Source organism: Ambystoma mexicanum, chromosome 10 (genome assembly GCF_040938575.1).
Source record: "Ambystoma mexicanum isolate Mex_15411 chromosome 10, UKY_AmexF1_1, whole genome shotgun sequence".
NCBI classification, from domain to species: Eukaryota; Metazoa; Chordata; class Amphibia; order Caudata; family Ambystomatidae; genus Ambystoma; species Ambystoma mexicanum.
The window spans coordinates 1,079,294,933-1,080,448,365 of record NC_090932.1 but is presented as its reverse complement, the minus strand read 5'-3'; the positions used below and the strand labels follow the sequence as shown (position 1 = coordinate 1,080,448,365).

Here is a 1,153,433-nt window from a genome sequence, read left to right as displayed (position 1 = left end):
CCCCCTCTCCACCATCATATTGGAACAGCAGGAGAAGAGCTGCTTGTGGGACCTCCTGTGTTGTCCCTATACTGCATCGAGTGGACGAGAGACGATATGCGCTCAGACATCCATAATGAATTTACCCTCACACTGAGAGAGTCAAAGGATGTTGCCACGTACAATTGGATATCATGGAGCGCTGCGTGGCATCTGAAGAGGGCAAAGTGATGGCATGAAAAAAATACAATATGAAAATACTTAAGAATGAGGATGTAACTGAAGTCACAAGAGAAACATGTACAAAATGATAAAGTAATTATGTATGAAAAAGAAGATAAAATAACTTGGTGGTCAATTAGTGTAAATACGCAGCAACGCAAGGTAGATGAGACTTATAGAAGCTTGCTATAGAAGAATATGTAACCTGGCTAGAACGGCCATAATTGGAAAATGGACACTGGCTCTAGCAAAGATTCATTCTAACTACTTCAGAAACAGACCAGGGCTGCAGAGTCAGGAGACGCTGGAAAACAGCTTTGTGTGCAAACAAAGAGGAGTCTATGTTGGCTTGGAATTAAGGATGCTATTTCAAGGACTAGCTGCAATGCACAAAGGGAGGCAGATGGATAAGCCATGAGCATGAGACCTATTTCTCTTGGATTAAAAAAGATGAAAATATCTGCAAGAGACAAGTACTGGACAATTAACAGTGAATAATGCACCTACAAAATGGAGTGAGCAAGTCTCTAGAGGCCAAAGGAGCAATCACACCTAGTATAATGTAAATAGGAGGTTGAAATGGACAGATTGGCGGTCTCCTCACACGTGGTGCAGGCATCAGAAACAAGGGCTACTCATTATGCTGTGATTGAAGATAAGTGATGTGCTCATACTTCCTTGAATGTCCCAGAACAGAGAGCAACTACAAGGTCAACTACAGATGTGAAACTTTGGCTTATGGTCAAGCTGATGAGAGATGATGGGCTAATTGGGAAAGTGAAGAGTAGTCTGACATGCACCTGGGTTTCGGTTTCCTTATGTGCTGCTAGCCGAGCCGAAAGTCTAAGGTTGGGTGGGAATGCCAACCAATCAGTGGATCTAGGGGGCAACCTTCTATACAATGTTGCATAGACCAATGCTCTGCCATTTTGTCTGCCATAATCAGTATTATATATATTTAGAGGTAGTTTGAGGTGTGTCTTACAGATAAAAGACCACCAATGAAGTACTTACCCATATACATGCTAAGTAGATATGTTTCCTTAATCAATCCCTCCCACCAATAGGTTTTACAGTTTGCCACATAGGATGACATCATAGATGATGCATATTGGGGTATAAGACCTCTGTGTAATCAAGTTTGTGTGTGTGCAAGCATCAGCCAATGTCTAGCGGTGTACCCTACTTTATTAAATGGAGAATAAAGTAGTAATTTGCCATATTTTTTTTGTCTGTCTGGTTAGTTGGCCTGAGATCTTCATTGGTAATTCCATCTAGCATAAGAGACGCTTCAAGGTGCTACAACACACCATCAATAAGAGCGTGCTCCGTGCACCACCCACACTGTGCTCTCCACCCTTAAAGGTCAACTTACAATTATATCATGCACTCATTGAGCCTCGCCCAAAAGGATACAATCCTCTATAACAACTCGACCATAATCTTGCCATGTTAAAAACCATTACCTTTTTTCTTTTGAACTCTGCTTCACACTACGAGTCCTCACTTCCACCACAATTCTCTGTGTCCTATTTATAAACCCTACATGTGATGTCCTAAATCTAAGGGAAAGGTATTTATGCTTCCAAATACACCCCCAAAAGCCTCAAAATGCTTCAAAGCACAACAATACAGACAACATGACACATATACGTCCATCTCCCTGCCTTTAACCAGGGATTTCCAACAAATATGTGGTTCTTATTCTATATCGTTGCATAGGATAACATCTCTGTGAGATAAACTAAAAACCCACCTTCTGCGACCTAAGGGAGCTACACCACCAACTAGACACAGGATTTCCACATGTAAATCTTCAGTAACTAAGCTCTCTGCCTAAAATGGGTGGTGTTTTTTATCTTTTCTTTGTTTTTCATCCATAAACCAAGCTAAGCACCTAGAATACAGGTTTTCTTTTCTCTTTTCTTCATTTCTTTTCTTCAAAATAACACAAAACAATCAACAAACAACAAACAAACAGCAACTTTCCCATCCCAATGATTGCACTTCCTCCTTCCCCTCCCTCCTGGCACTTCTCCCCTTCCGTCTTCCCCGCACTTGCACAATTTGAATAACACAAAGTCTAGTAAGATCATAATTTTGTCCTCCCTTTGCTTCACCCTCCTTATCTTGTTGCGCCTAGAAACACTTGTGTACAGGTGCATTATAAATGCCACGTCATATCATATCATTGCAGTGTGGCTGAGTCTATACTTATACTCCGTTGTTCTGCTGAAGTCCTCGGACATCGCTTTTCCCTCTAATCTGCCACTCTGCTGTCCGGTCTGCTTGGCGTTTCATGGGGAGCGGGCAGGAATTTCTCTAAGGCGGCTCCTGATGACCTCTCAAACATCCAGGCATGGTCTTTGTTGGTCCGTTCCTCATGGGGCGTGACGGCGGGATACATTGGTCTTTTTGCCAAGGGGTTTATTTAAGGCGAAGCCAGTCAATAGTAAGCTGCCAGCTAGGCAAATCTGTGTGTTTTTATTAGTTTCAGTTGTCAGCACAGAATATTCCAATATTGTGACTGTCCAATATTCTCAATGATCCAAGTTAACCTTTGGTATCTTTCTCAGTGTGTCAGCTTATTACACAATTGTTTGCATAACAGGGTGAACCAATTTCCTTCAATCCCTAATGTTGCCTATCTTGAATTATATCCTTTTAAGGTTGTACAAATACCACAATTTCACAAATCTTTCTTCTTGTATGTGTAGTTTATTTAGTTAGTTTAGTTTCATCAAGTGTATTCCACTTATTTCTCTTTTTCATGAAGTATCACTGTATTAATTTCTCTCAAACACTGCATACATTTCACTCAACACATGTTTCCCCACTGTTCTATAGTGGATCATCAGTAAAGAATCTACAGAAATATTAAACAAAGAAAGCAAAAAACATAATGGTGAACATAAACATTTTTAGCTTTTCTTCCACACTATCTCAAATTTCTAGTTTACTTTTCTAATATTTCTGCTAATGCTTCTGCTTCTTATACAGAGTTTTAGTTGTTGATTATTGATTCCCCACTATTTGAGCAAAAGTGGTTAAATATCTACAGGAAAAGTAAATGTTTCAATTTTAGCACAGCATTCATCATGTGCTGTGTAGGTAGTGAACTTTCAAACATGCCTGTTCTGAGATTTAGTTGGGATGCTGAACCCAAAAGTAAGGTAGAACTAAATAAGCTAGCAATGACCTACCGATTTTGATAGGTGAGTGGGGATCCGTTGTCCCCTAAGGTGTACCGCCGGTCCGCGATACAAAATGAAAGTAAAGATGCCAGCCTTTTATTTACTGATGCACCGGCGTCATCATGCTGCTCAATGCGATTACGTCATTGCGTCCAATGTGCAGCAACCATCTTGAATGGCCATTTTTTTTTTACGCTATTAATTCTCTCTCTCATACCACCCTAGCGTGTCCAAAATAAGCTAGAGGAAAAGAATACTTGTATGTTTACCAATAGTTTTGTGATTTACATAGTGCATTTGTGCACATTTAAAGTGCATTTATGCACGTTTATGTTAGCATATATTGAAAAGAGGGTAATTTATTCCTCAGAGGAAATAACAACTGATTTAGTTTATATACATCATATATAAACTGCAACAAATTTACTTCTACCTTATTTAGTATATTATAATATTGTTAATAATAGGTTTGAACACATTTTTCTTTCATTAATGGTAGGGCCAGCATGTTTCACTTCTTAAAGTTTAACGGTTTAAACAAATCATGATATTCCTGTTTCCAAATTACAACCAATTTGACATCTTGTTATCACATTTTAAACCTGCCAAACATGTGTCCATTAAACAAATCCATTTTGTCTGAGGATAAACTCTCTGTTACCCCCTCTCGGTGGCACCTTCACTTTTTGAAGTCCCAAAATATTTAGTATTTTCCACTTCTGTTTCCAGATTCTCTGTACAAAAATGTATTGCCATTGGGTATCTTCGGTCTTTATTTTTATGGCTCTCATAGTTCCAATGTCCACATTCTGAGCGCTCAAATTGTGCTCCCAATGTAGTAGTTTTCACAGATGCACTTAATTCCATAGATTACAAATTTGGTATTGCAGTTTATGAATTGCGTTATAAATTTGGTTTTCCCATTTGGTGATTTCAAACTTCTTGTTCCATTCATAATTTGGGGGCATATCTTGCAATTTCCACATTCATGGTTCCCTATTACGTTTTAATATTTAGCAGCCTGCACAAGTCTTTTGGTTGTTCTGGTTTTAGGAAGTTTGGACTAATTACATTTTTAATAGTCAGCGCTTTCTGCTAGACTATTGATGGTGTTTCATCAAAGTATTTTCTAATATTGTCATCTATTTTCAGGATATTCCAATGTTTTTTAAGGATCCCTCTAGTGATAGTGATCAGTACTGTATGTTGTAATGAAGTTCACTTTTGACATCTTTTTCATCACTGCTTTTGATAAGTTATTGGATTCATATCCCCGTTGACAACATTTATTTATCATTTTCTCTACATGTTTCTGGTAGGCTTCCTTTGTGCTGCAGTTTCTTTTTATTCTCAAGATTTTCCCATAGGGGCTGTTGCTAATAATGTGATGGGGATGATTACTTTGTGCATGTAAAAAGCTATTTCCTGCTGTTGGTTTTGTGTAGGGACTTATTTCTATTTTCTCCTTCTCAGTATATAATTCTAAATCCAAAAATGCATTTCTGAGGGGTCTTAGCAACCATCCTTTCGCTACCACCTGTAAAAGCAACCAGGGGACAATTAGCAGCCTCCCGATGAACAGGCAAGAGTAACTGGGCCCTAGAAATCCCCTGCACCAAAAACGGAAAACCAAGCAATAAAGCAAAGGTCAATTGTCTTTATTATGCATTCAAATGACAGGGATTGCAGCATGAACAACGTAACATTCTCCACTCTCACTCTCAGAGTCTAGGCAGTTGTCAGCTGGTTTTGTCCATTAATGACATCACAAATGCATTTACATCCCATAAGCCTAACCTGGACCGGGATCAATTAGTAAGGTGAACTATATGCACTTTCTTTTTTTTAACTATGATCTTTATTGACATTTTTTAAGTAGTTTACAACAAACCACAAACCTTCATAATCTCATCAACCATTTTAAAATCCCTCCCGCTTTACACAACGTCTCATAGCACTAGTTACAAGAAAAACAATCCTGTTCAGATTGAATTGACAGGAGTTCTTCATACGTTCATTTCATACCCTAAGATCAATCGTGGACTCAGTGAAACCCACTGCCCCAACACCTCTAGCATATCCCTGGGGGGGTAGTACCCCCAAACAGATCTGAGTCATCCCCTGTTACTTTTCACCCATCTCCCTACCCACAGGGTCCCCACTACCTTCCACCTCCCATATGGACATCCAAACTCTCCATTCCTCCTGAAATACCCCCAACCGATCATTAACTATTGCCGTCAGATTTTACATGATTACCATACCATGAAGTTTCTTTTCCCAGTCTAGTCTTGTCGGGGTGCACTCTCTCTTTCCATCTCTGAGCCACCATCATTTGGGCGGCTCTCAACATTGTCTCTAGAGGTCTCATCAATCTGGATTCTGACCTTGCAGCGGTAGGGAGACCCATAAGTGTCTGAAGGGGGTCCAGTTCTAAATGTTTCCCAGAAACCTCTTTGATCCAGTTCAGGACCTCTGCCCAAAACACCTTGACTCTCGGACATCCACACCACATGTGTGAGAAAGACCCCACCTGGCCACACCTTTTAGGACATTTGGGAGAAATCTGGGGGAGCATCTTTGACAATTTAAGGGGATCCCAATACCATCCCTGGAGATGCTTGAAGTTATGTTCCATCATGGCTGTGAGCAAGTTCCCATGAAAGGCTATCTTGAATATCCGATCCCATTCTTCCCCCACAATTTCCCTATCCGCAAGTTCTTGGTATGGTATGGTAATGATTATTTGTATAGCGCCTTTACACAAGCCAAGTGTTTCAAAGCGCTCAAGGAGGGGAGTGTAAGGGGAGAAAAACAACAGTCATTCAGAGCCCTTGAGTTTCTGAATGATACAAGTCTACCAGGCAGAGTAAGTGCATCAATACATTTAACAGGGTAGATAAAAGCAAATAGGTCTGACAACGATTCTACAGTTTTTCCCAGAGGGTAGGATGCAGCCATGTAGGAGGAGACACAGGGGAGACAAGATACATGATCTTCAGGCATGGTACGTTCAGATCATGCAAGTGCACAGCAGGTACAGGAGAGGGGAAGGAGGGGGGATAAGTGAATGGGGGGCAAGTGCAACTGATTAGTTAGAAGAGCTGGTAAGTGCACACAAAAAGTTTTCAAAAGTCTTCCCAAAGTTTCTTTAATTTCTGCCTCCCTCCTGGATCTGCCGTAATAAGCAGTGTATAGAGTTGTGATACCAATCCTTTCTTACTTGTAGCTGAGTTTAGTGCCCTCTCAAAAGACTTGAGATCCCCCATAATAGTTCCATACACTTGGGATTTGTGAGTATCCCCTTAAGTCTCAGGAAATCAAAGATCAGGATCTGTACTGCCGGCATGCCCTCTCGCAGTTCCTCTAAGGACTTGAAGAGACCCCAGTTGAAAAGATGGCCCAAGCGCTCCAACCCCTCATCTGACCATTTCTGTGAGAATTTAAAGTTCTGCCCATCAAGGCCTATTTGTGGGCCCCAGATCGAGGTCAGCAGTGAGGAACATGTAGACAGGGCGGCAGTTGCTTTGCCTCTCTGTCATGTTGCCCAAAGGGGCCCCCAGGGTCGAGTGATTCCTCAGACAAATTGGGATTTCTTTTGGTGGGGCCCTGAGATAATCTCTCACCTTCCTAGGGTGCCGCTCTAGGACTTCCAAGAATGTCCAGAAAGTCCTGTGATCCTCCCTCATGTGCTCAAACATAATCCTCAGCTGTGAAGCCCAGTAATACCCCTATAGGTCTGGGAGGCGAAATCCACCCTCACTCCTTGTAAGAGTGAGAGTCGATATTTTTAATTCTCGCTTTTTTGTTTCCCCAAATGAACCTGGCCACTGCTGCATTGAGCTCCTTAAAGAATACCTCTGGGAGGATGACTGGGAGTGATGTAAATAAATAAAGAAGGTGGGGTAAGACGTTCAATTTGTATCGAGGTAATTTGACCATACCACAACAGGACTGAAGGCTCCCACTGTTTCAAATCTGCCTTGATTCTTTCCAGCAAGGGGGTATAATTGTACTTGAATAGGCTCGACAGATCTTTAGTCAAGAGTACCACCAGGTAATTAATGCTTCTCCGTTCCACCTTCATCCCACATATCCTAGCCTCCGAGTCTAGGCATGAACACCCCTTGCCCAAGGCTCCCAATCGGGAGCTCTGAGAGACCAGTTCAGGTAGGAGGTATGTATATCAGACAGGTAAGCTAAAATGTCATCAGCAAAGAGTGATAGTTTGAATTCTGTTACCCCTGGAGTGATCCCTTTAATCTTCGGTTTAGCCCTAATGGAAATTGCCAATGGTTCCATGGCCAAGGCATACAACAATAGGGAGAAGGGGCAGCCCTGGTGGATACCCCAAACATTCGGAATGATTCCATCAGTCTCCCGTTAATCTGTATGCGAGCCAACAGGGCCTCGAACAGGGCAGGGCAGCCACCAATTTCTAAAGTTCGCTCCAAGTCCCACTTTCTTTAACACCCCCATCATGTACCGCCACTCAACCCGATCAAAGACTTTCTCAGAGTCAATGATAACGATGCCCAGCTCACCACTACCCTGTTCCGCACAATGCATTAGATCTATAGTTTTCCTGATGTTATCCGTGCCTTGCCTTCCCTTAATAAAGACCACTTGATACCGGTGAATTAGGGTTGGTAATACCACTTCTAATATAATTCCCAATAGTTTGGCTAGGGTTTACACATCCCCATTTAAAAGGGATATTGGAATATAGGAGGAGCATGGTCCCGGATTCCTGCCTTCCTTGGGGAGAACAACTATAATTGCTCCCATCATTGTCTCCGGAAGGGAGCCACCCACCAGGACTGCCTTAAATACTCTCGCCAGGTGCAGGGCAAAAACTGACCTATATTGTTTATAGAATTGCACTGAGAATCCATCGCTTCCCGTGGTGTGGTCCCCGCCATTCCGGTCGTTCTGATCACTTCCTCTTCATCTACCGGTTCCTCTAAAGATATTGCTGTCTCCTCTGCGAGGCTTGTGATGGGCAGTTGGCTAAGGAACTCTGTTATAGAGGAGCCATCTCTTTGGTATTTCAAGCCATATAGGTATTCAAAAAAGGCCCTAAACTGCCCCCTAATCCCCTCTGTAAACCCTCTGGCCCCAATTGGTCTCAAGTTCCAGGCCATGATTTTATCGGCTTTATCGCCTTTCTCATAATATTTCTGTTTGAGAAACAGTAATTTTCTTTCAGTGTCTTGAACCAGTAATGTTTTCAATTGGGCTTCATACCGTCTAAGCTCCTTCGCTTCCCCCGGGTGTAAACTACGACCCACCCTTGTGACTACCGGAATTCCTGCTATCTTCTCCCTTAGTTCCTGTTCTTGTTAGAACTGTTCCTTCTTCTTACTGGAGCCAAATTGTATTAGTAGCCCCCGTATAGTGGCCTTGAATCCCTCCCAAAGAGATTGGACCCCTATTTCCCCATTATCGTTATATTGAAAGTAGTCATTGACTTCAGAGAGTAGGGCATTCGCTATTTCTTTATCTCGAAGGAGGAAGTCAATGCACATCCACATGCCCCTTGGTTTCCCAGTCACCTAGTTCCCAACCACTGCTTTCACTAGGTCGTGATCCGACCATGGAACCGTTTCAACGTGCAAGCTCGAGATCTGACCTTCAAGGGTGATGTCAATCAACACTAAATCAATTCTTGAGTAGGAGTTATAAATCGGGGAGTAGTATGTAAATGGTCTTATCCCCCCTCCATTTCCATCAGGGAGTCGGGCAACCAAAGTTCCTCATTCACTCTCTGGAATCTTTCGAAGACCCTCACACCTGACCGGATCCCCTCCACCGTCTCTGATCTGAAGCGATCCCTAACTGGGTTGAGGACCAAATTGAAGTCTCCCCCGACCACCAAGAAACCCTCCACAAAAGTCTTAATTCTATCTCTGATTCCTTCCCAGAACTGTATTTGCCCCACGTTCGGGCAGTTGATCGAACCCAGCGTCAGCGGGGTACTCGCAAGCGTGCCCTTCAAAAATACATATCTCCCTTCCACATCAATCATCTGTGCCACCACCTCAAAATTAAGGTGGATGGAAAGGACAATCACCACCGCCCTTTTTTTAACAGTGGTTGATGCTCTCTAGACCTTCCCCACAACATTTGCTTTCAAAGCCGGTTCCTCTCCCAATACCCAGTGCATCTCCTGGATCATCATAACATCTAAGTGGGACCTACGAAATTCCCTCAGCAAGAGGGATCTCTTCATTGGGGGATTTGCCCCCTTACATTAAGGGAGCCAATTGTTATGTCAGTAGCAATGCTTTAACCCTTGTATGTCCTCTTGTGGTAATCAGTAATTGGTAGATTGTATGATGATAAGTCCTGGAAGACTGTGATCCTTGCTTCTCCCTGGGTCACCATCGCTTTCTATCGTGCCTTGTCCAGGTTTCTCATTTTCTCAGGGTAGTGGTGAAAGCGAGCCAGCACTGACCCTGGGTCCCTGGCTGCACCCCCGGCTCTATGCGCGCTTTCTATTCTGGGTTTGTCTATTGAATCATCCTCAAACAGGGTTTTTGTCACCTCATTTATTGCTCTCCTGAGGTCTTTCTCTGTTTCACCCTCCTTTTCCGGCATCCCGAAGAAGCGTAGACTGTTTCTCCTTTCTCTGTTTTCAAAATTGGCCACCGTCAAAGTTATTTCTGAGACTCTCCTTTCCAATTACGCTATTCTCATGTCCATTTGTGTCTCCAGAGTATCTATGGGAAATTGGTTGTTCTCCACTTTTTGAAACCTGTCGTCCATATTGTCCACTTGTTGGTTCAATTTGTCCAACTTTACCCCTATGTCCACTCTCATGCCCCTTATTTCCGCCATCAAAGACGCTATCTCTTTTGGTGGACATTTGATCACTGACTTCCATCGCCCTGGTTCTATCGCGGGTCTATGATGTTGAGGGTGGAGTCTGCGAGTAGTGAAACTGCTGTAGGGAAGACCTCCAATCCATGTGTCACCAAGTGCTCCCTGTAACAGGCACCCTTGCAGCTGGCAGTGTGGAATTATCAAGATTAAGGGCCCTCGGGACCAGCCAGGCTGATGAAGGCCCTGTCAGGAAGGCTCCCCCTGGCGCCGGACCGGAGAGGCCTCCGGAAGGAATCCTGATGCTGGGGTGGAAAGGAGGGACAATCCACTCACCGGGCAGTATCTCAGCCATCCCCTCCTCCCAGGGATGATTGGGCCTGCATGGGGGCTTCCCCACTTCTCCCCCAGAGCCCGGGCGGCTTCATTGTTGGGGCTGGACTTGTTCCCCCGGCTGATCAACTGCAGGTGGAGCCGTGGCCTCCCATGCGCCAGCAACCCGGGGTTGGTGTGCTCCGGCCTTGGGGATCACCACGCCCTTCCTCCGCTCTGCGGCTCTGCCCTTGGAGGGTTTATGAACTTCTAGTCGATCCTTGACGTTGCCAATGTAGATGGAAAGTGGCCACCAGGTGCCTCACCCGTTGGCGGGGGGCAGCGAGCCCTGTAGTCAGTTCGGGTCAGGGGTGTTTACGAGGAGAGGTAATTACTGACGGGCCCATTGGTCAGCACTCATCCTCGAAAACTAGTAATACAACATAGCTGCACCACGCGAGGACAGAGTGCAGGATTCACATATTCCGGCAAGGATAAATAATCAGGACTCAGTAAATTGGCAAAGGGAAGTCTGTTTAATGATACATACATCAGCTTATGGAAATCAGCAGCATCACAAACACCTGCCTCACCCCGACTTCCCCGAACTTCAGTACAACAGCCTCTTTTATGGGCAAACTTCGTCATTATTGACATCTAAATCTACAAAAAATCATCATGCAATACAATTGGTTGGGAAAGGTAACTTAAGTATAGGTGCTATAACTGTGTATGGAAATAATGCAGGTGGATTGGATAACTCTTATCGGGTGGGCATCTACGCCCATCCCTCTACACCACATCTGATTGACGTCACTACAAGTATGACGTCTCATTGGTTACAATGTCTATAGGACCCTAGATCACATGGTCCCTTGTGATTGGGCGAGTTACACCCCTAAACATAAATCTCCATTTTAATTAGCAGCATGCAGAATAGACATCCAGGTGCCTAGTGTCCCAAGATTCACCCTGCCTCCCTTCCATCAATAAGTGGTTTAGGGCTATGTGTCAATTGGTTGGCTGGGTATGGCCTCAGATCTGTAGTCTCTTATCAGGAAAAGTTATGGCACCCTCTGGTTCTGGATGACATCAGGCGGTGGTACATCTTCACACCTGTTTGGTCACGTGTTGGTCCACCGTGAATCTGCTTCAGTTTCCAATCTTTTGTGCATTTAATTCTGTATGCACTTAGCCACCTGCATGGGCCTCTCTTATCTTGGCCTTCACGGGTGGGCTGGCATGCTCTGAAGTTGGAGCCTCGTGAGCTCATGCTCACCTCCCCTTCTCTGGTTGACCTCAATTCCCCCGGCATGAGCCATCCTTTGTTAAGTTTCGATCCCGCTCTTTTCCTCAGCTTGAGCCTGGATATGAAACTTGGCCAGTCAGGCCTTGGCCACCTGGGAATACTTCTGTTTATACAAAATGGAGTCGCACGTGTACATTTTGCTGTATCGAGGTAGATGTATACAGTCGGCGCTTGCCGCTCTAACTTCTGCTAAGCATTGCAAGCAGACTCGATTACTTAGCATCTTGCATTTCAAGCTTATTTACACACGTTCAATAAAGCAGTTGCTTCCATCTTGTCTCATGGCACCATTCTCATATGTTTTTCACAGTGTCTCCCCTTTGTCCTTTTACAATTATCCTCGCAGTTGTCAGTACTGGCATGCATGCTTTCAGTACTACTTCAGTTCGTTCTTGGAGCTGCTCTGGTCCTTGTTCCATCTCCACTGGCCTTCCATTAGGGCTTTTTGGGTCTCTTCATGGACCGTGTGTAGGCATTCCTCTTCGTTCCGTATCAACGGCTGGTATGGTTGTCTGATTGGGTATCGTGCTGCCCAGGGTTGCCTGGTTATGGGCATTTCAACAGGTATTGATCTTCTAATGTACACAGGGCAGAGGCCCATTGCAGCCCTTTGTTGGTTCAGCTGCTCCTCGTACGTCACATACCTTGGTGAGTACTTTACTGGCACCTCGAAGCGAGGGGCAGGGGTGCAGGCCACGTCTGCGATCTCCTCTACACTCCCCCCTCTGGTCGGTTCATCGACCACTCCTGCTTCCTCCTTTATATTCAGTTTCTTTTGATCCCTCAGCTTCTTGCTCATCGTCTCCTTGTCATGAACTTCAGATCACGCCCCCTTTGGACCTCCTGGTCCTTGTCTCAACGGGGCTTACATTCCGTACTACTTCCAACATGGCCGTCCAGAGCTGAAGCCCTTGCTCGCTCCATGCGCTGAACGCGGCATGATCTATTTATAGACCACGCCTTCCACGGCCCCGCGCGTCTCAATGCTATTGCAAAGTAGCCCTCAGACGTGTGTTTGTAGCTCGCGGTATTGTTTCCTTTGTCCCAGTGCTATTACCCACTCCTGACCCTTTCCCCCTTCCTGATTCCAAGCCTTACTAGCATTTCCCAGTCTCCCGGATTCCTGGACTCCGCGTTCCCGGAACTAAACGCAACCTGAAATCAGACGAGACTCGAGCAGCACTGTTCAAGACCAGGAGCGTTCGCAAGAAGGCAGTGATCGAAGACACCGGCAAACAACGGACCCAGGTGAGAAGGGGGGAACTCCTTGACAGTTTGAGATGCCACCCGATCGAACCTAAAAACGAGATGGAAGCCGCCGTGCAGGACCTGATGCGACGCATGCAAGAATTATCAACCGAGGTCCAAAATCTTAAGGCGGAAAACGCTGCGCTCAAACAATTGGTCTTATCCCGGGATTCTGCCACAAGGGAGGGTGTCCTGTTGGGCGGTATTGTTGACAAGTATGATGGTTCGGCAAAAACACTTCACAGATTCCTGGATTCATGCCTGGTCCACTTTACCTTTAAGCCTTATTATTTCTCGACTCCTAGGGCTAAGGTGGGTTTCATCATATCCCACCTTTCCGGCAACACCTTAACTTGGGCAACACCCTTTGTTAACTTTGGCGATGCCCTCCTAGATGACTATGATGGGTTCATACAGGCCCTTAAAAGCATGTTTGACCGTCCAGAGCAGGTCTATACTGCCCAAGAACGTTTGCTGGACTTTCAACAGGGCTCCCAAGATATGCTCACTTATGTGACCAGATTTAAACAATTGGCTAAGGAAGCAGACTGGTCCTCTGAGGCTAGTTTTACCCTGTTCAGGAGAGGCCTGAACGATGAGATCAAGGATGAACTGGCCAGGGTGGCTCGACCAAATTCATTCCAAGCACTACTGGACCTTGTCATGAAAATAGACTTTCGCATCCAGGAAAGGAAGGCTGAAAAGAAGAAATCCAGGGGAAACCCACCCAAGACGTCCTTTGAGAGCACAGTCAGAACGGACGCAAACCCAAGCCCAGCCCCAGAACCAGAACCCTTGCAAATTGGAGCCTTTCGTGGACCCATATCACCTCAAGAAAGGTTGAGAAGGATTCATACGGGTTTGTGTATGTATTGTGCCTCAGACAAACATTTGGTCAGGGTATGTCCTCTGGCACTTCCTCGGCGTTCGGGAAACGCCAGCTCCCGATCTTAAATGGAGCAGAGATTCGGGAGAGAGATGTTTGCTCCACATCAATTCCATCCTTGAACTCTCCTGGACAAAACAAACTGGTCATTCTCCAGGCATTTCTTTCACCCTCGAAGAGTAAGATCTGTCCCATTCTGGCCTTGGTTGACTGCGGAGCTATGGGAATTTTCATAGATCAGGAATGGGTTGTCAGTCATCAAATCCCATATGAGGCACGAAGCACCATGCAGCCTGTAGAAGCCATTGATGGAAGACCCCTCAGTTCAGGGCCCATAAGCCTACAGACCAAGGAAATCCAGCTCTTAATAAACCACCATCAAGAGCTAATCAGATTCAATATCATTAAGTCCGCCCACTACCCCATGGTATTGGGGATGCCCTGGTTACAAAAACACAATCCATATATAAACTGGACAGCAGGATCACTATTCCTAGGCTCTAAGTTTTGTATGTCTCATTGTCTATCCCTGGAACCTCCTTTAACAGCCCCTGAGGAACCTCCTAAGGAGCAAGAAACTCCACTCATGGTTTCCAATATAATACAGGTTCCGGAGGCCTACCAAGGATTCGCCGATGTATTTTCAACTGCCATAGTCCAGGCCTTACCCCCACACAGATCAGAAGACTGGGCAATTGAAACGGAACCCTTGGCAGTGATCCCTTTCGGTAGGATGTTTATCCTTTCCGAACCCGAGAAAAAGGCCCTCAAAGAATATCTGGATACAAACCTTGAAAACAGTACCATAAGACCTTCAAAATCACCAGCAGGTGCATCGTTGTTCTTTGTTCCTAATAAAGATACCCAGGAACTCAGACCTTGCCTCGATTATCGTGGCCTAAATCAATGCACTCTTAAGGACCGATACCCACTACCCTTGATATCGGATATCCTGGAAGCCGTGAGAGGTGTAGTAATATTCACCAAATTGGATCTCAGGGGTGCCTACCATTTGATCCGTATCCGGGAAGGAGACGAGTGGAAGACCCCCTTTAGAACACCCTTTGGCCATTACAAGTACCTGGTCATGCCCTTTGGACTAGCCAAAGCCCCAGCAGTATTCCAACGTTTTATGGATAGGAAGTTCTCTGACATGTTGTTTCTCTTCGTCATTGTCTATCTGGACGACATATTGATTTTTTCCAAGGATCTTCTGAAGCATGAAGGACATGTAAAGGCAGTTCTACAAAGACTCCGGGAACATCACCTCTTAGCCAAGCCTGAAAAATGTTTGTTTCACGTTACCTCTGTGCACTTTCTGGGATTTAGCCTTAGTCCAGAGGGGATTGGCATGGATCCTTCAAAAGTAAAGGCCATTCTCGCATGGCCTACTCCCATGTCCGTGAAACAAGTCCAATTCTTCCTAGGACTAGCCAATTTCTACCGAAAGTTCATAGCCACCTTTTCCGAGATTGTTCAACCTATAGTGGCTCTGCTAAAGAAGGATACCCCTTTTGTCTGGTCAACATTACAAGAAACTGCATTCCAGCGTTTGAAGACCGAGTTTACACAAGCTCCTATTTTGGCTCAACCCGATAGAAGTCGACCCTTTTTAGTGGAAACGGATGCCACTAATTACGCTATAGGAGCAGTGTTGAAGCAGAAAATGGAGGACAACTTGGAACACCCTGTTGCTTATCTTTCAAGAACCTTAACTCTGAGTGAAACACACTACTCCGTCCTGGAAAAGGAACTGTTAGCCATTTGCCAAGCCTTCACTGAATGGCGACACCTACTTCTGGGAGCTAGACATCCTGTCCAAGTCCGTAATGATCATCGAAACCTTCAGATTCTACAGTCACTGGAGTGCAGGTACAGTCGTCAGGCACGTTGGGCCTACTTTTTTGCCCAGTATCAGTTCCACATCACTCAGGTCCCTGGATCACAGAATCTGATCGCTGACGCCTTGTCTCGCCCTCCTGACTACGTGACTACTGAAGATAAGGCATATCCTAAAATGTTTTCTCCCACGATCTTCGCAGCCCAAGCAGTTAACCTCCTGGAAGAAGTCCGATCGCAAACCCAATCCTCGGAAATATGGAAGGACATTTTGAGAAGAAACCAGTGGAAATTAAGAGCCAAGGAAGGCTACTTATTCAAGGACAATGCACTGCTCATTCCTAGACAGAAGGTACAGCAGAAAATAATACACCTTTGTCATGACACACTCCATTCTGGGCACCGAGGTATCACCAACACCCTCCGTCTTATACAGAGACAGTACTGGTGGCCTAAAATGAAGTCTGACGTACAGCAATATATCCAGGCTTGTATGATCTGTGCCCAAAATAAACATGATAAGAAAAGACCAGCGGGTCTTCTTCTGCTGCCCACTCTACCCACGAAACCATGGGAAATCATCACTACAGACTTCATAGTGGAGTTACCACCTTCCCGAGGATATACTACCATCATGGTCACCATAGATTTGTTCACCCATATGGCCCATTTTACGCCACTGATGAAACTACCCTCCTCTTCAGAGCTAGCTGGAATATTTCTGGAACACATATTCTGACTACATGGGCTTCCTTCCAAGATCATATCTGACCGGGGTCCCCAATACATTTCACAATTCTGGAAACACCTCTGTCGGATTTTAGGAATCCAACGTGCCCTCTCTTCAGGATATCATCCCCAAACCAACGGAGCCACAGAACGTGCAAATCAGACCCTGGAACTGTTACACCTTTCCGCCGATGGTCGCTTTGGCAACAGCGACGAGTAGGTACTGTACTGCAATCCCACTCACCCAACATGGCCGACGACTCAAGAGTCGACAGTGCAAACAACGGTCTAGAGGATGTACGTTTCCTGCGTTTGTTCCGAGGCGATCACGTGATTCCTTATAGTGCAACCAGGAAGTTCAGCATTCGCGTCGCTACTCCACAGCACAGCGCTTCGTAAGTTCGGACCTAGGAACTAGTACCTACTCACTTTGTCTTCCCTTCATTCTGATTCCGTTCCTTATACCTCTTTCTTTCTGTGGTTTTTCCCTCAGAGATTCCCTCCTCCTCAGACCACCAATTGATCCTCTCTACAGATTTAGGCTTCCCATTGCAGCGCTCTGTACCTTCGCTGAGAAGTGAGTTTCCCGGGAGCTCCCATCAATCTTTTCCCTTTGTCCTTTCCTAAACTCCCACTGTTTATCTAATCTCTGACTTCTGTTTCCCTGGACAAGGTCTTCCTTTTCCCTTAGGCTGAGCAGACCGCCATTTGTGGGGTTTCACTTCGAGCATATGTGAATTCATTAATCTCCGCCTCTGGAGTAAATAACGATCTAGTCATCCAGCACTCTTACCTTGCAATCTAGGGCAGATACTCACCTCTCTTGTTTTCTGCTCAGGATAAGTCACGCCCACAGTCCGCTTCCTGATCGCAATTGAACCGAACACCGGAAGACGACTGCTGAACAGATCCACCTTCGTGTACCAGCAGGGTTTTTTCCCCCAGAGGGTTTTCCCTGGGGGTTGTGTTTTCTCCCTTGCCGAGATTTCTCATCGGCAGGGAGGAAATAGAGTTTCCCGGGAGACCTTTCCTTTCATCCGTGTTGCTGCCCTCGGAACCATTCAGCTGCCCAGGTTAGTGAGTCCTGCAATTTGTTTTCTGCTTACTTGATTACTAGTGTGTTGTCATCAAGGTGTAACAGGAACAATATCTCCGATGTTTCACCACCAAGGTCCAGGATGACTGGTCTCTTCTGATACCTGTTGCGGAATTCGCTTACAACAACTCTGAACACTCAGCGCTACAGACCAGCCCTTTTTATTGTGGTCAGGGGTTCCATCCATCGGTTTTACCCTCGGTTCTTCCTTACCCTGCACCAGTACCTACTGTTGACTCCTGGATCGAAACTCTTATCAACATTCACCGGGAGGCTAAAGAACACTTAGAGAAAGCCAGATTACAGACCAAGAGGTATGCGGATTCCAAGAGAAGACCAGGTTGTTCCTATACGGTCGGTGACCGAGTGTGGTTGTCATCAAAACTACTCCCCCGACATTTGCGACCAAACAAGCTGGCTCCCCGCTACTATGGTCCATTTCCCATCAAGGAGATTATCAATCCTGTCTCATAACGAATCAAGCTATCTGACTCCTAGAAAATAATTCATCCAGTTTTTCACACATCCCTATTGAAGCCCACATCCAATCCTCTCGAAAATCCAGTAGACCTCCTCCTCTACTGGTTGACAACAAACTGGAATATGAGGTGTCCAGGTATAAGCGGGTCCATCTTCAATACCTAGTGGAATGGAAAGGATATCCTCCTAGCGAAAGGACCTGGGAACCTGTTTCAAATATCAAGGCTCCTCGGTTGCTCAGAAGATTTCACCTAATACACCCGGGCAAACCTGGAGGAAAAGGCCTTTGGAGGAGGCATGCTGTCATGAACTTCAGATCACGCCCCTTTTGGACCTCCTGCTCCTTGTCTCAACGGGGCTTACATTCCGTACTACTTCCAACATGGCCGTCCAGAGTTGAAGCCCTTGCTCGCTCCATGCGCTGAACGCGGCGTGATCTATTTATAGACCACGCCTTCCGCGGCTCTGCGCGTCTCAATGCTATTGCAAAGTAGCCCTCAGACGTGTGTTCGTAGCTCGCAGTATTGTTTCCTTTGCCCCAGTGCTATTACCCACTCCTGACCCTTTCCCCCTTCCTGATTCCGAGCCTTACTAGCATTTCCCAGTCTCCCGGATTCCTGGACTCCGCGTTCCCGGAACTAAACGCAACCTGAAATCAGACGAGACTCGAGCAGCACTGTTCAAGACCAGGAGCGTTCGCAAGAAGGCAGTGATCGAAGACACCGGCAAACAACGGACCCAGGTGAGAAGGGGGGAACTCCTTGACAGTTTGAGACGCCACCCGATCGAACCTAAAAACGAGATGGAAGCCGCCGTGCAGGACCTGATGCGACGCATGCAAGAATTATCAACCGAGGTCCAAAATCTTAAGGCGGAAAACGCTGCGCTCAAACAATTGGTCTTATCCCGGGATTCTGCCACAAGGGAGGGTGTCCTGTTGGGCGGTATTGTTGACAAGTATGATGGTTCGGCAAAAACACTTCACAGATTCCTGGATTCATGCCTGGTCCACTTTACCTTTAAGCCTTATTATTTCTCGACTCCTAGGGCTAAGGTGGGTTTCATCATATCCCACCTTTCTGGCAACACCTTAACTTGGGCAACACCCTTTGTTAACTTTGGCGATGCCCTCCTAGATGACTATGATGGGTTCATACAGGCCCTTAAAAGCATGTTTGACCGTCCAGAGCAGGTCTATACTGCCCAAGAACGTTTGCTGGACTTTCAACAGGGCTCCCAAGATATGCTCACTTATGTGACCAGATTTAAACAATTGGCTAAGGAAGCAGACTGGTCCTCTGAGGCTAGTTTTACCCTGTTCAGGAGAGGCCTGAACGATGAGATCAAGGATGAACTGGCCAGGGTGGCTCGACCAAATTCATTCCAAGCACTACTGGACCTTGTCATGAAAATAGACTTTCGCATCCAGGAAAGGAAGGCTGAAAAGAAGAAATCCAGGGGAAACCCACCCAAGACGTCCTTTGAGAGCACAGTCAGAACGGACGCAAACCCAAGCCCAGCCCCAGAACCAGAACCCTTGCAAATTGGAGCCTTTCGTGGACCCATATCACCTCAAGAAAGGTTGAGAAGGATTCATACGGGTTTGTGTATGTATTGTGCCTCAGACAAACTTTTGGTCAGGGTATGTCCTCTGGCACTTCCTCGGCGTTCGGGAAACGCCAGCTCCCGATCTTAAATGGAGCAGAGATTCGGGAGAGAGATGTTTGCTCCACATCAATTCCATCCTTGAACTCTCCTGGACAAAACAAACTGGTCATTCTCCAGGCATCTCTTTCACCCTCGAAGAGTAAGATCTGTCCCATTCTGGCCTTGGTTGACTGCGGAGCTATGGGAATTTTCATAGATCAGGAATGGGTTGTCAGTCATCAAATCCCATATGAGGCACGAAGCACCATGCAGCCTGTAGAAGCCATTGATGGAAGACCCCTCAGTTCAGGGCCCATAAGCCTACAGACCAAGGAAATCCAGCTCTTAATAAACCACCATCAAGAGCTAATCAGATTCAATATCATTAAGTCCGCCCACTACCCCATGGTATTGGGGATGCCCTGGTTACAAAAACACAATCCATATATAAACTGGACAGCAGGATCACTATTCCTAGGCTCTAAGTTTTGTATGTCTCATTGTCTATCCCTGGAACCTCCTTTAACACCCCCTGAGGAACCTCCTAAGGAGCAAGAAACTCCACTCATGGTTTCCAATATAATACAGGTTCCGGAGGCCTACCAAGGATTCGCCGATGTATTTTCAACTGCCATAGTCCAGGCCTTACCCCCACACAGATCAGAAGACTGGGCAATTGAAACGGAACCCTTGGCAGTGATCCCTTTCGGTAGGATGTTTATCCTTTCCGAACCCGAGAAAAAGGCCCTCAAAGAATATCTGGATACAAACCTTGAAAACAGTACCATAAGACCTTCAAAATCACCAGCAGGTGCATCGTTGTTCTTTGTTCCTAATAAAGATACCCAGGAACTCAGACCTTGCCTCGATTATCGTGGCCTAAATCAATGCACTCTTAAGGACCGATACCCACTACCCTTGATATCGGATATCCTGGAAGCCGTGAGAGGTGCAGTAATATTCACCAAATTGGATCTCAGGGGTGCCTACCATTTGATCCGTATCCGGGAAGGAGACGAGTGGAAGACCCCCTTTAGAACACCCTTTGGCCATTACGAGTACCTGGTCATGCCCTTTGGACTAGCCAAAGCCCCAGCAGTATTCCAACGTTTTATGGATAGGAAGTTCTCTGACATGTTGTTTCTCTTCGTCATTTTCTATCTGGACGACATATTGATTTTTTCCAAGGATCTTCTGAAGCATGAAGGACATGTAAAGGCAGTTCTACAAAGACTCCGGGAACATCACCTCTTAGCCAAGCCTGAAAAATGTTTGTTTCACGTTACCTCTGTGCACCTTCTGGGATTTATCCTTAGTCCAGAGGGGATTGGCATGGATCCTTCAAAAGTAAAGGCCATTCTCGCATGGCCTACTCCCATGTCCGTGAAACAAGTCCAATTCTTCCTAGGACTAGCCAATTTCTACCGAAAGTTCATAGCCACCTTTTCCGAGATTGTTCAACCTATAGTGGCTCTGCTAAAGAAGGATACCCCTTTTGTCTGGTCAACATTACAAGAAACTGCATTCCAGCGTTTGAAGACCGAGTTTACACAAGCTCCTATTTTGGCTCAACCCGATACAAGTCGACCCTTTTTAGTGGAAACGGATGCCACTAATTACGCTATAGGAGCAGTGTTGAAGCAGAAAATGGAGGACAACTTGGAACACCCTGTTGCTTATCTTTCAAGAACCTTAACTCTGAGTGAAACACACTACTCTGTCCTGGAAAAGGAACTGTTAGCCATTTGCCAAGCCTTCACTGAATGGCGACACCTACTTCTGGGAGCTAGACATCCTGTCCAAGTCCGTAATGATCATCGAAACCTTCAGATTCTACAGTCACTGGAGTGCAGGTACAGTCGTCAGGCACGTTGGGCCTACTTTTTTGCCCAGTATCAGTTCCACATCACTCATGTCCCTGGATCACAGAATCTGATCGCTGACGCCTTGTCTCGCCCTCCTGACTACGTGACTACTGAAGATAAGGCATATCCTAAAATGTTTTCTCCCACGATCTTCGCAGCCCAAGCAGTTAACCTCCTGGAAGAAGTCCGATCGCAAACCCAATCCTCGGAAATATGGAAGGACATTTTGAGAAGAAACCAGTGGAAATTAAGAGCCAAGGAAGGCTACTTATTCAAGGACAATGCACTGCTCATTCCTAGACAGAAGGTACAGCAGAAAATAATAAACCTTTGTCATGACACACTCCATTCTGGGCACCGAGGTATCACCAACACCCTCCGTCTTATACAGAGACAGTACTGGTGGCCTAAAATGAAGTCTGACGTACAGCAATATATCCAGGCTTGTATGATCTGTGCCCAAAATAAACATGATAACAAAAGACCAGCGGGTCTTCTTCTGCAGCCCACTCTACCCACGAAACCATGGGAAATCATCACTACAGACTTCATAGTGGAGTTACCACCTTCCCGAGGATATACTACCATCATGGTCACCATAGATTTGTTCACCCATATGGCCCATTTTACGGCACTGATGAAACTACCCTCCTCTTCAGAGCTAGCTGGAATATTTCTGGAACACATATTCTGACTACATGGGCTTCCTTCCAAGATCATATCTGACCGGGGTCCCCAATACATTTCACAATTCTGGAAACACCTCTGTCGGATTTTAGGAATCCAACGTGCCCTCTCTTCAGGATATCATCCCCAAACCAACGGAGCCACAGAACGTGCAAATCAGACCCTGGAACTGTTACACCTTTCCGCCGATGGTCGCTTTGGCAACAGCGACGAGTAGGTACTGTACTGCAATCCCACTCACCCAACATGGCCGACGACTCAAGAGTCGACAGTGCAAAAAACGGTCTAGAGGATGTACGTTTCCTGCGTTTGTTCCGAGGCGATCACGTGATTCCTTATAGTGCAACCAGGAAGTTCAGCATTCGCGTCGCTACTCCACAGCACGGCGCTTCGTAAGTTCGGACCTAGGAACTAGTACCTACTCACTTTGTCTTCCCTTCATTCTGATTCCGTTCCTTATACCTCTTTCTTTCTGTGGTTTTTCCCTCAGAGATTCCCTCCTCCTCAGACCACCAATTGATCCTCTCTACAGATTTAGGCTTCCCATTGCAGCGCTCTGTACCTTCGCTGAGAAGTGAGTTTCCCGGGAGCTCCCATCAATCTTTTCCCTTTGTCCTTTCCTAAACTCCCACTGTTTATCTAATCTCTGACTTCTGTTTCCCTGGACAAGGTCTTCCTTTTCCCTTAGGCTGAGCAGACCGCCATTTGTGGGGTTTCACTTCGAGCATATGTGAATTCATTAATCTCCGCCTCTGGAGTAAATAACGATCTAGTCATCCAGCACTCTTACCTTGCAATCTAGGGCAGATACTCACCTCTCTTGTTTTCTGCTCAGGATAAGTCACGCCCACAGTCCGCTTCCTGATCGCAATCGAACCGAACACCGGAAGACGACTGCTGAACAGATCCACCTTCGTGTACCAGCAGGGTTTTTTCCCCCAGAGGGTTTTCCCTGGGGGTTGTGTTTTCTCCTTTGCCGAGATTTCTCATCGGCAGGGAGGAAATAGAGTTTCCCGGGAGACCTTTCCTTTCATCCGTGTTGCTGCCCTCGGAACCATTCAGCTGCCCAGGTTAGTGAGTCCTGCAATTTGTTTTCTGCTTACTTGATTACTAGTGTGTTGTCATCAAGGTGTAACAGGAACAATATCTCCGATGTTTCACCACCAAGGTCCAGGATGACTGGTCTCTTCTGATACCTGTTGCGGAATTCGCTTACAACAACTCTGAACACTCAGCGCTACAGACCAGCCCTTTTTATTGTGGTCAGGGGTTCCATCCATCGGTTTTACCCTCGGTTCTTCCTTACCCTGCACCAGTACCTACTGTTGACTCCTGGATCGAAACTCTTATCAACATTCACCGGGAGGCTAAAGAACACTTAGAGAAAGCCAGATTACAGACCAAGAGGTATGCGGATTCCAAGAGAAGACCAGGTTGTTCCTATACGGTCGGTGACCGAGTGTGGTTGTCATCAAAACTACTCCCCCGACATTTGCGACCAAACAAGCTGGCTCCCCGCTACTATGGTCCATTTCCCATCAAGGAGATTATCAATCCTGTCTCATAACGAATCAAGCTATCTGACTCCTAGAAAAGAATTCATCCAGTTTTTCACACATCCCTATTGAAGCCCACATCCAATCCTCTCGAAAATCCAGTAGACCTCCTCCTCTACTGGTTGACAACAAACTGGAATATGAGGTGTCCAGGTATAAGCGGGTCCATCTTCAATACCTAGTGGAATGGAAAGGATATCCTCCTAGCGAAAGGACCTGGGAACCTGTTTCAAATATCAAGGCTCCTCGGTTGCTCAGAAGATTTCACCTAATACACCCGGGCAAACCTGTAGGAAAAGGCCTTTGGAGGAGGCATGCTGTCATGAACTTCAGATCACGCCCCTTTTGGACCTCCTGGTCCTTGTCTCAACGGGGCTTACATTCCGTACTACTTCCAACATGGCCGTCCAGAGTTGAAGCCCTTGCTCGCTCCATGCGCTGAACGCGGCGTGATCTATTTATAGACCACGCCTTCCGCGGCTCTGCGCGTCTCAATGCTATTGCAAAGTAGCCCTCAGACGTGTGTTCGTAGCTCGCAGTATTGTTTCCTTTGCCCCAGTGCTATTACCCACTCCTGACCCTTTCCCCCTTCCTGATTCCGAGCCTTACTAGCATTTCCCAGTCTCCCGGATTCCTGGACTCTGCATTCCCGGACCTAAACGCAACCTGGAACCAGACGAGACTCGAGCAGCACTGTTCAAGACCAGGAGCATTCGCAAGAAGGCAGCGATCGAAAGACACCGGCAAACAACGGACCCAGGTGAGAAGGGGGGAACTCCTTGACACTCCTGGGTTTACACAAGATGGCGTGAATGTATGCAATCTGGGTGTCAATATCTTTATCACTCCTTTCAAACTTCCTGCTGTTCTCACATGCTCATTTTTGTTCCAGGCCATCAATTGGCATTGTCCACTTGGACCATTTGCCTTCATACCTTCTTCGTTTCTTGGGATAAGTGAATTTTGTTCCCTCTGGTGCAAGTTCACTGGCCTTCATGAAGTCCTTTATCTCCTCATCTGTCAGGTCTCTGGGCATCAAGCCTGTTCGACATCGACCATAATTTTCATCCCGATGGCCTTCTTTACAGTTTTCTGGCACTGTGTGATGATTATCTTGATAACACAGAATCCTAGCAGCACCATTGCTAGCAAGGCTCCCAGAAACTTGAATATATCGGCCATCCATTGTGGGACCCATGAGAATAGGTTCCCAAACCAACTGCCATCATCCACTTCATCCGTTTCATCAGTCATCTGGTTTTTTAAAGTTGTCAACATGCTTATGGCCTCTGTGAGGGTTCCATTTTCCTCATCATGCGAAGGAATAAATGGGCAACATGATTCTCCGATTTTTGCACAAACACCTCCATTCATTGCTGTGATCATGTCAAGCACATATCTTTTCTGGAGGGTCATCAGTCTAACCGCTTTCAGCTCTTCTTTGATCGCATTGAATCGTTTTATTGTGGTGTTGATGGTCTGCAGTAACTCCCATCTGGTTATCTGCAACCATTTAGCATTCACTCCAATTTGGATGTGTGGTAGGAGCATTGTGGTGAATACTGTTGAAGTGAGGCTGAACAGCCTGTGTTCATATGGAATCGCATAGAATGCTTCTTCTCATTTGGCAGAAAAGTAGTTTTCTCTCTTCATTCTGGATATCAGCTCTGCGGATCTCCTCCTTCTCAGATGAGCATCTGCTTTCGGGAAGCTGTCCAGATTCAGATCGTTTTTTGGAATCACCAGTGCGGGAACATGGACAGTGACCAATGTACATGTGCCCACCCAATTTTTTGTCAGTCTTATGTATGCTTTGGATCCACACGCCCAATAGCGGTCCATCAGGACTGCGGTTCCTTGTGCCATTCCTGGTGCCTCATATATTCGTCCACAGTTTTGTTTTTCCCCCATTTTCCTTGTGCCATTACTTCTGAAACACAGTTTTGGGTTCTCCAACGGTACTATTTGCAGTGGCCCTCCCCTGTCTTCGACTCATGTTAACAGCTCCACCAACTTCGGCCATAGAGGTTTACATAACCTCTGTGAGTTTTCTACTGCTTCCTTGCAGGCTCCAAGGACCATCCAAGCTCGGCAGATTACGACTCCTTCCTCCCATCCGTTAGGGGAAACTACTAATCCCCAGATCTGCATTTGTCCCCGGTTCCTCCATATTTGAGCTTCTTCTGCCATTTTTCCTTGGACGTTCAGTCTTGAGTTTATTTCCCACCTTATTCCTGATCCTTTGACCTCAGGGTTTTCATATCTAATAACGTGATTCTTGGTGTGCACCCTGTTTCTTGTTTTGATGTCCTGGACAAACCCGTCTTCATCAGGGTAGTCCTTTTCGTTGGCCCATATCAGTGAGGCATCTCTTCCCATGAATTGTCCTCTGATGTTGCACATAGCTACGTGTGACATACAGTGTGCTGTGGGGACATCTTCTACAGCCACGAAGATCTTGGACTTTCCCATGCTGTATGGTAGGAGTGCACAGACGAAACATTCTCCTTCTGATTGCCTTCGTCCAACTTCCGTAATGTGCTGGTACCATATGTTGTTTCCAAGATGGGCTGTGCTGTCCAAGTAGTCGTTTAGTTCATTGTCTGTTTTATATGGGCTTCTCTTGATTCTTAACGTTTTTCTGTAGTTGGCCAACACTATGTCTCTGAATGCGTCTGTACTGCTCTTTCGTTCAGGTAGTTTCTCGGGTATTATCCTTGGAGGGGCAGGTTTTATTTCCTGCCCTGCAGTACTATGGGGAGGTCTTGTGTTTCTTCTTCTTCCCTCGTGCATTCTCTCGTAGACCTCCTTCCACATGTGGCTCATCATCCTTCCAACATGTGGCGGTGTCGCAGGCTCAGTAGTTACTTCTGGCGTTGGAGCAGGTGTGCTCGTTATCACAGTTACTGCAGTTTTCTTGCTCAGCTCCTCATGTAGTTTCTTTGCTCTTAGTATGAGCGGAAACACATACTTGATTACCCCATGAGTTCTTTTGTGGCTTCCTCTGTTCTCTTAAGGGATTTTGTTATGCCATCTCTGTCTTGTTGCTCGCTTGGTTCTCTGTTTTCTGGAGCTGTTAGTTTCACAGGTTTCTTTTTGTTTTCTGTCGGTTCGGCCTGGGGTCTCACAGCCATTGACACTTGCCCTTGCTTGTGTGCACTCAGTGTGCGGGTGCGTGCTGTGGACAGTGCTATGTTATCATTCATTCCGTGCTGACCCTGTCTCCAGCTTTTCTCATCATTCATAATTTCAGGTTCATCCGTATCACTGCTAATTAAATTCAACTGTAAATTATTTGCTTTATCATCAATTTTTCTTGGAACAGGGATGACAATATAAGGTCTGGGTACCTTTGTGGGGCCCAGACGCTCATTACCTGGTGGATGCATGGACATTGGGATGCTTCGTGCACCAATAAAAAATGCAGTTCTGATGGTTAACGACAAAAATACTACAATAATCACTATACATATGTATATATGATTGCCTTGAAGGACAGTTTGCAGCTCCTCCTTCCAGAAAAGCGGGGGCGCCCATCCATTGGTGGCACAACTAAATTACTATTTTGGGCCCCCATCTCGAACAAGTCCATAGTCAATAGTTTATTTCTTTTCTTATCTTGATTTCGTTACTTAAAAGTTCAGCAAACACTAAAGTGGCAGGTGCAGTTTAATGTCCCCCCTCTTGCGAGTGATGACGGAAGTCTCTAGTTATGGGGTACAGATCCTTTGCTAGACTATGGAAAAAGGTTAGACTACCGTTTTTAGCACATCACATTCTTCCTGCATTTGTGTATATAACGCATTCCCAGGGCACCTTCCCAATTTCGTCTTGGCCCTGAGGACATGCAGGAATTTGTTCGCAGTGACACCATAAAAATGGATTTGTTACACATCACGCATTGATAAACCATTGAAAAAATAAAAACAAAAATAAAAATAAAAGTGAACATATGAGGAGGTAGGAAAAAATAAGAAAAAGGTTGAAAACGGTAAACACGGCAGTGAAGTTCATGTCGCTGTTCCTTTCACTTGGTCGTTCGAAGTCAAGTTGGTGAACAGTCTCTCTCTCCCCCATTTACTCCACTGCGGGATGATGATGAAAAACAGAAAAAATAAGAAAAATAGGAAAAGAAGTTCAAGATGTAGTTATCCCCTTTTGATTCGTTCTACGTTGGGAGCATGAAGAACTGTGTCTTTGTTTCCTTGCTCTGCCCCTGGCTGGGGATTCTAAAGAGTTTTATCTTGGATCTCTCCTTTCTAAGGCTCGCCTCATCAGCGGATGTCCATAATTGCATCTTAATTGTGATGCAGTAGCTCTTAGGAGCCTGTTCAGTTGGGCATTCTTTGCTGGATCATTAAGAAAAGTGGGCACATCAATGTTGTGAGGTCTGCCCATTAGTTCTGGAAAGTTTTCAATGAGATGAAAGAAAACGCGAAATGCGTATCGACTGTCTTCGGGTGTTAATGACATTTGCTCTGTCTCTTTGGCTCTTAGGTCACAGGTCTTCTATACAGTGCGATCTGTTTTTACCTCCTCGATCTGTCCTTCGCCGAATAATTTCACTGGAATTCTCTCAGAAACTCCCTCTGAAAGCTGGACAGTTCCACTTGTAACTGTATGCTATAGAAGAGTGTTCCTATCTTTCTCGCGTTGGCAGGGTCTCTGAGGAAGGTGAGGGTGTCGACCTCGGCAGGTCTCCCTACCATTTCCGGAAAGTCATTTACTAAGCTGAAGAGGACATGGTGGGCTAGTAGGCTGTCCTCAGTGGATAGGGACATTTATTCATTTTGCAGGGTCTCAATCACACGCCTTGCTTTTGCTTTGAGCAGTCTTTGCACTTGCCTGCTGCATGCATGGCTACCACGTTATTTAGTTTACTCCATATCTGGTTTAGAAAATGATTGTTTTGGGGATCTCTGGTGAACGTCAGTGTATCTGTGGTCCTCCCGACAAGTTCTGGGCACTCCTCAATGATTCAAAAGAATAACATGTAGGTCACTTCGTCAATGACTGCTTGAGGCGGGAGCATTGGTCTTTGAGTCACTGTGCTCAGGCAACTCGGCGAAGACCTCTGCGATGAAAGTCAATAGTTGCCAGATTACCTTCTCGTTTTCTGGGTCTTGAATGTATTCAGTGACACTTGTTTCTCTCCCTATGAGTGACGGGTAGGACAGTACCACCAGTTGGAAGTAGGTTAGCACATCCCATGTGAGGCTTCTGCTGGGATGAACCATATGATCGCGAACAAAGTCTTTATGCTGGGTCCTTCAGAATAACAGTTTCAGTTCTCAGGAATGTCCGGTTCTGTTGCTTACCAGAGCCTCAGGTTTTTCAATGCTGTGTGTGGCTTTAAAATGTTCATGAGCTTAACGCTTTTGCTGATATGAATACGTGTTTTTCTTCATTTACCCTGCAACTTTGGCTGCACAGGGTGTTTGCTTGCTTCTTATTGTCTTTTTTATGCCCATAGAAAAGGTTCAGTGTGGACAACATTTTCACAAAAGTTCTTTGTAGAATGTTCATTTAATTGTCCCTTTATCACCTTTCACTTGGTTTGAAGAACTGTCTTGTTTTGAAAGTCTCACTTTTATATTTATTTTCTCGTTCTTGTAACTTGTCTGCTCATGCGTCCTTCTTCCTTGCCATAGATCTTGTCTGCACGTGCTGAGGTTCTTCTTCGTTGTCTGCGGATTCCTCGGCAGTAGATGTAGTAGGAGTGCCTTCTCCTATAAAGGGCTTGACGTCATTCAGGAAGATCCAGGCTCTTCTTCCTTGGAGCTTGACAGTGGACTGGGTGCAGTCCTCTACGATGAAAGGACCATTAAATCGTGGTTCGTCCCATTTCTTCGTCGTAAAGTTCCTCACCAAAACACTTTCACCAGGGAAGATGAGTGGTGCACAAAGGCTATGTGCTGCGCCTGTCTCAGCACCATCTGTTGCGGTTTGTGATGTGCTGTTCCCTTTACGCTGTCGCTGCAGCTGGCCTGAAATGACAGAAGTACTGGAGGTAAGACAGTCAAGGTAATTCTTCATTTCTGCTCCCAGAACCTCCCTAGCAGGCTGGGCATCACATCTAGCTCTATCTCGGGGGTAAGAGGGGTTCTCATCCTTCTACCAGAGATAATTTTGTGCGGCGTGAGGTGATGGTCGGAGCCTGGCTGGTTCCGAAGCGCATCCAATGCCAATGGCAGGCAGTGCAGCCATCCCTTCTTTAATGTGAACTTCAACTTAGCTATCCTTTCTTTCAACAGGCCGTTGAGCCGTTCACATATGCCATTTCCTTCTGGGTGATACGCCGACGAGAACTTGTGCTTTATACCAAGCAACAAGCTAATCTTCTCAAAGACTGAGTTTACAAAATGGGGCCCGTTATCTGACCTCATAACCTCACACACCCCCCACCTAGGGAAAACCTCCCTCACCAGGAATTTAGCAGCACAGGCAGTGTCAGGGTGTGTACAGGGCCCTGCTTCTATCCATCTAGAGAATGGGCACACCACGACAATTAATTACTTGTACCCATTACAAACCTGAATCATATCGACATAGTCGATATGCAGGTGCTGGAAAGGCCCTTCAGGTCTGGGAATGATTCCTCTCATCACTTTCAATGTGTGCCCAGAGGTGAATTGCTGGCAAATTATGCAATTGACCATAAAGAATGCAACATGTTCTGCTAAATTCGGCGTGAACCAGTCTTCTGAGAGCGTTGCAGCAAGATTTTTTTTATGACATATGGAAAGGGTAGTGGAGCTGTTCTAACGCTACCTTTAGAAGGGTGACAGGCATCACTGGTTTACCAGTGCTGTCCTGCCTCCATAACCCATCAGAGGGGTTTAAAGAACACCCTCAACGCTTCCATAAATTCTTCTCATCCTGAGGTGCCTCCCCCTGGAGTTCCATTAACTGTGTCTGCCCCAAATTGCTATAGGCTTCGGGAGTGGCTCGGGCTATCATCATTCGTTCATGGGTACGTGCCACCTCCACGTCCATGATTGTCTCACCCTTGGATGCCATGCGCTTGGCTTCCGTGTACGCTTCATGGTTTCCACGTGACACGAAATCTGTTCCCTTGGTGTGAGCGGCGCACTTGACGATCGCTATGCACACTGGGAGCTGTAGTGCTTTTATCTGCCTGTCCAACAAGGCTGCATGTTGCACTGGCGTGCCGTCCGCTCGGATGTAGCCCCTCCTTTTCCATCGTGCCAGGCCTGCGTGCACGGTGGACGTCACATAGGCGGAAACACTGTACACTGTTACTTCCTGGTCTGCGTGATTCTCAATGGCGAGTATCAATGCCACTAGTTCTGCAGCCTGTGCCGAATAGTGGGATAGTATTCGTGCACTGACAAGTACTTGGAACTCTCCATTTGCCATGTGTTTGATCACGGCCACGCCTGTATACCTTTGCCCATCTTCTTGGTCAATTCTCGATGACCCATCAATGAAGACGACTTCTCCGCTTGGCAGAGCTTTCTCTCTTACTCTGGGGATTTCATCATAAAACTCTTCATAATTGGCGCAGTCATGCACAGGTTCTCGCTTGTGACTGGCTCAGCAATAAACATAGCAGGGTTCACAGTTTTGCATCGCACTATTTTGATCGATGGATTTGAGATAATCACCTCATATGCGGATGCTCTGTGTGAAGTCAAGGTGCCTTTTGGCTTCTCCAATACGGCAAATAATGAGTGCTCAACATATAATGTCATGGAGCATCCCATCACAATGGATGACGCTTTCTCGATGGCAAACGCGGCGGCTGCTAAATTTTGCTCACATGGGAAGTGGACCCTCATGACCAGGTCCAAGCTCCCACTGTAGTACGCTAGGGGCTTGTACCCCAGCGATGTTCATTGAGCGAGCACTGCCGTCATAAAATTGCCATCGGTATGAGAGAAGAGATAGAATTCCTCTGCATAATTGGGGATCCCGAGAACTGGGGCCTTACAAATTGCCCCCTTGAGCTCAGCAAACCCCTTTTCCATCTCTTCAGTCCATTCAATTTTTTCCCCTTTTGCCTGGGCTTTCTTTAAGGCCTGGGCAAGGGTTTGGTATATGAGCTGTAATCAAAGATCGATGCTCTGACATAATTGCATAGGCCTAAGAAGCTCTGCATTTGTTTTACCGTGAGTGGCGGTTGTAGGTCAACTGGTCGAATCTAAATGGTTGACACGACAAATGGTCGACACCAAAAGGTCGACAGGTCAATTGAGCGATTTTTTTTTTTTTCACATTCTTTTTTTTTTTGGGGGGGTCCTCACAACCCCCTTTTTTTTGCTAAAAACCCCTTTTTTCCCTAAACGAAAACCTAAAAAATATATATATAACTAAAAAAAAATTCGATCATTTGTTCTGTCGACCAAATTGTGTCGACCATTTGATTGGACACCGTGAGTGGCTTAGCCGTGTTCATGATAGCTTCAGCCCTCTCTCCTGTTACCTTTTTTCCCTCATGTGAGATTAGTTGCCCTATGTATAACACCTCCTGCTGGCAGTACTGCAACTTGTCCTTGTCCACTTTGTATCCCTTCTCAGCTAATATGGTCAATAGGTGGACAGAGTCATGTCGGCATTGCTCTTCAGTGGTGCTGCAGATCAGAATGTCATCTACATACTGCAATACAACACTGTCTATCGCAATGTTGCTTAGGTCCATTTGCAGGACTCTGTTAAAAATGGACAGAGATTCACAATACCCCTGTGGCAGCCTTGTACTTTTCATGCGCATTTGTCTGAAAGTAAATGACGTCAGGTCTTGTGAGTCATGGTGCAATGAAATATTTTGCCTCCGTGGGTATGTTGCACAAGATAGTGGATGGATTAGGGACTAGAGGGAACTCGGCTTCGACTATGTCGTTTAATGCTCGTAAATCCTGAATTAAACGCCAAGATCCTCCCTTCGATTTCTTGACAGGATAGATCACTGTGTTACAAGGTGATTCTGACGTTACCAGAATGCCCTGTTCCATCATGGCAGAGATTGTCTTTGCAATCCCCTCATCCGCTTCTCTGAACATGGGGTATTGTCGCGCTTTTGGTAGGATCGCTCCAGGCTTGAGTTTAATCTTCACCTCTCCTGCCCCCTTAGGAGTCCTGCGTCATAAGGCCCTTTTATCCATACTGTGACTGGCACCTGGGCCATGTCCTCCTCAAAGTATTCTGGTCGTGCCATCACTAGCATCATTCGCTGTGGCACTTCTCGTTTGATCATTTTGACCCAGAATATGAGACCTTCTTCCACTCGTGTCTCCTCTAAGTCAGGGTGCTCTTCGAACAGATCATCATCTGTGACGTCAGTCACTCGATAACCTTCTTCAATGGCGATAACTGCGCACCATTGCCTTCCTTCGTCATCGTATCCTACTACTAAAACCACCTTCCCCTTTACTGCGGCAAACTGTATTACCAAAGGAAATATGTGTACCTCTTCTTCATGCATGGGTATCCTTGGTCTAAAAAGAAACTCGTCAAGTCGGTCAAGTGGCACAGCGAGTAGAGCGCTCGCTTTGACATCTGTGCAGAGCCTGCTAACGCAGGTTTGAATCCCGGTGGGGCCAAACTCAGCCTTTCATCCTTCCGAGGTCGATAAATGAGCACCACACACTGTGGGTAATAATAAGCAGCGCTCAGATACCTGAGGGTTTGTAGCGCTATATAAATGCCAAATTATTATTATTATTAGGGGTCCTCATAGTTTTGCCTGCGAGGCCCGGCAATCCTGCCATAAGCACTTGCACACCATATTCGAAGACCTCTGGCTCCAGCGGTAAAACTCTCATAGCTGCACATCCCGAGTGTGCTCTGATCATTTCGCATACGTTGGAATAATGCATTCCTGGAGTGGAGCACACTATGCCATCCTCAGTAAATGAGATTGACATATTCAGCTTTGTCATTAGATCTCGACCCATGTTGTTTACTGGGGACTGACGGGAGTACAGTAAAGGCACATTAATTTCATGCTCTCCCACTGAGAACGGGAGAGTGTCTGTAAAGGGAACTCTACTATGAGCTCCAGTGAAACTCTGTGTGTCTATTGCCTCGCCGGACAAGGAAAACTTGCCTTCTCTTATGCACGAACGCGTCGCGCCTTTGTCAACTAAGAAGGAATACTCTTTTCCCCCTATGGTGACATTTACCCTCGGTTCCCTATTAGGGTCTGGTGTCACCAATAGGATAGAGCACATCAGAGATCCCTGTGAGTCGTCCTATTTCATATATAGGTTCGGTCCACTGTATACCTGTGGGTTTCCCCCACTAGTGTTAGTGCTCTGAGCAGCTTGCATCAGTGTCTGCTGGGGTTGTCCCTGTGATACATTCCCCATGTTCAGTGGTTGGACCACTTGCTGTGCACCTTGCTGCAAGCCAGCTGCCTGTTGCTGCTCGGTATAGTTTTGGGCATTGCCCTGTTGTAGGGTAGCAGGTTGATTCACCGTGCCTGCCCCATTCCTTAATTGTTCTGCCACATTCCTAGACTTCTGCACATGCGTGCCACATGTCCTGTCACTCCACACAGCCAACACACTGGTGGTGGTCGGGCCATCTGTCCATCTGGCATAGCTGGACTGCCCATTGGTGCGATCTGGATACCACCTTGAACATTTTGAAAACCTCCTTGGTTACCTCTAAAGCCACCCTGATTACCCTGCCATCCTCTTCCTCCAAATCCTCTTCCTCTCGGATAATATCCCGCGTTACCCTGATTGTTCTGCGGCGGGTTAGTGGCACATTGCGCACTCGAATCGGCTGGCCTTGTTAGCATGGCTCCCTCGAGTGCATACTTCGAGAGCTTCCTTTGCACTAGCTTCGCCTCTTCTCCCTTATGCGTTGCCTCTTTCTTTCGATTCTTTTCTTGCAACAGCCTACAATAATGGGCAATTGTCAACTGGATTTCGGTCCAATGGTTTAGCTTCTATTCCTACCAATTGTTTTAGTTGTTTTTGCACCGGTTCTGGTAACCCTTGGCACAGTATATGATAGAATACAGGGATGGATTTCATCCAAGTCTCATGCGTTTCAAGCACGCACGCGTCTTGATAATCCTGGATATAAAGCAACAGATCCTCCGACTCCTTCATTTTTCGAGCCATTATAGCTCCCATATCAGATGTGTCTGGATATAGCGTACGTATCGCTTTCCATACTGCTGCTCTACAGTTATTAAACAGTGCTCCGTTATGAGAGGTGTTAGTTATGGTTAGCCTAGGATAGCCTGCCCTTTTCCACACATTGTCTGCTCTTTCTCTGAGTATAGCAATTAGGCGACCCTTGATGTCCCCTATGGCTAGAGTGGCACCCCCTGTCATTTTCTCTAACTCATGTATCCACTTCCCAGCCCCCGACGTCAGCATGGGAAGTTTATTTTTAAGATTCTCACGGTCCATGTGGGGCCAAGGAATATACTGCGGTCTTGCTCCCCCTTTCTCTAATAGCGGGAATTGGAATGCGCAGTCCTCTCTATCTTTCTGGTCTTTTGCCAGGGTGGCGTTTCCGCCTTGCCACCTGCCTGGTAATGCTCTTAGCCTGTCCGCATAGGCAGGGGCTGATGCCCCCCTCTGACCGTGGGGTGTCTCTTTGTGTCGGCTGGACTGTCCAGCGGACTTCGGTGTCCTACTTGTGGACCCTCTAGCATCTGACCATCGTACCTCTCGGTTCCCTGGGTGCTGCTTTTCGCACCGTCTCCCTTCATCATACACAGTTTCTTCCGTTTCCCCTTCGGAGTCAGACGCTGAATACTCCCAGTTCACACAGCTTCTTGTATCATCTTCGTTCTGCTCAACTTCGAGTCTATCTAGGGAACGTCCACTAATCCCACTACTTTTGGTGACATCCTCAGTGTCATATAACTGAGTGCTCTCTAAGCACTCATCTTCCCTTCCCTCTTGGGAGATTCGTTCCAGTCCCATTTCATCATATATTTTATCAATCGCTTCCTCGATGCTTCTGGTGTCGAAGTTATCATCAATAATTGTCCCGCTTGTACCTGGTACTGCATCACTTGCTGGAAAGAACTCTTCTATGTCTTCCCAGTCTACAACAGGATTGGGTTTTTTCACTTCCCGCTGCAAATATTCTAAATCTCGCACCCTTTGCCTGGGCTTACGCACTGCTTCCTCATCCATTTCTCTTCGCTTCTTCGCCTCCTCTCAAGCCTTATCTACTTCCCTCATCCATTCGTTTCTACGTTCTTTTCCCCTTCTACTTTCCTCATCTTCTTTCTTCTTCTCTTTCCTTTCGTGCACCTTCCTTTCTTCCTCCAACTTTAGCATGTTCTGCCTGTACTTTTCATAGGCAGCGCATTGTGTGTGACTGAGCGGTATTCCTTGCTCTTCGCGATATAGTTGGTCTCGCCTCAACCTATCCTTTTTTCTTGCCCTCTCGTCTCTCATAGCCATTTCTTTCTTCCTCTCCTTACTTTGCACCTCAACAGATCGTTCATTTGGCCTTGCGTCATCACTTCCTTTTCCATCTAATTTCAATAGTATCTGCCCTCCCATCCATTCGTCCTTTGCAAATATTACCTCATCGGTTCCTTTCCGCTTCTTTCCCTCTCTCTCTCTATCGAGAGGTGCACTCGTTTGTGCCTGGCCCTTTCTTTCTTCATCTCGCCTCTCTTTGTTCCACGGGATCGTGGAGGCCAAGTCAATTTCCTGTTCCTTCTCTTTCGTCTCGTCACTGCTACACGCAGGTGACTTGTATGTGACTGCCTTAAGTTCTCGTAGTGGGTAAAGGCCTTCTGACTTACTTCCCTCAACAACTGGTTCCGGCGGGGCAGGCGGCGCTGTCAGTCCAGAAAAGCCAAACACCCCTTGAGGGTTCGGAAATGAATGATAATTGATTGGCCGTAGACCAACCGCCTCATTTACAGTGTAAGAATATATATTCATTAGTCATTAGTTATTACGTAGCTATTAGTTCAACTAGAGTGAAGCCATTTTAAGATGACCAGAATCGCCATTTTGTTTTCTCTCTCTACTCTCTCTAACGTTGCCACTTTGCCTCATGTAAAACTGCTTTGCTGTAGATATTATTTCGCTTCAATGGTCCAAGGCTAAGAAATATGTTGAAACATTACACTGGAGAGCCAGACAGAAATGCCCGATTCCCTCCCTCACATATCCTTGAAGACAGGGAGCAAGGCATTTAATCAGTACACGAATGCCAGCGAGTCTCCTGAAAGAATAGCAATGTACGAAACTAGCATTTAAAGAGTTGAATTATGATCTTCTTTACGGCCCCCCTTTCTGAGCCCAGTGAGGCCCCGGAGAGCAGGCTGACCTCTAGAGCGAGAATCGAAACTTAGAGATAGTGAGGCCTGGTATGTACCAGTCTCCTACACGCAGCTTGCCCATGAAAAACAGAAACGCTGTGTTCTCGCAAACAAAGAATGGTGTCTGTAAAACTGGAGATTGCAAACTGTTACTAAATATGGTGGTCTAAGGTGTCATATTTGTCACAATGGTCAATCATCGCCTCTAATTCAAAGGGAAATTAATTGGGGACGGCATCAAATGTGTCATTACTGATTGTAAAAGGCTCCGTTTGTATATATGTAACTGATGTACATTTCACGCTGTCATGCGTCCCCCGAGGTCTGTTAGACACACATCGCGGGCGTGGGACCACTTGGCCAATTGGGACTTCTTTGTATTGAAATAAACCCTAGATTTTGGGAACAGAACCTTGTGTCTGGCGTATCTATTCATGTGTGGTGACTGTGCCTTGTTTCCACATCCGAGGGTCCTTCAAGATGGCGCCCGAATAGGGACCCTCCCCCACTTGTTCCATCGTGTACGTTGCAACGTAAGGAAGGCGGTAAGAACGGAGAGGACGGGAGCGATCGAGCCAGGATCAAGAGGTGTTCGGGGCGCCTCTGCGAAAGCAATGAGAGACTCCTTTGCAGATCTGCACACAGCTGATCGACGTCCCTGGCCAGTGAACAAGGAGGCGAGTGTCCCGAAACGAGGCAGAGCTGAGATACGCAGACACAACATCATCGGTTGCGTCAGTATACGGAAGAATTGTGTCTTGAAAAGACAAATTGATTGATCGGGTGAGTCGTGCCCCGATTCGTAAGTAATCCTGATATTGGTTGAGTTGATTTTGCAAAATCAAACACCCAGAGTAAGTTTGATTAGCCAAGGGTAAGGTTAAAACATGCCTGGGGTATTGTCCACCTTAGTGGGATTTTTCCGCTGCGGATGAAAAATCTTTGGAAACTGGCCAGGAAGCACCTCCGGGAGGAACGCTGGCTTATGATATGTACATAAAGTATGGTATGGGAGCGATAATGTTTTGTGAAACTTGGCATAAGCAAACCAGAAAACAGGAAAATCTTCAGTGGCCGAGGGATGGGAGTTTTGAGATGGAACGTATAAATAACCTGGAAAAGGTGTTGATAAGTAAAAGAGTACGCCCTGGAGCACTTGATATCCTTAGGGACTGGAGGAGGGAAGCAATGCTCCGATTTAGAAGTAGAGAGAAACATGCGTGCAGGCATAAGTCAAAGACGGAGAAAGCTGAGAAGAAGGAGGAGGAGGAGTGGAGTAATAGCTTGAGAAAGACAAGACGGCACGATGAATTGAACATAGAAAAAAAATATACACAAAGAGAGCTACACTCATCGGACGAATTAATAAACAGAATCTTAAATGAAACAAAACAGGGCCCGAGGAGTGAAACTAAAAAGACTACGGCAGTAGCTGCCGCTCAACCCCCTCCCGTTGCTCAGCCCCTCCCAATCCCAGCACAGCCACAGGCTACCTCAGACACTGCACTGCCCACTAGCCAGCCAGCCCCGAGTGTTTAGCAATTACCACAGCCCCAGTAGATGGATCCCACTCTCACTGCCCCCTCTGCACCTCCTGATCAAGAGGGTGCCACTGTCCCGACTGCCCCTCCCATGAGTGGAATAGAGCAGAATGAATGTACGTGAGTAACTCGCAGCGCAATCAGTAAGGAGAGAAAGTGTGAGCTGCAAGGCGGAAATGTATATAGACGATAATGACGAGGCATCCACGCTAGCGACCCTATATGACTTCAGAAGAAACAATGAAAGACAGGTATTGTTGGAATGCATGGGGGAATATTTGTCGGGACAATGGAAAAAGTTAATTGAGAAGTTACCACCGCAACGATTGTTGGATTTAAATGCATTAGCCCGTTGTAGAGGGAGCGATGAAGAAATAGAAGAGCATGTGAAGCGACTGTTTGAAATGAAGAATGAATTGGATGAAGAGTATTCTGAAGTATTCGCCACACCGGGGAATAAGAGAAAGAATATTGAGAGGGGTAGAAAGCAGCGATTTACGTCACCAGCAGCGCAAATTAGTGCAGAGCTAAAAGTATGTATACGGGAGGCACAAAAATGGATTTCAGATCCCAGTATTCCCGCAATGGAAATACATGGAATATTTGATGAATACACTTTAGCAATGAAAAGGAGAGCATTACAAACAATGGTTGAATATTTGATAAACAAAGATATAAGCGAGGAGAAGGTGAGCCCTCCTGAATTGTTGGCAGTATATAAGAGAGATGGAACAGGGAACAGGAGAGACAGCCTTATCCCTTGACTTGGGAATATTGTTGCATATGAGAGAGGGGGGAGGAATAGTGAGTGTGGCTTTCCCCATGAGAGAAGTGCCCCCTACCTTTGTACCGAAGGTAGAGACTCCAGCAGTAGGCAGTGCGTCACCTGTGGTAATCGCAGCACATTACACAGCCCAATATGTGCACGTTCCCTTCTCTAGACAGGAAGTGAATAATATAAAACAGACAATCCCTGACATACGAAAAAATCCATCAAGTTTTTTATAAAGAAGTGGAGTCTTTATTGCAATCTTCAGTGTTCACGATGGGTGACATAGATCTAATATTCCCCGTAATTTTGCCAGCGGACATATGGAAACGAATAAGAAAGGTAAATGATGAGACGGCTTATGGCGCCACCTGGGCACATTTAATACTGGAAGATAAAAATAAAGCAGTGGGTGCACAGCCAGGGGCGAATATGTTAGCATTAGCAGCACGAATAGTACAGAAGTTAAAAGAATTGGTCCCAGAGAAAAGAATTCAATGGGACAAGATGACGGCGTGTGTTCAAGGTACAGATGAGTTTTCCACAGATTATTTCAACAGATTCGAAGACATGTTTACAGATTTCAGTGGACAGAATGTGAGTACGGAAGCAGGGAAAAGGCTATTTGTGGATAAATATGTGAGGGGATTAATACTTCCGATTCAAAATTTGATAATGACTTCAGAAAGTGCATGGCAAGCAAAAACGCTATGAGAAGTATTACATATGGCCCAATATTATGAGAACTGGGTAAATACCGAGAAGGAAAGAGAAGCAAAGGATAGAACAACTTGAAAACACGGTGTTACTCCAGCAGATAGCAGGACACCACAGGGGAAGGGGAAATGCACAGAGTAGGGGAAATTCAAATATGCATTGAGGGCCTTTGGGATTAAATCAATGTGCATACTGCAGAGAGGAAGAACACTGGCGGGCACAATGTCCGCATTTGCAAAATAGAGGCGGATATAGTCAGAGAAGGCCTCACAGAGAGGACATGGGAACAAATGGTCACAACAGAAATAATATGCAGCAGCACCAAAATAATCAAGGGAATGGTGCACAGAATCAAGGCCATGCTTCGAATCAAATTACGCAAAGTCAAAAACAGCAGGTTATACAAACAGGAAATAGAGGGAGAGGGGGAACATTTTTGATAACCAGACAGGTGCATACTATAATAACAGTGGTGACTACACATCAGATGACGTGTTGTTACCCCAATAGGACAGCCCAGGACAGGGGTCGGAACCAGTGTCAATTCCTGTGAATCAGAAAGGACCCTACATAGAGATGAAAATTGGGAATGATGAGCATAGATTCCTCGTAGATACGGGGGCACAAAAGTGCTCGATAGATCATCACTTGGTTCCAGACATACCTCTGTCAGGGCAACAGAATATCTCAGTAGGGTTCGCAGGTACCCCAGTAATAAACCCTGAGTCCAAATCAGTGGCAGTGACAATAGGGCCTTTTACTGAACATTGTCCATTTCTTTTAACAGAGCATTGTGGGGAGAATCTTTTAAGATTGAATCTGTTGAAAAAACTAAGCGCAGTTATTCATTGTACACCAGATGGGGTATTTTTGACTATTTCTCCCCAGAGTATGCCGACTTCTGAATTTATGGCGGAACCCTTAACAGGGGAATTGAGTACAGTGCCAACTTGCATTTGGGCCGTTAATGACAATGGGCCTCATTCCGAGTACGGCGCTAACCAATGGCGCTATTAACGCCTTGGTTGACGCCGTACCCGGACCGGCAGCGCCTTGGTGGATGGCGGAATCACCGCCCCATTCCAAGGTTGGCGGGGCGGTAATTCCCTATTCACCAAGGCTCTTCCCCATTCCCAAATGAGCCCCCATAGGGCTCAATGGGAATGGGGAAGATGCAAATAACGGTGACCGTTCATTACGGTCACCGTTATTGGCTTGGAGGCCCCTTTGCGCCCTCGACTTTAACACCTGCTCAAAGCAGGCGTTAAGGGCGCAGAGGGAACTCGGAGTATGGCGGTAAGGGAATACCGCCACCGGTCTCGTTACCGGTGGCCGCTATCCCTTACCGCCATACTCGGAATGAGGCCCAATGTTGTGGGATGTTTGAAAATAGAGGCAGTAAAAATTACATTGAAAGAAGGAATAACGCTACCACGTATTCTGCAGTATAAAATTTCAGCAGAAGGTGAAAAAGGATTGAAAAGTATTGTTTCTGATTTGGTGAAATTGGGAGTGATTGAAGAGATTACAGGTAGTTTATGTAACAGCCCCATTCTTCCTGTATACAAGAAAGGGGGTAATGAGGTACCGTACCGTTTCATAATTGAGCTCCTTGCACTGAACAAAGTAGTAGATCCCCAATTCCCATTAGTGCCAGATGTCGCTACAATTTTGACAATGATCCGTGCTTCGGCAGAATACTTTAGTGTTATTGATTTGAAAAACGCTTTCTTCAGCATTCCAGTACACAAAGAAAGCAGGTATTTATTTGCCTTCACTTTAGGAGGACGATCGTTCACATTCACACGCATTCCACAAAGCTATACTGAAAGAATGAGCATATACAGTAGAGTGTTGAAAGAGCAGTTGGACATGTTAGAATTACCAGCAGACTGTGTATTGTTACAATACATTGACGATTTACTAATCGCTGCTGACACGGAGGAGATATGTAAAAAAGTACTGTTCTATTATTGACTCATCTAGCCACGCATGGCCATAAAGCAAGCCTAAAGAAATTCCAGTACTGTAAGAAAGAAGTAGCTTATTTGGGTTACCTACTCTCAAAGGAAGGGAGAGGATTAACACCAGAGAGAATAACGAGTATTTCTGGTATGCCTATTCCAACAACACAGAAAGGTGTGAGAGCGATAATAGGGATGGCTTCCTATTGCCGTCAATGGGTTATGAACTTCGCTTTGATTGTGAAACCAATGTTGGAATTAACAAAAAAGGATGCTGTGATGCCTTTGCGGTGGAATGAAGAATGTCAGAAAGCATTTGATTCGCTAAAAACCATTTTGGGTTCTGCTCCAGTTTTGGGCACACCGAATTATGAAAAGGTTTTTAGGCTATTTGTGCATGAGAACGAAGGATATGCGTTGTCTGTCTTAACACAGGAACAAGGTGGAAGAAATAGGCCGTGTGGCTATTTTTCTTCTGCACTGGACTCTGTAGCGCGCGCACTACCACGATGTTTGCGAGCTGTTGCAGCGGCTGCTGCGTCAGTGAAACAAACAGAAGGGATGGTTTTGGGGCATACCTTAATTTTGATGGTGCTACATGCCATAGATGTTCAACTCAATAGAACACAGATGCAGCACCTCACCTCTGCTAGATTGACTAGATATGAAATTGTATTGTTCGCGCCCAACAATCAAATTATGAGGTGTAGCGCTTTGAATCCAGCAGAATTAATGCCAATGCCCAGGGAAAATAGTGGTGGGACTGAATTGCCTCCCCATGATTGCCTAATGGTTACTGAGGAAGAAACAAAAGGGAGAATTGATTTGAGTGACATGCCACTAAAAGAACCAGATGGGGAACTGTTTTGTGACGGCTCCTGTTTTCAACTATCTGACGGCACATCAACTGCCGCATATGTGTCACGCCGCCCCCCACGCTACCTGCTGCACCTATGAAAACAAAGACATGCCCTACCCCGTCTGTGGCCTCCACCCCTCTTGCCACCCGACACACACACCTTGACACATGTACCGTTTTGCCTCCTCGCTTCCTGTACAGCAGGGCACGGCATGGCAGGATTGGTAGGACTGGCGTTTATCGCCCTTCACATCGCTGGCAAACGAAGTGGAGACTCCTTCATCGCCGAGACATACGGCGTTCACGGAAACGTGCGCGTCACGGCGCGTCACGGATCACGTGACTCGTGGTCCCTTAGCAACGCCGCAGCGTTTCGTTTCCACACCTCACGTGACTACGGTCACGTGCTTTCTCCCAAGGGATAAAGGAAGACCGGAAACTGAAGACGTTGCTTCACAGCTGTTTTCGTCTGGATCACGTGACGCTCTTTCTTCATTCTAAGGATCTGTGTCCATCGCCTGACCACGGTTTGCTTCACGGACTGTTACGCTTAGCCCTCATCTGTTTTGGAACTTTGGATTGCCTGCTGACTATTACACTTTGCCCAACGGACTGCTCTGTGCTTAACCCTTCACTTGATTTGGAACTTTGATTTACATGCTGCCGAACTACGCTTTGCTCTACGGACTGTATTTGTCTCTTAACCCTTCATCTGCCTCGACCTGGATCGCCTGTTTTTGACCACGGACTGCTTGATTTTCTCTACGGATCACGTACCACTTTAGGATTTCGGTCCTGCACTAGGTGTTCACCTACCCTTGCCCTCTGTCTGGCCCAACAGCTGTCTGAAGGTCAACGCCTCCGTCCGCCTTTCCGGAACCACCCTCAAATCCTCACAGGTACATCGTGCTCTTGTATTTTGCATTCAGTATACATTGCCTTGCCCTGTATCCTAACCACATTGCACCTTGCCTTGCAGCGCTCAAGGGGTTCTTCCGGCTGTTCCCACACCCAGGCTTGCGGACTTCCACCTGTGGCTTCAAAGATCACACAGACAGTATTTCTGGTGTTGTCAGTGTGATACTTGGGGACAGAGGGGTTGCCCATACTTTGCACGACCATCAAGTTTGTAACAGACTGTGAAGCCTTTTTTGGTCATCCAGAGTATGAATCCCTCCACCGGGGATCCAGTGACCGCGTTGATGCAGGCAGTGGCGGCCCTCAGGACCGACATGGCCGCCGCCACAGCAGCCATACACCACCGTCTGGACGCCTTACAGAGCACCCAACACTCACTACCCGCAGACGCTGAGTTCGGGGACCCAGCCCCTCCAGACCGACTAGCACCTGTTCAGGCCCCAACACCCACTCCAGTGTTACTCCCGACACCCGTTCCTCTTGCCGCTCCAGAACGCTACCAGGGGGACCCCCGGAAGTACCGTACTTTCATTAATCAATGCAAACTACATTTCTTGTGCAGACCCTTGGCTTTCCCCGATTCAGTCACTAAGGCCGCATTCCTTCTGTCACATCTGTCTGGGGTGGCGGCCACCTGGGCAAATCCCATGTTGGAGAACGATCATCCCGCTTTGTATGATTTTGATCTTCTCATAACAGAAATGGCCAAAGTCTTTGATACTCGCTATAAGGCCCAATCAAGGGACCTAGAACTCCTGGACTTGACACAGGGGAAACAAACACTGATAGAGTACATCACAGGGTACAACCAACTTGCCGCCGAGACCTCCTGGCCGGAGGAGAAAAAAGCTATCGTGTTTTATCGTGGGCTATGCAACACCATGAAGGATGCACTCTCGGTGGTTCCTGCCCTTCCTTCAGTGTTCACGGATCTGGTGGATCTTGCCTTACAGGTTGACGCAAGGCGGTCCGAGCGGAGGGCAGAAACAACGTTCACTAGCCAACCAAGCCCGAGCAATTCTACCACCGCTTCTGAACCTATGCAAATAGGAGGTATCCGAAGTCCGATAACATCATCCGAACGAGAACGTCGGAGGGCTGAGAACGCCTGTTTCTATTGCGGGTTGAATGGGCACTATGTAAGGGAATGCCCCCGACGCCCCAAGAACAAGACCCCAGGTTTTCAGAAGGCTCGCCCATGATACAGGGGGCACTGGCGAGCCTGTCTATGACCCCCGCTGAACCCGCCTTCGGCCCTATCAGACCGGTGGTAGTCCACGCCCTTCTGAAACCCACTAGGGAGATCGCACACATCGTTCAGATTGTGATTGACTCTGGGGCCACTGGTTGTTTCATCGATATTGCCTTGGCCCATCGTCTCAATCTGCCCTTGGTCAGAAAAGAACACCCAGAACCCATACACGCGGTTGATGGCACTTCCCTATCTTCCGGCCCAATCAAGTTCCGAACTGCTCCTCTGGAAGTAATGATACAGAGTACCCATAGAGAGACCATGTCGTTTGACCTTATCACTACACCACAGTTCGGCATCATATTGGGGATACCCTGGTTACGACAGCACAACCCTTTGATAAATTGGGGAACGGGACAAGTCACGTTTGAGTCAGAGGTGTGCCAACAGTTTTGTCTCATAGAAGTGGATTCGGTCTCCACTCCTGCTACCATCCTTGGTGCCATGGCTTCCACCCGCATCGATGACACAGTCTCAGGCCCTGTGCCTTCGCATACCATGGGGGCCGTCATGCCGAACATACCCGCTGACTATCACGATTTACATATGGTTTTTGACAAAGCTACTGCAGAAGGCCTACCCCCACATAGACCATACGACTGTCCAATAGATCTGGTCTCAGATGCTCCCATTCCCAGTGGTAGGATCTATTCGTTATCCCAGTCAGAGGAACGAGCCCTCAAAGAGTACATCCATCGGGCCTTACAACTAGGTCACATCCGTCCCTCCTGTTCCCCTGCTGCTAGCCCGATCTTTTTTGTGCCGAAAAAAGAAGGCGATCTACGCCCTTGTGTGGACTACAGGCGGTTGAATTCCGTCACCGTAAAAAGCAGGTACCCCCTCCCGCTCATCTCCACGCTGTTGGACAGGTTGACCAAGGCATCCATATTTACCAAGCTGGACCTAAGGGGGGCGTACAACCTAATCCGTATGAGGCGAGGACGAATGGAAGACGGCGTTCTGTTCCCGACAGGGGTTATTTGAATATACCGTGATGCCCTTCGGGCTTTCTAATGCCCCCGCAACGTTCCAACGATTTATCAACGACGTATTTTCTGATATCTTGGATACGTTTGTGGTGGTATATCTGGACGATATATTGATATACTCATCCTCCTTGAAGGAACACGTCGGTCATGTTAGGGAGGTCCTCTCTCGCCTCAAGGCGAACGCCTTGTTCGCCAAACCCGAGAATTGTCTGTTCCATACAAAGGAAGTGGAGTTCTTAGGCTTTCACATCTCCCCCGGAGGGTTATCCATGAATCAGACTAAGGTACGGGCTGTCACGGAGTGGCCGACTCCCGTTAACATCAAACAGCTCCAGTCCTTTCTCAGCTTCGCTAATTTTTACCGGAGATTCATCGCCAGCTTCTCTTCTATTGTTTCACCTTTGGCCGCTCTGACTAGTCCTCTTGTCCCGTTCACCTGGACCTCCGTACACCAGGAAGCCTTCGAGGCGCTTAAGTCCAGATTTGTTTCTGCTCCTGTCCTGCAACACCCTGACCCTGGCCTTCCCTATGTTCTGGAAGCAGATGCCTCCTCGTTTGCATTAGGTGCAGTATTATCTCAGCCTTGCCCAACCACGGGTAGCCTACATCCGGTAGCCTATCACTCACGGAAGTTCTCGGCTGCCGAAACACACTGCACCGTGACCGAGAAAGAGCTATTGGCTATCAAAGACGCCCTCCAAACGTGGCGACACCATCTTATGGGGGCAAGGTATCAGACGGTGGTTTACACAGATCACAAAAACCTACAATACCTGGCCTCCCTGAAATGTGTAAACAGTAGACAAGTGCGCTGGCACTTGTTCTTTGCTGCCTTCGATTTTGTTGTTAAGCACAGACCGGGTCACATCCACGGCAAGGCTGACGCTCTTTCCTGTGCTCCTGGTGGGGAATCACTGTCATCGTTTCCGGACACACTGTTAGGGAAGGGCCATGTAATATGTATGTGTACACCATCCCCACCCATGCTCACCGCCATCAGACAATGGGTTTCCAAACATCCTCATGCGCTCGCCGAATGGGACGTTGCCCTCCGGGAGGGGTTGCCATTTATCCAAGGCAAATTGTTTCTCCCTACATGTGATGTACGTAACCAGGCGCTTGCCTGGCCACATGATGCTGCTATAAACGGCTACCCTGGGCAACAACGCACCCTAGAATTGCTACAACGTTGGTGCTGGTGGCCATCCATGAGAAAGGACATAGAGCACTACGTAAACACCTGCTCGATATGTGCCCAATGCAAAACACGCAGAGGACGGCCTCTAGGGTTGCTCCTACCGTTGCCCATTCCCCCCAAGCCTTGGCACACTATCTCTATGGATCTCATCACAGATCTTCCCCGCAGACAAGGTCACGATACCATATGGGTTATCGTCGATTCATACACTAAAATGGCCCGGTTCATTCCCTGTACGGGCATACCATCAGCCCCAACCCTGGCTCGCCTGTTCTTTAAGTCGGTCTTTTGCCTCTTTGGTCTGCCACAGGTCATCATATCGGACCGTGGATCACAGTTTACGTCCTGTTTCTGGCGTGCTCTTACCAAGCTCCTGGGTATCGATGCTCGCTTCTCCTCGGCCTATCACCCCGAAAGCAATGGACAGACCGAGCGGGTTAACCAAGCCCTAGAACAATACCTACGCTGCCTGTCCCTTCAGTACCAAGATTCCTGGTCCAATCTGCTCTACCTCGCGGAATTCGCCTACAACAATTCCCGCCATTCGTCCACTGGGTTTTCCCCCTTCTATTCATTGTATGGGCAACACCCACGCACCTTACCGCTCCCTGATTTCTCCTCTGCCACTCCTGCAGCTGACGCCTGTGTGCGCGATCTAGCTGGCGTCCATGCACAGACTCTGGTTCATCTCCGTGAGGCCCAGTCAGTAATGAAGGCTAAGGCGGACCGGAAGCGGGCTAAGGCACCGGAGTATCATGTGGGCGATCGGGTATGGCTGTCGACCAGACATTTGCGGATCCCCGGTTGTCGCAAGCTGTTGCCTCGCTTTGTGGGCCCTTACAAGGTCGCCAGAGTCTTGAACCCTGTGGCTCTCCGTCTGTCTATTCCTCCTGCCTGGCGGATCCACCCGGTCTTCCATACCTCTCTCCTCAAGCCCTTCCTTGCTCATACTCGTGTCCTGGTTCCTCCCGCCCCTGTCTCTGTGTCTTCCCAGGACGTCTATGAGGTCAGCGCCATCCTTGGTTCCCGTGTCCATAGGGGTTGCCTCCAGTATCTGGTGGACTGGCTGGGTTATGGTCTCGAGGACCGTTCGTGGGTTCCCTCCCGGGATGTCCGGGCTCCGCTTCTGGTTTCACGGTTTCATAAGGATAACCCTGCCAGCCCACGGGGTCGTGGGCCTTTGAGGGGGGATTCTGTCACGCCGCCCCCACGCTACCTGCTGCACCTATGAAAACAAAGACACGCCCTACCCCGTCTGTGGCCTCCACCCCTCTTGCCACCCGACACACACACCTTGACACATGTACAGTTTTGCCTCCTCGCTTCCTGTACAGCAGGGCACGGCATGGCAGGATTGGTAGGACTGGCGTTTATCGCCCTTCACATCGCTGGCAAACGAAGTGGAGACTCCTTCATCGCCGAGACATACGGCGTTCACGGAAACCTGCGCGTCGCGGCGCGTCACGGATCACGTGATTCGTGGTCCCTTAGCAACGCCGCAGCGTTTCGTTTCCACACCTCACGTGACTACGGTCACGTGCATTCTCCCAAGGGATAAAGGAAGACCGGAAACTGAAGACGTTGCTTCACAGCTGTTTTCGTCTGGATCACGTGACGCTCTTTCTTCGTTCTAAGGATCTGTGTCCATCGCCTGACCACGGTTTGCTTCACGGACTGTTACGCTTAGCCCTCATCTGTTTTGGAACTTTGGATTGCCTGCTGACTATTACACTTTGCCCAACGGACTGCTCTATGCTTAACCCTTCACTTGATTTGGAACTTTGATTTACATGCTGCTGAACTACGCTTTGCTCTACGGACTGTATTTGTCTCTTAACCCTTCATCTGCCTCGACCTGGATCACCTGTTTTTGACCACGGACTGCTTGATTTTCTCTACGGATCATGTACCACTTTAGGATTTCGGTCCTGCACTAGGTGTTCACCTACCCTTGCCCTCTGTCTGGCCCAACAGCTGTCTGAAGGTCAACGCCTCCGTCGGCCTTTCCGGAACCACCCTCAAATCCTCACAGGTACATCGTGCTCTTGTATTTTGCATTCAGTATACATTGCCTTGCCGTGTATCCTAACCACATTGCACCTTGCCTTGCAGCGCTCAAGGGGTTCTTCCGGCTGTTCCCACACCCAGGCTTGTGGACTTCCACCTGTGGCTTCAAAGATCACACAGACAGTATTTCTGTTGTTGTCAGTGTGATACTTGGGGACAGAGGGGTTGCCCATACTTTGCACGACCATCAAGTTTGTAACAATATGCTGTTACGACATTAAAAAGTGTTGTGGAGAGTAAAGGAATTCCTTATAACTCTGCCCAAGCAGCAGAGATAATTGCTTTAGCAAGAGCTTGTGAAATTTCAGAGAACTTGAGCGTCAATATCTATACTGATAGCCAGTACGCCTTTGGCGTAGTTCATAATTCTGGCCGATTATGGGCCGAGAGAGGTTTCTTAACAGCCCATGGGGCTAGAATTCAACATGGCCCTCTGATTGTGCGATTACTGTCTGCACTTACGTGTCCAAAGCACCTGGCAATAGTGAAATGCGAGGCGCATAAAAAGGTGACATGTAAAGTGGGAGAAAGAAACGCATTTGCAGACAAGATTGCGAAACAGACTGCTACTGATTTGAGTACAAAAATGTTGACAGTACAATCGGAGGAAGTGCCCTGCATGATAGAAAATGGAATTGTGACTGTTAAAGAAATGCAGGCGGAAGCTACCACTGACGAAATACATGGATGGGCCAAGGGCTCTGCAGAACTGGATTTGGAGGGTTGTTGGGTGGACAAAAAAAATGGGAATTGGATGTTGCCAAATGTGTATGTAAACGCAATGGTTACAATGGCTCATAGTCCCACACACATCTGTGTGAAGAAAATAGTCCAACATTTAGCCACGGTCTGGGAAAATCCACTCATAAAAAAGAATGCCGAGAGGCTGGTGCAAAACTGCATCACATGCCTACAGCACAATGGGGGAAAAGGAACAGTGACTCCAACAGGAAGTTTTGGACCTCCCTCTATGCCATTCGAAGTGATTCACTTTGACTTCATAGAGATGGAGAGATGCCAAAATCTGAAATACGTTCTGGTGATCATATGTGCATTCAGCAAATGGGTTGAAGCATATCCCTTGAAAGATTGCACAGCCATGAGCACGGCGAAGGTAATGCTAAAAGAGTATTTCTCTCGCTTTGGTCTGCCCCGTGTCATATGGTCGGACAATGGTCCGCACTTTGTAGGTGCAGTGATAATGCAGATTTGTGCAGGATTACAGATCGATAAACGATTCCATTGTTCGAGACATCCGAGTTCGGCCGGTTTTATAGAACGGCATAACGGAATTTTGAAATCCAAAATCAGTAAGATCTGTGCAGGTAGAAAATTAAGCTGGGTAGATGCATTACCAATAGCATTGCTGTGTATGCGAACGTCAGTGCAGGCCAGAACTGGGCTCTCCCCCTATGAGATAATAATGGGGAGACCGGCGATGTGTGGTGCGCACCTCAGCCTAAAAGAATGAGAGAGGTAGAATACCCTGTACTCAGCATTTACTGTAATTTGTTAGTAAAAAAACTGTGTTTGATTAATCAGCAGGTGCAGAGGGCATTACCGGTGCGGTATACTGGCCCAGGACATGCATTAGAGCCCGTAGCCTGGGTGCTCATCAGAAATTATGAGCGGAAAACATCGCTAGCACCCAGGTGGCGTGGGCCCTACCAGGTACTTTTAACCACGCAGGCAGCATTACGAGTGGATGGACGCAAGGCGTGGATTCATGCCACGCACGCCAAGAAAGTCCCATCGGCATTCGACACATCAACTGATCGGGACAAAGACCAGAAAGAGATAGCAGCGGTTCCAGAAACGAAAAATGCCATTGCCAGTCCCTTGCCACAGAAACTGCCTGATCCTGAAACACAGCCTGAGGAGATTGGCATAAAAATGGAAGAGCAAAGAGCGCCTCAACATTGTCCAGCAGATTCTGCATCTCTGCTGGCCGACATCAAGCGCATACCTCTGTGGCGCTCACCGTCTTCTGTTGCGCCACAGCCTGCATTGTCGCCTGGGCACCCATCATCATCTGCCATTGTGCCCCAGGCTGACACCAAGCTCGAGACCGGAAGTGCACCCGCACTATTTGTTGATCACACGGTACCAGGAGTAAATCGGTACAACCTACGGAGCAGAAAGAAGGAGTGATCACATTTTTCATCTCTTGGTGAATTTCTTGCCTCTGTTTCCTATTTTCGGATGAAGTGGGAACCGGAGGCCTAGAGGAAGGTGACGTAAGAGTTGTGCAAATTAGACAGCTCACAAAACGCAACTCCTCAGTTCTAAATCCATGTGTCAGGAACCCGAGTGAACAAGCGGGGCGCACGTGGTACAAAGGAAACTGCTCTGAAATTCTAGAGAAATGTGCAAAATGCACGGAGGCCTTGCCAGATGAACAGGCAATCCAGGCAGACAGAAAACTGGCATAAAAGATTGTAGACATTGATTGAACTTTTTCAACATCCTGGGAAGCACATGAACAAGAGATATTCACGACGAGCACAGCAGAAGAAGAAGGGCGAGAGAAGAAATGGCAAAATCAGCAAATGCCCCCTCTTGCACCAATGCTGATAGCGAGTTAAACGCAGTACATAATAAGGTGAAAAAAGGACATGGTCAAAAGAATTGTATGTTGGGTCTAACCATAATAATGTGTATAATGAGTATATTAGCCCCAATATTGACCATATTAGTATTATGGTATCTAGAAGAAACACACCCTCTTGAAGTACTTTTGCCTAGGATGAACATTTCCACAACAGAAAGCCCAGTCCATGAGATTTCCTATACCTTGTCCCCAATGGAAGAGAAACATAGGGAAGGATATGGGAACAACATATTGCTGTTAATAATGAATATGACACACTCAATCCTAAGAAAAAATAATTGTTGGGTTTGTCCCCACCTGCCACAGAATAGTGGTCAGGGAATAGAATGGTATGTACAACCCCTGCCCTTACCTTCTGCATGTTAGGCTTCTCTGAGTGCCCTATATTATGGGAAATGGAACGAAAGTGAAACTGGTCAACTAGATAAAACAAATATGAATGAATTCGAGGAAGTGATTATGAAACCGGTGGGTTGCTCCATGTTCCACAAAAGACGATTAATTACACCAGCAATAATGCCACAGGATAGATTGTTTGTACCTTATAAAACTTCTGTGATCACGTTCCACATGAACCCACAGGGGAATAAGGATGCCGAACCCCCTTCATATACAGTGAATTATAACCCTCATTCTGTCCCATTCTGTGTAAAGAAAAAGGGTTCTTTTCAGGTAGGAACATTTACCAGATGTAGGAATATAGCATTCCTTGATAAAGAAGTGGAACCAATATATGTGGGAGATCCTGTGTATTTCATATGTGGAGAAAAAGCATATCCTTGGTTACCTAGGAACTGGGGAGGTACGTGTTATTTGGGATTTCTGTTTCCTGGGGTGTTTCTTTTAAAAACATCAGACATAACCAAATTAACCAGGTCACAACCTCGCCGTAATATTGAAGACGGGTTGATTGTAGAGGACATAGCAAAATCATTCATACCATTTTGGGACCAGGCGATAAACTCTTATAACATAAGAAGACTGTCTAGGATATTAGAAGAAACAATAAATGTAACCACTGATATATTATATAATATGACTCTTGAAGAAAAAGGAATTAGATTAATGTCACTACAAAATAGAATGGCCCTTGATATAATCTTAGTTGATTGCAGCAGTGTTTGCAAAATCGTGGGATCAGCGTGTTGCGTATTTGTAAGTGACTCCTCCCCCACGATCTTTGAGGCGATAAGAAAATTGCATGTGTTAAGTTCTGATCTTCACCCCCCTGAAGGCGGTTGGGAATTGAACATAAGCTCCTGGTTTTGGGAAGTGTTGCCATCCTGGGGATGGAAACTATTTGCAATCCTAGTAGCAATCCTAGGAATATTCGTAACATGTTGTTGTTGCATACATTGTCTCCCCATAATATGTACTGAAATTAGCGAAGAGTGTGTACAAATGATGAAACGAAAAAACATTACCAAACCAATCACTCGCCATAGTAACGAATCTGAAACCATTAAAGAATTTGTGGCAATTGATATTGATAATAATAACGAGGAAACAACAAGTGTACATGAGTCCGAATTTGAATCAGATTCCGAATCTTGGTCGGAGGAGGATGCAATGTATGGATGAGACATTTGGCTTACGGCCAAGAGGAGGGTTTGTCAGTCCAGAAAAACCAAGCACTCCTTGAGGGTTCAGAAATGAATGATAATTGATTGGCCTGAGACCAACCGCCTCATTTACAGTGTAAGAATATATATTCTTTAGTCCTTAGTTATTACGTAGCTATTAGTTCAACTAGAGTGAAGCCATTTTAAGATGACCAGAATCGCCATTTTGTTTTCTCTCTCTGCTCTCTCTAACGTTGCCACTTTGCCTCATGTAAAACTGCTTTGCTGTAGATATTATTTCGCTTCAATGGTCCAAGGCTAAGAAACATGTTGAAACATTACACTGGAGAGCCAGACAGAAATGCCGATTCCCTCCCTCACATATCCTTGAAGACAGGGAGCAAGGCATTTAATCAGTACACAAATGCCAGCGAGTCTCCTGAAAGAACAGTAATGTACGAAGCTAGCATTTAAAGAGTTGATTTATGATCTTCTTTACGGCCCCTCTTTCTGAGCCCAGTGAGGCCCCGGAGAGCGGGCTGTCATTTTTGTCACGATGGTCAATCATCGCCTCTAATTCAAAGAGAAATGAATTGGGGGCGGCATCAAATGTGTCATTACTGATTGTAAGATGCTCCGTTTGTATATGTGTAACTGATGTACATTTCACGCTCTCTTGCGTCCCCCGAGGTCTGTTAGACAAACGTCGCAGGGCGTGGGACCACTTGGCCAACTGGGACTTCTTTGTATTGCAACAAACCCTAGATTTTGGGAACAGAACCTCGTGTCTGGCATATCTATTCGTGTGTGGTGACTCTGCCTTGTTTCCACATCCGAGGGTCCTTCAGCGCGGTAGGCGTCTCACCCCCCTCCGTACATACATTTCATATTCAGTCTGCGGGAGGTTCTTCTTCCTTTACTTGTTCAAACATTTTCCAAAGCTTGAGAACGGCAAGGTGAGTTTTTTCCAGCTATGTGTGGCATGTAGGAACGTGGTCATGTGCTGTAAGACAGCCTTAGACAATGACCCATTCTGGGGCCACGGCATAAACATTTTATTTGCGGTGCCCTTAACCCACATCTGGCTGTATTTCTTCAGCTTTGCTGCATGTTTTGGCAATTGCACAAGTGTGCAAGTGGGGTGACTTCTTCCATTCTTAATTTTGTCGCCAACAATGATCACAGTGTTTCAATTTTACACTATCATAAGCGAGCACCACATACGCAAGCTCCAATCCAACTTTTCCGCAAACTTTTTACACCAACAGTTTTACTCGAGACACATCAATTCAGTGGCGATTCCCTCTCATTTACAGAATCGCGAAAACCAAAATGCATTGCCATCATTTAACATCACAATAATTCCACATTCAGCATACAGAGAACATGTAGGACAGACGCTTAACAGACTAGACAGACACCAGCTGGTCATACATATACCTGCCTTCTAATTAATACCCCGACATAGGATTTGAACTACCCCTTTATGATGTGTTTAAACGTCATCGTAGCCTAGCGTCCCCCTCTCTGTGGGCTCTGGGTTCAAGTTCCTTCTGACCACTCTTTAAAGCGCAGGAACAAGGGGAATTTACAGTTTTCTCTCGGGTGCCCCCCCGTATTCCTTAGTTTTTAATTTCGGGTGCCCCCCCGGTATTCATTACAGTTTTTAGTCTTGGGTGCCCCCCCGGTATTCCTTACAGTTTTTAGTCTCAGGTGCCCCCCCGGTATTCCGCTATATCTGTCTTCCTTTTATACTCGAGTCATTAACCCACTATATACATACCGTCTTCTCTACCTCTAACTATTTTCTCTTTCTCTGCCACCCTCTGTTACCTTTCCCCCACTTGCTCTAATGCCTATAAGTCTTTTGCCAAGGTAACGAGTTTCGTTGTTTCACTCACCTATTGTCTCTTTTACTCTCTGGATCTCCGGGATCACCGCCCCTTCCGCTTCCCGCTTTATGGTTTTCGTCCGATCCGCTTCCCGTGGGAATGAAAAGGGTTATGCTTGGAAAAGCGGGTTCCTTCAGACCCACTGCAGATTTTTGGGAGTAAATACACTATCACTGTCCACGGGAAGCTTCTCGGCCTACTCAGCCGGAATAGCGAAAGGAATCGCGATGTAACCGAAGATCCAGAGTTACTTCGCGCCGTCGGTCTAAGGGTGTCTTATAACTATATTAATCGATTACCAATAATCAATGGCTGTACCCATCCTCACGCTACCAAGTGTTTACGAGGAGAGGTAATTACTGACGGGCCATTGGTCAGCACTCACCCTCGAAAACTAGTAATACAAGATAGCTGCACCATGCGAGGACAGAGTGCAGGATATACATACTCCGGCAAGGATCAATAATCAAGACTCAGTAAATTGGCAAAGGGAAGTCCGTTTAATGATACATACATCAGCTTATGGAAATCAGCAGCATCACGAACACCTGCCTCACCCCGACTTCCCCGAACTTCAGTACAACAGCCTCTTTTATGGGCAAACTTCGTCATTATTAACGTCTAATTCTACAAAAAATCATCATGCAATACAATTGGTTGGGAAAGGTAACTTAAGTATAGGTGCTATAACTGTATATGGAAATAATGCAGGTAGATTGGATAACTCTTATCGGGTGGGCGTCTACGCCCATCCCTCTACAGCACACGTGATTAACCTCACTACAAGTACAACGTCTCATTGGTTACAATGTCTATAGGACCCTAGATTACATAGTTCCTTGTGATTGGGCGAGTTACACCCCTAAACATAAATCTCCATTTTAATTAGCAGCATGCAGAATAGACACCCAGGTGCCTAGTGTCCCAAGATTCACCCTGCCTCCCTTCCATCAATCAGTGGTTTAGGGCTATGAGTCAATTAGTTGGCTGGGTATGGCCTCAGATCTGTAGTCTCTTATCAGGAAAAGTTATGGCACCCTCTGGTTCTGGATGACATCAGGCGGTGGTACATCTTCGCGCCTGTCTGGTCACGTGTTGGTCCACCGTGAATCTGCTTCAGTTTCCAACCTTTTGTGCATTTAATTCTGTATGCGCTTAGCCACCTGCATTGGCCTCTCTTATCTTGGCCTTCACGGGTGGGCTGGCATGCTCTGAAGTTGGAGCCTCGTGAGCTCATGCTCACCTCCCCTTCTCTGGTTGACCTCGATTTCCCTGGCATGAGACATCCTTTTTTAAGTTTCGATCCCGCTCTTTTCCTCAGCTTGGGCCTGGATATGAAACTTGCCCAGTCAGGCCTTGGCTGCCTGGGAACACTTCTGTTTATACAAAATGGAGTTGCATGTGTACATTGTGCTGTATAGAGGTAGATGTATACAGTCGGCGCTTGCCGCTCTAACTTCTGCTAAGCTTTGCAAGCAGACTTGATTACTTAGCATCTTGCGTTTCAAGCTTATTTACACACGTTCAATAAGGCAGTTGCTTACATCTTGTCTCATGGCACCATACTCATACGTTTTTCACAGTGTCTCTCCCCTTTGTCCTTTTACAATTATCCTCACAGTTCTCAGTACTGGCATGCATGCTTTCAGTACTCCTTCAGTTCGTTCTTGGAGCTGCTCTGGTCCTTGTTCCATCTCCACTGGCCTTCCGTTAGGGCTTTTTGAGTCTCTTCATGGACCGTGTGTAGGCATTCCTCCTCTTTCCCTATCAACGGCTGGTATGGTTGTCTGATTGGGTACCGTGCTGCCCAAGGTTGCCTGGTTATGGGCATTTCAACAGGTATTGATCTTCTAATGTACACAGGGCAGAGGCCCATTGCAGCCCTTTGTTGGTTCAGCTGCTCCTCGTATGTCACATACCTTGGCGAGTACTTTACTGGCACCTCGAAGCGAGGGGCAGGAGTGCAGGCCACGTCTGCGGTCTCCTCTACAGGGGGGGGGCAAGAAGGGGGCACAAGACCCTTTTGCTTGAGGGTGGACCGGAGCTTAGTTGCAAGGTGCTCTCATCCTTTTCTATATGTGTTAGTGCACCCATTGGGTAACCATATCTGGTGGCTCCTCCTGAGACCACCTCAAAAAAGCATCAAATACAAAGTTACAGGTTAGTGAAAGGTGGTTGGCCAGCGCAACGTTGTATAAACTCGTGTTAATAGGGATTGGGCAGACAGGGTCTTCTCAGCCTTGGAGTCTTGTACAGATACCAGGCCAAGTGGAACACTCAAGGTGGTGGGAACGACTCCAAAGATATTGCGTGTTTCCAATAAACTAACTTCCCCAATATCCTGCACAGTGAGACAGAACATTTGTCTTTGAACCTGTGCTACATTTGCATCTCACTGTATTCAGTTCCGGAGGGAACAACAATCACTACCTAGCTAGAATGAATAGGCTTTGTCCGCCATATTCACATCATGTGTGTAAGAACCATGAAACAGCTCTCTTGTGTCTGTAATTATGAGGATTTTCTGCTTTGGCTTTTTGCAAGAGCTCTACTTAATCGGGAACGTTCTTTCCCCCTATGTCCTTGGCTGTCAGTGCACAGTAACTGCACTGGAAACCTGCTCTAACAGCTTCAGCTGGATCACTCTATCAACTTTTCTCTGTGTCTCGAAATCTCGTATTCTCGAAGCCTCTCCCATTCACTCCAATGTGCATATGTCATCCATCTTTTTTTGCATGGCCGTCCCTGTTAGATGCATTGAGCTTCAGCAAGCTGTCCATATGCATACTTATGCGTCTTGCAGGTTTGTGCTTAGCAAAAAGTGTGTATGTCAGTCCTCTAACAATGTAAGTCATAAGCATTTGCTTTGTGTCCATCAGCAATAAACTAAAATATCTGCATAGCTTCATTCAGGAATGCATATTTACTACATGTCTAATGCATCTATGTAATGATGTCAGTCATGATGTCATTGGCTCCATGTGGCTGCAGTCACTTCACTAGCTCTATAAAGTGCAGGCTCATCTCTTCTGTGATGTTGTCAGGATATGGTCTGAATGGCTGTCTGAGTGAATAGCGTCTCTCACATCTGTGATACATCATCGATGAAGGGGAGGAGGGGGTCACGTACAATGTACATTGCTCATTTCTCTGTCGACAGGCTGAGAGCGGGATAGGTGCAATGAGGGCAGTGTTTAGGTGCTTCTTCATAGCGGTGCCCAAATGGCTGCCATGTTGTGTACGGGAACAGGTGGTGGTCTGTGGGGAGGGTTGGGGCTGAAGCATGGGGAGTGTTAGCCTGTGTTCTCCTCTTCCTCATCGGTGGGGCGGTCGCTGCCTGTGCCACAATGGTGATGGGAATGGTGATGCACTACCCAAGATGGTGGGGCAGGTGTGCTGGTGCCCTGATGTATGGGTGCCAGAGCAGGGAATGTAGCCATGTGGATTGCCACAGGTGTCAGATGTAGAGGGACTGTGGCAGCTTTGGTATCATCTGTGCCACCTGCATGGCCGGTGGAGGGGCTTCTGGGCACCAATGTGGGGATGATGCTTTCCTCCATCCCTGCCAGAGGCTCTACAGCAGTGGTGTCTGGTGGCCTTGCTGCCTTGGTCCTCCTCTTATTCCCACTGCCTAGGGGTGTCCCGAATCAGAGGAATGTCCTCACCTGCGTCTTCTTCAGATGAGAGCTCTGGATCTTCCTTGGATTACGCTGAGGTGGTCTTCTTCTTAGTGGTCTTTCTCTCCTTGAAGTGATAGGGCCACCCCAGGAAGTAGCCACTATGCCCGCTGCAGGGTTAGCTAGGGCAAGAGACCACTACCTGGAAGCCGCCAGTAAAAAAGGGAAAAAGCCAACAGGCTCCAAAAAACCCTTCAATATCCTGTAGTGTTCCGCAGATTGTAGGCCAAGATATGTAGATGGTACTTGGGATATTGGATGAGAGCCAGAGAATGTCTTGTTTTAGTAAACTTTGTAATGAACACAATGTTCAGGAGGAGAGAAGAGAAGGAAGCTATCCGTGAAGGTAGCAGAAAGAAAGCGTTCACTTAGGTAAGTGGAGGCAGCAGAAAAGAAGGGGAGGAGGAGCGTTCGGCAAAGGCAGGGGAGCCGATGGATACGGAGAAGATGAAGTAGAGGCTCTGTTGCCGGGAACAAAGGGCTGCCTGGATGAAAGGGGCGGCAGCGAGGGAAACCCAGTGATGACAATGGGAAGGAAAGACAAGGATAGAGTGAGAGGGATACGCGAAGGAAATTAGAGCATCTTTTTTTTTTAATAATTCTGTTTATTTCGTTTTAGTAACACAACAACAAAACAGGCATGAGACAAAGGCATACAATCGATCATGATAGTAAGGCAGTTTTTCAAAGAGGCAGAGGGAACCCAGTGGGCCGAGGGCCATCAGACATTCGTTGGGTATGGCAGGTAACCAATGTTAACAATAGTGCATTTCTATTCCCCTAGGTACATTTCAGTTAGCGTCTAGCCATTTACCCCATATTTTCTGGAATTTGCGGGGGCACCCCCGTGCGTTATAAATCCGGCGTTCCAGGGCCGCACATCTGTCCAACTCATTGCACCATCGGTTCACAGATAGGGGGTCGGCAGAGCCCCAGCTAGCCGCAATCAGTCTTTTGACTGTCCCAAATGCCAATGCCAGAAATATTCTATCATGTATTGAGAGGTCCACTTCACCTCGGATTCCCAGCAGCATCATTTTGGGGTCCCTGGGTATCGGTGTCGCCAGGGTGGCAGAAATCGTGTTGGTACAGCTCTCCCAGAAGACCTGTAAGACTCGGCAGTCCCATAACATATGGTAGAAGGTGGCCGGTTCTGTTTTGCACCTGAGGCACGTCCCATCTTCCAGTCCACCCCATCTGACCATGGCAGTGCGTGAATAGTATGTGCGGTGGAGGATCCTCAGTTGTATATGCCTGAGTTTAGAATCAATACCTATTTCTCTAGGGGACATTAGTGCCTCTGCCCAGTCCTCTGGTTCCATGTGACCTATATCCCTTTCCCATTTTTCTTTGAGCCCATCTAGCTGCGCCGCTCCGAAGGAGTTAAGGGCTTGATAGAGCGTGGAGGTGACCTTGGAGGCAATGCGTTGCGGAAGGATGTTGGTTTCAATGGGGGTACAGGGGGGTATGGTCGTCGTGTCAGGGAATTGGGTGCGGATGGCGTGGGTCATTTGCGCATGTCGAAACCGGTCCATAGGTGCGAGGTCGAAGCGCTCTTGCATGGCCTCAAAGTCAAGGAGATGGCCTTCCTGTACCACATGTGCTAGTGTATGTATCCCTTTCGCGCACCAGTGATCGAAGGGGCCCATCTTCACTATTTCTGGGAGGAGTGCGTTGTGCCATAGGGGTTGGGATAGTGTTGGTTTACTTTTCCAGCCTATCAGTTTGTGCGCGTCCCGCCAGGCCCGGCAAATGTGACGTGTCATTTTGGGTAAGGACGGGGGTTGGTCGTGGGTGGCGTAGAGGGTCTGTAGTGGGGTTAGTGGGGTCATGGTCTCCATTTCTAGGCGGATGTGGGGGAGTGTGGGGTCAGCATGTTTCCAGTCGTTTACCACCCCGATCTGGGCTGCAAGGTAATAGGTGCGAGTGCATGGTAGACCAATGCCTCCCTCCCACACTGATCGCTGCAGCGTCTCCAGGGCGATCCTGGATTGTTTCCCTCCCCACAGCAGTGTGCGAAGGCGTCTGTCAATGAGTGCGAAGGTGTCCCGGGGGATTATGTGGGGGGCGTTTTGGAGTACATACAGCAATCTGGGGAGGGTCAGCATTTTGAACAGTGCCGCTCTGCCCAATAGCGATAGTGGGAGTGATTGCCAGTGGGAGGTGTCTCTATTGAATCGGTCGATTATTGGTTGTAGATTGAGTTTTAGGAACCCACCTAGTGACGGGTCGAGTCTTATGCCCAGGTATTTGAGTTCTCTAATGGAGATATGATATGGGCAGGTTTCCGGGATCGCAGACTCGCCACCCTGGATCGGGAAGTAAATGGTTTTGGTTTCGTTCACCTTGAGGCCTGCGAAGCGCTGGTATTCCCTGAGGATACGGGAGACAATCGGGCAGGAAGTGCGTGGGTTACTTAGGTATATGAGGAGGTCGTCCGCATAAAGGGATAGTCGGTCCTCTCCCCCCCCGGCCAGGCGAACCCTGTCCAAGTAGTGTTGGTCCTAAGCTCGATTGCGAGAGGTTCTATGGCCAATAGAAAGAGCAGCGGGGAGAGGGGGCACCCCTGTCTCGTACCCCGACCCAGAGGAAATGATTGAGAAGACCTGCCGTTCACCCTTACCGTGGCCTCTGGGTGTGCATACAGGAGTTTGACCCACGATATGAACGTTTGTCCCAGGTTCATTCGAGACATGACTGCCCACAAGGCTTCCCAGCCCACGGAATCAAATGCTTTTTCGAAGTCCACTGCCAGGAGGGCCAATGGGGCTGGTATTTCTTTGGCTCTACTCAACGCCAATTGAACTCTGCGCAGGTTCATGCGGGTGGATTTGTTGGGCATGAATCCGCATTGGTCGGGGTGAATCAGGGTCTCAATAACCCGCAGCAGTCTATTGGCCAGTGTTCTTGCAAGGACCTTGGCTTCGCCGTTAATCAAGGATATTGGACGATAGGAGGCACATTCCTCCGGGGGTTTCCCGGGCTTATGTATGACGACTATGCATGCCTTCCTGAGGTCCGGGGGGAGTGCCCCTAGCTCCATGCTGCGTAGAAACATGCGGTGCATGTGGGCTGGCAGTGAACCGCCGAGGCATTTCCATGTTTCTGTAGGGAACCCGTTGGGGCCCGGGGTCTTCCCAGGTTGGAGCTGTGCGAGTGCCTCTTGTACCTCAGTTACAGTGATTTCGGCGTTCAGGAGGTCTGTTTGGCGCTGGGAGAGCTTCGGGATCTCGAGCCGGTCGAGGTAGGATGTGGGTTCGGGAGGCAGGTGTTCGGCCGGTGGGGTATAGAGTTTCTCATAATAGGCGGCAAATGTTGCAACAATGTCCGAGTCGTCTGTGAGAAGTGTTCCGTCTGGAGATTCAATCGCCCGCACATGTCCCCTGGTCTGGTCGCGCCGTTCCAGCCAGGCCAGTGTCTTATTTGCCTTGTCTCCTCGTTCGTAAATTTGGCTCCGGACTAACTGATGGGCTGTCCGTGCATTGTCTAGCGCCAGGTTGCTAAGGGCCACTTGTGCGGTGATCAAATCCTCCTTAGCTTCTTGGGTGGAGTGTTCCAGGGTTTGTTGTTCGCACTCCAGGACGCGCTCTTCTGCCTCTTTGATCTTTCGGGTTCGTCTTCGTTGGTAGGCTGAAACTTCCGAGATAACTTCCCCGCGGAGGACCGTCTTATATGCCTCCCAGAGCGAGATCGGGCAATCCACTGATCCTTCGTTGATTTCGAAGTATTCTGTTGTCTTCTTCTCCAGTTCCTCCGCTATTTCGGGGAGACGTAGGTGGTATGTGTTCAGGCGCCAATTACGGTCCGGACCACGGCAAGAGTTCTTCATAGACAGTAGGAGCGGAGAGTGGTCGGAAATACCTCTGGCGAGGAAGTCAGCGTCAAGAAGCCTGTGACTTACATTGCGGGGGATGAAGGCATAGTCGATTCGGGAGAATGACTTGTGGACACCTGAGAAGAAGGAGAACCCAGCCTCATTTTTGTGGAGCGCGCGCCATGCATCTGTCATACCCAGAGCTTCGGCGAACATGGCGAGTGATGTGGGGGCGAGACAGGAACCTGACCTCCTGTGAGATCTGTCGATCGTAGTGTTCATCACTTCATTAAAGTCCCCGCCAATCACCCATACGTCGGCCACATCTTCAAGCAGCCGGCTCTGTAGCTCGGAGAGTAGCTCTTTCGTCTGTGAGGGGGGGGCGTAGACTGCAGCGAGGCCCCATTTCTCGCCCCAAATATCGGCCAGTATCATGACATACCGGCCCCGGGGGTCGATCTTGACCTTCCTGACCTGCAGGGGGACTCGCTTGTGAACCAGGATCATCGTGCCCCTAGCTCCTGTTGTGAATCCAGCCTGGTAGGTGTGAGAGTAGTTGGATTTTTTGAAGAAGTTTGCGCTCGTGCCTAGCAAGTGTGTTTCATTTAGTAGGGCAATATCAGGTGAGTAGCGGTTAAGGTACTGGAGCACCAGTCTTCGCTTTATGCTGGAGCCGAGGCCGTTGACATTCCAGGAGAGCACAGTCACCTTGTTGGAGTTCATTCTCTCTGCGTGCGGTGCTTATCTGGATATCTGGGAGGATCAATGGTAGTCCTGTACGCTTGAGATTTGTGCAACGCTATGCTTTCGGGGGGGATGCCCGAAGGTCTTCTCGTGTTGGTATATCTCCTGCCTGGATGATGATCGTGTCTGTGATCTTGCCCATAGGCAATACCTGGCTCCCTTGCCAGTGCTTCTATGTGTCGTATCCTCTTATTTCTTGTTTTGTTTTCTTTACGAACTTTGAACTCCCCCCCCACCCTGTACTTCCCCCCCCCAACTGGGAGCACCTGTCGCCCAAACATTAAACTTATAACTTTATAAACTTCTTCGGGATAACCCGGGTGTGGTAACGCACGCTCAGCCTTAGGGGGCGGCGGCCGCTAAGTGAGCATTTCCACTCCACTAATCTGCAGTTTGGGCCCTACAGTACAGGGTATTCATCCTTTTCCCGCCGGGGTCCTTGACGCGTCGTCGTCTGCTTCAGACGGGGAGCGAGGGGGCGAGGGTCTCCCAGGTCTGGGTCGCTGCGTGGGTGGGCCCGATGGCCCACGTCTCCCGTTGGGTTCCGTGAGGACGTGAGTTTCAAGCCAGTCCCATGCATCTTTGGGGTTGTAAAACAAGTGTGTAGCGCCCTCATACTGGACTTTTAGTAATGCCGGGAAGAAGAGGGCATATTTGATGGATAGTGACTGGAGCTTCCTCTTAACGGAGTCGAAAGACTGACGGGCTTTTTGAACTTCTTTCGTGTAGTCAGGATAAAAGCCAACCTTGTAGCCGTTGTATGTGATCGGGCCCATGGCCCTTGCCATTTGTAGGATCGCATCTCGGTCGCGGTAATTCAGTAGGCGTGCGATCATTGTTCTGGGTGGGGCGCCCGGGATAGGCCGGCCGGTGGGGACTCTGTGTGCTCTTTCCACAGAGAAGAATTTGGATAGCTTCTTCGGGGCAAAGATATGAGTGAGCCAATCTTCCAGGAAGAGTTCTGCACTGGGGCCTTCCTCTTTCTCCGGTATACCGAGGATCCTGAGATTATTGCGTCGCGCCCTCCCCTCACTGTCTTCGGCGCGGTTTTCCAGTTGGGTCACCTTTTGGGCAATTGCAGTGAGCTGTTGTTCCATGCGGCAGATCGCATCTTCATTGCTGGACACCCTCTGTTCTGCTTCACCCACTCTGGTCGACAAGTTGCGGAGGTCTTGGCGTATAAGGGACACCTCCGAGGATAAGACGCCCATTTTAAGTTCCAAGGACGTCCTCGAGTCCCCAATCGCTTTCATAAGGTCTGACAAAGAGATAGGAGGGTCGCTGAGTTCTCCAGGGTTATTTTCTTCTTCTAGGGGTTGAGGCTCGCGCTGGGGAGGGGCCCCCACGGTGTAGAGATCCATCTTGCTCTGTAGCGTTTGCCTCCTGGTTTTCTCCTTTCCCATGTTGTGATTGGGTTCCGTGTAGTAGGGGGGGTCTAGGTGTTCCCCCTCGGGGCGGGCGATTGCGTATCGGTTGCGCGGGATGCGCACCGTGAATTGCGGCCAAGGTCACGCTTGGGGTGTTCGTAGTGTCGTCGCTCGGCCGCACCAGGCGGCGTGGTGTTGGCACTTGTCTACCTCGGGTGTATCGAGTGGCCAAAGTGCGTAGGGCTGTGCCCTTGTTCTACCACGAGTGCTGTGCTTCGGGGTGTGAGGTAGGCCGTTCGGGGTGGTCCCAAGAGAAAGGCAGGGCAGTTCTACAGTTCACGTGTTTTGGGGTCCACCTCGGACACGCAGGTAGTAGCAGCGCTCTGGGTCTGGTGCTGGTCTGTGGCACACCTGTGTTCTGTGGGCTCTGCAGCAGACTGTTGCAAAAGAGGGGGGTCGCTGGGGAAGAAACAAGCAGAGCGTCCGCCCCCCACTCCCCTGTACCTTCTTGTGGGTGCCTCTGGTTGCAGCGTGGTTGTAGCGTATCTTCCTCAACAGGGGAGCGCAGCACACGGCTTCCGCTGTCGCTCGACCCCGGGTCGCGTAGTCTTGCTGATGGGGGGGGGGGGGAAGTAAGGCAGCGCCCAGGCCACGCAGCCTCTCCGGATGTGTCACCCCCGTAGTGTGTAGACCACTATTGTCCTGGGGAGGTGGGGGGGGCCGCCCAATGGTTCCCGGAGAGCTCCGTGGGGTCGCGTTCCGAGCGACGATCTCGCCTGGGGGTCAGCGAGCTCAGCGCCTCCGGGGGGGGAGGGGCGGTCTTCTTCTTCCGCCCGCGCTGCGATGGTCGCCTGCCGTCCGCCGGCAGTCCGCGGGCTGGTTCTGGCGTCCCCGGTTCCGATTTCTCACCGGAGTGCGGCGTCAGCAACCCTGGTGGGGCCGCCACCGCTGGCAGGCGGTTGGGGCAAGGTTAGTCCGCGTGAAGTGGGAAATTTGCAGGATTTTAGCAGCGGCCGCCGGGAGCCGTTGGATTTAGCAGCGCATACCGAAATTAGAGCATCTTACCAAAAGGATATGAGCAAAGCTCTGTGTTTGCAACGCGAGGCGGGGCAAATGGTGAACGCATAAGAATGGACATAAAGCTCCAAGCCAGAAGACTAGAGCGCTAGCCTGTATTCAGGATGGAGCATAAGGGGACGTTAATGGAGGTACTTCCACCTCTTCCATTGTTTCCAGGAGCGCCAGACGATGACAACAGGTCTGGCCTGTACAGGGGTGGAGGTGGACGTAGTGGCAGCAGTGAAGGGTCTTATTTTATTAACTTAAAGGCGTTGGATAAAGGCCTTTCTGTCCCTATCCTAAAAAGAGTTTCCCTACCTAGGAAACTAAACTTAAAGATCTGTCTGTGTCATGTCATCAAAATTATATCAACAGTCGTTGTGTCCAAATGATATCTGACACTCATACTTAAACAAACAATCAAAGGTGCAAGGTAAATGTTATGAATTTTACTTAATAAAAGGTGTATGGAAAACAGGCATGAACATTCAACAAATAAACATTGAATCCAGGAGGAGTTCCCTTCCACTAGATTATTTCAGGTAGGATAACCAACATGCTCTTTAAAGTCTGAATCTTTAAGAGTAGCTGGGGCGTCTCTTTCATAAAGCACTTTCTTAAGGATGGCAAACGGTGTCTTTTTCGAAACGATTCCTCAGAACTAGTAGAAATGTAATTTCCCACAAAACTGTTTGGAGGATAGCAAAATAAGTCTTTTCAACTTTAAAGGATGGAATCATTTTCTATTTTTCACTTCATAAATGTCAGGATGGCAAAATGTCTCTTTCACACTACTTTTCCAAGGATGGTTTCCTCGTATACTCCCCTGCCAGTAATTCCTCCTTTGACTCTCCAGATCTCCAGGTATACTCTCCTGCCAGGTATCTTTCAATATTTCGCTTTCTTTCATATGCTTTATGGATTACCTGGTATACTCCCCTGCCAGCAATCTTCCTTTCTGGAATTTGCAGATCCCCTGGTGTACTCTCCTGCCAGGTATCTTTCTCCAAAGAGTTAATTGCCTGATGTGCTTTGTTCACCAGGTCTTCCTACAATGTTCACTTTCTTTCTAAGTATAACACAGTTACACTCCTTCACTGCTTATACCTCTTTTACTTCAGGTACTACTTGTCCAACTTCCCCCATATTGACATCTCATATTTGGAGGTTTGTTCAAGTTCTTTCTGTTAACCGGTTTGTTAACATCTCTTGGCTTGTGGCAATGCTTGTTCCAGGTTTTCCCAAGCTGACATTTCATACAGGGAGGATTGTGCAACTTTTGCCTTTCAACTTCTTCATTAACATCTCCTTGCTTGTGGCAATACATGTTTCAATTTTCCCCAAATCGATATTTCATATAAGGAGAATTGTACATTATTTGCCTTTCAACTTCTTCATTAACATCTTTTGTCTGGGGACAATGTTAGTTCCAATTTTCTCCAAATTCACATTTCATATAAGGAGACTTGTACAATCTTTGCCTTTCCAATCTATTTGGTCAGTATTCAAATTGACTAGTCAACTGTTTGTTAGTTTTCAGACACGTCCCTGGACCCCCATCTTCTCTGGGCTGACTCACTGGTGTAACGTGTGACTGCGTTACATTTCTTTCTATAGGAAGGCTTCAACTGTCATGTAGACCCTCTTTTGGTTACAGCATCAGCTTGCCAACTCCTCAATGATGGAACCAAGGCAGCCACACAAGACTATGGGCCTCATTACACGGAAGGCGGTAATGGTTAACGGCCACCGTTAATGGTAACGGTGACCGTTAACCATTACCGCCTTACTACGAGGTCCCTTAGCGGGTTGGTGCTTTAACGCCTGCTTTTTGCAGGCGTTAAAAACCAACCCACTAAGGGACCTCGGAGCTAATTACGGCACCGCAAAATTGCGGTGCCGTAATTAGCGCCTTCCCCATTCCCATAGAGCCCTATGGGGCAGAAATGGGAATGGGGAAGGGCAATGGCGGAAGGGGGATTTACCGCCCCACCAACCTTGGAATGGGGCGGTAAATCCCCTTTCCGCCAAGGCGGTGCCGGTAATTTACCGGCATGGTCCAGGGTGCTAATAGCACCCTGGATCACCGCCTTCCGTGTAATGAGGCCCTATGTCTTGTTTATCCCTACAGTGGTGGTCTGCCTTGCAGCAGTTCTCCCACTGCTCTCCCACCAGTCTCCCATTCCTCTGGTGAAGCAGGCCTCCAGACGTTTACCTGCAAGCACTTCTCTCTCCCAGCACAGCTCGTCTCTGTGTCTCTCCTTCTGCTGTTAGTCACCCTTCCCGCTTTGGCTGCTCTGCAGCTCTCCTCTCTTTTCCTCCATTGATGTTCTTCATCAGTGTCAGTCTTTGAAACTTCTTGATCACAAAAGCGAGGTCCATGGAAGCCACAGACATAATTGCACTCAAACCCCACGGAAGCCGGAATGTTGGTTAGTGTACAACCAGACCATGCGCCTTCGTAAGGGCAGGAGTGCTACTTCACACACCCCCTTCCTGATAATGATGGAGAAGGAACCCAGCAACAGGAGCTGTAAGGGGTGACAAGGATGAGGGTGAGTATTTATACAGACTGCTGTAAAAGATACCAGGGCACACACACAAGAGACAGCAAGGCTTACCTAGGTGTCACTGGGGTTCCTGCTTGAACCTGGTGCCTGTTAAGGTTACCCTAAATCAAAGTAAGCCTTTACTCAAATCTAATTACCTAAATCAAAAAGGAAAAGAAAAAGTAGCATGATACCTAAGGAGATCCTTTGGAAGGTTCTGGTAGCTTGGGGGGTTGCTGTTCGCTGTTCCCCGTTCACAGGGAACTTAAATAATGGCTCTTAATGCAAGGGTTTCTGGCCCGACGTGATGTGCACCCCTGCTAGAGGAAAGGACCCTACAGCATAGGAGCGGATTGCGCCGGGCCAGAATGAGGATGACGCAACTTTGCGTCAGGACCCCCAGCTAGTCCGGTCTCGGTCTCCCAGCCTCCTGGGTAGGCGATCGAGTAACGGGGGCCAAGGTACTCTCCCTAATCTGGAGCATTGCAGTCAGTTCCTGACAGTATACCACCTCCCAAACCACCCCCCCCATGCGGATGATAGTACTTCTGGCAGTGGGCCTGATTTTGAGGGTGATTGAGCATGAAAACAATTCACCAAATGAGATGCCATGACATCTCTTGCGGGAGCCCAAAATATATCTTCTATACTGTATCTTTTCCAGTAAAGCAGGTACTGCAGAGAATGTCTATACCACCAGGAATCAATGATACGTTGAATTTCGTATTTATTATGTGGACCAACAGCAGGGGGCCCTGGACTTGATAGCGGGGGTATAGCAGAGATTGTTGAACAGGTTTTAATAGAAAAATGTGAAAAACTGGGTGTATTTTATAATGAGCAGGTAGCTTCAGTGTCATGGCTACTTGGGTTAATGATACGAATAATCTTGAAAAAACCAATATAATGGGGTTTCATTTTTGTACTACTGGCTGGAAGTTTAATATGGAGTGTGAATAACCAGTCCAAGTAATTGATCTGATTGTCCGGAGAAGCTCTCAGTTTCTTATCAGTGTAAATTCGGGCATGGTTTTGAGCAACTTGAAGATGGAGCTTTGCTTTCTTGAACCCTAATGATGGCCTTTCCAGTGATTGATTTGTTGCAGGGACCAAACTGGATTTGGATGAAGGAATATAAACTCAATGTATACCTAATGAAAGGTGAAAAGACGTAACTCGTATGGAGGTATGAAAGGAGTCATTATATGTGAATTCTGCCAAAGGAAGAAGGTAAGTCCAGCCCGGGTGTAGTTCGGTGATATAACATCAGAGATATTGCCCTATGGTTTGGTTGACTCTATCGTTTTGTCCGTCGCTTTGTGGATAATATGCTGTATAGAAGTTCATCTGAATACCCAAACCTTTGCTGATAGCCCTCCAGAAGGATAATATAAATCGTATACCTCGATCGGTTATACTGTTTTTGGGAAGTCCATGAATTCGAAATATATTACGTATGAAGCAAGTGGCTAGGTCTTGAGCTATAGGTATATCAGGGCAAGCAATAAAATGGGCCATTTTTGTGAAGGAATCCACTACCGTGAGTATTGCTGTACATCCCTCATCAGCTGGAAGGGCAATGATAACGTCTATAGAGCAGGTCTGCCATGGGCCGTCAGGAATGGAAATAGGTTGTAACAGCCCCATGGGACGTTGTCTTAGTTTTAGGGCATATGTTGTTCCAAAAGGTATTTTTGCTCCAGATAGTAATTCAATTCGACAATCGTATTCCCTATGGGGAGGTAGTTTGTCGGCCTCTTTGGGATCAAACACATCAAAATATGTAGGATATTCTGTAGGTATACCTGTCTGGATTACTAGGGCACTCATTCTAGTAACTGAATGAGAAATTACATTGGCTGTTTGGTCTTTGAGTAGAGATAAGGATGGTTTAGAGAAGGAACACATCTGTGGACGTAATGATGGAAAGAAGGGACGTGTTTGTTGTCTCCAATTTATAGAGGGATTGTGATGTAGGAGACATGGGGTACCCAAAATAATCTGAAAGTGTGGGACAGCTATTGCATCAAAGGTGAGTGTTTCTTGATGGTTCTGGGCACATACCATGGACAAAACATTTGTACATAAGGTAATGGGTCCAGAGATCAAGGGCGAGCCATCTATTGACAAAATAGATTCGGAATGTATTTTGGCTATTAAGAGAATATGTTTTTTATGAGCAAAGGAGATGTCTATAAAGTGTCCTATAGCTCTGCTGTCAATGAGGGCAATAAAACCTTTCCATGTTTTTTGTTCAAGTAATACATCTACCGCTATGAATAAATGCGTGGCTTGGGTGGACATGAAGGCACATAAGTCTTGAAGTGAATGCTTAAACTGATCACTCACTCTCTGATTCCCAACTGTGGGTGAGCTGAAGCGTTTCCCCAAGGAGAGGATCTTTTTGGACAGGCTCTCACTGAGTGTCCCTCATCACCACAACAGAAGGAGAGATGTACATGCAGTCTCCCTTCTCTTTCTTCAGGGGATACAGGACCTCTAGTGCTTCCTAACTGCATAGGTTTTGGTTCATTGGAAGCCGAAATTTCTTTTTAACAACGAGTAGCGGGTTTCTTAAACTCTATCCTTCATTTCTCACCCCATTGGCCCTTTGGTCAATCCTTATCATGAGAGCTATATATTCATTGTATCAGGAGTATCGACTACTTGGCTGAGAGCATACTTTAATTCTTCTCTTAACCCCTTAATGAAAATGGCTAGCTGGGAGTCTATTCCCCAGAACTGTGCTATGTTCCCCTGACGGATTCTGAGTAATTCTGTTCGGAAGGATTGACCTGCATATTGCGTATCAAAAATTGTTTGAAATGCAGCTAAGAATCCATTATATTCCTGAAGTAACGGACTGGTCCCATCTATATAGGGAGTAGCCCAGGCTAAAGCGGTTTTCGCTAGATGAAACAAAATAAATGATACCCGAGCCTGGTCAGATATATATAATTGGGGCCAATTCAGGAAATGAATCCGACTGGTGTTAGAAATGGTTTTAAATTCACAAGGATCCCCGCCATATTTGTGGGGCATTGGCGGGGAAAGGACTGGTTGGGCCAAAGTCAGTGGAGGTAAAGTGGCAGGGGGGGTAAGAATGAATCATGAGTCAGACTTTTAAGAAACCCCAGAAATAGCCCCTATAATCCCCTTTCCCCATGGATTGCTTATAGGTGTTTCGGTTTTGACAATTTGTTCTACAGTACCTTTCAAGGCATTCATTGTTTGATAGAACATGGCATTTTCTTGACTGGATGTGACTACGTCTACTTTGAGTTTTTGTACTGCGGCTGCCTGACGTTTTAGAAGCACTTCCATGGCCCAGGAGGAAAAAGGGTTCTCGCAATTTGTCAGTCTTTGAGATTTCTTGATTACAGAAGTGAGGTCGTCGGAAACCAGTGACGTCATTGCACTCAAACCCCACAGAAGCCGGACTGTTGGTTAGTGTACAACTAGACAAAGGGCCTCATTACGACTTAGGCAGTAAAAATCCATCATTACCGGCATGATGGTATGAAAGTGTCCATGTTGGACTGTGCCCCTAATGAACAGGAAACCACGAGTCCGCATGCACGCGCGTACCGGCATGCCGGTAATGGATGCACCGCCTTACCGGTAAAATCCCTCACACCCCCGATAGTGGCATCAAAGAATCTGTTGAAACCTCCCCCTGCACCGTAGGCACCCTAAATAAGGGTACCGTCAATACCGGTACCGTCATTACCGGTACCATAACTATCGGCACCAGAAGTAACATCATCACGCCAGAACAGGAAACACACTGGTGGCCATCTTAAAAAACACAATCCATTGCAATCCTCTGCAGACAGGACCTGTGCAGCCAACTTCCTAACCCCTACTGGTGCACAATGGCGAAAGTAACCAAGAAAGGCGCAGCACGTATGCAAAAACCGTGTTTCAGCGACAATGAGCTAAATATGCTTGCTGATACATTAGTGGAGCAGGCGGATGTGGTCTTCAGTGTAGATCTGCGCCGTCCTGCACAGCTACTGAAGAAAAGAATATGGAGGAGACTGCCAGAAAAGTGAGTGCGGTTGGAACCACCGCACAGTCAGTAAAGGACTGCAGGAAGCGGTGGGATGACCTGTGCCTGTGAGTCTGAAACATCCTATCGGCCAACCGCACCCAGGGGCTGGCAACAGGTGGCGGTCCAAACTCACCCATAAAGCTGTCGAGGTGGGAAGTGACTTGCAGCTCAACCATCGACGTGGAGGCCATTGAAGGTGTTGGTGGAGCAGAGTATGGAGTCCCATCATCGGCTGATGAAGGTGAGTGACCCTTTGCGCACCACACAAGTTCCCACAAACACCTGACATTCAAAGTAAAATGTAGGCCAAGAAATGTTAACCTGATGAGAGCAAATACAAGGCCCATCATACACACATCCCAATCAAGAAGCTGGACCCACCACTGCCACATCAAAATGTATGTTGCATGCGTCTCCTGTACCCCATACACCCCAATTCCAAAACAATAATCACATTTCACACAGCACGCAAGCCACAACACACCTGTTGTCCTCACAGTAGACACCATGGAAAACATGACTACAGCTGAGGGATGCCAATATTACCCCCCACCCACAATCTTGCAAGCACCCTGTCCACCACGCCAACCAGCATGCAACGAACCACAAGGCCCAAACTGCACAAACAACAATGTATGCATGATGCAAGTACTCCCATCACTGATGCCCTGCCTCTCTGTCCTCCACATGCACCGATGCAGGATTATGCAGCGCCACAGCCCCAGACACCTGCCAAGAGCTCCAGGGGTCAGGACGATGGCACCAGGGCATCCACGTCCAGGGCCACAGGGATGAGCCAAGGGGCTCACAAAGCACACACCAGTGCCCAACCGGCTGCACAGCCCCCAACACCGGTCCAACAAACACCTACCCCTGCCCCCCTGGAGACACACATCACACAGGATGAGGCCACATCTGTGGCAAGCGACCATGATGGCACGCAGTTTGCAGCTACAAGTCCAGTTGGTGAGGTTGCTGCATGCGCACAACATAGTGCCGATGAGGACGAGGGGCAAGAGGAGGTCACTCATGAAGGAGGCAGCATATTGGGGGATGCTGGACATACGCCCAGCCCGCAGGACACACCACAGGGCACCCCTCAGCATGAACCTGAAGGCCAGGGCAGCCAGGCGGATTGGTCTCCACTAGAGGACATTCCCGTCCTACAAACGTCCACACCAGCCATGGAAACATCCACTTCACCCGCAATACGGGACCTCGAGGGATGATTGTCGAGGATGGAGGGCCGTCAAGAGGCCATGCATGCTCTTCTAAAGCAATATGTTGCCGATGGGGAGGCAACACGCCGGGCTATGAGGGAGAATACTGAGGCCATCATCAAGGCCGTTAATGAAAATTCTGAGCACGTTCATGAGGTCTTTGTAACAGTAGCCCAGATACTGGAGAGGATGGCCAACACCATGGAGCAGCGGCATACTGTGGCAACCGAGCCACATACATCCACTTCCTCCACTACCACGCCTGCCAGCTCAACTCAGATGAGCCCTGTGCGCAGGTCCCTGCACAGCACGCGGCGTACAGACATGCAACCCCCTCCATCGGGAAGTGGGTGTCAGTAGCAGGGGTATACTGCACGTGTTGCCTGGATGTGCATCTAGACACATGTTGTGCTCTTGTTGTGTGCAGGTGTTGTGGGGTGGGAGTTGTGGGAGGGGGTATGTGGGGGTGTGTGGGGCTGATGGGGGTGGGGGCGGTTGGAGGGGCTGTGTGGGGGTGTGTGGGGCTGTTGGGGGTGGGGGAGGTGGGAGGGGCTGTGTGGGGTGTGTGGGGGGGTGGAGGGTTCATTCATGTTGGAAATAACTTCTGTTCAATACACCCGTTGTGAAAATAAATCACATGACTGGACATTGCTTCTTCAGCATGTGTCAATTTATTGCATGACAGTGTACAGTGCAAATTCATCCCCAAACCCAGTGCCCATATTCCCCCTGTCACAGTGGCCAGGTTCCCACATCCATATTACCCTCTGCATCCCAGTGCATCAGAAACTATGGTTTATCAATGATTGGCACACAGCACGTCCCTCATGTGCATCGTGGCCTGGCCGATGTGCAACATCTTCTCCTTCCTCATCTTCTTCTTCACCTGGTGGTGGCTGGTCCATGTCGGGTGGCAGAGGAATGTTCCGCCGGATGCACATGTTATGCAGCATGGCACATACCATGATCATCTTGCCCACCTTCTCAGGACCGTAAATGAGTGCGCCACCCGACCTACTGAGGCAGCAAAACTGTGCCTTTAACAGGCCAAAGGACTGCTCTATGACCACACGTGTGTGTGTATGGGCACGATTGTAGTCCTGTTCGTGCCTGTTATGTGGATTCCAGACACACAACCACCCAGATGGAGTGACAAGGTCCATGATGTACTCACATGTGAGGGTTGTGTGACAGGGGATGAGACCAAATGCATGTTGGCCAATGTATGATGCATTAGGCTAATGCCCAACGTGATACAGCTTGTTCAGTCTATCATGCTTTTGGATAATTATTGACACTATGCACATGTCCCTGGACGTCTTCACAACAGTCACAATGGCACAATATGATTGTTGGCAGGGTCCCCGGTGCCTGGATGTGTTCCATGGATGTTGCAGGGTATCGACTTGCATGCTGCTACTCATGTGCTGTGGGTGATTCCTGCACCAATCGCACCCATGTAGGTTTTGTTCAATACTTAATGGCTCCAATTTGAGGCATCCTTGTCACATGTGATGTCACATATGTATTAATCTGCACAGGTTGCCATGGTGTTATGCAGTGTTACTGTCAGGGTGGGGCAGTGACAGGGGATTTCCCTGAGGGGAAATTCATACTGCGCACTCATGGAAGCATGACCTGCGAGGTGCTTCAATGCAGTCATGTGTATTCAGCTTTGTGACTGCATGATAGTGCATTGTGGTGCTGTGGGTATGGTCAGGTGATGTCCAGTGGACAGATTCAGGGGTGTGAGCTGATTGTGATTCTGACATTTACACATTGGTGTGCGGCCGAATATGTCAGCCTCCACTTTCTGTGTCATGCATCTTATTTGTGAGATTATGAGCACAGTGTTTGCCAGCATGGACAATGTCCAGAAACCCCATTGAGGACACTGCCATGGCCCAGAGGGCAGACAGGTTGCATATGCCTTTACCGCCCCCCACAATACACTTCCATGGCCCAGAGGGCATACTCACCCAGCAGCCAGGCACGTCGTGCAGCATCTCATTCCATATAGCGGGGCAGCGAGGAGTTCCGCAGTACCATTGCATCATGCGTGGATCCTGGGAATCTGGCACAGCAATGTGTTATCATGTTGCTGGCATCACAAACCATCTGCACATTGATGGAGTGGTATGGATTACGATTGCGGTACACCCCCTCCACGGCATGCAGGACTACCAACTCCACTTGGGTGCAGTCGAGGGCACCAATGACATTGGGCATGCCTGCCAGTGCATGAAATGCTATTTTGGTGTCATTCACCTCCTGTTCTGTCCGTGGTAGGGATATGTGGGCCCTTGCTTGCTTTAGGAGTGCATCCAGCACTTGGTTTAGAACACCGGAGAAACATGGTTGCGAGATGCCATGCAGCTGCCCCAGTGTTTGCTGGTAGGTGCCTGTGGCCAGGAAGTAGAGCACAGACACCACCTTCAGCAGAGGGGGGATGGCGATGTGGATGTTGATCAGGTTGACAAAGTCTTCATGTATTAAATCCATAAGGTGGTGATGGTGTCCCTGTCCAGGAGGTACAGGGTGTGGATCTGTGCTGGGGTTAAGTTGAAAGGACTGGCCATTATGCGAGGGATTGGTGGCTGCCTGTGGGGAACCACTGCCTGCACTGGTGGGATTTGCTGGGGCGGTCTCACCCTCCTTCTCCTCCTGGTCTCCTCTGTAATCCCTGGTGTACTGCCTGCTCAAGGAGTAGCAGTGCAGGCATGTCCTCCAGCTTCAGTATCGCAACTGCAAGTGGAATCATTTTTGTCTTGGAAGGGGTGTGGTGTGTTGGTGTGCTCCTTTTGTGCAGGGCCATCTGTGTTGATTGTGTGCACCTGTGGCAGTTGGGAACACTGCAGTTTACTATTAACGGGTGATCCGCGATGCCGGTTTTGCCGGCATCATGGTGGCCCTTCTTACCGGCATCTGGATGCCAGAATATGCATTTCTGTGTAACTCGTAATGTCCTCTTCCTAGCGGCATGCCGGTATTACTGGCACGGCGGCTGCGCACCCACGCGCATGCCAGTATGGTGGTGCACAGCCACAACGGGTCCCTCTTGATGCCGGTAGCACAGGTATCTAGGGTCGTAGTACACCGGTCCCATAATGGATGCCGGTATTGCATAACCGGTATCGTCATTACCGGAGCGCCAACCTTGTAATGAGGACCAATGCGCCTTCATAAGGGCAGGAGTGCTACTTGACACCCCTTTCTGATTATGCTGGATAAGGAACCCAGCAACAGGAGCTGTAATGGGTGACAAGGATGAGGGTTAGTATTTATACAGACTGCTGTAAAAGATACCTTTTAATTTTACATTGGCCCTAATTACAAACCCGGCGCTAAACCTTGGCGCTATTAGCACCATGGTTGGTGCCGGTGTTGTAACGAGTCCGCCATGGTGGAATGGGGAAATACCACCCCATTCCAATGTTGGCGGGGCGGTATTTCCCCATTTCACCATGGCCCTTCCCCATTCCCATTCCCATTTTCGCACCATAGGGCTCAATGGGACTGAGGAAGGCGCTAAGTACGGTACCGCTAATTGTTTATGTCGTACCCAAGTGTAGAGGAGGTCCCAAGTATAGCCCGCATGCCAACTGTCCATTTTGCAGTTCCAGGAACGTTCACACCGAGAGATGTGACGTATGATGAGCAAATAAACCAGCAGAGAGCCGCAGTGGGGCTCTGTCCAGTACCTATCAGAAGAACATCACCTATTGAAGTATCAGTACCAAGGAACCATGTACAGTAAGGTATCCATTGAGGAAGCCATATCAACCAATAAAACAAAATGAAGATCGTCTAAATACAGTCCCTAAAGAAACCAAAAAGGTCTTGATGGAAGACGAATGGTGATGTCGCAAGAACCTGGACTGACTCATATATATAAGAAATGACGTAAAGAGATGAAACACCATGAATAAAGGATATTGTGAACCTAACGTGAAACGACAATGTCAAACATAAGAAGCTTAAGCCATGAGCATGGTGAAGATATTCAACCAAGTTTACACATGCGCATTTGCTTGGACCCGCAAGACAGCTAAGAAAATCGTGCGGCTTGCTATGCTTAGTAGAAAGATATTTTTATATATAGTTATATGAGTATATTTCCACTTTGCACAAGAGCAGAATCAACCAAAAAGTTACTAAAAGGCCACACGAGAAGAGTTTCATATTCAGCAAAATTAAGACTACAGCGGCAGAAACGAAACTCAGCAGAGGCAAATCATGCCTGGAGAACCAAGGTCGTATCTGTCAAGATGGACGGACAGTGGCTACAATTAATTGAAGCAAAGAACAGAATATACTGCTCTGAAAGGTCAAGATAAGAAGCCGAAGGCAGGTGGTGGGTGAAACAAAAGTCAAATACACAAATTGTATGAAGAAGAGGCAAATTCACGGTGTCTGAACCGCGTGATCAGCCGAGCGAGCAGAAGTAAGCCTTTGACACCTACGCATAGAGCCTTATCGTACCCATCCTCCTTAACTTTCTCAGACCAAGAGGCAGAGATGTCTTTATGGGAGTGCAAAAGGGGCACTTGCCCAGGACCCCCACTTTTGGAGGTGGCCCCCACAAGGCTGCCTGATCTAAAGTAAGATTCCATTGTTTACCAGACTTAAATAGCACACACCAGGAGATTTTATGGCATGCTGCTGAAGTGCTGAACCTATTGCCTGTCTGTTTTGACAAGTACATTCTGCCTTGATCAATTAATCATGTAATGCTTTCTGTGTTCACTGTGAAATACATAGTTTGTGTGTTCCGTATGGCACAGCTTCTGTGGCATTCTTTCATTCTTGTGGGAATTATGTTGATCATGTGCAATAGCCAAAGTTGAAATCCATATTGATACATTTAGTGCCACAATGGTTCAGAAGTTAGCACAGCGTGTTAAGCACTCATTGCAGAGATATGCATTCATATGAAAGATTAGAAGAGCACTCCAGCAAGGCTGGCTGAAGCTTTCCGATGTCTGAAGTTTATAAACCTACCTGCATATGTACTTGGTTTTGCAGCATAAGAGGTGCTATTATCAGCAATGTTCCTGCACCAGATAGGGGTTGATATAAAAACTAACATGCCATTCATATGGTGAACGTCTAGAAATTGGTTTGTTCAGCTAAGGCGTTGTAAAAGCTAGGCAATCCCCTCCAAAGATGAGCATAAACTATTAGTCCAAGAGGTGAATAAAAAACTGTGGAACCAAAGTGTTCATGCTTGTATCCTGGCTTTGCCAGCAGACGATACCGTGATCCTGGTCAAATCATATATCTCTTGCATTACTGTGCTGTCTTCTGTGAGGTTTTCCTTCTTACATGCTGGTGGCATCGTTTAGCTCATTACTTGATCTTTCTTCTTCTGTATGTCATTTGTGTGGAAGTGGTGGTAGACAGGAGAGAGCGGACCAGATGTTGTAGGCCTTGGGCAAGCATATTTTAAGGTCTGCTCGTTTGACACAAAAAACATTTTGCTTTTTGTATAAAAGTCAACGTTTTTGCACGTTTAAGAATGGCAATTTCACAAGCCAAGTATTTCAAGCTTAAAAGTACAAAAGACATACCTAGATTAAATCTGTTAAATCACATCAATTGGTAAATCATTCCCATTTTGCGTAACACCCTTCTGTAAAATCTTGGTTTTAAAAATTGTCAGGTCTGGAAATGTGATTTGTGTACTTTGCAAGTCAGTGGTAAGAGCTGGAAAAGAAAGTGTTCAAATGCAAAAATTGCAGAATTGTCACCAATCCCAGCTTCACCCCTTTAGCAATGTGTGATCCTGGGCATCTCTTTTAATCTTGTATTGCCTAACCTCTCAGAATTGCCAGTCCCTAAACCTTTAAAAATTGTCAGCACTTTTCTCAGGGTATTATCTTCATAAAAGCCTCACTCATGGTTTTACTGCCTATAGGGTTGCTTCCACTATAATAGTGAGCATTGATATACTGCACACCACAGGCACTTGTTCCCTTGATCTCTAATATCTCTAATGACAACAGTATTTGAAAGCCATGTCCCACTTCTAATCTCAGTCTGTCTGGATAGAGACACCTTCCTGGTAGCTTCTAATCTGCATCACTATCCATGCTTTGCTATTTGTAGCTTTCCCCTTCCTTACAAATGGTCTACTCTATCCATGCTTGAACACTTTTGCATTCTCTGAGGCAGCTAATGTGAGTTATCTGCCTATTCTGGGTTACATGTACCTTTTACATACAGTCCTGCATTAATACTACAGGCTGCATACCTTCCCGGATGATATTGATAAAACGTATCCTGTTTCTATACTAGAAGAGAAGTAACCTCTTCGTAGATTGCTAATGTTGGCCTTCAAATGCTACTTGTTTATCATTCTGATTAGAGCAAGACTGAAGAGGATAAGGGGACTTAAATGGAGTAAATGTTTAATGCTGCGAGGTGGAATATCTACCTATGGGTTATGCTCACGGTGGGGGAGGGAGAGGGGGGTACCACCAGATATTCCTGATCACTTAATTCCTTTAGTTTGGTGGAGGGGGGCCCCAAAGATGTCCATGCCCAGGGCCCCAGAAATGCTTAAGATGGCCCTACCAAGAGGCAGACTCAGGGCCAAACCACAAGGCAGTAATTGACACACGGCCACTAAGGTGATGAATGACTGTAACATAAATTGAAGTAAAGCTGGGGTACAGACTTACTCTCTGCACCTGGCATCATTATTCTGTGTGCTGCTAAGCGAAGTGGAAAAGTACGGGTGTGGTTGGTGCCAACCCAATCACAAGGGACCAAGTAATCTAGGGTCCTATAGTTAGTAGAACCAATGAGACGTTGTACCATTAGTGACGTCTACAGTAGCAAGTTTGAAGGTAGGGCTTAGATGCCCCACGTGACAGTGTTTACCCAATCCCCTTACTTCGTTACCATATACAGATATAGTACCTATAGTAAAGTTACCTTTCCTGAACCAATAGAATTGTATGCCAACTTTTAAGCGTTACACGTCAATGATGACGGGTTTTCAGTATAAATGTTATGATTTTTAGGAAGTTCATTGGAGTTGTAGCGAGAAGGAAGATCGCGCCACTGCTGATATTCATAACTCCTCGTTTTTTGTACTTATCATTAAACAGACTCTCTTTGCCAAACCATCAAGTTGTCATTATTGATTTGGTGTTGGAGTATTTAATCTGCACCCCCATCCATCTCATGGGTGCTGCTATCTTGTCTTAAAGTGCTTCTGGGCAAACCCCGACTCTATGGGCCGGTTCGGGGTCCCGGAACACACTTGGTAGCAGAGATTGATGGTTATCGATTATCGATTACAATAAGACACCCATTGACCATCGACATAAAGTAATTCTAGGTCCTCAGTAATATCACTAGTCCTTTGCCATACGGCTGAGTAGACCATGAAGCGACCCATAGACAGTGGTAGAATAAAAACTCCTGCCCTCACTCCACTCTTCCTCATCGTGGGGCGAGGGCAGGAGCCCCCCCAGCACCCCCAGCCCAGCAGAGGAACCACGCGACAAGCGGGGAACAGGACAGGGCCTGCCTGACCCTGTCCCCACACGGCGCCTGACTCGCCCATGCCGGGCGCAGCGCGGCCTGAAACCGAGGCTGAGCCTCATCTACATCAGCTGTAACCGCCGGCAGGCGGATCACGCCGGCGGCCAGCTCGAAGGCCACTCTAAGGCCTGTTGGGTGCCTGTTCGGAGCCGTAGGAGCCAGGGGCCAGGATCTCTGCCCTTTCAACTCCAGGATCTCTCACTATCAGAAGTTGGAGACGCCCTCAGCCGCATTATACTGATTCTAAACATGTATGGTACATTGGCCATGTACAGCACCATGATACCTATCAGCTTAACTGAACTGTTTTGGTGAGTAATGCTTAACTACATAAGACGGCTAAGCTCTTATAAGAAATAACTGAAGCGATACACCCACATTTGTAATTGTTGATTTTCTAACAACAAAAGCGGTAACAATCACCAGCTGCGGAAATTCTGAGATTCTCTAACGTTAAACAAATTGTACGCATTTCTTAATGTGTGATTGGAGCTCTCTCACTTACTGAACAGCTATCACTCTATAGTACTCAAGAAGCAAGTACAGTAGACACGAATACATGTTTACTCATACACAGCAATGCCCTCAACACCACAGATCCTTCTTGGTATCATGCGCCCCCCCGACCATGTGGTAGTCTTTTTCTACTAACTGGTCCAACTTGCAGAGTTATCTATATGTCTGTAGCCATTTCTAGCCCAAATGTGATTACCGAATTTAGGTGAACCCCTTGCCTACTTGCATCTTCTTGCACATGCCATTTTTAGCCTAAATGTGATTACTGCTCTTAGGTGAACCCCTTGCCTACTCGCATCTACTTGCACATGCCATTTTTAGCCTAAATGTGATTACTGTTCTTAGGTGAACCCCTTGCCTACTTGCATCTACTTGCACATGTCATTTTAGCCTAAATGTGATTACTGTTCTTAGGTGAACCCCTTGCCTACTTGCATCTACTTGCACATGTCATTTTAGCCTAAATGTGATTACTGTTCTTAGGTGAACCCCTTGCCTACTTGCATCTACTTGCACATGCCATTTTTAGCCTAAATGTGATTACTGCTCTTAGGTGAACCCCTTGCCTACTCGCATCTACTTGCACATGCCATTTTTAGCCTAAATGTGATTACTGTTCTTAGGTGAACCCCTTGCCTACTTGCATCTACTTGCACATGTCATTTTAGCCTAAATGTGATTACTGTTCTTAGGTGAACCCCTTGCCTACTTGCATCTACTTGCACATGCCATTTTTAGCCTAAATGTGATTACTGCTCTTAGGTGAACCCCTTGCCTACTCGCATCTACTTGCACATGCCATTTTTAGCCTAAATGTGATTACTGTTCTTAGGTGAACCCCTTGCCTACTTGCATCTACTTGCACATGTCATTTTAGCCTAGATGTGATTACTGTTCTTAGGTGAACTACTTGCTTACTTGCATCTATTTGCACATGCCATTCTTAGCCTGAGTTGCGAACTCAGGTAAACCCCCTGTCTATTTACACATGCCAAACCGTACAATGTACCTCAGCAAGAGCCAAACAGCCACCCTACTGTATCTCCTCATACATATATTACACCTTACCATCTTCATTGCCACCATAACCATGTACCCTGCAGAAAATGCACCCTGTCCAACCCTAGAAAGAAACACTAGACTACGAGCCAGACTACCCCGTCTCTACGAGCCCATCTACCACAACAAGAGACCCACCCTGCAACACACCAAAATCCACCCGAGACACATCACACCCTGCTACAACTCCACCCAACCCAAACTCATCCCTATAACAATCCAGGATACACCCAACACTACCACTATATCCGGAGCTTTGATCAACGCCAGATCGATAATGGCCCACGCCACAGAAATAGCATACACCTTATCCTCAAACAACCTCGACCTCCTAGCTATCACTGAATCATGGCTGCACGAAGCAGCAGGCCCAGCACTCTCAATAGCCATTCCAGAAAATTACCAAATAATCAGAATGGACAGGCCCAACAACAGAGGAGGCGGCCTAGCCATCATAGCTAAAACAAACCTCGAGCTAAGACCACTGCCTCAAGCACCTCTCAAATCCTGCGAACTCCTAGTAGCCAAACTACCCATCTCCAACTGTCGCACCTTAACCATCCTTCTAATATATAGGCCACCCGGCCCCATTGGCTCATTCGAAGCAGACCTATCCAGCCTCCTAGCCAACAACATAAAAGACACCACCCAAATATTATTGCTAGGCGACTTGAATCTAGGACTAAACGACCCTGACGACAAATCAGCACAAGCTATAGCCAACATGCTAGATGAACACGGCCTAATCTAAAGAGTGCTCACCCCCACCCATAATAAAGGTAGGACCTTGGACTGGATCGCCACTCTAAACTGCGACACCGTCATTACCAAAACCACTCCCCAGCACTGGACAGACCATCACCTCATTGACTTCACCTTATCTCTCAATAAAGAAGTCAACAAAGGAAAAATCATGGCACCACCACTACCCACTAGAGCAAAAAACAACATAACCCCTGACAACCTCCTACCACTACTACTGCCAACCCTCAATGCTCTCCCCGATAATCTAAAACCAGAACGCCTAGTAGAAAACTATAACAATATCATAAAAAAAAGGACTAGACATCATTGCCCCTCTAAAACTGCAAAAAAGCAAACAGCAAGCCCACCTGAACACCTGGTTCACCCCACACCTGAAAGAACTTAGACTGCACAAAAGAAAACTTGAAAGCCAATGGCGCAACTCCCCTACAGAAGAGAATAAATCACAACTCAAACTTTGTGCAAACAACTACAAAAAAGAAATTCTACTCACCAAAAAGAAACTATTCAATGAAAGAATCGCAAAATCGAGCTCCAACACCAGAGAACTATTTGCTATACTAAGGGAACTAGAATCCCCTATACCCCCACCAGACAATATAATTAAAGATAAAGTATGGTGCACCAGCGTCCAAAACGCCCTAACTAATAAAATCAAAACTCTCCAAACCAAAATCGCTCTGAAAAAAGACTCTCTCACCACCAATGAAGCATCTCCCAGCAACCACGACAAAACAGCCAACCGTCCAGGCCAGAATCTCTTCAGATTTACCAAAATATCTATCCCAGAAACAGAAAAAGTTATAGCCTCACTTAAACCATCTAACTGCAAAGGCGACAACTGCCCTCCCCAGATAATCAAGGATGCTGCTAGGGATCTAGCCCCCTTTATAACCAAGCTGATCAACGCATCCTTCTCCTCCAACACCATACCAAGTAACCTCAAAGAATCTTGGGTCCTGCCTCTCCTCAAGAAGCAAACCCTAGACCCCGCTATTCCCACCAATTACAGGCCCATCACCACGGTGCCATTCCTGTTAAAGATAATAGATAGAGTAGCATACCTGCAGATTCAGCAATATCTTGAAACTCACAAACTACTAGGCACCCACCAATCAGGCTTCAGACCGAAGCACGGCACCGAGACAGCCTTAATCGATCTTAAAACCCAGATCAATGAGATTAACGACAAAGGGAACACTGCCATGTTACTACTCCTCGATCTGTCGGCAGCATTTGACCTGGTAGATCACGCAGTCCTGTGCGAACACCTGGCCTCAGCAGCCCACTTCTCGAAAGAGGCCATAGCCTGGATCCAATCATTCTTGGACAACCAAACTATGAGGGTCTTCTCCACCCTAGCCTCAGCAGACCCCATTAAAATAACCTGTGGGGTGCCCCAAGGCTCCTGCGTCTCTCCCACCCTCTACAACATCTTTACCAAGCCCCTATTTGACAAGTTGGACAGACTGGGTGTCTCATATACCAATTATGCAGATGACACCCAGATCCTCATACCCCTTTCAGGCAACTACGCTTCAGATACGGCCTTGGTAAACAAAATATATCTCATCATTCAGGCATGGATGGCCACACACGGTCTATGTCTAAATGATGAGAAAACCGAAATCCTGCTCCTCGGATCCAATACCAATCTCAAAAAACTCAGTTCCAACTATAAGGCCTTCAACATTGATGGCAACACCATCACAGTGGCCAAAACAGTGAAAACACTAGGCTTTCACCTTGATGCAACCATGTCACTAAAAAAACAAGTTAACTCACTAGCATCCTCCACCGCCTACACATGCAAGCTAATTAGGGCAAGCAGAGCCTTCCTCACCCAAGCTAGCTGCATCATCATAGCCAACGCCCTAATACTATCCAGACTGGACTATTGCAACGCCATGTACCTAGGAGCCAACAAATGCATAACCAACAAACTACAGACACTACAAAACAACGCTCTCAGAACAGCCCTCAACCTACCCTCTAAGGAACACATCTCCAACAAAAGGAGAGAACACAAATGGCTTAAAATCCACGACCGCATCTCCCTCAAAACGGCATCACTCACCTACAAATGTTTAAACAACGCAGCCCCCCCCCTATCTCGCATCCAGAATAAAGAAAAAAACGTCCACCCGCCCCACCAGATCGATTAATTCCTACTGCCTGCAGGTACCCAATTTCAGACAAAAGAAAACCGGCGGCAGCAGCTTCCCTGTCTTGGCAGCCCAACACTGGAACGCCCTCCCACTCTACATTAGGACAGACCAATCCTACTATAGCTTCAGGCGAAACACCCTCACTTGGCTGCGGGCCAATGATCCTCACGACTAACCCTGCCATCTAATCTGATCATGCCAGTGCTATAACCTGACTACCATGCACAGCCTTAAATATGTAAATATGTAAATGCAACCGAACTGCCCCTATGCACAGCACTAAATATGTAAATTTGTAAGCTTTCGCTCAATTATATGTATATATGCACATCCCACACAATGTAACTGTAAATGCAATGCTCTTTTTCTCATGCCTATCTTATTCTGTAACCAAGTTTTTATGTAATCCTATCTTCCTGACCTCTGTTGCGCCCTGTTACCTCTGGGTTTTGCGCGCTATACTAAATAAATAAACAAACAAACAAACAAACAAAAATAAAATCTGCAGAACGAGGTCTTAAGGGACCCGTGTTACCCACATAACACCTTCCCACTCCTAGGGGCAGCTGAGCGGGTGAATGGCCGGAGAAGGCGGTGACAAAGGCAGTGATCCCGAGCATCCAGAGAGGAAACATACGAACGGTGAGTGAAACAGACTAATTTCATTGGCAAAAAGTATATACCTTAGAACAAGGGAAAAGGTAATGGAGGGAGGCGGGAAATCAAAATATAGTCAGAAGTAGAGTAGGATGTATATATTTATACGGGGAAGGAAATAGTGACTCAAAGGGTGACAAAAAGTAGTAAAAGAGGATACTGGGGAGGACACCCGAGAAGAGAGGGAATACTGGGGGGAGCACCCAAGAAGAGAGAGGATTCGCCTTATTCCTCCGCTTTAATATAGCAGCTAGAAGAAACTTGTATCCAGAGTCCTGAATGAAGAGGAACAAATAGGTCACCACGGCGGTTAAAGACGCCTGTGAAAGGGATAAGTTTAAACTCCATGTCGGGGTAATATTAGAGGCAGAGGTATATGTGACCAGCTGGAGTTCGTCTAGTCTGTTAACGTCTGTCTTATGTGTTATTTGTTGTGACGTCGTAGGTCAAAATTTTTCCTTCAAGAACGAGCATGAAATGTACGCGATTAAGTAACTGAGATATTGTATTATATGAATTGATGTTTATTGATTAAAATAAGAGATATAACATTTTTGTGGAAAAAACAGGATTGGAGCTTGCGACAATTGGTGCTCGCTGATATTTTTGGAATTGGTTAAGTGACAGAAGACATTTACAAGTGTTTTATAAAGTGAAAGTGAACAAAGTTAAATATGGAAGACATGACTCCATTAGTACACCTGTGCAAACAGTTGCCAAAACACGCACCTAAGCTGAAAAAGTACAGTGCAGAATGGGTTGAAGGAACCGCCCACAAAATATTTATGCCTTGGCCCCAGAGTAAATCCTTATCTAAAACATTCTTGCAACACATGACGACATACGTGCACGCCACATACACAGGCAAAATGTTAGACAAACGCCTAGCTAGTCTAGAGTTGTGGAAAATGTACCAACAAGATAAAGAGGAGGAGCCGCCAGTAGATTGGATGCTTAACGTATGTACAGAGGGGGGTGCAACGCCCTGAGCGCCACCCGCCCCGTCTGAAATGAAAACTGAAGACAGTAAGGACGAAGGGTTATACCCGTTAAGAGAACTTAAAGAAGCCACAGGGTATAGCAACCCGGCATATGAGTCACCTATGCAAAGCGTTGATGAAAATCTAGACAAAAATAGAGATAGAGATATCACCTCCAAAGTCCTGAGGGACAAGGAGAGACGCGAGAATGAGAGGAAAGACCAGACACAAGCCAGTACATCTCTCGACATGGCGAGGGAAGGCAAAAGATTGAAAGGGAATGAGGATAGAACTGATGAGATAGCACTCACACAGAAAGAATGGATAGGAGGTTACATTTTATTGAAACTCAATGGAAAAGGCATTGATGACGTGAAACAACAGGAGAAGCTAGATGATGTACACAGAAGGGAGAAGGAGAAAGAAAAAGGATTGAGAAAGAGTAAGGAAGAAAGATAGACAGAGATGAGAACAGTTATATTGTGAAGAGCAAGAAAGGCAACACAATCGTAAACAGAGAGTAGACAATGATCAAGACAGACAGGAGCAGAGAAGAATAGGGGAAGAACAGAGAATATGAGAGAAAAGAATAAAGAGACGAAGGGATGAGGAAATCCGAAGGGCAAACGAACGTAGAGACGCAAAGTAAGAGGAAGAAGATAGGATCAGAGAAGAAGCCAGGAAGCGCAGAGTTCGATGATGATGTAGAACGCAAGCGAAGACAGAGAGCACGCAATCTCGAATATCTGGAAAGAGAGGTTAAAAAACCTGAGCCAATAGTAGACTGGGAGGATATAGAAGAATTCTTTCCTGAGTACGATTCAGTAACAGGCACGTCTAGGGCTAATATCGAGGATGACTTCGACCAGAAGCATCGGATAGACGATCAATGGAATATATGATGAAATGGGGCTAGAATAAGTACCCCAAGGGGAGGGGGAAGACCAGCTCCTGGAGAGCACTCAGCTTTATGATACTGAGGACGTCTCCCGAAGTAGTGGGAATAGAGAACTGTCCCTAGAGAGGTTGCAAATAAGTAGGAACAAAGAGGATGCAAGAAGTGGCACAAGTTCGGGGCAGACAATGACACCGAAAAAGAGGAGCATGAGGAAAAGGAGGAAGGGAGGAGATGCAAAAAACGATTCTCAAAGGGGAAAGGAATAAGATGGTCAGACACTAGTGAGTCTGCACCGAGGGCATCAGGACCAGCCACACAGTCAGACCGACACAAAGAAGTATCTCACGGTCAGAGGGGGGTGTCTCCACCACCCTATGTGAGCCGGATAAGGACATTGCCAGGTAGACGGCGATGTGGGAATATTACTCCTGCAATAGACAGAAGAACAATGATAGAAGAGAGAGAGGGCTATATGTCCCAATTTCCATTGCTCGAGAAAGGTGGAGCAAGAACACAGTATACTCCATGGCCACAGATGGATCGGGAAAACCTGAAAAATAAGCTTCCAATGCTGACATCGGTAGCTGGAAAATGGATACATGAGTTAGAAAAAATTACGGGAAGGAAAACGTTAGCTATCGGGGATATCCAAGGTCTCTTAATCACCATACTTGGTGATAGAGCAGACGATATGTGGACACAGGCAGGTTACCCTGGTGTGACCACAGTTAATATCGCACATGACAGAGCACCATTTAACAATTGCAGAGCCGTGGTGTTGAAAGCATTATGATCGCTGTATCCAGATACTTCCGATATGGGAGCTATCGTGACTCGGAAAATGAAGGAGTCGGAAGACCCGTTGATTTACATACAGAATTTCCAAGACGCGTGGGTACTCGAGACTCGGGAATCTTGGGGGAAATCTATACCCATGTTCTACCATATATTATGCCAAGGGCTGCCAGAGCCAGTACAGAAACAGCTCAAGAAATTGGTAGGAATGGAGGCCAAACCGTGGTCGGAAATACAGCTGACCATCGCACACTATTGCAGGCTACTACAAGAAAAGAACTGCAAAAAGGAAGCTGCACGGAAAGGTGAAGAAGCAAAATTAGTGCAGAAGAAATTTTCAAAATATGCCCTTGAAGGAACAATGAAGGCACAGACAGATCGAACATGCAACAAGCCAATAATCCACAGCAGAATAATCAAGGAAATACAGGGTTTTACCCCAGGGGAAGAGGATTTAGAGGATGATGATGGCAGAGTAATCAGGGAGGTTTTCAAAACATGAAAAATGGCAACCCAGATATGTCAAATGGGCAAATGATCAGACCACCACCAGTATGTTGGTTGTGTGCGATGACAGGGCATCTAGTACGCACATGCAGAAGTCAAGGCATCTGTTACGCTCACCTGGTATCCACGGGGGCGCCACACGATGCTGGATGGAGGTCTAAGCACTATCCCGGACCCCTCTCTGCTTGATTATGTGGCAGACATTGGGTAGCATCTTAGGTTTTTGTGCATTGAACTCTCCGTCCTGCAACTCTGTGCAGGGGTGCATGGTTGGTGTGGGCGTTCAGTGGACCTAGTTGCTTCACTGGTCAGTGTGCCCTTATGTAGGGTCCAGACTGGCTGTGACTGCGACTCTGCTTGCTGTCTTCCAGGTGAGTTATAATTTCTTTTCTGTCTTTATTCTGTCTCTTTCTTTCCCTCCATTTTCTCTGTCTTCTCGGCATCTTGCTCCACTACGCTGTTCCCTAACAATGTCTCTTTTGTTTTCACAGGGCTGGTTGCGATCTCGGAGTTGCGGCGCCGATGGCGAAGACCACGGTGAGTTTTTGATGCACGGAGCGCTGCGCTGTTTATTGGTGTTAATTGCTAACCTGTGTTCTCTTTTCTTCTTTGTACAGGTTGCAGTGATGTGCCGGAGTGATGAGCGATCGAAGCACTGCTTGCCCAGGTAAGTGCTTTGTTAATGCTAACCTTGTTCCTTCTCCCTTGCAGGTTGCAGTGAAACCCAGAGGTGGACGAGGTAAGAGAAGCGCAGAGTGCTGCCAGGACTCGCTGCTTGCCCATGTAAGAATTGTTATTAATGCTGTCCTTGTTTCTTTACCTTTGCAGGTTGCAGCAAACTCCAGAGATGGGCGAGGTAAGCGAAGCGCAGGATGGATTCAAGGCTGGTTACTTCACAGGTAAGTGTTCTTGCTCGCTAATGCTTTTCTTGTTCTTCCAGGTTATTAATGGGATCCGGATCTAGGGCTCAGGATCAGGCCGCCGGAGAAGCAGATGAGCAGGAGCTGGACACGGTGAGCTTTATGCTGCAGGAGTGCAGAATAACATCAAGCGTGTTCTGCTGTTTGGTTGTGGTTTAAATAGCCCAGGTAAAGTAGTTCCAGGCCAAGTAGTTCCAGGCCCAGCCACACCCAAAACACTAGACCGCATGGCTTGGTTCTAAAGAACTGAGCTGTGTAATAGGCCTCCATGTTGGATTAAGGTCCAAAACTGGTATTACTTTATTCCTGATAATGAGCTTGGTGCCAAACGCGCCAGGACTGACTCCATGTATGTTTCTGATGGAGTTTTAAGGCCCTTGGGGCCGGTGTGAAGCATTTTAGCCCCACTGCTGCCAGAGGGCTGTTATACCTGAGGGGGTCAGGGGCATGGATCATGACAGCATGATGCAAAACGGCCAAGGAACAGGAGCAGGTATGGTGAATCCACCTGTGTTTTTACAGCACGGGGGAAATGGAGTTGCACAGAATCACACAGTGCAACTGCAAACGCCAGGAGCACAGCAAGGCTTGCAACCTCAGAATTCGATGAGATTTCCACAAAGACCGTCTCAACAATCACCGATGCAACTGTCACAGACAGTAAGTACAGGACAGGCCATGAACCCTGGAATGAGGAGTAACGCTGGTGATGGGGGAAGTTCATTCGCACAAGGTGTGACAAAATTATATATAGACTAGGACAGCTCACTGGGAACCCTGATGTGTTCTATCAGTGACACCAGACCCTCACCAGGAACCAAGGCTGGATGTCGTTGTAGGGGATAAGGAAAATGTCTTCCTAGTTGACACGGGTGCAACACATTTGTGTATATGTGAAGGCAAGTTTTCTCTGTTTGGCGATACTATAAATACTCAGAGTTTCACAGGAGCTACGAGTCGTGTTCCTTTTACAAACGCACTTCCAGTCTCTGTAAGAGAATGTGATATGAATGTACCTTTGTTATATTCGCGACAAACTCCAGTAAACATCTTGGGTCGAGATCTAATGACGAAGACAAACATGACAATCTCGTTCATGGAGGATGGCATAGTATGCTCCACTCCAGGACAAAAGAGAATCTAGCGGCAACGCTCGCGCAAGACTGGTTCATACCGAACTTAGTGAAACATCTTGCATTTTTTATGGTGAACTGTATAATTTGCCAACAGTTCACAGCTGGGCACTCACTAAAAGTAATCAGAGGAGTCATCCCAAGGCCCAATGGGCCTTTTCAGCACTTGCATGTTGATTACGTCAATATTATTCAAGTATGTAACAGGTACAGGTATTTAATTGTTGTGGTGTGTCCATTCTCTAGATGGATAGAAGCAGGTCCACGTACACACCCAGACTCTACCTGTGTGGCCAAATTCCTAGTGAGAGAAGTATTCCCCAGGTCGGGGTATGCGAAGTAATGAGATCAGATAACAGGACTCACTTTGTAAATGAAGTTTTTGAGCAGATTAGCTTGTTGCTTGGTATAAAGCAAGTTCTCATTGGCGTATCATCCACAAGGTAACGGGATATGTGAGAAGCTCAACGGCTTATTAAAGGGAAGGATAGCCAAGTTGAAGCTTACTCTAAGAAAGGGATGGTTTCACTGCCTTCCTTTGGCACTTATGCACTCCGGAACCAACCCGGCTCCGACCATCATCTTACGCCACATGAAATAGCCACAGGAAGAAGAATGCGCACTCCACTGACACCCCGAGACAGAGCTAGATGTGATGCCCAGTCAACAGGAGAAATCTTAGGGTCTGAAATGCAAAATTACTTGGGTTGCATGACATTGTGCCTTACTGTAATTGCAGGCCAGCTGCAGCGACGACGAAAAGGGTGCAGGGCAGCACGGAACACAGAAGAAGATCTTACTGCAGACACAGTTTAAGGACTACGTCTTCCATCCATCTTCCCTGGAGATACCGTCCTGGTAAAGAATCATACGAGGAAGAGGTGGGACGAGCCAAGGTTTAACGGTCCCTTTACAGTGGAGGACTGCACTCCCTCTGCAGTAAAGCTACAAGGAAAAAGAGCTTGGATCTTTTTGGGTGACATCAAGCCATACATCAGAGAAGGCCCCCTGCCTGCACCCCAGCGCGAAGAGACTACAGACAACGGCGAAGAACCACAACACGTGCAGATGAGATCCATGATGAGGAAGAAGGTGCATGACCAGCAGCAAAATAAAGACAAAAAAACATTTGTGCAACAGTTGTGACTTTCTTTTTGAACATTCCTCCGAGTAAAAATGGGACAAGGACATTACAAAAAAGAAATAGCGGACACTCTATGCATCCTAGTTGGAGGGTTAAGAAGAAAAATGCATGTAGAAGCCACAACATAGTTTGTTGACTTTGAACTTTGGACTGAGGCACACTGAAGCCTTGATTAGAAAAGGATATGCCAAATTTTGATCAAGGACACATAAATTGGAAGAAAATACAGTATCCAGATTCCTTCTACACAGAGACCTTGTTCGGAATCATTTGTGGTGTCCCACAGTAGCAACATCACCAAAGATGTACTATCATATTTAGATCTAGTTCTAAGAACCTGTCATTGGTGGGGATGTTCACAAGTGTCACTGACTTCCTTCAAGATCCTGAAAACGAAAAAATTATAAGGAGGCTGCTTACTGTAATTGCCGGACAGTTCCTCCTACTTCCGTGAGGTAAAAGCAAATGTCCCAAGCGGTGAACGAAGCAAATATGCTTATCAACATACTATTCTTTCACCCAATTGAAGACTGTCCAGGTGTTGTCGGAAGAACTACAGATGTATTGACATTCCTTTGAGGTCCAGCAAATACAGAACGTCTAAGCATAATCCTAAATGGTATTGTGATCCAAGTTGCTCTTCATGCACACCTAAATTGCAGAAACTGTTCATAGTGAATGAGAGCCAATAGTCCCAAACCGCAGCAAGGACAGGACAAATGGCCCTGTCACCAGAAGATAGCAGATTGGTAAACAATGTCTTCTTCAGCCTAATTGAGGTCTTTCCAGAGCCTGTGGGGAGACCTGTCGATGTTGACATCCTCACGTTCATCAGAGACTCAGCAAAGTCTACCCAGCTAAGCATGCTCCTGCATGGTATTGTAGTGCAAATTAAACTCTCCAATCTCCACCAGAGTTTCTGGAGGAGACCGTGAAGCTTTCCACCGAGGGACAGATCGAGGGAGCAGTGCCAAAGATTTCATTTCTTATCACTTATATTGACAAAAGGACACAACATGTCTTCGGGAATGAAGCAGATCAGATGCGTGGACTGGGAGCTAATATATTTTGAACATGCACAGTAAAGAGACTTACTGAATTATTGCTTGATTTTGACACTTCCCATAGCCCGACAAGAGAACTGTGTCCAAAAATACTATACAATCCAGTGTTCAGACAAAGGAGGACAATTGTTTAGTACCTGCAGCTCGCAACCAGAACCAACAGAATCCAGAGATAATATTGTTTATAAGGTACATTAAAAGTTAGCATGTTTCAACAGATGATCGAGATGGGGATTTAGAGCAGCCATCTCGTCCTTCCCCAGGTGGAGAGATGTCCGTCCTTTCCTGGAAGTAAATGCTGCCGATGGACCTACAGGGGTATGATGTATTTATGTATTATATTTATCATTATTTTACTGTCGCTGACGATCAGAATGCATTTTTTATTGGTGTACAAAGCGTTCCAATCCCAGTCCATCCACCTAAGGTTGCACACATGAAACCTACGAAATCACCCAGACCTTACATAGTCATTCCCGTCCCTACGAAATCTGATGGTGAATGAGTGAACGTGAGATGGATGTGATTAGCAATGACACACACACTCTTATGGTGGCAAGCAAAGTGAAAAGCCGGAGACAAGGTAGGCAGAGTATTAATGTAAAAAGGTTACTGACAACCACAAGTACGCAAACATTGAATGCACACACGCCAGGCCTCGTGTCAATAACTGCAGAACCACAATCAGAAGCATGGAAGAAGAAGAGACTGCCCACTATAAGGAGTTCCACTACAAGTGAAGTGAAATGACAAGTGGAAAAAGCGGAACTCCAGAAGAGACAAGTTGAGCCAGAGAATAAACCCACAGAGACCACTTCAACAAGCACATATGTTCCAGTGAAGGGGACAAACACAAGTTCTACAATACATCCATATACTAGCCCAATGACAGAGTGGATATGGACACTTTTGACCAAAAGAGAAGGAATACAAGAGAAGTTGGAGAAGAAACCAACTGAAATAACATTAATGAACACCCCTAATGCGATACCGATGGAGGAGAAAACAAGCTCAAGGGAAATTTCACGAGCACAGTTGATAGCAGAATCGATTTGGCTGTCATTAGCCAGAGCCAGGAAGAGGCAGGAGGAAATAGAAAGGATCATCAGGCTTTCCTCCACTCGACTAGCACAGATGAAGATACCTGCCTCATGGACCGGGATACCTGAGAATCCTTGCAGCAAGGAAAAGCCATACAGATTAACTCAGGGATGTAGTTATAACAAACTACATGAAAACCTTAAGGATCAAGAGAAGCCCACACAGAGACGACAGTGAACTAAATGATTACTTGGACAGCACAGCATATTTGGGAAACAACATTTGGTACCAGCACATGAAAGAAGTTGGAAGGCGAAGTTCAGAGGGGGAATGTTTTGTTTGTGCACTCCTACCGTATAGCATGGGGAAGTCCAAGATCTTCGTAGCTGTAGAGGTTGATGTCCAGACAGCACACTGTCTCTCGCACGTAGCAATGTGTTAGACCAGAGGCCAGTTCATGGGAAGTGATGCTTCATTGAAATGGGCAACTGAAGCAACTGATCCTGATGAAGATGATTATGTCCAGGACATAAAGACAAGAAACAGAACTCATACTAAGAACCATGTGATCAGGTACGAGAAACCTGGAGTGAAAGGAGCTGAAATCAGATGGGAAGTGAACAAGATGCTAAATGTCCAAGGGAAAACTCAAGAAGAGGCTCATGGATGGAAGAACAGAGGCCAAATGCAAGTCTGCGGAACAGCACTTTCACCAGATGGATGGGAAAAAGGGGTAGTGATTTGAAGGGCATGGATGTTCCTCGGAGCCTACAAGGAAGCAATTGAATATTCAGAAAGGATATGGAAGCCATTATGGCCAAAGCTTGCAAAACTGTTGACATGGGTCGAAGACAGAGGGGGACCCTTTGTCACAGGTTTCCCCCTTTCTCACCTGTTTTTGCTGCTTGATGGATTCCGTTGTAGAAGTTTTCTTCCTTATGGTTCGTGTCTTGTACAAGCCTGCTCGGCCGTCTTCGACTTCCAGTGTTCGTTCAACTTCTTGTCCGGGATGGATAGTAAACTCCAGGTAATCAAGGAAAAAATAAGGGGAAGAAGCACTCGGGTGCACGGATCCCGGGAGAAGGATGGGTAAGAAGGAGAAGGGATAGAATGAAGCAAGGGTCCGGGAACTAGGAAGGCAACAAAGTTCAGTGAAAGTGAACTACGGGGCACACGTCTAGCCACGACTAACAGTAGCGTTGAGATGCGTGGAAGCACGGAGGTGTGGCTATTTTATCGAGTGTGCTGCAATGAACATGAAGGCTGGTAGGCAGCGTTCAGTGTTTGCAGCCATGTTGGTAGTACAACAGAGTGCAAGCCCTGACGTGACAGGGACCAGGAGGCCCAGAAGGGGCGTGTCCGATGGGTCATGACACCCTTGCAGATAGTGCCATTGGAGAATCCGAAACTGTGCTTCAGGACTAATGGCACAAGGAAGATGGGAGAGAATCAGAACTGTGGACACATTTTTGATTCTCCAGGGATGGTGCAAGGAACTGCAGTAATATTGGATCATTATTGGGCATGTGGATCAAATGCATACATAAGACTGCCAAAAAACTTGGGAGGTATATGCACACTAGTGAATGTCCATGTTCCAGCGTTGGTGATCCCGAAGAGTGACCTGAGCATTGACAGTTTCCCAAAAGCAGATGCTCACCTGAGGAAGAATAGATCTGTGGAACTGCTGAATAGAATGAAGAGAGAAAATTACTTTTCTGCCAAATCAGAAGAAGCTTTTCATGCAATCCCATATCAACGCAGGCTGTCCAGCTTCACCTCATCACTGTCCACGACAATCTTCATGCCAAGATTCCAAGTTGGAGCAAACACTAAATGGTTGTAGATAACCAGATGGGAGTTACTGCAGACCATCAACACGCCCATAAAAGGATTCAACGCCATAAAGGAAGAGTTAAGGGCAGTTCAACTGATGACTCTCCAGAACAGATATGTCCTTGACATGATCACAGCTATGGATGGAGGTGTTTGTGCAAAAATCGGAGAATCATGTTGCACATTCATATCCTCTCACGATGAAGAAAAGTGAACCTTAACAGAAGCCATAGGTATGCTGACAAAGCTACAGAAGCAGATGATTGATGAAACTGACAAAGTTGATGATGACAGCTGGTTTGGATCACTTTTCTCATGGGTTCCGCAATGGATGGCAGATGCATTCAAGTTCCTAGGAGCCCTGCTAGTGATGATATTGCTAGGGGTCTGTGTCATCCAGATAATACTCTCCCAGTGCCAGAAAACTGCGAAATAAGCCATTGGGATGAAGATCTTGATTGATGTCAAGTCAGGTTGGAAGCCGAAAGACTTGACTGATGAAGAAATAAGAGACTTTGTGAAGGCCAGTATTCACGCACCAGAAGGAACAAAGTTTCAATATCCCAAAAAGCATAGAAATTATGTGGGAAGATGGGTTTACTGCAGCCCAAATGGACAGTGTCAACTAATGACATGGAACAAAGACGAACACGTGAGAACAGCAGGAAGTCTAAAAGGAGTCATAAAGATATGGACCCCAAAGAGACATTTCTTTACAGCATCATGTGTAGACCCAGAAGATGAAGAGAGAATGGACGCAAACAATGAAGCAAAAGAGAAACTGAAAGAACTGAAGAAAGAAGGGAAAGTGGTCGATGAATCGCCCAGAGGGGCAATGTAGAGGAGGTTCCAAGTATAGCCTGCACTCCAACCATCCATTTTGAAGTACCAGGAATGTTCACACTGAGAGATTTGACATATGATGAGCAAATAAACCAGCAAAGAGCCACAGTGGGGCTCTGTCCAGGACCTATCAGAAGAACAGCACCTATTGAAGTTCCAGTACCAAGGAAAGCATGGACAGTAAGGTATCCATTGAAAAAGCCATATCAACCAATAAAACTAAATGAAGAATACAGTCCCAGAAGAAACCAAAAAGGTCTTGATGGAAGACGAATGGTGACGTCACAAGAACCTGGACTGACTCATATATATAGGAAATGATGACCAGAGAATGACGTAAAGAGACGAAACGCCATGAATAAAGGATATTGTGAACCTAAAGTGAAAGGACAATGTCAAATATAAGAAGCTTAAGCCATGACCATGGTGAAGATATTCAACCAAGTTTACACATGTACATATGCTTGGAACCGCAAGACAGCTAAGAAAATTGTGCGGCTTGCTATGCTTAGTAGAAAGATAGTGCAGCAAGCACCACTATACCTAATCTACCTCAAAGAAGTATGTTATATAAGTATATTTCCACTTTGCACAAGAGCAGAATCAACCTAAAGGTTACTAAAAGGCCACACGAGAAGAGTTTCATATTTGGCGAAATCAAGAAAACAGCGGCAGAAACAAAACTCAGCAGAGGCAAATCGTACCTGGAGAACCAAGGCTGTATCTGTCAAGATGGACAAACAGTGGCTACAATTAATTGAAGCAAAGAACAGAATATACTGCTCTGAAGGTTCAAGATAAGAAGCCGAAGGCAAGTGGTGCGTGTAACGAAAGTCAATCACACAAATTGTATGAAGAAGAGGCAAATTCACGGTGTCTGAACCACGTGACCAGCCGATCGAGCAGAAGTAAGCCTTTCACACCTACGTATGGAGCCTTATCGTACCCATCCTCCTTAACTTCCTCAGACCAAGAGGCAGACTCAAGGCCAAACTACAAGGCAGTAATTGACACACGGCCACTAAGGTGATGAATGGCTGTAACATAAATTGAAGGAAAGCTAGGTTACAGACTTACTCCCTGCACATAACCTCATCATTCTGCGTGCTGCTAAGCGAAGTGGAAAAGTACGGATGGGGTTGGTGCCAACCCAATTACAAGGGACCAAGTAATCTAGGGTCCTATAGTTAGTAGAACCAATGAGACGTCGTACCCTCAGTGACATCTACAGTAGCTAGTTTGAAGGTAGGGCTTAGATGCCCCACCTGATAGTGTTTACCCAATCCCCTTACTCTGTTACCATATACAGATATAGTACTATAGTAAAGTTAACTTTCCTGAACCAATACAATTGTATGCCAACGTTTAAACGTTACACGTCAATGATGACGAGTTTTCAGTATAAATGTTGTGATTTTTATGAAGTTCATTGTAGTTGAAGCGAGAAGGAAGATCTGATATTCATAACTCCCTGTTTTTTGTACTTGTCATTAAACGGACTCTCTTTGCCAACCGTCGAGTGTTGGAGTATTTCATCTGCACCTCCATCCATCTCATAGTTGCTGCTATCTTGTCTTAAAGTGCTTCTGGGCAAACCCCGACTCTATGGGCTGGTTGGGGGTCCCAGAGCACACAGGCCTGGTTCACCAACCTGCCAGGCACTGTTGCTCATATTTCCTATTCTTACTTTTCCCCAAGTACTGGTATGAGGGAGAAGGGGCTCTTCAGCCTTCCCCAACTACCTCCTTCATTCGCCGTTATCACTACCACCTGCTATAGTAACCCAGGTACCATTTGAGGCATTACTGGCTTGCTCTGGCGGCTTCGCAGAACTGCTTCTTCCAGCTGCAGGCTTCCAAACACATTCAAGCATTCTCTGCATCTGCTTATAGCATTCCCAGGTCTGGTCCCTCTCAGTGTGTGCTTTTTGGTTCGAGCACGCGGTCTGACTCCCGGTTGATCCCCGACCTCAGATTCTCCACCTTGATAACGTGTAACAAAGCATGTGTTACTTTGTACAGGGGGGTGGTCCTGTCCTGAAATGTTTACACTACAATGAGTTGTTGCAGTGATAATTTAAACAGACCTCCACATTAGTGGTAATACATCAAAACAAGTATGTATTACTGAAAGAAGGTTCTGATCCAAATACTGGAGATAAACTACGGTGTCCTTTATTTTGATTAGGTCACACATGTAGGTATTGAAATAGAAAGTAAAATATATCACCAATTATACATGTTGTGTTAAATAAATAACATATAATTCAAATGTTCAGTACATATTGATTAAAGTTGCATGTTGATTGGTGACAGGCGGGCACTGAATCTAGCATTTTCAAATCAATAGAAAACCAAATTCTAAAGTGTCCTGTGGAAATGCACTGAAAGTTCAAAAGGTACATTTGCAAAATTCATGCGGTGTGCTGCCAACACACCTATACAATAGTGCGGTATTGTTTTTCCTGTACTAAGTTTTGCGAAATATTACTTCATATTTTCCAAACAAACAATGTATTTCAACAGTATAAACAATATTGCGTGAAAATCAAAGCAAGTCGCCTAATGACCAAGAAACCTAAAAATAGGGCCTGCTGTAGGTTGGTTTGAAAAGGATAACCAAGAAACCGGTCAACGTCAACATAAAGGTAGTGATGGTAATTTGGGTCATAGTTCAAAAGGTTTCAGCAAGAACATAATGACACTGGACGTTTCGGCTGATAAGGTGTTGCAGCCTTCTTCTGGGGCTGGGTTAGAGCAGGTCTCCCTATAGATAAAAAAACAATATGAATACATATTGTTACATGGTCTAGGAAGTGGATCATTCCTAAAATGTTAAGAGTAAAAGGCAGTGAGAGGCTATTCTAGGGGGTCAACCTCAGACCCCATGCACTATCCTTGCAAGTAGGTGAAGAGATTCAAATCTGGTGTCCATTGAACCATTGGCCGGGGATAGTTCTCCAGGCACAGGAAAAGTGTGGGTAGGTCACTCTGGGGTATTCTGTGAGAACAGGAGGAAAAACAGGGGTGTGGGTCAGCTGTGGCATAAAAGAATTGCTATAGCTGTGTTGTGAAAATAAAAGCACAAGGGGTACCTTGAGGCTGAGATGGCGCAGTTTAAATTTCTGCAGTGCTTCCATGATGGAAGTTCTCTCTATGAGGCATACTACAGTGCCAGCCGGGAGGTCTGGAATCTGGGTGTCTGCATCTAGGGTATGCAGGAGAGATAGAAAAGACAGATAGGCCCGTCAGCAAATGCCATGGAGGGGCTGCTGTGCAGAAGAACGAGTAAAGAGGAGCCTTGGTTTGGCTAGTGACTGACCTGATAATAAGTGTGAGCCTAGCGCGGTAGATCCGCATGGCAGGGAGACTCGCATTCGACTGAATGCGAGCTGTGTGACAGCGTACAAGAGCGCATATGCGGAAGATTAGTGTGTAGGGATCGCACATGCGCCCGGGCGACTTGGCAGTGTTGCCATGGTGTAGGGGACGCGTGTGAGTGTGCGGCTGGAAGGGGAGTGTCCCGGGCTGCTCGGTCGATGCGGCAAGATGTAACTGCAAGCAATGAGGGCTGCTGAGTGAATAGAAGAAGGCGAGTTCTGCTGCTCAATGGGTGAAAAACCCGTATCAATGTAACTGGACTGCGATGTAGGGAAATGAGGCCCTGAGCGTGATATCTAACGTATGTGCGCAGCAAACACTGTACAGTAGTGAGCTGCTGTGCGAAGGGCTAGATGCAAGCCAGGAGGCATGCTAAAGTGCTGGAGGTAACACAGGAGAGAAGAGAAAGGCATTGAAAGCTGGTGCAAGCAGGGGGCGTGGCGTGTGTGGGTGAGACAGCCAGGGGAGGGTCCTGGGTATCAATCAACAAGAGGGTGGGTGTGTGTTTACAGATATTCAAAGGGTGTAAACTCATTCAGACCTTTGGTGGTGGTCTGTAATTTAAATATCCACCACGCCTCTTTAAAGTTCAGGGCATTGGTGATGTTGGAGGAGTCTGGCACCTTGTCGACTACCTACCATTTGAAGGAGTCACAACTGTGTTGAAATTCAAGGAAATGTGAGACAAAGGGTGCTTTTTGTGTTTTGCACCTGATTCTTGACTTATGTTCACCGATCCTTTTGTGTACTGGTCTTGAAGTTTGCCCTATGTATTTGAGCTTGCATGGGCATTCGATGAGGTATATGACGTTCGGTGTTTTGCAGTTGGAAAAATGGCGGATTTCCCATTCTTTGTCATCTATAGGGAAGGATCTTATTTTCCGAGTCTGATTACAGGCTGTGCATCTGCCACAAGGATGGTGGCCCCGTATTTCCTGGATATTCCAAAGAGTGGATCTGGAGTTCTTGCGTTTCGTTCTTGCATGAGTAAGGAGGTCTTTTAGATTTTTGGATCTCCTAAGGGCTATCCTCGGGAGTGGTTCTTCAGGCAGGCTCAGCTGTACAATGGGCCAACATTTTTTGATGATCCCCATGAGCTGTGATGTATTGGTTTTGAAAGTTGAGATACATGACATGGGATTGTCAGTGCTTTGGTTATGAGATTTGGGGATAAGTAATGCTTCTCTTGGGGTATAAAGGGCGCTTTTCTTGGTGTCCTGAGCAGTTTTTTGGGATAACCTCTGTCTTCAAGTTTTTGCTGTAATTCGGTGGCATGGATTTTGAAGTCCTTGGTATCAGTGCAGTTTTGTCTGATCCTTAAAAATTGCCTATAGGGCAGGTTGTCCCGAAGGCTTTTAGGGTGGTAGCTTCTGTGGTGCAGTGTTGTGTTTCTATCTGTCTCTTTTTTGTAGATTGAGCATGTCAGTTTGCCATCGGAGGCCAGGAAATTGAGCTCCAGAAAATTGATCTTCTCGTTGTTATTGCTCTTCGTGAACTGTATTTCTTGGGTTTGGTTGTTGATCCAGGTCACAAAGTTATTGAGTTCTTGTTTATTGCCATGCCAGATGAAAATTATATCGTCAATGTATCTGTACCAAAGACGGATGTTATTGTGGAATGGATTGTCATTATTGAGTATGAAGTTCTCCTCGTATTCCACCATGTAAATTATGGCTAGGCTGGGTGCGAAAGCCGCACCCATTGCGTTGCCGCATGTCTGTAGGTAAAATATGTAATTAAATGAGAAATAGTTGTTGCTAAGGGCGAACTCCAAAAGTTCTATTATGAAGTTGGCCGGTACTCTTCTCTGGGTCATGTGTGAGGCAAGGTGTTGTCTGATACATTCCACAGCTTGGTCCTGGGGATTGCTGGTGTACAGGCTCCTGATGTCCATTGTGACTATTTCTTCATTGGTGGGGTCAAAGAGCTGATTTTCGAAGATGGCGATGGTCGCCATGGTGTCCTTCAGATATGTTGTTGTGTTTTGACACAGAGGCTTCAGAAAGAAGTCAATATATTTGCATATGGGTTCTAATATGGAGCCACAACCTGAAACAATCGGTCTCCCTGGTGGTGAGATACTGTTCTTATGTATTTTTGGCAGGGCGTAAAATGCTGGGATCCTGCCCTCGGTGGTATTGAGGAATGCCTCTTCTTTGTCCGTTATCCAATTTTTTTCTGCTGCAAATTTAGTCATTTCCTGTATTCTTGATTTCAACACATTGGTGGGATCTTTTTTGAGTTTTTTATAGTTGTTACCTTCATTGAGTAGGGTCATGACCATGAGCGTATATTGTTCTCTGTTTTGTATGACAATGCCTCCACCTTTGTACGCCGTTTTGATAATGATGTCAGTATTGTCTGCCAGGGCTTTGAGGGCTTTGTGTTCGCCGGCAGTCACATTTTTTCTCTGATGGTCCTTAGATGATTTGAGTTTTTTAATTTCTTTCTTTTTTTTATTGCTTTAGTTGATAAATCAACTTTTCAATATAAGTTTACATTTATAAATTTGCATTAGTAAAAAATTTACATTTGAAAAAAAAACAAATTTTCATAAAAGACTAAAAGTTAGTTCATCATTCGAAAATTCGATGATACTTAACATACACACACAATTGTCCATTAAGGCATAACATAAATAAAATTACATTTTCTTTTAACCATCTACCAAGACAAAAATACCGTAATGTAAAAATAAAAACATATTTTTTTATTTTTTTATTTTTATTTTGATACAGCTGACTTAATCAACTTTACAAAATCATCAACAAATCTAAATTAACAATACATTTGACACAAATAAAAATCAAACATGCTAGAAGAAAGGAATGTTTACAAATTAAAACATTAAGAATGAGATGAAAACGAGCAGTTAAATGAGAAGACTAAAATTAGTGACAGCAACATTTCAAGGCGATGATGATGATGATTATTTCACAGTTCACAAGCACCGCTTTACCGTATGTTAACATTCACATCAAGAATGAACGTATATTTCAACAGGTAAAACAGCTTCCAAAAAGTGCACCAACGCCTTTATAACCGAAAATCTGACACTTTTAAATAAAATACTCCATATCTCATTATCATCCTTTTCCATATACAAATTCAGCAAATTATTAAAATATTTTTCTTGCATGTTCTTCAAATTAGGGCAGGACACAATTATATGTTGCAAGGTTTCTTTTACACTTTGGTCCTCGCAAAAGCGACAGAAGTTTAAGTCGGCGTGAATTATTTTACGCCTCGCCAACACTTCTCTCGTCGACCATAAATTTAAAATCATCCGCAATAGTTTATTACGGACGTTTGCAGATGAACATTTCAAAAGATAGCCAGCCGCTTGAGCCACACATTTTATTCCAAAGCGGTTGATATCGAAATCTTGGTATTTCAGACATAGATCATGATTTTTAATCCAATCCCATTGGTAATACTTTTTTTTGGCACGGACCGGGTTTTCAATAAGGAACTTTAATGATATATTAGCTTCAGCTAGGGTATCCAAAACACGATTTCGGCATTTTGAAGTAAAATCAGAAGTGGAAGCAGACAAGTAGCGAGCTACCGTGCTTAATATAGTATTATTGTCCACTCCAAGCAAACTTTTACGAAAAAAGGAGCACATTTTCCATTTAACTTTGCTACACAGTGAGTTCAAACCCAATTCGAACCGCAATATGGGCAAGGGGGAGCAATTTGGAAGGTGCAGAACCCTTTTCCAAAAGGTCGCCTCAAGTTTGTTCCATATGCCATCATTTGGGTATAGCTTGGATTCGGCACCATAAAGGATAATGGGAACAGCCTTTTGCTCATAAAACATAAGAAGATGCTTCAGCGTAAATTTCCCATACTTGTATACAAGAATTTTAGCCTGTGATATCAAAGTCAATACTTTTGACGGTAAGTTGAGCAGGTATTTGCCATCACTGACGGTGTTTTGAATAAAAATACCCAAATATTTATATTCCAAGATTAGTTCCATAGGTTCCTGTTGCAGGCGCCAGCACCCATTATAAGTTTTGTGTTTACCAAGAGGCCTACAAAACAAGATCTGGGATTTTGACAGGTTTACTGTTAGATGATTTAACTCAGCATAGTCTGATAGGGCAGTTATCAAATTCTGGAGACCTGTAGGGGTTTGTGACATTAAGACAAGATCGTCAGCGTAAAGCATCCATGGGATACGCTGGACACCCAACTCCGGTGCATCTGCTATAATTCTAAGGAAGGAGATACCCATATCAAGAATGAACAAATTAAACAGTATGGATGCCAAGATGCATCCCGGCTTGAGTCCCACAAAGGTCGGAAAAAGGGCAGACAAAAGACCTTCGAGGGTGAGCCTAACTCTCATGGAGGTCTCCGTATGTAGTTGTATGATTAGAGCCAAAAGAGAGGAAGGGCAACCAAGTAATTTTAACTTGGAAAATAGAAGAACACGATTTATGGAATCGAAAGCAGATCGGAAGTCGATAAACGCAAAATATAAGGTTTGCTTCCTGGAGGCATATTGTGACTTAAGCATGTTGATGGTGATTATATTAGGGATCGTACCAAGACCACTGACAAAACCTGATTGCAGAGGGTCCCGCTTGAAATGATTTTTTGTCCAATTGTTCAGTTCTCTAAGAATCAGACGACAATAAATCTTGCCCGACACGTCGAGCAGAGAAATGGGCCTGTAGCTAGCAGGATTTGCCCGATCGCCCTTTTTATAAATCGGAATGACAATTGATTGTTTCCAAGACATCAGAATTTTTTGAGAGGTGTTAATAGATTCAAACATGAGAAATAATATATCTGCCTAGATGTCCGGGAATTGCTTCAATTGTACATTCGATAGGCCATCTGGGCCGGGTGCTCTCAAATTAGTTGCTTGTTTGATGAAGTATAATATATCATCTTTGTCAAAGCATAGATGGAATGGGAGCTGACCCTCGGAAGCGGGTATAGAGAGATGTGCGAGAGGGAGAGCAAATAACTCAGAGTAATAATGTACCCACATATCCTCAGACACATCATTTGCTTGGACAGCAACCTGGTGACCTGCTGTTGCTTGATTTATAATATACCAAGATTGGGCAGTGTTTTTGGATGCCAAGGATATCAACATATTGCTTCCATCAGCCTGATAAGGTTTAGCCTTCATGCCTCTGACGCAATTTCTGTATTTGGTTTGTATACGAGTAAGGGCAGCTAATCGTAAATCTGGAGGAAGCTTTAAGGCTTTCCTCTTTTCGGCCCTAACCATAGATTTCTTGAGTCTACTATTATGATAAAAAATGTGTAGATGCGGTGTTTGTTTTTGTTTGTGTATGGTTGAGCTCGGTTGAAAAAGCTGCATTAGGTCATCATATACAACATCTGACGGGAGTTCACTCATAGCATTGTTTTTTAATTCGACATCATAGCATAGCCTAAAAGCTTTCAAAGAGTTTTCAGACCACTTTAGACGATTCCTAGCTGAGTTTACCTTAAGAGAACCCATGAGGCACGTGGTTTTTATGTTGGGTGTAATCAAATTCGAGGACCAAGTTGTATGCAAAATATTGTGGTCACTCGCTTCTGATTGGATAATTTGAAAAGTTGTGACATTATTTAGCATATGTGCATTGACATAGGTGTAATCAATGATCCCTTGACTACGTTCGCGGTGCCAAGTAGGTCTAGGTGGAATGTCCTGTGGAAAGGCACCGTTTAACATGTAGAGATTGCGGGATTCAGTGAAAGTTAACCACATGTCAAGGCGTTTTTGTTCAGATTGACAGAACGGACCCAAGCAATGTAAATTTAAATCGCCAGCTAAATAGATCAGATCTGTGTGCCCATCAAGAATAACAATGTCCAATGCCTTATTCACTGATTCCATAAAACAGTCATCATAAATGCCTAGGGGGTTCCAATAGATATTAATTGCGGCACATGTGAAGCTTTTCCCAACAATTCTGGACATTTGTACAAATTCATTTGGAGAAAACCACGGTTCGATGACTGCTTAGCCGCAGTTAACAGACCAGAGGTTGGGCGCCCCAAAAGATGCTTCACAGCAGGTACCAAAAGAACATCATAGTTGTTCCATGATGGAAGAGTGGTCAACCAGGATTCCTGAAGGAAAATAACATCGTGATCCGACAACTGGACAGTACGATTATTCAATAGGTGCCTATTCCCTCTGGAATTCCAGATGATGAAAGAAAGGTTGGGTATTGAAGAAATTAAGCTGCTAGCATTGATTGTTTTGGCCATTACAAATACATGATTGTGCAGATCAACCATCGGGCTTATTCATGTTTTTCTTTGGATGCACATCTTGATGACGTGTAGGTAAGCTATCTGGTGCGTCGGGAGTTGGCAGTAGAGTAAAACCAAGCTCCGCAAATTGGGACTTCACGGCCCAGATAGCATTCACCACGACCCTCGAGTTAAGCCAGAGATTCACAGAGGACCGTTTTGCTGGGTCCAAGAACTCAACAAGCTCTATGTCTATGGTGCCAATATCATCGAGCTCTGGGATTTCACGAAATAGTGTCAACACAGAGGCCCGATTGAGATTATATTGTTTGGCCGGCAGTGGCAGGCAGCTGAGGGTCAACGAGTGTACCGCCGGGCACTTGAATCGCGTGGTGACAGGTTTCTGTTTAGCTAATTGTTGCGGATCATTAGGGATTTGATTGGGACCACTACATATTTTAGATTGTGAATTAAATTGCGAGGCAGCAGCAGCCTACAAAAATGTAGCCATAGTTGTCTGTAACAATCTTTCCACATCACCAGAAGTAACGAAATTGGAACCATTAGCAATTTCATCCTTCTGTGGTGGTGCAAGGGAGCCAGTTTTCCCTGAATCAATTGTGACAGACGCACTTGTTTTTTTTATTTTCTGAGCCACTGGAGGAGATGGTTCATGAAAAGCAGCTGGTAGACTTTGCGCGAATGTCAAGTTTTTGGAGACAGATTTGGAAGACAGGTATTCATCCATGGCATGCCTTATCTCTTTGCGACGGTTTTCCCCATTCAATGTATTCATGGCCATTGGAGCGTTAAAAATAAAACCATTTGCTGGTAATTTACTGGTGCTCGGAGCAGTGAAAGTGAAGCTATTTGATGTTGATGCTTTGGAAGTTTTTTGTGACATCTGATCAGCCACACTTATCAGTTTACTTAAAGGACTATATGCCATAACAGGATCAGTTACTGCAGGCACTAATTTTGCCTTTTTTGCCTGCATTTGTTGAGAGTACTTTTTTGTCATTGCTTTGGAGGCAGAAACAGTGGATGTAACTGGGGTTGAAAGCTTGTTAATGAAAGCTTTGGTTTGGGAAGTGCGTTTGGGCGCAGATTTAATATTTTTAGTTTTTTCCCTTTTGACAAGGGGATCTTTTTGGGGCCTAGTTGCCCTGCATCCGGAAAGGCAGCCTTGGCCCCAAAAAGTGAGTAAGAGGGTTTTTTCTGCTGAACCACTGATGTTTCATTTACATTCTCTATTACATCAACTATCAGATCTAGTATAAAAGGTATAGGCTGTTATGTTTGCGCAGATGACATAGCATCAGCCGAAGTTTGAGATATTACAGACTTTTTGATAATTGATGTGTTATCCAGCTGTTTCAAGCTCTCAAGTCTGTTTGAAATCGTAAGTTGTTCAGCAAGTAACTGATTGAGCTGATTAGAGTGGACTTTAGCTTTTGTAACTAGGACTTCAAACAGCTTAGCCAGAGCTAAAATGGCAGTATTCATAGAGGTGAGCGCAATGCTAATATTTACATTCTGAGTATCGCAGCCGCCAACATCAGGAGAGCCCTTTTCGCCCAAATTTCTGGGAGTTGGAGCGCTGAAAGACAAATTTGCTGCAGAATCGGCAGCGCTAATGTTTGTAAATAGCGTAGGTGACTTTGATAGATTATCAGACACAGTGTGTGGTGAAAAAGCAGAGACATTTATGTCTAGGTCAATGGCAGGTGTATCCTTAGAAACTAATATGGAGGCTGTTTTAGCATTTGATGTATCACTTACAGAAGACACAGGGTTTATAGTCAAAAAGTCGAAAACATAATGTCGAATAGCAAAAATGTCGAAAAAAAAATGTCGAATGTAAAAAAGTCGAAAACACATACATATAATAGGAAAAGTCATAATTTCGAAAAAAAAATGTCAAAAAAAAAATCGAAAACCCAAAACACTTTTTTTTTTTTTTACCCAGATAGTAACATTTATTATGGGGGGGGGTCCCCCCCAACCCCCCCATCCCAAACCCCTACCCCAACCCCCCCTCCTCCCCATCCCCCCCACCCCCCATAGATATACCTTTAATTATTTTAAAAAAATCTTTAATATAATATTAAATAATTAATTAATTATTTAAAAAACCCTCCCAAACCCCTATCCCCAACCCCCCCCATCCTCCCCATCACCCCCACCCCCCATCATGGAAATACCTTTAATTATTTTTTTAAAAAAGTTTAATAAAATATTTATTATTAACACATAAAATCGAAAAAAGTCGAAAAGAAGTCAACATTTTTGTTTTTCGACATTTTTGTTTTTCGACTAAATATTTTCGACATTTTTACTTTCGAATATATTGTATTCGAAATTATGACTGGATACCAAGACACAGAGATGTTAGATGCTTTACCAGACGGGACCACAAAACCAGTTAAAACGTTTGTTAGGATAATGCTATCAGTAAGGGAAACATTTTCTTTTGCAAACTTAACCGTAGAACCTGTCGTTGGCACAGATTTTAAGGCCTCACCAATGATACCCTCTACTGCAGCATTGGAGGGCATTGTTTGTGCACGAGATTCTTCCCCAGTAGCATTTGCGTTCGTAGCTTGTCTATGCGAAGAATCCTTCAAGACCATGGAAGCACTGACCGGACGGCCAGGGGCTGCTACTGGGGGGTTTCCATTGATACATGCAGTATTTTCCACACAGCTAGAGTCCGGGCAAAAGGAGCGAATATCCATACCTAACAGTGTCTCAGCTCTACTCTTTGTATTGGATTTTGAAGTGCTTATACGTGGAGTAGAGCTTAAACAGGGTTATTTTTAAACTAAAGGTGAAGCGGCGTGGGAAAAGCTCACACCGTTAGTGCTGTGTAGCGCGGCTACAGCAGGCATTCCAGACTTTAAGGAGGATATGCGTCATTTCATTTTGCACTTTCAAGTCCAAGAAATACAGAATGGATGCTATAAGAGTGAGGCAATAATAAACAGACCTTCACCGCTTTTCGCGACGAGTGCAGCGAAGCGGCAAAGTGGGACTTCTGGGACTTGCTGGTTGCGCGCGCGCGGTGCACGCGCAGCTGCCCTTATGAAGTCCCGCTTCTAAATGAGGAGAATGCCTAAGAAAAAGAAAAATAGATATCAATGGAGTGATCCTATAACAGAGTAAATACTGTATCTATTGTCCGTTAGAGAGTTCACCTTCTGGGAGATGGAGTCCAGTAAATATCCAAGTCGAGTGAATAAATCCGACGGTTGCAAGCAGAACGCAACAACAGAGTCTCCCGCGGCAAAGCGGGACTTCTGGGACTTGCTGGGTGCGCGAGGTGCGCGCGCAGCTGCCCTTATGTAGTCCCGCCTCTAAATGAGGAGAATGCCTAAGAAAAAGAAAAATAGGTATCAATGGAGTGATCCTATAACAGAGTAAATACTGTATCTATTGTCCATTAGAGAGTTCATCTTCTGGGAGATGGAGTCCAGTAAATATCCAAGTCGAGTGAATAAATCCGACGGTTGCAAGCAGAACGCAACAACAGAGTCTCCCGCGGCAATGTGGGACTTCTGGGCCTTGCCGGGTGCGCGCCATAAACATATTAAAACAAATAAAGCAAGACAAAACAAAGTAACCTGCGCATATTCAGTCACTGATTTGTTACGTTTTGGGAAATTTTCCCTTAACTTAGTGCTTTTAGAAAATTCACTACAGCCAATCTTATCGTAGTTATCTGCGTGTTGTAGATACGATACCAAACATTTTCAATTGTAAGAGGTGTGTACTTTTCGAAGTGCTTTTTAAAGTGCTCAATTCTCATGGGTAATAATACCTGGCATTCTGCTATCAGATGAAATGTAGTTTCTGCATTATCTGGTTTTTTACAAAATCTGCAGAAGTTCTCCGTTTTACTAATGACATTCCACTTGGCTAGATTATTTCTGGTGTGCCACCAGTTCATTCTGAACCTCAGAAATGCATTTCATGGTTCCGCACCTGGAAATTTTAGCAGGTAGCTTTCATGGTGATTTTATGGAGGGTAGCATGTGCGGTCTTTTGACAATGCTCGTATGTCTTTACCCAATCCCATATAATAATTTTTTCTTTCGCTCTTTCAGGATTCATAACTAATAGCTCTTCTGAAACCTCTGTTTTTCGCCATAAAATGTTTGACCTGTTTTCGCCACACGCTCACTGCTTTGTGCTCACTCGTTCTTGTATAACTAGACAAGATTTGCAATAAAGAAATATCCCGTTTTGCCATAATGCATTTCCTGTACAGGCTACATAATCTCCACATATACATACAGTTTAGAGAGGAGATACCCAATTCATATCTCAATAGACACATCTGAGCAGCTTTTGGTATATGTAGGACCTTTTTCCAGAATTGACCTTCCAATCTTTGCCAGACCATCTCGTCTCTCCAAGCCTTGGTTTCTGCACCATAAAGGACAATTGGGACTACCCTTTGACAATAAAAGGTGATTATAGGTTTCAGCGAAAAAGTGCAGAATCTATAATTTATGATAAATGCCTGAGAAACAGAGGTTCCAATTTTTATTTTTAGTTCATCAATGTATGGTGTATCTACTCTGGAGGTGTTTACATTTATTCCTAGGTACTTATATTGAGTAACATTTTCCAGTTCCTAGAGATAACGAGAAACGAGATGCCCCGGCTTTTTTATTGGGTACAATCTTAAGAATTTTTGTTTTCGGGATATTTATTACTAGCTCGTTATCTTGTACATACTTTCCTAGTTGGTCCAGTAGATTTTGTAGCCCTTTAATGTTTTTTGCTAGTAGGACTAAGTCGTCCGCATAAAACATCCATGGTATAAGATGTTTACCAAGGCGCGGAGTGTCTGCCGGAACTGTGCTGAATTCCTTCACCACATCAGAGATGAAATAATTAAAAAGACTTGATGCCGGCAGACACCCCTGCTTCAGACCCCTGTATGTTTTGATTGATCTGGATAGTGTACCGGCCATTAACAGACGTACTTGAATAGATGTCCCCGTGTGAAATTGCATTATCCAATGTAACAAGTACCTTGGGCATGCATTTTTCTTTAATTTATCACACAAAGGGGTTCTCGACACAGAATCAAATGCGGTCTCAAAATCTACAAAGGCCATGTAGAGAGGCTGATTTACTTGTAATTCGTGTTGTTTTATGGCTTCCACAGTTTGCAAGTTTACCGAGGTCCCTACACCCACAATAAAGCCCGTTTGGTAAGGATCATTCAAATTCGCTTCTCTGGTCCATTATTTAAAGTCTCTCAATAGCAGACGGGCAAAGATTTTCCCAGGCGCATCAAGAAGCGCAATAGGTCTGTAATTTTTGGTATTCAATCCTTCTCCTTTTTTATAAATGGGGAAAATAATAGATTTTTGCCACAACGCAGGAATTCTTTTGCTCATTATTACTTGATTGAATATCACTCCCATAATAACAGCCCATGTCTCGGGATTAGTCCTCAGCATTGCATTAGAAAGACCATCTGGACCGGGGGCTTTTGACTTGCTCAGTTTTTTTATATACATTTCTATGTCCAGATTATCATAACTGATGTCCTGTAGCCCATCATGCCTCTGCTCAGATAACTTATCAGAATAATGGGTTTCAGCAATCAGAGAGTTGTAATATTGGATCCATATTTCTTCTGATACTGCATTTATTTGTCTTATAGATTGTTTGGGGCCATACACAGTTTTAATTAAGCCCCATACTAAGGCAGAGTTCTTAGAGGAGATGGAATGGAGCATGGAATGAGCATCATTTAGCATCATTTTAGCTTTCCGCTGTTTCATCCAGTTTCTATAACAATTTTTACACTTGGATATCATAGAGATCCTATCACTAGGGTTCTGTTGAGTGATTTGTCGAATTTCCCTCCTAAGCTCTGTTTTCCTACTGCTGATTTCTTCATCATAGGAATGAGAATGGTGTTTCTGGGGCTTGTTACAAGTCCCATACGATTTTTTAAATAGCTGAAGGGTGCTGACATAATCTCCATGTATATATTGTAAGTCTGGCTTTAAAATATCTTTAGGATATGATATTGCCACAAGCAATTCATTCAGGTTTTTAGACGTCCATTTAAACCTATGACCTTTAATGGATACTTCTAAATTGGTTATATGTTTTGAGCTAGTTTTTGTAGCAATTTCAGTCAATCTGGGCCATGTCATATGAAGTAGACTGTGATCGCTCTTAGTCTGTTCTAATACTTCAAAGGAGGAGATGGTGGAAAAGAGTTCACAGTTGGTATACACATAGTCAATGGTGGATGTTAATTTGCCCTGCTGCCATGTAACTTTGGAAGGGCTATCACCCTGCACCGCACCATTTACCATGACAAATCCTCTCTCATACATGAAGTTTCTCCACTTTACCTTAGTTTCTTTCTTTTTGCCCCCTCTGTCATTCATACAATCCATGTTCAAGTCCCCTGCAATGATTATAGATTTGATCAAGTGATCTTTATCGATTTTATCCATACACTTAATCAGATCTTTAAAAAATCGTTTTTCAGTAATATCTAGATGGTTCCAATAAATATTGATACATGCAATAGCGTAACTTTCATGTGAGATACGAACCAGCTGTATATAACTATTAAAGGACGCCCATGGTTCAACAGTTAGTCCACTAGTTGATTTAACAGCAGTGAGAAGCCCAGCTTTCGGGCGACCTCTCGCAGATTTAATAGCTGGTTCAAGAATTATATGGTGATTTTACCACACAGGGGGGGAGGTAAGCCATGTCTCTTGTAACAGGACTTTGTCATATGAACCTAAAACAGATCTACAGGAGTTTACAAGATGCAAAAGCCCTCTTGTATTCCAGGATGCCAGCTGAAAAGATGTTTCATTTCTCTTATTAGGTAGCTAACATTTACTATATAATTTGTTCTGTGGATAAGTGTTATAGTTTTCATTTGGTTATCACCTGCTGTAGAGTATTTAATCGTCATAGGTTCAATAAATGTGCCTGCTAACTGTACCTTGCTCTTTATATTGTTCGTACAAGCACTAGCTTGTAATGAGGGATATATGTTGGCAACATTTGAAGGACGGGTACCACTTGTGTTATTTTCAGCCATGGGGTTGTCTAGTAAGAAACCTAGATGATATATTTCATTACGTGCTTGCCAAATCGAATATTTTACAATTGCAGACATCATCCAAATTTTAACTACAGAATTGTCATGATCATTTATAAATTCTATTTGTTCAAAATCTTCAGACTTAATTTCCTGAAGTACTTGAACACTTCGCAAGATGTTTAATACGGAGGATCGATTTAGATCATATTACCGAATTCACCACCGCGGCATTTCAAAATGAGACTTACATGAGTAGAGTCATTACACTTCTTATGACTATTTCTGAAAGGTGTTCTATTTTCTTGCTGCTTATTCAACGACAATTGTTTTGTCTGCTCAGACCCTGTTTTAACTCTAAAGCTGACATCACTTTGGTAAGCCCTTGTCTCATAAATTCTTGGCGTATGTTCTCCCATCGAGTTGTTATCATTTTCCTTCCTTCTTGACAACCCATTTTCGGAGTTGTGACAGTCTCTCGAGATATCGAGATAAATATACCCATTGACTTCATGATTTCTTCTCGTTTTTCTTCCAATGTTCTAAATGAGGTGTCTCGGTGTCTTTGTTCATTTTCATCATTTTGTTCTTTTGCTTGAACTATTTGAGAGGGAGGAAAAGTCTTTAAAGGGTCTTCCATCTGCTCTTGTTTGGAAAACTCATTTACCAATTCATCAAGCGGTTCGTATTTCATATCATTAACCACTACATTTTTGACTCCTTTAGGGGCCAATTGTATAGGTGGTAAGTTAGTTTTGCTTTTACTAATGGCAATGTATTTTCTTACGATTTCTGCACTTTTTTCTTGTGTTCTTTTATCAGGGGTAGTTAGTGATTTAATAAATTGTCGCGAATTCTTGTTCTTCTGTGTTTTAGTCAATTTCTGATTTTTGGTTTTTTTAGACTCAACTTGCGTATTTGACATTCGTTTTTTTTTCTTTTTTCGTCACACTAAATATGTTATATGTTCCATTATCTGAGGGCAACGCAATAAGGATTTCCTTAGCTTTCACAGTGGTTTCAGCTCCTGTTACACTTGCATCATTATCTTTTGTGTCTTGTTGCTCAATAATTTCTATTGAAGTCACATCATGATTGACACATCCAGAGCTAGTCTTTTTTACATTCGTCAACATAGAGCTTACATTTGTTTCATGTTGGTCTAGCTCACTAACCGGTGTGTTATTGATCATATCATCATTAACACACCCAAGGCTTATTTTTTCCTCATTCTCAGCCAAAGGGCTTGCAATTGTTCTCTGCTGTACTTTCTCACTATCATTCATGTTATTAATCACTTATTTTACTATAGTGGACAACATGGTATGCATTTTGTGTGGATCAAGGCTTTTAAGCAATACACTTTCTGTATGATGACACTTATCACTTTTCTTTTCCAACATTTCTATAAGTAAGAAGTTTTGATCCAATAATCTAGCATCCAGTGTTTCATACAGTTTAGCTAAAGAGAACAAGGCAGTGTTCATGGCTTGCAGAGTTAACTCTGTGGGAGCCAAAGCAGTAGCTGCTTGTGGTTGATGTGATACAGATTTACTACGTTCACAACTTTTAGGGGAATGTTGGGTAAAAGAGATGGAAAGGATAGAAGAATCATTTGTGCATTCTGGAAACATTACAGGAGATTGGGACAAGTGATTTGCATTATCATCAGCACCAGATTGATTCTCTGGGAGCTCAATATGTAAGGGTTCTATCTCAGTTTGAGTTGTTTGTATGGCTTCTTCATTGTCGTTATTATAGTCAGTGACCATGTCTTCAGTGGACGCGATACTACACAGTTGCACTGGCTAAGTATGAATCTGAATCTCAGTCACTATTTTATTGGTAGTTGGAAGGGCTAAGTTGCCTAGCAGACTTTGTTCAGAAAAAGCAGCTAGCAATGAGTCAGACGGAGTACACAAGTCTATTGCTGCAAGAGTTACATGTGCTACCGTGTCAATACACAAATCTATTGCTACAGGAGTTACATGTGCTATTATTTTAGGACTCACCCTTTTCTCGAGGAGACCCTCCGTTGTGTTTGCACAGCTTGCTGCACTTTCTTTACCAGTGACATCAGACAGCCCCGATGAGCTATCAGCATAGAATTTCCTTATGTCGCTTGTGTGAGACATGGAGCGACCTCCTTTGGACCCACGACTTAACGGCCCATTTGCATTCCGCTTTGGGGTGGTATGAAAATCATAGGATTGGTCAATAAGGGGTTCAATGTTCGGCATATTAGTCCGAAGGGAGTATATTTTGACCATTTTCACACTACTACGTATTGGTTATCTCTCTTAATACCCTCTTTCCTTGATCTATGAATCTGGGCAAAAGCAAGGGTCAGACACAGCTCACTGTTCGCAGTGAACAGTAAATAGTTTACTTTTGCTTACTTCCGGGTGCGCGCGCGGTCCGCTGTTCACTCGGATTAAGAAGCAGAGGGAGGGCGGGGACAAGTGAGTGTCACGACTGCTAGCTCCAATCACAGCAGAGCTGCAGAAATCAAAGACAGAAAAAACAAAAGGGCGTGGAGTTAGCGGGTCACAGATCACTAACGCTTCTCAGCAAAGCTGAGAAGTATATTACATAAATGTTCACCAAGTTCGTGGAGTATTACTTGCAGGTCAGGCAAGATTTGTGCAGCCTGAAAAGACTTCCTCCTGTCGTCAGGCCGTGATAAGGGATTCAGCAACACACGGGATATTCTTCAGCGAGCGCAGCGAAAATCACTGAAGTCCAAACAGGTCCAAACAGTAAACAGTTTACTTTCGTTTACTTCCGGGTTACTTCTTGTCTTAGGCATTTCTCAAAGGTGAGGAAAGAAGAAGTGATGTCACTGTCTCTCGGGTTGAATTCACTTTTAGGTCTTAGACGTGTATCTTCTATTTCAGGGGGACAATCTTTGTCCTTGAAGTCGATTTTTCTTCTGATTGTTCGAAGAAAGGTTGAAAGTTCTCCATCCAATTTGTCCCAGTATGGTCTGTGAGGGTGGGGTCTTCTACCCAACACAACTACATAGACATGTGGGGGAGTACAGAATACTGAGTGGGGTGAGAGGAAAGAGGGGAAGATATAGAGGGGGTTCATAGCATGTTCTCCCAAGATAGTTGCCATGGTTCCATGGAGGATTTCCCTCCCCATGAGATCCACCCAATGAGTATCACCCCCAGGGGTACTATCGGGTAGTGACCTCACCTCCATGGCCTCATGAGTAAGGGCTCTCCCCATCGCAACAGTGACAATACCCTGGGATTTGTCACTTACCCTTCTGCTCATGCAGCTGGCTTCTCGATCTGGTAAAGGAAATCGGGATAGGAAATCAAAGTTACCCTGTTCCTTCCCATTGCCATGTTGTACGCTAAAATAAAAGGGTTGCAGAAAGCAGCGCATGATTCTGGATTTGTGTCTTTTCTTAAACTAAGCCACGTAAGGGCGAGTGGTTCGTGATTAAAGTAACAGTGGCAATACCCTGGGATTCGGCACAACTCCAAAGTGAAATGTTTCTAGATGCTGACTGGCATGCATGCATGCCAGGCGCATTTACTTTAGTTTCTGAGTGCTGCTTGCCATGCACACATGGCAGGGAGCATGTACAATGGAACCCTATGTGGACCTCCTGTTTTATGCATAGTTCCCCATAGGGCACCCATGGGGCTCACCATCAAATGAGCTGCCGTGATGATCCATGCCAGTATATATGCATCAGCATGTGTATGGTGGAGAGGAAGGTGGCTGCCGGAATGCAAGTTCGGTTTTGCCCCTCCTGTCCTACATACATATCATTGAATATGAGCCATGACACTAATGATTGGCATCAAAGCCTTACATTTGCCTTTTATGCCATTCATTGATATTGGCATCTCATGGAATTTGAGCTCCTACATTCGTAGATATGAACGATTCAAGTACTGAGCATCTGCATTGCCACATTTCCCCCTCCTCTCCAGGCACATGAGTGTACTCACTGTGCATTGACACTGATTGTCATGTGTGTGCCCATTCCCTTGACCATTGTGGCCATCTATGCTGGGGGATGCATGCTTTTGCACTTAGTGGGGTCTGACAGACTTACCAACATCACTGTGGATTTCTGCATCAGCCTCTGTGCTCCCAACCCCCTCAATATCCTCCATGTGGAGAATGGAGCTGGCCTTCTCCTCCCACTGTGTTAGGGTGCAGGGTTCCACAGTGCCACCTACTGTGGTATGAAATGAGGCTGTGGACCCTGGACTTCAAATCATTCGATTTTTGTAGCAGTCCTCTGTATCTTGTGGCACGGTGCCCACAGCTGCTAACTTGTCCTTGATGGAGGGTGTGCTGGCAGCAATGGTAGTACTTTTGTATCTGGGCTGTATTACCGGCAGATAAGATTGCCATAATCAGCGGTAATGCCGCCAGATAGTATTACCCCGGAGTGTGTGCACGCACCTGTCAAGTCCTGATACAGCAGTAATACCGCCAACATCACAGCGGTAATAGTAATACTGCTGAGGCGGAATTACCATTGTATTTGTGTCAAACTCATGATGAGGGCCAATGTCCTTTCTGCTATTATTCTGGATGTAGTCTTGTATATTCCTTCCTCTTATTTTTAGTCCTTTATACTTTTTACACTTGATATTTTCTCTGTTGGGGTCTGTCATATTATTTATGATGGAGTGGCACCACCAGTCCTGGGGTCTCTCTACTGGGCTCCGCTTTCTCTCTCTTTGATATCGAGTATTATTTTTTGCACTTAACACAGAGTGGTTTTCAAAGACTCTTCTGGTTTCTCCCTGGTTGTACATGATGACTTTGTCGTACTTTACTTGGCAACTTTCTAGTTACTTCCTCATGTACATGTTCGTGCTTCCTTAATGATTCACAGTCAATGTTAGGTACGATTGGGTGGCACAACACGTCTTGGGCCTGACCATGGAGTTCCCGTCCTCTCTCTTTAATTTTGGGAGATTCATCTTTGAACTTAAATCAGAACGGTTTTTAAAGTCTCTTAATAATGGCTTCAATCTTTTCTCTGCAATTATGCTTCATAATTTTCTTGAGGTTTTCCCACATATACATTTGTGCTTTCTCACTGTCTCACCTTCAATATCGCAATTATTTTCACATATGACTTGTAGTCTCGGTTGCCTCTCCCTTTCTCGCTCTACCCTGGTACCTTCATTCCACAGAGTTAGGTTTAGGGGACCCCACATCGGGATTGAGCGGCTTCTTCATGGCTCTACCTCCACTTTATCGACTCCACCGCAGAGTCGCACCAGTCGTCTCTCGTGGTCTGCTTGTTCAGTGTCGCACTGCTGAAGGGAGGTTTTGTTCCTCCAGTTTTTCTGTGTCGTTGCTCGGGCTCTGGGCCCACCATAGATTTCCCGTGGTCACGCCACCACAAATGACGGTCTTCTGGATTCTGTCCTGACTGCAAGTTTGCCCGCACTCGTAACACTGTGCCTCTGGCATTCTTTGCTAGTGTTCTCTTCCTCACTCATAGCAGCGGGCTCCGCGGCTCCACGCGGCTCTGCCCCTCAAAGGCATAGCTACATCTGAGGGTTTCCCCTGCGTATGGCTTTCTCATTCTTCCTTTTCAATCGGTTTGTCCCTGTTACACATGCATTCATGTACAAAGTGACGTTCTGTTTGTCTTCATCTGTTGTATCCGCTGAAGTTGTGATGGAAGGCAATCCCATGTAGGCAGATAGTGTTGCTTGCGTAGGGAGTTCTTTGTAGGAAAGAGAGTCCTTGTCCCTTAGAGGGGAGTCACTTCCAGTGTGGTCCCACTTGTACAGAACCCTAGGGAGTGTCTTAGGAGCTGGCTCACCTCCCTAGTCAGAAAAGGGGCGTCTCCCCCTTGGGGAGAAGGAGTGAATGCTCCCTCTTGATTCATCACAGAACTCAGGTGGTGCTTACCACCATTGAGCTGAATGGTGATTGATTGATGGACCCACCACTAGGGATGACTTGTAGCTTTAATGAGGGACTAGTGTTTGGTCAGTCACTCCCCATGGGTGGTCCTCTCTCTGCATGACACACCTTGGCCCTGCACATGTTTGGTACATGAGTTATATAACTTGTTTCAGGACACAGTTCTTGTTCCTGTGCATATGAGTTATACACCCACACAAATGGAGCAAAGCGTGCAGGCCCTGCTGATTCCACGGAAGTGCCCCTCCTAGATTCCCTAAAAGGGACAGAAGCGTTTAAGGTGGTCCTGCCTCCTGCGTGTGTCACAATGGAGGTAGACGGGGGATTCCCCTCATGCCATCCTTGGGCCAGCAACCCCTGGCTTGTGGCAGCACTCGGCTCCAGTTGGCCACCCCATCCTTCACTAGAAAGGACAGGCAGGGAAGTTTGTCACTGTCACAATGATTAACCTAGGCGACAGCTAATTCTTTTTGTGTGTGTTAGATACCAATTGGTATTGTTACGCTTCTTTTAAGTTTATGTGTGTTATTAATCAAACATGTTGATAAAAAAGTAATTAAAATAAACATTGATTTTAAAAGTTAGTGCAGAGTCTGTATGGGTGCAGGTTTGGACGAAAGCAAGTAATGTGAAATAATCGAGGTGGTAGGTTGTTGATGAGTACGTTGGCGATTGTAAGTAGAATAAACAAAAATAACTTAATGAACAACCATACACGCCCTCACCGCCTTCCCACAATAACCACAATGCTAATAGTGGCCTTATCCAGCAATTAAGCAGCAATAGCAAACAACTACACACGGACAAAATACTGGAGATAATATGAACTATGCCAAAACAGACTCATATGGCCAGTTACTGCCAGTTAAAGAAGCTTCACATGACATGCATGCATAGTTATAATATGCTGAATTCAGCCTCACATTCCCAGGCACTGCAATAATATGTTGAGTGCAGTCTTGTATATGTAGGCAGTGCCATATTAAGCTAAGCCTCACACAATATAGTAATCGTATACATATAAAGCCTCGCAAGCCCAAGTGTCATCATATGCCAAGTGCAGCCTTAATCGGCCATGTTTGTAATAGTTTGAAGTTTTGTTTGTGACATTCATGATCCCTGTGGGACACCACTATGCTCTAGCACCTTGAAGCGTCTGTTTGTGCTAGATGGAATTACAATAATGATCTCAAATCAAATAATCAGACAGACTCAAAGAATATGGCAAAGTTATACTTTATTGCCAATTTAATAAAGAAGGGAGCACTCACAGACATCAGACTGATGCATGCACACTCACATAGCAGTTTGATTACATGAAGGTTTTATACCCCAATATGCGTGATCTATGACGTCATTCTGCGTGGCAAATTATAAAACGTATTAAAGGAAGGGATTGGTTAAGGGAACATATCTACTTATAGATCATATAAGGATTAGTACATCATTGGCTGCCCCTTATCTGAAGGGCAGCCTTAAAGTACTTTTAAATGCATATAGTACTGATTATAGCTGACAAAACAACAGTGGATTGGTCTATGCTAAATTGCATGTTAGGTTGTGCCTCAACTCCACTTATTGGTCGGCATAACATCCCAACCTTGGACTTTTGGCTCTTTAGCAGCACTTACATGAAGCAAAACTTAGGTGTTTGAATCCCTTCAGACTATTCTACGTTTTCCCAATTAGTCCATCATCTCTCATCGGTAGGCAATCAGCCAAAGTCTTCCGTTTGCAGTTGACCTTTTTGCCTGTTCACTGTCCTGGACAATTCAAGCGAGTGTGAGCACACCACTATCTTAGCTTGAGGCACTGATGAATAGCCTTTCTTTTTGATTTCTGAGTCACATGTCAAGAGACCACGCATTTGTCAAGGTCAGCCATCTATTTATGGCTATTTGAATTAACTATGCAGGGTGCTGTTGCTCCTCTTGGCCTCTAGAAACTTGCTCACTCTATCTCATATGAACTTTGTATATTTTTAAAATTGACCAACAGTTTGGCTCTCACAGATGTTTTTTTCTCCTTTCATCTATGAAGAATGTCCCACATTCAGAGCATATCCATGTACTCCCTTTGTGCTCTGTGCTTATCCCTCGAAATAGCATCCTTAACTCTGGGTCAACCTTGACTCATAGTCGGGTCTGCACACAGAGCTGTTTTTCCACATCTCCTGATTCTACAGCCACGGCCTGTCCCTGAGGTAGCTTGGTTAAGTTCAACATGAGCCAGCATCCATTTTGGCTGTTTGTTTGTTTGTTTGTTTGTTTGGTATTTATTATGCGCACCGGACCCTGGGGTATAAGGGCGCAGGAAGTAAGAAGATGTACAGCTTAGAGCATAAATTACAGGTTACAGTTACATGTTACAGATAATTACAAGTTACAGATGCAGGTTTACAATACAAGTTTACAATCATATGGTATAGATGCTGTGTAGCAAAACAGGCGTGAGCATTATCATAATTTCAATTAGAAATAGCTGTCGTCAGCCAGTTAATTACAATTTGCCTGAATTTGGAAGGAGAATGTTCTAGCCTCGCGGTAGTGGGTAATTCGTTCCACAATTGAGCAGCTTTGACTGGGAAGCTAGCTCCGCCTATGGTGGTCAGTTTAAAGCGAGGTACTTGGAGGCGATTGGTGTAGGCAAGTCTGGTTTGTCTTGTGGAGTGTGATCTGGTGAATCTGTCCTTAAGGTATTGAGGGGCTTTGTTGTGTAGAGATTTGTATGTGAGAGATGCAGTTTTAAGTTTGATTTTCTCATGGGTGGAGAGCCATTTGTGTTTCCTTCTTGTTTCTGTAATGTGTTCTCTCCTGGGGATGTCCAAAGCCGCTCGGAGGGCCTTGTTTTGCTGTATCTGGATTTTGTTGATGATGGATTTAGTGGCTCCTATGTACAGTGCGTTACAATAATCTAGTTTAGAGATGATAAGGGCTCTGGCTAGTGTTAGACAACTGTGCTGGGATAGGAATTGTTTTCCTGCTCTAATGAGCTTACATGTGTAGGCTGTTGAGGAAGCTAGGGAATTTACCTGTTTGGAAAATGATAAGGTAGAATCAAGGTAGATCCCTAATGTTTTAACTTCTTTAGCAACTTGTATGCAGTTCCCATCTATGATAAAGGAAGAGTAATTTGTGCTTAGTTTATTGATGAGGGGTGTGGTGCCTAGGATGAGAAGCTCAGTTTTATCATCGTTCAGGCATAAGCCGTGGGTTGCCATCCATGCCTGAACGATGCTGTATATTTTGTTCACCAGTGCTAGATCTTTTTCGTAAACCCCCGTGAGTGGGAGGAGGATCTGGGTATCGTCAGCGTAGTTAGTATACGTGATACCCAGATGGTCCAAATCATCAAACAGGGGCTTAGTGAATATGTTATATAGCGTTGGTGAAACGCACGATCCCTGTGGCACACCGCAGGTAATAGGGATGGGGTCTGCAGCTGCTGTAGGTGAGAAAACCCTCATGGTGCGGTCACTAAGGAAGGATTGTATCCATGCTATGGCCTCAGTGGAGAAGTGTGCTGCTGAATCTAGGTGGTTACATAGGACTTTATGGTCCACTAAATCAAAAGCGGCCGATAGGTCTAGTAGCAGGAGGAGTGCTGGTTTTCCAGAATCTCGTACTTTGTCTATTTGGGCTTTAAGGTCAATCAGTGCAGTTTCTGTGCCGTGAAGAGGGCGGAAGCCAGATTGTCGGGAGCCTAATAGTTGGTTTTGTTCCAGGAAATTCTGGATTTGGATATATGCCACCTTGTCCAGTATCTTCAAAAGGAACAGTACCGTAGTGATGGGTCTATAATTGGTGGGTATAGTGGGGTCTAAAGTAGCCTTTTTTAAGAGTGGGAGCACCCAAGACTCTTTTAAGTTACTGGGGATAATGCCTGTGGTAAAGGAGGCATTAATTAACTTAGTGATAAATGGTGCTAGATCTCGTGCGGCATCTTTGATGAGTTGTGCTGGACATGGGTCTCCTTTGCAGTTGGACGGTTTTAGGCCGAGTATTACTTTTTCTACTTCTAGTATGGAGACTTTGGAGAAGTGGAATTGCGTAGTGGGTTTGAAGTTAGCAAGTGTCTTAGTAGGCGGTAATATATTGGATGCTAAGGTCTCGCGTTTTAGTTCTATTTTCTTTTGAAGGTTTCGGACTTTGTTAGAGAGAGCTTGCTGGATTTCAGAGCACCACTTTTTGTCTTTAAGACAGTTATCTTGAGGTGTTATTGGGTTTTCCAGTTCTCTGAGTATGGCGAACAGTTCTTTTGTGCTTGATTTAGCTTGTGTAATTCTGTTATTGTAGGTCTCTTGTTTAGCTAAGATGATTTCTTTTTTATAATGAGAGGAGATATTAACTAGTTTTAGTTTATTTTCTGGAGTGGGGCTAATTTTCCACGTATTTTCCCATTTCCTTTTTTCTAATCTCAGATTTTTTAGGAGAGGGGTGAACCAGTTGTTCAGGTGGCTCTGTGGTTTGCTGTTTCTGAGCTTGAGTGGTGCGATGTCATCAAGGGTTTTGTTCATGATGTTGTTAAATTCTTCCACTAGGCTGTTAGGGTTAAGGTTATCAGGTAAAGCGTCCTAGGTGGGCATGATGCCAGGGAGTAGTTTGTCTAGTGTCATGTTTTTTTTGTTTCTGGTAAGTGCGGGCGGTGCACACAGTTGTTGCAGTTTAGGGGTGACGGTGTCCAAGGAGAATGAGATAAGATGGTGATCTGACCAGATTTGGGGTGAGATGGTGAGAGTAGATATATTGCAGTTGTGGTCAGCAATCCAATCAAGGGTTCTCCCTTTGATATGGGTGGGCTCAAACACTCTTTGGGTGTATCCCAGTTCTGTTAGGGTGTTGGATGCTGCTGTGGCTTGTGAGTCGTTGATGTCATTGAAGCCAATATTGAGGTCACCTAGTAGTATTGATTGAGTAGTATCTTTGAGGTTTTCTGATAGGATGGTAGTTAAGTCTTCTATGAAATTCTTGATAGGACCTGGAGGTCTGTATATCAAGTGAAGGTTAAGAGTTTGAGAGTTAGCTGTTGATGTCTTGGTGGACATTATCTCACAAGATTCAATGGTTGGTGAGGGGGTGAGTCTCATCCCAAGTATAGTTTTGACGATGATGGCTAGTCCGCCACCTCGAGCTCCGCACCTATCCGTTCTGAGGATAGTATAATTGTTGGGCACAGCTAGGGATAGTGCTGGGCCTGATGCCTCATGCAGCCAAGTTTCTGTAATGGCTAGGAAGTCGTAGTCTTCTGTCGAGATGACTTCAGATATTTCTATGGCATGGGCGACTAAGGATCTAGCGTTTATTAAGGCTCCTTTAAGTTTAGGTGTGCGGTTAGGGTGTGTAACAGTATTTATTGCTGCATTAGGAGTGGCATTTGTTTCTTTGTTTGTTTGGTAATTGTTGTGCTTAATGTAGTTGTGGGTGAAAGGTTTGTGAGTGGGTTCCTTTTTGGCTCGAATGGTGTTAGTTTCGTATTTGATGAGCGGATCAAAGATTCTGGGTAGTCTTGCTCGTAGTCTTAGGTTTCTGTCGGCTATGTTACATTGTATGGTGGATTGTTGTATTGTGGTTGCTATAAGAGGCGACATGATGAATCGTTCCAGTAGGGCGAGTGAGGAGGCCAGGTATACTAGATAGGATAGTATAAGGAGCATTGTATAATGTGTGAGAGTCCTGTATCTAGATGGATGGCTAGAGTTCTAGTTTTGGGTAGTGTGCAGGCAGAGTAGCTGCTAAGTCTGCTGTGTTGAGCGACCAAAGGGCACAACACAATTACTGTGGTCTAAGAGCGACCAGAGGGCACAACACAATTACTGTGGTCTATGAGCGACCAGAGGGCACAACACAATTACTGTGGTCTATGAGCGACCAAAGGGCACAACACAATTACTGTGGTCTATGAGCGACCAAAGGGCACAACACAATTACTGTGGTCTATGAGCGACCAGAGGGCACAACACAATTACTGTGGTCTATGAGCGACCAAAGGGCACGCCACAATTACTGTGGTCTATGAGCGACCAAAGGGCACAATACAATTACTGTGGTCTATGAGCGACCAAAGGGCACAACACAATTACTGTGGGCTATGAGCGACCAAAGGGCACAACACAATTACTGTGGTCTAAAAGCGACCAGAGGGCACAACACAATTACTGTGGTCTATGAGCGACCAGAGGGCACAGCACAATTACTGTGGTCTATGAGCGACCAAGGGTACAGCACAATTACTGTGGTCTATGAGCGACCAAAGGGCACAGCACAATTACTGTGGTCTATGAGCGACCAAAGGGCACAACACAATTACTGTGGTCTAAAAGCGACCAGAGGGCGCAACACAATTACTGTGGTCTATGAGCGACCAGAGGGCACAGCACAATTACTGTGGTCTATGAGCGACCAAGGGTACAGCACAATTACTGTGGTCTATGAGCGACCAAAGGGCACAGCACAATTACTGTGGTCTATGAGCGACCAAAGGGCACAACACAATTACTGTGGTCTAAGAGCGACCAAAGGGCACAACACAATTGCTGTGGTCTAAGAGCGACCAAAGGGCACAACACAATTGCTGTGGTCTATGAGCGACCAAAGGGCACAACACGGTTGCAACGGCATTAATGAAGTGCAGCGCGATATGGCGCATAAGAGCGGTAGCAATCGCACCATACACATGAGCAACAAAAAGTTAGCAAGAGTGAATTCGCCAAGTTTGTGTGTTTATGCTAGCAATAAGCAGTAGACATTCCCATGAGGACCGTGGGTAGACTAGGCGACTAAGGGTATTATGCTTTACTCACAGTGGGTTGAGTCCAGACAATGCACTCACAGTGGGTTGAGTCCAGACAATGCAGGTAAAGAGTACTGGTTCCACGGCTCCAGAGGCGAACAGGGTCAAACAGGAAGGGGCCTTCCTCGAGCCCTCTGGGCCAAATGAACGTGTTGCTAGGCAACGCGATAAATAATGATGGCGGCGGCCATCTTAGGATCGGGTGCCTGCTAGGCGGATGCGCGGGGTGGTGCGCACCGCCGGTGGGCTTCAGGCTCACCTGCAATGGGCAGAAGGAGGGCTACAGATGATGCACGGCTGCTCCAGCAGACCGTGTTGATGTAGGTCGGCAGGATAGCAGAGGTGCATCGGGTGCACAGTGAGGGGCTCCTGCCCTCTCAGGCGTCTGGAGCAGCACGGGCAGAGTTTGTGGCCCCTGGCTCCTAACAGGCACACAACAGGCCTTAGAATGGCCTTTGGATTGGCCGGCGATCCGCCTGCCGGCGGTTCCTTCGAGTGAAATCGAGGTTTAGCCTCGATTTCGTGCCGCGATGCGCCCGGCATAGGCGAGTCAGGCACTTGTGGGGACGGGGTCAGGCAGGCCCTGTTCCGATGGCACGCTCGCTTCCTGGATCCTCTTTCCTCCTCGGATCCTCCTCGGGTCCTCTGCTGGGCTGGGGGGCTGGGAGGGCTCCTGCCCTCACCCCTCTAGGTGGAAGTTGGGAGTGGGGGACCTGGGCACACAACAGGCCTTAGAATGGCCTTTGGATTGGCCGGCGATCCGCCTGCTGGCGGTTCCTTCGAGTAAAATCGAGGTTTAGCCTCGATTTCGTGCCGCGATGCGCCCGGCATAGGCGAGTCAGGCACTTTTGGGGACGGGGTCAGGCAGGCCCTGTTCCGATGGCACGCTCGCTTCCTGGATCCTCTTTCCTCCTCGGATCCTCCTCGGGTCCTCTGCTGGGCTGGGGGGCTGGGAGGGCTCCTGCCCTCACCCCTCTAGGTGGAAGCTGTCCTTGCCACGTGATATATTCCTCTATAAAAAGCTTCTGAACGTTTTCTTTCTACCTTGCATTACTGCGTATTTACTGTTATTGGTCAGTAAGTTACTTCATCTTCTTTAGATCTATGATTACTTTAGCTTTAGGTACATATTAATGTTAGTGCTTCAGTTACATTTTTGCTTCTAATTATTTTCATACCGTTTCAGCATAAGTTCATATATCTTCTTCATGGCATCACTTTGTCCTTGTCAGATTTCACTTTAACGTCCATCCATAATATTCATTGATGCATTCTGACATCTTGGCAGGCAACATCCTGCCATGTAGCATTCTTCAATGTGATATCCTTCCACGCTTTCAGTTTGAGGGAACATTCTGCATGCTGTCTGAGTGCATACTGTCTCTCATACACTTGATGCAGTATGGGAACAATGCTGGCAATCCCATTTATTGCTCTTCTCCGATTGATCCAATATGGTGGCAGTGAGTGAGTGGGAACTGGTGAGATATCGTCTACCTGCTCCTCTAAAGTCCCCCTCTGGTCACATTTTCAACCAAATGTTCTTCTTCCATGGTCTTTATCTCCTCTTCATCATTTATCAGCATCTTCTCATCATCCTGCTTCTTCTTCAGGATCCAAATATTTGTCACACCCCTTTGGTGACCTGGATTATTTATGTGTTCATCCACACTCCAGGTCATGTGGCAGCACACTCCAGATAGTGAACAGAATAGCCAATGTCCTACATATCTTTTCCAATGCTTGGGGTTATGGAACTTGGTTCCTGGAGGTGCAAGGGTAATTTCCTTTATATTCTCACTGGTAGTTTCCCCATTTTGCATCTGCTCACCAGCTCCAGCATTTATATCAATCATTATCTTCATCCCAATAGCTTTCTTAGCTGTCTTCTGGCAGTAGCCCAAGATGATCCCTATAAGACAGAATCCTAGCAATACAAACACTAGTATTGCTCAGAGTATTTTGCATTGGTCAGCCACATTGGAATCCATTATAACAGAAATGAAAACCAGTCATCTCCTGCTGTCTCATCAGCTTCATCTTCCATCTTTGTATGCAAAGTTGTCAGCATAGTTATTACTTTTGTCAGGGTTCCACTTTTTCCATCATGGGATGGTATGATTGTACAGCAAGAAAGCCCGACTTTGGCGCACATGCCTCCATTGCTGTAATTAGGTCCAAGACATACCTGTTCTGGAGAGTCATTAGCCTGATGGATCTCAATTCTTCTCGAATTGCATAAAATTATGTTATTGTTGCATTAATCGCCTGTAACAGGTCCCATCTGGTAATCTGCAGCCATTTGGAGTCACTGCAGACTGGAGTTCTGGCATACATATGGATGTCATTATCATTGCTGTCTTGCTGAACAGTTCATGCTCATTTGGAATGTCTTCATAGGCTTTTATTGATTTTGACAAGAAATAGTTCTCCCTTTTCAGCCAGTGAAAAATAAGCAACATCTCACTTCTCTGGTGTTCCTTCATTTTTCGAAATTCAGTGATATTGAGATCACTTTGAGGAATCACTAATGCTGGAACATGTTTTAATACAATGGAACATACTCCTCAATTTTTAGGCAACTGTATGTAATCTCTGGATACACAGGTGCAATATCGGTCCATCAGTACTACATTTCCTCCATTCATTACTGGAACCTCGATTGTCTGTCCACATCCTTTGTTCTCTTCAAACAGAACTGAGTCTCCTTTCTTGAAGCATGGTGTTGCATTCTTCAATGGTATTATGGATACTGGTCCTGCTTTGTTGTCAACCCATGTTAGTAGCTTAGAACACTTTGCCCATGATTCTTGAAATCTGTCATTTACTATTTGCACTATGCCTACTGGTTCTTTCTTTAATAAGTGTGCAGGGCAAGATAATAGTCCTTCTTCTCATCCGATACTGGTGGCAACAGGCCCATAGACCAATAGCCGCGTTCTCTCCCAGCATCCTAATTCTTCTGCCCGTTCAGTCATATCCATCCTCTACATCTTGACAATTTTTATTCATTCTCCAATCTGGGCTGGATAACTAAGTTTTTTGTTTGTCCACCACATCCCACTTTCAATCCTTTTAGTCTTCACATAAGTATCTTCATATGGAAATGTTCCTCTTGATCGCCATTGTAAAGTTGCCCATTTTCCTTTGACTTGCCCTCTGGTCCTACACTCTGCTAGATGACTGAGACATATTGCATCATGTGCATGAATCTCTTTGACAATAAATGTCCTTGCTGCGTTCATGGCTTATGGTATAAAGGAACAGATATAGCAGCTTTCTCTCTCCCACCTCCTTCATGTGCTGATACCATAGGTTATTTTTTAAATTAGCCGAATTATCAATATATGTGTTTATATCTTCATGATTTTCCCCAACATCCCTTTAAATCAAAGAGACTCGTAGTTATATTATAAAAACAGACTGTCTGTACCACTAGTGGGGACAATAATAGATGTTTCATTAACACCCTCCATGTCTGTACCACTTTTTGCTACATGTCGAAATGTCATCATAATAAAGGAAAAAAACACAAATTATAATACCAACTGATATCATCATCAATATTCCATGAAACCCTATTGACTTTTTAGATGGTAGTGAGTCTCTTAAAATGTTGAAGGTTCTCCATTTTGTGTTTACTTTAATATACAAATTTATCTCCATTTTAATCACTTTTATATCAATAACTGGAGTATTACTGCATTTATCACTCTCCAGACAATACAGTTATTAAATGTAACTATATTCACTCCTTTTCGAATTAGGGCTGGATAAGTCTGCAATATGTAGGAAAAAATAACATACAGGAGTGTGTGTACTAGTTTAATAATAGGTAAGATAAACAATGGTCAATACACTTCTCTCTTCTTAAAATTCCGGATTGTTCCTTGAAGCCTGTCTAACAAGTGTTCCAAGGTAACTGCAAGCCTATTGTCTTTTGTCAAATCTTGAGAAACGCTGGACCCTAATCTATAGTCCTTGTGTGCACTTAATTTTCCTTGTTCTCGTTTCTAGCCATTAGGTGAGTCTTCATGCGCACAACTTCTTCTCTTGCTTCTCTTGGATGGATCAGCACATGCTGAACTACTTCTCTTGCTTCATTTCGGATATCTTTGTGAGGGGTCGATGTTTCGCCTTTATTGTTGTTGGCATCATGTAGATGTAGCTACGCTCTTTGCCCCTTCAGTTTGACAGCAGCGGGGCTAGCTTCTTTTACCTCATGTGACCCCTCAATGCAGGGCGTACTCCAAGTGTGTATACATTTGCGCACTAGCACCTAGTCGGCCTGGATATAAACTTGGAGGTTTCAGCAAATCTTCTGTTTCACAAGGTTGATTGTCTTTGTAACTTCTTTTTGACCCCTCCCTCCTGTTCTTGATGTGCTGAGACATGAAAGAAACACTTCTAATCATTGTTGTTATGTAATCGTGCATCTTGTCACCTAATGTCTTTGCTACACTGTGGACATCAGTTCTTACCCTAGTTGGAGGAGTTACTGGGGTTCTCATACAGCGTCCAGTGACCATCTACTGCAGAGTTAGATGGTGATCTAAACCAGGCTAATTTCTCAGAGCATATAAGGCAAGGGGCAGGCAATGTAGCCATCCCTTTTTCATAGTGGTTTTCAACTTGGCTATGCGTTCCTTTAACAATTTGTTTAATCTCTCACAGATCCCATTTGCCTGTGGGTGATAAGAAGAGGAAAGCCTATATTTTATACCTAATAGAAGTACTTTCTGTACAAATAGTTAATTTAAAAAATGCGGTGCATTGTCAGACTGCAAAACTTTGCAGACCCCCTCACCCCCACCGGAGAAAACCTCACGCACAAGAAACTTGGCAGCACATGGAGCATCAGGGTGTGTGCATGGACCTGCTTCTATCGATATAGAAAAAGGACATAATATGATCAGCATATATCTGTAGCCATTGCATATCTGTAACATATCTACATAATATATGTGTCGATGCTGAAATGGGCCATTGGGTCTAGGAATTGCTCCTCTAATTGTTTGCAAAGTGTGCCCTGCATAAAATGTCTGGCACACTATGCATTTCACAATTAACTGTGGCACATGTTCCAATAGATTGGGTGAGAACCACTCTTCTGCAACTGTTGCAGCTAGACCTTCTTGAGTTGTGTGTGCTGGGTAGTGTAGCAGTTCCAGCACTACTCTCAATAGTCCTATAGGCATAACTGGCTTTCCAGTGCTATCTCTTCTCCAAATTGCATCATTGGGGGCTAAGGAACACTCCTGCTTTCTGCATAAATCCTGTTCTTGTTGTAGAGCTCAACCTTGTATTTCAATTAACTGGACAACACACAGCATGTTAAAGCCCTCCTTTGCTAACATGCACTGTCTTGCCATTTGTTTAACATCTTCTTGTAACGCTCACCTGATTCCCACGGAGGCGCGGGTCTTGGCAGGAAGGTGTCCGTAACACGAAACGTGATGTGCAGGATTCGGTTGGCTTCTGGGGTCGAACCTCTCCGCACTGTGTGTCGAACTCGAAGGGTGAGGTTTCTGCAGGTGAAATAATATGGGGATTAAAGGTCTGGGTTGTTGAATGTCCCTATCTCTCTCCTCCCAGCTTGTCTGTTGAACCCCCCTCCCAGGTCAACTTGCTCACCTTAGATAGGTGAATGCTGGGCTCTCCATCTGCGTCTAGTGCAGGGTGCCGTTGCCAGTTCCTTCACTGGTGAAACGTTAGCCTCTTGACTTCAGAGGATGAGTACCGTTGTTGTCTGCACGACCGGTAAGTTTCTGGACACCTTTAGTCTTTATAGTCTTTTATGCGTGGCAGTGAAGCGCCTGGAATTGAGTAAGTATGGCAAGCGCTCTTACTGTCTCTTTCTTTGTCTTTGCAGGCGACGATGCAGAAAGAAGAAATCCGGAATCCGCCACATGCCGGTGAGTGCTGTTGTCTATGCAGGTGAAGATGCAGCGTGAAGAATCCGAAATGCACAGCGTGCCGGTAAGTAGAATAATGCTGTTTATCTTTGTGCAGATGCAGCGTGAAGAATCCGGAATGCACGGCGTGCCGGTAAGTAAAATAATGCTGTTTGTCTTTGCAGGCGAAGGTGCAGCGTGAGACACGGCCGCTGCCGAAGGATCAGGTAAGCAAACACTGTGTGTGAAAGTTCGTTCTGCTAACCTGTTGTTTCTGATCTTTTGCAGGTGCTGATGTTGCTCGGGTACCGGAATGGTGAGTATAATTCTTGCAGGTTCAGGATCTAAAGAAGAAAAGCTGGAGCAGACTCGGTGAGCGTTCTGCTGCAGATGCAGAATAACGCGAAGCACGTTTCATCAATCGGGTGTGGTTTAAATAGCCTTGGAGTGATGAGGCGTCTCCTTCCACGGCCCCGCCTAGGTAAGAAAAGAGTTCCTGCTTCCAGAAGAGTTCCAGTGGAGTGGTGCTGCCCCACCCAGGTAAGAAAAGTAGTCCCAGTTCACCGAGGACTTTTAAGAGTCTGGCAAGTCAGCAGCATGGTCTGCCGCAGGTAAGTCCACCCAAGCATCTTCACACCAATGATGAGCCCGGCGCTTCCAGTGCCGGGACCGAGGCTTCTGATGAGCCTGGTGCCACCGGCGCCAGGACAAGGTCCAAAAGGTCCCTCTGGGGACCGGCTGGTGCCTAGGATCAGGGTTAGGGGCCTGCTTCCAAGGACGTTGGGCTGATCCTGGCTCCTTGGAAGCAGTGATCATGACACTTCTCTTCCCAAACTAGATGTGGGTGGATAATAGGCTTCTTTTTTGGCCTCTACACCTGTGGCTTCATTTCCCGGGAAATTAAGTCTGTTTGTTTTGAATGTGCTGAACATTTTATGACTGCTATGGTCAGTGGCGTCTTCAGGAATCAAATTTAGGGGGGGCACAGAGGGGGCCACAGACAAAAGTAGGGGCCACCTATAAAAGGCCAATAAATATGTTTTTGTCAAATTGAAACGGGCAAAGTAGTCCAAAGTGGCCCGGGGCAAAATTGTAATACTTCTGAAGCCAGGGCATCAACTGAAAGCCGCATGCCATGAATCATAGGTCAGTAGAAATGACACTAGTTTTAATATTGGCTGAGGAGTACATGGGGCATTGGGTTCCGATGTTTCAGCATATAAAAACATATCTGGTAAGTCACCATGTACAAGGTGTAGCCTTGCAGCAGATGCATCATACACAAAGTAGAGTGTAAAATCCCCTACAATAGTGCCTCCATAGAGCTGTACCCAATGTGTAAGCTTTAGTATTACTGCTGAAAATACTTCTCCTGAGCACATACAATGCAGAACTGGCTTAATCTAGAAGACTAGATTTTTTTTACAAATCGTTTTATTGTCAAATGCTTTTCCTACCTCAATTGCAACATGTAACTTAACTTTTAAGCCAAAAATAATCTTAAAGCTAAGGCTGAAACTGAACACGCGTGTTTGTGGTCTCAAATTACAGAAAACTGTTTACATTAATAAAGATTCAAACGTGAATTTCTGTAGATCGATGCAAACCTGTCAATTACAATGTCCATGCTTATTTGCCCAGCAAGTCTGGACTCAATTGCTAGTGTGGCAAGATCTGACAGCCTTTCCTCTGTCATTGTTGTGCGCAGATATGACTTTATTAACTTTAGCGCAGAAAAGCTTCTTTCACATGAAGCGCTACTCACTGGCAAGACATAAGCAATTTTACAAAGTCGGTACAGTTCAAAGAATGGAACAGCATAAGGCTCCAGAAAGTTTGTGAACTCCAGAATTGTATTCACCTTAATGGCATCAGAGGCCTTCTTCCTTGCTAGGGGTACCAGTGCCTGTTTTAGTTCTGTTTGCAAGTTATCCAGATCACAGGAGTAGAATGTGGCCATTTGTGACAATTTCTGAAAACTGAGAAAAGAATCAGACCTGGGATTTAGTGCCTGTATACCTTCCATGATCAGCAAAGAATCTTTTGAAAAGCGTGATTTTAGTTCTGAGATTATCCGGTCAAGAACTACATTCACAAAATGTTTAGTGAAATCATCTTTTGTGCACAGTCTTGGTTGCTGTCACACAGTCTCCATTATGGCACTATTTCTTAAGTGGAAAGGCAGTCGACAATCACGCTTTTTGCGAGGCGGTTCAGCCTCATCATTTGTAGATGCTGCTATACCACACTTACTGCTCAGCTGGAGTGCTTCGTCCCAAAGATTTTGTAAAGTTGCATCCATGTCTTGATTACGCACTTCCTCAAGTTCTTCTATGACTGTGCATACAAGGACAACAGCGGAGGCCAAGTCAAGATCTGCTTGCTGTAACATATTTGATAGTGTCTCAGTCCTTTTTAATATGTTTTCAAAAAGCACAAGTGCTAGAATGAAGCTGAAGTCAATGAATTGCCGAATGCCATTTGCTTCTGTTGCTCTTTCTGTATGTCTCCCTTCTGCCACTAGTGTGAGGGTTTCCAGAAGAGGCTCAAGTGTTTGGAGGACAGCTTTACAGGCAGAATATTGGCATGTCCACCTTGTATCACTTAAGTGTTTTAACTGTATGACCTGTTTTGACATTTCTGTTTGAACGCTTACAAACACAGAGTGAACAACAGATGTACTGCAAAACACATAAAGCTTCTCCAATTTCACAAAAAACTCAGTTGCTGCATATACGTTTTTAACCGTGTCAACAATGACTAAATTAAGTCGGTAATTCATACAGTGAACATAAAGTGCAGAGGGCACCTCTTTTTGAACCCGTGCTTGCACACCATTAAGCCGACCACTCATCACTGAGGCCCCATCATGCCCTTGCCCAACACATTCATTTTTATCAATGCCCAATGATGATAGGACATTAAATATATAGCATGTTAAAGATTCTGCATCAAGGCTATCTGCTTTGTAGAATTTCAGGAATCTTTCATGGACAGAATTATTATGGAAGTATTTCACAACAACAGACAGCTGTTCGGTTTTGCTGAGATCTTTAGTCTCATCAGCAAGAATAGAAAATGGGCTTCCTTTAAGGCTTTCAGCAATGCCCTCTCTAATGAGTTCAGCCATAATTGACAGAAGTTCATTTTGAATGGACGGATGTAAATAGTGTGCATTTTTGGGCCCATTAAGTTTCTTTTTTACAATACTGTCTCTTTCAGCAAGTAAATACAATATTTCTCTCACATTTCCGTGATTGATGTCATCAGAGTTGCAGCGATGCTCCCTTTGGGCAAATTTAGTTTTGCCAGTTAACAGTAAAACTTGAGCAATTGTTTTAATGTAATGCCGATTTTCAGTCAGCACCCTGGTATATGCCTCTCTGTGACCTTTCATGATTGATGTATCATCTTTTATGTTTGTTTTGAAATCCTCCCATCTCACATAGCATTCCTTGTCAGAAGCAGACTTCTCATGCTGCAATATTCCTTTATCATTTTGTAATGCATTTTTCCAGTTGGTGAAGCCTACACTAATAAACGTTACTTGTTTAAGTTCCCCGTGAAGAGATTTGGACCTAGAAAAAAATCAGCATGGAAAACAGTATGCTGCATCCTGGGACATGGAGTATTCTAGCCCTGGGTACACCTGAAACCAATGCGAACAGAATGACCTAAGGCGGGATCCCAGTTTTGTTTGAGGATATGTTTTTAAGATAGGCTGTCGAGGGCCTTCACTAGCACACTGGCTGATATCACTGGGACCTGGTGGTGCCTTTCCCTTGACAGCATCAACAGCCATTACTTCTCTCTGAGGTCGATCAAAGTCAGTGCATACTTTTCCACGAGCAGTGTATTGGTTGGTGGGTGGAGCCGGAGGCATTATGCTTGAACCTGGACTTTGTGATGACGAGGGTTCAACACCTTCTGTGGAAGCATCAGCACTCATAGTGTTACTATATTCCACATCTTCTCTTTCAAACACTTGATCCTCATCCACAGAAGAGTCATTCAGCTCCCTCTTGTCTTGCTGCGGCTCCTTTACAGTATTATCTGTTTGACGCTTCACTGTCGCACGGGAATAATAGGACCGGATATCCATTTATGGGGTTGTTGTCTCACTATCAAGTAAAATCAATAAAGAGATATGTTTTATTTGTTCAAGGTAGCCAGCATATGTGGCTCACTTACCGGTAATCACATTTTAAAGCACGTATGATAAACCACCTCCCACGCTGCTTTTTTTGTCCCACCTCAAATATATATTCAATGAATAGCTCGAAGAGGTTAATCATGCAAGCCTTTCTTTTATACATTACCTACATCAAGGTTAAGGAAAAAAACGTTGTATTTGGGCAATTCATTCTAAAATGTTCTGCTTACTTTACTCAGACGTGCGTGAAATTAATGATCTATGATATGATATGGCATTTATAACGCACCTATATACAAGTGTTTCAGTAGTGACGAGGCAAGGGAGGGGGAACAGAGGGGTAATAATAGGTAAAAAGTGTAGCCAGCTAGTGGCAAGAGCAGGGGTAAGTGCAGACATCAGGTGTCAAGAGCTGGTGGGGACTGATGGGATACAGAAACAGCCCTCAAGTGCAAGGGTTGCGTAGGAGGCAGTGCAGGTGTGCAGCTGGCGGGGGAGGGGACCTGGGCCCGAGATCAGAGGGTAGCCAGGTGACTCGTGTAGTTTCAGTCAGGAGATCAGCTGGGTCGAGAGGAGAGACAGCAGAATCAAAGAGGAAGGTCTTGAGGTGCTTCCGGAACCAGAGATGGTTCTCCTCAAGTTTCAGGAGGGCAGGGAGGCGTTTCCAGAGGGAGACCCCAGCTGAAGAAAGAGATCTACCACCAACTTGTTGCTTGGAAAAGCGACTGACCCTGAAGGAGTTGGAGGCAGATGAGCAAAGACCTCGAGAAGGAAGATATTTAGGAAGAGAGCGTTGAAGGTATTCAGGCCCCAGAATGCTTTCTGGACAATGCAGAGGGTTTTGAACTTAATCCCCGCCGCCACTGGGAGCCAGTGCAGAGATTCTGGCAGCTCTGAAGCCAGACTGATAGTCATGGAGACAACCAACAGATTCAGTGTGAAGTTTAAGCTGGGAAATAGCCAGCGTTTCCAGGAGTTTGCCCAGGAAAGGAGTGATGGAGGTTGGCCGGTAGTTAGCAGGGCAGGGTGGGTCGGCTGAGGGTTTCTTAAGAAGAGGGTGGGCAAGGGAGTGTTTCAGAGGGGACGGGAATGCTGTCTAAATCACTTAACAGATCTCTTGACCTATGTGGCACACATGGTTAGTCTGATAGGTTACTTCAGCAAGCGAGTAAAGAGGTTAGCTGGGTGCTTCCACTACTCACTGGCTACAGGCACTTAGCCCTGTGGGCATGCAGTGGGTTTCAGGAGTACTCAGTCCTACTGACGTGCTACCCTAGTGAAAGCAGAGTGGAGAGGTTAGCTGGGTGCTTCCAATACTGCGTGGCTACAGGACATGCAGTGGTGTTCAGGAGTACTCAGATCTACTGGCATGCTAACCTAGTGAATGCAAAGTGGAGAGGTTAGTTGGGTGCTTCCAATACTCAGTGCCTACAGGGACCTCTCACTGTGGGCATGCAGTGTGCAAGATGGGGACTGTGTACACCCACAGCCAACATGCATAGGGCGCGGTTGGGGGACCTCTGTTCCACCAACAGGCATCTGTCGCTTATCTGATCACCTTGTGGTAATGTATTTTACAGGCAAATAAGTATCAAGAAAACATTTTGCGCAACTATATTAACCAAGTTGCAGGTGGCCTAACCCACTGAGGGCGGGGCCTTCCTGCACATTTCCCATCCTGTGGAAGCTTTTTAAAAGAAAATCCACTCAAATGCTTTAGGCAAAAGCTCACTTTCAAACCCAATTAAACAGCCCGCAAACTTATCCTGCATTACTTTGAGAACAATATTAAATGAGAATAATGACCTTTTGTATAGCACACACCACTGGCCTATAAAAAATGATTGCCATTGTACGTGGCAGCAATGGTATCAGTCTTGGAAGGATGGCAGACTGAGTCAGCACTGCAGGCATACATGCCCATGAAGCAGCCACGGATAAACAGCTTTGCACAAAGCAGCCTGCTGCAGGATGACACAGCGACACTCCAGTGAAAGCAGCGAAGCCACACACGGCAGGCGATACCAGGAGTGGGTGCAGTGCCCACCTCACCCAACCATTTCCCTCCAGGCATGACTCCCAGGTCTCCCTGAAGTGGGCAGAGTCTCTCGGACACCAACGACAGTAGTGGCTGACACAGCGGACACAAGGCTCCACCATAAATCACCTTGGGGTGATTAAATGAGCCCCAAAGCTCTGACACGGGAATGTCACCCCCAAAAGGTAGAGAGGATAGCAAAATGAAACAGGGCACGGTTAAAGTGCGCCCCAACAACCAAAAAAAGCTGCCTATGCCAAACATAGTGAAAGAACAAATGCAAGGCCGGTACTCAATTTCCAACAAAGAGAACAGTCGAGGCACAAAGGGAAATATGCCCGCAGTTACCTCGGCTGTCTGATTTATGAATAAGCCCAAGATTTTGCAATTAGAGGGGTGTAATTGCGGTCAGCAAGCCGTAAAACGGATGATGCAACAAAAGTATTTCAGACTTCTAACATCCTTTACTTAATGGCGTGCTTGCCGTTTGCAGGTCTCAGCTGTTATAGCAGCCAAGGCTCAAAGGCAAGTATGCCCACAGTTGCCTTGGCTGTTTATTTTCTGAATGAAAGAACTTTACTATAAGTGCTGTGACAACAATCAGTGGGTGTTAGACGTGTGGAAATAAAGGGTTATGAAGAAGGGGTTTCACGGTATTGATTTTCCGACGGTATGATAAACTTTTAATTAAATTATGGTATACCGTGGTTATCGCTGCATGGACCACATGTTTTTAAACCATTGCTTTCAATAAAATTTTGGTAGCAAGAGTCACAAATTCTCACCAAGAATTGTACCTCAAACAAGACAGCAGCAAGAACTTTTCTTTCTACATATATTTGTTTTGGTCTAACTAAACTGAGCCGAATGGAGTCTAATGTTTCAATTTAACGCTGTCATATAAAAACAACCTAGAAGTAGGCTGTGTGTGCAGGACGCGCTAGTATTAATTTAATTTCCTGTTAGACGTTTGCTGTGTGTGCCCTATTCAATTGCTTGTGCAGTGTTTTTCTTTGGTGCTGTTAAAAAAGATTAACGAAGTGGCTTATTTCCTCACAATACTTGCAGCAAGTGCACTTAATGGGGTTGCAAGACATGTGGTGTTTAGTCATTCCTGCGGAACTGATGTGATTACACCTTCCTTTCTTTAAATGTTCTTTTTGGGAGCAATGATTTTTATATGCACGCAAAAGTTTCAGTAAATTACTACAAATTATTTTCATACTACAGTCCCACACAGGGCTCTGACTGACAATCTGTAGATCCGGGTCTATCACCCTTAAGCTACGGAGAGGAACAAAGATATCAGACTGAATATCCATTGAGCCTGGCAAACTTATTAAGGCAAACTAAGCTTTATTCATGTGTGGGTATGCAAACTGTGCAGTGTGCAGCGCCCGCTCCCACTACCTCTAACTCTTCTCATCATCATTAGGGTAAATAGACACCTGGTGTTAGGGAGAATTCTCTTATAAGGCTAATTTCCCAAACCTAGTGAGTCCCCCAGCAGCTTTGCTGGATTTTTGGGGTTTGTTTTTTTCTCCTGCTAAGAGTGAGACTCTTTTTCTCCCACTCTTATTGCATGATTTGAGGTATGTCTTTGACTTAGTGTGTGTTCATGGGCTATGGGGTAGCCTTTTTACTCCATAGGGCATCATCTGTTTTAGTGTATGTGATACACAGCACCCTCAGTGCAGTAACACAGGGGTGTCATAGTGACCCCCAAACATAGACTCCATACCCTGGGACTGACTACTGTCTCCCAGGGGATTGTAAAGTCACCATTGACTTTACTAGTCCAAAATTGTGAACAGAACCAGTACAAACCATCATATTGTGGAAGTACTGGAAGGGGTTAATTAGATTGCCCCTGGTTCTGTTTTCAAGCGGGCACTGTCCAGTCCCCCCTTGTCGAGTTTCTGGCTGGTGGCAGTGGTTACCACGCGAAATATTCCACCGGAATATTTTCTATGGGATTTTCCCATTGACTTTAAACGCACCACTTATTGGTGCAATGTTAAAGATACCGCCGGTTTATTTAATTAAAATAAATTCCCCGGTTGGGTCTGTTTGCCAGAACTCTTTTCTAATATGGCGTTTGTGTCCGTCTCTGTAACTCTAACCAAGGTCGAGTCCTTTGTTCCACTTTTTGGCGGGCTTCTCCACAGAAGCCCTCCAACTGGTGCCACTCTGTCTGGGTTCCACAGGATGTGTGGGGAGGGGAATTGGCACCCTGGACTGCGTTGCCTTAGCAACTCAAGTCACACTCTATTCTGATTGGCATATGTGAGTGACAGCTAGGCTGTTGAATGGGGGTTTTTCTGCATAAAAGCAGGGCCTTTGGGACTGGAACTTCAGAAGTCGCCACAGGACCTAAGAATCCAAAGAGGGGAGAAGCTGAAGCCATCTGCAACGACGACACCACCGGTGGAGCCCTGCTGCAACGACCTCACCACTTCCCCAACGACAAGAGGAGATCTTCTGCTGGAAGAGTCTTCTCCCTCTGAGCTGGTGGGATCAACCAGTTCGCCATTTTGCCTTCCAAAGACGTCTCTTGGTCGAATCACCCGTGCCAAGCACCCCGGCGGCCGGATAGCCAAGCTTCACCACTTTGACCGCGAATAAAAGGAACGCACCTTTTAACCAATGAACTTTGTGGCTGGTTTCATCCCTGTGCAGTGCATCGACTCCAAGTTTCCTCCTCGACGAGATCTTCTCTTCCCCTGGTCGAAACCACAAACTGCAACCACTGCCAGGAACAACTGGCACCGCTGGAGCTTCCTCAACTTTAAAGGTACAGTGTTCCACTTGGCCTCCCTTTCCACGGTTTGCTAAAGGTGACCCTTAAATCCTTGGCTTTCCAACTGGGTTGGCCCCAGACCTTCTAAATTTACTTCTTGAATCACCCAAACCTCTTTTGAACATTCTGCAAAAACTTTTAGTGCATTTTAAACTGTGTGATCTTGGGCACATTTTGCTTTGCTCCATTTAAAGTGGGCCTGGCCTATGAACTTTGGCTCTACATTGTATACTGCCTTCATTTACTTGCTCTGAACCTAGAAAAGTGTTGGGAACTGTTTTATTTTTATGCCCTGCCTTTTTCTCTCCCTTTAACTTAACTATTGGAGTGCCATCTAGGTTACGCGCTCACATCTGTTTTAACAAATAGTGGTGTTTTAACTCTGGCTTGTCTAATAGTTATCAAGGGAGGTGTGTATACTTTACCTGACTCGTTTTAACTTACTTTTTTTTTTTAAAACTTTGTTTTATTAGCATTTTCATAATAGAACAAACGGGCATGAAACCTTTTCAGCAAAGATAAAAAAATTATACTTATAACAGGCCCGGTGACCCCCCCCACCCACTACCCCCGCGAACCCACCCCCCCAAACAAACTTAGTCCCCTTTGCGCCTGCTTCTTGTGAGGAGACGCATAGAGAGCTCAATGTATCCGGAGCTTGAGAAAGAGTCTGAGCGTTGACTGCATGTGTGGCTGTGTAACGTCCGCCATCTCCCGGGGCGTGGGCGCCCGTTCCTTCCGTAACTCTACCCTGTGAATCAATGAACGTCCCATCCCCATGTCTGCTGTACCCCGTACCAGTTGGCTTGGAATGTGCTCAGACCATTGTTCATCATTTCCGTGAGTTTATCCATCAGGAACATGTTTTTAACTTTTTTTAACCAGTCCTCCTTTGAGGGGGTCTCCGGGCTTTTCAATTTCTGGGCCAGGGCCACCCTTCCCGCCCTCAGCATTGTTTCCCACATTCTTGGTTATCTGGCTATGTCCGTGTCCTCAGGGGGGAGGCCCAGTAGCATTGTTAGAGGGTTTAGGGGGAGCAGTTCCTCCGAGACTTCCGCGATCCAGCCTCTAATCTCCACCCAATACGCCTGTACTTTCGGGCAGTGCCACCACATGTGCCCTCTTGTACCGACCTGGTCGCAACCCTTCGGGCATTCGGGGGACACTCCCGTAAACATCTTCAACAATTTTGCGGGATCTCTATGCCACCCCTGAAGGATCTTGAGGTTGTGTTCCATGTCCGCTGTGAATAAGTTCCCACGGAAGGCTATTTTGAATATCCTTGCCCAGGCGTCCTCAGAGATCTCCTCCCCCGCCAAGTCCCTCCAGAAGGCACGGAATCTCCTCCTTTCCCCCAGGTTAATAGTGTTCAGAATTCTGTACATCCCCGAGATCGCCCCCTTCCTGGTGGTCGCTGTGTCCAGGAATTTCTCTAAGGGGGTCAGCTGTCTTTTCAAATTCTGTCCCCAGGATTGGTCGCCAAGGATTCCCTTCAAGCGGAGGTATTCAAATATGGTGAGGGACCCCTGCCCCAGGGCCTCTCTCAGTTCCTCATAGGGCAGAAACTCTCCTTCCCTAAACACTTGCCCCGCCCACTCCAACCCCGAGTCGGACCAGGACTGTGCTTTGCGGAACCCCCTGCTACCCAGTTTGAGGGGGTGTCCCCAGAGCGAGGACATCGGTGACCGCCATGTTGTTAAGTGGGCCGTCTGGGGGCCTTCCTTCCAGATCGCCCAGAGGACTCCCAAAGTTGGGTGTGATTTGAGTCTGTTCGGGATGAATTTGCTTGGGGCCCAAAGGAGGTCCCGAACCTTAAGCGGGTGAGCGTCCATGTCCTCTAGATACGACCAGTATGTGCCCATCCCCTCTTTCATATGTTCCAAAAGTGAGCGCAGCTGGGCAGCGCGGAAGTAGAGTTGAAAGCCTGGCAGCCCAAATCCTCCCTCCTCCCTCGGCAAAGTCAGGACGGCCTTTGCGGTTCTCGGGGTCCTACCCTGCCATATAAATTCCCGCACCGCGTTCTGGAGGACCCTGAAGGTTTGGTTGGGGACTTTAGTCGGGAGGGCGGTGAAGAGGTATAGCAAGCGTGGGAGTATGTTCATCTTCACCGCTGTCATCCGGCCATACCATGACAGAATCATTGCCCCCCACCTCCTAAAATCGGCAGTGACTCTTGATACTACAGGGTCATAATTGGCCTGGGCGAGGTTGGACAGGTCCCGGGTGAGAAGGACTCCCAGGTATCTAATGGAGACCTTCCCTATTGATATCCCCTCCAGGCTGACCAGCGGATCTAAGACCGGGTCCAGGGATCTCATGGGGAGCAGAACTGATTTGGAGGCATTCATCTTAAGGCCCGAGAGGCGACCAAAGGCCGTCATCAGGGACAGGAGGGGGGGAAGCGAGGACACCGGGTCCACCAGATAGGCCAGGATATCGTTTGCAAACAGGGAGAGTTTGAATTCCACTTCGCCTCGCCTTATCCCCCTTATGTCCGGATGACCTCTAACCGCAATGGCCAGGGGTTCCATGGAGAGGACGTAGATCAAAGGGGACAGTGGGCAACCCTGCTTTGTTCCCCGCGAGAGGGGGAATGGTTCTGACAACTTGCCGTTCACTTGGACCCTAGCCCTTGGGGCCCTATATAGCGCCGCCACCCATTCTCTAATGTGTGACCCAAAGCCCATTTTCCGGAGGGTGAGTTCCATGAATCTCCACTCCACCCTGTCGAACGCCTTTTCCGAATCGAGGGACAGGACGCTTGCGTCTAGGTCAGACACTTGTGCGTAGTGAAGTAGATCAATAGTTTTACGGATGTTGTCTGAGCCCTGTCTTCCCTTGATGAACCCCACCCGGTCACCATGGATCAGTTTCAGCAGGATCCCCTCCACCCGCCCCCCTATCACCTTGGCCAGGATTTTTACGTCAATATTCAACAAAGAAATTGGGCGGTAAGAGGAACACTCCGCGGGGTCCCTGCCCTCTTTGGGGAGAACCACTATGATTGCCTCCATCATGGAGTCCGGGAGGGAACCCCCCTCCAGCACCGCGTTGAACACCTTCACCAAGTGGGGGGAAAGGGTCGAGCGGAACCTTTTATAGAAGTAGACCGAATACCCGTCCTCCCCCGGGGAAGTGCCCACTTTCATGCCTCGGATCGCCCGTTCCACCTCGTCCTCCGTCACCGGACCCTCCAACCCCTACGCCATCTCTCTGGACAGGGCCAGGATCTGTAAAGAGTTTAGGAACCCCTCAATCTCCGCCTCACCCCCATTGTATTCCGAAGAGTATAACTTCTCGTAGTATCGGCGGAAGGCCTCTCCAATGTGGGGCGTATCGTGGCCCACCACACCCGCCTCGTTCTTCACTGACTTCACCAATCTACTTCTCTGAACCTCCCTCAGTTTCCAAGCCAAGATCATGTCCGCCCTGTCTCCCTTTTCGTAATACTTTTGTTTGACCAGTTGGAGACTTCTCTCCGTCTTGTGGAGGAGGAGATCCCTCAGCTGGAGCCTGTGGTAGACCAGAGCGGCCACCTGAGCACGCCCCAAGGGGGATTTGGGGGGGCCCCCCCGTTGGAGTTGGGCAATCTTCGCCCTCAAAACCCTTTCCTGGGTCTCCGTTTCCCTTTTTTCTGGGCTCCCATTCTGATCAGGACGCCCCGAAGGGTAGCCTTGAAGGCGTCCCATAAGGTATGCGAACCTACCTCCCCATTGTCGTTGATTTCGAAAAAATCTGTGATGGCCTCAAGAACCTCCTGGGCTAGGACCTCGTCTTTCAACAAGGAGTCATTGCACTTCCACCTCCCCCTGCGATCGCTTAGCCCTCCCTTCACTATAGTGATGCGGACCAGATCATGGTCGGACCAGGGGACCGGGTCGACCCTGTAGCCCGAAATGAATGGGTGCAGGATCTCGTCTGCTAGGATGTAATCTATCCTGGAAAAGGACGTGTGGACCGCTGAATAATATGTGAAAGAGGGGGCGTCGGTTCTGGGGGTCGGAATCGTGTCCACCAGGCCCAGTTCTGAGTTGACCCTTTGGAAGTTACGAGCCATGATCTCGTCTGCCACTATGGAGTTCTGGGGTCCCGCACGTTTCCTATCTTGGACTGGGTCCAGGACCATGTTGAAGTCTCCCCCCACCACTACCGTTCCCTGGACGAAATGCTTGAGTTTATCGCTCACCTCCTCCCAGAATTGCGCTTTGCCCTCGTTGGGGCCGTAGATAACGGCAAGGGTGAGTGGGGCCCCTTTCAGGGATCCTCGCACTAGCAGATAGAGGCCCCCTGGGTCTTTCAGCGTGGCCTCGTTCTCGAAACCCACGTTCCTCGCTACTAAGATGGCGACCCCCCTCTTTTTGCCTTTGTGGGAAGCGCTGAAGACCTCCCCGATCCCTCCTCCCCGCATCTTGGGCTCCTTCCCCCGTGGCCAGTGAGTCTCTTGCACAAAGAGAAAATCGAGGTTTGCCCGTCTAAATTCCCTGCAAACCAGGGATCTTTTCGTAGGGGTGTTCAGGCCTCGTACGTTAAGGGAGTCCACCCCCAGGGCGGGCAGACTATCAGCCATGATCTAGGATTTCCTCTCTCTCGGTCAACTTTTCCCCATAGCTCTTCCCTGCATGCTCCCATTGGATAGTATTTTGTTCCCCTGCGCCCCCTACCCCTGCCCCTCGGGTGGGCCTAGAACGAAACCCCAACTGCCCCCCTTCCCCGATCCCCAACTGAACAACCCCAACTTTTGTGTACCCCCCCGACCCCCACCCCGGCGTCCAGCCAATTAGTTCCGCCATCACTGGCTTTTGGCCGAACCACCAGCCTGCCCACCTTGGCCAGGAAATCCACGTAAGATGCTCATTCCCTTGAGCCCCCAGAACCCCCCCTCAGCTGTGTCCCGCGTGTGAACCCTTCATACTTGCTGTTCAGTAGGACGATGTAAATAATGAAATCACAGGATCTGCGCCCATCTGTCAAGGACCCGATCGGACGTCCCCGTTTCAGTCCTCTGAGTCATTCCATTCTCCGTCTTTCGCTGGGGAAGGGGTGTTCATTTTCCTGTATTTCCTCGCGCCGGTGCGCTTTCTTCTTTCACTGGACGGTCCAGGGCCGTTAGGTCTGCCATGCTCCGGCCCCGTTGGGCCCCTACTGGGGTTCGAGTCCACTGTGTATTCCTGAATAGCCCCCTTATATCCTCTTCCGTGGTCAGGGTCGAGCGTTGGCCCATATATTCAAAAGTTAGGGAAAACGGGTAGCCCCATCTATAGCGTATGCCCTTCTCCTTGAGTAGTTGCGTGAGGGGGCGACACATTCTACGCTTAGCCAGCGTGTAGGCCGAGAGGTCCTAGTATATGGAGACCTGGGCGTTATTGTAGGTGATTTCTCTGGCCTTTCTGGCCTCCTCCAGCACTTTCATTTTCTCTGTGTAGTAGTGGAACCGGACCAAAATCGATCTGGGGGCCCTCGCCCTGCCCCCCGCTCTGTGTACCCTGTCAAAGGTGGGTTCGGTTGTCATCTCTTCTGCGAATAAAAGGGTGATGATTTCACGCACCACTCGGTTGATGTCCCTCTCTGTTTCCCCTTCTGTCTCGGGCACACCAAAAATTCTGAGGTTGTTTCTCCTCTCCCTGTTCTCGAAATCATCCATCTGCCGAGCTCTTTCCTCGCCCCTCTTCTCCAGGGCCGCCAGCCTCATGTATGTTTGTACGTCCTGGGCTGCTGAAGACGATTGGTTGGTCTCGACCTGCAACAATCTGTCCTCAACCTTGTCCACCCTTTGGTCCATTTTCTCAAATTTCTGGGCTATGTCGTACCGCATGTTCCTGATTTCCTGTAAAATCGAGGCAAAGCCCCTTTCCATTGCAGCCGAGGACGGGGCTGCACCCTCCGAGTGGGCCATGGTCCTCTTGAGGCTCGTGCCCCCGCTGCCCCTTGCGGTGTCCTGGAAGCGGTATCCCTGCAGGGCTTCCCTCCAGCTCATCTGACGCTTCCCTGTGCTCTGCAGGCCAATGCTCCGCGGTCCCTAGCGGGGGCGGGGCCCCCCGCACCGCTTCGGGGGGGAGCACGCTGGGGTAGAGGAGGCGCGGTCCGGTCACCCCTCGCCCCGCTTGGGGTTTTCCCCGGTGCCCCCTGGGTAGTATCGTAGTCTGGGGGGGTGGGCACACGCCCCGCCTGTCTGCCGGCGGGGGCCTCACACCCTGGGCAAGTTCCTCGTGCCCGATTTGGGCCTCCTCCGGTCTCCCTGAGAGGGGGTGGTGGCAACTGGAGGGCCACTGTGGCCTGGACAGGCGGGTTGTTCTCGTTGGAGAGGGTCCGATGCCCCCACTCCCAGCCAGTGGGCACTAGATATGGGGATGGGGGAGAGGGGGTCCACCCCTGGGCGGGCACACGCCCCACCTGCGACCGGCGGGGGCCTCACACCTGGGTATCCCCCCACGTCGAGGTATGCTGGCTTTGTGTTTCCAGGAAACAAAGGGGGGGGGCCGGGACGTCCAAGCAGACAGGGGGGGAAGGTGCCTCAACTCCTGCACCCAACCCTGTTCTCCAGAAGGTAGGGGGGTGGGGGGGCCACCTCCGGGCGGGCACACGCCCCACCCTTTGCAGGCGGGGGCCTCGCTCCCTCGTAGTTCCAGGGGCCCGTGGCCCAGTCTCTGTGTCCGGGGGAGGGGGGCAGCGCGTTCCGCTCATGTTCTGTGGTCCCCACCGGCGCCCCCCAGGGGTCTCTGGCAGCCCACGGCCCAACCGCCACGTCACTCCTCAGGGCCGCTCCGGCCTGCGATCGAGGTCCCCTGAGGGGGGCAGATCTATGCTGTGCTTTCCACGTGGGTCAAGGGGGAACACCGGGCCCCGGACCCGCTGTGTCGGGCCTCGGGTGCCAAGGGTGTCCCCGTCCTCCACCTCGCTGGGGGATCCTCGTCTGGTGCCGTCTGGGTCGAGGGGGGGGGCGGAGGGCGGGGGGGTTGCGTTCCCCAGGCTGCCGCGATGTCTCCTGGCCTTCGAGGGGCCGGTCCCCGTTCAGGCCGGTCCTCCGCTCCAATCGAGGAGGTCGGCCGCGGGGAGGGGGCAGGCCAAGTCAAGGGACCAGAAGGGCGCGAGCGAGGAGCGCCTCTCCTCCGGCTCCGCGGCGCCCAGCAAGTCGCTCTGAAGGCCTGGGTCCCGAACTACTGCTATCCGGGGACCCCGAGCGCCGCTCTTTCGCCTGGCGGATCTGTCGAGGTGGGCCTGCTGGGGGGGTTAGGGGGGGGCTCAATCCCCTGCGGTGACCCAGTCAAGGCGGGAGCTGTGCACTCAGGCAGCCATTGCCTGTGCACCCCCTGGTGGCCTCGGATTTTCTTAACTTACTTTTGATTTGGAGTGCTAGTGTATTTCCTAAAGTGTGTTTTAAATAAATAATTATATACTTTTGATACAAAGCTCTGGTCAGTGTTTGTTTGCTCTACTGTGTTTTTAGCCCTATTGTGTGTACTCTATATACTGCCCTACTCTTCTTGAGAGAAGTCTAACTGCTCCGCCACAGCTTGCAGGTAAATCTGGGTGGTACAGACTGCTACCAATTGGGTTTACTGCTTACTCCTGTAGTCTTAATCTTCTTGCAGTGGTCCCCAAGGGAACTGCACAGGATTCTGCCTAACACCTGGCCTGCCCTGAACCAAATGCCTAAGAATCTCCAGGCAGAACTGAACATATAACATCTCAGGAACAGTTACTCAACCTGCTGGGCTAACTTTTTAGCTTTCTACTTTACACTTGTCATTCTGCACAGTGCACACTCATTGTGGGTCACTGATACAGCTCAAGATCACTGTATTACATGCACTTCATGGATGTACAAGACTATAAAGCCAGTGGTACTATTTTCTCCAACAACATTGACACTGCACACAGATCACTTAGGATGTACGCCATAAACTGAAAAGTGTTTAATATGTCGCTAACAATGTGAGGTTGCCCATGTACTTGGTGCCTTTTGGGAACACTTAAAATCTTGTGACCATGCTTAAGCAAAGACACGCTAGCCCCCTTTTAAAGAAATTGGGAGGGACATGGAATTAGTTAAATAAAATGGTTAAGTAAAATGACCTGCCAGGAAGAACCACTTGCCCCCATCACTCCCCTTCGTTAAGAGCTTGCCCTGCTGCCAGAAAAATATGTCTTGAATTTGTAGCGGAGCGCTGACATTTTCTTTTCTCTGAAATAACGTGTCTCTCAATGTGACAGGTTTCTCTGTGGTGACTGTCTAGTAATTATTAGTGGGAGCTTCATTGATCCGCAGCCAGAAGGCATTCTAATCTTTGCATTTACTACTGCTGTGTGTCTCTGTACTGCAATCCAATCTAATTAACACCCACTTCAAGCTATGCTGTGACCTCCCCTCACAATGCCAGAATTTCACCTGTTGCAAGCATGGGTGGACTGGGAACCAGAAGAGGCCCTGGAAATGATTTTCAAAGTGGCCCCAAATTACACATATTAAGCAAGCCCAACCCTTTCCCTATGAGAGAATGTAAAAATAAAATCCAAAAGAGGCCCAGGGTTCAGAGGCCCACCCGGAAATCTCCAGAGCACCCTGTAGGCCAGTCCACCCCTGCAACTTTCAGTCTTTTGATGTATGATACACAAAACGTTGCCTTAATTAGCTGGCTATGTAGGGCACTTTGAAAGTAAAAAACGAAAGAACATGCGAGGGGAAACCCGGGGAAAAAGCACTCACTCTGACAGACACTAGTGACACTGTCAGGTTTACCTGCCAAACTCAAGATGAATCGTTTATCACAGCCCCCTCCGACCACAGGCTCTCCTCTGTGTACAAGTCCAGTACCAGTCTAACCAGTCCAGTTTGTCCGGTGTGCTGAGGGAACAACTCCTGGGTCTGCTGCTGTTACCAGACCAAAGCTGTAGTCAGGATGCTAGAATCACCAAACACTGGCTGCCCTAGGCTAGCACGTCCCAATGGAGCTTTTGCAAACTGTGCTGCGCTGCAAAAGCAATGCACATGCTGGAGCTAGGTAAAATAGTTACATGGATCTGCTCGGGGAGGGGAAGATTGTTAAGCACCGGGCCTGGCCTGGCCTGACTTGCAGCTGCCGATTTGTTTTATTGCAATAAGATGCTACATATCGAATATGAGCTTTTTGTTTTTTCGTTTTATTCAATTCACATTAGTTCACTAATGTGAATTGAGTAAAACGAAAAAACTAAAAGCTCATATTCGATATGTAGCATCTTATTGCAATAAAACAAATAGTTTGCCTTGCAGACCTCTCCAGCACCTGTGTTATCTCTCTTCATGACAGCCTGGAGGCCTTGCAAGCAATTGCAAATTGGGAAACTAGGGATCACAGGGGCTGGAGAGGACTGCCTGTGTTTTGGTTCAGGGAAAATATTGTTACAATGGAACGTGAGCATTTTTTTCTTTAACACTGTACACACAGCACCCTTTGCTGCTTACAAAAGGCTGGCTGGCATCTGAGAGCTGAGGTGGGGGGGCACATGGGGGGGCACTTGATTTCAGAGGGGGGGTACTGGCCCCCCCAGACCGCCCCCTAGCGACGCCACTGGCTATGGTCAATTCTCAATGCTTTTATAAGCCTATCCAATAGGACTGCATGTTGCACTGGAGTGCTGTCTGTGCGGAGGAAGTCCCTTCTTTTCCAGCATGACAAACTGCCTGTGCGGTTGACGTCACATAGGCAGAGACAGAGTACACAGTCACTTCCTCATCCTCAAAGCTCTGCAGCGCTTCGATGAGCACCACTTATTCTGCAGCCTATGCTGAATAATTCTAAGACAACCACATGCTTGTTACTATCTCAAATTCACATTCTCTATTCAGTTAAGCTAAAGCTGCTCCAGTATGCCTTTCCCAGTTGCTTGGTCAATTTTTTACAAACCATCAATAAAAACAACAATCCCCCTCCAAAGGGCATTTTCTCTAGCTTGGGGAATATCATTATAACAGTCAGTGTTTGCTGTGGAATCATGTACATAGTCATCCTCTCCTACTGGTTCTGCTATAAACTTTGCTGGATTTACTGTTTTACATATAACAATTTTAATCGTGGGGTTGTAAATAATCAACTCCTACCCTGATGCTCTTTGTTTGGTCAATGTACTTTTGGGCATCTCTAAGATTGCAAACAATGCATGCTCTACAAATAACGTTATTGGGCACCCCATCATTATACTTGAAGCTTTTTCAATGCTGCAGCAGCTAAAGATTGCTGACAGGGATAGTGTCCCTTCATTACTGGATCTAAAATCCCACTGTTGTATGCCACTGGTTTATGTTCATGTCCTAATGTCGTCTTCTTTACTTTACTTTACTTTATTTCATTTATACCGTGCAAACCATGGACACCTAGGCTTAAGGGCGCACACAACACATCTGTCTAAGAACTGCTGTCATAACTTCTCCATTTGAATGGGAGAATAAATACAATTCTTCACTATAATCTGGGCTCTCCCATAGAGGGGCTGCACTGGTTGCCTTTTATAATTTTTCAAACCCTTCAATTATCTCATCTGTCCATGTTATTGTGCTCTTATCTACCTGTGCTTCATTTAGTCCCTTTAAAAGTGGATGAATGTACGTACTGGAATCGAAAACCCAGGCACTGCAATAAATGCATAAGCCTACAAACTGTTGCCTTTACCTTACTTTTCTAGGTGCTACGGTTTCCATGATTGCTTAGGCTCTTTCAGGTGTCACTTTTCTCCATTCATGAGAGATAAACTGTCCTATGTACAAGACTTCTTCTTGGCAATATTGTAACTTCTCCTTGTCTACCTGTAAAGCTCACCTGGCTCCCACGGAGGCGCTGGTCTAGTCTGGGTTGCTGTGGCCTCTTCAAGCGTGATGCACAGAACTCGGACCACCGATTGAACAGGACCCCCAAATCTTGCTTGTCTGGCCCGTAGGAATATCCTTTTGCAGATGAGAAAGGGGATTAACTGTCTGCAGAATAGTGTGCTTGCTCCACCCTTCCCCCTTCGTTCTTCTCTGACTTCCTCCAAAACCCCTGGTTTAAGCTCACCTTATGGTTTGGAAGGATGAACTCTCCATCCTGCTTCTGGTGCAGGGGCGCGCGTTCGTCCAGTTACTTCACTGGTTTTCAGAATGGCGCTGGCAAAATCCACTCAGTGGCGCCCCCAGAAATGTTTTATAGGGGTGGCCTGATGAGGCCAAAGGAAATCTTGGGGTGGCACACCAAAACAAACACATAACTGAATTTCAGGAAATCTATTATGCCGATGCAGCATATAGTCCAGTTGAAAACTATGTATATATGAGAGTTAAGAAATTGCATATTGATATAATTCCATTGATTATTTAACTGTTAACTAATTAATGTACCGGATGCGCTTACACTAATACCAGTACGGTTCACATTTTAAGTTTCACAATCCTGCTTGTGCTATGTAAGGAATATGTGATGTGTATATGCATGTTGGGCAATTTATTGTTCTTCAAATAGAATAGTTGTTCAACTTTGACTTGAAAAGTCAAATATACAGTTTTAAATTAAAGGAGCACATTGATTGTAAGGGACCAAACATTTACTGAGAACCCGCCTACCACCTGCACCTGCCACCTTGCTGGCTGCACTACCTTTTGTATTGTTGTACCCCTTGCTCAGCCCTTTCCACTTTTCCCATCTCCCTTGCACTCCCCCCCCCTACGCTCCACCCTGCACTTGCGCGTATTCAGTGCCACTGGGCCTAGTAAGATTGTTGTTTTGTCTTCCCTTGTTCCCCTCCCTTGCCTTGTCGCGCTCGGAAACACTTGTGTATGAGCGGGATACAGCTAAAATATCATATATCATATCATAGCCAGAGAATCCTCTAAATCCTCACTCACAAGTTTTTAATTGCCAACATGCCTATCAAATATGGTGCACTCAGCAGGGTTTGACTTATGTAGAAATAGAATACTAGATGTATCTTGTCTTTGGAATGCATTTATGATGGGAATACACCCAGTACATTTTACGCATTGGTCTCCACAAAGGAATCTTAGGAAAGACAGGTTGATGGTAAAATGAGGGTCTACCAAAAGGCCTTTTTTCAGTTTCTGAAATTGCAGCTCTTCTGTCGTCCCCAATTTAGTTTTAAGAATGTTACTTGTAAATTTGAGCAACGCATCTTTCCTTTATTATTTTCTGTTTCACTGAGAACACAACCTAGGTAAAGTCACCACCTGTCAGTGTGCATAAAAAACCCAGGCAATTTAAAAGTTAGACTTTTTTAGGAATACTCTTGTTCTTCAGACTGTATCTCCAGACACACTCTGCTTACCTCTCAGCTCTGAAGTGCTTGCTTCTTGCCTGCCTGGTGGAATCATCTCTCAGTGTTTCTCTTTACCTCCCTGACCCGCACTTGTGATAACCTGCTTCTCTGCCGTGTGGGCACAATACACCAGCGCGGGAGGAGCCTCGGCTAGGTGAGACTACTGTTGCAGTAAGGGGTCCAGTATAAGTACATAATACATTATAATTTCCATAATGCAGTGGATTCCCTTCCACAGCTCTCTAATGATGTTCCTGTTTCACTTTGGGCTTGAAGAGATGCGATTGCCTTTCCACTGGCGCTTTGACTCCATGCATTGCCAGTGAATGGTGGCGTTACATTTAAGATGGCTTGCTTTAATTTTAATGGCTCTGGGATATATCTGCATTGAAATGCAGCTGTATAACTTGCCTGGCCCTGGGTAGCAAGGTCATGGGAATGCACCTCTGCTAGCTTGCCAGCAGTGTGGCTTATGGGCTCCCCTTAAAGTGGTGAGATCCGTAGTGTGGAGGTGAGGCTGGCTGTGGGCTACCTGCATCGGTTCCTGCATGGCCCCTGCTGCTGCTGTCTGCCGGGCCGTCTTTCTTAGGTGCGTGCAAAGAAATGCACCACTCTGCGGATAGGGGAACGCACACTTCTGGCTCACTCCCCTGTCCTGGGCTCACATTTGGGGACCTGCCCAGGCAAGCCACCGGCACCTGGAGCTGGCCAATTAGGGGACGCGTCCCACCGCCCCTACATCCATACACAGGAGTGCTGTCTCTCCCCTGCTTAGCCGCTTGCAGGACCGCCTGTAATTTGAGCTTGGCAGCCTTGAGGTAATTCAATTTAGGCTTCAGCTTAAAGCAAGGAAGGGAAATAAAGTGCAACATTTCTCACCAGAACCAAAAGGCAAAACAGAAGGAGTTGATTGAGCCACTCACAGGATAGGCTCTGTTGTAGCCGAGAAAGGAGAAGTGACGGTGGGGGCGCTGACTGTGTGTGCACCAGCACCGCAGACATAGATGGGTGCAGGGTAACTGCTGTGCCTCTGGGAGCTGGTCAAAACATCTATTGTGTGGTCTGCTGCTCTGGACATGGTGCCTGCACGCTGCTACATGGGTGTGACGTCTGCCAACCCCAGAGAAACAGACAGAGGCAACCTGGAGCCACTCGGCACTGCCCAACACATGGGCCACACACACACGCATTGAATACAGTGGGACACACGTTGCAACGACTCCCGTCCTGCAGGCTATATGTTCTTGGCATACATTTTTTATGCCTTAATTCATTCTCTTGCCCCAGACCATCAAAGGCTGTGGGACACAGCAAAAAAGGAAAAAATAAATCCTTTTTTTCGCACTGAACTGGGCATGTTAATGTCCATGCACAGTTCAGTGCGAAAAAAAAATATTTTTGTTGCTTTTTCACGGGGGTGGCCAATAGGGGGGCCAGCCTTTCTATAAGGGTGGCCGTGGCCCCCCTTGGCCACCCTTTGGAGGCGCCCCTGCCTGTGATCAGTCCTTTATTTCAGGTGCAGAACGAAGGCGATGCGTTGAGGGGTTAAATTGCCGATGGTAAAATCAGGTGAGTTAGTGAAGAGGGCGACCCCTCTAAATGTCTTTATAATTCCCCAGTAATGTCTTTTGTCCTTTACCCATAGGGGCCGGGGTGCGGTACCTGCCAACGAAGCGGCGCGAACCCAAAATGTGGAATGGTTCACCAAGAAAAGCCGGTAAGTATTATGGCTGGAAATTCGGCTTTCCTCCTGTGTTCCCTCTGCTCACCTTTTGTCTCTTCTTCTTTCCCCTAGGTGCAGAGATGTGGCGACCAGTGCTGACAGCCGCGATGGAGCCGGGAGATGTCTCGAGGACAGGTGAGTGAAGCACGGTGCTGCAGCGAGCAACGCAATGCTTTTAAATGGAAGTCTTTCTTCAAGAATGCTGGCGTGAAGATTCCGGATGCAGGTAAGAAGTTTGAATAAGTTCTTGGTTTTCACCTTTCTCTTCTCTTCTTTCCTTACAGGTGTTCCAGGTTTGAGGCGGGCGGGGCTGGAGTCCAGGTGCAGGAGCAGACACTGTGAGCGTTCAGCTGCTGGGATGCAGAACAATGCGAAGCACATGTGGCTGTCCGGGCGTGGCTTAAATAGCCTTGGAAGAAGTCCTAGGTAAGTATTCTTCCACAGCCCCACCCAAGTAACAAAATAGTCCCTTCAGTAAAATAGTCCCTCCTAAGCCTCATTTGGCTTGGGTCTTCTTGCAGCATGGTCTGCATCAGGTAAGTGCACCAAACACTTTCCTTTATGAGCCTTGCGCCTATGGCGCCAGGACTGATGTCCAACATGAGCCTGGCACCAAAGGCGCCAGGACAGAGTCCAAAGAGCCCCTAAAAGGGGCCGCTGGGCTTTTACCCGGGGGCATGATGCCTGCTCCCGGGGGTGCTGGGCCTGGCCTGGTGCTCCGGGGGTAGGCATCATGACACTACCTTATATTATTTCACTGAGACTATGGTCATAAGTTTAACAAAGTATTCACTGCATCTATTTTCTGAAGTTCATCTGGAGGACCATATTAAAGATCAAAGGGGACTCACAATACCCCTGGGGAAAATGACTATGTTTCAGGCACGTATTTCTATACAAAAAGGTAGTCAAATCTTGTGAGTCTTCATGAAGGGGAACCGAAAAGAAAGCATTCTTCAAATCGACAACTGTGAAATATTTGGCCTTGGAAGGGATATTACACAGTATTGTCACAGGATTTGGAGCTAAATAAAACTCAGCTTTGACTATATTGTTTAGAGGGCGAAGGTCCTAAATAAATCTCCATGACCCCCCTTTGATTTCCTCACAGGTTACACAGCCGTGTTACACGATGAATCTGATGGCACCAATATGCCTTGCTTCATTAAAGCGGAAATGATCTCAAATATACCTTCATCTGCCTCTCTTGGCTTGGGGTATTGCTTTGTTCTTAGAAAAAGAACTCCTGGGTTCAATTTAATTTTAACTGCATCTATCCCTTTTAACAGTCCCACATCATATGGGCTCGTAGTCCATAAAATCTCAGGCACTTTCTCTAAGTCTTCCTGAAAGAATGATGGTCTTCTTTTTACCAACGCCATTCTCTGCGGTATTTCTATATTCTTTACTTTAATCCAATAAGTAATACTTATAAAAAGCACTGTTCATCGTCAGAGTAGTCATCTCTAAAGAGTACTTCGTCTGTCAAATCTGTCAACCTGTATCCTTCAGTTAGGGCAATCACTGTCCTCCATCCCCTTCCTTCATCTGTCCAATGAAGCATCACCCTTTCTTCTCTAACCACTGCTGCTTCTAACTCTAAGGGAATAATCTACCCTTCCTCATAGGGATTTCTGGTCTGAACAAAAATTCATCAGGTATTGACAATATTTTAGCTACCAACCTTGGTAACCATTTGTTATGCTCACCTGGTCTCAGCGGAGGCGTTGGGGCACGGTTGCAGCCCTCCCTGAACTTGAATCACCCCCTTCAGGCCTCTCCCTCAGTAGAAAAGCTGTGAGCGGTGGTACGTGGGAGACTGTTCTTGCTTGGAGATAAGAGTGTGTGAGTGCACCAATCAGTGATTGTTGTAACTTTTAAACCCTTCACCCCAAAGTACAGTTTCTGTGAGAAAACCGCAGCCCATAAAGCTCACCTGTTAATTGTGGAAGATAAGCTCTCCGTCCTGCTACTTCTGGCAGGGGTGTGTCGAATGGGATCTAGTTCCTTCACTGATCCCTGATAAAGATTAGTCCAGTCCAGCTGTGACTATGCTTCTCCTTATGATTGCTAAGTCTTTCTTGAGCTCTTGTGATGCTGTTCATTCTGTTGAATGTCTTTATATGTTGCTCCTATTTATGCCCGCAATAATGTCTCTCTTCTGTTTTCTTCCCTTAGATGGAAATGCAGCCTCAATGCAGCTGTGAGATGCAACACACGGCCGGATCGAAGATGGATGCTACCGCAATGTTCGACAGTAGGTAAGTGATGGTTTAAGGAAAAGCGCAAAGTATGGCGAAGCGCAACCTTAAACTGACTATTATTTCGATGTCTAACCTTGTCTTCTGTTTTCCCTTGCAGGCGCTGCCGTCGACGATGGAGCATGTCATGCTGTGGTGCCAAGATGAAGATATCGGCGTTCCGGAAAGTGTAAAGATGAATACTTGGTTCGCCGAAGAGATGCACAGGTAAGAACAGCTTCACCCAGTTGGTAAGTATGCTGGCAGGAAGCAGGATGTCCAGGAAGCAGGATGTTCAAAGGTAAGGCTGACCTCAGGCGACAGTGAGCGTTACGCTGCTTGCAAATGGAGAATAATGCGAAGCGTCTGTCTTGAGGATCGGGGCAGCTTATATAGCTGAGATCGTGGGCATGCCCATTAGGGCCGGTTTACCAGCCACACCCTGCCACTCCTAGAGAGTGAGCACGTGCAAAGGCAATCCATTAGCAGCCACACCCAAGAATACACTTGGGGCTGCTTAATGGATGGAATGTTCAAGGTTAATGCATCCTGCTTAATGGATGGAATGTTCATGGTTAATGCATCTGAAGTGCTATGTCCATAATAAAAGCTTTTTGGTTTTAAATGGATGTTCTTGTTTACTTTTGTTCAGTTTCCACCCAGGTCTCCTGTGCATGCGATCCCTGCATGCCTGTGCCCCTGACTTCATGACCATGACACAATGATAATAGTATAATCACTCCATGCAAAAATACATCTGGGTCTAAAGGCACTCCTTGTAATGCCTGCTGGCCTGTAAAGGCTAATAAAAACTCCCCAACATTAATATAGTGTATCTCTGGAGTAGAGCACACTATCCCTTCATCAGTAAATGATATTGTTATGTTAAGCTTTGTCATTAAGTCACATCCCAATATATTAACTGGCGTCTGCCTAGAGTATAGTAATGGCATTGACATATCATGTTCTCCTATAGAAATTGGTAATTCGTCTGTAAAGGGAACTAAACTTGTCGCCTCAGAGAATCCTTGAACATTCATGGCGGTACCTGATTTTTCCTCACAGACACAATGTTAAGACGTGGACTCCCGAGTAGACTAAATACCTCTGTCCCCAAGCACCAGTCAGGGAAGTCAAAGCAACTCACTAAATAGTTATTGTGGCCACAGGTAGACTGGAACTGCAGCAACGGACCCCCAGGCAGCTTGAAAGGAAGAACAATGTTAGGACACAGTAATTCGTAGAGCAATAGAGTACAAAGACAGGTAAATAACCCAACGAACTGTGCACTGGGGGTGGAACGAACTAAGGGAGGGAAAAAACGCAGGAGCAGGAAAAACCTCCCTCCAGGACATGAAAAGCACTGGATGATAAAGTCCCGTCCAATGTTCGAGCAGCAAGTTCCAGGGAAGTCATCTAGGTAGAAAAATCCAAAGTTCAAAGTTCCTTTGAAGACAGAAGTGAGTACAGGTCGCCAGCACACAAGGGAAGTCCACTAACAATCCAAGAGGAAAAATCCAGGGTCAAAAACCAGAAGAAAAGAAAACAGAGGCAGCCAAAATTCAAGGAAAATCCAAAAAGCAATCCAGTAGACAGAGCCAAGGTCAAAAGCCACAAAAATCAGGATCAAGAGAACTTAAACACCAAAAGCCACTCAAAAGAACAGCTGTGAAGTAATGAACCACTGCTGTTTGGGCCTTTTATAGTCACTTCCTTGTTAATCGGTCACGTGACATTGTGCTGGTCACGTGACTGGAAAAATGAGTTTGCCAGGCGTCCAGGAGGCGCCATGGCAACATCCAATCACATTGCAGCATGCGCCATGATCGTGCAATCCCAGGCAAGCCTCCAAAAACACCACTGCACCGTGGGGGCCGGACGGGCAAACCGTGATGGGCCAAGGACCCCCGTGGGCATGCAGGCAAGGACACAAGACGGCCCCGGAGTCGGCGCAGAAGCGGGATTATGGGAGGAGCCCGACTCCTGGGCCGCAGACAAGGTAAGTGCCTGACACACAAGAACGAGTGACTCCATTGTCTACTAGAATTGAAAACGTCTTGCCTCCTATCGTCACCTTGACCCTTGGTTCCTCTTGGGGGTCTGGTGTCACTGATAGTACTGAACACATCAAGTCGCTTTTTGGGCTGTCCTATTGTGGATATAAATTCATCCCCCTTACCTGTGAAAGGATTTCCCCCTATCACAGTCACACTCCCAAATTTGGTTGCAGGTGCTTGTTGGACTCCAAGGGCCATGTTCCATCGTGGTACCATAGCCTGCTGTGTCTGTGCTTGCTGTGGTTGTGCCTGCTGTGGTTGCATGGGTACCTGCTACTGTTGCCCTTGTGGTGATTGCATTTGCAGCGGTGCTGGCTGGATTTGTTTGGATTGTGGCACATATGTCTCAGCATACGTGTGATCACGGGCATAATATTCCTGTGGTTCTGTATTATATTGTGGAGCATAACCCATCCCCCCTCTTGGAGCTTGTCAATACGGTTGCATGCGTCCTCTGCTTCTGCGTGTCCTAGCTATGTGTCCCATTATTCCTCAATTCCAACTTTGTTGTGGCTGTCCACCATTAAATCCTCTGCTTCCCTGAGAGGTTTGAAATTCACCTCATCCTACTCCTCTAGGCCCATTCCCTCTTCTTCTTGGCCTGAAATTATACCCATTCTGGTCTGTGGGACCTCCTCCATTATTTTGCTGCCCTGGCTGTATCTCCTGTGTCAACCCTCCTTCATTACTTGTCAATACTCCCTCATGCCTATTTTGGACAACTTTTTCTGAACTAACTTTGCTTCCTCGTGCTTTCTGTTCTCAACTTTCTTCTTATTTTTCTCCTGCATAAATCGGCAGTAATGCATGATTGTCAATTGTATTTCTTGCCATGGCTTTGCTTCCATTCCCACCAATTTGTTCAATTGCCATTGCACTGACCCGGGCAGTCCTTGACATGAAATGTGGTTCAATAATTATTTTATCACACGGCTCACGAGTCTCCTGCCGCCATTTGTCTTGAATATCTTAAATAGAAGCAACAGGATCTTCAACTTCTCCCATTTTCCTAGTCATAATCACACCCATGACTGATGTATCAGGGTATTGTACCGTGAGCGCCGGCCATACATCTGCTCTGCAATTATTAAATGGCGCTCCATCCTGTGTCGTATCCTGCTTGCCTCCAAACCTCGCCAGCTCTCTCCCCCAGGATAGCTGCTATCAGCCCTTTCACCTCACCTATAGCTAACATCATTCTTTCTAACTCATGAATCCATTTTCCCACACCGGAAGTTAAACTCAGCAATTTATACCTTAAACTGTCTTTATCCATCTGAGGCCATTGTATATATCGTGGTCGTCCACCCGCATTCTCCAATAATGGGAATTTTAAAAATCCCAGTTCATAATCATATTTACCTACACTCCTTGTCTTCAAGGCAGAACTAACCTCGCCCAATGGTTTCCTTCCTCAGCATATGGTGTTGATTCTGATGTCCTCTCTTTAGGGTCCTCTAAATCTGACCATTTTTCCCCTTTTTCTGCACTCGATTCTTTTGAAAACCTACTTGTGCCCTCTCGTTGCGCCCTCTCATTCTCCTCCCTCTCTACGTCTGACATCATTATGCCCCAGATCATGTGACTATTGCCTTTTTCCGTATCGTCAAGGTCTAACTTATTTAAAGACAATGTTACATATTCATCTGTTATGCCATCATCTAATCTACCTTCAATTGCCTTTAATAGTGATCCTTCTACATTCTCTTGGGTGTCATACCTGTCTTTGTCCCTCATTTGCCTGTATAAATTCCCCGGTCTCTGCTCTATTTTTTCTGTATTCTGCCCACCAGCCCATGCTGATCTCTGCATTCCATGCAGCTTTGTACAGGGCCATGCTCCTATGACATAGATATTCTATCTCATCGTCTTTCAAACCCCTACTCTTGTTTATTTATTCTTCTCTTCTCCTCGTCTCTCTCAACTCGTCTTCCTCTTGCCTTCATTGCAACCTACATACTTTCATTCTTTGGGCTTCTATCTCTTCTCGTTTCTTCTCCTCTAATCCCTCCCTTTCTTTCCTTGCCTCATATTTTCCTCATTCTTCCCTTCGTTTGCATTCTTTATCCCTCCCTTCTTTGTATGCTTTTTCTCCTTCCTTCTCTTTCTATTCCCGCTCTTCTCTCTCCTCTTTCTTGAACCCATCAATTCCCTTATTGTCTAGCTTAAGCAATATTTGTACTCTCATCCATTCATTCTGTACTATTGTGGTTCCCTTAGCTTTATCCTTTATTTCTAACTCTTTCCCTGTTTCCTCCTCTATCTTCATGTGTCTGTCTTGTCTGTCCTTTCTCTCACTACGCTGTTTACTTTGATCACATGTAGATATGTCTTTGCGTTCACTACTCTTGCTCTCTTTTGCATTATCACTGCTGCTATAAGTGGGGGGCGAATATGTTGGATTAACATGCCAAGCCGCTGCGTTTAATTCCTTCAACGGGTAAAATCCCTTCTCCTCTGTATCTGCACTGTTCTCTTCAGGAGGGGGAGCTGAAGGCATTTTATCCTCCCCTTTATGCTGATTGAGCATCCTCTCCCTATAGGCTGGATCTTTTTCCTCACTCTGATACATTTTCCAAAGTTCTAAAATGGCCAACCTTTTCTGCCACTTTTTGTCCTCATATGTGGCATGCAAATATGTCGTTATATGCTGCAATACATCTTTCGACAGCGAACCCTGCTGAGGCCACGGCATAGGTTTCTTATTAGCCGTGCCTCAAACCCATTCCGAATGATATTTCCTTATCTTTGCTGTGTATCTCGGCAATGCCCTACACAATTGTAACTGAGGTGTCCCTCCCCAATAAGCCGTATTGGTTTAACAATCAGACAGACTCAAAGAATATGACAAAGTACTACTTTATTGTCAATTTAATAAAGTAGGGAGATCTCACAGACATCGGACTGATGCATGCACACTCACATAGCAGCTTGATTACATGGATATATTATACCCCAATATGCATCATACATGACGTCATTCTATGTGGCAAAATACAAAACCTATCAAGGGAATGGATTGATTAAGGGAACATATCTCCTTATAGAACATATAAGGATTAGTACCTCATTGGCTACACCTTATATGTAGGGCATGACTTGAACTCTAAATTATTATAGTACTGGTTATAGCGGACAAAACAACAGTGGATTAGTCTATGCTACATTGCATGTTAGGTTGTCCCTCAACTCCACTGATTGGTTAGCTTACCATCCCAACTTTGGACTTTTGGCTCTTTAGCAGCACGTAGATGAAACTAAACCTAGGTATTTGAATCCCATCAGAATACTCCCCCTTTTTCCCAATTAGTCCATCATCTCTCATTGGTAGGCCATCAGCCAAATTCTTCCTTTTGTAGTTGACCTTGTTGCCTGTTCACTGTCCTGGAATATTCAAGGGAGTGTGAGCACACCACTATCTTAACTTGAGGATCTAATGAATAGCCTTTGCTTTTGACTTCTGATTCACATGTAAAGAGACCACAAATTTGTCAATTTCAGCCTTCTATTTACTGCTTTTTGATTTAATTATGCAGGGTGCTGTTGCTCCTCTTGGCCTCTAGAGACTTGCTCAATCTATCTTATATGGACTTTGTATATTTTTAATTGACCAACAGTGTGGCTCTCACAGATGTTTTCTTCTTTCATCTATGAAGAATATCCCACATTCAGAGCCTATACATGTATTCCCTTTGTGCTCTGTGCTTATCCCTCAAAATAGCATCTTTAACTCTGGGCCAAGCTTGACTCATCGTCGGGTCTGCACACAGAGCTGTTTGTCTGCATCTCCTGATCCTGCAACCTTGGCCTGTCTCTGAGGTAGCTTGGTTAGGTTCAACGTGAGCTAGCATCCATTTTCCCATTATGGCCGTCCTTGCCAAGTAATGTATTCCTCTATAGCAAGCTTCTATACATTTTCTCTCTACCTTGCATTACTGTGCATGTACTGTTATTGGTCAGTAGGTTACTTCATCTTCTTTAGATCCATGATTACTTTAGCTTTAGGTACATGTTACTGTTAGTGCTTCAGTTACATTGTTACTTCTAAGTATTTTCATATCGTTTCAGCATAGGTTCATATATCTTCTTTATGACATCACTTTGTCCTCATCAGATTTCACTTTAACGTCCGTCCATAATATTCATTGATGCATTCTGACATCTTGGCAGGCTACATCCTTCTATATAGCATTCTTCCATGCAACATCCTTCCATGCTTTCAGTGCGAGGGTAGATAATGTATGCTGTCTCAGTGCATACCTTCTCTTATACACTCGAATCAGTATGGGAACAATGCAGGGGGTTCCATTTATTGCTCTTCTCCGATAGTTCCAATATGACGGAGGTGAGGGGGGGGGGCTGGCGAGATAGCGTCTACCTGCTCCTCTACACCACATTCCCCTATTTCGACCCGTAATTGGCATTGGCCAATTTTTTCCCTTAAATGTCTTTTGGCAATAAAGGATGATAACCAATTTGTAGATTCATCAGACATGAGCACAGTTCATTTAATGCAGTTGAATAGTGTAGAATGGTCTAGGGTGTCAAATGCAGAAGATAGATCCAACAACATAAATAGTCCCGAGTCGCTGTATAGGCTCACTTGTCCAGGATCATTCTTGAGTCACTGGGCCAACTTTGCTCCCTCAGCAGTGACAGATTTGAAACAAAGGGCAGTGTACGCCAGAATTTCAAAGAAGGCCTGGAATGGATAGGGCATTGAGGTGTTAAGTGGGTGAGTTTTGACAGATTTTGGGTGTGACGATGGTGCATTTTAGGAATTGATGATTCAGCTTATTGATTGGAAAACAGAACTAGGTCACTTGTGGGTGATGGGAATTTGAGCAGTTAAGAAAACTTAGATTGTATGAGGAAAAGTGTGTTGCCCAGGATCACAACCTTTGGTCAAGTGGAGAAGCTAGGAACTGAGATGAGGTTGCCTTGATTTACACTCTTCAATTTACCGAGTGGACCGCATCTTATGTCAGTCTATCTTTAGTTTTACATCAATATGCAAAGATTCCTGCATTGTGTTTTTCATGAGTACAACCAGTTTGTGATTATTAAAGTGGTTTGCAAAGCCCCAAACCACATTCTAAAACAACCTGAAAACATAAAATAAATCTTCCTCGAAGCATGTTGGGTAAAACAAGTATGAGTTATTCTCTAATTTTCTGTAAAGTGCTTTTTAATATAACCTTTCTATTTTAGCACTGTAATACGTTAATATTAATTGTATCAAAATAATGTTAGCCAATCCAACAACACTCTAAGAATCAAAGGCTGAGCTGGCTCTTCTGGGAGTCAAGCCTGCGATGTGACGGACAGGAAGTCGTCATATAACGTTGTAAGCTGAAATGGATGTTGAGAAAGGACTAGATATGAATGAAAGGTTGCATTGGGTTGGTGGGATACTTCTGCCGGAAGGCGTAGTGATGTTTTCCTGAATGTTCTTATGTTTATGTTCTGTCAGGTGACTAGTGTCCTGTGAAGTTGAGGGTGCTGCAGGTTGTGTCAGGTCAGTGCGGTCAGTTCCCCGTAGATGTAGGTTTGTGTGCTTTTGCTTTTCAAGACAGCACTAAAGCTGCCTCTGTCATCGCGCTACATTTATGTGTGAGCTTGGTTTATCTGACATTGAGCTCCTCCTATTCCACTTTTCCATTCTTTCTCACATCAATGTCCTTTTGTGCCCTGCAGTAAATTGTTCCCCCTGTCTGTTGCATTATACAGCAGCAATAAAACAAAGTTTAAAACTAACAAGGAACTCTTTCTTAGGATTAGAGTGCCTGGACCTGAAGTTTGTTGTTTTGCATGTCTGGCCTGTTACAAAACACCAATAAAAAAACTGAAGAGTATGTCAATCGGTTTGCTCGACAAATGTAGGTAAGCAAGAGGGGGATATTTTTATGTGCGTTGGTAAATTATTCCAGAATACAAAATCAGGATTCACGCTGCTGTCCCCTATTAGTTCAGCACAGTGAGACAGTTTGGAAAGGAGTGACATATTCTCCGAACATTACCGGTAATCTTCATTACTTCTAGTCCTACTGTTCCTTTTTAGAGTACTTACATTAGGAGGTTTACCTCCTCGTGCAGGAACCCATAGCCATTCTTGTTCTTCTTTCCCCTTCGGCCTCTAGGAAGTAGAACTACCTTCCCCAATCTAACAATCCCCAGTTAACTTACCCCTTTGGATTACAGGCCCCTTCATCCCTTTCGGGTCCGAGAGTGCGTGTTGCAAGTACTGTGATGAGTAAGAGTAGTTCTAGCAGTAATGAATATTATGTTACCAGAGCATAACCGTCCACCACACCCCTCTTCCTCATTCCAGTATTTACATTTGGGGCATACCAAACAACTGTATATGGAGTGTCCTTTGGCGAACAGGGTCGGACTGGCCCTTTCGGTCTTTCGGCCCGTGGCCGATCAACTTTGGGGTCCCCTGGGGCCGGTTTTCCGGCAGCCACCTCTGGGGCCGTTTTTTTTTTTTTTTTTTTATTTTTTTATTTTAAAATGTCTTTTTTTTTTTTGGCATGCCGGGCCAGCGGCCCCGGCCTAGTGTGTGGGCTCTGCTGAGCTGCGCCGTGTGGAGCTCGCGTTGCGAGTATTCGCGGCCGGCGGGAAGTCAGATGGGGATGGGGGGAGGGGAGGGGGAATTGGAGGGGGAGGGGTGGTTGAGCCACCTGGGATCAGGGCTGGGCTGCGCAGCAGGGCATGGCAGGGAGCCAGGAGGGGGAGGCGCCGCGCGCCGGCAGCACTGTCTGACTCTGCAGCACAATCATCATAGCAGCAAGGTAACACTAGATGTTACCTTGCTTTGATGATTGCATCTGCATCATGCATGCATCATAATTTATGATGCATGCAGATGCAGATGCAAGCATGTGCATAATTCATTCACGCCACGGCGTCGGTGGGCCTGGGCCACCAGGCCGGCGGGCGGCGGCCATGCCGCCACTGCAGGGGGCGGCGGCGGCCGTGACTAAGGCGTGGCAGGCAGCCTCAGGCTGCAGCCACTTAACTCCGGGGCTGCCGTACTCGCCTCGGGCTGGCTGGCTGCCCCGCTTCAAGTGTTACATATTTAACATCTACTGGCTTGGCTTGGCTGCTTCCTGTGCCTGCTGCTGGGCTGGGAGCTGCCCTGGGGGTGGGCTGCCCCCTTCCCCCACCAAGAAGTTTATGCCATATAATAACAAGTTGCTTTCAACTTTGCACTTTACAAAGTTGAAAGCAACTTGTGCCTGGGGGCTAGGGATGCGGCTGATGGCTGAGTAGACTCTGTGCCGCCAACGCAACGCCAAGTGGACTACCACGTGACTCTCTCTCTCAGACAGCGCCAGAAGATAAAGTTGGGCCTCTTCCTGGCCCTGACATGATTTTGGCCAGCGGCAGCCACCCACAAGACACGAGTCATGACTGTGACACCCGCCGTCCAGCACAGCAGCAGCAGGCCTTGGCCCTTGGGCAGTGTGCAGCAGTAGGACTAGGCAGCACCACTGGTAGTGGGCACACAGGGCACCGCACCGACTGCAGTGTGGCTGGCCTGGCAGCCAGAGCCAGGCACAGCCTCTACCGGCCCGCCTGACAGCCGCCCGGCTCAGCACTTGCTCCTCCACCTCTGAGTCCGAGGTGCAGTGCAGCCTCCGCTCAGGTTGGCCCGGCCCCCAGGCACACAGGCAGCCAGCAACAGCAGTAGAGAGAAGGAGAGAGACCCCCTGAGGCAGTCTGGATTGGCACTACTAGGTAAGATAATCGTGCCCCCATGATCTCTGACCCCATGTGCATCTGCCCCCTGAAGCAATACATTGCCAGCCAGGAACCAGCCCTTTGTTTGTAATTGTAACCCACATCTGTCCTCTGCATGCGATCTGCTCTGCACCTGACCCTCATAGTTTCTTTCCATGGGTTGGGGACATTTAAGCTCCTTTATTGCACAGTTGAGTGAACGTCCAAGGAAAATGATTCAATTAGTCAGGCTGCCATGCCACACAATCCTGCCGTTCCTGTTAACATGTTTTTCCTTATTAGATCCCGCGTGAATAGGCAGGCGGCCTGATCTACCAACATTTCTTCGAGTTTATCATAAAATAAATGTGCAATGCTGCACTGCAGACATTATCATCACCACGCCCACTTAAACACATTGCGCTAGTCTCCCGCTCCTTCCAACCCTCCCCAGAGAGCGCCCCGATTATTCTTGCCCAGCCCATGGTCCAGGGATCTCTGCTGCTCATCACATCAGAATGTACAGATCTGCGTGACTGCGTCCTCGACTCCCACTCTCTGAGTCTGGCCCCACACCTCCTGGTAGGAAAGTATGGATGGATGGGCTGGGAGTTAAGAAAAAGCAGGTGGCCACCTTTATGTTGCAGAACGTGAGCCAACCCAGACATCTACTCTGACCCGAGAGTCCCCCTCGTCAGCGTTCAGTGGCAATTATTAACGTAGAGCATTTTATTGTTAGAACCTGCATTTGTATATATTTTCAGGCCATGAAGGAAGTGTGCTATGCATATGGTGAGCAAAAGTAATTGGACGGGACCCATGCTTTGAACTGTAGGGTTGGTGTGTGGTGCAGAGCAGCACCGCCCTTTGCGCGGGCAGTGCCAGTGAGGCGCCCAACGTGCGCTATCGAGTCAGCAGATACCCCCATAAGCCCTCTGTGCCGTGCGTGCCCCGATCTCGCAAGCTCATGCCCCTTGCCAAGTTGCCAGTAGCAGTCACACTGCCTTTAAGCCACCCTATAGGCTATGTGATTGTGCAGTGCAAGGCATATCAGGGTGATCCATCCGATAGTGTCAACTTGATACTCTCGGATGTTTCATATGCTGCTTGTCAACTCAATGCTTCATACCATAAAAAAGTTGCCTCTGTTATGCTGACGAGAACCCCCCGCCCCCCACCTCCACCCAGAATATAAGCAAGCTGCTGGTGCCTACCCAACCCATCCCCTGGACTGTGACAACGCATTTTTCTTTTTAATATACCCCCTTGTTCTAATATCAAAAGTCATAGAATTAACCAATTTCCAAACATATAACCTCTCAGCAACAGTCGCTCAACCTGCTGGGCGACCATGGTAGCCCGAAACTGCAATGTTCTATTGATCCCTTATTGCTATCCTGCCTACCAATGGTGTGTCTTGCCTTGGGCACTATATGTGAGGATGCAACATGCCACCCGGTTTCGAGCGCGTCTACCCTCGGCCAGCTGCAGGAAGAACACCTTTTTTTTTGCTGTAGTATTTAGAAAGTGGGCCACTCCTCCAAAGTTTGCCCTGCCCAAGTGCCTGCTTATTGGAATGTCTCTCGCCGCCCCACACAGAGTAGAAAATGTAACGTTGCCACTGCGCTTCTCTGTGAGTGATGGTGGTTAGGAGAAGGCACAGTAAACTAGGCCCAATTGATGTGTATGGAAATAGCCTGTCCTCGATAGACACTGTCATGTGCGCCATGTGACAGAAACCATGTTCACATCATTTAAGAGATTCGCTAATTCTAGCCATGTGATCCGTGTGTTATAGAAGCATCATTTGACATGCATTTGCATGCCCAATAGTTATCATGCTTCACATTGCAGGACTGTGTATTTAGTGATCTTTATTCTGCACTTCGATGCACATATTACAAGAACGTTACACAGTTGCTTGCAATGCAAATGTTTGCAGCAGTGCAAAAAAATGTACGCTTGCTGGTTTAATAATGCACAGCAAATGCTAACTACTTTTATTAATAGGGACCTGGTGAGTTGTTGCTCTACCTCTGTGTACCGTTGATATGTTAGTTGGCATTTGCATAGCACACATCTCCAACTGGTTTTGCTTCATAGCACTGTGATAAACAAATACACCATTATGAATGTGTCTTGACGCCAAGCACTTGTTTCATTACTGCAGGGCTGTCGCTAATGTTAGACATTTAAGCCACCGAATTTCCAGCGCATTACTTTAGATCCCTGCCAGCAGAGAAGATTCAAAACCAAAGGTGAATTGTTAATTCTCTTTTTTGTACTGCCCACCCCGACTGCTGCTGTCTGAGTTTCTCTCTCAGTGGCAAGGGTGTTGCATTCCAGGAGAGTAATAGTGCCCCATTAGTGCCTGGGGTGGGTGTGGGAAAGCTGCATGCGTAATGCGTTGTATGATCTGCATTTTCTGGTACAGCGCATAATGGCCTGTACTCACCCATTGATTGCACAAAACCATGCTAATGTATATTCCCACCAAACTCAATCCTGGGATCTGAGCTAGCTCTATCAAGCAGTAACATCAAACGTTGGCCGGCTAGTGTTATCTAAGCAGTCTGCTGAGAGTTAATGACTCAATTTCTGCTGTAAAAGAGCCCCTGTTGTAAAAAAAATGTCTTAACCAGGTGTGCCTTTAGCTATTTATAAGTAAAATGTTTGTCCTTGCAATTGTTCCTTGATCTGAAGTCCTGCTAAAAACAAGCAGTGCCAAAGCCAACAGTGCTGGCTTGTGTGTTGGTGAGGCATTTGCCAGGCACTGACATCAAATGCCCAGGTAGTACCATTACGGCAATGCCTGCCAAATGCCTATTCCATGCCAAAACTCTTGGCTTTGCCAGTGCATGCTTATTTTAGGTCGATCCCAACCACCCTGCACACATCAATGTTAACTACTACTAGGTGAATCCAAGTCATTGTATGCCAACATGTTATTACACTCAAATTTAATAATTCATCTCATTCTCCCTGCGATAGAATTTCATATGGGCAATACAATGGCAGCCATGAGGTGGAATTCGAGCAGGGATAGCAGTTTTCAGCAAGAGTGACATGGGTGGGGCAGAACTGGGACAAGAGGCAGGCAGCATGAAAATGTGTTACAGTGGTAATGTGTTGTAATGTAACAGACACATGAACCCTCCATGAGTACCATTTTCTGTAAAGTCGTGAATTGACGCGATTCACGGATGATGGTTTGAGGGCCACTTTTTTTGAGGCGAAGGGTGGGCCACTTTTTTGGAGAGGGGTGGGCCATTTGTTTGGGGGTGTCCGGGCCTATTTCTTGTCCCAGTCCGACCCTGATGGCGAATCATACAGACCACAGATTGCTGCACACCTGCATACCCCCATCACATTTATTTCTAGGAGAAAGTTCTGATAACAGTGTTGAAATGCAAAGTGCCTTACTCCAAAAGTACAAGAGGCATGTTAGTACAAATTAAGCATGCTGTCTGTTGTGAAAGTGTTAGGGTCTACCCAGGTGGCCGCCTTGAAAATATCCAACAATGGGACCACGTTGGTCTGTGCTATGGACAATGCCATATCCCCTGTAGACCTGCCATGCACATCTGCTGGCATATGTTCACCAGCAATTTCATATGGCAACGAGAGAGTAGTCTGAATCCATCCGCTAATGGATGCTTCTTGCTCTACAGCTCCAAATGTAACAGGGGCAAAGATGGCAGGCGAACCGGCCGTCAGGCAGCTTGGAACGTGGGTTGAGACTGCCAGTTTCAGCCCACGTTTGTTGCCTCCTGATTTACCGACTCCCCATGCCACAGGGGCTAATAAACTTTAAGTGTGGCAGGCCATCTGGGAATTCTGGAGAAAAAGGGCAATCTGATGTGAGAGTGCCCTTGGTCTGGCCCCAATACTTGATGACGGGCCTGGGGAATCCACCATACTGGTTCTAGCACCATCTCCAGGAACCAAGGCCTTTGAGGCCAGAAAGGAACCACAAGAATTACCAGATCCCTGCATTCTCTGATCTCCTGTATTACTTTGGGTATCCAAGAAACTGGAGGAAATCCATACAGCAGGCCCTCTGGCCTGCAAGCCCGGGAGACAGGAATCCTGAGTAAAAGCATGAAGGAACTGCCTTCCCCTGGGCACCAAAAAGGTCCAGCCATGCTGTCCAAAATCGTATGCATATCGCCCCAAACACCCAGGGTTTGAACACTTTAAGGAAGGCATGGTATCAAACAGTGAATACAGACACAAGTGATAACAGTTCACGGGTGTTTATTGAACTTCAATGGGTTGGTTGAATGCCTATCTAACCCTAAATCTAAGGATGAGAGCAAGCTACAACCATCAAATAATAAATACTGCAGTCCTAGTGGAGTCTCTGTCAAAATAAAAGGGACTATACTAATAAACCTATTGTCAATCCTTACTTCTAAATACAAATGTTGTGAGATAACAATGTACGGAAAAGAAAAGTGTTTAAGAAAGAATATGTTAGGATAGTTGAGCATTTGGCTTTCCTTCTCCACGTTTTCAACACGGGACAAGGCGGTACGTTCAAGCTTGACACACACACTCTGGCTTCTCTGCCACGAGGATACAGTTCAAAGCATAGGTATCAGGGCCTTCTGTGCCAAAGTCTCTTTACCATTCAAAGTCTCTTTATTGCAAAGGGCCTGATGTAGTAAACAAGCACTAAAGTTTCTTTCTTCGCAGGTTTTTCACATTCACAAGTTCTTGGGTTCTGTTACACATTGTGGTAGATGGACTCTGTGGTCCCGTAACCGCTTGTGCAATATCGTGCGGAAGTGCAGTTCCAAGATGGATGCCCGTCGGGTTCCTCCAGCCGACAGCTACGGTCTAGTCTTTTCACGTCTCTCCGAGACACCACGGACCGCTCACGTGATACTATATCAAGACTCCAAGCCAAGGATTCATCGCGTCGCTTCTGCTACCGACGCTCCGTGAGTTCGATATTGAATCCTGTACTTACTTGTCTATTAGTTCTTGTTTGCCCTTTAACTGTCCTAATCTTGTCTTTACCTATCTCTCAGAGATTATCTTCATTCACGCTATCCAATCACTGCTCCCTTCGTGTTCAGCCCCACCCGGCAAATCCTGCTTAACTCAGCCGTCTATAGAACCTCCTCCACGGCATTACCTTCCTCTTTGAAACCCGTCTGGGTAAGTTCCTTATTCCCTGAGTCTTCCCTTCTAGCCCCGATTAGGATCACTTACCTGTCTGTTCTTGCAGAAGACCTGCCTCTCATCCTTTGTTCTTCCGAAGTCCAGTTCCGAGTTTCAGTCCCAATCCTTCCCTCCAAGGGTGAGAGCTTTTCCCTTCCGCCTTCTATGTTGGCTGTCTTACCTTTTCCATCTCTCTGATACTGTCTTATTCCTTTCGTTTACTCAGAAGGGATATCCTGTGCAACTTCCGTTTGAAACCACCTCTCAAGGATTCTTCTGCTACAACTACTTCCCGATCGACGAGATTCCAGACTCGACCAGGGTTTTCTTCCCATTAGAGGGTTTCCCTGGCGATCCTATCCTCTCCCCCGGTTTTCTTCTCTTTCCGGGTTGGAGGGGCCAGGACTGTCTCAGGGGAACTTTCACTGCTGCATTTGTCTCTTCCATATTGGATCTCCGAATTGTCAAGGTGAGCGGGTTTAAACCTTTGATATTTACTGAGGCTAACTACCGCTTTAAGCAATTTGCAGTATTCATAACAGTAAGCGACGCCCATAAATATTGACATTCGGAATCCGTATGGAGCAACAAATGCAACAATTAATGAGAGCTATGCAAGCCATGTCCTTAGAGATGCAATCTTTAAAACAGGATAATGTTCAGCTGCGACAGCAAGTCACTAGGGCATTTTCAGACACTCCCCCCTCTTCCTTACATACCCTAATGTACGACGGAGATCCATATAAGCTCAAAGAATTTCTGGACGGTTGTACGGTCCAATTTACTTTTAAATCACGTTTTTTTCCTACGGACAAAGACAAAGTGGGGTATGTGATTTCCCATCTTTCTGGCCCTGCATTGGCTTGGGCCATGCCTCTAGTCACTTCTAATAATGTGATCCTAGATTCTTACCCCGCCTTCTCCAATAGCCTTAAGACTATGTTCGGCAGAAAGGAAATATCAGTTTCCACGCAAGAAAGACTTCTTGATTTGAAACAGGGAAATAAGGATTTGCTAGGATACATAACACAATTCAAACAATTATCTTCAGAAGTAGGGTGGCCGGATGAAGGGCTTCTTACCCTTTTTCCTAGAGGCTTAACGGAAGACCTTAAAGATGAGGTCTCTAAGGTACCTCGTCCGGCTAATCTGGCTGACATGATTACTCTAACTATGCAGATAGACTATCGAATGCAAGAACGGTCTCACGAAAGAAAGAAGAGCAAAGGATTACGACATTCAGTTGACTATTCCTATGTTGGGAATAGGACTCTTCCCCAAACTGAAGACCCTATGCAGATAGGGACCGTTAGAGGACCTTTATCTTCAACCGAAAGAGAAAGAAGAAAAAATCTCGGACTATGCATGTACTGTGGGTCCTCTTCTCATGTACTGAAAGATTGTCATCTAGTTCCTCCTCGTCGCTCTACTACTCCGAAGTCGGGAAACTCCAAAGCTCTACCGAGAGGGGAAGAACGGTAGGGTTACAGAAATCTGTTTCCCCCTGTAAATCGGGTCTGACGGTAGACCATGCTTCAACCAACCAGACCATGGTAGTAGTTTCCTTGTCTATGATACTTTCAGAACACATTCTACCTGGTATTCCCGCCTTCATTGACTGTGGGGCGGCTGGGATCTTTCTGGATTATGAATGGGCTAAGAAACACGGTATTACCCTCGTATCCAAGAACATGGTTACTCCTATTCAGGGTGTGGACGGGAGTCCCTTAAGTTCAGGACCTGTTAAAGAACAGACAGATCCTATCACTTGCATGATTGCCAGCCATAAAGAAACTTTGGTTTTTGATCTGATCAGCCTTCCCTGGTTAAGACTCCATAACCCATATATCAACTGGTCAGCAGGTACTCTGTTCTTGGGATCAGAATATTGCGTACACCATTGCCTTTATCAGGAGTCAGTAGGCATACGTCTTCCCACTATAGAAGATCATCATCCTGCTGTTTCCTCTATTAATCAATTAGAAATGATCCCTAAATGTCATTGGGGATTCCGATCTATATTTGAAAATCCCGAATTTCCTACCTTGCCTCCTCATAGAAGGGATGATTGTCATATTGATATACTCCCCGAACAGCCCATTCCTTTTGGCCGCATGTATGTGCTTTCACAACGGGAGAAGACTGTTTTGAAGGATTATCTTCAAACCAATTTACGCAATGGGCTCATAACCGAGTCTGTGTCTCTAGCCGGAGCTTCTCTCTTCTTTATCCCTAAGAAAGACTCGGACGAACTTCCCCCTTGCATTGATTATCGAGGATTGAACAAGATAACCATTGCCGACAAGTATCCAATGGCTCTTATCACAGACATCCTTGAAGCTGTTCGAGGGGCTACTATTTACACTAAGCTGGATCTCCGAGGTGCTTACCACCTCATACTAATAGCTGCAGGAGATGAATGGAAAACCGCCTTTCGCACCCCTTTCGGGCACTATGAGTACCACGTTATGCCATTTGGCCTGGTCAACGCGCCGGCAATATTTCAGCGGTTCATGGACCATCTCTTTGCTGACATTTTATTTCATTTCGTCATCATCTATTTAGATGATATCCTGGTTTATTCCAATAACCTAGAGGACCATATTCAGCATGTCAACACAGTGTTGGAACGTCTTCAAATCAATCATTTGTATTGTAAGTCCACCAAATGCGAGTTCCACCAGGAGCAGGTAAATTACCTCGGATTTGTGCTATCTTCTCAGGGTATCTCTATGGACCCAAAGAAGGTGTCAGCTGTTTTGGATTGGCCGATTCCCTCTTGCATAAAAGACATTCAACGATTTCATGGCTTTGCCAACTTCTACCGGAAATTCATTCCAGGTTTTTCGGAAATCATTTTACCCATCACCAGGCTTCTAAAGAAAGGAGTCACGTTCTCCTGGAATGATTCGGCTCAGAACGCCTTCCAAACTTTAAAGGAGATATTCACTTCTGCTTCAGTTCTTATAAACCCTGATCAAACCAAACAATTCATTGTGGAGACAGATGCTTCGCAATTTGCGTTGGGTGCCGTACTTTTACAATTATCGGAACAGGGAGAAGAAAGACCTGTAGCTTATCGGTCTAAAACTTTCAATGCGGCGGAACAAAACTATCCCGTTCTTGAGAAAGAACTTCTGGCTATCAAACAATCATTCAAAGAATGGAGACACTTACTCTTGGGATCTACCCATCCTATCAAGGTTCGCACTGATCACCAGAATCTACGAGCCCTGCAAAATGCCTACACGACCAACAGCAGGCAGGCCCGCTGGGCTTATTTCTTTCTTCCCTTTCGAATTGAGTTCACCTTTTTGCCGGGAAAACATAATCAGAAGGAAGATGCGCTGTCTCATAAGGACTCTCCTACATCGAAATTCTGTTCCGAGAAGATGTTTCCCAACGCTCGTTTTATTGCTGTCTTGACTGACTTTCTCCAAGAAGTACGAACAGCCACTGATCAAAATAAATCGTTCTGTGAAAACATTGCGTCCACCCACCATCTCACTAAAGAAAAGGGATATTTCTTTTACGGTACTCAGATGTTGATTCCCATTCCTTCTTTACAACTCGAAGTGTTGCAAATGTGTCATGACTCAAGGGCTGCGGGTCATAGAGGGTTTCTCTCAACATTGGAACTCGTACAACAACACTTCTGGTGGCCAAATATGCGATCTGATGTCCAGGATTATGTCGCGGCTTGTAGTATCTGTGCTCACGCAAAGACTCCACGTACTCCTCCTTTGGGGTTATTAACGAGGATGCCTATTCCAGATCGGCCTTGGCAAATCATCTCTACCGATTTTGTGTCTCATCTACCACCTTCGGAGAACAAGACAGCCATTATGGTGACAATTGACTATTTCACCAAATTGGCACATTTTACCCCTTTAGAGAAGCTACCGGGGGCAACTTTGATGGCAAAAATATTCCTCTCTGAAATCTTTTCTCGTCATGGTCTCCCGGACACCATCATTTCAGACCGAGGTCCCCAAAATACCTCACTTTTCTGGCAAAAGACTTGTCACGTCTTAGGGATTAAACGAGCCCTCTCGTCAGGATATCATCCCCAGACCAATGGGCAAACGGAGCGTTTGAACCAGACACTGGAAGGATATCTACGTTGCTTCGTGTCAGCGTCCCAGGATGACTGGGCAGGTTTACTGCCTTTTGCTGAATTTGCCTACAATAACTCCCGTCACTCTGCTCTCCGGACTAGCCCCTTTCATTGCTCTTATGGCTTTCATCCCTCCTGTGTTCCTATGGTGTCGACTCCTCCTTCCTGCTGCCCAGGTGTTGATGAATTTATTGCGGACATTCAAGATGGTCAGAGACTGTCTAAGCAGTCTCTTGTGGTGGCTCAAGACCGTGCTAAGCGGAACGCCGATCTCCATCGCTGCATTGCCCCGAAACTTACCATCGGTGACTCTGTTTGGTTGGCATCCCGTTTTCTTCCTCGCCATCTCGTTCCGTCTAAACTATCGCCGAGATACTTTGGACCCTTTAAAGTGTTGGCCATGGTGGGCTCAGCTGCTGTCAAACTGGCTTTGCCAGCCTCTTGGTCTTGGATACACCCTGTATTTCATCTGTCTCAAATTAAGTTGGTGGTGCCGGATCGTTTTCGTCGGACAGGAGGGGTCCCTCCTCCTCCTGTTCTCACAGATGGGGGTCCTGAGTTTGAGGTGGCGGGGGTGTGTGACTCTCGCTTTCGGCGAGGTAGATTGCAGTTTCTGATTGACTGGAAGGGTTATTCTCCTGCTGAAAGGACCTGGGAACCGGCCTCTGGGGTTCATGCTCCCCGACTGGTGCGGTGTTTTTTCCGGCTTCATCCGGGTAAGCCCGGGGCGCCCCCCAGGAGGAGGGGGCATACTGTTACACATTGTGGTAGATGGACTCTGTGGTCCCGTACCTGCTTGTGCGGTATCGTGCGGAAGTGCAGTTCCAAGATGGATGCCCGTCGGGTTCCTCCAGCCGACAGCTACGGTCTAGTCTTTTCACGTCTCTCCGAGACGCCACGGACCGCTCACGTGATACTATATCAAGACTCCAAGCCAAGGATTCATTGCGTCGCTTCTGCTACCGACGCTCCGTGAGTTCGATATTGAATCCTGTACTTACTTGTCTATTAGTTCTTGTTTGCCCTTTAACTGTCCTAATCTTGTCTTTACCTATCTCTCAGAGATTATCTTCATTCACGCTATCCAATCACTGCTCCCTTCGTGTTCAGCCCAACCCGGCAAATCCTGCTTAACTTAGCCGTCTATAGAACCTCCTCCACGGCATTACCTTCCTCTTTGAAACCCGTCTGGGTAAGTTCCTTATTCCCTGAGTCTTCCCTTCTAGCCCCGATTAGGATCACTTACCTGTCTGTTCTTGCAGAAGACCTGCCTCTCATCCTTTGTTCTTCCGAAGTCCAGTTCCGAAGTTTCAGTCCCAATCCTTCCCTCCAAGGGTGAGAGCTTTTCCCTTCCGCCTTCTATGTTGGCTGTCTTACCTTTTCCATCTCTCTGATACTCTCTTATTCCTTTCGTTTACTCAGAAGGGATATCCTGTGCAACTTCCGTTTGAAACCACCTCTCAAGGATTCTTCTGCTACAACTACTTCCCGATCGACGAGATTCCAGACTCGACCAGGGTTTTCTTCCCATTAGAGGGTTTCCCTGGCGATCCTATCCTCTCCCCCGGTTTTCTTCTCTTTCCGGGTTGGAGGGGCCAGGACTGTCTCAGGGGAACTTTCACTGCTGCATTTGTCTCTTCCATATTGGATCTCCGAATTGTCAAGGTGAGCGGGTTTAAACCTTTGATATTTACTGAGGCTAACTACCGCTTTAAGCAATTTGCAGTATTCATAACAAGTTCACTATTCACCATGTGTCTCTCTCCTTCAGGCTCGGACCCCCTTTAACACAATATTCACAATTGGTCTCCCTCATTCAGGCTCAGACCACTTCAACACAACTGGTCTCCCTCAAACTGGCTCAGACCACGGATCTTCCTCATCCGGGCTTGGACCCCTTAACACGATGTTCTCAACTGGTCACCCTCGTTCAGGCTCGGACGGCTTCAAAAATCAAAGACTTTCGATTGTGCAAGGGATTTTGCTTAAACCATTGCAGGACCACTTCCATTCACTTAATTTCTCATTCTCATCTTTACCTTTTCCTTTTTATCGCTTTTAGCTTGACACCTTACAGAGATCTTTGATTGAGCACACTTGTGCTGTCGGACCACTTTGTCACAGGTGTTGTAACTTTCTTCTCTTAGTTCAAACATCCATCAGCAATTCAGCTTTCCTTGCGTCTTTCATCACACATGTTACAAATCTCCCTTCTCGCACTCTTTATACATTGTTGCCGCTTGCAACCTTGACTTCAACCCAGACCCGTCTTGTATCGGTCTCCCTAACTCACTGGTTGTATTAATCTTACTGGTGCTGATTTAATCTTGGAGTCAAGGACGATACCATGGCGGCTGCTGCTCCTCCTCGACTCGATCATCCATGCAGGCGGGCCCCGGGTATCTCTGACACACAAGGCAGGATTCTTCAGTATTTTTTACTGGCCTTACATCTTTCGATCTGAAGGACTTTGGAAAGTAACGGTTTTCTGCCGGAAAGGTCAAGGGTATCTCTGCAATGGTGCACCCTTCTTGCTTTGCTGTCTCTCTCCCCTCATCCAGCTGCCACCTCAAAAAAACTGTTCCTTCATGTTCTTGGCCTTGCTCAGAGTGTGCTCTCGTGCCCTGTCTTTTATCCATGTGGGGAAGCTTAATGGAAGTCAGGTGTGAGTGGTTACCATTAGTTGCCTGACCTTAAATGACCATAGTAGTGGGACATGACAGGTACAATGCTCGGGTGAGCGTATGTTTCTCCCAGAGTGGGCTGTCCATGTGAAAATGTTTGTGTAGGGAAGGGGGTGGGGGGTACAGTTCCGAAATATCCTACCGGGTAGGATGGGGTAAAGGTGTTACAGGGAAGGGGATACCGCGCCTCACCATCAAGTGTACCTGTCCCACTCCCTTAAGACCCCTTACCCAGGTGATCCTCCCACACTGGTCCTCCCACAGGGTCTAGATCCAAAGACGATAGCCATGCCCTCGCCACCTGGGAGACAGATTCCCAGGGACTAGCGGGTGAGACACCTTCTGGTTTCTCACAACACCCACTCTTGAGATGCCAGAAATAGATATTCTGCCATATTCCCCACCCCTCTGATATGGACAGCCATTGCAGAAGCAAAAGAGATTTTCACCCAGAAACCCAAATTGTGAACCAGTAGAGCCATAGGTGGGAAGGAGAACCCCCTTGCATGTTGTTGTTAGCCATTGTGGTCACATCGTCTGTCTGCACCACAACCTCCTTTACATGAACCTGAGAACTGAACCGTTGAATGTCTCTCCATACAGCCATAACTCCTTCCGATTCGATGACTAGTGCCTCACTTACTCCTTCCACATCTCTTAATGAGAGTGAGTGCCCGGTGTAGCTTCCCAACTAAGTCTGCTGCCGTCAATGGCAAGTGTGAACGAAAGGGGAGATGTCAAAGGGAATCCCTTCCTTAGGTTCTGTTTGTGATGACAACAGAACAAACATCTCCCTCACCTTATCGGTCCCCGGAAGAATTGCTTTGTGTTGCCATGACCCAATGTTTGTGCAGGTGTCTCACCAGAGGCCAAAAGTGCAACCTGGCCCCATGAACCACTTGAACACATGCTGCCAAGTGCCCATCAGCCACAGATCCCTCTCAGCATCCTCCACAATTTGTTCGCTGGTTCTGGACACTGTCCCTATGTAGTAGAGGGTTTGAAAAGGCACTAGGTGGGACTTCTTCCAATGTATCCGAGCTGAGACAGCATCTTACATGTCCGTTCTACCTGTTGCATTAACAACTCCTTGATGGGGGCTCTGCTCAGCCAAACGTCCAGAAATCAGAATGCTTCTATGCGTTCATGGTGCAGAGCAGTCACCACAGGGACCAGGATCTTTGCAATTACCAGTGGGGTTGTTTCAGCCCAAAGTAAAAGGTCAAGAAATTGTAATGGGAAGTAGGTAGAGCTAATTTCAACCATTTCTGATATTCCGGCTGAATCAGAATGCGCAAGCATGTGCTTTCCCCCTGGAAACAATGGGCTGTCTATGTCCTGTGGAATAACCAATATATGTCGACTTCTTCTTTCTTCATTTTTTCTGTGTATCTTTACCTTTAGACCATTGTGACAGTGCCTGCGCACAGGCCCTGCCAGGGGACGGAGGGAGCCCACCCGGGCAAGCCCACCAAAGGGAGCCAACCAAAACAACCTGTGGTGCCTGCACAAGTGTGGACAGGCCCCCTCCCCACCTCATATATAATGATGTGGGCGGCCCCCACCATAGAATACTGCCAGGGCCGAGAAGACATCAGGCTGGAACCCGCTCAAGCAGGGAACACCACTAGTCCATCATGGAGGCCGTTAATAATAAAAAAAGACCCCATACAGAGCTTAAAGACAAACCCAACAGGGACGTTTTATATTAAATAAAGACATTTAGCAAGGTCTGTAAATCCACTAAACCACCAGGGAATTTTTGTTAATTAATTAAAAGAAACTCACTAAGGGGCCCACTAGGTAACCAGGGTTAGTATTATTAAAATACCCCTTGGAAGGTCTGGGAACAGCAATTCCCCACGGGCCCTTATGTAGCCCAGCTGACCATGAGGCAAAACTACCTGGAAGAAAGGGGAGGAGCTTACAAGCCCCTTTGAAGCCTCTACACCCTTCCATGACACATCCCTGGAGCCAGGTAAGTGGATTGGGTAGGGTAAGTGACCAATCTGGGAATGGGGTGTGGTATTTAAGTAAGTGTGTGCAATGGCTGGAGTGTGGGTTAGTTGGGAGAGGAAAAAAGGTGGTGGAGGCTGACCAAGAGACCAGAGGAGGTGAGAGCGACAGCCGTGCGGGGCTATTGGAGAGAGGGGGTCTGTGGAGGGTATGTCTGTGAGGAGTAGTGCCATAGTAGTGGAGTGGTAGCTGTAGTAGTAAGGGGGGTAGTAGTACTTGGAAGTAGACACTAGGTAGCAGGAGTAGCAGAGTGGCGAGTGAGTGGAATAGGCAGCAGAGCGGTAGTTGGTAGTAGAGGGCGATAGCGAGAATTAGTAAGTAAAAGCATCAGTAAACTGGAGCAGTAGTCGGAGGAAGGAAAGGTAGTAAAGGGATAGGTATAATAACGGAGCGCATAATGGTAGTAGAGGAAGAGGAGTAAGAGTGACAGGGAGTGGTAGTAGAGGAAGAGGAGTAAGAGTGACACGGAGTGGGAGAACAGGAGTGGTGGTAGGAGCAGAGAGAGAATAACAGAAGAATAGCATGAGGCCAGGAAGCAGAGGGGGATGTGGGAGGAGGTAGACGATAACAGAGGAAGTAGCAGTGGACTGATAGTTGGAGATTAGATTGATAGTGAAAGCAGGAGTAAGAAGAGAAGTAAGATCAAAGGGTAGAGTTGGAAAGGCGGAGTGAGTGATTGAAGGGGCGGGTGGAGAACATCAGTGAAGGATCAGCAAGGCCAGGTGTGAAAGACGATATAGTGTCACTGGGTCAAAGAAGGCACCATTCCTAAATCCCTAGACTACTCAACGGGGTAGGTCAGGGCAAGTATCGAAATCCCCAAGGGAGTTAGGCAGCCACTGTCTTAGGCAAAACATCAGTAGAATAAGACAGTCGACAGACAGGAGTATCTGTTGGTGAGAACACTAATATCGCCATTTCGGACGCCTGGATTAGGGAGGTGGGCAGGCGGAATGGAGATAGAGAGGAACAGCCCTAGTGCCAATTCCCCTTAAAATCTTAAAACCAGAAGCTATTCTATCTCCTTGTATCTCAATAAACAACTTTGGACTTGAAATTCGAGTCAGCGTGGTTATTTGTGATAAGGGACAGCCCATCACACGTCTACAAACATTCGAGCCCCCTCAAGGGGCATCCTCATTCCGTTGCTTTAGGGCTTCTTCGGAATGCTAATCTCTGATATGACTGTGTCTATGAGCAGACACAGCCGCCCCAATTGACATGGCCGATGCTCTAACACCATCAAATGCAAAATCCGAAAGAAATAGCACGTCTCTTCGTAGTGTTCAGAATTGGAGTACAATCCTGACCATCCAAAATAGCATTGTAAAGGCCTTTACAACCAGGCAACACAATGAGATGAGTAAAAGGCATATATTGGTGATCTAAAAGACAACTGTGCCCCAGCATATCCTTTCTTCATTGTCCCTCAACCTTCTTATCTACAGATTCCTTTACAGCAGAATCATCTGACAAAGAAGAGCATCCTGTCAGATTAGGCAGGATTTTATCCACCTGTCCACTCTGAGGCATGGGTGGCTCCTTCTGCTGCTAAAGAGTAAAGCTTTACAGGACATCTTGGCATCAGAATCTTTTCTGGTTCCGCCCATTCCCTGAAAATCTTTCTTTTAATGTCTCAGATAACAGGTAATCCCTTTCTGGAAGTGTGCATAAATGAGGAAAGTGCGGTTCTTCAAAGGGTCCAGCGACATCTGTTAAATTGTAACCCATGCATCCTACCGCTTCCTGAGGGACCCTATTTCTGGTCAAGTATTTTCACTCATGTTCCACCTGTGAGAAATCCAACCCACTGGATGGAGAAGAGGAGTGACAAGGAGAATGATGTGCATGAAGAGCAGGAACTTGATGAGGAGGAAAAAGGGGATACATCCCCTTTCTTGTTCTTCATTCGTTTTATGCATCTTTCCTCCTTCAGAGTCTGCTTTATAATGCCGTTTACCTGCAGGGCAGACAATCTTGCTTGCAAGTCTGCTTCTTGCTATTTTTACGAGGAGGAGAGTCATCCGAGGATATCTCTTTCGTAACAATGTGCATCCTCTTCTCCCTTACTTTTCCTGAGGAATCCATGTTTTCAGCAGCACACTAGACACACAGATACCTAACAAGCGACTGCTTTTATATGTCCCGTGATATTTTGCACATGCTCAGTAAAGCCTGCCAGGCGGCACCCTTTTTTAGATTCTTTTTTGTTGGTATGGTGAGGGAACACATTCGGAGACCATCTCCTTGCAGGCACTTCTGTGCTGTGCTGCAGACAATTTCCAAGACTAGAAGAATCACCTTCTCCAACTTGTGGTGACCCTCCCCCGCTCTGATGATCCATGAGACAGGGCAGGCCAACCCTGCTAAACTTGCTTGTTACCTTGTTTCCTGTGTGACCTTTTGTCCCTGCAAGAAGACAATAAATAAAAGAACTGAAGATTGTGGGTTTGGAGGAGGTATTTCTACCTCCTGGAGTGGTGTGGGGGCGGGGAAAGAAAAAGGAGTGGTTACGGTTTCCTGTATGAGGAGGTAAAAATCAAATGTAAGTGCTGGGACGAGGAAGAGGGGTGTGCAGGTTATGAAGATGATTCCAAGAAGAGCCTAGCACCGCCTTAAGATGAGCTCCGTCTCATAACACGAGTGGATCCCTAAAAGGAAATTGTCAGGAGAGCAGGCACGGGGCAATGGTTTGGAACTTGTAAACTGATGTCCTGTTTCCACTTGACAGTGTCTTCAGGGATACCAAGATGCCCCGCATATAAAACAGTGTGCCCAAAGTACAGATCCTGTATATGTGCTCATGCTCGCTCTGTTTACTGTGGCTAAGTAAATCTCCACTTTTTTCTGGCATTGCAACATTTCATAAATTGTGTTCTGTCATACATGTTATGTTATGTATCTCAGCCAGACCCTTTTTGTTTTGGCTTTTAGGTAGTGCTGAGCCGAAACAATTATATTTGAGTATAGCTAGGAGGGAGATGGGAATTGAGGAGGTACAGAAAGCTTGCAGGTGTTGTTTGGCTATTAACTCGCCGAATTGAATGCCCATTGCCATGCTAATCCCTATGGGGATTTCCACCCACTTCCTGTCTCTGCCTGCCCAAACCACATTCTGGTGAGAGCTCTTTGAGCTATCTTTATCATTCAGTAACATCAAACTGCCTGCTAGTGTGATTTTAAAGCAGTCTTCTGAAATGTTATGCCTTACTTGGAGCTGTAAATGTGCTGATGGGCACATAAACATGGCTTAACCAAGTGTGCCTTCAGCCACTTGATTTATAAGCAGTATGGCGTCCTTCACTGAAGTCCAGTCAAAAAAAAGCAAGGACAAAGCCAACAGTTTTGGCATGTGTATAGGTTGTACATATGCATTTGCCAGGCACTGCTATTGCATGCCAAAGTACTCGAACCATTTCGACCTGCTACCATTAATGGCCAGTTATTAGCATTACAGCAGTACCTAGCAAAAGCCTATAAAAAGCCATAACTGCAGTGTAGAGGATCAGGTTGATGCCTCTTCAGTAGTCCTCACCCCCTCACCACCATACTATTGGAGTAGCAGACAAAGAGCTACAATTGGGAATTCATGCACAAGTTTATGTGACATGTCCATACCGCGTCGATTGTATGAAAGACGATATGCATTGAGACAGCCATTCAGAAGATACTGTGAGAAACCTGAAGGTGTCTCCCTGACTAGTCCCCGGGGATCTGTCATCCCAGTGGCCAGGACACGGCCATCGCTATTGGATCCAGTCCCTGGGGGTGGACCAGTGCGGGAGAATCACCAGGATGAGGGATCCTCGGGAGTGGAAGTGGGACACTGATGGGTGAGACGCGGTAACCCCTTACGTACAACACCTTTTACCGCATCCTACCCAATAGGATATTCAGAGGTTCTACCCCCTCCCTTTCCAACATGAACACTTTCCTTAACCGAGATAGACAACAGACCAACAGCAGGGCGTTTACCTGACATGTCCCAACAGCATGGTCAGGCAGAGACAGGCAATTAACCATATCTATGCACACCTGACGGCCCTTTTCCTTCCCCACAGAGATGAAAGGCAGAGCACGAAAGCACACTTTGAGGAAGGCCTAACACACGAGGAAACAGCAATTCCGGACCAGCAGTTCAAATGGAGGAGGAAGGCAGAGAGACATTGATGGACGACGAGGAGGGAGTTACACTTGCCCTTTTCACCTCAGACTCGCAAATCCTCTGAAAGGGAAATCGTAAGACCGAGAAGTCCAGCTGGCATGTGGTGTGACAAGTGTCAACGACGCACAGGGCCCTCCTGCGGACGCACAGGGCCCTCCTGCGCTGATAGTCAAATCAGGGAGAAGCGCTTGCCAACGTGGTGCCGTTCTTGACTCCTGAGGCAAGAAACTGCAACTGTTCAGCACAGCCAGTTAGTCGAAGACAGATAGTGAAACCAAACTGTGTTGGGCCCAAGGTTTCAAGCGGCAACCTTGTTCAACAAAGAATTTGTGTTTTGAACTTTAAAGAAACCCTATCGAAAAGGTAAAGAAGCAGAGTGGTCAGGCGTCGCGGGGGCGCTCATTTGAAGGATTCTGACTGGAGCACCTTTGGGGTTGTGTTGTTTTTATTGAAACTACAAAGACCAAGAGGCCTTAGGAGAGGCTAGTGTAAAGTGTCAAAGTGGTCTTACGAGGGTTGAGCAAAACCCCTCGTACACTCGAAAGTCTTTGACACATGAGAGAAAACGGATGGACTTTTGAAAGCTGGCAAGTATGAACTCGACTGAGGGATGCCTGTGAATTGAGAGTAACTAGTGCTATGCCTGAGAACATTGTGATGACAAAGGTGAACCCAGCTGAGGGATGTCCACAATGGATAGTTGTTCAAGAGAACATTAAGATTGTTAAGTGATACATTTTGAGTGAAAGGCTTCAGGGAACCCGATTGAGGGAGGATAACATTGCAAGAAGGATCAGAGCCCGGCTGAGGGGATCCAAGAGGCGAAGAGCAGTCGCCCAGCAACAAAAGATTGACTAAGGACCTTTTGTTTGTTTATTGTTTTTGGGTGCAACCCGCCTTCTAAGGCAAGAGACTTTTGCAGGAAAGAGACTTGGCCCCGGAAGGTCCGAAATCATTGAAAGGAAATGTAACCTTGTGCTGGCGAGGCCCAGGAGTGTGCTGTGCTCAAAGGTCCTGCCTTGTCCCGTGCTAAAAACGTGTTGAAGGGATAACCAGCCATAGCATCCTGACTTATCATTTGGTGAACACTTCTTTCTTTTCTTGAGAAAATTATCCCACACTATTTTTGTAACTCAGTTGTAAGGATTGGCAATTGTTTTTTTTAGTATGGACCCTTTTTATTTGACAAGACTCCAGTAGGACTGCTTAATTATTAATTGATGGTCGTAGCTTGCTCCCATCTTAGATTTTGGGTTAGGTTATGCATTTTTCTTACCCATTATACAATTTAATAAGCACCCTTGAACTGTGATCACTTGTGTCTGTCTTTACTGTTGCCACCATGAGTTCCTTACAATACCCTCAAGTTGAGGTAATGGAAGGGAGTTACCAAGAAAGATGTCCAACGCCAAAGTGCCAAAATGCAACCATGGGAATCATGGATAAACTCGAAACAAAAGGTTGACGACAGTAATAGGATGTCATGAAAAAGAAATATAGAAGTCTAAGCTGAAAAATATGAAAATACCTAAGACTGACGATGTAACAGGAGCACTAAGAGAAACATGTACCAAAAGATGAAGTTATCGTGAAAATAAGATGAAGTAACTTGCTGACCAATAACTGTAAATAAGCTGTAACGCAAGGTACAAAAAGCATATAAAAGCTTGCTAAAAAGAGGCATATATATATATATATATAATTTTTAGGACGGCCATTGGAAGAAAATTGATGACAGCCCGTGTTAAAGAATCAACCCAGCTACCTCAAAATACGAGCCTAGGATTGCAAATGGAAGAATTGATGAAGAAGCTGTTTTTGTGTGCAGAATAAGGGAGTATGGTGGCCTGAAGTCAAGGAGGCTATTTCGAGGAATGGGTGCAAGGCACAAATGGAGCCAAATGAACAGACCATGTGCGCGAGACATATTTGTGCTAAGATTAGGAGGGTAAGGACATTTGCTAATGCCAAGTATTGAACAATTACAAAGGCAAAAGCCTTTGTGAGGTGGAGTGAGCAAGTCTCTAAAGGCCAGAATTGGTAATGATACCCTGTTTAATAAAATCAAATAGCAGTAATTGAGAGGCTGAAATGCACCAAAACGTGGTCTCCTAACACGTGATGAAGAACTCAAAACAAACACTATTCATTAGATCTTAGAGTCAAGATAGTGGTGTGCTTAGACTCCCTCCAATGTCCCACAACAGTGAGCAGACTACAAGGTCAACTACAAATGGAAGACCTTGGCTAAGGACCAGGTTGATGACATACGATGGACTAATTGGAAAAACAGAGAACAAGTTGATGCAGCTCGAACACCTAGGTTTCGTTTTGTTCACATGCTGCTAAAACAAGCTGAAAGTCCAAGATTGGATAGGGTTGCCAACCAGTCAGAAGGCCTGCCATACACTTTCATATACAAAGTTGCAGTTATTAGCCCGCTGCCCTATTCAATGCTATAATCAGTATGTGACATATGTAGAAGTAGCTCAGGGCAACAGAGAAGGGGCAGCCAATGTGATATTAACCCTTTTATAATTCTATAGGTAGACATGTTCCCCATATCCAATCCCTCCCGGTGTTAGGTTTTTATGAAATGCCACGTAGGATGACGTCATAAATGACGTATGTGAAAGTATATAAACTATGTGCAAACGAACTAAGGTGTGAATATTGAGTATCTACTTTGATGCTGTATTTCTCCCTACTGTATTTCATTTAGATTAAAGCAGTATTTTACCATCTTCCTTTGGTCTGTCCGATTATTTGGTCTGTGATATTTACTGGTAATTCCACCAAGCACATTGAAGACGCATCAAGGTGCTAGAGCATAGAAGACGCATCAAGGTGCTAGAGCACAGCAGGCTTTGCCATTGCTTGGTTTCCTTGCATTTGGTTACACATGATCAAAAAAATTAAATGGCATAAGCAGAGCTCTCAAAATTCCCATGCCATACGCAAGTAGATTAGCCAGACCTGATTTTATTCTTTGCATTCTGGGACATAAAAGTCCCAGAATGCAAAGGAAAACATAGGACTTGCTGTCTTATTTACACTCTCTGGAAAAGCAAAATTAAAGAACAACGCTTGAAAGAAAAAGAAAAGCTTGAATGAAATGAAACGGTACAGATTGAGTACTTTGAACCAATCAGTTTAATTAGTTGAGATAATAATGCCCTCCACAAATGTGTAAACTATATCAAATTAGTACCTGGTGAGGGTCAATGAGCTTGTTACAAGCCAGCTCATTGGCCCTCACCCGGGCCTTACCTCACCGAGAAGGCTCTGACGCCTCTGCTTATCCGGCGTGGCCCCGGGTTCCCTCCCGGAGTGGCCGCGGTGGAAAGGGAGAAGGAACTACACATAGTCCCTTCTCCCTGTTCCATGGTGGCCATTTATTTGTTTACTTTTTTTTTCATTTACTTTAATGGCTGCCATGGAAGGGGAGAAGGGACTAGATGTAGTCCCTTCTCCCCTTGCATGGCAGCCATTTTCTTTGTTTACTATGGCCACCACAGAAAGGGAAAATGGACAATGTTTCTCAGTACACGGCATCCATTTTATTTTCATTTTTTTTGGGTTGCAAAACGCAACGCCCTGTCAGGCACCAAGCCACTTCCTGGTCTTTGGCAACTGTGGCGCCAAAGACACCCGCACAGACTTTTTTCCTCCTTAAGATGGCAGAAATGGGTGTGTTGTATTTTCCCCTAAAATGGCACTTGGGAGCACTCTGTTGCAGAGGACACGACAAAATCCCCTTGAGCAACATATAGGCTCAGTGGTTAGGTGAGTGGTCTGCGTCACTTTGTTCTCTACAAAGCACTGACGCTGTATTCTTTGGTATTCTCTGATACTATCTCTCGCTCCTTCCACTCGTCTCTGAGCTCCTCTCAGTGTCCCTCATTTTTCTACTACTTGCTCTCTCTCCCCCCTCACCTACTTACCTCCTCTCCGGTTAACCTTGCTTACTGCCTTCCAGAGGAATTCTGCCTGTTCTGAAACTACTGTCTCTCAGATTCTACACTCCGCCCTAAAATTCCTCAAACTCCTTTTCCTTCGACTTGGGAATTGAAATTCTCTCCTCTGTGGCCATCGGCCTCCATCACCTGTTATACAAAGGATTAAAGGAAGCCCCTGGAGCTCCTCCCGAGCCCTGTTAACTATCACAGCTCGGGGAAGGCTTTTCCGGCCTCTGACCTGCACTCTTCATTTGTTGCCAGCCATACTCCTCCAGCTAAGCACAGGTCGGTCCTTATACTGTTTAAATTGTCACACACACCATTAATACCCCGGTCTAACGGGGCCTGTAACTATGGGCCCCAGTGGCATTACCTTATGCGGTAATGGCCCAGCCGGCTCAGGGCTTATTGCCTTAATCATGAGCTTACGGGTAAACAAAAAGAGCCAATGTTACATCGACATTTAATTGCAGGCTCGCAAGGTGAGTGGGAGTAGTTCATCCAGTCCTCTTTTAGTTTTAGTTTCTTTGCATTTCGGGATATGCAAGTTGCTGGTTTCAAATTATAAATGCTAGATACCAATTCCAAGAAAGCCAAAATAAAAACAGGCTTTGGCGGGCTCCTGATATGAAAGAGCTTCAGATCTGTGCACATTTTATATCAGGCATACTTGCCAACCCTACCGATTTAGGCGGTATGATACCGTTTTTAAGCAGTCCTACCGCCTACCGATTTTCCTGTCAGAACTATGGATTTTACAGGCCTATCTGCCTGAGGCCCAGAGAGCAGAGCACTGCAGCATCTCGAAAGGGCATGAATCGCCCACCTCATCATTTTGATTGATGGCAGTGCGTGCGCCTGGCAAGGGCTGAGTGAAACAGACACTCCGGCTCTGCACACCCCTCATCCAGGCAGTCCAGTGTCAGAGCGTCAGCGTGACAGACGCTGCTGTGAGATCCTGTCCCTCTCACTCAGCTGCCAGCTACGACTCCTCTCTCAGTCTTGCACTGGGTGAGCAGCTTCTATTCCTCCGAATTCAGCTGAGCTCTGCTGCAGAATATACTGAGCTTGCGAAAACGCTGGTTGTCATAAGGTAACATAATTACTTTTAAACTTGAGGTTGTGTCACTTGACATGTCTGGCGAAGTCCGTCCCATAAGGCCATTGTAAAGTCACGGTTCACTCGTCCGGAAAAAAAAGTCAGCCCTCAGAATCAGACACAGCAGTAAGGTCTGTGCCATAACACTCTGAAAATGTGCACCCACCTCCTGGCACCCCACCAAGCCAGCAATGTCTCGTCCAGCAGCAGCTCCTGCAGCCCACTAATGGACCCATCCTCGCCTGGACTCACACATCTTGCTCATGGTTCAGTCAGCAAGGGCCTGGTCAGTGCTGTGTACTCACTGCAGCTAGGGTGGCCAATCATGCGGGACTCACTATTGATGGGGTTTGTCCTGCATTCTACAGACACTCTTTGCGTGACGTCCAAAGTCCTGCATTTGCTTCCTCCCGGCCCATACATGCCTTTTCAGTTCTGGGCTCACACTTCCCTGCGATCACTGGCGCTCGGGCAGCAGACAGCTGCTCAGTGGGTCCGTGCAGCACCTTCACACATTGCATTACAATGGGAGCAATTAGGCACTGACGAGAAGGAGGAAGGGGGACTATAAGCAGGGACTTTGGCCCTTTAGAAATGGGAATGGCAGCGATGAGAAACGGGAAGAGTGCACAATGCAGCATGCTCTGTGAAATAAGACTGGTTTTAAAACCCAAGTAAGATTGTTTTGTCTCGCATGACTTTCCATGGTGTCATGCAGGATGGGGAAAATAGAGCTAAAGCCACACTTATTTTGCTCAAGCTGTTTCTATAACAATTTACATTGTATGCGTTTAGTTTATTATGACATACTAGTTTATTATGTTGTATACATTATTTTCAAGGCATTTCTTTAAACAAAGCCTTAATAAATATATATATATATATATCACCTTAACCTGGAAAGACATGTAACTTGCCTGATCCTGGGCAAATCATTTAATCTCACTGCTTCAGTCCATAGCGTTGCTATATTATTATGTTATTATAATAAGCTATTATAAAAATATCCCCTCTCTCTGTTTAATAACTATAAAATTGCTTCATACCTAGTAATAGTGTCATTCATGTTTTTCACACCCCAGCGTTATTTGCCACTTAATGTAATCATTCCAGCTTATTCTAAAGCCACTTCCCATGGTGTCTCGAAGTATCACAGACTGATGCTTCTTCTTGCAGTGCCCTTTCTCTGACGTCACTTATCTTGATGTCAACATGTATGCAAATTGGGATGTTTGCATATATTTTGGCCAACAGGGCCTGCACACAGCTCTAACAAATGAGGGCCCTGCATCTATAAGGGCCCCACAGTGTTTTGTGCTGTGTGTGTTAAAATGCCATGTGCCACTAATTTACCCCAACAGTGGATGGGAGGGATGGACGGGGGGGGCGGAATGACACTATATGGAACAGCGCTCACTGCAGGCCGCTTTCAATGACTACCACTCCTAAAGTGTCCTGCAAAACTATTTTGTAAAGTTGGCCACCCTAGCAGCAGCTAATGCTGTTTTTTGAGTGAGGGACCAGCGTCTCTATGTTCTTGCCACTGCTGTTCCCCATTCACTTAGCAGGAGAGGAGAACCACCTCTTGCCCACTTTAAGAAGCTCGACCTGGCAGTTGGTGTGTGGCATTCCACAACCCCCTGGCACATTTTACATTTCCTGTGATGTCATGTCCTATCATTTCATTGAGTCAAATTGACGTGACATCATTTCCTGTGATGTCATCATTGTGCTAATTACTATTTTTGAACCTTTAAAATTCCGGTGTAGAAATAGGCCATACCTAATGGTTTTTTATTTTCGAGGGGCCTGTGGTGTATAAGGTACTTTACTATGAAGAAAATGTGAAGTGGTATTTCTTATGTAAAGTGGTCTGGTGGAGTTAAAATAGTTAGCAACTCTCTCTGTATGTGTTTTGCTTGGATCTGACTATTATTAGCCATAAGAGAAACAGGAGCAGGAGGAAGTTTGTGGTTCACATTTTCTTTACCTTTAAGATTCCTACAGATTTTTGGTCACAGAATGTTGGCATGTATGCATCACGTGGTGCCTGGCTGGTTTCCATCTGCAGGACATTGTGATGCTGATTTCAGCAGTTTGAAAGATTTTTGGTCATTAAATAATAAGTTGGGGCATCAATAGTTTCTGAACCTGCCCCTGGCAGTAAGGAAGAGCAAAGAATGGACCTCATTTTGCAAGCAACACAGATCGTTCAAGAAGGCATTAAGACTGACATATTTGTGCAACACCTGTCTTCTTTAATGATCAATGGGAAGGCAGGTATTTCATTTCACCAACATGCCAGGGGTAGCAGAAGTGACATTGCATGACCCTTGACCTCTGATGACATCAGAAGAAGTGATGTCATTTGACCCCACGCCCGAGTGATATCGCAGAATGTGATGGCACATGACCTTTCAGCCTTGACAAAACAGGAAGTGGCATCACATAGCATTGTTCCACAGTACATTAAGAAAAATATTGTTACGATATCACTGAAATATTATATGGATTTCATGCAAGATTGGATCACAATATGTAGCATTAATACCAGTGCATGTAGGTCCATATTACCATAATACTGTGAATGAAAGCAGACGTCCAACACAACAACCTGGACTATTATACCTCACTTGGGCTAAACTGGAAACAGGCAGAGCATTTCAGAAAGGCCCAAACCCCAAAGCGCAGACATCCAGTGCCTGCCACAGAGTGGAAGCAGCAACTGAACAACACAAGTCCAGCCAGAGGAAAATCAGAGGCTGTACCACTTCATGCTTTTTCACTTGGATAATACGCACACAGAGTTTCTTGTCAATAATGCACTTTGAACCATTGGACAGCAACCGACTGCGCCAGTCACCCAGATTTATTAGGTCCATGCTAGCAGCAGACATTCTGCCTGTGCTAGTATTCTCAATACATGGCTTGCCCCATGAAATCAAAACAGTTAATTGTCCTCCGATTCATAAACATGAATTTTCTGAATTTCTTCAAGCAAAAATCATCTCAAACAGGTTCCTAACATATGTATGACCAAGGATGAATTTAGAAACTGAACCATTCATGTGAACACTGAATAAAACATTTCACATATGTAAGGAAGGCATGGTATCAAACAGTAAGACTGACACAAGTGATCACAGTTCAAGGGTGTTTATTGAACTTCAATTTGGTTTGAAAAACACCTATCTAACCCTAAATCTAAAGATAGGAGCAAGCTACAACCATCAACTAATAATAACGCAGTCCTAGTGGTGTCTTGTCAAAATAAAAGGGCCTATACTATAAACCTATTGCCAATCCTTACTTCTAAATACAAACAGTGTGGGAAACAATGTTACACAAAAGAAAAGTGTTCAAATAATGATATGTCAGGATATTCAAGCCGCTGGCTTCCCTTGCTCCCGTTTTTGTCAACGGGACAAGGCAGCACACTGGAGATTACCACAGTCTCTGGCTTCTCTACCAAGAGGGTGCAGTTGAAAACTTAAACATCATGGCCTTCATTGCCTTTCAAAGTCTCTCTTTTTCAGAGGGCCTGATGCAACACCACAAACAACAAAATGTCTTTCTCCTTAGGGTTTCATGCATACAAATTCTCAGGTGATCTTCTGTTCACCCCGGGTCCCCCCTGCCGGGCTCAGACCGAGCTTCTTAGGATTTGACACGTACAAATTCTCAGGTGATTTTCCATTCACTCTGGATCCCCCTCTGCCGGGCTCAAACTCACTTCAACACAGAACCTTCTCGTTTGCTTCACCCCGGATCCCCCATGTAGGGCTCAGGCCCACTTTACACAAAACCTTCTCAGGTGATTTTTGCTTCACCCCGAATCCCCCATCCGTCGGGCTCAGACCCACTTTAACACAAAGCTTTCAATTGATATCCCTCTGCCGGGCTTGGACCAACTTTATCAATTTTGCCACAAATGTTCTTTAGGGTTTCAACCCCAAAGACTTTCGATTGTGCACAGGGTTTTGCTTGACCCATCTCAGGACCACTTCGATTCACAATTTTCTACAACTTTTTCACTTTTCAGCTGGAATACCTTACAGAGACCTTCGATTGAGCACCCACATGGTGCCGGACCACTCTGTCAAAGGTATCGTATCTTCGCTTCAAAGTTCAATCACTCATCAGCAGTTCAACTTCACTTGCATCTTTTATCACACGTATTTCAAACAATGATCATTCCAGCGCTCGCCATACAAACACAGACCGGTCTTGTATCAGTCTCCCCAACTCACTGGCTGTGTTGATTTCACCGACACTGCTTTGTTCTTGAACCCAAGGACAGTACCATAGTGGCTGAAAATTGTCCCTGCCTTGATTATTGACGCAGGAGGACCCCAGGGATCTCCGACACACAATGCTGGATTCTTTGGCCTGTTTTCCTGATCTTACGCTTTCCAATCTCAAGGGTTCATGAAAGCAATAGTTCCTTGTCGAAAAGGTCAAGGGAACGTCCCTCCTTGCAATCCCCTTCTGTTTCGCTGTCTTTCTCCTCTTGTTAAATTGCCAACTTGGAACAGCTGTTTCCTTGTGTGCTTGCCTCGCTCAGAGTGTGCTCTCATGCTCCACCTTTTATCCGTGTGGGGAAGTTTAATGGAAGTCAGTTGTGTGTGATGATCAGTAATTGCATGACCTTGCCTGACCATTGTATTGGGACACGTGAGGTATACGGGTTGTCCGTGAGAAAGTGTTTGTGTTATAAAAGGGGGGGGGGTGCAGTTCCTAAATATCCTACTTGGAAGGATGAAGTAAAGGTGTTATAAGGAAGGGGATACCACATCTCACCATCCGGTGTCCCACTCCCACTCCCTGAAGACCGCTCATCCAGGTGTTGCTTCCGCACTAGTCAACCCCAGGAACTGGATCCAAAAGCCATGGCGTGTCCTGGCTACCTGGATGACAGATCCCCAGGCACTAGTGGGTGAGACACCTTCCGGTTTCTCACATGCCCTTCCCCTATGCAAGGAGGATATACTTGTTCTTTGCCTAGGTTCTTCAATTTGAAGACCTTGGATAGAACAATAATGAGACATATTCAAGGCCTCTCGCATATTGCACTGGATTCTTTTCCTCTGTGCTGGCAGAGGCAAGGTGTTTCTATTTGTCTTTCAAATGTATCCCATGAAACTGGCCTTGAGGGTGTGATCCTGGATTTATGTCCTCCTTATGTCTCATTGAAGGTTCTTGGTAAATGGTAGTTCCATGGTGTTCTGCCTCCATCCAATCCCACATTGGAGACGTTTGGGAGTAACAGTTGAGTGCAAATAGTCTTGAGGTATAAATTCCCTATTGGGAGTTGAGGATTCCTGCAAAAGAGTGGAGAATGCAGAGAAGTCCCTTCCCACAATGACTTCTTTGGGGAGCACAGGAATGATGGCTGATGATATCAGATATGACTCACCCCTGATGTTAATGTACACGGGTATCTTGGGCTTTATTTCGTTATCCTGTGCATATATGTAACTCTAACTAGGGTGGCATTCTCGAGGTCCGTTGTTGTGACCAAATCGGCCCTTATGGCGGTTTGTTTGCTACCTGAGTCAATTAATGCTTTTACTTTTTTCCCATTTATCCAGGCCTTTTCATATGTGAAGTCAGCGAAGGACTGACGCAAACATATGCTAAAGGTTTGCAGATCTTCTTCAGGTTATTCCCACTCTTCCCCTTTTAGACAGCCCATTTTCATGGGTTCTTCCTTTAAATTTTTCTGACATTGTCTGGCCAAATGGCCAGTTTCAGTACATGAAAAGCAGATAGGAGGAGATTTTTTGCTTCTCTTAGGTTCTTCTCTCCTCTCTACTTCTAGGGTCAGGTCTTTTAACTTTCATTCTTTCTTTCGGTATCCATTCGTTAGTTTTATGGAATCCTCCTCTCTATCTAATACCTGGGGTTGGGGGCGGTGAGTAGGTGTGTGATCTTTCCGTTCCTCACATTGGTGTACCAAGTGGAAGTGTTTGGCTGTATCTGGGTGGTTTGGGGCAATCTCAATAGCCATGGCTAGAGTAGGTCGATTTAGTTGTAATACTGCCTTTTGCAAAAAGGGAGGTTAAGAATTGATGAATTGCTCTAAAGTAATAATTTCTACCAATTCTTCCATTGTTTTGTTGTTAATCCAAAGATCCACTGTGTTTTTAATTCTTTCTCCCATTTCAAGTGGGGTTTTTCCAGGGTTTAGTCTAATGGTCCTTAATTTTTGCTGATAGAAGTTAAAGGTTTGGCCTACCCTTTTTAAAAGCCCCTCTTCTATGGATATAAAGCTAGCTCCATGGGCAAGATTAAGTAGCTGGTAGGCAGTCTTTAGCTTACCTTTTAGCAGAGGTCCTAGATGACATTTCTCTAGGTTTTCTGCCCCTCCTCTTTGTTCTGCTAATCGCTCGAAATTTAGAAAGAAATTCCCTAAATCTTCGCTCTCTAGATATGACTGGAGTATCCCTTGAGGTAGCAGGGGTCCTGCCTGTAACGCAACCAATGTTGTTAAATTCTCTTGAAGCCTAGCTGCGGCCTGAATTTGATGGGTAGCCAAGGTCAGCTTTTTCTTCTGGAGGGGTAAAAGTTCCTTCTGTAGTTTTTTTTTTAATCAGAAAAGAAACAGTTCACAACTCCCTCTGATAGAGTTTCAAAGTCGTCTGACTCCTCTGAGTCTAATTCCAATGAAGGGAAAGATCTAGATAGATTGGTTTCTAAATCTGATGGACCAGGGACCGAAGTTAATTTGCTACCGGAATTAAAGGTTTGGGACAAGGGGGGACAAGGGGGATTTAGACCACTAGGTCTAATGAAGGTGTGTGCTGGCCGTGTTTTTTAGATTATTCGAACGCACTGTTGGATGTTATAGTGGGACAGTGGAAGGGTATCTAATAACTACTGGGTTTTAAAAAACAAATCTTGTTGACCAGTTGGGACATACAGCTGGGAGAGCAAAACCTCTTTAAGAGTGGATACACGTTCAGAGTCAAGGAGCTCAACGATTCTATTTTCCCTTTCCGGTGGTACAACGATTATCAGCATGGATTCTCAATTTTTATCAATTGAATCAAATCCCACCATGACACCATATGTAAGGAAGGCATGGTATCAAACAGTTAGGCTGACACAAGTGATCACAGTTCAAGGGTGTTTATTGAACTTCAAATGGGTTAGAAAAAACGCCTATGTAAACCTAAATCTAAAGATGGAAGCAAGCTACGACCATCAAATAATAATAATGCAGTCCTAGTGGTATCTTGTCAAAATAAAAGGGCCTATGCAAATAAACCTATTGCCAATCCTTACTTCTAAATGCAAATAGTGGGTTCAAAACTTCAACATGATGGCCTTCTGTGCCAAAGTCTCTAGCCATTAAAACTATATTTTTCAGAGGGCCTGAGGCAATACTACAAACAACAAAGTTCCTTTCTCCTTAGGGTTTCACACATACAAATTCTCAGGTGATCTTCTGTTCACCCTGGGTGCCCCTCTGCCGGGCTCAGACCCACCTTCTTAGGATTTCACACGTACAAATTCTCGGATGATCTTCTGTTTACCTCTGGCCCCCCTCCGCCAGGCTCAGACTCACCTTCTTAGGATTTCACACGTACACATTCTCGGGTGATTTTCTATTCACTCAGGGTCCCCCTGTGCCAGGCTCAGGCGCACTTCAACACAAAACCTTCTCGGGTGAATTTTTGCTTCACACCGAATCCCCCTATGTCGGGCTCAGACCCACTTTAACACAAAACTTCTCAGGGGATTTTCGCTTCACCCCGGATCCGCCTCCACGGGCTCAGACCCACTTTAACACAAAGCTTTCAAATGATTTTCCTCTGCCAGGCTCGGACCAACTTTATCAACTTTGCCACACATGTTCTTTTGGGTTTCAACATCAAAGACTTTCGATTGTGCGTAGGGTTTTGCTTGACCCATCACAGGACCACTTTGATTCACAATTCTCTACAACTCTTTCACTTTTCAGCTGGAATACCTTACAGAGACCTTCGATTGAGCACCCACATGGTGCCGGACCACTCTGTCAAAGGTAGCGTATCTTCGCTTCAAAGTTCAATCACCCATCAGCAAATAAACTTCACTTGTGTCTTTTATCACACATATTTCAAACAATGTTTGTTCCACCACTCGCCATACAATGTTGCCGCTTGTAACCTTGGCTTAAACACAGACCGGTCTTGTATCAGTCTCCCTAACTCACCAGCTGAGTTGATTTCACTGACGCTGCTTTGTTCTTGGAACCAAGGACAGTACCACAGTGGCTGAAAATTCACCCTGCCTTGATTATTGGTGCAGGAGGGCTCCGAGTATCTCAGACACACAATGCAGGATTCTTCAGCCTGTTTTCTTGGTCTTACGTTTTCCAATCTAAGGGTCATGAAAGCAACAATTGCTTGTCGGAAAGGTCAAGGGAACTTCTCTCCTTGCAATCCCCTTCTGTTTCGCCATCTTTCTCCTCTTGTTAAACTTCCATCTTGGAACTGCTGTTTCCTCGTGTGCTTTGCCTCACTCAGAGTGTGTTCTTGTGCTCCGCCTTTCATCCGTGCGGGGAAGCTTAATGGAAGTCAGGTGTGTGTGATGGACAATGATTGCCTGATGATTGATTTAGGACACGCCAGGTATATGGCTTGGGTGTTAGTCTATTTTCTCTCATAGCGGGCTGTTTGTGAGAACGTGTTTGTCTTGTGAAGGGGGGGTTGGAGTTCCCTAAATATCCTACTTGGCAGTATCGGGTAAAGGTGTTATAAGGAAGGGGATACCACATCTCACCATCCAGTCTCCCACTCCCACTCCCTGAAGACCCCTCATCCAGGTGATCCTCCCGCACTGGTCCACCCCCAATGAACTGGATCCAAAAGCGATAGCCGTGTCCTGGCCACATGGATGACAGATCCCCAGGGTCTAGTGGGTGAGACAGCTTCTGGTTTCTCACACATAGCCCCGGCCGGGCCAAGGAAAGTACATGAAGAGCTTTAAATAATTTCCTGGGTGAGTACAGTACGACACTGCATGCTTCTGCACTCATTGCTCAACAGAGGCCCTGGGGCCTTATATACAATCATTTTTAAATGATAATATCCTATTGAAAAACGATTTGTCAATCAGGCCTCTGGTGGATGACCATTATGAAATTCTATGCCCACACATAAATCATGACCTGTATCCCACATTGATGATCAAAGCGTGAGAAGTAAGCAAGCAGCCAATAATACTTGAGACCTTACCCAAATAAACACCGGGTTCTCATGCATAGACCAGTGGAGAAGGTGAGAGAGGGAGGGTTTGTGAGAGAGTATGGAGAAGTGGGGGATGGGGTGAGGTGGATGACGGAGGGAGAGAGCGGGGAGAAGGACAGAGAAAGAGAGCGAAGAGAGAAATGAGGAGAAGGGGAGAGGGAAAGAGATGCATAGAAAACGGTGGTGTGGAAGGTTGCCCAGAGCAATTGCCAGTGGTTTAGATTCATTCGAAACCTTCCACCCATCACTTTTGTGGTCAGTTTGTTTCTCCTTGTGAGAGAGGGTATGCCCAGACGTGGGTCCCTTGCTCGCTGCGCCACAGGGAACTAGGCTGCACCTCACTGAGGAGGTCCAACAAGGCCGAAACATGTCTGGGGTTGCTTGGTTTTCTGTGCAGAGGGGACCTGGCCTAGCAGTTCGGGCTGGGCTGCTACCTTCGGTGGCGGCAGCTGCTGACTGATTTGCACATGGCTGGTCCCCTTTTGCAATGGCGCAGACGGGCTAACAAATGGTGGTGTGGAAGGTTGCCCAGAGCAATTGCCAGTGGTTTAGATTCATTCGAAACCTTCCACCCATCACTTTTGTGGTCAGTTTGTTTCTCCTTGTGAGAGAGGGTATGCCCAGACGTGGTTCCCTTGCTCGCTGCGCCACAGGGAACCAGGCTGCACCTCACTGAGGAGGTCCAACAAGGCCGAAACATGTCTCGGGTTGCTTGGTTTTCTGTTCAGAGGGGACCTGGCCTAGCAGTTCGGGCTGGGCTGCTACCTTCGGTGGCGGCAGCTGTTGACTGATTTGCACATGGCTGGTCCCCTTTTGCAATGGCGCAGACGGGCTAAGAAACGGTGGTGTTGAAGGTTGCCCAGAGCAATTGCCAGTGGTTTAGATTCATTCGAAACCTTCCACCCATCACTTTTGTAGTCGGTTCTCTAATTCAAATACAGTCTCCAGTGGGGTCTCTCATAACGCAGTCCTGTCCCTCCCCCCAGACTCTGTGCGTTTATTCTCACAAAGACAGTTTCCTGGAGGCTCCCTCCTGGCTGAGTGTGTCTTTTTTTCAGGGTGCACGAGTCGCTCAAGTTTAGACGGGGAGTGGCTGGGCTCGTGCGGATCAAGCAAGGCTTGCCTTCTCACCTACGCTGTGCATGCGTACAGCTATGCATGCAACAATGTGAAAGGCAGGCAGCCCTGTCTGACCCTCATGGCCTCCTCCTGGTCCTACTGGTACTGCGCCTGCCACTGGCAGGGACGGGGGGGGGGCTATGGTGGGGGCCGTGTGAGGAACCCTGGGCCCCGTTACGCCAATGTTCGCCCCAGCTTCTGGTTCCCCCCAAAAAGTGTTACATTTTCTTTTTATGTTAGGGTCGCAAGGAGACCACAAGGGTCGCACCTGGGACCACCCACAGGTCGCAGGTGTGAGCCCTAGCACCCCCAAATGACATCCCTGTGGGAAGGCTGTTTTGTTTTGAGGCAAACTGGGGGCACTAAAAAAAACAAGCGTGTCCGCCATGCTGCCCTGTTCCACCTCAAAAAAGCTCATGGTCAAGCGCCTATATTTATTTGAATACATGATATGATAGGTTATTTAAAACGTGCTTCATACACAGAGGTTTCTAAGCGCGGACCCGGGGATCGAACCTGTGTTGCTCCATGTTGTCTTGTTTCCAGGCGCGCACGTTGCACCTGAACTATTACTCCCGCAGTCATCAATTGTGTGAGTCATTTCCACACCCGTCGTGGAAACGTGAAGTGTAGAGGTGATTCAGCTTGTGTTTTATGCTTTACTTTTCCACTGGATGGTATACTAGGCGAGAATGATTGGCCCTTGGGCTGCCTCTGAATGCTGTATCTATCACCCAAATTGCATGGAGGGTGCACACAGACATTATCCCCTACATGCAATTTAGCAGTTCAATTAGAATGACACCCCCTGACCGTTCTGCCATACTTTTACGTCTGGCTAGAGTGAGCTTTCCCTCTATAGCAAAGTTGTTGCAACAATATGTAGCAGGAGCTTGGTGTCAATCAGTTGCATCATGTTGAAATGCCAGTTTTTGTGTTGGACATTTTGTAGAAGCTGGTGCAACTCTGTAAGTTGAGGAGATACTTTTTGAATGCTGCATTTAAGAGCTTCTTTTGATTCCAGGCAGATTCGTCCACTTTTGTATCACATTATAGTGTTGTCACAAAATGGCCCAAAATAACTGACTTTGGGTATAATTTTGTGGGCCCTGAGGCCATCCCTTTCTCTCGTCTCCCTAGGAATAGCCTGCTCCTTATCCCAGGTGTCCGTAAAGTTAGCGATCTGGATCGGTGACCCCTACTTTTTAATTTGTGCCATAGTCTACAGATGTTTTCCCTAAAGCGATGTCTCTCTAAACTGCCTCCGGGACTTTCTACCTGTCCCGACTCTAGCCAGTTGTTTGTTTGCCAACGGAGGTGGGAGGTGCCTTGCAGTTAGTCATTTGGATTCAGACGGGGCCACTCTCAAGCTTACCTTTACCTTCTACCCTGACAGGCTCTTCCTCCTCCACTTTACTCTTCCCATCATTCTTCTGTCCCTCCTAGCTCTTGCCTCCACACTTTGACTTTGCTTCCCCTCTCTGCCCTACTACTACTCTCGTCTCGCTACTACTCTCCTGCTGCCACCTCCACCACTGCTCTCCTACTACCACTACTCTCCTCCTACCATCACTACTCAAACACCCCTCTTACATGCAATACCAATCACTTCACATTCATTCCTTACACTAACCTATTCTATTCAAATGCTACATACACCCAGGCACACTCAAACTGTGGAACCACTGTCACCCTTCCACTGATCTGTTCTCAAACCACATCTGCCATGATCCCGGCACCTTCCTTCCTCCTGCTGTTCTTTTGACCCTCCTCCATCCCACTTTCCACCACACCCGAAAAGCCCACACTTTGCTCTTCCTGTTTCCGGCTTAAATATTCCTCCCAATGGCCTGATTGGTAGTGCACGTGTAGTTGTAAGTCTGTAAAGGGGAATAGGCCCCACCTACTCTCTGGACAGGGATCTCCATGGTGGTCCTGGAAGATGGTACTTTTTCTTGGGCCGAGTCTGAGATGGGATTGGGTCTGGGTTTTTTGGAACTCTTTTTGAGACCTTGATATCCTTGTTGTTACCGGAGTTGTCTTTCTGATAGACTCAATTAACGCTAGGATGCAGCTTGCCGTGGAGCATCTGTTCTGTTGGTTCATCCTGTCCTCCTTTGCCCCAGCCTGGGCTTCTAGCTGAAGAGGTGCTGGGTACGTTGACTGGCATGTCCTCTCCTCAACAAACGAGGAAGGTGGGCGAGCCTTCTTGCCAGCAAAGTGCGATTGAGCTGTGTCTGTGACCAATCACGCTGGCACCATGGGAGTTAACGGACAGTGGGGTTTACTCTGGCGTACCCTCCCACTCTGACAGGGCCACAGAGCTGGCCTTGTCACAGTGTGGTTTAAATATATTAACCGTGCCCCCAGTCCATAACAACAAGCTGTTCTATGATGCAATAAGTGCCTTTCATTAAGCCACTGCATATTAACTAAAGCAGCATTATCAGGAGCGTATCGTGGAATTTTAGGACATGTCTGAAAATGTTATTGTTATTTGTGTGTAGGAGCTGTGTGATAATATGTCTCTCCAGTGTGAGATGTTGCTCGATGTCTGATGCTCACTTCCTCCAAGATTGAAATCATCTGTCTACCAGCTTCCAACACATTCCCTACCCTCCTCTCCGCCTTACCTTTTGCTGCTGTCCTCCTCTCACCTTTCTCAAAGGCCTGCATATGGGGAATCCTATTTGACTCCACAATTTGACTCCAAAACGTTTTCACTTCTACCATGTCAGAGTTGAGAAGGCACCTGATGACCACAACCAAAGTCTTCCCCCGCATCACATCACACTCCACCAAAACCTTGTTCTCCACTCTTGCCTTAAGCAACCTAGACTACTGATCGCCAGAACTGATTGACGATAGCCATCACCGCCCACATCAGCAGCCCTGGCATGGCAACTGTGCTGTCTCTGTCATTTATGGATAAGCATTGCTTTATCTTTACCATTATGTTTAAATGTTTTAAATGTTTAAATACATATGTACTACTGTCTAATCTTGTACTAAGAACTTTCCTAACTAATCGGACTCACGTAACTGGATTGTAACGCCCTGATGCCTGAGGGCTTGTGTGTGATATATAAATGCAATCACTTTTTCTTTGTTTTCCCTTTGTTACCTTTCAGGTTTTTTAACTGTAATATCTCCGTTTTTTCTGTGTTTATTTCGAGGCCGTTTTTACCCGTGTATGTTTTTAAAGCCGTCAATTTTCGCTGAAGGCCTATCAGGGTCTTGTCCAACAGGACGATGTCGTCAGCATAAATCATCCAGCTTATTTGTTTGCCATTTAATTTTGGGGGGAAAGATACCACTTCCTCGATCGCTTCTCCCACATCCGAGATCAATAGATTGAATAGGATGGATCTCAAAGGGCACCTTGCTTTAATCCACATGAAGCCGAACGCCGAGCGGGCTACCAGGTAGAAAGATACAACGCGCTGAATGGAGGATTGGGAGCGTTGTTTTAGTAACGCCGGAAAACAGGCAGCCATTTTGGTGGAAGACTAGACCGCATCTAGTGCTTCAATGTGACAATAGTTACCCATGGCTACCTACGATGCCCTGAAACCCATCGATGCCACACCTTCCAAACCCGAGCCATGATACTTTCTGACTTTTTTCTTTTTTGTATCTGTATCTTTTTTTTCTTTTGTTATTATTTCCAAGTTGAAGTCTCTGCAGATAACTATTTTTGGCTATGTGTTGTTCATCATTATCTCATCAAGTATATCGCATATATCATCTCAAAAGTTTGTTTCCCCACTGCCTGATGTTGCCAATAAAGATTAATGAGGTAGAGGTCTATGTCATCTTTATGATTTTTCTCCTGTAAATTTATAACCGTTACTTGAATATATGGAGTGGGGTTGGATGTTTTTGTTATCTGAAACCCACTTTTGCACTTAATCAGAGTTATTAGCCCAGACATTGGATGTCCTTTTTTGTTCTTAATTGAGGATTGTGAGCTAATTCGTAGCCCTCCACAAATGGTGATTTTGTCAGCCACGTTTCCTGTAAGCACACCAACTCTAATTCTTGTAGGATTCAGATGATTTGTTAAACAGATGTGCATGACCTCTCGTGTTCCAGGTTCACAATTTTAGATTGTCTCTAGGCGGAGCTAAACGTTAACTGTGTTTAGGTAACATCAATGCTCTCACCATCCATGACCAAGTTTCTTCCTCCATGTTTTTTATTATCTGTCTCAACTCTGGGAATGCTTGATTCTTTCGTTTTTACTGTGTCACAGGCAAAGGTTATTTTTATCTTTTTTTTGGATTCTCATGTGCTCTTTCAGCTATCTCTCCCGACTCCTCCCCAGTTCTTAATCCATTTTCTGCTGTTTTGCATTTTTCATTTTCTTTTACGGGGAACCATTTGGATTGCCCTTGTTTTAAATTTTGGAAAATGTTTTCCCAGTTCTTCTTGGTATTTTCCTTTCCCAACCCTATTTCCTGGATTTCTCTCAGGTCAACGCCTACCAAGTTCAAATCTTCACAGCTTTCCAGTAGGATAGCAATTATTGTTCTTGAGTATATGTGGAGTAACACTCTATCCGTGATGTTTTCCTCTATGAACTCCACAGTCTTCAAGTCTCTGGACAACATTGTTTTCAGGTATGGAATATGATGTAGTAGTTGCATTTATGTTGTGCCTATTTAGAACTAGGCCATCGTCTTTTGAAGTAATTCTTTCTAACAAGAGGCAGTTTTCTTTCTCCTCCTTAGTGCTATTGTCGCCATCTTTTTTTCCATCTTTTCCCCTTGTCCTCTTATCAGTCCTCCAATCATTAACAAGTTCTTCCATCTTCACTATCTCCGTCTGTCAGCATTATTTTTTACGACGTTCCCATCCCCTCCTTCCTTATCTTGCTTTTTCTGTGGTTTGTTAAAGGTACATTTTAGTTGTGTATGCACTTCTGGCCTGGATTGCTGTATCCTGAGGATTCTTTCTCTTCTCTCCTTAATTTTCATGAAACTTTAAGGGTTTGCTTCCTTACTACCTTCAACCTTATCTTCTGCGAGAGACTTCTGGGTAGGGGTTACAAATGCACATCTACGGGTTAATACTCCTTTTTGCCGTTTTGGGGTGATTTCTCTCCAGGGTGTGTGAGCATCTTCTTCTTTGGACTCCGAGCAACACACTGTTCGTCCCACTAGGGGTTGGTCGCATTTGTTTGGGGCCTCTTCCTCATTGGTTTCGTATGTAGATACATTTAATAGTTCTATCAATATTTCCTCTTTTCCTTTCTCCTCCTTACTACCTTTATCATTTGAGGGTTCACTCTTCGATCCTTCCTTTTGTTGGTTTACGTTTACCATACATCGCTTTGTAGGTTCCGTCTTCATTTGAATTTCTGTTTGTATAGTCACATTTAAGGATTTAAGGTTCCTTAAGAATTTGCAGGACCCTTTTGCCATTGTATTTTTGCTACTTGGCATACTTTTAGTTTTTTTAAAACATTTTCCTTGCTTTAGAGCCACTCCTTCCACTCTATGCAGGACATCTTTTCTTCCTTTTTCGAAAATTGCATAGGTTCCATTTGGTTTTTCCCAACTGGTTCCCCACCATCATTGCTTCTGAAATGGGATCCGTATTTGTTCCCTCTGCATTTGCTGAGGTTGATGGAATGGCTACAGTTCTTCCCTCTTGGCTATCCTCAATGATTATAATCACCTCTTTAATACCAGCAGATTTTTTCCTTCTGCACCTGGGTTTCTTTTTCCTCGCTCTTGTTTTCTCCTCCAATTGGAGAGACAACCACCTCACTCGTTGATCCTATGAGCTGGATGTCCTCACAATTCTCTAAGCCCATCAGTTCATCTTGTTTTTCTGTAGTACTTTTTTTAAGTGTTCATTTGTCCTCTAATTTCATCCCTGCCAGCGCCTTTTACCCTTTGTTCACGCTTCAGAATAGCCAAGGCTTCCCTTGCTACCTCTGTTAGCAGCCTCTTATCTTCCCTATTATTTTTTAATAGCTCTTTAACCATTTTGCTGGCCATCTCGGTTTCCTATTTACAAAAGGCCATATCCATTTCCATTTTGGTAATTTTGGAATTCATCATGGCAATTAAAGTATTCTGGTCTCTGTAATTTTCATAGAATTGCCCATACATCTTTGTTGATGGTGCAGATGTTAGGCCTTAACTCATTTAGAACCTTTTCAGCCATCTCTCTTAATTCTTGACCATCCTGGTGTTTTGATATGTTGTTTTGCCTATGTGCAGTCACCACTCTTCTCACTTTTGGAAATTCTCTTTGTATAAACGATGAGTCCGATGATGATTCCTCGGACGGTTATCTTGATTCAGGAGTATTTTTTTCCCCATCCCTGTTTATGTTTTGCATTGGGATCGGGCTATTCTCCATTTGTTGGACGTTTTGTACCGGTTGCCTTTTTTGCGAAGACTGGACAGCCAGCTGCTGGCTATAGTCCACCCACTTTCGCTTTAGTGGGTGGTTTTGTTTGTTGGACTTATGCTTCTTTTGTGTATTTTCATTTATTATCCTTTCTGTTAATGTGTCCATCTTCTTCATACTCTGTGACCGCAAGTTATCCGCCTCAGCGGTATTAACAGGGCTCCTTCCGGCCATGCCGCCGCTCACTTTTGCGTTTAATAACCTTAGGTCTTTAATGAGTTGGTCAGCCACAGCGATTGAGTCTCGGCGGCCCAGCTGTGCATTTTGGCAGTTTTCTAAATCTTCTGGGCAATTCCTTCCAACGTCTTGCAATACATTAAAGGAGAATACCTCATCATTCGAGCACCAATCCCCCATGTCATTTTCATCTGGCAGACATGCACAATATGCAGAGCGTACTTGTTTCTCACGTTGCGGGATGCCTGATGATATTTGGCTCACTATTGGTTCTGCCACTCTTGAACCCCTGTCGTTGTTGGCCATGTTCGGTACGGTGTGGTTCCAGACAGCTATCATCTCATCATTCCAACTTTTCTTCCTTCCAAGCTCTTCCTCCATTGTCATTCTCGATTCGTGGAGTTTGGCATAACCTTCCACAGCCCTCCATGCCAAAACTCTCAGCTGCTTTTGTCCTTTTGTTGTTAGCAAGCTTGTCATCAGGCCTTCAGTTTGCCACGTAGTTCCATTTCTCGGGCAAAGGGTCTGATTGATTCTTGGGGAATTCGGCGGGGATAGGCAATTCCGGACACTGTTCTCACATAGTGCCCCTTTACTTTGCACCCACCTTTCATTCAAATATGCATGCTTTTCAGGCCATACCCTCTCTTTGGCCCCTTCATCCATATTCAACAGGCTCTCTCCCTCCCCTCGCTCCTACACCCGCTCCACCCGAGCCGTCATCGCCGCCTCCTTCTCCCATGTTAGGTTTGCTCGGGGGGTCGGGGCGTTTAATTGCGGGCCCTGCTCTTTCACCGGCATAAGCCCACAGAGTCTGCTAACGCACTCCTCTTCCTCCGTCCCCCTTGGCACCTCCTTTATTACTATCGCGGTTTTAGATAGCATTCGTTCTATGCAGTCTCATGTCCTCTCCCACACTAACTTGGTCACAGTCGAGGTTGTGGAGCTCCTTCCTCACCGTAAGTGTCGGTTGCACTACACTGAGTTACAGCGCCACAGCTGGGCTTGCGTCTTCGCTGGTAGCAGCAAGCTCATGGGTTTCTCCATTATCGCATGTGTGGGTTTTCTACACAACACACGACTCACCACAAACACCAGGAACACTCTGCGAAACTCCTGGTCCAGAGAGGGGTTTTGTAGTTTTGCTCCTCCTTCAGGTAGAAAGCAGTGAAAAAACACAGCAAGAACGCCAGCAACTGATGTTAGCCTCACAAAAGGAACACTCCAAGAACACTCCAAGACCTTACGAATTTATATTTTTCTTGCACTTGGCACTTTTCCAGACTTGATCCCAAAATAAATTACTACTGAATTGAATTGACCATTTCCATTATGTTTTTAACTCACACATTAATACTACTATAATTCACTGCCATGATATCCTTTCTAGCATAGAACAGTATTTTGGCATATACAAAACAATGTGAACCTAATTCGGAAGGTCTTGGAGTACCTGTCCACTGATACTGAGTCCACTTGTTCAATCCAGAAAGCTTCTCTGTGGTCCCTCCTCTACATAATTTCTTAATTACCTCAATCCTCAAATTTGTCTAGCTGATTTGATGGCCTTGCTCTTGAAAATGTTGAGCAACAGCTGATTTTAGATTTCTTGCACAAATATTCAATTTAGGTTTGGTTCATCATACTTTTGCTTTCCTGGTAGTTTGCTCCACATAATAAATTCCATATGGACATTTAATGCACTATATAATATTTGAGGTATCACATGTGGAAATATCTTTTAACAAAATCATGTTGCCTGTACTTGGTTGAAAACCCATTTGTCTAGAGTGCCACAATTACAATTGCCACACAGTATACATACAAAGATCCCTCTCCTGTGAGGTCATAATAGCACTTGGCCTTTATCTCTCATTACTTTATCTGCAGTCCTTATGAACATCATAACTTCCCTTAAACTTTCCAGATTCCAGGGAGACACTTGCCCGGCCTCCATTATTAAAGAAGATGCTAGGGGCCTAGCCCCGTTCATCGCGACCCTAATTAACGCCTCATTGGACTCCTGTTCAGTCAGTCCTGAATAACCTAATGGATGCTTGGATTATCATTATTAAAGGACCCATTATTGGACCCAAACTGCCCAACCAATTACAGACCTATAACTACGGTCCCATTTCTGCTAAAGATCATTGATGAAGCTGCATATATCCAAATTCAGACTTACCTAGAAACTCAAAATCTGCTGGGGCGGCACCAATCCGGTTTTAGGCCTAAACATGACACGGAAACTGCCCTAGTGGATCTAAAAAACCAAATAGATGACTTAAAAGATATAGGAAAACTGTCTCTCTCTGCCGCGTTTGATTTAGTGGACCATAAAGTGCTATGCAAGCATCTTTCTACAGCGGCACATTTCTCACCAGAAGCGACAGCTTAGATCCAATCCTTTCTTGACAGTCGTTCGAGAAGAGTCTTCTCTCCTTCTGCATCAGCAGAGCCAAAACCAATAACATGCAGAGTTCCACAAGGCTCTTGTGTATTGCCCACAATGTACAATGTTTTCACTAAGGCTCTATTTGATGACCTAGACAATTTGGGTGTCACCTACACAAACTACGCAGATGACACCCAGATCCTCATTCCTATGTCTGGTGAATATGAGGCTGACTCTGCCTTGCTGAACAAAATCTTTCTCTTCATTCAGTCATGGATGGCCTCACAAAGCCATTGTCTGAATGATGAAAAGACTGAGCTCCAGCTCATCGGAGCTACAGCCAAACTCAACAAACTAAGTAACCAGTTCCAATCTTTTAAGATCAATGGCATAGACATTAAAGTCACTAAAGATGTAAAAACATTGGGCTTCCACCTAGACTCAGCTCTTAATATTCAAAGGCACGTCAACGCTACTGCCTCTGCGACAGCTTACACCTGCAAGCTCATTCATCCCTGCAAAGTGTTCCTTTACACAGCTTGCTACATTACACTTGCCAGAGCCCTAGTTCTCTCAAAACAAGACTACTGTAATGCACTATATCTTGGTTCCAGTAAGCAAAACATCAACAAATTACAAATTCTGCAGAATAACACCTTAATAACTACATTAAGCATCCCAAGAACGCAACATATTTCAATGGCCAAACGTAACACTAAGAGGCTAGCAGTCAACGACAGAATTCATATTAAAGCTTTAACCCTTACCCATAAATGCCTAGACAATGCAGCACCAAAATACTTGGTGGATAAATTCACAAAAAATGTAGCTGCACGACTGACCAGGACAATGTATTCACATTGCCTTAAGGTCCCCCAATGTCAGGGCCTCGTTTGTCCAGGCGCAGGAGTGGCACGAACCAACCACTCCCTATGCGGTCTAGGTGCCTGCAAGTTACAACTTACACAGACCTCCGAGACCCCGGCGGGGAAAGAGGGTTAGGGAATCGTTAGTTGGACAGGAACTGGTTTCAGGGTAACCGGAAAGAGGGTGAGGAGAGGGGAGTTGGAAAGGCAAGGGGAATGTGAGTAAACACAATGCTAACAAATAAACATGTTCATTTCAAAATTACACATATTGCATGTTCATAGGACTCCCCGTCTTATCAGTGAGGTAAAGAGAACAAAAGAAAACTTATCTCTGAGTTTGAGTGCTGGCCTCCTGCCTGCGCACTCTCAGGTCCGGTATCCGGAGCAGTTAAATGCTGCAAAGAGTTTTGAGTTATTACCTTGTGGGTATTTCCTCACACACACAACACGATGCAATCAGTGCGTTAGTGACACTTCCCCATGCAGACCCACGTGACTCAGGCTGGGTGCGTATTAGTTTACATGCCCCCTGAAACGAGTTTTACACCGTAATGCGGGCTAATGCCGCACGTGGCTCCGCTGTACTATTTATCCATGTGTTAAAAGGCACACGTAGATTGAGTTGCGAATGTGCTGCTTAGCCGCACATGGCGTGTTACGACTTCAATACAAGTCACGCCGTATTGCAAGTCGTGGCTTCCTTAGAAGGCGCACATGGCTAATTATGCATGCTAATTATATGCACTGCTCGCGGGGTCGCTGCTCCTCTGAATTCCCCTTGTGCTGTTTTAAATACGGGGATGAACGCTACTGTGTGCTTAACTTATCTTCTCGAGAGCAGGGGGACTCAAGAGTATGGGCGGTGCCCCCTGCGTGTGCCCAGGTTCCTGTGGAAGGCTCCCTGCTGACTGTCTCCTCAGCGCGGCTTCACTATAGCAGGCACGGCTTTGCTGTAGCAGGCGCGGCTTCCCCCGCGTGTGCCCTGGATCCCCTACACTTGCGGTACTTATCTCTGGCTTGCGAGGGGCCTGGATGAAGTTTGGCTGGGGTGTGGCCCCTCATCTGCATCCCCTTCCTCTGAGCTCCGGTTCACACGTCCGCTTCACTCGGATGTCCAAGCACAAGCCCCGTGCTTTTGAACGTGCGCGCGCATGCGCGAGCGTGCCCCACCTAACGTGGGTGGAGATTTGTAGTTCCTGGCCCAGGTTCCTCTGGGTAATGTAGTTTGCAGGTTCTTTTTCCTGCAGAGGGGGCACAAAAGCCTTCTGTAAGGTTGGATTCTTTTTTGTAGGTGTTTTTTGTTGGTGTTTGTTTGTGGGCCATGTCTGTAGCCTGCACCGGGCCCTTTGCTACACAAGCCCAAGGTCTGTACCCTGATAGTACTCCCCCCCCACACAGAAGGCTCTGGGCTTAGGCTTATTCGGGTTATTCTGATGAAATGCCTTAATTAACCGGGGTGCATGCACATTGTGAGCTGGCCCCCAAGATCGGTCTTCAGGGCCATACCCTACCCAATCAATAAAATAGTACAAACCATTTTTGCCTTGCTGGGAATTTAGAATGGCCTTAACCTCATATTCCGGGTGTCCCTGAACCAGTATAGGGGGTGGCTTTTCAGTAGGGACAGTGGGAGGCGCGGGTTTCAATAAAGACACATGGAAAGTTGGGTGAATCTTCATTTGTTTTGGCAAGGCTAGCTTCACTGCCACTGGGTTAATCACTGCAGAGATGGTAAAAGGACCCAAAAAACCTGGTTGCAGCTTACGTGGACCAGACATTCGAATATTGTGTGTAGATAACCAAACACGATCCCCCTGTTTATATGGAGGGCGTTGTCTTCTTTTTAAATCAGCGTAATGCTTATACGACTGTTTTGCAGCATCCAAATTCTTTTGTATACCAGACCAGACTTGTTGCGCATAAATATGCTGCCCTCTTAGCGTGGGTAAATCCTCCAGGGACAGACTAGGAGCTATGGGCAAAACCCTAGGATGGAAGTCGTAAACCCCAAAAAATGGTGTGTGTTTTGTGGAGCTATGAAGAGCATTATTGTATGCGATTTCTGATAACCAGACATATTGCACCCAAGAGGTCTCAGTGTCTGTAGTATAACAGCGCAGGTACTGTTCCAAACCTTGGTTTAACCTCTCGGTTTGCCCATCAGTTTCTGGATGGTAACCCGAGGGTAAACTTACTTCCATACCAATCAGTTGGCAAAAGGCACACCAAAGGCGAGAGGTAAATTGTGGCCCACGATCAGTAATCACTCGTGTTGGAAGGCCATGTAACCGCACTACGTTTTGTAAAAACAATTCTGCTAACTCCCCAGCTGTGGGTACACCCTTACATGGCAAGAAGTGACCCATTTTCGTGAGAGAGTCAACCACTACTAGAATAGAAGTACATTTTTGGACAGGTGGTAAGTCCACAATTAAGTCCATAGTAATAGTGTGCCACGGAGTCGGGGGAGTCGGCAAGGGTTGTAACAACCCTGCTGGTTTTTGATGGCTGGACTTTTGTCTCCCACAAACGTTACATCTAGTCACGTATTGGCGTACATCCCGAAGCAATCTAGGCCACCAAAAGTGCCGAGCTACATTCCGCTGGGTTTTGGCTGCACCTGGATGACCTGCAGTAGTAGCACCATGGCACCATTGCATAACTTCCTTTTGAAGTGCTTCCGTGGGCAAATATAACGCCTTAGCATAATAGTGGAGACCATTCACTAAAGAATGTTGTGATCCTTTAGCACACCAATCTTGTAAATCTTGCACAGTCATAGCTGCTTGTACATCTTCAAAAATATTAGGTCGTCCCACTACCCCTATTATTTGTGGTGGAGGCACAATAGGCCGACTTTCTATTGCTCCCTTATCATTGGAATCAGGATATCGGGATAAAATATCTGCTTTTTTATTATCAGTTCCTGGCCGGTAGGTAATGAGGAAATCATAATTGGCAAAGAATAATGCCCAACGTAATTGGCGCAGACTGAGTGTCTTAGCTGTTTTAATGAACTGCAGGTTCCGATGATCGGTTATCACGGTCACGGTATGACGAGCCCCCATGAGATAATGTCTCCATTCCTCGAAGGCCGCCTTCACTGCTAGTAACTCCCGATCAGCTATGGTGTAATTAGCTTCTGCAGGAAGTAATTTTCGTGAGTAATAAGCTACGGGATGGAGTAGCCCTGATTGCAAATCCCGTTGTGAAAGCACTGCACCTATTGCGTAGCTGGAAGCATCTGTTTCCACTACGAAGGGCAAAGCCAAATCTGGGTGCTTTAACAACGGTGCAGATGTAAAGGCCCGTTTTAACTGCTGAAAGCCTTGTTCGGCGGACTCACTCCACACATAGGTTCGTCCTTTTTTGAGTAAAGAAGTGATAGGGGTTACCAACTCTGAGAAATTTCGGATAAACCGCTGGTAGAAATGAGCAAATCCTATGAAGGATTGCACTTCCTTCACTGACTTGGGCGCTGGCCAGTCTAAGATTGCTTGCACCTTTCGCTGGTCCATCTGTACCCCTGACGGGGTTAGAAAATACCCCAAAAATTCTACAGTAGTGCAATGAAATTCACATTTCTCCAGTTTAGCAAACAAACTGTGCTCTCGCAAACGCTGGAGTACTGCCTTGACGTGTTTTACATGTTCATGTATATCTTGCGAATAGATCAAGATATCGTCGATGTACACGACCACGAAGATATCGAGATATTCACGCACCACTTCATCCAAGAAGTGCTGAAAGGCAGCCAGGGCATTACAAAGACCAAAAGGCATCACCTGATACTCGTACATGCCAAACTTAGTCCGGAACGCTGTTTTCCATTCGTCCCCAGCCCGTACTCGTACCAGATGAAATGCCCCCCAGAGGTCCAATTTTGTGTAAATAGTTGCCTTACGCACTTGATCCAGTAGGACCAGAATTAATGGTAGAGGGTACCGATTTTTGATCATGATACAGCTAATTCCCCGATAATCAATGCACGTTCTTAGATCTCTGGTCTTCTTGGGTATGAAAAAGAAAGGCGAGGGGACCGGGGAATTTGAGTGTCTGATAAATCTGCTTCGCAGATTATTGTCAATATATTCCTTCAGATGTTTTGTTTCAGCTTCTGTAAGCGCATACACCCTACTACAGGGTAAGGCTGCCCCAGGCTCGATTCGGCAGTCAAACGACCGATGAGGTGGCAGGGTTTCCGCAGCTTGTTTGCTGAACACATCCCTGTATTCCACATACTCAGCGGGCACAGCACTCAAGTCTATAGGCTCTACTATGGGTATACACGGTACAACTTCTGACTGTAGGCAGTGTTCTAGACAGAATTTTGATGGGAAACACACCTTGCTTCTTGACCATACTACTTCAGGATTATGTTTGTAAAACCAAGGGAGACCCAAAATAATTCCAAATTGAGGTGCAGCTATCAGATCGAACTGGATATTTTCCAGATGGTTCTGCTGACAGCGCAATGTCACAACTTGTGTACTTTGGGTGATGGGCCCTGAGCATAACGTGGTGCCATCAACTGCCTTGACGGATTCTGGAGTTGGCTTTCTACACAAAGGTATCCCCAGCTTGGTAGCATACGCAATATCAATAAAATTGCCTGTGGCCCCAGAGTCCAAGAGTAGCGTCACCCTGACCTCTTGATCCAGAAAACTCAACAATCCTTCATGACAACGTAACATGCGGAGCATAATTGCTAAAAACCAACAGCTGGGGTAATCTCCACCGCCTGGCTCGACTGTACCACCCCTACTACTGCCGAGCCGAGGCTTTTCCCTGCGGCTTAAGCTTAGTAGGACACTCTTTTACAAACTGACCCGTGGTCCCACAGTATAAACACAGCCCCTCTTTACGCCTGCATTCTTTCTCCTGTTTGGTAAGTGGACCGCGAACCGACCCAATCTGCATAGGTTCATCTCCAGTTACCTTTTCCACAGAAGTGGCAGGACGGGAAGTTCCAAAGCGGTCTAACCTGGCTATGGATCATGTATCTCCACGCCTTTTGTCTCCCCTACGTTCGGCTTGCCTATGATCCAGTCTTAAGGCCAGATCAATCATTGTGGGGCAATCCTGAGGATGTGGGTCTATTTGGGCTATGAGATACTTTAGCCCATCACGTAACCCCTGGTAAAAGAGGGACATTCGTTTCTCACGTGGCCACTCTGCTTCCGCTACGAGTCTATTAAACTGAGTGACATATGTCACCAACTCTTTGCTGCCTTGACGTAAGGTAAGCAACTCTGTCCTTGCACATGGCAGCTGCCTTTCGGTTGAATATTTTACCGAACTCTAACTGGAATTCATCCCAATCATACAGGACCCCGTCATCCCTATGCACTAAGGGATTTGCCCAAGCTGCTGCATCCCCGGTAAGGTAAGAAATCACGAAAGCGGTTCTGGCTTGAATGGTTCTGAATGCTGCTGGCTTAGTGAGAAAATGAAGCTGACATTGGGTCATGAAGGTCTGGTATTTCTGAGGGTCGGCCGCATACCTTTCCGGTGGAGCTAAGGGTACTACGGGTTCAGGGGAGACCTGGACTTGTACAGGTGTAGGGCGTAAAGGCTCTGGAGGGAGGGGGGCTGCTTGAGCAGTTAAACCTTGCACTTGTGTGGCCAAAACTGCATAATCTTGCCTGGTGGCAGCGAGCTCAGCCTCTAGGTCCTGCATGACCTTAGTGAGTTCCTCCATTGCTGGTTGGCCCGAACCACCCGGGCGCCTGTTACACTTGGGCTTGTGCTTTTGTCAGGGCCTCGTTTGTCCAGGCGCAGGAGTGGCACGGACCAACCACCCCCTCCGCGGTCTAGGTGCCTGCAAGTTACAACTTACAAAGACCTCCGAGACCCCGGCGAGGAAAGAGGGTTAGGGAATCGTTGGTTGGACAGGAACTGGTTTCAGGGTAACTGGAAAGAGGGTGAGGAGAGGGGAGTTGGACAGGCAAGGGGAATGTGGGTAAACACAATGCTAACAAATAAACATGTTCATTTCACAATTACACATATTGCATGTTCATAAGACTCCCCGTCTTATCAGTGAGGTAAAGAGAACAAAAGAAAACTTATTTCTGGGTTTGAGTGCTGGCCTCCTGCCTGCGCACTCTCACGTCCGGTATCCGGAGCAGTTAAATGCTGCAAAGAGTTTTGAGTTATTACCTTGTGGGTATTTCCTCACACACACAACACGATGCAATCAGTGGGTTAGTGACACTTCCCCATGCAGACCCATGTGACTCAGGCTGGGTGCGTATTAGTTTACATGCCCCCTGAAACGAGTTTTACACCGTAATGCGGGCTAATGCCGCACGTGGCTCCGCTGTACTATTTATCCACGTGTTAAAAGGCACACATAGATTGAGTTGCGAATGTGCTGCTTAGCCGCACATGGCGTGGTGCGACTCCAATACAAGTCACGCCATATTGCAAGTCGCGGCTTCCTTAGAAGGCGCACATGGCTAATTATGCATGCTAATTATATGCACTGCTCGCGGGGTCGCTGCGCCTCTGAATTCCCCTTGTGCAGTTTTAAATACGGGATGAACGCTACAGCGTGCTGAACTTATCTTCTCGAGAGCAGGGGGACTCAAGAGTATGGGCGGTGCCCTCTGCGTGTGCCCAGGTTCCTGTGGAAGGCTCCCTGCTGACTGTATCCTCAGGGCGGCTTCACTATAGCAGGCGCGGCTTCGCTGTAGCAGGCGCGGCTTCCCCCGCGTGTGCCTTGGCTCCCCTATGCTTGCGGTACTTATCTCTGGCTTGCGAGGGGCCTGGATGAAGGTTGGCTGGGGTGTGGCCCCTCATCTGCGTCCCCTTCCTCGGAGCTCCGGTTCACACGTCCGCTTCACTCAGATGTCCAAGCACAAGCCCCGTGCTTTTTGTACGCGCGCGCATGCGCGAGCGTGCCCCACCCAACGTGGGTGGAGATTTGTAGTTCCTGGCCCAGGTTCCTCTGGGTAATGTAGTTTGCAGGGTTTTTTTCCTGCAGAGGGGGCACAAAAGCCTTCTGTAAGGCTGGATTCTTTTTTGTAGGTGTTTTTTGTTGTTGTTTGTTTGTAGGCCATGTCTGTAGCCTGCACCGGGCCCTTTGCTACACAAGCCCAAGGTCTGTACCCTGACACCCGATATAACCTTAAAAAGGCAGGACGAAGCAGTTTTCCTGTCATGGCAGCACAGCTTTGGAACACCATGCCTTTAGCCTTAAGATCGGATCCTTCATTCCTCAGCTTTAGAACAAAACCGAAAAGCTGGCTCCTAGTTAGGGATCATTAACTAATCTTAGATTGCTATAGTTCTTCATTCGACTTTCCCCTGCTGATCGTCTATAGTTCTGTAAAATGTGTAAATTATTTTTTGTATCTCTTTATTTACATTTTTTTAAAAGGTAACACCAAACAAATAAACAACACACAAGTAACATATGCAATTCAGCAGAATAAAACCATCCTTCTAAGTAAATAACAATCAGAATAAAAAGCAATAGCACATTTGAAGCAAAAAATGAATCCAAATCACTAACATCTAACAATGGCTTTCCAAATAACAGAGAAAAGAAAAACACATGGGACGTGACCAGACACCCATACACAATACAAACAACCACCCTACCAGACGACATCAAGCAAATTCTCATACTCTGTCTAATCTTCAGTCATAAAATTCATTAAACGGTCCCCACTGTTCCACATAGACATCCTCTCTATGCTGCTTTTTAAACCTTATTTTGTCAAAATTTGAGAGAGCTTGTACATTAACTAGCCATCCTGCCACACATGGTTTTTTCCTGGTTTTCCAGACTTTTAATATTTGTCTGGTTGCGACCAAGAGGACTTTATTAATCCAACCTAACGCTGCACAACCAATAAACCTACAATGTTGTGGGGATTTCAAAAGCACTGTAGATGGGGTTCCCGGAAATACAATATTCCACATCAAATCAATTCTATCCAGCACGTCATTCCAAAAATCCCTCACCCTGACACAATTCCACATCATATGTAACACAGTACCTTTCTCCCTCTGACATCCCCAGCAACTTCAGTTTCTAACAACCCCAATCTGTGCATCCGAACCCGGCGTCCAATAAAGGCACCCCAATATCTTCTGGTGAATATAACGCAAATTCAAGTCAACTTTCGCCCTAACAGGAACTTTCCACAGATTTTCCCATTCGTTCACTGTAATAACCCTACCCAAGTCCTCACAGCAAATGAGCCTCAACTTCTCCCATGATCCTGCCAGATGAGTCTCTAATGGAAAAAGTTTCAAAAAAGTTGACACCTTATGTGGCGCAGACTTGAGGAGGTTGCACCCTTCCGGCCTCTGCGTCATTGGAACCCCTAAGCTAGAGTAGGTGGAATAAGTTTCCCCTACATTGCCCCTAAGCCATGGAACGCACTACCTAGCACGCTCAGAGCAGAAACCTCTCTCACTGCCTTCCGAAAAAATTGAAAACCACCTTGTTTAACTAATTCCTCTTCCTTTGTGTCGTTTACTCTTTTCTCCTCCTCTCCTGTAGCTACTACTCTTCTCTTGCAACTAAGTAATGACTTCACTGTATGTACAACAAGTCATTTTCATTTCTGTAACAAGCGCCACAATGCCCTCTGGGCTGCCTGTGCGCTTGTAATAAATAAATAAATAAATAAATAAACATCTGTTGTCTTTCTGAGATCAAAGCTGCCAACAAACCGTAACCCTCAACTCCCTATTATGCAAGCCAAATTTCCCTCTTAAGTGTTCAAAAGTAGCCATTCTACCATCACACTAGACATCCTCAATCAACAACACACCTCTATTAATCCAACTCCTCCAACATAACACTTTGTTATTGATCTGCAAACCTTGATTGTGCCAAATGGTAGCTTCCCTATAAAAGAACAATCCCTTTCCACTTCCCAATATCATTAATGTTACAGTGTCCTTGGAAGCAACCACTGTCCGCAAGCCATACACAAGTTTAGGTAATCTCCCCAGTGAATACAAACTCTCAATCCGGTATGGCCTCATTTTTTAATTTTCTATCTGTGCCCATAACAGAGACAAGGAATTATCCATGTTGAAATAAGCAACTGCTTTTTAAAAAATAAATCCTTTACAGTAATTTTCAAGTACAGGGTAGCCGAAACCTCCCTCTTGCACACTACAAACCAGTATATAACGAGGTATTTCCGACTTCTTTCCAACTCCCCATAAAAATCCCTGGAACACCTTATCAATACGCCCCAAGTTTTTCGTTGTAAATTTAACAGGGAGCGACTGAATGATATACAGGACTTTCGTTAAAAGCACCATTTTGATCGCGTTAATATTCGCCCAGATGCTGAGCAGAAGTCTTCCCCATTTGCAGATGTCTCTACGAAGAGTCTCTATCATTTAATCTACATTGTATCCAACTAGCCTCCGCAAGTCTCTTACAAGATATACCCCAAAATATTTCACACTACCATTCTCCCATTTGCAGTTCCACTCCATCAAACAATTACGAAAAGGAGTGTCTCTGGCAGGAAAAACCACTGTTTTCTCCAAATTAACCTTACAACCGGAAAGAAAACCACCCTCCTCAATCATTTGCTGCAGAGCAGAGCCCCCCTTGATTGGATTACCAAGAACAATCATGACATCATCTACATAAACTAGAACCTTAATTTCTTCTTCCCCAACTTTCAAACCTTTCAGAAGCTGACTTTGCCGGATGTAAATCAAGAAGGGTTCCAGCACCAGATTAAAGAGGTAAGGAAACAGTGGGCACCCCGTCACGTGCCTCTGAATAGTTTAAACGAGGCTGACAAGTCTCCATTCACCCAGACTTTGGCATTAATGTCCAACTGTAAAGCCCCCACTGCGTTAATTAACAAGGGTCCAAAGCCCATTTTCAGCAACGTATAGTTCAGAAAGGTCCAGTTAATCCTATCGAAGGCTTTTTTGGCATCTAAAAAAATAAATACTAACTCCTCAATTTCTGACTTTGTTAAATTCAAAACATCCAGGAGTGTTCTAATATTATCATATCCATAACGTTGTTTCATAAAACCAACTTCTGTTTTGTCAATCAGATCCCCAATGTGTTTATCCAATCTGTTGACTCTAACGGTATATTTTCATCATGTATGTTTGCCTGGTAATGTTGAATATGCTTGTGTTTGAAATTATGTAATGTAAAAAGTTTTAACGTATTTTTATGCAATGTGTAATGCGCCCAGATACCTACGTGTTTGGAGCGCTATATAAATAAATAAACAAACAAACAAATATTTTGCAAGCAGTCTTCTGTTCTCATATGCAAAAATCAGTGGTTTTGGAAAGAAAGGTTTTAACTCAGGATCACTTAACAGGACAGACAATTTTTTCCAAATGATTTTTTTGATCTTTGGATTTAATCGAATTTGATACAAATATCAAATCCGACTTGTTTTCTTATTTAATGAACCACCTTGGTTCATTTTTGACTCTCTAATATTCACAATCCAATTCTTCATCAGGGTAGCCCCTTTGTCTGAATTCATGTTTCATTGAAGCAGTTTGTTCTTCAAACTTAATATCATGACTGATATTTCTCTTGATCTTAGCATCTACCTGTACGGAAATCCATCAATCGTCTTAATCGGATGAAGCCGGTATAATGCAAAACATTATTTATATCCATCTCTTTTTAACAGCAGTTCCATAAAACTAAGTATCATTTTAGCTCTTGAAACCCAAACCTGAACAAATATTTGTATAACTCAGTACTTTCGTACTTCACGCATCAACACTGCAACAAAGCTACTTTGCACTTTTCCTCTCTCCACGTCTTTCAGACCTGCCAGAGCACCTAGAGACCATGCAAATGGCACCACTGCATAATACAAATCCAGGTAACGTAGTGAACCCATAGGCCCTTTAAACGAGATGGGATGAATGGGGATGCAGATTTTACTCTTACACCAATAATAAGACCGACTCAGGAAGTTGGCAAAAACATAATGGTTTTAATTGCAACTGTCTTAAAACAGGGAGTACAACAGACATCAATGGATGTTCGCTCAAGTTTCTCTCGAGAACTCTCAAAGCATTTAACAAAAAATTACATTTATACAGTAAAAATGTATCATTATTGACTTCATACAATGTGGCAAAATAAGGAAACCTAGTTGGGGTTGTGATAGGCTTAAGGGGAACATCTAGGTATACTTTCTATGGGAGACAGGATTGTGATTGGGTCTCTAAGGTCAGGTGGACAGCTATGCCCACCCCTAGTGCAAGTCATCTTCATTGTCATGAAATAAACAACGTTTCATTGGCTTTCCAACTATCGGGCTCTTTACTATGTGGTCCTCTACAATTGGTGGCACGCTTATAACCTTCTGGAATATTCCACTCACCAGCAGCATGCAAGCAGGTACCCCAGGTGCTGGTGAGTTGTACGTGACCATGCCTCCCCGCCCCACCCAAATAGCCCATGATCCATCATCACTCCTACTGTCTGCCAATCGAATCGTCTTTGAACTCAGCCTTGAAAAGTATCACTGCACCTGAGAATAAAAGGGAGTGTGGGCATGACCTTATCGTAAAGGCTGAGTGTAGCTTGCCCAAAGTCTATTTTAATCTACACCATGTGACAGGAGACCATGTTTGAGTTCTTTCTTTCGTATTTAACACTATTAAATAAATAAAGCCAGGCACTTCTAGGGTTTTTCCATTACACCTCAACAGGAGCTTGCCTCGCTTCTCACGTTCATTGTATCTTCTCAAATAGATAACCCGTTTCTTGGCTGCCCCAACTATTGACACTGGGCCAGCCAACCTTTCTCGAATCTTTCCTTATCATCAGCCGTTTTCTTCTACTTTGCCACACTTTCAGCCCTTCTGTTCATGGGGTCCTAGTTTGCTAAAACACATTGTGGAACGTCCAGATTCTATACACACATATAGATATTGGTGGCACCGCCTGCAGTCTGTTCCCTACATATAGCCAGCCTTATGATTACTTAGTCTACTTGCGTTTCAGCATCTATACCATTATAAAACAACTTGCATTTTCTTCAGTGCTCTCCACACATGCAATCTTTATTCCGCACATGGAATGTTACTCAATTCCACACTTCGCCATCAGATTCTATAAGGTCTATATGCTCTCTTCATTGGCATCTCCTCTGGGTGCATCATTTCTGCTTTATGTGACATCACCAGTCTTCTTTTCTATTAATCTTCACACTTCTTCCGGAACCTCCTTTAAAAGACTGTAATTTCTCTGTGGGTACATCATATAGGGTTTTCTCATTGGATACCTTGTTTTAAGGATTCTTCGCGTTATAGGAACCATTGCGATTTCCAGTTTCCAAAATATAGGACGAATGGGGGTGGACTTCCGGTAGAGGCATTTGGCTCTGCCTCTTCACTCCCCCCTCTGGTTGATTCATCGACTACTCTCTCATCAGTCTTCACATCTAGACATCCTCGTCTGAAAAAGTGCTTCTTCAGAGCCCATATCTTTCTTACTCCTTTCAGAGATCCTGCTGATTTTACATGTTTATCAACACTCCAGGTCATGTGACTACATTGTCCATTCGGGCTGCAGTAGATACATATTCCTAAATACTTCTTGTGGTTTCTTGGATACAGGAACTTCGTTCCCTCAGGTGCTAGAATACTTACTTCTATATAATTTCTGATTTCTGTGGGTTCAAACCCTGACTCGACATCGATCATGATCTTCATTCCTACTGCTTTCTTTGTTGTCTTCTTACACTGTGTGATTATTATTCTGATCACACAGAATCGAAACATGATCATCACCAACAATGCTCTGAGGAACTTGAAGATATTCGCCATCCATTGTGAAACCCACGAGAAGATCGTTGCAAATCAGTTGTCATCCGCAATATCTTCTACTTCGTCTTCCATCTTGATTTGCAAGTTTGTCAGCATCGTTATGGCCTCTGTCATGTCCCATTATCGTCATCGTCAGAAGGTATGAATGTGCAACATGATTCTCAGATCTTGGCACAAACACCTCCATCCATGGCTGTAATCATGTCCAAGACATATCTATTCTGCAGGGACATCAGTCTTATGGCTCTCAATTCTTCTGTGATAGCATTGAATCCGTTAATGGTAGTGTTGATCATCTGCAGGAGCTCTGATCTGGTAATCTGTAACCATTTGGCACTGGCCATCATCTGGATCCCTGGCATGAAGATTGTCACGAATACTGCTGAAGTGTAACTAAACAACAAGTGTTCAGATGGAAAAGAATGAAAGGCTTCTATGGATTTAGCTGAGAAATAGTTCTCCATCTTTGTTTGATTGAGAAATTCAACTGATCTCCTCTTACTCAGGTGAGCATTTGCTTTTGGAAACTCCTATGTTCAAGTCATTCTTTGGAATCACCAATGCTGGAACATGGACAATCACTATAGAACACAACCCTCCCCAGTCCTTGGGCAAATTCACATATGCTCTCGATCCACAGGCCCAGTAGTGGTCCATTATCACTACTGTTTCATCCTTCATTCCTGGTAAATCAACAATTTCGACCACACTGCTGATTCATTCCAACCTTTGTTGTGCCATTGTTTCTGAAACACAGTTCTGCACTAAACAGAGGCACTATTTGCAGTGGGTCTCCTTTATCACCAACCCATGTCAGCAACTTTGCAATCTTTGGCCAATGCTGTTTGCATTCATTCTCTACAGTATTTATAAGTGCCTCATAGTATCCTGTAAGTGCTGGCGCCTTACACACAATCAGGCCATCCTCCCATCCATCTGGAGAAAGTACTGTTCCCTTGATTTGCAGCTGACCTTTCTTCTTGCATCTCCATATTTCTTCATAATTCTTTCCTTGGCAATTGAGTTTTTTTGTTTATCTCCCATCTGATTCCTGCTCCACTCATTCCAGGCTGTTCCTATCTTATCACATAATCTTGGGTGTGTGCTCTCGCTCTTGTTTTCAAATCCTGCACATAATAATCTACTTCTGGAGCTGTCCACTCGGTCACCCAGACCAAGGAGGCTGTTCGACCCTGGAACTAACCTCTCATATGGCAGAGTGCAAGGTGCGTCAGGCAGTAAGCTTTCTGGGCTGCTTCTTCTATAGCTATGAATATCTTAGAATTCCCCATTGCATAAGGTATGTGAGCACAGACATAGCAACTCTCCTTAGAGGTTCTTTCTCCTACTTTTTTCATGTGCAAATACCACATTATTCCCCAAATGTGCTGTACTGTCTAGATAATTATTTAACTCATGATCATCTTCCCTTGTGCTTCTCCTGTGTCTCCCTCTTGCAAGAAGGGTGCATGCATAATATGCATGAAGTACATCAATAAGGGTCCTTCCTACAGGGGGAATCACAGGAATACTTGTCATAGAAATGGGTGACCTTACATGTGTCACTGGTGTAGGGATAATCACAAATGGCCTTGGTCTTTCTGCAGCAGATAGTTCTGCACAAGTCACTGGAGTGGAAAGAATTAAAGGGACTTCTACCTTAATTGGACCAATGAAGTAGACATCGTTGAGTTTGTTCACTTTCCAAAACTGTACCATTCTCGACAGTCTTCATTGTGCCTGTGTACTGCTTTAAGGAAGGAAAAACATTTTTAATCAGGCAGCCTTGATAAATGATCAGGTAACTGCAGGATCTGTTCAACTATCGCCACAAGTAACCTCCTAATTGCAGGGCCATTTTTAGGATCTGGCAGAAAAACACAAATATTAGTACTGGGCCCAACAAGAGCAGGATGAGCTTGGAGTATATAAACAAAGACAGCGGGAAGTAGTCTATGGGCATCAGCATCTGACAGAACCATGGAATTAAGCAAAGAGAAACTCAGTGAGGAATAAATCTGGAACCGGCTCACGTTTCCAGTCGTCGAACTCGAATTCCGGATTTGGCGTACATCAACACTTTCTAAAGGCCAATTCAAAGATTCCTGTGACTCGAGAACTTCGCCTTGCACTCCTGCTATAGTATCTATAAAGAGTGTCCAGGGTGAGCCACAGTCCAAATGCACACTTGCATTTATTTAATTGGCAACCTTGACGTCCTTCTTCCTCGTCATTGATCGAGTCTGCACGTGCTGAACTTCTTCTTCTTGTCTTGCTTCCAAAGCAACGGTTGGGGGTGCGTCGGTCTTAACAGTGTAAGGCTTTACATCACTTAAGTGGATCCATGCATGTTTATCTTGGACTTTTACTGCTGGGGGAGTCATTTTATCAACAATATAGAGTCTACTAAAACGGGGCTCGTGCCACTTCCTTGTGAAGTTACGCACTAGGACTGAACCTCCCACATATAATCTAAGTACAGGAAGTAGTTCTTGAAGTCTGGTTGCTGAATGGTCATCATGTGTGTCCTGAGACCGACCGCCCTTGCGCTTTAGTTGATCTGAAATGACAGACATAGTAGCGGTCATACATGTCAAATAAGCATGTTACTCAGTTCCTAACATTTCTGCAGTCTTCTGGGCATCACTTCTGCTCCTTTATGGGGTGTGAGGTAGTGGTCCGCCCCAGGCTAATTCCTTAAGGCATATATTGCACAGGGGCAGGGAATACAGCCATCCCTTCTTCAATGTCAATTTTAATTTTGCAATTCTCTCTTTAAGGAGACCATTGAGTCTCTCACATATCTGTTTGCTTGTGGGTGATAAGCAGAAGAAAACTTGTGTTTTATACTAAGCAATTGGCTAATCTGTTCAAATACTTCATTAACAAAATGGGGCCCATTGTCGGATCTCAGCACCTCACATACTCTCCATCTGGGAAAGACTTCTCTGACTAAAAACTTTGCAGTGCAAGTGGCATCACAGTCCTGCTTTGATCCACTTAGAAAAACGGGCACACCACCACTATCATAGTACAACGTCATTTCATCGCGGGATGTTTTTTGGCAGGGTTTTTTACCGCTGATTTTTTTTAAAAAAAACCATCAGTTTTTTGGGGGGGGGTTAAAAATTATATAAATTGGGTGTGGGTGTACGGGAATATAAAAAAAAATAATGGGGATGAGTTTTTTTGAAAAATAATCTGCAGTAAAAAACCCAGCAAAAAAACATCCCGCGATGAAATGACATAGAACCCACTATCATATACCTGTATCCACTACATACTTTCAGCATATCAACATAGTCAATATGTAAATTCTGAAATGCTGAAAAGGACTGTTCGGTCAAGGAATCACTCCTCTGATTGTTTGCAGTGTAAGCCCAGCGGTAAGCCATTGACATACGATGCAATTTACTACATAAAATGCAACGTGTTCGAACAGGTTCTGTATGAACCAGTCCTCTGCAATAGCTGCTGCAAGTCTTTCCCTAGTTACATATGCAGAGTAGTGCAGCTGTTCAAGCGCTACCCTTAACAAGCCCACTGTCATCACTAGCTTTCCAGTGCTGTCTTGGCGTGACAATGCTTCAGAGGGGGATAAAGAACACCCCCTTCGTTTCCACAATTCTTGCTCTTCCTGTGGTGCAGTGCCTTGAACCTCCATCAACTGTGTTCTTGATAAATGATTAAACCCTTGATTTACAATCGTAATTGTGACAACTTTTTCCTTTACATCTGGAGTATCAAAACTGGCGTCTTCATCTGCGGCTTAATTCCCGTGAGATATAAAGTCAGTTTGCTTAGTATGTGCTGCACATTTAACTATTGCAATGGCTACTGGGAGTAGTAGTGCCTTAATAAGCCTGTCCAATAATGCTGCGTGTTGCACTGGAGTGCTTTCTGCTCAGAGGTAGCCCCTCCTTTTCCAATGTGCTAGCCCTGTGTGCATGGTTAACGTCACATAGGCAGTTACTGTACACCATCACTTTCTACCCTGCATGTTTCTCGAGCGTGACAATAAGCGCCACCAATTCTGCTGCTTGCCCTGAAAAGTGAGACAGTATTCTTGCACTTGCTACAACCTCTAATTCACCATTGGCTCTGTGTCTTACCACAGCTGAACCGGAATGCCTTTCCCTATCAGTTTAATCAATTTTTGAAGACCCATCAATAAAGAGAATTTCCCCCCCTGCTAGCGCATTTTCCTTTACTCATGGGATGTCATCATGGAATTCCTTGTAGTTAGCGCAATCATGCACATGCTCACCCTCTGCCACAGGCTCAGTTACAAACGTGCCAGGGTTCACTATTTTACGCCTAACTATTTTGATTGCTGGATTCGATATGACTACCTCAAATGCGGAAGCCCTCTGAGATGTCAATGTACTCTTAGGTTTCTAGAAAATGGCAAACAAAGCGTGTTCAACAAACAATGTCATAGAACACTGCATCACAATACTAGTAGAGTTCTCTATTGCGAACGTTGCTGCTGCCAGCAATTGTTTGCAAGGAAAGTGTCCTCTTATAACTGGATCTAAAATCCCACTGTAATATGCCAGGGGTTTGTAGTCCTCTGTGTAAGCACGGCTGTCATAACTGTCCCATTCGCATGTGAAAACAAAAATAAATTTGACATCGTAGTTGGAAATTCCTAAAACTCGAGCTGTGCAAATTGCTTTCTTTAATTCTTCAAACCCTTCCTCCATTTCCTCAGTCCATTCTATTCTTTCCTTGTTCACTTGTGCTGTCCTCAGAGCCTGCAAAAGGGATCTTGTGTATGAACTATAATCAAACACCCAGGCTCTGACATAGTTGCATAATCCCAAAAACTGCTGCATTTTTTTTACTGTGTGCGGTTTTGCTGTTTTCATAACCGCCTCAGCTCATTCAGGTGTGACTCTCTTCCCCTCATGTGAGATTAACTGACCTATATACAACACCTCTTTTTGACAATATTGTAACTTCTCCATATCCACTTTATATCCCTTTTCTGCTAAAATAGTCATTAACTGAATCGAGTCTTGTCTGCACTCATATTCTGTTGTGCTACAAACTGAAATATCATCAATGTACTGCAGCACAATACTTTGCAAATCAATGCTGCTTAGGTCCATCTGCAGAACCCTACTAAAGATCGATGGTGACTCATAGTACCCTTGGGGCAAACGAGTGCTCTTCAGTTTAGTTTGAGGAAATGTAAATGACATAAGGTCCTGGGAGTCCTTATGCAATGGGATTGAGAAAATGCATTTTTCAAGCCAATCCCCGTAAAATATCATGCTTCTGCTGGCATACTACACAATATCATAGCCGGATTTGGAACTAAAGGAAACTCTGCCTCTACAATCTGGTTAATCAGTCTCATAGCTTGAATAAATATGCACAACCCCCCTTCGATTTTTGAATCGGATACACTGCGGTATTACATGGTGACTCTGACATCACTAAAATACCTTGTTCCATCAGGGCTGATATAGTCTTAAAATTACCCTTATCCGCCACTCGAGACATTGAGCACTGCCTTCCTCGAGGTAAACTTGCTCCTGTCTTCAGCTTAATCTTAACCTCTCCTATCCCCTTCAATAGGCACACGTCATAGGGGCCTGTTATTCATAAAGAATTTGGCACTTTTTCCAAATCTTCATCAAAAAATCCTGGGCACTGCTGCACTATCACCATTCACTGTGGGATTTCCCTTTTCTCTATTCTGATCAGATGTGTAATACTCATCTCGAATATTATTTCATCATCTGATGGATCATCTCTAAACATATCCTTGTCAGTGACTTCAGTCAATCTATACCCTTCTCCAATGGCAATCACTGTTCTCCATGGCCTTCCCTTGTCATCTGTTCCTGCAAGCATGGCCGATTCCCCTTGCACTATGGCTGCATTCAACTCTAGTGGAATAGTCTGTCCCCCTGCTTAGTCCATAGATATCTGTGGCTTGAACAGAAACTCCTCAGGTATCCTCATAATCTTTCCCACTAAGCAGGGTAGCCATGTCAACAAAATGCATACCCCATAAAGAAAGACTTCTGGCTCTAATGGTATTCCTCGCAGAGCCATGTGCCCTGTAAACACCAATATACATTCACCCACATTCATATAATGTATCCCTGGAGTAGAACACACTATGCCTTCATCCGTAAATGAAATCGTCATATTAAGCTTTGTCATTAAATCTCATCCTAAAATGTTAACCGGTGTATGCCTTGAATACTATAATGGAACATACATGTCAAACTCTCCTATGGAGACTGGTAATTCATCAGTAAAAGTAACTCGACTCGTAGCTCCAGAGAAACTTTGCGCATTCATGGCTTTTCCTGACATTGGATATTTTCCCTCTCGTATACATGAACGAGTAGCCCGAGTGTCTACTAAAAAAGAAAAAGTTTTGCCTCCTATCGTCACATCAACCCATGGTTCCTCTCAAGGGTTTGGTGTCACCCATAGTACTGAACACATCAAGTCGCCCTGTGAGCTGTCCTATTGTGGGTACATGTTTATCCCTGTGCCTGTAAAAGGACTTCCTCCTACCGCAGTGACACCCCCTACTCTAGGTGTCAATAATTGTTCCGTGTTTGCATTCTGCTGTATCTGCATGGGTGCGTGCTGTGACTGCCCTTGTGGCGGATTGAATGGTGCTTGCTGTGGCTGCAATGCCTGTTGCATTTACGGCACTTGTGTTCAATACACTGTCTGCTCTTGGGCAGACCCATCCCTAGCTTGTGAGCTATATGCTGGAGGATAAGCTGTTCCCCCCTCTTGAGAATTGCCCATTCTGTACATACCCTTGGCCTCCACATGTGCGCGCAATGTGCCCTGTCATTCCACATGTCCAACATATAGGAGGATCTCTTCTGACCAGCCCCCCTTGGTTGACTCCTCCTTGCACATTCTGATTATCATTCTGCATATTCTGATAACCGCTGTGATTATTTGGAAAACCACCCCTTGCGGCATGAACCCATTCCCTACTTCATGAATCTGGCATTGATTATTCACCTGTGATGTACCTACTGCTTGCTGCATTCCCAATCCTTCTCTGCTTGTCAGTACTGCTCCGTCTATGGCGTACTTCGACTATTTCGTCTGAACTAACTTAGCTTCCTCAAGTTTTCTAGCATCTTCCTTCTTCTTATTTTTCTCCTGTAACAGCCGGCAGTGATGCGCTATAGTCAACTGTATCTCTGCCCATGGCTTCACTTCCATTCTCACTCAATTCTTGAGTTGTCTCTGTACCTGTTCCGGTAATCCGTCACATAGAATGTGGTCAAATACTGCCCCTGATTGCCCCCACGGCTCCATCATTTCAAGAGTCCACCATTCCTGAATACTTTGAATATGAGCACGTGGATCTTCGTCATCTTTCATCTTACGTGCCATAATTGCACCTATATCTGACGTATCAGGATACTGTACCCCGAGTGCTCTCCAGACATCTGCTCTACAATTATTAAATGGCGCTCCATTGTGCGCTGTGTTCTGTGCCGTGACACTTCAGTAGCCTGCTCTCGTCCAAATGTCATCAGCCCTTTCTCCAAGAATGGCTGCTAGCAGACCCTTAATGTCCCCTATTGCCAAAGTATTTCCTCCTGTTATCTTTTCTAGCTCATAAATCCATTTCCCTGCACCCGCCGCTGCATCTTAAATTATCCTTATCCATTTGCGGCCATAGAATATACTGAAGTCTGGCCCCTCCTTTCTCCAGTTAAGGAAACGGTGTGAACCCAAATCCGCAATCGGCTCCCATTGTCTGACTATCCACGGTGGGAACAATGGTTCCTGATCTCCTTCTGGCTGGCAATGACCTCAGCCTGCTCACATATGGTGGTGACTCTCCCTTCTTGCTATGCGATCGTCCTTTAGGTCACTCTGGATATGCTATAGGATCTGGCGTCCTATCCTTAGGCTGCTCTAGATCAGACCATCTCACTTCCTTGTCTCTTTGCAGACATTCCTCGGGACTGCATGCACTTTCTACCTCCTCCCCATGGAAGGTTTCTCTCTCTTCATCTGACTTATCTAGTCCCCAACTTGTATGGCTTCCGGCCCCATCACCCTTATTTAAAGTCAGCCTGTCTAAGGACATGGCTCTATGCTCGAGACTGAACGGGTCTTTTTCCTCGCTTTGTGATTGGAGGACCAGGGTTTTTTTCTCCCTTCCCTCGGCTTCCCAATTTTCTACTTTCCCTTAAGCCTTGATAGGCCTTATTGATCCTTTCCCTGATGCTTCCTATGTCAAAATTCTCCTCTAGGGTTATCCTAGATGGTCCTGACGATGTTCCCTGTGATGGGAGGAAATCCTCTATATTGCCCCATGAGATTACTGGACTCGGCTCCATTAACTCTTTCTGAATGCGATCAATACCGTGTTCCCTTTGTCTTCTTTTTTGCTCTGTTTCTTCATTTAATTCCCTTTGCTTTCTCGCTTCCCATCTAACCCTTTCCTCTTCTTGTTTTTTCTCTTCCCTTATTTCATTCGCTCTACGCTCTTCTTCTTCCTTCATCTTTGCATTCTTTTATCCCGTAATTTCTGTGCTTCTTCCTCTTCTCTCTTCTTTTCTTGCCTATCTCGTTCTTTGATTGCTTTCTGCCTGTTGTCATACTTCCTTTGCTGCTCTGCCCTTTCTTCCTTTCTTTGCTGTTCTTCCTGATGCATCTGTTCTCGTTTCTGCTTATTCTTTTTCTTGTGCTCATCTTATTTCAATCTTTTCTCTAATTCCCTATCTTTTCTATCCTGTTCGTCTTGATCTTCCCTTTGCCTAACTTCCTCAATACTTTTCCCTCGAGCTTGAGCAATATATGTCCACCCATCCATTTGTTCTATACGAGCGTTATCTCGTCTGCTTTATCCTTTTCCCCTTTGTATCTGTAAATATCTCGTTCTATGTCTGTTGATATATTTGGTCGTTCACTTCTCCCCTCCTTGTCCTGTAAGATCTTAAAGATCTCCTCCTTTATTTTAGTCTCTTCTGGACTATCATCACTGCTGTAGGCAGGCGGTTCATATATCGGATTACTATATCCTGTCACTGCTTTCAATTCCTTTAACGGATACAATCCTACATCTTCTGTACTATCGCCATTTACTTTGGGTGAGGTAAGGGGAGCAGAAGGCTCAACACCTTCCTCTCTACAATGATTAAGCATCCAATCATCAGGAGGCGGATCCGCCCACTCCTCCTGGTACATTTTCCAAAGGTCTAAAATAGCTAGCCTCTTCTCCGATTTCTTCACTGTGTGCAAAGCGTGCAAGTATGTGGTCATGCTTTGCAAAACCGCTTTTGACAGCTTTCCCCCGTGTGGCCATGGCATGAACATCTTGTCTGCTGTGCCCTTTACCCACTCTGCACTATACTGTTTAAGTTTAGTGTTTTGGCAGCATGTTGCAGAGATGCATCAGTGGAGTAACATACACCATTGTGAAAAGTCTCAATTTGTGGAAATCGATATAATATTGTGACCCCAATCGCATTGGTTAAATGTATGTTGGCCTACGCCAAGCTGTCTAAAGAATATTGTGAACATAGGTTCCGCGGCAAGGTCTTGACCTTAATGTATTGTGTAAGCTGCCATCTTGGATCTAGCCGCCATTTTAGGTATTCTTGCAGTGTGGAAGTCACCCCGAATCACAAAATGGAGGCCGAATGACATTGCGAGTAAGACTTCAGCCATGGTGACCTCCGCACACGTGAATGAATAATATGTCCGCAGGCTACTTGTTAGGGTCATGAACTAAGACCCTGTCCTCTGTTTAACCTAGGTGTAAATATGTAACTGTATCAGCGGAACCGATCTAATATATGGAGATTGCATGTTCGACCTGGCTACGAACCCTAGCCATGGTTCCAGAAATGGTTAACTTGTAAGAGGGCTGGCCAATGCAGTACTAAATGTATAAAAACCCAAGCATCCCGATGATCGGTCTCTCCCACTTTCAGTGCGAACCTAACGTTGAAGGTTCGTGTGTTAGTCAGAGGGCCGAATAGCTATTCGCATGTCAATTGACTTTGATAACTTGGTAACTTTGTAACTTTGAAATAAAGCGCTTTATATGGTCCTTTGTAACCTGTGTTGGTGTGTTTCCATTTGGGCTTCCCGGCCTCATGTCAATTTCTCTGTTTCCACAGTTGGCGCCCGAATAGGGACCCTCAAGATTGATGCCGGATCATTGAAGGTTGACGCAGACTATCGAATCGGGATCGGACGGTGTGATTCTGCGGGCCCGACCGATCGAGACGCGATACCTCGGCAGCGCTGCACGATCCGATCCTTGGGCGATAGTCGTGCGGTCTGACACGGCATCTTGACGAGGGTCCAAATCCGAGGCGGGCAGATTTGCCGAAACCACTGAACGCAGGTAAAATTTGTTAGTTGAAGTCCTTTGAAAACCGTACGGTCCTCCTTAGGTTTGGTCAGGTGTAGTCGTGACCCGGCTCTTAATTTAACCCTGACAATTTGAATTTGGCGTATTGTATCTGCAGACACAATTATTGGACCAGGTAACACCAATTCTTTGAGAAATGCCTGGGAAATTGTCTAGCTGTTTTAGGGCTCTATTCCGCAGCGATCGACAATCTTTGGAATTTAGCCGTCCGGCACCACAGGAGGGGTCGCCGGCGTGTACTATGTACTGTAAGTATGGCATTGGTAGTATTGTATTTAATGACATTTGGCACAGACAGACCAGAAATGCCTCCGAATTTCAGTGGCCAATCAATGGTAGTTTTGAGATCCCCCGTATTGAATACTTAGAGTCGATCTTGCTTAAAAAGAAGGCTAGGCCAGCAGCCTTTGATGTGTTACAAAATTGGAAAAAGGAAGCATTACAGCAGCTTAAAAGTAGGGATAAACATGCACGACGTCATAAAACGAATGCCGAAAAGGCATTGTTATATGACAAGGAAAAACGATTAGATGAAACCCAGAAAATGGACAGAGCTTTTTCGCTCGGAGTCCAGAAAATGTACCCTTCTAAAGATTTCCATGTTTCCGAGGAGTTTATTGAGAAAATATTAAACGAACGGAGGCCTGATTCTTCAGCGCCACCTCCGTATGCTCCTGTTGTGGGCGCTCTTCCCATTCCTGCTATTGCTCCTATCGTTATTCCTACTCCTCTTACACAGCCTACTACCCCTAGTTCCTTAGTTGTCGCTCCTCCGTCTATTTCGTCTGTTACATTACCTCTTTCCCCTGCACCCATGTTAGGTTCACCTACACTTTCGATTTCGGGGAGTCCTGTGTTTATTAAATCAGATCCTGGTGCAGGGTCGAGGATAGTGACTCGTAGTACTGTTCCTGCGGGCAGGAAACAGGAACTATTTGCTTGGGCTAAACATTGCATGGAAAAAGGTGATCAAACTGATGTATTTTCAACATTATCTAATTTGCACGATTTTCCCGAGAAAAACGTTTTTATTGAAGGACTGGGGATTCACTTGGGTGTAATGTGGGGTAGATTGCAGACTTCGGATCTCCCACAAGGGGTGAGAGATCTGAACGCTTTGGCACTCTCAAGGGATACCGAACAGAAAGTATATGGGCATGTTGATAGATTGTTTGAGTTTAGACAGGATTTTGAAAGATTACAAAATGAGGATGATGAGGACGATAGGATATATATGCAGAAACGGTTCCTTTCGTGCCGAAGATCAGCACCCGAGGAAGTACGGATCTGTACTAGAGATGCGGTTCGATGGATCTCGGATTCATCAATACCGCCGGATGAGGTATACGATACATATAGTCAATATACGGTAGAAATGCAAAGGAAGGTAATTCAAGTGATGGTACAGCACTTGCAGGAAGAATGTATAAGAAAGAAGGTTGGTTGCCCCACAGAGTTATTAGGTATTTGTAAAAGAGCTTTTTCGCCTGACACTTCCACAGCTGCTTTAGCGCTTGATTTGGCCTTATTACTCAGTAAGCGGTCGGAGGTCCCTATATCTCAGTTGCCTATGAGAGAGGTCCCTCCGACCCTTGTCCCAAAAGTAGAAATCCCCGCCAACGCGGCGACTGGTGCTCCCGCGGTGGATTTCCCAGCACACTACGTATCACAGTTTGTTCACGTCCCGTTCTCTCGACAGGAAGTGAACACGATCAGACAATCAGTCCCTGATATTAGGAAGAACCCGACAGGGTTTTATAAAGAAATAGAATCCGTTTTGCAGTCTTCTGTGTTCACCTTAAGTGACATGGATTTATTGTTTCCAGTGCTTTTACCTGTTGATGTATGGAAGCAGGTACGGACAGTAGATGATGTGCTGGGGTTAGGGGATACATGGGTAAATCTAACTAGAATAGATGGGGAACAACCAGCTGGTGAGAAACCACCCCAGGTAATACTCACTTTACCCGATAGAATAGTTGCCAAATTGAAAACTATAATTCCAGAAAAAAGGATTATTTGGGACAAGCTTACGGCCTGTGTCCAAGGAAAAACTGAAGGTACCACTGAATTCTTTAATAGGTTTGAACAGGTGTTCTCCGACTTCAGTGGACAGGATTTGGGTACAGAGTCGGGGAAGAGGTTGTTTGTGGACAAATTTGTGCGTGGATTGTTGCCCGACATCCAGTCACAAATTATGTCCTCAGAGAGCGCTTGGCAGGCAAAATCTCAGTCAGAGGTTTTGCATATGGCTCAGTATTATGAGAATCGGGTTAATAACGAAAAAGAGAAAATCGAAAAAAGAAGGGGTGACCTAAAGACTAAGGTATTGTTGCAGCAAATTGTCAGGCACCCCAGAGGAGGTACGACACAAACTAGAGGTCAGTACATTCCAAGAGGAAATACTCCTCTAAATTCTATAAATATTAATCAGTGTGCTTATTGCCGCCAGGAAGGTCACTGGCGAGCACAGTGCCCTGCCCTCCGTCAGAGGTCAGGAGGCACATTCGGAGGTATGGGTAGGCGACCACGGGGCCGCCCTGGAGCAGGGGGTCCTGATAGGGGTCAGCTTCTACGAGATCCCCAGCAACCTTTTTCACAGGAAAATCAGACTTCGAGTATGGACTCGAGAAATATATTTGATCACCCTTCCGCCGTCTATCTTTCTGAGGAACTTCCCTTTGATGAAGTTCTGCCTTACTAGGATTGCCCGAAGCAGCGTTTGGAACCTTTACCTATTCCCGTTATTCAGAAGGGCCCCTATGTTGAATTATTGGTGGGGAATAGGAAACATCAGTTCTTGATCGACACTGGAGCGCAGAAGTGCTCCATTGACCATTCTCGGGTTCCAAACATTCCCCTGTCAGGGCAAACAAACGTTTCTATAGGGTTCTCTGGTATACCAACTGTTTGTCCGGTCTCTGTGCCGGTATTCGTTTCTTTGGGCCCTTTTACAGACCAGTGCCCTTTTCTTCTTACTTCAAACTGTGGAGAAAACTTGCTGGGGTTGAATTTGTTGAAGAAACTGAATGCAGTGATCCATTGTACCCCTGACGGAATAAGATTGACAGTTTCACCACAGCAACCTTTTAACTCCCAGTACTTGACCCGACCTCTACCTCCCGAGTTCGGCATTGTCCCGGAATGTTTGTGGGCAATAGACGACAATGATGTCGGAATATTGCACGTTGAGCCCGTTAAGATAGTCTTGAAACATGGGGTTAAACTACCGCGCATTCCGCAATATAAAATTTCAGTTGAGGGCGAGCGCGCTCTGAAATGCATTGTCTCCGATTTTGTACATCGTGGAGTGATCGAAGAGATTACAGGTAGCTTATGTAATAGTCCGATCTTACCGGTATATAAGAAAGGCGACAATGCAATTCCGTACCGGTTTATAATAGATCTTCGTGCTATTAACCGGGTAGTGGCCCCACAATTTCCAATCGTGCCGGATGTAACAACAATCTTAACAATGATCCCTGCTACGGCTACGCACTTCAGTGTCGTAGATTTGAAAAACGCCTTCTTTAGTATTCCGATACACAAGGAGAGCAGGTATTTGTTTGCGTTCACCTTGGGGGGACGCTCATTTACATTCACAAGGGCACCTCAAGGGTACACTGAAAGTCCTAGTATCTATAGTAGAGCCTTAAAAGAGCAGCTCGACACCCTTGAACTGCCACCTACTTGCACGCTGCTTCAATATGTAGACGATTTGCTCTTAGCTGCAGACTCTGAGAAAGCTTGTAAAGAAGGCACTATATTGTTGCTTGTTCATTTAGCTGAACATGGTCACAAAGCTTCACTTAAGAAATTTCAATATTGTTGCCAGGAGGTTGCCTATTTAGGCTACCTCCTGTCAAAGGAGGGGAGAAGATTGACACCTGAACGAATAAAACACATTTCTGGCATGTCTGTCCCAAAAACACAGAAGGAAGTCAGAGCCCTGATAGGGATGGCGTCCTACTGTAGACTGTGGATCCCGAACTTTGCCCTAGTGGTAAAACCGATGTTGGCTTTGACGAGGAAGGGCATTTCTTTGCCACTGCCATGGGAATCGGAACATCAACGATCATTTGAGCTTCTCAAAGCCGCGCTGTGTTCAGCACCGGTTCTGGGTACACCAAATTACGATAAGGCCTTTGTGTTGTTTGTGCATGAATGTAATGGATGTGCTTTGTCTGTGTTAACGCAGGAACATGGAGGGAAGAATAGGCCGTGCGGCTATTATTCCTCCGCCCTCGATCCTGTCGCATGCGCTTTGCCGCGATGTCTGCGCGCTGTTGCTGCTGCTGCTGCGTCTGTAAAACAGAGTGAGGGGATGGTCCTAGGCCACGATTTGATTCTGATGGTACCTCACTCTGTTGATATTCTATTGAATAAAACTCAAACACAACACCTTACTTCTGCCCGGTTGACCAGGTATGAATTAGTTCTATTTGCTCCTCATATCCAAATTAAAAGGTGTTGTGTTCTCAATCCGGCTGAACTTTTGCCTCTCCCGCAAACTTCTGCTTGCGGCGATGACGGATCACATGACTGCCTGTACGCCACCGAACAAGAAACAAAGGGCAGAATAGACCTCTCAGATACTCCTTTGGAGAATGCGGAAGGGGAGCTGTTTTGTGATGGCTCCTGCTTTAAACTTCCGAATGGCACATCTACAGCTGCTTATGCAGTTACTACTTTGAACAAGATCGTAGAAACTAAAAGGATTCCGCATAACTCTGCGCAGGCCGCAGAGATTATAGCGTTGACTCGTGCTTGTGAGCTCTCCCAAGGGCATAGAGTTAATATTTATACGGATAGTCAGTACGCCTTTGGGGTGGCTCACAACTTCGGAAAATTGTGGTCGGAAAGAGGGTTTCTGACCTCACATGGGACCAAGATTCAGCATGGTCCCTTAATAGTACAGTTACTTTCAGCACTCTCACTCCCTAAACAACCAGCGATTATGAAATGTGCAGCTCATCGTAAGGTCATAGATGATGTGGGCAAAGGAAATGCTTTTGCAGACTCGATAGCTAGACAAACAGCTACAGACCTTAGCACAGACATGTATACCTCAAGGGAAGTGAGAGATGGTTGTATAATAGATGAAGGCATTGGGTCTGTGCGAGATATTCAGACTGATGCCTCTGTTGATGAATCTAGGAAATGGGCTGAAGGCATGGGGAAATTGGATGACGAAGGGTGTTGGGTGGACGCATCTGACGGGAAATGGTTGCTTCCTGATTCTTATGTATTAGCAATGGTCACAATGGCACACGGTCCAACACATGTGTGTGCCCAGCAAATTGCGAAGATATTACAGCAGGTTTGGGTGAATGATAAAATTTTGGAAACTGCAAAAAGACATGTTAGTAATTGTATGATTTGCCTACAACACAATGTGGGTAAAGGGACAGTGACTCCAAGGGGAAGTTTCGGGCCCCCCTCTGTCCCCTTTGAAACCATTCACCTTGATTTCATTGAAATGGAACGTTGTAATAACTTGAAATATGTTCTTGTTATCATTTGTGCTTTTAGCAAGTGGGTCGAGGCTTTCCCTGCCAAAGATGCTACCGCCATGACCACCGCAAAGATCTTGGTGAAAGAATATTTTCCTCGATTTGGGCTCCCGAGGATAATCTGGTCGGATAACGGCCCACATTTCATCGCAGCTGTAATATTGCAAATATGTGTTGCCTTAGGGATTGAGAAACGTTTTCATTCAGCTAGGCACCCTCAAAGTGCGGGGTTGGTAGAAAGACACAACGGTATTTTGAAAAACAAACTTGCAAAAACATGTGCTGAGACTAAATTAAAATGGCCAGATGCTTTACCTATTGTATTGTTAGCTATGCGCACCACACCCCAGACTAGAACTGGGCTTTCTCCATTCGAGGTAGTAATGGGAAGGCCTGCTAATATTTGGGGCCTCCCTAAACCTAAAGCCCTGAGGGATGTGGAGAATGTATTGCTTGTAGATTATTGTAATCAATTGACTAAAAACCTGTATTTCATCTACCACCAGGTGAAGGCCGCCTTACCTGTACGGTTTACGGGCCCAGGACACGATATATTGCCCGGCAGCTGGATCCTGGTAAAGGCCTACGAAAGGTCTTCCTGTCTCGCGCCTCGCTGGCGGGGACCCTACCAGGTTTTATTGGTCACCAGGACGGCAGTGCGGGTGGCAGGAAAGAAGAACTGGATACATGCAACACACATCAAGAAGATCCCTCACCCGACGCCACACGTTACAGAAGAAACAGAACCCCTCGCTGGTGCTACACTCTCTGATCTCGGAGTAGCAGGCAGCGTTGTGAGTGCGTCGGAGAAGTTCTCTGAGCCTGAGGAGCTCGGGGAGCCGTCCATTTTGTCTCCGCACTTCCTTGATCAATCACTTCCGGAAAACCTTGTTTCGAGTTCTGCGACTTCCGTCGCCACCGACGTGACGCTCCCCTCAGGGAGCGACGATACTTTGCTTTTGGATTCAAACTTGGGTACCATCAGGTACAACCTTCGACCACGCGCTGCACGAGTATAGTGCATTTGAAAGGAAGAAGGAGTGATTGAAATACTATTGTATTCCCTTTTTTTTGGAACAAAGAAAAGGGGGGGTTCTGTTGGCTAGGGTTGGGAAGGACTAAGAAGTCGCTCGGCCGAAGTGCCGCCAGCAAACGAACATTTGGGGCCGTCGATCGGGATAACCATGATGCCTGCCGCTTCCACCACTGCTCCTCGTATCGAACTATTAGATAAAGAGGTGACCAATTCGAACAATGGACAATGTGCCTGGGCCCTGAAAACGTACTGTTGTGTTCTTGTTTTGATTACTGTTAGTTTTGCAACTGCTGCCGTGGGACTTTGGTATTTTGAAGAGATTTATCCTTTGAAGCCTCTGTTACCGACCGAAATTGTACCAACTGTTTTGACTCCCTCTGTACACCTTCACACTCTGTCCCCTAGGGACTCTCGGCATAGACAGAAATATCATAATAACACTTTGATGATAGTAATGAATGCTACACATGCTATTCTTAATAGGAGTAATTGTTGGATTTGCACTCACTTACCACAACATGGGAACAAGGGACTGGGATGGTATATACATCCCCTACCTCTAGTGACTTCCTGCTATGCCTCTCTTAGAGCACTCTTCTTTGGCCGATGGAATGATAGCATCTCAGGGAACTTCGATGGCACTAATTTGAATGAATTTGAGAGACGTGAATTGACTCCCCTGGGATGCTCGCTTTTCGCAAATAGGAGTAGACCTAATATCGCTTCTATTAGGCCGTCTGATAAACTTTCCTTTCCTTTCCAAAATCTAGTTTCTTTCAAGATGGCTCCGATAGGCAATAAGGATGCCATGCCTCCTTCTTATTATGTAAATCACAATCCTGATTCTGTCCCTTTCTGTGTACAAAGAAATGGCACTAGGCCAATGGGAGATTTTGAGCCTTGTATACATATTGTAAATTTGACTGGGGAAAATAGGCCTTTGTATGTAGGGGGACCCGTTTATTTTGTTTGTGGTAGTTTAGCTTTTCCCTGGTTGCCCAAGGATTGGCAGGGGACTTGTTATTTAGGGATATTGTTACCAGGTGTATTTATAGCCAGTACCTTAGAGGTATCCAAGGCTCGCCCGCGACGAGATAGTGATGGAGATACCCCCGGACAAGTGTTCGGGGATATAGCCAAATCAGTAGTCCCCTTTTGGGGACAAATAGCAAATTCAGAAAACATTAGGGGATTAGCGAGGGTATTGGAGAAAACGATCAACCGGACCACGGACATACTTTACAATATGACCTTAGAGCAAAAGGCGATAAGATTGGTAGCACTTCAAAATCGAATGGCATTAGATGTCATTTTAGCCGAACGAGGTGGAGTATGTAAATTAGTGGGGTCCGCTTGTTGCGTTTTCGTACCAGATTCTTCACCAACAATATTTAAAGCAATTCAGAATTTACACACTCTTAGTTCTGAAGTCCATATCCCTGTAGGAGACTGGAGCCTTAGTACCTGGTTTTGGGATTCTCTGCGATCTTGGGGGTGGAAGGTGCTTTCTGTCATTTTAGGTATTTTAGGGACTCTGTTATTTCTTTGCTGTTGTTTTCAATGCCTCCCAAGAATATGCGGAATGATGGGGGAATGTTGTGCCCAGGTAATGAGCGCAATAGGGCGTAAGATATACACTCCGAAGACAGCATCTAAAGAGTTCATGTTGCAAGAAGTTCTTACGAACGACCTTATGGCTATTGATATTTCAGACAATGATGCGGAACCTATGAATGATAATGCCTTCAAGTATTTTCGAAAGTATTAGAAAACTATGTTTTAGCACTTGGCATAGGCCAAAAGGAGGGTCTGTGGAAATCGATATAATATTGTGACCCCAATCGCATTGTTTAAATGTATGTTGGCCTACGCCAAGCTATCTAAAGAATATTGTGAACATAGGTTCCGCGGCAAGGTCTTGACCTTAATGTATTGTGTAAGCTGCCATCTTGGATCTAGCCGCCATTTTAGGTATTCTTGCAGTGTGGAAGTCACCCCGAATCACAAAATGGAGGCCGAATGACATTGCGAGTAAGACTTCGGCCATGGTGACCTCCGCACACGTGAATGAATAATATGTCCGCAGGCTACTTGTTAGGGTCATGAACTAAGACCCTGTCCTCTGTTTAACCTAGGTGTAAATATGTAACTGTATCAGCGGAACCGATCTAATATATGGAGATTGCAGGTTCGACCTGGCTACGAACCCTAGCCATGGTTCCAGAAATGGTTAACTTGTAAGAGGGCTGGCCAATGCAGTACTAAATGTATAAAAACCCAAGCATCCCGATGATCGGTCTCTCCCACTTTCAGTGCGAACCTAACGTTGAAGGTTCGTGTGTTAGTCAGAGGGCCGAATAGCTATTCGCATGTCAATTGACTTTGATAACTTGGTAACTTTGTAACTTTGAAATAAAGCGCTTTATATGGTCCTTTGTAACCTGTGTTGGTGTGTTTCCATTTGGGCTTCCCGGCCTCATGTCAATTTCTCTGTTTCCACAAATTGACTGTCAATACTTACTGTTAGTTACACAGATACGTTTCAGAAAAACAACAAATATGAGCACGCTCCAACCTTCGTAGCTCAAAGCCTCTACTTCTAAATGATCTCAATCTATCTTTTCAGTCAGCACCGACAATTACAAAAAAATAGATAACAACTTTTTATCTCTTCTTTAACCTCACAGTTTACTCTCGATGCTCTTCAACGCCTCTTTTTAATGACAAAATACACAAACAGAGAGACTAAACCATTTTTTCATATATACACCATGGTGCTCCTTTTCTCCTAGCCCCTAAAATACCCGATTGGAGTTTGAGTCATTCCCTATCATAAACCTGTTTATGTGCCGCCTATTTTCCCCTTTGAGATTTTGAAATTACTCCTTCTAGACCTGCCTTGAGGTAAGAAACTGGGCTCCATAAAACGCTCCTTGTTTACACACTCATCGTTATATACTAAACAAACACCCCATTACTTTTCTTCATTACCACAATCCTATCCCCTTATTTTGGCAGTCCCCTCAATCTACTCACCATTCGCTTTTCAGCTCAAGAACCTTTGGTATCGTCCCCTCCCTCCAATCGACCACCATTGCGTTCGGTCCGCTCAGCACCTGTGGAAACCAGGAGGGATTTCATCAATGAGGGACCTGTCCCACCTGTATTGATCTCCTTGCACGTTTTCTATATCGGCTGCTCTCCACAGGAAACTTTGCGATCTTCCGGCTAGATGGCGGAGGGTGTCAGATCGTCCGAAACACTAGCGACCTACTCATTGATGGGTCTGAACCATCCTCCCTCTGCTACCTCATGAACCAGTAGGCCCTTTATGCGAGGTAGCGCTATATGGGATGGAAGGGGAATGCAGATTTTACTCTTACACCAATAATAAGACCCACTCAGGAAGTTGTCAAACACATAATGTAATTGTCTTAAAACAGGGTGTACAACGGACATCAGATGTTCGCTCAAGTCTCTCTCAATAACTCTCAAAGCATTTCATAACAAATTACATTTATATAGTAAAAATTCGACATTATTGATGTTATACTACATGGCCAAATAGGGAAACCTACTTGGGGTTGTGATTGGCTTAAGGGGAACATCTGGGTATACTTTCTATGGGAGACAGGATTGTGATTGGGTCTCTAAGTCAGGTGAACAGCTATGCCCACCCCAAGTGCAAGTCATCTTCGCCGTCATGAAATATGTAAAGACTGGAGAGGGGTATCTGTACTCCTGCTCAGTGTAAAGACTGGAGGGGGGTGTCTGTACTCCTGCTCTCTATATGGTAGAGGAGAGGCACAGAGGACCCCAGCCAATATTCTCTATTGTTGCTAGTAATGGACGAGCAATCAAGGCATGGCATCTAGGGTGGTGATGCGGGCTGGTTCTTAAGTACAGTGTAGTCCCCAAGCACCCACAAAGAAATATGTCCGCACACTGTATTAGTTAAAACTAAAACACAGTCTTTATATAATTAAGTTCACGGTTATATGCAATATCACAATAACTCACTTTGTGCTCTGTTTTCTACAATGGCAAATCTATACAGTTCTGCGTGGTACCACAATCACTATTCGATCTCTTCGGCCTCGACTTTTGCGGGACAAAGTGGTCGATGATACAGACAAGAGAGTCCTTGGATCAAATGTTCTTAGGCAACGGGAGCACTGCCGCTCCGGTCGACGACGGCGGTCGGCGACGGTGGCAGACAACAGTCCGGGCGCTTCTCCATGGGATTTTGCGGCTGTCCCCATCTCCGGTCGGCAGCCTTTCGTAGGTCTGTCTACCATGGAGCTTTGGCAAAAATCAGCTGGTGCACGATGGTCCCTCGTAGCTTGGGGAGAGATCTCCTAACCAGGTCCTCTCTTGGATCAGTTCTTAGAGACACAACCTCTTTCAGATCGGTTAAGTAGAGCAACAGCAGTTCTTCTCTTCCAGCAGGGCTACAAGGTCAAGCTTCAATTTCAACTCCAATTTCTCTTGAGCTTCTGAATGATTTCTAGCAGTGAGAGGCCCCCAGCTATACTAGTTGATCTCTCATTCATTCTGCCGGGCATTCAGCAGTCAGTCAGCCAATCAGGCGCACAGTACATTCAGGCCATTCTTCTCCATCCAGACACTCACAAGTTACAACACAGAATGTGGATTCGGACAAGTACCACGCCATTCAGCACTACACGCTGCATTCATACCAGTTTCGGGCAGGGCTGTCTCAGTCATTGTGTCAAACACCAAATACCAGACATCCACTACAAGAAGTGTATATTCGTCACACACTCCATTCACCCAGGTCCCACCCACAGGCGTACCCACAACATACGGTAGTTGGGAAGGCTCCAGCCAGTCTGGTCGGCACTTCCCCATGCTACCATAAATGGAACTTCCTCCCAACAGCTAGTCAGGGGGAAGGGACAGAGTCAGGGCTTCCAAGGACTTTGGGAAAACAAGGTAACCGGCAATAGAAAACAAGAGGCCACAGGGGCCATATTGTTTCCTATCAAGAATCAACTGATTTCAATGGCAGGGCCTGGGTATCCCAAAATGGAGGATACTCAGAGCACCTGTCACATTCAGGATGGAGCTGCCACCAGCCCATACCCAGCTCTGTGGGCCACACATAGGTGCCCAAAAACATACACTAAGGGTACAGGGTTGCACCCCCAACCATGGGTGCCATAAGGGTATCCCATGGGTCTGTACACCAAACCAAAAAACAGGAAGAGCTGCACTGCCAGGTGTCCCACATGGACTCTTGGGCAGAAAACAATACATAACACAAATGAAAAAAGGACTACAGGACAAGGACAGGGTGGCCCTGTCCCTCCAATGCATTTCCAGCATCACAGTCGCCCCCCACAGACTGAGGTTAGGGTGCCTAATCTCCCACGAGATAGACACCCTCATCCAGATGGTCAACATACCTTCTCCAAACTATGCTAAAACATTCCTTTTCAACAGTAGCCCACCTAAATTCTCTACCCTTGAGTTGTCTACTGATGAGTATGATCAGATGTTCCCTCCCTTTGTCATCTACCTGGAACAAGACAGCTAAAATTCCGGTGTCGCAGGCATCCGTCTGGACGATAAAGGGTTTGCTGTGGTCAGGCGCACACAACACAGGTGCCCTACACAGACTTTCTTTCAAGCCATCAAAGGTCCTCTGAAAGTCTTCGGTCCAATTATCCTTCCTAGGCTGTTTGGGTGAAGTCAGAGCTGTCAGTGGTGCAGCTATGGTCAAAAAGTCTGCCATGAAATTGCGATAATACCCAGTGAGGCCCAACAAACTTTACTGGGGAGAGGTTGGATTTGACCCCCTCCTACCTCATGTCCAAGATATGTGACTTCCCCTGAGCTATCTGGCACTTGGTGGCCTTGATAGTGAGGTTAGCCCTTTTCAAGGCCTGCAACACCTTATCCAGATGTGTCAAATGCTCTTCCCAGGTACAACTGTAGACGGCAATTTCGTCTAAGTAGACCACACAAAATGCCTCCAGATAACTGAGCGCATGACTGACCATTCTCTTGAAGGTGGCAGGGGCATTCTTCAACCCAAAAGGCATGACCCTAAACTGGTGGAGTCCCTCAGGTGTTGAGAATGCAGTCTTTTCCTTGGCATGGTCCGTCAGAGCTATTTGCCAATAGCCTGAGGTAAGGTCAAAGGTGCTCACAAATTTGGCAGCACCTATGGTGTCCACGAGCTCATCAGCCCTGGGCAATGGGTGCGCGTCAGTTTTGGTGACGGCATTGACTCTGAAATGAAATGATATTTAATTGATATCGCGCTCATACACAAGTGATTCAGAGGGTGACCAGGCAAAGGGAGGGGAAATGGGAGAACAAAAAAACAATCTTTCTAAGCCCAGTGACATTAAGAGCATGCACGTGCATGGGAAAGAGAAAAGGGAGAAAGTACATGGAAGGGGGAGATGTGGAAAGTGTGAACAGAGGAGAGAACAGAATTGTCAGTAGGTAAAATAAATAAATAAATAATAAATAAAAGTGATAAACAGTGGCAGTGCAGCCAGTAAGTGGCAAGTTCTAGTATAGTCAGATAGGGTATATCTGATAAGTGCAGAAGAAAAGTGGGTAACAATGTGTGAGATGTTAGTCCAGCACAGTTTACATTGCATTCTGGGACATGAAGTCCTCTTGGATTTTGAATGGTGAAATCCAGGAATGCAAGACCCTGAATGCGGAATGCAAAGATAAAACAGATGGGGCATCCTATCGCGTATTCATGTGTCATTTGGTGGCTATTGCGCGTGGAGACGATTCAGTTCGTAGTTTGCCCATCATGAACTGTGAAATTATGGTCATTCAAATACAATTATAAACGCTTTTGGAGTTTGGGTAGGTAGGCATTAACAGTGAAAGGATAACAGGGCTAGGTTGAGGGTATACACCACCACGGTGAGGAGGTGGGCAAGGTTTTCAGTGTAACGGGTGTTCTCGAAGCAAGAATCTTTCAAGGAACTACACGGCCCAGAGTGCACTGGACCGGGAGCAGAGCGAACATGAATATATTTTAATTTCTGCAACGCTCTTCCTATGCGTTTTTCCGCCATCCCGCTCTGGAGGATCACCGCCACCGGACGTGAGATCTTAAATCGGATCATTGCACGGGAAGGAATACAGCGGCTGTACACGCACGCTCCTCTTACCCCGCCCCCTCCTGGGAGGAGGGAGGAGAATAAAAAAAAGAGCTGAAACTGACTTCCTGTGACAGTTCATTTCCTGGTTGTGTGTGTGTATGTGTGGGGTCAGCCCCGGTGATCAGCTGCTCTGCCCCAACCTATGTAATCCACCCCCCTGTGCAATGCCCTTCCTCCCGGCCCACCAAAGGGCCCCCCACCCAGTGCCCCCTGCGCCTCCATCCTGCAGGCAGGATGCAGGCCTGAACGCCTCTTAGCCCGCTGATCACCTCAGCCGCCACTGCCTGGACCAAGGGGGGGCACCCATTGGGGTCTGTGACAAGCAGGGAAACCGACTCCACCCTTTTTTTAAGACAAGGACGTTAAGTCAGGTAAGAGGTGGGAGATCAGGGGAAGCAATGTCACGTGTTTCTTTTCACAGAGTGGGAAATAATACAATGTATCGGGACGGGAGGATGATACAGGACTAGAATGGAGGGATTCATTGTAACCTCTCTGGGTCCTGCATCCAGTGCAAGGTCTTTTTCTGTATTGATCGTATCATGTTTTTAAAAGCGGTGAAGCTTGGGCGACTTCAAAGTGCTAAGAATACAGTAACAGACCAGAAACGGATGCACAATTGTAAAGGTTATCACAACCTTCATAGAGTTCATATAGCCCCGTGAAACCTCATTAATGTTACGCCGAGCGCTATATAAATGAGAAATCACTTGTCTTGCGTTATATGATGAAATTGACCACGCTGGTGCCTCATACACGTCTTTTACCTATACATTATTGGCAGTGTTTAACCACGTTATTTTCTATAACTTGAAGTATAATTTTGGAAGAAATACTCAATAGTTGCAATCGCTCTTCTCCTCAGTATTCATGTTTTTGTTCTATTACGAGTTTATTACAATTGTTACCAAAGAGAGACACACTATTATTGCTAATATTTTTTATTATGCTGCTACTCTTGAATATTAATATTTTTATGTGCATTACTCAATATTCTTTAGTTCAACCGCTGCTTATATAGTGCTGGCGTACACATGTACGCTTCCAGGCACTGTGATATTTCCAACAAGTACTATATCGCCCAAAAGTGTACAAATGCATACAATAAAGATCGGGTACGCTTTATGAAGTTTAGCTTTCAGCTAAAATTCTATTTTTGAGGGGTTGTCATATTTATCTCATTAATTTCTCTATTCTCATCGCATGTATAAGTGTTTCGCGCCTAGACACACTTGTGTACAGGCGTATTATAAATGCCATATGAAATCATGTTTTCATGCTGTCCACTAGACCAATTCGCATGCTTTATTTTTTTGTTTTGGCTTCAATTAAGAGACGGTAGCCGGTCTTGGCTATATAGTGACAATGAGATCGCCTCAACCAGTAATAGAAACCGCATTTTATGTAAGATGGCTCAGCGGGTTAACGCTCACTACTGCGATCTGTGTCTGGTCTGCAGGTCGCTGGTTCAAATCCCAACAAGGCCAACTAAGCCTTTCATCCTTCCGAGGTCGATGACTGAGTACCAATTTCGATTGGGTAATAATAGTAATGTATGTAATTATGTCCTATGTAAAGCGTTTTAGATCAAAGCGCTATATAAAAACAAATTATTATTGTGGCTGGGGAGGAAGGATAGCTCAGGGACAACGCGTTTGTCTTGGAAGCAGGTTAGAATCCGGATCCTGCGCATAGAAACCACTCGTTGGTATTAAGCGTGTTATAAAATAACAATTAAAATAATAATTATGCAGTGTACATTGTGAGCCGAAAGGCCTCTAGTTACTTGATGCATTTGATTTGTTGATATTTTCTATCTCTGCCCCATTTTAGGTGGAAATTAAGGGATTTACAGGAAATCTATGAAGCCAGCGCAACTCCTGTAGGAGCCTCTCAGGATTTTCATTACGGGTGATGTCGAGCTGACCCTCCTGTGTAGGAAAAGACGAATTAAACGCACACATATCTTTTGCACACCCATTGCCACCATTTGACTTTGGACATGAAAAAGTTTTTTGACTCCCGCCGGGAGCTGGGCGGATCGGGCCCCGGTTCTGGAGGCGGGGGCGGGGGTGGCGGTGGGTCCGGAGGCCCTGGGACAGGCTACATCGGCAGGGTCTTCAGCATTGGCCGGTTCCAGGTAACAGTGGACGAGGTGCTGGCAGAAGGTAAGGTCTCAATTTTATTTATTTATTTTTACATTTATAAAGCACATTAAAGCCGAGTGTATCGAGGCGCTGTTACATCCCGGCTACATGCTGGATATCTCTTGTTCTGAAAAAGTGGTGTGACGGAAGACCCATTAGGTCGAGACCTATGCGAAGAATTGAAGGTCAACTCCAATTCACACTATAACATCTAAAACTTCCGCCCACAGGTTATTTATTTTATGTTTTTTAATTTTTAAATTGTGTCGTTTGTGCACAAAAGCAATTGTTCTCATAACAACAGTGCCCAGAGATTGACAGGAATAGTGGACACGCAATTCAAGTTTTGACACCGTTTTATTGGGCTAAATGAAAATCTCATAATGAGATGGTAAAATACACAGCTGTCAAAGTCCCATAGTCTTCATCAGATGGTAAAGTGAGATAAAAAAAACAGTGCTGGACATCTTTTAAATGGAAAAAGGAAGAGCAAATCTTTCACTTTAAATGCCGTTGGCTACGGGGAAAAAGTCTGCATGGAATTCAATGCTGGGATGGCCCCCTTATCTACTGGGCAATACATTTGGGATAAGAACAGACACACATGATGTACTTGCATCCATTGGAAAACCGTTCTCCACTCCAGCAGTGCTGTAAAATTCTATTTTCAGCAGAACCGTGAGCATAGGGCCCTTTGGATATCGTGCATGCAATGGATGGAGATGCAGAATATCTCGGACACCAAATAATAGAACCAACTCCGGAAGATGGCAAAGTTTTTTAATATCAGTTGTCTAAAACGGGGAGTTACAACGGACGTTCGCTCGAGTTCTCTCAGTATATTTCACACAAAAATACATTTATATACAAAAAATTAATCATAGGTGATGTCATACTACGTGGCAAATGAGAAAAACCTACGAAGCGTTGTGATAGGCTCAAGGGGAACAGCTAAGTATACTTTCTATATGGGGTACAATTATGGTAGGACGTCTACTGTCAGGTGGACAACTTATGCCTGCCTCTAAAACATGTCATCTTCACTGTTAAGTAAACAGTATATCATTGGCTCTTAAACTATAAGGCCCTTTGTTATGTGGCCCTCTACAATTGGTTGCCACGCTCCTGCCACGTCTGGAACATTCGGTTCACTTTGCAGCACGTAAGCTCAGGCCCAGGCTCAGGCTTTACCTTCCCACCCAATTAGCCCATTATCTCTCATCACCCATGCCTTCTGCCATGAAGATTGTCTTTGAACTTGGCTTTGCAAAGTTTTCTTGTCTCCGGGAATACACTCCCTATCACTGTTCTAGAACTCCAAGCTCAACTTTATTTCCATCAATGGCTCACGTGACAGGAGACCATGATTTGGTCCATTTTTCAGAATTTAAATGTCTTAAATGAATAGGACTTGGCATGCTTAGTGGTCTTTCTTCGCACCTTAACAAGGGATGATTCAGCTTCTCACGTTCACTGTCTTTGAGAATAAATAACTGGCCTTGGCTGTCTCAGCTTTGACTCCAGGCCAAACGGCCTCACCATTCGTATCCACAATCTCAGCTAATTCTTGCTGCGACACAGTGCTCGGCTTTTCCTCTCTATGTGTCTGGGCTTACTAAATTCATGACACCAATTTCAGTTTCTATACAAAGGCGGCTCCACCTGTAATCTATTCACTACATAAAGACAACGTCTATGATCACTTAGTCTGCTTGCGTTGCTGCATCTGTACAGTTAATGAACGGCTTGCATTTTCTGCAGTGCGTCAAACACGTGCAATCTTCTTTTCGCATATGAAAGTTGACTTGATTCTTAACTTCGTCACCAGTTTCTATAAGGTCCATGTATTCTCCAGGTGTCACGCTAGTCTCTTGTGACGTCACCAGCTCATCTTTCACTCATTTTTATATTTCTTCAGGGAGTTCCTCCCTCAGAATGTCTCTTTGGGAATACATTTGATAGGCTTTTCTAAACTGGTATCTTCTCTCAAATATTTGCTGTGGTATCGTCAGAATTGCTGGTGTCAAGCATGGCACAATCTCAGGCTTCCAACATAAGGCAGGTAGGGGGTCTGACATCCTGTAGAGGCATGCAACTGCTCCTCTACAATCACGTTAGTTAATCAATATTGTGCATGATGTGTGTCCAAACTCCTTGGACACCATGAATCTAAAACATGGGCCCCAGTAATAGGAAAAATAGATGGTTGTGTCCTCTACACACAGCGTGTGCATGTTAATTTCCACTGCACACTAAATCACCCTTCAGTGCTGGAGAGAAAGTAGGGTGGGATTCAGTATTGTTTGAGATTTTGTGTATATGAGCACTGTGGCCTTTAGAGCTCCGTTGCAGTAAGAGCTCATCTCACTGTTCATCCTTGCTGCCCACCAGTCACATCAACTACGTTCAGGAGGCAGAGAGGAGTTTGCTCACCATTTTCATTAAAGCGCCGGCCTCTCTGCTAACATTGAGGTTGGTGACAGGGCTTACTGTATTTTTAATGTTTGCTGAAGGAAATTTGTGCGTATCCATCTCACATATCCCAATTACAAAGGGACACTCTTTGCTAACTCTCCTATTCTTGGTTTTGTACCTGCTTGGTTTTTGATAAAGGATCCAACCAGGTATGTGTGCCGGGGTGGCAAGGCCATTGTTGTAGAGCAAGAGATGGCCTGTGGTATACAGTGGACCATTCATTCTTTATGTTGTGTTCATTCACAGCATAGCACATCTGTCTTTCAGGTGTAAAAGCCCTAGACTGCTAATTTGTTATAGGGTTGTATTGCAATGAGACGGCTTGTAGTCCTACTACGCTTTCCATGTCCAACCTCTTGCATTGTAATGCAGTGTGCAAGTGTTGAGCGGCTGCCAATGATTTTCACTAAATGGCCAGGTGCTTCCCACGTTGCCATCAAATGCCCAGAAACGTGGTCCATTGCCATCAACTGCCCAGGCACATGTGCCACTGCCAGGGGCTGCCATTTAGTGCACTTCTAGTCTGTGTGCACCAGAGCAAGAAGAGCCTTGCTGACACAGGCAGCTGACTGGACCAAGGCATGGGAAGAGCAGGGAGACCAGCGCGCCCCGTTTGCCTTTACTAGGCTTGCTTATCTTCACCCCCCACCATGCTTGTGCAGTCGGTCAATGATGATCACAACAATATGGAGGCAGGGTGGCTGGGAGATCACCGCGGCCCTGGACTGTACTCCAATGGCTGTCTCCTCTTCCCTGCTTCGCAGCATTCTCGACCTTGACTGGTAGTCTAGAGTAGCTGGAGGTAGGTGAGGTGGTGTAAATGAGACACCTGGAAAGTTGATAGTAATCTTTGGCATCAGGGTAGGTGACAGGCATGCACTAAAGGCTTTAAGTGGACAGGTATCTGGGCAGTTTAAGGCACATCTGCAACAAAGGGGATACTTTCCTGGGTATTTCAGGGCAATGCGTTGTTACCTGGGCTTTTGATGGCAATCCATGCTAGTGGCACAAGTACCTGGGCAATTTTTCAGTCCTTATTGATGGAGCATGTAGCTAGGTATTTGATGGCATAGAGGTAAATACCTGGGCAGTTGATCACAATCCTTAGCAATGGAGTAAATACCTGGGCAGCTGATGGTAATCCTTGATTAGGGTGAAAGCCATGGCAGTTGATGGCAATGGGGCAAGTTCCTGGGTATTTTTTGGCAACCATGGCCCAGGTTCCTGGTCAGTTGCCGTTCCTTCTTGGTAATATTGCAAACATGTAGGTAGTTTACTTGACAACTGCGCAAGCACCTGATTAGTAGCCGGGAATGGAGGATGGTCCTGGCAGTGGATGACCATTTCTGCGATGCAAAGCTGGACCAAGGAGGGGGATATCCGAGTACATGGCTGATGCCCTCCTCTCCAGTGGCCGTCCTTCAGCCATGATGGCACTTTCCAGGACCCTCGGTTGGGCAGCCTGTGCTGGCAATGGAGCTAAACCTGTTGGCTTTGCTGTTGTTTTGATCACAATGGGCAAAATCGGGGAAGGGCCACATGGCTATGGTCCACCTCGTTTCGTGTCGCTACACAGAGTTGTGTTCTTGATAGGGCGGGCTGTCATTTGAGCAATTTGGAATATTTGGTGAATGCCGTTTTTTATTTTGCACACTTTAATTCTCTCTGCATCAGTCTACAGTAATCTCAAACAAGCATTGGCAATGCCAACCATTTGGGCTTTTGTGCAGGCAGGGGAAAGGCACTTGCCAGGCACAGCCATAGTGGTATTAATTGGCCATTGATTGTAGCAGGTGCAAAATGGTGCGAGTACCTGGGCCTCTAATAGCAGTCCCTGACAAATGCCGAATACATCTACACCAGCCAAAACTTTTGGTTTTGCCAATTTTTTAAAAACGTTTTAGTACAACGTTTTCCGTGACTGTGCCTGTACATATTCAGGTTTCATCAAAGGGTTCCATCAATCAAACCCTGCCCTCCCCGTACCCCCCCCGACATACCCACCAATTCACCCTTCAGTCTCCCACCTGTCCCAAATCTTCACAAACATTTGGAGGCCGTCCCTGGACCTATATACTCGGTCCTCCAGCATCATGCATCCATCCTCATCCTGCTTCCATTTCGACATCGTGGGCGGAGAGCTTGCTCCCCACAACATTGCAATACTAAGGTATTTCATAGGAGAAGTGTCTTCTACCAGGAAAAAGCAATATCTCCCAAAATACCAAATAGAAATAGTCCTGGGCGCATAGGCAATGGCTGATCAAGTACTGAAGACGGACAACATGAAATTGCCCCTGAACCTCTGTATGTTGTGGCATAGCCACATTGTATGGTAGTATGTGCCCAGTGCCGTCCGACATTGTAGACAGTCAGGTGTTGTTGCGCGACCACATATAAATAAATATTCTTGGGCATAGTAGGTTCTATGGAGGAATTTCAGCTCGATCAGCTGAAAGCCTAGCAGGAATGATGACCTCGTACAGAGACATTAAAGCTTTCTGCCAATCCTCGGCTTTCATCGGGCCTATATCCCGTTACCACTAGCGCCTGAGGTTTGTAAGGGAGTGTGAAGTCAAGTCAAGTTAAGGATAACCTAGTACAATGTTGAAATGGGCTTTGACAGGTTCAATGCATGTTGGGTAAGATCAGGGCCGGCCTTAGAGGCAGCAGCTTCCTTGGCGAATTGGCGCCCTGGTCATCAGGGGGAGATGCGGGGGGGCAGGAGCACCACCTTTGTTTTGTCCTTCCCTGCTCCGGCGCCTCGCAGGGGGTTAATCACTGGAATGGGACGCTCGTGCATAGTAATGCATGATGGTCCCATTCCAATGAAAACCTCCTGGCTCCCGCGTCGAAGCAGCGAGGTAAACCTCCTGTGAATAGGGTGCTACCAGCACCCTATTGTTCTGAAATGCGCCCGCCACCGCGGGCACATTTAATAACATAAGGGTGCCTGCCACGCCTTCTCCCACTATGCCAGCTCAGGAGAGTCCTTGAAAGGCTCCACGAGCTGGTGTGGTGGGGGGCTAATGGCGTCTTGGGGGGGTGGCATGGTGCCGCTGGCAATCGCCCGGCCCGTGCTGCCCTAAGGCCGGCTCTGGGTAAAATGTTCATAAATGTGAATAATCTTCCTTACCTGTGTCAACCCTAGAACCTTTTTACTTGGACTTGGTATTTGTTCCTTGTTTCTAGGTGAATGGGAATCTTTTCCCCCCTTTGTCCTAGTCTTTTCCTCTTTTTATGGGTGACCGCTTTATGTCTGTCCATAGTGTGTGATATGAGTTACAGTTCCCTACGACATTTGAGCTTGGGCTGGGTTGCCCCTTTGCGCTTCACTTTTGTAATTTCATTTTAATCTACTTGGGTGAACTACTGTTAGCAAGTGGTAAAGTGGATTTTACATCCCCTATACATTTTATATAGTGAGCTAGCACACACCACCTTATGTGGAATGCTGGGGAGATGCAATGTATCCTTTCTGACTTACCGGGTAGAATTTATGTTACAATTGCAAGTTTATTTGAATGGCTGGTGGCAGTGGTTTTACCTTGATCTTAGAGCCCTTAGGATAGCGTGCATGCAATGGATGGGAAGGCAGAATAACTCTGACACCAAATAATCGAACCAACTCAGGAAGATGGCAAAGTTTGTTGGTTTAATATCATTTGTCTAAAACAGGGAGTCACAACGGACATCAATGGACATTCGCTCGAGTTCTTGGTTTGTTTCACATAAAAACACATTTATGTACTAAAAATGTGTCATATGTGATGTCCCATTACGTGGCAAATGAGAAAAACCTACGAAGGGTTGTGATGGGCTCAAGGGGAAAATCTAAGTATACTTTCTATAAGGGGTGGGATTGTGATTGGATGTCTGTCAGGTGGACAACTAAGCCTACCTCTAAAACATGCTAACATATCATCTTCAACACTATGAAGTACACAGTATATCATTGGCTCTCAAACTATAAGGCCCTTCGTTATATGGCATTCTATAATTGGTTGGTATGCTTGTGCCATGTCTGAAACATTCAGTTCATTTAGCAGCACGTGAGCTCAGGCCCAGGTGCCAGGAGGTGGACTTGACTTTACCTCTTAACCCAATTAGCCCAATGTCTCATCACCCAGGCCTTCTGGCATGAAGATTGGCTTTGAACTTGGCCTTGCAGAGTATTCTTGTCTCTGGGAATATAAGGGAGTGCGAGCACGCACTATCGCTGTTCTAGAACTCCAAGTTCAACTGTATTTCCATCCTTGGCTCACGTGACAGGAGACCACGATTTTGACCAATTTACAGCCTTTAAATGTCTTAAATGAATAAAGCTTGGCACACTTGGTGTTTTTCTTTGCACCTTAACAAGGGATGATTTAGCGTCTCACGTTCACTGCCTTCAAGAATAGATAACTGGCCTTGCTACTTTGACACCATGCCAAACAGCCTTGCCTTGCTTATCCACATTCTCGGCTAATCCTTGCTGCAACACAGTTCTCAGCCTTTCCTCTCCATGGGTCCGGGCTTACTAAATTAATGACCCCGATGTCCAGCTTCTATACAATGGTGGCTCCACCTGCAGTCTATTTACTATGTATAGCCAGCTTCTAAGATTACTTAATCTACTTGAGTTGCTGCATCTGTACAGTTATTGAACGGCTTGTATTTTCTGCAGTGAGTCACACACATGCAATCTTCTCTTCGCATATGAAAGTTTACTCGATTCTCTACTTCATCATCAGTTTCTATAAGGTCCGTATATTTTCTTAAGCCAGTCTTCTCAGGGCATCACGTTTGTCTTTCATGACATCACCAGCTCCTCTTTCACTTGTCCTCCCTCCGATTATCGACTCTTTGGGAATACATTTGATGGGGCTTTCTCAGTGGTCTTCTTTTGAATATTTGCCGTGGTATGGTCACAACTGCTTGTGTCAAGCATGGCACAATCTCAGGCTTCCAACATACAGGGGGTCGGGGGGTGGGATTTCCTGCAGAGGCATGTAACTGCTCCTCTACAACCTTAATTACTTTTAGTCAATATTACTCGCTGGCTGTCGAATCATTCTGCTACAATGGTGGGCTCCTTCTTCTTTTTAGCCATTTCTATGTATTGTTCTTTTTTAGGTCAAATTGTGCCATCCTTTTGGGAAAGGTCTTGATTATAGTTGTGTCTTCGGTGGGAGTCCTTTGTATTCCCTGCTGAAGCCCCAAAGTGTGTGTGAAGGCAGAAAGTGAGGGAAGAGTCAAAAACTCTGCAGCCCTTTGTCTTTCACAGTGCCTGAAAGGAACCAGTTCCTACTGGGGGACTGACTGTCCTGATTGGAGAGCCAGACCACCCATTTCTGTAAACTGCAGGGAGAGTTTGCTGAAGTTGTGCTATAGTTCCTGATAAATACTCTTGATTGTGGAAGCTGCTGACAGCCGACCACTGGAACCAAATCCGAAGAGGAAGATGAAGAAACGGCTGTAACCATTTCCATTGATTGACAAGCCTACGAATTAACTGGAACCTGAAGTAACCCTTGCTTCAAAGCGACCTGGGGGTCCCGAATGTGAAACTCCCTAGCCAGACGCTGGTGAGATCCATTAGTCTTGAAGACCTGCAAAATGAGCCATCCCTCGACATGCTGGGCTGCAAACCACCATTATAAGGGGACCACGAGCATGAGTGCAGTCCGATTGTGTCTGAAACTTTGTGAACTCCTGTTGGATCTCCAGAGACTTGCTTCGAATCCCTGAAGTCCCCTCACCAGAGTGCAGCACCAACAGAGTGAAGACAATCCAACCAGCAATATTCGTTCTTTATCAGGTACCTGTAAAAGGGCACCAAATCCACAGAGCTGCGAGAAGCTGCAAAGAATCCTTTGTTGGAAGCCTCCTCCATCGAAGACTTGCTGCCAGTTCTCCTTCAATGTCCATTTCTTCAGTCTCCAGACCAAGAACCCAAGGACCGGATCCTGTGCTGCTGCATCCTGAAGGCATCCACCCAGAAGCTCCTCATTTCTGCTGAGGTACTGTGTTAGTTTGGGTAATAATTACCTTAAGTCTTGTGTGAATCCTATAATGCTGAGTGGGTGATTAGAGTGTTTGCGAATTTGCCCATACCATTCACCCGGGCCTAATGCTGGAACACATATAGGGAGCCTTCTATGTAGTCCCTGAATGCTTTTACCTAACTCTGAGGCTAATACTTATGTTGAAAAAGATATCCTCTGAACTCAGACTTTCCTGCATCTGGACCCTATCCTGACCTCCCTACAGGTGGCTCCTAGACCACTAAGGGCCCCACTTCTGCCTCCCAGAAAACTCACGCTATAGACTGGGGAAGGACTTTAACAATAAGGCTTCTGTCTTGAAAATATAACAAGTGTTGAAAGTACTTACTTGTAAAGAGGTTAGTGTGGTAACTATCTCTGTAAAATAATAAGTTACACAAAGTGTCTAAAATACTTGCCTTTAAGTTGCTGGTTGCTGCATTCAAAAGTATAAAAGTTATTTTACTAGCTGTGAATTGTGTTCCACTCTTCTAATAAATAATATTATTGATGGTGTTTTATCATTTCTAAAGTGAATGAGTGTAAAAGCCTTCCAATAGGATTTACCCACCTTGATTAGCTCTGTGCACTTCTATATGTGCATTATTGGCTTTTGCTTTCCCTGATCTGCTTTAGTGCATTTCTAAAACAGTCTTGGAGTTGCTTGTAGCCCCTCTTGAAAGTATAATAGGTTCCTTACGCTTTTAGAATGGAAAGGCTATTCAAGGTATCATTAGGTTATGCTTTCCCTGATCCGCTGAATTAGTCGTAACGTTCCTACTTACCTTAGAACTGTGTACCACACTTCTGAAAAGTAACTTTGGTTACACTATCTATGGCTATAAAAGAAAGGGTATCGTTATGAAAGAAAGAGTATAATAAGTTTATATACCAATAGGTTACACTGACCTTGAATAGCTGCTGCTCTTCTTAAACTGTAATATTGCTGAGTTAATTTAAATAAGTACTCTACTTACCTGACTGAAGTCACCTGGTGTCTGTTTAGAAGGGCACATGATTTACTCAGCTGTTGGGTTGTGCGTTCCCTGAATTGCTTATGGGCAATGCTAAAATAATCCCACTAGGTTCTTACTCGTCTATGAGTCGCTTACGGGCCCTCTAGAAAGTATACAAGTTAAGGTACTCCATTTTGAACAGTTTTCTTAAAAGTAACATTGGTGTGTAACTGTATCCATTTTTGAAAGAAGGTTACATGTGTTTCAAGAGATACTTGTAACAGTGTTGGTCTAATTAAGTGTGTCTATAACTGACATATTGGTCCCTATATAGACTTGCATATTGGAACCAATATGGTCTACTGCCCTTTAATTACTTATTGTATTCTGAAAGTATACCTAACCTGGTTTTACTCCCCAAGAATAACTGAATGCCATTCTGTATGTGTTCTAAGTTTGACTTGCCTTGACTGCTTATTGTAATCTAAATAAGGTTATACTTTGGTTTGTATGCCATATGTATTGAGTTGGTTTTTTATAATTGCTTTTCTATGATATTTGCTAGTACTCACCTTTCCCAAGATTTATCTTTGCCTGCATATATTTATAATCAATCATTATCTTTACAATACATATTGTTTGTGTTTCTTTGGACCGTATGTATGCTACAATTTCTTTGTACCACACTGCAGCCCTCTCTCCCTCCTAATTACAGCCCTCTCTGCCTCCTAATTTAAGCCTGGCTGCTCTGTCTACGCTACCACTGTTCTTGGGTGGTACAGCCTAATACTAAGAGTGGAGTTTTGTACTGCCTCAGATATGGTTTTATGAAGCCCTTAGTTGGACTTTAGAAAAACTGTCCTAACTGCATCTTTAATTTTGGCCTCTTACGGGGATTATGAGAGGAAGTCATAAGTCATGAAACTGTGCAGACATAGCGTGTTGAAACTGTAGGTGTGAAAACTGAGCACTAGCTGTCAATGAGAACCGCTGCCACAATGCATCAAAGGTCTGATGTTGATCTCCCGCAAGCATGTCATTCGCAGTAGGTGGGCAAATAGGAATATTCAAAGTCTGGGCTCCGGAAGATCTGTATTATTCCACAGCAGAGATTTTAAAGACACAATACCTCGCCAACCTGTAGTCTTAGTAACAGCGTGATGGGAACAGATACACAGTTGCAACGTCACTGGGAACTTATTAACAGCCTCCCTTCAATAAACAACCTGTAGCGGATTGCTGTATTCATGCCAGGAAAATTCAAATACGATCTGGGGGACAGTGCGATTTCCCCATGCAGCCATTCATTGGCGACTATCAGTTGGGAAGCCCAATAATACACTTGGATGTTCCGGAGGCCGATTCCCCTGCTCCCAAATTGACGTATGTAGGGTAGCCAAAGCTATTCTAGGTTGGGAGTCATGCCACAGTAATTTCCTCAAGTGCGCTCAAGCTTATCGAATTCCATGCTGGGAAACCAAATATGGGTGTTTTGAAGTACATGGGGGTATTAAGGTAGAATCAGCATTTTGAACAGGGCAGCACGCCCAAGAATAAACCGAGGAAGGGCCTCCAGATACTGTTCTGGACTTGAGGTAAGCATGCAGGCTATTACTACACTTTCAGCTACTCGAGTGCTCATTATTTAATTGAGCCAGAGCCCGCAGCCCCTTCTGCTATATTGTTGCTCCACATTCAGCTGCTCGTGTGAGAGCATCATTGCATGACTTTCCACGTTATTTGCTTCCTGCCATATGTTAAACGCGAGGGTTAACTCGCTTTAAGATGGCTGCGGATTCAACTCTCTGCACAGCAGCGGATTGGCTGCCCAACAGTTCTTCCCCAATCAGGGATCACAGGCAGGCGTAAACTGGCCTACAACTAAGGCAAACAACCAAGGCTCCTGTCGCAGCTGGGAGGAACCAGAGGAACTGCCTAACCTCTAAGCCCTACTTCGCCACGCCAACGCTGCCGTTTGCGACATTGAGTCATACATCGGCCTCAAAGACACTGCACCTCAACACCCGGTGCTACAAACTTGCCACCCGCCATACAGGTACATTGCGTGTCATCCAATATCTTATGCCCAACAAGACCCTAACTTCATTCAAACTGCAGCTGATGCCGGACTCGGCAACAGCAGCCACGTACTACTATCTCCCCTTCTTGAGTAGTACTGACGTTTGATCTGCCGCAGCCCCGCCTAGCCATTCATCTCATAAGTTACGTGCACCACCTGCCAATAAAATGCCCGGTATGCTATGCTTCCTGCCAGCAGAACTCTTTCCCCCCCACCGCAGCCACTCCACCTAATACCACGCCCTGATGCATAGCCCGGCACGATACATGCTGCTTTGCTTGGTCTTACTACATGCTCAACTATTACATCGCCCTGAATTTTATGTACTGTTGCATTGCCTAGACTACGGGCCCACCTTTTGCACTGCCTAGCATTGTGTACACTGTTGCATTGCCTATGCTATGTGCCTACCTATTGCACTGCCTAGCATTGTGTACACTGTTGCATTGTTTATACTATGTGCCTACCTATTGCGCTGCTTAGCATTGTGTATACTGTTGCATCGCACATAATTCATGCCCAACCACTGCATTGCCCAGCACTTTGCATACTGCTGCTCTGCCTATACTACGTGCCTTCACTGCCCCTGCGCACTGCGCCCGTCTGCCTAGTACTGTGCACATTGTTTCACTGCCTAGACTGCCTGAAACTGTACTGCTGCCCTATGCCAAAACCCAGCACCAAGTACAACACGCTCCATTGAGAACAGCGCTTACTTACTGAAATTAGGCCTCTGTACTATGCACGCCCAGGCCCAGCACAGCACATCTGCCCCCTCAAATCTTTTTGTCCATGCCAGGCTTAGATGGTGCTGCTACCTGCCCTTAATTACTCCGATTTCCCAACCTTTCCACAGCCACGTGCAAGGAGCTGCTCCACCCGGCCAGGAGGGTGACGCGCACACACAGCCACACCAACCACTACATAGCATCTCCTTCCTTGGCAGCACATCATGGCCAACACAATACTCAACATGCTTAGCAGGCCCTCGACCCTACATGTCAGATCAGCTTGTTCCACACATCCACACCCCGCATACAACCCCAACACACCCTGCTCAGAAACTCTTACCTTTCATCCAGAACCAAACTATTCTAAGAAAATACCACAAACGCCGCTAACATCCTGCGCAGGAACTCTCTCCTCACTTTGAGAAACAATCTGAGTTCCACTAGCCTCAGGACACCCCATCTCAACCATTTACCTTCTGACTCTCACAAGCATACCGACCATATTTCGGGCGCTCTCATCAACGCCAGGTCTCTCCCAGCACACGCACTTGACATTGCTGACATAATCACAGCTCATAAACTTGACTTCCTTGCCATAACCGAATCCTGGATGCACGCAGCTGTCGACCCTGCCTTGTCCATCGGCGTTCCAGATAGCTACTCTATCTGCAGAAGGGATAGACCAACAGTTAAAGGAAGAGGCGTCGCCATCATCGGCAAAACCTCACTGAGCATAAGAGAAACTCCCCCATACACCACCGGAGAACTCCTCTCAGTAAAAATATCTCTTGCACACAACCTCTACCATTAACATCCATCTGGTATACAGACCCCCAAGGCCTGCACTAGCATTTGAAAACAATGTTACCCAATTCATCTTGTCTAATTCCAAACCCAAATCCCAAACCATCATAATGGGTGTCTTCAACCTAGGCTTCCGTGACCCTTCAGACAAATACACCTTAACATTAGCTAACACCATGACAGCCCTTGGGCTATCACACAGGATTCACAATACCACACATGGTAAAGGCAGCACTCTTGACTGGCTCGCAGACATTAACTGCAAATCCACTATCTCATCCAATTCTCCATGCCCCTGGTCCAGCCATCACCATTGATACATCAACCAACAAGATCGACTCCCCCAAATTAGCACCAGCTGCCCCACCAGAAACAAAAGAAATATACCGGCCGCCAACCTACTGCCACTGCTCTACAACCCCTCCTCTCAACCCAGTTCAAGGACAACCCTGACCTGACCACAAACTATAGTGACGTCATGCTGGCTGCCATTGACCAACTGGCCCAGCTAGCCATTTGTAAATCCAAACAACCTGCTCACGTTAACTGGTGGTTCACCCCCACACTAAATGCCCACAGGAAATTAAAAAGAAAGGCTGAACCACTATGGAAGAAATCGTCGCCATAATCAAATAAATTAGCCTTCCTCAAAACTGCACAAGAATAGAAAACACAAGTTCTCCAAACCAAAAGCGCACTCTACAATGACAGAATAGCCAATGCGAATTCGAAATCAAAGGAACTATTCTCTATACTCGGTTAGAGACCCCTATCCCCCCAGTGGATAACTGCAACAAAAACGTGAGCTGGTGTCTGGACATTCAGAACGCCCTGCTAGGCAAAATCACTCAACTCAAGTCTAAAATATCAGTAAAAAAAAAAACGTTAGCACAGCCTACAGCCTCGGTCAATATCCAACCTATAGCCACTAATAAGCCTGAAACGCCTCAATTAGAATTCACCAAGGTCACTAACTCGGAAGTGCTACAGATCATCTCCACCTTTTTTAAAACCTTCCAGATGCCAAGGAGATCCTTGCCTACCTTCAGTCATCAAGGACTGCGTACCCCAACTTAACCCGTCCATCACTAACGTCAACACCTCGTTCGATGACAACTGTGTCCCCAAAGACCTCGGAAATGCCTGGGTTCTACCATTATTAAAAAAGAAAACCTGCTCGACACCCCCCCCCCCGCCCCCACTCACATTATCCCCACAAATTACCGGGCTATTACTACCGCACCGTTTTTAATAAAAAATCTTAGACCGAGTGGCATACCTCCAAATTCAGAAATACCTAGAAGAAAAGATCATCTTCGGACTTAGGCAATCCTGTTCTCCTGGATTTAAAAGTCCAAATGGATGACTTAAAGGATAAAGAGGAACTTGCCCTGCTCCTCCTACTGGACCTCTCTGCCGATTTCGATTTGGTGGACCACAACATCCTATGCAACCACCTATCCATAGCCGCACAATTCTCACCCAACGCCACTCAATGGATTAAATCATTCCTCTCAGAGAGAACTATGAAGGTCTTTTCACCCAAGGCAGAAGCACCATAGCTCCCCAGCCTTCTGCGGAGCACCACAAGGTTCATGTGATGCTCACACTTTGGATAACATATTTACAAAGCCGCTGTTTGACCGCCTTGATGGCCTTGGCCTCTCGTATACCAATTACACAGATGACACCCAGGCCCTCATATCCATCACAGGAGACCACACCACTGAGACCACCACTCTCAACGCCATCTACCAAACCATACAGGCTTGGATGGCACATCACGGTTTGTGCCTCAATGACGAGAAGACCGAGTTGCTCTTCATAGGCTCCCAACTCGGGCATGCCAAATTTAGCTCAGCGTTTCAATCTTTCAGCATTGATGGCAACCCCATCTCAGTCTCCAGCAATGTCAAAATATTAGGCTTTTACCAAGACTCCTCCCTCACCCGAGCAAAACAAGTGAATGCCACCGGCTCTGCCATTTCCTACACCTGTAAATTGATTAAAGCCTGCAGGCCCTTCCTCTCGCTTGACGGCTTCATCACGCTGGCGAGAGTACTAGTGCTAACCAGACTTGACTACTGTAATGCACTATAAAGCGGCACCTCAATGCACAACATAAACTCCAGGTCCTTCAAAACAATGCCATCAGAGCCGCGCTTAACATTCCGAGATCAGTACACATCTCAGAAACCAGACTAAAACTCCATTGGCTACCCATTCAAGAACGAAACTGGTTTAAAACTCTCACATTGACACACAAGTGCCTCCACCGGGTCGACCCGGCCTACCTGTCCGACAAAATAACTAAAACCCAATCAGCCAGACCCACCAGAGCAGCCTACAAGCACCTCCTGGTCACCCCCAAATTCAAACTCCAAAAAGCGGGCGGCAGCAGCTTCTCTGCGATGGTGAGTAAACTTCGGAACGATCTTCCCATTCACCACAGAGCCCAGGATTCCTTTTGGATCTACTGCAAACGGCTCAAAACACACCTTTTCACACACCAACTGCACAACCAACACTAGTCACTATTAACCTAATCCACCGCTCAAAATCTCACAACCACTCAGACCTCTGCCAAAGTAATAGGCCTGAAATGTAAAACCGCTATAACTGTAAAATGTAAATATGTAAATATGAGTATATGACTGTAATCTTCTGCAACAATTCTAATCCTTTTATTTAAGCAAGTGCACAGATGCCTTGGGGCTTGGCGCGATATACAAGCAACAAAAATAAATAATAAATTTTAACGTCATGTGTGCCATATGGAGTTTAAATAAGCATTGCGGATCGTGACCAATATGAATACACAGCATAAGTTGTCCAGGTCAACCGAGAACCTACACCAAGACGATACTCTTCCCGGTACAGGTTGGGCTGGGGGCAGGACAGATTTGTTCCAATTCACATTCAGCCTGCAGAATCGTTTGAATATTTCTATGACCCTGAGATAGGACCATGAGAGGGGTCACCCATGAACAGTAGGAGGTCAACTGCGTATAACAAAACTGTATCCTCACGGCCTGATGGCTAGGCAAAGCCCTTCAGCAGCGGGTCACCTCTAAGCCATATCACAATCTATTTTGATGGCTAGGAGAAAGGGAGGCAACACATCCCTCACCTCTCCAAGGTAAAAGACCCAGAGAGAATCTCGTTTATGCGCACTGATGGCCTGTGGGTGCACATAGAGCAACCTGACCCAGCTCAAGAACCCCTCGGCGAAGCTCATCACCTCCCACAAGAGGTTCCAGCTAACAGTCAAACGATTTCTCCAAGTCAATGGCTGCCCTGGCAGGAGCATCATCCAGAGAGCAAGCACTTTCCAGGGCTACATGTACCCGATGTTTAATCGTGCACGTGGCTCTGCTAAGTAGCATGCCGTTTTGATCTGTATGGATCAGCAAGGGGAGAACAGTCATCGGGCGTATCGCCACTGCTTTGGCCAATGCCTTTGCTTCCACCTTTATAAGTGAAATAGGCCTATAAGATGCAAACTCGGTAGACAGCTTGCCCTCTTTTGGCAACACTACAATAGTTGCTTGCCTCAGATTGGGGGGCAGCTCTCCACTATCTTTGCTGGCCTGAAACATTGACAGTAAGGGACCAGTCACACTAGTGCACAGCTTCAGCCACAGTTTGATTGGGAACCCATGGGTCCCGTCAATTTTCCAGACTGGAGAGCGGATATGGCAACTGAAAACTCTCCTTGGAAATGTCAGTTCAACTCGTTTCTCTTTTGGGGTGAAATATGGGGCAAAGGAAGCTCCTCCAGCAGGGCGGAGAACACTGGCCGGGATGCATTGGTTGGTGCAGCATAGAGATGACTATAATAATCTACAAAGATATTACATGTATGTGAATCGATATGCTTCAGTCCACCCTCTGCATCCTTAATCGCATGCACACAGCTCGGGAACCCTTCTCGCTTTTCCAACAAGGCCAACCTCTTGGTGGCGTTGTCCCCAATTTTGTATATCTGAGCATGGGTGGCCATGTGGGACTGTCGAGCTGTATCGTTTACACAGTTACGATAGGCACCCTGGGTCTTGTCTTCAGTAAAAACCTCTGTGTATCCAAAGACTGGTCCATGATAAACCCGTCTTCCCGCCTAGACATTTGAATGCCAAGGTTATGCGTTCGTCAGTCCTATTCTTTTCCCTGGCCGCAATGATTGAAATTGCATCCCCATGCATTACGTTCCTATAGCCCGCCCACAGTGTCTGACGGTCTTCCACCGAGGCCTCCTTTATCTCAAAGTATTCCACAGTCTTATCAGTAAGTCTCTCCATGACCTCTGGGAAGCATAGGTAATATGAAGGAAGGTGCCAGCTGTCCGACCGGCCCAGAGATAACAATAATGGAGAATGATCCGAAATACCTCTATGGAGATATTGCACGTCTGAGACCAGAGAAAGGTCAGGAGATGGCATGAAAAAATAGTCAATTCTTGTTAGAGATGAGTGCACCCTAGAGTGGAAGAAATAACCTTTCTTCAGCGGGCCAGACGTCTATGAAACTCACAGCTCTCACAAAGTCATGGAGTCTGGTCGGGCACTGAGCATTCAATGTCGAGAGAATATGGCGATCCAAAGCCCGTTCCATGACCTCATTGAAGTCTCCACTCACCAGTCAGTGCTGTATGGAAGCAGCAGCTGCATCAGTGAGTCAGTATGTAACTGTGAGGGAGCATAGACAAGAAGTAGTCCCACCAGTTCTCCCCTTTCAATAGACCTAAAACCAGTATGTACCTACCTCTATTGTCGGAGACTACTGTTTGCAGCTTGAACAGTGTTTACGGAATAGAATCCGCACCCCCCTCGATCCTCTGAAGCCGGCACGGAATCCTCTGTCGTCATTAGATTTGCAGAAGAATGTTCAATCATTACCGGCAAGTTGGGTCTCCTGAAGAAAAGCAATGGAAGGCTTATATTGGTTAAGTAATTGTAGCCCCTTAACCTTGTGTCACAGGCCATTAACGTTCTAAAACAGACAAGATAAACCTGATTCACCCATATCGTTCACTGGGGATTTCTCAGCATACATAAATTAAGTCCAATAATGGTGGACGGAGGTATATTAGAAGCAGCATGATAATAGTAAAACAGAGGCACTGGTCGTTAAACCAAAGCCCCCCGCCCCCTTTCCCATACAACCATCAAACCCGTTGTATCGGTCACCCGAACAGTGAACCCGGTTCAAATTGGAGGCAAGAGTGAAACAACCAGAAATGCTCACTAGTGCACAGCGGCACCACCCCAACATATTATCCAGTGGGCCCCTACTGGATCCAGGGAGCCGCCAATGGGTGCGGTGGAAGACATTGCCCTAGTTGGCTGTCGCACTCCAACCCTGTATCCTCCAATGCATGTCCCCTCCACCCCCTCCAACCCCACAGATATTGAAGCACTTGGAGTCCTGCATCCCTGACCGCGAACACCCCCATCTCATATATCTAATATAGCAAATGTTTCCTGGAAATTTGGTCCACTCTTAATTTCAGGCGTGCGCCAGCTGGATCCCCAAACTAGGTGGTGTCCTTTCACGGCAAATCTCCATCTGGCGTCTGCCTTTCCCATCGCTGTCGGGACGTCTTTGAAGACATCCGCAGGTCAACCCACTCCCATATCTTTTTAGAATCGGAGAAGAAATGTGCTTGGACATCGTGCAGAATCTTTAAACTGGACGGATAGTAAAGCACATATCTGTCCATGACCGCAAGGGGTTTTTGATGTGTCGAACAACTTTGCACCGCTCAGGTAAAGTCTGGACAGCAACCAGTGTACCTTGCCACTCAGGAGACACCCTCCTACGCGCCGCCTATGGTATTGCTTTGCGATCTCTGAAGTTCAAGATCTTGGAGACAATCACTCTGGGTGGAGCCCCTGAGGGCTGGGGCATAGCTGGAAAGCGGTGAGCCCTCTCAATCCAAAAGAAGTTGGATAGCCCCGTGGGTCATACCAACTCTTAAAACCAGGATTTCCAATAATGTTCAGCAGAGGGTCCCTTGGTTTTCTCAGGAAGGCTGACCAGACAGACGTTGCTATGCGAAGGGCACCCCTATGCTTCCACCATTCTGTCTTGGTGCACCGTAAGGATTCCACCAGTTGTCTTGACTGTAGAAGTTATCTTCCACATCCGATTCTCATCTGGGCTGAGATTTTATGGAGGTCTTGCAAAAGGAGATTCACATTGATGCCGAGTGTATCCATTTTCCCTTCCAAAGAGGAAATTGAGTCTGCTAAAGCCAACATGACATTATGCATGGAGGGGGTTGGTGTCACCACAGCAGTTTCTTTGGCAGCATGGGGTCATACCTGGCAGTTCCTATGCGTCATCTGTGGTGCCGAGGCGTAGGCCCCCATTTTCCTTTGGTGGCTAGACCCCTCCAGCTTGCTCCTAGTCATAGCGGCAACAGGCAACAGTCAGATGGCAGCGTCCACCGAGGAGATGAATGCCCCATGTCTCGGGAGAATATAGGGAGGCAGCAAAAAGTGGTATCTACCACCAGCAAGCTAGGCGGGCCCAGTGACAATATACCCCCCACACGGCCGCATACAGCTCCAGCAGTCTCCCAACAGATCCAAGAGGCTCCAGCATTCAGCAGTTAGTCACTTCCAGGCACCTGATCCTTTGGCCCGGTAGCAGGCCCCAGATCAATCAAAGGGACTGGGAGAGGCGAGTTGGTCAGTAACGAACCGCCCAAGAGCCATCATTCGCTGCTGATCAGACATAGTGCAGCAGCCTCTTCTTCTTCTTAATTATCGGATGCGTGGGCGGACCCACGCAGGCGCTTCCCCATCCTAAAGGATGATGTGCACTTGTTTCATCCCGCAGCATTATAACACCCAGCCCTCTTTGGCCTGCTCCAGTCAGCGAGGGTCGAATGGCCACAGCGGGGGCTCGTCCTGACATAATCGTGGTCCCCAGCGCCCGGCATCCGTGCCGCACCTCCAGGATCAAGCTCGTCCCAGCCTCCAGCAACGCTGCCCCTCCTCGGAACACCAGTGCTCACAAGTGCGTGAGCAGGCCGCAATACAGCCTGGTTCACTTGGCCGAGATCCCAATGAGAGGTCAGCTTCAGGAGCAGTTTGCACCGCTCGCAGTGCAAAATATGTTTAAATCAGGGTAAGTAGCGGGCTGGTGCGAGCGGAGGTAAAGGGAGCTGTCCTGTCTGCTGTGCTCTAGCACCCCTTCCAATGCCTGTTTTAACAGGGCTTCAGTGAAGTATACGCATTGAGCTTTTAACCTGGGCTGTCTTTAGCCACTCGATTTTATGATAATAATAATTTGGCATTTATATAGCGCTACGAACCCTCAGGTATCTGAGCGCTGCTTATTATTACCCACGGTGTGTGGTGCTCATTTATGGTTCATAGACATAATTTCGAATACAAAATATTCGAAAGTCAAAAAGAAGTCAAAGTCGAAAAAAAAATGTCGCATTTTTTTTTGACGGTTTTTTTTTCGAAATGGGGGGGTTCCCCCCCAACCCCCCTTTTTTTTTATTTTTACCTATTTTTTTCACAGAAACTAGAGCCCAAAAAAAAATATCGAAAAAAAAACAATTCGACATTTTTGATTCGACTTTTTTGACTTTCGAAATTATGTTTTCGAAATTATGACTGGACACCCTCATTTATCGACCTCGGAAGGATGAAAGGCTGAGTTTGGCCCCACCGCGATTCGAACCTGCGTTAGCAGGCTCTGCATGGATGTCAAAGCGAGCGCTCAACTCACTGTGCCACTTGACCAGCTATGATACTTTTATCACACCAGTAGCGTGTTTAGAACTCAGATTTAAGTCATTTACTCTAAAAAGACTGCTTTTACAAAAAACACTGGCAATTAGAGTGCAACATTTTATGGTAAGGCTTGATTTAAAGCAAGCCCAAAGAGTTCCCATGAGGATGTGTTTTGGGCGGTGAGGGGCAAGAATGGGGTGAGAATAGCCATAGGGATTATTAGCATGGCAATGGGCAGTCAATGGGTGGGCACAGAAACCAAACCCTGTCTACAGGCTGTGTATCCCTCCTCATATGCTATTCCTCCCTATCTGTACTTGAATGCGATAGTTTAGGCATGTAGGTGTGGCTTGCGAGACGTATTATACCAAACTCAAAAGGCCAATTTCATATGTTCTCTCATGGTGGGGTGCATTTGTTGTTCCTGTGTCACTCAAAGCAAAAACGGATTATTACTCCTGTCATTCTTAATCCTATTTCACCTAATCGATTTTAAATTAATTTTGAAAGAAGATGGCGCTTCTGCAAGAACTGGCTCCAATGAATGTACAGGGGCCCATGGGCTAGGATTAGGCCTATTCGGGTAATTGCCAAAAATGTCACCCTCACAATGACGACGGCCGAAAATGCTGACTTTTTTTTACTCCCCTTACACCACATATATATGTGGGGGGCTGGGGATATAGGATATAATATTAATATGGGGGATCTGGTGGGGGTGAGGGGGGTCTCCGCCCACATATATATATGTGGTGTGAAGGGGTTCTAAAAAAATTAAATAATAATTAAAAAGTCGCAATTTCCGGCTGTCCCAATTGTGAGGGTCGCGGTGATCACATAGATCCGCCTATTCGTGGTGGCAGACTACAGAGGCCCAGAGTCTATCCAAAGCTAGTGAATAGAGCTCCTGTTTGAATGCTGGTCCATAATGAGTACAGGGCACACGTGTTGGCAGAGCATGGGCACGGTTGAGGGTTCTAGGGTTGATGGCTGACCCTAGTGGTCTTTTGGTGTGTGTAAAACTGTTAGTTGGAGAACCCTGGTTGTACCTGGGCTGGGCATGATGACAAGGTGGAAAGCTCTGGGTTTGTAGATAACCCATCCTGTTGTGGAATTAGTTCCGTCAATATCGCATATATAGATACATGTGTATATAAGCTCTGGCGTTTAGATGGAGGTGGTGCTTCTGGGTACACTGACTCTGAACTGGTATCTCTTTGCCTGTTTGTGATTGGTTGTTTGTGCTAATGTAAAAAAACCGTCATGATGTGGATTTTTGCTTTCTGATTTTGCTTTGGTGGCACTTAAATGGTGCAATGTGGGATATTAGGGTGCCCATCGATATACCGGAGAAAGGGTAAGGGATCTACAGGCAGAATGGGAACCAAGAGGCCCTGTGTAAGTGGCTGTATTTTACACTGCAAGTGAACAGGGCATCGTGTGTGTGTGTGCTGCATGCGGCAATCTAAGAAAATCGGTGCCCTCTTAAAAGGCGCATGGCATAGAGGCCCACTGGGAAATGTCCAAGGTTCCCTTTTGGTGGTCCACCCCTGCAGGGACCATAATGGCATGCTCAAAGTCGAGAAAAGGCCATTTTAGATGTGTTTTTGTAAGGCTTTCCTGAGTCATGGATGGATTTGTTCTGGCAGGAGACAGATGGGAAGTGTGTTCCAATTTGGGGCTTGGCAGTTTGGCTACACCCCTACCTATTCCATTTTTAAACACTGTAGGTACTAAGAAGTTTTCAAATGACATGTGGATGACTGAACACACAGCAGCTTTCAACTGCTAGGAGCCGAGGGCCTTGGAATGCATCCATGGTTGGATAGTGTAATGTAGCATGGAAACAGTTACCATGAAGGAGATCGTTGCTCTCCACATCCTCCCCAATGGCCATTCTTGCCTCCTGTTTCTCCTCAACCTCTTGATCATTCCATGCAGTACACCAATAGATGGCCACCAACCATTCCACATCACTACATTGACTGTCCTCCATATATACTATGGTAGTCCTATGGGGTTAATTACCATAAGCATCTGCAAGCTTGCTCAGGATCTCTTGTTGCCTTGCGTTTAGCCTTTCTGCACTTGACTAAATGAGAAAAATAATAAAAACTTTGACAGTATGTATATGTATCCATCCTCTATCTGCAGACCTGTGTAAGCATGTGGTTTGTATATGTGAGTGTGTGTGTAAGCTGTGCATGGCTGTGAATGTTCTTCGTGGCTAATGCAGCTATGTCGTGGTGTCAGTAACAGACGTCAGCACAGTGGCTTCTTGGGATTTAATCGATGCAGTCCATTATGGGGTTTGGATCCATGATCTCTGTCGAGTCCATGAGGACATGCACTGGATAAGGTGGGAATGGCTGTCTGAGGCAATACCCCTCTGCTTGCGTGCCAGTCAGTGGTGCACTTGGGGAGGGGAGGGGGGGGTTGTCTGAAAAATGAGTCACTTCAGGCATCCTTGACTCTTCGGGCGGTCATGTGCATGGGGGTGAGAAGGGTCATTCCTAGGACCCTCCCTTCAAGGGTAATGCCCCAAGATTGTAAAATTGGTGGTGACATTGCTGCTATATAAGGGGGACTGCACTAGGAGAAGGGGACACACAGGGACCGACAGAGAGTGAGAGAGACAGAGAGGACTGTTGAAACTTACCATCGATAGTTCTAAGGAAACACCAGAAGAGATTGCTGAGGGTGCATCTGGGTGGAGCTGTCTATTTCTAGGCAGGCCTCAAAGCTGACTGGGTCCTATGGTGGAGACGCCATCTTTGAGAGTGGAGTGACCCAGACCTGAAATCCAAAGTTCCCCAAATCATTCCAATTTTTCTGTCCGGCTTCACCAACACAGACCAAAGTAGGGAGGGTCTGAAAAACAAACCGATAAATCAAACTGTAATTGCATATGTATTTGTACCAATCTTGAAATCCTACTGCTAACCTTTTAAGTCGACAGCAAAATTACAATTGCACACCTCTACATGATAATTGCTTTCATTATTGATCAGCGTAATTATTTCTTGGTGAGATTTGCAGAAAGTGAAGAATTGTGATTTTGTGTTCTTTTCCACTCACTTTTGTGATTGGAGAAGTTGATTGTGTTGTGTCATGGATAAAATGGTGTTTGACATGTTCCTGCTAATTTCTATTACTTTTATTTAAATACCAATATATTTACCATGCACCTGCCTGGTTCTTGGCTCGTTGTTAGCTCAAGAGAGAGAGAGAGCCAAGGGGCATGATATGTGTCTGGGATAGGGCTAAAGAAAAGAATCCGTTAAACAGTTTGTTGAGTTGCACCTTCAGTGGGGAAAGAAGGAAATCCCTATGTTGAGGGTGGCTTCTCCATAAACCATTATATTACAGCCTCGTATTAATTCAGTTCTGGATGTCCAGTACTTGCCTGAAACCCTCCAAGAATTCCTACGGATTCCCAATAACACTGAACACCCCAACATACCGACCTGGCTCTCCCTTATGAACCTGGAGGGCCTCACAGCTCAGCTGACCACCTGCACCAAAGTCCTTTGCATGCTATAGTTACCTACCTCTCTCCTTCAAGAAGCAAATAGCACGAAAGGCACACATGGCCTGGTGCCAGCTATCCCACCTGTGGAGAATCACGCCCCTGATTCGAGAAACTTCAGATCTGCTGTCCAAGCCTTGTTCCTCTCACATCTGGATAGTGGTAGTGCCCTTCTAGAAGGCCTTCCGTTGACTACCCTGGCACCCCTGAGTTTGTGTTCTGCAGCATGTCTCATCAAAGGACTGTGCGATTTCAAACCCATCACCCTGACCCTCATCGAACTACATTGACTCCCGATGCAAGCCTGTATCCTCTTCAAATCATGCTGCATCATCTACAAGGCTATCGCCTTCAAGTCCCTAAGCCGCTGTGCTGAGAAACTCGGCATCTCTGGAGGCCTATGGTCCACCATATGTGCAGAGTAGAACTCTGTCGGTTCAGGAAGGAAAGAACCAGAAGACGGGCCTTCTCAGTCTATGCCCCTGGGCTATGGAACCTCCTCCCTATCAACATAAGACTTGCCCCATTTGATTTTACATTTCTGGAAGGAGCACAAGACCCTCCTCCTCCAAAGAATGTCTCCTCCCGAACTCCTAGGTCCACACACCCTCCACTCCCCACTAACCTGAGACTGACCGACCTACCCCCTACCCCCATTTCTTCCCTTCTTTGCTTGTAGACTCCTTGCTGCCTAATTGCCTGCACCCATCCCCTGTGTTTAGCTGCCAGCTCCCTTATATTCAGCTCCTTTCACAGTGTATTTCCCCTTATGACTTGTAAAGTGCTCTGTTGCTTCAGAAAGTTAGGTCTGTGCTCAGCAAATACACTAATAGTAGGTAGGTGAGGCCTACTGGGTAATGGCCGGAGCTGTGTATTACAGACTTGTTCTAACTAGGAGTGTGCAGAGGCTGGATAGTGCATTTTCCATTGACCTGAATCCTGGGCTCCCTGCGGTGCGTGTGGCCTGGTGAGCGGCTATTGCTGACAGGGACCTCCTGCGGCGGCTTGGTCCTTTTGCACAGCTGTTTTTTGTGCGTGCCTGGGTAGACGGCATTAAATATGTCAGGGTGTTTATCCGGGGGCTATGCATTGTGGTCTGGGTGCCCCCTGCCCCCTTCTTCCTGTCTGGGCCTGGTTGCGGTTGGGGGGCTTTCTGTGTTTCTGCTGGCCAGGGAATTCTTGTATCCTCCTGTAAGGCCTGACTGGGGCAGGGCTGGTTGGCATATATGTGCAGGTCGTTGCTTCTCCCTTCTTCCTGTTTTCTTTTGTTGCCTGGAGACTGCTTCTTCAGTGACTGGCTGCAGGCAGTGGGGGTTGGCGTTTGCTGTTCTGATGGGCAAGCATTCTGAAAAACACAGGCATGTGGACTATCCTGCTGGGTCTCAGAGTCCTGACCGACAACACGCCAGAAAGAAACACAAAAAACGCATGGCATTGATGTTTTCTTTTTCACAGAAGGAGATCAAACCCTTATGAAGCAGGCCATGGAAGAGCATGAGGGTTCTTGGAGCAAGCAGTGGCATAGAGCCAGACCCTCCTCTTCAGCCTACTCTTCCTCATCGTCCCCTTACACTCCTCTGCTTCTATCCATTCTTCAGTGGGATCCGATTCAGATGGTGATGCCAAAGGGAAATATCTATCCAGGGATGAAGTGAAGTGAAGTGGAGACTGTGATATCCCAGGTTTGGGACTCAATGTTTTTTTTTGTTGTCCCTTCTGACGCCAAGATATGGCAATATAAGCACACTCCAAAACTGGGGCTCCCCCTGATTTTGGATATAAAAACAAAGGTGCTCAATGAATGGAAGGACCCCAAACACCTCCATGTCACATCTCTATCCTTTTGAAAGGGGCTGAGGACTTTCTTCCGGACACTGTGGCTGGCGACGACATTCTGGCCAGTTTGGTGGGCTATTCCTCCATGGCTGCGGAGGAAGCTGCCTTTCGGGACCCAGTGGACCGAAGGGCGAATGCCGCATTGAAGAACACTCCTGTGGATTCCCATCTAGCACTGAGGTCCAATATCTACAGTTCATATTTATTGATTTGTTTTGGTTTATAAAAATAAACCTTTACAAACACAATTCATTGCTTGAAACAATTACAAAATACAATACATAGCACATCAATTACACAACATTCATTACTAAAGACTATTCCACAAATCATTCCTATCTAATCTTTAACATAATCAGTAAATACTCAATTAATTTAGCACATTTTACAAACCAATTCTAAAAACTTCAGTAATCGGGGTTAATGAAAGTGATTTACCATGCATGATATTCATCCAAAATAGATCTAGAGGTACCCATTCTGTATTCGATACATATTTGATTTTTGGATTTCTCAATGGTGTACAAGATGATACAACATTTCCACCTCCTCATTATTCTGACAGTGTCTACAGCTTTGTTTCCCCAACTGGACTTCTGATGGATGCAATTGTATTTGTTAAAAAGACATTCAATCTAAAATGCATAAAATCATTTATTAGTCGTTTGTGTGGAAAACATTTCAAATATGGTTGCATCATACCAGGCTCTTTCTGGGTAGACACAACCTGTACATAAAGACTTGTACCTAAAATGTGCCCCACTGTATTAGCCCAATCTCTAAATTGTAAAATATTCTTAACCTTTAACAGCCTCATAAGTAGTTTGAGATACTCCTGTTACATATACAATTAATGCAAGCTCTCCTTGTAGAGATCATAGATGTATCTTTTTTTAAGGTTTCCTGTTTTAGCATCCCTACTCAATAATGATATAGTGTACATTCATAATTTACAAATAGTTTTCACATTAGGAGTCTCTTCCATACCATGATGCTCTGGATTGAGCATAGGCAAAATTTCTTACGGAGAACTGCATATGTCACACATTTAGGGATGTAATATAAAACTGATCATATAAAGGCCTGCTGATAGTCAAGTTCAGGAAAAATCCAAGAAGGAAGAAACTCCAGTTCGTAACAAAATCTAGGCACCACCTTTGCATTATAAAATCTGACAGTCTGGATCATGGAGAACTTGCTATACCTCCTAGCTAAGTTTAATAGCAGGTTTTCTAGCCTTTTCCCTTAAATAATTTCTGTAAAAAGCTCTTCAGGGGATTTGCAATAATCGTATAACACAAATACATCATTTTGGATTTTATTTCCAACTTAATCCAGCCAAGATGGCAAATATTTTTGTTTTTAAATCAATTACAGTTTGATAATTTAAGAATAACAATTTTAGTAGGATTTATTTTTCGATTATTTTGTGACATATATTGATCAAATGCACTAATTGGTCTTTGTAACCCAATAGGGGTAAGGTCAAATAATAGAAAACCGTCCGTGTAAGCAGTCCATGCAATTTTTAAGCTTCCAATCTTTGGTGGAACAAGCAAAGCTTCCTCTAGAGTTCTACCCACATACAAATTAAATAGATTTGGCGCTAATATGCACCCTTGTCTTCATCCATTGGCAGTGAGTATTGGCCCCGTGAAGCGACCCTCAAGTTAAGCCTCACCTGAATCGGAGTATCAGCATGCAAATAAACCAACATACTTAAACCAGGCATTCCAGCAGGTCTGTTATCTAATTTCTGCCATAGAGTTTGGCAATCAACTTTATCAAAAGCCATGGATAGATCCATGGATGCCATGAAAACGGGCCTGGAGTTGGTTTCCCAAGCCATTCCCTGCAAACTACACATCAGGAGACCACCACAGTCTGTCCCCACGGACCTTCTAAATTCGATTTTATGATAGTCCAGGATTTTGTTCTCAATACACCAGACTTCAATATGCTCAAGCAGTATTGAGGCGATGGGTCTGTAATTTGCAGGTTTAGTTCTTATCAATTTTATGTATATTGGTATAACAAAGGTGGTCTTCCAACTCTCCAGCATTTGCTTTGATACCAAAATGTCAGTAAATGGTACATTTAAAGCTTTAGACCATAAATCAACATTTTGTTTTAGGAGGGCATTAGTTAGTTGGTTAGGAGCCCCTGCTCTAGAGGAGCTCCCCTTCAGAATCATCCTTCCAATAGTTGCGGTCAAGATCCTAAGGTTCCTTTATTTATGCTCTCCTTCAAACTATAATGAGATGTCCCTTCAGAATATTCGCTATTTAAATGGTTTATCCATGTCTGCTCAGGGATAGGATTTGTTTGCTCTGAGCATTGGTTATTCTCTAATTGGTTGATCTTGGACCAGAACTTTCTAGAGGTATTATCTCTAAGAGCCGCCATCATAGTCTCACCATCCCTTTTGATATAGCTTGTGGCAATATGATATTAACCAGTTTTTTTTTAATTTATTTTGTTTTGCTAATTTTATCATCTTAAGTGCCTCCACTCCACACTTCTAATCCTTCTTATTTGCCCAAATCTTCTTACAGAGTGCTTTTCTTGTCTCTAGGACTTGATAGTCAAAATGATGTCTATGGATACTCTTATCTCTATGAGGTCTCTTTCTCTTTGACGTAAGTTTGACCATCATCACCTTCATATGCTCTTGGAAGTTAGAAATAGAATATTTAATTATTTTTACTTCCATACTTGAATCCTCAAAATCATTCAGTATACGCATATTAAATCTCTCTGTATTGTTTTTATTCCAACTGAGGATAACTCTGATAATGGTGTTTAATACCAATTTGAGCGCACTATCATTACTTTCAGTTACTTCCCCACAAAAAGTGAAGCTCAATATGGCATGATCACTATAATCGTTAAATTGTACATCGACCCTGGTGATACTGTCATATACGCTTTTACTAACAAATATGTAATCAATGGTTAAGGAAACCCCCCTCGCAGACCATGTGGGGGAATCCATCCACACCTTAGATAAGCCCCAACTTTCAAGAGCTGTATTCCATTGACACCCGCTGCCTCTTACATTGATTCATGGCTTTTACGTTCTGAAATGCCTGTTTTTCTAAGGTCAGGATATCGATATCCGATAGGACCTTAGTACTGCAGTCTGCATTAAAGACCCCTGCTACAATGATACCCACAAGCCCCGGATAAGCAAAAAGCCACACTTCAACATTTTCATTAAGTATTTTCAACACATCATCCACGTTATCAGTAGGATTACAATAGAAGTTAATCAATAGCAAGTGCCCCCTGTATGACCAGACGTCAACCTCCAGGGACACAGACAAAATGCATCTAGACAATCATCCATACATTGAAGTCTGTTTCACATGGTAACTACAAGAACCCCACCTTGTACAGCAAGCATACTGGTCAGTTCATAACCATCAACAGTCAATCTGCCCACATGGCACTTTTCTTGCAGAAAAGAATACAGCGGAGGATCGTAATAAATCACATAGCTGTGGAACTGGAAACGGATGAGAGGAACCTCTAACATTCCAGGACATAAATGAGAGTCCAAAATCAAAGCTAAAGGTGTTGTTTGATGTTCTTTAGTTGCAAAATGGAATCCTTTAGCGTTAAGGCCAACCAACGCCAATTGTGTTCTTCTTGATATTTATTAATTTCAATTGATTTCAGTGTTTCATTCGAAACCCCCTCTAATACTTTATCTGATTGGTGACTTTTTTTGTCGTTTGTATTACCCAGATCATGAGTGATTACGTTATTGAAGGGAATTAAGTCATATCCACATTTCTGAAGATTCTCTGTTCTTTTCTAAGTAGGTCATAGACTAGCCTGGATGAAATAACCAGCCTCACCCGTCTTATTGTGATAAGTGTATAAAGTCAACAAGCCTAATATCTTTGGATGAAATAAGTTTTAGTCCAGCTATCTCGTTAAACAGTCCCAGAATTCTAGTACAATTCAGAGACTGGGGGCCACCATGATCAAACATGAAGCTTAAGATCAAGCGAAGTTCCTCAGGGTACATGGGCTCCCTTAAGTTTTCCATACGTTCCCTCTTTCAGGTGCGGTCTTCAGTTGAGTCCCCAAGTCCCTATTTGTTACTTCCGCAGCAAGGATCTGTGTCTGGGGTTGAATAGTTGCATCTTTGGTTGTGCAAGGGAAAATGGAATTACAATTTAGCTGGGCTTCCGATGGACAAACCCCCCCCCCCGCCTCTAATGGAATAAAGCTGACTGCTCTCTCTACCACAACCAAAACGGGAAATCTATGGGGCCCATTGTCCTTCCACTGTGAATTTTCACTCACAACTGGAGGATGACTGTATTTATCAATAATTGAAAAGGGGCATTTATCGTTTCATCCTGTACACACTTAGTTTTCACGCCGAGGTTCTCGTTGTCATACCTTTGTTCCGTTAGGCTTCTCCCTCCACCCCTCCAATTTCCAAATAGTCTTGTTCGATGATTTCCCGAACCAAATTACTTAACTAACCTTTGAAATATTAAGAGTATTCAGAGAAGTTGCCTTAGTTTCACTTATTTTTTTCCTCGTCTATGGGCTAAGATCTTTAAGGGGGGGACAAGTTGCTTTTATCCCCATGCGGTGCTAATGATTCCTCGCTCACTCAGCCCATCCGCTTTTCCCTTTGACACACTTGTCTTTTATTCTGTTGTCTAACCCCCCCCCCCCCGCAGAGGTTTTCCTTTTAAATATGTTGTATAGGTAATATTTGAGACTGATCTTTTTATTGAGACTTATTAACAAATATTTTGTTTAGCTTAATACTGGACTCCACATCATTTTTGCCATTGCTTATAACATCAGTCACTTTGTATATGTCCACACTTGCATGTCTACTGAGTCAGTCAGATGCCGGAACCCCTTCATTATTATCCTCATCTTGTTAAGGTACTATAATTTCTTCTTTGCCTCTACGGGATGTTACACTTTCTTCTTTGTCTGTCTGAAAATCCTGCCGGTCATGAAGGTCCAATGAGCGTACATTTTTACGTGAGGTGTTCTTTGTAATTCTCAATCCTGGTAATGTAATTGTTTCGGATGAGCCTTTTTTTTTTTTTTTTTTTTTCTTTTTTCTATCCTGAGTCGGGAACCATTTCTGGCTCAGAAGAGCCCATGGTCCCGTCCACTCTTGCTGCAAAATTTCATAGTTGTTCAAATTGCTCTTCGACATTCGTGTTAACACTTGCATTGATAGATGATTTATCATAGTTCTATCTCTTTGTTCTAACTTTATCAATTAAGCTCAGGGAGGAGGAGAACTCTCTCAAGTAGGAGACATGTGTTTTTAATTCATTAAATAGACAATCCTGTAGGTTATTAATGGCAAGTATCAACATTTGTAGGGTTCCCTCTGTTATCTTCAATACTGCCCCCCCCAAGCCCCCAACCCCCTTTGGATCTGAAGTGGCACTAGTTTCGACTCCCTCCGCGACATGGGGATACTCCGACATAGCAAGCATAGCTATTTCCCTCATTGAGAAAATAGGGGTGGGGTGTCCATGAAAGAGTGGTTAAGTAGTACGTTACCATTAGTCTTTCCTGAAATCTGATTCTAAAAACTCTTGTGTCCCATTGTCAGATGCCTCTTGAAATAAGGATTGCAAGGAATCGACATTCTCCTGGGCACCATTTGGGCCATCGTTCTTTTCTTCCACCAACCCTCTCCCACCCTCCTCACCTAAAGTCTGCACGGGCGGTGACTGTGGGAGCAGGAGTGTTAGTGTGTGGGTAAAACTATTGCGCCTTTTAGTAAACACCAGTGGTCCTATAATGGTCTTTTCCGAGGGCTATGGTCCTTTCTCTCCCTTTCATGCTTGGATCCAACAGAAAAACTGAGCAAGATCGGATTCAGTACAAGGGACCTCTTCGCTGCATAGCTGCACCCAGAACAATACGTATAGGCCATAAGTGCTCAACTCCAATTACTGTCATACACAGCACACACACGCCTACCCCACCCCTCAGGCCACCTTGCCACAGAGCCAGCCAACCGCACTTGTGAAGCACTCCAGATTGCATGTCACAGAGGTTAAATGCCGGTTCATTGGTGCTTGGGTGTGGGGCTTAGATCTTGTGCAAATTGGATATAAAACAGTAAATATAGCAAAAGTTTAAGGTCAGTTAGTGGACATGAGGCCGTATCCAAGTCCCATAGGGTTAAAGTGTCCAGATTAATGTACCTTCAGGTATTGTATTAAGTCTTGCAGATAAATCTAATCCTTCCACGTTCAGTGGCTAGCATCCCAGCTAGCAACACACACACACACACACACACACACACACCCAACATCACTCGTGAAGCACTCTGGAATGCACGCTCATATATGGCAAAGACGGTTCTGGGGGGCTTCCAGCTTCTCCGTAAGACAATGGAAGATGGCTCAGACTGCGCTCCTGTGCTTGATGATACGCAGCGCCAAGTCCAACTCCTTTCAGATCTTATGATGGCATCAGGGGCACCACCTTGGCCATGGGTGCTTGCGTCTCTGCTCGTCGTTGGATTCATTTGAGGGACTGGAAATCTGACAACTCCCAAAAGGCTGCTGCTCTTAAACCTCCCGTTATGGGCAGTATGCTTTTCGGGGACACTCTGGTAGACCAGGTTCACCAGCTATCCCGGGGGGGGGGGGGAAGTACGCAGACAGGTTGCGGTGTAAGCCGGCTCCATGGGTTTGACATTCTTCGGGGGCTGCGCCTCAGGGCAGCTGGTCTGGGGACAGACATGGCTTGTTTCATCGCTCCAGGAGCTTCCATCCCAGGCCATGGGTCCAAAGCCAGCAGAGAACCATCTGAAGCCCTGACAATTACTGTGGGACTGTGGGGGGCTGGCTGCAGCATTATTTTCCCATGTGGGAGCAGTGGCCCTCCAATGCTTGTGTCCTGCACATTGTCTAGGAAGGTTACCGGATAGGATTTCTGTCTCCACCTCCTCCTCTTCAGCTATCCTGGATCATGACTGCACTAGCCAGGGACACTGCCAAGAAAGCGGCTATGTCCTCAGCCATTACTGAGCTTCTGTCCAAGAGGGCCATTGTGCCTGTGTCCTGGGTCCAGTGGAGTCTGGGGTTCTACTCTCGGATATTCTTGTTCCTGAATCCTCGCGGGAGGTTCCGTTGTTGGGTGTCCTGACCCACGTTTGGACTATTATGCTGCAACAGTTGGTGCTGTGGGCTTAGAAAATCCAAGATGGCCGAAAAGCCCACGTTGCGCCAGAATCCAGGAAAGCTGCGCTGTTTTGGTGCACATCAAAATGTTCCCCTGACCTGCCACCCACCAGTACGAGCGTGATGGGCCAGGAGCACCATGGGTGAAATGTGTGCCAAAGGAAAAACAGCAGTGCCGGTTAGCTCAGAAAGCGCTTTGAAATCACCTTTGTTTCTCTAAAATGCAAGCTAAAAATGCCTGTTTTAACATTGCAAGATATTCAAAAATCTCAATGAACACCAGCAGACATTTGGCAGAAGGTACACTTGTGTGCATACAAAATCTGGAAAGAGAAAGAGCCCAAAATAATGTTCATAATGAAACTGGCTGAGCTGTGGATGTCAGCAGCTGAAGTGAAATTGGACTTAAAGCCACTAAAATCGAAATGTTTAAAATAAATGAGTGACCTACTGTTGAGTGTCACATAGTTTGCAACTGTTAAATGTCATAGTTTTGAACTTAGAATCAGCATTCTAGCTGCATGTGTAAAAATTGCAAGTTTGGTTTGAATATAGAAAACTGGGAACCAAAGTGATATTTAGCTGAAGCCTGGCTTAAAGAGATTGAATTCTGCCTGACAACTACCCCCGACAGGAGTTGAAACTTGATCAGCAGCTGTGTTCACAGGCCTGGTTGCATTCTGCTGCCCCTGCCAAAAGGAGATGACACCTCTATGATTGAATTAGGGGAGTGGCACCTGGGGACTGCAGGAAACTGAACAAAGCACTTTCTTGGGCTTAGGCAAATGTTAGATTGGGGGGGCATAAAATAGCTTCCTCTTGGGAGAAGTGGGAGGAGAAGTGCCTCTGTGCTAAGCTTGGGGGAAGTGGACAAACCAGAAATTCCACCATATGCTTTGGAAAACCACACCCCTTTAGGGCCAGAGCATAATTTTAAAAAGATGGATAATTCCTAGTGTGGACTTGTAAAAATTATATAAATAATATCATTCTTGTGATTTTTCTGTGCACATTTTAAGAGGTGTCAGGACTCTGTGGTATGTTCTGGGGAGTAGTAGCGGAACATAAGGTTGTTACTCCAAATGTATGCATCTTAAAAATCTGACACTTTATCATCTGAAACCCATATCCCTTGTGCACATTTGTGTAAAATCTGGAAAAGTTTAGAGGTCGTTATCTGGATGAAAAGGGCAGAATTCTGTCAAAAGTGGATACAACATCTTACAAAGACAGGGATCGGATGGTTTGGTGCTACAGAAAATGTTAACTGGACATATAATATTAGAAAAATGGTACATAGATAAATGTGTATTTGGATCAAATATAGATTTGTGTGCAATTTGACAAGGGGAGGACCCTCTGACCCATAAACCTACCTCATCACTCTGACTCACTGTTCCCTTATCAAATCAGGTCAAGGATGACCTATCAAATCGTGAGTGGGTTGGGCAAAGAAAGTTAGCATCCACACCCATTTTCAAAAGACATAAAAAGAGCCACTGGAACCCAGGTAGGGACATTCATTTTCCAACCTTCAACTGAATTCCTGCGCAGCACGCTGACGGAGACTTTAGACTTCAAATCCATCAATCTCCAGAGACCAGAACTTTGAACCCAGGCTCCAGAACTTGTAGCAGAGAGGCCTGAATCCACAAGCTGAATCCTTTTTCAGCAGGCCTCAAAATCATTTGCAAACTATTCAACAGCCGGGCGAGCTGTTTGAATTCTTTGCCAAGAACTTTTGCCAGAACCGGTAGCAGAAACACCCAGAAAGCAGAGCTGTATCCAGAACCACAGACCGGACCCAGACCAGATTGCTGTGAGCAGAACCAGAGATTCCGACCAGACCAGACCAGAACCAGAGATCCGGAACCAGAGAACCAGTACCAGAAACCGCCCAGAAGTCCAGTCCAACCTGACCCGATCCGTGACGAAGTCGCATTCCTGTCCAAAATATTGTGTGAGTACTCAGCCAGAACTGTGCAAAACCAATCTCTTAGTTTAAAATAATCTAATTCAAACTATTTTAACCTATTGAGAACTGCATCATAGGAATCGTGTCCCTCCTGTTGATTCAAAGCTGCAAAATTGTCATCTGTCATTCTGAGCTTTACTTTTATTTTGAGAATCTACCTTCACAAACTCGTCCGTATCTCTTGAACCGTTTGTGATATAAGCGTGATTTATTTTAAAGCTGAGATGCTAAGCTTTCCAACAAGCTCTAAATCGACTTGCTACTCCTTATACTTCCTCTGTAATAGCGCTTGACGCGCGCGACTAAATTGCAGAGATTTGACATTTTGCTTCATTCCAGCCACGTGTAAAAACATTTGTCTTTTGCTTCCATTACGGAATTCCGTTTTCAACCAGGTAACCAGCCCTGAATCATTGATAGGGCTGGCCTGAACTGATTTAAAGTATCTCTCAATCACCCTGAACCTCTAGAGGGAATTAAAATCATTTTTAGCATATTTTTCCCTTCTTTGCATACCACCTTTAAAGTACTTTGCCTGTGTTTAAAATCATCCCTGTTTCTCTAAGCTTGCTAGGGGGGAACTGAATTCGTATTGTACTGTGATTATATTCCTGAAGACTGTGTGTGTTACTTCCACCTCCTTACATTGCATAGAGGGGGGTGAATTTCCAAAAGGGGAAAAGTGATTATATTATGTTTTGCTGAAATCATATCATATCAAGTTTATTCCTGTGTTGCTTCTTTTCCACCTTGCATTTCCTTGTACCATATAAAGCATTCTCAGCTACCTTATCCTCTATACTACTCCTAAGTAATTAAACCAGTATGCTAGTATAACATCATCCATTGTTTATCACTCACTGTCATATGTCTAAGTGTGATATCAAATATTAATTTATTATAAAAGTGTGATATATATCTATTGTTTAATTTTTCAAATAAACCTTCTTAATTTGCAAAACAAACCTACTTCTTGGCTCAGTGGGGTCAGGGGGATTCTAAGAGAGGGGCGTTATAAGGGTTTATCATCCAGAGTATAACTTGTCATAAAGATATATAAATAAGGGCTTCCCTTGGGCATCCCAGACGAGGCACTGACTTAGTGGGATTGCTGAATTGAAGTCGCTTAACACCGTCTCATCATGGACTTAAAATTACTCAATGCCTTTGTCAGGGGTATTTGTTGTCTGATGGAGTCTTAGCAGAAGATTATTCCTGTGGTCAGGTGGGGGGTTTGGATGGTCTCATTTGGTCTACAGGATGCATATTATCATGTGCCTATTCACCCATTGCATCTACAGTTCCTCAGTGCGTCTGTGGGGGGGAGGATTTATCAGTTCTGGGTCCTTCCATTTGGATTGAAATCCGCTCCAAGGGTCTTTAAGAAAGTGGTGGCTCAGTTGGTGGCACATTTGAATTTGAAGGGGATCCAGCTATTCCCATACCTGGATGACTGGATGGTCAAGGCATATCTCTGCTGCACTGTTCAATCTCACCTTCACCTTCTCCTTGTCTATCAGCCGCTCCAGGAGTGGGGCTTCCTTATCAACTGGAAGAAGGCTCAGTTGGCGCCTTCCCAAGACGTGGTGTTCATACGGGCTCCATTCTATACCAAGAGTGGGAAGGCTCAGGGCCAGGGCTCTCCGGCTCCAGTCGCTCCTTCGACATCCCTGGGCATCTGCACGGGAGCTCCTGGTGGTACAGGGGCACATGGCTTCTTGTGTTTTTTCTGGTCACCTGGACCCACCTCCATCTATGTCCCCTGTTGGTACATCTTCTGCTTCACTGGTCCCCCTCCTCCCAGTCCATCGGGCTACATGTCCCAATTGCGAGTCATCTGCAGGTTTCTCTGTGTTGGTGGTTGAGAAATTCCTCCCTACTGAAGGGGGGGTGGAGTTGGATTGTCTCCCTCATGTGATTCTGACCACCGACGCCAGCAGCTTACAGTATGGCCTCCCTAGGGTCTCTATCTGCTCAGGAGCAGTGGGACGTGGAGGGGCTCTGTCGATCCTCGACTTGGAGGGAGTTGTCGGCCATTCATTGGACTCTCACGTGGTTTGCTCCCCTCTTGCAGGGGCGGGCTGTGTTGCTTCGGACTGCCATGGCCTATGTAAACATTCAAGGGGGATCGGGGTCCAGGGCCCTGAATTCTCTGGCAGGGTGCATCAGGGTTTGAGCCGAGCAGCATGTACTTTCACTGGAAGCAGTACACGTTTGAGGGGTGGAGAATGTGGTTGCGGATCGTCTCAGTCCGGTGTTCCCGGAGTTGGTGTTGTCTGATCAGTTGTTTGCCGGTGTTTGTTGCCGGTTCGGGACACTGGTGATGTTTGATAGGTTTGCTTCCCCTCCTCAACCAAGGTTCCCAAGTTTTGCTCGCGGTTCCCATCCGTGGAGGCGTGGGGGGTGGATGCCTTGAATATAGAGTGTCCTCAGAGTCTCCTGTATGCCTTCTCCTCTTACTCTCTTTTGGCTCCTGAGAGTGCAAGGTTGTTGACTTTGGGTTTCTCGGCTCCGGTGGTGGAAACCATTATCCATTCCAGGCGACCTAGTACCTTGAAGGCCTATGATAGGCATTGGGCCCATTTTACCAGCTGGTGTGATGGGGCCAGAATATCCCCCACCCCCCCAGGCTTGTGGTTTCCGCAGTGTTGCAGTTTTTGCAGGATGGTTTTGATAAGGGGTTGGTAGTGGCCACTTTGCGGGCTTAGTGGGCTGCATTGAAGACCCTGTTGGAGGGTTACAGTGTTCCTCTGTTGGATTTGGGTGTGGTGAGCCGGGTCCTTAGGAGCCTGGCTTTTTCTAGGCCACCTGTGTGTTTGGCTCTACTCCCCCTCACCCCCTTGGGATCTGCCCCTGGTTTTGTGGTTTCTTCAATCTGCTCCCCTCCTTGATATTAAGCACCTTTATGTTCAAGATGGCTTTTCTGGTTGCCATCACCTCTGCACAGCATCTGGGGGAGGTTAGAGCTCTCCTTTGCCCTCCTCCTTTTCTTAGTATCTTACCTGACTTCTTGGTGTTTCAGTGGGATCCCCAGTTCTTGCCTAAAGTAGCCTCTAAGTTTCCCCTGTCATAGGAGGTGGTTCTCTGGCCTTTTTTCCTGACCCTCTGTCCCCAGAGGAGGTGTTGTGGCACTCCCTTGATGTGTTGGGCGGTCCTGGGGTGTCTGGCAAGGACGAAACTGCTGTGTTCGGATGGTCTTCTGGTGACTTTTGTTGCAGCTGGTGCTGCTAGGAAGGAGTCGGTTGTTTCCATTAGTTGCTAGATGAAGTCAGTGATTTTTATGGTGTGTTTGGCCTCTGGTCTTTCTGTCCCTTTGGGTGTGCAGGCTCGTTCTACCAGGGGCATAGCTGCTTCCTGGGCGGATGCTGCTATCTGGGCAGACCCCAATACCTTTATTACGCATTACAGACTTAATGTGGGCAATTCTAGAGATGGTTCCTTTGGAATTGGGGTGCTGTCCGTGGCCCATCTGTGATGTTCTGTTGCTCAACTGCACAATAAACCTGGTGTTTTTTTTGCATTGATTCCTGGGTGTCCTCTTGCTTTCCTGCTTCCTTTGAGCCCTTCCACTTGGTTTGGCTTTGGTATGTCTTGCAGGTGAGTACTGCCACCTTTGCTCTGCTCCCTGTAAATAAACCTTTTTACTTGCAGAACCAAAAACACCAAGTGTTCATGCAAACAGCAAAACCCCCACTTTTGCCTCCCCCAGTAACATAACAATTTTTCACCCTGAGCTTGGAAGTCCGAGGTGGTGCATTTCTTGTCGGGGGCTGGGAGAGGACTTGTTAATGTGCTGGTTCTTTAAATGCATTAAATGCATTATTCGGTTTGTCACTATTCTGCGTTACCTGCTCATATTTACACAGTTGTTGGCACCTTTTAGTGGTTGTAGCCGTTCTGCGTCTTTTGGCCCTCCTAAACCATAAAGTCTCAGGAGTGTCCTCCACCTAGACATTCAAGAGCATTAGCTCTATTTTTTTTTTTTACAAGTATACTCTTGGTGTAATCACAATTTCGCCTTGACAAGCCTTACAGTATCAGTCTGTTATTTGTACAGCAACCATCACTGGGCGATTTTTGTTATAATCCTTTATTTAGTCTGCATGCCCCAATGAAGCACTGATTGCAGCATGAAGTGTGGACTCTGCATGAGGGAGCATTAAGGCAGATGTTGAGTGTACAGCATTCTGGGGAAAAATGGCCTCCACCCTTAAAGTCCGTTTTTAAAAATGATGCTCCGCTGAGCTCCTACATGAGTTGGCATGCTGGGACCTGTGGGGTTGGGTTATCACCTGCCTTGCAGCAAGGCCCTGCACCTCTTGCAGGAAAGAGCAGGCAAACATAAACAGCTGCAGCAGTGACCAATTTGTCAGGCTAAGGCCCTCTAAAAATGAGGCATGCGATTGCTTCGTCTCATCTTGGAGCGGAACTCGACAATAGTGTGTCAGTGATACGCAGTAGACTGTCGGAGCGAGACATCCCCTCGTGTGTAAATGTGGTGTTCTACTGTCTGACTGCAGATGCTTATTGCAAATCGGTCTCAAGTTAATGAAGTGAGGTGATGCATTGACAGTGAGTCCCAGGGTGGTTTAGCTAAATGATTGATGGGTCTGCCCCGAATACTCCCGATAAGGGAAAAGATGGTCTTGGTAGACTAGCCCCCATTCTGGGTTGTTTTTTTCTGAATAAGAGCAAATCTGCAATGGTCTGAGATGATTAAGGCTGTTCCATTTATAGGATGGTTTGAAATCACTAGACAAAACCCTGGTGTCTTCTGAACAAACTAGATCAGGTCATGAGTTGCTCTGTTCTGGGTAGGCTCTCTTGGTCTGTGCTTACTAGGCCTGATACTGGGCAGCATTGTCTGACCTGCCTGGATGTGTTTCTGGAAATAGATGAGCTCACTGGCTCTGATGCTGGGTGAGACTGTGTGTGCTAATCTATGCTTAAACCTAGAGTTGTCTAAACTGGATAGGACCAACCCTGCCCCTTGTTGGTTTGACATGACCATGTCTGATCATGGCATGATTTTTTGCAGGCTTGGTCACGTTTTGGGATGGGCGGTAGGCGCTGATTAGATGCCATCCTGGAATGGGATATTTTAAAGGGATGGTCTAGTAAAAAATGTTATTTAAAAAATAGATAGGCCACATAAAAAAAAATACTAGCATCCTCCGTTTTAAAACTTCCTATGTAAAATTTTGAGCTATTCAAGCTCAAAATTCGAAAAAGCAAGTACATGTTTACATGCTTACATGTTCACATGCCGCGTAGTGTTTCTACCTGCAGCTGATTTCCCATTTGGGGTTCTCAGGCTCTCCGATCTGATCAACATACCCTGAGCAGTGTGACGAGCCAGAATCAGGAGACTCGCAAGCCGGCATGATTTCTATGACTTTATTTTCTTCAAAGTCAAAAGGACTAATCTTTCCCTAAAACCTTTAAACCCAAGCCCTAGTCTATAACAGAAATTAGTGAAAGGGTGCTCGTCAGCATGTTCTAAACATGAATTAAATCCTCAGTCTGGAATCCTTCTGTAACCTGATCACTTTCCCTAACTCTCAAAAGGAAATAACAAGACAACAAAGCAATACTTTTGGGAACTAGCCATTGAAAGGAATGGCTGCTGTCTGCCGATCCTCAACGCTATACCTCTTTACCATAGCCTATGTTTACAGTTCCAGTCATACTGTTTGTGTCATACTGGAGTGCCATCCCGGGAATCTAGCCAGGCCTACTTACTTCCCAATCTAGGTTTCTCTCAGTCTTTCTGCCTAAGGGGTCACTTTTGTCTTTCTCCCCATTCTGGGGTTTTCTAAGTCTCTTTTGTGACTTCCTCTATCTCGGCCGACTCTGGGACTTGCCTCTGTCTCACTCTCCACTTTTGGTGCTTCCTTCCAGCTAGCTCCCAACTATAGGGGTTTTCCTCCTTATTCCCATCTTTGGGATTCTTTCAGTCTTGTCGTACTCTAGGGCTCTTCTTTCTCTTTCTGGCTCTGCCAGCGGCATCCAGTAGCACTAGAGACACTGCATCCCTGATTGTGTGAGTGGTGCTCCTCGGGCAGAGTCCCGTTGGTGGCACTCTCAGTTTAGAGTTGTCCCATGCTCCTCCCCATTTTTATTACATTCCCCCTTCCTTGTTTTCAACATTAATTTGAAACGCCCCTTATTCACGAAATCAAGGAGTCCGTGCACAATTACAACACCCATCACAGAATTGTTTCACACAAGCATCTTCTGATTAAAATGTGCAAGTGTGCATGCATTACTCTGTTTCAGGTGTATGTAATGCAGACATTTACTGTGGAAAAGGCACAGAATGAGGGGCTTTAGAATGCTAATTGCCCTTTCCCAGTGAGCTGTGACTTGTCAGGGAAAGGGGCCATTGGCACTCTTGGAGAATGGCCTGGGACCTGTGAAGCCCAGCTATGACGTTTACCATCGCAGTACTTTAAAGCCCTGGTTAGTGCCAACCTGCAATTTGCACAAAAAAAACTGCTAGGTTTTCAGGGAGGCAGACCTCTGTGTTTACACTTAAAAAATAAATGCCCACCTTTTTCCCTGTTTTTGGGGATAAGTGCCACCACCAGGGGCAGAGTGTGGAGTCTGCTCCGGCCTCCTCGTGCCATGTAGCTGCTTGCGTGACTCGTCAACTGGTCTCCGCTTTTGCTTTTGGTGACCCATATCACCTGCACACTCTATGTGAGACTTCTCTTTGGTGCTGTGCCTCGGCCCCTTGAGGTAATCCACCCTTGTTCTCTCTGACTCTCCAGGCTGCACCCGCCACTCATCTACTGTGTCTTGCTGCACTCACCCGGTATGCACCGTGGGCTGGGATGCAGAGTCTGGCGTTCTCCATCTCTCTTACGCCTCCCCGCCCCACCAGCATGGTTAACCTCTGTGGGACCTGCAGAGACTCCTGATTGGTTCTTCCAGAGACGCTCCTCGAGGGGGCTGGTTTACTTGCATCTCCACGGTCCTCCGTGTAGATTGGGCATAGGTTGGGTCCGATGCGGAGTCATCCATTATTAAAGGGGTTATAGGGTACATACTAACTATCCCCTGCATACCCCATAAAGATGTTAGTGTCTGGGGGGACGGGATGGTGACTTGTGCCACTCTGCTGTTTTCCTGTCTCGTAACTGGTAGTCCCCTCCAGAGGGATCCCGCTTGCCCTCTTCCCCTAGGGGTTTGTTGAGTGTAGCAGGCTCACCTCCCCAATTGGAAGAGATGTCCATCTCCCTGAATTCATCGCAGCAGTCTGGTCGAGTGGGCATAGTGGTCTGAGCTCTCCAGGCCCTTGAGGGTGCCAACGGGTCACCCTCGCATCTGCTTGGGTGATCCTATAATCATGGTCTCACCTTTCTGATACATCTATTTTTTTTTTTCTTCTCCCTTATCCACAGTACAGGCTCTTACCATTGTGTCATACCTTCGCCACTGTCGTGATTCTTGGCAGCAACCAGGAATCGATTCTGTTCATGCGATCGGCATTGCCAGGTGTCATTTCCCGACTCTTCTCTTTGTTCCCACACTACAACTCAAGTGGGTTCCTGTGATGGACTTGTGCCCTGGGCAGAGGTGTAGACCGGGTAGGGCCTGAGCGGGCATGGCCCAACCAAAATCTGCAAATGCTCACTCACTAGCACTATGTGGGCATTTACAGATGTTAATGTCACTGTGGTGGGTCCAACAAAATTAGCTTCAGGCCCCATTTGTTAGACAATCCTGGCTACGCCTCTGGTCCTGGGGTATTCCAGCAGTGGTCCAGTACAGGAGCACCAAGCTAAGTTCAAAGGGCAATTTGGAGGTTGAATGAATTGGAGAAATCTGTCTGTCAGATGGATCCGCAAATTAAGCACCTATCTGACAAATGTATAAGCAAGAGGCACAGGTTCGAATAATTCAAGATTCATGGATTTATTGCCATGAAATTGGGGAAGAAAATGAAGAATTCCAATATTCAGGGATGTGCCTTCATGTTCTCTGGCTTGCCTTTGCGTAAAGCAGTAATGGTTATTCTATTACTAATCATTTACTTTACTAGTGCGACCACAGTGCCATGAATGCAGAGATCATCCTCTTGCCACCTGGCAATACACCCTATGAATCCAATATCCATTTGGGATGGATGATGTGTGTGGCCTTACCAATCATTTCTCAAAGATATTTATTTTATTGGTAGAAGATATGTGACTGGACCAATGAAAAGGAGAGCCTTGTGGAAACTGTGTGCCATCAGCTGCACCCCCCCCCCCTCCACCCCATGCCACTCCTCATAATGGGATCCATATTCTGACTGTGTCAGTGACTAGGTACCTGGTCCAGGCATTCCAGTATTAATCTTGACACCAAATCTGGCCTCCCCTCTTCTGCCTCCCTTGTGCGCTCCCATCAGGACGCCAGACCCTTTCCGTGCCCAGGGTCCGTGGCGAGGCCCAGCAAATTGTCCTTCAGCTGATGCAACAATGTAAGCTTGGACACCAGTCTTGCACGCTAGCCCAGCAATGCATCCGTTCTCCACCTTCATCGGCCCAATGCTAAAAGACCCGCCATCTTATTGATGTAAGGGACTCAGTGATCACTCCCCACTTCCATCAAGTTTCGGAAGTAAGGGTTTAAGTGGAGCTTGGCCAAGTGTAAAACCTGTTTGCTTGCCTTCCTTGCCTTCCTTGCCTTCCTTCCATCCCACTACAAAATGGATGGGCACCAACTGAGCATGTTGTATTTTTTTTTTTGTCAGGTACGCCCACACCCAGTTTTCACTTCACGAGACCCTCCCCATCAGGGGTGGCTGAGTTTTTGTAAAAATGTATTTTACTTTTTTTTTAAAAAAAATTTATTGGAAAGGCCTAAGTCTTACCTGTGAAAATGCGCAAGTGACCGAGCACTCGAGGGCTGCTACCAATCAAGGGGAGGTTCAGGGGTGTTCTCACCAGAGAAAATATTAAAAATAATGAGTTACAATGACGCATTTTATAGCCGACTTTCTGTGAAAAAATTGGGTCAAACGCCATATGGTTTACATTTGGGTTTGGAGGGTAACCCATGAAAAATCCAACTGCGCACAGAGGATTTGCCAACTCGCTTTCTTGGTGACTTTGCCCACAATATATTCCGGTATAACAAAACCTTTTCATGCTGACTTTGCCCATATATGTCCTTGCAGGCTCCACCCATACATTCGAGAACTATCCTAGAACAACATGCTCCCGTTTGCTTTGCCAGTAAAAACAAAATGGCATGCCACAGTTAGATCTAATATATCCAGACTAGCTGCACACGTGTTATATCCAGACTAGCTGCACAAGTGTAGGCCAATCTAGTCACATAACTAAAACTCATTTTTGCTAACCATGAGTGTTACAGCAAGACTGGTTACATTTTCTGACTCTAGCATGGAGTTTTCTTTACTCAACATTAAGGTTTAAGCAAACAAAAGCACACCTTGCTTTCTTAAACATTTGATGACCAGTAAAAAACATTCCATCCCAGAAGCATAAAAGGTAACTAGAATGACTGCAGCAATGCATTCCAGTCTAGTCCCATAATGCCACTTAAAATGTTTGATTTGGGGGTGCATTTTTTGCTTGGAATCCATTTTAAAGCAGAGGCCTGCTTAACGTGCTGGTGAGCATGCCTCTGAGTTGGAGGTGCATATTGCATGTAACCAACCACACGCATTAATACACATTCACTCGTGCACCCACACACATTTGCAGTATTCAGAACTCTTTCTCTGCGCACCCATAACATGCACTCTCTCATTCACACGTGCACCCATACAACATATACTCCATCTTTCATGCACACACTCAAACGTACTCAGTTGCACGTTCACATCCATTTTTTTTTCTTCTTAACTGCAGCCCTGGTTGAGAATTCCCACCACCATCATCAGGAGGACAGGATCCCGTGACGGCTCTCCGGCTCCCCTGCAACATGAACAGGAATCCGGGAGAGCTCCCTGCGCATACGCGCAGGAGCGAGAGTGCCCCCTGGAGTATGCCCCAACAGCTCGGGATGTTCCTCCTCACACGCTACCACCAATGCCCCCGACCTCCTGCAGCCCCCTAAGAAAGAGAACCTTCTCACACTACCCAGTGTTGAAGAGACCTCAACATGGGGCCACACCTTTTGCAGTCCTTGAAGCTAAGAGCTTCCAAAAATACTAAGACTAGAAACCAACTATGCCAGATTCAAACAGTCCCGTAAAATCCACTTATTGAAACGGGCCTTCTACGTGCGCTCCTAACACCCATGCCATTACTCCCTACCATGGGGACTGGCTGCCTCCTGGGACTACCAACCCACCCTTAGTTTCCCCTAACCTTCCTTCAGATTCCCTATTAATTAGGACCCTTGGTACACAAGGGATGCCCCTATTGTAGGGTTAAACATAACCTAATTACAGTTGTACCCAATATTTTTCTTTTCACTCTGGAACTATTGATTAGGCGGCCTAACCTACTTGCTCAGTAGCCTTTCATTTAAAGGAGGTTTGGGTTTAAAGCGGTGTATGTAAAAATGTTCGGATTGTCCATGACTATATGACTAACATCACTTACCCCTGCCTATGCATCGATTCAAAAGCACTTAATTCTATAAATGTAAAGGCAAATAATATCCTGCAACAACTGAGTGACTTGTGGATTGTGCATGTCGGCACTCTGCTTTTTCCGAGCCCCCTCAGCCCCCACCCTTTGTTTCTACTCATGTGGTGTTCTGTGGCTCTGTTGCTTTGCTCTGTCGCTTGGTTAATTGCAGTCCTTTCTGATCTCTTCTTCCTTAGACTGTATTCCCCGATGCCCCCATCTGCTGTTTCTCCCCCAAATGTGCTTTGAAATTGTATGTATGTGCTTTATAAAACCGCAATAACAGATTTTTTTTCAATGTTTTTTTTAAATGGGCTGTGTCCTATTCTGGTGCAGCAATCTCAAAGTGGGAATGTTCTGAAGGAAGCGAAATCAACCGAGCAAGTAAAACATTTTGAGCAAAGGAGAAGTAAAAAAAGAAAACCCACAGCCCTTATGGCTTTTTGGCTCTAACAATCTGCCGCGTGAACTGAGACTCTCCATCCTTCCATGGCAGTGCACCCCAAAGCATGAGGAGAACTTCTCCCCAGTGCTGGGCAAGATCACATATCCTTGCTTTAGAGATGGCTGCCAGAGAAGAAACCTTGACTAGCATTGGAGAGGACTAACTCCTAATGGACCTTTTATGAAACCAATTCAGAGTGTTAAGAGGGGGCATCTTGTCAAGGTGGAGACACAAGCATCCATTTTGTGGTGCTTGGCTTGCATGGGGATCGCTAATGGGGTTGCCGTCTGTCACTCCTGGTCGAATCAAGGGAAGGCTGGATCTCCACTAAAACAATTGCCAGATACAGGTGCACCAGACAACCACATTGGAATGGATATTATTGTTCCTTTGGAGCCTTCCCTATCTTTTGGCGTACTTGATTATGTGACTCTGTATGTGGGAGCCATGCTTTTAAGATAACCTTCAACAACGGCCACTTAAATGCCATTGAGTCCCATTTCCACCCAAATTTGTTTCCTCTTAGAGGAAAACTACATGGACCGAGACAAGCCATTTGTTTCCAAACGGATGTGGTAAGAGAAACGCACCATCTCCACACTATTGGCTCTACGAACACTACAGGCTGTGCTAAGGAAAGAAGGTGGGTAGTGATTGTGATTCAGCCGCTTTATATTGCCGTATGGACGACCCGCTTGAGAAGTTGTGGAATTGCAAGAAAAATGGCGACCAGGAAAGCGGAGTGGCATTATTCTCTGATTTGTGAAAATGTAATTTTACTGGTTGGTCGGGTGAAGTTGTTATGGGATGATCTGTAGCAGTGCACCAAATATGCATAGCATGATCAGGGAATGCACGTACAGAAGTTGCCTGCATAGGATACGCTGGTGCTATGCTAGCATGATCAGGGAATGCACGTACAGAAGTTGCCTGCATAGGATAAGCTGGTGCAATGCTAGCATGATCAGGGAATGCACGTACAGAAGTTGCCTGCATAGGATAAGCTGGTGCTATGCTAGCATGATCAGGGAATGCACGTACAGAAGTTGCCTGCATAGGATACGCTGGTGCTATGCTAGCATGATCAGGGAATGCACGTACAGAAGTTGCCTGCATAGGATAAGATGGTGCTATGCTAGCATGATCAGGGAATGCACGTACAGAAGTTGCCTGCATAGGATACGCTGGTGCTGTGCTAGCATGATCAGGGAATGGAAGTACAGAAGTTGCCTGCCTGGGATCAGCTGGTGCTGTGCTAGCATGATCAGGGAATGCAAGTACAGAAGTTGCCTGCATAAGATCCGCTGGTGCTGTGCTAGCATGATCAGGGTATGCACATACAGAAGTTGCCTGCCTAGGATAAGCGGGTGCTGTGCTAGCATGATCAGGGAATGGAAGTACAGAAGTTGCCTGCGTGGGATCAGCTGGTGCTGTGCTAGCATGATCAGGGAATGCAAGTACAGAAGTTGCCTGCATAAGATCCGCTGGTGCTGTGCTAGCATGATCAGGGTATGCACATACAGAAGTTGCCTGCCTAGGATAAGCGGGTGCTGTGCTAGCATGATCGGGGAATGCAAGTACAGAAGCTGCCTGTATAGGATACGCTGGTGCTATGCAATCAGGGAACACAAGCACAGAAGGTGCCTGCATAGGATACGCTGGTGCTATGTGGTCAGGGAATGCAAGCACAGATGTTGCCTGCATAGGATAAGCTGGTGCTATGCTAGCATGATCAGGGAATGCAAATACAGTAGTTGCCTGTATAGAATCAGCGGGTGCAGTGCTAGCATGATCAGGATATGCACGTACAGAAATTGCCTGTCTAGGATAAGCAGGGTGCTATGCTAGCATGATGAGGGAATGCAAACACAGATGTTGCCTGCATAGGATAAACTGGCGCTATGCTAGCATGATGAGGGAATGCACGTACAGAAGTTGACAGTATAGGATGAGCTGGTGCTAGCATGATAGGGGAATGCAAGTGCAGAAGTTGCCTGCATAGGATAAGCTGGTGCTTACTAGCATGATCATGGAATGCAAGTGCAGAGGTTGCCTGTATAGGATCAGGTGGTGCTATGCTAGCATCATCAGGGAATGCAATTACAGAAGTTGCCTGCATAGGATAAACTGGTGCTATGCTAGCATGATCAGGGAATGCAAGTACAGAGGTTGCCTGCATAGGATCAGCTGGTGCTATGCTAGTCGGTGAGCACGTGTGAGGGGTCCCCATACAATCGCCATGTGCATTCCCGATGAAATTCAGCATGATGAGGGAATGCAAGTACAGAAGATGACAGTATAGGATGAGCTGGTGCTAGCATGATAGGGGAATGCAAGTACAGAAGTTGCCTGCATAGGATAAGCTGGTGCTTGCTAGCATGATCATGGAATGCAAGTGCAGAGGTTGCCTGTATAGGATCAGGTGGTGCTATGCTAGCATCATCAGGGAATGCAATTACAGAAGTTGCCTGCATAGGATAAACTGGTGCTATGCTAGCATGATCAGGGAATGCAAGTACAGAGGTTGCCTGCATAGGATCAGCTGGTGCTGTGCTAGCATGATCAGGGAATGCAGTACAGAAGTTGCCTGTATAGGATAAGCTGGTGCAATGCTAGCATGATCAGGGAATGCAAGTACAGAAGTTGCCTGCATAGGATCAGCTGGTGCTGTGCTAGCATGATCAGGGAATGCAGTACATATGTTGCCTGTATAGGATTAGCTGGTGCAGTGCTAGCATGATCAGGGAATGCATGTACAGAAGTTATAGGATAAGCTGGTGCAATGCTAGCATGATCATGGAATGCAAGTACAGAAGTTGCCTGCATGGGATTGTGTGTGTGTGTGTGTGTGTGTCTGTGTGTTTTTTCAACTGGTACTTAATGTTCTTTGTTGTGCACAGTTACACTCTGCAGGTTGTATCTTTAAGGCTTCAAATTAAGTGGCAAAACCAAGAGACGAATGATTATTGTGAATATATAATCCTATTTCTTTTTTGCTGAATGTATTTCTATGAGGATTTAAGTATGAAGCTGATTGGTTCATTATGCATTTGTATTAGCCATGTGGTCAGTCAAGGGCCCATATTGCAGTCTTTGCTGAAATCCCACCTTCGGTCCTTAACGAAAAGTGTGTGACCTTGAGCAAAAAACCGTCACTTACTGTACCCTATCTGCCAACTTGGAGTCGATCGAGGTGATTCAGTTTAGAATGGACACTGTTGGGAAAAGCCACCGTTATAAATAGTAATGCAGTGCCCATTCATAAGCACATCATAAAAGTTTAGTTGCCACTTGTTGTTGCATTCGTGTAGTGTAAGAGCCCCCTGATGCACTAGAGTACCAACGATTGATGCCACTCCTTATGCCATTTTCTGTCTGGTCCCTTCCAGTGATATCAATACAAAATTGGGGAGTTCACTGTTCTTTTGCTGCACAGGGCCCTGCGAATTCTAGAACCAACCCATGATCTGTGAGAATGTGGTGTGATGATCAGGCAATGGAAGGTTCCGCACTTCCGGTTGTTCAGTTCCTCACCCAGTTTACGAGTTTCATGTGGCTTTGATGACTTTCTACAAATTGTTGATGCAACTCCAGCGACATGCCAGGACTCAATTAAATGATCTTGTGATCTATGGCAAACCGCGCTTTTACGACCCCCATCATCTCCACCAAGATATCTTAGTCCAGTAGGCACAACTGACCAACACAGCGGACGCTGGTAACTCGAATTTCACCTTACCTCCGACATCAGTCTGTTATCTAGGCAATGTTTGGCAATGGTCTAAATAACCCATGTATGTGCGTCTTGCGAGAAGCTGTCAAACTGCGAGGGACTGTGCCTGATCAGTCCCATGAGAAACTCCCAGGCCCTATCTGCAGAAAGGAAGCCCCCCTGCATGAACATATGTCTGGCTTCTTTTGAAGAGAGGCGACCATATTATGTATTTTCATTCCAGCAAAACGATGGCTGAATAGGGTCTTCAAGAGTGAGTCTGTGCCGCTGATTACACAACTCCATGTTGATGTATCCACTAAGAAAGAACCCAGATCCTGACCATTTTATCCATGACCAGATGTCCCGATCGGGGGTGCGCTGGCCAGGGCTGTCGATGCCCAATCACGGATGCAGTGGCCAGGGCCATCGATGCCCAATCGCAGAGGCACTGGCCAGGGCCGTCGATGCCCAATCACGGAGGCACTGGCCAGAGCCGTCGATGCCCGATCGCGGATGATGAAAAGTAAGTTGATGGGACCCCTAGCGTAAAACAGATAGTCTGAGCTAAGAAAGCCAGCCTGCTGCAGTGGTCCTGGCCGCTTGAGTACGATTTGTTACAATGGTCTGAACAGATGAGGCCTGACCACTGCAATCTTAAACTGGTTAGTGCCCAATCCTTTTACTGGAAGTAGGGTTGTGGATATTGTCTTAGAAGGTACTAACTTCTGTTCACCCTGACCTTGAACCTGGCTAGTCCTGATCCTGGGGTTGTGTGATCTGGGGCTAGGCCTGATCCTGGGATTGTGTGATCTGTGGGTAGTCCTGATCCTGGGGTTGTGTGATCTGTGGGTAGTCCTGATCCTGGGGTTGTGTGATCTGTGGCTAGTCCTGATCCTGGGATTGTGTGATCTGGGGCTAGGCCTGATCCTGGGATTGTGTGATCTTTGGCTAGGCCTGATCCTGGGATTGTGTGATCTGTGGCTAGGTCTGATCCTGGGATTATGTGATCTGTGGCTAGGCCTGATCCTGGGATTGTGTGATCTGTGGGTAGTCCTGATCCTGGGGTTGTGTGATCTGTGGCTAGTCCTGATCCTGGGATTGTGTGATCTGTGGGTAGTCCTGATCCTGGGGTTGTGTGATCTGTGGCCAGGCCTGATCCTGGGGTTGTGTGATCTGTGGCTAGGCCTGATTCTGGGATTGTGTGATCTGTGGCTAGTCCTGATCCTGGGATTGTGTGATCTGTGGCTAGTCCTGATCCTGGGATTGTGTGATCTGTGGCTAGGCCTGATCCTGGGATTGTGTGATCTATCTGCCCCTGAACCCGTGAAAGTCTGCATGAGATTTGATGCAGAGAACAATATTGGGAGCTGAGCAGGCCCAATCTTGGAATCGTTTTGTCAGTGTATGATCCCGTGCTGACCAGGTGTGGTGATCTGAGGAGACCAAGCGAGATCCTGAAATGGTGAAGCGGTGTGTGTGCCGATCCTTGCACTCATTGGAGGGTGGGGGCGGAGGGCCTATCCGTCTAGAAATGCTGGCTGTGCTTGTTGTTCGCCCTGATCTTGATGTGGCGTTTTGCGGTTTGGCAGAGATGTTCTGCAGAATATATTACATTTTACTGCAGCACACGCGGTCTCCTCACTGGGCAAAAAAAGGTCCTGTTGACGTTTTATGGCCTGTCATTTTCTTAACGTAGTCTATACAATTTATACCTTGATATTCAGTTACTGACTCTACTCTGGCAGGTGTGATATTACTTTTGAAAGAACTTGGTTTGTGTAATTTTCATCATATAATTGCCTTTTTATGTAGCACGAAATCGTCTCTCAGACCTTAAATAACCAGTATTGACCCAGCTGAATGGTTCTCTTGCTATCCGCCATGAATAGATGAAAGCCTGGGGTCTACCCAGATGGTATTTGTATATGTGGCTTGTAGCTGGCTCGCTATCCTCTAAATTGTGTTACCACTACTTCGGCAATTAATTTCTGCGCCAGATGTGGGCCTTTTTATTAGTCATTAAGATGTATCAAGCTAGCAGACTGAAGTGTTTTCCTCGTTCCTCATTTGAGCGCACCGTGTGATCCAGGGCAAATCACTTATTATTTTACTCAACTGGAAATGTACGCGTATCCTCCAATTACTTTGGGTACTTTCTGACACTTCAGCGTACACATTAAAGACAATATGCACCCATTTGTGGCCAAGCGGCGCCATGCTGAATAGCCTACTTATTTATATTCTAGCCCCTGACCCAAAATGTAGGTCTACATGCTTTCCTCCACAGGAAAATAAAGAGGCAGGCATCAGGGTGGGGGAGTAAAATATTGTATTTAATGTTTGTCTATTTTTCTACAAGGACTTGCCTGTTCGGCGCTGGATGGAATGAAGAAAAACAAAGAGGAAAAGATCAATGTGAAAAATCTCACCTGCCCAGGAGTGGGCTATGCAGGTGAGGCCCGAACCAGGTAATGCCGCCGTGCCCCAGTGATGCCCCACCGAGGGGCAGACGGGTTGGGCCAGAACATAGGCCCTCCTGGGCCATGTCTGCCAGAGTGGCTCTACAGCTGGACGGAGAAGAGGCTGAAGCCTACACCGTCACATCGGGTGGTGTGTTGAAGAAAAGCCCCGCGCAGCCGCATACTTGCTTCTTGGGTGAAGAGTAGTGGAGGTCCGGCATGTTGGCTGGAGCCGCAAAGAGTGCGCTCCCCATCCCCTTGCACTGATCTGGCACAGAGATGAAAGGGGGGCGGGTCGCGCGTCAGCAGATGAGCTGGAGTGAAGAAGTGACCTGCAGGGTACAGTGGAGAAATTGGCGGCCCCACGTGGCGGACGTGGCCACCAAGGACTTTCTTCAGGCTGCGCAGCGGTGACTCTGGCGAGGAGGTGCCCCACGTGGTGAACAAGGCACCGCCAGAAAGGACGCATGGCTAGCAGTGGACCAGCCTCTGGGCGATAGCAAGCTGAAGCAGGCTCCACCCAATAAGAGGAAAATATAAAGACCGCCGTACTGTCAGAAGCCTCAGGTGTGGTTGACTGCAGTAATCACACCAAGGCCATTAATGTATATAGGTTTGTGTGTGTATGCATATAAGTATTATTAGCTTGGAATTAAGTTTGTATAGTTTATTGTGAAGCAAGACACAGACAAAAGACTTAAAGTTCAAACAAAAGGTGCTTTATTAAATCAAATGTCATGATGGTAGAAGGCCTAACTTGCCCTATGCGAAGGCGAGATTTCCCTTCCTGAATGGAACTAAGGAACGTCTGTGTCCAAAACCTATGTTTGCCCTCGCAACTAAAGCTAGCCAGTGTATAGGGATATAAACAATAAAATAAATGGTGCTCAACTCAAAGTTCTGAGCTGCTCCCAGCTTTCGTTCAGCTCTCATTGCCCAAGTAATAAGCAACACAGTTCAAAAGCAAAGAGGTCTTGAGGCTTCTTGCTCAAAACAACACAGACAGTTCCTCAACTCCCAGGGTTCCCTTCCCCAAGACTTTAACCCTGCCACTTATACTTGTTTCAGTCTTTCCAAAAGTTCAACATAACTCAAGGTTAACCCGAACCTCTTTCTGGCTTGCCTCACCAGTTCACATACAATGTTTTTCCTTGGTTTAATTCACAATGTTATGGTTTTTCTTATTCAGGGGTCACTGGTCTAGGCACAGTTGATGGACACATGGTGCACCCATCACAGGTCCCGCAACCAGGATCCTTGGTTTCCCCAGCCCACAGAAGTTCTTCAGCAGTCCCTGGGGTGTAGTCCTTTGTTTGTGTCTGGCCTTTTCCCAGTCCCGCCCTCCCCTCTTGCAATTGGTTGGAAAAGTCATGTGTGTCTGTGCCTTACTTCCAGCAGCCATTTTCCACTTGCTTTGTGGACTGCGGTCTGGAAGGAGATGGTACAGAAACCACTTTGAAAGCAGCTTTAGGGGCTGGTTGATGCTGAGTGATTAGTTGCACATTGGTTGTAATCCGTTTTTGGACTGTTTAATGTACTCTATTGGAGTGGTGTGAGTGTTTTTTTCAATCGTTTTTAGTGAGCACTGTTTGCTAATCTGGTGGGTTTATCTCGTGTTTTTGTGGTGTCTGACACTGTTTTTCTGTGCTGGCCTGCATCTAGAGTGTGCAGTCCCTGGGATGTAGTCCTGTGTTTGTGTCTGGCTTTCTCCCAGTCCCGCCTCCCAGCCAGCCCACCTCTGCTGATTTGTATGTCCAGCTGGTCATAACTGACCTTCTCAGGGCAGCCATCTGCCCGTGCAGCCCCTGTGGCTAAGGGCGGCTCCCACAGAGGCAGCTCCAGATTGTGTCTGCAGTTGTCATCAGGGGAGGCCAGCAGCCAGCCGTCAACCAGTAGCAACCATCGAGGGAAGTGTGGCCTGGGTGGGGAGTAGAGCAATCACTCTACTCCAGAAGCCCTGCCACTCTACCTGCCCTCAGACCATAGCAGACCAGGATATCAACACTCACCTGCTTAAATACCAGATAAAATTGTGACCATTAGTCTGCGTCGCATCTAGATAGAATTGAGAATGATAACAAGTGCCACACTTAGAATTGTGAACATTAGCCTGCGTCACATCTAGACAGGATTGTGAATGTCAGCCAATGCCACATCTAGATAGAATAGCGAATATTAGCCATTTCCACATCTAGACTGCATTGGGAATATTACCAGTGCCACGCTTAGATAGAATTGAGAAATCTAGCTTATTTCGCATCCATACAGAATTTCAAAGGTGGGCCAGTGCCACATTTGCATATAATTTTGAATATTGGCGTGTATTCTATATATAGACAGGATTGTGAATATTAGCCAGTGCGGGATCCAGATAGAAATGCAGAGATATTCACGCGCCACATTGACAAAGAATGTGGACATTTAACACCTATCACTTCTAGATAGCAAGGCCAATAACCAACCCACTAACAATTTCACCCCTCTGCATGCACCTCTCAAACTCTAACCAATCACAACTCTAAAGCACAACAAACCGCACAAACTTCACTACACCGCAACAACAAAACAAACCACACATAGCTTTGCACAATAGCACTCGATGGCTACCGACCGAAAAGCACCCTCAAGCTCAGCGAACGGTGTTAACCGAACTGAAGCAGCCAACAGCACATTGCTGCTCTCTTGCGCTTATCCTGCTCATTCCCACTAACTCAACCCTCACCCCCTTTCCTTTTCAGATCCGCCAGAGCGCCAGGGGGACCCCTACAGTAGTGATGGTGCGTGGTACAAATATCCTTTAACCTTAGCAGCACTTGCTGCTGTGTACCAAGTCACCGTCACTTAGTTCCTTTGTATGCCTCTTGGCTTTAAGTGCAGTTTTACAATTCTCTGACCTGTTTGTTAGCCTCTTGGTTCTGCCAGCACTTGCCACACTCCTCTTGCCAGTCTGTCATTGCCGCACTGCATTTACTCATAAAAGTGAACTTTGTGGAAAGGTTTTTTTCCTACCCTACCTTTCTTTTGAATTCGTTCACATTTTGAGCCCTTTTCCATAGTTTATTTTCAGATGGGCACTTTGGTTGTCCTCTGATATTTGCTTTGCCCATAAGGTTTTATGTCTAACTTCAAGGTTTCCATTCAGTTCAATATTCAATATGCATCTGTTATGCTTAATTTCATATTTCCCTTCAGTTCTGTGTTTAAGATGCATTAGTTGGGCTTGATTTCAAGTTTCTGTTCAGTTTGATGTTCAATATGCATTTGTTGTGTTTACTTTCAAGGACTGATACTTGTCTATGGCCTGCTAGGGTCGCCCTGGTGCTCGGGTGCTCTTCCTGACACTCACAGGCTCTCTGTGTCTCTGTCTGATGGCTCCCGTTGCTGCTTCTCTGCTTGCGAGGCTGGCGGTCAACCTTTGCGAGCTCTGTTCACCTGCGGCTATTTACCTCTGCACGCAGGCAACTTAAGATGCTTCTCTCCGGATGCGGACAGTGTCCTCTTTCCCTTAGTTCCAGTGGCGCCACGTGATTTTTAACTAGAGGTGTCTAAATATTTGTCCCAGATATGCCAGAGTATCCAAGCATAGCGAGGGAGCCCTCACCATCATGCAGGGTTCGGGGGTGGGGTGTTGTCCCCCCATTAAATTCTTTTAAATAATGGTTGAAAATGGTGCATTTTAGAGCACACTTTTTAGAAAAATTGGGTAAGGAGCCAAACTGTTTGAAATTGGGTTTCATAGGGTAACCAATCCAATAGATGCAAGTCACCAACAGTGCACAGGAGCATTTCAACACCTTTTCATGATACTTTTTCCCATACTATGTGCCAGTGTAAAGCATGCCCATACATTTTCATGCTGACTGCACCATTATACCCTATTATTCCCATTTAAGAACATACTCGTGTTTGCTTTAAGCATAATGCCAGTAATGATACTATAAGAAAATATGTCCAGCTTTGTTCTGCCAATATATGGCAGTATCCCCATGTAAGAACATACTCCAGTTGGCTCCATTGGTAAAAATGCATGCCAAAAAATATCTTCAAACTGGCTGTACTAAAATGCCAGTCGAGCTACATAATAACACTTATCATGCTTGCATTATCAACCATGCGCAGTAAAACATGCCATGCCTGCTTCGTGGTGTGCCAGCACCTTGCAGTCTGAAATAATGCATTAATGATGAATGTGTTTGTATGATTCCGAGGCGCTGGGAGTCCAGGGGGCAGATGCATGTCTGGAACTGGGATCCCAGGGTTCAATCATGGCATTTCTATTGGGCATAGATTCCAAGGAAAAAGGGCCACGCCAGCCCCCTGAGCCCCCAAGTGCATCACAGGCACACATTAATTGTGTGCCTATGAGGTAATCGGGGGGGGGCCGGGGGGGGACCAGTCATGGTATTTTGTACTAGGCATCTATCCTGTGATGATTAAATGGCATTCCTTTCCTCATTGCCCTCCAGCGCTTCACATGCACAGATATTTGTGTGTATATGTAAGGCGCTGGGGGGAGTACGGGGGGGTCGGGATTTTTTTAAAGTTTTTTTTTTTTTTTTTATGGACATCTATCCTAGATGCCCAGTAAAAAAAAGACATGCCTGTTCCCTGGGTGCCTAGCTCCTCACACATGCACACAATCAATGTGGTTGTTTGTATGCCAGGTAATGGAGGTCCTGGGCGGGTATGGTGTTTTGTTTTCTTTTTTTTCCTTTCTTTTTTATTCTGGACATCTATCGTAGATGCCCAGTAGAAAGAAAAAAAACACACACCCCTTCCCCAGAGGGTATGGTATTTTTTACTAGACCTATCATACATGTAAAAAAAAAAAAACAATCCCATCCCTGTCGCCCGGGCCACACGGCACCTCAGGTGGAGAGCTGATTTTGGCCGGTGGGGAGGGGGGGGGGGGTTGAAATGCCTTTGTTGTACAAACCACCTACCACCACTCACCAAAATCATCTTGTAGCAGCGCGCGTGCTCACACACTCATTGTCTCATTCTGACACGAGCACCCATCATGCACTCACTCATAAATACATGCATCCATACACATTTAAATAAATGAACATACACACACATTTCCACAACCTGCACAAAGCAATCACGCTCTCATGCAAACCAACATCCATCATCATACATTCATTCGCCGAACACAAGCAGCATGCACGATTCGATACACATTTTAATTTAAAAAAAAAACCAGAACATTAATGAACTTGCCTTCTTCCGCAGGTTTTTCCTCACCAGTGCTCTGGCCCCTGCTAGCGTGAACAGGAATCAGGAGGGCAAGCTTCCTGCTCAGGCGTAGAGGGGCCTGAGCATGGGTGATGAGATACCCCACTCCAGCCTGCTCTGTCTGTGTGTGCGCGAGGAGGCGCAGGAGCGCTCCCTTGCACATACAGACATGCAGTTTCCCAGCCAGGATTTCCAATGAGCCATGCGAGACTGGGGAAGCAAACGCCCCCAGCCTTGCATGGCTCATTGTGCTTGCATGCCTAGGGAACTTTAACTGTTTAAGGGAAACAGTGTTTCTCTTTCACAGTTGAGAGCACTCCCTCACCTCAAAATAACTGCTGAGGTAGTGCTTGTATTTCACTGGGCTGGCTCCTCCATAATCCATTATGGACGAGCCACCCCTGCTTGGTTCGCCCGCAGCTTTTGCATGCTCGCTCTGTCGTGGATGCTTCTACACCTGTGGCAACGGCACAGGCCACTTGCCTTTGGCCCCATAAATCCTCTGGGGTGTTTGCCGGCATCCTGGCTCCTTCTGCGGTCCCACTATGGCTGCCTCCACATAAAAAAGGGTCCCCTGCTGGTTTTCCCCACACAAGCCTCCCTGTACTGTTCTCTAGCTCCCATTTTATACACCTGCAACCGCTTAACAGGTTGCAGAAGTGGATAATTACTTAGGTTTGCCTGACTAGAATCACGGGGACATGCCTGACTCATCATGCTCTGCAGGCATCTTCCTCGTCCCTGTACCAGAGTGGTAAAATGAAGGTGTAGTGTTCATTACTCTGGCTCCTCTTCCTCGTCTGAGTACTTTTAAATGTTAAATGTGGGGAAATTAGGGGAGAGGTCTGTAGTAGCCCGTAAAGGTCTGGTAAATTGGTCATCAATAGGGAAAGGGGAATACAATGCCTTGCCTACAGGCACCCCACTCCCAATCTTAGAGAACTCTGCACCCAGTTGATCCTCCCTCGATTTCCCACCCCCAAGCTCCAAGAGGGATGGCCTTTCCCTGCCCTCCGGAGAAAAGGATCCATGGGGCTTAGGAGTGAGAATACCCTCTGGCTTCTCATATGACATTTCAAATGTATATTTTAGTGAGTGATTTTAGTATTGGTTGTGTATTTTAGACTTTTAGTGGGAATATAAATCTAGGAATATTCTGGCATGAAATAGGCAGAAGAATGGGAAGGCCTGTGCATGGCTATCAACGGATGGAACCATCCACTGGGACCATTTCCTGGCCAACCTCGAAAGTGGCGGGTGGGGGTTGCCAGGCAGGGATTCGATTTCTGTTCCAACCTAAATGTCTACCTTGGACCCCTTGCAGGAATGGTGGGCTGGCTGGGCAATTCCCTTGGAGCGAAAACTGCCAGGGCAACGGAGAAGCAGTTGCTGTTGGTACTCTTGTTCAGAGAGGAATTGCCATAGCATTTCGGTGCTGGACTGCCCATGTGGGCGTGACATAGACTGATATGCAAATGGTTATTTCCCATCTGTGAAAGGTACAGTGAGCAAAAAGCGTGTGCTGCAAACTCTCACCTCAGAACAGGTTATCATGCCATGTTCTCTCTGGAGAGGAGCGCCTGCTACCTTTTTTGAAATATTTGCAAGGAACATGGGGTTGGTCTGCCTAAGTTACCTGGGGGAAACCAGACGTGGACTCCCTGCTCACTGTGCTCCGAGAGGCACAGCTTCACCTCACGGATGAGGCCCAACAAGGCTGAAACACGTGTATGGGGTTGCTGTTGGTACTCTTGTTCAGAGAGGAATTGCCATAGCATTTCGGTGCTGGACTGCCCATGTGGGCAGGACAAAGACTGATATGCAAATGGATATTTCCCATCTGTGAAAGGTACAGTGAGCAAAAAGCGTGTGCTGCAAACTCTCACCTCAGAACAGGTTATCATGCCATGTTCTCTCTGGAGAGGAGCGCCTGCCACCGTTTTTGCAATGGAGAAGCAGGTTTTAGAGGGTAGTGTTTTTGTATAGTGTTATTGTGGTGTTTTATAAAATAAAAAGGTAGCCCTGTTTTGACCCCATTTAATTATAATTTATATATTTTTTTTAAAAGACTATACAAATCCTCCATGGTTTCTGTCACATTGGGGAGAAGGTACATCTCTTGTTTAACGTCTTTTATACTGCAGATTGCGCACGCGCCGCTTCTTGTCCAGCTGGTGTGAGGGGTGGGCTGGTTGGTTCCCGTGGGGTCCGTTCTGGTGTGAAGTAAGGGATGTGCACCTCCTTGCCCAGGCCGGGACCAGACAACGAAGGGGCTACAAATACATTGAAGACAAATCTTAACAGGAAAATGAAGAGCGACTGCCGATAATTGCAGCTTCAGTATGGAGCAGAGTGGCACTCTTTTTTACGATTCTGGACAAACCATGTTTTTCTTTGGTCTGTCCATGGCTGGCCATTGATTCTTTGGATGTGGGCTTTTCACAGGCCTCTCTTATCCAATGCCCAGTGGTCGACGCGAGAGGGATACAATGGTGTTTGGTCATTTTAGTTGACCCTCCCACGTCCCATGAAAGGAAAGCACTTGCAAAAAACGAACCTGGCTGGTTACTGCGACACATTTCTCTTCTGCTTCTTGTGCCTGAAGAGAGAGCAGATTCATTTGTATTTTATTGTTTATATAGCGCTTTACTCCAAAGCGCTTTACAGTTAACAACAAGGAAAACATCCAACATGGAACATAGAAGCAATGAATTGAGGCCTGCCCAGGGACAAAGTAACTTACTGACTGACACGGGGTAGTTCCAACGTGTACTAGAAAAGTAGCAGGGAATGGAGCCTTTGAAGACTTTCCTAACCAGTCGTGGCCAGTTCTTGTTCTGATGGACTTTACACTGCTTGGCTTGGCTGCTCCTATTTTGCAATAGCCGAGTGTGCACCCATTGCTGCTTTTAACACCACCGCTTCTGTAATAATGTAACTAGAGTCTTCCAACCACAGACACTTGTCAATGGTAGATGTCTTTAAAATGGTTTCACACAAGGAGAAGGCAGATAATGCAATCTAAAGACCTCACAATTACAGATGCATTCACAAGATTGCTAAATAAGTTGTTGGTGGCACATTTTGAAGCAAGGCAGATTGGTCTTGTTCTTTCAGGCCTGGGAGAAGGTACAGGAGATGATGAACTGTTAGGAATGGGTGCAGTAGATGCTGTCTTTGACCAGGAGTTGCAATAAACGCATTGCATAGCCGGAGGCTGACGGTTCCACACACTTCTCGATGCTTGCTTTTGTTTCTACCGTACGCCATTTTTATAGCCACTATGAGGCGGTTCTCTTGCCTTTTGAACTTATCCTTATGAGTCACTTTCTCTAGTGTTGAGATTACAAGGGGCTGAGTGTGTTCCTCTGCCGACTCCACATTTGCTCTCATACACTGTTGGCCTCACTGACTTCTTAGGCTGCTTTTTCCTTCTCTGGTGGAAGGGGTTAGATTAAGGAAAAGAATACTGTCTTAAGAAATAGAAAAAACAACGAGTTATTTGGGAGATTTCCCGAAGATCGTATTAGAAGCCGGAAAGGTATCGGCCCGTTGGTCCACTTTCTACACTGCCACAACTACCTCTCTGGATAAGAGGCATTTTGTCAACTGTGTTTGCTGGAGCTGCCCCGCCTGTTATTGGCAGCAACACAACCAGGGGAAAGACATGGATATCCTGAAGGAAGGGTTGATATTTATTTCTTAACGTTAAAAGAATGAGCACAGCAGCGAGGTGGGGACCTGCCAGAATTTGGAGACGCACATTGTCATTGCATGTGTCCTGCAGAAATGTTGCCGTCTCTATAGGCCGGTAAAGGGGATGTGGACAATCTCTGCAGGAGGCCACATGAGTTCTGGTAGACCATGTAAGGGGCCAGCGAACCAGGATGCAGGGTTTACAACTGGTCCTTTGATTCTTTTTATTTTTTTTAAATAGTGTTTGTTTTGGTAGTGCTGCTGAACCTGCACATTTGTTAGCAGATGCTCAAAGGGGTGATGGCTGGAAGGTGTAGAATGAATTTCAAACCTCTGCCAATTGCTCTTGCTACCCCTCCAGACCATCGTTCTTCGCCTGCCAAGCCATTACAAGGGGAAAGACAATATGCAAATCGGGGTTGGTCTCGCCCACAAAGGGGCAGTCCAACTGCTAGGTCACATCCCTTCTGCACGTGACCACATGCTTTACCAGGTGTAGGGCCTCCTAGGCATAGAGACCCAAGCTACTTCTCTCTGACGCCCAGTGAGGCCAAAACAGGTCTGCTGGGGTTCCTTGGGGTCTCGTGCAGTCTCGGAAAAAAATGCTGTGTTAGTTTTTAAAAAAGAACACTAGTACTGTAAACAGTTTCTTTGGTTTGATTTTACAATGTTTATTTCTAATGATCGCTACCAGTATGTACTGTTGTCCGAAAAGAACGTTACACTTTCTTACTGAGCAAAGCATGTTACCAAAACCTAGAACGCCCGTTAAAAGCTGTTCTGATGTAATGCTGACTTATTACACTTCTTTTGTATGTGTTCGGAAACCCCTATGTAAAAGGGGAAGGTGACACCAATGAGGGTCCCTGTCTACTCTGCATACAGAGAGCTGTGACCGGATCAGGGTCTTGGCCCTGATGGGGTGGAGGGCCCAATTGGGAGTACTCCCTTCCTCCGACCTACGACTGGTGCCCTAGTGGGGTGTAACCAAGAGGCGGTTTGGGGAATTGGGTAGAGGGCCCCAGTCCTTGACTCTCCCTCATCCCCATGTTGCATGAGTGATAATTCTGGTGCCACGTTCTACTGCCCAATGCCTTCCTGTAGGCTTTTCTGGCCAGTGTTCGTTCGTTCTTTTGTTTTTGTCAGACCGCAACTAAGCGAACCGAGACTGGAGCCAGGGGAACGGAATCCCGAACCGAAATGGAATAGACTGAAATTCTTATCTAACAGAAATGAGGCGACATATGATCACTCAACCCCAGGAGGACCTTGGGTGAAGAGTCGGCCAGCAGAGAACAAACTGGCAGTGAAGAGAGACTGCAGGGGAACAGGAGAGACCCATAAGCCTCTCAAAACAGAAATGGCAGTAACATTCAGTAGCACCTGCAGGAAGCCACAGGCAAAACTGGCTGTTTCCCTCCATGCACAGAATGAAAAGGGGGCAGGGCTTAGAGGTTTTTTTTAAAAAATGTGCACCTGTGTAACGGAGCCCTGGGGGGGGGGGGAAGACAGACACAGATTGGCCCACAAAGTCGCGTGAGGACTGGAACAAATGGAAGGGGCGGACAGGACACTGAACAAGCAAAATAGCACGAATGAATGAATGAATGAGTGTGGGGGGGGTCATGGACAGTGGTTCAAGTGCTTGAAAAAAAGTAGTGGAACTATGTTTCCTGCTGGACTGCCCCAGCTCCCCACAAACTCCATCGCCACACACCCTCGTACACCCAAACCAACCGCCCCGCTCCACGACACCCCCAAACACGCCTGTTGTTTAAGGGAATGTTCTGTGCAGAAGTACACTGTCAACTTCTTCCTACACTTTTATTTTCTAACTAAACCATTCTGGAATGGTATCTTTTTAAAATAAAAGTAAAGGAACAGTACCACTTAAAAACAAAAAGTAGAGGACCACGGCTCCCGTCCTCTTCGACCACTGGTCATGGATTGTGGGTGGAGCCGTGTGATTGCAGTGTTCTGCGTTTAGTCGCGGTGCGCGAGTACAGCAACTGGGGCAGCCCTGGCTCGCGGAGTGATTGGGAGTTTCTGCATTGCTTGAGGACTGGCTAGGGGGAATGAGGTACAGAGCGAAGGACCAGGAGGGGACTGTGAAAGAAGGAACGACAAACCCACTGGTCTACTCGTAGAGTGTGGCGGGTTCCATTAACCGGAGAGAGACCCAGAAACTAACCATGATGAGCGGCTGGCAACACGGGTCAGGAGTAGGTAGGTGGGAGGGAGAGGGGGAAGGAAGAATGGCTTGGGGGTGGGGGGGGAACAGAAATTCAATAAATCAGGATCGCAGAAATGGAGAGAAGCTGTGAATGAGAGACAGTCCCAGATGGAGGAAGAAAGGAAATGTGGAACAAGCTTGTGGTTGAGAAGGATTAAGAAATATGACGAGTGAAGTAAAAAGTACATCAACCAAGTGAACAATCCTGGTGAGTAGGAACAGGTCGCCTAGGGAAAGAAGTCATAGTCGGCCAGAAGAGGGAGACATGGAAGAAGCAAAGGTGCCAACAAAATGTAAAAGAGGACAGGAAGTGACCCAGATACCCAAATGGAAAAAAAGTCAAAAGCTGGAGATAAGTAAACTATAGTCTATGCTAACTATACAAACTTTACAGGTCAGTGCACGTTAAATAGTGGATTAATCGGCACACTGCACAAGTAAGTCGGGCTAAAATAATAAGCGGAGATAGATTATATGTCGAAAGTACATGTAAAAACCAGCAAGAGAAATTAACAAAAATAACGGTATTGGGTGAAAAAGTTGCATGTTTCATGTCAGAGTAACTATTTCCAAGCAAAGGGGGTGGTGTATAGAATTCTTCAAGAAACCACAATAGAGGAAATGGTAGAGGTGCTTGAGAGTGGTGGAGTGATCAAAGCTAAAAGGATTGCAAGAAAAGCAGATAAAGGAGAAATGATATACAGTACTACTCGTATGTAATGGCGAAGGAACACCAGAGAGGATTAGTCCATAGGATTTCAGAGGTTCAGAGTACACGCATACGTGCCTGGACAGATTGAGTGCTGCCAGTGCCAGTAGTTTGGAAACTGTGCTGGAGTTCATGGCTTTAAAGACTGTAATAAAAAAATAAAAATTGGAAAACCCCTAGATGCTGTAATGGTGGGGGATGGGATTGGGGGGCATGGGTGTACTGCATTCACAAGATGCAGTGAACAAATAAAAGCTAAGCAAATACTGAAACTAAGAACAGAAAATGACGTACACAGAGGCACTAAATAAGTTTGAGGAAAAGGAGGAAAAACCAAAGCAAGCCAAGTACTAAGGACAGAGCAGAAGGAGATGAGAAGTAGAAAAAAAGCGAGGTTGGTGGGGGGAGAAAGCAGAATACCATAGAATATTTAATGGTGTTGAAGAATTTCTCATTTATAATTGTAGTTCTAAATTGTACAGCCCAAACCAATAATGGAACTGAAAAACAACAAAAATATCTACGCATTGAAGACTGGACAATAGACCAGACCAACGAAATTATGGACAAAGGAGGACAAAGTGAAGGAGGGAGAGCAAAAGATGGTTGAAATATTGCAAGGATATTAATTACAAATGGAAATGGTCAAGAATTTAAAAAGTGGATTTTAGAAGGGGAAGACCTCGAGGTTATGTAAAATCCACGATCCCAGGATTCAGAGTATTCAGAAAAGATGGGAAAGAAGGAGGTTGTGCAATGGTGATGAGAAACCACTTAATATATTGTGATTTACAAATCGAAACTAACCTGGAAATCCTCAGGTTTGCACTTAAAATGGAGAAAGTACGTAACTATTAGAATCCAAGCAAGCGCATTGACTGAGCTGGTAAACAAAATAATCAAAGACAAGGGAACGATGGTGATATGTGGTGACTTTAATAGCCTCAATCCAATATGGGAGAAGTCCTAAATGATTATGATTAACATGATTGAATACTTAATGTTCCCTTTTACGATGCGGGAACTAGAATGTGTCTTGGGAAAGGATGGAAGCCCAGGGGAAGAAGGTTTGTGACTTAGCTTGTTTAACATTATGCCATATGAGGTCGCACTAATAGCTGTAATTTGAAAGAATTATGGAAAGAATGATATTCGAAATACTTGCATATCCTTTAGAAGTTGGCAGGTATTTGAACAGAGCACAGGAAGAATTAAGAAAACACAGATCAACCATGAATTTCATCCTCTGAGTAGTAACTGACATAGAGGAAGGACTGAGCAGCACAGAATCTATTGGAGCGTTGTTCATAGATCTAGAGAAAGCATGTGATATTGGCTGGAAGCTGGAAGTGGTTTGCTGTACAAATTAGACAGAATGGAAGAGGGGAAATTCATGAAAAACCCAGCTTTTTATTGTCGGGATTAACCCCCCAATAGACGAAATGGTGAAAAGCCCATGCAAAGCAGATATTTTGCAATAGTGTGGTATGAGAGCAAGAACGTACTGAATATTCAGAATGCACTATGCGGGTTTAACATATCCATCACAAGACTGGAGTTCTGCTTACAAAAAAGAAAAGCCAAACAACTAAGTCTAAGGTTGGGGAACAGGAGGTGGGCAATCAATCAATCAATGAAGAGTACTCCTTCATACCATCCAGGTATCTTGGAATAAGAATAGACAAAAAAACACCACTGGAAAAAGCGAGTGGAGAAGATTGAGAGGAAATGGAACACCAGACTGAACCTAATGAAGGCGGTAGATGGCAAGACATGGGGAGCGGAAAGGCACAGTGGGTATTCGGAGGGTTAATAAGTGTAATGACTACAGAGGTTGGGTAGTGGTGGGATTTACACATCGGAAATTGGGCACCTACGAACAGTACAGAAAAGGCCCCTGAGAATGTGTCCAGGAGCAAGAAAGACCACATCAGCCAAGGCTTGCCGGTAGAAGTCGGGCTGAACATGCTCAAGATCAGATATTGGAGAAAAGCAGCCCTACGCTCCGAGCATGCATTACAACGATGTCTAAGGGACAACTGGACACACGTATACTTGCAGATACATCGGAGGGGAGCCAACCTTGGGTACCATGTTAAGAACAGTGCAAAACATTTGGAGATGCGAGAAATAAAGAAAGTAATGAATTACAATAATATAAGTTTGCCGATTTCGGACATATGAAGGACCAAAGATGGATTTAAAATGGTCGCATAAACCAGACACACACAAGAGGAAATGGTACAGAGGAAGCGCAAGAGCAAGAAAGCAAAGGAGAGTTGTTTGAGATGTATACAGATTATTCTAAATATCCTGGTATGGCTCAGGTAGGTTTGGCATACACTATACCATTGTTGAATATTTTTTTTAAAAAAGGCACAAATAACTGATGGCATATCTATTTTCACAGCAGAAATGCTAGACATTGTATTGGTGGTTAAAAAAAATGAGCAACCTAAAGAAGTCTAATATCATCTAGTCTGATTCAAGATGCACATTGCACCCAAGTCCCCACATGGTAATAGTCTTCCATATGATTTTAAATGACTTAAACTACTGTGCCAATTTTCACAACTTTTAAAAAATGGTGTGTATTATGCAGGAGCACCAATCAGTTGGGTACATACGCTTTCCTCCTTTACATCACAAGGTCCCCTGGCTCTGTTGGCCTCTGAAAGCTTCCTGCAGTGAGACTTCCAATGTATGGCCGGTATGTTATGCATGTGTACCAGCGTGCGGTGGCATGAGGTGTTAACTGCTTGCTTGTGTGATTTATGCAGGCGGAAGGCGGAGGCCCATTTTCATTATTTGCAGTAGTTGCCATTCCAACCTTGCTGCATTAGTGGGTGTCTTGCCCACAAACCGACCTGTCCTATCCAGGTTGCGCTAGCCGCTCCGAGCTGACCCTTAACGTTATCCTTTGTCTGCAGTACCCAACTCGTCAACTGGTTGCCTTAAAAAAAATAAAACTGCGTCAAGACCCTTTGCGTGACTTGTAGGGCCTCGCAAATTCAGGCAGCAAAACTAAATCTTTACATGCAGGGATGGACTGGGAAGCGAAAGAGGCCCTTGGCATGTTTTTCAAAGTGGCCTCATATTGCACTGTGGGAGCAAGCCCAACCCCTTTCTCATAAGTACATTTTGAAATAAAATGGGTAACCACACCACTGGGAAATCTCCAGAATTCCAAGTAGACCAGTCCACCGCTGTTGAAATGCTGCATCATATGCTAAACCCGGCCTCTATGCCCTCTTGGTTGAGACACCAAGATTCTGGAAAATAAAGATGGAGGCCCATCCTTTTAAACTCTGAGAATCCAAACTAAATGGAATGCACTCACACTCAGACTCTGGTCAATCGAGGACTACTTCCTTTTTCAGGGAACACCCAAGCTTGTGGTCCTTTAACCCCCCTCTATACAGTTCTGTCTTGCTCTTCAGCTCTAAAATATCACTCCCGTGGTGAGGGCTTCTGATCTTCAAAACCTTCTCATGGAGAGGGCTTCAGATCTTCAAGAAACCATAATGGAACATCTGTTCCTCTTTTGGCTTGCAGGGTTTATGATTAGTTAACGATGTTCCCGTAGGAAAAACATATCCGTATCATTGTGGTATTTGAGCTCGGACCTAGCTTCGATAAGCATGGGAGTGCTTTATAGAGCTAACAGAACAGATAAATAGCAAGCGGTTGAGGGGGGGGGGGGTTACAGAGGGGCACAGACAGGGCTTTAAGTGGGCCGGGGCCATACAGGGCCGAGCCCCGGCAGGCTCCAAAATCTCGTTTTGAGGCAGAGCCCTGCTGGGGCTTACTAGTTTCCCCTGTTAGCCCTGGCCACTACATGACAAGGATTTTTTTTCTAAAGCAGCCCTGGCTCATTTAGCAGTGCCACTTAAGGCGAGGAGAGGGACGGGCAGCGTCTAGCAAGTCAGGTGGAGTGAGGGGCAACGTGATGGCCTAGGCGTTGAGCCAGCAAGACAGCTCAGTGGCTTAAAGCACCTGCTACAGAGGTTTGAGTGTGAGCCAAAGGTTACACGATTGAATTCGGTAGAGAGCGGCTGACTCTGAATTTCACCATCCTGAAGTTGATCACGTCATTCTGCTTGCTCATTGCTTTTTTTCCCAATTGATAAGATAGTTTGCAAGCATGCTTTCCGAGCCAGCACACAGTGTGAAGGGTATCTCCCTGATAAATACCAGCTGCCAATTCTAACACACGGAGGGATGTGAGCTAACTTCCTCTGATAACTTCTAGTCATTAGTTGATAAGGAGGCATGTAGTTGATAAGGAGGCATGTTTAGCTGGGCGTTTCTTTGCTGCAATCCTGGAGCGACCAGGAAGCCGTCTAGTTACTACAAACCATACAGCTAGATAATCTCTTTTATGGAACTGCAAAAAATAATAATGTTCAACACAAGTATAGGCGTCCTCCTATTTGCTGCTGTAGTCTCTACCCCCCCTAACTAGTGCCTACCCACCTGCAACCCCTTTTTCCAGGAGTCTTAAAGATGCGCCTTCGCCCAGCCATCATTTCCGCGTTTGCAGAGTCATTGTTTGCTTAGCCTGTGGGTCTTCTTCCGGTCTCACACAACAGGAATCGATGGGCTATGAATATCGCTGGAGTTGGGGCCATCACTATTAAAAGCAGGTTTCCTCCATGCTGGGCACACTATTGTTTTCCAAATGTGCAGCTTACTCTAGAGGGGGTAAAAAAAGACCTTTCCAAAATGAAACCTGATTCTTAAACTTGCATCCAGTAGTTATCTTTAAACTGTTTTTTAGTTTTTTTTTTAATGAGACAGATACCCTGCGATTGCTGTACCCCTTCCTTTAATCACAGGATGTATTGCTATTTGATATGCTTGTCAACACGCTTACTCACAAAATACGTGCTTCTATTGTGCCGACCGTGGGCTCATGGGTGCCATCTTTTGATTTTAACTAGGAGGGGCAGAAATTCCCCTTCCTTGATTTATAAGCAAGCAACTAGCCCAACCCATTCCCTGGGCGAACACATTTTATAGCACTTGTTTTTTGTTTTTTTTCTACAAGGAATTGCAAAAAGTCATAAGTTTAACAGCCAGTTTTAAATCTATAACCTCTCGGCAACAGTCACTCAACCTGCTGAGCTACCCTGGTAGCAGTCTACTGTAGGGCGTGTATGGATCCAGTAATGTGCACGAAATCACTGCACTATCAACAGTGCAGTTCATGTACATGACTTCAGAGTCAACAGTATTTCATCACCAGCCACACTGACACTGCATAGACTCATTGATGGTGTACCAGTGGCGGCTTGTCCATAATGGGAGTGGGTGCAGAGTAGCTGAGGAGGCGTAAACACTGAGGGCAGCTTTTTGCAGCTGAGGAAGTGCTCCTGGCCTGGCTTGACCTGTCAAAGGCAAACACAGTTTCAGTTTGACAGTTCTGTTCCCCAGCCTCTCATGTCCTTGGGCCATGCAAAACCGGGAGGGTTTTGCGTCCCCAGCCTTGCATGGCCCATTGGGAATGCTGACTGAGGAACTGCATGTTTGTATGTGCAGGGGGGTGCTCCTGCACCTCATTGCACCTACAGACGGAGTTGGGGGGCGGGGGCGGTAGGGGGCTTGGTCATCGGTGCTCCAGCTTTTGCACACTTGTGCAGGAACTGGGAAACACTCTTTCCTTCCTGTTTGTGCTACGTTGAAACACTAAGAGGAAACGTCTATCGGGCATGAGGTAAGCTAATTTAAATGTGTATGTATGCATGTGTGCTTGTGTTCTGTGAATGAGCGTGTACATGATGCGCGGGAACGGTGTGTGCCTGTGCGTTGATTCTAGGCCGGGGAGCTGATTTTGACGGGTGGGGGACAGGCGAGTTGTGCAACCCCAGAATTTTTTAAAATCTGTTACACAACCCCCACTGTTCCCCCTGGTTTGCCATCCAACCCTCCCAATACCGATTTCTAGTGACGCCACTAAATTACAAGCTGCATCTGCAAATTAATATCAATATTCCACAGTGCATTTTCGACGTGCATTCTGCCCCTCCAGAATTAGAAGCAGCAAAGGGGCTGAGCATTTAGGAGGTGATGGAGTGACTGTGTATTACAAGGAATTACTTAGGCTGACTTCATGTAAAAATTATTCACTTCACTTTATAGACCCCCTGCAAACCCCTCCCTGTGTTCTTGGAACTTCCCTGTGACATGGAATAGCCCAACGTGCAGTGTGGGACGGGGGTGTAATGTAGTTCCAAATCTATCTGTTGTGGTTTTATTAAGAATACGATTTAAACTGTTCGCCTTGTTGAGATGATTTCCTGGCTCTGTTTAGGTTTTCAAAATGTAAAAAAAGTGGTTTAGTTTACAAACGTTGTTCGTTTCCTCTGCTGTGCACTAGTGCAACCTCCTCACAGCCCATTTAATGTTGCCCAACGCATGCCACCTCGGTTCCGTAAGAAATGTAAGACCTGCTACCAGAATAAATAAGGTAACGGTTGTGCATCAAGAGTATGAGATTATAGATAATGGGCTATAGTTACGTGGACATTCTATACAAGAGGCAGTTGCTGCCTGCATATTGCAGCGACGGTAACGCCACTCCGGGCTCCCGCTTGCTTGCCCATCTCCCAGGGACATTGAGAATGCTGCGTAATGTTTTCCAGGGACTGCAGCAGAATCTGATTTCAAGGTGAAGCCACCTCAGCAGCATCGGTATCACTGCCAGCATCCTCCCTCTCCCTGCCGCTTCCGCAGCCACCCACCACCTCTTCCCTGCCTCCTCAGCAGCATCAGCTGTGTTGCTGCCAGGATCCTTCCGGCACAGGGTGATCTCCTCACCAGTGTCCCTGGCAGTACACTCCCGCCTTTGGGCTCTCTCCTCCTCCTCCTTCCTCAACAGCTTCGGTGTCACTGCCAGCCACCTCCAACCATAGGGTCTCTCCTCTTCCTTCCTTAACAGCTTCGGTGTCACTTCCAACCTCCTCCCACCATAGGGCACTCTCCTCCTTCCTCAACAGCTTCGGTGTCACTGCCAGCCTCCTCCCACCATAGGGCACTCTCCTCCTCCTCCTCCTCCTTCCTCAACAGCTTTGGTGTCACTGCCAGCCACCCCCAACCATAGGGCTCTCTCCTCCTCCTCCTTCCTCAACAGCTTCGGTGTCACTGCCAGCCTCCTCCCACCAAAGGGCACTCTCCTCCTCCTCCTTCCTCAACAGCTTCGGTGTCACTGCCAGCCTCCTCCCACCATAGGGCACACTCTCCTCCTTCCTCAACAGCTTCGGTGTCACTGCCAGCCTCCTCCCACCATAGGGCACTCTCTCCTCCTTCCTCAACAGCTTCGGTGTCACTGCCAGCCTCCTCCCACCATAGGACACTCTCCTCCTCCTCCTCTTTGCCACCTCAGCAGCAACCCATGCCGCTGCTAGCATCCGCCCACATAGGGTGTGAAGGTACGCATACATATGTAATGTTGTGCTCACACTTGGAGTTTGTACTAATCACCATATGTGTTAAAAGAATGTACCCTTTGTTAAAAGAAGAGGCCTTCTCTTTATACAGCGACATTTAAGACCTGCTGACCTGGCAAGAACTTGTTTTAACAGAAGAATTGTGTTTGGTCACTGTATGTCGAAGCATGTTGAGCCTGCTAAAACTATCTGCAGATTACGGGTGGGGAAGGAATGAGTAAGCACAGCCTCGTGCACAGAGATAAGGACACAGAAGGGCACGAGAGAGAGCGAATAACAGATAACAGGAAACCACAATAGCAGATGTTGAACTGTTGACCGTTGATGCAAAGTCATGACTGGGAGGAACCGCCTTGTGGTGGACATAATCTATGTGCAGCAATATATGACAATGTAAAACAGATGGGTATAAAAGGACCACGATGTGCAGGGCAAAGGGCGGCACTTTGACGACTTGCTTTGCGAGACGGTTGAACTTGTGGCCCATTCGCGAATGCTTGTGTGTTAATAAAGCAATGTTTACTCAACTCTTTTCTGTTTGAGTTTTCATAGGGTCCCTTTTGTACTGGTTTTGGCGACGGCGAGAAATCGCACCCACAATTTTGGTGTCAGAAGTGGGACGCGAAGGAGCGACAGTCCGTCACTGGGTGAGGAACGCCGCGGCGGAACCGGAGAAGGAATTGATCACGGGGCCCCAACAACTGAATCCGCACCTTTGATTGCAACCAACGCGTCATCCTTGTTTTTCCGGCTCCGTTGGCGGTGGAACAGCAGGCTGTCGCCCTTCGGGTCCGGAACACTCTGGCGGGACCCTTAAGATAAGTGGTATGGACGGATGCATGATGGAATAAGGAAATAATGATTCAGGGTTTGTGAAGAGGACGGTGGTAAGTCCGTCTATGAAGAAGTAATGTTGAAATGATGATATGATATGTTAGATACGCCAGGAGGATGTATTATTATTGTTAGCCAATAGGTGCATATTTGGGAAAGGTGAGTGTTTTAGGCAATTGTGGTATACCAACAAAATGGGTCAAGCGGCTTCCAGCAAGAGTGGTATAGGCAAGAGACACTATGCCCCTCTTGAAGGAACCCCTGCATTTGATATGTTGATTAAACATGGATTGAATTCAACATTGTTCTTAAAAGAATGGTCCGAATACACAAAAGATTTGATTGAGCATAAATGGCCAGACACCGGGTCCTTTGATGTGGACCGCATATCCAAAGTAGAAATAGAATTAGTAAAAAGACGGGTCAGACCCGCACAGTTTGAGGCTATACGACTATGGAGGGTAGAAGCAATGCGCAGGCGCAATGCTCACAATAAACAAAAAGCAAAGGAGCAGAAGAGAACGGTAAATCAAAAATTACATGATCTAGAGATAAAAGAGAAGGGTGAGAGGCTAGATCAGTTGGATAGACATATGATGATTAAGAACAGTGGGGGTATGTATCCTGCCGTGCCGGTGCCTCGATATGAAGATGTGATAGGGCTAGAAGCAGAACAAACAACGACTGAATTATTGTTTCCAGGAGCTACAGCTCCACCGGCAGACAGTGAGGGTGAAAGGGTGGAATTCCCAATGAAGTATGGAGACCCAGATAGGTTGATAGACCATAGGAGAACGACTACTGTAGAAAAGGATAGAGATGGAGACTTGCAAATCCTTATGACCGGGCTGTATGGCACACCCCTCAATGACAGCCTACGGGACCAATTGGGGCGTTTGACACCTTTGGAATTTAGGACAGTGGCCACTAAACTATATACCTTTCATGAGGGTAACTGTAAATTGAGAGGACAGAGTACTGCGGATCTGCCCTCAGCATATCAGGACGCTGTCGCGTTACTACCAGTGACTGCGTCCAGTGTTCAGTTATGGGGATGTATGTCCGACATAATAGCGGAAGTCATAAGGGGCGGTGTTGAATGGGAGAAGGAAAAGAGGGCATGGGAAAGAGAGGTGAGGGAAAGAGAAGCTAAACTCAAAGATGCAGACCAGGCGGGCCAAAACGTAGCTAATCGTATGATAGCATCCATACACTCGCAGTCCATGTCCACCCTGGTGAGTCTGATGGAGGGCCTTGGCTGGCCTATACAAGTAAACGTAATTAAATATCTTCTTATTAGGGTGGATGATATAGAAGAGGAAAAGGAGCCTAGGTATGTGTCCCAGTGGAATAGGATTAGGACTGAATTGGATAAGAAACTGCTATCTAATATAAGAGTGGATGATTCAGGGGCGGAAGAATGGAGGATGGCTAAGGTGGAGAAACTATTAAAAGATTATAAAAAAATAAAAGAGAAAGCTCTTAGTCATCAATCCTCTGTTTCGCCACCAGCGCAGGCCCTTGTAAGTGAACAAACAGACATGGAAAAGTTACTATTAATGCCAATGAGAGAGTGCCAACCCACCATAGAGGCAGCCACTGGTAACATGATGCGCACCTATGTGTATGTCCCTTTATCCCGAATTGAATTAATGCATATCACCAAGTCCATCCCCGACCCCCGTATAGACCCGGCAGGATTCTACAAAGAAGTAGGAAAGTTATTCAGACCAGGGTTATTTACCGTAGAGGATGTAGATAACATATTGTTAGCCATTGTCCCAGAAGAAATATGGACCCCCTTTCGTGCCAAAGACAATGAACAATAAAATGGAAAGATGTAATGGATGCGAGCAAAAATAGAAAACTGCATGAGGAATATCCTGAACCCCTAAGGGGGCATGGCATGGCAGTCCTGAGGGCTCTAGAAAAGGTGTTACCCCCATTTGATGTGAATGTGGAGAAACTGTCCGCTGTGATACAGGGTGCAAGTGAGGAAGTAGCACAGTACTTTCTGCGTTATGAAGCAGCATTCAAAGCGCACAGTGGGCTAGAGATAGGGTCTGAAACGGGCCAACGGTACTTTGCCACAAACTTTGTAGAGGGGCTCCACGGGCCAATTCAGGAGAACATTAGGAGGGCAGAAAGTACATGGATGACTAGGAACCCCCGGGATCTCCTCGAAATGGCTAGGTATTACGAAAGAGGGGAAAGAGTGAAGGGACAACAAAAGGCACGACAAGAGAAGGATTTAAAAACCAAAGTGTTGATGCAACAGTTGCATCAAGGGCCCCAAGGCAGGTATAACTACAATTATAACGGCCCGTCACAGGGCTATAGTAGCAACATGATAGGGGGCCAAGGGACAGGAAGAGGTACAGTGCAAGAAGGTGCGCTATATGGGAGGAGGGATGGGCTACCCCAAGATGTATGTGCCTTCTGCAAGAGACCCGGACACTGGAAATCCCAGTGTCCCCAGAGTGGTGGGAGAGGAAGGGGCGTACGGCCCCCTTCACAGACAACATTTGCCCCAGGAAATAGGACTGGTGGGTACGGCAACCAAGACAATAGAATGTTTAAACCCCCTCAACCCAATGCCTTTGACGGACAAGCAAGAGGGGATGTTCCCTGGCCGGCCCCGCCTCCCCCCAATCTACTGTATCAGCCACAACAAACGACACAAGTACAAGGTGTATGCCAGGGTGAAGAATGTGGAGAAGGGGTATACTATAACGATGATTTTCAGGATAACACAAGCGATATGTCCTGAGGATGCCGGAATGAGATAGCGGGAGTGGTGCAGGTTCCTATAGACCAAAGGGGGCCTTATGCCTCTATTAGGATCGGCCCCCACCGAAACTTGAGATGTCTGGTAGACACGGGAGCTGGAAACAGGCACACCTGATTATACTAAGAGATTTTGCCTTTTTGTTGATGAACAGGAAGGTTGCGCTGTGTCAGTCTTGACACAGGAACAAGGGGGTAAACAGAGACCAGGTGCATATTTTTCTAGCACTCTGGACTCAGTAGCTCGAGGCCTACCCCCATGCATGAGAGCAGTAGCTGCAGCAGCGACAGCCCTAAAACAAAGTGCAGGTATCATCCTAGGGAGTGAAGTAACAGTAAAGGTTCCACATACGGTAGATGTTCTTCTGAATAGAGTGCATACACAGCATTTGACTACAGCTAGACTCACACAGTATGAGATGATCCTGTTTGCCAGTAATGTAAAAATTGAACGGTGTAACACTTTGAATCCAGCGACACTGCTTCCTTTGCCCACCTCACCTGATGACATTAGGCATGATTGTGTGATCCAAATGGAAGAACACACTAAGGGTAGAGCAGACCTGCAAGACACCCCGCTGGTTGATAATGAGGGTATATTATTCTGTGATGGTTCCTGTTTCAAACTGCCAAATGGGGAGACAACAGCAGGGTATGCAGTAACTACAGGGGAACGGTTGATTGAGAGTGGGAAAGTGTGTGAAAAATCGGCCCAGGCAGCAGAATTAATTGCGCTAACGAGAGCATTAGTGTTAAGCAGCGGTATGAAAGTGACAATTTATACTGATTCAGCCTACGCTCATGGGGTGGTTTCCAGTTTTGGTAAACATAAAAAAACACTGGATTATGTCACGCAGGGAAATTCTTTGGCTGACCAGATGGCTAAACTAGCTGCCACAAGGGACACTCGGTGGGAAGCCCGACAGCTCATAGTGGGGAGGGATGTGACTATGGAAGGGACGAAGGAGCGCGTAAAGGAAATCCAAGCAGATGCAACCATTGAAGAAAGACTATCTTGGCACAAGGATGATCAATATGAGGAGACGGTAGATGGGCTATGGGCACATACCAAAACGAACACCTGGGTACTACCTGACGCATACTTACCTGTGATAGTGAGCGTGGCTCATGGTCCAACCCACGTTAACGCAAGAACTATGGAAGAAGTTTTAAGTACTGTGTGGTACAACAAAAGATTGGGAATGTATTGTCGCCAATGGGCAAAACAATGTGAAATATGTGTTTTATATAATGTGGGGAAAGGTGTACCGGCCCCGGCGGGCCACAGTAAGTTACCCACCTGCCCTTTTGAGGTGGTGTATATGGACTTTATACAGCTGGAGCCTGTAAATAAACATTCCTACTGTTTGGTGATGAGATATAGAGGGCACAAATAAGGTACTGAAGAACAAACTGGCAAAGGCTTGTGCTGAAACGGGACTGAAATGGCCGGATGCATTGCCTATTGCATTATTGAGTATGCGTACTATGCCTAAGCGTACACATGGTTTATCTCCTTTCGAAATTGTTATGGGGCGCCCACCAAGTATTGGGACCCCCATATCACCTAAGAGATTGTCTGAGCAAGCATGGCCTGCATTACAACAGTACTGTATTGGGTTAACTAATAGACTGATTTCTATTAATGCACAGGTGAACGCAGTAGCTCCATCTCCTCTGATAGGAGAAGGTCACGACGTGCAGCCCGGTGACTGGGTTGTTATAAAAGCCTTCGATCGCACCAGCGGACTGCAACCCAGATGGAGGGGCCCGTTTCAGGTGCTCCTCGCAACACAAACTGCGGTAAAAGTTGATGGCAAATCGCACTGGTACCACGTGAATCCAGAAAAGGGAACCAACCAACCCCAGGTTGCAACAGTACTGCCAGACGCCATTAGTAGGTGTGCCCATCGTCTCCGATCCCGTGACGTGTATGTGCCAAGCAACGTGTAAGGACACTGTTTTGAACTTTGATCATTAGGGAGATGAACATTTGGACTCTCTTGTTGGTTTTAGCAGAATTGTGCCTTACTGAAGACGACGGGCTTGTAGCCTGAAGGGCCTTCGGCGTTCCCCTCCTGGGACAGGCACTACGAGACGTGGGACAGATCGGATGAAGGTTTTCAGTGAGACCTACCACTATTAGAGTAATAAGGACACTGGTGCTTTAAATAGGGGATATTGCTATATCGCTAGGTTGCAACTGACATACGCTGTATACTGAGCCATATACTGAACTATGTCTACACCCGTGTATGCTGGTTTAGTCCCTGAACGGATAAGTGTATGCTCCTCAAACACAGAAGGTAAGAGGAAAATACCAGTTTGTACCACAAGAGGCAAAATTTTGTTTTCTGTATGCACGATAGTAGTACTAATAGCATTTGCCATAATATTCTGGTATCTGGAACATCCATCTAGATATGAATTAAAGAACCTGTTGCCCGAGTCAAATGAAACAGGGAGAACAGATTGGGTCAAGAGCAGGAATCGAGATGCCTATGACCAACACGACCCGGAAGACTATGCTAAAAATGAATACGTGAAGATAATAAACACAACATATGGGGTAGTGAATAAAACTGATTGCTGGATCTGCACCCACATGCCCCGACATAGCAGTGAAGGCATCCCAGTGTACGCATCGCCAGTTACTGAGGATGCCGGGTGTACATTAATTTACATGAGAATAGTGTCAGCACAGCAATACATGATACCGAATACCGCTTGTTATGTTAGAGGAGAGAACAAAACCCTTCTAAAGGAAAAGATACGCTATAAAATCAAAACTGAGGGAATCGGGCTTGCACCTGCTATGGTACAGATAGTAAGAGAACCTCCTCCCCCTATCACCATCACACAAGAGTTTAGGCCAAAGAATATATGTTTTAAGAGGAGCGCAAGAGGTAATCAAAGAATGATCTCGGGGTGCAGTCAAATGGTGAATCTAAATAATTACACGAAGGGATTGTTACAGATTGAAGGACATGCCTACGTCTGTAACAAGAGGGCTTATTTGTGGTTAGCCAAAGATTTTGTTGGGGTATGTTACATAGCCAGAATAATGCCGGCTGTGATGGTATATGCCCCGTCTACTCTGCATAAAGAAATACACAGCAGAAATAAACGAGCAGTAAACCCAAAAATTCCTACGTATCAACCTACAGGATGGGAAACGTTTATAGATCTGATGGGGGTCCTGGTTCCTCCAGCGGGCATCTTTATGAACAGTCAAGAAATCCAAAAGCTAAACAGGGCCCTTGAGTTCGTAATCGAAGAATCTGCAGACCTAATGGAAAACATCACTTATGAAATGAAAGCAATTCGGCTAGTGGCTCTCCAAAATAGGTATGTCTTAGACATACTCACTGCAGAAAGGGGCGGAGTCTGTTTTTTGGTGGGATCCCAATGCTGTGTTTACATACCAGAAGGGAGTACAGGAATCCTGGATGGAGTAAACAAACTGCATAAAGTGGCGGATAGCATCCACCAGGAGGAAGGGTCAGGAGATAGCTGGTGGATGAAGCTCCTGAAAGAAATTGGATGGCAACTTCTTACGCCTATACTGGTTCTAGCGGCAATAGTTGTAGGAATTTGTCTCTGCATCCAATGCTTCCCGGTATGTGTGTCGTGCTGTGTTTCCATGTGTTCTTCCAGCATAACGCGCCTAAATCCAATGGATAAAAGCCATGTACAACAGGAATTTTTTGACATGGGAGGCCTGGAGAAGATTATGGTACATACAGTATGTGATGATGTTGCTTTCCTGCCATCTGCTTATGCTAGGACTGTTTAGATTGATGCTCAAGTGTGAGCAAAGGGTGGATTGAAGGTACGCATACATATGTAATGTTGTGCTCACACTTGGAGTTTGTACTAATCACCATATGTGTTAAAAGAATGTACCCTTTGTTAAAAGAAGAGGCCTTCTCTTTATACAGCGACATTTAAGACCTGCTGACCTGGCAAGAACTTGTTTTAACAGAAGAATTGTGTTTGGTCACTGTATGTCGAAGCATGTTGAGCCTGCTAAAACTATCTGCAGATTACGGGTGGGGAAGGAATGAGTAAGCACAGCCTCGTGCACAGAGATAAGGACACAGAAGGGCACGAGAGAGAGCGAATAACAGATAACAGGAAACCACAATAGCAGATGTTGAACTGTTGACCGTTGATGCAAAGTCATGACTGGGAGGAACCGCCTTGTGGTGGACATAATCTATGTGCAGCAATATATGACAATGTAAAACAGATGGGTATAAAAGGACCACGATGTGCAGGGCAAAGGGCGGCACTTTGACGACTTGCTTTGCGAGACGGTTGAACTTGTGGCCCATTCGCGAATGCTTGTGTGTTAATAAAGCAATGTTTACTCAACTCTTTTCTGTTTGAGTTTTCATAGGGTCCCTTTTGTACTGGTTTTGGCGACGGCGAGAAATCGCACCCACAGGTGCTTTCCTCCTCCCCACGAGCTGGGAACCCGAAGGACCATAGTTGCTGGAGGAGTTCTGAACACATCGGGCAGAAGTATGTACGCAACCAAACCGATGAGAGGGCAGTGGGACTCGGTGACCACCCACGTGTGCCCTCAACTTGAGCCCTGTTGCCGCTGCTAGCCTGCTTCCTGCCACCTACGCACCATCTGTGTCATTACCAGCATCCTACCGCTGTAGGATGCTCTCTTCCCAATTCAACTTTTCATCGCGTCTTACATGAGTATTAACATCAGTTGAGGCACCTTTTTAATCCCGTTTGGGTCGAGGTTGGATTTTGAATCTCCTTTTGTTTTCCGAGGGGGCTGGAGGACAAAATAAATGCATACTGTGACAAAATGCCTACGCTGATTTAAATGACCAAAACATTCCAGAGTGAAATAATGATGACATCCAAGATGGCTGCTTGAGGTAGTCTAACGTCCCTGCCTGGGAATAAAGTAGAGGTAAAATCAAATGGACCAATGGTATCAGGAAGAACAGGTTTTCGGACTCCCCACCAATCTGGTGGAGGCTTCAGAGAAAAGGCATGGGGTAGGGACACAACGGGAAGTGAAGAGGTGGGGACCTGAGATGGACGCTGATGGAACCTGGGGGGAGTGATGACCCAGAGACTGGTTTGGGCAGGTGGCCCCAGGTGGAGCTGGGAACCCGAAGGACCTTCTCTGCCGGAGGAGTTCTGAACACTGCAGCCAGAAGTATGCGCACAGCCAAACCAATGAGAGCGGAGTGGGACTCGGCGACCACTGGCTAGGGAATTGGGGAGAGCCTAGAAGTCCACACAGAACATCAAGCGAGGGGGAATAAGGGGACATGTCCGAATGTTGGATGGACTTGTGCCGTATGGGTACATGCTATTCATAACGTACCAACGCGTCCATAAGCGACTGCGAAAGACCGGGGCTCTCCTGCCAGGACCATGCATAATGGCAAATAAAGCCCCTTTCTCAAAGACTTACAACACCTTTCTGAAGACAGCGGTGGAGACGTTTCATTCTGACATGTCACTGACGCAAAAAGGCCCGACTGTGCGTGTAATTGATCGGTTCCTGCGTAACTACCCTTATGATTACAGGTCTGGGTATGGCATTGATGATCTTAATGTCTGCTGAGCCTGCACACTTTCTGATTGGCTTGCTTTGTCAAGTCGCTCTGTGCAGGTGAGGAAAAAAGAATCCTTCACGCATCATACACTTCCAAAATTGCTTTAAAGATGCAAATAATAGATTCTACTTGTTTTTAAGCTTTTGATTACAAAGTCAACCATGTAGGAGGTATTTAACTTGTGAGATATTTGGCAGCTTATATTCCATAGCCACACTTTTTTTACACATTGGTTTGCATGACACCGCAATTACTTAATATACATTGAACCTACCTTGGGCCGCACAATGCATTATATCCTATAACTTTGGTGTCATGGATCCTGTGGATAACTATCGGACTAAAAGACGATTAAACTTGGGTAACAGTATCTCTCTTAAAAGGGCAGTGTTAAAAAAAGAAAAAAATCATATTAACAACCACTGTAGAGGTGCCCCTTAATGCCTTTCGTAAGTATTCGATCTGAAAGCTGTACAGATTTTCTATATGCTTCTTTCATAAACCTTTGGACTTGCATTTCTGTAAGACTATAGTTTGCCCTCTTGTGTGCTAGTAAAGGAAGCTTAAATAAAAAGAACATTGGTAAAATATTTGACCTTTTTTATTCAGCCCCTTCTACTTTAGGTAGGTAGGTAGGTAATATATAGAGGTAGAGTTAGCCCAAGCGGGTTATGTGCCATTGCTGCAACATCGAATTGTAATAGATTTATATGATATTTAGGGAACTTTTTTTTGAGTATTTAATCAAAAATGTGATTTTTACAACATCGTTTCTTTTCTTTCTTTTGTCCGAATTTGGACATCTTAATCATTTGATTCTGTAGGTTAGAATTTCTGGTCGCTTTGCAAGGAAAGTCTTGGTTTTCATTTTGTTTCGCAGTGAGTTTTTCTGTTAAAGCGTCAAGGATTTTGTATGTCGCTAGTTGCCACGATGTCCGGTCACCACTTAACATACTGTGGAGTGTTGGCAGATATATTTCATATAGGGGCGGCAGATATTTGTCAAGCTTGGGCAGGACAGTATAAGGTGGCGAATGGTCTCTTTCTAGTTTCCACAGAATCTGCAGGTTTTCTTCTATGTGAGGTTGGATAAATGTTTGACAATGGGAACCTGATGTAGGGTTTAGGCGCCTTTCTGAGTTTAGTGTTCTGTGCTCTCAATAAGCAGATGTGGTTGCTCAAAGCTTCGGTGGAAGATGACCAAGCCCTGTAGTTGTCTAGAAAATCCTGGAGCCGCAATTCCATGTGTATCTTTTTTTTGTAAGCATTGTACATCTAAAGCCTGACTTCCAGAACAGCGCTAATTCTGCACTGGCTGTGCCAAATGATCGTTACTAACTAAATGGCTTGCATTAAAAGATTAGCACAAATAATCCTAGTACAAAACAAAATGTTTTTCTTCGTAGCACTGTCCATAAATTCATGTTTTTGTTTTCCCATTTGTGCTTTATAATCTACACCATAAATACGGTGATACATCAAGGCCTATCTTTCGCACTCCATTATCAATTGCACCTTTTTGACACATAACCTTGCTTGCCAATGCTTCTATGCTGTTTAAACAGCCTCTTATCCTTGAGATGAATGTAAAACTTAACATGTTTCAATCCTCCACTGCATCATTTAGTGGACATTCGTCAGTGGTTTCCTATAATCTGATGTGATCTGTGGTCCTAATTTTTATGTGGTCAATTAAATGTATCATGTATTCCTCTTTTGTGTTTTGATGATTTTTAATACACTGGTATACGAAAATCAATGACTTGGTGCTTTAGTTTAAGATAACCTTTATGACTCATTGTTTTGTTACCTCCTTAAGAGCCTGTTGGGGAGTATTTCCATAAATGCTGGTCCCGTCTTTCGTTTGGTTTTCTGATGTTAATCAAGGTAACCTAATGAACAAAAAAACAAGAAAAAAAAACATTGTGGTGTTTTGCTCAATTTAGCTTTCTTGTACTCCTCTCCTGCAAAGACTCCTGTTGTGGCCTCTGTCTGGACCACGGCATAATGACAACAGGCCAACTGGTTCCTTGCAGGCCCTGGATAGGCCACACAATAATACATAGGAGTCAGCCTTGAATACAACCTCTTTTAATTCCCTCTACACGTATTCTGCCCAGGCTCTAGTAACCCCTCCTCTTCCTCCCTCATCCCTTGTGCCTAATCCTTCTTTCTCCTCTCTTAAGGTCGTCCTTGATTTAAGGAGGCCCGATCCTGTTTGCTCTCTGACAACTCCTATCCCTTGTGTACATCTTTTCACCATCCTGTTCCAGTTGAACAGGATTCGCTCTATAATACCCATGCATTAATTTCCTTGTGCTGGCACCCATTTCCTAGAGCTGTGTTCAAAATGGTGCTTATGGGGCAATACATAACCTCTCTCAATGTACTTCTTATCCGTTCTGTAGCTGAAAATGTTTTGAAAAACTGTGTGGGAGTCTAACGTGCCAGACCCAGATCACACTAGTCACTGGGTACTCTTGCTCTGTGTTGTGATTTCCCCAATCAGTTTGCCTTCCGTGCAAATTATTACTCTTGTGAAGTTGAGTATTCCATTGAGGACTCAAGGACCTACTTCTCGTAAGCATTGTAGTTTATACGTGATGGAGGACCATGCTTTCTTCTTTCACATGGTTTAATGTATTCTGTTGTGGGCATATTCTATACCTCATAAATGCTACAGAAATGTAAGGGAGCTCCTTTTATATCGGCTACTGAACATGCCCATCCTTATGTAATTACTTCCCAATTTTTAGGATCGCTAGTCAAGAATAAAATACCTAAGACCTAGTTGGGGTCTGAATTTACCACAACTTTAGTTGAGCAGATTTTAAGGTATGGGTGGTAAAATAAAAACTTTGAGCATTGACGTGTATCAAGAAGAAAAGCATTCTTGTACTGCCATAACAAAAGAATGATGTCATTTTTTAGTTTTTATATGGGTTCAAATATTTTAAAGCAAGTGTTTGGGCATAATTCCTTTTTGTGCGATTCTGCTGTCCCTACTTGGGGACCAAGAGACATTTTGCCTTTTCCCTCTTTAATTTTTAGGATCTCTGATATCTTTTTGTGGACAAAAGGACTTCTACTGAAGCACTCCACACTGTCACTACAAACATATAATTGTATATTATAGCCTATATGGCTCCTAGGATAGGGTGCTTTCTGAGCATCCCCACTGTTTGCCCCATTGCTTCCCAACACTCAAGTGCAGTGATCTATTCTGGCAGGTGGGATTTAGTTTTGCCTTCACCAGGGTTGCAAGACGATTTACTGCATTAGTATACCAATGTACATTTCTGGTAGAAATAAGACGGGCCTACAATGGCTGTTGTGCACAAACAGCCTCCCTTTGAGCCCACCCCTCATGCTTTGTAGTGGTTTGAGTTGGTTTAGAAACCTTCAGGCTCTAGACATGAAAATACACAAAGTGTGTGAGCTGTCCTGAATTGGGTGGCCGTGGTGGCGGGCGTGTGTAGGGGTGGCAGTGGCGATGTTGTCAACTTATATGTACATTTTTCTTTCAATGCTTTGGCGTGCGATACGAAACGTTGGTGACACCTGAAGCAATAAGGACCAATTCCAAAAGGTTTTGTGAACCGTTGTAACTTTAATACATCTTGCCCAGATAATTAGGACAAAGACTACAAGGTGTGAGGGGTCACAAATGTGAGGCGGACACAAAGGTAACATTTCTTCAAAGTTAAAGTTTTGATAAACACCTACCTTTCTTTCCCTACCCTAATGGGGAAGTCCCTACCGAGCAAAGAAAAATGGCCTAGTGTCCAAAATAGCTCTGGCCGTCACACTTCTATGCACAATCAAATTATAAAAGAAAAATATGGCTGACTTTTGGTTCAATAAAACAGTTTTGTAATTCAAACTCAAATGTTCTTGTAAATATTCCTTGTGACCAGGGTTCAATTCTCATCCCCTCGATCAATTCAGGAATACTCAAATTATAGTTCTGGTTCAACAAAGTTCCATGCAAAGAACTAGAAAGAAAAGTCTTTTTCAACCACAAAGTCTTTCTTGGAGAAACAACAAATGCTCTTTTCACCATAGATCATTGACAGTCCAAACCACTCAATATCTTCCACAATATCTCTCTTGCAAGAGAAGATTAACTTTCTACCGAAAACGCAGGTTTCAAACCCAAATGCAATTGCTCTGTAATCATATTACCCTTTCTTTAAAAGAGAACAACTTCTCATAAAGGTAGCACAATACTCTTTTCAAAACTTCAGAAAATAAAACCCCTTTGTCAGGATAGCAAAAAGCAACATGTCTCTGGTGATTCTACTGCGTATTAATAAAAAATAAAGTACATACATCCTCTTCTATATGCTACCCACATATATTTCCGCCAAGATTATAGCAAAACATCATCTTCTTTCCTGGTCCAATTGCCTGGCGGACTAACTACTATACATACTTTCCTGGTATAGTAAACTGCCAGGAAGAAATCTCCAACAACTAACTTCAAACCTGATGGAATGATTGGTTCCAAGTTTCTCCACACCAATCCTTTGGTATGGTTTCCCAATCTCTTGGCTGTTGACATTGTGGGATGTATGTTTACCCAACGGTATATCTCTCAAAAGGGTTTTTAAAGGGGTTTTCACAATTTCTTGACTGATGCTAATGCTGGTTGTGAGCTTTTCCCAGTTTTTGTCTTCATCCATATTTCTCATAGCCTCTTCGATGTATATAGTATTGGTTTGAGGCTTCCTTCACTGTTATTTTACCCAGTCTTTTGACAGTCTATTGGCTGTGGATAATGTTGTTCACAAACGTTCCCCTCTTGTATTCCCTTATGAGGAAGCTTTCCTCTTTGCCAATTCGTTTTGTCGTCTGTAACTGTTTGATAATCGTGTTAGCCTTACCACTCTGCCAACTCACTGGTTCTCGGCGGCGGCTCCTGCCGGCTCTTCGGCTTTGCGGCTGTCCTTTGGCTTGCTTTCTGACCTCTAAGAGTCTCTGGTAAGTGATGCGGCAGTCTCCGTGAGCAACGACCACCTCGTTGATCGTCTGCTGTGATGCCCATCTTCGGCACGGTATTCGCAAAGCCCGTCTTCTCACCTGGGCTTCCTTATAATACACTTTCTTCCACTGCGCATACTCTGCAGTCTTCCTTGTTTTCCCTCGGCAGGGTGGCTTCTGCAAGTGGGCTTCTCTCCTTGACTGCCTCTGCACCTCAGACAATGGTAGTTTCCCAGCTATGCTTCCTGCATGGCCATCAACTGCTCCCTGACCTGCTTCCTCTGCTTTCCCTTCACCATCATTCTCACTCTCCAGCTGGGTTTCATCTCGGGGTTTAAATATCTCGCTCCGGTGTTTAAATTGGCAATGACCATACTGCACCTTTGAGTATTCACTATTCTGAGTCCTCATTGCATCTAAGCTCCTCTTCTTCGTCCCAGTACTTTTATCATTGTGGGACTTGAAGTCCATGGAAGTAGGTGTAGAATTCAGTTGTTCCATTTCACAATAAGCCATTGTCAATTTAGGAATTATAGGGGGATTGTGAAATGAAGATATTACTACTGTCTTCCGGCATGAGTCTCCTCCCCCGTGATCCTACCACATGAAACCACCCCGAGGCTCAGGATCAGGTAGCGACTGCCCACAGGAGAAGAAGCCCCTACTGGGTTCCTAGTGATAATCTCATGGGATTTATCAAAGTGGATATTTCCTATAGAGGCTGATGATCTACTAAGAGGTGCAAGTCAGTGGTCGAAGTGGGCAGGGGTGGTTGGGAGCGGTGGCACTCTACTTTAAAAGTTCAACTTTTCCTATACTTTAATTTGAAAAAGAAACCATTACGGAATAGTTTCTTTTAAAAATAAGTGTAAATAGAAGTTGAAACTTGCACTTCAGTCCACTGCACTGAACATTCCCTTAAACAGCAGGTGTTTGTTTGGGGGTTTGGATTTTGAGCATGGGAGGGGATGTGGCAATGGGGTTTGGGGAGAGTGGGGGCAGACCAGCAGGGAACATAGTTCCACTACGTTTTTTTACACTTCGACCACTGGTTCAAGTAAAACGTAGCCAACGACCTGTGTGAAACTAATTGAATGTTCATGACAAAGTATTTGAGATCTCGCGCTGCATGTCACTCTCACCCCCCACCTGCTCGGCTATAACTCGGGCAGGTCATTATCCCATGATCGCAGCACCTCCGTTGGCCTATAAAGCTTAATTACAACCCAGCATGCTGTCGTCTACTGCTCCATCAATGGAATAGGCTTTGCCTCAACTTCTTCCTCCATTCACTTGTCCCTCTTCTAATGGAGTCCTCATTGCATTATAGGTGGGGACCAGATATCTGTCTAGACTAACATCTGTTACAAAAGTCCTGAGTGACGAGGGGGCTGAACTCTCCAAGTCCTTCAGACGTTGAGCTCCAATAGTTGGTGTGGGATTGGCAAAGATAATGCACACTAAATCAGTGACCGCCAGCCTTTTTGCCTGCGAGTGAGGAAAAGTCATGGGCAAGATGAAAGGCACAAAGTGATGTTGGTTAATGGAATTGATTGGAATCCATCTGGGTTCGGTTCTGACCACTTTCGGGGAGACCTGTTTGAGGATTTGACTTGCTTTCTCTGCCATGGTGTGTTGGGACTGACAGGAGAGGGGACTGCCCATGCTGTTCTGGGAAGGTTTTAGGCGTGGCCTACTGATGGGCTACAAAACCGGGCAGTCTGACCCATATGGGGCGCACTGAGACCCCCAGTGCCCTGATTAGCTGGAACACTCTGGCCTCGGGATTGGGCGGCATGACAGCTGTTCAACTAAGTCCGAGACCCTGGGTCTGGCTCCAACATGGTTTCTGACCAACCAGGTGGAACTGTTGCAGAGTGCAAATGACCCCATTTTCGTGATTGCAGGTGGAGGTACTTCTGCCCATCCCTAATTGAGAAACTGGACTGCCCATACCAACGCCTGCCATCAGCGGCCTTATACACACCCGTAGACCAGGAACAACCTGTATAATTCCAGAGGCGGAGGTAGGGAGAACATTCTAGGCCAGAGACGAATAGGCTACTTCATTACCAAGTTCTACAAGGAAAATGCACATGTTGTTGGGATTCGCCACATTCCTTTTGTGCACCCCCACCTCACACTCAACCCACCCAGTGTCGGATTGGCCCCTTGGCCTTTCGGCACGTGGCCGGGCCGAAATCGTCCCTGGGGCTGCCATACCTGGGCCGGTTTGAAAAAACAACATGGAAAAAAAAGTTTTTTTTGACATTTTCTTTTAAAAAAAAAAAAACCTTCTTAGGTCGAGTACCAACACAGGTTGAGTGATATTGTATGTATATTTGTTCTATAAAGAAGAGCTTGAGCGTAAGTGCTGTACAATAACATATTATCATTTGGCTTTGGATGTCTGCTTGGATTCACAGTAATTTAGTGTACTTAAGAACAATGCTATTTGATGACACTTCCTGTTTTGTCAAGGGGTGAAAGGTCGTGTTTCATTGCTTCCCGGGATGTCACTTTGGGGTGGGGTCAAATGACATCACTTCTGGTGATGTCATCAGAGGTCAAGGGTCATGAGGCGAGGGGTGGACCACTTTTTTGAGGCGAGCGGTGGGCCACTTTTATTTGGGTGACCGGGACTATATCTTGTCCCAGTCCGACCCTGAACCCACCTCTCAAAGAATTTCTACAGTTTGATGACTACCAAGACTTCTAAACAAGATGGCTCTGCAGGTTGATTTATGTGCCTACAGGACGAGTTGTAATCCTAGCAGGGCCAACTCGGCCTTTCATCCGTCCATTGTCGATAAATTGAGTTAAGAATTGAGGAATAACAGCACCAACTATTACAGCACTTTGGGGCAATCGGGCATGGAGCGCTATATTGAAGCAATATTATGACAAATGGGGGTGCTGGCGGGGGGTCTGCACGTCTGCACCACTGCAGTCTCATTACACCACATGAATGAGAGGAAAACGCTTCGATGACTGGGACCTGATCTACTTCCTGGAGCAAGGAGGGGTCCAGATCCAATTGCAAGCAACTCATTTGGACCCATTACCAGGCAGGAGTGCCCAAATGGCACTCTGCCCATAGCTACATGTGCCTGTCCATGTCACTATGATCGCATGTGCTTTCTGGCCTCCCTGGGTTTCTGCTTTCTTTCATTTGAGCTTGCCAAGTCGAAGCTTCAGTGTTGGGTTGCTCGGTCTGTTTGGCTGCTTTCGTCTGCCTTTGCTTCCCCAGGGAGACCCTCTGCCAGTCTGGAATTACTTCTACATAAATTCAGTGTCTGGATTATTTTGTGTCCGCCATAATGTGGTCCTTGAGAATATTTCATTTATGGTTTAATTTTAAGCGTGCTTTGTTATTACGGAGATGAACACCAGCCTGCAGGTCTGCATCTGCCACTGATGGACCGGATCTAGAGTTCAAAGCCTGAAAGGGGCTTTAACGAGGACTGCCAGCCGCAGTTGACCGTCCATATAGCCCTGAGTGTTTATCCTTTTTAGCACCGGCAGGTCATAACAGCTACTCGTGGGTGGTAATGTCAGGAGCAGTAAAACGTATCTTTTTTTTCTGTGGCTCTTTCTTCCATCCTCTACTGTCCCCGTCCACGGTAGTCTTTCTTTCCTCTTTATTGTAATGAAGAACTAATGCTATCTGGAGTAAAGAGGACAAAGAAAGTTATTGCGCAGTAGCACTTTTGAACGTTCCCATGCAGAGAATGGAATTACCATAACGAATAACCTTGACCCCAAATAACCGGACAGACTCCAAGAATATGGAAAAGTACTACTCTTATTATCAGATCAATAAAGTAGGGAAGTCTTGCAAACAACAAATCGTAGTCCACACACACTCCAATACATTTTAGTTCTGTAAAAAGCTTTATACTTCAATGTACATCAGCTATGACATCATCCTACGTGTCAAATAATAGAACCTAGCGGATGGAGGGATTGGTTAGGGGAACATGTTGACTTATAACTTCTGTGTTAGTAACTTCATTGGCTGCCCCTCATCTGGCAGGCATACCTTGGACTTCCCTCTATGTATAATACAGATTATAGCAGCATAGCTAGAGCAGATTGGCTCTTGCAACATGCTCACCACTGCATAGCCCCTTACAATTGGTTGGCATTCTCTCCCAGTCTTGGACATTCGGCACACTAGCAGCACAGTAGCAAACCAAAACCAAGTGCAGAGAACGTCTCACTACTGCCCACTTGCCCCATTGTCTACTATCTCATCAGCCAAGCCTTGAGCCAAGGCTTCTTCTTTGTACTTGAATTTGCTGGATGTTCTCTTCTATGGAATGTTCTCTTCGATCAGGGTTTTATGAATAGGCCTTGTTTTCTGGTTTTATACCACGTGTGAAAAGACCATGATTTTGTCAATTTCGCTTTCTATTTAGTGCTATTTGATAATGTCAAGTGTCATTACCCCCTTTGGCCTCTAGAGACTTGTTTGCACTATCTCACATATGGTTTTCTGCATCTTTAATTGTCAGTACTTGGCATTCACAAATGTTCACTCATTTACTTAATCTAAGGGAAATATGTCCTGCATACATTGCTTACCCTTGTTGACTCCCTTTTTACCCTGCAGTTACTTCTTGCTGTGGCGTCCTTGATCTTTGCTCAACAGCTATTCTTTGTTCAAGCATCAATATGTATTTCCTGCAACTGTCAGCTCCGCAGCCCTGGTCTCTCTCCTTCGGGCACTTTCTTACTATTATTCAGAGCGGATGTCCATCTTTTCAACATGGCCGCTTTAGCCATGTTGTATTTTCTACTGCAACAAGCTTCTATGTGACTCCTCTACCTTGCGTTTCTGCGTATATAGTTTTACTACTCATCTGGTTACTTATCATCTTTGTGTATATAGGATTTCTTCTTACTTGTATGCATGTTTCCTTTGTTTCTTCAGTTATATCTTCATTCTGTAAGTATTCTTATATCTTCACTGTGCACCTGTTGGATATTCTTTACAGCTCTTTGATGTTCAGTGGTGTCTGCAAATCTCCTGCTACCACTTCAGTTTGGGGGTACATTCAGTACAGTTGTGTGAGTGCATAACGTCTGACACAATCTATGTGCTATTTGAATAATACCTGGTGTCATGCACAGTGTCTTCTGTTATTCATTCAATAGATCGGACATGAGGGGGTGGGTTCTATCAGTGACGCACACGTCTGCTCCTCTGCATTACTTTTTTCTTTTTTCACTTAACAGGACGACTAATGGAGAGGGCCGGGGGATGTTGGGGTACCACAACAGCCCTCCCAGCTTTTCAGAATATGGGATTATGCCATTAGATTAGTGGTATTCAAACTTTTTCATACCAAGTCCCCCCACCCCCTGAGTACAAATATTGCTCTTTGAAATATAAGCAGATTGCTTTTAATAGAAATTATAAGGAATAGTCTTCACCCCTTTTTTAAAGTGTCTAGAGACCCCCTGGACATCCTTATTGCCCCCATTGGGGGTGGAGGGGCAGTCCCCCAGTTTGAAGAACACTGTGTAAGATAGTGCCTGCGTTCCTGATTGGTTGCTGCTCCCTCCCCTTGTGCTGATATGGAAAGGGCTCCTTTATGTTCCTTGAGGCGGATGCCTCCAGATCGGGATGACCTGATTACACACCTGTGGAGACTCCCGCTGATAGCATTCCTGAACCTGAATCCAGATAGGGCAAACTGCATTATCTGCATTTCGAATCCACCCAGGGTAAACTTTGTTCTACGCTTTCTTCTTATACCTAAACTTGATAAACCGGGTGGGGCTTGCTGGGCTGATGACCGAAGCTGCCCGTAAACCAGATAAACCTGTCCGATCCTGTGCAGATGCAAGGCTTGTAACACTGCCCATGTGGAGCAGAGGGCGGTGTGCTCACTAGTGAGGAGGCTTGCATTGAACAATATCACAAATGTAACTTTAGCCTGTATTCTAGTAGAAGTTAAATGTCGGTATGAGCATTCAAAAGAATTGGAACGTGCACAATGATGTTGACTCGCGCTCTCCTATTATCTTGACCAGAGTGTCCTGTTCGTGTTAGTTTTGTCTTCAAGATGGCGCCTGGGTTCCACCTACAATCCAGAACCATTGCATTGAAGTGCAATAAGGAGGGAGATGGTCTGAGGAAGGACACAAAGCTTGTAGGTGTTTGGTTATTTACCTACCTGCTGAGTGCTCATGGGAACGCTAATCCCTATGGACTTTCTCATCCACTTCCTTCCCCCTCCTCACCCATAATGCATGCTCTTGGGATCTCTCTGAGTTAACTTTATCAAGCAGTAACATCAAACGTCGCACTCGACGTGCTTGCCAGTGTTTTGTAACCAGACTTAATGGCTTAAATTGCAGCTATAAATGTGCTTCGGTGTAGTAAAAATGTCTCCATTAAAGTGTGCCTTCAGCGTCTTGATTTTATAGGCAGTATGTGTGGGCCTTAACGTAAGTCTTGTTAAAAATAAGCATTGGCAAAGCCAACAGTTTTGGCATGAAAATGGCCGTTTTCTGTTATATGCCCAAGAACTCTGACCACTTTGAGGCTGCTACCATTACGGGGCAGTTAGTACCATTACAGCAGTGCCTGGAAAATTCCTATCCCGAGCCTACACAAAAGTCAAAACTGTTGACCTTGCCATTATTTGCTTTTTGTTCACAGCTGCTGTAATGTTCCATAATTACTTAAGGGTTAAACCCGAGCAACATTTCGGCGTTGTTCGACATCCTCCTTGGTGTGCAGTTTGATTCCGTAGCCTCAGCCATTTTTGCAGTGGCTACTGCTCCAGTAAAGGAGGGCCTTGGCTTTGGCTTTAGCAGTTCAGATTGAGCTGCTGCCATTGGTGATGCAAAAAGACTGATTTTAGATGTTTGGTACTTGTCTGCAATAGCACAGAGCTGCTAAAATGGTGCAATGGAAGCTGACAAGCCACTAACCAGTGAATTTAGATTGGGCTAGCCATAAACTTCCTAATCCGTCCTCAAATGTGTAACCTTGATGGTCTACCCATCGAATTGTACCCTGTACCCTAGTTCTGCAGCGCTCCATTGCTTCCCTGATGGGATGCCGGTATATAAAACCTAGCAAATACATGGCATGGAATTATCTCGGGCACCAATCAAAAAGTGGCCCTTTCGTTGCAAATGGCAAATAGTACCCAAGGAGGAGTTTTTTGATAAAATGTAATGCAATTTAAAGAATATTTATATAGCAGCAATGGTCAAAACTACTAGCCGCATAGTAGTTTTTATTATTGGTTAATTTTCTCCTTGTCACTGTGTAACTGGTTTTCACAACCGCGCCCAGATGCCGTCTGATTTTAGGCGCTTTACAAAATGCCAAAATAAAATAAATAGTGAAATATAACTGTCCCACATTGGTCGAAAAATTGGCCCACTGTTACCCAAAAAACCAGCCCACACTAGCATTTTGCGTTTTTGGGGGTTCGGGCATTGCCCTATAGAATAGCCCGAGCCTGTTGGAATGTATTATGCGGTCCTCAATTGCAACCGATATCTTAATATAGTTGTCCCAGAATGGACTCTGTTGCTCACTGAGTGAGTATATATATATATATGTGTGTGTGTGTATATGTATATGTATATATATATATATATATATATATATATACACACACACTCTAACACACACACTATAAGAGCTTGTGTAGTAGACCAGATACTAAAAAAATGCATTCTCACTCACAACTGATGCACTGGTGGGGCTATGCGCCAAAGAATGGACGCTGCCTCCCTCGCTGAGGGTAGAGACCCAAGACTGAGTCCAAGAATGGATCATGTCAAGCCATTGAACTGCCTCCCTGATTCTGTGCACTGTGAGTCTCGGGAGAACAGCTCAGGGGCAACGCGCTCGCCTTGGAAGCAAGACGACGCGAAGCATCACAGGTTCCATCTCTGGGTATTCGTTATAAATAACCAATTACAATTGTGAACGGCCTGCTCTCCTCCATACAACGGCAATTGAAGTGTGGTGAGCCAAGCTAACCTTTGCAAGATTCTACCCTAAAACCTTCAGGGTCTCACTAAAGAGCCTCTCGGGGGAGATGTTATGGATTGTTTCAGTGCAATGCAGGGTCCATGGTCCCTGCATGAGTGTAACCCGAATAACCATTAAACAGCGAAGTATTTGACGGAAACGTCCACGTGGGAAGGTGGGGCCTTTAATGTGCAGAACTCTGAACATGATGGCGTTATTATAAGATGGCGCAGTGCTCGTGTGAAAAACACTGGGCGTTTGTGGCGTAGTCCCTTTTTAACAGATACATCACCTTTTTGCCTCTTTTTGTGGAGCATGTGCCTCCCCAATCACTCTTACTAGCCTGGCACGAGAGTTCATATTTGTTGTTTTTGTGTGTAGTTTTTTTTTCTTTTTTTCCCCTTCTTCTGGTCTAGACAGACACCTTAACATATTGTCACCGAGCCCCAAGTTTCACGGCTTGTAGGCTTGAATTCACTATAGACGGAAGCAAGCTGAAAGTGGCTGTTTAAACCTTTCCTAATCGATGTGGATCTAGAATGAGCAGCTTTTAAAAAGAAAAAACCGACACAGGCCACCAACATAAACATAGGACTTCACTTTGACAATGGCTACCATGACTACACTTCAAGTAGTGGGAAAGGGTGTGTGTGGTGGGGGATATTAACTGCACGGATTTGGCTGGGTACTGTACCCATGTTCAAAACTAAGGAAATGATGCTCCAATTGCTGTTTCAGGCCTTGCAAGGAAGCCCTTTCATAAGCAGTCTGTTGTAATATGAGCGTATGCTCAAGCTGGGAGTGTGGAATGTGGTGGTGTCATCATGCTAGTGGAACGTGAGTTGCTGTGTTCCACGGGTGACGGTTGGGCTAATCAGTTAGAGAGTGTATGAGTGGGGTGTGTGGCAAGCCCAGTGTTTCTCCTTCCTGTCTTGTCCATTGTGTCGCCTATGATCCTAATGTATTGGTGAAGGTGCAGGACATGGACAATAAAGCAACAATAAACTTACCTGGAGTCACCGGATCCTTACTGCACAGTCTAAGGCAGAATCCGTTAATACCTGTAGCTGTTTACTGAAAGTTTGGATGGTCGAGCCCACCTCTGGATAGCTTGTGTGTAATCATTATTTGGTTTGTAATGGCTCGTGAGGGAGATGTGACGATTTGTACAGTTACATCTTCTGCCCGTGTTCACACCTTCCTCTTTTCCGCCAAACCCATTATGTGGTTTTTAACTTGATGAAAAAAATACATCAGGACAGGGGAATAGATTTCCGAACTCTGGGACAATGGGACAAAACGCGGATGTCTGGCCACCCTACCTGTACCTCCCCAGGCCACCAACTCAACAACTGCTTAGATTTTCTATTTGAAAGCACTCGCCGTCCTCCCTTTGTAAAGAGCCTTGCCCCCAGCCACCTGGTTGAGCCCGTGGGTGGTATCGGCCCCACAGTTTGAAGGCCATCGCTTTATATGGGTATCTGGCATCTTTTGAGCCAAGGAAAACTATACCTGTACTCTGGAGGTTGCGACTAAACGAGATATGCAGCATTCGAAGGGGGTAAACCTCTGCTGTGGTGATCCTACTCGGTGAAGCTGCGAGAGTGAGGTCTTCGGTGCTAGAACAACCCCAAAAACAGGAAAAAGTGCCATCTTTTTACAAAGTTGTCATGTTAGTGACTGTAACTAATATCAGAGCCTTTGACCATGATCATACCTCAATAAATTATCAGATCTGGTTTGATATGATGACCGGCCTTTGTAAGTATTTTGAGATGGCTGTTGCATGCTTGTGATTTAAAACTGTACTCTTACCCCACTCTCCCTCACAACTCGAACACATTGTGGCTTTGAGGAGACAGTGGGATCACTTGAAGGAGGCAGTGAACCGGCGATGAGCCTGTGACAGGAATTCAGCATATTAGCACACTGTTTAGGCAATGTTCAGTGTGTACAGCAGGAGGCTACAGATGTTGAATATGTAAACAGAAAATACTTCCAATAAATATGACCTTTAATCCAACTACAAGCGTGTTGGTATCTGCTCGGCTCCTGCATCGGCCAAGACAGTGCTGTGCCTTTGCCACTCTAGTGCCAAAACAAACCGGCGCGTTTGTTTATATAGAAACATATGTAAAGCGCCCTTGGTGAATGGAGAGCCGGCCTAGTAACATTTAGTATCAAATAACGAATGCGAGGCGGTGTTGAACAGCTGGCCCGCAGTGTGGCCTGTGCGACTCTGCATCCTGAAATATCCATGAATCCTAACCCCGCACTTGGCCACTTCCGGTTGCCTAGTTCACTCCCACCGTAGCCTAGTAGATCAAGAATAAAACCGTCACATCAAGTGATCAGGGAACTCTAAACCTAGTGGGTGACGCATGCATCTTGCATTGCCGCTGCTAATTAATTCGCAACCATACCGTGATGGTCTGAGAAGAGTGGCATGAGAGTTTTTAGTGCTGGAAAGGAGTAGGTTTGCTTTCACCCACCGACTTGCAAAGGAGGAAAGTCACATTTTGTCAGGAGAAAGTTCTTTGTAAAATGTCGGCCCTTTTTAGCTGTGTAGATTTGTTCCGTGTGTCCCCTACCCGTATGCTGTAAAGATCGGCCCAGTCATGTGGGGGGGATCCATGGCCCAGGCTGCATGCGGGTCGGGGAGGGATGATGAATGGGGAAGGGGGTGCTGCATGGGGTGGGTGGATGGTGTATTTTTCATGCTTTTATGTTCCTTGCCGCTCATCATCTGGATGAGACATCCCCATCTTTCATTCGGGACATGTTTTTTATTTTATTTTTGTCTGTCGCACCTGGGAGACACAAAGCATTAGGTCCTCAAAGAAATTGTAATTGATCAGAAGGTAAATGTAGAAACAGTGGCTGGTGGGAAAGGGACTGGAGCACCGGTGGCGGCAACTGTCTTTGTTGTTGGTGCGCCTGTTTATTTACCATGTTTCCCACCTGTTTGGCCCCTTGTACCTTTTCGTAAAGTGCCATGCCAAGCCAGGTTTTCACCGAACTTGTTTGCGTCTGAGGAAGCGTTTTCACCTGCATTTTGCCACCCCTTCACCCCACAGGAATGACCTGAAGCTGCTGGTCCTTGGCCAGTATTTAGCCTATGCTGACCAACGCTGACACGTGCGGATCCGGGATCTGGCAAGAAATGTCTTCCTAGATCTCGGAAACGGCTCCCAGATTCAGGGAACCCATTTACACTTTTATGTCCCACTTGTTGTTGTTCCTGGATACGAACCGTGATAGTTGGGAATCAGGGGCACGTCACTTGACCACAAGGCCAGTTGAGAATCCGATAGGGACTCCTGTGAAATCATTTATTAGGATTGCTCTTTGCAGTACAGATGTTTGTTTAAAAGATGTGCACCTTTTGTTATGTGCTTTCAAATTTATAGGAAACGGGGCAATTTTCCAGGTGTTCATGATTAATCTTCTGAGATTCAAATATTGATGGGGAGGTGGGAACAATGGACTTCTAGCCCCCTCCACCCCCCCCCCATCACACCGCACTCCACCACCCACCACGCCTCTCCACCGGCAGGATCCTCCAGTAGAAAATTCCCTTTCCAGCACTGCACACCCTTGCCATCACTAAGAGACCTGCAAAAGATATCCCGTGGCTACTGGAGGCGGAGCCAGGAATTAGAAAACAAAAGGGAAGGAGACTATGAGCCAGTGCCCTGCATTTGGGTGGAAAGCACTCTAAGAAGTGAAATGTAACGGGAATCGTCACCTACCTCTCGTACCTACACTAAGTGCATTCTTCAAATGATGCCGCGGGGCTTACATCATTTGACCATCTGGACTAAGCACGTTATAACCGTGTGTAGTTCTCTCCAGTCAGTGGTGCCATTTATAAGATGGTCCATGGAGGCTTGTAGTCTGCATATCTGCTGTCAGTAAACATAGCAATGTTTACAGTGTGTCTACTGTGTAGGACGTGCCGTTCCAAGCTCATGATGCCATTACTACCCTACCATATTTTGCTCTTCGAAGCTTAATGTAATTCACGTGACTGGCTACTAGATATCGCCCCTTGACCTCGTAGCATGGAGGGGGATTCTTAGGGACCCCACCAGAACTTTGCTCTCTCTGGAATCCCTACTCTGAACTCTTCCACAGGAACCATTATCGCCCACTCTAATCTGTACCCAATGCTGCATCCACGCTACGTGTTCCGCTCCTCCCCTTGTTTACCCACTCTCATAAAGGGCTGGTTGCTGAGCGCTGTCCACTTTCAGAGATGCCGGCCCACTCCAGGGTGCCTCGTGACCTCTTCTGACGACTGTCTTACCTCAAGGGCACCACTACCGAGACATCGCCATGCACAGGCTGTAGAGACTCCAAGTTGCCCGCCAGGCACTCCGCTAACCTCTATGCTCAAACCGACTCCACATGTATAGCAACTAAGCCACTCGCACATGACCATTGAATAACCACCCCAACAGACCTCCAACAGAATGCTACACCTCTACAGTCCTCTTGCACAGCGCGGTGTCACCCACTTCATCCTAGCCCTATGGGAACGCAAGGCTCCCCTCCAGACACACAGCATGCTTGTATGCTCCGACGCGGGCCACCTACTGCACCGAGGGCTCAGGGTACTTCTGATCTGCACCCATAATCAAAACGGCAAAGCCGTCTTGCATTCTTCTTCTCTCCTTACTCACCTAACGCACCCCATCTTTCAGATGGCAGCAGTGTGTGTTATAAATCCCCCAAAACATGCCAGAACACTACGCTCATTAAGTAAATGCAAGAACTGCGCCTTTAGGGAAAGCGCCATCAGTTATTGCATTTGTTTTTCTCCACCAGAGTGGGGGTGCAATACGCCACCTTTCAGACAACCCTATCTGCCGTTACCAAACTCGGACTGGTCCATAGGGCAACAGGCCAATGCCCGAACCAAAAACACAAAATGCTATTGTGGGCCAGTTACTTCACTAAGCGACTAGTAGTTTTGACCATTGCTGCTGAATAAATATTCTTTCAATAGTACAATTTGCATGACATTTTATCAGAAAACTCCCCCTTGGGTACTATTCAAATAGTCTGTCACAAAATGAATGATTTGCCTTTTGCAACTGTGGGCCACTTTTTCATTGGTTTCAGTCTGACCCTGGCTGTAACCCACGACCTTAGTGATATGCACAGTATAAATACTACTTCATTTGTGCTTGACTCCTGCATAAAGCGCATTATACTGGGTGCTCCATGGGACCACCTTCCAAAGGGCTAATTTCCAAGACGGGAATGCACACTGGTACAACTAGCCTGCATGGCAAGAACATCAACACTCTGAGATCAGACTTCAGTCTTCATGATCCCCACTGCCCCCCCTTTCCTGGCCAGACAGAAGCAGCAGATCACAGCTCCAACTGGTAACTGAGCTTGCAAGGTGCTTTCACAGTTCCTTGGAACTGTGTACTGTTGGCTGCTGCCTCCATCTTTTATTCCGGAGATGGCCTGCATGCAGACTGTCCTGCTACCAACCTGGACCATGGAGGGAATAGTGGAGGGAGTTGTAGAGCCAAAAGAAAATGGACGAAACTGGAAGGAAAAGACGAGTGTGGGGTGAAAGGGACAATACATCGAGGGTGTGAGATGGGAGATTGAGGAAATGGAAGCAGTTTTGCTGTGGGAGACAAGAGTGATTGTAAGTGTTCAAGCAATGGGAGCTGTGTAGTCGCTTAAAAGTGGGTGACGAAGCCAAAAACCACATAATTGAAATCTACCAAGAGGGACAGTGTAACGTCTGCAAACTCTTCTTCGTAAGTGGATGCTCCTTCTTATCGCAGCCCACCATCCAATTCTGAGGCTATAGGTTGTTTGCGTTTTATAAAAAAGCAAACCAGGTGGCCAGACAGCAAGGAACTAGACAGAAAGAGTTCAAAGTCGGACAGATAACGGTCTCAAGTAAAGGGTCCCCCTAAAACGAGCCATCAATTGTGCCAAATAGACGCATTAATAAGCTGACTCTTCCAACTTCAGCCCAGTAAAGAGGGTCTTCACAGGAACAGATCAGTTCTAGCACATGGTACCATAAAGTCTTGCTGTGAGAAATGCCCAATGACTGCCCAGTGCAGCAATATTCATGCAGCATAGTAGAAGAGCTAGTGACACCGTCCCTTCTTTCCATCGCCTTCCGAAGACTTCAGAATTTATCTGCATTCAGGGTTACGGTTAAGGAGCAGCAAATGGGGTGCTGGCAAAGCTCACACCAGTCCTAGAAGAGGGGACGCCTCAAACATCGGAGCTAGAACAAGGACTACCAAAAATGCAGCATTGTGTATGTCTACTCGCGTCTCTCAGGAGGGACTCCTCAGTAGACTTCCAGGTTTCGTCGTCTCATCAGGATGACTGTGAAGAGGAACATTTTCTGGAAAGGACTATTCAAGTTCACAACAGCAACAAGGATGCAGCTGTGGGCCAGAAGGGGTTCCTTCGGCATCCGCCGTGAGGTGTGGGCAGGAAACGAAACTGCAGTTGCAGGGTGGTGAAACTATCCCCGCTCCAAATGTGATCTTGGCACCCGTTTTATCCCAAGAACGAGACATCCACGCAGAGGTACCTGAATGGACTGAGCACGAATTCTATTTATATTCTGACGGGATGTATAGTTCTAGCTCCGAATCAGGGATCGATTTCCTGAATAGGGAGAGTCCGGATCGTACTTCAAACTTCAAATTGTGGTCCTTGAAACTTCCAAGTGTCCTTTGTTCTGGGTAAAATTATAGGCGAGGGGTTGGGCATAGTCAACCTCATGATGTGGCTTTTTTCAGAATCTCATAAACCAGCCTGGTTATATTAATTACTTGCTTTTTAAATGATTACTCTGCTTAGGAACTAGAATTGAGATGCCTGCTGGTCTCAGGTGGTTAATCTGCAGAATGATAAAGATACGTAAGCCTATCTCTGGTTCACTGTTCAAAGGGAGCACGGCCACTCCCATACATGTACTGTCAGAGCTGAACAATTGTTTGGGACATGACCCACATGTTTGCAAACCGAGTCAGGGATCAGCAGCTTTGGCCCTAAAGGCAACGATGATCCACTGTATGCCACTTTGGTTTAATGGAGAGCAGCCACAGCATCAGAGGGACATGGGGGGGGGGGGAGATGCGGATGAGTGTGTGAGGGGGGGATTAGAAGAGGGTGCAATCTGGTTGGCTCCATGCTAGTGAGTGGACTGAAGCCGCTGTCTCTGGCACTGTGCGAGTCAGGATGGCCTGGACCTGCCTCATAATGAGTAGACCAGATTCTAGGACAACTGGGCCACCTTGATCTGAACAAGCCTACCCAGTATCCCCTGGGTCCATATTTCTATCACAGTTGATTGTACTTGGTAGTTGAAAAAGTTCTTCAGTAGCCTATGGATTCAGTTGGCAAGACTATAAAATTAAGAAGTGCCAAACCACAAAGCCGAGACTGTTGTGCCTGCTGTTCTGAGTGCTGGGGAAAGCTGAGGAAAATGTCAGTTTCGCCAAGAAGACATTTTTTAAAATATTCCTGCCGTACGTTGCCATCTCTCCAGTTTGCCACACAGTGCCACTCTCTTCCTATGCATTCGCTACACGCCATTTTTAGTTTTGGCCACTATATGCAAAACCTATTACATCAGTGTACAGCTAGGGAAAAATGGCATATAAGAGGGACACAAAGCTTTTAGGTGTTGGGTTATTTACCCACCCATTGACTGATCATGGCCATGCTAATCCCCATGGCAATCGCCACCCATTTCTTGCCTTTCCCTGCCCAAAACACATCCTCCTAGAATCTTTGAACTTTATTAAGCCTTACCATCAAACGTTGTGCTTGAAGTGCCTGCCGGTGTTTTTTTCAAAGCCGTCTGAGAATTAATGACGTAATTGGAACGGTTAATGCTACTGGCATAATAAAAATATCCACCAGGTCTGCCTTCAGCCACTCGATTTATAAGCACTCTGCGTGTCCCTCACTGAAGTCTTGTTATAAAGCCAACAGTAGAAGTATTCTGGATTGGCCAGGCACTGCTATTATATGTCATATATGTTTCAGCTGCTACAATCGATGGCCAGTTAATACCACTATGGCAGTGCCTTTCCCATGCCTACTAGAAAGCCAAAATGTTTGTCATTTCCAATGCTGTGGATCTAGTGTAACAAGCGAGTGCTGTAGTGCCTCTACTAAGCAATGGCAGAGGGGAAGATTTAGAAATGCCTGCAAAATTAGTCACCAGTCCACTGTATGGACAAATGACACAGTACAATTATTAGGATGCCTCCCCGGAACATGACCTTCAAGACAATGCTATAACATTCAAAGTGCATGCAACGGGAGGATAGCTCAGAGGCAACATGCTCGCCTTGGAAGCAAGACGACCCAGAGCAACACAGGTTTGATCCCGGGTTCCGCTTAGAAACCGCTGGGTATTAAGCGTGTTATAAATAATCCATCATATATCATATCATAACAGCATAAACGCTTATCAGGCCTGTGTATGTGTTTCTGAATTCCTCTGCTGCGGTGGTTTTGATGTAGCGGAAACGGAAACTTGCCTTTGAAGCTAAATGTGCCTACGATGCTGTACAGTGTTTCCTTGCCAGTGTTCTGAGAACATGTGGTGTGTGCAGCCCGAGTGAACCCTGTAGTGAAAAGGCAGTTTCAGCAACAAGGCGTCCAGGTCCCGGGCAGGCAACGCTGTGCTCCTATGGCAGTTTGGTGCCTTCACTTGGAATGCTAGGAGGGCAACCTCGAGAGTGAACGGGCGATAGAGAATGCAAACGGATAGGCCAGCACACTGGTTCCAGAGACCGGGGTATGAGGTGACCTGCTTGACCATGAGGGAAATGGTGTCCCTTTCAAAAGCCGCCCGTGGCACTGTTCCCGCCAGAAATGCGCAATTAGCAGAGAGGATGAAATGCATTGTGTAATAACTTGGAAGCTGATGGACACCCGAGCCAGCAGGTAAGTTATTAAGTAGATTTATTGTAGTTCAAAGCCAGGAACAAAACATTGGCATGTCCTTTCCAAGTCAGCATAACTCCAACTGCCAAGCTTAGAACCCTCACACACCAACACTCCACTCACACTGACATCACTACATTCCATTCAGCAGTGATGTCATCCACTCAGCTTGTAAGACACATTACAACACTTCTCCCTCCTTTACTTTGTTGGAAACGGGGAATGATCACACCAAAACCATCACCAGACAAAGAGCCCTGCATGTACGTGTGGCCAGCACGTAATGCACCAACTAGTAACACCACTGGAATTGCAAGATGCATTATGTACAATGGCTCTCTACTTGAAAAATGGCTGACGCAGGTTTTTATTTTTTATTTTATATATACTTTTAGTCAAAACGTTTACGTTTTTGTAACGCCTAGACTCGGGGGGGGTATCACAGCGTTTGCTACAGAATTAGGCGGGTATAGTAGGTGCACACAGTGAGTAAGAACATTAGTCGTATTTATCGAAGAGGCGCATGAGCTTTTTGAAGGAAGCGTTGGAGGGTTCATTTCTGATGTGGCCCGGCAGGGTATTCCAGAGAGAGGGTGCCGTGGCGCAGAAGCTGACCCCTCCTGCTCTTATTTTTAAAACCAGGAGTGATGAGTGAGATGCTGCGCTGGTACTGGATCTTAAGTAACACACCAGGGTTTTTTGGGCAATACTGTTGATGAGGATGAGGGGGGACTATTTGTGGATGCAGTGGGCCTACGTTACAGTTTTAAAGTCATGCAAGCGTTGATGGACAACAAGTGGGCCTCAAGCCTGGTTGCTGAAATGTGGTCTGTCCGTCGTAGGTCAAGTTGTGCAAGATTTGGAGTTTGGCTAACTTGGAGGCTTTTATACCCAGGAGCGGGACATTGCAATAGTCCAGTTTGCTTATCGGTCCTCTCATCAGAGTGAGGCCCTTACTGACGGAGAGGAATTGCCTGCTCAGGGAGATGAGCCTAGATGTGGAGGAAGCTAAAGCATTGATATGTCTGCTCATGGTCCGCTCCGCTTCCAGGTGGATGCACAATGTTTTGATATGTTTCAGGACCGGCATGATGGAGCCATCGAGGCAGAAGTAGAAGGACGAGTTGAGATTTTATAGCCGGTCGGTGGAGCCCACGATGAAAAGCTCTGTTTTATCATGATTTAGACAGAGGTTGTGTGAAGCCATCACATTTTTGTGTTGTGCTATATACTATGTTAATGGTGGCTGTGTCGTGAGTGTAGTTCCCTGTGATTGGGATGAGAATGTGTGTGTCATATTGAAAGTTAATGTAAATGATGCCCAAGGTATCTAAGAGGTTGACTAATGGTTTGGTATACATATTATAGAGTGTGGGCGACAGGCAGGACCCTTGAGGAAGTAGTATATACAATGTCTGCAGTTGGCTACTGGGAAGGGGCTGAAGTCAACAGTTAAAGTATTGAAACTCCAAATTCGCCTCGACTAGAGAAGCCCTGCAACGGACAACTTCTCCTCTTTTGTTGGTGGGACCAATCAACCCCAAAGCGAACTCATCTGGACATCCTCTCGTGAAAACATAATGTACATATGCATATAAATAAACTTGTTTGCATGGTCTTGGGATTACCTTATTTAATGCTGGCGACTTATGATTTCACACTGACTGACTGAACCATTCAGTATGTCCCATCCACTGTGTGCTTGTATATGCTTGTTAGGGAGAATTCTCAGAAATGTGCTAATTCCCTTCTACCTTAGAGACCCCCAGTACTTTATTCTGGACTTCAGGACTTTTAATTTCTAACCTGGAGAGAGTGAGACCTTTTTCCCACTCTCCCCTGAATTTTTCTGTGATTTGGGCTCTGTTTCTTTTTTGACTTTGGAGTCTGACAAACTCCATCGGCATCATCTTTATATTGCGACACACAGCACCTTCAGTGCAGTGACACAGGGAAGTCTCTTAGAATTCCCAAAGGTTTAAATACCTTCTCTTGGATAAACTACTGTTTCCAAGAACAGTGAAGTGAAATTGACTTTACTTACTTTTTATAACTTTCTAGACCCAGCAAACACTACCTTACAATAGGGAGCTGGAGGGGTTACTTGGTATGCCCTTTGTCGAGTTTCTCATATAACATTTTCACGTTACCCTTTCTACAATTAATGGCTGGTAGTAGTGGTTTACTTTTTCCTACCATTGTGTGCTTTTACTGCGGGCTGCAATTGCGGCTACAGTAAGCACACATGGGTGCCATTTATTTAAAAATTGCCCCAGTCTTCTTTTTTTCACCATTTCATGTTGGAAAGGTCCTTCTTGAGATTTACTCTGCGTGCTAAACCAGGTTTGGTCCCTTTGTTCATTTTGTCTTTGGCGGGATTCACTGGTGGAACCCGCCTCAGGCTCCAGCGTGTTGGGCAGTGCAGGAAGTGGGGGAGGTGCCCGAAACTCCCTGTGCTTAATCCCCATGGTAAGTTTAAAATAGGGCAGGGAAGGGCTTTCTTTTTTGTTATAGGGGGGCTTGACTCAAAAAGGCAATTTACATAGAGGATACAAGAAGGGAGTCAACAGCTACCCCTTTTCGACCGTGTGCAGAGTAGGTAGGCCTAGAGAGCAGGTAGCTAGTTTGTACAAATACTAGCTGTTAGAGGTCACAAAAGGACTGGAAAAATGATCTGATAATTCAATTTATTCATATGTTTAGACACACATCTAAAATCTGTAGGTTCACAAATACACAATTGAACCTTAAAAATCACATAGGCCCTATTGGGCAAACAAAGAAATACAAAAAGGTTTACACTCCACAGTGAGGGTTAGTAGCATAGTTTTATAGTGCGAGTTCATATAGTACTTTTAGAATAGTAGTATGTTATTATTGTCAAAACGGGTATAAAAGGGGTAGCTGTTGACTCCCTTCGTGTGTCCTCTTAATCCCCTTGGTTACATGAATGTAACCAAAGGCGATTGGCCAGCTGGCTGTCCTTGGAGGACAGCCACCCTGCTGTGTGAGTGACGGCTAGGCTGCGAATGAATGGGAGAAACCTGCATAAAAGGCGAGGCTTTTGGCTTGGAAGGCAGAGTCGACCACTGGATGAAGGAATCGAAGAAGAATTCGGAAGGGATACTTGCTGCAACTCCTGGACCGTTGGTTTGCCCCGTGAAGCCCTGCTGTATTGCTGAAACTCCAAATTCGCCTCGACTAGAGAAGCCCTGCAATGGACAACTTCTCCTCTTTTGTTGGTGGGGCCAATCAACCCCAAAGCGAACTCATCTGGACATCCTCTCGGAGCTGGCTATGCTTCCATTGCTACTGCAGGAACCGATTGCCAGAGAGAGGAACACCAGATTGAGTGCATCGTTTTGAAGTCAGACCCGAGCTACAGGAAGATCCTCCAGACTCCCATGAAGCAGGATTGACCAATCCTGAGCCACCTCAACAGAGTGCTGGACCCCAGATGCGAGGATAGTCCATAAAGGTATCCGAGAACCGCAGTGGTGCTGTTGGCGAGAGCCGTGAGGTGCTGAGTGACGCTGATCTGAATTTTGCCCATTGCTGCCGCCACCCTTGCATTCGTAGTGCAAGAGACCCCAGACATCCTCCCTCTTGTCCCCACGACTGAGCGACTGAGGCCAAGGAACAGGATCTGCAGACCTACACAGGAACAGAAGCCAGCTGGAACCAGTTTTCTTCAAACCAAAGGTACTGTAAAACTAAGGGGTTGCATACCTCTTGTTGTGTAGCATTGCTAGCTCTCAGTTGAGACTTGTCTTGGTTGCTTTGCAGAGTTGTTTGCAGCTTTGCCCCTCACAAGCCTCCAAGCTTGTGGCCCTACAGTGATTTCATTTTCTTTTTCTTCAACAGAAGTGCTTCATTCCACCTAGACTTTGCTCAATTAACATTGGCTGTCCCGGCTCCCTGAAAGACTCTTCTTACCTCTGACTTTGTGCTTTAACTTCCCCCCAGGAAAGGGTTAATTTACTTTGCATTGGAGGGTTCAAAAAGTACTCGCCTGTTTAAGAATATTTGTTAACCATTGTTTCATTCCCTCCTCTTTTCCTTTTGACACTAAGCCTCGGTATTGTTCTAAATGTACCAGTGATATATCAATGTCCACAGTGTCCTAGGTATTTGTCACCTCAGGGTGTAGGAAGTGTCTATGTGCCATCCCAAATGGGTATCTACTGATTTATTGCAACAGAGAGTGTGTAGTTTTGAAGTATATTTTGTGTTACAAATATTGGCTGCCTTCTAAAGAAGGCTTATTCAACTGACTGTTAAATAAAAAATAAAAAAGTTTAATCAAGAAACCTTGAGTGTAAGTGTTTATTTGGATACTTGTCACTGTGAATCCCTGTGTGAAAACCCTACAGCTCACATTGACCCCTCTTGAGATAAGCCTGGCTGCTCAGCCACTCTACCAAGGTGTGTAGTACATGCTTATACCAAAGGTTGGGTAAACTATTGCCAAGAGGACAGGGCTGGTACAGTCTCCCACAGGGTACTGCATACAGTGTTGCCTAACAATGATATTTTTAGATAACCCGTTTTTTGGAAATGAGCAAGTCTCCTTTATTATCAAAGGTGACCTGCACATTTCCAGAGGGCTGATCTGTGGCTCAAATGATGTGCTGGCCAGCGACCTTTTGTGTCGGAAGTTTTCTTCTGACATTTTCTTACAGGCTCCCAGCGCATTTCTCTGTGACCGGCCTTTAACTTTGACCCCAAAAAATGCATTTCTGTCCTATTTGAGGAACAGAAATGCAAGTGAGATAACAGTGGTTAATAACTCTGCTGTCACAAAAGAAATATATGACCGGGTCAGGAAGGCCCTATCATGCAGTGGCACCCACTGTGTGCCTATTCAAAGCAGACGCATAGGGTTCCCTATTATTTCTGCACATTTTAAAGCGTATCCTGTTTGTAAATTTGGGATGCGCTTTCAAATGTGCAGAAACAGCCCCTGACTTGCGCAAAGGCGTTAAATGGGCATCTGAATAGGTGCATATAGGATGCGCCCATTCAGATGGACTTTTTCGTAGCGCCATAGTGGAGTGGGCTGGTCTTCTTTTGGCTCAAGTGATGAGATGTGCTTGCGCATTCCATTTTTTGCGTTCCATTTCTTTTGCGAACCTTGCCCCGTGTGTCTTTATTATTTATGTTTTAGACACTACCATTTTTGCTGCATTTTGCGCGATCGCAAAATCGTTTTAAGCCAGATGGTTGGATTGGAGAGACCTCTACACAGTCTATAGTTTCTAGACAGTATTAGTTCTGTTGCCTACGATATATTGTTTGTGGGTGAAAAATACCCAATACCAGAGCCTTGTGTGGGGGGTGCATGTCTGTCTGTCTGTCTGTCTGTCTCTCTGTGTGTGTCTCATTTATATAGCACCCTTTCCTCATTTGTATGGCCGCAATGCACTTTGTGGTTGGATTGCCCTCAGGGAATGAAGTATATGTATGGGAAATTCTAAGAGTTATCTTTAAGGTGTGTGTGTGCCAATTGCAGGTTAGGACGTGGGTAGGTGGGTAGGTGGGTAGGTGGGCTGGCTAGGCTCCAGTAGCCTGGAGGTCAGGGTTGTGGGTGGGTGCTGTTGGTGGTTTAGGATAGAGTGCTAGTGCCGGAGACTCTGTGTGCCCAGATATACTGAAATACTTTGTAGGTTGTCGCTGTATACTAATTGCAGAGGTGCTGAGGTATGTCGGGGGTTTCAGTGTGGACGGCTATGCGAGCTGCTAGAACGGATTTGCATAGCCATAGCTACATTCTATAGTGCATGGATGGGTGGAGTTTATCATCGATGCCGCTTTCCTAGGTCCAGCACGGTTGCCTGTTCTCGCCAGCGCAAACTACCTAGATTGTGAGCCTGAGCAGTGGGAGGGCGGCATGGGGCAGTGAAGTATGATTGTCTGGGGGTTACGAGGGGAGAGGCTGAGTTTATCACGGTGTGGTATATATTTCTGAGGCTTGTGGATCTGCTTAGAATCACATGTTTTGCATAGGTTTACATCTAGTGATAGGTGCAGAGTATGAAGCTCGAAAAAGGGACTACTAGCCCTAGTATGACGTGTGCTGTACCCATGGTCCGTCACGCGTCAAGGTCCTCTGATTTTATATTTTTTATTTTTTTCCACCATCATGGCCGGTCGCTCATATGCTTTTCGCTACTTTTGATTTTGTTAATAAAATGTCATATTTATATTCAATGTGTGTTTTGAAGGACACTTTCTCGATGCACGCTTTCGACAAGTGAAATTCAACTACTATCAACTGAAGACTTCTGACAAACTCTTCAACGTCTCGCAGCTGACTTTGGCCTACACCAGCCTTCCACCTCTCAGCAATGGCGTAACAGGGGCCCCTGCACCCCCTATGGTGCTGGGTGCCCCTTGAGCTAAAAAAGATATATTTTTGTTTTAGACACACTAGCTCCATAAATACATTATTTCTGTAACAGAAATAATTTCTTATGAAGGCAAAGTAACTACAAAAATAAACTTTTTCTTTTTCAAGTCCAAGGGCAACCCCCACCCCATGCCATGGAAGCCTCTAGGCTAGAGGCCTTCATGTCTTGGGAGACCTCCATGTCATGGGGTGGAGGAGCTCTATGACTTGAAAAAGAAAGTTTATTTTTGTAGTCACTCTGCCTTCATAAACAAATTTCTGTTACGGTTCGCTCCTTCACGCAAATCATTTCTTTATGAAGTCAGAGTGACTTCAAAGAGAAACAATTTATTTTTTAAGTAATAGGGTTCCCCTTAACCCCATGACATGTGCGTGTGTGTGTGTATGATGAAAGGGTGCACACTTTGTGTGTTGCATCTAACTTCTTTATGTATTCTAATTAGACTATTCTAGTGCAGCTTCAATGTTCCAAGCAATTAACTCTACTTTAAGTTTGAAAGCACCCACTTATTGACTGTTGTGAGAATAAGCGGCCTCCTGTCACCGCTCTACCCTTCCAATCACTTCCTGGCATGCAAGTACTAAACCCACATCAAGACCAATTGCTTGAAGAATTAGGCATTTGAATGCAGGTACTAACAGTAAAATGCTTTGTTAGCAATTGCCGGGCCTTTGTTAATGGCGAATCCATGGTGTTGTTTAACATCTGTGTCGGCTCTGTAGGTCAGCCAGGCTGAGTAAACCTAGCCCAAAAGGTCAAGGTCAAGGGGAGGTGGGGGGGGGGGCGGTCTGTTCATTACTCATAGCCCCATTCTTCCTCGTCCCAGTACTTGTGTATGAGGCGCTTTGAATCCTACACAAGTACTGGGATGAGAAAGATTGACATGGAGGTGATGCCTGGCTTAGTTACCTGTAATCTTCATTACACCTAGTCCCACTCTTCCTCATCCCAGTACTTACCTATGAGGCAAGGAGCCTCATACATAAGCACTGGGACAAAGAAAAGGGACGTCAAGGTAGTTCTGGACCGAGAAGCTGATTTTGGAGGTTGTGGTGTGGGGGGTGGTGGTATGAGTTTTGTGTGATACATCGTAATGGTCATCCATGTCCAGGCTAAGCAGGCATGATGTGTGGTATTAGTGGCTAGAGAGACATTTTGGTGCAGCCAGTCAAGTCATTTCATAGTTTGGTTTGACTTTTCTTTTACTGGGTTTCTCTGATAAAGCAGTCCTGCTAAGTGTAATTACCTGGCTAGACTGGCATTTGGGTACTGCCAGTCCAGCTGTTTCTTACTGCAGCATTGTATATTTTTCTGGGCATCTGTGATAAAATAACCTTAAATGTTATTACTTCGACTGTTATTTTGGCACAACCTATCTACATATGTCTAAATGTGGCCTGGCATGCTTTACAGTAATATGTTAGTACGTGTCTAGACTGGTCTACATTGTGCAGCCAGCTGGACACGTTTTCATTGTGGCATGGCATTTTTAATAGCAAAGCATTCTATTAAATAAAGCATTAATGTTCCTGTGCACTGTTGGTGACTTGCATGTATTGGATTTTTAGATTGGTGTTACTGTACAAAACAATTGCAAACCCTCTGGCCTTTTAGCCAATTTTTCTCAGAAAGGGCGATATACAATGCATTAAAACATGTGTATATCTTTCTCCTAGTGCAGTGTGCAGCTTACCCCTACAGCAGCACGTTCATGCGTATTGCACAAGCGTGGTAATCTAGGCCAGCCCAGACTGTGGCGCGACCCATGATTTGTTGCCGAGTTTGGGGGGGCTGCTCAGCATGGATTGCACGGGGCCCCCAAATTTTGTTACGTCACTTCCTCTCAGTAGGAAGAGTGGGTCTTGGTGGGGGGGGAAAGAGGGGGTGAATTGAGCATTGATTCTTCCAGAGATTGCCTCTGTCCTTAGTGCAATCGAAAATTTCCGTGGGAAGACGCACACAATGTGTGTAACCACTGTCTTCCCGAAACACTCGGAGATGAACTAAACGGTGGGCGGCCTATGCCATGCAGGCAGTCTGGTTCACCCACCAGTGCTTTTGAGTCTGAGAATGCCGAAGACATTCAAGAGGAGACCGCAGACTCCTGCGTGCCAGTCCCCAAAAACAAAAGGCAGGCCCAGTGTTCTGCTATGGCGACAACACCTGGCGATGAAGACCCACACAAGCGCACTCTCCATGGGGGCACAAAAACCATAAATACACCTCCCCCTGGCCATTCTTCAACAGATCAGCCAGGAAAAGGCCACACGTCAACAGAAGGCACTTTGGGTGTCTTCTGGCTCGACTTGTCCAAAGCCAGATGCATCCTTGCTTCCAGTGCATGGTGATAAAGAGGAACCCATGTTTTCTGAAACATACACCGAAAGCACAAACACCTTCCAAACACACAAAGCAAGAGGTTGGGAAACCACCACTAAATCATCCCATAGACAGCTTGCTTGCAATCATTGTTTCGCTAGCCACTCTTGCATAAAACGCATGCTAATTTGTGCGTGTGGTATAAGATGAATGCATGCAGCTATTATTCCGAGAAGATGCATGACCTTTTGTTCGGTTATCTGATGACCGGCTACATATTGTGGAACTTGAAATAGAAAGTTTTGGACCCCCTCGTTGGAGGGGACGACTAGGGCTTATTCTGTTTGAATTATTGCCCCTGCAGACTGTTATACTTGACTGGGAACGAGAGTTTATTTTTTTTATTTCTCGTTGATTGTCCAACCCAACTGAAATAGCCGGTTCATTGTTTCATGAGTGTTCGGTTGACACATTTGAGGTGCGTCCCTTGTTGTTAGCCAGTCGTCTAGCTAAGGGTCCTCTGGAATGGACTGCCTGCGCAGGTGGGCTGCAACTACTGCAAGCACCTTTGTAAATACTCTTGGCGCTGAGGCTATGCCGAAGGAACAAACTTTGAATTGATATTGAATTAACCCTACTTTGAACCTTTAGGTATTTTCAGTGTACTGGCAACATTAATATTTCAATGATGCCACTGATATTTCAAAGTATGCATCTTTCATGCCCAATGTTGGTTTTTTTTTTTAATTCAGATAACTTCCTGCAGTGTGTCATTCTGATTTTTCACAGTTTGACATACGTGTTTGCAGGACGCAGGTTTAACAAAGGGCGCATAGATAAATCCTTTTTTGCAACCAGGAAGTATATTGAATAAATACATTATTTTACCTCTAGAAATGGAACCAGCTCTATTGCTCTTTTCTGTAGAAATGTTTACATCTCTGCTTGTAGTATCAAGGCGGATGGTGGCAAGGATTTTCTAGGAATTCGATTTATTATCCTTTAGCCACTTTTGACAACACTCACTGGTATGATGTTATGCCCTCCCATGCTTGGGTGAAAAGTGTAATGCGACCACCTTCTGGGGATTCATGGGAGGGGATGTGAACGAATGTGTCATTTGTTGGACGGTGCAGAGGAGCCTCTTGTGTCTGCACTTCTGTCCCGACCTTTACCTTTAGCCCACCAAAGCCCTCTTTGGTATGAGGTTTGAAAGGTGGTTGATTGACCTTGAGTTGAGAATCACATGGAGGAGGCTGCTCCAAACCCTGACTGCGTGGACCTTGAATAACCTTGGCCCGAAAGGAATGATGGGTATTAAACACACTGCATTGGACGTAACGTTTATTGGATATTGGCCCTAATATTTTGAAGGTCTCCTGCTTCTTTTTCGCAGTTTGAAATGCGTCAACTGCTTTACCCAACAGGACAGATTCCTCTATTGGCATGTTAATTAGGGTAGCTTGTATCCTCTGTTACTATCCTGCCCACAGGTTCTGCGGCATCTTGGGTGTTTTGTTGACCCACCTGTTTCCCCTCATTAACAGGTTTAGTAATTGTGACTTAAGCGTTTCTAGAACAGAATCCATTTGGTTTTGCACTGAGTGCCAGTGTGCACTATTGTAGCTTGCAAGTAACGTGTTATTAGCTATGCATGTACAATAGGCTGCCAAAGTAGCAACTTTTTCTTTTTCCTATGGCTTGAAGTTTTTTAAACTTTGTCTGGAGGAGTTTCCGCATTAGACAAGGGGACCCCTGATCTTCCAATAGTAGTAGTAATGACTAAAGAATCTGGTTTTAAATGGCCGCTAGCATAAAGTGAGTCTGTAGGTGCAGGTTTAAAACTCTTTCCACTCCAGGGTTTACCGCCCTTGTAAGGGATGGTGTAGACAAGAAAGATTGCATACGCTTTTTTATAGATTGTAGCAATGGTACTTCTCATTTAGAATATTACCTACAAAGTCTGTGTTTTCAACAGACTCTTGTGTTTGAATTTTGAAATGATCTGCTGCTCTCCTGAGCAAATCATTAAAGAAGTTTGTCATCAATAGGAGAACTGGTTCCAGGATCGTCAGTGACATCAGGAGGCTGCAAGATACCCGCCTCAGGGTAATAGTATGTAGGAGCACAAGGGTCATTATACCATCTGCCCTGATAATCTTGAAAGGTGTGATGTTGTGCGTCCTGAGTCACATCAATGATGTGAGATGGTGAAGCATGCATTGTGTGTATTTTAGGGGACTTAGATGGTGGTTCCGCTTCTGTTGTTTATAGACGTTTATCTTACAGGGTAACGTTCCATAAAGGAGACAAAGGAGGAAACTTCATCCATTGTCTCCTCAAAACGGCCCCTGGTGCATGTTCCAGTCCTAGTGTTATTGGAAATGGAAAAACGATTTCCTCTGGGTCAACAGTATGTTGTTTCTTTTGAAGTGAAGGAAGTAGCCTTGGTGTACTCTGAGGCTTCATGTGATGTTGTAGTGCCAGTAGGTGTTGTAGTGTGTCTGGAAGTTCCTTGAGCACTTTGTGTATGTATCTGTGTGTGAACATTGCCATTCACGCCCAGAGCACACTCCACTCAAGGAACCGGGACGACAATTCACATGTTCACACAGCATTACTGCTTAGTTGCACATTCAAGTGGTGATTCAAAGGTGGGTCAGGAAGTTTTGGGACATATTTTTGCCGCTGTACCTTCTAAAAAACCACCACCTTCTCCAGGTGATACTTGCTAGTCTATGCAAAGCATGTGATTCTAAGCAAATCCACAAGCCTCCGAAGGCATATATTACATATCAGTAATTGTCTTTCTGACACTCGTATCTGCTTATATTCACATGCTTCCACCCTACCTCCCCTCTTGCAGCTGAAGGGACATGGACATCTTACACCTTTCTTTCCTGTGTTTGCGCATAACTTCATGCTCCCTAATGTCAGAAATAAAATAATCTGAGGACTTTGACGCATGAAGGACTATGGGTACAGTACACGTCGCACTATGGATATTATTACAGACACGCACTGTCGGCGTCCCTTTTTGAACTTTGAAAACCATTCATGCAACACTCTGCAAATAACACTAGATGTTGGGACGTCACAATAGGGATAGTATTACTGGCACGCCCTATTTTGAGGCCCATTTTTCGAGTTTTGAAAAACAACTGCACTGCTTCCACTAGATGTCGGCCGATGCATGTGAATCTAAGCAGATACAAGCACCAGAAATACACCTTCGATCCTGGCCAGTGAACACGACCTTCGGTCATACCCACTGTATATTTTGAAATTCTACCGGTGCACTGACCATGAGCTCCAGCCATGTTCAGTGGCTAGGGCCTTTGGTCATATGCATTGTAACTGTTCCCCCAATACGTTTTGTTTGGACCCACTAGGTGGCCACAGCCTCCTGCCGTGGCCACTATACAGGTCTTTCGGGCCTGGTTAGTGAGCACAGCCGACTGTATATTTTGAAACACTACCGGCGCAATAGAGAAAAAATCAACATTTCTTTGCAGCGCACATCAAAAACTACTGGACGGAATTGGACTAGGTATGAAATAACTTGGGCATGAAGCGTTGACTAGATTTTTGGGGTTATTCCATAGAGTAGTCATTAAAATATTTGACAGAGAAGGAGGTGCCCCCTTCTCCCAAAATTATATCTAGGTCGCCAATGGTGCTTTTCAGTAAAGTGGCTTTTCAGAAATTAAAAAGCCACCTTTTTTTTAAATTTTTTTTTTATGTATTTTTTTTTGGTGTGAGATGTTCGTAAACGTTTACTAAATATTCACAAATTTTCTCAAACGAAAAGGTGAAAATCGCCCTTTTTGGAGGAGGAGAAAGGATGAAATGGCCTCATGCTAGAAGTGGGGAGGGGAAAGAAGACACTGTGAATTTGGGTGGGGTGAGTTGGAGACCAAGTTCAGAGCTCAAACGTTTTTGCATATTCTGGGTTATGGTAGAAAACTGGATGGGGAGTAAGTCACACGTATAACTGCAGATATTTTTGAAATATTCATGGTTATTTGTAGTCCATTGCTAATATAGCTGCGGTTATGGAGAAACATGTTTTTGTTTAATAAAAAGTTTTTAAAATGAGTGATATTAAAAAAAATAGTGCCATCATCCTACAGTGAGGTGTGTGGTAACCTACTCTGGCAACATTTCAAGGGGTGCAAAATGGCCCTGTCCAGTGAGCAGGAATGCCGTGCTCACTGGCCAGGGTTGAAGGCCTTGGCTAGTGGGCCCAAAATACATGTGTATATAATGGTCATGGCGGCCTAGCAGGTCCAAAAGAAACATTTTGGGGCAACATGTTACAGTGGATATGGTAGTGATTTTAAAATATACAGTGGGCACTAGCCATGCTCACTGGCTAGTGGGCCCAGAAGACGGATATAGTTGCCATGGCCAAAGGCTATGGCCACCCAGTGGGTCCAAAAGAAACATTGGGGGAACACGTACCGTGAACTTGACCGAAGGCCATGTCTAGTGGCTTATAAAAAAAACTATGGTATAAAAAAAAACTTGAAATTCACTTAAAGCTTTTTTAGTTAAGTTGAGCAGATTTAACACATCAAAACCCTTGAAATTCAGTGTAAGTGGGAAGTCATGACGAGCTTAACTTACTGTCCCCCATAATGCCATTTTGAATCCCATTGTGAATCCCTTCTCATATAATATATATATATGCTCATAGGCTTTGCCACGGGAACAAGCTGAGTTGAGCTGGTCATGACTTCCCACATCCACTAAATTTCAAGGGTTTCGTTGCGTTAAATCTGCTCCGCTTAACTTTACCTTAACTAAGTTTTTTTTTCAGTGTATGTCAAGGGTTTTGATATAAAAGATTTTTTGTATGGGTGACTAGCCCAAACAATTAAGCTCTGAAATTGGTCCCTAGCCCCCCCCAAATGCCCCAATTTCACATGGTGCCCTCTTTCTCACTCCCGACCCTCAAGCCTGATGTCATTGCAGGCCCCGGCCACCCCTCCAAATGGCATTTTTTCACCTTTTCCTTTTTGGCTAACCACGGTTATTCCCGTAATAACTGCGGTTATCTCGTGCACCGAACAAAAGATATAGCAATCATTTTGGGAGTCGGGGGCCCCACCTTCTCTGTCAAATATTTTAAAACTACTGGAGGCAAGACCCCAGACACCTCCCGGAAATCGAGTCAAGTCTTTGTGCCCAAGTTTTTTCGTATCAAGTCCAATTCCGTCCAGCGGTTTTTGCTGTGCAGAAATGTGGTCTTTATCTCTATGGGGAAATGAATGGAATTATACCGAAAACAGCTTTTTTATTTTGTTTTACTTTCTGAATTACTTTTTCATTGGATCTTTCCCAAAATATTTAGTCTTGGGGGGGGGGGGGGGGAATCAAAAGTTGTTGGGAAAGCCGAAATATAAATTGCTGTGTATCTCAACACTCAAATTTTAGTGCGACGGTCATAAGGTTGTGGTGGGGGGGGGTAGGTTTGGGGGTGTTAAATCCCCTGATTGACAAAAGGAGAGGGTGGGGTTGGGAAGCGGCTCCCAGGGTGGTTTGGAGGTGAACCCTCTTCTCCCCCTCCTGCCCCCCACAGCACACAGTTATCATTCCATCCGTTGAAGGGCACACAAAATAGGCCTAAATAAAGCAGCCTTTTTTGGTGAGGACTTCAACAGTCAGAATGATGACATAGAACCTTCTGGACCACTTTTCCAGCCGACTAGCCAAACCCAAATATCCAGCATAGGAGTTAACACACCTCTCTTCATGGAAGCAGAGTGGCCGCAGTTTGAGTTCACCGGTAAGTGTAGAAATGTCTTTTCCAACTCTGCACAAATGCCAGAAGCAACATTCAAGTTATTGAGGCTGACTTGCGCAGACTACTGAAGACTGGCAAATACCAAGTGCGGGATAAAGGACATTAAATGTACGCATGGAGGACAAATTAAACACAGCTTTACCACGAGTGATTTAGTGTTTGCAAAGTTGCAATTTCTTCACAATGAAAGCCTTGTATGTAACACAGCTTCCCCACCTTGACAAAGGATTCCTGTTTTTTTTGGTTTGTTTTTGGACTACACATTGGGAATGAGGAGGGACCAAGCTCCATGCAGGCCATGTCAGCAGGGCTCAGGCCAACCCCCTTGCAAACCACATGGTACAGTCAGTAAATAAGTCTACCTAAACTACACAGGTGGAACAATTCGACCGGGCACCACCCAAGGGGACAGGATGCCAAACTATAAAATTTTGCATGTATATTCAGTGTGTTTTGTGTTGAAGGAGCTCATGGTGTTTGGAGGAGGTTGGATATCAAGAGATCTATTGAGAGGAGAGTTAGGAGGGAGGATTGTTGTAGGTTGAAGGGAGGCGGTTACAATGGGGGAGGTAGGACGGATGCCATCTTTAGAGGGTTTTCTATTAAGGTGGCCGGAGCAGAGAGTCATACCATCTGTAGAGTTGGTTGGAATGAAACCCAACAGTAAGGATGGAGAAAAGCTAAAAGGGGAGATAAATGTGTCACCCCTCGTAGCCAGAAAGATTAGAGATTCGAATAGCGCATGCCTGGCCCAACAGGTGGGAGGGGGCACAAGTCTGAGGGAGACTATGGCTGGGTTAGCCAGGAGTTGGGGTGCGTCTTGGATCAGGACCCTAGAACAGGAAGGTGGTCAGGTGACATGACCAAACGCCATACCCCAGGTCTCGAGGAACACAGTTGTGGAAGATTGTCGTCTGCCTCCAATGTCTGGAAGAACCTTTTAAGCTTGTGTCAAGCTCTTGACTCCATAATGCTCTCACTCGCTATGGACTACACAGAAACTGCAATGGGGTAAGACCAGGGTATGTTGCTGGACATCAGACTACGGCCAGGAGGAGCCTGAGCCAATGAATGGGTGAAATGCTTTTAGATTGAGCTTCTCTCCCGCCCCCCACAGTCCATGGGCAACAGAGGATACTTATATTCTGAACTGTTGTGAGACATTTCTTAGTCACCTGGGTGGACCTCCCACCCCTCTTACATTTGCTGGGATGTCAGGAGACTAACACACGTGAAGACATTGACCCTGATGTACATATGCTTTTTTTAGTTAGCCACTGTACCTCTGGCTATTCTCCCTCCTCACCGTTCTGCATCACAGCCATCTTTTAACAAATGAATTTGTTTTGCACCCAAACTTGGCAGTCAGCACTCTGACAACATAATTTAAGAAAAGTGCTTTCATTTGGTCAGAGGATGGGGGGAAACATTGAGCAGTGTGATGGACAAGAGATTAAAGATGGCTCAAAACCAGCTTGATGTTTCTAGTCACGTTCATTCTAGTAACCAAAGAGATTCGGTTGAATTACCAAACAGTGATGGGATTAGACACCGTACAACCTTCTGGTATCCTACCAGATCCTACACCTCTTTAGGACTGTGGTGCTTTAGTCCTTAACACTCTCTCTTCTAGTTCAAGATGCCTCCACGGGTGAGTCAAATTGTCTTATTACAGTGTCGTTGTGCCCCCTCTGCAGCAGCCTACTAGCACATTCCTGGATCAGCTCTTACATTCTCCTCCCCCCTGTGTACAAACAAGAGTGTGGCTCCAAGTAGAACCACAGCAGTGACTATTAATCTGTTGCATGACCCAAAGGCATGTGTCTCATGTCTTACGCCTGGCAGCTTCTTATAATGTACAAAAGACTAAACACTTCCTATCCAATGAGGTACCCTTCAGTGATGTCACTACACTTTGAAAATTGGAGGTGGAGCCAGCCTTTCCTTTCCTCCTTGATCTCCCACGAATCCTCGGGCTGGCCTTGAGCACGATGACTAAACAACTTGATGTGCAAACTCAAGTGCTTTGAAATGGCCACTAGGTAACTAAAATGCAGCACTAAGCAAAACCAATTAAGCAAGTGTATCAGTTTGGAAGATATTGGTACTAATTCACATTCATGACCATCCAGCGACAAAATTCCATCTTCTCACAACCGGATGAACACCGCTATTACCTTATTTGAAAAAGACAACATCCTGTATTAGACCCCCAAACTGACTTTTTTGACTTCCTGGCACAATAAAAAACAATTAAAAGTAACTGATAGACCAGGTGCGGAAACGTACTGTTTTGGATAAACAAAATGTATTTAGTGTATCTAATTAAATGCTGGTCTGTTTGCCGATTTTGTAAAATCCCTTCTCGTTTCTTTTCACAGCATGCAGTCTATAATATATGTGCACATCAATAAAATGCTTAAATAGTCCACATTTTTTTATCCGACATTGCGCATTTTATAGATGGAGTATTTTAGACACATGAAAGATGAGCAAAGCTGAACAAAAGGGTCTTAAGAGGCCATTTTGTGTTGGGAAGAGGAATCGCCCGACACTGACAGTCAACGGAGCCCATTCTGTTTCTGCAGCTCTGTATGTGGCTGTTATACAGAGAGGTTTACAAGATTAAACACAACCCCTTAGTCGTGTTTAGAGTATGCTAACGATTCCCTTAGTAGTAGAATTGGGCCACTGGAGAGTAATCCAACAAGCTAAACTGAAGACTGTATAGTTTTGTGGAAGACCATAGGGTTTATGGATAGTGCTGGTGGATAGGCAGGTATTGTCTGGCAGTTTCTCTTCCTGGGGGAACTCCCACTACCATTGATGAAATTCATAAAAACAGGCTAGGCTCGCTCATCGTGCCCCACCTCCTGGGATAAACTTGTACAGATTCACACGAATGCGAAGCTAGGGCTCAGACGGTTGCGTGATCTGTGGTGCCTCTCTTTGCGAGTTGATCCACTGTTTTAGACTCTGTGGGCTTGTCTCATCCTGTTTGGAAGTTTTCCTTTTGCGTTTGAGTGTTACCTGCAATGGTTCAGAGTTTGATGGGACTTTGTCAGGCTTCCATTGGGTACTTTACCTTGGCTAATTTTTCAGGCGCCTGGAGTAATCCAAATTCCGAGCAGGTTTCCTGTGAATCTTGTTATTCCCTATGAAGATGAGATTCTTGGTTTAGTCCTCTGACACCTTGAAAACGTTGACATCTGTGCTTGTTTAAAGATTTGACAATACTAACGACCTGGCAGGTGCTAAAGGTGTGTAAAGGAAATTATGCCATGTTGGCAGTAGCCACGTTTCTTTGCTGAGACTGAATGTAAATTGGGCAGCCTTTTATTATTATATTCCGAGATGCTAAGCTAATTTGATGTTAAATTTTCTAGTAAACTTATTCTTTTTATTTTTTATGTTTGACATACCTGTACCAAAGCCGTAGTTGTATTGATTGTGATGTTTTTAGTTAATGGATGTATTTGATGGATTTTAGTTTTCTAACACAAGTTATGTTTTAATTAAGATAGCTGATGCCTGTGCATAGGTGCATTATGGATGTCTGTCGACCTGACGGTCTTAAAAAAGACTGTTGACTTATGGTCTCTGTTTTCCAGGGGGCTTTGCAATTGTGTTCCTGGTGCGGACCAGCAATGGCATGCGGTGTGCCTTGAAGCGCATGTACGTCAACAACGAATACGACCTGCAAGTGTGCAAGAGGGAAATCCAAATTATGGTAAGGTAATGTTCCTCAATGAATAGTTGAAGTCTTATGTTGGAAAGATTTTACACTGCTCCAAACGACCACCAGTGGTTGTCTCAATGTCGAGGCATGTCTAGAATTTGGTGTACTGTGCCCGAGCCTCGGGCCTCCAGAAGAGATGAGGCTGTGTGTGGGGTAGTGGAATGGCAAAAATAGCCATTTCTTATTTATTTTTTACCAACTAAAAATCGTAGCAGTTGTAAATATTAGGTAGATGCCAAAGTATGTTGCTGCATATTGGATAAAGTCTGCCTGATTACCTTTGCAAGGTTTACCTTCAACCAACATTACATGGGCAAGGAGCGTTTTGCCGATTACCTGCCGACTAGAATGCAACATCTATCGAGCCCTAGCCTGGCTGTTGGTGTGGTCCAGCAAATCTGTGGGTCATTGGTGGACTCTGGGAGCATCTCTTCCTCTTCTTCATCCGTGTTGCAGGTTGTCTGATCGGCTAGGGGGCGATTTTGCCCCATGTCAATAATTTCACTGGGAGGGCATCTTCTTTTTGCCATCGATTACTTCGCTTTCCTGTGGGGAATCGATTGATACAACTGTAGTGCCTTCTTTGTAAACTGACTGCCTCCCCATCTCTCTCCCCCTCTCCCCCTCTCCCTCTCTCTCCCCCATGTAGAGGGATCTGGTCGGGCACAAGAATATTGTGGGTTACATTGATTCGAGCATCAACTCAGTGAGCAGTGGAGATGTCTGGGAAGTTCTAATTTTGATGGATTACTGCCGAGGTGAGTGGTTAGCTGGTGGGCACCGGTACCTACCGATGTGCCTTGTGTTTTCATCATGGATCGAAATCGGGTTGAAAATGTCTATAAATAGATGTATTATTATTTAAGATACTCCCTGCCCCCACTGATACATTTGCTTGCTGTCCCCTTTCCTCCAACCACCCTGTACCTCACAAACCAGGGTGCCTTCTTGGAGTATAACGGCCTTTCATCGGGGGATGTTTTTTCACTGGGTTTTTTTACTGCAATATTTTTTACGAAAAAAAACTCATAGAATTTTTTAGGGGGGGTTGAAATATTATAGTTGGGATGTGGGTGTTCGGGATCATATAAAAAATAAAAGTTGATGGGGGTTTGGGGAACACCCCAAAAATAAAATATTCAAAAATCGATATTTTTTCATTGAAAAATTGGCTGTAAAAAAACACAGCGAAAAAACGTCCCGTGATGAAATGACATAGAACCCTCCTTGCGTGCTTCAGCATTCCTTGAAGAATTGAGAGGTCTGTGTGCATTTCGGTGCGACAAAGCTGTCTTGGACATTCATAAAACCGCTGAATATGTAGCATAAGAAGCAACCACATATATATCGACCACAGACAAATAATGACAACCAGGAGCCAGTGTTTGCCGACCCCTGGGATGTCAAGGTGTTGGTTGGAGCCAAGGGGACCCAATACCGTTGAGGTGTGTGTGTGTGTGTGTGCGTGTGTCTGTGTGTCTACTCTGCTATCCAACAACAGTGAAGACTATGTACATGTTCCTTTTCTATCCAACAACAGTGAAAACTTTGTACATGTCCCTTTTCTGGGGCAGTTCAACCCTCTGTGAGACTGCTCTGCACTCTTTGAAGTCTGTGTCTGTCAGGGTATAGTTGTTCTCCACTCTAAAGCCTCCCATTGTGGGCACCCTCTTTGGCACTGTCGCTTTCACCCCTCCTCCACCCCATTCCCGAAGTGTCACACTGCTCATTTCTCTGATGTAAATATTTTATGTGTCTACTCCCCAGTTAGATCCTAAAGTGTGAGTACTCAACCACGCCCCCAGTGTTCTCCTTCACTGAGAGCCAGGCTGATGAATGTGTGCCCAGTGAACGCAGACCGGCGTTGGCACCCAACTCCCTTGGTCTATATGCTATTTTTTCTCTGATGGATTTCCACCCCCCCACCGCCTTATCCCCTTAATGCTCCCCTTTCATATGCAACTAAGGGGAACCACCCGGGTGCCTGCTGTCCATGACTTTGCTTGTGATCCTCTTTTGTGACTGCTCCTTCTGGTCTCTTCTCCCTCACAGGGGGCCAGGTGGTGAACCTGATGAATCAGCGGCTACAGACGGGGTTCACTGAAAGTGAGGTCCTGCAGATATTTTGTGACACGTGCGAGGCGGTGGTCCGACTACACCAGTGCAAGATTCCCATTGTTCACCGTGACCTAAAGGTAACTTGGCAGACCTCCCAGGTGTAATCTGGAGAACAATGCAGACTTGTAGTTCTATTTCATGTTTTGCACAGTTTCGACTGCTTCTGGTGCCTTTGTTGGCTAGAGTTTTAACTATGAATCATGTTTTTGGGGATCCCTTTGCTGGTGAGTAACAGGTTTTTGTGGGTGGAAGAAGGCTGCCAAGACTCTGTTAATTAGCAGCCAGCTGGGTGCCTCTGATGTGCTACCACTGCAGGCAGTAGTAACATGGAGGTCTACAAATTGGATGAAAGGCAAACTGAATATTGACAACTCTTACAGGCTGTAGGAAAGAAACCAGCAATACTGGTTAAAACAAGCAGTGCCACTAAGGAAAATATCTCAACCCCAATCAATACACCAAGTACACCTTAGGGAGAGATTGGTAACCACTTGAACCTAAACGGGATTCCCACCAGGTATTTTCGCCTGATTCAATGGACCCGAGATGCCGGACTCTTAGGCCACGGTATGGGAAAGAACATTAAAATGTAGGGGCCAAGCCCCTGGCAGGCGAACAAACACTAACTGGAGAGGAAAATGTGACCATATTCTCTAAAAGTATGCAGAAACGATAGAGCACCCCAATCAAAGTAAAAAAAAAAAAACACAGAGAATCAAGAGTAAAGACAATGTTTAGGGTCCCCAGAGAGAACAGGATTCAGGTTACATGGGAAAGCAAGCAGGGCCACAAATACCAAATACGCAGGAAATGGCATCTTACCCAAGGTAACCGACCAAAGGTCGAATATCTGATCGCAGAAAAATACAGCACAAAGTCATAAGACCGTCAAGAAAAAGCACTCATTGAGGTTCGACCCAACTCTGTGCCCTCTTACATCAAGAGCTACACATGTAAGGGCATGCATTAATGCATGTTGTACACTCCAATTCACACTTGTGTACTACCATGGAAGTCTCCAAGGTCATGCAATGTGTCTGAGATTAGTGTAAGGAAGGCATGGCACCGAAGTAAAATGGACAGGCGTGACCACAGATCAACAGTGTTTATTGAACTTTCAAAGAGGTGTGATAAACGCCTAACTAAATCTAAGAGGGGAACAAGCTACAACCTTCAAATAATAAAGAACGCAGTCCTAGTGGAGTCTTGTGAAAACAAAAGGACCTATGCCAAAAACCTGTTGCCAATCCTTACTGCTAATTTACAAATAGTGCGGGGGTATGTTCATGAAAAAGAAAGAAGTACTCACAAAATAAGTCTGGGTGTACGGGTTCCCTTCCCCATATTTTCAGCACAGCGCAATGCAGTACACCCGAGCCAAGCACACACTATGGCGTCCTTGACACGAGGATACAGTTCCAATTCCAGCATCAGGGCCTCCTGTGCTCCTGTCTCTTTTCCATCAAAGTCTCTTGATTCGGAGTCCCTGATGAGCCAAACAAAAAATAGAAAGTAATTTTCTCCTCAAATGAAATGACTTTCATGTCTCCCCTTGGATGCCCCTCAGCCTGGCTCAGATCCCTTTATTTTACGATTCCAAAAACATTCCTTCTCGGGTGGCTCACTGTTCACCCTGGAACCCCTCAACCGGCATCTTATTTGGCTTTCTCGAAGTACTTTCACTCCTTTAGTTTCCACTTGTTCTCTCTCATCGCATGCGCTTCAAACCCTGGCCTTGTGGATTTCTTCATTCAATGCTGCAGCTTGCAACCTTGGTTCAAACACAAGCTGATTTCGCATTGGCTTGTCCGACTCAGTGGCTATGCTGCTTTGGGCTTCAAGAACCCCAAACCTGAAGCTCCTTTTTCTCCAATGACAGGAAGCATCGTGCACATATGTGGGTCTGTTGGCTTGAAGGCATTTTCGTGTCTCGCCAGCTCCTGTGCTGCTTGACCCCTTCAACCAGGCATTCATCTGGCTTCCCAAAGAAGCTGTGGCCTCTGCTGGACTTTTTGTTAGAAACTTTGACTGCATAACAAGGCCCTTCTACATGCTACCCAGTGGGGAGTGCGTCCTCCACTTTGACTGAACCATGTGACTAGGTGGTGTGACGATTCGAGTTTTCACACCTCCTCCCCAGGCGGGAAGTCACCCCCTTTGTGGCTAGTAGGGTGAGCCTGCTCTGCAAGTCCCTCCCTAGGGGTCTGGGCAAGTGGGAACTCACTGGGAGTGACTGCCCTCTAGGGGACAAGAACTCTTCCCACAAGGAACTACCTAAACCAGCAACACTATCTGCCAATATGGGACTGCCTTCAGTAAAGTGATGTGCTTTCCTTTTGTTTGGCTTCAGGTAATGCTGGACTGCTGGACCAAACACGATGCATGAAGGAAAAGGGAGTGCCCCCTTGAGTGTGAACTCGTATGTAACCAGGACGCATCGATCAGTGAAGGAGAGTGCGAGGCATATGCAGGGTAATCCCTCTGATATTGCTACACCTTGGAGGGGCAGAGCAGTGCGGAGCTGCAGAGCCTGCAGCAATCAGAGAAGGCAAGAAAACCAAAGAAAGATGCTGGAGGCCTGGCACAGTGACCAGCAGACACAAAACTGTCAGGATGGAGTCTTGGAGACTGTCCTATATGGTGGCGTGACCATGGACCTGCCGTGATGGGTCTCGGGCCTGATCAACAATGCCAAGAACAGAGGAAACGGGCAACATGAAATCTCCCATTGGCAGACCTACGCCGACTGCACCAACACATCGAGACGCTGAGAGTAAGTCCACCGTGAAACCGAGAAAGAGGAGATGGAGAGTTGAGGAAACCGACCTGTACGGATGCCAAGCCCTAAACAGCTTCCTGCTTCGAGTGAAGGTACGGGGGAGTAACAGAGAAGAGGGGGGGCAACCAGGACCACACACATTCATTGGAAGAATCTGCAAGGTTGAATGTGAATGGTTGAGAGCATGAATATATATATTGGGAAACATTGAGAAAGTTATCAGCTAGAATTGCTGGTGAAGATTGGAATTAATTACCAAATGACTGTGAAAAGCAAACTGAATTAAGTCCAAGTATCAATCCGAGAAATCTAAGAAAGAAAGGGGAACCCATTAGAGAGGCTCCAGGAGTGGTGGTGCCACACCAATATTAAAGGTATAATCAAACCCCAGTCGAAGGAGAATTGACTGTAAAGAATCTAAAGGACTAAAACGTAAGAGGACGAACTCGAACTCTGAGATTACATTCAGGAAAACCGTTCAGAGGATATCGAAGACATTGATCGGTCTCGCACCCTCTGGAGAACTAGACCTATGAATGTATAAAAGGAGCTACCAAAGCTCATGAAATAGAAACTGTGAATCAGGAAGAATAGTCTCGATTGACTTGTTTCCAGCTAAGTTGCATCATCATATGCATTTGCATTTGGATAAACCCTGAAATATAAAGCTCATACATCCGGCTAAAGGGAAGGTGCCAGAAGATATATTTTGGCAATTTTTAGTTATTAGGTCAAGTGGTAGGGGCAAATAGAAGTAGGTTTTTGGACTGAGAACATTTTTCTATTGACAACAGACAAGCACTCTTCGTTTTGTTAGGCAGGGCATATCCCTGCAGAAATAGGGTGAGTTAGGCAATTTTCTCATTTTAACAAAAAAAAAAGCTGCAGCTTGTTTCCAACTCGCCACAATGGGTAGGTCGCTATTTCTTCATCTGTACTCTCAGGTTGTAGAGCCTCAATGCCTTCACCTGCACATCTTCAAGGGTCCAGTCTTACTTCAGATGGGCTCAACGATCCATTCCTCCAGGTTGGGGCCTTTGCTTACTGACCTTGCACATCTGGTTGGGGACCACAATCCTCTCTCCTGATGCTCTAAAGCCTCTATTGTGCATCTTTCCACACAAAGCTTAATAGTATCAGTGAAAGACAGACACCAAAGTTCAAGGCTGAAAGAATACAGATTTATCTGGCCTCTGGATGCTTGGGGTCTTGGTACTCTTCTTCTCAATTTCCAGAAGACCCCTCCCCTGTATCTCTTGCAGTTGGCTTGTGCAGTTATTCTCTGCCTGGTGACAGGTCCACCATAGAGGGAATGGCAGTGTGCACAATCCCCAGAGCAACCTCCAGGGGGGTAGCAAGCACAAACTAGCGCAAGACCTGTTTGGTATCCTTGGGCCTCCTCCCTTTCTCCGGGACCTGCTTCTAGTCTACACAACCCCCAACTCATCTACCTCGTTGAAGATTCGGAGCAGCCTTGTGCTTAAGGGGTTCTTTGTCTAATTTCCTCTGCTTTTCCCTTTGCACTTTATGCACCTTCTCAAAGCCATGCCATGCGCTGGTACGTCCACGGGCCCATAGACTAGCATTGGGGATTGTGGTTATCTATCCAGTGCCTATGAGCCTCGCTAAAAGTCCAGCGGGTGGTCTTGATCGACTTATGTGAACATCTTGTGATCATTTGAGATAACTATTCTATTTTTCTGCATTCTAAAAAGTAATTATTTATTTGACTGTAAATATTTTGAAGTTCTTTCTTATGAATAACGTTAATTATATATATATATTGTGTGGACCTTCCCTTATTGGTTATTTATTTCAAATTATTTACTGTACCTTTTAGACTGGCTCACAACCTCTAGGCTGTTGCCTTGACTGCTCCGTCCTTCTGACACTTGGAGATTCAGGACCCATTGGAACACCTGTAAATACGTGGGTTGCCTTTATCTGGGCCGTAGAAAGTAGCCACACAAATCTCCTTGACACTTGTACTTTCAATTGGTATGTACATGAAGGGGAGGCTTGTTTGGTTTACAGGTTGGCATATGAAACACTTGTCATGCCTTTTAACACTTGTGTATAGGCACGTTATAATGCCATGCCATATCATATCATATTTACCTGATAGGCCTAACTCTCGTGAAGCTGCATGGTTGAAGCCAGAGTTAAGGGTTGGGCCCTTATCCCTTAACCTAGGGTTCTTAGCAGTTACTTTGATCAGTCAAAAAAGGTAGTAGGCGCTCCTCTCCAGAAAGAACATGGCATGATAACCTGTTCTGATATGAGAGTTTGCAGCTCACGCTTTGATCCGTCAACCTGTCACAATATGGGCAAACAATATGGGCAAGGATGAGGGTTAGTGCAACCAGATTTATTAATGAACAATCTAAGAAAGTTCAGTTTAAGAGCAGAATCCTTTTGCCTCAGGGTTTCTTCAGCACTCATTCTTAATGAATGGCAGCGCACCGAAGGGGAGAGCTTGTGTACATGTTCCCGTTTGCCTGCCTTTCTTGAACAATAGGAAAACATTTAATACTCGCAATGACTAAGAGGGTTGGCTTTTGGTGGTTGGACATCTAAGAAGCCTCTCCCTGTGAGCCAGATTCCTGAACATGTGACATCTGCAGCCAACACCCAGTAGAAATACTTTCTTTGTGGTGCTGACTCACTCATGATTAACCACCAAGTTGGGAGTTGATGTCCTGAAGTTCAAGTGCACAGCCCACCACCACATACAATCATGCTGTTTCATCTTTTTCCATGCTTCAGTGTTGTAGCTGTCAAAGGAAGGCCTGAAATTGAGTTTTGAAGATTCTCCACAATGTTTTCAGTAGGAGGCCATTACCTTTTGTCTGATGAGTTGCCTGGAATGTAGATTATTTTTTTAGGATGAGGGAAATGGATCATCATCAACTTATTGCCAGTCAAGACTTCAACACTACTGAATGTCATTTGTTGCCACTGCTGGCACAGTTGCATTTTTGTTTATCTTGCTTTACCCAGATTTGATGGTTTCAAGGGTACCTAATCTATTGGATTTGGATGATCAAATGTACACCATTATGTTTTCTATAACTGTAGAAGTTTGTTCAGCACTGAAATGTTCCAGGATGGATTGTTACAGCATGCATGTCTTGTTCATGCATTGATAGCTTCCTGCATAAATGATATGGCAATTGTGGAGTGTGGGTGAGTGGGTGGGTGCATGAATGTCTTGAGTGGATGGGGTTCCATGCCTCAATCATTGATCTTCATTTTTGGATTGCTTGTTGATTCTGAGATTGAAATTTGTGGTAGTGTGTTTGAGATGGCTTGGTATTTATTTATCTGTCAACCACAACACACCTCAAAAGGCTAGAAAATATTGGGATCAGCAACACCGCTCTCCTGTGGTTAAAATCCTTCATGACCGAACAGACAATCTGGCTGCAGCCATTCAAATCAGCGCCTCGGGATACATGTGGAGTCCCACAGGGCTCCTCAGTTTCACTGCTGCTCTTTAATATCTGCATGACTTCACTGATCAACATCATCAGAAATCATGCCCTCACTTGTTACGACTACGCAGACAACAACAAAATAATCTATAAAATCAATGCCTGTGAAGAGCAAAACCCAACACTAACCAACTGCTTCATTGAACTAAACTAATGGGTGTGCACAAAATGCCTTAAACTTGACCCAGACAAGAGCAAAATCATGATTACACCCAATGACCCGGCAAAGCACCAGCACATTCCATGGCCCACTGAACTAGGCAACTCTCTAGAACCTTCGAAGGTGGTCAAAAATCTTGGAATCCTAATAGACAATGAACGAACACTAGAACCACAAGTAATTGAAGTAGTTAAGAAATGTTTCTTCCACATAATAAGGTTGCCATCATATCCCTCGTCATTTCAAGAATAGACTTCGCCAACAGCATCTACATGGGAATGCCAGAATACCTGCTAAAGAAGCTACAACTGCTACATAATGCAGCTGCAAGACTGCTACTTAAACTGCCGGGAAAATAACCCATCACACTAGCACTGAGGATGTTGCATTGGCTGCCCATCAAAAAAAATCAATCTTCAAAATGCTCTGCATAACATACAGAGCAATCTGTGGCCAAGGAGCGAAATGCATACAGGAGAAAATCATAATCTACAAACCAACACAAACACCAAGATCCAGTAATGACATACGCTTCAAACACAAACGATACCCCAAACCTAAATTTGGGGATCAGATTTTTCCTGCATAGCAGTGAAACTCTGGAGCTCGCTTCCAAAGGAAATACGAACCAGAGAAAATACGAACCGAAGAGGATGACCTCAAGTTCAGGAAACTATTAAAAACAAGGCTCTTTAAAATTCCAAGCTGAAAAATAGTACGAAGCGACAAAATCCACCCACAATGCAAGTGAACTCCACAAGAATGGACCACTCAAATGTCAACCACAAACGCGCTGGAGACAAGACTAAGCTAAAGAGCCAACCCATTGCAACAAATTCAAAGAGCTGCAACCAACCCTACTAATAACTCTCTAATTATCTATCACTCAGCATATCCACCACTCATTACATAACTGACTTGATACACATCTCAGACACGATACACTGAAACAATGCCCATCTACCAAAATTGTTACAGCACACAGTGACTGTTTTTTCCAAACTGAAGCTACTGACAGCACGTCAAACCTCCCTTGCACTTTCCTGCTCAACCCCACTAATCCTCCCAGCCCCCCTCCTATTCAGATCCCCCTGGAGACCATGAAAAATGGCTGCAGAGAGTGGTACAAGTCCCCATAACCTAACCTAAGTGTCTCAATTTCATTGTCTCCCTTCTTCCTTATGGCATTCTCATTCTAGCTTTTTCCTTCATCTGCCTCCCAAACTATAGGTAAAAGCAGCATACAAGAATGTGTGTTTTGTTATTGCAATGGGTAACATAAGAGATGAATGTGCTTCTTTTCTTTTGGTTCCAGTATTTTTAAAACATATATTTGACTGATCTAAAATTCCAGGATAACCGCAAGTCTATTTATTTATTTTTTAGCAAATTTGAAAGATATCAGTCCTCAATTTAAAGTGTTTCTGTGCTCTACATTTTGCTTGTCTTTGCTCTTAGCGATCGAACTGCAGGCATGGAACTTCTTCTCTTGCTTCACTGTTGGTAGCTACAGGAGGGATCGGGAGTTCTCATTTTTTGTCTGGTTTTATGTCATGCAAATGCAGCCAGGCTCTCCTTCCTTTTTATTTTAGCACGTACCAGCACCTGGTCCCCTGGATATAGACTGGGTTGCTTTAATAAAATCTTCTTAACGGGTTGACTTTCTTCATTGCTTCTCTTTGACCCTTCCCTCCTGTGCTTGACCTGTTGAGACATGAAAGAAACACACAGTCAATGTTGTTGGGTAATCCTGCATCTCGCCACCTAGTACCTTCGTTTTTAACCAGGTTGGAGGAACAAGGGCGGGGTTCTGATGCAGCGTCCAGTCACCAACCCAAGAGGCGTTAGATGGTGATCTGAGCCAGGCTGATTTATTCGATCATATAAGGCAAAGGGTAGGCAATGTAGCCATCCTGCCATTTTCTGGTGGATGGTACACTCGGGAAAAACTTATGCTTAATGCCTAATAGAAGAGCTATTTGTTAAAACAATTCATTTACAAAATGCGGTCCATTGTCGGAGCACAAAACCTTGCATACACCCCATCTTGGAAACATTTAATGCTCAAGGAACTTAGCAGAGCATGTGGCATCAGGGTGTGTGCATGGACCTGCCTCGATCCATCTAGAAAAGGGACATACCACAACCAACATATATTTGTAGCCATTGCATGGCTGCAGCATGTCCATATAATCTATATGTAGGTGGTGAAATGGCCCTTTGGGTCTAGGGGTTGCTCCTCATTATTTGCACATGTGCCCTGCAGTACAATCCTGGCACACAATGCAATTTACAATAAACTGTGTTACATGCTCTAGCAAATTTGGTGTAAACCAGTCTTCTGCAATTGTAGCAGCAAGACTCTCTTGAGTTGTATGCGCTGAGTAGTGAAGCTGCTCCAGCACTACCCTCAATAGGCATAACTGACTTTCAAGTGCTATCCTGCCTCCAAATTGCCTCTGCGGGGGATAAGGAATACCCCTGTTTCCTAAATCCTGCTCTTCTTGTGGTTCTCGACCTTGTATCTCTTAACTGGACAATAGACAACATGTTAAAGCCATCCCTTTCCTGCCATCTGTTCAACACCTTTTATTTCAAAATTTTAAATGGTTGGGAAATAGGCTGCCTTTTTGGCTTCTAAATCTGCGGGGAGTCAATGGTAGTCCTTATGCTTCAAAAAGCTTATCCAGTTGGGCCGCATGTTGCACTGAAGGGCCATCTGTGCGGAGGAAGCCCCTCCTTTTCCAGCATGACAGACCTGTGTACACAGTTGATGTCACATAGACGAGTCAGAGTACACCGTCACTTCCTCCTCTTCACATTTCTGAACCGCGGTGATAAGCGCCACTGATTCTGCAGCCTGTGCTGTGTAATACAAAGTCAATCTTGTGCTTGTCACTGCCTAAAATTCACCATCTTGGTACAGCTTTCCTACCACTGATCCAGTATGCTTTTTGCCAGTTGTTTGGTCAATTTTTGAAGAACCATCAATAAAGAGAACCCCTACCCCTCCTCCCTAATAGCATCTTTTCTAGTTTTGGGGAATATCATTATAGTGTTCAGTATGTGTTGTGCAATCATGTAAATAATCATCCTCCCCTACTGGTTCTGCTATGAATGTTGCTGAGTTCACTGTTTTGTTTAACATACTTTGGGTTTCTCTATAATCGCAAATGCGTGTTCCACAAATACTGTTACTGAACACCCACTCCATTGTTATACTTGAAACTTTTTAAATCGCGAATGCGCAGCAGCTAAAGATTGCTCACAAGAGTAATGCCCTTCCATAACTGGATCTAAAATCCCACTATAGAAAGCCAATGGTTTATGTCCATGTCCTAATGTCATTTTCTGTTTGCGGACTGCCGTCATGACTTCTCCATTTCAATGAGAAAATAGAAAAAAATCTTCATGATAATCTGGAATTCCTAACACAGGGGCTGTGCTGATTGCCTTTTTTAATTCTTCGAATTCTTCAGTCATCTCATCTGTCCATGTTATTTTACTCTTGCCCACCTGTGCCCACCTGTGCTTCTTTATGTCCTTTTAAAACTGATTGATTATATGTACTGTAATCGAAAACCCAGACCCTACAATAGTTACATAGGCGTACACATTTCTGCATTTCTCACTGTTTTAGTTTCTGCTTCTGCTCTCCCAGGTGTTACTTTCCTTCTTCGTGAGATATCAACTGTCCTATATACAAGACCTCTTACTGACAATATTGTAACTTTTCTTTGTCTACCTTATACCCTTACACTTGAGAGTACAGACATAAGCTTAACTGAATCTTGTATGCATCTTTCTTCAGTCTCACTGCACACCAAAATGTCATCCACATATTGGATTATTGCACTTTCAAGCTGAACATTACCTAGGTCCATCTGGAGGACCCTATAGTACTCTTGGGGCAAACAAGTATGTTTGAGGCTGATATTTCTGTACGAAAAGGAAGTCCAATTGTGTGAGTCTTCATCTTCATGGAGGGGAATTGAAGAGATCACATTCTTTAAATCTATAACCGTGAAAAGATAGGATGTTGCACAATATTGTTACTGGATTTGGAACTAAAGGAAACTCGGCTTCAACTATATTGTTTGAGGAGTGAAGGTTCGGTATGAATCTCCATGAACCCCTGTTTGATTTTTTTCAATGGGTACACAGCCACGTTAAATGAAGAATTGGATGGCCCCAATATTCCCTGCTTCATTAAAGCAGACATAATCTCAAATATACCTTCATTCTCTTCTCCAGACTTGGGGTATTCCTTTGCTTGTCGCGAAAGGGCTCCTGGTTTGTTTGATTTTAACTGTTCCTACTCATTTCAACAGCCCCACATCATATGGACATGTGGTCCATAAAATATGTGGCACTTTTTCTAAATCTTCCTGAAAAAATGAGTTTCTTTTTTTACCAGCGCAATTCTCTGCAGTATTTCTCTACTTTAATCCAATAATTAAGAGTTATGAAAAATACTAATTCATCATCTGAGTACTCATCCTTAAACAGCTCCTCATCTGTCAACCTATATCCTTCACTGAGTGCTATCACTGTTGTCCATCCTATTGCCTCGTCATCTGTCCCATGAAGAACCACCCTTTCCTCTCTGACCATTGCTGCTTCTAACTCCAAGTGGATAATCTGCCCTTCTTAATCATCTGTGGGGATTTCTGGTCTAAACAGAAATTCATCTGGTAGTCTTAATAGTTGACCTATCAACCTGGGTAACCATGGTAATAAAATAGTACCTCCATACAAAAATATTTCCAAATCTAAGGGAACTCCTCGTAATGCGTTCTGGCCTGAAAGGCTAATATAAACGCTTTCACATTGCGGAATGTATCACTTGGGTGGAACACACTATTCTTTCATCAGTTAAGGATATCGTCATGTTAAGTTTCATCATCGAGACACGCCCTAAAATGGTACCTGGCATCTGTCTAGAATATAACAATGGCATTGACATATCATGTTCTCCTATGGAGATTGGTAATTAGTCTGTAATAGGAACTAAACTCATTACCACAGAAAATCCCTGCACATTCATGGCAAGGCCTGACCTTGGATATTTTTCCTCACAGCCACAGGGACAAGTTGCTCCAGTGGCTACCAGAAATTAAAATGGCTTATCGTCCCCTTGACCCATGGTTCCTTTTGGGGGTCTGGTGTCACAGATAGTACTGAACAGATCAGGTCACTCTGTGGGCTGTCCTATTGGGGATATAAATTAATCCCTGTACCTGTGAAATGATTTCTTCTACCACAGTCGCACTCCCTAATTTGGGTGCAGGTGCTTGCTGTATTCATATCCTATTGTGGGATCATGACCTCTTGTGTCTGTGCTTGCTGAGTTTGTACCTGGTGTGTTTGCAAGGGTACTTGCTAAGATTGCCATTGTGGCAATTGCTTTGATTGCATTTGCAATGGCGCTTGCTGTGCCTGCTGTGTCTGCTGCAACTACGGTGCACGTGTCTGAGTCTTTGTATGAACTTGGGCATAATACTCCTGTGATTCTGTATTATATTGCGGAACCTAGCCCAGAATGGATTTTGTTGCATGCCTCCTCTGCTTCTACATTTTCTGGCTATGTTCTATTTGTCCCACAATTTCAACCTTTTTGCGGCTATCTGCCATTAAATCCTCCTCTGCCCTGAGGGTTTTGAAATCCACCTCGTCGTTTTCTAGTTCCGTTCCCACTTCACCCTCATCTGTGGGATACACTGTTATTTTGCTGTTCTGGTCACATCTCCTGGGTCAGCCCTCCTTTGTTACTCGTCAGTAGCGCTCCCTCTATGCTTAGTTTTGATAACTTTTTCTGAACTAGCTTTGCCTCTTCCTGCTTCCTACTTTTGGCTTTCTGCTTATTCTTCTCCTGTAACAATCGGCAGTAATGCACAATCGTCAATTGTATTTCTGCCCATGGTTTCACTTCCATTCCCACCTGTTTCTTCATTTGCTGTTGCACTGGCTCGGGCAATCCCTGACACAAAATGTGGCAAAATAATGCCACTGTTTTATTCCACGGTTCTCATTTCAAGACGCCATCTCTCTTGACTATCTTGAATAAAGGCAACAGGGTCTTGATCTACCCCCATTTTCCTAGTCATAATCTCACTAATGTCTGATGTATTGGGATATTGTACTCTGAGCGCCCGCCATACATCTGCTCTGCAATTATTAAATTGCGCTTCATCATGGATCATGTTTTGTGCTGTCACCCCTGCGCCTCCTGCTCACTTCCAAATGTCGTCAGCTCTCTCCCCTAAAATGGATGCCAGCAGGCCTTTTTATGTCACCTAGTCATTCCTGATGTCATTCTCTCTAGCTCATAAATCAATTTTCCTGCACCGGAAGTTAAACTCTGTAATTTACATTTCAAATGATCTTTATCCATTTGTGGCCATGGAATGTATTGTGGTCGTCCTTCCCCTTTCTTTAATAATGGAAATTGTGAAAATCCTGGTCCTGCCTACACTTTGTCTTTTCCAGGCGGCTAGTCTTGCCCATTTGTCTCTGTCCTGGTAGTGCCCATAATCTACTTACATAAGGCAGGGATACATCCCCTGCACTGCGCAATCGTACTTGTGGTTGCTTAGTGTATAGTGTTGATTCTAGTGTTCCTTCTTTTGGGACCTCTAGATCTAACCATTTTACCCCTTTCTCTACACTAGATTATTTTGCAAATCTGCATGCGCTCGCCCTTCATGCTCTCTCATTTTCTTCCCTTTACTCGTGTTAGGCAAGATTGTATGCAGTGCCCTTTGGGTGCACTACAACATCCCTGACGTCCTGGCAATAGGAACCCAACCTTTGGTATATGTCTGTACTACACAGGTTGGTAGCATGATTGAGCAGCCATGCTTCTCTCAAGAGGGGTCAATGTGAGCTGTAGAGGAGTTAGAGATTCACAGCGAAGTATTCAAATAAACTCTTACACACGAGGTTTCTTGATTAAACAATTATTAATTTATTTAACAGTCCGTTTGAATAAGCCTTCCTCAGAAGGGGCAATATAATAGTAACACACAAATGCACTCCAAAATACATTCTCTTAATATTTCTAAATCAGTAAGTGCCCTTTTTTTGGGATGACACACAGACACTTCCTGCACCCTCAGGGGACTTTAGTAACTAGGACATTGGGGACATTAATATAGCACTGTTAGCATTTAGAATCAGTCTTAAGAGTTTGTCAAAGAAAAAGGTTAGGACAATACAAGAGATCTCACAAATATTCTGAAAGCAGGTAAGTACTTTTGAACCCCCCCTTCTTGCTACACGACAAGAGGTAAGTTCTCTTAAACTGTACACTAGCTTTGGTTAGAAGAAAAGGTGCTTTGGCTGGCTTCTGTTCCTTGCAGCTCTGCAGATCCTGTGTTCCTTGGCCTCTGTCGTGGGGACTAGCTAGAGGACATCTGGAGAACTCCTGCACTGCAACGGGATGATCAGCGACAGAAAAGGACCCATTTCTATTCAGTTGCACGTCGCGATATCAGCTCCCCATATCTCAGCAAATAGCACCACCGCAGACTCTTGGCTGTTGAGATGGGCTTTTCTTGCATCTGGGGTCCAGCATTCTGCTGTGGCACAGGCTCGGTCAGTCCTGCTTCCTGGGAGCCCGGAGGATCTTCCTGGAGCTCTTAGTCAACTTAAAAGCAACGCACTCAAACTGGTGTTCTTTTCCCTGCCTATTCGGTCCCAGCAGCAACTGCAGTGGAATTTCAGCTCCGAGAGGATGTCCAGGTGGCTTACTTTTGGAGTTGATTGGTCCCACCAACTCAAGGGGTCGAGGCAAATTCTGTGCTTCAGCACAGCAGCCGAGCTTCACCGGGCACACCAACGGTCCGGGAGTTGCAGCAGGCGTCTCTTCCAAGTTCTTCTTCAGATTCCTTAGTCCAGTGGTCGACTCTGCCTTCCAAACCAAAAAGCCTCGCCTTTTTATGGAGGTTTCTCCCATTCATTCTAGCCTAGCTGTCATTCATCCAGCAGGGTGACTGTCCTTGCCGGACAACATGCCAGCCAATCACCTAAAGAGTGCATTCCTGTCTCCTAGGAGACTGAGCACAGGGAGTATCGGGCACCTCCCTCACTTCCTGCCCCTGCCAGCCACCCTGGAGCCAGTGGCGGGCTTCACTCGTGAATCCCACCAAAGGCAAAGTGAACAAAGAGACCAAACCTGGTTTGCCGCGCAGAGTAAATCTCAAGAAGGACCTTTCCAAAAAGAAATGGGGAAGAAAGAAGACCAGGGCCATTTTGACAAAAATTGCACCCTAGGGTGCTTTACTGCAGCTGCGAATGCAGCTCACGGTGAATGCACACAACGGTAGTTAAGAGTAAACCACTGCCCCCAGACATTAATCGATGAAAGGGTAACATGAAATTGTTGCATGAGTAGCTAGATTAAGGGGATACTAAGTAACCCCTCCAGCACCCTATTGCAAGATAGTGTGTGCTGGGTCTAGAAAGTTTAAATGTAAGTAAAGTCAATTTCACTTCACTGCTCTTGGAAACAGTAGTTTATCCAAGAGAAAGTATTTAAACCTTGGGGGGAATCTGAAAGAATTCCTGTGTCACTGCACTGAAGGTGCTGTGTGACACAAAGTAAAAGATGATGCCTATGCAGTTTGTCAGACTCCACAACAAAAGGAAACACCACAGAAAACATAGAATTAAAAGTACAAAGTCCCAAAGGTCAGAAATAGAGCTGGGGGTCTCTAAGGTGGGAGGAATTTAGCACTAAACTGAAAATTCTCCCTAACACCTCATCTGACATCATTATGCCCCAACTTGTATTACGATTCTCCTTTTCCATATCATCAAGATCTAATCTTCTGAAAGATGGTGTTCTGTGCTGGTCTGTTATCATCCAACCTTCCTCTTGTTTCCCTCGATAGAGATCCTTCTATATTATCCTGGGTTTTATACCCTTATTTATCCCTTTCTTGCCTATATAAATCCCCAATTATTTTCCCTACGTTTTCTTTGTCTCGCTCATCAGCCCATGTTGGTATTCCTGTTATCGCTTGCATCCCCATGCAACGCTGTTGTGACCCTCTTTCTTGCTGAAATTGTTCTTGTGCTTCAATCGGTGCTATGCCTCTATGGAAGACGCTCTATCTCATCATCTTTTAGTCCCCTACTTCTGTTAATTTCTTCTTCTCTTTCATATCCCTTAAATCATCTTCCTCTCGCCTTCTTTACACCATCTGTGCTTCTACCTCCTTGTTTCTTCTCCAATAACCTCTCCTTTTCTTGCCTTGCCTTGTACCCTCTTTGTTCTTCCCTTTTATTTACTTCTCTTTCCTTCTCTTCTTTATATGCTTTCTCTTCCTTTTCTTTCCTTGCTCGCTCTTCTCTTTCTGGAACCCCATCAATGTCCAATTTAAGTAATATTTGTTACTCCCTTAGATTTTTCCTTTATTTCTTTGTTTCCTTGCCTCTTCCTCTATCTCCATCTGTCTATCTTGCCTATCCTCCCTCTCATCACGCTGTTTACTTTCATCACGTGTCGATATATTTACATTCTCTGCTTTTACCCTCTTCCGTATTGTCCTCACTGTCATAAGCGGGGGGCTTTTATGTCGGATAAATGTACCCTGCTGCTGCTTTTAGTTCCTTTTTAAGGGATAAAATCTCTGCTCCTCTGTATCTGCACAGTTTTTTGGCAGAAGGGGAAAGGGGAGCCAAAGGCATTATGTCCTCTGCTTTAAGCTGACTTAGCATCTGAAGGCAAGTCCCTGAACGCTCACACCAGAGAGAATGCAACCCTCAAGGGAAGAAGGCCCCAAGTGGATCTTATAAGGATAACCAGTTTTAATCTCATTCACAGATGAGCGCAACAGCAAAAGACTCTGCTGCCATGAACGTTATGCCAAAAAGTAGTACAAGCAGAATCTTATAAAGAAAAACATTGTTTTTTATGAGGCAACATATACAGTAGAAACCTGCATGGCTGGTTGGTCTGTGCCTATACATGATCCGCCTGCTCCATAAGAGATGCCAGGTCGTTGGTTCCAGCCCAGCCTGTCCGTCTTCCATCATGTGTGTGCTGCAGTGATCCTCTTTTCCTTACCTCAAAGGTCAAGGAACAAATGAACTATACTCCTATCACATTGCTACGTTGTCATTATAGTGTTCATCTGACAGACTTTAGGGCTGGCTCAAAGGAGCCTCTCGGGCACTCTGACCTTCACACACACACACACACATCTCACTCAATCCCTTCCGTGCCATCCAGCTCCAAGGTCTCCACGCTCGTTTTGAACTAGAATTTATCCCTCCCAGCACCTCACAATAAAAACCACCTGGTTGTATTTCAAAGACATACAATGTCCATGCTCGTTGAACATCTATGACTTGTTACTTTTAGGGATGGTGGTCCAAGGGCACTTGGTGACATGGCATTCTGGGGTCTCGGGGCCCAGTCAGTTATATGGGCTATATTGCATGGGGATGGGCTGGGTCATGCTTTGGCCAGTGTGAGACAACATGCACACCAGGCGCCGGTCTCTGATCGCTGCCTTTTAGGGAACATTCCTCTTGGGTAAAAACACATCTTTGCAACACTGTTAGGACAATGAATAGACGTTGTGGTGGTTGGGGGTCGGGGACTGTTCTCCTGGGAGGCTGGGCATGCTGGAGATTTCCCTTGTCTCGCAATTCGGCCTAATGCATGTACAGCTGCTACAATTACTAACATCTATGCAAAAATAGCAATGTTGCTCTTGCCCAGCGCTACACTATGTGGGTTGATTATATTTTTTTATATTGAGGTGGGGCCCTTTTGTATTAGGGGGTGGTCTTTTCACAGTCTCCCCTTCCCCCTGACCCATCAGTGTTTCGAATGTCTCTCGCTTCACTCTAAAGCGCTTAGGGGGGTGGGACAGGGCTGTCCCCTTTCCAACACATCCATTCTTTCTCGGCTGGATTTTCTTTCTCACTCTGGTACATCTTCCATAATTCTGAAATGGCCAACCTTTTCTGTAACTTCTTTCCCTTATATGGAGCATGCAAATAAGTCATATGTCACAATACTGTTTTTGGACAATGAACCCTCTTGAGGCCATGCCTTGTACCTTGAACGCATGCCGATTGATACTCCAGTCTTAGCTGTATATCTTGGCAATGTCCTGCATAAGTGTAGAAGAGGAGTGTCCCCCATAATGACAAGTCGATCTCGACTGTCTGTACTTACCCAACCTCTTATTATTTTCTTTATTTTACGCCTTCCTTTACTACCTTTAGGAAAATGTATCATCTAATTTACTCCATCTTAGAGTATGATATGCACTCTTCTTTTCGGCCTTGCCTCAGGAATCCTTGGAGTCTTTTTATTGCATACCCCTTCACCCCTCTTTTGGTACCAGAAATTGAGGTATCTATTTCTTTTCTTCATAATCCCAACAAATCCTGTTACTTTTATTCATATTATTTACAACATAGTCCCTGCCCTTACCTTTGCCACTTTTGTTGCTCTGCTTACATCCATGGCTCAGCCCGAGTCCCTCTGCATCAACTCTACCCCAACTGACTAGTTCGCCTTCCGTTCACAGGGAACCTACAGGGACCGCACAGGAATTTCATCAAGGGGACCTGTCAACCATATCTTCTTACACGTGTTTTCTTATGCGCCGTACTCCACATGAAGCTCTGCTGTCTTCTGGTCGCCCTTCTGTCCGGCGTTTCTGACCTCGCAGAGCTCAAGAGAGAGGAGTCTGACATTGAGCATTCTCATACTAAGCAAAAATGTGACTACACGTTTTGTATGCGATTATTTATGTTGCACTGCAATGGTACCTATATGTGTGATATTTGAACATGCATGGTAACCTTTTTGTATCTGTTTTTGTACAAAGTTATGTGTTCTATGATGTATGATAAAAGTCTAATGACAAAAGAAAAAGCCAAACCGTAAAATGATGAAAAAATCAAGCTAAATAATAAATGTTTTGTGACTTTGACTTAGTACAGTGTTACTATATCTGCATGATGTTACCAGTAGACCTAAAGACATCCTGGTCGTGATAGCAAATGAGCTAAACTAATGAAAGCCTCTGTTAAAGAACGTGATGACAAAATCAAAAAATGTGCATGAATAAATGTGGATACTAAAATATATGTGGCAGGATGCCCTCCTTGTTTTACAGTCTTCTGGCTAATGGCGGAAGCAGGCCAACGACCTGGGGTATGGATCTAGGGCTAGGTAGATTAGACCCGACCCATCCACACTGATACCAAAATGAGCTCTAGCACCTCGAAGCGTCTCTTGTGCTAGATGGGATTACTAATAAAGATCTCAGACCAAATAACCGGACAGACTCCAAGAATATGGCAAACTACTTTATTCTTAATTCAATAAAGCAGGGCAAACCGGCAGACATCGGACTGATGCTCGCACACTCTCACACAAACTTGATTATGCAAGTTTATACCCCAATATGCGTCATCTATGGCATCATCCTATGCGGCAAACTGTAAACCCTATTGAAGGAAGGAATTGGTTAACAGAACAATTGTACCTATGGGTTAGTAGATCATTGGCTGCCTCAGCTGTAAGGCACGCCTCATACTAACTCTAAACAATTATACTACTGATTTTAGCAGAGAAAATGGCAGGGGATTGGTCTATGCAACATTGTAGCAGGTTACCCCATAGACCCTCTGTTTGGTTGGCATTCTCACCCAACCTTGGACTTTCGGCATGTTAGCAGCATGTGAGCGAAACGAGAAGTTTCACGTTTGTAGTCAACCTTGTAGCCTGCTCTATGTTTTGGGGCATTTAAGGGAGTATAGCACATAACTATCCTCATCCGAAGCTTAATGAATAGCCCCTGTTTTCAACTTCTGAATCACGTGTGAGGAGACAGCAAATTTGTCTATTTCGACCTCTTATTTACTGCTATTTGATTAAATTATACTGAGCGTTCTTGCTCCTCTTGGCCTATAGAGGCTTGCTCACTCCATCTTGTATAGATTGTATACACTTTTAATTATCCAATACTTGGCTCTTGCAGATGTGTTTTTCTTTAATCTAAGAGAAATATGTCTCGTGTACATGGCTTATCCACCCGCCTCCCCTCGTGCCTTGCAATTATTCCTTAAAATGGCATCCTTGATCCCAGGCCAACATAGATTCCTTCATTTTGCACACAGGCCTGTGTCTCCAACATCTCCTGGATCTGCAACCCTGATCTTTCTCTGAGATAGCTGGATTGAGTCTTCACACGAGCCAGCATCCTTTTTCCCATTATGTCCTTCCTAGCTACGTTATATTTTCCTCTATAGCAAGCTTCTATATGTCTCATCTATCTTTTGTTACTGCGTATTTACCCTTATTGGTCAGCAAGTTACTTTGTCTTCTTTGCATATATGATTACTTTCTCATTTTATACAGATTTCTTTTATTGCTTCAGTTACATCATCACTATGAAGTATTTTTGTACCGTTTCAATGTTTTTGTATATCTGCTTCATGACATCACTCATCAGATCTTACTTGGAGCTCCATGATGTTCAATAGTGCGTGCTGACATCATTCCACTCTTTCAGTACGAGGGTACATTCAGTATGGTTTTCTTAGTGCATCTAGTCTCTCGTACACTTGATGCGGTATAGGGAGATTACATGGGGTCCCATATAAGGATCTTCTCCTGCTGTTCCAATATGACGATGGTGAGGGGGAGGGAGCAAGGGAAACAAGTCCACCCGCTCCGCTACAAAGCACTGTTCCTTTGGTTGCCGAATGGCCAGGAGTCTTCTCCTGGTGTCTGTAGCGCATCCTCTCCTCTAAGCATTTCTCTGCTGAACTGCTTTGCTTCACCGATTCTTGCTTCCAAGCTCACCAAGCCTCGAGCAGAGGTGAGACGACTACTCCCAAAGAGCAGCAGCCTCTAAGAGTTTGCTTTTGATCTTTCAATGTTCCGCACACAGGTGCATTCCAAAAACTAAAACTCTCATTGAGCTTGAGGTTCCTTCTGCTCTGCATTGTTCTTTCCTTCTTCCTCGTCCCAGTATTTGGATGATTATGGGAAAAAGGGTGCATTTGATGATGATGCTGCAGATTACTTGTAAAATCACTTTCAACAGTTCTGAATGATGAGCCAGTTCTATATGGTGGATAAATAGAACTAGAAAAGGTAGTCTTGGAGCTTTTACATTTTCATTTTAAATGGGGGGCGGGGGGTGGTGGGGATGGATGTTTGGCCTATAGGGTTTTGGGAAAATGTTTCTCTATTTTCCTGAATGGGCAGTGTGGATGTATGGCAATAGCACATTAGGGTATTGGGTATCAAGGGCTCTTCTTCATGGCAAATGTGGGATACCATGTCTCATCCAATGAAACCATGACATTTCACAGCAGACTGTCTCCTCCCATCTGATCCTCCCTCATATAGCCACCCCCAGGGTCAGGATCAGGTAGCGGCTGCCGTCCCACACCAGAGAATCACTGAGGACTCCATTAGATTCATCACATAAGATTGGGGAAGCCGTGTTCAGTTTCAGAAAGTAAGAATGATATGGACTTGTCCTGTGGACCTGGGAGTAAAAGGAAGACTTGTGATTTGTAACCAGGCTGGGGAAGCCAAGAAAAATGCAAAAGTGTTTGAATTGAAAGGCCACAATACTATCACAAAGCTGAAGGACTTTGGTGGAGTCCTAGTGCCAAAAGAGGTGGGATCAAGTGGAATAAATGCAACAGTAATCCTTGAGGGAATTTTACTACTGTTAAAAGCTGAATTGATCCTGGATGGATTTAACCAGTGGTAAACGGCGAATGATGTAAAGCAAGAAGAATTGTCTTTTTGTCCCCATTAAGGGGGAAAGCAAGAACTAAAATATACTTATATTTTAGTTTAAGAACTATACATGAGGACCGGCCACTGTGTAGGAATATCCTAACACAACTTTTAGATTAAGATGTTTTCCAAGAGCTGGGCCAGGCAGAGGCCCATGCAGAGGCTGTGGTTTAATTCTGCTTATCTTTTGAGATGGGGTTTTCTAAAGTGCTAGGGCCAGTTAGTACTTAGGAATTGGGACACCAGGCTCTTTATTTTGGACTACGATGAACACTCTTAGTTTTTATTTTGAAGGTGGGGAATTTCCCTCATATTAATAGGACCAGTTAGACATTTTTCCTTTTATTTGAATACACGTGTGTGTTCCATGAGCCATTGTTGTCAGAGTCCTCCTTCCCAATAGCGCTTCCCTGCAGATACAGAGATAACTGGGAGGCCACCTGGGTATCTTTGTGGAGCAGGAGAAACTTATCCCTGTGAAAATGACTGGATACTAAAAACAAAGCCTCTTAAGCGTAACTGTGTGACTATGGTAAATGGAATAACGAATATGCCTGAAAGAGGAGGTATTAAGAACATGGTACAAACACCCTGGAAAGAGGGAGAGCTTTATGAATGTGAAGTCAAGTAAACCAAATAAGAAGAGAGATAAACTAACTGACCAACTCCAGGAGAGGGGGGGGTGTCAAGTGGATACCCACCCTAGAGAGGCCTGGGTTACAAGAAACAAAGGCATACAAGCTTGGATCAAAACACAAGAAAGCGTAATAAAAAATAATTTGGGAACTGTCCAAGAGGGGAAGCCCAACCGAAGAATTACAAGACCTTGTCTAGAATGTAGCCAAAGACTATTTGAACATATCTAACTGAAGATAACTTTTTACCAAAGAAGAGACTGTCATAAGAGAATACTGGAGTGGGGAGATATTCTCCTAGTACAATTTGTTTAAGTAGTGGGTGGGTCAGTTAGAATTAGTTTTGAACTGTGGACATATTCATTGTGGACGTCATGTCGACTGACCAGCAACTTTTAGTTAATTATATAGGCTGGGGTAACCCTCTACCAATAGAGCAAGATCGATCTTATCTTTAATATTTTAATAAAAACCCATAACAATGTCCTTTAAGTGTTTGCCTACAATTTATGACCCGCTTAAGTGGGCACAAGAGTTGATAACTGTATTTTAAAATTCACTCCTTTGTGTGGTCCTGTGACCAAATACGCCCATTCTGCACTAGAGGCTAACTGATATGAATATTAAGTCCTGGCAACCTTGTAAAGAATTTGGAAGGACCCCTTTATGTCTGAATCATATACATATTCTAAAAAAATTCCCCCCGGAGTGAGGAAAATATTAAGTGCATAACATAATTTTATGTATTGAGAAATATTGGGATTGGTAACCTTTAGGAAGATAGTACGTCCTCTGGAAACATTCTGCCTGATTCCATTGTATCTGCTTCAATAGAAGAAATAATCTGTGGGTCTCTAATCATTGCAGGTTTTTGCAAGGAGGGACAAGTCACTCCATCCTTCTTTACCAATGATTTTTAACCATTTCCGTGCATTAATCTGTATTTTGAGATCCTTTGTCTCCTTCCTTTGTCCCTCCAAAATCTTACTTCTTCTAAGCCATGTGTCCATCATTTGACTTTACTACTTTCTTCCTGATACTAGAACTCCCTCCTCTACGCTACCACTCCCACCTCCACACATAAACAACTACACCACCCACCTTTCTACTCGAGCATCATCCTTTAACTCGCACAGTCTAGTCAAATTCACTCTCTACACCTCCACTTCTAAAACTACATGCCACTCTTTTTCACACATCCTCACAATGCAGTACTACCTGCACTCACGTCTCACCTGCTCCAAATGTAGCCACCACAATACATTCCATTGAAGAGGGATGGGGCAGCAAGTCTCATCCCCTCCTATGAAATACATGACGCAGAAGAAGACCAGGAAAATTGCAATCACCCATTCTATTTCGGACGAATTCCCAACGGGCCTATGGTTGACAAATATGTTGAGAGGTACCCTCTGAGCCAGCCCTACAGGCCAGGCATGGTGCAAATCTACCCCAGAATGGGCGACGGGCCCCAGGTTGCAACCAAAGACACCTCAATGGACAGTATCAACAAAAGCGCCAAGAAGCCATGTTGCTGACGTCGTTGAAGACACCACGACTTGGCAGCGTTGGACAAGAAGCACATGTGCCATCCGCACTGCGGGACACAAACGCGCACTCAAATACACGAAGAACACAAGCGTACAGTTCTATAGATAGATGACCGATACATACACATACTGTCATTGCTTTTATTATTTTGCCATGAGCTAATCGCAGCACCGCTGAAACCGCAAGAAGTAAGAGATACTGCCCAAAGCTTGCAGATGCTTATATGCAAATAACCTCATGGAACTGCAGGAGCAGCTATGGGACCTGACAGAACCAAGTGTTACCAACCTATGTAGAATATAGAATGGCACACACATTGTATCCGCCGCAATATGGTTTAGGAAAACAGCAGGCCACAGGCCTCTCAGCAAGAGCTGATCAGAAAGCAAAATGTGTGGGACAGGGCCCACTGCCAAGGCCACAAGATACGGATGTCATTCCGTTTCCTGAACGACAGTAGCACCAGCTGCAATATATACGAATAATTCCTCATAATTCAGAGCTGCACAGCTCCAAATCATGGTCTCCGAACGTGTGACCCGGCCGATGCAGACAATGAACAGTGACCAGTGCTGGAAGAGAGCTGATCTCATGCTACCAGACACAGGACCACAATAAAGATGTTGCAATGTGAGACCAGTGTTGCGCGGAGCGAACGAACACTCTCATAGCCTATGGTGGTACACAAAAGTTACAATGCAGACACATAGTCATTCTTATTACCGTGAAATGGTACACCGAGAGCTGAGAACCTTCCGCAGAGATCCCAGGTCTGGGGACGTCCACTCTTGCGAATCAGTTTAGTATCTTGGTGGAGGGTAGCAATGGGCAAGACCCTCACACTGCAACATTGCTATAGATCGTAACTTGGGGATGGACCAGGCCAGCCACCTGACATGGGAGAGCCAGTAGAATAACACATATACACCATATAGGTTATTAGGCTCCTGATGGCCAATCCAGTGGTCCAATAGGTTTTCTGGAGAAGGGCCTAGATTGTAATGTCACACTGATGTCATTAGGGTGCAAAACTGGCCTGCGAGCCAAGAGAAGTTGAGATGTCCATGGATTTCTTCTGTCCCTGCACTGATCCCTGTTGGCTTTGCCTGTAATAAACCGAAGTTTGAACTTACTGTTGACTGAGTCCTCCGTTTGTCCTGCGGAAGGTGTTGGGCCTTCTGAGAGTCAGCGAACTCCTAGTGACCCTCTGGCATACCTGGGAATTTGTCCCAACACCACCATCCTTCCTGCTGGTCTCTTATTCTGTCAACTAAATATACTCTGATCTCACCCGAACAACCTACTCCTTCCTGTTACCAGTCTTCCCTTTACCCCTCCTCCCTACTTAATGGTTTGATTGGACACAGTTTTTAGGGGTGCTCATAGTAAGTCTAGAAGTACTTGTCTATACAGTTCCAACTGGAGACCTGAACACATCTAGAGACACCAGTGGTATATGTGATGGCAGCACTTTGTCCTGGGGTGATAACAATGCTTGCCCTCTCTGAACCATGTTTTTGTCCCAACCCTATTATCTCTATTTCTGCCTCTGGCAAATTAGGTATCTTTGGAATATCTTGGCGTCTACAGGGCACACAAAGTATCTAGAGTTGAGGGGTGTGTGCCAACGACCTTTCTAATTGAGTATAGTCATTGAGCTTCTTCTATCAAAGCAATATGTTCTACTGCTTCAAGTACCCTGGTCGCTTACTCAAGCGAACCTCGATGCTTGTGCCATTTTATAAACCAGCTTCACGAAATGAGAAGGGCTGGAGCTCTATGTAGGGGTGTATGTATTTTGGTGTCTTTTTCGATCAGGAATTGGTGTGACTGAGAATGCTGCAGTTTATGTCCATTTCCTGGCCTTTAAGCTGCAGTCTAGTGGGGGCCACTGCACAGTTGTGGTTCATTTTTATAAATCGGTTCCGAAAAAGCAATTCATTGAACCGGTTAAAGTTCTTGGAGATTCTTTTAGTAGGACTGATGACATCCACGGATAACTTCGTATTTACGAGTTGTTGGTAGGAGGTGATTTGATTAGGTTTGCCAGATAGACGTTGTTAGGTAAGGTGTTCATTTTTAGTGCTAAATCTCCCTCACTTGTGAGACCCCCAGAACCTTTTTGCTGGACTTTTGCATTATTTGTCCTTATACCTCAGTGAGTGGGAGCCTTTTTCCACCCTTTCATTTACTCTTTTTATGGGTGGCATTTTTAAGAGTCTCCATAGTGTTGTTTTGATTTGATCCTTTTTGACAACTTTTTGGCATCTACATTTTATTGTTGCAGCACACTGCACTTTCTGTGCAGTGTGGCTGGGTTTCCCCTTTTGGTTTCCCTTATTATTTTCTCAGGCTTAACTTGTGAGAACTACTGTTCCCAAGGGTAGAAAGGATATTGATATCCTCTCTACATTGAATTTGGTGAAACCAGCACACCCCACCTTATGTGGGGGGCTGGGGAGATACAGTGGTAATGAGAAAGGGGATACACTGTAACATTTCTGTTCCAGAGACCAGCTTAACCTAAATAGCTGGTGACAGTGAACCTTGTTTACTAATTCGGTGCAGCTTACTCTCAGGCTGTTTTAAACAGCTGCAGTAACTCACCAATGGGTGCCCATTTTACCAAAAAGGCCCCTGTCTTTTTTTTTTTTTTTGCCATTTTTTTGGTTACTTGTCCTTTCTTGGTCCTTGCCTCCTTTCCCACCCTGGGGGGTACCCCAGGGTGGGAAAGTCCTTTTGTAAAGGTTGTATTCAACAGGAAGCCTCGGGCAAGCCCACCCACGCTCCACAGTGTCTTAGAAGGCAGGAAGCGAGGGAGAAGTCCAAAACTCTGCAGTCATTTGTCTTCCAGCCTGCCTGCTGTGATCCAGTTCTAACTTGGAGGTTGGCTGTCCGGAAAGGACTGCCATCCCCTCCGGTTTGAATGTTGCATGCGTGTTGATTGGCTGGGTTCCTGTATATAGTTCCGATTGTGGCAGCTGAAGAGGTAGTCGACCACTGAAGCCAAATCCCAAGAGGCAGATGAAGAAAAGCTGGCTGAGATGATTTCCAGCGACCGGAGAGCCTTCTGTATAACTAGAGCCTGCTGTTGCTCTTCCTTCCAAGCAACCTGAGTATCCGAAAACAATGACCCTGAGCCAGAGCCTGGTGAGCTCCACTGGACTCAAGAAGACCTGCATTTTGAGCCTTCCCATGACGTGTTGCGACCTTGCCGGGCTTCAATACATCAATACCCTGGGACATCGAGCCGTTGTGCGGTGCATGGTCTTCTGAATCACTCTGAAGCTGTGGTCTGCTGGACCTCCAGAGACTTGATTTGAATCCTTGAAGTCCGTTCACCAGAGTGCTGGACCAGATTAGCGACGAGAATCCGACCAGCAATATTTAGCCTTATCCTTGCTCCTGAAAAAGGGCGCCAAAACCACAGAGACGCAACCAGCAAGAAACTCTTTCCTGACGTCTCACATGTTGATCCCTGCTGCAAATTACCTTCCAATGTCGTGTCTTCAGTCATCACAACAAGGAATTCAACAACCAGGTTTTTGGCTGCAGATCCTGAAGACGACCATCTGCAAACTGCGCTTCTCCACTGAGTTACTGGGTTGGTTGAGGTATTACTTATTGTAAGCCTTGTTTGATTCCTTTGAAACATTGGGGCTTTTCATGTGATTGGGAGTTCCCTCATCCAGGTCACCCAGGCCTAATGCTGGAATCCCTCTAGGGTGTCTTCTCTGAAGTCCCTGGATCCTTTCTGCAACTCTAAAATATAATGCTTGTTTGAACAGCTTTCCTCGTGACCCTGACTTTTCCTACATCTGTACCTATCCTGGCCTATCTGTTGGACACTACAGAACTAGTGACCCCCTCCTGCCACTGAGAAAACTCAGGCTTCAAGAATAGGGAAGGGCAATAATGTTTGGCCCTTTTGCCTAGAAAGTGTAACAAGTGTATAAAAGTACTTGTGAAAGCGTTGGTTTAATAACTGTCCCTCTGAAATATGAGCAGTTACAAACGTGCTTGCTTTACTTTGTATGTGCTTTGCCATTCTTAAAAGTGTATATATGTATATATAAGGATCCTCCTCTTCCCAAAAGTCATGCTGTTGGCTTCACTTTTTGCTATTTGTGTTGGAGGGTGAGCCGAGGCAAGTAAAGAGGATAGACAGCAGCTGGAATGATGAGATGTGGGCGGTCGGAGCCCTGAGGATGCATATGAAGTGTGAGGGGGATCTCATCATCATCTGACTTTTCCAGAACCTAATAAGGTCCTGCTCAAGAGGGAGGGGGAGGCTGTTCCAAAGAAGAGAGCCTGCTGAGGAAAGCGATCGGCCACCTGCTTTCTGTTTAGCAAACTACTTCACGTGCAAGTAATTGGTACTAGAGGAATGCAGGTGTTTAGAAGGGGAGTATTTGGTCAGAAAGAGTTGCAGGTAGAGTGGTCCCTGGCCTCGGACAGCCTTATGGATGATGCAGAGGGCTTTGAATTTAATCTGTGCTGCGATCTGGAGCCAGGGAAGACTTTGTAGGGAGAGATGTGGTCACTGGGCTTGAGGCCAAGGATAAGTCTCACTGCCATATCCTGGATTAGCTGGAGGGGTCGCTGAGTGGACGAAGGAATATTGAGGAGGCTATTGCAGTAGTCAAGCCTAGAGAGAACCAGAGCTCGAGTAACATTGAGTCTCTGGGGGAAGGTGAGAAAAGGTAGAATTCCTTTCAGAATGAAAAGCTGGAAGTGACTTCTTAGCAATGTCCTGAGGAAGGAGAGAGATGAGTCGAAGATTTGAGGTTTCTGGCTTCTGGAGCAGGGGGGAGCCCATGGTAGAAGGCCAGAGTGAGGGGAAGAAGTCAGGTTCCGGGGTTCCAGTAGGGAGGATCTCATTTTTTCTGGCATGGAGGCAAAGTTCATTAGAAGTACACCAGGCCTGGATGGCTGAGAGGCAGTCGGGATGAAGGGGGGTGCAAGGGTGTATGTAGGAAGTTTGAAGAAGAGCTGTGTGTCGTCCGCATAGCACTGGAAGTTGGGGGAGAAGGAGGAAGCGAGGTGTGTCAGCAGTCAGTTGGATGTTAGAGCCAAGAAAAAAAAAATACAGCCCTGGGTGACGCCACAGGTGGAGGAGAAGGTGCCCAGTATGACAATGGAAGAGCGGTCAGTTAGGAAGCAGGTAAGCCAGTCCAGTGCCCACTCCGAGATACCAAGGGTATCATGGAGACTTTTTATGAGGATGTAGCGGTTAACTTTGTCAAATGCAGAAGAGAGATCAAGGAGGACGAGGACAGTATGGGGTGTTTGAGTCAAGGGATGTGAGCAGTTCTTCACGGGTGTTCAGAAGGGCAGTTTGTGTGTCTCTGGCTGCTGGGATTCCAGACTGATTGTTGTGAAGGCCACCAACAAGTTCAGTGTGAGAGTTTTGGGGGAGGGCCAACTTCTCCAGCAGTTTACCCAGGAAAGGGGTGATGGAGATGAGGCGATAGTTGGCCGGACAGGTAGGGTCTGCTGATGGTTGCTTAAGGAGTGGGTGCACAAGGGATTGCTTGAGGGAGGATGGAAAAGAACCAGTAGCAAATGAGTGGTTACAAAGGTCAGCGAGAGGAAATGTTGTCCTTCGTGGTTCTGGATGAGCATGGGGCAACCTGTTTAGAAGAGACCTTCATGGAGTTCAGCAATCTGGTGAGTTCTTCCGGAGAGACAGAGGCAAAGGAGGAAAAGGAGGAGGGTAAGTGGCCAGTGGAGACAAGGGTGGTGGGGAGGGATGGGTTGGAAGAGTGCGTGACAAGGCTGTTCAGTGTGTCCTGGGGTTTGGAGTTGAAGTGAGTGGCAAGTGCAGTGCAAAGGTTCTGGGAAGGAGTAGGGACAGAGGATACTGCGGGCGGGTCAGCAAGTTCCCTACAGATTTTGAAGTACAGCCATGATGTTGGATGCGCCAGCTGCTTGTGCCTGAATGTGGACCCTTTTTTTGGCATGGATAGTCTGTAATGCCTTTGGAGCAGGCCAGTTTGTCAGAGGGTGAATCTGAAGTTTTCCACTTCCATTCTCTAGCCCTGCACTTAAGTTTTTGGTCTGCAAGTTCAGAGTCGTATCAGGTGTTAAAGCATGGAATCAGGTTTGTGGAGGATCCTCATGACTGGGGCAAGGATGTCAAGGGTGCTGGTAATGGAATGGAAAGGCAGAAGTTGTTGAGAGCAGATTCAGAGGTAGAGTCTGAGTTGGGTGAATAAGGAGGAATGAAGGTGGAAGTGAAGGCAGCAGCTGACAATAGTTTAATCGACGGATGTTTGTGCACGAGGTTGGGAGGAGAGTAGAGTGTGGTCAGACCAAGAGAGAGGAGTGACCAGAGGAGATGAGAGCGAGAGGGAGGCCGGAATGGATGATGGCATCCAGCGTGTGTCCGGGAGAGTGGTTTGGACCAGAAGGAAGAATGCAGGGAAATAGGGAGGTGCAGAGGTCAATGAAGAGGGTGGATGAGGAGTCTAAATGGATGCTAAAGTCACCCAAGGTTAGCAAGTTAGAGGTGATGGAGAGTAAGGAGAAACCGAAATCGGCCCACTCTAAGTAACGGAGGAAGCGCCTGGACACCGGTAGATGGTAGCAATGGTCAGGGTGGAGGAGGGAGAGATGACCAATTTGCAAACTAGGCTCTCAAAGGAAGAATAGAGCTGAGTGGGTAGGATGGAACAAGGAATCGATTCAGGGACGATTAAGGCAATATCACCGCCAGCCCAGTGAGGTCGAGGCTTGGAGGTGATCTTAAAGCCGTCGGGTAAGTCTGTGTTCCACTGATCTGAAAAGCAACTGTAATAGTTTATTACACCATTAGGTCTTACTCACCTAGTATAACCAAGGGTTTTCCTGAATGTAGTTATAGGTTCATACTGTTCCATGAATTTGTGTTCTACTGTTCAGAAAAGTATCTGGTTAACATGGATTTCCTAACTGAGTTTCACTGCATGACTGACAGGGTCTACTCCCTTGAATTACTGAAAGTAATCTAAAGGTAACTTGTGGTTTTACTCCCCCCTGAATAGGTGTGTCCTATTCTAAATATGTATAATTGGTACTGGCTTACCTAGAATTACTGTTAGTTATTCAGAACAAGGTGTATGCGTTGGTCTGTGTACCTTCAGCATTGTGTTGTGTTTTTATACTGTGTTTATGATTCTATCACCAAGTACTTAACACCCCAAGATTTACCTTGGCCTGCTTGTATTTATAATAAAACCTTAATTATTTTTTTTGTAATACTTATGGGTGTAAGAGTTTCTTTTTAACCATTTGTATGCTACAGGTTCTTTGTACTTTCCTACAGCCCTCTCTCCTTCCTAAGATAAGCCTGGCTGTTCTGCCTATGCTTCCAAATGCCTGGTATTACAGCCTTATACTAAGAGTGGAGTTTTGTACTGTCTGTACACGGGCCTGCACTAAACCCAACTCTCTCTTCCTAAACACCTTCCATCTCAAGCCCTTCACTCAGCCACCTCCAACTCTTTCAGGGCAGCCGCTTATTCATGTGGAGAGTGGGAGATCGACCTCTCTCCTCTGCAGGTGCCTCCCTCTGGAATGGCCTCTCTGCCTCTCTTAAACTTGAACCGGACCACCTGAGTTCTGCAAGCAGCTCAAGACCCTGCCTTTTCGCCTCTGCTTTCTCTCTCTCGTTCGCTCCCCTGCTGACCTACCCGTCAGCTGCACTGACTGGTTGCCTGGCTACCATCAGAGTCTCACTGGGTACCAGGCTCCTCCATCACCAGTGGCCCCTGCACTGCCGCAGGGTCTTCCACACACTAAGGGACTGTAACTGGAACCCTACTGTCCCCTGCCTATTGCACTTACCCAAAGCTGCTCTGCTCTTGCTGCACTTACTCAAGAGCAATGCTGCCCTGATTGCGCTTCACCCTTCCGTCCCCCTGGCACTTCCCCTCTTCATCCCACTCTGCTCTTTGCGTTATTGTATGTTATATCTTCTCTTCCTTGTCTTGTCGCGCCTAGAAACACTTGTGTACAGGCACATTATAACTGACATATCATATAATGGAAATTGAAGATCAGTATGATCAAATTAAAATGCATGGTGGTTACTAGAGAACGCAGCCTTAAATAGGCATTTCATTATGAGGCATGGAACACCTTGAGAGGTGTTACACATTTACATATTAAGGCATAGTTTTCTTGGAGAGATGTACAGGTTTGCACCATACCTTTTTAAACCAGTTGTAATTGGGGCGCAATTCCGGATTGTGAAGCACTTTGGAAAACCACCAGTTTCTTTTTATTACTTCAATTTTTGAGAATTCTAGAGTCCGTTTTACTTTTTGCTTGCTCTGTATTTTTATTTTTGGGGCACTAACCTATTTTTCAGTGGTAAATAGGACATCTACTTAAGTCCCCACTGCCATTACAACATTTTTTGGCTCTTCTTTAGTATGTGGTCCTGGGTTCCCCATAAGACACAAGTCCCACAGGTGCTGCATAAACACCATGTGTTCCATAGGGCGATTACATCACCCTACATTGGGTTTAGGGAGTAAACTGGTGGCACCTTTTTATTTAGTTTTGGCCAAGATTAATTTTACTGCATTGATAGCCTAATGCATGTTTTTGGTAGCCATGGTAAAATAGCAATGTGTTTTCTATGTCCTGCTCTCTGCCATTTTGTTTTAGGGTCTTCCTTTATTCGGGGCACATTAGGGGGGGTGGGGTAGGCCTAAAATGGCATTTAGCACATGTAGGCTCTTTGTAAGCCCAGAATATCAGCCTCCATATTAATTTTTACAGGTTTTGGCCAGCCTACCTCCTTGGGCTGACATATTGCACCCTGAGAGGGTAGTCTGGGTTAGGTGACAGATTCAGGGGCCAACTAGATGGTCTCCCTCCTAATCTTTTGTCCCTAATTCCCTAATGTGCTTGGTGGGCTGGCATTGGTCGGGTTCTGTGAATGATGGTATTAATGGGAAACCCTGTACCTGAGCTTGCTTGTTACTGGAATTTTTGGAAGGGCAGGTTTACTAAACTGCTCAAGGATTATTAACCAGTTCTGCCTTCTAGGGACTAGATTTGGCCTTACTGGCTGAATGATGTAACCTGGGTTGATCTCAGTTTTGGGTTTTCTGCTTCTGGACGTCAACCCTGGGCCACCTCCATCTTTCTGCTGATTCCACTTGTGTGCTGGTCCAAACTTTCCATGTGATTATCTATGGACCATTCTGCCATAGTCCATCCATTTTACCATTGAGGTCGTCCTGCCTTTTTGCTGGGAGTTATAGCTACCTGGGAAGGTGCTGAGACTCCACACCCCACATGATCTTCACCATCCGGGGTCCTCTCTAGCATCGTCTTCATTGTAGAACCATCTTCTCTAGCGGGGCATCCTTTCCTTGTCCTCAGAGTCGCCGGATCCTGCTTTGCTGGTTTCCCTTCCCATACTAGAGCTTTCCACACTGTTGCCTTTACTTCTGGATTAATGAACTCCCTGGTGGGAAGGCTGTTTGTTTATTAGTAATTTCTATCATTGCGATAGTCATTGTGCTAGGGTTCCAGTTCCTGGGAAGTCTCAGCATGCTAAGTGCATAGGGTAAAGAAGGCTTGTACTCGGTTTTCTTTCTCCTTTTACGAACAGTCTTTCTGGGAGCAAATACTTTGAGTACTTACCTCGGAGCCCTGGGACAGTGGTTTATTTGAAACCACACCCTTGGGGGGCGGGGGTGGCTCCCTGTGGTTTGGATTTGCAACTTTTCACAGGCAAGTCTGAACCACATTGTTCCCATTAGTTTGAGTTGGGGGTGTACCTGCTGTGCTGTATTTTCTGAGGTTTCAGGGTTTGAACCAATCTCTTCAGAGGGGACTCCTCAGGTCCTCGTTTGCCACCAAATGCGCAGCTTTTCCTGATAACGTCTATGGGAATTTTCTACTCGCCTGATACTGTTCCAACTTTGGGGAACCAGCCTGCCCTGGGATGTTTTTCCTACACTCAGTTTCGGTATAGTGAGTTATACGCCAAATACTACAATTTTAGTACTTACCTGTGATTTGTATTGTATTTTCAAATACATTCTCTACACTTGCACAAATGTGAATGTAGATTTACACTTTATATAAACAAGAGGTAGTTAGCTGTTATCAACAGTCACAAACATCAAATGAATGCTATTTCTCAATACACACGGTTATTTTATTCAATAATTCATATAAAATTCAATATTTCAAAAACATGAAATAAAACACTGCATAAAAAAATACAATTCCGTGGTGACAAAGACAAGGCCTTATTCAACAGGTAGTTATCCAGGTGGATCGAACTGTTACCTACTACTGAGATTTTGTTAGACATCTCAGTGTAGTTTCCGTCCTTTATTAGGATTTGTATCCGTTTGCATAACTTTTTAACCAATTTGATGAACTCGACATGTTTCAGTTCTCATCTACTATTTTTGGAACTTTCTTCAGGAGTATTGTCACTCTACACTTTTTACAATAAAACAAAACGTACAACAATTGCATCAGTTGAAGATGATTCCAACTCCTGTTGACAGGGAAAAAGCATCTGCTTTTTACGGTGTGACTGTTGATAAAAACAACAAAGAGAGAGGGTAAGCTATTGTTGCTATGACCGCCATGATCCCTCACCATTGACTATGTTGGAACGGGGTGGTGGGATTTGTAGTCCAAAACATCTTCACACCCAAAGATTGCAGACCCTTCTATGGTGTACTGTGTCTGCAACACCCACACATACGATTTATTGGGGATGTATTGTCATGCAGTTTTGCAGCGAAGATTCTCGGATTAGTCTTGAGTATACAGAGCCTACGGCTGTGGGGAATTCTCCCCTTTTTCCTTCACCAGCTTTGGGTGTGACAGGTGATCGACATAGGATAAGAACACTGATTAAAGAGGGATACTCTGAAATCAAGGAAAATTATGAATTACACAAGCAGCAGCATTCTGCACAACTTACTGACACATGTGGCAAAATAGAAAATTGCTTTGTCGTGGATACCAGAACTGAAGAGGGGCATTGGCCAACACATTACAGACTGGATTTACTCTTCATAGGGAAGAATTCACATCTCTAAGACACAGCTATTCTGATGCTCCTATGATATTTTAGGAGTTAAATTGTAGCCTTCTGTATGTGTGCAATAATATGTTTAATATAATTCTTAATCATGTTTATGATTTATGACTTTCATGGCATGTGGCTAGTCTTCATTAATTGAATTTTTGTTTGTTAAAAATTATTGTGCTTAGCTGTTCCAATCTTTAAATGGTAATGGTGTATGTTAAGAAGACTTTCCTTAGGCACTGTTTTCGGGCCAAGCTACATCCACCTCACTTGGTTGCAGGGTTTTCTTCAAGTATATCAGGCTTTTCAAGGAGTAGGGTGGCAACGCAGCCCAGGACTAACTCAGGACAGGATCAGGTGTGGTCAAGAGGTGCAGTAAACACTTTTAATAGATACAAAATAAAATATTGTCCTTCCAGTATAGTCTTAGACAAATATAACCTTTTATGTAGATATGGTAAAAGTGAAGAATCCTTGTTGCAGGTAAGTAAAACTTTACAAGATCAACGTGTAAATCATTTAACAATAGTTTAAAGACTTTAAAAGTTCTTGGCAGTTCTGGAAAGAGAACTTGTAAAAGGTAAGTAGGGTTTTTTCCTTTGTTTTCAGGCAACATAACAAAAGACAGTTAAGTGAAAGTCACAGGGACAAAGACTTGTGGAAAAGCTGTGTTCCTTGAGGAAAAGGCTTCACCTTGGCGAAAAGTACCAACAATTGCAGTCCAAGGCTTCTAGTCACTTCTGAAGGATGGCTTCCCCTTGGATCTGAAGAAGGGACCCAATGATGAAGACAAAGTCCTCCAGCAATCCCTGAGGAAGTACAGTTGATTGCCAGTCCATGCACAGTACGCGCTTCTATGATCTTCCAGATGTATGTTTCTCCAGAGACCCCCAAAGGTTTAATTGATGATTTACCGGTGCAGAACAGAGTAGCAGATCACTGAGAAGACTGCCAACTTGGCAATGGGTCTGAGCCAGCAGCGCAGGAATTAGGTATCGGGTCTTTGGAGTTTCAGTTGGTGCTCACCTGAAACACTATGTTCCTATGACATCCATTCACCCAGGAGTAGCATTCCAAGGATTGATTTGGCACCTGGCATCATTGAAGATTCAGCCCCCCGAACACACTCAAGAAGAGCCAGCAAACTTAGAGTCTTTGCATTGCAGGTTCTGTGATATGGCTGAGCAGCACGAGCTCCTGTAACTTTCAAGTTGGGGGGGGGGGGGGGAGAAGAAGTCAGGGCACTTGCTAGATGTCCCCAGATGAGGAAAATGGGGTCCTTCGCTACAGAGGAGCACTGGGTCAAGTGCAGCAAAGGGGCTGTCGCTTCTGGGACAGCAATGAAGGTATCGCCAGCACATACAGGGAGACGGGACACTGGGGCAGATGAGCTGATACTGCTGTCCTAGGTGGATTGGAGGAAGGGAGCACCACACTCTGTACTTTATTATTAGAGAACCGGTGCTGCACACTCTGATTCCCTGGAGTGCTCAAGATGCTGGTGCAGAGCTTCATCCCCTTCCTTGAGCATCGGACCTTACAGCTGTGCTGCTTTGCGTTCTAACGGCAAGACCAAGTAGCCATCTGCATATATCAATCAGAGCTAGTTCAGGCTGCTACAGCCGCCATCTTAGGGTGACCAGCATCCTTTGGCCATACATGACCACTTCTCCCCCAACACACACTTGCGCATCATTTCACACCATCGGATTATGAGGACAAAGACCTTTGTCTTGGGTACCTGGAAGAGTGGATCAAATGGGGCTCCAGCTAGACAAAAAAATGGTTCCATCTTACTGGGCCATTTTGCATAAAGGGCCACTTCCACCAGCCTACCCACATGAATAACGGAGGATAAATACACCCTGGGACACTATGGGGCATCTTTGTGGTACCCCTACTTTAGGAGTCTTAAGGACTCTTAAGACTGAGCACAAAAAAAAACACTCCTTCAGAGAGGCTCTAGCTTAAGCCTGGCATGGAGAAAAAGAAGGGAATGAAAAATCAAAGGGTTCAGCAAAATGTAGAGGGGACCTTTTGAAGCTAGGGAAGAATTCCATTTTGGGGCTCTTTAGTGTTGCTTTGTCATCTAAGCGAAGAGTCCTCCAATGCTGAAATGCAGGTCTAACAAGAAATTTCAATTGGATACGTTAAACTGGATGAATGTTTTGTGGGGGCCAAAGTAGCGCCTCTGTTATTTTAAGTTTAAAAATAAATAAGTAGTAAAGTGAGGGTCAAACAGTTACTTGAATGTGGGTCAACTGAATGCTGAGCAAACAAAAACGGTAGTACTGCTGTGGGGACACAAGGGATGACTGGCTTCATGATGAGAGAGGGCATCGTGAGAGATTGGACATCTTGATTGGGACCCTGAGTCGCTGTGAGTGGGCTGGCATTTTGATAATAGTTTTCAACTTTTTACAATTTAAACCAAAGGTGCTGTGCCATTGAACCACTCCCTCACCTCCATTTTCGAATAGAATGTATTACTCTATAGGAGGGATACCCATGACATCAGCATCAATTCCATGCTATAGCCTGGAGAGGGCTGCAAGGGGCAGTCATGGAGAGCTGGTGGGGATACATGGTGATCAGGGAAAGCAAATGATTTAAGGGGACTGCCGGGTTCAAAGCAAATTCAGTGAAGCCTTTGTGTTGGAAGCTCAAAAGTGAGCTCAGGGGGATCCGCTCTGAATCCAACCCAGGTAAATCGTGTACTGTTAGACAATTAGGTCGATGTAGCAATCGCTCACATGGGCACACCTAAACAATGTGCATATTTTAAACCTCTCCACGCTTGTGGGGGTGTTCTGCCTCTTAATGTGCAGCAGTAGAGCAAGGGTACTGAGTGTACCGTTATTTTGAGCATCCTATTTCTCTATGGTCTCTTGTCTCCCAGAAGCACAGATACAAGGCAAACCTCTCATGGTGCCTCTGCCTCGTGGTACCCCCCACTTATAGCAAAGGGCAAGAACGCGGTGGGGAGTTTCAAGTTTTATCCTAGCATATGAGCTTGTGCCTGGCATACAGCGACTGTATTTCGTAATGTAATGGCAGTACACTGGCATACAATTGCTGCAGAGTCCCTGGCAGAAGAATACCTGTGGAAATGTGTAGCTGCATTTAGGCAAAGGATGGTTTTGGCTGCACATGTCATTCTAAGAAGCTTTTAGGCTTTGTCAATGCTCGTTTTTGCTGCTTGCCAAATCTTCATGATTGCATTACATTTGTTCTGTTGAGACTATTTAAATGTATGATTTTACAGCAAAACCAATACAATCCGCTACTTATTTTAGGTTGAAAATATTCTGCTCCATGACCGTGGTCACTATGTGCTCTGTGATTTTGGCAGCGCTACCAACAAGTTTCAGAACCCTCAGGCCGAAGGTGTCAATGCGGTTGAAGAGGAAATCAAGAAGTAAGTACGCAAAATTCCCAGTGCATCATGGGAATGGCCGGTTGAAGTAGAGGTGGCGGCAAGCCCACGAGTTCCAGCTAAAATGTATTGAGCACGATTGATGTTTGAAAAGCAGATAAACTACAGACATTGAGTGATAAAGTTTATTTTTTCTGGATATTGGATATGAAATCTAGGGTTTTTGACCTTGAAGCAGGATTCTGTTGACCATTATTGGCTGTAGTTATGAGAGGTGTTTACTTTAAGGTCTTAATCCACATTTGTTGGAAATAAAGCCTATCACTACGGTTTGTCTAACTAAGGGGATTGTGTTATGGTTGTTTTCTTTTCTTTTCTTTTCTTTTTGGTCCAAAAATGCTTAATTTCACAAAGTCCTCACTTTGTTGCTGTCAGTGATGTGCGTTTCTGTTTCTGGTCTGCATAGGGGTTTATGTTGGTATAGCATTCAGGCAATGCAAAGGGGCCTCAAATGGAGGCCTACTGGTAAGTGGTCTCATTTTGAAAAGAGGCATCATCATAAGTAACTCTGAGGCAAGTCTCCCTTACTCGACTCCTTCAAACCCACCCACGCTGCTCTAGCCCAATCAAACTCTTCAGATCGCCCGAGTACGTTTCATTGGACTGCGCGTTCCATCTTGCAGGTTGGAATTGTAGAAATCTGCATAGCAGAGCCCACTTTCACAATGCATAAATGAAGGAAAATTTAATGCAGGTCTAAGTAAAGGTTTAAAGGTTTTATGGTTTTCTCGACCTATGTCATGCTCGTTCTCAACTTTAACTACGGCTGCACGGTCCCTTTTTAGCCTTGGTAACCACACCATTTTTCTCACATTGTTCCTGCTAGATGCTCCCTCCATTTCTTGCAATACCTCCATCTGTAACATTGTTACTTATTTATAACCTCCAGTTGTCACCATTCACACAAGTGTTTGCCGGTGGAAGTTCACATCTCATCCTTTAAGGATTTCCTCACTATGCTTTATTTCCCAGTGGGAGTATGAGATATTGGTGAAATTCCCCCCTTCGTCATTCTCCATTTTCACTACATTGCCAAGTAAGTTTCGGACTCTTCACGACTTGCTAATAGGAGTTTACAGTGTAGAAAGTGTTTGTAGGCATAACCGCAGTTATGGGGAAATGTCAGGTAATCTCCTTACCGTATAAGTGCGTAGAAAGCATCAGGCTACCCAAGAGAAATCCTCAAGAAGAGTTCCACCCCAAGTTCAAGACCCAGGAACGCCATGAAGGAAGAACAGCCAAATTTCTGCTAATGTCTCTATGGCAAAAATGTGATGGAAGGAGCGACCTGCAGAGACCCACAACCACACTGGACCCATGAGGGAAAGTATCAAGAACTACCTACCAGCACAGGGCCCAGAGGTAAGTACTCATGGTGGCAGTTTCCCAAAAAGATCTGCTCAGCAATGGCATAACAACCCAGTGCGTGAAAGTCTTCCTTAGTCTGTTAAGTTGTCGGGCCTAGGCACTTGGGGATTTGAACCGAAGACTAATGATGACTCAAAAAAAGAAAAGTGTGCCTTCACAGGAGTGGGACCCAGCAGTCATGAGTGAAAACAATGGTGATAAGGACTCGAGCCAGACTGAGTAAGCAAGCCAAGCAGAGTCCAACAGCATGATCGGCAAAACTGGACATTCAGCCAGCAGAAAACTACCATGACTGAAAGAGTAACCTAGGACAGCTCAGACAAACAGCAGAGGTGGGTGTAATCCTGCTCTATTACCTATCTTGATGACTGCATCATCCTACTGCAAGGCCCATGACCAAAGCGGTGTTTCTCGAAGCACTGATGAAATTTCCCAGTTCAGCCAGTGAAGTGGACCAAGGGGGAGGAACATTACATCCAAGGAAGGTCAACGAGCAGCTAAAAATCAAAATCGTAGCTGGGTGTACAGGGCCCAAGGCCAGTCAGTATGGACGAACATGGTCCCAAAATTCAGCAGGAACCCTGTGGCAAAGAAATCATCCATCATGTAAGTAAATCTGCATAGTTGAGTGGAACCCTTGGCAAAAGCCAACGGTTCTGATGCTGCGTTATGGTCTCCTCTACAAATATATTTGCACTGAAGGAGTGCCCTAAACCAGCTCTCCAATTGCACACTGTTAAGATAGAATCTGTCTGGTGGACATATTTTGGGAGGCCATCCTAGTTGTAGTGAACAGGGAACTCTGAGAGGTTACCCAAGACCCAATCAAGGTAAACGTGGCGAGTAGTGAAGTCTATTCTCAGGAAATGGGTCCACACAATAGAATACACAGTAATTCAATTCAGACCGGAATGTATAAAAATACAAATATTTATTCTAGGCCTTCTACGTGCACTGAAAAATGAAACTAACAAGGGATTGTGTACAATACTCAATAATACACATCTATACATTCATCATATGTCAATACAATGCATTCAGATAACTTAATCAACACAGGAGGCAAGTAAACTAATGCAGTAATGATGCAACCAAGTCACAAGTGAATTTCGCTAACTTCAGCAGTCCAATCCCTAAGGAGAACGGGGCCTTGTACCCAAAGGTCACAGGAGCCACAATGCTTCACACCAGAATGAGTCTATGCAGGTAACTTCTAATTTACTTTTATTAGTGATAGTTCAAGGAGGATATTGTGAGAAGTCTGGAATGAAAGTCGGACACAAGTTTGGCATGTTTTTGGTTAAAGACTTTTATTGGAAAAAGGGCTCTCTGACCCTGCTGTAAATGGAATTTCCCTACCTAAAACTAAGGATCTGTCTGTGTCAGAATGTCAAAATCAAAACCGTCCTTGTGTCCAAAAGTTCTATTGTGACCCTCCCACTATAAAATAAACTATTAGGTGAAACGGGAAATGTCTTTAACCTTGGGTGATTGCAAACGAGTTCATGGAGGAAGAATAAACGGCTCCAACACAAGTGCTCAAAGGGTGAAAATGCGTGGCTCCAGAGGTGGGGTCCCTTCCCCTGGAATTCTCCTCGTACAAATGATTCTTGGTCCAACAGTTCTTTGTGTCTTTCTTGGCCCACAACAATACTGTTATTTACAAAGCTGCTTATCTTTGTAGTTCCACTTCTTTCAACAAGTTACTTTTGTCTGGTGAACACAGTTCTGTATTTCTTCTTGTAGACTTGCAACTGCCTGGTATACTCTCCTGCCAGGGCTGCTTGTATTCACACACAATTGTAATTGCCTGGTTTACTCTCCTGCAATGGCTTTATCATTAGTTCCCCTTTTATTTCCACAGTTGTGCATACTCTCTTTGGTACATTAAATCTCCTTGATACATCATTCGATTTCGCTTCACCACATATTTGTATTCCATACAATCATCTCTTGTTTGGGGTCTTTTTTGCAATATGCTTTTTTGTTTCTCATTCAGTGTCTTTACATTCTCTCCTTCTGCGGCTTTAATGATTACATTTCGTATTTGGTGCAGTCGCCAAAACACCCCAGAGTCCCCACAGTGTCTGGTCTGACTCACCGGCTCTTGGTGGCTTTCCCCTGTTCGTGCTGAAGTGGCAAATATGTACCGCCTTCTTTCGCCTCTGGACTGCTCTGCTTCTCTCCGGTGTCTCCCTCAGCACGCCCATCTCGGTCCAGGTCCCTGTAGGTTAAATGTTGCTTTCTGTGGTTGCTGCACGCCCAGAAGCTTTCCATTGCCTCCTGGTGTGTCTGCAGCGCAACCTGCAGCATTTCCTTCACCCCCCCTTCAGGCGAACCGCTCGGCTCTGATAAGAGAGAGGGGCGAGAGTGCACATCTTACTTTCTTGATAGTGTATTTCGTTTCCAATGGAATGTTATTTTGTAAATAAATATGTTAATGGGGTGCAGCCCACTATCATGTGCCACCGTGTTGGGCACAGAAAATGAACATGGAGAAAAAGAGACCGAGGCAAAAGTGCCTTCGGTGTGGGCCGCACACCCTTGATTCCCACTAAGGGTTAATCGATTTCTTTTGTGATCGTTATTCAGTTAATAAAATCCAACTTCAATCGTAATTCACAGATATGTATATTTTTTAATTTTTCAATTGCTGTGTTTATAAAGCTCATAAATTGTGCTTAATTGGTTAAACTTCACCAAAAAAGCTAATTATCTCAGTTGAGGCAAAACAGAAAACCCATCTGGCTAATGCATTTCGGATTGTATCCTTCGTCAGAGCCAGGTTAGTACTACACACATAATAATGCATTAAAAAGAATTATCAGTGATGACGGAGAGTACGAACAAGAACTTGAAAAACTAAGCAAAAAACTTAAAGATAGGGGATACCCGAATGAAGATCTACAGACAGCAAAAGAAAAGGTACAAAAAATAACAAGAACCAGCACTCTAGCACCAAAGGACAAAAAGCAATCCCCATCACTTGTATATGTGTCTAAATATTCATCCCAAAGTATGCAGATCAAAAGATGTATAAATAAACATTGGACAATACTTAAAAATGACGAAAGAACTAAGAATCTCTTCTTAGAGACCCCAACGTTTGCTTTGGATTTTATTAACTGAATAACGATCACAAAAGAAATCGATTAACCCTTAGTGGGAATCAAGGGTGTGCGGCCCACACCGAAGGCACTTTTGCCTCGGTCTCTTTTTCTCCATGAACCGCTCGGCTCTGCCATTCTTCCAAGCAGCAGCAGCCGTCATGACTTGCTCTCCTGTCTTTAAAACTCCTGCATATAGGTGCACTTTGAAAACCACTAGAACGCTCATTAAGCTTTGGGCTAATTTCATTCTGCATTACTCTTTCCCTCCTCCTCGTCCCTGCATTTGGGTGATTGTGGGAAAATGAGTCCATTGATGTCGGGTGATGCAGATTACTTGAAAAATCACTTTCAACAGTTCCAAATGATATACCAATTATATATGGTGAAAAATTAGAACCGGAAAAGGTTGTCTTGAATCGTCCACATTATAGACCAGGGATGGAAGTTTGCTCTACAGAACTTTGGGAAAGGGTTTCTCTCCTTTTCCTAATGGGGTGTAGATGTTAGGGTAGTTTTCCTACAGTACATTTGGAGGTAACACCCTATAAAACTATCCCTTGGTATACATGTCCCCAACTCTTTGTATAAGTCTGTAATACCCAAAGGATATGGTAGAATGACAGAGCAGCCAGGTTTGTCTGCCGAGGAGGATGTGAGCACTAGGTAAATGCACTGAATCCAGTCAATGCGATAGTCCAAAGAAACACTTACACACCGAAAGTTATATTAAAGTATACATGTATTCTTATATAAACAAGGCAAGGTGGGTAAATACTAATTTCAACTAACCAACGTACATAGGAATTAATACCAATACTTGGTGACTGCTTCAATAGAAGTTGCTCATGGTTACAAGTGTTACAGAGAATGACCGACAGTTCTACCTTATTATTGGTACTACCACGCACTCGTATTCGTTACACAGAAACAGTAATTTAATTAATTGAGTATTGTCACAGCATACACATTCTTTAGAAAGGAAAAGGAGGGTTATTCAATACTTCAACAGTACGTTACTTTATAGTAACACTTTTCAAGGCTCTCAAAGCTTTAGAAGTCCAATCCCTAACTATACAAGAGTCCGTGTAGGAGTGAAACCAAAAGTCTTGTGTAACAGCAAGAAAGTTAAAGTTCCTCAGGACGTTATATTCCCTACAATAAAAATGCTCAGCAAGATAATACAAGTTACATGGACCCTGCACATGACTCCCTGATAGGACACAAGCTGGCAAGTCTGAGCCAGAAGTATGGGTGGACACCCAAACATCTTGTCATGCACTCCAGTCACACTGAAGTGACTATTTGGCTTAAGGTAAGTTCCACCTTGACCCTCACAGTACCTTAGAGTAGAAGTTGAAAACGCAGCTGGATTCTCTCATGTGCAGGAGCAATGGACCCGGTTTCTGGATTCCTCGAGTTTGGTGACAAAAAGGAGGACTCTGAATGGGATGTCAGGGCAGCAGTCTTGAGAGAGGACCTTCAGCAAGGATTTCTTCGGTCTCCCGCATCGGTCTGTGGTTTTGGTGCCTTTTTCAGTGCCAACAATGGACGGGTTATCACCAGGTCGATCTTCCTTGGTTCTTCAGCCCTGCACTCTGGTAAGGGGACTTGGATGAGTGGGATTGTGCCTCTGGATGTCCAACTGGAGCTCACCAAAGCTTTAAATGGATTTGGCCATGCCAAGACATTGCACTGCAAATGGGTCGGAGGTCTCCTACAATTCGGGGTTGGCAGCCCTGGAAGAGCACAGCACATCAGGAGATGGCCTGATTTGTAGTTTGTCTTGGGTCTGGTTGGTCACTCCAGCCAAAGGGATGGAGTCATCCTCTTTGGAGCTCCTCTGTGGATAAGAAAACAGGGTCAGGACAGCAGTGGCCGCTTCACGGTTACTGGAAGGCTCTGTAGGTGTCTCTGGTCAGCTTCAGATCTTCTGTTGCAGTGGTCGACTTGCCTTCTTCCTCAGGAACCTCGCTGTTTATTCAGTTCTCCCATTCAATCCTCTGCAAACTCTCCCAACAGTTTACAGAAAGGGGTGGGTGGCTGCCTTGGCAAACAAACTTGGGCCTAGGTGGGGACACCCAAGGATTGCCGTCATAGACAACTTGCACACAGTCCTCCCCCTCTCAGAATGGTAGAAGAAGGGCCAACAAAGGACAATCGCATGAGAAATGACGAACAAAGAATGGAGCCACCATGTTAGAACATGGGTGACCCTATTGTACATAACCCAAACTGGAAATGCAGTCTGCGGTAAAAACGAGCACAATAGTTGGTAGAACACATCCACTGCCATCAGCCGTAATGTCACTGTCACATAATGACTACTATGTCACAAGAGCAGAGCGAGGGGGGTTGGTAGGTATCCCCTTAGCACTCCACATAACGTGGTGTGTGCTAATCTCTCATAGGGTACAGTTTTAGGAAGGATACAAGGTATCCCTCTATGCTTAAGAACAATTGTTTTTAAGGATAGTCAGAGTATCAAAGGAGAACCCAAAGCGTTCCCTGCAACACTGCACAGAGGGTGCTCCGTGCTGCAAAAGTTCAACACAGATGCCTTTAAAGAGATATGGAGGAAAGCAGACTCCATAGAAAAGGTTAAACACATAGAACAGAGTTCCAACAGTCAGAGCCCATAAGAATGGATGAGGGGGAAAAAGGCTCCCCTCATTCAGGATAGAAAGAAAAATGTAAAGAAGCCCAGCAGAAAGTGCTGGGGGTCTCGCTAGGAGAGGGGATTAAGCATAAAACGGATAGATCGATCTAACAGATGTATGGCAATGGGATTTAAAGGGGTCATTTTCACAGACAAATGAGGGATACAATGTCTCATCCAATGAAGCCATGACATATCCCCAGAGGCTGTCTCCTCCCATGTGATCCTCCCTCATATAGCCACCCCCAGGGTCAGGATCAGGTAGCGGCAGCCATGCCCTGGCCACAAGGGAGGAAGTTACCGCCGGGGAAATAGTGAGTACTCCACTGGATTCATCACAATATTCAACAAGGTTACTAAGGTAAGTAAATGTACCACAAGCTGGCAACCACCACAGATCCAGGTGCAACTGCAGAACAGCAACGCTTTTGGTGTGGTAACCTACGAGAGAGCTGGTCAGTCCACCAGGTGGTCCACAGACACTTCCAATGGCTCAGGATCACAGGATCCTTGAGAAGTTGTTGTGACTAGTTGGTCCCACTAGTCCAACGGCTGAAGCACCGCTCTGGTCTTCGGAGATCAGGTAGTCCAACATTTTCTCACTGGGCCAGATGCAGGAAGGGATGTCATGCCTCCTCAAGGGTCGTCTTCGGATCTTCAGTTGGCTGTTCATCTACGAGGGATTCTTGGCTCCAGGGCCTATCTGAAGAAATGGCTTCAGTAGTCCCCTCCTATCCACAATCCAACTGGAAGGAATTCCAAGCCCACCAATGGTATGGACCTTCACCATTTAAGCAGCCAGTAGTTGTCCAATCAAGTACAACGATTGGTTTCACTCCTGCCCCCACACACACAGTTGTATCACTGGTCTTTCAGTGCTGGACAATGTTTTGCAGTTGGAGTGCGCCCTTATTTCCAACATCTGTGACATTTGGCCCTATCAGTGGAACTTGTATGATGACCTTTTTTCTTGTTCCTCTTATTATAGTATGCAGCCCCTCAGAGCGAACCCCAGTGACATTTAATGGCCAATGAGAGAAAACGTCGAGTTATACATTATGTCACTTCGAGCGTTGATGTGGACTAAACCCTACAGGGGATAGCTTCCGATAGAACATTGCATGCTGTGTCCCATGCCCACATCTTCGTCAACCCCTTCCGATGTGGCTCCCTGATGGTGAAGGAGTCACAATCTTGCTAGTGACGGTGACTGTGTTGCCCAAGGCCAGCTGCATGCTCTCGGTTTGATTACGTAAGAGCTGCAACTCACTGCAACGTTGGTCCTTGTGCGTCTTTCACATATCAAGGGACCACAGATTCAGGTCTAAGGAGTGCCAGAGGAGGCGGAGAAGAGGCTGCATCCCTGTGCCTTGACCTCATGGATTATAATGTCACAAGTGAGGGATACAATGGCCCTCATTACGAGACCGGCGGTAACCGAGCCGGAAAAACCGTCGGGTTACCGCCGGACCCGTATTACCATTCCGCCTCTGTGATTCCTGGAATCACTGGGGCATTACGAACCCGGTGACCCGGGTATTCCGGAGGCAGAATTGTACAAGTCCCCATTCCCATGGAGCACCATAGGACTCCATGGTGATGGGGACAATGGAAACACTGGTTCCGTCTATGACAAAGCCGGTGTTTCCATGTCCGCCTGCAGGCGGGTGGTGTTAAACCCGTCAGGTCAGACCTGGCAGGAGTGACACCTCCCGCCTGCAGGACTCTTAATCAGCCAGTCTGGAAAGAACGGTGGCAGCGCTTTTACCACCACCGTTCTTTCCGGACCAGCAGGGTCGTAATGAGGCCCACTGTTTCCAAACTTGTCTTTTCAATGGAATGCCAGACAACAAATCAAAACAGAGTTGACAAATCCCAATGTTTAATGGCAAAATGCAGTAGATGTGGACATGATGGACATCCAAGAGTAGAATTCGAAAATGTCAAACTCGCGAAGGCAGTGTTAAAGCCAAAGACTAAAAGGTTTGAACAGGTTGCGACGTGCAGTCTAAATGGATGCCTTGTGCTTTACCTGTCTTTGTTTTTCTTTAAACAATATGAGCGTTGTCTGGCGGTCCCGTGCGCTCATATCTTTCATACTGGATTGGTCTATGTATTATAGCGACCCTGTTGTGTTGGGTGCGTTTGTTGACTAAGTCCCTTTCTAATTCTGCTTATCGCCTCAGGTACACCACACTGTCTTATCGTGCACCGGAAATGGTCAACCTCTACAGTGGAAAAATAATCACAACCAAGGCTGACATCTGGGTAGGTACTAACATGGAAAGCTGCCAGGAAATTGTACATCGTTGACGGCTTCTTCAGTTAAAAACAACTGTTTAGCACAAGTACTGTGACCTCTTTTCACCTTTGAACTCTACCACTCACAAAATGGTTTTTGAACATTTTGATTGTTCCCAATCTAATCCCCTGTAACGGCTGTATCATTTGTTTCTCCCTGTGGCAGATGCATTGCTAGAGAGGGCTGGGGGCTGGTGGTGGGTGGTCAGGGGAGGAGAAGCTATAGCCCCGTGTCTTTTGGTTGTAGCCCAGGATAGAATCTCGGGGGCTGCTTCCAAAAGACTAGCTAGCCCCAAGTCCCGACAGTCCCAACATAAGTGTGACCCCAGATCTTTTCCAGACCTAGCAACGCCCCTTCCCTGTGGGCGAGTGGCTGTTTACAATGTTTCCCTCATCCAACACCAAAGTGCAAATACCCATATGGTGTCACTTTTGTGTTCTCGTCTGTCCATCCCCTTCAGGGCTAATGCCATACTCTGAATATTCACTCTATCACTGCAGCAGAGGTTGATACTAAAGGGGGCTCCTTTTCATTTAGATGCCGCTGAGGTGGAGCCAAGAATCCCTGGTTGGACTGATGGCCAACATATCACGACGTGGGCTACCACTGTTCCATGCGCTGCACAAAAGACGTGCAACACATGATTGACATTTGTCTCGTAGCCGATTCTGCAGATGACTTTTCCATTCTGCAATCCCTCGTTTGTTATATATATTTGACAGTGGCGAAGTCCTGATTATGGTGCTGAACCGTTTTTTGTTTCTCTCTGCACAGGCGCTTGGGTGCCTCCTGTACAAGCTGTGTTACTTCACCTTGCCGTTCGGTGAGAGCCAGGTGGCCATCTGTGATGGGAATTTCACCATTCCGGACAACTCTCGCTACTCCCACAACATGCACTGCCTCATCCGTAAGTAGGGGTTACTGGCTCTGTCCTTGTTGGTTCTGGAGCGGGTGATGGAGGTCTAGATGGGCTGGCAGCTAGTGCTTTCTTTCCTCCAGGCATTGATATTTAGGGAAATGGGTTTTCTGCCCCCCTCTGCACTGGTGGGTTGGGAGAGCGGGGTATGGGCTAGTGACTCATCCCACTTGGTACCCTGGGAATGGAATGCAGTTCAATCTTTCTCTTGCGTATGGATGATTTTAAAGGCCATCGTCTCCTTTCCCACGGCTACAAAACAGTGCAGTGCTAGGGCCACATTCCACACTGCCTATGAATGGGTTGAACGATTGTGCCCCCTCTTTTGGGAATAGATGGGTTTCAGACTTTGCCTTATTGTCCTATTCTGCAGAGGAGTTAGTGGGCAATGAATTCATTCTTGTGGATGTAGATCTGGTAGGATCTTGGGCTTCCTTTCCAATGGCTTTTGGTGGGGGTTGGATGCTGCAACTAATTTATATTGGGTAGAAGCTAGTCCATCATTTTACTTGGATAGATATTTTTGGGATTCTAGTGTATCCTTCCCTTGGGTACAGATAGGCTATAGGTTAGTGCATCCTATTTCCAGGGTATAGCTGGGTTAGAAGCACTGCCTGTTCATATGTGCATTGTTACATCCTAGTGTCTCATATCCTCTGTTTATGGATGTATTTGGTGACTGGTGAGACTTCCCAAGGGTATAGATGTGTAAGAAGATGGAGTGTCCGCAAGTAATGGGGGGGGGGGGCGGACTATGAACAGAAGGGAGCTGGGGAAAGCTTCCCAGCATATATGAAAATAATGTATTTATACAGAGCTTGACAGGTATGTGATAGTGTGAAGGGGGTTAAGTGAAAAGTATGGACAAGCAGCTAAACAGAGATGAGGTTAGCAATATGCAGGGCCAACTGGAGAATCTTGGGGTGTAAGTATTTGCCACAAATATGTCCTAGTAACCGAGCGTATCAATGGAGCCCAAGCCAACCAATAGAGACTTGGGGTGAAAACCCCCTCCTGCTTGACCCAAGAAAAAGTTTTGAATACTGGATTAAAAGGGTTTTATACAGCACACTTGCTGTGATAAATTTGGTAAAATGCCAGATGATTTACAATTGGTTTTGCAGGTTACCTTCAGTCCAAAAATCCTTTATGTGCAAGAGCACTGTATAATTGAGTTTTTATAGCGCTTGATACCTAAGCACTGTCATTTCCCAACCCATTTTCATGATCCCTTTGACCACAATATATACCTGTATAAATACATGTTCACACTGGCTGTACCATACTTTTCCATTTACATGCTGGCGGCACCAATATATGCCAATATTCCCATGTAAGAACATACTCATGTTTGCTCTGCACACAATTGCAGTAATGATAGTATAAGAAAACATGTCCATACTGGCTCGGCCAATATATGGTAGTATCCCCACATAAGAACATACTCAACTTGGCTTTCCCATTAAAAATGCATTGCGACAATAAGAATACATGTCCAAACTGGCTGCCCACTAAAGCCCAGTCTAGACCTCTAAAAACAGTTATCATAGGCCCAGAATAAAATGTCATGCCACAGAAAAAAATGGCTAGACTGGCTGCACCAAAGGCTGTAGAAGCAAAACACTCCCAGCCTTGCATGGTCCATTTGACATGACTTAGCCAAGTCATTTAACCAGACATCCAAGGATAAAGCAAGCGTATTCATTCTAGCAACAACAATCCAACAACATACCATCACATCAAGATGGCTCCCTTCCGCCTCCCTTTCAGGAAGGGAGGCAGAAGGCTACTCATTTCTGCAGCCTCTGTTTGTTGGGGCCTTTATCCTGTCCTCCACAGCCACATTTCTTCCACTTATCCCTAATATTGGAGACCTAACTTCTGTTGTGTAACGCCGGGGTATGTTTGCAATACAGAAAACCCCTGGGGTTAGAAATAAGTGCCTCCTTTTCACTAGGGATAGGAATGTTTGAACCTTGGGCATCCTTTAACTATGCTTTAGATTGCTTAGAAGTCAGTCTGACCTTCTCCTGTATATCTCATAGGTGTCCTCTCCTGATCTCAGTGGCCAGTGTATGTGTTCTCCTGGGTATATCTGACTTTGTTTATATAGAGCCAGGTTAGTCAGTTGTGTTCTCTTCTGGGTATCGGTGGGTTAGAAACTAGTGCCCACTTTCCCCGAATCCAGCTGGGTTTACTCATTTCTTGGGCATTGAATGGATTGTTGTAAGAAGTGGTGTCTTCTTTTCTAGGGTCACAAGCGTTAATTGAAACTAGAAGCAGGGGTAGTCAACCTGTCACCAGCCAGATGCTTTGGAGACCTAAAACTCCCATAAACCCCAGCCAGCATAGTCGATGTTGCAGGACCATCAGAGTTGTAGACCAGAGCAATTGGAGGATGGCAAGTTGCCTGGCCTATGGACTAGAACCTCTTTTTCTTTAGATATGGCTGTATATTAATTATACTTTCCCTTTTGCTGATTTCAGCCTGTCCATCTCCCTTCCCCTTGACACCAGGCATAATATCGGGCCATTTTCAGTCTATGCAACATGATTGGAGCACCTACCTTGCCTGTCTTGTGGGAGCAGTTTGCATCCCATTGGAGAATAAGATTATCTAGCAAAAAATATGTAGCTTGTGGCACATTATTCAACATCCCCCTCAGCGCAGTCCACACTCTGATGGCTTCTTCACAAAAGGATCCCTAAAGATTTGGCTAAGCTTACAGGTTTTTTATCTCCCTATAGGGTATATGCTGGAACCGGACCCCGATATCAGGCCAGACATCTTCCTGGTCTCTTACTTTGCCTTTAAGATGTCTAAGCGAGAATGCCCAGTGCAGAATGTACAGGTACGTGATTGTGGGACAGAGCGTACGATAATCTGTTCATACTAAAAATGCTGCTCCTATCATAAACTCTTGGCTTCATAACAATATTTTCCACATCATTCTCCTGTCACTTCTGATCTCGTTGGCAAATATAGCCTAATGATTGATAGGGAGAATTCTCAGAAATGTGCTAATTCCCTTCTACCTTAGAGATCCCCAGCTCTTTCGCTGGACTTTATGACCTTTTAGATCACATGTCATTTTAATGTGATCTCATTTCTGTGTTCTTTTTGACTTTGGAGTCTCACAAACTCCATAGGCATCATCTTTACATTGTGTCACACAGCACCTTCAGTGCAGTGGCACAGGGAAGTCTCTTAGAATTCCCAAAGGTTTAGATACCTTCTCTTGGTGAAACTGTTTCCAGGACCAGCGAAGTGAAATTGACTTTATTAACAGTTTGTAACTTTCTAAACCCACCACACACTATCTTACAATAGAGTGCTGGAGGTGTTACTTAGTATCCCCTTTGTCTAGTTTCTCATGCAACATTTTTATTACCCTTTCTACAATTAATGGCTGGTGGCAGTGGTTTACATTTTAATACTATTGTGTGTTTTTATCTTCTTTTTTCACCATTTCTTGCCAGGAAAGTCCTTCTTGAGATTTACTCTGAGCGCCAAACCAGGTTTGGTCTCTTTATTCGTTTTGTCTTTGGTGGGATTCATGAGTGACGCCCACCTCTGGCACCAGTATGTCTGGCAGGGGCAGAAAGTGAGGGAGGTGCCCGAAACTCCCTGTGCTTAATCGCCTTGGTTACAGGAATGCACCCAAAGGTGATTTGCCGGCTGGCTGTCCGGCAAGGACAGCCACCCTGCTGTGTGATTGACAGCTATGCTGGAATGAATGGAAGAAACCTGCATAAAAGGCAAGTCTTTTTGGCTTGGAAGGCAGAGTCGACCACTCGACGAAGGAATCCGAAGAACTTGGAAGAGACGCCTGTTGCAACTCCTGGACCGTTGGTTTTCCCGGTGAAGCCCTGCTGCTATGCTGAAGCTCCAAATTTTCCTAGACTAGAGAACCCCTGCAAGGACGACTACTCCCTTTTGAGTTAGTGGGACCAATCAACTCCAAAGAAAGCCCGTCTGGACATCCTCTCGAAGCTGGTTGTGTTTCCACTGCAGTTGCTGCTGGAACCAAAGAGCCAGGGAGAGGAACATCAGATAGCGTTGATTGCTTTTAAGTCGGACCCGAGTGCTAGAAAGATCCTCCGGACTCCCCTGTTGCAAGACTGACAGAGCATGAGCCACCTCAACAGAGAGCTGACCCCAGAAGCAAGGAAAGTCTGAAGTGGCATCACAGAACTGCGGTGTTGCCTATTTGCTGTCAGACACGAGGAGCTGAAACACTGAAGAATTGCTAAATTGAAGTTTTCCCATTGCTGCCGCTGACCGTCCCATTGCAGAGCAGGAGTCCACAGACGTCCTCCCTATTGTCCCCACGACTGAGGCTCAGGAACAACAGGATCTGCAGAGCTGCACAGGAACAGAAGCCAGCTGGAACCATTTCTTCTAACCAGAGGTACTGTAAAGTCTAAGAGAACTTGCCTCTTGTGTAGCCGTACTTGCTCCCAGTTGAGACCGGTCTTGTTTCTTGCAGAGTTGCTAAAGCTTTGCCCCTCACAAGCCTCTCAGCTTGTGTCCCTTCAAGTGTTCTATTTTCAACAAACATTTCTACAAACAAACATTGTGCAAGACATTTTACCTATCTGCAAAAGAAGATCTTCAGCTCCCCTTGACATTCTGCAATTAACATTGGCTGTACTGGCTCCCTGAGAGACTCCTCTTTACCTCTGACTTTGTGCTTTGTAAGGTGTTTAAAAGTACTTGTCTGTTTGAGTTATTTGTTAACCTTTGTTTTATTCTTCTATTCTAACTCAGTATTGCTCTAATTGTACCAGTGACAAATCAATGTCCACAGTGTCCTAGCTTTTTAAGTCACCTCAGGGTGTAGGAAGTGTCTGTGTGCCATTCCCAATGGGTGTCATCTGATTTAGAGAAACTAATAATGTGTTTTGAAGTATATTTAAGTGTTACATGTCTTTGCTCCCTTTCTGAAGAAGGCTTCTATAACTGACTTTGAAATAAATCAATCATTGTTTTATCAAGAAACCTTTAGTGTTTATTTGGATAACTGTATGGTGAAACTCTATGTCACAACATTACTGCTCACATTGACACCTCTTGAGATGAGCCTGGCTGCTCGACCACACTAGAAACTTGTGTAGTTCAGACTTATACCAAAGGTTGGGTCCCTATTGCCAGGAGGTCAAGGTTATTGTAGTGCACCCAATGGGTACTGCATACAATGTTGTCTAACACTGATTAACACATCTACTGAAGAGATCTATATCAAACCATCAAAGGTGGCAAAATGATGACCATTAAGTGTGGTAATAAATGGCATTATATAAGTACCACGAGAGCATACGTTTTGCTGTGCTGCTATACAAAATGATCAGTAGTTTGTCTAGTTTCTAGTAGGTGAGACAAAGGTTTCTGGGATGAACCTTTCTCAAGCCACCCTTATGCTGTAGCACACAAGGGGGAATTGCCTTGTTGGAATGATTGAGGAACTGAAAGGGTGTTGAAGGACGCTGACACAAAGGCATGATTTTGGTAATAGACTTTTATTTTATCGTATTTGAAAACCTATCGCTAAGAGGAGTTTCCCTGCCTCAAAACTAATACTAACGGGGTCTTTTAGAATGTCGGTCAACTTAAAGTTCCACCGTCCTGTGTCAAAATCCTATTCTAACCCTCAAACTACAACTAAAGGATAACTAACAAAGTTCCTTCATCCTGCTTCTTGAATAGTGTCCAAAAGAATGTTCTCACAACGGAAAGGCCATTTTCCCACCCAGGAGAATGACTCCCTTCCCCTGGTGTCTCCAATACAACTCTCAGCCCAGGACCAAGAGAATGCCTCCTTTCTCCCGTTGTTGCTTGGTTCTGTTCACTACAAGGCCAGGGGAAATGACTCCATTTCCCAGGTGTTATTATCACCACTCTTTGAAACAAGGAGAATTACTTGCTTCTCCTGGTATTGTTTGGCACAGTTGTTTCTCCCTGCTTTCAGCGTGCTACAAACTTCGCTCCCCTTCTGCAGCATGGCGTCTCCACACACGGCCAAGCTTCCTTCTCTGTTGTGTGCCCGGATCTGCACCGCCACACCCAATGGAGAACTCCCACAGCTACTCACTGGCATTCTCTGTATCTTCCTCCCGCTGGTCTGCCAGCAGGATTTTAATCTCCCACCTTGGTGATCTTCTTCTCCTACTTCTTTCGACGGCTAAGTTCAACTCTGCGCCTGGCCTGACACATACAATAGTCTTTTTGTGGACAAAAAGACTATCGGATGTGTCGGATGTAGAAAAAGAGATTTTTATACATTGTATCCAGTCCCCAGATTACAAAAGTCCTTCATATCTGGTAACAACTTAATCCTAATTTTTCCTCAGGGCCACCTTGTACTAGTGTTGGCACAATCAATGATCTGCATGTCTCCTGTGCTATTCCACGTTCTAGTACTTTTGGCTCCCTCTCCTAGGTTACAGCAATACCTAGATTTGTTCACGTTGTAGTGGTTCTGGACATTAGGCAGGGTTAGGCAATGTCTGAGAGTAACAATATTTAATGGGCTGGACCCCAGGTGATCGTCTTTATCCCCAGTGGGGGAGTGCTTCCCTGTGAGGTCCTCCCGCATTAACCCACCCCTAGGGGGGACTATTGGGTAGTGGCTGCACCTACTTAGCCTCATGGAAAAGAGTCGGTAGAAGCAGCAACACCTTATGAATCATCACATAACTCAGAGTTGAATGGAATTGTGACAGTTTTCAATCTTTTGCTTTGGTGTCCATTTGAATTTAAATCTCAAAGCAGCGCTTCAAGAACTACCCGTTCCAATAATTCTTTTTGCATTACCAGAATTCTGTAATCCCGGCTAAGCTTCCTGAGCCTGTGAAGACTAGCGAGGCAGCAGCCAAGAAGACCCAGCCAAAAGCCAGGTAAGATGTGTTTTTGCTCATGTTGTGAGGAGGGTGGGGTAAGGCAACATGCAATCTTATACTTCCTTGCCCAGGCTCCCATGGAATCTTCACTTTTGGAGCATCCAGAAGAGAAATGTTTTTGTTGCATTGCTCCAACATACTGCCTTAAGACTGCTTCAGGGCATGTGGAGATGCAGTACTCGCACGCTGATGTAGCAAAACCAAAATATATACACTATAGTTTTGGGAAACCGAGTGAGCAAGACTGAGGCATGCATTGTGGTGTCTTTGGATGCACTTCTGATAGGTGAAATATGCTTACAGGGGCGGCAGCAAACAGACTGCCAAACCCATCGTTGCTGCCCAATTCCCCACCATTGTCAGCCCCTATTGACCACCTTCATCTCTGGCTTCATCCTGTCTCCTACTTTTGTGGGCAGTTTCTGTTTGCAGATGGCTCACAGGCTCTGCTCTTACATTGGGTAAGCTGCACATTTGAATTCAGGCAAGACAGACCCAGCCCCTCATCCTTCTGAGGTCTACGAACTGTGTAGTCGAACAGTGGGTAATAATAAAAGCTCTTATTTCACGGATTAGAAGTGAGAAGAACCTGCCAGAATCACTCTACAATAATATGGTATATATTTTATTTAGACTAGAAACGAGCAAGGGTGAGTTATACAATGAACGCCCATCTGGGATTCAGTAGCAGAAGCTCGGTTACCCTTCCTAGGTCCTCGACCTGGGGACACTTAACACTTTCAGCGCTCCTATTGCAAGCTTGGGTGATATCATTCCTACAGTCCTGCACCGCCCTTCTTTAACGTCCTGGCTTTATACTGCATGCGTCATGGGGCTGATCCCTATAACCTGAGGGACGTTTGTTTCCTTGTTTTAGGAAGCAACCTAGCCTATTGCCCCCTAGTTATTTTAGCATTTTTAGGATGAAGCACAACATTTCTGAAACCCTGAATAGCTGTAGTAGCCTATGGCACGAAGGCAGGATTTTTGTGGGAATTTCGTTCGCTCTCTGGATCAAAGTTGTCACTGATTACTTTAGATTTCTTTTGGGTTAATAAGGGAGCCATTGTTGGCAATGGGATTTGTTACTTTGCGAGAATGTGTGGGACTGGAATTAGGACCATACACACCTTTTATGCTTTCGGGTAGTGAAAAATCGGGGTGCACAGCGTTGGCTCTGTTGGAGAAGTGGGAACTTTATTGGAAGGCTTTGGGAGTGTCCAACTTTGACAAAACCATTTGTAAGGCAAGATTTTCTTTTTGCACCTTTCCCTCCATATAGTTCTATAGGTCTATGGACACCTTTACTTGATGCTTGTTTTGAACCCTGTACTGACATTTTGCAAGTAAGTAAAACCTTCTGCTTTACTCCCCTTGCCTATTTTGCTCATTCTTATAGTCCCTAAAACTCATTGCCAGTAGCCTAGCCATGATGTCTAACAAGTGGGACCTGAAGCTAATGTATGTGGCCCAGCGCAGTGACATTAACATCTGTTAAGGCCCACAGTGCTTCTGAGTGGGCATTTACATATTTTGGCGGGACCTTGCCTGCTCAGGCCCTACCCTGTCTATGCCTCTGGTCAGTACCAAGGGGCTATGGGCCTGATTCGCAGAAGCATTTCATAATGGCGAAATCCAATAGGAAAAGGTTCTATGAATCAGGCCATATGTCTCTATGAATTCTTGTATTGTTACAATTGCACATATCACCTTACAGTGAAGTGCAGTTAGGATACTTTGTATCCTTTTGATATTTTTATGTAATTGCCATATTGTTCTTTGACCTTCTTCCTGCCTCTCTGGTTATGAAATAACTTCTATGGAAATCCATTTCCTATAGAAAGCTGTGGCGTTCGCTGCCTAAGGTGCTTTGTGGGCGTGTCGCTGGGCAGATGTGTGGATAGCTACTGGCGGTTTGAATGATGCAGACCTCTTACCATTGGTGGGCTTGGGCTTGTGCTTGCACCTAATCAGAATCTTGGATAAAAAGAAGACTCCTGTGACTATTCAGCAGATCATCGTTAGAACCAAGACTTCTACGCAGAAGAGCAGCCCACTGACCATGTGACGATGAACCCTGCAGTTGACCATCATTGACTTCCGTGTTGTCCCAGTGAAACCCTGCTCCTCTGTCCTGATCTCAAGAATGCCTTTGTTGGTTCTTTGGACCCCTGGTTCAGTAAGAACAACCAGTCTGGACCCCTACTCGAGGATCCGTGCCTTCTGGGCCTTCATAATTGTTCCTGGATCAATTAGTGGACTGACTAGCTCTCTCCTCGGCTATCTTGCTGTAGCTGTCACTGTTCCAAGCAGAGCCTTAGAACTTTACAGATCTTGTGCCACAAGTCACCCACTCCTACATTTTTCTGCTGTCTCACTCCAAGGGAAGCTGTGCTGAGCCTGTTCCTCTTTTTGCCACGAGAAGATAGCTTGTCGACCGCTCACTGGTGTGACTCCCGTTGCAACACTCCTTCAATCCTGTGAGGTGTCTCTAGGGGTCTGCACCACAGAAGTCTTCATCCATCCTTTGGGGGTAAGATAACACACCAGTTACGGTGTCCCCCTGCCCCTTGTCCTCTGTAGGGTTACATTGATCATAAAGTCCTGGCCCAATCTCACTCTTACCTGACTTTTTGTGGAGGAACCCCAGCCAAGGATCCTTCCCTAGGCCTAGCCTAGTGGGTTGGATTGAGTTGAGTTCTTGCCTGACGTTTACTTGAACTTTTATCTAACTTTGGAACTCTTGGTATAAATCGTAACCACTGGCACTCTTATTCCTATAAGAACTTACCTGAAGACGTTTATGCTTTGGAACTGGGGGCTTTTGGGTACAAAACCCCAAACCCTCTAATGGTTGGACTTTGTAAGAATTAGGGAAGATGTTTTGTACTGATTCAAAAGAGTTCCTTCTATTCTACTGCATCGGACTGCTCACCTGTGTTGCACTGATAATTCATATGCAATTCTATTTATATATATATATATTTCTGAGGCTCATGGATATGCTTAGATCACATGCTCTGCATAGTCTGACATCTAGTGGAATTCAGTGGGTATTACTAGATGTGTTGTCGAAACTCAAACTGATGTCGACGGGGCATGATCAGTAATACTGTTCCTAGTGTGACGTGTATTGTACCCATGGTCCTTCACGCGTCAAGGTCCCTTAGATTGTTTTTTTCCACCATCGAAGTCGGTCGCAAATGCACAGAGTTCTCTAACAGGCTGATGCTTTTCATTGACTGCTCCTCCAATCGACTGCTCCTGACTAACACCCACAGCGTCGAGGACTGATCGATCAACACCTAGACGCAGCCTTGCGGGCCTATTCGGGCATTCGGCCCATTACAGTGGAGAGAGGGGGGAGGTTCTCTATACTGACTCCTTTTAGGGTATGTTTATCCCATTTCTTCCATTTTCGCCCAATTGCCCTGTTAAAACATAAAACCCCATTTAAATTTTGTTCCTCCTGCCACCGTAAATTCCTGTGGAAAGACACGCACTGAGTTTGCAACCACTGTCTCCCAAGGGATCACGCCAAAAGGCACTGTAAATCATGTTCGCTTTTCCGGCCAAAAACCCTAAAGGATCGGCGGACAAAAAGCTTGGCTGCCCACACCATGCAGGCAGAGGATTCCATAGACGTGACGGAAGACCCAGCGAGGGCAGTTACGGAGTCATGAGTGATGCAGAGGGCGATCGGGACCCCTAGTACAGGCCCTCGACTCCGAGAAGACGGCTGGCAGTTCTGTGATGGAGAAGACACCCGGCGACCACCGCACACACAAACACAAGCACGCTAAAGACATACTCCTCGGCCGACTCTTAACAACACCGGGGATGTTGACCGGGGATAAAGCCTCACGTTCCTCACGTTCCTCACTGTCCTCTGTGCTATTGCGCACGCTGTCACCTAGTGACAGTTCCCGAAAACAAAGGTTGATTCGGACACCGCGTATAAAAAGGTCCTCCTTTCGTGTGCTGAAAAACAGGCGTCGAAAGACATCTCAGCGTCTTCGAAAAAAGTGCTGAAAATACAAGCGTTAATTAAAAAACACGTTAGTGCTTCTCTACTAAAGGCAAAGTCGCTGAAAAAACATAAAATGTCAACACATTAATACCCAAGGTCACTCGGACAGAGCTTTCTTACTCCCTTAGACACCCTCTCTGGGGCTATGCGCCATAAGGATAGCATTCCTTCAAAGCCCACACCTACTAAAGATGTCAACCCCTCCCAGGGCCCTGTCATGTCAGCCTTCCCACCAGAATGTCATTTTACTCCACAACAATTTAATAACATTTTAGGGAGAATGTCCTGCTTCGTGGACTTCATGCACAAACACCCCGAGCAATTAACGGTACTTAGAGATGCCTCACAACCAGGGGCATCAGCAGAGCCACACCTGCCAAAAGGTCTTGTCTTGAGCCACAGCTGAGCACCTCTGCTCTAAGCATTCCGGCCTCGGCATACCAAGACACCACTCAGTACGAAGACCCATCTGAGGACTCATATTATGACGACCATGCCAGGTCTCAGGGGGACCTCTATAGCCAGGACCAAGACCAGTACTACAATGATGACATCTACATAAGTCACCAGACCATCAGGACCAGCCAGTTGCAGACTCGCCAATTGACCACCAACTACAGTACAACAAATTGTTACTGAAGGCGGCGCAACATTTCAACATTGACACGCAGGAGTTACAAGTCGATAATTACTTTGTGGAGGACATCCTGGGGGACAAGAAGGCAGCCACACAATTCATATCTCTGCTGCAGTTAGTCCACAGACTTATTCAACCATCCCTGACAACACCTAATCTTACAAGGGCAGTCAACACCCAAGGATAGAAAAGCTGTTCAGGCCCGCGCCCACTGACCCCCTGTACATTAGGGGCCAGCTCAGACCAGATTTTCTGGTAGTTACCACCCCCACCAGAAAAAGGCAGGCACTCCCCTGGCATCAGCAGAAGCCCGTCAGACAAGGAGTGTAAAAAGATGTATACATTTGGGAGAAAAGTTGCTTCCTCTGCAGTGTACCAGACAAGAATTGCCACCAATAAAACTCTGTTAGCTAGGTACGGCTGCCACAAATGGGATGAGTTGGAAAAACTATAAGCCGTCCCAGAACCACTAAAGGCCCAACTGCCTAACACTGTTTCAGAAGGCAAACAAATCTCAAGCTGCATCTTGAAGAACAACCTTGATGCAGTGGACAATGCAGGATGCATCATAGCGCAAAGGACGCTCATTAAGCGGCATGCCTGGCTTTGGCAGTCAGGGTTTAAGCTAGAAACCCAAGCAACCCTCCTGAACATGCATACTATTTGGTAAGGCCATAGAGGATGCTCTAAAAATTGCCAAGGACGAGTATGACACTCTTAAGTCCCTTGGGTAGCTGACTAATAGACCTTATTCCCAACCAACGGGGTTCCCTAAATTCGAAGAGATTTCGGGGCCAGACTAACGTTCCTCGGGATACTGTCAGGGAGGACAGTCCTCGTCCTGGAACCAGTCTCAAGGCCAAGGTTCCTTATCCAGCTTTCAAAGGGGAATAAAAGAGGCGGAGTTAGAGGCAGTACCTCACCTGGGAGAGGCGCAGCCCCTCCCAAACGATGACATGCCATTTCAGGACCCCTCCCATGCCACTCCAGTAAGAGGCCGAATCACTCAAATCACCCACACATGGCAGGGGATAACATCGGACAAGTGGATGTTGTCTACCGTGGCAGGCGGGTGCTGAATAGAGTTGCTTCAGAAACCACCCGCCAACACAAAATAAACTAACAGCAGAATAAAAAGCCCATACGGCTGGAGGAAATAAAGGTGCTGCTCGAGAAGGACGCAATAGAAATCATCCCAGCAAACCAGGTAAACAAGGGTATCTATTCAACCTACTTCTTTGTGCCAAAAAAGACCTAACCATGCGCCCAGTACTAGATCACCGCCCGCGAACAAATATGTCGGACCACAAATGTGTTGCATGACCACGCTGCAGGAGGTAATTCCACTCCTGAAACGGGGGGACTTCATGGCGACATTGGACATGAGACATGAGACATGAAAGATGCATACTTTCATATTTCAATGCCCCCTGCGCACAGAAAATACCTGCATTTCAAGATGGCGAGAGTACACTACCAGTTCAAGATGCTCCCATTTGGTATAGCCTCGGCACCAAGAGTGTTCACCAAGGTGCTCGCAGTAGTGGCAGTACGCCTGCACAGAAAGTCCATCCTGGTATACCCTTATCTGGACGACTGGCTAATCGCTGGGGAATCTCCTCAAATTTGCAAGTTAAATACGCAAAAGACAATAAACCTACTCTTCAATCTGTGTTTCTCTATCAAGGAGAAAAAATCAAATCTTGTCCCCAGCCAAAAAAAGCAATTTCTGGTTGCTGTCCTAAACCCAAAGGAGGAGCTGGCTTTCCCCTCAAATGAGAGTGTACAAAATATGCTGTTGCAGGTACCTCAATACAAGGTCAGTCACCAGATAACGGTGCACAAAGCAATGCGCTTGCTAGGGATGATGGCCTCTTGCATTTATTTAGTTCCTCATGCGCGCCTGCGCATGCATCCAATGCAGGAATGGTTAGCGAAACAGTGGTCTCAGGCAAGGGCACAGTGGGAAGATCTAGTGGTTGTTTCGCTAACCCTGGTTCAGGCTCTTCGCTGGTGGTCCAAGGACAACCAGTTAAAAGATAAACCATTTTGCGCTCAAGCAATCCTAACTACAGACGCCTCACTCGCAGGTTGGTGGGGGCGCACTTCCTCCACCACACAGCCCACGGACAGTGGGCACACGCTCCTGCCCAGAGACATATCAACTTCCTGGAGCTCTTGGCAGTCCTCAAAGCTCTTAAGGCCTTCAGCAACATCTACAGGGTCAGACGGTGCAGGTCCTCACAGACAGCACCACGGTCATGTTCTATCTGAACAAGCAGGGATGCACACACTCTCCAAGTCTGTCCAAGCTATCAAAAAATAAATATGGAAGTGGGCACTCAAGCGGAACATGTTCCTAACATCTCAACACTTTCCGGGGGAACTCAATTCTCTGAGAGACACTCTAAGCAGACACCTACTCCAGAAGAACACGAGTGGCAACTCGACAGATATCCTAGATATGATATTCTCAATTTGGGCTCACCCCCCCCCCATTAGATTTGTTCGCCACAGAGGGAAACGCACAATACCCAGACTTCGCATCCAGATTTCCCCAGCCAGAGTCCAAGGGGAACGCCCTGTGGATGAGCTGGTCAGGGAAATTTGCTTACGTCCCCAGGCCCCCCCCCCCCCCCCGACACCACTCCTCATCAGGATAGTGCACAAGATGCATCAGGAACAAGCAACCCTGATCCTGGTTGCTCCTATGTGGGCGAGACAGCCTTGATTTCCACATCTGTTAAAACTGGCGATGTGCGACTCAATCAAGCTCCCATGCAACATGTTGACTCAACACAGGGGGACATCCCTGCACCTATGCCCACAATCAATGAATTTGGCAGCTTAGCTCCTGAAGTCATAGACTTTGCCCACTTAAACCTTCCACAATGGTGTATGGATAGCCTTAAAGAGGCACGAAAACTCAACACTATGCACTGTTATTTTAATAAGTGGAAAAGATTTGCGACGCGGTGCACATCACAATCATTAAGCCCATTAGAATGTTCTCCAGCTGACATTCTACACTACATGCTTTACTTATTAGACTTCGGCCTAGTATTTAATTCCTTAAAGGTTCCCTATCGACTTACACCACTTCAAAGAACAAGGTGTCCCGGTGGAAAGTCCCTGCGATCGAAGGCATTCATGGAAGGGGTAAAGAGGCTATACCCCCCCCCAATTTCAAACCCTCCCCCTAGTTGGGATCCTAATATTGTGCTTTTTAATCTCACGGGTCTGCCCTTTGAGCCTATGCACAAGGCCAGCCAAAAGCATCTTAACTATAAAACTGCATTCCTGGTAGCTATTCCTCTCCATAAAATGAGTAAGTGAGCTAGCCGTACAAGACTCATTTTACATCATACACAAGGACAAGTTTGTCCTCCGAACACACCCTAGGTTTTCACCCAAGTTCGTTTCAAAGTTCTATGTAAACCGATCCATAGAACTTCCCACCTTCTTTCAGAATCCATCAAATTTAACAGAAAGAAACTTCCATACACTGGATGTACGGAGGGTGGCCTTGTACCATGTGAACAAAACCAAACCCCTAAGGAAAACAGACCAACTCTTCGTTTCCATAGCGCCTGGTAGAGAAGGTGATCACAAATCAAAAAGTGCCATCTCCAGATGGATAGTCAAATGCATACAACTCTGGTATTCCCTATACAAAAAGGTTCTACCTTTTACCCCAACGGCACGCTCTACCAGAGGTACAGGGGCAACCTTAGCTTTCATTGCAAACGTCCCTCTAGATGCCATCTGCAAGGCTGCTACAGCCATACGCTCACACAGCATTACTGCATTGACGCACATTCTAAAACAGATTCACAGGTGACACAAGCAGTTCTAAAACATCTTTGCCGCTGTACCTTCTAAGTTCCCACCTCTTTCTCCAGATACTGCTCGCTAATCTATACAGAGCATGTGATCTAAGAACATCCACAAACTCCAGAAGGGATACATTACTCACCGTAATTGTATTTCTGGTGCTTGTATCTGCTTAGATTCGCATGCGCCCACCCCTCCTCCCCTACTGGAGTAGAAGGCGCATAGTGGTTGTCTGGGTTATCACTGTTTGCTTTACAACATCTGTACTTGTGCTATACTTCATGCAACTTCATGTCAGAAACAAACAATCTCAGGGACATCGACGTGTGAAGAACCATGGGTGTAGTGCACGTCACACTAGGGATAGTATTACTAATCATGCTTTGTCACTGTTCGTTTTTGAGTTTCGAAAACAAATCTTGTAATACTCTGCAACTTCCACTAGATGTCGGACTATGCAGAGCATGTGAATCTAAGCAGATACAAGCAACAGAAATAATGTATCCCATATATTTGTGTAAGTGTGTTTGTATGTTCGGGGTTGGCTCCAGCCCCCTAACAGCTGGTGTACTGAAATGTTGTCCCAAGGCTGGTATCCCAGTCAGGGGTGTACTGGTGATAGGGCCAATTTTGTGATTTTTCATAAATAGGAAGTTATGACGCAATAAAACATCTAATTCTACAAAAAATCATCACACAATATAATTGGTTGGGAAAGGTAACTTGGGTATAGGTGCTATATCTATATATGACAATAGAGCATGCAGATTGGTTCTCTTATCTGTGGGCGTCTACGCCCATCCCTCTGCATCACACGTGATTGACGTCACCATAAGTACGAAGTCCTATTAGTTACAACATCTATAGAACTCCAGATAACTTGGTCCATTGTGATTGGGCAGGTTACATCCCTAAACATAAATCTCCACTTTAATTAGCAGCAAGCACGCTGGACAGCCAGGTGCCTAGTGTCCCAAGATTCACCCTGCCTCCCTTCCATCAATCAGTGGTTTTAGGGCGATGTGTCAATTAGTTGGCTAAGGAAGGCCTCAAAACTGTAGTCTCTTAACGGGGAAAGTTATGGCACCCCTTGGATCTGGGTGACATCAGACGGTGGTACATCTTTGCGCCTCACATGTGGTTCACCATGAATCTGCTTCAGTTTCCAGCTTTTTGTGTATTTAATTCTGCTTCGGCCCTGCCACCTACCTGGGCCTCTCTTATCTTGACCTTCACGGGCGAGCTGGTATGCTCTGGAGTTTCGATTCTCCTTAGCTGAAGCTTGCCTCCCTCTCTTGGGTTGACCTCGATTTCCCAGGCTTGAGCCATCCTTTGTTGAGTTTCGATTCTGCTCTTTCCCCTGGCTCGTGCTTGGATATGAGACCAGACAAGTTAGGCCTTGGCCACCTGGGCGTACTTCTGCTTTTACAAAATGGAGTTGCATGTGTACATTGTGCCTTATTGAGGTAGATATATGGTTGGCGCTTGCCGCTCTATCTTCTACTAAGCATTGCAAGCAGTATCGATTTCTTAACCTCTTGCATTTCAAGCCTATTTACACACATTTACCAGGTCGGTTGCTTCCATCTTGTCACATAGCACTGTTTCCTCACGTTTTAACAGTCTCTTCTCTGCGTCCATTACATTTATTTTTGTAGTTACTCGCACTGGCGTGCTTGTCTTTTCTCATGCGTTAATCTGTCCAGGCCCTCTTCTCATCATCGTTTGCCTTTCCTCAGGGCTCTTTGTGTATCCTCATGGACAGTCTGTAAATACTCCTCGTTTCGCATCAGCAGCTGGTATGGTTGTCTGATTGGGTTCCGTGCTGTTCTCGGCTGTCTACTATTGGCATTTCAGCAGGTACTGATCTTCTAATGTACACAGGGCAGAGGCACAATGCGGCTCTCTGTTGGTTCAGTTGCGCCTCATACGTCACATACCCTGGCAAGTATTTCACTGGCAACTCGCAATGGGGGGCAGGGGTGCAGGCCATGCCTGGGACCGCCTCTACACTCCCCCCCCCCCCCCCTTTGGTCGGTTCATCGACCACCTCTGCTTCCCCCTTTATATTTAGTTTTTTGTTTCTTCAATGTCTTGTTCATCGTCGTCTGGGTTTACACAAGATGGCGAGAATGTATGCAATTTTGGTGTCCATATCTTTATCACCCCTTTCAAGCTTCCTGCTGTTTTCACATGCTCGTCTTTGTTCCAGGTCATCAGCTGGCATTGTCCATTTGGACTGAAATAAATCAATTTTCCTTCATACCTTCTACGTTTCTTGGTATAAGTGAATTTTGTTCCCTCTGGTGCAAATTCACTGGTCTTCGCAAAGTCATTTATCTCTTCGTCTGTCAGGTTTCTGGGCTTCCAACCTGGCTCGATATCGACCATAATTTTCATCCCAATGGCCTTCTTTGCAGTTTTTTGGCACTGTGTGATGATTGTCTTGATAACACAGAACCCTAGCAGCACCATAGCTAGTAAGGCTCCCAGAAACTTGAATATGTTAGCCATCCATTGTGCGACCCAGGAGAATAAGTTACCAAACTAGCTGTCATCGTCCACTTCATCTGTTTCCTCAGTCATCTGGTTCTTTAGGCTTGTCAGCATGTCTATGGCCTTGGTGAGGGTTCCATTTTCCTCATTGTGCGATGGTATAAATGTGCAACACGATTCTCTCGATTTTTGCACAAACACCTCCATCCATCGCTGTAATCATGTCAAGCACATATCTGGAGAGTCATCAGTCTGATTGCTCTTAGCTCTTCTTTGATCGCGTTGAATCCTTTTATAGTGGTATTGATGGTCTGCAATAACTCCCATCTGGTTATCTGCAACCATTTCGCATTCACTCCAACTTGGATGTGGGGCAAGAGTAGTGTTGTGAATAATGTTGCGGTGAGGCTGAACAGCCTGTGTTTGTACGGGATTGCATGGAATGCCTCTTCTGATTCGGGAGAAAAGTAATTTAACCTCTTCATCCTGGATACCAGTTCCACAGATCTCCTCCTTCTTAGATGAGCATCTGCTTTCGGGAAACTGTCCAAATTCAGTTCATTTTTTGGAATCACTAGTGCAGGAACATGGACGTTCACCAGTGTGCATATGCCTCCCCAGTTCCTTGGTAGTCTTATATATGCCTTGGATCCACATGCCCAATAATGGTCCATCAGGACTGCAGTTCCTTGCAACATCCCTGGGGCTTCATATATTCGTCCGTAGTTTTGATTCTCCCCCATTGTCCTTGTGCCATTACTTCTGAAGCACAGTTTTGTGGTTTTCCAGTGGTACTATTTGCAGGGGTCCTCCTCTGTCTTCGACTCATGTCAGCAGTTTTACCAATCTTGGCCACAATGGTTTGCATAGCCTTTGTGAATTTTCTACTGCCTCTCGGCAGGCTCCAAGGACCATTCAGGCTTGGCAGATCATGACCCCTTCTTCCCATCCATTTGGGGACACTACTGACCCCCAGATCTGCATTTGGCCTTGGTTCTTCCAGATTTGAGCTTCTTCAACTGTTTTCCCTTGGACATTCAGTCTCGGGTTTATTTCCCATCTTATTCCTTATCCTTTGATGTCAGGGTTCTCATATCTAATCACATGATTCTTGGTGTGCGCCCTGTTTCTTGTTTTGATGTCCTGAACAAAACTGTCTTCATCAGGGAAATCCTTTTTGTTGGCCCATATCAGGGAGGCGTCTCTCCCCATAAACTGCCCTCTAGTGTTGCACATTGCTACGTGTTACATGCAGTGTGCAGTGGGGACATCAACTTCTATCGCTACAAAGATTTTGGACTTGCCCATGCTGTATGGCAGGAGTGCACAGATGGAACATTACCCTTCTGATTGTCTCCTTCCAACTTCCTTCATGTGTTGGTACCAAATGTTTCCTAGATGGGCTGTACTGTCCAAGTAATCGTTCCGTTCGCTGTCGGTTTCATATGGGCTTCTCTTGATTCTTAACGTTTTTCTGTAATTGGCTATCACTATGTCCCTGAATGCGTCTGTACTGCTCTTCCATTCGGGGAGGCTTTCGGGTATTATCCTTGGTGGGGCAGGTTTCATCTCCTGCCCTGCAGTTATAGGGGGATGTTTTGCATCTCTTTTCCTTCCCTCATGCATTATTTTGTAGACCTCCTCCCACCACCATTGGCTCGTCATTTTCCCAATGTGTGGCAGCATTCTAGGCCTGTGCTTATTTCTGGCATTGGAGCAGGCGTGCTCGTTATTACAGTTTGTGGTTTTCTTGCTCAGCTCCTCATGTAGCTTTTTTGCTCTAAGTATGAGCGGGAACACATACTGAGAAAACACATGCGTTGGTTGAGTAAGTTCTTTCGTAGTTTCTTCCGGTTCTTTGAGGGATTCTGTCATGCCCCCTTTGCTTGGGTTCTCACCTGGCTCCTCTTTTTTACTTCCACTATTTTCTGGAGCCGGTCGTTCCTTAGGCAGTTTTTCTTTTACTGTTGATTTGGTCTGAGGTTCCGTAACCATTGATACTTGCCCTTGTTCGTGTGCATTCAGTGTGTGTGAGAGTGCGTGCCGTGCACAATGCTATGTTATCATTCATTCCGAGCTGACCCTGTCTCCAGCTTTTCTCATCATTCATAACCTCAACCGTGTAGCTGTAACTATTTATTACATTCAATTTCAGTTTGTTTGCTTTAGCACCAGCTTTTCTTGGAACGGGGATGACAATATATGGTCTGGGTGCTTTTGTGGGTCCAAGATATTCGTTATCTGGTAGATGCACAGACAATGGGACACTCCATGCACCAATAAAAAATGCAGTTCTGATAGTTGGAGACAAAAACACAATAATAATCACTATGCATGTACATATAATGGTTTTAAACGATAGCTTGCAGCATCTTCTTCCAGGGAAGCGGGGGCACCCCTCCGCGGGTGGCAAAACTAGGTTACTGTTCTGGGCCCCCATGCCGATCAAGTCCATAGTCAATAGTTTATTTCCTTTCTTATTTTGATCTTGTTGCTCAAAAGGGTTCAATAAATACTAGAGTGACGAGTATTATTCAAATGTCCCCTTTATGGGTGTAACCAGTAGTCTCGAGATATGCGGCACAGCACCGTTTAGCTAGACTATGGAGAAAGGTTAGACTACCGTCTTTATCATATCATTTTCATTTTGCATTTCTATAATAAACACAGTCCCAGGGCACTCCGCCAATTCACCTTGGCCCTGAGGACATGCAGGAATCTGTTCTCAATGACACCATGAAGAGATGGATTGGCTACTAATCACGCAAAATAGAATGTCGAAAAATAAATATATAAAAATAAAAGAGAACATATGAGAAGGTAGGAAAAAAATAAGAAAGATGTTGAAAATGGAAAACGCGATGGAGAAATTCTCATGTACGTTCCTTCCAATTGGTCGTTCGTTGTCACGTTGAAGAATAGTGTCTTTCTCCTCCATCTGAGCCACATCAGAAGGATGATGAAAAACAGAAGAAAAATGCAGGAAATAAAATGAAAATAAAATACGAACACGAAGTGGTTATCCTTGTTTACGCTCTTCCCAATCTGTCCTATTTTAGCAGAATGGAGAACTTTGTCCTTCTTTTCTTACTCTGTCCTCGGCGGAAGGATGATGAAAAGTTTTATCGTGGATCTCCCCCCTCTAAGGCTCTCCTCAGCAATGGATGTCCATAATTGCTTCTCAGCTGCGAGAAGATAGCTCTCAGGAGCCTGTTGAGTTGCGCGTTCTTTGTTGGGTCGCTGAGGAAGGTGGGCACGTCGACAGTAATGGGTCTACCCACTAGTTCTGGAAAGTTCTCAATGAGGTGGAAGAAAACTCGGAATGCGTATCTGCTGTCTTCTGGTGTCAACGACATTCACTCTTACTTTCTGGCCTCTAGATCACAGGCCCCTTTTTCTTTTTCTTTTTTTGTTTTTTAACAATCTTTGTATTTCCCTCGATCTGTCCCTCGGCGAACAGTCTCACAGGAATCTCCTTAGGAACTCTCGCTGGAAGTTGGACAGTTCCACTTGGAGCATAATCCCGCGGATAAGAGTCTTCATGTGTAGGAAATTGACTGGATCTCTGAGGAAAGTGACAACATCAACTTCAGCAGGCCTTTCCACCATTTCTGGATAGTCTGTGACTAGTCTAATCAGGACATTGTGGACTAGCTGCGTGTCTGCAGGGGACAGGGACATTTGTTTTGTTTTGCTGGGTCCCGATCACAAGTCTTTCTTTTGTCGTGAGCAGTTTTTGCACTTTCCTGCTGCGTGGATTGCTACCACATGGTTCAGTTTATACCACACTTGGTTCAAAAAGTTATTGTTTCAGGGATCTCTGATGAAAGTCAGTGTATCTGTGGTTCTCCCGACAAGTCCTGGGCAATCCTCTATGATTCGGAAGAATAATGTATACGTTATTTCATAAATGATCACTTGGGGTGGGAGCATTTGTCTCTTGTTCACTGTGCTCGGGCAACTCGGGGAAGACCTCTGTGATGACAGTCAGTAGTTGCCTGATTACCTTCTTATTTTCTGGATCTAGAATGTATTCTGCGACACTTGTTCCTCTCCCTATGAGTGACGGATATGTTAGGAGCACGAGCTGAAGGTAGGTGAGTACATCCCACTTGAGACTTCTGCCGGGATGTACCATAAGTTCTGTGCACAAAGTCTTGGTACTGAATGCTTTAGGATAACATTTTTTGGTTCTCAAATGTCTTATTTTACTACTTATCAGAGTCTTATAGTTCATGTTCAATGCTTCGTATGGTTCAACGTGTTCGAGTTATCAGTGTCACTGCGGTTCCTGAATATATGATTCTTCTTTTACCCTGCACCTTTGGCTGCACTGAGTGTTCGTTTGCTTGGTTTTGTCTTTTTTTTTTTTTGTTGCATAAAGGAATAGTTCAGTGTGGACACGATTTTCACAAACGGGCTCTTTTCTTTTCTGCTCATGTGTCCTCCTTCCTCGCCATAGATCTTGTCTGCACATGCTGAGGTCCTTCCCTGTTGTCTGTAGATTCCTCGGAGGTGGATGCAGTAGGAGTGCTCTCTCCTATAAACGGTTTGATGTTGTTTAGGAAGATCCGGGCTCTTCTGCCCTCGAGCTTGACAGCGGACAGGGTGCAGTCCTCTACGATGAAAGGGCCATTAAACCTTGGCTCGTCCCATTTTCTTCCTTGTAAAATTCTGTACGAGGACGCTGTTGCCAGGGAAGACAAGGGGCGCACGAAGGCTGTGAGCTGCGCCTGCATCAGCACTGTCTGTTGTGGTTTGTGCTGTGCTGTTCCCTTTACGCGTCGCTGCAGCTGGCCTGAAATGACAGTGGTGCTGGGTGTGAGACAGTCGAGGTAATTCTTCATGTCTGCTCCCAAAACCTCCCTAGCGGGCTGGGCATCACATCTAGCCCTGTCTCAGGGGCAGGGGGGGGGGCAAGAGGGATCCTCATCCTTCTACCAGTAACAATTTTGTGTGGCGTAAGATGATGGTCGGAGCCTGGTTGGTTCCGAAGAGCATACAATGCCAGTGGTAGACAGTGCAGCCATCCTTTCTTTAATGTGAGCTTTAACTTGGCTATTCTCTCTTTTAACAGGCCGTTGAGCCGCTCACATTTCCCTCTGGGTGATATGCTGACGAAAACTTGTGCTTTATACCAAGCAACAAGCTAATCTGCTCAAACACTGTGTTTACAAAATGGGGCCCATTATCTGATCTCATTACCTCGCACACCCCCCACCTAGGGAACACTTCCCTCACCAGACATTTTGCGGCACAGGCTGCATCGGGGTGTGTACAGGGACCTGCTTCTATCCATCTTGAGAAAGGACACACCACCACAATTAAATACCTGTAGCCATTACACACCTGAATCATATCGACATAATCGATATGTAGGTGCTGGAATGGTCCATTAGGTCTGGCAATTATTCCTCTCATTACTTTTAATGTGTGCCCAGCGGTAAATTGCTGACAAATTGTGCAGTTGACCATAAAAAATGCAACATGCTCCGCTATATTTGGCGTGAACCAGTCTTCTGCGAGCGTTGCAGCAAGATTTTCTTTTGACATATGTAAGGGGTACTGGAGCTCTTCTAACGCTACCTTTTGAAGGGTAACAGGCATTACTGGTTTACCAGTGCTGTCTTGCCCCCACAATCCGTCAGAGGGGTTTAAAGAACACCCTCGATGCTTCCATAAATTTTTCTCCTCCTGAGGTGCCTTAGCTTGGAGCTCCATTAACTGAGTCTGCCCCATATTGCTATAGGCTACTGGTGTTGCTCGTGCTACCATAATTCGTTCATGGGTACGTGCCACCTCCACGTCCATGATTGTTTCATTCTTGGATGCCATGCGCTTGGCTTCCGTATCCGCTTCATGGTTTCCACGTGACACGAAATCTGTCCCCTTGGTGTGATCGGCGCATTTCATGACCGCTATGCACACTAGGGGCTGTAGCGCTTTTATCAGCCTATCCAGTAAGGCTGCATGTTGCACTGGCGTGCCGTCTGCCCGGAGGTAACCCCTCCTTTTCCATCGTGCTAAACCTGCATGCACGGTGGAAGTCACATAGGCAGAGTCACTGTACACCGTGACCTCCTGATCTGCATGATTTTCGATGGAGAGTATCAGTGCCACCAGTTCTGCAGCTTGGGCTGAATAGTGAGAGGGTATTCGCGCACTGACGAGTACCTGAAACTCTCCATCCGCCAGGTGTTTTACCACGGCTACAACTGTATACCTTTGTCCGTCTTCTTGGTCGATTCTAGAACACCCGTCAATGAAGACGACCTCCCCACTTGGCAGGGCGTTTTCCTTTACCCTTGGGATTTCATCGCAGAATTCTTCATAGTTTGCACAGTCATGGACTGGTTCACCCCCGGTTACTGGTTCTATTATGAACGTTGCAGGGTTCACCGTTTTACATCAAACTATTTTGATCGATGGATTAGAGATGATCACCTCATAGGCGGATGCTCTCTGTGATGTCAATGTGCCTTTTGGCTTTTCCAGTATGGCGTACAGTGAGTGCTCGACATACAATGTCAAGGAGCACCCCATCACAATGGAAGACGCCTTCTTGATGGCAAACGCGGCGGCAGCCAGATTTTGTTCACATGGGAAGTGGCCTCTCATAACCGGGTCCAAACTCCCGCTGTAATACGCTAGAAGTTTGCACCCCAGCGATGTGCATTGAGCAAGTACTGCCGTCATAAAATTGCCATCGGTATGTGAGAATAGATAGAATTCTAATGCATAATTAGGGATCCCAAGAACTGGGGCCTTACAAATTGCCCCCTTGAGTTCTGAAAAACCCTTTCGATTGCCTCAGTCCACTCGATTTCTTCCTTTGTCGCTTGGGTCTTCTTCAGGGCCTGAAGCAAGGGCTTGGTGTACGAGCTGTAGTCAAAGACCCAAGCTCGGACATAATTGCACAGGCCTAAAAAGCTTTGCATTTGCTTGATCGTGCATGGCTTGGCCGTGTTCATGATGGCTTCAGCCCTTTCTGGGGTTATCTTTTTCCCTTCATGAGAGATTAGTTGCCCTATGTACAGCACTTCCTGCTGTCAGTATTGCAACTTTTCCTCATCAACTTTGTACCCCTTCTCAGCTAGTATCGTCAGTAGCTGGACAGAGTCACTCCTGCATTGCTCCTCAGTGGTGCTGCAGATCAGAATGTCATCTACATAGTGCAAAATAACACTGTCTACTGCAATATTGATTAGGTCCATTTGCAGGACTCTGTTAAAAATGGATGGGGACTCACAATACCCCTGTGGCAGCCTCGTGATTTTCAGGCGCATTTGCCTGAACGTGAACGATGTCAAGTCTTGTGAGTCACGGTGCAACGGAATTGAGAAAAATGCATTTTTCAAATCGATCACCGTGAAATATTTTGCCTAAGTGGGTATGTTACACAAAATTGTAGACGGGTTAGGGACTAGAGGCAACTCGGCTTCGTCAATGTCATTTAATGCCCTTAAATCCTGGATTAAATGCCAAGACCCGCCCTTCGATTTCTTGATGGGATAGATCACCGTGTTACTGGGTGATTCTGACATCAATAGTATGCCCTGTTCCATCATGGCGGAAATTGTCTTTGCGATCCCCTCATCCGCTTCTCTGGACATGGGAAATTGTCGTGCTCTTGGTAGGATCGCTCCTGGCTTTAGTTTGATTTTCACCTCTCCTGCCCCCTTCAGGAGTCCTACGTCATAAGGCCCTGTTGTCCATACTGCGACAGGCACCTGGGCCATGTCCTCCTCGAAGTATTCTGGACGTACCATTACCAATATCATTCTCTGTGGCACTTCTCGTTTGATCATTTTGACCCAGAATATGAGACTTACTTCCACTCTTGTCTCTTCTAAGTCAGGGTGTTCTTCGAACAGATCGTCACCCGTGACGTCAGTCACTCGATACCCTTCTTCAATGGCGACAACAGTGCACCATTGCCTTCCCTCGTCCTATCCTTCAACCAGAACCACCTTCCCCTTTACTGCGTCAGATTTTATTTCCAAGGGAAATATTTGGCCCTCTTCCTCATGCATGGGTATTCTTGGTCTAAATAGAAATTCATCAGGGGTTCTCATAGGTTTGTCTGCGAGGCCTGCCAATCCCACCATAAGCACTCGCTTTGTCATTAAATCTCGACCCATGATGTTTACTGGGGACTGACGCGAGTACAATAAGGGCATATTCATTTCACGCTCTCCCACTGAGACTGGGAGTGTGTCCATAAAGGGAGCTCTGCTATGAGCTTCAGTGAAACTGAGGATCTATAGCCTCGCCGGACAAGGAAAACTTGCCTTCTCGTATGCACGAACGCATCGCACCCGTGTCAACTAAGAAGGAATATTCTTTACCCCCTATGGTGACATTTACCTTGGGTTCCCTATTAGGGTCTGGTGTCACCGATAGGATAGAGCACATCAGAGTTTCCCATGAGCTGTCCTATTTTATGTATAGGTTCGGCCCACTGTAAGTTTGTGGAATACCCCCATTGCCGGGGTTGGTTCCTCCTCCATTGTTCATTCCTTGTGGCACCGGCGGTGGTGCCTGTTGGGGCTGCCCCTGTTGCAAGTTCCCCATGTTTGAGGGTTGTGCACCTTGCTGCAAGCTTGCTGCCTGCTGCTGTACTATGTGGCCCTGTGCACTGTCTTGTTGCGGGGCGGCAGGCTGATTCACCATACCTGCTCCCATTCCTTGGCCATTTTGCCACATGCCTTGGTTTCTGCACATGCGCGCCACATGTCCTGTCATTCTGCACAGCCAGCATACTGGCGGTGGTTGGACCATCTGCCCATCCGGCATGGCTTGACCGCTCATCTGTTCACTCTGAAATCCGCTTTCATTATTTTTAAAACATCCCTGATTACCATGGAAACCTCCCTGGCCACCTTGCCATCCTCTTCCTCTAAATCCTTTACTCTTCAGGTAATATCCCGTATTAGCTTGGTTATTTACTTGCTGCGTGCTGGGCTTGGCTTGGCTGGTCAACATGGCTCCCTCGAGAGCTTCTTTTTTACCAGCTTCGCCTCCTCCCCCTTACGGGTTGCTTCCTTTTTTTGGTTCTTCTCTTGTAACAATCTGCAGTAGTGTGCAATTGTCAATTGAATTTCGGCCCATGGTTTGGCTTCGATCCCTACCAATTTCTTGAGCTGTTTTTGCACCGGTTCAGGCAACCCTTGACACAGTATGTGGTAGAAGACAGGGATAGACTGTGACCAAGACTCATGTGTTTCGAGCACCCACGCGTCTTGAAAATTTTGGATATAAATCAACGGATCATCTGACTCTTTCATTTTCCGAGTCATTATAGCTCCCATGTCCGATGTGTCTGGGTACAGCATTCGCAGCGCTTTCCACACTGCTGCTCTACAATTATTAAACAGTGCTCCATCATGGGTAGTGTTAGTTATCGTTACCCTTGGATACCCAGCCCGTTTCCACACATCGTCAGCCCTTTCACCAAGTATGGCGATCAGGAGGCCCTTGATGTCTCCTAAGCTAAGGTGACTCCCTCAGTGTATCCATTTCCCAGACCCCGATGTCAGCATTGGAAGCTTATTTTTTAAATGTTCTCGGTGCATGTGTGGCCATGGAATGTATTGTGGCCTCACTCCCCCTTTTTATAGCAGCGGGAATTGAAAGGCACAATCTTCCTTTTCTTTTCCCCACTCCTCCTGACTACTGGTGGCACACAATTACCATCTTGCCGTCTACCCGGCAATGCCCTTAATCTGCCTGTATAGGTAGATGCTGGCTCGCCCCTCTGATCGCGGGGTGTTCCCTCACGTTTACCATGTGGCTTGGTAGGCTTCGATGTCCTAAGTTCAGATTCACTGGCGTAGGACCATCGTACCCCTTGGCCTCGAGGGAGCGGCTTTTCACATCGTCTCCCTTCCTCCTGTGCCTTGTTCTCCCTATCTCCACCGGAGTCCGATCCCGAGTAATCCCAGTTTAGGCAACTCCTTGCATCCTCCTCGTTTTGCCTGATCTCCAGTCTATCAAGGGACAGTCCCCTGCTCCCACTACCTTGGGTGGTATACTCAGTGTCAAATAGCTGGCTGCTCTCTAAGCTCTCATCTTCCCTTCCCCCTTGGTGGGCTACCTCTAGTCCCATCTCATCATATATTTTATCAATCGCTTCTGGTATCGAAGTCATCGTCAATATTTATCCCGCTTCTACCTGGTACCGCGTCGCTTGCAGGAAAGAATTCTTCTATGTCTTCCCACTCTACTGTAGGATTGGGTTTAATGACTACCCGTTCCAAATACTCAAGATCTCGTGCCCTTTGTCTGCCTTTTCGTTCCAATTCCTCATCTATCTCCTTTTGCTTTTTCACTTCTCTCATTCATTCATTTCTACGTTCCTTTGCCCTTCTACTCTCCTCATCTTCCTGCTTTTTCACCTTCCTTTCGTGCACTCTCCTTTCTTCCTCCAACTTTAACATGTTCAGCCCAGTGGCGTAACGCAAAATATGGGGGCCCCCCTGCGAGCCATGCTGAGGGGGCCCCCCAACTCGGCAACAAATCACGGGTCGCGCCACACTCTGGGCCCACCTAGATTGTCACTCTTGCGCAATACGCATGAACGTGCTGCTGAAGAGGTATGCCGCACACTGCACTAGGAGAAAGATATAAATATGTGTTTTAATGCATTATACAGCACACTTTCTGAGATAAATTGGCTATAAAGCCAGAGTGTTTGCAATTGTTTTGTAGGGTAACACAATCCAATACATGCAGGTCACCAACAGTGCACAGGAACATTAAGCTTTGCTATTAAAAATGCCATGCCACGATGAAAACATGTCCAACTGGCTGCACAATGTAGACCTGTGTAAACTGGTAATAACATTTTAGTAAAGCATGCCAGGCCATATTTCGACATACCTTGACTGTTTGCACCAAAATGCCAGTCGAAGCAATAACACTCATCAAGAAGAGAGCACACATTAAAGCGTGTCTCCCCGCGGCCTCTAACAACACAGCTCTTAAAAATCTGCAAGGAACTGGTGAATCCTGTTGTGTTCTATACCTCTCCTGTTCCCTCCCATGCCCTCTGTACAGCTCTGGCCTCTCACGTCTCTGCTAAATCTCAGGACATCCTGTCCTCTATCTCCTCTTCCTCTCTCGCCCCCCTTTGGCCATCGCTACCTCTCCTCCTCCTTTTTCCTCTTTCTCTCTGACAACACCTGACAAGGTTTCTAGACAAGTCCGATCTATGAAAGTGTCATCCAAACAGGTGCTGTGCTGCTCCTCCAGAACCATCAAAGACCATATTGACACCCTCGCTCCAGCCTTGGCCGATTTCTGTAATCACTCTTTCGCCACTGCAATGTTCCCATCTCCCTTTAAGCACTCCCTTGTGCACCCACTCCTCAAGAAGCCGTCTGCCGATCCTACCTGCCCGGCAAACTATCATTCAATCTCCATCACCCCTTTCCTGAGCAAACTCTTGGAAAAGCTTGCCATCTCCCAGCTTACTCTCCACACTGAATTAGTTGGTTGTCTCCATGACCACCAGTCTGGCTTCAGAGCTGCCAGAGGCATGGAAACTGCTCTCCTTAACACCCATGAAGATCTGCTCTCTAACCTTGATTCCAGCATTCCTTCTGTTCTCATCCTTCATCCTTCCTCTGCTTTCGACAGGGTCAACGTCGCCATCCTGATCAATCGACTGTGTGAGAACCTGGGAATTACGGATCAGACCCTAGAGTGGCTGACCTCCTTCCACTTGGACCTCCCATCCACTCAAGGGTCCATATTGGTCCCATTCTCTCCTCCACCTCTCTCTACCTGTGGCATTCCCCAGGGCTCTATCCTCTCACCCTAGTTTATATACCTCTAGTTGGCCACTTTGGCCTCCCTGATCTCTACCTTCTCCTCTAACTTTCAGTGTTATGCGGATAACTCAGCTTTCCTTCAGGCTCCCCTCAGCCTCCTCTCCTCTCTTGCTCATTCCGGACTGTCTATCCACGATTCAGGATTGGTGTGCCTCCAAAGATCTCTGCCTTAATGCCAGTAAGACGGAGATCCTTCTCATTGGGACCCTTGCCTCTGCGTTTCCTCTCTCATTATAGCGGACCGCCTTGGGCCCTCTTCCTTCACCTTCCTGCGAGGCAAAAAACCTTGGTGACCTCTTCAACGCCACACTCTTTCTCTCCTCACATCTCGGACATCGCCAAGAAGTCTCACTACCAGCTGCTCCTCCTCAAAGGGACTCTTCCCTTTCTCACTTTCCACCAGAAGCTCACTGTCTCCAGAGCCCTGGTTCTCTCTAGGCTGGACTACTGCAACAGCCACTTTCTCAATCTGCTTTCCTCTAGTCTCTGTCATCTGCAACTAATCCAGAACAGGACTGCAAGACTTACCCTTGGCCTCAAGCCCTGGGATCATATTTCTCCAGCCCTGAAATCTCTCCACTGGCTCCCAGTGGCTGCAAGGATCAAGTTCAAGAAGCTTTGCATTGTCCACAAGGCTTTCTGGGGCCGGGCCCACACTAAATGCAATGCTTTCTTCCAAAATACTTCCTTCTCGAGCCCTTCACTCGGCTACCTCCAACTATCTAAGGCTTAGACGTTTCTCCAGGCAGAGAGTGGGGGTAGACCTCTCTCCTCTGCTGGTGCCTCCCTCTGGAATGGACTCCCTGTCTCTCTCCAACTTGAGCCGGACAACCTGAAGTTTCGGAAGCAGCTCAAAACTTTCCTCTTCTCCATTGCTTTCTCTCTCTCTCTCCCTCCCCTGCTGACCTACCTGTCTGCTGTACCGACTGGCTGCTTGGCTACCCTCAGAGTCTCTCTGAGACCAAGCTCTTTCTTGATCAGTCACGCTTGCACTGCCTCCGGGCCTACCATGCACTTAGGGGCTGTAACTGTAACCCTGCAGCCCCTTGTTCTCCTTGCGCAACCAATAGCTGCTCTGCCCTGGCTGCACTTACTCAGGGCATTGTTGCCCTGTTTTCCCCTCCCCTCTCACTTGCAACCCCCCTCCTTTTCCCCTTGCACCTCTCGTTCTCACAATGACACAAGGCTTAGTGAGATCGTTTGTCTTGTCCTCCCTCTATCTTTCCTCCCTTGTATACACTTGTGTACAGGAGCGTTATAAATGACTTGTATCATATCATATCGTTTTATCACAGATGCCCAGAAAAATTAAGCCAGGTTATTAAAATTAGCAGGGCTGCTTTATCAGAAATGTCTCCAAGTTTGGGTAGAATAAGTATTGATCAATCTTACCCATATTTGGGGTTAGAATTCGATATCCAACCGAATTACAATCTGATCATTTCTCAAAAAAAGAGACGGGCAAAACTCCTCATATTGCAGGCCTGCAAATTCGCTAAAGGAACAGCAGGGTATAGCATTATGGGGATTATTAAACTTTACCAACAGTGCTTTGTCCCAGCCATTTTGTATGGCCTGGAGGCATTAGCAATACAAGATTTGAACTGGCTCAATATATTAGAGGGCCAGTACTGGCGTGCAGTACTGGGTATGGGCCCAGCTTGCTCTGTTCAATATTTAAGGCTGGAATTGGGTCTAACATCACTTAAAGGCATGGCCTTGTGGGCACGAGGTGTGTTTTACCTGAAAGCTATTTCCACCCTTTCATGCAAATTGCTTAGCTTGGCTGGTAACAACTTTCATGACGAAAAGTCTTCCCAGGGCTATAGTTACAAACAGTTAAACGAGTCCCTTTTTGCCAATATAGACTGGTCTTATGACAAGAAGAGAACAATGCCATTCATGCACTTAAAAAAATCGTTCATACAAAAAAAGAACAGATGGGACTGGACCCAGAATTACACCCACTTGTCCGCCTTGAAGGGGTATGAGGCTGTTACACATGTAATCCATAGATAAAGACTCAACAATACTTGATACTCTGCCCTGATCCAGAGGTACGTCAATTTATGCTAAAGCTGCAGACGAATCAGCTTCAGGTGCTAGTGGTTGTTGGACCATGGCTGGGCATTCTACCAAAGGATAGGTATTGTCGTATCTGTGAGATGGGAGAACATTTAGAAACGACTAGGCACGTTTTAACCCTGTGCCCTCGTTTGGGCCCACTGTGTATGTGCCTGTTGAGTAAGTTGGTAAGTAACTATGATACCATCAAGGGAGAGTCCTTCTGGGATTACTGTTTGAACTCAGACTCTATTGGAACACAGTTGGCATTATACAGGGTATGGGTTAGAGTTAAAGGTTTATTATTAAATCAGCCTGCTGTAGCTGAACTTAGAGTGGAGTTGGAGCAGGAGGCAATTCCATCATTACCTGAAATTGACACCAATTTGAAGGATGTAAGTGTAACTGCTTGAGCTTATCCTAAAATTATTATCCACTGAATGTGCTGTTTGTGTCATACTCTCCAGGTCCAAAGTTATTGGGCCTCCCAGGTACTGATCCCTGTGTTTAGTGCTGAGTGCTACGTAGTTTGTGTTTTGTGCTTTGGGTTGTATATGATGTTTTGTATATTCTATTTATGTATGGCATTTAGATGTATATGTTATATTTTATTTTAATTTATGTGGAAATTGTATGTATTAAGTTATTGGATATATTGGTATTTTGTATTGTTTGTGTAAAGTTCAAATTTGAACTAATTCACAATCAATTTATTATTATAAATGCCAATCTAGCCAGGTAATTAAAGTTAGCAGGACTGCTTTATCAGAAATGTCCAGTTGAAAGAAAGTCATACCAAACTGAGGAATGACCAGACTGCTTGCATCAAAATGCCTCTCTAGCCACTAATGCCACATATCATTCCTGCTTAGCCTGGACATGGACAACCATTATGATTTATCACACAATCCTGCCCCCGCACACATCCCCTCTCCCTCCCACCCTCTACCCCAACCTCCACAATCGGGTCCTTGGCCCAGAATTACCTCCACATCCCTCTTCCTTGTCCCAGAGCTTACGTATGAAGCTCCTTGTCTTATAGGTAAGTACTGGGATGAGGAACAGTGGGACTAGGAGTGATGAAGATTACAGGTAGCTAAATCAGGTATTACCTCCATGTACCTCTACCTCTTCCCAGTACTTGTGCATGAGGCAGAGTGCCTCACACACAAGTACTGCCTCATACATAAGTACTGGGACGAGGAAGAATAGGGCTTAGGAGTAAGCAAGGCATTAAACACAAGTAGTGGCACAACACCATTGAGTGGACTGGGCTTCAGCACTACCCCGCCTGAAATTTTGGGCTATATTGACTCGACCTGGCTAACCTTTAGAGCAGTTGCCAGTCTGAACAGGACACAGATGTTAAACGGCACCTGGTTTTTGCTGTTAGCAAGAACCCAGCAATTGCCAACTTAAAGCATTTCACTGTTAGTACTTGCATTCAAATGCCACATTGTTTAGGCAATTGAAATCATGATGTGGGTTTAGTACTTGCATGCCAGGGGAGTGATTGGAATGGTAGAGAGGGAACAGGAGACTTAAAGGAGAGAGTTAACTGCTTGTATAATTGAATCTGCACTAGAATAGTCTCATTAAAATGCATAAATAAGTTGGATGCCCCCACACAAATAAGTTTCCCCCTCCCCACCGCCTGTGAAGTTTGCGCCTCTCCCAACATTTGAAGGGTTAGCCCCCCCCCCGAAATAAAGGTTTTGTTGGGCCCCTCTACACAAGCACACACACCATTCACCATATACACACTTAGGCATCCATACATTTAGGTGTGCACCCTTTCACCATACAGGCACACTCAGGCAGCCACCTATACATTTAAGTGTGCACCCTTTCACCATAGACGCACACGCACACACACGTCATGGAGTTGAGGGGAGCCCTATTTCTTCAAAAAGAAATTGGGGCTCATTACGGGTCCAGCGGTAAGCATGCCGGTGCTACCGGCGGGTTGCCGCCGGACCCGTAAAAACTACTAGCGCCTGACTTCCCAGTGCCACCGTGCTATTTCAAGTCTGGCGGCCGGAAAATCAGGCACCAGTAATTTCGTTAATCCCCAGACTCCACGGGAATGGGGACACGTTATGGGTCTTCCTACCGTGGCTACTGTGCCTGGCAGGGTCAGACCTGTTGGGCACGGCAGCCCCAGCAGGCAGACCTGTAATATGCCAGTCCGGAAACAACAGTGCCTGTAAGCTTACCAGCACCGTTGTTTCCGGACCGGCATGCTCAGAATGGGCCCATTGTTTCTTTTTTAAGTCACTATAACTTCATTAAGAAATTATTTCCGTTAAGGACCGAACCATAACAAAAATAATTCCTTTGACTTCAAAAACAAACTATTTATTTTTGAAGTCATAGGGCTCCCCTCCACCCCATGACATGGAGGCCTCCAGCCTAGGGTCTTCCATGTCAAGGGGTAAGGAGGCCCTCGAACTTCAAAAGGAAAGTTTCTTTTAGTAGTCACTCTGCCTTCATAAAGAAATGATTTCTCTTACAGAAATGTTCTTTATGAATGCAGAGTGAATTTCAAAAGAAACGTTTTTTTTTTAGAAAAAATATTTCTTTTTTTAAAAAATTTTTTAGTGGGGCCCCCTCCCAGGACATGGGCCCCTGTTACGCCAGTGGTTCAGCCTGTATTTTTCATAGGCTGCATACTGTGTGCGACTGAGTGGTATTCCTTGCTCTTAGCGATATAGTTGTTCTCGCCTTAATCTATCCTTCTTTCTCGTTCTTTCATCCCTTGCTTCTTTCTCCTTTCTTTGCTCTTCATCGTGCCTTCCTCTCGTCCGCACATCATCGCCTCCCTTTCCATCTAGCTTTAATGGTATCTGTCCTCCCATCCATTCGTCTTTCGTGAATGCTGTCTCATAACTTCCTTTCCGCTTCTTTCCCTCTCTCTCTTTATCGAGAGATGCACTAGCCTGTGCCTGATCCTTACTACCATTGCCGCGCCTCTCCTTGTCCCTCTGGACTGTGGAGGCCAAATCAATTTCCTGCTCCTGTTCTTTAGTTTCGTCACTACTACATGTAGGTGATTCATATGCGGAGTTATTGAACCGTGTGGCTGCTTTGAGTTTTCGTAACGGGTAAAGACCCTCTGATTTGCTTCCCGCAATGACTAATTCTGGCGGAGCTGGTGGCTCGGTAGGCGTCTCACTCCCCTCCGTACATACATTTAATATCCAGTCTCCAGGTGGTTCTACTTCCTTCGTTTGCTCAAACATCTTCGAAAGCTCGAGAACAGCAAGGCGTTTCTCAATCTTCTTTCCAGTATATGTGGCATTTAGGAAGGTTGTCATGTGCTGTAAAACAGCCTTAGACAATGACCCATTCTGGGGCCAAGGCATAAACATCTCATTGGCAGTACCCTTAACCCACTTCTGGCTAGATTGCTTCAATTTTATTGCATGCTTGGGCAGTTGCTTGCACAAGTGCGCAAGTGGGGTAACCTCTTCCATTTTCTTAACTCCGACACCAACAATATTTACACAATCTTTTAATCTTCCCACTAATATGAGCGAGCACCACAACCGCAAGCTCCAATTCACTTCTTCCCGCCAAAATGTATACTATCAATTAATCCAAAAGAAACCATCAATTCACTGGCGATTCCCTCTTAGTTACAGAATCGCGTAAGGCCAAAATGCATTTCAATCACACCAATACAATTGTTGAACATTTAACATGCAGTAAGACACATATGACGGACACTTGACAGACTAGACAGACACCAACTGGTCATACATGTACCTGCCTTCTAATTAATACCCCATCGTGGGACTTGAACGAATCCCGTTAATTCCGTCTTTAAACGTAATCGTAGCCTAAATTGTCCCCCCTCTGTGGGCTCTGGGTTCACGTTCCTTCTGACCACTCTTTAAAGCGCAGGAACAAGGCAAATTCTCATTTTTCTCTCGGGTGTCCCGCCCCGGTATTCTTACGTTTTAGCTCCGGTGCCCCCCTGGTATTCTTTTACGTTTTGGCTCGGGTGCCCCCCTGGTATTCCTCTTTATATATGTTTTTCTTTTTATACTCGAGTCATTAACCCTTTAAATATATACCGTCTTCTCTACCTCTAGCTACTTTATTTTTCTCCGCCACCCTTCGTTACCTTTCCCCTACTTGCTCTAATGACTGAGACATTTGCCAAGGTAACGAGTTTCGTTGTTTCACTCACCGATCGCCTCTTTTCCTCTCTGAACTTCAGGATCACTGCCCCTTCCTCTTCCCGCTTTTAACGTTTTCGTCCGATCCGCTGCCTGTGGGAATGAGAAGGGTTATGCTTGGAAAGGCGGGTTCCTTCAGACCCACTGCAGATTTTTTTTTTTTTTATTCTTTTACTCTATCATTGTCCACGGGGAGCTTCTCGGCCTACTCAGCCGGAATGGCGAAAGGACTCGTGATGTAACCGAAGGCCCAGAGTTACTTCGTGCCGTCAGTCTAAGGGTGTCTTATGACTACATTAATCGATTATCAATAATCGATGGCCAAAACCATCCTCACGCTACCAAGTGTTCACGAGGAGAGGAAATTACTGACGGGCCCATTGGTCAGCACTCAACCCCCGAGAACTTGTAATACTAGATAGCTGCACCATGTGAGGACAGGGTGCAGGATTCGCATACTCCAGCACATCTAAAAAAATCAGGACTCAATAAATTGGCAAAGGGAAGTCTGTTTAATAATACATACATTAGCAGGTGGAAATCAGCAGCATCGCGAACAGCTGTCTCACTCTGACTTCCTCGAGCTCCAGCCGAACAGCCATTTTTACAGGCTAAACTCGTCATCATTGACGTCTAATTCTACAAAAAATCATCACGCAATATAATTGGTTGGGAAAGGTAACTTAAGTATAGGTGTTATATCTATATATGACAATCGAGCATGCGGATTGGTTAACTCTTATCTGGTGGTGTCTACGCCCATCCCTCTGCATCACACGTGATTGACGTCACCATAAGTACGACGTCCTATTGGTTACAGTATCTATAGGACTCCAGATAACTTGGTCCATTGTGATTGGGCAGGTTACACCCCTAAACAAAAATCTCTATAGTCCCTTATCTGGGAAAGTTATGGCACCCCTTGGATCTGGGTGACACCAGACGGTGGTACATCTTCGCGCCTGGCCAGTCAAGTGTTGGTTCACTGTGAATCTGCTTCGTTTCCAGCTTTTCGTGTATTTAATTCTGTTTCGGCCCTGCCACCTGCCTGGGCCTCTCTTATCTTGACCTTCACGTGTGAGCTGGTATGCTTTGGAGTTTAGATTCTCCTTAGCTGAAGCTCGCCTCCCTCTCTTGGGTTGACCTCGATTTCCCAGGCCTGAGCCGTCCTTTGTTGAGTTTCGATTCCGCTCTTTCCCCTGGCTCGGGCTTGGATATGAGACCCGACCAGTTAGGCCTTGGCCGCCGGGGCGTACTTCTGCTTTTATAAAATGGAGTCGCACGTGTACATTGTGCCTTATTGAGGTAGATATATGGTTGGCGCTTGCCACTCTATCTTCTACTAAGCATTGCAAGCAGTATCGATTTCTTAGCATCTTGCATTTCAAGCCTATTTACACACGTTTACCAGGTCGGTTGCTTCCATCTTGTCACGTAGCACCGTTTCCTCACGTTTTAACATGGTCGCTTCTCTGCGTCCATTACATTTATTTTTGTAGTTACTCGTAACTGCCGTGCTTGTCTTTTCTCATGCGTTAATCTGCCCAGGCCCTCTTCTCATGACAGTTTGCCTTCCCTCAGGGCTCTTTGTGTCTCCTTATGGACAGTCTGTAAATACTCATCGTTTCGCATCAGCAGCTGGTATGGTTGTCTGATTGGGTACCGTGCTGCTCTGGGCTGTCTGCTTATTGGCATTTCAACAGGTACTGATCTTCTAATGTACACAGGGCAGAGGCCCAATGCGGCTCTCTGTTGGTTCAGTTGCTCCTCATACGTCACATAGCAATGCGAGTATTTTATTGGCAACTCGCAATGGGGCGGGGGGCCAGGGGTGCAGGCCATGTCTGGGACCTCCTCTACAGGCGTATTATTGCTTGAAATGGGTGTACTGTTTGAATGATGATGCTCTCATACAAATTGAGTTGTTGCAGGGGTTTTGGTAGTGGGAACAATTCCAAACTATTTGTGATGGCACGTGAAGGAGGTTGGTTGTTGTCAAGTTTTGTAGTGCAGTAACTGCAACATATTAGGGGTTCACTTATTTCGTATTTGTTTTCTGCTAAAAGGTAGAGGGCTAATTCAAACCATTTGGGATCTTCATTGTCTTCTATTTTGTATGTTAGGTCTATAGTTTGTGTTACTTTTGTAAAAAGTTCTGCGGCAACACACACATGGTTTGATACTTCAGCAGATTACTTTTAAATTTTAGTATTTCTTTTATGTATGTGTGTAATAGAAGGTTGCATGTGCAGAATTGTTGTAGTCTGTTCTAAAACTATTGCATTTTGTAAGTGGCGTTCACAAATATTTTCTCTGGATACGGTCGATTTCTTCTTGTAGGTATTTGGGTGTACCATGCGGAAGAGTGTTATTTAAATTGGCTAGTTCTAAAGCTGGACTTTTAGCATAGTACAGTTTATACACTAGATTACTTCCATTTGAATGATGTGTTGATATCATTTTGATATCATGGAAGGTGCTTTTGCAAATAGGTCCTGAAATGCAGGCTAATGAATGTCCTTGTAGTCCTGTGTATTTGCGCACTGGACAGGTATCCATATTTTGCAGCACTTTCATTTTCATTTTGTCTTTACCTTTCACATACTGATTGAGGAACTGGCATAAAGATTTGAAAGATTTGTTAGGAATATTGCACATTGACGTGCACAGCCATTTGTATACTGGATGGTCTGGTTCAGTTGAATGGAGAGGTAATTCTGAGTTTTCTGGGGATACTTTTGTAAGCAGTGTTTCTTGGTCCATGATGGTGTTATTGATTTTTTTTTTTTCATATCCTCGTCCACTGCTATGGATGGCAATTGTGTTTGTTTGATTGTTTGTATGCTTCTTCATTAAAATATGGTTCTGTGGTCGTTGTGTGACTCCATTCACCTCCACAAATATTTAATAAGTTATTTTTGTTGACATTCCGTTTATTGAGAAGTTTCTTTTGTAGTTTAGTACTTAGTTTTGTTAGTGGTTTCATCCTATTTAACACTAAAATAAATAACTTCCTTTTGAGAAGGACTGCACTGTCTGAGAGCTTGCAGGATTAATTTTCCAAGGTAGGTTTTAAGGTTTTAAGGGTTGAGGATGATTTCGCTCCTCTTCTTATTACATTCTGAAGGACTCTGTGGTGGAACATTTTTGCTAAAATACTTTTTTTACTATGGTTTCTTGCTAGTATATCAGGATTTATAGAAGCATTGTTAGCAGTAGTGGTAGCCGAATTCTTGTAAAGCATTTTCTATTTCGTGCCACATTTTGATAGAGGCAAAGTTTCTGTAGTTGAAGCTTCCTTTGTTTCGCTAAATGACTGTATTAGCTGTTTTGTTTCAACGTTTTGTACAAACACTGGGAGAGATGGATGCTTACTTTGGACACTTTTATTTTAATTTGCTCTATTTCTGCGTTCCTTTCTACGGACTTTCTTTTTGGTAAGCATTCTTTGGGGTCTGTTGAAAAAAAAGAAGGTATGGGTTGGTCTGTTTTACAATGTATGTGTGCTGTGTGTATGAGTTTGATGGGGAAGATGTTTGTGGTGGTGTGTGAATGTGCATTGGGCAGTTACAATGAGTTCGGAAGGCTATTTTTCTGTTTGTATATTACTACACTGTGCTTCAGATGAGAGAGCTAGTGGTGAGGAGAAGCATTTATAGTAAATGTAATGGTATAAAATTAAAACAGCTATTTTTTTTTGTAGTACTAACATTCTAAGGCTTGTGTATGTTATTTATGTTACAAAAACACAGGGATTTGTGTGCCATTCTGCCTGTTCATCTTTGTTTAATAAATGGCGATTTGTGGGCAAAATGGTTCAGAAATCGATGTTTTTTTTGGTGCGCAAATTACATAAATAACCCACACAGTCTCTTTGAGGAACAGTAAGAATATAAAGGTAGTACTGTACTTACTTTTTTTGTGGAATGACCAGGTTTCTTCGGATATGTTGTTTGCACTGTAGATGCTGTTGATTTTCAGGAGAGTGGTCTTCAATGCAATTGTAAAAGGAAGAAGTTAGTAATTTTGTGTGTTTAAAGCAGTGATGTTAATGTACACGTTCATTTTTCAGCTTTCGTGGGAGTATTCTCAGTTGATATCTCAACACAGTGTATGCGTGCATTTCATTTCACTATGTGCAGCCTTTATATGTTATTTGCAGTATGTTAGTTGAACCTGCTTCGCAAATGAGTAAAATTTTCAGTTCATGAAATTCCCTTGGTTTTTTTCAGCTGTGTTGTTACATAGAAGAGAGGTTTGGAAGTGATAGGTCATTATAGTAGATGTGAAAAATTTGAATACTTTCATATTATAAGTAGGAATGCGAAAAATCGGGAGCACCTGAGGGAGATGTCACCACAGCAATCGGGAACGTTTATTTTTCTCATACGAAAGCATTGGAAGTAGCATTAATTTAGGCGGAAGACAGTAAAAAATGGTGACATTTTTTTAATGGAAAATTGAGTTTTGCGTGTAAATCGGGAGGGTTGGTACTTATGTATAGGTTATGCGGGAGATAGTAAGAAGTAGTGTGATTTTTCAATGAAAAATCAGAAGTCTCACGCTTAAAGCGGGAGCGTTGGTATGTATGTATTGGCTATGCAGATTTAGTGGCATTAATTTGTTTAAATGGAATCATAAGAGTTGCACATCTACTCTGAATAAAATATGCATACCTGTACTTTGTAATCATGCATGTGGGTATGCATGGAGCTGTGAGTAGAAATCTGCGACACTTGCACAGTAGTTTTTGTAGTAGGTGCTTTGCAATGATACGAGACTCGTATTCGGAGTGATCAACAGTACATTTGAAGTGCGGAACTCTGATGACGGAGTTAGATGTAGAGGTCTTGGATGTGATTGGTGGATGGTTGTGCGACTGCTTAGCTGTGTCCAATGAGGGAATGTATTCACGAGTGATGTGGAAAGGGTAGAAGGACTGGCTAAGAGTTACGTGCCGTACCGACACCGCGCTTGTCTGGGGGTACGGCGTTCCACATACAGGGTTTTACAGCAAATCCAGCATGCAAAGGGGTCTGTAGGCATCAGCCAATCAGATGTTGACATTGTTGATTTGTGTAGAAAGAGAGTGTGTGTAGTGAAGATGGCAGAGGTGGAGACAGTCAGGGTGTTGGTGCTCAGAGATATTTTTGTCCATGGTTTACAGCACTATTCAGATGGTAGGCATGTGGCAAACGATTTCGATGTCAGAGGAGTGGAGGTGGTGTGGAGCGCTGCGACTGATTGCAAACTTGGAGAATTGCCGCTACATTGCAGAAATATGCGTAGGATGACCAGTCCCCATGTGGTAGGTTTGCACTATGGTGCTTGCCATTTGGGCTACGTGAGTTCACCTACTTTGTTGGGAGATTTGGAACAGTTGGTTCAAGCAGTCATTAACATCTTTCCAACTGCGAAAGTAATTTTTTCTGGCTTACTCCCTAGAGCAAAATGGGACAACAGTTCTGTTTTTTGTCCTGATCAAAGTATTGGTAGGTCTGTCATCAATCGCGGCATGCATGCTTTCATGTTAAGAGCTGGTATGCTTTTCTGCAGCCACGAGAACATTGTTTCCAGTAATGCGGCTTATTTTGAAGCAGATGGTATTTCTTTATCTTTTTTGGGAAATGCCATGTTCTTTTGGAATGTAAGGTTTGCTTTGGAGAAGGTTATGTGATTGTAGGAGTAAACTAAGAAGAAAAAAAAAAGAAAAAATACAAAATAACAGGTGTCTGTCAGGTATCTGCAAAAAAAACTTTTAAAAAACAGCTCTTTTCAGAGCCCACCTTAAAGGGAAAAAGGGGAATACTATTTAAATGTACAGTTGTCACGCTCAGATCTCCTCTACATGTCCACGGACATGGCGGTAGTCTGCAGGCAGCGCGTATTACATACGGGGATTCTGGGGTGGAGAGGCATGCAAATGAGAATGAGGGAAGCTTGGGATTGGTCAGTAATGTTCAGTGGGTGTGTTCTGAACGGAGAGATTTGGTGTGAATGTGTTTTTCCTGAGAGGGGAACAGACAGCTATGGCTGTGTGTGCTCAAAAACAATTATCTGGATTTTGGAAGACTCATGGATACATTGGTTGAAGGTGCATGCAGAACGTTGTGGTATATCTGCAGATCTTGGATTCCCTCATGTGGAAGTGCACTGGCATGGAGTGCGTGGAATGAAGTGGCTGGACTTGGTACCTCTCTGTGCTACTTTACAGACAGATCGTCATCCTGATATAATTATCATTCATTGTGGAGAAAACAGTTTAGGGCATGTCTCTGGAATTTCTTTTCAATTTGCAATGAAGGAAGGACTTGAGAAGGTCATGAACATGTTTCCAAATTGCCAAGTAATTTTTTCTCGTATTGCACAAAGACAAATGTGGCTGCGTTCTGCTATATTTGGTCCACAAATGGAGAAAGCGAGGCGCAATGTCAATAAGGCTGTTTGTGTCTTTCTAAAACATGTTGGCATGTCCTCTTTCCACAATGAAAATATTTTGTTTCGTAGCACATTCATTTTTTCGCAGAGATGGGGGCCATCTTACATATGCTGGCAATCAGATTTTTCTTCGAAATGTATAAAATGCATTGCAAGCTCTTTTGGATTCATAGTCACCTATTTTGCATTACATTTTGATGAATCCAAGTTTTTTAAAACACCACCAAAAGGCTCTTTTCAGAGCCACCACTTACTCCCAGAGAAAAGTGCATTGGTTTTGCTACGGTTGCACCCTATACTTTTGTGCATCCTAGGACTGTCCGCAGACTTTTAGAAAAATGCGCAGGGGCCTACACCATTTGCTTGATAGTTCCAGTTTTAAACTGAGAAATGCAGCTCTGAAAAGAGCCTTTTTCAAAATGTTTGTTTTTATTATTTTGATTTTTTACACCCGACACACTAGGAGAGGAGGGGAAAGGAGGGTAAGGAAGGGACACCAACCACGGGGGGTAAGAAAGGGCAGGTGGAGAGGGAAAGATGTAGGGTGGGCCTTATTTAGGTAGGTAGCAGTTCTTCTGGTGCTACGTGACCGTAGTCTCGAAAGCACTTCGAAGACTCTCCCCCCTGCAGAGTACTTCGTCGCAGTACATACACAATATTGTGGCCTTCGAAAGGTAAAGGTCAACAGCATCGCGAATAGCCTGTGAGGCAGCTGGAGGGATGCGCTCTCCCACAGGAGTGACTCTTGTGGTGAGAGGATCGGACACGGAGGATGCTGCGGAGGAACTCCACCTACTATGTTCTTTATATGGTACCACCTTGCGAATGTCCGCACCGTGGAACGAAGTTAGGTGTCGCTTCATGGTTGTCGTACCAAAGCTGTACGCACCAGGTTTCCCACGACTCAGCACCAAGTTGCACTGTTTACAGGTGGCCAGGTTTGCACGTGCTTTTGGTACGTTACCAAAAACGGTAAACAACTGCCACACCCACGACTCCCAGTGAGTGCTGGTAGTAGGGAGTTACTCCACCTCATTCTCTTCATCCTCTTCTTCCTCGCTCTCTACATCCTCACGCGTATTTCCCTCTGCAGGCCCTTGGGGAGGTGGTGGCGGTGGAGGGTGTGGGGCTGGTGCTGAGGCTGATGTAGCAACAACAGCCTTGGATGCCATTAGGGTTGGTGAGATAATCTCTGCTACAGCACTAAAGGCAGCAAAACTCAATCTACAATCGCCAGAAGTACAATGAAGATTAGCTCGGGGGTGTGGCCTTTTATAGAGGTGTAGGGGTGTGCCTCGTGACCATATCGATCACTCAAAAGCATTGAAAAAGTTCCAAACAATATGTTGAAAGCTAGGGCCATTGTATGGGACATGTGAAATGGTGATTTTGTAGTGTAAAATAATTTGGCATGTCTGCATAAGTTCTTTTGAAATGTTGCGGAAGCGGACAAAGTGCGCAAATTAGGACACGCGCTCAGCGTGGGTGCGGTCACATGATGACGTCGTGAACACATCCGCGAAGGAAATGGGTGCCCGCAGGACACCACATGCACAGGAACGGTTGTGCGCATGCGCGCGTGTGTTCTACGGACAGTGTTCGGGTCCTGGAACTAATTAAAAGTGCAACACAAGTGAGATGGACAGTTACGGACAGGAGCGATGTTCGCAGGATTTACGGGTGTGGTGCGCATGTGCGTAGATGTTCTGCTGACTGTATGGCCATGTACAGTGTCCTTAGGACACCTCCATTTTGTTTGACTACGGACATGCCAGACACTGTGCCTGTTCTACGGACAGGTCCATCTTGGCTGCAGACTATACGGATAGGTATACTGTCCTTAGGACACTCCCATTTTGTTCATTTACGGACATCCCGGACACCTGGTGTGTTCGAAGAACAGTTTCATCTTGGTTGTGACGGTACAGAGAGGTAGAATGTCCTTACGATGCCCCCATTCTGTTGATTTACGGACAACTTGGACAGCTGGTGTGTTCTAAGAACAGTTCCGACTGCAGATGCGGTATCGATCACCCCTCTTGTCCTCAAAGACTTTTTGGACTCTACTTTCAAGCTCTGACTGTGCATATCCGCAATATCGGACCCATTCTGTTATCCGATCTACAGTCTTAGGGAATGCATGCATTGTAGTGCCTTCAGATTTATCATGGGCCTTCGAAGGGCAACCGTTAATCGAACAGGCAGGCATTGTTGAAAATTCTGAAAAGTAAATATCAACATTATTATAAATTCTTGATGAATAAAAATGTGATAAAGTAAATGAACCCTACAACGTTCAATGCAAGGTTTGTTTTGGTCGCCGGAACTATACCAGTTCATCATGTGAGGCTTAGTATTTGAATAACTTTCACAAATTAATAAATGATGTGACTAAACTCTGAACATGTGACTCGTCCCTTGGATGTACTGTCTTGCACGAAAAGGAAACATGCTTATATTATAGACAGGACCCGAGACGGATGCAATTCAATTACAATTGACATACATGAAAATAAATAGATCTATTGATAGCTTAACAATTGAAACTCAAGTCAATAGCAATGAGACCAATGAACATAGCACTATTGAGTACTCTACTCGCAAATAGATAGAAATTTAAAAATGAATAAAATATGACTGTTACATGGCCTTAACTTGACCAACAAACAGTTAGATTCAGCAAGCCGAGTAGTTTGTGGCAGGAGAACAGGTAGATGGCCACAGGTAGCACACTGACGAGTTTGCTCGAAGCGGTCACAGAAGTTCACAGATAGCACGACGACGAGCAGATTAGCATCGATCTCGGTGGTTCTCAGGTAGCACGTTCAGGAGTTGACTTGCAAAGCACAAAGATGTTCTCATGAGACATATCAAGTGGTTTATAAAATATTAGAAACAGGGGTGTGTTTGTGAATGAATGACGTGTATATGTTGTGGTATTATGTGGTTTGCAGGGGGCGGGCAGCGTGAGGGGGGGGATCCTGGCCGGAGACACAGGGTCTGAGGAGGCCATGTAAGCAATGGCCCCTGGGCGTGGGATACCTTTTGAAGTGTACATGCTGTTTGGCACCTTGGCCGTTTGCGCCCCCGACAGCACAATCTGGCAGCGCACATCCACTGGCGCGAACTGCCTTTGATGGAGGGGGGTGGGATGGCTGGGCCGGGGGCGTGCAGACAAGGCACCGGAACACTGCTGAATGGAGACACACTTGATTCATTTAAAAAATCGAAACAACCGTTGTTAAAATATATGTTGTGTTTTATTTTGTTTCTTATTTTGATGGCACAAAAATACTAAACTTTGCACATTGTACAGGTCAGGTTGCAACACAGCGAGGGAAAATCCCCTGTACTGACTGCTGTCACTGGGGAAAGTTTGTCTTATGGCACCCATGACACAGGTGGGTATTACTCTTCGAACGCAGTGTCCAAGCCTCCCGTGAAGCCACCATGTAAACGAACGATAAGCCACCAGCCTGTACCACCTGTGAAAAAGAATGATACAAACTGTTTTTAAATGACCAAGATAAGTTTATCAAACCTTTGTTGTCAATGACAATTCTTGTAACTAATGGCATTCTGCTCGGACAAATGCTATCTAGACACTGCACACTATTGAACGACTTCCATGCGTTACAATGATATGTAGATGTAATTTTGAATATAGGAGACGATCATGAAATAGTAGTGGCATCACAACCAGAGTATACTTACTCGTTACTCGGATTACGAGGACGAACAGTTGCGCGAGGTTTGTGCATAAGCACCATCATTATCCTCAACACGGACCGTGTGAGGCAGGCTGCCCTGAAGTCTGGCAGCTCGGTGATGCATTCCGGCCGTGGCTCGCCTTCCGAAATGTAGGCCACACATCCAGAGTTTTCACAGCAGCAGCAGTTCTCGTCCTCGGTTGGCATTAGCTTGCACCGATTTCATGTACACCAGGTGGAAACACAGTCCATGCGACTAGGTCCAGGGTCTTCATCCGTTGATTCGTCCTGCCAACTGCCGTCAGAAGCCCCATCATTTTCGCATGTTTCCTTTTCCAGTAGTTCCGCCTCGGTATACTCTGGCTCGTACATGTAGGACATTATTGTAGCCATTGTGTGGTAAACAAATTAAAATAATTTATAGCGATGGTACAGGTATCTGTTCACATGGGCTACAAGCGGCGAAGGTAGCTGACCCGAGCACAGAAACGAGTCACAGAATACTCAAAGTAACTTAGAGAGAGGAATGTAATCGAAAATCTGCTGCTGTGTGTTGTCAAACGGTCTGTTTATACTTATTGAGTAAAGAGACGTCCTGCCATTTCCATGGCGACACGTCATTAGCTGAAGCGCTGCGATTGTTGGCACGAGACGTGCTTTGGCGTTGGAAAATGGGCAGTACGTGTCTGCTGATGACAGGCTCAGGGGCGGGGGATGTGATTTAGTGCTGCAAAAGTAGGTCACCCAGGGCGATGGGGCAAGTGATAAGATTATCACAAAATGGCAGCGCCCTGCTGCCTGTTTTCGCATGTGTTTAGTAGATGAAAACTCGGCTAAGGTCCATAGGAAATTTTTATACGATCGACCGACTTAGGCTTAAAAACACATGGCCGACCTGTAGGGACAATAAAAATTTCTGACCGAACCATTCCTTTAAACTTGTGCAGTTTTTCTATGGTATGATAGAACAATTTCAGATACCCCCTGAGTGTTTGGGTAGTGTTCTCGTCCGCGCCTGTCCGCGGACAGGCACTCAGTCGGTGCCCTTCAAATATCATTAGCGAGGGGGTTCAGTATGTTCTATGTTACATGTTTATAAAGTGTATATTCAGTAAAAAAAACTTTGTTAAAGGGATGTTATGATTAAGTTGCCCTACTAAAAAACTATGAAATTTAGTTAATAAAACTTTGTTAAAGGGACGTTATGGTTAAGTTGCGCTACTAAAAACCTATGACATTCACTAAAAAGAACTTTAACGGGACGTTATGGTTCGAAGTAAAAACGAAAAAACCTTGAAATTCGCCAGTTATGGTAAGTAGAGCAACCATAACTCGCGCCACCACTGTGCACTGCTAACACTAACACCCAGGTCATCAAAGATGACATCAAAAATGCGATTGATGACATCACTGATGATATCACATGTACATTTACTTTGAATGAAAACTCTGTAGAAGGTATTGTTATTATAATGTTGACCAAAAAGTGTCAAGGATCATTGGAATAAATTTCAAGTGCTAATTAGTGCATTTAGCAATGTGTTGATATACGTAGCATTCTATTATGAAGTTCTATGCAGTATACTAAGGTACTCATGTAGATAGATGGGCATTGTGTGCAGCATACATGATGGACGTGCAATATTCATGAGCTTGCCATGTTGAACAGTGAAATGATAACTATTTTCTTATTAGAGTTTTTGGGTACTGTGAAACATGTGATAAGTAGGTAATAAAAACCACTTACTACATAATTGCATTATTATAGACAAAACACAAAGACAACATCACATACAAATATGAGTAAATACACGGAAATTGAAGTAAGGAAAAAAACAGCAGTAGTAGTAGAAAGTGTTCATAACCTAACTGATTACCTTTATGCAGAGAAATTATTGCTCTGTTTCGAAGTTGCTACTTACCCTATGCATATGTATCGCATGATTTGACTGGACCCTGAGGGTTTTGCTGTAAGAACATACTTGAAGGATAAGTCTACAAATATAGTACCTTTTCTATTTTTAATTCCCGACTGTTACTGAAGAGAACCATGTGGCCTAGATATGAGTAAAGGAAAAAAGGGGGAGCCAGACATGTGATGTCATGAGTGATGTCATCAACGACATTTCTGATGTCATCTTTGATGTCCTGGGTGTTAGTGTTAGCAGTGCAGTGGTGGCACGAGTTATGGTTGCTTATCTTACCATAACTGGCGAATTTCAAGGGTTTTTCATTTTTACTTCAAACCATAACGTCCCGTTAAAGTTTTTTTTAGTGATCTAGATATAGATTAATACTGCAGAGTCATCGTTAATCAGCAGTCTAAAGTCTCCTCCCATTTGGCCAGGGAAAGGTAGCTGCTACAGAACCTCGGTGTGGCATTCTGAGGGTGGATCACATGGGAGGCGATGGCTGTAAAGGGAGAGTGGTGACTTTACAAGGGGGGTAGCAATATACTTCTATATGTGACGAGGATCCATTTATTCCAGGGTTTTTGATGGCTTGCTGCCATTAATTAAAACCATCTTATTCTAAAATCATTAGAAATACACTGTTTAAACCAAAACCCATGCAGTCTTCATGTAGATACAATGAAACTAAAACATATGAAACATCTGATGTTTATGGCGATTGTAATGTTACAACTGTTAAACCATGTGATGCATAATCCTGTAACGCTCACCTGGCTCCCACGGAGGCGCGGGCGTGGCTGGGACTGCTGTGACCTCTTCTGCAGAGATGCGTAAGACCCGGAAGATGGACTGGACTGGATTCCTCAACCTGGCTTTTCTGGCTCGGAGGAATATCCCACTCTGTGTGAAAAGGAAGGGTTAATAGTCTGCGGGTGATGTTCCGACCTCCCACTTCAATTCTCTCCCTCCGTGAAACCCTTTTGGGAGCTCTCCATCCTGCTTCTGATGCAGGGGCGCGTTGTGATTCCAGTTACTTCACTGGATTGATGAGTTTAAACTAGTTTGTCCATTCCCGTCATACCGCAAATGTTTATGGCAAGTTTGGGTTTATATTCACTCATCTGTTCTTTTCTTTCGCAGGTGCTGGAGAAGATTCTGGGCTGCAGGCGATTTGGATGAAGCCAAATTCTGGTAAGAATTCCGATGAGAGATTCCTTTGCAGTTTTAAGTATCTCCTTTAATGTCCAATGTCTTTTTCCCCATAGGGGCCAGGGTACGGCAATGCCGGAGGTAAGGCGCCGACCCGAAAAGAGCTGCTGTGTCTCTCTTGCAAATGGGTAAGTCTTGAGTGAGCGTATTGCTAATGTTCTCACATGCTCTCACTAATACAATGTCTGTTTCTTTTCCCCTTAGGGGCCGGGGTGCTGAGATGCCGAAGGTATGGCACAAACCCGAAGGCGGAGAGGGAATTGAACCACAGGTAAGTTCGACTTAGATTCGTGTTTCCCTTCTCACCTCTCTTTCTCCTTCCTTCCAATAGGTGCTGGATGGCGGTGGAAGCTCCGGATGGACGTCGCAGGACTCGAAAACGCCACGTGCAGGTGAGTGAAATGCAGCGCGCGACGCGATGCGCGTTTAAAATGTTTGCCTTCTTTGCAGGATCGTCGGCGTGCAGAATCCAGAGTGCAGATGTATCAGGTAAGGTTCTTGTTTTCACCTGTTCTCTTCCCTTTTCTTTAGGTGTTTCCAGGATGCTGGCAGGCGTGATGGAGGACCAAGGCAGGAGCAGGCACGGTGAGCGTCCAGCTGCTAAGTGCAGAACAACGCGAAGCGTGGTCTGCTGCTTGGGTATGGCTTAAATAGCCTTTCAAGTAGTTCCAGGTATGTATTCTTCCCCCAGAAATATGTATTCCTCCACCGGTCACACCCTAGAGATCAAGTAGTCCCTACAAAAATAGTTCCTTCCAGTCTTGGAAGTTGCAGCATGGTCTGCACAGGTAAGTTTACACCAAGCACTACTCCCAACCTACTTCTGTATGAGCCTGGCGCCGATGGCGCCAGGACTGAGTCCAAAGGGCCCCCATCTGGGGCTGCTGGGACTTCCCTTGAATGCATGGTGTCTGTCTCTGAGGGTGCCGGGCCTGGTTTGGCTCCTTGGAGGCAGGCATCATGACAAATCCATTGAAACTTCTTTGTACTCGAAGTCCCAGACGTCCTCAAGTGCTTTAACAAGGAAGAGTAGTAAGCAGTTCATGTGGAGGAAATGTGACTTTGAGAATACTGCAGTCTAGTTGTCAACAGTCTAATGGGCTGCGGGGGACTTTAAAATGCCCAAATCGCCTGCAGCTGAGCGAACGTGGATGGAGAGAGAAGGCAGGTTGCAGAGTGGGAAGCGTGACTGGTGGCAGAGGAGATCCTATGAATGACTGTAGGAATAGAAGCTCGCTAGAAGTTAGCTGGTGGCATTTGAAACCAGAGGAGAGAAGCGCCGGGCGAGGGTAAGCAGAAGGTGCGCAGGGGAGCCATGTTCGGAGACACAGTCCTGCAAAGCTGCGTTACTCTTGGCATCGGAGGCTGGAGGAGCCAACACTGAGACCCAGCAGGACTCTGCCACTAAAGGGGAGCTGGTCCCTCGCAAGCAGTTCTCAACCGCTGCACGAAGAGCCGGTCAGTCAGCCTTATAGCCTGTATATATAATAAAATATTTGCTAAAATGATGGGCAATAGTCTAAAACGTTTAAACATATTTTGAATGAAAGTTCCTATGTAAACACTTTGAGCAAAAGAGGCTCAAAGCGTTTACATGGGAGCATCCATTTTGCTGTTTCAGGCAGCCTCCTCAGCTCTGCCTTGGCGGCACTAAACAAGCAGCAAAAGCTCCCTACTGAGAGCTTTTGCTTACTGCAGCCAGAGCAGAGCTGAGGAGGCTGCCTTCACTTTCATTTTATGTTTTTGGTGCTCCCCAAGTACAGGGAAGCACAGAAAACAGTGAAGACAAAAAGCAGAGGCGCGGCAATTACAAATACAACATTGTTGTATTTGTGATTGCAGTGGTTGGAAAACCACGGAAATCATAAATACAACAATGTTGTTATTCTGACTGCGGCAGCTTTCGCGTGGTGTCTCCTGGGCTCCCCCAACCCCGAGGGAGTCCAAGCGAAAGCCGCTGCAGTCAGAATAACAACATTGTTCTATTTGTAAATACTGCAGCATTTTCAAATACAGCAATGCTGTATTTCTCACTGCGGCGGCTTTCTCTTAGAGTCTCCTGGACTCCCTCAGGTTTGGGGGAGCCCAGGAGACTCCACGCGAAAGCCGCTGTAGTGAGAAACACTGCAGTATTTTGAAACACAAACGCTTTGTTTCTGCCTGCAACAGCTTTCACTTTGAATCCGGGGGAGCCTGGGAGACTCAAAGTGATAGCCAAGGCAGGCAGAAACACAACGCAGTTGTATTAAAAAACGCTGCGGTTTCTCAGGCTCCTTCGGCCCAAAGGCTCCAAGCTGAAGCTACCGCAAACAAAAATACAATGTTTTAAAACCTGCCGTTTTCTTTCTGTTTTCCGGGCTCCTCCAGTCCGGAAAACTTAGACAAAAAACGCAGCTAGTACTTAAGAAATTAAGAAATAAGCACTTAATGAGATACAGCTTTCCTGCCTGCTGTCTCTGGTCTCCATCCTCCGGCACCAATGAAACAAAAGCCACCCAGTGGTAGATTTTCTTTATTGCAGCTGGCTGGCTTTTGCTTCATTAGTGCCACAAGGGTAAGCACACGAGGCATCTATTTCACAAAATGGATTCCTCCTCGTGCTTCCCATTTTTAAGTTTGAGCTTCATTTGCTCAATACTTTACATAGGGACTTTAAAAAAAATATTTTTTAGATATATTTTTTATTATTGCCCATCTTTTTAGGTCAGTTGGGAGGAATCTGGAACAAGCATTGCTAAGAGATTGGAAGAAAGGTTGAACGCCAAAGCTTTAACAAGTCCTCAGACATTGGATGTCATTTTGGAGGAGATTGGTGCAGGTAACAGTTGAAGTCAAAAGAAGTGTGCTAGTGAAGCACAGTTCTGTGAGACTTAAGGTGAATGTGAATGTATAGAGAAGCCTGATAATGATTATCGGGTAGTAAAATCTTTCTGGACAAGGATACCCGGCAGGAGAGTCCAGCAGGGGATCGGAGTAAGCCAAAGGGGAGAAGATATTCCTGGCAGGAGAGTAAACCAGGATATCAAGAGTTTTCACTTGATGAGTTTCCTGGCAAAATATTGTATCAGGAAACACACTTGTATTGGTATGTTGAAAAGAGACTTGGTCATATTAAGTTCTGGTTTCCTTTTGAACATTTTGTCAATCATCGACTTTGAAAAGACTTGCCTATGCCATACTTAAATCTCTATTTTGAAAAAGACATTTGTTATGCCATTCATGAAAAGTATTAAGGACTTTCTTTTACCTTATCCAAACCAGACCTGTGGAAAAGATACTTTGTTTGGCCATTCCGAAAGACAAGGAGAGACTTCTTTTTTTCAAATCGGTCTCATGGAAGGAACATTTGTTTTTGTCATCTTGAGGAGCTTTGTGCCCAAGTTGTTTCGTACCTGCTCCAATTCCGTCCAACAGTTTCCACTGTGTGTTCCAGCAAAAATGGTCTATGGGAAAATGAATGGGGACTAGGCTGAACATGTGTGTTTTGCTTGGTATCTTAATCGCTTTTTTATTTTTTTAACGGGCCTTTCCCAAAATGTCCAGTCTGGACTGGGAGGGTGATGGGGAAGGGGGGGTGGTGAGGGGGGATGGGTTTTGAGGGAGGGGGCCATGATGAACCCTGTGCATACAATTTTTGTCTGCACAATTTCAGCCAAAACCATCGTACAAGTGAAAAGTTATTGGTAAATTATTTTTCGGATTTCCTATGGTACTCAACATGCACCTTAACTGTAGTGTGGTGACCGCCACACTGATGTGTATTATATGGTTTGTGTGACAATATTTACCGTAGATTTTTATCTGCTTAGTGTGTAAACTAAAGGCCTAATAATTGTACTTTTATATACAATTATTTATATACAATAATAAACATCTGTTATCTGTCAATTACCAGTGTTTCTCTATGTACACTCATTGTAGTCTTGGACCATTCCCACATCCTTCCTGAGACTAAGCCTTGCCGCTCTGCTACCTCCCCTTGATTGGGTTATGGCTAACCCCTCCCACCAGGGCTAATTTTGGATATTCATCTCAACACAAATACACGTGATGCAGAGTGTGCACATGAAATAGCTTATGTATTTGTCATCCAAGGCCATGCACCATTCTGGAGCAACTAGAATCTTTGTATTTATTTTTCTTCTTTTTTTTCAGGCTGACTGACCCCGTCCCAACTATGGAAACCTCGATCGCTCCCCGACAGAGGCCTAAAGCTGGACAAACTCAACCAAACCCTGGGATTCTACCCATTCAGCCTGCTCTGACTCCCAGGAAGAGGCCCACTGTTGTGCCCGCCGCCACAACACCAGGTGAGGAGAGTGGTTGCTAGCACGGTTTTATGAAGTCATCTGGGAAGGGGTATCCTGAGGACCAACCTTGGTTGAAAACTCTGGGCACACACTGTTGGCCCAGATTCTCACAATAGTAACTTGACAGAGCAGTCTGCCTTCATTCTTCGAAGAGATGACTTGATGGAAGATATTGCTAATACAGATCAGTCGATACTGTATACTTACTGAAAAATATAGTCTTCATTAGTCATTTGTTAAGAAATATCCAAAGATGGTAAACACTTTAAAAACATACCAGCAGTATAATAAACCGTAAAGTGCGCAGAAAAGACCCAACACATAGTAGGGAAAAGATGCTATAAGGTATTACAACTTTCTCTTAATTTGTAAAGCTTTTAACAAGTACATTGCTGTGACTTGTGTCACAAAAAGGGCATACAAAATGATAGGTAAGTATTTCAAATGCTCTGAGTTTTTAAGGTGCTCAAAGGGAACAAAGGTACATTGAATGTTTACAGGCAAGTAAAAAGCTGTAGTACTTTTAGGGAGTTTAAGAGGTCTGTCCATAGGAACCAATAGGACAAGGGCAAAGGTTGATTCCTGGTCCTAGTGACACCGTAGCTAAGTATTACTTGCAGGTGCAAGGAGGGAAGGAGGTAATGATCGCACCAGAAGAGGTCAGGACCCAAAGGCCCGGGATCGGATGGCTGCAGAGTGGCCCACCAAACCACTTCAGCAAAGTCTGTCAGTGGGCATTAAAAAGGACTACACACTCAAATCTGGGGGTGCCTTTAAGACTGGGCACAGTTGACTCGAGTGAAGATGGGACTGCAAAGGTAGCAGGATGTTCCCCTGTGAGGAGCAGTTGCAGGGAGGGAGAAGAGTTAGCATATCCCATGATGGAGCAATAAGTTTGAGAGAGAAGTAACAAGCCACTTAGGTTTTAGCCAGACAGCAGTGGCTCTCCCCTCCAATCAAGTGAAGAGCATTGAGACAAGGAGTCTTGAAGGGAGCACCACAGGGTGTAGGCATGGACGTTCAAACACGGGGGCTTGAAAGAAGGTGAGGAAGAGCTTAAGGAAAGGTTTTTATAATGCCATGGAAGTGGAATTTCCACTATGCCTGGGCGTTTGGCTACCAACATGGTAATCAATTCAAAGAGGGTGGGAGCACCGCTACTGAGGATGATTGATCATGGGTCAAATACCCTGTTCTATGGAATTGTGTCCACTCGGGAGGGTCTTCAACCACAATTTAGCTCACTGCACCCTTCACAGAGAAGGCAGGTGCATTTCCATAGCCGTCTGGTCCCACTCACAAGGGCAGTCCAGCACCAAAATGCCTGGCAATTCTCCTCTGAACAAGAGACCCATCAGCAACCCCCAGGCACATGTTTCGGCATTGTTCATTCTTCTCAGTGAGGTGAAGTTAAGCCTCTCTAAAGCTCAGTGAGCAATGGGGGTCAATGTCTGGATTACCCTGGGTTACTTAAGGTGAAACCCCAGGTTGTACAAATTAAACAAGAGTGTGGGAGCCCCTCTACTGAGAATAAACATGGGTCAAATACCCTGTTCTATGGAATGTCTTCCACTCGGGAGCATCTACCACGTTTTAGCTCACTGCTAACAAGGTACAAGTTGGTGTAGCCAAGAATCAATCATGTAGCCTGCACCAACCCGCTACCCGACAGGCTTTCTGCATGAGATCTCCAGGAGCACCCCTGCAGTAGTGATCATAGGGGCTACTAAAGGCAGCTCACCACAAGAGCTTCATCCAGCTGCAGGTAGACATCAGTAAAAATCTCGGCCAGAAACGAGTCTAGACAGGCAAAAAGCTAGAAGAACTTTTGGGGGACTCAAGTTGACAAAATGTCATTCTAAGAAGAGTTTCCAACGTAACAGTGGTGGAACAGATTCGCTAGATCGCAAACCGCGCCGGGCTGACCTTAAAGGAAAATGTATGGTCGCCCGCATCCCTCCTACCACACCAGAGCAGGACTGTAAAAGGCCAACAGAAGTGGGAAAGTGTTAACTATTATGCTAGCTCTTAACACATGATTCCTCATGCCACAGGTCTGATGGCCTTCCTGCCGAAGCAGAATAGGAAACGTACCGTGTTCTTCCATGCATGAAAAAGTAACATATCCCTGTAATCTGCTAAACTCATTTATTGCAGGGTTTCATCCCAAAATAGTCATAAACAGAAGGCTTGAGTGTGTGGATATTTTGAGAGGAGCAATAACTTTGAGTCCGTCTTTCTTAATGGAAGGATTTGGTTGGGTGCCTTGCACACTTATATCTGTGCTGCTGTTTGAAGGAGGTACTGTAATGTTTGCCGTGTTGTATTTGCAGGACCAGCAGCAGCTGCTACAGCTCAGCCCATGCCCAACTCTGGAGCTGTGCAGCCAAAACCGCAGCCGCAGCCTCAGCAGGTTCCGGCAGTGACCTTGGCCCCAGCGGTAACCCTAACACCTGTTACCCTGGTGCAAACTACATCTGCAAACTCACTGCCAGCCCAGCAGCAGGCCACATCACCTGCCCAACCACAGATGCCGTGCACTCCGCCACAAGCAATGCTGCCGCCGCAGCAGCAGCAACAGCAGCTCTTCCTGAAGCAACAGCAAGTCCTCCAGCAACAGCAGCAGGCAGCGTACTATCAGCAGCAGCAGATGCTTCAAGCCCAGCAGGTGAGTGTGAAATTTAAGAGTTGCTGATCGACATGCTTTCTGTGACTCTGTCTATTACCAGAATGAAGTGCAAAATCATAAAACCATTGGAAGCCATTCTGCAATGTTCTATGAAATTTCATCAACTGAGATTGCCTGGCTTAGGGAAACTGACCTCTAGGTGACGTGGCCCCAGTCTCACCTGCATTTTAGAGACATTAGATTGCGGTTATAATTTCTCCCTCTGCCCAGAGTCCAGTTAGACTCTGACAATTATAGAAGCGATGTAAATATCCTGTTAACCACCTTCGTTCTACAAATGCAGTGCAGCATGGTCTGTGGGACACGGTGTGAGGTGCATTCTGGACTGGGGAAAGAACAAGGCAATGCATGCTGCAGAGCAAGGCCTGAGGCATTGTGTGGCCTGCCATGCAAGGTTTGAGGCAGTCTGGTCTAAGGTGCAAGTTGCTTTCTGGGTTGTAAGCCACTGTAAGGTGCAGTGTGGTTCTTACTACCAAGTCCGATGTGAGGTGTATTCCACGCTCTAGCTGGGCGAGGTTGTGAAGGATATGCTGTTTTAGGACAAGGTTTGAGTCGCAGTCAATCCTCAAGGACAAAGATTGAGCCACATTCTGGGCTGTAAAGAAAGTTGTGTGATGCTGTCTGGGGGTGACTGACATTCAGACCTTTATACTAAGATCTGAGATGCAAAGGTGGGGTGGCAGGGAAAGGTGTGGGAAGCCGGCTTGGCTGTAAGGAAATGAGGGCACATTTTTGAAGGTAAATCTGACTCTGGGTTGTATTGAAAGATCTGGGGCGCTGGCTTGGCTGAAACACAGGGTTTGACATACATTCTGGACTGTGAGAACGAATCTTTCAGCAGGCAGTGACTTGTATCCACTATCTGTGCTGTCTCTCAGATGCAGGCCATGCAAGCTGCACAGCAGCATCAGATGTTGCAGACCTACTACTTGCAGCAGCAGCTAGCCGGAACCATGCAACAGCAGCTAGCCGGAACCATTCAGCAGCAACAGTTACTGGCGCAGCAGGCAGCCATGCAACAGAAGGTGGCAGTGCTGCCTCAGAAGCAACAAGCCGCACCGCCCCCACAACAGCAACCACAGCAGACGCCAGCAATGCCACCAACTGCGGCCCTGCCACCATCTACCCCTGAACAACCAGTAAGAACTTTGTGACATTCCTTCATTCTCCTGTTCTCACAATTGCCTTTTACAGGGGGAAACGTATAGTGATGATTTTCTCTCTTGAACCCATAGCTGCAAGCACCGCCCAGGCATCACAGGACTCAACCCGCTCAACCTGCAACTGCAGCTGTCGTAGCGCCAAAGCTGGGTTCCCTGACCCCACCATCTTCACCCAAGACCCAACGTTCTGGCCATCGGCGGATTCTGAGCGACGTGACCCACAGTGCCGTCTTCGGGGTACCTGCTAGTAAATCAACTCAGCTACTACAAGCTGCTGCTGCGGAGGCTGGCCTCAACAAGTCCAAGTAGGTCATCATCTAGCGTATGTATTTCTATGTGCGTGTGAATGGTATAACGTTGGCTTTTTTGAGCAATCCACGTAAAGCTTCACACACTTGCCGGTTTTAAAAGCTCCTGTGTGGCTTTGTGACAAAGGATCAACAGGACACACTCTGCACAGATCTTTAATGGCTTTGTGGTGGTGGGTTAAGACCTATAGGTCTTATGGAGCAACTTGCTACAAATAAGTACTACTGTTCTACACGTTTCGTGTGGGTTAACTCCATGTTCCTCAAATAAAAACTCTGGGCACGTGGGTCTTCCCCTGGGCTCCTTATTCTATTAAGCATTCTCCTGGATATAGCGGCCAGGATACTTTTTGATCCCTCCCAGTCTCAGAGATGTAGCCCCTGCTCACTTCTGGACAGTCGCCCACAAGCAAGTGATTTTCCCCTCTTGCTTAGGTTGCATCAGGTCTATATCTTCTCATCCTCTGGCTGCAGGTCACCCCCTGTATACGTTATAATGCACCCCTTCCAGCTGGTATTTCCATCCCCTTAATGTTTTTGGCAAGCTGCTCTATATTTACCAACCGGCCAAGGGCCACAACTGCAGGCCAACGTCTCCTGCTCTGGTTTGAATTCTAACACTCCACAAGCTCTTCAGGTTTTCATTGGTTTTCTCTTGGCTTGCTCTTCTGAATGGTCTGAGATGTAGATCCCATTACGCTCTGGGTTATCTTGCTCAGTCTGGTCTCTCCCAGTGTCTGAGATCTAGGCCTCATCAGACTCTTAAGGTTTCTAACTCGATGTGGTCTCTCTGCGTACAGCTCTTGCCCATGGCAACTTCTCATTCCGGTGTTGAGCTCTTCCTTTGCCATGAATTGCGGATCCCTACTACCTCTTATTTTGCTTCTGATTTAGTCACGTTTCGTAATAAATCTCCCATTGGTTATTCCTGACTGACTGATTATTACTTATTTTCTTCCTTCTGTTGGGCTGTGATTGTTTATTCCCGTCTTCAGGTTTTTCCTTTTCCCCACAAAAAAAAGCCGGTCATCTTCAGATCGTTTTTTCCAAACTAGTGAGTGCAGAGCCAAGAGCTTTAAAGACCCATTTGCCATTTTGAAGTCAGATGGATATCAGTCGCACAGTTCTGCTTTGCTATGTTTCGACGGTTCTTGGTTTTTCCACGGCACTTCCCAAGCAAAATGAGGTGGTTTACTGTAGACATGCAAGCCAGCACTGAGAGAAGCTGTGCTCGCTGGCATATGCCCAACTATCTGTGAGTGCTTGCCCGGGGGAGATTATGTGTGCACTGAATCTGGGAATGCTTTGTTTGCTCACGCAGCTGGGGAGAGGGCATTTCTACAAGCGATGATAACCCTTGAAGGTGGAGCTTATGATCTTTTTACTTTAATTGTTACTACGAAAGAAAAAAGGACAGAATTGGAGGTGGTCTGGGAAATCTCATATACCACCCATAGATGGATCTTTGTGGACCTGGTGGGCATTCCTGCTCCTAGGAGCCCCTCTGGACCCCGGGCATGGGATATTAAATGTGCCTTGTGTGAGAAATTTGATGGAGATTAGTTGCGGCTTTTAAAAGGATAAAGGGGTAGAAATGGTATCACGTAATATTATCCCCATATATCCGTAAATAATATCGCCGGGAAAAGGTTGTGGCGATATTATATGGGTGACCAAATATATGGGGACAGGGGCAACAAAAAAAAAAAAGTTTGAGGGTTGCAGGGGTGTCGCCCGCATGTTCCATGCAATAATGTCGCCACAAAAAACGGCCATTTTTCAGCGATATTTTTGCATGGCGAGATTTCTGTGGCGACATTATTAACATGGAACTGTAGAAATGTGGTTCTCCATATAGTTGTGCTGCCAATATATTAAGGCAGAAAATGAAAATGGATAAAGCAAAACAATATTAGTCTAAATTCCTGCTCCTTTTTTATTTTATTTATTTATTATGGCCCAGTCACTTTTTTGTGTGCACACGGGTTAACATTTTCATAAAGCTTGAATTATTCCACAACAACCGATTCTAAATCAGAATAATTTCAAAAGTAATGTTATCTTTCAGTTGAAGATGGTTGTAGCTGCTGTATGTATGTATGCATCTATGTATTTATGTGTATAGGAGTAAAGCCCAGCAAGGGTCACGGAAGACCTTGGAATAAAATGTCAGATGGCCGAGCAGGATTAAGGAGCCTGCAGATTGGTCCACCAAACTAGGTTTGCGCCATCTGTGATATATTTTGATGGACTGGTACCAAAAAGCCATACACTTTAGCAATCTATTTGTTGGAAGCTCCTTATTTGTGGGCCAATCCGGAAAACCCCAGTCACACCAATAAGGCAATTCCAACCATGGCCACATGTAAACTTGGTCACGGTTTAGGGGACAGTCCAGCAAGCTTAGAATGCTGCAGATTTGAGTTTTGGTCCATGCCATTTGCCATTTAAAAAAAAAAAAAAAGAAAAAAAAAAAAAGGAAGCCTGTAAAATGTGGTGTTAGCGGCACAGGGAGGATGTAAAGCTCTGTAGGGGTTTCCAAATCTGCTGTGAAATGAGAACGTAGGGATGGTCCTGATCAACAAAAAAACATCCTGTCCAGTTACTCCGGCCATCCATGACACCGAGCCAATCCTGGTTTATTCCATTGCATGCTGGGATTTGGTGTTTCGTTTTTTTACATTTTTTTTTTGTTGATATAGTTGAATAACAAATACAACTTTTCAATATGTTACAATTGATCAAATTAACAATTCATTTTCGCATCACCAAATCTCATTATTTACAAGGCATCAAACATAAAATGACATAAAATAGCATAAAAATAACATTTAATCTAAAAACAGAAAAACATGTCACTTCGGCTCTACATACTTTTCATAATTCACTTTCTTAAAAGATTCAATTCACAAACTATACACATTTTCCCAAATTGTTTTGTAAAATGATATTGTGGAGTTCATTAGCATCTCTTTCACTGTGAAGCTCCAGAAATATTAATAAATGATCGCCCATCAACAATTTATTAATTTTCAGCCTTTGTTAAACCAGTTTTACTGTTATCCAAGGTTTTCATCTGTCTTATCAGACACACTTAATTATACAATCCACTGACATTTCTTTGCTTTATATTCCCTTGTGGAACATTATGATTACTTTACTTAACCTACTTTTCCCAACTCCAATTGTAGCAAATATTGAACAATCGCTATTCTAACCGAGTTTTTCGTTGCGTGAAAAAGTTAATTCCATACAGTTACAGAATCACTAATATTAAAAATGTCACAATGTTTATTTAGGTAAAGTTTGCGGTGATGAATTAGCTGGCAACATTTTGTCAGAAGATGCTGTAATGATTCAGATTGTCCTTTTTAATGTGAAAAAATCGGCAAATATCTTCTGTTCTTGAAATGATTTTACGTCAGCTAACAAATGTTTAGTTGGCCATAGATTCAATCTGTAACGTAGAAATGCATGTCGATATTGGGAAAGTTTCAGGGTAGCCAAATCTTTTGTGAGAGAGCAGGTTTGCAATTAAATATTTATACTTCCTACAGATCTCACGCATTTTGATCCAGTCATATATGCAGATCTTTTTTTTGGCTTTCGTAGGGTTTGTAATTAAGAGGTTCAAGCTAACATCAGCCTCTTTTAAGTACTTAGCAATTTTTGCTTTCCACATTCTCATATATCCATGGTCGCTAGTTTGTACATAAGCAGACATGGCATTTAGTAGGGCATCAGGCTTACTTTCTAGATTACGTTTTCTAAATAAGGCACACTGTTTCCATATCAAAGAACCATAAAGGGAAATGAATCCCAACTCATGCCTAATTTGCGCCATCGGGCAACTATACAGGAAGAGAGAGAATTTTTTTTCCAGAAGCGCCCTTCTGCTCCTAACCAAAATTCCTCAGATTCCCAAAACTTTGTTTCTGCTCCATACAGCAAAATAGGTATTCCCTTCAAACGGTAAAATGAGATGACTGGTGATCTGGAGAACTTGTCTTATTTCATGCCAATAATTTTTGCCTGGGATATAGCTGTAGCCACTTTTGCAGTTAGTTTGGTGATATTGGGTGAATCCTCTGTATGATGATTGAAGATTAAACCCAGGTATTGGTATTCATGAACAACCTGGATATTCAAGTTATCAAATGACCATTTTAAAGAGGACAACCAAGTCTTTCTCTTCCCACAAATCACAATTTGCGTTTTTTCTATATTTATTGTTAGATCAATTGTTTGCATGTAATCCTGTAGCGCCGATAAAAGGTCACAGAGTCCTCACAGAGTTTTCGACATGAGAACCATATCATCGGCGTACAGGAGCCATGGAACAAGAATAGAACCCAAATTAAGGGCATCGGCTGTCACACCCGATAATTTATTACCCACATGTGATATAAAGAAGCTGAACAGGGCTGCGGCAAGTATGCAGCCTTGCTTCAATCCTCTTATGGTTGGAATTATAGCAGACCTTTCTCCAGCCGTAGTAAGCCTCACTTGGTGTGATGTATTGGAATGCAGCAAACCAATTAAGTACATTATCGACTCAGGGCAGTTTGCTTCCTGCAGTTTCTGCATTAGGATACCTCTAGAGACTGTCAAAGGCTGCTCGTACATCTATAAAAGCCAATATACTTGGTGATGCATTAGTTGTGCATGGGCCTTTATACTATTTATCACAAAAACATTTGTATACGTCCCTTGACAGGGTATACCAGTTTGGAATGGGTCCCTTAGGTTATGCCTATCTAGCCAGATGTTAAAATTTTGCAAAAGTGCAGAGTTCTTTGATTCTATATTCCGAAGCATCAATTCATCATCTCGTTGGTACATCTACGCTTTCCGTCATGTGTTCCAGTTTTTATATTGAGTTTTGATTTTTTTTTGTAAGGCAGATTGTCGCTCGGCCAATGGCAAGAACTTAACATTGCATTTGGCTTTCCGAAAGGCGGATTTCATTACCTGCAGTTCAGTCAAAACAGTGTAAATGTTTGAAAGTTAGCCTCATAGTCATCGATCTAATCAATTATTGTTTCATTTTTCCAATTGCAAGTATGGGCCTACAACTTCGAGCCTGCAATGGGAAAACACAGAACTTGCTCCAGGTGTTGCACATGGAACTGGTAAACTTTGACAGCAAAGTTCAGAGGGTCTTTATTTTGTGGTTCGCATGGGATTGGGTGAAACGATTATGGAATTTGGGGGGGAAGTCTAGAAAGCAAAAAGGGGTTTTCCTTCTCTGCGTGGTCTATCAACATGATTTGCAAGAGGTATAGGGAAAGGGACAGCAGTAGTGCACAGGGTCAGTTGTTCCATCAGGGATACTGATCTCCCTTAAATTCCCCTAGTTTGGCATTTAGTTTCAGGCCTAAAAGGGGAAGCTCCCTCTCTCACGATATCCCTCAGTCCCGCTCCTCCTCTCCGCTTCTCCCCTCTCCTCCCCGCTCCTCTCTCCTCCTCTCTCCCTCTTGGTATAGCTCCCAGCACTGTCTGACCACAAGGGCGTAGTTACTTGCACGCTGGCTGCAGCCCTCTGCTCTGTCACTCAGGGAATATTTCTCTGGCTCCAGCGATTTAGTGCCCTTTCTGCTCTGCAGTGGTTTTCTGGTTCCAAGGATATCCTGCTAAACTTACCCTGCCATGGTTCAGTGGCCACAGGGATATAGCTTCCAGCTCGCTCTGGTGATGGTTCTGCTTCTGCCAAGATTATAGCCAATGGCACACTCTAGCACCCAGCTCACTTTGCACTGTTTCTATGTCCTTCTGGAACACCAAGTATGTAGCGCCCAGCGTGCCCCTGGCAAGGTTTCTGTGATTTCACGGAGGTAGCTCACAGATCCGTATGCAGTGGTTGCGTGGTTTGCTTGGTTACAGGGATATAGTGTCCAGCAAGGTCGAATGGGGTAACAGAATATTCCAGAGCACTGAAAATTGTGGCACTCATTTAAGAAATGTGTTTTTTTTATGACGTGGTGGGTTGGACATAAGGGTACGTTTTGATGTAAACGTGTGGCAGATGGCCCTTTCCAGGCAATCTGGGGCAGTTATATTGCTCACAACTGGATGGGATTTAATGTATGCCTGTTTCACGTACGACAGTGTTTCTTCCTGAAGGCTGGTTCCCACTCAGTAAACGACTCTAGTTTAGAAACATTTATCAAAACAGAATAGTGCTTACAGGAATCATACCAAAATGTCGACTTGATAATTGCGACGGCCGAAAATGCCGACTTTTTTTTTTTTTACCCCTCCTCACACCACATATATATGTGGGGGCGGTATATAATAATATGTGGGGCTGCGGGGGTCTCCACCTGCATATATATGTGGTGTAAAGGGTTACAAAAAATTAGTCGGCATTTTCTGCCGTCGCAACAATGACATAGATCCGTGCTTACTTTCCTTGAGAAAAGTGGTGTATCGGCCACTTGTGCTACCTAAAAATAAGCAAAAACTCCCAAAGAAAGAAAACCGAGGAGTAACAATAAATAGGAAGCAGGCCCATAGAAAGAAGACTGCCGCTGATATAGTTGGACCAGTAGTACACGTAGAGCCACAGAAATATATCTTTTAATGTGCAAACAAATATTGATTACAAATACATTTCTGGTTTACAGTTCAAATGAAACATTTTTTACTTGCTAATAAAAATGCTTGCATTGTGAATGGGAATTGGTGTTTAAATATGGTGTTTAAATATCATTTTACTCCCAACTTTAAAAAATAGGGAGTCAAATATTCCTACTTCAAAATTTCATTATAACGTTTTTACGTTTGAGGGCTCTCTCCCTGAAGAACCTCATTAGCAAAATGCAAGCACGCTGCAACTATGAGATTTGTCAGAACAAGATGCAATATCATTTAAAACTTTACAGGACAGTGTTGTTACTAATCGTTTTTTGAGAAAACCAAGAGTACATGGGGCATTTGGAAGCACGTTTGACGAGAGCGCTCAGTGGATGTGGTTGTAAAGTAGGCTTGCGATTGATGGCTCATTATTTTGCTATTAGTGCTCAATAACCAGTGACCACAGACTCGGTGCAAATTGCCCCCAGTGGCAGTTTCCAATAGCAGTGCACAGCAGCGCCCCGGAGCACGTTGTGCCCATTAAGCTTACGGCCCGGATGATCTCGCATGTTATGGTGCAATGATGCATGGCGGTATTAGCGGGACCAATCAAAAGGGGTGTGTGGCTTTTTGAAGCGTTCGTAGCTGGGCGACCGGAATTGAATCATGGCGTCACCCTCTCGTAGTTATTCGGCTGTAACAAGGAGTTGGATAATGAATGCAACGGGGAGGCCTCGAGGCGAGCTGCAGAAACTTCTTTTAGAGGTTGCGCAAAGTTGCAGATTTCAGTGCATAATTTCCTGTTGCTACTTGTGCATCAACAAACCCAAACCAGAACATAACGGCAATGCTACAATACCAGGAAATTGGAGCTCAGTCTGGGTCATTCCCCGGTCCACAACATTTATCCTCAAATTCCAAAAGACTGCAGATATATGCTTCCTCTGGGGGTAGGGTCTGCAAACTTTGGCTCACCAGATGTGTTGGACTACATTTCCCATCAGCCCTACCCAGCATCGTTAATGGCAAGAGATCATGGGAGTTGCAGTCCAAAACATATGGAGGGCCACAGGTTGCAGACCCCTGCTCTAGGGATCACACATTTCACAGTAATGCACGTTTTCCCTGGATCCACAAAACTGTAGTAATTAATAGGTTTTTTCTTGTGCCTACAATTCACCAGTAATGCATAGATTTTACCCAATGGGTGCTGTTAAGGCTTTTTTGTACTGCTCTCTGTTGAGGGCACTGCAACCGTTAATCATAATGGAGAGGGCTAACGCACCTGACCACAAAGGGAAGCCCAACCTCTCTCTCAAGTTAGATAACGTGGATAGAGCAACAAGACTCAACTCAAAGGTAGGGATATTGGGCGGACAATTAGTCCACAGAGATCTATCTAGAAAATGCTCCACACTGATATACTGAAAAAATGTATACATTTATGTCGCACATACAACTTTTATCAGGCCAAAGTAAGAGTTTTGTGGATAATACACAATATTAAAAATGATCCCAGTCTGTGATGATAACAGTAATGTCTATAAAGGATTCTCTTAACCCCACTCTCTATATGTGGGCCCACTTCCAGAGGTAAACACCTAATATAAAACGGGGTGGGGAGAGTAAGGGAGCCACAAAACACAACAAGCGGGTATGCCTCCTATCGGCTGGCACACAGTGTCCAAAAGAGACAACCCAACCTTAGCACCTAACACATATAGGTAGGCGATGGAATAAAAAGGGAAACAGGCAACCTGTATCAGTGAGGAAAGGATGCTAAAAAAATCCCTGTTGCCTATAACAATACTCCAAATTAATAAGGAACCCCTAGGACGTAATATTAAAATTAATGTACATACAATTTTTTTTTTTTTTAAACTTAGGCGGTTGGGAATAGATTCAAACCAAAGCCGAAGACTTAAAAAAATTATAACATTTTAGAAACTGTTACCATAGCCATACATTTCAAGGACATTCTAGAGAAGGTTCAAAGTTCTGCAGGAAGTAAAGGGAGAAGAGTCAATCGGCCATCCACTTTAGTGGAAAAAAGCCTGCTCTGTCCAACAGGTGCAATTCTAGGATGAGCAATCCCAGGGACGGCAAGAGGAGACCCGGTGCTCAAGAGGTGGATGAACAAACAAAGCGCCCCAAAGCAAGAAGCGGCAGAGCAAAAGTCCACTTACAGGCGTCTGTGGGACATGTGGTAAAGGCTTGCCTCCAAAGAAACTCTACCCTGGACCAGAGCAACTCCTGGGGGTTGTTGCTATTACAATTAATCACTTGCAGCAGGACCCAAAGGAAGGTACTCGCATCATCAGTTTCAGCCAAAACTGCTCCAGCAGCACAAAACAATCTAGTAAGTACAGTGCCACTTTCCACAGCTGTGGTTTCTAGGATTCTGTTCTCAGGCGCTTGCACCCTGAGCCAGCAGCAATTTCAGTGGCCATGGAAAGGGACAAGAGGTCTTCCTGCATCATCAACCTTCATGCTAGGAGTGGAAAACTTCACTAAAATGTGGCAACCCACGAAGACTGCTCCTGTTGTCTTGGTAGACAAAAGATGAAGATAGCTGGGCAGCAAACAATTCCAGGATGGGAACATTGGCTGGAGGCACTTCCGAATGTCCTAAGCTGAAGAACTGGTGGGGTGGTGAAGGCTCACAAAACTTCGGGACACCAGCAACAACCCATAGCCAAGAGATGGTGCTGGTATGAAATGTCAGGATGCGCGGTTAACAGCCCTAACAATGGCTACACCCAGCAGATGTGGGAAGTCAGCAGGAGTCTTCAAGAACCTTATACTGTACTTGCAGCGTTGAAAAACCCTTACCGGGATTTGTCCAAGCCATTCTGCTATCAAAGTAAGAATTTAAATAATTGAGAAGACATGCAAAGAATGGACAAATCGGGTCCCGTGTTATTGGACTTGCAAGTCAATGAACAGACAGAATCCCACCTTGCCCAACCATCCGAGCCAACCCACTCTCTAACTTACCTGCCCATATACCACCACTGTGGTCTGACCCCATCTTAAACGCGTCACTTCCGTTTAACCTTTCCCACCTCTCAGCATAACAATGGGCAACTCTGTCTTATTTTTTTTTCTCTATTTCCAGTTTCTTAAAATGAGTCGCGTGATGCTCTTCTTCGGGGTCAATGGCCTTGGTCTGACAACATCCAGGTTCCACCTCCTGAGGTGAGAGCCATCAAACCACCATCTCCCTATGCACATCCGCTGGGGGCTAATGTAGCATTGTGACGGACCAGCCGGATCCAAAGATTGTGGTGGCGTGTCCTGCATCCAGTGCACTCGTGAGCCTCCCATAGCGCCGTTTCAGCAGTCCTACCATGCATGTCCCATCAGAGACCTTGAGTGCAAGCATTACCCTAAGTCCACAGATGGGGATTGCCCTAACAAATGTCTGCTGAGATATAAAGAAAACTAATAAATACTTGGGCTGATATGATGATAATATTGATTCAGGCATTCTATGTCGGTGGTAATCGTCCATAACAAACAATACTGTACACTCCCAACATCGTCATTTACCCACATGTCAAACTGCATATATCATATGGTGCCGGGAGCGGCCAACCTCAACAGCACTTTCAACATTTTTTGAAGTGAGGGCTTTAAAAATTGGAAAAACAGCCAGAAGAATGGGAAAACTCCTTCAGCGGGTTGGCAGACCTGCTATTCCAAGTTTCAAGAACAAAACGGCAAGAGAAGGAAGCAGTTGAAGGGCAAAGCCTAAATACTCTTTCACAAAGGGGCTGGCCAAAGACCAGCCATGCAAACACTAAAGACGTGGGAAAGAGAGCAGGTGTCCAACCATTTTGGTTGGTCAATGGAACTGCCACTTAGCTAAAGCCACCCCCCACAGGAAGTGAGGGGGAGAGTCCAGGGCCAGTTGGGACGAAGATGGAAGTTGCCGTTGTGGGCTCAGAGAGCTCCTGTGCTCAGAAATCCCATTTTGAGGCCTCCTTGTGGTCGGTCACCCTGAAGCACAAAATGGCCAAGAGCAAAGTTTAATAAAACATTGGTACTCCAATAGCTACCAAATGGTACATTGGACTACCAATGCAGTAAAATGGTTTACACCCCTGATGAAGACAAAACTAAAACATATCTGCCACCAATGTTCTCTGAAAACATGTTCATGGTGGGGGGAAAAGGGAGACCATAAACAGGAGGAATCCCGGTAGACACTGGCCCACTGATAAGTGGGGAGTGTCTACTCTGTCTATACCCGGGGGGTGTGTAGACTCTAAATATATATGTAAGACAGAGCTCAGATCACAAGTTGCACCACAAAAATGGCTAACAATGGTTGAAGACCATCTTAAAATCAAACAATTTAATCAATAATTAACAGTTAAAAAGTTATTAAATCAACACAAACGTCATAGTGAGACACATAAAACATAGGAAATCGTTGATTACAGTCAATGATTGTTATTCACAGAATGGTGTATGTAGACCCAAGACAACTATTATAGTCTACCACTTTATTATTTTTGTCAGATAAAGCAATTTATGTCTCCGTTTGAATCCAGAGAGTTATCTCGACATGTTTCTGTTAAGAAACAATTAGTCAATGAACATTCATCAGGAGAGGTAAATGGGTCACGAAATTCCTAGTATAAACAAACGTGTCCAGTTTTAAAGAAAAGCTGGATTTGTGCAACCTGTGGAGTTAAAAAGAAAAGAACAAAGGGTAAGCTCTGAGTCGTTAGTTTGCTTTGTTATAGTCAGAAAATTGTGAACTAGAGGACCAACAAGGAGAAAGGTACCTTAAATGGTGCTCGTGTGGGCTATCAACTTCAACAATTCAGGTGCAGTAGGCTGGAGGTAGAACCTACTCGGTATCTAATACAGGAAAAGCGCACTTTATAGCTTTTCAAATGAGCAAAAATAGTACTCAACATTACTCAAGTGGTCACAAGATATAGATTCAAAAAGTGGTATAACTGCCGCTATGCTCACCTGTGGGGGAAAGTAACCACTCTTGCAAAAAGGTGGAGTGGACCAGGCTGGGTGTGCACAGCACACGGTGAGACAATGTTTACCGGATGTTAGGCATCAAACATAGCTAACGTGGAATAGGTTAGTCAACCCCTGCAAAGAAAACAGACAATCTTATGTCGGGCGGGTAGCCTTAAAGGCTCAAGCACAGAGATGGCTACACAATTGCACACTTAGGCTTTATGAGCGGGTACCTTACTGATCTCTTTATTTTAGGAAAGCTGAAATCGGAGTGGACCCGTCTGTTTGGTACGAGTTACGCCACTTCTGTTCAGTGTCAGTCCCTGAAATAGTTAAACAGGGCCTCAATAAAGGAATAAATAGGGATTTGCTAAAGTAACCTGTCAGGTAAGTGAGCTAGCAGTCAGATATAATTGCATGTACAGAATATCGCTACACTCTAGTAGACATAAAAATCTATCTAGAATTATGAAAATTGCCTGTCTACCTGAGGCCGTGATGGTCTAAAATCCAACATCTAAGGAGGACTCCAGGGGTGTTCGGAGCGTAGAGGAATAGTATTGGTGCAGCTTGGCTTCCTATTAGGTGGAAGTGTAAGGATCTACAAGTAAAACAAAACGATCCGTCAGTCACCTATATCAAACGGATTAAGTAGTAAAAATAAAATCACTTGAGGTCTATGTACGGCTATTCGTAGCGACTGAGCTTAGCAATTGCTACCTCTTGAAGTGTACAGCTGCAGCATCTGTCACCTGTTCAGCACAAGAATGTGCTCATCTCCTCAACCGTCCGTGTTCTGTCGAGCGCGCTGCTGCTCTCCCGTGTATATAAAAGTTGTCATGGTAAACCAGTACCAAGAACTTCCATAGTTTTTACCCTCCTCTCGGGACTCCATCATGGAGGGCGTGATTCCGCTCCCGAGAGGAGGGTAAACACTACGGAAGGACTTGTTTGGTACTGGGTTACCATGACGCGCGCTCGACAGAACACAGACGGTTGAGGAGATGAGCACATTCTTGTGCTGAACAGGTGACAGATGCTGCAGCTGTACAAACGCTGAGGTAGCATTTGGTAAGCTCAGTCACTACGAATAGCCGTACATAGACCTCAAGTGATTTTTACTACTTAATCCGTTTGATATAGGTGATTGATGGATTGTTTTGTTTCACTTGTAGATCCTTCCACTTCCACCTAATAGGAAGGCAAGCCGCACCAATACTATTCCTCTAGGCTCCAAACCCCCCCTGGAGTCCTCCTTAGATGTTGAATTTTCGAACATCACAGCCTCAGGTAGACAGGCAATTTTCAGATTTTTATGTCGACTAGAGTGTAGCGATATTCTGTACATGCGATTATATCTGCCTGCTAGCTCACTTAGCTGACAGGTTATTTTAGCGAATCCCTATTTATTCCTTCATTGAGGCCCTATTTAACTATTTCAGGGACTGACACTGTGAACAGAAGTGGCATAACTCGTACCGAACAGACTGGTCCACTCCGATTCCAGCTTTCCTAAAATCAAGAGATCAGTAAGGTACCCGCTCATTAAGCCTACATGTGCTATTTTGTAGATAGCTCTGTGCCTGAGCCTTTAGGGCTACCCACCCGACATAAGATTGTCCGTTTTCCTTTCAGGGGTTCACTAACCTATTCCATGTTAGCTATGTTTGATGCCTAACGTCCGGTGAACATTGTCTCACTGTGTGCTGTGCACACCCAGCCTTGTCCACTCCACCTTTCTGCAAGAGTGGTTACTCTAACCCACAAGTGAGCATAGTGGCTGTTATACCACTTTTTGAATCTATATCTTGTGACCACTTGAGTAATGTTGAGTACTATTTTTGCTAATTTGAAAAGCTATAATGTGTACTTTTCCTGTATTAGATACCGAGCAGGTTCTACCTCCAGCCTACTGCAACTGAATTGTTGTAGTTGAAAGCCCCCTCGAGCACCATTTAAGGTACCTTTCTTCTTGTTGGTCCTCTAGTACACAATTTTGTGACTATAACAAAGCAAACTCGCGACTCAGAGCTTAGCCTTTGTTCTTTTCTTTTAACTCCACAGCTTGCACGAATCAAGCTTTTCTTTAAAACTGGACACGTTTGTTTATACTAGGATTTTCATGACTTATTTACCTCTCCTGATGAATGTTCGTTGACTAATTGTTTTTGAACAGAAACAAGTTGAGATAACTTTCTGGATTCCAACAGAGACATAAATTGCTTTATCTGACACAAATAAAGTGGTACACTATGAGCTGTCTCGGGTGTACCTACACCATTCTGTGAATAACAATCATTGACTGTAATCAACGATTTCCTATGTTTTATGTGTCTCATTACGACGTTTGTGCTGGTTTCGATAATTTGTCGATTTAACAACTTTTTAACTTAGTTAATTATTGATTAAAATTGTTTGATTTTAAGATAGTCTTCAACCATTGTTAGCCATTTTTGTGGTGCAACCTGTGATCTGAGCTCTGTCTTACATATATATTTAGGGTTGGGGGAATGGGAGCCTTAGAGGCTCCCCTGGGACTGTGGACCTTAGGGTTGACCCAATATCATATACCTCAAGTAAGGCATAAAGGGTTGGCTAAATTGAATACTGGTTGAAAAATAGCCCCATCCAATGATGAAAATAGGCATAATAGTGAAGTACAATACGAAAGTAAACTCGTTAGGCTTGTTTCAACCAGACTGAATACATATTGGGAATGTAAGTCTCGACCAAGATGCAGCTGCGTTATCCAGATGAAAGGTCTATTTAAAGGCTTTCATTCATGTTGGACAATAAGCAGACGAAAAGAACCCTTGAGAAGGTTCACACATAGAAAGGCTGCGTTAAACAAAAGCTGATGTATGTTAATCCCTAGGAGAGTGATGGCATAAGATCTGAGAAGGGAAGTTGCTATTTGAGATGGATGGTAAGGAACGAACACCTGGAGAGTGAAGTGAAAGAAGTTTCACTAGAAAATTTGACTCTTAACATCATGACAGCAGAATACCAAAGCGGGTTAAAAGTACCTCTTGGATCCCAAAGGAGAGTGAGAAATTGACAGAAAAGGTGCTCCATTGATCATTTTGAATTTGGTCAGTTTGGTTGCAGCGGCTTGTTACAACTCTTACCTAATAAACACCCACTTCTTTGATGAAACGGGTTTGTTGCGGTGTACCTCTAGGTCTAAACTTTATTTTGTTTGTCTTCATCACTGTTTTTTCCAGTGTGCTTATTTTCACTGTCCCATATATAGTTGCAGTGCTTCATGCATGCATTTTAATTGGCCTTCCTTTCTGTGCAATGTGAAAAAGGTAACATATGCCTCAGGCCTGCTGCTACCAAGAGGATACAAAATACCAGTAGTAAGAAAGCCTGCCTAGGCTCTGAAAATCCAGCAGTTTGTGAACGGTTGGTATAAGGGGTGGAGGGGGGCACCTGGGGCCTCATCTCCTCTCTCTCCTCTAAGTAAGTGAGGAACATTTGTTAACTGCTCACTTTGAAATCAGCCAGGATTTCCTCACCCGCATTCCCACCTTCTCTCCAATGCATCTGTTGTTCTTGTAACATATCAAAGCTTGTGTTCTGTGATTTCAGACTAACTTAATCCCGCCAAACAAAATCCTGTTCCATTGTGATTGCAAACCACACATTTATTTTTCAGGTTTGCTGTCTATTGCATTTTTATACATTTGCACCTATCCGGAAAAGACCTAATTGATTCTTTCTAAGTTGCATGCCATCTTGTGCAGCTCTGTGGTGTTTCAATTTGATTGTGAATCTGTGAGATAACCTCTTCTTGCGCTCTTAACTCTGTTGGCCCTGAACGTACAATGTGATGTACACAGTTGTTCGCCTTCATCACTTCTGATGTTCATTCACAGGCCTTTGATGCCCCCCAAAGATCCGATCAAGCCTATGCAGAAAGGCGTTTGGGAGATGAGTAAAGTTCCAGTTTGTGGAGGTTTCTACTGTAGGAAATTGGGAGACGTTTGCCTCTAAAAAGAAATAAGATATGGCTGATGTAGAATCAGTTTACATGACAGATCATTACTGAATTGCTTGTAGAGATGGAGACTCGTTCAGTTACCAGAAATGTGATTCGAGTCTGCCCCTTCACTTCAGGTCAATCGGAGGCACCAGCTCACAATTTCCACCATTTTTTACGATAAGCTAAGTCTACCTGTAATCCTGGGCATTCAAGTAAGTGGTGTGAATTCTCCCTTTTAGGTCTGCTACAACCACTCCCTCGGGTTCCCCCAGGACCTCCCAGCAGAATGTGTACAACCCTCCAGATGTGTCTGGCTGGAACCCCTTTGATGATGACAACTTCTCCAAGCTGACTGCAGAGGAGCTGCTGAACAAGGATTTTACCAAGCTCGGGGACAGTGAGTTTGTCATGGTGGTTGGGGAAAGGAACAAGCACAGATGGGGGAATTAACAAGACCATGAATCGTGGGACAAGGGGGTGGAATGGCAAAATGTATTAGAGCGGAAGAAAGGGGATTCTAAGTTAATGAAAAGAGTGTTTGCATTAGGGTGGAGGGGCACAAAGATACTGGGCAGAGGGTTCTGATCATGGCAGAAGCTGCACAGTAGTCTTGATAGCTTAAGAGGACTGCAAAAATCTCAAGGTCCAAAATTCCACAGGGTTTTGAGATTTTAATGAAATGCTTTCCTGGACTGTGACTCATGCTGAGAATTGAGGCTTGAGGTGGCTGTCAGTGATTGGGAATAGGGTCCACCTTAGCTATTCTGTTTCCGTGTTTGCCTTCTCTAGGCTCATTCCCCTCCATTGGATTTCTAAATACCTCTAGGATTTCCATAAACTCTGACCTTTGCCAGTAAAGCTTTTCTCACTTTCACCAAATTCTCATTGTTTCTAAGGGCCGCCCTCTAAAGTTCCCCTCCAGATCTACCCTTACAAAAAGGCCTCTCATTGTCCCTTCCAGCTCTCGTCCATTTTCAAAGGCCTCTTTCCCTATTCCTTTTGTTTCGATCAGTCTCGTTTCTGATCCATTCTTTACCCCTCTTTTGCTTGCTGGCTAGCATCTTTGTTCTTCATTTAAAGAGCTTCTCTGATAATGATTAATTTGTCTACCTTCTCATATTCAGCTGCCAGAGCAGTAAAAGGCCTTTAAAGTACGCTTGGTTCTCATCAAATCCACCCCAACTATGAACACCAAGCCAAGTCGGGTCTCAAGAGTTTCCCTGTGCTACAGTAACCAACTGCCTTCTCTTTCAGCCAAACCTCCAGACATGCTTGGCAATTCAACTGAAACTTTGCTCGTTGGTTTTGAAGCATCTCCTGGTGTGCCTCAGGCAGAGAACTTTGGCCCTGCTTTGTTTGCAGTGACGCAAGGTAAGCCTGTGAAAGGGCTGTAAAAGCTTTTTGCTGTTACACTGTGTCCTTGGATGTTGGGGCTGTGCATGCATACAGGGCGAGTGAGTGGATTCTAGCACTAATGCATTTACACCCCTTGAGCTTAATGATGACTCTGCTCCTCCTTAAAATGAGGGGCCTCTACCCTGCTTAACAATCTTCCTTGAAAACTCTTCACTGAATAAGCGTTAGACAGGTGACTGGGTTACCGGGCTACTGTTTATCTTTATACATCGTAGACGTCACAACTTTCAATACTGGTATAGTTTACTTTTCCTTTGACTTTTCCAAGATCAACATTTGCGCAAGTAAGGTGGCTAATAGCCATTCCTGTTACCTTTTGGTCTAAAGGGTCTGAGTGCAGATGGATCATTTCTATGTAACTATTTATTGACTAAATGTTAATGTGAGGGACCTCTGTGATCGCACTTAAAATTGATCAAAAACAGTCCATATACAATACAGCAAGTAGCTTTAATGCAAATGTATTTCTGTTGTGACAAATGTTTATATCATTTCATTGTATGCATCTGGTGTGATCCAGCTTGTATTTCGTGCTGCTAGGCACCTCACCAGGACTTAAGCACTCTGTAAGCAAAATTAACGGGAAAATATTCACATGTATGTATCTTTAATTCAAACACTTATCCATCGCCTCAGAAAAATGTTATTGTGCGTATTTTAAAAGCATCCATCTTGAATTGTCAAAAATAAATACTATACTGACACATTACAACATGGACCTGTATTGAAATAAAGTACTCTCGCATCTGTCCGGTTTTTTTTTTTTGTTGCTTGACTTCATGGATCAAGAAATTAGACCATGCTCTACATTCAACATTCTATGTTTGTAATGCATCATTCATTGTCAGATTAAATGGTCACACAGATAATGTTCTGAATTCCTGTGGACTGATATTAGACCAAAGACTATCTACAGTTTACAGTCTCCTTACTCACGCGATTGATTGCAGTGTCGGTCATCTTGCAATACATTTTATGATCCTCTGATCTTACTCAAAGTGTGTTTATTCTTATATTCACAATGTCACCATTGTTTTTTCTGTATGCACTAATGTTTCAAGTGCGTGTGTGTGTATACATATTTATGTGGTTGTATAACCATACATTTAAGTCTGGGGACTGTAAATATTTAATATGTCATCTAGTGGGGGTTTGGAATATTACATATTGCATACTGCAAAGTAATCGATAGGCAATGACCAAACCATTGTTGTCACACTAGCCCTATCCTACATATATTAGCACACACAATCCTCCTCCAAGTAGACTCCCACTGAGTGTTTTCTGTATGCCATCTGTTAGGTCATGGAGGGGGGGCATGGAGAAAAAAAAGGCTTCGGCAATTGAGAAGGTCTTCAGTACAGACAACAATACACTGCCTCAGGTTTCACTGTAGTGACAGGTAGTACAAAAAGGCTCTGTGATTTGCTTCATGTTATGATCTGGAGACCCGTGTTTGACTCACCATGGAGATGACACCATTTAAATCATGCTTAACTTGTTACCCAAAGTTCTCATGGCTTGACACCCACAAGGTGTGTGACCATTGTTTGTACAGGCACCATGTAGAAGAGACTTCTATTGCTTGCCTAAAATTCAAACCAGCATTGGAAAAGAGAAAAAAAACAACACAAAACAATAAGAGCTGACCCAGCAAACATTATGCCACAAGGGGTCTGCCTAAAAAAGATGGTTTAAGTCATATCCATAATCTTCTCACCACCAAAGCTTTCAGGATTGTCAAATGCTCCAAAGTCGCTGGCCAGAAGAATTATAGAGTTCCGCAAGCCCACCCAAATAGAAAAGGATGAACACAATGTCATGATGGTCCAGCTACAAAACAGGCACTCCTCACCCCAGGTGCCATCCTCTCTACCGAGTAGGTGGATGCATACAATTATTTGCCATTGGATGGGTGGCAATCTTCACACTTCAGTGACTCCTAGTGTATTGAGGTCCTGATTTCCCCATACACTATTTCACCATAGAAATCACACATTCAAAAAAAGAATCTTCAACGCATCCAGTATATCCGAGCAGAAGGTATTCCACATCTGCTAAAGGAGCCCTTGGAGGAAGTACTGTTAATTTGTGAAGACCAAGTAATATATCCCACCTATTTCCTAGATCCAAAAAAGGACAGGACATTGCAACCCAGCCCAGCCAACACTTTTGGCAAACCACAAGAAATCAGGAGGACACTATTACACGTCACACCACTATTGACCATGTAGACTTCAACATTGGAAATGAAAATGTGTACTTTAAAAGGTCCATGCTTCTAAAGCACAGAAGATATCTTAAGTCAAGGTGGGTGCTGGGGGTGGGGTTCAGAGAGACATTCCGTAGTTATGTGCAGGGCTATCCCTTAATTTACGCCAGATTAACGTGACTTGGCAGTAAAGCACGCACACACACGAACTCCTTGCACATTTGTATTCACACTCAATGTTCTCCTTACAGTTATATACTAAAAGTATACATATAATGTATGTTTAATTCTCATGTGCATTAGTTCAAGAGCAACTACCAAGTTAGTAGCACAAAAATATATGTGCACAAAATGTTATTGCAAAGCAGACACTAGGAAAGCTTTATACTAAGCACTGTATTTTGCCATATACCAGGACACTGTTACAACTTCAAATGAGGAAGGGGAACTGGTTAAAAATATATTGGGGTTTAAGGATCTAAATCTCCCCATAGGAAATCAGAATATTGTTTTAGAAGTCCATCCCCTGAGCGAAGGATCAATGACCGAATCTGCTAAGTAAATAAGTAATACGTAATCTGTTACTTGAGAGACTTTAGGAGTATTACAAATATCCTCCCACAGTATTCAGAGAATCACAATAGCAGAGTGTATTATTGTGAATAACCAGGTAAGTTGGTACTTGCACATAAGGGCAGCCACCTATCTGAGAAGTCAGAGGAACCCAACACGAGTCTTGCGTCAGGGGTCCACCGACCAAGATGAGGCACAGAGTGGCTGCAAGTAAGCGCTTACTACCCTGTGGAGATGTATGCAGTGCTTGCAAGTGAGAAAAGGGATTTACAAGCAAGCCACATGTCCCCAAGTGGAAGATCAGCAACTCCAGGTCTTGGGGTACAGTACTCAGACTGTGGCCTGTCTGGCTGGTGTAGTTTTGTTGTTGGCAGTTCTGGTCCCTGCTTGAGGAGTCCTGGTCTCAGAACATTCCTGTAGCTGGATTTCAGGATGCATACAAAGGTGGACCTCTGCTTCGAGTCCCACGCGACACTGGAGAACGGAAGAAGATGCAACTATAAGTGAGCAGACTTAAGGTGACCCAGTAAAGACATGTAGACAACATTGAAGGACAAGGACTCTGTTCCAACAAGCTAACGTGGCCTAGCAGCAAAGAGCAGCAGCACAGCAACAAGCCAAGTTGTCCCATGAGAATACAGCCCATGAGGGAGCAGCACTTACCATTTGCTCTGTGACCAGGCAAAGGTAGAGCCCTCCCGTGCTTCCTGGATGGAACAGACCTGCAAGTCTCACCAGCTGCAGGAAGGGATCAAAGGAGATGGTTGATGGAAATACACTTGTGCCTACAGATTCAAAAGAGGGAGACCTCTAGAGGGGCTTCCCCTGGTGGAGAGAGGCAGAGCGGCATCGTATGACTTGGCTTTGGCAATTGCAGTTGCTTTCCCATCATCCTTCTTGTTCCTCTGCGGTTTGGTTTAAGGTTCCAGAGGTCGACTATCGAATTGTTCCAACTCTCCCCTCCCACCTAGGACGCACACAATTGTGGACTGAGGACTAGCACAGCGCACTTAACAGGAGACCTACGTCATGCACATTGAGTGGTTATCCAGTTCTGGATAATCGGCAAAGATGCAACCATGACATCACTCAGGATGTGGATGTGGATTAGGGGATATGGACCCCCACATATTCCAAACCAGCACCAAGAACACACATTCGAGGGGATTGGGTCCTCTGACGTATTCCATATCTATGACATGTAATCACTACAGCTGTGCTGCTTCGGAAACTTTTTTCTGCATCCTGCGTCGATGACGTCGATGCGCCGTCGTCGAGGGCCTCCTCCGACGTCCGACGTCATCCGATGTGATAAGTAGGACGCACGACGCCCGTAGCCTCAGTTCCGTTTTTTCCGTGAACGTGTTGCTTTGTGATTCTCGGTTAACGCCTCGACTCTTTGGAGTTCTGTTCTTCTCGGTTCTTCGAACCTGTTCGTTTTGTGAAAATCCTTCGTGTGAAGATGTCTTCTACTTTGTCTTCGACCCCGCGTCCGGGTTTCAAGAAGTGCGGGGAGTGTGGGTCCAAGATGTCGGTGACGGACTCGCACGACACCTGCCTCTGGTGCCTCAGGGAGGCCCACGACACGGATGACTGTATCGACTGCCAGTCGCTCACGTCCAAAGCCTTACGCGAACGTAAGAAGAAGTTGTCGGTAGGTCGGGTGTCCAAGCCCAGGAAGTCAAAGTCTGCGGGGCTTTCGACGGATGATTCGAGGGGTGACTCTCCGCATCATCGTCGGAAGTCTCGTGGGTCTCCTTCTAGGAGTCGGTCTCGCCACTCCTCAGCCTCTTCGAGGCGTTCTCGGAAGCGCCGACACCGGTCGTCTTCCAGGTCCTCTTCGGAGGACTCTGCCCGGCACGTCGCTTACCCCACCAGCCGTGCGACGCCGGAGGAATGGGCTTCCTTCGGGAAGAAAATGCTGGCGATTCTTGAATCGCAGGGTACTAAGCCGTCCGCGCCCCCGAGTGGGGTCGGTCGTGAGAGGTCGAGAGACACCGCTCGCAAGAGTGGTCGGCACGAGTCACGGGAGAGGTCCCGTTCGGACAAGGAGACTCGTTCCCGCCGTACCCGTTCCAGGTCCCGGTCCTCGACGCGTTCGAGACCGTGTGCACCTGTGAGGTCTTCGAGGAAGACATCGACGTCTGAGGCGTCGAGGGCGTCGACAGGCTTTCTCGAGGCTCCGGCTCCGAGGGAGTCGTCGAAGCCGTCGACGCTCGGGTCGTCGAGGGACGCGCTCGGGGCTCCGGCCTCGAGGGCTGTGTCGACGCCGCCGATGCTGGAGGCGCTGCGTCTGACGTCGACACCGATTTCCTCGGCGCCGATTCGCTCGACGCCATCGACGCCTTTCGTGTCGGAGGTACCCTGTGGCACGGGAGAACCCCCTAGGAAGGCTCTGGTTAAGAGCAAGCACTCTCGGGTGCCTTCTTTTCGCCACCTGGACTATATTTCAGAGGCGGATGAGGATTCTGATGGCCTGGTTCCTAGTCAGGTTCCAGATGAAATTGTCTCGGGCCATAGTCAGTTTGACGATTTGAGACAGTCACTGCATGATGCCAGTGGACTGAACACCTCTCCGGAGGTGGAGTTTTGTAGGCCTGAGCCTGGCTCTCATGCCGATTGCTCGTACCGGCGCCTTATGGCTAGGGTTTCTGAGTACTTGGGATGGTCTGGTCCCCCAGGGGAGTTTGTGCAGGATGATCTGACGGACATCCTTGATGTTGGTCCCCCAACTGACCCGGTACTGCCGTTCCATATGGCTTTACAGAGAAGGGTGGCGGCGGCTTGGACTGCTCCGGAGAGTCTCCCGGCGGTGGGCAGATCCTTGTCGCGAAAATACCATCCAGCCAGTAGCGACCCCTGCTACTTGACCAGGCACCCCACTCCGGAGAGTTTGGTGGTGCAGGCGGCCACGGCCGGGCAAAGCAGGCGTCGTACCCTACCATCCCTCCTGATAGGGACGACAAACGTTTTGATGGCTGGGCGAAGAAAGTGTTTTCTTCTGGTGGTATGGCGCTTCAGGCGGCCAACTCCATTTGTGCCTTGTCTCGTTTCACACACACTCTGTGGAACTGTGTTGCGTTAGCGGCTGAACATGTTCCCGAAGGGGACGAACGGGATGGTTTCCTTGCTATGGTCCAGGATGGTAAGGATGCCATGTGTGAGTCCGTTCAGTCGGGTTTGGATTTAGCTGAATGCGTCAGTAGGTCCATGGCGGCGAGCACCGTTATACGCAGGTTTGCGTGGTTGCGGAAGTCGGGGTTTGCTCCTGATGTGCAGTCCCGGCTCCTCAACATGCCCTTTGACGGTGAACACCTTTTTGGCAGCAAGGCTGACGAGAGCCTTGAGAGGTTGCAGACCTCAAAAGCTGCAGCAAAGTCGTTGGGCGCTGCAGTTTGCCAATCTCTGCCTTTTCGTCCTAGGGGACAGCAGTGGAGGGGTGGTTCCTTTCGCTATTACTCATCCTTCAGTAAAGCGAGAGGAGCTGGCAGTCAAAGAGGCCAACGTGGGGGTACCAGAGGTGGACGACAGGGTACCCGTGGTGCCAAGGCCGCTCGGGCAGTTGCCTCTTTGCCCTCAGGTAACGCCGCAGCCGCTCCCACTCAGTCATGAGGCCATGTCCCATGGTTCGCCGGTTGGGGGAAGGCTGGCGCAGCATCTTGTAGAGTGGCAAGCCATTACTTCAGATGTGTGGGTTCTGGAGATCATAACCCACGGCTACTGTCTTCCCTTTCGGCACAGGCCTCGCGACAATCCACCGGGGAACCTCTCTTTGCAGAGTACGGATCCGCTCCTTGCGCAGGAAATTCAAGCCCTGCTGGAGAAAGGCGCCATAGAACTGGTGCCTGTAGCGGAGAGGAACAAGGGATGGTATTCCCCTTATTTTTTGATTTCGAAGAAAGACGGGGGATTGAGACCCATCATGGACTTGCGCGGTTTGAACAAACTCCTCAGGAAGGACAAGTTCAAGATGGTTACTCTCTCTCAAGTCCTCCAGGCCCTATAGCTTCAGGACTGGTTGGTGTCACTCGACCTCAAGGATTCTTACTTCCATGTGCCGATCCATCCCAAGCACAAGAAGTACCTGAGGTTCGCGGTTGGCGACTCGCACTTTCAGTTTCGGGTCCTGCCGTTCGGATTGACCTCCGCCCCGAAGGTTTTCACCAAGCTCATGGTGGTGGTGGCAGCGCATCTCAGGCAAGGAGGGATTCACGTCTACCCCTACCTGGACGATTGGTTGATCAGGGGGAGCTCTCCCGAGCAAGTCCTGGATCATCTGTCCGTCACCTGCCGCTCCTTTCACAGGCTGGGCTTCTCCCTCAATTTAAAGAAGTCCCATTTGACGCCAACACAGCGGCTCCAGTACATCGGAGCAGTGCTCGACACTTCCCTGGGGCAGTGTTTTCCTCCCCAGGTGAGGGCTCTTCACATTCAGCAGATGGTGTACAAGTTTCAGCATGCCCAGACGCTCCCAGCGTTCGAGTTCTTGAGGTTGCTCGGCCTCATGGCATCCTGCATTCTTCTGGTGCCAGAGGCTCGCCTGCGGATGAGATCTTTGCAGTGGGCACTCAAGACGCAATGGTCGCAGTCCTCCGGCAGGATGTCGGACCCGGTTCAGGTGCTGCCCTCGGTCGCCCGGGATCTTCTGTGGTGGGCCGTCGAAGGCAACTTGATGAAGGGGGCTCCATTTTGGCTTCCCTGGCCGGAGGTGACGATCGTGACGGATGCATCCCTCACGGGATGGGGAGCTCATGCCAACGGGCTGATGGTCAGCGGTCGTTGGCCTCCGTCGGAGTCCAGACTCCATATCAATCTTTTGGAGCTGAGGGCCATCAGGCTAGCCCTGAAGGCTTTTCTGCCGACTGTGCGACTAAAGAGTGTCCTGATCCTGACGGACAATACAGTGGCCATGCACTACCTCAACAAAAAGGGGGGGCAGGGTCACTTCCTCTGTGCAGGGAGGCGATGCAGCTCGAGTTCTGGGCCATCCAGCAGGAAGTTTCGATCTCGGCAGTTCATCTAGCCGGAGACGAAAACGTGACGGCGGACGCTCTGAGCAGGCAGAGCGCAATCTCTCAAGAGTGGGAGTTGGCTCAGGAGATTCTCCTGGAGATCTTCGCCCTTTGGGTGACCCCTCAAGTGGATCTCTTCGCCTCCAGTGTCAACCGGAAGTGCGAAAGGTTTTGCTCGCGGGAATTTCCTCCAAAAGGAGCCTTAGGAGACGCGTTCGTGGTGGAGTGCTTATTCCCGCTGCTGTACGCGTTTCCTCCAGTCCCCGTCATCCCGCAAGTGCTGCGGAGGTTACGGAAGTTCGGTTCCCGGATGATCCTCATTGCCCCGGCGTGGGCTCGGAGGACATGGTACCCGGACCTTCTCGACTTATCCATCTGCCCTCCACGTCGTCTTCCCTACCGAGATGATCTGCTCTCACGGGAGGGGGGGTCAGGTTCTCCATCCAGAGGTCAGGTCCCTCAACCTTCACGCTTGGCTTCTGAAAGGTTGAGGTATAAGGATTAGGACCTCCCTGAGGACGTGATGGAGGTGTTGCTTTCGGCCCGAAGGCCAGCAACAAAGTCTCTGTACCGTTGCCGTTGGCTTAAGTTCTGCGACTGGTGCAGATTTCAGAATGTGGATCCTTTTGCATGTGACATCCCCATGGTTCTGTCCTTTTTACTTTCTTTGGCCCACAGGGGCTTGCAAGTGGGTACCGTTAAAGGTTACCTGGCGGTGCTGTCCATCTTTAAGCGCTCGTCTGAAGAGTGTTCTTACTTTAAAATCCCTTTGATTTCACAGTTTCTGAAAGGGCTCACTAATGTGTTCCCTCCGTCACCTTTCCTGGTGCCCGGTTGGGATTTAAACCTTGTTCTTAAGTTTCTTATGGGTGCTCCGTTTGAGCCTTTACATTCTTGCCCTTTGAGGCTGTTAACTCTGAAAACTGTGTTTTTAGTTGCGGTTACTTCCGCTCGCAGAGTGAGTGAGTTACAGGCACTTTCAGTTAAGCCACCCTTCACTGTATTTCACAAGGACAGGGTTGTCCTTAGAGTTCGTCCTTCTTTTCTTCCGAAGGTAGTGACGGAATTTCATTTGGCCCAGAAGGTTGTTCTTCCGGCATTCTATCCTCCTCCGCATCCTGGTAAGGAAGAGGAGAGGCTCCATAGGCTTGATCCTAGGAGAGCTTTAAGCTTTTATGTTTCACGCATGTCCCGGGTCAGAGTGGACGATCAACTCTTTATTGGTTACGCTGGAAAGCGTTTGGGGCAAGCTGTGACGAAACGGACTTTGTCTCGCTGGATTATTTTGGCCATCTCGGAGTGCTACCGCTTGGCGGGTAAGGACCCACCGGCTGGCTTGCGGGCCCATTCTACCAGGTGTATGGCTGCGTCTACTGCCCTGCAGAGGGGTGTTCCTATTCGCAACATCTGTGATGCAGCCACCTGGGCTTCAGTACATACATTTGTACGTCACTATTCCCTCGATTCCATCCGAGCACAGGATCTGGCCTTTGGCAAGGCGGTCCTTTGCTCTGCTATTTGATTGGCTATTCTAAATCTTGATTCTAAATTCTTTCCCTCCTCCTTGCTCTGGTACTGCTTTGGGAGTCTGTCATAGATATGGAATACGTCGGAGGACCCAATCCCCTCGAAGAACAAGTTACTTTCTTACCTGGTAACGTTCTTTCGATGGGATGGTCCGACAACGTATTCCATATCGCTCCCGCCCTGCCTTCCCCGCTGCAGAATTTCTTTTGCGATTGCAGCTTACGTTCCGCAAGGCTTTGTGTCTGACTGGCAGTTGACTAGTGTCACACGTTCTGGGGGAAAAAACTACAACTGAGGCTACGGGCGTCGTGCGTCCTACTTATCACATCGGATGACGTCGGACGTCGGAGGAGGCCCTCGACGACGGCGCATCGACGTCATCGACGCAGGACGCAGACGCCGAAAAAAGTTTCCGAAGCAGCACAGCTGTGGTGATTACATGTCATAGATATGGAATACGTCGTCGGACCATCCCATCGAAAGAACGTTACCAGGTAAGAAAGTAACTTGTTCTTCCTTTCCCCACAGCCCACAAAGTGGTGTGGACACATATGGCTCTTCCTAACACTGTGCCAGGCGAAGATGCTACAACAAAGGCAGTGGTTCACAAAAACTGGGTTTAGTCCAAGAGGTTGCCATTTTGGCCACTATACTGAACGAATGGCACCCTAACAGGAAAACCACAAAGGTGCACCATAGTGCGCCTAAAAAAAAATATAAATGTAAGGTTAACACCAACACCAGCCTGTCGGTAACGGTGTGTGGAAAATCAACCCAGGAAAAAAAAAAATCTTGTTAGTCATTAAAAACGAATCAGTACACAATTATGATTGGGGCCTCAAATGATGAGGCTATAAAAGCAGCAAAAAGGAAAACATTCTCCACAGGGACTATTAATTGTCGTCATCACTGTTTTCAGTATGTGCTGGAGTCCTGAGCTGGGGCTTAGCTTAGATGCATGGACCAGGTGTCGACCCGCACAAGATGTATACAATGGAATGATTAACAGGGTTGTCGCATAAGAAATAGATTTGCAGTAAAGATTATTTAATTGACTTCATCAGTATATATGGACTGTTTTTGATCCCTTAAGCATTGCAGAGGTTTCCCACAATAACTGTGAGTTAATTGATTTTCTCTGAGGATACCCAAGTAGTGTGTTCACATGATTTACATTTGTTTTATAAAACGTATCGTTCAAAGTAATGTTGGCAGGAGGCTTGCCCATCCAAACTAACAGTTGTGATTTTTATAATTTAGTGAGACAGACAGCTCGGCATAGGGGCCACGTGTACCTGGGAGCTGTGGGCCAGGCCAAGGGGTGAACCAGTTGAAAAAGAACATATTAGGGCTTTTCTCTTGTTCCAGTTGGTTCCAAAATAAGCAGGTTATGTTATCCAAGTACATGGGGAAGAAGGCTGGCCACAAAGGGAGGCTTGCAGAGCTATTGTGTGTTTGACCGGTGTCTTGCAAATTGTCAGCCCAGCCCAATCTTTGGTCGAAAGCATTGGTGTATCTGTTCTCGCTGTCACGTGGTCTGCCTTCATCCACCTGCTTCTTTCTCCCTTTCCTCTGCTCTGTCCAATGCTCTTTCCTGACTCCTGTGCAGCGGAGAATGCGAAAGACGCCTCGAGTCCGGACGCCAGTCCCCCGCTCGTGAACATGTCTGACGCGTCCTTCCTTGCTCTTCCACTATCTGAAACACCAGGTAAAACAAAACAAAACAAAAACAATCTTGCCTAGTTTCCCTGACACGCAGCTGGAGCTGGTGGGTTGGCCAATCAAGTGCCTCTGCTTCATGTCAAGTGTGAAAGTGTGGGTAGGCGATGCTTGGCTGTGTTCCTGAGAGTGGCTCTTTGGGTAGCGGAGGGGCATAGTTGCATTGCATTTTCGGGGACATTCGCAATATGCACTTGACTAGTGTTGACAGTGGCACGGAGAGGGAGGACAGAAACAGCCTGCTCGGGAAGACTGGGGATAAAGTATCTTCTGGGCCACGCGTCCTCTGAAGTACAGCCCTTCCATTCCTCCGCATTGGGAGGAGCTCATCGTTTTAGTGCAATCCAGACCTCTGGGTGCAACCAGAAGGACACGTGTTCATGTCGATACAGGCTCGCCTTCTTCCATTGTGGATTAAGTGAATAGCATTCCGTTTGGGAATACAAACGCTGATTTTTTTTTTTTAGAGCCGCGAGGCCGTTTATTTTGTGGTGTGCGCTGTACAAATTGTCAAAATCTGCAAAGCAAAATCCCACAGCATTTCAGAATTCTGTGAGGCAATTTGAACTGTTGTCATTTTAAAAACATATTTTGGGGTTTACAGAAACTTGAATACTGCTAGCACAAACAAACCATTTAAGAATATGCTATTTAAAAGCACACAATGAAATGAGATTAAAGGAGCCAGCAGTTCGGGCATTTGTGTAGGCATGGCATATGCATTTATCAGGCACTTCCACAATGTTAATGACCTGGCCATACAATGGCGATGGCTGAAAAACCCTGACTATGTGGGAATATGATGCCAGTGCCTGGCATATGCCTACCAAATACCCATACAGAGGTCTCAACAGTTGGCTTTGGCAATGCTTGTTTTTCTCCAGGACTTCAGTTGAAGGAAGAGATGCCAGGATACACACATTGCTTCTGAATCAATTGGCTGCAGGCACTCTTTAAAACCTTTTTTATTACACCAGGAGCCACTTTACAGCTGTGATTACACCATTGACGCTCAAGACTGCTTAGAACAAGCAGGCACAACACAGCATAGTTTGTACGTAATAGAGCTAGCTCAGAGGTCCCAGGAGTGTGTGTTTTGGGTGTGGAGGGTCGTAGTGGTGTGAATGACTATAAGGATTAGCATGTGTTGTGGGGGCTAGCTAGGCAACTCGAGTAGGCCCCATTGGTGCTGGGGACAGCAGCACCTGGGTGGAGGCACAGCACCTCAGACAGTTGCCGGGGGTACACCCGGTCTTGTAGAGAGGCAGGATGAACCCTACCTAGCCTGTGCGTACCCTGGCGACCATGCTGGCTACAGGGCCCCACGGCACCACGGCCTGCAGGCCCGTGCTCACATGGTGCGGCCTGCAGGCCTGAAATGAGACACCCAAGTAATTCCATTTTAGCGTCTGCAGCCGGTCTACTCCACGTGCCTGCAGCGGCTCCTTTGATTTGCTTGGGCCATGGGACAGTCCTAGCCCATCTGAAAAGGGGCAATACACGTGGGAGGGACACATCCTCGTAAAAGGGTGATACACATGGGAGGGTCACTCAACACACTATGGACAACGGCGATCAACTGGTGGGTAAAACCAAACACTCGCAAGTTGAGTCCTTCTTCACTCTCCATCTCCCTCCTATCTCTACTCCAATGCAATAGTAGTTGCCTAAAGATGGGTTACAATAATCTGTGCTTCACATTCACACACACACACATTGTTAATGTCTGATTGTTATTGCTCTTTTTTCCTTCCTTTGCTGTTTTTTATTTCTGCTTCTGTTTTTTGGCCTGTTGCTTCCTTTTTACCCTTCTTTTCTTGCTCCCTGCTGCGTCACCCAGAAAAACTGATCGAGGGTCTGAAATCTCCAGAGCCTACGCTTCTGCGTCCCGACCGCTTGCCCCTGGCTGATCCCTTCGGCAGCGCAGCTGATGCCGATGACGGTAACCTCTGCGCCGGCGCATGCCTGTGACACGTGGGGGCGTGTGCCTAGTTTTGGTAGCCAATTGTAGGGCTCTGGGTGTTGGCAGAATGGAGGGGAATTATAACCGGTGGGGGGCTGGGCGGAGGGGTTCGAGGGGTAAGGAGAAAATAAACCCTACAGCACAACCTCCCCCGTTTATAAAGCATTACTTTGCTTCTCCTGATCACACCATGAGTGACCTGCTTGCCAGGTATTTCTTTGAGCAACGTTTTATTTATTTATTTAAACCCAACCACTCAGATTCCCTACTTTCTGTTTTTTAGCTTCACAGGTAATAAGTCACTCGCCGAGCCCTACTCTTCAGCCCTCCTCTCAACCCAATTTTGTTGCCGGAATGTTTCACAGCGCTTGACCTATAATTTGCGAGCGTTTCTCCGGTGAAGGTGTTTGTGCGCGTCTATGCTACCGAGATGGTGCATCTACAGTTCTGCTTAACTTGGGGTTTCTATTACCAGGGAGCATTCAGAATGTGTGTAACTTCACTCTGCATTTGTCCAACCTACACAGAAGGTTCCTAAAATAGTCTAGCACCACCTCTGAAAATGTTGGGAAAAATGTGGGTCGATCTTTTAAGTGTGGTGGGAGGAATGCCAACACGCCTGGCTCCCATTCAAACAGCCAAAGGGAGTTCTTTCTGAGCTGTAGTGCAAACAGCACTGGAGATCTGGCCCGACTGGTTTGCTGGAATCTCTCCAGTGGTTTCATGAAAAGGGGACTTGGATGTAGATATCTGTTGCTTTGGGCCTGCAGAGGTAAATGCGAGCTAAAACGGATAGAAGTATTTCTGGCAATCGTGTCTGGAGGCCGGGGAGGGTTGGGGGGGGGGGCAGCCTGTGGGCCAAGTGGGTATAGCTATGCAGGTCCCTGCACTCAAGTACCCCTTTATTCTGCAAATGTACAGTGAGGTCCACAGAGAAAGGAGGCAACTGCTGCCAACCAATAGGCCCTCTCTAAATGGCAGTAGTGGTACTGTGGCCGGGAGGCGTGTCTGCAGGCCATGACATAAAGCTGGATTCGGCAACCTTTGGCTCTCCAGATGTTGTGGACTACAACTCCCTTCAGCCCTAGCCAGCCACAGTAGAGGTTGAGGAAACATGGGAGTCCTGCCCTGAATCATCTGGAGAGCCGCAGATTGCAGACCCTGGATCCATAGGCACAGCATATGAGATGTATTCCTGGGCATGGGTGAATGGAGGGGCTTAATGGAGTAGTGGAATGTGCAAAGGCTGGCCTGTGCAGAGAAAAGGCTAAGGTTCTGGTTCTAGAGCTACTCTAGGTTCTCGAATTCCCCAGTGATTTTAGCCCCAGACCAGCTTTCACCAAGAAGGTACAAAGCTTGAGTCATATGGAATGATGACATGTTCAAGGGTGATAATTTAAGCATGGACTCCCAAAATAGAACCTAAGTTAATCTGGATAGTTTTTGAGGGTATATCTTGCACATATGACACTCCTAATACTTGCTGTACACCAAAAGAAGTGGTAGGTTTATGATAAATGTAAAGCTATAGTAGACAATCATTTTTATGTATGTAGCTGGATGCAGTGACTCCAGGCACTAAAAGTAAACCCACTACTCTTGGGACTGAAATTTTCACCACCCACTCCTTGCTCCCGATTAGAAAAGAAACTGTGTTGAAGGCTCTATTCCCAGCTAACAATTGTCTGCATGGTGTACACATTAATTCAACATTATTTTGAAGAAAAGATCAAGCTCGAGGTCCCTGCAGGCTCTGTCATGCTGCGGCCATGGAGACTCTGGCAAAGGTGGACGTTCCAACATAGAGCGGTCCAGTCTCTCTGTCAAACTGAAGTTGCGGTCCAATCCTCATCCAACATGGCCACCGCAAGTATAACAGCGTAACCTGCCATAGCAACGGTGCATTGTATCTGTCTTTCTTTGGAGCTCGTTGCTGTGCCCACACAGTTCCCCTTAGCTTAGTTTAGCTACAGTTACTCCTTCCACTGGTTCACGGCCAGTCCTTTCTCTGTGGTCCTTCTTGTTTACAGTCCTTGTATTCTATCCCTGTGCCTTGCAGCACCTCGCGGTTATTCACCCCGGCGTCCTGTTTTGCCAGCTTTAGCAGCCATGTCCCTCTCGTCGTGGATCTGCCGTCTTAGTACTCTGCCATTTGGCTGCTTTTACTTTACTAATTTATTATCTGTTTGATCAGTCCTTTTGACTGATTTTCTGGCTATCCTCGGCTTCACTTTCTCTCTCTCGCTCCCTTGGATGCTGCTTCCGCTAATCTTTGCGCTAACTCTTACCTATTCCTTTAGTCTGTTTACCTTCCGCTCGCTCTCTCATTTCTTTCTTTGGTTACCTGCTCCGGTTTTCCCTCCGCATCAGGCAGTCAGGCTTTCATCCCGATTGGATAACCTTTAGCGCATTGGGTTACCAGTATCTTTGCGCTCCTTTTCCAGGAGTTCCACAAGTGCTTCTATCATCATCCACTCGGAGTGCAGTTTGTTGCCAGAGACAATTACACATCATCTTCCCAGTCGGAGAGAAGTTTGTTTACCAGAGCCAATTACACATTTCCGTGTGATTCAAGGACTAAGGGAACATTCTGACGGCATTTTGACTTACTGAGGTGCATCTTTCTGCCATATAGTGGCGTGTCGTCAGTCTCCATCAAAGGACCTTTTGAAGCCCCATCTGTTATCACTTACCAGGGTTTTGGTGCCTAAAGGCTTTTTCCCTGGTTCTGGACTGGCTCCCCCCCTGGCTTGGGTTCCTTTGCCTGCCTAGGGATCCTTAGGGGGAGCCCGACCCTACTTGCACGATAAAAAGGAAAAGCAGTCCAAGGAGAAGAAGACTAAGGAAGCAAAGAAGTCAAGAAAGGAGGAACATTTCGAGACCTGAGACGGCTCGTCAAAAGATAAAGGTGAGGAGGAAGCTCGGGAGGGTTCACCAATTCACCACAGGCTCTCACCTCTCTACTGATCAACTTTGATTGGTCATGCCCAAAGGAAAGATTCAAGGCACTTTGACTCCCTTGGTCTCCCCCACAGCACAGCGTCAGCAGGGAATTGTTACGTTATCCCTGTCGCCACTTTAAAATAGGCATTAAGAAATGTGCTCGCCTAGCATCCTACTGGAGTTTATTATCCTGCAGACTTTGGAAATCCTAACATAAAAATATGGAGGAGTGCTTTTTGTATCCAGAGAAGGAATTGTATACTTTTATTCACCACATTGATTCTTGCCAGCTAATATTACCAGTAAAACGACTTTGCAGAATTCAAGAGCCGCTTTTCGTTGAAGCTTCTAGCTTCATTCATTTGGTTGGTTGGTTGGCTTGCTCCCACCCCCTCAAATACTCGGAAATCCCTTATAACAGATTTGTGCACACATCAGCCCACACGCTTCGAGGAGTGCACAAAGAGTGCTGTCTTGCTGACCTGTGGTCCGGTTGAGGGCGTGTATTACTCAAAATTAAACAGTTGACTGAGTCCATTCTACCAGAGAATATTGCATTGTTTTTCTGCACTACGTTTAGTAACTATTAGTGGTTGCATTCACTTGTCGTTGGGGGTGGGGGGGTGTCGGACTAAGCCTGCCCCTCAAACCAGTCGGGCATTCCCTACGAGCCCGCTCAGTGAGTTGTCCAGCACATCAAGGGTGATTGAATGGTGTGTGATTTAAAGAGCTGGAAAGTAAATAATACTTCAAAGATGCCTTCTCACCCTTCGCAGTCACTCCCTCCAAAGGAAAAAATTCAAACAAACAAAACTGACTGATTTTTTTCCAAGGCAAATCATAGTACTTCCTCAAATGCTATGTTATTAAATGTGTCTAACACAGATGGAGAGGGCGGGAGCGTCGTTGTGTGGAGTTTCGGCTTTTCCTCTAACCACACTACCCGGAAAAAAAAACATGGCTCTGTCCTCAAGCAGCAAATCAGTTGAATTATTCCTGGGGGTCGAGAACTTAAATGAAATCCAAATCGGAGGATTCTGCATCAAACCTGCAATCATCTGTTTCTCTTAAGCACATGTCACCATATTATGGCTCAGTGGCAATGCGCTCATCTTGGAAGCAAGACGATGTAGAGCAACACAGGTTTGAATCCCGGGTGAGCGCTTAGAAACCTCTTCGGTATTAAGCACGTTATATAAAAACAATTATAATTATAGACCTAGAAGACCAATTTGATTGCCCAGTAATAGATCTTATTTCTGGTGTGTCTATTATGGCACCAGCCATATCGAGTGAAATGGCCAAACGAGTGCACCTTTCTCTTGGCTCTAGGCTACCATCTTTGGTGGGTGGTGAAATAAAAGAAGAGGTCCAGTTGCTCAGATTTCGAGCCTTTCGTTCTTTTGAATCCTTTGCAGTATTGTTTAATGAGTCGTCCCAGGTGGACTGGTGGAAGGGGAGTTAATTTACGAACATAGCTAACCATTGGCTTCTGCTCGGGTTTCTGAAAATGTTCCACATGTCACTTAAGGACCCTTTGATAGAAAATGATTGTTACTCGTTTGAGGCCAATGTATCTACAAGGGAAAAGACTGTGGATTCATTTTCTTTTCCGGTGTTGTCTAGAATCTTGGATTCAATGGATAGGGGAAATGATACCTTACCGTATGCACTTCGTGAGGTATGTCTGTCACTAAGGGAGGTGACAAAAAGACCTTTTATAGAAGGGTTTATTGCGGCACTCCACTCCAACGTGGTAAAGCCTGAGGTTCAGGTGAAAGACATATTGCCCTAGTTGTTGCAGACGTTATAAAGAGGCTATGCAACATAAATTATGGAACACAAACTAATTTAGGTGACTGTATACAACAAGATTTCAACCCCCCCTCCCCCCTTGATTGACTTAAACAAAGTGGAGAATACGTCCTCTGATGAGGTAGATATGGTGGATTGTGATATTGATTCTCAAGCTGTAATTGGTGGGAGCAGTGCAGCAGGTTCCATTATTAATAGTGTGGCGCCTACATTGGTTTCCCATGATAATATTAATTTAAATTTAACCGAGAAAAGAAAACCAAAAATCAGAAGAATATCCCTAAACTGAAAAGGGCTCAAGGGCATTTTTGTGAGGGCTAAATATAGTTACTAATATAGCTACACAAAATGAAAAGACATCAAGGCTCATAGTCATGAACAAGCATGAGGGAGACCCTCCTTTCCTTTAAATCAGGAATTGAGTGGTGGAAATATAATTCCCGTGTTTTGGTACCAATGTAAAAAGAATCTGTTATTAAACTGAACAATGTAAAGTCACCCCTTCATTAAATGGCATTGAGCAACCTTCAAATAACTGTTCTGGAGACAAATGTTAGTTTTGGCACTAATTGTTTGTGTATTCCGATGGGTGGGAGGCTCAAGATCTCATCTCAACACAGAAAACCGAGCGGATATCGCTCACATAAATATTATTGAAAAGATAAAAGAAGCAAGGAAGACCTGGATGACAATTCAGAGGCATTGAGAATGCCACCCTCTGTTTCTAATCTACTAGATAAGATATTGGTGCCAAGGATTCCTAGTGCGCCAGTCGTGGCTGCTTTTTTGGCCATCATTGATCGTCCCCTTTCCGGTGCCACCAACAACTATGGTCCCTTTGAAAGATAATGTCTATCCAATTTTCCATACCTTGGAAGAAAAAGTAAAGCAATTTAATTAACAATCCCGGGACCTAAAGAAGTAGCAGTATGTGGGTCTTTGCAGTGTACAGAAATTCCTTTTATTCTACCCAAGATTGCAGATTGTGTGCCGGAATCACGGCAGTCAAAAGGTGCCGCTAAAGTAACGTCAGCCCATGGTGATAGCATACACTGTGTAATGTTGGTATGTAATTTTAGATTAAGAGGTTATTATCGACTTAACAGACAATACATTACTCAAGGAAGCACCTAAGTTGAGATCAATTATGTCATTGCATAGTGTTTGTGTGGAATTGGTTGATAATGTTAGAGTGGATAGGGTAAAGATTGGCTTGTTTTCAAAAATGATACACGGTATTGTATTATTAGAAACCCAAGATACTGAACATAAGGGCCACCTGGGCACAGCCCTTGTGAACGATTTAACTTTTGTTTGTGAGTCATTGTTAATTAATGTTAAAACTGGCCTAAACCAAGACCAACATTTGGCAAATGGTTCTACAGGGCCTTGTACAAATCAGAGAACCGTTTCCTATGATTGGGCACAGGTTGTGAATGGTCTGCATACACAAACCAATCATTTGGTTAATTGAAGTTCAAGCAATGCAGACATAAATATTCTTTTGTGGAATGCCCAACGGTTTCGTCCACTTGCTTGAAAAAAGGGGGGATTGTGGAATTCTTATGATTTGATTTGCCTCTTAGCAACTTGGATTATGGATGAGCCGATTTCTAGATGGCTTTACTATATGTAGCACCCCTGCCACGAGAGGTTTGAAGGGTTGCCCTATCGGTGGACTTTTGTGTGCGTTAAAAATTAACAAGTATGTCACAGTGGAAAAATTGATCAGCACTAGTTATGGTATAGCCGCTATAAGATTCAAATGGTGGGATATTAGGTGCATCTTCTTAAATATTAAGCACCACACACCATTTATTTTAATCTGGCAAGAAACACTCGACTCTTTTAGTGAACATTCTGGTATTTTATCTTCGTCCATTCCTGAAGATGGTACTTCTTTAATAGTTTTAGGACATTTTAATAGTGAATGTCTCAATAATAACTTTTATCCTCTTAAAGATAGGGTAAATTGTATGAGCAAGCTAAACGAGAGAGGTAGTTTAATAAGAGAAAACTTGGAAAAGTGGTATTTGGTAATAACAAATGGAAATATTCTTGGCGATATGACTCCTGAAGGGACATGTTGAAATGGTGTGGCAAATTCAACTTTGGATTACATCTTTTTTTTTAACAAAAGATGTATTCCTGTTGTGCACTTCAATGCAAGTTCAACAACGCATCAAAGGCAGTGATCACAGTCCTCTTCTTTTGACTCTGTTTGGAGGTGGACACACTTAGTGATGTCCTTAACTCACTGATGATAGAAATTGGGCAGCGTGATCTTGCAGTTCTGTTGAATCCCTATTTGTCATTGAGATTTCATTATGCTGTTGAGAATTAACTTTGAGGGTGGATTTTTAAATCGGCTTCCAGGTGAGTATGCACCTTATCAAATAAGGTTATTAATGACCCTTTCATCATTGGCTATAACCAGGGGAGAGGCTGTGAAGAAAACTCATGTGCATACATTTCACTAAGAAGCGCAACACAAAAAAAGAGCTAAGAAGGGCTATTAGAGTATTACAGAAAATTGGCCCATCTACCCTGCTCCTGATTAAGAAGGTAAAGCAACAATATAGGATGTTTTAAACTTCAACATGGTTTAGAAAGGATGCTTGACACAATCCAGCATACACATGATCCTAATTGTGTGTCCTTAATTAAAGTTACATATGTTCAAGTTTCCTTACATCTTCATCGTATTCCACAAAGGAGCAGGAAGATCATTTCACTAATCTGTATGCCTGTAGGAGTGACTATGAGGTGGCTACAGATGACATTTTGGCTTCAGGAAGACTCATTGGGGTGGTGCTGCTTAACCATTGGTGTGCAATTGGTTCTGTGTGCTTTTGGAAAGTGAAAGTGTAAGACTTCAAAAAGCTCCAGGCTTTGATGGTCTTTCCAATGCTACCCTTAAATGTTGCTCCTATGGGCAAACATTTTATATTATTTAATGAAAGTTATGCACTCGCACTTGATGCCAATGACTAGGAAAGAGGCTACCATGGTCCTCATCTATAAGAAAGGGAATAGAGCTGATCCAAATAAGACGATTTCCCTTTTAGATTGTTCTTATAAAATATTTGCTTAGAGAAAATGGTTAAAAAAAAGGGGGTTAACACTTCATTAAATTGTTTAATTATCCAATTACTTTCTAAATAGTTGGTGAATACCAATAAAACCCTCTGTGCCGCCTTTCTTGATGTTACAAAATAATTTGGTGTAAAAAGATCCTTGCTATTGGAGAAATTGGTCAAATGGTGGTGTCCGGGGGCCCTGCTTGTAATTCTCACAGCTCTTCATTCGAACACCAGATTGAGAGTTTGTCTGGACCAGCAGGGCTCTTATGGAAATTGGATTATCACAGATGGATGACTGCGCCAAGGTTGTGTCTTTGTTTGGCATGTATATTTTGAGTTTTAAATCTGTTTTTGCACATATTAGTTGTATTATTTGATTTCACACTGGTTGGATTGGAACGGGCAGTAATCACAGAGAATGACTATTGCAAAAAATGTAGACCTGCATCTCAATGTGGAGAAGTCCAGAATTCTAGTGATGAACCCTAAAAAAAGGAGCTAGGGGCTCGGTCAAAGAACAAGAGCTTTCAGTGGTTCATATACCCGGCAGAACACTAGGAAAGGTGGATACATTTACATAACTGGGGTTGTCTATAACCGCCAGAAGAGAAAACGGGTCTTTTGCAGTCATTTGCCTCTTTGATTTCATCAGCTAATATCCAATTACGCCAACTGGACCGAAGATTTGGCACATTTTCTTTATCACTTGCTTCATTATATTACCAGCAGAAAGTTGCCCAAGCTCATTTATGGTGCTGAAACTTTTCTAAATAAGAGAGATTGGGCAAAGGTTGAATCTGGAGAAAATCTTTTTGTCCCTACCCCGAGGAGTTCGATTGGCTGCTATCCGTCACATGTTGGGTCTTCTTTCTCTTAATTAACGTGTTGAGTGGGGCCACCTGTGTTTATATTGCAATTTTTTATTCCCCCCATTAGTTTCTTTTTTTACTGTTTTTTGAAGATGTTATGATTTTAAATTCTTGCCCAACTCTATTTATATGAATTGATAAGTGTACGAGTTTATTAGGTGAAATTGGTTAATCGAAAGAGGAATTATTCCATTTTCCGCTTCGTGTTAAGAACACGTTTCTCCATGATTTAACTACTAATGAAGAGTTGCTCACTACATATAAACTTTTTAACCATTTTGTTCAATATAAAATATTTTAATGTACAATCATTTTAATTGAAACAACCCTCTAAATTATATCGAAAAAAGATGTTAAGATTAAAATTGAATTTGTTTCCCACACAAGACATTATAACTGCCAGACTAAAAATTCCGGAACATATAAGGTTATGCGCCTTTGTAATAAAAAAAATGAGGTGGAAACTCTAGAACATCTTTTTGTTAGGTGAGAAACACTGGTCCATTTGCTTACTTAATGGTTTAATAGTTTGGGCAGCTTCGGATGTGACCTTTTACATTTTTTTTATGGCAACATTTGTTTTGTGATCCTACTACTGCACTTTGCATTGCTGCTATGCGCCTTCTATCTTTTCTATTTTTAGATGAAAAGTGTTTGCTATATTAGTTATTTTTCATGAAATGTATTTTATTCAATTTTGAATTTCAATTATTAATCTATTGTAATTTGTGTTATCATGTGTTTGTGTGATAAACTTATGTAAAGCTAAATTGTACAATAAATAAATAACATAGAAATAATGGTCTCCAAGATTACATTTAAATCTGACCGCGGGGAAGGGATAGGCGTGGATATAAACCGGGGGAGAGAAAGGATGTGTGTGAGAATTTCCAATAGCAGAGCAGGCAGTGGTCAAGAGGCAGCGGTAGAGGGGGAGGATATGGTGGAGGCGCAACAGGGGTTTGAGCAAGAGGGAGGATAGAAAGCAGAAGTGGTGAGGGAGGAATATGGCAAGATGGAAGGCGGGAAAGCGTCAGGTGGGGCGGATGTCAAGAGAGGGCTAGAGTTGGTGAGAGATGGAGGAGATAGAAAGGGAGGGTATGAGGGGGGAAGGCTGGTGGAAGGGGAGAGAAGAGACTGAGTGGAGGAGGGAGAGATGGAGACAGAGCAAAGAGAGAGACTAACACAGCGAGAGAGTGAGGGAGAAAGGAAGAGACACGGTGGGGGAGAAGAGACACAGGAAAGAGGCAGATGGAAAGCGAGTCAGCAAGATAGGTAGTCTGTGGATTGGGGAGAAGAGTGAGTCAGAGGCGACAGAGGGAGTATGGGGAGGGGGAGAGTCATGGAGGAAGAGAAAGGGAGTCAGGGAGGGATAGAGAAAGGCAGAAGAGAGCTATAGAGTTGGGGAGAGGAAAACGAGATCTACAGAGGAAGGTGAAGAAGTGGCAAGGAGGAAGGACCAGGAACTGGAGCAGTGGAGAAGTAGCAGGAAGTAAGAGGATGGTGTCAAGTCATTTGGAGTTATCGGGAGAGCGATGGCCAGAGAGTAAGAGCACAGATGCCCGTCAGTTGTATGAGGGAGGAACGAGTATGTGGTGTAACATTGAGGTTAGACAGTCTACTGGACTACTTGTTGCCTGTCCCAGGAATGGATCAAGAGGCACGAGAGTGCTTTGGTTGGTGAGAAGGCAAGTAAGGAAGGCTTGGGTAGAGGGTTCCAGACTACCTCGTCTCTGTGGAACCTACTTCAAGAAAAGCCTTGTACTCCGGCACTCCTACTGAAGATACTTTGGTGAGCTACCCAACCAGTGGCTTACCAGTAGGGGCTACTTGATCACCCAGGATTAATTTATTGTAGAAGATCTGTGCCAAAGACTGAACACCAGGGTGAGGCCCTGGCAGAGACTGGAGACACGAGTTCTAGCAAAGGTATTACTTTGTGTAAAAGGCCAAAGAAATGATTTATGAATTTACTGAAGCATCTTAAGGAAACCGATTGCCAGAGTGAAGGTTTACAGAGTGGTCACGAGAAGCCTTGCAAGAACTTTGGGAGAGACGAATTAACCAGAAAGTGAATCCTGGAAGAGGCTTGTTATTAGCTAGCCATCCTGACCATTTAGTTCCTTATTAATGGGGGTCACGGCTAGTTCCTTAGTAATGGGGGTCACGGCCAAGTCTGAACGACACCTTTTGACGGAGGTGAGATTTGAAAAGGAGACTCATCTCTTGGTTTTTTTCAACTTTCCACATTACATGTAAGAGAAGTTATTTTCCATTTTCTGCCAATCTCGTTACTATGAACCCCACATAAAGACCGCCCTCTGAAACAGATTACTGTGTCTTGTGGGGTTTTCCCAATTTCCCTGTGACCAGGCCTGTTCTCTAAGAATGTGGCTGCATACAGCTACGGTTGTGGTCAGGAAGGCACTTTAGACTTTGCTTTAAGTCCCAAAATCTTGTATTTATTGTCCTCAATAAATGATCGGCATGGCAACACCCACACACGTACATATGATTGGGTTCACTGTAATGAAATACAAATGGATACATTAAAGCAAAGTCCAGCTACCTCAAGAGTTGACAGGATGATATTGCATAAGCATGTTAAATGTTGAAGCGTAGTTTAATCGACAGCCCGGCCAGGTCTGTTTGAAAAGGTGAGTGGGGTGGTCAGCCTTGTGAGGGACGCCCAGGCACAGGAACTTAGATGATCTGAGAGTGGGGATGGATCGGTGACCTGGAGGAAGGGCAGAGCTCCTGCATGTTCAGAAGTAGAGGTTATGCTTATGATCAGCGGCCCCTGATCGAGGGCCTCTTAGTAGACAGTTGTTTAGCTGGCAGGTTTTACTTTACTATTATTTTTTTTAAAATGGTAAATATTTATTTAAAAAACTCATGGGTTAAGGGAACAGAAGGGGTAATGGGGCTAAGGGATAGGGTTAAGTAATAGGTAACTGGTCTATGGGAGGAACCCCCAAATATACATTAAAAATGCAATTCTTTTTTTCGATTAAACAATGTTAATAAAAAAGTCATCGGAAAACAAGCCTGGTGGCAAAAGAACATAGAACCGGGCCTCTGTGCAGGGAGAGGGTTGCCAATCCATGTTCTCTGCAGGTTGACCTGAACCGCACTGGAGAACCACCCAAAAGAGACAAACGGAAGTCATTTCTTTTTGACTGGACAAATGACCGTGCACCATGTAAAATCAAATGCACACACATGTGATTTCCTGGGCTACTATTCTCTAGATCTCACCCAGAAGTCTGAATGTAGTTAATGTAAAACTGTCTGTGCAGCTAGGGTAGGCTTGCTTGAGTTATTCCCCAGATATCTGTGTGTGGCACGGTCACAAGACTGGTTCTTAAATCGTTCAGCGCGGAGACAAGCCACCTCCATTAAATCAGTGGGATCTTCTCCAGAGGTCAAAGACACAAATGGCTTTTCTTTATGGGCCAAGACTTAGCTCAACCTCAGCTGCGAAGCCTCATATCCTTGTGTGAATGTAAGCTAATAGCTCGAGTTTGCACAAAGATCACCCTGTTTTTCAATGTGTGCAAAGATTAATGTAGGAGATTTGAACGTTTTTTTAAATTGTGAATTGGTTTACAAACGAAGCCTTGCACATACAACAATACAAACACATATAACTTAAAATGACAGTATAAATTCTCAGGTGCTACTTTAACAATATATGATTTTGAAAATGCATCCCAACCAAGGTCAATGAAACTGGTTTTCCTGAAAACTCTTAACCAAACACCTCTGTCACTTTCTTTGTTAACATTCTAAAAATAAAAATATAAACTAGTCCTTTCTGTGGACAAGTTGGGAAAATGAATACAGGTGTGCTACTGTATCTCAATCACATTATCAATGCCACAATCTACAAGAACAGTCAGCTAGAGCGCAATTATTTCTTATCCCTGTAAACTCTTTGGTGGACACTAAGTTCAATCGAAAGCTTGGGCACTGGTTGTGCCATTTCAGATTTTCAAATTAAATAAGATATTGCTGCAAGGTCCTGAGTAATTTGTCCTCGGAAGCAAGGTCCATGTACAATTTGTATCTCTTTATAGAAGTACGTAAGGGTACCCGGGTCACTGCACTTTATTCATTAAAAGTATTTGCCCACCCAATGGGACTGGTTGAGGGTCTATAGAGCGGACATATGTCAGGCACTCATGGGAGAGCCACACTGGCATGGCAACCGGGGAATATGGACTGGCTCACGATTGTCAGGAGGGCAAGCCCGGCAACTTGCCTCGTGTTACACCGTTCCGGGATGCCTAGATCCCAGAAAAACAGGGTAACCATTGTATGCCACATGAAAAATAATCTGAAGATGCCAAAGCAAGAAGCCTTGTGGGTTGCCAGTTGACTTTCCATGGTGGTTTGAGACACATTCCAAGTCAAGGCACTGTTATTTCACTTTTCAAACTTCTCCGCGATTCTAGCCAAATGGCAGGTTTCAGCACACTATGCGAACCTCTAACCTACATTTTACTGCAGACATATAAATGATTACTGAATTCATGGAAATAACTAATCAGATGTTCCTTTGTTGTGGGAATTTGATGAGCTACAGTTATGCTGTCACCAAATTCACTGGTCCTAATGTTTGCGCTGCTCGTTAAGGATGGTCGTTTTGTGGTGTTGCTTTGTCGCAATTCCTATGGAACACAGACTTGAACAGAAACGTTGTCGGTTCTCCATACAAAGGACCAATAGGATAATCAATGTAACCTTTACTAGAGTAGCTTCTGTGGGATGTGCATTTTGCCTGCACCCAAGTTTGTAAAAAAGACACTGCTGTCCCGGTTTCTGGAATCAATGGGAGAAGAATAAAGTGCCAATCGCTTTCAAGTCAAATTTTGGTATGCTATGCTGATGGGAATAGCTCAGTGAATTTAGCACTCACTTCAGAAATCTGTGTGAATGTTTCACATGCTGAAATCCACAATCGGAAGGATGAAGGGCTGAGTCGGAAAAGTTCCTTAAATTGGGTGCCATTGAACTGGGTAATGAGCACTTAAGTGTGTGACGAGTACAGCTTTAGGAGCGAATAAAAGCATGAAATCTACTACTCGACGCTCTTAAGATTTGAGCATTAACCTCAAGGAGACCTTTATTTCTAGCCTTTGTTGACCTCAAGCAGGCTTTTGACAGTGTCAACAGGTCTTTCGTCTGGAACAAATTAAGAGCACGGAACTGCCTGGAAGATCTTTTGGCCCTGATCATTGAATTACATGCAGACACCAGGATTCAAATATGGCTGGACTATGCCGGCCACTTATCAAAGAAGATTGAGACACAGAAAGGTGTAAAAACAAGGTTGCCCCCTGGCCTCAGAATTATTCAGCCTGTACATATCTGAGAATCATTAGACTGGATGATTTATGTAGACGACTTAGTCTTGCTATCTCAAACACCAATAGGCCTACTACGAGGCTTGGGTATCTTGCAGACCTACATGGACCAGAACGATCTTGACATCAACACAAGAAATTCTGTTTCAAATAATGCACAGCAAAAAGAAAAAGACTTTGTTTCACTGGAGGTTGTGCAATGACTTTCTGCGAACCATAAAGGTGACAAAATATCTAGGCATGTTTGTTAACTCAACAGAGACGGCAGAGCAAGAATTTGTGAACTCAAAAGGAAAACAATAAGTATGAGATCTCAAGACCAAGTTTTCCATAAAAAAAATATGGCAAATTCTCCATGTCTCCTGTAATTGAATTCTAAAAGATGAGTTATTCCAGTTTTGACATTTGGAGCCAGAGCATCCGTCGCGACATCATGGAAAACGTGGCCGGAATTGGAGGCTTGCCTTTGGAAGAAGTTATTGGGTCTTCCGAACTCTATGCCAGTACCCGCAATTAGATGCGAGCTGGGTCTAGTCTCCATGTACGGGTGAGTCATGTGAAACTCTCTAAATATGTTTAGGAAAACTATACTGGAAGATAGCCCGCCTCAATTTGAGATCCTAAAAAAGAAACCTTATTTCACTTACGATGTAGTGTTATTACCTTGGACTAGAAACTGTAAACATATATTGCAGGAGATCGATTCCAGTGAAAGAAAATTGAAGACAAATCTTAACAAAACTCTTGAAACACTTGTGTATAGGCGTGTTACAAATGCCATATCATATCATATCACTTAAATTGTTTTGCTTTGACTGGAATCGTACTGAAAAACAAATGGAGATCTATAAACTTGGGAGTCTAGCAAGAATGCACGGTAGAAGGCTAAATAGAACACACAAATATTTGACAAAAATTCCGTGCCCAATGCAAAGAAACTTATTTTTTTCGATTCAGGGGGAATGTGATTCATACAAAAGAAGTCTTTCACGCAAGGAAACCGGAAGTAATTACTGATTCAGTTTGTAGATTTTGCGGCATACACACAGAACATTTGAAACACCTTCGCCTGAGCTGTGAGGCTGTGAAAACACAAAGAACAAAACATCTTGAACCGACAATCTGAAACACCCCATGTATTCATGCTGGAGAGTGATGGGAGCGATTCTGCTGTGGAAATGATTTAAAATTAATTTTTGGTCTAGTAAATTTCATAACGGATATTTTAAAAAAAAGATTACAGCCCATGCCAATCCCCCCCCCCCAACACCTGAAGTACAAATAGTTGGCACAAAACACTCACAAAAGATTTAGTGGCGGTATGTAGACTTTGTCAAGGAAGATTCGTGCTTACTCGTCAAACTGAGCCACAGTTTTAAGTGATTAAAAAAATGCTCTTTCAGTGGCATGGAAAATGGACTACAACTAGAGGCGCCGCTGCATTATAATACGCGCGCACACACTTACTATACAGGTGCAGTGCTATTTGTTCACGCAAACATACTTGCAGGGTCCATGTGACCTTAATGAAATCGCCCCCACCACATCGGTCGATCCACATTGTATGCACTGCTACTGTGCCCACTCCCCTAGTCTAACCGGCTAAGGACAGCTCTAAAATCCCCTGCCACCGTACCCTGCAATCCCTGCAATCGCGCGGGGATCACCACATCGACATTAGTGGAGCTATGGCAAAGTTAGCTTTTTTTTGTTTTTCAGTGCTGCAATTCATCAGATCCTGTGCTCTTCCATATGGATAAACAAATAACCGGGTGCCACCACCATAACTATCAGCACTCGGGATTCGTGCACTTCCATGTTGCACCCATGAATACTCCAGGATTTGCCTCTTCATCTGCCTCTATCCCACTAGCAACCCAACCCCCACCGGCACCCCACCCTCTTACTTACAAGGCAACGTGCAACAATGCCACCGACATGGCAGAGGAGCCCAATAGCAGACCACGTTACAATACTTATAAACACATACATGCACTCCCTCATACTTCCCCTCGTCCCCTCGCCCTCTCGTCCACACACACACACACACCCATACTCTCCCTTGCCCTCGCCTCCTCCCTTCCCCTCGTCATCCTTCCCCTTTCCCGTTCCTCTCCATCGCCCTCCCTCCTTCCCCCTCTTACCCTCCCTTGCCCTTTCTTGCCCCTTCGCCCTTCACCCATCCCCTGCCCTCTCCATTAGCCTCCCTCCTTCCCCATCCCCTCGCCCTTCCTCCCTTCCCCTCTCCCTTCCTCCCTTCCCCTCGCCCTTCACCCCTCCCCGTTCCTCTCCATCCCCTCCCTCCTTCCCCATCCCTTCCCTCTCTTGCCCCCCTTGCCCTTCCTCCCTTCCCCTCGCCCTTCACCCCTCCCTGTTCTTCTCCATCGCCCTCCCTCCTTCCTCATCCCTTCTCCTCCCCTGCCCTCTCTTGCCCCCTCACCCTTCACCCATCCCCGTCCCTCTCCATCACCCCTTCCTTCCCCATCCCTCCCTGCCCTCTTTTGCCCCCTCGCCCTTCCTCTCTTCCCCTCGCCCTTCACCCATCCCCCTCCCTCTGCATCACCCTCCCTCCTTCCCCATCCCTCCCCTGCCCTCTCTTGCCCCCTCGCCCTTCCTCCCTTCCCCTCGCCCTTCACCCATCCCCGTCCCTCTGCATCACCCTCCCTCCTTCCCCATCCTCTCTTGCCCCCCTCGCCCTTACCTTCGCCCTTCCTCCCTTCACCCATCCCCGTCCCTCTGCATCACCTTCCCTCCTTCCCCATCCCTTCCCCGCCCTCTCTTGCCCCCCTCGCCCTTCCTCCCTTACCCTCGCCCTTCACCCCTCCCTGTTCTTCTCCATCGCCCTCCCTCCTTCCTCATCCCTTCCCCTCCCCTCTCTTGCCCCCTCACCCCTCACCCTTCACCCATCCCCGTCCCTCTCCATCACCCCCTCCTTCCCCATCCCTCCCCTGCCCTCTTTTGCCCCCTCGCCCTTCCTCCCTTCCCCTCGCCCTTCACCCATCCCCATCCCTCTGCATCACCCTCCCTCCTTCCCCATCCCTCCCTTGCCCCCTCGCCCTTCACCCATCCCCGTCCCTCTGCATCACCCTCCCTCCTTCCCCATCCTCGCTTGCCCCCCTCTCCCTTACCTTCGCCCTTCCTCCCTTCACCCATCCCCGTCCCTCTGCATCACCTTCCCTCCTTCCCCATCCCTTCCGCGCCCTCTCTTGCCCCCTCGCCCTTCCCCCCGTCCTCTTGTATATAGATGCTCATACAGGAACAGGTAAACGCATATGCTGTGAGATGTGCAAGTGCCATTGTGCGAGAGATGCTTGTTTGGGGGCATAAGTCTAATGCATGAAAATGCACGACCTTTGCTAATGATCAATTGCTTAGGTTTGTGGACCCTTTGCATCTAGGCATTTCACGATGCAAACAGACCATTTCAGTAATTTGTCTTCTTTTTATTTTCCTTTTTGGCGTCCTGTTTAAGTCCTCTTTGCTCTGAAAGTGGTCTTCATAAATAATCATTCAATTAGAATTTGGTCATAAATTGCTTTAAAAATAATCTTTGCGACTGAATGGGTCAAATAATTGCTTTATCTGTTCTGTAACCGTCCTGTAGTGAGGTTGCTTATGTTGTCCGCCAACTGCAAGGTTTCCGTCTTATCGTTCCTTACACTTTTTTGTTTGTTTTGTTTTTATGAATGTTCTGGAAACCAGGAAAAACGGAACCTGTGGTCGAGAGCCTCATTCCTGGTCTAGAACCGCCCATGTCACAGCGCCTCGTTCCGCAGGCGGATTCCCTCGCCTCCAGGCGTGCAGGTTGGTGGAAAGGGGGGGGGACTTGTGTTTCAGAGTGAGGCTGGAGTTAGGGATTAGGGGGAAACTGTGCAGCGTAAAGTGATGGGTTGAAAAAAATGTGCAGTGTTTCAAGCTGAATGCACGCATTACATTTGACTTGCCTTTGTGCTGAGCTTAGATGTTCTTCTCCTTAGCCCAAGCCCCAAGTCCTGCTCTAGTTCTATTTAGAATGTCCACTGCAGATGGTGGAGCAGTTTAATCATTTACCCATAGGTCGCTTCCGTGCCAAGGAAGCTATGGCATAGGAGGTTCAGCGTCTCAACGAGTAGCTGTACTCCACACCAATCAAACTTCCAACATCAAATTTAAATAGATTAATTCCAGCCAGCAATAGGTCCAAAAGCCTAGGAGTCCGTCTCGGCTCTGAAATAATATTTGAGGTACATTTTGCTTACAGAGAAATTGAAATACTTCCCACCAGCAAGTACCTTGAGGAGAAATGTAGGGCTGGGGCCATCAGTCCTATTTGAAAGAGTGCTATGTAATGTGACTGGAACTGCCCGAGCCATTTTGGCCACTAAGGGCCGCCTTCCTGTTCGGACGTTGCACCTTCTGCTTTTTGGCCACGTTGCCTCACACTGATCATTTGGGGGGCTCCGCCAGTGAAGGGGCAGAAGGTCATCCAGCCTGGCATCTGCAGGAGGTACCCGGTTTCAGGTGGCTCTGCTCTGTCTGATGGGAAGGGGTCCTAGCGGGCTGAGTCTTTTTGTCTGGTGGGAAGGAAAAGGAGTAAGCCAAGGTATGCTTCTCTATGCAGGAATGGAAAGACTTCACCCACATTCAGGAGTCTTTGTGAAGGTCATCATTGATAGTGGGCTGCTGCAGTCCTATGGCATCCTGAGTGAAATGTGGGATCAGGGTCATGTTCCTTTGAGTCCTGATTTCCCCAGAACATGACCCCAGGCACAATATTCACTTACCCGCCTGTCCCACCTTACCTGCTTTCCATACTCACTGTCCCTCAATTCTCTCTGCCCCTTCACAGTCCTCCTATGGGGTTCCCCATCCCAATTCACGCTGCATTTTCAAGTGTTTACTGCCATGTCAAATCCTGGGCAAAACCATTGGCTCGGGGGTTTTCGGTTCCCTTCGTTTGCAAGATGTCCTTTTACTGTGACAACAGTGTATCCCTTGTTTTTTACACCCCTTCAGAAAAGCTCTGCTACCCTGACCCAATAACTCCAGATTGGTCTCCCCAGCTCATATAATTTACTGAGTGAACGTGGAAAATTGTGCCAGGAGATAGCGACTGCGTGTAGATGACCCGGTCCTGAAATGTGCATTGACCTCATCCTCACCTAGAAACCAGCTTCCTTTAAAAGTATGCCGTCTTCCCTATCGGCCAGTCTGCATTAGCAGTAAAAAGTGAGAGGTGAGAACCTCTGAAGGATATAGAGACCCCAACACCTACAGTCAAATGTGCATAATGGCCTGATCGCAACTTGGACCTGTCTATGCTTTGTGCAAGATGCACGTGTCTATGATGCGGCTTTTGCATATGTGTAGAGAATGATGGCATTCAGGGTTTGAGAGACAGCATGCATCATTCCCTGTGTTTGCATTTGCAATTCAGCTTCCACTGTGACTGATGCTCCTTGCCTTGTAACCCCTGTCCTAATGCATACAAAGGTGCTGCAGTCTCACCAGGGATTGGGGTTGTAGATTGAGGTCTTGGGGCACTGCCACATGCACCCCTTGATGTGGAACACTGCACAATGAACAGTGGAAGTGGCCCCCAAAGACCACTTGCACTTTGGAAATGGTTACTGCTTGCTCTAGGCAGACGAGACGGCCCAAGCGTACAAACATTCGCTAACCTGGCTCCTCGGCCTTACAGACGAATTAAAGAATTTTACACGAATATCCATCCACCCCTAATCCCTACCCAGAAGCATTCCCTCCATCTTCCAATCCCAAACATATTTATAACTTTCCTTGGCTGCCTTCCATCTGCCTTCCACTAGCTATTCCTCCTTTCTGCCCCCCTCGGCTAGCCTTTCCATCTGAACAGCACTAACCATCTTCCTTAACAAAGTAATAACCCTGAAGCTTCACTCAACAATTTAATTGTCTGAGCCCCCGACACCCAGAAAAACCTTACACAAAGGTGTTCATTTCTGCCCCACCCCAAAACCTAACCCTTTAAACTTTTCACTACCCCTCCAACACCATCCTCCAATCTAGCATGTACAACTCATGCCACACCATGTACAGGTGTACCCCGTCCTCCCTGAATAAATTCACTGCCAAATATCTTGTATACGGGTGCTGTACCACCTGAACCCCCCCTCAAAATCCGACACCCCCGGACCTTACGAAATGTTTCCATCTCCCTTTTTATTTTCATTCTTGAGTCCTCCCATAAAATCATAATGCCTTTGACGGATGCGACTCACAGATCTTTTACAAAATAATTTTCCTTCACATGCATAATTGCCACTGGCACCTTATCCCACTGCAGGCCCCCTAGCCTTGACCACCCCATCAGTATGTTCTTGTAACTAGATCCCACTTGAGTTTCAAACACTCTTCCTCCACGCTTAGTTGCCCGCTCATTTCACTTAGGAATGTTTGCATATCCCAATTTCCGGCACCCCTCCCCCCTAACTCCCACCCCCTCCTTTGCAAAGCATCTGCAGAAGTAAGCCAACACAGTGAGACCCTTCACTACATTCCTGACGCCCTCCCAGCCCTCCAAACCTCAGCCTCTACACAGCTTTCCAATAAAGCCCTTATGTCTATACAACTTCCACGCCCCAGCTTTTTATCTCGCTCTCCCCAATCTCCAAACTACTCCCCTTTGATGCCTTTGACCATGAAGGAGTGTGCCCCAAAGCTAGACGCTTCCTCACTGAACTCCTTTAGGCCTCAGAGAAAACTTGGCCCTGTGGCCCCACATACTCTTGGGACTTGCTCGCTTTGCTAACCGTGCACTCCAACTCACCCAATCGTGTCCAGTAATTTGTGGGATAACTGCAGCCAACAGCCAGTATGGAGGTGCCGGGGTCCCATCCCTCCATACAACGAAACCCTGTGGCGTCTTCCCCATTGAAGCGAAAGATACTGACTGTGAGACACAAATGGCCTGCACCTGATCAGACCCAGTCCTTAGTAACCTTTAAAGTGAAGCTGTGTATGATTCCTGGCGAGGCATACATGTTAATTAAAGAAATCAACCAACTTCTGGGGAGCAGCCAGAGCACTATGGAGAGTTACAGGGCTAAAGGCATTGACACTGCAGAAAATGCCGGGTTCGCCCCATCATTAGCGGCGACCACAAAGGGCCCGCAGATGGACCATTGAGAGGAACAGCTGATAATTTTGACTTTACCGCCGATCGTGATTCAATCAGTAGAACCAGCAGAATGCCGTCCGAGCTTCAATTTCGGTTCTCGATGCAAAGAGTCATGAACCTACTTCACTTTTAGAACTACAGCTCTCACCAGCTCTATACTGCAAACAAGAGACAGGGGAACTGTACGGATGGCATTGGTATTGACATTGATAAATCTGACGTGACTGAAATCAATGCAGCTCAGCCCCTTCCATCCTGTATTATGTTAAATGAACTGCAGGGGGAGGGATGTTGTTGCCTAGGCCTAGCTCTCTAACTGTTGTAAGAGACTTCATCGACGAGCAGGGCGCTATGCAGACTCACCGTGACCCCCGGTTGTGGGCTACGCCTCCCTGTTCCCCAGCCTGCCATGTAATATCCTTAACCTCTCCCCCCATCAAGACGAGGAGGAATCCCCAAGGGTAACGGGATGCAAGTGCGATCTAGTGCTAACTGCTTTGATTTGTAAAAAGTGACAAAGGAGCTGCAGTGGGGGATCACCAACCTACAACAGAGGCTGGCATAGGGGCCTTCCAGTCTCAGTCATCGCATGAGGAAGATAATTGTAATTTGGTGAACAACCCTAAGTAGTCTAATTTGCCCGGAAAGGAATCCATGTCTGCCCAAGCAAGGGCCTTTGACATTAGCTGATCCAGGGCCCATGCTGCAACCCTAAGCAGTCAAAACACTGCTTCCCGGCCAGCACTGGTGGCCGTAGGCAGGCAGGCTAACCAGAGATCTATATCTATGCACACTGCTGGCAGTTTGGGTAGAGGATTAGCCAATAGAGAAGCCAGTAAAGCTACTAATGGCACTAGTTTTAGGGCCCAGAGACTGCAGCCATGGGCACAGTGTTCCAAAGGCAAATTGAGAGTGGGTCGGAAGGGGGGGGATTTGATATTTATTCATAGTACCTAAAAATCTTCTCCAGAATCCAGGGCATCGCTCGCCAATAAGTGTACTAACTGTTTTTGATTGGTGTGTGGGTGCTTCTCCCCAATTCAAGAGAACATCATACATTGTACCAGACTCTGCTACAATTAGTGATGTAATTACGACTATATGTGCATAGAATTAAGGGAGACAATGATTGTTGATTGAATACTTGGTATTCCCAGGAGTCGCTGCCCATCACCACTACTACCAGTACTATTGAAATCAGTGCCTATCCCCACTTTATCAGCTCTTACCCCTTGGAAATTAGGGCACAACACCCACTGTTATCAGAAGCCAATGCATTTCCACTGGGGAAAAGGTTCTGGGGTTTTACCAAGGGAAGTGAAGAGCTTGCAACAAATTTGATCCTAATTGATATAAGGACTGCACACATTAACGAAGTATCTGGGGCGTAGTTATTGTGTCCCACTTCGGGTAGGATGGTTTGTAATTTGTAATTATTGATGAGCTATGGATTATGTGATATGTTGTACTTTGATGGCCTTATGGCCAAATAAAGTTAATTTGATGAATGTCCAGACAACTCAGCACTAGACATAATGTCCAAACAGCCTCGAGCCACTCTCATAACTTGCTGACTTTCTGGTCACCTCAGTCACTCTTTTATTGGCCATTGGAAATAATCACCTTGTCAGCTAGCTCTGTCCCCCAAAGGGTCAGGACCACCATCAAAGGAGGCAACTCAAAGAGCGCTATGCTACGCCATTTACCCTTCCAATGCTCCAGCCACTTCTACCTGCACCATCTTCCCTTCCAATACAATCCAAATTCACCCGCTCCTGATGCGTCTGAAAATATTTGCAACAACCAATGCTCCGGGTCCCTCAGAAGCCACATTGACACTATGTTGATCCCTTTTAGAAATGCCAACAAGTTCTTAAAATCTTCCTTACTGGTCCTGACAACCTCACTCAGAGGTGCAGCATCTGGGTCCCTGACATGGGCCGTGCAGTCTTCCTGCAGAAGCTCTACCCTGGAGCTTTCGCCTTACGTGCAACATTTAAGTGCAACAGCTTTTGTACATCCTGAGCTCCATCTTCTGTGCGACAGCAGACAGCATGTCAACCAGCTTCCCTACGTTCTCCGCTTGAAGTCTTGACATCATAGCCATGGAGTCCAACACAATGCCCAAAAGGCTAGACGGTGGCGGCCCCTCAATATTCTCTGCTGCCGGTGTCACCCCGAGCTCATCTATTAGCGCCATGAGTGCCTTTTAATAGTCTGCCACACTCCCCATCTCCGCTGCCCTACCATCAAACATGAAATCGTTGAGAAAATAAGACCTGCTCCGTTCCCATCCTAAAGGAAAAACACAATATTGTGCACCCCATCAGTAGTTCTTTGACATCAAATATCTTGTCCTGGAACTGCATTCCCAGGAGCCATAATTCCTTAATATCACATTTCGAGAGCCCCAGTCCAAAACTTCTGATCAGTGCCATTTCCTGGCCCACTGTTGTGTATGATATGATACGATACAGTCTTACTCTGCAAAGAATCATTGACCAACATACCCTCCGACCAGGATAAATGTTTTATGAGCCTGAACTCCCCTTTCTTGTTCTTCAGTACCACTTCCAGTGGAGATACCACCAGGTCTCCCTCCATCCACTCCTTAAAGGGGCCCACTACTCTCCCTCCTCCACCGCCACCTCCTTGACAGGTATTGCTTCCACCACCTGCAGCCTCGCTAGCCAAATCCACATTTTCTGCCGATCTTCTCAAATTGGGCCCCTGGTAACCTAACCTAAACCCAATCACAAACCTTTCCCAAAAACCTGTGCGCTGTGCCTATATGGGCGAAATTCCAGCTATCTCAGCCACAGGCCTAGCCTAACTGCTGATGTATGGGCCTTTTCCCACAACCTCCCTCCCAGCTCTGGACCCTATGTTGGTAGGCCCCCTATTGCCGCCGGCGAAGCATTGCGAGACTTGTTGCCATCCTGCAGACCTGCTGCACTCGTGTCTAAACATACGGACTGCTCTAAAGCACACTTCCTTATAAAAGGCCCATCATGCCATGGTCAGTTGTTCCCTCCCCAATGCCCCCGCCCCATCCTGGGTGGTGTGGCTGGGAAAGGGCCAGTAAGGTAAATGCAAGCCACATGCTCCATGAGTGGTGGGGGGGCGCTTTGGCACCAATGCATTGTAGCCCTAGATCCAGATGTGGCTCCCCTCATACCACACTCTTCTCCCATCCTTGCTCTAAACTTCTTATCGTACCTGACCCATGCCAAATCTCTAAAGTTCATTGGCCGTCCCTATTACGTCCATAACCTTAAATTGCACCACACACCTTTCAGGATGCTTCACACTTCTACGCTGAACACAAACTGTCCTTTTACTATAATTTGTGTACTGTGTAAATGATGTACTGAGCCTTGGCTATAAATCTCATAAACTGTATGTTTGCACGCATGCTAAAGGTGGACCTCCAATTCTCAATAGTTACCGGCACCCTCTGCCTCGTGGCCAGCTCACTATCCTCCACCTTAGACCTCTCCGTAGCCCTCACTTCTCTATGTGGTAACTTAAATACGCCCACAAACTAGCCCTTCAATACCTTCTTTTTTGTTGTCTGCATCAAATGTGACCCACATGGTTTTGTTATGCCCATATACAGCAATGTCTTCCCCTGTACCACTCCCAGCACCCGGTTCTTACACTGCCCCTTCTCTCCTGGTGTCTTTCTCCCCTTGGGCCCCACTGACCATCCTCACCCCCAACCCTCTGCCCACTCTCTGCCCTCCCTCCTTCTGTCGTTCCCCATGTGTTCACTGCCAAGCCAAACCCAGCATAGCCCCCCCGTCTGCACCTTCATATCCACTATCGTCAGCCCCCAGCCCCGCTAACCCTGCATCTTCCACCCTCACATCTCCCCCTTTGCTACTCCCCTCACAGAACGCCCCTTCTGTCCCGACCACTGCCCATCACCCACTGCCACAAGGACCGTCCCTGCCTTTGCTCACCTCCCGGCAGTCTCGCCATTCTCTCCATCTGTGCCCTCCTGGCCAGTCCCGTTCCTTTCATGCTACTTCCCATCACCTCGGGGCTCCTGCTGCAGGGAGAAACATCTGCTGAGCAGCTTTGAATGAGGCCTTGCCCCTGTTACCCCTCCGCAACGGCCATCCCTGCTCCTAATCCACCAGTCTCACCCCTTGCACTACTGACTCACCCTCTATAATGCTCTGCCCGTCGTCCTCCTCCCCTTGCTCTGTGCCCTTCCTTGTCGCCCATTCCGCTTGCTCCAGGTTGCTCTACATCTTCCCACTGGGGGGCGTCCCCTCCCACGCTACTGGTTGTCATTGTAGGGGGAGCCAACCTGGGTGCCCCCTGCCACTCAAACTAGGTGATGACGTCCGCACTCCTACTCTACACCCCCCGCCCCCTTTTCACCAAACACCCTAGGGCTGTACTGCTCCCCCTCCGCTACTCTGCCAATCTGCCTACTCCCTTACCGCTCTCTCTCGCCACTCTTGGGGTCGTCCTCTCGGCCGCTCTACGCCCCTATAAGCTGCGGAGCCTGAACCCCTAGTCCTTCCTCACATTCCACTCCTTCCCTTCATCTTCCAACCAACCTTGGCATCCCTGCCACTTCTTTAGCCTTCGTGCCTCTCTGCCCAACACCCTCACCTACCCCTCCGTGGCCCTCACCCTGGTAACTTCCCTCTCCCCAGCACCTGTTCTTGGCCCTGTTATTCATCCCCTAGACCCCGAATTGGCCCTTTACCCCCCCCCCCCCCCTTACTGCCCTCCTGGTAATGTCCACCCTGCTAACTCTTTCCCAGCCCCCCACTTCCCCATCCTTCTTTTGGCCGTTTTACCCTGCACGTAGGTTGCATGCTGCCACTGCTGCAAGGCCGCCCTCCAAGGATGCCTTTCCCTATTGTCTTCCCTTAGCCCCCCGCAATATCTGCCAACACTTCCACCAACTGCACCCGTCCTGACCTGGAAATGAGATGCAGGTCCACAGCAGCCCCTGCCATCCTCCCCTTCTCCACGCTGCACTCCCAGGTGTCGCGCTGCTAGACCTGGCTACTCCACCCACCCCCATAAGCACCCAAATGCAGCACGTACCTTGCTAACACTTGCACATACCCCCCACCCCTGCCAGCAGCTAACTGATCTGCTAATCCCCCCCCCCCCCCAACGCCATGAAACACCAGCCACCTTCGTCTTCCACCTGCCAGGACCTCCGCCTTTGACATTAACCTGGGATGCACACCCTCTCCTCGCCTCCTTCCGCTTCCTGGCACCAGGGCCCTGGCTGTCCCCTCCCAGACCCTCCAACTTCCCTCACCCTGCCTCTCTGCACCTCCCATAACCCCAGCGCTCCTTCTCTGCACCGGCACCATTCTCAGACTGTTGCCACTCGCATCACCTTCCTTCCCTCCGACACGTGACCCGCAAAAGCTCTCACCAAGTGTTCCTGAATCTTTGCTGCCCCCACCTTAAATCACGCTGGGAGGGGGAATTCTACCTCACTACCAGAAGCAGCTCACTGGCCGCATGCAGCCCCCAAACCCACATGTGGGGGCCACCTTCTGTATGAATAAACCATTTAGTGTGGCAGTGCTACATCATAAGTAGTATTGTGGACAAGTCAGGATTTCTCACCGGAAATGACCAGTTTGAATTAGTTGCTTGTCAGGAGCACTTTTTGTATATTGGTCTCATGTTTTTGTCCCTAGCTCTTGTGCATTAGGGGACATCCCTTCAGTATTTGTTCTCTCCAAAATACTACATATGCCATTCGGTAAACCCTGGTTAGATCTCACCCGTAGGAGGTTGCTTCGCTTTCAGGTGGTCGGCTTGTAGCGTTACTGCCAAGTGGTTCAGAGGTGTGCATCTTTAACAATGTGTTAAATTGAATTTATTTTGTGGGCAAGAACATGGGTGTCTCAACTAGTTGTGATCTTGTGAAGACAAAACTCCTTCCCACACCCATGGCCCCCTAATAAAATCCACTGCTTTTGTAAGTTGGTAAGATAGTTTAGGGGGTTTGGTGCCAGCTGCACACGTGTCGCTGGTTCGAATTCTCTGAAGGGGGAGAGCATCTAAATCATTTTTTGATTGGAAAACTTACTACAATTGAGTTGGGTAATACTAATGTCTACCATAGGAAGTTCAAGAGCTAATTGTATGTGTTGTATGCTCTATATGAATGCTAAATATTTTTGTTTGGATTGTCTTTATGAAAACATAATTAAAAAAAATGTCACTATGTACCCTTTGAACACATTTCTTGTGTGATATCTGTAAGGACGATACAATCAACAAGCAAACGTACCCTCTCCTTGCCTTAAAGTGAACGTTCAGGCTGGGGAGGCTTAATTTTAGGTTCAGTAATAAGACTGGGACTGAAAGGAAACTAAAGGAAAGAAAAGTTAGAAGGAATCGCAGGATGGGAGTGTTCGTGTTGGAGATAAGGGAAACAGGAAAGGAAGAGTAAGGGTATCAGAATAAAAAGGAGGATATCAAGAATAAGAAGGGTGGGGGCGATATGCACACTGCCTCACAAAACAAAAAGAGGAGTAAAAAGAATGACTAAGTTTGTCATGAAAACAAGGCATTTCCTCAACCTTCTTTTTAAAACTTTAAAGCAAAATAGTCAAAATATAACTTAAAACGTGTGATCGACTTCATCAGAAGTGTGTAGCATACACCAAAATAAATAAATAAAAAATAAAAAAGAGTACCATACACCAAATTCACTCGCATTGTTGCAGCTGACCTCAGACTGGTTGATGGGTGTTGGCAGTGGGACAAGGGGTGTCCGACATCTGAACGGAGTATCTTTCTCAAACCTAAGATTCCAAAGGTGTTTGCAAAACCCACTCGATGCGCCCATTGTGGGCAAAGACGACACAAGCCGCCTGCCTGAATGTGCAGCAATACGCAGGTAACCTTGCACCCGTGGCCATATTATTTTTGAAGATCAGATAAGTCCTTACTTTAGAAGAGCCACAATTTGTACAGGAATTTCATTGAAACGATCATGTTACACAGCCTTGTCGAGTGAGATGCAAGATGCCGTTGGTCCAAACACTATCGGAGAAATGCACGGGACCTTATCAGAATCACTGGACACAACTGGATCATTGTGAGAATTGGTTTTGTGTGTGCAAGGCCAGGTTCAACTTGTAGCACAACGGAAGAGAAGTAGGTCTTGTTGCCATACAGCAAAGTGACGTGATCTTTCAGGAGCAGTGCGTCATACTGTCAAAGCTCCTGCGGGGGTTTGCATATGAAATGAACGAACATGAATCTGCAGACATGTGTTCTTCCGGATTGCGCAATGGGCGATGATGCTTGGTTGAGAGACCTAATCTGGGGCGCTGGTGTGAGCTCCTTGAATTTTCTGGCCTTTTCTTTTCTGGTTCAGCAGCATTTTTCCTTGCGCTCTAATCAAGTCCTCAGTAGGAAAGGACCTCTATGGTGTGCCCTCCCTTCCCCGAGAGACTCCCGCGCCCCCACCCTGAGGCTCTCTGCCATTGGTGAAGTAGGGCTTTGCCACCTATTCGCAGTTATCGTTGCTCGCCATCTACTTTCTATAAAAGCGAAGAGGAGCTCTACGCCGTCGGAAATGTTCCAATATCCAAAGTGTTCTTCACGGAATAAACTCGGGGCATAAACTTCAATCCTAACCCTAAACTACCAACCTTGCAGCCTGGAGGCCGCGGTTGCCCCCACATTCTCCCGATGAGCACATACAAAAGAGAGAGAAGAACTCCATGTTGCAAAGTTACTTCGGTGTAAACTTCTATTGCCTTTTTATCCTGCACAGTAGTGTAGATATATGTTATCTAATTAAGTTTTAATGTTCCTATAATTTTATTTCAAAAAGCAACGGTTCCGGATTGGGTTCAGCAGGTGCACGTGTTGGGTGGTTTGTACTGTGTGTGGGAGGCAGGCGTGGCAATGGGGTTTATGGGAAGCAGGGTCAGGCCAGTAGGGAACATGGGTCCACTCCTTCTTTTCGTATGCTGCCCTGATGTGTGTGTGAACGTACCCCTTTTGACTGCTGGGAAGTATTCTAGTGAACCTTTTAACCACCCTTCTCCTGACAGTTTAGGCTTGGGTGCTCCACCAGGTTACCACTAGGAGAGTCTGATGGGATTTAGGGACCACTAACTTACCCATGCGTCCCCCCCACCCCATGATACCATGATCCCAGGGCTGAGAAACCCCTCCTAACTGTGACTGCGCTTCCGCAGTGTAAGGTAATGCCCTCACTACGCCTTAACGACCTTTCGACTGTGATCACAACTTCATGTATACATGTGTCAACATCGTTAACTAAGCAATTGGCACTTTTTTGCTCCTGTTTATTTCCATGTCTGTAACTAAGCTGTAAGTATTCTTGTTATGCTGTGCGCCTTTTTACCTAAGGGTTTGGTGTGCCCTACAAATTAACAAACAAATAGTGTTCTGGGTGTAAGCTGCAATTCACACGTTTCTGCCAACTGGCAAGGCAAAGTCCTCCTTTCACTAGCATTGGTCAATAGAATGAACATTGCGCATCACAATAGTTGGGGTACAAACTTAAGCACCTTAAGGGGAACATTTTTGTTGTCAAATGTATTTACTTTTCTTTGTTACTGTAATAATCAGAGTTTGGAAAAGGACGCCACTGGGTGAATTTTCCTTATCTGTGACTTTGTTTTTTTCTTTTTAAAAAAGCTCTGCATTCCTGTGACGACATAAAACAGCCATGTATGATGCGGTGTGAATTCATATCCTGTGCTGACTCTTTAGAAACACCTTGCAAATTGGCAGCCATTTTGTTTCACTTTAAGTTTTACAAATGCTCTTGGGTATAGTTGTGACTTGTAAAGTTCTATCATGGGCTTTTCCATTTGTTTTTGAAACGGACCCTTCCAGTGTGCTTGCTTAACTGTTACAAAAAAATATAGTAGTAAGCAATGCTGCATGGCACCATGTTGGGGAGGTTCCTGGTGCATTGTGGGTATCATGCAGAGCCTGGCAGCGACCCTGCTGTGACATGCCATTAAGATGACGACATTAATGTACTGATGAGGGGGCTTGTTGACAGCCTCCAGTGTTGCGATCTGCAGGCGAATGTTTGGCAAAGTCTCTGATGGACCAGGGGAGCTTTTCTCCGTCCCATCATTGGTCTGCTCTCTTCCCGCTGCCTGTGCTAGCTACCCCCTGTCCCTGGCACTGTACTGCCATATAACTAACCCTATGCTGTCCTTTGCCATTAATGCTGCCTGTGCTTGGGCTACCTCTACTGTCCGCTGGCATTTAGACTCTCTGGCCGGGGAAGACTCGCTTCTCGACTGCTCGCTGCTCTCTGGCACCACGGCGGACCTCCTGGAGGAGTTTGTGCCCCTCTCGCTTTCTGCTCCAGCCCGATCAGGTAAACTGGTTATCTGCATATTCTGTTTGGTAGCCAGTGATTTTGACGAATGGAAAATAAAGAAATAATTTATAACGAATAAAAAAACGATGACAAAAAATACCGAATTTTCTTAAAAATATATGGGGGGTGGGGTAAAGGGTTAAATCTGGTGGAGAGGAGGTTGGGATGAGGTTTTAAACATGGGGAAAACTGGGGGCTTGGGAGGGGGGGACCCTCCCGGGGGGGACCCTCCCAAAAAATCGGTATTTTGTTGTTGTTTTGGGTTCAGAAAAAATGTATTCTTTATTTATTCGTTAAAATCACATAGAACCATTGTGTTTCGTCACCCTCTTCCTTCCCCCCCTCACCTACACCTTCATCTCATCCTCCCCCCTCAATCCCCATAATTTCGTGGATATTGTGCTTGCCCTGAAACCTAATGAAGTACAAGGAATGGACTCTGAACTGGATAGTCTCTCCCTTCCTCTGTTGATGGTTTTGTTCTCCAGTGTATTAGAACCACCTAGAGTTCAATGGTATTTCCCAGTACGTTCTGTATAGTATAAATAACTCCCTCCTTTCCTGTATGGCTTCTCTTCCTCCCTTTCTGCATGGCTTATCTCAGTATGTATATTACATATATTACAGCTTCCACCTATTTCTTCCTTCAGTGGCTCAGCATTGCTTCCACCTGGGGCCAAATGACAGAAACGCTGTACTTGTGCAATTGCAATCCTGCAGCATTTGCAGCACTAGGGCAGCGTTCCTTCTTGGGCAAAAGCCCATTCTTTCAGTGCATTTTTCATTGGGGCAAAATGTGCCCTAGTGCTAATACAGTCTGGTATTAGCACTTCAGCAAACTCTGCCCTGGGTCAAAAATGCATTGAAGGCATATGTTTTTTGCACTGGGGCAATTGTTGCCCTAATGCTAATACCATGCACAATTGCTCTTGCACCAGTGGAAACGTTCTGAAATCTGGTCCTGAAGAACCGCACACCACTTGTTTTCAGCATAGATTCCTTTGTTTATTAGTCCCCCAATTTTACAGTCTAATTTTTTGTACTAGTATAATCCTCCCTACCCCACCCTTCATAGATTCTCCCAGTATTTTAGAACCCCCCCCTAGCTTTTCATAGCAATAGCCCCCCCTCCCCCCGCTCGTCATGCTTTCTTTCAGTATAGTAGAGATTCTCCCACTCCCTCCCCTTGATCTGCATAGCCACTCAGTATATTTTGGCCCCTCTTTTGCAGGACCGAATTATAGGAGCACCCATCATTTTGTTTGGATTCTGAGTGGCCCACCTTGTCAATATGGCATTGCTCATTAAATTGGGAGACTCCTGTCTCCGGAGTGGCATCACACCCACAGCATACATTATGAGAACCACTGTTTTGCATGGATTCTCTTTGCTATATTAGGACCCTCTGTGCATTTCATCCACCCCAATGTATGAGAAGAATGCAAATGAGTCCTAATCCTTTATTTGGGACTCCACCTTTATCGTCTAGTTCTGTCGGGCCTGCCCTTTCTTATATGGCTTCAGAACCAGCTCCCCCTTTTCTCTGGCTTCCCTACAGCGCATTACAGTCCGCCAGGAGCCCTCTCACCATTCATTGTGGCTTCTCCCCAAGATCTCGCGGACACACCACTCCTTCCACTCTGCTGTTTGATTTTGGACATTATATATATAGATATATATATATATATATTTTTTTTCTTCAAATGTCCTGTAGCACTCCTCCAGTATTAAGAAGCGTTACTTAAGATTTGAACATATGACACTATTTGAAATAGCTGATGCTAGCCGGACCTAAAATAGCCTGGTAGGGAAATACCATGGGGACTCAAAAGAATGTATTCAATCCGGAAGGCGAGGATTGCCATCCCTCCTTACTATGACCAGAAGGACCTAGGCTGGATATGGCATTTCAGATACCGTGAACAGGTGAGGTAGACCCAGCTAATATGGTGGGTAATCCGTCAGATGAAGGCCCAGGGGCGGGGGATGGTCTTTCGTGTCTTTTTCCCTAAACACACTTTTAAGGTAAAGGCTTCTTATTCCTTGAATTGCCAATATATTTTAGCCCTGTTTGGGGAGATTGTAGCACTTAGACCGTTAACACCGAAAGATATAGCAAGGGGTGCAGTTTCCAGCCTTCACAAGAGTTGATGCTGTAAAGTTGGGATTTTATTCACAACTTGTTAAACTGATATTGGCAGAATTGCCATGCCTTAGATAGATGGGTTATCTTTTGCCTGACATTACGAATGAAAGAGAAACAGAGGTGTGCGGGGAAGTGAGTAGTGGTAGACCGGTGCCTATTCCACGGAAACCTCTGGTTATTCTCAAATTAGACGCTCAATTGACTGGTGGGATTGGTGCGGATCCATCTAATGTGCGTTCAGTAACATACAACTGGTCGCACATTATCAACTCGCTACATGAGCAAAATTTGGCCAAAAGATGGTTGTACTGAGACAATCGTATAAGGTTAGTATTGTGGAATATGTGAGGTTTTGACCATCTCCGGGCAAACTTGGAGATATGGAGGTTGGCTGATTTGATTTGTCTTCAGGAGACCATTATGCTTGATCCGTGTTGGACGGTTTTATCGTATTATTTGAACCAGCAAGAAAGGGGCTCAGAGGTAGACTGTTTGAGGGGCTAATTTGTGCTTGTGCTTAAACTCTGGTTCAAAAGTGGAATATTTGATGTTGGGGAGACATGATAAATTGGGGATGAAAATAACATGGTGGGATGCGGTTGCGTCTACATGGAGGGTCTTGATAGTGCTAAATGTGTACTTTAACCCCGCCTCGTCAGAGTTGATGGATTTTTCATCTCTCATGCTTAAAGTGTTGGAAATTGCCCATGTGGGTAAAAGAGTAGGTGTGGTCATCACGGGCGACTTCAACACTGAATGTTTAGGTGATGTATACTATGATCAATGTATTGTTGGGCAATAGGGTGGTCTGTTCACTTCTAGAGGCTAAGGGCGGTGTCCCACCTAAATACACTTGGTCTAGCGCTGGCGAGTACTTTACCATAGATTGTTTGTTTTTATCTCAGCACATATTGAAAGCAGCTTTGTGTCTTTGGTAATGGTGTGTGATACAGGTAGCGATCACGCTCAATTGATCATGGAATTAACCTCAATGCACCAATTTTTGACTCGAGTATCCAGTTAGAAATCGGACCCCGGGATCATGCTGTAATATGGCGTCGCAAATTAGCGGCCAGTTTTAATACCAAAGTGGTTCAGTGTTTGAGCAAGGATGTGTTTTTGAATATGTGCTCTCTGGCCTTTGTCCCTTATGTCCAGCATATATTGCAGGGGTTAACGTTGGTGAAATATGTAAATAAAAAGTATTGGGTAGGAACATACACATACGTTCAACGAGTTAGTTTCTTGTAGAGAAAAAAGGAGCAAAGAAGAGAGTTAGAAAAGTGGCAAGATTGAGAGCTTTGTCCTATTTAAAAATAACGAAATTGAAGCAAGCATATATAAATTGGTTGAAAGGGTTTAGGCATCTAATGTAGCAACAGGATGCTGAGTGCACGCTGTCTGCTGCCATTTCTAAGGACTCTACTGGCTTCTGGGGGTTCATTAGGGGCAAAGTGGCGCAATGGTCTCTGCAAATGCAGTTGCTCTCGGGGGCCCAATGGAAAGCACATTTTGTAAAGCTCTATTTTATCGCAGACTCTGTGCCGGGTGCTTTGTTAAGTAGCAATCTGACGGTGAGACAGCATTCGTGGTCCTTGTTTAATGTTTATTTGTGGGGGGTTTGGATGGCAATCAGAAAGCCCAAAATGTCAAATGGCCAAGGGCCTGATGGGCTTTCAGATGTTACTCTGAAGTCTGCACCATTGTTGTCGGCTACAGTTTTGCTGCAGCTTTTTCAGAATGTTCTGCAAACTCATGAATTCCCTGCATCCTGGTGGGATGCCACTGTGGGTGGCATTTTTAAAAAAGGAGATAGGGCGGATCCTGTGAATTACTGCCCCCTCTCTCTTTTGGATTCATTTTATAAAATCTTTTCCAGGTTCATTTTGTGGTCCCTTGAGGACTGGGTGGATGCCCCATGCAAGTTTGACGTTAATCAATCTGGCTTCAAAAACGGTACTAGTAAATCAATGAATTGTCTATTGATTCACCCGCTGGCTAAATGGGTGACTGTGGCAAAAACGTTGCTTGTACCTGGCGTTTTTGGATATCTCGAAGGCATTCAACAGTGGATTGACTTTGTGGAAAATGCTAAGAGGAAAAGGTTGCCCAGAGCCTTTGGTTGAGATCCTGGAGCAATTGCATGAAGGCACGAGACTAAGAGTTGGGCTGGACCAAAGTGGCTCTCATTCTGACTGGGTCGACGTGAAGTGAGGACTGTGTCAAGGACGTGTGCTGGACCCATTTCTGGTCAATTTTTACATATCAGAAATTGGGGCTGTGCTATAGAATGTTGGGGGTAATCCGCTGAGACTTGATACTTGAAGAATACACTACCTCCTATACGCCCACGATTTGGTCTTGGTAGACTATACCCCGGTTGGTCTGCAAAGATCGCTGAAAGCAGTGGGGGACTTCTTTAGAGACCTAGATATTCATATAAATGTTCCAAAATCTAAGGTTCTGGTTCTGAACCAATTGAAGGGGAGGCATGGTAGGAATACATTCATCTGGTGGATTAATCAAGAGAAAATGGAGGTGGTGGAGAATTTCAGGTAGTTAATGAAGGCCAAATTGTCTAGTGCCTTGTCCTATCAGGCCCTTAAATCAGAAATCATTGTAGCAGCCTCCCAGCTATGGGTCGTGGATAATAAGTATGGCCAGTTCTCTTTACTCCTGGTCTTGAAAATGTACAATCCGATCATTGTACCTAGGATAATCCATGGTGCGTAGACTCGGTAAAACAACCTGGATTGGTTGAAGGTTGAATCTTGTATTTGGGAACGTGTTTTGTCCCTGCCAATGGGAACTCCTTTTCCAGCAGTTTGCTATATCTTGGGTCTTGTATCTTTGCACGCAAGGGTTACTTGGCACAGACTTCAGTTATTGCGATGTATCTGCCAAACACACACTGTACAACTAAACGTCATCCGGATGCAAGGTGGCTGCAGCCCTTTGAAGGATTGGGCGAACCACTCTTTAAGGGTATTAGAATTTAAGTATTTGACTTTAGAGGGTTTGGAGTGGTTCCCTTGCAAGGTGAAGAAGATCTTGTTTGTTTGAAAATTACTGGATCAGTAATAGAGACCATCTGTGGGCATATAAGATATTTTACCTTTTTTCAATAGATATAATGCAGTGTAATATTCCCCAGTCATATGTTATTAGACCTTGTTGAAACAAAAATAGGGCTTTCTGGCTGTGCATGAAACTGAATATTTTTTATGCTAATGATGTTATGGGTGGGCAGAATAACATTGCAAGACCAGACCGGTTATGTCGTTTTATAATTTTTTTTTTTTTTTTAACCAAAATGGCTATTTTCACTTGGGTAATTATATGGTGGCATTTGCTCATAGAGCCAAATGATTGCTTGGTAATATCTGCAGTGATTTATTTGAATAATATATCAGGATGATGGCTTGTTTTAATCGAAAATGTGATGAATTGTGGGCCTTATATATTGCTATAGCTAAATAAGTATTTATCTAAGTATTTTTGTATTGTTATTTCTTATGGTATCTTAATCTTTTAACACTGATTTGATTGTTGCTTTTTAAACTGTTCATGTGTGTTAAGTTATATTTCTGAACCTATATCACAATAAATAAATAAAAGAATGGCATTATGTCACATGACTGGAACGGCGGGAAGACAACATTTCACTAAATTGACGTGTTTGCATGTAGAACTCCTTCCTTCCTGTTGCTTTGTATGTGGCTACACCAAGCACACAATAGAAGAGTCTGCGTTTACTCCCTCTTAGAAATGTCTAACAATCCAAACAGTGTAGCACACTCAATTGCACTGTGTACACTCTGTATACAGATTACAAATAGTGCAGTTTCTATAGTCCCATGTTTGCTTTGCTGGCTACCCTTGTCATGATGCAGATAGTGAAGTGTGTACAGGCTGCATGTCTGGGCCCACATTAAGCACATTATGCAAATAGTACAGTTTTACCAGTGTTTTGTGCAGCCGAAGTTAGCACCTATGGATCGTGCAGTGTGCATTGTCTGTCAGTATCTGGCTGGACTAAACCCATGGCAAAGCTCATGAAAAGTATGAAGACACTGCCCAAAACCTTTCTTTTCTAATCTTTTCCTTAACGTTAGCTGCCTCAGAAGTCCGGCACTTTCATCTGCCATGTTCACATTTCTATGGCATTCCAATTATAATCGTTATGGAAATGTCCTGTCCACTGCTTGACGCAGGAAAGCATGGGTCTTCTACCTAATTCTCTAAACATTCTGTTTTGAAAGCAAGTGGCAAAGAATGTTGTTTTCTGCATTTCCCCCATTCAAATATCTGAACCCTAGCACGCTTTAGAAATTCCTTACTTTTTGATAGTTTGCATTCCACTATGTTGGCTGCTATTTTGTTTAGATTCTCACTGAAACAGGCACTTTTGTCAACTAGAATCGATTTATGATTTACTTATGCCAAAAGGTTTGCATTGTTCAAAATGGCAGGCTCTTGTAATTTGAGCTGTTTCATTTTATGTATATATTGCATACAACGGAGACAACCAAATATATTTTACTTTCATTTAAACATAAATGATTCTTTCTTTTGGGCAATAAACTCATGATTTATATGGTCACTTTTAACTCTGAGGCTTTGGTTAGCATCACTCTTTTTCTGCTCCTTCCTTTGCTCTTCGGTGCAGCCTGGTGGTGTTAGAGGTCCATCCCATACATTAAAATACCCCAGATACTCCTATGTCTGCCTCTGGGGAACAGGCACACGTGTGACATGTTGCATATGCCACAATGTTGTTGCTAATCTGAGAAGGAACTTTTTGGTTAAAAGTAGTCTATAATATCTGCAGTTGCATGAATTGCTAGCGACCCCTAAATTACGGCAGAACTATCTTCCCGTAACACGCCACTTCCTAGGTCTTCTCCCCAAGCCCCTCGCTACCAGTGTGTCCACTTCATTATCATTTTCTACTTCCTCGTCACACGCCACTTCCTAGGTCTTCTCCCCAAGCCCCTCGCTACCAGTGTGTCCACTTCATTATCATTTTCTACTTCCTCGTCACACGCCACTTCCTAGGTCTTCTCCCCAAGCCCCTCGCTACCAGTGTGTCCACTTCATTATCATTTTCTACTTCCTCGTCACACGCCACTTCCTAGGTCTTCTCCCCAAGCCCCTCGCTACCAGTGTGTCCACTTCATTATCATTTTCTACTTCCTCCAATATCTTTCCGACTGAATTCACACTCCTGTTGGGCGCTCTAGAGTTCCCCGTTTCATTCCACGTTCGACCTAAAGATTCTCTCTTCCGCCTCCTCCTTTTAGTTTCTTTGTTTTCTGATTCTTTCTTGTTGCTCATTTTGATTTCTTGTTTCGTCGTTCGCCCGCTCACTCTGCTTTCCAGTTTTTCCCCTTTGTGCGCTCTAACTTTTGATCCTACGTCACCTCGTTGGCCCTGATTTCTTGTTCGCTTGCCCTCGCTCTCTACTTTGCTCCCACAGATTTTCTAGTTCCTTCTCCTTTCTTTGATAACCTATTCCTGTCGTTTACTTTGCATCCCCTCTCATCCTACTTAATTTATGGTTTCGCTCTTTTTGAATTCCTATTTGGACTTCCTGTTTCACAAACATCTTTGCACGGTTTGATTTAATGTTGCCTTGTGGTTAACGTCTGCCTCCCTTTCTAGTTTTCATTGTGTTTGCCCCATGTGGCCGCCAGCGCGGACCAGTGGCATCAGCAGTCCATGCTCACAGAGGAGCGCTATCATTTGAACTCTTGAAAAAAGCTCCTATAAGATACAAACTAATCTTCTCATTTATGGCGGTTGCTAGGCACAAAGTGTGTTACAACAAAAAGGACAGTTTTTGAAGTTAAAATGCATTTTACATGCCTACAAATTCCACAGTGGATGAGAACCTGATTTTATTCCTGGAAAATCCTTATTCACCAAAATTAGGGAATATAATACTCCAAGCTCAAAATGTTATCTGGCGCACTGATGTGAGATTCATGTAACAAAGGCTAGATATTGGAGGAACACTCCACTTACTCAGTGGAATCTGGCCAATACCTCAGTCACGCAAAAGGGGAGGTGGGTTAGCAAGGCTCCATTCGGAGTTGTGTGGCCCAAATGGGACCCGGCTAGGTAGGGCTACATGCATTTCCCCTATGCAAAATCTAGAAATAATGGCAGGCACCAGGGTTTATGGTGTGTAGTGACCCAGGCTTGGAAAACGTCAAGAAATCAGGCCACCTGTGGGGTGGGCCCTGGCATCTCCTGTGGACCTGGGTTGTCCCCCCCTCATGGGGCTGTCTGGAACTGATGACCAACCAGAACGGTTGGGCCCCACAGGTTCTGTACTAGATGTGCAGTGCGGTCTGGGTGAAAGAAGAGCTGCACAGTTCCGGCCAGGTGTGAGGGCTACCTGAACTAGGCAATCTGTACATGCCCCGATTGGTCCCCCAAGGCCAGGTGGGACGGGGAAAGCAGATAAGCCCTCCTGGGCCATGTATGCCAGATGTGGCCCGCAAGTTGAAGGAGAGGAGCAGGGCAGGTCAGTGAAGGTGAAGTCCTGGGCCACGCAGTCTGTGCAGGCCTAGGTGAAGCTGGGAGCACCAGCCAGCTGGAGCTCCAGAGTGTAGGCCGCTCCTTGTGCCAACATAAAGGGAGGAGGGCGGGGCTGCAAGCCAGTGTTGCGGATGCAGCGGTTAGTGATGTCTGCTTTCCCATTTTTAATGGGGCTGCCGCCTGAAGGAGATATGCATCATGAGGCACAGCGTTGACTGGGTACCCACCCAGGGCATGGGGGCAGCCAAAGAGCATAAAGTGTGCTGCAGAAGGTGGCAGTGATCACGGTTGGGCCCCCAGGGCGTGAGGCTTCCCTGTCCGGAAGAAGCATGCCACAGAGCTGCTGCAGTGATGACAGCAGCCCCCCCCACGCACAGGGCCACTGGAAAGAAGACCATTGATGCCGCGGGGGGTACAGCGGTGAGAGGCGCCTCACGTGGAAAACGGTGCCGTCCGAAGGACACATAGAGGTGCAGACTGCATGGTGGGTTGTACGGCGCACTATGTGGTGTTTCCTCCTTCCCCACTCCTCGAAGAACAACATGCACGGGAGACAGACAGACTAGGGAAAGAACCTTTTCTTTTTTCAGAGGCAAGTTTCCCTACCTCCAACACAGCAGTCGCAGGTACTGAAAGGGGTGGCTGACTGCAACGGTCACCCCTATATATTATCATGTTATTTTTTGTTATATGTTTAATTGTATATTTATAGGTTAAGATATTTCTAGTTATTAAGCTGTAGTGCATGTCAGTGGTTCGGTAGGGGGATTAGGCTTGGGTGCAGGTTAAGCAGGGCAATGCATATCATGTGGGGTAGTTGTTTAGTTAAAGGAGGAGGGGTGGACATGGAAGTGCTAGTGTGGCATGAGGCGGGTAAGGGGAGCGGCGGCCTGCCAGAGGCTGCCTCGGTGGGAGTTTATTCTCTAAATCCCACAATCTAAGGCAATTAATAGTCCATTGGTTGCGTCCCTTCCGCTAGTCATGGTTCAGACATTTTGTTTGTGATGAGCAGAGAGTCTTGCATGCGTTTCTGCTCAGGGATGGATTGGGTCTCTTATCTTCCAGGTATTACGAAGCCACCTCCGATAGTCTGCAAGTAGTTGGCTACCAGCGTGTGACATTTGAGGCTGGTACTGTTAAACCTTTCCCCTAGCACTCGTTTATTTGTTAGAGAGATCATAATAACCTACTGGCCAGCACCCTTGAGATTTTCCAATATTCTGATGTGATCATCAGGCTCAGTATTCAATTTGTGGCAGTGGCTCAATAGCCCTGCTTCCTCTTTGCTGCCAATTACTGCTGTACAAGGAATGATTCACATTGTGGGTTTCTTGATATTTGTCTCATTGTAGAGGCAAGGAAGTATTATTAAAAGAAAATGCCTTCCCTGTATCTGATGACACCAATGTCCAGATAGATTTGCTAGGCTTTGGATTCACTGCCTGATAGTTTCCATCCTCGACCCTGGGCTTCTGCATGGAACTATTAAACACGGTTTGAGGAATTCCTCCTTCCGTACATTGACTGCTTTTGGGATCTTAACTTTCCCGAGGCACCCTTACCAAGACTTTGGAAAGGGCAGGGTAAACAGGCAGACTGGCCAAAAACATCCACAAGTTATCAATTTCTTGGAAATATTAAAGTTTACATTGTTCACAAATCTAAAAGTAATCATGCATTTTTAAGATTGTCTCAACAAACCCTTTAATTTACTTTTTCTGTAGTCTTTCTTGCGAATCTGGCATCAACGTTTTGTTTTATTTCGTGTTTAACATCCCTCCCTACCCTTCAGTTCCCTCTTACCTACATTTCCAGATAAATCCTAAAATGAAATCCTCCCAAACTAACGTTGTTGTGTCTAACTTTCTAACCTCGCTTTCTCTGTTATCTTTGCTTCCTACCACCACCTCTCCACCCTGCCCGCTGCAGAAGATACTAACCTCATAGCAGGCTTTGATATCCCTGAGGAGACTGACAAGGTGGCAGAAGATGAGTTTGACCCTATTCCAGTGTTGATATCTAAAAACTCACAAGGTAAGACTGGGTGAAGATGAAACGGAGGTTATATGTGGGTGACCTTTTCCCCAGCCCTTGTGTCCATTCAGATGCACAGACCAGTCCGATATATTTAGGTTTTAGTATGGGCCAATCGACTGCATTCACATAATACCTCAGCTCCAACAGAGACTAAGTAACCACTGTCTCTACCCTTATGTGTTAAGTAGATGAACATTCTGCAAGTAAAACTGCATGCGTAGAGCCCTTTCTTTTGTCCCAAGATTGATTTTTTTTTTTTTTTTAAATATTTCCCCTTGCTCTCCAGCCTCGCATCCATATTGTGAGTCCTACCCTTGTAAAATGGGGCATTGCGGGTATGGCCATCTAAAAGCTTTTTACATTTTATCAGTTGCCACAAAGCACTGGGTGGCTTGAGAGCCCTCTCTAGAATGCAAGTAAGCCGTGGCACATCATTCCTGGTGAACTCAGAGCCATTTCTAAACACGCAGAGTAAAGTCTGATGTGGGATGCACTATCACCAACAAATTCTTTATAGAACGCTGAAGAAGCTGACATACCCTTCAAAGTGATCAGAATACTAAGCAAGCTGTGACATAGCAATCACAGCGGCCTAAGATTGATTCTGAAAATGCAGAGATACACGGGGAAGGGGGAGCGGAGGGAGGACAATTGTGCTGGACCAATAAAACGCATCACTGATAATGTTGCAGGAGACTTTAATGGCAGTCAGGATGGATATTGGAATAAACTACTATAAAATCTAAGGCAGTGGTCTTCATACGGTAAGGTGGGGCAGGTCACCTGACCGAGTGGGCCCATAATCAAACACAGCCTTGGGGCGGGCCCTCAATCCACCATAAGGGCTGCCGCTCATCCTTGATGGCCCTGGAGTATGCCCAGAAGGTGGGTGGGGGTGTGGCCATTTAGAAATGGAGACTAGGGACTGCTTTCAATACAAATATGAGCAATTATTCTATTTGGATGGGTCTGCCACCCAAATTTTTAGCCAAAAGTTTGGTGAGGGAGATTAGTATAAACAAGTATGGATACCACTAATCTAAGGGGTTTGCTATGAAGTAAATTGTTGTTTTCTTTCGAAACATAAGATGTAGGGAATGGATAAACTATAGTGCAGAAGGGTTTCCTTTCTGCCAGGGGTACTAGTCTCCCTTTCTTCTACTTTCTACCCACAGTAACAGGTTGACATTACCCAGCTCACTCCCACAAACAGTCGCATGATAATAGTTTAGGTATAGGGAGTTCCCCATGGGAATGGAAGTCTTTGTCCCCTGGAGGAGTCTATCCTAGTGAGGTACCACTTTCCCAAACCTACCTAGCATCAAAGGAAGAGGGACAAAGTCTCCAGATACATCACACAACCCTTCCATTAAGCATGAGGCCCCCCCTTTAGGGTAAGAGGGAAACGACTAAGGAAATCCACATTCCCTTGTCCTTTACCTTTCCAATCTTCCACAGAAAAACAAGAGTTGTAGATCCAAAAACCACCTCATAACCCAGGCATTCAAATCTTTCCTAAGACTTATCCAGGATAGCGGTGAATGATCAGTCACCAGTCGAAACTTCCTCCCCATCAAATAGTAGAGAAGATGGACTACTGCCTACTTGATAGCTAGGGATTCCAACTCAATGATGGCATAGACGTGTTTCCTAGAGAACATTTTCCTGCTGGTATATTTATTCATTTTAATTTAATTTTAACATTTATGTAACACACAGTCCCACAGGTATCACAGCTTTTGTACCAGGTAATAACAGAGTAAATACTTTACAGATCATTGCATTACTAGGAAGTTGTACGGACAAAGTAGGAGACAGTTCATGCTTGGTGTTAGTCAAACTTATTGAACAGCCAAGTTTTCAACAGTCGATTGAATTCTGGATAGGAGGGCAGAGACGGGAGGTTACAATCTGTCATGTTTCTGTGGAAATTACTGCTCCCAAGCCTACTTTGGAGGCATCCGTTTGTGGTACAAATTCCTGGTTGAAGTTGGGCATCTTCAATATGGGCCCCTGACAAAGTACTTGTTTTCAGGCCTTCAAAGCTTTGCTGATCTTCCTGTCCCTAGATAAGGTTTTGTGGTTGGGAATCCTTTAGCTTATCCATGAGTGGTGGCCAGCATAGAATAGTTGGGAATAAACTGCCTGTAATACCCTGTCAGTCTCAGGGAGGCTTGGAGATCTTATTTTGTCTTGGAGAGCAGTGTTGACTGGACTGCCTTGGCCTTCTCAACTTGGGGCAGAATTAACCCATGGGTTTCCTTAAGCATTTCTAAGACATCTCATGGTTCCCTACCATATAATAGTTCAAAGGGGGAATATTCTAAAGATTCATGGGGTGTTTTCCTCACTGCAAAAAGAGCATAGGGAATAATTTTGTCCCAATTACACTCATCAGTCTTTACTAGCTTATGGAGGATCCTCTTGACAGTCTAATTAAATAAATCCACAAGCCCGTCTGAGGGTTTTGCTGAGCGGGCTCACCTCCCTAGCATCAGAAGGGGTGGCTCCCACTAAGGAAGAAGTAATTAAGTCTCCATATTGGTTACAGCTTCCTCCCCCAGCTCCTATGATCCCCAGCATCCCACTAGAGTTGGTAGCACTTACGCCTGTGTAGGGATTTGGGTAATTGTGCCCCTCTGTTAAGGCTTGGTGTTTGTTAGGCAGGATTGCCCCCCCGCTTTAGATTGGTTTATTTTACTTTGGGAGTTAGTCTTCGCTGTAGCTACACAGTACCTTGGAGAGTTATTAACTGGACCATCAGTCGTTTTCAGGTCTGACCGAGGACCTTCTGCCTGTTAGACTGGCTTTCCTGCCCGCCAGACTTCTCGTCAGCTTGGGGATGTGGTTGGAACTCTAATTTAGTCACATAAGGTCACTTACTTAGATCCACTGCACGAAGATGCAGAGTAAACTAAGAGCTCCCTGGAAGGTCAAATAATTGACTTCAAGATCTGGTGCATCACACCAAATGCTTTCTTTGACGAAAGTCCCAAGTATCTTCATAAACTGGCTCCACATTATATCCTTGTCCAAGCCCTCGGGTCCTGCCGGCTTGCACTGACCCCCCCCCCCCAACAAACTACAAGATAGAAAACAAGGACACTGCAAACACATGAAGTACAGTTCTGAATAGTCCGAAGATACGAAAGGCTAGATGTTCAGTGGTTACCAACAACCTAAATGAATCAAATGCAATACGAAACGCATTGCAGAAGCTAGCATGCTTTCTTCATAACAGCCTGCTGATGCTTTGGAGTGAAGTTCTTTTATGCTGAGGCTGTGTTAACAGACGTTCAGTTTTAAAGAAACTCATTTCTGACTTTTAAGTAATTAAAACTAGGCACTGGGGAGGAAATGCAATGCTACACGTTTGTGGTGTTGTAAGCACGTTCGAAGGTGCTAGGAAGTCTTCTTAAAGCATTTTTTGTTGAAAGCATTCCTTGGATTTTGCCATTTGGAATAGCTTTCAAATGTTTTAAAAAATATATTTCGAGGGGATTGGGTCTTCCGACATATTCCATATCTATGACAGTAATCACCACAGCTGTGCTGCTTCGGAAAATCTTTGGCGTCTGCGTCCTGCGTCGATGACGTCGATACGCCGCCCTCGAGGACCTCCTCTGATGGCCGACGTCACTGGATGTTATAAGTAGGACGCATGACGCATGTAGCCTCAGTTCCGTTTTTTCCGTGAACGTGTTCGCTTCGGAAATCTCGGCGCGCCTCGACTCTTTGGAGTTCTTGTTCTTTCTCGGCTCTTCGAACCTGTTCGTATTGTGAAGTCTTTCTTCATGAAGATGTCTACCTCGTCTTCCACACCGTGTCCGGGCTTTAAGAAGTGCGGGGACTGTGGGTCCAAGATGTCCACGACATGTCGCACGACGCCTGCCTCTGGTGCCCCGGGGAGGCCCATGACACGGATGACTGTGTCGACTGCCAGTCGCTCACGTCCAAAGCTTTGCGGGAGCGTAAGAAGAAGTTATCGGTAGGTAAGGTGTCCAAGCCACGGAAGTCGAGGGCTGCGGGGCTTTCGACGGATGATTCGAGGGGCGACTCTCCGCGTCGTCGTCGTCGGAAGTCCAGTGGGTCTCGGTCCCGCCACTCCTCTGCCTCTTCGAGGCACTCCTGGAAGTGCCATCATCGGTCACCTTCCCCGTCCTCATCCGAATCCCCCCGTGTCGGCGGGTCGCTTACCCCACCAAGCATGCAACGCCGGAGGAATGGGCTTCCTTTGGGAAGAAAATGTTGGTGAATCTCGAATCGCAGGGCACTGGTCCGTCTGCGCCTCCGAGTGGTGTCGGTCGTGATCGGACGAGAGACACTGCTCGCACGCCTTTGGGCTCGGGTGGTCGGCACGATTCGTGGGAGAGGTCCCGCTCGGACAAGGGGAAATCGTTCTCATCATGCCCGTTCCAGGTCCCGGTCCTCGACACGTTCGAGACCGTGTGCACCTGTGGTGTCTTCGAGGAAGACGTCGATGCCGGTGGCGCCGAGGTCATCGATGGACTCTTTCGAGTCCCCACCTCCGAAGTAGTCGTCGACGCCATCGGCGCCCAGGCTGTCGAGGGACACGCTCGGGGCTCTGGCCTCGAGGACTGTGTCGACTCCATCGATGCTGTCGGCGCCGATTCACTCGGCGCCTTTCGAGGCTGTTTCGACGGGGGTTCCCCGGGGCTCGGTGGAACCACCTAGAAAGGCTCTGGCAAAGGTCAAGCATGGCTTTGTTCCTCATTCTGTGCCTTCTTACCGCCAGCTTGAGTTTATTTCAGAGGTGGATGAGGGCTCTGATGATGGCATGGTTCCGGATACGGTGCCGGACGAGATTCTCTCGGGCCATAGCCAAATTGAGGACCTGCGGTAGTCCTTGCACGATGCCAGTGGGCTGCACACCTCTCCGGAGGTGGAGTTTTGTAGGCCTGAGCCTGGCACTCATGCCGACTCCTCGTACCAGCGCCTTATGTCCAGGGTCACCGAGTACTTGGGATGGTCTGCTCCCACAGGGGAATTTTCCTCAGGATGACCTTACGGATATCCTCGACCATGGTCCACCAACTGACCCAGTACTGCCGTTCCATATGGCTCTACAGAGGAGGGCGGCGGCGGCTTGGACTGCTCCAGAGAGTCTCCCGGCAGTGGGCAAGTCTTTGCCGCGAAAATACCGCCCAGCCAGTAGCGACCCCTGCTACTTGACCAAGCACCCCACTCCGGAGAGTTTGGTGGTGTAGGCGGCTACGGCCCCGGCAAAGCAGGCATCGTATCCTACCATCCCCCCGGATAGGGACGACAAGAGTTTTGACAGCTGGGCGAAGAAAGTGTTTTCTTCATGGGCTATGGCGCTTCAGGCGTCCAACTCCGTATGTGCCTTGTCACGTTTCACGCACACTCTGTGGAACTGTTTCCTTAGCGGCTGAACATATTCCCGAAGGGGATGAACGGAATGGTTTCCTTGCCATGGTTCAGGATGGCAAGGATGCCATGTGTGAGGCCGTTCAGTCGGGTTTGGACATGGCAGATTGTGTCAGCCGGTCCATGGCGGAGAGCACCGTGATACACAGGTTTGCGTGGTTGCGGAAGTCTGGGTTTGCTCCTGATGTGCTCCTGATGTGCAGGCCCGGCTCCTCAACATGCCCTTTGGCGGGGAACATCTTTTTGGCAGCAAGGCTGACGAGAGACTTGAGATGTTGCAGACCTCCAAAGCTGCAGCAAAGTCGTTGGGCGCTGCAGTTCGCCAACCTCCGCCTTTTCGTCCAAGGGGACAGCAATGGAGGGGAGGTTCCTTTTTGTTATTACTCATCCTTTGGTAAAGCGAGAGGAGCTGTCAGTCAAAGGGGCCACCGTAGGAGTGCCAGAGGTGGAAAACAAGGTACTCAAGGTGCCAAGGCTGCTCGGGCTGTTGCCTCTTTGCCCTCAGGCAACGCCGCAGCCGCTTCAGGTCAGTCATGGGGCCATGTCCCATGGTTCGCCGGTTGGGGGAAGGCTGGCGCAGCATCTTGCATAGAGCTCATCACGTTCAGCAGATGGTGCACAAGTTTCAGCTTGCCCAGAGTCTCCCAGCGTTAGAGTTCTTGAGATTGCTCGGCCTCATGGCATCCTGCATTCTTCTGGTGCCAGAGGCCAGGTTGCGGATGAGATCTTTGCAATGGGCACTCAAGCTCCAGTCGTCTCAGTCCTCTGGCAGGATGTCGGACCCTGTTCAGGTGCCGTCCTCAGTCGCCCAGGACCTTCTGTGGTGGGCCGTCGAAGACAATCTGATGAAGGGGGCTCCATTTTGGCTACCCTGGCCAGAGGTGACGATCGTGACGGACGCATCCCTCACGGGATGGGGAGCTCATGCCAACGAGTTGACAGTCAGCGGTTGTTGGTCTCTGTCGGAGTCCTGACTCCATATCAATCTGTTGGAGCTGAGGGCCGTCAGGCTAGCCCTGAAGGCTTTTCTGCCGACTGAGAGGGAAGAATGTCCTGATCCTGGCGGACAACACGGTGGCCATGCACTACCTCAACAAAAAGGGGGGGAGAGGCAGGGTCACTTCCTCTGTGCAGGGAGGCGATGCAGCTCTGGTTCTGGGCAATCCAGCGGGAAGTTTCGATCTCGGCAGTTCATCTGGCCGGAGACAAAAACGAGACGGCGGACGCTCTGAGCAGGCAGAGCGCGATCTCTCACGAGTGGGAGTTGGCTCAGGAGATTCTCCTGGAGATCTTTGCCATTTGGGGGAGCCCTCAAGTGGATCTCTTCGCCTCCAGTGTCAACCGGAAGTGCGAGAGGTTCTGCTCGTAGGAATTTCCTCCAAAAGGAACTTTAGGAGATGCGTTCGTGGTGGACGCGTTTCCTCCAGTCCCCGTCATCCCGCAAGTACTGCAGAGGTTACGGAGGTTCGGTTCCTGGATGATCCTCATTGCTCTGGCGTGGGCCTGGAGGACGTGGTACCCGGACCTTCTCGACTTGTCCAACTGCCCTCCGCGTCGTCTTCCCTACCGAGACGATCTGCTCTCACGGGCGGGGGCGTCGGGTTCTCCATCCAGAGGTCAGATACCTCAACCTTCACGCTTGGTTTCTGAAAGGTTCAGGTATATGGATTGGGACCTCCCTGAAGACGTGATGGAGGTGTTGCTCTCGGCTAGACGGCCAGCAACTAAGTCCCTGTACCGTTGCCGTTGGCATAAGTTCTGCGACTGGTGCTGGGTTAAGAATGTGGATCCTTTTGCATGTGACATTCCCATGGTTCTGTCTTTTTTGCTTTCTTTGGCCCACAGGGGTTTGCAAGTGGTTACCGTTAAAGGTTACCTGGCGGCGCTGTCCATATTTAAGCGCTCGTCTGAAGAGTGTTCCTATTTTAAAATTCCTTTAATTTCTCAGTTTCTGAAAGGGCTCACTAATGTGTTCCCTTCGTCACCTTTCCAGGTGCCCGGTTGGGATTTGAACCTTGTTCTCAAGTTTCTGATGGGTGCTCCGTTTGAGCCTTTGCATTAATGCCCTTTGAGACTGTTAACTCTTAAAACTGTATTTTTGGTTGTGGTCACTTCCGCTCGCAGAGTGAGTGAGTTACAGGCACTTTCAGTTAAGCCACCCTTCACTGTGTTTCATAAGGATAGGGTTGTCCTTAGAGTTCGTCCTTCCTTTCTTCCGAAGGTGGTGTCGGAATTTCATTTAAGCCAGAAGGTTATTCTTCCGGTGTTTTACCCTCCTCCGCATCCTGGTAAGGAAGAGGAGAGGCTCCATAGGCTTGATCCTAGGAGAGTGTTAAGCTTTTATATTTCACGCATGTCCCGGGTCAGAGTGGACGATCAACTCTTCATTGGTTATGCTGGAAAGCGTTTGGGACAAGCTGTGACGAAACAGACTTTGTCTCGCTGGATTATTTTGGCTATCTCTGAGTGTTACCGCTTGGCAGGTAAGGACCCACCGGTCGGCTTATGGGCCCATTCTACCAGGGGTATGGCTGCCTCTACTGCCCTACAGAGGGGACTTCCTATTCGTAACATCTGTGACGCAGCCACCTGGGCTTCAGTACATACTTTTGTACGTCAGTACTCCCTCGATTCCATCGGGGGGCAGGATCTGCTCTTTGGCAAGGCGATCCTTTACTCCGCAATTTGATTGGGCATTCTAAATTTCTGTTTTCTAAATTATTTTCCCACCTCCTTGCATTGGTACTGCTTTGGGAGTCTGTCATAGATATGGAATACGTCGGAGGACCCAATCCCCTCGAAGAACAAGTTACTCACTTACCTGGTAATGTTCTTTCGATGGGATGGTCAGACGACGTATTCCATATCGCTCCCTCCGTGCCTTCCCCGCTACAGAATTTCTTTGCGATTGCAGCTTACGTTTCCGCAGCTTTGTGTGTCAGACTGGCAGAAGACTGGTGCCACACGTTCTGGGGGGAAAAAACTACAACTGAGGCTACGGGCGTCATGCGTCCGACTTATAACATCCAGTGACGTCGGCTGTCGGAGGGTGTCCTCAAGGGCGGCGTATAGACGTCATCGTCGCAGGACGCAGACGCCAAAGATTTTCCAAAGCAGCACTGTCATAGATATGGAATACGTCGTCGGACCATCCCAGCGAAAGAACGTTACCAGGTAAGAGAGTAACTTGTTCTTTGGGCCTCAGTGTTTTTTTTGTCTTTCTTTTTTGTGGCTAGAATTGGCTAATCCAGAAAGAGAATTGTTGTCACAATGTTGTCACTCTTCTTTTTCCGCCTGTTAGGAGTGCGCTTTAAGGAATGGCATTGTGCATACTTTCCCTTTTTAAAACCTCGAAGTAATCCTAGCGGGACATTGGTGAGCAGCAAAAGGCTATTTGTAAATATGTAACTTACCCCCCAAATAGCCAATTTAGGATGATGTTGTCACCATGGCGCAACCTTTGCAAAGTAGCAGGAATACATGGAATTGAACACAAGACCATAATAGTACTATAGAGCATACAATGTGAAAGAAAATGAAATGTCTAAGTCTCGGGGCAAATCTGCACCAGAACCAGAGTGGGTGCAGTTGTATGTGCATGCACAGATGTGCACACATGCATTGAGTTCGGATGGTGTTGATGTATACTGGAGAAGGGGTTTGCTAGCGTGCAGTTCATGTGTGCGAGTGGCTTGGTCGATATGCCTAGTATATGGTTGACCGTAAAATGTTGCATAGGGTATCACAGTTGACCCCATGTAGGAGCAAATAGTGCGTAGTAAATACCATAGGTGAACCCCGACCAGGAGCAAATGTCCCAGATGGCTGCATTGCAATAGACCTCCTGCCTTGGGGAATATTCAAGTATAGGCATAATATTGTAGGGCAGTGTCTCCTGCCTTATTGTTGAGTGGAACTTGTGGATATGTGGTGTCCAGATAGTGCTTGGGCGAGCCAACGAATAACCACATGGGTGTCAGTTTGCCAGCTGCCAAGGCAAGGTTGCCCAGTGGATTTCAGTTCTATGGGACAGCCTGGGTCATGTAACCCATGCACTGACCAAAGGTGGCAAGGAATGCGCAAGGGGGGATGATTTGCTTTGAAGGTTCAGGAGAGAATATGTTTTTTTTGGCTTGTCAGGGGACATAAAATGCAAAACAAAGTAGCAGGTTTCAGGAGAGGATCAGCTTGTCCTCTGCTCTAGTGGCTTGCTGCTGGTCAAATGGGGGATTTGCATATGGGGTGCCTACAGTGGTTTTTCAGTGTTCTGGGTCTTGTGACACTAGCATGGAACACTGGCAGCAGGGATGGCACAAAAGATGCTGGGAACGACTTGACAGAGAATATGGCGTGTGTGCTCGTCCTTAAATGCAAAATGCATATAAACGAAATACCAGGTCCATGTTCCATGCTATGGCAGCTTGCTGTTGGTCAAGTGGGGGTTTGGGCGTGGGTTGCCTGCAATGGTTGTAAGGTGTTCCAGGTCATGTGACTCTAGTATGGACACATGACCGCAGGGAGGGCACTGTGGGATTGAGGGAATGCCTCAGGAAGGAATCATGTGTGTGAGGTGTGTGTGTGTGTGTGTGTGTGCGTGTGTGTGTATATATCTGGTGAGACAATTTCAGTTTTGGGAATTCTGAGGTCACCTTTTAGGACCATTGTTGGTCACAGGTGCTTCTTCTGATGTCCCTGCTGCTTTGCCATTCTTTTTGACTCCTTTGAGTGTATGATCCTGGGTCGCCCGTAAGGCTCCCAGAGATGGTTCTTAAGCACCCCAGTTTTACACCAGGCTGACAGTCTCCCTACATTACTTTTATAGAGAAGGCTGGTTCTAGCGGTTTAGTTCTGGCTTCTCCAAGGGTGCAATCCATTTTACCATACGTGTAGGCCAGTGTATCTTTTTGGTAACCATTGAGGGGTACCAAAGTATTTGTCTGAGTCCTGCTCTCAGCCATTTTGTTTTAGGGGTTTCCTTTTGGTCGGGGCAACCATGAGGTAGGCCTAAAATGGGTGTACTGCACATGTGTGTTCTTGTGAGCCCAGTATGGTAGCCACCATTTTTTCTTTTTTAGCGAGAGCATTGTATGTCCCAGAGTTGGCCTTATCGCGTCCTCTGGGCATGGTCTGCGTTGAGCTGCATATTCAGGAGTCAACACGATGGTCAGGTCTCCTGATGTTTTGTTACCAATTCCCTCATGTGTTTGGTGGGCTGGTGTTGGCCAGCCCCTGAGTGGGAATAATTAAGATGAAACCCTGTGCCTAAGCTCTCTTGCTCTTTTGCCTTTGGAATTTTTGGAAGAGCAAGTTTACTTACTAAGTGGCAGATTTCCCACCATTGCTTTAATGTACGGACCACGTTCAGCCATAATAGCCGAATGCTGATCTCCAGTTTGGGGTTTTCTGCATCTGGACATCTTACCTGTCAATATTACTCCACTTGTGTGCTGGGTCAAGCCTTCTGTGCTGGGACTATCTCTCTGCCGTTATGCAGCAGTTTTACTGCTGAGATCATCCTGCATTAGTGCTGGAAGCTGCCACTACCTGGAAGGGTGTTGAGACTACAACACCCACCTTGTCTGCTCTTGAGCACCGTCCTGTAGCCCACCACTGTTGTCTTCTGTATGGGACCATCTTCTGTTGTTGGGCCCCCTGTCCGTGTTCTCCGAGCCACTGAATCCTGCTTTGCTGTGATCATTCTTCATCCTAGAGTCTTCCTCATCTCTGCCTTTGCTTAAAGGACTCTTTCAAGGCTGCTTATTGGTTTTGGTGGTGTGGGTCGTTGTTGGCCCAGGTTTTCAGTCCCTGTGATATATCATCCTCTAAAATACCCCATGCAAAGAAACTCTGCACTTACCAGGTTGTTTAGCCATTTCGGTCCTGAGGTGTGGGTTATTTTCGATACTTGCCCACACAGGGGGGTGCCTGTGGTCCGGGGTCTAGACTTTTCAGAAGTGAGTCTCAAACATGTTTTCCCATTGGTTAACAGTGGGGTTATTCCTATTTTGTTGCATGGCTTTATGGGGGCTCTGGTTCTCAAACCAAGCTTTGGACTTCTACATTGGGGTCGCCTCTGGTTCTCCCTGGGGTTGTTTGCCACCTGTGGAATAGAACTGAGACTTCTGTGGTTTCCTCACAAGCAGATTGCCTGCTGACTTTGTCCAATTTGTTTCTATTGGAAATTTCTGACCTGAAACATTTCTAAAGTGACTTTGGAAGAACTAACCAGCCCCCACAGACATGCAAGCTTTAAACCAAAGGCTGTAATTTTAGTACTTGCATGTGACTTTTAATATATTTTGTACCATCCGGTTTTCCACTTCAACTGTGAATGCTATGGCGTGATGAGTAAGGAGGCTGACGAGATGGTCTCATTTTAGCTATAGACTTTTATTAATAACTCCAAGAAAGTAAGCCCGTCTTTCCCTATGTCTAAGAACTAAACCATTTGATGTTCCAGGTTCTTCTTGGCAAAAGCACCCAGAGAATGACTCCCTTCTCCTGGTGAAACCATTGAGTCTTGGTTGATTAAATAGCAGTCTCTTGTGAAATGGTCTGTTTTACCAAAATCACTAGGACCAGGAGAACGATTCCCTTCTCCTGGTCTACTTGGGGAAGTTTTCAAGACTGTTGCTTGATTTTCTCTTAAACACATTTTTAAAAGTTATTTCACGTCATCCCAAGGATTAATGAACAACTGGGTTCATCTTTTCTCAATTCTTCTTCTTGCTGTTGATATCCTGTTAGGGCTACTTGTATCTTTACGACAGGGTAGATTGCTCCCGAATAGCTCTTGGTCCTTTTTATCTCTTTCCTGCATGTTGGATTTCCTACTTTGATGAGGGAGTTCACTCCTGAGGCACTCTTGACATTTAAGACTCTTGTCACCACTGTGATGAGAAAGTTCACTCTTGATATATTTTTTACTTTGAAAGTTGGATTGGTATTGAGGGAGACTTTCCATTTTCCTCCTGGGCTAACGGCACCAGTGTGTCGGCTTCTGTTTTCAAGGGATACTGGACTCTTGGTCTTTTGTGTATCACTGTGATGACGGAGACCTGAATAACACTTGACTCTTTATGTGACTTGAACATTCCCCCGTACCCCACCCGGCTCGCCCGCAACTCCTGTTACCTTGGCTGTGGTCTGAGTGCATCTCTGGTTCTTCCCAGGGTCTTGGGTCGGCTTCTCGCTCACACATGTCTTTCTTCCTTGGTTCCTGTTTCAGTGAGGCTCAGCGGCACTGTTCTGCATGCAGTGGTTTGGGCGCAGTTTCTGAACCTCTCGGTCCACCTCCCAGGGGTCATGCAACCACCAACGTCCTTACAGTAGATGTTGCAGTCGGGTCTGTCCCGACTCACAGAGACCCTCTCCGCCTGCTGCTCAAAGTTCTCTCTCTCGAGGACGACTGCCACTCACTAAGTCCTCGTCTCTGAATTCGAATCTCCCGGGTCGGTGTCTCAGGATGCCAGCTTCCCTCGCTGCAGCTACAGGCCTGCTGCCTGTTCCCTGAGCTAGAGCCCTTCAGGTTTTAATTTATGCAGTGGGATCTGCCCCAAGTAATGTCGGTCTCTATCCAGTTGTTTTGAGGTTCTCTTGATGCTTCCTTGAAGCCACCGCATTGCAATCTTTTGGCTATGCATCCTAAGGTTATCCTTTGTGCTTCCCTGCATCTTCTTCATCACAATTATGTTGGATCTTGCAGGTAACACAGAAGACACCTTACAACAGCACACAGTATTACTCTCAGGATGGTTTAGCCAGGGTCATGCATTGTAATCGAAAGTGTGTAGGGAAACAAAGTCCTTATCCCCATGAGGGGAGTATCTCCCTATGAGGTCTTTGCATATGTTACCACCCTTAGGGGGACTTTTGGTTAGCAGCCTCACCTCCCTAGCCTCATAGGTAAGGACTCCCTTGTGGGGAGAAGTGAAGCAATCATGTGAATCATAACCATGAATATTTACACTTTACCTATTTTAGGTGATACTGTAACTATTTTCCATAAAGTGTTCTCCCTTGATAAATGTACCTAGAGTGTATTTCTATTTTTTGGTGGCTTCTGGCTGTGTTTTAGAATTCCCTTCCCCCTCCTGCGACCTTTCTGTGATGTGTGCATTTGTACATCCATAGTACTATGTCCCTGACATATAGAAATACTGAGGCTTTGTTGGTGATGGCACTAGGGATCCTTTATGACTATTTCAACTGCTTTAACATCAAGTTCCCTTCTCTTCACACCCCATGTCGCTATGTTGTGTGCTGAACACCAGATAGTGGACCTACAATCTTATACATCAATGAGTTATGCCTAATATGATAATGCAATGTTTTTTAGCATGTACTAGGTATTAATTATTATGTCTGGTTCACTTTTTCTACTCCTTCAGTGAGAAACCTGAAGGTGTCTCACTTACTAGTCTCCGGGGATCTGTCATCCAGGTGGCCAGGACGCGGCCATGGCTAGTGGATCCAGTTCCTGGGGGTGGACCAGTGCGGGAGGATTACCTGGACGGGGGGGGGGTCTTCGGGGAGTGGAGTGGGACACTGAAGGGTGAGACACGGTATCCCCTTCCTTTTGACACCTTTTCCCCATCCTGCCCAGTAGGATACTTAGAAACTCTACCTCCCCCTTTTTCCAACACAAACCCGTTCTCACTCCCTGCGCGACAGCTGACTAATATCAGAACCATTTACCTGACCTGTCCCAACACAAGGGTCAGGCGGAGTCTGGCAATTGGCATCAACTACACACACCTGACTGTCCGTTCCCTTCCCCACTGGGAAAAAAGGTGGAGCACACTCGGAGCCAGGGCAAATGCACGAGTAGACAGCTATTCCATGACGGCAGTTCAAAGGGAGAAGAAAGGCGGCGAGACCTGAAAGGATGGCAAGGAGGGAGGTTACCCTTGCCCTTTTCAACCCAGACCCATGAAGCCTCTGACAAAAGAAACATAAGACCGGGAATCGCAGGTGGCGAATGGTGTGATGTCGTCAGCGGTACATGGAACCCTCCCGCACTGATAGCCAGGGCACGGAGACATGGTTACCATTGTGGTACCGTCCTTGACTCCAGTGGCAAGAGAAATGCCAACGAGCTCAGCACAGCCGGTGAGTCGAAAGAACCTGATAGTGGGCCGGACTGGGCTAGACTCAGGTTGCAGTGCCAACATTAAGAAGGTTAAGAGACTGAGGACTTTTGTGAATGAACTTGGTACCAGAAATAGAGTGATCCGGCACCACGTGGGCACTCATACGAAGGTCTCTGGCTGGTACCCCTCTCTTGAACAAGGAAGGTATTGAACCTAAAAATAGTGGAAGTACAAGTACCATGAGGCCATAGAGAAAGCTGGTTTAAGATTTCAAGGTGGTCATACAACGGTCAAGCCAAACCCCTTGTGCAATCGAAAATCCTTGACACGTTGTAAGTAATTGTGAACTGTGGAAAGTGTGAACCTGATTGAGTGAATTGTAAGACAGTCGTTTGCGCCCGGCGGAAGGGAACACTGTGCAAACAGTTTTTTGTAAATAACTACACCCTTGCCATAGGCTAACAAAGTGACCCAGCGAGACGTGATCGCCCTTCGGAAGTCTTTGTGTAAAGTTGGCAAGTGCGGTGGAAAGTCTGAGCCCAGAAGAGGGGGACCTAACAAAAGATTGTTATTTAAAAAGACATTGAGACTTTTGAATATTACGAATAAGGAACTTGAGTGAAAGACAATAGTGAACCTGACTGAGGGACTTCAAGATAAGTGTAAAGAAGCTAACTGAAAAACATTGTGATGACAAGTATGAACCTGCCTGAAGGTTGTCCACAAAGAATGGTTACTCTGAGCACGATTGAGGGAGGCTAACCACTAAGAGGAGGATCAGAGCTTGGCTGAGGGGGATCCAAGGTTCAAGAGCAATCACCCGACGTGAATGTTACCAGAAGGAACTGTTTTGTTGATGTTTGACATTTCGGGCCCCTCTGAAGCAAGATACTTTGCATGAGAAGACACTTGGGCACATAAGGCCCTGATGTAGAGGAAAGGAACTGTAAGCTCATGCCAAAAGAAAAAGGAGTGTGCCATGCTCACGAGTCCCGCCTTGCTCCGTGCCAAAAAAATGGGGAAAGGAGACCCCAGCCATAACATCCTGATCATTTTGTGAAAACTTCTTTGTTTTCTTCGGAACATTATCCCACACTATTTTGTAGCACAGCGGTAAGGATTGTCAGTAGCTTTTCTTAGTATAGGCCCTTTTTATTTGACTAGATGCCACTAGGACTGTATTTTTATTTGATGGTCATAGCTTGCTCCCATCTTAGATTTAGGTTTAGATTAGATGTTTATCTCACCCATTGTACAGTTTAATAAACACCCTTGAACTGTGATCACTTGCGTCCGTCTTATTTTGATGCAATGCTTTTCTTACACTTCCCACCTTTGTCACTATATGTTGATGTTAGATAGTGGGCCCAAGTTGTATTACAGAGGTGTGGAGTGTCTTGTCATTTTCTGATTTTATAATCCATGAGGTAGTTTACTGTGGGTATTGGACTTAATTAAGTCCTTACGCAATAATAGAGGTATATATGTGGAACATAATTGTGCATTGCTCAATATACCTGTGTGGTGTATCTTCTAAGATCAGCCTACATCCCCTTCCTGGAGTTAAGCATGACTGCTCTGCCATTCTACCTTCTTAAGAGCGGTTTAGGCTTTTCTTTTGGTGGGTACTCTGCCCACCTTAAGTTTAGTGTAGAGGGATTGCACAAAAATCTCCCAAACTGCATTTATGGTTGTGTGCGCAAATTTAGGGTATTTGCATATAGGTGTGTGTGCATTCACAGGTGCTTGTATCCACAGTCGGTTGTTTGTGTGTCTGGCACACATGTGCATGGATGTGTGCACTTATGCTTGCATACAGGGGTTTGCATGTGAGCATAAACGTGTGTGATCCCTGTGCCGTGGTGTGAGAATTAACATACATTTTCATATGTTCACATCTCTGTAAGCCCCTACACAACCGCATGCATGCTAACACACCTACATACGCACATCCCTGTGCATGTATTTGCAGATAAGCACCTCTTAGCATGCTCACACAACTGTGTATGCTGACATGTGAGTTCTCACAATTGCATGGCAAACTTCCAGGTGCATACTAACACACACTAACTCCCCCGAGTGCCCTCACACCCTTCCATGGTTGCGAACCTCCATGAACACAGGCACGCCATTTCCACATGCACACAAATCATCTTGCCTGCTCACACCCAAGTGTGTACTCACCACCCTGTGGGCACACACATTCTCGCTGTCTTTCAGAGGGCGAGCAAGAGACCTACCTAGTTGGGTATTTCATTTTCAGTTCTCTTGACGTTTGTGAAGTGAAGCAATGCAGCGTTACGACTAGCATATACTGTGCTGAAAAATGCCTGGCTTTCAGTTATCCATCTATTATTTTAGAACAGCTGCTACAGAGTGGCAACCAATTCTAAAATAGCTGCCCACAGCAGTCAATCTGAGTGCCCAGTTGGACATTAATTTACAGATTTTCATATTGTTTGCTTTTCATTGTGGTGTCTCTGAAGATTACCTTATAAATTATATACAATAGGAATTCAAGCGAAATGGGGGACTCAGAAACCTAGAGTGACAGCAGAACAGAAAAGAATGGTGAGAGCAGAGGTGGACTGGTTTTTAGAGCTTGGAATACTTCCCGGCAGGCAGATGTCTCTAAAAGGTTGGTGGGGTAGAGTCATCATCTTGTCGGGCCACACTTGAAATACAGTTGGGTGCCTCCACCTTCTTAGTGTGACAGAAAATCCTGGAACTTCTTTATATTATAGTACTATTTGGTCCTGATCCAGGACTCCACTCGTTCCACTTCTACCTTCTCCAGACCTTATGTCGTTTCCAGATTTAATCTGGCTCTCGTCTTTAAAATTTGGAACTAGATCATGCAATAAAATGTTGATTTAATTTGAGACATGGACGCAGATAAGTGGAGGAAGAGCAATGGCAAAGCAAGTCCATAGGGGAACATTGAAGACTTTTTTCAAATACTCTATTTTTGATTGAAAAGGTTTGCTTTTTTACAATAGAGATTTGTCACCAAGCACCAAAACAGCAGCTCGCCTTAGTGGTTTCAACAGAACTTGAATGAACATGTTGGAACTGTGCATCGAAGCAGTTGAAAAGCCATTTAAACCACAATGACATTACTCTTCCATTGAATTTTACATCACAAAGTGGGAGTCTTCACAGAATGCACCTGTGAATGGGTGGTCAACTGTCACTTTAAGGATGGGAATTGTGAAGCTGGGAGAATTTGCAGGAGCTGCACAGTGGATCTGCATCTCTACGTCTTGCCCGCTTTGCCCTCCTCCAGAGCCACCGCTTGATTCTCCTCCTTTTTTAGATTCGGCATAATCTATTCACCATCTTGCAGCCAGCTGTTGTGGCATGGTGCTTCATTCAATTTTCACTGTTGCCATTTCTTCTATCCACATACGTGAAGCTGTTGATGTGCCTTCTTTATAAAATGGGGATTTACGGTCAATCTCCCCTTGGTTAGGAGATTGTAAGTAAGGTGGCTTCAGAGATCATCAAAAAAAAAGTCTGCCCCAAATGGATTCAAATGTGTTCCTTTGGAGCCGACTTTACAATCCATCTCCATCTGCAACAACTGACATTTCATCTCTGTTATGCCTCAGGACCTCCAAAAACTTCCTACCGTAACCTGGATTTCCCTTATGCAAAAAAGCTGCAACTCTGAGGTGGCCCCCAAGTCTGCTTTCTCTGGGAGTTCTTCCTAGAATGATAAGCAACCTGTGGCACAACCATGAAGGGGCGGCCACCTTCTGCACAGCCTGTAGAATGAATAATTGCCACCATCCTTTACTGATCATCGGGTACTCGGAGTAGGAGAGATAGAAGGAAAAAGTGGTTGTGTATGCAGAAAGATAGTATCTACCTAATGGGTTTTTTACAATTATTTAGGACATACAATGAATCCCAAAACATGCCTTAACATGGTTGAAGTGCATATTGCAATTAAAATGCATACAAAAATTAACAAAATATAGACAGAACACATACAGACAACCAGAACAAACTTTGTAATTTCAACACAGAAGTGCAAAAATACTACTCAAATTGCACACTGTGATGATTCACCAGATGTCGTCACTTCTCCCCCATGAGGCCAAGGAGGTGAGGCTGCAACCCAATAGTCCCCCTGGGTGTGGTTTAATGCAGGAGGGACAGCCCCCCCCCCCGAGCAGTGGGGTGAACACCTGGGTAGAATTAAACACATCGCACGCCCACATGCTCTGGCCCCTCTTTCTTCTGCTACACTCTTTGTAGACCATAGGTTCATCTATTGTTGCCAGATTGAAGATGTTGGTATACTAGAAAATAACTGAGATGAAGATGTGGTACTAGAGTACCATGACTGACCCTTGTCCGGCTATGAGGAAGCATGAAGAGCACATTGTGGAAACCAACAAAGGACTTTCATAGGACAATACTGAAAGCTGTAAATGTAAAAAGAGAGAAGGGACCAAGAGAGCAGCAAGCAAGTAAGCTGTTGGACGTGGGAGATTCTAACAAGTGAAAGCCAAGCAACCGGAGTCGTGATCAGGAAGCTTTAGCCATCCCCCGCAGCTCCACGACTAGGCTTACAGTGGCAAAACAGTGGCACGACCTCCAAAGGGAGCTGGACCAAGCGGTCCTTATGCCGTGCCGATACTACCGGGCAGTGGCATCTGTGTAGTTGCCGAAGCAAAGCAGATTATCACTGACTGACTGTAGGAGGCCGGTGTTAGGGAGATTTATCATGTTTATGCTTCATCCCCTCTCCTAGTGAGACCCCCCAGCACTTTTTGCTGGACCTCTGGACCTTTTTCTTTATATACTGGATGAGGGGGGCCTGTTTCCACTCATTCATTCTATGTGTTCTGTCTTTTGTCTTTTGGAACTCTGCTCCCTGTGTTTTACCTTTACTATGGAGCCTACTTTCCTCCAAATCTCTCTTAAGGCATCTGTGTTTAGCTTTTGCAGCAAACAGCTCCTTATGAACAATGTTGCTGGGAACCCTTTGGGTTGTCCTTTAAGATTCTTTATCCTTACTACTGTTCTTAAGTTTAGAGGGATACTTTGTATTCCTCCTAAAACCAAATACTCTGAGAGATTGGCACACACCACGTTAGGTCTGACTGTCTGCGAGTGTGTGTTTTGCCTTTGGCGGGAACCCTTGGGTGTCCCCGCCTAGGCTCCAGTGTGTCTGGGCAGGCAGGAAGTGGGGGAGGAGTTTTTCACTCCCCTGCCCTCTGCCTGAATGGAACAAGCTCCCACTGGGGGTGGGGGGGGGGGCGGTCTGGCTGTCCTGATAAAACAGCCACCCATCCCTTTCTGTAAACTGCTGAGCAGTGTGTGCTGTAACTGAATAAAATGGGAGGTTCCTGAGGTGAAAGCCCAGTCAACCTCTGAAATGAAGTAACTGAAGACGAAGATGACCAGAGATGCCTGCAGACCCTTTCATCACTGTGAAGCGACCACTGCTGTCCTGACCCAGTTTACTATGCAACAGAGGAACTCCGAAAAGGACGGCTTCTTCTCTTTGGCTGGTGGGACCAACTAGCCCTGAGACAAACTATCATCTGTGCCATCTGCCAAGGTGCTGGCCATTTCCAGAGCTGCAGACCACGAATACCAGGAGACCTCCAACCCATTTATAGTGCAGCGTCTTGCCAAAGCCGAATCTATCCAAGTCTTTGCTGAGCTCCAGGTGAACCTCCAGAGGCACAATCCAAGTCCCCTAACCAGAGTGCAGGACTCAAGGAATCAAAGAAGATTGACCAGGAAAATAATATCCTTTGTTGGTGCTGCAGAAAAGGCGCCAAATTCACAGACTGACCAAAGAAGCTGAAGAAATCCATGCCAGAGGTCCTCTTGAGACGGTTGCTGAGATATCCCGTTCAGGGTCCTGCCTTTCCTCACCAGACCAAGGAATCCAGAGACGGGGCTTGTCGCTGTTGCACAGCGGAGAATCCTGCCACAAGCATTTATTCTAACTCAAGATACTGTGGGGTGAAAAGGTATTGCTTAACCTTAAATCAAGAAGTCGCTCCAGAGTGTTGGAGTGCACAAAGTGGTGTCCAGGGTGTCCCTTCTTACCGCTGACTCAAGCTTGTGTCTGTTTTGCAAGTCCTTTAACAGGGTCTCCAACGTTGTGTTAATTCTTCTTGCATCGTATCTAAGAGACTGAAAGTATCCACAGGAACCTTTGCTGTTCTGCTGCTTCGTAAGACTTTGAGCCCTCTACGAACTGACTTTTGCATCGAGTTAGGGATCAGACTTTTAAAGCTTTCGTTTGTGCAGAAACAATCTATGGAACATTAAGCTCTGCTACCATTTGACTAACCAACCCTTTTCCTGCTCAAAAGACTATCTTAAATGGTTTTGCTAACTAAATACAATTAGTGTATGTATTTGTCTGTGCATGAGTGTGCAGCCATACCGAAAATGTGGTAGAACTGTCATTAGTGTCAAACTTTAACAATTGTACCATGAGCAACTACCAACTAAGCAACGGCCTTTGAAAAATGTTTTATGTATTCCTCGTAAAGTGATCTAAGTATTTTAAGACATTCCATGTGTAAATATAATAAATATATTTCTGATGCTTGTTAATCTGCTTAGAATCACATGCTGTGCATATGGTCCGACATCCAGTGGTAACCGCAGAGTATTGCATCTTGTCTTTCGGGGACCGAAAGGGGATGTTGGCATAGGCGTGTCTGAAACACTATTCCTATCGTGACGTGTGTAGTACCCAAAATCCCTCATGCGCCGAGGTCCCTCAGATTGTTTTTTTCCGCCCAGATAACTGGTCGCCCTATAGCAGAGCTCTTCATGAGACATTGTTTATCTTACCGAATTGTCGGTTTAATCCCCGTTAAGTCACTTCGCCCATCAAGAACATCTTCGAAGAAGACTACGGGGGAATCGTCTACAGCTGTGGGTTCCGGCGCCTAAGATCCGGCGTTCGGACTTCCACGTGGTCGGGCCTTCTGGCCGGCCTACACAGTAGGGAGTGGGCTTGGGTTTTGCCATACTGCGATGATGTCTTTCCTCTTTTCCACTGCTTTCCTTTTTGGTCTGGTCACCCTTCCCTTCTGCTATGGAAAGGACTCCATTTAGATTCTGCCCTGTGTGTAGGGTCAGATATCCGTGGAAAGATGGACACATGTCGTGTAACGCTTGTCTCCCCCCTAGAGCACGACGAGAAGCGGTGTTCGGCGTGTAAACTCCTTAAAGCTAAAACCCTTAAAGAGCGCGCGGTTGAAGCGGTTGGCCGCGTACGGAATGTCACGCGTGGAGCCTCCCTCCTCTGCCGCGACACCAGCCGAAAGTGACGGGGGTACATCGGATGACCAAACGTCCAACGCAGACGTTATAGACCTTGAGGCGGATTATTCTAGAGCCACCACACCCGTCCCCGACCCTTCCAGGCTCGACTCCGGTCTTGCTACAGGGACCACACCCGGTGACAGGGGCGTACAATCGCACCGCACAAAGCACACAACCCAAGCGCCCTCCTCGACGACTTCGTCAAAGAAGGCGAAAGCGCCATCGGATCGTTCTGATCCGAAGCCTTCCCCGCATCCGCAGCAGCGCATGACGACTGGGCATAACAAACATAACAAGGGCGTTACTCCCCAAACTACACATGCCAAAGTTTCTGAACAAGAAACCTAGACGGGTTCCAAGGTTTCCAAGGCCCGTACAGGCCCGAAAACTGTGAGTAGGCCTCTACCCGAGAAGCCATCCGCTGGCCCTTCTGGAGCCGCGGAAGACATTTTCACTGCCGACACATCATCGGAGGCATTGTCTCCCGAAGATTCAGTGACTATCCGTAAGAGCATCAATAGGATTGCTACGGCGGTGGGCCTAGTACCGGTTCCGCCCACAGTTATGGGCCAATCTGCCGAAAAGCTTTCCACGGATTTGGAAGACGATCACGAAGACTCTTACGAAGAAAGCCAGGTACCCCTCTCAAGCACCCTGAGGAGATCCTCTCAACGCCTTAGGGCGGAGAACCCGGTTCCTACTCAGCTAGGTCCATTTGGGTAATCAAAGTGGACCACGGAGCAAATTGAGGGGTGTATGGATCGGCTGGAGCACTTTTTCAGGGCTTCTGATCAACCTCCGCCGAAAAGAGCTCGGGTACACCCTAACCCTCAAACACAAGATGCCCAACACCTAGATGTCCAACACCAAGTTGACTATCAAGAAGATGTCCAGATGGACACGTATAGAGACATCTATACAGAAGAAGAGGAGGCTTCTTTTCTGGACAACTATGGGGAAGATCAAGGGGAAACGGACAACTGGGAGGACACCGAGCAGGATGATCACAATTCTGATATTGTTTGCCTCGACTCTCCCCCATCCACCCCGATTCGACAAGCTTCCCCGGTGGATGATCAAATGGCTTTGAACAACATGTTGAAAAAAGCAGCGTAATTCTTTAAAATTGCCACGCTTGAAGACTTGCCCGAACAAGATTTTGCGGAGGACATTATTAATGAAAAGCCTCCAGCAAGCCAGTCTATCCCTCTCTTGAGCTCTGTAAAGAGAAGGCTGGCCCCTTCCTTACTCACACCCGCTCAGACTAGGGCTGTGAACCCAAGGGTCAAAACGTTTCTGGCCCTCCCCCACCGACCCGCTTTATATCAAAGGACACGCAATCCCAGACTCGCTGGTGGTGACCAACACTCGCAAGAGAGCAGGGGCTCCCCTTGCCACGGGAGAGTCACCCCCGGACAAGGAGTCCAAAAGGTTGTATGCCTTAGGCAAACGGGTTACGTCGGCGGCGGCCTATACCGTCCGGATTGCCAATAACACAACGTTGCTGGCAAGCTAAGTCGATGCCCAATGGAACCTACTCCAGGAAGACCTTCAGGAGGTTCCGGAACCAACCAGAGCCAAGCTTCTTGCCATTGTCTCAGAGGGCAAACTTGCAAATCAGAATGTTGTAAAGAATACCCTGGACACTGCAGAGACAGCAGGCAGGTCTTTCGCACAGGGTACTCTCCTAAAGAGAAACGCGTGGCTGCGCACGTCGGGCTTCAGGCCTGAGACCCAGGCATACATTATCAACAAACCCATCGAAGAGGCCAACCTCTTCGGGAAGGCGGTAGTCGATGCATTGGAGACAGCCAAGAAGGAGCACGAGACTATTAAGTCGCTGCACCAGATTTCCCAAAAACCCTCTTCACAGAGGGGCAGTAATTCTCGGCGGTCCTTTCGTGGACAAGCCCGCGCCGCTCAAAATAATTTCGGCACGGGCAACTTCAACTCAAGTCAACCTGCTGCAAGCCCCACTTACTACCCCCAAAGGGGTCAGAAGCGCGGAAAGAATAGAGGCAGAGGCTCCAATTCCAGAGGAGCGTCAACTTCGGGTCAGAAATGACCACCAAGACCAGGTCCCCTCCCATGTCTCCCCGGTCGGGGGGCGATTAACATCTTTCCTCAAGGCATGGGAGGGGATAATTTCCAGTGGGTCTTAAAGACAGTCGCCCACGGTTACTGCATGGAATTCGCCCGACCTCCACAGTTCAGACCACCGAAACATCGACGCCTTTCACCGGAACATCTGCAGATCCTGATCCAAGAGGTGGAAGCGCTGCTGGGAAAGGACGCCATAGAAGCCGTCCCGATTTTTCAGGTAAACTAGGGCATCTATTCAGTGTACTTCCTTCTACCCAAAAAGGATCTCACCATGCGTCCTGTTCTAGACCTGCGCCCAGCGAACAAGTTCATAAAGCCCCAGAAGTTTTGCATTGTAACACTGCAAGACGGGATCCCATTTCTAAAACAGGGCGACTTCATGACAACATTGGATATGAAAGATGCATACTTTCATATTTCAATGCTGCCAGCGCACAGACAATTCCTAAGGTTCGTGATTCAGGACAAACACTACCAGTTCAAGGTACTCCCCTTCGGCATAGCCTCGGTGCCAAGGGTGTTTACCAAGGTCCTGGCAGTGGCAGCGGCACACCTGCGCAGACTTTCAGTTCCAGTTTACCCTTTCCTCGACGATTGGCTCATCACGGGGGACTCGTTCGACGTTTGTTTTTCGAACACCCAAAAGACAGTAGACCTACTGTTCAGCCTGGGATTTTCTATCAACGAAAAGAAATCCAGCTTAGTCCCCAGCCAAGTAAAACAGTTCCTGGGGGCTCTAATTTGTAGGGAAGACGGTCTCCAGTGAGAGGGTTCAGAACATGCTCTCTCAGGTTCCTCAGTATGTAGCCAGTCGAGAGGTGACGGTACGCAAAGCTATGCGTTTGCTAGGGATGATGGCATCATGCATATATTTGGTTCCCCACGCGCGGCTGCACATGCGTCCCATGCAAGAGTGGCTCAACAGCCAGTGGTGTCAGGCCAGCGGACAATGGGAAGATCTGTTAGTTGTCTCGCCAGCCCTCATTCTCTCTCTGCAGTGGTGGTCGAGGGAGAACCTGTTGAAGGGGAAAACCTTCACCACCCCTTTAGTGGAAGCCACTCTCACGACAGACGCATCTCTCACAGGGTGAGGGGGGGCTCACCTGCTTCAACAGACAGTGCACGGAGTGTGGTCCCCTCAGGTAGCGTCCAACCATATAAACTTACTGGAGCTACTAGCAGTGTTCAAAGCATTGAAAGCCTTTCAGGAGCAACTGCAAGGGAAGACAGTGCTGGTCCTAACCGACTGCACAACAGCAATGTACTACCTGAACAAACGGGGGGGGGGGGGCACTCACTCTCCAGGGCTATCCAAGCTGTCCCAAAACATCTGGATATGGGCTCTCAAACACAAGATGTTCCTCATATCCCAACATGTTCCAGGGGAACTCAATCTGCTGGCAGACGTACTCAGTAGAGATTTTCCTCTGCCAGAATGAATACGAATGGCGACTGCACGAAGACATTGTATCCAGCATCTTCGCAGAATGGGGATTCCCAGAGATCGACCTGTTCGCTACTCAGGAGAACGCCCAATGCCAAGATTACGCCTCGAGGTACCCCCAGAACCGATCCAAGGGGATCTCTCTCGATAACTTGGACGGGGAAATTTGTCTACGCTTTCCACCCCCCCCCCCCCCCGACTCCCCTTCTGAACAAGATAGTAAACAAGATGCACCAGGAACGATTCAGCATGATTCTGGTGGCTCCCATGTGGGCCCGCCAACCTTAGTTTGCGCACCTGATGAAAATGTCCCTCTCCCCACCAGTCAAGCTGCCCTGCCCGTACAACATGTTGTCTCAGGACAGGGGGGAGACTCTGCACCCATGCCCACAAACTCTGAATTTAGCAGCCTGGCTCCTGAGGTCTTAGAGTTTGGACATCTGCAACTCCCTCAAAGATGCATGGACATACTCAGGGAGGCAAGAAAGCCTAACACACGTTATTGCTATGCCAGCACATGGAAACGTTTTGTCATCTGGTGCAGTTCCAAAGGCGTCAATCCCACCGATTGCTCGCCTTCACACATTGTGTTATATCTAACCCATCTGTTGGACTCTGGATTAGTCTTCAATTCCTTAAAGGTTCACCTAGCGGCATTGTCAGCCTACACCACATCACAGCAGAAGGTGTTGTGGTTGAAAATACATGTGATTAAAGCCTTTATGGAAGGGGTTAAAAGAATGTATCCCCCCATCACTCACCCAGACCCTGGGTGGGATCTAAATGTGGTTTTAACTAGGCTCATGGGACCCCCTTTGGAGCCTATGCATAAAGCTAGCGTGAAAGACCTGACTTACAAGACAGCCTTTCTAGTAGCTATCACTTCTATCAGAAGAGTTAGCGAACTACAGGCCCTCTCGGTTTTGGACCCCTTTGTTACAGTCCACAAATATAAGGTAGTTCTGCGCACACATCCCAGATTTGCGCCAACATTTATTTAGAAGTTCCATGTGAACCAGTCAATCGAACTACCCACGTTCTTCCAGAGACCTACTAACATGGCCGAAAGAAGCCTTCACACACTAGATGTGCGCAGGGCAGTCATGTTCTACATGGATAGAACTAAACCACTGAGGAAGACTAAACCATTCTTTGTTTCAGTGGCAGCTGATAGAGAAGGGGATCCTGTCTCTAAATCAGCAATATCAAGGTGGATTGTCAAATGCATCACACTATGTTACACTCTTGCAAAGAGAGAACTGCCCTTCAAGCCTAGAGCACATTCTACTCGAGGCACTGAGGCATCCATAGCATTCATTGCAAATGTTCCCCTAGAGTCCATTTGCAAAGCGGCAACCTGGAGTTCTGTACACACCTTTACAAAACGCTATTGCCTAGACACTCATTCTAGGGCCGATTCTCAGGTGGGACAAGCAGTACTAAGACATATTTTTTCTACTGTTCCTTCTCACAACCCACCTCCAACTCTGGGTACTGCTCGCTAGTCTATGCCCAGCATGTGATTCTAAGCAGATTAACAAGCATCAGAAGAAATGCATTACTTACCGTAAAAGCATTTCTGATGATTGTATCTGCTTAGATTCACATGCGCCCTCCCTGCCTCCCCGCTCGGGGTGGAAGAAACATAGACTTCTTACTACTTTCTCTCTTCATGTACTCACTCACTATAGCCTTGGGCTCCCTCATGGCAGAAAAAATACAATCGGAGGGACCTCGGCGCGTGAGGGATTTTGGGTACTACACACGTCACGATAGGGATAGTGTTTCAGACACGGCTATGCCGACGTCCCCTTTCGTCCCCGAAAGACGAGATGCAATACTCCGCGGTTACCACTGGATGTCGGACCATATGCACAGCATGTGAATCTAAGCAGATACAATCATCAGAAATGCTTTTACGGTAAGTAATGCATGTCATTTTAATATAATTTGTTGTGTAAGTGTTTCTTTGGACTACTGTACTAACTGGGTCCAGTGTACTTACCTACAGATCACATCTTCCTCCTATGATAAGCCCGACTGCTCTACCACTCTACCAAGGTTCCTTGAGTAGTACAAGCATATACTAAGATTTGGGGACCTGTATGCCATTGGGATAGTTTTGTGAAGTCTTACTTCAAGTGGAAAACTCCCCTAACAGCTGGCCCCAGGAAACTGGAAGCATGGGTGGGACGGCGGGGACAGAGTGACACCGCCAAACCCTCCTGCACAACTCCAAAGCACCACCTGGACTAAAGAAACAACCTGTAGGGTCAGGGAGCCACAACAGATAGAGGGAAGCATCAGAGGAAATCTTCTTCACCACAGTGGTCACGAAAAAACATTCCCTACCAGAGAAGGGTTGGAGAGCAACAGCATAAAGGGGAATGCACCAGAGAGAATCTTCCTCGGCCCAGTGGTCACAAAGAGACCACTAGCCACCAGAGAAGGGTCGGGGTCCCAAAGACTAAAGGGGGAAGCATCAGAGGAATATTGCTTGGCCCAGTGATAATGAAGAAACCCCCGTCACCAGAGAGGAGTGTGGGACCTCAGGTTTCAAGAAACCAGCATCAGAGGGAATCTCACTCAGCACAGTGGGAGTGTGAAACCCCATTAGCCAGGAGGGGCTGGGATTTAGAAAAGCCTGTGCAAGGATAACACAAAGCATATCCTGCTAGAGGATAAGGCCCAAAAGTAAAAGCCTCACAGGGGCTAAGATCGAAAATAGCCCTTGAGATGCTAACACAGAAAATACCTGCCAAGGGGTGGAAGAAATCTCAACAACCAGTGGCCTGGAGTGTCCAGTAGCTAAGCTTGGGCTAAGAAAGATGAGGACATCATCACATTGGACCAGAGTGATCTAGAGACTGACTGGGGGTGTCAAATACTGCAACATCCCAAGTTTAAATCAGTGTTCATTCAAACTAGCTCTCTGGTGCTCCTAGTACCCCTGCCACTCCTGTGACCTCATTCGGTACCACTGAACTGGATAATGCACTTCCTACCATCCCCATCCCTGCTGTCTCTGTCCCTGATGACTCCTCATCAACGCAGTATGCATAACGTGGTACCCATTCTGCCATTGTTGTCTCCAATTTTGCGGACCCTGCGCCCAAAGGTAAGCCATAAGTGTTGGAGCAAGATTTACTTTGGCAAGCCCATCTGTCCCTGCTTTTCCTTTTGGTACCCTTCACTATTTGTCTCTGCTGCCGCTTCAAACAACCAGGATACTATCAGTGATGCCATTGCACTTCATCACTGGGGCAAACCCAAAGCCAAAAAGAGACACAAGTCATCTTCCGCATGGTTATACTTGCCTGGAAAGTGAACCAAGTGGGCCAGTTCAAAGAAAAGGTGAAACTAGATTTGGGTGTTGTAGGTGTGAAGTTTATTGAAAAGAAGACCAAGGGAAGGGAGTAATTCCCCTTGGTTGTAATGAACTTAGAGCAAGATACCAAGAGAAGGGAGTCGGGCTCCTGGTAAACTGGATCGACCGTAATAGTCAAAAAGGCCTAGGTTAGGGAGTCATCCCCCCAGGCTATCTGAAACCAGACATCAGGAGAAGGGAGACATTCTCCCAGCCGACCAAGAAGGAGGATCAAAGTGCTTGGAACTCTATCATCAGGGAAACGTAGACCACCCTCCACTCCCCCCCCCACGCCCACCATGACACAGGAGAAAGTACTGTTTGGAACTTGACTATCAGGGGAAGGGATCCAACCCCCCAGACCCCCACTACGTGTGAGAGACACAAGACTGTTTTGGAAATGTGAGAACTGTTTCAACAAACCAAGTATTAGAATGCAGGAGAAGGGAGTCATTCTCCTGGGATCAGTCAGAACAAGACTGCTTTAGTATATGGGTTTTAATATGAGACAGAAGTGAGGTGTCCGGACACAGAGCAGTGGACACTTTTGATTTGACAGACATCCTGACAGTCGCCTTTTATTTATTTCATTTGTAAAGCGCACAAACAACCCTGAGGCATTGAGGTCTTAGATCTTTTAGTTGAGGCTTGGAATCCCCTCTTAGGAATAGATAGGTTTTCTTTCCTTTTGGTTCCGCTGAATAAAGGCCTTTAGCCACAAACATGCCACCTTTGTGTTGGCCTCTATCGTCTGCACCTTTACACCACATAAAATGAATGCTTCCAATACAGTACCATTTTTTTAGTTCTATACCTTTCCAAAATACACAAACCTTTTTCTAAACTAGGAAAATGTTACGTACAAACAAATGTCCTTTACATTCCTCATCAAATAACTTGCGTTCGTCCAACAAGAGAGGATTAACTCATCATCGCCTGCAAGACTTGTCAGGTTAAAAGACCTTCACCAGCCCCAAACGTTTTTTCAAATGAATGATTAAATCACCAGCTCTGTGAGCGCTTCTACCTTTTTTTAACAAAAGATGAAAGATTACTGTAGATTATTGGATCATTGCATCATGGTCAATGATGATGCTGAAAAATAAGTTTCTTAATGTAACCGTTTCTGCTATGTAGAAGAGCATTTCTCCAAAATGTCCACCAAGCTCTGACAAAATGTGGGGCTACTCCCTGTAAATGCACTGTTGTCCTTGGATAAAGAAAGAGGATGTGCACTCTGGCTGCATCATTAAATCTTTCAATTTCAGTTTAATAAGCTGCAACATGCATGCTAGTCCCACTTGTTTCTGTGAGAAATCTGCTAGCAAAGAGATGTGGGAATTGACAAAACGACCCATCCCTCCTAAGCGAAGACTTTTCAAAAACGTTACTTAAATTAATGCTTAGTTCACTATTGACATCTTTACATAAGCTCATTTGAACATGAGCATAAACTCAGTAAACCCTCAGAAAACTGGGAGATGGGGGACTACTACACTGATGCGCAAACCACACAGTATGTACACAGGAAATCATTACTTCTTTACAGATTGTTTCCGTACCAGTGGCGGTCCTTGTTGCAGCGATTTACCAATCACCTTATGAGCCCAATAATTGATAAATATGACACAAGGACATTGGTTTAACCACTGAGCATGACCAAGTATTCAATTCTTTCCCAATCTATAGTCTTTTTGGTTAACAATTCTAGTTGTTTCAAATTCTCGCAAGTGAGACGTCTCAGTCAATTGTTAATTTCCAAATCCTTGTTTAATTTCTCTTGGTGATTGGAAAACGCCTGTGTTTTCCAATCACCATGATAAATGAAAAAAGGATTGGCACAGTGGTTAAACCAATGTCCTTGTGTCTAATTTAAACGTCAGTTAAGTTCATTAAGGGAAACCTTTAAGTGTATACTTCGTATGGCTACAAGAATCATTAAACTGAGTGCGAGTCCTGCAATTTACACTGCAAATAACTGAAGCAATACAGATCTTTCACGTTCCTTAAAGTGTACCATCAAAGTGACACTCGGAGGTTATCGCTACAGCAAACATAACATGGCCTGTATTCATCAGTGTTAATTAACATAAATGCTAATCCAAGTGTCAGTGAAGAGCAAAATATGTCAAATTCTACTAACTCATAAAACGATTCACATACAAAAATGGAGAAGCCAAAATTAGGGAGTCACCTTTATTGCATGGTTTTCAGAATTGTAAAATCATTTGTTTGAAAAACAAAGAAAAGGTGTGCTTCATAATCCTATAAATCAATAAAGATTACATAAATAATACAATAACATTGTTATTTAAGTCAGTGATACAGCAGAACAATACAAGACCAACCCTTTAATTTTCAACTAGAGAATCATACATCACACATACCTGTAACCCTGAATCAAGCCTTCTTACGTTCCCCTTATAGCACCTCAATGCCTGCGTACTGCAGTGTGCTCTACAAATCCAAATGAATAAATGTGTAAATCAACATAGGTGTAAAATACAAATAATCGTTTATATACAAAACCAAAAAATGTAAGATGAATTCATCAAATGAGTTCAATACTTGATTCATCATAATCATTGTAGTCCACCATATCATGATATACAATGAAAAAAACCGACAAACCACATTCACTGTACTCATTCTGTAACTGACCCTATATGTTTCTGTACCTGCTGCTCTAAGTGCTGCATTCCTCCGGGGTCTGACATATATAAAACAACTAATGTCTTCTGCGTAGTCACTGGGGAAAATAATCATAGGTTATACAGATGTTAAGCCTCTTATGCTGGGCTAATGGTCATAGATTCATGAAGATAGTCTCATCCTTCAATAGTTATAGGATATTCTGCATGTACATAATCTCCCACATGTACTTTAGCAATGATGCACCCTGTATGGATTGAGGAGATGAATTAATAAATGACACTACTGATCTCCGATCTTCAAAACTCGATGCGAAAAATGAACTATATAAAACATCTCACTCAAAATCAGAAGTACCTGGAATTATTCAGAACAGTCACTTCCTGGAGACATTTCCTCATTACTATGTTGTAATGGTTTGTACTGGAGGAATTCCATTGTTTCTGTAAACACCAAAATATGGTAGAGCTAATTAAATAATGTTGCCATTAAAACCCACAATAGCAGAACGTGTTTTTATGATTCCTGAAAGGGTTTGTAAAAACACAAAATAACCTTATGTTGAAACTGAATATCTCTTGCTGTTGTACTCAATCATCTTCAATATGTTTGCTATCGAGCCATTAAAGACAAATGGTCCTTTTCACTCAATTCACAGGGCAGGTTCTTAGTATATCGAGTTCATATCTGTGAACACAAAATGTATATTTGACCATCGCCTCAAACGATATGTAGGTTTCCAAAATAAAATATTGCCGTGATAAAAAGGAGCATACAGATACGCCTACCTCATAAACCTAATCGGTGAAACCGCCCTACTCTGGGACCGTTGGAGTGTTCTGAATTGACATTTCCACATGATGGCTAACCAAAATGGCTGCTCTATTTACAAGGCATAATTGCCATGGCATCAATGTGACATACATTCTAGAGCCTGCATCGGACACCATCTTGCTGAGCACACTGGAGCTAATTCACTTTGTGAGCATAGAGCACAACTATATGACTATTTCGGCTCCTCAAGACCCCCAAATCCACATTACAAAATGAATGAATGTAATACCAGAAATGTGTTTCCACTAAATTACTGCGCTGGTACTTCAGTAATGTTCTGCAAAATAACTTATTGGTCATTTCTCGGTTGCTGCCTTGAATTATATATTTTTTTATAGCATTACCCACTGCAATTCATTAAATGTGTCCCCATGGTTCATCAGGAGAAGTCTGTGTTCTGAATAGCTTAAATGCTGTCTGGCCCTGGCTGCCATTACCCCTTTCTCGCTGCCTCTTTCATTAGCATCCGTGAATTGAAGGCCGGCGCAATTTCCTTCTTTTTACATGAAAAAAATATACCTTGCTTTAAGCCTCTAGAATATGTTTTACCTGTTGATTACAGCCACGTAATTAACACTGAAAATTACTTGAGTAATGAGGCCACCGCCCATCAGTTTGAGTTTTTCTTTTAAAAAAAAAAAGCCTTTGCGTCGGTGTCTTCAAGTAATTATTATTGTTATGGTATTTGAGTGCTGACCTAGCTTTAGGCAGCAACAAAGTGCTTTACAAGTCATGTGGGGTGGACACATTGAGTAAAACAGAGCTACAGGGGAACAAGGAGTTAACTGGGAAATGGGCAGAACATTTGGCAACAAGGGATCTACAAGGGATCCCTCTAACACACTTCCTTCCCCCAAACCCCCTCCTTCTATTCATTTTCCCCCTTCTAACCTCCCTATTTCCACCCATGCTCGTAATCTAGGCATTTACTTTGACCCTTCCCTCTCTTTTTCCCATGATATCTCCCTTACTTCTCACGCATGTCGCTACCACCTCTTGAATATCCGTAAAGTCTGTTCCTCTCTCACCTTCCATGCTACCAAACTTTTAATCTCCTCCCTCATCTTTTCTTGCCCCTTCTATTGTTCTTCCCTCTTCTTTGGTCTTCCCGCCTCCCACCTTGCCCCCCTCAAATCCCTTTACCCCTTTACCACTCTGCTTTCCGTACCCTCTGCCTTCTCTCTCCCCTTGACTCTATCTCTAACTCACTATCCAACCTAGGCTGGCTTCCTTTCGACTCCCAACTTAAATTTCACTTCCTTTGTCTTGTCTTAAAATCTCTTCATGATCTTGCCCCTCCATATCTCTCCTCTCTTCTCTCATTCCACACCCCCTCTTGCTCCCTTTGCTCAGCTGATCTATTCTTACTTTCTGTCCCCCGACCCCCTTGTACCTCTTCTTGGTTCCGCTCCTTTCAGCTCCTTGCCCCTTTACACTGGAACTCCCTGCCTCTTCCCATCCGCTCCATCCCTACCTATTCTTCCTTCCGTTCCTCCTTGAAATCACTCCTCCTTCATTCCCCTTCCTGACACCATATTCCCCCATTTTACCCTTTCTCTCTCTCGCTCTAGTACCCCCGTCATAGTTCTATTCATCTCCCCCTTCTTTCCTATGACCTCTCTTCCTACTACTCACTTTACTCCCTACTCTCTCTCCCTCATCCTTCCTTCCCCATCCCCCACCTCTCCTCCTCCTTCTCACATGCAAATTGTTCCACATACTGTTTTTTGGTTTGATTCATGTATATTGTTATTGCTTCTACTGTTGCATGTTTGATGTATTCTTCTTGTTAAACTGTAAAGCGCTTTGGATTAAGGCGCTATATAAATAAAATAAATACAAATACAATCAACCAGGGGATTGAAACGAGGTAGCGGATAAGCTAATCTCATAACAGGTGGGTAGTAGATGGTGTGTGGACCTAGGTGTTAGGAGGAGGCCTTTCTTGAAGTTGAGGGTCTTGTACTCCTTTTGAAACTAAGAAGCGTCCGGGTGTGCCGCGTTTCTCACCGAGGTATCTTAGGGACTTCAGCCTTGTAGATGATGCAGCAATATTTGAGCCTGTGTAGATCGATGAAGATCAGGATGATGTGTTCGAATTTACACAGTCCATTGAGAGGTTTTACTGGAGCATTTAGGACACATCTCAGGGGTGCCAGGGTAGTTGCTAGAAGGGACTTGCCACATCTAATTGATTTTCCACGTGAGGGAAATGTGTTACCAAGCCATTTGTGTTTTTCTAGCTGTGTACTGCTTGACGGGGACGTGCCTGCCAATGACAGGACTTGCCATCCTCTTTACATGTTCTTGGTTCACTCATGACCTTAACTTGGGCAGCAGGACATAACTGGCGGGGTCAACCCATCAGCCTGGTTAATATCACCTCTTTATAATGCTTGGAAGGTTCATAAAGCATTCTCAGTGGACAATCTGTGGACCATATGAACCATATATGCCACAGATTGTTCAGCACACCACATTGCAAACTTGGCAACTTAGACTGTACCCACAGCCAATTCCCCACAATGGGCAGGTGCATTTACATACTATAGAGCAGTGGTATTACAACTGGTTTATGCTGAGGTCACCTCTTGTGTAAACCTATTGCTGCAGACCCCCCCTTGAGTAAAGGATATTGTTGTTGGTCCCCCCAGATGCCATATCTGCCCTATCTTCTGTTTGAAGCAGTCAATGTAATCACTTTTTAAAGAGCCTCACACCGCCCCACCCCTAGGCATCCTTCGGGCCCAGCTAGGGGGGCCAGCCCAACAGTTTGAAGACCACTGCTATAGAGAGGCCAATGCATACCCCAGTGAAGATAAATTCCAAAGCTGTGTGGACATCACCACCAGAAAAGAAAACGTAATCCACTTGTTATATAGCATGTATTGGCATTACTTGCATACACTAAGTATACCCTTTTTGTCTACTTTTTCCTTCCTCATGAAGGAGCACAAAGGGCTAGGATAGCTTTATGAACTCAGACTGCAAACCATATTGGGTGTTCTAGCGGTCTGGTTCCTGAGACCTGTTTAAATGCCCTCCATGTGCTCAACCTTTAACTTCAGGGCAGATTACCCCTGCTACTGCACTCAGATCGGGAATGAAGCTGAACTACATTCATTGTGATGTCATTTTTTTCAAATGTAGGATTGCATTACTTTCAGTTTTGATCAAAATCAAAGGTGTACCTCTAATTTGCTTTACACTTCAGAATCTAGCCACACTGCTTTCTCAAATTAATTAGTACATTTGGTGTCTACAGTAAAAGGATCGAAATCAAATTTCAAATCTAAAACAAGATTCACAAGGAGTACTAGAGTCCATATCCCAGTCAAAAAAGCTCGGAGAGAGGGCACATTATTAATATTCCCGGTCAGTTGGAAACTCGAGTGAAGCAGTTTTATATGCCCCAGGAGCCAGTTCCCTGTCTGATAAGTTATTGATTTTCAACAACATCTGCCCAAGGACTAATCCCATTGGCAGCACAGATCGCAACTCACAATACTGTGCTACTCTTAAAAGATGCCAACCCAAACGCTGACTACCCACACACTGCACAGTGCTCCTATGCTCTCGGGAAAGGTCCCCTTTTAAACAATCAAAAAACAGGTGGTGCTACCAGTTCTGTTGACGGCATCTGAAAGATGTTGTGGTCATTCGGTTACTTGTATGCCTGTCATTTAGGAGATTTGACGAGCACAGGACTGTTACATGGCCACCTCCTGACAACCCTGAATATGCCAGTAACATGAAATCAGTTTGTAAAGTGGTAGCCAGTGTTCTGCTCAGAGATGCTGTGTTTTAAGGAGGCTGGAGAAAGCGCTGACCAGTATTTTCAAGTGCCGGTTCGCCATGTGCCCCTTTCCTCTAATGCCAAGGAATGTTCTGCTAGTGTTAGGGAAGTTTTCCTAAAGTCCACTTAAGGTAAGACTTAATAAAACTATCCCAGTGGCATACGAGTCCCCAACTCTTAGTATCGGTCTGTACTACAAGTGGAACCTTGGGACAGTGGCAGAGCAGTCAGGCTTATCATAAGAGGATGATGTGAGCTGTAGGTAAGTACACTGAACCCAGTTAGTAAAGTAGTCCAAAGAAACACACCAATACATTTATATTAAAATATATATTATTTACACAAGGAATGTCTTAAAATACTTGTATCACGTAACCAACAGACATAGGATTAATTATAAATAAATACTTTTCAAAGGCCACTGCTTAGTTGGTAGTTGCTCACGGTACAATTGTTAGTTTGAAAATAATGACAGTTCTATACCGTATTATTGGTACGACTGCACACTCGCACACAAACAAAGATAAACAGTAATTGTATTTAGTTAGCAAAACCACATAAGGTAAAGTCTTTTAGCAAGGAAAATGGTTGGTTAGTGAAACGGTAGAAGAGCTTAAGGTTCTAGAGGCATTTTCGTGGCAAACTACAGCTTTAAAAGTCCCATCCCTGAATGTAAAAAAAAAGTCCCATCCCTAACTATATGCAAAAGCCAATTTGGCGATGGCTCAAAGTCTTGAACAGCAGCGATTCCTGTGGATACTTTCAGTCTCTAGTTCAGGATGTTAGAAGAATTAGCACAACATTGGAGACCCTGCTAAAGGACTCGCAAAAGGGACACAAGCTGACAGCTTGCATCAGAGGTAATAGTGGATACCTTGGACACCTCTTTGTGCACTTCAACACTATGGAGCGACTTCTTGATTAAAAGTAAGCAATACCTTTTCACCCAACAGTACCTTAGGTTAGAAGACGTGTTTGTGGCTGGATTCTTCTCTGGGCAGCAGTGATGGACCTGGTCTCTGGATTGCTTGGTCTGGTGACGAAAGGCAGGGCAGTGAACAGGATGTGTTGGCAGCAGTCCTGAAAGGGAGGACTTCTGGTATGGATTTCTTCTGCTTCTCTGGTCAGGCTGTGGCTTTGGTGCCTTTTCTGCTGAACCAACAAAGGACACGTTTTGCCCTGTCAACCTTCTTCGATTCCTGGAGTCCTGTACACTGTTGAGGGGATGTGGATGAGTCGGATTGTGTCTCTGGAGGTTCACCTGGAGTTCAGTAAAGACTTGGATGGATTCGGCCTCAGCAAGACTTTGCACTAGAAATGGGGTAGGAGGTCGCCTAGTATTTGCGGTCTTCAGCTCTGGAAAGGCACAGCACCTCGGGAGATGGCTCGTATGTAGTTTGTCTCAGGAATGGTTAGTCTCACCAGCTAAAAGGAAGGAGTTGTTCTCGTCGGAGCTCCTCCGTCGCATAGAAAACGGGGTCAGGACAGCAGTGGTTGCTTCACGGTGTTGCAAAGGGTCTGCAGGCATCTCTGGTCGTCTTCTTCTTCGGTTACTTCAAGTTCCAGAGGTCAACTTGCCTTTCACCTCAGGAACCTCAACTTTTGTTCAGTTTCAGAACACACTCCTCTGCATTCTCTCAGCAGTTTACAGACCGGGGCTGGTGGCTGTCCAATCGGGACAGCCCAACCCCCAGTGGGAGCTGTTTCCATTCAGGCACTCAATGCAGACAAAAGGGCAGGTGAGTGAAAATCTCCTACCCCACTTCCTGCCTGCCCACAAAAAATGGAGCCTAGACGGGAACACGCAAGGGTTCCCACCAAAGGCAAATACCACTCACCTACTTCCCCCTCCCAGAATGGTAGAAGAATGGCTAACCAAGAACAACCACGCTAGAAATAGCGGAAAAAAGAAAGGAGTCAGGACATTGCTGACCCTATTGTGCACATCCGAGACTGGGAATACAGTCTATGGTAAAACAGAAAAACCGCAAACAATAGTTGGTAGAACACGTCCACTACCACCAGCCAGAACGAAAGGGCTGCCTATGTGAGTAAAAAGTCACCGGAGCAGAGAGTAGGGGGCTACTCGGTATCCCCTTGGCACGCCACATAAGGTGGTGTGTGCCAATCTCTCAGACTATAATGTTTTAGAAGGGATACAAAGTATCCCTCTATCCTTAATAACAGTAGTAAGTAAGGATAAAGAAACAATCTCAAAGGAGAACACAAAGGGTTCTCAAACACTACCCAAAAGGAGCTGTGTGCTGCAAAGGTTAAACACAGATGCCTTAAAAGTGATATGGAGGAAAGTAGACTCCATAGCAAAGGTAAAACACAGAGAACAGAGTTCCAAAAGACAGAGCATATAGAATAAATGAGTGGAAAAAGGTTCCACTCATTCAGGAGATAAAGAAAAAAGTCCAGAAGTCCAGCAAAAGGTGCTGGTGGTCTCACTGGGAGAGGGGGTGAAGCATACACATGATGCATCTCCCTAACAGCTAGCAGAGCAGAGCAGAGTAGTGAAACATTATTAGCACAGCAAAATAAGAATTTAAAAAAGGAAGCCGGACATGCATGTATGGTTATAGCCCCACACTGTTGTGCACCTGCCAGCAACTTAGTGGTATATTCCACTACTCTGAGAGATTTAATTTCATGACTTGTGATTTTATCCACATTTGTTCACTGATTGAACTGTTCTTGATCTTGGGCCTACTTTGCCAGCTTCCAATCTGTGGTGTGTTTTGCCTCGTATTCCTCCAGTTATTCCTTTCCCCATCTCACTCATTTCTCATCTCTCTCGGCAGGCGAAGCAACGTCCACCTTTTCCTAATCTCTTACCTCTAGTCTTGACCAACTCTACCCTCTCTCTTCCTTTCACCCTACTCGCAAACCTACTCAACCTTGGCTCTCTCCCCATCTCTCATTGATGCACCGTCTTCTTCGCTGCCTTGAAAGGCGCTGGCGCAAACTCCGTTCTTCGGCCAATCAGGCCACTTATTTCTCCTACCATGACAACTGCATTAAATCTGCCAAGTGTGCTTATTTTTCCGAACTTGTTCATAGCCAATCTACTCACCCTTGTCGTATTTTCCAAACTTTGACTCGCCTTCTTTCTCCCCCTACACCTGATCCTTCTACTGCATCATCCTTATCAGCATCTGATCTCGCTAACTTCTTCTCTTCTAAAGTACACTCCTTGCGCCAGGATATTCTATCGTCACCTTCATATAATCCTTCCCTACCCTTAACACCCTCTACTACAGTTTTTAATTTCGCACATGTCTCAGATTCTGAAGTCGCCCTTCTTTTTGCCAAAACTCACCCTACCGCTGCCCCTGGTGATCCTCTTCCCTCCTTACTTATTCCCAAAGTCTACCCGCTTCTGGTACCTTTTCTCACCTCCTTTTTTAATATCTGCCTTACCACTTCCACTTTTCCCTCTGCCTTTTAAACATGCAATAATTATTCCCATCTTGAAGAAACCCACAGCAAATCCTCTTCTTGTGTCAAATTTTCACACTATATCCCTCCTACCCTTTCTTTCTAAGCTCCTCGAGTGACTTGTTTACTCCCAAACCTCAACATTTGTCTTTGATCTATCTCTTCTTCCCCCTACTCAATCTGGTTTCCGGCCCCGTCATTCTACCGAAACAGCTCTGACCTCTGTACTTAACTCTCTCCTCACAGCTCGTTACTCCACACGCTCTTCTGTTTAGACCTTGGTCTAGTTAATCTGGTCCTTCTACCCATTGTTCCCTGAGGCTCTTGGTTTCCTGTCCTTCCGCTATTGTCGATCTGCTCCGCTTCAGCTGCTCTTATTCCCCTATTCAAATTGTCAACCTTTGCAGTCAGGCCTCTAAGTCTTTCTGTCTACTTCCTCTATAGTACCTTCATATTAAAGTTCTTTACACTTTCTGACACACATTTTCTTATCCATGCTCTCCAGATCTTTCTCACCTTCACCTCTGTAGGTACAGCTAGTACCCCCCTCCACCCTCTGTGCACTGTCATCACATTTCCCACCTTCTTCACTCCTGTGGGCACTGCTGAAACTGACCTCTCCTTCTCCCTTTTGGGCACTGCTGCTATTCCTTACCTCACTCCTTTTGGGCACGGTCATCACTATCCCCACATCCCCTGTTACTAGTGCCACCCTCTATGACCACCATTTTCCAACTCCTTACCTGTAGCCCCAGTTCTTTCGTTTCTTCAGTTTAGTCTCCTTGGGTCTCTCCTCCAGCTCCCAAGCTCCAATGTGGCACACCCTCCTGGGCACTTCTCCACCTCCATTTCCTCCTGCTCTCTCTTCCGGCCTACTACCAAATGGCTCCTATCTATTTCTCCAGCTCCTACTCCAAACATCCACACTGACAGATCTGGGTGTTGTCCTCTCCTAGTGCTGTGTTCCCTACTTCCAGCCTCTTTATAGTGAGTTTCAGGTGGTGTGTTAGCAAGGATGGGGGAATGGATGTTGGGCTCCATCCCCTGGGTGGCGGGGTTACAGCCCTGGTATGGTCTCTCTCTGCCTGCCACAACCTGGCCCACCCTTCCAGTGTCTCTGGAGCAAGGGATCTCGGGTGTCTCCCCTTAGACAGCTGCTGTAGTGATAGGCTGGTGGGCCCCACCCCGAAGGATTGCTTACAGTTGTGATGTGGTACTTTGGGACTGGCAAGCCCACCTCTCTTTGATGGTCCTACTTCTGGTTATTACACTCCACCCTGCTCCTGGTGTAGACCACCTTAGCCTCTCCTCCACAACACAGCACAAAGCCACTCCCCAAACATCATCCACAACGTACCCCTACGAGGACAATCGGCCATACAAACTATTGAACAGTGTCCACAACTCAAGGTAAAGATCCGCCCGCCTCCTATTCAACATCATCACCTTCTCATAACTGGGCAGATCATGCATTTCCACCAACCAATCTTTCAGACAAGGTTTCTTTCTTGTCTTCTAAACTTTCAAAATCGTTTTGCCGCTACCACCAAAGTTTTATCAATCCAATCCTCATACTCCTCAGCAACGTCCCATCACGTGATAACAAAACCACCTGAGCGGGTGATCTGGGAAACTCCATATTCAGCACCACACCTGCCCTATCTAAAACATCCTCCAGAACCCACCCATTCTCGAGCAGTTTGAAAGCATATGCAGCCAAGTGCCCCCATCTCCACCACAACCCCAGGAAATAACCAACAACCCCAAACCATTCATCCTCACAGGCGTCCAATAAAGTCGCCCTTAAATCTTCTGTCTGATTAACCTCAAATTCATATCCAGCCTGAACCAGAAACCAACTTTGAGCTAACCATCCCACTCCCCAAGTGAAATTGGGTAATTTAGATCCTCTGACCAAACATGTCTGTGTATCGCAGGAATCCAAATACGATTGTTCCATAGAAATCATAGCAGTATAAGTAGATTTTGCAGAACTCTGGCTTAGCCTCTAGTGTAGCACCCAACCTACTACGTCTCTGCAACAACAGAGACTGCATCTCTCTATTGCGCCTTAGTGCCCTTTTCCCCAATTGAAATCTCTGCCGAAGCTCCCCTCCCTCAGAAGATCACCCACCCTCAGCACTCCCCTCATGACCCACCTACACCATTATAAGCACGTATTCCATATCTAAGAGCTGCCCCATTTGGCAACGTTCCTATCGAGTGCATATGGCCTACACACATCCCTGTCCATTTCAAGCAGAGTGGCGATGTGTGTCTCTCCAACGTGAAATAATTAGCTGCTTTTTTAAGTAGGCACCCCTTTACAGGAAGAATTAAGTTCGCAAGTATAATTGTTAGAAGAGTTGTGCGAAGGGAAGCCACGGATCCCTGCCATGAAATTTCAGGTTGAAGAGAAAGTCAAATGGTAAAAGTGTGTAAAGCTTGGAGCGAAGAGCAATTGTTGCATTAGAAACTCTTGGAGGTAAAGTAAGGAAGCCTGACATTTATTTTAGAAAGACTGATTTTGCTAACCCGAACTGAGGCAGTGAAGGTCAAGAACGCAGATACTAATAATACTGACTAAAGTTGAGACTACATTCTGAAAAGAAGTCTTACAATTTGAACATTGTTGTCTACATGACAGCACTGTGCCACAGTACATACCTAAAGAGATAAAACCTCTCTGGCCAATCTGCAGCATGGATGGGTAGAGGCACTTGCTCCTTCAGGGACGCTATTATACAGAGTTAAGGTGCTTTAGGAAGGGTCCCCTTACAGGATTGTATCAAAATTCACGGAGGCTTCACTTTCATGTGAAATGATTCCGATAGCTCCTTATTTGCCAAGTTGTTGTGTGTTTTTTTTTCAACCTGCTCAGCCTACTGCTGGCTCTTCATCTCTTCCTTAATTTTCAAGAGGATCTTCTTTCTCAACAGGAGGGGCAAGTCCTTCACTCATGTTCTCAATTGCCGAGCTTAGCCTCCCAACTCGTGAGGAATTGGAAGCTCTCCAAAGATAACCCAGAAACCATTGCACCCGCTAGGAATTGCTAATCGATTAAACTTGGTGGCTCAGGGTGAGTCACTGGTCCACAGCCATGGAAGCTAATTCCCTGAAATGTTGTTCAGATGTTGTTTTTCCACTTGGCAAAATCTTCTGTCCTGTTGGATTCTTTTTTCGCCTTTGCGCACCACTGTTAAGACCCCCGCACATCCAGTTTTGGAAATCACTTTTTTTGCCACGGAGTCCTGCGCCATTATGCATAGAATCTACAAGTGAACTTGAACTAGTGACTTGTGGGGCTTGCAGAAGCTCATGCATACAGGATTGCTGTATTGCAGGCTCATTACTGCAGAGAACGCAATCATTTTTATTTAATTCCAGTTAGTTTTTAGCATGCATCCTTCTGGTTTTGTCACATCATTTGGTAGATCTTTCGTTCCTCTTTCCTATATATAGTCTAGATGTCTATGTATTGCTTACATTCCATTTAGACTGTACAATCTCAATCCTGGCTTTATATTATGCCTCACGGTTACTTTCCCAACAAGCAAACATCCCAACTTTCCATGGCCTCCTTTGTGTCTTGCACTAGAGAATTCTACATCTCCTGCGGTACCTACACACCAAGTCATAAGGCTACTTCCAAAGCTGAAAAGTGCCATATCTTCTTCAATGCCCTCTGTAAGGCATCCTCGTGCATTTTATAGGCACCGCTGCATGGAGGTTAGTGTTTAATACACCCGGTTTCACCAGTTCCCCAGAAGATGACATTGGAACATAAATGGACTTGCTTCCCTACTTCTGGTATGGAGGCGTAGGCACACGGACTGAGGTGCACAAAGCTGAGCGTGCAGAAGGGGATAAAACCAATCACTCTTTGTACCTAATGTTCTCCTTATTGGAATTATTATTTTTCTGTGGTTAGAATATTCGAGTATGTGGTCCTGTTGCCAGTATACTAAGGCTCTGGCAAAGAGGCACTAAGGGCTAACTGTGGAAGTCACTATAGTCGCTAAGACATAACCTGGAAGGTGCAAGTAGCATTGAACCCAAGGCTTGGATTCCCATTGCATGGGTTAAAGATGCATTCTTGTGCTAAAAGCTGGTGATATGTGGTTCAATTTGGACCATGATTACAGTCTGCTCAGAAGTCACCCACAGTTCAACTTTATAAATATACTGTGCTGTTGTGGGAAATGTGAATTGTGGTGGAGAGAAATGTGTGTTTCTTTACAAGTTTCTGCATCTAAAAGGCTGTTACATTTGGGGCCATGTCGGCTGCATAGCAGTCTTGGTGAGCGATGTGATTGAATGTATCCCCAACCTACAAGCCTTTCAGATGCTCATCTGGGTGTGTATGACCCTGGGCAAGTTCTAACATCCATCCATTGGCACTAAACTGTGCCACTTTGCATAACGGCCTGTTTGCCGTGCTTGTCGCTTCACCAACAAATGAGCAGCCGTGCTTTGGATCCGAATGATAAACTCCTATTCCCTGTCATCACTTACTTGTTGGCCTACCTGTCTCCATGACCAGTTAGAACTGTAAATGAAATGACTCCCTTGGGCGCTCGCCTATTCATAGGGGCTTGGTCCATCTAGTTGTGTTATATTGGTGGGTTTTGTACCTGAGCCATTTGCATAGTATTCAGATGCTCTGGAGGATCTGAAAGGGCGCTGTGGGTTGGGTTTGTGGGAGTGAGAAAATGGCAGGTAGCTTTGCTGCTATGTTGAAGTGTGCAGGTCAGAAATACCAAAGTTCTGGATGTCGGTCTATTTCTAAAAGTGGACTATGTGAACGGTATAGTGGAATTCTGTCCAGATGTGAATCTAACTTCGATGCCTAAATGTGTGCAGCTGTTTTATTGTGCTAGCCTGGCAGAAAATGCCAATCCAATCTGATTCTGAAAATTGGGGAGACAAAGGGGTGATAGGTTATCCAGAAAGTTTTTTTTGCCCCTGGTCAGCAGTGGCTTATGTTCCATCATTGGAAGTCCATTTCAATGCATTGTCCGAAACCTGAAAACGTTGCTCTGTTTTTTGTTTATTAGCCTGGCTTAGCAAGACAACCATTTTGAAAAGTAGTTACCATGAACAAGAAGCATACTGGGAAATAGGCAGCATGATCACATTGTAATTGGTTTTGCAATTATTTATCAAACTGTGCCAATCAATAGCTCTGAACACAATCCAAAATGGCCACATGCCAACAGTGTCCCTTCTTGCTTAGCATTCTGAAAAAGTGCTTGTACAATGGATGCAGTGTTGAATGGCTCACAGAGGACTGAGGGTATCTACGCTTTCAGATTGGGCCATGTCGAAGGGAAAGAAAGGCAGTTTATTTTGGTGGATGAGGTTTAACGTTTCCTCCGTGTTTGTGACGGCAAAGATGGTGAGCAAAGCAATAAACAGACGTATGTTGACAAACTGAGATTTGCTTTGGAATTCTTTTGGAATCTGTTGGTCCTTCTGATCTGTTATGTAGCCTAATCCGTGAGCTAAGCGAGAGCTCTGGTGTCCTTTTTGTGGGGGCTGTGTGGCAAAGGACAAAATATAAGTAACCACAAGAAAGCCTGCGTGTACGGACGGGTAGCTGCTCTGTGGCTTTCTTGTTGTTACATGTAGCCTACTCCTCCTACACGTTCCAATCCAACTACTGAAAACGGAAACTTATTACGACTAGACTGATTTAGCTGCCAGTGGGTCTAGAATTGTCCACATTGGATCAAACATGCTGAAAGTAAATACCATCTCTATCTTAGAATGTGGTATAAAAGTTCCTCAAAGGACTTCAAAACAAGGCCACAATAGGTCTCATCAAACTAACTGTGCTAAGGATTCAGTGACATTTCACCAATAGTATTAATGCAGCCCCCACAGACTAGTGCTAGGCTAGTCCACCTAGACTCAGCTGTCCCCTTTGCTTAGGCTGTAGATGCATTCCCAAATCATATTAACCAGTAGTGTTGAGGACACACTTTCCTTTCTACACAATCCCCCCTAAAAGCTTCTCTTTTTTACCCTCCCTTCTATGTGTACATTTTTTAATTCTCGTTTTGCTCGCTCCACACCTCTAACGCTAATCTTTTGTGTTCTCTCTTTTTTCTTCCCACCTTTTCCTCTCCTTCTCTCCACACCCCCACCCCCCTCCCTGCTATTGCATGTCTCAAATCCTCCTGCTTCTCCTAACCTCTGTCTAGGTGGCCACTCTAGAACCAGCAGTGGGAGCTCTGAGTCCAGTCTTCCAACCCTGACCAGGTCACTACTGCTGGCGGATCAGCTGATTGACCTGTAGCCGGGCACAACAAAAAAATTAATAAGCACCGTCTTGTGCGCTGCCGGGCCTGCGCAAAACATACTCTGCACACTTTCATTCCTGGAGCAAATTCTTTTTGTCCTATAAAAGCACTTCATGTTCATCGAGCCTGCCATGGAACCGGTACTTGGTCCTCATTGTTCATCCTCCATCCGCGACCATATCAGTTTGAATCATTTCACCCACTTGGTAATCCACTGCTGTCTTTCTAAAGCATATCGACAGTGGACTTGCACGTTTGCCATGTTACAAATGCCGCAGAGATTTGCCAGAACCAACTGGGGTCCATCATAGTTTGGGGTCTGAACCTTGCTGGGCCCACTCTTCACCCACAGCGAACCAAAGTGAAACACAGCTCTTTCTTATCGTACCTTCAATCAAGATGGCGTCGGAGCCTGCTGCTATCCCATACTGTGCGAGGAGGTTTTGGGTCCAGTTTGAGATCGAATGGCCACACCTGTAGTTTACAAGAGAGATGTGAAAGCTCTGGGCAGTACTCGGTGCCAGCTTTGAGTACCTTCCTGATTCTGCTTTGTCCTCTGAAAACTGGGCAGCTCAGGCTTTCAACAGTGCATCCATTCAAAAAAGGCATTTCACGGACGGCTAACGAAGCTGGAACGCAGCAGGCATGCTCCCCTTCTGCATTTCTTTCAGTATGGTGCTTGTGGGAGATGGGAGGGTTGTTGTTGAATATAATGCTTCACTAATTATCAAGAAGGCCAAATGCAGCTCAAAATGCACCTTTAATGTCATGTCAATGCTTGCTTAACATTCCAACTGAGTTCTGTGTTCGCTGACCGGCTTGGAAAGGCAAGCTGTGTTGTTTATTTGTTTTTTTTTAAGTGGGAATAATGCTGGGTTTTCAAGGAGTTCGAGGCGCGATACTGGGTAAGGATGCACGTCACAATTATGCAAGATTTTTCATGAAAGGTTTATGCCTCCTTGGTGGGAAGTCTCTGAGTTGAGAGTTCCAGGGTAGAGGTCTGCTAGTTTATTCCTCTGTGAAGACTTGATGCTTGGGACAGTCTCAGCTACAGTGCCAATACTTTGCTTGATTGCATGGTGACACATATCTGCAGACAAACACCACAATTTGAGCATATCTTATAGGACCAATGGCTGTCTTCCTTCCAGATGTTCTTCAGGGTAATGGAAGATGACTTTTTCCAGTTATCATTTTTCCTCCAAAATCCATAGGCACTTCACCAAAACACTAGAAGTTTGTCCTGACCAAACAGCACCACAGGCCCCCGTTTGCTACCGGCCAATGTCTATTGCACTAGGCTTGACATATCTTTTGACAGTCACTGCTTCAAAGCTACCCACTGTAACACCAGACTTAATATTCTGATGTGCCTATTATGGGAGCAAGTTAACTGAAAAACATGACGTTCCTGCTGCAGAGATTTTCATGCAAACCGCCGGTCACAGGTTCTTATCCCGATGCACCCGACTCAACTATTTATCTTTCTGTGGTTGATGCCGTGAGCACCACTTGATTGTGGGAAGAGCATATCTGTTATTTGGTGGGCATTATAAAGATAGCACATCATTATCTTTGTATTCACCTGGTTTAAGTCATTTGAAATGCATTCTGCTCATCGGTGCAGAAAATTGACATGACATAATCGATGACTGCCAGTACATGGATTGTTCAAGGTGACTTTTACTAACTTGTGCACAAAGGATGGGTATTAAAGAAGAGGGGTCACAAGATTGATATTTTAATGTTTTGAGAACCACCATTGTCTAAATTAATTGCCTGTAGGACCAACAGTCGGACGCGTTGGACATACTTGTCTGGAGTTGTAGGTTCCCTATCCACTGGGAGGGTGAATTATTCTGCCCACTTGGTAGGCAAGTTGATGTTCCAGACATAGTAGGCCTCTTTGGTACTCCACAAAATGCCCCCTGTGCATTTCAACCTTGCCATGCAGCATCCTTTGCTACTGCATTGCTACAACTAACACACAGTCTTGCCAATGTACCTCGGTTCCTTGCTGCAATGCCTCTAGTGCCCCTTCACTGGGACCACTCCGATCTGCCCCAAAGCTCCTCTATCCTGACATGTAGCATTCCATGGTATTGCAGTTCTGGGACTCGTACGCTGGCAGAACAAATGATAGTCCATCCTGCCCAGTACCAGTTCTGCCTATGCTCCTTACTCCTGGCTAATTCATTGCTGGGATCCATCCACACCGCTTTAATGATGGATCGAGCGTGCGAAGTCGAAGATCCGAGCTTAGAGTAGGATTTGACAAAAATGAACTTTAAGCAAACAGCCTCATTGATATGGCGAGTAAAGAGAAGTAGAAAGAGAAAATCCAATGTGCAGTTGCAAGATGACTCCCCCTGTGTTAGATGGTGATGATGCATGTAGTTTAATTTATTTTGCATTTGGAATTGTGCGGCGCATTTGAACAGATAGTTGGACCATATCCCCCTCGCTGACCCATGATGATCATCTCAACAACGTTCTGATGTCGGAAGACTTTAGGGTCATCAGATTTAGTTCCCCCTTTTCCAAAAGGTTGATGCCAACATGCAGCCCTGGTCATTCTAATACCTGCCAGTTTAAATTCTCCAGCACATCACGGCTGTATTTTTAGTACACTATACGTCTCCTTGTACTATGCTTAAACAGAACTCTTGCAGAGAAATCGGCTAGCGCTGGTGTTGGAACAGTAAATCTGCCCCCTTGCAGTGAAAGAGAGGTTGCGGAAAAGCGTGACAAATGTATACAATGGAAAAATTGGCTGACCAAGTAAATCCACATATCTGTTTAAACATGTGTACAGCATGGTTTCTAAATACAGATCGCCATACCTAGAATTTGCAGGCATAGATTACAACTATGGTGCACTGCAATGAGACAATGGGAAGAAGTTCGGATAACCTGTACTTTGGTATCGCTGTTGGCCTGTCCAGCGTGTTAAAGGCCAAGTGCTCAGATTATGTACGAGCTGGTGCCGGGTTGATGATGGTCTCTGGCAAAGCGATCTAGTGACTCCTTGATTTGCTGGTGACAAACCCGAGATTTCAGCTTGACACTTACATTTCTTTCATAATCAAGAGTTGTTGCTTTGGATACAGCAAGTTACAGGCTTGAGCCGAACATGAACCCTGGTAGTGAGCTTGTACAGAAGAACTGAGGGTGAGGGCAACCTGAATCGGCCAACTTTATGGTCCGATTTAAGCAGCCTGCCAACTCCCCTGAGTTGAACGAGGTCACTGTCCTGATCCTATCCCTAACCATGGATAAGTTGACTTTGCTGTGGGTCTAAATCTCGCTGTCAACGGTAGCTGTTTCCCTCCCACGAATTGTAATGCTAGATCTGCCCGAAACTTTTTATCTCAGTTCGAGATCTGTTATTGGACAACTTAAAGGAACCATGTGCATCCCCACGCCATACCCGAACATATCGCTACAGTGCAGTGCCCCCCTTTCTATAAATGTATGTGAGGCCATTTATTGGATGTATATATATATGAGATTACCTATTGTGCATATTAAAATTCTGGATGTAGTGGGCAGAGCCGGATGGAAAAATAAGCCACCAGTGTTGGCCTTGCTACAATCCTGGTCTCGCCTCAACCATCGTCACTTAGAACGGTGATTATAATGTATGAATTTATCTGTAAATATATTGTGTCCTGGTCTCTGGCTGTGGAAGTAGGTGGTGGGGGAGGGAAATGCTTCCATGAATAAACTCATTTTCTACCTGCATTTCCCTTCTGAAAAAACACCAAAAATTGCTTCCATTTGTCCTTGTAGATTCCAAGTGGACTACGCTTAGAAATTATATTAGTGAAAGTGGTTGATAGGATAACTTATGACCAATGTGTATATATATATATTTCCTTTTTTTCTTATTTGGGCCTTTCACTGCTACTTGTATGTAAGCTTAAAACCAGGTTGGGACATGAATGCGTGATGATGCTGTATTTAGCCGAGGATAGTCATGAGTTAGCGGGATGCCCAGGATCTGTATGCGTTCTTCAGTGACTCCCCTCCTACAAGATGCTACAGGTGGTATGTTGTGTACTAGGAACCTGGATTATGTGAATTAAAGTACTTTGAGAGAACATATAAACTGAGAGTTGTGTTGATCTGAAGTTATTTTCATTAGTGGTGGGAGGAGAGTAAAAGTAACTATTATAAATACGTTTGGACACCAAGACGATCAATGCACATTCGAAAATTTGCTATTTTGTTTTAATATTGTCTACAAAGGACTAATGTACGATCCCAAAAGTTCCATCCTTTGCAAGATTCCAGAGAATGTATCTGCATTTATACTGCAAACTTATCTTGATTTTACAGCTCTCTCCTTCGCATTTGCAGGGCAAAATAACCCTGGCATCCATCTTTTTTGGCTTCCACTTGTGTTGGCTCACTTGACCAACCGCCTGAGTTCAAGATTATTTATCTCTTGCCACTGGTACCATGTACATGCCACTGGCTGCCTTGCGGAGTGTAGCGAACCATGAGCTCAACACCTTTCCCCAAAACTAAAACCACCTTACTTGCCAAATGTGCCATCTTCATATACAGCGGAACTTATACCAGCACAACAGTCAGAAAAGTAGTCTAAGCTGTCATTTGACCCTAAATAAGAGTGCATTTATTCAACATTCCAAACAAAAGATAGATGAGAACTTCTCAGACCTCAACACAACCATGGGTTCTTCCTCGTTGGCAGCAGCCACCTCATGAAAAATCAGTATTTCATTCACTTTCTCCAGTATTTGCAAATCACAAATCTACTACGTTTTCACAGCCCAGGGGTGGTTTACGATGGTATTGTTTCATTCACTAGGCACATGCTAGTGATGGAAGCTTGCAGTAGCACAATTTGTTTAGTAATATGCATACAGCCTCTACCCAAAACACCAGCGTTAAAGTAGGAACCCATGGCACTGGTTTTTGGCAAAAAGGGTAAATCCTGCAGACTTGGCTGTCTTTCTGGAATGCACAGCCACATGGTATGAAGAAATTAGAGTGCATAACTTTATGCCTTGAACCTATTTTTGTTTAACACTTTAGCTACCACATTCAACCCTGTCTTCCATACCAACATTGGGTTTGCGTCCCACCTGATCATGCATCACCTGCACTGGGCCTCCTCAGCATCGCTCCTATGTCTTTGCATTCTCAAAACAAAATCATATGTTCTCCCCTAAAGCATGCAGTTGCTGTTTCCAAACTCTCCCCTGCACAAACATTACCCAACCTACCACCGCTAATCACTAAAAACCACACCCTAACACGCCATGGAGCCTTTAGTGTTATTTGTGAACTTCGATGTTATCAGTGCATTTAATCTATACTCTGGTCAACAGGAACCTCTGATTTAGAATGCTACCTTAGAAAAATCTCTTGTGTGCATGTCTGAATGAACTGTTATGCCTCCTGGGTATGGTGCCTGTTTTATCGCTAGAAAGAAAATATCAGACCTCAGCATTTCAATTGATGGCAATTTAAAATCTCATAGTTAATGTATGTATTATACATGCACACAGTGAATTTTATAAAAAGCGCGGTTTCCATGTGTGGACTTGAAGGCTATTTTGTACAAAATCCTCATCCTGTGTGGATGACCTGTTCATTGATAAAGTCCTTTATTTAATCCACAACAGAGCTTGCATGACCAGCAATTCTGAATATAGCCCTTGCAGGAATTTCAGTGTTCTTATTTTAATACTATATGTTTTAATATTATATACCAGAAGACTTCCTTTTAACAAAATGGGGAAACCTGTCCGCCTAGAGTAATTTATTGTCAAAAGTAATAGCTCCGTACAAGGAACATGACAAAGATGCTTATAGGCTTGAATGTTCTTACATGTATGCCTGTATACATTTAGTTGCCATTTATGTCCCTCTATCTCTGACCCAGATAAAACAGAGTAGAACAATGCATTAACTGAGAGTCCCCTGAACACAAAACTTATCATGTGAAAGAAATGGCCTACATCCCGATCATTCACTACTAGGGCATTAACTGCACATTTCATCATAACTACTGGAATGAACCCCCGACTATTTTGATAGTTACCTGTTCAGCTCTTATTGGAGATTTGAATATAACACTGAGGAAAAAAGATGTGCAGAATGTACACACTGCACATAGCATTAACACTATTTTTATCAGGCAAAACTGACATGTTAAGTATACCCTTTTAAATGATGTATGCTGCTTTATATATTTGGTTACTGGTCACAAAATCACAAGTGGGTCTATTTCAACATTCATTGTGCATGCTCTGGTTTACGGACTATTTTGATATGTATTATTTAAAGTGGATATTCCAGCAGATTGCTCAAAATGCAGCAATACAACTCAAGAAAGGGGATAGTTTACTATACGCATGCCATTTAGATCTGAGAAGTTATACAATGGGTTACATTTACACTTTAGTCTTTCTTAGGGCATTTTTGTTTTTAATAAAAAGAAATTTATCGCAGTCAGTATATGCCCTAATAAGATCTGTTTAATATAGGATCTCCCCAATAGCCATACTTAAGTTAAATGTAACAATCCTTTAAGGATATCCGGTGTATTGGATCATTTCCATTCTTATTGTTGCAGCCCATAATTCTCAGGAAATGAAATTTACATCCTGACATTTATCTTAACTACTCCTCACAGTTGTCAAACTCGCATATTAACATTGGTTGTAGGGAGAGCAGCAACTGTTGGTATTTGTTAGTGATTGAACTTATCATTGAGTTTGCAGGAATGGCTAAAATGGTTCTCAATCAAATCAGCCAAACCTTTTTATATCATTGCTTGTCAGATGTACATGCTTCTCACGATATTACAAACTCTTTAGTTGGTATTGTCTAGTTTAATTCATTTGATAAAGTATACAATCTAATTTTCTGAAATGTTTATACATAACAGAAAGGTTATGATAAAATGCAAACCGAAATATGACCTTCCTCCAATCTACCTTTATCCTCCCTTCGCCCCCTTCAGCTAATCCAGAATAAGACTGCAAGATGTATCCTTGTCCTCAAACCCAGGGACTGCATCTCTCCAGCCCTAAAATCTCTCCACTGACTCCCGGTGGCTGCGATGATCACGCTCTAGACCCTCTGCATCATCCACAAGGCTTTCTGGGGCCCCGAGACCCTGCTACATCCAACTCTCTCACTAGATACCCCCCATCCAGACCCCTTTGGTCTTCTAGCTGCAACTCTCTCCAGGTCAGATGATTTCCCATGCAGTGTGGGGGGTAGATCTTTCTTCAGCAGGAGCCTCCCTCTGGAATGGCCTTCATGCCCCTCTCAGGCTTTAGCCAGATCTCCTTAAGCTCTGGAAGTTTCTCAAGACCATACTATTCTCTTCTTCCTTACCTTTCCTCCACTAAGGCCCCCCTGTGCTGCATTGCCTGACTGCCTGGTCTCTCCTGAGTCCTATAGGTTACCAGGCCCTCCCCGCCCAGTCTGCCCCAGCACTCCTGTCTACCTGAGCACACCCCCCCCCCCACCTGCATTTGCCCTTCCGGGTCCCCTTCCCCTGATTAGCCTGAAAGGGTGTGCATCCCTACCAAGCCTGGTTCCACCCCAGTCCTCGCACTTAGCATGTGGTCCTCACTCGCTACACTCCCTGCTTCCCCTGGAGCTTGCACACCTGGCCTCCCCATAGCACTTGCCCTGCCCCAGGGGCCTCTGCTCCACCCCAAACCCCTCCCCCCTGCACTTTTTGTTACTTGCATGATCCTAATGTCACAAGGCCTATTAGGACCGATATTATCTTTCTCCCCTTTTCCCCCCTCCCACTTTTTTGTCTTGTGGCACATTGACACGCCATTTGATGTATAGGCACTTTATAAATGCCCAATAAATAAATAATTAAATGATAGATTAACTTAACCATCCATTTTTTTTTTAGCTTATTTTTATTTCAGAGAATACTATCATGAAAAACATAGCGCATCAATGATGTACAGACCTATTGGATTTTGTGTTATGAAAGTGTGTAATTAAGCAATATAACCCGAGCGGCGGGGGCATTACCGACTCAGGTAATGCCTCGGGCCCATAGTTATAGGCCCAAGCGAAGCAAGGGGATGGCCCCGCTCCGAATCTCCACACGGCTGGAGGATTCCCTCATCCCTCGCCGGGGAAGCAGGAACAAGTAGGTAAGTGGAAGTAGGGGGGAGGAGGGAGGAAAGGGAGTTTAAAAAAAAAAAAAACCTTACCCGAGTCCCCGGCGGGGGGCGAAGGCAGCCTCTCAGCTGCAGGGAGGGTCGGAGCGTGGATGGCACCGCTTCCAGCCTCCTCATTGGCTGAGGAGCTGCCACGCCCCCAGCCGAGGACAAGGCGACTGGAATCCCAGCCGAGAATCGAAGGATTCTCGGCCGGGTAAGGACCCAGTGAGAGCCAATCAGAATGCGTGTTGCATTTTGCTTGACTCTCGCCGGGTACTAATTGCTATTAATTACTTGAGACTGGTGGTCTTTCCCATTTCTTTGTTCATTGTAATGTGCAAACTAAATTGAGACCATAAATGAGTAAGGCCATTTCATGTCAACTCTTCTGCATATCATTTTTGTATAGAGATCAATTCTCAAGTTATCCTGGCATGTACGTTCTAAAACTAGGTAATGCCATCCCTCGCATCTGCACTCCGTTTAGTCTGTTAGGTGGATACATCCACCCCACATGGAGGACATGAGGGGAACCCTGGCTTGAACTGTACTGATAACTTTCTACTGACAGCATTGCCTACCTCAGCACAAATTGGCATCACTGGCATGCTTTCTGCCTTCCTGCAGAGCACCGTTCTGGCACCACTATGCACCTGCTAATCGCCACCTAGTCAATTTGAATCCAGTGCCCTGTTCATCCAGGCACAAGACTATGGTCTGTAAACGAGCTGGGCAGTGCCTGCACGTTTGGACAAGGAAACTGGAGGTGTGGGGTTGTCCAGTGGGTCTCTTAGCGGCGATTAAAGAGCTTCACACAGATACCTCCATTACAATTCGCCTAGATCAATCAGGCTCCTTGTCGGCACTAATCAAGACTCATAGGGGTGTAAAACAGGGATGTCCGTTGGCAGCAGCACTTTTTAGTCTCTTCATCTCTGATATCGGTGAGGCTATCCATTCCGTGAGAGCGTTTCCACCTAAGCTCAATGCTTCACGGATAAGTTGGCTGCTGTATGCCGACGATTTAGTAATTTTAGACTTAACCCCGATTGGCCTTCAACGGAAACTAGACGCAGTACAAAGTTATGTAAGCTCGAACAACCTCAAGATCAACGCAGCAAAGACGGAAATACTGGTGTTTGGGAATTTAAGAACGACTCAACCTGCAAATGCGAAAAAGTATGTGTGGAAACTAGATCAAGTACCGCTAAAGGTTTCAAAAAGTGTGAAGTATCTAGGTATGATACTGAATTCTAGTATCTGTGATGAGTCCTGGGTAGTAGAATCCAAGAGGAAATGTGGACAGCTAGCTTGTCAGGGTATTGTGATACACAGAAAATTTGGACGTTTTTCGTTGCACCCCCTGCGTAACTTTTATGAACAGAAAGCGGTACCTATTTACAGTGCGGAAAATGCGTTTGGATGTTCGTCAAAGCATTGGGCATCCTTAGAGCACATGTTCTGGATGAAAGCGTTAAGTTTACCGATTGGGATATCGACTGCTTGTATGAGATACGAACTTGCGTTAATATCACTGCATGCTCGAGTCAGCTGGAATCAGCTAACCTTATTTCGGAAATCCAGAATAGAGGAAGGAATCTTGCAATTCAAGATATTACATCAGGCTTCAGCAAAAGGGTGCGACATTCTATCTCAGTGGGTGAAACGTTGCGAAGATCTGTTGGCACTTTACAACATCAGCATCGAAATGCTTCTAGCAAATCCAACCGCAGCAAAGGAGAAGCTCTGGCGTGCCGACTGGATTGCCACATGTAGTGAGCGAAAGAATGCTAGCGCCATGAAAGACTCTCCGGTCGAAGCAAGAGCCTTCAATGTCCCTCAAAAGTACTTGAATTGCTTTCCAAATTCGAAAGCAAGAAGACTGTATATGTTATTCCGGTTAAATGCCTTCAAAACAAAGGAGAGGACCAGTCATTGGCCATGCAATGTTGGTGCTAATTCCACCTGTCGCCTTTGCGAAAAAGATGTGGAGTCACTTAAGCATCTTGTGCTTTTCTGTCCAGCACTAAAAGACATAAGATCAATTCACATGAGCCGGTGGTACAACGTCCATCAGTCCATATGTGCGGAGGAATCATGGCAGATGATGTGTAATGGTCTGGATATGAAATTAATATTGCCCCTGAATTCCTTCATGGCTGTAATTGAAGAGAGACTAAATGCGCTTGATAGGCTGTGAGCGAAAGAGGTTGAGTAAAGCCATGCTCGACTCAGTGATCTTAGGTGTTATCTGAGTAGGCTGGCATAAGAGATCACAGGAAGGAATTAGGATAATGTTGGAATCATGATTTCGTTTAAATTGTTGTGTTAAATGTTTGCCTTATGTGTTTGTTTGTAATATTTTAAAGGTTTGACCTAAAAACCAACAAAATAAAATAAAAAAAAAAAAAAAAAACAGAGGGAGAACGAACGAGAACGCAACAGTTGTCTTCCATGGGATTTTAGGGAGGAAAAGTATAAAGCTTGCCAGCTTTTTAAACCAAAAACATTAAAGGCAAAGCAAAGCGATGGGCCGCTTATGCAAGCCAGGTGGAATAGTCACAGGGTGAGTCATCTGCTAAGGTGTAGGACCTCCATGCTGCAGAAACTTGAAATCGGTTTCAAAAGTCAAACTGAGTGGTTTGTAAGGAAGGAAGCATAGCTTACTTGCAACTGGCCCCCAGCTCCGTAGGCCAGATGTCAAGTCTTGCTATGGAGAATGCAACTGACGTCCATAAGGGCACCCATAAATTAAATTAAAATAAAGCACAAACGGCACTGTGACGAGGCACACCCGGAGTTGAACATGCAAGCCTCCATGCAGGCTGCAAAGTCCAGGATGGACGACAGTCATTCGAGCGTACTCCATTCAGCATCTGTCGACATATATCAGACGACGGTTGCATAAAGTTGACTTTGAAATAGCATACTCTGCAAATAAAAGTCCGGAACACACAAAACAAGGCTGATCATCTTTGAGTAAGCCAACACACAAAAGTGATGAAACTCCTAAAACTCAGGAGCAGGATTCCCATTTTGCAGCTGTGCAGAAAAAGAGGATGATTTAATTTTCAGACCAAGATCTAGGTGAGGTAGAACAGACCAATTCTCGAAACAAAAAAGACCTGGACTAAAGAGCATTTCCAGACAACAGTGCAAGAGAGGTCCTCCTTTAGCATCGTTGCACTGAGAACATTATCCCTATTATAAAAAAATAAAAACTGGGTCAAGGGGACGATTTTTCAGAACATGTTATTTTAGATACTGATCAAGACATTGACCCCGGCGAATGTTCTTTATCCACCCCTGATGTGCCGGTGCGTCCTATAATCTCATGTCTGATTGATGACCAGGGCCTCTAAAACAACCTTCTAACAAGGTGGCAAGCAGACTTGTAATTGAAAACCCGAGTAGTATAAAGGCACTGACTTGAAGACCTTTTACAAAAACAAATGTGCACAGTATATAGCATGACTGCAGTCCATTAAAAAGACAATAACCCCTTTTCTAACCAATCCTGCTCTCACGACAAGACAATAAATCCTTGCATTGAAAAGAAATATAAACCAGCACTCAGCCACCCTGCTTAGGTCAAAGGACATCTTGCACCTGATTCTTTGGAAGGAAATGCAAAACCAACCAAGACCTACTTGGGGAATTGCCCAATGAAAGGGATTGTTGACTGCTGCTGACTCCAACCCCTTTGTCTTTTTTATCATAGGCCCTTGTCTGTGTCCACAGTTCCAGTTTACACAGTTTGTGCAGTGTTAGAGGGGCCTCCCAGGCTCCAGCTAAGTGGCTCTACTGTTCTTTCAAAATTATAAGTCCCACAGTCTGTTCCTCTTCGGGGAGACTGTCTGTCTTGATTCTCCAGTCTGGGTTTCTCTGTCTCTTTCTCCCCACTCTGGAGCTCTGCTCTTCCTCATTCCCGACTCTGGGGCTCTTTCTTCTCACGCCAAACTCTGGGTCTTGTTTGTTTCTTCTCCACTCCTGGGGTTCTGTTTTCTCTCCACTCTGGGGTTCCTATTTCTCTCTCCCTACTCTGGAGGTTCTCTGTGCTCTCCCCGCTCTGCCGCTGATCTCTTCCTCTCTCCCAACTCTGAGGTTCTTCGCCCTCTTCCTTGCTTTGCCATCCACCTCCTGGTCCACTTGATCCACCGCAGTGCTCCTCCGGGACTGCGCTTCTGCGCTTCCTCTCACCGCAGAGCCACTTACACAGCTCATCAAATGGGCTCTGCGCTGACAGCTGGCGACTCTTCTTTCTCACTCATTCCATGCAGTGACTCGACTACGGCTTCTCTTCGGGCTTTCACCTCACTGAACCAAGGTCCTTCATTTTCGTCTGCTTCTTTGAGCCAGGCTCTTCTGGTAACTTGTCCACTCTGGCTTGCTGAACTTCCACAGCGCAGACTACTAGACAGGACGCAGTGTCTGGCGATCTCCCTCCTTTCCCGGCCACACCACCTCTGAGCACTTTGCCTCACTTCAGCTCTGTGAGTTTTGCAGAGGCTTCCCTCTGATTGGTTCCTCCAATGATGCTCCTCCCTAGTCTTCACTCTCTTCTGTGAGGACCGGGGGTAGTTTGAGCCAGAAGCCAAATCCGTCATTGCAAGAGGTGTTACAAATTTATGAAACACCTTGGCTCCCACATATCCCATAAAGGTGTTCGTGTCTGGGTGAAGGGATGGTGACTTGTACCCATCTCTGGGATTTTCCTGTCCTCTAAAGGGGGTCACCTCCAGAGGGATCCAGTTGACACTGTCCCCTTAGGGTGTGTTAAGCATAGCAGGATAACCTCCCTAGTCTCAAAGGGGTGGCTCCCCCTTGGGGGGAGGTGACAATCTCCTCAATTGTCCTGGGTATCTAAAGAAGAAATATAGCATCCAAATATATGTTCCAGGGGGACACAAGGGCCTAGAAAACCAGTCTTAGCAAAATCCCAATACAGGATCATGGGTAGGAAATTAACTCCGGTACACTCAAACAGATATTTGCACAGTGGGGTTTTCCATTTATCGCAACAGAGAACTCCAAATGCCCAAGCTTTGCGTCGAGGCACCCAGAACCAGATTCCCGAGGCAATGGGCTATGGACAAGTTGGTCAGGGAAATGTGCATATGCTTTTTCCCCAGCACCAACGCTTCTGCACAAGGTGGTACACATGTCACGCCAGGAACACTTCCAAATCCCACAGATATGGGCAGGACAGCCGTGGTACTCCCAGCTATTAAACATGTCCATGTGCTCACCAGTGACACTTCCAATGTCTTGCAACCTGCTGACACAACGCTTTCTGCAAATAACACACCTAAACCCTCAAATGAATAATTTAGGAGCTTGGCTCCTCGGATCATAGAATGTTGTCATTTGCAGCTTCCCTCAAGATGTATGGAAATATTCAAGGAAGCAAGAAAACCTAACACTAGACATTTTGCATCAATAAATGAAAACACTTTTTACATGGTGGTCAGAAAACCTGCTCAGGTCCATTAACTGTTCACAGACAAACATAGATGCCGATCTACTTTGCTTACTTTACTTCACACCAGTCTAGTATACAATTCACTCAAGGTGCATTTAGCGTATATTGGGTGATTACTCGCTTTTTCTTTTGCCAAATGCCAATTTCACTGAATTTTATTATAGCTGATTATTCCACTAGTTTACAGCAAAAAGCGTGGGGGTGTGCTGCACCTCTACTTTGCCCCAACACCCCCTGTTTGATATACCGTCCTAACCCAACCTTGCCATGTACTTTCTTTGTGTTAAAGTGGTAAAACAATTGGCAAGAAAAATTTGCCAAAAATGTCATCCACCAAAAATGGGTAATACCCATTTAGCAGCTTTATCACCATGTACAACGTCACAACAAGATATTGATACCAGTTCATGAATTGCATTGAACCATCCATGGATGACGCACTCACCACCAGGTTGGGATTTCAACACAGTACTATGCTTGTTAAGGAGAATTCTCACAAATGCTCAAATTCTACCTTTAGAGACCCCCAGCTCTTTTTGCTGGGCTTTAGGACTTTTAATTTCTAACTTGGAGAGAGTGAGACCTTTTTCCCACCCTCTCATGTATTTTTCTTTAATCTGAACACTGTTTTTCTTTTGGTTTTGGAGTCTGACGAACTCCATAGGCGGCATCTTTTTACATTGTGTTACACAGCACCTTTAGTGCAGTGGCACAAGGAAGTCTCTCAGATTTCCCAAAGGTTTAAATACCTTCTCTTGGGTAAACTACTGTTTCCAAGAGCAGTGAAGTGAAATTGACTTTACTTACATTTGTAACTTTATAGACCCAGCACACCTTGGGCCTGATCACGACTTTGGCGGTAACGCTGGCAGTACCGCCGGCGGTATTACCGCCGGTGGTATTGGCCCTACCGCTGAACTCCCTGCACTAATAGTGCCGGATCACGAGTTCGGCGGTAATGTCATTCCCCATTCCCCATTGAGCCCATTCGGGAATGCCCCATTCCCCATTGTGCTCAATGGGGAAAATGTGCGCTCTTACCACCGGCGGATTTCCCGCCGGTAACAGCGCAAATTTTCAGCGGATTTCCCACCAGCCAAGAGCTGGGGCGAAATCTGCCGAAGTCCTGATTTGGTGGACCCTTAAATCCGGCGGTAATAGCGCGACCGCCGGATTTAAGGGTTACCGCCAAAGTCGTGATGAGGTCCATTATCTTACAATAGGGTGCTGGAGGGGTTACTTAGTATCCCCTTTGTCTAGTTTTTCATGTAACATTTTTATGTTCCCCTTTCTACAATTAATGGCTGGTGGCAGTGGTTTACCTTTTCTTACCATTGTGTGTTTCTAACGCGGTCTGCAATTGCAACTGCACTAAAGCACCCATGGGTGCTCTTTTTGTCAAAATGGCCCTGGTGTTCTTTTTTCGATATTTCTTGTTGGAATGATCTTCTTGAAATATACTCTGCACGCCAAACCAGGTTTGGTCCCTTTGTTCATTTTGTCTTTGGTGGGTTTCACTGCTGAAGCCCGCCTATGGCTCCAGTGTGTCTGGCAGGGCAGGAAGTGAGGTAGATGCCCGAAACTCCTGTGCTTAATCCCCTTTGTTACAGGAAAGCACCCAAAGGTGATTGGCTGTCGGCTGTCCTTGTAGGACAACCATCCTGCTGTGTGAGTGACAACCAGGCTGCGAATGAATGGGAGAAACCTATATAAAAGGTCAGGTATTTTGCTTAAAAGGTCGACCACTGGATGAAGGAATCCAAAGAAGAACTTCGAAGAGACGCCTGCTGCAACTCCTGGACCGTTGGTTTGCCCGGTGAAGCCCTGCTGCAGTGATGAAGCTCCGAATTCGCCTCGATTAGAGAAGCCCTGCAAAGGACGACTTCTTCCTTCGGGTTGGTGGGACCAATCGACTCCAAAGCAAACTCCTGGACATCCTCTCGGAGCTGGCTGTATTTCCATTGCTGCTGCAGGAACTGATTGCCAGGGAAAGGAACAGGATTGAGTGCATCATTTTTAAGTCGACCTGAGCTCCAGGAAGATCCTCTGGACTCCCATGAAGCAGGACAGACCAAGCCTGAGCCACCTCAACAGAGTGCTGGACCCCAGATGTGAGTAAAGTCCATAAGGTATCAGAGAACCGCAGTGGTGCTATTCACGAGAAGCTGAAAACCAAAGTGCTGATGATCTGAAGTTTGCCCATTGCTGCTGCCGACCTTCAAACCGTAGTGGAGGAGTCCCCAGACGTCATCCCTCTTGTCCCCACGACTGAGGCCCAGGAGCAACAGGATCTGCCATACTACAACTGGAACAGAAGCCAGCTGGAACCAATTTCTTCAGACATCAGTTCCTATAAACCAACAGATACTTACCTCTTGTTGTGTAGCCTTGCTAGCGCTCAGTTGAGACTGGTCTTGTTTGCTTTTGCAGAGTTGCTTGCAGCTTTGCCCCTCACAAGCCTCCAAGCTTATGGACCTACAGTGATTTCATTTTCTATAAAGACTTCTAAAACATTGTGCAAGACATTTTACCTTCTCCCTGAATGACACTTCATACCTCTGACTTTGTGCTTTAACTATCCCTCAACAAAAGTCACACATTATATAACGAGTAGCTGGGAAAGGGTTAATTTACTTTGCATTGCAGGGTTCAAAAAGTACTTGCCTGCTTAAGAATATTTTTTAATCATTATTTTATTCTCTCATCTTTCTCTTTTGACGTTAACCTCAGTATTGCACTAAATGTGCCAGTGATATATCAGTGTCCACAGTGTCCTAGTTATTTAAGTAACCTCAGGGTGTAGGAATTCTGTGTGCCATTCCAAATGGGTATCTACTGATTTAAAGAAACTGAGAGTGTGTATATTGAAGTATATATGTTTGTTACATATATTTGCTCCCTTCTAAAGAAGGCTTATTCAACTGACTGTTAAATACATTAATACTTTTTTACTCAAGACACCTTGTGTGTAAGAGGTTATTTGAAGAACTGTCACTGTGAAACTCTGTGTTACAACTCTACAGCTCACATTGACCCCTCTCGAAATAAGCCTGGCTGCTCAGTTACTCTACCAATTGTGTAGTACATGCTTATACCAAAGGTTGGGTTAACTATTGCCAAGAGGACAAGGCTGGTGCATGCTCCCACAGGGTACTGCATACAATCTTGCCTAATAATGCGCACAGACCTTCTGTTAGGACAGATTTCTATTTTGGCATCTTTCGCTCCATATTCTGTGGACCCCAAAACGATTTACTTTTGTTTTTGAGCCAGTCCTAACTTTTTACAGGGAAGTGAAGACTTGAGCTACACTCCCATGGCCTTTCACTCATTTTGTTGTGAGGAAACTGATCAGGTCTTTAGACTATCAGTACTGGGAAACTGTTTCCCTTTTTGTCTTTTTATCTTTTACCTTTTAGGTAATTTTTTAACAGTGCACACAGCATCTTACAATGCAGTGCAGCAGGGGATATCTTTGTATCACTCTAGTCTTTTACTCTTGGGATTTTTGGTTACTTTTATAAGTGCCTAATAAACAAGCTGGTGGCAGCAAACATATGTTTACCAATTTTGTTGTATTTGTAGTGTATACATTCGCGTTTACTGCATATGGCTACTGAACGTAGCTAGTGCCATAAAATGGCCTTGGCCCGTGACTGGTCTTTGGCAATATTGTTGTGTGGCCTTTCTCCTGTGTTTTTAAATCGGGAAATCCCACATAAGGCCAAGCACTTGCCTGGGAAAGCTGCTGCTTTTGCAAGCTAGTGTTGCCTGTGTGTGTGCTTGGCCCAGGAAACAGGCGGAACTGTCTGGTCCCACTCCACATCCATGGTGCCTAAAAGGCTGAGGGTGGGACATGAGTGAAACCCATACTGGTCCCCGATGGGACCACTGCTAGCTGTTTGGTGCAGATCATTACCATTGGTGGGCTTAGACCTGCTTCCAGGCAGAATAGTGGATAAGAAAAGGATTCCTGCTACCATTTCAGGGGATCCGCGTTGGAGCAGAGTATCCTGTGTAGAAGACCAGCCGGCAGGAGATCTGTAGATGACTTCGGAAGAGGCCCAGTATCCCTTCCTGCGTTTGGCCTGGTGAAGCCCTGCTGCATTACCTGATCTGCTAAGGCCTCGAGTGGTGCTCCAACCCTTTGAGTGGTGGGACCAGCCAGTCTCAACGCGTTCCCGAAGATCCAGCCACCCTGAGACTTTGGAAGTGTCCCTGGAGCACCCGGGGGACTGACCAGCTCTCCAGTGGGCTACCTCGCTAGAACTGTCACTGTTCTGCATTCTTCACTGAACTTAGGTAGTCGTCAGCTTGTGGTATAAGTTACCTTTCTGCCGAATTTCAGCCTCCCAGCTTCAAGAGATTCTGCTCTGGAAGGTCTTCAACCACGACTGGAGGGGTTCCTGCTGTCGCCTCTGTGCAGTGGCCACCACTGGAACTCACCTCCCCCTGTCTGGTGGAGTGTCCTGAAGAGGTATTCATCAGTGCCTTCTGCATTTCTTCCTCTCCAAGGGTTGCACTGTGCTCCTGGAAGAAACCGAAAGAATCCTTGTACCCGCAGCTCCTCAGCACCTCTTGGTGGAACTAACAGCAGTAAAATCTGCCTCTGGCAACCCCTATTCGACCCATCTAGTCATCTGGGACAATCTTAGTCGGGGGTAAGTAATCGCAACGCATCAGTCTCACACTGTTCTCCTTAGAATAAACCGTAGAATAAACTTTCCTATTCCACTCCCTCACCTTTTAATCATCGGGTTTAAAAGCTGCTGTGCCTGAAAGATGGGAACATAATTGTATTTACCAGAAACCTTGTTTTATATCTCTGGAACATTTCACCAACATAAAAACTCTAGCTGTATCAGACCCTTTTTCGAAGAAGATTTATGACCTTTGGGTTGAAGGCCCCGCTCCTCATAGGGATTGGATTTATAAAGTTAGGGTATATTTTTTACGACTCGGTTTCATTCTACTGCATCATTACTCTCCTTCCTTTTTGTAGATAAATTAATTTAATGCATTCCTAAGAATCTAAGGTGACTGTATATATGTTTATAATTGAATGATGTAAAATATTATCACCTGATTGTTTAATTTCCTAGTGTGTTTTTTGGGCCTCGAATAAATATAGTATGTTTGAACTTGCCTGTCTACATTGAATTACTGGGTGCTTCACTGTGTGAGCTCATTGCGGACCCCTGACCCCACTCTGTCTCCTGAGAATAGCCTTGACTTCGCTCCACGCTTAACTTGATTGGGTTTGGGGTAATCTCCGAGTCACATAGTTCACTATAACTAGTATGACTTCCTAATATCTGTCCACCAGGCCAGATTCTAGAAAAACATATTTTCGCCTTCTTAAAGACCTTACATGCAAAGTATAACTAGAAGACTATAATTGTTCTTTTATAACGCGCTTAATCCCGGAGACCAGTCACTAAGCACGCGCCCGGCATTCAAACCTGTGTTGCTATGCATTGTCTTGCTTCCAAGACAAACATGTTGCTCCTGAGCTATCATCCCAGCCTTTCCTTGTTGCCTTCCCATCCATCAGGAGGATTAGTGAGCTACTGGCATTATCTATGTCAGACCCTTTTCTATCCATACACAAACACAAGGTGGTTTTAAGAACATTCTCAAAATTCTTGCCTAAACAGATCTCAGTTTCAAGTCACTCAGTCTTATCGAATTGCCAGCCTTTTTTCATAATCCACTGAATAGTAGGTAGTGCCGTCATGTATTCAGTAAAACTAAATGCCTTGCCTTCGAAATCGCCTCTTTGTCTCAATAGCAACAAGAAGAGAGGAAGATCCTGTCACTAAGGCAACCATTGCTAGATGGATGTGGTGTATGCAGCAATGTTTCACACTATCAGACACAACTCTTCCCATTACACCAAAAGCTCGATCTTCATGTAGTACTGGAGGTACGATTGCATTCATTTTTAATGTACAGCTAGAAGCAATTTGTAAGGCAGCAACATGAATATTAGAGCACACGATCACTCTGCACTAACACATAGTCACTCTGGCAAGATCAGATTCAGAAGTGGGCCAATCAATTTAAAAAAAAAATGTATTTCTTTTTTCAGCTGTCTCTTCGGCTTCTCCACCACCTTCATCGGATACTGCTTTGCTATGCAAAATATTTGAATCTAAGCAGATTCACAAGCCTCAGGCGATATTATTTATCCAGTAATTCTCTTTCTGTGACTCGTATTGGAATATGTTGAACTAAGAAGTGTGGACTCACAACCTCTGGTGAAACCAGCAAAGAGTTCCCCGGGAGAAGGCAATGAGAACACGTACAAGTCCAGGAGGGGGCCTGGAAGTTATGAGACTGTAAACCATTGAGAAACCCGTAAACCATTTTGGTGATAAAGTTTCACAAATGTGTGGTGCTGGAGAGTCGAGAGGGAATCCAGGAACAGATTGGTCGTCCCAGTGGAGGGGGGATCAAGATCTGTACAAAACCTAGAGACTGTGAAAATCTCCCTAAGAGAGCTACAAACCTTATTAAGAACTGTGAAAGATATTGGGGATTCGGCTAGAAGGAAGTCATTCTCCTAGACCCATGAGAACATTGACGGTTTATTTTCTGTTGGGTTACGGTTAACCAAACTTCTGTTTTGAACGACCCGAGAGGTGTTTTGACGTTTTACATCCAGGAGAAGAAGTCATTCTCCTGGATTAGGAACAGTAGCTGGGCTTTATGGTGTTTTGTTGTAGTGAAAGGGATAGACTAGAAGTCTTTGTGACTGGGGCGATGCCTGTTTTTTTTTTACTCAGACTTCTGACAAGCGCCCACATTTCTTTCGTTTATGTAGGGAAATCCGCTTAGAGTTAGGGATAGATAAGTTTTGTTTATCATTAAATAAATGTTTATAGCAACCACTATGGCACCACTTAGTCATTAGTCTTCATTCCTTGTCGCCACACTATCTCTTAATAAAGTGCATGGTATTAAGATTTGCAAATTAGGTTTGGCAAGGTGGATAACATTGTTTTGAGTCTGGGGATGTCAAGTTGCAGCTACTGTCTCAATAGCTATATCTGGGTTTGTTAATTGATGCAAAAGTCTCTTGTGGCCTGTTAAAATAAATAAATGTCTTCAACTACTGCATTATTTGAGTGAATTGCCCTTTGATTTGTTAAATTGCATTAGTGACAATTGCATTTAGGGGCCTGCTTAATAGGGAGCAGGAGACTTGATGGGACGTGACTGCTAGAGTTACACGTGGAGTCCTCAACAGCCCTTCGACAGTTTGCCTAGGTTTTGGGAAGTGTCAGTCCTTGCTCCACAACTCCAATGTCCAACGAAGACCTGCTCTATTGTTTGACTAGAAACCCCACTTCTGGTTTTGTTTGGGGAGCAAGGGCTGAGGTGCACCCAATCAGCTGTTCAGGAGTCAGGGATTTTCCAGACAGGACTTCCCAAGCACCTGTCAGAATGTTCACCGTCACCACCCTTCTCCTCACCTGAGGCTTCCTCTTGCTTGTCCTTGGAGTGTTTGGAGGATCTTCGAAGGGTTCTGGTATCTTCTTTTGCAGACTTGTCTCTGGACCTCCTGTCATGCAAGTAGGGTCTGGCTCCCTCGGAGGCCACCTCGACAGGAGGTGGAACCTGTCTTGGGGGGCCCCGAGGAGCCAAAGCCCCGCGACAGGGAAAAAACCGATGGACGGTGAAAAAAACCCTGTGTAGCCTTTCCGAGATGGTATTAATGGGAGACTCCAAAGATTTATGTGGTATCGAGAGATCCGGAACGAAGCCAAGATATGAGTGGATCGAGCAAGTTGGTTCAATCCTCAGAAGTGGAGATGACTCGAGGAAAAGGAGGCCGGCACCAATCCGAAGAGGCGAGGTAGCAGCAACGAGCAGCAATGGAGGAGGAGAGAAAGGAGGAAAAAGAGTCCGGAATGGGGAATCGGACCGAGCCGAGAGGGAAAGGTAAAAAAGAGGGAGAATTAAAGAAGTCCCTACTTACCAGAAACGGTTGGATCCACGAAGGCACAGAGAGGAACACGAAGATACGCGAGGTAGGCGGCGAACCGCTAGTACGAAAGGCAAGATGCCTAAGCAAAAGGGAAAGTCTGAAAAGGAGTGGCGGAGAAGTGCCGAGAACGGAACAAGGGAGTAGTGAAAGGCAGAAGAAAACAGAGGTAAGACGAGCGGGTATGAGTAGCACAAACAGGAGGGACTCAGAGAGAGCGGAACAGAGTAATTTAGCAGAACGCTGGTATCAACTAGGAGTAGCAATACAGATACAACGCGACGGGAGGTGGGCGGAGCTTGCTTAAATAATAAAGGCAGCCATGTTGGATGAGGACTGGACTGCTAAGTGCAGGTTTTCCGCGACGAAAACTTCCACTTCTGCCATAGCTTCCAGGGATGGATCCTGACAGTATAACCCTTCTCCCTCCGAAAGCCCCCAGGTTTTCCCGGGTATCTCAGGTGAAACTCTCTCAGTAATCTTGGAGTATGCAGGTGGTGTCTGGGTTCCCAGGTTCTTTCTTCAGTGGAGAAACCCTTCCAATGGACAAGATATTGGAGACTGCCTTGATAATACCGAGAATCCACTAGGTATTCCACTTCATATTCTTGTGGTTCTACTGTGGACGGAGTCCTGGTCTTCTGAAACCTTCGTGAGAAAGGATCCACCTTATATTCTTTAAGCAGTGAGGTGTGGAAAACAGGGTGTACTCTCTGGAGGTTCTTTGGCATGCGGATTTCATAGGCGACTGGGTTTATTTGTCTCACAATAGGATAAGGACCTAGATATCGTGGAGCAAATTTGCCGGTGTGTATCCACTTGGGTAAATATCTTGTGGATAACCAGACCCTCTGTCCGGACTTCCAATCTGGGTTGGGTCTTCTACTTCTGTCGGCCCACTTCTTTTGTGCTAGTCGGCTATCCTCTAATGCTTCTTTTGCCAACTTATGTACCTTCTTTAGTTCTGATAACCGGTCATCTATGGCAGGAGATTTGGTGGACTGCATTCCGGACCAAGGCATCTGCTGAGGATGGTAACCATAAGTGCAATAGAAAGGGCTCATCTTAGTCGAGGTGTGGTAGTTGTTGTTATAGGCGAACTCGGCTTGCGCGAGGTAGGAAGACCAGTTCTCCTGTCTGTTGCTGCAAAAACATCTTAAGTACTGCTCCAGTCCAGCATTAAGTCTCTCTGTCTGCCCGTTACTCTGTGGGTGAAATCCTGACGATAGTGCTCTGTGAATCCCCAACTGTTGACACAACAAAGTCCAGAATCTAGAGGTAAATTGGGTACCTCTGTCTGAAACTATGGTACGAGGTAGACATGCAAACGTACAATATCCCGGAGGAAGACTGAAGCAGTCTTTGGAGCTGACGGAAGACCTTCCAATGCTGAGAAGTGGGCCAGTTTACTGTATGAGTCAATAGTTACCATGATTGCGGTCATTCCTTCTGATTTTGGGAGATCGACAATAAAATCCATAGACACATGTTCCCAAGGTTGGGTGGGTAAGGTAGGTTGTTGCAGTTCGCCCAAAGGTTTGCCTGTTTGGTATTTATTGGTAGCACAAATCGGGCAGGACGAGACATATCTCTCTACATCCTTGTGGAGTTCTGGCCACCAAAACCTTCGACTTATGAGATCTTGAGTCTTCTTGATACCGGGGTGTCCAGCCAGGGGAGTATCATGACACCAGGAGAGGATCTGTTCCTGAAGTCCTTTAGACGGGAGAAACAACCCAGTACCATGGTAGTACAAACCGTCATCGGCCAGATTGACAGTGGTTGGTATGGTTGATAGCGTACCGTATTGGGAGGTAAGTTCTTGCAAAAAGAGAGAGACACTTGCCGTGATCTTAAGGTTGGGAAATAAGAGATCATGCTCTTGATTGTGGTCAGTTTCTTCTCCTGGACATCTGGAGAGGGCATCTGCCATCTTATTCTCTGATCCTGGTAAATAGGTGATGTTGAAGTCATATTGGGAGAAGAAATACGCCCACCGAGCATGTCGGGCATTGGTACACTCCATCTGCTGTAAAACTCTAAGGTTACGATGATCAGTTCGTACCTGAAATGGGTGTGCTGCTCCTTGTAATAAGTGTCTCCACTCTTGGCATGCCAGTTTGATGGCCAGTAATTCTCTTTCTAAGACAGAGTAATTTCGTTCGCTCTTTGTCAGGGTCTTAGAATAATACGCTACTGGATGCGAGAGACCGTCTTCTGCCTCTTGCAACAGAATGGCTCCCACTGCTCCCCCCGAGGCATCAGTTTCCATTATAAATGGTCTTGTTTGATCTGGTTGTACCAGTATGGGAGCGGAGGTAAACAGTTCCTTGAGCTGTAAGAAGGCTCTTTTCTGTTCTGCTCCAAAGGCGTACTGAACCCCTTTTTTAAGGAGACTTGTAATGGGTAGCATCAAGTTAGAAAAGTTGGGGATAAATTGGCGATAGAAATTTGCCAAACCTAAGAAAGATTGGATCTCTTTGACACTTCTTGGCTCCTTCCAGTCTAGGATCGCCTTTATCTTTCCGGGTTCCATCCTGATCCCTTCCTTCGAGAGGACATAACCTAGATAAGAGACGGAGGTCACTTCAAACTGGCACTTTTCTGGTTTTACCAGGAGGTGATTTGCTCGGAGTCGATGTAACACCTTTTTGACCTGTTCACGATGTTCCAGTAGTTCTTGAGAATAGATCAATATGTCGTCTAAATAAACGACCACCGAGACAAACAACATGTCGGAGAAAATCTTGTCGATAAACCTCTGAAAGACTGCAGGGGCATTTACCAGACCGAAGGGCATAACTCTGTATTCATATAATCCGAATGGGGTCCGAAATGCAGTCTTCCACTCGTCACCTCTCCTTACTCTGAGGAGATGGTAGGCTCCCCTGAGGTCCAATTTGGTGAAGTAAGAGGATCCTCTCACCGCTTCCAGAATGTCCCTTATGAGTGGCATAGGGTAGCGATCACGGATTGTGATCCGATTCAACCCTCTATAGTCTATGCAGGGACGTAGTTCGGTGGTGTCCTTCTTTGGAATGAAAAACAGTGAAGCCCCCCCTGAAGACCTTGATTCCTGTACTAGACCATTCTGCAGGTTGTCATCCAGATATTTTCTTAAGGCCTGTCTTTCGGAAAGAGATAGGGGAAACATCCTGCCAAATGGGACAGCCGACTCCGGGGTGAGTTCTATGGCACAATCCTCTGGCCGATGAGGTGGAAGGAGTTTGGGTGTAGTGTCTTCAAAGACCTCAGCATATTCTTGGTACTGACGGGGAACAGATGAGACTACCCTAAGTAGAGGGGATCCGTTGTTCCTGTCCTTTCCTTTGACCCGAATGGCAGATTGACAGTGCTGTTCACAGTAGGAAGAATCAAAACGCACACAGTTGGTAGTCCAGTTTATTTGGGGATTATGTCTTCTTAGCCAGGGTATTCCTATCACTAAGGGAAAGTGGGCTGCTCTGATGAGATCGAATACTAGCAGTTCCTGATGCTCACCCAAATCCAAACGTAAAGGTATCGTCTCGGATTGGATTGGGCCTGAGGACAGGGGGGTCCCATCCACTCCTTCTACTGGAATGGGCTTATCCTTCTGCTTAAAGGGGATCTGTTGTTCTCGGGCCCATCCTTCGTCCATAAAGTTCCCTGCGGCACCGCAGTCCAGCATGGCTAAGACTTCCACACATGAAGTCTTGGTTGTCCAAAGTTTGACTCGAAATACCATCAGGCTATTATCCTCACTTAATTCTGTTGGTCTGGTAAAGTTGCAAGGACTGTATCTTGTCCCCCCGAGACCTCCCTTGCAAAGGACCGAGGGTGGAAGTTTTCCTTCCTTCTTGGAGGTACTTCTGGACAATCTCTGAGCAGGTGCCTTGAAGAGCCGCAATACATACAGAGACCTGAATCCCTGCGTCTCTTGCGTTCTGCAGGTGTGAGAGGGCCTCGGGTTGCTCCTATCTGCATAGGTTCCTCTCGGGTGGACGGTTCCCTCGAAGGGTGAGGAGCTGGGCTGGATGAAGGCTGACTAAGACGAGGTCTTCTCCTTTCCAGGCGGCGTTCGTTGAGACGATACTCTAATTGGAGAGTGAGTGACATGAGATCTTGAAAGGACGGAGGTCGAGCTACTCGGGCTAACTCATCCTTCAACTCATCCTTCAACTCATCCTTAAGTCCCCTCCGAAAGATCGTCTGTTTGGCGGATTCTGGCCAATCTGTTTTCGCCACCAGTCTCAGGAAGCGAGAAATGTAGGTCTGTACATCAGTGTTTCCTTGTTATACATCTAGTATTGCTTCGAAAGAGGTGTACAAAACCTCTGGACGATCAAATCTGGCCTTGAAAAGGTCCACAAAAGAGTCATAATTAGCCAGTGTAGGATCATTTATTGTTACCAACGGGGTGGCCCAGGCCAAGGCATTTCCGGTGAGATTAGCTATGAGAAACCCCACCTTCGCTCTGGCTGTTTCAAAGGCGTGGGGACGAAAGGCAAAATATACGTGGCAGGCGTCTAGGTACTCCTTTAGACCGCCTGGATAGCCATCATATTTTCCGAAGGATAAAGGCATGGGTGGTAGGTCTCCTTGGTCGTCCCTATGTAGGACCACTTGTTGGCGTAGGGCGGCGTTTTCGGTTTTCAAGGTTTGGACTTCTAGAGTTAGTCCCTGCAATGCTGCCACCAGTTCCTGATATTGTTCAAGGGAAGCCATGATTCTATCTGGGCGTTGTATTCTGTCAGAATGTTCACCGTCACCACCCTTCTCCTCACCTGAGGCTTCCTCTTGCTTGTCCTTGGAGTGTTTGGAGGATCTTCGAAGGGTTCTGGTATCTTCTTTTGCAGACTTGTCTCTGGACCTCCTGTCATGCAAGTAGGGTCTGGCTCCCTTGGAGGCCACCTCGACAGGAGGTGGAACCTGTCTTGGGGGGCCCCGAGGAGCCAAAGCCCCGCGACAGGGAAAAAACCGATGGACGGTGAAAAAAAACCTGTGTAGCCTTTCCGAGATGGTATTAATGGGAGACTCCAAAGATTTATGTGGTATCGAGAGATCCGGAACGAAGCCAAGATATGAGTGGATCGAGCAAGTTGGTTCAATCCTCAGAAGTGGAGATGACTCGAGGAAAAGGAGGCCGGCACCAATCCGAAGAGGCGAGGTAGCAGCAACGAGCAGCAATGGAGGAGGAGAGAAAGGAGGAAAAAGAGTCCGGAATGGGGAATCGGACCGAGCCGAGAGGGAAAGGTAAAAAAGAGGGAGAATTAAAGAAGTCCCTACTTACCAGAAACGGTTGGATCCACGAAGGCACAGAGAGGAACACGAAGATACGCGAGGTAGGCGGCGAACCGCTAGTACGAAAGGCAAGATGCCTAAGCAAAAGGGAAAGTCTGAAAAGGAGTGGCGGAGAAGTGCCGAGAACGGAACAAGGGAGTAGTGAAAAGCAGAAGAAAACAGAGGTAAGACGAGCGGGTATGAGTAGCACAAACAGGAGGGACTCAGAGAGAGCGGAACAGAGTAATTTAGCAGAACGCTGGTATCAACTAGGAGTAGCAATACAGATACAACGCGCCGGGAGGTGGGCGGAGCTTGCTTAAATAATAAAGGCAGCCATGTTGGATGAGGACTGGACTGCTAAGTGCAGGTTCTCCGCGACGAAAACTTCCACTTCTGCCATAGCTTCCAGGGATGGATCCTGACAGCACCCCACAGGTGGTAGGAGAAGCCCTCTTCACACAACTGTATTATTTAGCAGCGATCCATTCCAAGGCCCAGATAAACAGACTAGAGGTACACAACACACCAGACTGGTTAAAGAAAATAGATCCTGCCCATCCCTTTACCCACAAACAGCACCTCCCCACCACTGGGACAGAAGAGTTCAATGGAACCTCTTCCCTTCCCAATTTGGCTGCAGAGCTTGCAAATACAAAACACTTGTTTCTTCTAAAAATAACCTGGAAAAATCAATTCGAAATTCCCAAGGAAAAGGGAATTAAGCGGGCCCAAACCATTCGAAATTCCCCAGGCTTCAACCATTCTACCTACAAAGAAGGTAGTAGCCCAGGCAAATAGGGCAACAATGTCCCATCGTACTCGTATCACTGCCAAGTACCACCTCTTCACCCTAGCCAATCGGGAAGTGAACACTGTTAGGCAAAGTTTGTATTCAGTACCCTTTGGGACCACTACACACAACTATGACTACAGGTGTAAGCAAAACCAACCTCTGGTATAAGTCTGTACTACACAGTTTTTGATAGCGGAGCTGAGCAGCCACGCTTATCTCAAGAGGGAATGTGATCTGTAAGGATGCTACACAGAGGTCTATAATCACAGGTGTTCAAATAAACACTTACACTCAAGGTTTCTTTGTTAAATACTTATTAATTTATTTAACTTTCAGTTATCAAACATTCATAAGAATTCATAAGAAGGTTTGTTTGTTTATTTATTTATTTATTTATTGTGCGCACCAGACCCTAGGGTAACAGGGCGCAAGAGAACAAGGAGGTTTACAGCTTAGTTAACGTTTACAGGTTACAGATTAGTTAACGTTACAGGTTACAGGCATAGTGGACATTTCGAGTCTGCCGGGTAGGGCAAGTGCAAGTGCAGATAAGGCGTAGCTAAACAGTCGAATCTATGGCGATCAAACAGTAAAAGCAGGTTGGTACAAACATAATAAGAAGACGTTACGTATAAAGTGACATACGCTATGTCGCATTCTCAATAAGCCATTTTATGGTGTTCTTTCTGAAGTTATTGAAGGTTTGGTCAGATCTGAGTGCAAGGGGTAGGGAGTTCCATAACTGTGCTGCCTTAACTGGGAAGCTGGAACCTCCAATGGTGGCTAGTTTGAATCTGGGCACTAGGAGGCAGTTGGGGCTGGCTGTCCTTGTGAGTCTCGTTGGATTTTTCCTGTTGAAGCGTTCTGAGAGGTATCGGGGAGCTTTGTTGTTTAGGCATTTGTGGATAAGGGACGCAGATTTAAGGTTGATTTTTTCTTGGGTGGAAAGCCATTTGTGTCTTCGACTTATTTCTGAAATGTGTGCTGAAAAGGTGACAATATAATCACACAAAAATATACTTCAGTACCGTACACTCTAAGTTTCTAAGGCATTCAGAATACTTTGAAGGAGGAGCCAAAAGGCATAGGTTATCAGAACACGATATTTCTTAGACAGTGAAGATATTTTGAGTTCACCAGATAAGTCTATGCAATTCAATAAACTAAGCCAAAGTCAATGGGCTTAAGTCTTGGATAGGATACAGCAGTTCTGGTAGATAAACGGAAAAGGCTCTGCCAAAGTCTCTGCCAAAGTTCGCAGGAATAGTTTGTAAAAAGAAGAATCATATGTTGGGTCACAAGCTGATTAGGCCTGTGAGTTGGGAAAGTTTCAAGCACTTTCATCGCGAAAGGTAAGTACTCTGTCTTATTTCACAGTACCTTACAAATTAAGAAAAAGATGCAGCTGAAGACTTCTGTTCCTGGCAGTTCCTGCAGATCTCGCTGTTCCTGGGCCTCAGTCATGGGGACAAGAGGGAGGACGTTGGGGCACTCCTACACTGCACTGGGACTGGTCAAAAAGCTGGCATCTGGCAAATCTTCAATTCCGGTAGCCGTAGTCAAGTACACAAGCTGGTTATTCGGTTTCCTGCAGCACTCTGAGGAAAATACTAGCTCCGAGATTGGTATCCAGGTGGCTTAGTGTCGAGTTGATTGGTGTCACCAAGTCGAAGGGAGAAGTCGCCCTTGCAGGGCTTCTCTGTCAAGATGAACTTAGCGATTCAGGCCTGCAGCAGGGCTTCACCTGGCAAACCAACAGTCTTTTCAAGCTCGTCTTCGGTTCTTTCGTTCCAGTGGTCAACTCTGCCTTCCAAGCCAAGCGACTTGCCTTTTATTCAGCTCTCTCCCATTCATTCCAGCCTAGCTGTCACTCACCCAGTAGGGTGGCTGTCCTTGCCAGCCAATCTTCACAGAGTGCATTTGGGTCTCCTAGGAGACTAAGCACAGGGAGTTTCCGCACTTCCCTCACTTCCTGCCCACCCCAGATACTCCGGCGCCAGAGGTGGTCTTCCGTCCTGAAGCCCGCCAAAGGCAAATGAACCAAGGAACCAAACTAGGTTTTGCGCACAGGGCAAAAGTCTAGAAGGACCTTTCCACAAAGAAATGGCGAATAAATAAGACCGGGCCCTGTTTTTATAGACGGGGCTCAGACGCCATCTTGAAAAACATGGCTCTCGCGATTTAACGCTACTGGTGTTCGCGGTCAGGAAAAATCATGGTAGATTGTTGTAAAACCACTGCCACCAGCCGTTTTGAGAGGAAAGCGTAGCATTTGACTGCTACATGAGTATCTAGATTCAGATTGTAAAATAGGGTGTGCTGTGTCTAGGAATTTAAAAAGACTAGTAAAGTCAATTTCACTTTACTTACTCTGGGAAACAGTAGATTATCCCAGAGAAGGTATTTAAACCTTGGGGAAGCCTAAAAAGGTTTCCCTGTGCCACTCACTGAGGGTTCTGTGTGAGACACATGAAAAGATGATGCCTATGGAGTTGTGTAAAACTCCATAACCAAAGAAAACACGAGAGTAAAACACATTTCAAAACACATGAGAGAGTGGGAAAAAGGGTCACACTCTCTCCAGGTAAAAAAAATCAAGTCCTCAAAATCCAGCGAAGTTGCTGGGGATCTCTAAGGTGAAGGGAATTAGCACATTTTTGAGAATTCTCCCTAACAAACACCGGTCCTCAGCAGTATGAAAGAGGCCCTGTTTCTTCATTCTGCGAGGTTTGTAAACTGAACAGTTAATATACAGTCGGCAATGGAAACCGCAAACCATTTTGATATAGCTGTGCAGTGTCCATGGTAGTGCACTGTGTGGCCTACACATTTAATAAAGCTTCATGCTCCGTTTGATGGAGCTGAGCAGTAAAGACGGTGCCTGTTTACATGCCATGTTTTGTGTGAAGCCTACTCATGCATAGAATATTTTCCGAATGTGACAGCTACAAGCCATATTAGGAGTTGAGGTGTACACGGGGTGTGTGCTACACATTGTACACAAGATATTTGCATGTAATGAAGCGAGAAATGTCCTCATAGCAATGAGTGGGCACTGAATGGTGTCGGGACAGTTTTTCTACAGTCCTACCAAGACTTCACAAAAACCATACATCTGAGGCAGTACATAAGCTCCACTCTTAGTATAAGGCTGTACCACCTCAGAATGAGGTAGCATGGACAGTAAAACCATGGTACATATACTTTTTGAATACAGTCAGTAATTCAAGGGTACTAGAGCCTGTCCATCATGAGTGACACTCCTTTTTACGAAATCACTTAGTAAACCAGCCCTGTTACCAGGGCACGTTTCTGAATGGTGGAGAACATTCATGGAACAGTATGAACCAAGAACTACATTCAGGATAGCCTCCAGTTATACCAGGTGAGTAAGACCTAATGTTATAAATGTTTACCGTTGCTTTTTAGATTAGTGAAACACAGATTAAGGTAAGCAATCACTTTTTACACTATTTTAGGATTGCACACACAGACCAAGGTCAGTAAAACTAACAGTACACTTATTCAGAATGGCACACAGCTATTCCGGGTAGGTAAAACCCAAGGTAGACTCGTTCTAGACAGGCTATAGAGGAAGTGAACTTATACACTTATAATCTGAAAGAAATAGTTAGATGAAGCAAACAGCATTGCCTTTGGGAAGAGGAGGATCCTATTTACAGTCAAGTAAAATAAACCTACATATACTTTTAAGAATGGCAGAACACATTCAAAGGAAAGGAAGAACTATTGTGAATTCTCTTATTTCAGAGGGACCATTACTAGCTAACTCTCTTAAGTAACTGTTTAACATTACATTTCCAGGCAAAAGGCCGAAACCATATAATTCTTTCCCTATTCTTGAAACATGATGGTTGTCAGTGGCAGCAGGTGGCCACTATTGCTGTAGTGGCCCACGGACAGGTCTGGACAGGCACATATGTGGGAAAAGACAGAGTTCCCAAGGAAGTCTCTCCAAAACAAGTAGCTCACTTTAGAGTTAGGGACCAGGGACTTCAGAGAAGACACCCTAGGGGGATTCCAGCATTGGGCCTGGGTGAACTGAAAGAGAGAACTCCCAATCACATGAACCCCCCCCCAACCGGAACCGGCCAGGACCAAGCTTCTCACCATTGTTGCGGAAGGAAAACTGGTTAACCAGAATGTGGTTAAGAACATCCTGGATACTGCAGAAACATCTGGCAGATGCCTTGTACAAGTGACTCTTCAGAAGACACACGCATGGCTGCGTACATCGGGATTTCGACCTGAAACTCGGGCCTCCCTCATTAATATGCCCATCTAAGAGTCAAACCTCCTTTGGCAAAGCAGTTGATGAAGCGTTGGAGACAGCCAAGAAGCAGCATGAGACCTTAAAGTCTCTGCAACAAATTACACAAAAACCCTCTTCCCAGAGGGTTAATAACTCTCGGCGGTCCTTTCGTGGACAAGCTCGTGCCGGTCAAAACTACGGCGCAGGCAGCTTCAACAATAACCAAACATCTGGAAGCCCCTCTTATTATCCTTCAAGGGGTCAAACGCGACAAAGGTAGAGGCAGAGACCCCAATCCCAGAGGAGCCACAGCCTCAGGTCAGAAATGACCACCAAGTCCAGGTCCCCTCCCATGCCTCCCCGGTCGGGGGGGGGGTGATTAACATCTTTCCTCAAGGCATGGGAGGGGATAACCTCAGACCAGTGGGTCTTAAAGACGATCGCCCACGGTTATTGCGTGGAATTCTCCCGACCTCCACAGTTCAGACTGCTGCGCTCACGGCGCCTTTCACCGGACCATCTAAACATCCTGATTCGAGAGGTGGAAGCACTGCTGGGAAAGGACACCATAGAAGCCATCCCTATTCTTCAGGTAAACAAGGGTATTTATTCAGTGTACTTCCTTGTACCCAAAAAGGATCTCAGCATGCGTCCTGTTCTAGATCTGCGCCCAAGTTCAAAATCCCAAAAGTTTTGCATGGTAACACTACAAGAAGTGATCCCATTGCTGAAATGGGGGGACTTCATGACAACATTGGATATGAAAGATGCATACTTTCATATTTCAATGTTGCCAGCGCACAGAAAATACCTAAGGTTCATGATCCAGGACAAACACTACCAGTTCAAAGTACTCCCCTTCGGCATCGCCGCGGGCCCAAGGGTGTTCACCAAAGTCCTGGCAGTGGCAGCAGCACACTTGCGCAGACTATCAGTCCCAGTTTACACTTACCTCGACGACTGGCTCATCACGGGGGACTCGTTCGACGCTTTTTTTCGAACACCCAAAAACAGTAGATCTCCTCTTCAGCCTGGATTTTTCAATCAACGAAAAGAAGTCCAGCCTAGTCCCCAGCCAAGTAAAACAATTTCTGGGGGCACTAATTCGGACGGAAGACAGTCTTGTCTTCCCCTCCAACGAGAGGGTTCAGAACATGCTCTCTCAGATTCCTCAATATGTATCCAGTCGAGAGGTGACTTTACGCAAAGCCATGCGGTTGCTATGGATGATGGCGTCATGTATATACTTGGTTCCCCACGCGTGGCTGCGCATGCGTCCCATGCAAGAGTGGCTTAACAGCCATTGGTGTCAGGCCAGCGGACAATGGGAAGATCTGGTTGTTGTCTCGCCAGCCCTCGTTCTCTCTCTGCAGTGGTGGTCGAGGGAAAACCTCCTGAAGGGGAAAACCTTCACCACCCCTGCAGTGGAAGCCACTCTCACGACAGACTCATCTCTCACGGGGTGGGGTGCTCACCTGCTTCAGCAGACAGCACACAGTGTGGTCCCCTCAAGTAGCATTCAATCATATAAACTTACTGGACCTATTAGCAGTGTTCAAAGCATTGAAAGCCTTTCAGGTACAACTGCAAGAGAAGACAGTGCTGATCTTAACCGACAGCACTACAGCAATGTATTACCTGAACAAACAGGGGGGCACTCACTCTCCAGGGCTATCCAAACTGCCCCAGAACATTTGGATATGGGCTCTCAAACACAAGATGGTTTTGTTGTCCCAGCATGTTCCAGGGGAACTCAGTCTTCTAGCAGATGTACTCAGCAGAGATTTTCCTCTGCCAGAATGAATACGAATGGCGACTGCACGAAGACATTGTATCCAGCATCTTCGCAGAATGGGGATTCCCAGAGATCGACCTTTTTCGCTACTCAGGAGAACACCCAATGCCAACACTACGCCTCCAGGTACCCCCAGAACCGATCCAAGGGGAACGGTCTCTGGATAACTTGGTCGGGGAAATTTGTCTACGCTTTACCCCCCCCCCCCCCGACTCCCCTTCTCAACAAGATAGTGAACAAGATGCACCAGGAACCAGTTACCATGATACTAGTGGCTCCCATGTGGGCCCGCCAACCCTGTTTCGCTCACCTGATTGAAATGTCCCTCTCCCCACCAGTCAAGCTGCCCTGCCCATACAACATGTTGTCTCGGGACAGGGGGGAAACACTACACCTGTGTCCCCAAACCCTGAACTTTGCAGCCTGGCTCCTGTGATCATAGAGTTTGGACACCTGCAACTCCCTCAGAGGTGCATGGACATACTCAGGGAAGCGAGGAAACCTAATACACGTTATTGCTATGCTAGCAAGTGGAAACGTTTCGTCATCTGGTGCAATTCCAAGGGTTTCAATCCTATTGATTGTTCACCCTCACACATTGTGTTGTATCCAACTCACCTGTTGGACTCTGGGTTAGTCTTTAATTCCCTAAAGGTTCATCTGGCTGCTTTGTCAGCTTACACCACATCACAGCAGAAGGCATTGTGGTGGAAGATACCAGTGAGTAAAGCCTTTATGGAAGGAGTTAAGAGGATTTATCCTCCATCTCTCACGCAGCCCCTGGATGGGATCTGAATGTGGTTTTAACCAGGCTCATGGGAGCTCCCTTCGAGCCTATGCATAAAGCAAGTATGAAAGACCTGATTTATATACAACAGCCTTCCTGGTGGCTATCACTTCTATCAGAAGGGTTAGCGAATTACAGGCTCTTTCTGTTTTAGACCCCTTTTTTACAGTCCACAAAGATGAGGTAGTTCTGCGCACACATCCCAGGTTTGCGCCTACATTTATTTTGAGGTTCCATGTGAACCAGTCTATCGAACTACCCACTTTCTTCCAGAACCCTATTAACATGGCCGAAAGAAGCCTTCACACACTAGACGTGCGCAGGGCAGTCATGTTTTACCTGGAAAAAACTAAACCACTAAGAAAGACTAAACAATTCTTTGTTTCTGTGGCAGCTGGTAGAGAAGGGGATCCTGTCTCTAAATCAGCTATCTCAAGGTGGATTGTCAAATGCATCACACTATGTTACACTCTTGCGAAGAGAGAACTGCCCTTCAAGCCTAGAGCACATTCTACTCGAGGCACTGGGGCATCCATAGCATTCATTGCAAATGTTCCTCTTGAGTGCATTTGCAAAGCGGCAACCTAGAGTTCTGTACACACCTTTACAAAACACTATTGCCTAGACACTCATTCTAGGTCTGATTCTCAAGTGGGACAAGCAGTACGAAGACATCTTTTCTCTATTGTTCCTTCTCACAACCCACCTCCAACTCTGGGTACTGCTCGCTAGTCTAAGCAGATTAACAAGCATCAGAAGACATGCATTACTTACCGTAATAGCATTTCTGATGATTGTATCTGCTTAGATTCACATGCGCCCTCTCTGCCGCCCCGCTCGGGGTGGAAGGAACATAGACTTCTTACTACTTTCTCTCTTTATGTACTCACTCACTATAGCCTTGGGCTCCCTCATGGCAGAAAAAATACAAACGGAGGGACCTCTGCGCGTGAGGGATTTAGAGTACTACACACGTCACGATAGGGATAGCGTTACAGACACGCCTATGCCGACGTCCCCTTTCGATCCCCGAAAGACAAGATGCAATACTCTGCGGTTACCACTGGATGTCGGACAATATGCACAGCATGTGAATCTAAGCAGATACAATATTCAGAAATGCTATTACAGTAAGTAATGCATGTCTTCTGATGCTTGTTAATCTGCTTAGACTGAATATGTGCAATTATAATGTTTTCAAGGTAGGTATAGTTTTAAAAAACTTACATTGGTTATTATGGATTCTTTTCAAGCACAACCATATTTTTTTTAATTTATTCTTTAAAAAGACACCTTGAACATTCCATAACTAATATACAGTGATGATACAATGATGTTATGAAGTCGCAAAACCTCTGAAGTTGACCGTTTATGGTAGTTATGCAACCGCAAACCCCAGTGCACTGCTCATGACCTCATATATATCACTGGTGACATACCTAATATGCACAACAACCGTAACTCAACACTTCACCCATCTCATGCGATTCCCAATTCAACCCTCCAGCAGACAACAAATAGAAAATACTTCTCTTACCAGAGCCCCAGCTACCGTAGTGTCTCCCAAGTGCAGAGCAACTGCTTGGATGGATCAGAGCCAGCACCTACAAACACTCCTTCCGCAGGCTCAGTTTTGGCAGACACAAATGCAGGGAATCGAACCTTAAAGACACAACCAACTTTTAGAGCACTCTTGTTATGACAAATAAGGGAAATGCAGGAGAGACCTAAGCTTTCAAAAAATGGATGCCCTTCAACTTTCTAAAGCCTTCTTGTGGTAACTGCAGTAAAAACAAATTCCATGATCCTGCTAATTTATGAAGGTAAGACACCCTTAGAAATTCTAACACACACAAAAGCCTATATGATCATTAGATGGTCATGATACAGGCGGTGTACAATATCTTGTCGGCCTTCAACACCTTGAAGCATCTGCGATTGTCTGAGAAACCAGGCTCTCGAAATCATTCTCAGATAGCAGAGTTAGAGACCGCTTTGTCTTGCACGACAATCGCCAGAATGAACAAGCCCGGAACAACCTGACCCTCCCAGCAGACCTCCCTCTTTATAGGCCAGACCAAGGTGACCTATTAAGAACCAAAATGTACATACTAATATTAGTGAGGAAGCCTCCCAATACAGCCTAGTTCATAATGGCAAGCAGATGTCTGTCGATGCATAGTAGCACAAATGAATGACCACACCAGTTCCTTCTAGAAAGCTGCCAAATGAGAGTATCCAAAATCGTCATCGTCCACTGATGCACATGGTGGTGTCTTTCGCTGATCTCGTCTCCAAGTCACCATTCCCAGTTTCCCTCATCACATCATCTCCTTGACGCTGCCCACTCACAATCCTTTATGCTCACTTTTCAGTTCCGTGCACATAACGTGAAATTCACTCGGGGTTTGGATGTCAATACAACACGCAGGGAGGGAATGGGATTAAGTTACTTTTGAAGGTAGAGTCCACGTAAATAAGCATTTGCTGGAAGAAGGTTAGTGTGACTGGTATCTGAAAGTAGTGGCTTAATAATCACATGACGGAAGAGGAAAATTAATATTTCCCAACAAGGTCAAACGAGAGCGATCGCCTGACCACACCTCTCTCATCTATTCTACACTCCATCCCAGCTTCGCACAGTGGAGCAGTTTGAGACACCAGCCTCCTTCAACCCCACTAATATATGTAGTCCACTGAGGAGTGAGCAGCCTGGTGAATGATTCAGCCACAAGGATGGCTGTAGCTCATTACACACCAGGGGACAGATTCCAGAAACTTTGCACCTGTGCAAGTGTAAAGGTGCATTGTATTGGCACTAGGGAAAAGTTTGCCCTACATGTTTTAAACAGTGGGACATATACATTTGTATTGCATGTTTTCCCTAGTGCTAATACCACGCAAGTTTCTGTAATCAGTCTCCAGAAATCCAATTAATCAGGAAAGCCAACAAGCCTTCACGATTCATACATCAGACCCTCTTCCATAATAACATCCCTGATGCATCCCATCCAGCTCAACAAGGCCCGTAGCATGCGAATGTTTATATTGCTGAAGACTAACTACCCTCCACCAAAATCACTGTAGGCAAAACCAACCACAGTCAATCATGATGAACTTGAGATTTGCTCAATCCGTGTTATATCATCATTCAAGAATACTCTTGAAATCAGCACCATGTGCCGGGGGCAGGGGGGGGAATTGCTACATTCTGTGCACGACACAGATCTTCATCACTGACCAAGCAACTGCCTTCTACAAACTCCTCCTGCTACACTTTAAGATCACCCATGGGCACATAGATGAGGGTAGAAGCAGTGTGGGGGGTGGTGGTGATCCACTTGGAGGACAATAACCTAAAGGGAAGTAATGAACTTGAAGTACTGTTCATTCGTCGCGCTTGACTGTGTAATGTTTCAAAAGCCTGAGCACGTTCTTCGTCATATCTTTACCATGCATGTGTTCTATAGGAAGCTGGGATACAGCCCTATGATGATTGGGTAACATACCAGCTTAGCCTTGTCCGTAGAATCTTTTTTTGCTAAATATCTTACAAATGGTCACCTTAACTGCTGGCAACCTCTATACCCCATAAAGAGCAATTATTTGTTGTAGTCTATACCTGGGTCCTTAAGCATTGACTGCATATCCTCTCAGTCACATGTCTAGCTGCTGATACTCTGGACCCATCCTTGACCCTCTGGTTCTCCCTGTTAACATCCTCAGTACTGACAATCCAAATCCTGGTCTTGTCACTCTCTAATCCACAAATTTAAGAGTGTCACCATTTTCTAGCCATGCCTTAAGAAATCTGGTTTTGATGAACTGATGTCTTTCAGACTGCCAAAGAAAAGTAAACCCTACCGCATTCCTGGAATCCTTTCAGAGGATTATTACCCCACTGTTGAAGTAAGTGGATTGGTAGAAGCCTGGGAAAAAAGGCTAAGACAGCTGAGTGGTTCAGCAATGAGCTCAGGAAGAAAAAAAAGGGTGCAGCACAACCTTTGAAAAAACTGAAAAGAAAATTGTAGACAAGACATTCAGGGTACTAAAGTGTGTTTTGTACAGAAAAATGTCCCATTCAGCCTCAAGTACCAAACAGCATGAGAGCAAAAGTCCTAGCTATGGTGAGAGGTTCTGGAGTGTTTGCATTTTCCTGGTTTAGCAACCCCCCTCTACCTCACCTTTCCTCATCCATCCTCCCCTCCCCCAAGTCCTAATCAAAGTACGCACCAGGGCGGTGACTATGTAATGTGCCCTTGAGGGAACTGTGACAAATCAAAGGAATTTGTCACTTCTCCCCAAGGCAAATGGGAAATACTCCCCTCAGGATGAAGGCACCAGTTCCTGTGAGGAACCCTGAAACTATTACACATAATGGCATGCATCGGACTCTCTAAAATACCAAGGACTTGCAAGTCTCAAGACTTGTGTGAAGAAAAGGTCAATTTATACCATTTATCAAAAAGAAAGACATGTCCCTTTTAAATACAAGTCTCCAACTGAGATGAGTATGTTGAATAGCGAGTACCTGCGAACAATGGAGAGAGAGGAACACATAGGCAGGCAAGGGAATCTCTCTTCCTGCGTAACACCTTAAGGGGGCAGAGCAGAAGCGAGCCGCGAATCCTGCAACATTCAAGCTTGCACTGAACTGAAGGGGGAGATGCCAGAGCCACAGCGTATCCCAGATGCAAGAAGCAGCGAGCACTGGAGACCAAAACTAGGTGGTGGCGTGATCATGAGGGATACGTGGTGGGCAGGCAGCCCACAAACCAACGCTGATGCCATCAAGAGATAGAAGTTGCAACCAGATTGGTTAACTGAAGGAACACCGGGACGCCACTGGTGTGAGGGAGAATCGCAGGAAGAGGACGCCGGCAACAGCGAGCCGACATAACAAGCAGTGAGAGAAGCTCCTATACAGGCACGGAACCTGGAGACATTCCCCTACATTGTTGAAGGTAACTGGGAGAACAAGAAGACTGGGAGGCCAAAAGGCAATCATTCTACAGTTCAATAAACTTGTCCCAGTACAAATAACAAATCTTTGAATACAAAACTGATTAACGTTAATGATTCTGTTTCTTACACAAAGCCATTTAACTCCCTGAGAGGGAGAGAAATAAATCTTGGATATCACTACCCTGGGAAAAAGGGGAAAGTACCCAAACCTTCAGTACTGAACAAAGGGAACATAAGAGAAAGAGAACATTATGAATGGAAGTACAGAGAAACATGTCGGAATGTGAGAGAGGGAGAGGAAGGGGGGAGAGGGGGGGTGTAAGGGGAGAGAGAGAGAGAAATATACAAGACGGAGTAAGGTGAACCACATTTGTCTAGAAAGCCAGAACTACAGAGGAAAGTGTATGTGTCCATGTTGTTCTGTGTCCTCTAAAGGATCACAGAAAGCATACAAAGTCAAGGAGAGATATTCCTCAAGAGGAGAGAAAAACTAGATAAAATAACTTCATGAACTGATGCAAGTAACTAGAGACTAACTAACTAAATATTACCTATGAATAGGATATCCAAAGACTGATACTAGAAGTATCCTCTGGAGTAGGGAGCCATTCTCCCAACCTTAGTTTATTTAAAACAGTGGTAGGTCAGTTAGATTAGTTTTGGACAGCTCGCTTATTCATTTAAACATTCGCAGATGACTGACGAGCACCTGTATTAGATATATAGGTAGGGAATATCCCATAGTGATTGGGAATGTTAGGCCTTATTCATATTCTGTAATAAAAAACAGTTACCCATGTGCTCAGAGTGCCTGTGTCCTTCTGACCCTCTACAGAACCCTTGCCCCCTCGCATTTAGGGTATCCCAAAGACCCCTTGTCCCCTTCGAAAATCACCTTAGTTGTGTGCTTACTTGGTATTGGTAGGTGGAGGTATATATTTGTGAATAGTGAGATTCAGCCTAATTAATCTGCTGGATACACTAACAGAATCCTGCAGATGGAGTCCTAGCACATGAGAAGATGAACCCAAAACAAAGACGTCCAGTAGGAAGAACTACTGATGTAACTTGCCAAGAGCATGCCAATTTCAAAGTTCTGCCCGTGTCCAAGGGCACTGGATTTCTCGAGCAACCAAAGGAGAACCAACAGGCCAGGGCTCCCTTCGAACTACTAGGTTGAAAGTCTAAAGGTCTGTGTGCAATTTTTGACTTTGTAACGGGAAATTCTCCTGTCCACAAGGCAGTGGAGAACGAGAATGTATGCAAGCTGTGAAGTGAGTGGATAGAGCTGAAGAAAGCTTAATGTAAAACCTATTAAGCCATTTATGGAATGAGCTGACTTTCTGGTTGTGCTGCATGAGTTGTCCATACCTTGCCAATTCAACAACACTACTGAAAAAATAAGGGCCATGGTAATTGTGCCTTGCAGTAGCACCAAAATAAAAGGAAAACTTTGACTAAAGATATCAGGCTATAAGAAGTATTATTGAGTAAACGCTAAAGAGGAATGCCAAGAGGATTGGGAGATTCGAGTTTAAATGGCTCCCTTCAGTGTAGACTCAATCATTGAAAGAGATGCTTGCATATGCATGGGGTGGTGTTGGGAATCCTTTTCCTGTTGCTGCTTTCCTCACTCATATAGACGTCTATGGGGCACACTTTCTTTTTCCTTTTTTTGGACTCCTGACCTGACTTCCTGGGAGTAATTAAAGCCTTCTGCTTTAAGTCCCTCGTCGTTTAGCTCATTCTTATGGGGAAACTGATTAGTCCATAAAACTCAGTCCTGAGACTGTCTCTCTTTGTGAATTTCTGGTATTGTTACAATTGTACACATCACCCTAAACTGAAGTGTGGTCATGATACTTAGTATCCATATATCTTTTTCTGTAATGGCTTTTGGATACTTTTACAATGTTCCCAGGACAAGCTGGTGGCAGCAGTACATTTTTGACGTTTTTTTGCAACTTTTGCTCATGCAATTTTGCATTTACTGCAACAGGCTAGTAAAGGTGGCTAGCACCCTACGATGGCCGTGCCACAAGGTTTTCGCTTGTCCTTTGGCTATCTTGTTCTTTGGCCTTTTTCCTAAATTTTCAGGTCAGGAAATGCCACGTATGGAATGCCCTTTCCCAGGGAAAGCTGCTGCTTTCGCAGGCTAAGGGCAATTTGCGTGCAAGTCCAGATGCGCGGGCCGGGACTATCTAGTCCCAGTACACATCCAGGTGCCTATAAGTCTGTTGCTGGGCAGATGTGGTGGCCAGTGGCTGTCCATGATTGGATAGCCACTGCTTGTTTGAATGGTGCAGATCCTTACCATTGGTGCGCTTGGGAGTTCTCAGCCCAGCCAAAATCTTAGATAAGCCAGAGGACTCCTGCAACCATCCGATAGATCATCATTGGAGTCAAGTCCTCTACGAAGAACAACAGTCTGTTGACCTGAGGAGTATCCCTGCAGGTGACCAGCACCAACTCAAGACTTCCTGGTGAAGCCCTGCTCCTCTGCCTCTTCTCAAGAAGACCCCATTTGATGGTTCGACCCCTGGACCAGTGGGAACATCCATTCTCGACTCTGCTCGATGATCCACACCTTTTGACCCTTTGAAAATATCCCTGGACCAATCGGTAGACTGACCTGCTCGCTCCTGGGCTACCTCAATGCAGCTGTCACCATTCTGAGTGCATCCTTGGGAGTTGGAATATCCTCAACTTGTACAACAAGAAGCCTGTTCCTGCATTTTCAGCCTTCTTGCATCAGCTGAAGCTGTGTTGGACCTGCTCCTTTGTTAGTGCTTGGAAGATCACCTATCGCTGCCTGACTGTGGTGATTCCTATCGTCGCATGAGGATTGATGGCAGGGCTTTCTCCATAGCTGCCGCCAGACTATGGAACGAGTTACCACCTCCTATAAAGAAACTTTCCAATGATCTGGCTTTTAGGAAAGCAATTAAGACACTTATTTTCTAGAACGTTCTGTTTCCAATCTTTTGGCTCATTGTTGTGGATGCTTGCCTGACTCTCTAGTGCCAAGATAGCTCTGGGTGGCCGCGCGCTTAAGACACTTTCGTAACATAACATATTATAAGTGTCTTTATTAAATTTCATGCATATTGGTACTTAAGTGTGATTCACTGATTATTGAAGTATATGCCTTCTCCTAATTGTGGCGATCATGCAAACAGCCAACAGTTGTCACCTATGGAATCTGGTATGTACCCCTTCCTGCAGGTATCCTCTGTCTCCTAACTCTCACACTCTTGATTCACTGGCTTCCTGTAACTATTATACCTACTCTAACAAATGTAAATGACACCCTTGTCACATGACGTGCAACTAAAAAAAACAACTATGTAACATGTAACTTACTACCTATTCTACCTTCATAGGCAATCACTGTAAATTATGTAGCTATAAGCATCTACTGTAACAAAAGCGCCTAGATGCCTGCGGATTATGTGTGCTCTATAAATAACAAAATAAATGAATAAATAGTAAAATAAAAATTGTTTTAGACTGAGTGACAATATTTGACTAGAGGTTTTGCTTGCTGGTTGTATATTTCAAATGCCTAGTAAATAATTTAATATATTTTTACTTGCCTGTCTAACTTATTGGTGGTGTTCTGACTGGAGTAATTGGAGAATTAGATCTATCAAAGCCCTTCTGAGGACGAGCCTTTCTGCTCTGCTGCCTTACCTTGATTTGGTTTGGCTAAAATCTCAGTGCCTTCTGTGACAAATGTGGAGACTTCATCCCTTCTTCCCTAGGGGAGCAGCCCCCTTTGAGGCTAGGGAGGTGTATGTATGTATGTATGTATGTATTTAGTTTTTATATAGCGCCGATAGCCCGCAGGCATCAGGGCGCTTGTACATAGAACACAGATACTGCGAGACCGAAGACAGACAACACGTATGGGACGGACAAACGGTACAGCTAGCTAATGAGCGACGCGATCTCTAACTAAGGACCTGTGCCCACGGGTTCTTATCTAAAGAGGTATGTTTTCAGCCTCTTCCTAAAAACTGGGTGACTGACTTCGGACCTAAGTGATTCAGGGACGCTGTTCCACAGTTTGGGAGCCAGCACAAGAAAGGATCTGCCCAGCCCTGTTTTTAGCTTAAACTGAGGTGACCCCACTCAGCAAGACCCTCCATAGGGGTTTGGGAAAGTGGGACCTCGCTGAGAGTGATTCTGCTGTATGGGACAAGGATTCCCATAGGGAACTCCCCATACAAAAAATACTTTCCTCCTATATGGGAGTCAAAAGAGAGGGCAAAACCTGTGTGTTTTACACAAGGTAATGCTGAATCCCCTACCGGTTGGATCACCTGTCATGAAGACCACGCCCCTTCTAAGGAGTAGTGGAGGGCGAATAAAGGGCCAAAGACCCTTGAATGGAGGAGGAGAATTCCAGAGTCAAGACGACTCCCAGACGTGAGTGCATGTACCAGAGGAGGAGCTGTGGAGTCAGCAAAAGTACAGAATTGAGAGAACACCAAACAGGCATGCAATACATCCCTCAAAGAGATGCACAAGGCTGGAAGACACAAGGCCATGTGAGCCCGGGAGGTGCAAGCATGTTTGGGACATGCCATATTGAACCTGTATCACAATGGCACTAGGTTGGTTGGTAATTTCCCGTTGATTACAGGGTTCTACGATGTAGAAAAAGATTCAAAAGCTTGACGTTTGTGATGTTGTAGGAAACCGTGATTAGTAAAAACGCTCATTGATGCATATATTTGTGATTTTTAATTGCACAGTTTAGCCGATGTAAGGGTGGTGATGGCATCCTATGTGAAGTGATTGGATATTGTTAGGTTCGATGTGTCACATTCTGATGGTTAAGGTAACGGCGTCCTTAGCAAAGGCCAAAGAGATATCTAATAAATGAATGCCTAAGGATGGAATTGTTTATAAGAATGCATTTAGTTCATGGTCAGTGTGTAATCCATACGTTACACATCTGTACTTATAAATCAGTTTCGCTTCTCTTTGACGTAATCTCAGTTCTCTGTCACCTCCCTTTGCATCACATTTCAGAGTTTCCAGGCCTACAAATTGAAAGTGTTTTTTTATTCTCCAACTCGTATGTTTTTTTTCCCCAGTGTTCCGCCAATGGATCCTGGGAGCTGAGAGGGCTTAGATGTTCACGTATTTTAGTCCGTAGTTCTCCGATGGTGCTTCCAATCCAATTTATGTCAAATTATATACACAGATAATCACATATACATATTTTGATTTGCAATTTATCAATTGTCCTATTGTGTGCTTTTGGTTGCCATTAAAAGTTACTTCTTTGCTGTTTTTGGCATAGGGGTACATGGAGCAAGTACCGCATTTGTGGAATCTCACCGTTCTCGTTTTGGTCAGCCAATTTAATGGCTTGTGTGTTATAAGTGTTAGGTATGACAGACTTAGTATGTTTTTCAAAGAGCGTGCCTTCATAAATTAAAATTAAAATTTGTGTTTGCCTGTTATCCATTTGCCGATATCCTTGTATATGGTCAATAGATGCCAGTGTTTCCTGATGATTTTCTGAAATGTATAGCAGTCCTGGCTGTATTGTGTCACATATCTTATTGTTGCTCCATTTTGTTTGGCTTTCACTATCGGTGTGAGAACCGAGTCTCTGCTCAGGAATGTAGCTGATCTCATCGCTTTGTCTATGGTCTCATTAGGGTATCCTCTGTTTAAAAACCTTGTGCTCATTCCAAGATGGCTGAGCATCAGTGAACACCTCGTCCACTGCGCTCCCGACCTATGAGGCCTTGCTGAGCTGTGAACTGGCAACTAGCCCTCCCCAGGCACCAAAAGCTTGAGAGGGGTCACACAGTCGCAGAACCATTGGAGTGAAGGTGCCCCCCTCGTCCCTCCTGAAGTGCTACACCTCGGGGGATGGTGACCGCCAAAGAAGGATCCTGAACCACCGAGTATCTGCGGGAACTGGCCTGTGACACCGATGCCCGGGGTTGGCGGAGCAGGGGCAGGTGCACTGCGTCGGCCGGACCCCAGTAACAGCGGACTAGACTTCTGGCGGGAGGTGGTCGGTCCAACAGTCGAGGACGCAAGAGCCCGCCCTGGCAATGCCTGGGGGGGGTGCCGGGATCGGCGGACCATAGCCCCAGAGGACCTGCAGTGTCTTAGGGCATGGGGGAGAGGACCTTGCTGGCCGGGGATTGCAGCGTGAAAACGGGGGCCCCGGGTCCTCCATATGCATGCTGACGCCCTGACTGAGCTGGTGAGTTGGAGTGGCACAGCCGGCGGGGAGCCGGCTCGAGCCCAGCATCGGGGGACTGAAGAGCGGCATTCCAGTTGGGGAGCCCAGTCAGGTGAGGCCCCAGACTGACAGTCAGAAGCCCGAGGAACCTACCGGGCACTCTCCTGGAACCTGGGGCAGTCCTCAGAGGGGCTGGAGCCCTGCCGGTGGAGTACATTTGGGTGGAGAGGAACCGGCCCAAGGAGGGAGAGCTTCGCCCACGGAGGGTGGCCAGGAGGAGCACCCCACCCCCCACAACTCCCCAGCCAGAGCAGACAGTGCAGAAAGGGGGCAGAGAGGTGTCAAGAACCCGCAGCCCTCCGGGAACGACAGGAGTCGCAGAGCACCCCAATCACCTCGTTGATCTGCGGTATAGAAGGGAGGAAGCGGACCACTCGGAGCTACAGAAGGAAGGTATGTGCTGCGGTGCCCTCCACGCTCCGGCGCCCCTTGCCCCACGGGGAGCTCAATAGGCCCACATAAAAGAAAAGAGAAGGTACCCCGTCTCTCCTGATCTGCCAGAAATCTTCTCGGTGTCAGAGGCCTCAGACTCTCCGGCATGCCCCGTTGGTGCGAAAACAAGTCCTTAACACTCACGTTAGGCGAGAGACGGGCTGAGCAAAAGCATACACCCGGACAGCCAGTGCCATTCCTGCGGGGCTGGGGATCCGGAGGTAGCGTGCCTCATTGGTAAGCGGGGTCGACCAGCCTGTGGACTGGGACTCAACCTGAAGTAGAGCTTTGCGGAACACCCCCGTACCAGAGGGCGGCCTACTACTGCTCAATCGGTTCCCCGAACACCCACCGCAAAGGAGGACTACCTTGGGGGCAACTTGCATCGCCCAATGGGAGTGAGAAGAACGGACTCTGCAACATGAGCGGGGCAGCCTAGTCTATCCAGCCTCAAATAGGTGAAGCACAGTTGGCGCGGGCCGGAACACTTGAGCCAAAATGTCTAAGACCCAGAAGGGAGATATAGCGGAAATCTGAGCCAAAGACATGGCAGGCACTCCTGGACGGCAGTAAAGTGAGGACAACAACATGGAACAGTCATCAGGGACCCGGGATGAGCAAAACTCGCCGATCACGCACTCCTTGCTGAAGCTCCTTCTCACAGAAATAGTTGACAAAATCACCACGGCTGGCCAGAAACAAATGGATGCGTTAAGGAAAGACTTAGCAGAAGGGTTGCAGGAAATTAAAAGGGACATTAGCAAAGTGGAGCAGAGAGTTGACACCAAAGAGAAAGTGATCCAGGACCTCACGGAGGATGCATGGAAGGCAGATGATCTACTGAAAATTCTGGTGGTGGCCACTCATAACCTTGACCTCCAGACGGAGGACCTGGAGAATGAGGTTGAGGCGCTCTAACATTCACATTAAAGGCTTTCAGGAAGAAACCCAAGGGCATGTTCGTGGATCTCCTGGACACCGAAGCACCCAATGAGATACTATTCGACAGAATTCACAGAGTGGGCCCCAGGAGACAGGACCCAGGCACGAGACCAAGAGATGTGCTGGTAGCATTGCACGCCTACTCCGTCAAGGAACTAATTCTAGAAAAGGCTAGGAAATCTAAGCAGATCGCCTACAACGGGACAGAGATAGCCCTGTAACAGGACTTGGCACAAGCAACCCTTCTAAAGAGGCAGAGAATGGGGCCTATTCTGACCCACCTAAGAGACCGGGACATACACTACAGATGGGCGCACCCATTTGCCCTGACGTTTTAGTGGCAGGGAAACACCAGAGTATCACATCTTGTGAACAGGGAGCAAGCCTCTTGGGCCAGGACACAGACGGGCTGGCCCCAACCGCGCCGTCTGCTTCTCAAAGAGCAGCCAGAAAATCATGGGAGTGATCCACGGTGCGTCCCAAGAAAGCTAGAAGGGGAAACTCCCAATCAGAACGGGGATGGAGCCCACCAACCAATGAGCGACCGAGAGCCACAGAGGAGCCAGGCCGCGGAGTATGAATGACCAGACGATCTGAGCTGCTACACCAGTATGGCAGAATAGAAAGTCTGGGGAGGGCGATAAAGAAGCGGAATGGGAGCGCCAGTGTGCATAACTCTCAAAAAGAGGCCTGATGGGGATGGCGGGTGGCAATTCTTGGAATTGGATGGGTGATCCCGCGTGGGACAATCTGGTGGGCAACTGGAGGATCAACTCTCGAGATGGCGATTCGAGGGGGGCTAGAGGCCAGTTGGTTCGGCCTACCAGGGGCCTGGAAAGGGGGAGAGGTAAGGGTTTGAGGGTCTGGATTTTCTAGAAAGGTGAAGCAGGATAGGAAGGGTCAGATCATAGAAGGGGCACGAGTAACTCTCCTCCGAGATCTCAGAGCCAAGTGGAGCAGTCGGAAGTATCATGGCTGAGAAGGGCTCACTGAAGATAGTTTCCTTCAATGGCCTGAACTCTATAGTCAAAAGGAAAAAGCTAGAGAGATACATTAGGCGGGAACGGGCGGACATAGTTACCCTGCAAGAAACTCAAATGCAGATGAGGGACAGAAACAGAATAAAGCTATGGGTCTACACTAGAATTCTGCAGGCCACACAACCAGTTAAAAGAGCGGGAGTCCTGTTGGCACTAAAAGACGGCTTGGAGTTCAGTATAACCAGGAAGGTCTCATATGACCAGGCAAGATTCTTAGCAGTCATGCTGGAGGGAAAGGGGGATACCCTGACGGTAGCCACGGTATACGCCCCAAATGCAGGCTAGAGGAATACATGAAATTGACGATAACTCACCTCGAACGTTTCGTGAAATCCTCAATAGTACTAACTGGGGACTTCATTCTGGCCTGGGACCCAATAAAAAATAGGAGTAGAGGGCACGCAGCGCAGCAGGGAAGACCTTCAGAGCACCTTAAGGGTAGAATAGCTGATCTCTCCCTGGTGGATGTATGGAGGGCGCTGGAAGGAGACAAAGAGGGATTTACCTTCTACTCACACGCCCACTACACTCACTCGAGAATAGACTTAATCTGGCTGTCCAGCAGGCTGCTGGGTACAGCAAAGAGGTATAAGGCTGGGAACGATAACACTCTCCGACCCTGCCCCATTAATACTCACTCTAATCAGACAAAGGGCCCAGTCGGGCCTATGGAAAAGGAATTATCCTGCGCCTGTGTTTAAGGATGAGGTACTGGTGACGGAGGTGGAAGGGGAAATTGAAGACTTCTTTGAAACCAATAAAACAAGCGACACAACCCAACAGACCCGGTGGGATGCCTTCAAGGCAACCCTGAGAGGGAAGCTAATGGCTATGAAGGCAAGAAGGGACAGGGACAGGGAAATGAGGCTGGAAGAGCAGCTGAAGGGTATAATGGTGAAATTGGGCCCACGGCACTCTTTAGCTATTAGAAGAAATACAGAGCCATCAGGGGACAACTGGGTTTAATACAGACGAGGGTGGTGGAGCGGAATCTACTCCGGCTCAGGCAAAAATACTACATTAAAGCAAACAAAGCCGATCGCTTACTGGCAAGGATGCTGAGAAAAGAGGAAAAGGATAAAACAATTGCAAAAATAAGAGTGGGAGGGACTAGATTTAGCGCTAACAATGTTGACATCAAAAATGAGTTCACCCAATTCTATACCACCCTGTACAGCTCGGAAAACCCTCAGCAGGCGTGGATGAGCGAATATCTAGGGAAAATAGTCCTTCCCAGGCTAACCAGGGAGGAATATGAAGCATTAGAGTGGGACATAACTAAGGATGAAGTAAGGGCAGCCATTCGGGCTCTACCCTGCAATAAATCTCCGGACCGAGATGGCTTTGTTGCAGATTTTTATAAGAAAGCCCAGGGAAACGCTCATTCCCCATCTCACCTCTCTGTATAATCAAATAGGTAAGGATGAGGCCATCACCAAATTGATGATGGAGGTGAAAGTCATCCTCGTACACAAAAAGAATAAGGACCCTACGGACTGTGTGTCTTACCGCCCTATGGGTAGGTCAGTTCTCCTTTTGTATACCAGTGTTTGATGCCCTTTTTTGACCTTCCCAGTGCATAGGGCCTTCCCTTTGGTTTACCCTCTTACCGCCCTATAGCATTGATTAACGTGGCCTCGAAGGTGCACGTGAAGATATTAGCATCCAGACTAGACCATATCATTCCTAGACTAATACAGCCGGACCAATCCAGCTTCGTGAGGGGCCGACAGATGGGTGACAATATCCAGAGGCTGGTCCACTTGATAGAAAAGTCCCACAAGAGGGAGGTCCCGGCTATCCTTACGGTGGTGGATGCCGAAAAGGCATTTGACTGGGTGGAGAGGGCCTTCATCTTCGCGAAGATGCACAGAATGGGATTTGGCCCTAATTTCCAGGCCCGGATAAGAGCAAACTACCGACACCCAACCCTCCGTCTAGCCATTAATGGGCAACTCACTGAACTGATATCAGTGGGGAGGGGAACCAAGCAGGGTTGCCCGCTGTCCCCCATCCTATACACGATTCACTTGGAACCCTTCATAGAGGTGGTGAGGGCCAACGAAAATATACCAGATATTCCATTTGCGGGGGAACCCCATAAGATAGCGGCATTCGTGGGCGACATATTACCTTACCCAACCAGAGGAATCCCTAAAGGCAGTGGAAAGGGATTTGGAATAATTCAGTGGGGTAGCGGGACTCAAAATAAATGCATCCAAAATGGAGATCCTGAATCTTACTCTGCCGCCGGCTAAAGCCTGTGACCTTAAAGAAGTGTCTCCCTCTAAGTGGGTGGAGCACTTCATTTCCTATCTGGGCATTAAGCTCATGAAAACAACTGAAGCTCTGTATCAGGCAAACTATCCTCCCCTATTGGAGAAACTCTGGTCCAAATTGATAGTTTGGGGACCGTTGGCGATCTCACGGCTGGGGCGTATTAACGCCCTCAAAATGGTGATACTACCCCAATTCCTCTACTGCTTCGCGTCCTTGCCGGTCCACGTTCTGCTGTCTCTATTCCGAGCCCTACAGAAAATAACAAGTAAGTTTGAATGGAACAAAAAGCGTCTGAGAGTGGCCGCCATAGTAATGAGAGCACCCTTGGAGAGGGGGGGCATGGGGCAGCCAGATTTTAGAGCATAGTACAGGGCGGCCCATATGAGGGTTCTACAGGACTGGCAGAGGGATGACCAAGGGAAGATATGGAGATCAAAGGACAGGGCAGTAGCAGGAGGGAGTATTTTGTGGAAACCTAAAGGAGACAGGCCGGCAAGAATGTTTTGTAGTTGCCTCGTCTCAGTAGTGGCCCACACATGGGACGAGGCGGTGAACACTGCGCACCTCACCACATATTCATCCCCATATACACATTTGTTCGACAACCCACGGTTCACCCCGGGAAACAAAACTTCCACATATGGAGCATGGTGGCACAGAGGCTGCAGAGTAGTTTGTGATATGTTTACACAAGGCCAGGTGAAACACTTTGACCAATGCAAGGCGGACTTCGGCTTGTCCGAAATAGAAAGGTATCCCTACGTCCAGCTGAGAGACTGGCTACACTACCCTACCCTGAAAAAAGCGCTACCCGTCGGCTAACCCCCTTTGAGAAATATCTTAGCCGTGACTCGGGGGATAAGCGCTTAGTCACAGCAATATAGTCATATCAAAGCCGCAGAGGATCCCCCAGACAGAAAATATATATATAGGGAAATGGCGCGAGGCTACAAGGGTAGAGCTAGAGGAGAAGAGTGGATGAAACTCTGGCGGTACATCCCCAAATTAACAAGGTCACTCCAAATTCGGGAGATATGGGTTAAACTCATGCATCAGTGGCACTTAACCCAAGCGAAACTACAGAGGGTATACCCAGTAACGTCGTCACTCTGCTGGAGGGATTGTGGGGCACAAGGGTCTTGGAGCCGCATTTGGTGGGACTGTCCCAAACTAGACACCTATTGGGAGGGCATCAGAGGAGCAATCGAACAAGTCATCAGGATTAAGTGCACAGAGAACAGAGGACTGGCAATGATGGGCCTTAGGGGCACACTGGATGCCATTAAATACAAGTCAGACGTACATAACAGAACGTCCGGACGAAGGGTTAAACTGGAGGGGGGCACATGGACAAGCGCACCAGTCTCGACGTGGGGGAGAGGACCTATCCCACACAGCAGTACGACGCAGGCCCTGGGAGCGACCAGAACGCTCAAAACAGGAGGGAGGGGGAAGGAGGACCTTGTTTCTTTGTGTTGTTCGAGTAACTGTTATACATAAATGCCAATAAAAACTTATTGAAGAAAAAAAAGAACTTGTGTTCAGTACAGTGCACTCTGATTGGCAAGTGCTGTCTTTACTGCAGTTTCTTCGAGCTCTTATGAACTCTCCCTTAGGGATGTTTAGTATAACAGAATTCCTATGGCAACTAGTGGCAAGGTGAACTGAATTGACTTCTGTTGGTTTTCCAAAAGTCTTGGTATGTAGTTGTTTGAGACGTGGTGAGCCCAGAGCCAGTTCAGGGACCCAGAGTCAGTCGGAGCACGGCACCCTCTGCTCTGAAGCTGAGAGCCAGAGATGAACAGGAGCAAGGTGAGGTCTTCAGAAGGGGAAGACCGCCCACTTAGAGTAGCGAGGAGTGGCAAAAAAGGAGAATGCCATTGCCGCTACTGTGACTGACCCTCCCTGGAGAAAGGACCGCCGCACCACAGGTACGTGGGTTGCCCAGGTGAATGGGTGAGTGAAAGAGAAGTAGCAAGAAAGAGGGGAACAAGCCCCTAACCTCAACAGAGGGTCACAGAGACCTGAAGAGGAAGAGCGAGCAAAAGCAGACCAGGCTACTCAGGCTCCCACACCCCTTAACAGCTCATCATCCAGAAGGGTCACACGGGCCAACAGAACAAGAGAGTCAGAAACCCAGACGGGTCACACGAACGCTGTTGAACTCTGATATGGGTCAGAGACACCAATCGAGCTACATGGGAGGTACCAACAGAGTGCACAGGAAATAACACAGGGACACCAGCAACTGGTCAAAGTGTGGAAAGAACAGACAAGCCGGTGGAAGGGCATTGAAGAAATATCCCTCCACATAAAAATCATTGGTTCTGTTGTAATTTCAGGAACGTGAGTTTAGTATACTCCTGGGAATCTTTTAGGAACTTTGTGATAAGACTGACGAGAACTATTTTGCCTTCAAAGGAACATCTGTTTAAATATATTATCAGATCAAGATCTAGGAGGAAGTCTTGGAAAGACTGAGAAGCCTCTATGGGGAACTGAGAGTGCAAGAGGCTCTTAATCTTTCACTTTTGTAAGTGGTAGGGCCAGTTTAGTTGATAGGTTTGGACTGGGAACTATTTTTGTTTTGGACTGTAGATGGCCACCCTAGTTTAGTTTTGGATAGGAAGGGGAACCCCGTTTAGCAATAGGGATGGAAAGAAATGTTTTCCTTTGTATTTAATTAAAACTAGGTGTACTCTGATTCGAGTCCTCCTCCTGTCCTACCACATTCTGTTATCCATACTAGGGTGGCAGCTAGCACCCACTGTGAACCTACCTTTCGACCTTATGTTTTGCCTGCTCTTGGATCATAAGCCGCTTTGCCACATGTTGTGCCCGACCAGCACGTAATCCTTCTCACCCAGACTGGCAGGACTGTCTTCAGGAGTTTTCATTTAAAATGGGCCTCATTCCCTGGTAAAACTGCCAATGAGACTATCACATTTGAGCAACCAGGATGAAGAGGCAACATTTCTGCAGAAGGAGTGTGTGGTTGCGACCAGGGGTTGTGCCCTTAAAAAAATTAAAAAATAAGTTAGGGAGATATCACTTCCCAATACACGTCATTTAGCTTGTCTTTCATGGTTGAAAAAAATGCACACGAAGAAAATGTATTTGCCAAGAGAACAGATTTTCACATTACATTTCTTCCGAAGTATAAATTGCACACACCTTTTAAAGCTAAGGACCTTAACAAAACATGTCCTGTATAGGAAGATGTCAGAATAAAACCTTTTAGCACATACAAGGAATGAGTCCCATGGTCTTGTTGTTAGGTGTGTGGTTTCAAAGACAGTGAGGCCAAGGTTCGATTCCCTGCTGTGGCATTGTAGCCTTGTGTTTTTTATTATGCATTGTCTTAAACACTGAGCTCCCCCGACTTGAGCCCTCGTAGCCATAATAGATGATGCACTCTTCAGAAGTCTGGCTAGTTGAAGAATGTTTCCTTTCATATATCATATACTATATAATAAAAGGCCAGATGTATGTTTGTCTGAAGCTGTCATGTGCCCACTTTGCCAGTTACTACCGCTAAAGGGAGCTGTTGCCTTACGCATACAATAAGACTTTAAGTTCATCTTCCTGGCGTACAAAATGTGTATTGCAACAATGATAACATACATACAATTAGCTGCAGAAATGTCCCAAGACAGCGATACCACTTTAACAGCATACTTCAAGAAAATAAATACATTTAAAAAAACATGAACTGAAATTCATTTGATTAAGCACTATTCCTCCAAACAAAATAAATGACTTTTTTTTCCCCATACAGAGGACTTTTTGTAAATACAATTATTTTCAGCATGTCAGGCCTCCACAATGTCTTTATTAACACTCTGAAAATGTCTTTCTTCGTGCCCTTTGACCAATGTACACAGGATGTTCCACTAGTAAGGTCTTCCCAGGTCCAACTTGGGCCCTTCCTGACATCTTTTTCTCCACCTGCGGCGTTCCCCAGGGATCTAATCTCTCTCCCTGGCTGTTCAACCAGTATCTGGCACTCCTTGCCCACCGCATCGCCGCCCTTTGCCCCAACTTTCAGTGCTATGCGGACGATACCCAGCTCATTTTCAGGCTACCCTCGGCCTCCTCCTCTCCCTCCCTCATCTCTGACTGTCTGTCTGCTATCCAGGAATGGTGTGCTGCCAATGACCTATGCCTTAATGCCAGTAAGACTGAGATCCTACTCATCGGCATACCCACTCCCTCCTTCCCTGCAGCTCTCTGGCCGGCCTCTCTTGGCCCTCTTCCTGCTCCTACCTGCAAGGCAAAAAACCTCGGGGTCATCTTCGACTCCACTCTCTCCTTCTCTCCTCATATATCTGACGTCTCTAAGAAGTCACATTACCAGCTGCACCTCCTCAGAGGTATTCTTCCCTTCCTCTCCTTCCCCCAGAAGCTCACTGTCTCTCGAGCCCTGGTTCTCTCGAAGCTGGACTACTGTAACAGCCTCTATCTTAATCTGCCTGCCTCCACTCTCCGCCCTCTGCAACTCATCCAGAACAGAACTGTGAGACTTGTCCTTGGCCTCAAGCCCAGGGACCGTATCTCTCCAGGACTGAAATCTCTACACTGGCTCCCAGTGGCTGCGAGGATTAAGTTCAAAACCCTCTGCATTGTCCAAAAGGCCTTCTGGGGCCTGGGGCCTAAATACCTTCAACTCTCTCTTCCTAAATATCTTCCTTCCCGAGCCCTACGCTCATCCGTCTCCAACTCCCTCAGGGTCAGCCGCTTCTCGAAGCAACGAGCTGGGGGTAGATCTCTCTCCGCGGCAGGGGCCTCCCTCTGGAACAGCCTTCCTGCCTCCCTGAAACTTGAGGAGAACCATCTCCGGTTCCGGAAGCACCTCAAAACCTTCCTCTTCACTTCTGCTTTCTCTCTCCCTCTCCCCTGCTACATTCTTCACCTAAACTGCACTGATTCTGCAACTGGGCCACTCTCACCGACCTCGGTCCTGGGTCCAGTCACTCTTCACTTGCACTGCCTCCCTGGCAACCCCTGCACTGCGGGACTGTCTCTGTATCCCTACAGCCCCCCCCCCCAGCACTTGTCTGCACTTACCTTGCACTTGCCACCAGCTGGCCCTATTTATTTATTATTTTTATCTCTATTCTACTTATTTGTACTGCACTCCCCCCGCCCCCCTCCCCCTGGCACTTTTTCCCTTCACCCTACCCCTGCCTTGCGCGGTCTGAATGACACCTGGCCTAGTAGGATCGTTGTCTGTCTTCCCCTTGTTCCCCCCTCCCTGCCTCGTCGCGCTTTGAAACACTTGTGTATAGGCGCGTTACAAATGCCATATCATATCATATCATAGTATCACCATAAAGAAAATCAAGCTATGGGCTTTACTGGTTGGTCTGATAACCATGATATGCCACCTGTTAGGTACATTTTCTACTAGTCCTCTGGTGGTGGCTTGAGAAGACTAACCAATACTGTTAGTCTTTCTACCAGGTTAGTCCTGACTCACATTGATAGTGTGACTGAGCAGGCTGTATTCGTTCTTAGAAGGGGAGAGGGATAGTATTCACAAGAAAGGAATGGCCAGAGTGTATATTTACTGAAAATAAATGCTCTTTAGTTAATGTAAGTATCATGAAATACCCACGTTACAGGCAAGTACTTAAAAAAAAAGAAAATAGTGTTTGCATGGCTTTTCACCAAATTAATCCAAGCTCACTGGTAAACGTGGCAGAACAGTCTGGCTTCACTCTGGGGAGGGAGTTAGGGTAGGACAGACACAACAGGTAAGTGTCCAGACAGTATGTACTGAAACATATATTCTATATTATCAATAGGCTGTGCATAAAAGTTAATCTCCACTGTTCTAGTGAAGTCTGGTTCGACCTCTGCACAGAGCTGATGTTTGCTCATGGGCATGAGCCTGGATAGCCCTAGTCTCTAGCATTTTTGCTTGCCGTCATCCATCAACCTTGATGTGCTGCTGCCAACTCCTCCCGTTTCTCCCAGACAACAGCCCGGATTGTGTGATATCACTATGTCCGGCTCTCACTGCGCCTCCAAGGGAATTCCTGTTGTCCCCCATCTCTTCCTGCATCTCGATTTGCTGCTCTGCAGCTTCAGATTCAGCTCACTCTAGTCCTATGTGGGCTTTTATAGTGGTGCCTCCCCTCCCACTGGAATGGGCTTGTTGTATTAAACTTGTAGCTTGGTTTGATAATCTTCCCTGCTCTAATTGCTTCAGTCGCCCCGGCCTCCTGCGGCCAGGTTATCTACTCTGACAACACCGACTTCTCTCTCATACAGACCGAGCCTCTTAAAGGCTGATCAGCCATCTTGAATTGCGCCAAATCGCTCCTGTCCACTTAAAGGCACACACTGAATTTGGCTAGCCGAGCAAGCACGACCCATGTCTGCTCCATGACTGGCACTTCCCTCTCTCCCCTGCAATAATTTTTACTGAACTTGCACTATCTGAATGTCACACGGCCTAGTTGGACCGTTTTTTATTTTTCCATCATCCGCCATCCCTCCCCCCCCCCAGCCCCTTGCCTTGTTGAGCTTTGAAACGACTTGTGTATAGGTGCATTATAAATACCAAATAAATAAAGCTGTAATCCTGTCACCACCAGGTTCTCACTTGGCAAGTAAATACATTACAAAGTTCATTTCAGAAAGAATCTATGCAAGAAACATTTATTTACATTTATAAACACCAACCTTCAATATTAATAAAGTCGAAAACTGGATGATAGTACTGCTCAATGGAACAATAACATGTAATCGTAAAATGTATCTATACACAACATTGGAGTTGGATGTAGTACCCCTACATACATTGTAAACATTTTCCTGGTCAGCAACTTGGCTGACTTCTGCAGCGAATGGGCCTCTTGATTTCCCTGGGGTGTCCATTTTACGGTGTTTGTTTAAATACTGCTCTCCTTTTGAGCCACGCTCTGTGGACGTACATGCTTAGCCTTACTCTGACTATGCCGTCCACGGTGGGCAATTGCACCACTTACTGTCCTAATGTTCCCCTCTCTTGGTATGGCTTTTAAGTCTAGCGTAACCAGTGCAGAAGAATACGAAATGACAGGGATTCCGTAGCTTGGGAACATTTTGGGCAGTTGTTACAAATCCCTGTGTTCCATTTATTCGGAAGTGCCGCTATAGTAAGCATTCCGAATCGGGGTTTCATGTCTAGCTGCCTAGCATAAGCCAGGCCAATCATGTCCATGTATCTTTCATTTCCCAGACTAGATTTGTGGGACCAACATTCACAAGGTTGGCCTTGAATTTGCACTAGTGGTTAGCAGCTCTGTTATTCTCTTTTCCTCGTGTATGGTGGTTTTTGCATTCCCGATTTCCTGGGCCTACACACATTATCCCACGTGTGATTTCTTGAAGGTATGTGTTGCAAGATAGCAGGGGATCCTCCCATTACCAACCCAGACACCAGCTGCCCAGAGACCACATCAAGGGTCAAGGAGGGGAAATTGGCACACTAGATAAGGTAAAAACACTGTTATATAGACAAACAGTAATGTGTCCATAAGGCGACATTATATATACACAATATGTATGTACTTTGACATCGTTTACAGTGGGAGGTAAAAAAAAAGTTCCTTGAAAGATACAGCACAGTCTTCTAGTTATAAGGCAAGTAAGTAACATAAATGTGCCCTTCAATACATTTTACAAGTATATGTTTTAGGAGAATTTTAGGGAGTTTAAAGAATTGGGTACTTTTCCCCCTAGGAAGGTATTGGGACTAAGGCAATGCTGCCCAACATACGGCCCAAGGGCTGGATGCGCCCCTTCGGGACATTATTTATGGCCCTCCAAGTCAGCTGAGTTTAATGGTGAAGTGTTGCCTGACCTAAAATCAGTTTTTGTCTTTGCATCCTGATACCTACAGTTTTACTTCCATTTAGGTCCCGTAATACAAATAAATTAGTGGTAATGTCATTAAAAGGCAATGTATCACAAGGTTACAGTTAAAGAGCAATACATAAAAATGAAACCTCCAAAACCAATGTCTTAAATAAATGTGCTCAAATTTGCACCGACGCCCCAACCAAATGCTTCATCCCGAAGGACAATCTGGTCTATTTTATGAGACTTCTGTGGTACGTTCGTCCCTCCAGCTAAATTAGTTGTGCACCCCTGGATTAAGGCAATAGTCAATCTGCGGCTATTGTGTTGCGTGTTGTAAGTAAAGACTCGGCCAACCATTCAGTTAGGGGACTCTAGTAGACCTCTCAGAAGAATCTCAAGCCCAAGTCCAACTAACAAAGGAGACTGGAGGGATGCTGCAGTGAAGAAACACAAGCCCTTTGGACAGAGGAACCTTTCACTCAAAGCAGGTCGCAAAAGGGGGGTTCAAGCAATCCTCAGAGGTCCAACTTTGGAAGACCAGTAACTCGAGGTAGGTCCAAGCACTTGGAGTAGACTAGCCACACTTTCAGTCTGCAGTGATGAAGGCCGGGGGCTTGCAGGTGCAAAGGGAGGCTTAGGTGTGGGGACGGAGTCTGGTAAGCAATGGCTCCTGCCCTTAGAGGGGGAACTCAAAGTACCAAAAGGTGGCAGGGCCAGAACTTCAGGATCCTTGACGATGGACCACCTGTTCCAGGCACACCATGACAAAGGGCACAGCACATGCAGCAGTTGAGCAATATTTGGGTGACCCATGCAGTGAATCACAGGCAACTCAGGAGGGGACAAAGGCCTCTGCATGTATAGTCTCTGGAAAACTATGTCCTTCAAAGGAGTACTCCTACAGGGGGAGTGGCAACACACAGTGCCAGCTCAGGCCCAGCACAACAGAAATCCACTCTTAAGGATCAGCAGAACGTTATCCCAGGAGCTTCACAGATGCCCCAGAAAGTCATGGAGGACAGAGAACAGACTGTGTGCATTGCTTCAAGGGAGGGAATCTCCTTCAGCACACTTCCCCTGATTACTAGGCAGCACTTGACTTCAAGAAGCACAGCAGTTGGCAAGAAACCTTCCACATATAAACTTTAGTTATCAAAGTGCTTGACAATGTTTTTAACCATGTGAAGTAAGGTTCCCATGTGAATACAGAGGTTTTGTGGGACCTTACTTTCCAATTTTAACATTTAGTGACTTATTGTGTGCAAGGTTAATTTTCCGTAGTCAATGTTTTTTTTAATACCCCCATCTTTATTGAAATATATCATTTGCATCAGAAAAATACACGCCATTATCAAGTGGTATTTTTCAATCTATATTTTAACCAACCACAGTTCAACCCCCTCCCACATTAATCTTGCCCCACCTCCATCTGAACCAAATAGTAATCCTACTCCCTGGCCTACCCGTCCCAGTCCCCTTACCCTCAACTCCAACCTGCATTCTATAGCCCTGCTCCCTCTACCCTGCACATCCCCAGCCTCTTTCCCCCTCCAATCCTATGTTCATGCTGCCCGTCCTTTCTTCCCCACCCCGCTCATCCTTCCTGTTGCCTCAGCATCCATTTTACCCAAACTTTGTCATACGTTTGCTGGCATCTCCTGTTCTTGTACACCAGCTTTTTGAAACACATGCACCAATGCATCTAATCTTCCCACATCTGTAAAGCAGGACTTTGCTCCCCTCCCCACTTCGTGATGCACCTCTTCACCATCACCAATCCAAGCCTCACCAGGCTTTTCTCGTGCGCCGTGTGAGAAACCTGAAGGTGTCTCACTTACTAGTCTATGGGGGTCTGTCATCCAGGTGGCCAGGACACGGCCATCACTTTTGGATCCAATTCCTGGGGGGGGAGGGAGACCAGTGCGGGAGGATCACCTGGATGGGTGGCCCTCAGGAGTGGAAGCGGGAAACTGACGGTTGAGATGCGGGATCCCCCTTCTTATAACACCTTTTCCCCAGTTTACCACGTAGGATACTCGGACGTTCTACACCCCTCCCCCTTTCCGACACAAACACTTTCTTACACCACTAAAGACAATGGACTAAAACTAGAGCCGTTTACCTGACATGTCCCAACACAATGATCAGGCAGAGTCGGTCAATTGACCAAAACCACTCACACCTGATGGCCTGTTCCCTTCCCCATAGGGATAAAAGGTGGAGCACGAAAGCATACTATGAGCAAGGCAGACTGCATGACTAGAGAGCTATCCAAACATGGCAGTTCAAGAGGAGGAGAAAGGAAGCGAGAATAAAAACGGTAACGAGGAGAGAAGTGACCTTGCCCTTTCTGACCCAGACCTGCAAAGCCTCCATGGAAGGAATCGTAAGACTGCAAACCATAGCCAGCGTATGTTGCAGCAGATGTCAACGGTACAGGGAGCATGCTTACGCTGATAGCAGGACAGAGAGAGCCGCCTGCTACCTTGGTACTGCCCTTTACTCCAGATGCAAGAAAAGCTCAGCGGTTCATCCCAGCTGGTGAGTCGAGGGGAGAGCCGATAAGAAACCAAACTGGGCTGAACGAAAAGCAGCAAAGTGGCAAATTAAAGAAAGTTCAAAGAACTGTTAACATTAAGGGAAAACCAGCTGCAGAGGGGGCCGTTCAAGAGACTCTAGTTGATCCAACATTTGTTGAAACTACCGATACCCGAAGGCCCTAGGAGAGCCAGAAGAAAAAGGTCAAAGTGGTCATACATGGGTCTAGCAAAAACCCATGTACAGTCGAAAGTCTTTGATCTAGACGTAATTGAAAAGCTAAGGGAGGTGAATCCTGCATAGTGAGAAAAGACAAAGAACTGTGTGTTTGCAAGAGTGAACCCGACGGAGGGATGCCGATGAAAAGGGGCAAAGTCTGAAGTCCTGATGAATAGTGTGTTGACAGGAGTGAACCCGACAGAGTGATGACCACAGTAAACTGTTTAAAAAGACATTGGGCCTCATTACGAGTCACCCGGTATGGAAATAACGGTGGCGGTAAACCCGCTGCCACTGTTGTTTCCATACCGGGTGATCTCGAGTCCTGCAGGCGGAGGTGTCATTCCCGCCAGGTCTGACCTGGCGGGTTTAACACCGCCCGCCTGCAGGTGGACATGGAAACACTGGCACCATCACGAGATTTACGGAATTCTGCCTCCGGAATTCCTGGGTCACCGGGGTTGTAATGCCCCAGTAATTCCGGGAATCACAGAGGTGGAATTGTAATACGAGTCTGCGGTAACCGAGCTGGAAAAACCGGCAGGGTACCGCCGGACTCGTAATGAGGCCCATTGAGATTTGTAAATACGTTGTGAATACAAAAGGTGAAATTGTCTTGGACACCAAGCCATAGTGAACCCGACAGAGGGAGGCTAACATTCAAGAATGGTCTGAGCTTGGAAGAGGGGGATCCAAGGGTGAAAAGCCGTCGCCCAAAGATTTGTGAATGCAAAAGGAAAAAGCACATGAATGAGAGCGATAGTGAACTTGATAGAGGGAGGCTGCTGTTAGAGAAGGGTCTGAGCTCGGAAGAAGGGGATCCAGGGGTGAAAAGCCAGCACCCAATCGGCAAGTGAATGCAACAGAAAAATCTTTTGAATACAAGCCAGAGTGAACCCGACGGAGGGAGGCTCATATTCAGGAGGGGTCTCAGCCTGGAAGAGGGGGCCCAGGGGTGATAAATCATCACCGAAGTACAATCAGAAAGGAACTTTTGTTTATAACTTTGAACATACCAGGCCCTCGGAAGCAAGAGAGATAACCACCGAAGGTCCTGATATTGCTAGGAACTTTTGTAGATCTGAGCCCGGAAGAGGGGGATCCAGGGGTGAAGTTCCGATACCTGAGACCAGAACTGTAATCTCCTGCTGGGAAAGCTTGAGAGTGTTCTCTGCTCCGGAGTCCCACCTAGTGCCATGCTCAAAACATGGGGAAGGGAGACCCCGGCTACCACATCCTGACTTATCATTTGTGAACACTTCTTTCTTTCTTGTGAACCTTATCCCACACACTTTTTGGATTTAGTTGTAAGGATTGGCAATAGGTTTTTCTTAGAATAAGCCCTTTTATTTGACAAGACGCCCCTAGGACTGACTTATTATTATTTGATGGTCGTACTGTGAAAACAGAATCAAAATATCGAGGCTGAGTACCCCAAAAGGAAATGCACCAAACACGGGTTACAAAGGAACATACAAAGTACTTTATTTTATACTGAATCCAGTTACAAAAACAGAGCAAAATCAGATAGCTATCGGCCCTCAGTACAACACAACAAACTCCAGCGTGGTTCAGAGTGTTCAGTGAGAGACGTTGTACATTAGAATGCATTCACTTTTTAAACACTTGGTGGGCACGATGTCCAGCCCCACTTCGGGTTAATATTACATGTAATACATCACCGATCTAGGGTTCGTGCCAAGTCTCGAACAACCGCATATAACTGGTTTGCCTTTAATACATGTATCAACAAGCCTATGCAAATAACTGTGTATTCTAAGATTTTCCATGCAGGCCTTCTCAAACATTAATACAATGTAGTTAAACAGATGTTCTACGTTCCGTATTTGAATACATTGTTTCAACATATGCGCGTGGATTAGTTTCATTGCACAAGTAATCCTTTTACACACTGGTCAACGAAGGACAAGGTCTCAGTTCACGACCTCAACAAGTGGCCTGCAGCCAAGTTAGCTATGTACAGAGGTCAAGACGACCATGTTGTATTTTGGAATGACATTGTCCACAATTTTAACTCACAGGGTGACTTTTACAAAGTGAATCCTAAAATGGCGGATTGGCCTAAAATGGCGGCTTACATTGATTTAAGGTCAGGACCTTGCAACACTGATTCTCTCGCAAGCGACTTTCGAGCAGCTTGACGTAGGCCAATATACATATATTTATTGCAATAGAAGGCACGATATAATTTCACTTTTGACAGTACCTAGCTCCCATCTTAGATTTAGGTTTAGATTAGGTGTTTTTCCAACCTACCTATACAGTTTAATAAACACTCTTAAACTGTGATCACTTGTGTCTGTCTTTACTGTTGCCACCATGAGTTTCTTGCAGCCTTTAGAGGACCCAGATCCACAGAATACAAAGCCATGGGTATAATTCCAGCTCTTCCTCTACCACTGTGTTTAGGACCTCAATGACCCATTGCCACAGTCTGCTTATTTCAGGGCATGCCCATATCATATGCCCATATGTCCCCATCTCTGCCTTGCACTTGGGAAGAAAGTAAGGGGAGGAGGGGAGGAGATAGGAGAAGGGGTGCAGGAGTGCTTTGCAACAGAAAAGGTAAAGGGGTGAAAACATGTAATACTAAGTCCCACCCATCTACCTGTCTCTCTGGTTAATTGAATTCTCTGTGGTACCCGATTAAAGCGTCAGGTGTCCTTGAAGCTGCGGTGAAGCCAGACTTTCTGACTTCTGCAAACCATATTCTAGTACCTTCTGAATGGGGTCCCCCTGCAGGGATGACTACTGTAAACAGCTGTCCCAGACATGACAGTTCACTGCCCTTGATACTCAGAGGCGGGAACTAGCTTCAGGTTGACACAGAGGCATATTAAAGGTTGTTGGGATTGACTGCCTCTTTTTTAGTCCTGCGACCAGGCCCCCCATGAACCTGTTTGAATTAACTCTGATTAATATGCGAAGCTGCCACCAGCAGAGCTAACAAAGGACAGAGCTGATCCATAGAGCCGTTGTTAGTTAATTAGGGTGGCCATGGCAGGAGGAAAGTTTTGCCCTCACCTTCTGAGATGCCTTGATGTACTCTTGGCCATCATATCCCAACTAAATATGATGGGGGCGATGGCACCATAGGCTGTGTCCACCCAGAGTACACAGGTCTATGTGTATGCACTGCAATGAGTATAGAAAAATGTGTGCAGATTAGCCCCACACATTTTCCGGAGGTTCATCTACCATCATTCCATTTCTTTTAAAATGTCAAAAAACGCAGGCGAGCGCACACCCACCGTGCATATGGTCGAATTCCACAAAGACCTAGCAGAGGTAGAGACCAAGCCACTTAAGTTTCTGCCACACCTACCAAACAATGACTACCCGTTTCAGGTCCCCTGCCACACACCCCCATTAGGGGGGTCACATGACATCCTTTGCCCACCTATGGGAGGGGATCACATCAGACAAGTGGGTGTTATCAACAGTAAAATGCAATTATTGCGTGGATATCCAAGAAAAACCGGTGTCCAGTCAATTGGTCGAAAAAAAACTGGTCGACTGCAATTTGGTCGACGCAATTTGGTCAAAAACCAAATGGTTGAATTTTTTTTTTTATTTATATATTTATTTTTTGGGTTTTCGTTTAGTAATAAAAGGGGTTTTTAGAGAAAAAAAGGGGGTTGGGGGGGGGGACCCCCCAAAAAAATAAAAAAAAAGGGTTAAAATAAAAAAAAAAAAAATTCGACCATTTGGTTTTCGATCAAATTGGTTCGACCATTTGTCTGGTCGACCAATTTTTTTCGACCAAATGTCTGGCAACCAGAAAAACCATGCAATCACCCACCAAGACACAGAAAGATATCGTTAATCCATCAACAGATTCTTCAAGCCGAAGTAGATACTCTGCTGGAGGAAGGAGACTTGGAACTTGTTCCACCATTAGAGGTAAACAATGGTATTTATTCTGTGTACTTCCTTGTTACAAAAAAGACAAAACTAAATATCCAGTGCTTGACCTCAGACCAGCAAACCCTCATGTCAAACCACAAAAGTTCAGAATTGTAACATTGCAGGAAGTAATTCCATTGCTCAAGAAGGGAGACTTCATGGCAACACTAGACATGAGAGATGCATACTTTCATATTTCAATGCTGCCAGTGCATCAAAAATATCTAAGGTTCAAAATACGGTCGATGCACTACCAATTAAAGGTGCTTCCCTTCGAAATCGCATCAGCCCTTCGGGTATTCACAAAGGTACTGGCAGTGGTGGCAGAACACCTGCACAGAGAGAGTATTCCGGTCTACCCTTATCTGGATGACTTGCCAATAACAGGAGAAACAGCTGAAATTTGCCAACAAAATAAACGGAAAACAATAGATCTACATCAACTGGGTTTCGCTGTCAATGAAAAGAAATCCAGCCTAATACCCAGTTGGCAAAAACGGTTCAGAGGAGTAGTTATTCGCACAACACTTTTTGGTCTTTTCCCTCTAGTGAGAGGGCCCAAAACATGCTAAAGCAAATGCCGTGTGAGACAAATTGCAGGATTCAGTAACTTCTCCCGATGAAAGAGCATTTTGCTGTGAGGCTAGGGAGGTGAGACCGCTATGCAATACCCTCCCTAGGGGTAGAGGCAAGCAGGACATCACTGGGAGCGACTCCCCCCACACAGCCCCCTTACCCCCTTGGGGACAATGACTCCCATTCCAATGAGGAACTCCCTAACCAACCCACTTATAGCCCATCGCTAATAAAACCCGCTAGAAGAAAACGTGAAGAACAAGCTAATATGTTATTGTCAGATACTTTGAGAACACCTGAAAAGAAATACGAAGAAAGACGAAGAAAACCACTGAAGCAGTACAGAGTGCAACTAGAACCAAGAAGAAGGGCTTTGACGCTTCACAGAGGAAGACCCACAGCAGTGTTATAGATCTGAGAGGAGACCACCTGGGTCAGAGAGAGAGAGACCTGAGAGTTCCATATCCTCTGGCAGCAAAGCTGAAAGAAACGCGGATGCATGGCTTCTGATGGGAGGAACCTAGCGTGCCAATGCTCGCACGTTGCACTCCCGGAAACCTATGGCAAGAGAAGCCGAAGGACTGGTACAGTGTCCAAGGAGTGACTGAATATGAAGTGGTGGGGTGACTGAAACCTGGTAGACTTAAGAGTCCCTAAACAATGCAGAGACCACTTGCTTGAAGGCACTATGGAGCATGCTGAACGAAGAAGCAAAGAGCCGAGAAGCCAACCTGAGAATCTCAGAAGAAGGGCTCTTCTGGGGGGGCGTGGCTTGATGGCTACGTGAGAGGACGTTCCTTGGAGGAGCTCCCGATGATCCGATCCTGATCCTGGAAAAAAGTGATGGTTTTTGGTGGACTTTCGAGCCCACGGTGCATCTAAAGGCGTATGAAAGTGGGGGGCACACGGTGCGTGCCCTCCCCAACGGCGAGACTGCATATTCACGGAACCAGACCCCGAAGAAGGTGGCGATCGTGCAAAGGAAGGGGAGCACCCAAGATGGCCGCCTGTGGACAAAGGGCCATAAATGGTCTGACGAACTGAGGAAGACAAGGTTGGTCGGAACGTGGGCGAGCCCAACCAGATAGACGGGTCGCATGCGCCTCGGGCTGAAGGCAAGAACCTAAGGGCGAGCCCCCACTGCAGAGGCCATGGGTCGTGGCGAGCTAGCAGAGTGAATCTAGGTTCAGCGAAACCTCGCTGTGAAGGGGCCCACGAGGATACAGCGGGGCGCGTGGGCCCAATCGACGCAACAAGATGTCTTCCAAGGTGGTGCGACCCCGGATCAAACAGCCTACGATGGAGACCTATGCTAGGTTGCCCTCGGGTGCGGAAGGGGGCAATAGCAATGAAAGCCCTGCGGCAGCAACGGACCCACCGGGTACTATCCAGGAGGTGCTGGCAGCAATTGCCGACTTGAAGGTGGCCTGGGAGACGAAGCTGGGCCTGGCCATGAAAGAGTTGCAAGAGGACCTAAACCTCAAGATAGGAGCGGTCCGAGAAGAAGTGAACCTGTTGCGCCAGGATGTGCGAACGATCGCGGAGCGCACTGGGGAACTGGAGAAGGAGTTGGCCCCGACCGTGGAGGCGTGCAATACACACGCCAAGGAACTTCATGCCCTCGTGCAACGAGTGGGCAATTTGGAGGACAGAGCAGAGCAGGCGGAGGGGCGCGCCAGGCGCAATAACATTTGCATAGTGGGGGTACCGGAGGGAATGGAAGGATCGAACCCCACGGATTTCGTTGAAACCATGCTTTTGCAGGAGATTACAGGCGGAGAGCTGACCCAGGGGTTTGTGGTCGAAAGGGCGCACAGGGCCCTGACCAGGAGACCGGCCCCAGGAGCCCCCCCCGCGGCCATTGATTGCAAAGATCTTGAACTATCGTGACCGTGAGAAGATTCTCGAATTTTTCCGGAAAGGGGGCACGATAGAAAGGGGGTCAGCAAATATAACAGCGTATCCGGATTACACGCTGCTTGTACAACAGAGTCGAATGAACTTTGGAACGGTGAAGAGGAGGCTGAGAGAGGCAGGCCACCGCTACATGTTGCTTTACCCCGCTAGGTTAAAGGTGTTTCATAAGAACAGATCCCTCTTCTTTGAGACGCCGAGCGACGCAATGGAATGGCTGGATATACAAGGTCGACCACAGGAATCGGATGCCCAGACAGAAGCGGATGGAGATAAGTAGCACGCTGCAGAGGCACCCGTGAGGCCATAGCTATGACATTGGGACTGAATATAGTTTGATATTGTGCTTGTGTGGGGGAAGTCACGGCATCTGCTGGCGGGTCCCGTTGAATTCACTTCTCCTAAATAGATGACTGTGAGCTCCTGGGGAGCAACCTCTGCACCCGATAGTAGTACACTTAGTTAGGTCACTGTTACATTGGTGACACCCTGCGGGGTCCTTGTTCTTGGTCACGAGACGGGTCCAGACGTGGGTAGGCCTGAGATCCAGGGATGGAGCTGGGCTATTGTTGGGGGTTGGTGGGGAGGGGGGGAGGAGTTGTGTGCAGTGGTGTGAGGTTGGGGAAGGGGGGAGGGGGGCACGGTTCGTTAACAGAAGGGAAAGAGCCAGGAAGCGACCCTACATGGGGAACATTATGGGGAGGGATGGGACGGAGATAGACCGACTAGATGGCATCGGGTAATCTCAGAATTGTGACCTGGAATGTACGGGGCCTCAACAGCTACCTTACACGTAACAAAGTGATGATGTATTTAAAGAGGATGCGCGTAGACATAGCCCTGCTGCAAGAGACCCACCTCACTAGGGAAAGGCTGGAGGTGGTCGGGAGGAAATGGAAGGGCACCGTTGTGGGGGCGGCGTACTCGGCGTATGCCAGAGGGGTTGTCACTTGGGTGGCGCCCCACGTGCCGTTTCGAGTGCTTGATCCTACGGTGGACCCGGAGGGTAGAATGGTGGTGGTAACGGGTCTCTTGGAAAACAGAGAAGTACACATCATAAATTTGTACGCCCCCCAATAACGATACAGCGGCTTACTTTAGGACCCTCTACGGTAAACTTGGCCCCCTGACAGGGGGTACGGTAGTGTGGGGGGGGGACTTAAACTGTACCGTAGACCCCAGTATGGATAGGTCCAAGGACAGGGCAGGAAAAACGGCACCGGCGGCTGAAGCGCTGAGTACCCTACTGAAAGACCTAGGCCTAGAGGATGCGTGGAGAAGGCTGCATCCCACGGATAGACAGTACTCACACTACACAGCGCCACACGATTTGTACACAAGGTTAGACTACATGTTTGTAACAGCCGGGATAGTGAGAGAAATAGAAGGAGCAGAATATAAAGCCCGAGTGCTGTCGGACCACTTGCCCTTGGTGGTAGACTGGAGACACCAGCCCCCACGACCGCAGATCCCTACATGGAGACTTAGGACCGAGGCTCTGATGGATGAGGGGTTTCGGGAGGGCCTGAGGGACGCCATTGAAGAATATTTTGATACAAACACAGGAAGCGTAAGCTCTGTGGGCACATTGTGGGAAGCGTTTAAGGTAGTGGTGCGTGGGGTAGCTATCTCCCAAGTTAAGGGGCTACAGGGGGGGGGTCGAAAGGGAGCTCCGGGAGGCGGAAAGGGAGCTAGAGGAGCTCATGCGTTTCGTGAGCACCGCTCATGATAACAGAACCAAAGTAGAGGAGCTACAGTTGTCATGCAGTGCACTCTGGGATAGACTGTGTAGACTCAGCTACAGGAAATATATGGAGAGGATACACGCAGGGGGCGACAAGCCGGGCAGATTGCTTGCTTGGCTGTACAAGAGTGAGACCCCCCGCTCGGTGATTAGTGAGATTCAGGGCAAAGGAGGTAGCATATGCAACACCCAGAAAGAGGTAAATGAGGAATTCCTTAAGTTTTACAGACACTTGTATGAGGACACGGGGGAGGATATGGGCCAAGATATACTAGACACTTTGGGGGACATTGAGCTGCCAACCTTAGATGATCTAGAACGTTCTGAGTTGGACGCACCCGTCACCTCGGATGAGCTGGAGGTAGTAATTCGGAACTTGCCCACTTGTAAGGCGCCGGGTTCGGATGGGCTGCCCAGCGAGTTCTACAAAACGTACCAGCAAGAGTTGCTCCAGCCACTGCTTGCCACTTTCAACGAGGCCTATGAGAACGGAGAACTCCCATTGTCCCTCCGTGAGGCTGTAATCATCCCGCTCCTGAAACCAGGCAAGCCGGCCGTGGAGCGCGGGTTTTACAGACCCTTGTCCATGCTCAACCAGGACAGCAAAATACTCACGGCGGTGCTGGCTAATAGACTGGAGAGGGTGATTAAGAAACTGATACACCCAGATCATACGGGATATGTTCCGGGTAGGAACATCACCGATAACCACCGGAGGCTACACCATGTCATAGACCAAACTGAGGAAGACACGGGCGAGCTGGCTATAGTGTCGTTAGACGCGGTCAAGGCCTTCGACTCGGTACGATGGCCCTGGCTGAAAGCAGTCCTGAAGGGGTACGGAGTGGGACCCGGATACCTCAGATGGGTACAGTTGTTTTACAGCATCCCGATGGCGAGGGTCAAAACAGGGTCCACGGTCTCAGATTCTTGGCAACTGGGCAGGGGGGACCAGACAGGGATGTCCCTGGTCACCTATGCTATATATACTGGCATTGGAGCTGCTGGCAATATGCCTGCGTCAACAATATGGGGAGGTGGGCATAAACACGGCCAGTGGAGAGCATCTGATATCATTATATGCGGATGATATGCTCCTTTATTTGCGCTACCCAGAAGAAAGCCTACAGTACGTCCTAGAGGTGATAGAAGGGTACGCCATCCTCCGGTATATCGGTGAACCCTGAAAAGTCCAGCCTGTTCCCTTTGGGTAGATATAGGAATGTCCCGGTGCAGAGGCTGCCTGTTCTGCCAATACCATGGCAGCCCGTAACATTTAGGTATTTGGGAATAAACATTTATCACAAGATCGAGACAGAACACAAGCACAACACGGAAAAGGCGATAGAGGAGATTAAGAACAGTATGGTATTCTGGTCCAGATTGCCCCTGACCATGATGGGGAGGGCGGCCTTGCTCAAGATGGTGGTCCTGCCTGACTCTTGCACTTCTTTATAAACGTCCCGTTTCTGATACCCAGGAGCCTATTCGCGAAACTTCACAGCGTGTGTAGGGGTTTTGTGTGGGGCAGCTCTAGGAATAGGGTGGCTCTGTGGAAGCTCCAGAACCCGTGTGACAGGGGGGGGATAGGCCTGCCTAACTTCGAACTCTATTACCTGGCGGGGCAGCTGCAGTACGTGGCCGGGTGGCTCTCGACTGAAGATTCGGCGGAAGCCAGGCTCCTGCGCGAAGATACAGTCCCATACTTTCTGATGGAAGTGGTGTGGTTGGGCAGAGATAAACTGGTGGGCAAGGGGCGGCTACTGAGGTTGGGCTGGGAGATCTGGCACAGGACATGGAAGATTGGGGGGGACTCGGAACCATACTCCCAGCAGGCCCCTTTGGCGGCTCTGTGTGGGAGCGACTCTCAACTACTTGAATCGGTCCGCAGATACTGGGAACAGGTAGGCCTAGCCACCCTCGGGGACATATGGCAGGAAGGGGAGGCGGTGGACTTTCAGCGGCTGCAGGAAGAGACGGGAGTACATGGTGGCCAATATATAACCTACACTAGGCTGGTGAAAAAGACTAGAGAAAGATGGCCGGAGACGGTGCTCGCGGAGGATCCAGATACCTCCCTGGAAACCATGTATGATGTATCGGAGGGCGGGCACGAAATATCGAGGATATATGAGCTCCTGCGAGCAAGGGCAGGGAAGGAGTTGCTCCAATTGAGACAAGATTGGGAGGAGGAGGTGGGAGGACCCATGACGGATGGGCAGTGGGAACGGGCCCAGAGGTACCATAAAAAGGTGTCCCGTAACGCGAGATTCCAACAGCTTCAATTGTATGTTACCCACAGGGCTTATTTAACCCCCGGGAAGATTGCAAAGTTTGGGGGATCAGCTATGCAGCAATGCCCCAGGTGTGGGGAGGTGACTGCTACACATGTTTTGGGCTTGCCCGGAGGTGCATAGATTTTGGAACGAGGTCAAGATGAGACTGGCTGGCGGGGGGGTGGTGCTGGATGTGGAAACGGCCTGGTCATGCATGCTTGGACTATTCCCTAGACCCCGACATTTGAAACACATAAGCAAGATGAAGGACCTGGCCTATGTCTTGGCCAAACATAGGATCGCCATGGGCTGGAAGGCGGCCCACAGACCTAGGGTGGAGTTATGGTGGACAGACCTCTTGAGGTGGGCGGAAGCTGAATCCGTAGTCTGGTTTGAAGCGGTCACCGGGGGGCGAAGAAGAGGCAGGGCCCTTGCTGGCCTGGCGGCAATTGGTGGCCTCGTTAGCAAACCCTCACCAGGGTGACAACGAAACAGAGGACCCGATTGATGGCTGTCTAGGTAGTGTGCCACCCAATGATGTTCCCGTAAACAATATGTGAGAACCGGCTCTAGTTTAAAGGGGGAGGGGGGAGTTGGGGAGTTTGAAAATGTGTTGGAATATGATGCTTTCTATGTTTTGAAACAGCTGTAGTGTGTTTGTTTGACCTTAAAAAATAAAATCCAAATATATTTAAAAAAAAAAAAAAAGAAGGGCCCTTCTGGACCGCCGGCCCAATGACGTGATCGCTGAGGCATAAAGGTATCTGAAAGAGCGGGAGACCCGGGTGGGCAACAAAAAATAACCAATGGGGAACATTCATACTCGTCCCAGTAACAACCAAGTATAGGAAGTATATAAGAAGAATGAGAATCGTTACTGGAACACTCCTACTCGTCCCAGTAAAGACCAAGTGAACATAGGGCCCAGGTGGGTAGCGTGTCATGCAGTTGGATGGGAAAACAGAACAACTCTGTCCTCCAAATAATCAAACTACTCAGGAAGAAGCCAAAGTCCTTTTTGCTGTTTTATCATCAATTGTCTCAGCGCAAATCACATAAAAATACATTTATATAGCAAAAACACACTACGTGGCAGAATAGAAATACCGACAGAGATTGTGATAGGACTAAGGGGAACATCCAAGTATACTTTCTATGAGGGATTGGGTTGTGGTTGGGTCTCTACAGTCAGGTGGACAACTCAGGCTCACCCCCTAGTGCAAGTTATCCTCAACGGCTATTGGAGACAAAGTACATCATTGGCTCGCAAACTATAAAGCTCTTTGTTATATGGCCCACTACAATTGGTTAGCACGCTCGTGCCGTGTCTGGAACATTCAGTTCACTAGCAGTATGTAAGCTCACACCCTAGGTGCCAGGGGGTGAACTTGACTTCACCTCCCCACCCAATAAGCCCAGTAGCCCAATATCTCTCAACACCCATGCCTTCTGCCATGATGGTTGTCTTTGGACTTGGCCTTGCAATGGATTCTATTCTCTTGGGAATAAAAGGGAGTATGGGCACACGCTTGTCATAGTTCTGGGACCGCGTGCCCAACTCTATGTTCATCCTGGGCTCACGTGGTAGGAGACCGCATTTCGGCCATTTTGCAGCATTTGAATTTTCTTGAATTAATATAACTTGGCACTTGTGGGGGGTTTTCTTTGCACCTTAAGGGTTGATCAAGCTTCTCACATTCTCTGCCTTTGAGAATAGATAACCAGTTCTTGGCTGCCTTCAGTCTTGACATCAGGCCAGACATCCCTTCATGATCTTTATTCTTCCATGCTCCCAGTTCATTCACTGCTGTAACATAGCTTTCAGCCCTTCCCTTCATGGGTTTGAACTTACTAAAATTGCGACACCAATGTCCAGCTTCTATATAATGGCGGCTTCGCCTGCAATCTATTCACTACTCATATGCAGCTTCTATGATCACTTAGTCTACTTGTGTTTCTGCAGCTGTACAGTTATTGAACTGGTTCAATTTTCTTCAGTGTGCCACACACGTGCAATCTTCGTTTCACACATGTACGTTTACTCGATTCTTTACTTCGTCATCCGTTTCTATAAGGTTCATACATTCTCTTCTTCAGCTAGTCTTCTCACTGGGTCATGCTCATGTGTTGTGACGTCACCAACCTCTCTTTCTCTCATCTTCATATTCCTTCAGGAACCTCTTCCAAGAGATTGTCATCTCTTCGAGGATACATCAGGTACGGTTTTCTTAGGAGATACCTTTTCTTGAAGACTCGATGCAGAATTGTCACAACTGCTGGTGTCACACATGGCACAACTTCAGGTTGCCAGCATATTGGTAGTAGGGGGCGGGACATACTGTAGAGGCATTCGGCTGCTCCTCTACACTCCCCCCTCTGGTCGAGTGTCAGAATGTACCAATGTATTAACTGAAAAGGATACAATACTCAAAAGGATACAGGAGGTAGGGTCTTCCGGATCCCTGTTCACACGATTTGATAGTTGTGAAGTCAATTGAAGACCTTCCAAATGATACAACCCTCTGGCTGATAAAACAGGCAGAGCGATGGATCACTGGAAAGGGCGTGGGTAAGGCATAGAAAGCCAGCCTAGGACAAATTAAAGTATCATGAATAACTGCTCCAACCTGAGTATGATGAATTAGATAATGACAGGAATGTTCACACTGACCTTTAGTTTAGGGTAGAATAATCCAGAAGTCTCTTGATGGATTTGAATGAAGAACAAACGACAAGGAAGGGAAAATTAGTAAGGGAGACTTATCCCGAACGGAACGAGGCTCACGCTAGATACGGGTTGAATTCACCACAGGATAGCGTCCAAAAGTTCAGTTCAATGTCACCTTCCAATAATCCTTGAAAAGCTTCCTTCCCACTATAGGGATCAATCCTTCTGTTAATTCCACAGATGCAGGAGTTAGAAATAGCGTTCTTTTTAAGGAAAACAAAGTACACGCGGTTATAAACAGCCGCGAAGAAAATAACGTTTGAAGACAACGTGCGCGTGTGGATTTTACACGCGGGCAGGATTCGCGCAGTCTGGGCCAGCCGCGTGTGAAGACAACGTGCGCGTGTGGATTTTACACGCGGGCAGGATTTACGCAGCCATGGCCAGCCGCACTTGAAGACAGAGAGCGCGTGTGGATTTTACACGCGGGCAGGATTTACGCAGCCTTGGCCAGCCGCACTTGAAGACAGAGAGCGCGTGTGGATTTTACACGCGGGCAGGATTTACGCAGCCTTGGCCAGGCGCGCTTGAAGACAGAGAGCGCGTGTGGAATTACACACGGGCGGTGTTCCCGCAGTCCGGAACAGCCGCGTTTAGAGACAACGTGCGCGTGTGGAATTACACGCGGGCAGGATTTACGTAGTCCGGGCCAGCCGCGTATGAAGACAGAGTGTACGTGTGGATGTACACGCGGGCAGGATTCCCGCAGTCCGGACCAGCCACGCTTGAAGACAGAGAACGCGTGTGAATTATCACGCGAAGGAATAGCTCCAGGAATTAGCGTGTGGCGGAACACACGCTATTGAAGGCCCAAAAGTAGCTGTAGAAATATGCCAGGATGCAGATCAGAGGTTCAGCTACACAACGCCAATAGATTCGATCAGAAGCAGCGAGTGAACTTTCTACGCTGCTTAAATACGTAATACCGTAGTTCACGTGACGAAGCAAAAGTCACGTGAAGTTAGCGACGTGAAAAGTGCAAACGTCGTTTTCCCGGTAACGTATCGAATAACCTCCATCTGGAATAGAACGGTCTAGCTGTTCTACGAGCGTAGCGTCCAGCATGCATGACATCGAGTCATCGACCGCATCTTCATTGTCCTCCACATTCTGATATTTTTTTTTTTCTTTTGAAAAAGTGTTTCTTCGGGATCGAGATCTTCATCGCTCCTTTCTGGGATGCAGCTTATTTTACATGTTCATCCACTCTCCATGTAATGTAGCTGCAATGTCCAGTCGGATTACAATATACTCATCATCCCACGTACTTCGTGTGATTCTTTGGACAGTGAAATTTGGTTCCCCAAGGTTCTACGATGCTGGCCTTTTTCTTATATCTTCATCTGTCAACTCCTTGGTACTTAACCCTGATTCAACATCAATCATGATCTTCATGCCTACTGTCTTTTTGCACTGTGCAATTATTATTCTGATAACAGAATCCAAACATCACCATCACTAGTATCGCTCCAAGAAACTTAGATGTTCACCATCCACTGTGGAACCCATGAGAAAATGGTTGCGAACCATCCATCATCTGTGATGTCTTCTGTTTCGTCTTCCATTTTGTCATGTAGGTTTGTCAACAACGTTATGGCCTCTGTGAAGGTCCAGTCTCGTCATCTTGAGAAGGTATGAACATACAACATGATGGCCCGATTTTGGCACAAACTCTGCCATCCATTGTTGTGATCATATCAAGGACATATCTGTTCTGCAGTGTCATTGGCGCTATGGCCCTCAGTTCTTCTCTGATAGCATTGAATCCCTTTATGGTGGTGTTGATGGTATGCAGAAGTATGCATCTGGTAATCTGTAACCACTTGTCGTTGGCCATCGTCTGGATCCCAGGCATAAAGATAACCGTAAATATTGAGACAGTCTTGCTTAACAACCTGTGCTCATAAAGGATAGCATCAAGGGCTTCTATTGATTTAGCCGAGAAGTAATTCTCTCTTCTGGTTCGATTGAGGAATTTGTGATTTTCTTCTCCTTAGATGAGCATCTACCTTTGGAAATTCCCCAATGTTCACGTCATTCTGAGGACTCACTAATGCTGGAAAATGGATAAGTACTAAGGAACACATCCCTCCCCAGTGCTTGGGCAGCTTCACGTAGGCTCTGGACCCACAAGCCCAATAATGATCCATCAGGGCAGCTGTCCCTTCCTTCATGCCTGGAATATCAAAAATTCAGCCACACTGACTATTCTCTCCCAACTTCTCTTGTACCATAATTTCTGAAGCATAAAGAGGCATCCTCTAAAGGTAATCTCTTTATTGGTCCTCCTTTACCACCAACCCATGTCAACAGTTTTGTAATGTTTGGCCATAGATCTTTGAATTATTGTTCTGCATTCCTCACAACTGCTTCCCACTGTCTGGTTAATGATGCTGCTTTGCACACAACCAGTCCATCAACCCATCCTGTGTGAGTTAGCACTGTTCCTTTAATGTATAGTTGACCTCTTTCCCAGCATTCTCATATTTCCTCTTCATTCTTACCCTCGCAGTGCAGAATCTTGTTTTCTTCCATCTTGATTCCAGCACCATTAATTCCAGGTTGTTCATATTTTGTTATCTGATGCTTTGTTTCTGGCTTCTCTTTTGTCTTTAAATCTTGCACATAAGTGCCTGCTCTTTGAGAATTCACCTTATGCATCCACACCAAGGATGCTGTTCTTCCTTGGAACTGTCCCTTTGTCAGACAGAGTGCGAGATGTATCAGACAATGGGCTTTTTTCACTTGGACTTCTAAATATTTTATAGGTTTCCAGAGTATAAGGTATTAGGGAACATACAGAACAACCCTCTTTAGATGTTCTCTCTCCCACTCTTTTCATGTGTTGATACCACATATTATTACCCATGTGTGTTGTGTTATCCCTTCATTATCTTCCTCTGCATTTCTCGTGTCTCCCCAACCGAAGAGTAGCAGCCTTTGGGAACAGCTCTAAAGCAGCTCTGCTCCTAGGTTTTATCACAAAGGGTCTTGTCTCATCGATAATGGATAAATCAACAACAGTTGCCACAGTGGGGAGGATCAAAGGGATATCTGCCTTTTGTGGATCTATGATATAAAGAATATGAACCAGAAGAAACAAAAAAACACAAATCATAGTGATACATACATCACAAACCAACATATTAGCCCCCACCATTTGTGACATTCTAGTATTGGTTGGGCTTGTTCATTCCCTAAAATCGTGTTTACCTCATTATTCCTCATTTCTGATGTGATTGTTTAGGGAAAAAAAACGTTTTCTTTACTCCTGGTGTTTCAATATATACTCCAAGATTGCAACTAACAACCTCCTAATCACAGGACCATTTTAGGATCCTGTAAAAAAAATGTGAATATCAACATTTCTTCTGACCAGAGCAGAATAAGCTTGAAGAATAAATCCAAAAACAGCAAACATGATCCGATGCACATCCCTGTCAGTTAAGACCATAGGACTAGCCAAATAGATAGGTGGTGAAAAAGGAATCCGAATATTGTTCTCGTTGCCAGTTCTTAACTAGATGCTGTTGTTTAGGCATATTTCTGATACATCAATATTTCTCTAAAGTTAATTTTCAAAAGACTCATGTGACTCCCACCAAAGGTATGCACTCCTGCTATAATATCTATAAAAAGTGTCCAATTGAGTCACAGCCCAAATGCAAAACCTGCATTTAACAGCTAGTTTATCATTCTCCTTTGTCTTCGATCGAGTCTGCACACGCTGAAATTCTTCTAGTCTTGTTTCTGGATTGGCAATCATAGGAGGGGGAGTTGGAGGGGCGGTCTTGCCATTGTACAATTGTACACCATTCAAGTGAAGCAAAGCTAGCCTGTCTTGGACTTTTAGTGCTGAGGGGGTTATACTTTCAACAACAAAGCGACCATTGAAGCATGGCTCATGCCACTTATAAGTACTCTTTTTACTCAGAATAGTGGCTCCAAAAAATTATTTGGGTGCCGATGAAAGTTCAGTAGACTCTGTTGCTGGATGGCTTTCATCTGTTTTCTGAGACCGACCCCTCTGGTGCTTGAGTTGATCTGAAACGAGAGATGCTAGCGGTCATACATGTCAAATAATTGTGCAGTTCATCACCTAACAGTTTTGCTGTACTCTGGGCATCACTTCTACTCCTCGATGGAGGTGTAAGAGGCGTTCTCATCCACCTCTGTCACTAGTTAATGCGAGGTGAGGTGATGGTCCTAACCAGGCTGATGTCTTAGGGCATATAAAGCTAAGGGCAGGCAATATAGCCATCCCTTCTTCAAAGTTAGCTTGATCTTGGCAATCCTTTCTTTAAGGAGGCAGTTGAGTCTCTCACATATCCCATCTGCTTGCGGGTGATAAACAGAAGAAAACTTGTGTTTTACGTTCAATAATAGTCCTATCTGTTCGAATACTTCATTAACAAAATGTGGCCCATTGTCAGATCTCAGCCCTTCACACACACCCCATCTTAGAAATACTTCATGTACTAAAAACCTTGCTGGGCAAGCGGCGTCAGGGTGTATACACGGACCTACCTCGATCCACCTAAAGAAGGGATCACTATCGGATACCTGTACCCATTACATACTTACAGCATATCAACATAATCAATATGTAAATGCTGAAAAGGACCATTAGGTTGAGGTATTACTCCTCTAATCATACTCAGTGGATGCCCACAGCTGTAAACATTTGACACACAATGTAATTCACTACGAAAATGCAACTTGTTCTACAAATTTGGAATAAACCAGTCTTCCGCAATTGTTGCAGCAAGATGTTCCCTAATTACATGCGCAGGGTAATGCAGCTGCTCAAGCGCTATCTTTAACAGTGCTACTTGCATCACCAGCTTTCCAGTTCTATCCTGTCGCCATAATGCTTCTGTGGGGGATAAAGAACACCCCTCCATTTCCATAACTCCTGCTCTTCTTGCGGTGCACTCCCTTGAATCTCCATTAATTGGGTCTTTGGCAAATGATTAAACCCTTCTTATATTATCATACTCGTAACTACATTCTCTGACATTTGGAGTGTCAAAATTTGAGATATCTGGGGAATGAACAACCCTTTTGGCTTCTGCGTCTGAGGCTTCATTCCGGCAAGAAATAAAATCTGTTTGCTTTTTGTGAGCGCACATGTGACGACCACTATGATTACTGGGAGTTGTAGTGCTTTGATAAGCCTGTCCAATAAGGATTTGTGTTGCACTGGAGTGCCGTCCACATGGCGGTAACTCCTCCTTTTCCAACATGCTAGCACTGCGTATACGGTTGATATCACATAGGCAGAGTCACTATACACCATCACTTGTTGCCCATAGTGTTTCACGAGTGCGACAATAAGTGCTACGATTTCTGCTGCTTGTGCTGAAAAGCGAGACGGTAGTCTGGCACTTGCTACAACTTCAAACTTGCCATTTGCTCTATGTCTTATTACTGCTGCGCCTAAATGCCTTTCTCCACTAGTTTGATCAATTTTCGAAGAACCATCATTAAAGAGAACTTCCCCTCTTAGCAAGGCATTTTCTTTCACACAAGGTATATCATAAAATTCAACATAATTTGCACAGTCATGCACATGATCGCCATCAGCTAGTGACTCGGCTACAAATGTGGCAGGATTCACTATTTTACATCTGACAATGTTGATTGTTGGGTTCAAAATTATTACTTCATACGCGGCAGCCCTTTGAGATGTCAATGTACTTTTTGGGTTTCTCTAAAATGCGCCATGAAGAGAGTCATAGAGCAGCCCAAAACAAAACTTGTAGGCTTCTCAATTGTGAACACGGCGGCTGCCAATGACTGTTTGCAAGGAAAATGTCCTTTGATTACTGGGTCTAAAATCCCACGCTAAAGTATTATACCCCAATGTAGCCCTCTGTGTAAGCACTGCTCTCATGACTGTTGGGCAGAATTGCATGCAGTACCCTCTGGGACATCACACACAATTAGGACTACAGGTGTAAGCAAGACCAACCTTTGGTAGAAGTCTGTACCACACAGTTTGTTGGTAGCGAGCCGAGCAGCCAGGCTTATCTCAAAAGTGAATGTGAGCAGTACAAGTAGTTACACAGAGGACTTTCAATCACAGTGGTTCAAGTAGACACTTATACTCAAGGTTTCTTGGTAAAACACTTATTAATTTATTACACAATCATTTATAAAACATTTCACTAGAAGAAGACAACTTAATATTATATACCAATACACTTCAATACAAAACTCTAAGTTTTGAGACAGTTTGAGCTCCCCTTAAATAGGAACAAAATGGCAGTTCAGTTACTTAGCAGTGAGCAAAAAGGACAAAAGTAAGTAGAATAGATTACATATACTTTCTAGGCAGTGCAAATAGTTTCAGTTCACCAGAAGAGTTCAATTCAAGTCAATAGGCCAGGCCAAAGTCAGTGGGCTAGTGTTCTGGATAGAAAACAGCAGTTCTGGTATCAAACAGTAAAGTCTTTGCAAAAGTTCTCAGAAGTAGTTTAGGCAAAAAAGAATCATTTGTGGGGTCACAAGCTGATTAGGCCTGCGAGTTGGGAAAGTTTCACAATCCTTCACAGCGAGAGTGGCGTTGTCTCAATCGGGTTGACACAGTACTTTTGTATGAAGAAACAAATGTTGCTGAAGTTGTAGTTCCTGGAAGTTCCTGCAGATCTCGCTGTTCCTGAGTCTCCGTCATGGGGACAAGAGGTAGGATGTTGGGGGACTCCTGTACTGCACGGGATCGTTGAAGAAAGCAAACAAAATGGAGTCACTTCAGTTCCAGTAGCTGGAGATTCAAGAACACAAACTGGTGTCCCTCTCCCTGGTTAACCCTAACCACTGTTGAGAATGGTATCCAGGTGTCTTATGAGTTGATTGGTCCCGCTAACTCAAAGGAAAAAGCCATCCTTGAAGGAGCTTCTCTGTCGAATGGAGTTTGGCAATTCGGACCTGCAACAGGGCTTCACCGGGCAAACCAACGGTCCAGGAGTTGCAGCAGCCATCCTCTTCCAGCTCGTCTTTGGTTCTTTCATTGCAGTGGTTGACTCTGCCTTCCAGTCCACGAGACTCACCTTTTAAACAGTTCTCTCCCTTTCATTCCAGCCTAGCTGTCACTCACCCAGCAGGGTGGCTGTCCTTGCCAGACAGTCAGCCAGCCAATCACGCCAGAGTGCATTTGGGTCTCCTAGGAGACTAAGCACAGGTAGTTTCGGGCACGTCCATCACTTCCTGCCCCCCCTAGACACCCAGACGCCAAGGGCGGACTTCAGTCCTGAAGCCTGCCAAAGGCACACGAACAAAGGGACCAAACCTGGTTTGGCGCGCAGAGACCAACACTAGAAGGACCTTTCCAAAAAGAAATGGTGAAAAAAGACGACCAGGACCTGTTTAAACAAAGGGGCTTAAGGCGCCATCTTGAAAAACATGGCTCCCGTGATTTTTAGCTACCAGTGTTCGCGTTTGGGAAAAATCATGGTAGTTCATTGTAAAACCACTGCCACCAGCCTTTTCAATAGCAAAGGGTAGCATTTGACTGCTACATGAGTATTTAGACACAGGGGATACTAGCTAACCCCTCCAGAACTCCATTGTAAGATGGTGTGCGCGGGCCTATGAATTAGGAAAGACTAGTAAAGTCAATTTCACTTTACATTCTCTGGGAAACAGTAGTTTATCCCAGAGAAGGTATTTAAACCCTTGGGAAGTCTAAAAAGACATCCCTGTGTCACTGCACTGAAGGTGCTGTGTAACACACATGAAAATATGATGCATATGGAGTTATTTATAACTCCATAATCAAAGAACACAAATGCAAAACACACATCAAAATACATGAAAGAGTGGGAAAAAAGGCCCACACACTTTCCAGGTAAAAAAAAAATCAGGTCCTCAATATCCAGCAAAGTTGCTGGGGGTCTCTATGGTGAAGGGAATTATCACATTTCTGAGAATTCGCCCTAACAATGACTGTCCCATTTGTGTACGAAAACAGGAAAAACTCTTAAGCATAATTGTGAATTCCTAAAACAGGAGCTGTACAAATAGCTTTCTTCAACTCTTCAAACCCTTCCTCCATCTCCTCAGTCCACTCTATTTTAACCTTATTAACTTGTGCCTTCTTTAAAGCCTTTAAAAGAGGTCTTGTGTATGAACTGTAGTCACACACCCAGACTCTACCGTAATTACGTAGTCCCAAAAATGGTTGCATCTGTTTCACTGTGTCTTTTGTTTTGTGTGCAGTTTTCATGATTGCCTCAGCTCTCAGGTGTCACCTTTTTTCCATCATGTGAAATCGACTGCCTATGTACAACACCTCTTTCTGACTACATTGTAACTTTTCCTTGTCTACCTTGTATCCTTTATCTGCAAATATAGTAATTAACTGAATTGAGTCCTGTCTGCACTCATCTTCTGTATTGCTACAAATTAAAATGCCATCTACGCATTGCATCACCGCACTTTTCAAATAAACATTACCTAGAATCATCTGAAGGACCCTGTTCAAGATCGATGGGGACTCTCAGTACCCTTGAGGCAAACAAGTGTGTTTTAGATGAGTTTGGCAGAATGTAAATTAAGTCAAGTCTTGTGAGTCCTTGTGCTACGGGATTGAGAAAAATGCATTTTTTATATTGATCACCGTTAAATATCACGCTTTTACTGGGATGCTGCATAGTATCATTGCCAGGTTAAAAACTAGAGGAAACTCTGCCTGTACAATCTGGTTAATCGGTCTGATATCTTGTATGGATCTCCACGACCCTTCCTTTGATTTCTTTTTTTTATAGGATACACCACAGAGTTGCACAATGATTCTGACGACACCAGAATACCTTGTTTCATCAGCACTGAAATAGTCTTGAATATACCCTCATCAGCCTCTTGAGACATGGGGTACTGTTTTGCTCGAGGTAGAAATGCTACTGGCTGCAGTTTTATTTTGACTTCCCCTATTCCCTTTAATAATCCTACATCATAAGATCAAAAAAATGATGGGCGCTGCTGCATTATTGCCATTCGCTGTGGGAATTTCCCTCTTCTCTATTCTTAACCAATATGTAATGCTCATAAAGAACACTAGTTCATCTGTTGGGTCTCCTCTAAACCTATCTTCATCAGTGATGTCAGTCAACCTGTACCCCTCTTTGAGAGCTATTGCTGTCCTCCATGGTCTCCCTCCTCATCCGTTCCTTCAAGCATCGCCATTTCCCTTCGCACAATGGCTGTGTCATGATCACATCCTGGGTCCATAGCCTAGATTCAGGCGTTCAGGCCAGGTGGTATTCTTTCTATAAATCAGTAGATTTTAGGTGGGTGCTTGGCACACTTGACATTCTCGCAATTCACAGCATTAAATAACCATAGACTTCCATAGGGATTCAATAGCTTTTCATTACCCATAATATGGCTGCCCAGTGGGTCATGGACAAGTTTCAGCAGAGAACTAGTCATTGAACATTGAGGGATACTTAAGCTCTGCCTCTGCTGTAACGCGCTTTGCGTTTGGTCCGCTGACAGCAGTGTAACGCTACCGCCGCTGCTTCTCACAGAACCTGCAAAATCAAAGAAACAATGCTTTTATTAGTTTGAATAGTTCACAGAATATTTATTGACTACAGACAAGAATTACCTGCCCGAAGTTTACGCCGCAGAAGTCTTCAAGTAGAAGAAATGTCTTCCGTCACAGTTCCTCTTCAGTCATCAGTCTTCGTTGACAGCCGCAGCAGCCGAGGTTTTATCTCCGTATCCAAAGACCTGCAATACAAAGGTACCTTTAGTTAAAAAACGAACATTACAGAAATAAGAGTGAAGATATAATTCCTACGCGCATACATACCTGAAGCTCCGTAGAGTTTTCTCCTCACAGTTGTCAACTCTGCTTCACAGTAGAAGGTTGTAGTTTTTCTCAGCCAAGACAAACTACGCTGTGCAGTGTTTTCTCTTCCTGATTACACACGCATACTTACCTCAGTCAAAACACCTTCAGGATACTGAAGACCCCTTCATTTTTTGCGCGCTTCATTCATAGCAAGCGCGCCAGTTTACCACAAGAAAAGGCTTTCACATTCTTTTTCTTGAAACCCCAAACTCTTCGGTGAAAGCTTTTTCCCCCCCGAGACTCTGCAAAAAGGAAAGAAGAAATAATTAAGAGAGATCCCTCCAACTTAGAAAAAGTGTTTATTCCTCAGAGACATCGGCTTTTTTCATCTTGGTTCTGTCAAGAGACTCATTTACATTTTAAGACACTTGCCTCCAGAGGTTTCCTGAGTTCAACAGCATCATAGTCTTCAGAAAATCAACATCAACGCGCCCCTGTTTGATAACAGGATGGAGACCTCTCTAAACACAAAACACAGGTGAGGAGAGGTGGTTATAGAAATAGAGGAGTCATTTTCTAGGTAAAAGGTAGACCTAGAGTTCTAGTGGTTTTCACCATTCTTATCACTTACAGAACCGCCTATCTTATTACTTCCCTTCCTGACAGGAGAAAACCCTTTAAGCATCAGTATAGCAGATCAACAGGCTCAGGAAATCATTACGCTCTGTGGAGACCAGGTAAGCATTGCAGGCTGCTTTTAACTCTAGAGGGATAGTCTGTCCCCCATCTTCGTCCCAAGGTATCGGTGGTCTGAACAAGAATTCATCCGGTATCCTGATAGTGTTCCCCAATAAAGCTGGTAGCCATGTTAGTAGAATGCTTACCCCATAAAGAAAAACCTCTGGCTCTACTGCAACACCCCACCGAGCCACTTGCACTGTGAACACCAGTATGCATTTGCCCACATTTAAGTAGTGTATTCCTGTAGTGGAACACACTATTCCTTCATCAGTAAATGAAATCGTCAAATTAAGTTTTGTCATCAAATCGCTTCCTAAAATGTTAACTGGTGTCTGTCGTGAATATAACAAAGGAACAGACAAGTCACATTCTCCTATAGATACTGGTAATTCATTAGTAAAAGGAACTCTACTTGTAGCTCCAGAGAACCCTTGAGAATTCCTGCTCGTATACATGAACAAGTATCCCCATTGTCTACTAGAAAAGAAAAAGTTTTGCTTCCTATTGTCACATTAACCCTTGGTTCCTCTTGAGGGTCTGGTGTCACTGATAGTACTGAACACATCGTCAACCTGTGAGCTGTCCTATTGTGAATACGTGCATACCCTTGTACCTGTGAAAGGATTTCCTCCTACCACAGTGGCACCTCCTATTCTAGGTGTCAATAATTGTTCTCTGTTTACATACTGTTGTCTGCATGGGGGTATGTTGCGACTGCCCTTGTTGATTCATTCGTATTTCCTCTGGTTACTGTGTCTGCTGCATTTGCGGCGCTTGTGTCTGATGCACTGTCTGATCTTGGACAAACCCTTCCCTAGTTTGTGTGCTATATGGTGGAGGATAAGTTGCCCCCCTCTTGAAAATGGGCCATTCTGTATATTCCATTTACTCCCACATATGCGTGCAATGTGCCCTGTCGTCCCGGAAGTCCAACATACAGGGGGAGGCCACCTGACCAGTCCCTCTTGGTTGACTCTTCCTTGCACATTCTAATTCTCACTCTGTGCATTTTGAAACCCACCTTCATTGTTTTGGAATCCACCCCTTCCTCTGTAGCCCATACCTCTGCCTCGTGGCATAAACCCATTCCATCCTTGGTCCATCGGCCATCGATTTATTCGCCTGCAATGCACCCACTGCTTGCTGCATTCCCAATCCTTCTTCGCTTGTCAATACCACCCCTTCCATTGCAAATTTTGACAATTTGTTCTGAACCAATTTGGCTTCCTCTATTTTCCTAGCCTCTTCTTTCTTTTTACTGTTCTCCTGCAGTAGCTGACAGTGATGCACTATTGTAAACTGTATTTTAGCCCATGGCTTTGCTTGCATCCCCACTTGTTTCTTCAATTGCCTCTGTACTGGCTCAGGCCACCCCTGACATAAAATGTGGTAAAATAATGCTACCATTTGTTTCCACAGCTCCCTTGTTTCAAGATGCCAATGCTCTTGAATGTCCTGAATGTAAACAATGGGGTCTTCATCTTCTTTCATTTTACACGTCATGATTACATCCATATCTGATGCATTGGGAGACTGCACCCTGAGAGCCCTCCAAACGTCTGCTTTGCAATTATTAAACCGCGCTCCATCGTGCACTGTGTTTTGTGCTGTCGCACCTGAATTAACCTGCTCTCCTCCATATGTCATCAGCTCTCCCAAGAATGGCTGCCAGGAGATCTTTATTGTCCCGTATGGCCAGCGTATTTCCTCCTTTTCTTTTTTTCTAAATATATATCCATTTCCCAGCACCCGTAGTCAAGCTTGGGAGCTTGCAGCTTAAATTATCGTTACCCATCCGTGGCCATGGTATATATTGTGGTCTCATTCCCCCTTTTTCCAATAAGGAAAACTGCGTAAACCCTAACCCGCAGTCGGCTCCCATCATCATCCTATCAATGGCAGGGATGATCATTCCTGACCGTCTCCTCACTGGTAAAGATCTTAACCTACTCACATATGGCAGTGATTCTCCTTTCTCTCTATACGATCGTCCTCGGGGACACTCTGGATATGCTATAGGATCTGGTGTTCTATCCTTAGGGTGTTCCAAATCTGACCATCTTACTTCCTTGTCTAACAGCAGGCCTTCTTCGAGGGTGCATGCGCTCCCCCCTCTTGCCTTATGAATAGACTCTCTATCCTCGTCTGATATTGCTTGTCTCCAAGAAACACAGGTACCCTCTCCTTCACCCTGTTCTAAATTCAGTCTGCTCAAAGATAGAGCCCTATGCCCAAGACAGAACAGATTTTCTTCTCCACTTTGTATCTGGAAGGCTAGGGATTGATCCCTTCTTTCACAACTTCAGTAGTTCGTACCGTCTTTCAGTTCTTGATGGGCTTCATCGATCCTGTCTTCGATACTTCACAGATCAAAGTTCTCTTCTTCTAATGCTACTCAAGATGCCCCTGGTGTTGCTCCCTTTAACGGAAGAAACTCTTCTACTCTATCTCATCGTATCGGTGAAGTCTGCTTTACTGGCTCCCTTCGAATAAGGCTGGACTCAAACTCTCGCTGCTGCCTCCGTTCTAATTATTCATCTAACTCTCTTCGTTTTCTTGCATCTCTCTTCGCTCTATCGCCCTCTTGTTTTCTCTCTTCTCATTCCTGCCCTTCTTTCCTCTTCTCTTCGTCTTTGTATTCTTTTGTTTCTTAATCTTTGCACTTCTTCTTCCTCTTCTCTCTTTCCAATCAATTTCTTTTTTCTATCACTCTCTGCCTATTATATTTTCTTTGCTCCTCTGCCTGCTCCTGTTTTTTCTCTGATACATCTGCTATCATCGTTCCATGTTCTTTCTTTTATACTATCTTCCTTGAACCTCTTTTCTCATTCCTTGTCCCTTTTATCTTGCTCATTCTTCTCTTCTTTTTGCCTGACTTCCTCGATGCTTTTCCCATCTATCTTAAGTAATATCTGTCTCCCATCCATTAATTCTGCACAAGCGTTACCCCATCAGCCTTGTCCTTTTCCCCTTTCCATCTCTTAATCTCTTTCTATTTCTGTTGATATATTCAACCATTCATTCTTTTCCTCTGTCTAGTATTGTCCTGAAAATCTCCTTTTCTCTTACTCTCCTCTGGGCTATCGTCGCTAATATAAGCGGGCTTTTTGTATATGAGATTACTATACCCTGCTGCAGCTTTCAATTCCTTTAAAGGATTCAACCCTATTTCTTCTGTACTAGAATCTTTTACCTCAGGGGAGGCAACGGGAGTTGAGGGCTCAACAACTTCCTCCTTACACTGATTAAGCATGCACTCATCAGGTGGCAGATCTTCCTTCTCTTCTTGGTACATTTTCCAAAGCTCTAGAATAATCTTTTCTCCAATAACTTCCTCGTGTACTCGGTGTGCAAGTATGTGGTCATGTGTTGCAATACTGCTTTTGACAGTGATCCCTGCCCCCTTGTGGCCATGGCATGAACCTCTTATTTGCTGTGCCTTTAACCCATTCCGCACTATACTGTTTGAGCTTGGGCATGTGCTTTGGCAGCGTCTTACATAAATGCATCAGAGGAGTATCTGCCATTGTGACAAGTCCCAATTGACAGTCAATACTTACCAGGTTTTATAAAATTCTTTGACCACTTTTAATATTCTCAAAACAACAAATATGAGCACGATCGAACAATCACAGCTCAAGCCTCTTCACCAATTATCATCTATCTCTGGATTGGCACTAACCACTTCCCTAGATAGTCTCTTTAACACCTTAACTTCGTTTCAATTTCTTCACAACCCTTTATCACTTCAACACCTTAATTCAACACATAACACAAACTAGTCGACTGCACATTTACTAATACATACTTGTGATCACCTTTCATCTCCTTGCCCCTAATTAAATATCCTGTCACAGGATTTAGCTTGTCTCCTTATGTAAAACCTGTTTTACAAATAGCCTAGAGAGAGACTCTGACTTGAGTGTGAGACAACCTCTTGTCGACCCTCTTGGGTCAGGCTTCTGGGTACTTCTATTTATCTCTATCCCCCCAAAATACTCCCCATTACTTTTAATTCACCCCAATCCCATCCCCTTTGCCATTCCCCTCAGTCTACTCACCATTCGGTTGTTCTTTAACTCAAGGCCTTCGGTATCATCTCCTCCTCCAACTGACCACTTGCGCCCATGGAAACAAGGTAGGGATTTCGTCAAAGAGGGACCCTGCCCACCGTCTATTTTCTTGCAAAATTTCTATTCGGCCGCACTCCACAGGAAACCCTGCAATCTTCCAGCTAGATGGTGGAGGATGTCCGATCGTCCGAAGCTCTGGAGCTACCTGATAGATCGGTTTTTAACCACCTGACACTGCTACCACGTGAACATAGGGCCCAGGCGGGTAGAGTGTCATGCAGTTGGATGGGAAAACAGAATAACTCCATACTCCAAATTATCAAACCACTCAGGAAGAAGGCAAAGTCATTTTTGCTGTTTTATTATCAATTGTCTAAAACGGGGAGTTACAACGGACATCAACAGACGTTCGATCATGCTCTCAGCGCAAATCACATAATACATTTATATAGCAAAAATTCATCATACATGACATACTACATGGCAGATGAGAAAAACCTACGGGGCATAGCAATACGACTAAGGGTAACATCTAAGCATACTTTCTGTAAGGGATCAGGTTGTGGTTTGGTCTCTAAAGTCAGGTGGACAACTCATTCCCCCTCCTAGTGCAAGTGATCCTCAACAGCTATTGGAGACAAGGTACATCATTGGCTCTCAAACTATAAAGCTCTTTGTTATACAGCCCTCTACAATTGGTTTGCACGCTCATGCCATGTCTGGAACATTCAGTTCACCAACAGCACGTAAGCTCATATCCCAGGTACCAGGGGGTGAACTTTACTTCACCTCCCCACCCAAATAGCCCAATATCGCAACACCCATGCCTTCTGCCATGACGGTTGTCTTTGAACTTGGCCTTGCAATGGATTCTCTTCTCTTGGGAATAAAAGGGAGTATGGGCACAACTTATCATAGTTCTAGGATTGCGTGCCCAACTTTATTTTCATCCTGGGCTCACGTGACGGGAGACCGCATTTTGGCCCATTTTGCAGCCTTCTAATTGTATTGAATTAATAGAACTTGGCACTCATGGTGTTCCTTCTGTGCACCTTAATAAAGGATGATCCAGCTTCTCACGTTCTCTGCCTTTGAGAATAGATAACCAGTTCTTGGCTGCCTTCAGTCTTGACATGAGGCCAGACAGCCCTTTCAGCCATGATCTCGATTCTTCCATGCTCCCAGTTAATTCTCTGCTGCGACACAGCTTTCAGCCCTTCTCTTCATGGCTTTGAACGTACTAAAATACTAGTAGGAGGCGGGACTTCCTGTAGAGACATTCGGCTGCTCCTCTACACAAGTATTGTAAAAGGGTGAGCATCATTACTGGAACCCTTATATTAGTGCCAGTAAATACAAAGAGTGAGAATTATAATTTGAACAGTCCTATTTCTCCTAGTCGAGAAAAGTATTGGACATTGAGTAAAGTGAAAGTCTCAAGTTTAAAAAGGGAAGAACAGAACTGTACCAAGGAAAAAGGGAAATAAAAACAAATAAGATTACAAGAGAAGAATTAAAAGGAGAGCCAGCATGTTGAAGAATCGATAAGACTTGATAAAAGTTAACTACCTACAAATATTTTACTAAGGTGAATTTGCTGAGAAACAAGCCCACGGGAGAAGGAAGTCATTCTCCTGTGCCTTAGTTGGTTTTGTAGTGGTAGGGTCAGGTTAGATTAGTTTGGACAGCAGATGGATATTCCTTTTGGACTCCCTAACTACGGACTAGCACCCCAGTTAGTTTTCTTTAGATAGGTTAAACCTGTAGTCCAGGGAAAGTCAGGGGTTTTCACTATTGTTTTAATACAAAATGAACAGAAAATGAAACACCACAGTCTGTCCTTTTTCTGACCTGCTACACTTGTTATGCAGTGAGTCATCGGATAACGGTCAGGAAAGTAGTGCTACTTCTTGGAATGATGGAATCCTGCATTTTCATCGTGCCACATACAAGGCTACTCATGCGTTCAGTGCAACAGTGGTTAGCAAAACAATGGTCGCAGGCGAAAGGCAATTGGGATGATCTAGTAGAGACTTGACCAACAGTAGTGCTAGCACTTCAATGGTGGATATAGGAATGACATGATTGTCATCACCCCTATCTCATCATCCCCTATTCTCGACCCCCTACCTCTTGCAGTGGGTCGCTGCAACTCATTCATCTGCGCAGGAAAGGTTTTCTGTCACATTATTTGTTATTGATAGTCCACTGCTCGTACCTTCCAGTAACCCTCCATAAGTGCATTAAAAGGCATGTACCATTTATAACACAGCAATACACAATACATTTAAATAGACGCCACACTTTTAAAGTTAAAAATGCTTCTTGACAAAACTCAAATCTCAAAAATGTTTCTTATGCTCTCATGTATGAAGTACATCTTTTAATGAGAAATAGGTAATTAATATTACTACCATAATGGTCACTATGCACAACGCACTTAAAATACAAGAAGTAATTTATTGTAGCGCCAATTTTACCATTATTATAGGCTCAATGCGCTGTAGTGGGAGGGCCGAAGTCCAGAGTGTTAGAGGTCATGGAGCATGATTATGATGCGTTTGTGCATTTGGCTCAAAAGGGGATAGCAGGGCTGGCCAAGCTCCAGTAGTGAAGCAACCCATGCGGTCAGGCATGTGGATGGGTGCTGGGATAGGAGTAGGGTGGCGTCCGTGCTAGAGACTTTTTATGTGTTAAGCATGCCCAAATTTGTCACAGGTCTGCGCTGCATTATGCTGTCAGAGGTGTTGAGCCGTAGTCTACTGCAAGTAGGAGCAGAGTTTGTGAACAGCACAACCACATTTTTGCCATAGGCCTTGCGGTATACTCGTGTGTGTGAATAGCCATGTCTGCGGCCAATGGAGTGGTGTATTCTAGGTACCTTGCTGCCATTGATAGCACTTTGTTATGGCACCCGCTCAGCTATTTGGCTTTTTGGTTCTTGTGGCTGTGATAAAAACAGTTAGCATCAGCGACAATTGTTAGGGCAGTTTTTCTTAAGTCCAACTAAGGGCTGAGTAAAACCATTCAAATGAGGCAGTGCAAGACACTCCACTCTTAGTATAAGGCTGTACCACCTGAATCTGAATATATGGTAGTGTAGACCTAGCAGCTAGGCTTATCTTAGGAGAGAGAGGGCTGTAGAATCAGTACAAAGACATTGTATTATACATATGGTCCAAAGAAACGCTGATACACTATGTATTGTTAAAAATAAAGGGTTTATTTTATATACAAGCAGACCAAGAGATTCTTGGGTAGGTAAGTACCATCATAAAGCTGCTGATGCTTGTGAATCTGCTTAGAATCACATGCTGTGCATATAGCCCGACATCTAGTGGTCACCGCAGAGTATTGCATCTTGTCTTTCGAGGATCGAAAGGGGACGTCGACATGGGCGTGCCTGTAACACTATCTGTGACGTGTAGTGTACCCCTCATGTGTTGAGGTCCCTCAGATTTTTTTTTGTCCAGCCCAGCTAGCTGGTCGCCTTATGCGGGGGCTCTTACAAATTGCAAAATGTTATTCTTTCCACAACCTCCGGTCGTCAATATATTATTCGTCCCCTCTTTGATTACTTCTCAACCACCTCAGAAGACAGTGGAAAAACCGAATTTGACGGTTGGTGCTCCAACCGACACTGTCGACCTCGTGGCCGGGCCTTCTGGTCAGCCTACACAGTAGGGAGAGTGCAGTCTGGGGGTCTATATTTCTTTTTCAAGACTCTTTCCTTCTCCCCTCTCTTTGCCCCTTTGGTTTTGCCGTCGCTTTAATACACCTGACCTATGGACAGGAGACCATTTAAATTTTGCCCTTCCTGTAAAGGCAAGTACCCCTGGAAGGACACGCACCAGAGATGCAATAAGTGTCTCCCTCACGATCACCAAGAGGCGTCCTGTCGTTCTTGTCAGATCTTGCGTCCTAAGATGATCAAGGAGCGTCGAGTTAAACGGTGGACGGCCTACACCATGATGCAGGCCGTAGGTAGATCCCCTGCCGCCACAGGCGCAGAGAGTGACGAGGGGTTAAGTGACTGATGCCACCAACCTTTCACGATCACGCTCCGAACTGTCCGTCCCCGGCCCCACCAGGCAGGATGATAGTTCCGCTGTGGGAAATGTACATTCCGTCGACAGGGACACACCCGCTACTCATAGAAGAAAGCACACAACCCCGGTACCGCGTCAACGGATTCGTTGAAACGGTCCAAGACGCCATCGGGTAAGCCTAGCTGCTCGACGGCACCCGCCGATCTGTGCGGTCGGCAGCCCTCCTTGCAACCGCGTAAGTGGCATGTGTTCAGGTACTCCACAGACCAGTCACAAGGCTGTCGAGATGCCTCCTATGAGCATGCCGATGCATATGATTCTGGCAACGTCGAAATCTATGACGCAGCGCAGCCGCTTGAACAGTCTAAAAGTTCACCACGCCCAAAAGGCCAAGTGAAGAAGCCCTTTACCCCACAGTGACCAAATTCCAGAGAACCTCTTGCCCACTTCATGAGGAGGTCTTTGGCCTGACCGATCAAGAGAAGGTTCCTCATGACCCCTAGTTACAAGAGGATGATCCCTTTGAGCATTCCACTGACCAGTCCCAGGTTGGGGAGATGAGCCACCAGTGGACAACCCACCATGGTCGTCGCCTACCTTTACCCCAGATCCTGACACTATATGCATGGATCCTCCCTCCTCCCTGCCTCTGCGTCGGGCATCCCCTATAGATGAGCAGATGGCATTTAACGCCACTCTGAAAAAAGCAGCCGAATAGTTCCAGATACCCACACAAGAGGTGGTGCAAGACTCAAAATTTCCTGCAGGATATTCTAAAGGAGAAGCCTCCCGCCAGCCAGGCTATCCCTTTACTGAACTCCATTAAAAGGTGCATCGCCCCTTCCTTACTGACACCTTCACAGACCAGGGATGTGAACCCACGGGTGGAAAAACATTTTTGCCACTCCCCTACTGACCTGGTCATGCCACACCAGATTCTCTTGTGGTCACTACAACAAGAAAGAGGGCAGGGCTGCCCTTGTCCACAAGCGAGGCACCGCTGGACAAGGAATGCAAAAAACTGTATGCCCTAGTAAAACGGGTCACTACTGCCGCAGCATATTCCACCGGGATTGCCAACAATACCACGCTGTTGGCCAGCTATTGTGATGTTAAATGGAACCTGCTACAGGAGGTCGCAGAACCAATGCGTTCTCACCTGCTCACGATTGTGTCAGAGGGTAAACCAGTAAACCATAAAATCCTTAAAAACCTTAGATGCTGCAGTGACCGCAGGGAGGACCTAGGGTACGCATTTGAAACAACACGTCTGGTTAAAAAACTCAGGGTACAAACTGGAGACACAAGCGTCTCCCATCAACAAACCAGTGGAGGAGTCTAACCTGTTTGGCAAGGCTGTAGATGAGGCGCTAGAAACTGCCAAGAAAGAACACGAGACTTTGAAATCTTTGAACCAAATCACTCAAATGCCCTTTCAACAGAGAGGTGGAAGTTCTTGCAGCTCCTTTTCGTGGACAGTCCTATTCTTGTTCCCCACATAACCAATATGGAGCGGGTAACACATGGTCCTCGGGACAAGGGTCTGCTTCCTCAAATCAATATCCACCTAGAGGACAGTGCTGCGAGAAAGGAAGGGGTCACAATGCCACCCCTAGAGGCTCTCCGGCCTCCAGTTAGAAATGACTCTCAGATCTGGGTGCCCTCCCATGCATCGCCGGTCACGGGACGTATAACATAGTTTTTACCCGCATGGGAGGGGTTACCACAGACCAGTGGGTGCTCAAGACCATCACCCACAGTTATTGCATCGAGTTCAGCCGGCTACCTCGATTCAGATCACCAAAGTCAAGAAGTTTAACACTGGAACACCTCAAAATCCTGCAAGAGGTTGAGATCCTGCAGGAAAAGGGCGCAATTGAAGTCGTCCCCGTACTACAGGTAAACAAGGGCATTTATTCAGTGTACTTCTTTTTACCCAAAAAAGATCTCACCATGCGCCCTGTGCTAGACTTGCGCCCAACAAACAAATTTGTCAAAACACAAAAGCTTTGAATGATAACGCTGCAAGAAGTAATCCCTCTGCTTACGCAAGGGGATTACATGGCAACATTGGACATGAAAGATGCATACTTTCATATTTTAGGTATTTACTGTGTGCCGGCAACATTGAAGGTTCATGATAGAAGACAAACACTATCAGTTCAAGGTTCTCCCCTTCTTCAACGCCTCAGCACCAAGAGTATTTACAAAGGTGCCAGCAGTTGCAGCAGCCCACCTGCGCAGGCAATCCATCCCAGTATATCCTTACCTCGACGACTGGCTAATAACAGGAGATTCCTACAGGACATGCCTGTCAAACACCCAGAAAACTATAGACCTACTCTTCAGTCTGGGATTCTCCATAAACAGTCGAGCCTAGACCCCAGCCAAGTCAAGCAGTTTCTGGGGGCCCTAATTCGGACACAAGATGGCCTTGTCTTCCCCTCCAACAAGAGGGTTCAAAACAGGCTGTTCCATATCCCTCAGTATGTAGCCATTCGAGAGGTGATAGTACGCAAGGCCATGCGACTGTTGGGAATGATGGCATCCAGCATTTATTTAGTCGCCCAAGCATGTTTGCACCTGTGCGCCATGCAAGAGTGGCTCAACAGCCAGTGGTGTCAGGCCAGAAGACAATGGGACGATCAATCTAGTGGTTGTCTCGACAGCCCTCATTCTCTCTCTGCAGTGATGCAGTCGAGGGAAAACCTCTTGAAGGGGAAAACCTTCACCACCCCCACAGTACAAGCCACTATCATGACAGACGCTTCTCTCGCGGGGTGAGGGGCTCACATCCATCAGCAGACTGTGCACAGCGTTTTGTCCCCAGCAGTAGCATCCAACCACATAAATCTGTTGGAGCTTTTAGCAGTTTTCAAAGCTTTGAAGGCTTTTCAGACACATTTGCAGACAAAGACAGTACTGATCCTCACGGACAGCACCTCGGCCATGTACTTACTACCAGAATATGCAACGGGGCACTCATTCTCCAGGGCTATCCAAACTGTCACAGAAAATTTGGAAGTGGGCTCTCAAACACAAGATGTTCTTACTGTCTCAACATGTTCCATGGGAACTCAATCTTTTGACAGGCATGCTCAGCAGAGACTTCCCACTACCCTTAGAGTACTAATGGTGACTACACAAAGACATTGTCTCCAATGTTTTCGCAGAATGGAGTTTCCTAGAGATTGACTTGTTCGCAACTGTGGAGAACTCACAATGCCCAGATTATGCCTCCAGGTACCCTCAGAACCGGCCCAAGGGGAACAGTCTCTGGATAACATGGTCAGGAAAATGTGTTTACGCTTTTCTCCTGACTGCCCTACTCAACAAGATTGTGCACAAGATGCACCAAGAACCAGTAACCATGATATTGGTGGCCCTGATGTGGGCCCACCAACCCTAGTTCTCCCATCTGATGGAGATGTCACTCTCTCCTCAGATGAAACTACCTTGCCATACAACATGCTATCTCGGGACAAGGGGGAAACCCTTCATCCATGCCCGCAGACTCTCAATTTGGCGGCCTGGCTCCTGAGATCATAGAGTTCGGGCCTCTCCAACTTCCTCAGAGATGCATGGATATACTTAGAGAAACAAGAAAGCCTAACACCAGACATTGCTACTCCAATAAATGGAAACGCTTCCTCATCTGGTGCAATTCCAAGAGCATCAATCCCATTGACTGCTCTCCTACTCATATTGTACTATGCCTGACCCACCTATTAGACCCAGGTCTAGTTTTTAATTCCCTGAAAGTCCACTTAGCTGTTCTTTCTGCCTATACCACATCCCAGCGAAAGATGTTGTGGTGGAAGATCCCAGTAATTAAAGCTTTCATGGAAGGGGTTAAAATAATTCATCCCCCTATTTCTAGCCTGGCTCCCGGACGGGACCTAAATGTGGTATTAACCAGACCTATGGGGTTTCTCTTTGAACCTATGCACAAGGCAAGCCTCAAAGCACTGCACCTTCCTAGTGGCAGTCACTTCAATAAGGAGAGTCTGTGAACTACAGGCCCTTTCAATTCTAGACCACTTAAGTCACAATTCACAGAAATAAGGTGGCTCTGCGCACTCACCCACGGTTTGCGCACAAATTAATTTCAAAGTTCCATGTAAACCAGTCAATAGAACTACCCACATTCTTCCAGAACCCCACTAACATAGCGGAAAGAAGCCCCTACAGACACTGGATGTGGGCAGGGCAGTCATGTACTATCGGGAAAGAACTAAACCACTAAGGAAAACAAACCATTTTTTTGTTTCAGTGGCGGCTGGTAGAGAAGAGAACCCTGTCTCGAAATCAGCCATCTCAAGGTGGATTGTCACTTGCATTTCACTCTGCCACACTCTTGCCAAGAGAGATCTGTCCTTCAAGCCTACAGCACACTCTACTCGGGGCACTGGGGCTTCCATAGTATTAATGACAAATGTTCCTCTCAAGTCCATTTGCAAAGCGGCAACCTGGAGTTCTGTACACACCTTTACAAAACACTATTGCCTAGACACTCAATCTAGGTCCGATTCTCAGGTGGGTCAAGCAGTACTAAGGCATCTTTTGAGTACTGTTCCTTCTCACGTCCCACCACCAACTCCGGTAACTGCTCGCTAAGCTATGCACAGCATGTGGTTCTAAGCAGATTTACAAGCATCAGAAGACATGCATTACTTACAGTAATAGCATTTCTGATGATTGTATCTGCTTAGATTCACATACGCCCACCCTTTCTCCCCGCTTGAATGGAAGGAACAGACATCTTACTATTTTTTCTCTTTCTGTACTCACTCATGCTAGTCATAAGGCTCCCTCACAGCAGAAACAATACAATCTGAGGGACCTCGATGCGTGAGGGATTTTTGGTACACTACCCCTCACGTTAGGGATAGTGTTACAGGCACACCCATGTCGACGTCCCCTTTCGATCCTCGAAAGACCAGATGAAATACTCCGCAGTTAGCACTAGATGTCAGACTATATGCACAGCATGTGAATCTAAGCAGATATAATCATCAGAAATGCTATTACGGTAAGTAATGCATGTCATAAACACACATTATAAAAGCCCAACACTATGCTTTAAATACACAGACCAAAGCACAGACCTTATTTAGAACATTTAACAATATTTGTAGGGGGGTAAAACCATAGATCACCTTCCAATTACTTTCAGTAATACAAGGGTAGTAGACCCTGTTAGTTATGCAGTGACACTCAACTAGGAAATCACATAGTCAACCCTTGCAAATATACTTTTCTGAATAATGGAACACAGATTCAAGGAACAGTATATACTGCAACTACTTTTGTGATAAGTTATACTAGGTGAGTAAGACCTTTTCGAGGGGATTGGGTCCTCCGACGTATTCCATATCTATGACATGTAATCACCACAGCTGTGCTGCTTCGGAAACTTTTTTCGGCGTCTGCGTCCTGCGTCGATGACGTCGATGCGCCGTCGTCGAGGGCCTCCTCCGACGTCCGACGTCATCCGATGTGATAAGTAGGACGCACGACGCCCGTAGCCTCAGTTCCGTTTTTTCCGCGAACGTGTTGCTTCGTGATTCTCGGTTCACGCCTCGACTCTTTGGAGTTCTGTTCTTCTCAGTTCTTCGAACCTGTTCGTTTTGTGCAAATCCTTCGTATGAAGATGTCTTCTACTTCGTCTTCGACCCCGCGTCCGGGTTTCAAGAAGTGCGGGGAGTGTGGGTCCAAGATGTCGGTGAGGAACTCGCACGACGCCTGCCTCTGGTGCCTCGGGGAGGCCCACGACACGGATGACTGTATCGACTGCCAGTCGCTCACGTCCAAAGCCTTACGCGAACGTAAGAAGAAGTTGTCGGTAGGTCGGGTGTCCAAGCCCAGGAAGTCGAAGTCTGCGGGGCTTTCGACGGATGATTCGAGGGGTGACTCTCCGCGTCATCGTCGGAAGTCTCGTGGGTTTCCTTCTAGGAGTCGGTCTCGCCACTCCTCAGCCTCTTCGAGGCGTTCTCGGAAGCGCCGACACCGGTCGTCTTCCAGGTCCTCCTCGGAGGACTCTGCCCAGCACGTCGCTTACCCCACCAGCCGTGCGACGCCGGAGGAATGGGCTTCCTACGGGAAGAAAATGCTGGCGATTCTTGAGTCGCAGGGTACTAAGCCATCCGCGCCCCCGAGTGGGGTCGGTCGTGTGAGGTCGAGAGACACCGCTCGCATGAGTGGTCGGCACGAGTCACGGGAGAGGTCCCGTCCGGACAAGGAGACTCGTTCTCGCCGTACCCGTTCCAGGTCCCGGTCCTCGACGCGTTCGAGACCGTGTGTGCACCTGTGAAGTCTTCGAGGAAGACATCGACGTCTGAGGCGTCGAGGGCGTCGACAGGCTTTCTCGAGGCTCCGGCTTCGAGGAAGTCGTCGAGGCCATCGACGCTTGGGTCGTCGAGGGACACGCTCGGGGCTCCGGCCTCGAGGGCTGTGTCGACGCCGCCGATGCTGGAGGCGCTGCGTCTGACGTCGACGCCGATTTCCTCGGCGCCGATGCCGGTTCTCTCGACGCCGCGCCGATTCGCTCAACGCCATCGACGCCTTTCGTGTCGGAGGTACCCCGTGGCACGGGAGAACCCCCTAGGAAGGCTCTGGTTAAGAGCAAGCACTCTCGGGTGCCTTCTTTTCGCCACCTGGACTATATTTCAGAGGCGGATGAGGATTCTGATGGCCTGGTTCCTAGTCAGGTTCCAGATGAAATTGTCTCGGGCCATAGTCAGTTTGACGATTTGAGACAGTCACTGCATGATGCCAGTGGAGTGGACACCTCTCCGGAGGTGGAGTTTTGTAGGCCTGAGCCTGGCTCTCATGCCGATTCCTCGTACCGGCGCCTTATGGCTAGGGTTGCTGAGTACTTGGGATGGTCTGCTCCCCCAGGGGAGTTTGTGCAGGATGATCTGACGGACATCCTTGATGTTGGTCCCCCAACTGACCCGGTACTGCCGTTCCATATGGCTTTACAGAGAAGGGTGGCGGCAGCTTGGACTGCTCCAGAGAGTCTCCCGGCGGTGGGCAGATCCTTGTCGCGAAAATATCGTCCAGCCAGTAGCGACCCCTGCTACTTGACCAGGCACCCCACTCCGGAGAGTTTGGTGGTGCAGGCGGCCACGGCCCCGGCAAAGCAGGCGTCGTACCCTACCATCCCTCCTGATAGGGACGACAAACGTTTTGATGGCTGGGCGAACAAAGTGTTTTCTTCTGGTGGTATGGCGCTTCAGGCGGCCAACTCCATTTGTGCCTTGTCTCGTTTCACACACACTCTGTGGAACTGTGTTGCGTTGGCGGCTGAACATATTCCCGAAGGGGACGAACGGGATGGTTTCCTTGCTATGGTCCACGATGGTAAGGATGCCATGTGTGAGTCCGTTCAGTCGGGTTTGGATTTAGCTGAATGCGTCAGTAGGTCCATGGCGGCGAGCACGTGATACGCAGGTTTGCGTGGTTGCGGAAGTCGGGGTTTGCTCCTGATGTGCAGTCCCGGCTCCTCAACATGCCCTTTGACGGTGAACACCTTTTTGGCAGCAAGGCTGACGAGAGCCTTGAGAGGTTGCAGACCTCAAAAGCTGCAGCGAAGTCGTTGGGTGCTGCAGTTCGCCAACCTCTGCCTTTTCGTCCTAGGGGACAGCAGTGGAGGGGTGGTTCCTTTCGCTATTACTCATCCTTCAGTAAAGCGAGAGGAGCTGGCAGTCAAAGAGGCCATCGCAGGGGTACCAGAGGTGGACGACCGGGTACCCGTGGTGCCAAGGCCGCTCGGGCAGTTGCCTCTTTGCCCTCAGGTAACGCCGCAGCCGCTCCCACTCAGTCGTGAGGCCATGTCCCATGGTTCGCCGGTTGGGGGAAGGCTGGCGCAGCATCTTGTAGAGTGGCAAGCCATTACTTCAGATGTGTGGGTTCTGGAGATCATAACCCACGGCTACTGTCTTCCCTTTCGGCACAGGCCTCGCGACAATCCACCGGGGAACCTCTCTTTGCAGAGTCCGGATCCGCTCCTTGTGCAGGAAATTCAAGCCCTGCTGGAGAAAGGCGCCATAGAACTGGTGCCTGTAGCGGAGAGGAACAAGGGATGGTATTCCCCTTATTTTTTGATTTCGAAGAAAGACGGGGGATTGAGACCCATCATGGACTTGCGCGGTTTGAACAAACACCTCAGGAAGGACAAGTTCAAGATGGTTACTCTCTCTCAAGTCCTCCAGGCCCTTCAGCTTCAGGACTGGTTGGTGTCACTCGACCTCAAGGATGCTTACTTCCATGTGCCGATCCATCCCAAGCACAAGAAGTACCTGAGGTTCGCGGTTGGCGACTCGCACTTTCAGTTTCGGGTCCTGCCGTTCGGATTGACCTCCGCCCCGAGGGTTTTCACCAAGCTCATGGTGGTGGTGGCAGCGCATCTCAGGCAAGGGGGGATTCACGTCTACCCCTACCTGGACGATTGGTTGATCAGGGGGAGCTCTCCCGAGCAAGTCCTGGATCATCTGTCCGTCACCTGCCGCTCCCTTCACAGGCTGGGCTTCTCCCTCAATTTAAAGAAGTCCCATTTGACGCCAACACAGCGGCTCCAGTACATCGGAGCGGTGCTCGACACTTCCCTGGGGCAGTGTTTTCCTCCCCAGGTGAGGGCTGTTCACATTCAGCAGATGGTGCACAAGTTTCAGCATGCCCAGACGCTCCCTGCGTTCGAGTTCTTGAGGCTGCTCGGCCTCATGGCATCCTGCATTCTTCTGGTGCCAGAGGCTCGCCTGCGGATGAGATCTTTGCAGTGGGCACTCAAGACGCAATGGTCGCAGTCCTCCGGCAGGATGTCGGACCCGGTTCAGGTGCCGCCCTCGGTCGCCCGGGAACTTCTGTGGTGGGCCGTCGAAGGCAACTTGATGAAGGGGGCTCCATTTTGGCTTCCCTGGCCAGAGGTGACGATCGTGACGGATGCATCGCTCACGGGATGGGGAGCTCATGCCAACGGGCTGACAGTCAGCGGTCGTTGGTCTCCGTCGGAGTCCAGACTCCATATCAATCTTTTGGAGCTGAGGGCCATCAGGCTAGCCCTGAAGGCTTTTCTGCCGACTGTGCGAGGAAAGAGTGTCCTGATCCTGACGGACAATACAGTGGCCATGCACTACCTCAACAAAAAGGGGGGGGCAGGGTCACTTCCTCTGTGCAGGGAGGCGATGCAGCTCGAGTTCTGGGCCATCCAGCAGGAAGTTTCGATCTCGGCAGTTCATCTGGCCAGAGACGAGAACGTGACGGCGGACGCTCTGAGCAGGCAGAGCGCAATCTCTCACGAGTGGGAGGTGGCTCAGGAGATTCTCCTGGAGATCTTCGCCCTTTGGGGGACCCCTCAAGTGGATCTCTTCGCCTCCAGTGTCAACCGGAAGTGCGAAAGGTTTTGTTTGCGGGAATTTCCTCCAAAAGGAGCCTTAGGAGACGCGTTCGTGGTGGGGTGGTCATTCCCGCTGCTGTACGCGTTTCCTCCAGTCCCCGTCATCCCGCAAGTGCTCGGAGGTTACGGAAGTTCGGTTCCCGGATGATCCTCATTGCCCCGGCGTGGGCTCGGAGGACGTGGTACCCGGACCTTCTCGACTTATCCATCTGCCCTCCATGTCGTCTTCCCTACCGAGACGATCTGCTCTCACGGGAGGGGGGTCAGGTTCTCCATCCAGAGGTCAGATCCCTCAACCTTCACGCTTGGCTTCTGAAAGGTTGAGGTATAAGGATTGGGACCTCCCTGAGGACGTGATGGAGTTGTTGCTTTCGGCCCGAAGGCCAGCAACAAAGTCTCTGTACCGTTGCCGTTGGCGTAAGTTCTGCGACTGGTGCAGAGTTCAGAATGTGGATCCTTTTGCATGTGACATCCCCATGGTTCTGTCCTTTTTACTTTCTTTGGCCCACAGGGGCTTGCAAGTGGGTACCGTTAAAGGTTACCTGGCGGCGCTGTCCATCTTTAAGCGCTCGTCTGAAGAGTGTTCTTACTTTAAAATCCCTTTGATTTCACAGTTTCTGAAAGGGCTCACTAATGTGTTCCCTCCGTCACCTTTCCTGGTGCCCGGTTGGGATTTAAACCTTGTTCTTCAGTTTCTTATGGGTGCTCCGTTTGAGCCTTTACATTCTTGCCCTTTGAGGCTGTTAACTCTGAAAACTGTGTTTTTAGTTGCGGTTACTTCCGCTCGCAGAGTGAGTGAGTTACAGGCACTTTCAGTTAAGCCTCCCTTCACTGTATTTCACAAGGACAGGGTTGTCCTTAGAGTTCGTCCTTCTTTTCTTCCGAAGGTAGTGACGGAATTTCATTTGGCTCAGAAGGTTGTTCTTCCGGCATACTATCCTCCTCCGCATCCTGGTAAGGAAGAGGAGAGGCTCCATAGGCTTGATCCTAGGAGAGCTTTAAGCTTTTATGTTTCACGCATGTCCCGGGTCAGAGTGGACAATCAACTCTTTATTGGTTACGCTGGAAAGCGTTTGGGGCAAGCTGTGACGAAACAGACTTTGTCTCGCTGGATTATTTTGGCCATCTCGGAGTGCTACCGCTTGGCGGGTAAGGACCCACCGGCTGGCTTGCGGGCCCATTCTACCAGGGGTATGGCTGCGTCTACTGCCCTGCAGAGGGGTGTTCCTGTTCGCAACATCTGTGATGCAGCCACCTGGGCTTCAGTACATACATTTGTACGTCACTATTCCCTCGATTCCATCCGAGCACAGGATCTGGCCTTTGGCAAGGCGGTCCTTTGCTCTGCTATTTGATTGGCTATTCTAAAGCTTGATTCTAAATTCTTTCCCTCCTCCTTGCTCTGGTACTGCTTTGGGAGTCTGTCATAGATATGGAATACGTCGGAGGACCCAATCCCCTCGAAGAACAAGTTACTTTCTTACCTGGTAATGTTCTTTCGATGGGATGGTCCGACGACGTATTCCATATCGCTCCCGCCCTGCCTTCCCCGCTGCAGAATTTCTTTTGCGATTGCAGCTTACGTTCCGCAAGGCTTTGTGTCTGACTGGCAGTTGACTAGTGTCTCACCTTCTGGGGGAAAAAACTACAACTGAGGTTACGGGCGTCGTGCGTCCTACTTATCACATCGGATGACGTCGGACGTCGGAGGAGGCCCTCGACGACGGCGCATCGACGTCATCGACGCAGGACGCAGACGCCGAAAAAAGTTTCCGAAGCAGCACAGCTGTGGTGATTACATGTCATAGATATGGAATACGTCGTCGGACCATCCCATTGAAAGAACGTTACCAGGTAAGAAAGTAACTTGTTCTTTGGTGTAATATACAATCACAGGTGTTTTTCAGCTCAGTGGAACACAGTCTAAGACCAGCAAGAACTATTTACACTAAGTCTGTATGCACCAGGCAGACAAAGGTCAGCTACACCTAAAGGAATGCTTTTCAGGAATGGCACACATCTATTCTAGGCAGGTAAGACCTAATGTTGAAATATATTATTACAGTTGATTTTTAAGATCAGTGGAACACAGATTCAGATAAGCAATAACTCTAAACTTGTTTTAGGATGGAACACAGCTAACACAAGGTAAGTAAAACCTATATACATTTTAAAGGGGCCATCAGCAACTTAAAAGTAAGTATAACTTAAGGCAGACTTAATCTGGACAGTTCTTTATCTTCCTCTTTGGTTTTGGTTTCAGTGGTTGACTACCTCTTCAGCTTGCAGGATCTTACTTTTATGCAGGAACCCAGCCAATCAAACAGCCTTGCAACATTCAAACTTGGGGAGCGGTGGGTGTTGGCAATCCTTTCAGGACAGCCAGCCTCCCAGTTTGAACTGGATTCTCACACTCGGGCTGGAAGACAAAGTGCTGCAGAGTTTTGGACTCGTCCCTGGCTTGCTGCCTTCACAGACACTTTGGAGCCTGGGTGGGGAATCCACAGGGTTCCAGCTGAAGATAAAAATCACAAATAGGAATTTCCTGCTCTGCTGGTCAGGGAAAGGGACAAGAAAGGACAAAAAAATGCCAAAATTGCAAAAAAGAAAGACCGAGGCCATTTTGGTAAATGGGCACCCCTGGGGGACTTTAACAGGACTGTGAAAACAGCCCGCAGTAAAAGTTTACCGGATTGGTAAAAAGATCCACTGCCACCGGCCATTTAAGGTAAGTTTGTCCTCTTAACATAAATGTTACCTTTTAGAGTGAGAATGGGGATACATGTGATCTCGCTAGCACTCCACATAGGTTGGGAGGGTGCTGATCTCACCTAACAGAATGTAAAAGGGATCCAAGAAACCTTTCTACTCTTGGGAACAGGAGTTCTCTCAAGGTTAGCCATAGAAAGTTAAAAGGGGAGCCCCTAGGGCAACCCAGCAACAATAGGCACTTATTGCCAAAAAGTTGTCAAAGAGGATAACTTTTAAAAGATACTATGGAGAGCCTTAGAAATGACACCCATAAAAAGAGTAAAATATTCTGTGCGTGTGGAAAAAGGTCCCCACTCACAGAGGTATAAGGAAAAATAATCCACCAGTAAAACAAAACGTTCTGGGGTTGAGACAGGTCAGGAAGTTTTATCATTGCTATGAAAATCTTAACACTCGTCCCTCCCAGACTAAGGAACAGGAGGAGCTCATCCTCACCAGGATGGATCTCATGTTGCAGTCGGTTAAACTGCTTGCTGAGTCCGCCAGCAATCTTTTTGTAACTTTGTAACCCTTGCTGTGATAATTTTTAATATTGGTTATCATTTGTAAATTATATGACCTGCAAGTATTGTTGGGCACTTCTCTCCTGTCTAATGTATAGGGGATCTGATTTAACAGCCCCTCAGAAGTTGTGACAACTTCTGAACCTACAATAGGCTTTTTAAAGGGGTTCTTATAAAGAAATCCCGTAGACCTAGAGGGGTCTCCATGATTCCTCACCACCTCTCTCATGGGAGCAGGTTGGCTCTCGGGTACCTTAGTTGGAGCGGTTGTAGCAAAGCAGTGTACATGTTTTCACTTCCTCTAAGATCTCTTTTTACATTGTTTAAGGGCTTCCCTTCTAACACTAGGATTTACAATTGGGACTTCAGCAGAAGATCCCAAAGTGTCAAGGTGTTTAGCCTGAGACTTTCTGAATTTCCACCAGCTTTGAGGTTTACCAGTCTTCAACGGCCTAGATAGGTTTCCAACTTGTCTGTCCACCTCTTCCTCAGAATGGGTGTGGGTCAAAGACTTTACAATTGGAATTGAAATGGTGGAGCATGGTTCGGGCTCCCATTTCCCTAACATTCTAGTTTTAGATTTGCCTTTGTTAGAGGTTGCCCTACTAACATAAGGACTTACAGTAGGGTCCTCTGAAGAGGATCTCACAGGTTTAGAGTTTTCTCTTGAAACAAATACCCTAGCCTTTCTATGACACCTATCATTCTCTCCTGGAGGAGTAGTGGAGTCAAAGGCGTTTTATTAGAAGGCCTAGCTAGAAAGCTATTCTTAGGTTTCATGTTACTCTTTTGATATTTCAGTCTTTCAGGCCTGGGTGTTTCGTCTGGGTACTCTGAACTAAAGGAGAAACCTTAATTCCTACCTTGGGGCCAAGGAAACTCCTTGTTCTCTTAGGTTTGTTAAAAACACCTACGTTTTTTACAGCCATCTGGATCACCTCCACTAACATCCTCCTCATCAGAACCCTAATATTCCACCTCTGAGGAGTTTGGACAGCTGTCTGAACCCTCATCGTCCTCATTCTCAGCAATATTGTTAGAAGTGGACAGATGTTCTCTGGAGCCATTTTTATGATCCCGCAAACTTTGTATTAAATCAAGCTTAGTTCCTTTACAATCTTAGGTTTGTTAAAAACACCTACGTTTTTTACAGCCATCTGGATCACCTCCACTAACATCCTCCTCATCAGAACCCTAATATTCCACCTCTGAGGAGTTTGGACAGCTGTCTGAACCCTCATCGTCCTCATTCTCAGCAATATTGTTAGAAGTGGACAGATGTTCTCTGGAGCCATTTTTATGATCCCGCAAACTTTGTATTAAATCAAGCTTAGTTCCTTTACAATTGAGGCCCTCCTCTATACACATTGTCAACAGTCTTTCTATTGTAACAGAAGAGTAGTACTCAGGCCTAAAGCAGGCTGTGGTATTGGTTCTTGTGTTAAATACAATAAGTACACTTTACTTTGGCTACACCAAACCTACTGGATGGTTTCCTTTAAAAACAAAGTAAATCAATAATCAATGTAATGCAATCTACATTTATCCCAGCGCATGCCAACAGTGTTTGGACAGTTTTTTCTGAAATCCAACTAAGGGCTTAGTAAAACCATTCAACTGAGGCAGTACAAGACTCCACTCTTAGTATAAGGCTGTACCACCTGAGTTCATGGTAGCATAGACAGAGCAGCCAGGCTTATTTTAGGACGGAGTGAGGGCTGTAGAATCAGTACAAATAAATTGTATTTTACATATGGCCGAAAGAAACACTGACTCAATATGTATTGTAAAAATAAAGTGTTTTTAATATACAAGCAGACCAAGAGATTATTGGGTAAGTGCTAAAATAAAGCATACAAACACAGCACTATACTTTAAATGCATAGATCAAAGCACAGGCCTTATTAGAACTCTAACATATTTCTAGGCAAGTCAGACCCTTGTACTACTGGAAAGTAATTTAAAAGTAACTTATGGTTTTACTCCACAAGAACAGGGACGCCATGTCACCAAAATGCCAGGGGTAGCGGAAGTGACATCACACGACCCTTGACCCCCCTGATGACATCACAGGAAGTGATGTCATTTGACCCCACCCCGAAGTGATATCACGACAAGTGATGGAACACAACCTTTCATCCATTGACAAAACATTAAGTGGCATCACATAGTATTGTACACTACGAAAAATATGGTTACGATATCAATATAATGTGATGTACATTTCATACAAAAATGGATCACCATATGTATCATTAAGATCAGTGTGTATAGACCTATATTACCAAATTACTGTGAATGCAAGCAGACGTCCATGACTAAATGATAATTATGTGTTATTATATAGCACTTGCGCTTAAGTGCCTTATATAGAAAAAATATACACCCAATATCACCCAACCTGTGTTGGTACTCATTTATCGACCTCAGAAAGGTTGAGTTGAGGCGTTTAAGAACAGACTAAAACAGTGACTCACCCCCTGAAGCGTGCCTGAAATAAACCTTTAATGAGTCTAGCAATTATTTTATAGAATTCCAGAAAGAGACATTATTTGGTATTCCTATTCTTTCTTATTTAGGGTCAGTGCTGAAAGTGTCAGACTTGTGGCAATCCTGTGCTTATTTTTTTTCTGTTTTTTTAAGGGGTCTGAACAAGAAAGCAAGCCACTCCAGAAGTAAAGAGCCACATGGTGCTGGCCACAGTCCAGGAGCTTGCTTTACAATAAATAAATAAATAAATAAAAATGTCCCCTAAATGACGTGCCTGCCCAAGAATAGGTGTACCCTATGCTGAATGTGTATACAAGGGTCCGACTTACCTCAAAATATTATTAGATATTGTTAGATTCCTAAGTAAGGTCTGTGCTTTGATTTGTGCTTTGAGCCTAGCAGACGCACTAAGCAGAAATGAAAATCGGCCCTCAGAACTAAGTGGGAGTTACATTTGGACATACTAAACATTTGTACATGCTGGGGCAACTAAACATAGACAAGTTTGCCACAAAGGAAAATACAAAATGTCTGTTACCAGATTCCAGCAGAAAGGGTGCAGGGGAACGTACTGTGAATCAGTCGGTCAGGGATATTGCATACGCTTTTCCTCCAATACCACTCTTGAACAAACTAATCTGCAAAATGCACCAGGAACATTTAGCAATTATGCTAATTGTTGCAATGGGGGCATGTGAAACATGGTATTCCCACTTGCTCAAAATCTACATCTGCCCACCAATAAAGCTAGCATGCCCTTACAACATGTTGACACAGAATCCGGGGTAAATCAACATCAGACAAATAACTTAGCAGTTTGACTCCTGACGTCAGCTTGGATACCTTAATTTGCCTGACAGATGCTGGAAATATTAGAAGTAGCCCGTAAATCCAACACTAGACTCTCTACTTAAACAAATGGAAAATATTTGCGGTATGGTGTAAAAAGTCAAATGTCAGTCCAATTGACTGTTCAGTATCACATATAGTGCATTATCTACTTACCTTGTTAGACTTTGGCCTGGTCTTTAACTCTGCACTGTCTACATATATAACATCGCAAAACAAGGTTTCTTGGTGATGTTCCAGTTGGAAAGCCCTCATGGAGGGAGTGAAAAGGCAAACTGTGAAGAATCTGACGGTATTTTCCCCAGAAACCTGGTCTTGGACCCTCCTTGTGTGGCCAGGGAAAAGCAGGCGCTCTCTGATCCCAACCCCGGGGGTGCTGTACTGCAGGAGGATCACAAGGGGAGGAAATCCCTCCCTTTTGATGGCTTTTTGCCAATGAAAAGAAGTAGAAAAACATAACTTCCCTAAAACAAAATATATGTCCCATAATGCTACAGAGACTTGGATGAAGAAGAGGGCTCAGGAGGCATGTAGAAAAGGACAGGCAAGTAGGCCTAACCTCCTTTGCCTAGGTGAGGCAATTAACATCAAGGGCCTGCACATGAACTTAATTGCCCCACCTAAGGAGCGTAAAAGGCTGCATCATGAGGGGGAAGTAGAATGGAACTGGAGCAGTAACCGGAAATCTGGTAGCAGAAGGAGAAGAGCATGAGGCTTGCATTTCATGAGGAAGTGTGGCACGCTGTTGCAAGAGGAAAGCAGATTTCACCTGCAAGTCCTAATAAAGTCCTGTGGTCACAAACCCTGTATGAAACACTGTGTGCCAGTATATATGCACTTGTACCAATGTATTATTTGCTAATATTTATTGGTATCATTATCATCAAAGAGAAACGCCATTGGTTGATTAGTTAATTTTAGTTGGTGTATTTATTATTACTAATGTCTCAAACAGATCACAATTGGCGGTTGAAGAGATCACAAATAACGGTTACTACACTATGTCAGCTTGCCAACATGTGTTTCGACCAGCATGGTCTTTTTCAAGGCAGAATTCATAATCTAGCAACCTTAGTCTCGAGATAAATCAAATCTATAAGTATAAATAGAATTTGTAAATACACAAATAACCATCATTGAATACATAGCATTCTCAAAACACAAAATCATTATTGTTCAGTTGTGTCACAAGTAGGGAAGAGGAGACAAAAATTGGAGGAAAGAGAAAACAAAAAGTTAGTTCAATCAGTGTGGTGTAAGTATAAAGAAGTACATTATAAATGGTTATTTTGGCAAGGTCCCTCCATGGGATTTAATTATTTGTGACTCATTTGTCATCCACAAAAAAACAATCATTAGGTCTGGAATTCATTGTTACAATGCATTGGATGGAGAGTGACTTGTTGGTTTCCCACTCCCATGAACCAATTGCCAGACTAAGATCATCAATCATCAGTACATATCATGAGCCGAATAACAAAGCATTATTAATAGTTCATAAACCATATGTTGAGCAGAGATCTCAGCATCTTCTAATTACTTCCCACAATTGCTTAGTGCTACGTTATTGTGTCTCAGATGCTCCAATCGTTATTCCAACCTAAAAACCTCGAGGTCTGAAAGCAGGATGCATAAAATGCAATGGAAAGTTAGTAACTATGCAGAAAGTGGTTTCAGTTCCTAATTAATAACCATTCCCAACTCTATCTGGCTGTTTTTGTCGCTAGCAATCCCCTTCAGTTATGAACTCTCCAAATTGTTCTGTCAATCACTATAGCTGCTCACCTCGTTAGGGTATTAGACACCCACTTTTTCAGTCTGTCTGCTTAGTGCCCCTACAATTGGTTCTGCTCACTCTGTTAAACCTCCAAGTTAAATTCATTGCAAATGATATATGATCAATAACATTAGAATGGCGACTTCTACATTCTGTGTCCACATGAAACTTGATTTCCAACATGTAAATTACTCACCCTATTTAGGTAAGAGTCCCGCTAAGAAATAAGTGAATGATTGGCAGGCTATTCCTCAATCCATTGATTTCAGTGCCCCTGTGAACAAATCCGCTCACTCTGTTGTAACCTCCAAATACGATTCCCAGAAAACAATATATTACAGTTTGCATCAGTATGGCAACTTATTCCATATTAGGTCGACCGTAGTGTTTGGTTTCCAAATCAAATGTTACTAGTCTCATGTAGGTTGTACTTACTAATGTGTCATGGTTTCCCCACAGTCCTGTAGGGTTCCTTCTAATGAAGGACCTGGCCTCCATCTGGCGTCTGCGTGCTGTTGCTCGTGGGTGCCATTTTAGCCATTGTTTATATTCGGGTAATGATGTCACGTGCACTGTGCGTGCATCCTGACGGTGATGTCAATTTTAAACAGTCAATCCCTGACCAGTTTCCTTCTCCTTGGGTTACATCATTAGCCATAATAGGCACACCAATATAACTCTTGGGTTACCTTTTATCAATGATTGGGTGGTGTGGCTTGTTAGCGTATTGGACAATGATATCACACACACATTGCGTGCATCCTAACAATATTAGCAAGTAATATTTGGTACAAGCAAATTGATACTGGCACAGAGTGTTTCATTGTGTGATTGTTCTAGGCAGTCACCTTGAAGCAAGTACGTTTCTATTATTAAACCTAAGCACCCACACTCACCTGGTTCATACCCTGTTACACTTGTTCACAAACCCTGCTTGGTATTGGCTGCACTGAGAGAGATGTGTTGAGGCTGATCTTCCCAGGTGCGCCTAATGACTGTGAATGCAGAGCCAAGAACGTGCTGCCACCCGAGGCCTGTGTACTGAAGCAAGCCGAGGGACTGAGGAGTAAAGGAGACTCCCTGTTGTTTCAGCCAGACCAAAGACACCTGTGCTGCTGAGGGGTGAGGGTCCCAACAGTGCCCAAAGTAATAGCAGAACCCGAAGAAGTCGGGAAGAGGAAGCAATCCGCAAGCATAGTGTTCGGGAGCCGGTGAGTGAAGCTCTGTATGCAGGTTCACTTTTTAAAACTTGCCAGTAACTGTTGCCAGCTTAACAAAATCTTGCGTGAGCGTGGAAGTGAGTCAAAGTGGTTCATTTCTCTGAAGAGGCCAGCTAACCATGAGAATGTATCACGCGTAACGCTAGTGCAAGATAGTGTTCATGTACAAAAGAAGACTTTAATTCTCTATTGTTAGCTATTAAAACTTAACAAAGAGATTGCATGTCTCCAATTAAGTAGAGGAACATATTCTGAATTGCACAGAAACATAAAGCTGACTTTTACAACTTGTTACAAGGTAAATTCCATCAAAGCAAAGTGGTGTGCGAACACTTGTGAATCCTGATTAGAGTCAGAGTGTAACTCTGTGATAAAAAAGGGGAATACAATTTTGCGCAAGTCTTTAAAGTTGAAAATCTTTCTTTAAAGTGGTTGCTTGTGCCTAAATCTGTTTCTATATTGAAGAAAGACCCTTGTAACATTCAGAACAAGTATTATAAGAAGATAAAGTTGATAGACTGAAGAGACGGGCAAGCATTGCCCAAGCCAGTAGGTGAATACTTCCTGTAGTGAAATCAGCCTTGTTGAGAACTATTCGCCCACATGCTAAGTGTGTTGAAGGTCCAGTGTCCTCTGATACAATTGTGACATTGTTATCCCAAGCTGGAAGTGTGGCAAAACATCTTACGGGTAGCTACTGGAACCATAAGGTGTGAATGAAGCTGGACAAAGGAGCTAGGTGCTTGTAAAAGACTAAGACATCAATCTGTAAGGCTGAAACTGCTGAAGCTAAAGGACAAGCAGTCTGGAAGCAGAGGCAAATTGCATTGGCGGTAACAAGACAGAAGATGCAAATAGGCTGTCCTTTTTTCATAGCTCAAAGTGAATAGGTCAAGAAAGAAGAGTGCCCTGCCTACCTGTGAAAGTCGAGAGTCTTGTCTTCAAATACCTTATGATTCTAAAGCATCAAGTTGTAGTTGGCCTAACTGTGGAGCCGAGGAGCCTGGTCCCACAGTTACAGAAGTATAAGGGAGTTTCCAAGAGGAAAGCAATACCCTCAGAAGAAGCATCCTGGCAAATATACAAGAGGCATTGCAGAGGTCAAGAATATCAAGGAAGTTGTTGAAGTGGAAGTTTTCTTTATTTAACAAACTATGGCAACCCCATACTGGTAGAAGGATATCCAGGATTACCATTGGTGCTGTTTTCTTAGCTGAAATTGGAAGGGAAACCTTTCAACAAGAGGTGGCAGAACTGTGCCAGTGGGATTCTGTTTTGGTGAACCTTTCATTTATTTTTTGGAACTCATGATAACTGGTTCAAAAATGTTCTTTTCTTTTGGAACATTTGAGAGAAAGTGACTTTGAGTAATCCTGTGAAAAGTATCTACCCAGGACAGTTGAAGATTATTCTAATCAGTGGTTGTTGGTTATTTTTGTATGTATGTTTGTTTTTATCTTGAATATTTTGTTTAGTGTGAGGGACAGTCTTGTTGATGCTAGGAGTTAATCCCTTAGACCTTAGAATAGGTAGGGAACTCCCTGATAGAGTAGCTTTAGTGAGGTTTAATTTGCACTTATTACTTTTAATGAAAGATTTAATATGGATAAAAACACAGGCAGTTGTCTGCCTTGCATTGCTGACTCCTCACAAATTCCACCACCTGGTTGGGATTTAATATTGTCTTAATAAACTAATGGGCCTTTCTTTTGAACCTATGCATAAAGCAAGCCTCGAAAAACCTCAATTAAAAGGCTGCTTTCCTTATAGACATCACTTCTATTAATAGGGTGAGCTTCAGGCGTTGTCTGTGACGGAACCCTTTGTCACAATACATGAAAACAAGGTGGTCTTAGGAACGCACCCACGCTTCTCCCCAAAGTACATTTCTAAGTTCCATATCCATGGGCCTAGAAGGTCAAGTTGTCTCTGATGGTCTAGGGGGCCTGCACCGGTTCAGTTCCAGCCGGGCTGTCGTTGGCATGAAGTGCGTGGCATAGACCGAAGCTACGTCGGTGCTCTGGCTTCTAGCTCCACTGCTGCCGACTTCTCTGTACACGCCGTACATGTCAGGATCTCCTTCGGTGCACCAGCCTTTGATTCCTTCAGGATGAGTTCACTCCCTCCTGCTTGATCATCTATCACTGTGTGTGTGACATAGATGTGTCTTCTTGTTGTAGGCCATCTTTCCTCTAAAAAGAGACTAGAACACTTCACCAGCATTTTGTGTCACAGGCATGGGGTTGATGCACAGAGGTACTGTGTGCATACAATTTGGCACATGGGGATGGGGCAGGATTTGGGGCCCTCTTTGTTATTGCTGCTCCCCCCCCCCATTCCCGAGCTATAATGGGCACATTGCATGACAGGGTTCCTTCTGACTGTTGGGGATCTGCACCATCACCTGACAAGGTCAAGAAACTGACCTTGTCACATTATCTTGAGCTTCAATGTGTAGCTTACCTACTTTGCATTTAACACTTTTTTTTATTCCTTGACACAATAAATGCAGCTAATTGCAGTTCTTTGTTTACATTCCTCAATAAACCTTCCCTATAGCTCAGGTGGAATGAAGGCAAGTAGGCGTACAGAGAGAATGTTTTTTTAAAAAGTAGCCTTTGTGCTTGCATCAAAAACGAATGCTTACTTTTGTTTTATTAAACCTTCTGTGTAACTTAAGTAATAAATATATTTGTACATACTTCGAAAACATATCTAATGCTAAATGTTGTTGAAACACAAGTAGCAGTTTCATTTAAAATATAGGTTTGTACTTTTGATTTACAAAATAGTTTATATTAAATGTACTATTGTTAAAAATGTGTTTAATTGACAACAATAAAGTGAATCATTGCCTAAGTGAGTAAAATCTAACAATTCCCGACTTGCCCTTCAAAGTGTAATGATTTTGATAAATGGAATATTTTTTACTTTTATGTTAATTCATTCACTACAGAGAAATCCCTTTACCCCAACAATCCCATCCACAATCTGGGACATGAAACAGGCTATTTTTAAACTAATAAAGAAATTAAAGTTAGTCCCCGATCTTTGACTACTGGGGAAGTCATCCACAACATTACACATTAATAGAGGAAGCTTGTGTACAGAAAAAAACACAACCTGCCAGCTTTCATCTCACGTATGTTTGCATTCAAAATAATATCCAACTTATTTTGCATAATAACACCAACATCCACACACACAAAATACATGGAGAGTGGCATCATTTTATTTTGGTAGATACTCAAAACGAAATACTGATCTCTTTTAAATAGAAAATAACTCGGAAGAAACGTTACATAATATGGGTGAAATAATTAAATTGTGAATTTATCAAATTGTACCAGCAATCTACTGTGCCTAATAAGAACTTGATGTGCTCCACATTAATTTCTACATAGTTTTCATTAAAAGTGGCAATTTGTGTTACAATAATATTGTGATCTGATCAAAAGGTTTTTACATCTGTATTATGGACACGGCTTTAGGAGAGCAAAAACACCATGGTGTATTAAAGTGTCACACATGCATGAGATTATAAAATTGAAATGGAAGAGGAATTAACTCATTTTAATTTGCATTAGGAGTCTTGTAGGGCAGAATCCTCCTGTTTCTATTTTTTTTTTTTAGGTGGGGAATATGACATTGGTTTTTTAAATTGATTTTGCTGGGCATGCAGGGGAGAAAGTAACCCCTTTTCCACTTTCAGGAGTAGAAAACTATTCAGAATTTGTTCATGTAAGTTACAACTTTCCCAGTGTGAGGAATTGCCATCTGCCAAGGGTGAACTATGAGCCCTGTTTTTTATTTTTATTATTTGTATTGGTAAGTGACACAGTGTGGGTAATTCCATTCCAGGAAGGGAAATATGATCAGCAGATTTCCCTTTAATAAAACTCCATGCCAAAAACATAGTTTACACCTGTGCACTACTGCCTCAGTAACCTGATGGCAGCACCTATCCTACAGTGGCACAATGCAGGTGATTCAGATCACAGGTGCCCTATTGACAGCTGCGGTGACAGCCAGGACTCTGGAGCGCCAAGACTGCATTTAGGATATGCACCCCTGTAGCAAAAAACGGTTTAACTCAGAGTTCTGTCCTGGTGGCACGCTAAACTGTAAATATTAGCCATACCATAGTTAGGAAATCGTGGCCAACATCTCTTAGTTATCCCTGCGATTAAATTAATATCACACATCAGCCCTGTTGGTTCAGTTCAGCTGTGGCAGTGTTATGTGCATTTGTTCCGGGCAAGGTTCCCCCTGGTCACAATCAGGGCTGTAGCCATGGGAGATAACACCCTTTCCCCTTTCCCCAGGGACAGTCACACCACAGGAAGCTGGTCTGGGAATAGAAATCAAAGGGAAAACCCATTCACAAAGAGCTAAGTCTCAAACCAAGTTGCTGCATTTCTAAAGTCCTTTGATTCTATTGAGAAGGGGAGAGGGCGGGGCTAGGTAGCCAGGGAGGCATCTGTACAAGTGGGGAAGGTGGCACAGTCTCTCGTTTCTCTTTCCTGTCCCCTACACTTCCTACAGAACAAAGCACATTGGTTGTGATGGCACAAGGGCAAAATCAACACATTCCAAGAGCAGTGTCTGGGCCCCTTAAGCAGGCTAGCTTTAGTCCAATCGCCTGTGGACTTTTACCTTCAAGAGAAAGGTTCTTTCTTTGAATCCTCTCTGGAATCCAACCCTGGAAGAAGATTTTGCTGGACCCTTCTGAGCAAGCAATTGTTTCTAAGTCCTGCAATTGTGAGGTGAAGGCAGGTGTTAAAATGCAGAGGACAGCTCCAACCATCTTCAGGGACCATTGATGGTGAACTCTGCTGCTGGACTAACACCTGCATCTCTGCCAGCCACTGTGTTGCTTAGCATCTCACTGTGTTTCAAGGAACGTCCCATAGGCTGTTTGTCAGCCTCGCCCATGGTTGGGAGCCTGTGAAAAGGACTAACCTTGGCCCTTGAGACCCTGGAGTGGGTCTTGCAGGCCCTGAAAGCCCGAGTAGCCAAGATCTCTGTGTTTTTGATGTTGACTCACTGCAAAATGTGGTTAGAGTGCGTTTGACTGAGCGAACCTCCAGGACCCTTCGAAGCTGCAGTTGCCATTCATCGCGCTCCAAACCGCGGTTTTCAATTCAAACTCTAGTTGCCACTGCACCAGCTGCAGTGCATTGTTGCCTCGGCTAGAACTAATTAAGTACTGCTGCCTTTCATTGCTTGAGTTACAGTTCGAAGCACCAGCTTCTTAGTTGCCGCTCCTGTAAGTCAATAAACCCGTCCCTGGTGTGCCCCGAACAGTGACCTCCGAACCTCAGCATTGACTCGCCTGCACATCCTGGTGCCAGCTGAATGCTATCAAACCTTCACAGCCGACTGAACCTGGTGACCGCCCAATCCGCACATCTCAAGTAGACACTTCGTGACCACGGCTGCCTTCTGTTCGACCCCTTACTTGACACCAGCTCACTCCTGGACCACCGCAACTGCACATACGCGAACCAAAAAGAATCTGTGAACTACGCTGAGAAGCCTGGTTTGATGCCATTGAACCTCCAAGACATTTGCAAAGTTATTACTGACCTGATCTTTCCCCCTCCTTGTCCATTGTTGGCTATGCTATTTTAATCCCCTTTGCAGCCTAAAATATTCTTTTTTGAGCATAGTGGTCTTTTTAATTGCCCTTTTCCCCCCTGTTTCATTACCCAAAGTGCTGCATCTATTTTATCTTTGGATACACTGTGTTCCTTCAACAGGGGTGGATTTCTACAGTGTTGTCTTGTTGTTGGTAATAGTACATGTTTTTTTTTTTTTAATCAAAGTAGATTTATTTTTATAGAACCTTGAGTGGACAGTCCTTTATTTTGGACTGTTACCCTTCTCTGATTGGGTTGTTATAGAATCACATTCACACCCCGTTTGAGAATATAGCCTTCCCTCTGCCTATGTTACAGAAAAAGTCAAAGGCAGTATATTTCTTGACTGTGCCAGTTTTACCTTTATGGTTGTGTCGAGGTGTGGAGACTGAGTCTATTCATCCTTGTACTCCTGCAGGACAGAAGTCCATTCAACATACCCAGATCCAGATTTATCAATCCCTGCAAATCTGCGAGGTGCATTTTCAAACCCAGACATAATTTGCTTCTGGGATGAATGAAGAATTTGTTAACTGGCAGAGACGAATATGTCCTGCACAAATTTAAATTCCAGGACATGCTGTTTTAAATATACTTAAGTTTCCTTTATAGTCCAGTACCGGGTGCCCCACACACTTTCAGTTGCTACCTGGGATTTAATGTATTCATAGGACATTTGTCTTAATACTCTGGGGTCATTGTACCCACTTCTGGTTGGTCCTTCAGAAGGCATTGACAAGTTTGGCACATATACAGACTTTAGGAAGCAATGCCAGGTAAGCTCCTTCTTTCAGTCTGTCCACCTACTCTCAAAATCCTGCTATGGTTATCCTATTCTGTTTTGGAAAAGGACTCTGAATTTACTCCCATTTGGAAAAAGGCAAGAGAAAATCTCCCGTAAGCTACATCTGGTTGGAATCCCAAAATGTGCTTTTCTCTTGCTGCGCAGGGTCTCTCTCTGTCCTGTTTTCTCAAAACTCTCCACTCTTCCTATGTATTTGAGTTTAAATACCCAACAAACTTTACCCAGGCAGCATCATTGAACGCAGCATTTTTGGAATGAACAGAGCCTGTGATAGGTTCCCTTGCTTACTCAGAACCCCAGGGCCCTTCTCCTTTTTTTGACGATCCTCTTTGTTATAAGGAGGTGTGTTAGCGCTCCCATCAAGAATGTGAAATTGAAATGTTACTACAATATTTATTTTCCTCATAATTCCATTTATAGAAACTGGATATTGATGAGAATTGAATATTCAGAACCTCAAGAATATTTTGATGCAATAGACATTCTTCCCATCACTGCATGCATATTAGTTAATAAAAATGTATGCATAATTCATACTTTTAAATCTTTTTTATGTGCATAGAATTCATTTCCCCTCAGAATCCAAATCTGTCTTCTTTTTCAAATGAGACAAATGCTTCTGAAGTTCTAGCTGAAAATCTTGTCCTTTCGGTCAAGAAAGTGCATCTCCTTGATGCACATTTTAAAATGGGCATTGTGTCATGATCATTCTAATAGACTGTTTTAAATGAACCAATGCATTTTTAATTAAGCCTTATTGTTCTGCCAGGTTGGAGACATCTGTTTATTTGAAATCTCTATTACTGACTGCTAAGAGATTGATGTATGCAAGGTCAAAGTAGCCTTTCAGATAAGCATTTAAAAAATAAGACCATGAATTTGGGGTTTTGGATGCAAAATGCTTCGCTTTACGTGCATTTCTTTGTGATTCGGGAACAAGAATGTTTAACCTTGGTAGACTCATATATGCCGTGATCAAAGTGATTGATAGTGGATTTATGCCTTCTCTGCTCATCAGAGCAGACATCTGCACACACATGCAGTTTTGGTGAACCAACCCTTTATTTTACACAATGTTAAAGCTACATGCAGTATTTTGACTTATGCTTGTGGAAAAAATATGAAATTGCCAGCAGACACTTTGTGTTACCTTTGTGTTGGCTACTCCCTGTGACACAGGTAACTGCCAAGGAATATTGGTTTGAAAACAATGGGGTTGAAAACAGTGGCGGCTGGTGAGTTTGAAACCTGGGGGGGCGTAAATTTCACTGGGGCAATTGTTGAGCGAGCGCATGCAGCGCGCAAACCCACACCACCCAAGGGGGGTGCGGGGTGGTTCTCCCCCCGTGAAACTATTTGAAAAATGGCCTCCAAAATGTGCAATTTACTGTCCAAAAAAACACTGAAATATGACAAAAAGCTTTAGGTTTTACATAATAATGGTGGTACATTATTGTTACGTGTGCAAGTGTCACGGTGTATTTTACAGCAGCTTGTATTGAGAATAGCTGGTACTATGGTGTATGCATAAAGAAATTCATTATATAGTCAGTAATGATGGAAAGATATGTTTGTCATGATGTTACTGGCATTCATAGGTATTCATCCTCTTACTAAGATGAGATTTTAGGCATTTTCTCAATGCAGCCGCAGGGGCCTAACCACCACAATGCCATCCCACGGGAAAGGTGGAAGAAATTCAGACCATTTTTTAAGCGGGAGTATGAAATCACTTTCGACCGCCTGTAGTTTCACTTCATCTGCCAATAAATACACAAAATATGCCTTTAAAGCCATGCTTGCTGACACCCAAAAAAACATGTAATGTGCTTGTATAAAGCTGCATTTTTCTAGTTGTAAATCGATGCAGTGGGTCATGTAAATGCAAACCAGTTGCCATCAAAACATAAGTGAAATTCCCTAGCGAATAAAGCAGTTATGACTGCCCTTGCGATGTGGAACAGTGTGGGCAAGATGTCTGACAATGTATGCATGTGCCTCAAAATGCATGCAATCACACTTGTACAATGTAAATACAGTATGCACGCTTTGGAAAACAATAATCCACATGGACACATCATGATGTAACCATGTGGATTATTGTTTTCCGAATCATGCACACATGACACCTACAAAAATTAAGACGGTACATTTCCAGCAGTAAGCATCAAGTTAAAACACCAGAGCAAAGCACTAAACAAAAATCTATGGCGGTGAAGATGCTGCTGCAGGAACCCGCCTCCTATGCCTAAGCTTTTGAGGGTTGAACCCGCAAAAGCTTAGGCATAGGACTGGAGGCAGATGCATGGAGGCATGGTACGACTGTTCTATTAATGTTACAGCCTGCCGGGTGGCTTTGGCAATGGGATTATTTCTCCCCTACTCGAGAGGAGCATGGTGCAGGCAGAGGAGTTAACCTACATGTGCAGCTTCACGCCCAATCCCAGATGGTTACCATGCATACACACCACTAGTAAAAATAAAACACACACTACTCACTTTATGAACCATTTAAAAGATAACACTTTGGTTAAAAAGAGCCCATTGCTCTCACCAGAATGAATGCTTCCAATATTTATGTTAAGTATACTGCTTGATGATTTTGAACAACCAGATAATATTAATAATACTCATCTGGCTTCTGTTTGTGCCTCTCTCTATACCCCCAACCTCCTTGTTCTCTGCATCCTGGTTTCTGCCTTAATCTTCAACGCTCTCCGTCTCCTGAAGCTCCTTCATGGAGGCGGAGAGCGTCGAAGACTGGGCCATGCTGCAAAACAGAAGTTGTGGCTCTCCGTCTCCACAGGGAGAGAGCCAAGTCTTCCATTTTACTGCAGCATGGCCCAGTCTTCGACGCTCTGTCTCCATGAAGGAGCTCCTTCATGGAGACGGAGAGAAACGAAAAATGGGCCATGCTGCAGTAAAATGGAAGCCTATACCACGGCTGGATTGTCCAGCCGTGGTACAGGCCTGGATTTTACTGGTTCCGGACCGGTACAGGCTGCAAGTGCTAGCATTAGTAGCAGGTATAAATAAGTACTTACTGGTCGGGTGACTTGTGAACCGGACCGTCACCGGAGCCAAAAGGCAAGGCCGCACTGTCCGTGACTGACTGCATTGGGTGGATTAATCAGCAGTGCTACTTCGTTCGTTCTCCTCCAATTCTGCCTAAGTGAGAAGAAGGTGGTGCCAGCGTCGCATGCGTCCACCCGACCCCACCCATACTGACTCTGCTGCATAGTAACAATATTTCATTGGCTGTTTGTCAGCCAATGAAATTTGTTATGAGTCACTGACTCATCATAACAAATGTCATTGGCTGACAAACAGCCAATGAAAAATTGTTACTATGGTGCAGATTCTCATACACTAAACACTGCGCTGTTTCTGCATGAATGAATACTGGCGGGGCTACAGCCCTAGCGCAGCGCCAGTGTTCCTACATAAACGCTGTTTAAACAGATTACGCTAACTGCGCATAGCTACGAGCTCTGTGTGGACAAAAACTATACGAAAACTGCGTGAAATGGGACGCGCCCCTCTGCCCGTGTGGACACAGGTCCAGCAACACACGACCACAATTGATTCTTATGATTCTGCCATGCCCTGTAAAAAGGAATGAATGCATTTAACTTTTCTCTGCACTCCCTGGGATAAGCAGCTGCCACTGGTTGAAAAGCTGGGAAACAATGCCGACCAGAAGAGAGGAATGTGAGAAAGTTGGGTATTGAAAGATGGCACAGACAACAAAAATATATTTCAACCAAACTTAATAATAAGGATGGTGTAACGCCTACCTAACCCTATGCTATGGCAGGATTTCCCTGCATGAAGAAATCTAAAGGAGGTCTACATCAGGCCCAAAAGCAAAAAGTATGTCTGTGTCAAAACCTGTGCTTGTCTTCACAACTACAACAAAACTAGTGGGGAAAGGGCTCTCAACTAAAAAGTCAGTGTTCCCAAACAAATGTTCAAGTAATAGCGATAGAAGTTCCTCGAAAGTTACTGATTCATGTTTAACACTGTTCCAATGTAACTTCCTTTCAGCAGGGACTCAGCAAGCTCTGAAGTTACCTTCTGTAGATTTGAAAATATCATAGATCACATCAAAGGGGTCTCCCTTCCCCAAATTCAAATGCAACAAAAGTTCATACAAAACACTGTAGTCTTGGGACTCCCTTCCCCAAGACAAAGTTTGTCCAATTTTGAACTGTCCAGGTTCCCTTCCCCAAGAGTGACTTTCAGCAGTCAATTTGTTACCAAATGATCATAGGTTTATAAATTTACAAGAGATTATAGGGTCTGCTTGACCCCTCCTTTAATTAGCTTCACACCTCTTAGTTGCTTGTCAAACCGTTTTGTGGTTTCTGGTCTAGGCAGAGTTGTCAGACTGCAGGGCCCACTCATCACAGGCCATGCAACCAGTAACCACCTATCTTGCTCATGATTGAAGTCTTGATGTTAGCAAAGATGATCCTAGGAAACAATGGTGTAAGTGCAGTTGTCAGACCGCATGGTCCACCCATCACATGTCACGCAACTAGAAGTTTCCCTGAGCTGATTTTCTATTGGTTCACAAGTTCAAGTCTCTCACTTTATATAGGAGGTGCGTCTATGGCAATGATGCCGTTATACAATTTCTACTATGCATGTTCATACAGCCCTCTTGCCAAATGTCAGTAATATATACAAGTGTTCATTCTATGGGCTCAATAGCCCTTCTCATCTCGTTGGGCTCATTAGCCCCTTTTGTTATCTTCACTCTTCAAAATACCCAAGCCTCAGGCTTTTCGTTAAGTTTAGCATTCCACATTTGCAAGTATTCTGATTTTCTTTAAGTTGGGTATTCAAGATTGCAAATGTTCAACTTTTCGTTACATTCAGTATTCAAGATTGCAAGCATTCAGCTTTTCATTAAGTTCTGGATTCAAAATTGTAAGTCTTCACCTTTTCATTACATTTGGTATTCAGGATTTGAAGCGTTCACCTTTTCATTACATTTGGTATTCAATATTACGAGCCTCGGGCTCAACAGCCCTTCCTGGAGTGTTCCGCCATCCGAGTGTCCTCTGATACTTACCAGACTGCAACTGCGCTTCGCTGGGTGCTTCCCTTTGCACATCCTGGCCTTCGTGCTGAACTCCACCTCCGCTCTTCGTAGTGGTCACTCTCTGCCTTCCTGACAAGGGTTCCCAGTACGGCACTGCACTCCCGGCAGGACTCACAGGAAGCTTGTCAGTGTTCTGGTGCTTTGACTTCTCGTCCCCTCTGCACAGCACTTCTCGGGTTCTCCAGTCCTCCTGCACGTCCTGTAGCACTTGTACTCCTTGAACCTCCCTTTTCCTCCTTTTGCACGCCATGTTTTATATGCTCCCTGATTATTGATGGCTTTCAGGTGGAACGAGTCATTCTTAATTGCCTGACTTTGTGTAAACTCATTAGTGTGACATGCCTGATCTTCATGGCTATATGCATCTAAGCCTCTCTTCCTCATTACAGTACCAAAGTGGTTTTTACTATGGGAAATCTGCATTGCTCCTAGTTGCCTCTTCTTCCCAGTACTCAAAGAGAATTTACAGGGTATGTTGGGATAAGACTGACAATAGCCCATAAAGGCTAAGGGAGCAGATGGGGTAGGTCAATATCAGGATTGGGGGGATACCATGTCTCGCGATCAGGTACCCTCACTCCAATCTCCAAGGACCCTCCACTGGGGTGATCCTCCATCGATTGCCTGCCCCCAGGGTCAGGATCCAAAAGCGATCGCCTTTCCTTGGCCACCTGAACAGGGGATGCCAGGGGAGTACATGAGTACCTTCAGGTTTCTCACAGGAGCCCCTCGAGGGGAGTGTACATTAGGAAGCACAGGAAACATGCATTTATCAGGAACCCCCAGCAGTTTCAGACTATTCAGTAATGCAGACGGTGGGTGGCAGCTCTGGTAAATACCCTTTCACATGAAGTCAGTCCTGCGGGATGAACCCAAGAGGTGGATGGACGCCTCTGAAAGATGATTCATGGACTAAGCCAGGAGATTGGTTAAAGTCTAGGTAGAATGATTTCCTGAAAAAGCAAAGAGGCAGGGTCAGATACTCTAAGAAATAATTGACCTACAAGGACAGAAGTTTGGAAAAATCCTATAAGAGAAAGTTGTGTGGTGAAGCCAATAGTTTGGTGAAAGCCTCCAAGGAATGCTTGGAAGACCAAGCAAAATCAGAAACAAACCGGCAGCCGCTGCCAAGCAGTTAATAAAACAACGTGGGTAGATCTAGAGTTTTCCCTTTTCCAGCTTTGATAGTTTTTTCACACAATTTGTGTGGTCTGGAGGGAAATGGTCTCATTGACATGCCTCTTCTCAGCGCAGGCCTTCATGTTGCATATAGAACAGCCAAAATCCCTGGTGGTACCTGATACAAACACATATAGAAGATGTTACCGGTGATGCTGAACTTTACTTCATGAACACAGCACAGAGCGACTTGGATGCTGTCAATCTGTATTTGGTTCAACCTTATCAAAACTTGCCCAGGCTTTATGATTAAGAAATTGCATTGTTTGACAGACGGCCCCTCAGTACCCAGTTCCAATTGTTACTTGAACTGGCTACATGAAAGGAAACAAAAGCCATGGACTATATTTCATATGTGCACCCCATAAAATCTAAGAAGTAATCGGGAAAGGCACCCGGAAGACGCCCATGCCAATCATTTCACCTATGCAAATAATCTCGGCTGGCAAAGTCAGATTGCTTTGTCCACAAACACCAGGACAGGCACTCTATTGTCATTTTCTGCAGTCTAACCTAGATATGAAAAATTTAATTTTATATTTAATGTGATTTCGTTTTCAAAATAAACTTTACACATATATTATACAAATATAAAACAATACAATATCATAATATCCATCAAATCCTAACATTCAAATCATAACATTCAAATAATAAATGTAAAAACCATTTAACCATCATTTATCATAGAATCTCAACAGAATATAATCAAATTAAAATAGATAAAATAAATCCTTCTCATTCTTACTTTCCCCATGTACTCTTTACCTTAAGGGCCAATAATCTCGGAATAACACAGATAGTTAGCATGGAGATGCAGTATTTTTATCAGTCTTTGCTCAGGAGGCCTCCGGAATGATTGAGGGTAAAGATTGTATTAATAATTATTCCCTCAGACCCGACCCAACATCCATTTATCGTGGGGAATATTATCACCACCTTTCCTATTTTTCACATCATTGGACCCAACCTGGCTTTGATTTTTAGCCATATATTATAAAGGGCAATTAGCAGGCTCATGATAGCGGAATTAGTGCAATAACACCAAAAGGACAATTTCCAAATGCTTTCCAGATTATGTACATACCTACCAATATACACATGGATAGTACTGGCCATGGTTTGACATTCGGTTAGTAAGTGTTTATCTGTCTCCAATGCTTCCGACGATTTACATAGGCGACAGGCTCGCTCTTTAGTAGGAATCTTTTTCTCTGCTTCCGATAACCATCCTTGTTGGTAGTTGTTCCATTCTAAATAAGACGATGAAGCGCCTGAGCCTTTTAGAAGGACAAAGGTTCAAATACGCATGTGGTTTCATAAAGGTGTATAGTCTGTACTGAACAAACTGATAGCTCTTTAATGCACTGAGGTGGGAATAGTTCTCTAACCAATCCCATAACTCAATACGTTTCCCAAGCGGAGTTTGGACTTCTTCCGAGTGAGTATCTGACTCCTCTACAAGTCCAGCCTATTTCCGCTATGAATTTAGTCATCGTCTCATATAATGAGCAGGTGGTATGATTTTTAACTAATTTCCTGGTGGACTGCCCTAAGGAGTGGGTTTGTTCCACTGATCATCTTCAAAAAGAACCCTGCCCTCTTTTTAGAACTTCTGCTTTTAGGGATGGTAATCCTAATTCTAACCTTATGAGAGCCATCGGAACACCAGGAGGTAAACCAAGGATCCAACGCCAAAATTTCCTTTCGATTACCTGAAGCCATGCTAAATCAAAAGTCAAAAGGGCCTCTAGGCCATATGTTATCATTGGAATAAACACTTGTCTCTATAGTTGGCACCTGCCCCAAAGTGTGAAGCCACCCTGCTTACTGGAAAACTGGAAATTAGCGCCGTAACTTGCACTGCTCTAATAGTGCGTGTTTGTCTGCAGGCAACATAGTCGCCTTTGGGCTCGAACTCAACCCCCAGATATCGATAGGAGGGGGCATATAGTACATTTATTTTGCCCACCATGAGGCTGACACAAGTTACTCTTTTACTAGTGTATCTCAACACTTTGGTCTCCTCTAAATTGATGGTGTGGCCATTGATGTTCGCGTAATCCCATAGTGCTGTCACAGATCGTCGGAGGCCACTTATGGTGTTATCAAGAATGACCAGAGAGTCTGCGTATGCTAACACAGCGCAGGGGGCCTCACCAATTTTAGGGGGGCAGTTTTTAGCTACTGCAATTGTCGCTGGTATGTCGTAGACATACAGATTGTATACAAGTGGAGCAGTGACACATCCCTGCATGACCCCCCTGTTCCGCTGCACCATTTCAGTCCTATGTCCTTCCTGATCCAATTTAAGCCTGACTGAGGTATTTTGATGCAGGAGTCTGAGGTAGTACAAGAGTCCCTCTGGGTAGCCCATGGCTTCAAGCTTTAACCAGAATCGGCCTCTGGGGATTGAGTCAAACGCAGCCTTAAAATCAATGTACAGAGCGTAAAGCGGAGGCTGCCCCCTACAGCGCGCCTTAATACGTAGAATGTCCATCACCTTGAGGTTATGGGTGTTAGAATAGCCCCGTCGGAACCCACATTGAAATGTACATAGAATATTTGCTTTGTCCACCCATTTCTGCATTTCCATGAGCAACAGTGAGGCAAATAGTTTTCCTGTTTTGTCCAGCATTGATAGTAACCTGTAAATGTAGGGGTCTGACCTGCTACCCTTTTTAAAAATTGGTATTAGGACCACTGTTTGCTAGGAATATATCTTTCCCTGAGCAAAAATCTTCTCAAACAAGATAGTTAACAAACTGTCCCAAAACTCAGGGTGGCTCTTGATGACTATATTGGCAAACCCCTTACGTCCAGGAGCTCGCGAAGACTTTAACTCTTTGATTTTGCTCAATATTGCACCATAAAATGCATCGATGGGAGAACGTGGCGGGGCTATACTCACTGGTGTTGTCATCAATATCGCACTCTGAATTACGATCTTCAAGAAACTTTAGCCATTCTCCTCCACAGATTGGGTTCACTAATTGATCTTTTGCAGTCCCCTTTGCCTCACGTAGAACTGACCAGATGCTACGTGAGTTTTCTTTAGCAAATGGTCTGCACTACTCTTTGATATGCTCAATTTCTGTCAGCCTTTTTTATGCTCTTGATAGTAGCTCTATATTCTTGATTTTCTTCACATTATTGCAGTATAGCACCATTGGTATATTCTTTATCTTCAAGCTACAGAGATCAGCTCTAAGACCCCACTTTGCATCTCTTTACTCCTTATTAAAGGGTAGGATGTTTTCTTCCGATCTTACCATTCGCCCCATAGGGGCTGATGCATGTTTACCAGAGAATGCAAGCATCCACTCTTCTATTACATTGATAGACATAGCATTAAAGTCAGGAAGGTTAGAGAATTCTTTGGTGGTTAGCGCTTCTATTGCCTGATTTACGTTCTTGTCGGACCAACTAATTCTAGTCCCTGCATTATTGACAATTATTTTACCTATACTCCTTTGTGAAGGGTGACCACTGGGAACATTAAGGGCACACAGGAGGATGGCATGATCGCTCCATTTATTATGGATCACTTCCATGTCTTCCACATGAATCTGCATTTTGGGACATACAAATATGTAGTCTAATGTGCTACAAGCTACTCCATTAGTCCATGTGTGCTTTCCAGGGCAGTCACTAAAAGTGTGGCCATTAATCATCTATAGTTCCCAGGAGTCGAACAGTTTGACCCATCCCAGACCCTCCGCCTTCTTCTTAGCATGCATCATTACACATTTCTCATTCAACTTGGGATTCTGGGAAGGTCTCCTCTCACGTGTCATGTGGCAATTAAAATCACCAACAACTATTACAGCTGTGTTTCCTAGTTTTATCAAACCAAGATATCATTAGGTCATGCAAAGCATCCTGTTTTTGTTCCCTTAACACTGCTCCAGGGGATTATAGAGACTTACAATGAGAAATCTTCCATGAGTGCCCTCCCGGCCGTACTCCACCTCAACTGCAATCAGATTATTCTCTTGATTGCAGTTGACCGGTCTAGAGACTAATGTGTTTGCCACACCCAAAAGTAAGCCCCCAATGGGATGGCCTCTTTCTCCCCTTTTAGCAAATGACTGGTACACATCAAAACCATTCAATATCAAAGGATCCATTGTCCAAGTCTCTTGAAGACAAATACAACTATGCTTTGATAACACATCAACAGAACCCTCTGATCTGAATAGGTGGGCGAAGCCTCTGCAGTTCCAAGAGAGGATAGTAAGATCTCAGTGGATTGCCAACACCCCGGGCAGTGACTCCGCCAACCATTTTAAAACTTGCTGTACGTCAGCTGCTTCCACTTTCTTTCCTTTAGTTCTATTAGGACATATTTCTTCCTTTTAATGATGTTACCAGTTCATCTTTAGCGGAGCTAAGATCTTCGTTCATATCAACATCGATGTCAACGTCTACTGCCATCAGTTCGTCTTTGTACTTCCTAATCATCTGTGCTGTTGATGGGAATTTGCAATGCAAAGTAGAGCCATTAGGGTTGGGACCCTTCAACGGCTCAACAAATTGAAAATCATCTGATTTCAGCACTCAGAGTTGTGGAACTGAATTGAGTCTAATTAGTAATTCAGAACGTGCTAGCCATCTATTTTCACCGCTTTGATACAGATTCTTAAACAGGCAAACACGATTGCCTGACAACTTTTTCTGATCTTCGCTCAGCCTACAAGGTGTGGTCTATGGCTTATTCCCTTCACTCTGAGAGCTTGATGGTTTAACTGGACTCAGTGTTGACCTTTCTTCTTCGCCCTGGTCCTCTATCTCCAGTAGTTCCATATCTTCGACCAACTCTATACTCCTCTTGCTCCGGTAATAACCAGCTAGTCAGGCGACCCTTACCAGTGGGATTCGTATTCTTTGCTCTGGCTGCTCTTTTCTTTACTTTCTTAGAGCAAAAGGCAGATGGTGCCAAATCTCCCACTGGAGAGGACCGAGTACTTGGTTTCTTACTGTTTTGTGCCTTCTTTGCCATTTTACGCTGCTTCCGTGAGAAGCATACTTCAAGACTTTGTTCTAAGTCCAAGTTAATTGACAATGCTTTGAAGTTATGGGAAGGGACTTGCGAGGGAAGGTTGGAAGCAGTACTATACCCATTTAAAAGATGGAGAATGGAGCCCTATATCATGTGTAAACGGCAAGTAATTTCCAAGAGAAACCAAATATACTGCACCTGAATACGAATGCCCAGCTTGTGAAGTGGGAGATGGAAGCCCTTGTAACTTAATGAACAGGACCACAATGTTTGTTATCTTGCGTATCACACTCCTTTCATTTTGCTTGTGAGACAAAAGGCTTCCAATTTGAGGAGGCGCTGTTTTCCTGAACCTACAAATGTTCCATTAGAGTGGCTCCAGGCAGTGGCTCTAAGCAGAAAAAGGTTCATTACTTTGCTCAATTTCATGGGTCCTTTTATGCTGTTGTGGACGAGTCTGAGCGTTGGGTTGGGATACATTATGAATTTCTCTTACAAGGAGGGTAACAAAATGAAAGTAACACCCCATTATTTGCATTCCCTTGCCTTTGCAACATGCATGGTTGCGATGTTATGACTCTTGGTGGCAATGAAAATCAAAATAGCTGCCAGACCTTTACTTGCCAAGCCATATGAGGGGGCGGGGTGCTGAAAGGCCAAAATCAATTCAGACCAGCAAATGAGGGAATGCCTCTACAAATGAAAAGCCAGAAAAGGGAGCATAAACAGATGATGCAGTATGTAAGGGGGAGCGTCCATCGGTAAGCCGAGGCAGCAAGCAGGAACCAGAAGCAGCATCAGACCAATTGGTTGCAGGCAAAGAAGCTGGAGGCTACTCTCGCAGATATCCTTGAATGAAGTCTGTCTTGAAGGGCGAGCCAAGAGGTGAACAGACCTTCCTGAAGAATGCTTGCATAACAAAGCCAAGAGACTAGTCAATGACTCTGCACAGCACTGCCTGTCAAAGACACATGGTTGGGAAAGTCATTGAAGAACACTTGAATGTCAAGCCAATGGGTTGGTATGAGCATAAAAGTAACACTTGGAAGAAAAAACCTTAAGTGAGATGCTGTAAGATACTTGAGCAACACAACCAAGTAGCTGGTGAGAGCTTAAACTCATTTTGAGGTATAGGCCCCATACAAATGCTCAATAAATAAATACATTGTATTGAAAGCTTATGTGTAATAAAGCCAAGAGACTGCGAAGAGTCTGCAATGAAGTAGGGCCTCTGAGACGCAGTGACTAGAGAGGTGTAGAGACCCCATAAGAGACTCATCTTTTTAAGAACCTACTATTTGACCTGATTTTTTTTTTTTAATATAAACCAGCTATAACCTTTCATGGTTGAAAACGTTCTTAATAATGACTATTCGCCACATGCTGCATATGTTTACAGTACAGCCTTACACAGGAAGGTGCAGTCGTATCTCAAGAAGACCTGCAGTGCTTCTATCATCACATGCTTGTTAATGCTGCACATGACTGACATGGTCACCAAAGGTATGGTACATCTTTACACATCTAGGTGCTGTCATCATAAGCCAAATGTTATGCAGGATAGAATACCAGACGTAACATAACTGTCATTTTACCCCAAGTGCAGCGTCAAATGCCTCTGCAACTTCTTCCTTTCTCAGGCTTCTTTGCTGTTCACTCTCCTCCTTAGCACTGCCCTTTATATTCTCCAGCACCTCTTCTTCTGTACCTCCTCGTCTCCAGTCTCCCCTTCTCTCCCATGTCTCTCCTCCTCCTCTGTCTCTCCTGTCCTTCACGTTCTTGCTGCATGCCGTGCTATATCCTGCACCTGGATCCCATCTGACTCCCCAAACTGCTATGTAGCACATGGCCAGTAATTTTCTGATGGTGCGCTGCTAGGATTGTGAGGAAAGTGTAGCCTGGGATTGGACATCACCTTCATCAACCATACAGGAAAGGGTAAGCAACTGGAACATTTAACATATGTGCCATTTATTTAGCATCTGAATATGTGGTGTACACCAAGGGTGGCGAAATGAGGTCCTCTTTATAGAATAAAAACAAGGTGGGTCCTAGGAGTCTCTCTGCCAGACATTAGTCCTGGTTGGCGAGAGCCTTACCCAGATTCTTTAGCTCACTATCTTTCACAATGGAGAAATATCCCAAACATATCATACGTGTCTGGGGTTGCTGTTGGTACTCTTGTTCAGAGGAGAATTGCCTAGCATTTCGGTGCTGGACTGCCCCAGAGCAGGACAAAGACGGATATGTTTTCGATATTTCTCCTCTGTGAAAGATGTTGAGCTAAAGAGTCTGGGTAAGTCTCTCGTAACCGGGACTAATGTCCGGCAGAGGGACTGCCAGGACCGGACCCCCTTGTTTTTTGCCTCTTTATATAACTGCGTATACTGCCAAACATGGCATCTAAAACTTTAATAATATAAGCCAGAGCCAACATTTTGCTACCAACACTGTCAGGTGCACAGCCGACACCCTCATTCTACACCGACTCCGATGACCTCTGGTGCCCTGTGGCAACCCACTCACCCAAGCGCAGCACTGACTCAAGACCACACAGCTGATCCAGCCACTCCAGTCCCACTCACCCAGCCCAGATGCCATGCTGGCACTGATGAGACTTGCTGGCAGCATATCCCATTCACGTTAGTATATCCATTACAGCCGAAGGGCCCCACATTAAACAATAAACTCTCGATAAAAAAAAAAACATTTGTTGAAGAAAAACCGATTCCCGTCTCTAATCAGTAGCAGAGTAATTCAGACAAAATCGGGCATCACAAATTTAATTAAATTCAAATGTAACATTATCTACCAGCAGGAGAGGTGGAGATACCAGTTTATGCTCTAAAGGCTTTTAATCCACACATTTCCTTAGAGGCACAGGCCTACGGCTGAGGCAGCTAAGCGCTAACTGTCAATAATGGATGAAAACCCATGATGAGTTCACCAGTTAAAAGGCCATCAAAGCCGGATAGCAACCAGATTGACTCTCAACATTGAAGAGGCTAGAAATATGGAGGGCCTCTATCACTGATGAGATACGCAGTGGAAGAAACTGTGGGGCCAAAATCCTTGTCTACCACAGAACAAATTAGTGCTGGGTTTTTTAATCCGTCAGCATTGGTCTTTCCTGTACCCTTAGCTGTGCATTCATTCTCATGGATTGCTTACTCGTTTTAGATGTATTCCCAAGCACTCGCTCTTCTTTGGAACATCTTCACCAGGGGGCCCAACACAGTTCTGCGCTCGTTTGCTCAGGGTCATTCACTCGGTTTGGCTCTGGAAGAGCTGTTGCGCGTAGCATATATCGAGCCAGAAGCACGCCATAACCTGTTTTTATTTTGCTAAAATGTTTTCATTTTGTCCTGCCTGGTTTTAAGATGTGCATAAATGGTGGGAGCAAGATGTCCATCTTGGACACTCAGTGTGCACCTCTGCTGCTTGGAAGCCAACCAACTATAATGTGGCAAGTGAGGCTCCTGTCACTGGATGCATTCAGAGGCCCTCTCGGGGGCGTCTGCAAAACTGTTAGCTTTTGACTATTTAAATTCCAGACCTCTATCCAGATAGACAGTAAGTAGCTGGCAGTGCTGCCTTTGGCTCATCCTAGATGTTAAAAAAATGTCACAACCTTCCAGGGTCTGGACACTCTTTCTAGTCCCTTCCCTCATCCCCCCAAGAGGGCTCTTCCCAAAAACGTCCCTGCTGAATCTGGAAAACATATGAGAAAGTCAAAATGTCAACTGGAAATGGTCTCCAAAGGGAGAACAATTCTCTCAAGCGCAGAAAAGCATACACTGACCTGCTAGTGAAGAGCAGAAGAGTTGTGATGCACCTCCAATCTTGTTCACTGGTCTTTGATCTGAAATACCACCCAGTGATTGGAGGAGGATTTGCACAATGATCGGACATATTGAAATGGGCAAGTGCAAGGAACATATTGGTAATACCAGCACAGGAATATCTGAAAGGACTGTGGCCTTCCTAATGTATAAACAATTCAAGTCCCCATTCTACTGCTATGAACATTCCACAGTACTATGTCGGTCTGACTCCCTAGAGTTCCCTGCTGAAACCTTTACACCAAAGTACCACACTAACCCCTGGCTCCCCAAGGTGCAAAGCGGATCTCAATGGTTCAGGATAGCTTGATGGCCACAAAATCCCCAGATGCCCTGCTGGTCCTGACCGTGTCCAGTCACAGTTGACCTTTTCTTGTAGTAATGTGCACTGATCATTTCATAGCAACCAGTTTAAAATACAATAAAATACAGTTAGCACTTTTTGCAGTGGCTGGAAAATAGAACCATTAATGTAGATTATAATTTGATATACAAGGTAGCATTGCCAGAGGATCAACAGACAACTTGAAGCCAATAAATATGCTCATGGTGTGTTTATAGTTTACAAAAAAAACAAATTGGGGTATTGGGATTGACAGAGCAATCCATCATTGTTTATTTCGAATATATAAATTCTGTGACAAATCTAGCTATGTTGTCACTCCTTTCCCAGGGAAGATCTCTCCTCATGTGGCCAGCGAAAGGCAGAAGCCACCTGATCCTGACCCTGGGTGAGGCTTTCTGAGGGAGGACCACATGAGGGGAGACAACCCTCATTGGAGTGTAATAGACTTGCTAGGTGAAACATGGTATCCTCCTGTTTTGTTAGGACCTAATACTCCTTCACCTCCCCAATCCTGTTTGGCATATTGATGGGTTTATAATTAATCTGTTGTTTACTGGTCACCAACCTTACATGCATACCTCCCCCTAAAATGCTGCGACGAGAAAGAGAGATGGAGGAATTAAGATATCTAGAAGCAGCAATCCCACACTGCGTTCTAGTTGATGGAGGATGTTAACAAGCGCTGGGACTTGCATACCTCCCCTTAATAACACTAAGTGCTGTGACTTGGTTGCATTCCCCTCCCTTTAAGAACACTGAAACAACATGTACTGGGGTTTATGTACATCCACCCCCCTTTTTATAATGCTGAGATGAGGAAGAGGGATTCAGTGATGAAGATCACTAAAAGCGGCAAACCAATGGCGCGTTCTATTCGTTGGAAGATGTTAAAAGGTGCCGGGACATTCAAATATGGAACACCTGAATAAGACAAGAGTCAGCCCTCCCGATGCTGGTTGGGACATGGGAGGAAAGCGAGTTGGAGACTGGAGCGAAGAACCTGGCGATGATGGTATCCAGTGATATTGCGTCCAAGGAAGTCAAGTGGAATAGCATTTGCCGTGCTACCATCCCGTGCTTCAGAAGCTGCCGATAGGAGAAGGCCAGGCAGGAACCGATAAGCCGATGAGATGCGCTCACAGGCAACAGACAGCAGAGGAAACGGTGAGATGCGAGGGACACTGAAGCTGGCAGAGAAGACCAGTGAGCCCAGAGAAGGAGATTGGGATACCAGGGAGCTTTAGGGTGGATGCAGAGTGCTGTTCGTAAAGAGCAAAACCCACACAAGGAAAATAGGAAATTTAACACAGTTGTAGAAGGGTCCGTGGGCCGACATATGAAAGATATATAATTACCTGAATACAGAAGCAATTCAATGCTAACAGAGTGTGAACCTGGGATTTGCACTTGAAATATTGAGAGGACTCAAAAAGCCCTGGCAGGAGAGTAAGCCAGGCATACAATGAGTCTGGATCCCGCACCCAAGTAGCGAACTAAAACCCTGGCAGGAGAGTAAACAAGGGATTGGAGAAATGGGTCAGAGACCCCCAGGACGTGCTGAGAAAACGGAGGCAGAAACTCCCCTTTTTAATTGTGCACCAAAAGGGAAGAACCCATACCCCTTTCTGAATAGGGCATCAGGGGTTAAGGGCATCGAGGGGGGTGGGGGGGTCCAGGGCATCAGGGGTCCAGAGAAAGAACTGTTGTGGAATAGAAGACAACTCAAAGGAAGAGCCATCCCCTTTGGGATTGTGGAATAAATGAAACATGACACTTTGAATAGACAGACTGTAGGGGAAGGGAATGGCCTTCTTTAGTGGAACTTTATTCATTTAGTTTATTTTCTAAACCTTAGAGATTTTATAATTGGAACTTTGAAAGGAAGCTGCAGGTGTTCAGCCAAGAGACATTCCCCATTTCACGTTATACTGAGTTTAGTGTGTGAGGGTCAGTTTAGGATTTTGGACACAGGACAGAGAACTCTTTTTGCTTTAGACATCCTGAGATGTTTCTTCGGTTTGTTGAGGCAGGAAACCCCGTCGTAGACTAAGGGATCGGTAGGATGTTCCCAACCTCTTTTTCTTTTGATAATAAGTCTTTGATAAAAATGCCATTGTGTCTAAGTCTTGCTCTTGATCCCTCACAATTCATAAAACAGCAACAGATGGACACATGCACAAAAAACTGAAGAATCTTAAAGGTTAAAATGCATCAATACAAATGGACAGTACAAAGAGCTTCCATAGTTCCTGCCTAAAATGGCCATTCATTCTGGTTATCAAGATTCATAACTTGTCTTTGTTGAATACAAATAGCAGCCAGCATTCAATACACAAACTTGCAATTTAATCATGTGCTTGATTTCGATATATAAAAACCTCACAACAGTGATCACATTTTTTTTTCTTCAAGAAATTGTTTTACATTTGATATGTACAATATACCAATTGCAGAAGAAAAGAAAATGCATGCTGGTTTCTTCAGATACACAATTACGCTTACAGAATTCTTTTCCCTCAAAGAATGATCTGTTGCAAGCAGCATTTGGGACAATCGCAGTCTCGGGGCATGTTTTCTCTTGTAACTGTTTGATGTAACAGTAAAATAGCTATCAGTGAAGTCATTAGACTATAGAAGACCTATTAAGAGCACTCGGCATGAAAGATAGTTAATTCTCTTGCATAGCAGTTAGTAATATAGACAATTTCAGAGATGTGATTGCTGGAGTTTCAGAGAAAAATTCAGGCTACCTGTAATGGGTTCATTTTTACATCATTATGCACAATGGGTGCGGCTGTGAAGTAGGTCCAACTTAATTTCTCTTGGGATCATGGGCCTCTGTTCTTTCCCTGGTCCCCAAACGGTCCACGCTCTTGACAGAAGACAGTCACTAAAAATCTAGTGCCAAGAACGTCTTTCTTAACTTCTTTCATTCTTAGCTTATAATAATGTTGGCAAGATGTCACCTTAATTTTTTACTCGCCCCTTTTTGCCAAATGGCAACTTTAACAAATGTATTCTTGCTGCTTTTTTTTTTACACCACAAACCGGTTGATGGTTAGTTGGAGTAAGGTATATAGTAATGAAGTAGGTGGAATTGGGGAGGGGAGAGGCAAAGGGTCACCTCCCCTAAACCACCCCTGCTGTTTGTAGCATAAAAGAAATCAGTAAAATCAGCCAAAATAAATTCGGCAAACTTTCTTTTTGGCAAAAAACCCCAGCAAACATTCATAGACCGCCCTTAATGTTTCTACTCAATTACCTGGCACCGCCACACCCGGTGATTCATTACAGCTCTACGGGCGTCTGGCATCAGGCGCTTTCAAAATGTGATGAACTCCAGGGGATTATCAGGCTTAAGCCTTGCCCCCTTTTGGCTGGGATGCGTACTCCGAGCCATTTGGAGAGTCTCACTAGGGTTTTGGGACTCCTCCTTGCATCTGTTCTTCTACTCCCCTCCTGTCTCCTCTCTTCCCTGCCTTCTACTTCGTTTCCTTGTATTCTCATTTCTTCTTGATTTTCTTCTCCCTCCCTGCCCGGCTCCTTTTTCTTGCCTTCTCACCACCCTCCCACGCACTTCTTTCTTCCTTCTTTTTACTTATCGGCCTTCCCCTACCACCTTCTGTTTGCTTCTTTCCCGTTGCTTTTTTCTCTTTACCTCCTCCATAGATCCGCTTAACTCCCCCACTTCCACTTCTCTATTTCTCTCCTGCTTTTACTCTTCTTTCTTCTTGCCTTCCTCATTCTTCTGGCTATGTCCTCTCCCCCGCTCTCTACTCTTCCATACCTCCGCTCCTCCACCACCTGCCTTTCCACTGCATCCTCTGCAGCTCCATTTTCTACCTCTACTCTGTCCCTCTTGCTCTGTTTCTCTCGACTTTCTCGCCATGATCTGCTTCTTTCTTCATCTCTGCTGCTCTCTATCCCTCCTCTGCTCTTCTTTCCCCTTCATTTACCTCCATTCCTCTCGAGTCCATGCCTAGGCGACCGAGGATAGCCTGAAAAGACAAAAGGTGTGTTCAATTATTTAGAAAATGTCATACAAGCTTTCAGAACACCTAATGAATTCGCACATGTCACCTCACAGAGCTGCAGTGGGTTAATGCTGAGGTCACGGCTAGGGTTCAAAGTGACGGCACAGATCTGGTAAATGGTTATGTTATGTTCATAGGCTTATGTACTGCGCCGCCAGAAAGTACAGTAGCTGTCTTCCAGCATTGGGGCTTGTCTGGAAAGTGTGTTTTGTGATGGAGAGAAAGAGGGAAAACGTGAGGGGATGATCGAAGCAAGAGTAGGGTGAAAACAGTTTTGAAGAATCAAGTTTGACGGGACAAGGTATGTGATCGTAGTAAGAGAGGCGCATACGTAGTTATTGGCAGTAATTGAAACAGAATGCTGATCAAAAAGGGGGGGAAAATAAAACATTTTCCAGTGATGGCAGTTTCTAGTAGTTAAGAGTGGAACTAGTATTATTTGAAGCATGATTGACTGATGGACTTGAGAGGGTATCTGGTAATATTATCCCCACCAATAATATTTCCATATATATGGTCGTGGGGTAAGGACATAGGCAATATTAATAGTGTGGATAATTTATGGGGTTAGTGGGACTCGGGATTGCAGGGGTGTCCCCCGCAGGTTCCATGGCTTAATATCGCTGGAAAAATATGGCAATATTTTTGTATGCCGTTATTTTTGCGGGGATGTTAACTCATGGAACCCTTGAGAGGTGCTCAAGAATGCCAGGTAACATTATAAGGCAGCTCCCGCCAATCTCTGGAGAAATGATCTGGGGCGGGCAAGCTAAATGTCGGAAGTGACGGAACTTAGAGCTGGCTTTGTGAAGGTAAATGCGGGGAGCGCAAAGGGAAACTGTGAACAGGTAAGCGAGGGTGAACCACACCCTTCAGGATCCATACATGCATGGACTCCCAGTGCGGAGCGAGTTTGCTAATGAGTAGTGTAGGTGAAGTTGATGTAGCCGGAAGCTATCCAGCCCAGATGAGGAGGAACTATTTGTCTGAATAAATTAGTTTGATGCCACGAGTAGGACTGGAACGGTTGGTGCAGGAGAACATCTTGGAATGTAAATTTCCCAGTTTAGAGCTGTGATGAAGTCCTTTGTCTGACCTTGCCGGTGGATGGTAGGGTCGCCCAGAGGTTGCGGGGGGTGCAGAGTGCCGCCATAAAACACGTGATGCTGGGTACAGGGGCGGTTTGTGGAGGATTACCTGCCTATCCCCACCATACCATGTGCTGGGAGCTAGAACTTGTCCCATTGTAACTGTAGACATGGGAATGGAGAAGTGGTAATCTGGCAGAGCCGGCCGTGCCTTGTCACCTCCTAAAATTCAAACATTTGCTGCACCAAGGTCGGGCACGTGCGCAAAGCATCTGTCATAAAAAAAGATGAAAACGGTTTATTATGTTTTTGTATGTTTTGTATTTTGATATAGTACAGATATCATAGGGGCTCACATTAGGGCTTCCTGGGGCTAAGGGCTAAAATGACGATTGCTAGGATCGGGGCTCAAAAAGGTTTTCTGGAATGAGGGCTCATGCAGGGACGTGTGGAAGGAGAGCAGGGCTCGCCTCAGTGCTACTGGGCTGAGGGCCCATATGGTGACTGGGAATGACTGCTCACTTGGGTGTTGCTGAGCAGAGGCGTCGGTAGGGAGTTCTGGGGGTGGTGGGGGATCTAGCCTCAGGTCTTTTGGTTGTAGCCCCAGATAGAAGCCCGGGGGCTAAAGCGAAAAGGCTAGCTAGTCCTGACATTAGCGTAGCCCCGGAACTTTTCCACACCTTGCAACACCCCGGCTGCTGAGGCGCACTTTCGGAGTTCACAGGCTGGAGTCGAGCAGAATCTTGGGGCTTAAAGGGCAATTTACGCAGTTAATCATCAGAAGGTCCCACCTTCGGGATTAGGTATGGCACGTTTTCAGAGAGGATATTCATGACGCTTTGTCATTTATGCAAAGCAGTCACTGATGAAGAAAGAGCAGCGAGGGAGCCCAGCTCAACGTAGAAGGGAATGGAGAGATTCTTCCTACGAGAAAAGCTGGAAAATAATTAGTGGTGCATTTAAAATCCATTTTTATCCAAGAAAATTAGCTGAAAGTACACTGGATTCACAGAACACAAATATGTTCAGTACGGGGGCAGAAATTCCCGCACCCATGCGCTGACTATGCGCCCGACCCCTCCCCAAGTCGAAATGGTGCCTTTTAAAAAAAACATTTCTCTTGGAGTGCGCCATCGCCGGCACTGCGCTATCAACCGCATGGTCCAGGATCTCATACATCTCAGAGTCAATCCTTTCATCGGATAATGTCTTGTGTTATTCTTAACATCAGAGATATAAGATCAATAATTACGTTCAATTACAATTAATGTTTTATTTTTTCTAAAATCTCTGCAAGACTGGAAGGTGGGTAAGGTTACTGGAAGGTGGGTAAGGTTAGGTGGATTTGGTGGTGTTCCTACTACTTGAAAGTCCACCTGAACCAGGCGACATAATGGGAACAGTCCATCAGTCGCCTCCCAGAGGCTGCACAATCGACAGCTGAGACAGATTACATGAAGGGAACCCCACTAAAGGGCAGGACCACAGTGTGGCAGCCTGAGAGAGGATCAGCCATGGGGAGGGGCGAGCCATGCCCAGTGGCACAGCATGTAAGCCTATCCCCATCTTAGTTGGTAATGGAAACGCACCTGAGTGGCCAGAGGGAGTTCTGGAAGGCCTGGCCAGAGCTGTACAAGAGGCATGGCCTGTGTCAGAAGGCTGTGGGAGGTAGTAGGAAGAGCTTATTCTGAGCTGGCTGGAGAGGTGAATGGAAGGCGAAGGAGACTAGAACATGTGGTGCATGGGGAGAGCAGGAGATGGGAGGCAAGGACTAGAAGTCTAGGGAATGTTGGCGCCTGGACCTGGGGAATTGAGGGAACCAGGCGGCTGAGAAGGGGGTAAGGGCCCAGAAGGCTGGTGGGAGTTTGAGGGGGGGCCCAAAGATCGGGGGGGGGGGTGAGTAGCACTGCAGGCTTATTAAGGGCCCAATGTAGAAACACCATCCTGTTTCTGCAGTGGCCCTGGAGATGTGCTCAGCAGTGTGATGTGCTTCGGCTGTACAATTGTATGAAATGGATGTTGCATTACCCTAAATTTGGGGGGCACGCAACTCTTTCCTAGTGCTACTAGTGATGCACATTGGAAATGTGCACATGAGTGTAATATTTTATAAATGACTAGGTTCTCGTCTGTGGAATTCCTTTGTTTTACTTTCAGATGACTATCCCTATTGGTGCATAGAATACCATGCCATTGTCTATAGTAAGTCGATGTTTAGAAATGATATGCTGCTAAATATAGCAAAGCATCACCCCAACTCTCCTACTTGTAATATCTCTTTTAAAGTGGTTTTCCCATTAATATGATATATTTTATTTATATCGCGCTCATACACAGGTGTTTTGGAAGGCATCTGCCCAACGACGCTAGCTGTGACAGGTCATCTGACATATTATATCCAGAAAAGGGCTATCCCAAATCTGATATCCTGCATACATAAAATAGTATGCGTTACCTTCTTAACTGGATCAAGAAGGTCCAGTAGAAAGTAATAACCATTTATAAGCCTTATTTCATGTTAGAACAACCAACATCTATTTGCAAGGAGACAAGACATCTACTGGAAAATGCAAGCAGGTGCTGCAGGAGTCTGCAGCCTGTCCTTTTTTTTTAGCTATTCTGAAACAAAATTGCACACACTGAAGAGCATATTGGCTGGAAAGTTTGCATGAATGCATTATCTGTTGTGAAACAGCCCAGTAAACATCAATGGGGATGAAGACCAGCAAGCCCATATATATCCTGCCCGTCTTACTGCACTTCCAAACTTCATCATCTATTAATGGGTGCTATGTGTTTAAATGTCGCCCATGGTCGACCTAGCTTTTCTTCTGTTATGGTGGGAGGGTTCCCCACCATGCCTTGCCGTCCACTGATGAATATTTGCATTTGTCTTGTTTGGTGTTTTGTAAAGCGATGCATGCAAATAGGATGCTTCAGAGTGCAACGGTTTACACGCGGAAGGGATGAGTAGGGAACAGGGGAAAACGGGAAGGAGTCAGTGGCACCCAAATGCGCAGGTTTGGTAAGATCAGTCACATTAAAGTACCATCATGGGTGACGCATCGGAACACTGAAGGTGTGCAATATTCATTTTGATGGTCTTCTTGAAAAGTAAACATGCTTACGAAAAAGTCATCCAGTGCTTAGGGGGGAGGGTGTCTGAAATAAAAAAAAAATGTAGGCCTTTCCTGAATAGGTGGCTTGGGTCCAGTCTTTATTCTGATGGAAGAGCGTGCCATAATTCAGGGCCATGGTGACCAATTTGTTACTTACTAGCTTTTTCGGGTGGTAGGAAGTGGCCCATGTTCCATTTTCTGGTGCTATAAAGAACCTTGATTTTAATGTGGTGTTGGATGGGCACCCAGGAGAGATTTTCTGTAGAGCTCCAGAAATATGGTCTTGCTTATTAGAGCCCAGGACCAAGCATGCAGTTATTTTTGGTAATCTCATTCTTGGGGTGGCCAACATGCCGGTGCAGTGATCCCGTTTTGATGGCACTGGTCCCTATATTAATATGTTATGCTGAAAGCTGTTAGGCTATTTCTATGGTCTTCCCATGGTGTGAGAGTCACAGCTGCTGGAACATGCCATTTGATTTATGAAGGAGAGCTGGATAGGTGTTGGATGTCAATGATGACCAGATTCCAGGATTCAGTCCCAGGTAATGGAGGTGGGCGAAAACTGTGTCAATGTCAGAAGCTTGGGCTGGACTTTAGGGGAGAATTTCTATTTGTACTGCATTGTGGCGAAAATCAATATCTTGCCAGGCATATTGATATTCAGGAGGAGCGGGCGGGCTTGTCGTCAAAAGTGGATTCTATAATAAGGGTCATCAGCGCAAATTGAAGTGATTGATGAGTGCAGCCATTGATTTTATGAAAACATTAAATGGCCAATGCCACAAGGATGATGCCTGGAGAACCCCACGTTTCTACATTTCTAAATTGTGATTTTAGAGAAAAACATGCACATCTTCACCTGCACAGTGCGGTCTGTCAAGAGGAATGTGAACCATTTTAAAGTGTGTCCTTACAGGGTTTCCAGCAAGAGAGCAGACTAGTGTGGTTGTCGGTGTCATTTTGCTGAGAGTTCAAAGGGGATTACGGTTGTCGGCTGGGTTTCCTATTCCTTCTCTGCTGTGCAGAAGGGTAGATTCCCTGCTTCTTCGTGTGTAGAAGCACGGTTGCTTGTCATTGAACGCTTGGTTCATTTCACTAAAGGGTTATAGTTTGAGAAACCATTTGACCTTTGCATCGAAAGGGGCGGTTAGCTTTTAGTCAATAGTTGGCTGGGGTATCAATCTGCATTGGATTTCCTTAGCAGAGTTTGTAGTCTGTGCTGATTTATTAACTGATGGAAAAGAGGGACCCGTTGCTCAGGTCTGTCGTTGGGTCAACCATGTAACAGATCAGGGATTTTGCGAGAGAAGAGCACAGGAATGCTTGTGCTTTTTGATGTTTTTATATTGTGGATTACTCTGAGTTTTACATCGGATAGCCATAAAATACTGAAAAGGATTAGGTCATTTTTCATTTACAAGGAGGAGGGAACTTGAATTTGGTGATTAAATCTGTTTTTATTCACCTTAGCCTTAAAGAACAAAGCCAGGTTGTTGGAAAGCTCTTGCGTGCGCTCTTTGAAAGATTACTGGTGGTGTGTGGTGCATTCAAAGTTCTTGATAAATTTCACCATGAGGTGTTCTGTTGAGAGGTCTGATCCTCTATCTATGAAAGAGCTCTTGAGTAAACCTCCACCTATCTTTTGAGTACAGTTTTTGGCTAGAATTCTTAAGTCCAATGAGAGAGTGTCCAACAGTATGCAACAGTCAGACGAGCACTATGTATCTTTGTGTGTGATGCAGTACAATCAAGGTTTTACTGTTGAGAAGTACTTTAACAATACAGGTAATGGTGTCTATTTTTATGCTTTCAGGTCACCAAAGGGAACCCAAACTGTATCATGTGATGGGACGGCAAAGATCTGCTACTCTCGATGGACTTCCATTCCGAGAATATATCCCTGAGGCGGTTGAGATGACCGAGGACTTCGCTGGTAGAGGGAGTCCTTCAAGGTCTAGCTCATTCCACAGTAGTGATGGAGATGGTGTCGAGCGGGATCCTGATAACTTGGACTGCATTGGATCTAGGCCGCTACTCATGGACTCTGAGGAGGAAGAGGAGGAGCCCACTAGGTTGCAGCCTGCGTTCCTCAAGGATCTTGGCCAGACTGCTCAACCTCCTCAGCAAGGGCCCACTAATGAAGCCTCGCTGAGCATACCTCCATTTTCAGCCTTCCAACATGTGGGAGGGAATTTGTTCAAAGAGCCAGATGTCTTCTCAACTGCTCCTTTTAGAGGTTCCAGGGTGGTGGAAGATGACTCTGACATATTCACTAAAGCTCCATTTTTTGGCAAGAGCAACTTCGCTACAGGGCGATCAGCAGAGGCAGATGTGTTTCTGCAAGCACCTTTCACCAGGAAGCTATCTTTTGAAAAAGCATCAGTCCCCAGTCCCACATCTCAAGGAGTCCCTCAAGAAGGGCGTGAACATGCCAGCTTTATAAGTCAAGGACTGGAGACACAGCCCATAATTAGCAGTGTATTTCGCAATGTGGAGCGAGGGTTTGGAGCCCCAACTGTGAGCCCATCAGTGCAGTATTCTACAGCAGGCTTCACCCAACCGGTGAGCCACCCATTACATTCCATTCAGATGGCTGAGAACCAAGATGGCCTTTCCCTTAAAGGTGAACAGAAGGAATCTGGCATCATCCAGAATCATAGGATCCTGGGACCTGAACTTCCTACGGAAATCCTGTTGGGCTCTGTGGTCACCAAGCCTTTCCGCCCGCAGTCTTTGTCTAGATATTCTCGCCACTACAGCCTGGAGGATGGGCCTGGCTTTGCGGCCCAACCTATAGCAGCCTGCAAAGTTGTCTCTCACCCCAGCAAGCCAGCTATTGCTGGATCGGTTTCAATCCCGTCTCTGTCTTCCAGGACTATGGAGTTGTCGGGAAGTGATCCATTTGCTTCTGCTCCTTTCCCTTCCAAATCTGGCAGGGCGAACCCTTAAAATACTACATGCAAAAGCTGGGAAGGGAGAGCTGTGCTGTCTGTCCTATTCAGTTGGACAGTTCACCCCCGAGGCAGAATATTCACACTATGGCAATATCACTTTCATGATCTGTACATTTGCTGTGGTACTTCAGTCAATGTCAGAAAAGTTAAAAATTCCATTTGGGAATTTGGTGTTTCTGGCACTTGACGTGTCCTTTTCCTTTTGTCTGTCATTCATCTTTTTCGTTGAATTTTTTTGTATCTTAATGTGTGAGTTAATCTTTAAAATGCATTATAGGTATGTAAAACCTACACTTTTGTTACTGGTTGCATCCTAAATTTCTTGAAAATCTTTTTCCTGAACAGAAATCCTTATTCAATGATCGCAGGTTTATAGCCCTTTCAATGGCTTTTTATGGAATGCTAAACAATTTGTGACCTAGTAGGCCCAGCAACTTAATTTTCGGACAGCATTTAATATTGTACTGATTGGTTAGATACATGGTAGCATTGTTCGATGCATTCAGACAATTGCCAATACCAAATGCAGTTCAGTACGCAACATGTTTTGTTGTTGCTTAGTAATCAATCAGAATTTCTGTACAGACAATGTATTGAATGGTTCAGAGGCGTAACTTGTTTAGGGAAAAATGACTCTGCAGGGCTGTTGAGGAAATCCGGTTGGAATATGAAGAAAATGTGTTCTTGAAAGTCAGCAATTTTGCTTAACATGTCGTAGCTCCCTTTGTGTGTTTCATGTTCTATTTAAAACTTTCTAGGAGCCTAAGCATTGGAAGGGAATGACTTGAAAGAGACTGTGATCTGGGTCACTGCATTCAACTGCTGTTACCCAATTAGCAAAGGTCAGCAAGCTGTTTGCGACTTTGATTTGGTGCATGTGGATCTGAGGCTTTCTTACAAAAGGCCACATCAAAACGGTGCATCTGTCTAAGGCTCCCGAGAGGAAAAAAGGACCTGGCACTTTTCTGATCTGTTCCCATCACATCCCAATGACCTCTAACCAGTGTTTCCTCCATGTTATACGTCCCCCTAACCTACTCCACGTGTCTTCTCTCAAGAGATTGACCCTCAATTCTCACCGTGCATTTAATTAGCTAGCACACCTTTGAAGAAATGGTTAAGTTGCCCTCAGCAGGTATTTGTGAGAATGGTCAGACCAATCGGTCACCACTGAGAGTTGGGAAGTCGGAGTCGAAGCTTCTGCGGCATACACCTACATTTATGTTATTAGAGCTAACATGTGTGAGTGATTAGAAGTATAGACTCAAAGGCCAGCCTACCTTTTAATATACATATCTCGCACTGGGTGAGTCCAAATTCCCAGTGACAGTCCGACACAGAATTTAGCATAGATGTGAAGTGTCTGATTCGTAATGAACACTCTTCCCAAAAAATTGCACGGTCTCTGGACATTTCTTTGTTTGCAAGGCCTCTTTCTGTTGTTCACCATTTGCTATTCGTGGCCTTTGAGAACAGACAAATACCAGTTACAATCGTGTTATCGTTATACCCTTATCTGATGGAAGAATTGAGGATTCATTGGTATGGAGGATTAGAGCAATGTATAACTTAAAGTGATTTGGAATTTCAAGGTTTTCATGTCTTACTTTGTAGTGATAAAAGGGTGACCATTCATCCTTGTTTTTTCCTTTACATTTTGGTGATGTTCCTGGTGTTGCTCTACAAGGCATCAAATGTGACCTGTTTGCATTGTGTTTCCTGGGTTCAAATGGTCCGGATCTCTGGCAGGAGTGACCCAATGCCTGTTGGTCTTCCTTTATTTCAGCTCTGCCAAAATGGAAAAAAGTTGCCAGCGCACTGCGTATACCTGGGAAGCATATCTGTTTGACTTATCTTAATGATATCTCTGTAGTCTCTTCGGTTAAAGGTAGATACAATTGGTCTGTGTTTTCTGTGACCATACGAATGAGAGGCTTAGATGACATATGAGGTAGGGGCTTGCATCCTTTGGGTTTAGACAGATCTGGCAGCTGCTCCTTCTACACACCAAGCACTCGCCCAATAAACATGTGGCCATGCTTTTGAGCATTCTCTTGTAAGTGGCCACAGGATCCCCTGTGATGAATACTTAAGAACATTTACACCATCCTCCCTTTAAAAATCCAATCTACCCATTACAATACCCACCCAGTCAAGTTCTAATTTACCATGTCTTCACATGGCGCTACTGATGCTGCCCCCAGGCTGGTCTTGTTTCTTCTTTCTGGGGAGTGCTCCAAGTACTGCCACTACATTAATGCTGCTGTGAAGTGATTGGACAATACATTCAAAGAGGCAGAAAACTAAATTGGCTGTCAAAAGGTGCTTGCCTAAGGCAGGTAAGACTGCTTTGGAATGTTAATCTTTTTTATTTTGGGTAACCAGGGGTTGCTTAGCCCACTGGGAAATCTGGAGACTTCCCCAGCTGGCAACTGCCTCTGAGGAAGAGAATCGGAATGGAACAATCACTCTCCTCTGAAGGGTTCACGTTCTCCAGACGTGTGGCCAACCTTCACCCAGGCCCAAGAGTATTGGCGAGGGGCAGTCGTCTCATTTTTCTTTAGGCCAACCTGCATCTAGCAGCATACAATGCATTGCAATAATACGCCCTGAAAGATGGCAGCTTAACCGCATTGGACGTTCTTCTTTGTCAAGGTCCCAGTGATCACTGCTCTCTGGAACCTTGGGCCTATCCCGAATGTAATGTTAAGTGCTGTTAATGACAGCTTTTGCATTGCTTGGAATCGAGCACTTCTTTTCTTGTTTACAATGCCGAAAAACCTCAAGACTGTGATAGCATGTTTTTTTCGTATAGTGTGTGCTATTATTTTTCGGGCAACACATAGGTCTTTTGCATTGTTCCATACAAGGCCGCGTTCCTTCTCGGCCTCTTGGGCTCTGCTGCATTCCTATTCTTCCCAGCACACAGACCCATCCTTTAAATCCCACAAAATACACCTTATGAATCATGTCAGGCTGGCTTCTCGCTGTGTGGAAGTCACTCTGCAGTTCATTTGCATACTCTTTGGATATTATAGCAATAGTAGTGCCTATGTTATGTTTAAACCCTGCCCCTGAATAATAATTACCCCATGCATCGCTCTTAACATTCAGCTGTTTACCCTTTGTTCTAACAAATTTAGCACTTAAGTATATTTTCCTGCAATGAACAGAATCTGTACCTGTTTGGATGGTGCCGCCAGAACCTTCCATGCCCTCATCATTATGTGCCCGCGCTGTGTCTGCCACTTGGAATTCTGCTTCCACGTTTGCTTTTGGTACCTTGTAACCACGGTTGTGGACGCGCTCCAGCACAGGGCCGGACCCGCTGCTACACACCTTTTTCTAATTTTAAAAATGATGAAAAATGAACTGCAACATACAAAATGATGAAACTGACATACATATGCCTGTAGAGTATCTTTATAGCATCTCGACAGCCTTTGCTACCACTAATCTTTTATGAGGGTGGGAGATGTTTTAAGGCTGCTTTTCCTTTTTTCTTTTTTCCCTTCTTCTTTTGCTTTGTTGGAGTCGTATTTTATAGACCTGCAAGGAACAGCGAACTATTCACTCTTGTAACAAGTTACTCATCTTCTGTAACCGCATGCAGTATTACTTGCTAGAAAATGCAGATAATCATTGAGATGAGATTGTAAAAGCTATAGGGGATGCAGTGTTATGCGTGTAAAGTGTGCTATTTTCGTGGAAGCGAAAAGTCTACTTTGTCTCTAGTACATTTATTGGCCTGCTTTCGTATATATTTTCATACGTCTTCTAAGAAATTGCCTTAAATCAAGCTATTTTTTTAAGTCAAGCTGCGAGATTCTCTATAGTTTTGTTAAATAGTTGTTATATGTTCCCGAAGGAGGGGTAAGTGAATTACTCTGATGTGAGCTTTCACCAAAGGCGTTGCAGTTTGTGGGTGTCTCCCGGTATTTGAAAAATGCCTGTTTACATAAAAAGCCCAAAACTGTCCCTGTTTGATAGGATTGCATGCCTCCAAAAGTTTATGTCCAGGCACATTCCGGATTTGTGCTAGTGGTGAAATGTCGCAAAGGTCCCCAGTTATTGTTTTCGTGGGCCATCCTCTTAATGGGATTATATATGTGTGTGTTTAGTGAAAGCTGAGACAAACTAGTCCTTAAAGATCCCTTTCATTGTGTGCAGCACTTAGTTTTTCTCTTTCTTGGCCTGGCTTGATTGCCACTAAATCTGCTCCATATTATCGCAGTTTTCATTTGAAATGTTAGAGGGGTGTCTCTTTGAAGCCCTGGCTGGAAGAGGGTTAAGCAAGCTGTGATACTGGTGTGATTTGGAGGCTGTTTTTCTAAGTGACAGTTATTGGATCATGTCATATCAACTTGTTGTGTCCGTGAGCAAGAAATCAGCCCTTTCTAAATAAACTTGTGATTGAGATTGCTTGCTCAGTCATTTTCTTTTGTAAAAATGCTATATTGGATGGCTCGGGTTTGTTGGTTTTACTTTTTTTTTAAACTCCAGGCTATGAAAAACATTTTGCACACACGTTTCATTTAAGTTTTTTTCTTCTTTTTTTCCATCCCAAATAAGTTACCTAAGTGTTCAAACATAGAGGGGGAAATTAACTAATCAGCTGTGAGCTTCAGGCAGCCCTAACTCCACGCATACCCCAGGAAGAGGATGTGGGGGGGGGGGGGGGTGCCTGGCTTGGTCTTGTGTAGGTGTCCCATTTCGTTTTCCCTTAATGTGTTCTTGGGATTGTGCCTTTTTCCTAGAGCAGATCTCCAAAAATTGGCCTTCCCGGTCAATGGTCTGCTCCGATGGTTGGTTTGGAAATTGTATCTTTGTTGCAGTGCTATTCTATGGGCCACATTGCGTTAGTATGATCTGTCTTCTGTGCTATGTTATCTTTGAAATGAATTTTGCAAACAATGTACAAGCCTTAACAAAATGAGCATGTAGTTTTGAACTTCTGTTAGGACTCCTTTCAAAACGGCTTGGGTGTTTCTACAAAGACATTGGTGGAATCAAACTGTAACTGGAACTCCAACGTAATGTTCACCAGTGGATTGAAGACGAACAATCGTCTGTACGAGCCTCGGATTCTAGTATTGAAAGACCGGGACTACACTCCAACCTCGCACTATTTCCCCTTACTTCACTGGTGGCTCGTGCAGGATTGACAATGCACCTTGTCCTCACTACCGAGCTGTGCGCGTCACCGATTCAGATGCTGTACGCTTCATCTGATTTGGCTTCAGTGAGGAAATGTTACAGAGTTGTGAAACTCATCAACGTTTTATTAAAAGCAGTGACCTAATGATATGGATTGGCTGTCTTTTTTCCTTTAGGAGAATGCGGTTACATGAAATTGAACTAAAATAATTTTGAAAAGGTACAATGCAATAGATGAGCAAACAAAAAAAAAAAGATATTTAACTCTGGTAACGAAGAACAAAAGGCAAATTAATTCTAGATGCAAAGGGGCAAAATGTGTGTGCATATGGGACTTTTAGCTCCAAAGAGGATTTGTTGTTGCAGAAGTGCTCAGAGGACAGGATCAGTTAATCATTAGAAGGAAGGTCTTATAGTGGTGTTGCAACACTATTTCCTACAAGGTTGAAAAAGTTGGCATAAGAAGTCTTAGCCAACTGTGATGCTAAACTAAAAGTACTTTCCAAATCGGCAGGGATAAGAGCAAATTCTGAGCCAATCAAACATTTGTTCTGTCCCCAGTAGCTATTCAAAAAACATTCTCATCCCCGACACTTCTACATCTATCTGAGCATGGAAACTTGGCATGAAGTTACCGGCAGCCATCCCTTGGTGAAAGAGTATGTTGGTATTGTCCCTCGCCACGAGAGGAGTGCTGTCCATTCAACCACTAAATGTCACTTTATCTGAAGCTGTACCTCTAAGGCAAATGAAGGGAGTGCCAGTGGTTGCTGCCCCACGTTCTCTGCTGCATATTTTTCCCAGTACACAGCGTATCTTTTAGGAAAGCAATGAGTGAGAAGAGCAGTCTACAGAATACACAAGGCCCATTATAACAAACCTTCCTTTTTTAATTTGAATCAAGTCCTACAGACCATATTTCTGGGTCCTGAAATGGTTCACCTTATTATTCTCAAAATGTGCCTTCTGAAGCCTTTTCCTTTCTCACCCCAAAATATTCTTCCTTCCTAACCCTATTAGCAGAGTTAGAGTGGGAAGAAAATAACTTGTAGTATACAGTATACAAAATGATTGTGTGGTCAATGGGGAATTTGCAGGACCTGATCAGAAGAGTGTGACGGGAGGTTTAATTATAAATGAATAAGGAGCATCTTGATCAATTGTTTAAGGAGAACTAGAAAAATTCTAACATGTCGGAGCTAGAGAAGGCTCACAAATTGAAGTATATCCATTGACTAAGAAAGAGGTGTAGGAAAAAACTGAAAAGACCAATAAATACAGAGAAACCCAACGTAGATCCCCTCCATCTGACATACTGCAGTATCTCGCAAGTGGACCTGTTCACGCTGCTAGTCAGCTACCCTCATTCATACAAGGATACACCGACACAGGAGCTGGGGTGCAACACTTCTTTACTTCATAACCGTCAGCCTCGAACTGACTTTCTGGCGGTAGCTCCGCCCTTTCCTACACGTGGGTCGCAGCCCACTGATTCATGGTAATAAACAGAGGACTCGTCCTCGGAACACAAACATTGGCGACACCACACCCTCCCCTTACTAAACATTTAGTTGTGCATTCAGTTCATTTCTTCAATGAGGCTCTGTGGTCAACAATCCACTTTCTCCGATAGGTCGTTCGTGTTTCTGGCGCTGTGTCGCCCTCGGAGGCTTTGCTGTCTCCTTCATAGGGAGCGTCCCATTGCGATGACGTGTCATTCACGTTTGTGTTGCCTGAACCTGTGGTATCAGGCATCCTTCTGAAGTGAGATGAGTTTCTTGTTATGACCCTGCGGTCTCCTTCTGCGGTGATGAGTGATCCCTTTTTCTTGATGTTGATGAGTGGTTCTTCATTAAATGGAGCTACGTTTTTGCGCTTTTGAGGTTGTCAGACCACTACCAGGTCCCCTGGTGCCAGGTCACTTCTATTGGCTCTGCGAGTTGCATCGGCAGCTCTCTGAATGTTCTCTTTCGTGAGCGTCTCTTTCTCTCTCATTTCAGTGTCGTTCTCGTACTGATCTTCCTCAGCGGCCACATGTGGCAGCCGCGTTCTGATGGTTCGCCCAAACATCACCTCGGATGGTGACTTCCCAGTGGTGCTGTGTGGGGTGTTTCTGTAGTCTCGCATGAGTTGGTATAGTAGCTTCTCGACAGGTTCTCCGGTGAGGCGCGCGATTGGTGTTGTGCGTTTGATGTTACTCATGAAGCGTTCTACTGTTCCGTTTGCCTGTGGCCATAAGGTTGTCACCTTTCTGTGGCGAAAACCCATATATTCGGCGAATCTTTGGAAATCTTGTCCAGTGAATGGAGGTCCATTGTCAGACTTGACTATCTTGGGTATTCCGTAGGTTGCAAACATCCGATCAAGGGCTGGGACGGTGTGATGTGCGGAGGTGGATGGAACTATTTGCAAGTCGTGTTATCTTAAATATTCGTCCACAGCTACCAGTATGTATTAACCCCCTTTCATGGGCCCAAAATGGTCGATGGCTATTTCCTCCCATGTTCCTTCAGGCAGCGCTGTCATGCTTAGGGGTTCAGGTGATGAATGTGGTTTCACGAGTGCACACGTTGGGCAGTTCTGCAGTAGTTCTTCTACTGAGGTGTCTAGATGGGGGGAACCATAGTTTCTGTTTTAGCATCCTTTTTGTGGATACAATGCCCCTGTGTCCTTCGTGTGCTAGTTCTAGCACTTTCTGTCGCAAGTTTCGCAGGATTATGAGCTTGGTTCCTTTTAACAGTAGTCCTTCCTCCGACTTCGCAAGTTCTTCTTTTACGGCTAGGAAGCACGTGACGTCTTATATCATGTCACCATTCATTGTTTCACGGATCTGCTTTGCATGCTTCCACCTCCCTGTTTCTAGGCATCTTAGTATTACTTGAATTCCTTGGTCAGTATTCTATTCACGTGCTATCTGCTCCATGTCAAGCCCTTGTGGTGTGCTGCTGTGGATGACGTACCTTATGTATTGATCAGCTGTGGACGGTTCTGGTCTGCACTTTTCTCTTGGATGACGGGAGAGAAAATCTGCAGGGTTCTGTTCTTTCCCCGGCCTGTGTGTGATGGTGAACTGATAGTCCTGTAACCGCAGGGCCCACCTGGCTATTCTTGGTGGCATCTTCGCCTGGGGATTGCCATAGATGAATATGAGTGCCTGGTGGTCTGTTACTACTACAAAAGGCTTTCCATACAGGAAGAGGTGAAAATGCTTGCAGGCCCAGACGACCGCTAGTCCTTCCTTCTCTGCCTGAGAGTAGGCTTGCTCAGTTTTGGAGAGGCTTCGACTGGCGTAGGGTACCATGTGCTTCCGACTTCCTTCTCTGTCGTCCAGTTGCGTGAGAATGACACCTAGGCCGACGGGACTGGCGTCAACGATGAGTTCCGTGGTTTTCTTTGGGTCTAAGTATGCCATGTTTTGGGCATCGGAGATGCGGTCCTTGATTATTTGGAAGGCCTCTTGGCATTTAGGTGACCAGACAAACTCGGTGTTCAGCTTGGTGAGGGCTCTGAGCGGTTCGCTGATGGACACGAAGTATCGTATGTACCTCGTGCAATAGCTTGCAAGTCCTAGGAAGGATCTGAGGTCTGAGGTGGTGGTGGGTGGCTCAGCTTCTCGGAGTGCGCTAACTTTCTCTGGATCTGGCGTCATGCCCTATTCTGAGAATATGTGCCCAAAGAATCTGAGTGTCCTTTTGCAAAACTCGCACTTCTCCTTGTTTAAAATGAGCCGGGCTTCTTCTAGGGCCATGCAGACTCTCATTAATGTGTCATCGTGTTGCTCTTGAGTCTGGCCGAAGACCAAGATGTCGTCGCTATAGTTCAAGCAGTTGGGTACGTGTTTGATGACATTGTGTATTTCTGCTTGGAATATTTCTGCCGCAGAAGATACCCCAAAACTGAGCCGTTTGTAACGGAATAAACCTAGGTGGGTGGCAAAAGTCGTTATGTAGCAGGAGCTCTTGCAGAGTTCCAGCTGGTGGTAGCCTTTGTTTAGGTCCAATTTGGAGAATACACCATGTCCGTTATTCGTGGGGCTTGATGTCGTTCTCTCAGGATGGCTTTGTTTGGTCTCCTCATGTCTACACATATCCGGATGTCGGGGGAGTCTCTTTTGGGCATCGGTACTATAGGTGACACCCATGGTGTGGGGCCTTCTGCTGGCTCAATGATATCTGCCTCGAGCAATTTGGTCAGTTCATTCTCGACTTGCTTTTGAATGTTTATGGGGATGCCCCTGTAGTGTTGTGCCACTGGTGGGACGCTGGCGTTGATGTGGAATTCGATCTGTCTGTTTTTCAGTTTTACAAGGCCTTTGAATAATGATGGGAAACCTTGGTCAATGCTTGCTGTCGGGTCTAAGTATTTATGCACCATGAGGTGGTATAGTATGTGAATGAGTCCCATCTCTATGGCTGCTTGATAGCTTAGTATGCACCCGCTCTCGGTGGCAGCCTCTAGTACAAGCATGGGGATGCTTTTCTCGTGTTCCTTGTATCGGCATGATGCCATGAAGAATCCCTTGCATGCCAGGGGTGTTTTTGAGCCGTATGGATAGATGAGAGCTCTTGCTGGCTGTAGGCGAGGGGCGTTTGGTATGCTTTCGTTAACTTTCTCACTGATTATGTTCACTGTTGCCCCCGTATCTATCAAAAATTCAGCAGCAGTTTGATTGATTTGTATTCGTAGTATTGGGCTGTGTTCCTTTGCCGTGTTGTTTCCAAGGGCGTATAAATACCCCTTTTTCCGTGGTGCTTCCTGGTGTTTCTCCAGTTGGCGGGCTCTCTTCCGATGACGCACTTGACACGCTGTCCGATTGCGACTGTTCTATGAGGCACCGTATATATCTCCTGGGTCGTCTTCTTGTCCTGGATGGGGTGGTTTTGTTCTCCCTCCAGTTTTTCTTTCTTGTCTTCTTTCTGGTTGTTCGTCGTAGTGTCTGTGACGTCCTTGTTCGTGGGGTTGGTATGCTGTCCGGTGGTGCTGCGTGGGCAGGTTTTGCTCCAGTTCTGTTGTGGGTTTCCCGCTTTTTCCTGCCCCTCTCATCTTGCTGCGGAATATCAAACACACAGCCTTGTAGTGGTTGTCACCACCACATGCGGAGCATGTTTGGCCCATGATGGGGCACGTTCCTTCATGGGGGTACTCGTGTCCACACCGGTAGCAGAACGGATCGCTGTTGGCTCTCGCTGTTCCTTCTAACTTGTTGAGGCTTTCGTGCTTACCGTGCGTGATTTTTATTTCCTCCAGGCCCTCTACTTGCGCTGCGAGGGCACCATCTGATCGTGCCAGCCGTAGGATTTCTTCTAGGTTTCTCGGCTGTTGAAGTAGTCATTACCGAAAATCGGCGCTTCGGCACCCCACTATGATCTGCGACCTGATGGTCTCCTCGTTTGAGTAGTTGTTGGAATCACAGTGCTTCATTTTTGCTCTTAACCTCATGACGAATGCGTCTATGGTTTCTCCTCTGTTTTGCTTGGTGGTATGGAATACATGCCGTTCACAGTCCACATTTGTGTGGGGCGTGAAGTATTCCGTGAGCGTTGTCTTTAGTTTGACGTAGGAGTCTATGGTGTTTTCAGGTATTTCGTCAAGGATGTCTCGCATGTTAGATCCTACGGCATGGATTAAGAGGTTCAGTTTTTGTTCATCCTCTAGTGGTCCTGCCGCTTTTAGGCATACTTTGAAGTCTCTCAACCACCTTTTCCATCTTGATCCGAGGGTGCCGGTGTCAGTGAGGTCAAAATTTGCTGGCAGTTGGGCTAAAAGGCTGTCTGTCATCTTTCTGGGTTCTGGTCTGGCTGGAGTCACTGGGATTGTCAGTGACTCCCCTTCCGATCCACTCATGGGCTGATCTTCCGACGCTGTACTAGCTGTGCGGCTCGCGAGGCCTGCTGTGCTGTGTGCAGCCGTTCTGGGGATGCCAGGGGGGAGGGGGCTCTGTGCCACATGTTGATGGGCCTTTGGGGCCTAGTTTTGTGGCACGCCCTGGAGCCTTGTGCGCATTGTTTTTTTTTTTTATCTTACCCTTCTTATCCTTGTGGAGCCAACTCGGGAGGCCGTGTCCCTGCCGCTCTTCTCGTATTGTTTTTCGCCGTAGCCGTTGGCGGAGGGTCAGTACTCCTTAGCCGCCCGGAGATGTGAACAGGGAGCCGCTGCTCCACCTGCAGGTGATTGGATGTGCCTACCGCCGTCCTTGCTGTTCGCGGGAATGTTTTCGCTTCCTCCCCCGCCCGGATGGATGATGCACGGGGAGCCGCTATAGCTGCTCCACCCGCGTGGGATGTGCGCGTTGGAGCCTTGGTTGAGCTTGTGCTGGGGCTCGTTTCGACGGCAGGGAGCCTTCTCGCTTCAACCTGCTGCCTCCGGGAACCGTCGACCGAATGATGTCCTGTGGCTCCAGTGGTGCCTCACTGCTCACCACGAGCGCTTTGGACCCGAGGTGGCGAGCACGGTGGAAGATACGTGTCCGCTTCGTCGCCATTGTAGTATCTCACAAGTGGACCTCCTCACGCTGCTAGTCAGCTACCCTCATTCATACAAGGATACACCGACACAGGAGCTGGGGTGCAACACTTCTTTACTTCATAACCGTCAGCCTCGAACTGACTTTCTGGCGGTAGCTCCGCCCCTTCCTACACGTGGGTCGCAGCCCACTGATTCATGGTAATAAACAGAGGACTCGTCCTCGGAACACATAAACACTGGCGACACCACACATACCTACCAGTGTTAAATAAAGTAAAGCGGAAAGAAGATGCAAGCTGCTTACTAATGAAATGAGAGGACACAACGCCATGAAAATCAGGCCTAGTGCATTCTTATTGCAATTTCAAGCCAACTAGTAAAGGTGATTGAATTGCCACACACATGCCGTAGAAAAATGTCATTGCTTTTCTCGTTGGCTACTAATATTCACCCCACAGTAGCAATGCATGCTACACACTAAACATGTATAATTTCATAAAGACATTTTAGACCATACAAACTTTTTGAATATTGAAGTGTCATTCAGTGTAAATTCATGATTTTGCAATAAGTAGACTATTAGAATTGATCGCCAACCTTTGGTAAAGTGAGACAGTACCTTGCCTTGGAGCAAGATTGGTTGTCGAAAAGAGGACCCTCCTAACTCTACTCTAGATCACTTGTTGACGTAGCTATGAGCTAACGCCTTCACATCTGTGTTTGTACCAGATCCATTACATGGAGGCAGAGCTGTTGGCGGTTCACAGCTACCACGCAAAACGCCACAATTCTGGACACTCTTTTTACTGATGGTCTATGTGTGTGGCATATTAATCGGGTCCGTTAACGCAGAGGATACTTTTTTGAAGGGAGAGTGCCACTGCCAAAGCTTTCATAGAGCAAACCTGCAAAGTTAAGTTAAATCCAAACTATGCTGTATTCAGTCCACCTGATTCTCTATAGACGGTAATAACAGCACAAAAACAAGATCTTTATCTGCGAACAATGCTGCAATTTGATGTACAAATATAAAGTCACTTATTTGAAGTCTTCCTATTGAATGTGGTTGTAAAATGTGTTAGAAGAAACTTAGTAATGATATGGATTACATGATTTTCCATGTGTGTCTATAACAACCCTTGACTTTAGTATGGATGCACAGTTCTCTTCAGAGTTGATTTTGTAAATATTTCGAATTAGGAAATGTTGACATCTTCCTAGTGTTTCTTATCCATTGTTTCCAGTTCCTGGATGTTATTATGGTGGGGACTTCGCATTGTACTCCAGTGTTCAGATGCAATATTTTAGCTGTTCCTCATTCAGATAAAAGTTAATATTTAAGACCTAGCATTTGTAATTTTTGTATGCATTTTCTTAGATTGTGCTTCATAAAAAACTTTTTCTGCTAAGTATATTTGAGTAGAGCTTTAATATGTATGGCTTATCCTGACCCCCACTTGTCCCGCCTTTTAACTTTCTGGTGCTGTTGTTGATTCGCATATTGTTGTTAGAAGAATGCTAACACAACTCTGTCTTACTCTGCACCACTCCCCATCATGTACTGTTTACTTGTACATTGATTTGCATCTTTATAACTAGGTTAGCATTATATAAATCACCTATAACACCCAAGTATGATCTTGTCTTGCCTAAACTAGACTCTCTGAGATACCATACTCCCCTCACCTCGAGTGAAGAAACATATTCGGTATCTAAAAAAAATGCACATATTTTGATTTGTTAAAAGGATTCACACTGCACCAAAATGCACCTGATAAACATGTTTATGCTCGATTCTTTTTTTTTTTATTAACTGTGTGTCCTGCTCTTCTTGAATACATTGTTGCCATCAAAGCAGAAAATGGAGCACCATGAAAAAGTAAAAAATGTACTTTGCCCTTAATGTCATCCCAATGTTTGTGCAGCAACTCAGTTTGGAGCAGTGGCAGGCAGGGCTAGTGTCTGCCTCGTTTCCCAAACTACAACACTCTCTTCCAGCTATAAAACTGATCAGGTGCAGAGGAAAGAAAGGGCGTGTGGGAGGACTGATGCTGCTGCCACATCACTTTTCAAAGAAAGTCCAGAGGTTCTGGGAGCAGAACGATTTTGGGTGCAAGTGGTAACTGCAGAAGATTAGGCCATAGTTTATCAGGGATCAATCTCTGACCTTACCCTCACATATCCATGGTTCCTTGGGCGGCTTGTCCATGGGTTGGCGTGCCAACCTGCCAGTACACTAGCCCATCATGCAGGAGCTGTGCCAACCCAGTGGAAACTGAGTGTGCGCTACTGGGCTGGTTAAACTGTTTCCCCTTGACAGTTTAGTTCCCCTGTGCATATGTCCAATGATCCATGCAAGGCTGGTGGCATTTTGCTTGCTCAACCTTGCATGGCCTGTTGGAGATGCAGGCTGGAGAACTGCACATATGAATGTGCAAGTGCGCATCCAAACTGATTTGGGTGCTGTCAATGGAGCGCATTGCTCCTGCGTGCATGAACCAGGAACTGCTCTTTGATTCCTGTTCATGCTGTGCTGGAGCCACAGACCCTTCTGGGGTTGGCAGCACAGCAGAGTCTGGACCAGGGCTGCATGCAGGCATGATTTTCATGTTTTTATTAAATATATCATGTGTGCGATTGTATGGGTGTGTGTTTGAATGTTGTGTGACTGTGTGTGCACGCTTTTTTTGTGCTGGGGAGCCGATTATTGTGGGGTATGGGGTGGGTTCGCAGCAACTGGAATTTATTACTGGGCATCAGTCATAGATGCCCCATAAATATGCTATTGATAAAAAAAGATGGATGCTATTTATTACATGGCTAGACTGCCATTTTGGGGAGGCCAGTCTAGCCATTTCTGACAGTGGCATGACTTATTTCTATTAAGCATCTATGATAAACCACGCATGATATGTTATTACATGGATAGACTGGCATTTTAATGCAGCCAGTCTAGCTATTCGCTACTGTGGCACAGTATTTAACTCTGGGCATCTAAGATAAACGAAGCCTGGTGTATTCTTAAACGTCTAGACTAGAATTTTGGTGCCGCCAACAGGAGTGTGTTCTTACATGGGGTTACTGCCATAGACTGGCAAATCCAGTGTGGGCATGCTTTCTTACAGTATCATTAATGGAAAAATGCACAAAGCAAGCAGTATGTCCCTCTATAGAAATACTGGCATGTATTGATTCAGTCAGCATGGAAATGTGTGGGCAAAGCCATCATGAACATGTTTTTATACTGGCATATGTTGCGGGCAAAGGTATCGTGAAAATGCCATGAGAAATGCTCTGGTGCACTGTTGGTGACCTGCATCTATTTTATTTTTGGATTGCAGTTACCCTACATAACCATTGCAAACTGCCTGACTTTTTACTCAGTTTTTCACAGAACACGAAGTGTGTAAAATGCACCATTTAACACATTATTCTAAAATAATTATCGGGGAAATCCCCCATACCCATCTGAATCCCTCTTGGGTGGTTCAAGCTCACTTGGTTGCTCTGGCATATTTATTTTTGAGAGACGCTAATTTACAAAATTCACAAGCTGCCACTGAATGGTGCTTTCCCAGCTGGATAGTGAGACAGAAACCAGGTGCGAGATTGTCTGCATTCAAGGGCATAACTGGCATTACCAGCTTGAAAACATTCCTGAATTGATACAGCAACAAGAAGTCCCTTAACCAGGCAGTGCCAAGGGGCAGGAGAACTCCTGGTTATAGGGAGACCTAACAAGCCCAAATGTTAGGTTAAAGATGTTTTTTTTTCTGTTAGGTAAAGGGAAAAGTTAAGGTTAAAGGGATTCGAACAATGAGCAGCAGGTTGGTTCCATAATAAACTGAAGCTGAAGGGAGGTACATTACAGTGATCCCATAGACCAGCAGATGGTTGGTGTTCTGTAGCAAATTGATGTCAATAGTTGTAATATGAAGTGATCTAGCAGGCAGCAGATCCAATCTTCCCAGCAGATACAGGCAGGCGCTTGACGTTTTGGGTGCAACACTGTTGCGAAGTTTGAGTGAAAGACGTCCTTCCGTAGGCTATTGCCTCGACTTTTGTAGGGTTGAAAGCAGGCCATGACTGCCCTCTCAGCACATGCTAACCCAAGTGGCATCAATATTCAAGCGTGTGGCACATCAAGCCATCCTAATGGTGCTGGGGGCCCTCTTAATTAACCAGGTATTGCCAACTCCAGGAAGTGCTTTATTACCAGCTTGCCCACCAAGAAGCATGTCCAATACCTTCACTTTAATTATTCAGGTCACGATACGTTGGCATCTTGACTGGACATCCTGTTTAAGGGCGTTTGATCAGGAGCATCATCTTGCCTGTTTGTGCATGGTCTAGCTTCATGACTGAGCGCCTGCCCTTGGAAATGTACAACTGAACAAGGAGTTAATTTCAATAATCTCCTTCCTTTCCCTAACTGCAATGCAGAACAGATGACAACGTTTTGCGGTGTCCTTTTCAATTATTACTGTGAATTATCTATTTCACTCTATTGCTAGCTCTCACAGATCTAGTCCACTCCCCTGAGTTTAAGAGCCATGTCCCCATTTTATCCACCCTATTCTCACGGTTTCTATTGACCTTTGTTACTGTGATGTGGTGTTTCTGGCCCCTTTAGTTAAACATTTTGTTAAAGGGATGTTCTGGTTAAGTTACACTAACAACCTACGAAATTCAATGAAAACAAGTTGTTAAAGGGACGTTATGGTTCCAAGTAAAACCGAAAAAAACACAGAAATTTGGCAGTTATGGTAAGCTAAGCAACCATAACTCACACCACTACCGTGCACTGCTAAAATTCTCACTGTCCGTGAACAAAAACAACTTGCCTAGATATGTCTGTGAACAAAAACAAGTGCCCTACATATGTTATGTCATCAATGACATTTGTGATGTCATCTTTGATGTCCCGGGTGTTAGTCTTAGCAGTGCACGGTGGTGGCATGAGTTATGGTTGCTTAGCTTACCAAACCTGGCAAATTTCTGGGGTAACTGTTTTTTCACTGAATTTCATGGGTTTTTACCAGTGCACCTTAATTTGCTACCAACTTCCTAATATTGTACTTACCCCCAATATAGCAGCATTTTTGGCCAATGTAAAAAGTTTCACCTTAAAACTGTGCCATTCCCCACCTCAAAGCAACATTTTTAACACTTCTATGAACTTTAGGCAACTTTTTGCACTTTTTTTCACTGAAATTTGCGAACGTCTGACGTCACTGCAGACTTTGCGGACAGTGTCACGTGACATGTTTGTGAACACGTATGTGCTTCGTGAACAGTTCGAAACTGCATTTTCAGCTGATCTAAGAAGTTTCAAGTTGAAAAGTTACCCTTGCACAGCTCCTAGACCTATTCTTACTGATTGTCCATCTGCAATCCAGGACAGAGGACATGCTTGGAAGAATATTAGCACAATTGCTACTTATCTTCAAAAATGGCATCAGCCATGGCCATGCCTCCCCCCCAGAATCCACCACCAGCTGCAGGGCCCAGGTAACAGAAAAAACACAATGATGCAGAAAACAATCAAGGGGACCAGGAAGATAAGGTAGAGGAAATGCCTGCCTCCAGCACCCATAGGGAATCGTGGGTGTGGCAGGACTTTTCCATTGTTGGGGGTGTACCAAAGGCTAAGGCTACCAAGGTGAAACACACTGAGTGGAATGTTGTTCTCAGTCGCAAACAACCTGGGCAGTACTCATTCATGCACCTCCACACCAAATGCAACCACCAGGATGCACTCAGAAAGGCTGTCCTTTCTCAGGAAGTAGTAGTCTGTCTTCCTCTATCTAATCTTCCTCAACCAATACTGCCACAACACAGGCTACTCGTGTGGGGCAGATAATCCCACCAGCTACCTGCCAAGCCATAAAAGAGACTGTTGATCCATATCTTTCCAAGGCAACAGTACTCTGTATATACTGCAACACACCACTCTGCACGGGGGGAGGAGTTTCGAAGTGCTTTCGAGGCTGTAACCAAGGAGCATGAGAAACACTGCCCCCTAACTTAGATTTAACGCACGCCCAACTTCTTCCCCTATCCACCTGCCCCTCCATATCTGTGGTTGGTGTCCCTTCCCTCATTTCCCTCCCCCCACCTTACTTCCGGGTCTTTCCGGCAATACAAAATACAATAGAAAAAGTTCCTTTAGGACACCACCTTTGACAGTTTAAAAAAAATAGAACTGGAAAAGTTCTTATAGACTCTATCTACTTTACATTTTTCAGAAAAGTAGTTAGACTCAATAACATTCTCTGACTTTTCCATTTTCTACCATGCTACAGGAAATAAGTGTATACGAGAGGAAAAGAAAAAATCGCAAACAATTTTCTATCCCAAATACTTTTCTCTACCATAGAATAAGGACCATAATCCATAGACCTTCATGACTATCCACAGTCTCCTCTACAGGCCATGCATTATTAAAAAACACAGATTGTAGATGCACGCCATTGCACAGGACAGACGTTCTACCCTTTTTACTGTTATGTTTGTAACTCTGCCTCATTGCCTGCTTTCAAACAGTCACACATCTATCCACTTCCAAAACCTCTACATGTAACCCTATCAATATCTCATTCCACACACCACTTAACAGTCTTCTAGAAATCTTTTGTATCAGCATTACCCTTGCTTATCTAAAGAAATGTTACACACTACTGCTATAAATGCACATATGCATTGTGCAGTAAGAAAAGTGCATGAATAGAAAGGGCAGTAGGGATTGCCAAGTGCTCATAGGAACCCAGAAGGAAAGTGCTAAGAGATGGCAAGGTGGGAGGCCACTGGCTAACTGCTGGGGCAGAGGAGTCCCAAGGGTGGGGATACACAACCGCCAGCAGGCACACCTGCAAGGTCAGTGCTAGAGGGGGTGTACTGGTGTCGACTAGATATAGGGTCTGCAACCTGTCAGGTTCATGAGGGACCAGTCCCAGTAGCAGTGGTAGGAGTTAGCAGGGAAGGGATTAAGTCAAACAGGAAGAGGAAGCCAGAGTTTTCAGAAGTTCCAGAACTTAAGGAAGTCCAGCTCAAGTAAAAAAGGAGCAGGAACGCTGCTCCAAAGTGAGGCACGGGCCGAAAAGAGAGACATGCCTCCTGCTCTCTGTTTCAAAAAGAGTTTTATAAGCAGAGAATTAGAGTTAGAGGAGCAGAGGGCTCCAGCAGGGGAGTATTTATGGAAACAAAGTTGGAGATAGTGTAGTCCCATGTCCCACAAAGCCTTCTCAATGATGCAGAGGATCTTAAATTTGATACTTGCAGCCACCAGAAGCCAATGTACATATTTTAGGGCTGAAGTGATATAATACTGGGCTTGAGGCCAAAGATACGTCTTGCAGCCCTATCATGGATTAGCCAAAGGGGGCGTAGACAACAAAGGGGGAGTTTGAGGAAGAGGCTGTTGCAGTAGTCCATCCTAGAGAGGACCACAGGGCTCTAGACACGTTCAGCTTCAGGGATAAGGTGAGGAACGGTAGAATGACTGTAAGGATGTGAAGCTGAAAGTGGTCCTTGTTTACAAGCTCCAAAATATAAGGAGTAAAGGAGAGTACTTAAAGATGAGCACCAATGTTTTTGGCCTCACAGGGTGGTGAGATTAGAGGGCCCAAAGAGGGCAGCCATAGGGAGGAGGAAAACAGGGCACATGTTACGCTCACCTGGTATCCACAGGGACGCCACCCAGCCGGGTTACTCGCTGGTATGCTTCCCAGCTCTGCCCTGATGTGGTCTGCGGGAAAGGTTCTGCCTGAAAATACAGGAGGACTGTTCAAGACTGACCGACTGGGGTAAGTATCCTTCCTCAACCCCCATATGATTTCAGTCCCTCTGGCGCCCTCTCCTCACCTTGTGGTAGAATTAGGCATGCTCTCCGTCCTGCCTTCTTTGCAGGGGCGCGTTGTCTTTCATGGACGTGTGCGGTCCAGTTACTTCATTGACGCCAAACCGTTTGATATTGTTCAGGTAGGTCTTATTGCTGTTCTTTAGTTTTGTTTCTATCCTGCATGCCTTTCTTTGTCTTTTTTTTCCTCCCTTAGGTATGCGGAGCTTCAGTACGGCGAACTGGCTTGGTTGAGCCCCACTGGTAAATGATGGCCCATTAAGAGCGCTATGATGCGGTAAGTAAGCGCTATGCACAGCGTTGCAAAGTCTTGCCTTTGCTAACCTGTGTTTTCCTTCCTTGTAGGTCGCAGTGTTCTTCAGCGCGAGGGGAATGTCCGGAGTGGTGCCAGCCGAGAGGCGACCAGCCAGGTAAGCCTTTTGAGCAGTTCGTAATTTGTAAATGTCTCTACTGCTTTCTTTAATGTTACCTCTATCTTCCTCTTTCAGGTTGTTCTGTCCGGGAGGCGTGCAGATTCGAGGAAGCTGTTCTCAGTAGCTGCGAGTGTTTAAAGATGAAAACTGCAGGTAAGATGCTGCTGCTAATGATGTTCCTTTTGTCTCCTTGCAGGTTCTGCTTCTCCGAGGTTCGAGGGAATAGCTGGACACGGTGAGCGTCACGTGCAAGCTGCAAAGTAACGCGAAACGTGTTGTCTTGCTCAGGTGTGGTTTAAATAGCCCCAACAAAATAGTCCAGGTAAAGTAGTCCCTAGGCTACCACACCCAAAACACTAGACCGCATAGCTTGGTTCTTAGCAACCAAGCTATGTGGATGCCTCCATGTTGGCTGACAATACAATAAAGTAGTTCCCAAGCACATTGTTTTTCATGCTGTATGAGCCTTGCGCCATGAGGGCTTTTGAAGAGGATGCCAGGCTCTAGAGGCCCGAGTCCTGACTCCACCTGGCCAATGGGTTTGCCAGAGGGGGTTTTGGGCGAGGGTCGTGACAGCACAAGTGTCACAATAAGAAGGATGTTCGTCTTACTGGCATTGAGACAGAGTTAATCGTGCACAATGCCTGGATGGCCGTCAGACAATCAGGGATAAAAAACAAGGAGAAGAAATTAGTAGAGGGAAGTTTAAGGAAAGCTTTGTATCATTAACATAACACTGGAAATGAGAAAAGAAAAGACATCAGGTGCGCCATAGGGGCGAAATAGATATTCAAGAGCTACAATCCTAGGATAGAACCATGGGATACGCTGCAAGTAGAGAGTGAGGTGGTAGAGTACAACGACCCACTTCCAGCTGTAAAGGGCAGTGAGTGAGGAAAAAAGGTCAGCCTGTCCAGTGCCTGGTCCATGATGCTAAAGGTATCATGTTAAGGATACAAATTATGACCATGTGAAAGGCGTAGGAGACATCAAACAGCACTATCCTCAATTGTCCTAATATCATGAATACCATATACACTTCAATTATATCATTCCACCATATTACAAATATGGTATTCTCCCCCTAGAGTACCTATAATAACTATACACATATTACTATACTGTGTGTGGCCAGATTCTACGGACATGCCCCTAAGAATCTGACCACTGGCCAAAACCACCACAATAGAATTAAACCATATAACAAGTACTTGCAATACACCGTCAAATAACAAGACTCACTGAGAATGCTATACAATCCAAATGATGTCCGGGACACTAAAAGTGACCACGGACTCGACGACACCAGCACACCTTTTTTTCACCCATAACAGCTCCATGCCAACTTTATTCCACTCCCCTACCCTTTCCAAACCCTCTTTCGGCCACCAAAGAACCCCAAATCTGTTTTCCAGACTTTTTTCTTACTGCGCTGTTTGTGCTCAGCGGCGATGTCCGTGGACTCGGCAGCACCTGTAAACCCTGTTTTCACCTATGAAAACAGCCCCATGTCCACTTTATTCCACTCCCGCCCCCTTTCCAGACCTTCTTTCGTCCACCAAATAGCCCCAAATCTGTTTTCCACACTTTTTTTCTTTACAGAGCTATCCACGGACACCGTCGGTTCTCTGCAAATGCAAAATGACAGTTTCCAAAAATAGGACGCAGCTCATACATTCCACCATCCAATCGGCAAGCGTGTATGATGGAAATGAGTCCACAGACTGGACCCAGTTATCACAATTACAAAAACATGCTTTTGGGGCCAAACCGCCGCTTTGGTGCAAATCCGTCCAGCGGTTTGGGCTGTAAGTGCAAGCAAAAAATGTTTTCTGTTGCGTCTGAGGATTTCCACAAATTTTGGCACCCCCGTATAGCTTTGCCCCCCCCCCCCCCCCACACTGCACAAAACCGCACCAAACGTAGAATAATTCGGAGGGGGCCATATACTTTTTTGACAAAGTTTATTGAGGATTCATCCAGGGCGGGCATAGGTGTAAGCCGTCCAAAAATTGCTCTTTCTATGAGTTGAGCAACTTAACCATAGCTACAGGACTGCTAGTGCAGGCCCTGTAATATAAATATCTACACTTCGCTCATGTATGTTCGCCACACTATCATCTAAATAAGGGGTCTGCAACCTTTGGCTCTTAAAATGTTTCGGACTACAATTCTCATGATATCTGGCTATTGACTATGCTAATTAGGGATGATGGGATTTGTAGTTCAAAATATCTGAAAATCCAAAGGTTTCAGACCCCTGCTCTACACCATTTGATTACATGTGTTGTTCCTGCTCACTGCTCAATGTTGGATGTGAATTGGACAATTTGGAGTGCAGTATTTTTGCTGTTTTGGGGCGCCATCCCAATCTGCCCCAATTGTCAATACCTGTACAGTGGCCTACACAAGACTAGCATGTCTTCCATGGCATACATGTATTGATATTTGGGCTGTGGGTTCAAAGGAATGACAATCGCATGGTATTTCGCCTGGTACCCATCTAGAGAGTAGTGAAAATGACTTAAAAACTTACTATAGGATTGAATAAGCCTTATGCATCCAGAACGTACTGATCCACCATCAGACACAGGGTATTTTTTAAATCAAGTATTCGTCCTCTTATATAGAGATGTAAAAAAAAAAATTAAAAAAATCTTGTAGAGGAGCAGCTAAATGCCTCTACAGGAGGTGCCGCCCCCCCTCTTACCTACATGCTGGAAACCAGAAATCATGCCATGCATGGCACGAGTGATTGTGCCTATTCCGCAGAGTTTCTTTGAGAAACGGTATCCACTAAGAAGACCCTATCTGATGTATCCCCGTAGAGATGACAATCGCTTGGAAGAGGTCACCGAAGAAATATTAAGATGAAAGAAAGAGAGGTTGGTGACGTCACAAGAGATGAGCGTGGCTCACTGAGAAGAGTGGCTGAAGAAGAGGATGTATGGACCTTATGGAATCTGATAACTAAGTAAAGAACTGAGGAAACTTTCATATGCAAAGTGAAGATTGAACGTGTGAAGAGCAGAAAATGCAAGCAGTTTAATAACTGTACAGATGCACCAACGCAAGTAGACTGAGTAATCATAGAATCTAGCTATACGTAGTGAATAAACTGCAGGCGGTGCTGCCATTATATAGAATCTGGACTTTGGTGTCACAATTTTAGTAAGCTTAAACTTAAGCCCATAGAGAAGATCGCTGAAAGATGTCGCAGCAAGAAAGCAGCTGCAGTCGAGAAAGGACTGAGAAAGGCTGTCTGGCCTGGTGTCAAAGACTGGAACAGCCAAGAACTGGTTTTCTATCCTTGAATAACAGTGAACATAAGAGGCTGAGTCATCCCTTTTTAAGGTGCAAAGAAAGAACACTGAGTGCCATGTTTTATTCATTTAATACAATTAAATGCTAGAAAATGTGCCTAATTGCGGTCTCCTGTCAAGTGGGCTATGGATGAAAATAGAAGTTGGGCATGCAGCTCTAGACTTAAGATAGCATGTGCTCGCACTCCTGTATATTCTAGACCAAGTTCAAAGGCAATCTCCATGGCAGAGATGTCGAGCTAATTGGGTGGGGAGAAACAGTCAAAGTCCACCCACTGACACCTGGGGTACCAGTTTACGTGCTCCTAGTGAGCCGAATGTCCCAGAAGGGCACAAGCGTGCCAACTATTTGTAGAAGGCCATATAACGAAGAGTCTTATAGTTTGATAGCCAATGAGCTATCTGTCAAATAACTGTTGAAGATGACTTGCACTAGGGGTGGGCATAAGTTGTCCACCTGACTGTAGAGACCCAATCACAACCCGATCCCGAATAGAAAGTATACTTGGATGTTCGTTGTAACTCTCTGTTTTAAACAATTGATAATAAAACATTAAAAACGACTTTGCCTTCTTCCTGAGTTGGTTTGATTATCTGGTGTAATAGTTACTCTGCATCCCATCTACTGCATGATATCGTACTTATTTAAGGGCCATATGTTCGAACTGGTAATACCATATATACAGATATATTTAAAACATCATAACACCACAGACTTTCTGTAATCACAAGTGTGAGAAGTCTTAGACAGCACATACATGGTTTAGTAGAAGTTGCCTCCTGAAACCAGCGTAATTTGACAGGCGTCCTTATGCTCTTATTGTCACACTTTACACCAGGGGTCAAGAAATACATATAAAGATCAGGACAAACATAGCATTATCTACACACATTCTTCATAGGTTCAAATTCAACCATGCTAACAATGAATCTATCAAATGGGGACAAAATCACTCATATTTCAATATCCCTTGTAGTCCAAAATGTGCAAATCAAGTAGTAGTATTTTGTTTACTCACGACAATAAAAAAGAAATCTGATCAAACCGGCAAAAAAGTTAATCAATATAATATGTAGAAAAAGTGCATATAGTGCAAGACGTCACACGGTGCTAATATATCTCATAGAAACGAAAATAGTAAACACTTGCTGCGTAGAGCCATAGGTATCATACTTGACAGAAAAATATTTGTCCTTTTCAATTCAACTGAATGTATTTGATTGTTTTTTTCAGTCACATTAAATTCAATAAATATATGGTGAGGGGTAAGGGAATAGGTTAGAGTGGGGCAGGTGTGGGGTGTCTGCCCTTGCATTTTCAACAAAAAAACAACAAAACAATTAAGTCAAATTGGAAAAGGTCAAATATTTTCTATCAAGTAGACCTAAACCTAGCTATAGTGGTATACATACAATCGGATGTTGACACTATTGTCAACACGTTTTTCAATTTCTAACGAATCTCAGGCCAACACACATAGCTCAGGCCTAAACCTTTGTGAATATGCAATCAAGTTATTATTTCCTTATTTCTAAATAAAAACTCGCAAATTACCACATTGCACAATGCCCTGTTGTATTGGCGGTGCCATCCAGATCACCTCCTTCAGATAAAATGGGGCACATACAGGCTGCAGCATCAGGGTGTCTTGGGACTGTTCATCTGATAACCAGTTTGTGATGAATTACAACTGACTAGCCACAAAATACGCCTCAAAATTGGGCACCTTTAGGCCACCTTGCTCGCACGGTCTTTGCAATTTAGTTAGTGCTACCCTGCATCTAGTGCCTTGCAATAGGAATCTTCAACAAATACTGTCAAGCCTATTAAAAAAGCCTTTAGGGGATGTTGTATCGGATATTAACAAAAAAAATGAAGACGCCCCGGGAGCACAACCATTTTTAATAATGCTGCTCTCCCCATCAGTCAGAGCGGCAATCTGACCCAGAAATCCATGGACTTTTCTACTTTGTCTACCGCCTTAAGTTTATTCTGTAAATATGCCGTCTTGGGGTCATAAAATATATCGACTCCCAAATACCTGAATGTGTTTACCTCCCACTTTATCGGTAGCGCAGGCAATGCACTAGGAGATGTCCCCTTGTATGCTGCTAAAGGAAACAAGCGTGAATTCTGTGAATTAATCGTGATGCCTGATAGATCTGTGTACCCCTCAAACACGTCAAGGATATACTGTAAATTGATTTCTGGGTGTTGTAAGTGCAAAAGCATATCATCTGCATATAGAGAGATTAAATTAACGTTGCCCTGTAGAACTATGCCTGCTTCATGATATTCCTTCCCAAGGTACACTGCCAGCGGTTCCAACGCCAGTATCAACTATCAACAGCATCGGACACCACGTGCATCCCTGTCTGGTAACCTTCTCTAACTGCCATTGGCCCGAAATGCAGGTTTCTGTCCGGACTCTAGCTTGTGGGCTGCTATACAGCAGCTGTACCCATTTTATGTAAGTTGGCCCCATGCCAAAGCTGCATAGCACCGCCGTTAGCCATGGTCATCTAACTGAGACAAATGCTCTTACCGCATCCAGCAAGGCTACTGCATATCGATGTATACTATCTATCACAAGGTGTAGTCTCCTCAGGATATACGCAATGTTCCTGCCTGGCACATAGCCTGTCTGGTCCGAGTGTATACGTTTAGATATTACTGGTTTAAGCCTGGTCGCCATCAAGGCTGTGAAGATTTTCCCATACTGATTGAGCAACAAGAAGCGTCTATACGATCCGCAGTCAGTTTCAGGCTTATTGGGCTTTAATAGTGGAACTTTAATAGACTCTCTCATCGACACTGCCAGTACCCCTGTGTCTAGCGCCTCATTCAACATGGCCAGCAACGGGGTGCCACGTCTGATATGAACTCCTTATAGCATTCACTGGGCAATCCGTCCATCCCCGGAGCTTTACCCATTGGCAACTCCCTTATGGTGGCTTCCAGCTCTTCTATGGTTATGGGGGCCTCCAGCCTACTGACAGACGCTGCATCTAGCTTGGGGAGATCTATCTGTGCCAGGGCTTCATCTATTTTCGATGAATCCGCTCCTGTATATAATTCCTTGTAATAATCATAAAAACACTCATTAATGCTTTCTTGCGTTACGCATACCACACCATCCCTTATCTCGCTCTCACGTATCAATTCTCGTTTAGACTCACTTCTGTATAGCCAGCCCAACAAGTGTCCTGGCTTATCACCCTCAGCGCGTTGTCTCTCTACATATTTCCTGTAGCTCAGTTTGCCGTACCTATCCCAATGTACCAGACATTCTTGCCGTAGTTGGGCTACTTCTTGGGCCCTATTGCTGGACAAGTCCCCTGAGTGGTTTATGGCCTCTAACCTAGTTTCAGCTGTACTTAAATCTTTTTCTATACCAGCTTGCACACCCTTAGCCATCGCTGTCCCTTTGATCACTACCTTAAATGCTTCCCACAGTGTGCCAACTGAGTCAGCGCTTCTCGTATTGCTCCTAAAGTAGTCCTTCACCCCCTCCCTCAACTGTTCTTGGAACATCCCATCCCTGAGAGACTCGCTTGTCAGCTTCCAGGTCAGGATATGTGCCCTAGGAGGACAGGTTCGCCATGTGACCACCAAGGGAGCATGATCCGACAGCACCCTAGCCCTATAGTCCGCTGCTTTAAATTCTTCTAGTGTCTCTTCTCCTGTAAAAACATAGTCCAATTTATTATAGAGGTTCTTTGGGCGGTATAATGCAAATACCCTCGGGCATGCGGGTGTAGGGCCCTCCCATTTGAACGCCTGCAATACCATATTCAAGGCATTGGTTGAGGGGGAGGATGTGTGAATTTATCATCTGATCCATCTAAGTTGGGGTTTAGCGTACAATTAAAGTCTCTGCCCCATATCAGTGTGCTGTCCCTACGTTTACCAATCTGGGGCTATAATCAGCGGAAATAGGATGCAGTATCAGGTTTGGTGCGTAAGTATTAATAATACAGCACTCTCTCTGTTCCACAAGCCCTTGGATAATAACCATCCTGCCCTCATTGTCCCTGAAAGTCTTCTGGATGTTAGTGGCACGGACGGTGCCACCCATATCAGAACCCCTCTTGCAAACACCAAGTACAGCGAGCCCACTGTTGTGCTGTTCCATTTCCTGGCCTGTGGAATTTGTCTGTCCTTAGTGAGATGTGTCTCTTGAAGAAGTGAAAAATCTATCTTCTGGTGTCTGAAATATGACAGTATTCTATTATGTTTAATATAACTATTGAGCCCTCTACAACTCCATGTGGCTATTTTAAGATCCCCCATCCCGTATAAGCAACTCTGCATATCCCAACAGTCCGATGCAACTATCTTTTGTCCCTTTCGTGGATCTATATGCTAACCCCAACTCCCTCACACACGCCGTCCTCAACAATTGCCCATCTCAATACCTTGTGCTCAGGCATCCTGTTGCTTGTCCTCAGGGCTGGATCCGGCAGGTGGACACTCTGAAACCACTATCCAACTAGTATCCAAAAAAGAAAACAAATCCACACTTTGGGGAAGGTCGACTCTCCGCAGCACTCTTCCTGATGGTGCATGCACTGCTGGTTCCTGTTGTGCTTAGATATTAGTGCCTGTGTTCTGTGCCCAAGGGCTTGTCTGTTGCAATCTGACGGTCATACCGGCTTCATCCATGTGGTGTGCTGCAGGCTTCTCAGCGAGTGTCTCCCTCGCCTGTCGTCTGTTGGACCTCTTCAGATGGTAAGTTCTCTCTGTCCATCGTATTGAACACCTTCAGCCTTGCTGGATATAGTAGCATGTAAAGAAATGTTCCTATGTTTATTGTACTAATGCAAAGTCTGCAGGCTCCTGTAGGTAGACGTACGTTCCTTTATTAGGTCTTAGGTACAAAGGTTACAAGTACAGGGGAAGCAGAAGACCCACCGGTCCCCACCACCCAGGTAGCTATCTTCAACTGTATCTCCTGGAACTTCTTGGAAGGAACTTTCTATAATCTGCCTGCATTCCATCACTCCTTCATGACATCACAGCACAGGGCTAACACACACTGGGAAGGGAAAGGATCCAAGACACTACACACCTCCCTTTCTACACAACAAAAACGTACTAAGGGAAGGGGGCAGGATACCACACACCTCCCTATCACCACATAGAAGCAAGAGTGAACATACCACAATCAGGGAGAGGGATGGAGAGCAAATGCACAGCGGACGCACTGCTATCCAGTAAGAGGTAAGGGACAGATTGAACAGAAAAAACAAAAGCCCCAACCGGATATAGAGAACTGGGACCACATAGAGAGATGACCTATACAGACTCAATGACAGGAGAGGAAACACTCACAATCACAACCACAAATCTCTGAAGGCCACGAACACCACCACCACTCACTCAGCATGCACACAATCTGACTAACCACAGAATGGAAGTCACGTTAAACAGATGAACATATTATAGCAGCATGCACCATATCAATGCGTGCATGCACTGACTCATGTCAATTCACTTGCATTGTCAAATGGAGGCTATAAACAGTGCAGCAGCATAAACCATCTAAATGCATTTATGCACTGACTGTCATTTCACACCCTTTTACTTAAATATTTAAAGTGGAAATCCTTTGAAATACCGTGACTCAACATAGTGCCCTCACAAAATGCTTATCATACCTTCTTCTGTATACGCCTTAAGGAAACAGGGCATCGTATACCTCCATCACAAATAGTTGCTAAACTCGCATACAGTTTGGTGCCCCTTGGGGAAAACCAGGGCCCCATCCCATCTTTAAATAATACTCACCACACCAATTCCCATCTCCGTAATACTTAACCTACCAACTTATAATATGTGCCATATACTCATATATCTAAGATGACATGTGCCCCTTTTTCTGTATCACATATTTTTTTCACTTTTATATAGCATATAGTGTATATTTTTGCTTCCCACCATGTTATTTCGGAAATGCTGCTATGGTAGTGAAATGCAATGCCATAATGCAGGCCTACTCCTCCATTGAATGTCTGGTCTGCAAGCTCTCTATCTCTCCTGGCTGACTGTGGCCACCATCTACAGACCACCTGGCCAGGTTGCCCTCTTCCTTTCAGAGTGGGCTGACCTCTCCTCTTCTCTCCTTGCCTTACCTCTCACCATCTCCTCCTCTGAGACCACAACATCCATCTGGATGCTTCTAATCCCTGCTCAGGGCTCTTGAGCGACCTCTGCGACACACTCTTTCCATTCTGCCCTCTGGTCCGACACACTCTGCCGGACACACCTTAGATGTTCTCATCTCCTCACATGTCCCTCTATCGACCCCTCTCACCATGCCTCCCTCTTGGACTGACCACTTTCTGCTAGCCTCTCACCTGAAGCTCTCAGTCCCCCAGGCGAAGCCGACCCCAGCACTGCCACCTACCTTCTCGGTCATTCGGCTGATGAAGCGTGTGTTCTTTCTCTGCTCCTCCTATGCCTGTGGCTGACTCACACCCTGACACAGGACACAGCCTTCTCTAACATTCATCTTCCTATCTCCAACACTCTGGATGTCCTTGCCCCGGTCATGACAATTCGTCTGAAGCCTACCTCCAAGTGCAACTCTTGGTAGGACTCCAATCTCGCCAACCCGAAGCGCAAGTGTAGGGTAGATGAGAGGAAGTTGAGGGCATTGAACGCATCCTCTGACAAACTAGCCTGCTGCCTGCTCCAAAGCCAATACAGACTCTCTGTCCTGACCAAGAAAAGAGTCCACATCCAAGCCCGTGTCTGTGCGGCCTCTAACAACATGGCCAAACTCTTTAAAATCTGCAAGGAGCTGGCCAATCCTTCTGCAGTCTCCACCTCTCCGGTTCCCTCCCAGGCCCTCTGTACAGCTCAGGCTTCTCACTTCACCACTAAAACTCAGGACATCCTGTCCTCTCTCTCCTCTTCCTGTCCCTCTAACTCTTTTGCCCCCCCCCCTGTCCACCTCTCCCTCGCCTTCTGTCCGATCTATGAAAGTATCGTCCAAGCAGGTGCTCCCCTGCTCCTCCAGAACCAAAGGACCACATTGACACCCTCGCTGCAGCCTTGGCCGATTTCTGCAATCACTCTTTTGCCACTACAACTTTCCCCTCTCCCCGCAAACACTGCCTTGTGCACCCCCTCATGAAAAAGCCTTTTGCCTATCCTACCTGTCCGGCAAACTACTGCCCGAACTCTCACTCCTTTCCTGGGTAAAATCCTGAAAAAGCTGGCCATCTCCTAGCTTACTCTCCACACGGAATTTGTTGGTTGTCTCAATGACGATCAGTCTGACTTCAGAGCAGCCAGATGCACGGAAACTGCTCTCCTGAACACCTGTGAAGATCTGCTCACTAATCTTGATTCTAGCCTCCCTTCTGCCCTCATCCTCCTTGAGCTTTCCTCTGCTTCTGACACAGTCAATCATTCCATCCTGATCAATCGTCTCTGTGAGAACCTGGGCGTCACTGATCAGGCCCTAGCTTGGTTGACCTCCTTTCTCCTGGACCGACCATCCCAGGTCCACCTTGGGCCCTTTCTCTCCACCCCTTCTCTCCCCACATGTGATGTTCCCCAGGGCTCTTACCTCTCACCCTGGCTCTTTAATGTCTACTTGGCCCTTTTGGCCCACCTTATCTCTACCTTATCCTCTAATTTTCAGTGTTATTTATTGTGTGTGCTTGTTAGGCGCTTATATAATAGGAAAATACTGTTTCAAAGCACCCGCAGGGCAGGCAGGGAGGGAGAAAGGGTGGGAAATACATTAAAAATACAATATTTAAGAGCATGGGGGGGTAAAAGGTAGAAGGTATGAACCTACTATGCCTTGTGAGTATTTAGAATGTGTAAGTGCAGCAAGGAAGAGGGAAGAGGGGGCAAGTGCTGGGGAGTCTGAGCTCATGGGTAAGCCACAGATGAAGTGCTAGAAATGTTGAGTGCTACGGAGGTGTAAGTGTGAACCTCCGGGGTGGAGGGTGTGCAGCTGCAAGTGCTGTGGATAGACAGGAGCTGGGCAGAATTGGTGTGGGAGGTCAGGGCCAGAGGATGCATAAGGGCGTAGGAAACTGATCGCAGCAACTGTGGGATTAGCAGAGGAGAGAAGGGGAGGAAGAGAAAAAGTCTTAAGGAGCTTCCGGAATTTGAGAAGATCCTGCTCAAGGCGCAGTGGGAGGGGGAGGCTATTGCATAGGAGGGAGCCCGCATAGGAAAGTAAACCACCACCTACTCTATATGCGAATGATCCACAGTCTCCTATCCTCTCTCGCTCATTCCTGATCCATGATTCGGGAGTGGTGCACCTTAAACAATCTCTGCCTTAATGCCAGTAAGACTGAGATCCTTCTCATGGGGATCCCTGCTCCAGTTCTCCCTCTCTCACTCTGGCCGACCTCCTTGGGCCCTCTACCTTCGCCTTCCTGTGAGGCTAAAAACCTTGGTGTCATCTTCGACTCCATTCTCTCCTTTCCTCACATCATAGACCTTCCCAAGAAGGCCCACTACCAGCTGCACCTCCTCAAAGGTATTCTTCCTTTTTTCACTTTCCCCCAGAAGCTCACTGTCTCCAGAACCCAGAACCGAGGTTCTCTCTAGGCTGGACTACTGCAACAGCCTCTTTCTCAATCTGCCTTCCTTTACTCTATGCCCTCTACAACTAATACAGGACAGGACTGTGAGACTTGTCCTTGCCCTCAAGTCCAGGGACTGTATCTCTCCAGCCCTGAAATCTCTCCACTGGCTGCAAGGATCACGTTCAAGACCCACAAGGCTTTCTGGGGCCGGCACTACATCCACCTCTCTCTTCTTAAACACCTTCCTTCTTGAGCCCTTTGCTCAGTCCCCTCCAACTCTCTGAGGGTCAGACGCTGCTCCAGGCAGAGAGTGGGGGGGCAGATCTCTCTCCTCTGCAGGTGCCTCCTTCTGGAATGGGCTCCCTGTCCCTCTCAAACTTGAGCCAGACCACCTGCAGTTCCAAAAGGAGCTCAAGACCTTCCTTTTCGCTTCTGCTTTCTCTCCCTCTCTCCCCTGCTGACCAACCTGTATGCTGAGCAGACTGGTTGCCTGGCTACCCTCAGAGTCTCACTGGTACAATGCACCCCCTTGACCAGTAGCCTCCAGGCCTACCACACACTTAGGGGCTGTAGCTGGAACCCCCCAGCCTCCTTGCACTTACTCAGAGCATTGCTGCCCTGATTGCACTTCCTCCTGGCACATACCCTCCCTCCGCCCTGCACTTTTGCGTATGGCACTTGCACGATCTGAATGACACGAGGCCTAGTAAGAGCCTAGAAACACTTGTGTACAGGTGCATTATGAATGACTTATCATAATTTGCATTGCCACTATAATCTAATGTATGACCAGCTTGCAGTGCCAGCTGTACCAAAACACCAGTTTAATCTTACCCTGGCCATCTTAATACCCATATTAATACCGAATGCTTTGAAAGTTTAAACTTTCATGCAAAAGAAATAATCATTGCACTAACAATACGTTGTAAAGCCAAGCTATGTACCTATTTACTGAACATGCCCGTCACATTTCAATACGCATTACACAATGCGGAGGAGTTTACTAGAATCGCCCAACAGCATAGATATGCTCATTTGACAACACGTGTTGTGTTGTTAGTTCTTGCATTATATAAGAGTAATATTTTGACTCTAAACGCGGCAAACCGTAATTTCTGAGAGAGATGCGCGTTCGGGCAAATAAAACAAACTGTCAAAGTGCCTTGCTGAGTTAGATTGCCACTGGAATTAATTGCTGCTCACGCGGTTCTGGAGCTCTCTGATGAGATGATCCTCCTTTGAAAACCCGTTCCCATATGCCGTTAACACTGCGCAGCAACGTTCATAAAACGCTGGATCTATTCTCAGCATTTGCTGACCGTGACATGCTGACATTTGCAGACGCCATTATCATGCTAAGTACGGCACTGAACGGAGCTCCTTTCATAAGTAAACAGGGTCCTTGGTGCACATCGATGCCATTACCGCACAAGGGCTCCTTCCACTGTTCCTTGTGCCAGCTTTGCCTTTACTTCGTCCATCTAGCAGGCGCTTGTTATTATTTGTTCCCCATGCACGCTCAACATGAGCTAACATAGTTTTCAAATCGGAATTGACACGCTACATTTCCTTTGCACAGAAATATGGTAGCTTCTCCAATCTTTTAATTTATTGATGTCTTTTTGGCACCCCTCTCCTTAAAGTACTGTACAACATGGCGTTCAGGGACACCTTTACTTCATTCAAGTGTAGATCGACTGCTGCACAGGAGTCTCTCTAAGCATTCCTTATGTTTGCCAAACGCTTTTTTCCTGGTTTTAATTCTTATTATATGCTTTATTCTGCACACCGTCTTAAGGCGCTTTATCTTTTTATTATAAAACTCCAGGTTCTTTTAAAATAGCAGCACTTTGCCCTGCTTACAGAGCTTTACTTTTATTTTGATGTAGTTCTGGGTCTTTTAATTTATAGTGCTTTGCCCAGCTTGAAGCGCTACTTATTCCTTAATGTCATCCCAGGTTCTTTCTATTTATAGTGCTCTGCCCAGATGGAAGCGCTTTACCTTTTTTGGATGCCGCCCCTGGGTGGTAGTTCCCCCTCTTCTGGGTCGGTGGGTCTTCTCATCAAGCTATCCCCTTCCACAGCTCCTTGACTGCACGGCAGATTAGTTTCCAAGCCCCCTCAAGGACCAGTGTAGTGTAGTAATGTAAAGTCTGCAGGCTCATGTAGGTAAAAGTAAGCTAAGCTCCTTTATTAGGTCTTAGGTATACAGGCCACACGTACAGGGGAAGGCGAAGACTCACCGGTCCCCACCACCCAGTTAGCTATCTCCAACTGTAGCTCCTGGAACCTCTTGGAGCAACCTTTCATAATCTGCCTGCATTCCATCTTTCACTCATGACATCACAGCACAGGGCTAATACACACTGGGAAGGGAAGGGATCCAAGACATTACATTTATATTTTCAAAGGGAACATTTCTATACATATATTGACACATTTCTAGTAGTAAACTACTATTTGGCTCGGCAGAAAACTTAGGCCAGCTATTTGGTATTCGGACGAATATTACATTTACTATTTGGTACACCCCGAATACAAAGTGAACTCACTGAAACATTAGGCAAAGAAGACTTTGATAAAATTCAAGAAGCTATCAATAAGAATCTATATTCATACAAGAAAGAACTTGCACAAAAGAAAGCACAAACATTTTGTCATGATACATACGATTGCCTCAGCAACAAGGTTTACACCTGGGTAGACAAGAACAAACCTCATGCGAACAACAGACCCACAACAGACAGTAGCTCTTCGGATCTCTCTGCATCCGAGAATGTAATTATTGATTCTAACATCACAGAAGCAACAAGCAAAGCGATAGCTTGATCTGGATGGGCAGAAGACTTACCACAAACAGAACCTGGCCCTGCAGGATCACATTTTTTAGATAGAAGCGCGAGACCAAATGAAAGAGGTAGGGGCAGAGGAAACCCCCAAAATCCTCGGATGCAAACAAGATTCCAACAGAGGAGAACTTAGTTGTAAACATTTCAAACAAAGTTTTAAGTTCCAAAGAGACCAAAGCTCTCCAGAAAGGCCTCAACGTTGTTCCGACATACAGTACTACCAAATTTGACACCAGAGTAGATCTTTTTAAATTCACTCAGAAATTACATTTTAGGGCGCTTTTGCCGATTTGGAGGAGGAAAGATTCAGAGGTCATATATAATGACATACAATATATTGAATTCAAACCGAGAAGTGATTTTATACCTACGGTACATATTTTCCACAGACTTGTTACAGAGGACATTAATAACATATCCTATAAGAAACTTACACACAATAACTTTAACAGGGGCGAATTAGCTCTTGTAAAGTCTTTATATACGAATCAAACCATCACCATACACCCGGGTGACAAAGGGTGCGCCCTTGCCATCAAGAACACTAAAGATTATGAAGCTGAGCATATTGAACAACTTAGCAACAATAATACATACGTGAAGCTCACTTCAGACCCCATGAGAGAACATACAGCATGCATTAGATATTATCTGTTAAAAAAAAAACAGAGGAGAAAGACTGGATTAATAATAAAACCAAGAGGTTTTTATACAGCAATTATTCCAGAAATCCTCATTTTTATCTGTTACCCAAGATACGTAAGACTATCAAGAAACCACCTCGGGGACCTATAGTATCTGCAATGGATGGCATTCTGCAACCATTATGCAAGTACATAGATCTTTTTCTTGAACCCGTCATTCAGTCAGAAGACTTCTACTTACATCAAGGACACCACTCACTTTCTGAATAAACTCAAGATTGAGATAACTGATTCAGATATCCTGCTTACCATAGACATCAACAAACATATATTCCCCCATCCACGCTCTATATGGATGCCATTTAATGGTTGCTATTGCAACAAGAGGAAATCGGTGCTTCAAAGGAATGTATCATGCTTTTACTGATATTTCTATTAGATAACTCCCATTTCAGATTTAAGTGTGTTTTATTTGCAGATTTCAGGTACATCAATGGGAGACACTGTGGCTCCCTCATATGCTAATGTATTTATGTATACATTTGAAATGGATCACATTTTATCACACCCAGTCTTGCATAAATATATCCTCTTCTGGGGGAGATACTTATATGATGTGTTTGTAGTGTGGTGGGAACAAAGGAGCCACTTGACGACTTCTTTGGTTATCTCAATCAGATTGAGAAATGTATTCAGTTGACCCTCTCGATAGGTGATCCTGGCACTCATTTTCTTGACGTACACGTCCTGCCCCTTCAAAAGAACTTTCTTACTAATGTTTTCAGTAAAAAGACAGACAGGAACAACCTGTTACACAGAATGAGTTTTCCCCTTCATGCCTCATTAAGGAGTCTACCTTTTAGGGCACCCCTTACAGTAAAATGTATTGTTAGTGACGCAGATGAAACCAAGGAGCAACTAGGGAGAGTCTTGGCTAGATTCTCTGCCAGAGGCTACTCCCAAGAATAAGTCAATGAGCAATGACTAGAGCACACAACATGGACAGGGAAAGGGTTCTTGAACCAGCCCCCAAAACAACAAGACCTCACCTGGTATATGTTTCAAAGTACAGTATAGAGACTAACAGAATCAATACATTGATACTTAAGAATTAGGAAATTATCAGGAAAGCTAAAGAACTTCCTGTTTTTGCATCCCAGTGGAGTCAGAATCTTAGAGATTTACTTAAATGCAAGGATGTGGGACAAGGTGGGAACACTAGAACTGTACTTTCCCTTGTTTAAACAGTGTCAATTGCATCAATGTGACTAAGGGGAATGTCATCTTTCACCATAGAACAGGCAAAAAAGCTCTTTTCAAAATATTTCACAACATGTGAGACTTAGACTGTTGGATACAGCATCATATGCCTGCATGGCATTTATTATGTCAGCTACACTACAAGAAAAGTGAAGACCAGATGGAATGAGCAGCGCTGGAATGTAAGAATAAACAATCAACGTTCGCCAGTGGCAAGACATTTCCAAGAAGCAATCCATAACATCATGCAAATGAGATTTCAGGTCTTGCAGATTATTAAAGACAGCAGACATAATATACACATTGAACATGCTTTGAGATGGAATAAACACTTTGGATAGACCATTTGGACTCTTTGCAACCTCACGGTGTGAATGAGGAACAGGAGTTTGCTTTTATTAGATTCTAGCGCATAACTGGCAACCAACACAAGTTACATACAAGGTGCCTTTTCAAGGACATACATATTCCTTTAGAATGTACATAAGAACATGTTGTCTTGTTTTCACCTTTTTCTAGTAGAATTCCCTATGTTGAATACATGTACTTTAGTTTTATTGTGTGATATGTATTTAACAACCATGGGTATGGTACTAGTATCATAATAGATACGCCACAGTTAGGTCTTCCTGGCACAGTTATATACCATTTTCCACATGATACAGACACCACATTATGGTACCCAACTTACATCACTTGCTATTGGCATCACAGTACATCGCTGTACTTTTGTTCCATTATAGAAGATGCACATTCTAAATAGTATTGACCATACAATTCTTGCTCAAATGTTCATTCTGGTGTTGCGATTTTTGTGGCATAACATTGTTTACTTGTTTATACCATCCATTATGGCCTCCGTTACGTCTGCGGTCCCACACGCGTCATTACTATCCCACCTGTGACAGCTTCACCCCACATTTGATGACAGCACTTACGCGAACCACATAAGTGATACGCTTATTCATGGGCAGAATTGCTTCCTGTCACCACGCTTCAAAATGTTTGGCAGCTGCCATTCCATATATGTAAGTTTGCCTTACCTTATCATGCACTGTATGGATAGTCACTCTCCTTGAGGTATTTATAGCTTCCCTCACTAGGACTCATGTACCATCTTGGTTATTTTGTGTTATTTGGAATTCGAGGTGTACAATACACAATCTTGTGCTTTTCACTAACAGTCAGGCTATAAGGTGTTCCCACTTACTGTTTAGCATATCTACACATTCTTGTAAGTCACTATGAAAGGGGTTCTTCGGTGAGGAACTTGGTGTTGTTGGTATCGCAACCCGTGGAGACAAGCACATGTGTATTGTAACTTCACTTCTTTTCAGTAATATGATGTTTACATTTTTCATCATGATGGTACAGATTTACCAACGTATTACCACTTATGTTTCTCTTATTTCTTTACATTTATTTCTATGCAAAGTTGGAAGTTTTGTCCTCCTATCTGGGATTGACGGTCAGAAAATATTGGTAAAGTAGCGTTTTATGGTTGCTTGATCTCACAAATATGTTGCAATGAGCAGCAATTTTGTAAATTGAATTTGTTTTTTGTTTTGTTTTTGTCTGTATTATGTTACATGCTATTACACGTTCATAGATGTGGTTCCTGACGAAGAACTAGCTATGGTCTGAAATGCATTGGATATTCACACCCATTTTCTATCGTCTCTTGATTAAAAGTTGCATTCTTAACAACGTGCAATGCGCTAGAGGATTAGTTATCAATCAGTATCTAAATGCTTTAATTTTAGATTTGAAACTGGCAGCATTATTTACAAGAGAACAGAAAGGAATAATGGGCTATGCTTTCCTCCCGGGTCACAGGTTATGCATATCTACTTCTCACTGTCTGCGACAGTGGTTATCTTGTCTAAATATTTGGTTTATAGATTGTGTAGATCACACATTAAGGAGAGGTGGTTCCTGCTTCCCCAGTAGTTAATCCCTTTTCCTTTTATTCCCATGAGACCCCCTCAACAATCTACATCAGATTATTTTTCTGACCATCCATACCCACTTGTCCAACATGTAATTAGCTTTTTTCTGCCCCTCCAACCCCCTTGTCTGACGTCTGCTATATTAGACCCCTATAAGGGAAATGAAAGTCGGACACAGGTTTGCCATGTTTTTGGTTAAAGCCTTTAATTAAATTAAAAGGGGTTGGAAAAGGCCTCTCTGAACCTGCTCTAAGAGGAATTTCACTACCTAAATCAAAAACGAATGATCGGTCTGTTTCGGGATAGCAAAACAAAACTGTCCTGTGTCAAAACGTTCTATTCTGACCCTCACACTACAAACTATACCAAAAGGTGAAAAGGGACATGCCTTTAACCTTGGGAGGTTTGGAAAATGTGTTAATAAAGAATAAATGACTGAATAAATTATTCAAACAATTCAGAGAAGGTTCTTGGTTCCAAAGGCTAGTCTCCTTCCCCTCGTTTTTGCCTTGAGCTTTTCTTCACACAATAGTTTTTGGGGTCTCACGGGGATTTTAAAAAAGGGTGGTTGTCCAGAGGGTAGCTCCCTTTCCCTAGGTTCCTTTTTTATTCCTTGTGTTTTATTGACAATAGTTCCTTGGGCTTTCCTTCGGCCTGCTATCCCACTTGCCCACAAAACTGTTTAGTTTCACAATTTCAGATGATGAGGTCTTTTGTTTAACACAATCAGTTTCTAAACAAGAGAGTGTACCCTTTCTAATAATGATTGAAAACCACAAAGATTTTAGGCGGACAGATGCTAGAGTTTTAGAGCCGTCCGCTAGTAGAATTTAAAGAAAATAATTAGGTTTCCTTATTTTGGAAATCCTATGAATAAATCAACCGCTATCGCAATTGCCAATCACTGTGCTGTGTCAGTGTACTGGGTGCTTCTTCAACATATATTTATTATGTTTTGTAAAAGATAACAAGTAGATATCTGAACAAGAAAAACAAAAGGTCAACATACAATTGTGAAGCAAGTGCAATCAGATTTTTGCAACAAATGGCATAATAAAAATCAACATAGTGCAGGTAATTATGTACAGTTAGCAATAGTGTTCCAAAATGTAGGAAGTGAAAAACACAATCAACAGAAGAACAATGCTTGTTAAGTCACTGTCAATCCAGTTTTTTGGAGGGGCTCATGTGTATGTTTAAGAATTCAATAAATCCATTGCACTGCTGAGCCCAAGGTGAGAACTAAGTTGTCCCTAGGAGAGCAATATATTTTCAAAAAACAATAAATGTTGCAGGGTCATTGAATACAAGATATCTTTTTCTTGCCAACGTGGCAGATGTTTGTTGGACAAAAGAATCTGAAGACAGGGAAACAAATGTTCGAATGTTCCCTGTACTCTTCACGTTTCGGCAGTGGTGTGATATGGCAAGTCCGCCTTCATCAGGGCTCCTAATCAGGGACCCTTTTGGGGGTACAGAGATATCAGGTGAGTGGGGTTGGTGCGGGTGCCTGTAATATTAGGGCACTCGTAACATGAATTTATTCTCTCAGCGCCGGTCAAGTGTCTTACCTGCCGGTGCTTCAAATCCCAAGTGCTCTGATTTGTCCCACATAGGCTTGTGTCAGACAGCAGGGGCAGTCATATAGATTCCAGCAGAAAGTGAAGGTTCCCAGTTAGGTTCACATGCAAGTGTTTCTATAAGGGTTCAAAAAAGATGAAGCTGAATGAGGTGGGTGCTTTTACCCCATAGGGTAGAGTAGAGAGATAGGTGCAGCTCTATATTGAGCTCTAAGACCATGAGCAGATAAATTAAAGAAACAAACAGGGTGTTACCTTATGCCTGTATACATCTGGATACCATGTCGCAATTCACTTGTCTCCGGCCATAGACGTCAGGTGCTTGCTAGTGTCAGGTGCTGGTTTGGATCCATAGAGATTGGTGCCTAAAATGTGGCAAAGGCAAAGTACCAAAACCTCATTTAGGGCTATGTAATTGTACTGTGGCAACACTGGGTTGTTAGATATTCTGCAATTTTATATTTCAGGGTAAAGAGAAAAGTTTTCTTGTGTTTTAAAGAAAATTGTAGAAAAATGTTTTTAGGCAGGCTGAGAGAGTTATATGGAAATGGTAAGCTGCAGGGAGCATACAGAATGGACCACGCAGAAGCCCCACCACAAAGTGAAATCGTAGATCCAGTGAGTAATGGCGGTGTCAGTCTCACGCAGAGGCTTACCTCTCGTTCGGCGTGTTATCTGCTACAGCCGCGTTTGTCAGCCGGAGCCGTGGGAAGATGTGGAGGGTGCTGTCCCTCCAGTGCAGTCGGGATGGAAGAGATGCATGCACGGAGTGCACAGTTGTTTTTACGGTTGTATACGAATTGTTCGTATTACAACTGTTCGAATGACAATTGACCTTTTCACAATTGTGAAGGTCAATTGTAACATATATGCGGGGGGAAACCCCCTGCAACCCCCCACCCAACCCAAACCCGCCCAAAACCCCTTATATACCGCGTCCATGTAGTTATGGTTAAGTTGGTGTTTCCATAGGAAGAGCACTTTTTGGGTGGCTTATAACTTCGCTCCCTCTGGACGAATCCTCACCAAACTTTGCAAAATGAGTATATGGGCCAGTCTGAATTATTTTGCAAAGTTTGGAGAGGTTTGGTCTAGGGGGGGGCAAAGTTATAGGGGGGTCCCACAAACTTTTGTTTTTTCCTATAGACATAATGGGAAAAAACTTTGCGCACGGCTACAGCCCGAACCGCTGGACGGATTTACACCAAATTTGCGGCAGGAGCGGCGGCTTGGTCCCGAAAGCGTGCTTTTGCAAATTTGGTGTAAATCCGTCCAGTAGTTTTTTTTAAAAATGACCAAAATGTAAGGCAAAAAAATTAGTGATATCTGTGTTCGCTTCGCGGACGGACTTCCCTGTTCGGTCCGCGGACAACACCGGATTGGCCCATGGGCTTGCGTCATGTCTGCAGACATGCGACGTGTTCGCTGATTGGACGGCATGGGGCGTGGAGCTCGTCAGATTTTCTGTGGCGCCCGCCATCTTGTATTCGCCATCGACCGCGTACAGCGCGGTGAAACTTGGATTAAAAATTGTATTTAGTGGAGTGTGTTGGTGTGTAAGAGTGTTTGGGGAGGGTGGGGGAGTATGAGATAGGTTCAATGTTTTGTTTTTTTATGTGCTATACGCTTTTGTTGTGTTCGATTTGTCCGCGGAGAACACGGCTGTTCTGACATTTTGTAAATAAACTAAATGGTGGGGTGTTCACAGGACGGAGTATGTGTCCTTTTTGTTCGCAAGGAAGGAAAAAATGGAGCTAAAAACACTCGCTGTGTATTTAAATGTTCGTACATACACAAACTGGGGGTGTCCTAAGGACGCTGTCCGTATTGTAATCTGTCAAGTTGAATATGTTCTAAGAACACTCATGGTGTCCCGAAATGGTTGCAATTACACTAAATGGGGGTGTTCTGAGAACGTTGTTTGTATTGTTCGTTGTCAGGTTGAAAGTGTTCTACGAACCCTCCTTTTGTCCGCTGATAGTACAATTTCCTATGGGCCTCACCCGACTTTTTATCCACTAAAGAAACGATAAATCAGGCTGGTGTGCGCCGACATTATGTGATAATCCTATGACTGGCGCTATTGACCTGGCTGACTTGCTTTTGCGACACTAAATCATATCTCCCGCCCCTAAGCCTGACATTATGAAAGCATTCATATTCCCCGCCTCTCTCCGTGACGGTACAGGGTGCGTCATCAAACGCACCCAGTCGTCTCCAGTCCTACGCGACTTTACACAGAACCCGGAAAACAACACACATTATGTCACAACACAGCGCGCCACAATTCGGAATATAGGAAACTGTGATTTAAAAGCAAACAGCAAGATTGTACATTTTGTTAAAGGATAGTTCCGGGACTTTTTTTTTATTGTCCCTACGGTTCGGCCATGTGTTTTTAAGCATAACTCGGTAGATCGTAGAAAACTTTCCTATGGACCTTACCCGACTTTTCGTCCATTAACGCACTCGAAATCAGCCGCCATTTTCTGATAATCCTATCATTTCCCCCCATCGCCCTGGCTCACTTGCTTTTGCGGCACTAAATCAAATCCCCCGCCCCTGAAACAGACTTTATCAAAACATTCATATTCCCCGCCTCTATCCGTGACGTGACTGTGCTGCGTAGGCAAACGCGCCCAGGCGTCTTCTACGCGACTCCACACAGAACCCGGAAACCAACACAGATCAGCTCACAACACAGCGCGCCACAATTCGCAATATGAAACTGTACTTTTAAATCAAACCGCAAGATTGTAAATTTGGTAAAGTACATTTATTTGACATCAAATGTTTAGAGAATATTCAGCGATTTGCATTTGTCTTTGTTGTCGATCCGCAAAAGTTCATGTTGAGCCACGCGATGTTCCTTTGCGGTACAGAGGGTGTTAGATCAGCTTAGAACACAGTGCGCCACAATTCGGAATATGAAACTGTGGTTTAAAAGTAAACAGCAGGATTGTACATTTGGTAAAGTACATTTATTTCACATTAAATGTTTAGTGAATATTCAGCGATTTGCAATTGTCTCTGCTGTCGATCAGCAAAAGTTTATTTTGAGCCACGCGCTGTTCCTTTGCGGTAGATAGGCTGTTGGTTTATGATAAAAGCAGTAAATGGTCAGACTGATAATCGGAAGGTTGGTCCAACAACGAGGCATTAGACCACCATAATGGTTGGTATGTTGCTTCTAGCCGCTAGTACTGCGTAAGGGCATATTGGTCCTTGGCGATTGTCCCATAAAATGGTGAGGGTCATGAAGTTGCTTACATGGAGCTGCACCTGGCAGTTGAAAAATCCATCCGCTGGAGTCTGAAAATCGTGACATTGGCAAAATGGGGCAACATACCTGTTTTAAAAAACATAAATTAGTCTTACCAGCTGATCTTTATTAAAAATATTCATTTTATTTATTAGGGCGTGAAACTATTTGCTAGCGAAGATAGTGCAACGGAGTATGTTAATAATAAAATAATAATATTTTCGCATTTATATAGCGCTAAGAACCGTCAGGTATCTCAGCGCTGCTTATTATTACCCACAGTGTGTGGTGCTCATTTATCGACCATGGAAGGATGAAAGGCTGAGTTTGGCCGTGCCGGGATTCGAACCTGCGTTAGCAAGCAAGCTGTGCACGGATGTCAAAGGGAGCGCTCTACTCGCTGTGCCACTTGACCGGCTACAGTGAAGTGGCACAGCGAGTAGAGCGCTTGACCGGCTACAGACCGGTTAAATTATTTCTATTAACTCACCCTGTGTCGTCTGCCTTTTTCAGAGCCCTCTAAACGACAGGGGATCAATTCGGCTGTGATAGTGCGCGGTAGAAAACAATATGTCACATTCAACAAACAAGTACAACTTGACCGGGCTTTAATGCCACGCTATTATTATATTCCGGTATAAAATAATCTAAAGGGTTACTTACATTATAATTGCATTTTCCATTGTCCAAGTGTAGTGCAGTCCCAAACTACGACTCAGCGTGTGCCAACGATCTTTCTCAAAGTGATATAATATACAAAAGTGGTTTCGTTTCAGAAATTTCATCTTTATCGTGTCTTACGTTTTTGCTACACTTCTTCAAAAGAAGTCTTTCAGCACAATCTCTGTCTGTCAAGGTAAAAAAAAAATAGAACCTTATACTGGGAGTCGTGGGCCTCTCCGGGCCGCGAGAAAAAAATGGAAGCAGCTGACCTTCACTGTGAACGAGCATAAATGCTTACTTTGCAACATTCTGTGTAAAGCCATCTGTGAGAACTTGCTGTTTACACTACATCTTTGTATATTGTTTGCGTGCTAATAAAAAAAGTTTGTTTAAGGGACGTTATGGTTCCAAGTAAAGCCGAAAAACCCCTGAAATTCGCCAGTTATGGTAAGCTAAGCAACCATAACTTGCGCCACCACCGTGCACTGCTAAGACTAACACCCGGGACATCAAAGATGACATCGCAAATGTCATTGATGACATCACTGATGACATCACATGTGCATTTACTTTTCATGAAATTTGTGTACTAGGGATTTTTATTATAATGTTGCGAAAAAAGTGTCAAGGATCATTGCAATAAATATCATACCGTAATTCGTGCTTTGAACGATGCATTGATATAAATAGCATTGTATTATGGGGTTCTATCTAGTATACTTAGCTACTAATGGAGAAACATAGCATTGTGTGCAGCGTACAAGATGAAAGTATAATATTTGTAATGTTAATATGTTGAATAATGAAATGATAATTGTCCTGAAATGTTCGAAAATAAACAAAAATGGGGGTGTTCTGAGGACGTTCTTCGTATTGTGTGACTGCTTAGCTGTATGCAATGAGGGAATGGCACAGAGAGTAAAGTGGAAATGGTAGAAGGGGTGTCGAAGAGTTACGGGGTCCGCGGACACCGCGGCTGTCCGTGGACAGGGCGTGCTACATCCGGGGTTTTCCAGCAAATCCAACATGGAAAGAAGACTGTATGGATTAGCCAATCAGATGTCGAGGTTGTGGATTTGTGTTGAAAGAGACTGTGTGTGGTGAAGATGGCAGAAGTAGAGAAAGTCAGGGTGTTGGTGCTTGGAGATATGTTTGCATGGTTTACAACAGTACGCTCGATGCAGGCATGTTGAAAAGAACTTTGGTGTGAAAGGAGTGGAGGTGGTGTGGAGCACTGTGCCTGATTGCAATGTACAGGGAATTGTACAAGTTTGTGAGGATATGGCCACGATGAACAGTCCGCAAGTGGTCGTTTTGCAATATGGTGCTTTCCATTTGGGCAACGTCAGTGCCCCTACTTTGTTGGCTGATTTGGAACGCTTGGTCCAAGCCATAATGAAGATCCTTCCAAATGCGAAAGTAATTTTTTCTGGATTACTACCTAGGGCAATATGGGACAATAGTTCAGTTTTTTGTCCTCAGCAAAACATTGCTAGGTGTGTCATCAACCGAGGCATGTGTGCCTTCATGCTTAGAGCTGTTATGTTCTTCTGTAATAATGAGAATATTGATGCCAGTAAAAAAAAACAAGAAAAAAATACAAAATAACAGGTGTCTGTCAAGCATCTGTAAAAAAAACAAAAAAAACGGCTCTTTTCAGAGCCAACTTCAAAGGGGAAATGGGGCACACTATTTAAATTTACATTCACCACGCTCAGATTCTCGATATGTCCGCGGACATGGCGGTAGTCCGCGGACATCAAAATCACTACGTGGGGGTTCAGTATGTTCTATGTTACATGTATATGAAGTCAAGGATATTATGGTTAAGTTGTGCTACTAAAAACCTATGAAATTCTTTGAAAACATTTTGTTAAAGGGACGTTATGGTTAAGTTGTGCTACTAAAAACCTATGAAATTCTTTGAAAAAACTTTGTTAAAGGGACGTTATGGTTAAGTTGCGCTACTAAAAACGTATGAAATTCAGTAAAAAAAAAACGTTGTTAAAGGGACGTTATGGTTCAAAGTAAAACCGGAAGACCCCTGAAATTCGGCAGTTATGGTAAGATAAGCAACCATAACTCGCGCCACCGTGCACTGCTAACACTAACACCCAGGACATCAAAGATGACATCACACATGTCATTGATGACATCACATGTGTATTTACTTTTCATAAAAACTCTGTACAAGGGATTCTTATAATGCTGACCAAAAACTGTCAAGGATCATTGGGATAAATATCATGAGCTAATTAGTGCATTAAGCAATGCATTGATATAAATAGCATTCTATTATGAAGTTCTATGCAGTATACTAAGCTACTCATGCAGAAACATAGGCAGCGTGTGCAGCATACATGATGAAGGTGCCATATTCATAATCTGTGAAACATGTAATAAGTAGATAATAAAACCCACTTAATACATAATTATTACAGACAAAACACAAAGACAACAACACATACAAATATGAGTATATACAGGGACAGTGAAGTAAACAAAAAAGCAGAAGTAGTAGCAGAAAGAGTTCATAACCTAACTGATTGTCTTTATGCAGAGAAACTATTGCTCTGTTTCAAAGCTGCTACTTACCATATGTATGTGTATCACATGATGTGACTGCACCCAAAGGAAAGGAGAGTGAGTAATGTATACAAATTTGAGCATATACAGGGAAGGTAGAGTAATAAAAAAACTATTAGAAAGTGCTGATAACCCTAATGATTATCTTCATGCACAGAAAGAATTGCTCTCTTTCAAACCTGTGTCTTCCGCTATGTATATGTTTCATATGATTTGACTTGACCCTAAGTCTACAAATATAGTACCTTTTCAATGTTTACTTCCTGACTGTTACTGAAGAAAACTATGTGGCTTAGATATGTCAGTAAAGGAAAAAAAGGGAGAACCAGCCATGTGATGTATGAAAGTACAAAGTATGAAAAAAAAGCAGGCTAGCAATTGGGATCTGCTTGAATTCATGTTCTGGTTTCAGAGTATCCTTTGTTCCTAGGGGTAAAGTGAAACTTCAATATGTGTTGGCTTTAAATCCGTTGTGAAATGTGCATGCCTTCGATCAAAATGTTGTGGGCAAGTTGGCTACTATAGGAATTTGGTCTTTTGCATGCACAATCCGGTAGTTTAGTCATTACAATACCTGCTAAAGTGGTTTGAGCAAACCAGGATCACAGTTATTTATTTCTTTACCACACTATTGCAACTTTTAGCATCATCCGACTTCCCTGCGTGAATTGATGCAACAGTTATCCTAGTATTAATTTTTGATAGTGACTTGCGTCCTCAAAACGAACTTTAGATACAGCACCTGTAAAATAAGGGTGCTGATTGTTTGTGTCTTTCATGGCTACTAAACAAGCTCATGGGCCGCTGGCGAAGAGAAGCCGAGAGGCTGCTCTGGGGAAACTAACCTTTCTCCAAACCCTCTCTACCCCAAGCAAATAACAATAGCAACCAGGCCACGGGGCATTTCCTGAAGCGGTATCGCCCCTCCTGCGAGGGGCTTATTGCTATTAGTACTCCGGCTGTCAGCATTTCGTAAACTGAAAAAAGAAAAAAAGAAAGAAGAAATGCCACCACGGAACGGGGTGAAGGTCCTTCTCCCTTTCCATTGCGGCCATTTAAAAAATTAAAAAATAAATCAAAACAAAGAAAATAGCTGCCACGGAAAGGAGAGAAAGGACTACATGTAGTTCTTTCTCCCTTTCCATGCCGGTCACTCGCAGAAGTAACCCCGGGGCTGCGGCGTGAGCAAAGAATAATGTCGGCCAGGTAAGGACCCAGCAAGGGCCAATCAGATAGTTTGAAACAATCTGATTGTCCCTCGCTGGGTACTAATGTTGTATCATGTCCAGGTGGGGCTATGAGTCTAGTCTGTGGAAATGCTCATGTGGCTGTCTAGCAGTAGCTTTATTTAACATACATTTGATCTTGGGCACTATAACTGACTAGGCGGGGCGTGACTTGCCAAGGAGCCGTGAGGAGTGCCCGAGGAGAGCTCCCGGAGCGACTCTGGATATTTATCCTTTCTGGGCAGCACATTGCCTAAATGTGACACAGACATAGGCAATAAGAAGGTGTGTGGAGCACGGAGCTCAAGTTTTAAACGGGTTTCTGGACCCAGAGTGCTACCACAGAGCGAAGGGAGAAGTGCGGGCAGGACGCATGATGGCGGCTGGCGGAGCTGAACAAAGGAAGGGGAGAAGGAACAAGTGCTAACTCCAAGCCGGAGCTGGCGGCCGAGAAGGGGTATCGCAGCGGGACAACCAAGTGGTTGGAAGAATAAGGCTGCGAGATCTGTGCACTGCAGGGAGAGGAAGGCAGGAGCCTCGGGGGGTGAGCAGCCGTGAGGACACTGCGGTCTTGGTTGGGGTGCAGAGCGAGGACAGCGTAGCGACTGGAACGTGCGCTGCCTGGGGTCAGCAAGCCCTGAATGGCCCGCAGAGCTATAGATTGTGTTTGCACATTGAAGAGTAAATATTGACCCGCAAATTAGATGAGAGAGCCGCCAGGACCTCCCTACGTGGTGTAATGGGACTACACAGCACTGGCGGTGAGGCGGACACTGGGGGATTCGTGGACTGTGAGGTGGAGAGGCTGAAGCCTCTCCACCTCACAGTGGAGTGAGTGGGTGCGAGGTCACTGCGGCCTATGGCTAGAGACGGAACGAGGACAGAGGAGAGATGGTGATGTGCGCTGCCTGAGGGCGGCGGCCCGCGGTGGCCTGATGAGTCGTAATCTGGGTCAGTACAACACGCTGCAATTTAATTAACGGCCCATAGGGCGGACGGATCACCATAAGGACCTCTCTGGGAGGTAAACCTGGACCGCGTGGAACAGGAGACACTGCGGCTGAGTTTTGGTGATCCCGCTGTGCGGCGGATACCTATGCACATCTGGGTGGATGCCCAAAGTGGGTTACATTGCCCAAGCACAAAACTTCTGTGTGCTGTTTCATGAAAGAATGGTCGCAACCTAAGCAGCAGAGAAAAGTTCAGCCCAAGCTCCTCCCCACTGGGGGAGCTGAGATACAAGCATTATAGCCAAGCTCCCCACGTATGGAGAGTTGCTAGGTGTCCCATCCCCGGGTTGGGAGGGTTGTTTTTGTGGGCAGTCTTCCGCACTACGGCTGCACTGGAGGACGTGCTGGTGCTGGGTGGCCACTGGAGGGTGCATGTGGCTGGCTCTCATAAGTGCAGGACAGCCATGTGAAGGGTAAAGGGTGCCTGCAATGCAACCTAAGTTGCTGACCTGCTGGGAGGAAGCACGGCGATGCTTGACTCTGTTAACACTGGAAAGCTGTAGCAGGGGACCCCTGGTGTATGTCGGAGGTGTGGAGTAAGGCGCAGGAGGCCAATGCTGCGCGCCAGTCTGGGGGCCTCAACACGGTCTTGAACTGGGGAACAACCATTGGGCAGATGTTATGGTCGGACATCTGTAAACATAGCAGTTCAGAAGGAGCAGTGCATGTGCCTGGCGTTCTAGAAAGGAGAAGGAGTAGACGATATTACTGGGCTGCTCGAGAAGTGCCTGGGACTATAGCTTGAAGGGGAACAGGTCCCCTTAGTGACGCTTGCAGGAAACGTGATGCAGGCAAGACAACTGCTGGCTGGTCAGTGGTGCTGGTCTTGAGGTTCCTGGGGTTGCTCCCCCGCAGACTGGGGGTAAACTGAAGACAACTAGGTCCATTCTCCTGAGCAGCCCAGCTTCCATATAGGGGAGTACTCCTGTAATGAGTACAACTGGCAAGTGGCCCCTAACATTTGTTCACGACAGGGTCATACAAGAGACCTGGGATGCCTTCAAAAGCCACTAAGCAGAAAACTGCCCAGACGACCCTAGACACCTTCGCCAGGACCCCACAACAGGAGCCTGCACCGGCAACGGGTGTGGTGCCACTGGAGAAGGAGGGGGACACTGTAGGATGGCACAACCAACTGTTGTTGGCGATTTCTGACTTAAAAGCCGCTCTGGGCACCCAGATAGAGGAAATCAAGGTGGATGTCTGGCTTTTGAGGCAAGATGTCAGGGGCCTGGCAGAGCGGACCTCCAGCTTGGAAATTCCAGCTAAAGACAACATGGAGGAGCGCAAGGAGATGAGTAAAGAGGTCCATATCCTGAAACAGAGGGTTAGCTTGCTCGAAAACAGAACGGAGGGAGCAGAAGGGAGGGCCCGTAGAAACAATGGCCGGATTGTCGGCCTTCCGGAGGGTGCAGAGGGCAGCGACCCAACTACGTACATGGAGAACTTGTTTTTACAGGAAATAGGCCCAGGGAAACTTACCCAGGGCTTCAAGATTTAGCGAGCGCACAGGGCCCTAGCAAGAAGACCCCCTCCGGGCGCCCCCCAACCCATGATTGCTAAGGTCCTAAATTATACGAACAGTGAAAAGATCCTTGCTTTCTCGAGATGGGGGCGGGAGGAGGGGTCCTGCACAGGGATTGGGCAGATCTGGCGGTGTATCCTGATTACACCTTTCAGGTATTGAAGAGTTGTGCACAGTTCTGGGTGGTAAAGGCAAGTCTGAGATCGACAGGCTTGAGATACATGCTGAAATATCTGTCGCATCTGAAGGTCTTGTATAAAAATCAGGCCCTTTTTCGAACTCTCAGGGAAGCGCAGGATTGGCTGGACAGGGAGAAGGTAATTTCCTGCCAAGGACGGACAAGATGCCCAGGAACAAGGAGCAACTGGGTCGGCAGATACTGAGGGATGAGCTGAGACGGACATTATCATGCTGGGCCAGGTCCACCATCGGTGGTGCGCCTGGTGAGGGACCCAGGACAAGGGGGTTGTCACCTCAGAAAGTTTGTAGCTTGGTGCTATACCTCCTTTCCCTATTTGATTTCTTCGGACAATAGTAGACTGTATTTGATCTAGGGGGGGATACACACCTTCAGTAGAAAATGCTAACCTTGCTATAGTAAATGGTTTGGTCACCGGGGCCTCTTGGGGTTTCTCCTTTCCCCCATGTTTGGTGTTTTCATTTCCTGTCATTTTTGGGATACTTGTTTTTGCGCCCGCCCGCACACTGCGCATAGGCCACTGGTGTACACGCCAGTGGAGGCTGCGAGAAGCGGATAACCCCATGCATGGGTGACTGTGTGGGGCTATTGTTTTTTGGGGGGGAATGGCTGGGGGGGGGTTGTATGGGACAAGGTTTGCCAGCATGTGGCCCGAGAGGGATTGTGTATGAAGGGGGGAGTGCTTAGATCACTGTTTGGTGCACTTATGGGGTTCCCAGTTGGTCGACAAGGGAGGGACTGGTCTCGGGTTTTCTGCATTAACGGCTAGTCCGATCAATGTACTTACCTGGAATGTGAGGGGTTTGAACAATTTTGTGAAACGTAGTGAGTTTTTTCCTTCCTGAGGAGGAGGAAGATTGATATTGCAATGTTGCAAGAAACGTATCTAACTGCCCAGAGGCACGCTCTGCTGGCAGGTAAATGGCATGGGCAGGTGTTTGGTTCTCCCTACTCAGCATATGCCAGAGGAGTGCAGATTTGGATATCGCCTTCGGTACCCTTCATGGTATCCCAGGTTAAAAGAGATGATGAAGGCAGAATGGTGTTAGTACAAGGTTTACTGGAATATTTGGAAGTATGCCTGATTAATACGTATGCACCTAACCATAATGCAGCAGGATTTTTCCAGTCACTGTATCACAGGCTTAGCCCCTATAGGAATGGTAAAGTGATATGGGGTGGACTTCATTTGCACTTTGGACCCACAATGGACAGGTCTGATACCAAGATGAGTAAACCAGCCCCACAGGCTAGGTTCCTGTGTATAATTTTGGAGGCATTTGGCCTGGTAGATATTTGGCAAACATTGCATTCCGACACCAGGCACTATTTGCATTACTCCGCTCTACACGCAGTGCACACCAGGATTGACCATTTTTGTATCGATCAAGAGAGCGTGGATGGCTTTTAGCTTGCGGAATACAGTGGTAAATTGCTGTCTGATCATGCGCCTCTTAGCCGGCAATGGCAGTATGCACCCCATAGATCCCCAGTTCCTATGCAGAGACTTCGGAGTGAGTTCTTACGTGATATTTCATTCCGTGACAGCATTAAAAAAAGCATTGTAGAATACGTTCAGCATAACCAGGGTAGTGTCCCCAGTGCGGGTACAGTATGGGAAGCCCTTAAGGTTGTCATCAGGGGAGCCGCCATAGCAGAATCCAACTGTGTCCAAATCAAGGTGGGAATTGAGTTAACAGAAATGGAGGACCAACTACGGCTCAGGAATAAGTGCGTGGAGTGTTGGGAAAGACTGGAGAAGCATAATTATGCGAAGTATATGGAGAGACAACACAAGGAAGGGGATAAACTAGGTAGGCTACTGGCCTGGTTGTATAAGAGGGAGGAGGGAAAGAGCCCAACGTATGCCACACAAGCAGAACGAAGATCCATGTCAGACAAGGCAGAAATGAATGCAGCCTTCAAAGAATTTTACAGTATCCTCTATCACGAGGGGCCGCAGGTCTCGCAGGCACAAATTATGGAGGTACTAGATGAGATAGACCTGCCGTGTTTGAGTCATGAGGCGATCCAGCGCTTAGAAGAGCCCATTAAATCAGAAGAAATAAATTCACGGTTCGGGCGCTGCCTATGGGAAAGACCGCAGGCTCTGATGGCCTGCCCAGAGAGTTCTATAAAGAATTTATAGACGAGCTAGGCCCCCATCTCCTGGGTGCCTTTCAGGACTCCTTTGAAGCAGTGGTCCTTACCCCCAGCCTAAGAGAATCGATTATTATCTTGCTCCTGAAACCACAGAAGCTCCCCACGAGGTGTGAGTCGTACAGGCCCTTGTCCATGCTCAATCAGGATAGTAAGATCCTGAGGGTTATCTTGGCGAACCGTTTGAAGAAAGTGATCCACACGACTGTCCACCCAGATCAGACCGGGTATGTCCCAGGTAGAAATATGTTCTGGAACCTGCACAAGTTGCACCATGTCATTGATTATACAGCTTCCTGGGCAACCCCGCGTGTAATAGCAACGCTGGATGCGGTCAAAGCATTCGACTCGGTGAGGTGGGACTGGCTCTATGCTGTGCTGAGCAGGTTGGGCTTTGGGCAGACTTACTTGAGAAGGGTGCGGCTGGTTTATACCCAGCCAATTGCAAGGGTTTAAACTGCTAGACACATTTTGGACTCTTGGGGAAAAAAGGGACCAGCCAAGGGTGCCCGATGTCCCCACTGCTGTACATCCTTGCCATGCAACCGATAGCTCAATATTTGAGGTCTGAGTACCTTGAGGCAGGCATTGCAATAGATGGCATTAGCCACCTCATATCACTGTATGCTGATGATACCTTGCTGTGCATCCAGAACCCAGAAGACAACCTGGAATTGGTTATGGAGACCTTGATGCTGTTTAAAGAGCTGTCAGGGATAAAGATTAGTATGGATAAGTCCTCCCTGTTCCCATTAGCTGGTTTGGCTGGCAGGAGTGAGCATACACTCCCGGCTTTGGCTCTGAAATGGTCGGTAGACATGTTCAGATACCTGGGAGTTAATATATACCACAGCACAGAATTAGAACACGAGAACAACACTGGGCGTACCCTGCAGGGGATTTGAAATTTCATGAGGTTTTGGAATAGATTTCCCCTGTCGGTAATGGGCAGAGCAACGCGATTGAAAATGGTGGTCCTGCCTCGGCTGCTATACTGTTTCGTAAATGTCCCTCACTACATACCGAAGTCCTTCTTTAGGGTGCTAGATGCGTTATGTGGGGGGTTTCTGTGAAAGGAAGGTAGGTCCAGGATAGCACTGATCTCCCTGCGTAGACCTTACGACGGAGGGATCAGGGTTCCACACTTTGAGTTGTAGTACCTGGTGGAACAGCTGCAATTTGTAGTAGACTGGATGCCAGAGGACCCCAACGCTGCAACGCGGATGCTCATGCGCACTGTACCACCCTATTATTTGAAAGAGCGGCTATGGGCCAAAAGGCCGAGGGCTTGTATTGGATCGCTCCTGGTGTCTTTAGGGGTGCGATTGTGGGATAGGGCACTCAAACTGATAGGATTGATGGATCCGATCTCGGCTCAGACACCCTTGGTGTCAGTGGTATCAACCTTCACACAAGCACGGCTGGGGATACGTGCTGTTTGGGAATCCTGCCGGGTGATCACGATAGGGGACTTATTACGGGACACCAATTTGATACCATTTGGCGAACTAGTTGACGGCACTGGATTTTCAGGGAGCCAATATTTACTGTACTGCACAATTAAGAGGGAGTTAATAGAATGTTGGCCTACGTGGAGGGAGTCACTGGAAAAGCATGCAGTAGTGGACACCTGTTATGACATCTCAGAGTGGGGACACAACATCTAGGATATACGAGTTATTGCTTACGGGAGGCCCCCAGCTCCATCGGTTGTGAGGCGCAAGTGGGAGGAGGACTTGGGAACCCCTTTTTTGGATGCACAATTGAAGGATATCCTGGGTTATCACAAGAAAGTATCAAGAAGTGCTAGACTGCAACTGATTCAGCTGTTTGTGACACATAGAGCCTATCTGACCCACTTAGGGATTTCTCGATTTCCAGAGCACAGGCGACGAGAGTATGCCCGAGGTGTAACTCTGAAGAGGCAGGTATACTACATATGTTCTGGGAATGCCCCACGGTGTGTAGGTATTGGGGTGAAGCAGCAGCTAGACTGCACAGGGGAGGGATGGCTTTAGATGTTCTCTCCCCGGGGGCGTGCTTGCTGGGTCGCTTTCCATGCCCAAAGGGCACGAGGCACATTCTCAAGATGAAGGATTTGACATATTCTTTGGCCAAACGCTGAATAGCAATGGCTTGGAAGGCGCTGAGGGGCCCAAATGTTGAAGACTGGTGGAGGGACCTGATGAAATGGGTGCGGGCGGAGACTGAGGTATGAAGGGAGGCAGTGCACCTCGACCCTCCGTCAGCAGCTGATGGGGTGTCTGCTTTGATCGCCCTGGTGCAAGGCTTATATGCTCAGGAGGCCACTGAGACCCCCCTGGCGGCCAGTACTCCATAAGTGGCAGTCACTGATAGCTTTGATAGGAAACTGGACAGTAGCTGTTGCTCACAGTGGGGTAAGCGAACATAAGTCATGGGCTAGTGCTAGATGAAAACCAGAGGGAGGGAAACAGGGTGGGGAAGTTGGGGGGGGGTGGTTGCATTAGAGTATAGAAGGTTTGGTTTGGTTTGGTTATATAGACTAGCATTTATTGTGTATTATTGGTTTGCGCTCAATTTTGGGATGCTGTGTATTAAAAGAACTGACTAGGCTCTACCATGTAAGATCTACTGCATCTTTTCCTAAGAGTTTAATAGCAATGACAGAGGCACATAACTTAGTACCAGTGAAAGCAACGATGAACCATGTGGGGTTTGCTTGCTCAGATAAAAGTTATTAATTTAACCAATCTCAACACTCCCACACAAAAGCAAATTTGTTTGTTGGTACTGAAGCACTGAAAGCAGGAACGGGTCATTTACCAGAGTGAAGAAGGTTTGAAGTGTGAAAGCTCAAACAAGCAATCAATTCCAACCAATGAAAGGAAACATTTAGGGAAACTAGAAGAGATCCTCTGTTCACCAAGGACAGCCCAAGCCTCAAAAACAATTGCTGGAGCTGGCCAAATTAGTTTATATGGGTCATTGTTTGCAAACCTTTCACGGTTTGATTTAGTGTTGTGACAAATGAAATCTGCACCAAGTCTAGTGTGCATTTTTCAGATTTCTCTCAACCCCGTACTCTTCATGCCACGGCCATCACTAAGGCCACACCACTTTTCATAGCCCCCTCTCGATTTCTCATGCCTATTAAAGCACTGAGTAGCACAAACAAAGCTGAAGGGAGAAACAGAACCAAAAAGGTGAAATGTGACAGCCACATACATCTGAGGGCCAAAGGACAGGTGCGAGAGAGATGGAGACAGAGGGGAGAGAGACAGGATTTCAGGTCAAAGGATACAGAGTGCCAGACTAAGAAAGGAGTGAGAAATACAGAGCGAGAGAGACGGATGAAACTGAAAAGGTGGGAAATAAAGAACGATAGAGGAGATATGAGTAAGAGCGAGCACAAGACAAGCAAGTGTGAGGGAAGGAAGCGATTGAATGACTGAGGGAGAGGGGGAAATTGAGGGGGAAGGGAAAGAGAGAGAAAAAGAGCCATATAGCAGGACAGATAGCTAGAGAGGGAGGGAGAAAGAGAGAGAGAGACAGGCACAGAGCTACATAATGTGCCCATGTGGTACATAACTGGGTCATCCACTCCAGACTTTATTCTTTGCACGCTGGGACCTTTTGTCTTGCTGGGAAGGAAACACCAGAACTGGATGACCTACTTATTGCTGGCATAGGGCAACTTCAGTGCTCAGAAGAAGGGGAGCAAGAGAGACAAAATAAAAAATTAAAGGTGAAAATAGAGCAGACCAAAAGGAGGATAAAGGAGGAAAGAATGGGAGGGAGAGATATTAAAAGGGAGTGAAAGAGAAAGAACATGAGAGTGAGAGTAATACACAATGTGAGGGAGGACAATCCAAGCGACTGAATCAATCAAAGAAAGAGTGAGTGAAAAGACAGAATGGAAGTGAGGGAGAACCAGGAGACTGCATGAGAGGAAGAGCAAACAGAATAGTAGACATAAAGGGAAGAAACTAACCAAAATGTAAAGTCAGGATGGGAGGAAAAGAAGTGGTACACAAGGAACAGGAAGGCGCGACAAAGCACACTAAATAGTAAGGGAATGAAGGAGAAAATTGATCAACTATGCAAGAGGGAATACGCGCACATAAAAGGGAGTGTGAAAGAGTAAGAGTACAAACAGGACATCCGAAGGATGACAGAAAGAACAGTGGAGGGAGTGTGAAGAATTTAGAGATAGTGGAGAGTGAGTAGGGGAAGGCGAGTTATGAAGGAGAATAGAAGGCAGTGTAAATTAAGAATCCAAAACAAAAAAGACATTCAGAGCGAGTGTGGGGAGGTCATGACAGCGGGGGCGCGGTCTCGCGAGATCTCGGCCCAACGGGATCTCGCGAGCCCGCGCTCCGCAAGAAGCGTTTGGCGCCAGTCGGAGGCTGGCAGTGAGCCAGGCATGTCGTGCCGGCGAGCGCTGCTCCTTCTGAGGAGCCACTAAACATTATAAGAAGTCATTAACATGAGATCCTGAGTAGCCTCATACTCCAGCTTCTAGGGCGTAAATCCACAGCCACAGGAGGTTACCTGGGGGCCCTAGAAGCTTGCAGCGTGCTATGGTTGTGCACACCTATTTCCCAGTGAGTCAACTGGGAAGTTCCTGAACAGTGAACAGAACTGAACTGTGAGTAATTGTTTGCCCTGCATTAGGACAACCAAAGGTTCACCACTTTGTCTTACAATAAAGACAGTTAGAACCCTTGCACAGCATCCTGTCGTCCTTTAAGGCCACAACATAACTGGCGACGAGGATATCCCAACAATCACGGACCCACCATGCAAGGCGCCACGCCGCCCCCTGCGTTCCTCCCCTCACCCGGGACCCCCGGTGATTTCGTGGATGCAGTGGGAGCCCCTCTTCTCCACGTATCTGGAGGCCGTAGGCGGCACAGGATATGCCCCTGCCAGGAAGAAGGCGATGCTGCTGAACGCAATGGGGGTTGAGGGACAGCGCATCTTTGCTAGTTTGACAGCCATACCAGTGGAGGATGACGACGACAACGTCTATAAAGAGGCAATCCGTCGCATTGTGAAGCGGTTCACCAATAAGGAGAACGTGGTGCTGCACAGGCTAAGGTTCTACACTCGCAAACAAGAAGGGAGTGAACCTGTGGACGACTACATCACCAGGATGAGGGAGCTAGCATCCTTATGCGCCTTCGGCGACAACGCAGAACAGGTCATCTGCGACATGCTGGTCGTGCAAACCAACTCTAAGAAAGTGCAGGACAAGTTTATACAAGAAAAGGAAGTGACCCTCGACAAGGCCATCCAAATTGCCAGGGCGGAAGAAGAAACCTCCAACAGGCGCAAAGAGGCGGGAAGTCATCCACCCGTACCCGAGCTTACAGCGCTGCAGTAGAGAAGGCGCAGAGACAAGCAGCCCCGTGACAGTCCAAGAGAAAAAGGCCCCAGGCAAAGGGAACTGCCGAAATGCTACAGATGCTCCAGCACCAAACACATGGCGAGTGATCGTGACTGCCCCGCCAGGAATAAGGAGTGCTCCAAGTGTGGACGCATCGGCCACAGTGGCCCCAGCATGCACGTGGCGGGGAAGAACTGTCTCCCACGTCTATGGCGACCAAGCTTCAAGCGACGATGACGAGCTACAGGACAGACCCATGGTCATCATGGTCAATGCCCTCCACGCCAGGAGGGAAAAGCCCCACTGCACCATTAGAGTGGACGGCATGGAAACACGTGTCATGGCAGACTCGGGATCGGACCTCACAATCCTCCCCATCGACACGTACAAGGAGATGATGGGACAAGCAAAGGTGGAGATCATGTCCACCAGGCAGAAACCGACGGTCTTTGGAGGAGCAACAGTCGACTTACTGGGGTACATCAAAGCCCAAATTGAATTCAAAGGGAGGACCACCACCACCAAGGTGTACTTCTCACCCAAAGGTCCAGCTGTGCTTGGATGGGACGATCAACACAGACTCAGCATCAAACTAGACCCCAGCACTCCGGAACAGGTGCTTATGGTCTCCTCAGGAGCAGCGCAAGACTTCAAGGAGATGTTCCCAAACCTGTTTTCCGAGAGACCGGGGAAAGTGAGAAACTTCGTTCACAAGATTCGTTTGAAACCCAATGCAGTACCCGTGAAACACAAGGTTAGACCGGTGCCCGCCATGGCGAGACCTGCGTTGGATGCTCATCTCCGGAAGATGGTCGAAGAAGGGACCATCGAGACAGTGGAATCCTCAGAGTGGCTGATTCCGGTGGTTTTAGTCAAGAAGAAATCCAGCAACGACCTCAGAAAATGCATCGACCTGAGAAGTCTGAATCTAGAGGTGGTCACCGACAGCTTTCCGCTCCCCAGCATCAGCGAGATTGTCCAAATGATGAAAGAAGCGGCAGTCTTCTCGAAGCTAGACATGCGTGACGCCTATCACCAAATTCCATTACACAAGTCTTCGCGCCCCCTTACGGCATTCATCACTCCCTTCTGCACTTTTCAATACACCCGCATGCCGTTCGGGATGTCTTCGGCAGCGTACGCATTTCAGAGAATGATGAATTCCCTACTCAAAGGACTCACAAACGTTGCATTCTTTCAGGACGACATCCTCGTGTATGCAAAGGACAATGAGACTCATGACAGAGCACTCAAGGCGGTCCTGAGCAAGCTTCAAGATGCAGGCGTTCATCTTCGCCACGAGAAATGTGTCTTCCGAGCGAGCAAGGTGGAATACCTTGGGTACTGCATCTCAAGCGAAGGGGTGAGCCCCAAGAAGAACCTTATGGAAGCCATAGCAGATGCCCCGGCCCCGATGTCCAGAGAAGAACTCCGCTCATTCCTGGGCCTAGCGGAGTACTACGCAAAATTCATCCCAAGGTTCTCCGAAACCACGTCCCCCATGAGGGAGCTTCTGGAGAAAGGTGCTACATACTCCTGGGGCCCAGAGCAAGACAGAGCCTTTTCTAAAATCAAAAGTAGGATTATACACGCACCTTGCCTGAAACCCTTCAACCCTGAATGGGGCACCTGCATCACTACGGACGCCAGTGCGTATGGTCTGGGGGCTACCCTAACCGAGAAGAAGGGCGACACTGAAAATATTGTGGCTTTTGCATCCAAAGCACTATCGTCAGCGGAGAAGAATTACTCCACCGTGGAGAAAGAAATGTTGGCTTGTGCCTGGGCCGTCAACTACTTCAGATCTTACGTTTGGGGCACAAAATTTAAACTGGTTACAGACCACAAACCCCTCATTCACATGTTGAGCCCAGGCGGCACCAAGACTGCTACCCCGAGAGTCGCCAGGATCGCCGCAAAACTTCAAGAGTATGCATACGAGATAGCCCACATTGCTGGCTGGAAAAATGCACAAGCTGACTGCATGTGCAGGCTCTTGAACCAGACCACCCCTGGCACCACATTCTTAGAAGACGAATGCGTCGTGGCCTCCATAGGCGACTTGAGGAATGGCGAGTACATGGACCTGAGTGAGCGCCATTGGCAGGAGGAGTTCGAACAGGATGATGCCCTACGGCGCGTGGAAGCCTGGGTCTGCGAAGGATGGCCTGATGAAAAAGCGATTCCCGAAGGTCTACGTCCCTACTGGAAGGTGAACGACGAAATCACTGCCATGAACGGTCTCATTCTTAGAGGCGACCAAGTGATTCCGCCCAGTGGGATTCGCAAAGTAATTCTGTGCAGAGCGCATTCAGGCCATCTGGGGTGCAACATGACCAGGCGCAGGATTTGCGACGCCTACTGGTGGCCAGGCATGGATCAGGACATACGACTAATGGTTGAAAGGTGCCATGAGTGCACAAAACCAGCAGTCTTGAGCTGTACAAGCCCGATACAGCTCCCAGACAACACGGAGGAGAGCAGCTGCCCCCTTCACAGGTATACTTTTTACCTGCAGCTCGGAGATTTGAGTAACCCAGATTCACCGTTTATATTCCAGCTAGCATGCTGGTTTAGAGGAGACACCAGTATCTTCATTCCTGTTCAGCACCTCACTGAACACTTGGCAAACTCATTTCCATTCTAAATCACGGTCCTGAAGAAGATGGCCTGAATCTCCTACGCCATTGAAACCGGTCGACCCCTTTCGGTCATGAGGGCTCTCATGACCCACGCTTGATCTCTTATACACCTACTAAAAAAAACACAATCCTCTAAAAACTATCTACTGTAGCACACTCATTACCACTGAGTGAGCCACACATTTTTACAAGAGCCTTTTCTAGCCCCCCAGCCCCCTGGCTGGTCATTTTACTTATCCACCAGTGGTCACTCCACCAGTACTCTTACATACCCCAACCACAGTGACCTATGGGTATCATTAAAGTTGCACACTCTGGATGGAATATAAGCAGTTGACCTGATTCACAGGTTGGATCCACGCTCAAGATCAAGCAGCCTCAAGACCCAATTCATTGCCTTGTTGCATGCTGCTTAACCCTCTGGAGTCTACCACTGTTTTAAATGCTTTTGTTGGACGACCCGTGTCTGTTTCCAGACATTGCCATTAGTATAGAAGGCTGAGGGACAGTACTCTCCTCTATATCTTTTTAGTAGGCGATACACCACACGCCACCCAGGGATAGGCACCCCCGCCAGGTTCAGGGTGTTCTTCCTTAGGGTCAGGTACGCCGAGACGGGTGGTCCTCCCCCCTTTTCATGTGTGTTGAGTGTGAGCACTCTAATTGATTCATTTGTTTTGCAATCCTTTGATGCACCTTGAATACCTACCTTCCTACAAAACCGCTTTTGTTGTGTTACCAGACGTTACCTTGTTAACGGTTAAAGGATGAATACGGTGCACCAAGCACCTTAGCTGTATAAGCTTTCCCTGTTGTTTTCTAGCCATGAGTGCACAAACAGCGACAAGCGCCTGTCTGTGAGACAAGCCCCCATGTTGCCCACCGAAATCCCCAAAGGGGTTTGGCGCAAACTAGGCTTGGACTTCATCGGCCCGCTGGACGGCATGCCTCCAGAACATAAATACGGGATAGTCACCGTCGACTATTTCTCAAAATGGGTCGAAGTTGACTTCACTTCGGACATCACCACAAACAGTCATTGAAGCACTCACCGCCATATTCCAGCGAGAAGGCCTCTCAGAGGAAATAGTGACGGACAATGGCGTCCAGTTAGTCTCTCGAGAAATGGAGAAATTCCTCAGGCACAACAATATTCAACAGCGAAGAGCAAGTCTCTACCACCCACAGGCCAACGGCCTGGTCGAGCGGGCCAACCGCTTTATCAAAGGTGCACTGCAACTGGCGAATGCCTCGGGCCTAAACCCATACAAGACTGTCAAGGAGGCCATCGCGGCCCACCGCCTCACCCCTAACGCTGTCATCGGCGTGTCACAATTCCATCTGCTAAGGGGGAGAATGGCAGCATCCACACTGGTCAAAAAACCAAAAAGGACTAGATAAAAAAATCTAGTCCAACAGCCGCTCTCTGTACAAACCCCAAATGGGTGATATAATTTAAACATGGATTCCAACAATGGAGATGTAAATTCTTTTCTTCTTATGTATGAGTTCAATAGAAAAACACTGAATTCAAAGTAGAAGTGACGGTAATATGTTTATCAAAAACATGGATTCAAATCAAGGAGGAAAATCACTAATAATGTCTTAGTGAGGATTCAGCTGTCACATCTCATATTTTAAATAGACTTCTTTTACCAATGCATTTCGGAGCTTATAGCTCCTTCATCAGGGTGAGTCTAATCTAATTACATAGAATACAAATATATAACGCAACACGTGAGAAATAACACAATATATAAAAAAAGACAAGGTAAAAATTGAAAATCACATACCAAAGACACGATGTGGGTTCAGGATGGAATATGTAATGAAAAAATGAAAAAAATAAAGAATAAATAACTGAAAGTAGCATGGATAATATGACCAGGTAAACGAAGGGAAAATAATGTAAAAGGACTCACGAGACGTGTTTGGCCTCGTAGAGACGAGAATCCACAGTCAAAAAGCAGATGTGTGGTCTGCTGTCAGTAACGGCAGCGTGCAGAGTACAGACAGATCAATAAACCTATCGGAAACAAAAGTGTGCATTAAGAGGAGTTTCGGGAGCGTAGTGGTGCTATAGTTACAAAGGAACATCTACAATGGTTACCTGGAGGATAATCAGGGTCTGTATCGGCTAAGAAAACGCCGTTCTGCATCGCTGTAAGCAAACGTTGCTAATGGTAACGCTGCTAAAAATACCCACGTGACAGCATCGCATCGGGCGAGCAGCGTGATGTGGCACGTACATATAAGCGAGACTGCATTAGAGATATATGGGCATGTATGGAACTATAAATATAATTGTCAACACTCAGGTAAATGAAAGAAGGAAAGTGGATAAAAGAAAAATAAATGTGCAACAATATCATAGACATAGAAAAAATACTATCAAAAAATACTATAAAAAACAGAGATAGTAGTAGAAGAAAAACATACAACCACACAGGCTCCAAAGATGGCAGCCCATGGAAAAATAAGAGAAAGTAAACATGCATCTCAGCCGTAGTGGGTGGCACCAGAGGTGTCACCTTGGGTCCCAGACGGATGTCCGGGAAAGGCTGACATGATGCTTGGACATAAATGAAGCAATTTAGAGAATTAGCAAATCTTAAACTAACGATTTAGGTGATCAAGAACACTACATGGATATTATCAATGCCTAAGGATACTGGCGTTAGCAAAGTTGGTCCTGACAAATGTCTAGGACCACATTAGTTGTCAATTAACAGTCTAGCCATTACATGTAACATGCAAAATCATCAATAATACATGCAAAAACATTATACAGTGTCACATGAAATCAACAAAGGTGCATCAAATTCAAAGATAACAATGATAATTGATTTCTTCATTTAAGCCATTGGGATATAAGCTCCCCAATCTGTCGATCCAATATGTCTCTCTTTGGTTAAGCCGAAGGCCCAGATCCTCATGTGGATTGACTTTGCTCAACACTTCAAGAATCAGAAATCTGATTTGGGTCAAATTATGGCGTTTCTCGTTCCAATGGCGAGCCACTGCTGAATTGGGATTAGAGTTACGTATGCAAGAGCGATGTTCGTTCCAACGCATTTTGGCTGCTCTCGTAGATTGACCAACATAATATTTTCCACACGGACACTTTATTCCATAAATGATATTCTCACTATCACAAGTGCCAAATGTCCTCAGCAGAATCTTATTGCCTGTACTAGGATGGTATACGGTGTTGCCCGTGATGACTAAGTTACAATTAGTACAATGGAGACAAGGGTATGTTCCCGTGCGTTGAGTACTAGGTTCTTTCAAGGGAGGTCTTGTACGTACTAGTTCATCACGTAAATTCTTGCTTCTTTGGTAAGCAAATACCGGTAATTGATCAAACAATTTCTGTACTCTAACGTCATTCTTAAAGATGTTCCAATGTTTCTTAATGGAATTCTTTATCTTGTTGCTCTGAATGGAGAATCTTGAAACATATACAGGTGTTTGTAGTTCTCTTTTGGGTTTGGTAGTACCGGTAAGTAGTGTGTCGCGATCAAAAGTTTGTACCCTTTGGGACGCTAAATTGAGTTCTTCGTTTGTGTAGCCACGTGCTAGAAATTTGTCTTTCATAGCTAGCTGTTGAGCTAAGCATTCTGCAGGATCACTCACTATTTTTTTCACTCGTAAGAGTTGACTGTATGGTAAATTCTTCAGAAGACTAGGTTGATGAAAACTGAGACGATGTAGAAGATTGTTGCGATCGGTGGTCTTGCGAAACAAAGTGGTGTTGTAACCAGTTTCGTTTTTGACAATACTAACATCAAGGAATGTGATGCGTTCTCTAGATATCTCGCTTGTGAATTGAATACGTGGATCGATGTTGTTTAGATATTCAAAAAAGACCATGAACCTGTCGTAAGTACCTGTCCAGATTCCAAATATGTCGTCGATATAGCGTAACCATAGGTAGATGTTCTGATTCCACTCTTGCTTTTTTAGTACATGATCGGATTCAAATCTGTGCATAAAGCAATTAGCATATGATGGTGCCATGGTGGCGCCCATCGATGTTCCTGAAGTCTGTAAAAAGAACTTATTGCGATATTGAAAATATGAGTTCTCTGCAATAAATTGAAGAAGAGTCAGAATGAATTCTTTCTGTGCACGGATTGGAGGTGATTCAAGTAAGAGCCATTCAACAGATTCAATGCCTAAATTATGGGGGATGGATGTGTACAAACTCTTAACATCGATTGTAAACAAAAGATGTTCATGATTGAATATTGTGTCATTGAGTTTCTGTAAAAAGTGCGACGTGTCTCTGATGTAAGTGGAGGTTTCTTGTATCAGCGGTTGGAGGAAAAAGTCAATATAAACTCCAAGCGGTTGATTGATGCTGTCCATACCCGCGACAATAGGTCTTCCTGGTGGTTTGACTTGATCTTTATGGATTTTGGGTAATGTGTAAAAGTTCGGAATCCTTGGGTGAGTGTTATTAAGAAATTTGCGAGTGTGTTCATTTATCCAATCCAATTCAAGTGCCTTATCAAGCAGGGTTTCTAAGTTTTGTTTAATAGACACTGTAGGATCGCAGTTCAACGGTGCGTAGACGGTTCGATCTTGTAATTGTCTCATGCATTCAGCATCATATTCTGTGGTATTCATGATCACCAGTGCTCCTCCTTTATCTGCTGGACGGATAGTTATCTCTTTGTCACAATATAGGTCCCGAATAGATTTAATTTCGTGTGGTTTCATGTTCTTATGTGGTGGAATTTTGTAACTGATACGTTCAAGATCCTTAGTAACCATTTTCTGAAAGATGTCTATCGATGTCTATCGATGGAACCGAGATTGGTGGTATAAAATTACTTTTAGCTTGCACACATTGATTACATTCCGGCATTTTCAATTTTTAGATTCTTATATTTTTCATAAACGACATGTCCTTTGAAGACATCGAAGGGCTATCATCGAAATGTGCAGAAACCTTAGGGTTTTCGACCGAGGAAGCAGCTGCCATTCTCGAACTTATTAGCGAAACGACTATAGGTACACATCCCACTACCACCAAGGATCCGGCGAAACGCATTAAACAGCTAGAATATCTGATCCGCAAGGAAATCAACCGAAAACTCCATGCGATCACACTGGGACGCTACTTCAAGAATCAACGTATTCCAAGAGGCTTACGTATTCAACTCCGTCCTACCCTTTGTAAAGAAAGTAAAGAATTTGTACGCAAATGGGAGGCTATTTTGAACAAGTGTTCTCTAGACTTGATTCTTTTAACCATCCAGGAACTATCTAAAAATTTGGTTTCTCTGAACTCTGAAATCCAAGAAATTGAAAAAGATCTTGTGACGTCACTAGGGAAAGAAGAATTTGATATTATCTTAACTGAAATCAATACAAAACTTGAAGATTATAAAACTGAGTTAGAACAGAAAAAGGTGAAAAAATTCAAACGTGATACCTATGACTATATCAACGAAGAAGTATATACATGGATGGAAAAATACGGACCAGTAGCCTCAAAGAAATTATATAAACATCCAACAGACACCACATCTAGCTCAGATTCAGAAGCACAAAGGGACTCTGATGTACACACAGAACAACTATTGGGTGACGTCAATCGCCCAGCCAGTCCTTCAACCCAAATACCCACAAGCTCGGCTTTTTTAGGAGCGCGCCCAAAAGAACCCGCAGGGGGAGGAGGAAACAGAAACAAGCCACAAACACGACTACAACTGAGAAAAACCTAGTCATCAACATATCTCACAAAGTATTGAGCAAGACTGAAGTGAACACACTTCAAAAAGGGCTAAGCTTTGTGCCCACATACAGTACAATTTTGTTTAATACCAAGATCGAACTCTACAAGTTCATCAGAAAATTGAAACTCAAGGTATTCTTTGAGGAACTTGAACCACATGAGAGTACCACCGATACTCCTGATTTTCAAGAATTTCGAGCTAAAAGTAATTTTATACCACCAATCTCGGTTCCATCGATAGACATCTTTCAGAAAATGGTTACTAAGGATCTTGAACGTATCAGTTACAAAATTCCACCACATAAGAACATGAAACCACACGAAATGAAATCTATTCGGGACCTATATTGTGACAAAGAGATAACTATCCGTCCAGCAGATAAAGGAGGAGCACTGGTGATCATGAATACCACAGATTATGATGCTGAATGCATGAGACAATTACAAGATCGAACCGTCTACGCACCGTTGGACTGCGATCCTACAGTGTCTATTAAACAAAACTTAGAAACCCTGCTTGATAAGGCACTTGAATTGGATTGGATAAATGAACACACTCGCAAATTTCTTAATAACACTCACCCAAGGATTCCGAACTTTTACACATTACCCAAAATCCATAAAGATCAAGTCAAACCACCAGGAAGACCTATTGTCGCGGGTATGGACAGCATCAATCAACCGCTTGGAGTTTATATTGACTTTTTCCTCCAACCGCTGATACAAAAAACCTCCACTTACATCAGAGACACGTCGCACTTTTTACAGAAACTCAATGACACAATATTCAATCATGAACATCTTTTGTTTACAATCGATGTTAAGAGTTTGTACACATCCATCCCCCATAATTTAGGCATTGAATCTGTTGAATGGCTCTTACTTGAATCACCTCCAATCCGTGCACAGAAAGAATTCATTCTGACTCTTCTTCAATTTATTGCAGAGAACTCATATTTTCAATATCGCAATAAGTTCTTTTTACAGACTTCAGGAACATCGATGGGCGCCACCATGGCACCATCATATGCTAATTGCTTTATGCACAGATTTGAATCCGATCATGTACTAAAAAAGCAAGAGTGGAATCAGAACATCTACCTATGGTTACGCTATATCGACGACATATTTGGAATCTGGACAGGTACTTACGACAGGTTCATGGTCTTTTTTGAATATCTAAACAACATCGATCCACGTATTCAATTCACAAGCGAGATATCTAGAGAACGCATCACATTCCTTGATGTTAGTATTGTCAAAAACGAAACTGGTTACAACACCACTTTGTTTCGCAAGACCACCGATCGCAACAATCTTCTACATCGTCTCAGTTTTCATCAACCTAGTCTTCTGAAGAATTTACCATACAGTCAACTCTTACGAGTGAAAAAAATAGTGAGTGATCCTGCAGAATGCTTAGCTCAACAGCTAGCTATGAAAGACAAATTTCTAGCACGTGGCTACACAAACGAAGAACTCAATTTAGCGTCCCAAAGGGTACAAACTTTTGATCGCGACACACTACTTACCGGTACTACCAAACCCAAAAGAGAACTACAAACACCTGTATATGTTTCAAGACTCTCCATTCAGAGCAACAAGATAAAGAATTCCATTAAGAAACATTGGAACATCTTTAAGAATGACGTTAGAGTACAGAAATTGTTTGATCAATTACCGGTATTTGCTTACCAAAGAAGCAAGAATTTACGTGATGAACTAGTACGTACAAGACCTCCCTTGAAAGAACCTAGTACTCAACGCACGGGAACATACCCTTGTCTCCATTGTACTAATTGTAACTTAGTCATCACGGGCAACACCGTATACCATCCTAGTACAGGCAATAAGATTCTGCTGAGGACATTTGGCACTTGTGATAGTGAGAATATCATTTATGGAATAAAGTGTCCGTGTGGAAAATATTATGTTGGTCAATCTACGAGAGCAGCCAAAATGCGTTGTAACGAACATCGCTCTTGCATACGTAACTCTAATCCCAATTCAGCAGTGGCTCGCCATTGGAACGAGAAACGCCATAATTTGACCCAAATCAGATTTCTGATTCTTGAAGTGTTGAGCAAAGTCAATCCACATGAGGATCTGGGCCTTCGGCTTAACCAAAGAGAGACATATTGGATCGACAGATTGGGGAGCTTATATCCCAATGGCTTAAATGAAGAAATCAATTATCATTGTTATCTTTGAATTTGATGCACCTTTGTTGATTTCATGTGACACTGTATAATGTTTTTGCATGTATTATTGATGATTTTGCATGTTACATGTAATGGCTAGACTGTTAATTGACAACTAATGTGGTCCTAGACATTTGTCAGGACCAACTTTGCTAACGCCAGTATCCTTAGGCATTGATAATATCCATGTAGTGTTCTTGATCACCTAAGTCGTTAGTTTAAGATTTGCTAATTCTCTAAATTGCTTCATTTATGTCCAAGCATCATGTCAGCCTTTCCCGGACATCCGTCTGGGACCCAAGGTGACACCTCTGGTGCCACCCACTACGGCTGAGATGCATGTTTACTTTCTCTTATTTTTCCATGGGCTGCCATCTTTGGAGCCTGTGTGGTTGTATGTTTTTCTTCTACTACTATCTCTGTTTTTTATAGTATTTTTTGATAGTATTTTTTCTATGTCTATGATATTGTTGCACATTTATTTTTCTTTTATCCACTTTCCTTCTTTCATTTACCTGAGTGTTGACAATTATATTTATAGTTCCATACATGCCCATATATCTCTAATGCAGTCTCGCTTATATGTACGTGCCACATCACGCTGCTCGCCCGATGCGATGCTGTCACGTGGGTATTTTTAGCAGCGTTACCATTAGCAACGTTTGCTTACAGCGATGCAGAACGGCGTTTTCTTAGCCGATACAGACCCTGATTATCCTCCAGGTAACCATTGTAGATGTTCCTTTGTAACTATAGCACCACTACACTCCCGAAACTCCTCTTAATGCACACTTTTGTTTCCGATAGGTTTATTGATCTGTCTGTACTCTGCACGCTGCCGTTACTGACAGCAGACCACACATCTGCTTTTTGACTGTGGATTCTCGTCTCTACGAGGCCAAACACGTCTCGTGAGTCCTTTTACATTATTTTCCCTTCGTTTACCTGGTCATATTATCCATGCTACTTTCAGTTATTTATTCTTTATTTTTTTCATTTTTTCATTACATATTCCATCCTGAACCCACATCGTGTCTTTGGTATGTGATTTTCAATTTTTACCTTGTCTTTTTTTATATATTGTGTTATTTCTCACGTGTTGCGTTATATATTTGTATTCTATGTAATTAGATTAGACTCACCCTGATGAAGGAGCTATAAGCTCCGAAATGCATTGGTAAAAGAAGTCTATTTAAAATATGAGATGTGACAGCTGAATCCTCACTAAGACATTATTAGTGATTTTCCTCCTTGATTTGAATCCATGTTTTTGATAAACATATTACCGTCACTTCTACTTTGAATTCAGTGTTTTTCTATTGAACTCATACATAAGAAGAAAAGAATTTACATCTCCATTGTTGGAATCCATGTTTAAATTATATCACCCATTTGGGGTTTGTACAGAGAGCGGCTGTTGGACTAGATTTTTTTATCTAGTCCTTTTTGGTTTTTTGGTTTTTTGGTTCAAGAGTCAGGGTGTCTCCAGACTTATTGCAGCCAGCTCCTGTAAGCATCTATTTGAGCGTCAATTTATCTTCATTTTTCGACTCAATTTTTCTTAGTGTCTGTGGTGCCCACTTATCTTTGCCACAGCATCCACACTGGTACCACCTTGGCTCCATCAAGTGAGGGCTGACGAAGATGTGGACATGGGAGACGTAGTATTTCGCATGCAGCGGAACAAGGAAGCCATGAAGGCTCAAGGAGACACGCGGCGGGCTGCTCGACACACAGCAGTCAACAGAGGTGACCTGGTCAAGATTCGTCTTCCCCACAAAGACAAGGTGACAGGTTCCAAGTACAGCAGTCCCATAGAGGTCATTGCCAAAGGGTCGAACCACATCTGCACCAGCGACGGCAGGAAATGGAATCTAGAAAGAGTGGCGATGTACCGTAGGAAGGAATCCATTGAACAGCCACTCTGGGAGACCGGAGAAGATCAAAACCAACAAGAGGCACCCGAATTGCCAGGGCAATCCGAAAGCACCCGCCAGTCAGAAAGAGATGCCTTAGAGTCACCCTACGGCAGCGAAGCCTCCAGGAGCAACTCCCCAAACCCACTCAGGGAGTCACAGCGGAGGGCAAAGCAAGGAGAACCAGAATCACCCGCACCTTCCCAAGAATACTCTCGCACCCCTGTCCCGCATCCAGATCAAGGCAGGCCACAGAGAGAGAAAAGGAAACCCAGCAAGTTTGCAGACTTTGTCATGGAGTGACCATCCATCCTTTTTCCCAGCAAAGGAGGTGTGTGGGGACATCACGTGACCGCGGGGGCGCGGTCTCACGAGATCTCGGCCCAAAGGGATCTCGCGAGCCCGCGCTCCGCGAGAAGTGTTTGGCGCCAGTCGGAGGCTGGCAGTGAGCCAGGCAAGTCGTGCCGGCGAGCGCTGCTCCTTCTGAGGAGCCACTAAACATTATAAGAAGTCATTAACATGAGATCCTGAGTAGCCTCATACTCCAGCTTCTAGGGCGTAAGTCCACAGCCACAGGAGGTTACCTGGGGCCCCTAGAAGCTTGCAGCGTGCTATCGTTGTGCACACCTATTTCCCAGTGAGTCAACTGGGAAGTTCCTGAACAGTGAACAGAACTGAACTGTAATTGTTTGCCCTGCGTTAGGACAACCAAAGGTTCACCACTTTGTCTTACAATAAAGACAGTTAGAACCCTTGCACAGCATCCTGTCGTCCTTTAAGGCCACAACAGCGAGCCTGCTTATTGCCGTGTAAATTCCATCCTACGTGATCAGTCTTTGAATCTTGTACATTGGAAAAATGCACCCCCTATCCACCTGCAATGAAACAATCTGAGACAATTTGTTCAATGAGCTGGCTTCAACCCCTCCTCAATCCTCCTGCTGCAGAATCATACTATTCAATTCTCGGGGTGTTGTCCTCCTTGGTATGCATTTCCACCATCCTAGCAAACCAAATGTCATCTGGACCTCAATAGGATACCCCTAAAAAACATCTAAGCGTGTCCTCCCCTTCAAGACTAAATAGGTTTAGTAGTATGCATTACAGTGCGTGAAGGTGGAATCCTGGCATGCTGTCACCCACAGCCAACCCCTGGGTAAGGTGTTGCTCTGCATACCACGTGTTTCCATACCACATGTCTGCTAACCCCATGACCAGCGATAGGTGGGTGGGGGCACCTGTAACATGTTCCTTCAAGGAAGGGTTTGCATAAATAAGCATGAAGACCACTGCCATATGATGAAGCTAAAGGCTTAACTGTTGGCCTCAACTTTAAGATGGGCCACGCCTCCCATGATTAGCCTCTTTGGGCCTGATCACGACTTTGGCGGTAACGCCGGCGGTATTAGCCCTACCGCGGAACTCCCTGGCGCTAATAGCGCCGGATCATGAGTTCGGCGGTAATGTAATTCCCCATTGAGTCCATTTGGGAATGCCCCATTCCCCAATCGGCTCAATGGGGAAAATTTGTGCTCTTACCGCAGCGGATTTCCCGCCGGCGGTAATAGCGCAAATTTTCAGCGGATTTCGCCCCAGTCAAGAGCTGGGGCGAAATCCGCCGAAGTCCTGATTTGGCAGACCCTTAAATCCGGCAGTAATAGGGTTACCGCCAAAGTCGTGATGAGGCTCTTTGTGAAACTAAATAGCCTCTGAATTGGGGTAAAAGGTGCATCTAATGGGCCCAAAAAAAGTTTAAATAGCTATTCAGCCTCCTGGAATCAAAACAAAAGGATGGGGTAAACAGCTTAATTGGTTTAATGGCCACATTCACTACCAGCCAGACCTGCCTACATTCTGGGTTTTTACACTCTCCTCCGGGGAAGAGCCGGTCTACTCTGCCCCCACCTCCGAGAAATTGGCTCCAAGCAGACCACTAGTGGCCAATCACATGGAGATGTGGATGTAGTTGTGCCTGAAAATCCCAAATCCCGTCCATATCTGGCTCCAGGGATAGTGTTTGGATTTTTTGTTTAAGTATGTCGGCAGGTAAGGTGGGCAGAGTGTTGGGTGCATGTGGGCGCGGCCTCATGACGGTAGGTCTCTGGGTTTTGTTTTTGAAACATAGACAGGTCTGCTACCAGCTTTCAAACCTGACATCGAGCGACCCAACATTTTAAGTCGGCACCAATTCCGCTCGAGCAGTATTACACAGCAAGCCCAAAACGTCATCCCGTTCTACACAGCGTGCAGACGAAGAAATGAACTGTTAACATACTCCGAGTCACGTGACGGAAGACGCGCTAACAGGGTGTTGCTAGGTTCGTTTCTCTGATGGGGATTTCTGCGCACAAGGTAGAGAGTAGGAAGTATCAATGTCACGTGCAATCAACGTGCCGAGTACGCGTTGCTAGACTCTTTCCTCTAATGGGCATCTGGTATTTGGGTTTGAAAGGACACCACCTTGGTTGTGGCTTGGCACCCTAATAGGAAAATAAAGATGTTGTCCGCGGGTAGGCTGGCATGGGGAATTGCAGCTCTGAGCGGGCGGTGAGTGATTTTGGAGACCCTCAACTGCCTAAGTGCCAGTTTACAAGCATGCACCAGACAGCCTTGTGTAGCTATACTATGTGTGTTATTATTGTGTTTCTACTATATTAATTTCGTTATGTATTGTATGTGGGCCCTAGTATCCCCTTTCAAGAATGACCAGTATGGGTTGTCCTTGAGCCCTTGGCGTTTCCACGCTGCAGGACAAGGCAATTCACTTTGTGAGGTGTACAAAGCGCACTGAGCTGCATCGGACTCAAGACGATAGTTCTAACAATGGCATAAACTAACGCATAACATTTGTGTTATCCAGGTGCCTCATCGTTAAGATTTATGCAGTTTTCGGCATCCGAGCTTGGTGCTAAATTCGTTAACGTGATCGTATCAAATTTCGGTGTTTAGGTCTTTCCCAAAAAGAGCAACTGACAGAAGCATGATGCTTGGGTCTTGCTTCTTGTGATAGAATGACATGTGGTGAAGGTGGGATAGGCTGAGCTTTTTTTAAATTTTCAATAAATAAAATGAGGCAGGTTTTTTTTCTTCCTGAAAGGGAGGTCTGCTAATCTGAGCTCCTTTTTCACAAATGTCCAATGCTAGAATAAATCACGCAAACCCATTTCCTTTTCTGAGATAGGCTATTGACACCCACAGCACCAGCCCTACCGTGGCAATGGGCAGGTTCAAGGGTCACATGCGCATTCCACAAAGCTGCTGGAAGACAACGTGACAGCAGGAGGTGGCCTTTTAATCTTCAGCACTTCTGATTCAAAAGATAATAATTGTGTACCATAGCCTGGTGACATGTTAATCTTTAAAAATAATCAGTCCATGGTTGTGGCATGGAGGTAACTGAGGTTACTCAACTATACAGCAATTTGATATCATATCTCCACAACTGAGTGGCACTATGGCCAGGAATCTACCACTTTGATCCTACTGCCCTAAGGGTAACGAAAAGAATATCTTCCCACAAGATCCCCCGATGGCGTTTCAAAGGCAGCACTGACCTAACAAAGCCAAAGGTGTTGACAACTGGAATCTCCTTGAAGTTGGCAAACATCGGAAGGTACATAGATAAGTTTAGCTGTGTGATGGTATGTTGCACACGATGCGGGAGACAGATGTAGGTCAGCCCAATAAAACACTTTACTTAACTTATATCCTTGCTTTATGCCCCTAACCTGCCCGCTACATACCACTGCGTGGCCTTGGGACAAAGAGCGGGCCCGCCTAAGGAAGGGGTGGGCTCGGCACCAGTTACAAGGTGCTCCCCTTCTGGGTAGGGAGCATAGTGTAGAAAAGCAGTGCGGCCCGAGAGGCAGTGTTGAGCAGTTGCACAACACCATGCTTCTCCACAGGGCGCGGCTGTGAAGAGATCGGTGCTGCAGCAGTGAGGCACAGCTCCTTTCCTGGTGGTGGGGCTGCAGAAAGAGATCATGGACGGTGATTCGGTGGGTAGCGCCCCTCCTCTCAACATGGCAGCACATTGAAGAGAACCAGCAGGATCAACTAGGTATTTTGGTGAAGGGGTGCTGAGCAGAATGCCAGCTTGACCCTACTGAATGAGGGTCTATTGATAATGCTTAATGATTGGTTCCCTAATACTGAGATGCCCCAAAACATGCAACACTGACCTGCTCAGCTTCAGGTAGTTGGAAGACTGAGAAGACTCCCCCTCTGTTCCTGCCAGTCCTTCAACAAGAAACGAAAGAACTGCAGAAACCCCAGGGAAACCCTCTGGGGGATAAAATCCTTTTTACTGATGTTCGATGTTGTAGAAGAGAGCGCTGCACTGTATGCCGAGGTTGATTGTCACTGCTTCAGAGTGCTGCACTGAACAATGATGTGGCTGTGCCACGGTCAGTTTAGTCGATCACCACGACTCTGAAGGTCCGGGACAAAGTCTGTGTATGGAAGGTAAGGTACGGGAGGTAAGTAATCGTACCGCTGTGGTGTCCTTGCTAAGATGTAAATGCAAGCAAAGCTTACCGTCTCGCAGAGGTTGAAGAGCGAGCAGCGTGAAAGAGAGGGGGACGGTCCGAGATGAGGCGCTCTGGGCTTCTCTGGGATAATAAGAAAGTGATAAAGCAGGCAGAACAAAGAGGAGAGAAAACAAAGATGCAGGGATTCAGTAGAGTAAGGGTGAACTTATGAAGCGTCTGAGCAGAGTAGCGATGCACCATCACCTTGGCAACCAGGATACTTCAGCATACGCAGCCTTTAAATGGACGTGGAGGAGGCCACGCTGAGAACTATGATTGTACCGTCACACGACACAACGTCCGCCATCTTGAGAAGGTACAGAGCCAAAGGAAACCTGTGTTTCTAGCGGTGCCACATCGTGTGGCGCTGAAAGCGAGACATGACAGTATGCCCGCTTCCAAGGGGTGGCAACCCTGGCAAGAAATGGAATCGGTGCAGCAACTGAGGGGCATACACGGAGGCCACTGACTGCCAGTTCCTGTCAGCTGGAGAATAGCTCTTGCAATCTACCAGATACTGTAAGCGTCCCCGAAAATACCTGGAATCACAAATGCCAGAGACCTCGAACTGCGGCCCGGAGGACGTCAGGACAGGGGGAGGAAGGGCCAGAGACCTCCTGAGGAACTGGTCCGGAACATGGGATCTTAAGTTGCGATGCATGGAAGACTGGATGGATACAAGACCATGACAACGGTAGGTGGAAGGCAGCAGAGCCCCTGGCAGCCAGCACTTGGAAGGGACCAAAGTACCGAGGTGACAACTTGGATGGCACCAAATGACTGGGCAAAAATCGGGAGGCCAACCAAACCTCATCACCAACAGAGATGTCCGGGGCAGGAGTGCGATGACGATTGGTGAACTTCATCCTTTCACAAGCCTCTGACAGGGCCACCTGAACCGGAGAATGACCCTGTTGGATGTCACCCATCAAAGCATCGACCTCCGGAAATGTAGACCCACTTGGCGAGCACAGCAGGGAAGCACACGGGATGAAAACCGTAACTGCACTTAAAAGGACTGGAGGACATGGCCGAATGCTTAGCATTGTTATAGGCAAATTCTGCCAACGGGAGAAGTTCCACCCAGTTATCTTGAGCCGACGAGATGAAACAGCGTAAGTATGTCTCCAAGGTCTGATGAAACCGTTCAGTCTGTCCATTAATCTGAGGGTGATAACGTGAACTCGGTGGCCCTTCGGATGTGTTACCGAGAGCAGACCTGCTCCCAATATCGGGAGATGTACGGCGTAACTCTGTCCGAGAAAATGGTTTCAGGTAAACCGTGCTGGGAGAAGACGGTGGAGATGTCTGGCCATTTGGGCGGCTGTGGGAACCATCGGCAAAGCCCAAAAATTCCCATTTTCTTGAAGTAATCAATGGTCATCATAATCGTACTAGCCCCACTAGACTACAATGTAAGGTCAACAATGAAATCAGTCGAGATAACCTGCCCGGGGTCTATCAGGTACAGGCAAATTGACCCAAAGGCCTAAGGGGGCCCAATGAGGTGACTTGATCTGGAGACACACCATACAAGAGGAGACGTAATCTTTGACGAACTTCAGGCCACCAGAAGTGCCGGTGAATCAATTGCATGGTATTGACCACTCTTCGGTGTGCAGCGGCTACAGTGTCGTGGCACATCTTCAAGATTTCCTTTTGTAGAACCAAGGTGGGTATTTAAATCTGTTGCTTATGATACATCCCTGTTCCAGGATCAACTTGTACTTGGTTGCAATGGGCTGACTCAGAGCTAGTTGATCTTGTCGCGAGATGGATCCTTTGTAGAAAGTCGGTAATCCCTCCAACAAATCTAGCCCTTGGAAATAATTTCTCACTCTGAAAACCATGTGGATCAGGATGATCTTTACGTGAAAGTGCATCTATTCTTTCCTCGGATGTTGGTGAAAGTGATGTCATACGTGGAGAAAAAATGTGCCCATCGGGCCTGTCGGCTGTTCCTGGTCTCTGTGTATTACAAACCAAACCTTTTAGATTCTGATGGTCTGTACGGACCACAATAGAAAGCGGAGACCCCAACAGAAGGTGGCAACATTCCTGGAACGCTCTCTTAATAGCTAACAGTTCCTTCTCGAGTACCATATAATTCAGTTCCAAAGGGGAGGGCGTTTTGGCCATATAAGCTATTGGATATTCAGAACCCAAAGAAGTAGGCTATTTGAGGACCGCTCCTAAGACGTGGTGAGAGGCATCAGTCTCCAGAATGAACAGTTTTGCTTGGTCTGGGGTTTTCAAAATGGGTGCCGATGAGAACAGATGCTGTAGGTGATAAAAGGCTTGTTGAGCCGTCTCGGACCACTTTTACACTGATCCCTTTTTGAGCAATGAAGTCGGGGGAAGCAAGGTCTGTGAAAAGATCTGTATAAACTTCTGATAAAAGTTGGCAAAGCCAATAAATCTCTGTAGTTCCTTGACCGACTGAGGCGGTTTCCATTGCAGTACAGTGGACACCTTGTTGGGATCTATGGAGATTCCTTGAGCCGATAAAACATATCCAGGTTAGGTGACCTGAGGTTGGCTAAACTTGCTCTTTTCTAGTTTACAGAACAATTGGTTTTCCTGTAGGCGTTGGAGTACTTGAAGGACATGTTGTTTATGCTCAACCTGGCAACGGGAAAATACCAGAATATCATCAAGATAGATGATTACAAAATGTAGTAAAATGTCCGCAAATACGTGGTCCATGAATCTTTGGAAGATCACCAGGGCGTTAGAAAGCCGGAATGGTATTACTCTGTATTCAAAATGACCAAAAGGGGTACGAAAGGCAGTCTTCCATTCATCGCCAGATTTAATATGGGTCAGATGGTATGCGCCTAAGGTCCAGTTTTGTGTATAGTGATGCCCCTTTGACTGCCTCCAGGATATCCAGAATCAAGGGCATGGGATACTGATCTGGGATGTGATCTTATTGAAGCCCTGGTAATCGATGTATGGGCGCTGCTCGTCCATGTTCTTCTGGTAAATTAAAAACATCAAAGCCCCGGCTGGAGATGAAGATTCCGTTGTTAGACTGTTCCCTAGATTTTGGGTTAGGTATTGCTTCAACACAACCTTTTCCTGTTCTGTGAAGATATACATTCTCCCAAAAGGGAGGTGGTGTTCTGGTAACGAAGGGATCGCAGAATCATTTCTGCGATGAAGGGGAAGAACAGCGAATTGTGGTTTTGAGAAAACATCTAAAAACTTCTGGTATTCACAAGGTAGGGTAATGATGTGTTCCACAGATTTAGAGGAGGAAGTGGATGGAGAGAGAGCATCAGTGAGAAGAACCTGAATATCTCTGGATAAACAGTGAGTGACGCAATGTTCATAACCTAAGAACAAAGTTCCAGATGTCCAGTTGATAAAGGAATTATGTATCCGTAACCAGGGTAGTCCCAGTATGACTGGGTAGTGTGTTGCCTTGATTATATCAAATACTATTTCCTCAGAATGTGATGCAATGTCCATACGTATGGCGGTAGTGTGGTAGTACCAGAACTCAAGGGACTTCCGTCTACACCTTCAACCGGAATGGCCACGGTCTTCGAAACTCTTGGTATGGCTTGTTCTCTGGCCCACTGGTCGTCAATAAAGATGCAGCTCCACTGTCAATCAAGGAGGGGACACGTAACTCGTGTTTTTTTCCACTTGAAAGAAATCTTCAGAATTATCATTGAAGGTGTTCAGTATGTGGTGGCATGAACGTGGGAACCTTGAATGCCATCCCTTACCATGGTTCCCTCTACGGCTGGATGAGGCGTTTCCTGACTTTACCATTCTTCTGATGTTCTTTAGGGACACAATAGATACACAGTTCCGAGATTAGGCGCTGATCATGTTCTTCTTGGGAAAGAGGTCCTCTAGTGATTCCTAGTGCCATGGGTTCATCATTATTTTCCATGCGTAATGTAGGTCTTGAGACGTCCGCTGCAGGTCTGTCTCGGCACGGGCGACCCATAGGTCTCTCAGATTGTGGGCCTCATCACGACTTTGGCGGTAACCCTTAAATCCGGCGGTCGCGCCATTACCGCCGGATTTAAGGGTCCGCCAAATCAGGACTTCGACGGATTTCGCCCCAGCTCTTGGCTGGGGGGAAATCAGCCGAAAATTTGCGCTATTACCGCCGGCGGGAAATCCGCGCTATTAGCGCTGGGGAGTTTGGTGGTAGGGCTAATACCGCCGGCGGTAATACTGCCGACGTTACCGACAAAGTCGCGATCACGCCCTTTATTTCTTGTAGATGAAAGCCGACTTGCATAGTTAATAGTATAATTTCTGCAAGGTTGTCAGGCCTTGATATCCTGGCGATCGTCTTTTAAATCTTCGGACAATCCCCTCCTGAATAAGGTCATTAATGCATCATCCGGCCAGGCTGAATCCAAAGCCAACTGTTTGAACTGTGTAATATATGTTAAGATGTTTTGTGTTCCCTGTTTGAAGTCCAAAAGATTCTCTTGAACTGAAATTGTTACTTCTTGTCTGCCAAACATGGCTTTCATATTTGCCACCAGGTTAAGAACTCAGTGGGATGTCAGCGACAATGACAATGATGGCTGTGCCACGGTCAGTTTACTCGATCGCCATGACTCTAAAGGTCTGGGACAGAACCTGTGTTCGGGAGGCATGTAATCATAACCCTGTGGTGTCCTTGCTAAGATCTAAATGCAAGCACAGCTTACCGTCTTGCAGAGGCTGGAGAACGGGCAGCGTGAAAGAGAGGGCGACAGTCCGAGGTGAGGCGCTCTGGGCTTCTCTGGGATAATAAAGTGATAGTCAAGAGCAGGCAGAACAAAGAGGAGAGATAACAAAGATACAGGAGATTCAGTAGAGTAAGTGCGAACTTACAAAGCGTCAGAGCAGAGTAGCGACGGCCCGTCACCTTAGCAACCAGGATACTTCAGCGTATCCTTACCAGAAATGGACGATGATGATGCCTCGCTGAGAACGATGCCTGTACTGTCACACGGCACAACATCCGCCATCTTGAGAAGGAACAGAACCAAAGGAAACCTGTGTTTCCTGCGGTGCCACACTGAGTGGCGCTGAAAGCGAGACATGAGTCTCTCAACTGTTTTCCATTTGCGCTGTAATAGCACACTTTTGTTTTATTTTTAAAAGGTCCCTTATACTGCACACGTGCCATCTTCTTTGTCTTTTATTTTCCATACAGCACGTGCCTCACAAGCCTCAAAAGGGGGTGGCGGTTACAGCAGCCAGAGGAGAGCGGTATTGCACCATCTTGGTTTCTGTTAGGGCTCTCTACAACTTCCTGTCCTCTCATCCCTGTATGCACCAACTGGCCCCAGTCTCTGCTTGCCACTGCACATGCGAATGGAGACTTAAGTTGAGATTGGGTATGCACCGGCCCAACGGGGACTACAATCCCCATGTTCCCTGGTGGCTGTGCTACAGAAAGGTCACCCCCCTGCCATAACCCAGAAATAAGATACCCCCAGAGCCTCGGTTCAGAGCTTTTGAGCTGCTGTGGCCATTGTTGTCTTGCTGCTCTTCGTTTCTAGATTTCGTAGTTTGATCTGCTGGTTTTCTTGGCTACTCGACCTTGGACTGTCTTTTGGATGTTCTCCTTGTGCCTTCTCCGTGTCTGCCTGGGAATGTGTTGGACTCCTTTTGCCATCTTTTGGTTTGTTTGTTTCCTTTGTCTCTTGGATCTTTGTTTTTGGATTCTAGTTTTCCTCCCTGTATTTCTTCATGTACTGGACTTGTGGAACTGTGTACCCGGATACTCCTTTTTGAGTGCCCCACGGTTTTTGGAACTTGAACATTTATGCTTTTGATATTGATCTGGATTTGGACAAAAGATTGTTTTGTGCATTGTGGATGAATGGATTCAGGCTCTTGGTAGGCAAACTTTGGTTAGCTGAACATCTCCTTCCCTCTCCCTGATTCTCTAGGTTTCTGGCCTACTTAGCGACTGCTTCAGGTATTGTATGATCACCTGATACAGGCAAGAGACTGGACAGGGTTTGTATGTCGATTGGTGTTAATCGCTGGTGTTTTCCTTTGCAGCAGGGAGAGAACTAGGCTTATGCGTCCCATACATTTCACCTAATCTGAAGTGTGTTTTCAGTTCACTCTTCAGCGCAGTTGGGAGGAAAGCACACCCCCTGAGGGGTTTGTCACTTGCAAGGCCTAACAACCCCCATTTCCTGCAAACAAGGCACTCTGACAATGATGTTCGAAGCCCATGGGCACTTCTTACAACAGCCTAGAATCAACGCTTTACAGCAGGTTCATGTTGGGCCAATTCCCTACATCATTTTCCCTTTATAAGGAGAACGAACCCCTTCTTCGATTCATCTTTGGACTCTTGAGATTCACCGGACCTCTGTTTGTGAATACAGCCTATTCTAAAGTCCTCTGGCAGAGACGACCGAAGGCATCCAAGGCTGAGACAAGCTCTGCCCCCAAATCATCCCCAGCAATCTGGGTTTAAACTGCTGTGGACCAAGGCCTCTCACTTGCTGTTGCAGTGGAACCAGGATCCTGCTACCTGGAGGTGAATGATTCCCCCCCCCCTGTAGGTGCAAGCCAACTTCCTGTAGTGAAAGTACAGAACTGAAGGACTCTCCTTGAACTGGAGACCCTGGATTTGGCCTCCCAGCAACCCAGAAGTCTAGAAGCAGCTGGAACACTGTTTCGCATCCTCAAGACACCTTTGAGGTGGTTTGACCGCGCTCAAAAGACTTGGAGCCAGCACAGGACCTACTGTGCTGCCTTTTGGCTCTCTATGATCTTTGAACTGCTTATATGCCTCTTCCAGCTGTCTCAACGCCATATTGCGCCAGTGAAGAGCGTTGCGGTCGTCACTTGAACATGGACTTGCCGTTGTGGAAGCATCCTACTCACCACATCAGAGCACCAACAGAACCTTTGTTCCGACACAACATGGCCTGATGGAAACCATTGTTTTGCTCGCGGACTCGACCCAGTGGAAGCATTATCTCGACCCGACCACTGACTCGAGCTGTTGGGACCCATCGACTTGCAGCATCTTGAGTGCCGACTCGACCCACAAAGAGCCCTGTCTCGAAGTCGACTTGATGCCAACTTGCTGCTGGATCAACACGACTCGCCCGTCTTAACACTAGCTCAACTGTAGGAAAGTGCCACTGCTCAACACTAATGAACACCCAAGACAAGAACAAGGATATTTTGAAGAGGCCCTTTCACACTTGGTCCACGGAAAAAGTGACTTTTAAGCGACCATCCTTTACCTTCCAAAGACATATCCTTGAACAGTTGACGTTGTTGCCAAGTGTCTTGCTTGAATACCCCAGATTATGAACCCAGTGTCCTGTTGCATCAAAGTTGTGCATTCTGAAATCAATTGAGGAATCAATCAGATTGGCAAAACCACAGACATCATTGGGAATACTGAAAGGGAGATATTTTTCCCCATCTTTGTGAAACTGTAAAGAGTTGTCTAATAAGGCCTGGGGAAGAGATGCCTCCCCCTACATCTGTGTGGAACTACATTGAAAGGTCTAGTGATGGCCAGGGGAAGAGGGATATTCCTCCCCACAGTCATGAACTGCATAAAACCACCCTGAAGGAAGGAGCCACCATTCTGGAGTCGGGGTGCGAACGTAACCAGCCTTTCGGCAATCCGAAGCCTTGACAACGCTTCAGATTGCTGAAAGGCTGGTTACGTTTGCAATCGTGAGGATATATAGATACCTACTAGTACATCTTTATAATGACCACCAATACCAAGTGATACGTCAAAGAATAGAAGAGCGTATATGCCTCAGAAGAAGAGCAGTTGCTCGAAACACGTATCAGGCTGACTCTGAATTCATTAAATTATATGCGACCACGCATTTAGTATTCAGACATTTGCACAGTGTGAATGTATCTGTATTTTCCTATGCAAAAGGTATGCTCACCTATGGAGTTGTGATGTGGCACACATCTCCGGCTTGGGGGAAGAGGGGAAACATTTGTAACACCGTAAATGAGGTGTTGGCAATGGTGGCCACATGTTGGGTAAGTCTAAACCTGCTAGAGAATTTTCCTGGAAGAATGTGATGGAATCAGACTAGTTGGTCATTAGTGTCTTCAATACCAGTACAACGGGAACGACCGCAAACTTCCTGGGACAGGAGCTGTGATGGTCTTGTTTCATCATACCTAGGACCGATCGCAACAACTGTCTTCACAATCTGACACTACCTGTGGTTGGTGAACCGTTGAGGCTGCTCTCCAATTTATTAGACCACTGCTAGGTGGGATTGAGTGTGTCCAGAGAGGCACCTGTCTCTGACCAAAAGCTTTCGCTGGTCAAAGTTAATATTTCTCCACCCCCACCCCTGCCAACTGCCCATTGAGCAATGTGGGTGTTGTTTACATCATGAACAAGGCCTGTGTGGGCCGAGGCTGTAGAGAGACAGAAAAGGATGTTAGTCTCAGATCAGTGGCCCTCCTTTCTTTTGTAAACCCCCTCTTACCACTGGAGGATTACATAATTGTCAACCAGCTTTCTACTGAGACGTTGGTAGAAGTGATAAGAAAACAAATGAAAGTCTCTCTGAGCCATTCCTGATCTGACCCTAATCTAGAAATAATCTGATTAATGGTAGTCATTAGAATCCTGAGACATGTGGATTATGAGTTGAAGTCAATTTATCTGCAATGCAAGAGACATTTCAAATTTCTTGCGTCCTGCTCTTATACTCCCTTTGTCCCAGAAATGTAGATGGTTCTTGCCATTTATTGGGCGGTAAGGTTCGGATCTGTATCCTGAGTACACTATCCTCAACGAAGAATTTGATGAGATGTTCATTTACTCTTGTGAGGATTAAACCTCGAACGAAATGTTTTTATTATTTAATGTACTCCACAAATATATTCAAAAAATATATATTTTGCTCAAAAAAGGATTTTTAAACATAAAGATGAGTACTGTCTAGCTCATACCAGTAAAGCATTTTTTCTTCTTAAAATCAAACATTTCAAAACAATTTTTTGTCAAATGATAAACAGTTTGAACAGTTAAAGTCACATGTTGAATCCCTTAGGGATCTATACCTCACACAAAAATGTTTACTCAACAAGTAGAAAAATACTTTTTTTAGACAGTATTACAATGTAATTAGCGTGAATAGTTCGACATCTAACAAGATGGTTCTTCTTCGAATTGCTCCCGTACCAGACCCGTTATATACTAGTGCGTAAATAAATAACATGTAAGTAGTACATGATATGCATGTTTATTTGAATTTATTTCCAGCTCCTCCACGTTGGAGTTTTCTCTGTGAGGAGGAAGGTTAGTGATTGTTGGCATATTTCTTTTACATCACTATAGCATGTTGTTTATTTCTTGACAATAGTCAGTAGGCGTAGTTGAGTTGATTTGAAATCGAGCTTCTTGTTGGTGGCTTATATTACATGAGGATACAAGTTAGTGTGATCATACACATGCATATCATGTACTACTCCCCTGTTATTTATGTACACACAAGTATATAATGGTTTGTTTCCCTTCTGTTTATTTGATTGTGCTAAGAGGTTTTTATGAAGATATACAACAAAAAGAAAATACACTCACCTGATGAAGGGATAAATGGTTTCGAAACGCATAGTGGTTATGGATTGAAGAAGAACCATCTTGTTAGATGTCGAACTGTTCACGCTAATTACATTGTAATATTGTCAAAACATTCATTTTTCTACATGTTGAGTAAACATTTTTGTGAGGTAAGGGATTTAACCTATGACTTTAATTGTTCACATTGTTTATCATTTGAAAACATTATTTACTCAGTTATGAGCTAAACAATACTCATCTTTATGTTTAAAAATCATTTTGTGAGCAAAATATATATATTTTAAATATATGTGTGGAGTATATTAAATAAAATTTCTTGGAGGTTTAATCCTCACAAGAGTGACTGGATATCTCATTGAATTCTTCGTTGAGCATAGTGTACTTATTTTCTGGAAATCGTATTGCACCCCTTCTGTCATTTCATCTGATCTGTATCATGGCCAGGAAGCTAAAAGTTTGGGTACAGCTATCAATATGCCTGACTGCCAGTCTCCCGCGCCCACCCTCGAGCAAGAGAGGAGCAGTGCCTCCCTGATCCCTGCCGACTTCTGTGATGTGTTTAATACTGATAATCTTCACCACCCCCGACCTAGGCACCAGGTCAGAGGGTTCTTTGGAGGTTATGGACATGTTTGGCTGCAGGCAACTCAACCGGGGCACTGGGTTTAGAAGGGGCATATAGGGGCTCCTTAGTATTGGTAACAATATGTGGTAAGGATATAAAAGAGCATGCTGTGAGGTTGAACAAGGACAAAATGTAATGATGCACGGTGTACACCATCTCTCTCACAAGTCATTGGGAAGTGGAACTCAATTCGAAGTGGGCATGCAGGATATTGTGACCCATTGAAGGATTCAGTCACTTTCTCCAAAGGGGAAGCCCCTTTCTGTGAGGTTAGGAAGGTGAGCCTGATGCGCAACAATCCCCTGAGGGTTGGCGGTCAGCAGGACGTCACAGGTAGAGACTCCCCTCTTGGGGACAAGGACTCCCTTTCCTGTGAGGAACTCCCTTCATATTATCCACCACAGTTCAACACTGCACTAATATGCAACCAATATCCAGACTCTTCTTACTTGTACTATTGTGAGGTGTGAGCGGTCAGAAATGAGAGCCGGACACAAAGTTGTAATGTTTTCAACATTAGACTTTAATAAAAAGGGTTTGGATAAAGGCCTTTCTGTCCCTATTCTAAAGAGAGTTTGCCTACTTATGAAACTAAAACTACTCTGTTGCATCATCAAATGTAGGCAAACTGTCCTTGTGTCCAAAACATATCTGACCCTCGCACTAGAAATGAACAACAAAATGTGCAAGGTAAATGTCTAATTCAGTACAAAGTGTGCAAAAACCAAAGTATGTAAATTCAACAAAAACAATTGTCGTATCCAGGGGATGGGTCCCTTCCCCTGAACTGTTTCAGGTAGAATATAGAAAGTGTTCAGTTCAGCCAATAGTTCCTTAAGTGTGGTAGAACATGTCTCTTTCACATTACACCTCCTTAAAATGATGAAAAAGTAATTTTTCAAACAATGGTGATTTTTTTAATTTTAGAAATTTTTAAGGATGGCAAAAGTATTTCTTGGCAACTTAAGAAATGATGCTCCAATGCTTTCTTAGGGATGATGGTGACATTTGGGGTCATTACAACAGGCAGGCTGCTGCCTGAATTGTGAAATGTTTCAAAATTTTTACTTCCCATTCGAGTCCCATAGGACTCCATGGGAATGGGGAGGACGGATGCACCGGCACTCTGTGCAACAGTGCCGGTGCGTCCGTCAAAGTCTGCAAGCGGGTGCCGTTCAGCCGACCAGGTCAGACCTGGTGGGCGGGGGTGAGGTGGCAGCCGCCCGCAGATCTCGGAGTGTGCCGGTCCGGTAACAATGGTGCCGGTAGCTTACTGGCACCGCTGTTACCGGAGCTGGCACACTCCTAATGAGGCCCATTGTCTTTTTCAAACAATGACTTGAAAGATGGCAAAAGTATCTTAAGAAATTATGCTTTAATGCTTTCCTAGGGATGATGATGATGAAATTGTCTTTTCCAAACAATGACTCCCCAATAACAGTAGAGATGTCTCTTCTACACAACACATTCTTAAGAATGACAAAGAGTATCTTTTCAAAGTAGTTGTGGTTTTTATAAGAATGGTGTAAAGTGTCTCTTCTATTAAATGATTTATTAAAGATGGTCTCCTGGAATACTCTCCTGCCAGGAATCCCACTTCTGGGCCTTGAAGATCCCCCATGTGGCCATCTACTCCCATGTGGTCCTCCCCATAATACCACCCCCAGGGCTGGGATCAGGCAGAAATTCCCATCCCCTGACGACATGGAAGTGAATTTAGGTTGGGGATCAGTGATGACTCCACAGGCTTCATCGCAAATGTTATACCTGAAGAAAAACCTGGTACTGTGACAAACAGGAATGTAGGAGGAATAAAGAGTCCTTTCCTAGTAAGCACTGAGACAAAGAAGCTGACAAGGGTTATGATTTAGAAAGGGTCATTGAGGTCTTTCCAGCTATACAGTCTTGGATGGCTGTGAATTCCTTGGCCTTGAATAATTCCAAAACAGAGTTGCTTTTTCTTGGCACACAACAAAAGCTGAAAAAACCTGACTAACAATATAAAAGCTTCATAATCGCTGGTGATGTAATTGAAGTCTCTGAATCTGTTAAAATATTGTGAGTTTTTTTCGATTCCCACTTATCTTTTAAGAAATATGTCTCTCATCTACTTAGCGACAACATCAAAGGCTCCACCAAGACCCTACTTCTTGGAGACTTAAACCTAGGGTTCAATGACTAAAGATAAAGCTGCTGCTACCCTCGCTAAGGATCTTAACACTGTAGGATTCACACAAAATGTCTTAGGCTCCACACACACACCAAAGGCCGCACCCTTGACTGGGTTGCTGACCGTAATTGTCAAACCTCTATTATCTCTAATACAGCGCTGCCTTGGACAGATCACAATTGTATCAAATTCACCTTACCTACCACTTCTAGCCCCAAAATCCTCACACCTGCCCCCCCAGCACAAGTAAGAAGCTCCAAAAAACTCAGAGGACAACCTTCGCCCATACCTCAACATCCCAGCACTAGCCCCCCCCCTTCTCCAACGATCCCAACACCTTAGCAGACATAAAGATACGCTCTCTAAAGCCATCAACTCCATAGCGCCACTTGAATGCAAAAAAGAAAAAATGTCTCTACACACCAACTCCTGGTTCACTGAATAACTGCAGTCCCTACGCTCTTGCAAATGGGGGGCACTAAAAAAATTGGCTAGCTAACCCTAGCAACAATACTAAAAACTGTTTTAACCTAGTCTCCCGCCAATACAAAGATGCTATCACCAACGCGAAAGTCAACTCCTTCAATGTCCGAATCTCAAATGCCAACTCACAATCAAAGGAAATCTTTGCCATCTTCAATTAACTCCTCTCTCCCCATAATACCCCAGACGAGATCGTATTCAATCTGCCATGCTAAACAAAATTGATCTCCTTCAAAAGAAATTTCAGGATCACTACAAAGCCTTAGCTCACCTTCCTAGGCCTAAGCAATCAGACCCCACCCCCCCCTTCCAACTAACTCCACTAAACCACTCTTTTCGTTTAGAGACATCTCTGAACTGGAAGTCATCGACCTCCTCAAACATCTAAAACCTTCTATGTGCAAAGGAGACATCTGTCCACCTAAACTTATTAAGGACTGTGCCAACTTCCTGGCCCCGCTACCGACAGCCTTCATTAATGCCTCCTTCAGAACTGGTATTATCCCTGCAAGCCTCAAAGAAGCATGGGTACGCTCCCTTCAAAAAAAGCCCACTGTAGACCCTGTCCAGTCAAAATGTCAAACATTTGGTCGAATGACAAAAATGTCGAAAAAATAATGTCGAATTTTTTTTTTTCGAATGCTTTATTTTTTACATACATATTTTGTTTGGGCTCTGCAAGTAAAAAAAAGTGTTAAAACAGAATTTTTGTTTTTTTACAAAAAAGGGTTTGGGGGAACCCGCCCATTTCGAACCAAAAAACAAACAAAAAAGATATTCGAAATGTTATTTTTCGACATTATTTTTTCGACATTTTGACTTTCGACCAAATGTTATTCGAAAATGTCACTATAAACCACTACCGACCTATAACCACTCCTCCTCAAGAACTTGGATAAAGCTGCCCACTGCCAAATCCAACACTTCCTTGAAACCAACTCCATTCTCGGAACTAGGCAATCTGGTTCCCGCAAAGGACATGGCACTGAAACAGCACTGGTGGACCTAAAAAATCAGATTACCCAAATCATGGATAAAGGCAAGTCAGCCCTCTTGCTACTCCTAGAGCTCTCGGCTTCTTTCGATCTGGTGGATCACAAGACACTCGCCTCACCCACTCAGCCAACTTCTCCAAAGAAGCAGCTCTCTGGGTCACCTCCTTCTTGGAAGGCAGGGCAATTAAGGTATTTTCCAACATAGCCAATTCAGCCCCCACCACCATCTACTGTGGAGTCCCACAGGGCTCGTGCACAGCACCCACTTTGTACAACTTGTTCACAAAGCCTCTCTTCGACAAGCTTGACGCCCTAGATATTGCGTATACTAACTACGCTGACGATACTCGGGTACTCCTACAACTCACCGGCTCCTACAATAGAGACTGAAGCACTTCATACAATATACACCACCATCCACGCTTGGATGGCAGCCAATGTCCTCTGCCTCAATGGGGAAAAGACCGAAATCCTCATACCAGGTCAAAAAACCACATTACCCAAACTAGACAAACTGTGCTCCAACTTCACTGTTGATAATACAATCATCCCTGTTTCCACATCTGTGAAGACCCTAGGGGTCTACATAGATTCCAGGCTATCCATATCCGGGCAGGTTAGCGCCATCACTTCCGCCTCAGCACACCACTAAACTCATAAACGCAGTAAAACCATACCTATCCAAACCAAACTGTATCAATATTGTTGCCAAGCTGGACTTTTGCAATGCCCTCTTAGCAGGTACATCTGCAAAAAAAATCTAAAAAGACTCAAAATCACGCTAAACAATGCGCTAAGAGCAGCATTAAGCCTTCCCAAAAGGGAACATATCTCCCACGCCAGATAGGTAGCTAACTGGCTCCCGGTTAAAGAGCGCGTCACTTTACTTTAAAAATCCTCACCCACAAATGCCTCACCCTCACAGCACCTTCATATCTAGCAGAGACTATATCTAAACCTACCTCTACAAGACCGATCAAGACTCGCTACACTAACCAACGACACCCCCCACCCGCACATCAACGGGGCCAAAGCTGGCGGGTTAAGCTTCCCTTACATAGCCGCTAAGTTATGGAACGCCCTACCCACAGACATCAGAGCTGAAAACCTGCTTTCCGAAAAAACCCTCAAAACCTACCTCTTCATCTAACCCATGGTATGTACTGCTCTCTCTTCATGCTGTATCCAAAATTTCAATTGTCACCTTATTTGTAACTAAGTAAACTGTCTGTAACCAGCGCCACAATGCCTCTGGGCTTCAGCACGCTCAACAGATGAGAATAAATAAATAAATACATCTCAAATCTTCTTGCTCTTACTGCGTACACCTGCTGTGGCAGAGTTACCCCCATCTGTCCTAAGCAAATAGAGCCTTGATTGCTGCTGCTATTATGAATAAGAAATTAGAGTATTGCAACTGCTTGTTAGTAGGCACTTCTCAAACTAACATAAGAAAGCTGCAGGTAGCACAAAATGGAGCAGTAGGGGCTGTCTGTGGATTGAATAGTCGATCCCAGATGGATCCCACATTGTGGTACATACCCACACTGGGGTACAGGATTTGTAGGCAAATAACCACAAGATTAACATAAAAAATGAAATATCACCTGCATTATAATTCCTTCATCCCCATTGGCTCCGACTTATTAGAATACCTTAACACAGCCTACATTATCACATTGTATTGGTTAGTGCAATCCCTGTGATGTAGTGAGTGCATTCCCCCAGCAGATGCATTGCATGAATCAGCAGTGAAACTAACCCCCTGTGGCAACAAACCTAAAACACTGAGCTTTTCCCCCATGCAAATTGTCATCTTGGCAACCCCCTCGTTCTCAGGACTTGCAACCCCTCAAGCTGTAACATACCTTTTGCTACTACTTAAGTGTAATATGTTGCTCTCTCCGGCTCAGTCTTCTAGCCAAAACCCCATATCTTTTGGGAAACTAGTGGCCTCATGAAGTGTAACTAAGCACTGCTCGTAGAGAACTTCATATTTATGGGGGTTTGTAAACCATTTCTAAACCAGTCTCGCAGAACCTACTATCTAACTTAGAAACCTATATAAACTTGAACTCATACCATAACTCGGTTACTTGCTTCCTAGCGTAACTACTGCACTAACTGGTTACCACTAGTGTTTCTAAACCACCCTACCATGTACCCAACAGTCTTAAGATTCGAAAGGGGGCAGTAGAACCAGTGCCTGGTTTAGTGTTCTGCCATCATCTCTACACAAGGTCTTTGTTCATGTTGAAAAAATGCCCTTTAGTAGATCTTGTGTTTGTCTGCTCTGCGCCAAGGACAGAAATGATTTCTTTGTGGAATGCTCCAATGCCCTGGGAACATCTTCATGAGAAGGAGCAGTCAGGCTCTAATTCTCGAAACAATGGCTGGTGCTTGTCCTTCCCCTCCTCCATAGACTCTGGCATCATGGTTTTCTCTGAAGGGAAGTAGGACTGCATTTTAGTAATTGACAGAACGTTTAGAAATGGGGCTAGTGTTGTGAGTGGCAAAACCTATCACCATAATGTCAGTAACTACCTCTAAGGCAGCAGACAGCAGACCCCTGTAATCTTAGTGTTGGACATTAGGCTTAATGTAACAGAATGGTATAATTGATGGTGTTAAGATGATAGTGAGACCCATAAAGAGCCTGGTTCAGTAAAATGGCCGAACCTTGGTCAGCTTGTCAGAGCTCTTTATGTGGATACAATTCTCAGATGCTATACTTCCTGTTAGGCTTGGTGTTTTGATAGTGCATCCCCATTTCTGCATTCCCCCTTTAGTTGATTTAACAACTACGCTGCTCTTATCTTATCAAAAGGATTGTCTGACACCCACACCTTTCTAACATTTCTGGGATCCCCTTTATACTATTCCTTATCCTCTTCTGGACTGCACGGTAAGAAAAAGCAATCCCCATCTCCTTCACAATCGACATGTCTCTGTAATTCTCAATATCGTGTGGACGGTCAAAAAGTGTGCCTGGTGGTCCAATTGGGAGTTCTACTCTAACCATGCAACTCTTGTCAGGCTTGACCTCGTCAGTACTCCCCGATTGTGTTTCAACATCTGTCATGAGAGATGTGTCTATAGTAGGTTGCAGTGCAAGTGGCATCTATGTCATAATCTTACCAACTGTTTTCTTACAGCATCCGCGATCAGCTGACAGCTGCAAAAGAGTACAAGTAGCAAAACCAGCACCGTTGTCAGTAATTTAAAAACCATATTCATCCAGGAGGGTACCCAAGAAAAAATCGTTGTCAGCCAGTCATTTGGCGTGGGACCAGGTGGTGCACAAGTTATGTAATGTATCTATTGCTTGGGCAAGTGAGCCATTTCCTGCATAGTTTGGAGATATGTAGGTACAACAGGATGTCCCTATCTTGGTACAGATACAGCCTTCTATGAGAGTGAGGAGGTCCAAAACATGCCTGTTCTGAAGAGTCCCTATTATACTGGCTCTGAGCTTCTCCTTAATGACGTTTAGGCCCTTCTCAGTCTCTTTGGCCAGCTGTACGAGTTCCCACCTGGTAATCTGGAGGCATTTTGCATTGGCTGCTGCTTGTATTGCTGGTGCAAAGATTGAAGCAAATAATGTTTCTGCCTTGCTGAATAGTCGCTACTTGTCTTGTATCTCTTCTCATTTTTGCTGGATTCTTCCGATAGATAGCTGCCTCGGCGGTGATGTGGCATGCCCACGGACTGACAAAAATATGTTACCAGTGCCTCTGACACAATGGGAGAATCCTCAAGAAATGTCCATTACTTTAGTGGGTTTGTACTGGTCAAGCCATGTCCAACTTTTGACATGCTTATTCCAAATACAAGGACATGTTCTATTAATTTCTTATGCTACCTGTTCAGGCAGTCTGCCATGCCTCCTGCTATATACCCAATTAGGCCTTCAACATATTATATCTTTAAAGAAAAATGCTCATTCCATCTGTATCCTAGGTCTGTCACACTGCGGCTGGCCCCTCTGTATACTATTATAACACTGGGCAGAGATGTGAAAACAACCTTGTTTTCTCCCCAAAGTCAGCTCCCTCCCTTCCTGGAAGCTTTAGTATAATTTTGTTCATATTCACTTCCTTAGTCAATCACTTGATCTTTAAATAGGTGTCCTCATATATAGAAGTGTGAGCTCCCACCCACTCAGTTTGAGTGTCCCTGGACTATATACCTCACACACTGCATAAAGCTAGCTACACTATACATTGTGCTTTCATTGGTGTTATTGCTTGAGGTATAAACAGTCTGGGTGTGGCTGTCTCATGGGGGGGCAGTTAGCAAACAAAACAGGGCTTGCTCGATTCCTCCCTTTCAACCACTCTCATTTGTCTATACCCCAAATTGTCATCTACATGGCGATGCACATCACTAGATCTATCTGGTAGAATGTTTGGGTTGGTGAGTTCCCATGTTACTCTGATCATAGAGACACAAATATTTGCTGATGCTTTATGTTATTGCCACTATACCCTCCTCCCCAGAAAAATTCAATTCAAATGAAATGAAAAAAAATTAAAATGAAACCATATAATCTCAACCATGACGAGAGAGAAGACAAACGAGCAAAACAAAAGGCATACATCTATTCACTACCTCCTGGTCTTCTTGCGACTGAGTTGAAGCCTTATTCTTGTGCCCAAATGGCCATATTGTGTTCATAAAAGTGAAAACACTAATACTGCCCATCTCTCCATTCGCCCCTTCTCCTGGTTCTGCTGATGTGGGGGGAAAGAGGTTGCAACAAGGAGCTAGTGTGTCTCAGGATTTCGGTGAGGTGGATCAACTGGTTGTGGCCAGCTTCCTTGACAGTCGTAGTGGTGGTGTAGATCACTTTGTGGGGTCCAGTGAAGCGCAGTGCTTTCGATTTCTGGACAAGTTTTTGGATGAACACTCGATCGCCCAGGACGAGCTGTTGTTGCTGCTGTCATAACCCGTTTTGCGATGGAGCGCTTTGTCGCTGACGGGCCCAATCCTGCTTGATATACATCTAATAGATTTGGTTGGGTCCCTAAGGTACCCCTGAAACTCATTCTCCAGAACCTGCATAGCTGTGTGGGCATCATATGCTGTGCATGTGGGTATGACGGGCGTATTCAGCCTTCTGCCGGTCACTATCTGTAACGCTCACCTGATTCCCGTAGAGGCGCCGGTCTTGACTGGGCGTATACCGTATCTTCAAAGGTGATGTGTAACACACGGCTGGCTCTTTGGGCTGGACCTCTGTGCACTGTATGTCTGACTCGAAGGGTAAGATGTCTGCAGATAGAAAATATGGGATTAATGAACTGGGTTATTGAATGTCTCTCTCTTCTTCCCTTTCTCTTCTCCTGTAGAACCCCAAAGGTTAACGCTCTCACCTTAGGTAAGTGAACGCCGTGCTCTCCATCTGCCTCGGGGCAGGGTGCTGTAACCAGTTTCTTCACTGGATAAGGGGAGCAGGCCTCTTGACTTCAGAGGACTGCTGTCCGTCGTTTACTGCACGAACGGTAAGTTTCGAGTAATTCTAATGTCTTTAAAAGTCTTTAGTAATGATGTCTCTTGTTTTGCAGGGTTCCGGCGATGGCGGATGACGGGCTGAAGTGAGTTGAAGATGGAGCCCGTGTGATGAATAGAAGCGCCTGGAAGCACGTAAGTAAGCGCTTGTTGCCTGCTTCACGATGCGCTCTAACTGTCTTTTTATTTTGCAGGTACAAGTTCGGAGCGGCTGCAGGGTGCCGGAATACCCACTGGGTTAGATGTGGAAAGGAGTAATGGCACGTGAGTATTAAAGTTCCCCAATGTCTTTAAACGCACCTGGTTTTGTCTTTCAGATGCGGGATGCAGCGCCGAAGGCCTCCGGAGCGTGCGAAGAGTTGGTAAGCTTTTGTCTTTCAGATGCCGGAATGCAGTGCGAAGACCTCCGGAGCGCACGAAGAGTAGGTAAGCCTTTGTCTTTCAGATGCCGGAATGCAGCGCGAGGCGTTGGTGACAGCCGATGGACCAGGTAAGTGAAGCGCTGTCACTGAAGACCGTAATGCTAACCTGTTCTTTCTTGTCTTTATAGGTGTTGCTGAAGACTGGATTCAGGATGGTAAGCCTTTTTCCTTAGGCCCAGGATCAGATGCAGAAGACACGATGAGCGTTCTGCTGCAGAGGATGCAGAATAACGCAAAGCAAGATTCATCCATCGGGTGTGGTTTAAATAGCCTCCTGTAGTGCTTAGGTGTCTCCTTCCACAGCCACGCCTAGGTAAGAAAAGAGTTCCTGCTTTCCAGAAGAGTTCCAGTGTTCTGAACCTAGGGAGTGGCTCCTGCCCCACCCAACAGGAAAAGTAGTTCCAAACAGAAGAGGATCAGAGGCTCAACTGGCAGGCAAGTAAGCAGCATGGTCTGCTGCAGGTAAGTCCACCCAAGCATTATGAGCCCGGCGCTTCCAGCGCTGGGACTGGGCATATTTATGAGCCTGGTGCCACTGGCGCCAGGACTGGGTCCAAAAGGTCCCAATTGGGACTGGTTGGCACTCGGAACCTGGGTTATGGATCTGCTTCCAAGGGAGTTGGGAAAACCCTGACCTTTTGGAAGCAGAGATCATGACACTATCTCATTTGGTGTTAAATTATGGTCAGAGCCTGGTTGGTTTCTTAAATCAAAGACAACTAAGGGTAGGCAATCCAGCCAACTCTTTTTCAAGGTATCACACAGCTTGGCAAGTCTTTGCTTTAATAAACCATTGATTCATTCTACCATCCTGTTTTTCTGGCGTGGTACATGCTACACAGACTGCACTTTATTCCTCGTAACCATACCACTTCCTTTAAAAGATAATTGACGAAATGGCTTCTGTTATCAGATCTTATGACGTCACCTACCCCTAGTGGGGAAATGCTTCCAGCACCAGGAACCTTGCGGCACTCTTTGCATCAGGGTGGACACAGGCATGGCGTCTATCCATTGTGAGAATGGACAAATTCCAACAATGTGGTAACGATAATTATTGCACCTGTTCACCTTGTCCACATAATATATGTGTAGGTGCTTAAAGAACCTTTAAGGGCGGGGCAAGGTTGCCTTAAGTGTTTTCAGTGTGTGGCCAGGGCTGTGTGTCTTGCAATTAATGCAATTGTCAATGTATTTTGAGTTCCTGCACGTTTGGAATAAACCAATCGTCTCGCATGTTGGCAGCAATAGTGAATTTGTAGGTGTGTGTTGGATGAGGTAACTGATTGAGGGCAACAGTAAGCAATGCTTTGGGCATAACAGGCTTTCCTGAAATATTCCATCTCCAAATGGGGTCTTTTGGGCATATGGAGCATCCCCTACAATCCATAACTCTTTTTCTTGCTCGGGTGCTTGTAACTCAATGAGTTGTTTGGGGGAAAGTGCATTTTAGGGTACTGTTATGTCTCTGTGTTGTGAGAGCAGTACATATGATGCTATGTCAAATGGATTGTCCAAATCTGCAGCTTCTTTTGCTGCCAAATCTGCTCCACGGTTTCCCTCTATCGATTCCGTGTTGGCTGTGTGCGTGGTGCATTTCACTACTGCTTTGGGGAGGTGTAACACCTCTTATCAGGTTGGAGAGTAATTCTGCATGCTGTACCTGTCTGCTATCTAATATTTTCTTTTTCAACCCTTTCCTGCTCCATCTAGATGGGCTCAAGTGTACCGTAGATGTAACATATGCTGAATCTGAATAAATCGTAGTGAGGCACCCCTCGGATAATTGCAATGCTTTCATCAGTGCTACTAATTCTGCTGCTTGTGCTGAGTAGTGTGGGGGCACTGGGACTCTGGATTCCACATGGTACTCCCCACCCTCATGGCTGACTACCGCTGCTCGCGTTGCCCCACTCCTGAGTTCTGGTCTATTGTCAATGACCCATCTGTGAACAGTACCTTCCCTTCCTCAAGCGGGTCCTCGCTTGTATGGGGCATGTCATCCGTGGTGTCCTCGTATGTGGCACAGTCATGTACTATATCTTTCTCTTGTGCTGGTTCTGCAATTAATGTAGCTGGATTAACAGCGTGACATCTGTGAGGGGTCAGACATGAGAGCCGGACATAAGGTTGTAATGTTTTTGTCAAAGATATTAAATGAAAAAGGTTGGGGAAATGCCTCACTGAGCGTTTTCCTACCTATAAACCAAAACGAAGGATCTGTCTATGTCGGGATGTCAATACCTGAAAAGCCGTTGTGTCCAAAACGTCCTATCCTGAACCTCATACTACAAACAAAAGAATACAAAAGGTCTAAGGAAAATATCTTCAACTTGAAATTGGCAAAAGTGCTCACAACTGAAGTAAGAATAATTCAGATGGGTTCCAGAGGATGGATCTCTTCCCCTGTATTCGCGAGTAGATTGAAAGCAGTTTCTTTTACCAGCAGTTACTTTCTTTCCTGCTTTGCTTCACAAGGTTCACGTTTAAACAGTAACTTCTGTGACTGTCTGTCTTTAATCCAACTTGCTCCTTGATTAAGAAAATCAACATCAATCCTTCCTTGATTTCAGAAAACAGACACCAATCTACCTTTGGTTCAGAAAACAAACGCCAATATTTTATTTATTTATTTTTATTTATTTGCATTTTTAAAGCGCTCACACAGCCTGTGGGCATCGAGGCGCTGTTACAGGAATATGTCTCTTAGTTGCGTATTTATAACACGCTTAATATCCAGAGTTTCTTTTTTTTTTTTTATTTAAGCACGGACCCGGGGATCGAAACTGTATTGCTTTGTGTCGTCTTGTTTTGAAGGCGAGCACGTTGCAGCTGAGCTATCCTCCTGGGATTTCTTGAAACGGAAAATAAACACCAATCTTCCTTGGTTCAGAAAACAAATGCCAATCTTTTCTTGATTCAGAAAATAAACACTCATCCTTCTGTGGTTCAGTCAACACAGTGGGCCTCATCACGAGTTTGGCGGTAGCCCTTAAATCCGGCGGTAGCGCTGTTACCGCCGGATTTAAGGATCCGCCAAATCACGGCTTTGGCTGATTTCCCCCCAGCTCTGAGCTAGGGGGGGAAATCCGCAGAGAATTTGCCAATTCTCGGCGCGTTTACCGCCGGCGGGAAAATCCGCCGCCGGTAAAAGCACGAAATTTCCCCATTGAGCCCAATGGGGAATTTTCCAAATGGGCTCAATGGGGAATGGGGATTTCCCGTTCCGCCAAACCCGTGATCCGGCGCTAATAGCGCCGGTCGGTTTGGTGGTAGGGCTAATAACGCCAGCGCTATTAGTGCCAGCGTTACCGCCCAACTCGTGATGAGGTCCAGTGTTTGTTTAGTATTTCTGGAGATTTCAAATTGCCTGGTATACTCTCCTGCCAGGTTCCCTTATGCAATGCCCACTACCTGGGGTACTCTGCTACCGGGGCTCTTTCTGCAATGTCAACTGCCTTGTATATTCCCCTGACAGGACTTTTATATATATCTCTCCCAGTTAGTTAGTATCTTGCCTGCCAGGACTTCTCATGCGCTTTACAGTTCACAGTGTTACCAACATTGTATGTATTGTTCTTGGTTTTGTAATCAAGTTTGTGCTAAGATTGGTTTAAGATTTGCCCCACATTTGCACTTTAGTTATTCATAGTTAATTGGGGTTTGTACTTTGCCTTTTCTGCATTCAAACAATTCTTCAATGGTATTCGATTCAAACTGTTGTTGGCGCGGTTGCCTGAATGCACCGACGTCCCCACTGGCTTTGGTAAGACTCACAGGCTTTCTCCAATCTGCCTTCCTCTACACTCCGACATCTGCAACTAATCCAGAACAAGACCGCAAGACTTACCTTTGGCCTCAAGCCCAGGGACTGTATCTCTCCAGCCCTAAAATCTCTCCCGGTGGCTGCAAGGAGCAAGTTCAAGCCCTCTGCATCATCTACAAGGCTTTCTGGAGCCGGGGCCTGCACTACATCCAACCTCTCTTACTAAATGCCTTCCTTCTCAAGCCCTTTACTTTGGATATTAAGCCTTCAACTCTCTGAGGGTCAGGCGTTTCTCCAGGCAGAGAGTAGGGGGCAGATCACATTCCTCTACAGGTGCCTCCCTCTGGGACAGCCTCCCTGCCCATCTCAAACTTGAGCCAGACCACCTGAAGTTCCAGAAGCAGTTGAAGACTTTTCTTTTCTCCTCTGCTTTCTCTTTCTCCCTCCCTGCTGACCTCTCTCCCTTTCTGCCTGCTGCGGTGACTGGTTGCTTGGATACCCTCAGAGTCTCACTGAGTACCAGGCTCCTCTATGACCAATCTCCCCTGCACTGCCTCCGGACCTGTCACGCACTAGGGGCTGTAATTGTAACCCCTACAGTCCTCCGCCTCCTTGCACTTACCCAGAGCCGCGCTGCTCTGGCTGCACTTACTCAGAGCAGGGCTGGAATGGGTGTTAACGGGCCCGGAACGTTAACAACCGTTCCAGCTTTGGAACAGGAGCCTAATGCTTTTCGCACCCGTTCCACGAACTGGAATGGGGCTAATTTAAAGTATTTTCTTTTTGTGAACGGGTCGCCTAGTGGGATCCCGTTCACGAAAAGAAGGTACTGTACCAAGAGGGCGGCCATGGATTGGGACGGGAGGGCTCTGTATGGGCCCCTTTTCCATTTCCATTGGGGCTTCAGGGAGTGGAGTGAAAGCAGCTGCAGCTGCGGAGGCAGCACTTGCCGCCACTGCAATGAGGTAAGTGGGGAGGGGAGTTTGAAAAAGGGTACGGATGGTGGGGGGAAGATGGCGGGTGGTGATCAGGCGGCTTTGAATGCGGACTCCATCAGCAGTTTCAGCCTGCGTTCCTAGCCTCCTAAATGGCTAGCTTCCCCTGCTAATGTAGATTCTTCCTCTGTCGCCTTACCACGGGATGAAGTACTCGAAACCTCTTCATATGCTGACTTGCTACAGCCCTATTGTCATCAACCTAGGGCAATTTAAGATAACAGTAATAGACCATACAAATGTGTACAAGGCTATATGGTGTATAAAACTGCATTACGATTAATGGCTGGACAAAGAAGAAAACCAGCGTTCAAAAGATCTCTAGAGCCCGGAAGCCAAAACTGCGCTCTAGTTGTTGGAAGGAAATGCATAGTGCCAGAAGGTTTAAATACCTGACAACTGATGCAGATCAAAGAAAAAGAGACTGACAAAAGCAGGTGGCTCCCATTAGAATGGGAGAAGGCTCAGAGAAAGCTTTGCTTCGGACAAGACCGGACAGACTGCGGGAAGCAAGCTCAGTGCTGCAGGAGCTTGCAGCACTCTGGGAAAGGCTGTTCCCAGAAAGCTGAGGAACCAGAGGTCTGCGAGGGGGAGATTGGAGACAGCGCAAGGCTGTCAGTGGACGCCGGAGACTAGACAGGAAAGCCAATCGGAAGCTAGACGCTCCCCCCGAAGCGCAGCAAGCAGCAGCTGGGCTACATGAGGAATGCCAAAGCGACTGCATCAAACCGGCGAGCCCAGTGGGAAATGGGACGCTGGGTCACTTCACAGCGAATGCCACGTATCATGGAAAAGCCTAAAGATGCTACTTGAGAGGGTAGGAAGCAGAAATTAAGGAACTGCTCGCTGACATACTTCATAAGGAAATCATGGAGAAGGCTGTTACCTGATGTGAGTCTGGAACCCGCACCGACATTGAGAATCCTGTGAAAAGCCTTGGCAGAGTAGTGAATCGGGCACTTGTGTAGACTTTGTAAAACTTAACAGAACTGTGAACATGTTAAACAAGTCAAGTGGTGAGGAAGAACCCTTGGATGTGTGAGTCCTGGGGAAGGAGGCAATACCCCCTGGACTAACAAAGTGTATTTTTTATCAAGAAAGAGAACTGTGTTTTGAAAGTTGCTGTGTTATGAAAGTTGAACAAGTCAAGGGGTGAGGAAGAACCCTTGTGTGGCTGAATCTAGGGAAAGGGAACCATACCCCCTGGATTAGGGAATTACCCTTTTTTACCAAGGAAATGCAACTGTGCTTGAAAGTTCAGAAGAAATTGATAGACTCAGTGGAAGGGAACCCCCACCTTTGAGAATTGTAAAGCCTTTCTAGAAACTTGGTTAATTGTTTATTTGTGCACCTTTTTTTCGAACTTTATGTTGGAACATTGAAGAATGCTACAGATGGCCAGGTGAAAGACTTATCCCTTTCCATGTTTTCTTAGGTTTAGCTTGTAAGCATCAGGATAGGATTTTGGACACAGGATGGAGAGCTCTTTATTTTTGGACATTCTGACACTGACATCCTTTTGATTGAGGTAGTTAAACCCCTCATATTGTTAGAGCGAGATAGGTCTTTCTCCAACCCTTCTTTTACTTTATTAAAGACTTTATCCATCACCAAATGCCTCTGTGTTTCCGAGTCTTACTCCTGATTCCTCATACTCCTCTGTGTCCATGGTTACCTATTCAGTTGTGGTTTTCTTTTCTTCCTATTTTTTGTTGAGTGTTTGCCTATTTCTAGGTGGGAGTAGCTATACACTGCTCATTTGCTCTCTACAGCAATTTCATTTTATGTTGCAGAAATGTGGGATGTGTAATTATTGTGGGCTAAATTGCCAGGTACGAGTTGAAGTAGAACTTGTATGAAGATGGGATGGGACCTGCTACCTCACCTCCTGGACTAAATGATGCTTTTCCTCTCTGAAGGTTGTGTGGACAGGAGCTGAAGAGACAATCTTTCTCAACGTTTAAGCCTTCATTAAACCGGGTGGTGCGCCGGAAAGCACCCCTTCCATCCGCTGTGCTGCACAATCCAGGTAAATGTTTTTTTGAGCTTTGATTTTCTTTGCTGTTGGTAAACCTCAGTGCAGTAGCATCAGTTGAGCAATTTCCCAAAAACATGTTTATTCACATTAGCAGCTGCAATGTCGGTCGCATGTTTGGCAGTGTGCCAGAAGGTTGTATGGCTTGTCTTTGTAGTCATACGGTGCACTGTTCTTTATCCAGCACACATTGTAACATTTCTGATCCGTTCTTTAACAAGCTCAGTACACATTCTAACAACCTTTAAATTATGCAAAATAGGGGGGTCTGGGAAACTCTACCAGCACGAACACAGCCAGTTGACTTGTTCTTGGGTGGATGGCCCTTGGGAGAATCTCAACCAAGTCTTTAGCTCACTGTTCTTTTCACAGAGATGAAATTTCCCCACATATCAGTCTTTGTCCTGCCCTGGGGCAGTCCAGCACCGAAATGCTAGGCAATTCTCCTCTGAACAAGAGTACCACAGCAACCCCATACACGTGTTTCAACCTTGTTGGGCATCATCAGTGAGGTGAAGCTGTGTCTCTAAGAGCAGTGAGCAAGGGGTCCACGTCTGGAGTCCCCTGGTAACTAAGGGTGAGACCCAAAGTTACTTGGTATGCAAAACAGGGGGTGGGGGGTCTGGGAAACTCTCTACCAGCATGAACACAGCCCATTGACTTGTTCTTGGGTGGATGGCCCCTGGGAGAGTCTCAACCAAGTCTTTAGCTCACTGTTCTTTTCACAGAGAAGACATTTCCCCATGTTTCCCAGACCCCCCCCTTTGTTTTACATAAATTAACTTTGGGTCTCACCCTAAGTTACCAGGGCGATCCAGACGTACACCCCTTGCTCACTGCTATTAGAGGCTCGAATCCAGGACTGGGATAAGTAAGACTGGGACTTTGTGTAATTAAGATTACTGATTAGTAATTTGGGTATTATTACTTTCTCTTTTTCTGTTCATAGTCCTCTTTTTATGCGAATAAGCCAAGATGTGGCCAGTTTTTGACAGGCACCCATCAGTAGCTGTCAATGTTTCATGCAACATCCATCCCACATTGGAAAACCCCCAGTTCCATTACCCAAGCTGTTTGGTAACTTATACAACAACTATTGATCATCACCGGGGAACTGCTACCATAAATCCATGCACTGTAACCACTACACTGCTATGCGTAATGGAACCATGGCACCAAACATACACCAGAGACACAGACTGAGGTTCCAATAATAAACCTAAAAACCGAATGAAAGTGAAGACCTGTAGTTATGCCAAAGTCCGAAACCATGCCAAAACAACTAAGCATCACCTAGGCAACCGGGGCACATCCAACCGAAAATTGACGAGAGTGGGATGTTGAACCCAGATCATACATGTTTATACCAACCTGCTTTGATAAGAAAAGAGAAACAACCCAGGAAACCAAACACAGACACTGGGAAGCTACTTATTAAATCCAAAGAAACAATGCAAAAGGTAAGCAGATTGTATTATTGTGTATATAAAAGAAAACCCAGAAGAACTTGGGAGGCACACATCTACTGACCCCATGATCCATCCCAGGGTTTGCAAGATTCCCCTGACCATAGTCGATCAGTTCATCTGAATGGTGCCCACTTTGCATATCAGTTCTGAGATATGTTAAGAATATAGAAAACTGCAGGAAGCAAATATTAAAATGGTCCGCCATACTAAGTGCAACCTGCACCAACCCATGGAGGAGAAATACAGACTCAAGGCAAAAATAAACGTCTGAGCTCCTTGCGACACCTGGCTGCAGTGATACAAACTGGCAGGCTCAAGCGCACCCAACACTAGTGCAGGTAACTTCCATAGCCATTATGTCAGAAGAATATAGCATGCATGCATCCCCCTAACTAACTCCCTTCCGAAAATAGAGCATGACGCAGGTATTTTAGACTGAGCACGCCACAGATTAAACTGCAGATGGCATAATATAATCAAGGGATGGATCAACCAGTTAAGCAGCTATGGCGCATATTACTACAGTAGGATTGCACCCCCTAGACCAGCACTTCAAAGAGAAGGATCCTGCAAGAGATTTACAATCTCCGTAATTCAACACAGAGCCCATTAAAACACCTAAGCATATATCAGAAGTGGGATTCAAAATGCATGTCTCCAAGGCAAACTGTGACCTGTATGCTGTGCTCTAGACCTTACCTCCGCTCTGTATCACTATTCAAACCAACACTTCAGCAGTCTTTACCATCGTTAAATTGCTGCAAATTCATAGAATAGTATCTCCTTTGCTGTCCAACAAATCAAGAGTATCCAGCACTTTGCACTGCATTCCTGTGTCCAGATGGTTCATATAAAAAAGTGAATAGTGAACAAAATAATTATCACCAAACATACCATTAAATAAGTGCCATATACTGCAAAGCGAGGTACAGCAACATGCATGTACAGCGTCATTAAATTCTGTGCTGTGGCGCCACCATGGCAAAAGCGACTACCCGAGGAATCTAAGTCTGTCCTCTGTTTTAGCCTATTGCTGAACCTACAGCAGGAATGATCAAAGTCTGTTTTCACTTTCAGTTAACATGTGACAGCAGGGCCATCTGCCCTTCAATAATTCAGTGAAATTAAAAATTAGGCAGAGCATCGCCAGTGACATGTTGGGAGAGAATAGGGAAAATGGCCCTTTCAAGGGGTATCTGCAGAAGAGTTACTGAAATCCACAGAATGCCACAAGCACTAAAAAGTGCTGCTGGACTAAAGACCTAAAGCAGAGACTGAAACGCTGACAAGGTTGCAGACTCAGTCCATGAAAAGAATGTAATGAGGCAGGAGGAACAGACCACTGTGTTAAGTCTGAATCCGGAGACAAACAACTCATTGTGGTTTGACTTAGTGGTTGCTTTACTGTATTGCCAAAATCCTATTCTAGCACATCAGGGTGGTGTAAACGCAAAGTCTGTCCGTCGTCTAGAAGAAAACCTCGCCCCCACCCTAACAATATAAACAAAAAGAACCTAATCCAAAAACAAAAGCCATTTGTGCCCTCTTGCCCAAGTGTATATATCTGGCGGGTTTCTGTCCCACCCTCAAGGTTCTCAGCAGTAGAGAAGGGCATCTTGCACTGAGCAGGACTTCAGATTTGTCACCAGTCAATGCCTCTGCGCCCCAATCCACGGCTCCAATCCAAAACAAGTTCATTTGGGCTTCCCACCCTGTAGTTAAAGAAATGGTTGGAATATTTGAAAATAAAACCATCTTATGGAGTCATAGTGAATGGGTCCACTAATAGGCCTGTCAATTATGTGAATAGTATACATACTGAACATAGTGACTAAAGAGAGGGTCCGTGGAATGCCCCTCCTCACCCCCATGAACATGAGATGCTGAAGAGTAAAAAACTCACTAACTATTCGGCCAGTTCCCAGGGGGACCAGTGACTGACGCTGTATGCAGAAAGATATTCTCTTACAGCTATTCAAACCTTATCCAGTGAATGAAACGGGTGCTTCAACATTGGTCATGGACCCAAATGCCTCAATGGATGACGTTGCCTAATGCAAAGAAACCACTGTGCTGATGTCATTAGTGACATCACGACATAGCCACGCTAGTCACAAAGTGCACTCGCAGCAATGCACAATGTTACAGAAACACACACGTGAATACACCAAGAACATGCCTAAAGAGTTCTGTAGATAGAGGACAGATACATATACTGTAAGGAACTCATGGTGGCAACAGTAAAGGCAGACACAAGTGATCACAGTTCAAGCGTGTTTATTAAACTGTATGAATGGGTGAGAAAAACCTAATCTAAACCTAACTCTAAGATGGGAGCAAGTTACGACCATCAAATGATAATAAGGCAGTCCTAGTGGCGTCTTGTCAAATAAAAAGGGCCTATACTTAAAAAAACTATTGCCAATCCTTGCCTCTAAGTTACAAAATAGTGTGGTATAATGTTGACCAGAAAAGAAAGAGGTGTTCACCAAACGATAAGTCAGGGTAGTATGGCTGGGGTCTGCCTTCCCCATGTTTTTAGCACAGAAAAAGCAGGACTCTTGAGCACAGCACACTCCTGGGCCTCGCCAGCACAAGTTTATAGTTCCTTGCAATGATACCAGGATCTTCTGGGGCCAAGTCTTTTTTTTTAGAAGGCCTGATGGACCATAAGCAACAAACAAGTATCTTCCATAAATCTTCATGTTGGGCGATTTCTCTTCACACTTGGATCCCCCTTAACCGGGCTCCGATCCTCCCTGCAACATTGGCCTCCCTCAGTCAGGTTCACTATGGTCAACCACTCACTGTGGACATCCCTCAGTCGGGTTCACATTTGCCAAACAATACAGTTCACTTGGGTTTTATCACAATGTGGGGTTCACTTCCCTTAGCCTTCCCTTGGCTTTATCACAGTACCAGATTCACCTCCCTTAGCTTTCTTCTTGGCGCCCCTCAGTCGGGCTTCGATCCTTGTTCTTTTAGTGTTAGCCTCTCTGTCGAGTTCACTATGGCCTTTTACTCAGAATATTCCACTTGTTGTATTCACAAGTCTCAATGTCTTTTCAAACAATCTTTCACTGTGGACATCCCTCAGCCGGGTTCACTCTTGTCAACACAATGTTCACATTATCGTACTTCACTCCGTTTTGCAGGCATCCCTCAGCTGGGTTCACACTTGCCAGTTACTCAGTTCACTTTGCTTTACACAATGCAGGATTTACTTCCGTTTGTTTTCCTCTTGGCTACAGGTCTTTCGATTATACAAGGGGTTTTACTCGACCCTTGTATGACCACTTTGACCTCTTGCATCAGCTCTCCTAGGGCCTCCTGGGATCTGTAGTTTTAGCAAACGGGGACTGGCCCGAGTCTTCCGAATGTGGTGCCGGACCACTCTGCAGCTGGTCTCTACCTGTAACACACAAAGCCTTTGTTCTTTGATTCACATTATGTTGCCATTTGCAAACTTCGCTCAACAAAGTTCTGGTTACTATCAGTTCTCCCTCTGACTCAGATTGTGATGAACCACTTGGTATTTCTTGTCTCTGGAGTCAAGGGTGGTACAACGTTAGCAAGCGTCTCTCCCTGACTTGGTTATCAGTGTAGTAGGCTCCATGCACTGTTGACATCTGTTAAACCACACGCTAACTGTTGTTCCCAGCTTTATGATTCCTTTCAAAGAGGCTTCATGGGTCTGGGTCGAAAAAGGGCAAGGGCACTTGCCTCCTTGCGATCCTTTCTGTTATCACCGCCTTTCTCCTTCTCTTGAACTGCTGTCCTGGAATAGCTTCCTCGTTGTGCGGTCTGCCTTGCTCAAAGTGTGCTCTCGTGCTCCAGCTTTTATCCCTGTGGGGAAGGGAAAGGGCTGCCAGGTGTGTGTGTAGTTACTGTAAATTGCCTGACTCTGCCTGACCCTTGTGTTGGGACGTGTCCGGTAAACGGCCCTGGTGTTAGTCCGTTTTCTAATATCAAAAAGTGGTCATGTCAAGCGGAAACATACTCAAATTAATACATTACTATTTAACAGACTTCAATGGAACGGCTGGGGAGAGGCTCAATCAGGTCAAAACCAACAGGACATGTTCAAAAAGATATCAAATTTTATTATAAACAACAAATAGATAAAAACATCTTAAATCTATAATAGCCCATAATGCATATTGGGTCTTCATAATTTAGATAAAGTGCATACAGATAAAAGTGCATACAGATTAAAGTGCTAATTTATCCCTCATGCAGACCTGACTAGAAGGCCTGCACCAAGAGAGCGCAGTTAGGATACCAGATCCTCCAACCAAATGAAGGGGATCATGTGGAGGAGGACTGATACCCGCAAGTGCACCTACAAGATAACTTTCACAAATATACATGGAACATATTCAATCAGATGTTGCATCATATCCAATAGAAACATACACAGTGTAGTAAAATGGGGTGCAATTTAGTCAACTACAATGTCCTAGGGACCACAAGAAAAAATATTTTTCAAAAGTCAACCTAACAGAACTTTTGCACTGTCTTTCATGGTGTAAGAAAGTGTGTGTGTCAGAGAAAACGGGGCTGGGGGGCGTAGAGCGTCTGAATATCCTATGGGTTAGGATGTTATAAGGTAGGGGGTACCGCGTCTCACCTGTCTGTGTCCCACTTCCACTCCACGGGTATCCTCCCCAAGCCCCCCAAGGTCATCCTCCCTCACTGGTCCACCCCCACATACATTGGGAACACAGTCATTCTCATCACCTTGAAAGGGTGCAGTGAGCGTTGAGAACAGAGCTGGGTCCCAGGCCTGAGGAGACCAGTTCCAGCCAATCGGGGGACAGAAATCCAGGGGTGGATGGCAGAGGTCAAGGGCCAATGGTAATCCTGTGACCCTGCAACAATGTAATTGATAGTTTGTCGGGGAAGGGGCAGGCCAGACACCTAACATGAGAGGGCCAATTAACTAAGATCCATAGGGGCATACGATATACCACTGATCACCCAGGCAGAAAGTGGGATATGTTTTTCGGGGAAGGGCCCATGTTGTGGCGTTACTTTGCAACAAAGAGGCTTGACACAGGTTTGGGAGCAGTGACTCTGGAGATTTTTGAATGTCCTGTGTGATCCCGGTTTGTTTTTGTAATAATGGTTCTGGGGGAAGGGTTGTTGGACCCTGGGAGCTGAACGGGTGAGCTTGTAGGAACCCCCAGACCACTGGCATACCATGCCACACCAACATGTTATACTGTATAAGATTGGCAAACTAAAAGCCTCTAAATCACTGGGTCCAGATGGCCTTGCCAGTATTGTTTTGAAAAATGACCCTGAGATCTGGGCTGCTATTCTTGGTATACTGTTTGATAAGGTATTGACAACTGGGTGAACTCTTAAGTCATGAAGTACAGCTGTAATGATACCTGTCCATAAAAAAGGAGACCAAATGATACCTAGTAATTATAGACTACTGTCATTGACAGATATTACAGGGAGGTGAATTACAGAGATGGGTTGCATCATTTATCCTTGGTGAATTACAGAGATGGGTTGCTTCATTTATCCTTGGTGAATTACAGAGATGGGTTGCATCATTTATCCTTGGTGAATTACAGAGATGGGTTGCTTCATTTATCCTTGGTGAATTACAGAGATGGGTTGCATCATTTATCCTTGGTGAATTACAGAGATGATTTGCATCATTTATCCTTGGTGAATTACAGAGATGGGTTGCATCATTTATCCTTGGTGAATTACAGAGATGGGTTGATACAGCTGGTATCCTTGACAGATTTCAGACGGCTTTAGGCCTGTCTCGGCTACCACACATAATTTGAGGCTTATTATTACAGACATTGGGTTTGGAAATGCAACAAAGGGGAACTGCAAAGTTTGAAAGTTCTGTCTTGGCAAGGTTTGAAAAAATTGGCTGGTGCCTGTATTGGAATGAGGATTATTTTGTATTCAAGAAAACATTTGAACGGAAAATAGGACAATGGGATTGGTGTATTCATTTTGCCATCTTGAAAAGTTAAAATCTTACACCCATGTCTTGCATATGTCATATTCTTATAAGAAACCTCAACCTTATCTGATTGTATGCCCCTTGCAGAAGTTTCGCCGTTTTATACTTCTATTATGAATAAACGGATTACCTTTGCTGGAGGTACCTGGCCCTGCATTAAAAAGTCAGTTAGATAGTGCTGGCTGAATGTTCTTATTTAGGGCCAGTTCTTGTGTCCCAACTAGGTACACGTGTTCATAATTTAGAGACAATCAAAAGCGGTGCATTCTGGAGGACTTGTATGCACACTAAAATGAAGAGCCTGCACCTAGCACTTTATAGGATCTGGTTGATTGTGATAATGAAATTGGATGTGAATAATCTGAAATGTAATGAAATGATGATTTTAGCTAGATTACAATTTTATAATCTTATATTTGTATTGTTTGTATAAATGATTGTGTATATATGAATTTTAAATTGAAAGATGTGTAAAGTTTTTAACTATAACACATACAAATAAAATAAAAGTTAAAGAAATAGTCTCTAGGCCTCGTGACTGCTGTTCTAGGAGGTAAATCCTTACAAAAGTAGCCATGCTGTGTCCGGAACCCTTTTAACTCCTACCTCTCCCTGGAGTCTAGTCTCCGGTTGTACAGCCCCTTCTGGGGCTGGTCTGTGGTTCACCCACTGTAGGCCCTCTAGACTCTTGCCCCCTTCTGAGGTCTGGTTTTACACCCCCTCGTGGGGTATTTGGTCTCTTAGCCCTGCTTGGGCCCCTTTGTTTCTCTGCCTCTCTCAGATTCTTACCTCGGCTTTGGGTATGTATGACCTTGCCCCCCGGTTCAGGTTCTTTGGGGCTTCCATCCCTGTAGGGTTGTTAGCCTTTTTATTCTTGTTTAGAATATTCGTGCTCTCACCCTAGTGTGGGGTATTTGTGTTCTCACTCTGGCGTGTGATATTTGCGGGATGTCCTGTCCTATAGGGGGAGTGAGGTCACCCCAGTGGGATCCCGCTTTTCCTGACCCCTAGGGGATGTTGGGTGTAGTGGGCTCACCTTCCTAGTCCCAAAGGAGGTGGCTTCCCCCTTGGGGAGAGGGGACGTATTCCCTGGATTCATCACACCAATCAGTACACCGGTTGGGTTATAGTGCTTTTGTCCCACTTGAACCAAGGTTGGAAGTTCATCTGAAAAGGGGTGTACAATAAACTGTTCCCTGTGCTTGGATCACAAACCACTCTGACCCCAGTTGGCCCACTCTCCATCCTCCCTCCCTTCGATCTTAATGCTGCTTTGGGTAGACTCCCACAACGTACTCTAATTCCTGCTAGTTGCCCTAACCGTTTGAGTGCAGGGGATTTATTTAATTTATTTATTGGGTATTTATAATGCACCTATACAGCAAGTAGTGTTTCAAGGTGCAACAAGACAAAATAGGGGGGCAAGGGGCAGAACAGGGATGAAGAATAACAAAACAACGGTCCTATTAGGCCTTGTAACATTTGGGTGGTGCAAGTGCAGTAACGAGAAGTGCAGGGGAGTAACGGGGGGTGCTGGTCAGAGCGGAATGCTCTAGTGATAAGGAGGGAAGGAAGTGCAGGTAGGAGGGGTGAGCACGCAAATGCTTGGGTGGGGAGGATGAAGAGTGGAAAAGAGGGCCCCTGGCTAGGCGACTGCTAAGGGGAGACCAGATGAACAAGTGCCAGGGGAGTGCAGAGGGTGCAGGGCAATGAAGGTCCACCTACTGAGTGCGAGGGCGGTGCTGGACGGGCTCAGTATGAGTTCAGACCCACCCAGGTTAGTGCAGGGGGAGGGAGCCCTGTAGGGCAAGTACAGGTTAGGGAGAGGGGTTCAGGGGAGACAGAGGTGGTGGGGTAGACTGGGCGAGGAGGGCCTGGTGCCCTGCATGCATCAGAAGGAACCAGGCAGCCAGTCAATGCGGCAGAGGAGGACATTAGCAGGGGAGGGGGAGAGGGAAGGAAGAAGGGAAAACTAGGGTCTTTAGAAGCTTCGAGAACTTAAGGAGATCCAGCTCAAGTCTGAGAGGGACAGGGAGGCCATTCCAGAGGGAGGCTTCTACAGAAGAGCGAGATTTGCTGAGTACACTCTGCTTGGAAAAGTGTCTGATCGGCCGAGAGTTGGAGCTAGAAGACTGAAGGGCTCTATTAGGGAGGGTTTTAGTTGAATGTAGTGGGGTCCCAGGCCCCAGAAAGCCTTGTTGGTGAAGCAGATGGTCTTGAACTTGATCCTCGCAGCCACCGGGAGCCAGTGGAGAGATGTTGGGGCTAGAGAGATGCAGTCCCTGGGCTTCAAGCCAAGGATAAATCTTGCAGTCTTATTCTGGCTTAGTTAAAAGGGGCAAAGGGATTATTTAGGCAGATTGAGGAAGAGGCTGTTGCAGTAGTCCATCCTAGAGCGGACCATCGCTCTGGAGACATTGAACCTCTTTGGGAAGGTGAGGACAGGGAGAATGCCTCTGAGGAGGTGCAGCTAAAAGTGGGCTTTCTTGGCAAAGTCCATGATTTGAGGAGAGAGAGAGTTGAAGATGATAACCAAGGATTTTTTTGCCTCACAGGAGGTTGAGGGGAAGGGGGAACCCAGAGAGTGGGAGGGAAGGAGGGAGCTGGAGCTGGTTTGTCCCAATGAGAAGGATCTCAGTCTTACTGGCATTAAGGCAGAGATCATTATCACCACGCCATGCCTGAATAGCAGATAGTCGTGATTGAGATAGGAAGATGAGGAGGCAGTGGTGGGACGCTTGAAGGAGAGCTGCGTGTCGTCTGCATAACACTGAAAGTGAGGAGAGAAGGCGTAGATCAGATGGGCTTGAGGGGCAAGGTAGATGTTGAAGAGCCACTGTGAGAGGATAGAGCCCTGAGGGACGCCATATGTGACGAGTGTGATGGAGGAGAGAAAAGGGCCAATTTGAACCTGGGATGGTCTGTCAGAGAGGAAGGAGTTCAGCCAGTCCAGTGCCCGGTCTGTGATGCCAAGGGTATTGCGGAGCCAATTTATAAGGGGGCATGATTGACCGTATCAAAGGCATTGGAAAAGTGAAGAAGGATAAGAACAGACGGAGAGTTGGAATTGAGATTTGAGAGCAAGTCTTCACGGCTGCCCAGCAGTACAGTTTCCGTGCCTCTGGCTTCTCTGAAACCAGACTGGTGGTCGTGGAGTCAACCAACATATTCAGAGTGGAGGATCAGCTGGGAGATTACCAGCTTCTCCAAGAATTTGCCCACAAAGGGGGTAATGGAGATAGGGCAGTAGTTAGCTGGGCAGGAGGGGTCGGCAGAAGGCTTTTTGAGGAGAGGGTGCACAATGTAGCGCTTGAGGAGTAGCGGTGTCATGATGCCTACCCCCGGGCATCCGGATCGAGTCCATCTGCCCCGGGAGCAGGCATCCAGATACTTGTTAAAACCCCAGCAGCCACGGCTGGGGGCTGTTTGGGTTCAGTCTTGGCGCCTTAGGCGCCAGGCTCATCTTAGAAACCAGTCCTGGCGCCATAGGCGCCAGGCTCATAGACATTACTTACCTCATGCAGACCATGCTGCAAATGAATCCAAGCCAACGTGAGGCCTGGATGGGACTATTTTATTACAGGGACTATTTTTTACTCGGGTGTGGTTCTGGGGAACTTCTTACCTGGAACTACTTTGGAGGCTATACAAACCACGCCCGAACAGCAGCACACGCTTCGCGTTATTCTGCATCCTGCAGCGTAACGCTCGCTGTTCCTGCAAGTCAGCATCCAGTCTTCTTCAACGCCCGCCTCGAATCCGGAGCACCTAGAAAAAGGGGAAAGAAGGAGAAAAGGTTAGATCACGGACATTATTTTAATTCCTTACCTGATTCCGGATCCAGCACGTCTCCGAGCCTGGAAAGGACATTATTCCAGTACGCGTCGAATCGCCAGCAGCAGCGCCGCGCCGTATTCACCAGTCCACAGCATCTTTCGACTCGGCGCTGCCTCCATCATTTTCTTCGTCGAACTCCAGCACCCGGGGGGAAAACAAAAGAAATAACAAGGTGAGCCAAGAGAGCCGACAAATACAATCTCTTACCACCATAGGCTTACCTGATTTACCACCGGAGGCATTACCCTTTAATACGCCTCATCTTCATATGCCGCACCTATAAAGGGAGAGAAAACAAGTTAAACTCATGCAACTTTTACCGGACAGTGTTGGGTAATACAGACTCTTACCTGAACGCCATCGGCTGCCTCCAGGCAATATTCGTTTGGACCAGCTGCAATTCAACAAGGGAATGGAACAAGAGTGAACATCGGACATATTGAACTCTTTGAACTTTATAAACCCCCGAAGTCAATATTCCTCCGGAACTCCTCCAGTACCTTCAAACCAGTGAAGTAACTGGTATCTACGCGCCCCTGCATGCGACGCAGGATGGAGAGCTCATCATTTAAAAACATAAGGTGAGGTTACTAAAAGGGGATATCAGAGGTGACAAGTGAGAACGAGAACAGTGGGAGGGGGCCATCACTAAAATTCATGGGTGGCTAAATCCCTTTCTCCACTTGCTGGAGAATACTTCTACGGGTCAAGCAGACAAGATTAGGCAGGCCAGTTCAGACAGTCATCTCGGCACTACGCATCACGTTGGTGGAGACCGCAGCTGTCCGGGTCCGATCAACGCCCCTGTGGGAACCAGGTGAGCGTAACAAGCGGGAAGTAGCCAATGGCGAAGGAGCGATTGCAGAATCGGCCAAGGCAGGAGCAAGGGAGACAATGTTGTCCTCAATAGTTCTAAAGGAGCAGGGGAGGGAAGGGTTAGATGGGGCAAAGGGAGGCCTGAGAGTGGGTGTTGGAGAAGGGAGGAAGGTAGAGGACAGTGAGAACATGATGTCCTGAGTTTTGGTTTTGAAGTGAGCGGCCAGTGCAGTGCAGTGGGTCAGGGAAGGCAGAAGCGACGTGGAGACTGCAGTAGGAGTTCCTTGCAGATTTGGAACAGTTTAGCAGTGTTGTTAGTGGCCCCAGAAATGTAGGCCTTCTTCGAGCGGACGGATAGTCTGTATTGCCTTTTGCGTAGTCAGCAGGCCAGTCTGTCAGAGGAGGTGCTTGAGGCATAACATTCCTGCTCAGCAGCGCTGCAGTTGCGATTCAGGGATGCTAGGTCGGAATCATACCAGGTGTTCTGCTTGGAGGCAGGCTTCATGCGGATCTTTGTTCGGGGCAAGGGCATCCAAAGTGTTGGAGATGGAGAGGTGAAAGATAGAAAGGGCTGGCTGTGTCAGTGTGAGAGTGAGTGGCCTGAGGGAGAATGAAAGTGGAGGCAAAAGCATCAACTAACACTTGCTTCATCGGTCGAATGACAGAGAAGACTGGCAGTGCGCGCAAAGGCTTAGCTGGGGGACACAAGAGATCCAGGTGAGAGGACAGGAGAGCATGATCAGACCTGGATAGGGGCGTAGTGAGGGGTTTGAAGATGGGGATGTCTGCTGAGATGAGACCATCCAAGGTGTGTTCGGCTGAGTGCGTCGAAATGAAAGGAAGAATGGTGAGGGAAAGAGTCAGAGTCTGCGGAAGAGTCCAGAGGCTGCATCAGGGGTGTCGAGGTCAATATTGAAGACTCTGAGTAAGAGAAGCTTCGCTGCGAAGGCCAGAAGAGGTGAGGTCAGACCCCTGTGTGAGGACGAGGGAGACCGGACCAGGGGTCTTGGAGATTTATTTAATTTATTTATTTATTTATTTGTAGGGTGCCGGAAACCCACAGGTATCCGGGCGCCATAACATAAACACAGGAAACAGAGTAGACGTGACGTTACAAAAGCAGCCGGCTAGTCAAAAGTGGGTGGGGGTAGGAGGAGTGTTACTCAGTGAAATAGGAAGGTTTTCAATCTTTTTGAGATCTTGGGTCCACAGGAAGGGAATTCGAAATGTTTGCTGCTTGGACCGGAAAAACATTTCCCAGACTATTTGCTTGTTTAAAGACTGTTGTCTTGACCATAGCTAGAGTAGAGGAGCACAGTGTTCTTGTAGGTTCGTACAAGGGTCACAAGCTTTTTAATGTAACGAGGAGTGTTGCCGTATAAAGACTTATGTATGAGCATTGCAGCTTTACATTTTATTCGTGCAGCCATGGGTGGCCAGGTCTTGCTGGCTTTGAGAGATGTGATCTCTTCTGGATTTCCCTTTGACAATCCTCACAGCATCAGTTTGTATTACTTGCAATGCCTGAGTGTTTTACCATAACCCAACCTGGAGAGGATGGTAGCATGAGCTACTGAAGAGCAGATGGTAGCAAGAGTCATCGAGCGGATTGGAGAGACACCAAGTCTGCAAACGAGGCATTCGAAGGAAGAGTAGGACTGAATGGGTATAATGGTAGCAGGGACCCATCAGGGAAGATCAGGGCCACTCCGCCCCAAGACCAATTAGGCCTGTGCTTAGGGAGGATCTTGTAGCCGTACAGGAGGAGTGTGTCAAAAGTAGTGATTGAGCTGGCCAGGAACCACGTCTAGGTCGAAGTCTTCAAAGAGGTGGCAGATGTCAGAGGAATGTTTAACGGCAGACCGAGAGTTGAGGGTAGCTAAGTGGAGCTGGTTGCCACCTTTGAAGGCCTTCCAAGGAGGGGTATAGGAATGTAGCCCGTCAGTGGTGGCGAAGGGGTCAGAGGGTGGCTGAAGGAGGAGTGGCAGGGTAAGGGAGGAAGTTGATGAGGAGAGACGGAAGACACTTATCAAAGAGGAGGAATTTGGGCTGAGATCCCTGGACAATGACAGTGCCATTCTGATAGACATTAATGATGCCCCTAGAGGATGGGGAAATATGTCAAGATTCATTTCCATTGGGTTCCACCATTATGGGAAAAGAAGAGAAAGGGGAAGAGCACTGAGATCATATGTGGAATCCAAAGGCCAGGAGAGGGAACGACAGAGGATGTCAGTGATAGTCTGCCTGGAAGAAGCATTGACATAGGTGTCCGCAATGGGCAGGCTTGGATTGGAGACCAGGAGATCTTTCTTGAACTTTTTCCTTCAAGGCTTCGAAAGACAGATTGGATAGGTGATAGAGTAGCATTTAGAGAAGAGAGGGGCGATGGAAAGCACCTTGGGGGGAGAGAGCAGAGAGATGCAAGGGGGAGAAAGAGAGGGAGGGAGACCTGCACAATGCACAACAAACTCACCAGGCGGCCTAGCAGTAAGCCAGGCGCAGGCGAATTGGGTAAACGAGAAAGGAAGTCCCGACTAGTGAAGATAGTCTTGCTGCAGGCGGAGGGTGAGCTCGGCGAAGAGGCCAAAGGACTTGATCCCTTCCCAGCCACCCTTTGCCAACCACAGGAGACCAACGATGCAGAGACTAGTCCTGCAGTTGTTTCACTCCGAGCACAACTATAACGCTGGAGTGCTGCTCGGGCTGGACCCAGGAGAGGTGGTGGAGCATCTATAGCTAGGAGCACAGTGCTGGATGGAGGGGAGGGTGTGCAGAATACTGGATAGAGACATGAATGCTTAAACTTCAAACACAACAGAAAATGTAAACGCCTAGATTCGAGTTTCCTAGATGGAGCAAAAAAAAACTACATTTCAAAACGCGACAGCGAATACAAAACAAAATCTCAAAAAACAGATTGTAATCTCAAAAAAGAATTTGAGATTCCAGATATGGCTAACAAACGACTTTGGTCAACGTGCAGCAGAGTGCAAGCTTTTTACTAATGGGAGTAATAAGAGAGGTGGGACAGTTTAATAGGGAGCAGTAATGGTGATTCCCCCTGCCTGCACCTTGCTTACCTCGTCAGTCGCTAATGGTTGATGGCTGCAGTGCAGGCATCACTGGTGAACACGATCTGGAACTGCTACTGCAGGAGCTGCCCTTTGCCTTCGGGCCCTTCGCTAAGGGAGCTGCATGGGGAGAGGGCTGCCCTGGGAGATGGTCCTAACTGAGGCCAATCAGGGGCGGTGGGCAGGCTGGGAGGAGGCGGGAAAACAACTTAATTAATGGAGCCTGAAGACGGGATAGCAATCTCAGAGAAAGATGGCGCGAGAGAGCACGACAACATTACAAGGTGAAAACAACATGATTTTTAAAAGTTAGCAAAAGTTAGCAAAGTAAGGCAAGGCCACCAACTCACCTACGAGGTTGCTTAATAGTAAATGCGCACCTCGATGCTGCTGTGGTAGGCTAGTCCCCGGCACAGGCAGAACTGAATTGAGAAAGCCAATTGGGGGCGGTGGGCAGGCTGGGAGGAGGCGGGGAAACAACTTAATCAACAGAGCCTGAAGATTGGATAGCACTCCCAGGGAAAGATGGCGTGAGAAAGCACGGCAAAATTACAAGGTAAACTTAAAAAAGAAATGTTAACAAGAGTAAGGCAAGGCATCCAACTCACCTACGAGGTGCTTGATAGTAAAAAAGAAAATGAAGACCAATGTAGCACCCAGTCACAGAGCCCCTACCTCCTTGCCTCATTTATCTGGTGTCAAAGTGCATCCTGCTCCCTGCAACATCCACTTTCTGTTCCTGGTGCATACACATGTGAATAGTGAATGTGCAAGGCTTGACAGATTGCCTTATCTTATGTCCAAATTGGCATGTCAAGGAAGAACTTACAGACGATGGGGAAGATCTGGTTTACACCCTGGGTGGAGTCGCAATTCGCCTAAACAGTCAAGGTCTCTGCACTTTAAGACCATCATGGTGGTGATGTGCGCAGTATAAAAGCCAATTCAAATAACATAACGTAAACAGAAGTTGGACAACCTGGTGCAGTGAAGTTGATTATGAAAAGGGTACACATTCAACAAAAAATTGCCTACTTGGCCATACACTGTAGAATTTGTCTTGAGGGTTGAGACCCAGAACAATCAAAATGCCCACTTTCTTCCTCTCCTATTTCCTCCCTAGAGCTTGTCTATCTTGTTCGGGATCTTAAACTTTCATACTGTGATTTACTTTACCCTGGTCTGAGGATCGGGCATGGTTGGAATATATCCTACAGGAACCATGCTATATGTGCCAAAACATAAAAAGTGAAAACTAATGTTTGAGTGTCCGGTTGGGTTAGTAATAGAAAGTGAAATGCCTGACGGTGACAGTGTTACTAATGATTGGTATTTTCTAGTGGCGTTTTCTGGCCAGAGCATGCAACATCACAAGAAACTGAGGATTGTGTTCTTGTTTACTGTGTTAAAAGTTTTGAACATGCAACATATGTTTTGACACACTAAGAGTTGTATTCCTTTTAGGACAACTTATTTTCATCCTATCAAGGGAGAGAAAATGAGAACCACTAGGTTTTTTGATTAAACCTACGTTTAAATAACAATAATCCATATTGTGATGCACGCTATAGAATTCCTTCAGGCTGCAAGATGTAGATATGCCTTGTAGCTGGGCAATTATGAAATTTGTGACTGGAGAGCTGGAAATCTGGCTTTGCACGCTTTTTTCTTATAACCCTCTGTGGAGAGCCAATTGCAGAGACAAGCCAGGGCTACTTGTCCTGCAATAGCTCTAGCCAGTTCCCGCCCTTCTGGGGTCTTGAGGTGCTGGAACCTCTGTATGATGCCAGAATGTTTGAGTTGGGCCCTGCAGGTGCCCAGCAGTAACTGGGGAAACTGCTAAAAAATGGCTACCTCCATGGGTAATCTACATGAGTTAATGAACACCTACAGGTCTACATTCCAACCTGGCAAAGCAACATGAGTGTCCTGCACAAAACAGAGAAGAACTGAAAGGGAAGATGCCTGTCTAGGGTTGTGAGGCAACTCACTGCCTGAAAGTCTGCTGTTTCTGCCTGTTTGAACACCAGTTTGAATGCATCCTTGCTCTGCGGTCCTAAATGGTAAGGCGGGTACTGCCAGGGCTACTAATGGAGTTTGGCAGTGGCAAGGAGAATTAAGTTCTGACAAGAGTGGCCCGATCGATAGACATCAGCTCAGGTGAGCTGCAACACCAGATGGACCCCCCACCAGTACCTACAATGCAGGCAATGCATTTCATTGTTCGTGAAAGCCTCTTAAAAATGGCTGTCGACTTCGCTGAGAACCCATCGAGCTCCCAGAAAGGCTCACATCAGCACTCCAACCTCCTGCAGCATGATTGGCTGCCCCTGGAGCAAAATGAGACCCCATCCACAAGCCGGCAGGCGCACCCAGTCTGCACCGAAGGGATGCGATTAAGGGCCATGATGCCTGTCTTGGCCGGATCGGGACGTCGGACACTGCCTCCGCTTTCCACGCACAACCCGAGCATCCAGAAACTGAGATCGAAAGCACAGACCTGGATCCTCAGTCCTGGCTGCCTGTGCAAGGTAAAGCATGTCATTGTTATGTGCACTTAATTTCCCCCTACCCTGAGGTTACTTGCCTCAGCGCCCTTCTGCAGAACAAGTCCTTGGCACCCCTGCTGCCCCCAACATGGTTCCTCCCTCCCCTTAGCTTTCCCTCCATCAGGGTCCCTCTTTGCCCCAATCTTGCTGCGCCTCCATCCCTGTCCAGCTTTCCCTCCATCAGGGTCCCGCTTTGCCTCAACCTTGCTGAGCCTCCATCCCTGCCCACACACTACATACGATGCAACCTGCGAGTGAGAAGAACAACAGTCCTCTCAACATCCGCATCCCACATAAGGCTGAACGGCTCTCTCTGGCACCTATTGCAGCCGCCACACTCCCCATCAGAATACAGCCTACATTCACACAGTCTCCTGATCATTCTAAACCTGCACACCTGCAGACAACCGTGCTGCTCCCCAAACCCACCTGGTTTTTACCATCCCTCAAGACCTCAACCAACTCACTACACATAGAGGTTAAAACCCTCTAACCCCTCACTGCATAGACTCCATCTGCAAACACAATAGCACCATGACTCCACCTAGCCCAGACACTAGCACGCCCTGCTCCCTAACTCTAGCAAACTCGACCCACCATCACCACACCACTAACCAAGGTGTAAACTTTACGGACAGTAAAACATGCCCGCAAAAGACCTCAACAAGGAACATTCGCTTAGGAGAACGTTCCCCCGCAACTCCAACCACCACCAGCATTAGCCCTAAAAACATTCCACCTAATACCTCTCTAAGGAACTCCCACCTAAGGGATTGTACCACCACTACCAACAAAAAACGGAATGCCACTGAGAAGACGGCATCCATTGTTCAAAACAAAGGCACTCTCCCCCCCCCCCAACCCCTTACAATGTGTTCTAATCAATGCGAGATCCATTCCGCCATATGCCACAGATATCCATAACCTCGTCATCATTAGTAACCTAGACATCCTAGCCATTACCGACATATGACTACATGCAGCCTCCGGCCCAGCCCTATCAAATGACATCCTGCCAGGTTAAACTATCTACTGCGCAGACAGAATAAATGCCAAAGGAGGGGGAGCAGCACTGATCATTAAGAATAACTTACCCATTAGACAACTGAGTTCCTTCCTCCTGAACAACAGTGACCTACTATCCATGGAAATAAAACTATCTGACTCTTGACACCATCTACCGGCCCCCAAGCCCTTCCTTGACCTTCGAAGAGAACCTCCTTCACTGTCTGAGTGCTGACATCACATTGTCATCCAAAAACTATCCTCATGGGAGATTTCAATCTTGGCCTGAGTGACCCAGATGACCTAGCAGCCCTATCAGTGTCTAACTCACTTAGCCCCCTTGGCTCCCATCACTGTGCCAACACCCCCACTCACAATAAAGTTAGGACTCTTGACTGGATCGCTGACCTCATTTCCCAGGTATCACTCCTCTCTAATAATTCCTGCCCATGGTCAGACCACAACATTGTACAATTCTGCATCTCGCCGGTCACCCAATCACCGCCCATCCTCACCCTACTGCCTGCTACCCTCACCTGCAGCTCCAAAAACCTCACAACAGAACACGTAACGGAAACACTAACTACATCAACACCATAACCCCACTAAAGCCCCATAAATTGAAACCATCTGCACATAGAAACTCCTGGTTTACCCCTGAACTCCAAACAATTCGCAACCAACAAGTGGGTAGCTGAAGCGAATTAGAAGAAATCTCCATCTGTGGCCAGTAAGCTCCTGTACTCTTCAGCCGCTAATCTATACAAAAAACATAATTGCTGCCAAATCTTCTACCTACAATGCCCGTATTGCAAATGCCAATTCTAACACTCAAGAGATCTTCATAATTCTCAAAGAATTAGAAACTTCTGCCATCCTTCCCACCACCTTAACTAAAGATACCATATGGTGCTCTGATTTCCAAAACGCCATGCTCACCAAAATGGAAACCCTGCAGAAAGAAATTGACACACAACAAGCCTTGATCCAACCCTCTCCAAGTCCCTCGTCCGACTACACCCCACCCACTGACATCCGCCATGCCCCTCCTTTGTTTCACTTCATGAATGTCTCTGAAGTTGAAGTCATAGCCATCCTTAAAGGCCTCAAGTTTTCTCGCTGCAAAGGTGACATCTGTCCTGCAAGTCTCATAAAAGATAGTTCAGACCACCTAACACCCCTTATTACCGCCTTTATCAATGCATCCTTCTCCACGCTACAAGTCACCACCAGCCTCAAAGAAGCTTGGATCCTCCCTCTTATCAAAAAACCTACACTGGACCCAGCAATCCCCACTAACTTCCTCCCAATCACAACTGTTGCCTTCCTACTCAAAATGTTTGACAGAGCAGCCTACTTATAAATTCAAAGATACCTTGAGGCCAACCAGATCCTGGGCATGCTCCAATCCGGCTTTTGCCCAGGCCATGGGACCGAATCGGCCCCCATCGACCTAAAAATCTAAATAGATGATTTAAGGGATGAAGGTAAGCCTGCCCTGCTACTTATATCATACCTCTCAACTGCGTTCGACCTAGTCTACCACACAATCCTAGGTCATTCCCTATCTACCTCTACCAACTTCTCTCCAGAGGCCTCAGCTTGGATATCCCCAATATTAATTTTTCGACATCGACAAAGTAGCGATCCCGGTCTACCTGGTAGTGAAAACTCTTGGGGTATATCTGGATGCGTACTCTCACTAACATAAGTGAGTGCCATCGCCTCCAGTGCCGCCTACACAACCAAACTAATCAATGCCGCCAGACCTTTCCTCTTCAGACAGCTGTATAACTATAGCTCGCGCCACCATAATATCTAGACTTGATTACTGCAATGCCCTTTTTGCAGGTATCACAGACACCAATATTCGTAAAATGCAGGTCATTCAAAATAACGCTCTTAGTGCTGGGCTCAACACCGCCAAAGCTGCCCACATCACTGCAGCAAGAAAAATGGCCCAAGGGCTCCCGATTTGTGAGCAGATCATCTTCAAGACTCTCTCTATCACGCACAGATGCATGTCCAAAGTTGTCCCCTAGTTATCCCACAAATTCACCAAAGCAACCTCTGCCAGACCAACTAGAGTATCTTATACCCACTGCATCACCCACCTAAATTCAAGAGGCAAAAAGCTGGGGGATCTAGCTTTCCAACATTTGCTGCCAAGCAATGGAACCTACTCCGCCCACCCTCAGGGCCGAACAGTAGTACAATCAAGTACTACTATCATGCTCCTGTATTGATCACCTTTGCAATCTGTTTGATGTATTTTTACGTATTTCTGGATTCATATGCTCTGGTTCTGTTATGTGTAACTGGTTTTTATCTAACAGCGCCTTGATGCCCAAGGGCTGAGAGCGCTATACAAATCGAAAAATAAATAAGATGGATCAGTTGCAGGTAAGGTGTGCAGGGAGAATTGAGATCAGTTTTGACAAGTCTCCCAAAATTGGGTTATGGACTGCTGAAAGTGGTCAGTGTACATGTTTTTTGTTCTCCATTTTCTCTGTTTTTCTTCTGATGAATACATAGGCATTCCTTAAAAGGCAGACATAAAACATAATGTTCAGGCACCTGTTTTTTTTTCAGTTCAAGTTTTGTTTAGCAAAGACCCTTTATAATCTTTAAGTGTCAGAGCAGTGATTTAGGTGGAATAAAAAAGGGGGAGCCTGGTATGTGGGCCACCAAGTGAGGTGGCATGGTCTAATTATAATTTGTTTTTGTTGTTGTTAAACCTCATGAAAAGATTGCAGCCCGTTTAGAGTTTGAAGCCCTTATCCATTCACATGGTCTCCCGAGTTCTGATTAAAAACCTTGCTCTGCATCATTGAGCCTTCAATTAAGTTAGTTTTCAACATAGCTCACTACTCAATTGCCAATGTGACCCCAATTTGCACAGCTTGCGGAAATAAGGCTCTGAGGTAAAGTGAATTTCCGGTATAGCATAATTTGGTGAAGTGCAGAAGTAGGGATTACTGGTCTTATTTATTGGTGCATCAGTTTACCATTTTGGAGTAACAACTACCAGGTAGAACAGAATGACCTGCTTTTTTTGTTTGGTCCCTGTTTTATGTATGGGCAATTTCTTCCGATAAATGGACTGAGGCACACAAAGAAGGAGATTCTCCTGGGATCACATGAATTTGGTGATGTGAGGAGGCCGTGGTTGCTCCTTAAGTCTCTATGTTCAACATTCTATCCTCGTGAATTTCTTTCACACAAAAATATATTGCTACACATCGTGCAAGCAAATTTAATTCTAGCCCTACCATCCAAAAATATGTTCTGTAGAAATATATTTGTTATTGTTTTGTTTTGTATTGCACCGGATACTCTGGGGTAGAACAGGGTAAGGCTGGGGAAAGGAAGGGAAAAAGACTTTGGGGCCAAAATGTGGCGGTTTGTAAAAACAAATCTCATGCCCGCCACATTCCAGGCTCACCAGAAACCGGAACGTTTCAAGGACCTAATGTGCCTACGGAGATCTTCATTCATTCTGAAGAAAAACCTTCTGCAATGAATGGGGTTCTTGGGGCATTCCGGAACTCTTAAGTGAGTTTTTGCAGTCTTAGATCCTTGGGAAGTTGGGAAGAGCATTCAAAAGATCGGGTCCCTGGGGGTCCAGTGCTTTACTTCCATCTTTTTCAGTTTGTGGGTCATGGTTGATACTAGAACTGTACCTGTCCATTATTTGTGAAGGTCTGTTGAATGTGTGCTCACACCATGCTCTTCATCCAAAAAAAGGGTGAGTGACATTCTTGTTTGGTTAGTAGCTTCAATCTTGACATTTTGTGCCTTGATTATGGTCAAAGTGTTCTATCAGTGTTTGGCACTTGTTAGTGTTTAATGTGCCTTAGAAACTGTTTCAGGGTAGATTAGTCATGTTGTGCTTTTGAACTTTTTGAGTGACTAAGCTTCCCTCCTTTTTTTCATTCACAGTGAGGTGCATGTTCATACAGACGCAAGACACACCCAATCCCAACAGTCTTAAGTTCCTGCCTGGTAGAGCAGTGCTTGAAGGGAGAACCATGGATTTTCCATCACCTGCGACAGCCTACTGTTCACCTTTAGCAAGGTATTTGGAAGAAATGTGTAGCCAATGGCTTCCTCTACTCTGATCATGTGATGGGGTGGCATCAGTGTTCTGACTATAAGGAAAGCATGGTATCAAGAATAGACGGACACAAGTGATCACAGTTCAAGGGTGTTTATTAAACTGTATAGGTAACCTAAATCTAAGATGGGAGCAAGCTACGACCATCAAATAATAATAAGGCAGACTTAGTGGCGTTATGTAAAATGAAAATGGGCCTATAGTAAAAATAAAAAAATAATATTGCCAAACCTTACAACTAAATACCAAAAGAGTGTGGGACGGGATTCACAAGAAAGAAAGAAGTCAGGATGTGTATCTGGGGTCTTCCTTCCCCACGTTTTAAGCATGGTATAAGGTGGGACTTTGGAGCACAGTATTTGTTCGAGCTTTCCCAGCACGAGATGACAGTTTCAATTCAGGTAGCTGGGCTGTCGATGGTCAAGACTCTTTACTCCCAAAAGTCTCTTGCCTTCGAGGACCTGATGCAAAACAAATAAACAAAAAGTTCCTTCCAGATGGGCGATTGCTTTTTCCCCCCCGTATACCCTCCTCTTCTGGGTCTCAGATCCCAAACAAGTTCTTATTGCTATTGAGATCTTCGATGGTTGACCTTCTTGCTTCCGAAGGCCTGATGGATTCAAATCTGACAAACAAAAAGTTCCTTTCGATTTACTCTTGAGGTGATGATTCTTCACCCCTGAGTCTCCCTCTTCCGGGCACAGGCCCCTCTCGAATATCAGCCTCCCTCCCGTTTGGGTCACTCTGAATTTTGTACAGACACCTTCTTCTTGGCATTCAGTAATCTTAATGTCTTCTTAAACAGATTCTCGTGGACCTCCCTCTGCCGGGTTCACTTTTGTCAACACACTGTTTCTTGGAACTTTAGACTCCAGCCTTCTTGATTGGCATCCCTCCACCGAGTTTACTCTTGCCATTTCACAATGCCTTTTACTTTCTTCTGATGCAGGATTCACTTCCCTTGTGTTTTCAATGGTTTGTCGGTCAAAGACTTTCGACTGTTCGGGGATTTGGCTCGAGCCCTGTATGACCACTTGGACCTGTCTTAGCGGCTCTCCTACGGCCTTCTGGTAACATTAGTTTCAATCAACACGGGATTAACCAGAGTCTCTTGAGTGAGCACCCACTTGGTGCCGTTCCCCTCTGCAGCTGGTTTTCTCTTCAAACGTAACAATTTACACTTCTGTGAAATTTTCTCAATGTGCCACTTTGCGACTTTCATTCAACACAGTTCGGTCTCTTATCGGTTCTCCCTTTCGACGCGCCGGCTGTGATGAACCGCTTGGGTTTCTTTCTATCTGGAGTCAAGGCCGGTACCACGGTAGCGGGCGTCTCCCTCTGTCCTGCTTATCAGTGTAGGCATGCTCTGTGTACCGTTGACATCTGCTGCAACACACTTGAGCTATTGTCCGCAGTCTTACGATTCCTTCTGTGGAGTTTTCACGGGCTTTGGTAGGAAAGGGCAAGGTTGCATCTCTCCTTGTCACCCTCTTGGTTCGCTCCGTCTTTCTCCTCCTCTTGAACTGCCGTGCTGTGTTAGCTCTCTCGTCGTGCGGTCTTCCTTGCTCGACCTGTGGTGTTGTGCTCCACCTTTTATCCCTGTGGGGAAAGGAAAGGGCCGTGGGTGTGTGTGGTTCTGGTCAATTGTCTGACGTTATCTGACCTGTGCATTGGGACATGTCAGTTGAACGGCTCGGTTATTAGTCTGTTGTCTGTGGTGTGCGAAAGTGTTTGTGTCAGAAAAGGGGGGGGGGGGGCAGTGTTTTTGAATATCCTATGTGGTAGGATGGGGAAAAGGTGTTGAAAGAAGGGGGATACCGCATCTTATCCACCAATGTCCCACTTCCACTCCCTCAGTACCCCCAATCCAGGTGATCCCCCCCTCACTGGTCTACCCCCAGGAACTGGAGCCAATAGCGATGGCCATGTCCTAGTCACCTGTATGGCAGACCCCAGGAACTAGTCTGGGAGACACTGAAAGGGGCCCATAGGGGTCCCTCGTGCTATGGAAACAAGGCAATGACCATACACGAAAAGATGCGCCAGACACGAGGTTTCAAATTCCCAATGCTAGGGTTTATTGCAAGCAAAAGATAGTATCAATTGGCCAATTCTGATCTCACGCCCCCCGCCGTGAGTTTCCTAGACCTCGAGGGACACAAGAGAGCAAATTACGTACATCAGTTACATATATACAAAATGCATATCATACAATCAGCAAAGTCATGTTCAACACCCCTCTGTATTAAGTTCCTTTGAACTCGGGATGACGATGGATATATCCGACGAGTATGACGATTATAATGCTTTCGATGTCTATTCTAGTAACAATGTGCAATTTAGAAAGTGCGGAGGCATCTTTTAGAACACGGTGGTTCTGTTCTTGGAAGCAATCTGTACACGGGGGAAGAGCCACATTCCAAGCTTTGCTATCTATGAGGTACTATTCGTGTCCTGGGAGCCGACACGTTCTAAAGGGTTTTGCGAAGGGGGGCCGTAAGAGAAGCATAATTCAAGCCTTTAACTGTATTATTCTAACATATTCTACCATTGTACGAGAGACTGGCTGGCAGCTGTGAAGTGATTAAATGCCCTCCAGCTTCCTCCCAAGGCTACAGAGAGGGAGCGTGAGCATTCCTCTCTGGGCTACTCATGAGGAGTTTCAGCAAACTCTTCAGTCCCGTGACCTTGTCCTTTCATATTCAGACAACAATGTTAACAGTTGAGCAGTGTAAGCAGAATCCGCAAGAATTGCAAGCTGCAAAGCAGTTTTTAGACAGAAAGCAATGAGCAATGGTTAACAAGCAAAATGGCGATTCTTGCTACATTTAAAATGGCCGCTCGTCTGTCAAGCATAGCAGTTTATATTTCTATAATTTGGTGCATAAGACGGTTGCCACGGTCATCAAGTTACGTCTATCATTCAAATGAAGGGTATTCATTTTTCCAGATTGACAACACCTTCAGGTTTCTCACATGATATTCACTGGTGAGTAGCAGCATAGGACTCCATCAATCGCAGATTTACCAATTCCTTGACCTTTCGCGTGGGGACTGCTGGACCTATCAGTTCTGATTATTTTGCTGCCTACTGTTGAGAGACTCTACAAGGCTTCTAATTTTACTCTGCGTAGAAATATATAACCTGCAATATATAAGGACCACCAAGGCACATATAGTCTGCCAATATTGCTGCAAACCTTTGACACACACATGCGTTAAATGGTCTTCAGTTTCTGTGATGATTCACTAGGTGTCGTCACTTCTCCCCGGGGGTGCCCTTTCTCATGATGGTTGGGAGGTGAGGTTGTTACACATTAGTCCCCCAAGGTGCGGTTTAATGCAGGGGGACCTCATGAGGAGGGATAAGGATGACCACCTGGGGGATAGACAGCACAAAACCGATCCCAAACCCACCAGAAACATCTAGCACCTTTTCCCCGCCCCCCATTCCTCCCCTCTGTCTGACACAGCAATGTGCAATTGTAACACCAGGTTATTTTTACCAACTGAGACGAAGATGTAAAATGTACCCATTGTGTCAGTTTCATCAACTGAGATGAAGAAGATCGTCCGAGAAGCAAAGGTTAAACCAAGTGCAAGTACTGAAAAGAGGTGGCCCCAGGGAGCTATGAAGATGTTCTAGTCCTCTGCGGGAGGTGGGAGGGTGGTCACCAAGACAACTTAAAAACCAATGAAGGACTGAGTGAAGGAGAGAATCGTCCTGGATGCGGGCCAGCCGAGAAGGAAAGCAGCGCAGGAGACAGTCCAGCCCAGGAAAATCAAAGGCGGAGCAGAGAATGGTCCGGGAAAGCCGAAAGCGGTCATCCTATGGAGACGAGAAGCAGGCAGCGAGAGTCCTTTGCCCGTTGGTTTGGAGTTGGTCGGGAACCTGGCTGGAGACTGAGGAGCTGTGGCGTGACCGTGAAAAGGTGGACCGCACAGTCCTGCAACAGTGCCTACACCGCCGGCCCGGGGAGCAGGGAAGAAGAACGTGGAGCAGGAACTGCAGGGAACCGGAAGGCCCGTGCAGCCTTCCTGAATGAAGCAAGACCTCAGGGAGAACTTGCAGAGCGTCACGAAGCCAGCGGAGGTAACTGGTGTAATGTGGGAACCGGTAGGGGCATAAAGCTTGAGAATAAATACAAGTTCATTGGATATACTGAATGTGAGTTAATCAAACTTGATGATATGAGTAATCTTCCTTGTGGCAGTCCTTGGCAGGAGAGTGATCCCAGGGGTTCTAACAAAAAGCAGAGGAAAGTAAGAGTTTGGAACACAAACAAGCTAATGGTCTGGGGCCTCAAGTAAAACCAAGTAAATGGCACAAGGAGTCACCCTCAAGACAGTGACAGAGATAAGTCCAATGACCACCAGGGAAAGGTCTGGGACCCTGTCCATTGACAGACAGTAGGGAAGAACAAACCACTGGTGAGATGAGAAGGGTCTGTGACCCCAACAAAGAGACATTAAAACAGAGAGGACATCGTTCTCCTCATAGTGGCAGAGATATGTCCACTAATCACAAGAGAAGGATCTGGCATCCTAAGATGATTTAGGACATTGTTGACAGCAAGTTACCAAGGCAAAGCATGCGTCAATCTGAAAGCATTGTATATCATGTATATCAAGAAATACCAGGAGAAGGGAGTCATCCTCCTGGTAACAAAGTGGAAGTAGAGAGACATCTGGAGAAGGGTGTCATTCCCCCTGGCTTTGTGTGTCTGGAGCAGACCAAGAGAAAGGAGTCGTTGGTCCTGAAATAGAAGTCAAGTTGGTGACGCCAGGGGGAGGGAGTCATTTCCCCTGTCCTTGCCGAGCATTGTATCAAGATATACCAGGGGAAGGGAGTCTTACCCGCTGGAGAAAACATGTAAAGACTGTTTTTTCAAGCCTGCTAATCAGGGGAAGGGAGTATGTCCCCCTGGTGTTTGTTTGAAGGGACATTTTGGTTAAGCAACAATCCAGAAAGGAAAAAGGAACAACTCTGCTTTTAAAGAAGTAACTTTATGTTGGTGGACTCTTTAGTTTTAGAGTGTGAAGGATAGAAGTAGGTTTTTGACACAGGATGGTGGTCTATACTTTGACCGACATCTTGACGGACCCTTTTAGTATTAGTTTTGAGGCAGGGAAACCCCTCTTAGAAGTTATGGATAGCGAGGACCTCTTTTCCAGTTTCCTAAATAAGTCTATAACCAAAATCATGCCACCTTTCTGTCAGTCTACTTCTTCAGCACCCTTACACTTCACGCTACATAGTGGATAAATGAAATCTGGCAACAGATATGGTCTTCTTTACATTACTTACTGGCTCCTTTCACACAAGCCCTACATGGTCACTGGTTTTAGCCACAGGGTTGGGAGAAGTGCGATCAGGCCGCCTGCTCTTATTCTCCAAACAGAAGCAATGGGAAGAGTGCGGATGGTGGTGCCTCCTGCGTATATACTGGTTGAGTTAGGTCTTGTGCATCTCCGGGTGAGTGAGCCGTATGCTCCAGAGCGGAAACTCATTGGCTAAAGAGTAGGCTTACAGTAGTCACTTCGCACGCGATGTGCTCTGAGCAGCTTGTTTTCTTAATTAGATCAATAGTAAGACAATTTAAATGCCAGCTACCAAGCAGATTACAAATGTAAACCGATTTAGCAACATACAGGAATATACAAGGCAAAGCCAAATGTTCATTTTGCTTGTCTTAAACATGGGGAGAAATCCAAGAAAATAAAGCACACCAAGCAGCTGCATTGGGACTCAATTGGGTCTTAGACAGGCTTAGTGTTTCTGAAAGGCATAATGGACTGTCTAATTATTCATCTGTTTGCCCAGTGCCTGTGAAAGTTTTCCTGGGTTGGGGCAGAGTTCGTCACATGTATGGCTTTTGCCTGGGAGGGCGTGGCCTGAGCCCAGGGAGTAAGAAGTACATGGGAAGAGCTCCTGTCGTGACCCTGTCCTAGATCCTGTTTGCCGATGATATACTGTGATAGCAGCAAACCTGAGCACATAGCCTAATGCTGGAAGCTGTCCCACGCTGTGCTGGCTGAAATCAGACTTCACTGACCGTGGAGTTTGGCCTGAGGGAGAGACCCCTGGGCCAAGCAAGATGGCAGAGGCTAACGCGGCCCAGCGAGGAGAAGCGGGAGGGGCTGCGAACAGCGAGGAGCTCTGAGAACTGTCAGCAACCGCAGGAGACCCGGAAGGCCCCCTCCCTGGCGAGCCCTACTAACGTGGCCCAAGCGCAGTGCATTAGGAACTGCTTTCACCCAGGCGGTCTGTCGCCGAGAGGTGCGGCGACACACTGAGGAGACCCCAATTGAAGCGCTGAGTGAAATTACATTGGGCTGGTCGCCCGACCTTAGGCGGCGACGAGGGGCTGTGTGCCCACCAGAAGAATAATAGTCGGTTCATGGTGTAAGGTGACCCAGAGGACGCTGTGGGTGGTGATTGTTTGTGAGCGGAGGCCCCACCTGGTGCGGGAGCTGTACTGCCGGAGGTGACAGCGGGAGTGCCTGGCAGAGGCAACCAGTGCTGCTGGAGCGGGAAGATCACGAATGGAGGAGTGGAGACAGCTGGTGCTGCACGGCTCCCAGGAGGAGGCTACGGGAGTAGGGTGTGCACTATAAAGAGGGCTGCATCCTCTGACTGGCTCTGGTACCGATGGCCATACCTTTGATGCCAGGGGGCTGAATCAAGAAGGGACTATTGAAGCACCAAAGCGCGGGGCGAGGATCCGTGCAGAGGGCCTTTTGCTAATAGACCCGTAACACGCCCATGTGATTCACACATAAAGGGTTAATGCCCATTCCATTAACGAGAATACCGCCTGAGGCAGACACGGAGGGTACGGGTGCCCGCTGGACAGAATCCAAGCTGGAGGCGCCTAAAGACAGTGTGAGGCGGATCGTGCTCCACCACTCAGGCTTCGGGTCACCATCATAGGGGCTCATTGACAAGTACGGAGCCGGCCACCCCAAAAGTGCAAGTTAGCAGCAACCACACAAGGTCCAGCTTACGAGGAACAAGTGAAGGGCTGGAACAACCCGGACCAGCTGAACGAGGTGAGGGGGAGGCTTGTCCATGGGGAGGGAGTTGTGACCTATTAAGGGCGGCCCGGGGGTGCACGATAACCCTGGTGAAAGGGAACTGCATGCTGCCGCTGGAGCCCGGCATGCTAACTGCACCCACAGAGCATCAGTGGGGAGACTAGGGACTGGATGTGCTGCAGGTCCCCGCATAATCAAGCTGCAAACCAGAGAGGGGGGGTTATTGATTACATAACCCACAAGACTAGTAGTTGAGGCTGGGTGGTTGAGGGGCGAACACAAGGGCTGGCAACGGCACCCAACAAAGGGGGCTGGGTGCAAGGGAGGAGCTGACAAGTCACCTGGACAGTGCCTATGATAGACGCGTGCAAATAGCTGCTCCAATGTGCACGTGAATTTGCACACCCCTGCAGAGGCCAGGTGAGCCGAGGGGCCTACACCCAGGATTGGAGAACGTACCCCAGAAGCTGACTGGAGAGACTCCCCAGGTTGCAACACAAAAGGGCACGCGCTATCACCAGAAGCAGCACAAGCCTGGACACACAGACCCCAACTGTAACGCTCACCTGATTCCCACGGAGGCGCTGGTCCCGGCTGAACTGTTATAGTCTCTTCAATTGAGAAGCGTAGAGCTCGGATGACTCTCTGGACTGGGCTTCCTCTTATTGACCGTCTGGCTTGCAGGGTAAGGATTCTGCAGGCGGAAGAAAAAAGGGTTAATGACCGTTTGGCTGGACTTCCTCCTCACTAATCGCCAACTCTCCGAAAGTCCAATGTCCTGGTGAGCTCTCACCTTAGGCGTATAAATGCTGGACTCTCCATCCTGCGACTTATGCAGGGGTGCGTGGGTTCCAGTTACGTCACTGGAGGTCCTCAAAGTCTTTTGTGGCCTTAGAAGTGGCACAGGTGCTGAGATGCCAAAAGGTGATGCCGCCGTTACTGCACGAGCGGATGCCAGTAGGTATAAAGAGTTTATAGTCTTGAAGAGATGGGCACCTTTAATGAAGTCTTTGCATTGTCTTTTTCAGGTGCCTCGATGCTGAGGGCGTGGTCACTGAGAGCGCGACACGTGCGGTTGTACGTAGGTATGGGAATTTCAATGACACCTCAATAAAGTCCCTTGTTTTCTGTTTTCAGGTCTTGAGATGTTGCGGGCGTTGTTCGTCCGTTGCCGGTGCACGTGCGAAGTACGTGAGTATAATGATCTGTGACCTTATTATAGCACCTCTAACAATGTTCTTTTCTTATTTGCAGGTGTCGGGACCTTGCGGGCGTTTTCCCAGTCGCGGATGCACGTGGGGAAACACATAAGTGTTAGGCTTTCTTGCAGTCTTTAATGGCACTTAAATAATGTCTTTTCTTGTTTTCAGGTGCCGGGCTGCTGCGGTTGAAGAGATCCTAATACCCGCACAAAAGCAGGTAAGAAAAGTAAATGCGGCCGCCTTCACCCGATTCCTACTTAACAATGTTCTTTGTCTTTACAGGTGCCGTTAGGCTGCTGAAGAGAAGGCCGCGAAGAATCCGTGAAAGCACAGATGGATCAGGTAAGCGAGCGCGGCTGCGAACGTGTTGCAACTTGCTAACCTTATGTTTCTTTTGCTTGCAGGTTCTGCCAGTGTCTGGATTCCTGGATGGTAAGTATAGTTCTCGTGTCTTTCTTCCACAGGTTGCTGAGCTGAAGCTGGAGATGTCACTGGAATGCTGGAGCTGACTCGGTGAGCGTCCTGCTGCAGATGCAGAATAACGCGAAGCACGTTTTCCCAATCGGGTGTGGTTTAAATAGTGTTGGAGTGATTGGATGTCTTCTTCCTCAGCCTCGCCCAGGTAAAAGAGTTCCTGTGTTCCAGAGCTAAGGAGGGGCACCAGCCCCACCCAGGTAAGAAAGCAGTCCCAGGTAAGAATAGTTCCTCCCAGCAGAAGGCTGGGGACTTCATCCTGCCAGCATTTGCAAAGGTGAGTATGCAGCATGGTCTGCTACAGGTAGGTCCACCCAAGCACCTTTGCAAGAATTATGAGCCCGGCGCCTCTGGCGCCGGGACTGAGGTTCCTTATGAGCCTGGCGCCAGAGGCGCCAGGACATGGTCCAAAGGGCCCCAATAGGGGTTTGCTGGAGCCAGGGACGAGGGTCGTGAGCCTGCTTCCGGGGATGCTGGGCTTGACTTGGCTTCTCGGGAGCAGTGCTCATGACACCAACATTGGGTACTACTTCGGGCCTGCAACATAGGTGCATAACTGCCACTCATATCCAAACGGAGAGAAACTTCTACCACAGCAGCATCAAACTCAGGACGGATGTTCCTGGGGCAATAGGGGACAGACACACGCTGGACGTACTCCACCCTCATGGACAACGGTTGAGTACGTAGAGGCCGCAAAAGAAATCTTCAGGCTACGGCCAATAGCCCAACCCCTATGCAGACGAACCAGAGCATGTGCCCGTTTAAAGGGAAAAGAAAGTCCGCAATCATGCAATCTTTCCATGCAGCCAAACCCTGTGAACCTTTGCAGGGCAGCGGCTCAAAAGATGGCAGAGTTAGAAGATAAGGACAGCCAAATATTAGCGATAGCAGCGCTGCAAACTTTCATAGACACTAAAATCGGGGAGGTCAAGGAGGACATGCAGTTGATGCGACAGGATATGCGCAACCTGGCAGAAAGAGTAACGGTCACAGAAGCTGGGCTGAATGAAACCGCAGAGACCACGAAGTACCTCAAGAAGAGGGTGAAATACTTGGAGAGGAGGAATGCTGCGCTGGAAGCAAGGTCGGAAGATGCTGACGGACGGGCCCGGCGAAATAATGTGCGCCTACTGGCAATTCCCAAGGGGATGGAAGGCCCCAAGCCCACAGGATTTGTGGCAACCTTCCTGCAACAGGAAATTGGTTTGGGGAAACTCACAGGGTTTCGCGGTCGAGAGGGCTCATAGATCCTTACAAAAGCGACCACCGCCAGGAACGCACCCATGCCCAATGATGGCCAAAATCCTGAACTTCCAGGACAGGGAGATCATACTGAAATACTCCAGGGAGGGAGGGGGGATATGTCGAGATAATGCTAAGATTGCCATATACCTGGATTACACTCTTGCGGTGCAGCAAGCAAGGAACTCATTTGTCCCAGTTAAAGCTAGGCTCAGGAAATTTAACCTCAAGTATATGCTCATAAACCACTCTAGGTTGAAAGTGATTTACAATGGTCGGGCTATTTACCTGGAAACTCCGGCAGCGGCCCGGATGTGGCTGGAGCAAACAACCTGGCCGAAGGGCAAAAGGCGGTTACATGACTTTTGCCAGAGGTATGGCACGCTCCCCATAACCCCAGCTTTCCCTACAAGCCTTTGAGAAGGGGCACCCTAAGTTTTTTTTCTGTGCGTGTAGCATAGCTGACATGAGTTGTTCGCATGGACATACTTTCAGTGTTTTGATCCCTTCTAATTTATAGTACTGAAGATATCTTACAATTTTCCATGGAAGAAGCAAAGCATATTCTGCAATTAAAATTCCTTGCATTGATGGAGAATGCTCTCATATAATAAAGGACACAGCAAGAAAAGAACAAAATGCATATAATCAGTTCCACATAATAAATTTCAACTGAATCATCATCATCATACTACTACATGTGTCTGTACCTTTTATCCTAAACGTTGTATCTCTCGCTTTTTCCAGCATTGCATCTGTCATAGACTAAAATGCTTTGAATATTCCCTGTCGTCAGGCTGAGAATCAACGGTTGCATGTTTTATACTTTTGCAGTAAAGAAAAACTGAGCGTACTGTAGGTTATTCCACCATCTTTTGGGTCATTCTACTCTCAATCAATGGTATGTGTCATTCTACTCTCAATCAATTGTATGTTGCGTGCTCTGTTCCTCCCCTTGAGGTTATGTTTAGATTCTAACTGCACGTTGTGTTGAAATGAGTCCTCCATCTTCTCTGATCAGGTTTTACACAGAAAAGGAAATTTGTATACTTTTCAAATAAGTGCTGTTAAAGAAAAGATTTCTGATTTAAAGGAATATTTTGTAGTATGTAGGAAATCTAGGCTTTGGTTAGCCTCCACTGTTGGTGATACCATGCACCAATCAGATAAGAAATCCAATAAGTCCCTTTTAAGGGACTGTGCTACATGTCGGCAAAAAGCATGTTAATGAAGGGGACAGGCATTTATTGCCTGCACCCTCATTGTGTAAGATTGGATATAACACAAGGGTTCCACACAAAGACCAGTCGGGATAGGCACAGGAGCTTAGTCTGATGGTTGTATGAGGGAAAATCACCCCCCTTTTAAGAGGCTACATCCTCTAGAAGTGTGTCCTTACTAGCTTCTACATAGAAACTCTCTCTGGGGCAGAAAAGATCAAGGTCAGTGGAAAGACCTCAAAAGGGAGGAAGTCCTCCACCATGTTCCAAACTTGGGGTATACAGCACCATCGGCAAAGGGACGCTTCATCCTCTATACAAAAATGGCCAGCCCATGGATGACCACTTCATCAATGAGAGGTAAAGACAATAGCCATGTCAGAGGACGACAAGAATCACGAAAAGACGCAGTCCTCGTCAATCGGAAAAGCCAAAAAGCCTGCAACGACAAGTGAAGTGCCTTTGCCATCAAAAGCTGCTATTTGGCCCTTGACAACTAGAGAAGCCAACGAGACCACCACTGATGGCCCTGTTGATGAGCAACACCCTGTCTATGATGGGTTTATCATCTACGACCCAGACAATTGTCTATTCAACAGGGTAAACCACAGTTCACGAGCAAGGCATCAGCGATGTAGTCAATGATGACACTGACTAGACAATGAATCTCTGTTAATCATTCCTTATCGACGAAGATGATGGTAGCTTCATTATTAACGAAACGTAGACAGCAAACGGATCAGGCAAGGCAGTTGGAGACACAGCCTGAAACTTCATATATGACCTTGTAAAATGGGGGAAACGGTGACATTCCTCAGAACGCAGCAGAAAAGAGGCGAAAATAAGAAAAAACTTGCATCAAAGTCCTTTTCTTGCTGCGGCGCAGGCTTTCCCCATACAACAGGCTTGTTTCACCTCTTGTTACTCCTGACAATGCCAGATCAGATATTAGAGCATCATATAAGCTCCAGATGATTTTCATATTGGCGGGGAACTTCACTCTCTTAATGCCTCAACCTCGGAAAGGGAACCACTATCGGAGAAGAGAACAGATCCTCTATGACCCTAGCATCGACTAGCGGAACCTGTAGGTTGCTCTCCAAGTGCTCAACTCCTGGCAGACATTAGTGTCAGAGCTAAACAGGCAAATATAGTTACTGCTGCCTGCCTTTCAAAACCTCTGGGACTATCAACCCCGGGGCTACAGACTCATCCTCATGGTCCCAGTCACCCAGCTTATTGGGACAAAAGTAATACATGAGTGGAGTGCCCCACTACCACTGCCATAGCTGTACACCAGACCGAGCCGAACAGGAAGAGGGTGAGTTACTGCACACTGACTCGGACCAGGAGCCCAGAGACACAGGCTCCTCTTCAGTCTTGCCTCATAACACTGAAGGGGAGGAAGATACTGACCCCATGGATGACATCCTGGATTACCCTCCTAAGCACCCACCACCAGATGAAGTGGGAGTGTTCCACACAATGATTACAAAGTCATGTGAAACTATTAGGTTGAACCCTATGAAAGACAAGAAACCATGTTTTCTCTTGGACCACATGAGCAAATGAAGGAAATCAGTAGTACACCTCCCAATACTGGATCATGAATGGGAAGGAGGACTTTTATTAATGAAACACTCCTTTTCGCAGCCAGCCCTTTAGGGCCCCCTAGAGCAAAAATTCAGAGCCTCTGATAATGCGCCTAAATGCTTTACAAACCAACCTACACCAGATTCCATTGGGTCAGATGCATGAAAAAGATCAACTAACACTTCAGCCAAAATGCTCAGTGCCTCCGGACAACAAAAGAAGAAAGGCAGACACATGCTCAAGGAAGGAGAGGAAGCGTCTAACCAGAGCATAAATCTCAGTGTTGAAATCGCAGGAACAGTTTTTAAGCAGATGTCAAATGGGGCAGTGCAGACACATACAGGGTAACATGTTGGATGTGCCCTTTGAGGGTGACAAACTGTTCGGCAGAAAGATTGAAACATTCAAGGCAATTAAAACAGACACAGAGACTGCTAAATCCTTACGGTCATTGCATACCAGAAAATGTTACCTGTCATTTTGTGGCGCTACAAGGCAAGCAGTGTCCGGAATCAAATGTGGCCGATCGTACCACCATCAGCACTATTATTGCCAGGGCTATCCTAGGAATAAGCTAAGATTATCTGGTGACTGGTGCTGTGGTTACACTCTGGCAAGAGACTGTTCAACCAAACTGCAAGCCTTACTTCAAGCAAAAAATTCCCCCCACAAAAAACACCTCAGTGGGTGGGGGCTGCATATATGCAGAATGGTCAAGAATATCAACGGGCAGGTGGGTGCTAGCAATTGTAAAAAGAGGACACTAGAATTAAAAAAAAAGTTCTCAAACATACCACCAACGAAGCAAAACGTGATTCACCAAATGTTGCTTCAGAAGGAGGTTACAACTATGCTAAACAAGGGAGCCATCCAAACAAGGAAATAAAATGGACTCCAGATATTTCCTCGTCAAAATAAGATGGAACAGGAAGACCCATCTTGGATCTAAAAGTTGACAAATTCATCAAGAAACAAAGGTTCAGTTGATAACCCTGTGGGACCTTAGCATGTCTGTTCAAGACAGACGTACACATGTCGATAGACTTCAAGGATGTGTACTTTCATATACCAGTCCACAAGTACCTCCACTTTGTCTTGGGGAAGGCACACTACCGGTTCAAAGTGCTTCTATTTGGTCTCGGGTCAGTGCCCACAGAATTCACAAAATGCCTGGCCCCAGTGATAGCGCAACTCTGAGGCAACGGCCATCACTTCTACTTGTATTGGAATGATAGTCTAGCCCAAGCGAAGAACGAAAATCTCATGGTGCGATCCCGAGTTCAGACGATACAGACGTTAACCTTGCTGGGCTTCTCCATCAATTACGAAAAAACGCAAATGAAACCATCACAGAAATTGCCCTTCTTGCGGGCCTCGTTCTTCACAACAGATTCCGTAGTTAAACCTATGTTGGAAAAGTGCAAGTCATCTGTTCCATGATCCGCAGATTCATGGGACAACCAGCGGTCTCCGTCAGAACATCTTGCATCCCCCTCATCCCTTAATGCAGGCTTTGAATAAGACGAATTCAAGAATTCCTATGTGCCAGATGGTCTCAGCTTTGTGGACACTGGGAGGACAAGATGCCGATTTTATCCTGCTTCTCTTCCTCCCTTCAGTGGTGGAGCCGGCTAGAAACTCTCACACAGGGAGCACTGCTTGTTGAACCACTTCATCAGGAAATGGTCATTACATACTTGTCACTGACCGGTTTGTTGGGAGTGCGGGAGTGTGACACAACTACTAACCAAGAGTGACACTCATCAAGCATGTAAGCATGCCACCACATCAATATGCCCAAACTCAGGGCTGCAAAATTGCCTCTCCAGTTGGTTTTATGTGTTTTGAAAGTCTTTCTATTGTACGTCTGCATTTGTTTTGTGCTCTTTTGGTAACATTCGCCCAGTTTGTTTTGTGGGGTGAGGGGAGACAGCCCATCCAAGCAACTCCCTACCACAGTCCCCCACCGTACAAACATCCACCTTCACCCCCTACTCCCGCATACACATATACATGTACATGTAAATGTAATTGGTTGATTTGAACAAAAGTGCACAAACAAAAAACAGACTTTCCAATGAGTCTTTTAAAAGACAGGGTACCCTCCAGTTGTTTGTTCTGCTCCTCAAAGGAAAAGTAGTAAGAGTACTGACAGACAGCACAACAACCATGCATTATATAAGAAAACAAGGTGAACTTGGTCAAGAGCGCTATCTTTTGAAGTACAGCAGCTATGTCACTGGACCCTTCAGCATGGCATAACTCTGCAAGCCTCCCATCTCCTTGATGGCAGACGAGCTCAGCAGAACGACCGAGCTGCACCACAAATGGGAGATACAGGACAAATAGCTAACCCGAATGTAATCGGTGAGGGAAATCCCAGATAGATTAGTTTGCCACTCCAGAAAACATAAAGAACAACAATTACACCAAGGGGTTCAATGAGGATCAGAAGGGGAAGCGTTTTCCTTCCCCCTGGGCATTACTGTTAGCTAACACAATCGCCCCGATACTGCAAATCAAGAGAGTGCTGGACAATATCCAGCAGAAACCATGTCTAATTAGTCTCAAAGCTTCTGTGTGTTGAGATGAATCCTGCAGATTCCTCACTAAGACCCTACCTAAAGTCTCCTCTCGGGTGGCCAGGGAAAGGCAGACGCTTTCTGATCCTGTCCATGGGGGTGGTGTTCTGCGAGGAGAGGGGGCCCAGGGCAATAGGAGGATTGCGCTGGATGAGACGCACTATTTATCTTCTAGAGAAGATATATCGATGATACCAAAGTCGGCAATGGCTTATTGCCAAAGAGAGTTTTTCACTTCTCCAATTGAACATCTTAATGTGGGTGAAAATATTCATCGACCCTTAGGCATTGAAAGAAATGAAAACCCTTTTAAAAATAGGGAGGCTCATTAAATTAAATACTCCCCTAAACCCCAAAGGAATAGTGAGGAAAAGTCTGAAAACAATAGCAAATTAGACTTTAAAAATCTTTATTCCTCTGTAAAATCATCTGTTAAATTATCCTTGTGATATTCCTTTAAGGAATACAATTAGGAAAAGAAATATGCATGAAAACAACCTTTCCCTTAGAAAAACTGATTTGTGCATTTTGCACTTAAAGTCCCATAATTCCCAAGGTACTCGGACAAAGAAGGGGCCCAAAGAGGAACGAAACTGCAAACTGCAACTTGTTAAGGAAAATGACTCGCGCTTGAGGGAGATTGGGAGGCTTAAAGGGCACCCTCAGGTGCAGGCCATGAGAAAGAAGAAGCAGAGGAGTTCTGAACTCTCCATGTTGCTGCAGAAGCAGAGACTGGAGGAGAATGAAGATGCTGGGACCACTGTCGAGTGCCGAACAGTGCCGGTCCTGAGGGGGTCTTCCCCCTCCAGAAGTCTGAATTGAACAGCGGGAAGCGTCGGAGAGGGAATCTTGCCTCCTGGGGACCTGAATTGCAGAGGCTGCACAGCTGGAAGCGAAAGTCTGAAGCACTTGGAGCGGAGGGAGCGGAGTGTATGAGTGACTCGGGCAGTGGCAGACAGGACGTTGCAGATTGCTGGACCGCCAGAAACCACTGAGGAGGAGGACCTGGGAGCAGCGAGGGAAGCTGACGTGTGCACCATACCCAGTGAGTTCACTATGCAATTGTGACCCCGGAGTGTTCCGTAAATGCCTGCGTGCTCAGAACAAGTACTTCAATAATAAAAAGCAACCACGTAGAGAGGAAACCTTGAAAGTAGGCAATTTTGAATACCAAACTGAAAAAAAGTAGAGAAAGCATTATTTTGTAAAACAAACTGTAACTTTAGGCATGCAGGGTTGTGTGAGAGCCATCAGCATGGGGTGATAATAATCTGAGAACATAATACAAACTTTCATTGCCCAACCCAAAAGAAAGTTAAAGCTGAGCATTTCAGAAGGAAACCATATTGCCAAAGTCAGGAGGGGCAAAGAGGAGCCCAAAAGTTTGTAAAGTTTGTCATCCATGGTTAAATAAGTACATAAACAAAGCTGGTGAAAACCCTCAAAGCCAAAGAAGAGATAAAGTGAGATCACATTCTTGTCAGTATTAGGTTAATGAAGTGGCGAAACATGAGTGGCAAGAAGGATGCCCTTCTGGTAAAGGAGTTTCATGAGTGAAGCAACAACCAACAACAACCAAGCCTACCAACGCCCCACCCACCTCATCCAAGCCCACCATACCTGACTTCTCCTTCAGGGACGTCATTGAAACCTGAAGTTATCAACTTACTAAAAAATCTCAAACCCTCCCCCTGTAAAGGCGATATTTGCCCACCAAAACTCGTCGAAGACTGTGCAGACTGCTTTGCGCCGCTCTGTACGGCTTTCACCAATGCGTCTTTTAAAACAGGCATCATCCCAGCTAGCCTGGGTCCGGCCCTTCCTAAAAAAAAAAAAAAAACCTACCCTTGACCCCCTACAACCCAACAACTACAGACCAATAACCACAGTGCCATTCCTCCTGAAATTACTGGACAAAGCTGCACATTGCCAAATCCAACACTTTCTGAAAACCCACTCCATCCTCGGGACCAGGCAATCAGGCTTCCGGAAAGGACACGGCACAGAAACAGCCCTGGTGGATCTGAAGAGTCCGATCACCCAAATCATGGACAAGGGCAAGCCAGCTCTTCTGCTCCTTCTAGATCTCTCAGCCGCTTTTGATCTGGTTGATCACAAGACCCTCACCTCAGACCTCACACAGTCAGCCAACTTTTCTAAAGAATCTGCACTCTGGGTCACCTCCTTCCTAGAGGGAAGAGCCATGAAAGTCTTCTCGGACATTGCCAACGCCACTCCCACGACAATCCAATCAAGGATCTTGCACTGCACCCACTCTCTACAACTTGTTCACTAAGCCTCTTTTTGACAAACTCGACTCATACGGTATACATACACGAACTACGCGGACGACACACAAGTACTCCTACCCCTCTCAGGATCGTACCACGAAGGCCTGGATGGCAGTTAATGGCCTCTGCCTCAATGGAGACAAGACTGAAATCATGATATTGGGTCAACAGAGCACCCTAGACAAACTGGACAAACTGTACACCAACTTCTCCATTGACAACTCCATCATCCCCGTATCCGCAGCTGTAAAGACACTGGGAGTATACCTAGACTCCTCACTATCTATGACCAGACAAGTTAGCGCAATCACCTCCTCATCTGCGCATACCACCAAACTCATAAACGCCATCAAGCCATACCTCTCTAAACCCAACTGCCTTTCTATAGCTAGAGCAATCATTAGAGCCAAACTGGACTACTGCAATGCCCTCCTAGCAGGCACATCAGCAAAAAACCTAAACAGACTTCAAGTCACGCAGAACAATGCTCTCCGGGCCGCTCTTAGCATCCCAAGAAGAGAGCATATCTCCCATGCCAGACACTCGGCACAGTGGCTCCCGGTCAAAGAGCGGATCACACTCAAAATCCTCACCCTCACACACAAATGCCTCTCTCTCTCCACCCTGTCCTATCTATCAGAGACCATCTCCAAACCTTCCTCCTCCCGTCCCACCAGGACGCAATACACCAACTTACTCTACATCCTACGCATCAAAAAAGCCAAAGCCGGTGGCCTAAGCTTCCCCTACATTGCCGCCAAGACCTGGAACACTCTTCCTGCAGACATTAGAGCGGAGAACTCACTCCCGATATTTCGTAGGAAACTGAAGACCACTTTCCTTGCACAATAATAGGTGACACTCACGAATCTATGTAAATATACTGCACTGCAAATCTGTATAAATGTCTTATTTGCCACTGTAAGTAATGTATTTTATGTAAATAATGTATTCTATGTAACTAAGATATGTCTGTAACAAGCGCCACGATGCCCCCGGGCTGACGTGCGCTCTACAAATCTGAATAAATAAATAAATATGCATAGCTTGCAGAGGTTGTGGAAATGCCAGAAGTTTAATAAAGAACACCAATGTGAATCTTGTCTTCCCTGAAGAAATGCTCAAACGTGATGTTGTGAAACAAGAAACATTATGGAGTTGTAACCTTAACCACAGAAGCATTTTGTTGTTCTTAATTTTATGACCTGGTGTGGGAGTATACCTGGTCAGAATTTGAAGTTGAACACTGTATCCTGTTTGGGCAGGGGAGTATACCCAAACAGAGAACTTCGATTTAGTATGCCTGGCATGGAAGGAATCTAAGTGATTTGCCCGCAGCTTAAACTACCACGGGCGAAACGTTCGCATGAGAAAGTTGCGAACTACCAAAAGTTTGCACCTTTCTCATGCGAACACACATACATACTCACACCCACACAGACAACACACCCATAACACCCCCCACCCACACCCTCAGCACACTCCCACCCACACCCCAACATAAATAAACCCCACTTACCTTCATCTTCACTCTGGGTTCCTGCAGCGCCAGTTCCCTTTCACTTCCGTGATCGTGAACCGGAGCCACAGGGTCCTTTTCTTTTCTTTTTTTTGTTTTTTTGTTCCTTTTTTTTTTTTTTTTTTAACGGAAGGCTGCAGGGGTGTCCCCCGCAACCCCTGCTCACTATACCATGAAGTGTAGTGAGCGGGGCGATGCGGAGGACAACCCCGCAGCCCCCGTTTTTTTTTTTTTTACAATGCTACCACCAAAGGTTTTTAGAACTTTTGGTCATTGCGACCATTTTTTTTCAGTCAAATCTTCCTATACCGCATGGAAGTAGAGCAGGTGGAAATTGTAGAAGTGTATGAAGTGGTGTTCATGAATCATCCTGACATACTTTCATTTGATGATGAAGTGTATAATTGTGGTTAAAGAATCATTTTGACAAGGACAAGATTGATTTCCATAATATTACAAGTGGAAGAAACCTTGTTGAACAATCCTGAACTGTTGGAACCTTTTGTTGCAAAATAACTGCATTGGAACTTTAATACAAGACAGGATTTCCTTATTCTTTTGGAACCTTTAACCAAATCCTGCATTAATCTGGGGAGGGGGAATTCATCAGGATTATAAAGAGAGACACTGGTTATATGGTAATCTGTTATATTTGTTGCTTTTGAAGTGCCATATGTATTACCTTGTTGAGTTTATGTATGTATAAGTGTAAGGGACAGAATCCTTTTGTTGGAGTGTTTTCCTTAGTTTATGTTAGGCAGGGAAATACTCATCAGGGTAGGGATAGTGAGGCGTTTATCCAATCTTCTAACTGAAATAAATAGTGTCTTTTGAAAGACCTTCACAAAGTTGTTTGCCTCACATTTCTGACCCTCAGTACCCAAAATGGTCATGGCACTCTGAACGTATTCACCTCTCGATGTTCGACCCACTACGGCTAGCACTGACAGCAGACCTTCTATCCAGGAGCGGGATACAAATCGATCACCAAGATCCGAGATAGCTCAACCAAATAGCATGGCTCCTGACTTCTTGGTGTTTGGATGCCTAGACATTCCGGACAATTGCAGAATACTGTTGTAGTCAGCAAGGGCTATCGTAACTACCAAATCTTAAACCCCGAAATGGGAGTGTTTCTGCGCATTGGTGTGCTGAACATAGCCTATGGCCGTTCACATTAAAGGCACACTAGGTTCTGCCATACCTTTTTGTTCTAGGTGGAAAGTGGCTTGGTAAATGCTTCTATTAGAGTACACTTCTCAGCCATATCACTGTATACTCACAAACTGGGGAAGACTTGCCCATTCAGCCAGAGAATAGTCAAGCAATTTATGAAGGGACTATTGCCCACTTTCCAGAAGTGAATTAAGCTGCACCAATATGCAGTCTAAATACAGTGTGAAATATGCTCATGACCGCCGTTTGAGCCCCTGCACAAAGTGAACATAAAACAATTCTAATGGAAAGTGGCTTTTCTAGTAGCCATCACATCAGCAAGACCATTGCCAGAGTTCCAGGTATTGGTTGTCACTGAGCCCTTCCTATGCTTTTTCAGAGACATAGTAGTTCTCAAAGCTCACCCAGGTCTCCTACCAAAATAGCCAAGGCACTTCCATTTCACCCATTGTGCTACCAACCTTTTACACAAATGCTGCCTTGGCAGCTGAGATTGCCCTTCATTCCAAAGATGTCAAGCGGTGCTAAAATATTATAACAAAGTGATTTTGTAAAACAACAATTGTTCATTGCTTTTGGTCACTCTAATAAAGGTGGCCCTATTTAAAAACAAAGTGTATCGATGTTGATAACCTCTGCAGTGTCTTATTGCTACAAGAAGAGTTTACAGACCCTTTCTGCTAGAGAGTCCATGCGTGTTCTAAAAGAGCAATAGCTACTTGCATAGCATTTGCCGGGCAGCTACCTGGGCTGTTGCTCACACGTTCACCAGATACTGTTGCTTGTGTGCACAAGCTAGAAGCGATGTGATGGGGGGCGAGCAGTGCTGCGGCATCTGTTCCAATAAGATCAGCCTTTGCTACCTATCGCCTATCAATTTGTAAGTATCTTATACTGCTTTGCGATCTATTCAAGGCCTGTGACTCTATGAAAAATCCACTGCTGTAGAAGGAGTAAGTTGCTTACCTGAAACCCCAGTCCAGCTTTAGTATCTTTCATAGATTCACATGCAAATGCCACCTTGCCCTTGTAAAGGCTGTACTTGGTCGAAGTCACACACTTTAACTGGTAAGCATATGAACATGGCCTTAAGGGTTGGAAATGACCTCCTATAAAAGTAGGAATTATGTAATTGAGGATTACCAGCCTGACAATAGGGTATGTTCAGAGTACGTGAATCTATGAAAGATGCCAATGCATCTGAACTGTAGTTACAGGTAAGCAACTTACTCCAGTTCCAAGGTTAATTAACCCGAACTGAATTACCTGTGAAAGGAGGAATGGTCAAAATGAAATGTGCCCAGAGTGAGATACTTCAGATGGATAATATCCCCACATACTGAGACTCCATATGAAAAGAGGACTACTACTGTAAGGGATGGTCTTGAAATCTCCCAATTTCCCAAAATAAGAAATCAAGTCGATGTTGATACCAATGGAGCTGAGATTCAAGATTGGCGATGGCTGGCTTTATCATTAAGAGACTCTATTAGCCAGCTAGAAACAATGGGTAAATCGCTGTAGCAAAATTGAAAAGCTTAGTGTATGAGCTGGAACTCTCGTGGCCATTCTCATCTGGTCAATCGTGCTAATTTATCTGATGAATTGTCAGGCTTTTACATTATTTTATTTCAAGAAACCTGGGCTAGGGGTGATTTGATATGGGATGGCTTTAATACAATTAGCACTTTTGCTCAGGAGGGCTGAGTGGCAGGCCCAAGGTGGGCTCATGGTAGGATATCGCCAAGGTAGATCCATTGTTAAGATGAAAGAATGGAGAATAGCCAATAGTTTAATAGTTAAATTTCAGATAAAAGAATTGACTAATATATTAAATATAATGATTGTTAATGTCTACTGGAACCCGCTAGACTACTGTGATGCTCAGCTGGTAAAGACCCTTTCTTCATTGGGCGAACGGATCAATCAATGGTTATATAAAACCAAAGGTGGTCAAATAATGATAGCTGTTGATCTAAATGCGGATTGTAATATTGATCCATCACTGGTGGACGAAATGTGATCAGATCCAAATACATATATAAGAAAGAGGGGAACTCCTAGATTAAGAGGGGCTATATGGCTAACGTTTGCAAATATCTGGGGTCTAGAACTACTGGAGAATAGTCAATCTACCTGGAAAGCAAGGGCTAGTTCCTCCATATTAGATTGTGTTTTTGTCATGCCATTTGAGCATTATATTGGACAATTTCGAACTTGGAGATTCCCCTCATAGTGATCACTCGATGCTGTGTATATTTCTGCAGTGTATATATCTACAGTTAATTTCGATTTCTTTAAGGAAAGCCTTGTGGTCAACCCTAAGGGCAACAGATTGAAATGGACACATTCGAAAACTGACAAATTTATGACAACTGTGATGCATGATTTTGATTCAATTAATATCTAATCGAAAATAACGAGTTATTCAGTTCACAAGTTTACACCTTATTTGATGGAAACAATGAGTGGGTTAGAGGCTAATATTACAGTACGGGTAAGTGCATCTTTAAAACATTCACATAGATCTGACGCGTTGATTCATGATCATAAGGTTATGTTGCGTAAAGGAATTAGATGCATCAGAAAAGGAGATGGTGATTTTTGGGGAAAATTGTCGAAAATTAAGTCTTGTACAACAATTCAAAAATTGGCTTATATGGTATAGAGGAATGTTCTATCAGAGAGATGGTTAAATGCTCCTTTGGGCTTTAAGGAGCAACAATTCAGCATCCTTCTGGGAGATGCTGAACAACTTGGAATCAAGCCAAATCACAAAAACCTTAAATCCCATTTCTCAACAAATATGGATTGCTCATTTCAGTAATCTGTATAATAGTCATGGGAGCTGTCCTGTTGGCTCTTTTAATTTGTTTGTGCGCAGAAGTTGGAATATTAGTGGGTAAGGTTTGTGAGTCAACACGAAGCATGCAGTTTCATTGGCCATATCTCTATTTAATTTTGTTAGTGTTCATGGTTTATATTTAAACCTTACTCTATCAAATGCACACATATAATTTAATCACAATAGCAGTATCAATTTCATTGTACTTCATTTCTTCATAAATTATATAAACGGAAGAATGCCTCGAACTACCATGTCAATAAAATACTAAAACGAAACCTGCAAATATACTACATTTAACCTATATACACTACAGAAGATCTAATATTTCAAAGTGTAAATGGTACTGTTAAAATCTAAAAGCATATCAGATTTAGCCTATTTAAAAACTGTATTATAGTGATAACCAATGAGAAACATTTCTTTTTTTTTTTATAACTCTGTTTATTGAGTTTTAAACAACAAAACAAACATGAATCGTAGGCATACATCTGACCAAGGCAGTATGGCAATTTCAAAAACAAGCGGAGCCCTGTAGGGCCGAGAGACATTTGTGGGATGAGGCAGGTAACCAATGTTAATAGCGGTACAGATCTACTTTCATTAACGAATTTCAGTGAGCATCAAGCCATTTACCCCATATTTTTTCGAATTTGCGGGGTCAGCCACGTGCATTATATATCCGGCGTTCCGAGGCCGCGCATCTGTCCAGCTCGTTACTCCAGCGGTTCAATGACAGAGGGTCGGCAGAGCCCCAGTTAGCCGCGATTCATCTTTTGCCTGCCCCAAATGCTATCGACAAAACATTTTTTCATATTTTGAGAGATCAACTTCACCCCCGATGCCTAAGAGTATCATTTTGGGATCCCTAGGGATTGGTGTCGCCAGGGTGGCAGAGATCGTGTTAATACAGCTCTCCCAGAAGACCTGTAACACCCGGCAGTCCCATATCATATGGTAGAAGGTGGCAGGTTCCGTTTTGCATCTGAGGCATGTCTCGTCTTCCAGTCCCCCCCATCTGGCCATGGCAGTGCGTGAATGGTATGAGCGGTGAAGGATTCTCAATTGTATTAGCCTGAGTTTAGATTCTATACCAATTTCTCTAGGGGACATTAATGCCTCAACACAGTCTTCTGGTTCCAGCTGACCTATATCCCTTTCCCACTTCGCCTTGAGCCCGTCGAGCTGAGTAGCCCCGAAGGAGTTAAGGGCTTGATAGAGCGTGGAAGTGACCTTGGAGGCAATTCTTTGCGGGAGGATATTGGTCTCAATGGGAGTACAGGGGGGTATGGTTGTCGTATCAGGGAATTGGGTGCGGATGGCGTCGGCCAACTGCGCATGTTGAAACTGGTCCATGGGTACGAGGTCGAATTGCTCTAGCATGGTCTCGAAGTCGAGGAGGTGACCCTCCTGTATCACGTGCGCTAATGTATGGATCTCTTTTGCGTGCCAGTGACCGAAGGAGCCCATCTTTACAATTACCGGGAGGAGCGTGTTGTGCAATAGGGGTTGTGATAGTGGTGCATTCCAGCCAATTAGTTTGTGCGCATCCCGCCAGGCCTGGCAAATATGGTGCGTCATTCTGGGTAACATCGGGGGTTGGTCGTGGGTGGCGTAGAGGATCTGCAGCTGGGTTAGCGGGGTCATGGTCTCTATTTCAATGCGGATATGGGGGAGTGTGGGGTCTGCGTGTATCCAGTCGTTTACTACCCCGATCTGCGCTGCAAGGTAATAGGTGCGTATGCAGGGCAAACTGATGCCTCCCTCCCAAACTGATCGCTGAAGCGTATCAAGGGCGATTCTGGGTTGTTTACCACCCCACAGCAGTGTGCAAAGGTGTCTGTCAGTGAGTGCGAAGGTGTCTCGGGGAATGACAAGTGGGGCATTTTGTAGTACGTATAGCAGTCTGGGGAGGGTCATCATCTTGAATAGCGCAGCTCTGCCCATTAGTGATAGGGGGAGTGATTGCCAGTGGGAGGTATCCCTATTGAACCGGTCAATTACTGGTTGTAAGTTAAGTTGAAGGAACCCACCAAGTGTCGGGTCGAGCCGTATACCCAGGTATTTAAATTCCCTAATACAGACATGATATGGGCAGGTCTCAGGGATCGCAGACGCTCCGCCCTGGATCGGGAAGTAAATGGTTTTGGCCTCATATACCTTTAGGCCCGCAAAGTTCTGATATTCTCTAAGAATGAGGGAGACAATCGGGCAGGAAGTGCGTGGGTTACTGAAGTATATGAGGAGGTCATCCGCTTAGAGTCTCCTCCCCTCCTCCCCCCCGGCCAGGTGAATCCTGTCCAGTTAGTGTTAGCTCTAAGCTCAATTGCGAGTGGTTCGATGGCCAGGAGGAAAAGAAGCGGGGAGAGCGGGCACCCCTGTCTTGTACCTCTACCAGACCTGCCGTTCACCCTTGCCATGGCCTCCGGGAGTGCATAGAGAAGTTTCACCCACGATATAAACGTTTGCCCCAGGTTCATCCGAGCCATGATTGCCCATAGAGCCTCCCACCCCACAGAGTCAAATGCTTTTTCAAAGTCCACCGCCAGGAGGGCAAGTGGGGCTGGTATTTCCTTGGCTCTACTCAGCGCCAGTTGACCGCTACGTAGGTTCATGCGGGTGGATTTATTGGGCATGAATCCACATTGGTATGGGTGGACGAGGGTCTCTATCACCCGCAGTAGTCTGTTGGCTAGTGTTCTGGCGAGGACCTTGGCTTTGCCGTTTATCAGGCATATGGGGCGATAGGAGGCACATTTCTCTGGGGGTTTCCCAGGCTTATGTATGACTATTATGCATGCCTTCCTGAGGTCCGGGGGGGGAGTGTCCCCAGCTCTTTGCTGCGTAGGAACATATGGTGCATGTGGGTGGGTAGTGTACCACCGAGGCATTTCCATGTTTCTGTAGGGAACCCATTGGGCCCCGGGGTTTTCCCGGGTTGGAGCTGTGCAAGCGCCTCTTGCACCTCGGTAACAGGGATTTCAGCGTTAAGGAGGTCTGTTTGGCGCTGTGAGAGTTTCGGGATCTCTATCCGGTCGAGGTAGCATGAGGGTTCGGAAGGCGGGCTCTCGGCGGGTGGGGTATAGAGTTTCTTATAGTAGGCGGCAAATGTCTCAACAATGTCGGAGTCTTCCGTGAGGAGTGTTCCGTCTGGTTGCTAAGGGCATCTTGTGCTGTAAGCAGAGCCTCTTTTGCCTCTTGGGTGCAGTGTTCTAGGGTTTGCCGTTCACACTCCAGGACCCGTGCTTCTGCCTCTTTGATCTTTTTGACTTGACGTTGTTGGTAGGCTGAAACCTCCGAAATAGCTTCCCCACGGAGGATAGTCTTGTACGCCTCCCAGAGCGAGATCGGGCAATCCACTGAGCCTTCGTTGTTTTCAAAATATTCTGTCTTCTTTTCCAGTTCTTCCGCAATTTCAGGGAGACGTAGGTGATATGTGTTCAGGCGCCAGTTCCGATCCAGAACTCGGCAGGAGTTCTTCATGGTCAGAAGGAGCGTAGAACGGTCAGAAATACCCCTTGCAAGGAATTCAGCGTCAAGAAGCCTGTGATTTATGCTGCGGGGGATGAAGGCATAATCAATCCTGGAGAACGACAGGTGAACGCCCGAAAAAAAGGAAAGACCAGCTTCATCGTTCTGAAGTGAGCGTCCGTCATTCCCAGAGCTTCGGCGAACATGGCGAGTGGTGTGGAGGCAGGGCGGGTTCCCGATCTCCTGTGAGATCTATCGACTGCAGTGTCCATCACTTCATTAAAGTTCCCGCCAATCACCCATACATCGGCCTCGTCTTCCAATAGCAGATTCCGTAGTTCGGATAGCAGTTCTTTCGTCTGCGTGGGGGGGGTATAAATTGCAGCCAGGCCCCATTTCTCGCCCCAGATGTCGGCCATTATCATAACGTAGCGGCCCCGGGGGTCGGCTTTGACTTCCCTAACCTGCAGGGGGACTCGCTTGTGGACGAGTATCATCGTGCCCCTAGCTCCTGTTGTGAATCCGGCATGGTAGGTGTGTGAGTAGTTGGATCTTTTGAAGAAGTTAGTGCTTGTGCCTAACAAAGGTGTTTCGTTTAGAAGAGCAATGTCCGGCGAGTATCAGTTGAGGTACTGGTTCACCAATCTTCGCTTTATGCTGGAGCCGAGGCCGTTAACGTTCCAGGAGAGCACGGTTACCTTGTTGGGGTTCATTCTATCTGCGTGTGTGTCTTATCAGGGCATCTGGAAGGATCAGTGGCGGTCGCACACATTCGGGAGGTGTGTAGCGATGTACTTTTGGGGGAGGCGTCCTGGGGCCGTCTCGTGTTGGTGTATCTGCTGCCTGGATGATAATTGTGTCAGCGGTCTTGCCCCTAGACAGTGCTTGATTTCTTTGTCGGCGTATTCTTGTATCTTGCCTTCTTGTCCTTTGATTCTGTTTCTTTATAGTCCTTAAACTCCCCACACCCTTTACTTCACCCCCCCCAACTGGGAGCACCTGTCACCCAAACATTAAACTTATAACTTGATAAACTTCTTCGGGATAGCCCGGGCTGTGATAGTGCGCGCGCCTCATTAGGGGCAGCGGCCACTAAGTGAGCACTCCCATTCTATCGAGCTGCAGTTTAGTCCCCGTGGTGCTTGATCTTCATCCCTTTTCCGTAGGGGTCCCCGTTGCATCGTCGTCTGCAATGGTCGGAGAGCGAGGGGGCGAGGGTCTCCCAGGCCGAGGCCGCTGTGTGGGCAGGCCCGATGGCGTACGCCTCACTCTGGAGTCCGTGAGGACTTGGGTTTCAAGCCATACCCATGCGTCTTTAGTTTTGTAAAACAGCTGAGTAGTGCCCTCATACTGGACTGTTAGCAATGCCGGGAAGAAGAGGGCATATTTGATAGATAGCGACTGGAGCTTCTTCTTGACAGAGTCAAATGACTGGCGGGCTTTTTGGACTTCTTTAGTGTAATCGGGGTAGAAACCGACCTTGTAGCTGTTGTATGTGATCGGGCTGGAGGCCCTTGCCATTTGTAGGATCGCATCTCGGTCGCGGTAGTTCAGTAGACATGCAATCATTGTTCTGGGCGGGGCTCCCAGTGTAGGTCGGCCGGTGGGGACTCTGTGTGCCCTTTCCACGGAAAAGAATTTGGATAGCTTCTTAGGGGCAAAGACGCGGGTGAGCCAATTGTCATGATGCCTACCCCCGGGGACCCAGACCAAGTCCCGGAAGCAGGCATCAAGTTATTCCAAGCAAGCCCAACAACCCCTGCTAGGGGCTATTTGGGTGCAGTCCTGGCGTCTATGGCCAGATTAAAACTTACCTGATGCAGACCATGCTGCAAACTTACCTGATGCAGACCATGCTGCAAGAGCTCCAAGCCAAAAGAGGCTTGGAAGGGACTACTTTACCTAGGGACTATTTTTTACTCGGGTGGGCCTGGGGAGGAATATTTACCTGGGTCTACTTTGGAGGCTATTTAAACCACGCCCGAAGAGAAGCACACGCTTCGCGTTATTCTGCATCCAGCAGCGTAACGCTCACCGTGCCTGCAAGTCTGCATCCAGTCTTCTGCCACGCCCGCCTTGAGTCTGGAGCTCCTAGAAAAAGGTAGAAAGAAGGAGAAAAGGTTAGAACAAGAGCAATACCTTTGATCCTTACCTGAATTCCCGATCCATCGTGCCTTCGAGCTGGAAGAAAGAAGTTATTTTATGCGCGTCGCCTGCTGCAGCGCCGCGCTGAACTCACCGGCCATCGCAGCATCTTCACATTCCACCGCATCCTTCTGCATGTTCCCGCCGCATTCGGGCACCTAAGGAGAAGACAAGAACAGCAAGGTCAGCCAAGGGAATACACAGAGGCAATATTAGTTACCCCCATAGACTTGCCTGATTTTTCCACCGGGGGTACTATTCCTCTTGACGGGTCGGCGCAGCTTCCACTGCATCCTCGCCGAACCCTGGCCCCTAAGGGGAAACAAAGGGACAGCAAGGTGAAACAAAGGGACAAACAAGGGGAAACCTCCTCACCACAAGACTTACCTGATTTTACCGCCGGAGGAATTATTCCCCGAGACTTCATACTTTCTCTCAGCTCCTGAATAAAGGAGAAAGCAACAGGTTACATATTGACATTATTTTATCGAATTGTGTTGGATAATACAAATCCTTACCTGAATATTACCGGTTGCCACGAGGAACTCTATGCTAGGGTCAAGCTGCAACCTGCAAGGAATCGGACAGAGTGAAAGTCAGACATTTGAACTCTTACGAACTACATACTTACGGCGTCTTGCTGGGAATCTCAGAGTCAATATTGTTCTGGAACTCACCAATTCCTTCGAGCCAGTGAAGCAACTGGTTATCTATGTGCCCCTGCGCTCAATGCAGGATGGAGAGCTCATCTTTCCAAACCATCAGAAGAATATTCCTACGGGCCAAGCAAACGAAGCTAGGTGGGCCAGTCCAGTCCGTCATCTCGGCACTACGCGTCACATTGGTGGAGACCGCAGCTGTCCAGTTCAGATCGACGCCCCTGTGGGAGCCAGGTGAGCGTAACAGAACGCGATGCCTACCCACAAATTCCCACCCGGGCGTTATGGATACCTCAGAAACTGACCAATTGGCCCAATTACTAGGGGAACTGAGGGCTGAAGTGCATTCCGCCCGTCAAGGAACCAATGCTCTTAGGAGAGAACTGATTTTGTCAAAGGAGCGAACTGATGACCTTGCTAGGCAACTACTGCAAAGCCAGGCTGGACAAGCACCCCTACCAGGTCCTGGGGGAAATACAGCTCCTGTGTCATCGAGTAACCCTGTGCAAATAAACCTACCAGGAAATATTCCATTAGCTCCGCCGGAACGCTTTGCCAGAGATCCCAAAAGGTTCGCCGTGTTTATGAACCAATGCCGCTTACACTTTTTATGCAGACCTGGAGCCTTCCCAAACGATCAAGCCAAGGTAGCCTTTGTATTGTCATATCTCAGCGGCAGTGCAGCTGATTGGTCAATTCCACTAGTTACTCAGGATGACCCAATTCTTCGGGATTTTCAGGGCTTACAAATGAGCATGCAAAGACAATTTGCCCCACACTCCCAAGGACAGGCCCTGGATAACGAACTTTTGTCCCTATGACAGGGTAACCAGGACCTTCTATCCTACATCGCGACTTTTAATAGGTTGATAGTGGAAACTGGATGGCCTGAGGTAAAACGAATCGCGTTATTTCATCGAGGGCTTCGAGGAGAACTCAAGGATGTCTTGGCTCAAGTCGTGAACCCACCTCAAGACTGCGCTGAATATATAGACTTAGTGGTCCAGTTAGATCACAGACTTCAGAACAGAAAGGCTGATCGAGCCAAGTTTGAGAATCGGGTGTTGGTCAAAACCCACGCTAACCCCAAAGGAGCAGATGCTTCAGAACCCATGCAAATCGGAGGGGTTAAAGGACCCTTAACCCAGAAGGAAAGAGATAGGAGACGGCAAATGCAATTGTGTCTATATTGTGGAACTTCTAGGCATTTTCTACGGAATTGCCCTGTAAAACCACCCAAGAAGGTGGTAGGAGCTGCTGAATAAAGCCATATGGAGTCAGACTCGGGAAACGACCACGCCCGACAAGCGTAGAGGTCCGCTTGCCGAGCTTGAAGAAGGATACTCAGACCTCACATTTCATCATACCAATGGTCCTCGCAGATCCAAGGCAGCCATCGCGTATGCACGCAGTAAGGGCATACATTGATAGCGGGGCCATATGAAACTATGTGGACTATGAATTGGCTTCCAGGATGAATCTACCTCTCTGCCGAAAAACCACCTCAGATGTCATCACCACAGTCGATGGAACTGAAATTGCCTCTGGGCCTGTAACTCATTCCACCGCAGAGATGACACTATTGGGTCAGGATGGGCATCGAGGGACTATTGTGTTTGATCTAATCAAAGCCCCACAGTTCCAAATAATACTGGGGATACCTTGGAAACACATAATCCTTGTATTGATTGGCGAGAGAAGAGAATAACCTTCCCGGATTGTGCACAAACCTGTTACCCAAAGAAAAATCTGAACGCAGGCCTGGCCACAGTAACCACAGCAGTCGTGCAACTACCTCCAGAATACCAGGAATTCCAGGATGTTTTCCAAAAAGAACAGGCAAACACCTTACCACCTCACAGATCGTACGATTGTCAAATCGATCTCATACCCGGTGCACAACCCCCTTGTAGCAGGATCTACGCCCTTACGTACCCAATAGCCTCTCTGAGAAAGTTGCTTTTAGAAGTTGCACCTGATAGCCTCTCTAAAAAGTTGGATTTGGAAGTTGTCCCCTATGGCCTCGCTGAGAAGGTTGCACTTGGGGTTGTGCCCAGTGGCCTCACTGGGAGGGTTGCGTTTGGAGGTTGTGCCCGGTATCCTTTCTGAGAGGGTTGCTTTTGGAAGTGTACCCAGTGGCCTATGTGTGGATTTAGAAAATAAACAAAGTATCTGGAGCGTATATAGTACAATCTGGAATGCAGAGAATGTTCGAAAGAGCATATAACCCATCATATCACACCACCACGCTTACTCTCTCCTTTACATCACCACTCAACTAGAACGCAGAGATACTATGACACCATTCGGTATAACTGTTCTCATACCAACATCGGCCGCTTACTCCACATCACTCTAAGTAAACACTGCTGGTTTCACACCCCCCAGCCAGGCGTTCTCCTCAGGCCTAACGCAGCCACATCCGTTCTGGTTAAATCCTGCCAGAACGAACACATTCTCCTGATCTCTCAACCACCACACCTATCGCTAAGAAGCAGCTATCACACGAATACCGCACGAGCTGCACACATATCCGGTGCTCACATGCACCTCTTTGACTCTCCGTACCCTCTCTACTGATCTGAACTTCGGTTCCCAAGCGCGTTCAACCTACCAGCGCCTTCAGACCATACCAATGGTATATAAGGCGCTATATAAGTGCAAAATAACATAACATAACATTCAGGAGCATGGCACACATAGCACAGTCTTCAAAATCCACGTGTTTAGCACTAATGAAAGGCACATCCCATCCCTTCGTAAATACTGTAGTAGGTGGTGCCAAATCCAGAATGGTTTTACGAGAATGCTGCGGTCCCGGCCTGTCCTTGGCCCGGACGGGCACAGACTGGGTTGACTTCAGCGCAACTTCGTGTGAGTCCCTCTCCCTCTGTGCTCGACCGCTGCGCTGTCGGGTGAACCTTCCAAATAAGGGGCACATGGTATTACCTTAGCCGATCTTCTGTCTTGCTTGATAGAGGTAGAAGGCAGGCTCACGAAGTCAGTGCCTTCGAAGAATGAAAACAGCCGAGCCTCGAAGTGCCCTGAGGCCAGGCACCCTCAGCCAGCAATTCTGGCTACAAGAAAATTTAAAATAAAAAAGTAAAAGAAATCATTTTAAAATTATAGTGCGTGCAAGCCCAGCCATGCACCAAGGCAGCAGGGAGATCCGTTGCCTGAAAGGAACAGAAAATGATGTTTGCAATGTAAAACACATCAAGAATAAAAAGGCAGGGGCTCAGAGCACCATACCTGAAGAATACACTAATAACACTGGAATACTGCACAGGAAAAACAGACAGAAGGAAGCGAGGACTCCAAGAAAGTAGGCAGGAATGAACAGAACCATAACCAAGAGCTAGAGTACTAGAAAACCGCATAGATACTCATGGAGTTGAAACTCCACTAAGCCACGACTCATTCCCTGAGTTATGCCCTGAGCGGTTAGCGGAAGGCCCATTTTGGTCAGAGGACTAGACAGCGAGCATGATGGAATTGCACACCGCAGAGAATGGCAACGTTACAACAGCGACCAGGACTGCATTCTCACATAAAATGGCATCTTCTGAAAAACGTCCAGAAAGTTGTCCGCCTCACATTTCGGACCCATCACAGAACTTTGCTGAACCTTTGGGCATGGGGCCCCATTCTGCATAGGGCCGGACCTCTGAAGTTATTTTTTTGTGATTCCTCGGATCTGACAATGTTATATGACTTCCTTCCCTTCCCTTTCGGGTGTTGTGTAGTACTTCTGGAATTATTGCACTGTCTATGTGGCTGTATATATGTGTTTTATATTCGTTTGTGTAATAGTAACTACCTGCTTATAGTTATTTTTCATTGTACGTTTTGCCATATAATCAAATGTTTTTTTTATTACTACTTGTCTAAGGGTTATTTTTGTCTACTTAACTTTTGGACTCATTCTAGACCCCTTACCAAGCTCACCCTTCCTGAGACTTGGCCTTGACAACTCGCCTTGCTACCTTGAATTGGTTTGGCTATAGATCCCAGAGTTGTTCCTTGCCCAATCATAGGGTGGTCTCCTATATATCTGTCCACCAGGTCAAAGTATAGAAAACCAGTCCAGGCCTTCATTCTTAAACCCCATGTTCGTGCTACTGCAGGTAGAGGCTCACTGTCTAAAAAGCCGACTTGCGCTAAAGATGGTAATCTAAGAGCAGACAGACTATAAACTCCCTCAGTGACTACCTAACTTTAGCTACTCTACCCAATCATTTGTGATCTACTGGAATGGGGGTGGTGTCTTACAAACACCTTGTACGATTCAGGCTCCTAACATGCTCACAACCGCCTCCTCTACTTTTTCCTCTTCTCCTTTCCGTCTGACTCCTTCCTCCACTCTTCAAATGGATTGTGTCCTCCCATGTATTCCTCATCTTTGATATTCGATATCCAGCTTCGGCTGCTTCAGAAATATTTTTTCGGCAGAAGGCCCTGTGCGTCGATGCAGTCAACTCGATGTCCCTCGAGGGCCTCCGTCTCGACGATGATGTCATCGAAGGCATAAATAGCACGCAGCGCCCGTTGGCTTCAGTTCTGTTTTTTCTTTCAGTGGAAATACCTACACAACCACAGGAATGACCGTACTCGACTATGAAGGAGCAAAAGGTGTAATAGCATGGGGAATTCTACTGTGAGGCAGGTTAGGAGGGCGATGAGGAATACGTGGGAGGAACATCCAGTCGAAAAAACGTTACCAGGGGTAAGTAACTTGTTGTTCGAATGGATTGTGTCCTCCCACGTATTCCTCATCTTTGATAGACTCCCAAAGCAGTATTATATTTGGTGGAGGGAGTAATAATTTTAGTTTTCTAAAGGTTTTCATGAACCGCTTGCAGGACTGCTTTTCCAAAGCTCCCATCCTGACAGAGGGAAGACTCCAGGCAGTAATGCTTTGTGAATGTGTGAATAGTAGACCACGTTGCTGCCTCACAAATAATCTTTATCAATACACCCCTTTACATGGCTGTAGAGGTAGCCATGCCCAGGTGGAATGGGCTCTTAATCCTTCAGGAGGATCCTTGCCTGCCAATCTGTAACGTTCTGAAATTGCCAGAATGATCCATCTGGATAAGGTCTATTTCTGACCCAGTGTGTGGCCTGTATAGCCAATGAAAAGCTGATCATCATTGCAAAGTTTTGACAGCCTAGATATATAAAATCTCAGAGCTCTACGAGGGTCCACCCCGTGTAATCTCTCCTCTTCCTTACCAGGATGAGGTGGGGGATAGAGAGAAGGTAAAACAATGTTCTGCTCTACGTGAAAATCAGAGAGGATTATGGGTAATAATGAATGCTTAACCCTCAGAACAACCCTATCCTTATGGAAGATGGTAAAGGGTGGCTTGGATGAAAGTGCCTGCCATTCACTCACTCTAAAAAACATATATTTGCCTTCAATTCAATTCACAAAAAGTGTCTGGGTCCGCCCCCAGAAGCTTGGTGAGTCAGAGATCGCATGTCTGGCTTCTCCCAGAGCATTGTGTTGACAGTAAACACCTAAAATTTGCATACCCTATTCAATGGAAAGAGACTATTGTGTTGACTGAGGTCAGCAGACCAGGAGGCCACTCTGCATTTGGTTAGCATGACCATGTGATCTCCTGGGCTGTTGCTGGTAAGGGCTGGTGTGAATGCTTCCCATGGACAGAGGCCCTTTGAACTGTTTTAATTGAATCAGACTGCCTCCTGGGAACAAACCTTTGAAGTCCCAGCTAGTTCAGGATGCTGTTTAGCTTCTGCAATACAGGTCTCCAGTCAGAGTTTAGACCGCTAGCGCCGGTTTGTGGAAAATGCCGGTACTGCAGCTATTTTTGGGATCTGTCTTGAATTAATACATTTCCAAAAGAAAGGATTTTACTTGATAGTATATGATCATTGCTTGACATGGCATTGATGTGGATCTGTAGTAGAGTAAAGTAAAACACTCAACCATAGTTGGATTTTTGTTTGGTGTTTCTGGGCCCACAGGTGCTCGAGGGAGGAAACGCCACTTCAGGGAAAGTAGGCAGAGATCACAGGTGTGCGGGATTGGTGGATATCCAAAAATGGACATGTGTGGAATATTGCAAACTGAACAATAAAACACTGCAATTAAATGTATACTTTAATTTCATTCTTATGGCAAAAGGAAGCATGGGTGATAGGACACAGCAAGGGGCCTATGGCAGGTGAATTGGAGCACGGTAATAGGATTTAAGGAGATAAGGAGGTGTCAATGGGAAGGGGGTATTAGATGGAGCAAGCTGCATGGACTGGTAATGAGAGCAAGACGAGGGAGGCTGCACATCCTTATCTATTCAGTGGCAACAACCTACACTCAAAGGGCATAGGCCTATTACTGCAGCACATACAAGGCAAACTGATGGAGTTTAGTAGAAGGTTGGTGCACATAGAGATCGTGTTGTCTGAGTTGATACCAAGACAGGAATTCAGGGCTGCTGACTCGCACAGGGCAGTGGAGGAATCTCTGAGGCATTGGGTACATTCTTGTGGGGTATGGGCTTTGGGTGGGTCAGGCACACCTTCACCCTAAGGATGTCTGGATACTTTGCCCCTGACAAGCTTAGTTTGTCTGAGGTCGGGATGACTTTGATGAGAATGAATATCCGGGGCATTATGGAGGGTTACAGGTGCAAGTGGGAATGCAAGGAGGTGGGGTCCAGTTAGCGCCTCAGTAGGGATTAAGGGCTGCAAAGGGGTTTACAAAGAGGAAAGCAGAGAGCATCAAGCAGACCAGGAAGTCATGGGGACTCAGTGGGGGAAGCACCCTGGACATTTTGAACACACGTAATAAAGTGTTGTTTATAAGTACTTACTGGCTGACTGTGTCGAAGAGCCCTTGTGTGGGGTTTAGTGAATGTTATGGGACTAAGGGAAATTGGGGCCTGGTGGGGAACTCAATGGTGGTTACCTGGTTTATACAAAGAGCAAAGTACTGTGTAAGGGCCAAAAGGGTCCAGCAGTCTCGGTGGCAGGGGTTATAAGCAGTGTGCCACTACAGGGTTCAAGGCCTTGGGGAGGTATTGGGCGTAATTGACTAAGGGGCTATCCGAAGACAGGAAGGACTTGCCTTGGCAAGCATGTTCAGGGAAGGATCTCCATAGTAAGGGTTATTACTGGGAGGCTTGCCATGGGGAAGTCGCTTTTGCGAAGAGGCAATGGTAAGCAAATAAAAAGGGGGGTCAGAGGCAGCAAGGGATAAACACTGGGGATAACGGAGCTGGCCGCTGCCTGAAAGATGATCCTGTCAAGATACGAACGCTACCTGGACTGATTGGCACAGTACGCCAATGGACACCAGCTCAGCATAGCCCCTGCAGCTGGGATCGCCTACAAGTTAAAGCTCGCAAATAAAGCAGCAGCAGCACTTAATCATCAACTAAAAATGTGTGCTGTTGAGTTATTGGCGGAATTTTGGGTCATTATTTGAAGGGTGAAATATGCAAATGTGAAGGGGAAAGTGGTCAGGAAGTGATCGAAAGAGAGGGTCCGGGCAGCCAAGTGTGGGATGTCTCCACTATGGCTTTCCTGAGGTCTGCTTCTGGCAAACGGTGAGTGTTTTGACCTCCTGTACCTTCTAAAGTCTGCTGATTTCGGAGGCCCAGAAGTGTAAAGCCTTGCTGCCTCATCTCCTTAAAAACAAGCGATTTCAAGTTGCAAGTTATTGGTGGGGCTGGGTTGAAACTAATGCTCGTTTCTGAAAACAAATCATGCACTGGGTAGCCAGATATATCCAAGTGTTTACAAGTGGATTAATTGTAAATCCAGATAATTGTTTTTTCTCCATCTATATATTTTAATTACTGATGTTTCAATTTGTCAAGACAGCTTCTGTTAGTGAACACATTCTCAGAACAGTTTTGCCCAAGAGAAAGAGGCTCTCCAGTGGAATTCCACTACTTCTGAGTGCCTATTAAAGGGTAACTCAAAAGTACAATGCAATACACACTTTTGCTGATTGATGCAAATACAATGAAGTGTTTGTATGTCAATAATCACAAATCACATTCATCCAAGGAACTGTTAACTCTACTGGGGCAAATACACGTATCTCCACTATTAAACAAAGTTACAGAAAGGTAAATAATAATGAACTGTGTTTGTTTCTAATTCATTTGTCCTCAACATGGTGGGGTCACAACACATTTTGTATTTTTAGCACAGTGGTAGGAATAGTGCACATTATGCACATTTATGGGGTGTGGGCATGTAAGTGTGTGCAATGCACACGTGCTCCTCAGTCCCACTGTGAGTAGTTTGCATCTATGATATCCCCTGCTGCTAAAATTAGGGCAAGAGGTCCCTTATGCACTGTCACACCCCTCGTAGGCCCATTCCTTGCGATAGGGCACCTCAGACTCTCACTTCTCAATGGGACTCTTCCTCCAACCCCCCATCCAACAGTGCCATTCCCACTGTGTGACCTGAATTCAGTGCCAACCTGAGGGGCCAGATATAGGGCCTCATTACACAGTAGGCGCTAAGGGATTACCGGTACCGGTAAGGTCACCGGTGCCGGTAATCCCTTAGTGCCCTACTACGAGGTCCCTCCGCGGCATGGTTACCTCCTACCATGTAATGAGGCCCAGAGTTTTGCATTTCCCTCTGCATCATCCATAAGGCTGTCGGGCCTGAGGACCACACTATCTACAGCTGGCTCTCACTAAATACTCTCCCTCCAGATCTTTACGTTCCTCCTGCACCAACTCTATGCACGTCAAGTGCTTCGCTAAACAGAGAGCTCATGGCTGATCTCTTTCCCCGGCTGGCTGCCTCCTATGGAACAGCCTCCCCCTTCCTCTTCATCATGAGCCGGATCGCCTCAAATTCCGGAAGCTCCTCAGACTTTCCTTTTCACCTCCTCCATCCCCCTCTCCCTCTTTTGCTAAACCCCACAGTTGCTGAGATTGATGACCAGGGCTCTCGTGTGTCCACCTGGGTCCTGGCCTCATACCCCCAATCGCCTTTAACCTCCGCCCACTCCCAGCACTTGCCTTGGGCGCCTACTGGCCTGTGCTATCACAGGCCTGCACTTATTTATGGGCAGTTGACCACTCTTACCAAGTGATCTTTGCCAGTCACCTAACGGCTGCTTGCAACTTACTCCCTAGCACTTCCCTTCATGGTACTCCTAGCCCTTACCCCCCACCCTTTATCCCTTCTCTCTCTCTCTCTCTGTACTTGCACGTTCTGAATGTTCACAAGGCCTAGTAAGACCGCCTCTCTTTTTCATTGTTATATTTGCCTTTCATTCCCATGTTCCCTCCCCGTTGCCTGGTGATATATGATATTTTATTTTCCTCATGCTCGTAAACAAGTGTTTCAGAGCGCGAATAGGCAAGGGAGGGGAACAGGGGAGAACACAACAAAACAACGATCTTACTAGGCCCAGTGACATTGACAACGCGCAAGTGCATGGAAGGGGGAGAGTGGAAAGTGCGGAGCAGATAAATAATAATAAATAAAAATAAATAGAAAATGGAGGCAATAAACAGTGTTAGTGCAGCTGGAAAGTGGCAAGTGCTGTGTTTAACGCAGCAGACTGGGTAAGTCTGATAAGTGCAGAAAAACAAGAAAATGGGTGGGGGCTGTATTGGTACATCAACAGTCCCCAGTGCAAGGGGGGGTCAGGAGGCAGTGCAGTAGGGTGGCAGGGTGAGCAGGTACCTGGGTCCTGGGGACAGAGGGTGGCCAGGTGCACAGTGCCAAGTGAGAGCAGATCCGCAGGGGAGAAGGGCAGCGAAGGCAGAAGCAAAGAGGAAGGTCTTGAGGTGCTTCCGGAACCAGATATGGTTCTCCTCAAGTTTTAGAGTGGCAGCGAGGCTGTTCCAGAGGGAGGCCCCAGCCCAAGATAGAGATCTACTCCCAGCTCGTTTCTTTGAAAAATGATTGACCGGGAGGGAGTTAGAGGTAGAGGAGCAGAGAGCTCGAGAGGGGAGGTATTTGCACAGGGATAGATGAGGTATTTTGGACACAGGCCCCAGAAAGCCTTTTGGACAATGCAGAGGGTTTTGAATGTAATCCTTGCATCCACTGGTAGCCAATGGAGAGATTTCAGAGCTGGAGAGATAAAGATCCCAGGGCTTGAGGCCAAGGACAAGTCTTGCAGTCCTGTTCTGGATAAGTTGCAGAAGGCGGAGAGTAGAGACAGGTACATTTAGAAAGAGGCTGTTACAATAGTCCGACCTAGAGAGAACCAGCGCTTGGGAGACAGTGAGCTTCTGAGGGAAGGAGAGGAAAAGCAGAGTACCTCTGAGGGGGTGCAGTAGGAAGTTTGACTTTTAAGAGACTTCCGAGATATGGGCGGAGAAGGAAAGTGTGGCGTCAAAGATGACCCCGAGGTTCTTAGCCTCGCAGGTAGGGGTAGGAGGAGGGCCAAGGGAGGCCGGCTAGAGAGTGAGGGAAATGGATGGAAATGGTGTGCCGATGAGGAGGATCTCAGTCTTGCTTGCATTCAGACCAAGATCATTGGCGGCACACCAATCTTGGATGGCAGTTAGGCAGTCAGAGATGAGAGAGGGAGAGGAAGTGGCCGAGCTCAGCCGGAAAACGAGTTGACTGTCATCAGCGTAGCCCTGGAAATTTGAGCAGAAAATGGCAATGTAGTGGCCGAGAGTTGCCAGGTATTGGTTGAAGAGCCAGGGTGAGAGGTTAGACCCCTGGACAACCCCACAGGTAGAGAGGAAGATAGATGATAGGAAGTACCCCAGTTGGACCTGGGAGGGTCGATCAGAGAGGAAAGGGGTCAGCCAGGCCAGAGCCTGATCAGTGATACCTAGGTTATCACGAAGACGGTTGAGCAGGATGGTGTGGTTGACCGTGTCAAAGGCAGAAGAGAGATCAAGAAGGATGAGGACAGAGGGAATGTTAGAGTCCAGGTATGAGAGCAGATCTTCACGGATGTTCACAAGAGCAGATTCCGTGCTTCTGGCAGCTCTGAAGCCAGACTGGTGGTCATGGAGACAGCCAACAGAATCTGAATGAAGGTTAAGCTGAGAGATGGCCAGCTTTTCCCAGAGTTTGCCCAGAAAGGGGTAATGGAAATTGAGCGATAGTTAGCCAGACAGGAAGGATCAGCTGGGGGATTCTTGAGAAGAGGATGCACAAGTGAGTGCTTGAGAGGGGAGGGGAAGGATCCGGAAGCGAAGGAGTGGTTGCAAAAATTGGCAAGGGCCGGGGCGAGGGTGTCAATGTGGTCCTTGATGGTTTTATAGGAACAGGGATGAACCTGTTTTGAGGAGGCTTTCATAGATTGGAATTGTCTAGTGATCTCGTCAGTGAAGAAAATAGGAAAGGAAGAGAAGGACGGTGGGGGGGTATTTAAGGGGGCATCTGCAAGCACAGACTGAGAGGGAATAGGAGGGGCAGGGGAGGAGAGGGTGGACAGGATGTCCTGGGTTTCTGGGATAAAGTGCGAGGCAAGGGCATTGCAGAGAGCCTGGGAGGCAAGAAGAGGGGTGCAGACTGCCGCAGGGTTGGCAAGCTCCGTGCAGATTTTAAAGAGTTCGGCCGAGTTGTTGGATGCCGCAGAGACATGGGCTTGAATGTGGGCTCTCTTCTTAGTGCGGACAGAGAGTCGGTATTGCCTTTGGAGCAGGTGACAGGCCAGTTTGTCAGAGGATGAGCAAGAAGCCCTCCATTTTCTTTCAGCCACCCTTACGTTTAAGTGTAGCTAGGTCGGTGTCATACCAGGAATTGCATTTGGCTTTGGACTTCAGGCGGATCCTCATGACAGGAGCAAGAGCATCGAGAGTATCGGAGATGGAAGAGTAGAGAGGGGACAGGGTTTTGTCGGGGTGTGAGTCAGCCAGAGGAGGAGGGGGAGAGAAGGTGACAGCGAAAGCCCCAGTTGACACACGCTTCATAGGTCGGATGTCCGAGAAAGGGTTCCATGTGTTAAAATTGTGGCAAAAATGGCAGTGAACACAAAATATCGCGGCAAAAAGGCAGTGATTTTGCCACCGCAATCCATGTAAAGGATGCGGGGGACACCCCTACAACCCCCGGACCCATTATACCATTTAAGGGGAGCGGAGGACACCCCTGCAACCCCCGTTCCCCTTAAATGGTGTAATGGGTATACCTTTAACGGGTCAAACCACAGCATTTTTGCCAGTTTTTTGTTCAGGTGACATTTTTGCCGAAATTTTATCACTGCATACCAGAGAAAGTAAGTGGCAGTGTTGGGGTGGGGTTGGCTTGGGGGGAAGAGAGTGAGAGATGTGAGGAGAGAAGGCAGTGGTCACTCCAGGAGAGAGGAGTGGTCAGGGATAGAGAGGGGTGGGCCAGGGGGGATCAAGACATCAAGTGTGTGTCCTGCAGAGTGCGTCGGGCCAGAGGGGAGGATAGAGAGGGAGAGGGAATCACAGAGGTTTTGCGAAAGAGCAATGATGAGGGACAGGGAGAATCAAGGTGGATGTTGAGGTCACCAAGGAGGAGGAGTTGACTGGTTGAGGCCAGGAGGGAGGAGGAGAGGTCAGCCCACTCAGAGAGAAAAGAGGTGATTGCCCGGAGGGCCGGTAGAGAGTAGCAACAGTAAGAGTGTGACTAGGAGAGATTGAGAGCCTGCAGACAAGGCATTCAAAAGAGGAGTAAATCTGAGTGGGAATGATAGTGGCAGGAATCCATTCAGGGAATGATAGTGGCAGGAATCCATTCAGGAAAGATCAGGGCTACGCCCCCTCCAGGTCGAGTGGATCTGGGTACAGAGAGGATCTTGTAGCCATCAGGGATTAGAGTTGCAAAGCTCGTGACCGAGCTGGCTGTGAACCATCTCTCCGTATGGCCGATGACATCAAGGTTCCAGTTCTTCTAGAAGGTGGCAGATGTCAGAGGAGTGTTTGACAGCAGAGCAAGAGTTAAGAGTGGCAAGATCAAGAACGATGCTGGCCTTAAAGAACTTCCGGGCAGTGGTACAAATCAGAGATACGCCCTGCGGAGTTGTGAAGGTAGCCTGAAGAGTGGCAGAGAAGGAAAAACTGGGCAAGGTAGCCAGGGAGTGAGAGGAGGGGACAGCTGGAGATGAGAGGAAGTTGATGAGGCGAGGGAAACGCCTATCGAAGAGGAGGAGATTGGCCTGAGGACCTTGGACTATGACAGTAACATTTAGGTAGACATTAAGGATAACTCTGGAGGAGTCGAAAGAGGCCATGAGGACATCCCAGCGAGTGCCACCATTAATGGGAGAGGAGGAGACAGGACAAAGCACAGAGATCATATGGGGGGGTCCATAGATCCGGCGAAGGAACAACAAAGAGGATGTCGGTGAGGGTCTGTCTGGAAGAGGTGCTGGTATAGGTATCCGTGATAGGAAGACCAGGGTTGGAGGCCAATATATCCTTTTTAAATTTCTTTTTTCCAGACTTAGTGCGAAGGGAAGGCTAGTTGATAGAGAAGCAGTTGGAATAGATGGGAGAAACAGAAAGCCCCATGAGTGGCAAAGAGAGGAGTCAGAGGGAGGAGTAAGCAAGTAAAGCAGTATTGAACAGTCACTGTGCTAGCAGGTTACAATCAATGGCCAAAGTTAGATGCAAAAATACACTCAGGTTAGACTTTCAAGTAAATGCAAAAATACACTCAGGCTTGACTTTCAAGTTAAATGGGAGACCAGTAGTTAAGGAAATTTAGAGTGGTAGTCAGATGGTAGAGGTGAGTATAGATAAAGCTTCAAATGAGTACATAACGGGGAGAGTTGAGAGTACCCTCCAAGAGTACAGGTAAATCAAGAAGGAGGGAACTAACCGAAACAGAATATGGTAAGAGAGTCATGGCAGTCCAATAGTCCAGGGATTGCCGCCTCAGTGAGGGTTTGGCTGTTGCAGATATCTCATGTTGAAGCCTGTAAAGCAGACGGGGAAGCTGACGGGGGCTTTAGAAGAACAGGCCGGCTCCCGGGCTCAGCTGTTGGTAAATGACTTGAAAGGTAGCCAATGGCAGTAGGCCAGGGCAGAGTGCAGAAGCTTTGAAACACAATTTACTTGATGTATAAGCACCTTAAAAATGCACAATAATTAAATAAAATTGCATATCAGGCTCTCATTTTAAACTTGTAGTCTAGCTTGAATATCATAGCTAGGGCATGGATTTCACACTGAGAGATTGGTTATTTTATGTTGCACAACGGAGAGCTAGCTTTGATTAACAATTCAGGGCCTGGGCTCTAATCTGATACTGGAAGCCAAGCTCTGGCATTACACTTGGCGCTCCTATGTAGACATGGCTGTGTCTTCCTTCTTTTGACATTGTGATGCAATGTTGGCATTAGAAAAGAATGACAAACTGTGCAGAATCTTGGTGCTACAGCAACCATGGTAGTAGAGAATAGGCGTAGGCGTTTATGGTTGAAGATGTGCGAGGAATTTTGTGCACAGGTTCTTGGGGCTTGGTCTCCCCCCTTCTTCCATTCGCTTGGATGCATTATGGCTACGCATGTGTGCCGGGTCCAGTTCTCAGATGACACCAATCCGTTCAACAGAACCAACTTCCCCTAGCCCACCCGACCCCCTCTCTACACCTTCCGTGAGGACATCACGCTGGTCAACCAGGTAGCATGGGTGCACAGGCTGCTCGAAGCCCCACACAAGGAATAATGAGTTTACCCCTGTGGATGGACATGGTGTCCCGAAACACATAGGATTTCTGCAATAAATCCCTAATAGATGTTGAATTTATCTTTTACTGGATAGCTATATGATTGTTATATTGGTTAGATTAACATTGGCTGTTTGAACAAGCACCTGCTCATATTATTTAATTACACTGCTGCAACAAATATTGTTCTAATTATGTTATACTTGTGAATATTGATGGACTCTGGGCAGGTTAAGCTCAGACAATTGGTGCACTGTTGTCCACACTAGGCACACAGGCTGCCTTGGGCCTGGAACACCTATTGTGCGCGCAGCACATCCTCTTGCCGTGTCCGACTCCTTCCCCCATGCCAGCATCATCACCTATTGTCTTTGATATGCCCACGAAGCGCTGTCCGGGAGCAGGAGGCTGCACTGTAGTCCTGTGTGTCCTCCTTATGAGCCCGCAACTAATGAGGCACTGCCTGCTTGCCGAGCCACACCCTTATGGCTGATCTCTGCTCTGCTCAGACACCTATTTGTTCTGAGCGCTTACCGCCGCCAAGCCCTAAATTGCGCTGCTCGCCTGACCCGCATAGCCCGATGCAAGGTCGCTGTTCACACAAACACTGTAGACAGACCGGGAGGCCCAGCACATGTGATACAAGGGCACGCCGTAAACAATCACTTGTACTCCCGAACCACTCTTTGCCTTCACAGAGTATATGCAACCCTACATCTGCCCACCATATTCTATCCCCTGTTCCACCACTCAAAGAAACGCCAACCTCTGGCGTAGAACTAACTAACTACCTGTGCCGCTGCCATCCACGCCCATACGCATCAAGTAACGCATATCTGAGAATGCGTACCTCGATTTCCCCCTGGCCTGCCTCACGGTCGTGCTCTACACTCCAGCGACCAGCTTGAACTGCCATGCTCTGCCTGAACCACGAACCTCCTCCGAGCACCAAGGTCTGCAACTCTCACTAGCAACTGCTGCTAGGTACATTGCCCAGCCTACCCACAACACATCATTAGGAGCCAGCCACCTCGTTAAAGACTCCTCTCGCCCTCCGCCTCTGGCTACCAGCCTACTGAGGACAGCACCTAATCCCATTAACTTGCTGAATGCCACTGCTGTATATCCAGTAGACACCACTACTCCAACTATCTTGGGCTCCACCCTAATTGCGCCTAGCCCTGCCACCAATGATGCTAAACATGAATATGATACAAATGATATCACTTTGCAAATCAGCCATGATGTAATCTCAGCATGTCCCACAAATGTTACCACTGGTGCTGTTACTTGTGCTGCTTCCGCTGTTGCTAACTATGATTATACGTGTGCTGTATCCACTGTTGCTAACCATGATTATACTTGTGCTGCATCCACTGTTGCTACTTGTGCTGCGTCCTCTGTTGCCAACCTTGATTATACTCGTGCTGCATCCACTGTTGCCATCCATGATTGTACTTGTGCTGCATCCACTATTGCCAACCATGATTATACTTGTGCTGCATCCAGGGCTTTAAGTGGGGTTAGAAATCGAGGGGAGGCCCTCATTTGGGGTCGTGGCTTGTGGGATGGGCTTGGCCTTAAAAACATACAAAACCATGCTAAGGTACGCAAACATTTTATATATTTGTATGTATACCTTACTATGGTTTGTGTAGTATGCAAGCCATCTTTTATAAACATATTTCTATGTTTATAAAAAATGGCTTGCATACTACACAAACCATAGTAAGGTACGCACATAAATTTATAAATGCTTACATTTATATATTTGTTTGTGTGCCATACTATGGTTTGTGTACTTCAAGATGGCTTGAGAAGTACATAAACCATAGTAAGGTACGCACACAAATATATAGCATTTATATATTTGTTTGCGTACCTTTTATGGTTTGTGTACTTTCCAAGCCATCTTTGTTTAACTTTTCTGTGTTTATAAAAGATGGCTTGAAAAGTGCACAATTCAAGCCATGTTTTATAAAGCTTTCCCGGCAGACAAAGCCTGAGGCTTCTTTGTCTGTCTGCAAAGCTTTATAAAAGCTGGCTTGAATTGTGCAGTTTTCAAGCCATCTTTTATAAACCTCAAAATATGTCGAGGAGTCCCCAGGTTTGCTGAGGGTTAAAGACGCCTCAGCGACCTGGGGAAACAAAGGCACCTCGCGCGAGGGGTCACCAGAGGAAGTTACAGTGACTGACGGAAATGCCAGCCAGCTACAGCGATGCTGTGGCTGTCTGACACTTCTGTCAGCTTGCCAGACCTATTGGCGGGCGCATCTCCTGTCAACTCGGCAGGCCCCGGCCCACTTAAATCACTGGCTGCATCCACTGTTGCCAACCATGATTATACTTGTACTGCATCCACTGTTTCTAACCATGACTTCCATGCTAATGTTACCACTGTGCTGCCAAAAAGCCCCTATGTAGCCCGATCATGTCCCCTAGACATCACTGCCTGTACCACCTCAACGGCCGACAGCGCCTCATCTGATACAAACAACCACACTAGGCTGGCCATGCCATTTAACAATATCCAGGGAAAGTTAGCCACCACCATGGACCATGTAGTTTGCACCACTCTGCGAGTACATAACATGATGCTCAAGATGCTCCACACAGACCTCGCCACTCCCACTATCAATCACCCTGTTCTGCCCAATCAGAAAATACCATCACTTTGCGCCCACAGCCCTAATGACCTCTGCAACTACATGAATGTCAGAGCACCCTCATTGAATTGTGCATTAGTCAATGCACACTCTCTAGCTGCCCACGCCTTAGACATCCATGACCTCCTCACGTCTCGTGACCTAGACGCCCTGGCCATCATGGAAACTTGGCTTCACAAAGCCTCAGGCCCAGTGTTATCCCTAGCCAACCCCCCACGTTTCACTTTGTACCGCAAAGACAGACCAAATGCTAGAGGAGGAGGGGCTGCCCTATTGGCCAAGGACTCCCTCTCCATAAGGCCCTTTGATACCTTCCTAGAGGAAAATGGGGAATCCTCTTACTCAAACTTACCACCTCACCTATCAGCACTATCACCTTCCACATCATCTACCTCCCACCAGGCCCAATCCTAACCTTTGAGGAGAACCTTCTCCACATCCTAGGAGACAATATTAAGGCCACATCACAAATCATCATCCTTAGGGACCTCAACCTAGGCCTCAATGATCCCTCAGACCTCCAGGCCGCCTCAATCTCGAACTCCCTGAAAGCACTGAGCTTCAGGCAACATATCAACAACTGCACCCGTTCTAAGGGCAGCACAATGGATTGGATTGCAGACTTCAACGCCAGATCACTATTGACTCTAATGCCAGTGCCCATGGACAGACCACCACATCATTTCCTTTACCATTCATCACCCTAAAAAAATAAAACTACCCACCTCCTTAACCCTCACTAAAGACCACATCCTGCCCTTGCTGGCAATGCCTAAACTAGAGCCACCATACACAAGTGACCCAAACCGCTTGGCAGAACTCTACACCACTATTTTAGCATCCACAGGAGACACTGTTGCCCCCTTACCCAACAAAAAGCTAAACCTGTAAGACACCTATTCCTGGTACACCCCGACCTACAAGATCTCTGAGACAAAAATCGATCAGCAGAATCATGTTGGGGGGGAAACAAAAACCTTGGATGCTTCCAAACGTTCTCCAAGGCCTCTAAAACCTACAAACAAGCCATAATCTCTGCTAAGTCTACCACATTCAGTTGCAGAATAGCCAATGCTAAATCAGACACGAAGCAAATATTCACCATTCTCAGAGAACTGGAAACCTCCTCTACCCCACCCTCCTCTATTACAAACGACGAAACTTGGTGCATAAATATCCAAAATGCCATGCTCAACAAATTAGACACAATACAAAAACAATTCCACGCTACATTAGCCACCCTACAAAACCAAGCAGGCCCCACTTCTTCCACTCATACCTTCCCACAGTTTCGCTTCCAGCCAGTCAGAGAGCCAGAAGTCCTATCCATTCTAAAAAGCCTAAAACCATCCAGGTGCAAAGGCGATGTACGCCCAACCACCATTATCAAGGATTGCTCTGAAGCCCTAGCACCCCTCATCACCACCTTCATCAATGCCTCCTTTGCCACAGGTATAGTGCCCACCAGTCTCAAAGAAGCCTGGATTCATCCACTTCTAAAAAGAACACCTATCCCTTGACCCAACAGCCTCTAATAATTAACGGGCTATCACAACCGTCCCATTCCGTCTTAAAGCCGTAGACATAGCAGCATACCTGTAAATCCAACACCACCTGGAAACCAACCACATTTTATGAATGCGCCAATCCTGTTTCTGCCCAAGCCATGGTACAGAATCAGCAGTGCTCGACCTCAGCCTGATTTGTCAGCAGCGTTTGACTTGGTAAATCACAAAATCCTCTGCCACAACTTGGCACCTCAGTCAACTTCTCCATCGAAGCCACAGCGTGGGTCTCCTCCTTTCTAGAGGGAAGAATAAGTGTTTGCCGACCACACCAACGTCCCGCCAACACCTATCCTTTGCGGGGTACCACAAGGATCTTGCATATCGCCTACACTTTACACAATTTTCACCAGACCCCTCTTTGACATTCTTGACTCCATCGGCATAGCATATACCAACTAAGCTGATGACACGCAAATTCTCATACTCCTCTCTGGCAACTACATAGATGACTCAAATACTCTTGATTCTGCCTATACAACCATCCAGGCCTGGGTGGCAGACAACCACTTGTGCATTAATAGGGATAAGACTGAAATCTTGTTGACTGGACCTCCATCGATGCTCAATAAGCTCAATCCCCAATACACTGCCTTCAAAATTGACGGCATAAGGATCCGTATCTCCAAATCAGTAAAGACTATGGGTGTCCATCTAGATCCACCCTCTCAATGACGCGCCAAGTGAATGCAATCGATTCATCTGGTGCCTGCACTTCCAAACTGATAAATGCATCTAGACTCTTTATATCCCCTAACAGCTGCCTTTCCATAGCAGGGTCCATCACTGGCGCAAGGCTTGATTATTGCAGTGTCCTATTCGCTGGGACCTCATCCCAAAACATACAAAAGCTTCAAATAATTCATAAAAATGCACTCCTAGCAGCTCTCAACATTCCCAAACGGGCTCACATCTTTGCCACCAGGAAAGCAGCCCATTGACGGCCAGTCCCTGAACGGATCATCTTCAAGACTGCCCATTACTCACAGGTGCCTGTCCAACACTGCGCCCCCTACCTCTCTCAGAAAATCACATAGGTTAAGCCCACAAGGCCAACAACGACCCTCTGTGCAAATCGTCTGCACCAGCCTAAAGACAGACTCGCAAAAGCTGGAGGCTCAAGCTTCCCATCCATTGCAGCCAAACAATGGAACTCTCTCCCTCCCACCCTGAGAGCTGAACCCTCATACTGGGTATTCCATGGTTGTTCACCTAATCCAATCATCACTCCCATGATATTTCTACACATTGCTTTATTTTGCACTGCTCGCCCTAACACCTGTATGTTTGTTACCTCCTTGCAAATAACTGGTTCACTGTAGCAGCGCCTTGATGCCTACGTGTTGCTGTGCGCTTTATAAATGAAATAAATAAATACACTGATGCACAACTGACGCATGAGACCGTAGATGAGGAACATGTGAGCTTATTCCATCAATATACCCGTTTCCTTGTTGCTTCTCTGCTCCAAATGACATTCTGTACAATGTTATAGTGTGTCCATTTGTATATGCCATGCAAAACATTCTACAGTGAAGTGGTGATTTCTGCGTGTGCGTTTTGAGCACAATACATGAGCGTGACATATAAAATGATTTAGGATTTAGAAGGGCCTGAAAAGAGAAGTTTAGAGAACTGTTAGTTAAGATGGCAATTGAGGAAGGAAGGAGTGACTGAGTTAGCGAAGGAGTTGGGAAAGGAAGTTGGTTCATTCAACATTGATGCACATACAAGCCTCTTTCTTTTTCAGACAGTTATTCCGGGTTGAAGGAGTGAAAAGTGTCTTCTTTGGGCAAGATTTCATCACCATCTCAAAGGTAAGCAGGGTCTGTTTTTTGTAGTACCGGGCTTCTCACAGCATGGTCTCTGAGAGGCAGTTGGTCTGACCTGTACCCAAGTCTGAGACACCCACAAAGGTTGTGCTCAGCTCTCGGTGGCAATATGTGGAGTGAGGGTATGTGTCTCACTCTCTTCTTGACGATTAAGTGTTTATCTTGTTGCAGGACAGTGAAAGCATAGACTGGAATTTAATAAAACCTGACATTTATGCCACAATCATGGACTTTTATGCCTCAGGTCTGCCCGTTGTGAATGAGGAAGCAGCTCGTGCAGATACAGGTAAAACATCTGTACTATATCCAACCATTGTCCTTTGTTTTGCACACTTTGATTATTAAATTATGAAAGCATTTTGAGCCTCTTATAGGATGTGATGTTAAAATACTAGATCCAGGAGGGATTTATTTCTAGTGTACTGAATTTGGTACAGAGAACACATTTTAGATTATCACAGCCTCTGTAAAATAGCCTTTCCTAGATGTAATGTACTAAGCATTATTACTGTGCGGGCTAGCACTGTAGTGGTCTCCAGGCATTGAGGTATTTTTCATATTTTACCTAGCCCAAGGTTTCTAGAGTTTGATCTTTGGTGCGAAGATGCAGGTGTGGGGTGTCGTTGAGTTAGAGGAATCGACAACAGGAAGCACCCAGTAGGGCTTAGGTAAAGAAGGGCGTGATGTGGTGGGTGTGTTGGTTGTTTAAGGTCAGGTGCATGTGGTCTCATCTTCTTTAGGTTTATCAAGAAGAAGTGCAAACAGTTTGTCGGCAGAGGTACTGATCTCTTTATAGGTCCGTGCTAGCTGGAAGATCTGGTGCACTTGGAGGCAGTGCGATTGGTTAGGTGATGGGCTTGAGATATGCTCAAGCAGTCCAATGCTGTTTGGAACATGTCTGGATTGGATGCACTTAAGATTCCCCAAACTGCCCATGAGGCAGAGATCCTGAGATTGCCAAAGCATTTGAGATCTTTGCATTAACATCCAAAGTGACTTGTAAGAAAAAGGAAAGTGGTGAGAGAAGGGTTAAGGGGGAGGGGAGAGGTGGTAAATGGACCAATCCAACCAGACTACCGCCTTTGTATCGGCACAGTTCTGTGTTGATCAGAGTTTATTTGAAGTGAGAATGGGATTTTATTTGTAAAGTCCCAGTGGAGTCCCCTGCCATGCCCCTACTTCCTTCTATGCCCCTTCCCTACGCAGCAGTTAGCTCTTCTGTTTAAAGGTCACAGCATTGTTCACCTTGAATGAGTCCCTAATCGACAGAGGTAGAGTTACACAGATCCCTGCAATTTCCTTTTTTTTAAGAACAATTTTTATTGATTTTACGTCGTTATCTCAAAGTTACAACATACAGTATGGAGCATTATGCAATTTTCATTTGATGAATGTGTTCGCGTGACACAACAAGGTCTTTTATTAAACATTAACACATTCCCCAACCTCTCTCTACCCCCCCCGAACACCTATTCACCCCCTCCCGAGTTGCCTGTAGGGTTGACATCTGGCCTATGTGTTTGGTGATTACTAAGGTTAAGTTGTCTGTGTTGATGGCAGTGGAGTGTCTGTCAATTCAGGGCCGTCTGCTTCTGGAGCAAATAACGATTGTGTTACTGCAGGCCATAGTATAATGTCTTTGTGTCCAAAGAGCTCAAGTGTATTGCACGCCTCCAAGCCGCTGTTTCAGCTACTGACCATTTTGTAAGGTCGCACCACCAATCCGCAATGTTAGTGCCGTGTGGAGATTTCCATGACATAGCTATCCTGTGTTTGGCTAGTATATATGCTAGATCCTTCATTTTAGATGCATACCGTGTAGTTTTGGGGGTGCGTGAAGAGTCTCACTAAGCAAGCAGATGGCGATAGCAGGTTTGTAATAAGACCTGCTTTACTCAATCTAGACGACACTTCTCCCCGATATTTCCCGATAGTTGGACATGTTCAGAACTAGTGTAGTAAACCAGCATCTGAGGCGTCGCATCTAAGGCAGTATTGTGTGGCAGCCCCAGGAAAATGTGATATTCTAAGTGGCGTCAAATATGCCCAGTGGGTAACCAACAGCTGGAGGATCAGTTCCAATGGAGATACTTTCTTATGGTACTTTAATATCTTTGCCCAGTCTGTTTCGGAACGGGGCGCCTAGGTCCTCTTCCCATTTGCTCTTAATTGCTAGAGCCCCAGAGGGTCTGCTAGTCAGTAGAAAGTCATATAACCTGGATATTGCATGGCCTCTTTCTGCTATGTCGTACAGGGTGTTAACTACAGAATGTGTTTCCATTGTTTCGCTCTATGTTGGCCATCTGCACAATATTATGTTCTGGATGGTGTGCCCCCGGATGTGCCTCCGAAGTGCCTGTGAGAGTGTACGAGAGTCGGCTCTCAGCTCTGCTGCTGTTGCCTTCTGTGCTTGAACTTTTGTTATCACGTTCACTCGAGCTGCCGTGGCCCAACCACCTCAAACACTGGCACTCTCCACTTAAGGCACGGGCACGCGTGCCCCCGGTAGTTCTTCAGAAGTGCCTGTTCGGCACTGGGCGGCGCAGCGGCTCTGATATTTCCTATTGTCCCCCTCTCAGTTGTCTGAAGTCTTAAATGCCCTCACACGTTCTGTCCTTTCTTCCCACATAAGTATTGCTGCTTACTTCAGCTTCCGAACGTAGCTGTGATGAGACTACTGGTTTGCCACGATTTACGTTACAATCGGTAAGACTCATGCAACCTATACGTCTACCTTTGTTGAAGCACCTTACTTTAGCATAACATCTCAATCTCTGTGTATAGGTGTTGCACTTGTACTTGTACATCTACTTTGAAACTTTCCTTACGGGCACTGACGAAGGGGACGGAAGCAAATGCTTTCTTCATGTATAGTGTATGCTGCAATTAAACAAGTATCATTGAGCGTTGTGCTGTATAACTGTTTATTTGTTAGCAGCAGGCTCACGTGCTCTCTGCTCAAGCCCATAGGTTTGTTGATGTGTTGAATTACTACCTGGGTATTACCTTGATCGGAAATCTGGTTTGTCGGATGAGGAGGTAAACGGATGTTGCATTCCATTTGTTTTTGCACTGGTGTATGAGTTGGTGCGATTAGGACAGGCAAGGTGGTGGGTTGATCTCGACCTTGCAACATGCTTAATGAAATACAGGGGATTCCTAGTGCAGGCGTCCATTGCTTTTTGTGCATAAATTCACATCAAACTAGCATTGCTCTGCATTTCAAGTATATTTGATGCGCAAGAATCTGAAAATGGTCAGAGATTTGAGGAGTGGCAAACGCATGAAGGAGCCCTCCCCAACATTGCCAGTTCACCCCCCTACAGTGCAATTGGGTATTTCAACGATGGATTTAGCATTACATGAATCGCTTGGTTCTGGGCTTTCTCACAATAACTCTGTGTCTATCACGGCTGCTTGCCCCGAGGCTCACCTACTTCCTGCACACAGTGTACCTACTATTCAGATAGAAGTCCAAGTACACGCTGCAATTACACCGCAAAATACGGAAAATACATTTACATGTAAATGATGTACAATTGAAGCCCTTGGAATTAGTTAATAACCTATTGTCTAATAACTCTCTCACATTCAATCCAGAAGAAAGACTTCACAAATCCATATCCGACATCTCGATGCTAGCACCAGTAGTTATGGCCGAGCTAGGTAAGCGTGTTCGCTTATCTCTACGTCCATCGACACCCGTAGCTAGATCCTTTGCACACATGGAACAGGTTCACTCACACAAATCAGGCAATCCACCTTCAAATGGGTCACAATTACCCGGAGTGACTTCACAACTTGTGGTTTCAACTCTGTGGTTATCACTGCAAGTTCACCATCAGCATGTGACATGGTTGAAAACCCTGATATGAATCTGTCCCATGTGTTGTGTGATTTGAATGGTTCGAGGTCAAGTGAGGTACAAGCAGAGCACAATAGGCTCCCTAACGTACAGGTTTCTTTTTCTCCACATGAAGACCTAACATTCCCGTTCGATGAGCCAGATCAACAGTAATTTCCAGTAATTACTTGCATACTTAATTTACTGGATAAGGGTCATGACATCACCCATTATGCCATTTGAGAAATGAAAGTGTCAATTTCTGACATATTAGCAAAACTCAACAAATTATAAGGATGCATGTTAACGCAGGAGTCCTTCTGTTTATATCACGCTTCTCTTTTCTATTCGGCATCTAACTTGACGCCTGTAATAGAAACTTGTGCTGGCATCACAAGTAACAAGACCACTCAAACAAATGATACTTCTGACATTTTGTGTCCAAGCCAGGTCTTATGCACAGGTGTTAGAGAACAACAAACACATCCAGTCTCACCTAAAGGGCAATCCGCATATAGATCTTGTCCAAGTTGCCAAATTGCTACACACAGGAATCTTGCAAATCGAGCAAATGTTGATTGAGGCAAATATAGCTCACATAGGTGAAAATATGCTACATCAGAACACAACCTTGATGATTGTCCATGACAGGACGACAACCCATGAAGACCCCGATAGTCCGACGCCACTCACGGATTTGCTCGAACAGTCCACCAATAGACACGCTGCATCTGAAAACTTAGTCTCCTTGTCAGACAATGACGTGTCTCATGTCACAAAGCACTATCTATCGCATAAAGCAAAGAGACTTGAACTTCAAGCACAAAAGAGAAGGCTTCTTCGCAAAAATACAAATATCAATAGTAAAAATGAGTCCTTAACTAAAAAAACAAAAAACTTACCATCATGTAAGATCAAGGGTCACAATTCCAATGTCAGGAACCTTTGTAACATTTCACTTGACGATGTGACTCTCGACCTTAATCAACTTAATGATGAAAGCAAAGTTCTGTTACAGTTCAAAAAAACTGAATCGCTGGGGCAGACGCCCACCTCTGCCATTACTACCACTCATACTTCCAGTCCTCAATTGATAGACGTAAAAAACACACTCAAGTGTCTGAACAGGAACCGCCTGAGAAGCTCAGTGATGAGCATACAATCCCGATCACCTTCTGACGGTCACTGCAGCGATTAAACATATCCACTTATCCAATTACTTCTCCTTGATACAGATCAAGAAGGTCAAAGGTGGTGGGCGGCAAGAGCCCCTTATTCCAAATAAGAGTGAGCCTCATGTAATCACACAGGTAGTGGACTCTCATATTTCAAGTGAGCCACTTACGCAGGCAGACACCCTATGTAACATAAATCCGGGTGACTGCTACGAGGGTGCCACAATGGTTAAATCCCCGACAGGCACCATTGACTCAGGGTCAAGCTTGGCAATAAATTATCCTATAAACGCCCTCAAAAAGGACGACACATGTTTGATCCCTCAGGATGTGGCTATACCCTCTCTAGAGAGCAACGATTCCAAGAATGAGACCACCCATGTTCCATCAACTGCAAAAACAGTTGTTCCCGCTGACATGAATCTTATTCTTGGTTGAGTTAGCAATGTCAATCTCAATGGACGTGCAAGAATCAATCGTACATATTTTCTAAATGTTTTTTATCAAATTCCTCTCTTGCGTAATCCACATTCAAAAGATGTATACTGGATACAGTTAGCACCACATAACAATAGAATGCTTTGTAAAGTTCAATCTTTCATTATTGCCATAATGTCTATGGGAGCAGCAAGCAGACCTAGCTTTGCTTGGTCTTGAAGTGCAAGTATTTAAATCCAAGGAAGATTCTTGCACCTTAATTGAGACCACTCCAATCATAAATAATGACAAGGACAATCTAGGAGTCAAAAAACATTTACCAAAATCCCTAAATGATGAAATGTTAGGTCAACTCGCCTCCTTCTCCAATGCAATAAAGGGATTGGTGTGGATATAGCCATATATGAAATCGTTGATGAGAAACGGCAAAAGCGAAGCGCATACATAACACGCATTCACTTTCTGGAATTGCTGTGGTTTTAAGAATTTGCATTTGTGGCTCAATTCTTCACATTGCAATAACACTCTGTCCATTGTCTTGTTACAAGAAACAATGTCTTTAAACAACATCTACTTAGGTGGTTTTACTTCATTTGTTCAACCGGCAAAGCGCGGTCAGCTTGGCCGTCCTTTTGGCAGCCTAGCTATTTTGGTGCACAACAGTTTGAGGGTGTCTTCAAAGCTCATCTATGTTTCAAGGCAAGGGAGGGAACAAGGGAAAATACAATGACATTCTTACAGGCCATGAACAGCAAGGATGTGAAATTAACTATCGTACTCGCCCTGATGTCATTTCAGATAGTGCAAGAGCTAAGACCTAGATAAGGAAGGGAGGAGGAGAGTGGGAAGGAAATGGAAACAGACAGGCGACTACCATACTAGGCGTGACAACAAAAGAAAACAAAAGGTGAGGGAGAGGGGCTCAGAAATGGAGGGGATGAACAAAACAAGCAACTATCGTACTAGGCCTGACGACATTTCAGATGGTGCTGGAGGGGGGCCGGTGGAACAAAAAAGGGGATGGGGGGAGGCACAGGCGAGGTTGCTATCATGCTCGGTCCAGGGACACTTCTGATAGAGTAAGTGCATAGAAAAAAGTAAGGAGAGGAGATAGGAAAATGGAGAGGAGGGGAGAACAGAGAGTAAGAAGTCAAAAAGAGTGGAGAAGCAAGAGGGGAGAGCGAATACAATTGCAGAAGTCATTAGTAACACATAATGTTGCAAGCCTGGATACAAGATGAAGATGGGAACAGTGTGATTCAGGGCCACCATGAGAAAGGGTGATGCACCGTGAATCAATGAAGTCCATAAAAGTGAAATCCAGCATTGGCTACAGGACGGTGATGGTGAAACCAGAAAGTATCAGGACAGACTCCTGCAGGCTGGAGAAGGGGGGGGGACAGGGTAGAAGAATCAAGCAAAAACGGCATCACCTGTGTGGGAAGGGGGGGGGGCCCAAGGGAACATCACAGGGGGACCAGAGAGGGTGGGGATGGCCTGTGGGGACAGAGGGAGTAAACAGATGTTGGTGCATGCTTACCTGCTATCTGAGCAGGGATTCGGGCCCTGGGTCCGAAAAGGTGCTAACAGGAATTGCCCTTTTCTTTGTCTGCCCTTCGCTTCGGACGCCTGTGCGAGAGACTCCCTTGATCTAAAAGTTAAGAACAGGAAGGAAGAGGCAGGGCTAAGAAGTTAGGTGGTGCTTAGTCCAGGTGACCTAGATCCACTTGCACCTACTCCCCATCAGCAAAGGAAAAGTGGCTGGAGGGCTCCTTAAGTAGGCAAAAGAGCGGCAACCTGGAAGGCACCAAGTGGGCGGGGCTTAGGCTAAGATTTTAAGTAATGCTCATCCAGCCTCAATCGGCCGTTTTGAGATAAAAATGAAATTCATACTCTGCCAAATTGAGATGGAGCCCATAGATCTTTGTGATCGTCCTGCTCTCGCTAAGAAAAAGTACTACCAACACGACTGGTTGAATGTAATTGACTCCATTGCAGGGTACAAATCATACAAAGAATACGCTCAATTTGTACACAGTAAACTTCTGCGACTGCCCTACTTGTTATGCTTTCCCTGTAAGAAGGCCAGGGATCTTTACCTCAGATTTAAACTAGATCTGTTTCATACAAATGTCCGTACTAAGAACTGGTCCAAATACAAGGGGGTGCATTCTGATGGCTTATGTCACTTTTGTATTTCCAGTGATGAGCCCGAAACTTTAAAACCCCTTGTTATATTTTGTATCCATTGGGAAAATATAAGAAAAGTGTCCTTTGGTAAATATTTTTGTGACAATTCAATCTTTTCACGCAACCTACTGTGGATTCATTGTATGTGGGGCACAAACAAGTCACTTCTTTTATCTCTTACTCGTCTCATATATTATTCAGGAAAATTTGACTGAGGATGAAAGTGATAAGTAAATTCTTCTCAGCATGAGGGTATACTCGTGGTCAAATTTAGTAGTTGGAAAAGAGTCCAACATTGTGTTTTGATCAATTCTGAGTGTAGGGGCCTCATTATAAGGCTGGCGCTCACGGAATGATGGGGGCCGGTATGGGACCGGCCCCCTTCATTCCGGGAGCGCTGATTACGAGCGTCCCATCGCAGGACCCTGATCGCACGCCTGTTAAAACCAGGCATGCTTTCCGGGTCCCTCGAGGGGAAGAGGGAGGCAATAACGGGCCAGATGTAATCTGCCCGTTATTACCTCCCTCCCGATTCCCATTGAGCCCTATGGGGGCTCGAATGGGGATGGGTTCCTGCAAGGAGGACTTACCGGGTCCTCCTATGTCGGAGTAACCCGGTAAATTCCCATTGCAGGAACCTGGTAATGGAGCCCGGAACGGAGGCAGCCATGGAGCTAATAGCTCCATGGCTACCTCCATTCTCGTAATGAGGCCCTAAGTGTTTTATTGATCAGGTCTTTTGCCCAAATGCTTATGTGTAAAGTATTTCATGGTACGAACTCCTAGCAGAGGATTATCCCTGTGAATTTCAAATTTAGTTCAGATATCCATAAGCATGTTTTGTACCCAAATTCCAATGTGTCAATCTGTATTGTTAGTTCACATGTTATCTTGCGAATTGGTAGGGGATGTGACAGTCTTTGACACAACGAGAAGATTATATATATGTGACGTGTTTTGTATAGGAGAAATGTTATTATAGAAATAAAAACATTTTCTGGATGGTGCGGTGCTAATGACCGTGGTGTATGCCGATATTGTTTACTAGTTCATTGAAGGGTATGAAGGAAGTACCATTCATCAGGTCCTCTATTGTGGCGACCCCGTGAGGATCCCAATATGTGTGTATACCCAGCTGAGCCTGGGATGCGGTTGGAACAAGTGAGGTTAGGTTAATCTGTACTGAGAATAGGTCACTCATTCCTATCAATTTGAGCGCCTTATCCCACATTAAGATGCCTAGCGATACCAGGTGTGGGTTCCCAGTGGGCCGGGACTTCTTGTACCATAATAGCTCCTTGAGAAAGAAGTTGGGTGTAAGGGGCTGAAGTAGCTTGATATCTGCAGTAGGCTCATCTGCTAGCCAACCCACCACACACTGCTGTTGTCCTACAATGTAGTATGACTCAGTGTGGAGCCTTGATGCCGCCCTCTTCATAAGGCCTCTGTAGGGAGGTTAATGCTATTCTACACCTACCGTTACGCCATTGGAATTACCTGCACATGGAGTCTAAGGTTTTGAAAAAGGTTTTTGGTATATTATTTGGGATGTTCACAAAATGATGTAGGAGCCTGGGGAGTGTCACCATTTTTAATAGTGCGACTCTGCCCATTAGTGGGAGGGGTAGTTTGGTTCAGAACTTCATTGAGCTTTTTATACTATCTAGGGCTTTTTGGGTATTAGCGTGTTCTAGCGGAGGGTCATGATATATGTTAATTCCTAGGTTTCTGAATGTGTCGGTGCTCCATTGCAAAACCAAGATAGGTATATCATGACGCATCTTGGTTAAGCTAGCCAGTGGGAAAAGGGATGATTTGTCTTTACTGATTGTAATACCTGAATATCGTGCAAAAAGTCCTAGAGCCTCCATTAGAAGTTCCCAGTTGTCTTCCGGGTTTTGCACATAAAGCAATGTATCGTCGGCGTACAATATTAGATGGCGTGTTCCATCAATGAGTATGTCTGCTGCTATGTATTCTGCCCTTAGGTATGCTGCTATCGGCTCCATTGCCAAAATATAGAACAACATGGATAGTGGGCAGCCTTGTCTAGTACCCCTCTCTAGCTCCCATGGCCACGAGAACTAGCCTCACCCAATTAATGAATGTCTGCCCCAATGCAAACCGGCGCGGCCTGGCATATGACAGTCCCATTTAATGGAGTCGAATGCTTTTATGGCATCCAACCTAGCTATTGCACAGGGAGTATCCAATATCACGGTGCAGTCGATTACGTGGTGCAAGCGCCTTAGGTTCGAAGACATATGTCTACCTGGCACATATCCCATTTGATCGGGGTGCACAAGGATATGGATCACCTTTTTCAACCTATTGGCAAGTAATGCTGTTAGAATGTTGCTGTCCTGCTTTAGCATGGACAAGGGCCTGTATGAGCTACACTGATTTGTGTGGCTTGAGGAGGGGTATGATTATTGATTATCCTAGGCTAAGAGGAAGGATACCAATTTCATATGCCTCCGTTGGTGTATTCAGGAGGAAGGGTGCGAGATCCGCTGCAAATTCTTTATAGAACTCGCCGGGCAGGCCGTCGGAGCCCGTAGTTTTCCCTGATGACAATTATCTTATTATGTCTGTTAGTTCTTCTAATGTGATGGGAGCTTCCAGGCTATTTACAGCCACATCATCAGGTTGAGGAAGTTGTATTTCTTGTAGCACTTCCTGTGTATATGCACGTGGGGGGGCATAGGTTCTTCGCAATATAGTTTGCAATAATATTCCTGAAAGGCTAGCCGCCGGCCGGGTTTGTCGCTTTTAGCAGGCTGTCTTTCAATATATTTAGTGTATACATGCCTAATCTTTCCCAGCGTTCCGTGCATTTTTGTCACAATGCTGTGTCGTTGGTGCCCTAATTCTGTTGGCCCTGTCCTGACTCTGCAAGCGTTTTTAGTGCCTCCTCTATGGAGGTAAGTTCTTTACCTAGTGAGGTTTGTATGCCTCCTGATTTGGCAATAGCTGTGCCTCTGATGACCACTTTTAAAGCCTCTTGAAGGGTGTCAGCACTGGTGACACTGCCAGAGTTGTGTGAAGTATTCTGTAATACTGTCTTGGATATGGCCTCGAAAAAGGGGGTCCTGCAGTGCTTCAGTCCTGAGTCTCCATGCCTGGACTGGGGGTCTGGGAGGGTATGTATTGCCACTTCATCAATAGCGGGGCATGGTCCGACAAGTCCGAACTCTTATATTTTGTGTCTGAGTTCAGGGGCCAGGTCTCTTCCATCAAAAAAATAATCAAGTCTGGTAAGGACGGCATGTGGTGCCGAAAAGTATGAATAATGTCTGGCGTTCGCTATATGTCTAGCAGTTCAAAGGATGACAGGATGACAGAAGTGTTATCAGGGGCCGGACTGGCAGGGCAGGTCTATGGAACTTGGTGTCTGACCTGTCCATTTTCGGGTTTATAACACAGTTGAAGTCTCCTCCCCAAATGGTCTTGCCCCTCTGGTATTGTTACGCTCACCTGGTTCCCACGGGGGCGTCGACCGGAACTGGGCCGCTGTTACTTCCACCAGCGTGACGTGTAGCGCCGAGATGACTGACTGGACTGGCCCGCTCAGCCTAGTTTGTCTGGCTCGCAAGAATATTCTTCTGCAAAGGAGAAGAGGAATTAACCATCCGTGGAATTGAGTGTCAACCCACCTTCCCAACTCCCGTTGTCTTCCCACTGATCACTCTTGATGTCCCCTCCTTAGTCTCACCTGATGGTTTGGAAGGATGAGCTCTCCATCCTGCGTCGACCGCAGGGGCGCGTTGATGACCAGTTACTTCACTGGCGTAGAGGAATTGGTGAGTTCCAGTATTGACTCTAAAGTCCAATTGTTCATAAGAGTTCAAATGTATGCTCTTCACTCTGTCCGATTCCTTGCAAGTTGCCGATTAATCCACTCGAAGATTTCCAAATGGCACTCGGTAAGATTCAGGTAAGTCTATTGTGTTTTTCCCCTTAGGGGCCGGGGTAGGCGATGAAGCAGAGTTGACTGTGCCGACCCGAGATGAGGTGAGACCCCCGTGGTAAATCAGGTAAGTTTTGTGGGGGGTAACTGGTATTGTCCTTGCTTTCTCCCCTTAGGGGCCAGGGTACAGCGATGAAGCAGAATTGACTGCGCCGAGCCGAAATGAGGTGAGTACCTCCCGTGGTAAATCAGGTAAGTCCTTGGGGGTAGCTTGTATGGCATTAGAGAGTCCCCTTGCTCACCTTGCTGTCTTTGTCTCCTTAGGTGTCGGAGGGCGGCCGCGAGATGGAGAGAGCGTGATGGAATGCTGAAGTACCGCCAAGCAGGTGAGTTCAGCGCGGCGCCGTAGGAATGCGAAGCGATGCTTCAAAGACTTCTGTCTTTCAGTTCCGTGGCGAAATGGATCAGGATCCAGGTAAGGATTAAAGTTAAAACTCCTGTTCTAACCTTTATCCTTTTTGTCTTCTTGTTTCAGGAGTCCCAGGACTGAAGCGGGCGTGGCTGAAGACTGGAGCTGCTGGAAACACGGTGAGCGTTACGCTGCAGCAAGCAAAATAACGCGAAGCACGTGTGGCTATCCGGGCGTGGTTTAAATAGCCTTGGAAGAAGATCCAGGTAAGTATTCTTCCACAGCCCCACCCAAGTAACAAAATAGTCCCTTCAGTAAAATAGTCCCTCCTAAACCTCATTTGGCTTGAGTCTTCATGCAGCATGGTCTGCCTCAGGTGAGTATGCAGCATGGTCTGCTTCAGGTAAGTTATCAATAATGAGCCTGGCGCCCATGGTGCCAGGACTGACTTTATCTTTATGAGCCTGGCGCCATAGGCACCAGGACTGTACCCAAACAGCCCCTAACTGGGGCTTTTGGGCATGCTCCAAGTGGCATAATGCCTGCTTCCGGGGTTGCTGGGCCTGGTCTGGTCTTCCGGGGGCAGGCATCATGACAGCACTCCCCCTCAAAGCCTCTCCTAAAGTCGTTCTCCCCCTTGGCCGTGGTTTGTCTGGAAATTCCCGATGGAACCTCTTCACTAAACGAGGTGCATGCACGTGGTCACTAGGTTCCCAAGACCTTTCCTGCGGACCATAACCTTTCCAGTCAATTAGGTAAAAGAGTTTTGATCTCACTCTTTTTGAGTCCAAAATATTCTTGACTTCGAACTCGGGCTCCCCGTCTATGAGGATAGGTTCAGGTGGAGTGGTTAGCCTAGTTCCTGGTTGCACTGGCTTCAAAAGAGACACGTGAAAGACGGGATGGATTCGCATACGAGCAGGTAGGTCCAACTTCACGGCCACTGGGTTAATAATTGCCTTGACAGAAAAAGGTCCCAAATACCTGGGGTTAAAGGTCTGAGTTCCCTTGAGTGGTAAGTGCTTAGTGGCTAACCATACTTGGTCCCCTATTTGGTATTGAGGAGCTTCACTTCTGTGCTGATCCGCATCCTTTTTGTATTTTTCCTTAGCCTTTTGCAAATGGATGGTTGCTTCTTTAAAGGCTTGTGTAATAACAGCGTGGAGATGGTCCACTGCGGGCATCTGTAAATGCTGGGGTGAGTCCAAATCCGAGGTTCGAGGATGGTGCCCATGAATGGTAAAAAAAGGACTTTGTCCAGTTCCTGAGTGTACGGAATTATTGTACGCATACTCTGCGATCCACAGAATGTCTTTCCAATTCCCCTCAGACTGATGTAGCATACAACGGAGGTACTGTTCAAGAGTCTGGTTGGTCCTCTCCGTTTGACCGTCGGTCTGAGGGTGGTGACTGGTCGAAAGCCTAACATCAATTTGTGCCAGTTGGCAGCATTTCCTCCAAAAATGTGAAATGAATTGACTGCCCCGATCTGAAATTAACACTGAAGGAAAGCCATGCAGGCGGACAACATTTTCAAGGAATTCCTTGGCTAGGGTTGAAGCTGAAGGTATCCCTTTTAAAGGAATGAAGTGGGCCATTTTAGAAAAAAGATCTACAATAACTAGAATGGTATTGTAACCTTGGTACGGGGGTAAATCCGTGATGAAGTCTAATGACTAGGTATGCCAAGGGGTAGGTGGTATGTCTAATGGTTGCAATAATCCAGCAGGTTTTTTCTTTTGCCCTTTATTTTGTGCGCAAATGCCACAAGACATGACAAATGACTTGACATCCTTTCGCCTGGTGGGCCACCAAAATTGCTTCCTAATTTTAGCTTCGGTTTTTGCAATACCCGGATGCCCTTCTATTAAGGTGTCATGGTAATGGGAAATGACAAGTTCCTGTAGTTCCTTTTGCGGTAAAAATAGCCGGCCTTGGTAATAAGGTAAATCATCGATGACGGAGTACTCTGGACCTTTCTTTGCCCAGTCCTGTAGGGCAACGGAATCAAAGAGTTGGTGGATCTTGTTTTGAATGTCCTCCACTGTCTGTATGGATGTCAGGCCAAGGATTCTCTGTTCCGGAATTATGGGTACGGGTTCTAGAGTTATTTCTGCTTCTCCCATTCCAATCCGGGACAAGGCGTCTGCTTTACCATTCTTACAACCTGGTCGATAGGTTATTACAAAATCAAACTCTGCGAAGAACAATGCCCAACGGAGTTGGCGCGAAGATTGGGCTTTGGCTGTCTTTAGGTATTGTAAGTTGCGGTAATCGGTGATGACCGTGATGGTATGTCTGGCACCCAGTAGATAGTGCCGCCAAGCCTTGAAGGCGGACTTGATGGCCAGCAGCTCCTTGTCGGTTATGGCATAGTTTAATTCGGGGGCTGAAAATTTTCTTGACCAAAACGCCACTGGGTAAAGCTGGTTAGTTTCGGGATCCTTTTGGGATAGGACTGCTCCCAGGGCTGAACTGGATGCATCTGTTTCCACAATGTAGGGAAGCTCGGGGCGCAGGTGTCTTAATATGGGAGCAGATGTGAATTTAGCTTTTAACTCTTGGAAGGCGTTCTCGGCTTCCTCTGTCCACACAAAGCGTTTGTTTTTTCGCAATAGTGTTGTGATGGGATGTACAATGTGCGAGAAGTCCGGGATAAACCTGCGGTAGAAATTGGCAAAGCCAAGCATGCTTTGAACTCCTTTGATTGAACTTGGCGAAGGCCAATTAAGAATGGCATCCACTTTTCGTGTATCCATCCGGATTCCTCTCGGGGTCAGAATAAATCCAAGGAATTCCACTTCCGTAGTGTGGAAGATGCATTTTTCCAGTTTAGCATATAATTTATGCTGGCGTAATTTCTCTAGGACTGCTCGGACGTGTTTTACATGCTCAGATTCTGATAAAGAGTATACTAAGATGTCGTCGATGTAAACGACCACACAAACATCGATAAGCTCTCGGAGGACATCGTTCATGAAGAACTGGAAGGTTGCTGGTGCATTGCATAGTCCGAAGGGCATCACCTGGTATTCAAATAGTCCGTACTTGGTGCGAAAAGCAGTCTTCCATTCGTCACCCTCTTTGACACGTACCAGATGATATGCCCCCCGAAGGTCTAGTTTCGTGTATATACAGGCGTCCTTCACCTGGTCTAGTAGTTCTGGGATCAAAGGCAGTGGGTATCGATTCTTGATGGTTATCTGATTCAGTGCGCGGTAGTCTATACATGTTCTAAGGTCGCCTTCCTTTTTCGGTACGAAGAACAAAGCTGAAGATGCAGGGGATTTGGACGGGCGAATGAAGCCATTAGCAAGGTACTGGTTTGGTACTGGCGCAAATGAAGATTTTCGGGTTCCGTAAGGGCATAGATTCTGCTGCAAGGTGGTTGTGCTCCAGGTACAAGATCTATTTGACAATCATATGATCTGTGAGGTGGTAAGGTGTTTGCCTGTTCCTTTTGGAAGACATCCTGAAAGTCTTGGTATTCAACAGGTAATTGCATGGCTACTGGAATTACTGGGGCCAGGACTGATTGAGTTTTCCTTGGGTAGCAGGTGTGAGCACATTCTGGGAAGGTTAGTCTCTTCTCTCGCCAATCAATACAGGGATTATGTTTTTCCAACCAAGGTATCCCCAGTGTCAGCTGAAACTGTGGGGCCTTGATTAAGTCAAACATCATAGCCTCTCGATGCCCATCTTGACTCAGCAATGTCATCTCTGCAGTGGAATGAGTTACGGGTCCAGAGGCGATTTCCGTTCCATCTACAGTGGTGACAACATCGGCTGTGGTCTTGCGGGTGAGAGATAGATTCACCCTGGTAGCCAATTCCCAGTCCAAGTAATTTCCTATGGCTCCACTGTCTACGTACGCCTTTACCGCGTGCATGCGTGATGGCTTCTCTGGATCTACAAGGACCATGGGTATGGTGAAATGCGAGGTCAGAGTGTCCTTCTTTAAGCTCGGCAAGCGGACCTCTACGCTTGCCGGGCGTAGTCGTTTCCCGAGTCAGATTTCACATGGTTTTCATCTGCTGCTCCTATAACTTTCTTGGGTGGTTTTACTGGGCAGTTCCGAAGAAAATGACCAGCAGTTCCGCAATATAAACATAATTGCAGTTGCCGTCTTCTATCTCTCTCCTTTTGGGTTAAGGGTCCTTTAACCGCCCCGATTTGCATTGGTTCTGAAACATCTACTCCCTTGGAGCTTACGTGGGTTTTAACCAACACCCTGTTCTCAAACTTGGTTCGGTCAGCCTTCCTGGTTTGAAGTCTGTGATCGAGCTGGACCACTAGATCTATAAATTCAGCACAGTCTTGAGGCGGGTTCACGATTTGGGCCAAAACATCTTTGAGTTCTCCTCGATGGGATAATGTGATTCGCTTGGCTTCAGGCCATTCGGTTTCCACTACTAATCTATTGAAAGTTGCAATGTAAGATAAAATATCCTGGTTACCTTGACGTAGGGATAAAAGTTCGTTGTCCAAAGCCTGTCCTCGGGAGTGTCGGGCGAATAGTCTTTCCATGCTTGTTCGAAAACCCTGGAAATCTCGAAGAATCGGGTGATCCTGGTTAACTAGTGGAATGGACCAATCCGCTGCACTGCCGCTGAGATATGACAGTACAAAGGCTACCTTGGCCTGATCGTTTGGGAAAGCTCCAGGTCTACATAAAAAGTGCAAGCGGCATTGATTCATGAATGTTGCAAACCCTTTTGGGTCTCCGGCAAAGCGTTCAGGCGGAGCCAAAGGAACGGCTCCAGGTAAATTTATCTGCACCGGGTTACTCGATGGTACAGGAGCTGGACTTGCCCCAAGTCCTGGTAGAGGTGTTTGTCCAGCCTGGCTCTGTAATAGTTGTTTGGCCAACTCATCAGTTCGTTCTTTTGACACTATCAGTTCCCTCCTGAGGGCATTGGTTTCTTGGCGGCGGAATGCACTTCGGCCCTTAATTCCCCTAATAATTGGGCCAACTGATCAGTTTCCGAGGTCTCCATGACGCCCAGGTGGGTATTTGTGGGTAGGCTTCGCGTTCTGTTACGCTCACCTGGTTCCCACGGGGGCGTCGACCGGAACTGGGCCGCTGTTACTTCCACCAGCGTGACGTGTAGCGCCGAGATGACTGACTGGACTGGCCCGCTCAGCCTAGTTTGTCTGGCTCGCAAGAATATTCTTCTGCAAAGGAGAAGAGAAATTAACCACTGTGGAATTGAGTGTCAACCCACCTTCCCCACTCCTGTTGTCTTCCCACTGATCACTCTTGATGTCCCCTCCTTAGTCTCACCTGATGGTTTGGAAGGATGAGCTCTCCATCCTGCGTCGACCGGAGGGGCGCGTTGATGACCAGTTACTTCACTGGCGTAGAGGAATTGGTGAGTTCCAGTATTGACTCTAAAGTCCAATTGTTCATAAGAGTTCAAATGTCTGCTCTTCACTCTGTCCGATTCCTTGCAAGTTGCCGATTAATCCACTCGAAGATTTCCAAATGGCACTCGGTAAGATTCAGGTAAGTCTATTGTGTTTTTCCCCCTTAGGGGCCGGGGTAGGCGATGAAGCAGAGTTGACTGTGCCGACCCGAGATGCAGTGAGACCCCCGTGGTAAATCAGGTAAGTTTTGTGGGGGGTAACTGGTATTGTCCTTGCTTTCTCCCCTTAGGGGCCGGGGTACGGCGATGAAGCAGAGTTGACTGCGCCGACCCGAAATGAGGTGAGTACCTCCCGTGGTAAATCAGGTAAGTCCTTGGGGGTAGCTTGTATGGCCTTAGAGAGTCCCCTTGCTCACCTTGCTGTCTTTGTCTCCTTAGGTGTCGGAGGGCGGCCGCGAGATGGAGAGAGCGTGATGGAATGCTGAAGTACCGCCAAGCAGGTGAGTTCAGCGCGGCGCCGTAGGAATGCGAAGCGATGCTTGAAAGACTTCTGTCTTTCAGTTCCGTGGCGAAATGGATCAGGATCCAGGTAAGGATTAAAGTTAAAACTCCTGTTCTAACCTTTATCCTTTTTGTCTTCTTGTTTCAAGAGTCCCAGGACTGAAGCGGGCGTGGCTGAAGACTGGAACTGCTGGAAACACGGTGAGCGTTACGCTGCAGCAAGCAGAATAACGCGAAGCACGTGTGGCTGTCCGGGCGTGGTTTAAATAGCCTTGGAAGAAGATCCAGGTATTCTTCCACAGCCCCACCAAAGTAACAAAATAGTCCCTTCAGTAAAATAGTCCCTCCTAAGCCTCATTTGGCTTGAGTCTTCATGCAGCATGGTCTGCCTCAGGTGAGTATGCAGCATGGTCTGCTTCAGGTAAGTTATCAATAATGAGCCTGGCGCCCATGGCGCCAGGACAGACTTTTCTTTATGAGCCTGGCGCCATAGGCGCCAGGACTGTACCCAAACAGCCCCTAACTGGGGCTTTTGGGCATGCTCCAAGTGGCATGATGCCTGCTTCCGGGGCTGCTGGGCCTGGTCTGGTCTTCCGGGGGCAGGCATCATGACAGGTATGGCCCAAGGCATGGATAAAGTGTTTGAGAAAAGGCAGCTGTGTCATGGTTAGGGGCATATATATTAATTAAATGGTTATCCGCATTTTCCAGGAACCCCTGTACTCGCACAATTCTGCCTTCGTCATCTAATTCATATTGGGTCACTTTAAAAGACATTGTAGGGGCTATCCAAATGAACACACCATGAGCGTACGCTGAGAATAGAGCCCATAGTACGCCTGCTCCACTTTCTGGCAATTAACGACTGTTTGTCTGCAGTTAGGTGTGTCTCCTGCAGTAGGGCAATGTCTATTTTATGTCTGCAGGGGTATGTGTAGACTCGGTTCCTCTTCACATAATTATTCAACCTCGGACATTCCAAGTAAGCAATTACAAGTCGTTGCCCATGGTGGGCTATTCGTTTTGGCAGGGTCCTGTGTATTGGTCCATCTGCCTACCTTCTGCCAACCCGTTACTATGGATATGTATAGACAGCAATTCATGTTTGTACACCAGGTTCCATGTTCGGGACCAGCAGACCTCTTTCCTTTAGTATATTCTGAACGGTGGGCCAGAAGTACTGGACAGCTTAGTGCGCTATTCAAGGATGCAGGCAAAACGGGATACTCAATAACTTCTCCAACTTTCTTAACTAATAACAATCTCCCAGCATTGTTACCTATGCACAGGTGCGTACGGATTTCGCGTCCGCCTCCAGTGTGCTTTCTGGAAGCTTGCGCGCAGCGGGTGGGCGCAGAAACAAGCGTCCCAAGAAGAAATACTCTGAGGGCGGGTAGGCAGCATCCCGGGATCGGGCCCTTGCGTACAGGTGTCATGGCTGCGTACTTGGAGTGGGTCCTGCCATATAGCATAAGCGAATTGCTGACTGCAATCCTGAGAGATGATCTATTTAGCCAACAACCCGCTTGCCCTCGGGTTTGCAGCCAGGGCAGAGTCAGAGGTGCACAATCCTGATCAAGTGTGGTTAACAGTGCCTCAGTCTCTAGTTAGTGTGTGCTACCTCTATTGGGGAGTTGCTACATTAAGTCTGGCGGCACAACCATCTGTGAGAGGGCTAATTTTGTCTTTGTCCATACACGCATGTGCTTCTTCTGGGGGGTTGAAGAACAGGGCTCGGTTTTTGTGAAGAACTTTTAATCGTGCCAGGTACATCAACATATATTTTAGGTCCGCTTTACGGAGCCTGGATTTAACTGATGAGAAATGGGTCCTGCTTTTCTGGACCTGGAGGGTATAATCAGGATATACCACTAATCTTGCTGACGCTCTCCGGTTCGTGCCACCTTGCCTTGAGTGGGATAAGATCATCTCCCTATCCTTGTAATTGATGGTTTTTGCTATGATTGGTCGTGGAGGGGCTCCTGGTCGTGGTTTCCTGGTTAGGGCCCTATGCACCCTTTCTATTGTAAAGCCTTGTGAAAGATTTCCTGGGCCGACCTCTTGCAAAAACATATTTTCCAAATATGATGTGGGGTCAGGTCTTTCTCCTCCCTCTGGCAGGCTGATGATACAAACGTTATTTCTTCGGGCTCTCCCTTCTGCATCCTCCACCCTGTCTTCCAGTAGCCTAACTTTCTGCTGCAAAATGTGGACCTCAGGGTGGATTTCGTGGATCATGGCAGTGTTGTCTGTTAATTGTTTTTCTAGGTTAGTAGTCCTTCGGCCAGTTTCCTGACATTTGAGCACAGTGGTTTTCAGTTCTACGATAGCCAACAGGATTTGGTTGTCCGGCTCTTCAGCCACTTTAGTATTGCCTTGTGCAGACGACATCTGTGCGGTGGGCATGCATCTGTGGCTGAGTTGTGGCGTAGCTGTCAATTGTTGTGTGACTGCCCTTTTAGGCGCTTTAGGAGGCATTCAGCCCTCTTTGTGTAATGCGTATTGTGCACTGAGCATGGGTTTGATTGCCTTGTTACAAAGGAAATGACGGTTAGCTGGATCTAGGTGAGTGTCTTTTCGTTATTACGTGCAACACAGATTATCTTGGATGTAGTTAGAGCAGTGGGGGGAAAAGGATCTCCAAGCGTAAACTCCTTTGCCGTCTGCCTTCTTGGTTAGCCTCTGGGCATCAGATCTAGTACCTGGTGTCGCTGAAGTATCTCCCTGGGCCCAGGTTGTCCTCTGATATGGTCCTAGGGTCCGCTGCACCGTAAAGTTGTCTTGAGATGCCTGAGCCTTCATTTGATAATGTGCACCACTAGCGTGCTGCAGAGGCTTAAATCTTTATCTGGCTAGTGTTTGGCGGTCCAGCTGGGGTTAATGGTAGGCTGTGACAGCAAGTGATGCCAGCGGGTTCTCAAACACCACGTTATGCGAGGTGCAGCCTTTGGTCTGCCAGAGGGTGGTCAGCCCGTGGGAGTACTGGCGCTACGCTGCACATTTGTTTGTGGCGACGGGAAGGTCTGTGTGAAGCACCTTGTGAGTGCGAGCCTGTGCGACTTCGCGCTGAAAGTCTCCGGCACTATTACTATTGCTGCGTCGGGACTTCGTTGGCTCACCTGTCTGGGCTCTGACGTATGTCCTGGCCGGTTTCTGCTGGACTGCAACTCTCTGGATGTCGCCCTGTTATGTGAGGTGCATCGTTGCTCCGAGCGTCTCTAACTTTTTCAATTTTAAAGGGACAAGGCCGTGGGCGCCATTTTCTCTCTGCCCCGACAGACTTCCAACGAAACCTGCAAGGCGTTGTTTTATCAATGCACAGGGTCGGAGTGGTTCCTAGCTGTTGAGCGCACCCTATAAGTGCTTAGGAAGGTTTCTGTTGAGTAGGAATTTGAATCTGCTGGACAGTACAGCATTTCTTCGACCATATTGTATCAGATCAAGCTCACTGCCTGGCTGCTGGCTATGACCCCCCCCCCAAACCGATCCCTGCAATTAACACAAGAATGTGGCATTTGAATCCCTCGCTGGAGTGTGACTGCACTGCTCTTGTGAGTCATTGGGATGTTACTGGGTAGGCCTGTGTGGTAGTTGTTTGTGCACTGAGAATGCTACTTCACACAGCGGTCTGTCTTTATACAATTGAATGTTCAAGGAAATGTGCAGGTTGATTTCAGACTTTTGTTATGTTTTGTTAAGCAGTATTTGTAAAGTACAACCTTCGCTATTTATATTTTAGCGCTTACGGTTGTCAAAGAGGCGAGGTGTTGTTTCTTAAGGATGGGGAAAGCAGCTGATCTACATCCCCAACATCACATAATATGATTGCCTTAGTGTCCTTGCTAGCATAGATGTGTTGAGACAATTCAAAAGGAAACTGGAGAATGAATACTATTTCGCTGAATCCCTAGGCCTCAAACAGCGATGTTGTATAGGCAGGGAAGCTGGTTGCAACATGGCCCTTCTTAAATGGGGCTGGGCTTTGAACTGTTGCTCTGCTGAAAGCAATGCTGTAGACCGGGCTGTCTGGAAGTTCATGAGGCCTTCTGGGAGCTTTATGTATAAAGAAATAGTGATGTTGCAGGTTGGTACCTTCTTGTGAGAGTTAATGTTCATAATACAGCTTTGTCTAATCTTCTCAACTTGGTCTGCAGTTAAGTTGTCATCTTAAAAGATGGCAGCAGGGTGATCTCCGGTCCTCCAGAGATACAGAGTCTGATTACCAGCTTACATTTGCAGGTCTTCTTTGGGAATAATGACTCGCTTCGTGTACTGTGTGCCTCTTATTTGTACAATGTATTTTGCTTTTTCTGGGAGTACTAAATGTCATCTTTTGGCAGCCTCCAAGTTTGTAGATTGCATCAAGATGGAACATTTAGACATTTTATTGTTGGGAAAGATTTTCTTTATTTTCTGCTTATACAGCTTTATTCTTTGAGACCCTCAGTTTGTTTGCTGATTGATTTGGTTATTAGGTCTTTTCTAACTTTTTGACAAGGAGTCATTTGCTAACTCCACTTCCCAGAGCAACATGGGCAACACTGAGTAGTCTTTATGGCTGTCAGTGCAGCAGGACTTTGTTGTGTATAGCACCACTGGTCTGTATCTCCACTAGTGCATGGGGACTCTGAAGAGGGTGGATTTTCCACAGAGGCACTTTGTTCCTGTCAGTGTTCACCTTATTTGTTTTTCTGAGGCTTGTGGATCTGCCTAGAATCACATGCTCTGCATATAGTCTGTCATCTAGTGGAAGTCACAGAGTATTGCATCTTGATTTCGAAATTCGAAAAGGGATGCCAACTGGACGGGACTGTAACAATATCCCTAATGTGAGATGAGGACCCTCAGACTGTTTTTTCCTGCCATACTGGTTGTTCGCATAAATGCAGAGATTGTAGCTTGCTATGTGGTTACATTGCTTAGTATCTCTATATTTCGATAATAATTATCACGTCTTCAATGCTCTCTTTTAACAACAGATTACCACCCGAAGACTTCAACGACTGAACTCTCGACAACCAACAACGGTTTCCTTCAGGCTTCTGCCTTCGCAAGGGATTTCTAACATTCTACCGATAATTTGAGAATGAGAGAATGTCTTATTTCATACTTTCCTACTTCATACTTTCTTCCTTTGTCTGGCTGACCTTTCTGTTTCTGCTAAACATAGAAAGAGCACTGTTTAAATGTTGTCCTTCCTGTAACAGGAAGTTCCCTTGGAAAGGCGCTCGTAACAAGTGCAATAATTGTCTTCCTCTGCACCACAGCGAACGACTTTGCAAGGCCTGTAAAATCTTTTAGCCCAAAACTCTTAAAGACAGGCACACTAATCGGTGGGCGGCCTATGCCATGCAGGTCGAATCCGTTTCCCCCACAAGTGCAGTCGCTTTGGATGTGGAACACTAGGGTAGCTGCGGCTCCAGTTTGGATGACGAAGACAACCCGGTGCACGTTCAACTCCCACGTGTCCGTCCCCAACCCCACAAGTGTGCGGAAAGCATTGCTACAGGGGTATCCTCTGGATGCACCCACGCAATCTAAACATATCCCACAGGCATTCTTGGATGGTATCATCCAAAAATCCAGTGGCAACCCACGGCTTGTTGAAACCTTTGCAGAAACCTGGAGAATGCCCACGTTCTCAACCATCAACGCTTTTGCAACTGCGTCAAGCGCATGGTTCTCAATTTGTCTCATTAAAGGATACCTCCCATAATTCTTTGACGCCCATTTCAGACATGTCAAAATGTACGTCGAAACTGCATTCCCATTCAAAATTAAGGGAAAAACACAGTAAAACACATGAGCAAGCTGTTACACAACCAATGGGTACCAGTGCCCACCCTATCCTGTTGCCCAGGACTATGTCTAGGCTACTGATACCCGTTCTCAGTCCCTGCAGAGTAGGCACAGTCCATCTAACTTGGATGAAATAGTCTTCCCTCTTCCAGACACATCTAGAACAGAGACCTGGACCAGGGAATAATTTGCACAAGCTATGTACAGGATGTCTTTATTTATTTTTTCAGAAAAGTATCCCATTAGGAAGAGGACCCTTCTGTTAGAAGAGGCACCTCAGGAACCTAAGTCTCCTAGTCTTCAAGCCTCTCCTGTTCAGCCTGTCACTAGTATTTCTGGAGACCCCACTAATATTTTTCAGGATGATCAATATGATCAAGAATATTTGTATACTAACCAGGACCAGGGGGTGGATAACCAAGATCCAGACACATGGCCTCAGGAGCCTACTGTTCAGGGTACATGGTATTTTTGCGAACGTTAATCCATCTAGAAAAGGCTCAAAGACCTGTATACCATCAGACTTAACAGGCAAACATGTTGAAGACATGGCTAACTTGTTCAACATACAAGATCAAAATGACCAATATACAATACAATCACTCTCAGAAGACCTTGATGTCACAATGGGCCTATCGGAAGAAACAGCACTAAAACCCAAGTCAAAATGTATTCCATATCTAGCACAAGACAATGTGATGGACATTTTCTTCAAAGCAACTCAACAAGATCTAAGATGAAACTACCTCTTACGAAAAAACCCTTACATCCATCACCACATGTCTCCTAAAGAGAAAAGGGAAATGGAGAAATTTAGCAAAAATCCGGATATAACTATAAAGAAGGCAGACAAAGGAGGAAATATTGTTTTGACGAAAACTGAAGATTACCTAAAGAAAGCAGAAAAACATCTCAACCAACAAAATTGTTATGAAAAATTTACCACAAATCCCATAAGGAAACTAGTGGAAGACTTGAAAAGTATGACCACGATTTGGCTGGAAACAGGCCTATTGACTGAAGATGAACATGACTTTCTATTTAGTCATTTCTCAATTTCAGGCACAATATACTTTATTCCAAAAATACACAAACCTTTTACAAATGTTCCATCATGTAGACTAATAATAAACAGTATCGGTTCCATCACAGAACCAATCTCACAATATATCGACAAACATTTGCAACCTCTGGTATCAGGTCTGGCCTCTCACATAAAAGACACAAAACATGTGATCCAACAGTTAGAATTAGTAATCTGTGAAGAAAACTACAGACTCATCACGCTAGATGTCTTTTCACTGTACACAAGTATCCTACATCCGAAAGGAATAGAAACAACCAACTATTTTCTAAAAACCAGATCGGTCTCTTTCCACCAACATAATGAAATAATACTAGAAATGCTGGACTTCACACTCAACAACAACAATTTCACGTTTAATGGACAACTGTACAAACAAAAACAAGAAACGGCCAGGGGTGCCAAGTTTGCACCCGCATATGCAAACCTTTACATGGGCCACTTCGAAATAGAACATGCTTGGCAACACACTGCATTTACCACAAACAACATCATCATTTATTGGGGTTGTTACATCGATGATGTTTTGATAATCTGGAACGAAGACCAAAAAGCCTTTCAAGAATACTATGAATATCTGAATACCAATGAATACAATCTACATTTCACTCTAACTGAAAGTACATCTTCAATTAATTTTCTGGACTTAGAACTCTATAGCAGAAATGACACAACACACACAACTTTATTTGTCAAGCCAACTGCAGGCAATACAATTCTACATGCAAGAAGCAATCATCCTGATCACGTAATTTGCCACATTCCATATGGAGTATTATTACGCATAAGGAGAAATTGCACAGAGAATGAAGAATATGAGAAGCATGCTAAAGACTCGATCAATACATTTAAAGTGAGAGGTTACAACCACTGTCATCTTCAGAAGACCTTTCAAAAAACAAAAACCAGGATGAGAGCTGAATTGTTAACCAACAAACAAAAACTCACATCCATCAGTAACTCAAGCAAACTAAGATTCATAACTACGTATCAAGGCAATCAAATCAGCTCTATGCAAAAACTGGCATATCCTCAAGCTAGATAATGATATCTCTGACTATATAGATGAAACTGCAAACATCACCTTTCGTAAAACCTAAGAACCCAAAGGATATACTTGGACACCCACATTTTGTACACCATAAATGTGGGACAAAAAAACGCTCAAAGGCAATTTTTAGTGTGGAAAGGGCAACATTTGTCCAAACACAGAAAATGGCAAACAAGACATTACAATACCAAAAGGAACAACAAGAAAAATAAGGCAATTCATAAATTGCAACTCAAAGCATGTGATATATGGAATACAGTGCATATGCCAACAACTTTACATAGGAAGCACCATAATGCCACTAAAAATTAGGATTCTTAAACACTTTAGATCGATCAAAAAAGAATAGATAAAATATCCACTGGCATACCACCACCAACAAGAACACAAAGGAGAACTAAAGGAAGACATCAAATTGTTTGGTATTGAAAAAATAAGTATGCCACCACGAGGAGGCAACATAGAGAAAATACTGAGATCCAGAGAGGCATCATGGATATGCCTGCTGGACACATGCCATAGTGGCCTCAATGATGATACAGAGATGAACAATCTACTTTAATGAACTTTTGTATCTACTTACGTTGCACTGTACTTGCTAGTTAAGCCTCTACTTTCATCTATGTAAACTGAGAATCAAAAATATTGCTAGCCAATGTCCTTAACAGGCTTCTTTTTTAGACTCTTGTCAAATTAAAATGTAATTAACATTTCCAAGTCAAAGACCGTTAAACAATTGAAGTAAGTTAGGCAACTGTAGATAGCAAAATAACGATGCAAAAGAACGCAGCAAAAAGAAGCCAAATCCAAGATGGTGACGCGTGTACCGCCCATCCAGTGGCGTCCCCGGCTACCTGTCCACACACCCCACTCCGGAGAGTTTGGTGTTCTAGGATGCTACGGCCACCTCGAAACAGGCAGCATACCCTACCATCCCTCCTGATAGAGACAATAAGCGCATGGATGGATGGGCACGCAAGGTATTTTCTGCTGGGAGTATGGCGTCGAAATCGGCCAACTCCACCTGTGCCTTAGCAAAGTTTAGTCACACTCTTTGGAATTGCTTCTCTTTAGCGTGTGAGCATATTCCCAAAGGGGAAGAGAGGGAAGGCTTTCTAGCTATTGTGCAGGAAGGCAAGGATGCCATGTGTCAATCCCTTCAGTTTGGGTTAGAAACTGCGGACAGTGTCAGCAGGTCTATGGCTGCGAGCACCGCGATGCACAGGTTTGCGTGGTTGTGGAAGTCTGGTACAGCCCCGTCTTCTCAACATGCCCTTTGACGGGTCGCATTTGTTTTGGCAGCAAGGCTGACGAGAGCCTTGAGAGGTTGCAGACCTCCAAAGTAGCTGCCAAATCTTTGGGTGCAGCTGTTAGACAACCTCCGTCTTTTCGTCCTAGGGGACAGCAATGAAGGGGTTCCTTTCGCTACTACTCCTCACTTGTAAGGGCGAGAGGGATGGCCAGTCAGAGAGGCCAACGTAAGTTTCCTCACGGTGGACGAGGTAGAGGTGCCAAAGCCGCTCAAGCAGCAGCCTCTTTGCGTCAGGCGCTGCGACTTCCGCTTCAAAACCGCTTGGAGGCCTTGTTTCATTGTTCACCGGTACGGGGCATTTTGTCTCAGCATCTAGAAGAGTGGCAAGTCATTACTTCAGATGCGTGGGCTCTGGAAACAATAGCCCACGGCTACTCCCTTCCTTTTCTACAACGGCATCTCAACAATTCACTGGGGAAGCACTCTTTGAGATTCCCGGATCTGCTCCTTGTGCAGGAGATTTTAACCCTGCTGGAGAAAGGCGCTATAGAACCAGTGCCTGTGGCGGAGAGGAACAAGGGTTTGTACTCCACGTATTTTTTGATTCCCAAGAAGGACGGAGGACTGAGACCCATCTTGGACTTGAGATGCTTGAACAAGTTCCTCAGGAAGGACAAGTTCAAGATGGTCACTCTTTCTCAGATCCTTCAGGCCCTCCAACTTCAGGATTGGTTGGTGTCCTTGGACCTGCAGGATGCTTATTTTCATGTGCCGATCCATCTCAAGCACAGGAAATACCTGTGGTTTGCAATTGGCGGCTCGCACTTTGTTTCGGGTCCTGCCATTCGGGTTGACCACCGCCCGAGGGTCTTCACCAAGCTCATGGTGGTGGTGGCAGCGTATCTCAGGAGAGGGGGTTCACATCTACCCCTACCTGGACAATTGGCTGATCAGGGCGCATTCTCCCAAGCAAGCCTTTAATCATCTGAGTCACCTGGCACTCCCTGCACAAGCTGGGCTTCTCCCTCAATTTCAAGAAGTCGCATATGACACCTTCCCAACAGCTTCAGTACATCAGGGCTGTGTTGGACACGTCCTTGGGGATGTGCTCGCCACACAAGGTGAGGGCTCAACACATTCTCCAGATGGTCTCCAAATTTCAACAAGCCTAGAGTCTTCCGGCTTTCGAATTCTTAAGGTTACTTGGCCTCATGGCATCCTGCATTTGTCTGGTGCCAGAGGCCCGGCTGAGAATGCGATCCCTTCAGTGAGCGCTCCGGACTCTATTCTCAGGCAAAATGTCAGATCTCCTTCATGTTCCCGTCACGGTCTCCCAGGATCTTCTTTGGTGGGCCAGTGAGGAAAATCTTATGAAGGGGGAGCCTTTTTGGCAACTGTGGCCGGAGGTAACGGTATTGACGGATGCTTCCCTCGTGGGGTGCTCATGCCAACGTTCTGACCATCAGCGGTCATTGGTCTCCATCCGAGTCCAAACTACACATGAATCTTTTGGAGCTGAGAGCGATCAGGCTAGCACTGAAGGCTTTCCTGCCGTCTGTATGGGGGAACAATATCCTGATAATGACGGACAACACGGCCATGCCTTACCTCAACAAGGGAGGAGGTCTAGGGTCACTCCCTCTGTACAGGGAGGCAATGCAGCTCTGGTTCTGGGCAGTTCAAGGAGAAATCTCCCTAGCGGTGGTTCATCTGACCGGAGAAGAGAACATGGCGGCAGACGTTCTGAGCAGGCAGATCGCAGTCTCCCACGAGTGGGAACTAGCTCAGGAAGTCCTTCAAGAGATCTTTGCCATTTGGGGAACGCTGCAGGTGGACCTGTTCGCGACCGGTGTCAACCGGAAGTGCGAAAGGTACTGCTCGAGGGAATTTCCTCTGAGAGGAGCTCTAGGAGACGCGTTAGTCTTGGATTGGTTATTCCCGCTTCTGTATGCGTTTCCTCCGATCCCGGTCATTCCTCAAGTTCTCAGGAGGTTACAACGGTTCTGGACCTGCATGATCCTCATTGCTTCGGATTGGGCCAGGAGAGCGTGGTACCCTGACCTTCTAGACATGTCCATCTGTCCTCCAAAATTTCAAGACTCTCAACCTTCACACATGGTTTCTAAACGGATGAGATATAAGGATTGACGTGATAAGGATGACGTGATGGAGGTGTTGTTTTCGGCCAGGCAGCCAGCATCTAAGTCCCTGTACTGTTGGCGTAAGTTTTGCAACTGGTGCAGAGGAAAGAATGTTGATCCTTTTCAGTGCTCAATTCCAGAGATTCTCTCCTTCTTACTTTCTTTTGGCCCACAGGGGTCTTCAGGTGGGAACCATTAAAGGTTACCTGGCAGCGCTTTCTATCTTTAAGCGCTCATCCGAGGAATGCTCCTATTTTAACATTCCACTGGTCAATCAGTTTCTGAAAGGGCTCACACATGTTTTTCCGACATCGCCTTTTCAGGTGCCGGTCTGGGACCTAAATTTGGTCTTAAAGTTGCTGATGAGTGCTCCGTTTGAACCTTTGCACTCTTGTCCGTTGAGATTGTTAACATTTAAGACTGTTTTCTTGGTTGCAGTTACCTCTGCTCGAAGAATGAGCGAGTTGCAGGCACTTTCTTCTAAGCACCCTTTACTTTGTTCCACAAGGACAGGGTTGTATTAAGAGTACGTCCGTCCTTCCTACCTAAGGTAGTGTCAGAATTTCATTTCAGTCAAAAGGTGGTGCTCCCCGCCTTCTATCCTCCACATCATCCTAGTAAGGACGAGGAGAGACTCCATAGGTTGGATCCTAGGTGAGCGTTGAGCTTTTATCTTTCTAGAATGTCCAAGGTCAGAGTGGACGACCAGCTCTTTGTGGGGTATACTGGACACCGATTAGCCAGGCTGTTTCTAAACAGACCTTGTCTTGGTGGATCATCCTCACTATTTCAGAATGCTACAGGTTGGCTGGCAAGGACCCTCCTGAGGGCTTGCGGGCTCATTCCACCAGGGGTATGGATACATCAACAGCCCTGCAGAGGGGTGTACCAGTAAAGAACATCTGTGATGCTGCAACGTGGTCTTCCATACACACGTTTGTTAAGCATTATTCCCTGGATACCTGCCATGCTCAGGATGTTGCCTTTGGTAAGGCGGTGCTTTACTCTGTCATTTAATTGGGTATGTCTAAATTCTTTTCCCTCCTCCACTCATGGATACTGCTTTGGGAGTCTGTCATAGATGAGGATCAATTGGAGGACACAATCCATTCGAAGAACAAGTTACTTACCAACTGGAAACGTTCTTTCGACTGGATGTTCCTCCAACGTATTACTCATCGCCCTCTCAAGAATTTCCCATGCCATTACAGCTTTCATTCCAACAAGGCTAAGTGTAGTCGATGCTGTATTATGGGCATGTGTGCCACACGTTGTGAGGGGGGAAAAACATGAACTGAGGCTACGGGCGCCGTGCGTGCTACTTATAACATCCGATGACGTGACCCTCGACGGAGGCCTTCAAGGGAGATCGACCCGACGTCATCGACACAGGGCTCCCTCTGCCGAGAAAATTTCAGAAGCAGTACAGCTGTGGACATTACATGTCATAGATGAGGAATACGTTGGAGGAACATCCAGTCGAAAGAACGTTACCGTTTGGTAAGTAACTTGTTCTTCTTGGGGCTCCAATTCGGATGCAATATTTGCTGTTTCAAATCCCTCAGCATGTAGCCAGTCACTAGATAACCATATGAAAGGTTATGCGCCTTTTAGGAATGATGGCTTCCTGTATTTTTTTAGTGCCACACAATTGTCTATGCATGCAACTGCTGCAAGAGGGGCTCTCGAGCCAACGGTCTCAGGCAAGTGGACAGTGGAACAATCTAGTTGTCTCAAAATCCCACGTACTATCACTGAGGTGGTGGATAAGGGAAAACCTTTTGTTAAAGGGGAAATCAAAATGTTGATCGTTTTTTACCAGGACTACAAATCGCATCAAATCTGTAGTTTCCTGCCCCTCTAATTTTGTGCCGGTACTTAAATCTGCCCTTCTCCCTGTTCTGTTAGCTCCAATACTTTGTTACTTTGTTTTTTGGTTACTGCTTGCTGCTAAACTAGTACCTTTAGAATTGATTTGCTGCTTCACATCAGTTCCTTATTCAGTTTTACCTTAGCTCCTACCTTGATTTCTATTTATTTTATCAATTGCATGTACTGTTAGTCTTTTAAGAATTTTAGCTCTGCATTTGAAAAGTCTTTTGGTTCTTTTTTTACCAATATTACAAATCCCATGAAATCTGTAGTTTCCTGCTCCTCTAATTCTGCACCCAGGCGCGTGAACGGCGGCAGGTGAGTTAGGCCTGTCTGTGCCGGTTCATGCTGTTCCAGCCTTCTGTTTGAGGTTTACCATTCTTGCAGCTGTTCTGTGGGCTCCTGTTGCTTCGCATGATTGGGAGACTCATCAGGTAGGAACCAGCTCCCATACGATGTACCCGGCCCTGCTGCTGGCTTGCTAACCATACCTCATGCTGATTTCACTCCCACTCATCTGTAACCTCATTGCATATGTCCCCCAAACATCTTACAATTCTAATGTGCTCAACCCTGCGTGCTCTAACCATGTGGAAGTGACTCATTTTGCTCTTTTTTGCTTTAAAATGGGGCTCCTAAATACCTGCTATTTAGTCAAACAAGCAGAAGATTTTTGACCTTATAGCGATTAGCAAATTTGATATACCTCACTGAAACTTGGCTCTCTGAGGTAACCAATCATGCCGCTGCCTCAGCCCTTCTCGATGTTTATCAAATCTTTCGAACTGACTGCCAATCCTGTCGGGGCGGCGGCACTGCAGCGATTATATGAGACTCCTTGGCATCACATATTTGTCACACATCACCTATTGATAACTGCCAACAAACTCTGATCAAAATTGCCATTGACTCCAACACCACCATCTGTCTTATCACCATATATCGTCCACCTGTAAGCATGCCTCTGTTTGAAGAACATTTGTTTATGCTTCTTGGTGACTTTATTAAACCCACATCCTATGTCATCATCCTAGGTGACTAGTTATTGAGCATATAATGCCCAGGACTCTGAAGCCACCAATCTCATGCTCTCATTAGTGGCCTATGGCCTACATCAACAAATAAAATTGCCCACTCATAAAGATTGACACACTCTGGATTGGGTACTTTGTCATCGCTTATTTTTGACTAATTTGGAAACTAGGACCTGCCCTTTATCTGATAACTGTCTTAATTTCCTTTTCACTGGATCTCCTGTCTAAAATTGTTAGACGGAACTCAAACCCTTGTGTCAAACACACAGTTAAGAATATTCGCAAAATGTCCCTCACCGCTTTCAGTTAACTTGCCCAACCTATGCTGGCAAACTTGCTACCTTCACACTGTACCACCACCCTAGTTGATCAATACAAAGATGTTGTCTCCTTTGTCACAGACACTCCCGCACCCCCCCACCCCCTTCCCCCACTCCGACTAAAAATGTCAAGACAGAAACACTGGGCCAATCATGGTTCTCTGGCAAAATCCTTGACCTAAAAACTCGAAAAAGGAAAAGGGAACAGGCCTGGCGTACGAACCCTTCTGAGGCTAATCTTAATCTTGCCTCGTATTGCAAAGCCGCCACTGACTACAAAACCGCTATCCTGGTTGCTAAACACGATTTCTATGACCATCGCATCAGCAATGCCAAGTCATCCCAAAAATAACTCTTTGCCATTTTAAAAGATTTCAAGGGAAAGGCTAACTCCTATTCTGCCATCACTAAAAGTAATCAGTGATGTTTTCATATTCATTCAGGCTTTAATGCCAAACTCAATCTTCATTGCAATAAAATTGCCTCGTTACAGGCTAATCTATTCAATCCTCAAAGTTCCATCACTAATGAGGCCCCTGTCCCTAACCTATCTGACGCCCCTATCCCTGTGTTCAAGCCAACCCCCTGCCCTGACGACATTTGTCGTCCTGCTAAGATTAAGGACTTTTTTAGTTGTCTAGCCCTTCTGGGCACTAGACTGGTTAATTCATCTTTTACCAATTCTACTGTGCCTGCTCTCTCAAGGATGTCTGGATCTCCCCTAGTCTAAAAAACAAAAAAAGCGGCTACTCTTGATCCTGCCACTGCGGACAACTATCGCCCTATTAATAATGTTACCTTTTTGTTAAAACATTTGGACAAAGTCGCATACAGTCAACTACAGCAACACATTGAAAATAATCTACTGGGCTCATTACAGTCCGGTTTTCACGCATCACATGGCACTGAAACCGCTCTGGTTGATTTAAAAGCTAACCTGTGCCATATTGCTGACTCAGGACAGATTGCCCTCTTATTGCTCGTAGATTTCTTCACAGCTTTTGATCTCGTTGATCGCTGTTTGCTGCAGGAGAGACTAGAAACTATCGCAAACTGCTCCAATAATGCCTTATATTGGATCTCCTCATTTCTAGGTCCCAGATCTGCTCGTGTTGCCTCATGGGGCTACAAATCTCCCATCCAATTGCTGCAATGTGGTTTTCCTCAGTGTGCATCTCTTTCTCCCACTCTCTTTAACTTGTACATTTGTCCTCTCTTTGACCTTCTTAACAGCATCAGCAGGAGTTATACCAACTACACTGATGACACTCAGGTGGTGATCAAACTGACTGGCAATTATGAGTTGGACCTCATTAAAATCACTTGTATCTATGCTACCATTGAGGACTGGATGATCAAAAATCTTCTTGCCCTCAATGGCAATAAAACTGAGATCATGCTTGTTGGTACTCCTCAACGTCTTGCCAAACTGGATTCCAGATATCCAGCTTTTAACATCTCTGGAACTACAATTTAGAACAGCCCCTTGGTCAAGACCCTTGGCATTTATTTAGATGCCAACATGAACAAACATGTCACCCAGCTGAATGCCTCCTCCGCCTATGCAACACGCCTTATCAGACAAATCAAACCTTTCTTATCCATCACCAACACTGCAGCCCTTTCCGCTGCTCTGGTCAACTCCAGACTCGACTATAGCAGCTGCCTCTTGGCTGGTACGTCTCAGTCCAATCTGGTTTTCGTACAGGTGGTTCAGAATAATTCAGTGCGTGCAGTAAGTGGTATCTCCAGAAGGAGCCATGTCACTGAAGCCTGTAACTCCCTACACTGGCTTCCTGTTAAGCACCGCATTGCATACAAGATACTTTCCGAAGTGCTTCACAGACAATGCCCCATCTTACTTAAAAGAAAGGATTAAGTGTTCTCAGTCATCTTGCATTCTACGATCCAACAACTCCAATAACCTTACGCAGCCTCATTACACGCTTGCCAGCTTTGGCGGCACTAGCTTTAATTCTGTTGCCCCACGTTTATGGAACTCTCCCTGTTTTTCTGCACACCTGCCCTGAGCTTTCTTCCTTTAGGAAATCTCTTAAAACATTATTTTTAATTCTTATGACTAGTGCATATCAACCCCTGCGTCTCCCTGGTCTACCCTGTGTTTCTCTCTACTGAGCTCTCTTACTTGCTGCGCACTGAGGCTCATGGGCGAGTTGTGCCTTATAAGAAATAATTAACATCATTCACCACCCCCCTCAGTGGAGGCAACTCTCACCTTAGAAACATCCCTGTAAGGGTGGGGAGCACATCTTCTCCACCAAACAGCACATGGCACATGGTCACAAACAAGCACATCAGCCTGTTGGAGCTACTGGCAGTATTCAAAGCCCTAAAAGCGTTTCAACAACAGCTACAAAGGAAGACGTCGCTAGTCTTAACAGGCAGCACCATATCCATGTTTTAAATAAACAAACTGGGTACACACACCCTCCAAGGCTGTCCAAACTAGCCCAAAACATTTGGAAGTGGGCACTCAAGTACAATATGTTCCTCCTGTCACTACACGTTCCAGGGGAACACAATCTTCTGGCAGACGTGCTCAGCAAAGACGTTCAACTGTCTGTAGAACATGAGTGGTGCTTACACACGGACATTTTACACAATGGCCCTCATTACGAGTCCGGAGGTAGCCGCGCTGGTAAAACCGGCAGGCTGCCGCCGGACCCGTGGGGATTTACCGGCTCAGGACTTGCCGGAATCACCCGGGCATTACAGCCCAGGTGGTCCAGTAATTCCAGAGCTGGCATTCTGTAAATCCCCATTCCCGTGGAGTCCTATAGGACTCCACGAGAATGGGGAAGTGGAAACACCGGCCCCATGTGGTAATGGTGCTGGTGTTTCCGCGTCAGTCTACGGCCGGTGACATTACACCCGCTAGGTCACAACTGGCGTGTCTTAACACCACACGGCCACAGAACTTGTAGTTAGCCGGTCCGGAAAACGGTGCTGGTACGGTTTTACTGGCACCGTTCTATCCGGACCGGCTAACTTGTAATGAGGGCCAATGTCTGGGGGCATCCAGAGATGGACCATTTCGCAACTTAGGAAAACACTCAGTGCCCAAACTTCGCCTCCAGGCATCCCCAGACAAAGTCCAAGGGGAATGGTCTCTGGATCAAGTGGTCAGGGAGATTTGCTTACACTCTTATCTCCCCCTCCCCCAAACACCTCTCCTCAAGAGGATAGTTCACAAGATGCACCAGGAACAAATTACTCTAATCCTAATGGTACCAATGTGGGATCATCAACCGTGGTTCTCACACTTCATGAAAATGTCACTTTGTACTCCAGTCAAACTACCATGCCCCTACAACATGCTCTCAAACAGTAGGGGACAACACTACACCCATGTCTGCAAAAATGGAACTTAGCAGCCTGGCTCCTGAGGTCATAGAGTTTGGATATCTTAATCTACCACAAAGATGTATGGACATTCTTAAAGAAGCGTGTAAACCAAATACCAGATACTGTTATTTCAATAAGTGGAAACGCTTTGTCATTTGGTGTACTTCTTGTGACATCAGTCCAACTCAGTGCACTCCATCTCATGCAGTGCTCCATCTAACCTACCTTTTGGACTTGGGGCTCATCTTTAATTCACTAAAGGTTCACCTTGCTCCCCTTTCTGCTTATACCACCTCTCAAAGTAAGATTTCTTGGTGGAAAGTCCCTGTAATTAAAGCCTTCATGGAGGGGGTCAAAAGACTTCACTCCCCCAATATCTAATCTAACTCCCGGATAAGACTTGAATGTTGTCCTTACTAAGTGTCTGGGCCCTCCTTTCGAGCCAATGCATAAAGCAAGTCTTAAATGCCTTACTCTTAAGACTGCTTTTCTAATGGTTGTTACTTCTATCAGGAGGGTAAATGAACTGCAAGCCCTTTCAGTTCAGGGTCCCTTTGTTTCCATTCATAAGGACAGCGGTTTTGCGCAAAAATCCACACTTCTCACCAAAATTAATTTCTAAGCTCCATGTAACTCAATCCCTAGAACTTCCAGCTTTCTTTCAAAATCCTACAGATTCAGCTGAAAGGTCTCTCCATACACTTGATGTTCGGAGAGCAGTGATGTATCCCCTCGATAAAACAAAACGACTCAGGAAGACATATCAATTCTTTGTCTCCATTGCCGCTGGTAGAGAAGGGGATCCTGTCTCTAAGTTGTCAATCTCTAAATGGATTGTTAAACATATCTAAATGTGTTACTCTTTCCAAGAGAATGTTACCTTTCACACCTAGAGCACACTCTACTTGAGGCACAGGGGCTACTCTAGCTTACATTGCAAATGTACCTCTAGATGCCATTTTCAAGGCAGTTTACCTAGAGTTATGTTCACACCTTTACACAACACTATTGTTTAGATCTAATTCTAAGACTGATTCACAGTTGGATCAGGCGGTATTAAGCCGCTGTACCTTCAGACATCCCACCACCATCTCCTGGTACTGCTCGCTAGTCTATGCACGGCATGTGATCTTAAGCAGATCCACAAGCCTCCAAAGGCATATTTCTGATGCTTGCATCTGCTTAGATTCACATGCACCCGTCCTTCCTCCCCTTTTGGAGTCTAAGGCACCAGGCACAAGTCTGGAGTTGACCAGGGCACCGGCAAGGGCTGCAGTGTTGGTGGTGGATAAGGAAGGTTTGATTTGTCTGATGAGGCGTGTTGTATAGGCGCAGGAGGCCTCCAGCTGGCTGACATGTCTTACACCTTTCCTTTATTTTCTGTGCTCACTCACACATTCTCTTCAGGCTCACTCATGGCAAAAACAAACAATTGGATGGACCTCAACGCGTGAATAATCATGGATACAGTACACTTCACATTAGGGATAGTGTTAGAGTCACGTCCAGTCGATGTCCCTTTCCGAACTTCAAAAACAAGATGCAATACTCTGCGACTTCTTCTAGATGTCAGACTGTATGCACAGCTTGTGAATCTAAGCAGGTAATATGATTACAGTAAGTAATGTATGCCATATTTTTGCTGCATCTCTGTGCACCTTTTGTGTTTTCACGTCAAGGTTGCCTTTTGTCCAGTATAGCTGGGCTGGCTATCTCGTGGGTTAAGCCCCTGTTTTTGTGAACCATTGCCTTTGATTGGCAGTCCTCCCCCTTCTTAACTGTTAAGAATGACAAATATAGTGGCATGCCTTTTTACCAGACATTGTCCAGAGCCCTGGAAGGGCATGTGTGCTTGGATCAGGTTAGGACTGGGCCACAGTCCTGGACGCCCTAATCCACATCCTGAGCGATGTTGTTCTGGATTGTCCAACCACCCCACCCTCTGGGCCTCAGCATTTCTTGGGATCAGGAAGAGACACGCTGGAGCAAGCAGGACACTCAGGCAGGTTGCAAGAAGTCATCAGGCTTTATTTCTTCCAACGGGCAGTAAACATCATAAAGCAAGGACACCTCAGGAACTCTGCTACAATTCTGAATAAGACCCAGCCTTTTTATACACTTCTTGGTTGGCTCTGCTCCCAGTCTGAACAGGTTTTGCTCACTCATCCCCCCACCTTTGTCCCCTGGGTGAACTCTTTATAAACAAGACTCTCCATTGACGTCAACCCTGCATCTGTAACTAATTAAACATTGTGTGTGCTGTACCTGGCCTTCAAATGGAGATGCTACTGCCGTCCAGTCTGAGATAAATTCAGCACCAGCATCATGGTTTCCTGTGCCAGAGGCCCAAATATGGGCATCAGCTGTGCTTTCCCTGCTAATTAAACCAGCTGAATGCAACACTCACTATCTTCCCTTGACTGCTACTCCGCTCCTACAATTCGTCACTGTCAAGATTAGAGATAAGAGTCCAGACATCATGGCCTTGGCTACTGAACTCTCATTGAACTATCATGAGGTAATTCTTTCTTTGTTTCAGCATGGTTCTGCAGCAATTCACTTATATGCTTCAGTATTCATTTCAAAGTGCCTGACCCTGTCTCAAAACCCAAAATGCCTGACCTCACAAAATAGTGGATCACCCTACTTTTCGTCATATTTTAACATGTGGTCTGATTTGAGTCTAGTTTTTTTAGTAAAATATACTTAGCATGTACTACGTAACAAGCCTTCTATCATTCACAGCATTCTAACCTCATAAACATGGACTGCCCTTTAAGAGCGCTTCTCTGTAAGGCACTGCAATTCTGATTTCTACATTTAGAGTCGTGGATCACCCCAACAAGTTATCTACGTTCGGTTTGGGGGGAGTGGGTCTACCTCCACTACATTCAGTTTGAGCGGAGGGGATAGTCATTCCTTTACACTCCCCCCTCTTGTATAGTATTTAGTCATCTACTCAATACTTACAACTACAACCATGTCCACCCTCCTTAATTTTCAATGTACCTACACATCTCTGACCTAATCACCTTTTTCTATAAACAATTAACTTTAAGAGGTATCCTAACACATTTCTACAATGTCACTACTAACACATTATATTCTCCTAGTCTAAACGTGTATGTGTCCCTAAAACTATTTTTATTTACTTCTATTTGAGCCCTACCTCCATTCCAAAATGTTACTTTAAACTAACTATATGCCGCAGATAATTTTACAGCCACTACGAGACTCCAGTTTAGTCAAGCTTTGAGGTAACCCAATAGCCCATCTTATCTTCATTCATTTTGGCCATATTGTGGCTCATAGTCCACATCCTTTCTGCTACTCCCACCCCACGACATTTTCTTTTCCTTGCTCCCATTCTTTTGCTCATGCATACTTCTAATGTTCAAAAATGTATTTTTCATCTCATTAATACATTTTCCCCTTGCGTATCTTCCACCCGACTATTCTCGGTTTGGCATCCGCGGACCGTCTGTGTCCTGACAATTTTGTCCTCCTTTTTGTGCTGTTTTGCAGCAAGTTCTTGGGCCTTCGATTCAAGGCCAATTCTTTCACTTTGGCGTGTCTCTTTTCCCATAGAGCACTCAGATCCATTCTTGAAATAAGTTCAAAAAAGGGGGCATTTCTAGCAAGGGAACAAAAGGATGGGGTGGAGGGGGGGGGGAGTCTTTTCCAGACAACAACTTTGAACAGAATTGGGCATACTATTGGGTTCCTCAGTGACTTCTCGCTCTCCTTGTGGTTCGATATCAATCCTCTGAGGCATACAGGTCCGTCGTTGTCCATTTGTAATATAAAACTGAATTGTTTCCTTTGTAAAATACGTATAGTTCTATTATCAGTACATTAATTCTCAACCCAACCCCTTAAAAACCTTGTTTGCGTGTTCTGGCAAAATCCACCTGCCTTCTAAACAAAACTATATTTAACTAATATTTTTGGAACATCGCTGCCTCCTAGAAAAACTATACACATTTTCTGGAGATCCCTACTTCCCAGAAAAACTATACACATTTTTGCCCTTGATGTATCAAATCTACTAATTTCTCTCCCTTTTTTACAATTATTCTACTCTATGGTCAGTCTGCTGGAACCTGATTTGTTTACAATAAACATTCAATCTGTGTAGTATTTCTAGGCAATAAATGCATTTGCCTATCTCAATGTATCTGCCCTTATGTCTTCTGGGCTTTCTTTTTATATATACATTATTTGTCCTTCGGAGGACACATTTCCTCCTAAGGTTCACACTTTCAGACCAAGGAGACAAAAATAACAAACAACAAATAAACACATTGAAAAAGACATTAAAAGAAGGGCGTATTTTTCTTTTTCTGTCTTCTAGGCGCATCCGGAGAAGAATAGAACATTGCTGGTAGGGATCACTGTTGTCTGTAGAAAATCGAAATAGAGACAAAAGTCATTCGGGGACTGGCAAGGAGGTCAAGTTACTTCCTAACCCAACTTTTTCTCTTTGCTGCTAACAATACATCTTTATGTATGATAATTTCTCACTAATTCCAGCCCATTTAGCTTATAGGCTCTCTCTGACATGTTGGTACAAATAAGAACAAACTTGTTTATTGGACCTGTACAACGTTTAGGCCTATATTTAGCCTTTTCTCTGCTCAGTTGAACGGTCTTCATCTGCTTTGCTGAACGTGCTTGCCGCTCAGCTGTAAATGCTTTATTCTGCTATGCTGTAAATGCTTCCTGCTCAGCTGCTTCATTCCATCCTTCTTTCGTCATCTTTCTCCCGATTGTGTTGGACCATGGTCTTTTTCTTCTGTGCTTTGTGTTGTCCTGTTGAGACAAACTAAAAGTTTATTTGCACATCATCCCCTCTTTACCCGACTACGCTCAATCTAGTCTACCCCTGTTTTTCTAGACTATAGCACAAATTCTTACTTCGTACCTTCATTTTTATCATAAAACTACATTGTTTGCCTATTCTAAAAAATGTTTATACCCTCGCCAAACCAAGCCCCTTTAGCATCATAAATACAAAAATAATTACCCAGCTTCAATTTGACTTCTGTTTTCTGTGTTTGTCTGAAGTGGCCATACTTGCATCTATTTTCTACTCTCTTCACACCTGATTGCACCTATCTTGGGGAAAATGGCTACACACTTGAAGACACTGTATCTCTACCTCTTTTTCTGTTACTCACCTGGATCCTCTTACTTTTAGTAATGATCAACTGTGTGGCCACACCCTTGTAGTGTGAACCAGTACTTACCTCTTTTCTCCCTATATAAGGCCCTGCAGACATTCCTCCTACGTTCACGCAAAATCCACGATTTTCATCTTTAACATAAACCAACATCGTTATAGGCACTCAAAAATTGGAATTTACTTATCTCTGTATTTCTTCTTAAATTGGCTCTATTTAAAATTGTCCATGTCTGTTTAACCCAATTTTGGTCAACCATACCCCTTTTCTGGTTCTCTGTTATTTCCTGGTGCTTTTTATTGCTTTGCGCAATTTTTTCAATATGAGCTTGGAACACTCATTGATACTATTTTATTTTTTTATTCTTACCTATTTTATGCTCCCTGTTTAATTCTCTATGCATTCATTCATTCATCCAATAATTTCTTCATTCATTTTTCTCTTTCATTCATTTTTATATATTTATTTACATATTTTCTTTTTCCATCCAAATGCTGTCAATTTTTTCAACTGAGCTCCTTACTTTTATATTGTTCAGAATAGATTATTTATTTTTATCTTCTCCTAATTCATTTTTCTGGACCTATGCCAAAAAGGCCCAAAGCCTACCTACTATTTTTGACACTTTTTTCAATTTTCTTTTATTTATGCTGGGTGCTGTTACATTATTGTCATGTATACTAAAATATGTTACCTTTCATTTTAATGTGCGATGCCCTATAGAAAGCACCGCTTCATACTCCTTTAAGCCCCATCTAGGTATACCGTCATCTGTGATGCTACTTAACCTAAATCTTTTTATCTGACCCATTACTGTCGTTCATGATCCTATTTTTATTAATCACTCCTTAATCATTTGCCCTGTTTCCTTACTCTATGGCTGTCTCTAATTTCATGGAGGTCATCTGTCCTCCCTCATTGCTCATAAATATCTGTGGTCTGAGACTGAATTCATCATATACTCTCACCAACTTTCCACTAGGTCACACAATTCTCTATAATACTGCACTTTTGCCACAACAATAAAAACATTTAGTCTCTACCAGAACAATCTCATCAGCCTTTGGCCTTGTTCATGCCCCTACAAATAACCCATATTCAAATGGTGTATTTCTCAGAACAAAACAAAACACGCTTTTCTTTGATTACCTAAACAACATCATCATGCTTAAGCTTTGTCATTCAATCGTTTCCTCAACCACTGGCAGGTGCCTGTTACGCATATACAAAAAGAAAATTCGTCATAACACACTCTCCTCCAGAGACTGTTCATTTCTCACTAAACAAAAACTGCATTTAGAGTCTTCAAAAACCATCATCAGCCTTATACTATTCATTCGTCCACCTTTTTGTCTTTGCTCCATGGACACACAGTCCCAATGTCTACCACTTAGACCAGACATTTTTCTCTCTTTGCCATATTAGTTCTTGGCACCTTTAAAACCTAGTGCCACTAACAATTCTGGATGCACCAAGCCACTCCTGTGAGGCTGTCCTACTGTGGATGCATGCATACTGCTGTCTTTATAATTTGTTTCTCTCTTTTAAAACCAAACACTTTCATTCCTGCGTGTCACTATTCCGTGTTTGCATATTGCTAAATCTTCATGTGGGTTTATTTGTACTTGACCTCTGCAGTAAAATCATTTTGCATACGGTGCACTTTACTTACAAAATGCAACGTTTTCTTCTTCCTTCAACCCAAATCATTCCTCGCACTCATTGCGGCGTGGTTCTTTTTTATTGACGTACTTAAGAAAGTGTAGCTATCCTATCACCCTACTACAATGACTACTGGGAGTCACCCCTCCTTGTCCAATGTGCTAGTTTTGCGTGTACTACCAACGTCACATGGGCGGGGCCACTGTACACCATTACTTCTGGATCTGCAAGATTTCCCTGGTGCGACAATCGGCGCCACTAATTCAGCAGCCTGTGACGAAAAACAAGACGGTAGGCATACATTTTGTCAATACCTCAAACATCTCAAGCTGGTAAGATAGCTCAGCAGGTTGAGCGCTCACTGCTGCGATCTGAGCGTGATCTGCAGATCGCAGGTTCGAATCCAAGGCAGGGCCAACTCAGCCCTTCATCCTTCCAAGGTCTACAAATGAACACCAATTTCGGTTGGGTGATAGTGTATGTAAATATGTGCTCTGTAAAAGCGCTTTGGATAAAGGCGCTATAACACATTATCTCCATTAGTCGTGCGCTTTACCCCAGCAGCACCTGTATCTCTGAGTCTATTACCCTAATTGATTCTTTAAAAATAACGTCAAAAAAGAGAATCTCCCCACTGCCACTATCTCTTCCTTTACCCTCGAGGGTTCGTCATAAAATGTCTCAAAATACAAACAACCATGAGCTTGCTCAGTTTCTGCTAGTGCTTTCTGCTGCACCCATGGCAGAATTCTCTTTCCTATGTCTGACTATTTGATCGCCAGTTTTTAACACAACCCTGTCACAGGCAGTAGCACTTGGAGACGCCAACATACCGTCGGATTTTCCTAAACTGAAAAACCCCTACATGTTCAATATATCACGTCACAAAATCATCTGATCACCATACTATCAGCCCTCATAATGGCATTCACGATGGCTGTCATCTTTAGTAGCAAGGGGAGTGACCCCTTATTACTGGGTCCAAAAATAGGTTATTTGCACACTCTGGTTTCTCAGGCTCCCGTAACCTTCATAGCTTACCCAGCTGTTACACACAATGTTCCTACATGTTCTACGATGTTTGCTTGAGAAAATGTGTTTGGGTCCCATTTGATCAAATTTGTTTATATTGTATTTTTTTTACACATTTCACCACAAAAAAGTGAGGGGAAACCTCCCGCAAATTTCCTATGTACTCGCCCACCTTAATATATAACTAAATCAAAGACACCCCATCTACTATTGTGGCAAAATGTGTAAATAAAAGCTCTAGCAAATGGGCTAGTACCGTTCGTACCTTGTAACGGAATAGTGTTGCTTGAGTTTCTCAGGCTCCCTTAACCTTGTCTGCTTTTGTAGCCTTCACTCAATTTCTCTGCTGGGTTACTGTCATGATGCCTACCCCCGGAGCACCAGGCCAGGCCCAGCACCCCCGGGAGCAGGCATCACGCCCCCGGGTAAAAGCCCAGCGGCCCTTTATAGGGGCTCTTTGGACTCTGTCCTGGCGCCGTTGGCGCCAGGCTCATGTTGGACAAGGCTTGTAAGGGGAAGTGTTTGGTGCACTTACCTGAAGCAGACCATGCTGCACACTCACCTGATGCAGACCATGCTGCATGAAGAACCAAGCCAAATGAGGCTTAGGAGGGACTATTTTTCTGAAGGAACTATTTTGTTACTTGGGTGGGGCTGTGGAAGAATACTCACCTGGAACTTCTTCCAAGGCTATTTAAGCCACACCCGGACAGCCACACGTGCTTCGCGTTGTTCTGCATCCCAGCAGTTGAACGCTCACTGTGTCTGCTCCTGCACCTGGACTCCAGCCACGCCCGCCTCAAACCTGGAACATCTGAAGGGAATAAGAGAAGACAAAGGTGAAAACCAAGAACTATTTCAACCTTCTTACCTGCATCCGGAATCTTCACGCCAGCATTCCTGAAGGAAGACTTCCATTTAAAAACACTGCGTTGCTCGCTGCAGCGCCGCGCTTCACTCACCTGTTCCCGAGACGCCGCCCGGCTCCATCGCGGCTCTCAGTGCCGGTCGCCACATCTCTGCACCGCACCTAAGGGAGAGAAGAAGAGACAAACGGTGAGCAAGGGAACACAAGAGGAAAGCCGGATTTTCAGCCATATCACTTACCGGCTATTCTTGGTGAGCCATTCCACATCTCGGGTCGGCGCCACATCTCCGGCAGGTACCGCACCCAGGCCCCTATGGGGAAAGGACAAAAGACATTACTGGGGAATTATAAAGACATTTAGAGGGGTCGCCCTCATCACTAACTCACCTGATTTTACCCTGGCAATTTAACCCCTCAACGCATCGCCTTTGTTCTGCACCTGAAATAAAGGACAGAAAAAGACAACATAAAAGGAGGCTCACACTTGAACTTTTGCATCTTCATACTTACGGCGTATCGCTCAGTAAAGTCAAGTGGATTTGCCAGCGCCATTCTGAAAACCAGTGAAGTAACTGGACGAACGCGCGCCCCTGCACCAGAAGCAGGATGGAGAGTTCATCCTTCCAAACCATAAGGTGAGCTTAATCCGGGGGTTTTGGAGGAAGTCAGAGGAGAACGAAGGGGGGAAGGGGGGAGCAAGCACATTATTCAGCAGACAGTTCATCCCCTTTCTCATCTGCAGAAGGATATTCCTACGGGCCAGACAAGCAAGATTTGGGGGTCCTGTTCAATCGGTGGTCCGAATTCTGCGCATCACGCTTGAAGAGGCCACAGCAACCCAGACCAGACCAGCGCCTCCGTGTGAGCCAGGTGAGCGTTACAGTTACACAGGCTCCTGTAAACTCATTGGTTCTACCCATTGCAACTTGGCGTGGTAGCTACTATCTGACGTATGACGTCTGTCAGACTCGGGCTCCCTCAGGCAGTCGGCATCCGTTACGGGCCTGCTGGCCCGCCACAGCTTCTTTGTGGTTGCGCCACCAGGTGAGATGATTGTGTCTCCCTCTCTGCCTCATCTCTTGACCACAGCTTCCTGGTTGGGTACAACGCCAACCATCAGGCATTCGGCTAACGCTTTGCCCTCCTTGCTGCCACAGGCTCTGTGACCTGGCGTGGCTCTGTCCCTTCAGGACGTCAACGATGCAGAGGCTCGCCTCTGCATAGTGGTTCTCCCCCCTTGGTTGGAGTCGCCCCTCTTGTATACACAGAACGCTGCCCTCCATCGATGGCTATGGCGTTATTTATTTTAAAAAGCGCACAGCAGCCCAAAAGCATTGTAGCACCGTTACGGAAAAAAAACACTTACATGTGTTCACAATCAAGTGAGCAAAAGAGTCAGACAATGCAGAGTACAGGTGGATAACTTGTGCAATTCGTGTTAGGTGACATTCATGCTTGGGTTATTCAAACAGCCACATTTTGAGGGACTTGCGGAATGCCCAGTAGAACGGTTCAGTTCTCAGGGTTGGGGGCAGGGAGTTCCACTGCTTTGTTGCCATGAAGGGGAAACTTGCACCGCCCTCTTTGGCACGTCTAACTTTGGGTAATAGTAATTGATGGGCATAGTGTTGTGGTAGGTCTGAGATGGGGACGGGCAGTGTTTGAGAGGCACTTGTGAATGATGGCCATTGATTTGAATTAAACAAGTTCCCTAATGGGCAGCCAATGGGCTTTTCTCCTTGCCGCAGAGATGTTCCCTTTTTGGGATGCTGAGGGCTGCTCTGAGCACGTTGTTCTGGATGACTTGATGGTTTTGATGGTTCTTCGATGATTGTGTCCTGGCGAAGAGCACATTATAGTAATCAAACCTCGAGGGGTTACTTGTGATTATAAAGAATTGAGAAGTAACTAATGCAATTTTACTGGGGGAAAAAACAGAATTTATTTTTTTTAAATTGGGGGGGATGGGACCCCCAAACCCTGTTTACCCATGCTACTAACCCCACCCCGGACCCCACCCACACATTTAACCCCTTACCCCCTCCCCTTTATATATAGCATTCAGTATTTTATTTGGTAAAATGGCATTCGAAATGTCCTATTCGATATAATCACTGCATACCACCTCGAGCCAATGGCGGCTCTGTTGATGGTGAGGCAGCTGTCAGTGGACAGGAAGGGTTTGGCCGCATTCAGATGTTTGGTAGCATAGGTAGCAGAGGATACTATGGAGTTGGCGTGAGGTGTCATAGAGAGGGTGGCGTCCAGATAAACCCCTCGGGTTCTGACTGAGGATGAGATGGGAATGCCAAGGTTATCGATGTCAAAGACCGTGTATTGGGAGGTTAGTTTTTTTAGTATCGCCGGGGGGCCTACCAGCAGGATCTCTGTCTTATCCCCATTTAGGCAGAGGCGATTAACAGCCACCCAGGCCGGAATGGTGGAGTAGGCCATATTGAGGGCCTTGGAGTCTTCTTCATAGTTGCCCATCAGAGGGAGAAGGACTTGGGTGTCATCAGCATAGTTGGTGTAGGCTATGCCGATGGAGTCCAAGCTTTCAAACGGCGGACTTGTGAATATATTGTAAAGTGTAGAGGAGATACAGGAGCCTTGTGGGACCCCCCGGGAATGGGGGCTGCACTCGTGTTCTCTGCAAAAACTCCCATAACTTTACGCTCGAGGAATGAGACGATCCATGAGGTTGCTTCCTGAGAGAAGTGGGCAGAGTTAGTGAGATGGTGGCAGAGGATTTTGTGATCCACTAGGTCAAAAGCAGCTAATAGGTCCAAAAGAAGGAGCAGGGCAGGCTTGCCTCCGTCCCTGATCTTGTCCATCTGTTTTTGTAAATTATTTTTAATCAAGCAGTGCTGATTTAGTGCCGTGGCTGGGGCAGAATCTGGATTGGCGTAGGCCTAGTTTGTGGTTGGTTTCTAGGAACTGTTGGACCTTCAAGTAACCAGCTCTGTCGAGGATTTTCAGCAAGTAAGGGACTGTCGTGATGGGCCTATAGTTATTGGGGACCATAGGATCTAGCAAGTGTTTTTCTTGTAGGGGAAGTACCCGCACTTCCTTGAGGCTAGCTGGGAACCATCCCGAGGCGTTGATAAAGGCAGTTGTGAAATGCACAAGGATTACAGAGCTGTCCTTGATGGTTGTGACAGGACATATGTCCCCTTTGCATTTCGAGAGTTTGAGTTTTTTCAGGATGGAGAGAACTTCATGTTCTGAGACCTCCTTGAAGGAGAACCTCAGGAGTCCTGGGTGGCTGTGTCATTAGTAGTGGCTGTATTTGTGTGGAGGGCAGTGTGCAGGTTGTTCTGATTGGTGTGGATTTTTTTTTTATTTAGTAGGTCGATTTTGCCGAGCATGGCAGTTTGGATATTTGTGCACCAGGCTTCACCCTTGCTGAGAGTCTGGGCAGTGGTGGATGGGTCTGTAGTTCCCTGAAGATGGTGAAGATTTCCCTTGAATCTGACTTGGCATTGGCGATTCTCTGATTGAAGGACGTGGATTTTGCCAGCGCAATCGCCTGTTTATGTTCGATGTACCTTGCCAAACTATATTCTCGTGGAGTCTCAGCTTTTTTTGCCAGGAAGATTAGACAAACCGTTTTCTATTTCTGAGTTCTAGTAACTCTGGGGTGAACCAAGCATTGGAGTGTCTGATGGTTTTCGCTCTGCGAGCCGTCGCAGGGTGCGGGGGGGGCAATGGTATCCACTGCCATTGTTAGGGTGGAGGTGTAGAGCTCTACGAGGATGTTGGGATCCGTGCAGAAGGAAAGCTTGAGACTATAAACGTCCAGGAAGTGCAGTAAGCTTTCTTTCATTAGCTTGCGGGAGCTGCGCACTATAGCAGATGGAAACAGAGCGGTCAAGGGCTTGTGACTCTTGGGATGGGGAATGGAGAAGTGGATGATATGGCTGTCTGATCAGGGGCATGGGGTGTTGGATAACAGTTGAGGTCCGCAATCCAGTCCAGCGTGCGGCCTTTGGAATGGGTGGGGTTGTTGATGCAGTTCGTGAAGCCTAGAGTTTCAAGGGCATCGAGTGATTTGTCTTGAGGGTGCTCGGGATCATTGAGACCCAGGTTCGGGTCGTCCATTAGGATGACCTTTGAGGATTTCTTCATATTGTGCTCTAGGACATGGAGGAGATTCTCGTGGAAGCTGAACAGGGGGTTAGGGGGGTAGGGGCAGTAGACACTGTGCATTGTAATGGTACAGGTAGGGGAGGTGGTCGGCTTGAAGGACAAGATATCGCCATTCCTTTTTAGAGAAGTGTTGACTTGCCTGAAAGGAAAATACTCTTTGGCCATGAGGGCCACCCCTCATCCTCTGGCATTGAGGTGGTCTTGCCGATAGATTGTTAAGCCCGAGGGGAAGGAAAGTGAAAGGGCTGAGCCAGAGGCATCATGGAGCCATGTTTCTGAAATGGCAAGGGCATCGAGGTTGTGGGAGGTGAGTAGGTCATTGATGTCCAGGGCGTGCACCGTGAGTAAGCAGGCGTTGATTAAGGCACAGTTAAAGAGGGGCATGTGGTGCTCCTGTTTTGTGTGCCTAGCTTGGGTCATGGAGGCTGAAGAGGCCGGTGTCTGTGGTTGGGAGGGTCTGCTTGGGCAGTGGCTGTGTTCAGTATTGCCTGAAGCTAACAGGATGAACGTGGGATAGCTGGGTGTTGTAGTCAGAGTTTAAGGAAATGTCATTATTCAGTAAATCTAAAGTGAGAAAACAAATAAGAGGGTTCTGTAGATGCTCTTTGACTATGGCTTTCAGGCGATCTCCAGCATTACAAGAGCTAGGAGAAATGGCACTATTCAGTGAATTCAAAACAGAAGTATTCAAAACAGAAGTAACAACAGTCTTTTTAGTTCTAATGTAGGCAGATGGCGTGTTCTGGGAGTGCCTTATCGGAATGGGAGTCCTTGTCCTCAAGAACTGAGTCCCTCCCTGTGAGGTCCCACTTGCCCAGACCTCTAGGGAGTCTTGCTGCGCGGGCTCACCTCTCTAGTCTTAAAATGGGTGGCTCACCCCTGGAGAGAACTGACAAATACCTTGGATTCGTCACAGCAGTCTGGCTGTGTCAATGCATGTCCCTGATTTCACATAAGAACCAAAGGAGAATGATTTTTGGTGAAGCAGAATCGCTACTATACCATAAGCAAAGGGTAACTGGGACAATGAACTGGGCGTACAGTAACCACTATGTTGAACAACTTCTTTTATCCAGGAAGATGGCTCTCGCAAACCCTTACTTTATGAAATGATCAGGCTGAGACCCTAAACCTCCAGGCACTACAAAAAGTTATCCAATTTAAATACAGTGTGGGTTCTCTGAGGTTCTGAAGCTCACTTTTCTTAAAGGGGCTCCCAAAGGAGGATACTTAGTTGAATTCTGTGAGATCGTGTTCTTCTCTGTGGTGTATATGCATGATTTGGAGCGATCTCGCTTTTTCTGAAAATACTGTAGCCATTGAAGAGGCTCTCTGGCATTTTATTTTCACCATTTGGTTTCAAAGGATTCAGGATCTCATGGTGTCCCACATCCACGTGTTATTTTTACAATGCTGAGGATATGCGAAGTGTAGTTTTATCTGTGCGTTCAATAGGATCCCCATAAAGTACTTTCTCCACTGCTGCTTCATGCGGGGCCATGGTGGCCTCTAGAGGATAATAATCTTCTATGCATGCCTCCTCGAAATGATACTATACTTTCGCTGACTGGAGATGCCTCTGAACCAGCGTTAATAGTACTTTGCAGTGTGTTTCAGGTTCATGGCCTGTGGTCTTGTATTTGTATTTATATTTATTAAATTTATAGAGCGTTTTACTCCAAAGCACTTTACATGGAAACAACATGATACAAAACATGTGAAGCTTAAATGCAAAACATGGAACAAACCATCAGAAAAATATGTAGAACAATTTTCCTAGGTCGGTAGAATGAAACAGAAAAGTGGAAGAGAGAAGAGATGGGGTTAACAGGACGGGGATGAATAAGGTGGGATTTCAAGGAATGTAGGGGGGCAAGGAGCTGAAAGGAACGGAAACGGGCACAAGGAGGCGGGGGGACAATGTGTAGGAAGAGGTCGGCAGATCGGAGGTGGCGGGAGGGAGAGTAGAATGAGAGGAGGGAGGAGAGGTGGGGGGGAGAGATCATGCATAGATTTAAAGACGAGACAAAGGAAGTTAAACTTAAGTAGAGAATGGAAGGGAAGCCAGCCAAGATAAGAGAGCGAAGAAGAGATGGAGTCGTGAGGAGAGAGAAGGCAGAGGGTACGAATAGCAGAATGATAGAGGGATTTGAGGGGAGCAAGATAAGAGGCCGTGAGGTCAAAAAGGAGCGTAGAGCAATAGAAGAGACAAGAGAAGAAGAGGGAAGTGATTAAGAGTTTAGTGGCTTGGAAGGTGAGGGAGGAACGGATTTTGCGAATATTGAAGAGTTGGTAGCGACAGGCGCGAATGTAAGAGAAATGTGGTGGGTGAAGGAGAGGGAAGGGTTGAGGTGGAGGCCAAGATTGCAAGCATGGTCAGAGATGGGGAGATTAGAAGGGACAAAGAGAATGTAAGGAGGGGGAGAAGGAGGGCGAGGGGAGGTGTAGGGAAAGAATAACACTTCGGTCTTATCAGTATTGAGGGAGAGAAAGTGGGAAGACATCCAGTTTTTAATGGCAGGAAGAAAGGTTACGTTGAAGGTCATGAGTGAATTGCAAGAAAGAAAGAAAGAAAGAAAGAAAGAAAGAAAGAAAGAAAGAAAGAGCGAGCTGGGTGTCATCAGTATAGAAATACTTCACAGGAGAAGGAGCATAGAAATATGCCAGAGTTGAAGGTACATTGTGTAGCCCTGAAAGCTGTAATCCTGTTTTTCGGGGACAAGGTGGTGCAGGTTCATATAGACTGCACAGCTGCAATATTTTAGCTAAGCGAGCAAGGGGGCCCCCAATTCTGCTCATTGTGTTGTTGGCAGTGGAATGGGTGATTGAAAACCACATTTCACCCATATAGCAGTGCCTGTTCAGAAATGATCAACAAGGAGGTAAACAGAGTAAGTAGCTTTGCTTACTCCACTGATGACTGGAAACTAAATTAGTGTCTCAGGACACTTTCTGACAGGGATGACACTTTCTCTGTGATTTTCCGTATCTTGGCAGGGAAAAGGTTATAATTCCATGGGAGATGCCTTTCTTCTAAATTGGTCAGTTAAGTTCTCTACGCTTTTCCTTTGTTTTTGTTTTACATTCTTGTTCAGAAAGTTTTAGGTTAAATCTAGAATCCATATGAAAGGAAATTAAAGTGTTTTTGTAATTAAACTTTGGGTAAGAACATGAATCTCTTCACTGCGTCCATGGAGTGGATTGTTTTATTTGCCCCCCTAGCCAGAACTGTCATTTAAATTAAATGAGTCAAGTTTGTCTTCAATTGATGAGTATTTGGACAGGATCCAGCAATATGTTTCTTTCTGAATGAAGCCATTAAGTGCCCCAAGAACAGGCTGCTTTAATTTGACCCCCACTCCCTGTTGGAGCCCCGAACCCCAAACTATTCGAATTTTTTTCTGTAATCTGTACATGTAAGCCCTTTAAGTCTATGGTTTCCTTTGGCTTTGACTTCCTGTCCTGAAAGGCTACCTTTTTTTCAGATGGTGTCCTGTCTAACAAGAGTGTAGAGGAGGAGCTGAATGCTTCTACAGGAAGTCCTGCCCCCCTGCTACCTGTATGTTGGAAACCAGAGGTCGTGGCAAGTTTGATACCAGTAACTGTGACGATTCCAAGGAAGGTCTTTGAAACAAGATATCCATTAAGAAGACCCTATATGATGTATCCTCGAAGAGATGACGACCTGAGAGAAACAATCCTTGAAGGAATATGTACATAAGAGAAAATAGGCTGGTGACGTCCCAAGAAATAAGTGTGACGCGCTGAGAAGAATGGTCAAAGGAGAAGACGTGTAGACCATATGGAACCTGATGTCGAAATAAAGAATTGAGTAAGCTTTTATAGTGTGCTCCGAGATCCCCAACTGGCCCATGGAGTCAGGGTTTGCTCAGAAGCACTTTAAGACAAGATAGCAGCACCTGTGAGATGGATGGGGGTGCAGATATATACTTCAACACCAATCAATAAGGACAACTCACCGGTTTGGCAAAGGGAGTCCGTTTAATGACGAGTACAAAAAACGGGGAGTCTCATGAACATCAGCGTATGCGTGAGCTTCCTTCTCGCTTCACAACTCCAACGAACTTCATAAAAATCATAACATTTATACAAAAAACGTATCATTGACGTGTAACACTCAAAAGTTGACATGCAATTCTATTGGTTCGGGAAAGGTAACTTTAATATAGGTACTATATCTGTATATCGTAACAGGGTGAGGAGATTGGGTAAACACTGTCAGGTGGGCATCTAAGCCCTTCCTTCAAAAATGGCTACTGCAGACATCACTAAAAGTACAACGTCCTATTGGTTCTACTAACTATAGGACCCTAGATTACTTGGTCCATTGTGATTGGGTTGGCACCAACCCCATGCATACTTTTCCACTTTGCTTAGCAGCACGAAGAATAGTAGGCCAGGTGCGGGTGCCCCTTAGTTACCCGGCCTTCCTCCAATTATTGTTACAATCAATCATCACTTTAGTTGCCATGTGTCAATTATTTCACTGTGGTTGGCCTCGAGGCTGCATCTTCTGTCTGGAAATGTTCTGATATCTTCACCTTGCCTGGTGCCATGCGTAGGTGTGAGCTCTTGCTTCTTCTTGCTCGGCTGGTCACGTGATTCGGACACCGTGAATTTGCCTCTTTTCCATCAATTCGTATATTTGATTCTCGTTTAACCCACCTCCTGTCTTCGTCTTTTTATCTCGACCTTTCAAAGGCAGGATATTCTGTTCTTTCAATTAACTGTAGCTACTGTTCGTCTCTTCTATTGGTACGACCTTGGTTTTCCTGGCACGAGTTGCCTCTGCTGAGTTTCGTTTCAGCCGTCTCTTCTCGATTTTGCTAATAAATATGAAGCATTTTCTCGTGTGGCCTTTAGTAACATAGGTTGATTCTGCTTCTTGTGCAAAGTGGAAATACACTTATATAATGTGCTTCGTTTGAGGTAGATTATGTATGGTGGCGCTTGCCGCACTATCCTTCTACTAAGCATAGCAAGCCACACGACATTCTTAGCTTTCTTGCGGTTCCAAGCATATGTACACTTGTAAACTGGTCAAATATCTTTGCCATGCTTACAGCTTACGCTTCTAACATTTGACATTGTCCTTTCACTTTAGGTTCACGATATCCTTGTTCATGGCGTTTCGTCTCTTGCGTCATTCTCTGTTCGTCATTTCTTCTATATGTGAGTCAGTCCAGGTTCTCGTGATGTCACCATTCGTCTTCCATTAAGACCTTTTTAGTTTCTTCATGGACTGTACTCGGACGATCTTTTTGTTTCATCTGTTGATAGGGTTTCCTCAGTGGATACCTTACTGTCCATGGTTTTCTTGGTATTGGTACTTCAAAAGGTGCTGTTTTTTTGATGGGTACTGGACAGAGCCCTACTGCGGCTCTCTGCTGGTTTATTTGCTCATCATACGTCACATATTTCGGTTTGAATGTTCCTGGTACTTCAGAATGGATGGTTGGAGTGCAGGCTTTATTTAGGACCTCCTGTACACTCCCCCCTCTGGCCGATTCATCAACCACTTTCACCTCATTGTTTGGATCCATCTTCTTTGGTTCCTCTGTATTCACCTTCACTTCATCGCCTGGGTCCATTCTTTCTTCATCTTCTGGATCTATACATGATGGTCTGAAGAAATGTCTCTTTGGGGTCCATATCTTTATTACTCCTTTTAAACTTCCTGCTGTTCTCACGTATTCGTCCTTGTTCCATATTGTTAAACAAAAATACAGGTGAAATGGTCGAAGTAACAACCATGCCCCCTTACTGTTCACAATCACTGTTCACAAAACAGATCGAGTACCACACCTAAATGTATTGAATACTGATTTTTGTATTTTATAGTATCTGCTTGATTATAAATTTAGGTATAGTGCTGAACATCATGGGTTACAGGGTGAAGCAATACAAATGTGCACAATACAACAAAAGCAAGTCAATTTTCTTGCACATATGTCAATACAGTAAACGAAATGCAGAATTCTACTGTTGAGATATATATATATATATATATATAACGACAGGGGTCAAATTACATACATAAATGAAACAAATATACAGAATGTATATCGGTAAAATACAGTGAAAGAACATTTGTGACACTGTGGTTGGAAAACAGTTTGTCTACACCAAGGTGTTTCGGCCGTATAATGGGGCTGTTTGGGCCAACTGCTTCTCACGGCCTTCGTGAGGACAGAAAGGACAGTGTTGTCAAGATGTTCAGGTGATGCTGTGGGGTACAATTTGGACCACAGGTGCAATAATGGGAAAAGAGTTCACGCTTTGACAAATACCCATTGGTTGGGGTCTCATTGGACTTCTAAGTATAGGTAGCCATGGAGTTTCAATCACCACAAATGTGTCGCTGGACTGTGTCGCTGGACTGGATCTTATTAGATTTCCCCCATCACCAGTGTTACCCCTTATTGCAGAGTTCGCAGCCGGTCCTGCACTTACTGTCTGTGACAGTTGGATAGGCGACTGTTGAGAGTGTCCTTGTGGAAAATCATCAAATTCTGAGGTTGCAAGCTTTGCTGTGTTCCTGGCATTTGTTGTTGCACCGTGTGATTTTGTGCAACTCCATTTCCCCCTGCTGTAAAACCACAGGTGGATTCACCATACCTGCTCCTATTCCTTGGCCGTTTTGCATCATGCCTTGATTTCTGCATGTGCACGCTAGATGCCCTGTCATTCCACCCAACCAACATACTGGCGGTGGTCTAATCACTTGCCCATTTGACAGATCTTGTTTGCCATTTTTCATATTTTGAAAACCTCCTTGATTACTGTGAAAACCGCCCCGATTACTCTGCCATCCTCTCCCTCAAAATCCTCTTCCCCTGGGGTAATACCCCGTACTGCCCTGATTATTCTGCTGTGGATTATTGACTTGTGGCGTGCTCGATTCAGCTGTGCTAGTTATTATTGCTCCTTCAAGAGCATATTCTGACAATTTCTTCTGCACTAATTTTGCCTCTTCACCCTTTTGTGCAGCTTCCTTTTTGCAATTCTTTTCTTGCAGCAACCTGCAATAGTGTGTGATGGTCAGCTGTATTTCTGACCATGGCTTAGCCTCGATTCCTACCAATGTCTTAAGCTGTTTCTCTACCGGCTCTGGCAGCTCTTGGCACGATATATGGTAGAACACAGGTATAGATTTCCTCCAAGACTCGCAAGTCTCGAGTACCCACGCATCTTGAAAATTCTGGATGTAAATCAATGGGTCTTCCGACTCCTTCATTTTCCAAGTCATGATAGCTCCCATATCAGAAGTATCTGGGTATAGCACTCGTAGTGCTTTCCACAACGCGGTTCTGCAATTGCTAAATGGAGCTCTGTCATGCACAGTATTAACTGTAGTCTCACCAGGGTAACCCGCCCGTGTCCACACATAGTCTGCTCTATCACCAAGTATGGCGATTAAGAGACCTTTGATATCCCCGATAGCTAACGTGTTCCCTTGCGTCATTTTTTCTAGCTCGTGTATCCATTTTCCGACTCCCGATGTCAACATTGGAAGCTTATTTTTCAAGTTTTCCCGATCCATTTGTGGCCATGGAATATACTGTGGTCTCGCCCCTCCTTTCTCGAGCAACGGAAATTGGGATGCATAGCCTTCTCTCATGGTTCTTCTGTCTATTGCAGGGGTAATATTCCTGCATCGCCACCTACCTGGCAATGTCTTTAGCCGGCTCACATAGGGTGGTGGAGACACCCCACTCTGCCCGTGAGATACTTCTTCGTGTCGGTCTGACTGTGTGGCTGATTCTGATGCCCTCGGTGCAGACTCACTAGTGTCTGACCATCTTATCCCTTTTCCCCTTGAGAATCGTCTTCTGCATCTACTCTCTTCCTCCTTTTCCTCACGCTCCTCTCTTTCGGTGTCAAACATTGTCTGCCCCCAACTCATGCAACTTCGTGCGTCCTCTTTGTTCCTGCTTATTTCCAATCTATATAAGGATAATTCCCACTACTTCGGGAGACATCCTCAGTGTTGTAAAGCTGAGTGCTCTTCAGGCGCTCGTCTTCCCCCTCCCCTTGGGGTACTTGTCATATATTCTATCGATCATCGCTCCGATGCTTCTGGTGTCAAAGTCATCCTCGATATTTGCCCTGGACGTGCCTAGTACTGAATCATACTTAGGAAAGAATTCTTCTATATCTTCCCAATTTACTACTCTCTCAGGTATTTTAACCTCTCTTTCCAGATATTCGAGATTGCATGCTCTCTGTCTTCGCTTACGTTCTACATCGTCATCAAACTCTCTGCGCTTCCTCGCTTCTTCTCTGACCCTATCTTCCTCTTTCTTTGCGTCTCTACGTTCATTTGCCCTTTGGATTTCCTCATCCCTTCATCTCTTTATTCTTTTCTCTTGTATCCTTTGCTCTTCCTCTAACCTTCACTGCTCCTGTCTGTCTTGATCATTGGCTGCTCTCTGTTTACAATCGTGCTGCTTTTCTAGCTCTTCACGATATAACTGTTCTCTTCTCTTTCTATCTTTTTTCCTTAAATATTCGTCTCTCAATCCTTTTTCTTTTTCCTTTCTCTGTACATCGTCTAACTTCTTTTGTTTCGTGTCATCAATACCTTTGCCATCGAGTTTCAATAAAATCTGCCCTCCCATCCATTCGTTCTTTGTGAATGCTATCTTCATCAGTTCTATCCTCACTTTCTTTCCATCTTTTGCCTTCTCTCTCTGCCTCGAGAGATGTACTTGCCTGTGTCTGGTCTCTTCTCTCGTCATCGCGTCCCTCCTTGTCCCTCAGGACTTTGGAGGTAATATCTCTATATCTATCTTTATCTTGATTTTCGTCACTACTTTGCGTAGGTGACTCATATGCTGGGTTGCTATACCCCGTGGCTGCTTTAAGTTCCCTGAGCGGGTATAACCCTACCTCCTTATCATTTTCAATTTTCTTTTCAGATGGGGCGAGTGGCGCTGAGGGCGTCACACCGCCCTCTGTGCATACGTTAAGTATCCAGTCTAATAGCGGTTCCTCTTCCTTGTCTTGTTGATACATTTTCCACAACTCCAGACTAGCTAGGCATTTGTCTAACTTTTTGCCCGTGTATGTGGCGTGCAAGTATGTCGTCATATGTTGTAAAACAGCTTTAGATAATGACCCGCCCTGTGGCCAAGGCATAAACATTTTGTGGGCGGTTCCTTTAACCCATTCTGCACTGTATTTTTTCAGCTTAGGTGCATGTTTTGGCAACTGTTTGCACAGGTGTGCTAGTGGAGTTATATCTTCCATGCTTAAATCTGTTCCCTTTCTCTTTGTATAACACTTGTTAACAGTTTACGTGACTTAAACAATTCCAATAATATGAGCGAGCTCCAATCCCGTTTTTTCCACAAAATTTTATATCTTCTATTTTACTCAATAAACATCAATTTGTATACTAAAATATCTCTGTTATTTAATCGCGTAAATCTTATGTCCGTTTTTTGACTTATGACGTCACAACAAACAACACATAAAACAGACGTTAACAGACTAGACTAACTCCAGCTGGCCACATATACCTCTGCCTCTAATATTTTTACCCCGACATGGAGTTTAAACCCATCCCTTTCACAAAAAGTGTCTTTAATCGCTGTGGTGACCTATTTGTTCCCCTTTATTTGGGACTCTGGATGCAGGTTTCTTCTAGCCGCTTATATTAAAAGTGTAGGAATTAGGCGAATCCTCTCCCTTCTCGGGTGTCTTCCCCGGTATCCTCTCTCTGTCTACTTAATTATTCTTGAGTCATTATTTCCTTCCCCATGTATATATACATTCTTCTCTACTTCTGACTATATTTTGTTTTCCCGCCTCCCTCCGTTACCTTTTGCATTACTTGTTCTAAGGTATAATGGTACATACTTTTTGCCAAAGCATTAGTCTTTTTCACTCACCGTTCTCATGGTTCCTCTCTGGATTCTCGGGATCACCGCCTTCTCCGGCTTTTCTCCTGCTCAGCTGCCCGTAGGAGTGGGAAGGGGTTATGTGGGTAACACGGGTCCCTTCAGACCTCATTCTGCAGATTTTATTTGTACTCTACCACTGTCTACGGGGAGCTTCACGGTCTACTCAGCCGGATGGCAAAGGACTTGTGATATTACCGAGGACCTAGAGTTACTTTATGTCGACGGTCAATGGGTATTTTATATAATTGATAACCATCCTCTGCCACCAAGTGTGCTCCGAGACCCCCAACTGGCCCATGGAGTCAGGGTTTGCTCAGAAGCACTTTAAGTCAAGATAGCAGCACCCGTGAGATGGATGGGGGTGCAGATATATACTTCAACACCAATCACTAAGGACAACTCAACTGTTTGGCAAAGGGAGTCCATTTAATGACAAGTACAAAAAACGGGGAGTCTCATGAATATCAGTGGATGCGTGATCTTCCTTCTTGCTTCACAACTCCAACGAACTTCATAAAAATCATAGCATTTATACTAAAAACTCGTCATCATTGACGTGTAACACTCAAAAGTTGACATGCAATTCTGTTGGTTCGGGAATGGTAACTTTAATATAGGTAGTATATCTGTATATGGTAACGGGGTGAGGGGATTGGGTAAACAATGTCAGGTGGGCGTCTAAGCCCTTCCTTCAAAAGTGGCTACTGCAAACGTCACTAAAAGTATGACGTCCTATTGGTTCTACTAACTATAGGACCCTAGATTACTTGGTCCATTGTGATTGGGTTGGCACCAACCCCATGCATACTTTTCCACTTTGCTTAGCAGCACGCAGAATGGTCGGCCAGGTGCGGGGCGCCCCTTAGTTACCCGGCCTTTCTCCAATTATTGTTACAATCAATCATCATTTTTTTTTTTATTGAAAAGAACATTGTGTTAGTTGATACATTAACTTTTTCAATATAATCTTACATTAACATAAGGTATTATAATACCTTAACACAACCATGACAGCATCAAAGGCACTTCTACAGAAGTAAAATAAGATCAGTAAGAAGCTTTTAGCAATATAAAACACTAATTAAAACACATAATATAAACATCAAATACAGCAATGAGACAGACGTAGCATTAAAAATCTCGTGCCACAGTTGATCTTTTGTTAACTAAGGTCTTTCTTTAAAATGGCTAAAAAAATAGTTCTTCCTGAGGTCTATCAAACCAATACATTCCGAGATTAAATGAGCACTAGTCTCAGGATGATTCACAAGTTTACAGAATCTACATACACTCGACAGAGCCAGTTCTTTGGCATAAAGTGCCTTTTGGCATTTAGTAGGTAACAGATATAAGCGAAAACGTAGAAAAATATCTGCATAGGATCAATCTGGAAACTGTTGAATATATAGGGGTATCACATTCAGTGCCTTTGCATAAAAAGGATCCGGCCTTATACGCCTTATAGTTTAAGCATCTATTTCCAGTATTAATCCAGTCAGTCCTATAGAGTTTTAGTTTTGCTTTATCTGGAAATTGAATTAAGGTTTCTAGTTTAATATCAGCTGCTGCTACAAGAGCATCACATTTAAGTTCCCATTTTGACAGAGGAGTATCATAGTGTTATTTAACACATTTTTTAGAACTGGGAACACATTTTTAGAGAGGTCCGAGGATAGCTGAATTTTCCTATATAGTGCTAACATTTCCCACTGCACAGCTACCTCTAAGGATATTAACCCCATTTCATAGCGGATAAGAGGAATTGGCATACTTATAGGAACTTCATTCCAATTCTGTTGGCTGTCTCCATGACCACCAGTCTGGCTTAAAAGCTGCCAGAAGCACAGAAACTGCTCTCCTTAACATCTGTGAAGATCTGCTCACCAACCTTGACTCTAACATTCCCTCTGTCCTCATCCTCCTCGATCTCTCTTCTGCCTTCGACGCGGTCACCATACCATCCTGCTCAACCGTCTCCGTGAAAACCTGGGTATCACTGATCAGGCTCTGGCCTGGCTGACCTCTTTCCTCTCAGATCGACCCTCCCAGGTCCAACTTGGGTCCTTCCTTTCATCTATCTTCCTCTCTACCTGTGGTGTTCCCCAGGGGTCTAACCTCTCGCCCTGGCTTTTTCAACCAATACCTGGCAACTCTCGCCCACTGCATTGCCATTTTCTGATCAAATTTCCAGTGCTACGCTGACACTCAACTCATTTTCAGGCTGCCCTCTGCCACCTCCTCTCCATCTCTCATCTCTGATTGCCTAACTGCCATTCAAGATTGGTGTGCCGCCAATGATCTTTGTCTGAATGCCAGCAAGACGGAGATCCTCCTCATCGGCACACCTTCACCATCCTTTCCCGTCACTCTCTGGCCGGCCTCCCTTGGCCCTCCTCCTACCCCCACCTGCGAGGCTAAGAACCTCAGGGTCATCTTTGACTCCACCCTTTCCCTCTCTGCCCACATCTCTGAGGTCTTTAAAAAGTCAAATTTCTGACTGCACCTCCTCAGAGGTACTCTGCCTTTCCTCTCCTTCCCCCAGAAGCTCATGGTATCTCAAGCTCTTGTTCTCTCTAGCTTGGACTATTGTAACAGCCTCTACCTAAATCTACCTGCCTCTACTCTCCGCCCTCTGCAACTAATCCAGAACAGGACTGCGAGACTTGTCCTTGGCCTCAAGCCCTGGGATCGTATCTCTCCAGCTCTGAAATCTCTCCACTGGCTCCCAGTGGATGCAAGGATTAAATTCAAAACCCTCTGCATTGTCCACAAGGCTTTCTGGGGCCTGGTTCCAAAATACCTTCAGCTATCCCTCTCCAAATACCTCCCCTCTCGAGCTCTTCGCTGCTCTACCTCCAACTCACTCAGGGTCAGTCGTTTTTCTAAGAAACAAGCAGGGGGTAGATCTCTGTCTTCGGCTGGGGCCTCCCTCTGGAACAGCCTCCCGGCCACTCTAAAACTTGAGGAGAACCATCTCCGGTTCCGGAAGCACCTCAAGACCTTCCTCTTTTCTTCTGCCTTCGCTCCCCCTCTCCCCTGCTGATCTGTTCTCTCTTGGCACCGTGCACCTGGCCACCCTCTGTCTTTTGGGCCTAGGTACCTGCTCATCCTGCCACCCTACCGCACTGCCTCCGGGCCACCCCTTGCACTGTGGTCTGTATCTGTACCCATACAGCCCTGACCTTTTTCTTCCTGCACTTATCAGACCTACCCTGTCTGCTGCCTTAAACCTAGCACTTGCAAATTGCTGGCTGCATTACCACTGTTTGTTGCCTTTATTATTTATGTATTGTTATTTATCTGTTTCTCCTCTGCTTCGCACTTTCCACCTCTCCCCCTTCCATGCACTTTTACCCTCCCCCCCCTTTCCCATGCACTTGCGCGTTCTCAATGTCACTGGGCCTAGTAAGATCGCTGTTTTGTTCTCCCCTGTTCCCCTCCCTTGCCTTGTCGCGCTCTGAAACACTTGTGTACGAGCGCGATAGAAATAAAATATCAATGAAAATAAAACTGGTAAGATCATTTTACAAAAGATTCCTTATAATACATCCCACTTGATATCTTTGTCCAGTAATTTAGACTGGGCACCATAAGTAATGATAGGAACAGCTTTTTGTAAATAATATGTTCGCGCAGGGATCAGGGAGAATTTACCATACTTCCTCTGTAGAGTTTTAGCTTGTATGGCCACCATTCGCATTCTAAGGTACAGTACTTCTTTGTATGGTTTCTCACATAAATGAGAGTTGACATTCACTCCCAGATATTTGTACGAGCTAACACATACCAGCGTGTGTTTAGCAAGGGACCAGATTAATTTAAATTTGGATCTTTTATTAACATGACTAAATATTAGAACATTCGACTTTTTGGCATTTATCTCCAGCTTATTTTGTTCAGCAAATGCAGACAGGGCTGATAACTTTCTTTGCAGCCCTATTGGAGTTAAATCAAAAAGAACTAAATCATCTGCTTAGAGTAAATACTGAATATGATAAGCGTCCAGTTTAGGAGAGAAAGACCGGATATTCTTAAGAGCATTATAAAAGACACTAATATAAAAATTAAATAAAATCGCAGCAAACGGGCATCCTTGTTTCAGCCCTACGTTTGTCTCAATAGGTTCTGATAAAAGACCTTTAGTCGAAAGTTTAATTTTAATTGAGGTATTAGAATAAAATTGGTGAATTAAAAATATAATATACGACGGGCACTTTGTAGATAAAAGTTTATTCCATAAAGTATTTCTCTGAACTGAATCAAACGCTTGTTTAAAATCAACAAATGTTACGTAAACCGGTTGTTTGGTTTTTATTGCTTGTGCCTTAATTGCGGCAATTAATATTAAATGTAGTACTGTACTGATGCCTGCGACAAAACCTGATTGATGAGGATCCATTAGATTTTCTTTAATCAGCCATTTAGTAAAATCTCTGATTGAGTCTTGCTAGGATTTTGCCGGGAGCATCTAGCAGAGCAATGGGACGGTAGTTGCAGGGATTTGTTCTACCCCCCTGTTTAAAGATTGGTAATACTATGGCAGTCTGCCAAGAGGGAGGAATTGTCTTGGTCTTAATTATAATTTGAAAAATGTGACCTCAGCCCAGGCTTCCGGATGCGCTTTAAATATGAAATTCGTGAGAATATCCGGACCCGGAGCCCTTGATGAACTGAGCTTTTTGATTATTAGTAAAATGTCGATGGTATCAAACCTGAATTGAGCAAGTTCGGAGGGATCACAATCAATGGAGAGGGGCTTTAAGTCTTGTTTAAACAAAAGCGTTTGATAGTGGTCTTTCCAAGTTCTTTCCTCAATACCATTTAGTTGTGTAGATTTAAGACAGTTTCCAGAGGCAGAATTAATGATCTTCCAGATTTCAGAGGAGGATTTTAGAAGCAAGGCTTCAAGCATTGATTCAGCTTCTCTCTGTTTCATCATGTGAATTATCTGTTTAATTTTATTTCGATAGCCCGTTATCAGGGCTATTTTTTGCATACTGCTTGCATTTTTAGGCAGCTTTCGAAGGGCCTTACGTAAATCTTTTTCGAGGGGATTGGGTCCTCCGACGTATTCCATATCTATGACAGGTAATGTCCACAGCTGTGCTGCTTCGGAAAATCTTTGGCGTCTGCGTCGATGATGTCGATGCACCGTCCCCGAGGACCTCCTCCGATGGCCGACGTCACCCGATGTGATAAGTAGGACGCACGACTCCCATAGCCTCAGTTCCGTGTTTTCCGCGAACGTGTTCGCTTCGTGAATCTCTGTACGCCTCGACTCGTTGGAGTTTTGCTGTTTTCGATTCTCGGTTCGTTGAACCTGTTTGGTTTTTTGTGAAGACCTGTTCGTGGCGATGTCTACTTCGTCTTCAACCCCGAGTCCGGGCTTCAAGAAATGCGGGGACTGTGGGTCCAAAATGTTGGTGACGGACTTGCACGACGCCTGCCTCTGGTGCCTTGGGGAGGCCCACGATACGGACGACTGTGTCGACTGCCAGTCACTCACGGCAAAGGCCTTGCAGGAACGCAAGAAGAAGCTGTCGGTAGGCCGGGTGTCTAAGCCCCGGAAGTCGAGGTCTGGCGGGGCTTTCGACGGATGACTCGAGGGGCGACTCTCTGCGTCATCGTCGGAAGTCCAGTGGGTCTCCTTCCAGGATTCGGTCTCGCCACTCCTCCGCCTCTTCGAGGCATTCCCGGAAGCGCCGGCATAGGTCGCCTTCCCCGTCCTCTTCCGAGGACTCCGCCCGTCGGCGGGTCGCTTATCCCTCCATGCAAGCAACACCGGAGGAATGGGCTTCTTTCGGGAAGCAGATGCTAACGATTCTTGAATCGCAGGGCACCGGTCCGTCCGCGCCTCCGAGTCGGGTCGGTCGGCACCGGTCGAGAGACACCGCTCGTACGCCTTTGGGCTCGGGTGGTCGGCATGGCTCGCGGGAGAGGTCCCACTCGGACAAGGGTAGCCGTTCTCGCCATGCCCATTCCAGGTCCCGGCACTGCTTTGGTCCCCAGAGGTCTTCCTCTCCCCGCCTGGAGTAAATTTCAGAGGGTGATGAAGGCTCTGATGACGGCTTGGTTCCGGTTACGGTTCCAGATGAGCTTATCTCGGGCCATAGCCAGTTTGATGACCTGAGGCAGTCACTGCATGATGCCAGTGGACTAGACACCTCTCCGGAGGTGGAGTTTTGTAGGCCGGAGCCTGGCACTCATGCCGATTCTTCATATCGGCGCCTTATGGTCTCGGGTCACCGAGTATTTGGGTTGATCAGCTCCCCCAGGGGAGTTCGTTCAGGATGATCTCACGGATGATCTCACGGACATCCTTGATCTCGGTCCCCCCACTGACCCGGTTTTGCCGTTTCATATGGCTCTGCAGAGAAGGGTGGTGGTGGCTTGGACTGCTCCGGAGAGTCTCCCGGCAGTGGGCAAGTCTTTGTTGCGAAAATACCGTCCAACCAGTAGCGACCCCTGCTACTTGTCCAGGCACCCCACTCCGGAGAGTTTGGTGGTGCAGGCGGCTACGGCCCCGGCAAAGCAGGTGTCGTATCCTACCATCCCTCCGGATAGGGACGACAAACGTTTTGACGGCTGGGCAAAGAAAGTGTTTTCTTCTCTGGGTATGGCGCTTCAGGCGGCCAACTCCATATGTGCTTTGTCTCGTTTCACACACACTCTGTGGAACTGTGTTGCATTAGCGGCTGAATATATTCCCGAAGGGGACGAACAGGATGGTTTCCTTGCTATGGTTCAGGATGGCAAGGATGCCATGTGTGAGGCCGTTCAGTCGGGTTTGGACTTGGCAGATTGTGTCAGCCGGTCCATGGCGGCAAGCACCGTAATGCGCAGGTTTGCGTGGTTGCGGAAGTCTGGGTTCGCTCCTGATGTGCAGTCCCGGCTCCTCAACATGCCCTTTGACGGTGAACACCTTTTTGGCAGCAAGGCTGACGAGAGCCTTGAGAGGTTGCAGACCTCCAAAGCTGCAGCGAAGTCGTTGGGCGCTGTAGTTCGCCAACCTCCGCCTTTCCATCCTAGGGGACAGCAATGGAGGGGAGGTTCCTTTCGCTATTATTCATCCTTCAGTAAAGCGAGGGGAGCTAGCAGTCAAAGAGGCCATCGTAAGAGTGCCAGAGGTGGAAACAAAGGTACTCGAGGTGCCAAGGCCGCTTGGGCAGTTGCCTCTTTGCCCTCAGGCAACGCTGCAGCCGCTACCACTCAGTCATGAGGCCAGGTCCCATGGTTCGCCGGTTGGGGGAAGGCTGGCGCAGCATCTTGTAGAGTGGCAAGCCATTACTTCGGATGTGTGGGTTCTGGAGATCATAACCCACGGCTACTGTCTAGAAGCCTCACGACAATCCACCACCGAACCTCTCTTTGAAGTGTCCGGATCCGCTCCTTGCGCAGGAAATTCAAGCCCTGCTGGAGAAAGGCGCCATAGAACTGGTGCCTGTAGCGGAGAGGAACAAGGGATGGTATTCCCCTTATTTTTTAGTTTCGAAGAAAGACGGGGGATTGAGACCCATCATGGACTTGCGCAGTTTGAACAAACTCCTCAGGAAGGACAAGTTCAAGATGGTGACCCTTTCTCAAGTCCTCCAGGCCCTTCAACTTCAGGACTGGTTGTTGTCTCTCGACCTCAAGGATGCTTACTTCCATGTGTCGATCCATCCCAAGCACAAGAAGTACCTGAGGTTCGCGGTTGGCGACTCGCACTTTCAGTTTCGGGTCCTGCCGTTCGGATTCACCTCCGCCCGAGGGTTTTCACCAAGCTCATGGTGGTGGTGGCAGCGCATCTCAGGAAAGGGGGGATTCATGTCTACCCCTACCTGGACGATTGGTTGATCAGGGGGAGCTCTCCCGAGCAAGTCCTGGATCATCTGTCTGTCACCTGCCACTCCCTTCACAGGCTGGGCTTCTCCCTCAATTTAAAGAAGTCCCATTTGACACCAACGCAGCGGCTCCAGTACATCGGAGCAGTGCTCGACACATCCCTGGGGCAGTGTTTTCCTCCTCAGGTGAGGGCTCTTCACATTCAGCAGATGGTGAACAAGTTTCAATTTGCCCAGGATCTCCCAGCGTCCGATTTCTTGAGACTGCTCTGCTTCATGGTATCCTGCATTCTTCTGGTGCCAGAGGCTCGTCTGCGAATGAGATCTTTGCAGTGGGCACTCAAGCTCCAGTGGTCTCAGTCCTCCGGCAGGCTGTCGGACCCTGTTCAGGTGCCGCCCTCGGTAGCCCGGGACCTTCTATGGTGGGCTGTCGAGGGCAATCTAATGAAGGGGGCCCCATTTTGACTGCCCTGGCCGGAGGTGACGATCGTGACGGACGCATCCCTCACGGGATGGGGAGCTCATGCCAACGAGTTGACAGTGGTCGTTGGTCTCCGTCGGAGTCCAGACTCCATATCAATCTGTTGGAGCTGAGGGCCGTCAGGCTAGCCCTGAAGGCTTTTCTGCCGACTGTGCGTGGAAAGAGTGTCCTGATTCTAACGGACAACACGGTGGCCATGTACTACCTCAACAAGAAGGGGGGGCAGGGTCACTTCCGCTGTGCAGGGAGGCGATGCAGCTCGAGTTCTGGGCCATCCAGCACGAAGTTTCGATCACGGCGGTTCATCTGGCCGGAGACGACAACGAGACAGCGGACGCTCTGAGCAGGCAGAGCACGATCTCTCACGAGTGGGAGCTGGCTCAGGAGATTCTCCTGGAGATCTTCGCCCTTTGGGGGACCCCTCAAGTGGATCTCTTTGCCTCCAGTGTCAACCGGAAGTGCGAAAGGTTTTGCTCGCGGGAATTTCCTCCAAAAGGGGCCTTAGGAGACTCGTTCGTGGTGGAGTGGTCATTCCCACTGCTGTATGCATTTCCTTCAGTCCCCGTCATCCCGCAAGTGCTGCGGAGGTTACGGAGGTTCGGTTCCCGGATGATCCTCATTGCTCCGGTGTGGGCCCGGAGGACGTGGTACCCGGACCTTCTCGACTTGTCCATCTGCCCTCCGCGTCGTCTTCCCTACCGAGACGATCTGCTCTCATGGGAGGGGGGTCAGGTTCTCCATCCAGATGTCAGATCCCTCAACCTTCACGCTTGGCTTCTGAAAGGTTGAGGTATAAGGATTGCGACCTCCCTGAAGACGTGATGGAGGTATTGCTCTCGGCCAGGCGGCCGGCAACAAAGTCTCTGTACCGTTGCCGTTGGAGAAAGTTCTGCGACTGGTGCAGAGTTAAGAATGTGGATCCTTTTGGATTGTGACATTCCCATGGTTCTGTCTTTTTTGCTTTCTTTGGCCCACAGGGGCTTGCAAGTGGGGACCATTAAAGGTTACCTGGCGGCACTGTCCATATTTAAGCGCTCGTCAGAGTGTTCCTATTTTAAGATTCCTTTAATTTCGCAGTTTTTGAAAGGGCTCACTAATGTGTTCCCTCCGTCACCTTTTCTGGTGCCATGTTGGGATTTGAACCTTGTTCTTAAGTTTCTTATGGGTGCTCCTTTTGAGCCTTTACATTCTTGCCCTTTGAGGCTGTTAACTCTGAAAACTGTGTTTTTGGTTGCGGTTACTTCCGCTCGCAGAGTGAGTGAGTTACAGGCATTTTCAGTTAAGCCACCCTTCATTGTGTTTCATAAGGACGGGGTTGTCCTTAGAGTTCGTCCTTCTTTTCTTCCGAAGGTGGTTTCGGAATTTCATTTGAGCCAGAAGGTTGTTCTTCCGGCGTTCTATCCGCCTCCACATCCTGGTAAGGAAGAGGCGAGAGGCTCCATAGGCTTGATCCTCGGAGAGGGTTGAGCTTTTATATTTCGCGCATGTCCCGGGTCAGAGTGGACGATCAACTTTTCATTGGTTACGCTGGAAAGCGTTTGGGACAAGCTGTGACGAAACAGACTTTGTCTCGTTGGATTATTTTAGCTATCTCCGAGTGTTACCGCTTGGCGGGTAAGGACCCTCCGGCTGGCTTGCGGGCCCATTCTACCAGGGGAGTGGCTGCGTCTACTGCCCTGGAGAGGGGAGTTCTTATGCGTCACATCTGTGATGCAGCCACCTGGGCTTCAGTACATACTTTTGTACGTCACTACTCCCTCGATTCCATCAGAGGGCAAGATCTGGGTTTTGGCAAGGCAGTTCTCTATTCCGCAATTTGATTGGGCATGCTAAATTTGTATTCTAAATTCTTTCCCACCTCCTTGCTTGGTACTGCTTTGGGAGTCTGTCATAGATCTGGAATACGTCGGAGGACCCCTTGTGTGTCTGACTGGCAGAAAACTGGTGGCACACGTTCTGGGGAAAAAACTATAACTGAGGCTATGGGCGTCGTGCGTCCCACTTATCACATCGGGTGACGTCGGCCGTCAGAGGATGTCCTCGGGAACGGTGCATCGACGTCATCGACGCAGGATGCAGACGCCAAAGATTTTCCGAAGCAGCACAGCTGTGGACATTACCTGTCATAGATATGGAATACGTCGTCGGACCATCCCATCGAAAGAACGTTACCAGGTAAGAAAGTAACTTGTTCTTTTAAATCATTGATAGTTGAATTCCATTTATATTTATGGGTAAATGTTGGTTTAATACCTTTACATGACTGGACAATGATCTGAATACAGTAATTGTAAAAAGTGTGGTAATTCTTTACTTTATTTCCAGCCAGGAGTTCAACTTTTTGTTGTAAGCAAGAGATTTTATTAATGTTCCATCTAATTCGATTCTGCGCGTTATTTATTTCAAAATCACCAATAAAGTTTGTGACCGGATCAACTAAGTGAGGAAACCAGATTACTTCCAGCATCTCGTGATCACTAGCCTGAGTAGGGATCACTTCAATTGCAGGGACTAAGTTATTGGCGTGTTTTGAAATATAGACATAGTCCAGAACTGATTGAGAATTGGCTCTAGACCATGTTGGGTGTGGAGGAGTATCTTTTATATGTGATCCATTCAGATATATAAATTGTCTCATTTTCATTATCCAAGACCACTTATCCGCTCTAGTATCTGATTTAGGGGTAGTATTTAGCAAATTCATATTAAAATCCCCAGCAATAATGGTAAACATATTGTTTGGGTCTAGCAGAGTTTGATCTAGAAGAGCTTCAATTCTACTTATGAACAATGGTTCTGTTGGAAACCGCGGATTCCAGTATATATTCAAGACCGTTACCATTGGAAAAAAAGGATGATTTCTGTTTGGAGTGCGTATAATGACTGGTTGTATCCCATGGTCAGGAGATGGCAATTGGTCCATGTATAACTGGGCATCAATACGAACTGCCATTAGAAGACCCGCTGATGGTCTACCTCTGGCTGCCTTTGAGGCTGAACCTAAGGTTACCAGATGGTCAGGCCAAACTGGAGTTTGCATCAACCAGGTTTCCTGTAACAGTATTAAATCGTACTTATTCAGTAGCTTAGAATTAGATGCTAGTAAGTGTGAAAATGCACGCGTGTTCCATGAGACCATAGAGCATTCATGAAACAAGGGAGGGGCAGTAAGCTAGTGCTTTGTCACAGCAGCCCCCACGTTCTTGGTTAGCCAAGCCCATTTTGAGGGGACCAATTGAGGCGGAATGGGCGGAACAGCATTACATGAGCAGCATTTTTGGGGCTCTTCACTACCAACATTCGAAATGATAGTACAGTCTGCTTTTCCTATCTGCGGGTTTGTAAAGGAAGGGCTTTCTTGAGGTTCAACAATTTCTAGAGCTAGGCCTTTCTCTAGGAGATGTCTCATCTGCCATACATAGTTTTTAACTATTATCGATGGTATAATTAAATCGACAGTGTCTTGGTAAGCAGGTTTAGGGTAGGATACTCTACTTATATCTTCAGAATTAATATGCTGTAAAGCTGGAATGAGATGGAAAACAGCAAGAAGAGTAGCTCTACAAGGGAAAGGGTCTGAATAAACTCTGTCTATCATGGTAATTCTAATAACTAACTTCCTCTTGTAAATTCTCTGGATCACAAATTACCCCCTTGTCTATACGGGCAGAGGATTCAGAACTGGAAACACCCGGGGCAGACCCAGCAGCATTAAGCTGCAAGGGCTCAGATGGAGTGCTACCACTAGACTTTGAGACAGGGGATTTTATGAATGGTAATCTAGTAATTATATCATTACGTTTTTGTTCAAGTGTTCTGAAAGCCAATCGATTGTAGTCCAAGTTGACACAGAACTTGGGACTTGAAGGTTGGGGGTTATTGTTGTTTTCATGTAAACTTTGTTGAATAGCTTCTGGCAGAATTGAATTATTAAGAGAATAAATAGATAAATTCCTCAAATCATTTCTAGAAGGAGAAACATCTGCAAGGTCAGGCACAATAGTTGCTGGATTAACGTTTGCCAGAGGGCTATCCACCTTGTCCAGAGATCTCTCCTCAGACCGAGATGGTTTTGGTAACGAGTGCAAATCCTCAAGGCTGGTAGAAGGCAGATTTTTATCTGCACCAACAATTTGACTTGAGTCAGGGGGAGAGTTAACTTCAGAGAGATTAGTTACAAAAGCTTTAGTTTTTGATTTCATTTTTTAATTTTTTTTAGGGATCGGGAGATTTTTTTTTTTTTTCTTTTTCGGTGCTCAGGAGAGGAGTTAGAATCCATACCTCTATCAGAGGTTCTTTTCCTGTTTCTTTTTCTCCTTCTCTGATTTTGCGAAGGGTGACAAAAAACCTCATATAATTGAATCTCAGATTCCGGCAAATCAATGTCCACCATATGTTCAGAGTCATTGACCTCAACTACAATCGTTTCTTTAGCTGTTGTGGATGGTGAGATCACCATAACCTGCTCGGCCCGAGGAGGAGAGATCACTGGAGACATATTTAATGCGACAGCTTGACATGCACACCTATTTACATTGTCCAACATCTGCAGGAAATTCAGCGCTAGCCAATCTATTTTATTCATCAATAAAGTGATAGCTTTTTCCTGTACAGATGCTCTGTTATCAATTATTTCAAATACTTTTTTAAGTGTAAAAATGGAAGTATTAATTGCAGTAAGAGCCGAGTCCAGATCAAGGTTGTTAACTGCAGGAAAGCCAAAGGAGGGACGGGTCACAGGTTTACGTTTAGCAAAAGAGGAAATAGAAGAGCCGTTAGAAGCGGTAGGGGAAATTATATCCTCTGGGGCATCAGTAGGATACAATTCAGGTGAAATAGAAAGTCTTGGGTCATTAAGAGGCAGGCAGGACTCCTCCACCACATAGTCAGGAGGCAAGGTCATTTTTTGGGTCGAGTGCGCTAACGGAAAATTAGCATTAAGCGTGTCTCTTTGTTGTTGGGAATCGGGAACAGCAGACCTAAACGCCAAGAAATGCGCCGACCACTGACCAGATAGAACCTGAGAATATAAAGGTTCTGGTTCAGGATTTGCTGACAGAATGAATTGCACAGGCTCAGGCTTATTTCCATTATTAGGCACAGAGGCAGCCTCCACAGCATGGACACCAGCATCTGGAAGGACCGGCAAGACGCTGGAGGCATACTGGTGCATTGTAAAATCCGAGAGGAATTGAGCCTGGGAAACATCATTAGCGGAAACTGAGGCTAAGGTATTAGGCAACCTTTGATTCAGCATACAGGGCATACCATGCACTGGTCCACGAGATACAAATTCCATGGGCCCAGCTATGTGCAGGCCCGGTCTTACAGTTAGAGGCATGTGGTACGGATGGCATAAGGGCATGCCAGTTGTAAGTCTCATCATTTTTTTTATTTTTATTTTTATTCCCCCCACCCCCTAATTTACACACAATCAATCATCACTTTAGTAGCCATGTGTCAATTATTTCACTGTTGTTGGCCTCGCGACTGGATCTTCTGTCTGTAAAGGTTCTGATATCTTCGCCTGGCCTGGTGCCATGCGTAGGTGTGAGATCTCGCTTCTTCTTGCTCGGCTGGTCACGTGATTCGGACACCGTGAATTTGCTTCTTTTCCATCAATTTGTGTATTTGATTCTCGTTTCACCCACCACCTGTCTTCGTCTTCTTATCTCGACCTTTCAGAGGCAGGATATTCTGTTCCTAGTTTCAATTAACTGTAGCTACTCTTCGTCTCTTCTATTGGTACGGCCTTGGCTTTTCTGGCACAAGTTGCCTCTGCTGAGTTTCGTTTCAGCCGTCTCTTCTCGATTTTACTAAATATGAAGCTTTTTCTCGTGTGGCCTTTAGTAACCTGGGTTGATTCTGCTTCTTGTGCAAAGTGGAAATACACTTATATAATGTGCTTCGTTTGAGGTAGATTATGTATAGTGGCACTTGCCTCACTATCCTTCTACTAAGCATAGCAAGCCGCACAACTTTCGCAGCTTTCTTGCGGTTCCAAGCATATGTACACTTGTAAACTGGTCAAATCTCTTTGCCATGCTTACAGCTTAAGCTTCTTACATTTGACATCGTCCTTTCCCTTTAGGTTCACGATATCCTTGTTCGTGGCATTTCATCTCTTGCGTCATTTTCTGGTCGTCATTTCTTCTATATGTGAGTCAGTCCGGGTTCTTGTGACGTCACCATTCGTCTTCCATTTAGACCTTTTTAGTTTCTTCAGGGACTGTACTCAGACGATCTTCATTTTGTTTCATCTGTTGATAGGGTTTCCTCAATGGATACCTTACTGTCCATGGTTTTCTTGGTATTGGTACTTGAATAGGTGCTGTTCTTCTGATAGGTACTGGACAGAGCCCTACTGCGGCTCTCTGATGGTTTATTTGCTCATCATGCGTCACATATTTCGGTGTGAATGTTCCTGGTACTTCAAAATGGACAGTTGGAGTGCAGGCTTTATTTGGGACCTCCTCTACAATGTGCAGAATGAAGATGGCATGTGTGAAAAGCACTGCAGAAAACACAAGCCGTTTTACAATTGTACATACGCTGCAAAGCAAGTATACAATGTATTCTTAAGGCTGGCTATACGTAGGATGCAGACTGCAGGCGGTGCCGCAAACATATGTATATAGAGTTCTGGACATTCAATGACCTAATTTAGTAAACAAGTCTCCATGAAGGAAGATGGATTGAAAAGTTACACAGATGTCGCAGTTAAGAAATAGACTCGAATTTGAAGCAAGACCAAGAGGCTGTCTGGCTTGATGTCAAAGACTGGGAGCAGCCAATAACCGGTTATCAGCTTGTGAAGAACAGTAGACATGAGAAGCAGAGGCATCCCTTGTTAAGTTTCAAGGACAGACCACGTGTCTTCATTAAAGACTATTAAGTGCTAGAATATGAGCAAATTCACGGTCTCTGATCACGTTAACCGAGGATGAAAATAGATGAAGAGCATGGTGCACCAGATTGATCGTATAACGAAGAGCCTTATATTTTGAGAGCCAATGAAGTGTTGTGTTTCTAATTTCTGTCAAAGATGACTTGCACTAAGGGAGGGCATGGGTTCCCACCCGACTATTGAGACCCTTTCACGATCCTATCTCATATAGAAAGTATACTTAGATGTACCCCTTGAGCTAACCACAATCCCAAGTAGGTTTTCTTAGTTTGCCACGTAGTATGAGGTCACGTATGACAAACTTTTAGTATTAAAATGTGTGATTTTTTACGAACTGCGTTGAGATTATGCTGTGCGATGTCCGTTGATGTACGTTTTACTCCCTGTTTTAGACACTTGTCAATAAAACAGAGTTATTTGCCAACTTCCTGAGTCGGTCTTACTGCTTTGTGTAAGAAGTTATTTTCCGTCCCATCCATAGTATGATTTGTTACCTTCAGTAAAAGGGCCTCTAGGGTTCAGGAGTGTTAATTAGTTGCAGGCTTTTTTGTAGAGAAACCCTGTACAGCCTTGCATGCTGTTCAGGTTGTGTAAAGGACAGTTTCTTCTTTCGAGACTAAAGTTTTATCCGATTTCTATTTTACCCAGGAAAACCACCTATTAGACCAAGCAGTTCGCCAGTAGAGGAAATGTGCATACTATTTGCAGCTAAGCAATTTGTTTTATTCAGACAGGTTTCACAAAGAGGGGGGAACGGTGCATTCTGTTACTAGACCATGTGATCGATCAAACCTTGTTTCAAAGTAGGCAGTGGCATATGAAAAGGAAAACAGAACAGGATTTCCCATGCAAAATGGATGGATTAAACTCAACAGGTAACTGCTCATTCCACTCTGCGTCTTACCGCCAGAGTCTGTCTGTTGAAGACCTGTTGGACTTGATGCCCTCAAGAATAAGGAACACCCTCTGAGATGCATTCTCTTGCAGATATGGATTTGGTAATTTTCAGGAGACAAAGGAAACTGAAAATGTTCTAGAAAATATGGAGGAATTTTCTTGATGTATACCAAGTCTTACACTGTACTTTTGTAGATGGAGTTATTATGTTCATATATTGTAATTGAGATAAGTTGTCATTAGTTATTGATTATTCTTTGTAAATAGCTTTGATCTGTATGTATGTTTATTGATTAATTCTGAATAAATAAATAATTAAAAAACAGCAAAAAAAATAAAGAGTAAGGAACACCCCTGATTGTAAATAACTTGGTTCCCTGTCCTGATCTCAGACAAGGCCTGTAATCTCTTGATGTTCCGTTTTAATCTCTGGCACAGTTTGCATGAACATTTAGAGGTTTAGCTCCACAACAGAGGTGAGCTATCTAAGGTAAGTGTTGGGATGTGTGAAACAATATTGTACACTACCAGCTCTTGAAGACCAGCCACCCTGAGTTCAGATGTCCAAGGCTTATTGTAGAAGTGAGGTCGGTGAGTGATGATTACACTCAAGACAATGTCCAACAAAGTCACACAATCTCAGAGTTCTGGTACCAGGGCACTTCCTTATCCTTGATGAGGTCTGGACCTCTGGGACTGGGTCAATAGTTGGACCACTCATGTCCTCAGCGATATGGTAGTTTCTTGAGTGGGCCAAGTGCATTGTTCCTCCTCTTGCCCTAGGAGTCTGTTGGCTGCTGTTGTCTGGTTGGACAACTCTGAGAGGTGTTCCCCCCACGTCCTGCCTGGACACTTTAAGATAGGATTCCCTACTCCCTCATCTGAGTGAGGACTATAGAGCTTTTGTATTTGAGCCAGTGGCCTTCACTCGCCAGCTATAGTCTGAACCTCAAACTCTGAACCTCAACTGTGTATTTCTGGCTAAACTGTACAGCATTGGGGCTTTACCTTCCTGCTCTCTCTGCCAACTGTAAACTAGCGCTTCTGGCTCATTTCTGCAAATCCCCTAGCATTTTCAGCCTGGCCCCTGCAAGCCTCTATGTTTAGGTCTTCAACAGTACCTCCTAGAGTCTGACGTTGGCTTCCAAATCACTGTGGTTCCCTCGACATAGCTACCTCCTGATCAATGGCTCTTCTTTTAGATGACTGGTCTGGTCTAACTAAAACTGTTACTACCCTCATACTCCTGCAGTTCCTCCTGCGCCTCTTGCACTCACTACTCTGGAATACTGACATCTCCCTCACAAAGCCAGAGGATTTCTTCCTCATTTTACAGTCTGGATAATGGGGAGATTCCCTGGCCTGCTCCTTCCTTGGTTTCTTTGGTACGGATTGTAATACTGTGGTCTGAACACCTCCCCTTGTGTGTATTGCCTCCCTTCCAACCTCAGGTGAGGGAAGCTGTGTAATATGAGTCAAGCCTCTGCATTGGTCCACCAAACTCAAGTAAGGGCCGGGAATTATGTCGATATTTCGTGCATATATTCCATCGGCTTGGTTACTGAGGAAATGGCTCCCCTCTTTCTGAACCTGCGTGTGTAACTGTGAGTGAAAGTTCATGATTGAGCACCTTTCCCATGCGCTCCAGGAGTGATCCATGTCAGGCTTTCTATCTCATGTGTGTGGAGTTGGGAAGTAGTCTCTTAGCTGCTGAGTGTAGGTGTCTAAGATTTGTACCCTGGCTTTGTAACCCTATGTTTAGGCTGCATTATTCCCTGCTCTCTACAACCAGCTGTAGGAAGAATCCATGAGCTCTGCAAGATCCCCAGATTTACCGGCTCCAGTGATTGCATCAAGGAGCTTTTGGCTCCAAGAGTTCCCCAGTTTCCCCCTGTTGGCACGTGCAAGGCGAACTTTACACAGGACAAAATCCTTGTGCATGTCGGACACTATTTATACACCCAATGGCGTTTCATCTGGATATAAGGTGGCTAAGGCCAGAATCGCCAGTCAGAATTTGTCATGTATTTCATATATAATCCACCAGATCCAAGGCAGCATTGGTATCTTTTGAGATGCCCTTTCCAGTTGTAGAGAATTTTTGGGTGACAGCATGGGCTATGCTTGATGCCTTTTGGCGAGTATTACTTGTGGATGTCGCTTCTAGATGGAAGCTCTATTAGGCTAGTACGTTGTACGTAACATGTTTGTTTGAGGCGTTTTGGCATATGCGCAATCCACCCCCCCTCCCCCCCTAAACAGCACTCACTTACATTCTGTGTATTCTGTCACAAGAGGTTTGGAAGGAAAGCGAACAGGGGTGTATGTCAAGAGAAAGAAAATATTGCTTTCCTGGGGATTCAGGCCCTCGTAAGCCATAACTCGTTACTTCAGAACTCACATCCTGCCATCCATCCCTGCATGCATAGTCCTGTGATTTTCTGCGTAAGAACTTGGAACTGGTGTTTGGATCATGAAGACCATGTATACAGTATGGTGTTGGAACCCCTAGTGCATGAAAGAATGTCCAGGCACTGAGGGGTGTGTGGGGGGTTCTAAATTATATAGCTATGGCTTTGCTCAAAAGAGCAGTTTCCCTACCTGGGCTGCTGCAAGAGAAAGATTCCAATAAGCTTTGAAGAAGGGGAGCTTTGGTGTAACTAAATCACTATGGAGGTTATATTTCTTATATTTGTGATGAGGAAAATTAATGTTCCACTCTAGGAATCTATCAAATCTTATCTAAAAGAAAAAGACTATGTTTCGCTGCTGCTGCTGCTGCAGAACGTCTGTTATTTTGTGTATTTGCACATGCCTTGCTTAAAAAAAGCACATTCCGATCTCCATTTTTCCCATGTCTGTAGTGTGATTTATGTAGTTTGAGTCTTCTTTAGTATTGTCATGCTTGTAGTGCAGGATTTATAATGGGAAAGTAAACCTACATCAGCATGCAAAGAAAATCAAGGACTTGAGTTGATTACAATTATCATGACACCACTTGAGATCTCTGGTTGCAGACAAAGGTACCTGCTTCAAAAGCCTTGTCGGATTCTTGGTAAATTCATTTCTTGTCTAACACAAGCAACTCCCCTTTAACAGTATTGGTTGTGTGACGAATCCCAGTGTATTGTCACTGCTACCATGGGGGGTGTCCCTTCCCATGAAACCAGTGAGGTGAGGCCGCTACCCCTCAGCGGGTGGATCTCATGGGGAGGCAAGCTCTCCATGGGACCAGTGACCATTATCTTGGGAGAACGCATTACACCACCTCCATTTCTGTCCCCTCTTTCCTTTCACCCCTTTCAGCGCACTGTGGTCCTCCACATGTCTATGTATCTCTGTAGGGTAGAAGACGCCATCCATACAGATCTTACTGGGACAAGGAAGTGTGAAGCTTACCGAGATGGAGTGCATACAACCGCTGACGCGAAGAAGAACAGGCAAGGAGGCAAAAGCCCACCACAGAACCAACTTACGCGGTACAGTTAACTAGAGTCAGCCCCAGTGATAAAAAGGGAAGAAGGACTGTGTACCTTGTCAGATCTTCAGGAACCGAGAGCAGGCTGGAGGCTCATCACGTAGAACAGGAAAGGCTGACGGAGCCTCGCTGAATACACTTTGTGTTCCACGACAACCAGGCTGGAGGATTGAGGGCCGGGAAGACGACGAGTCGCACTGCGCAGTCAGGCCGAGAAGCACACAGCGAGAGGGACCACACCTGGGAACGCTGCGAGGGCATGCAAAGACCACTGGAAGACGTGCAGAAGCCCGCGGCAGGAAGCAGCAGTTTCGCGAAGCCATTCGAGCAAGCCGGTAATGCCACAAAAGGTATTTGAGTTACCGTAGCAGGTGGTGAAGATAGAAGAGAACGAAGGAGGTGGTTGGGGAAGGCTGAAGAACCTCATCTCCCTCATAGCAGTATTTGGGAAAAACTAAGACAGTCACATGAAAACCAGCGCCTGGCATGTTAATGAACCAGGCCTGGGTACAATATGTGATAAACTTGAGGAAGGGGTCTGGAACCCATATGAAGTCAGGGAAGCTCCTCAACAGCAGCACATCAGGATCTGGGACCCATACGAAGTCGGGCGAGCTCTGCAAGAGCAGCATACAGGGGTCAAGGACCCTTACAAATCCGATGAAGCACACAATCAAGGGGATGGGGCCCAGAGCAAGTGTTGGGGGTCCCTGGATAACCTAAACAGTTCTGGGACCCACACAACAGAGAAACAAGCTACGCAGCAAGTCAAGGAGATCCCAAGACAACCCACAGGGGTCTGAGACCCACATAAGAATGAAAGAGCGGCACGAGAAGTGACGATACAGGGTTGAGGACCCATTGCCAAATGAAGAAACATTTTCTGGAAAACGAAGATCCACAGTCAATTCTGGCAGGATAGTGAACCAGACTTGATGCTACATTTGTGAGCTCAAGAAAGAACAGGCAAAGAGTCCCCCCCTGATACTTTGGAACAGTTTTTTTTTGTATTACGTTTGGAAGAGAATTCAACATCGAGAACCACTAAGTTAAAGAACCACTCATTGTGGACATTTGATTTTGCATCCAGAACGAGAGAAGCCTCCTTCTGGATCAAGAAGGCACCCAGTTTTTCCTTAGTTAATCTAGAGTGCAAGGGACGGAAATAGGTTTGGACACAGGACGGTGGACATTTTACTTTGTTGGACATCCTGACCGAGTCCTTAGTCTTTTTGTTGAGGTAGGGCAACCTCTCATAGAAATAGGGCGAGATATGTTTTCCTTTTCTTTACTCTTCTATATATAAGTAAATGTCTTGGTCAAAAAACATGCCACCACTGTGTCAGACTCCTACTTCTGCACCCTTACAGTTGTTAGTGGGTATCTTTTAAAGAGAATCGCAGGTTTGTGACTGTTTGACATAAATAATTATGTAGAAAATTGGTTCAAATGCTGACATCATTCCTTTATATTTTGTTTCCAGTTGCCTCTGAAGATGATGATGAGGTGGTGGCAATGATTAAGGAGCTACTGGACACCCGAATAAGGTAAGTGTGCATCAAAGATGTCATCCAAAACACAAAGAGTGGGGCACTTCAAATGCCAGGGCTTTTGTTACAGTTTGGCTGATTACAACAAAGCTCTGTGAAGACAAAGCCTCATAGGGTGGCTGTGAAGAAGGTTCCGTGCAGTGAAAGTAGCCCAAATAATACATGTGTGTGACATGAGGTAATTGACTGCAGGTTGTGTCCTTTTGCACCTGCTCATCCCACTACACGTGTGAGGACAGTACACTGTGTGATGAATTCAGAATGGACATGTCTGTTTGGAAGGTCTAGGAGACTGTGGGTGCCAGGGGTAGCTGCCTGCTAAGCGACACAATCCCTCAGAGTGCTAGATTTCCATACTTTGTTATACAGATCCTCCCAAAAAACCAATATCCAACAAGAGACTCCCCATTGCCTTCGGTAGAACCCCGACTTCTTGTTCTGTTAACAAATAGTCCCCACCCTATTCAGCAGCAGTACCTGCACAAACAAAACATATCTATTTTTCCTTATAGCCTCACTGGCATCACCAACTCCAAACTCCCCAGGGAAGGGAAGGGAAGGGAAGGGAAGGGAAGAGAAGGGAAGGGGCCACAGGGACTCAGTTACTCAGGCTGAAACTGTTTTGCCTGCAGAAAAGGCAGCAAAAGCTGGAAATATTCAATTCCATCTCTCAGGAAACCATCATTTGGGCTGCATAGCATGGATTCAAAATGCCAACCAGCCTTTTTAAAGCCCTCTCACCAGAGTTCTCAACTGCACAGCCCCACTTCTACTTGGATCACTGCAGGGAACCAACTGGCTGCTCCAGCCAATCTGGCTGGCAGCAGACACCTGGTTCAGGAAGTGTGTTAGATCAAGTCTCCAAGTCAAAAGATAGGTCCTATTCTATAAATATGCGGATGGTCGTAGGGATGTCTTAAAGAACAATTACTCTGTCCAGAATCGTTTGCTAACCCAAGTTCTGTAATACACTACAAGACAAAACCATAAATTTAACAGAAGTACATTTAGGGGCCTGGTTGAAGCCTCTATGCACCCCCACGACCCCCCCGCCATATATGACGTCTGGGCCACTATATAGCGACGCTGCACCCTGTGACCTCAGTTTCTTCTTTCCTCGCACTCTGTTTGTCTATCAGACTCTCATCAGGCTTACTTATTTACTTACTTTTGAAGTATGACATGCCTACTCCGTACAAGACCTTGGGCTTCAAGTCATGCACGGACTTCGGACGGCAAATGTCGGTCTCAGATCTGCACTGGATTTGTTTGTATTGCCTGGGCTAGGACCATGACACCTAGGATTGTGGGTCATGCCAGTCCATGCAACCGTATGCCCTCTGGGAGAGTGTGAAAACCTTTACCTTCACCCACAAGATGAAGGGAGAAGCTCCGAGGTAGCATGGAACGACACCCCAAGTAGCAGGCGGTTCTGCGCACTGAAAAGAAAAAGAAGCATCAGAAGAGGTCCCGCTCCCCGACTGAGTCTGTACGCCGGCATTCGTCATCTTTGAAGAGGAAGAGCCACTGTTCCATGGGGTCCCCTGAGCGTCCGGCACAGGTGCCTTTTCCTACCCTGTCCTCCATGCCGGAGGAATGGGAGAGCTTCTGCAGAAAGATATTGGACATCTTTGCCAAGGCTGCGGCGCTGCAGGGTACCACTGCATCAGTTGTGACCGGCAGGGTACCCTCTGGAGACAACTCCTCCATGCCTAAAGGCTAGGGCCTGGACCAGACACAGACGGAGGTCACACGGTTCCGATAGGCCCTGCCTTTGGGAGCAGTGGCCTCTGTGTTGTCGTTGGTGCATCAGTAATATGCCCCACTCCGAAGAGAGCATTAGCGCCAACGGAGACGCAGGTCCTACTGGCGGCCTCCTCAGACCGTAAGAGTCTGAAGCCCCCCTCGCATCCGCAAACGCGACTAGCGACTGGGCTACCCCCAGATAAGCGCGCTATCACTAAACCGCCAGACGACGCACACCAGCAGAGAGCGCCCGTCGGCGTAGAGCAAGCGACACCTGTAACGTCGACGCCAGAGGTACCCTCGACAGACAGTTTAGTTGTCGAGAGCCTGGCGCGGATTATTTCCACCGATAGCCAGAGACGGACAGCGAAAGAGACGTCGGTTACCGCTCATAAGGCCTGGGAAACGCCGAAAAGGTCAGAAGGAAGGCAGGAACCGCCCGCTCCATCGAGAGGGACTCCTAGCCTACTAGAAGGCTTTTCAGAAGGCGAGGGGAACCTCTCTTCGACGTTATGGGATAGGTCGAAGCGTTTTCTAATGGAAGGCCCTCCCTTTTCTCCCCCTGACCGCTCCGGAGTACCTCAAGAAACCCTAGAGAGACTCCAGTTTTGTATGGACAAGATGGAGAGGTTTATGGAGACTCAGAACCTTCCAACACCCAAGAGATCAAGAGAGGGACCTCATGAGGATCCCAGGGCCAAGAACCCCAGGCTGTTTGATCCCCCCCCAAGAGGATGTAGATTTATATGACCTCACTGGAGAGGCCCCCACTTTCAGGAGGATGACGAATTCTTAGGCAATGAAGGGGAACAAAACCTAGAGGAGGAAGGTTTTGATGACAACCCGGATATGGGTGATGGGGGGCTTCGGAGAACACCCAGAAGAAGGCGCTTCACAGCCCTGGCAGTCCCCATCAGCGTTTTCAGACCCTGAAGCCATAAACCTGTCCCCACCCAAAGACTCACCTATTAGGAATACATCTCCTATGGACGATCAACCTACCTTTAATGCACTCCTACGCAAGGCAGCAGCGCATTTCGAATTCGAGACTGGGGAAACTTCTCCTGACATCGACTTTGTGGAAAAGATCATTAAGGAGAAACCCCCTGTCAGCCAAACCATTCCCCTCCTCGCCTCAGTAAAGAGACAAATTATTCCTTCACTATCCACTCCCGCGTTGATCAGAGGGGTCAACCCGAGCATAGAAAAATTATTTAGTCCTTCTCCATCGGACCCGTTATTCATCAGGGGCCACTCTGTACCAGACTCCTTAGTGGTGACAAATACCAGGAAGAGAGCAAGGGTCCCGCTGTCAACTAGCGAGGCACCACCAGATAAAGAGGGTAAAAAATGGTATGCCCTAGGAAAGAGGATTACAGCCTCGGCTGCCATTTCCACAAGAATTGCCAACAACTACTCTTTGCTGGCAAGTTATGCAGATGCACAATGGAGCAAACTACGTAAAGAAATTGAGGAGGTACCAGAACCCCTACGTACTCGCCTTCTAGCCACGGTGACTGAAGGGACCCTAGTCAACCAAATCATCATTAAAAATACTCTGGATGCTGCAGAGACGGCTAGGTGTTCCCTAGTCCAAGGAATCCTACTCAAACGCCATGTATGGCTACGTAATTCAGGCTTTAAACCTGAAACACAAGCATCTCTTATTAACAAACCTATAGAAGATGCAAACCTCTTTGGTAAGGCGGTGGATGAGGCACTAGAGACCGCAAAGAAGGAATTTGACACAATCAAGACACTAGATCAAATTTCAAAGCCTCCCAACAAACGTGGTTATGGCAACAAATGTTTTTTTCGAGGCCAACGCCAGCAGCAACAACAGCAGCAGCAATACCCTGCAGGTAACTGGTCCTCCAACCAAGGCACCAGTGGACAATATAACCAAAGAGGACAACGTCGTGGCAAGGGAAGAGGTCGGGGTCCCACCCCTAGAGGTTCCCAAGCCACCAACACCAAATGACTCAAAGTTTCGGGTCCCCTCCCATGCATCGCCGGTCGGGGGCCGGTTAACATCCTTTCTTCCAGCATGTGAGGGTATTACATCAGACCGCTGGTTACTATCAACCATAGCCCGCGGCTACTGTATAGAATTCAACAGTTCCCCTACGTACAGACCCCCAAGGGGTCGCCAGAACACCTTGCCATCCTTCTTCAAGAAGTGGACCAACTACTAGAAAAAGGAGCTATAGAGGTTGTGCCTCTATCCCAGGTAACGAAAGGTATTTATTCAGTGTACTTCCTTGTACCCAAAAAGGACTTAAACATGCGCCCTGTACTAGATTTGCGCCCAGCGAACAAATTTGTCAAACCTCAAAAGTTTCATATGGTGACTCTACAGGAGGTAATCCCCCTGCTTTCACAGGGAGATTACATGACAACACTGGACATGAAAGATGCATACTTTCATATTTTAATGTTGCCAGCGCACAGGAAATACCTCAGGTTCATGATAGAGGGCAAACACTACCAGTTCAGAGTGCTACCCTTCGGTATAGCATCAGCGCTGAGAGTGTTCACGAAGGTACTGGCAGTGGCAGCGGCCCACCTGCTCAGGTTGTCCATCCCAGTATACCCTTACCTCGACGATTGGCTCATAACAGGGGATTCTTACGAAACATGCTTCTCAAATACCCAAAAGACTGTAGACCTTTTGTTTCAACTGGGCTTCTCCATCAACGAGAAGAAGTCCAGCTTAGACCCTAGCCAGATCAAACAATTCCTAGGGGCTCTAATTCAAACAAAGGACAGCCTCGTCTTCCCCTCCAACGAGAGGGTCCAAAACATGCTGTTTCAAATCCCTCAATATGTGGCTGGTCAAGAGGTGACGGTACGCAAAGCAATGCGCTTACTAGGAATGATGGTGTCATGTATTTATTTGGTACCTCACGTGCGCCTGCGCATTCGCCCAATGCAAGAGTGGCTCAACAGCCAGTGGTGTCAGGGCAGCGGACAATGGGACGATCTAGTGGTGGTCTCGCAGGCCTTGGTTCTCTCGCTACGGTGGTGGTCGAAGGAAAACCTGGTAATAGGGAAACCATTCGCCACCCCCGCAGTGGAAGCCACTCTAACCACAGATGCATCCCTCACAGGATGGGGGGCTCACCTATCCCATCAGACTGCTCACGGAGTCTGGACTCCGAGCGTAGAATCCAAGCACATAAACTTACTGGAGCTACTAGCTGTGTTCAAGGCACTGAAAGCCTTCCAGGCACACCTGCAAGGGAAGACAGTGATGGTCCTCACGGACAGCACCACAGCCATATACTACCTCAACATGCAGGGGGGCACTCACTCTCCAGGACTGTCCAAGCTGTCCCAGAACATCTGGAAGTGGGCTCTCAAACACAACATGTTCCTTCTGTCACAACATGTACCAGGGGACCTCAATCTGCTAGCAGACGAACTAGCAGACGAACTCAGCAGAGACTTCCCTCTGCCCTCAGAGTACGAACGGCGGTTACACGAAGACATCAACAGAAACTGATAGAAATAGATCTGTTCGCAACTCTGGAGAACTCACAATGCCAAGATTACGCCTCCAGGTACCCCCAGAACCAATCCAAGGGGAACGATCTATCCCCCATGGTCAGGGAAATTTGTTTACGCTCCCCCCCCCCCGACTCCCCTTCTCAACAAGATAGTGCACAAGATGCACCAGGAACAAGTTACCATGATACTGGTGGCCCCTATGTGGGCCAGACAACCTTGGTTCGCTCACTTGATGGAGATGTCCCTATCTTCTCCAGTGAAACTTCCCTGCCCGTACAACATGCTGTCACAGGACAAGGGCAGGACACTACATCCATGCCCTCAGACCATGAATTTAGCTGCCTGGCTCCTGAGATCATAGAATTTGGACATTTACAACTCCCGCAGAGATGCATGGACATTCTCAGAGAGGCTAGAAAGCCTAACACTCGTCACTGTTATTCTAGCAAATGGAAAAGATTTGTCATCTGATGTAGGGGAAGGAGCATCAACCCAGTTGACTGCTCTCCCACACAAATTGTTCTGTACCTGACTCACCTACTAGACTCAGGCTTGGTGTTTAACTCTATTAAAGTCCATTTAGCTACACTTTCCGCATACACCACTTCACAACTTAAATTGTCATGGTGGAAAGTCCCAGTTATTAAAGCCTTCATGGAAGGAGTGAAGAGGATCCACCCTCCCATAGCTAACCCTGCTCCCGGATGGGACCTAAATGTGGTACTAACCGGGCTCATGGGGTCTCCCTTTGAGCCCATGCACAAAGCAACACTTAAAGACCTCACTCTTAAGACTGCTTTTCTAATAGCTATCTCCTCCATTAGGAGAGTAAGTGAACTACAAGCGCTCTCTGTACTAGACCCCTTTGTTACAATTCACAAGGATAAGGTGGTTCTACGCACACACCCTAGGTTTGCACCTAAATTCATTTCTAAGTTCCATGTGAACCAATCTATAGAACTACCAACGTTCTTTAAAAACCCTTCAAACTTGGGAGAAAAAAGCCTGCATACACTGGATGTGCGCAGAGCTGTTATGTTTTATATGGAAAGAACTAGACCACTGAGAAAGACTAATCAGTTCTTTGTCTCGGTGGCAGCAGGAAGAGAAAGAGATGCAGTTTCAAAATCCACTATATCTAGATGGATCGTACAATGCATCACCCTCTGTTACACTCTTGCTAAGAGAGAACTACCCTTCAAGCCAAGAGCACACTCTACTCGAGGCACTGGGGCTTCCATAGCATTCATTGCAAATGTCCCTCTTGAGTCCATTTGCAAAGCGGCAACCTGGAGTTCTGTACACACCTTTACAAAACACTATTGTCTAGCTGCCCACTCTAAATCTGATTCACAGGTGGGACAAGCAGTATTAAGACACCCTCTACTGTTCCTTCTCACAACCCACCTCCAACTCCGGGTACTGCTCGCTAGTCTATGCACAGCATGTGATTCTAAGCAGATTAACAAACATCAGAAGACAATGCATTACTTACCGTAAAAGCATTTCTGATGGTTGTATCTGCTTAGATTCAAATGCGCCCACCCTTCCTCCCCACTTGGATGGAAGGAACATAGACATCTTTTTATCTCTCTCTTTTCTGTACTCACTCACGTCTATAAAGCTCCCTCGGGGCAGAAAAAATACAGAGGGACCTCGCCGCGTGAGGGATTGTGTGTACACTGCACGTCACTATAGGGTATTGTCGACGTCCCCTTTTCGACTACGAAAAACAAAATGCAATACTCCGCAGTGACCACTGGATGTCGGACTATGCACAGCATGTGAATCTAAGTAGATACAACCATCAGAAATGCTTTTACGGTAAGTAATGCATTGTCATATAGTTGCAATGGCAGTGTTGCACATGATTTAATGAATCCAAACCCATAGGTAAATTGGATAAATATGCATATAAGACCCGTCCGTAGAGTGTACATGTTGTGCACAGCAGTAGAGAGGTCCCTAATGCGAAGTGAAGTTTGTTTCCAGCCAAAGATAACACAAACATCACAAGAACACCAATAGTGCATATTTGGTGCAAATAGCAATGTTGTACATAGATATGACAGTGTTGTACATGATTTGATGAATCTAAACCCATAAACCAATTAGAGATATTTGCATCAAGACCTGTCGGTCGAGGGTAAATGTTGTGCACAGCAGAAGTGAGGTCCCTAATGTTAAGTATAGTTTGTTTATAGCCAGAGGGGTCACGATCATCACAAGAGCACTGTTAGTGCACATTTGGTGCAAATATCAATGCTGTACATAGATATGAGGCATTGTTAACATTTGCTAGTTCCAAACTCACACACGTATTATGTTAACCAGAGAAAGCGTTCAGTGAGTGGAATCAGATAAAGCAATTCAAGTCGAAATCTACAGTTTTTTGTGTGAATTTCTTAGGTTTTTATTAGTGCAACTTAACCATAAGGTGCCTTTAACAACAGGTTTTCAGTGAATTTCAATTATAAGTGAAAATGTTTCATGATGATACAGCACTGTATATACGTTATTAATAATTCCTCTTTTAACATATATGAAAGAAATATAAGCCTAGTTTTACAAACATATTTTTTGCAACGCATACTGATGTGTCTCCTTTTTCAGCAGCGCATGCTAGGGATCCAAGTCATGGTTGAATTGGCTAGGGCATGAGGTTCGACCATTACCACAGCCCCACCAAACCACCCCATTTATCCACTGCACCTAGCCTGCATCCTGTCCAGTGCCCACTATACCCCCATAATGTTACCAATGGCCAGTGCGTATGGCTTTCAGCCATGGGCAGTCTCTACAGTCCATGCTACATGTTCTTCAGCCTCATGCCCCATTAAGCAAATCATAGTAGTCATGTGTCCTTGCCGAGGGCCAGGTCCACTGCCTAGGCAAGATCTAGCACTATTTTTTGTACATACATTTTGACACTTTGGAAAAAACAACACGGGACATATTTGCAAAAGCATGATTTCAGGCCCTTGCTTATGCTCTTCTGCAAGTTTGCTGCAGTCCCATCCATCACTTCAGGCTGTAGCAGTGAGCAGAATTGTTTTTCCATTCAAGGCTATCCCGTTTTTAAAAAACGTTACCACATAACCGGTCACTAATGGCCTTGCCCACTTTAGCCCCATTGGCGGTCCCTGGTGGCAAGGCTATATAACAATTTGTTTGTACCTACATTATAACACTTTTCAAAATCTGAAATACTGGCACATTTGCAATGCTTTCTGGTCCTTGCCAATGCTCATCGCACACGTTTACTGCACATCCGTCCGAGTTTTATTTTTTGAAAGTGTCAAAATGTTTAGGTACAGAAATAGTGATATAGCATAGCCCCCACTTGACAAAATCCATTAAGTCTTTGCACAAAAATTCAAAGTTGGGTCTATAATCTTTTTGCAAACTTTTGTGCAGATTCGTCAAATGGCACCAAAGTTATAAGCCATCTAAAAAGGTTTGGACCCCCCCCCTTATGATTTTGGCCCCTCTTGACAAAATCCCACCAAACTTTGCAAAAACATTCAAAGTGGGGTCTAAAATATTTTTGCAAAGTTGTATATAGACTCGTTAAATGGCACCAAATGTATAAACTGTTCAAACATTTTGGAATCCCCCCACTAATTTTGCCCCTCTTGACGAAACGGCACCAAGCATTGCAAAATCATTCGAAGTCGGGTCTAAAATTAAATTGTAAAATTGCATGCAGTTTCATTGAATGGCGCCAAAGCTATATGCCATCCAAAATCTGCTTTTCACTGACCCTGAAATGCATACATATACCTGAATGTCCTGAAATATTTGTCAAGTTCCCAAACATCTCATAAATGCCCCCGAACATCTAAGTTGTTTGCAGACATCGGACAAGAAAAACACATGAATTTTGTCTTTTTCTGCACATATCCCATCCCACCTCATAGATTGTTTCATTTGTTTAATAAGTGTAATGTTGTGTTTTTTAATGTTTTACCGTGATGTCCGCACACTATGGGCCCAGTTCGCGAATCCAGCATGCTGTCCGTTTCAAACGTTTTGACGCACCTCAAGTTTTAAATTGAACAATCAACGGGCGTGTATGATGTCCATGAATGTTATGCGGCTCCCTGATTTGCACGCAGGCCTCCACGGGCACCCAATCAGGAAGTGAGTCCGCAGACCGGATGCAGATATCCCAAATTGTTTTAACTTACATTTTGGGCTTTAAAAAAAATCTACTATACGGATTAACACCAAATTTGCAAAAGCACACTTTCAGGACCACGCCGCTGCTCCTGGCGAAGGTTTGGTGCAAATCCTCCCAGCGGTTTGTGCAACGTTTTTTTTCATTCATGTCTATCCGGATTTCAAATGTTTTGGGAACTCCCCTCTATAACTTGTCCCCCCTTGACAAATCCACACATAACTTTGCAAATGTTTTCAGAGGTGGGCATATAGTTTTTTTGATGCAAGGTTTTGTGCAAATTTGTCAAGCAGCGTCAAAGTTATAAGCCGCCCAAAAACTGCTCTTCCTATGGGTTGAGCAACTTAACCATAACTACTGTGCCCTGTAATAAGTCTTTGCCAACAAACTGTGATGAATCCTACTGACTCCTCACTAAACCCCTGCCTAAAGTCTCTTCCCAGGTGGCCAGGGAAAGGCAGACGCTTCCTGATCCTGACGTTGGGGGGTGGTGTTCTGCGGTAGGATCACCTGGGAGGAGAAAAGGCCCATGGGAATGAGAGGACTCCGTCTTCCTCTATGGAGGAGGTTTCCTCAATGCCAAAGTATGTAATGGTCTGTTGTAATAATCTTCCTTTTGTAAAAACAAGATACACCTATGAATTGGGGTGAAAACAATCACAAAGTCCTAGAACTTGAGAGGAATAAAAAAAAGTCCAAAATCCTACAGACTTGTAAAGCTAAAAGCCTCCCTAAACCCCAAAGGTATAGTGAAAGGAAACCTGGGAATAATAATTATAATTATTATTATTTATTGATTTATTAAGCGCCTTACGCCAAGCGCTGTACATAGAACAACATGATACATAAAACATGAACTATAAAACTGATGAAGCAGTTACAATATGAATCAATCAAACAATAAAACAGTGAGAAGAGCAATAAACTGAAGGGGAAAGGGAGGAAAGAGAGGTGGGACAAGTTAGAAGGGATGGAGGAGGAGGGTAGGAAGAGGAAAGGGAGGGTAGAAGAGGGGAGGTAGTAGATGGGAGGGGAGAAAGAGGGGGAAAAGAGTGGGGAAGAGGGAAGTAGAAGGGGTGGGGGATTCAAGGAGGAGAATGGAGAAGGAGGGATTTAAGGGAAGTGCGGAATGAAGTGAAGGTAGGGGAAGAAAGGATAGCAAGAGGAAGGGAGTTCCAGTGTAGAGGTGCTAAGAGTTTGAAGGAGCGAAAACGGGAAGGGGCACAGTGGGGTGGGGGTGAAATGAGAAGGAAATGGTCGGCGGATCGAAGGGAACGGGAGGGGGAGTAGAAGGAGAGGAGGGAGGAGAGATAAGGGGGGGCAAGACCATGGAGAGATTTGAAGACAAGGCAGAGGAAGCGAAATTTAAGTTGGACGTGAAACGGAAGCCAACCAAGGAAGGAAAGAGAGGAAGAGATGGAATCACGGGAGGTAAGGAGACAGATGGTGCGGACAGCAGAGTGGTAGATGGATTTAAGAGGGGCAAGGTGGGAAGAAGGAAGTCCAAAGAGTAAAGAGGAGCAGTAGAAGAGACGGGAGAAGATGAGGGAGGAGATTAAGAGTTAAGTGGCGTGGAAAGTGAGAGAGGGACAGATTTTGCGGATGTTGAAGAGGTGGAAGCGACAGGAACGAGAAGGGAGGGAGATGTGCTGGGAGAAGGAGAGAGAGGAGTCAAAGAGAACACCTAAGTTACGAGCCTGAAGAGAGATAGGGAGGTTGGAGGGAGGGAAGTGAATGAAAGGGGGAGGAGAGGGAGATGGAAGAGAGTTAGAGGGAAAGAATAATGACCAAAAACAATGGCCCTCCCCTTTCCAATCCGACCTTGTATCTAATTCTTATAATATTCCTTTTAAGAATATTATAAAGAACAGACTTGTGCTTAAAAGTTAAACAGAAGAATTAAGAAAACCTAACTTTGCCATTAGGGACTTCAAGCACTGGGATGAAAAACAGGGCCAAAAAGGTACAATGTTGTAGGAGTGGTCAGCTCATTAATGAAAATTACCCACACCTGAGGGAGACTGACAGGCTTAAAAGGCCCCCTCAGGTGCAGGCCATAGGTGGGAGGCAGAGTGAGAAGAACCAGCAGAAGCAGTGTGGTTCGTACAGGCAAACCAAGCTGGAGGAGAGGGAGGACGGTGGGACTGTTGTTCGGCAGATATCTGGTGCTGATGGTGAGAGGGTCCGTCTCTCCCAACTCCTGAAGTGCAGAGGCTGCTCAGCGGGAAACGAAAGCGAGGGAAGCTTTCCTTCCAGGAGGTGGATTCAGGTGGCTGACGTGCACCCGAGAGCCTCGAGGCAGACTTTCGGTGGCTGATGTGCATTGGAGGTCCTCTGGAGCAAGAGAAGCTCCTGTTGAAGGTGGCGTGGGCGAAGGTGGACTAACAGAAGCAGTTTGCTGGGTCGCAAGGAACCACGTCCTGCCAGCAGTGAAGGGATCAGCGGTGCAAGTCTTACTTGGTGAGTTCACAAGTTGATAGTGACCCCGGAGCGCTCCGCAACTGCTTTCGTGTTCCAAGCAGGTGTCCGTCGAGTAAGCAACACTCGCATATGAGTGAGGGTAGTACAGAAATCATTTTTGAATACAGAATTCTTGAAAACCAGCGACTGCAGCACTTGCATATGAGTCAAGTGCCGTTCAAGATAATTCTGAATACCGAACTATGGAACAGCAGCGAAAACCTTATGTAACAAAACCAAATGACTCACTTTAAACTTGTGATTCCATGGAAAACCCAGCAAGCCTATAGGGCCATATTGTTAAGAAATAACACCCACCAGCACTGCCCAAACCAAAACCCAAGACAAATACAATTCAACAGATATTGCCAACAGCCAAAAGGGGTTAATGAAAGATTCATAATTGGTGAGACTTTGTGCCCATACTTGGTACAATACATGGTACAAGTTGGTATTAACTCACATTGTTAAAGTCAAGGGAGAAGCAGAATAAGATCTTAGGCTTATCAGTATTTGGTTACTTGTGCAGCCAGGAAACAAGAGTGGTGAAAAGGTTGCCCTTCTGAAGAGGATATTCAGGAGGAGAGGAGCATTATTTTCAGAAGATTATTAAAGAGCACTAATGTGAATCTTGTTTTCCCTGCAGAGTTGTTACGTTTCAAAGCTACTAACTGTTGAATATTGTGAAGCTGTTGTGAATCCTGTGTCAATTGATCTTACCCACAAAAGCACTTGTTGTTATGAAATACTGTTTGAGCAGGGGAGTATACCTGGATGGTAAACCTTTGGAGGAGTAGGCCTGGCATGGGAGTAAACCAGGTGAAAGTTGAAGAAGCACTACAAAGTGGGTCTGACCGAGATAATTTATGTTGCTTATATTTCTGAGGAAGGAGCTGTGCGAAGATATTAAAAAGACATTGGGCCTCATTACGAGTCCGGCGGTAAAACCGCCTGGTTACCGCCGGACTCGTATTACCATTCCGCCTCCCTGACTCCCGGAATTACCAGGGCATTACAGCCCCGGTGTCTCGGGAGTCACGGAGGCGGAATGGTGTTAATCCCCATTCCCATCGAGTCCTAGAGGACTCGATGGGAATGGGGAAGTGGAAACACCGGCACCATCTCTTGACAGAGATCTACCCCCAGCTCGTTTCTTTGAAAAATGACTGACCCTGAGGGAGTTGGAGGTAGAGGAGCAAAGAGCTCGAGAAGGGAGGTATTTGCGGAGGGATAGCTGAAGGTATTTAGGTCCAGAAAGCCTTGTGGACCATGCAGAGGGTTTTGAATTTAATCCTTGCATCCACCGGGAGCCAATGAAGAGATTTCAGAGCTGGAGAGATACGATCCCAGGGCTTAAGGCCAAGGACAAGTCTTGCAGTCTTGTTCTGGATGAGTTGCAGAGGGCGGAGAGTAGAGGCAGGTACATTTCTCCAGCATGGGGTCTGGCATGGATTCACATGCTCATGAATATTGCCCGTCGTCAGGCCGGGAATCCTTGTTAAAGAAAAAAATCAGTATCAGTTTTGTTTCTGATCTGTCTTTCTTAGTAGTAACCAATCACTGATCTCTGGGTCATACTGCCCCCAGCCAATGACTGCCCTCTACCTACGCCCCTCCCCTGGCAGCCATCCTCAGATTTTTACTGCACGTTCAAGTGTTGGAAGTCCTCGTGTTTTAGCTCTCGAGCTTTTACTGCGTTTTCGCGCTTTTTCAGGAGATTTTTCTAATTTTTTCGGTTAATCGAGCCTCAAGCTCCACCGTTTCTACTTTCGATAACGGGGACCCGTTTCGGAATTCTTCTACGCCCCTCAAGGGTGAAGTTTTCGTCGAGTTACGCTTCTTGGAGGATTCCAGAAGATCTGTGGCCTACCTCAACGGACATGGCCCAGGACAAGGGAAGCTCGACGCCCGGATCCAAGCTGTTCAGGAGCTGCCCAGGATGCGGATTGCAAAATGTTTTCAAGGAGGACGAGCATTCGAGATGTCTCTACTGCCTTCATGAGGACAAGACGCACGTGGAGAAGGACTGTGCGTTCTGCAAGAACCTGTCAGAACGGACCAAGCAAGATCGTCGTTCCCACCTCGCCGCCTGGCTGGAGAAGGGCACAGCAGGTGAGAAGGCGAAGAAAAAGTCTCAGCGGTCTTCTAAGTCCTGTGAGTGCGCCCCGGCGTCGGGGGCCCAACAGAAGGACAAGCACCGCGAGTCCGCGGGCACCGGGAGCGCCGAAAGGTCGGGCTCCTCGGCTGCCAGGCAGGGCGCGAGTTCCCCGGCGCGATCAACCACGAGCCAGCACTCTGGTTCGGGGAAGAGGAAGTAACGAGAACCCGGGTAAGCTTCTGGAGAGGCCCTGGTCGATCTCGAAGGGAGCCGAGGGGGAGAGAGGCGATGACCCTCCCCCCAAAGCGAAGGCCCAGGACGCACCTAAGGTGGTGAAGGCCTTGATCCACCCGGCAAAGGCCTCTATCGAGGTTGTCGCAGCGGCCCTGGCGAAGCCGGCAGAAGCTACGCCAGTGGAGGCATCCTCGGGGCCCAGAGTTCCCTGCCACCGCGGAGGGAATCCTCTTTCCAGACCATCGTTAAGACCCCCGTGAAGACCCCGACGGAAAAAGAGTGGGTGGGGGGGTCGTGGCCATTACGGACTTGGATTCAACCTCCGAGGAGGATCCGTGGAAACCGTGAAAGGCCTCAACGAGAGGTTCATAGGCCTCAACGAGAGGTTCGAGAAGGTTCGATCCCAGGGGAAGGCTCCCGCTGATGTGATCGAAGATAGCGACGATGGCGACGACGAGGGCCCATTGGAGCAGCCATCCCATCCGCCGCAGCCATTACCCAAGCCCCAGGATAGCTCGGCGGCCATTTTGTTGGCGATCCAATCCTTATGTACTGAGATAAGGACGAGGTTACCACGGACCCCGACGGAGGATCCAGAACCAGGCCCATCGGGAAGCCCTCCGAACAAGCGGAGGAGAGTCCACCCCGCTCCGCCCTTCGTGCCCGCGAGGCCTTTGGACCCCTCATCCCCCTCGCCGGACCCTCGGGAGGATACGGCGACGGATACAGCGACGGGGACGGACCACGACGGCAGCGATGACACAATGGACATCCCGTCATTACCCCCCCCCCCCCTCAGGCCTCTACGCCCGACGAAATTGGCGCTTTTCACGCCATGATAGCCAGGGCATCCGAGCTCTTCCAGCTCTGCCCTGAGGAACAGAAAAAGGAAGGTTTTCTTTACCAACGACGAGAGGCCAAGAGAAAGACGGTCCTCACAGTGCCGCTGCTCGACGACATCTGTGACGAGGGGCTGGCTATCCTCAAGAACCCTTCCACGACACCCGCCAAGAGGGACAGGTACGAGAAGAAGTACCGGGTCCCCGATGCCGCCCCCTTGTGCCTCAGGGCCCATCCCACGCCAGACTCTGTTGTCTCGGCAGTGGCCAAGAAGAAAGCAGTGGGTGCGGCGGCTTCAACTTCCACTTCCCCGCCGGACAGCGAGGGCAAGAAGTTGGACTCCATGGGACGACGAGTCATCTCATCGGCGGCGACGACGATTAAGGCGGCCAATGCCTTAGCGATTGTGGCTCGTTACGACAGGGAGCTTTGGTTCAAGATAGCACCTCTGCTAGACTTCCTACCGAACGACAAGAGGGCGGAGGCCCTACAGATTCTGCAGGAAGGTGAGGTGGCGTCAGATCACGCCATAACGGTGGCAACGGACATTGCCGATACCGGATTTCGCCAACTGGGCAACGGGGTTTGCCTCCGACGATGAGGATGGCTCAAGGCGACGGACTTTCGCCAGGACGTCCAGACCAGAGTGTTGGACATGCCGTTCGACGGCAACAACCTGTTTGGAAAGACGGTGGATGAGTCCCTCCAGGCCATCAAGACAGACACGGAAACAGCCCGAGCCCTAGGAGTCCTTCAGCAACGGCAGCCCTTTCTGAGCTCTGGAGGCAGACAGGGAGCCTCCAAGGGATCCAGCGGTGGCTCTTCTACTTACCGCCAGGCGGCCCTTCTACTTACCGCCAGGCGGCCCGCTCCTCATCCCAGGAGGCCTACAGAGGTCGCAGCAAGTAAGGAGGGTCTCGCCGCCATCGGCAAGGAGGCCAAGGCGGCAAGGCCTCTTCCAAGCAAGACTGAGCCGGCCGTAGCGTCAGGCCCCCACCGAAGCACCCCGGTGGGAGGCCGGCTGATGAAGTTCGTCAGCGTGTGGGAGTCCATCTCCACCGACCGTTGGGTGCTGGACACCCTGGCCCGCGGACCCTCGCTAGAATTTCAAAAGAAGTGTCCTTGCATTCCTCCCATGGCCAGGAAGGAGAATCGCGTCCCTCAACTGCTGTTGGAGGTAAGGGCGACGCTCAAGAAGGGTGCCATCGAGCTCGTCCCCAAGAGGCTCCGGGGCTCCAGACTATACTCATGATGCTTCCTCGTCAGAAAGAAGACAGGCGGTTGGCGCCCCATCCTGGACCTGCGTCGGTTGAACAAGTACATCAAAGCACAGAAATTCAGGATGGTCACCCTGCAGCACGTGAAGGGACAGCTGGAAGAGGGCGACTTCCTATCGTCACTGGACCTGGAGGATGCTTACTTCCACATCCCCATCCTAAAAGGACACAGAAAGTTCCTCAGATTCGTAGTCCAGGGGCGTCACTACCTATTCAGAGCTCTGCTCTCCCGGATCCTCATGACAGGGGGAAGAGCATCAAGAGTATCAGAAATTGAAGAGTAGAGCAGAGACAGGGCTGTGTCAGGATGTGAGACAGCCAGAGGTGGAGGGGGGGGGAGAAAGTGGCTGCAAAAGCCTCAACTGACACGCTTAATCGGCCGGATGTCCGAGAAGGTAGGTGGCAGTGTTGGGGTAGGCTTGGCTTGGGGGGAAGAGAGGGAGAGATGAGAAGAGGGAGTGATCGCTCCAAGAGAGAGGAGTGGTCAGAGGTATGGAGAGGGGGAGGTCAGAAGAGACCAAGACATCGAGTGTGTGCCCTGCAGAGTGAGTCGGGCCAGATGGGAGGATCGACAGGGAGAGGGAGACACGGAAGAGTACAGAGGAGGAACAAGGAGAGTCTAAATGTATATTGAGATCACTGAGGAGGAGGAGCTGAGTGGTGGAGGCCAGCAGGGAGGAGGAGACGTCCACCCACTCAGAGAGAAATGAGGTGATTTGACCAGCAGGCCGGTAGATGGTAGCCATATTAAGAGAATGGGTAGGCAAGAGAGAAAGCCTACAGACAAGGCATTCAAAAGAGGAGTAGGTCTGAGTGGGAATGATACAAGCAGGAATCCACTCAGGAAAGATCAGCGCAAGCTCTCCATCCTACTACTTGTGGCAGGGGCGCGACAAATGGGATCTAGTTCCTTCACTGATCCCTGATAAGGATTAGTCCAGTTCACCTGCGACTATGCTTCTCCTTATGATTTGTAAGTCTTTCTTGAGCTCTTGTGACGCTGTTGCTCGTATTTATGCCCGCAATAATGTCTCTCTTCTGTTTTCTTCCCTTAAATGTAAATGCGTCTCAATGCAGATGTAAGACGCGAGACGCGGCCGGATGGAAGATGGATGCAACCACAATGCTCGACAGCAGGTAAGTGATGGTTTAAGATAAAGCACAAAGTATGGCAAAGAGCAACCTTAAAGTGACTGTTTTTTCGATGTCTAACCTCGTCTTCTGTTTTTCCTTGCAGGCGCTGCTGTCAACGATGGTGCGTGTCATGCTGCGGTGCCAAGATGAAGATTTCGGCGTTCCGTAAAGTGTAAAGATGAATACTTGGTTCGCTGAAGAGATGTACAGGTAAGAACAGCTTCCCCCAGGTGGTAAGTATCCTGCAGGAAGCAGGATGCCCAGGAAGCAGGATCTTCAAAGGTAAGTCTGACCTCAAGCGACAGTGAGCGTTGCGCTGCTTGCAAGTGCAGAATAACGCGAAGCGTCTGTCATGACGATCGGGGCAGCTTATAAAGCTAAGATCGTGGGCACGCCCATTAGGGCCGGCTTACCAGCCACACCCTGCCACTCCTAGAGAGTAAGCACGTGCGAAGGCAATCCATTAGCAGCCACACCCAAGAATACACTTGGGGCTGCTTAATGGATGGAATGTTCAAGGTTAATGCATCCTGCTTAATGGATGGAATGTTCAAGGTTAATGCATCTGAAGTGCTATGTTCATAATAAGTCTTTTGGTGTTAAATGGATGTTCTTGTTTACTTTTGTTCATGAGCCTGGCGCCAAAGGCACAAGGACAGTGTCCACCCAGGCCCCCTGTGCATGCGGCCCCTGCATGCCTGTGCCCCTGACTTCATGACCATGACAGCTGCTCATAGGCACCCATCCCTGGTTTGCTGCCATGCCGAACACAGAGACCCAGGTCTTGTGTCTTTCTGCCTCTCACCCACCAATACACGCACCTGTACCTGTCATACTGCCACTCCCCAAAGAGGCATCAAAACATGTGGTCCTGCCTCCCCACATGGAGGTGTCCATACCAGACCACCAAACCTGTGCATCCCCACTGTCCCAGCATAACCCTGGCTCCCATACCTATATCCCTCTTCCCCTTCCTTCCTTCCTTCCCTCCCTCTTCCCCTTCCTATGGCCTACTTCGTCTGGGTTCATGTAAGGGAGTGAGTGGGTGATAGAGGATATGTACAAGAGAGGGTGCATGAAAGAGCATGCGTAAAGGAGGAAAAGAGTTAAAGTAAAAGTGGAGGTGAGAGGTGTGTGCAAGAGAGTTTGCATGTAAAGGATGGAGGCATCCCTGGATAGGGCCAGAGATATGTCCCTGTGAGATGGGGGTAGGGACCCGCTCAGCCTGGGGTAGGAGACCTGCCAAAGTTTACGCCAGTGCCAGGAGTTGGCAGATTCCCTGTTCCTATCTCTTCCCTCTGTGCCGCATTGTGTGATTAAAGGGCCATTTTCTGTCACCCATGCCTGCACAGCACCCTTTCTGGCGAGTGTCTAACGGCCATAATGTGACACATAAAAGTAACCAAAAATCACATGTGTAAAAAGTTTAAGGACATAGAAAGGTATTTCCATTGCACTAAATTGTTAAGGTGTTGTGCGCAATGTAAAAATACAAGAATTCAAATGCAGAAATAAAGTTTCCCAGTACTGACAATCTGAAGGACTAGGCAGTTTCCCCCATAACAAATTTGCTAAAGATAAGAGCAGTGAAGCTGAAGGCTAAACATGCCTTCAAAAAGTCATGAGCGGATCAAAAATATAGCAACAAGAATGGGGGAAACTATGGAGGGAAAGTTGCAAAAAGAAAATCTTCCCTAACGGACCAACACCGTCAAAGACATTACGCTGACCTGCAGGGGAGCACAGAACAGCACCCTTACCAAGCCGGCATCCTTAATCAGCCCGGATGATCCTCATTCGAACTAGGACATTAATTGTTGCGTGCCATTACTACAGACCGGTAATCCTGTGGATGATAAAAGGGATGAGGCTTACAACAACTTTTGAATGATTTTAACACCTCTAAAGGGAAAAGAACAGTTAGCAGTTGGTCCGGGGCACCATTAGAGGGAGAGAGTCAATGGAGGGTGAAGGGGGAAGATAAAAGGGAGGACAGGAAGCTGTGAGTTGTTTGGGTCATGTCGTGGGAGGAGCAAGAGGACCAAGAGACAAGGCAGAGAAAGGTTGGAGCAGTGGAGGACGGAGAAGAATTGTCTGGGCATGCAAGGTGAGGTATTGGTTGTGTAGTGCTACTTGCTTTTGAGTGTGCGTGAAAGGTATGCAAGTGAGAATGAGAGATGGAGAATAGCTCATTAAAGAAAGGGTGGCTGGGAAACTGAAAGTAGGATGACTGAGGAAGAAAGTGTGTGGAGAGGGGGCCTAGTAGACCTAGTAGTGCAGGGAGGGGGACTAGTGGTAGTAGTGTAGGGAGGGGTTTAAATAGTAGTGCAGGACAGGGAGAAATGGTAGTGGTGCAGGGAGAAATAGTATTGCGGGGAGGGGTTGTAGTAGTGTGGAGGGGATTAGTAGTATTGGTAGCAGTGTGGGGGCCAAGAGTTGTAGTAGTAGTAGTAGTAGTAGGGTGGAGAGAGGAGGGCAATGGTGGTGTGGAGATATGAGTGGGAGAGTAGGGGGTAATAACAGAGGTTGGAGGCAGGTACTAGACAGGCGAACATAGGGATAGAGGAGGAATTGTCAGGGACAGGGAATTAGCAGGAGGGAGGAGAGGAGGATGTAAGGGAGAGAGGTGACTAGTCATATGGAGATGTATAATTGGGCGCGTCAGAGTAAGATCAAGTGGGGCCTGAGTGTCAGCGAGGCGCAAATCCACAATCTGCATCATCTTGGGGACTTTAGTGCAGGGACCACTTAGATTGTTCCCTGATGGAGTCCTAGGTGGATAAGCCATTCTGCCTTTAGGTCCATCGTGCTATAAGAAAGATTCCTAGATAGTGGAGATTACCTCTCCCTAGCGACGATCCTGGGGTTGTCGGAATTCTGGGTTAGGGAGGGAATGACCGTCTCTAGGTGAGATTGAGAGGGTTGGTCAGGATTTCCTGCGCTCCGTGGCACTATTGCGTTTTTGTGCTTTTTTTATTTCTGATTGGTTGGTACTTTCTTTCATTCTTAAAGTGAAGTGGCACCTTATTTGTTTGCACCATTTATATAGCACTTTTATCCAAAGCGCTTCACAGAAAAGAGAAACAGTACAATACAATGTATGAGTGAAAACAGATACAAATATATGAATCAAGGATTAGTTTCCAGAGACCTTATTCGGGAAATGTAAGACGTTCTTTTGACCAAGAAGTTGAAAGGAACGAGAAGCAGTACAAGGAGGATGAGGTACAGAGAGAAGAAACTGAGAAGCAGAACGTAGATAACGAGTGGAATGATGGAGAGAAATCAGAGAGCAAAGATAAGGCAGAGCAAGAGCATGTATACATTTGAAGACTAAACAAAAGAAGTTAAATTTGCAGTGCTGCTGAACCAGTAGCAGCTTTTGACGAGCAAGATATGGAGAAATATGAGGAGATGGGCAGAAGAGAATACTAAAAGCGGAATGTAAAATCGAATGTAAAGACAAAAAGACTTAATTGGGAAGACCAATATAAAGTGAGCAGCTATAATATAAGCGAGAAAGGACCACAGATTGAAGTAACATTTTAGCAGAAGAAAACGTAAGCAAAACACTAATATTCTTAATATTAAATAAATGAAAACGACAATAGGGAACCACGGTCACAATTTGGATGAGAAATGAAAGGGAGAGGTCAAAAACGACTCCTAAATTATGTGCCTGAAGGGACACAAAGTTAAATTGGTGGAAAGATTTTAGAAGAGGTTCGTAAAAAATCAAATGTCTGTTTTATTTTAATCACAGAGAGACCAGAAAAAAGATTAAGATGGATAGAGTCATTAAAAGAAGCAAATGACAAAATAATCTGGGTATCATCGGCATACAGATTAACCTGAAAGCCATAGCCAGAAATGAAAGAAGCAAGAGACAAGGTGTAAAGAGTGAATAATACAGGACCATGAACTGACCCTTGTGGAACACTACGAAGAAGAAAAGGAAAGGTACGAAATGCACAGCCCTTACAAGAAACTGTAAAAGAGTGATTAGAACTATAGGAATAAAGCCACTTTAAAGCAGTACCAAAAAACCCAAGAGAAGCAAGAGTCTCAAGTAAGGTAGAGTCATCAACCGTGTCGAATGCAGCACTGAGGTGAAGCAGAATCCGTAAGGAGGAAAGCTTACAATGACGAGCATAGAGAATAGAATTGGATACAGGTAAGAGAGTTGTTTCAGTGAAAACGCCAGATCGAAAACCAGATTGGTGAGGGTGGGGGTAAGTAATAGGAGTTAAAATATGAAGAAAGCTGAACATGTAGTAATCATTCTAGAAGCTTACACAGATATGGTAGAAGAGAGATGGCCCGAAAATGAGTAGGGTCAGAAGAATCAAGAGAGGTCTTTTTTTAAGAGTGGGGCAACAGTTGCAATTTTAAAAGCCAAAGGAAAAAAGCCAGAGGACAGAATTAGATTGAACAAGCAAGTAAGGACCTGGGCAATAGCAGGAAGAATTGACTTCACCAAAGAAGGAAGAGGGTCTGAAGGAGCGGCTGTGGGGAGAGTCTGAAAAATCATGGACGTAACGTTGCCTTCAGAAATTGAGAGAAGAAAGAGAGAGAGCAACAGGAACAGAAGAAGCACCCAAGCAAGAAGCAGTACAATCTGGGACAGCTTGGGGAGCAATAATGTTAAACGAAGATCTGATATCAATGTTGGCAAGAAAGAAGTTAGCAAAATAAACCAGAGAAAGTTTGGAAGACACACAGTGTCAGTAGGGGGAGGAGAAAGAATCTTATTAAGAGTAGTGCCTGGAGGTTTGGGGGAGTTTGACTGAGGTTGAAGAAGAGTTTGGAAATAATTAATATTGGGAAGCATAAAATATGAAAGACGAGAAGAAAAAAGTTGGTAATTTGATCCTTTTTTATTTAACCAGCAGCGCTCAGCTCTGCAAGCTTAGATCCTGAGAGATTTTAACAATGGGGAAAATCATGGTGTGGGAGATCTACCCTTAGGTTTGAACTCAGGGGAAAACATATCTAGAGAAGTAATGTCAGAATAGATTTTATTAAGAAAACCATCAGTACCAAGAGAGGAATAGTGGGCAAAGTCAGAAAACTGTGATAATGTATAAGAAATACAGAACAATCCAGGTTGCGAAAAATCACATTGCAAGAAAGTGGTGGTAGAATTGCACAATAAGGGAAGTTAAGAAAAGTAAACTGGAGAGATAAACATACTAAAACATGATCAGTAGAAGGCAAAATATGACTATTAGTATAATCAAGAAAGTCAAGATCAGAAAAAAACGAAGATTAGTTTAAAATCCCCACCTTTAGAGTGGGTGAGAGGAGAAGAAATTAATATAAGATTATAGACCAAGGTAAGAAAGATTAAAGGACCTGATGAAAGATTAAGCTAGGGAAGATGGGTGTTAAAATTGCCAGCAACATTAATAGAAGAAATGGATGAAGAGCTAGAACAGAGTAGAAAACCAATCCTCCTGATGCATGTGCCATATACGAAGGGCTTAAAACAATGCATCCAGTGTAGGAAGCAGTTCTCGGTGGCCGATCCTCCTCATGCCTGCGTCTGCTGATTGGGGATCCATCATCTGGTGAGTTCCTATGTCCTATGCAGTAGAATTCACACAGTCTTTTCGAAGCCACCTTCTTTCCAGGTCAGTGCTGGGACTGGCATTGAAGGCCACCAAAGACTTTATGACCCGAAAGAATTACGACATCAGTAAGCGGGAGAGTGTGCTTAAAGGAAGGGTACATGTTTTGGCACCAGCCCTTATTACAGAGGTGAAGAATTAAGCCCCACACCCTCCTAGTTTTGAAATCTTTACATGTCCATTCAGGGGGATCCCCGTACGATTACACCTATGAGTACCCCTTTGTGGAAAATCATTGTACCTCCTGGTGGCAAGCGAGAGTGGCCCTTGGAGAGAAAGTTACTGGTTATTCTGGCAACTTTGTTCAGTAAGACCTGTTCACACCTGACAATGTCAATACGATACAGAGGAAAGTTTCTACTTCCCTGGATCATTAACAAATAGGCATTCATAGCTCTGGGGTCCATAGCTGCAGCAGGGTTGATTCAGTACCTGCCGAAAACATCTAGTGCATTGGCATCATCAGCACCTGTTACCTCTGCTTCTTCTATGTAGTGCTTGGTACTGAGGAAAGCGGACACACTGCCCTATCCTAGGAAACCTTAGCCTTGCTCAAGATCAGGACTGAGTTTGATACTAGTGTTTCCCAGTGGATACTCAACAAAACAAAAATGTGTCAAAAGAGAAAACTAAAACATCTATCTCAATAACGAGCGATCATTTGGAGTCGTCTCATCCTTTCTGATTCTGAGGAATTTAATTCTAGCAAATTCTTCACTGTTCCTCCAGAGGAACCCTTTAGTACTTTGTTTAGGGCTACATCTACAGAGTGTTCACCTACTGTTCTTTGCTGAGGTCCAAGAGGTTCCTTTTCCAAGTCTTCAATTTCCCCTACATTGTCTTAACTAATATTCCGGGCCCTAGACCTATGGTTTTTAATATTTGCAATCCTCAACCCGCTTTGGTGCCAATTGAACTTCCTGATATGGGAGACTCTTCCCCTTCTCCTATGTGGTCCTACGATGATTAGGCTGAACCGTCAGCGATGGCTTATAATGTAGAAACCATGCTTTGCGAACCCTTAAAGGAGTTATTGGCACAGACAATAAAGGAAAAGCTGGGTCCAGCAGAAGTTCCTTCTGTGTATGCTGCTGCTCCAGAGGATGCTGATTCTGCTGCTTCCAATAAGAAACAAAAACGATCTAATGCTACAGGTACAAACACAGATGAACACCATCAAGAAAGTTCTTAAAAAATGTTTCACAAGACAAGCCATGCAGCCATTGGAGATCTTTCCAGCGGACAAACCGGAAGCCTCTTACATTTTTGGGAAACTACCGGCACATCAGTCTTACTCTTTGCTGCCCATAGAAACATCAGCAATAGGGCTGGCTTGTGTTGTTAGGCCAAGCCACATTCGGACTCTGCAATCTCAAAATCGCTGAATACCAAATGCAGATTCATAAATAGGATCCATTTGTGTTGATGGGTGATCTACCGGCTCAATCAATGCTAGTTTTGACAGCGGTGGGCATTAAAAGCAAAGGTCCTTCTCCATGCCTGGCTTCTGTTTTAGACAAAATGTCAAAGGTTTGGGAAAATCAAGAAATCCTACCTTAACGCATCTCAGCAGTTGAGGCAAATCAATACTGCTAGGTTGTTGTCCAGGTTTAACATCCTGAACTGTGAGCATTTGAAAAGGTTCTATGAATCCCTTCCCCAAGATCAATTTGCTTTCTGATTTGCAGATGCGAGACATGCAGCGATTTAACAGCTTCAAGCCATAAAATATATGACTGATGACACAGCATCTCATCTGTAAGGGAAGAAGGTGTTAGCAGACATCCTGAGTAGGTTAGCAGCGGCTCTGCATGAATGAGAACTGAAGTCACCAGTGGCCAGGTTTCTTTTGGTTAAATGGGGGATAGATTGAAGTGAATGTATTTGTGACTCAGTTCAATGCGGTCTGTCCCCATTATGCACCTCGAGAGGACATGGACATCACTCTCTCGGCGACGCTCTCCTTTTTCACTCATCAAACAAAACACTTTATGCCTTCCCTTCGCTTCCCCCTGGTTCACAAATCTCTAGTGAGCGTCCGGCCAGCACAGAACGCAACAATGTTGTAATGTCCTTTTTTAAGGCATGACAGATACGTTTTTCACATCTCCACGAATTGGCAGTCCTGCCTCTGTTAGATCTTCCTCGAATGGGAGATCTCTAAGCTCAGCATAAAGGGCAGTGCTACATCCCTCCTGTCAACTGTTGAAACCTGAAAGCTTGGTTTCTGAGGAATTAGCCTTTGCTCATCTGCATCTCTCAAAATAAAATTATAAAAATGTGGCACCATTCAGAAAAGAGTCCATAAGAATGTGAAACAAGAGCAAGTGGTTGCATTTTTGTTATTTGGCTCTTGAATGGAACATAAACGCTGTTTTAGCATTGGTGGACAATGTCCTGTGTTTAATCTTTCTTAGGGTTGTCTGGTGGCAAGATTGCATGTAAGAATTAACTCTCCACAATAGGTGCTTATCTAAATAGAGAGCGCAAATCCTTTTTGTTATTTAATGGGGCCATTCAGTGTCATTTGGAAGGATAGCTTCCTTTGTGTCCTCCTTTAGAGAGCCTCCACTTCAGTGGGATCTTACTTTGTTTTTTTCTGCACTTATATGCGCAAACTTTTTGAATCTATGGCTATATGTGATATGAATTTGCTGTTCTGAAAAATCTCCTTTTTGGTGACAATCACGTTGGCAAGGCGATTTGGAGAGCTTCAGGCTGTTTGTCAAAGGAACCCTACGTAGTTTTTTCATAAAGACAAGGTGGTTCCCCGAACAGCTCACTCCTTCCTACTGAAGGCGGTTTCTGAATTCTGTCTAAATCAGGAGATCTTCCTTGCAGTATTTCATCCTACGTCTCATTTGTCTCCAGGAGAGGAGGCTCTGCACAATTTGGATGCCTTTAAGACATTCCAGGTATGCAGCCATTTAGGAGAGAGTGGAACAATTGTTTGTAATTTACGGTGGTCTTTCACATGGCAACAAAGTGGCTTAGGCCACTTTTGCTAGGTGCATGGTCTCTTGCATAACAAAAGCATGTGACTTGTAAAGGCTTGAGGCTCTGCAGAGACTTCAGCTCATTCTATCAGAGCCAAGTCTGCATCAATGGCCTTTGTAAGGCATGTCCCTATCTCTGAAATCTGTAGGGCTTCAGTTGGGCTACTACCCTTTGAAACATTATTGGTAGATGCTTCTTTTGGCCAGGAGGTGCTTCACAAACTAGTTTCTTGAAGTTCTCTGCTATATGGAGTCTTTTCCGTCATTTACATTTCGGGGGCTTTTCAATTTGTCCCAACCAATTCGGAAGGAGCAAGAGCAGGGCAACAGAGAAATGAAAAATTATCTTCATAGCAATTCAGGTTCTTTTAGTTATTGCTATCTGTTGGGTAAGAATTGATGCAGTCACACTGTGTGAGACTACACAACACTTACCTGCTTGGTATTAGGTAACCCACCTTTCGAGGGGATTGGGTCCTCCGACGTATTCCATATCTATGACAGGTAATGTCCACAGCTGTGCTGCTTCGGAAAATCTTTGGCGTCTGCGTCCTGCGTCGATAACGTCTGTGCACCGTCCCCGAGGACCTCCTCCGACGGCCGACGTCACCCGATGTGATAAGTAGGACGCCCACAGCCTCAGTTCCGTTTTTTCTGCGAACGTGTTCGCTTCGTGAATCTCAGTACGCCTCGACTCGTTGGAGTTACTGTTTTCTTTCTTGGTTCGTTGAAACTGTTCGGTTGTTTGTGGCAATGTCTTTCTCATCTTCGACCCCGCGTCCGGGCTTCAAGAACTGCGGGGACTGTGGGTCCAAGATGTCGGTCACCGCACAACGCCTGCCTCTGGTGCCTCGGGGAGGCCCACGATACGGACAACTGTGTCGACTGCCAGTCGCTCACTGCGAAGGCCTTGCGAGAACACAAGAAGAAACTGTCGGTAGGTCAGGTGTCTAAGCCTCCGAAGTCGAGGTCTGCGGGGGCTTTCGACCGATGACTCGAGGGGTGACTCTCCGCGTCGTCGGAAGTCCGGTGGGTCTCCTTCCAGGAGTCGGTCTCGCCACTCCTCAGCCTCTTCTAGGCATTCCAGGAAGCGCTGGCATAGGTCGCCTTCCCCGTCCTCTTCCGAGGACTCCGCCCGTCGGCGGGTCGCTTATCCCTCCATGCAAGCGACACCGGAGGAATGGGATTCTTTCGGGAAGCAGATGCTAGCGATTCTGGAATCGCAGGGCACCGGTCCGTCTGCGCCTCCGAGTGGGGTCGGTCCGCACCGGTCGAGAGACACCGCGCGCACGCCTTCGGGCTCGGGTGGTCGGCACGACTCGCGGGAGAGGTCCCGCTCGGACAAGGGTAGCCGTTCTCGCCATGCCCGTTCCAGGTCCCGGTCCTCGACGCGCTCGAGACCGCGTGATCCTGTGCCGTCTTCAAAGAAGACGTTGACGCCTGTGGCGCCGAGGTCGTCGGCGATTACTCTCGAGGTTCCGTCTTCGAGGGGGTCGTCGACGCCGTCGGCGCCCAGGCTGTCGAGAGACACGCTCGGAGCTCCGGCTTCGAGGACTGTGTCGATGCCGCCGATGCTGGAGGCGTTGCAGCTGACGCCGATTCGCTCAACGTCGACGCCTTTTCTGTCGCCGCCAGCGCCGACTTGCTCAGCGCCCTCGACACCTTTTCTGTCGACGTCGGCGCCGACTCGCTCGGCACCCTCGACGCCTTTCGAGGCAGTGGTGTCGGAGGGGCCCCGTGGCACGGGGTTTGCCCCTAAAAAGGCTATGGCTAAGGTCCGGCACTGCTTTGGTCCGCAGAGGTCTTCCTCTCCCCGCCTGCGTACATTTCAGAGGGTGATGAAGGCTCTGATGGCGGTCTGGTTCCGGTTCCGGATGAACTTATCTCGGGCCATAGTCAGTTTGATGACCTGCGGCAGTCGCTGCATGATGCCAGTGGATTGGACACCTCTCCGGAGGTGGAGTTTTGTCGGCCGGAGCCTGGCACTCATGCCGATTCGTCATATCAGCGCCTTATGTCTCGGGTTACCGAGTACTTGGGTTGGTCGGCTCCCCGAGGGGAGTTAGTTCAGGATGATCTCACGGACATCCTTGATCTTGGTCCACCCACTGACCCGGTTTTGCCTTTTCATATGGCTTTGCAGAGAAGGGTGGCGGCGGCTTGGACTGCTCCGGAGAGTCTCCCGGCAGTGGGCAAGTCTTTGTCGCGAAAATATCGTCCAGCCAGTAGCGTCCCCTGCTACTTGTCTAGGCACCCCACCCCGGAGAGTTTGGTGGTGCAGACGGCTACAGCCCCGGCAAAGCAGGCATCGTATCCTACCATCCCTCCGGATAGGGACGACAAACGTTTTGACGGCTGGGCGAAGAAAGTGTTTTCTTCTGGGGGTATGGCGCTTCAGGCGGCCAACTCCATATGTGCCTTGTCTCGTTTCACACACACTCTGTGGAACTGTGTTGCATTAGCGGCTGATCATATTCCCGAAGGGGACGAACGGGATGGTTTCCTTGCTATGGTTCAGGATGGCAAGGATGCCATGTGTGAGGCCGTTCAGTCGGGTTTGGACTTGGCGGATTGTGTCAGCTGGTCCATGGCGGCGAGCACCGTAATGCGCAGGTTTGCATGGTTGAGGAAGTCTGGGTTCGCTCCTGATGTGCAGTCGCAGCTCCTCAACATGCCCTTTGACGGTGAACACCTTTTTGGCAGCAAGGCTGACGAGAGCCTTGAGAGGTTGCAGACCTCCAAAGCTGCAGCGAAGTCGTTGGGCGCTGCAGTTCGACAACCTCCGCCTTTTCGTCCTAGGGGACAGCAATGGAGGGGAGGTTCCTTTCGCTATTACTCGTCCTTCAGTAAAGCGACAGGAGCTAGCAGTCAAAGAGGACATCGTAAGAGTGCCAGAGGTGGAAACAAAGGTACTCGAGGTGCCAAGGCTGCTCGGGCAGTTGCCTCTTTGCCCTCAGGCAACGCCGCAGCCGCTACCACTCAGTCATGAGGCCAGGTCCCATGGTTCGCCGGTTGGGGGACGGCTGGCGCAGCATCTTGTAGAGTGGCAAGCCATTACTTCAGATGTGTGGGTTCTGGAGATCATAACCCACGGCTACTGTCTTCCTTTTCAGCAGAGGCCTCACGACAATCCACCAGTAAACCTCTCTTTGAAGAGTCAGGATCCGCTCCTTGCGCAGGAAATTCAAGCCCTACTGGAGAAAGGCGCCATAGAACTGGTGCCTGTAGCGGAGAGGAACAAGGGATGGTATTCCCCTTATTTTTTTATTTCAAAGAAAGACGGGGGATTTAGACCCATCATGGACTTGCGCGGTTCGAACAAACTCCTCAGGAAGGACAAGTTCAAGATGGTGACTCTTTCTCAAGTCCTCCAGGCCCTTCAACTTCAGGACTGGTTGGTGTCTCTCGACCTCAAGGATGCTTACTTCCATGTGCCGATCCATCACAAGCACAAGAAGTACCTGAGGTTTGCGGTTGGCGACTTGCACTTTCAGTTTCGGGTCCTGCCGTTCGGATTGACCTCCGCCCCGAGGGTTTTCACCAAGCTCATGGTGGTGGTGGCAGCGCATCTCAGGAAAGGGGGGGATTCACGTCTACCCCTACCTGGACGATTGGTTGATCAGGGGGAGCTCTCCCTAGTAAGTCCTGGATCATCTGTCCGTCGCTTGCCACTCCCTTCACAGGCTGGGCTTCTCCCTCAATTTAAAGAAGTCCCATTTGACACCAACCCAGCGGCTCCAGTACATCGGAGCAGTGCTCGACACGTCCCTGGGGCAGTGTTTTCCTCCTCAGGTGAGGGCTCTTCACATTCAACAGATGGTGCACAAGTTCCAGTTTGCCCAGACTCACCCAGCGTCCGAGTTCTTGAGACTGCTCGGCCTCATGGCATCCTGCATTCTTCTGGTGCCAGAGGCTCGTCTGCGGATGAGATCTTTGCAGTGGGCGCTCAAGCTCCAGTGGTCTCAGTCCTCCGGCAGGCTGTCGGACCCTGTTCAGGTGCCGCCCTCGGTAGCCCGGAACCTTCTGTGGTGGGCCGTTGAGGGCAATCTGATGAAGGGTGCCCCATTTTGGCTGCCCTGGCCAGAGGTGACGATCGTGACGGACGCATCCCTCACGGGATGGGGAGCTCATGCCAACGAGCTAACAGTCAGCGGTCGTTTGTCTCCGTAGGAGTCCAGACTGCATATCAATTTGTTGGAGCTGAGGGCCGTCAGGCTAGCCCTGAAGGCTTTTCTGCCGACTGTGCGCGGGAAGAGTGTCCTGATTCTGACGGACAACACGGTGGCCATGCACTTCCTCAACAAAAAGGGGGGGGGCAGGGTCACTTCCACTGTGCAGGGAGGCGATGCAGCTCGAGTTCTGGGCCATCTAGCAGGAAGTTTCGATCTCGGCAGTTAATCTGGCCGGAGACGACAACGAGACGGCGGACGCTCTGAGCAGGCAGAGCACGATCTCTCACGAGTGGGAGCTGGCTCAGGAGATTCTCCTGGAGATCTTTGCCCTTTGGGGGACCCCTCAAGTGGATCTCTTTGCTTCCAGTGTCAACCGGAAGTGCGAAAGGTTTTGCTCGCGGGAATTTCCTCCAAAAGGAGCCTTAGGAGACGCGTTCGTGGTGGAGTGGTCATTCCCACTGCTGTACGCGTTTCCTCCAGTCCCCGTCATCCCGCAAGTGTTGCAGAGGTTACGGAGGTTCGGTTCCCGGATGATCCTCATTGCTCCGGCGTGGGCCCGGAGGACGTGGTACCTGGACCTTCTCGACTTGTCCATCTGGCCTCCACGTCGTCTTCCCTACCGAGACCATCTGCTCTCACGGGAGGGGGGTCAGGTTCTCCATCCAGAGGTCAGATCCCTCATTCTTCACGCTTGGCTTCTGAAAGGTTGAGGTATAAGGATTGGGACCTCCCTGAAGACGTGATGGAGGTGTTGCTCTCGGCCAGGCGGCCGGCAACTAAGTCTCTGTACCGTTGCCGTTGGAGAAAGTTCTGCGACTGGTGCAGAGTTCAGAATGTGGATCCTTTTGAATGCGACATTCCCATGGTTTTGTCTTTTTTGCTTTCTTTGGCCCACAGGGGCTTGCAAGTGGGGACCATTAAAGGTTACCTGGCGGCGCTGTCCATATTTAAGCGCTTGTCTGAAGAGTGTTCCTATTTTAAGATTCCTTTAATTTTCGCAGTTTTTGAAAGGGCTCACTAATGTGTTCCCTCCGTCACCTTTTCTGGTGCCCGGTTGGGATTTGAACCTTGTTCTTAAGTTTCTTATGGGTGCTCCGTTTGAGCCTTTACATTCTTGCCCTTTGAGGCTGTTAACTCTGAAAACTGTGTTTTTAGTTGCGGTTACTTCCGCTCGCAGAGTGAGTTACAGGCACTTTCAGTTAAGCCACCCTTCACTGTATTTCACAAGGACAGGGTTGTCCTTAGAGTTCGTCCTTCTTTTCTTCCGAAGGTAGTTTCGGAATTTCATTTGAGCCAGAAGGTTGTTCTTCCGGCGTTCTGTCCTCCTCCACATCCTGGTAAGGAAGAGGAGAGGCTCCATAGGCTTGATCTTAGGAGAGCGTTGAGCTTTTATATCTCGAGCATGTCCCGGGTCAGAGTGGATGATCAAATTTTCATTGGTTACGCTGGAAAGCGTTTGGGACAAGCTGTGACGAAACAGACTTTGTCTCGTTGGATTATTTTAGCTATCTCCGAGTGTTACCGCTTGGCGGGTAAGGACCCTCCGGCTGGCTTGCGGGCCCATTCTACCAGAGGAGTGGCTGCGTCTACTGCCCTGCAGAGGGGAGTTCCTATTCGTCACATCTGTGATGCAGCCACCTGGGCTTCAGTACATACTTTTGTACATCACTATTCCCTCGATTCCATCAGGGGGCAAGATCTGGCCTTTGGCAAGGCAGTTCTCTATTCCGCAATTTGATTGGGCATGCTAAATTTGTATTCTAAATTCTTTCCCACCTCCTTGCTTGGTACTGCTTTGGGAGTCTGTCATAGATATGGAATACGTCGGAGGACCCAATCCCCTCGAAGAACAAGTTACTTTCTTACCTGGTAACGTTCTTTCGATGGGATGGTCCGACGACGTATTCCATATTGCTCCCTCCCTGCCTTCCCCGCTGCAGAATTTCTTTTGCGATTGCAGCTTGCGTTCCGCAAGGCCTCGTGTGTCTGACTGGCAGAAAACTGGTGGCACACATTCTGGGAAAAAACTATAACTGAGGCTATGGGCGTTGTGCGTCCTACTTATCACATCGGGTGACGTCGGCCGTCGGAGGAGGTCCTCTGGGACGGCGCATCGACGTCATCGACGCAGGACGCAGACGCCAAAGATTTTCCGAAGCAGCACAGCTGTGGACATTACCTGTCATAGATATGGAATACGTCGTCGGACCATCCCATCGAAAGAACGTTACCAGGTAAGAAAGTAACTTGTTCTTTGGTATAGGTCTGTACTACACAAGTTGGTAGTGTGACTGAGCAGCTAGGCCTATTTCAAGAGGATTAAATGTGAGCTGTAGAGCTGCAGCAATGAAATTCGTAAATACAAGTAACCAAGTAACACGTAGTTTATTATTTGTAACGCAAACCTAACCCTGAGGTAACTGGGAGCTTGACTTGAGACAAAGTTACAGGCAGATACATATAGAGTACATTGGCCAGCAGTGCTTGCCTACAGTAGGTAACAGGTTGGTCGGTTTGCATATTAATACAGGTAAGTGCATTGAAGTGTCGCTGGCGGCTACAGTTTGGTCGACAGTACAGGAAAAAACATGAATACAGTGCAAAGTGTGCTAAGGTACATAGATTTCAGCAGAGGAGGATAGGGGAAGGGCGTGGGGTCTGATTAGTGTTTCTTAACTAAGAGCCAGTTCTTAACTTTGGCTCTGAAGGACCAGAAAGAGGGTTCAGCTCTGATTGTGAGAGGGAGAAAGTTCCAGCATTTGGCGGCCAAGACTGGGAAGCTGGCTCCTCCCGCTGTTTTTAGTTTGTACCTTGGGATATTGAGGCATTGTGAGTAGAAGGATCTAGTAGGTCTGGCTGTTAGGTTTCTGGAGAATTCAAGGTTTCAGTAATAAATAATTATTTAACATCAAGGTTTAAATAAGCATTCTTTAAAAAATCAATTTGTGTAACAATTTAAATGTACAGGTTCGTTCTTTGGATATGCTTCCTACACCCTGAGTTGACTTCAATCACAAGGACAGTAATGGCATGTCTATATCACACTAGTTATACTTTGCAGATTTCTGGGATTGCAGCAAGGAAAGGTTTAAGGAAGGAAAAGGTTAAACAAGTTATCAGTATATGTGAGGACATTTAAATCTTCCAATGAAATCTACACAAGCCTTTCCCAGCCATAACAGTCTAAAAGAAAGTTACCACCTATAAGGGTAAAAACATATCAAAGTCAATGGGCTAGAAGAGTTTGCAGGGAGCCAAGACAGGCAAAGTCAATTTGAAACAGTATGTGGGGTTGAGGCACTTCTTAGAATCAAAGTCTTGCACAGAGTTAGAGAGTTTGTTAAAAAAATCACTGTAGGGGTCACAAGCTGTTAAGCCTGTGGAAGGAGAGTTGGAATCAACTCTAAAGGTAAGCCAATGCAATTCCCAACTGAAAAAAGCACAGCTAAAAAGACAATGAGGTAAGTACCCCAAGTCTTAACAGTACCTCTGGTTTGAAGAAGAGTGGCCCAGCTGAATGCTGAATATGTCTGGTTACAGCGGTGCAGGCGCTGTGTTCCTGAGCCCCCGTCGTGGGAACAAGAGGGAGGACGTCTGGATGGCTCCTGCGGCGGTGCTTGGGGAGTCGACGGCAGCTACGGGCTCCTTTCGGTTCAGCAGCACTTTGCGGTTTCAACGCTTAGTAAACAGCACCGTTGTGGGTCTTGGATACCGTTGGGCTTCCTTCACTCCTTGGGTCCTGCACTATGGTGAGGGGACTCGAGCTCTGGTCGCCCTGCTTCTGTAGGGTTCTTAGGAGACTCCTGGAGTTCTAGCTGGATTTCAGACGTTGCACTCAACTTCGGATTTCTCGACCCCTGTCACTCGATTCTTGCAGCAGCGAAGAAGTACAGCCAGTAAGGGAAGATGGTCCAGTGGAGTTCGTCTCGGGGTTAGTTGGTCCCACTAACCCAAGGGAAGAAGTTGTACCTTCTGGAGCTTCTCTGTTGAATCGAAAAAGGAGGTTCAGCACAGCAGCAGGGCTTCACCGGGCAATTTAAAGGTCCAGGTGGATGCAGCAAGCTTTGTTCACGGTTTCTTCCTTGGGTATTTCTCCCAGTGGTCGTCTCTGCCTCTAGTCCCAAAACCCTCGCATTTTAAGCAGGGTTCTCCCATTCATGCGTTGCCTAGGCTGTCAATCACGCAGCAGGGTGGCGGTCCTGTATGGACAGCCAGCCAAGCAGGGCTGGTTGCATTCAGGCATTCCTAGAGACAAAGGAGTTTCGGGAACATCCCTCACATCCTGCCTTTCCAGACACACTGAAGCCAGAGGTGGGCTTCAGGGATGAAGCCTGCCAAAGGCAAAACGTACAAAGGGCTCAAACCTGGCTCAACACACAGAGTAAAACCCAAGAAAGACCTCACAAACAGAACATGGGGAACAAGAAGACCGGGGCCATTTTGACAAAATGGTCACCCATGGGTGCTGTACTGCAGCCGAGGGTTCAGCCTGTGGTAGAAAAGCACAATGGTAGGAACATTAAACCACTGCCACCAGCCATTTAAAGTAGTGAGGGTAACATAAAAAATGTTACATGAGAATGTAGGATAAGAGGCTACTAGGTAACCCCCCAGCACTCCACATAAGATGGGGTGTGCTGGACCTACAAAGAGAAAAGGTAAGTAAAGTCAATTTCACTTTACTATTCTTGGGAACAGTAGTTCACACAAGAAAAGGTATTTAAACCTTATGAGAAATATAGAGGATTTCTCTGTGACACTACTCTGAAGGTGCTGTGTGTCACCATAGAAAAAGTAGATTCCTCTGGAGATTGTCAGAACCCAAAACAGTGGAAACACATAATCCAAATCAGGTCAAAACACATGGGGAGAGTGAGAAAAAGGTTGGTCTCACTCCTGGGTTAAAATTAAAAAGTCCTAAAGTCCAGCAAAAGAGCTGGGGGTCTCGAGGGTGGGAGGAATTTAGCACTGAAATTAAATGTATCCTTAATACTCGTGCCCCCCAGACTAAGGGACAGGAGGATCTAATCCTCACCAGGAAGGATCTCCGGTTGCATGTCGGGTCAAATTGTTTGCTGAGAACACCAGCAATCTTTTGTATCCCTTGCCATGGCACTTTGTAATATTGGTTTTAATTTGCAAGCTTTAGGACCTACAAATACTGTTGGGTACACCTCTCTTGTTTAAGGTATAGGGGATCTGATTGAACAGTCCCTCGGAAGTTGTGACAACTTCTGAACCGGCAATAGGCTTTTCAAGGGGATTCTTTAAAAGAAATCCCTTAGACCTAGAGAGGCCTCCATGATTCCTCACCACCTCTCTCATCTGAGCAGGTTGGTTCTCTGGTATCTTGGTTTGGAGGGTTTGTGGTCAAGAATGGTACATGCTTCCACTTCCTCTAGGATCTTATTTTATCTGGCTTAGAAGTTACCCGCCTAACACTAGGATTTACACTGGAGTCTTCAGCAGAAGATCCAACAGTCTTAAGGTGTTTAGCCTTGGACTTGTCTTTCCTGGCTTTCCACCACTTTTGAGAATTACCAGTTCTCACAGGTCTAGATAGGGGTCCAATTTGTCTATCCACCCCTTTCTCAGAAGCAGTGTGGGTGAAAGACTTCACAATTGGAGTGGCAATGATGGAGCATGGTTTGGGCTCCCATTTCCCTAATACTCTAGTCTTGGAGGAGCCTTGGTTAGAGGTTAACTTACTAACACAATGACTTACAGTGGGGTTCTCCGTGGAGGGTCCCACAGCCTCAGAGGGGTCTCTTAAGGTTTTCTCTCTAGCCAACTTGGTTTGTTCCCGTTTCTTCCTACTGGGAGCCTTGGGGGTACTGGACACTACTCATAAAGTTTTTAAGTCATTCCCCAACAGGACTCTCCTAGGTACCTCATTCTGAGCACTGACAGCGGTCCTAACTGTCATATTGTTACACTGAATGAGAGCTAATAGAATTGGAACCATTTGGACAGGGCCTCCAACAAATCTAGTGGGATCTTTGGGTTCCTTAGCCACATTGAACAAGCTTTCATCCACAGCTGTTCTGTTGGCCCCACTGTCTCATGGCAGGAGTCTCCTGACCATTCACAAGAACACTTTCCATATAACACCCTTTGATGTACACATCCATATTCTGGTTTCCACACAGAGCCAGGGACACTAATTATACACTGGCTTGAACTCCAAGGGGGTTCTTCAGCCTGTAAGTTAAAGTGTGCACTAGCCATTTGAACTTCTCTCTCATGGATGAAGGCTAAAGAAGCATTGTTGACCCCTGCAGGTTTACCATTGCATCGGGGATCCCGTTTCACATGGTCCACAGACAAAGCATTTCCCAAATGCTCTCTGGAATGGGGGTTTCTGCTGACCTCCCTATGGTTGGGCACCAGAGGGTTCACTAGACCTAGCAGATTTCCCATGGGATCTACCCTTAAGTTGGTTGTGGACCACGTCTGAGTGGTTGGAATTAGAAATGTCTTTATTCTCACCTTTGTGCTGCTTTCCATCCTCCTTTTTGTGAGTAGACCCAGAATCCTTATGAGTGGCCCTGTTGGCTACCCATGAGTCAGCTGCTTGTGCTAGCTTTTTAGGATCAATTTCCCTTGAGTCAGCCAAGTGCTGTCCCAGCTCAAGAGAGCAGGCATCACAAATAGAATCTAGCAAACAAAGATTTCTCATACCTTCAAAGGTGTGTACTCTGTACCCCTTAACCCAACCTTCTTAAGTTTCTTAAACATCCACATACCCAGGTAGTCCAAGTGGTACCATCAGTCTTTTTGAGGGTCCTAAACCTGATAAGGTACTGCGAAGGAGTTTTCCCAAATTTGGCTATTAATGCCAGCTTCACTGACACATAATCCTTTCTATCACTGGAACCCAACTCCATAACAGCATCACAGCCATTCCCACTTATTCCTTGAAGACAATAGGTGTATTCAAACGTAACGAGCCAATCCAACACATCAAGTTTAGGTTCATACATACTCAATGTTTCTTTAGGCAGGCGAGGCCTCTTGGGACTAGTAGACCTAGAAGACCCTGAAAGCGAAGCAGAATCAAGGGACATCTTTTTCATTTCTATTTCATGCTGCTTTTCTCTTTCTCTTAGTTTCACCTCTTGATGTTTGGTTTCAGCTTGGACATCTAGTTTCTTGAAATCCAACTGTAATCTTAGCCTCTCAAGAGAAATGTATTCTGGGTTTAGATTTGGACCTTGTGGGGTCACAATGGGAAGTGACTGAGGTAAAGGGGCAGGTTGTGGAAGAGAGCGGCTCCCTTCCGTAGACTCCTCTCCCCACTCTGATTCCTCTTGCAGATTGAAATTTGATGCTAAACTAGCATCCTCATCATTATCTTCCACATTATTTGGGTGAGTAGGTGTTACAGGCCTACTACCCAAGCTTTGGTGATTTAACAACCTTGCAATCAATTCACATTTTTTTCCTTTCAGAGTTAGGCCCCTGGTTTTACATATAACTTTCAGTTGTTCTACTGTCAGGCATGTCCGGGCTGACTCATTAAAGTTATCCATATTTGGCATGTTACAATTGCTTAACTTTTTTGGTGGAGCTTAGACTTGTGGCTGGTTTAGTTGGGCACAAGTATGTCAAGCTTTGAAACACTTGTGTATGAGCGCGATGTAAATAAAATATAATATATCAATAGTCAATGTAACCACTCTACACCCATCCCACCGCCTGCCACCAGTGTTAGGTAAGAATTGATGCAGTCACACTATGTGAGACTACACAACACTTATCTGCTTGGAATTAGGTAACCCACCTTTTAGTATAGGTCTGTACACAGGTTGGTAGTGTAACTGTGCAGCTAGACCGATCTCAAGAGGGGTAAATGTGAGCTGTAGCAATGAAATTCGTAAATACAAGTTGCCAAGTAACACTTACACTCAAGGTTTTACTTATAAATAATTATTTAACATCATGTTTTAAATAACCATTCTTTAAAAAGGCAATTTGTGTAACAATGTTAATATACTTTAAAATTACTTTTCAGAACAAGTTGGTGGATAATCTTTAGACGTGCTTCTTACTCAATTCCTACACCCTGAGGTGACTTCAATCACAAGGACAGTAATGTCATGTATACAAGTTACCACCTATGAAGAACAAACACTAGCAAAGACAATTGGCTAGAAGAGTCTGCAGGGAGCCAGGATAGCCAAAGTCAATTTGAAACAGTATATGGAGCTGAGGCACTTAGAATCAAAGTCTTGCACAAAGTTAGAGAGTTTGATTAAATAAAATCACTTGTAGGGTCATAAGCTGTTAAGCGTCTTGAAGGAGAGTTGGAATCAACTCTAAAGGTAAGCCAATGCAATTCCCAACACAGACAAACACATCTAAAAAGACAATGAGGTAAGTAACCCACGTCTAAACAGCACCTCTGGTTTGAAGAAGAGTGGTCCAGCTGGATTGTCCTGTTACAGCAGTGCAGACCCTGTGTTCCTGAGCCTAAGTTGTGGGGACAAGAGGGAGGGCGTCTGGAGGGCTCCTGCAGTGGTGCTTGAGAGGTCATCAGCAGCTATGGGCTCTTTCGAATGGATTGTGTCCTCCAACGTATTCCACATCTTTGACATGTAATGTCCACAGCTGTGCACTTCGGAAACTTTTTCAGCAGAGGGCGTCCTGCATCGATGACGTTGGGTCGATGTCCCTCGAAGGCCTCCGTCGAAGGCGACATCACTGGATGTTACAAATAGGACGCACGGCGCCCATAGACTCAGTTCGTTTTTTTCCACCAACGTGTTGCTTCGTGAAACTCTGCGCGCCTCGTGTGTTATCATCGTTGAGATGTCTTTTTCTTCGACCCCTCCGACTCCGCGGTCTGGCTTCAAGACCTGCTGGGACTGCAAGTCGAAAATGTCGATCACTGACCCGCATCGCATTTGTTTGTGGTGCCAGGGCGAGTCGCACGACACTGATGACTGCTCGAAATGCCAGTCGCTGACTGCCAAGGCCTTGCGGGAGGGGAAGGGGAAGCTCCAGGTAGGTAGGGGCTTAAGCCTGTTAAGTCCCGAAAATCCAAATCGTCCAAGGGGGTTTCCACCGACGACTCGAAGGGGCGACTCTCCGCATCAGAAGGAGTCCCGGGGATCTCGGTCCCAGAGTGTTTCCCGTCATTCTTCTTCCTCATCCCGGCACTCTAGGAAGCACCCTCACCGGTCACCTTCCCCGTCCTCCTTGGAGGATGGTGCCTTGAGGATTATCGCATGCCCGACGAAGTCCTCGACTCCGTAGGAATGGGCTGCATTAAAGAGCAAATGTTAGCGATGTTTCAATCGCAGGGCATGGGTCCAGTTGCGCCTTTTAACGAAGCCGGCCAGGATTGGTCTCATACCGTGACTCACACGCCTTCGGGCTCGGGTCCATGATGCGACTCTCATCAGGAGCCTTCGAGGTCCCGTACGGACAAGGATTCGAAAAGTCGCAAGAGACGTGCGTCTAGGTCTCGGTCCTCATCCCCAGCGAGACCGCAGCAACCTACTGAGGGCTCAATGCCGGCGTCGACTCAGTTGGCGCCCTGTCCGTCCGACTCGGACATTCACACTTTGCCATCGTATCAGCCCACGGCACCGTCGGCACCTATGTCAAAGCCGAAGCCTTCGGCGTTCATGACGTTGAGGTTGTCAACGCTTTCGAAGCCTTCGGCGCTCTTGACACCTTTGCGTATTTTTGCCCGCAATCTACCTTTGGAGTACCCCGATGTGGTGGATCCTCCTAAGAAGGCTACGGCGAAGTCTGTGAGGCCTGTTTTGGACTCCAGGCCCTCTTCTGTCACCAGACCTGGGTTTGAACTCCCTCTGGCTGACATTTATGAAGTGGAGGAAAGGTCTGAGTTTGAGGACCCTGGTGAACTTGATGAAGCTCCACTTTTTTCTGGAGACAGTCAGTTGGAGGAGTTGAGGCAGACCCTCCATGATGCCAGTGGGTTGGACACTTCCCCGCAAGTGGAATTTGGTATGCCTGAGCATGGGGCACATGCAGTGTCTTCATATAGGAGGCTCATGGCTAGGGTCTCGGAGTATCTGGGCTGGTCCAGTCCTCCTGAAGACTTTGTGTCGGATGATCTAACGGACATCTTAGATCAACGTCCGTTCTCTGACCCGGTTTTACTATTTCATCTCACTTACTTAAAAGGGTGGCAGCTGCTTGGCAGTCCCTGGAATCTCTTCCGGCTGTTCATAAATCTTTGACAAAGAAATACTGCCCTTCTGTTAGCGACCCCAGCTATTTACCTACTCACCCCATTCCCGAGAGTTTGGTGGTTCAGACGGCTACGGGCACCTCGAGGCAGGCGGCGTAGCCTACCATCCCTCTGGATAGGGACGACAAGCGCTTCGACGGTTGGGCCCAGAATAAATTTTCTGCTGGGAGCATGGCATGGTTTGCCGGTTGGGGGCACACTGTCTCAGCATCTCAAAGAATGGCGAGCCATTACTTAAAATGCGTGGGTGCTGAATACCATTGCCCACGGCTACTGCCTTCCCTTCCTTCAGCGGCCTCACGACAATCCACCGGGGAAACTCTCTTTGAAGCTTCCGGATCCGCTCCTTGCACAGGAAATCCTAACCCTGCTGGAGAAAGGCGCTATAGAACTGGTGCCAGTAGCGGAGAGGAACCAAGGGATGGCATTCCCCTTGAGACCGATCATGGACTTGCGTTGGTTGAGCAAACTTCTCAGGAAGGAAGTTCAAGATGGTTACTCTTTCTCAAGTCCTCCAGGCCCTTCAACTTCAGGATTGATTGGTGTCTCTGTAACTACAGGATGCTTACTTTCATGTGCCGATTCATCGCAAGCACAGCCCACGGCACCGAAACTGAAAGTGCGGCTAGCGACTCGCACTTTCAGTTTCGGGTCCTGCCATTCGGATTGACCTCTGCCCGAGGGTCTTCACCAAGCTAATGGTAGTGATGGCAGCGTACCTCACGCGAGGGGGGGTGTATTCACGTCTACCCCTACCTGGATGACTGGCTGATCCAGGCACGCTCTCCCGAGCAAGCGTTGGATCACCTCGGTCTCAGCTGCCGCACCCTCAACAAGCTGGGCTTCTCCCTGAAATTCAAGAAGTCGCATCCGACACCTTCCCAACAGCTCCAGTTTATCGGGGCTGTGTTAGACACGTCCTTGGGGAAGTGCTCGCCTCCCAAGGTGAGGGCTCATTACATTGTGCAGATGGTGGAAAAGTTTCAACATGCCCAGAGTCTCACGGCTTTTGAATTCTTAAGGTTGCTCGGCCTCATGGTATCCTGCTTTTTTCTGGTGCCAGATGCCAGGCTGCGGATGAGATCCCTGCAATGGGTTCTCAAGATGCAATGGTCGCAGTTCTCAGGCAAGATGTCAGATCCTGTTCAGATTCCACTCTCCGTCTCCCAGGATCTTCTGTGGTGGGCCAACAAAGCAAACCTGATGAGGGGGGAACCGTTTTGGCAACCTTGGGCGGAGGTGACTGTAGTGTCGGACGCTTCCCTCACAGAATGGGGCGCTCATGCCAACGACTTGACCGCCAGCGGTCGTTGGTCTCTGTCGGAGTCCAGACTCCACATCAATCTGTTAGAGCTGAGGGCCATAAGGCTAGCCCTGAAGGCTTTTCTGCCCTCTATACGAGGGAAGAGTGTCCTGATCATGACGGACAATACAGTGGCCATGCATTAACTCAACAGAAAAGGAGGGGTCGGGTCACTCACGTTGTTGGTTCTGGGCCATCCAGCAGGGAATTTCGATCTCAGCAGTTCATCTGGCTGGAGACGAAAATGCGGCGGCGGAAGCTCTGAGCAGGCAGAGCACGATCTCTCACAAATGGGAGTTGGCTCAGGAAGTCCTTCAGGAGATCTTCGCCCTTTGGGGAACCCCACAAGTGGATCTCTTCACCACAAGTGTCAACCAGAGGTGCGAGAGATTCTGCTCAAGGGAATTTCCTCCAAGAGGAGCCTTAGGAGATGCGTTTGTGGTGGATTGGTCATTCCCACTGCTGTACGCGTTTCCTCCAGTCCCTGTCATTCCTCAAGTGTTGCGGAGGTTACGGAGGTTCGGTTCCCACATGATCCTCATTGCTCCGGATTGGGCCAGGAAAGCGTGCTACCCGGACCTTCTAGAAATGTCCATCTGCCCTCCATGCCGTCTTCCCTACCGAGAGGATCTGCTCTCACATGGGGGGGGGGAGAGTGGGGTCAGATTCTCCATCCAGAGGTCAAGACTCTCAACCTTCACGCTTGGTTTCTGAAAGGTTGAGGTATAAGGATTGGGACCTCCCGGATGACGTGATGGGGGTGTTGCTTTTGGCCAGGCGGCCTGCAACAAGATCCCTGTGCCGTTGGCGTAAGTTCTGGCACTGGTGCAGAGGTCACAATGTTGATCCTTTTCAGTGCTCCATTCCTATGGTTTTGTTTTTCTTACTTTCTTTGGCCCACGGGAGCCTTCAAGTGGGTACCATTGAGGGTTACCTGGCAGAGCTGTCTATCTGTAAGCGCTTGTCTGAAAAATGTTCTTACTTTGATTCCTTTGATTTCTCAGTTTCTTAGAGGACTGACTAATGTATTCCCGCCGTCTCCTTTACAGGTGCTGGTTTGGGATTTTAATTTGGTTTTGAAATTTCTCATGGGTGCTCCGTTTGAACCTTTGCACTCTTGTCCTTCAAGACTGTGCTCTTGGTTGCGCTTACTTCCGCTCGCAGATTGAGTGAATTGCAGGCACTTTCATCTAGCCCACCCTTTACTGTGTTTCATAAGGACAGGGTAGTACTGCAGGACCGTCCCTCTTTTCTACCTAAGGTTGTATCTGAATATCATTTGAGTCAAAAGGTGGTTCTTCCATCTTTCTACATTCCTCCTCTTGTAAGGAAGAGGAGTGACTCCATCGGTTGGATCCTAGGAGAGCTCTGAGCGTTTACCTTTCTAGGATGTCCAGGGTTAGAGTGGAAGATCAACTCTTTATAGGATATGCTGGACACTGATTGCGCCTGGCTGTTGCCAAACAGACCTTGTCCAGGTGGATTATCCTCACCATTACGGAGTGTTACCGATTGGCGGGTAAGGACCCTCCTGAAGGGTTGCAAGCTCATTCCACTAGGGGCATGGCTACTTCCACAGCCCTCCAGCGGGGGGTTCCTATTGGGAATATTTGTGATGCCGCCACATGGGCTTCAATCCACACCTTTGTTCAACATTTCTCCCTGGATATAATCCATGGTCAGGTTATGGCTTTTGGGAAGGCGGTTCTTTATTCCGCAATCTAATTGGGTACTCTAAAACCTTTTTCCTCCTCCATTTACTGGTACTGCTTTGAGAGTCTGTCAAAGATGTGGAATACGTTGGAGGACACAATCCATTTGAAGAACAAGTTGCTTACCAATTGCTAACGTTCTTTCAACTGGATGTTCCTCCAACGTATTTCACATCGCCCTCATAGCCTGCCCCCCTGGAGAATTTCCTATGCGATTGCAGCTTCCGTTTCCGCAAGGCTAAGTGCAGTCAAGCAGGCATGAGAATGGTGCCACACGTTCTGAGGGAAAAAACTTAAACTGAGGTTATGGGCGCCGTGCGTCCTATTTGTAACATCCAGTGACGTCGCCCTCGACAGAGGCCTTCGAGGGACATTGACCCGGCGTCATCGACGCAGGACACCCTCTGCTGAAAAAGTTTGCTAAGTGCACAGCTGTGGACATTACATGTCAAAGATGTGGAATACGTTGGAGGAACATCCAGTCGAAAGAACGTTACCAGTTGGTAAGTAACTTGTTCTTTCGGTTCAGCGGCACTTCGCGGTTTCAGTACTTAGTAAAAAGCACCGTCGCAGATCTTGGATACCGATTGGGATTCCTTCACTCCTTGGGTCCTGCACTCTGGTCAGGGGGCTCAAGCTCTGTTCATCCTCCTTCTGGAGGGTCCTTAGGAGACTCCTGGAGCTTCTAGCTGGATTTCAGATGTTGCACTCGACTACGAATTTCTCGACTCCTGGCACTCAGTTCTTGTAGCAGCGAAGAAGTACAGCCAGTCAGGGAAGATGGTCCAGTGGAGTTTGTCTCGGGGTTAGTTGTTCCCACTAACCCAAGGGAAGAAGTCGTCCTTTCCAGAGCTTCTCTGTCGAATCGAAAAAGGAGTTTCAGCACAGCAGCAGTGCTTCACCGGCCAATTCAAAGATCCAGAAGGATGCATCAAGCTTTGTTCACGGTTTCTTCGTTGGGTATTTCTCCCAGTGGTCGACTCTGCCTCTAGTCCCAAAACCCTCACCTTTTTAGCAGGTTTCTCCCATTCATGCACAGCCTAGGCTGTCAATCACACTGCAGGGTGGCTGTCCTGAAAGGACAACCAGCCACCCAATCAGGACTGGTTGCATTCAGACATGCCTAGAGACAAAGGACAAGGGAGTGTCAGGCACGGTCCGTCCCAACGCAGAAGTAGCATGAACTCCTACTTCCCCTTGGTGGACCTGGCGCCTGGATTAGGTAAACGCAGGCCACCGCGACCCCCACAGGGAAAGAGGGTTAGGGTCCACGGATGGGATGGGTTTGGGGGAAGTAGGGAAACCGGGTTGAGGTTTAGGAAGGGGTTATGGACAGGTAGGGGGTTAAAAGGAAAGGCATGCTCCTTGACTCCGACCTTAGCAGGTCTGTTCTGGTAGTTATTATTGCAGAAGTTCTTCAACATTTACAGTCACGCATCTGCACATTCATTCATGTCTCATGCATGCATTACCCCAGATGAGGCTCAGCACTCAGTTTAATTGCTACACTGAGTTACACCTCCTTTGTACGTTACTAGTAATGAACCTTTGTAGTACAGCAAGAGTTCTAACGTAATACATCAACATTCACTTTGCTATGCTAACTTTAGCATCTGGCAATTCTCTACATGTAATACAAGAAAGCACTAAGCTCTGGCTTCTTTTGGAGTTCGTTCTGCCCGCCGGCTCTGCAGTCTGTGGGCCCGTGGGAATCTGGGCGAATTAGCTGACGAGTGCTCCTGACAAGAAAGGAGACAATTAGCGTGTGCCTTCTACATATTTCAATTAACCCACAAGCACCCGCAACTGGCAAGCGTTTTTTGGCATGCAGCTTGTTAGTATAACATCCCGTTTGTTCTTGTAGTCTCTCCTATGTGCCTGTTCGGCTCTCGCGGTTGTCAAGCAGTCAAACGGAGCCTCTAATGAGTGTTAGTTTGTCAGGTAAGTAATTGTAGCATGCTCCGCAATGACAGTTCAAAGTAGACCACTTATCTTAAGTGCCGCGGGGCCTGAGGATTGTGTTCCAGCAGCAAGGGCGGCCCCGCGTGAAGCTTGGCTGGAGCTCAGTGGAATGTGTCCTCTCGGCAGCAGTGTTGAGCGCGAACAAACGTTTGCGAGTCGCTCATGCGCACAAGTCCTTATGCGCATGCGCGTTGCTTTGGGCGTTGGCCTGGGCGTTCCCTGGGTCGTTTGTAGGCTCTGTGTGCCTGATTTCTTCCGGCAATGAATCCGGACTGCTGGGGCTGTAGTCTTGAGGCGTGAGGTTGCTGGGAAACATAGTTTTTCCTGGTTTTCACCTCTTGTAAGTACTTTCTTGCTACACCAGACACACCTAAAAGAGGGGGAAGAGGTGGCACCAACTTAATGAGCTTCCCCCCCACAATACCAGCAACTACCTTACATTTGCACCTCCCCTGAGTGCCTGATCTTGGGTTTACAACAGTACACCCCCTCCCCACAGAAGGGCCTGGTTTGGTGGGGTGATTGTGATGGAACAGGCGTAAGAGCCGAGGAGCATGCACATTTGAGGCGGGTTCCCATGATCTATCCTCGGGGCCGAATGCCACAGAAAATAGTACAACTGACCTCCCCTTATTCGTGAATTCAAAATGGCCTGAACCTCATATTCTGGGTACCCCTCTACTAGTACAGGTGGTGGTCTCTCCATGCGTACGTGAGGGGCTGCAGGCTTTAAAAGTGCCACGTGGAAAACTGGATGGACTTTCATGTGGCTAGGGAGACGAAGCTGCATGGCTACTGGATTAATAACTTGTGTGATGCTGAATGGGCCAAGGAAGTAAGGTTTTAGTTTCTGAGACCCAGGTAGATGCAAGTGTTGTGTCGAGAGCCAGACTTTGTCACCTATTTTGTACTACGGGTTAGCACGACGTTTTCTATCAGCATATTTCTTACTTGTGTTTTTGGCCATAAGTAAGTTCTGATGGACTGCCTTCCAGGTTTGTGTTAGTTGAGTCACTCTGGTTTGTACTGAGGTTAGTGTATCCGGAATACATGGTCCGCTTGGTTGTATATGTGGATCATATGCCTAAGTTACAAAAAACGGAGAGTATCCAGTGGAGGTATGCTTGGAATTGTTGTATGCTAGTTCTGCCAGCCATAGGAATTCTACCCATCCTTCCTCAGCACTGTGCGTGAAACAACAAAGGTACTGTTCGAGCGTCTGATTCAGTTGTTCTGTTTGTCTGTCCGTCTCAGGATGGTAACTGCTGGACATTTGTAGTTGAATACCTATTTTATCGCAGAAGAGACGCCAGAATTTTGATGTGAACTCGGATCCACGGTCCGAAATTATGTGTTGTGGCACTCCATGCCGACGGACTATATGTTGAAGGAACAATTCTACGAATTCACCTGCTGTAGGCAAGCCGCGACTGGGCACAAAGTGGGCTAGTTTGGAGAGTGAGTCGATTACCTCTAGTATTGTGGTGTAGCCTTGGTCCGGAGGTAACTCCACGATGAAGTCTAGTGAGACTGTATGCCATGGCTGTGATGGTGTAGGTAAGGGCCTAAGTAATCCCATTGGTTTCTTGTGATCAGTTTTGTTTCGGGCACATACTTCACACTGTGCTACGTATTCCTGGACTTCCCTGTGGAGATTAGGCCACCAATAGTGCCGTTGAATTAGTTCTTGAGTCTTGTTAATACCCGGATGTCCAGCCAATGGGGAGTCATGGCACCACTTGAGAGCTTCAGCCCGTAGGGCCTTCGTAGGCAGGTACACCGCTTCTCCTTGATATGGTATTCCACCTCGCAGGTGACGCTGTTGATCTGGGTTTTCCCATTGAAGTAGTTCCTTGGCAGTCATAGCATTTCCTATTTGTTCGAGCAGCATGTTCGTCACACTTCCTATGATCTTGGCTGGAGGTACTATAGGTTTTGCTGTTTCTTCAACCTTGGTTAAAACCTGTGGTTCTGGGTACCTGGAGAGTATATCAGCTTTTTTGTTTTCCTGTCCTGGATGATATATTACCACAAAATCAAAGTCCGTGAAATACATGGCCCACCGCATGCTGATTTCAGGAATTGAAGATTGCTGTGGTCTGTTAGGACCGTTATGGTGTGTCTAGCTCCTAGTAGGTAGTGTCTCCATTCCACGAAGGCAGCTTTGATGGCAAGTAGTTCACAATCCGCAATGGTATAGTTTTGTTCTGCAGAGTTGAGTTTTCTCGAGTAGTAGGCCACCGGATGTAAGTGTCCTGACTGATCGCGCTGAGATAGGATCGCCCGCCCCCAGTGCGTAACTTGAAGCGTCCGTTTCTACTATAAACGGCAGCGTAGGATCTGGATGTAACAGGACTGGCGCCGAGGTAAAGGCTTATTTTAGCTGATTGAAGCTATGTTCTGCCTCGGAATCCCACACACAGGCTTTCCCTTTTTTAGTAGACGAGTGATGGCTAGACTTTTTTTGTGCGAACCTTTGGATAAATCTACGGTAGAAATTTGCAAATCCTAAAACTGATTGTACTTCCTTGATGTTTTGTGGGGCTGGCCAATCCAGGATTGCTTGTACTTTGTGTATCCATTGTAACCCCTTTGGGAGACAGAATGAATCCGAGGAACTCCACTGTGGTACAGTGAAATGAACATTTCTCCAGTTTGGCGAATAAATGATGTTCACATAGGCGTTGTAAAACCGATCCGACATGTTGCACATGTTCATCTTTGTTACGGGAATAAATCAAGATACCGTTGATATAGACTACGACGAAAATGTCCAGGAAACCTCGAAGGACCTCGTCCAGGAAGTGCTGGAAGGCGGCGGGTGCATTGCAGAGACCGAATGGCATGACTTGATACTCAGAGTCCAAATTTCGTTCTGAAGGCAGTCTTCCATTCGTCTCCTTCACGCACCCGCACCAGATGGTAGGCACCTTGTAGGTCCAATTTCGTATAGATAGTGGCTCCCCGTACTTGATCCAACAAAACCGGTATAAGTGGAAGAGGATATCTATTTTTTATGGTAATGCGGTTTACTGCGCAGTAATCAATACATGTTCTAAGGTCTCCGGTCTTCTTCGGAATGAAGAATAGCTGCGAAGAAACGGGTGAGGTGGAATGGCGAATGAAACCGTTTCGCAGGTTGGCTTCTATGTATTCTTTGAGATGCTGATTCTCTGCTTCTATTAACGCATAAATCCTGCTGCATGGTAGCGTGGCTCCCGGTTCCAGGTCTATCCGACAGTCAAATGCCCGATACGGTGGCAACGTTTCCGCAGCTACTTTACTGAAGACATCTTGAAAGTCTTTGTATTCCTGTGGCAGACCTTCCAGTGGGCCCGTTTCTGTGTCCCCCCTAGAACCTGCACTACGTGTCCCAATTCCTTTGTACCGTGAGTACTACAATAACTTGAGGAAAAGCGAACCGTGCCACATGCCCAGTCGATAACCGGATTGTGCAGCACGAGCCAAGGCAGACCGATGATTAACCCGAACTGGGGGGCTGCAATGACGTCAAATTTAATGAGCTCTTTATGTCCTTGGATGTTCAGTACGACCTCCCCTGTTTGTTGTCACAGGCCCTGACTTCAATGGAGATCCATCAACGGAACAGACCGCCTCCTGAGTTTCCTTGGAGTTCACCGGTAGGCCCAACTTTTGAGCATAGCTGACGTCCTCAAAGTTACCTGTAGCACCTGAGTCTACCATAAGGGTAACTGACTGGTCCTTTTGGCGCGTCTGTAAGATGCCTGTGACTGTAATATGGGTTTTGTGAGCATACGTCACATTACCCAACGTATGGGTAAGGGCGTCGTGGTGGCTAAGGCTCGACAGATCCGCCGTCCTCACTGGCGAGCGTTGGCATTTCCCAATGATGGAACGTTCTTAGGTTTGGCCCCACATTCCTTCACAAAATGCCCAGATTTACTGCAGTACATACAAAGCTTTTCTCGCCTCCGCTTATCCCGTTCCTCCTTAGTGAGAGGCCCTCGAATTGTTCCTATTTGCATGGGTTCGGGTCCTGGGGTTTTCTCTGTTTTACTTGAACTGGTTTGACCCCTTGAATACTCTGGTCTTGCTGGAATCTGTCTACTTTCCCATCTCCTTCTATCTTGTCTCCTTTCCCCTTGTCGGGGATCCAGGCGCAAGGCTAGCTCTATCATTCCCGTGCAGGTGGTTGGCTGAGGATCCACCTGCGCTATTAAGTCCTTTAGTTCCTCCCTAAGCCCTTGGTAGAAAAGGGCCCTCCTTTTCTCGTGAGGCCATTCAGCTTCAACCACCAAACGATTAAAAGTTGTCACGTAGGTAATCTGGTCCTTGCTCCCCTGTCGCAATGTGAGTAGTTCTCGATCTCGGATTAGGGAAGCTGCTCTTCGGTTAAACATTTTCCCAAACTCATCCTGGAACTCTGCCCAATCGTATAACATGGCATCATCTTTTTGTACTAGGCGGGTAGCCCATGCTGCGGCATCCCTGGTAAGATAGGAGATAATGAAAGCAGCACAGGACTGATCTGAGCGGAAAATGGTGGGCTTAGTCAAAAAGTGCAACTGGCATTGTGTCATACTTCTGTGGATCTCCCCCATACCTTTCCGGGGTGGCTAAAGGCATGGGTGGTTCCGTAGTTACCTGAACTTGCACCGGAGTTGGAGGGGGCCTATCCGGACGTGGTCTCCCCTGAGCTGTGAGTTCCTGAACCCTGGTGGCTAATGTTGCATAATCCTGTCTAGTGGCTTCTAGTGCGTCTTTCAACTTGTGTAGGACGCGAGCTATGTCTTCCATGGCTGCTGAGTTCGTGGTACTTGGGCGCTGAAATATACGTGGGTTCACGCTTCTGTCAGGCGAGGTCCGTCCCAACGCAGAAGTAGCATGAACTCCTACCTCCCCTTGGTGGTCTTGGCGCCTGGATTAGGTAAACGCAGGCCACCGCGACCCCCACGGGGAAAGAGGGTTAGGGTCCATGGATTGGCTGGGTTTGGGGGAAGTAGGGAAACCGGGTTGAGGTTTAGGAAGGGGTTATGGACAGGTAGGGGGTTAAAAGGAAAGGCATGCTCCTTGACTCCGACCTTAGCAGGTCTGTTCTGGTGGTTATTATTGCAGAAGTTCTTCAACATTTACAGTCACACATCTGCCCATTCATTCAAGTTTCATGCATGTATTACCCCAGATGAGGCTCAGCACTCGGTTTAATGTCTTGCACTGCTTGTGCCCCCTTGCAATGGTATCTCATGCATGCCTTACCCAAGATGAGGCTCAGCACTCAGTTTAATTGCTACACTGAGTTACGCCTCCTTTGTACGTGTTCGTAATGAACCTTTGTAGTACAGCAAGAGTTCTAACGTAATACATCAACATTCACTTTGGCATGCTAACTTTAGCATCTGGCAATTCTCTACCTGTAATACAAGAAAGCACTTAGCTCTGGCTTCTTTTTGAGTTTGTTCCGCCCGCCGGCTCTGCAGTCTGTGGGCCCGTGGGAATCTGGGTGTATTAGCTGACGGAGTGCTCCTGACAAGAAAGGAGACAATTAGCGTGTGCCTTCTACATATTTCAATTAACCCACAAGCACCCGCAACTGGCAAGCTTTTTTTGGCATGCAGCTTGTTAGTATAACATCCCGTTTGTTCTCGTAGTCCCTCCTATGTCCCTCAACTGTACCTCTTGCGTAGTCCCTCCTATGTGCCTGTTCGGCTCTTGCGGTTGTCAAGCAGTCAACCGGAGCCTCTAATGAGCGTTAGTTTGTCAGGTAAGTAATTGTAGCATGCTCCGCAAATACAGTTCAAAGTAGACCACTTAACTTAAGTGCCGCAGGGCCTGAGGATTGTGTTCCAGCAGCGTGGGCGGTCCCGCGTGAAGCTTGGCTGGAGCTTGGTGGAATGCGTCCTCTCGGCAGCAGTGTTGAGCGCGAGCAAGCGTTCGCGAGTCATGCATGCGCACAAGTCATTTTTCTTTGGCCGTTGCTTTGGGCGTTTGCCTGGGCGTTCCCTGGGTCGTTTGTAGGCTCCTTGTGCCTGATTTCTTCTGGCAATGAATCCGGACTGCTGGGGCTGTAGTCTTGAGGCGTGAGGCGGCTGGGAAATGTAGTTTTTCCTGGTTTTCACCTCTTGTAAGTCCTTTCTTGCTACACCAGACACACCTACAAGAGGGGCAGTGATGGCACCTACTTAATGAGCTTCCCCCCACAATACCAGCAACTACCTTACACTTGCGCCTCCCCTGGGGGCCTAATCTTGGGTTTACAACAGGGAGTTCCGGGAACCTCCCTCATATCCTGCATTTCCAGACACACTGGAGCCAGAGGCAGGCTTCAAGGCCGAAGCCTGCCAAAGGCAAAATGGACAAAGGGCTCAAATCTGGCTCAACGCACAGAGAAAAACCCAAGAAAGACTTCACAGACAGAAAATGGGGAAAAAAGAAAACCCTGGCCATTACGGGCTCAGCCTGCGGTAGAAAAGCACATTGGTAGGAAATTTAAACCACTACCACCAGCCATTTAAAGTAGTGAGGGTAACCTAACTTCTTTTTCATGAGAATGTAGTATAGGGGGCTACTAGGTAACCCCCCAGCACTCCACATACGATGGGGTGTGCTGGACCTACAAAGAGAAAAGGTAAGTAAAGTCAGTTTCACTTTACTATTCTTGGGAACAGTAGTTCACACAAGTACAGGTATTTCAATCTTATGAGAAATCTAAAGGATTTCTGTGTGACACTGCATGGAAAGTGCTGTGTGTCACCATACAGAAACCAGATGCCTATCGAGTTTGGTAGTCTCCAAAAACAGTGGAAACACATTATCCAAGGATGGCCGGAACTGCGCCGTTCTGTGCAATCTGTAGCGATTGTATGTTTGAGAATGTTGTTCCAGCTAGAAGACTGTTACAATAGTCAAGTCGTGAGTTTATTAATGCAGAGGCTAGTAACGCACAATTCTTGGCGGTAAGGAATGGGCGGATGTAATTTAGTATCTTGGAGATAAGGCCACAAGAGGATCGAATATAGGAGACATGAGCTTTCAGTCAGTTCAGCATCAAGAATTACCCCTAGTGTCTTGACTTTCCTGGACACATTAAGGATGCTGCCCGCGATACAAAAATTGACGTAGGCCGGGTCCAGTTTATTAAGATGGGTTCTAGATGTTACAATAAGGAGCTCAGTTTTGTCACAGTTCAGGGCAAGTGAATTGCCTGCCATCCAAGCCTGGACTGTGTCATAGATTTTGTTTATGGCAGCCAGATCCTGTTCAGACTTCCCGCTCAGTTCAAGGATGACCTGGGTGTCGTCAGCATAGTTTGTATACTGTACACCCAGGGCATCTAATAAGTCAATCAGGGGCCTGATGGACACATTAAACAGGGTAGGTGATAGACATGAGCCCTGGGTGACGCCGCATGTTTGAAGAACAGGGGAGGAACTTTCTTCATAGACTGCTACCCGAGCAGTCTGAGGGCCAAAGAACGAGGAGATCCAAAGAGATGCCTGGTCGGAGCAGTGTGCAATCTCCCTGAGCCTTGTCACCATGAGAGAGTGATCCACCAGGTCGAAGGCCGCAGAAAGATCGAAGAGCATCAGCAGGGCAGGATGACAAGGCACTACAAGCTTTCCAGCATCATCTAACAGGGAAGAATGTAAGCATTATCACATACAGCACAACCCGTTGTAACAGAACCAAGGGTCAACGCTTTATCCACATCCTCCGACAGCAAACTTAGTAGCTTGGCTCCTTGAGTCATAGAGTTTGGCCATCTTAATTTACCTAGCCGATGCATGGACATATTAAAAGAAGACCGAACACTAGACACTGCTACTTTAACGGTTGGAAAATATTTGTAGTATGGTGTAGAAAGTCAAATGTAAATCCAATTGTTCACCCTCTGACATCGTACAGCATCTACTTCACTTTTTGGACTAAGCTCTAGTCTCTAATTCCTTAAAAGTTCATTTAGCTCCACTTTTTGCATACACAACATCACAGAGCAAGGTTTCATGGTGGAGAGTTCTAGTCATGAAAGCCTTAATGGAACGTGTCAATAGGCTATATCCCCCAGTGCAAATCCACCCCGAGGATAGGATTTAGACATTGTTCAAAGTAGGTCCCCCTTTTCAGCCTACGCATAAGGCAAACCTCAAAGATCTCACTGACAAAGTAGCTTTTCTTATAGCTATCACTTCCATCTATTCAACTGCCAGCATTATTTCAAGAAAACTCTGGAGAAAGAGTCCTGCATACACTAGATGTTAGGAGAGAAGTCCTGTACTACCTCGGCAAGACAAATCCAATCAGGAATACAGAACAGTTATTTGTTTCCTTGGCTGCCGGAAGGCAAGAGGACCCTGTCTCAAAGGCAGCCATTTTCTAAATGGATAGTAAAATGCACACAGCAATGTAACAAGTTCTCCAACAAGGAACTACCATTTACATCTAGAGCACACTCTACATGTAGTACAGGTGCCACATTAGCCTTCATTGCAAATGTTCCTTTGAAAGCAATCTATAGAGCAGCTACATGGAGTTCAGTTCACACATTCACTCAACATTACTGTGTCGATACGCAACCAAGTAGTGACACCCAGGTTAGACAGGGACTCTTAAAACATTTGTTTGCCTCTGTTCCTTCTAACAACCCCCCTCCTTCTCCTGGTATTGCTTCCTACCATCTGCAAAGCATGTGACTCTAAGCAGATCCACAAGCCTCAGAAGACCAACATTACATACCTGTAATTCTCTTTCTGATGCTTATATCTGCTTAGATTCACATGCGCCCACCCTTCCTCCCCTCGTTGGGAGTGGAAGGTACATGGACAACATACACCACCTCACAACGTTTATCCTTTTACTACACATGTCAAGGAACCTCAGGTCAGAAATAAAACAACCAGAGAACCTCGACGCCTGAAGAACCATGGTTACAGTTGTAGAGAAGCAGATGTACACGTCACTCATGGAGCCTACCCCCTCACCTCTGTTATATTGGAAGAACAGCAAGAAAGCATTGTGCATGACACTTGTATCCACCCAATACCACATCGAAGATATGAAAGACGTTATGCGCTTATCCAACCGTATCGAATGTACCCTCGAACTGAAGTGGTAGATGGGTAGTCTGCAGACGCCACCAGATGTAGTAGTTATAAGTGAAGTCTTCACAAGCGTAAAGTGACATCCTAAAGAAAAGACACAATGACGTACTGAAACGAAATGCAAATACTTAAAGAATGCAGATGTAACAAAGTGAACGAACATGAACATGCAAAGAAATCATGTATATAATCACAAACTAGGTAGATGAGAAATATAGAAGCTTGCTACAGTAGAAAATATAACGCAGGTAAAACAGCCATGATGAGAAGGAGGAAATCGGTTTTGTGTAATAGTAAGCTAAAAACCCCAAGAAGAGAGACTAAGGCTGCAGGAATGACAGGTACTGGAATACAGATTCACGCAAGAACAAATAATAGTTTGGCTAAGGATCAAGGATGCCTCAGTGAGAAGCAACTGCAAAGTACAAAGGGAGTCGAAGAGGATAGGTCATGTGCGTAAGACCTATTTCTCTTAGATTAAGCAAAGGAGTAAGCATTGGACAATTAAAAGTGAAGAAAGCATATGCAAGATGAAGCTATATGTGCACAGCATTGTATGCTACTTTAATGACCAATGCGGTGCCAGCTACTAGAAAAATCTAACAACTTGTTCTGTTGATTGTTAGATTTTACTAGTAGCTGGCACCGCATTGGTCATTAAAGTAGCATACAATGCTGTGCACATAAAGCACTAGAAAAATCTAGAACTGGGCATTGTCTAATGTAAAATGCCCTCTTTTTCAGCTGCTATTTAACAATTGGGACTGAATTTTAAATTGTGTCTGTAGGAATAGGAAAAAGTCAATTCCTTTCTACAGTCTGTCAAAAAGCGGTGTCACACCCGATGTTAGGGGTGGCACGCTGAGATACAGAAAAGCTTGCTGCTATGTGTATATGATGTACTATGAACACATATATAATATGTTCAGCAGTACAACTTCTCCACAGACCGTGATAGTGTGATAACATGTATTCAGATTCACGGTAGGAATGCAAAATTGACCTTAACAGGTCCAACCAATACCCTGTGTTACACTATACGATGAGGGACCATACATTGTTGCAGAAGCCAATCTGCTGCTGTTATTCTACCTTTATATGTATTATGCATAGTTAGAGGTTGTTCTAGGTGTGTCTACCAGATAAATGGTAGCCAATGATGTTCCCTTAACCAATCCCTCCAGCCGATAGGGTTTTACCATTTGCCACATAGGATGACGTCCTATCTGACGCGTATTGAGGTATAAAGCCTTTATGTATTTTATTTATTTTCAAGTTTGTTTATTGGCATTTATCATAACATAATGACATATGGCGAGTTGACAGTGCCATTTTATGCAATACCTTTGACGTTATACATTGAGCTGTAAAAGCTGAGCCAAAAAGAAAGAAAGAAGAAAGAAAAAAGAAAGAAGGTTAGGAATAAGAAAACGCAAAAGGGAGAACTTTCCCAACAATAACATAACAACTTAACTGTCTCCTTGTTTAGGCTCCGTTGCCCATTTACGGGATCCCCAACAGGGCATGGTGCAGGGGAAGGGGGGAGGAGGGGTTTAGAGTGCGGCAGTTTCCTTGGGTATTGAGGGGCCTTCCTTGTGGGTTTCCGAAATCCTGCTGTATTACATAGCCCAGATTATGTTTGCTCATGGGGGTTTATCGTCTGAGGGGTAGATTATAATTCTGGTTATCTTCTTCCATGCTTCTAGGGTGGCGCTTGCCTCGTCAGTGGATCTGGACACTGTCTTCCCATGCCCTCGTTTCTGCATTAATCCATCGCACAAGTTCCTTGAGCCAGGCGGTGTGTCTGGGTCCCGCTGGCTTTTTCCAGGACATGGCAATATGTCTCTTTGCCATCATACACATTAAGTCCATTAGTTTCACCCGATGCTTGAGTTTAGCCGGTCTGGGGTAGGTTCCCAAGAGGCATTCTCCAGGGGTCCAACTGTAGTTGGAGGTGCTCGCCTTCTCATAGGGCTGTTTAACTTTTGCCCATAAGGATTGCACTGTAGTGCATTCCCAGAACATGTGTATGAGATCTGCTCTGTCAGCTGTGCACCATAGGCAGTTAGGGCTTGCGTTCTTATTGAATGATCTTAGTTTATGTGGGGTGAGGTAAGTCTGATGTAGAACGTTTAGTTGTATGAAGCAAAATCTATGATTTCTGGATACGGCTTTAGGAAATACTAACGCTCTACTCCATTCTCCTTCCGACATTTCTTGGCCAATGTCCATTTCCCATTTGCTCTTCAGGGTCTCCCCTTTTGGATTAGGGTTGTCATTGAGATGTCCGTATAACTGGGATACCAGTTTTTGTCCCTCGTCTAGGTTATATAATAGGGTTGTAAGAGGGTCTGGTTCGGGTTCTTCTGGCCAAGTGTCCCACTTATATCTTGCTATTTCACGTATCTTACGGTACCACAGATATTGGCTGGTGGGCAGCCCATCTACGTTCTGCAGTGAGCTGAACTCTGAAGGTGCCTCCATCATATAGGTCTCCCCATGTGTAGACTCCCTTCCTCTCCCAAGTTCTGAGGTGTAGCAGGTCTGAATCTGATTTGCACAGGTCCCAGATCATAGGTATTTCTGGGGAATACAGGTGTGTTTGGTGTCTTAGTGCTATTGTTCTTTGCCAGATTCGTTTCCCCAGGGTAGCTATGTAGGGTGTGTTTGCCAGCATGTAACGTGGCGCCCAAAGTAGTTCCTTCAATTGCAGTGGGGGGATCAGAGACTGCAGCAGGGGGGTCTCAGATGTGGTCTCGTCCGCTAGCTATTTGGACACAAAGCTGAGTTGGGCGGATAGATAATATTTTTCGAAGTGCGGGAGTTGAATTCCTCCTTGAGTATGCTGTAGGACTAGTGTGGAGTGCGTTATTCTATGTCTGCCCTGCCCCCATACAAAATCTCGAATTATTGATTCCAGTAAGTGGAAGAACAGGTTCCTAATGTAATACTGTACATTTTGGAACTTGTACAGAAGCCTAGGGAGGACAATCATTTTGGTTATCAATATTCTCCCCATTGCCGACAGTGGGAGTTTTGCCCAGAAGGACATTGATTTGCGCAGTGCGGGTATTACTGCACTTGTATTGTGCTCGTGCATCAGTTGGGGAGTGTGCATGATCTGGATGCCTCAGTAGCGGAACTTGGTGGTTTCCCACCTTATCCCCAGTTGTGGGAGCTCTGCCGGGTCACTATCTTTAAGGCCTGCTAGCGGAAATAAGCAGGACTTTGCCCTGTCGAATTGTATGCCAGAGACTTTGGAGAAATGATCAAGGACGTCCAACATGGTTGGGACATTAAGGTGCGGATCTTTGACGTATAAGAGTACATCATCCGCATAGAGCGAGATGATGTGGTCTACCTTTCCCAGCCGTATTCCAGCATCAAAAAACTGCTTCCGGAAATAAATAGCTATGGGCTCTAATCCCAGTATATAGAGCATGGGGGAGAGCGGGCAGCCTTGCCGAGTACCCCTGCATATCTCCCAGACTTCCGAGACATGTCTCCCGGTTTTTACCCGCGCTCTCGGGTCAGTGTAGAGTATTCGGATCCACCTAATAAACCGTGGACCGAATCCAAACTCCTTTAGGACTGCTAATAGCCATTCCCAGAATATGGAATCAAATGCCTTGATGGCGTCGAGCGATAATAGGGCATAGGATTCTGTGGCCGTATCTGTTTGATTAATGATGTGTTGTAGTCTGCGCAAGTTCATGGACGTGTTCTGGGCTGGGACAAACCCGCTTTGATCTGGGTGCACAATGTCCCCTATCAGCCTGGACAGTCTCTGAGCTAGGATTGTGGTTAGTAATTTGATGTCATAATTGAGCATGGCTAGCGGACGATATGAATCGCAGTGTTCCGCCGGCTTGTTTGGTTTAAGGACTGGGATCACTAGGGTCTCCCTCATGGTGTCTGGTAAGGTGCCTCGTTCAAATATTTCCTGAAAGACCTCATGTAAGAGTGGTATCAGGGAGGAGCTATAAGCTTTGTAGAATTCTGAGGGTAACCCGTCACTCCCGGGGGCCTTACAGGTGGCTTGTGTCTTAATCGCTTCAGCGATGTCTTCTGGTGTGATGTCAGCTTCTAGGATCTCGGCCTGTGCTGAAGAGAGCTTGGGCAGCCCTATCTCTTCCAAGGTATCCGCTATCTGGTCCCCAGGTAGTTCTATCTCGTGAGCGTATAGGTGTTTGTAGTAGTTCTTGAAGGTGTCATTAATATCCTGTTGGGTCTGGTGCGTGTTACCCTGCTCATCATGTATCAGGGTGATAGTGTGTCTGGGGTGTTCCTTCCTGCAGAGCCAGGCCAGGAGCCTACCGGGTCTATCTGCCTCCGTGTGGGCCCTATTTGTCCTGGTGACAAAGTCGAACTTGGCAAGTCTGCTCCAAGCGTTCGAGCATTCCTTGCGGAGTGACCTGAGCCTGTCTTCGTGTCGCTGTGGGTCTGTGGGGTCAGTGCTGAGTCTTTCAATCTCTGCTTCACCCTGTGTTAGTTCATCACGCAGCGCTCTTCTAATGCCACCTGCTTTTGCCATGATCTCTCCTCTAATCACTACCTTTAGGGCCTCCCATACCGTGCTCACATAGTCTACGCTGCCCTTATTTAGTTCAATGTAGTCGTCAATCTTGTCGTGCAGCTCCTCTCTAAATGCTTGGTCTTTCAGGGCCTCTGTTGGCATTCGCCACATGGGAATAGGAGGTTTGGGCCCAGTGTGGTTCCAATTTACTAACAACGGGGAGTGGTCTGAAATTGTTCTGCCCAGGTACTCCGCTGCTTCCATCTGGGATAGGTGTTCCCTGCCTACAAAAATATAGCCAAGTCCCTTCTGGAGGCCGTGTGGGGATGAGAAGTACGAATAATTCCGAGTATGGGGATGGAATTCTCTCCATGTGTCGGCCAAGTCCAATCTGTCCATCAGCGTGTTCAGTGCTGTGGTGGCAGCCATTATGGTGGCGGGCGGTGGTAACGACCTGTCCAGCGTGAGATCGCACACACAATTGAAATCCCCGCCCCAGATGAAAAGGCTGTCCCTGTGTGGAGCAATTATGTCGTACATCGAGGTCAAGTGGGCTGGGATGTTATTGTTGGGTAGATAAGAGTTCACTATGCATACTTCTTGTTGTTCAATGTGCCTTGATAAAATCACATACCTGCCCTCCGGGTCACTGGAAAATTTGGTTAAACGAAAAGGGAGTTGGGGGTGGATCCATGTGTACACCCCTCTAGCATACTTCGAGTAGGCAGATCCAAAACCCTGGCCCCCCCAGTGTTCCTGTAATTTGGCCATGGATGTCACCGTGCAATGTGTTTCTTGTAAAAGTGCTATTCCCACTTTTTTCCTGTGTAGATATGTCTTGATTCTATTCCTTCGGGGATAAGTGCCGAGGCCTCGCACATTCCACGTCATGATTTTTATGTTCCCCGCCATGTTATTTTGGGGTGGGTACTTCTGGTATCGCTGTCCTGTAGGGAGGCTGCCCATAATGAATCGCCCTCCCTCGCCTGCACTCCCTCCGCCATGTCGTTATATTCTGGAGACTTACCAACTGTTGAAACTTTCATTCGAGTGAATGAATAAACAAAAATGTTAAACTGTGAACTGCCCCCAGCAGTTGCTTCCAACTTGCAGCGCTCGGGGGCTCCCGAGCCTTCTGGGCCTCTCCAGGCCTTTCAGTACGGGTTGTGTTTTGGCATTTGGCCTGCACTGTCTGTGTGGGGGTGGGTTAGCGGTGTATTTGCTCGTGGTTCTTTGTGTTCCTGCCCGGCATTGCTGTATTCTCAGTGCAGTCCCTTTCAATGTCTAGATAAGCGACTTGTCTTCAGTGCGGGACCTTCCATTGGTGTTCGCGTTTCTGTCGTTCATTTCACTTTTATCAACTCTTCCGTGGGTCGTCTCCGTTTTCCACCAAGTTATTGTGCTCAAGCCACATGTTTGCCGCGGTGGGGTCTCTAGGAAGATCGCTCTTCCTTTATGCAAGATTTTAAGGCGAGATGGGTAGAGCAGCATGTATCTGATGTTGAGTGCTTGTAGCCTGGCTTTCACTGGTATGAAGGAGTTCCCGGCTCGCTGGACCATGTTAATCTCTTTGCCTTCTCTGGAGTGTCGTAATATCGTCTCTCTGTCGCGGAAATTCAGAATTTTGGCTATTATTGGGCGTGGGTGCGATCCCGGCGGAGGGCGCGTTTGGAGTGAACGGTGGACGCGTTCTACTGAGAACCCCTGGGAGAGTTTCACCGCCCCTATTTCTTGTAAGAGCAATGTCTCTATGAAGTCCGTTGGGTCCGAGCCTTCCATGTCTTCTGGGACCCCCAGTATCCTAACGTTATTGCGCCGTGCGAGCCCTTCCGCGTCCTCAGATCTCGCCTCCAATCTCGCTACCATCAGCTCCAAGTCCAGCACCTTTGCCTTCAAATCTGTGGTGTTTGCAACGTTGTCTTGCAGGGTGGCTTTGTTCACGTTGACTCTCTCGGTCAGATTGCGGGCATCTTGGCGCATAAGCTGCATATCCTCCCTCATTTCTCCTATCTTGGTCTCAATAGAAGTGCGTAACGCTGCAATAGCTTGGAGGACCGATGTGTTATCAGGTTCTGCTTCCCGTTGCGGTGGCGTTGCATCGGCCATGGGCTCCTGCTGCGGCAACTGCTTAGGCTTGACCGTCGTGTAGGAGTCCATGGTCGCGGTTGGTCTTGTCTTTGATTTGGGTGGGGACATCTCTGTCCTTGTCTCACTTTTTCTCCCCCCAGCAGGTGGTAACTCAGTGGTTCTTGTGCTACGTGTGCCGCTGGGTGAACGGGGTGCTGTCTTAGTCTGTTGGCATTCCTCTCTGTCCGGCCAATGTGCAGGCCCGGCGTTGTGTGGGGTCGCGGGGCTCACAAGGCGCCTTATTCCGTGTGGGTGTGATGGCGTCCGGGTCCTGCTCAGGGCTCTGGTCGTATGCTATTCTTGGTTTGCAGGGTACTTGCGAGGTTCCCAGGGCCGTGTCCCCATATGGCGCAGTGCCAGGTTCGCTGTTGCTGAGCCCTGGTAGAGTGGGCTGCTCGGGTTTTGTAGCCCCAAGGTTCGTTATTGGAGTGGTCGTGAAGGGCTCTGCTTCGGGGCTCACCGTCCGCCACGGTAGGTCTGCATGTAAGTTTTAGGCCAGGCCTCCTCTTTCTTGTGTAGACGTGTCAGCACCCCGGGCTCCGTCTGGGGTGTGTTCTTGCAGTGTACCGGGTCTGGGCAGTTGCAGCAGGGCCCCCCGAGTGCACGTAGTTCTCCCAATCAGTCAGACTCGCTACAAGTGTGACTGTCGGTCGCCCGTCTACAGCTATCAGGGCGTTATCATGATGTTTTTCAGGGGTCGTGCCCCAGTATGGTGCCGTACCCGGTCCTCCATTCCTGGGCAGAGTGGGCCTGTCATGTGTTGCGGAGCGGCCGCGCACGGGAGAAGGGCCCTGCCCCGAGACTCACCCTCTGCCGCGGCTGGCCCTTGCAGAAGGATTCAGGGCTGCGCCTCCTCCGTTCCGCGGTCGGGTTTCCTCGCTGATCCTCCCTCGGTCGCCAGCTTCGCTGTTTCTCCATCCCGACCGGGGGCTTCTCCAGGCGGTGCGGCGGAAGAAGGGATGGAGGTGGGGGAGCGGCCCCCCGTCCTCTCGTATCAGGGGCCCGCCTCCTTCTCCAGCTCAGGCCGTCCCCCTGCTTCAGGCCGCAGGGTTCCGCTGGCTAACTGCATGAAGGCTGGGGGCAAGCCAGTGCCCCATCCAAAAGTGCATGGGAAAGTGGCTATCGCGGATGATTTCCGACACGCCTGTTAGGATCTCGGCGGCCGAATCACTTCTCTCGTGATGGGCGCCGCCATCTTGTGAGGCCAGGGGGGCACCACTTCGTCGGTCTCAATCGGGGCTAGGAGGTTCCGAATATTCATGGGAGTGCCACCGAATCACAGAGAAGAGGTTTCACTTTCCGTTGACTGCAACAGCAGTGTGAAGTAATTAGTTTTTGTGGCTCGATTCAACCAGTTGAAGGATCGCGGGCAGGAGCTCCTAGAGCACACCACTTCACGGCATGCGTGCTGGCCACGCCCCCGTATAAAGCCTTTATGTAAGTAAAGGTAAATGTATTTTGAGAGTAAGTAAGCTGTGATTTGTTATGCTTGCCAGATTTCCCCTACTTTATTGAACTGATAATAAAGTAGTACTTTGGCATATTCTTTGAGTCTGTCTGGTTATTTGGGCCCGCAATTAGTTATTATGATCCCGTCCAGCACTTGATGCGCTCCAGGTGCTAATGCATATTTTGGTAGAGGTGTGGCTGGTTCAGGATCCAGACCCTCAGATTTTTGACGGCTTCTGCCATCAGCCGGAAGACTGCAGACTTTTTTGTGGAGAGCGAGAGATAAATACACATGCAACCAGATGGTCGGCAGGTGCCCCTTTAAAGAAATTCCTGTCCGGTCCCCGCGGAAGGCTTAGTGGTCGATTGGGGGAGAGTCGATACCAAAGGGCTCGAGCTGAACAAACAGATGTAGGTAGAAGCATCAAAAGTGACAAATTAAAGGTGAGGGATCATAGTGCATGTGTATATAGTGGGGAACGAAACAGGATTTGATTAAAGGAGAGATACCTCGGTTCCTAATCTCAAGGAGAATACAAGGGACCGCATCAAACTCCAGAACAGAGGATTATTTAAGGGATTCCAGCAGCTAAGAGCCGAAGAAGAGTGTATGACACACTCCAAAATGGAGTAAAAAAGAGCTGAGATACTTTTGCTGGAGAAAGTAAGGAAGACGATTGTAGAAAGTAGTGTGTACATTTTTGTTTGGGGTTGTAAAAATATCAGTGTAAAAGGTTAACGTGTTTTGTATTAGTTGTCATACTATAGGTTGTAGGCCGAAATAATAAATCAATAGTAATCAATTCAATTATTTATTAGATCCTAAAAGATAAGCAATTGGGGCCAATCAATTAATCTGAGGAGGACAGGAGTTGAAAAAATAGAATAAAATAAGATTCTTAGATTGTTAATAAAAACAGAATTGTAAGAATCCAAAGAACCATAAAAAAAAGAAGTAGAAAGAATATTATTGTGTGGGCTTGAAAATAGATGGAGAACTATTTTGGGAAAGGAGCAGCGATTGATGGTGCTTGCCCAAATTTATTGTTGTAATGTAATTAATCAAAGTAATAACAGAATAAAAGAACCAGTAAGTATTGACAGTCAAAAACGACTTTTCATCATGGGGGACACTCTCCTTTTACATCTGTGCAAAACATTGCAGAGATTCACACCCAAGATTAGGAAATAGCATGCTGAGTGGATAAAAGGCATGGCTGACAGAATGTTCAAGCCTTGGTCTCAAGACGGTTCATTATCAAGAACAGTATTGCAACACATGACAACATACTTACATGCTGCATACTCTGGGAAGAGGTTACAGAAAAGGTTAGCTGTTTTAGAGCTATGGAAAATGTATCAGAGCGAGGGAGAAGATCCACCTGAGAAGGAGTACATGCTTAATCAGCATAAATAGAGGGACGTAACGCCCTCGGCTCCTCTTTCTCCTCCTAAAAACGATAGTAGAATTGAAGATAAAAAGGGAATTTATCCTCTAAAGGAGTTAAAGGCAGCGGCTGGGTATGTTAATCAAATATATGCAGCCCCCATGGCCCCCCCGCTTATAGTAGTGAGGAAGAGAGCAAAATTAAGGAGCGACAATATGTCTAACTGCAATGAACATAAAGATTGTGATGAAATAAGGGACACATAGAGATAGAAGACGCTAAGAGACAATAATGAGGGCAAGACAGAGCTAGCAGAGTAACAGTAGTACAGAACGAGTGGATGGGAGGACAGATACTACTCAAATTAGATGCAAATGGTATTCACTAAGTCAAAGAAAGAGAGGAACAAACAAAAGAAGGAAAGGGAATAAGAAAGGGTATATTTAGAGAAGGAAGAAGAGAGGATGTGAAAGGAAGAACGAAGAAGGTATGAAGAACAGAAACAAGAGAACAGAAGAGAAGAAACATGAAGAAACAAGCACAGATTGAAAGAACGTAGGTTGCAGGACGAGAGGAAGGCGAGAAAAGGGAGATGAGAAGTGAAGAAGAAATGAGGTGTAGGGGACGAAGTACATCACATCGTCAATAGATGTATCATACCAGTTGAAGCGCGAGAACAATGGGAAGAAGAGAGCGGGTCACAACAGCCTCGTAGGCAGTTGCAGGGATACCGACAATACAGACATGGACTGTTGAGCATATGACAAAAGGTATAGGGAAAAGGATCGGGGATCTATATAGGAAAATGAAACAGAAAGATGGTTACGAGACCAGAGGGAGCATTGCAGGATCTCCACGTAAAGAAACAGGAGATTGATTGGATGATTTAATGATGGAAAAGCATAGAATGCTGTCCTTAAGTAGATTAGATCTTGATGATGAGGAAAGGGACAACAGTCATACCAGTTGGGGTATAATGATGTCAGATGAAGAAAGGGAAGAAAACTAGAGTGCGGAGGGAAGGCGCATGTGGTTTTTCGACAGATCTAGATTAAGAAGAGGGGTAAAGTGGTCTGACTTGGAGGACGCAAAAGGAAATACACTAGCACCTACACCATATTCTGAACGACCAAAAGCATGGCTGCGTAGTTCAGGGGATATATCTCCGCCTAATGTAAGCAGATTAAGGTCACTGCCAGGATGAAGACGAACGGGTGAAACTAGCCCCACTTGAAAGACAAGGAGCGTAGGTGGATATGATTGCAGACCAGGATTTACGCAATTCCCATTATTAGAGAACAGAGAAAGGGGGGTTGTTGACCACAATATATACCGTGGCCACAAATGGATAAAGAAAATTTGAAATGCAAATTAGTTCGTTTGACTGCAGGTGCAGGAAAATGGATTCATGAGTTAGAAAGAATGACAGTGGGAATGACGTTGGCAGTGGGTGATGTAAAATGCCAATTAGCAGCTATCCTAGGCGAGACAGCTGACGACATTTTTGGAGACGAGCGGGATATGCGAGTGTGACAGCACAAAGCACAAATACATGACGGAGCGCCATTTAATAATTGAAGTGCAGACGTATGGAGGGCGCTCAAAGTGCAATATCCTGATTAGAGGTGGGAAAGCCCTGCAATGCCTGGGCCGGCCCTGGCTCAAATGGGGGCTCTAGCCCCCCGGACTCCACAGTACCCCACCAGACTGTCCAGTGTCCAGGAAAGGCAAAGAAAAAAATAAGCAGTATAGCTGCATGCAGGCCTGCCCACATACCACCTTCAGAGCCATGACCTGTCCCGCCCCCAGGCAACACGATTGGGTGGGGGCAGAACAGAGAGTCACCCTGCAGCAGCTATGATTTACGACCGAGATAGGCCCAGTTATTTGACGACTTATTTGTCTTTTTTAATGTGGGAAATTAAAACGCCGAACAACGATAAAACAACGGAGCACAACAAATATTTTCGGACACGCGCCATTTAGGTGTGAGCCTGCCCTCTGTACTCTCTCCCTCAAAGGCCTAGCAAAACCCACAAAAGGACAGGAAGTGAGCTGTGCCTTTTATTTTTTATTAGGGGTCGAACTTCCATTTGGAGTTGCCAGGGCTCTCAAACTCACTTGGCTGGATAAACCAGATGAATAAAGCAGAGATTTGACCCCAGGCACCACATTGGATGATGAATCGCCATGAGAGACCTAGAAGGCCCGCAGGGAGTTTGACCCTGGATTCTTCTGCACCAAAAACCTCTCCCATACTCACGGTATAGAGTGCACCATGACAAAATTGCTTGGGGGCTTATGTTCAAGCTCACTTGTTATGTGTTCATGGTGGACCTATCGTGCCTTGGCCTAAACCTGCAATGGCTACTTGCTTTGGCCAGGCAGGAGAGAGCTGGGGCATAATCTCCTAGACATCCCTCCCGGTAGGAGAATGGCTGCCCCAAGGAGCTGCCGTCTTTCTCATACGTGGAAGTGGTTGCAGGGATACGGAAGGGGGGAGTCTTTAGTGCGGCTTTTATGTTTTTTTTAAATTCCGATGCGAGTTGAAAGATACATCTGAAAACATTTGGAAATCAAGGAAACTAGACTACCTGTTCACATTTTATATGGTAGAAGTCCCGTTTTGCTGTACGTATGCTTGCATAAAGCTCAGTTATGTCTTTTTTTAATTATTATTTATTTATAGCACTTGACATTACAAAGAAGGGCGAGCATGAGGCCGCACCCGGCAATCACAGTAATAATAAAAACATTTGGTGTACAGCAACGACAATCATGTAAAATAGACATTGCGCCTGGTCACACAATGAGCATACAAGTAAACAGCAATCAGTGCATAATTCAGATGGAGCTGTTGATGGGAGAAGAAGATACTGATGACCCATTGACATCACTGGCAGATAGAGAGGATAGGTAGGAGCGGAACGGGGACCAAACATTTCTGGGTTTGGACATTGGGGTAGCTGAGTCACCCAAGCCTCCTCAGTGTCTGAGGCCCAGGTCACGGCAGCAAGCCACTGTGAGTGCGTGGGGACCCGGGGCCTGAGCCAGCATAGTAGGATACAACGGGTTGCGAGAAGCATGCAGAGTCCCGCAAATCTCCTGGAGTCTCGACCAAGGCCGGGGAAGTCATGGAAAAGACATCCTAGTGGGGACGGGGTGATATCGTGATCCAGGATGTTAGACATTGTGGAGCAGATCTCCCCCCAGAATTGGGCATGGGATGGGCAGGACCAGAGCATGTGCATGTAAGTCGCCTCCTCGAAGCCGCACCTGGGGCACCTGGGGGAATGATCTGGTGATATGCGGTGCAACCTGATTGGAGTGTAGTGGAACTTGTGTAAGATTTTTAATTGAATACGTTTGAAGTGAGAATTAAATGACACTTTGTGGGTGCGAGCACACATACGTTTCCAGCATTGATCAGTGATGTCGATCTCCAGGTCCTCTGCCCAAGAGCGTTTGAGTTTGTCAAATGGTGGAATGGACTTGGATTGTAGTAGAGCAAATAACCTGGAGACCTTCCCCCTAGAGGTACTAGTGCTCATGAGTTTGGTAAGAATAGGATCATCAGGGGTATGGTGGGAAAACTCGGGTAGCTCCTCTAAAGGAACTGACGGAGGCCTGAATATTGAAGCCATATAGGTGACCTCAGTCGCACTGCCTCGGGTAAGTCCGCCCACTCCAGGAAATTGTCTTGATCAAAAACATTGCGGTTGGATTCAAACCCTGACTCTGCCCAAAGGTGCGCTATAGGCATCGCAATGGAGGGGGGGTCCCGCAAGAGGAAATTCCAAAGAGGTAGACAGCCATGAAAAGGACGAAACATGTTAAATAGTGCCCAAATTTTAGATAAAGCCAGGAACGTGGTGCCTACCGGATCCAAGGGGCTGCAGCCAAGACTCGGGGGCGAGAGAACTAGGGAGCGAATGTCCCGCCCACCAACCGCCCGCTGTTCTAGCCTGACACGTGGATTAGGATTCGTAGTATTAAACCAGTGCGACTCGAATTGGGCCTAGGCGACCAGCCAGTATTTCTCAAAGTTGGGAGCTCCAAAGCCGACACTATCCATTGGGGTAGCTAGTGTGTCTAGTTTGAGGCGAACCGTGCCGGAGTGCCATAGGAACGTGTTAATAGTCCGGTTTAGAGATTGGAAAAATTCTTTACCGGGCCAAAGAGGGAGGTTGAGGAAGCAGTAAAGGAGTTGAGGAAGCACAATCATTTTTAAGACACCAACTCTGCCGGCTAGAGAGATCGGAAGCTTAGCCCATCCCGAACATTTCTTAGTGAGTGTAGTCAAGTAGTTCTGAAAGTTGGACTCGAATACTAATTTGGATTGCCGGGCAACGACTGCCCCAAGGTAGGTCAGTTCAGCTTGTGCCCAGGCGAACCACATGAGGTCGGGTGGAGGAAGGGTGGCGTCGGTGAGAGGCAAAAGTGTGGATTTGGAGCAGTTTACCTTGAGTCCAGATATCCGTCCAAAGTGGACAACATCCTCAAGGATTGGGGCGAGGTTGTGTTCCGGTGAGCGAATAAATAGTAAGGAGTCATCTGCGTATAAGGAAACTATGTCGGGTGTACCCAGCAATCTCAGACCCTGTGCGAGTGAACCTGTCATATCCTGTCTGCTAGAGGCTCAATGGCTATGGCAAAGATCAAGGGGGAGAAAGGGCACCCCTGTCTCGTGCCTCTGGCGATGTGGAAGGGTAGTGAACATCTGTCCTCAGTATGGACCCTGGCTATCGGATATGAGTATAATAATTTAACCCATGACAAAAAACAGGGTCCAAAGTTACATTTAGCAAGCACCCGCCAGAGATCATCCAATGAAACGGAATCAAAAGCTTTTTGCATGTCAAGGGCCGCCGCTACTACCTGAGAGTTGTCAATTCTGCTAATGATGTTAAATAGCCATTGTAGGTTGAGACACGTGGACCCACCAGGGATGAATCCCGACTGATCTGGATGAATAATGTGGGACATGTAGGGGGTCAGACGCAGGGCTAAGATCTTAGCATAAATTTTAATGTTGCAGTTAATGAGGGAAAGGGGGCGATATGATTCGCACTAGGTAGGGGGTTTACCCGGTTTGAGTAGGACCGTTATAATCGCAGGACTCCTCCCAGAGTGTCAGAAGTTGGGAGACTAGCCGCGATTTAAATTGCTTATAAAATTCAATCTGGAGGCCGTCGGAACCAGAGGCCTTACCCGAAGCCAGGGAATCGATAGCTTTGGATATTTGCTCAGCCGTAACTGGTGCGTCAAGAACGTTACGAGTTTCGTTGGAAAGGACCGATAGGGGAAGGCTATCTAAGAAAGCGTCCACTTCGGGAGTAGGAGCGATGTCTACATTGGAGTACAATGATTCGTAAAAGGCCAAAAACTCAGCATTGATGTCCTGTGGGAGGAGGGCCAAGGATCCGTCAGATTTCTCTATAGCCGGGATATTTGGGGAGCCGGTTTCCTGGCAGAGTAGTCTGGCTAAAACACAGCCAGGCCGCTCACCTTCTCCATACCACCTAACGAGGCCAGGAATGTCTATGAATTTCCTCTCGCGTTCAGCGTGCGTACGGAATGTGTCTTAATTCTGTACCAATATTGGAAAGGACTTCAGTGGAGTGCGTCTGAGCATATTGGGCCTCAAGGGAGGAGAGTACAGTTTTTCTCTTCGATATGTCTCTCCGAATCATCCCAAGGATCCCGGCTTCTTTGGAGATGGCAATGCCCTTGATGTAGGCCTTAAAAGATTCCCAGAGGGTAGCCTACGTGCGGACCGACCCGAGTGTAAAATAATCATCTGTAGCTGATTGCAGGTCCAGGTTGAATGCTAGGTCCGATAAGGACTGCGGTTTCATCCTCCATGAACGAGTTTTACCTCGGGCAGAGTCCCAATCAAGGGACATTATCACCGAGGAGTGGTCCGATGTATGTCTGGAGTAGGATAGACATGTGTGTGATGTTCTGAATGAGTGTTACACTCACCTTAGCCTCTTTCTCTGCGGCATAAGTCTGAGCCCTCTGGAGCCTCGGTTCTCTGGGGCTGCTCCTATGAATGTGTATATGAAACAAGGTTAGAACTCAGGTGTGTGTGGGTCTGTCTCTACTCCCCCACCCTGATACCACCTCTAATGTTCCCAGATTTGACTGCTGGTTAACTCACCAGATATAGGTGAAAGGATGGCTCTCCGTCCTGCTCTAATTCAAGCAGGGGTACGAGTCTGTTCAACGTTGGAACCAGTTATGTCACTGGTTGTATCTCCCAAGCCCAGTCCTCCTGCGGCGTGGATGAATGTTCGTTCAGGTGATCACTGAGTTTATTCCTCAGTAAGTGTTCATACCTTCTGTCTGTCTCCTATATCCTTCTTGCTTGAATGCGCTGCTTACGCCTTCTTTTCTGCGCTATTTGTCTGTATGTGCTTATTGTCCCTTTAATACACTCTGTTCTTTCAATTGCAGGCCTGCAGGTGTCGGGATGATGGAGTAAACGAGTGCGTGCAGCAGTGAACAAATCTGGTAATGCTTCTGTAAAGCACTTTGCTTTCTGTATGCCTGCGATGTTTGTAATGGCCTGATTGCTTACTGTCCTTTACCTTACATGTGTGTGCCGACTCGTGATGATGGTGCCGAGCGGATCCACATCTGTGACCAGAGCCAGGTAATGTTCTTGTATATGCGCAGTGTTTTTAAATATGCGCGATGCTGTATTGTCTAACTTTTGCTACTGTTCCTTTTCTTTGCAGGAGTCTGCCGAAGTCGCGTTGCTGAAGCGGAGCGAACACTGTAGATGCACCGTAGCCGACGAAGCTGTGATAACAGGAGCTGGATGCCGGTCGTCTGGATGAAGCAGCGCAAGTATTCGTGCAAAATGCGGTTAATTTGAGGCTGGAACGAACAAATAAGTTGAACGGAGACCTCGGGTAAGTATCTTCAGGAGCTGTGCCGGTGAGCGTCATGCTGCATTAAGCAGAGTAACGCGAAGCAGGGACTGCATGCCTGTGTGTGGCTTTTATAGTCAGCCACACCTAGCCACTCCCAAAAGGCAGGACTGCAGTCTTGTGTTCTTAGGGTATTCCTCCTCCATGTTGGGGGTAAACAGGAAGTGCTTGTATTATATTTACCCAAAGGGTGATGTACATGGCGCCAGATGCGCCAAGCCTGTGCCCAACCCACTTTTATCTGTCCCCTGACCCACTGGCCTTTTTGGAGAGTATGTGTCCCTCGGAAAGGCCCTGAGCTATGTGTGCGAGTGAATGCTGTGGAATTGAGGCTGGTGTCAGGTAGACAGCCCAGATTCGTGACAACACTCCCCTCTAAGGCCCCTCTCAAGGATGGAACCCCCGGCTTCGTGGGATAATTGTGGTGGAATCTTCTGACCAAACGCGGTGCATGGACATGTTCACTGGGCTCCCATGACCTGTCTTGTGGCTCATAACCCTTCCAATCAATAAGGTAGTACAGTTTAGATCTCAGTATCTTGGAATCTAATATATCCCTGACTTCGTATTCAGGGTCATTGTGTATGGTTATAGGGACCGGTGGTGAGTTCAATCGGGTGCCGTGTCGGACAGGTTTCAAGAGGGACACATGGAATACTTGGTGAATGTGCATGTTTGGGGGTAAAGTTAATCTCACGGCAACCGGGCTGATTACGGCCTCGATGGCATATGGGCCGAGGTATCTAGGTCGAAAAGCCCTGGATCCTTTTGTGGCTACATGTTTGGAAGCTAACCAGACAGTGTCTCCAATTTTGTATGTAGGGGCCTCCTTTCGCTGTTGATCTGCGATTTTTTTTTTTTGTGTCTTTCCTTGGCTTGCATTAATTGTTCCTTGAGGACTTGACCAATCTTTGTATGTAGAGACTTTACAGCAGGCATTTCTAATTCCTCGGGGGGGGGGGGTCGAAGGCAGAGGTTTGCGGATGTCGTCCATATAGGGTATAAAATAGACTTTGTCCAGTTGTAGAATGATACGAATTGTTGTACGCGTATTCCGCAATCCATAACCAGTCTTTCCAAGTTACTTCAGACTGGTAGAGCAGACATCTTAGATATTGTTCGAGTGTCTGTTGGTTCTCTCTGTCTGGCCATCGGTTTGGGGGTGATGGCTAGTGGACATTGATTTGTGCCAAATTGCAACTTTTCTTCCAGAACTTGGAAATGAAATGGCTACCACGGTCTGAGATTATAACTGATGGGAAACCATGTAGCCGGACTATCTGCTCCAGAAAAACCTTAGCCAAAGTAGACTCAGTAGGCAGCCCTTTCAATGGAATGAAATGGGCTATTTTTGAAAACCTATCTACTACGACCTGGATGGTGTTATGGCCGTCGCAGGGGGGAAGTTCAGTGATGAAGCCCATGGATAATGTGTGCCATGGCAGGGGAGGAACTTCTAGTGGATGTAGAAGTCCGGCTGGTTTTTGTTTCTCGGCCTTGTTTTGTGCACAGTTCCCACATGCCAGTACAAATCGGGCAACGTATTTCCGCCAAGCTGGCCACCAGTAACTTTGTTTAATCGTGGACATTGTTTTGGTCACCCCAAGGTGCCCTTCCAGTAGCGTGTCATGGTAGTTGGCAATAATTTGTTCCTGTTGGGAGATAGAGGCGACCCCTATAATACGGTAGCCCCTCAATGAGTGTATGCTGAGCACTCTTCCTGGTCCAGGTTTGTAGTTATTCTGTGCTCAGATGTTGTCGTATATCTGCCTTTAAGTTGTCTAACGGAGAGTCTGTGGTAACTCAGAGGAGTTTACTTTCTGGAATGATGGTGACAAGCTCTGGTGTTGTGTATGCGTCTTCTCCTTTGCCCAGACGAGATAAAGCGTCTGCTTTGCTGTTACGTGTTCCTGGACGGTAGGTAATAACATAATCGTATTCTGCAAAAAACAGAGCCCATCTATGTTGGCGGGACAACTGTGCCTTGGCTGATCTCAAATACTGTAGATTGCGATGGTCGGTGATGACTGCGACCATGTGTCTGGCTCCTAAGAGATAGTGCCTCCATTCTTTAAAGGCTGCCTTCATTGTGAGAAGTTCTTTATCGGTGATAGCGTAGTTTATCTCAGCCGGAGAAAGCTTTTTTGACCAAAACGCTACAGGATGTAATTGGCCGGATCTAGGATTCCTTTGCGAAAGGCCGCTCCCATGGCAATATTTGAAGCGTCTGCTTCAACCACATATGGGAGGTCAGGTTTTGGATGCTGCAGTATTGGGGCCGAAGTAAACCTCTTTTTCAAGACCCGAAAGGCTTCTTCAGCATCTAAGGACCACTCAAAGCGTTTGTTCTTTCGTAGCAAGGACGTGATCGGGTGTACGATGTGGGAAAAACCTGGGATAAAACGGCGATAAAAGTTCACAAAGCCTAGGAAGCTCTGCACACCCTTGACTGACGTTGGGGAGGGCCAGCTGAGAATTGCATCCACCTTGCGATTGTCCATTCGGATGCCCTTAGGATTGAGAATAAACCCCAAAATCTCTGTGGAAGGAGCATTTTTCTAACTTGGCATATAGGTGGTGTTGCCGTAACTTTTCCAAGACCGCTCGCACATATCTGATGTGTTCTTGTTCAATGGTGGAATATACCAGGATATCGTCGATGTGGACCATTGCACAAATGTCTAGCAGGTCCCTTAGTACATTGTTCATGAAGTTTTGGAATGCGGCTCGGGCATTGCAGAGCCCAAAGGGCATTACCTGGTACTCGTAAAGACCATACTTCGTTGTGAAAGCTGTTTTCCATTCGTCACCATGTTTTATTCGTACCAGGTGATGAGCCCCTCTGGGATCCATTTCGTATATATTTGTGCATCCTTTACCTGATCTAGGAGCTCCGGGATGAGTGGTAACGGGTATCTATTTTTTACTGTGATCTGGTTCAATTGGCATTAATAAATGTAAACCCTGCGGTCCCCCTGCTTTTTCGGGATGAAAAAGAGAGAAGGGGCTGCCGGGGACTTAGATGGTCGAATAAAACCATTAGCTAAGTACTGGTCAAGTTAGTTTTTCAGGTGATGGTTTTCCTGTTCAGTCAATGCATAGATACGGCTGCAAGGAACCTGGGCCCCTGGAAAGAGGTCCATTTGACAGTTGTATGCCCGGTGCGGGGGGAAGAGTGTTCGCCTGCTCCTTCGCAGAGACGTCTTGAAAATCACAGTAGACCAGGGGTAGTATACCCATTAAACCTAGTGTTGGTCCTGCTTTCTGAACCGCTTGAACATGAGTTGCTGGGGAGTGGACCGTGTAGCAGGTTTGGGAACATTCCGTGGAGAAGGTCAACACTGTGGTTCGCCAGTTTATGTGCAGATTATAAGCCTCTAACCATGGAACTGGAATTGTGGAGTGCTTATCGGGTCAAAGACGATATCTTCCTTATGGCCATTCTGACAGAGGAGCGACACAGGTTCTGTGTTGTTTGTCACTGGCCAGAGACCAACTGACTACCGTCAACCGTTGTGATTTTCTCTGTTACAGCTTTCGGACACGTGGGAAGACCAATCCGGACTGCCAGTTCTTGATCGAGGTAATTGCCTACTGCCCTGCAGTCTATAAATGCCTCCAGGGGGTGCATCCGAGACGGCTGTTGGTGGCAAACCAGGATTACTGGCACGACGAAATGCGAGGTCTGTGGTTCCCTTTCTTGCTCGACAAACGGACCTCTACGCTTGCCGGGCGTTGGAGTTTTCCAACTCTGGCTCAGGATTCTCTACTTCCAAGGCTCCCACTGACTTTCGTGGTGGTTTTATCAGACAGTCGCGCAGGAAGTGCCCCGCCTTACCGCAGTACAAGCATAGCTGCTGCTGTCTCCTTTTTTCCCCTCTCTGCTTTAGTAAGCGGGCTCTGTACCCATTCCCCCCCCCCCCCCCGATTTGCATGGGTTCTGGCCGATCCGTTTGTCGAGGCTGGGTCTCTCTAGGGCGTACATACACCGACCTTGCTTCCACTCTTGCTCGGTCATATTTTCAATCTTGAAGCCTATGGTCCAATTGTATTGTTAGATCAATATACTTGGCACAGGTATCGGGGATTCACGACCTGGGCTAGAACGTCTTTCAGTTCCCCACGTAACCCTCTATAGAACAGGGTGGTTTGTTTTTCCTCTGGCCAATCAGTTTCAGCAACAAGTCTATTAAAGGTGGCTATGTAGGTTAACACGTCCTGACTGCCCTGCCGAACGGATAACAACTCGTTGTCCAAGGCCTGTCCCCTGGTGTGACTGGCAAATAACCTTTCCATTTCTCACTGAAACCCGCCAAAATCCCGTAGCAAGGGGTCATCCCGATTAACTAGCGGTATTGACCAATCCGTTGCACTTCCACCCAGGTAAGACAACACGAAGGCAACCTTGGACTGGTCGTTGGGAAACATCCCGGGTCTGCACAGGAAATGCAGATGGCACTGGTTCACAAACACAGCACATTTTCTGGCATCCCCTGAAAAGCTTTCCGGCGGAGCCAAAGGTACTGCCCCAGGCAACACCACCTGTACTGGTGGTGTCGAAGAAGGCAGAGGTTGGAGTTGATTTCCTGGCAGCAGAGCCTGACTAGCTTGGCTCTGAAGCAGTTGTTGGGCCAAGTCATCTGTTCGGTCTCTATTCACTACTAGTTCCCTTCGTAGGGCATTTGTTTCCTGTCGGGCGGCATGGACCTCTGCTCAGAGTTCCCCTAACAGTTGGGCCAATAGGTCTGTATCTGAGGTCTCCATGATGCTCGGGCAGAGATTTCAAGTATAATAGGCTACGCATTCTGTTCCGCTCACCTTAGCTCTGCAGGAGCACCCGGAGCCTCTTTCTCTGCGACGTGATAAGTCTGGACCCTGGGTTCTCTAGGGCTGCTCCTATGAATGTGTATATGGAACACAGTTAGAACTCAGGTGTGTGGGACTGTCTCTACTCCCCCACCCTGATGCCACCCCTAGTGTTCCCAGATTTGACTGCTGGTTAACTCACCAGATATATGTGAAAGGATGGCTCTCCGTCCTGCTCTAACTCAGGCAGGGGCGCAAGTCTGTTGGAACCATTTACGTCACTGGTTCGTATCTCCCAAGCCCAGTCCTGCTGCGGCGTGGATGAATGTTCGTTCAGTTCAGTCTTTTTATATCATTGAGTTTATTCCTCAGTAAGTGTTCATACCTTCTGTCTGTCTCTTATATCCTTCTTGCTTCGATGCGCTGCTTACACCTTCTTTTCTGCATTATTTGTATGCGCTTATTGTCCCTTTAATACACTCTGTTCTTTCAATTGCAGGCCTGCCGGTGTCGGTTTGATGGAGTAAACGAGTGCGTGCAGCAGTGAACAAATCTGGTAATGCTTCTGTAAAGCGCTTTGCTTTCTGTATGCCTGCGATGTTTGTTATGGCCTGATTGCTTACTGTCCTTTACCTTACAGGTGTCTGCCGACTCGTGATTATGGTGCCGAGCGGATCCTCAGCTGTGACCAGAGCCAGGTAATGTTCTTGCATACACGCAGTGTTTTTAAATATGCGCGATGCTGTATTGTCCAACTTTTCTTACTGTTCCTTTTCTTTGCAGGTGTCTGCCGAAGTCGCGTTGGTGAAGCAGAGCGAACACTGTTGCTGTACCGGAGCCGACGAACCTGTGATAACAGGAGCTGGATGCCAGTCGTCTGGATGAAGCCGTGTGAGTATTCCTGCAACTGCGGTTAATTTGAGGCTGGAACGGAATAGATGAGAGTTGAACAGAGACCTCGGGTAAGTATCTTCAGGAGCTGTGCCGGTGAGTGTCACGCTGTATTAAGCAGAGTAACGCGAAGCAGGGACTGCATGCCTGGGTATGGCTTATATAGTCAGCCACACCCAGCCACTCCCAAAAGGCAGGACTGCAGTCTTGTTTTCTGTCTTAGGCTATTCCTCCTCCATGTTGGGGGGAAAACAGGAAGTGCTTGTATTCTATTCACCCAAAGGGTGATGTACATGGCGCCAGATGCGCCAAGCTTGGGCCCAACCCACCTTTATCTGTCCCCTGACCCAGTGGCCTTTTTGGAGAATATGTGTCCCTCGGAAAGACCCCGAGCTATGTGTGCGAGTGGAATTGTGGCTGGTGTCAGGTAGACCGCCCAGAGTCGTGACAATGAGTATGTCTGAAGTGAGGCACCTGTCTATCCTGGAATGCAAATCATGCACCAAGGAATAAAATGAGTACATACGGGTGTCGGGGTGTATGAGTCTCCATGCGTCCGATAGTGATAGCTGGGATAGGGCGGTCAAAATCACTTCAGCTGCACTGAAAAGTTGCGGAGGCGGGATCCCGATCTATCCCATTCAACATCGAGACATTTGAAAGTGATTGGAAAAGAAAATCAGTTGGACTGATGGTATTTGTTAAGTTCTACAAGGTTGCTTGAGCAGCCCGTTTCGCTTGACTAGTGTGAATGGATCTGGTTGTCATATATCGAAGTTGAGAGTGGCTGCTTGCAAAAGAAACCCTTAGTGAAAAGCATGAAAATTTCCAATGGTAGCAGTTCAAATTTCATCTCCGTTCGACACTGCCAGGAAAGACCCGGCAGTGTCCACAGCACGAACGCTCGGCAATCGAACCGGAGATCAAATGTGATGCAACAGTGTTTAGCAACTTTATTGAACTTGGATGGAACCAAAACCAAAACCGTGAAGCAACAACAACCTATATTATAAACGAATGTGCACCTTTTTGGCATAGTTAAATCCTGTGAAGCAACAGTGTTTACTTTGCCTACAATTTATGATTTATACCATTTTCTGTTAGGAATAAATCAAGGCTAAGACCACAGAATTAGCATTTGGCTCATTTTATTTCTACGAAAGATCTTGAAATTATCATTTGAAATATATATATTTTCTTTTGGTGACTGGGAACACAGTCTTGCTTTCTGCACAGCGCAAAACTCCCTAAGGTCTAAAACAAGCAAAGACGTATAGTGTCATCACTGCCACTGGAGTAGGTATGATCATCCGGGGAAGTGTTCGTCTATAAATTTAGAAGCTTTTTCTGGGATGGTAAAGAACACCTGGTTTGAGTGTTCATTCCGGAGTTTAGCTGGGTAGAGCATAGGGTATTTAACTCCCAATTCACGCAGTCTCCTCTTGGCTGCCATAAAGGTTTTGCGCTCCTGTTGGACAGAGATCGAGAAATCGGGGTATAGATGTATTCTGGCTGAGCCCAGTAGGAGTTCCCCCTTGGCTCTCGCTGCCCTAAGTAGTGTATCCCGATCGCGGTAGTTCAGAACTCTTGCAATGATGGGGCGCGGGGGTGCACCAGGTTTGGGTTTTGCTGTAAGGGCGCGATGGGCCCGCTCTATAGCAAATTGTGGGGACAATTTAGGAGATTCCAGCAGTTGGAGCAAGGTGTGTTCAATGTAGTCTTCCATGGGGCCCTCGATCCTGTCCTCGGGAATGCCAATAATGCTGAGGTTATTGCGTCTCGAGCGAGATTTGAGATCCTCATTTTTCTTAGCAACCTCCGAGACCTGTCTGAACAAAGTGCCGACATCAGTACGGAGGGACGCTATGTCGTCCTCTGCAGTACCCACCCTGGACTCGACCTCCGTAACCCGGCCATCAGTTTTTTCCATGTGAGCCTTAATTGATGATATGGTCCCATTCATGTGGTGAACCCTTCCTGCATGAATTCAGACATCTTCTGAGACTCTGCGGGTCCGGAGGTGTAGATGTGGTAGGCTCGGGCTCCAGCTCGGGTTCAGATGATTTGGCTGGGGCTTTCACGAACATATTGATGGAGCTGTGTTTCTTGCCCACCCCCTTAGTCATGGTTCTGTCTGGGTCTACAGAGAGTGAACGTTCTGCAACGGGGTACCCAGCGCGACTCTACGGGGCACGCATCCCTCTTAGGTTGCAGCACCAATTCAATCACTTGATCCTCAGGGTCAAAGTGTATTGCTGAGTATTAGGCTGATCTTGAGTAGCGGGTCCGGTCTTGGGGCTGTTGTGCGTGTTGGAGCTGCCTCTTGGGAACAATGTAAGGATTCTGGAAGGATTAGGTTGCCGATCCTAGATGAGGGGCCTGACACAGGGGCTCTGGCCGAGGAGTAGGCGCTATGGTGCCTGGCCCATGTAGGCACGTATTGGGAAAGTACAAGATCAAGTGCGGTCTTCACAAATGGCGGTGTAGAGACAATCAGGTTTGTATACCATCACTGTACGCGGAGATGATGGCAGTGCAACCTGTGTATTTGTGGATTCAGCCAGGTATGCAGTGTATTAAGGTATAGCGGAGAGATGGTGGTGTGGCAGCTGGAGTAGCAGGGAGCAGCAGGTGGTAGAGCTTCAAATATGTGGGTGGGAGGCCAGCCCATCTGTCCAGGCCAGGAACACAGTAAACCTGAGAGGAGACACAGAATTCAAATCATGCAGCAAGAAGTTCTACGCAGTTCGTGTGTCTGTGTCTCCAATTAAGAAGCTGGGATTAATCAGCAAGATGCAGCGTAGGTAGCGGTAGAATTGGCTACGCTGATAAGGCCAATCAGGACTTGCAATGGCCGCGTGTATTGTGTCTCCCCAAGTATCGGGGAAGAGTGGAGGTCACTCGCCCTCAAGACTTCGGTCAGGTGCCGGGGACGGGAGCGTGCCTCATCCGATGTCTGTTGGAGCTGTACGGTGAATGGTTCGGTTGTGCAGTGGGGGGTGGAAGAGGAGGCAGCTGCTGCGGCGCCGGGAAACCAGGAGCAGATAGTTATGGGGAGGCCCGGACGACCCCAGCAGTGGTTCTTGCGCAGGGGGTGATCCGGTGCCGCTAACGGGAGTAGCAGTGCCGATGCCGGAACTCACTGTGCGCTCAGTCCCAAGTCCCTCGACGTGCAGAGTGTGTAGCCCCCAGGGGGTCTCGCTCGCCCCGTTGTAGATGGAAGAAGATCTTCAGTGGGCCTCAGGCCAGGGGGGCATGGGCTCCTGCCCAGGGCACGGCACACGAGGCCACCATGTCAGCGGTAGTCACGGGGGGAGATGCCAGCCAGGAGTGTTGGGTAACGGGACAGGATGACAGTGGCCCCTTGGGACGGGTGCCGAGTGTTCGTCCTCCGCGGCACCAGCGGCCAAAGGACTGCAGATGCCGGACTGCAGATGCTCGCCCCTCCCCCGCAACAGGTCTCACAGCCTTGGCAATTCTGAGCAATGCTGTGGGCGGATCGGGGTGACGCAGCCTCCCGGCCTGCAAGAAAGCCAAGATATCTCCGAGACGGGCTCAAGTGCCGGGCCAATATTCAGGTGGCAGTGGTGGGAGGTCTGGTGGAAGGAGCCCCCAGTCTTCTTTTAAGAAATCAGTCGTTCAGAGGCATATATCAGGACGGATGTCGTCGCCCAGCACGGAGCTCCTTTTTAGGCGCCCATTCTGCGTCAAACGCAACAGCGCCCCCCTCAACCCACCCCCCAGCTCAGTTGTGTCTTTGAATGTAGCTGTAGTACTGGAACGATGTTCATAACAAACCGTACGTGGAACACAACTTTAAAATGGTGGACTTTCAAACGTGCACAATGTGAGTCTTTTATTTGTTAACAATATTCAACTGTGCAGTTCCTTTTTTCCCAGAGTATTTGCGAAATCAAAGAAGCATTTTTGCTAACATCAAGACGAAAACAATGGCCTCATCTTCGTTTCTATGAAAGCTACGAGTAGGTCGTTTTAACTAGTCTTCTGCTTAAAGGGGAATTACTCTCAAGCTTGGCACATTGTTTCATCAGAGATCTGAAGATGCTTGTGACTGGTGTGATGAGTGTGAGCTCACCCACTGTATAGATCTCGAGATAGCACATGCTTGCCGTGAGTAGATCCCCTGGTACACCGAACTCCAGCTGCCCTGTTTGAAAGAGGAGTAGCTCACACAATCAATAGTCTCATAGATACCCCCCACGCAAACAGGTGTGTCCTCCCCACTGTCTCTGAAGTTAACGCCTCTGCCAACATTTGAAGGGTAAGTCCCTCCTCCCCCCTACACATGTACGTTTTGTTGTGCTCCTGCTTACAGATCACATGCACCAGCAGGTGCGCAACTAGACAAAAATTTGGGGGCGGGTGGGTAAACCTTCAAGTTTTGGGAGGGGCTAATTGCAGAAACTATGAGGAAGGGACAAACCTGCTTGTGGGGGGAGCAACTCACTTCTTTGCCCATCCTGATGGGACTAATCTGGTGCTGCTTCAACTCTCTCCACGTCTGGAATCAGACACTTAAGGGCTCAGTGGCGGACTATCCATTAGGCCAAGTAGGCAACGGCCTGTGGGCCCCACTCCTTTTAGGGGCTCGCGACAGCGGATCAAAATAAAGCGTTGCATACATTAAAAACGTATTAGAAGATGATTTGCGAGGGTGGGGGCGAGACATTTCAACTGCCTGGGGGCATCCAGAGTTTAATCCGGCACTGTAAGGACTTTTGTGAGAATGAGCAGTTGCCTGCCCCGCTACACTTCCAGTCACTCCCCTGACATGCAAGTACTAACACCCCATCACGATTTCAATTGCACAAAAATGTATGCATACGAACGCAATTGCTAGCAATGGAATACTTTACATTAATAATTACCAGCCGTTTGTTAACTGGGCAGCTGCGCACCATTTATTATCCGTGTCCTGCCACGGCTCTGTAGGTCAGGCGGGTCAACTCAATGTAACCCAAAATTTCAGGGATTTGGGGGGCTAAAGCCTGATATGCTCAATGGTTGGTTGTTGTGCCACTTATCCCTGCTGTATGCTTTCTGCCCCCTAGGACTTTTAAAGTGCTCTGATCAATTGCCCCTGGTCAATTTGAGGTGTGTGGGGGATTGCAGGCGCCAAAGGTTTCTTTTTGGTGGTAAGAGAAGGCGTCCTTTTGAAATTAAATGCACTCGCGGGTGCATTTAAAAACAAAAGGGTGCTGCGGCACCCTATTAAGATGATTATCTCCCCACTCCTGCGCCGAAGCCTGGAGGTAATCACTGGAATAGGTTGCTGATGCAAGCATCAGCGCCCTATTTTAATGAAAACCGCCCCACACCCGCGTCGCAACCGGAAGGTAATGATCTCAATATAGTGCCAGCACCCTATGTTTGTTAAATGTGCCCGCTCCCTTGAGCGCATTTAATTTCAAAAGTATACTTCTCCCACGACGCCAGCTCGGGGTAGCCGAGCTGTTGCCCTGGGGCGCTATGGTGCCCCGGGCGGTTTCCCAGCCGCCCTGCCCTGAGGCCGGCCCTGAACTCCCCTAACACATAACTATCTTGTTATAAGGACCTCAATCAGCCCCATGTCTGGTGCCAGCCGCTTCTCAAGCTGCCCCTAGTCTAAAGATCTTAAGCAGCCCACGGTCTGGTTTCACCAGTTCATACTTTCCAAAAATCACTTTCCGTATATTCGCAACCCTGCCCCCCGCCAGCCAAACGTGACGCTGACATCCCTCGCATTATATCAAAAAGCCTCCAGCTGATAACGTGCCACTGCCCTATCTCCTCCTTTACTACTTTCCTCCCTCCTTGAATCTCCTGCCACTCTTCCACCACTGCTTTGAAGCAGCATTAGGGTGATGTTTTACAACCAGCCAACAGTTATTCTTGAGATTTTTTTTGTAGTTTCATATTCTAAAACCATGGCTACTACAAGCACTAGAATACAAAGAATGAAGCCGGATTGGTCGAGCTCCTTTGACCTAACATGGTATTCTGCCCATTGTTTGTATTGAGCAGGATTTCCCTGCTTTTGGAGTCCTCTTTCGGAGTCTCTTGTAATTCTGACCCCACAATGTTTAGCTGTTCCCAGGACACAGCGACATCTCGAGCTGACGAGTTCTGTTCTTGCTTATCATTTTTTGGTTTGGTTTTTAATCTAAGCACATCAAAGTGTGATTAAAGCAGCTGCAGACAAGGGTGGATCTGGTGATTTGGCGGGCGAACGCCACGACGGAGGAGGCATGGCGGGCGCCGCCCCTTAGTGGGGGACCCTGGCCAGCCCCCACCCTCTCGCAGCATAGGGCGGGCCAGAGGGGGCCTGCCCCGGAAGTAGAACGTGGACAATGCCGGAAGGGGTGTGGGCGTGGGACCAAGAGAGAGTTGGGCCTATAAAGGCCCACACGCTCGTGGCTTTCTCTCTCGGCCCCCGCCTCCTTCCCGACAGCGGAACAGAATTTGTGCTTGTGTCGCTGCAAGGCTGCAGAGGAGTTTCCTGCTTTCGGGTGTCTGGCGTTTGGTCGTTCCAGGAGAAGAAATGGGGTTCCAGTCGGGAGGTTCCTGTCCCAGTGGATTTCGAGATCAAGGAAAGCCTGGTTTCAGACATACAGTAAGAGGGGCCGGAGGCTCGTGGGTGCAGGCGCGTGCGGCAGAACAAGTAGGTGTGGGGAGGACGTTTTGCGTCGGGAAGGGTGCGGGGATACAATAGGGCACATGGTCACCAGGAAATTATCATGGAGTGGGGGGCGAGTAGGCGGCAGGGAAGGCAGTATTGGACCAGTGTATGAAGCGAGGGGCGCGGTGCAACGGGATGGGGTTGAGGCCTGAAATAGAAAGCTCAAGTCAACAGGGTAAGTGGAAGGCTCTAAGAGCATGCACCGATTAGGGCTGGATGAAAAAGGCGCCGGGGCGCGCCCGGTATTCAGCACGCATTCAATGCACATCCTTGTGTGCGAAACGCACGGGCCATTATAAGGCACACGTGTGCAAGGTAAGGTGGACACGTGGCCTGTTAATCACATCCTCGTGCGGTGGTCATGGTTTTCTGGTTCCTGGTGTGCAGAAGAGCTGCTGTTGCGTGGAGCGTCGGTTTTCGAAGCAAGGTGATCATGGAAGGGGGGGGTACGGGGCTACACCGAGCAGGCGTGCCACAAGGATCGAACTTCGGACCCTTCCTGTTCAACCTCTTCAACAACGACATCCCGACAGATCTCCACAAGACCGACCTGGTGCTGTATGCAGACAATGTTGCAGTCATCTCCCAGTCATTCAGCGGAAGGAAGTGGCGAAGAACCTGCAAGCTTCATTGGATACCGTTGCGAAGTGGTGCAGCGACTGGCGGATAGAACTCAACACCAGCAAGACAACCGCAACGCTGTTCACCAGAAAGAAGATCAAGGAGCACCCACACATCGGCCTCAACGGGGAGACCATCAAATGGGAGAGCAGCAGCCGCTACCTCGGTGTGACCCTGGACAGAAAACTCAACTGGGAAAGCCACATCGAGAACACTCAGCCGAAGGCAACAGGAAAGATGGCAGCGCTGTACCCACTCCTGAAGACCAAGTCCATGCCCCTCCGGACAAAGATCAACGTCAACAAGGCGATCATCAGACCAACCCTGACGTATGCCTCCCCAGCATGGATGACCTGCCATGAGCGTCACCGGAAGAGTCTTCAGATAGTCCAGAACAAGGCCCTGCGGATATATCGTCTGGAGCTCCAATCTTCACAAGGATAGCAGACTTTCACAGAGACCTAGACATCGCGATGTTGGGCAAACATCTAGCGAAGCTGAGTAAGAACTTCTGCCAAGGACTGGATCAGAACCTGAACCCTCTGATCAGAAGACTCACTGCCACCACTGCAAACCCTTTCGACCGCTACCCTCGGCCCATCACTGCGAAGACCCTGTGAAACCAGCCCTATTGTGACAAGACCACACAGACCAAGAAGAATACAAACCGACCACTACATACTCAACCGGAGAAGATGGAGTAATGAGGCTGAAGCCTCGGTATCCAAAAATCACAGCTGATGGATAAAAATCTATCAGCAAGAAGAAGAACAAGCAAGCTTTCTCTCTCGGCCCCCGCCTCCTTCCCGGCAGCGGAACGGAATTTGTGTCGCTGAAAGGCTGCGGAGGAGTTTCCTGCTTTCGGGTGTCTGACGTTTGGTCGTTCCAGGAGAAGAAATGGGGTTCCAGTCTGGAGGTTCCTGTCCCAGTGGATTTCGAGATCAAGGAAAGCCAGGTTTCAGACATACAGTAAGAGGGGCCGGAGGCTCGCGAGTGCAGGCGCTTGCGGCAGAACAAGTAGGTGTGGGGAGGACGTTTTGCGTCATGAAGGGCGCGGGGATACGATAAGGCACATGGTCACCAGGAAATTTTCATGGGGGTGGGGAGGCGAGTAGGCGGCAGGGACCCGGGAGGCCAGGGAAGGCAGTTAGGAGCAGTGTATGAAGCGAGGGACGTGGCGCAATGGGATGGGGTTGAGGCCTGAAATAGAAAGCGCGAGTCAACAGGGTAAGGGGAAGGCTCTAAGAGCATACATCGATTAGGGCTGGATGGAAAAGGCGCCGGTGCACGCCCGGTAGTCAGCGCGCTTCCAATGCACATCCTTGTGTGCGAAACGCACGGGCCATTATAAGGCCCACGTGTGCGAGGTAAGGTGGACACACGGCCTGTTAATCCCATCCTCGTGCAGTGGTCGTGGTTTTCTGGTTCCTGGTGCGAAGAGCTGCTGTTGCGTGGTGCGTCGGTTTTCGAAGCAAGGTGATCATGGATGGGGTGGTACGGGGTACACGGGGGGGGGGAAGTAGGGCTGTGCACGCATGGGGCTAGTAGTTCTAAGGAGCCATGCGGACGTAACAATCGGCATTGTACACGTGGCGTATTAGGGTACGCAGAATGGGACTGAGAGGCCTCTCAAGAGAATGGGCAAGTCCTGGACCGACTCGGGTGGTGGCAGGGGGAGAGGATGTGGTAGGCAAGGCGATATTAGGAGGTATGTTTGGGGGAGGGGCAGGGGACGGGCCTGTTTTCTTTGTGTTGGCTTTTAAAGCCTGGGGTTTTAGCACAAACCATCCCTCCACTTGCCTCGCATTTGGGCAGGTCGTTGGGGTCTACGCCTTCAAGGACGCGCATGGGGGGGGGGGGAATGGGCCACAGCGATGTGGCGCTAATGTGCGTTAGCGGGCAATTGCATTGAGGAATGGGGGTGTCGTTGTGGGGTGGCGCACTGTAACTCGTGGGTTGCGGGGAACTGTGGCGTCGAGATTGTGTTGGATGAGCGATCACTGCGCAAGGGGGTTTGGTTTTGGGTTAATTATCAGGGCTGACGGTCGGCCGCACTTCGGCACAAACATTTTTAAAAAGTCATTGCATCCTACAGCATGAATGTTTACCTCAGTTAAGCGATGGGGGATGCGTAAATAATGCAATGCACACCATAAACATATCAGTAATGTCTTGCGCAATCGCCTAGTGGAGAACCACCTTTTCTTGCAAATGTTTTAACTTATAAGTTGCGGGGTTTGGGGCTGGCTGACCAGTTAGGTGCATGGGTAGAGCAGTGTTATATAATAGCGCTCGTGCGGAACAGATGCTGATCGGGTGCATAAGGGGCCAGGTTTCATGTAGAGGGGCCAGGTTTCATGTAGAATGGTCTGCTTTAGTGAATGTAAGACAGCATAACGGTTATGGCGAAAAGAAAACTTTACATGGGCGGAGGGTGCAAATTTGTGTGGGTTAGTAGAAGGGCGGGAGGGGTTGTATCATCAGACATAGGGTGTGGGACTGGGTAACTTTAAGTTTCGGGCGGCCGTGTTTCGTTCAGTCAAATTAAGGGGCACAAGCAGAGGCGAGTTGGTATAAGGAAAGTAGGGTCATGTGGGGGACGGCTAGACGGAAACAGGTGCGTTTTGTCAACAGGCCTGTGGGGTGAGGGCCAACGGGCCTAGTTCAGTGAGGGGTGCCCAGCGGCCTTAGGAAGGTAGCGGTTGCAGGGCACCCATAGTGGGTGCGGGGAGCGCTGACCCAGTCCATTGTTAGCCTCGTGGCTAATGGCGGCCGTTAACAAGGGAGAGGCGCAGGTTGGGACGGTGTGCTCGCAAGGAAGGCAAGGGGGCACATTCAGGTTACGTACTGGTATTACTTTACTTACATTTCGCAATTAGTTATACGTCATGGTGATGTCCAAATCGAGCAGGTATCAATGAGGCACGTGGAGGTTGGGGGGGAAGGAATTGTCATGAAGCTGTCGACGGGAAAGAAACAAAGAAAAATGGAGGAGGCGGCCCGGTAACAGGGCCCTCCGCTACCGCTCCTCCCCCTCGCCCCCCCCCGGGTGAGGGGAGGTCTCAGGCACGAAAAACAGCGCCAAAGACCCCAAAAGCCTGCGAAGGGCGCACAATGGAAAGGGGTGGGGGAAGCCCCTTTATAATGAACGGGCGTCCTACGGCAGGTAGCATCCAGCCCCTGCAGTAGGAAGCCCGCCTGCCGACAGAGGAGAAGGTTTTCGTTTTCCAACCTCCCACCCCACGAAGAAGCATAAGAAGGACAACACCTCGGCGTTGCTGTCGCAGGACAACCAGGCGAGAATATGGCGGTGTTTGGGTGACCAAGCACAAAAAACACTCTGAATGAGCCAGGAGGAAGCGGGAAGGGTCTTCGCTCTTCTCGTACCAGCGCCTTTTGGGAGCCTAACGGCAGGGGCGTCTGGTGGTAACAACAAGGGCTCAGCTTCCCCCAAAAGAAATGGCGCTGTCCCCGCCCACGGACAGCTGCAAGGGCATGGTAGGCTCAGGCACAAAGGGTTTGGAGAATTGGGCCTACTATGGACTTGGTGCAAAGGAATAGGGGGAAGTAAGTGGATTGGACACAGAGCAAGCGCCACACTTAGACTGAATTTCACTAAATGTGTGCAGTGATTCTTTTGTGTGAAAATAAAACTGCGGCCAAGTTTGTCATTTTGAAAAACTGTCTCATTCCAGCTCTTTTTCTGTGAAGGGAAAATAAACGGTAACGGAAGAATGAGCAAAAAATGGCTTATTGGCTATGGGTACAAATGGACAAATGCAAGGGTTATGGTTGTTGCTGTGTTGCAGGATTACGAGGTACGGTGAAGCCCTCGTGGAAGATGGCTCTGTTCGAGGTTAAGTTATTGCCATGCCATGGAGAGGTATGCGTGTAACATAGGAGAAGGAATGTATGGTCAAAACGACTGTTGGGAGAATTTTCAAAGCAATTTTGAGGGCTATGGTTTTTATTATGCGCCTATACACAAGTGTTGTACAATTTTGTTGGGCAGTTCGCACTGTTAAGGGGTCATCGCTTCCCTCAGACCCCCGGGGGAATGTATGGGTGCGTAGGATGGTTCAAACCACATGCAGCGCTGGCAATTGGGTGCAACGTTCTATTGGAATGTCATTACTTTTATAAATGGTATTTGTATTTGTTTATTTGTAAAGCGCAAAACCAGGCCCACGGGCAACCGGGCGCATAATCTTACAGAGAATGATACAGTAAACAGTAAATGCACAGTAAAATTACAATACTACAGAGAATACAGATACAGTATATACACAGATTATATTACAGAAGGCAGGCAGATCTTCGCTAGGCGCCTCACTGAATGTGAGAGAATAGCCACATTTTGGCGTTGTTCTTGAAGGTTTGAAATGACGGTTCAGCTCTGATGAGGGTGGGTGTAGAGTGTTCCAAAGTTTGGAGGCTAAGACTGGAAAGCTCACGCCTCCCGCTTTTTGGAGTTTGAATCTGGGCAGGGCAAGGCTGTGAGTTTGTGCCGATCTTATGGGACGAGCGGAGGTGTGGGGTGTGAGGCGGGAGGAGAGGTAGGGTGGGGCATTATTGTTCAGGCATTTGTGGGTCAAGGCTAGTGTCTTCAGGGCAATTCTTTGTTTTATCGGGAGCCAGTGTAGGTTAGATCTGACGGAGGAGATGTGGTCATGTCTAGGGATGTTTAAGGCTGCCCTTGTGGCATTATTTTGAATGGTTTGCAATTTATTAAGGTTGGACTGACTGGTCCCGAGGTAGAGGGCGCTACAGTAGTCGATTTTAGCCATAATCAATGTTCTAGTGAGGGTGATGCAATTCATAGGGTTTAGGAAGGGTCTGCAGGCGGTGATAAGTTTGCAGGTATAGGCAGAAGCCGACCTTACTGCATTAGTTTGTCTGTTCAATGAGAGCGTGGAATCAAGGTAAACGCCTAAAGTTTTGGTATCTTTAGAGACCTTGATGTCGTTGCCGTCAATGGAAGACTTGTAGGTTTGATCCAATTTGTTGAGGCGATGGCTGGATCCAAGTAGTAAGAGCTCAGTCTTATCATCGTTAAGGCAGAGTTCATGCTGTGCCATCCAGGCCTGGATGACCAAATAGACATCATTCAGTGCTTTGGTGTCTATGGTGTGATCGCCCGTGATAGGAATGAGTATCTGGGTGTCGTCCGCGTAATTTGTGTAGGAGACACCCAGATAGTCGAGCACATCGAAAAGGGGCTTGGTGAATACGTTATACAACGTAGGGGACACACAAGAGCCTTGGGGAACGCCACAGTGGATGGGGGCGGGGTCCGCAGATGCTGTGGGTGAGAATACCCTCATGCATCTGTTGCTCAGGAAAGAATGGATCCAGGCATTGGCAGAATCGGAGAAGTGAGCCGCGGATTTAAGGTGTTGGCAGAGTATCTGGTGGTTGACCAAATCGAAGGCTGCCGAAAGGTCAAGGAGGAGTAGAGCTAACTTCCTGTTATCCTTTAGTGTCTCCAACTGAGTTTTCAGATCAATCAGGGCTGATTCAGTGCCGTGTTTAGGACGGAAGCCCGATTGTCTTAGCCCCAGGAGATTGTTGGATTCAAGGTATTCTTGAATCTGCAGGTAGGCTGCACGGTCCAAGATCTTGAGCAGGAAAGGGACAGTCGTGATGGGTCTAAAGTTGGTTGGGATGTTAGGGTCAAGGGAGGGTTTTTTCAGAAGAGGGATAACCCATGCATCCTTTAGGTTGTCTGGGACTATACCCGACTTGAAGGAAGCATTTATGAATGCAGTGATGAACGGGGCTAAGTCATGCGATGCTTCCTTGATGATAGGAGCTGGGCAAGGGTCACCTTGACAGTTGGACGGTTTAAGGTTATTTATGATTTCTTCTACTTCAGAGGTGGTAAGCGGGGAGAAGGAGAAAGGTTTATGAGAGGGATTGGCTTGAGGCGTACTGGGAGATGGTGAGGTCAGTGGTTGGTCCAGTTGTAGGGCTTTTTGTTTGTCGCGGATTTTGGTTTGCAGGGTGGCAATTTTGCCTAGGAGTGCTGTCTGTATGTTCGTGCACCAGGTACTATCCTTGGTACACGGGTCGGGGAGGGGGTGCAGGGGTCTCGAGTTCCTTCAGAATGTTGAATAATTCCTTGGTATTCGACTTGGCTGAGGCAATACGGTTGTTGTAGGAGTCCTTTTTGGCTTGGAGGATGGCTACTTTATTTATTTATTTATTTTATTTTAATTTTATCGGTTTCTTACAAACCTTTAAAATGATTACAAACAAAACACAAAACACAACACATAATCAGAATACGTCATCTTTTAGGAGCCCCTTAGAGATACCCCTCCCAGTTATCAAACGAGTAGGCAATGCACTGTCGTCGTTACTCATCAGCCGACAATATATTCAGGCGTTTTTAAATTAACATTAGGAATCGAGTTAGTGGTAATATCAGTTTCATGTCCCATCCTTGAAACATATAGGCCCACCAGTCGTCGGCACAACGGGAGGGGTAATTTAGGCCCCAAGTCCCCAGGTAAATTGTCCTTTCTGAGCGAAGTACCGTGCAGAATAGCACCAAATGCTTCAGGGTTTCCTTATCTTTAGCGCATAGTCTACACGTTAAGGTTGAGACTTTTTGTTCTCCATGACGCCAACCGCTCGTTAGTTTTAAATGCGTTCAGACGCAGCATCATGAACACTCTTCGAGCCTGTGAGTCTGGAAACATCTCGATATAGCGTTGTAGCACGTTAAATGGCCTTGTTTCAAGCGGGGCGTCCTTCATCATGGAGGCTGTGGCACGTTGTGAGCAAGTTTGCTCCCAGTCCGCGCGCCAGATTTTCAATTTGGCAGCATTCGGGTCATTATGCAGCATATCTAGGCTGATTCCGTGATCACTCAAGATCTCTTCGCATCTTTTAGACCATAATGACACCATGCTATTATTAGCTGGCGATGGGTCATGAAAGATGTCAAATTGTGGTATGTGCTCACGCTGACGAGATTTCCGAAACAAACTTACTAGGGCCCAGCATACCCTAGCATGTAGCGAGATAAGCGAGAGTTCATACCTCACACAAGATGTCAGAATTCCCCTTGGCAAAGACAAAACTTTAGACCAAAAACAGTGCTCCAGCGATGACCATGTATCATGACTGCAACCCAAGGCGTTTTCAGCACCATATAATAACACTGGGATTACCTTTTGATGGTAAAAAGCTAGGACTGGTTTTAGTGAAAATTTCCCAAATTTTTTCTGTATGATGACTGCTTGACTGGCCAGTTGTTTGCATTTCCTTTTATTTTCAATAATCCATGGTCCATCATTGATTGATGAATTTCTTAGCATTCCGAGATATTTTACGTTCTGAGTTATCTGAATGGCGTCTCGACCCAAGTGCCATCTTGGTTGTCTCAACTTGTTTTGTCTTCCGCTGTTAAGATTCTTTAACACCAAAATTTCACATTTTTTTGTGTTTATCACCAAGTGGTTAGATGCAACATATTTGGCAACCGCATTCAGTTTCCTCTGTAGGCCAACAGGTGTGAGGTCCATAAGAACGAGATCGTCGGCGTATAACAGCCAACTTAGACGGGTCTTATCAATCTTCGGGGAAAATGATCTTACAGAGTCAATTGCCGACCCAATATCTGAGATGAATAGACTGAATATTGCGGCAGCTAAGGGACAGCCTTGTTTTACCCCCTTATAGGTTTTGATTGGGGTAGTTACATTTCCAAATCGATCCAACCAGATTTTTATAGAGGTTTCGGAGTGCAATTCTCGAATTGCTGCCATTAAGTCAGCTGGACAGCCCCTACTTTGTAGTTTTGACCACAAGTGAGGCCTGTTGATGGTGTCAAAGGCACTTGAGAAGTCGATAAAGGCCAAATATACCTCAGATTTAGATTTTATCGCTTCCATTTTCATCAGGTTCAGGAGTAACAAGTTTAAAGAGCAGCCCACTTGCTTCACAAAGCCAGATTGTCTTTTATCTATATGATTAGACTCGATTGCCCAGGTCACCAGTTTTTGCTGTAACATTGTGGCATAGATTTTCCCCAGAGTATCCAGTAATGCCACTGGGCGATAATTATTTGGGCATGTTTTGTCCCCTTTCTTGAATATCGGGACAATAACAGCGGATTTCCAGGATTTAGGAGTCTTCTGGGTTTTACATATTCTGTCAAATAGGGTTACGCAGGTCCAGGAGCTCTAGATTTTTTTGCCTTGTTAATTATAGACACAATCTCCTCTCTTGGAAACGTCAAATCCCATGGTTTCGAAGTTGGTTCCAATGTAGTGATGCCAGGGACTCCTGCTTTGTAGAGGGCTTCGAAGTGGTCAACCCAAGCTGCTTCCGAGACCATGCACGACTGCAATGCTGTTTGAGGAGCTTGAAAGTTATTAATGAGTCTCCAGAAGTCACTCAAATTTTTATTCTTTAAGGTGGCTAGCATCTGTTCCGCTTCGTTTAGCACTAGAATGTGTTTATGCATTTTCAGCCAGTTCTTATATTTTTGCTTCAACGCCTTTGTTTCCAACTTACGAGTGTCAGTGTCAAGGGACTTAGCTCTCCTAATGGCCGCACGCATCTTTCGTTTTTGAATCAGGATCTCGAGATCGAAGTGATGGGCAAGGACCATATTGAGATTTTTTAAGCCCACTTTTGCAATTCTGAATTGTGTCAATAGTTGATCATATTCAAGGTCAGCACTCAGTTGACAGTACTGGATCATTACGCCCTTGACTTCGCTCTCCTCCAGTCTTAAACGAACTCTATTTGATTCAACCTCAAGTTTATGTGCCCATTTTGACCTTTGAGTAGGTCTAACTGTTGCAAATTTCATGAGCAACATATTGTGATCGCTATTTGCTTTTTCACAAATAGTCAACGATTGTATCCTAGGATGCAAAGCTTCGGATACAAACATGTAGTCAATTGTTGAGGATGAATCCGCACAATGCCATGTTTGAATGGATGGTATATCGCCGCAGGTACTGCCATTCAACATCTGAAAGTTGCGTAGCCTCATTTCGGTTAACCAAGACTGTGCTACTAAGTTTTGGTCTGAGTTTGATTCCTTAAGTAGGTCGATATTTAGATCACCACATAGAAGTATCTTTGGCAAGTCTAATGATTCCATACAGAGATCAATTAGACCTGTTATCTGATCAATGAACTCCATTTTACCTGCCCGTAGATGGTTCCAATACAAATTCAAGATTATGATCTTGTCCTGCGCCGAATCCTGTCCCCCAAAACTTTCGATGATAGTCTCCTGAATATAGGGAGAATGATTGATGGAATTTATAACACGTCAACCTGATGCTCTTCTCACCATCGTTAAAAGGCCTGACATAGGGCGGCCAAGCTTAGATTTTATGGCCGGATTCATTACAGACTCAAAGTCCAAGGTGACTGGTAACTCACTTAGCCATGTTTCTTGTAAACACACAATTTGGAGATTGTCTAACCAGAGTGTGTTAAACAAGTGTGAGAACCCTCGAGTGTTCCAGGAGGCTAAGGAACAGACCGTGGGAGCTACCGAGTCCTGGCATTATTGGCTATTTTTTGCATTTAAGGCCCCTGCTAGCCAATGCCATTCATGATTTCCAGATGCAGAAGTTGAGGATTGATGAGACTCTTTAATGGTTTTGTCGGAAGGTTCCTTTCTTTTGATTGTGATTCTTATTTGTGCATTTAGGCCGTCAGATTTTACACTAACGTCACTCGTTGGCGATTGAGGTATCCTTGACGGGCACTGTAATTGAATATGATTTTGATTTTGATTACTGGTGTGAATCAAGTGAGACGACCCTTCTGAAATCATTGTTGCCGTATCTTTTGAAGGCATAGGTGCTGTAACTACATTCAGAGGTGCCTCCTTTACGTTATTGGAGGTTTCATTGTAATTTGGTCGAGGTACATCAGACTCGTTCAATATATAGACGTCAAAGCCTAGTGAAAACAATGCTACATTTTCTTCTAATATTGATGTAATTAGAAGATTCGAGGCAAAATGGAGTACCACCTTGTCATTATTTCCTTCTGCTGGAAACTCCACGACTTTTATGTCATTAGAGGAAATTGCACGTAAGCTTGGTACGAGGTGGAGTAGGTGAACAACCGTTCTTCGATTCAAGATCAAATTCTCGATTGGTTCAAGGCTCTCAATTGCCATTTTATATGTAAGGCCTTGGTTCTGCGTTGATTTTGAAGCGTTTTCGTTTAAGGTTTGAGGGCGTCTATCAAACACCAGCTCTTTCAGCTTTCTTCGATTGTTTTCCAGGACATCAGCCTCCAAGCCTCCCATCTGCGTCCTATAGGGCTCGTTTTCCTTAACTATTTTGTTAGTTTGTCCTGACGTTAACAATGGCCTCCCTGGTCTAACGACTAGAGCGTTGGCTATGCAATGTTTTCTCTTCTCGTCCATAGTCATGAACACAGGACTGACTACTGGCAGAGACAATGAGGTCGTGTTATCACATACTTCAATCAGTTCGCAGTATCTTTCATGAGACTTGTGATTAGTCGCGGGGTTTTTACCAATGACCTCCACATTACATGGTTGCATTATTGCAGGATTATCCAAAACAATATTGGCTGTCGATCGTCCAGGTTTCTCCTTACATTGTATCGGGGCCACATTTGGCAGAGATCCAGTGTGGAGGGGCAACTCAGAGCTTGTTGGTAAGCCAGTTTCTAACTCTACAGGATCTGGTTCATCATAAGTTGACAGGTCCAGAAGTTCCGTCACGTCCTCCTCAGATGGCGTGGTACTCTTTGTTTGGGTCTGTTTGACCGGAATTGAGAGAGCACTTTTTTGTTGATTTTTGGCATGGATGTTAGATGAAGCAGGGGCAGTAGAGGTCTTAACCAAGTCAGTAGGAACTGCCTGTAACATTTTTATGTTACGCAGAAATTTTCGTGCTCCATTTGAAGCATTATTTGTCTTTGCCTTTTGGTTCTTCGGTTTCTTGCTGGTTGCAGCAAATTTTGATTTTGAAAGCAAAGTCGCGGGTTTCTCCGAGGCATTAGGGCCGCCTGTGAAGATGGAAAAAACAATGGGTAGGCCCACAATGGAGGAAGTAATTGAAACTTCTGAAGTTGGTTCAGTTAGAAAACCAACACCTGAAGATGAAGCCATTTGGGGGTCAAGACAAATTTTATTGGCCACACATCTAGCCTGTTCAAACGCTGTGTTAAAAGACAGGTCAGCAACATTCGATACAAACGGAATAACCGACGAGCAAGGACCAGTCTTCGATGAAAGTTCTGCGACCTTGCATCCTGTATCTAGGGGAGCTTTGAAGACCTTTGCAGTTGCCAGTACTGGGTCCGCTTCCACTAAAGTAAAGTGCGTTGATGTTGACGACTGAGGACAGTGAGGTTCTTGGATGGATATAGCATCAGTGGGAAGATGCCGTTGTTTTACTGACCTATTATGTTCATGTTCAGCTTGAGGTTTGCACTTCGCACTCGGTTGCTTACCATCGGAACTGGGACACCCTTCAGACAACTGCCTCCCTGCGTTTTTAGTGTCATGTTTAAAAAGGGCAAGAGTCTCACGGGCCACTTCTGCAAACAGTCTTTTGTCAGATGAGTCACTTTTCCTGCTCTCGCTTAACAAGACAAATGCAGCATCCAGTCTTTTGAAGCACTCGTGTTGTTCAACATAAGAGCGATCGCAAGTTTTTTCCAGTTGTATTAATTTGGAATTCATCATTGCTACAACGTTGTTAATCCTTGGTGGCCTCGTGTATATTCTCATAAAGTTTCATAAACGGGGCCAAAGAGATCGACGAGGAAGCCATAAGAAGGGCTTGTAGTTCCGTCGAAGATGACACAGACGGTAAAACCTCGCTTGATGAATTTGCATGTAACTCAGAAGGTCTGGCACTATAGGGCTCCTTGTCGCAGCGAATTTTAGGAAATGGGCGTTCCATTAGAGAAGAGTCCATAGAATCGTTGTGTGAGGAGTGCTCATTGCAATCAGGTTCATCAATGACTCCATTAGTTTTCGAGTTAAGGGTGGCATGTCTTTTTTGGGAGGTCAGATGGATGTCGGATATCTCGTGCCTCGATTCCCCCTCTGACGGGTGATCGATTGACTTTAGCCGTTTGTAACAAGATTCTGGCCAAATGTCAGATGTTGCCCCCAACAACTGACTGTTACGTTTTACGGCTGATTTTGCCTTAATTTCTGCAGGAAACCTCTGCTCTTTAGACAACTTGCTTGAACACGCTTTGTTCAGGAGCACTAGGTTCTGAAGAACATTGTTCACAACCCTGAGTGAGTCTCTTCTTGCAGTCATTAAATGGCTTGCCTCCGACTCACTCAGATTGCCATTCTTTGAGTCGTGGTCGCAACCATGCATGCCTGAGTTTAAAATGCTTTGTTGGTAGCTAAGGTCATTCACAATGCCTTCATGCGAGCCCACTGTTTCCAAGTTTGTGGTTACACACACAGGGGAACTTGCAGTGATCACTGCATCTGTATCCTTTGCAATGAGCCCCACGTCCTCACAGGGTAGGCTGGAGAGAGAACAATCCGATAACCGAGCTGCAGCGTTCCGTGCTCCAGCAAAGTTTCGATCTTTAAGTTGATCGTCAACAGACTCAGAGGGGTGCTCACCTCTAGGGGGAGCTGCGCCCTCTTCTCTGCCACCATAAACTACCTTGCGTTGCAAGCCGCTCAGGCCATGTGAGTTCAAAGTCACCCTCGCTCCGAGTCCCGCCCCCTCAGAGCCGTCACTCCCAGGAGCGCAGGTCAGACAAGCGCACCTCGCGTCAGACACCGGGACGAGAGCACCGCCACCGCAAGACAACGGCCCAGAGACATCGGATGCACCGGACACGGCGCCCGCCGCGGTCGCACATTGGGGGCCACCGACAGCCGGCACACAGAACTCGCCAGCCGCGCCGCACACCACGTGAGTTCCATCTTGTACGTGAATGGCTTCAGTATGACTTCCAGTTTCAAACACATTGTCACAGAGAGGGAGTGTATGGGAGGTATTAATCGCTGTAGATTCAGAGACCTGTGCTTCCTGTGCATGAGAAAGTGCTTCATTGTACTCGACTGTCTCAGAAGTGCAAGTGAGATAACGACTTACTTTCTGAGGTCGCGGAGGGCGCTGAACGACCGCAGGATCGTCTGTGACGGCCACACCATCTCGCCGCCTCTGAGCTCGAGTCCTCAGAACAGGGGACAGGGTCAACGCCATAGGTCACCGCTCACCACTCGCCAAACAGCAAAACAGCTTTACTTCCACAGCCCTTTCCACCTCAGGGCCTCACGCCGCAAGGGTCACGGAGGCGGCCTTAAGAAGTCAGCTGGGTGGTCAGCTGACAGCCAAGTTGTTTAAAGGCACACGCACCTCTACCCTCTTCCACGGGCTTCTATGGCTTCTCTGGGTTTAGAATGAAGATAGATAGATGAAGAGTCTCCGCTCCCTTTCCTTTCCACTCGCCACAGCAAAACAGCTTTACTTCCACAGCCCTTTCCACCTCAGGGCTTCACGCCGCAAGGGTCACGGAGGCGGCCTTAAGAAGTCAGCTGGGTGGTCAGCTGACAGCCAAGTTGTTTAAAGGCACACGCACCTCTACCCTCTTCCACGGGCTTCTATGGCTTCTCTGGGTTTAGAATGAAGATAGATAGATGAAGAGTCTCCGCTCCCTTTCCTTTCCACTCGCCACAGCAAAACAGCTTTACTTCCACAGCCCTTTCCACCTCAGGGCTTCTGAAGGCTACTTTATAAGTAAGGGTGGCTAGTAGAAGACCATCCTTATGAGTGTCAGAGGGGTGGCTTCTCCAACGTGACTCTGCAGTGCGTTTCTCTTTACGTAGTACTCTGAGTTGGGGAGTGAACCACGAGTTGAGGTGAGCTCGCTGTTTGGATTTCCTGAATTTAAGTGGGGCAATAGAGTTGATGGCTGCAAGCACTGACTGGTTGTATGTGTCAGCTAAGGTGTTTGGGTCCGAGCACGTGTCAAGAGCTTTGTTAAGGGCAGGCAAGATGAGGGGAAGTAGTTTTTCCCTGGTTATGTTTTTTTATTTCTAGTGAGCGTGGCTGGGGCAACAGGAGGCGAGGGTAGGGAGGTTGCGTCAATGCTAAATGTGATGATGTGGTGATCAGACCAGATACAAGGGGTATTAGAGAGAATGCTAATATTGCAGTTGGTGTCACTGAGCCAGTCGAGGGACCGTCCTTTGATGTGAGTAGGTTCCTGTAAGTGGTGTGAGAAACCTAGCTCTGTTAGGGTGTTGGCAAGGTCGAGGGCCGCAGAATCATTAGGGTCTTGGTGGCCTAGATTAAGGTCCCCAAGAATAATAGTTTGGGAGTTGGATTTAGCTTTGTCGAGTACTAGTGTGGAAATGTCATCCACAAAGGATGTGGGTGGACCGGGTGGTCTGTAAATTAGGTGGATATTGATAGTTTGGTTGGCAGTAAGTTGGAGTTTGACAGACAGTAACTCTGCAGATTCCATCTTGATACTGTGGACAGTTCTAAGTCCTAGCGTATTTCTAAAGATAAATGCAACTCCTCCACCTCTTGAAGTGCGGTCACATCTAGCGATGGAGTAGTCTATGGGGATTGCCAGTGAAAGTGCAGGGCCTGATGCAGCGTGTAGCCAGGTCTCCGAGATGGCGATAAAGTCAAGTTCCTGGTTCTTGATCAGGTCAGCAGTGTCTAAGGCGTGTGCCGCTAGGGACCTTGCGTTGATCAGGGCGGCCTTGATAGAGCTGCTGTTGCTTTTATCTGGGAGGTTAGGCTGATGGCAATGTGGCGCAAGTGAGGTGGACGTAGGTAAGGGCGGACTGATCATTAGGGTTTTTGGTAGTGGGCTTGAGTGCATAGGGTGACCCTTCTTACCCAAGAGTCTAGAGCCTAGTATTACATTTCTTAGGGCAGTAGAGCAAGGTTGGTTGGGAGTGGGTTTTTTGGCGAAGTGGTCAAGCCATAAGGCTGGAGCATTAAGGTAGATGTTGTGGTTCTGAGGTGCCAAGGTTGACGGTGTGTGGGCAGGGCTGCAGGTGGGAGTCATGGCTGTGGTGTGCAAGGTACTGAATGCCATTAAGTAGGTTGAAGCGAGGTAGAGCGTCCAAGTAGAAGGACACACTAGAGGTAGTACTTGTAAAAGTGCGAATAGTGGCCTTAGGAGGGGCAGGCGAGGTAACATGTTACCAGCGTTAGGGTAGTTAGTGAACCTATAAGTGGTAGTGCGCATCAAAGTAGGGCAATACCGGTGCAGTGTGTAGCATTGGGACTGGGCCGGTCACTAGGGACCTAGGCAGAGTTGAGCACATCAGAGTAAATCAATGCAGAATGGCTAGATTCTAGCACAGCTAGATTCAAAACTCCAGCACATCAGGGTCAAACAATGCAAAATAAGGCACAGCTAGATACAGGACGCAAATACCTCAAAAGGTGGTGGGATGCAAGAGTCACAGGCTGAGTCCGGTTGTGAGGCAGTGTGCTAAACAATGCGGGATACAGACCAAGTATAGTCGCGTGTGCGCGTGCCGCAATATGATGGGTACAGAGAGACAACTTCAAGTCTTGGGGGAGAAGGATATTGGGAGAGCCAATACGCTGTTGAATGCCTACGGTGTAATGGTAGGTGATTGCTTGCCAGTGGTTTAGACGAGCAACCGTCATGTCCAGGCTATAGGTGATCACGAACTGAAGATGAAGTTCGATGATCGTGGACTGCAAGGTACACTTGTACCTCAGCATTGACATGGAATAGGCAGCAGTGCAGAGCAATAGACAAAGCATGCGGCACATTATGCGTGGCACACAGAGTTGCAGTCCAGTAGGCGATGATAGCGTGTTATCGTAAAGCGAATGCAAATTGAAACGTTGCATTGAAGAAGGTTCAGGATTGTACTTACATTTTATCCGCTGGGCCCATGTCTAGGACCCTCTCTGGCCCGACACGGACAGGCACAGACAGGTGGGTGCCTTATAATGCGTACCTTCGAGTGCGTGCCGGCTTGGGAGGCAGTGTGCAAGCGTTGCGGTTGCTAGGCAACCAGTAAACAACACAGCGCGGTGGCCATTTTAGAATGCTCCTCGTGGAGGGGCTGGCCTCGAAATTCAGCAGATGAGGTACGTTGCTGCAGCAGAGCAGATTTCTCGGCGGATTCTTGCAAATTCGTGCGTAGTTGCTGAAGTAAGGGTCTAAGAACCCTTATGTCTCAGGAAGAGAGATTTCCAGTGCCGTGGGCGGCGATAGTATAGTCCCATATGCCGGTCTAATGAGGCGAGGAGGCAGCAGTTGGGGCTGGGTCAGCTGGGATGAGGGCGGGGGCGCGCGCATCCGGTTGGGGGCGTGGGGGTTATCAGATTCTCTGGTTCAGGAGTGGGGCTGTGTTCGGCGCTTATCGTCTATCATCAGCCATTTGTCATGGCTATGGGGGTGCGGATGGGGTTTAGTAGCGCCAGTCGTCGGGTGTAGGCACTTTGTGCCGTGGGGACATGTGGAGCAGGCCGATGCACGAGCCGCGAGTTCCGAGTTTGTTGCAGGGCTGCAAAGGGGAATTTTGTTAGGACGCACTTGCGCGAGTGTTCGATTGTGCACCCCCATGCACAAGGTTGCTGTCCCTAGCACAACGCATTGGCTGGAGTGTTGCACTGCCAACACGAGTTTGTAACACATCCATGCACAGGGTTGCTGTCCTTAATGCGAAGCATTGATTGGGTGCTGCAATATCTGGTGCAAACCTATGCCGCGCCTATGCACAAGGGTTTCGGCTCCAAATTGGAGGCATTTCAGATAGGGTGACCAGATTTACAAACCGAAAAACCAGGACGACCAACAACATTATAGAGGGACTACCCCATTACAGCCCACTAATTACCCCCACCCCCACTCCCACAAACGCCTCCACAACTACCTACCATATCTTCAGCACTTTTTTTCCTTTCTATAAACTATATATGAATTTTGCAGTTGTCTGTGAATCTTGGATTTTGGCGCCATATCAGTAGTTGGAGGGGAACAGTTAGTTGTGGAGTATGGCGCGGGCGGGAAGCAGGTGCAGGGGAGCAGCGAAAAAGGGGCATAGGACACTATTTTGCAGGGCATCCTGGGCATCGTAGTTCGCTCGCGATCGGTATCTAGCTACAGTTAAATAATGACAATAGGCTGGAAACGTGGAACTGGGAATTGCGCGGCATCCAATTTTGGGGTAATGCGGCATACATTAGAATTGGCAATGGTGGGGGTTACCAAGCACAATGCCTACTAGTTCGGAGGGCCCTAATGCATGCCAGCCGGTTAAATGTTTAAATGTTTGCAAATGCACTTTAATTAAGGTGGTACGGTGAGGGCTGTACCCTTTTGAACAAAAGGACTAGGAGGCCCAATATGCAGGAATCTTTTATGGTCCCAAATAAATGCCGGACGTAGTGCGGGCATCAGAGCAATAGTCGGAGGAAGGTGTGAACACAATTCAGCACCTTTTCCGGGCAACCAGCCCAATGTTGGATATGGCGGGAGCACATATGTCGGGTGATATTTACTGTGGTTTACTGCTGTTTTACTTGTTTGACAAGCCAGTTGATGGACACTTCCTGGTGGCTGACACTCACGATGCACGGTGGCATTGTTGTCTACAGGCACGTGAAGTGAGGGGTGGGCTGCAGAAACAGCGCAAGGGGAATGCACAATGCACGAAGAGGGTCGTCTCTTGAAAGGGGGGTTGTTGGTGTTTCATTGCGGCAGGGGGCTAATAAAAGTTGGTTTTCTGCTCCCCTACTCGTTGACGGCTCTGAACCATTGCTTGATATACTATTTACTTATTAGAACCTGGGATTGCATCACGCATTCGCTGAATCCCCCTCTCACTGAGCAAAGAGGTGCAGAGGAGTGGGGTGCTCTGGCGGGTGCGACGAAAACAGGCCCAGTGATAAAGGGATCCTGACGGTCCGGGTTCTGCTAAAACCGGGCTCAAACTGGGAACCATCAGTTATAAATGTATGGCAATGGCCGTACCCCCTGCTCTAGCTGCACAGTGTTTTCAACACTAAGCACACAATACAATAACACTTTTTCATCTGATACAGTATTGATTACAGGTGGTTGTCTTAGATGCTCAAATTAATGTATCGATTAAGGTATTTATATACAGGGGGAACAAATGCTTTTTTGATCCCCAAAGAACATACAATAGATAAATATCAAATTGATGGGAAGCAGTGAGCTCCTTACAGTGGGTGAGTTCGAGAGACAAAAGAAGTGCTCTAATTCGGAATTTGGTGGGGCTTGACTGCCCAGTAGAGCGCAGTACATGAGAAGGGTCGCCCCTTCAAAGGAAGTTAGCTCGGGGTGGGAGGGGGGGTAGAGCAGAAGGGTCCAGGGCACATGAACACCCAACAGCGGATGCGGGCGTCTATACCTTTTCTTACACCTTCAGCATGGAGCTGATACATTGTCGGGCTGTAGAACCCATGGTTACTTTCATAATTACAATTACAGCCAGTAATGCAAGGGCAGCGACCCATCCAGCGGTACAGTGCCTCTCAATTACAATTCACATAAATTGGCAACCGGACAATATACTTTTGTTGAGTAGGGGAACACTTACGGCAGGGGGTCGGAGGATTGGCGGTATGACATTAAGGCAGAAGAGATTTAATCATTACCTCATGTACAGGATGTACACCAATATATTGAATTTCTACAGATGATTTAGTAATTGGGGTTGTCCAACAACTGATAGTGTGCAGGGGACGGAAGGATCCCTAGGTTGAATCTTCACCACTTTCCTTGTTTACTGCAGGGGTTTTGTTCCATGATCACAGCCCCCCCGCAAAAAGCAAAAAGAAAAAAAAAATCAACCCTTGAATTACTGACTACTAAAAGGTGTGCACCAGTGTTTCAACCCAACAACAAGCAAGTCATCTTTGGTTAAGGGTGGGCTTAAATTAAGTGACCGTGGAAACTCAGGGGTTGCAAGAGATACACTTCACACGAGGGTGAAAGCCGGGCCAGTGTTCTTCGTCACACTGCCGGACACACTCGTAGTCCTCTTCAAATGTGTTAATGTCAGGTTGCATGTGAATGCGCTTGAATGTGAGTGTTTGAGCAGGATGAATGGGGCTATCGGGTTTAGTTTCGGAGCTACGACCTGTTCTCTGGGGGGGAACTCTCTGCCGCCGGCAACCAGCAGAGAGTCTTGGCGGAGTCACAGGTCGATCCCTTTAGCAAAGCACTGGCAGACCCATAGGGGGCTGCTCAGCCAACAGCTTAGAATCTACGGCGCCCAGGAGTAATAGACTCAGGGGAGGCCTTGGGAAGAAGGGAAGGGGTTAGGGGACTTGGAAGGCATTCCAACCCCAAATGCGGGGGAGAGGAGAACGAAGAAAACGTAAAGGCCAAGTCGGGGGGGGGGAACAATAAGAAGGTGGCACACTAAGGTTGGTAAGGGAACAAGTGGGGGAAGGGATAACTGAAGGAAAATACCTAAGTGAAGTGTAAGTGGGGAAGGGCTTGGGGGGGTGACAAGGAGGAGCAGGGGGGTCCAAGTGGTATGGGGGAGTAAGCGCAAGGCTGAGGAGGAAGAGACTGGGATACTTGGAGGCCAGGGGGGGCGGGTGTAATGGATTACAGGGAACAGTGCCTGGAGGCAGGGGGGGGGTCGGGCGAAAGAGAAGAGAACCGGAAGGGGGAGGAGGAATGAGCCTCAGGAATGGAAGTTTAAGTGCAAGGGGTAAACGGAACGGGGGTAGACCGGGGTAAGATCTCTGAAGATGGACAAAGGGGAGAGAGAACAAGGGGACTGGAATGAAGGTGAATCGGAGCACCGAGATGGGTAATGGGAGATAGAAATGAAGCCGGGATCACTTAGCGCTAGAATTAGATGGTTGGGGGCAGGTAGAACAAGGGAACAGGAACGTAACAAAGGAAGAGTTGGTACAGTAAAGGGGGCGGGAGCACAGAGCAGAGTAGAAACGTGTACTGTGATATTGGACACCGGAAAGTGTCTTTGAGTTAGAAACGTGTACTGTGAATAAGGACACCGAAAAAAGTGTCTGGGGAATGTGTACTGGGAATAAGGACACCGGGAAAAGTTTCTGGAATAAAGTTCAAAATGCAAACAAAGAATGGCCATGGGTAGAGATAAATCAGTAGGGAGGGCCGTGCTCAACCGGAAGGGTCCACCGGACACGGACGGTGGGTGGGTGTGAGGGGTATACTTAAGAAGCTAATCCTGGCATAGAAGAAACCGTGGTGTGGTGGATAAACAATCGCCTGTAAGATAACTCCTTGACTTTATGCAAATAAAGCTTGCTGTGGCATTGTGATTTCCAACTTTAAAACGTGTTTGGTGCTTTATTCTGGGATATCCATCCTGGGGCGGGAGGAGAGGGGGTTGTGTAGGGTGCGTATGAATGTGGCATACAAGATGTGGTGTAGGGATTTGGGGGGAGGCCCAGCAATGGGATGCCCCCGCTAAGAAATGGGTGGGGTGCATAGCGCTGCATGCTCTGTCGAAAAAATATCCATTTTCTTTCACTGTTTCTTTCTTTAGAGAGGAAATTTGTTTAGGCTCGCACTTCTTTGCTTGTTTGTAATTGTAGGCTTCCATTCAGGATGGGGTGAAAAAAAGCTGGAATCACACTTTTTTTTGCTTCGCAATATTATGAAGTCACGCCATCGCTCTCAAACTTTAATTTTTTTTTACCACCCATCCCACTTGGCTGCTATTATCCCACCCAAATACTGCTTCTCGCCCTGCTCGTAATCCCAGACTTTTTTTCCCCGTTTTCAGCACTCATTCTGGATAAGATGCAAGTTCGTACTGACCTATAGGGCAAGGCCCGAACTCAAAATGCAAGTGTGTGCAAGTTTCTTTGGTCAAAGTGGGTCACTTTTTTGGCCAATGTGGGCCAGTTTGATGAGTTACTTCACTGTGCGCCTAGGAGTTTTTACCTTTGTTGCTGAATGAATATTCTTTACATTGCACAATTTGCATCACATTTTGTGAAAAAAAACTCCACCTTGGGTACTATTCAAACAGTCAGTCACAAAAGGAATGAATTACCTTTTGCAACTGTGGCTCACGTTTTCATTGGTGCCCGAGACAATTGTATGGGCCAGTTGGACCCTGTTGGAATGCCAACAGTCTCCTTGTATTGTAACAACGGGCTCCAGATATGGTGCAGCTGGGGGCGGCCATCGTGAGAGTGTTACCGGCCATTGCCCAGAGTGCTCGCGAGTGCAGCAGTTTGCATTTCATTTAAGAAAGGGGCAGTTTTGATTACCTTCTAACTCCTACTACCTCCGACCAACGCGGTTGGGCCAATCTTGAAGTGGGCAATTTCAAAGCAGGCCAGCACTAGTGAACATCTGGTAGGTCTGGGGAAGTGTCAGTAACTTAGCTGCTATGCCGCCGTAGCTAGTCTGTGTGTCATTTTACCAGACTGGCCTCTAAATATGGAGTCTGGGAAGGGCAGAGAGAAGCATACTATAGTCCAATTCGGACATATGTGATTACTGTGAATGCCAAAAATGTCACATGATGATTCGCATTTAAATGCGGGGGAACACATCCCCGCAGCTCCCCCCATGTCTAATTAATACCCCTACCCCACGTACCGTCAATTTGTGCGAAACAAAGGTGCAAATAAACGCTAAATAAACCAACATTTTCGGTTACGCAGTAATGGGAGTCAACCTTTTTGTCGCATACCATCAAATTCTATGCTCATCACATAGGGTTGGCTGCAACCAATCATTCCTGCCTTTCAGTGCCAACTACCGGAAATGCGCACGGCCTGCCTGTCATTTAGTACCGATGCCCATGGCGACAGTGGCACATGGACGTGTTCTGGCCTAAATCCTGGCACTCACAAAGCAGAAAAAACAGATGTTTAGGTAGAAGGAATGTGTGACTGTTTACACGCATTCCTTTATGGCTTCTGGAGCATCGTGCCCAGAGTGCAGTCCTTCATTTTGCAATCGGTCTTAAGTCATTTCATTCAGGCAAACCGCTAACTCAATCACTATTTACACCCAGCCCCTGCCATCTCTAGTTGAGATGTCAAGTTGTTCCACTGCGGGTGTAAATGATTCATCCCGTCTTGATTGGACTTCAAATGCCAGTTTAGGAAGAAACAGCTAGGAGCTCATGTTCATCAAATTACTGATTTGGCTGCAGGGAGCCTTTATGTGTTGTCATATACATAGGTGGATCTCCACCCCCAAATTTTCATCATTTGTATGTCGCAGTGCAAATGTGCAGGGCACAGGTTCCACCTTTTTCCGTGCACCTTTGCACTCCACTGTGCAAAGTGAGTAAATGCTCGGCAATGTTTAATTTTACTTGTGAACGCTCTTTACCCATGAAAGCATTGTAAGCAGCATTCAGTTACAAGTGCTACCCAGCATGCAAGCAACTTCAGATCTCTGGGGTGGGCGAGCTACACCGGGCAGCTTGAAATCTCTAGAATGGGTGAGGCTATTCACACATAAAGAGGCCGATTCATGGAATTAATGTGTGCTGAAATTTTCGGCGCAAGCGTGCTAATCGCAGTGCAAGTGCGAAAATCGCAGCAAAACCTGCGCACAGCGATTCATGGAAGTCCGTGCGCGTGTAAATCCCTGGATGTGCGCTAAAATTCTGCGTGGCGCTCGCTGGCGCACACGTCTCCAAACAGCGTGCGCTAAGCGCACAGCGAAAGCGCACATAGCGCAGCGCACACAACAAAAGTAGGCAGAACAGGGGGCGTAACACGCGAAATGGGGAATAACGCGTGAAAATGTGGGCGTCACGGGGGAAGTTCAGGAGGCAAATGCACGGAACGCCCGCACGCGCGTCTACAACACGTATTCATGGAATTGAACGGGGCTAATGCATGCGCCAAAAAAGACGCGCTAATCCGGAAACACGTACGCCAGCAGGAAGCAGGCGTATGTGGACCCGCGCAGCATAAAAGTGCGCGCAAACAACAAACAAGCACAGGCGCCAAGATGAATATACCGTTCCTAGCAGCAGTGGTCGTGGGATATCGCAGGAGGAGGAGGAGGATAGTCAGGCCCAGAAATTTACACACAGATCCAGCCTTTTTGGGATGCCTGATGACCAGGTGTATGGGAGGTACAGGTTTCCACCTCACATAATACTCGACCTGGTGAGTGAGTGGGAGGATGACCTCCCATCACCCACCCTGTGCTCCCAAGCACTCAGCCCCCTGGAGAAGGTCCTCAATGTACTGCACTTCTTGGCCACTGGTTCATTTCAGCGGACAAGTGCTATAGTGGGGGGGTGTCACAGGCCACGCAGTCACGCTGCCTACACCAGGTGTTGGCCATCATGACTGCACGCCCATCAGTCCGCAGGCACATATACCTGCCCAGAACACCTGAAGAAAGGCAGGCTGCCGTCCAGGATTTCTATGGGGTGGCACAATTCCCCAAAGTGCTAGGTGCCGTTGATTGCAGCCATGTGGCTCTACGTCCCCCCAGGGCATCTGAGCACATCTATAGAAACCGCAAGCACTGGCATTCCATCAACATGCCGGTAGTATGTGATGCCAAGGGAATCATCACCTCAGTATATGCCAACTATCCAGGGTCCACCCACGACAGTTTCATCTACAGAATGTCAACCCTAAACCGGGACCTAGAAGCTGGTCGACATGGCGATACATGGCTGCTTGGTGAGTATAAATGCCTCTGCACATGCATGCATGTCAGATACTGAGTAATGTCACAACCCCACTAATGATACCCATCACCACCTCCCCAGGGGACAGTGCCTACCCTCTGAGCACCCACATGATGACGCCAATTCGGAACCCCACCACGCCACCCGAGGTAAGATACAACACAGCCCATATTGCAACCTGGGGCATAGTGGAGCGCACATTCGGAGTGCTCAAGTCACGCTTTCGCTCCCTTGACCGCTCTGGTGGGCAGCTGTTATATGCTCCCCCAGTAGTGTGCAGGATCATAGTGGCAGCATGTGTCCTGCACAATGTTGCAACACGCCGGGGCCTGCCGGTGGACATGGTGGTGCCGCCACATCCCCAACCACATGCACGCCCGCTGCAGCCCTGTGGAGTGCACACAGCCCTGGCACATACCGGCTGACAATCGATGATAACATAAGGGACACTCAACTGTCAAAGCATACCAGCCTGAGATTGGTCACCTGGGAGTGTTACATTGTGTGCATCCCTACCTACCCAAACACCACCAATGCTGTGTCATCAAAAGACATACATCTATGCTGCTAAATTCATTACCCCCTTGCTAAATACAACATGAGAGCAGCGCCATGTCACCCAACCCCTCCCAAGCTCCACCACCAAACACACCATGGCATGTCATGCAATGTGAAAGCAAAAAAAGCAATGCACAAGACCTGACACAAGTGTCACAAAGTACACTGTCCCCAATGGAAACTGCCCACACACAATATGCTCTGAGTAATGTATAACTAACAGCACACATTACCAAATACTTACCACCAACACAATGCTGCAACACACCATGGAAAAATGCAAAAACATGACAGTACTAAGTTCAAGTAGTGGTAGTCTTACAACCTGAATACGCCAGCACATCGACCCCTTACAACTGTAGAGTGTTGCTGCCATGCAAATGTCTCAGTGTACTGCATACAACATGAATTGCATCTGCAAAGTAGACGGCCTTGTGAAGACATGAGGAAGGAACCTGCAGATTAGGAGGAAGACATGGATGCACAAGCACACATCAATACACCATGCAGTGTACAATACAACAACAATATCCACTAGAGATGTCTACACAGTATTGACTACAGACTGCCCACACAGCTCATGGGAGCCCAACGTCACTGTGTAATTCACTGTCACTTGGTCACACCCTTTGCAAGCCCATGGAAACGGGAAGCAGGAGGGGTGTGTGTCTCACAAACCCAAGCATCTAACCCAAACTCAGGACAAGCCTGCATGTGCCCAGCCAGAATACAGTGGATGCCCACGGTAGCCACACAAGGCAACACACTGTAAAAAAAAAATCAAAAATGGCCATGTGGGGGGTCAGGGGGGGTGGGGGAGGCCACCCAGGAGGTTCGAGGACAGGGTGCACACGAACACCCACCTGCGTGGATGTAGCGAAAAAAAAAAATACCTCCTTGGGCTCATGGCCTGCATGGCTATGCCATTGTGGGAGAACTGCTGTCGCTCTGCTCATCCTCTGCTGCTGCATCAGGAGGCGGTGGCACTATGGAAGGCAGCCCACGCAAAACCCTGGTATGGTCCTCCATGTAGTTCTACCCTCAGGGCTTCCCTGTGGCCCTGGGACTCTATTGATATATGGTCTCGCAGAGTCTCCAGTGCCGCCCGTCTGTCCCTGTTGGACGCCAACATGTCTTCCCTGTGTGATTGGCAAATGGAGTCTGTTGCCTGCTGTTGTTGCTCCATCTGCCTTTCAGGGGGATAATGGAAGTGGCCACCCTCTCCATTGCCTGAGCCATCATTTCTACTGATGCTGCCTGTTGGGTTGCCATACTGTACATGGAGTTTTCCCATACAGTATTGCCTGGTGGGGCACGGCCACCACGTCGACGGGCACCACACCTGTTTGGGGCAAGCCGATCTGCACCTCGCTGTGCTGGCACTACCTGAGGCTGCAGGACTGCATTCCCCCTCTGATCTGCTGGCCCAGGAACAGGATCAGATGCTGTGGAGTGTGACCCTGCATCCGTAACCGCCAAAGGCGGACCTACCAACACTGACATCCCCATAGAGGGTTCTACCCCTGGTCCAGGTGGGTTGGACAGAACAGAATCCCTGCCAGAAACGCTTACCTGCGACTGCACATAAGTCTCATCATCCGACTCAGCACCTGAATAGAGGTCTGGGGAGGTGAACCCAGAGGCACCCCTGGACAGTATGGTCTACAGCAAGATTGGGTTTTCAACCACCACCACACCACGTCCCCCACTGGTGCCCGGTCGTGCCTGAGATTCCTCCTGGGTCTGCACCATCTCCTCAGCCTCAACATCACCAAGTGCGTCATCGCCTGCAAAAACATGAAAGACAACAAATGGAAACGGGCATGAACACCATAGCACACACATAGGCTGTGACAAGCCAGAGATCCAGTACATGAATTACACATGTCCCACATGACTATAACCCTGCCATGCATGCACTGTCAAAGAGTTGGAAGTGGAGTCAAAAAGGCAGACGCTGGGGAGAGCAAGATGGATATGCAACACATTTGCAGCATGTTGGGTAGCACTGACATCACACATCAGGCTGTGAGTGGCATGTCCAATATACATACATGACACATGCCACCACACATGTCACGTAGCATAGCCACGGTAAATTACAAAACTACAGCAATATGTCAGTGAATGAGTACTGTCACACATCCATGTCACATCGACATGATGCGAAAGTTGATGCTGAATAGTGTTGCAAAATATGCATGTGCCACACACTGAAACACATCCAGTGTCCAATAACACAGTCATTGTGGGCTGATCAATGGTTGGTCACTTTAACATTACAGGAAACACCTGTCATCTTCCACATGCAAACAGGCCGTAATAAAAAATGTCTGCAGCCCAATACTCCATCGGCCTGAATGGTGTAATCGTTAACATAACCAGGTAAAAGTAGTGGCCCAGTGTGGGCTGTAAACAATGACCGAATCATATCACATATGTTGCAATAGGGCAGAATAATGTGTACTAAAAATGGGAGAGTGGAAACAATCAGCCTGAATGAACACTTACAAAATCTGACCAATGTAGTTGCAAGATGACAGTTCAAGGTAAAGTGCACTAATCTGGGCTTAATTGACAACTGTGGGCCGAAGGGATACAGTCATACCCAAATCCAAGGCACGTGAATGTATGGGAGGAAGCAAATTGGTGACCCATAACACTCAGGAGTACACACCCTCACCTGGCACTCAATCAGAACCCGTCACCCAAACAACATACACATGGATTACACACACACGCATGGGCACTCACCGGACAATGCCTCGTAATCAGGTAGTTCTCCCACACCTTGGATCTGTTCCTCTGTGACGAAGGTCCCAGCAACAGACTCATGTTCAGTGAGTTTGTTGTCCTCTTGTGGAGACCCACCGCCAGTCACCAGAGTAGCGGCATGATTTGAGGCCAGCTTGTTCTTTTCTCTGCGTTTCAGATCATTCCACCGCTTGTAGCAATCATCAGCTGTGCGCCTCACAATTCCAAGGGCACTTATGCGGTCCGCGATGGTCTGCCAGTGTGCCCTACGTTGACCAGGTGTGGTCTTGCACCCTGCAGTCACCAACATTTCGTGGCTATGTGCCGACACATAGGTCACAAGTGCATCAAGTTCCGGATCATTAAAGCTAGACTTCCTTGACGTGCCGGAGTGTGTAGCCGTGTCTGGGGTCTCAGCCTGTTGTGCCAGAGCACCCTTCTTCCTCTTTTTCAAATGTGGAGCGGAGCCTGAGTGGCTTACGCCGCTCTGGTCAGTAGGGGCAGAAGCACCGGTGGACTGGGTAGTAGGAGTGTGCGAATGCACAATGACCATAGGCCTTGGAGCAGGCATTGGCAGAAGTGTGATGTTGGCAGGGGGAACGTCGGTTTGATGGACCTGGACCGACACCGTCCTGGCTGGGAGACTCAGAGCTGGGGTGGATGGAGCTGCAGCTGCCCCTGCAGCCTCCCCACCCTGCCTACTTGGGGCAGCAGATGACATAGCTGCCTCAGATCCACGTGGCTTGGTGGCACCAACTTGCACTGCCACACGTGGCCTAGACTTGCTGACCTGGAAGTAAGCCTGGGAGTCATCCTGTGCCAGGTCAGGTGCCACAATGGGCTGGTCCAACAAGGGCTGAGCTGGGATGGTGTCAGCCATGTTTCCCTCAACCATGGGGGTTTGGGGGGCATGGGTGTCCCTGATTGGTCCTCCACACATGTGGGTCTAGGGGCACCCTGCAAATCCCGGCCACATCCCCTACCGCGCCCACCTTTTGAAGGTCGGCCACCTTTGCCTCCCTTACCGCTTGGTCGCCTCCCAACCATGGCACTGATGTTGTTGTGCGTATGGGAGTAGCAGTAAACTATTGTCCTGGGCAATTGGGGGTGAAAGGGGTAGGGTACTAGATGGAATTCGTACCCTAGTGCTCTAACAAGGCTGTTTGTGACCCCTGGGGGAAGATGACGGGTCATGCAACGCACAGGCAGCCCAAAATCAAAAAATAACGTGCACGCAACCCCTCGTAGACCACGTGCATGAAAAAATGAACCCGCACTACGCTGTGGCACCCAGAAACACAAAAATAAGCATATGCGTAATACACGCAGCCTACAATGACCTCTGAAGGGGTACGCGACACACGGGGCAAGCACAGTTGGTAAATACGTGCGCGACTCACTGGCTGCCTGGAAAAAGAATGTGAAAAAGACGCGCGTGTGCGTGTTGGAAACACCCCCGCCAAAAGAAGAATTGTACGCTGTCTGAGGAGACGGGACAAAAGAAGAAGTGAACGCTGTTTGAGGAAACAGGCCCAAAAAGAATAAAGAACGCTGTCAGAGGTAACAGGGAGTACGAACTTGAAACGCTGTGAAGTAATCGCGTGTAAACCGACAAGAAGTACAGAATTCACCCACTCGCTCTCCACGAAAAGCACGTACAAGGGAATGGGGTCCTACACGTACCTTTTGAAGCGGCCCACACATACAGCGTCACTTACGTGTGTACGCGCTAAGGCACTTTCCTCCAATTGCACGAGCTGACACTCGGACGTGCAGTTTTTCGACGTGTATGATGAACATGCACCCGTGTTGATGGAAACACCCGCGCACGTCACGTCATTTAGGCCCTTTCCTCGGATTACACGCATCCACACGCGGACGTGCAGTTTTTCCACGCGCGCTGCCACGTCACGAGGGAAACGCCCGCACGAGTCACGTCACAGAAGCGCTTACACGCTAAGGGCCTTTGGTCCAATGAAACCGCGTACGTGTGCTGATGCGCTTACGCGCGAAGGGCCTTTCCTCGAATTACACGCTGACGTGCAAGATTTTCACGTGCCAAATCACTCCGTATCAAGCTGGCCACGCAACAACACACGGAAGACCACGCTCCTGCCCAGAAGGCCGAATTACTGCCCCCCCAGAGCCCCGAGCACGCTCCCACCTGCCATCTGCTGCTGCCTGCCTGCCTGCCGCCCACGTGCCCTGCTATTTGCTGCCTGCACGTCAGCCAGGGGTGCAGTTGCTGTGACCACCCCTGCTGGAACCGAAGACTCCCGACTGGGATACCATCGCTCCACAGCCCAGCCCCAGGACCCAGTTGCCCACCCACTCCTGCCTCTGGGGTTGCCATGTCGGGCACAACACCATCTGGCACCACTGGCAACCCCCAGCCAGAGAGGCAGAGGGCCACCAGCTTCAGTGCCAGGGAAGTTGGTGTCCTCATGGAGCAAGTCCTGGGGCAGTATGATGCCCTCTTTGGAAGTTCACGCACCGACAATTGAAGGACGGACCAGGATCTGGATGGACATCGTGACTGCCATCAATGCGGAGGGGGTGGCAGTCCGCGACTTACACCATGTCAAGAAGCGCTGGGAGGACTTCAGGTCCAGGACCCTCAACAAGGCCCGGCGCCTGTTGAAGGCAGCGGATGCCAAGGGGCGCCGGGGCCACCTGTCCGACCACCAGATGAGGGTCCTGGAACACATATGCCCAGCGCTCCACGTCCAGGTCCTTGAGAGGCAGACCCGTCTGGAGTCGAGCGGTAAGTGTACTTGCATACTGATTGGACGCTGTGCGTGTGGTGGTGTGCCAGTAGTGTGCAGGTTGCACATGTGTTTTCGTAGGGCCATGTAGGGATGTGTATGAACAGGGGCGTGAGGCTGCCACATGTGAGTCCTCTTAGGTGTGAGACACATCAATGGTGTATGTGTTGGTAAGCATGCTCTGCAAATGCAAGTGTGGTAGCACACGTTTGAATTTCTGTGTATGTACGTTGACATGGTTGTGGTGTCACACATGGATGGTGGTTCCTGCTGCATTTATCGGCACTGTGTACATGCGCATGTGTGTGTATTTGACAAGTGTGCAACTGTGATGCAACATGGATGCACGTGACACTGATATGTAGAAGGCTGAATGCCAGATGTGACATGTATGGCGATTGCATCACTGCGACAGTTGGAGGAGATGTAGACATGCATGTAAGTGTGGTGGCGTGTGTGCGTGTCAAATGCAATCCCTGTGTTTCATGTGATGTCACGCTCTCCTTCGGCTGTTCATGCTGTTGTATGTGTATGGATGTTGCTGCCTGGTGCAATATTGCTGTGGAAATGCTCATGTGTGTGAGTTGAAAAGACATGTGTGTCGTGGAGTGTAATGCCATGTCTGAAGTTTGACACTGCCACTCATGTGCAACTGTCATGTGTGTATCAGTCCATTGTACAGTGCCCTGATGTCTGTGTTTTATCTCTCCCTGTCTGCAGCGTCAACTGATGAAGAAGGCGGAGAGGTTGCTGTGGAGCACAGCGGCACGGATAGCACCACCAGCCAGAGACGCAAGGGCCGGCTCCCCTCCCAGATTGTCATCTCGTCGGGGAGTGAGGAGTCTGGTGCCGCGTCCGAGGCCACAGCTGCCGAGGGTAGGTCCAAGAGGCAGAGGTCGGAGGTGGACTCCTCGGCAGCAGAAGGGGCAGCTGAGACCTCACAGGGTCCAACGGAGGAAGATGGCACAGAGTCATCCAGGTTGGTGGGGGGTTTGGTAGAGGAGGAGGCCGCGGAAGGGACACACACGGGGTCTGGAGGTGGGGATTCCACTGGTGCTAGTGGTGCAGTGCAGGGGCAGGGACAGGAGGCAGCACAGGCCGCCGCGGAGGTGCCTGTGTGTAATCCTGTCCCTGATCCTGTCACTGCATCATCTGGCACCAACAGGGATGCCTACGTCCAGACCCGTTTTCAGGGAGGGGATGAGCGCACAACAACTGGCCTTCCTCTCCCTGCAGACGTGGCTATCCGGGACCGTGTTGAGCCTATCCTGAGTGGGATAGCGTTGCGTCAATGGGGCATGCAAGGTGACCTGCAGTCTTTTCGTGGAGAGACTGCACGTCGTCTCGCATGACTCTTTGACCACGTTGACCTACTGGGACGGGTCACCGGTGCTGGATTCCTCCGTGTGCTGCACCTTCTTGCGACCCCCTCCTCACCTGAACCCCTTACGCGCCATTCGTCCTCCATGCCATCTTCCCACCCATGTGTCACCTGGGTACCCTGTGGAGCTGCCCCTGACCCAGCGGCCAGGCTGGTGGAGGACACATCCCTGCCACAGTCTGGAGTCGGACCTCCAGCAGGGGTGGCCACCACGACAACTGCACCCCAGCCGGAGGACGTCGTGCAGGCAGCAAGAGCCAGGGTGCAGGCACAACAGCAGCAACATGGTGGGAGCAATGATGGCTCGGGGCCTTCAACATCGGAGGGGCAGGCATCGGCCATAGGGCAGGAGGACCCCGGATTTCAAGTGTCTTCCGTGTGGCAGCGGTTGGGCCACGCCATAGATGAGGAGCGGCAGTGGGCGGAAGAGGCACGGCTCACAATGGTCAGGGCGTAGAACTCCATGTGGAGGTCCCTGAGGCGGGCCGACTGCCTCGAGGCAATTCGCAGGGAGTTGGAGTTGAACTTGTCATCGTCCCTGCGAACCCTCGGGGCCATGGAAGAGGACCGCCTCCAGGACATTGAGCGGGAGTTCGATGATGCCCTGGCCCGGGACATCAATAAGTGAGCCGTCGGACTAGCCCGCTGCCATTGTAAATAGTTAGATAGTGTTAGGTTTCCTTTCTGCTTTTGTTTATTTTGGGGCGATTGGATAATGCACCACGTTTTTGTATACAGTTCTTTATTGGGTAGTCTTTTTTTGTAGGTTTCATTTCATTTGTTGGGCTCATGGACCCTGGATTGGTGATTTGTATATAGTTGAACAGTGGATTTTCTTTTTTTTTCTTTTCATTCCACCGTGGAGCAATGGATTTCACTTATTTTTTTCCCTTGGATTTGCTTTGTTGGACTGAGACTTTGGACACATTTTCATTTGGATTTCTTTGGATTCTGATTTCACATTTTTCATTATTTTCTGGACATGCTGCGTTTTATTTCTTCTTCACATTATTGTGTGTTTTCTTTTCATTACATTCATTTTGGATTCAATACATTTTTGTTTCATACTGCCATGTGTGGTATTCTCTCATTGATTTCATGCATGTCATGATGTGGGTTTTCACATTCACTTGCACCCATTGTGTGTCTGTGACGGACATGTGTTTATTTACATACTTGCCATTCAGGTTGTATCATGTAATGGGCATTGCTATGTGGGTGGATGCAATACTTGGTTGGGTCTTTGGGCTGGGGTGGCATGGGGTGTGATGTGGCTGGCCATTAGGCCCATGATTGAGGATCGTCATGACGTGGGGGCAGGGGGACATGAGTGGGGGCCTGCTGGCAGGTGCCCCTGACTGCTGGGGGGTGGGGGTGCAGTGGGACATGAGTGGGGGCCTGCTGGCAGGTGCCCCTGACTGCTGGGGGGTGGAGTGCAGGGGGACATGAGTGGGGGCCTGCTGGCAGGTGCCCATGATTGCTGGGGGGTGGGGGTGCTGGGGGACATGAGTGGGACATGAGTTGGGGCCTGCTGGCAGGTGCCCCTGACTGCTGGGGGGTGGGGGTGCAGGGGGACATGAGTGGGCTCCTGCTGGCAGGTGCCCCTGACTGCTGGGGGGGTGTGGGTGCTGGGGGACATGAGTGGGGGCCTGCTGGCAGGTGCCCCTGACTGCTGGGGGTTGGGGTGCAGGGGGACATGAGTGGGGGCCTGCTGGCAGGTACCCCTGACTGCTGGGGGTGCAGGGGGACAGGAGTGGGGGCCTGCTGGCAGGTGCCCATGACTGCTGGGGGTGGGGGTGCATGGGGACATGAGTGGGCCTGCTGGCAGGTGCCCCTGACTGCTGGGGGGTGGGGGTGCAGGGGGACATGAGTGGGGGGCCTGCTGGCAGGTGCCCCTGACTGCTGGGGGGTGGGGGTGCTGGGGGACATGAGTGGGGGCCTGCTGGCAGGTGCCCCTGACTGCTGGGGGGTGGGGGTGCTGGGGAACATGAGTTGGTGATCAGTAGTGCAAGGTGACATGTGGCTTGGCTGGGGGGGCATGCCCATGGTGGATGGGCTGCCTGCGGGACATGACCAGGGGTGCAGGGTGTAGTCCCCTGTGGTGTGGGCTGCCTGCAGGGGCTGTGGAGGGTGTAGAGTGAACACCTGGGAGGACCCACACTGCCAATTCACGGGTAGGACTCCCTGCGCACCCCCGAAATTCACGTACCCCGCTCTGACAGCAAAATCACGTGTGAAACTTCCCACGCACCCCAGTTATACACGTACCCCACTCGCACAGGGCCAATCGCGTGTGAAACTTCCAGCGCACCCCCGAAATACACGTACCCTGCTCCGATCGTGTGTGAGACTTCCCGCGCACCCCAGGAATACACGTACCCCACTCGCACAGGGCCAATCACGTGTGAAACTTCCTGTGCACCCCCGATTTACACGTACCCCGCTCCGATCGCGTGTGAAACCTCCCGCGCACCCCGGGAATACAGGCACCCGACTCACACAAGGCCTATCGCGTGTGTAACTTCCCGCGCACCGCAGTAATCCACGTACCCCACTCGCACAGGGCCAATCGTGTGTGAAACTTCCCGCGCACCCCCGAAATACACGTACCCCGCTCCAATCGCGTGTGAGACTTCCTGCGCACCCCAGGAATACACGTACCCCACTCGCACAGGCCCAATAGCGTGTGAAACTTCCCGTGCACCCCCGATTTACACATACCCCGCTCAGATCGTGTGTGAAACCTCCCACGCACCCCACTCGCACAGGGCCTATCGCGTGTGTAACTTCCCACGCACCCCAGGAATACACGTACCCCACTCGCACAGGGCCAATCGCGTGTGTAACTTCCCGCGCACCCCAGGAATACACGTACCCCACTCGCACAGGGCCAATCGCGTGTGTAACTTCCCGTGCACCCCAGGAATACACGTACCCCACTCGCACAGGGCCAATCGCATGTGTAACTTCCCGCGCACCACAGTTATACATGTACCCCACTTGCACAGGGCCTATCGCGTGTGAAACTTCCCGCGCACCCCCAATTTACACGTACCCCGCTCCGATCGCGTGTGAAACCTCCCGCGCACCCCAGGAATACACGTACCCCACTCGCACAGGGCCAATCGCGTGTGAAACTTCCTGCGCACCCCCGATTTACACATACCCCGCTGCGATCGCGTGTGAAACTTCCCACGCACCCCAGGAATACACGTACCCCACTAGCACAGGGCCAATCATGTGTGTAACTTCCCGCGAACCCCAGTAATACACGTTCCCCGCTTGCCGTGTGCTGTGTGGCGGCCCTTTATACTGGTACAGGGTTAGCACAGCCCTTTGCGCTGGATTGGGGATTTTGATGGCTTTTCCTTGCGCGAGGGGCGTTCTTGGGGGCGTAACTGGCGCTGCTGCAGGATCGCTGCGCCACGGCTGGTTTTGGTAGCTAAAATCCATGAATATGCTGTGCGCGGAAATGGATTTAAGCACACGCGGCTGGCGCAGAAAGTCGCACGTGCACACTGCGCCAGCCGCGTGCACCACTTGTGCGCTGAATTCTATGAATTACCCTGAAAATGGGATGGGACTGCATGAGATTTCGAACTGGACGAGATATGAACATTTTTAAAAGTACCTTGCGATCTTTGACTGAGTTGGCTACTTACTCATGAAAAGGGACATCTGAGATCTGTGTTCTTGGGCCTAAATGATTGGCATACATAGATGGATTCTCTGAGTGTGTAATAGGTGCTGAAGAAAGAGGCACGATTCTAAGCCACGTTGCAATTATGAGGATGACAAACGTAAGTACTGGTTTGACAATAGCTGCTCTTTGGACCCAGTTATATGTATTTTAAATCACTGTTGGGGTTTTGGAATCTATCCAATTCTAATTTGTTGTGGACCATACAATCATCCCAACGGGGCCTCGCAGTGCTAGGAAAATTAACACCAAATTCAACAGATTACACGAGTAGACACCAAGAGAAGACGCTATGGGGAAAAAAGAAGCTTTCGAAAATCAGTCATATGCAATCTAGGTCCCACACTGGGATCAGTCATTTATGACTTCCACTCTGCCCCCAAACTGTTAACTGTGGGGGACAAGGACAACCTCATCAATTTGTGAGCCACTGGGTAGTTGATTGTGCTCTTATCCAACCATAGATGTTATCTGGTGGCATCATTGTCGACTTTGGACCATAGAGAAGTTGCTTCCAAACCTAGCTTCAGCCCTTAATCAAAACGTTTTCTTCCCAGCAAACTACATTGCACATATTTACAACTGAAGGAACAGGAAGTAACGCACAAATGAAAAAAGCATCCTTCATTGCTATTTCCGCTACACATTCATATCATTATATCAAGTAATTTGGTCTCACTACACCCGGCTCACTGTACTGTTATGTATACAGCACTTCATGTTTGATATGTTCCTGTGTTACTAAATGCTCTGTGTCTTCTTCTGCTGCTTCTAGAAGGCAGATTCACGTTATTTCAGATATCCCTAACACACTATAATGGAGACGCCGCCATGGTCCTCCAGGAGCAGCTCCATTAGGAGGTGCCTCGCGGGCCACGGTGGGGCTGACCTCAGGGATCTCTGGAGAGGCTTTGTGGCAGTACAATGTTAGTTAAATGGATACGTGCAGTGAGATAACTCAGTGGGTAGAGTGCTCACTACTTCGATCTGTTGGTGGAAGGTTCACATCCCCACAAGGAAAAACTCCACCTTTCATACATCTGGGGTCGATAAATGAGCACCAATAACCATTGTGGTTATAGTAGTGTATGTACATTTCTCCAGCACAGGGTCTGGCATGGATTCACATGCTCATGAATATTCCCCATCATCAGGCTGGGAATTCTCGGTAAAAGAAAAAACAGTTTCACTTTCACTTAAAAACTGTATTTCTCCTTTAAACCAATCACTGTCCTCTGGGTCATACTGCCCCCATCCAATGACAGTCCTCTCCCTAAGCTCCTCCTCTGGCAGCCATCTTCAGATATTTATTGCACGCTTGAGTGTTGGGAGTCCTCGAGTTTGTTCCCTGAGAACCCCTCAAAGGCAAAGATCGGCAAAGATTCTAGAAGGCCATCGGGCCCTTCTCGCCCTTCAACCACGACGGAGGAGGAGGAGGAGGGAAGGTCCCTCTTCAGGCCCTGCACCAAATGCAGGCTTCAAATTTGTTTGTGGAGGACAAGCACCTGCAATGCCTCTACTGCCTACACCTGGACCACAAGGAGGTGGAGTGCGAAATATGCCTAGGGTTCTCCAAGAAGACGACGAGGGAAAGGCACAGTAGACTGGCGGCGTGGCTTAACGCACAGGCCTTTGACTTGTGCTCCAAGCAAGGTCATGCCTCACCCAGGACTGGCCGGTCTGAGGAGCGGTCTTCAAAGTCCTTTGAGGGCACCTCATCCGTGAGGGCTCAAGATAAGGCCAAGAACCGTAAGTCTGAGTCCACTGGGTTCGCCACGGAAGCGGGTCCCAACGAGGATGGAGCACGATTGACATCACCTTCCGCCTTCACTACCAGCCGGCAATCGAGCTCCTCCTCGAAAAGGAAGTCATCTACCCCGGCTAAAGTTCATGAGAAATCCTAGAAGCCTCGGACGGAGTAGAAGGCGGCCGAACAGCCCAAGCAGGCCCAATGGGCACAGTCTAAGACCTTGTTGGCGACAGAGTTGGCGACTGCTACTGCCACAACAGCTAAGGGCACTGACCCTGCGAAGGAAGCCCCCGCAGCTCAGAATCCCTACCCCAAAGGCACGAAACCACTGCAGTGACTTTGGCAAAGTCTGCTGGCATGCCAGAAGGGCGGAAACCGGCTCGGCTCCCAGTTCAAGACCCTCAGGGGAGGAAAAAAGGGGAGGAGGAGGAAGCCCCGAAACAGCCCTCCCAGCCCGTGGCCCAAGTCATGGAGGTCTCATCCACAGACGACGAAGACCAGGAGTCCTTGTACACGGTTCACAAGGACGTTGAATTGAACGACGATGATACCCAGTTCTCCTATCAGCCTCCGGCAAAGAAGAAGCATCATCGGACACCCCCATTTCAACCTCTGCAACCAAATTAGGTCCTTTCTCCCCCAGCAGATTACGGGGACGGATACGGCCACGAATACGATGGACGATGAGGATATCGTAACAGCAGACAGTGAATCTCCACATTTGGATGCTTCACGTAGGCTGTCCCGACCGGATGAGGTGGGATCGTTCCACTCATGATCTCCAGAGCCTCCGAGCTATTCCAGCTAGTGCCTGAGGAGACCAAGAACGAGGGCTTCTTGTACTAGAGGTGCGAGGCCAAGAGGAAGACAGTCATGGCGGTGCCCCTTCTGGACGACGTTTAGGAAGAGGGCCTGGCCCTCATGAAGAACGGGATAGGCTGGAGAAGAAATATCGGGTACCGGACTCCGCACCTAAGTGCCTGAGGTCGCAGCCATCGCTGGATTTGGTGGTATCGGCGGCTGCAAGGAAATGGTTGGCCAACCCATCGTAGTCATCTTCAGTCCCTCCGGACACTGAATGGAAGAGGATAGACGCCATGGGAAAGAAGGTGATTTACACTGTGGGGTCCACAGCGACTCATGGGCTCCGGAGTTTATTCCAGATACCTTCTGGTCAGAAAGAAGACAGGGGGCTGGAGCCCCATCCTAGACATACGACGTCTGAACAAATACCTAAAGTCCCAAAAATTCAAGATGGTCACGTTGCAACACGTGCTCTGTCAACGGACAAGGTATCTCTCAAGGACGAGTTCCGTTGGGCGATAGTATGGTGGGGCGTTCACTCCAACATCGACCAAGGCACAGGATTTCTTGGCCCGCCATTCCAGGAGACGTCACTACAGACACCTCCCTAGCGGGATGAGGAGCACCCACCCGGGCGCCTGCATGCCAGAGGTCTGTGATTGCAACATCCTGGAGCTTATGGGCAGTGTTCTGGGCCCTCAAGTAGTTCCTCCCACCTTTGAAAGGCAAGGTGGTGAGGATCTTCACGGACAGCACCACCACCATGTTTTACATCAGGAAGCGGGGAGGCACTCAATCCCCGGCGCTCTCCAATGAAGCGCAGGACTTGTGGCGCTGGGCTGTCGGGCAGGGGATGTTCCTCATCCCTCTCCACCCCACTCCACTGAGCGGGAGTCAAGAACACCGTTGCAGACACGCTCAGCAAGGAACTGCGCTCCTGCCATGAGTGGGAACTTCGTCGGGATCGAGTGGACCGCCTGTTTAAGAAGTGGGGCAAGCCCCAGATAGATCTGTTTGCGACGGCAGCAAACCCTAAGAGCCGGAAGTTTGCCAGCATTTTCCACCAGCCAATGAGCCTGGGGGACGTGTTCTCCTTCCCGTGGGAAGGGCTGTTCCTGTATGCATTCCCCCCTGTTCCCTCTCCTGCGACGAGTCATCAACACACTCGGACAGTGTCCATGACAGATGATGCTTATCGCCCCGGCATGGCCGAGGCAGATTGGGTATCCGGGTTTTCTCAGCCTGTCAACGTCGCCTCCGGTCAAGCTGCCAGTGGTTCCGGATCTTCTCACCAGAGAAGAGGCTCAATCCTTCATCACGACCCAGGATTGCTGAACCTAAGGGCTTGGCTCGTGCAGCCCTAGAGTTTGGAGGATATAAGTTGCCTGTGGACTGCAGGTAGGTCCTCGCAAGGCCAGGGCGTCGTCGACTTTGAAGTGCTACGGTCACAAGAGGAAGCGTTTCGCTACGTGGTGCCGGTCTCTGAAGATTACCCCTCGGAGGGTCACAGCCCCACAGGTCCTTCCATACTTGCTATCCTTGGCCAAGGCCAGACTGGCGCACCCCTCTATCAAGGTACATCTGGCAGCTATCTCCCACTGCACTAGGTCAGGAATATCTTCACTCTGGTCTCATCGACTCGTCAAGGAGTTCCTCAATGGACTGTTTTAATCTGGGGGTTCTTGTATCCTTAGCTCCTCCTCTGGTATAGACAGGAAAGAAACACTTGTTTTGCTGCCAAAACTCCTGTTGAATAGCAATGTTCCACACAGAGTTCCAAACACGAGAAACACTCCCGCACTCCGCGCATGGGATTCTACCAGCAGGTAATGAACACGGTGCAAAGACAAAGGAGCCAGGGTCAAGCCGGTATAGTCAAACCAGGTACCTCTGCAGGATTATTCCAGAAGATCAGGTGCAGATCTCAGAGGAATGCATAGGTTCTGACACTGATGATACATTTACTCATGGGCAGGGCTAAGCTAGCACACCAGTTGCATCTCAGGCAAGCCCACACACATATTGGCAGCCTGCCAATCAGCAAACCCCTTAAACACCTGTGCCAAGCACATAGTTACTCCCTCGGTGGATTTAGATTGGGGAGTCTAGAGGATTGTAAACCAGTCTACACCATTTTAAACTGCAAGCCAGGGTGGCTTTGTAGTATCAGGACGAGCACATATCAGCTGATCAGTCGTTTTGGCTATGTTGCATTGTCCAGGCAGCCAAAGGGATAATGAGTGACGGGCACAGAGCTTAACAAAATGCATTACTACCTCAGCAGCTACTATATAGGTGAGGGTCTACTAATGTGGTAAACGTGTCCATAACCTTGGTCTAGCCAAACGTAAATCTCAGCAATCATCGGCATAGGCCACTGCACACTTTCAGGGTAAAATAATTTCTATGGTACCAAAATGGGATGCTTAAAAACCTCCACTGACCCAGTAGCCACATCAGCTTCTAAGCTCAGCACACCAGTAAAAGGGTTTCTCTGGAAACTCTAGCCACAAAGGAAGCGTTGAAAAACCAACGATCCAGCATAACGTTTAGGGGTATACAGTGATGTTGACGAATACACAATAGCGAATAACTTTAATAACAAACCCTAAATGACGAAAACATTTCCAATTATTTGATAAGAGTATATATGAGGGGTGTGGGGTAAGGGATAAAAACGGGTGGGGAGGGGGGTTAGGGGGGCTAATAAAGCTAGGTAAACGGAGGGAGCGGGGGGGGGCTTGAGGGCCCAAATTGAAAAACAAACAAAATAGACATTTCTTTTGTTATTTTTAATTAGTTTTAAAAGTTTTCATTATTTTGGGATTCGTTAACATCACATGGAACCTCCTACGGCACCCCCAAATTTGGGACAGAATTGATTTTGTGGGGTTCTGTTTCTCTGACATTTTCATATGACAAGTGCCTGCTGTGAACTGAATCATCCACTCTGGGCACCCGTGAAAGGCGTTGATGGTTTGGCAGTGCGGATGTTAATGAGAGCACCCCATGCTATCTGTCCCTTTTGCTCAAGGCTCCTGATACCATCTAACAGTATGCTGCAAGCTCCTAACATTGCATCCAGGTTCTCCAAGCATCTCACAATGTCTTTCCATCGATTCTTTGCTGCTCACCTTTTGTTTACGTGCTACAAGTTACTGAAACCCACGTGCCTCAAACTCTTAACCCTGTTAGACATGTGCTACAATTTGCTGAGGTGTGTTAAAGTGAATTGTGCATTTAAGCCCCCATGCACTCATGCCCCTGCTCCCTCCACCACCCTCTTTTCGTCTGCACGGTCTGGGAAGTGCATACTGTCAGCCGAGTGGAGCATGGGAGGCTCGCGTCGACACTGCTCTACCACTGCCTGGCCCGTCTGCCTTTGGATCTGGTATGGAAAGCTTAGTGTGGTCGTATTCCGCCTGCCATTCTAAGAACGCAGAGGATTCCAAGAGACTTGTGGCTGCACTGTCTTGGTATCGGCAGCAGGGGTGCTGCTCTCTCCTCCCGTGCCAGATTGTGTGAATGCCTGTGAAATGAATTGCAAAACCGACATATGAATGATAGGCGCACCTGGCCGTTTAATGGCAAAGCCTCCTAAGTGATGGGGAGTAGCTGGACAATGATGCGAAATGGGCGGGAGAACCTGGACGTTTGTTTGCGAAACCTGCCATGTAATGCACTTTATCCTTGATCTCCGTATGGACGCATGTGTTACTCGGATACATGCTTTTCACCATAAGAGAATAATTAACTGCCTTTATCAATGCTAGTTTAATTAGCTAATTTACAGAGAACTGATCTCTCCAAATGACTTATTGTCCTACTTTGGCTGTACCCCCTATCTTCAGCTCGCAACTGTACCCAGGTAATTCATATCGGTGTTATTGCTTGTTTTAATCGGCTTCTAAATCACCTCATAACAGCACTTGGATTTCTGTACCTTGTAATTTCTCCTTTTCTATATGGACATAATAGCCCCAGAATGTTGTCTAAAACAGGTTGTCTAAAAAGCCAGAACTGGCTGAGGCTGTCACGTGTATATGGGACGATTTGGTACCCGTACCTATCTTTGCCTTTAGTGAACTTAATGTCTTTTCTTGGCTTCCCTCCTACAGGCCCACAGTGCAGGAGGACGGCGGTGATGTGATCTATAAAGGCTTTGAAGATGGCATTGTACAGCTGCAACTACAGGGCTCCTGTACCAGCTGCCCGAGCTCCATTATCACACTCAAGAGTGGCATCCAGAACATGCTGCAATTCTACATCCCGGAGGTGGAGGGTGTGGAGCAGGTAGGCAAATATTGACCAATCATGGGTGTGACTGACTGGCCAAGGTCTGCCCCGCCTCTAGTGTTTCAAAATGATGAATTACCGAAAGGCTGCATGGCTGGACAGGGTTGGCCGCACATTAGGCTACACTGGCATGCAACCAAAGCTTCACCAACTCCTCTGGCTTTTCAGAGGAACAGGTTTGTTTTCCCTCCAGACTAATCCACCTCCATTCTTAAATACCACTCTGATTTCCATCTTGTTCTCCTGCCACCAACCTTGTGAACATTGTGTCCCGGATCAGTTTTCTTTCTGCTATTAATAGATTCTAATTGCTATGCCCTCTTTTAGCAAAGATTGTTCTCGAATACAAGTTCTAATTCTGGCTTTATTCCTTGATGAAATTGATTGATGCTGTGCAAATCGGCAGTACATTGGGTAATGGGGTGGTTGACCTCTGCGCTTAGAAATAGGTAGACGTCAGTATTAAGCTCTTAAAAAAAAAAAATAAGATATTGCCTGGTCTCTCCTGCTGCCGACTCCCAAACTTCCTTTAATACATACCAGGACCTCAAATACAGCTTGCTTCTGTTTCTGAGCCATAGTACCTCCTTAGTTTAGTGGATTCTGAGAGCGTTTTCCCTCTGACTTTTCCTGCAGTCCAGGTTGTGGCCCAATAGCCGCAGGCAGGGTATAAAATTGTTCAGTTGTCACAGATTTCTTTTAATGGTGCTTTTGCCATGAAGCATGTTTTAAATGTTTGACTATGTGATTTGTGGAGGTTATGGTATGGCTTCCATCCCTATTTTCTGTAATCCTTTTTTGCTGTTCAGTTGTGTATGCCAGGTTCTCCATTAGATATAATGACCAAATTCTTTCCCATGGCTAGTCTAAAAGCAAGCCCACCACGCATGACATCTGTTGAAGATCGTGGGCTGCAACACTTACCTCACAACCATTTAACTGGTAATTTCTTGGCATGTAGGTGAATAGATTTGCAGGTAGGCAGGAAACAGTAGAAGAGGGTTGTACCTTGAATTGGAAAATACACTTCTCCAGCATTGGATCTTTCATGGATTCACATGCTTAGAATATTCCCGGTCGTCAGGCTGGGAACCCTCGGTATATTTATAAAGACCTTTCCTATAGGAAAAATGTCAACATTTCTGTGTCCTATCTATGTCGTTTTTGGGGTGCGTACGCCTGACCCAATAGGACGTAGGGATATAAATAGCCCCGCCCCCGTGGCTCCCTTCAGATTTCAACCGTCTCCAAAGTAGCAGGAGCACCTCGTGTTTGTTTCTACTTCTGTACAAGGTTGAATTCTACTGTTGAGTTTTTCGTGCAAATGTCCGGAAAGGCGTTATTCCACGTGCGGACTGAAAAAAGTCTATGAAGGAGATGGGCACATGGATTGTTTGTACTGTCTGCACCCTCATCACTCAGTGGACAGTTGAGATCTGCAAAGGCGTCTCGCAGAAGACGCTAAAGGATAGGAATAGACGCCTGGTGACGTGGCTAAATGAAGGAACCTATCCTTCATCAGAGGTAGGATCGACGCGCAGCCTGGCATCCAGGCCCAAGTCATCCAAGGTGGAATCCCATCGCCGATCGGTGTCAGCAGAGCCTCCTCCGAAGAAACCGCGTTGTATGGAGAAACGCCCTTCAGAAAAACATCAGGCGAAGGAATCCTTGTCGAAACATGGACAAGATCGCCATCAAGGAAAGTCTTCTTCATCTTTGTCTAAAAAAAATGAAAGATCCTTTGAAGACCTCCTCCTTAGGGGACCATCACAGGTCGTCCTCGAGTAGAGACTCGATGAGGCATAAATCTGGCTCAAAAAAGGCAGGATCGCCAAAAGAGTCTGCGTCACAGCCTACACCATCGTCTACGGAGACTTTGTCGTTGACGAGAGTGTTACTGTCGACGCAGGTAACGGCTGTAGTGGCCCCGGCGAATACAATAGCGACGATAGACGTATCCAGGTTGACATCGTCGATGGTGGAGCCTCAAAGGGCTTGGCAGCCGGAGGTGTACGATGCGGTTCTGTAGAGACCTTACTACAGCCGGAGGCGGCCTTCTCAATATCATCCATGGAGGAGGATCGATAACAGATCGTGGGTCCAGCAGATCTGGGATTGCAAGGAATTGCATCGTCAATGATTTCCGGGGGAAGGGGGACAAAATGTCCCGGCTTCGTTGTCTTTATTGAACCCTCAATCTATATTATCCTTGCAAGTGTTTTCCACTCTACAGTCTCTTCTGAAGAGGTTGGATGAGAAGTTACCCCTCATAGACGCACCTTCGGCGATGCTGGAGAGACCTGCCGACGACAAACCGGATCCTTCTACGCGGGTTACGGAAAATCCAGCCTCCTGACCAGTGAGCGAGGAACCACCACGCTCGTACCCGGAAGAAGGGGAGTTACAAGATTCCGAGTCAGAACCTAGAGATTCCTTTTCAGAGGTATCCTCATCCCCTTCGAGGGATCCTACATGTGATTCTGAAACGGAGATGGAGGCACCTAGAAGCCCGGCTCAACTATCACCACCAGACGACATCAGCGCCTTTCACGCGATGATGGGCAAAACCTGTATTGAGTTTGGTCTGAACCCTGAACAAGAAAAGGAGTGCTTCTTGTTCGACCATATGGGTAAAAGAAGGAAGTTAGTCTTCTCAGTTCCCATTCTAGACCACGTCTGGCAAGAAGGTTTGAGGACCATGCGCCATCCATTTTCAGAACCAGCAATAAAGGGTAGGTTGGAGAAGAAATTCAAGGCTCCAGACTCTACGCTTAAATGCTTGACCGCTCAACCATCTCCAGAGTCAGTAGTGTCGGCTGCAGCGGCTAGGAAGGCCAGATCGCAGCACAAATGTTCTACCCCTACAGATAAAGAGGCTAGAAGACAGGACGTGTTTGGCAAAAAGGTTCTATCCGTAGGAGCGACGACGGTTAAAGCAGCTAACTCGCTGGCAATTATGGCAAGGTATGACAGGGAGATGTGGCATTGTTTGGCCCCTATCCTAGAACACCTTCCTGAAGAGCATAGAAAGTCGGCCATGTTGCTGGTCCGTGAGGGAGAAGAAGCGTCGAACCACTCGATTAACATTGCCGTGGATTTGGCGGAGTCCGGATTTAAGCAAATAAACAACAGAGTGGTTTTGAGAAGGCAAGTCTGGCTGAAATGTACTAACTTCAGACCGGAAGTCCAGTACAAGGTACTAGATATGCCGTGTGAGGGTGACCAACTGTTCGAAGAGAAAGTGGACGAGGCCTTGAAAGGTATGAAAGAGGATACGGATACAGCCAGGTTGTTAGGAGCCCTGCAAAGTGGAAGCGCTTTTCGATCTTCCAAGGTTATAGACGTGCGGTCCAGGCAACGCGAAGAGGCCGAAACTACCAGGCTTCGAGAAGAAGGGGATATTCATCGTCAGCAAAAGACAGGCAGTCAAAGTCACAACAATGACATGTTACAGGACGTCCTGGGAGGAAGGGTGGCCTGTTGCGTCGACGAACGGAAAAGTATAACAGATCGCTGGGTATTGGACACAATAAAACTAGGCCACTCTCTGAAGGTCAAGGAAATGCCGTCACAAATTCCACCTGTGTATTTGGCGCAACCCCATCTTCGCATATTACATCAAGAAGTGGAGCTTATGCTGCAAAAAGGGGCTATAGAATTTGTTCCAGTGGCCGAGAGGGGCCAGGGAGTTTACTCTCGTTACTTCGTGGACAAAAAACCCAACGGCAAGTGGCGACCCATTCTGGACCTTCGGGCCCTCAACAAGACCCTAAAAAGTTTAAAGTTCAAGATGCTTACGCTTCAGGAGGTCATCCGATCAGTACAGCCGGGAGATTTTCTGGCGTCGCTAGATCTACAAGATGCATATTTTCATAAAGCGGTGCGTCGACGACACAGAAGATTTCTGAGGTTCGCAGTCGGTCGGAGCCATTACCAGTTCAAAGTAATTCTTTCGGACTAAAGTTGTCTCCCAGGACCTTCACAAAGTGTTTGGCTCCAGTGGCAGCGTGGCTGCGAAGGAAAGGTCATCATGTTTACCCGTATCTAGACGATTGGCTGATAAGAGGCTCGTCACCGAGCATAACTCAAGCAAGCCTAACGGCCACCATGCAACTTCTGAAACACTTGGGGTTTGCGATCAACTTCGAGAAATCCTTGCTGACGCCCTCAAGGAACTTGGAACTTAGTTTTTCTGGGCGCGGAGTTCCAAACTCAATCAGGGCTAGCGAGGCCCTCCGTGGAAAGAATTCAGAAACTGACTCAAAAGGCAAAGGAATGGAAAGTGGGAACCAGGGTGTCAATCAGAAAATACATGTCACTGCTAGGGGCCTTAGCATCTTGTATCCCATTTGTGAACAATTGCCGTCTCTTCATGAGGCTGATACAGGAGTTTCTGGCAGACCGGTGGTCCCACAGTCGAGGTCTATGGTCAGACAAGTTGAGCATCAATCACGATCTTTTGCGGGCACTTCAGTGGTGGCAGCACTCGAGCAACCTGACAAAGGGTATGCCCCTGCAGGAACCGGATTTTCAAGCAACGGTAGTGACGGATGTATCGCTGAAAGGATGGGGAGCTCATCTAGGGCCCCTGCAGGTTCAAGGTCAATGGTCCCCAGCGGAGTCTACTCTTCACATCAACGTGCTGGAGTTAAGAGTGGTACGTTGGGCTCTGAAGTCCTTTCTGCCATGCATACGAGCATCGGTTGTCAGACTACTAACGGACAATACAACAACGATGTTCTATCTCAGGAAGCAAGGGGGCACACGGTCCAGGATGCTCGAGCGAAGCTCAAAAAATATGGCATTGGGCCCTCGAACAGAATATCACCATAATGGCTTACCATCTTCCAGGGGTAAAGAATATACAGGCAGATTCACTCAGCAGGGAATCTGTTTTTGACCCGAGAGAACAAGAAGTGTGCATGGTTCGCAAGCAGGTGGCCACAGCCCGGATCGATAGGGGAGGCGTTCTCCTTCCCGTGGACGAACAAGTTTTCTTTCGCGTTTCCACTCATCCGGCGGACACTCCAGTGGATTCACAAGTACCCATGTCGGGTAATTGTGGTGGCTCCTTACTGGGCGAGACAATCGTGGTTCTCAGATCTACTGCACCTGTCAGTAGCGGAGCCATTGAGGTTCCAGAATATTTCAAACCTTCTATCTCAAGGCAAAGGAGCAGTTTGGCACCACGATCCAGACTCCCTCAACCTGACGGCCTGGCTCCTGACTTCTCCGAGTTCGGGGACTTGAACATTCCCTCAGTGTCGACGAATTTTACAGGCAGCACGAGCTCCGTCTACGAACGCTTCATATGCAGGTAAATGGAAAAGATTCTGTGTATGGTGCAGGGATCATCTGGGTGTAGACCCCTTGAACGTCGGAGCAGAGCAGATTCTGCCATATTTATTGCACTTGGCGGAGCAAGGATTGGCCTTTTCCTCTATTAAAGTTAATTTAACGGCCATCTCAAGATTTACTTGAATAAGACATTCAACACCTCTTTTCAGCGATCGACTGGTAAAGCATTTCCTGAAAGGCCTTTTTCGAACTTTTCCGCCAGCTAAGAAATTGCCACCAAACTGGAGCCTCAATCTAGTACTGTCAGCACTAATGAAGGCTCCATTCGAGCCATGTCATCGTTGTCGTCATTGAAGTTTTTGTCATGGAAAATGGCCTTTTTAGTAGCCATTACATCGGCAAGAAGGCTTTCGGAATTACAGGCATTGGTCATTGATCCTCCATACCTGTGGTTTTTGAAAGACAAGGTAGTATTAGCAACCAATCCTCACTTCATTCCTAAAGTGCCGACGACATTCCACAAACATTCTTCTATTGTTCTTCCAACATTCTTTGCAACGGCTTCTTCTGCGGCAAAGAAAACTCTCCACCCGTTGGATGTAAAAAGAGCTTTGAAGTTCTATCTCAGTCGTATTCAAGGGTTTAGACGTTCAAGGAAACTGTTTGTAGCTTATGGACCTTCGGTGAAGGAGGAAAACCATTGGAAAAATGCCCAAAAGCTCATTCAACAAGATCCACCTCGTCATCAGCGGCGTTATGGTCTGGAATTCCATTGGTGGACATCTGTCAAGCGGCATCATGGTCGGTGCCGCATACATTTACTCGGCATTATTGCCTAGAGCAACAACATGCGGAAGATATGCAGATGGGGCGAGCGGTCCTTCGGCATCTGTTTCAGTAAGGTTAGCCCCATATAGGGGTATACATACTCTTGTCATTATGCCATATGTTTAATTATTGGCAATGTACCTTGATGGGTTTTTTTTCGTATACCCAACTGCACATGTGGTTTGGATAGTGTTTGTTTGCATTGCACACCTCCATCTTAGGGGTACAGCTGTATAATCTATTCTAAGCATGTGAATCCATGAAAGATCCAATGCTGGAGAAGGGAGTAGTTTCTTACCTATAACTCCATTTCTCCAGCGTTGATATCTTTCATGGATTCACATGCGCCCGCCGGCCTCCCCTGAATGCAAACTCTATATGTTCCCTCTACTTTCGGGGTTAAAATCTGAAGGGAGCCGCAGGGGCGGGGCTATTTATATCCCTACGTCCTATTGGGTCAGGCGTACGCAGCCCAAAAACGACGTAGACGGGACACAGAAGTGTCGACATTTTTCTTATAGGAAAGGTCTTTATAAATATAACGAGGGTTCCCAGCCTGATGACGGGGAATATTCTAAGTATGTGAATCCATGAAAGATACCAACACTGGAAAAATGGAGTTACAGGTAAGAAACTACTCCCTTTTACTTCCTGCTCACCGTGACTGTCACCAGCGGAAAAGACACTAAGCCTCATGCTCGCTCGTGTGCCCACTGCAGTACATTATATAAAATTATATATAATATTTAATATATAATAATATATATAATTGGTTATTTATAACGCACTTAATACCCAGAGGTTTCCAAGCGCAGACCCGGGGATCAAACCTGTTAAACTGCGTTGTCTTGCTTCCAAGGCGAGCACATTTCCCCTGAGCTATCCTCCCGGGACAGATAGCATGACAAAACACATTCTTCATCACAGAAACATGGCTCTTGCCTACATGTGCACACTTCCTAAATGTTATTTTTTTTAAAAAGTTGTTTTTATTGGCATTTTCAAAGTTTACAAACAAACATACCTCTCCCTCCCCAGACCTGCTTTCTAGAGTCTCATTGTTGCGTTCTCTCGTGGCCACCAAACAGTTGGTCTTCTTTGCAGTTTCTCCAGTATTCTCAAGTTTTGGGGGCACCGTTGCATCACTTAATCCCCCGTAGATAGTCTATTATCATTCCCCACTCCTGCCAGAACTTATCTCTGTCCCCTTGTATTGAGTATTTGATCCATTCCATTGTGATTATACCAAGCATTTTGCAAAGCCAGTCGACATTCGTCGGGGGCTCCTTCTGTTTCCATTTCCTCACTATGACTGCCCATGCTGCTATCAGTAGGATCATGTATGCCTGGCGCTGGGGTTTTGACGGTATCTGGAATTCTGTGTCAAAGAGGCTGCAGATCCATTCTTTGAGTGAATAGGCTGGGGGCCCTGTACCATTTTCTGGGTTTGGGTTTGATGATCTTCCAGAACAATTGTAGCCCTGGGCAGTGTCACCATATGTGCCTCTAGCTGCCCATCCCTGAGCAGTCCCTCCAGCATTCCGGGGACACTCCTGGGTATATAGCATGCAGTTTCCCGGGGGTGTAGTGCCATTGCACCATCATCTTGTACCAAGCTTCCCTGATCTGGATGGACTTTGTTAGTTTCGGGATTTGTGCCCAGAGTGTATCCCATTGGTGAGTAGGTATTTCTTCCACTATAGTATTCTGCCATTTTTTCATATAGGGCCACACACCAACAGGGTCTCCTCCTTGCATTAACCCATATAAGGATGATACCAGGCGTTTGTCCCCCATGTGTGTGGTTATTAATTTTTCGAACGGGGTCAAGTCCCTCAACCCTGCTTGATTTACCTCTGGTTATTTCAACCAGTGTCTCAATTGATAGTATTCTGATCTATCATTTTCACGCAAGCCCAGAGCTCCCTTGCAACCTTCAAATGATTTGAGCTCCCCCCTTCTCAACATGTCTCCCACCTCCATGCAAACCGCCGCCCTCCACCTTGCAAATGACCCTTGGCTCAGTCCTGGGGAAAACTGTACCAAGCTTCCCTGGTCTGGATGGACTTCGTTAATTTCGGAATTTGTGCCCAGAGTGTATCCCCTTGGCGAGTAGGTATTTCTTCCACTATAGTATTCTGCCATTTTTTCATATAGGGCCACCCACTAACGGGTCTCCTCCTTGAATTGACCCATATAAGGATGATACCAGGCATTTGTCCCCCGTGTGTGTGGTTATTAATTTTTCAAACGGGTTCAAGTCCCTCAACCCTGCGTGTTTCAACCAGTGTCTCAGTTGATCGTATTCTAATATATCATTTTCACACAAGCCCAGAGCTCCCTTGCGTTCTTCGAATTATCTGAGCTCCCCCCTCTCAAACATGTCTCCCACCTTCGTGCAGCCTGCTGCCCTCCACCTTGCAAATGACCCTTGGCTCAGTCCCCGGGAAAACTGTGGGTTTCCAAACATCGGGGTGAAGGGGGATAGGCATGTAGATAAGCAACCTTGCTTAAGTAGTCTGTCCCATGTGTCGCAAACCGCTGAGAGAATGTGGCTCAGCCCTATGTTCTTAGGTCCATCTCACCTGTTCAGCCACAGCACCTCCCCCAGGGGGGTCCCCGCTAATAGCTGATCCATTCTTGCCCACGGTTTAGACTTGTCGTTGGTGAGCCACTTCCTTAGTACTCTTAGCTGAGCCGTGGCATAGTATCACTTAAAGTTCGGCAGATCAAAGGCCACCTTCGATTTAGGTGCCATCAAGGTCTCCAGAGCTACCCTGGGATGTTTCTTTTGCCATATAAATTGTGTTAGCAGTCTCTTCAAAGATTTGAAAAAGGTTGACCAATTTTTAAATGGGAGGTTCTGAAAGAGGTATAGGAATCTAGGGAGAACTACCATTTTTATTGAGGCCATTCCCCCCATTCAGGAGATCCATAATGGGGTACATCTGTTCAAATCTGCTTTAAGTTCTGAAAGTATCCCAGGAAAGTTAGCCCCATGCATAGTCGAGATTGAGTTGGTTAGGTTCACCCCTAGGTAGGCTATCTTATCTGTTGCCAATTTGAATTGGGGAAATTCTCTGTAGTGACATCAGGTGGTCTCGTGGTAGCCCTAAGTTTTAAAAATCCGATTTGCACCATTGCATTTTAGCTCCAATACTTTTTCTACTGCGGAGAGATCCTGTATTAACGTTGGTAACGAGGAGTTGGTTGCGTCAAGGTCATCAACATATCATCAGCAAATGCTGCAATTTTGTGTCCCTCGCCCCCAAAGCGTATCCCTTGTATACTAGGGTTGTGCCAGAGTGCCTGTATGCGTGGTTGTAGGTATATTGCTTAAAGTAGCAGGGTCATTGGGCACCCCTGTCTCGTGCCCCACAATATTTGTATTTTTTTTAATAAGCGCAAATTAATGGGGAGTCTCCTAGTGGGACTATTGTAGACAGTTTTTACCATCCGTAAAAGCAGCAGGCCCACTGCCATCTGTTCTTGCACCTCAAACAAGAATAGCCATTCGACGTGGTCGAACGCTTTTTCAGCGTCAAGTGCTATTAGGAGCGCCTGCACCTCGCTTTGCTCAGCCTTTTCTATTAGGTGGGACACCCTTCTTGTGCTGTCCCACGTGTGTCTACCCCAAATGAACCTTGACTGGTCTGAGCCTATCAGTTCTGGCAGTAGGGGAGACAATCTGGCCGCCAGGACTCCCGTGTAGATCTTAGCATCGAGGTTTAAAAGCATGATTAAGCGATAGGAGCCACAGAGCCGAGAGTCTTTGTTAGGCTTAGCGAGCACTACCACTTTGGCCTCTGCCACGGATGGGGTCCCCACACCTCTCAGTTTAAAAGAGTTAAAAAGAATCGCCAATTTCGAGCTCACTGTGTTATGGAACTTCTCGTAAAAGCATGCAGAGAACCCATCTGGACCTGGAGTTTTATTTCTCGGGAGACCCTTGATCCCCTCCTCCACCTCCTCCCTCGTGATTTCCTCTTCCAATCGAGCGCTATCGGTGGCAGAGATTTGTCGGTACGTCCCAAGTATCATTTTACCTCGTTTCGACTAGGGTTTTTGGGCTTATATAAGGAGACGTAAAAAATGTTTTTTGAAGTACTTTATAATCTTCACTGTCTCTGTTGTAACCGTCCCGTCAAACTGTTTCCGGGACGTGATGGTACGGTTTGCCTCTGCCTTCTGCAGATGTCTAGCCAGGAGTCTATGCGCCCTGTTTGCCTGTATATAACAACGCTGCTTAGTACATAATAATGCTCTTTCTGCCTTTTGAGATTTGATTGGCTTTAACTGCGCTCTGAGTTCCTTCAGTTTTTTATAATTGACCCTGTTCTTGTTTCCCGCTAGTGTTTGTGTGGTTGTCACAATCTGGGCTTCTAAGTCTCGGTCATTGGCCTCCCACTGTTTCCATTTCTGGAACTGTACGGTTATAATTTCTCCCCGAAGCACCACTTTAAATGCCTCCCAGATACCTTCCTGCGACGTTTCCCTGAGTCTCATTTTGCTCAAAGAACTCCTCTATCCTATCTCTGTTTACCCACTACTACCTCACCTGCCAAGATTTCCTTTGGAAAAGACCAGGCCCACAGACCCCTAAGAGGTTCCCACCTGCGTATCGCTACTGTAAGAGGTGCATGGTCGGATAGCGAAATTGTGCCTAGTTCCATGTCCTCTATTTCACTGAGAAGAGACGCTGAGACCCATAAATAGTAAATCCTAGAGAATACATGAGAGAAGTATTTGAATCCACTCTCCGCCCCCTTCATCTCCCGCCACACATCTTTGAGGGCTAAGTTGTCAAAGGTTTCCCGTAAGTGCTTGGGCGGGGGGATTGCTCACCTGCGCGCTCTTTGTGCTCCAATCTTTAGAGGGGCCCACGCCGAGTTGAAATCCCCTGTTAAGATGATCTCCCCTTCTGCACATTTTTCTAGTTTTAGCATTGTCTCCTGGAGGAATGCGACCTGGTTGGCGTTGGGTGCATATATCATCCCCAAGGTCATTTGTTTACTCCCCACCTGCACCAACAAGAATATGCATCTCCCCCACTTGTCCTCCAATGTAGTTAAGACTTGCGTATTGAGGTGGCTTTTGAGGCCTATTAACAATCCTGCTGTTCTCCCCTGGGCATTTGCTTGGTGTATGAGTGTAAAGTGTCGAAATCTGGGCAGTGGCCTATCTGTTTTCTTTATATGGGTCTCTTGGAGCATGATTATGTCTGCCTGGCAGCGATTGATCATCCCTTCTACCTTTTTACGCTTAATCAGTGAGTTTAGTCCCTGTACGTTGCATGAACTGATCTTAAGTGACATCTTTGCTTAGAGTCTACTCTAAGCTGGCCCCACTACAGGAAGATGCTCTGCGGGTCTGGTACCCCCTCCCTTTTCCCCATTACGGCCTTAATCTCTCCCCACTGTAATGCGTTAACCCTCCGACTCCCCCCAACAATAAGCCCCCAACTCCACCCCTCTACCCCTCTCCTGCCTCACCCATTCTCCCTTCTCCGGGTCAGGGCCTGGGTTCCCAATAACTGCCCAAGATGCTATCCTGAGGCCTTGGACCAGATTCAACCCCAGGAAATTCCCCTGCTGGAGTGAACTACACCCCTTGACTGATTCCATGGTCACCTCCTACTCCCCCCACACCCCTCACCCCACCTGTCCGGGTTACGTTTCACCTTCTAACTCCTGTGCCCTTTCTTTCACCTCCTCTTATTATGGGCCATTCTGGCATTCATATGCCTCTGTTTCTTTTCCTTTGGCTTGTGGCCCTCTCAATGTTGTTTCTCTGATCCCCCCCTTCTGCGTCTGGACCATTCCCAAGGTCTGTTAGCTTTGTTGAAAGGAGTGGGTTTAGGTATCTGCCCTCTTCATATGTGGTGACTTTTTGTGGTCTACCTTCCCAGGGAAAAAGTAGGCCAAAGGGGAACATTCACTTGTATGAAATGTTTTTTGGCGTTAAGATTTTTGTTAGCGGATGCATTGCCTGTCTCTTCTGCAGGGTAGTGAACGCCAGATCCTGGTAGAGTTGAATCTAGGAGCCATTGATCGTAATTCCTTGATGGGCCCTAGCCGCTCGCAGAATGTCCTCTTTCTGTATGAGGCTAAGGCCGCAAGGACGTCTCGTAGCCCGCTCCAGGCTCTCTCCTCTTGGGCCCAACCCTATGTATTTGGGTATTGTACGAAATTACAGAGGGCAAAAAGTCTCAAGCCTATAAGTCTGACCCCTATTCTTTCGCATATACATATATGTGCGGGGGGGGGTAAGGTTAATATAAATGTATAGGGGTAAGGTGAGGAGGTGCGGGGGTCTCCCCATATGCAAACAAATGGGAAATAAAAAAATTAAAATACAGACTTTTGGGACTCAGACTTTTGGATTTGGTCATTTCACGTAGATCCTGTATTCGATCGATCTTTATGTCCTCTGCTTGGGTCCCAGTCAGGAGACTCCTGAAGCATTGCTGCATGGTGCCCCTCCGATCTGTGTCTGGAATCTCCTCATTCAAGCCTTTTAGCCAAATATTCGACCTGCGGGAGCGGTACTCCAGGTCCTCTGCCTGTAGCTCCAAATTGTGGATGGCTCTGGCTACTTGTTCCAAGAGGTCGCTGTTCTGTTTAACCTCTTCTGACACCCCCCTCTCGGTAACGTCCACTCCATTCCCTAGGTCGCTAACCTTCTTCCTAACTTTCGATAGCATGCTACATAGGCATTCTTCCTTTTCGTTATTTTATCCTGGAATGAGCTCAGTCTATTTTCCACCCCCCGAAGGCATTCTTGCAGGTAGTCCTTCAGAGCCATGGTTTGCGTGGTCTCACCTTCAGCCCCTCCAATAGCTTGCTTCCGAGTAGTTGAGGACTGGCCCTCTCCCTGCTGCTGCTTCCAACAGCACTCCAGTTGGCCCCCTTGCCGCTCAGATTGCCCATTGGATTTGGACGAGGTGATCTTCGCCTTGGAACCTGGCATTTGTAGAGCTGTTCTCCCCACTCGCCTCCTCCCCCCTCAGGTGCTCTTAGCAGTGACAGGCCTTCCGTTGTATTGGCTCTCTCAAAGAGTGGGTATTTTAATGCGTGTGAGCTCTGATGTTAGCGCCGCTAAGTAAAGAAGACTCGTGGAGGTCCCCCTGCACCATGTGACTCAGAGGTTCCTGCACCCAATGTGGCCCATGGATGAGGTCTGGCCTGCACTTTGCTATTGGGTGTCAGGGGGGGGCCTAGTTCAGACCAGGTTGATGGCTGTGTTTAATGTAGCCCTCTGTTGTGAGGGATTGGGGTAGCGCTGGCCTGCTGGTTAGGCCCCTTCGGGGGACCTGTTCAATGCTTTCTTACAGTTGCTGTTAGCGCCTCTTCTGTACCCCTACCATCACTTATTGTGTCCTTCTTTGTGCTGCAGGAGGGGGGTGCACCCCAAGGACCCTTTTCCATTGATTTCCTCCTTTTATTTGTTTCCCTCGCATCTCTCATCTCTCTCACGCCCTCTGCCCCAAGTCCGAAACGAGGCCGCTCGCAGGACGGAGTCAGCCGTACAGGCTTTCCTATACACGGAGGGGGGAAGCCCTCTCCCCTCAGGCGAGGCCATGCAGGTCTGCCTATGCAGGGGGGCCCCTCCCTGGGGCCGGTCTACTGGGATTTCTGTAGGCTATCCTCTCCTCACGCTCCCTCACTCGCGCCACCACTTACTTGTTCCTCCCAGAGGGGCGTGTTGATCAGGGCCGGTGCGCTGCAGGACTCCCCGCCCGTCTTCGTGGTGACTCCTCACAGATTCCTCTGCTTGGTGGAGCCACAGTTTCTGGTCTTCTAGTACACGACTTTCTGAGCCACTGCTCTGCTCCTCTGTCATCAGCGCCACCCAACACAGTGCCCTTCACCGCTGTGCAGCTCTTTCAGTCCCAATCTCTACCAGCTTCTGGGGGGGCATGGCCTCTGTGGATGCCCTCAGTGCACCTCTCTGGAAGGGGGGCGGCCTCCCCCAGCACCGCTTCGCTCGCTCTAACCCAACGGAGCCAGCACTCGCTTCGCTTTCCACATATATGGGGGGACCTCTCTGCCGCTTAGTATCACAGGTTCGCCGCACACTGGGGGATCAACCTTGTCCACTGGGTTCCCTCTCTGGTCCACACTGCCTCTTTTTTTGCTGCCGTCCACTTGGACCTTGCTGGAGCGTCTCTGCGGGGCCGCAGAGTTCGCACAGAGATTTCCTCCCTGGTCTCGTTGCTGGGGAGGGTCGCAATTACAATGGGGGTATTTCTTCCTTGGTGGGGGCGTAGGGGAGGGGTTAGCCCCTTCCGGAGTGGCCTGGCTTCATTCATGGTGGTTTATTCAGTATTTAGGCCTAGGCCTGCTTCAATGGGCCCGGACGGAGGAGTGTGGGACAAGTCCTCACATAGCGGTGGCCATCTTGGAATCTCCTTCCTAACTGTTCTTAATCCCCACGTTACAGCATACAACAAATGCGTTTATAACCATACACACAAGACCAGAGGAGTCCTCTGTCATCTGAAGATCTTCCTGCCTTTGCATTGTCAAGGAACAGATAACGTACTTGTTGGAGTTCAGCTGCCACATGCTCCCCACCGCGCCCCCTCAACCTGGTTGTCTTTTCCCGCCAGATCTGCAGACCTCATTCAAAAAATAGAACATTATTTAAAGAAAACGCCTGCCTCATTCCCACCGTGTCCATTCCAAAATCATCTTTCTTAGGCTATTCCCTCCCTGGAGACTCCTCCACCAAGAAAATGAAAGCAACATTCTTCAGTCTTGTCCCCAAACACATCACTGTACCAGGTTAATCAAGGGCAACAATCTCATCCAAGTCCTCACCTCTGTGAAACTCCTCTGCCTCTCGCTATTCTCTGAACGGGATATAATGTCATGGTTGACCTATCACTGTGATGCCAGCCCTCACAGACTGCCACCTTCCCAAGACCTGTTGTTGACCACGCAACTAACCACCAGCAGAAATATCCAGCTAGCGAGCAAGATATGGCTCACCCACCCCAGCTGTTAAAGAGAAAATACAGAGATTTTACATTAGACACAAAGCTAAGCTATTATGAGAAATGGAAGTGCCATAAGAGGTTGGAGAGTTACCTAGAAATGAGTTGTGTTCATGAGAAGTAAACCCTTAGCAAGCTGTTAGTGAATACGTGATAGCATGCAAATACAAAGTGAGAGTCCATACCTGTCGGCACAAGGACAGGCGTATAATCCTGTACCTGGCAGCACAAAGATCAGAGGATGATACAAACAGAGAAGCACTACCCATGGGAGATGAACAGAAGTTTCAGGGCATCTGCCCAGGGAAGCAGTCCCCAGGTTTCCCAAGAGGGAAACGCTAGGCAGGGAAAGTCAAAGGACGGTCTGAGGTATGCAGCGGTGGTGTACGAACTGAATACAGTTCACTAGGAAAAGCAGTTTCAGGAACAGTTGGTGGTCGGCAATGGAAGTGTATGTACAAAGACCGAATTGCTAGGCAGAGCAAGTTCAGGTACAGTGCTGGTTTGGATGTTGCAGACCTACTAGCAGGAGAAGAAAACTGACAACATGGTAGGCGTCTACAGAAAGACTTGATGAACAATGAGGCCAGGGTCTTCCGGGTTCCTGAAAGTCTATCGAACTCTCATCTATTTTCACTACAGATCAGACCTAACAGGAACTGTATTTTGAGGTTGAGTGAGGGTATGGGATACGCTGTGAAAAGTACAGAAGTGGCGTAATCCAATTCATGCTACATGTCTCCTTTACCTAGTCTCAAAGAGAGTGAGTGGGCCAACACCTGTGATTGCACCATGGTGCCATTGGCTTGCGGTTCATGAAGGAGTACCTTGACACCAACTTTCATTCAGCACCCTCTTACCACCCTCCATGGTCCATCGTTTCAAGTGCCAGTCTTGAGCCCATTGGATGGGATTGAGGGGACCCTAGTGGCTGTGGGTGGCTATCTGCTGTGCAATGCAGGTCCCGGAGAAGTTATATGATGAGTCCCACAGGCTCCCTAGCCCATTCCTAACCTCCTGTGTAAACTGCCACCAGAGGTGTTTAAGATGTGAAACCAACAATCCTAAGGGGAAGAGAGGGTTTTGACCAAATGATATGCTTGCATTCTCTATGGGTAGCAATTGCAGAGCAGTTGGGCTTCACTCAGGGTGGGGGAGAAGACCTGTGTAGAAGAACATTTAGTCCCGATAGATAACAAAAGAGGACATGTACAGATACAATAGGAAACATTAAGTCCTCCAGGGGGTGCCGTGAGGGGGTGTAAGTAAGTAAAAACCATAAAAGAAGATAAACCCTGCCCAATGCTATAGATAATACCAGACGTTTGCCTGGCAGTTACCTCAGGGTATTAAAATGTTAGGGTTTGGCGAGAAAAAGGACCCCTAAACGTAAGCAATGACTCCCTGAATCCACAATGTCAAGATATGAACAGTCACAGTTTTTATCACAACCTCTAGTGCGCAGTAAAATAGGTTATTTGCAGGTAAACCATACACTTTAGTATATCACCTAGAGGGAGTGAGGGGTTTAAGCAATGCTCAGAGGCCCAACAGAAGTCATTATATAGTTCAACTTATTATTCAAGACCAACACAGACTAAATACACTCCTAGAAATAGGAAGAAATAGATAACCAAAGCTATATACATTAACCCAATAGATTTCTAATTACAGGAGTGCAGTGACTTATTACTTTACACTCCCTAATAAATCACAGGTACCATATAAAATCCAGTCTTCAGTGTAAGACTCCAGGGACCCAATGTGGACTCACGAAACATGTTCAAGTGGGTACCCTTTTTAGAAAGTGTGAAAAGTTTGTAAAATGCCCCATTGCAAATTATCGGTAGCAATGATCATAGGCATGCTGCAGTTATGGGTTAAAGCAGAAGTAATTTCTTGTTTAACACCACAAGTGCTGCTAAAGAAGGGATGGATGAGTTTGGTTTTAGTTTTAGTAAGAATGAGAGAATGAGTAGGATTTTGGTTTGAATGCTTGATGTGAATTTTAATTAGAGATTTATGTTTGCACAGCACTTGTCACTCAAATTGAAGTGGAGTCATTTAACACTACCCTTGTCATTGTTTAAAAACGTTCTTTTCAACGTACGAATGTACAACTGGCAACAAAGTAATTTGTTTAAAAAAATGAATTCTGTATATTAATAACATTGATATTTTTGTGATTATAATCAGTTTGACTGCACATTTAATTTGAAAATCACAAGTAAGTACATCATTGAAATAGAGCGAGACTCGCTCGATAGGGTACAGTACCCCGCCCTGAAACCAATTTCTGCTTGCAAGCACTATTGAGTCACTTTAAGGTTTTCAAACCTGTTTAGAGGGATCTGCTTGACTAGCAAGGTAACTGACCCTCATACCTCCTTCAGTGTTTTGATAATTGCTAAAGAAGCAACCAACCACAAGAAACATCAGCAGAGTGTCCCTTGAAAAGACCCAGGTTCAAGACGCAGCCAGCCAGTAAGGGATGGATACCAAGACTTACACCCATTGCCCCAAATCAATGATGATTCATAGAAGAGGGGGCCCTGTAAAACCCACTACTCCAGAGGACCTTTGAATAATGATCTCAGGACTAGATTGGGCTCGGAGATGGTGACGGAACGCAGTAAATGTAGAGCTGCTTTTGTAGGGCTGGGACATATTTCCAGTATGCACAGACTTGAACCATGGACCAGCGACAGCCCATATGGGTGAGAAAAGTAATCTGTGTTTCCTGGAGGACAAGGTAGAAGCAGAAGCAGTGACTAGGAAGGCTCCAGGAAGACTGACTGAGGGACCCGACCAAGGAGATCCAGACAGTGTGAGGGGCATTACTGGGCAGCCAGCCAACAAAGAACAGTCCCACTGTTCGAGCAATGGACGGAGGCACCCCAGGATGGCCGAAGACATACTTGCTGTGGAATAGTGGCTACTTGCCACTCTTCTAGGCCAAGGAGACTCCCCCACCTGGCGGCACTTGATCCAGGTGCATTTAGCAGTACAGCAATTATCCAGAATCGGTTTCAGCATGGAACAGCCTGACCAGCATGCAAGGGGGGCGAGGAAAGTCCAGAGACTACTCCAAACAGTCTTAAGAAGAAACCATATGTCATCCAATATGGCCAAAGTCATTGGGTGCACTAGCCCCTCTTAGTGGCATTCCTCCAGCAATTCAGGTAAGAATCTTCTGATCTAAGGAATATACAGCATCTCCCCTAGATAAGCACATTCACTCAGGAGCTGGTCTAAGCCAGCCCTGCAGTCACAAACTAGGTAGACGCACAACAGACACATGTTTAGGTGGCCAGGCAATCAGGCTGGCCCTAAACACTGGCAAACACTCTGGTCCACCTACACAGGATGTGTATTGGGCTTGTCTGGGGCAGACCAGCATGGTAGCACAGTTTACAACACGTGTGCAAGCCTGCACTCAGAGGTAGCCCACCACAGCACAAAGTCCTTCCCAGGCCTGCCTCATGGTGTACGCAGGCAAAGGTTTGGCCCAAAACAAAATGTTCAGGACTGGGTCTTAAGATAAAGCACTGGTACACCAGTTACCACCAAACTGGTACAATGGGATACTAATGCGTACCAGAATTACTGTACCCATGGTGAAGCCAAAACTAAATCACAACTGACACTAGCCTACACCCCATCTCACCTGTTGGGTAAATCATCCTGAGACAAAAATCAATGTCCAAGGAAACATATGGATTATAATATTACTCCTCCCCCTGCCATCGTTCCCCTCCCTTGCACATCAGTTGATCAGCCTTGCGAAGTGCCTCCTCTCCTCCCTCCCACACTCACTATGGTGCTCTCTATTTCCCCCCATCTTCTCTAACTGTTTCTCTATCTCCTATCCTTCTCTTCTCACTAAGTCTGGTAAGAAGAAGCTTAAGAAGGACACACTGGTCTCCAACCCAGGCCTTCCCATCACTGAAAAATGTCAGTGCTTCTGACAGAGAGACTCTCAACAACATCCTCTTTGTTGTTCCTTCACCCGACCTAGGGACACTTCATATGGTCGCTCTGCTCTCTCCTTACTCCTCCTCACCCATTAATAGTGGCACAAGTTGGGAGGTCCTCTTAGCCTCCTTCCATTTCTCCAGTTCATCATTAATGTCTATCTCAATGGTAGCATCCTGGTACAAGGGCCTCAGCCCAACCTTCTTCTTTTCGATAGGCACCTACCTCGTATCAACTGTCTTCCGTCCACCACCCTGGCTCCCTTGCCATCTTCCTCCATGGCTCCCTTGCTACCCCCTTCCTCCGTTACTCGGGCACCCTTGCCACCCCTCCCGCCACTATTCTGGCTCCCTTGCCACCTACCTCCTTGGCTCCCTTGCTCAATTGCCACCCCCTCCCTCCACTACTCTGGCTCCCATGCTAGCTTTGGCTCTCCTGGTTCCCTTGCTAGATTACTCTCTCCTGGCTACCTTGCCTCCCTTGGCCGCCACCTCACTAGCCCCTCTGCCATCCATGTCCTCTTGGCTCCCCTGCCTCCTCCTCTCTCTACCTCCCAGGCTCGTCTGCCTCTTCCGGTGGGGACCCCTGGCCCCCGCTCCCCTCCCCGGGTAAGTCTTTCAAAAGTGGCATCCTGTTCCACACTGCTACTCTAAACTGTCGTTCTGCTGTCAAACACTCCTCTGACATCTGCCACCTCCTTGAACTACTGGATCTTCATGTTCTCGCTCTTACCGAGACATGGTTTAAGGCCAGCTCACAAGTTTTGACACACTTCTCCCTGTGGGCTACAAGATCCTCTCCAAGCCCAGGCCCAGAGGCGCGGAGTGTCCCTGATCTTTCTTGAGTGGATTCATGTCTCCATCATTCAAACTCAAGCCTACTCCTTCTTTGAATGCCTGGTCTGCAGACTCCCTGTTTCTCCTGGCTCCTCTCTGACCCTGGTCACCTTCTTCAGGCCGCCTGGCCAGACCACCCTCTTCCTCTCTGAATAGGCTGACCTCACTTTCTCTCTGCTCTCCTGTATCTCCCAGCTTCTCCTCTTTGGGGATCTCAACATACACCTGGACTCTCCTGACTCCTCAGGACTTTTCCACAACCTTGGCGACTCTCTCTCCCTTTCCATTCTACCCTCAGGTCCGACCCACTCTGCCGGACATATCATGGGTACTCGCGTCTCCTCTGACATCCCTCTATCTAACCCTCTCACTACTCCTCTCTATTGGACTGATAACGTACTTCTCTCTTCTCACTTGAAGCTTCCTGTTGCCCACCCAGCACTGCCACCCTCCTTCACGGTCATCCGACCCATGAAGAGTGTGTCAGCCTTTGCCTCCACCTACTCCTGCGGCTGACTCCCATCCTGACACAGCCATTTCCACCGTTCACCTTTCCATCTGTAATACTATTGACATCCTTGCCCCTGTCATGACGATCCGCCTGAAGCCTGTCAAAAAGTGCAATTCTTGGTACGACTCCGACCTATTCCCCCTGAAACGCAAGTGCAGAGCAGCTGAACGGAAATGGGGAGCTTCAGGTTCACCCTCTGACAAACTGGCCTGCTGCCTAATTCAAAGGCAATATGGACTCTCCAGCCTCTCTAAAAAAGAGTCTATATTCAAGCCTGCATCCCTGCAGCATCCAACAACACGGCCGACTTTTTAAAATCTGCAAGCAGCTGGCCAATCCTACTGCAGTATCTTCCTCTACCACACCCACCCAGTCCCTGTGCTGGGCCCCGGCCTCTCATTTCAACACAAAACCTCAGGACATCCTGTCCTCACTCTCATCTGCACCCCTCCCTCTACCTCTCTCAGGCCCTCCTTGGCCGCCCCTTCTCTCCCTCCTCCCTCTCTCCTTTCACACCTGATGAAGTTTCCAGACAAGTCTGGTCTATGAACGTCTTATCCAAATAGGTGTCTTCCTGCCCTTCCAGAACCATTAAGGGCAACATTGACTCTCTCGCTCGAGCCTTGGCCGATCTCTACACCACTCCTTTGCCACTGGAGTCTTCTCCTCTCAAGCACTGCCTTGAGCACCCCCTGCTCAAAAATCCTTTTGCCGACCCCTCCAACCTGGCAAACTATCACCCAAATTCTATTGGTCCTTTCCTGGGTAAACTCCTGGAGAAATTGTTTATCTCCCAGCTAACCCTCTACACTGAATCTGTTAGTTGTCTCTATGACCACCAGTCTGGCTTCAGAGCAGCCAGAGGAACGGAAACTGCTCTCCTGAACACCTGTGAAGATTTTCTCTCTAGCCGTGACTCTAACTCTCCCTCTGTCCTCATCCTCCTTGACCTTTCTTCTGCTTTTGACACAGTGAACCACAACATCCTGATCATCCGTCTCAGAGATACCCTGGGCATCATGCTCTTGCGTGGATATCCTTTTTCCTCTTGGATCAACCTTCCCAGGTTGAACTTGGGTCCTTCCTCTCCTCCATCACACTAAACATGTGGTGTTCACCAGGGAACTATCCTCTCGCCCTGGTTTTTCAATGTCCATCTGGCCCCCCTTGGCCCGCCCGATATCTACCTTTTCCTTTAACTTTCAGTGTTAAGCGGATGAGACACAGCTCTCTTTCAGGCTACCCTCGGCCTCCTAGCTCATCCCTGACTGTCTTTCCGCTATTCAAGCCTGGTGCGTCTCTAATGATCTCTGCTTTAATGCCAGTAACACTGAGATCCTTCTCATTGGAACCTCTGCTCCTGCTTTTCCCCTTTCACTCGGGCTGGCCTCCCTTAGCCCTGTGCCTTCACCCTCATCTTTGACTCCACTCTCTCCTTCTCTCCACACATCACAGACATCTCCAAAAAGTCAAATTTTCAACTGCACCTTCTCAGAGGTATTCTAACTTGTCTCACCTTCCCCCAGAAGCTCACTGTCTCCAGAGCCTGTGTTCTCTCTAGGCTTGACGATGGCAATAGCCTCTTTCTCAATCTAACTAACTCTACCCTCTGCAACTCATCCAAAACAGGACCGCAAGACTTATCCTTGCCTCAAGCCAAGGGCCCGTATTTCTCCGGTTCTGAAATGCCTCCGCTAGCTCCTGGTGGCTGCAAGGATCAAGTTCAAGACCCTCTGTATCGTCCACAAGGCCTCCTGGGGCTGGGCCCATACTATCACCAGCGCTCTCTTCCTAAGTGCCTTCCTTCCAGAGCCCTCCACTCATCTACTTCCAATTTTGTGCAGTTGAGTCCCTTCTCCAAGCAGAGGCTGGGTGGTTGATCTCTTTCCTCTGCAGGTGTCTCCCTCTGGAATGGCCTCCCTGCCACTCTCTGCCTTGAGCCGGACCGCCTTAAGTTCCAGAATCTCCTCAAGACCTTCCTTTTCTCCTTTTCCTTCCCTCTGCCTCTCCCCTGCTAAGCTTTCCCCACCTCCTTTTCACTCTGCCATCCGTCTGCTATCCTTCCCTTCCACCTGCTCAGTTATGTGACTGGCTGCCTGGTGCTCCTTTGAGTCCTATAGGACACCTGCCCCCCCGCCCCTTGCGCTCCCCTTTGGGCCCCTCCGCACTGCCACCTGGCCTTCCTTGCACCTCCATGATATGTTCCCCTTGGAGGCCTTGCCTTCCTTGCACTTCACCCAGGGCACTGTTCCACTGGGTGCACTTCTCCCCTTCCCTGCACTTCTTGTTTGCGCACTTGCATGATCTAAATGATACTAGGCCTAGTAAGAACCTTTGTCTAGTTCTCCCCTGTTTTCCCCTCCCTGCTTGGTTGCGCCTTGAAACACTTGTGTATAGGCACATTATAAATAACCAATCCATCAATAGGACAGCACGTGAAGAAGGGTGGCAGTGATGTAGGGACCTCAATAGAAGTCCAGCTATTCACAAAAATAAAGGCAAAGATCCAGCATAACGATCATGGTAAAACTAAACTGGAAATGGTACAAGAGAACTCCAAAAACTTCTGCCCAAACAGCACCAAGCTGTGTAATCCAGCAAACACACACACCTTTTTTAGACAAAGACTGGATGAGCGCTGCCTGCGGTGCAAACCACAGGCCCTGCTACAGAGGACCAATCCCATGCAGAGACTTAAACAAACAGTAAAGTAGATGAGCTGCTGACCCTCCGCGGGCACCTGCTGTCAACCTCTGAAGGGCAGTCAGCTAGCATATTCACCAAGCACCTGGGGAATGGTAGTGTGTGTGTGCACACACACACACACACACACACACGCCACTGTTGGGAAAAGGTTTCCACAGCCTTCAGGTGAGGGCTGTAAAACCATCTAACCAACAGGCAAGACAGGGGTCGCAAGTAAGTTTGACCAAACGCTCTTGCGGTAGCAATGGCTGAGCGGTCAGGCTTCACTTAAGGAAAGGTGGTAGTGAAGATTAGTTAGTTCCAATAGTTATTCCCAGGGAATACACCAATGCTAAAAAAATAAATATTTAATTATATAATTACACATATAATAACTATAAGGCCAAAAAATTACTTGGGGTAAGTATGTTTCGAGGGGATTGGGTCCTCTGACGTATTCCATATCTTTGACAGTAATCACCACAGCTGTGCTGCTTCGGAATATTTTCTGCATCCTACGTCGATGCGCTGTCCCCGAGGACCTCCTCCGACGGCCAAAGTCACCCGATGTGATAAGTAGGACGCACGACGCCCGTAGCCTCAGTTCCGTTTTTTCCGCGAACGTGTCCGCTTCATGAATCTCGGTACGCCTCGACTCTTTGGAGTTTCTGTTGTAATCTTCTCGGTTCTTTGAACCTGTTCGGTTTTGTGAAAAAGCCTGTTTGTGATGATGTCTACCTCGTCTTCAACCCCGCGTCCGGGCTTCAAAAAATGCGGGGACTGTGGGTCCAAGATGTCATAATGGACTGGCACAACGCCTGCCTCTTGTGCCTCGGGGAGGCCCACGACACGGACGACTGTGTCGACTGCCAGTCGCTCACGGCCAAGGTCTTGCGGGAGCGCAAGAAGTTGTTGTCGGTAGTTAGGGTGTCTAAACCCCGGAAGTCGAGGTCTGCGGGGCTTTCGAAGGATGATTCGAGAGGCGACTCTCCGCGTCATCGTCAGAGGTCCAGTGGGTCTCCTTCCAGGAGTCGGTCTCGCCATTCCTCTGCCTCTTCGAGGCATTCCCGGAAGCGCCGACATCGGTCGCCTTCCCCGTCCTCTTCCGAGGACTCCGCACGTCGGCGGGTCGCTTATCCCACCATGCAAGCGACACCGGAGGAATGGGCTTCCTTCGGGAAGAAGATGTTAGCGATTCTCAAATCGTAGGGCACCGGTCCGTCCGTGCCTCCGAGTGGGGTCGGTTGTGATCGGTCGCGAGACACCGCTCGCACGCCTTCGGGCTCGGGTGGTCGGCACGGTTCGCGGGAGAGGTCCCGCTCGGACAAGGGTAACCGTTCTCGCCATGCCCGTTCCAGGTCCCGGTCCACGACGCGCTCGAGACCGCGTGATCCTGTGCAGTCTTCGAGGAAAACGTCGACGCCTGTGGCGCCGATGTCGTTGACGGCCTCGCTCGAGGCTCTGCCTCAGAGGGGGTCGTCAGCGCCTAGGTCGTCGAAGGAAACGCTAGGAACTCTGGCTTCGAGGCCTGTGTCGACGCCTTCGATGCTGGCGGCGCTGCGGCTGACATCGACGCCGATTCACTCGACGCCGATTCTCTCGACGCCGGTGCCGATTCGTTTGGCGCCCTCAACGCCTTTCGAGGCGGTGGTGTCGGAGGGGCCCCGTGGCACGGGTGAAGCCCCTAGAAAGGCTCTGGTTAAGGTCAGGCATAGCTTTGGTCCCCAGGTGCCTTCCTCTCACCGCCTGGAGTACATTTCAGAGGGTGATGAGGGCTTGGTTCTGGTTCCGGTGCCAGATGAGCTTCTCTCGGGCCATAGCCAATTTGAAGACCTGAGGCAGTCACTGCATGATGCCAGTGGACTGGACACCTCTCCGGAGGTGGAGTTTTGTAGGCCTCAGCCTGGCACTCATGCCGATTCTTCGTACCGGCGCCTTATGTCTCGGGTCACCGAGTACTTGGGATGGTCGGCTCCCCCAGGGGAGTTTATTCAGGATGATCTTACGGACATCCTCGATCTTGGTCCCCCCCACTGACCCGGTACTGCCGTTTCATATGGCTCTGCAGAGAAGGGTGGCAGCGGCTTGGACTGCTCCAGAGAGCCTCCCGGCAGTGGGCAAGTCTTTGTTGCGAAAATACCATCCAGCCAGTAGCGACCCTTGCTACTTGTCCAGGCACCCAACTCCGGAGAGTTTGGTGGTGCAGGCGGCTACGGCCCCGGCAAAGCAGGCATCGTATTTTACCATCCCTCCGGATAGGGACGACAAATGTTTTGATGGCTGGGCGAAGAAAGTGTTTTCTTCAGGGGGTATGGCGCTTCAGGCGGCCAACTCCGTATGTGCCTTGTCTCGTATCACACACACTCTGTGGAACTGTGTTGCATTAGCGGCTGAACATATTCCCGAAGGGGACGAGCGGGATGGTTTCCTTGCTATGGTCCAGGATGGGAAGGATGCCATGTGTGAGGCCGTTCAGTCGAGTTTGGACATGGCAGATTGTGTCAACCGGTCCATGGCGGCGAGCACTGTAATACGCAGGTTTGCGTGGTTGCGGAAGTCGGGGTTCGCTCCTGATGTGCAGTCCTGGCTCCTGAACATGCCCTTTGACGGTGAACATCTTTTTGGCAGCGAAGTTGCAGACCTCCAAAGCTGCAGCGAAGTCGTTGGGCGCTGCAGTTCGACAACCTCCGCCTTTTCGTCCTAGGGGACAACAATGGAGGGGAGGTTCCTTTCGTTATTACTCATCCTTCAGTAAAGCGAAAGGAGCTGTCAGTCAAAGAGGCCACCGTAGGAGTACCAGAGGTGGAAAACAGGGTACTCGAGGTGCCCTCAGGTAACGCCGCAGCCGCTACCACTCAGTCATGAGGCCATGTCCCATGGTTTGCCGGTTGGGGGAAGGCTGGCGCAGCATCTTGTAGAGTGGCGTGCCATTACTTCAGATGTGTGGGTTCTGGAGATCATAACCCACGGCTACTGTCTTCCCTTTCGGCAGAGGCCTCACGACAATCCACCTGGGAACCTCTCTTTGAAGAGTCTGGATCCGCTCCTTGCACAGGAAATTCAAGCCCTGCTGGAGAAAGGCACCATAGAACTGGTGCCTGTAGCGGAGAGGAACAAGGGATGGTATGCCCCTTATTTTTTGATTTCGAAGAAAGACGGGGGATTGAGACCCATCATGGACTTGCGCGGTTTGAACAAACTCCTCCGGAAGGACAATTTCAAGATGGTTACTCTCTCTCAAGTCCCCCAGGCCCTTCAACTTCAGGACTGGTTGGTGTCTCTCGACCTTAAGGACGCTTACTTCCATGTGCCAATCCATCCTTCCATCCCAAGCACAAGAAGCACCTGAGGTTCGCGGTTGGCGACTCGCACTTTCAGTTTCGGATCCTGCCGTTCGGATTGACCTCCGCCCCAAGGGTTTTCACCAAGCTCGTGGTGGTGGCAGCGCATCTCAGGAAAGGGGGGATTCACGTCTACCCCTATCTGGACGATTGGTTGATCAGGGCGTGCTCTCCCGAGCAAGTCCTGGATCATCTGTCCGTCGCCTGCCACTCCCTTCACAAGCTGGGCTTCTCCCTCAACTTCAATTAGTTCCACTTGACGCCAACTCAGCGGCTCCAGTACATCTGAGCAGTGCTCGACACATCCCTGGGGCAGTGTTTTCCTCCCCAGGTGAGGGCTCTTCACATTCAGCAGATGGTGCACAAGTTTCAATGTGCCCAGAGTCTCCCGGCGTTCAAGTTCTTGAGGTTGCTCGGCCTCATGGCATCCTGCATTCTTCTGGTGCCAGAGGCCCGGTTGCGGATGAGATCGCTGCAATGGGCTCTCAAGATGCAGTGGTCAGTCATCCAGCAGGATGTCGGACCCCGTTCAGGTGCAGCCCTCGGTCGTTCAGGTCCTTCTGTGGTGGGCCGACAAAGGCATTCAGATGAGGGGGGCTCCATTTTGGCTACCCTGGCCGGAGGTGACTATCGTGACGGACGCATCCCTCACGGGTTGGGGAGCTCATGCCAATGAGTTGACAGTCAGCAGTCGTTGGTCCCCGTCGGAGTCTGGACTCCATATCAATCTTTTGGAGCTGAGGGACGTCAGGCTTGCCTTGAAGGCTTTTCTGCCGACTGTACGAGGAAAGAATGTTCTGATTCTGACTGACAACACAGTGGCCATACACTAGCTCAACAAAAAAGGGGAGGGGGCAGGGTCACTTCCTCTGTGCAGGGAGGCGATGCAGCTCTGGTTCTGGGCCATCCAGCAGGGAATTTCGATCTCGGCAGTTCATCTGGCCGGAGACATAAACGAGACGGCAGACGCTCTGAGCAGGCAGAGCGCGATCTCTCACGAGTGGGAGCTGGCCCAGGAGATTGTCCTGGAGATCTTTGCCCTTTGGGGGACCCCTCAAGTGGATCTCTTCGCCTCCAGTGTCAACCGGAAGTGCGAAAGGTTCTGCTCGCGGGAATTTCTACCAAGAGGAGCCTTAGGAGACACGTTCGTGGTGGAGTGGTCCTTCCCACTGCTGTATGCGTTTCCTCCCGTCCCCGTCACCCTGCAAGTGCTGCAGAGGTTACGGAGTATCGGTTCCCGAATTATCCTCATTGTCTGGCATGGGCACGGAGGACGTGGTACCTGGACCTTCTCAACTTGTCCATCTGCCCTCCACGGCGTCTTCCCTACCAAGACGATCTGCTCTCACGGGATGGGGGGCAGGTTCTCCATCCAGAGGTCAGATCCCTCAAACTTCACTCTTGGCTTCTGAAAGGTTGAGGTATAACGATTGGGACCTCCCTGAAGACGTGATGGAGGTGTTGCTTTCGGCCAGACGACCAGCAACAAAGTCCCTGTACCGTTGCCATTGGAGAAAGTTCTGCGACTGGTGCAGGGTTAAGAATGTGGATCCTTTTTCATGTGACATTCCTCTGGTTTTGTCTTTTTTGCTTTCTTTAGCCCACAAGGGCCTGCAAGTGTGTACCATTAAAGGTTACCTGGTGGTGCTGTCCATATTTAAGCAGTCGTCTGAGGAGTGTTCTTATTTCAAAATGCCTTTAATTTCTCAGTTTTTGAAAGGGCTCACTAATGTGTTCCCACCGTCACCTTTCCATGTGCCCGGTTGGGATTTGAACCTTGTTCTAAAGTTTCTAATGGGTGCTCCATTTGAGTCTTTACATTCTTGTCCTTTGAGACTGTTAACCCTTAAAACTGTATTTTTAGTTGCGGTCACTTCCGCTCGCAGAGTGAGTGAGTTACAGGCACTTTCAGTTAAGCCACCCTTCACTGTGTTTCATAAGGACAGGGTTGTCCTTAGAGTCTGTCCTTCCTTTCTTCCGAAAGTGGTGTCGGAATTTCATTTCAGCCAGAAGGTCATTCTTCTGGCATTTTATCCTCCTCCGCATCCTGGTAAGGAAGAGGAGAGGCTCCATAGGTTGGATCCTAGGAGAGCTTTAAGTTTCTACATTTCATGCATGTCCCGGGTCAGAGTGGATGATCAGCTCTTTATAGGTTACGCTGGAAGGCGTTTGGGACAAGCTGTTACTAAGCAGACTTTGTCTAGATGGATTATCTTGGCAATTTCTGAATGTTACCGCCTGGCGGGTAAGGACCCTCCGGTAGGCTTACGGCCCCATTCTACTAGGGGTATGGCTGCCTCTACTGCCCTGCAGAGGGGTGTTCCTATTCGTAACATCTGTGAAGCAGCCACGTGGGCTTCGGTCCATACTTTTGTACGTCACTATTCCCCTCGATTCTATCCATGGGCAGGATCTGGCTTTTGGCAAGGCGGTCCTTTACTCTGCCATTTGATTGGGCATTCTAAATTTCTATATTCTAAATTCTTATTCCCTCCTCCATACATTGGTACTGCTTAGGGAGTCTGTCATAGATATGGAATAGGTCGGAGGACCCAATCCCCTCGAAGAACAAGTTACTCTCTTACCTGGTAACGTTCTTTCGATGACATGGTCCGACGACTTATTCCATATCGCTCCCTCCCTACCTGCCCTGCTACAGAATTTCTTATGTGATTGCAGCTTACGTTTCTGCAATGCTTTCTGTGGTCATACTGGCAGTGGTTTGGTGCCACACGTTCTGGGAAAAAACTACAACTGAGGCTACGGGTGTCGTGCGTCCTATTTATAACATCCGGTGACGTCGGCTCGACTGAGGCCCTCGAGGACAGCGTATCGACGTCATCGACGCAGGACACAGATGCCGAAAATTTTCCAAAGCAGCACAGCTGTGGTGATTACTGTCATAGATATGGAATACGTCGTCGGACCATCCCATCGAAAGAACGTTACCAGGTAAGAGAGTAACTTGTTCATTTGCCTGCATTCTGTTTCATTTGTTCTCATCCTACTTCAGCCTACATCAATGCCTCCAAATGCCCCTCCCCCCAGAGCTTAGTGTCTACCAGTAAATGTATCCACCCTCTTTCTTGTTATCTTCTACCCATCCATGGAGTCTTTCTGATCCTGTCTTGCCAACCATGAAATCAAGATTTACTAGTGCGCGATGACACAAAATGTATCTGAATGTTTCCACCCTGGAGGACAGCTATCAACTCAATGAATGCCTTTCCCTTGTTCAAGTATGGGATATTTAGCCCTATGTCATGCTAATCCAGTCTAAAACCATTTCATACATGGCACAGCACCAGAAAGGACCACATCCAAGAGTTTCTCACTTCCGCCCTAAATTGACCTCCCTAAATTAACCAGATACAAAATCATTCAGATTCCTCACAGACCACAATCTCTCCATCGGCATGAACACAGACAGCGTGGTACCAGCCCTCGCTCCTGTGCAAAATAAACTTCAATGGTCTTAAATCAAACATACAAATCACTGTGCAAATTCTGATCCACTTCGACTAGGATAACGCCACTCTCGCTGGTGTATCAAATTCTACCCTTGCCACACTGTGCGCCTAGGATGTGGAATAGTATCCCTTTGCCTATCTAGCTTATCCCATCACACTTGCACTTTAGAGCAGAAGACTCATCGCTTCAGGGAGCACATCTTCCATCACCAATGAACACTGTTCCAGTTCCTCCAGCCTCATCAGGGCTCAAAATGTGCACTTGACATTTGCCATTGGCTAGTGATAATTGACACTTGGCAAATAGGAAATGATGTGCTATGTGTATGTGTAGAATTGAGGTGGTAAGTGACTTTTTATAGTTGGCTAATAGCTTGCAACTTGAACGTTTTTAGACCGGAAGCTCAACAATCAAGATATGTTCCCCCCTCCATACTCTTTGGACGCCCACCGGAATGTGGGACGGACCTGGAGCGTGATGCAAAGCAGCATACATTCAGAATGCTTCCACCTTGATACAGGATCAGCACATTCTTGAATAGTTTCCTACCCCCTGTCTTTATCCACAAAGCACTATTCCTCTCGAGCTAGGGTTGTATTTTACAATGCCAATAACAAAGGAATGCTTTGGGAATTTAAAAGGCTCGGTTTTGTGTATTCATTCAATGCCTCTTGGTACATTTTTGTGTGAATTTGAGCCTACAGTTGAAACAATATGAACACCTTTTTTAACCTTAAAATATCCCGGTCCCACACTAAACGTAAGGCATTTTTGTTAATAAATACTCTTTTCCTTCTTTTTACACAGGTTATTGATGATGATGACGAGGAAGAACCGACTGGCACAAATTCACCTAGTATTCCACAGCGGCCTTAACCCCTACAATTTCGCCATCACCACCCTGAAAATACGTTCTGTCCCTGTTTGTTGGAAGTGATCTAGTCTTCCCCTCCTTACGGGTGAACAATAAAACAAACTCCTCTACGTTTCAAAACCAAAGCCGTCAAAGACTTCTTGATGTGTCCTGATGTTTGCACATCACAAATGACTGTTGTTTCCTAATGAACTTAGTTTTCTCTTACTGCGTTGTCTTGTCGGCTAGTTATTAGTATAAAAGGCACAGATCAATAAGTATAAAATGGCATTGGCCCAACATTGGTGTAGCCAAACCATTTCGATAAATGTTACATTTTTGTGCTTAGTTAACTAAAGAGGAC

General features: G+C 46.2%; 2 protein-coding genes across 12 annotated transcripts; both read left to right on the top strand.

Moving 5' to 3' along the window:
• Positions 1-248,556: 248,556 nt before the first annotated feature.
• On the top strand, positions 248,557-747,547 carry AAK1 (AP2 associated kinase 1). Of its 10 annotated transcripts, none has more exons than XM_069618896.1 (22): positions 248,558-248,903; positions 250,366-250,700; positions 371,899-372,017; positions 372,676-372,784; positions 374,079-374,221; positions 411,910-412,031; positions 421,370-421,451; positions 422,260-422,392; positions 425,150-425,253; positions 429,219-429,298; positions 475,806-475,960; positions 478,294-478,628; positions 479,528-479,788; positions 479,885-480,117; positions 495,913-496,070; positions 496,928-497,044; positions 508,023-508,121; positions 509,973-510,074; positions 527,877-527,978; positions 540,581-540,691; positions 551,316-551,420; positions 741,105-747,547. In XM_069618896.1, the coding sequence occupies exons 2-22, from the start codon at positions 250,535-250,537 to the stop codon at positions 742,238-742,240; spliced, it is 3,972 nt and encodes a 1,323-aa protein (XP_069474997.1). In that variant the 5' UTR covers positions 248,558-248,903; positions 250,366-250,534; the 3' UTR covers positions 742,241-747,547. The 10 variants fall into 10 exon arrangements, with proteins under 10 accessions (XP_069474998.1, XP_069474999.1, XP_069475000.1 ...); XM_069618903.1 differs by lacking the exon at positions 741,105-747,547 and adding an exon at positions 597,082-601,295 and having other exon boundaries at positions 248,565-248,903; XM_069618897.1 differs by lacking the exon at positions 509,973-510,074 and having other exon boundaries at positions 248,557-248,903.
• A 67,588-nt stretch (positions 747,548-815,135) lies between these two features.
• NFU1 (NFU1 iron-sulfur cluster scaffold) lies at positions 815,136-1,153,215 on the top strand. Of its 2 annotated transcripts, XM_069618894.1 has the most exons (8): positions 815,136-815,359; positions 843,802-843,911; positions 866,608-866,743; positions 916,840-916,906; positions 917,093-917,207; positions 996,566-996,629; positions 1,122,096-1,122,270; positions 1,153,024-1,153,215. In XM_069618894.1, the coding sequence occupies exons 1-8, from the start codon at positions 815,310-815,312 to the stop codon at positions 1,153,090-1,153,092; spliced, it is 786 nt and encodes a 261-aa protein (XP_069474995.1). In that variant the 5' UTR covers positions 815,136-815,309; the 3' UTR covers positions 1,153,093-1,153,215. The 2 variants fall into 2 exon arrangements, with proteins under 2 accessions (XP_069474995.1, XP_069474996.1); XM_069618895.1 differs by lacking the exon at positions 843,802-843,911 and having other exon boundaries at positions 815,227-815,359.
• The last annotated feature ends 218 nt before the right edge of the window (positions 1,153,216-1,153,433 follow it).

Excerpts from the sequence above, each read along its gene's own strand:
- AAK1 (XM_069618896.1), top strand. The coding sequence starts at position 250,535 with ATGAAAAAGTTTTTTGACTCCCGCCGGGAGCTGGGCGGATCGGGCCCC. Across the intron at positions 372,018-372,675 it reads AGAGGGAAATCCAAATTATG|AGGGATCTGGTCGGGCACAA; the intron begins GTAAGGTAATGT and ends TCCCCCATGTAG. Across the intron at positions 527,979-540,580 it reads CCTCGCCTCCAGGCGTGCAG|ACTCTCTGGCCGGGGAAGAC; the intron begins GTTGGTGGAAAG and ends GCTGGCATTTAG.
- NFU1 (XM_069618894.1), top strand. The coding sequence starts at position 815,310 with ATGTTGTCCGCGGGTAGGCTGGCATGGGGAATTGCAGCTCTGAGCGGG. Across the intron at positions 866,744-916,839 it reads TACTGTTCACCTTTAGCAAG|ACAGTTATTCCGGGTTGAAG; the intron begins GTATTTGGAAGA and ends TTTCTTTTTCAG. Across the intron at positions 917,208-996,565 it reads AGCAGCTCGTGCAGATACAG|TTGCCTCTGAAGATGATGAT; the intron begins GTAAAACATCTG and ends TTTTGTTTCCAG.